This window comes from Podarcis pityusensis (assembly GCF_964106645.2).
Source record: "Podarcis pityusensis genome assembly, chromosome: 9".
Lineage (NCBI taxonomy): Eukaryota > Metazoa > Chordata > Lepidosauria > Squamata > Lacertidae > Podarcis > Podarcis pityusensis.
Genome location: NC_138034.1, coordinates 70021451 through 71174883, shown reverse-complemented (window position 1 = coordinate 71174883; position 1153433 = coordinate 70021451). Strand labels below are relative to the sequence as shown.

General features: G+C 43.3%; 2 protein-coding genes, 1 long non-coding RNA gene and 1 pseudogene across 11 annotated transcripts; 2 read left to right on the top strand and 2 right to left on the bottom strand.

The window, feature by feature from the left end:
- Positions 1-283682: 283682 nt before the first annotated feature.
- Positions 283683-812046, top strand: CTNNA2 (catenin alpha 2). Of its 6 annotated transcripts, none has more exons than XM_081020737.1 (19): positions 283683-283770; positions 338576-338682; positions 380937-381132; positions 403435-403601; positions 427630-427749; positions 430077-430343; positions 447792-447995; positions 661858-661938; positions 681246-681398; positions 723741-723833; positions 724170-724326; positions 729392-729592; positions 751681-751832; positions 761306-761419; positions 769771-769952; positions 772578-772683; positions 779596-779730; positions 792648-792791; positions 810806-812046. In XM_081020737.1, the coding sequence occupies exons 2-19, from the start codon at positions 338581-338583 to the stop codon at positions 811091-811093; spliced, it is 2862 nt and encodes a 953-aa protein (XP_080876863.1). In that variant the 5' UTR covers positions 283683-283770; positions 338576-338580; the 3' UTR covers positions 811094-812046. The 6 variants fall into 6 exon arrangements, with proteins under 6 accessions (XP_080876863.1, XP_080876864.1, XP_080876862.1 ...); XM_081020738.1 differs by lacking the exons at positions 283683-283770; positions 810806-812046 and adding exons at positions 283928-284210; positions 800760-800981; XM_081020736.1 differs by lacking the exon at positions 283683-283770 and adding an exon at positions 283937-284210.
- LOC308485458 lies at positions 357479-409197 on the bottom strand. Of its 3 annotated transcripts, XR_013990523.1 has the most exons (4): positions 409063-409197; positions 406019-406137; positions 358059-358182; positions 357479-357600 (listed from the first exon to the last, which is right to left on the bottom strand). It is a non-coding gene; the product is annotated as an uncharacterized lncRNA (long non-coding RNA). The 3 variants fall into 3 exon arrangements; XR_013990524.1 differs by lacking the exons at positions 406019-406137; positions 409063-409197 and adding an exon at positions 406278-406335; XR_013990525.1 differs by lacking the exon at positions 409063-409197 and having other exon boundaries at positions 406019-406260.
- LOC308485327 (1-acylglycerol-3-phosphate O-acyltransferase ABHD5 pseudogene) lies at positions 381870-383112 on the top strand (annotated as a pseudogene). The gene has a single exon. The product of its transcript is annotated as a 1-acylglycerol-3-phosphate O-acyltransferase ABHD5 pseudogene (transcript).
- Positions 609917-612517, bottom strand: LRRTM1 (leucine rich repeat transmembrane neuronal 1). Its single transcript, XM_081020924.1, has one exon. It carries the CDS (start codon positions 611855-611857, stop codon positions 610289-610291), a length of 1569 nt encoding a protein of 522 aa, XP_080877050.1. The 5' UTR covers positions 611858-612517; the 3' UTR covers positions 609917-610288.
- Positions 812047-1153433: the final 341387 nt, after the last annotated feature.

The following is a 1153433-nucleotide window of genomic DNA, read 5'->3' as shown; positions in this document are numbered from 1 at the left end:
AACCCCATTTAAGAGAAGTCTCCTAATTAGAGAAACAGCAAACCAGGAATTTATCTCAAACAGCAAAAAATAAAAATAAAATAAAATCCATCAGCTCAGCACTTAACCTTGCCAACTCCTCTCATTAGAACGTGGCTTATGATAGCACTTTCAAATAATCAGGTGCATTTGAAATGTCATTTGGAGAGAATGAAGAGCTTTTTCTGCAAATGCTGTAAATATATGGTTAATTACAAATTAATGAGTACTTTTTTTTTGGTGCTGATCAAAATAGCACTGAGATCACAGCCAAGGGTGTTGATGGATTAATTGGCTCTCACTGTTGTGCTTTTTTCACTGCGGACAAAATGTATCAAATTCCTGTTAAGGCAGCTGACAGCACAATCTTGTGCATGTCTATTTGCTGAGAAGTAAATCTCACTGCGTTAAATGAGAGTTGCTCATGTGTAAATGGGTATAGCAGGAGTGGCTAACCCTTTTTTGGCTCAAGGGCAATAGCCACCCTTATGCAAATTTCTCCCTCCCTCCCTCTGTGTGTGGTAATAATATACAGTGGACCCTCTGGATACAAATTAAATTCGTTCTGGGGCTCCGTCCGCAACCCGAAGAGAGGCTCTGCTTCTGCGCACGTGCGCGGTGCGATTGAGCGCTTCTGCGCATGTGTGCACAGTGAAACCTGGAAGTATACAATTCTGGGTTTGCCACATTCATAACCTGAAAGTTATGTATCCAGAGTGGTACATAACTAGAGGGTCCACTGTATCACATCTCACTCGCTGGATCATCACCTTGTCATGGTGAGTGGGCTTGCACATTCCTATGACCCTTGTGAACGAAGCCGGCGGGAATCTCGTACTCCCAGCACGGTCACCCAAGATGGAAAGGTCAAAGGGGAAGAGCTAGACAAAGAATGATCCAAGAAGTCCTCAACAGGTGGATGATAACAAGCGGTATGTTACAATGGCTGTGAAGGAAGATGAAGGCTGCAGCAGATAAGAATCTACCGGTCATTGTGATACTCATGCCATCGGAATAGAGCCTTACTCCGAAGACTGTGCATTGGTCAGTGTGCACTGATCTACACACATAAAACAAATCCACGCACAGGCAACTTCCAAAAACCCATCCCAAACCCCCAAAGTCCCATGGCGATTGGCAAATAGTGGAAACCCTCACCACGATCAACTCCCACCCAGAAACCTATGTCCCCACTGTGGAAGGACGTGTGGATCCAGAATTGGCCTCCACAGTCACTTACGAACCCGCTGTTAAAACCGTGTTTATGGAAGGCAATCTTACTCAACTACGAGTGATTGAAGAAGAAAAAGAAGAAGAAGAGGAAGAGGAGGAGGAGGAGGAGGAGAAGAAGAAGAAGAAGAAGAAGAAGAAGAAGAAGAAGAAGAAGAAGAAGATATCACATGAAGTCCCTTGATCTATCACATCTATCCATAGCTGTCAACTTTTCCCTTTTCTTGCGAGGAATCCTATTCAAAATAAGGGAATTTCCCCTTAAAAAAGGGAAACATTGACAGCTATGCATCTATCACTCTGACCACATATACCAATGGCTCCATCCACCATTAGCATCTGGAGTTCCCCATGAGGAAATTTGGACCTTGATCTAAAAAGCTTTCCCCTCCCTTCCTCCCTCAACATTCTTAAAACCAGCCTGCCCCACAATAATCCTGCATATGCAGCACAAATTAACAAGGACACAGCTGTTCCCGTGAGGTCAAAAGATCTGAATTCTGAATCAGAAAAGTAGATCATTTTAATAGTGCCTACAAAGCACTAAGGCTGTTTAAGCACTTCTCTTCGCATGAGAGGGGAGAACCTGGAACATTTGGAAGGGGAGCGTTTTAAGTGAAATGTGGGATGGCCCATTCATTTCAGCTCCAGTTCAGGTGCTCTTTCTAAGCAACTAGGGAGCAATCCATTTCCACTGTCTTTCGAAAACTTTGTTCCTGCTTTTAAAACTGGTGGTTTTCTCTACACCTCCTGATGAGCGGAGGCTTCCTGCTGTCTGAGGGACTTGGCGAATGAATTAATCCTGTTTGTGCTGGTAAGTCAATTAAACTTGTCTTGGCCGAAAAAAGCCCCTGGTGAAATAAAGCTCCGATGTAGAGTACTGGAAAGTGTAGTTTAGAAGAAAATGCTTGGCTTCAGCCATCATGTGAAAATTCATGTGTATAGGTATGTACTAGGGATTCCGGCATAACAATTGAGCTATTTTTATGGATAATAGGCAAAAGGGACACTGCCATACATCCAGATTTCCCCAGATATTTTTAACGATTTACGCCCAGATGCTGCTGCCATCCAGGAAATTCCAGACATATGGCAACCCTAGACTCCCCACGTTTTATAACTAACCCAACCCCCTACATCTCCTTCCATCCACAGCCAGCCCAACAGCTCCTCCTGTCCACCTGTCAATCACCTGACATCATAGTGACACCAGGCAATGCTTCCCTTTGAAGCCCCAATTGTTGGGACTTCAGAGTGAACTGTGGGGTTTTCAAACTGCCATTGAAAAGCATCCTTTCCAGAGGATACCTAAAAAGAGCTTTCAAAGATCAGTGGGAATTTGAAGGAGATGGCGGGGGTTGGATGCGAGCTTCTATCCACCCATCAGCTTGCCAACTGCACCTGTAATAAGGTTTAATGGAAGGGAGCGCTTCACAGAACAGATTGCCTCTCTCCGTTGCAGGCATTTTTAAGGGTGGGGCAGGCTCTTCTCCTAGTGGCTTACTAACCCACAGGGTGAAAGCCCTCCCCATCCTTCCATTAAACCTCACTGTGGGCATGTTTGATGGAGAGGGGCAGGTGCTTCACACCTCCTGTTCTCCAGTCTGTTGAACAGCTTGCCAGGACGGTTCCACATGCTGCCAATAGACGGGTACACTAAATGCAGAGTGTGATGACCTCTTATATTCCTATGCATAAAGGAAGAAACAATTCTCCCATTGCTAATGGGGTTTCTGTCAGGATCTTGTCCTACACTCAAGTTGGATCCTGGCAGAGACACATGCCCGACTGGCATGTTCCCTCTCTCCTGGCCGATCATCTGGGAGCTTCAAAAACTTTCTTCTGCCCGAACATCACAGCGACCGATGCCAACAGACACCGGCACACTTAGGGATCTGAAGAGCCTGCGCAGTTCGTGAGACAAAGCTCAGCAACTCAGCATTTTGGCTAATCTACTTTATTTACATATAAACACCCACGGAGCACTGCAACATGGCTCCCTCCCTCTCTAGCATCAGACAGCAAAGAGAAAAAAAACGAAGGACAATAGTCCCACTTCACGGAACACAGTAACACAAACATCCTGTCTCCGTCACTTCCCACTCTGTGGAGTCAAAACTTACACCGTCATGTGAAAGACAACAATCCCATGACTGCAGACATGGAGCAGGAATTCTAACAGTTTCTACCTCCACTTTTAAATGATTCCATATTCTAGCATCCTCTGGGGACCAGAAAGTGTTGGCTTTTTGTGATGCTCATTTCTGTACCCCACTGGCACCCCCTGAATTATTGTGCACATGGGTAGGCAGATGGTACATTCATGGAATGCCACTTGTGAATAACTATGAGTGTACAGTGCAAGTATTTGTGGACACGGGTACACTAACTGTACATGTGTTTGATGTAATGTGTGGAACAGTCTACAGCCGTTGCAGCTGCCAGCATTTTCTTCACATTTTGAAAGGGGGGAAAGAGCAGAGAAGTCCCACTCTTCTCTAATAAAAAAAATATAATCGATAGTACTAGGCAAAAAGACCAACAGCTCTCTTCTAGAATCCAACCACTCAATATAATGTTCCCCTTAAGAAGACTTTAAGACAGCTGCAAGTCAATAAAGAGTGTGTATATATACTCTGGTCTAGTCTAAGGCGGGCTGCAAGAAACCTTAGTCCTCAGTATCCTTTTATTCCAAAGGGCAGTGTGACATGGCATGAATAGAATGTACTGTAATGAGTTGGAACAATTTGCCAGAGGAAATTCTAGTGGTCCATGAGGAAGACTGAAGATTGGAGCTCTTTTTAGCTCAGCGAAAAGTTCTCTGTTGGTTGGAGTCAATGAGCTTTGATGGGGGAGCGAGGTTTGGACACCACACCCCACAAGCCAACTGCAGCAAAACTAAAAGCATTTTCTGTTTGTTGTTCAAGTCTATGGCACTAATTGTAGCTCTGGCAGAACTGCAAAACACACACACACAAACCAAAAACCTGGAAGCTGGTTTTGAAGGTTTGGGGATATTTTGCAGTCCTCAACTAACCAAGAGAAATCTTAGTACAGGATGAGCTTCTCTACAGTGTTGCAATTCATGTGATTATATGTGGGGTTTGGGGGTGGCTCTTTTAAGGTCACATGACCTGTGGGAGGGCTCACAGAGAATATATAAAGGGAGTCTGCATAATCACTATCAGTTGGGCATCATTCACTTGTTTGCACCCAAGGTCAAGAAACTTCCCTAAGGGGAAGCAGGAAGACTGAGGGATGCTCACAATTTTGTGGAGCAGGCAACTTCAGGCCTGGATCCAATATATGGCCCTCCAGATCTCACTGCCTGGACGTTAGGATTCTCCCCAAACCACACCCTTCACTACCCCTCTGCTAGTGTTTTTAACTGGCTGGAATGTATCTCTGAATTGAGGGGGGGGGACCTTTTGCATGCTCAGGTGGAAAGATGTCTTTAACAGGGATGTAGTAAAGCATTGTCTTCTGTTCCATACCATATTTGTTGCATGTAACACTGTATCCATTCTGCTGAATATCATCTTCTGCAAAACAAAAAACCCCCACAACCCACACCTACATTAGCCATCCCACTGTCCTCTGTTGCAAAATTACATAAGTTACATGATTTGCATAATTAATTACATATTTTATCCATTGTGGCTAATAGCCATTGGTAGCCTTAACCTCCATGAATAACAACAACAACAACAACAACAACAACAACAACAACATCAACAACAACAACAACAACAACAGTTTCAGGTCAGGTAAGATGATTAGGAATGGTTTCTGAACTTTTGGATATTCCTCCCATTTAGCTTATGGAGTTCAAATCTCCTCTTTTGCTCCCCCCGCTTCATAATTCCAGCTCCTTCTTTGCTGAGTTGTCACCAAATTTTTCCTGAAGTGAAATTTCAAGGCATATTTGGAGGTTCCTATTCAAGCCAAAAAAAATATTATTATTATTATTCTACAGAAAAGCAAAGAGAACTTTGATAGGACGAGCCAAGCGAAAAGGAGGAGTGTTCCAAAATGATATCAACTCAAAATTAATACCCATTGAAATGCCAGGGCAGGCATCTGCTATCAATGCATAACAAAGAGGGACTGCCAGCTTTGTTGACATGCAAGTGCAAATAGTGGTCTGAAGCTGACTGGCAAGAATTGCATTTCCTTGGCAAATGACTGCACTGTGTACGCATGATTAAGCTTCCAGCTTGAAATAATAAACCACGCTGAGTGGACATTTTTATTATTGCCAAAATTGGGGATTAATAGATTCCGAATGAAGTTGTAGCTAAATGCAAATGGCTTGGGGTCAGGAGATTGAAGGGTTGAAAGCTTCAGGGATTTCGCCAGCGAATTTTGCTGAAGCAAAGGTTTTTGGTTTTTTTGCAAGTCAAGAGTGTGTACAAAAGAGCACAAACACAGCCAATTTATACTACATGAATAAATTCAGTCCACATTCCTCATGCATAGATTTTTTATGCTTTATTTGCCATAATTGCATCCATACATCCAAGGCATACCATTATCTATATATCAAAATTATCAAAATAAAACTCAAACAGAGAAATGTCAGTCTTCAAATCATAAGTTTGGTACATAGTTTTACTTCCCATCCTTTTAAACATCTTTTCCCTCTAATAAATCTATTGCCTTATCAATGTATTAATAATAAACCCACTATATACATCTGTGTAAATATATCTTATTCTTACCCTTATAGCCTTAATTATTTACAGAGCTTACTCAAATGCTGTAACCGAATTCAAATTGCAAAACTTATTTTTTAAATATCTCTTTAGAGGTCCCCAATAATCCTCATGCATAGAAATGCATTTTCGAATTCTAGAAATATTTTTTTTTTTTTAATCATATTTATTAAAATTTCCAATAATAACAGAATAAAGAAGATAGAAAAGATAAAGAAAGAAAAGAAAGAAAAGAGACCAATTTTAAACCCTTATTTTCATAACCTTCTTTCTGGGACTCCCTCCTTCCCCTCCCGACTGTATTCCCCTTTCCCTACATTGGTTCCACAAGTTCTCATTCCCAATTTAACCTAATATGTTATGCCTAATAGCCAATTTAAATTACAATCTTAACATCACTCCTCACCTTTAACAAAATAGAACAAAGATTTTTTTCCCCAAAATCTACCCCGTTTCCTTCCACGAATTCCCCCTTTTCTTTTTTTTCCCAAAACTTGTTAAATCAAAATACCAAAGTTATATATATATATAAAAAAAAAAAATTTAAAAGATAGAAAATAGAAGAAGGTTCCAGAAGTTGATTACATAGCCTTTGGATTCTAGAATTCCCCCTCCCTTCCCCGGTTTAGATTCCCTATGTCCATCAGTCTGTATGTTGTCGGCCTGGAGGTCTCAAGTCCACAGCCAAACTTTCTCAATTCATCTTGCCGGTTTTCTTTAAATTTACTTGTTTTGATGATGTTTAATTTCAAAAGTCCAGTCTAATCGAGGCCTTTAATTTCCCTTGATCATTGTTACTCCTCCCATTGTTCTTGCCGTGGCGTAGTTGGTCCTTTACTCTTTTGTTTCTTACTTTCTCAGGTTTCTGTCTTGTTCAGCTGCAAAACCATTCTTATTCTGAAATCTAGTATCACTACAGAGGTTTGTTATTCAGGAGCTTACTTAAATAGAAAGATTCTATTGTGTTGTCACCTCTGTAGACAAAACAAATATTTCAGTTTTGCTACTTTCCCAGGAGCTAAGACCAGTAGTACACATCCCAGAGTAGTTTTCCATATACGCCGCTTGTAATGTCCCAAAGCCCCTCTAGAGGGATTGCAATAACTTTGTGTCCTCTCATCCAAAAGTCAAATTGTTGTTTCTTTTTCCACCCGACATTTTGTATCCATATTTATATCCAATTGTATCAAAATTAACCAGCAAAATACTTGTAGCAAAGTCCTCTTTATATTCTCAAGATTTGACAGCTACTTTGACAGCTGTCAAACTCTCCATCTCTCTCCACCAGGTTCTCTGAATCGCCCCGGTTCCCGGGGGGGGGGGTTGCCTTTTCCCTCTCACCCTCGACTCTCCTCCAGCACAATTCTTGTAATGATTCCATCGTGGAATTTGGTATTTTTAATCAGCAATAAACTTCTGAATTGATCTTGGTTTCTCAGTCCTTGTTTTAGCATGTTTACAATCAGGGAGGGGACTGACTTCCTTTTTAGATCCCCCCCGCTCGTGCCAAATCCGAAAAAAAAAATTCCTTTTTTTTTTTCCTCCTTTTGTACCCGGTTACCCAATTACTCACGGGTTTTTGTTAAATGTCCGAATTTCAAATGGAAGAAGCCAGCGCTCTCCGACGAATGGCATGCGGCTGCACTCGGCAGGGGAAGCGATAGACTCAAAGTACCACGCCACTCCCAGGCACCCGATCCATAGCCTTTAAAAAGGCTCCTTCACGAGTCGGGAGGGCGCTGACGGTACCAGCCGAGTCCCCATGTCCACGGGCCCCGTGCCCGTGGTTTTTAAGGGTCCCCGCGTCGCCGGCGCGGTAGGACCCAGCCCCTGCCGAGCCGACTCCCTCCGGAGCTCGGAGGGAGTCCGCCATTCGGCGATGGCGCCAACCCGGAAGGCGCCAACATCAAGGGCAATTGAAGTATGTGACTGGGCTCAAGCCATTACTCGCCATGCCATCACCTGTCCAGTTTTCCGTAACTCTGTTATGTTGCCCTGACTAGAATGGTAGATATATTCAGTAGTTTTGCATTTTCAGACCTTGCTAGTAACTATAGGCTCATGACAACCATTGGCACATTCTGTGTCAGATGCCTTGTTCCTTCGAGCTCAGTCTACACGGACCAGGTGGCGCTGTGGTCTAAACCACTGAGCCTCTTGGGCTTGCTGATCAAAAGGTTGGCAGTTTGAATCCACACAATGGAGTGAGCACCCGTTGCTCTGTCCCAGCTCCTGCCAACCTAGCAGTTTGAAAGCACGCCAGTGCAAATAAATAAATAGGTACCACTACGGCGAGAAGGTAAATGGCGTTTCCGTGCACTGTTCTGGTTTCTGTCACGGTGTTCTGTTGCGCCAGAAGCGGTTTAGTCATGCTGGCCACATGACCTGGAAAGCTGTCTGTGGACAAACACCAGGTCCCTTGGCCTGAAAGCAAGACGAGTGCTGCAACCTCATAGTCACCTTTGACTGGACTTAACAATCCAGGGGTCCTTTACCTTTACTTTTACCTACATGGACTGGGAGCACACTGGCTCCCCACACCTTCAGATAGGGGGCATTCCCCACCCTAGGTGGAGAAGACGGGGACTGAACCTGGGACCTTCTGCAAACAAAGTGTCTGCTCTGCCACTGAGCTACAGCCCCCAGAAATATCAAACTTATTTAAAATCAGATCATTGATCCACCTAGTTCAATACATGCTCTCCATTTGAAGGACAGGTGTACACTCCCTGGTTGTATGTGTCCAAGTGTGGTAGCTGCTTCTCACTGTAATTGGTACAAACCATGTGTGACGTTAACATAGAGTGCTGAAGGTGAAATAGTTAAACAGGTTACCCAATCAGAACCCAGGGGGGTGGAGTCAGAGGGACTATAAAACCAGCTCTGGGAGGGGCGAAGAGAGGAGTTCCTTGGGAGTTGGGTGGTTGGTTGGAGTGGGAGTGAATTGGGATAGAGTCTGTGAGTAGGTTGAGTTAGTGTAGCGAAATAAGCTGAATCAGGAAGAGTTAGGATCTAGGAAGACAAGTAAATATCTGAGAGGTGGTTTAGTGAGTAAGAGCAAGGTAGCAGAAGTTATAGGTCTGGATAGGCACCCCATAATGGTAATTGACTGATACCATTTATGAAACCACACACTTGTTAAACTGCAATAAATAAACAGAAGTTTATGTTCCAATTTAACCCTGACTGGACTCAGTATTGTACCAGGTAGGGCCTGGGTGGTGGCAGCGAGAAATAAAGTGGTGGCACAGGGATCAATAGACAGTGAAACGTCCAGGGACCCTGTGTGATCGCCACACCATGCAATGGCCACCTCACCACATCCTAAATGCAAGGAAGCAAAGGATAACATCATGTCCCATCTGCAACCAGCCATGCCTCCAGGGAGAGGTTAATCCCCTTAATTTGAGAGTCACTGACCTCTGACAAAAACAACCATGCAGTTGTGGTGATTTTAACAGTGCCTCTGTAGATCCAAATTTGGTAGGAGGAGAATCTCCAGGTGGAGGGGGAGAAATCTTCTCCCTGACTCTGTCATCATAATTGACTTGGCTGCAGATTAGATAAACTAACTTTGACAACATATTATTGTTTTCAGCTCTTGGCTGAAGACATGTTTATTTGCTCTCCCGCTGCTCTTGTGAGAATCACAATCTGCTTTCAATAGCATCCTTTGTGTGGTGCCTTTTTGCTACCCTATTTTATTTTAAATAGATTGCTAAGGAGAAAGAGAGCCCTGTGCCATGTGCTCCATTATCTCTGCACATAAATCAAAATAAACAACAATGGTGAATTAATTCAGCCACATGAGGCCTTTCAGTTCAAAGCGGGGATAGGAGGTTGGGGTGTATAGGAATGTTAGCCAGGAATCTTGAAGGCTTCTTTGCACAAGCAGCTCAGTTTGCGTTGATCTCAGAAAAGAGCCAACCTAGGCTGACTGCTAATTGTTTTGGCCCAGAGTAAGGATGGGGAATAAATACAATTCAGCTTGCACTTAAAGGCAAATCTATCGAATTCACATTTTCTGAAACAATAGGTGAAGCAAAACGTAAGTTATCCTTTCAAATTTACGCTATTCCACATTTTGCAATGCAGTTCTCCAGCCAACTAATCTGTGCATAGATTAGCATAAAGGGTGCATATAAATCAATACCATAGTCAAAATAATATACAAAATGCATTATGTACTGCAAAATTGCAAATGCAAAAGTGCATATCAGGAGAAATTAACACCCAATGCTGAGGAGAGTTCATGCTAAGTCCCTTTCTCTATTCCCTGTACACATTTGATTGCACCCCACTGTATAAGTCCAACACAATCATCAAATTTGCGGATGATACAACAGTGGTGGGGCTCATTAGTGAGAACGATGAGACTGCTTATAGGAAAGAAGTACAGGGGTTAATTCAATGGTGTAAAGAAAACAATCTTATGCTTAACACCAAAAAAACCAAAGAACTCATAATTGACTTTAGGAGAAAGAAAAGTGTATTTTTACCATTGCACATAAATGGCGAGGAGGTGGAGAGGGTTGGTAGTTTTAAATATCTGGGCATTTACATCTCTGAGGACCTCTCATGGACTGCAAATATTAATATGGTTGTGAGGAAGGTGCAGGGGAGGTTGTATTTCCTGAGAATGCTCAGGGGACTGAACCTATCTCAGCACCTACTTCTGTCCTATTATCACAGTACCATCGAGAGTGTCTTAACCTATAGTATATTATCGTGGTATGGGAGCAGCTCTGAAACGGATAAAAAAGCTTTACAGAGAATAATTAAAATTGCCCAGAATGTTATTGGGCTCCAACTACCAACCCTGGATGAGATCTTCACGTCTCGCACTTTGAAGAAGTCACACAATATCCTGAGAGATCCCACCCATCCTGCTCACAACTTCTTTGAACTGTTGCCTTCGGGCAGAAGATATAGGACAATGAAAACACGAACCACACGCCTTCTGAATAGTTTCTATCCAAGAGCTCTGATTGCACTAAATAATGATCTCAGGGCCAGTTGCAAGAAATAGCAAGCAGGGAGTAGGAAGGAATGAGACAGGTTTTTAGGTTATGTTATGCCTTTAATAGGTTATGTTACATTCTGGAGTATGATATGTTTTTATAGATTATGTCTGAATAGGATGAGAGTGTTGGAGATACGTGCAAATGTGTATGTGAACCCGGTCTTTGGGTGGGTGTTTGATTTTCGTTGTTGTGTATACTGTGTATATACGGACAATGACAATAAATTTATCTTATGAGGTCTTTTCTTTCTTTTTTTAAAGCAAACTGATGCAGACATGCAGAGAGCGGAATTTAAGATTTTGGAAGATGAGAAACTGAAATTTACAGATATGCCCACCCTAGCTCAGAGTAAGGCAATTGTGACACAGAACTGCTGAGGTTCCAAAAGCAAGCAGGGTGTGTAGTGGAGTGGCTGAAACCATGTTAGATGCTACTCATGTCCTGACAATTGCTCCTGTACAAACATGATGCTAATGAACCCTGGTTCCAACACAGGGATGCGAAACCTTGTCAATCAGGACCACTGCTTAATTTGGGGACTCCTGCTTAATTCCTAAAAGGTGCCAGGTGCTACCATAGATACAAAGGGCTTCCTGCTACAGACAGTCACCTTCCGCAAGTTGAAAGTTGACAGAAATTGGGAGGAGGGAAGAGGGAGTGTGCTTCTTTCCACATTCGCCCACCCACCCACTCACGAGTTAGTTAGTACTTTAACCTAGCACCAGAAGAAGGCTAGAGTTTCTTCAGGTTTCACACGATGGGAGTGACTAGGGATGTATGAAGGCATCGTTTTCCCTTCCACTTTGCATTCATTGCACGCAGCACTGTTTCCATTCCACTGCAGTTTGTCTTCCGCCAAAACCTATATTATTCATCTCCCATAAATTCCATTGTCGTTATGTTATTTCTCTCCACTCATTTCAGTGCAAAGCAAATGCAAATGGAAAAGTGGGGGACCATAATCAATAATACCTTGTTTGTGAATGGAGAGCATCAATAACAGTGCATAAGTAGAGATGAGCCATTTTTGCTCCCATTTCCATTTCCGTTGGAATTTTCTGACACTTACTTATTTAAAGATGTGGTAAGACAGTTCCATTGTATTTTGGGGGGCACTTCTTATTCTGCTGGGGGGGGGACTGGCCTTCTTCTCCCAAGGCCCAACCTGATGGAACCACTATGCTAAATGACATTTGAGAAGGGGCGTGTTTTGTCTAAAATTGTGAGCTGATGGGGCTTGTGGATTTCAGAAAAAGTTCCCCCTACTCTTTTCCTCCTACAATTCAACCACAGATCTACTATGGAAATTTCATAAAAGTCTCATATGCAGTTTTGTGACTTTTTTGTATGTCCGCTGACATTGCCTAAACGAAGCCCTCTGTCAACGTTACACGAACCAATTTTAGAGTCCTTGCAACTTAGCCAAAGAAACAGAATACTTTACTGCATTTTCTGCCCGTAATTCAGACCCTTTTATAGGTTTCAGCAGGATGATTGGTATACCAGTAAATTCACAAAGGCGAAGCATCTGGAAATTTTAATAAGCTGCACCCCAAGCGTCTGATACCAGAAATTCTTTTTATTTATAAAAGCTCTAGAATTAGTAAATGCTTTCTAGCTATGAGTCACATTCATTTCCCTTTCACTGGCAGGACGACTCATCAATTCTGTAGCACATATTACATTTACTAGCACGCAAGTCTCATTCGTATATATATATATATATATATATATATATATATCCAGTACATTTTTTTAAATCTTTTACCCAATTGTTTGAATCTGATAATATTATGAACTTTCAGAATGTACAAGGCAATAAGAACCCACGGCTTTGGTTAACCACTGCATTGACTGAAAGGTTGTTGGAAGACTGCAATGAAGTCATCAATTGGATGAAGCTGTCGAAAGGGATTCCAAAATCAATGGGGAAGTGGGAAAAGAGAAAGTTCATTGGCACTGAAAAGGGGGAATGGAAATCCATGAATATGTATAAGCTAAGAAATCAATTGAATGCCATGGAAGGACAAATTACATTGCCCAATATCTCAAAACGGTTCAAGGTCAGCATGGAGACCTAAATATAGTTTCATCAGTGATCGGGGGGCAATATGGGCTTCTAGAGGCAGAGATTAATTTAAGTGTACTCCCAGAACATGTTATTGTTCCATCAGGGTTGCAGTCCATCTAGAAAAGGCAGTTTACCTAATTCCCAAGCATTAGAACTGCCTATCCACAGGACCTCTGACTCGCTGGGATTCAGCTTCAGTTTATTAGCCCACACCTAGTCCATCCCTGCCTCTAGACACCAGTCCAACACTTCTGATTCAATGAATTGGAAAGGCAGAGCTGGGTATCATCAGGATCATGATGACACTGTGCTCCCAATCCTCTGATGATACCTTCCAGTGACTTCATATCGATGACAAACCGCATGGAGACAGGATGGAGCCCTGTGAAACCACATTGCATAAATGTCATATGGCCAAGGAGAAGTCCCCCTTTGCCACCTTCTGGAAATAGCCCTGCACATAGGAGAGGTATCCCCATTTCAAAGCACCTTCAACCCCCAATCCACAGAGGCAAGTCAAAGAGATGCCATCTTCAATGGTTTCAGAAGCCACTGAGAGGTCTAAGAGGGCAGGTCATCAATCAGGATGACTAAGGTCATTTCAGTGCCCAAACAGGTTGAAATGGTTCTAGATCAGGTTCAGGAAACCTTTGGCCTTCTAGAGATTGCTGAACTACAAATCCCATCATCCCTGCCATGCTTCCTGGGGATGATAGGAGTTGTAGTTCTGTAACATCTGGAGGACCAAAGTTTCCCCACACCTGGTCAAGGTAATACACTTCTTCCAAGTATGCTGCCCTGAACCCACAATCAGCTTCTCAAGCCCTTCTACCATAAGGCATTGCAGATGATGGTATTCCTTGCATCTTGTGTCAAGATGTATTGCGGTGTTATGGATAGAGGATTTCATTTGGCACACACTTTTAAGAAAAGCAACTCAGTACAAAACTCCCAGATGAATATATAGATTGGAACCCAAATATTGTTCCGTGAATCTGGAACAGACATAATAATAATAATAATAATAATAATAATAATGTATTTATTTATTTATTTATTTATTTATTTGTACCCCACCCTCCCCAGCTGGAGCCAGGCTCAGAGCAGCTAACATCATGGAGTTTCAAACTGGGAAACACGGGATATGCATTAGGAAACCAAGTTTCTTATTAATGACAGAAATCATAAGTATTTTTAAGGGGCAAATCTATGGTGAAGAATCCAAAGAAGTAGACTGACACTTAGATAGGCTTCTGAGCAGCAACATTCCCTGGTTTTCTTTCTCTCACACCTTCCCAAAGAGGAGGTCAGAACTTTCCCACATTCACTCCACTTAAGTACCGGCAGTCAGCAGAGAATTCCCAGAAGATCCTTGAAGGCACAGAGGATTTGCATGTGGATGGTTTACAAAGATGAGTTCCAAAGAGTGGAAGTTAAGCAAGACTTGAAAACTCCCAGCTTGGGCTCCTGAAATCTAGGACGAAGACGACATCCTGGGAAGGGATGTTTGCTGTTGCTGCATTTGGCAGCAATCAGCTTCCAGTCACCACTGCTACAAGACTTGAGTCTCCAGCCACCTGCGTCAGACCCAACAGTCTTCTTCCTTTGTTGTCAGGCAACACAGGGCTTAAACCAGGAATCCTGAAGGAGAAGTGTGAGTTCCTTTCTCAATGCACCATTTTGAAAATTCATAGAATCCTAAAGTGGTCATGCCTGATGACCCCCTCCCCTTTTCCCTTCCCTTGTTCTGTCGTATCCCTTTGTCCATAGCCTGCTACTCTGGTTTTAATCATTCACCTGCCCACAGGAGTGGATTTGCCTGTTTCAATCCCATGCCAGCTGCAGCAGCGTCCAATCATAAATCCATTCCACATTGTGTTCTGCATATTTTTTTGTGCGTGTAAAACCTGTCCCCCAATTGCAGTTAAACTGGATGATCCCCTAATATTGTGGGAGAGACACAGTTTAGCACTAGGGCATCCACTTTTCATGCAGTAAGTTCTTGGTTCAATCCCTGGCATCTCTAAGCAGGGCTAGGAATGACCCTTATCTGGAAACTCAGAGAACCACAGAGCTGTCTGATGGGGCTCGTTCATACTCCCATTTGCCACACTATTTCCCCCTGGAAAAACCTGCTATTTACCGCTGAAATGGATCAAATGGTTTTCCACACATTGCTGTTCATTCTGATTCAGTCATAAAGAATGTTTTCCAGGGAAAGCTGTGGGACAAATGCAAAACCGCCTAGAAAGTATGGAACAAGTGGGAAACTGCTCAGATATGTGTTTTCTAGAAAAGCCCTTAGTCTAGGCAATACTGAGCTACAGTGGTACCTCAGGTTACATACGCTTCAGGTTACAGACTCCGCTAACCCAGAAATAGTACCTCGGGTTAAGAACTTTGCTTCAGGATGAGAACAGAAATCGTGCAGCGGCAGCGCAGCGGCAGCAAGAGGCCCCATTAGCTAAAGTGGTGCTTCAGGTTAAGAACAGTTTCAGGTTAAGAACAGACCTCCAGAATGAATTAAGTTCTTAACCCAAGGTACCATGGATTCATATGAGCCAACTACTAGGGGCCGAGGTCCCTTCAGCCCCAGAAAAAAATATTGCAGGGGGCTGGGTCCCCCCAAAGTTGATGGGCATTGCTATCCAAATATTGTGTGCAAGTGCCACATCATGTGAATGGTTATAGCCATCTTCAAAAAACTCACGGGCTGTCACATGGAAGAGAGAACAAGCTTGTTTTCTCCTGCTCTAGAGGGTAGGGCTTGAACCAATGACTTCAAGTTACAAGAAGGGAGATTCCGACTCAACATCACAAAGAACTTTCTGACAGAAAGAGCTGTTCAGCAGTGGAATGGTCTCCCTCGGGTGATTGTGGACTCTCCTTCCTTGGGGGTTTATAAGCAAAGGTTGGGTGGCCATCTGTCATGGATGCTTTAGCTGAGATTCCTGGTTGGACTAGATGACCCTTAGGGTCCTTTCCAACACTACAATTCTCTGATTCTCTGATGCTTTAGCAGAGTTTCCTGCATTGCAGGAGGTTGGACTAGATCAGTGTTTTTCAACCACTGTTCCGCGGCACACTAGTGTGCCGCGAGATGTTGCCTGGTGTGCCGTGGGAAAAATTGAAAAATTTGAAAGATTTTAAAAAATATATATTCAAATTTTCGCCCACTAGCCGGGCGCCGGACTGTGTCCTGGGTATGGGGTGGGGTGGGGTTTTTGACCCCACCCTCGGCCAGCAGGGGCACCGATTGGCGCTCCTCAGGGGGACACCCTCCACTTTTCTGATGTCCGGGCTGTGATTGGTCCAGACTCCAGCCTGGACCTATCACAGTAGGTCATCATCTTCCGACTTCCTTCCGCCCGAGCACAGTGTGCGCAGCAGCGGAGAGAAGAAGACGTCGCGACTCGAGTCACCAGGAGGACCGGAGAAGTTGTCATTTTATTTCTCTTCAGTCTCCACTTAATGCCTTGACTGGGTTAGGGACCCTTATAGCTCAGCATCAGTTGGTGGAAAGGACATGACTTTACAGGAGCAGGAGGAACTAACTGAACTGAGACAAAATCGTGGTTTCAAGCTAAGATTTGCTGATCTACCTTTGGACAGTTTTTGGTTGGATACTGCCAAGGAGTTCCCCCTTCTGGCAAACAAAGCTATTTTGACATTGCTCCCATTTTCCACTACATATCTGTGTGAGATGAGCTTTTCAAGCATGATTGCTATAAAAACTAAATACAGAGAGAGACTGAGAGCTGTTGACGAAGAGCTACGTGTGTGTCTTTCTTCGATTCCAGCCAGAATATCAGCTTTGTGTTCAGCCAAACAGGCCCAGGTTGCGCACTGAATAAAGTATTTTATAATTTTTCATATTTCTGTTTACTTACTATTTCATAATACTGTAAAGTAATTATAAAATACTTTCTTTGTGTTTATTTGATTCCTATTCAAGAGAATTACTTTATATATAGTCAATATAGGCACAGAGTTAATTTTTTTAACATTTTCTAATGGTGGTGTGCCTCGTGATTTTTTTCATGAAACAAGTGTGCCTTTGCCCAAAAAAGGTTGAAAAACACTGGACTAGATGACCCTTGGAATCCCTTCCAGCTTTGCAATTCTATGAATCTATGTGGGGTGGGGCTTACCTCGGAGCATCTTCCACCCCCATTGTTCTGCCCAGACACTGAGGTCCAGCACCGAGGGCCTTCTGGCGGTTCCCTCACTGCGAGAAGCCAAGTTACAGGGAACCAGGCAGAGGGCCTTCTCAGTAGTGGCACCCGCCCTGTGTAACACTCCCACCAGATGTCAAAGAACAACTACCAGACTTTTAGAAGACATCTGAAGGCAGCACTGTTTAGGGAAGCTTTTAATGTTTAACAGACCACTGCATTTTAATACTTTGTTGGAAGCCGCCCAGAGTGGCTGGGGAAACCCAGCCAGATGGGTGGGGTATAAATAATAAATTCTATTCTATTCTATTCTATTCTATTCTATTCTATATTATCTGCCCCCTCCCCAATATTTTATTCAAGTTGGCCCCCCTGCATGGATCAGTGATCTAATAAGTCAGCTTCATTTGTTCCTAATATATGCATTATTAAGGCACTTCCTTATAAAATAGTTTGTACACATTTCTGTCTAAAATATTAAGTTTGAGTATGCATTTTAAAATTCAGAGAAGTGTGCAATCCACTTGATAAGCACTATCTTATCTGTGTATATGTATCTGGGGACTGCAGATTAGGCCAGTTTCCCTTTAAAATGTGGGCAAAATTGCCCTCCATCCCTGTCTGCCCATGAACTTGCAAAGACTTGGCCCTATCCATCTTTGTCACCTAACTCCTGGATCCTTGCAAAGGTTTGGAGATGGGAGCATCTGATGCTAGCCAGCCATCGCCTGTGATATTCTCAACTTGATTTTTGTATCTACTCTATGCAGAGGCTAAAAAAGATATCAATAAACTCAATCGACTCCTCTCTCGCTTTCTCTTTTTGGCACCACTTTTAGTAACTGACCTTTCAGCCATCCAGGATAATCAGTTCTGCAGTGCGATTGTGCAAAAGTGATTTTTCCCCCTTGCTTGAAACTTGCTCCCTGTTAAATGTCATCACGCGTCCTTGAATTATGGAGAATGCTAAACAGTATCCACTAAAAGCACATGCAGAATGGAACGTGTCTTGTTATATTTAGGTAGTTAATGGAAGGAGGGAACGATAAGGACTTACAGTCCAATTTAGAGCAATTTAAATTAATCCCCCACCCCATGAACTAATATTAACTTGGAAGTGGTTTTAATTCCCTTGAAGCAATTAAAATACTGGATGCGGGAGTCATAAAAATGCATGGTTCAAAATAATTCCTCGTTGCTTCTGGAGAGATGAAAACAAAGTTATCAACCCTCAGATTCCTCGTCTCCCCCCCCCCCCCCCGTACCAAATGTTAGCAGTTAGGTGTGTACCACAAACCACAAAGGATGCTGTGTAGTGGAGACTCTTGCACTAGGGCTATTGAGACACAGCCCTCCAAATGAGAATATCACACAAATTTTTAAAAGCTGTCCCTCCCCCCCAAAAAAAAGAAATCTCAAAGCCACAACTCTTTTCTGATGCACAGACCTTTTATACTCCCATTTGAGCTCCTGCATACATTTGAGTCCGTCTTCTGTTTCCTCATATCTCTGCAACTCTCAGCCAATCCTAATATAAAAGTGGCTGGGGAAACCCAGCCAGGTGGACTGGGTTATAGCTATTGCAAAGAGATCCCTCCCATGTGTCTCTAGACAGAAAACCCATGTAAAATATGAATATAAGGATGACTGCCAATTTTTCAGCCCCAGATGTACAGGTTCCCACTCCCTCCTGTTGCAGTGAGAGTAATCCAGGGAGATTACATTGCCTGGGGAGGACTGAGGTACTTCCCGTGCTATCAGGATCATACATCTGTTCTGAGCATGCTCAGAGCTGTTTCCTTGAAGGCCACACCCACAGAGCATATTTCGTTCAAGGAAACATGATGCAATAATGTTTGTCTAGAAAACACAGTAGGTGGGGGAGCCCTCTGGCATCTTAAGAGGAGAGTTACAGTGCAATTATATGCATGTCTACTCAGAATTCTTCCTTGGGACTTATTCGCAGGTAAATGTGCATAGATCACAGAGTAGGAAAGAAGGATCATGTGTGTTAGGGAAATTGATGAAGCCAATGCAGATTGATGACGGCATTGCAGGATGCGTCTTCAGTGTTGAGAGGATATAATTTGTGAATGAAGAAGATTGGTGTCCCTAAGCATACACAAAGTGCCTTTTCCTCAGTCCTGCAAAATTGCAATTCAGTGCCAGCCAGTGCCTACAATCACTGTACTGAACCACCCATGTTTTCTATTCATGGTTACAAATTTTCACTTCATAACTGTCACTTAAAACATACATTATCCTTTTCAACGACAAAATGGTTGTTGCAAATGTGCTCAGCAGGAGAAAATCTCATTTTATTCCTGCAGTCATGCCAGTGTGCCAGATTGAGTTAAGCAAGTTTTAAATTGTGCAACTCTGTACGTGTGCCATGTCACTGTTAATATATATATATATATCAGCAGAATTGTCATTGCTGTTATTGCTGCTGTCATAATTTTGTTGTGAGGAATGAAGCAGCATAAATCATGGAATGTGGGGCTGCTTGCCGTTTCAAGTAGAGTGAAGCACATCATTATCTGGGACTAGAGTGGGGAGGTCTGTAAGACCACGGAGTCTAGGGTCAAAAATCACCTAGCTGCCCCCTGGTCACAGATGCCAATTTACTTGTAGAATTTACATATATGAAGCAGCGCTCCAAATTTGAAGAATAGTGGAGAGGTTACTTCTGGTGGGTAAGTGATCAGTTATACAGAGAAATCACTGTTTGCAAATTGACTCGATATAGCCAGGAAGGGTGTATCGCAAAATTGGCCTGCAATTTTTACCTTGATAGGAGCTGAAATTTCTGGATAACGTCAGCCGAGGAAACAATCCAAGAGTTGGCTATTTCATGCTAACTGGGAAATTATAGGCACGGAAAATTCAATCCAGATAAATGGTGCAGATTTGAATAATTTCCCTTCTTTTGCAAAATGCATTTTGTAGTTTGTTACTCTTTTGTAGATTCCCGCCTCCCTCCGCCTTGCAGAAACTCTCTCCTCAATCCAGTGGTGTCTGGTGGCTGCTGGGACTGGTAGGGCAGATCTAAGGGAGCCCACCAGTAGGAAGTAGTAGGTGACCCACAGGACTAGATGTGATTTAGAAGATAAGCAAGTGGGAGCTGACTAAGGATAGGCTGGATTTTGTGAGGAACTGTCCAGTTTGCCATAATGGAGCAAGCTCATCCTTCTAGCCATCTCTCTGGCTTCTGAGATTATCTGGACATATTTATCATATTATATTTATTTATATCCTGCCTTTTTCCTAGGACAGGACTCAATGAGGCTTACAGATAAAATAGGAGGAAAAAGCTAAAAACACAGAGAAGATAGTAACTAAAAAGCAATTAAACATTAGAACAATATATTAAAAATTCTATTTAAAAAAACAGATAACAACAACAACAACAGAAATCACAGCAACAGTCCTTCCAGGCATTTTCCAAATGTCTATTGACCTAAAAATGTCTTCACCTGCCAGTGGAAGGACAACAAGAAGGGAGCCTGTCTAACTTCTCTAGAAAGAGAGTTCCAAAGTCTGGGAGCAACCACTGAGAAGGCCCTGATGTTTCCTTGATGTTTCCCTGTTAATTTCTGCATTATATTTGAGGTTTCACATGCTGTAAAAGCCAGTTCTGGAAATCTAGTATAATCAAGTAAAAGCTTAGTGCTAATTTCTGTGTTAACTGGTTCCAGGAAAAAAATCCTTTTGCAACACAATTTCCCTAGGAAAATTGTGAAAGTAAAGTGACAAAACATGGGACAGTATGCCAGTTTAAAGTCCTTTCCTGCCATTTTCATGGAGGAACAGAAGCATGCATGTGTGGAAAGGTTAAAGGGGCAGGGACATTGTTCAGCGACATTCATTGCTGTGCCGCACCACACACTGGTGTGAATGAAAGTTAGCAGGGCATGTTGATAAATTGGTCAGAAAGCTACAGTTCCATAATGCAACAAGGACTGCAGTGAGAAAGAAATGTTAGAAAACAGGAGAGAAGCACTAAGTTATAATCAGGAAAACTAACACAATATTCCACATGATGGAATACACCCTGAGCAGTGGTGGCAGGAACCACGTACGCAAGACATTTCCTGTGAAGGTGAAAATAGGCATCTAATTCTGCACTGCTTCCTCAAAACGGTCCTGTCCCATGTTGTTGTTGTTGTTGTTGTTGTTGTTGTTGTTAAGTCGTTTAGTCGTATCCGACTCTTCGTGACCCCATGGACCAGAGCCCGCCAGGCACTCTTGTCTTCCACTGCCTCCCACAGTTTGGTCAAACTCATGCTAGTAGCTTCGAGAACACTGTCCCACCATCTCGTCCTCTGTCGTCCCCTTCTCCTTGTGCCCTCCATCTTTCCCAACATCAGGTTCTTTTCCAGGGAGTCTTCTCTTCTCATGAGGTGGCCAAAGTATTGGAGCCTCAGCTTCATGATCTGTCCTTCCAGTGAGCACTCAGGGCTGATTTCCTTAAGGATGGAGAGGTTTGATCTTCTGGCAGTCCATGGGCCAGTCCCATGTACACACTGTCAACTCCTTTTGCCTTGCAAAAGGAAAATGAAGAGAAACACTCTGTTTGGCAGGACAGGGCATCAGGCAGCTCTGAGCCTTGCAGCCAAAGTTTTTCTCTGTCACATCTAAGCAAATATTTACGTCTAATTTTATCTATGTAGACTATTAGCCAAATGGACCACAAGTGACAGAAAGCACTTTGAAACCAAGCTGGGACAGACTCAGCTGCATCCCGAGAGATTGCTCGGGATTGTTTGTGCCGCCGGCGAAAAATAAAGCAAAACAACAAAGCCTCCAATGACAAACCTAATCTAGCAGCAAATTTTGAAATGTTCATGGTGCACAAGATTTGTATCGAAATTACTAATAAATAGAAGTACTGGCAGCACCCAGCACCGTCCCTGCAAGGCGTACAATGATGGCAGTTTGGTGTTCTTACTGTGGCCTCCAAGTTGGAATCCGTTTCCATAAACTCAAGCCCCGAGGAGCTGAGCAAACTGGGACATTTTGCAGAACTGCAGAGCATTATGTGGTGTGAATTTATATCTCTACACCCCAGACGTAAACTGGCACAGACCGACATCCCTCTCTGGTCTGGAAGCCACAGGAACTGTACCTCTGGAAGGGTGCTCTAGAAACATAAAATTATCATCTAAGATCCTTTGTAGCACATTGCAACAGTAGGTAGAGCCGTAGGTGAAATACAAAAGCCTGAGGAGCTTACAGCGGTTTACATTAAACCAGCATGTTGTTGTTGTTGTTTAGTCGTTCAGTCGTGTCTGACTCTTCGTGACCCCATGGACCAGAGCACGGCAGGCACCCCTGTCTTCCACTGCCTCCTGCAGTTTGGTCAAACTCATGCTGGTAGCTTCGAGAACACTGTCCAACCATCTCGTCCTCTCTCGTCCCCTTCTCCTCATCCCTCAGTCTTTCCCAACATCAGGGTCTTTTCCAGGGAGTCTTCTCTTCTCATGAGGTGGCCAAAGTATTGGAGCCTCAGCTTCAGGATCTGTCCTTCCAGTGAGCAGTCAGGGCTGATTTCCTTCAGAATGGATAGGTTCGATCTTCTCGCAGTCCATGGGACTCTCAAGAGTCTCCTCCAGCACCAGAATTCAAAAGCATCAATTCTTCGGCAATCAGCCTTCTTTACGGTCAGCACTCACTTCCATACATCACTATTGGGAAAACCATAGCTTTAACTATTCGGACCTTTGTTGGCAAGGTGATGTCTCTGCTTTTTAAGATGCTGTCTGGGTTTAAACTAGCACAGAACCATAGAATTGTAGACTTGGAAGGGACACCAAGGGTCATCTAGTCCAACCTCCTGCAATGCAGGATTCTCAGCCAAAGCATCCATGACAGACGGCCATTGAACCTCTGCTTAAAAACCTCCAAGGAAGAAGAGTCAACTACCTCCCTAGGGAGACTGTTCCACCGTCTCCCTTAGGAGGCGGTGGACTCTCCTTCCTTGAAGGTTTTTAAGCAGAGGTTCACAGCTCGGTTCTTAATTGTATTTTTATTGGTATTTATCTGTGATATTTTTATGATGCTGCAAACCATTTAGAGCCTTCTTTGAAGTACGCCACGGTACATAAACAGCCTCAATAAATAAGTGGTGACTCATATAATTTGGATGCTTCTTCAGACAAAACAATTAATAAATCCATAGCTGTACCGCAGTGATTTGTCTACAAGACAGTTGACAATAAGATGGGCTTCATATAGATCAATGAGAAACAGCTTCATCAAGTCTCTTGCACTAGGAAACCGACAGAGTTCAGCTGTAGTGAAGCAGGTCAGCTGTACTCAAGATGAAGCAAATACTTAAAATACCAAGGCGGGGGAGGGTTGACAGACAGAGAGAGAGAGAGAGAGAGAGAGGAAAGAAAATGAATGAATGAATGAATGAATGAATGCCAGGAGGAGGAGGACATTCTAATCTTCAAATAGGTTGAGCTTGAGAAAACAATTCCACCCTAGGAATGTCAGGTGTCCCCTTTTTCTCTGAATGATTGATTTTTTAAATTTATTTTTTAAAAAAATATTTATATCCTGTTTTCTTGGAAAATTCAAGAATCGAAGGAGAGACAAAAAAGAGTTTCCTAAAGAAGAACATTAGAAAAGTAATGGAAGCAGTCACTGAAGCACTCTCAGGTTATAGACAGGTGATTTTAGTATTCTCAGAGGCCACTATCTGGACAGAAGATAGCCATCATGGTGACCGCCAGCTGTTGTCGAACTACAACTCCCATCAGACTCAGCATGGCCAATGGTAAAAAAAATGATGGGAGTTGTAGTACAGCAACATTGGGAGGGCTCCATGTTGGGTATCCCCAGTCTATATGGTGTCCCAAGCCCTGGCTGTATCTTTTCCTGCATGGTGCAAGTCGGGCTTCAGGATACAACGGGTGCCACTTAGCAACAAGGGTGCCATCATTATGGCATTGTACACACATATGATATTATATCAAATCCAAAAGAGAGATAGCACATTAAAAGTCAGTGTGGTATATTACTTAAAGTGTTGAACTGGGGTCCAAGAGACCCAAATTCAAATCCCCACTCAGTCATGAAGCTCCCTGGGTGATTTTGGGGCAGTCATTGTCTCTCACTCTAATCTACCTCATCGGGTTGTTGTGAAGAGGAAATGTGGAGAGGGGAAGCCATGTGTTCTGCGTTGAACTCTTTGGAGAAACGGTGGGATATAAATGTAATGACAAATGTTTGTATGTTTAAAAATGTGATGATCTTTACCTAATGACTGGAACTAGGGGATGATTTATTTATTTGAAAGAACTTATAAATCACTTCATATTTAAATTAATTATAAGCAGTGTACAACCTATAAAAACAAAGAAGCATGAAAGTGTTTAAACAGCACAACCTAAAACCAATAAAACAGCAGTATAAAAACACATAAAAGCAAATCAACCAAATTTCAAAAGACTCTTCCCCATGCTGGATTGCAGATTAACCCTTTTCCTTCCTTTGGGTTCTTCACACTATTACACCAGTCCAGGCTTCCCCAACATTAGACTACAACTCCCATCAGTCGGAAGCAATACAGTACAGCCATGTTGGCTGTGGCTGATGGAAGGTGTAGTCCAAAACAGATGGAGGGCACCAGGTTGACCAAGGCTGTTTGCTATGTTGCTAATGACATTGAGCAAGGAGTTATCTCCCTTGACTTGCTAATCTGCTTCAGAGAGAGAGAGAGAGAGAGAGAGAGAGAGAGAGAGAGAGGGACAGATGGGGACTGGCACCTGAGGCGACGAGGTGGAAGGCAAGCAACTGCAGTTTTACTTTATATTTAAAAAATGCCACCCACCGATTCCAGACTTTTGAGCGAGGGTGAATTCTGAAGTTGCTTCTTCAATAATTGGCTGCAGAGGTGCAGCAGCGCTTTGTTCCAGGGGAAGTTCTGTTTTGGTGTCTGAAACACCAGGGGTCCCCACAATTTGAGGTGGCGGGATGCCAACGGCCATTGTTAAGTGTACACAAACAATTCAGTCAGGGACCATCATCTTAGGCTGTGATCTTCTACAATCTTGTTTGATAGCATGTCCCATTTATTCAGACGTATGAGTGGATATGCATGGCATTCAAATTACAAGAAAGGAAATTCTGATTTAGGACAAAGAGCCTGTTGGAGGCGGGCTGTGTTCACCCTCTGTGCGGGCTCCATATGCACCCCCACCCTAGCTGCCCAGTTCATCAGGGGGGCACAACACTTGCCCTGGCCCGGCCTGGCAACCCATGCTATGCCAGGGATATAGATAGATAGATAGATGATAGATAGATGATAGATAGATAGATATAGATAGATAGATATACACACGGGTGGCGCTGTGGGTTAAACCACTGTGCCGCTTGGGCTTGCCAATCGGAAGGTCGGTGGTTCGAATCCCCATGACGGGGTGAGCTCCCGTTGCTCGGTCCCAGCTCCTGCCAACCTAGCCGTTCAAAAGCACACAGTGCAAGTAGATAAATAGGTACCGCTCTGGCGGGAAGGTAAACAGCATTTCCGTGCACAGCTCTGGTTTCACCAGAAGCGGCTTAGTCATGCTGGCCACATGACCTGGAAAAACTGTCTGCGGAAGCGGACAAACGCCGGCTCCCTCAGTCTGTTAAGCAAGATGAGCACCACAACCCCAGAGTCGTTCGCGACTGGACTTAATTGTCAGGGGTCCCTTTACTATATATATATATAGTACTATATATATATATATATATATATATATATATATATATATATATGCCGGGGGGCGGGGAGCTATAAAGGAAACATGGTGGCAATTCTAACTCCAGTCTGCAAAGTTTACAGTTGTCATTCTCCCACTGTGTTTAATTCCAGTATATGAGAAAACCAAACAGTATGAGGGAGAACACAGTCTGTGGTTTGCATTGCAGAGGGATTATCTGTATTTAATTCTTTAAAAAGAAAGAAAGATTCAAGGCAGGGAACTAAACAATACACATTTCCTCTCCCTATTCTGTAAATCTCTGTTTTAAACCTAATTTCAAAACTGCTTCTTGAAAGGCAGAAAGCAGATATAGATAGTGCCCAAATCCTCTACTATCCTGTCAACAGAGCATGAAATTTATGAGTGTTGGGCTGGAAAGGTCCCAGTTCTTATTTAAGAAATCCTTGGAGATAAAAAAAATAAAAGATAAAGATAAAAAGAGCTGGCATAAAACAAGCACTGGTTTACAATTAGTGCAGTGAAGTAGAACTGTTATTTACTTACCTATTAGTACAGGCTGTCTGAATGCATATAAATGGGGGAAATATAAGTTAAGTGATTAATGTGCATAGGCATTGAACATAAAATCATAGAATTAGAAGGGATCCCCAAGGGTCATCTAGACTAACCCCCTGCAATGCAGGGATCACAGCTAAAAAAAGCCCTAGCAGATGGCAATGCAAACTCTGCTTGAAAGCCTCCAATGAATGAGAGTCCATCGCCTTCCGAGGGAGTCACTCCCACCACTGAACTGTCAGAAAGTTCTTCTTAGTGTTTAGCCAGAATCTGATTTCTTGTAACTTGGGGTTTGGGTCCTACCCTCCAGAGCAGGAGAAAACAAGCTTGTTCCTTCTTCCATGGGACAGGCCTTCAGATATTTGAAGATGGCTATCGTATCTCCTCTCAGTCTTCTCTTATCCAGGCTAAACATACCCAGCTCCTTCAACCGTTGCTCATAAGGCTTAGTTTCCAGAACTTTGATAATCTTGGTTGCCTTTCTCTGCACACATTCTAGGTAGTCAATATCCTTCTTGAATTGTGGTCCCTAGGACTGGACACAGTGTTTCAGGTGTGGTCAGACTAAGGCAGACTAGAGTAGTACTATTGTTTCCCATGATCTGGACACCATACTTCTGTTGATGCAGCCTAGAATGGCATTATCTACTTTTGGTGTTGCATCACACTGTTGACTCATGTTAAGAATGTGGTCTACGGAGGCCCTGAGATGCTTTTCACATGCACCACTGGCAAGCAATGTATTCCCCATCCTATATTTGTGCATATGGTTACTCCTGCTGGAGTGCAGAACCTTGCATTTGTCCCTATTGAATCCTCATCATCATATCATATGTGTTTCCGTTCTGATTTTAGTTATAGCCCAACTCTTCAGTTTTTGTAATTGTCAATTGTTGATATAAAAACCTCAACCTGCCTGCCAGCTCTTCCCTTGCACAGCCTTCTTGTGTTCTATACAACATCAGCACACATGCTGTAATCTTCACATAGCTGCTAAATGTCAACAGCCTTGGAATTTGAAGCCTCTAAGATGCTGCAAACATGCATCCATCTGGACCAGTTCACAATTGCCTGCAAGCACCCATTTCCCACTGCTCTGTAGGTAACACAAAGCAATTCATCCTACAACTCTGACAACAGCTACTGAGCAATGCCCAGACTTTGAAGAGAGGTGTGAAGCTGCTTGTGCATGTGAGTAGACCCTCCAACATTTCCCCGATAAAAATAGAGACGTCCCATTCCATAATGATAATTTTACTATTTATACCCCACACATCTTAGTGGGTTGCCCCAGACACTCTGGGCAGCTTCCAACATATATAAAAACATAATAAAACATTAAACATTAAACAAACTTCCCTATACAGAATTGCCTTCAGACGGCTCGGGGATCAGATAAATCCATACCCTCCATTTCTCCAGTGAAAATAGGGACATCATAAGGAAAAGTGGGACATTCCAGGATCAATTCAGAAACCGGGATAGCTTCTCTAAATCAGAGACGTCCCTGGAAAATAGGGACACTTGGAGGGTCAGGACATCCCATTCCATCATCATCATAAATTTTATTTATACCCCGCCCTCCTCAGCCAGAGCTGGGCTCAGGGCGGCTAACACCAGTAAAACTACAGTAAAAACATAATAGGGGGAAAAAACCCCAATTTGAAATACAGGTTAAAATGCAATTTAAAATGCAGCCTCATTTTAAAAGTAGCCGATAGATCAAGACCATAAGGGGAGGGAAACATAAGAGTCCAAACCAAAGGCCAGGCAGAACAGCTCTGTCTTGCAGGCCCTGTGAAAAGGTGTCAAGTCCCACAGGGCCCTAGTCTCTTGTGACAGAGCATTCCACCAAGTCGGGGCCAGTACTGAAAAGGCCCTGGCCTGGCCCTAGTTGAAACCAATCTAACCACCTTGCGACTTGGGACCTCCAAAGTGTTGTCATTTGTGGACCTTAAGGTTCTCCGTGGGGCATACCAGGAGAGGCAGTCCCATAGGTACATGGGTCCTAGGCCGCATAGGGCTTTAAAGGTCAAACCCAGCACCTTAAACCTGACCCTGTACTCCACTGGGAGCCAGTACAGCTGATAATGATATTAATAATTTTATCATATGTACCCCACCCTTCTGATTGGGTTACCCCAGCTACTCTAAGCAACTTCCAACATATATAAAACATAATAAAACATTAAAAATTTAAAAAAGATTCCCTGTCTTCTAAAGGTTGTAGTTACTTACCTCTTTGGTTCGGGGGTCACAAGACTCCACACCCCCTGATGAAAATAGAAATGTCCTAAGGAAAAGTGGGACATTCCGGGATCAAATCAGAAACTGGGACAGCCTCTGTCAATTCGGGATGGTCCCTGGAAAATAGGGTCTGCACACACTAAACACACACACACACACACACACACACACACACACAATGAATCGAATCTATCTGCTAATGAGGACTATGTGATTGACATTAACCGCTTGCTTATTCCACTAACTTAATTAGGACTGTCTGATAAACACACACACATTCATGCACACACAGAGAACCAGGTCTCTCTCACACACATTGGGGGGAACGACAGGCTTCGAGCTTGGATATTTAGCATGAGGGCATCTTGCACTAATGGTGCAATGCTACACTGAAGTACTTTCTGGCAAGAAGATGAGGTGAGGACAGATGTGGGGTAGCCTTTCGGCATCCCTAGGAATGACAATGTCTACCATATCTCTAGTCTCCACATTTGTTGTTAGCATTGGGAGAGTGCCTTTCAGCCCTCTGGCGGCTGCAGGGAACGATCTGATCTCCATGCTATTTAATATCTACATAGAGCCATCAGGAGTGGTCATTAGGAGTTAAGTGGTGATATTATTTAAGACAAAATGTAAACAACTTAAAGCATAAGGAGGATTGACATAAGCACGTGCAGCAAGAAATAATCAAAAGGGACTATCAAGGGGGAACTTAGTAAATAGGCTTCAATTGGATATGCAGTAAATAAGTAACTACAGAAAGGAGGGGGAAGGAAGTCACGGGAAATGCAGATTGATTTTGTAAAGATTTTGCCTTTTTTTGTTAAAGCATTTGTAAAATGAGAAAATTAAAATTAAAAAAGGAGTTCTGGATGATGTGCCATCGGTTTGCCGATGACATTCAGGTCTGTTGCTCCATGACATCTGAATCAGGAGAGACAGTGTGGTCTCTGGACTATTGTTTGGGGCAATGGATGAGGAAAAACAGGGTGAGATTTTATATCAATCCACGTTATCCATAAGATCCATTATTTGTCCATTGAGTCAAAACCCCCAAAATGTATTTTATATAACTGACTTTACCCTCTGTATACTGCATTTTGTTTGTTTTATTGCTATGGCTGGTGGCTGATGCAAATATAGATTCATTCATTATCCATGGTATTTGTTACATTACAAGTGAGATTAAAATTGAGATTAAAATTCTGCTAATGTTTCCATCTGCTTGCATTGGTCTTCTTAATAACTTATAAATTTTTCCCATTCTTTTTAAAAAGTTTTTGTTCCTGAGTTTTCCAGTCAGCTTTGCCATTTCGGCGTAGTCCATCAGCTTAGTTTGCCATTCCTCTCTGGTAAAAACCTTGTCTTCTTTTCATCTCTGGGCTAGTAGCATCCGAGCGGCTGTTGTCCCATACATAAAAAGTCTTTTCTGAACTTTTGGGATGTTGGTATAATTCCTAATAAAAAAGCTTCTGTTTTTGTGTTTTTTAAAATAAAGATCATTTTAAACATTGTGGGTGAGCAGTTCCTGTGTCTGAGAAATTGGTCAGTTGTATAACCTGGTTTGGGTTGTACTATCCCTGAAGAAGCAGGTTTGCAGTTTGGGGATGCTACTGGATTTAGCTTTGTCCCTGCAGGCTCTGGTACCCTCAGTAGTTGAAAGTGCATTTGACCATCTTACATTAGGAGGTGTATCAACCTAAGTTTCTCCCCTATCCCCCATACAATCTACAACTGAAATAAAGGCATGAAAATGACAGGTGCTCCCTGGTGGTAGCAGTGATTGCGTCTTGAGGCCCCAAGCCAGCCTCCAGTAAAATAACTACACACGGACACAGAATTAAGGTTGATGGGTAATATTAAGGCCATAACTTTATTGACTGCAAATTAAATGTGAGTGGTATTGGCATAGGAATTGGCTGGAGACTATAACTGACTACTGCCCCAGTTGACAGAGTCTATGCAGGTAAACCCATCGGGGCAGCAACATTGGGGTTTTGCCTGACAGAAGCTTACTGCAAGGTTCCTGTGATGGCCCTAGCCCATCAAGCGGACGAGATCTGGGACCCCCAGATTCCTTTAAAGGAATACCTTTTGATAATTGAGGGGCAGGTGATGGCCACACCTCCCCTCCACACACAAAATTAAGCCAATGCCTAACTGCCAAACCTGGAAAGTTGTGACTATTACTAAGGGGGTAGGCAGAAAACCAAGTGGCCAGTGCCAATTTGCCAAATGGATAAAAATTCCTACCCTGCTCCTGTCCCAAGACTCACACATAGTGCAAAGCAAGGCCGAGAAGCTACACTAAGGGCAGGAGGGCGGGTGTTCAGCAGCACCAATCAAGTGCCTAGGGAACTCTTGCACTGATGCTTATATCATTCCTTAACCACCCCCACCCCTTTCCTGATTGGCTGTGAGCCGTGATGCCTATTTAGAGAAATGAAACTTAGACCTAGAAACAAAACCTATTTAGTCAGGGGTGTGTCTAGGGACCCAGTCGCAAGAAGGACCACCTTCTGAGGACGATCCTGTTTGCATTTGCTTTGGAAGCTTCTTCCCTTAAAATTTCAGATCTCACAGAGGTGGCAGATCTTCTTACTACTACTTCTTACTACTTTGGTCCGTTGAAGTGGCTCCATGATGGAACGTCCAAAAGGAGGGCATAAATTATGACCACTGGGGTCCCTTCCAACAGTACAATTTCATGATTCTATGAAATAATAAAGGCTTGGATCCAATGCCAGGCCTGTGTGGAGCTGACCCACTGAAATTAATAGGCATGTTTAACATATTCCCATTAATTTCAATGACCTGCTATGAACAGAATTTTGTTGGATGCAGCCCAAAAGTCATGCATTCCTCAAATTCCATTTAACACATTCCTATTCACATCTGATTGCTAGGATATTTAATAGCAGCCTTTGCTGCAGACCTTGATGTGGGCATTGGTGTCCACTGTTAATGAAAACCAGTATGAGAAATGGAAGTTGCTTTTAAAAAGAAAAGAAAAAGAAAGAACAACAACTTTGTTTCTTAACATCCATCCGTGTTTCTTTCTTGTACTCTTTTTCTTCATTGCAAAAGTTTAAAATAACATATAATAAAGTTGTCTGCCCCAGAGCCTTTTGACATCAGTTCTTGAAAATTTCCAATCCTGGGGATAGAATCTCATCTGTCCAAGGTCACGATGGCTGATATCTCAGAATTTCATCAGCAACTGAACTATGCTGAATGTTTCCTTAGAAAATTCTTCTCACCAATTTCAGATTTCTTCTTGTGTCACAAGAACCTTGGTTGTTTTTTTAGATTCCATTTTGGTTTCCATTTTGAGTTCAAAGCAAAACGCTTGGGGCCATGGAACGCAAAGCTTCCCTAAAAGCAGAGGTCAGCCCCAAGAGCTTGGTGCTTCCTAGGAGAGCATGTCCGCTACACACTGGATCAAAATGAGCCAAATTCTGCACGGCACATGGTGAAAGTGGAAAGAGAAATGCTTTTCATAACACTAGAACTCATGGGCATCCAGTGAAGGTGAATGCTGGAAGATTCGTGACAGATAAAAGAAAATACTTCTTCACACAGCCCATAGTTAAAGGACGGAACTCAGAGGCCTTTTTGTTGGGGATAATTCAGATGGAAATTCCCAGGTGTCAAAAAAGGTTATTTATGTATGCCACTACTGAATTATGGTACAGGATGAGACTCTTGAGAGTCCCATGGACTGCAAGTAGATCAAACCTATCCATTCTGAAGGAAATCAGCCCTGAGTGCTCACTGGAAGGACAGATCTTGAAGCTGAGGCTCCAATACTTTGGCCACCTCATGAGAAGAGAAGACTCCCTGGAAAAGACCCTGATGTTGGGAAAGATGGAGAAGGGGACGACAGAGGACGAGATGGTGGGACAGTGTTCTCGAAGCTACCATGTAATGAGTATGGGTTGCTTGTGTGTAAGTTGCCTCCTCTCCTGGCTATGTTGCCTTGTTGAACCTTTCTGTCTGGACAGCCCTTCACTTCGTGGCTGCCTCAGTCGCTAGCAGAATCCATCAGTGAGCGTTTCTTAAACCTTTTCCAACATAAAAGTTGTTTGACGCCAAGTCTCCTCCTACTCTCCCTGCGCGGAAGCCTTCTGCGCAGGGAGGGCGTGGGTAGCGGAGGACCCGTGCTCTCCCCGCTGGTGTCCAGTGAAGAGTCCTGGAGCCCTCTCGCCGATTCCCCCATCTGCCCCCCTTTATCCCTGGTTTTGCGCTGATTTGCTTCCCCATCTGCTGAGCTGCCTCTCTCCCTGCTGGGCCCTTCTCCAGCATCATTTGATGTTTCCTATGCCGTGACCGCATGTGAGCAAGCTATAAAATGGCACATTTTTGTTAGTAGATCGACCACTACCATGACCGCTGTCTTCCCCCGGGACTTGGGCAAATCGGTCATAAAATCAATGGACACCACCTCCCAAGGTCTCCCCGGCGTGGGTAAGGGTTCCAGTAACCCTGCGGGGGCAGCCCGCTCCCCCTTTGCCCTTTGGCAGCGGTCGCACCCCCATACATATTCCCGTACATCCTCCCTCACCCTGGGCCACCAGAACTGCCTGCTGACGAGCATCATGGTTTTGTGCTGTCCAAAGTGCCCAGCTGTGGGGTTGTCGTGGAGTTGTTTGAGTACCTTCCCCCGTAGGGTCTCCCCCGGTACATACAGCGCCCCCTTATAGTACAGCACCCCTTCCTTCTCCTCAAACCCTCCTTGGGTTTCTCTTCCGTCTTGGAGTTCCCGGATTTTAGTTTGTGCGAACACGTCGTTTCTAGTAAGTCCAGCCAGTTCTCGTTTCCCCACCAAGGTTCCCCCACACACCCATCGGTCCTCGGGGATCACGTGTCGTATCTCCGGCGGCCCCTCTCCTTCCATGTACTCCGGCTTCCGGGAGAGAGCGTCTGCTCTCACGTTTTCCTCTCCTGGCACATATCGGATTTCGAAAGAAAACTTGGAGAACTCCTGTGCCCATCGAATCTGTCTCTGGTTGAGCACTCGTGCGGTCCTCCAGTATTCCAAGTTCTTGTGATCTGTACAAACCTGGATCTTGTGCTGCGCCCCTATTAGTAGATGTCGCCATCGACGAAACGCCGCATAGATCGCAAGCAGTTCGCGATCATACACAGTATAGTTTTGCTCCGACTTGTTCAGCTTTCTCGAGAAAAAGGCACACGGTTTCCATTCCTGCTTGCTCCTCCCTGGCTGCAAAAGAACCGCCCCAATGGCTCTGTCGGACGCGTCGGTCTCTAGCCTCATGGGTTTCTCCAGATCCACGTGCAGGAGCTGCTCTTCCGATGCGAACGCCTTCTTCAGTTTTTCAAAGGATTGCTGGGCCTCCTCTGTCCACACAAACTTCCTTTTGCTACTGAGACAATCTGTGATGGGTGCTGTCAAGTGGGCGAAGTTCTTGATGAACTTCCTGTAGAAGTTGCTGAACCCTAGGAACCTCTGCACGTCCTTCCGGGTTTTGGGAGTCTTCCACTCCAGCACTGCCTGCACCTTGCTTGGGTCCATCGCTAAGCCTTTGTCTGACAGCTTGTACCCCAAAAACTCGACTTCTCTGGCGTGAAACTGACATTTCTCCAGCTTGACCCACAACTGGCGCTTCTGCAGTCGTTTTAGCACTTCCCTGACGTCTCTGACATGTTGCTCCTAATTGTCCGAATAGATTAAGACGTCGTCGAAGAAGGCTATGCAGTTCTTGTACAGCAGGGACCCCAACACGTGGTGCATGAAAGCTTGAAAACAGGCGGAGCCCAACTGTAATCCAAAAGGCATAACTAGGTACTCAAAGGCCCCCAGGGGTGTGAACATTGTGGTCTTCCATTCGTCCCCCTCCCTCATCCTAATCAAGTTGTATGCTCCCCTGAGATCAAGCTTGGTAAAAATTTTCCCCTGCCTCACCCGTGTTAAAATGTCGTCAATCCTGGGCATTGGGAAGGTCACTGGTTCCGATACCAAATTGACGGCCCTATAGTCCACAATGAGCCTGGGTTGATTAGTGTCCTTTTTGTCCACAAAGAACACCGGACTGCCCCCTACCGCTTTTGATTGTCTTATGAAGCCTCTTTTCAGGTTCTTGTCAATAAATTCCCGCAACTCCTTCATCTCCCTGTCCGACATGGCATACAGTTTACCCACTGGTAGCTGCGCCCCAGGGAGCAAGTTGATTTGGCAGTCAAAGGGCCTATGGGGGGGTAGTCTATCTGCCTCCTTCTCGCTGAAGACCTCCTGCAGGTCAGCATATTGTGGTGGCACCTCCCCTTTCGGCTCCACAGCTATCCCAGACACCCTGGCCACGGTCATTCTTGGGGTTCCCCCCCCCAGACAGTGTTCCAAGCAGTAAGCGGACCCAAAGGTGACCGTTCTCTGATGCCATGCCACCACTGGATCATGTTGTGCTAGCCAGCTCATCCCTAATATTATTGGGGGCCCTGCCAGTGAGGCTACGTGAAAGGCGATGGTCTCCGTGTGCCTGGACACCCTCATTCTCATTGGTGGGGTCTGGTGCGTCACTTCCCCTCCCAGAAGCTCCCTGCCATCAATGGTGGTTACTTGCAAGGGGAAATCCAGGGGCAGCAGGTGGAGCTGGTGCTCTAGTGCAAAGTCCTTGCTGAAGAAATTGCAGGAACTGCCTGAATCCAACAGCCCTTTCACCTTGACTGGGTGCCCATTCGGGAGTTCTAGCACCACTTCTATGGCTATAGCCGCCCTGGGGGGGTCTGGTTGGGGCACTTCTATTGGTTGCTGGCCTGGCTGCTGTGCCTGCTGAGTGGCAGTCAAGCGTTGGCGTTTCCCTGCTCCTGCCCCTTTACCATCTCCTCCTCAGCCCCTGCAGCTCCTACCATCCCTTGCCAGGCCTTTCTTTGCGGGCAGACCCTGGCAAAATGTCCGGGCCGTTGGCAGAGAAAACACTTCTTGGTGGTTTTCCCATCCTTTCCCTCCCTCTTGCGACCTTCACTGGAGTTTGAAACCTCCATCGCCTGGAAGAATTTCCTCAGGTCTTTCAAGGCGGCATTCTGCGTTGCCATTAGGGGCCTGATCCATTCTCTGGCCCCATCCTGCAGATGTCCGACAATATAGGCAACCCTCTCCCCATCGTCTGCAAAATCATTCTGTTGCAGTTCCAACGCGTACTCTATTTCCGTTTGGAACGCACTGTAGTCCTGGGGTTTCCCTCCAAATTTGTGTACCAGTCCCGGTACCTTCCTTGCTATGGGGGTGGGTCTGACCTGAGCATCCTGAGCCCGCCTTTCGTCCAGCCGCGCCGTCAGAAGAGCCACATGCTGTTCCAAATCTCAGTTCCTCTCCACCAGATTTTGCACTCCAGCTGCTCCCTCCGTGGCGCCAGCTTCTCCGGTTTTGCTCATGATGCTGCCTGCCTGTCGCCATGCACAAGCGACATCAGGGACTGACGGATTGCTGTAATGAGTATGGGTTGCTCGTGCGTAAGTTGCCGCCTCTCCTGGCTATGTTGCCTTGTTGAACCTTTCTGTCTGGACAGCCCTTCACTTCGTGGCTGCCTCAGTCGCTAACAGAATCCATCAGTGGGCGTTTCTTAAACCTTTTCCAACATAAAAGTTGTTTGACGCCAAGTCTCCTCCTACTCTCCCTGCGCGGAAGCCTTCTGTGCAGGGAGGGCGTGGGTAGCGGAGGACCCGTGCTCTCCCCGCTGGTGTCTGGTGAAGAGTCCTGGAGCCCTCTCGCCGATTCCCCCATCTGCCCCCCTTTATCCCTGGTTTTGCGCTGATTTGCTTCCCCATCTGCTGAGCTGCCTCTCTCCCTGCTGGGCCCTTCTCCAGCATCATTTGAGAGCCTTCCCTCCGCCTCTAGCTCCGATGTCAGTTCCCTGACATACCAGCATGAGTTTGACCAAACTGTGGGAAGCAGTGGAAGACAGGAGTGCCTGGCGTGCTCTGGTCCAGGGGGTCACGAAGAGTTGGACATGACTAAATGACTTAACAACAACAACACTGCAGCCCATGTTTTGTTAGCCCAAAAATGGAAAATGAGCAAGGTCCCAACTAAAGAAGAATGGCAACTTAAACTGATGGAATATGCACAACTTGCAGACCTAACATATAGATTAAGTATATATAGTTTAAAGAAGATTGGAAAATGTTTATTGAATATGTACGGGGAAATTGTGTACACTTGAAAACGTCGGCAGCATTAAGATAAATTCAACAGTGTAAATAGGTTTTGATGATGTAATAATGGAATACTGAATGGTCTAGTCTATGTAAAATATGCAGAGATTTATGTTATGCAAACGAACCACGCAAAGAGAAGAAAGGAAGTCATTGATATTTTAAGGTTATTTAAATAGATACTCTAAATTGTAAAACAGAATATATATATATAGCTATATAGAACTCAGTCCCCTGAGATGCGGTGTTGGCTACCAACTTTGATGGCTTTGAAAGTGGATTAGACAAATTCATGGAGGAGAGGGCTGTTGTTGGCTACTAGCCAGAATGGCTATGCTTTGGCTCCACAGCTGGAGGAAGCAATGCTTCTGAATACCTCTTGCTGGAAACTGCTGGAGAGGAGAGGGCTCTTGTCCTCATGGTCTGCTTTCAGTTTTCCATGTACATCTGGCCGGCCACTGTGAGAACAGGATGCTAGACTAGATGGACCATTGGCAACAAAGTGCCCTGATTAAACAAACAACTGTTTCCGTTAATATTTTCTTTGTGTCAGTTCATACATAGGCCAGATACTATTCAAAAGTCCTTCCCGGGGATTTTAATAGTATGAAAGAAAATAATCAATAGTTGCATTAAAAAAATGTTCTATTTTCCCAACACTGCAGGGGCAGAGTCATTCATTATGTGGAATAGCAAAATAATAATAATCATCATCATCTGCCACCCATTACAGCAGAAGGAAGGCAATCAAATCTAGCTCTAGAAAAAATATGCATTGACAAATCTGCATGAAGAACATACAGCAAGTGGAAGAATATAGATTCAGGTAGGTAGCCATGTTGGTCTGACACAGTCAAAATATATATTAAAAATAAAAATTGTCCAGTAGCACCTTAGAGACCAACTAAGTTTGTTCTTGGTATAAGCTTTCGTGTGCATGCACACTATATAGCCACTCATACAGCAGGCAGCAACAACACTAACAACCTGGTGACTTATAGAGATCTGGACAACTACAATTCCCAGCAGCCCCAGCAGCATGGTCAATGGTTGGGGATGATGGCAGTTGGAGCTCATCTCATCACATCTTGGAGAGAGCTAGCACTAACATGATGGTGGAACATTGCTACTGTATTGCACCACTGCTGAAAGAATTGCACTGGTAGTGTCAGGAGTTCCAGTTCCCAGCTTGATAACACAGTAAGCGTAGATAATTAAAAAGGAGGATTTATTGCAAAAACAGATAGCTCCAGACGGTTTGAACAAAGCCTCCGGCACCATTACAGAAGATGACCCTTCTGAAGACTCCTTCCAGTGTTGACAGAAGTTATTGAACTTACGAACCTTACATCTCTTGTTTTGCTTCCTATCTAGCAGCCCTCCCATTTGCCTACTCTTTGGACTTAGTGGATCAGCTCCCACCTCTTCCTTTTCTGAGAGGCTGTCTCTGAGTTCATTCATGCCTGTTTGTGCTTCCAGCGAGCTTTGGCTGTGTTCTCGCCTGCTCTCAGCTACTGCCTTATCAGCCTGCATGTCAAGGTCAGGAAGAGCCAAAGTCTGCAGCTGCTGGCTCTCCCCTGCCTGACTAACATCAAAGCCTGTTTGTTCCTGGCTGCTTTCTGCAGTTTGCTGCAAACCTTCGCTTGGAGCTGGCTCATTCCTGACAGGTAGCCAATTTGCTGTGTCCAGGGTGCTGGTATTGGTGTACAAAGTCCTATGCAGGTTGGGTCCAGATGACTAAAAGATCATCACACCTCCTCCATACCCAGCTGACCACTGTGCTCTTTAGGAGAGAGCATCCTTGTGGATACCATCTTATCAGGAGATGCATTCCTCAGGATGCCAAACTGGGTATTTAGTGTGGTAGCACCTACTCTCATTGCATATTGGACAGGCACCAACACTATTGTCTTTTGAGTACCTGATAAAGATGTCTCTCTATCAGCTAGCTTCCTAAATGGATGTATTTATCCCAGCCGGTATGGATATTGGACTTGAATTGGTTTTTTATATAGTAGGTAGGAAAGCATGGTATGAATCCTATTGGAATTAAGCCTTCCCAAATTATTATAATCATTTCTTTATTAAATTTCTATACCCCCCTTAAATTCTGATGAATATTTCATTACAAAAGCTAGAGATTCCTACTTATCAGGATAAAATATCTGATCATCACTGTTTTTTTTAAATTATCATTTGATCATCCTGGACTATAAGCAAGGCTAAGAAGGGGTTGGTTTTCTAGCAACCAAATCAATAAATTGAATTAATCAACCATGGAAAAGTTTTGTTCCTTTCTAAGAATTAAAATATAGCAGTGGCTTGGGTGTGTGGAAATCAAACCCTGAATATGATACTGTGACTCTTCTTTCAAAATTGCCATTGAGCTCAGCTCTCATTGTGCACAGAGATCTAAGCGCTCATATAATAACCCAGTTAAATATCTTTAACACCAAAGTTTGCTGTCTCCCTAATGTGGAAGATGGTTGGGATAATCCATTTATTGTTGGAGCACCGTAGATAATAATAAAAAAATGAACACTGCCCTTTAATTATTATTTTGTATAGGTAAGAAACCAAAATTTGGGAGCTTGAGGCACCCAGCTGGGAAGATTTGAACAAAAAATCTATTATTTATCCTTAACTCTAACTTAAGGGAGAGAAAGGGAAACAAATATATAGGAAATGACACTTCCTCTCCCTCTCCAGCATGGACTGATACTGTAGGCTCATTTACACTTGCAGCAGTCTCTATGAATGTTGAAATTACAACAGCAGGGATCATTTAGTTTGTAACTTAAGGGTTAATTCTGTTAGTGTTAAAGTCTACCAGCCATAAGGGGGAAGGGTGGAGGTGTTCTTTAGCAACGCAGCAGAGCAGCATGATTTTTACTGAGGTAGCACATGCTCTGATTTGCTGCCTGGTTTCTGAGGGAGCTTTAGTTGAATGCCTCCCTGCTATAAACAAGGCCTAAACTAAGAAAGCCCAAATATCTCTGTTCCCTTTTTCTTCAAATTATACACAGTTTTTGTGTTCAGTATCAAAGTGTTTTCAGGATTTCCTTTCTCATCAGCGGCCATCTCTAGGCCTCGCTTTGTATGCTCTCCATCCCCCAAGCTTGTGGAACAAGGCCTCACGTAGCCTCTAAAAGACTTGGATTGCCTCGATTGTTACCTAGAACAACATGAGGAGAACTTGGTGGGCTACCTTTGCCTTCTCTGTGCATTATGGGAGTGGATTTTGGGCTCTGTTCCAGATTACAAAAGTTGGGAGAAACCTTGAAGGTTAAAAGACCCTCCTGACTCAATGCACGGTCTTTGGTGCAAGATGCAGCCATTGGTATCTGTCTACCCTCCTTGCTTAAATATATCCAGCAAAGGAGAGTCTCCTGGCTCCATTGAGGAACAGCTCTTAATGCCAGAGTTTCTCCTGCTGTTTTTCACTGAGCTCTGCTTTCCTGCAATTTCCACCCATTGGAACGTAGAGAGCTGCCTTGTCTCCGACAAAAGGACCAAGTCACCAGGAACCCAATTAAGAGTGATCTCCATATAAACATATGCATCAGCCTCATGCCAAGGACACTGAGTAATTACAAGCAAAGGCCGCTACGTGAACAACAACGCAACACTCCAAAGAGTACAGCACATGGAGACGGCAAAACAATTATCCAAACAATCCAGGACAGGATCTCCAAGGCTGAGCATCATTCCATAGTTCTTCAGACACCAATTGGAGGATATACAAGGATGGCAGCTATTAACCCTTGATTGCCTCAATTCTTCTTTCTGGGTTTTCTTCCTCTCAAGGAAAATCCTGCTGAAAACCTGTGAGATGCTCCTGAGAATCAAAGTGCAGTCATACCTCATGTTATGTTTGCTTCATGATGCGTTTTTTTCAGGTTGTATCCCGCGGCGACCCGGAAGTACCAGAAAGGGTTACTTCTGGGTTTTGCTGCTCACGCATGTGCAGTCACACAGAATGACATCATGCGCATGTGCAGAAGCAGCGAATTGCAACCCGCACATGCACAGATGCACCTCTGCGAGTTGTGTTCTATTCATGTTGCGAACGGGCCTCTGGAACGGATCCCATTCATAACCAGAGGTACCACTGTATAGCCAAGACAATTTCAACTCCAAACAGTTCAATAAAGGAGGATTGTTTTCAACACGCATAGAGGAGAGGTGAGCATATAAAAGCTGCTGGTCCATCAGTCTCAGTATAGTTGACACTGACAGACAGCAGTTGTCCAGGATAAACATCTAACTGACTTTTAGAAGACATCTGAAGGCAGACTTGTACTGGGAAGTTTTTAATGTTTGAGGTTTCTTGTGTTCTTTGTTGGAAGCAAGAAATCAGATACTGCAATCGGATGCTCTGCCATTGAGCTTCCCCAGATGCAGTGGTGATGGCATCCTGATGCTCACACTTCTCAGCTTTGTGGGTTGGAAGCAATTCCATTGCTGGATTGGGGCACCCGGGGCCGGCCTGCCCATAAGACTAGGTTAGGCAACCGCCTCAGGTGGCAGGACCCCAGAGGTAGCAGATCTCAGGGTTGATCTTTCTCTCCCCCCCCCGTAATATTGATCTTCACTCACCCCTTCTTCCCTAGTGGGGAGAAGGGCACTCCATTTTGGGGTACACCTCAGGTGTTGAAATACATTGGGCCAGCCCTGGGAGCATTGGCTTATTTTCTGTCGCGCAAAGGGAATTGTTGTTTTCTCCTTTTCCCAAATAAAGAGATGCTTTTAAAGAAAAGCAATGTTTTAAAACATTTATCAGTAGAATCAGCTGCGAGTAAATCACTGCTTATTTTGGATCAAACTTCCTGTGGCTCACAGCCATGAGAAACAAATGACCGACATTTGATATGTTGTTATCACATTGTCACTTCTTTTGCAGCTTAACCGAAAAGAAACTATTCCCCCCCCCCCCAGTGCCTTTTCAAGAAGTTCTGGTCTGTTCCATCATGCATTCCAGCTGCATTCATTTTCTTGCTGCATATCAGTACAAAGTGTGTTAAAAGTGCTGGAATCATAGCATCGTAGAATTGGGAGAGACTCTCAATGCAGGAATCACAGCTAAAGCATCCCTGAAAGATGGCCGTCCAACCTCTGCTGAAAAACCTCCAGTGAAGGAGAGTATTCTAAAACTAACAAGAAGCATTAGGCTTCTGTGCAGACACAATTCTATAACACTTATTAGAAGATTACACATTTATCACCAGAATCTTATGCTAAGGCAACTATGCAAAATGTTGCCTGCCAGAGACTATTTTCCCCTTAAAATTGTGCATACAACCCATATGACAAATAAAGGTTGGATCCACAGACTGGAAAAGGCAAGCGGGACCAGCAACAAAATGCTGCAGCATGGAATATGCCTAGTCAGTGTTTCAGCCAGCTTTCCTTCTTTCAAGATCTTCTTCTTTGGTGATCACTTATGAAAGATTGTCTTTCATAAACATGGTCTTAACAGTGAGTCTGTCAGTGACTGTGGAGGCCAATTCTGGATCCACACGCCCTTCCACAGTGGGGACATTGGTTTCCAGGCAGGAGTTGATCACGGTGTGGATTTGCCAAGCGTGTCTTCCTCTTAGCATGTTCCTCCCTTTCATCCTGAGTTCGAGTGTCTTCAAAACCCATGACACCTTTGGTAAAGGCTATTCTCCAATTGGAGCACTCGCAGGCCAGTGTTCCCAGTTGTCGGTGTTTATACTACATTTTTTTAGATTTGCCTTGAGACAGTCTTTAAACCTCTTTTGTTGACCACCAGCATTATGCTTTTCATTTTTAAGTTCAGAATAGCGTAGTTGCTTTGGAAGACGATAATCAGGCACCCACACAACATGACCAGTCCAATGAAGTTGATGTTGAAGAATCATTGCTTTGACAATGGTGATCTTTGCTTCTTCCAGCACACTGGCATTAGTCTGCTTGTCTTCCCAAGTGTTGTGTAAATTTTTTCGGAGGCATTGTTGATGGAATCTTTCGAGGAGTTGGAGATGGTGTTTATAAGTGGTCCATGTTTCACAAGCATACAGTAAGGTTGGTAATACTATAGCTTGATAAACAAGCATTTTGGTTTCCCTGTGAATGTCCTGGTCCTCAAACACCCTGCACTTCAATCGAGAGAAAGTTGCACTCGCAGAGATCAGGCGATGCTGAATTTCGGCATCAATGTAGACCCTTGTGGAAAGATAACTGCCCAGGTTGGAGAAGTGATCAAGATTTTCCAGAGTTTCACCATTGACTTGGATTTGTGGCACTGGGTTGTTTTGTGCTTGTTGGTGCAGCACTTTGGTTTTTTGGATGTTGAGCGATAGGCCAAGCTTTTCGTAAGCTTCTGCAAAGATATTTAGGATGGTTTGGAGGTTATCCTCTGAGTGTGCACACAAAATACTCTATGCCAGGACAGAACAAATCCAGTTCGTAACTCAAAAGTAGTGGCTGCTTTGACTCCCCAAGCAGTAAGTAGGTCAGCCAATCTGGACTGGGTTTGAGAGCATGGCCAGAGATTGCAATTCAGCACTTTTTCAAACCCTGCAGTACCAGGATTTATTGTTCTCCTATAGTTCAGTAAAGAGGCATTTAGGCAAGGAAGCACTTCAGCTGGAGTTATCCCCACTCTGTGTTGTCTTATCTTTATCAGTGGTTTGTTCAGCTCAGGGATGTTGAAGAAATTCAATTCGGTTCACGTTGCAAGGTGAACGCCTACCTAATAAATCACAATTTCTGAAACAATGTGCAACCCAAAACACAACCATCCTTTGAAATTTACACTTCATTGAATTTTGCAGTGCAGTTTTCCAGCTAAGTTATGTGTACAAATATGCATATACAAGGGTCCTCAGCCAGGCACATTCACTGTACTCTTTATGGCACCTGCCAAAAGCAATTTTTGTTCAGGCGAACCTATCCAGACATGTAGAAAGTTGACTTGTGTTTTAGTCTGGTTTTTAGCTTGTTGATTGTGATTATATTTTTGAATGTTTTAAAAGGTTGTTATTTTTTTCTTACTGATAACCTCATTGCATTATTGCTTCATTCTTTTTGTACATCACTTTGACAATGAACACGACCAATGATAAGGGATGATGGGAATTATAGTCCAGAAATAGCTTCCCTGATCTTGATGTTATTTATTGCTTTTTCTGCCACACCATTTGAGTTGTTCTGCTTTTGTGACTGTTTGGGGAGGCTCCTTGCACATTGTTTTAGGGACTGATTTATTTTTTCCAGAATTCAATTGTTTCTTCTTGTGGGTCACTTCTTAAAATGCCTTTTGCATTTTACAACACCTAGTGGGTCTCTGCAAGCACTACAACATGGTCTACAAATATAGTAATCATGTGAATATCAGTAAAAGTAGCCTTCTTGTGGGGAAGGCACAAAATTAATAAATAACCCACCCAATCCCACCTGATCCCTTTCAGTAAAGTCCATCACAGACACCCATTCTCAGCCCTACAAAAAAACAACAACACACTCAGCTCTAATCTGCAGGTGAGGCAGTGGAAGTGCTGGACCAGTGTCTTGCCTCGGTAATGGACAGGATGAGAGCCAACAAACTGAAGCTCAATCCAGATAAGACTGAGGCACTGTTAGTGGGTGGTTCTCTGGACCAGATGGCTGGGAGGTCGCCTGCTATTGATGGGGTTACGCTTCCCCCGAAGGAGCAGGTTCATAGCTTGGGGGTACCCCTGGTTCCTTTGCTGTCGCTCAAGGCTCAGGTGGCTTCAGTGGCCCAGAGTGCCTTCCATCAGCTTCGGCTGGTGGCCCAGCTATGCCCCCTATCTGGACAGGGATAGCCTAACTACTGTTGTCTATGCTCTGGTATCCTCAAGGTTAGATTACTGCAATGGGTTATATGTAGGGCTGCCTCTGAAGACGGTTCAAAAACTTCAGTTGGTGCAGAATTCAGCGGCCAGGTTGTTTACTGGACCAAGACAGTTTGAGCATATTACACAGATCCTGGTCCAACTGCACTGGCTACCGATTAGTTTCCGGGCTCAATTCAAAGTGCTGTTTTTGACCTATAAAGCCCTAAACGTCTCAGGACTGCAGTACCTCAAGGACCACCACTTTCCATATGAATCTACCCAGACCCTGAGATCATCCTCTGAGGCTCTTCTTCGTGTGTCTCCTCCTTGAGAGGTCCAAAGGGTGGCAACACAAGAACAGGGCCTTCTCTGCAGTGGCTCCCTGTCTGTGGAATGCTCTCCCCAGGGAAGTTAGCTTGGCACCTTCATTATACACCTTTAGGCACCAGGCAAAAACATTCCTTTTTAACCAGGCCTTTGGCTGACCTAATCAACATCCTATACCCTTTAAATTGTGGCTTTTTTGAGGGGGGTTATTATTGTTTTTATTTTGATTTATATATTGTGACCTTTTTGTGAACCGCCCTGAGACCTCCAGGTATAGGGCAGTATATAAATTCAATAAATAATAATGACGCTGATGATGATGTTGCAAACTCACAGTAGTGGTGGTGATGGTTTTTTAAGACATCAGAAGAACATCAAATGTAGATGTTCATTAGGGCAGCTTCTAAGTGGCAAGCACACACTGCTCCCTTCTGATCACATAGCTTGGTCTAACATAAGTTGGAGAATCACCCAACTTCCCTGAGTTTGCAATCAAACTGAGTCAGCTAATTAAAAGAGCTATCCAAACATATAAAGCTTCTAATCAGATGGTGAGTACTATCAGATCTTTGCAAACTGGTTATTAATGATGAGTAATAGCTTAACAAGGCTGCAAAGCTAAATGCTACAGCAGAAACAAGGTTAGGATAACAGTTCGGTCCTGTGGGTTCATCTGAGGAATAGCAAGAAAAGCAATGCAAATTGCCTATATGACATCACAATTTTCTCAGAACTGTTGGAGCAACTGTGGGAAAAGAGGCCAGCTATGGTGGGACTGCCCACAGATGCAGTGGTACCTCGGGTTACAGACACTTCAGGTTACAGACTTCGCTAACCCAGAAATAGTACCTCAGGTTAAGAACTTTGCTTCAGGGTGAGAACAGAAATTGCGCGGCGGCAGCGTGGCGGTAGCAGGAGGCCCAATTAGCTAAAGTGGTACCTCAGGTTAAGAACAGTTTCAGATTAAGAACGGACATCCAGAATGAATTAAGTTCTTAACCCGAGGTACCACTGTATTGAAATTCTGGACAATGGTTTGTGAAGAAGTGACCAAATGCTCACACGATGTTAAGAGAGGAGGTTGAGGAGTAATGCTCTGATGAGCAATGGTGGGAGCCTCCCCCACCCTGCTCCTGACCAGGATCCTGAAGCTGCCCAGGAGCAGTGGAGCAGTATAGATTTGGAACAGTGGTTTGCAGAGGGACATTGTTCTGAAGACAAAAGTTGGGACGAACTGGGGGGTGAACAGCAAAGCGAAGAAGAACTGGAAGAGAGAGAACTAACAGACTCTCTCTCTCTCTGGAAAGTATTTAGCATATCAGTCCAAGGTCACATAGAGCAGATAAGGTGGCTACAGGAAAAGCACAGTGGTTGTGAGATCAGGTTTCAAGGCACGGAAGTGACTAGGGGGGAAGTGGGTGAAAACCTTAATTGGGAACACCTTCATTCTGAGAATGGCTGCTTTGTTCTTTTGCTGTGATCATTAAAGACTCTTTAAATGGTAGGTGACTCTTTTCACTTTGTCCTGCTTATCTACGGCATAAGGGGGGGGGGAGCAGAGTCCTCAAACCTGATACACATCCCATTCCAACCACCTTCACTACAATTTTGCTTACTAAATCTATGGGATTATCAGTCGAAAAAGTTTAGCACTCAGGAACTCTTGACATGGATGCTGGAAGATGCCAGGCCCTCAATTGCCTCCAAATGGAAAACCTTACAGGAGTTGCAACTTTTTGCTCTGGTGTTTTAAAAATGTGGAGTTTAGCATTAGCTGAAAAAATAAGTCATAAATTACATGTTTCAAAGGCTTAGAGGACTCTAAAATATCCTACGGTGTCTGGTGGGATTGTGTCTTATAAACAACAAATACAGATGCACAGGACTCCCTCTCTGCAACAATGTGAAATTTGGATTTCCTAACGGTCTTAAGTACTTTAACAACCTAATATTCAGTCTCTCCTGGATGAGGATGAGGTGCTCCTTTTGGTACTTTTATTATTTTTATTGCATTGATTTTACTTCAATAAAATCTTTAAAAGGATAATAAAAAAGCAAAAGCAATATGTTCCAGAGCTCACGTTACCCTCAAAAAGTATAAAATCTGTAAACACAAATGGTTGAGTTGCATGCTCATAAAGTTAGTCACATGTAGCATTCAATGAGTGTACTATCTGTGTACAAATAGTTCCACAAATGTTCCCTGACATCTTCAGATAGGTCTGGGAATGTCTCCTATATGAAGTCCTAGAGCATGGGTAGGCAAGCTAAGGCCTGGGGGCCGGATCCAGCCCAATCGCCTTCTAAATCCAGCCTGTGGACAGTCCGGGAATCAGCATGTTTTTACATGAGTAGAATGTGTCCTTTTATTTAAAATGCATCTCTGGGTTATTTGTGGGGCCTGCCTGGTGTTTTTATATGAGTAGAATGTGTGCTTTTATTTAAAATGCATCTCTGGTTTATTTGTGGGGCATAGGAATTCATTCTCTCCCCCCCCCCAAAAAAAATACAGTCTGGCTCCCCACAAGGTCTGAGGGACAGTGGACTGGCCCCCCTGCTGAAAAAGTTTGCTGACCCCTGTCCTAGAGAGCTGCTACCCATCTGTGCAGACAATGCTGATCTGGATAGACCAATGGTCCAAATCAAGGATAAGACAGCTCCCTATTTTCCTTTGCTTTTGTAGACTCTGCCTTATATTTACTATCTACATTGGCTCCCAGTATGTTTCCAAGCACAGTTCAAAGTGTTGGTGCTGACCTTTAAAGCCCTAAACGGCCTCGGCCCAGGATACCTGAAGGAGCGTCTCCACCCCCATCATTCTGCCCGGACACTGAGGTCCAGCGCCGAGGGCCTTCTGGCGGTTCCCTCACTGTGAAAAGCCAAGTTACAGGGAACCAGGCAGAGGGCCTTCTTGGTCGTGGCGCCCGCCCTGTGGATCACCCTCCCATCAGACGTCAAAGAGAAGAACAACTACCAGACTTTTAGAAGACATCTGAAGGCAGCCCTCTTTAGGGAAGCTTTTAATGTTTAACAGACCACTGTATTTTAATACTTTGTTGGAAGCCACCCAGAGTGGCTGGGGAAATCCAGCCAGGTGGACGGGGTATAAATAATTCTATTCTATTCTATTCTATTCTATTCTATTCTATTCTATTCTATTCTATTCTATTCTATTCTATTCTATCAATACTCACCTACCTGCCCAATTTCCAGCTCCTACTTGAGTCCTTCAGCTTCCTGAAACCTAAAGCACACACTTCAGTTCATCTCCCGCTCAGTTTCCATCCCACATTCATCATGCTCTGTCTTGCCCATTTCTACGCAACAACCAATGCAGCAATCTGGATTGCCCGCACACTCCTGGCACAACAGCAGCTAGCATTCCAATGCTGTGCCTTTTCTTGTTTGTAAAATGGTGGAGTAATCATCAAGATCAGGCTACATTTAAGCTGTCATACAATGCTTCCAGATTGATTCCAAAGATCATTCTTTTGTTCTTTAACCTTAAGGTGACACATGTAAAAACAACAACACAAAAAAACCCAAACAGCTTGTGTGCTATGCTGAATGTCCCTAAATCTCCCTCTGTCGTGGAAGGAGCCAAACTGTTGCACAACATGCCACCAGGATTTCTCCCATGTGTTTCTGAAGATCCTGCTCAGAGGAGGGGATGCTAATGACATGGAAGAAGCCAAAACAAACATGCCATTGCCATGGAGAGGAACCAGCAGACGTGTGCTCCCAGAGACTTAAGCCTTTAGTGCTATTGTTATCCTGTTGTTTTTTAGTTTGAATACTGGTTGCTGGGAAATCACAAGCGGGGAGAATTCTGCTGTGTTCAGGCCCTATTCATGAGCTTCCCATAGGCATCTCGTTGGTCACCATGAGGCCAGGATGCTGGACCAGATATGAGCTCTTGGTCTGATACAGCAGGGCTCTGCTTCTGCTCTTAGTTTTACAGGAAAAAATGTAGCTGTGGAGCTTCATTCACAATGGCTATGTCCTACCTCCTCTGTCAGAGACAGTGTGCTTCTGAATCCCAGCTGCTCAGCACGTTCTTGTGAAAGTCAATACTTTCCTTACTGGTGATGAGAGCTAAAGAGTTAAATCATTGATCTCCCTGCTTGCATATGGTTGGGAGGATGTCGACAAAGGCTTGATCATGTAGAGCAGGCCTGGGGGACAAGGGCAAGTAGAGAGTCTATGACCTCCCTGTTGTTCTTGGACTACAATTCCTATCAGCCAAAGCCATCATGGTCAATGGTCAGGGATGGTGGGAGTTGTAGTCCAACAAACATGTGGAGGGCTGTAATTCTCCCACGCTGAATGCACTTTACCCTAGAAAAGCTCTAGGAGCTTTTCACATTGCCTGCCAGTATATAGTGCTGCTTTAACATGGCTACTAGGAGGCAGAATATTATTCATCACATTTGCATCGTAACCCTCCTTCAAGGAGCTCTGAGAGGCATTTTGCAGCCTTATTTCATACGTATTTGATTATAAATCCGTTGAGCTGACATCAGCGGAGCTTAGCATTTAGCTTCACATAAAGCTGGTGAGGTTGATCAATCTGATAAAGGGTCACAGCCAGTGAGCTTCATAACTGAGCGGGGATTTTATTCTTGTGCTCAACAGCTGCTATGCCCCATATATTAGATTCCGTTTCTTTTAAAAAGAAAACCCCAAAATTCTTATTTGAACATTGGCTTCGTCGTGGGTTATTGGGAAGGTTTCAAAGACATTGATCGGCAGCAGATGCAGGGCAAGCAAATGAATGTGCTGCCAACCACAGCACATAATTAGTGTGTGAAATTACCCACTGCAAGATGTAGTTGATGGCCACTTGGGGATGAAGCACATTCATAGAAGACAGGTCTATCAATGACGTCAGTTTGGTCTTGATGGCTGGGTGGTTCAGAGATCGTATGCCAGTGAATATCATTTGCTGGGGAGCTTTAGTAAAAGAAGGCCACTGTCTTCAAGCTCTGCTTATGGGTTTCCCAGAGTCATCTGACTGGTCATTGTGGAATCAGCATGCTGGACCAGATCTATACCTCTAGTCTGATCCAGCAGGTCTCTTAAGTTACTATGGGTAAAAGGTAAAGGTAAATGGACCCCTGACCATTAGGTCCAGTTGTGGATGACTCTGGGGTTGCGGCGCTCATCTCGCTTTACTGGCTGAGGGAACCGGCGTACAGTCATGTGGCCAGCATGACCAAGCCACTTCTGGCAAACCAGAGCAGCGCACAGAAATGCTGTTTACCTTCCCACAGGAGTGGTACCTATTTATCTACTTGCACTTTTACATGCTTTCGAACTGCTAGGTTGGCAGGAGCAGGGACCAAGCAATGGGAGCTCACTCCGTCGTGGGGATTCGAACTGCCAACCTTCTGATCAGCAAGAGATTTCCCTTAATGCAGTGTGGTTTCCCCTCTTGGGTCCTGTTTCAAAGACCTTCATTTTAGCAAGGTCCCAAAGCAACCCCCCACCCTGATTCCTACACTTGTGGTCGGGAGTTAAATCCTGCTGACTTGGCAGCACAGTCTGTTCCCTCCTGGGAACAAGCAAGTGCAGCCAATGCAAAGTTTAACCCCATCCTCCCATCAAACGTCATCAACTGATGGGCAGCTGGCAACAGTTGGGAGAAAGTGGGTTTGTGGGCCAATTGGACCCTATAGCAAGTCGAGATTGGCCTGTGGGCCAGAGACTCCCTACCCCTGCTATGGGAGGACAATGAAAGGGGTAGTGCCAGAATCCCCACTCAACATCTACCCCACAGTTGGGGAATTTATGATCCAACAGTTGGACTCCAACTTCCATTAGCCCCAACCAGCATAACTACTACTACTACTACTACTACTACTAATAATAATAATAATTTATTATTTATACCCCACCCATCTGGCTGGGCTTCCCCAGCCACTCTGGGCGGCTTCCAACAAAACACTAAAATACAATAACCTATTAAATATTAAAAGCTTCCCTAAACAGGGCTGCCTTCAGATGCCTTCTAAAAGTTTGGTAGTTATTTTTCTCTTTGACATCTGATGGGAGGGCGTTCCACAGGGTGGGTGCCACTACCAAGAAGGCCCTCTGCCTGGTGTCCTGTAACTTGGCTTCTCGCAGCGAGGGAACCGCCAGAAGGCCCTCAGCGCTGGACCTCAGTGTCCGGGCAGAACGATGGAGGTGGAGATGCTCCTTCAGGTATACTGGACCAAGGCCATTTAGGGCTTTAAAGGTCAGCACCAACACTTTGAATTGTGCTTGGAAATGTACTGGGAGCCAATGAAGGTCTTTCAGGACCGGTGTTATGTGGTCTCGGTGGATGCTCCCAGTCACCAGATGATGATGATGGGTGCTACAACCCTACAGCACTGGAATGCCTCAGGTTCCCCATCGCAGATTAAGCCTAAGACTGTGTGATTTTATTGCACAAGCCCAGTGTCAAAGCAAGACTACAGAGGCCTCTTGTTATTGTTGAATATCTGCTCTCCAAGGTCTTCCAAAGGATAAGTCCAAGCACCATTAGGATTCTTGGATGTGATCTGCTTGAAAACAAAAACAAAGAACCATAAATCACAGAGAGGCTCTGTTGCTTCCCAGCCAAATGCTTAAAGCCTTGAGGTCAGCCACCCTGACCTCTCTCCTTTTAGGCCCAGCTGTGAAGGAAGAGCTAAAACGTCGTTAGAGGGTTTTGTTGCACAGTGTAAAAATCATTTTAGTTTTTAAAACTTTCCTTTTGTTCCTACTTAGGTGGCTTCCTGTTGTTTGGAGACAGGCTCCCTCCAGTTTCTGGGCAGAGAACCTTTCCTGAACACAGGAGTTGCCTCTTGCTCAATCACACCACGGTTCAAGTAGCCTAGGATCCTTCCTGTTCTGAAAGCAGCTGGCCTTATACACTTTTGAATTTTCAAAAGTAGGGTTTATAGGCAGATGAAGCCTGGTCCAGATGTTGTTAGGATTTATTTAAACTGTTTTTAGCCCTGTCTTTGGCCCGAAAACAAGAGCGGCTTACGAACATCAATTTTAAGATAGTCCCTACCCTCACAATCATACCGTAAAATATATCTAAAATGACACAAAAGGAAACAGGAGGAGGTGTAAAAAGCAAACACCATCCCTAGTTCTTAGTATGTGCTTCTAACAATGGATCAAACCAATGGATTCAAATTACAAGTGTGGGGATTTCAACTAAACATTAGGAAGAACTTTCTGGTGGGAAGAAGAAGAAGAAGAAGAAGAAGAAGAAGAAGAAGAAGAAGAAGAAGAAGAAGAAGAAGAAGAAGAAGTGTTTGGATTTGATATCCCGCTTTATCACTACCCGAAGGAGTCTCAAAGCGGCTAACATTCTCCTTTCCCTTCTTCCCCCACAACAAACACTCTGTGAGGTGAGTGGGGCTGAGAGACTGCAGAGAAGTGTGACTGGCCCAAGGTCGCCCAGCAGCTGCATGTGGAGGAGTGGAGACGTGAACCCGGTTCCCCAGATTACGAGGCTACCACTCTTAACCACTACACCACACAGTGGAATGGACCACGTTGGAGCGGGGGTAAACTCTCCTTCATTGGAGGTTTTTAAACAGAGGTTGGATGGACAGCTGCCAGGGATGCTTCAGGTGCCATTCCTGCATTGCAGGGGGTTGGACTAGATGGCCCTTGTGGGGATCGCATCCATCTCTACAATTCTATGATTCAATAAACTGGCTGGAAGGGAAAGGGCTTTAGGAGAAGAGGAGCCAAATGTTCTTGGTGGAGATGACCTATAGCTCCATCCCTCCTTTCAGTGGCCAATTCCACGGGACCCAGGGGGTCCAGGCACCCACAATATTTTTTGCTGTAGGTGCCCAGCCTCTGTCCCTCCCCTGTTTTTCTTTCTTGCCCCCCTAGAAATATACTTCGCTCTTTCTGTACCCCCACAAACCATTTTTCTGCCACTGATTGCAACTTCTACCCAGCATGGCCAACAGCCAGGGATGATGTAGCCAGCAGCCTCAAGGGGGCCCCTGCAAATGTTCCCCACACCTGGTCTAGAGGATGCTAACTTTTTTACCACTCCCTGTGCCTTTATGCTGCAGCTTTACATGCCAGCATTAGGCGATTTTGTTTATCTCCTTCATGCTGTGAAACCTACCAATTTCTGCAGATGAAGCCATGGCTGAATGCACAGGAGCAGGCCAGGCTATGTTTTTCTGGTCAGTTGGCAAACGTACAACCTTCTGAAAGGAAACTTTGCCTGGAGGAGAGAGAGAGAGATTGAGAGAGAGAGAGAGAGAGAGAGAGAGAGAGAGAGAGAGAGAAATTACTTGCATTCCATGCTAACTGCAGAGACATAATGGTTTGACATACTATTATTTTTTTATAACGTCAGTAGCTTATGACTCATTCCCAAGAGAGGGAGGATTTTTTGCCCCTTCCTGGTCAGTCTTCATATTAAATCTCCATTTAAGTACCACACACTTGCCACGTACAGTGCTACTTTATCTGCATCCTAAATAGGTACACAAAGCTTTGAGAAAGACCGAGAAAAATTAAGCTTATCTGGCTTTTCATTGTCTGTTTTGAAAAGTTAGCTTCTGTTTCTTCTCCAGTCTTCGTTCCCTTCAAGGAAATTAATGTACCTCTTTGAAAATAAATTCATGGCATAATCCTTTACTCGAGAGTTGCCACAGAGTGGCGAATAGGATTCGACGGACGTCTGGCTACACCGGAAGAGAGAGATGCTGGTGGGACACACCGAATATGGTGATGAAATGGCCAAAATGAGCCAGAGTCGCAGGATGTGAGCAGATGAGGTGAGGACCAGATGCTATCCACATCAGCCATCATCTCCAGTTCCTGCTCAACTGCCAGCTGCTGAGCCCACACGGAATTCATCATGCATCCAACTATTTGCCCTTGAAGATACAGCCACAGATATCAGCCACAAGAAACCCACTTCACCCAATTTATATGCCACTCAGTGATAAGAAAACCTCTAAGTAGTTTACCAAAACAAAAACAAAAAAGGTGGTTTTGCCCATCTCTGATATTGCCAGTGGAGCAATTTCATTGAGTACTGAATTCCTTCCCATTGACTTCCCATTGTTCAAAAAGGTTTAAAAGAAGAAAATAGCGACTATCCCCATACACAGTCTCTTCCACGAGCTCATCCCATATTCCCCCAACAGAGCACAGGATATGGTGTGATTCAGCACCCAGTGGGAGAAATTAAACTTCACGCTACGTCGATTGTATCATCACTGTCCTCTACTGACTGGAGGCATGCAAGGAAGCTTATATCCAATGCAACATCATCTGGAGGAGCCACTGATTTCCCATCTCTGGTTTCTTGCGTGCCAAGGCCCTGTGACCCCACAGTTCCTTAGGGGATGGATAACCAGACAGGACAACACATATAGATTTATAGGTTCAAATAGGCCACAATTTTATTGGTTGCAGATGTGAATGGTTTGGCATAGGCATTGGGTGAAGCCAAATTATACCACTCCAGCCCATCTGCTGGGAGTGAATCTAAGGATAAACCACCACTTGGGGGTTGGGGGCTATGACCTACATCAAACAGGGAAACCCTCAAGGGGTCCCCATTGCAGGAGCGATATGGCCCTACCCCCGCTTGGGTGTTGTACAGAAATCATTCCCCATGGATCCGTTTAACAGGATGGCCTTAACCCAAGAGGGGCAGGCAGAGGCTAGAATCTCCTCTCCAGCCAAGACCAAAGTTTACCTGATGCCTAACCTAAGTTGTGGTGATTGCTATGAGGTAAGCAAAGAGCAAATGGCTGGTGCCAACAGCACCCACCGATGATGGTGAGCGGACTACTTGCCTATGACGCTGTTTTTTTTTGTTTATAGCTCACTCTCCCTCCTCTCTTCCCAAGCAAAAGTGTGATGACTTCAAGAGTAAACAAACCTGGACAGAATTCTCCCGTCATCATGGCAGAAAGAAGAATTAAGTCTCTTGATTATTCTCATCACCAGGTCTCAGCCTGGGGAATATGACTCATGCTGCAGTAAACGGATCACGAGCAACAATAACTTCTGGATTTTGGGCCTGTGTCTTGTATGCAATCGAGTTCTGTCCCTTGGTCAGAACTTTTGCAAGTTCCAGCCTCATGGATCAGCTCCTTTACACTTAGAAATGAGACGTGAGTATCTTCATCTGTGTCACTGCAGAGTTTGTAAAGCCTTTCCACCATTGTGGCCCAATTGATGCCTATTTTTTAAAAAATAAAATCCTCTCAACGTCAAGCCTGTGTTTGTGACGAAAGCCAAACAAGGAGAATCCTGGGTACTGTAGTTCCTGCCCTCATGGCGGCATCATTCCCCAGAATTCTTTGGGAGAAGTCATCTGCTTTAAAAGTACGTTGAGCATGCTTTAAATGTATAGTCCCCATGGAACACCCTGCCTTCAGAAGTCAAGGAGATAGAGAATTACACAACTTTTAGAAGTTTTAGGAGGTTTTTATGCTTGGTGTTTTATGTTTTTAGATATGCTGTAAGCCGGCTGAGGAAACCCAGCCAAATGGACGGGGTATAAATAATAACATTATAACTATTACTATTACTAACCTAGCCTGAGTGAGCTCTCCAGGAGCTGTCCTCCCAGGTCATTGTGGTTTCTAGTAGATCAGTGGTTCCCAAAATTTTTGGCCATGCCCCACCTAAGCATCTCTAAAATCCTGATGATCCCCCCCCCCCGACATAGAATTCTTGTTATTCAAAAAGTGAACTCCTATTCACGTGGAGAAAGCCTAAAAGTCCATTTACTGTTAATAACTCATTCTCAAATTGCCCCCCTTAAAAACTGAATTGTCCCCCTGTGGGGCGTGTGCTCCACATTGGGAACTACAGTACTAGAGGAACCACATGCCAATATTTAGTCAATAATGAATACATCATGCCCTCCGTGAGTACTTCTCCCTGGCTTGAATGTGTCCTTGAGCTATGATAATGCCTCTTGTTTACATGGATGGAGAGTTTCCTTAGGAAACTATGAGCCCTAAGAGGCTGGAATGTAACCTGCTGTACAGAAGTGACAGCCATTGAAAAACATTCTTCATTCCAGTTCTAGAGCAACACAATGCTCAGGATAGTGCACTTCAAACTGGGTGAATGGAAAGAAAGGGCATATCTCTTTATTACATGCCCTGCTTGGTGTCCTGGGTACCACTGGTTAGAAGGATGAAGATTACAGTGGTACCTTGGGTTAAGTACTTAATTCGTTCCGGCGGTCCCTTCTTAACCTGAAACTGTTCTTAACCTGAAGCACCACTTTAGATAAAGGGGCCTCCTGCTGCCGACACACCACTGCCACACGATTTCTGTTCTCATCCTGAAGCAAAGTTCTTAACCCGAGGTACTATTTCTGGGTTAGCAGAGTCTGTAACCTGAAGGTGTCTGTAACCTGAAGGGTATGTAACCCGAGGTATCACTGTATATGAATTTCTCCCTCTAATAAACAACATCTCCCTTATCTCTCTACAAAACATTGTTCACCATTACTCACTGCAGTAACAATATTACCAAGAAGATGCTCCCAAGAGATCAGACATTTTACTTTTTAACACAAGAGGCACCAACGAACATTAGGATTGTGTGCCAGATCTGGCCAAATCTTGGATAACAAACTGAACTGAGACAATTCTGGTCAACCTAGAATTGGCCAGATCAGGCTGAGGCAGCCCTGGATTGCATCAGGGCCACCCCAGTCTAGCAAAGGGTGGGCAGTGTGGTGGTGAGGAGAGGGAGGGGAGAAGGAGACATGCAGGCAATGGATGTGGGTCTTCTTCACCACCACCCCCCACACACATTGCATGCTTAATCAGGGTTTTGTGATTTCACATGTTCCTGCTTGGTCCCACAGAACCTTGTCTCATAAAGGCCAGCAGTTTCCAAACAGCTTTTACCTTCCAACATTTCTCTGAATGAAAATAGGGACGTCCAATTCTATAATGATAATTTTACTATTTATATCCCACACATCTCACTGGTTTGCCCCCACCACTCTGGGCAGCTTCCAACATATATAAAAATATAATAAAGCATTAAACATTTTTTTAAAAAAAAAATCCCTATACAGAAATGCCTTTAGATGGCTCGGGGGTCGAATAACTCCATACTCTCCAACATTTCTCCTATGAAAATAGGGACATCCTAAAGAAAAGTGGGACATTCCGCGATCAAATCAGAAAAAGGGTGGCTTCTTTAAATCAGGGACTTCCCTGGAACACAGGGGCACTTGGGGGTCTGAAACAGGTCTGGGACCGCAGGTGAGGCCACCAAACATGTGATAGCCAAGAGCAGAGCCACAGCAAAATCCTTCCCCTCACAGACACAGTGGAAGAGTCTTGGAGGGCACAGCAAAACTTCTATGTGGTCACATGCTGTTAGCAACAATCAGACCCTCAGTCCACCTAACAGTGTTGCCTACACTTTGGGACGCGGGTGGCGCTGTGGTCTAAACCACTGAGCCTCTTGGGCTTGCCTGTCGGAAGGTTGGCGGTTCGAATCGCCACAATGGGGCGAGCTCCCGTTGCTCTGTTCCAGCTCCTGCCAACCTAGCACACCAATGCAAATGGATAAATAGGTACCTCTGGTGCGGGAGGGGCGTGGGTGGCCCTGTGGGTTAAACCACAGAGCCTAGGACTTGCCTATCAGAAGGTCGGCGGTTCGAATCCCTGCAACGGGGTGAGCTCCCGTTGCTCGGTCCCTGCTCCTGCCAACCTAGCAGTTTGAAAGCACATCAAAGTGCAAGTAGATAAATAGGTACCGCTCCAGCAGGAAGGTAAACGGTGTTTCCGTGTGCTGCTCTGGTTCGCCAGAAGTGGCTTAGTCATGCTGGCCACATGACCTGGAAGCTGTACACCAGCTCCCTCGGCCAATGAATGGTCGGGGTTCCCTTTACCTTTACCTGGGGAGGGAAGGTAAACGGCATTTCCGTGCACTCTGGTTTCCCTCGCGGTGTCCCATTGCACCAGAAGTGATTAATTCATGCCAGCCACATGATCCAGAAAGTTGTCTGTGGACAAACCCCGGCTCCCTCGGCTGGCAAGTGAGATAAGCACCGCAACCCCATTGACTGAACTTAACCATCCAGGGGTCCTTTACCTTTACCTTTATTGCCTACACTGACTGGCAGCAGCTCTCCAGGGTTCCAGACAGGAAGCCTTTCTCAGTCCTTCCTAGAGATGCTTAGGGATCAGACCTAGGACCTTTGATGTACGGAGTATGTGCTCTAACACTTTGGCCTGATAAGCCACAGCTTGGGCTAGTAATATGACTATTACTCATAGATCCTTTGTATTAGAGTGACACCATGAGGCTTTGAAGAGTGCGTGCATCCAGCTATCTAATCCACCCACCAGGCAACGATAGCGCCGTGCAGAGAGACCTTTAAAGTTCCATGTAATGGAACTGTAATCTACCTACCGCTTAAAGCCACCCGTTCCAACACTGGCATTATTAAAAATAAATATTAATCAGCTGCCCTTTAGCACTATCACCTTCTTACCCCCACTGTTTCAAATAGTGACGTGAAAAATATACGATTTGTTCTTGGCGAGGAGCTCAGAAGCCCACTCCTCCGTCCTTTCTTAAAAAACCCCCGCATCCTTTTTTGATACCATTTCAGAGTCTAATGAGGAGAGATTAAGAGTCATCATGGATATTACACTCTGCTCAGTTGTGGAGTGCAGGCTTTACATTACAAGTGGCATAGATAAGCCCCTCTCCTGCTGAAGATTCGTCAAACAGGTAGCAAGGACGAAGTTCGCACCATCTAGGCTGGGGCTGGGGAAGCCGTTTCAGCTGGAGGGTCACTTTTCCCCATTGGCAACTTTCCGGGGGCCGCACACCAGCGACGGGCAGGTCCAGATGGCAAGGTAGGCAGAGCAACGGTTGTGACGGTTAAGACCACATCCCTGTTGTGCAAAAACCAGAGGGGTTTTTGTTTTTTTTGCACACATACAAACACTCTGTTCAAGGGCTACTAGCCATGGTGGTTGGAGGCAGGAATGCTTCTGCTGAAAGCCACAGGAAGGGACAGGACTCTTGTGCTCAGGTCCTGTTTGAGGTTTCCTACAGCCTGATGGGTCATTTTGTACTCATAGCTGTCCATGGAGGCGCAGGTCAATTCTGTATCAAGGGCAGCTGTCTACCAGCTCCATCTGGTACGCAGGATGAGACCCTACCTGCCCGCAGATTGTCTGGCCAGAATGGTGCATGCTCTGGTTATCTCCCGCTTAGACTAATGCAATGTGCTCTACGTGGGACTACCTTTGAAGGTGACTCAGAAACTACAACTAATCCAGAATGCGGCAGCTAGACTGGTGACTGGGAGCGGCTGCTGAGACCACATACCACCGGTCTTGAAAGACCCACATTGGCTCCCAGTACGTTTCCGAGCACAATTCAAAGTGTTGGTGCTGACCTTTAAAGCCCTAAACGGCCTCAAAGGTCCAGTATACCTGAATGAGCGTCTCCACCCCCATCGTTCAGCCCAGACACGGAGGTCCAGCGCCGAGGGCCTTCTGGCGGTTCCCTCACTGCGAGAAGCAAAGCTACAGGGAACCAGGCACAGGGCCTTCTTGGTAGTGGCGCCCGCCCTGTGGAACGCCCTCCCACCAGATGTCAAAGAGATAAACAACTACCTGACGTTTAGAAGACATCTGAAGGCAGCCCTGTTCAGGGAAGTTTTTAATGTGTGACATTTTAATGTATTTTTAATCTTTGTTGGAATAATAAATTATTATTATTACTACTACTACAAACATCTGGGTGGCCACTGTAAGAACAGGATGCTGAACTAGATGAGCCATTGGCCTGATCCAGCAGGCTCTTCTTATCTAGAGACACTGCTGCCTCTAACCAGAGCCGGATTTAGGTTTGATGAGGCCCCAAGCTACTGAAGGTAACGGGGCCCTTTATATGTCCAGCTGTCCTTTGTCAACAACAAATTGCTGCTGTTTTTTTGTGTTGAATATATGCTATATGGTAATTAATGGACCTAGTAGGTATCTAAAGCCATTTGCACATAACAAAATATGTATTTTATCAAAGTAATTGTTGAACTGAAATACAATTAAGAAGAAGTATATTAATAGTGAAATACAATTAAGAAGAAGTATATTAATAGTGAAATAATTATTAAGCTCTAACTGTATGTAGGTTTTACTTTATTTGTTTTTTATCTTATATTTTGGAAATGTACATCCAGTTGTTTTTTTCCTTTAATTTTTTCAGGGGTCCCTAGAAAGTGGGGCCCTAAGCTACAGCTTGTTTAGCTTATACGTAAATCCGGCAAGGCCTCCAAGTATACTGCATGAGAATTCCAGTTTCCATAATTCACTAATGATGGTGGGAAAAGATGCAGAGGCCCAAGGGAACCCAGGTCTTGTAGCTTTTGTGTCCCTGCAGTATTTGTGGGGAAGGGGTGTTTTGGAGAAGCTGATTTTGCATTATCTTCCCAATAATTTGGAATGCCTTTTGTGTTTTGGTTTTCAGTCCCTAACCTCTGCCTTGTAGATCATTGGGGCATTACTGGGTTCTTAGTCTCACCCATTTGCCTTCCAATTAAATGAGTGCTTTCTGACTTGTCATGTCAACCATGGTAGCCATCTTGTGAATGGACACACACACACACACACACACCATTTTGTGATGGCCCGGACATTTTCTGAAAATATTCAAAATGTGCTCACCAAAGAAGCTGTGTATAAGATGGTCCTTCCCTTACAGATTTCGTTTCCAGTAATGGGATAAAGGCCAACGCTCACTCATAGAACATCTGCTTTGCATGCAAAATGGCATCTCCAGGTATGGGTGGGAGAGACTCATATCTAAAACCCTGGAGAGCTGCTTCCAGTCAGTGTCAACAATTCTGAGCTAGATGGACTAATAGTCCAACTCAGCTTCCTGTTTTCCAAGCAATGCCTCATAAGAACTACAGTTGCCATGATGCAGCGTAACTGCGGAAGAAACATCGCCATGCAAAGGAGCTGTTAAGTTTTCGCTAGAACTTCAGGTACGTTGTTCTGACCCATCTCAACCTCACACGTTAATGTAAATTCTACATTAGCTGAATTTCATAAGCAATTCTACATTTCCTCCTAGGCTATGCCTCTATGTTTTCTACTGGCAGTTAATCACCTAGGAATAGGGGTTGATGAATCTGCCGATTTCAGTTTCTCACAGCTTGTCATTTTTCCGGTCGTAAGTTCAATTTGCCACATCTCTGCTTCAGTTTGTGATTTAAAAAGAAAAAGATAAAAAATCCTCAGGAAAATTAATTGGCAGTTTAAGGTGGATTTCTTCTAATATATACATTTCTGGACAAGCAGACACACCTGTTGCATGTAGACAATATTCATCAGAAACATGGGAACAGTGTGGACAATTTGTACAATTAAGATCCGTCTTGTAGAAAAAAATTCTACAGTAATCAGATCTAGAATATGACAATTCACAGCACCACTTCTTCCCCAAAAGCATTTCCTTTATGTTATTAACCCAGTGGGAACAGAAAAGAGAGGAAATGTCTGGGAGCAAGACAATATGTCTTGATGAGCCAAACGAGAAAAGAGACTTTGGGAAATTCTAGAGCAAAATTTCCACAAAAAGTTAGGCCAACAGGTGATGCATTTATTGCATAAGATGTCCCGTGATTGGCATTGGAACAAATGCCTGTGATGAGGCTGCCATAAAAGTCATTATCTTGCAGCAGTCGAGATCATTTCTGCAAGCTCAGAAATACCTTTAGATTCTAGATGAATGGGAAACTCAGTGGGACATCCTTGGTTAAAAGCTGCCAATCATGGCAATGGCTACCCGATGCTTTTAAAGCTGATGAGATGCCATAAAATCCAAGCCTTCATTAAGTCTTCTGAGCTGGGGCAGGTGTGGGGATGAGAGGAATACAGATAAGCATGCCGTGCTGAAACATGCAGAATTCTATATCGAATCAAAGGGCAAGGTGGGAATCAGAAAGTTGTTTCAAGTTAGAGTCCCAAGGTAGCATCCTTTTCATAAACTACATAAGGTCCCCCCTTTTTTTTCTTTTTAGAAAAGCAAGAGAAAGATGTACCAAGCCACTAGCTAAGAAAGTAGATACCGATCACTTCCGCTTCTGAGTCCATTGATACATCACAGGCAAAGGATAAAACTTAGACATTAAGGCATCCCAAATTTCTCAGAATAAAGTTATTTGAGCAGGGGAAACTGATGGTTAATCCCACCTCTTCTCCCCTTCCCTGAACAGTATTTTTAAAAAACTCTCTCCCAATTTCCCCAACCGCAAATAACATGGAGAACGTTGGGATATCATTTTCATTCAGTCCAGCCTTGAACTTCCCACCTGAGATCAATTCTCCTAGCTTCAAGCACCAGGTTGCAGAGGACAGAACTCTGCAACCACCACTTCTGCAATACAGACCACACAATACAGACCTCTTCAGGTGTTACAACAGCAGGGATGAGTGTGTTAACACCACCACCTCTCTGTCACCACCAAATTCATGGAAGGCAAAGGTCTGAAGAGGTGGAGGGGGATTTGGAGAGACTTTCTGCACTATTTAGAACTCTGATTTTCCAGCGTTCTGAAATTACATGAGGAGTCTCTACAACAGAGGCGGGGAAACTTTTCCCAGCTTCAGGGCCACATTCCTTTCTGTGCAAGCTTCCAAGGGCCATTAGCCCTTTGTTGTTGTTGTTGTTTAGTCATTTAGTCGTGTCTGACTCTTCATGGACCAGAGCACACCAGGCACTCCTGTCCTCCACTTCCTCCCTCGGTTTGGTCAAACTCATGTTGGTAGCTTCGAGAACACTGTCCCACCATCTCGTCCTCTGTCATCCCCTTCTCCTTGTGCCCTCCATCCTTCCCAGCATCAGGGACTTTTCCAGGGAGTATTTTCTTCTCATGAGGTGGCCCAAGTATTGGAGCCTCAGCTTCAGGATCTGTCCTTCATGTGAGCACTCGGGGCTTATTTCCTTCAGAATGGAGAAGTTTGATCTTCTTGCAGTCCATGGGACTCTCAAGAGTCTCCCCCAACACCCACTCCCACCCTTCTCTACTCTCCAGTTAAACAAGCAAGAGTCACTTTCAATCTCAGGGACGCGTCCAGCCAGGTAACAACATTTGAGGTGTGAAGTGGGGCTGGTGAGGGTTTTGTTCTGGGCAGAGGGGGTGCAGCCCAGGGAAAGGTCTGGGGGAGCAAAAGAGGCATGAATGGACAGATTTGGTCTCCGGTCCTGAGGTCTTCCAACTCTGCCCCAAAAGTACAGGTCGCCCACTCCTTCACACCTGTGACATCCACAAGTTGTAATGCAACCAGAACAGTGACAGAGCGGGGGCGGAGCTATCATGCTCCTCCCCACTGCCCCCTCCCTCATGCATTTTCCTTAACCTAATTGTCACATTGGAACCCTAGAGGGCTTTAAAAGAGGATTGGACAAATTCATGGAGAGGTCTATAGATGGTTCTTAGCCAAGGATGCCAACTTGAATAAAATATTGTGGGGTGGGGGGAGTGAACCCAGCCCTGAATAATTGGTCACAGGATGTGGCGATGGCAATGCCCATCAACTTTATGATGCCTGGCTCCCTCAAATATTTTATTGGGATATGAAGGGACCTCAGCCCATAGGAATTGGCTCCTATGCTCTTAGGCATGATGATTATGATTTGCCTCCACAGTTGGAAGTAGTAATGCTCCTGAATACCAATTGCTGGTAGATGCAGGAGGGGAAAGGGCCAGAGATGTACCCAGGCTCCCTTGCACCCTTGGCAAGTGTGGGATGTAATCCATTGGTACAGTCAAGTGCAACATTCCTTATTTCCCTAGAGTGGGCACAGGCAGGGGGATATCCAGTCCGTGTAACTTCCTGTTCCACTGGTCTGGAGCTTCCTCCCCCTGCATGTGATCTGGGAGATGGGTGTAACTCTGGTTGACTCCATAAAAAGCCAAATCATGCAGCCATTTTCTCAGTCTCTAGTTTTGTCTTTCCATTGTCTTGTTGTTCTATAGTTTGCTGCCATGCTGCTCTCCTGCAGCCATTTTGTTGTCTTAATGTCATTTTGCTGTCTGCCGGATCTCAGCCAGCTGCACATGAGTTCATTCTCCATATGAGATGAACTCACAGCTTCTTTCTATAACTACAAAGTAAAGTGTGCCTTTTAGGGATCATACCATGAACTGAAATGTGAGTAAACTTTTTGTTACTTTACTGAGAAAGACTCTTGTGGTCTTTATTCTTTTAGGAGGGATAAAAGGGGACACCAGGAATAAACTTAACTAAGAGATTCAAACGAATCTGCAAACTAGCTTCCAGCTATATTGAGGGAAATTAGCTCTGCTACATCATTTACTAGCATGAGTGAATGAAGGATAATACTTATTCAATATATTATTTCCTGCTATCCTTAACATTCCCACAGCAAGGAGATGGAAAACAAACTCAGAACGTTTGCTTTTTGTCACCTTTTGTGCTCCACCGGCGACTTCCTCTACAGCAGGGGTAGGCAACCTAAGGCCCATGGGCCGGATGCGGCCCAATCGCCTTCTCAATCTGGCCCACGGACGGTACGAGAATCAGCATGTTTTTACATGAGTAGAATGTGTCCTTTGATTTAAAATGCATCTCTGGGTTATTTGTGGGGCATAGGAATTCGTTCATTTCCCCCCAAAAAATATATAGTGCGGCCCACCACATGGTCTGAGGGATGGTGGAAGAACCCACAGCTGGAAAAGGTTGCTGACCCCTGCTCTACAGCTATAGAGGTCAGGTTGGGTCTGCTCCTCCTCCCCTCCTCTTCCTCCTCCATCAGTCTATCTGCCTGCCTGCCTTCTTCCCTCTGCTCACCTCCAGCATGCCTCAGCTGGACCTCCCAGAGCAGTGGAAGACAGTCTGCTGAACAGCTCTGGACAGTCCAGAGCTCAGGGAATCCAGATGATCACAGAGCCAAGGGTCCAGATGGAGAGCTGGAAGCAGCAAGGTAGAGCCAGGCACCTACCAACAGGTGTTGTTTCCAGCATCTGACTGCTGCTGAGAGCTCTGCTTAAGAAGGCTGAAGCTATCTGGTTCTCCTCAGTGCCTTCTCCTCCTGTGCTTGAAGGCTGATGCTCAGCAGGTGGAGCCACTCCACCTTCTCCCCCTTCAGGCTGCTGTTCTGCAGGTGAAGCTGACTCCTGGCCCATGGCACCCTGGGCCTGGGCGCTTGGCAGGCACCAACCTGGCCAAGCCCCAAGTCTGCCCCTGGAGAGGGCTCTTGTGCTAAGGTCCTGCTTGCTGGTTTCCCACAGGGATTTGGTTGGCCTGTGAAAAAACAGGATGCTGAGCTAAGTGGACCATCAGTCTGATCTGGCAGGCTCTTCTGTTCTGAAGTGGGCTTAAATTTTCCAGAGCTGGGGGGACGGACCCTGAACATACAACACAAATCTCATTTTGAATCATCCTTCCTCCGCCACCCTCCCATGCATGATTGTCTGTGTGGTTTGGAAGCCTGCAAGTTCCCCAGCATATTTGCTATTCCACCAGAAGAACGCATCTCACTTCCTCTTCAGGTTCACCCGGGACTGTTTCCATGGCCTTTTCGCGCAAAGGCTTCTTATTGAAATCCTTTTCATAAATTTCTCAGAATTAGCCTTTAAAAGCTGTTGACACTCGGAGTCATTCCCATTTAATAACGTCCTCCCCCACTGCTGCAGCCTATTCACAGAGGAAATGGGAAGAAAATGAAATTTCAATATGCGATAGAACGTACTGTAGCAAATCTTCAACAGGGGGAAAAAATGTACCTCTGATCCCCCCGAGGAAATATGGTTTTAATTGCTTATTCCTGCAGATATATTGCTTATTTATCTAAATATCAAGTTATTCAGATGGGGAGAAGGCGAAGGAAGAAGTGAGGGAATCGGCTGAATTGTACTGTGACAAAAACCATTTATATTTTTCAAGTCATGCGTTGGCTGCTTACGCAAATATGATGAATCCTCCTAAGTAATACAAACATTTCCGTTCCACTAATATGTACCACTGCTAATAAATTAATCTTGCATTGCACTGTAACCCCAAATAAAAAGAATAAAGAGACATAAGTGATGGGATAAACTGGGCCAGCAGCTTTATCTGAAGGTGCAAAATGCTCTTTTAAATGCTGTTTTAATTGTATTGTTATGCATAGCCTTTTTTAAAGCAAAATTCTGCAGCAAAATCTGCAAAGTGTGTGGGGGGAACAGCAGAGAGGAAGGCTACTTCTTTCTTGCCTTCTTATCTTCGGGCAAGGCTAGCCATGTCCTGGACAGAAACCTCAAGATCAGGGGTACCAACTTGAATAAAATATAATAATTGATCACATGATGTGGTGCATGCACACCATTTCAATGGCAATGTCCATCAACTTGGGGGGGGGGCAGCCCCCTTAAAGATTTTATTGGGGGGTGAAGGGACCCAGCCCCTAGGAATTGGCTCCTATGCTCAAGATTATTGAATGGAAGTTTGTTTTTAATTGTTGTTGTTTTCCAAAAGTTTTGATCTCTTTGCAGAATGGAAAAAGTCCTGTATTCCCCCTTCACAGCATGAATGATGGTAAGGCAGAGAAAATTCCATCAGAATTCCCTCTGCGGAAAACAAAAAGGAAAGGAAAAAACATCTGAACAACTTGAAAGGCCAAGAAAGGAAGAAGAAATAATAATAATGCATGGAGCATTGACAGAATTGGTTATTGCTGTAAACGTGCTGCAATCTTGCAGGAAATAATTAATATTTTATCTCGGTTTCTTACGCACGATTCAGCCCTTTCATTCCCTTCTGAAAGATACAAAGGATGTTTGCTGAAACAGAAATGGCTGTGTTCTCTTTTCTTCTCCCTCAACACAAGGGATTACTTACTATTAAACCATGTTTGCAGAATAACTTTCAAAATGCTTTTTGGGGAAAAGCTCTTGTTGAACTAAATAGAATCTTTATTATTGAAAAAGGAGGGAGAGAAGCTTTGTTCTTGAGGTTCCTCTGGGGCTTCCAGGTTTGCTCGGGTTTTTTTTTCCTTTGTCTTTTTTCTTCCTCATAGCTTATCATTTGGGCAACATTTGCAGGCAATCGAAGATACCACCACCATCCAGTTCTGCACTTCATCGAAGAAGAATGAACTTTGCTTGGCCGTCTCTGAGCAGAAGTTGCTGAATTACAACTTATTACTAAACTGAAAACTATGGAGAGGCCTGGTCTGAATAGAGATATTGGATTCTTGTTTCATTACATATGCTAAAACTATTTTTGGTCATCTGCATACTATCCCTTGTTTTTTCCTGTAGGACTAATTGCAGTCGTTAACAGTCGTCAACAGGTTTACCATACCCATGGAGTCAATCACCCATCTCCCACTATCCTCCTGAGAAAAACCCCACCCCACCCTCCCACTATATATAAGGGTCTGGTGACTTCTGTTTCAGTGTACAGTCGTACCTCAGGTTACAGACGCTTCAGGTTACAGACTCCGCTAACCCAGAAATGGTACCTCGGGTTAAGAACTTTGCTTCAGGAAGAGAACAGAAATCGTGCTCCGGCAGCGTGTCAGCAGCAGGAGGCCCCATTAGCTAAAGTGGTGCTTCAGGTTAAGAACAGTTTCAGGTTAAGAACGGACCTCCAGAACAAATTAAGTTCTTAACCCGATGTAACACTGTATCTGAAGAAGTGTGCACACACACGAAAGCTTATACCCAGAACAAACTTAGTTGATCTCTAAGGTGCTACTGGACAATTTTATTTTTTTTATTTATCCAGTCTTATCAAGCCTGACTGGATTGCTTAACTAAAGAGATTCAAACAAATCTGCAAACTAGCTTTGTGCTGAATTGAGGATCATCTGCTTTGCTACATCACTCACTAGTGTGAGTGAGAAAGGATAATATTTAATCAATATATCCTCTTCTACTATTATTAACATTCCCACAATGGCTTCCCCCTGAGAATCCTGGGCACTGAACTAAAGCTGCTGAGAGTTATTATCCCCGCCAACCGAGCTACAATTCCCAAAGTAGTTTAAGAACCAATTCCTCTTCACAGGGAATGCTGGGAAATGTAGCTCTGGGGTGGGGTGAATAGAGGGTATTCTTACAACTCTCAGCAGCCATGAGTAAAGCTCCCAGAATTTGTTTGGGGAAGCCAATGAGGCATCTGAGCCTGCATTATAATCAAGGCTTATATTTTGATCAGGTTCCTATAATTCTAAAAATGGGCTTAAATTCACAAATGTTTCATGCCAGGCAGGAACTAGGCTGGCTAAGATTTTGGCAGATGTTCATCCTCTTAGGCAGAGGGCCCCTTTGGTTTATTGGTTTATTGCGGTCATAAAAAGGCTGGGAAGCGAGGTCACTGACCTTACAAATAATCAAGTTGCAAAAACACAATGGTAAGCTGGTAAATAGTAAGAATATTGTGCCACAAATAGGACAAACGGCAAGAGCTAATGGAAACAGCAGCTGGCTAGGGAAAGGGGGGCTTCTCTCTGAAGAAAGTGTTTTTAAGTTTTTTCTTACTGTGAACGTCTTTGCTTATAAAAAAACTATATATGTTATGTATTAAATATATTGGCTTAAATGTAATTATGCAAAGGATTTAGAAATTTAGATTCTTATGTTAGATTCTTATTTCATAGAATCATAGAATCCTAGAGTTGGAATAGACCACAAGGGCCATTGAGCCCAGCCCCCTGCCAGGCAGGAAACCATCAGAGCACTCCTGACATATGGCTCCAAAGAAGGCGATCTTTCATAGCTGGTGAACCCAAGATCTCTGTTCAGATAAAAATAGAACCATTAGCCACCATCTGTTCTGGAGTGAATAGGGCAATAGGGCAAAAGGTGAAATGTTAGTTAAGGCGCCTTGTCTAGGGCAAAGGGTTATCTGGTAATTAAGGTGCCTTGTAGAGGTTAATGGCTACTTGTTTGCCAATTATAAATAGAAGGAAATATAGCTCTTTGTCTCCCATAAAAGGTAATAGGAAATGGGAGTATCTTATATGATTGGTTCTAGCAATCAGCCAATAGGAAATTCAACCAGGCTGATTGGACAGAGGCAGCCAAAGGAGGAGCAAGGGGGCTGGGCTGAGGGAATATAAGTGCTGGCCATAATGGCAGGAGACCAGGCCAGAGCTTGGTAACCATATACCACTGTGCCTCTCATTTATTTGTCTGACAAATAAATTATTATTTTAATTTCTCTATTGCTGCGTTGAATATTTCATTCCAGCTAAGCGTTAACCACAAGCAGGGTGCTACATTTTATGGTGCCTGTGACTCGGATAAGTGGTCTGCTGGAACGCAGCCCCTTCGCCTTACTGGGCAGGGTACAAGAGAGAGGACCACTCACTGCTTACCCAGCGCGCACTGGAAAGTTTTTTTCCAGGGGAACGCAGAAGTCTCGTCTGTCTGATACCCTGCCCACCGACGGCGACGGACCGGGGGGAACCAGAGAAATAAACAGGCAACCAACTAAGGGTAAGTGCACTAAGGGGTTTTTGGCCCTCCAATTAATTGGGAGGAAGAGAAGTCTTGATCAAACTTCTGCGTCTCAGTAAAGGGGAACTGAGTATGCTAGGTGGTTGGGTACATCAGATGGTGATCTGGTGTAGGGAAAGGGAAAGGTTGGGAGGTAGAGTATGGTGAAGTATCCAGCGCATTGTATGTGTGAGAAAGTACAATTTGTAGCTGACCTGAGTGTGGAGTGGGTAGTACTTCGGTTCCCGGTAAGGCGACTTCACCCGGGCAAGGAATCTCACGAAGCGTGTGTGTGAGTGACTGAGTGGATACTTCACAGGGCCATACAATGGGAGTTGGGGGTTCAAAGGGGGAAAATACACCTCTTGAATGTATGTTAAATAATTTTAAGAAAGCCTTCTCAGGGGCATATGGAGTCAAAATGACGCCAGAGCGCTTGAGAACGTTATGTGAATTAGAGTGGCCGAAACAAAATACTGAATGGCCATCTCAGGGAACCTTTGATATAAATTTAGTAAGCAAACTTTGGTCTAATATCGCCAAAGAAACTGGAGGGTGCCCAGAACAATTTTCATATATAGATTCTTGGCTGAGCACATTAAATAAAAATCCTCCATGGATAAGGGAATGCAAAGTCAAACGATGCAAATTATTGGCTGTAAAAGCCGAAGCTAGGAAAGGAATATTGCCAAATAAACTCAAACCCATTTTTGAGGGACCAGAGGAAGAGGTGCTTCCACCTCCACCCTATGCTCCACATCGAAGGGAGCCTAATCCAAACACTCCACCAGTTGTAACCCCAAGGCAAGAAAGTGGAATGAATAATGGGGCTGGAGTCACAGAACTTGATTCCTTGATAGATTATGATAAATATCTTCAGGAGGCATTGGAGGCCTATAATAAAGCCCAAGCAGAAGTGGTTATTCCACCTGTGAGTCCCAGTAGAACTCCATCTACAGTCTCTTTTAGTGGAACAACTGATTGCCTACCCCAAACCCCTGTACATCCAAGTCCTAGAGAATTATTACAGAAGTTACAGGGAGACCTTAATCGGTCAGCAAGCAATACAGCCAGGCGTATAAAGCTGCTAAAAGAACGCCTTGGGACAGATACAATCCCCTATGATTTGAGGCCCCTAGAGCAAAGCGAAGAGAAAGATCACGTAGTAGCCCCTCTCAGAAGAGTATTTGATGCACTTGAGGAGCCTGTGCTGGTTAACGGGCAACTCGGACCACGGCCACCTCGAACTTCAACCCTCCAGTACATTCCATTCACAACTACGGATCTGATGAATTGGAAAACACACACCCCATCTTTTGCAGAAAAACCTCAGGCTATGATGGACTTGGTGACTTCAATAATAAATACTCATAGTCCTACTTGGACAGATTGCCGCCAGCTCCTGAATACTCTGTTCACCACTGAGGAAAGGAGAGACATAATTGAAAAGGCACAGATATATTTGCGTGAGCAGGCCAGAGTGGGAAATATTTTAAATGTTGACCGTCATCTCCGGGACAACTTTCCCTTGGAAGATCCTAATTGGGATCCAAACAATGTAATTCACCTGGCCAGGCTTACCACCTACCGCCAAACGCTTGTGCAAGGTATCCGCAGGGCATGCCAGAAGCCCACTAATATGTCTAAAGTCTCAGAAGTAGAACAGAAACCAAATGAGAGTCCAGGAGACTTTTTAGAGAGGCTGCAGGAAGCCTATCGTATATGGACTCCTTTTGACCCTGAAGCCCCTGAAAACAGCAGAATGATTACTGCTACATTTGTGGCCCAGTGCGCTTCTGACATTCGTAAGAAAATTCAGAAATCAGAAGGATGGGAAGGGATGCTGATGAGCCAAATTATGGCCATTGCACGCCGAGTTTATCGGAATAGGGATGAGGCTGAGAAGCAAGAGAAGAAGAAGTGGCAGAAGGAAAAGATGGTGATGTTAGCCACAGCAGTGAAGCAAGACTACCGCCCCTTAAATGGAGGGAGAGGGCGGGGAAGGAATCCACCACTGGGAAGGAATCAATGTGCAAATTGCAAGAAGGAGGGTCATTGGAAGCGGGAGTGTCCTGAACCCCTGAGGTTGGAAGAAGTACGCCCAGGCCCAGGCCCAGGCCCAGGCTCCGGCCCAAGAAACCAGGGACGGGGAATGATCCGAGATGGAAGATATCAGAGACCTGGACAAGGACGGAGTAGGGACAATTTCATTGGACTGGCAGAGGAGGATTTTACCCAAGACTAGGAACGACCGGACTCCATAAAGTTAGGCTTCCAGGAGCCCACGGTCACGATTCAATTAGGGAGCCATTTAATAGACTTTATGATTGATACTGGGGCTGAATACTCAGTACTCCCAGAACTATTGCAGAAAAAGGCATCCAAAAGTGTAGTCATTAAAAGTGCCACTGGTCAGTCAGCTAAGAGGTCTTTCCTCCAACCTTTGGAATGCCAGATTGGGGGACATCGTTTAACCCATCAGTTTTTGTATATACCTGAGTGTCCAATACCTCTCTTAGGTAGAGATATGTTGTCCAAATTGCAGGCCCAAATCACCTTCACTCCTCGAGGTCCAGAAATGAAACTGCCATCAAAGGCAGCAGGAATAATTTCCCTCTCAGTACCTAAGGAACAATCATGGCGCCTAATGTCAGCCCTGCAAGTCCAACCCACATTGGATACAGAGTTAAACAAGCTCCTCCGAACCCTACGGGTGCCACCAGGAGTATGGGCCGAAAATAGCCCACCAGGAATGGCTAAGAATATAGCTCCAATTGTAGTAACCCTAAAACCTATGGCTACCCCTGTATCTGTAAAGCAATATCCTTTACCCCGGCGAGCAGCAGAGGGCATCCAGAAACATTTGGACCACTTATTAAAATATGGTCTGCTTAAGCCCTGCCAGTCAGAATGGAACACACCTCTATTGCCTGTTCGGAAACCTGGGACAGATGAATACAGGCCAGTACAGGACTTGAGGCTCGTAAACCAGGCTATCGAGACCTTGCACCCAAATGTACCAAACCCATATACCCTGCTGAGTTTGATCCCACCAGAAGCAACATTTTTTACTGTATTGGACTTGAAAGATGCATTCTTCTGTTGCCGGCTGGCACCACAGAGCCAACCTATATTTGCCTTCCAGTGGGAAGACCCTTTAACAGGAACAAAAGGCCAGCTAACCTGGACGAGATTGCCCCAGGGATTCAAAAATTCCCCAACTTTATTTGGCACTGCCTTGGCGAAGGATCTAACAAGTTACCCCTCAATACCTGGAGAAAAGGTGGTTCTGCAATATGTAGATGACCTTATATTAGCAGCAAAGGATTTTGATACTTGTAAAGAAGGGACAGAGGAACTGCTCCACTTGCTCTGGGAAGCTGGCTACCGAGTTTCCCAGAAAAAGGCACAGTTATGTTTAGAAAAGGTCAAATATTTGGGCTTTGACATCTCACACCAACAACGAGCATTGAGACCAGAGAGGAAAGAAGCTATTTGCCTTATCAAGGAACCTACCACAAGGAAACAACTCAGAGGATTCCTGGGAACAGCAGGGTTTTGTAGACTATGGATACCTGATTTCAGCAGTCTGGCCAAGCCCTTACATGAAAGCACTCGAGGTGCAGAAAAGGACCCATTCGTATGGGGACCTGAGCAGCAACAAGCCTTTTTAGTTATCAAACAACGACTTATGGAGGCCCCAGCCCTTGGACTGCCTAATTCGGAAAAACCCTTTCAGCTGTATGTACATGAACAGAATGGGATTGCAGCAGCAGTCCTGACCCAGAGATTAGGAAGTTGGAATCGTCCAGTAGCTTATTTGTCAAAACAATTGGACTCAGTAGCAAAAGGATGGCCTCCATGCCTAAGGGCAGTAGCGGCCACTGCAAGCCTTGTCAAAGAAGCTGATAAATTTACCTTCGGCCAGACAATGTATGTGAATGTACCTCATGCTGTTCTGACACTCATGGAATATAAGGGTAGTTATTGGCTAACGAACCCAAGGATGGCTAGATACCAAGGCCTATTGTGTGAAAATCCCAGGATTCATCTACGAGTAGTGAATATGCTCAATCCAGCAACTTTGCTGCCCCTACCAGAGGTAGATGATGAAGAATCACATGATTGTCTCCAAATAATGGATGAAGTTTATTCCAGTAGACCCGATCTGAAAGATGAACCATTGAAAAATCCAGATGTTGTATATTATACTGATGGTAGCAGTTACCTGCATGAAGGTGCCAGACGAGCAGGATATGCTGTGGTCACCAATGAGGAAGTTGTGGAAGCTGAAGCTTTGCCTGCTGGCACCTCAGCACAAAAAGCTGAACTTATAGGTTTAACTAGAGCTCTGCAATTGGCAGCCGGATGTAAGGCAAACATCTATACTGATTCTAAATATGCCTTCTTAACCCTGCATGCACATGGAGCTCTATGGAAAGAAAGAGGTCTAATAGGAGCCCACGGGAAGGCCTTGAAATATGGACCTGAAGTAGAAATCCTGTTGGAAGCAGTATGGGCTCCAGAACAGATTGCTGTAATGCACTGCAAAGGTCATGGACGAGGAAGGGATCCAATAACCAGAGGAAATCATGCTGCTGATAAAGCAGCCCGAGAGGCAGCCCAAAAGCCTGTGGGAGGATTTATAGCAGCCCTCATACCAGAGGTAGTTCCAGGAGAAGTTAAACCTCACTATACCCCAGAAGAGAGGAAGTGGGCTGAACAGGAAGGAGCGGTTGTGAAGGATGGTTGGATGATCCTGCCGGACAATAGGATTTATGTACCTCATCACCTAGCAGGCACAATTGTAAGAAATTATCATGAATCTACTCACCTTGGCGGTACTGCAACCAGAGAGAGTCTCAGTCGGAAGTTGTATATTATTAACCTATCACAATTAGCAACTTGCATTTCACAGAAATGTGTTCTTTGTGCTAAAAACAATCCCAGGCAGGGACCGGTACAACCTCCTGGAATCCAACATGTGGGATATGTCCCCATGGAAAGCCTAATTGTGGACTTCACAGAGCTGGTCCCTTCTAAGGGATTCAAGTATCTCCTTGTGTTTGTAGATACTCTTACCGGATGGGTTGAAGCTTTTCCCACCCGAACTGAAAAGGCACGAGAGGTAACTAAGAGACTCCTCACTGAATTGATCCCGAGGTTTGGATTACCTAGATGCATTGGAAGTGATAATGGGCCAGCGTTCATTGATCAAGTAGTACAAGAAGTATGTCGAGTCCTACAAGTGAAATGGAGACTGCATGCAGCATATAGGCCTCAGAGTTCAGGGAAAACTGAAAGAATGAATCGGACTCTGAAAACCCAATTGGCAAAATTAACCCAGGAAACGGGATTGGGATGGGTAGATGTGTTACCCATAACACTGTTTCGTGTTCGGTGTGCACCGACAAAAAGACTTAAGTTGTCACCTTTTGAGCTCCTGTATGGGAGGCCGCCCTCCTTTGTTCAGGATATTCTAGCTGACCTCAAACAAATAGGAGACTATGTGACACAGGGACAAGTGCAATCTCTCTCCCGTGTTTTTGTTTCTCTTAACAGGTGGGCCCTCGAGCGCACGCCGTGCAGCATTGCCGAGCCGATTCATCAGTTCCAGGCTGGCGATAGCGTATGGGTGAAAGAGTGGAAACGTGATCCACTTGCACCTAAGTGGCGTGGACCTTACACCGTCTTGCTCTCTACTCCAACAGCGGTGAAGGTAGCTGAGGTGACCCCCTGGATTCATCACTCCCGTTTGAAGAAGTCTGAAGGCAGTTGGACATGCAAAGGTGACCCCTCTAATCCTTTAAAACTGACTCTCTCCAAAAACCCCTGTATCTAGCCCTACGGGGAACGGGCTAGGTCACGGGCAACATTAGACGACCGGCCTGCTGCAGCCACAACCTGGAAGCTGGCTGACCTGCGCACGCCTGAAGCTTGAGGAGCGTCTAAACCAGCGATTGTGAACGGGAAGATTCTCTAATACAATTAATTGACTGCCCCCCCTTGTGGAACAATTATCAAGGATATTACTCATTGGGGATCCTTGGGATATATGTTTTGGTCTTGGTGGTTCCCCATTTCTGTCACTGGGGGAATTATATTGGGGCTAATATTTTTATGCTATCACAATAAGGTAATCTTTTGTGGAAGGAATGCATATACTACACATCAACATGATTTTATTATTAATCCTGATCCCTTGGGAAGGGGAAGGGTCCTTGAATCTGACCAAATTTGCTAAATATGGATTCCGCCATGACCACAATATGTGGGTAGGCTTAGCTGAGATGGTAGCCAATGTTACAAATAGGACCAATTGTCTTGTTTGCTCTCTTGGGCCAGATGATTCAGAGGGAGGTATGCCTTTATTACCGATACCATTAAATGCCATTGGTATGGTAAGCGAAATGCCACACCAAACAGAAGTACAGAATTTCCCCGGATGGAACTCAACTAAACCAATACGAGTTATACCTGTACAAGGGGAATTCTGTGTACATAAATCATCAGAGGCAGCTGATCCTACCATGGTAGGCTCTTCTCATTGTCACTATACTTGGGATTATATTAAGAATAGTCAAACCTGGGTAAACGGTACTACCTATCGAACTCGGAATACCTTGCCCTGTGCACCTCCTTTTATTGATGCATGGAAAGTGGTATGGAACATAACTGTGACAGAAAAAGGCAATCTAACATACTGCACTGTGAACTCTCTACCCCTTTTGATATTTCGCCTTCTGCACTCCACGTACCAAAAACCTCAGACCCGATGGTTGTGGTGGATATGTGGAGAATGGGCATACAAGCAACTCCCTTCCAAATGGAGTGGGACTTGTTTCCTGGGATGGGTATTACCACCAATGTGGATTATGCCCACTAATTCGGCCAAGCGTACACGAAGAAACGCTGATATTTCTCATATAGCAGGAGGAAGTACCCAAAGTTGGAGCGATACTGATGATTGGCCACCAGAGCGCATTATAGCCTATTATGATCCTGCCTCCTGGAATCCTGGTGAGCTCATACAAGGGGCACGGGATCCTATTTATAATCTAAACAGAATAATTCGATTGCAAGCAGTAGTGGAACTTGTAACCAATGCAACAGCCCAGAGTTTGAGACTTATTGCACAACAGCTGGATGAAAGTAGAGCCGCCATTTTGCAGCTGAAAATGGGAATGGATTATGTACTTGCCAGGCAGGGAGGCCTATGTGGAGTCTTGAACTTGACAGGGAATGCCTGTTGCTTTAACATTTCTGATAATGGTGAGGCAATCCGTGTGTTGGCCACAAAGATGGAGAGTATAGCACATGCCCCAGTACAAACATGGGAAGGATGGGATATGGGATGGCTCACCAACTGGTTACCTAATGTTGCGGGACTCAAAGGGATACTATTGTCTTGTTTGTTTTTCTTGACGGTAGTAATAATGGTTTTATGTATTGTGCCATGTATCATTTCATGTTTTAGAAGTACAATTAGCAAGATGATTTCGAATGAAACTCTACCTCATATCATGGCCCTATATAGAGCTTTACCTCAGGAATATGATGAAGGTCAAGCTATCAAGGACACTTGGGATGAAGGTCCTTGAGCTTGAAAGGGGGGAATGAGGCATCTGAGCCTGCATTATAATCAAGGCTTATATTTTGATCAGGTTCCTATAATTCTAAAAATGGGCTTAAATTCACAAATGTTTCATGCCAGGCAGGAACTAGGCTGGCTAAGATTTTGGCAGATGTTCATCCTCTTAGGCAGAGGGCCCCTTTGGTTTATTGGTTTATTGCGGTCATAAAAAGGCTGGGAAGCGAGGTCACTGACCTTACAAATAATCAAGTTGCAAAAACACAATGGTAAGCTGGTAAATAGTAAGAATATTGTGCCACAAATAGGACAAACGGCAAGAGCTAATGGAAACAGCAGCTGGCTAGGGAAAGGGGGGCTTCTCTCTGAAGAAAGTGTTTTTAAGTTTTTTCTTACTGTGAACGTCTTTGCTTATAAAAAAACTATATATGTTATGTATTAAATATATTGGCTTAAATGTAATTATGCAAAGGATTTAGAAATTTAGATTCTTATGTTAGATTCTTATTTCATAGAATCATAGAATCCTAGAGTTGGAATAGACCACAAGGGCCATTGAGCCCAGCCCCCTGCCAGGCAGGAAACCATCAGAGCACTCCTGACATATGGCTCCAAAGAAGGCGATCTTTCATAGCTGGTGAACCCAAGATCTCTGTTCAGATAAAAATAGAACCATTAGCCACCATCTGTTCTGGAGTGAATAGGGCAATAGGGCAAAAGGTGAAATGTTAGTTAAGGCGCCTTGTCTAGGGCAAAGGGTTATCTGGTAATTAAGGTGCCTTGTAGAGGTTAATGGCTACTTGTTTGCCAATTATAAATAGAAGGAAATATAGCTCTTTGTCTCCCATAAAAGGTAATAGGAAATGGGAGTATCTTATATGATTGGTTCTAGCAATCAGCCAATAGGAAATTCAACCAGGCTGATTGGACAGAGGCAGCCAAAGGAGGAGCAAGGGGGCTGGGCTGAGGGAATATAAGTGCTGGCCATAATGGCAGGAGACCAGGCCAGAGCTTGGTAACCATATACCACTGTGCCTCTCATTTATTTGTCTGACAAATAAATTATTATTTTAATTTCTCTATTGCTGCGTTGAATATTTCATTCCAGCTAAGCGTTAACCACAAGCAGGGTGCTACACCATGACTATTTACAAGGATATGCTTGTATCCCCCAAAAAGGTTGATGGGCATTGCCATTCAAATGGTGTGTGTGTGCCATGTCTTGTGATCCATTTTGTGGGGTGGGGCTTATCTGCCTCCCCGCCTCCTATATTATATTCAAGTTGGCAACGCTGAGTGTGAATGTGGCCTCAGTGTTGTCACTTGTAGAACTCTGCAAGCAAGAGGATGATAACAAAACTGCCTATCAGTGGCTCTAGCGCCACCTACTGTTGTCCTCCCTGCCTTCCACCCTATCATTTCCAATGGGTATTAGCCACCACTTGTGGCAGTGGTGGGGCAGGAGAGAGAGATTGCTTTCAATCTGAAATTCTACACAGGGCAGGCAGCAAAGGAACAGGAGAAAGATGGAACCAAACGTAATCTGGTGCGTGTGAGGGGCTTAAAGTCAGCAGCATATGCCTAATTGCAGTAGGGAATGAGAACAAAAAGGTTAAGTTAAAGGATCTGGGCGGAACTTGCCCTCCCCTGACTAAGAGGAAAGAAAGACACAATTAGGTGCGTCAGCAGAGTGTTCTCTGCTGACGGGTTGCTAATGTAATAGGGGTGTGACCTTCAGAGCTGCCACTGGAAAATGTCACATTGCACATAAGGTAACAAGATGGCTGTGGCCACAATTAGCTTGAGAACACGAGGAGGCTGAACTTAGTGGGTGAGCACATCAGCATGGAAATCATCACATCACCTATGCAAGGAGGATATCAGGTCTGCATGGTGATGGAGAGCCTGAACAGCGAAGCAGGAGACCTCTACTTCAAACCTTGCTGCTTCCATGAATTGACTAGGCATTCCTAGACAAGTCACTTGCTCAGTCTCAGTACCTCCGCCTGCAATATGGGTATAACAGCAACAGCAGTAATAGTGGCTACATTGACAAAACTGCATTTCCATACCGTGTGGACAGCGTATGTAGGTGTTAGATGTAGGAATGTAACAGTAGAACAGAGGTGAGGATTGTGTGTTTCTCCAGCTATTGCTGAACTCCAACTCCCATCAACCCCAGCCAGTTTAGCCAGTGGTGAGAGATGCTGGGAGTTGGAGTACAACAATGTCTAGAGGGCCAAAGAGTCCCTTTCCCTGCATTACACTGACATCTTCATGCCTGTGGTCAAAGCATAGTCAAGGCCCAATTCTTTCTTAAATTTATAACTTGCCTTTCCTCCAAAGAGCTCAAGGTGGCCAGCATAGTTTTTCCCACACATGAGGCAGGTCTGGCTGAAAGAGGTGACTGGACCAAGGTCACCCACTGAGCTTCATGACTGGCTAGGAATTTGCATCTGGGTTTTCTCAGTCCAAGAATCTAACCACTACACCACATTGCTCTTCATGTCCCCCTTCCCCCCGTCCCCCAGTTATATACAGTTCCTGGAAAAAATCAGTTAAAGTGTGATCGATAGAAACACTTGCTTGACTGACTTTTTTCTGACAGATTCAGACAAGTATGCAAATTTATATCTTGATTTAATTGTTGCTTTTTGTATTTTGGTTAAAGAATATCTTGCACTAGGTATAATAAAAAGGAGAATTCTCTGAATGCCAAGATCCAGGTTTGGGGTAAGTACTCATTGCTGAGAAGACCCCAACTGATATTTAAAATTAAAACACTTGCAGCAAAGTAAAATGTGTAAATATAGGCTGTTAGACCTTTAAAATATCTCTTTTGGAAGTTCCTTCCAAAGTTCCCCTCTTCCCATAGCAAAGAAAAAGACCACACGTTTGGTAAGTTAAACATGGTTTACTTACAAACTCTTCAAATGTCAGATTCATGTGCTTTCCATGCAGCAGCAAGAAAACATAGGCAGTGCAACCTAGGTTCCAAAATGGTAAATATTTCTAAATTATTTGTATAGAAACACAAACATGGCTTGCTTAATCCACATGGTCCACCTCCTTACTGGTAAGGTTCACCTGCTGGAATGATGGAAAGTAGGAGAACAAAGAGTGTGAGAGTAACCTAGGGGGAGTAACCTATCTTAGCCTGACAGGACAGTTTACTCTATGGTTTTAACCCCGTCACACATTAATTAGACTTAAGAATGTTGGTTATATGAGGCTGGATATCCCACGTTAATCAACACATTGGATACCAGCGCATTTCAGGCCATACGTGGGGAATATTTGCTCTATATGAAAGAGAAATACAGACCCCACTTTCTTGGATCCAGAAAGCTTAGTGAAATTTCACAGTGGGGAGGTTCAGACATTTCTTAAGGGTCTTAATTCCTAGGCCACATCTCATAACTTTCATCTGTAGGCTGGTCTCATAGCAGATGATTTTACAAAGTACTGTGCTCACTCAGTGACTAATAAGATGGAGGCATGAGTTAAATAATAAGGATCTGCCTAACTGCAGTCCTTAAGTGCCCACATTATCCTTGAAATGAAGGAAGATGGGGAGGCAACCAGAACAGCTGGCCACACCCCTGTGACCTCATTGGTCACAACCCAGCCCTGTCCAAAGGGTACCACCTGCTACTGAATAAGGGCCAGGCATCCCTTTCTTAACCTGAGAAGACCATTGACAAGGAGGCACAGAGAAACAACAGCATCACATCCAAGCATCCCCACCCCACAAAAAAACACACACTTTAATCTTGATTATCTACAAATACAGTGCATTGCTGTCAGGGCTGGATTTGGGTTTGATGAGGCCCTAAGCTACTGAAGGTAATGGGCTCCTTTATATGTCCAGCTGTCCTTTGTCAACAAGAAATTGTCACTGTTTCTTGTGTTGAATATATGCTAAATGGTAATTTATGGACCTAATAGGTACCTAAAGCCATTTACACATGCAGAATGTAACAGCCTATATATAGAAATGAGCAAACCAGTGGTATTTTAGGGAGCAGGCTAGCAGGCAGGGCCCATTACTTACATCATAGGAGCCTACACAACACAAAACACTGTTGCTGTATGTAGGTTTTATTTGATTTGTTTTTTATCTTATATTTTGGAAGTAAACATCCAGGTTTTTTTCCTTTAAAATTTTTTGGGGCCCCCAAGAGAGTGGGGCCCTAAGCTATAGCTTGTTTAGCTTATACGTAAATCCGGCACTGATTGCTGCAGTGGTGTCCTTGTAGGGAAGGAAAACAAAAAACGGTCTAGCATTTATCCAAACCATTAATAAAACTTTCCCCTGTAGCAGAATACTGCACATCACGGGTCTCTCCTTAGTTTAGGATCTGAAGACATATGTTCCCTCACTCTTCACTGGCAAAGCCAAGCCTGGGCTCCACCATCCATCCATCCCCCTCCATCAATAATATTCCGCCTTGCTGGCGACGCTTTACATTGGCTAGAGGGATTGTCTTCCTTAATTGCGCCATTTATCCTCGGTGACATCTCAGCATACTTCTCTCGCGCTCCCACGACGCCAACCCAGAGACAAGATTGATCATGCCCCATCATAGGTTCTCATTACAAGGTTGTGAAATCATATTTATGGCAGGACCGCGGCAGAGTCTTGTCTGTCCCTGTGGCCAGTTGATATGTAGCCATTTCATAGGGCTGTGGATGAGGACAGAAAACACCTGGGGCTGGAGAGCTTCTGTGATGACGAGGAATTCCCTGTTCTCTGGAAACACCCCGGCAATGCAAGATAATTCCTTCTCTCACTCGATGTCAGCCTGGCAAAGGAGCAAGCGGAAAGGTTGCTGCTTGGGGGGTTAGTTCAGAGAAAAAGTGAGCAAGAAGTGACACAATAGAAGTTTGTAAAATCGTTCATGGCATGGAGAAAGTGGATAGAGGGAAGTTTTTCTCCCTCTCTCATAATGCTAGAACTTGTGGACAACCAATGAAGCTCAATGTTGGAAGATTCAAGACAGATAAAAGAAAATACTTCTTCATGCAGCACATAAACTATGGAACTTGCTGCCACAGGATGCAGTGATGGCCACCAACTTGGATGGCTTTTAAAAGAGGATTAGATGAATTCATGGGGGATAAGGCTAGCAATGGCTACTAGCTATGTTGGCTATGTTCTTCCTCCATAGTCAGAGGCAATAATGCATCTGAAGGCCAGTTTTTTTGAAACCACAGGAAGTGAGAGTGCTGTTGTGGTCGGGTCATGCTTGTGGGATTTCCAGAGGCATCTGCTGAATCACTGTGAACACAGGAAGCTGGATGAGATTGGCCATTGGTATGATCTAGCAGACTCTTCCTAGGTTCTTGAGTTCCTATACTGAAGCTCCTTATACTGTTAGACCACTGGTCCATCAAGCTCCATGATATCTGTACTGACTGGAAGACGCTCTCCTGGATTTCAAACACAGGTCTCTTCCAGCCCTACCTGGAGAAGCTGGGGGTGCCAACCTAGGACCTTCTGCATGCAAAGGAGATGCTCTACTAAGCCACAACCCTTCCCCTCTCATGTAATCTGCCATTGCCCTCTGTTTCTGCTTTCCGAATGACTTTGGTAAATCTTTTAAACCCATCTTCTTGTCAAAGTGTATTAAAATTCAAAGTAGATGGCAGTAGCAGCAGCAGCTGGCTAATTTCTGTGCGCAGTGCAGCAACTTGCTTCCCTTGCTTGCAACAGAGAGCTGTTGCTTAAGACTTCGATCCCACATCCTTATGCATAAATCACATTTCAAGTCAATGAGATGTACCCGCCAGATAATAGACAGACTGCCATTACCTGGATTTCAGAGCCAAGAGGTAAGCTAGGCTGCAGCTATGAGTTACTATAACCTAAAAGCCTATTCTCCATTGCAAAGCAGTTTAACTGGGACTCTACCCCCCACCCATTCGCCCTCACTGAGTTCTAGATCCACCTTCCCCCAACCTAGTATTCTCCAAATGTTGCTGGACCACAGCTCCCATATCCCCTGACCATTGGCCATGTTGACTAGAGCTGATGGGAGCTGAGGTAATGGAGGGTTGGGAATTCTAGATGTTGTTTGATCCCAATTGCCATGTGGATGGCACCAGGCTGGGGAAGGTTGTAGATGGCCTATGATATGTGCACACAGAGGGAGTATAGAGACTGACTTTGGAGATCAAACACGGTTGGAAGAAAGGCTTGCAGGACCTTGGACAGATCACATATACCTGAACCATAAGTCTCCTGGCCCTCAAGACAGTTTCTGTGTTCCACCACTTTGTTGAGGCATCAGTATCCTTAAAGAGGAAGCCTTCAGATTTGGGGCTGTGCACTCCATCACTTCTCTGGTACTCTGCTTGAAGCACTCCCTTCACTTGTGAGTGTGCATTGGAGACCTGATTCTTGGAGCCTATTTGGGGAAGAATGGTTTCTGGAGACCCAGGTTCAAGGGTCCTGAGCCCCAGAAGCTTTTGGCTGCCAGATTTAGGCTTGTGATGTATAAGACTGATATCTTTGCAGAAGAAGAGAAGAAGAGTTTGGATTTGATATCCCAAAGGAGTCTCAAAGCGGCCAACATTCTCCTTTCCCTTCCTCCCCCACAACAAACACTCTGTGAGGTGAGTGGGGCTGAGAGACTTCAAAGAAGTGTGACTGGCCCAAGGTCGCCCAGCAGCTGCATGTGGAGGAGCGGAGATGCGAACCCGGTTCCCCAGATTACGAGACTACCGCTCTTAACCACTACACCACACTGGCTGCAGGTGACACTAGTGACCTGAATTGGACTGATTCTTCCTCTTCCATGCCAAGAATCCTAGTCCAGAATCATGACAACGATGAGCCAGGCGGACCACTAAACCCTGATCTCCCCTACCCAGGTTTGCTTTTTATTTCCCCACCTTGGTTCTTATTTAAAGGAGTGCAACAGAACTTTAGGCAGTGTCATCCATCTCTGCCAACTCTGCCTTTGTTCTGGTCTCCTTGTTAGCTCATCATCATGTCTTTAAAGCCCTGGTATTCCTCTTAAAGTTTGTGAGTGGCATGCTAAAGCCATCTGCTGCTTAAAAAACAACAATGGTGTTGGAATAACTCTTGGTTCCTGCTCCATTTTCCATTGTTAGCTGCCATTTTGAGTGTAATTTTGCAACCCAGTAGTACAAAACAGAAAAAAATCAATTTCGCTTAAACCCAAGACAAGTTGTGGGGCAGTTAAATCTAAATGGGAGAAGATATTTGCAACTGCCTTCTTGGACTGTTCTATGCCTCTCATTCTAACAAGTGGAAGACCCAATGTGTCTGCCCAAATCTTCCATCCTCCGTGAGTTTGCCTTCCCCTCAACCAGTTTGCCCCAACTGCATCATATTTTTTAAACTTTTGGGCCACACTGCATTTCATGGTGTGGGGAAATGTAGAATATAATGGCTAAAAGAAAAAAGAAACATTAGGAAGTACTTTTCTGAAAGTAAGAGCTGTTAGACAGTGGAGCTCAAAATGTGGTGGACTTTCCTTCATGGCAGGTTTTTAAACAGATGATGGATGTCCGTCTATCAGGGATTTCTGCATTGCATGGGGTTGCTCTAGATGACCTTTGGTGGTCCAGTTCAACTCTACAATTCTATGAAAGCTATAATAAACACCAAAACCTAAAGTTATTTGTTGTGCGTGTTTTGTTTTGTTTTGTTTTGTTTTAAGATTCTTAAGGAAAGCTTAATCCACACAAATATAATTTTCTAAGCAAGCCAAGGAAAATTTACCTATCTCTAGAAACCATGCATTTAGCAGACTGTGCAGAACCACACACAGCTTCTGTGCCTCTTTGCAAGGATACAGCCGCTAGCTTTGGGTATCATATTTTTTGGCACACCTGTGGCAAGAATCCCAGAAATGTGTTCATCTCTTTGCCGTTATAATCTGCTTAATAGTGTTCCTAGCTAAGTGCGATGCTTTAGCACAATGCCAATAAAACATGATTTACAAATTCTCTTAAGAGCTAAATTACATTCACAATGTGCACAATTAAGAGAGAAAGTCATAAAATGTGGCTAATTGCATTTGCCTAATGCAAAGCCTGATATATTTAGCATCATTTTTCTTGGCACAGGTCCCAACCAGCTCTAGGAAAGGGACTAGAGTCTTTTCACATTGTGGACAGGGCAAGGGTCCAGTTCTCATTGCTCAGTTCTTCCATGCAATCCTATATGCTAGTAAAGTACTTGCATTATATCACTACCTTGGGTTCCATGATGGGAGAACGGCAGAAAAGGAATGTAAACAAAGCTGGGTGGAACATTCTCAATATTAATTTTGTGTCACACATAAAACAATTGTGCAACGAACAGAGCACAGACAAATATTTATGGTGCACATTTATGACATTATTCAACAAATTGGCCTCCTTGTCTGTGGATTTGACCACTAGGCACAATGAGCAAAACCTCCAGAGTGGAGATTTACTTCTGGTTTAAATGCCACAGGATTTAGACCAGAAGCCCTGAGTATGAAACAGTGGTTTCCTGCTCCCAGCGCCCCCCCCCCCCCCCCCGAGCTTTGGGTCAGATGGGAGAACTGCCGGCAGTTCCAGAAGTGGAACTCAGTCAACAGCTCAGAATTTTGCTGAGCCAGAGTCAGGTGACAGCGCAGGGTGAACCCATTGTCACCACTGCAAAAGTCCTGGAACCACTGTCTGATCTTCTGCACTGGGCTTTGCTGCCTTCTGCCACCCATCTGCCTGCCTGCTCTAATACTTTGGGCCTGAACATCTGACAGCAGGAGTGCTTCTGCTTAATACAAGACACAAAATCCCATTCATTTTCATTATTAAAAATGTTGTCCACTGTGGATATTTGTTGCCCGCTCATTAAAATCACACTTTCATTTTGTAATTTGTTTGTCAGGGACGCACTCATCTTTGTTATTCAACTTCATGTGTGTATCTTCCTAATCTTTGCTTATTACAATGTTGGCCTGAATGACAGCAACATTTTTTTGTTCCTCCAGAATAATGCAGTGCCTAGGACACTGTTTGCAAATAAGATAGCAAGGAATCAGTCACTGAGTGCACCCCTGCTGCCACCAGAGAAGGCAAACCTCTCACCCCAAAATGAGCAAGGAGACATTCAAAATCCTTTGCAGAAACTGGATAATGAAAATGAACTCTGCTGGTACCCTTTCTTTCTTCTTTGCATAGGTTTTGTAATGAATGAAATCATTTTTTCATATATTACAAAACAACCACATGCCCTGACTTTTCATCACATGAGAAAGCAGAAGGCCCAGCTCATTGCAGTTGTTCTTGGAGAGCTGAAATAAACTTTTCCAAGTTGTTATTAAAAAATCACTTCCTTTCCTTAAATGCGATGGGAACTCAGCATAGAGAAGAAGAAGAAGAAGTAGTAGTAGTAGTTTTATTTATACCCCACCTTCCCAGCCAAGACCGGGCTCAGGGCGGCTAACACCAGGTATAAAAACAATTGATTAAAATACAACATAAAAACAATATTAAAATACAACATTAAAATGCAGCCTTATTTCAGTAGAAACTCAAATCAAAAACTTTTGGGGGATGAAAATGTCAAATCTTCACCAAGGCCAACTATCCAGACTGGTCCTACGTGGGCCAGAAAAAACACCAAGGAAGTCCCCAGATAGGAGTTCCATCACAGAAAGAGAAATGTAAAAGGAAAGAGGGGAAGGGGATCAAGTTGATTGCAAGCCAAGGCCAGGTGGAACAACACTGTCTTACAGGCCCTGCAGAAATAAATCAGATCTGACATTGCATTCTCTTAGTAGCATCAAAAACCCAGTACAAGCCCATATATGTATTAATCCTTGCTGTCTCTTCTTCCTTCAACCCCCAGTCAAAACAAAAAAGGAAAAAACACAACTCTGCAACATCAGATGTCAAGCTTAGGGCACCCTCTTGTGTCCATACACCATAAATGCATGACTGACTTTTATTCTGTAACTGCTTGCTGTATTTTGCCGCTGCTGATAGAATCATAGAACAGTAGAATTGGAAGGGACCCCAAGGGTTATCTAGTCCAACCCCCTGCAATGCAGGGGTCTCAGCTAAAGCATCCATGACAAATGGCCATCCAACCTTTGCTTAGAAACCTCCAAGGAAGGAGAGTCCACAACCTCAGGAGGGAGACCGTTCCACTGTCGAACACCTGTTACTGCCAGAAAGTTCTTCTTGATGCTTAGTCTGAAAAGGACCCCCTTCCTTAGCGAGCCCTCTGGGAAGAACTGGTTCTAAATGTGAGACAAGGACTGATTAATCTTGAGTCTTGTGCCACATCAATGCAAAACGATGCATGCATAAACGCTGGGGCACCTGCAGGTTGTCATTTCACACACTGTAGCTCCTGTGATATAGTTCAAACCATTGAGAAGATATTGTAGAGGATTTCCATTTTCCCTAATATATCTAACAAAAGAACACCATATTTCCCCCCTCTTTTTAATCTACGCGGGATTGGCTGTTGCAGACTAAATTATCACAGCAGGCGGAGAAAAGGCTTGAGCTGCGGCCTGTGATGAATCAGCCTGCATCTCATGTTTGGCCATACACAGAGGGCATGGAAGAGGGTGCCAACGAAGGCAGGAGATGCAGCGATGCCTCCAGGGCGCTGAGGATGAAGACCACCCAGAAGAGGTTTGCTTGGGAGAAAGTGAAAGCAAGGGTGAAGAGTAAGGTTACCAGATTTCTTTCAATTAATCCAGAGACACTTTAAATAAATAAATACTACACATTCGGGATGTTGATGCTGCTGCGATGGTGGTGGCAGAGGGGCGGCTGCTGCCTTGACCTCAACTGCCATATTTCCCCTTCCTCCAAGGCTTCTCTCTCCTTTCTCCATGAGCCTGGGCAGCCCCTGAGTTGTTGGTTCTTCAGTGGTGGTGGTGGGGAAGCGGTGCACGGTGGGTCAGGCATGGAAGGCGGAGAAGGAGGGCCGAGAGTGGCGGTGGCGAGACCATCGGAGCATCCCCAATCCCATTCCTACTTGTGTGCAAGCAGGAGGGAGCAGGGATCCCTCAGCTGGAAAGGGAGAGATCCCCGCCCCACTCCTGCTTGCATGCAAGTAGGAGTTGGGAGGCTGCTCCAATAGGCAGCATGAAGCCTCCCTTCGCAGCTTAGTTGCTGGGATCAGGGAAGGTGGAGGCAGCCCGGAACCTGCATCTTAGAGTCCCTGCACCACCATCATATGGGGACTTCCGAGCAGCTCCTGAAGCCAGCCAGAGCCAACTGCTCCGGGCTGCTGAGACTGCCGCTGCTGCGTTTCCCAGGAAATTAGATGAAATCTGGGGACATTCTGGGGATGCAATTTGTCTGGGGACTTATTCGCAAATCCGGGGACTGTCCCCAGGGAACGGGGACATCTGGTAACCCTAGTGAAGAGTGCCGTAGGCTGAGTTGTCAGGATGAGGCGGGCATGGGAACCCGGAAGAGGGCAGCTTACTGGAGAGTGAGCACAGAACCAGTGGAGGAATTATAAGAGAATGCTGAGCGGATCAAGAAAGGAGCCCAAACACTCCCCTCCCCTCTACCACTGTCATCTCAAACCCAAAGGTGGACAAGGAGGGAAGAGCAACGGTGTTTGCCTGGGAGAAGGAGAAAGCAGCTGGCTGCGGGTGTCCAGCAGCCTGGAGAGAATGACAGGCATACACAGGTGAGGAATGCCTGAGGAAACACTCACCCACTGCCACCGCACGATTTCTGTTCTCATCCTGAAGCAAAGTTCTTAACCCAAGGTACTATTCCTGGGTTAGCGGAGTCTGTAACCTGAAGTGTCTGTAACCTGAAGCGTCTGTAACCCAAGGAACCACTGGATCTGACTTTTAGAAGATATCTGAAAGCAGCCCTGTTTACGGAAGTTTTTAATGTTTGATGTTTTATCATGTTTTTAATGCTCTGGTGGGACCGATGGGCAGGGTATAAATTATTATTATTCTTATTATTACTGATTTGGATTGAAACCTGCCCTAATAGTAGTGCCCTATTTAAGGACAGAAGAGGCAAGCCCCATGTTATGGGCACAACTCTCCAGGGTAGGAATGAGGAGGGGGACGTGGAGTATTGTGAAGACCAATGGTTAATGTAGGATGTTGGAGCACTGAGGAAGATGGAGAGACCCATACTGGATGAAATTATGTAATTGTTTTATATATGGAAGTTCTCTTAATTGTTTTTAAATTTCTGATTGTTCTTAATTATCTTAGAGTGATCCAGAAATGGAATTAACCAAATAAATAAATAAATAAATAGAGGCATGCCCTCCTTTTTCCTTCCACCCATTAAATGTTGCAGTATATTATTTGTTTTGGTTCGGTAGAAACGAGAAGCTGGGAGTGGAAGGGGCTCTGAGTCCTTAAATTCACAACTTTAAACTTTATCTCATTGAACTGGACAGCTATCATTTTCTTCCCCAGAAAGAAGGAGGGTGGGGGGAGAGAGAATGGTTTATTAGTTTAAACCAGTACTGCTTTATTGTATCCTTGGGGTCTTAAACTTCTCAACCCCTTTTCCTTTCCTAAGCTTATAAAAGCACTTTTAAAACCATTGATGGATGATCTGTGATATCTAAAGAGCTTTTCCTGATCCCTTAGCTTACCCTGCTCTTCACGCACACACAAATACCCCCCTCCCTCCTCCCAGCCTGCTCTGGGCACTTTGCCTAAACCATTCTTTCTCTACTGCTTGGTCTTATTCCCAAGAGAGGAAAGGATCCATCAACCCTGTATCGATCTCCATGTTGTCAGCATAATTTCCTCGTATCAATTTCCCTTTTTCTTGGCTCCAGCCCCACCGTTGCTAGGCCCATTCAGAAAGCTCTCAAAGGCCAAGAGGTCAGCCTGCAATTCTCACATGCACAGAGAGGTGGAGGAAGAAACTAGGATTGTCATAGTCTTTTCGCAGAAAGAAAGCACACCTCTTTCCAGCACCACAAAACACAGTGAAGACCTGAACTTGGAGCTGGCTGATGATCAGTCATGATGGCGAAACCCCACTTAGGGATGAAAGGAGAAGCTGAATTATGTACACGTCTAAAGACTAATTTACCTAATCTGCATTTAAGGAAACATGACCATCCTTTAACATTCGCACCTCTCTGAATGTTGCAAGGCAGTTCTCCAACCAAGTAAGGTATACGAAAAAGAGTTTGGATTTGATATCCCGCCTTTCACTCCCCTTCAGGAGTCTCAAAGCAACTAACATTCTCCTTTCCCTTCCTCCCCCACAACAAACACTCTGTGAGGTGAGTGGGGCTGAGAGACTTCAAAGAAGTGTGACTGGCCCAAGGTCACCCAGCAGCTGCATGTGGAGGAGCAGAGACGCGAACCCGGTTCCCCAGATTACGAGACTACCGCTCTTAACCACTACACCACACTGGCTCTCAAAAAGCATGTACGTGCCCATAAATGCATATATTAGTGAAAATAACAAACAACAGTGCATTGTATTCAGGTAGATATTGCTTTGCAAAAACTGTGTACATTAGCCAAAATTGCATACAAAAATGTATGTTTCAGGTGAGATTTGCACTAAAATGCTGAGGAATTTTCCTGAGGGTTTTAATCACAAACTGTAGCAGAAATGTGGTGAACTGAATTTAAAACTGGGGAAAAAATGGGAGTGAGAAATAAAAAATGACATAGACACCCACCTCTGCCGTGGTTACCCTGTAGGAATTGCCATATGGGCTGAGAGTCATGATTGGTTCCACTGGTGTGTTAACAGTGTTGACTTCTCCAACACCTCACCCCTCCCACCCTTCTTCCTGGTAAGTGTCAATGACTCAACTGCCAGGAGGTCATTTGAGTGATGTTGCCCCACCATGTCTTCCACTTCTTGCCCCTTCCTGTACTGATGAAAGTCTCCCCTTGCTACCCAGAACCCCCCAATGGCAAAGAGTATCTCCAGAATGTGAACTTGTTTGTTTCATGGAACCCCATGCAGAAGACCATCTCCAAATATGGTAAATAACCTGCTCTCCCAGAACCTCCATGTTGTTGGGATTGTGTTCCAGTTTATGGACCTCCTTGCCAGTTCTGGGGAACCTGTGTGAATTCCTGTGTGAAACCATCTGCTCCACATCTCACAAACTAAGGTGTGGATCCGAATTTTGTCATCCACCAGATTTCTCGCTTCCCCATATGTTGCAATGCCATTCTCAGCAATTCGACAGCATTGGCATATGTAGCTAAGTGTGTGTACAGACAGTAAAGGAAAAAGAGTCACAGGTGAAGTGGCAATGAGATGCAACAACAGGTAAAAACACTCAGAAGTGCCATGAATGATGAGGTCTGCCTGGCACCTTTGCTGAGATCTTTTCTGTGCCAGGCAAAGTCCCAGCATTTCCCCCCAGACTTTTGACGAACTCAGTGCTTGTTGTTCTCAATGTCGGGTTTTTTTGCTAGTTGGGGGAATATAAGCATTGATAGTTAACAAACTGCAGTTACCCCAGGATATGAGTAATGCCATTGCTTGTTGATCTAAGGGGGGCAGCTCCTTACAGGTGGCATTTAGGCATTGAGAGATCAGGATACATAACCCCCCTTTGAGCCTCTAAGGTAGTCTATTTAAAAGTTTTTATGTGTTTATATGCCTATCACACTTTTAAACTTAAAATCCATTGTTGTATATTGTTTGAAATGTTTGTTTTGCTTTTGGGATTGTAGTTCCATTTGTGTTTCTCAAGCTGGTCTCTGACCATGATTAATTTCATGTTAATGAACTCAGTGCTTATTTTCTGGGGGGACGCAGGGGGACGCGTACCCCTAAACATTTTGTGTTGCCCCAACTGACTGACCGACGGACGGACTGACATGCCAGCTGTCTCCGCAGTAGCAGCGTGGACTGGAGCTCCATCATTTCCCCCACTGGTGCCTGGGGAGGGGAGTCTGGAGTGGCTGTAGTGGAAGCTCCTCCTCCTCTTGCCAGGTTAGAGCCAGCCAATGAATGCTCACCCCTACTCATTCAAGCCGACCCCACCACCGTTGCTGGGGGCCTTCCCATCCTCTCAGCGCTGCCGCCGCCTCGCGTCCCTCATCCAGAGGTTGGGGGGAGGGGAGGGGGAGAGGGAGAGGGTGTTGCGAATTCTTCGCGGCGCTTTAGCAGAAATGCTCAGAGTTCCAGGTTCTTCAGTGCAGTATATTTATTGTGAGCTTGCCAATCAGAAGGTCGGTGGTTCGAATCCCCGCGACAGGGTGAGCTCCCGTTGCTCAGTCCCTGCTCCTGCCAACCTAGCAGTTCGAAAGCACATCAAAGTGCAAGTAGATAAATAGGTACCGCTCCAGCGGGAAGGTAAACAGCGTTTCCATGCGCTGCTCTGGTTTGCCAGAAGCGGCTTAGTCATGCTGGCCACATGACCCGGAAGCTGTACGCCAGCTCCCTCGGCCTATAGAGCGAGATAAGCGCTGCAACCCCAGAGTCAGCCACGACTGAACCTAACGGTCAGGGGTCCCTTTACCTTTTATATATACCAATATCTACAGGCTATAATACACAAGCAGTTCATACAGTCAAACAGAGTACCTGGCTGCACCTTAAGGCAAACAGGAAGACCTTTCTATCTCTCTCTGACCACACTCTTCTACACCACCACCTTACTGCTGGACAGGTTTCCCTTTTAAACCAATGACAGCCAATCAACTGACAGCACATTACTGCTGAGCCATTCTGACCCAGCACTTCTATAGAAAGTATTGCAGGCTGATTGCACAAGCCAGTTGCATCAGCTAGCAAACTCAAGCCTGCAGACTTACTATCTCACACAGCATTCTGTGAATCCAGACAGAAGGAACAGCCAAAATGAGAGTACGCCTAAACATTTTAAATATTTTTTTTTTTTTGAAAAAAGCATTGGATGAACTCTTGCTCTGGTTGACAGTGTGCCGTCACAGCTTTCTGTGACTGTTCAGGGTGCAGGTTGCTTTATTTATGTTTTATATAAATTGCATGTGTTTTTGCATGACTGAACATAAGAGCATAAGAATAGCATGTTGGACTAGGCCAGTGGGCACCCAGATATCTGTGGGATTCCCTGGAAGATCCATTCACTACTTTCCTCTCCTGAAGTTTCCAGCAACTAGCATTCAGAAGAATAATGGTCTCTGCTTGTAGAGGCAGATCATAACCATTGTGAAGCAGATCAATAGCCTTCTCTTCCATGAACGTAACCCCCTTGTAAGTGGGGGGATGCCTGCACCCAACTCCCTCAACCAGAGAGGGATCCACAGAGCACACTGGGCCTGAGGGTGCTTCACTGAGAAGCTGCAGTTCAGTGGCTCCCCACAGGAGGCAGATGCTTACAGGAGCTCCTGGCAAAGGGTTCTGCATCCCTTCAAACTGAGGAAGGTCCTTGCCCGAAGGGGGGATTATCTGATAAGTCATATCCGTGTCTCTATGCAATTTGTTTTGCATTGCGCAAGCAACCCAATATGGCATTAACACTAAATCCGATAAGGTGGGGGAATGGTCCTGTGGGCGCTGATAGAAATCTCCAGATTCATTTCCTTGTTGTTGTTTGCTTGGCAGCTAATCAGGATTTGGCAGCTGGGTAAAAATCTCAGCGCAGTCAGACATAAATATGTAAAACAGAGGAGTAAGCTCTCTGGTTAATTTCCAAGGAGGCAGGGGACTTAGCGGGGACCACAGTTGCTGTGGCAACCAAGCATGACAATGTATCAGACAAGTTAATTTTAGGAAATCAACTGTTTCTGAAAGTTGTTAACTAAACAGATGGGTTATGTCTTAAAACAGCTCTGGAGCATTTATTCTCCCAAAATAAGGATTGATGCAGTTTGCACAAAACCTGCTCGCATTAGTGTTTTGCTGAGAGGATAGGGTACTTTGAGGGTACGTTGAGACAAGAATGGTGCAACCATTCACCTGAGCACCCTTTGGATCTGGTTTTCACCGCTATAATAGACATGAGCAGCCTTCCCCAACCTGCTGCCCTCCAGATATTTTTTTAATTATAACTCCCATCATCCTTGACCATTGACCACGCTGGCTGGGGCTCATAGGAGTTGTAGTCCAAAATATCTAGAAGGCTGGGCTAAGAAATAATGATCTGTGGGTGAGGCAGCCAATGATGACTCCATTTTATGGTCTGACCTTCAGGATACTTCTAGCCTCTGCAGGAATGGAGCACCATTTTCCATATTCCACCCCTGGAGACTGGTGAGCTGGATGGCTTTTTTAAAACAACAGCAACAATTCTAGGGTGTTTTACTGTACTTTTATCCTGCCAAAGCCCTAGCATCTGCTTGGAATGAGGATTTGGCCCCCAGACCATGGATACAATCACTTCTAAATATCCCAAACCAAAACATAGAGACGTTTTTGTATCCTTGTTACACCAAGGAGCTGAAGGCAATGAAACAATGGAGCCAACAGCTATTATTTTTATTATTATTACTAATATTACTAATTTATAAACAGCATGACAGCCTAGGGCCATCAAGGCTGTGAGGGAAAAGATAAAATGAAATTAAAAACAATTAAAACCCCTCCCACAATTAATATTTAGTAAATGACTGGGTCACGCTTCAAGGAAAGCCTTCCTAAACACAAAAAGGCTCCAGTGTTGTATATAGGAAACGTGCATGGAAACTCAATTGCATCCCAGAAGTCATAACACCCAGACTCACCAGGTCACCGTCAACTCTTAATTAGAAGCAGATAATCTCACCCTGCCAGGACAGCATGGAGCTATTTGCCTGCTTACCTGCTGGGGCTCTATGAAAAAATAATTGTAGCTGCATGGGACAATTGCAAGCCACAACTAATTGATCTTCTCAGTGGTGCCTGGTTCTGCAGGAAGTATGTTAGCACAAACCCTTAACAGCATGTTTTCTCCTCAGCGAGTATCAATTTATTTTTCTGTGGAGTTTGGTATTCAGGTACACGGCCTGCAGAAAACCAGTATGGTCCAATGAGTAGGGCTTATCCTATTGCTCCTGTCCTATTGCATGAGGAAGTCAGAATCAGGGCTGTTTCTAACCCCACAAGGTCAACCAACAAAACAAAGAAGTATTCCTCGACAACCTCATTTCTCTTCCATACTATCAGCCTCAGCTGATCCCCGGATCAGGAATTTTTCTGATACTCCCACCATCGTCAAATGCCAATACTAACTCTAGCTTGCTGAAAGAATAAGGAGTCAATTGGCTTCTCTCACCAACTATTATTAGCTTGACTGTCCCTGTGTCTCAGGCTCTTGACCACTGCTGACCTAGTCTAGGAATAACCAGAGCTTCCAAGTCAGCACTCTGATCTTCCTTGAGCAGCTGGAAGCTTCATGGACTCGGTCTATGCAAGCATGAGGAACCACGGGCCTGGGAAACAAATGTGGCCCTGCAGGCCTTTCTGTGTGGCCCTTGGCTCTCTCCAAAGGTCTTGCCCCATCTCCACAAGCCACACTCTTCACTGGTCCAGCTCCACCACTTCCCTGAGTGTCCTTCAATGGTTATAACCCCTCTGAGTTGCTTGGATGGAGGAATTAAAGGTGAGAGAGTGGGGTCCACCACCTTCTTTTGTCCAGTACTTTGTCTCTCTACACTTCCCTTAGTGATGACCTTCACTGACTATGTGCCTTCACATGTTCAAAGCCCACATTTGCAACTCATATGTCCTCCAAACGTACCGTCTATGAGTCAAACGTTTCACCATTTCTCTGTGTATGTATGTGCTTCTGTAGAGCAATGGGCATATGCAGAGTTCCCAGTCCTCTTTGTTATTGCTAGCTGTAGCCTAACCACAAGCTGTACTTACTGTTCTGACGCAGCTAGCTTCTTACTGGATAAGTAAGCAGCTTTCTTACTTTTGAAATACGACAGGTGCTAAGCCTCAGCATCACTCAAATGAAATTAATTTCATTTCTAAATTTCTCCTATATAGTTTCAATCTATGTTTGAAATCAATAAATGTGGCTTAGCAGGAGAAGTGGGGAGATCAAATTTTGTTTTTTGTTTTTTAAATATGTAAATTCTTCTTATCCTAATACAGTCGTAGCTCGGAAGTTGAATGGAATCCATGCCGGAAGTCCATTCGACTTCCAAAACATTCGGGAACCAAGGCATGGCTTCTGATTGACTGCAGGAAGCTCCTGCAGCCAATTGGAAGCTGTGGAAGCCGTGACGGACGCTCGGGTTCCAAAGAACATTCGCAAACTGGAACAATCACTTCTGGGGTTGCAGTGTTCAGGAACCAAAACATTCAACTCGCAAGGCGTTCAGTTTCCGAGGTACTTTTCAATACCCTAATATATTCTGTGTAAACGCATTCCAAATATCATTGTATTTATCCAAAGACCATGTCTATAAACTGTCTGTTCAAATGTTGCCAATGTTGTCATGTCATCAAGCCACAGATTAAGGGGAATCATATCTCTATTCTTCTAATTCATCATATCAGTCTCTTGGCCACCATTATTGTGCGCAGAATCCATTTTTGCTGCCTTGTTGTCAATTTCCATACAATGGGTATATAGTTCAAGAGCATATTCACCTCTGAAAATCTTAATTATTTCCATGAAGTCTTGTTTCTATAGTCCGGCACTTTTTCCCAAAACTCAGTAAGTGTGGGACACAGTAAAAGCATATGTTTCAAAGAAGCATTGGTCCATATTGAGTGGGGAGATCAGATTATCTCAAAATATAATCATTTGATGACAAGGTGCCTACATATTGTTTGATTCACTACCATGGCTCTCGTGATTTCCCTCACCTTATGGCAGTGATATAACTACATCCCATATCAGCATTTAACATTGCACTCTGTCATGTCTGGGTCTTCACTGACTGCGTAATATCACATGACGTAGCAGGTGTTATTGTCTGCCGCAGAGACATCAGAGCTGGAGGCAGTTTCAGCTCCTTTTCCCCAAGCACATAATAATGTATGCAAAATGACACAAGTTTATGCTCTCAATTGTACAAATGCAAAAAGAAAATAACTCTGCACACCTATAAATAGATTGTATTCTATTGCAAGAACACGAGATTCCACAATACTAAAGGAATGGCAGAGAACTAAACCGAGGACCTACCATTTCAATGTATAAAAAAAGTATTTTCCAAAGCAAGTACTGGATAATTCACCAATCGAAGGAGATGGGTTGAGAGTTTCTTGGTAATGGCCCTCTAAGTCTGCATCGTTAATTTAACAAAGGAAGCAGTTCTGAGCCAGAAAGGTAAATGGGTAGAGCCCCCCCCCCATCAATTGTCCGCTAGTTAGAAAGAAAAAAGGCAGAGTTGGGGTGTGTGAGCTAGAAGCTGAGGCAGGCTGTGGGCTGGGGCAGCTGAGAGACAGAGCCATGCCTGATTTCTGCTGGGATCCAAAGCTGTGGCTATGGGAGAAACAAGACCTTATTGGAGGGACTGGGAGAGTTAATACTGTGAGCCCCTCCATTGTAGGCTCAGGTTGTAAAGGTAAAAGGTAAAGGGACCCCTGACCATTATGTCCAGTCGTGGCCGACTCTGGGGTTGCGGCACTCATCTCACTTTATTGGCCAAGGGAGCCGGCGTACAGCTTCCGGGTCATGTGGCCAGCATGACTAAGCTGCTTCTGGTGAACCAGAGCAGTGCACGGAAACGCCATTTACCTTCCCACCGGAGCGGTACCTATTTATCTACTTGCACTTGACGTGCTTTCGAACTGCAAGGTTGGCAGGAGAAAATGTATATGATGGCACTATTGTATGTCAGTCTATAAGTCTTATCCCATTTCTCTTTTCAATGTATGGTTCTGCTTGTACCTGTTATTACAAAACAATAAAATACATGTTGTTGTTGTTGTTTAAAAAAGAAACTCTGCAACAGAACTGTTTAAACAGTACAATCCTATGATTGTCTACTAAGAAAAAAGTACTGCTGAGTTCATTGGGCTTCTTTCCACTTAATTGCTCATAAAATTTCATCCTCCTTACAGCAGTGAGGGCTAGACACTCAGCTTTGTTTATTGCCAAGATGAGAAGTCTACAACCCTCTAGACATTGCTGGCCTCCAACTCCCAAAAGCCTCAGCCAGCATGGCCAATGATCAGAGATCATGGGTGTCAAAGTCAAGTTACACCTGGAGAGACACAGGTTCTTAATTCCTTGCTTAAAGGAACAAACTTGAAATTCTCATGTTCTTAGCAAGCTATGAGCTAGCACAAGCTTCCTCAACCTCGGCCCTCCAGATGTTTTGAGACTACAATTCCCATCATCCCTGACCACTGGTCCTGCTAGCTAGGGATCATGGGAGTTGTAGGTCAAAAACATCTGGAGCGCCGAGGATGAGGAAGCCTGAGCCAGCAGATTCTTTACTGTGGACAGGCCGTTTCTCTACGAATTCCACACTCCGTTTAATCATGATGTGTTTAATGGGTATCCCAACTTCATGGGGACCTCTCCCATAGACCTAATTTGCCATATGAACCAATCTGGACCTTGTATTCATCTTCTGAGGCCCTTCTTCATGTGCCCCCTCCTCAAGAGGTCTGCACAAGAACAAGCCTTTTCTGTGGTGGCTCCCCGTTTGTGGAATGCTCTCCCTAGGGAGGTTGACTTGGCATCTTCACTCCACATCTTCAGTCAAAAACTTTCCCCTAGGAAAACCAGGCCTTTGACTTTTAACTATCTGTGGCCTTTTACCTGTGGGCAGCCTGTTTCTAATGTATTTCCATTTCCTCTTGGTTTTAATGTATGTAGGGTTTACTGTCTGTCTGCTTGGGTGGTTGTATGTTGCTTTGGGCTGCCTGCAGGCATCTCTCGTTCTCTCTCTAAAAAGAAAAAAATGCAAATTTGTGTCATGTGCCTTGAATCCTTTAAATACCCAGCAACGCCCTTCTGGACCTGCAAAATATCTTCTCTAATATTGGCTAACAAAGGAATTCATCTGATAGAAAGGAGATCATTGACTGATCTACAAAGAGGATCTGATCAGCCAACAGAACTAATCAGCACAGCCCAACACCCCAAAAGGCCTTTGTCTAACCTGAGGTAGGTTGCAAGACAGATGGTGAATGTCGATAGCTGCTGGTTGTTCCATAGTTTCTAATTCTCTCGAGCAGATAACAGGCAGCACCGAGAGGCGCTCAGAGCTAAATAATTGGTTGATGACTAATCCCTTCTTCAAAAATGAGAAAGCAATCAGTCCTGTGTTTTGCTGTCTGGACTTTCCTCTACAGGTGGTATTAAACTTGGAGCCAGCCTTCCTAACGATAATATCCACAAAATGAATTTCCCCAGACTGGCACTTAAATTAAATTTAACCAGAGGCCTGACATGATTTAACAAAATCTCAGGAGGTGGGGGGTGGGGATCTAATTTTTTGTCAGAGTAAAAACCACACGCAGAGAGAGGAAAAGCAGGGCAGCAAATGTCTAACTGTGTGGCTTTGCGGGGTGATTTGCTGAGCATTTTAGAATAATGTTTATGAGGATAACTAGATAACTGAACTCCAGTGCTCTGGAAATGTGTGTGTATGCACACACATGCACACTCACGTTTTTAAAAGACACACTCGGGAAAACCAGAGGAGCCAACATCTAACTGTGTGTCTTTCTTGGTGATGGGACTACAGCAGCAGATGCTTAGATGCAGCAGTGGAGACCCTCTGGCTGTTCCTCCCGAGCCCACCAGTCAGTTCTCTCTGTTGGAAGGCAGAGCTGTGAGTGCCACACAGTCTGTTCTGAACAACTAATCTGATGCCTCAGAGATGTGATGAAGCATTACTGATGCTAAAGATAAGATTCTGCTGCTGACCTGGTCGATTTCTGAACAGGGAATGAGGACCAGGTGCCACCTTGTCCTTGCATTCAGGCAGCAAAATGTCCTGGGCTGGCCCTGTTTGTATTTTAACAACAACAACAACAACAACAATTTATTTATTTATTCCCCAGCCACTCTGGGTGGCTTCCAATAAAATATTAAAATACAATAGTATATTAAACATTAAAAGCTTCCACAAACAGGGCTGCCTTCAGATGTCTTCTAAAAGTCTGGTAGTTGTTTTCCTCTTTGACATCTGGTGGGAGGGCGTTCCACAGGGCAGGTGCCACTACTAAGAAGGCCCTCTGCCTGGTTCCCTGTAACTTTGCTTCTCACAGCAAGGGAACCGCCAGAAGGCCCTCGGCACTGGACCTCAGTGTCCGGGCAGAACGATGCGGGTGGAGATGCTCCTTCAGGTATACTGGACTGGGGCCGTTTAGGGCTTTAAAGGTCAGCACCAATGCTTTGAATTGTGCTCAGAAACGTACTGGGAGCCAGTGTAGGTCTTTCAAGAATATGTATTAGGATAAGTAGATAGCAGAACTCTAGTGCTATGGAGATAGATACACACACACACACACACACACACACACACACACACACACTCATAATTTGAGTGTTCTCTCCCCCAAGGGGACTCATTAACCGGGCAGAATTAGGATGGCTAAGTTTCCCACTTTACGGAGGACAGGCCTCTATTTTGAAGGGCTGTCCAATGATGGTCCTCTGTTTGGGAGTGTCCTCTATTTGAGGGCTGTCCAGCCCAAGTATGGTTTAACAGGGAGGAACTATGAAAAGGGAGAGCAGGTGAGCCTTGAAGTTGCTCATCAACAGCTAACAGTGTACAGTCAACAGACCATAGCACAAGCCACTTGGTGTCCAATGCAATTGCATGCACCTTATTTCTGTTCAAATTTTAGTTGCTGTTTCTAAATTTGCATCTGATGTGCATGCATTACTGTATGCAAACTGGTGTTCTCTCTTTTGGTGATGCAAATCCTCTGCTTTGGCCATGCATCTGTTACCATAAAGCACCAATGCTGCAGCAAGCAAAGGCTCTAGCAGCTCAGCCAGCTGCTTGTGGCTGGAAAGCCAGACAGGATGTTTGTGACTGTTGCCATGGGAACAAAGGGGCAGTCCATTCTGTACTGAGCACCGGATGTTAGCTCAGTGTGTGTGTGTCATATGACCCGTACTGGATGTACTTGGGAGGAGTTTCTTCTTGCTGTTGTTGAGTGCAGACATGATTCTCTGTACTGATGTAAGAGGCAGAAATAAATGATGTAAATAGTTTTCTGTCTGCTTCTTTCCCCTCCCTGGGGACACCAAAGGGGAGAGAGGAAGAACGGTGTGTTCCTCTCATACATCTGAGAAGAATCGCCGGACCTCGCCTGCTTATCACCAGAGTGGAGACGCGGGGAGGTCGCCAGGAATATCTGCCGGTGCCTACGCTGTGGCACATTCCTCTGACCCAGGCAGAATTCCAACAGTGGCAGCAGAGGATGGTTGCGATTCATCGGACATCTGCATGAGAGGCTGGTGGATCGTCCTCCTCTGCTCCAAGGAGGAAGAGAAGCATCTGAGAACAGCCAGAGGCTCAACAGACGGCTGGTGGAAAGAAGAGGTGTTTTCCAGAGCAACAAAGTTCAAGGTATGCTGCATTTCGGGCTAAAAGTGTGAACGCAGGAAGATTAATTCCCTGGTTCACGGAGCTGCGTTTCAAAGAAAACAAAAGCTCCGGAGGAAGAGGCCTGCAGCTTGAAGGCTGAAGCCTGCATTCCACAAATTTTTGTGGTAGATAAGATGTCCTATTGAAATGCATTGTTGCTAGGCAACGGAAAGTTGGAAAGTTACTGGCAAAGGGGCTGGACTGTGAGCCTGGGAAAGCGAAACAAAACCAGAGAATGTTTTGGCTACAAGGTTTACGAGCTCTTGGAAGGGACTTTTCAATAGCAGCCTGAGTTTAGCTGCCAGGTGCAAAGAGCGTAAACAATTTGCAGTTTGCCTGCGTGAGAAAGAAAAAACAGCTGTTGGATTTTGCAGCTTGTTTGGAGGTGAGAGAGGCTTGGCTTCAAGATGGATGCCAAGAAAGGGGGAGGTTTGCCTTGCCCTCCTCCCTTAACCAATGACAATTATTCATCTTGGTCTGTAAAGATGAAGGCCCTGCTGCAGAATCAGAGGCTTTTTGATGTAATTGAAAACCCCATCCCTGCAGCACCAACCAGAGGTTGGGAGTCACAGAATGTAAGGGCCAGGACTGCTATAATTCTGTGTGTCTCAGATGATCAGTTGGTGCATGTACAGCATTTAGAAAATGCGAAAGAGGTATGGGACACGCTGCGTACAACGCATCAGAGAGATGCTGGTTCTTCAGCGTTGCTGTATTTTGAGAAATTGACCAATCTGAGACTTGCGCCTGATGGAGATGTTCAAGCGCACCTGACAGAAATGAAGTTTCTGCGTCAACAGATGGTGGAACGCAATTTCCGTCTTCAGGAGGAAGTGTTTTGCTTCATGATGATAAACAGCCTTAGCCGCACCTACAAGGTTGTTGCCAGTCAGCTTGGTTCCCTACCGGCCGCGCAGCTGACCGCGGAGAGAGTTTGTGCTGTGGTCCTGAATGAACACGACAGACTTGCTGCACTGGAAGAAAAAGACAGGGGGAGGGGTGAACGGAGTTCTAATTCCCCCACCGCTGATGCTACTGGGAAGCATGGAGTAGCACTGAGTGCTGTCCGATGCTACAATTGTGGACAGACTGGGCATCTACAGCGAAACTGTAAGAAGCCGCGCCAGTCAAGAGGAGCAAAGAGCAGCTCTACGAAGCCTCAGGCGTCAGGCAAAAGCCGCACCAAGTGCCAGGTGAAACCTGCAAAGGCTATGATGGCGAAAGGAACCACGCCAGATGTTGGGAACTCGTTCATAATCGACACGGGCTGTACAAAACATTTGTGCCCGCACAGAGGACTGTTTTCGACGTTGAAGAAGCAAAGCTTCACTGTGAAACAGGCCAACGGTCAGGAGTTGGAAGCGACTGGAATTGGGACTGTGTATCTTGAGAGTCTGAACTTGACTATAAGTAATGTTTACCTGGTTCCAGAACTGAGATTTAATCTGCTGAGCGTGTCGCAGATTGCAAAGAAAGGACTGAAACTGTCCTATGATGCTAAAAGCTGCAAGATCTACAAAGATGGAGAACTGTTTCTTACTGCCAAAGAGAAAGATGGACTGTATTTGTTGACTTTTGATCAAAGTGATTACATGAAATGTAATTCTTCTGTTTCTAACGAAATCTCTCTTGCAGGAGTGACCAGTGTGAGCACCAGGAAGGTGACTAAGACCAAGAAGGTCGACAGAGCATTTCAGCGGGTGTATGCTGATGTGATTGGTCCTCTAGAACCATCTAGAGGCGGTGCACGATTTTACCTTGTGTGTGTGGATTGTTTCACTAATTATTCTTGGGTTTATATGATGGAGAAACCACAAGAAACTTTAGAAAAGTTTCAGGAGTTTTGTGACAAGGTTAAAAATATGCATGATGCTAACATTGATTGTCTTTTCACAGATGACAAGCAAGTTTTTCTGTTACAGAAGTTTCAGAAGTTCCTGGATGGAAAAGGGATAGACCACAAAGTGGCAGTTTCGCAAGAAGCGTGGAACAGGGGGGTCTGTGTAAAAGTGAACAAAGAATTGCAAAAGGGAATGAATGCGCAATTGCTGAGTTCACATTTGCCACATGTATATTGGGCCGAATCGCTAGCGTCCTATCTTCATGTGTGGTTGAGAAAGGTCTCAACAGAGTTGGGATGTTCTCCTTTTGAGAAGCTGTTCAATAGAAAACCTTCTGTTGCCTATTTTAAGATTTTCGGGTCTCATGTGAGAACAGAAGCTCCAGGTGGTGTAAAGAATGCCAGAGGCATTTTTGTGGGTTATGAAAATGGTCTCTACAGAGTAATTTTGTCTGGATCTGGTCAGGTGATTCTCACAAAGTTCCTAGAGAGTGCTCCGAAGCAAGAGCGGATAGTACAGACATTTCCCACAGGAAACGATTCAGATGATGAGTTTGATCTTATTGAGTTCAGTAGTACTGATGATGACAGCGATAGCTCAGACAGCTCAGTTGTCACAGTCATTGAGAGGAAATCTCACACAATGGATAGACCTTCACAGGTGAAGGAAGAACCACTGATTGCTACTGGTTCTCGACAGAGTCCAAAGGTTGAACCAGTGAGCACAGAGGATCAGAACCTCTTACGTAGGTCTGAGAGAGCAACGAAGGGTGTACCACCCAAGAGGTATTCAAAGGAGTTTGCTAACCTTGCATATGTTGCTATTGTAAACGACCAAGGACAGATTGAAGCTGTGTCTGAGTCAGAGACAAAGGCACAACAGAGAGTTGTTAACCAAGGTAATGCGAAGTCACACAACCAGAGAGGTACATTGGTTAAACCAGTGGCGGGTAGTTCCAAGGGTGGAACTGAAACAACAGGGGAATGTTATAAATATAACAACTGTTTGTTTTCTTCTCTGGATGACGCTTTGCTCGCGGCACACATTGATACTTTAGGGGGAGTATGTTACCATAAAGCACCAATGCTGCAGCAAGCAAAGGCTCTAGCAGCTCAGCCAGCTGCTTGTGGCTGGAAAGCCAGACAGGATGTTTGTGACTGTTGCCATGGGAACAAAGGGGCAGTCCATTCTGTACTGAGCACCGGATGTTAGCTCAGTGTGTGTGTGTCATATGACCCGTACTGGATGTACTTGGGAGGAGTTTCTTCTTGCTGTTGTTGAGTGCAGACATGATTCTCTGTACTGATGTAAGAGGCAGAAATAAATGATGTAAATAGTTTTCTGTCTGCTTCTTTCCCCTCCCTGGGGACACCAAAGGGGAGAGAGGAAGAACGGTGTGTTCCTCTCATACATCTGAGAAGAATCGCCGGACCTCGCCTGCTTATCACCAGAGTGGAGACGCGGGGAGGTCGCCAGGAATATCTGCCGGTGCCTACGCTGTGGCACATTCCTCTGACCCAGGCAGAATTCCAACAGCATCATGGGCCACACCCTATGGAAAATGCAACGCTGAGCAATTTATATCAAATAGCAATGTGCTTTAGCCATGCATCATGGGCCACACCCTATGGAAAATGCAACGCTGAGCAATTTATATCAAATAGCAATGTTCAAAAGTGATGCATACATTAATAGCCATAGTCTGTGCATTTATACACTGCATTTCCACAAATGCATTGTTTGTGCTGCGGTTGGTGATCCAAACCAGCCTTACAACAGTCCTGAAAGGTAGATCAGTGTTATTATCACCATCTTGCAGGTGTGGGGCTGAGGCCCAGAGAAGATGGCTTTCCTGGGGCCACCTGCTGAGGAGTCTGTGTCCATTTCCAGCTTCTCCCAAACTGGTGGAATTCTAGCACAGGATATTTGTGTCCTGAAACATCCTAGCACATTCCTCTACATTTCCTCTGCTATCTTTATCTTTTAACAGGGAGTGATCTCAGCGAGGAGAGACATGAAAACGAAATTTAACAAGCACTAAGAAGTGTATTTCTGGCTTTTCCAAATGTGTGTGCGTCTGTCTTTTAACTGAACTTATAAATCTGGAGAAGATATAACGAGGAGTGTGAGCGGGGGGGAACCTTGCCTGAAGAAAGATAAGGAAGATGAAATGATAAAAGTCAGAGGCAAGCTGTTAAACTAATTTAGCAATCGAATGAATGAAAGGATGCAGAGCTTTTATCAGGGTGGGTTTGTACTGCCTGCAAGATTTGCCTGGAGCATCACTGACCTTTAAAATTACATTTTGCGCCCAAATATTGTTCTGTTTTTGCTATTTTGCAGCCTCTGTTTATCAAGCTGCTCCCTTTCTATTTACCTTGGGCCTTTCAGAAGCAATTATACAAGAGATGAGAAGCAGCCGCAGATAATATGGGCATGGAGTAATAAAAGGAAGGAGAGAGGGAGAGATTCTTGGGCATAGCTGAGCAAGAAGAAGACTCCAGACCCTACTGCACAAGGCCAGTTAGAATGGTGCCTGTTCCCATTTGGCCCCGTGTTTGGCGGCGGGGAGAGTACCTTTCCCCTCCCTCCACTTCTGGTGCTCCTGGCTGACATCTCAACCCATGGGCTCATCATCGGAGGAAGACTTAGGAAGCCCCAGCATTGTACCAAGTTTCAGGTCTGGCTCCATCTGGGGATGGAGAGCCAGGATCCTTAGATGAGTCCAAAGCAGGGCTGCGCTGCGTCATACAGGAGTCAGGCTTATGATGGCATGGTTGATTGAGTTCTGTAACCATGTAATCATGTGATGATTGATTTTATACACCTGTATTGTATTTAACTGCTTGTTATGAGCCTGAACACTAGCTGTGCCTGTGAATACTTTCTTTATCCTGAGCAAACCGTTTTGTATGATTGGGTAAGGTATAGTATGAGACTGATATTTTCTAATTTTTACGGTTTACCACACATTGTAATTGGAGTGCTATTTTGTATCATGCAGCTTTTCAGACTGATGAAGCGTGTAGCGAAACCTGTAATATATCCAGAGAACAGGTCTCCTTTTGCCCGCTTGCGTTATTCTCACCAGGGTGGTGGCTTTGATTTGCCTTCCCGTGATTGATCCATGCATATGGCTTTGTGTTCCCAACTCAAGACCCATTGAAGAACATCTCATAGAATCATAGAATCATAGATCATAGAATCATAGAGTTGGAAGAGACCACAAGGGCCATCGAGTCCAACCCCCTGCCAAGCAGGAAACACCATCAGAGCACTCCTGACATGGTTGTCAAGCCTCTGCTTAAAGACCTCCAGAGAAGGAGACTCCACCACACTCCTTGGCAGCAAATTCCACTGTCGAACAGCTCTTACTGTCAGGAAGTTCTTCCTAATGTTTAGGTGGAATCTTCTTTCTTGCAGTTTGGATCCATTGCTCCGTGTCCTCTTCTCTGGAGCAGCAGAAAACAACCTTTCTCCCTCCTCTGTGTGACATCCTTTTATATATTTGAACATGGCTATCATATCACCCCTTAACCTCCTCTTCTCCAGGCTAAACATACCCAGCTCCCTTAGCCGTTCCTCATAAGGCATCATTTCCAGGCCTTTGACCATTTTGGTTGCCCTCCTCTGGACACGTTCCAGTTTGTCAGTGTCCTTCTTGAACTGTGGTGCCCAGAACTGGACACAGTACTCCAGGTGAGGTCTGACCAGAGCAGAATACAGTGGCACTCTTACTTCCCTTGATCTAGATGCTATACTTCTATTGATGCAGCCCAGAATTGCATTGGCTTTTTTAGCTGCTGCGTCACACTGTTGGCTCATGTCAAGTTTGTGGTCAACCAAGACTCCTAGATCCTTTTCACATGTACTGCTCTCAAGCCAGGTGTCACCCATCTTGTATTTGTGCCTCTCATTTTTTTTGCCCAAGTGCAATACTTTACATTTCTCCCTGTTAAAATTCATCTTGTTTGTTTTGGCCCAGTTCTCTGTCAATCTCATCCAGTTCAATCTTTGAAAAAAGCTTTGAAAAACTTTTTCATATTCTCCAGTGTGCTACCCTTGCCGTTGTGGCGGCACAGGGTTGCCGTTCTGTGATTGGACTTACGCTACTTGTTATTCAGTCTGTATAACGTTTACTGCACATGTAACTTTTTAAGATAGAGTTGTACTTTTATCCACTCCATGTTTACAGTATCTCCAGGCTTTGTCTTGCACACGACACCTTAGTATGTTTGTTGTTCGAATGGTTATAGGTCTACCTCTATTCTAGCTATTATTCTAGTAAATTTGGTTTTATACTTATAAGCCAGTTTGTGGTGTTGTTGTTTTGTTGTATGATTGAGTTCTGACCCTGTGGGGGAGATGGTACCTCAAAAGCCTGACTGAAGCCCGCCCCATCCAGAGTAAAAGTTTCCTCTCAAGGAGACCTCTGGACCAAGGCAGCAGATAGGAGTCAGCTCAGGTCAAGGTGTGGTTCCAGGACCCCACAGAATCATAGATTTATAGATTTATAGAGCTGGGATGGACCCCAGGTGTAATCTAGTCCAATGCGGAAATTACAGCTAAAGAATCCCTCACAGATAGCCGCCCAACCTCTGCTTTGAAATCTCCAAGGAAAGAGAGCCCACAACCTTCCAAGGGAGTCCATTCCAGGGTCAAACAGCTCTTACCACAAGAAAGTTCTTTCTAATGTTCAGTTGGAATCTCCTTCCTTGCAATTTGAAGCCATTGGTTTGGGTCTTTGTGGGATGTAATCCACTGGGAGCAGTCAAGTACAACATTCCTTGTAATGCTAGAGAAGACATGTGAGGGACTGTTTGGTCCAGCCAGTTGAAACTTCCTTCTGGCTGGAGCATCCTTCCTTTTGCATGTGATAGAAGGTGGGCGTGACTTAACCTGTCCAGGTAACAAAAGGACAAGTCATGCAGCAGACCACTCTCTTTTTCCTTCTTCCTTTCACCATGTGAACTGCTGGATTGCTAGCTTGCAGTCACTGGGACTATTCTCCCACATGGGGTAGATCCACATGTACATATTTGTAACTAAGTCTGCCTTCAGGGATCACACTGTGCTCTGCCTGATGCAAGTAAACTTCTTTTATTAGCTTTGAATAAGATTGTGGCATCTTTATTCTTTTAAGAGGGATTCAAGGGAACTTACGAGGAACATGCAATTCATTCTGAGACAGACTGAATTGTATAATAGTGAGAGGCTCACACGAGCCTGCAACCAGCTATCCTCTGTGCTGTGTGAAGGGGAATGCACTATGCTATGTAAAGAAACTTGCTAACGCAAGTTAGGAAGGATATTAATACACAATATATCCTCTCCTGCCACCCTGACTATTCCCACAGTCTTCCCCTCTGGACCAGCAGAAAGCCTCCAAAATAATCCACCCCATGCCAGACTGGAAGAGCTGCTGGAACAAAGCGGTGTGCCAGCTCTGTGCTTTGACTTTAACTGGAGCTGCTGAGCATGACCTTGGACTGCCTTGGCCTTGTCTCTCACCTGTAGCTGTTTGACTATGGAACACCCTGATTGTGGTCTTGCCTCCCACCTGACCCTTTGTTTTGTATTCCAGTTACCTGGACTAGACTTAGTCATAGTAGTGATGGTGGTTGACCATGATGCTGGCTGAGAATGGGTTTGATCCTGCCTTGCCCTAAGCGTTCCTTCCAACTCTACAACTCTAGGATTCCTGGTCTCCCAGGTCCTGATCTGGCACTTTAGCCTGTATATAACAGAAGGATTTATCCAAGTCCTTCAGTGTCCCTTAGATGCCCTGTGACCCTGCCATCTCATGCTTGTTCCAACATCACCTTAGCAGGGTGTTCAGTTGTTTCTTTGGGTGTTCCTGGAAATTAGCAGGGGACATGTTTTATTTTCCCCTCTGGGAGAGGAAACAACCATGCATGTTTTCCATTCCAGAAAGAAAACACGCCAATTAATTTGGAGTGGGGGGGAATGAAGAAACACAACCAAAGCCTGATTCTGCCCCAGCCTTTCAAGTTGTATTAGACAGAGCGGTGAAGGCAATCATTAAAAGCAACACCCTGCAAGCATTTGGCTTGGTTTACATGGCGGCCGAAAGCAAAAGCAACATAAAGATGGATGAGTTTGTTAAAAAGGAGAGCAGAATTCAGGTATCGCTTGTGGAGAAAATGAATAGCCCTTTCTTATCCCTGGGAACCGGCCACAAATTCAGCTTCCCTTAATGACCCAGGTCATTAGTAGCTTACAGACCGACTGAAAAATAGTGACAGCCTGGCATTCACTGATAGAATGAAAATGGGGTGTCATTTGATGTCAGGGAGATGCAATTCAATGGTTGTGATTTCTGTTTGGGCACCAAACTCTTGAGTAGCTCCCATTCACTTCGTGGAGGCTTACATAGGAGAGGCATAATGGCCGGTACCCATTAATTGTATTGGTGTGTCTTGTGATTTTGTACCATACAGTGTTGTGTTTTCATACAAGTGGGGCTTGGTCCCTACAACTGGCAGGGAAGACCCTGTTGTAATGCCACCTCTGGGTGCTGCCTGACTAGCATTGACTATTGTTAGGGTCTTTTTGGTGGTGGTTCCCCATTTTTGGAATGCCTTCCCTGGTGAGGTGTGTCTCTCATCATTAACACGCAGGGGGAATTTGAAAACACTGTTTACTCAGGCATTGGATGGCTGAAAGATACAATTGCTGGCAACAAACCATTTCTCATTTGGCATTTTTCTTTGTTTGGGGAGGGCAGAAGGGATTGTTGCTGCTCAGTGTGGTTAAGCAAACACTTGAGCAAGAGTTTTGGGTGGAGCTTCCCGAAATGAAATTTTGCAACCCTTCAGAGAATACATATTCCATAAGACAAGTTGTGAATTCAAACAACACTTGCTGGCTTTGAATTCCTTTGTTCAGCCTGGAAACCTTTCAACGCAGAGACTCATTTGTTCTCTTTAAATTAATTGCACAAATATCTGCAGCGTCTTGTGTCAGTTAATGATTTATCCCCACAACACATGGAGAATGGTGAAATGCAGGACAAAGAATGTCAAATGTTGGATCTTAATATACAGATAGTGATTGGGCAGACAGCAACGGTGCCTGGAGACAGACAGACAGATCATACATCTATAGCATTGACCAGAGGAGGAATGACTGCTGAGAGGAATGCACAGAAAATAAACACTATGATACATCTGTAGCAGTGAAACTGGACACCTTCACCTGCCCCAGCTGCAACGAAGCATATCTCTCCCTTATCGGTCTCTACAGCTGCAGCAGGCACTGTGACTTCCTAATGGTTTGACATCACCTCCAAAGGCAGACTCCTCCATTGCCTCCTGAGACAGATGGATACCAACCAAGGCAGCTGTTTCATTCTTCATAGAACCATCTCATCCAACAACCTTCAGTTCAGGTATCTCAACTAAAGCATCCATCTCAGATAGACAGATATCCAACCTCTGCTTAAAAACAGCAAATGAAGGAGACTCCCAAGGGAATCTGTCCCACCCACAACCACCCAAGGGAGTCTGTTTTCCTTCCCTGAGCTGCAGCTGTTATTGAGTATTGTGGCGCATAACAAATGCATCATCTGCAATCCTGCAAACATTCCTCAGTCCCTTATCAATGGAAAGATGAGAAACGAAATTGGCCGATCCACCCATCTTTTACCCACAAGGCCAACTGCAGCTCAACAGCTGAGTAACTGTCATGATCCTTGACCATCTTAAGAACATAAGAAGACTCTGTTGGCTCAGGCCAAAGGCCCATGTAATTGAACATTATCTTCCTGCTTTTGCAGCTAACACCCAGCTAATGGCATGCACAGATTGCAAGCCACTAAGTCAAACACAATGAAACGAAGAGATGTGGCAGGTTCCTGGAAGGCCCATAGATGATATTATTATTATTATTATTATTATTATTATTATTGGTTTTCTTTTTTAAAAACACACACAGTTAATCTTAAACAACTCACTGGTTTAGGATTTTATGAGCCAACCTCTGCCAGGCACTACAGGGGAGAAAGCTATGCAGCAGATCCAACTTGATCTTAAAAGAAAACTAATTACATCAACCCCGTGTTCCTTCAAACAGGCTTTTTTAATCGAACAACGCTTACATCGTGTAGGGTGCTTGTGAAAATATAAACAGCTATTCACCTGCTGAAAATCCCATTAGAGCCAAAAGAAAAGAAGGTGAATTGAACTGAATGAAAGCCTGAACTTTCTCAAAATGTATTTGGAGTCTCCTGTTTAGTAAATAATTAATGGGTACAAATCCTGGCTTTGGTTCAATATTATAAAAGAGCAAGTATTTTAGAGACCAGAGCAAGTATTTCAGATACCAATATTCCCCAAACTCCATCCAAACTCGCCAATGTTGAAAAAACTGAAAATATAAAATATATTTTCATTTCATTTCGTTTTATTAAGTGGCAGCATCAGTTTCTAAACTTACCTCCTTCCTTTTCCCATGGACTATGCTTTTCTGGATTCATTGCAGTGTTGAGGGGGCTGGCCCCCCTGATTCAAAATATTGAGGGGGCTGGATCCCCTTGGAGCCCATATACCCGGCGCCGGTGGGCACGTCTGTGCAATTGAGAACTGTTGTGGCCGTTTCATGAGGACCACAATTCTCTCATCCTCAGCTGCAACACATGCCAAAATTTCCCCCCACATAGGGTTGCCCCCTGTCCCTAGAAAAAGGCGATTGTCCTTTTGTGGAGAAAAGTGTCCCCTGTCCTGTTTGGATGCCTTTGTTCATGTATTTGAGTCCAATCTATCCCTCATCTTCAAAACTGTGTGGGCAGAGGGTGAGTCCGGTTGCAGGAGGGGAGCCAAGAGTGAGAATGAGAGTTAGCATAGGATGCGAGCAGAAAGGGGGGCAGGAGGAGGAGTTTGAGAGAGACAGAGTTTTTGCACAGGCAGAGGGTGGGTCGTGGAGAGGAAGAGAGGGGGGTTGCATGGGTCTGGTTTGTCCTATCCAGAGGGGCAGGGTTTGCTTGGGCAGAGGCAGGTGTGTGGGAGGGTGTCGAAAAGTGAGAGGGGGTGTTGCACTTTTGCAGATGCCTTGTGCATCTGGTTCGAGCATCTGGTGCATGGGCAGCGAGAAGGAAGGATGGCTGGCCAAAGAGCAAGATTGGAAGAAAAATAAATCACTGAGTGCAGTGCAGCAGCCAAAACACGAGGGCAATTGCCCCCCAAACTCCTTCCTTGCAAAGGTATTGGTGAGCCAGCTCAAATTCTTGCTTTGTGATTGTATTTACACTTGTAAATCAAAGTGCTTTATTATTATTATTATTATTATTATTAAATAAAGTGCCGTAAACCATGTGTGCCATTGCAATGGATTGCTTTGAAGTCATTTCTGCAGCAGGTAAATTAAGTGGTAGCCTCCCCAATTCGCCCTACTGACCTGTCCCATATTTTGCCTGACCAAAGGTGGCAACTTTACCTGCACATCATGGTTAGGCTACTGGAAGGAGGGAGAGAATTATTTTGGCTTAGAGGTTGTATTGCAACCAAGCAGTAGATAAATCTTGTTAAATAAAAATAAATAAATAAATAAAATTGCACAGAGAAATGTAAGCAGAATTTCACTGACACTGATGAATTTCCACAACGAGGTTTTTCTTTTAAGAGAAAAGATCTTTTAAGAAAAAAGACTATATCTGATGTGGAAATTAACTTAAGATTGGAGGAGAGGGGGAGAAGAATGAGAAACTGAGATGGACAGATTCACTGATCCCTAATTAAAACAAATTTACAAGTTCTACAACAAAAGCCAATGGAAAGAAACAAATGGTTTACTCTTGAATTATCATTCACATTTATCTTGCCCCAGTATTGTTAAAGGCTCTCATAATTTATCACAGGTTTTTAGCATTCAGTTCCATCATTCCTCAATAACTATTGGCCTGTTTGGGTAATTAGCATTAGCTATTGAACATTCCAGCGACTTTGCTATTGATCTACTGTGTAAAACTACTTGATCTATAGCTGCAAATATTTGACTGATCCATGGATGCTCTGTATTTATTTATCACATTTGAACAAGAACATGCCCTATACGGCTGACAATAAAATAAGCACAAAATGGAGACTATCACATGAAATATCACAATATAAAATCCGGCATGGCCAATGGTCCATCAATATTTGTAGGGCAATATCTGGAGAGTCTGTTTTCCTTACCCCTGGGCTGAGAAACTTAGGAATGAATCAAGTGGTAGTTTTTGGTTCAAACATTGCATACCCTCCAACACCAGAGTGAGGCAAACTGGGACATGACCTCGACAGCAGCAGCACCCCGTCTTACTCAAATCCTGCCCCCCTCTTGGCTCCCTCCCTCCCTCGCACTTTCACTTGCTGCAGCTCACCACAGTCACTACAGCCACCACCACAGTCGCCACCGCCGTACTTCTGGAAACTGGTGTCCACTTCCGGAAGCTGGTACCACTTCTGAAAGTAGAGCCCTGGCTTCCGGAAGTATGTCGACCGAAAAGCTGTAGTGGAAGGAGGAAGAAGAGTGGACAATGTTTGGGAATGAAGTAAGTTGGTGTTGTCTTTTGGTTCCATTTTTTGTTGTTGCTCCACACTCTGGTGTGAGCCAACTAGACTTACTTCACCTATCCAGGCAAGCATTGGACTCTTCTGGCCAGGAAGGCGACAAAGAGGGCTTCCTGTTCTCGTTGAGCCTAAAGGGAGACATTGGACACCTGCTGTGCTTCAGATATGAAGTCTTCATGGCCCAATGCCACTCCTCGCGTGCACTTGAGAACTCCTACAAGAGCAATTGTCATGCACAAGCACACAGGCACATTAGCATTTCTGACAGCATGTGCAACTCTATTTTGATCTTTCTGGCAAACCCTCACCACGATCAACTCCCACCTGGAAACCTGTGTCCCCACTGTGGAAGGATGTGTGGATCCAGAATTGGCCTCCACAGTCACTTGCGGACTCACTGTTAAGACCATGTTCATGGAAGACAATCTTACTTGGCTACGAGTGATCGCCAAAGGAGAAGAGGAATACCATGTTTTAAAGCAATGGCATGCAGTGAAATTTTTCGTAGGGGAACAGTTAGGGCCAGAGGCACCAACTTGAGAGGGTGATGGGAAGGCAAAACACACGAGATGCGTCTCCCTCCCTATGCCTTGCAGAAGCTTCCCGGGCTTTGGGAAGGTGGTGCCAGGGGAACATTTAGGGGACTTACCTAGTAGAGATAGAAGGGGCTGGCTGGAAGCTTTGACTTTATTTTTTATTTTATTTTTTGGTCAGGGAGTCTAATTCTCAACCTGATGTCCCTCTCTGCTGCTTTGAAAACATTATCTACTAGCATTGCATTCTTTTGTTTCATTTTGCCTAAGGGACTATGCAAGCCCTCGTTTCTTTTCAGAGGTTTCCTAAGCCACCATTAAAGGGATTTTGCAAGGCCTGAGCTTGAAGCAAAGCTCTTTGCAAGACCTCAGCTTCTCCGCAAGCCCATTAGCTCGTCGTAGGGCTGCTCTGGGGCAGGGGATGTGGTAAAGGTACATGATAAATCATCCTGAACTTTTGGGACTGGGGCAAGAAAGAAATCCAAGCAAGCAATAAAATAAGCCTTAAGGCTTTTTGAACGAAAGAAAGGCTTTTTACAAGATAATTAAAATAAAATTGGCTTAGCCAGCTACACCACCATTTGATTTTAAGGGATCTCAAATGTGCCCAGTGCAACTTTAATGGGGAATGGTGAGATGTTCCCAAAGCAGAGATGAGGAGATGATGTTAAACTGCAGCTCCTACCTCCCCTAATTACTGACCATGGTCACTAGGGCTGATTAGAAATGGAGTCCAATAACATTTGGAATGAAACAGGTTCTCATACGAACATAGGCAGCTGCCTTAGTCAGATCATTGGTCTATCTAGATTGGTGGCAGTGGCTGTCTAGAGTTCTAGGCAAAGAACATTCTCAGACCAACCTGGGGATATTGGTCATTGAGCCTGGGAGCTCCTGCATGATCCATGCTGGATCAAACCAAAGATCTTTCTATCTAGCCCTGCATTCTGCCTCTAACAGTGGCCAGCTGGATACCTCTGGGAAGCCCACAAGGCAGACCTGAAGGCAGCAATTCTCTCTCACTTCTTGAAATTGGCACCTGACACTCAACAGTATATTTCTGCTGAACATGGAGGGTCTGTTTAGTGACTGTCAAAATAGCCATTGATAGGCCAGTTCTCTCTGCATTGCACTAATCACTTCAAAAAGCCAACTGAGCTATCAGGTATCAAGGACGTTCTTCAGAGTTTCCTTTTAAGAACCCCAAACTAATCATTGCAATAATGGCAACACCTCATTAAATTATGATTGACGGTGATAAAAGAATTAATTCCGCCAGAGTCTGAAGAGTAATTGAATATGCTGCTAGCTTAAATGACTTCTGTCCTTGCAGTCATTCTCACTTAGAAGCTGAAGATGCCATCTGTTGGGGCTTTGAAGTGAGAGCATCATTAATTTTTTGCCATCCAATCACAGCGTATGAAGAGCAATTGACAGCCTTGTTTATTCTTTCTTCTCCAGCTGATGATGGCATTGTCACACATTTTAAGCTAGGGAATGACAACTAGAGCCCTAGGAGTTCAGTCTGGGGGTTTCCTTCATACTTCTGGAAAAGTGCCCCCCCCCCAAAAAACCCTCCTCCATTTATTACACATCTCAGATGCTCCTTCTCATCCACACTAAAGCATTCTTGTTTATATGGCGTAAAGTAAAGGTAAAGGGACCTCTGACCAGCGGCGTAGCGTGGGTTGTCAGCACCCGGGGCAAGGCAAGTAATTTGTGCCCCCTAACCCGGGGCAAGGCAAGTAATTTGTGCCCCCTAACCCGGGGCAAGGCAAGTAATTTGCGCCCCCTAACCCCTAACCTGCCACCGCTGCCAGCTTCTTCTTGCTGCTGCCTGGGCTGGTCTGGTGTGGTTCTCTCCCGCGCTCAGCGCTGCGCTGGGTGGCCGCTGCACTGTCCCTCCCCCAGATAGTCCCTCGCTCTCTCTCCGCACCACACGCCTGGCACCCACCCCCTCCACAGTGGGCGGCGACCCAGCAGCTTGGATCGGATTCGCACAGCCAGCACTGCAGTGAGAGAGAGTGAGTGAGCCAGGTAGGAGCAGAGAGCTGCGAGTGTGAGCGCGCCCCCCCAGATGTTGCGCCCAGTGCGGCCAGCCCCCCTGCACCCCCCACGCTATGCCACTGCCCCTGACCATTAGGTCCAGTCGTGACCGACTCTGGAGTTGCGGCTCTCATCTCGCTTTATTAGCTGAGGGAGCCGGCGTACAGCTTCCGGGTCAAGTGGCCAGCATGACTAAGCCGCTTCTGGCGAACCAGAGCGGCACACGGAAATGCCATTTACCTTTCCGCTGGAGCGGTACCTATTTATCTACTTGCACTTCATGCTTTCGAACTGCTAGGTTGGCAGGAGCAGGGACCGAGGAACGGGAGCTCACCCCGTCATGGGGATTTGAACCGTCGACCTTCTGATCAGCAAGTCCTAGGCTCTGTGGTTTAACCCACAGCGCCACCCACGTCCCTGTTTATATGGAAGCATACCTATAATCGAATTGTAAAGTTGGAAGGGACCCTGAGGGTCATCTAGTCCAACCCCCTGCAATGCAGGAATCGCAACTAAAGTACCCATGATGGATAGCCATCTAAGTTCTGCTTTAAGGTCCTAACCATCTGGTTCAGCTTCCAGGACTCAGGCAAGTACCTTAATGCAGCCTTCACCAACTTGGTGCGCTCCAACTGTTTTGGACTCTAGTTCCCATCAGCCCCAGCTAGCATAGCCAATGGTCAGGGGTGATAGGGGTTGTAGTCCAACAACATCTGGCTTGTATGTATGTATGTATGTATGTATGTATGTATAAATCTGGGCGGCCCAACTTTTCATACCAAGTAAGTGGGCCACAAGAGTACTTCAGTGCAGAACCCACACACCACACACTGCCTTGTTGGAGGGGTGAAGCTAAAATCTGAAGCCCCCCTGCCAGCCCTTGCACTACCTTCCCAAAGCTAGCTAAGCGAGGGACCCTGCCTGAGCCCTCACGCCACTTCTTTTACAAAATTTCAGGAATTAGTTAGCTTTTTCAAGCTTCTCTTTCTGGCAAATCGCTGTCTGTTGCCCTGACTGCCTCTGGGTTGGACGAAAGTGCTACCTTGCAGCAATGATCACCAAAAGCCGTGAAGGATCATTGAACCAGCAGATTGCCTGTCTTCTCCTGCTCTGCTGGGAAATATAAATGTATTTCTCTGCTGTAAAGAATCTAGGAAGGGAAAGTGAGATGGAATTTCAACTTTTAAGGGTTCTGAATGTGGCCTCCCCGGAGGACAGTAACTCTTGGTTAGACATCCATGTAAGTGCTGCAAGATTCTGTTATGGTTTATTAATGTGCAGTCATTGTGACCTCCAAGGGTTAATTAATAATGCTGGAATCTTTATGCAATTACCTCTCAAAAATATTTCATGAGCAAAATCCTGTTCCTGGGGTGATAGACAGAGTCAGGGACTGATAGAGAGGCATTAACCAATAAAGAGGCAGTGCAAAAGAGGTCTGCCAATTTAGGAAGTCGGTTGCTTACATGATAAGGAATTGTAGAATTGTAGAATTGGAAGGTGCTCCAAACCCCTGCAATGCAGGAATCACAGCTAAATAGTCCCTGACAAATGGCCATCCAGCATCTGTTTAAAAGCCACCATGGAAGGAGCATCCATCACCTTCTGAGAGAGTCCATTGCACATTCAAAAATCTCTTACCATCAGAGAGTTCTCCTAATGTTCAGCCGGAATCTCCTTTCTTGTCATTGGAACCCATTAGTTCAAGTCCTATCCTCTAGAGCAGCAGAAAACAAGGTTGCTTCGGCCCAGTATACCTGAAGGAGCGTCTCCACCCCCATCGTTCAGCCTGGACACTGAGGTCCAGCTCCGAGGGCCTTCTGGCAGTTACCTCCCTGTGAGAAGTGAGGTTACAGGGAACCAGGCAGAGGGCCTTCTCAGTGGTGGCGCCTGCCCTGTGGAATGCCCTCCCATCAGATGTCAAGGCAATAAACAACTACCTGACTTTTAGAAGACATCTGAAGGCAGCCCTGTTTAGGGAAGTTTTTAATGTTTGATGTTTTATCATGTTTTTAATATTCTGTTGGGAGCCGCCCAGAGTGGCTGGGGAAACCAAGCCAGATGGGCACAGTATAAATAATAAATAATGTTTATTTTTATTTTTATTATATTCCATATGACAGCTCTTCAGATATTTGAAGACAGCTAACATATAATTTGATTTGATTATTTAATTTCTATACCACTATATATAACTGCCCACTCACAACTGGCAGATGCAGCGAGTTTATTTTGAACCTAAATAGTACAGTACAGTACTTCAAAAATGTTTTCAGCAGTGTGTCTCTCTGGATTCCCTGCTCCCCTCTGATCCCAAATGACAGAGCATATGCTTGTAAATTTCAAAGTGCTAATTAAACTAAACGTGCCTAAGTAAGGAACTTTTAATATATTTCTTCCAAAAAGAAAAAGGAAAGGCAAACATGGTCTCCCATTATCAAGAAGGAAAGCAAATACCAGTCTGCTAAAGGAGTTTTAATGGGCTGTGCCATCTGCATTTCAAATGTTGGCTGCCCACATTGAAATCTTTTGACTCCAACATTCACATTTAACCTCTCCCCACAGAAAGTGACACATTGGAGACCCTGCCTCCTCTGCTCCGGCACAACCGCTGTAATGTTTTGTGGTTATTAAAGTCTATGGGGTACAGCCACCAAAGCACTCGCTGCCAGATTACTCTAATTGAAAATTGCACGATGCAAAATTGAACCATCCTTTAAGAGCTCAGGAAAGGGAGTAATTGGAATGAAATCGAAATCCTTCCCTCTCCCTGCCCCCCACTAAATTAAGGAGTAGCAGCTTGGTTTTAAATCCCTTCTAACATAGAGAGACCCATAGACTGCAGGATCTCTGGAAACCTGATTGTTGGACTGAATTCTTCACGTGAGGGCAGGTGGCGCTGTGGTCTAAACCACTGAGCCTCTTGGGCTTGCCGATCAGAAGTTCAGCAGTTCGAATCCCCGCAACGGGGTGAGATCCCGTTGCTCGGTCCCAGCTCCTGCCAACCTAGCAGTTCGAAAGCATACCAGTGCAAGTGGATAAATAGGTACCACTGTGGTGGGAAGGTAAACAGCATTTCCATGTGCTTAGTCATGCTGGCCACATGACCCGGAAAGCTGTCTGTGGACGAACGCCAGTTCCCTCAACCTGAAAAGCAAGATGAGCGTCGCAACCCCATAGCTGCCTTTGACCCGTCTTAACCATCCAGGAGGTTCTTTCCCTTTTACCTTTTGCCATACCTTTCAAGTACCCCAGAAAAAGCAAGGCATCCCATATTTTTCTTGCTAATTAAAATCTTGAAAGATAAAATATTCTGGTTAAGTATAATAGTAGTGGCAGGTGTTGAACTTCAGTATACTTTATTCATCTCCTTTATTTATACCATATGTGCTGCATCAGGAAGATTTTGGACATAAGATGGCAGAATAGAGTCTCAAACAAAGATGTGCTCTTCCAAGTCAGATTGCCAGCATGTTCACACTACCTCAGTGACATCTACGCTGGCTTGGTCATGCTTACAGAATGGAAGATGGTGGGATCCCCAAGGATGTGTTCTAAGGGGAGCTGGGTTCAGGCACCAGGACAGTTGGCAGACCAACTCTGCTTTTCAAAGTTGTCTGCAACTATGACATGAAGGCTTGCAACATTGACCCTGCCATGTGGGAATCCCTTGCAGATTATCACAGTGCCTAGAGACAGGCAGTCTGGTCATGTATCCACAGCAGTGAGCAGAGGAGGAATGACCACTGGGAGGAACACAGAGAGAAGAAACGCCACGGTGCATCTGCAGCAGAATGGCCAGACGCCTTCATCTGCCCCAGCTGCAGCAAAACATGTCTCTCCTGTATCAGTCTCTGCTTCCCCAGCAGGCTCACTCCTCAAATGTCTGCCAAAACAGATGGATGCCTACAACATTTATTTATTCGATTTCCCTTCACTTCTTAGCTGACTAGTTCCCAGAGTGGCTTACAGTAACAAAGTAATCACATTAAAATGCAACAGAGCAGCAATTAAAATGATATTTAAAATCCATCAGTCAAAACAATCAAGGGCAGGCAGAATGACAGATCTGTTGGTTAGGGAACCAAAGTGTAGCAAACCCAACTGAGTTATAATTAATAAATCCTGAAGTGCTGATTCAGGTGGCTGTGTTTGGGGAATGAAGGGAATGTAGCCTTCAAGCTAAAGAACATTACCTACCCTGCTCTACACCCATTTTTTCTATTAAAAAGAACCTGGACCTGAGCTCAGAAGGTCATTCCACAACAGGGGTGCCCATAAGGATCTGGTAACACCTTGGATCTGGTAGATTATTGTTGTTGTTTAGTCATTTAGTTGTGTCCGACTCTTCGTGACCCCATGGACCAGAGCACGCCAGGCACTCCTGTTCTCCACTGCTTCCCACAGTTTGGTCAAACTCATTTTAGTAGCTTCGAGAACACTGTCCAACCATCTCGTCCTCTGTTGTCCCCTTCTCCTTGTGCCCTCAATCTTTCCCAACATCAGGGTCTTACCCACACTTTAAAGTTGTGATGTTGGGGCATCCATAAGAGACACTCTCCCACTGATTTCAAGAATCAACTCAGGACAATGAGACAATTTAACGGGAGAAGAAATTCACTATATTTATTTTTCCCAATTAGAACAGTATTTATTTTTCCCCAGTGGTGATTTTCTTGAGTCAAAATGAGAGTACCCCTAAACATTATTTTTTAGAAAAAAGCACTGAATTATACCAGAAAAAATGAGATATACAGATTAAATTGCTGTGTTGGCACTTTGTGATAAATAAGTGGGTTTGGGGTTGCAGTTTGGGCACTCGGTCTCTAAAAGGTTTGCCATCACTGCTCTATGATTTTGACTATAGTTCTGAAGTAAACAAAATGAAAGTGTGAAGAAGAAAGAATCCAGTGTGTATTCCTACAATAATTTCAGTTGCAGCCAGTACAGCAATTTGAGAAGTGCATTTTAGTGGTCTATCGGAATTATCTTTACTTCCATATTCTGGACCAGTTGTCATTTCTGAACACCTTCCAAAGGCAGGAGATTGCAGCTGTCCAGTCATGTGGTTACCAGGGCTTGAATCAGTGCTTAGGTCTCTGTTCACCAGGAGAGGGTGCAGCTGGCACAGAGTTGGGAAAAGTCACTCTTGACCATCAATCAATGCCACATAAATATGAAACAGCACAGCCTGGTTCAGAATGCCCCCAAACCCTTAGAATCATAGAATAGTAGAGTTGGTACCCCAAGGATCATCTGGTCTACCCCCTGTAATGCAGGAATCTCAACATCCTCAACTGAAGGCGAGACCACAACCTCCCAAGGGAGTCTGTTCTTGAACCCTATCACCCAATGGGATTGCTATCATATCCAGAACCATGGCACCACAGAACTGTAGAGTTGGAAGGGACCCCAAGGGTCATCTAGTCCAACCCCCTGCAATGCAGGAATCTCAGCTAAAGCATCCAAGACAGGTGGCCACCCAACCTCTGCTTAAAAACCTCAAATGAAGGCGAGACCACAACCTCCCGAGGGAGTCTGTTCTTGAACCCTATTACCCAATGGGATTGTTACCATAACCAGAACAGCTGGGATACCTCATCCTAGTTTAATAGGTTAAAGAGGTGTGATTTCAGCAGCCCAGCTGGTGCAAAACATATTGCTCTTTTTTTGTTTAGACCACGTCAGTGAGGACCAGAGGGGGGTCTTGTCATCTGAGCAACCCAGGACCTCCATACATTGCCAGGCTTGTGCCCCAGAGAGGTCACTTTGTTGTGGCTAACACAGCAAAAACAATGCAGCAGCTATGAGTCTCCAGTCTCCAGTTTGACTTCAACCCTAGGAGTCTCACTCCATTGTCTCTCAAGACAGACGGATGCCAACAACATCAACAACTTCAGCAGTCCCCAAAAGCTATGTAATAGAGGTTTCCTGAGCTGCCACCCTCTGAGTGCCTGAGTTCAGTGAAACAACCAGGAAGGCCTCTTCCACTGATCTTAGCATCTGGGTTGTCTGTACGGAAAATCCAACATGACCTAGGGAAAATATTGGGTAGATTGGTGTACTCCCAGCCCTCTCCCACTCACTAAGAACATAAGAAGTGTCCTGCTGGATCAGCCCAAAGGCCCATCTTGTCCAACACCCTGTTCCCACAGTGGTCAACACCATTGGAAAGCCTGAACAAGACATGAGTGCAACAACACTTTGTGTTGCGCACTCCAATAATTTGTATCCAGACACCAATGGGTGTCTAGAGCCTCATTGTATCACAGTGATTGGACCATGCTGGCTGAAGACATCTTGCTGCTTCAAATGGAGCCCAAATATGCTTCCTCTTGCAAAGATCAGAATGTTAATATGAGGGTGTGGGATACACCTGATGAGAGAAGGAAGGATGGAAAATGTAGTTTTCTGGGACATGTCCTAGTTTTTATGGAGTCAGAGAAATTCCTTTGTATGTATAAAGCAAGCATGGAGAACGTGTGGCCTTCCAAATGACATCGGACTCCAACTTGTATCCATCCTGGGCACCACAGGCAATGTTCAGGGATAGGGAAAGGTTGAGTGTGACATCATCTGGAGGGATACAGGCACTCTATCACGGCTTTTCAGAAAGGTCTTGCTGCAACATTCAGACACCAGTCATGCCTTCATGGGCTCAGGTGAATTCAGGTTGCTACAGTCTGAGGGTGCGGACCAACCCTTTGCAGATTTTTGCACTTCCTGGCTCATTCTGGTGATGAGCCAGGAGGTGAGCTTGTGGTTTCTTCTGCTGGCCACAAGAAAAGCATGGAGGATGTTCCATTCATTTCCTTAAAGCCATACATAGTGATGGAATCTTTTTGCAGTCCTGTGTCAAAACTGTTTGCACTGCATACTCTGTACCCATTAGGGGACCTGCATTCAGAATCCAGCAGCTGTCTGAGTTAAGTGCTAAATATCCACATTGGCAGGTGCTTCACAGTGGAAAATCCATTGTGGGCTTTTTTTTCTCCCTCCAAGCCAAAGCAGGTGCTACAAGTGATGGGCTAATTGCTCCATTACTTGTCTTTAGAAACTAAGGAGGATAGTTAACAGCAATTAAGTTGGGAGTAGAAGGGCTTATGGGTGGGGGGCAGAGGAAAAGGATAATTTGTCAAGTGCTGCCCAAGTCTAGGTCTTTGGACCTTGGAATCCAGGACTGACTGCATATGCCCTGAGTGCCCTTTTTTTCTAGATCACATCAGCTAGAAATACAGTTAAAATATTAAATTTATTCTCACAGATGATACATTGGAGATATATATTTGTTTGCTGGCACAAATACACCCCTAATGGCTTTATGGAGTCTCCTTATAAAAGCAGAACAGGATTACCAGCCATTGCAGTTTGTTTATCATTCCAAAATTTTTTGAACCATTTCCAGTGTTGTTCAAATGCCATGCAAGCATACATTTCCCCGACTTGCTCAAATAGCCCAAGTTAATTTATTTGGGGATGCCATATCCCATCATTTAATACACTGTTCTCTGAGTCCTGGTATCTGATTTAGTTTCCTTTCGCTTGTAAACAGCTCTAACTGCCACAATCATATCTAAGAAAGAAGCATTTTTATCCTTAGCCACCTGCCCTTTAACGTAAGTTAACAAGAATACTTTAGGGTCAAGAGAGAGGTTATTGGGGTTTTTTTTCATAAAGAATTTTATTTATCACTGCCAGAAGTCATTTCCAGAATCTCTTGGCTTCTTTGCATTGCTGACAGTAGGGATAAAAATCTTCTCCCTCTTTGTCGCATTTCCAGCAAACATCAAAATAATCCTCCTATATCTTCTATATTTTTTAGCAGAGCCATTAGCACAGCTTTCTTTTAGAGATGTAGCTGCTGTGTATTTATATATCTGGCTCCACATAAATTTTCACGAGTCCAATGATGCTGCTCTTTGAAAATCCCTATTCCTGCCTGATCCTTCTTAATGTTTAATAAAATATTATAAATCGGAGATAATGACTTTTGGGGGTTTGTTCACTAAGATCGGTTCAAACTGGGTCAGTGGTCTAAAGCAGCCCGGGCAACCTGATACCCTCCAGATCTTCCCATCATCCCTGACCATTGGCCATGCTGGCTGGGAATGATTGGAGAGCATCACATTGGAGATGGTCGGTTAAAGGTCATTACTCCCTTGTCTAATCCTCTGCTGCAAAAAAAAAAAAAAAAAGCCTTCTAATATGAAATATGCATAAAGAGGAGTGCATCTCCTTCTGAAATAATATGTATATGATTTAGCACTGAAAATCATTTCATCTTAAATCTTATTACACCCAGGCTGATATTTTTTGCCAAGCTGGTCTTGATCATTTGTGGATAGAGAGTCAAAAGAAAAGATAAGACAGATGCATGGAGGAGAAGGCCATCAATGGCTACACGGCATGATCTGTATGTTCTCCTTCCATGTTTGGAGGCAGTGAATACTTCTGAATGCCAGTTGCTAGGGACCATGAGGAGGAGATGCTGTTTTCGGCTTTCCATTATGGTATCTGATGGGCCACTGTGGAAACAGGATACTGGAGCACATGGGTCTTTAGTCAGACCCAGCAGGGCTCTTCTTGTAATCTTAGGAAAGTGCTTCCTCACAAAATAGAGGGTGGTGGGAAGGGAGACATTTCTAAGAATTTACCGTATTTTTCGCTCCATAAGACACACTTTTTTTCCTCCTAAAAGGTAAGGGGAAATGTCTGTGCATCTTATGGAGCGAATGTGTGTTGATCGCTGGCTCCCTTTCTGGTCCCACCCCCTTGCCCAGGCCTCCATTGTTGAATGTTCTGCAAACGGAGGCTGTTTGTTTCCCCAGCAACATGTGACTGGCTGATTAGATTATCTGTCTGGAAACGCCTCCCTTTCCTTTCCTAAAGAAGCTGCAGAACTGTGAGTTGAACCCCATAAAAACAGGATTTTTTCCCTTTGCAAAGTAAGCTCAACAACCTTGAGCTGATCCTCAAAAAAGGGGCATTTCCCCTTTGCAAAAGAAGCTGCACAACTGTGAGCTGATTCCCCCAAATATTGGGCTTTCCCCCTTTCCTCCTCTAAAAACTAGGTGCGTCTTATAGTCAGGTGCGTCTTATGGAGCGAAAACTATTTTGCATATGAGGTTGCTTAGGGTGGGTTTTTAATTCTAATTTTCTTTCCCCCCCCCCACTCTCTTGTTTAAAAATGCTGCTCCTGCCCTAAATGCTTTGGGTCCAGGATACCTATAAGTTCATGATGCTGATTGTCCTTTGAAATCTGTTAGAGATGCTCTGCCCTTCCCCATCACCATCCAAAGTGTGTTTGCTGGGCATGCAGGGCTTCCGCTGTTGCACCCAAGCTTTGGAACTCTTGGAAGAACCATGTTGTCCCTTCTCTTTCCATGTCTATCGAAATTAAAACTGCCTTGGTTAGATGGGCTGTCAGTTTTGATTATATGTTGTTGTTTTGGTTTTTTTTTTAAAAATCAATACTGCCATTTAGATACCACCTACCTGCGAGTGCTGAATGGACAGCACCTTTGGGGTGTCTGTTCACGGACCATCAGCTTTGAGCGCTTTGACATCTCCTATAATGCTGCCGGGAATAATTGGATCTTTGCTGTGACCTTCATGACGGAGTGGGAATTTGAACCCTGGTCTCCCAGGCCCTAGTCCAGTAGTCTGACCACCGCACTGCTCTTCCCCCTCCCCCTCTCTCTTTCCCCCTCTCACATGACAAAGGGGACCGCCTGGGGACCCTCAATAAGCTGCTCTTAGCTCTTTGGAAGCACAGCAGCCTATGAGTCCAGTCAATTAATCCATCCATCACGCTTGAAAAGTATTTAATTAGTTTGTTGAATACTCCTCCACCTGAGCTTTGGGGATGGGCTGTAAGCTCAAATAAATAAATGAAATAACCCAAATATAGAAATGAAAGATTGAAAATGAGGAATGGACAGCCTTTCTTTTGCTGATGCATGTTTTCCAGCTTGTTCTCTCTCCCTGTTCACTGTCACTCCCTCTCTGTCTCTCTGTGTTTCTCTCCATCACACACACCACAATTTCCCTCCTTCTCTTGCAGTTCCTGTAAGCTGAGTGAATACTTCCATCTGAGACCTGCCTGGTATAAATGATTCATTGAGAACTTTTGTCAACCCTATTAGCGGTGCAGGAATCGAGGTAAATGTCAAGCCATCTCTGTTAATCCCACATCCAGGCAGCTGGGAGTAGTTCTCCACCAAGCAATAATGTGTTTGATCTCCAGAAATGTCTGTGTTGATGGCGCACTCTGTTTTGATGGGTTAGCAGCAACAAGTCTTGCTATCAGAGACATGGCAGCTCATCTTCCAAGCACAGGGAGATCCCACGTGTTTGTGTGGATCAGGGCGGAGGGGTATTATTATTTTTTCACACACTAGAACAGGTTTAGTCAACATGGTGCCTCCAGATGTTTTTGCACTCTAGCTGTGAAGGCTTCCCATAGATGGATGGTGGGCCATTGTGGGAACAAGATGCTAGACCAGATGGTCCTTTGGCATCCTCAAACAGGACTTTTCTTATGCTCTTGATGTGCCCCTGCACTAGAGACTGTGTGTGTGTGTGTGTGTGTGTCAGGGGGTGGATGATGGCTGATTATAGCCCAAACCAACGTGACACTTGGCAGCAAAGTCAGTCCTCAGGGAATGTGCAGGCGACCTTGGAACGGACAGCTCACGGAAGAACCCCGACCAAACCTAAGAGGAGGCGTGTAGTGGTGATAGGGGATTCCCTACTGAGGGGAACAGAAGCAGTGATCTGTGGGCCTGACAAGATGTCTCGGGAAGTGTGCTGTCTCCCCGGGGCTAAGATCCAAGATGTAACTGAACGACTGCAAGGAATCATAAAACCCACTGACAAATACCCCTTCCTCTTGGTTCATGTGGGAACCAATGACACTGCAAGCAATAGCCTCCAGAAGATCAAAAGAGACTACGAGGCTCTGGGCAGGAAATTGAAGCAATTAAATGCACAAATTGTGATCTCATCTGTCCTCCCAGTTGAACGACGTGGCCCAGGGAGAGAGGGGAAAATAGTGGAAGTGAACAGCTGGCTTCGCAAATGGTGTAAACAGGAACGGTTTGGATTCTTAGATCACGGACTGCAGTTTCTTGAAGATGGACTTCTGGCAAGCGATGGGCTGCACCTCACAATGGTTGGGAGAAATGTTTTTGCCAAAAATCTCAGAAACCTCATCAGGAGGGCTTTAAACTGACTAATGTGGGGGAGGGAGACAGTGCTCCTGAAGGTAGGAGTCTATCAATTGATGAAGATGATCATCCAAATGTCATAGACCAAATGGAGCAAACAGCACACAGACCTAGTGGTGGGAGGAAAAAATCCTTAAATAAGAGTCACGGGGGAATGATTAATGGACTTCAATGTCTGTACACTAATGCGCAAAGCATGGGAAATAAACAAGATGAGCTTGAGCTCTTGGTACACCAAACTAAATATGACATAATAGGCATCACTGAAACCTGGTGGGATAAGTCCCACGATTGGAATGTAATAATGGGGGGATACAATCTATTTCAGAGAAACAGACCAGGCAAGAAAGGAGGAGGAGTGGCGTTATATGTCAGGGATGTGTATACCTGTGAAGAGATCCAAGATTTAGAACCTCAAAGCCAAAGTGAGAGCATTTGGGTCAAAATTAAGGGAGAGAAGAATAACAGTGACCTCATTGTGGGAGTTTACTATAGATCCCCAAGCCAAACGGAGGACATAGATGATGCCTTCCTGGAACAGATGGCCAAGCATGCAAAAGGAAGGGAGATAGTAGTAATGGGGGACTTCAATTACCCGGATATTTGTTGGATGTCAAACTCAGCCAAGAGCATAAGGTCAAACAGATTCCTCACTGGCCTTGCAGACAACTTCATTGTCCAGAAAGTGGGAGAAGCAACAAGAGGAACAGCCATTTTAGATCTGGTCCTAACCAATGTTGATGACCTGGTTAGTGGGGTAGAAGTGGAAGGATCATTAGGCGCGAGTGATCATGCTCTTCTGAAGTTTACTATACAGCGGAAAGGAGCAGCCAAGCATACTAGGACTCAATTTCTTGACTTTAAGAAAGCGGACTTCATAAAACTTAGGGAAGTGTTGGGTGAGATCCCATGGACAGTAATACTAAAAGGAAAGGGAGTTCATGATGGCTGGGAGTTTGTTAAGAGGGAGATAGTAAAAGCACAACAACTTCAGGCAATACCAATGGGACGGAAACATGGAAGGTGCCTAAAGAAGCCAGGGTGGCTATCTAAAGAACTTTTAACTGAGTTAAGATTAAAAAAGGATGTGTACAAAAAATGGAAAAGGGGGGAAACCACCAAAGAGAAATTCAAACAAATAGCCAGCACGTGTAGACACAAAGTCAGAAAAGCTAAAGCACAGAATGAACTCAGGCTTGCTAGAGAGGTTAAAAGCAACAAAAAACGCTTTTATGGGTATGTCCGTAGCAAAAGGAAGAACAAAGAAACAGTGGGGTCACTCAGAGGAGAAGATGGTGAAATGCAAACAGGGGACACAGAAAGAGCTGAACTCCTCAATGCCTTCTTTGCCTCAGTCTTCTCCGATAAAGAAAACAATGCCCGACCTGAAGAATTTGGAGCAAATGATTCAGCAAAGGAAACACAGCCCAGAATAACTGAGGAGATAGTACAAGAATACTTGGCTAGTTTAGATGTATTCAAGTCTCCAGGGCCAGATGAACTGCATCCAAGAGTATTAAAAGAACTGGCAGATGTGATCTCAGAACCACTGGCAGTCATCTTTGAGAATTCCTGGAGAACAGGCGAAGTCCCGGCAGACTGGAGGAGGGCAAATGTTGTCCCTATTTTCAAAAAGGGGAAAAGAGAGGACCCAAATAATTACCACCCAGTCAGTCTGACATCAATACCAGGGAAGATTCTGGAGCAGATCATTAAGCAAACAGTCTGTGAGCACCTAGAAAGGAATGCTGTGATCACCAATAGTCAGCATGGATTTCTGAAAAATAAGTCATGTCAGACTAACCTGATCTCGTTTTTTGACAGAATTACAAGCCTGGTAGATGAAGGGAACGCAGTGGATGTAGCCTACCTTGATTTCAGCAAGGCATTTGACAAGGTGCCTCATGATATTCTTGTAAAGAAGCTGGTAAAATGTGGTCTTGACTATGCTACCACTCAGTGGATTTGTAACTGGCTGACTGACCGAACCCAAAGGGTGCTCATCAATGGTTCCTCTTCATCCTGGAGAAGAGTGACTAGTGGGGTGCCACAGGATTCTGTCTTGGGCCCGGTCTTATTCAACATCTTTATCAACGACTTGGATGATGGACTCAAGGGCATCCTGATCAAATTTGCAGATGACACCAAATTGGGAGGGGTGGCTAACACCCCAGAGGACAGGATCACACTTCAAAACGACCTTGACAGATTAGAGAACTGGGCCAAAACAAACAAGATGAATTTTAACAGGGAGAAATGTAAAGTATTGCACTTGGGCAAAAAAAATGAGAGGTACAAATACAAGATGGGGGACACCTGGCTTGAGAGCAGTACATGTGAAAAGGATCTAGGAGTCTTGGTTGACCACAAACTTGACATGAGCCAACAGTGTGACGCGGCAGCTAAAAAAGCCAATGCAATTCTGGGCTGCATCAATAGGAGTATAGCATCTAGATCAAGGGAAGTAATAGTGCCACTGTATTCTGCTCTGGTCAGACCTCACCTGGAGTACTGTGTCCAGTTCTGGGCTCCACAGTTCAAGAAGGACACTGACAAACTGGAACGTGTTCAGAGGAGGGCAACCAAAATGGTCAAAGGCCTGGAAACGATGCCTTATGAGGAACGGCTAAGAGAGCTGGGCATGTTTAGCCTGGAGAAGAGGAGGTTAAGGGGTGATATGATAGCCATGTTCAAATATATAAAAGGATGTCACATAGAGGAGGGAGAAAGGTTGTTTTCTGCTGCTCCAGAGAAGCGGACACGGAGCAATGGATCCAAACTACAAGAAAGAAGATTCCACCTAAACATTAGGAAGAACTTCCTGACAGTAAGAGCTGTTCGACAGTGGAATTTGCTGCCAAGGAGTGTGGTGGAGTCTCCTTCTTTGGAGGTCTTTAAGCAGAGGCTTGACAACCATATGTCAGGAGTGCTCTGATGGTGTTTCCTGCTTGGCAGGGGGTTGGACTCGATGGCCCTTGTGGTCTCTTCCAACTCTATGATTCTATGATTCTATGATTCTATTCTACATGCACACCTATGAACACATTTAAGATGTGCCTTTGACCTTTCTGCATCCATGGTTCACACATCCACCAATATTTATGTATTTACTTAGACAATTTATTTACCACTTGGGCATGGCTTTCAGAAAATGGCTTGGTGGGCCAAATGGCAATGACTGGTGGGCCAAGTCTGGCTCATAGGAGCCAACTCCTAGGGGCTGAGGTCCCTTTGCCCCCCATAAAATATTTGAGGGGACCAGGGCCCCCCAAAGTTGATGGGCATTGCCAGTCAAATGGTGTGCATGTACCACATCTTGTGATTGATTATGTAGGGTGGGGCTTGCCTGGCCCCCCATATTTTATTCCAGTTGGCACCCTTGTGGGCTCATCAGCCACAAGCTTCCCACCACTACTTTGCAAACACTGATGGATGTGTTATTCAAGAAATCCCTATCTCCTAACCATTCATTCCCAATTAAGGAAGCATCAACCAGCCAATCTAGCTAACAAAGGAATCGCCAGCCAGAAGCAGTAAGAAAATGGTTGCATCTATATGCTTGCAATATCATTGGGGTGTGGGGAGATAATGGCAGTGCCCCACTGATGAACTGGAGTGGGCTTATAGCTGACTAGCAGAGCACACATTTGCTTTATATGTAGGGTGTGTTCTTCTCTTGTTCTTGTTTTTCTTCTTCTTTGTACCTTCTGCTTCTGTAAAACAAAGCAATTTTTAAAAAAAGATTCATTAAAACTTGGGGTTACTGTGTGGAATGGATTGGCAGTTCATAAGTTCAGGATTGACATAATGAAGTGCTCTCTCAAATGCCCATGTACTGAGCATGCCAGAGGCACTAAGAACTGAGGATGGAAGAGAATTGTGTCCACTTCCCATTTTATTGCAAACCTAGCACATTTGCATTTCCCGAAAAGCTCTCCTTTCTAACCCTGACTCCTCCAAATTTTGTGATGCAGTTCTCCGACTAAAGAATGCATACAGAAATTGTGTGTGCTTATGAAAAATGCACAGAAGAAAGGAGGATACTGGTGAAATATGGGCAAAAATGAAAGGCAATTCTATTAAGGTAAATAGTAGGGCTGTGCACAGTCCCCAGTACTCTCAGTTTGGGGTGGGGGACATGCTGGGGCTCCCTGTTTATCCATCTTTCCACCCTGTGCATTTTCCCCTGACAGCATTGGATCACTCCAGGTAACCCCACCCTACCCAGGGCATTCTGGGGTTGGTCCTGCCCAACTGGGGTGCAGTCCAGACCTCCCAAAATCAGTTTACTTCAGTTTGGTATTCAGCTGAATACCCTGCACAGCCCAAGCAATTGATTTGAAAGATCCATATACTCAGCAGAGTAGTGCACCTAAGTCTGCAAATAGGAGAAATGTGCAGAAAAAATGCATATGAATTTTCATGCAGGCTTTTTATTTTGTTTTTTTTTTTTTTAAAAAATGAAAACATCTGCAGAAATGGGGCAAAGTGAACTTAAAATGACAGGGAGAGATAAACCAAAATTAATGCATTTCCCATCCAAACTGGGGACTGGGAACGAGGGTCCATTTTTACATGTAGAAAGGCACTTGCCCTCTGTTGCAAGAAACCAGGAGCAATTGTGGCTTATCATAGTATATTTGTGTGCACCTGCAGCAAAAACACAGGTGATCTCATTGCTCAGTTCACCGCAGGTGAAAACTAATTTTTCATTGCAGGCAGCATCCCTTAGAGGTCAGTGTCAAGTAAGGCATGATTTCTTGTATTGCTCAAAACACAGAGGCCCCCTGCGGTCATGTTATCGGATATGACAAACGACATTAGCTGAAAAGTTGAGTGAAGAATGTAAGGTAGGCAGAGGAAGGAACTGAACAAGGTTTGCTTTTTAGATACGTGATTCCATTTCACCTCTTACGTAAATTTTACTCTTGGTTTGACCTCTGATTGCTCAGAATTCACCTTGAGAGGGGCACGCACACACGCAATCTTAGATCTTGTTGTGCTGTCTCACATCCTGCAGGTGGATGTCTTGCTGACGCAAGACAGATACTGAAAAGAGCACAGGACACTGTGACTCACAAACCTTGTCTTCTTTGAGCTTTGATGTATGCCTTATATTGTTAGGTACAATGCTGAAATCTTTTCAATACAGTGGTACCTCTAGTTGCGAACGGGATCCGTTCCGGAGGCTCGTACACAACATGAGCAGAAAGCAACTCGCGTCTGCGCATGCATGGGTCGCGATTTGCCGCTTCTGCACATGTGCGTGACGTCATTTTGCACGCCTGAGCATGCACGAGTGGTGAAACCCGGAAGTAACCCTTTCTGGTACTTCCAGGTCGCTGCAGGATGCAACCTGAAAAGACGTATCATGAAGCAAACGTAACATGAGGTTTGAGTGTATGTTAGGGGGGCCCCCCTCCATATATGATGCATAAAGAAGGAATGCCATGGTAAAGAGAGGGAGGATTTTGTGATTTTGAACACTTGTGTAGCATCTGACAGAGTGAAAAGCCAGCAATCAGGGCCGGCCCTATCATCAAGCAGCAGATGTTGGAGTCGTTGGAGGATAGAGCTGTGTGTTCCAGGTGGCTTGCCCTGGGTGCCCTAAGCTAGCCTCCTGCCTTTAGGTGCCATGGAGGATACTACTTTATCTCCAAGTTTAAAGAAATATTCAACTACCAATCTGGTTGGCTTTTCTAAGTGGGCATCATCTTGTCCTTTGCTTCAGGCAGCAAAATGTCCCGTGCTGGCCCTGCTGTCAACCTGTTGCACTTGGGTTTACAGGTGAGCTGAAACCGATTAATTCTCCTCATTTTCTTCTGCTGAATCATGCCCCACAGTTTTCCACATTCACCCTCCTTGGCCCATGCTGCGGAAGTTGTAGTCCTGTTGGAGAAAACTTAAAAAGGGGTTCCTAGACTGGAGGCGTCCCTTCCCGCAAAAAAACCCCAAAGAAAAGGATGCAAGCTCCAAGTGAAAAGATAGACCTCTACTGAAATACAAATGCACCTCAGAAATAAGGAGGAGGCTGCAAAGAACCACATCCAAAGCAATGGCTTTTATACACTTCCAGATTACACATCTTATTTTATACACTTCCAGATTACACATCTTAATAGGTGCAACCCAATGACATCATCCTGAACCAATCAACATCATTTAGTTCTTCAGATCAGCTGTCACCATAGTATCATGTGATTACATCTAACAATTTTTCAGTCTCTTTCTTTATTAAGCCTTTGACTAACTCTCCTATTTGTTAAATGTTTCCCAATATCCCTTTTCATATGTCTACAAAACAACTCAAGATCGCTCACAATTGCCATGCCTAGCTGATTCTCTTTTCATGAATACACCAGACACCATAAATTATAGCAGTTTATTCTTTTCAGCATTCTGGAACGAATATTTTCAACATGCAGCACTGTAAAAACGGTTGGGCACAGGCCTTTTCAGTTTAGCTAGGCCATGGGCTCAAAAGAAAATGGCATCGTCAAAACGATAGCTTTATGAAATTATTAATTTTGCCAACGGTCCCAAACATTTGGAGCGGGGGCACCAGGTTGGGGAAGGCTGATTTACAGATGAAACGGCTATGCAAGCAAATGAGGCTGGAAACAATGAGAGGAAAGTGTCAGAAGCAAGAGAACTGAAGTGTGTTGAACACTAACACAGAAATGCAAATGTCTGCTGAGATATCTCGCCGCCGCTGCTACCACTGCTTCTTTCAGCTGCATCAAATGTGCTCCTTTGAGAGTAAATCTTGAAAATAGAGGATATTCAGTGCAGTCCTACATGTGCCTCTGCTTTGGCAAGTGCTGTGTGTTAAATGTCAGCCTCACAAACACCCCCAGAGTAAAGCGCAGGGGAAGCAGAGATTTGTTGGAAGCCAAAAATCTGTGCCTGCTCCGATAACGCAGGCGCCCGACAAGCGAAGTTGAAACTGGTTCTGTTGAAGGCGAAAGTGAAGGGAGGGACTTTCCACCACACGGAAGCCTGTCAGCTGCTAAGTCGCAGATGTTCTTTTATGCACTGACCTCCTTCTTCTCAACATCCAGAGGAGGAGAGCGAAAAACAAACACCCCTCAAGGAATTTGGTTGCAGGGAGTTAAGCATCCGGCCAAGCTCACTAAAAAGAACAAGCCAAGGAAAGACCGGGTTCATGATGGATTAGACAAGCTCCCCGCTTCACAGTGAAACTCAAGAGAGTTTGCAAAGCTTGTGTCTGGTCCAGGCCTCTTTTGATAGTCTTGTTTTTGTCTTCAGCTGTCATGGGGCTGCCTGGCTCTCCTCTTCAGCTGAGAAGGAACACCAGGATTCTGCCGGGATTTGGCTGGCACGCGTGAGCTGGCAAAAGGTGCTTGGAGTCTCTAAGGGGCCTTGATTGGTTTGGGCTGGAAATGGAATCACTAGTCACAAGTGGTGTTCAGTGGATGGGTATCAGGCTGCTCCAGCATGAGCCTTGGAGATGCAGCCTCCACCACAGCCCCCTGGTGGAAGTGCAGCAGCAGCAGAGATCATTCTGGGGTTAATTCTGTTCTCAGTGTTAGACAACTACCTGGGAAGCGGGGAGAGGAGGTGTTTCTTAGCAGCCAGCATGATGTTTGCTGAGGCAACTCAATGCTCTGATTGGCTGTGTAGTTCTGAGGGAGTTCTCTCCCTGTATCTTTAGTCGAATGCCTCGCTGCTATGTTTGAGACCTGAAGTAAGAAAGACAAGAGCTCCCTGTTCCTTTTCTTTCATCTTATGTACTATTTTGCTCAGTTTTGGTCAAACAAGTGTCATCAAGACTGTTGTTTCTGGACTCTGCCTGCACTATTGAAGTGACTTTGCTTCCACCCTGCTTCTTCATTCAGGGACTGAAGCTTCAGTCCTCTGTTGAACTGCTGTCTCCAAGGTACTTGATCCTTTCTCCAAGGTATGTTGAACTCCTGTTGAGTTCAACACACCTTGGATAAAGGATCAAATAGAGTTTGAACTCCAAGTGTAAAAAGAGACCTGCATGATCTTGTCAGGTGTGTCCTGCTATGATCTGTGAAGGACTATCAAGTCTCAGAGAAGAAGAGGAGGAGTTTGGATTTGATATCCCACTTTATCACTACCCGAAGGAGTCTCAAAGCAGATAACAATCTCCTTTCCCTTCCTCCCCCACAACAAACACTCTGTGAGGTGAGTGGGGCTGAGAGACTTCAGAGAAGTGTGACTAGCCCAAGGTCACCCAGCAGCTGCATGTGGAGGAGCAGGGAAGCGAACCCGGTTCACCAGATTATGAGTCTACCGCTCTTAACCACTACACCACACAAAGCCTCAAATTCCCTTTCATTCATGTAGATCATGTTATGAGTCTCTTATTACTGAAACAGGAATAAGGTCCACCCCGTCCAACATCCTGTTTTCCTAGTGGCCGACCAGATGCCCCCAAGGGAAGCCCATGACCAAGACCAGAGCGCAACAGCCCTCTCCTACTTTTGATTTCCAGAAATTGGCATACAGAGCAGAACAAAGCCATCACAGTGACTTGCAGACAACAATAGCCTCCACTGTATTCTGGCAGTGGGTGGAACCATAGACTGTGTTGGGTGGGGCCAGAGCCAATAGGGGGTATGACTACCCATCTCCTTCTTCCTCCCCACCCTGTTCTGAGAGATTGCAAGCAGGGATGGAGAGACAATAGGACCTGCCACACACAATATGGTGGATAATGTGCATAGAAAAAATATTGCACAGTAGTTTCCTTTTACCAGCAGAATGGGGAAAAGGGAAATCTCAGAAATTTCCTCAGCGGGGGTGGGGGGAGGGGGAGAAAATGTCTTCTGGCAAATTTTGGCTGCTCTGTACTCCTCACTTTATTTCAGAGCCAGACTTCATTAGAGAAGCTGTTCGACTCTTTGATGCCTGCAGTCGGGCATGGAAGCTGCACAGCCATGCCTCAGGATAAACAAGGATGTAGCAAAGAGTGAGGCAGGACACATTTCATTCTTTAAGCACCCTATATTTGGGCTGCTTTCTTTACTGCTTCCTCTGGTGCAGCTTAAACGGGGCAAGGGAATTCCAGAGGCATAAGTCAGGAAGGGCACGGGCCACCGTTGGGTTCAATCAGCTTTGTAGGGAAAAAAGAGGTTTGATCCAGACTTAGTCAAGACCCTCCCAATGAGAGAGACAGCTGCACTGGTATTAATTCTGCTTTTTGCTCCAAAGCAGCCCGGGCAAGCAATTTATGGCCTCACTAATTTGCCATTGCTGCCAGGGCTTATTGATTTCATTTTTATCTCTACATGGCCTTCAGGCTGTATTCGCGGCGTCTCAAAATGGAACTCGTATATTTGAGAGAGGGAAAATAAGTACCAGCCGTAGCTTTTGCAGGTGATGTGGGGATTTTATAACTGAGGAGGGGAGAGGGGAGGTGTTGTGTATTACAAAAATGGCAAAATGGCGTAGCCGGTAATATTATGGGAGAATATTCAGATAAATTTTATGGCAGTCGTACAGAGCAATTTGTATGCAGGGAAAGATAAAACCAGCTGCTGTCCATCGCCCTACGGGCAAGCAGGGTTTAGAAGGAAGATGAGGGCCAAAAGTACTTTTACATCGCCATCTGCAAGAAGAACATCGCTATCTGGAAATTAGAACTCCATTAGTTTTAGTCAAGTGGATCTAACAGAGGGAAATCATCAGAAAATGTGTCCCAGAACTGTAATACTTTCCCCCTGCACTTTCATGAACCTTTCTGAAAATCCAAATATCAGAATTAACCAGATATAATCCTTACCTAAAGCTATTTCTCAGGTTGCCACCTCTCTCCCTGACTGAGGATCCTGTGTCTTGCAATGGCCACATAATGGTGGAGAATGCTGCTCCCACCTTGAGTGGGGGTGAATTTGCCACACCCCAGATCCATGGGAAGAAGACCCCAAATGGTTTTGACCTGGGGAGGATTATTATTGTTATCAGTGGGACACAGGTGGCACTGTGGTCTAAACCACTGAGCCTCTTGGGCTTGCTGATCAGAAGGTTAGCAGTTCGAATCCCAGTGACGGGGTGAGCTCCCGTTGCTCTGTCCCAGCTCCTGCAAACCTAGCAGTTCGAAAGCACGCCAGTGCGAGTAGATAAATAGGTACTGCTGTGGCGGGAAGGTAAACAGTGTTTCCATGCGCTCTGGTTTCCGTCACGGTGTTCCATTGCACCAGTAGTGGTTTAGTCCTGCTGGCCACATGACCTTGAAAACTGTATTTGGACAAACGCCGGCTCCCTCGGCTTGAAAGTGAGATGAGCGCCGCAACCCCATAGTCGCCTTTGACTGGACTTAAAAAGGTAAAGGATCCCTGGATGGTTATCTATTAATATTATTATTATTGGGGTCAGGTGGGCCATCTGGCCAATAGTCTGGCTCTGCCACAAACACACTGCAGCGTCCTCTCCCTCCCTCTGCAGCATGGGCTTTGCTCGTTTCCTGTGGGGAGGCTATGTAGGCATTTTGGGGGGGAAGCCCTTGATTAGCTTTGGGGCTTCTCTTTTTCGCTGCTCCGTACCACTGGATTGATGTTTTTTGTTTGTTTGTTTGTTTGTTTGTTTGTTTGTTTAATTGGCTTTTAGTCCAGGCATGAAAGATAAATTAAGATCTGGTGGGGTAAATGCCTGAGGAATTACTGAGTTAAGGGCACTCTTTGTCACCCTACACTGCCCTAGCATTGGGTCCTTTGTGGTGTCCTTTAGACTTGACAGGCTCTCCAGAGTGACAGCCAGCCCGGTGGGGCTACAGGTCAGAGTCACATAGCCAGGAGGAAGAGTTCCTTCCAGCCCTTTGCTGCAGTGACACACTGAACACAGCTACCCGCAGTGCTCTGAACGTGAGTTTTATTTTATTAGATAAAGCTACACTTCCTGTTTGGCTATATTGATGGGTCATTCCTGTTGCTTTTACAACCCTGTATTGGAATAGATAAGATATTGTCCCTTTAAGAGAGTAGTTGACGGCTGTTACAGCTCATATAAATGGAGAGATATATCTAGTGTGGAAACAGACATTGTAACATTAACTTATAAAAGTGCTGATAGACTCTTTCATCCAAACCACCAGGGGTAACTTTCTGTAGTGCAAAAATCCAATAGGGTTCCAGGTGATCTATAATGGTCGTAAATTTATATTAGTATAACATGATACTATCTGGATGCAGTTCCATATTTTTGTTTTCTGGGAGAACTGTTGAGAGACTTTAATATCGTGCACCATAATAATTGCCACTGTGCTAAAATATAGCACCTATGAGACACCAAGGAGGACAGTAGCTCAGTGGTGGAGCAAAAGTTTTGTGCTCAGAAGGTCCCTAGTTCCATATTCAGCATCTCTATGTAGATTTTGGAATGGCAGGCATTGATGAACTCCTGCCTGCAATACCAGCAGATAAGGCTATGAATGGCTGCTGATACGATGGCTATGCTCTGCCTCAATGATCAGAGGTGGTAACGTTTCTGAATACCTGTCAAGCGGCTGTCAGGAGAATGCAGGTCATCCACAGGTCAGGAAAAGGACTTGAGACATGAAATGCAATTCAATTTTATTCACAAAAGTAGAAACACAACGGAGTCCATCTGTCACGATATGGTTCACGGGTGATCAAAGTCCCTGCAGGGGACATCAGGACCAGGGGCAAGATGGCGGGGTGGGAGCAGTAACGGGGGTCCAGAAGCCAGGAGTCAGGAAGCCAAGAGTCCGAGAATCAGAGAGCCGGGAGTCAAGAAGCCAAGGGTCCAAGGGTCAGGAAGCAAGGAGTCACGAAGTCAAGGGTCCGAGAATGAAGAAGCAAGGAGTCACGAAGTCAGGGGTCTGAGGATCAAGAAGCAAGAAGTCAAGAAGCCAAAGTTCAAGGATCGGGAGTCAAGAAGCCGAGGTTCAAGGATCAGGAAGCAATAAGCCAAAGGCAGGAAGCGTGTTGCTGTGGCAAAGAGATGAAATGAAATGCTGACCTTATAACCCTTCCGAGCTCTTGCCACCAGGTGCTGTGAGTTACCAATCGGCCTCACCTGCGAGGCAGCATCTTGCCTCTTCAGAACAAACTTAGGAAGGCCCCAGTCCTGCAAAGTCCTATTGGTCACAGGGCCTGGCTCCTGCATGCACACCTGACACCATCTGGGCTAGTCTCCCCTAGTTGAAGATGTTGCTGGAACTGTCACATGGCCCCTCCTCCCCTCTCTAGCCTCTTTAGTCTTGACTCCTCCCAAGTAGCTGTAGACTGCAGCAAGGGAGAGGGCTTCCCCTCTGGGCCTGTCTAGGCTGTTGCTCAGCAATGTGCAGGACTTTTCGCATTCTGGGTGTCAGGGGAGAGCCAGTAGGAATGCTAGTCCAGATGATGAGCAATAGAACCAGCTTCCTCCTCCTCTGACAGAGGGGAGTCTTCTCACACTCTTTTTTTTTTTTTAATGATATTTATTGAAATTTTTTTAAAATTACAAAAAAAAGACAAAACAGAAAAAGAAAAAGAAAAAATAAATCCATCATTCTCAAATTCTCAACTATCATTACCTTCTTTCTTTGACCTCCTCCTCCTCCCTTTTCTTGTATCCTGATTAATAATTATCACAGCAAATCCTTTCCATAATTCATAATATTCTGTCATTACATTACCTTAATCTATTTTCATCTTATCTTATAAAAAACCTTAAAGCTTAAAACTTAAATCTTATTTTTACCAACTTCTCATCACCATAACATTCTTACCTAATTCTTTAAACATTTTTACTAGAGCCAAGTAATTTCATTTCAACATTTTTCTAACATTCATCAATTTTATAAAACAATCCTAATGATAAAAAAAAGAAATAAGAACAATCCAATCTTCATCCAGCGTCCCTTCCTCCTGGTCCCGGGTTTTGTCAGTCCTTTTTATCCCATTGATCTAGCGCATTAACCTGGTAACCTTATATCTGAGGCCCTCAAGTCTCTTCCATGTCCCTTCCGCGGCTCTTCTTCATATTTTCCTTTCACTCGTGGGAACTCCAGCTTGGTAATGTTTTTGACCCTTTTCAACAAATCAGCCCCTTTTCCATAGTCCAGACTAAACTCCATGTGGTATTTAAAACCATGTTTCAGATTCCCTCCAAAATTGAGAGCCCCCACAGCTCCAAACATCTGACGGCCCATTGCCAGACTCAGAAAGTCCAAACATCCCTGCATGGGGGGGTCAATCCAACCCCCCATTTCCAGACCAATCCAAACTTTACCTTTCCCAATCTGGTTTTTTCCAAGTTCATTTGTCAAATCCAAAGGCTCATATTCCTGCAGGGCTGCAGCTCCCTCCATCTCTGGCGCCCAAGATTCAGCAACGTCCTCTTCTCTCATCTGTTCTGTCATGGCACACTCCTGTTTTAGTTCCTGGGTGGGCTCCATATAGTTTCCCACTGCCTGTTCAAAAGTTCTGACCGCATTAGTCATCAAATCCGTCTTCTGATTTAACTGATCCAATAGGGCATTTATTTTACAGAGAGCACACAACAGAGCTTCTGAAAACATTGTCCTGCAAGGTCACAAGTCCTTTCCCATGATTGTAATCTGTGACAGCTGCAAGCTCCCTGGAATTAGTTACAGTTTCACAGTCTCCCTCTAGGGGGAAAACTTCTGTTTGTTCTTTCTTTTAAGGACAATAGCAACAAAGTTTCTTTTTTTGAGATATTTTGTCAATATTTGTTCCTTTAAAATGCGAAAGGAAACAGTGGAATCACTATGTTACTCTTCTTTTAGCTGTCTGTCAAAAACATTTGTCTCTGGTCAATGAGCTTCAAACGTCAGTCCTGACACCCCGCTCCAGGATCAGGACGGTGGAAAGTTACTTTACTTTAAACTCACTTCTGCAGGTTTAAACAGTCCAAAAAAGATCCCCCTTCTTCTCCTGCTACCGAAGGGGGGTTCAACAATTTTAAATGATGAAAGCCAATCCTTGGAAGTGATTTTCTAAGCTCTAGTTTACGTTGTCTTTGCTTTATTCTGTCTACAAAGAAACGGAAGGCTGACTTCCTGTTTAGACCTTCCCGTTTCAGTACCAAATTGAAGTAAATTTTAAGTCCAATTCCTTTCTGCTTGCCAGTCCTTATTTAAAGTCCAATTGTTCAGAGTTTAAGTACTCACGGGTGATTATTTTAGATGCCAAATTGTCCCAGGAAAAAGGCAGCGCTCTCCGGCAACGGCTATGCGGCTTCGCTCCACGGAAATAGCAGTTGACTCACAGCACCACGCCACTTCCCCCTCTTCGCTTCGGAGCCCGTTAATGGGTTCCTTTGCGGGTTGGGGGGGCGCTAAGGGTTCCCGCCGAGTCCCATGGTCACAGGCTTCATCCGCCTGTGATTTCTAAAAGGGTCCCCGCTTCGCCGTAGCAGAAAAGACCCGTTTCGCACGGAGCTGGTCCCTCCAGTTCAGAGGGAGTCCGCCATTGCCAATGGCGCCACCCCGGAAGTCCCGTCTTCTCACACTCTTGGCACCCAGCCCTGTCCTAGAATGGGTTCCTTCTTCTTTCCCCCCATGTTCACTCAAACCTCCTGCTTCTAGTACCTCCCAGCTCATCCCTTCGGAAGACTGATCCCCTATGTCCCACCACCACTGTTCTGGGTCTTCTGTTCTGGCTTCACCATCCCTCACTGTTGTCAGACAGCAAAAAAATAGGGCAACTATCTTTCAACTCACAAGTGAAGAATGAGCCAGCCCTTTGGATCCTATTGCAATTAAAACAAATTGGGAATATTATCAAGAGGGTTCATAGTCTGGGCTTCCTCTGGGCAACTCTCTCTTGTTGTCATGGATATATATTACTAATCATACAACCCCAAGCCACTGCTGCGGTGAAAAACTTTGCTTATTTAGAACAGTGAATTCTCAAGGGCCCCAGTGATTTAGATTTCACTTCCTCCTGTTCTGCCCCTTGTCTAATTTTCACTCTTTCTGCGTTTTTTTTAATGCATCTGATGTTGTTTCATTTTCCCACCACCAAGAGACTGCGGAGAGGACTGATGCCGTTATCATGTCACCAAACAAATTAGCATCCTGACAAGCTTGCTTGCAAAGCCAAAAGGTGCTAGCAAAATGGGTATTGTTGTGGAAGGCAATTATTTGGTTTTAAATGGGTAAGAGATCCTGTGGGGAACTGATAGTGACTGAGAGCATGCAGGGCAACTGAGTAATAAATCCAAAGGTTGGGTAGGGGAAAGGCTTCGTGTTCCTCGATCCATGGGTGGGTGGGTATTTTCCCTATGCAGACATTATATACGGTATATATACAAACATACAGAGAGAATTTTGTTGTTGCTGCTGCTGTAAAGTACTATAGACTTTGGTTTCCAGTGCAGGAAGATACTCAAATGTTACTGAGTGCATTCTAAACATAACAAGAGGCTCTGCCTCTCTAGTTAAAGCTCTGTAAAAATATGTTTGCAGTGAAGCAAGAGGTAAATTAGAGCCTTGGTAACATCTGACTGATGTATCATAGCTAGCTCCTCAAAATTTGGAAGAATGCCATTCCCACTCTTATATGGGGGTGAATTTGCCACGCCTGGTCACTCAAATGATTTCAGCCTGGGGAGGAGCTGCATGAATTGTCAACTGACCAATCTGGATTCCACAGTTTTTACAGGTCCATACAACACACTTCTCCATCCTGCCAAGCCAAAAGTGTCATCACAGTTCAAGGACTCATTCCAGCCAGGACAAGCACTGGGCGAGGCCAGTGAAGTCCATCTGAGGCTTGGGTGGTTCCCCATCTCTGCCTTAAATATTGTAACTGAAATAAAAGATATAGAACTGGTTCAGAATGGTAGGGGCCTGGATGTCAAAGAGCAACTTTAATGAAATGTTAAGTGCAGCCTTCTATTGACCCGTATTTCCAGCTGCAAATTCCACTAATGATGAAATAAATGACAGACTACATGATTCCTACAAAGCCTTTAGGAGGTGTTAGTCAGTTCTGTCAAAGGAATTGTTAACAATGTCCCATGGTGAACTGACATGGAATGTATTAATATCTGCAAAAAAAAAGATCTTCTCCATAATTAGAAGAATTGGGCAAAACTTACGCTCCTTCAGTTAGAAAATGGATTTCATAGGTATGGGATGTGACAGGCATGGATACATTTTTAAACACCACTAATACTTTTCAAAAATAACCCAAGAGCTTTGTGCAACCTTATTATGGCTCAAACTTTTGTAGACGACAGTCACTTCATCAGATGCATGGGATGAAATCCCAGGTTGTTACACAAACACACAAAATTGTGGAGGTTGGAGTTAAATGGCAACTGGATTCATTTTTTAAAAATCAATTGATGCTTAAATATATGCAAAATGACCCTTCACCTCAGTGTGGTGAGAACACACTTGCTACAATCACATTTACCTGAGTAAATTGTGTAAAAATAAATTGATTGATAAAATATTGACTGTATAAAAATGCAGGTAAAACTAAGACAGTGATCGGCAGTGGTTGGTGGCGGCAGAATCTTTGTAGCACTGTTGAGTGAATGAGTAACTGCAGTGGGTAAGGAAAGTGTTGCTTCTCTTCAGAAGATCCAAATGAATAAAATTAAAACTTTTAAAACTAGCAAGGGGGTCTATCACTTTCACATTTATCCCATCTTAAATTCAGTTCTCTGCATTTCTGCAGCAATTCATGATTGATTTGTTTTCACATCCTCATGAAAATTCTTTTCATTTCAATTTCTTCTAATAAACACATCTTTGTACGTAGTTTTTACTTACTTTTTTCTTCTTCACATTTTTGCAAGCTATTCCTCCTAATGTTATTTTCACAGATGTATTCATTTTTACATACACTTTCCCCAAATATGTGCATTTTTGTAAATATTATTTGGAGAACCACATCATCAAATTTGGATAAGTGCACATGTTGAAGGATCGCTGTTTCAGTTCTCATATTGTTCCAAAAAGGGGAAATTTGATCAAGTCATCTTTAAGCATGTATGGGGTCTGTATTAACTGACAAGGTTCAACCCATAAGCCCAACGTACACAAGTCTCCAGCTCATTATATTAACTTTGCTGGAGTTTCTGTAAAAATAACTGTACATCTTCATCTATAATGTTGGGTCCAAATTTGTTGTTAACATGGAAAATGTGATTTAAGAATGTTACCAAAAGCCCTGAGTAACTGAGAGAGCAGGTTCTGAGCAGAGCTAGCCGGAAATCAACTCATCGCATTGATTTCCCTTCCCAGAACCACTGCCTTAAAATGTAACTCAGCTGAGCACATAAACGTTTAATAGCTGTATATAAAAACATGAATGTATACCTATCTCGGACCACTGGAGCTGAAGTCAGGAGGGATGTGCTTTTGTATTCATTGGCACAAATCTCTCTCTTTGAGTGCTGGGGGGAGCGGTGCAAAACCCTGACCCCTTTGGTTGCTGTTGGAGATCTGACAACTCTGGAATGTGCTGGTTGCAGTGTTGTATTTGCTTTTACCGCTCCAGCCCTGAAAGAATCTGTGCCTTTTGAAAATTTTATGTCCTTCCCTTTGTTTGCACCGTTTTGAGTTTAGTGCCATCAGCACATTGCAGGTGGTGCTGTCTATTCAGCAAAGACACTCTTGGAAAGAGGAAAAGGTCAGCACTCAGGAGATTGAAATATGGGAGTTCTCACTGTCCCTCGGGAGGACCACAGTCCTCTTATCACAGGTGCACACAAACAGAGGTTTTCCGGGGGTCCCTTACGCCCTTGGCAAGCAGCTGTATTGGCTCCCCCTCCAGAAAAAATAATCACTTTACTGCCAATGCCCATTAGAAAGTATGACGTTTTACATGACCCATGTACTCAAAGCTTTTGGAGTGAGGGCAACACAAAGTGGAAGGATGGGGGGAGGGAAATGCATTCCTTTGCTTTAGCTGAGATTCCTGGATTGCTGGGAGTTGGACTAGATGACCTTGGTGTCCCTTCCAACTCTACGATTCTAGGATTCGTGCCATGATGCAAGGACAGGAAGCTTCTCCCACGTTTGATCTCATTGCAACACCAGTATTCTTCTTCTTTTTCTTTGGCCATCACTCATTGCTGAGTAAGATTGTCTTCCATAAACATGGTTTTAACAATGTGTCCGTAAGTGACTGTGGAGGCCAATTCTGGATCCACACGTCCTTCCACAGTGGGGACATTGGTTCCCGGGCGGGAGTTGATCATGGTGTGGATTTGCAAAGCATGTCTTCCTCTTAGCACATTTCTCCCTTCTGTCCTGAGTTTGAGTGTCTTCAAAGCCCATGACACCTTGGTAAAGGCTGTTCTCCAACTGGAGTGCTCACAGGCCAGTGTGACACATCCTCCACACACATGTACATCACATAGTCCATAGTCCGATATTTTTGCACATGGTGGGAGCCAGTTTTGCCAATCCCCAGGTACATCTCTGCACACAAACTTCTCTTGCTCAGAAGCTGGGCAGCCTTTTATTTGAACCTTTCTTCCCTGCTCAGTTTTTATGTTAACATGTTTCGCAGAAGCCTTCCTAAGAATCTCAAAGCCAGCCAGAGCTGTGAAAGATGTTCTTTAATGCTGCTCTTTGCTTGGAATCTAGCAGACTGGATGGAGCAGTTCACTGAAAACAAGCTCACCTCACCAAATATGGGGAAGGGATGCGGGTCAGTGGTGTAGTGGCCTGGGGTTGCAGAAGGTCAAATTCCCACTGCTGTTTCTGCAGTGGTGTCCTAAAGACAGTTAAACAGCATGTATGCTCCAATACTAAGCATTTAGGAACACTGAAAACACAAGGTGTCAAGAGAATGCTGTGCAGGTTCACCATTCTGTGTATTGAGCTAGGTGGACCAAGATTCTTACACAGTGAATGTTCTTTTGTTTTCATTTTTTAAAAACTGGCTTTGACATTTTTCAATCAGCTCTAATTACTATCTTGGCTTCGGAAAACATTGTTCAACACACCATTCTTCATGTGCATCCTGTGTCGATACAGACCTTTTGACAGTTTTCAATCAATGTCACCCTTTCTCTAACTCAATGTTCTCAATAAGAGGAGTTGACATGCCTGATTATTAATGCTTGCTGCAAACCTACCCCCAATTTCCTAATTATAGCTAAAATAACGCGGCATGGGTTTGTTCATATGCTTCAGTAGAGCTGTACTTTCTCGGTTGTAACCAGCAGAATATTTCAGGGTGAGTGTTATTTACTTTTAATACTTGCCTCAACAATTCGTTGCCCCAAACAATATGATTCTATCTTTAGCTGTATAAATCAATATCACTTACATTCCGCGAGCTGAGTGACATTTCTGAAACCTCCACCCACTCCTGAGTGTTGGTAAAGAATATGGAAGTGGGAAAGGTCTATCAATGCCCCATTTTCAGGTATCCTGTCCTGTTTGCCACTTTCATATCTCTTGTCACCCAGTCGGAAGCTGGAACAGAACCCCCAAGGTCCAACATTCCTTCTCCTCTGCTGCACGGCTATTATGAAATAGACAATGCCCCAGGTTTTTCAGGGAAAGAGGTAAATATGTCTTTTTTTCATGACTTTACTGGGAAGGAGCCTGACAATATTGGTTCCACTACCAAGAAGGCCCAGCTATTGATAGAGACAGAAGTCTAAGGACACTTTCAAATTTCATAATATTCCAAATGCTGAACCCAAGAAATTAATGAATGTCAGGCTCTAGCTGAAATTTGAAGTATTGAAGGGAAGATTCCAGACCAGTGGAAGAATGCAGTCTACTTTTCCAAACCAGGGTCTCACCTAGGATAGATTTGTTAACATGGCAAAAGGTGGTCCATATCAAAGATGGCTAGACAGCGGTTGTCAAGGTGACAGGGAGGGGTCAGACTGTGCTCACATGAAAAACGTGCCTCTTAAAAACTAGGTGGGATAGCAGATGGGTGGGGAGGAGTTGCTTAAAGCAGGAGTTGCTGGGACCAAGAATGGGGAACAAAGGGCAGAATCATCTTGGCTGCTGACTGGAGAGGCTGCAACCCAGAGATTGGGAGAGTGGCTAGATGATCTGGACTCAAACTGGCTGAAGCTATGAGAGGGGTCTTGAGGGACATTCTTGGAATATAATGTTCTGCACCATCTCCATGGAAGACTTGAGGTGCATATAGGTGTACAATAGACTATATAGCAATAGAAGAATGGGTACAAAAACTTGTGGAATATGCAGAAATGACGAAAATTACTGGAAAAATAAGAAATCAAGATAACAAACTTTCTATAAAAGAATGGAAATGGTTTATTGAATATTTAGAAATAAACTGTAAACAGATAAGAACATTGTAATAGCCTGCAGTTTTGTAAGAGTATATATTTAAAGTAGATGAAAAATTTGTAAAATCTAAGGAACAATAAAGAATAAATTTAAGGAATCGCAAAAAGAGGAGGAAGGAAGTCAAGTTTTGAAATGTCAAAATGATTGTAATTTTTTTGAAATGTATATAACTGAAAACCATTATACACACGCTATAGCCTCTGTCATACCCTAAATTCACAACAGACCCTGGGCGAGTGCCTCCCACCCCTGGAATCTTGCAACCGCTTGGCAGAGGTTGGGGTAGCATGTAACAATATTCAGCCATAATGCGATAGGGATGGGGGAAAGGAGTTGCATGAGGGGAAATCGCAAGATGCTTTTTGTCAGTGTGCTCAGTTAAAACCCTATGGGCTAGGAACTTGAAAAATCAAAAGCTACATTTCTCAAAAAGCCCATGCTTGCACACAGATTATTTGAAGTGCAGTGTACAGATGAGTGGAATGCAAAAAAAGTGATGAACAGTTGGACCCATTTGAATTGCAATAGCACATCGCATGATAAATCTTCAGATCTAGCAGAGAGACATCAAGGACTGCTGAAGAGTTCAGTGGAGTTTGAAGATGCATTGAGTTCAGGGGAGCAGAAGGAAGCTCAAATTGGTTTTCTTATGAAAGCCCAGCCGTCTCTTCCAATTCCTACCCTGTGCTTGTGAGGTATTTTCTTTCAGATCAGAGAATCTATGATGGGGGGGGGAATATAGACAAATCTTCTCCAGGTGTTCTGGCCTGTGCTTGAAAAGGTGGTGCAGGCAGCAGCACAACAAATCATTTTATTTCCACTCCAGTGACATTTGCTACATCAAGGGGTTTACCTCTGCAGAAGTGAGCGCTTTCATAAATAGAATCAAAAAGGGGAGAAGAGGCAGATAGCTCTGGCAGAAGCAAACACAGGAAGAAAAGCAGGCAGAGTTGTGATCTACTGCAGTTGAAGAAAGAATGAAGACATTCCCTCCATCAGTTACCATTAGTTGCTGTTGTTTCCCTTCTCTTTCCATCACTTGCCCTCAGTGTTCCAAAGCAACAGCAGACGAAACAAGAGGCAACCCCAGCTTCCCTTTACAAAAAATATGTTTAGATTCCCCTTCCCTTTTCTTTTCTCTGAGGATATGATCTTAATGGTCTTGCCTGGGTAACTGCTTCTCAGCTACCAATAAATGTGTGCTGGTCCGGGGGGGGGGGTTACCGTGAGGCGTGGTCAGAGTCCGGTCCTGGGTCGAGGGTCTGGAGACTGTCCACGAAGGGTGAAGCGGGGTCCAAAGCAAGAAGCTGGGCGTAGTTGGGAACTCCGGAAGAGCAGGTCAGGGTACTGGCAGGAACAGGTTTCCAGCGATGTTGCTCCCGCAACCTGGGACTGGGCTGACTGGCCTTTATCTCCTCTGAGGCCAGGGGCGGTCCCGGCCCACAGGTGACCCGCCTCTCCTGGCCTTGAGGTGCGCACTCCTCCTGAGAGAACTTAGTTCCCTCCGCCTCTCTGCCCTGAGCCTCTGCAGCTCAGGAGAGGCTGGAGGGTTACTGGACCCAGGGGGAGACTCACTTTCCCCTGACAGGTCTGGGAGAGGTGCACCTGCAGGCAATGGGTCCTCAATCACCTCTGGAGCCAGAGTGGATACATCTGGTGTCTGCTCCTGAGGATCCGGCACAGGTGCAGGCCCTTCAGATTCAAGCCCCTGCCCCGACTCAGCCGGCCCTGGAGGCGGGGACTCCTGTGCAGGCTGGGACTCCTCAGGTTCAGCTTCTGAATCAGACTCCCAGGCCATCACAAAATGTCATAGGAGTGTGCAGGTGCGTAATCACACAGTTCAAAGTTGGAGTTAACTCTTTATTAGGAAAAACATGATCTCCACAGACTTGGTTGCTTGTCGGGCCTAACGTGCAGAGCAGCTCGTTCCCGGTGGTCTTACACTATGAAAATTAGTTGCTGAGACGGAAAGTCCCTGCCTCCTCACAGCTGTCTATGTCTCCTCCTTGCCAGGGCTTTTCCTAAGCAATCAGAGACTGCACCTGTGTGAAGCTAACCTCTCCTTCCTCCTTTTCATGCCTCTTTTGGTTCTGAGAGACAAGCAGGAAGGGGAGCAGGCGTGAAAGACACCTGTAACTCTTCACCAGCCAAACTCATCTCTGCCTCTGGGCCTTCCTCCTCTCCTGCTTCAGCTTCTGCCTCTGGTTCTGATCTTCTCTCTGCCACAGATTCTCTCTGCTCACCAAGCCCTGTTTCCCCTTCCACCTCTGACACCTCCTCTTCCCAGTCGTCTCCCTCTGACCACTCATTATGGTTCCACCACCGCTCCTCGGGTTCTGAGCCTTCTTCCCATGGTTGTTCCCCAGCTGATACTTCCCACCATTGCTCTGCATCCAACCAATCAATGACAGCAGAAATTTCTGTATACTGAACTATTTTAATGCTACTTTGGCTGCTTGCTTGGGTGTTTTGCATATTGTTGTTGTTGATGTGCTTTCAGATGAATTTTTTTATAAAACATTTGGATGTATTCTTTTAAATAGTTGTTATTAAGCTACACTCACATCCAAGGGCTTAGCTGAGCACGGTTGGCAGGTGAGAAGTGAATGAATGGATGGATGAAAATCCTGCTAATGCCCACACCACCATTTGCCTTCACTGTAGGTGATCAGGTGCAGCCAAGGCTGGTTCTTCACAGAACTCTTACCTGGTAATACCTCTCACTTCTCTGAAAAGCCACCTTTAGCCTAATGCCTTTGGCCAAACTGTTCAGTGCTCCCTCCCAAATGAAAGTAAGCCTACAGTTTCAATTTGGATTTTTCCTCCTGGAAACCAATCTTTTTATCTAAATTAAAGGCCTCCCTTATTTGATAATAATGAAGCCAGTCTCGAACTTTAGTTTTTAGTTTGTCAAAACTCTGGAGCTTTAATTTATCTCCAACTTGTTCTAAAATTTCACAGTATTTTGGCCAGTTTGTCTCCATATTAGTTTTTTTCAACGCCTTAGCCTCCATTGGTGACAGCCACCTTGGTGTTTTACTTTCCAACAAATCCTTATATCTCACCCAAACATTAAACAGTGCTTTCCTGACCATATGATTCTTGAAGGCCTTATGCGCTTTAACCTTGTCATACCATAAGTATGCATGCCATCCAAAGACATTGTCAAACCCTTCTAGATCCAAAATGTCCGTGTTTTCAAGAAGCAGCCAATCTTTCAGCCAGCAAAATGCGGCTGATTCATAATAAAGTTTAAGATCTGGCAGGGCAAATCCACCTCTTTCTTTAGCATCAGTTAAAATCTTAAATTTTATTCTTGGCTTTTTGCCCTGCCATACAAATCTCGAAATATCTCTCTGCCATTTCTTGAAACAGTCCATTTTGTCCAAAATCTGTAATGTTTGAAACAAAAACAACATCCTAGGCAATACATTCATCTTTATCGCAGCAATTCGGCCCAACAATGATAGCTTCAATTTTGACCATATTTCCAGATCCTTTTTTACTTCTAACCAACATTTTTCATAATTGTCTTTGAACAAATTCACATTTTTAGCAGTCATATGAACCCCTAAATATTTCACTTTATAGTGTAAACTGAATTGTTAGATTCTAAAACTAAGAATTTGTCAAAAATGTATAATTTGTTGCTGAAATGGAATACACAGGATGAAACGGTTAAATCAGCTATGATCAAATGGGCACAAGATTTCGGATATAATATTATGTTTGCTGACTGGGAACGGTTATGGACCACAGGTATGAAATTTACGGCCTGTAATGCCTTAAGAGAAAATATAATGAAAATGATTTACAGGTGGTACTTAACCCCAGTCAAGCTAGCAAAAATCTATCATTTGCCCGATAATAAGTGTTGGAAATGTAGAGAAAATGAAGGAACATTCTTTCACCTTTGGTGGACGTGCCCAAAGATCAAGGCCTTCTGGGAAATGATATATAATGAATTAAAAAAGGTATTTAAATATACCTTTCTGAAGAAACCAGAGGCCTTCCTCCTGGGCATGGTCGGCCAATTGGTGCGAAGGGAAGATAGAACTTTTTTCATGTATGCGACAGCAGCAGCAAGAATACTCATTGGGAAGTACTGGAAGACACAAGAATTGCCTACCTGAGAAGAATGGCAGATGAAAGTAATGGACTATATGGAATTGGCTGAGATGACCGGCAGAATTCGAGACCAGGGAGAAGGGTCGATGGAAGAAGACTGGAAAAAATTCAAAATATATCTTCAAAAATATTGTAATATAAAGGAATGTTAGAAAGAGGTTGGAAAAAGAATATTAGGTCGTTTTGGCAGATATGATATAATGGATTAAGTAAAAATGAGGTATGGAAATTGATGAAATAGAGGAGGATTAATTACAGTATTGAACGTTAAAATAAGTAAATGAAAAGAAGGTTAGAAGGATTTGCTGGAAATACGATTTGAACTAGAATACAAAGCTGGGGGGGTGAGAGGAGGTCACGGAAATAAGTAAAGGGAAAAAAGGTTGGGTAAAGGTTTAATTTTTGTTTTATTTTAATGTAATGTATTATTGTATTTTTTGTTAAGTTTTTTTCACTGTTTGTTTTTTGTTATATGCTTATTTTATTTTGTATGGATGTTTTCTTCTTTTTTGTAATCTTAAACTTGGAATAAACATCATTTTAAAAAAAAAAAGAAAGAAAGAAAGCCTACAGATGTATGGCAGCATTTGATCATTAAAAGATGGGGGGCATTACAATAGCAGGTGCAGTTCAATGTAAGCACATTGAGGACAAAAGGAAATCCTAATTTCATATACAGTGATACCTTGGGTTAAGAACTTGATTCGTTCCGGAGGTCTGTTCTTAACCTGAAACTGTTCTTAACCTGAAGCACCACTTTAGCTAATGGGGCCTCTGTAACCTGAAGCATCTGTAACCTGAAGTGTCTGTAACCTGAGGTACCACTGCATACACTAATGGGGTCTGAACTGGTGGGGACTGATGGTGAAGGAGACATTAGGGTCATGGTGAGTAGCTCAATGTTAAGCCAATGTGTGTGTAGAGGCTGTGAAAAAGCAAAATCTATGCTACGGAACATTAGGAAAGAGATTGAAAATTAAACTGGCAATATCGTAAAGCCTATATTATGATGGGGTCTGAGCTCACAGTGCCTGAAAGAAATCGTTGGGTTATGGCGAAGAGCCTCATGAAAAGGTCAACACAGTGTGTGGCTGCTACTGCAGCAATAACAATAAAATCATGGAGGCTATATCTTATGGCATGCCACCCCAATCTCTGAGCAGTACAAGATTCAGGGGGTTTCAAGTGCTTACCCCAGGGTTCGTGTTTCCTTGTGGAAATAATGCATAGGGGAGGCTGTGGTGTCTTTATGATATATGGTTTTTTTACACATATATACAACCTGAGCATACGATGAAGGGGTTCACAGCAACAACATCCCAAAAGGGTCTTGTTTCTCCTATAGCCACAGCCTTGGATTCAAACAGAAATCAACCATTGCTTTGCCTTTCTGCCTTTCCAGCCTTCTGCTTCTGCTTCTAGGTCACATCACACCCTAACCACTCTACTCTAAACTCTGGATTTATCTGTTGAAGGAAGAGAGCTCCACCCACCTGTCATCTCACTTGTGCCCCTTGATCTTTTGTTCTCTTGATGGCCCATCACCCAGGAAGCTAGCCTGGCTTGATTAGCTTTTAACATTCACTGGATCCAGGAATTTAGAGGGGTCTGGCACGTCCAAACTTTTTGTGACGTGAGGTGAGGGACAAGATGGCACCCTCCTCCAAGGCACATACAGAAGCCAATTGGACTTGAAACTGGAGAAGGAACAATATCTTCAACTGCAAGTGAGGGCAGCAGGCTAGCATAGGAGGTACAAGGCAAGCCACATGGCATTCGCAGCTCTGTCCACTCCCCGCAGCTCAGCATCTGCCACCTGAGGCAGCTGCCTCACTCTGCCTCATTGTAGGGCCGGCCCTGATATGGGCCCTCAGTCTGAACCAACAGGGCTCTTCTCATGTCCTTATAGAATCATAGAATCATAGAGTTGGAAGAGACCACAAGGACCATCGAGTCCAACCCCCTGCCAAGCAGGAAACACCATCAGAGCACTCCTGACATATGGTTGTCAAGCCTCTGCTTAAAGACCTCCAAAGAAGCAGACTCCACCACACTCCACTGTCGAACAGCAGGTATGTCAATCAACAACCTGCCAACTTGCCATGTCCATCCGCAGCCCTCTCTGAGTTTGGCAGGGAATTCCCTTCCCACTCCCTGCCCTACATGCCAGGAATAGAATCTCACGGTTTCTCGCTCAATTACTGCAGTGCAAATCAATGCTTGCAAGGCAACAGCTCAAAACCAATCCATAGGTTCAGGCTGTTAGCTAATGACAAACAGAGGCACCATCTCCGTCAGCCAGTCTGGGAATGGGCTGGTTGAGGGGGGAGCATTGGAGAGAGGGTGGACAGATGCAGCCGCCGTGATGCATGCTCCTGTAAAACAAAGTGTCAGAGTCTTGCGGTGCGGCAGAATCACTCCCTGCGTCCCAGCTGCTGGCAAAATTGTGTTTCCTGACCTCCCAATTGATAGCTGGAGAACCTTCTGCAGTGACTCTGCTTATTAGCACTCCAGGCATTGGAATAAAAAGGGAGTGCTCCCTTGTAATTATCATCCTGACAATGGTATTTGCACAGGTGTGAGCTTGGGAGGGAACTCTGCAAACATCAGGGGCTAACTACAAGCTGCACATTAATGCACAAAACACTGCCCTGTTTAAGACATCCCTCTGCCAATCTAACAGTCATGACTTCCCCCAAAGAATCTTGGAAGCTGTGAATCAATACAGGTGCTGAGAGATGTTAGGAGGCCCCAATTCTCTTCCTGGAGCTACAGTTGCCAGAGTTCCCCGAGAAGAGGTTTTGATTTTTTAATCTACTCTGGGAATTGGGGAAAGGGCAATGCCTTTAAATGCATAGTGCCCTAAATATATGGTGCAGAGGTGGCCTAAAGGGGGAAAAAATCACTTTATGTTAGGGGATATTTATTGCATTTCTTTCTTTCTTTCTTTCTTTCTTTCTTTCTTTCTTTCTTTCTTTCTTCATTCATTCTGTTTATATCCCATCTTCCAACTTGTTGAAGGTGGAACACATGACTGCCCCCTTCTCATGTTATCCTCCGGACAAACCCTGGAAGGAAAGTAGGTAAGTAAGGCTGAGAGATAATTCATTTTGTTTATTATATTTCTATGCCGGTTTTCACGCACACAAGTCACAAAGCGGTTTAGAAACAGTAAATGGCAATAACAGAACAGGGCACCACGACCACAAGACAAATCACATAGAACGATTAAAAGATCCTCACTAGAACAATTACAGATCATCCGTAAAACAACCACCTTATATTAAAAAAATATGTTAGCAAAACAACTAATGAAACAAGCTAAACATTGCAGCCACAACAAAAGGCGTATTATAAGGTTCACATAGCATTACAGCACTCATAATCCACGAAACATTATTAACATTAACAAACCAAACTAAGCACTGTTGGGATTCATGCACTCACTCTCCCCACCCCCATAACTCAGAATCATAGATTTGTAGAGTTGGAAGGGACCCAGGGGTCATCTAGTCCAACCCCCTGAAATGCAGGAATCTTCCTCTCAGTTCATCAAAAGACTGGAGGGTAGGGCAAGGCAGGAAGGAAAAGCCATTGCCTGATGGTCAGCACAAAGTCACATTCCCCTCACAGATAAGGACTGGCCCAAGGTCACCCTACAAGTTTCATGGCTGTGTGGGGTCCCAGTCCAACACCCTAACCACTACAACATAAAAGGTAAAGGGACCCCTGACCGTTAGGTCCAGTCGTGGCCGACTCTGGGGTTGCGGCGCTCATCTCGCTTTACTGGCCAAGAGAGCCGGCGTAAAGCTTTCGGGTCAAGTGGCCAGCATGACTAAGTCGCTTCTGGCAAACCAGAGCAGCGCACGGAAACACTGTTTACCTTCCCGCCGAGCGGTATCTATTTATCTATTTGCACTTTGACGTGCTTTCGAACTGCTAGGTTGGCAGGAGCAGGGACTGAGCAACGGGAGCTCACCCCGTTGTGGGGATTCAAACCGCCGACCTTCTGATCAGCAAGCCCTAGGCTCTGTGGTTTAACCCACAGCGCCATCCACGTCCCTTAACCACTACAACATACAACATACTCCTAGCTATTTAGAGAGAAGGAGAATCAGAAGGTGGAGAAGGAGGAGCAGTGAACCCTCTCCCTGCCTGCCATTTCCCTACCACAAATCACTCCCTCCGAGTAGATTTCCCCTTGTCCATGAGAGTTTGTGGTACTTATTTCTATTTCACCTCATAAAGATATGTTTTGAACACCACTGTTTGGTGGAGGGCATGATTTGGAGCTGAGGGAGAGGGAAGGGTTAAGCACCCTTTCTCCCCGGGGCCCACACTTATGTGATGCCTTTACTTTTTGAAAAAAAGGACTTGGAGCTCTGTTGCACATGTTTTCGTGTCACACATTCTCTCCCCCACCCCCACCCCCGATGCGTCCCGTTACAATATCTATTGCAGCTGCTCTTGTTTCACTCTTGCTACCTTGGGCTACCCAGGTAGCCTGAGATCCTTGTAATCATTTAACAGCTCTGAGACATGGGGATTTGCTCAGTCTTCTAGATAACAGAGCCGGAACGTGCATACACAATTCAGCAGACAGGCAGCTTCAGCTATTGCTAATACTTAGAGATCCAAGAGGAGCAGGGGTGATAGGAATCAGGGCTCATTCCACCCGCTCCTCTGGCATGTCAGCTGTAACAGGCATCCTCTCCCAGCCCAGCCAAGTCATGACAAATAGCTGCTATCAAACTTAAAAAAATTGACACCCGAGTTTGATTTTCTCCTCTTCCCTCCCAGTTCACTTTCCCTTTCATGTCATGTATTTTACATTGTAACCTTTTCGGTCAGTGACTGTCTTGATTTAATTGATGACATGTGAGTCACCCTGGTAGCAGTGGCGGAGGAAGAGGAGTGCAGGGGGAGCGCACCGCCCCCAGCAGCGTGATCCCGGTGGGGTGCCATCACGCTTCCAACCTTGCCCACGCTGGGCGCCATGCCCTGCAGGCGGCATGCCATGCCCCTGTGGGCACTGCTCCATGCCCCTGGGACGCGCACCAGTCCTGCCTGCTCTCTGCCCCCGGTGCCAGAGCATGAAGCTCTGCCACTGCCTGGGAGCCTTTTTGGCTGAAGAGTTGAGTATGGTGACTGTGGGTTGCCTCCAGAAAAAAAACCCTTAACATATTCAAAGAATGCACACAGAGCTCACATGCCTCTGCAACGTGGCCTTGCCTCCCCCTACCTTCCAGTGGCCACACATCTATGCCACCCAGCTTGTGCATTTAACACACATGGGAAGGAACTGTACATGCATGTGCACAGAGCTCCAGTAGGAGGTATCATGATTGGTCCAGCATTTACCATCTTCTGGAGAAGTTTGATGCATGTACATCAGGCTGATTCCAGAAGCTGGCACGAAGCATAGCTGATGTGCAAAACCTGGCAGGAGGACATGGCTACCGTGTGTTTCTGCACTCCACAATATGTTGCAGGATTAATTGAGTGGTGGTAGCAAGAGGTGGTGATTCTGACACTCACCCACTCAAGTCTTCTGCTGTCTCAGTAGAGCAGCTGCAATAAATACAGAATAACTGATCACAGCCCAGCTGGAATGCAAAGCAAGAACGAAAAGGGCTGATGACCCGCTAGGCTAAATGTATATCTGATTTATAGATGAAAACATTGCAGTGGAAGAGTCTTAAGAGATGGTCATGGCCCTGGAACAGGTGCAGAGTCTTCCTATAACAGTATCTGCTCCCCAAGCGTTCCCATGCCAACACCAGAGTCTGCATCTCATTCTCTAAAAGCAGAGAAGATGCATCTGTCCCCAGACTCAATGACTCAGTTTCAGACTTCTCAGAGAATCAGGAAAGTCACCCCCACCCCAGAAAATTCCTCCAAAAATGTCCCTACATCTTGAAAACTGTGTTGCCTAGAGGAAGCCAATGGCTGTGGAATAAGACCCTTGCAAGTAGTAGTGACTGGTGCTCATTTGAACTAGTAGGGAAGGAGGCAGAGGTCACAAGAAGGAGGAGACTCAAGAGCCAATGACAAGCAGTTTCCTCCCTATCCTAGCACAGATGCTTAAGCTCTAACAATGGCTCCAAGACACTGCTAAGCCAACTTGCTTTTTCTGCCTGAGTTGTAAGACTGCTGGCCATGGTACTGAACCAGCCCCTTGATCCCTGTCCAAGGTCCTGACTTTGCCTTGTCTTACCTTATCTCCAAGTCTGTTGCTCTCCATCTTGCTTGAGCCATCACTTTCCCTTGATGGACATCAAAGACATCACAGTGGATCAGGACAAAAATCACAGCCGTGGCAGAAGCAGTGTGGGTCACTGCTTAACCTACCTCTCAGGGTTGTTGTGATGGTAAAATGCAGAGAAGGAGAACCCTGTATGCCATCTTGAGCTCTTTGAAGGAAAGGGGGGGAGATATAAATATAACAATAACAACTTGATTAATAAAGCACGTGCATTTGTATATAGACACCTTCCAAGGAACATTCTCCAAAAAGTTAAGGCTAGTAATTTTAGGGTTTTCTCATTTTTATCTCCACAATAGTCCTCTAAGGCAGGTTAGGCTGAAATAGACTTAATGGCCCAATACCACCCAATGAGCTGTGCAGGGATTTGAGCCTATGTCTCCCCATTCATCTAGCTATTACAACACCAACAGCTATAAAGCCAAGCGTGTACAATGGCTGAGCAGCAATGCTTCTGCATGCTAGTCACTGGAGACCACAGGGAAAGTGCTCTTGAGTTCTGCTCCTGCTTCAAAGTTCCCCACAGGCATCTGGTCAGCCACTGTGAAAACAGAATGCTGGATTAGAGGCTGTTGGTCTGATCCAGCAGGCTTTTCTCATGATCTTGCATCTATCATACCACACCTCTGAAGGAGGACAATACCTACAAACAATGCAATGCCGTGTCCACTCACCACACTGGTTGCTGTGATGACTTATGTGACTTCACCAGGAAACATGTCACTCCTATTCATTTCAGTGGTGTATGCACAGGGGAACATCTTGGTGCATTATGCCCACGGTTTCATGAATTGCCAATAGATAGTTAGAGAAATGCAGTATGCCTATCATATATGCTACCAGGTTCTTTCATCCATCCTTTAGGATAGATTGGTTTGGGGGTGTTTTGTAAGCCACAGAACGAGAGCTCTGGTGCTTCTGCATGTGCATACTCTTAGCATCCCTTTTTAAAACAATAAAAAAGAGAGAATAGAATGCTTCCTAATCATGGCTAAGTAAGAAACCCAAAATTACTATTTACCCTCTGCTGGGATAGTTACTTACACGCAAAGTGACAAGGTAGCAAACAGCCCACACACACAATTGCTGTGATTATCCGTTCTTTGTTGTTTGAGATATATTTATTTTGGGAAGAGCTGCAATGGGCTTATGCATTTTTACTTGATATGAATCCAGCTCAGAAGCTGAATTTTAAGCCTCATCTTGTGTTCAAACTCAGGGGATGTGTGTGTGTTTTCCAAAAAGCCAATCCCCTTTGAACTGCATTATGAAATACAGAATACCTGTATTCTCCCATCTCCTTTCTCACCTTGGTTTTCAAGAAGCCATATTAAATATACAATATCCTCCCTACATTCTGCAGATCCACTGCTTCTATTATGATGCCAGTAAAGGGAATGTGGGCTGCTATATAGAATAGATTATCCACATTGGCTATTGTGCCGGCTTCCCTTGGTAGCAAAATTGGGCACAGAGTCTAGTTTCATTATCTCAGTAAATGAATTTAGCATAAGTGAATTCTCTGCAGTACACACACAAAAATCTCTTGCTGCACTTCCCTGAAGCTCAGCATACAATTCTTGACAGCATAATGGGGTCCAGAGGTGGAATTACTTCCCCTCCAGGGCAAGGGATAAGTTGATAGATGTGTCAGAAAGAATCTCTCACCAACATTTGTGATTAGCTGTACATCTGTGCTGAGAAAAGACTAAGCGGCCGAACACTGAGTTGAGCCACTGGTCCATCAAAGGCCACTGTTGTGTACAGTGACTGGCAGACAACAATTCTCCAGAGTCTCAGGTAAAGAAAGCCTACCCAACCATGCTAGCAGAGATTGTTTTAACTGATGATGCCATAAACTGAACCTGTGGTTTTGGGGATGCAAAGTATGTGTGCTATCTCTAACCTACAGCCCTTCCCCTCTCACCCATGCCCAGGAGACTTGGCAAGCTGTTTGTGAGTGAAGCTGGCAGAGGGTCCAGGATAATGCCCTAGGTGAGAACTGCAGTCACAATAACACCTTCACAAGTCTGCCTCTGAGAAGTCTGCAAGCAGATTTGAGTGCAGCACCCCACTGTGCTCCTAACATTGCCTAGTCCTTTTTTGAAGGCATCTAGGTTGGCAGCCATCATTGCCTCCTGTTAGAATAGCTATGCAAGTATGTGAAGAAGTTTGCCACCCTGTTTCCCCTTGCTTCCATTCCCCTCCCTTTCCTGTATTGTTTCCTGTGTGGAATTTCAGATTGGAAGATCTTCAGGGCAGGGACCTGTACTCTTGTATACAGTTAGGCACTCTTGCTGTGATAGTCATCACCATCACTTGGGTAACTGTGCTATTTTAACCTCCTTCCCAAATTGAACCATCTCCTGTTAGCTCATCCCCGTTTCCCAGGCTAGCATCTTTTCACACTAAGACCTTGTGGGCTTTTCTATGCATATGGCAATGCAATGCCTCTGCGCAGCAACAGGCAAATAAGCATGTGCAATGGACCTGTGTTTCTGCACATTTAACAGGGGCTAGCAAGTAGATAAATAGGTACCACTCCAGCGGGAAGGTAAACGGTGTTTCTGTGCACTGCTCTGGTTTCAGTGTTCCATTGCGCCAGAAGCGGCTTAGTCATGCTGGCCACATGACCCAGAAAAACTGTCTGCGGACAAACGCCGGCTCCCCCAGCCTGTAAAGTGAGATGAGCACTGCAACACCAGAGTCATCTGTGACTGGACTTAACTGTCAGGGGTCCTTTACCTTTACCTGTGCAGCTCCCCAGAGTAACTGGCCCAGGCAGATAGAAACAAAGCCAGGCTGGGCATGGTTTGGAAGTGCCAGTGCATGGGCTCTGATCTTCCAATGCAATCCCAGCAGTTATATATGCCACTGTGGGCAGCAAAGAAGCATGCAGAAGGGGGCAGGGGGTAGGAAGAGGAAGAGGAAAGGGGAGAGGCCAGAGAGTCAGGCCACATTCACAACATTTAAAGCATTGTTAAAGCTCTTTAATACAGTTGTGGCTTCCCCCAGAGAATTCTGGGAGCTGCAGTTTAACGGTGCTGAGAGTTGTGAGCACAGCCCTATTTCCCTCATAGAGGTACAGTTTCAGAGTTGCCTGTGAAAAGAGATCAATCGTTACACCCAGTGCTTTTTTGGGGGGGGATGCAGGGGTACGCATACCCCTAAACATTTTGTGAATCTAAAGTTTGGTCTCATTGAGGGGCAGTATTTCAATATAAGTAGGAAAATGAGAGTACCCCTAAACATTTTTTTAAGGAAAAAAGCACTGGTTACACCACTCTGGCTCCCTGAATGCTCCTGCTAGGATTGCCATGTTTCAAAAAGTGAAAATCCCGACAGAAATCTTGTTTAGTTGGGGGTGGGGTGCAAAATATCAAAGTTTTTTTTGAAGTTATTGAGCTATTTTTAAGGGAAATCTACAAAAACGACATGGCTGACACGGGTTGCCATATGTCCGGATTTCCCCCGATGTTCAGCGATTTCCACCCAGGCACTGTTTTAGATGCCCAATTGCCTGCTATGTCCAGGAAATTCAGGAGGTATGGCAACCCTATCTGAGTTTTAACCTTTAAGGCTCAGGACGCCAATATCTTCTGGATCACCTCTCTCAAAATGAACCTACCTGGCCCCTCCAATCTTCTGAGGTCCTTCTCCAGGTCTGCCCTTTGAGGGAGGCCCACATGTGATGACAAAGGAGATGGTCTTTGTATTTGTGGCTCACCATCTGTAGAACTCTCTCCCCCTTGAGATCTGCCTGACACCTTCACCAACATATTTTTGGCACCAATGACTTGACTTTTCCCTAGGCTTTTGATGGACTGAAATTACCGTATTTTTTCCGTCTATAAGACACCCACATGTATAAGACAACCCCTATTTTTTGAGCCCAAAATTAAGAAATAAATATTTTAAACATTCCATGTATAAGATGACCCCCAATTTTAAACTTTAAAAATTTGGGGGGAAATATAGTCTTATACATGGAAAAATACAGTATGTTGTTTTGCTGTCCGTGGACTGCCCAAGCTTCCTGTTTCTGTTGGGGGGGGGAATGTTGTTTGTGCAAGAGAGATGGTATAATGTCTTTATGTTAGTGTTTTAAAATGTGTTGTAAGGTGCTTGTAGACTTTGGGGTAGCTAACAAGCCTAATAAATCATCATCCACACTATCACTGATTTGAATGGACCAGGATAGCTCAGTCTGTAAGAGCATGACTCTTAATCTCAAGGTTGTGGGTTCGAGCCTCATACTGGGCAAAAAGATTGCTGCATTGCAGGGGGGTCGGATTGGATGATCCTTGTGGTCACCTCCAACTCTACAATTCTATGATTCTATGTCCATCTGAACCAAACAACAAACTATATTAAAAGCGATGAAAGGTCATCAGCTCTTGAGTCAGGGGTAGAGAGAGACAGCAGGAGTTCATAGGTTGTTCAATGATACTCAAACTCTTCAGCCTCACCTGGTATGCTGTGTGTGTGTGTGTGTGTGTGTGTGTGTGTGTGTGTGTGTGTGTCTTCTGATAACTTAAATATTTGAAAGCAACTAAGCCAGTGTTCCTGATTCAGCTTTTTTCTTTTGACTTTGACTTGACATTAAGGGTCAGAGACCTGAATCATCTAAGACTGCAGTTTGCAAATTATTTAAACCAGATGAAAAATATATGCTGATGGATCTCTTGCAGCCTGTAGGGCATGACCCATTAATTCCCATATGGATGCACTTGCCAACATTTCAAATTACTGATGGTGAAATCGGACTACCCCTGTTCTTTTGACAACAGCACCTTCCCGTACACACACACACACACACAGACACACACACACACCTGTGAATTTTATTCTCCCTATAGAATCACAGAATATGCACATCCCACTATGCAGACACATGGATTGACCATTGAGCTGGGGGATACCGGAAACTCTGGTCGCTGCACAGAAGCAGCAATTGTGAGCATCCTGATAGGACAACCACTGGTGTTAACCATCTGCCTTAAACATGAGGTTTACATGCTGACAGACTACAATAACTGGCTGGTGAGCCACGTTTGCCTTAGAATCACAGCCTCATAGAATTGTAGAGTTAGAAGGGACTCCAACTCCCATCAGCCACAGCCAGCCTGGTCAGCAGTCAGGGGTGATGGGAGTTGTAGTCCAACAATATCTGGAGGGCCACCAGTTCCCTACTTTTACCATGTTGCACACGGAAAGCATAGGCACCAATTCATGGGGGCCAGCTGTTTTGGGACCCCCAATAATCATTTTTTGGGTGGTAGGCTCCTCCAATGCTCAGACCAGTCATGGGCAAAACAATAACAAACCTCTGGTTACATGAAACATATTCAATAAACATGCAACGAAAAAGTGTCTATTCCACCTGTCTGTTCTTAGAGTCCAACAATCCACATGAAAGGTTGTCACAGTTCCACAGAATCCTTTCACATAGTCTAAGACAAGGATTTCTGGAATATTAGCCTTGTTTTACCATCTTGGGCTTCATCAGTAATACAATCTCATATATGATATTGTTGGGAAAAAGCACCAAGGCAAAAGCCAGCTCCAGATGGCTGGAATGCAAAACAGGATGTTGTGTTTTGCAGATGTACTGTTGGAGAAAAGGTGGAGCCTATTCTCTGTACTGAGCACCGGATGTTAGCTCAGTGTGTCATCTGACCTGTGCTGGAAGTACAGGGGAGGAGTGTGTGACTCTTCTAATGGAGACTGAAGGGTGCAGTCACATTTCTATGTACTGTTGAGTGACAGGAATAAAACATGTAGAAAGGACTCCTGTCTGTCTCATTTCTCCTCCCTGGGAGAATGCAGGGAGGGAGAGAGAAGCAGAGAAGCAGAGGGTGTGTTCTATCTCACGACTAATGAGAAGAATCGCCGGGTTTGTTTACCTAGCCTGCCGGAGGTCGCAGACGGACGGTAAACACAGTATCTCGCTCAATTGCCTCGGGGGAGGCCAGGTACCTCTGACTGTGAGCCGAAGATACTAACAGATATCACAGGACAGTGGATCTTATAGCATAGTAGTAACTGCTATAGACACTTTCACATATATAGACCTTATGCATAAACTGATTAGAGAATGTACTGACCCACTGGGTCTTCTACTTTTTTTGTTGAACTTTATGAGCTACTTCTGTTGAAATCTACAATTTAATACAATGAATAGTATATATTATTTTTTCAAACGTACAGCCCGTTATGTCTTGTATGTTTATTGAATATTTATTACAGACCAGTCATGGGGCAAAGGAGACCAGGCATGGAACTGAGCATGGCATGGCTTCAGTGACCGGATGTTCCTCCTCCCGCCATGGAGCGTAAGGAGCAGAGAAGCAGTCCCTGGCCAGTGGCAGAGGCAGGAGGAGGTGGCCAATCATGGAGCCAGGCACGGTGCAGCTTGGGGCAGCTTCAGTGACTGGTTGCTCTTTCTCCTCCAGCCATGTAAGGGGAAGACAGGGGAAGCAGCTCCATAGCTGTCAAGTGTCCCTTATTTGAAGGGACAGTCCCTTATTCCAGCGCCATGTCCCGCTGCTGTCCCTTATTGATGGATGTCTCTTAAATGTCCCTTAAATGATGTCCCTTAAATTTCAAAGGAAGCAGCTCCTCTCCCTCCCTCCCTGCCGGCCAGGGAGGAGGGAGGCTCCAACTGTGTTGCTTCGCTGTGTTGCTCACCTAATAAGAAGTTGTTCGACAGTGGAATTTGCTGCCAAGGAGTGTGGTGGAGTCTCCTTCTTTGGAGGTCTTTAAGCAGAGGCTTGACAACCATATGTCAGGAGTGCTCTGATGGTGTTTCCTGCTTGGCAGGGGGTTGGACTCGATGGCCCTTGTGGTCTCTTCCAACTCTATGATTCTATGATTCTATGATTCTAAGTCTAAGAACGACTGGGGGGTGGAGCTTGCATGCCTTGTGTGTGGCTAGTTAATGCAAGCTGAGGAGGTTTTTGAATGCTGGACGCCATTTTGTTGCACGTGCTGCTGCAAACTTTGCAGTGCAAAGCCAGGCAGGGGAGCCATCTTAAGCTGAGACTGCATAGGCCTTGTGGTGCATGTGATTCAGATTCTATTCAGTTGAACCTCTGGTTACAAAGTTGGTTGGACAGTGTTCTCGAAGCTACCCAGCCTGAGTTTGACCAGACTGCAGGAGGACAGGAAGACTGGAGTGCCTGGAACAGGTGAGGCTGCAGGTCCCTTATTTTGGCTGCTGGTCCCTTATTTTCAAGGCTGCTGGTCCCTTATTTTCAAATCTGTAAGTTGACAGCTATGAGCAGCTCCCAACCAGTGGCAGCTGCAGCAAGAGGCCATGAACAAGAGATGAGGACCTGCCGGCCACTGAAACCGTGCTGCTGCCATGTTCAGCTATGCCCCCCGGCTCCTCCCAACATCCCAATGTCAAGCCTGCATCATCACCCTCCCGCTCCCCCCAATCTTCTATGCAAGTTGGCGCCTCTGCATGAAGGCAAATATCTGTGCATCTTTTTAATCACAAATATCATTCTCTCTCCCTGCCACCCACTTCTAGTTGAGAAGAGTAAATTATTTCTCTTCGCACCAGAATAATTTCCTTTTGCCCAGATTTTTATTCTCTGTAATATTTCTCTGCTAAAGACTCCGGCACTTCGAACTGCTTTACTTTGCTAATCTGGAACTAAAAAGGGAGCAGGGAGGGGAAAAAGGGAGAGCTGCATACAGAAGGAAATGCATTATCTAAACAAGGGTTGGTTCCCTCCTCCACCCCATAAGGGGCAGGGGAATAATAAATGCATTCAGATAATGTGTTCTGATTGCAACATCCAGATGTTTTCAGAATCTCTCTACATTGAATTTGGGGGGTGGAGAGGAAACACAGTGTGTGTTTAGACAATACTCAGGGCTTTTTTTTTAGCTGGAGCTCACTAGAGCTCAACTCCGGCACTTCTCAGGAAAGTGTCATTGCTATTCTAAGAGAACAAGGGAGAAGTTTATGGTGAGCTCCAGCACCATTTTTGTCCCTCTTCCCCCCCATTATTTCGTCGTCTTCTTCTTCTTCTTCTTCTTCTTCTTCTTCTTCTTCTTCTTCTTCTTCTTCTTCTTCCTCCTAATTATTTAAACCAATTCATGAACCAACAATTTATACACTGACCACTAATAATGAAACGTGTTGTAGATATTTTTCCACATTTATTATGCTAATTTTGTAATATAGAAAGGACATGAGAAAACTTGGTATACTTATTTGTATAGCATTATTCTTGTGTATAAAACCCTTTTTTTAAAAAAAGGGGGGAAAGAAAAGAAAAATAGCACTGACAATACCCCACCTCCCTGTCTCATAGCAGTAAATGTTGAGGTCACCCAGGGAATTTGTCCAAAATGGACACGGGTGGCACTGTGGGTTAAACCACAGAGCCTAGGACTTGCTGATCAGAAGGTCAGCAGTTCAAATCCCCACGACGGGGTGAGCTCCCGTTGCTTGGTCCCTGCTCCTGCCCATCTAGCAGTTCAAAAGCACGTCAAAGTGCAAGTAGATAAATAGGTACCACTCCAGTGGGAAGGTAAACAGTGTTTCCTTGCGCTGCTCTGGTTTGCCAGAAGTGGCTTAGTCATGCTGGCCACATGATCCAGAAGCTGTACGCCGGTTCCCTCGCCCAATAAAGCAAGATGAGCGCCACAACCCCAGAGTCATCTGTGACTGGACCTAATGGTCAGGGGTCCCTTTACCTTTACCTTTAAGTTCAAAACAGCACACCCTCCCTCCCCAGAAAATGCATAAATAATCTGGAATCTGCAGTCTGCAATTATGGGGGAGGAAGGAATCTGGTGAGCTGTTCTGGATCCAATCCACCCAGACCAATGTGCACATCTGAACATCTGGAACCTGCGCATTGTTGAATTCTCCTCTCACTTATGGATTTTCATACAATGGTGCCCAATGACCGCATCTTCCTTCTCTTGTAATATATATATATATATGGACGCGGGTGGCGCTGTGGGTAAAACCTCAGTGCCTAGGACTTGCTGATCGTATGGTCGGCGGTTCAAATCCCTGCGGCGGGGTGAGCTCCCGTCGTTCGGTCCCAGCTCCTGCCCACCTAGCAGTTCGAAAGCACTCTTAAGTACAAGTAGATAAATAGGTACCGCTTTATAGCGGGAAGGTAAACGACATTTCCATGTGCTGCGCTGGTGCTGGCTCGCCAGAGCAGCTTCGTCACGCTGGCCACATGACCCGGAAGTGTCTTCAGACGGCGCCGGCTCACGGCCTCTAGAGCGAGATGAGCACGCAACCCTAGAGTCGGACACGACTGGCCCGTACGGGCAGGAGTACCTTTACCTTTATATATATATATACACATACATATAGGTAGCTTGACCTCCAGGCTCATGTTGCCACATGTGTCAAGAAGACTGTAACAAGTCCCATAAGAATAAGACCAGCCTTGGTGCCAAAAGACCTTATGGTCCACCATCATGTATCTCATGAGTCAGAGATGCCTCTGGGAAACCTGCAAGCAGGAACTGAGTGCAACAGCGATCTCCCAGCTTGTGATTCCTTGCAACCTCTTCACAAAGAACTGAGCTATACAATCATTTCATGCATGTGTAGAGACAGATCGTACCTGCGTTCAGCGTAATGTGTAAACAGACCTAATATTCTGCACCCTATTTGTGGGCAGAGAAATTGAGCTGGAGTGGAGAACCATTTCAATGAAATTCTTCACAGGAGGAGAAATTCTCCAAGAGTTCCTAAAGGTTTTTAGACTGACCTGCTCTTTACATCAAAATCAGTAGTTTTAATGCATATTTTACATAAACTGCTTAGAGGTTTTCACAATCCAAATGATATTTAGAAACCCTGTTAAATAAAACAAAAATGAATAAAATAAGTTTTGGGCTCACCTTCAGCAATGGGTGATATTCAGCTTGGCTTCACTCAGAGTTAGCCTATGGAAATCAGTGGAGATAACTTAGCTATCTTCATTCTCCTCAATGGGTCTACTCTGAGTGAAACGTAGTTGAACAGTACCCAATGGCAGTAGCATGGTGTGTGGGGTTTTTTGGTCTCCTTTTGTCAGATTTTCTTTCTGGGACGGCTTTGCCCATGGCAGCAGCCTGGCCACCATTTTGCTTCTCCTTCACAGTGTCCTTGACCCAACCTCATTCCCAGACATTGTAGGGAGGGAGGTAATTGCGGGCGCTGCAAACAATAAAAATAAAAAAATGGTGGTGAAAATTTGGAGATAATCCTTGAAAGTGGTCTTTCTCGGGGTGGGGGGTGAGAAAAATAATGTTTCTCTTCTGAGAAAATGTTGGCTCAGCACTCAGACAAATTGATGGCAGACTGGTTAGCTGTTAGTCATAGGAGCTATTAGCTAAATGAGACTTCCATGTAGAACAGTTTGTCATTGAATGCCAAATGCTGGAGGAAAAGAGGAGAAGGGTCGTCACCCTTGTGAGCTCTCATCTGCTTCCAAGAAGCATCTGGCTGGGCACCACTGGAAGCAAAATACTGGGCTAGATGAAAGTTTGACCCAGTCTAGTAGGGTAAAATGCCTGCAAAAATGGTTTTACGTTATTTCATATTTTCTTGCAAAGGAATAAGTAATAATAATAATAAACTTTTATTTATATCCCACCCGAAGTCGGGCTCAGGGCGGCTAACATCAGATACATAACATTGGTATAAAATCAAACAATAATTAAATTAAAAACATGTCAAAATCAAATTAAAGTCTAATTAGATGACTTTCCGCAGGGTTAGGGTTGGGAACAGTAAGTGCTCCACTGAATTGAAATTTCAGCCTTCACGACATAGGAAAACGGCCAAGTACACAGCTATTTTCATGGAGGAGGGTCAAGATATTAACTGGTATGTATGAAATTTCATATATAGCTATATAATCCCTAGTGTAGTAAGATAAGACCTTTGGAGCTGGCGTTTTCAAAAAAAAGTTTTTTATGATCCACCCTATTAGGGCAGTAATTGTTCCTTGATAATTTGTCACCCCCCTCCATGATGGAACCTGGGGATGACCACCCCTGCCCCCCTTCCTACGTCCCTGGGGACGGGGCACACAGTGGGGTCTCAGCTGCCCTACAGCTGGGGGGGGAGAGAGCAGGTGGACAGCGCGGAGCCTGCGGGCACCAAGACGCGTGGCTCTTGTGTGCTGCAGGCCCCGCAGTGACGGGTGCCGCCCACCATTTTGTCACCCCCCCATCAGGGTGGCATGTGGGGCGGGCTGCAATCCCCGCACCTCCCTTCCTATGCCCCTGGCAATGAGTGGCCACCATAAGGGGAGATGCTGTTGCTAGGAAGGAGGGAGAAGGAGCCCAGTTGGAGCAACATAATAATAATAATAATAATAATAATAATAATAATAATAATAATAAATTTATACCCGGCTCATCTGGCTGGGTTTCTCCAGCCACTCTGGGCGACTTCTAGATAAATATTAAAATACAATAACCTATTAAACATTAAAAGCTTCCCTAAACAGAGCTGCCTTCAGATGTCCTCTAAAAATCTGGTAGTTGTTTTTCTCTTTGACATTTGGTGGGAGGGCATTCCACAGGGCAGGTGCCACTACTGAGAAGGCCCTCTGCCTGGTTCCCTGTAACTTGGCTTCTCACAGTGAGGGAACCGCCAGAAGGCCCTCGGCACTGGACCTCATTTTCAGGGCTTGGTGCATTCTGTTGTCTCTCGCTATTATGAATGAACTCACTCGTTAAAAAGGACTCTACCTTGTTTTCTGTGCTCTTGCTGCAACCGGAGGAGGAATAGCTTTCCTGAAGCCTTGACAAGTGTCAGACTAGGACCTGGGAGATGAGGGATCAAATCCTCACTTGGCCCTTGAAGCTCACTGGGTGATGCTGGGCCAGTCACTGCCTCTCAGCCTAACCTACCTCACAGCAATGTCATGGGAATTAAATGAGATGGGGTGAACCATGAAGGCCACCTTGAGCTCCTTGGGAAAAGGTGGGATATGAATGTGACAGACAAACAAACAGTACACAGAGTGTACACTCATTGAATATTACCTGGGAACATCCCTTTAGCCTTTCACTGTAATTGCAAGATCTCTCAAACTGTTTGGCTTCTATCTCTGCTTTGGAAGGTCCTGTATATAGTGTTGCAAGCTTTCAAAGGTACACCAGTCTTTGGAGGTAGAGGATGAGATCAGATTATCCCTCCCATTTAATTATTATGTATTACAAGTTTACTTACACTGAGCGTGGTGGAAGGTAGACTATAAATAAATACTTTCATCAAAATTATTGTTCTTTTCCTCATGTTTTGCATCAGGTAATCTTTTACCTTCTCCATTGTTTCAGTCGTCTGTCTTTTGCAGACTTTAGAAAAATGCTAACTATATAATAAATAACCCGTTATTGGGGTGAAAGGATAATTAATGAAAGAGGCAAAGTCAAAATTAGGTAGCTGATAAATCTCAACATTATTATTATTATTATTGGCTGATCTTCACCAGGGGAATCTACAAAAACACATATCCGCAAATAGACAATTTAACTATGGCATAAAAATAATCCTCCCAGTAACTGTGAATCTGCCAGCAACATTAAAGTGAAGTCATTAAAGTGAATATATAACCATACATTTATATAATAACCCTAGCAAGATTTGTGGGTATGTTTCTTTAGATTCTCCTGATGGAGTTCAGGAAGCTGAACTGAGGAATGATCTATTAAATAATCAGTGCGTCTTATGTTGCCTTGGCTCCCTGCAATCTATCTAGATTTCAGAGGTAGCCCCCTCCTTTTCTTGGGGGAAGGGAGATGGCCTTTGCTTTTTGCAGCGAGTTAATGTTAGAGGAAGGGTGGCGCTGTGGGTAAAAGCCTCAGCGCCTAGGACTTGCCAATCGAAAGGTCGGCGGTTCGAATCCCCGCGGCGGGGTGCGCTCCTGTCGCTCGGTCCCAGCTCCTGCCCACCTAGCAGTTCAAAAGCACCCCCGGGTGCAAGTAGATAAATAGGGACTGCTTACTAGCGGGAAGGTAAACGGCGTTTCCGTGTGCTGCTCTGGTGCCGGTTCGCCGGAGCAGCGTCGTCACGCTGGCCACGTGACCCAGAAGTGTCTGCGGACAGTGCTGGCTCCCGGCTTTTAGAGTGAGATGAGCGCACAACCCTAGAGTCTGTCAAGACTGGCCCGCACGGGCAGGGGTACCTTTACCTTTTTAATGTTAGAGGAAGCATTTCTCTGAATCCCACGCATTGGAGGACAAACTAAGCAGAAAATTGTCATTTGCCGAACAGCACCCTGGCAGCCTCAGAAACCACTCAGTAAGTCTGCATTCCCATGATCTAAATACTCCGACACTTGTAGCTCAGTAGCTGTATTTTTTTAACAACCATTTTAAAAACCAAACCATTGTAAACCTTTCAGTTGTTTGCATTTTGCTGAGAGGCAGGAAGGTTTCTAGAATGGCTCAGCAATTTGGAAGCAGCAGGCTTGCACACAACCAAGTGGTTGCCATTTGGGAAGACTAGCTGTCCTTACTCTACCAGAGCTTTGGATCTTCTGAAAGAACATGATCCCAAGCAGAGGTGAAGTGGTGTGGGGTTGTAGGGGTTGAACCCATACTGCTATATCTGTAGCAGGGTCCTATAGCTGCGCAATCAGCTTGAAATGAGAGTTTTTAGCCATTGAGAAGAAGTTATCTCGCTGACTGGAGCCAATTAGAGTGGAAGGATGTAAGTCAGCCACTGAGGATTGGCTCCTGGGGTCACTCTGGAGAAGGCACACAGGAGGAAGAGTGGAATGGATCAGAGGGCTGGATTGCTCTGTTAGTCAGTCATGGTTGCTGCGCAACTTGACTTAGGAGGAGAGTGGGATTGCATTCTACCCAAGGCAGTTGTTTTCCTCAAGCATCAAAATGTATTGGCTGACCGTAAAGACATATTATGCAAATATGATGATAAAATATCTGCTCAGCTCTATATTTGTATTGCCATGCTGACTTGGACAGAACTTCCTTTCTTTAAAAAGATGAATAAACCCAGTTTAAAAGAAAAAAGGTTTAAGAAGACAACGTAAATTTGTAATATACTGTACTGTGTGTTTTACTTTCAGTGAATTTACAGTAACTCTGAAAAGAGAATATGCGAGTGAAAATTAGTTGTTTTGTTTAAAATCAGTCTTTAATGTTGTTTGATGTATTGGTCTTTTGTAATTTAAAAAATGTTCAAAGTCATTTTTAGAGTTTCTATAGATAAAGGGGAAATGGATGGATCCTCTTCTGAACCAGCAATGTCTCCCTTACATTCTTAGATCTTCAAATTTGTTCATGCACTGAATGCAATAAAAGCATCACAGTTTCCCTACAGACCATCTACTGTGCGAACAACCTACTTTCTCGGAGAAAATGTTTCCCATTTAAAGTAATGATGGGATTTCAGCTGGAAGAGCAAAGTGGGGAAATGAAGTCTGCAGCTCAGAAATCAAAAAATGTGGCTGTGATTCACTTAAGTAAACATGGTTCTGTGTGAAACCCAAGCCAAACAATCAGGCTGTGCAAGCGAAGCACTTGATACCTCCTTTAATTTTGAGTGCACAAAATCAGACACTCCTGAGAAACACCCTGAGAATTGCCAACATCCTTTCATTGCATGAAGTTGGTGTTTTGTCCTCCTTGATGTCACAGCACCTGTAGGAGTCAAAATTGCTTACGTGTTGCCCTTGAAGACGTATCAGGGGTGGAAAGGCAGGCTCTTGAGCTACAAGCCAAGAGGCATCATGCTTATTTTCCGGTGGTGGAGCTCCTCTAGGAGAATCCCAAAAGAACATAGGAAGCAGCCTTTATAATGAGTCAGGTTACTTGTCCATTTAGCTCAGTATGCTCAAAACTGATTGGCAGCAGCTGTCCAAGGTTTCAGGCAGGAGACATTCCCATGCCTTGCCTGGAGATGCTGGGGACCTTCTGCATGGACCCCTGAACCATGGCCCTTGCCCTATAGAATATAGTGGTACAACCTCTTCGTAATTGTTATGGATTATTCATATTGCCACAGGGACACGGGTGGCGCTGTGGTGTAAACCACTGAGCTTAGGGCTTGCCAATCGGAAGGTCAGTGGTTCGAATCCTCATGATGGAGTGAGCTCCCGTTGTTCGGTCCCAGTTCCTGCCCACCTAGCAGTTCGAAAGCACGTCAAAGTGCAAGTAAATAAACAGGTACCGCTCTGGCGGGAAGGTAAACAGCGTTTCCATGCACTGCTCTGGTTCACCAGAAGCGGCTTAGTCATGCTGGCCACAAACCCGGAAGCTGTACGCCGGCTCCCTCGGCCTATAGAGCGAGATGAGCACCGCAACCCCAGAGTCGTCCATGACTGGACCTAACGGTCAGGGGTACCTTTACTTTTTATTCATATTGCAGGAGCTCTGTCTCCCATAAGGAGCAAGTCTATCTTGTGTTGTCATTAGTTATTTTCCCCCTCCAAAAAATAAATTCCTAAAGGTTAATGGCAAATTTTGCATGAGATATAGCTCCGGGCACACTGATAAATTGAATGAATTGATATTTTCACTGCCTACGCAATGCAATCTACAATGCAATATTTATTTTCCTTCTGTATTTAATACTAGCATGATTAAAGCTGCATCATCTATGATTATACTGCGGCTGTAATTAGCCTCTTGCTGCCCTACCCATATTTCCATACTGACATGACAAATGCCTAGATTGCCCTGATCTCACTCAGCAAAAGGGTAGTGACCTTAGTGTTTCCCAGTACCTCCCATAGCCAGCTACAGGGCACAGTCCATAGAATGTGTGTGGACAAAGGAGAAATAATAAAACTTACCTCTGTCTGGAAGGAAATGTGACCCTTGGGCTGAAATGTGTTCCCTCCTCCTGCCCACAAAGGTGGCTGCTGCTGCTTCATCTTGTTTTTCTTCTTCATCTTCTTCTTCATCATCATCTTATTGTTGTTGTTGTTGTTGTTCTTCATCATCATCATCATCTTATTGTTGTTGTTGTTGTTCTTCTTCTTCTTCTTCTTCTTCATCTTCTTCTTCTTCTTTTTCTTCTTCTTCTTCTTCTTCTTCTTCTTCTTCTTCTTCTTCTTCTTCATCTTCTTCTTCATCAACATCATCATTTTCTTCTCCATCATCTTGTTCTTCATCATCATCATCATCTTGTTCTTCTTCATCATCTTCATCATCAGCATCATCTTCTTCTCCTTCTGCTTCTGCTTCTTCTTCTTTTTCCTCATCTTGTTTTTCTTCTCTTCCTCCTCCTCCTCCTCCTCTTCCTTGTCCTCTTCTCAGCATCACCATTAACTTATTACTTACCTTCTGCACAAATAGTCTCAAAAACACAAACAGCAGGTATATTTAAAGCAAAACAGAAAGGACACAAAATAGACACTAATGGCAGAGACCTATTCATAAAGCCCATCAGGGGGGGGAAAGTTTTCAATTATTTCCAGAAAGTGCAGGTAGTAGGTGCCAGAGGTGCTAGGGAGGGGCCTCAGGACACCCCTGAAATTTTCAAGGGGGGTGGGCTCCCTCCATATCCTGCATGTGATGTGAGCATGTCGCATGACATTGGCCCCCTGAAGTGCAAGGAAAAGTCAAAGTGCCTGTTGGGTGCCTGCCATATTTTGATAGGAAGGGTGCCATACTGAAAGCTCTGCTCTAAGTTAATGCAGAGCAGGCTTCTGGGTACTTGCAAGAGAAGCTCTTCCTGCAGACTGCAGTGATCTGCTGGGTATTTGAGGGGTGAGGCAGCCTCACATGTAACCTGTTCTTGAGCTTTATAGGGCCTTATATGTTCATACCAGTGTTATGAACTTGGCTCAGTAGCAGACTGGAAACCAGTGCAAATTCCACACAAAAAGGATGTTATGTGCTGGTGGTAGTTTCTCCCCACAAGCAACTTAAACACCACATTCTGCACCAGCTGCAGCCTCCAGAACAACCCTAAGGGCAACCCACATTGAGCACATTGCATTAATCCAGCCATGAAGTTACGAATGCAATTGTGCTGGTCAATAATGCTGTTATTCGATTGCTTGATGCACTTGTTATTTATATAAAAAATACAGTTTGAATCCATTCTCCCCACCCCTCAAAAAGCATCCCATGTTCAGATGAATGGAGCTATGATTACATTTGCCTAATCTTCTTTCTCCGCTGCCTTTGAAATCCGGCACAGTGTTTGCAGGCCACATATTGACAGCAGTCTCAGAAGGTGTTTCAGAGAGGCAGGTTTGATTGCAATGAAAAACCTCTATTCTTTTCCTAATAAGCACCAGGCAGAACCTGGGCAATGTTGCATGTGTGCAACCGGTGTCAAGGCCACTGGAGTGTAGGGAACAATTGCCTTAATCTGCACAGGCAGGACTTGATGCAAAAGATGAACACTGTGATCCTATTAAGTCTGCTACACTCAAGCTCTTAACTTGACTAAGAAAGCCCAGTTTCGCTACCACCTGTCTAATAAGAATGCGAACGTTTGATCAGCAGTGGTATGTGATGGGGGTCGGAGTGGCAGTGGCACCCTAATGCAGTGGCTCTGCCACTCATCACGATGGGGTGAGATGGCTCTGGAGCACAGGCACCGAGTTTTGCCCAACACTGGGAGTGCTGACGACATGCGCATGATGAGCATCATGTATGTGATGTCACATGTGTGGCCTCCTCCCAATGCAACATTTGCATGGCAGGCCAAATTAATTTCATGAATGGGATTGGTTCACTGCTGACTTCCCGCCAGGCCAAGTAGTATTGGGAGATGCCATGTGGCCTGGGTGACATCCCACCAGGATGCTGTCAGGAGAGCAGCAGCCTCACAGGTATGTGTGGACCAGCAGAGCTGTCAACCCAGACCTCCTCTGAACTTACCACCGCCGGGAGGCTGCCACTGTTGTGTGTTCAATACAAATAATATAGCATCGTCGTTGGATATCAAGATGTCAGAAAAGCCCTGGATAAGGGCAGGGTAGCCTATGTGTAGAATAGTTTGTCCCCATAATCTGGGTGCTCAAAAAGTGCTCACTGGGTAAGATGTTTCACATCCTTTGTTCAATTCATGTTCAAGAGTGAATTTGGGATGCTAATCCGTGTTTGCGGTGTTGAATACAAAAACAGGATGCAACAGCTACTCTATTTCCTCCCGATAACATTAGAACTCATGGATATCCTGTAAAGCTAAATGTCGGGAGATTTGGGACAGACAAATGAAAGTCCTTCATCTCACTGTGCACAGTTAAGCTATGGAATTCACTCCCACAATAGGCAGTGAAGGCCAATGACTTGGATGGCTTTAACAGAGGATTGGACAAATCCATGAATGGCTACCAGCCACAATGGCTATACCAGTTGCTGGAAACCACAATTGAGGAGAGCTCAATTTTGAGCTCAGGTCCTATTTGCAGGCTTCCTGTGGGCATCTGGTCAGCCACTGTAAGAGCAGGATACTGTTGAATTATCTGTTCTAGGACCTTCCCTGGTATTGATGTCAAGCTCACCAGTCGGTAGTTACCTGGGTCTTCCTTCTCCCCTTTTTGAAGATGGGGACAACATTTGCCCACCTCCAGTCTGTAGGGACCTCACCTGTTCTCCAAGAATTCTCAAAGATAAAGAGCAAAGGCTCTGAAATTACATCCACAAGCTCCTTTAGCTCCCTTGGATGTAGTTCATCAGGCCCTGAAGATATGAATTCATTTAAAGTAGCTAGGTGTTCCCTTACTACCTCTTTTTCTATCTTGGGCTACAGCTCCCTCCTTACATCATTTATTCTGTTAGGCATCGCTTTCCTTTTGGGTGAAGACAGAGGCAAAGTAGGTGTTGAGTAATTCCACCTTCTCTCTGTCACCCAATAGCATTTCTCCATCTTCCCCATGCAGAGGACCTACCACTTGTTTATTCTTCCTCTTACTTCAGACATAGCCAAATAAATCTTTTTTTATTTTTAACCTCTCTTGCAAGTCTGAGCTCATTCTGAACTTTAGCCAGCCTGACTTCCCCCCTGCAACTGTTGGCTACTTGTGTCTTCTCCTCCTTTGTGATTTTCCCTTTCTTCCATTTCTTATGTATGCCCTTCTTAACTCACAGCTCATTTGTAAGCTCGTTATGCAGCTACATCAGTTTCCTTAGATGCCTCCCACTTTTCTTTTTTGTTGGTATTGTCTGCATTTGGGCCTTCAGTATTTCTCCTTTTAGAAACTCCCATCCTTCTTGGACTCCCTTCTCTTTGAGTATTTCTGACCACGGGATCACACCCAGTAGCTCCTTAAGCTTTTTGAAATTGGGCACCTTAAAGTCCAGAGTGCGTGTCCGACTACACTCAGTTTTCTCTTGCCTCTATATCCTAAAACCCAGGAGAACATGATCACTTCCTCCCAAGTTTCTGAGCACTTCCACTTCTATCAGTTTCTCCCTATTGGTGAGGACCAGGTCCAAGATAGATGACCCCCTTGTTGGTTCTTCCACCTTCTAGGAGATGAAATTGTCAGCGATGCAATGGAGGAATTTGTCAGACCTTACACTTTTGGCAGAGTTTGAGTCCCAACAGATATTGGGGAAGTTGAAGTCCCCCTTGATTACTTTTTCTCTCCTTTTTGAATGTTTGGTAATCTGCTCTAGTAAGGCATCATCCAAGTCTTTAGTCTGAATTGGCAGTCTATAGCAGAAACCCACAGTAAGGTCACTGTTGTTTCTCTCTACTACAGTTTTTACCCATATACTCTCAATCTGCTTTTCATGCTCCAGGTCATAGATTTCTTCATAAGTGTACACATCCTTTATCTACAATGCTACTCCTCCTGCCTTCCTGTTTCGTCTATTCATGAGCTAATTTTGATTTCTGCTGGTTGCTAACTCCTCCCTCAGCCTGGCTTCCTCTCAGCTGTAACTCCTCCCCCTCAGATCCTGTGTTCCCACAGAGCGATCAGCTACACATACCCTCAGGCCTGCAATGAAAGAAAAGTAATCAGGAAAAGTAATCAAGCCTCTAGCAGAGCACTCAGCCACTCCCTGAGGCTTGCTATCAATCTATCAAATTTTTAAGCAGCTCAGAGAAGCAGGCAAGCAAACTCCAAAAGACAAGCTCACTCGCTTCAGTCTCCTCCAGCAATCCTTGTTCCTGGTTGCAAGCTCTGGTCGTGAGCTCCCAGGATCTGAACTGAGCTAAGTTTGACAGAAGCTGTTTGCTGCTGGTTCGCTTCTCTACACAGCAGAAGTAAAAGCCAAAAACATGCTGCTCCAGAACTAAATAAAAATGAAGCAAGCTAGAGCAAATATCTCATCATGAGGGCTGAGAAATTTTGCATTAACCGACAAGCGCATAGAGGAGTGATAGCTAAGGAGACCAAAGACACGAGTCAAACATGACACTCCCTGTTCCCTACCCCACTGAGATGAAAGACTATCACATCTAAGCAAAAACTGTAGGAGGCTGCTGCAGCAGAAAAAGATTTTCTAGTGGCGTTCTTTCACTAGGAGAGAAAATGTGAAGCTTTTGGAGAGAAGCCAGGCTCTGTGATGGAACATATTTTTTTTTTATTTTTTTTTTTAAGTGACCACTTTTCCCATGGCTCAGGCATCAGCTGGGTTTGCACATCATGCTAAGTCAAACTTTGGCTCGGCATCAATGTGCAAATGCACAGGCTGCTGGAGTGGAGCTTACAGCTGCTTTGTTCCTCCACGGTCCTCAGAGCTGCCTGCCACATCACGCTGCATTAAGCCCAAGTTTGGCTTTACATGTTGTCCAAGCCAGGGCTCATGGTTAGACTCTCTCCCAATTAACCTCAAGCTGTAATCAAACTTTAGCACAGTTCAGCAGGGAAGCAAAAAGGACTTGAAAAGAGCAAAGTGGCTGTGAACTCATTTCCGGGAAGCTGCATGGCTACTTACTGCCTCTAAGATCAAAGGCATAAAAACAGGAGACAAACCTGTTGGATCAGGCCAGTCGCCAACTAATCCAGCATCTTGTCCTCACAGTGACGATCAGATGCCATTGAAAAGCACACAAGCAAAACGTAAGCACAGCAGCACTCTTGTGTATGCTTGTGTATCAGGGACTGGCTGGATGAGGCAGAGTGGTGGGAGACTCCCAACCAGAAGCCCCTCAAGGAGGACAGGGAAGACCACAACTTAGAGCCCAGGTCCTGGTGGTGAGGCAACAGGAAGGAAGAGGCTGGGAAAGAGGCAAGCTGGGAGGTGCTGGCAGCCAGGGGTTGGAGTGATCAAGAGGAGTCAGAAGAAGAAGGCCCTTCCAGGACAGGACAGGGGTCAATTTCCAACAACATCTCAAGCTGAAGGAGTCGAGTCAGGGAGAGCCCGCTGTGTTACTTTCTGTGAATAAAAACCATTTGCATTTCAAGCCTCCAGCCTTGTCCTGACTTGTGGAGACCTGTATTTCCCTGTCAGCCTCGTGACATTGTGATTCACAGCAACTGCCAACCAGAGGCATAATGCCTCTGACAGTAGAGTTATTGTTTAGTCGTTTAGTCGTGTCCGACTCTTTGTGACCCCATGGACCAGAGCACACCAGGCACTCCTGTTTTCCACTGCCTCCCACAGTTTGGTCAAACTCATGCTGGTAGCTTCAAGAACACTGTCCAACCATCTTGCCCTCTGTTGTCCCCTTCTCCTTGTGCCCTCCATCTTTTCCAGCATCAGGGACTTTTCCAGGGAGTCTTCTCTTCTCATGAGGTAGCCAAAGTATTGGAGCCTCAGCTTCAGGATCTGTCCTTCCAGTGAGCACTCAGGGCTGATTTCCTTCAGAATGGATAGGTTTGATCTTCTTGCAGTCCATGGGACTCTCAAGAGTCTCCTCCAGCACCATAATTCAAAAGCATCAATTCTTCAGCGATCAGCCTTCTTTATGATAGTAGAGAGTAGTAGCCATTGATAGCCTTGCCCTCCATGAATTTGTCCAATCCTCCTTTAAAGCCATCCAAGCTGGTGGCCATCACTGCCTCCTGTTGGAGCATGTGCCATAGTTTATCTATGCACTGCATCTTCCAATATTCAGCTTCATTGGCATCTTGCTTCTCACCTGCCAATCACTGGGGCACACCTGGGGCTAATGTGCTCATGACCTGTCACAGGATCCCAATAATCATCTGATTGGCCACTGTGAGGAACACAATACTGGACTTGATGGGTCTTTGGTTTGATCCAGCAGAGCTCATCTTGAGTTCTTCCACATTTCATTCTGTTTTCTTCTATTTTGTTCTTTTACATGATGCAACATGCAGCAGATAAACAAGATTTTTGCATTTCTCACCTATAAATAGGAATATGGTAGGAGTTGCCTGAGTTTCGGATGCATTTGGAGCTTGAGTTCCTCCCCAGCGGGGGAGATGTATGATAAATCCCATTTTGAAACAGGATGTTTGATGAGAAGCAGAAACTCCTTGCTTAAGTGCTATTATGCTGTACCTTCTCATGAACAAAACTACTGCAGCACAGGCTAGTCTTTTCATCCTTCACCCCCATCTAATTCTACATAAACCATAGAAAACACAGTTGCTCCACCACCTGTAAAGCCTCACTAAGGGTTCCATTCCTCAGTCACACTCAAGTGTGACCAAGAGATGGAAGGCTGGAACTGACTCACATATAGACTGTCTACATGTCTGCCACCCTGATGGGTGGGAGAGAGAACTTGCATAATAGGGGGTTCACATTATTCTATCCCTCCCCTGAAGAATGTTAAAAGCATGGTGAGGTGATCACACTTGCCAGCCCCTCCCTTGCTGATGAAGATGTGTGCAGTGGCCACCCTCCCACACCAATGCACACAACAGCTACTCTCCACCAGACATGCATTTGGTGCTTGTGAGAAGTGGTCCCATATCTGTACTAACACATGGATGTAAGATTCCGCTATTAGAGGTATGAGGTGAGATCCTGAGTGGCCCAGGATCTGCCCTCAATGGAAGAAGAGCCTGCTCACAACCACTGAACACATGGCTGTGGGGAAATTCTTCCACGCGGCAGCTAAAAAAGCCAATGCAATTCTGGGCTGCATCAATAGGAGTATAGCATCTAGATCAAGGGAAGTCATAGTGCCACTGTATTCTGCTCTGGTCAGACCTCACCTGGAGTACTGTGTCCAGTTCTGGGCAGCACAGTTCAAGAAGGACACTGACAAACTGGAACGTGTCCAGAGGAGGGCAACCAAAATGGTCAAAGGCCTGGAAACGATGCCTTATGAGGAACGGCTAAGGGAGCTGGGCATGTTTAGCCTGGAGAAGAGGAGGTTAAGGGGTGATATGATAGCCATGTTCAAATATATAAAAGGATGTCACATAGAGGAGGGAGAAAGGTTGTTTTCTGCTGCTCCAGAGAAGCGGACACGGAGCAATGGATCCAAACTACAAGAAAGAAGATTCCACCTAAACATTAGGAAGAACTTCCTGACAGTAAGAGCTGTTCGACAGTGGAATTTGCTGCCAAGGGGTGTGGTGGAGTCTCCTTCTTTGGAGGTCTTTAAGCAGAGGCTTGACAACCATATGTCAGGAGTGCTCTGATGGTGTTTCCTGCTTGGCAGGGGGTTGGACTCGATGGCCCTTGTGGTCTCTTCCAACTCTATGATTCTATGATTCTATGATTCACCCTGAGGGCCATATTCCCCCATGAGCATCTTTCCAGGGGCCACATCCCAGTGGTGGGCAGGACCACACAGTGAGAAACACATTGGATGGGACAATGAGAAGGGCCCCCTCAGGGTGGGCCCAGGCTGACTGAGATGAAGAGAGGCAACCCTTCTGAAGGACTACAAATTAGTGGAGGACAAGGTTCTCAGAGGCTACCTGCCATGATGGCTATGCTCTGCCTCAACGGTAAGAGGACGTAACATTTCTGAATGCCCACTGCTGGGAACTGCAGGAGGGGATAAGGCTCTTGTGCTCGGGTCTTGCTTGAGAGTTAACCACAGGCATCTGGTTGGCCACTGTGAGAACATGATGGTGGACTAGATGGGCCATTGGCCTGAATTAGCAGGTTCTTCTTATGCTTCACACCTTAATGACTATTCTAAAGTTACGGCTGTGAGGATAGGTGGTCCTAAACATACTTGGGGAAAGGAGAATTGACACTGTACAGTGCATAAGATATTTATCTCATGCAGCAACACAGAATGAGCTTGTGTGGACTCAAATTCAGAGGAAGTCCCAGGGAAGTGAATAGGGCTTGCTAGCTTGTGTTGTGGGCGCAAGACTGCACCTTTGATAACAGCTGAATGCACTCTCTCTCTCTCTCTCTCTCTCTCTCTCACACACACACACACACACACATACATACAAACACACTGCAGTTCTGCATTATCTTGCCCAGCACAACCATGCCATCAGTATTAAATTGCTTCTCTATATCAGTGCTGCATTAGTCACTCACTGTTATCACCGACTCCTTCTTGTTGAGACAGCTTGATCTCCCCACTGCTTCATTTTACCTCCTTAAGCACTTGCTCTCCTGCACCTGAAGTCCCTGTGAAGGCTGGAGGGCAGGCACAACCCCAAAAAAGAACAACCCTCATTTGTTTTCATGCTCGTATTGGCCAACAACCAAGACTGTGGGCTATTCTCAGCTTTTCTCTCTCGCACACACACCTACCAGCCCATTCCTGAAATGTTTGCCTGGGTTAATTTAAAACCAGCATACATGAGTCAATGGGAAGGTGCATGACGTGAAATTCTGACTGCACAATTAATGGAGCTTGCATGTTCCCTGATACCCTGTTATGGCCCATGCAACTAGGCCATGCAACAACATGTCCTATTGGTTGCCCAATGGATCAGGCCAATGGCCCACCTAGTCCAGCACCCTTTTCTCACAGCAGTATCTCATCTTGATCTGGTCCACTTGATACATAAAGGCAGCAGTTGATGAACAGCAGCCAAGCAGAAGGTGTTCTTCTCATAATGTGTCATAAGCTGGCAGAGGTATGAAGGGTGATATCACTCAGTCCTATGTGGGCACCTGGCTGCTGACTAGCTAGCCCTGTCTAATGTATACAGCAGCTGCCCCGTCCACTTGGCCAGGAAATTGTCACATGCTCTGTTCCTGGATCTGATCACGGTGGTGGCAGTGGTGAAGAAGAGATCGCCTCCCAGGAGACAACCAGAACCACCACTGATATTGACGAGGTGTTGCTGCTCTTGTGGACATCCAATATCTGAATAGACAGGACCATAGATCTCCATATAGAACCACAGTATGCTTGCTTCCCCCCCTTTCCATCCATTCTGGTTTCCCTGTGTGTTCTGTCTTTTTAGATTGTGAGCTTGAAGACAGAGACAGCCTTAATACTGTTTTCTTGTATGTTGCTCTAAGAGCATTTTGAGGGGAACGAGGAAGAACAAATGCCTTCAATAAAAGATTTTTTTCTACTGCAAAGTGGTATGCCCCTTCCCATTGCACCTGGGCTGGCAAATGAATCTTACTTCCACTCTGCTAACAGAATAGCACCCTCCAATGCAGCAGGAGGGACACAGGTGGCACTGTGGGTTAAACCACAGAGCCTAGGGCTTGCCGATCAGAAGGTCGGTGGTTCAAATCCCCACAACGTGGTGAGCTCCCGTTGTTCGGTCCCAGCTCCTGCCCACCTAGCAGTTCAAAAGCACGTCAAAGTACAAGTAGATAAATAGGTTACCTTCCGACAGGAAGGTAAACGGCATTTCCGTGCACTGCTCTGGTTCGCCAGAAGCAGCTTAGTCATGCTGGCCACATGACCCGGAAGCTCTCTGTGGACAAACACCGGCTTCCTCAGCCAGTAAAGCGAGATGAGCGCCGCAACCCCAGAGTCGTTCGCAACTGGACTTAACAGTCAGGGGTCCCTTTACCTTTAATGCAGCAGGAAGTGTGTGATAAGCATACATAGCTCTGATCCCCAGCAGAGGGGACACTGCTGTCCCTCCCATTATGCCACCTGAGATAATTACCTCAATCTGTATCATTGTAGTCCATGGGTCATGATGTCAGTGATGAGTGCTAGGCACCTTGTAGCCATTTGCTCACCTGCATGTTGGTAATATAGAAACCCCCAGGTCTCTACCACCACTTCAGAAGGGTGCTGGTTTTCCACCTTCAGCAAACGCCTTCCCTAGCTGCTGAGCTGATTCCGCCTGAGTCCCTCTGCTGCAGCCGTTTCGCTCTGTCCTTTTGCAAATGCTGAGGCCCTGGTAGCTTCTCCTCAAATGCCCCCACCTGCTAGTCACGGCTTCACAACTCTCACCCCGAAGGCATCAGACTTCAAGGGGTGAAACAGCTTTTTCTAATTGGCCGTCCCAACTGAACCGGCAGAACCCAATTTCCACCTACCCCACAAATGCGGAGCAAATGTTTTGCGAAGCTCACACTGTGATCCCAACGTGCTGTTCCTTTCTAAAGGCAATGGTGATTTCTTTGCATAAGAGGTTGTTTGATGCTTCAAGCAGGGTGGCTGTGCAAGGAAGAATACAGTCACACACACTGGTTGGAAGAAAGAGGTTTAATCTTAACAACAGCATTCAAGCGCATGGTATTCATGATCTATTATACATGATGCTGTCCCAGTTTCTGGGAAGTTAAAAAGACTCCTTTCTGAATTGCCAGCTCCCTCGCTGGGAAGATATGAGTCAGGATTATGTTTGTCTTGCTTATTTTATTTCCTGATCCTTGAGATCTGGCCATAGAAAGGAAGGGGCACGTAATTTATGAAATGCAGCAGTGTGCCATTATGTCCAGCAGCGCAGATGGCCTTAAAAGGAGATTAGATAAGTTCTTGGAGGAGAGATGCATCAGTAGCTATTGGTCATCATGGTTACATGGAACCTCCAGTTCAGAGGCACTCTACCTCTAAGGACTAGCTGCTAGGGAGCAGCAGTGAGAGAGGGCTGTTGCTCCATGCCCTGCTTGTGAGTTTCCATGGGGCACCTGTTTGGCCACTGTGGCAAGTAAGATTTGGTTTTTGTCTAGAACAGGGGTGTAATACCTCTAGAAGCTGTTTTGCTACAAGGCCCATCAGCTTCAGCAAGCATGGCCAGCAACATTTGGAGGGTCACTGGTTCCCCACACCTAGACAAAGATGGACCTTTGTTCAAATACAGAACTCTTCTCGTGGGACACAGTCACAGAACAGATTTTTTTAATGGTGCCAAACCAGCTATAAGGTTCCCTTAGCTGAGATCCAGCTCTGAGGGCCTTCTGGTCATTACTTCATTGGAAATAAACAACTATCTGAATTTTAGAAGATACCTGAAGGCAGACCTGTATAGGGAAGTTTTTGATATTTGATGTCTTACTGAATTTTAATTTGTTGGAAGCCACCGAGAGTGGCTGGAGCAATGAGTCAGATGGGTGGCATATAAAATCATCATCATCATCATACATCTAAAATGCATTTACTTTCTTAAACCTTCATATTTACTTCACATTTCCACCTCCCCACACTTCCTATGTGCTAGACAAATTTCACAGTCATTGGAAATGTTCTCCCACCCATTGGGCAGATGTGACGATTGTCCTGGTTTGCTAATTTCAAGTGCTAGTAAACAGCCACTATTCTGTTGCTGCCTTCATAGCTTGTAGCTATGTTAGAGCTATATCATGGATGGATAACTTGATGAACACATTGACCAAATGTGGGGGGAAAGGCAAATTCCAAGTCCAAGAATGTGCTAACTCCCTTGCTACATCTAGGGCTTCCTTCTGTGCCTAGGCTGCACAACTTGAGAGCACCAGTGAGGGCTCACACACAGGACAAGGCTGTAGCTCAGTGATGGAGCATCTCTGCAAGAGAGCCTCTGCAAGTCAGTGTAGGCAATTCTGAGCTATTATGAACAACTGACCCATTTCCTCTGTTCCTAAAGTTCCTCTCTACCATGCTTGCTTTCTAATTATTTTCTACGGAAGAGCATTCCCAAAGTCAATGGGAACTAAAATCCACTTAAGCAACAATTAAGTGGATTAAGTGGACCTATCAGACCTCATCCTATTCTCATTCTAAATGTGATAGATATAACTTTAAGTACTGCATGGACTTGCATTCCCAAATAGTGGTGTAGTAACCAGAGCATTGAGATTTGATGGGGGAGACTTGGTTCCAAAACCTTCACAGCCCTGAAAGTCTTGGGAAGATGCTATCTCTCACACTTATCTAGCTTCCACTGCCACTCTGAGATCAGACTGGCATAGCCTTTTGTCTGCTGGTGGGGTATACGTTAATTTTCAGGTGTGCACCAATGTGCCATTGGTAGCTTCAGCTGTAGGTTACAATAAATCTGCTGGTCACAGCTGCTCAAGAAACCTCTTTTGCATTGTGTGTCTGGATCCGAGGGTTGAAATGACAATGTTAATGCCTGGTTATGAAATCCACTGCCGATGTCTCCATTGTTTCACAGATGCTTTGCCTCCCTTTCTCAAAGTTACCCATTGCTTTATGCAACCATCAATTCCATGGCGCCTCAATGCGCAGCATATTTTCGTCAGGCATCAGCCACGAGGCTGCAGCAAACAGGACTGTACAAAAGATCCTCATTTGAAATGACGACATGCAGTCTTTCAGCCCCAGCTGAACTCCTTTCATTCCTAGTTAGCTTTAGAGCAGTATTTTCAGGGACTCAGAAATACATCATTGCCCACTAATAGCAGTGGTGACCTCCGATCCCAGCATCTGCTGTGTGTTTTTTTTCTTTTTCAAAGCTGCTTTATAAAAAAGGCCTGCTAAATAATCCTGCTAAGAGTTTTGGTTATTTGCTTGCTCTTTATATTCCAATTCCTTCTGACCTTTTTATGCTGCTAATTATCAGAGTGCATTTTCGTTTCGGGCTGAAGCGACGCAGCTCCACACTGCTTTAGATTTCAATTGACAGTGACAGCTTATGGGCTCATAATGTTATTAAGACATTCTCCTTGAATTCACGACCTCACCTTGAATCGCTTCATGTCAGTCCCATTTCCCACCCACCCCCTTTTTTTTGTTTTACTAGCATCCCTTTAAAAAACAGATGGCACACGTTTATATGGGGGTGATTTCACAGTGTTTCTCATGGAAGTGAGCTCTGCCCGTGACTATGATAGTGAACCTCCATGTTCAGAAGCACTGTATCTCAGAATGTCAGGTGCTGTGTGCAAAATGCAGGGAAGAGCTGTTGCTTTTGTACACTCCTTTTTAAGGTTCCTGAACCATCCAGCTTGACACTGTTGGACACTGGACGTTGGGATAGAAATACGTTTTGGTCCCATCTATCAGGGACGTGGGTGGCGCTGTGGGTTAAACCACAGAGCCTAGGACTTGCTGATCAGAAGGTCGGCGGTTCGAATACCCGCAACAAGGTGAGCTCCCGTTGCTCGGTCCCTGCTCCTGCCAACTTAGCAGTTCAAAAGCACGTCAAAGTGCAAGTAGATAAATAGGTACCGCTCCGGCGGGAAGGTAAACGGCATTTCCGTGTGCTGCTCTGGTTTGCCAGAAGCAGCTTAGTCATGCTGGCCACATGACCCGGAAGCTGTACGCCGGCTCCCTCGGCCAGTAAAGCAAGATGAGCGCCGCAACCCCAGAGTCGGCCATGACTGGACCTAATGGTCAGGGGTCCCTTTACCTTTACCTTACCAGGGCTATTGATATGTCCTTAAGGGCAGGATTTAACAGGTGAGTCCTACTAGCAGGAGACAGCACAAGGATTTTCACCTGAGCAATGGGACTTTCACCTGAGCAATGGGACTTTCCCCCCTCTCCCCCCCCCATGTGCTGTCCTTCCTACTCCCCCCCCCAAGACAGTTGTGGTGGGACTTGACGGGAGGAGAGACATTTCACTAATCAAACTCCTTTCCCCCCTACTGTCAAAAATCTTTGAATTCTCCAACTGCTCCTTGAAACTCTGTGCATTTAGCTTATTTCCATTACGATAAAAATCTCACCCCTAAATTAATTTCACAAAAACCTCTTGATTCAACTTGTTTCCTGTTTCCGGCTTCTGTTCTCTTTCAATCGTAATTCCATCAAACCTTTTGAGAAACTTCCTTAGTTTCCACACATTTGTTTTTCACTTCCTCCTCTGACAACCCCTGAGAACTTTCCTGCTGCTCTCATTCTTATTTTACCTGCTTTCAACTCATTTTGAAATAATAGTCAATCTCCCTTGTTCTGTTGAATGCTTGCATCAATTGCATCTTTCTAGCAACTAGGGGTCCCTTAACCCCTAAAAAGTATTGCTTCTGATGTATGCAAAACATTGCTATTGGACAGATCTTAGAATAAGCTTTTGCACCAAGCAGTCATTGATTAACACCGCAATAAAAGCTAGATAATTGCATGACAGGATTCACATTCCTTGATAAAGTGTCCTATAATAATTTGCAAACATTGCTGATCTTTCATAGGATTCTTTAATCCTCTTCATTCACTAATGAGTGTGCATGATATACTCATCATTGCAAATGTTTCAGGAAGAGGGAGCTGGGATGGGCTTTTATCATTAAGAGGAGCGTGCAAAAACCCCTCTGTTCACTAAAGCGCAGAAGCAGGAGCTAGGGTGGCACAGACAGAGTGGCATTGCTCACCTCACTTCTCAACACAAGCATTGGTCCTGGTTGCTGAGATGTAAAGGAGGAGGGGCAATGTGGTGCGGGCATGGTGGTAGGAACATCAGATTAGCTTCGCTGCTGTGCTCGTACCATACTGAGCTCCTTGCACCTCCCCTATCTCTCTCGGGAATCAGAAGCAATGCTCAATGCGTCGGGAAGGCAAATGAGCAGTGCCACCTTAGCTGTGCCATCCCACTGCCCATGATCGCTGACTTGAGTCTACAGATGAAGGAGAAATTCGGTTCAACTTTAAAGGTGAGCCTGCCTGAATTCACTACTTTCCAGAACAAAATGCGAACCGAAGGCGAGTCAACCTTCAAAATTCGCTCTTCTCTGAATTTTGCAGTTCAGTTCTCCAGCCAAGCAATGTGTACAAAGATGCATATATAGCAGTGTAAATGACACACAAACATGCATTATATTGGGCAAATTTGCATATATCAATGTGTATATCGGAAGAAATTTACCGTGAAAAGCGATTGGATTTTCACTAGGACTTTTTTTAAAAAAGGAATTCATAAGCTGAAATGTGGAGCGCTGAATTTAATAATGTAGAAATGATAAACAGAGACAAAGTGAAATGGTGAAATTTGCCCATTCCTACTAGAGACCCGTAAATCTGAAGCATAAAACTGCTTTGAGTTGCCTTCATCTCTGATGGAAAAGGAGTTGCCATGACCTACTTCATAGTTTTATTGCAAAACCTTACCAGGGAACAGTTGTAAGACACATTCCATCCCATCCCGCAAATCTGCAGTCAGTATATGGCTGTCAACGCAACATATGGGGAAATGATCCATGACTTGACCCTGCTAATAAACTCCCACTGCTACCTTTAAAATAAACACTCCCTCAATTTCATTGCCTTTTACAGCAGCTTGGTTAATGTTGCATAGGTAGCAGGTTGACCTAGAACTGAGACTAGCAAATGCACAACAGAGACAGCTTTAACAGGAATCAAAAGTAATTAAAGGGATTAATACATGTCCAAATGGGATTAAAGGTTGATGGAAAATTTAAGTTCTCTTCAGGCATTTAGCCTGATCACGTGACCTCCCCCCCCCCACCAATAAGCAGGGGGCTGGGGATATTTACAATATCCCCAAGTATGTAGGACATGCCCCACTCTACTCCTGACTAGAGATGGAGGAAAAGTTTAAGTCTGTCCACAGTTAAAGGCAAATCTATGTAAGCCACACATTCTGAAAGAACATGCAAACCAAAGAACTGCACACCTTCAAGATTCACGTTTCTCTGAATTTTTCAGAGCAGTTTTCCAGCCAAGTAATATGTACAAAAATGCACATACTAAGGCAAAGGATGTGTTAAAATTCGTATATTAGTGAAAATAATATAAAAATGCCTTATATATGGTAAAATATAATTTTTATTTTTATTTTTTCATCTTTATTGAATTAAAATACGAATGCATATACATACATAAAGATAAAAAAGAAAAGATTAAGACAAGAAAAGGAAAAGGAAAAAAGAAAACATACAAAACAAGAATTTGCATTAGTATGCAATCATTCATTGAATCTCTAAATAAAAGACTTCCAGTTCTTCTCATTGTACTTGTATTGTTATTTACGTTTAGCACACAGCCTTCTATTACCCTGACTTGTTTTCGTGTACTCTAATAAATTGACATTTGCACATTGTGTTTTACAAGGATCAGTTTAATTCCACAAGGAGATTGTTATTTGGACAATATGTTTTTAGATAATATTTGAATATTTTCCATTCTTTGTATACTTTCTGGTTTGAGAGCCCTCTTACTTTCCCCGTCTTCTTTGCCAGTTCAAGGTATTCAATCATAAGAGTCTGCCATTCTATTATCGTGGGTGATGTTTCATTTTCCCAATTTCTTGCCACTCATATTCTGGCTGCTGTTGTTCCGTACATAAACAATCATCTTATATCTTTTCTGATTTCCATTGACATGTCAGCGGTAAAATATAATTTTTAGGGGAAATACGTTTTTCAAAAATGTATATTAAAATGCTGGGGGGGGGCTTCCGGGTTGGCGCCATCGCCGAATGGCGGACTCCCTCCGAGCTCCGGAGGGAGCCTGCTCGGCAGGGGCTGGGTCCTACCGCACCGGCGATGCGGGGACCCTTAAAAACCACGGCCACGAGGGCCGTGGACATGGAGACTCGGCTGGCACCGTCAGCGCCCTCCCGACTCGTGAAGGAGCCTTTTTAAAGGCTACGGATCGGGTGCCGGGGAGAAGCGTGGTGCTTTGAGTCCTCTGCTATCCCTGCCGAGCGCAGCCGCATGCCATCCGGCGGAGAGCGCTGACTTCTTCCATTGAAAATTCGGACTTTTTAACAACAACCCGTGAGTAATTTGGAAACTGGGTTTAAAAGGAGGAAAAAAAAGAATTTCTTTTTGAATTGGACACGAGCGGGGGGGGGATCCAAAAAGGAAGTCAGTCCCCCCCCCTATTGTAAACCTTCCAAGACAAGGACGGGGAAACCAAGGTCCAAAAAGATTTGTATTGCTGATAAAAACTAAGAATTCCACGATGGGGAATTATAAGAACTGTGCTGGAGGACGAATTGAGGGAGAAGAAACGTAACCCCCCCCCCCCTGGGAACCGGGGTGATTGAAGAGAGAGCCTGGTGAAAAGAGTCGGAGATTTTGACAGCTGTCAAAGTAGCTGTCAAAGTCGGAAAGTAGAGAGGATTTTATTATGAGAACTTTGCTGGCTAAATTTGATACAATTTGTTACAACTTGTTAAAACTTGGATACAAAATGGCGAAAATATGGATAACAATCGGACTTTTGGACTAGAGAAAACAAAGTTACAACAATCCCCCTAGAGGAGTTTCGGGACATTACAAAGATGGTCGTAAGTGGAAAAATACCATTGGAATTTTACAGAACTGGTTATCTTCTGGGAAAGCTGCAAAACGGAAATAATATTTTGTCTACAGGGTGTTCAGCTAAAGGAGACAATAGAATTTTCTATTGAAGAAAGGAAGGGACTGAACGCAAGTTTTTGTTCCTGAATAACAAGAATCCCTGCAGACTTACTAAGCTTCTGAATTAGAACGTTTCAGCAGCGGAACAAGAGGAAACTGGACTACAATTTGGAAAGAACAATGGGGGGAGCTTTATTAAAGATCTGAAGTTAAGTGTTTTAAAAAATAATTATGAAAGGAAAAAAAAAAAAAAAAAAAAAGAGCCAGCAAGGAGTTGGGGGAAATAGGCGATTTATGGATTGTAAGAATTCCAGGCGGATAACATGGTTTGGTGGTCAGGGGGAAATTAAACCGGGGACAGAGGGGGAGAACTAAAATCCAAAGGCTTGTCAACTTCTTTTTTTTGAACTGGCTTTGTTTCATCTATTATATCTTTTATTTCTTATTTCTGATATTTCTATTATGTGGGGTGTCTTTATTACTAAAAAAAAAAAAGGGAAATTGTGGAATGAAAATGGGGTGGGCCCTGGGAAAGAAGTTTTTGGTTTTTTATTAAGGGTATTGATGAGGAATGTAGAAATTTTAAATTCGAATAATGGTTTAAACAAATTAAGTTTTTAATCAGAACCGAGAGCTTGTGGAGCCAACAACATGAAAAATGAATATGATAGGGGTGGGGGAAGGGGGGAGTCCCAGAAAGTGGATATATGAAAAAAAGGATCTGAATGTATTTTAATTTTTACTTTCTGTATTTTTGAAAATTTTAATAAACATTATTTAAAAAAAAAAAAAATAAAATGCTGGGGGGGGATCATGAATATTTAAAAAAAAAAAAATACACAAAATGATGTATGAACATGGGCATAGCCAGGAGGCAGGTGGCAGATACCCCCCCCCCCCATCAAGTAAATTAATAAAAATGCTTAACTAAAAGTAGAAGTTGTGGAAAGATTTTGACAGATTTTTCTGAGTACTCGGGGTCAAAAGAAAGTAAATTAAAATGGTTGTTAAGACATTTTGTTCCAAATCTGCTAGACAGAGGCCATCAGAGGATGGTGATGGGTGGATGCCCCCCTCCCCAACATAAATCCTAGTTACCTGCCCCACCCCCTGCAACATAATTCCTGGCTACACCCATGTGTGCAAATGCGGAGAATTGAATTTAAGATCGGGGGGGGGGATGAAAAACGGAGAGAATTTAAATTGACCTTCTTGTAATGGTTTGCAAAGGGCTTGTGTGTTCAGCCTCCTTGTAACTGGAGACACTCTTTAACCAGCGTGTTCAGTTGAACAGACTTAAAAGCCGCATCATATCTTTGTGCAAAAGTTAGGAGTGGAGAAGGCTGGCTGAGAGCACACAAGGAAGTTGAGTGCAGGGCTGGTGCATAGGTATCTGGTTACTTTCCTTTTCCTTTCTGCCAAGTGGTTAGGCTGAATGCCTGAAGAGGGCTATAGGGTTGTAAGTTGGTATAGGGTTGTAAATTGCTGCCATGGACTGGCCAAGTTAGGACAGTGAGAATGGAGGATTGGTTGATGACCTGGGCGAGGGCTCCAGCAGGACGTGTGTCAGGGACTGTGCTGAGGAGGGCTGCACTGAGGAAGAATGGTGGGAGTCACCCCCTCCCCCTGATCCTGAATCTTCCCAGGAGCAGGAGGACAGTATAGATTTGGAGCAGTGGTTTGCAGAGGGGCATAGTTCAGAAGGCAAAAGCTGGGAAAAACTGGGTGGGGAACAACTAGCAGAAGAAACACTAGAAGAGAGAGAGTAAACAGATTCACAGTATCTGGACAGCATTCACCCCCCTTCTCCAAAGACACGGAGAGCTCATAAAGTGTTAGAATAGAAAGTGCAGAGGCTAGAAGCTCGGATTACAAACGTAGGAGTGACGTAGATTAATAAGGATGGGGGGGTAAACCTTAATCGGGAGATCGCCATTTCTAGTGATGTATTCTTTTCTCTCTCACTGCGATTATTAAAGAATCTAACTAGTAAGACGTTCCTTTCATTTTATCTCTTCTTATTTACTGCCACGGGGGAGGAAGCTGATTCCCCGAAGCCTGACAACATTAGAGCCTCTGCCAGAAGTGGGGCAATCTGTTAGTGAGGATCGGGGTTGGGGGGCTCCCTCAACCTGCTGTCTTGTCTCATCCATCCCCACTGCAATAGTCATGAGCCCTTTCTCCATCTCCATCTGACATTCCCATGTTGCTCCTTGCACTGCCTACCACGACACTTTCAGATACTGGGAGTAGCTCTGTGTCTACTGAGAGAGGGGTGTTCCACCACAGTAAGCTGAGAATTAAAGCTTTGGGGGGGGGGAATCATTATTTGAGTCTTTCTTCAGAAACTGGGAGCCAGGACAGTTACCATCACAGCTTCCCCTGCGGGATCAGGCCAATGTCCCCTCTAACCCAGCCTTCTTTTTTCTCACAGTGGCCAAGATGTTGTGCCTTATTTAAGCTCGGTATACTTGCTAAAGAATATGAAAGCCCTCTCTGTCTAATTAGCTTTGTATTTAAATCCAGAGCCTAATTCCTCTCTTCAAGGCAGACGAAATGAAGTACTTCTGCACACATCACAGAGTTAAACTATTCACTGTAGTGAGTTAATTGGTGTTGGCCACCAATATGGGTGGCTTTAAAAGGAGATTAGACAGATTATTGGGGGATATCAATAGCTGCTAGTCATGATGGCTATATTACTGCAGCTTCAGAGGGAATATGCCTCTGGGTACCAGTTGTTGGGAACCACAGGAGGGGGAAATGCTGTGGGCTTTGCACAGTGAGCATTCATGTGCTGGCAACTGTGGGTCAGCACGAACATATGACACCTGTATTATGACCACAGAATGTAGGATTGACATATTTCAAGAGGTTGTTGAGCTTTTCTTTTAAAAATCTCAGAAAAATTGAGATTTTTGAGCTATTTTTAAGGGAAATTGCCCAAAATGGCACTCCCAATAGGGGTTGCCATACATCCAGATTTTCCTAGACATTTTGTTTATAATAATAGTAGTAGTAATAATAATAATAATAGTTTATTATTTATAACCCACCCTTCCCAGTTCAAAAACCGGGCTCAGGACGGCTAACAACAAATTAAAACACTTAATTGTAAAAGCAGCATAAAATACAGTATAAAAACATGAATAACAATAAATTCAAATTACAGATAGGTAGCCGTGTTGGTCTGCCCTAGTCAAAATAAAAAAAATCCTTCCAGTAGCACCTTTAAGACCAACTAAGTTAGTTCTTGGTATGAGCTTTCGTGTGCAAGCACACTCCTTCAGATACTTCAGATATTTTAATAAATTCAAAAATCAATTTAGGAGTAATAAGCATTAGATAATCCCCAGGGCTAGCTGGCTGAATTGGTCCTACTTGGGCCAGCGAGGAGGCCAGGGGAGAATTAGCTGTGGGGTCTCAGAGCGGGTGAGCTTCATAAAAGGGGAGGGGGAGGGAAGGGAAATGAAAGATCAGGCTGAATTCAAATTAAAGGCCAGGCGGAATAGCTCTGTCTTACAGGCCCGATGGAATGAGGTTAAATCCTGAAGGGCCCTAGTCTCCTGGGACAGAGCATTCCACCAGGTTTCAGTGATTTCCGCCTGGACACTGTTTCCGACGGCCGATTGCCGGCTATGTCCGGGAATTTCTGGACGTCTGGCAACCCTACAGGATGGAATATGGCAGGATCCCCAAGGACATGTTCTACAGAGAGCTGGCTTCTGGCACCAGGCCAATTGGCAGACCAACTCTGCGCCACAAAGATTTCTGCAAGCATGACATGAAGGCTGGCAACATAAGCCCTGCCCTGTGGGAATCCCTTGTAGATGACCCCAGTGCCTGGAGACAGACAGTCAGATTGTGCATCCACAGCAGTGACCAGAGAAGGAATGAGCACTGGGAGGAGCTTAGAGAGAAGAAAAGCCATGGTGAATCTGCAGCAGCACAACCAGATGCCTTCATCTATCCCAGCTGTAACAAAACCTGTCTCTTTGAAGGAATGGGTTTCTGAGCAGTCAGTTTAAAACTGACTCAACCCCCCCCCCCCTTTTCTTCTTAGCATTTCTAAAATGCTTTAACTTGAGCGGTTGAGCAAAAGCATAACAAGAACACAGCTGCATAAAAAAGGCTCTCTCTCCTTTATCAGTCTGTGACGATACGGCTGGCCTTGGCCACTCTAAAGTGGAACAGAGATAACACTCTAGGTCTTATCTTACCACCACCCTGACGCACAGACCTAAGTCCGGGAACAAAGCCAAAGTGCGTTCTCGGAGATGACGACCTCTTCCTCCAAAGATAAGAGTAGGAAGAGAAAGATCCTTTTATGGTCAGAAGTACAGGAAGGAATTCCCTATTATGGTTAAGAATACCAGAGCAAGAACATATGTGATGTCAACCTGCGTACATAGGCTGACGTGGTTGGATTTATATGGGAAGGAGGGAGAGGGTGCCTGGAGGATATATATACTGCATGAAACTTGTCATTTCTTTGGACTTGCTGTGGACTCACCACGCAAGTGCCTTCTGCTATCCGGAGAGCAGAATAAACTCTTTCTTGGAATCAACCTCGGTGTCATTTGACTTCCTTCCTCCTGTCCCGGAGCAACACAGACCCAATCAGTGAACTCCAATAAGGCTACAACTTCCTTGTCGGTCTCTACAGCCACAGCAGGCTCTGCAGGCTTCCAACAGCTTGACCTCACCCCCAAAGGCCTGCTTCTCTGTTGTCTCCAGAGACAGATAGATGCCAACAACTATGGCATCTCCGTTAGTTGATGGTTTGCTAGTGGGCACAATTCCAAATGCAGGTTTCAACCCTTAAAGCCCCCCCATGGCCAAGGCCCTGAGTACCTCACTGAATGCCTTCAGCTGATGGGTGCCATCAACATGGAACTAAGATACGTACTGCATTTGGAGAAAACCAGTTTGGTGGTGGTCCCTGAAGTGTTCTGTGCTCTTCCTTCAGAAATGTGCTTATTTTCCTCTTTGGTATCTTCCCGGAGGCATGTAAAAACATTTGTATTCTGAACGAGCTAAGTGTCTGTCACTGTTTTCACTGTTCCTCTGAACTTTAAATGTGTTTAAAAGTGTCTTTAGCTGCCTTGCTGTTGACTGATTTTTCCATCCACTGGATATGCGCTTTTTATACACATACAATCAGATAGACACAACACATTCCCTACCCACATGCCTCTGAGGAACCATTTCCGCTAACTGCCCAGGCTTAAAATCATATTTACCTCTGAAGGCTTTTGCAAATATCCCAGGAATAAGCATATTGGATGTGTATTTGCTTAAGGCTTATACTGGAAGCAGATATAAATGTGCATTTCTCTGTGGGAGATGGCGGTTTTCTGCAGGGATATGATAAGGATATCAGAACAATGTGATATCAACAGCGCACACAGATACATTGTGTGTGTGTGTGTGTGTGTGTGTGTGTGTGTAAAAATGAAGATTTCTATGGGCGCTGTTTCCACCCTCCCACTTCAAAGACTGGTTCCTTAATCTATCTTGAATAAGGAGCAAAAATCTCTGTGCATCTCTTTGTCAATCATTTTCCTCCTCTTGGGGTTTATAGATGTACTTCTTAAGAGAAGCATTGACCTGATAAGAATATGGATAATGTACCTCTGAACTCTTCAAAGCCTCTGTATTACAATGATACCAAATGTAAGCTGTTTCTTTAAAAATCTGAAAGAAAAACCTGAAGCCATGCCTTTTTTTTTTACCTATCCACCTTTCAAATTAAAAAAACCCTGACCTTGAACCTTAACTTAGCAGGCAATTTTCTCAGCAGCCAAAGCAGTGATTTAACAAGTAGTCACATTTTTCAAGATCACACATAGGAATAATACGCAGTGTTACAAAAGCTGGGCACCACCTCTGCTCTCTGCCAAGCAGTAGCAAGATTCAAGGAGGTTCCTGGCGCTCACCCTGGGTCTGTGTTCCTTTGAGATTCAAGACACAGTAGAGACTGTCCTAGCTTTAAGAAATATGATTTATTCACATATTTACACCTTCTGTCTCCATGGAGGGAGTCCAGATCTTATGGCATGGTCTTCTCAGGAAGGGCTTGTACCCGACAGCAGTTCAGCATTGGAGTCAATGGCATCTCTCCCAGCCAACCTTCAGCCATCCTGCCCAAGATGGATCCCAGTCTTCCCCTCTTTCTTTCCAGCACACCTTGCTAAAGACACTCTTTTCCTCTCACCTCAGACACCCAGTTACCCTGGCAAGGTCTCTGTTCACACCTCAGGGCAAGAAGGGAGGACAGTTGACTTGCATTGCCCATGGCCCTGTATTGTTTCCTCGTGGCCCTCGCTTGGCCAAGTCACGTTGCATGGACTAGCTCAGGAACTCCTCTGCATTTCTCCCTTCACAAATCAGCCCCCATCCCACAGCATACATTTTGATAATGGGGACAAAGCAGAGCTGTTTTGAATGCTTATAAAAGTATAAATGTGAATGCACTTTGAATGTCCTCTCAACTTGTAGAATCTGCAGTGCAGCACCCACTGCCCCATATACGCATTTGTCTGTATTGTGATCTGGATCAAGCATGGAAGTAGCGCCACAGTTATATGTGGTTCTTTATAAAGTAACATAAACAACAACAACAGTTCCCTGTTCCAAGGAGCATGCAAGTTAAATTACACCAACGCCTATCATACTCTTTCCTAAATAAGTAAGAGAATTAATTTGATTCAGTGATGGTACTTTTTATTCTGTTGTTTATGGTTTTATAATTTTATGATGTTTACATTATTTTATTGTGTACTGCCATGATTTATTTTCAACAAGTGAGGGGTTTAGAAATACTCATAAAAAATAAAGCAAAATTCAAGGTGGCTGCATGCATTCTAAGTAATTTCTGTTTTGACGAGGACTGTCACTCCATCAGGTACCAGGAAGGACAGAACAGACACCAGAGAAAAGGTTTCAGCTGCTCAATCAGACATTCCATAACAAATGTTAACTGCAGCACAAAACATGTGGAATGCAATGAGAGAAATCAGGGGGTTTTTTTAGTAGTTAAAAAAACTGGAGCTTGAGCCACACTACCTTGTCATAAGCATTATCGTTATTAGGCACATCTGTGTTTTGTTCACACAGGTTCATCCTTTACTTTACTAGGGAGAATAGTTCAAAAAAGGGGAGAGATTGATGTCATAAGTGCTAGCCAATAGACACATGCAGCAGCCGATCACATGGATTTTCTATTTGATTTGTACACTTTAAGGTAGAAACACAGGTGGTGCTTTTTAGAAAAAGATGGAAAAATAAAGCTACACACAGTAGCTTCGTTTATTTTTTGTTTATTTTATTTATTAAATTGGTATACTGCCCTCCATCTGCAGATCTCAGGGTGGCTCACAATATAAAAATACAATATAAAAGCAGAAGACACAAGATAAAAACAAGGAGAAAACACACACACACACACACACACACACACACACACCAATAACGCCCCTTTCCCCAGCTGGGCAGCCTTATCTGCCTTCGTGAAAAGGAGAGATTGGCTTTTCCCTGGTTCAACCTGAAATGAACCAACCCCCTGCAAAACCACTGAAGAGAGAATGACACAGGAAACAGACATCTGTGCTGCTGACAGTGATGACAATATCAAACTGCTCTCACTGCTCATCCCCATTCATTATTTACAGAAGTGTCTACTACATGCTATGCAAAGACAAAGGCGAAGCAACGAGGCCCTTCCTGATGGCTCGCAATCAAACAACAGCAACACAAGAGGGAAGGGCAGTCGGAAAGGTGATGGTGTTGACCCCCTTAGTATCAAGGACTAGAATATGGCTTGTCAGTCTGGAGGATGCGGTTCCTTCTTAGAATGGGAGAGGACCTGCAATAAACCCTGACTTTGAAGCCTAGAAACTCCTGGTTTAACCACTGCCATCAAGGAGGGAGGGAAGGAAGGAAGGAAGGAAGGAAGGAAGGAAGGAAGGAAGGAAGGAAGGAAGGAAGGGTCCTGCTAGTGGTATAGCGGAGGGGCAAAGGGGGACATGGCCCCAGGCACAGAATTCTGAGAGGACGCAACCCGGCACCCCCACGGCAGGCTCCTTCACCTTGGCCACATGGCTGCCACCTTCCAGAGCTGCAGGGAGGCAAGACGCATCCAGGGTGGGCATTCAGGAGTGGCGGCTGCAGTGACACAGTGGCATTGCTTGCCCTGGGCGCTGCCAATGCATGCTACACCACCTTCCATACATAACTACTAAGCCCCTTTCCACCCAGTTATGAAGTCACCATCATCACCTGTTCTACAGCTACTTTTGTACGTCTCCTTTCATCTTCACTTGCATTCCAATGCATCCGACTCCCTCCTTTTTCAAGATGGGGACAACATTTGCCCACCTCCAGTCTGTAGGGACCTCACCTGTTCTCCAAGAATTCTCAAAGATAAAGGGCAAAGGCTCTGAAATTACATCCACAAGCTCCTTTAGCACCCTTGGATGTAGTTCATCAGGCCCTGAAGATATGAATTCATTTAAAGTAGCTAGGTGTTCCCTTACTACCTCTTTTCCTATCTTGGGCTACAGCTCCCTCCTTACATCATTTATTCTGTTGGGCATCACTTTCCTTTTGGGTGAAGACAGAGGCAAAGTAGGTGTTAATTCCACCTTCTCTCTGTCACCCAATAGCATTTCTCCATCTTCCCCATGCAGAGGACCTACCACTTGTTTATTCTTCCTCTTACTTCAGACATAGCCAAAGAAATCTTTTTTATTTTTAACCTCTCTTGCAAGCCTGAGCTCATTCTGAACTTTAGCCAGCCTGACTTCCCCCCTGCAACTGTTGGCTACTTCGTTCTTTGCACACACACTCGTTTCCCCTCCTGTCTCCTTCTTCCTTTCACAGTTGGAGGCAGTTGTGCTTCTGAATAGCAGTTGCCAGAAACTGCGCCAAGGGAGGGTGCTTCCTTGCTCAGATCCTGCCTGTGGGTCCCAGCTGCAGGCATCTAGGTGGCCATTGTGGGAACAGGAAGCTGCAAGCTTCATTTGTCTGTAAAAGAATGTATGGAGCATCATATGTTCATGTAGATGCATAAGAATGTTAAGAAGAGCCTTGTGGATCAGGTACATGGTCCATCATGCTGAAATCCAGCATCCAGCATGATTGAAGTACAGAGTGTTTGAGGACCAGGACATTCACAGGGAAACCAAAAGGCTTGTTTACAAAGCTATTGTACTACCAACCTTACTGTATGCTTGTGAAACATGGACCACTTATGAAACCCATCTCCAACTGCTCGAAAGATTCCATCAACACTGTTTTTACACATCACTTGGGAAGACAGGCAGACTAATACCAGTGTACTGGAAGAAGCAAAGAACACCAGTGTTGAAGCAATGATTCTTCAACATCACCTTTGTTGGACTGGTCATGTTGTGCGGATGCCTGATTATCAACTTCCAAAGCAACTACTCTATTCCGAACTTAAAAATCGAAAGTGTAATGCTGGTGGTCAACAAAAGAGGTTTAAAGACCGTCTTAAGGCAAATATTAAAAAATGTAGTATAAACACCAACAATTGGGAAACACTTGCCTCCGAGCACTCCAGTTGGAGAACAGCCTTTACCAAAGGAGTCTTGGGCTCTGAAGACACTCAAACTCATGACGCAAGGGAGAAATGTCCTAAGAGGAAGGCACACTTGGCAAATCCATGATCATGGATTCAACTCCTGCCCAGAAACCTACATCCCCACTGTGGAGGGACGTGTAGATCCAGAACTGGCCTCCACAGTCTCTTACGGACTCATTGTTAAAACAGTGTTTATGGAAGACAATCTTACTCGGTTACGAGTGATCGCCAAAGAATTAGATAGACCAGCATCCTGTTCTCACAGTGGCCAACAAGATGCACCTGTGAAGTCCACAAGAAGGACCTGGGCTCAAGAGCACACTCTCCGCTTGTGTTGCCCAGCAACTGGTGTTAGAAGAAGCCACTTCCAATTAGGCTCATGCAGGAAGACTCTCAAAACCTGAGATGAGGAAGGAAAACATTTTCATATAAATGCAGCCATAGAACCCTGCCTCTTTTAATTTTAGAAATTAACCCCTGGCCTGTGTTGATGCAGAAAGACAACAGAAAGAGCTGAGTAGAGCTGTATATTGAGCATTGCTCAGCCACCCCAAGGAACTGCTATTTTGCTACACACAAACAACAGACTTTAGCCAACAGCTGCTCAGCTTTTCTTTCAGCTTTGGAGAAAAGAAATCCCAAAGCAGTCCCAAGAAGTAAGACTTGTAAATGATTTACTTTTAGTTCATTGTTAATAAATGATTCCTCCCGCCCCCCACTCTTTTTTTTAGGTTGCTATGAACTCCAGCAAAGTAAAACCCCACTGTGATCCTGAGATGGCTGCATGCACAGAACAGTGTTAAATTTAGCCACCGCTGTGTTTGCGTATTGGAGACATGGGTATTTACTTAAGTTAATGAGGAATGTGATCGACTCTAATATATGTATGCAAATGAAAGTAATTAGCATGAGTAAATGAGGAATAGGTTCCAGGGGAAGTTTGCTGTTTGCTTTCTGGAAGTTGTGTGTGTCAGTGATCAAAATAAGATTGGTAAATCTTCCTTTCCATGTGTATGTGTATGTGTGTTGTAATAACAAGGATGCTATTATGATTTTCTGGACTTCAAAATGTGAGGGTTCGCCACAGCAATTGGCATGTCAAATGATGGGAGTGGGGTAATGTGACTGAGTTTGGGGTGTTAAAAACTTAAACACTCTTGGCCAGTAACAGTTGAGAGGTCTGATATTCCTTTGATGTGGTAGCAGTTACTGATATCCAGCAGCAAGGAACCTAAGCAATTTTATTTATTTATTTATTTATTTATGCATACATACATACATACATACATACCCCACCCATCTGGCTGATTTTCCCCAGCTACTCTGGGTAACTCCCAACAGAATATTAAAAACACCATAAAACATCAAACATTAAAAACTTCCCTAAACAGGGCTGCCTTCAGATGTCCCCTAAGAGTCAGATAGTTGTTTATTTCCTTAACATCTGATGAGAGGGCATTCCACAGGGCGGGCGCCACTACCGAGAAGGCCCTCTGCCTGGTTCCCTGCAACCTCACTTCTCACAGTGAGGGAACCTCCAGAAGGCCCTCACAGCTGGACATCAGTGTCCGGGCTGAACAATAGGGGTGGGGATGCTCCTTCAGGTATACTGGGCCGAGGCCATTTAGGGCTTTAAAGATCAGTGCCAACACTTTGAATTGTGCCCGGAAATGTACAGTGTGAAAGGAAAACCTGTGACTACTTATCCCTCAGCCAGAAGATCAAGGTAAGGATGAGGCACATTGGAAACAAAACTGGAATTTTATCTAAATGTTCTCGGTGAGGGTTAGTGCTTAATACAGTCATACCTCGGGTTACAGATGCTTCAGGTTGCGTTTTTTCGGGTTGCGAACCGCCGAAACCCGGAAGTACCGGAATGGGTTACTTTCGGGTTTCTGTGGTCACACATGTGCAGACATGCTCAGATGCGCCTCTGCAGATTGCGAACATGCATCCCACACAGATCACGTTCGCAACCCGAGCGTCCACTGTAGTTACTTTGATAAGGCCAATCACTTTACTTAGAACTTCCACTTTAAGCCTGTTTCTGGTGAAACCCATTCGTCCAAGAAAGGCTATTTGTTCCAGCCCCTCATAGGATCTTTTTCATCCCCTGACCAGCAGCAGCAGCAGCAGCAGCAGCAGGAGAAGGAGCTACCAGCCACTGAGGCCGTTGTTTGGGCAAACCACCCTGCCTTAGCACGTATGTTCCGTTCTTTAAAACTGTTAGTTTGTTGTTGTTTTTTCAAATTGTTTTAAGCAAGCATGGAACCAAAGTCAGCCCAGGTAAACTGTGCCTCGGACAGCGGTGGCTGATTTGAAACAACAAGAACAAAAAAGCCACCTGTAAATGGCTAACGACATCGAATTCATATCAGTAACTAGTATTTTTTACATGAGAAACGCTGCTTAGCAACACACTTCCCAAAGATCATTTGAACAGCCAAGGTTGCTTATACTGGAGTGCACTATCAACACATTTGTGCCGTACTGTACATTAAGGCTGCAGTCCTTTGCAAACCTAAGCATCCTTCAAATCAGTGGGGCTCATTTCCAAGTAATCATGCATTGCATATGCTAAATCTTTGAAGACTATATCCTATTTGTTGTTGAGGGGAGCAGCATGTACAAATTCAGTACCTATCCATTATTAAATAAAAGTTAATGCTTAAGAATTGATGATAATGCACAATAGAGGAAAGTTTTGAGATGAATACATCATGAGACAAAAGATTCAGGCCCCATCCGCACTGTAAATTTAAAGCAGTATTATACCATGTCAAACAGTCACAGCTTCTAGTTCTGAGCTTCACAGCTGATGGAGACTTGAACCTCAGATTCCTTGGTCCAAATAGAAACACCACAGCAATACACTGGCTGTTGGATGGGTGAGTCCCAGACTTTGTTGTCGTTTATTTGTGTCCAACTCTTCGTGACCCCATGGACCAGAGCACACCAGGCACTCCTGTCTTCCACTGCCTCCCGCAGTTTGGTCAGACTCAAGCCGGTAGCTTCGAGAACACTGTCCAACCATCTCATTCTCTGTCGTCCCCTTCTCCTTGTGCCCTCAATCTTTCCCAACATCAAGGTCTTTTCCAGGGAGTCTTCTCTTTTCATGAGGTGGCCAAAGTACTGGAGCCTGAGCTTCAGGACCTGTCCTTCCAGTGAGCATTCAGGGCTGATTTCCTTAGGAATGGATAGGTTTGATCTTCTTGCAGTCCATGGGACTCTCAGTCCCAGACCAGATGAACCAATAACTGTATAAACTTCTTTTGCATTATTATTATTATTATTATTATTATTATTATTATTTATACCCCAGCCACTCTGGATGGCTCCCAACAGAACACTAAAAACAGAATAAAACTTCTAACAGGGCTGCCTTCAGATGTCTTCTAAAAGCCAGATAGTTATTTATTTCATTGACATCTGGTGGGAGGGTGTTCCACAGGGCAGGCGCCACTACTGGGAAGGCCCTCTGCCTGGTTCCCTGTAACCTCACTTGCCACAGTGAGGAAACTGCCAGAAGGCCCTCAGCACTGGACCTCAGTTTCTGGGTTGATCGATGGGGGTGGAGACACTCCTTCAGGTATACTGGGCAGAGGCCGTTTAGGGCTTTCAAGGTCAGCACCAACACTTTGAATTGTGCTCAAAAACAGACTGAGAGCCAATGTAGGTCTTTCAGGACCGGTGTTATACGGTCTCGGCAGCCACTCTCAGTCATTAGTCTGGCTGCTGCATTCTGAATTAGTTGTAGTTTCCGAGTCACCTTCAAAGGTAGCCCCACGTGCAGTGCATTGCAGTAGTCCAAGCGAGAGATAACCAGAGCATGCACCACTCTGGCAAGACAGTCCGCAAGCAGGGAGGGTCTCAGCTGTGTACCAGTTGGAGCTGGTAGACAGCTGCCCTGGACACAGAATGGACCTGTGCTACCATGGACAGCGGTGAGTTTTTAGTTGTATGAATATGGAGGTGAGTCATGGGCAATTTACACCCACCAGGAATGATGCCTCATTGCCTTCCATATGTTCTGCATCACATGGCAGGACAGAGTCTGAAGCAAAGATGTGCTCTCTCAAGCCTGCATCCCCAACAAGTTCACACTCTTGCCCCAGAGATGTCTGCGCTGGTTTGGCTACGTCCACAGAATGGAAGTTGGCAGGATCCCGAAAGACGTGCACTGTGGGGAGCTGGCTTCTAGCATCAGGCCCATTGGCAGACCATGCCTGCATTACAAAGATGTACCTGGATACAGACCGTCAGGTTGTACATCTGCAGCAGTAACCAGAGGAGGAATGACCGCTGGGAGGAGCACATCTGCAGCAGCACAACCAGACGCCTTCATCTGTCCCTGCTGCAGCAAAACATGTCTCTCCTGTATTGGTCTCTGCAGCCACAGCAAGTTCTGTAACCTTCCATCAGTTTGACTTCACCCTCAAAAGTACGCTCCTCCATTATCTCCTGAGACAGACGGGTGGCAACCTAGTTGTATGAATATATTGTAGTAATGTGCCCTAGGACTTCCTAGGGAAAGGAGAGTAAGAAATCTTGCAAGTAAAACTTTTTTATATGAAAAAAGAGAGAGTAAAAGAATATCTCCCAGCATAAGGCAGCTTGACGTGCTCAAAGTCCTTCAAAGTCCTTTTGAGAGTTGCAAGAGAGTCCAGTAGCCAGGAACAGCTGGAGCCTCTGTGACCTGGGATGATCTCCGCCTAAAACATCTGGGCTGTTAAAATATCTTTAGTTTTTCTGTTCGTGGACTGGCACGGGGGGGGGGGGCAGGGGAGAGGGGAGAGGAAGCAGCACTTCAAAGAGTGAGCCCCTTTGCCCAAAGCATTAAGATCTGAGAGTCCTACTGCTGAACATGGTTACAATTCCCAAGCTAGACCGAGATCAAAAACGGGAGCTTCACGAGCTCTCCCTGACAATAAAGCTAATCACATTAGCCACTTCACAAGTAATAAATCTTTCATTTCCATTTCACTTTGATTCTTCCCTTTCTGGCTTCAGCCGCAATGGGAAGTGGTTTTGCACACAATCACATTCAGGCAAAAGCAATGCGCAGAGTACACATTTGGGACCGCTTTGCGCCAGCTCTTAATAGCAACATTACCTCTACAGCCGTTTCAAACAGCCGCAAAGCCAGGGCAGTGGGATTCTGCAGAAAGTTTTGGTCCTCCGATGCTCAGGTCTCAGGCTTTAGCATCCCCTGGGGGCAAATGCAAGGCTCTCGCCTCTCCTGCCACCCCCACCTGCTGCAGAAATAGCAACTTAGCACAACCTACCAGTGAACCATTTCTCCCTGCAGTCATTTCAATATGTTTCCCGGGTCTCAGATCTCAGCCGTGTGATTCAGGCTTTGGGGCAGGGAAGCTTTTTTTTTTTTTTTAATAATATTTTTTATTGCTTTTTTCCAGGTACCAATATATAGTCAGATAAATAACAGAAGCAACAGAACAAAAAAAAAGGAAAAAGAAAATATAAAAAAAAATTCATCTTTCCAGAACATTTTTTCATAACCAACCGGACTTCCCCACATCTCCCTCACCCTGCATTCTTTACAATAAAGATATCAGCAAATTGTTACCTTATTTCATGCGTTTTTTGTAATTTCAAATAATTATACTTTAAATTTAAAATACTTATTATCAAATTTCTTTTATCCTAAAATAGGCATAAGAATTACTTTAAATTTTGGTCTTTCCATAATTATAACTTAGTTTCCCAAATCATCAAATTTTATTGCTGAAGCTAGACTTTCCCAGCCATGCAAATTCTTAACATTCATATAACTTATGATGTTTTTGTAAATAGTCCTTAAATTTTTTCCAGTCCTCCTCCATTGTTTCTTCTCCCAGATCTCGGATTCTGCCAGTCATTTCAGCCAGTTCCATATAGTCCATCAATTGCATCTGCCACTCCTCCAGCGTGGGTAGATCTTGTATCTTCCAATGTTTGGCGATAAGAATTCTTGCTGCTGTAGTTGCATACATAAAGAAAGTTCTATCCTTCTTTAACACTTTCTGGCCAACAATGCCCAGAAGAAAGGCCTCTGGTTTCTTGGGAAAGGTATACTTAAATACCTTTTTTAACTCATTGTAAATCATTTCCCAGAAGGCCTTCACTTTCGGGCAAGTCCACCAGAGGTGAAAGAATGTCCCTTCAGCCTCCTTACATTTCCAACATTTATTATCAGACAGGTGATATATCTTTGCAAGCTTGACTGGGGTCATGTACCACCTATATATCATTTTCATAATATTTTCTTTCAAGGCATTACATGCCGTGAATTTCATACCGGTGGTCCATAACCTTTCCCAGTCCTCAAACATGATGTTATGCCCGATATCCTGCGCCCATTTTATCATGGCTGATTTAACTGTCTCATCCTGGGTATTCCATTTAAGCAGCAAGTTATACATTCTTGAGAGAACCTTGGTCTTTGGTTCAAGTAATTCTGTCTCTAGCTTCGATTTTTCCACCTGGAAACCTATTTTTTTATCCATTTTAAAAACCTCTTGAATTTGAGCATAATGTAACCAGTCTTGCACCTTATTTTTTAATTTATCTAGGCTCTGCAGCCTCCAATTATCTCCAATTTTATCTATTATCTCCCAGTATTTTGGCCAACCAACCTCCATATTAAGTCTTTTTCGGGCCTTGGCCTCTATTGGTGATAACCACCTCGGGGTCTTGTTTTCTAACAAGTCCTTGTATTTAGTCCAGACATTAAATAAAGCTTTTCTGACAATATGGTTTTTAAACGTTTTGTGAACTTTTACCTTGTCATACCACAAGTATGCATGCCATCCAAAAGCATTGTTAAACCCTTCCAGATCTAGGACATCAGCGTTTTCTAGTAAAAACCAATCTTTCATCCAGCAGAAAGATGCAGCTTCATAATATAACCTTAAGTCCGGCAGGGCAAATCCCCCTCTTTCTTTTGCATCAGTTAATATTTTAAATTTTATCCTGGGCTTTTTGCCCTGCCAGACAAACTTCGAGATATCTTTCTGCCACTTTCCAAAACATTCCACTCTGTCCACGATCTGTAGGGTTTGAAACAAGAACAACATCTTTGGCAATACATTCATCTTTACGGCTGCAATTCGTCCCAGCAAGGAAAGTTTTAGCCTTGACCAGGTTTCTAAGTCCCTTTTGATTTCTGACCAACATTTTTCATAATTATCTTTAAATAAGTTCAAATTTTTAGTAGACAAATTGACCCCTAGGTATTTCACTTTTTTAACCACATTTAACTCTGTCTCCTTCTGAAACCCATCTATTTCTGAAGGTGTCAGATTTTTTCCCAAAACCTTGGTTTTTTGCTTGTTCAACTTAAATCCCGCCACCCGACCAAACACATGAATTAGTTCTAAAGCTCTTTTTGTACTAGATTCTGGCTCCTGTAATGTTAAAACCAAGTCATCTGCAAAAGCTTTCAGTTTGTATTGTTTCACTCCGACCTGTATTCCTTGCACCAACCGGTCCTCCCTAATCAAATTCAGAAACACCTCCAGGACTGAAATAAATAACAGAGGGGACAGAGGACACCCCTGTCGTGTCCCTTTTTCAATTTTGAACTCTTCTGTCACCACATTGTTCACTATCAGTTTGGCCTTTTGCTCTGAATAGATTGCTTCTATACTATTTTGAAATGCCCGTCCCACTCCCATCCCTTCCAAATTTTTCGGGGCAGGGAAGCTTTTTGGCTCAAAGACCACATTCCCTTCTGGGCAGTCACACATCTGTGGTGAATGGGACAAGAGGCAAAAGCAGGCAAAGCAACAGGTGTGAATTTTACCTTTTGCACAGCAGGATATCCTCCATGCAGGCAAGCGAGAAAAATTGTCAGGCAGCCAAGGACCCTCAAGGTGGATGCAAAGCAGGGCCAGGGAAGGGGTGTGGCCTTGTGAAAGTAACGAGGACCACGTAGAGAGGACTGGAGGGCCACAAGTGTTTTTCTAAGGGCACTGCTAAAAACGCAGGTGAATGTGGGGAACTTGAGATTAAGAAGAGAAACAAGATTGGGTCTGACTCTCTGCCCAGAGTGCAACTGGTAGCAAGCCTGAAGGAAAATATTAGCTCAGGGCTGAACGAGATGCGATGTGGGAAATTCCTGACTGACCTCGCAGCATCTTATTCTAAGCTTGCTGGAGGTGGGGCACTCTGTTGCAGGACAGTGGCCCTGGATAAGAGGGTTTACTATTTTCCCTGCGCTGTTTTCCCAACCAAAATCTTGCCCCCTGCAATGCAGGAAAATGTAAGATGATTCAATCCCAGATCTCCTGCCTAGTTAAGAAGAGCCCTTTCTGAATCAGGCCAGGGGCCCACCTAGTCCTTCACCCTGTTCCCACAGTGGCCCATCAGATGCTGTGGGAAACCCAGGACCCTCGCGCAAGATTCCCCTCCCCTCCTGTGCTTTCCAGCAGATGGTATTCAGAAGCATTGCTGCCTGCCAGCTGTGGAGGCAGAGGACAGCCATCATGGCTAGCAGTCGCTGAAAGCCTTCTTGTCCACAGATTGTTCCAAATCTCATTTAAAGCCTTTGAAAAAACATTCACAATCTTTTTATTGACAAGAATCAGTTAAATAACTTAAGGATTGCAGTGGTACCTCAGGATGCGAACGGGATCCGTTCCGGAACCCTGTTCGCATCCTGAATGGAACGTAAAACACGACGGCGCATCTGCGCGTGTGCGGGTCGTGTTTTGCCACTTCTGCACATGTGTGTGACGTCATTTTGAGCGTCTGCACATGCGCGAGCGGCAAAACCCGGAAGTAACACACTCCGTTACTTCCAGGTTGCCACGGAGCGAACCCAAAAGCTCTCAACCTGAAGCACATTCAACCCGAGGTATGACTGTATACAACTTTGTAACATGCAGAGAACAGCATCCATAGAGAAACCAAAGACTGGAACTGAGGGAAGTCGGGGGGGGTGAGGGAGGGTGGGGGGAGGGAGGGAAATGGGGAAAAAATTAAGGATGGTATGTTTTTGGATAATATGTTTTGTTTAAATCTTTAGTAAAAATTAGATATATAAAAAACAAAAAACAAATCTCGTTTAAAGCCGTCCAGTTCAAGCCCAAGCACTGAAGCAGGAGGGATGCAGCGGAAGATAGAAGACTTCCCCAGGCAGCAGCAAATGGAGAAGAAGGGGAAACTGCTGTTGGCCTGCCTCTCTATTGCCCAGCAACCCTTTTTTGTTCTGTTCCCAGGGGAACGGTCTCTTCCCGGCAACGCTGGGCACTTTGCTCCACTCCTCAAGTCTCCCAGCCCACCCCGTCCCCACTTTAGAATGTCAATCTCTGTGCGAATGGAAGAAAACTCATCTACCGTCTGTGACATCCAGGGATAGAATACACGCGTCTGCACAGAGGGACGGGCAACATTTGCATTTAATTTCCTTCCTTCTTAACATAAAGGAGAGGAGAGAGAAAAAGAAACCCTCCTCCGCCAGCATTTATATTTCCATGAATTGCCTCTGTTTCTTTGGCAGATCTCTAACAGGCTGCACACAAAAAGCTGAGGTGCTTTTCTTCATGCTGCAGTCACTGCCAGGGAAGGCCAGGAACTCGCTTGGCATGGAAAAGAGGACATCTTCCTGATCCGCTTGCAGCAATGCTGGGGGGATTTCAAAGTGAGACTCCAGAGGTCCAGTCCCAAACAGCAACATTGATAGCAACATTCTCTACCAAGGCCACTAACAGTTCAAGAGCAGCGGCAGAGAGTTTGCTATTTCCACCCAGGGCAGGACTCAGAGGGAGCCCGCTGCAGCCACATCAGCCCAGTCCTCACTGCTGCTGGCAGCCCTGTGCAGATTGGAGAGGCTGGGGCAGAAATCTTCTCTTTTGCAAGCTGGAATTGGTACCACCATCCCTGCAGATGCAATCCAGTCTGGAATTCTGCTGCAACTGAGTGATTCCTGACTCAAATATTTCCCTTTGCAGCAGGGGGCGGGGAATCCTTGCCTCTGAAACACAAGAAATCCTTCCCTCTTAGCCCCAAGTGATCACTTCAGTCTAACCATTTATCCTGAGGGCAATTCTTAACTTCAGTCTTCCACAGCAATTACTCCAACACAGCAGCTCTTAAAATGTGGCCGGGGGAGCACCTGGGGCCTCTGACGTGCTTTCAGGGGATCTGGGAGATCATGATAGAAATAATCGAAAGTGCTGAAGACCTCAGGGCGGAGAGTAAGCAGCCGCAATTCTTAGTCATTTCCACTCGGTGCTGAAGGGAAAGCTTGCTTTTCTGTGTACATTTTAAACAGACAACCAAGAACCTTGCCTAGAGCCAAATGGATGCAGAAATTCGGAAGAAAGGGAAGGGAGGGATAGGGAATGGAACCGCATAGAGAGGGCCAGGTTTCATAGTGGGAAACATATGGGCAATGGACCAGGAAGTGTGCAGGGACATGGGCTTTTTTCAGCTGGAACTCACCAGAACTGAGTTTCGGCACCTCTCGGATGGGTGCCATTGCTATTGTAAGAGAACAAGGAGGCATTCATGGTGAGTTCTGGCCCTTCTTTTCCTAGAAAAATAGCATTGGTCAGAACCCTCTGCTCAAAACCCGCTTTCTGGATATGTGGCGGTGGTCTCAATTTAAACTGGTGGGGTGGAGACAGGACCTGTCATAGGAACAACTTCTCTCACAGGCGCACATACACATGGTTGCACTTAATGCAGCCACACACACCTCTGACACTGGTGCACAATCCAGACACACACACACACACAGAGAGAGAGAGAGAGAGAGAGAGAGAGAGAGAGAGGCCCCTTTCTCTCTTCCATATTGTATGAGACTCAGCTCACAGATCCAGCCACCTCTCCACTCTCCAATTTGTGTGTGTTGTTCCTAGCTAAGTTCCTGTCTCTCCCCCCCCCACACACCCTTTGCTCTCACCTTCCTTCTCATCCTTCATGAGCAGGCTGATTAGCTATTGAGCTGTTTTCTCACTCCCGCACTAGCTGGCTTGGCATCCAACTGGGCAGCTGTTCCAACAGCGATTTGCAAAACATTAAAGCAAACACAGGAAAAGGAAGAAGAATAGCATGGACAAAGTGAGCCATCGTCTTTAAACAGAAATAGGGAGAGGACCCTCGCTGTGGTCCCTAATAACGTGGTGATATATTGTAAGCCTTGTCTAAGGCTTCATGCAGTGCATTGTCAAACTAGGGAAACTAGGGAACTTGCTCCTCCAAGAGGCACTGAAGACAGATTCATGGAGGAGAGGGCTATGAATGGCTACTAGCCAGGATGACTATGCTCTTTGGTTGAACCACTGGCACCTCTTAGACTATGTAATTGTCCTAGCTGAAGATCGCCATGATCTGCCCCTTACCAGATCTATGACAGGTGCTGACGAGAGCTGGACAGATCACCGACTAATACGTTCCATACGCAAAATGAACACTCAAACCCTTCAAGATCCTATTAAGCGGAATTGCTTCCAAGCGACTCTTAAGGACCATCTGCTTTTGGAGTTTTACCATTCCTCCTCTGCCCAGTCCCTGACATAGAGCTGCAGTATGCTGATGACAACATAGCATGACACACTCAGAGGATGACCTCCAAACCATCCTAAATATCTTCGCAGAAGCTTATGAAAAGCTTGGCCTATCACTCAACATCCAAAAAACCAAAGTGTTGCTCCCACAAACACAAAACAACCCCTCTGCAGCACCACAAATCCAACTCAGTGATGTAATGTTGGAAAGTGTTGGTCACTTCTCCTACCTGAGAAGTTATCTTTCCACAAGGACCAACACTGATGCCGAAATCCAGCATCGCCAGAGCTCTGCAAGTGCATCTTTCTCCCAATTGAAGTACAGATTGTTTCAGGACTGGGATATCCACAGGGAAAACAGAAATGCTTGTTTACAAAGCTATTGCACTATCAACCTTACTGTATGCCTGTGAAACATGGATCACTTATAAACGCCTTCTCCAACTCCTCAAAAGATTCCATCAACAGTGTCTCCAAAACTTTTACAAATCTCTTGGGAAGACAGGCAAACTAATGCCAGTGTACTGGAAGAATCAAAGATCACCAGTGTGGAAGCAAAGATTCTTCAACATCAACTTCATTGGACTGATCATGTTGTGCTGATGCCTGATGATCGTCTTCCAATGCAACTACTCTATTCCAAACTTAAAAATGGAAAGTGTAATGCTGGTGGTCAACAAAAGAGGTTTAAAGATTGTCTCAAGGCAAATCTAAAAAAATGTAGTATAAACACTGACAACTGGGAAACACTGGCCTGCGAGCGCTCCAGTTGGAGAACGGCCTTTACCAAAGCTGTCGTGGGCTTTGAAGACACTCGAACTCAGGACACAAGGGAGAAACGTGCTAAGAAGAAGGCATGGCTGGCAAATCCACACCGTGATCAACTCCTGCCCCAAAACCTATGTCCCCACTGTGGAAGGATGTGTGGTCAAAGCAATGTCTCTTCAACATCAGCTTTGTTGAACTGGTCACATTATGCGGATGCCTGATTATCATCTTCCAAAGCAACTACTCTATTCCAAACTTAGAAAAGGAAAGCATAATGCTGGTGGTCAACAAAAGAGGTTAAAAGACTCAAGGCAAATCTTTTAAAAATGTAGTATAAACACCAACAACTGGGAAACACTGGTCTGCAAGTGCTCCAGTTGGAGAACAGCCTTTACCAAAGGTGTCGTGGACTTTGAAGACACTCGACCTCAGAACGCAAGGGAGAAACGTGCTAAGAGGAAGGCACGCTTGGCAAATCCACACCGTGATCAACTCCTGCCCCAAAACCTATGTCCCCACTGTGGAAGGATGTGTGGATCCAGAATTGGCCTCAACAGTCACTTACAGACTCATTGTTAAAACAGTGTTTATGGAAGACAACCTTACTCAACTACAAGTGATTGCCAAAGAAGAAGAAGATTTAAATTGCGTGAGTTTTTGTGTGACTGGACATAAGTGACTGAACATAAAACATAAGAAGAGCCTGTTGGACTAGGCCAGTGGCCCAGTGGGCACTTACTTAGCTACAAGTGATTGCCAAAGAAGAAGAAGCAGCTCTGGCATCACAGTTAGAGGCAGCAGTGCTTCTGAATTCCTGGTGCTGGAAATCATGGGAGGAGTGACAGGAGTGAGTTGGCAGTAAATCCCACAAAGTAAGAGGAGTTAACTCTTCGTTAGGGAAAAAAAAGGATCCGCACAGGCGTGTCAAGCCTAACAGCACAACAACTCTTCTTTGGTAGGTCTTGCCCCTATGAAGCAGTGGCAGAGACTGCCTTCCCACAGCTGTCTGTCCCCTCCTACCCAGGGCTTTTCCCAATCAACCTGAGACTGTGCCTCTGTGCCTGTCTTTGCTCTTCCCTCTTCATGCCTCTTCCAGTTCTGGAAGACCAGAGGGAAGGAGAGTTTGTTGCAGCAGGAGGGGGAGACACCCATGCCTCTTCAGCAGCTGGACTCCGCTGTGCCTTTTATCCTCCCTCCCAATTCCAGTGAGGAGCTATACGTTCACGAAGTGGAGATATTTTTCTGCTTTGGTTACTGCTTTCTCGGGGCAGCCTGTGTTGCAAAAATAGGAATTGAAATTAGTAAACAATTAAGAGTCCTAATTCTCTCTTTCTTTCTTTTCTAAATCAATCAGGCTGAATTATCTGACACAAGAGAAATGAATCTTCGTGGGAGCTTTTGTTTGTTTGCTTGCTTGCTTGCTTGCTTGCTTGCTTGCTTGCTTGCTTTCTTGCTTGCATTTGGAGAAAGGAAATGCATTGAAAACCGGAAGACTTTAATCCAACAGAAAACGATGTAGAAAATAAATCTAACAACAGGATGCAATTATAAAGCCAATATTGATTGCTGCCAAGTAAGATGCCTAGTCTGAAACCAAATGGTTCCTAACCTCTCTCTCTCTCTCTCTCTCTCTCTCTCTCTCTCGTGTGTGTGTGTGTGTGTGTTTGTGTGTTTGTAGATTAGATAGATAGATAGATAGATAGATAGATAGATAGATGATAGATAGATAGATAGATAGATAGATGATAGATAGATAGATAGATAGATAGATAGATAGATAGATGATAGATAGATAGATAGATAGATAGATATACTGTAGATAGATGATAGATAGATAGATAGATAGATAGATAGATAGATAGATAAACAGACACACAGATGGACAATAGAGTTTTTTGAGAGTGTCAATAAGCATATAGAAAGAGGTGACCCACTAGACATTTTGTACAAGTTCATCATCAAAGACTCCTGAAAAATCTTAGTAGCCATGGGATGAGAGGAAAAATTCTCCTTTGAATCAGTAACTGGTTTAAGAGCAGAAAGCTAAATGTGTCAGCATCGCCCTAGAGCCAGTGCACCAACTGGACTCTTGCACCTCAACCCCGACTGGGCTAGGCGAGCTGGGTAGCACCGCCAGAGACCTCCTTCTCACAGGAAACGGTCACAGTGCTGTGGACTCACAGCTCAGAGCTGAGAGCACCGGATTCACTGTCTCAATAATACAGTCGTTGCGCAGCAGAGTTTTGCAGAGTCTTGCAGAGTATAAACCACTCGGAGAGCAGCTCTGTAGAATATCTTCCTTTTATTCTATAACTACAACTATGATACAAAACTATATACAGAGCTGAATATTCTAAGCATAAATCAATGCTACACTGAGAGTCTGCAGCTGCTCTAACAGCAATCTTATCTCTAGGATCTCCAACACTCTCACTCTCTCCGATACACTGACTGACTGACTCTCTCTCACACACACAGATATGTTGCTGGGCAGAATAAGTAGATAGGCAGGACACGCCTCCTCCTCTCTGGAGAGTCAGCAGAGACCATCAGGAGATCATCAGGAGATTCTTGGGTATGGGAGGGGTGAAATCTCCTCATCCTCCCCCATTTCATCCGACCATTTCAAGAATCTTGAACATAACTGCAATTTACACACACACTCCAAAAGTTGTTCTCTGCTTACAGCCTTGGTTAACATATCTGCAGGTATCTCTTTTCCCGGCATATAAAACACTTTTACAATACCATTGAATAAGCAGCTTCTGGAAAAATCTTCACACACATTTCTTCCTTTCAAATACAAATTGACATTTCTAATTAGGCAGATTTGAACAAACCATTTTTCAGAACTCAAATACACGCTTTCCTTCAAATATCAGGTAAGGAAATAAATAAAGCGTTTTGTGCTACTACTCTCAGCACACTTCATGCTAGGTTTGAAAACCCCACCAGAGTTGCTCGTGACCGCAGTCTTTGCAAACTCTTCAGAAAACCTTTTCGGTGGTACACCCTTGGTTGTTCTCTCGGATCTGCGCAAAACTCTCTGATTCTCTTGTTCTGGTGCTTCCTCCTCTTTGGGAGAATGGGGAGCTAAAGTATATGAAGCTGCTAAGTCTGAGTCAGCATCAGACTCACCTGAGGCTTTTGGGCTCTGATAATCTGTGCCATCATCTGGAACTACATTGGCATCAGAATTATTACCACCAACAACACTTGCCTCCCTCTTAACTTTCTTTGCCCCTTTTGCACCATCATCACAAATGGGATGATACTGAAAAACGCCAACTCTGTCCCATTGTGGATTATCATCAATACTCCTGGTCAGCCTTATGGTTTTCGTGTCTGTGATCAGAACACGATAAGACCCTTTCTCATATCCTAGGAAAACACCATGTTCTCCACGCTTGCTCAGTTTGTCACCCTGCGAGGTGTGCACCCAAACCTCCGAACCAAAAATTTTAAAATGCTTTACACATGGCTTTCTTCCGTGAAGCATTTCATATGGGGTGCAATTTACACTAGACTGGTACCTCCTGTTATACACATGACAGAAAAACGAAAGAGCTTCAGCCCAAAAAGGATTGGGTAGCCCCGAATCATGTAACAGCGTTCTGATTCCTTGCTGCAGAGTCTGGTTTACTCTCTCACATAAACCATTCTGCCAGGGTGATCTGGGCGTGGCTGTCCTATGCTCAATGCCCTGTTCAGAAAGAAAACTCTCAAACTCTTCTGAACAAAACTCTCCACCCTTATCTGTGAAAAGAAAACGTACATTCTCATTATGTACATTTCTGAGCCATTTACAAAACTGGCGAAACTTGGTAAAGGCTTCAGCCTTTTTCTGCAGCATATAGACCCAAACATATTTCGAATAGGAGTCTATCAGAACCATGAAAAACCTTGAATTGCCTCTAGAGAGCGCTAGAGGCCCCACTAAGTCTGCATGAATGACTTCATATGGTTTCTTGGCCTCTCTCCCAGACTCTGTACCTTTGGGAGCTTGCCTTGCCTTACTCTCTGCACAAGAAACACATTTCATGTGGTAGGGACATTCTTTCAACTTCATACCCTGAACCATATCAGGCATTTTTGCCACAGCCTGGAAATTCAAATGACCATAAACGCGATGGTAATAATGAATACATTGGTCATGCAACTTCTCATTCTTATCTACAGTTAAATTGCAACACTTTTTCTCAGTAGCTTCTGCAGTGCCTGTACCTGAAACAAAAGGCAATTGGTACAATCCATTTACACATTTTGCATACAGAATGAGCTTGCCATCTCTAAGAATTTCACAGCGAGATTTAGCAAACACCACCTTAAGCCCTTGACGATCAAGCTGGGAAACGCTCAACAAATTGTCCTGAATATCAGGCGCATACAGGACATTCTTAATAGTTGCATTCAGGCTCTTTAAGAACACAGTTCCCTGAGCCACACTTGTGAGAACTGTCCCATCTGCTTGATGAATTTCTTTCTCTTGCTTCTCAAGCTGAACAAAGAGATTCTTATCTTTGGCCACGTGGTTTGAACAGCCAGAGTCGACCACGAAGAAACTCCGCCCACGTTGACTGGAACAGCGAGAGATCAAGGCCTTTGAAGTAGCAGGTGCATGGGGATTTCGTCCTCCTCCCCCTCTGCCTCTGAAGTTTCCCTTCTTCTTTGAAGACTTCTTACACTGGAAACTCAAATGGCCTTGTGCTCCACACGAAAAGCACCGCTTCAATTTCAAAGCTTTAACAGCAGCAGTTTCACTTTCACTTTCCCCTGCTGAAGACTCAGGCACATTTTCAAGCATATTTTTAACAGCACAGTCCCGGCTTTCTTTAACAGCCTGTCTGCGATCCCACTCATTCAAGAGCACGCTAGACACATAATCTTCTGTTAGCCGGTCAGAAGGCATTGTGGAAATCTGGGCAGCCACTCCATCATAAGACTCATCTAGGCTATTGATCATCAGCATTGCAAACACAGCCTCTGAAATAGCCAGGTCTCGCTGAACAAGGTCCTGTCTGAGACGCTTTAATTGAGATAGATGGCTAGGCAAATCACCACCTTTCTCCAACTGCAGCCTGCACAGCTTCTTAAAGAAAATCACACTGGAACCAGCATTCTGCCTCAGATGCATATCTCTCAACTTATGCCAAACAGCTTGTGCAGTCTCTTGACCCTCTAAGTTCACCAGCAAGTGGTCTGAAACACTCAAAACAATTGTCCCTCGGGCTTTCATGTCTGCAGCATGCCACTCAGCCCAATCATCATCATCCTTATCTGGAGGGTCATCTTCTATCGTGTGAAATAGCTTCTCCCTCTGTAAAAGCGCTTTCATCTTTACTTGCCAAACTGCATAGGTTTCAGGCGTGAGGAGAGGAAAGGACAGAGCCATCTGGCCAGAATGTGCACAGGCCATGTCTGCTATTACTTAGAGCAAGACACTTCCCTCGTGCAACACAGATAAAGCCTTGACTCCTTCAGCCACTCTCTCTCCCACTCAGAGCGCAATTAACAGGCAAACAGGGATGCTATCTTCTTTCTTTGGCAGTCAGCAACATACCTCCATAAATCAAGCAGCAGCAAGAGCAACAGCGGCAGCTTGAACACTCTGCTCCAAAACAGCTCTGCTTCTGGGCACCGCAAATCAGTCCAGCATGCAGCGTCCGTTCCACCGTCCGGCAATCAGCAACAGAAACCTCTGGCGACTGGGACACCTGGGACGCCTGGGATGACTGGAACAACGCCAGGTCAGACGACTGGAACAACGACTGGGACAACGACTGGAACAACGACTGGGCCCATAACCGATGTCAGCATCGCCCTAGAGCCAGTGCACCAACTGGACTCTTGCACCTCAACCCCGACTGGGCTAGGCGAGCTGGGTAGCACCGCCAGAGACCTCCTTCTCACAGGAAACGGTCACAGTGCTGTGGACTCACAGCTCAGAGCTGAGAGCACCGGATTCACTGTCTCAATAATACAGTCGTTGCGCAGCAGAGTTTTGCAGAGTCTTGCAGAGTATAAACCACTCGGAGAGCAGCTCTGTAGAATATCTTCCTTTTATTCTATAACTACAACTATGATACAAAACTATATACAGAGCTGAATATTCTAAGCATAAATCAATGCTACACTGAGAGTCTGCAGCTGCTCTAACAGCAATCTTATCTCTAGGATCTCCAACACTCTCACTCTCTCCGATACACTGACTGACTGACTGACTCTCTCTCTCACACACAGATATGTTGCTGGGCAGAATAAGTAGATAGGCAGGACACGCCTCCTCCTCTCTGGAGAGTCAGCAGAGACCATCAGGAGATCATCAGGAGATTCTTGGGTATGGGAGGGGTGAAATCTCCTCAAAATGGACAGTTCTCACCATGAGACAGGATGTGAGGCCACCCAAGGATCTGTATTGGGTTCAGCAGTTTTTAACTTTTTCATCAGTTACGTGGAGTTAAGAGTTGAGTGATGAGGTGGCCAGGTTTGCTGACAACACCAGGTTGTTTGGGGTCATAAAATTAAAAAAGGGATTATGGGGAGCTCTGAAAAGGATCTCTCCAAACTGGGTGAATAGGCATTGCATAGGCATCTCCTTCTATCACATTTGCAGTCTGAATAACAAAATCCATGCATGCATTTAACATATCATCCAGTTGGACTCTTGCCCATTTTGCAGTAGCAGCACTATCTTCATCAACCTGATGACCACAATTCTCACCAGCTCCAGCCATCTTTGACATCTCAATTAAAGGGAATGGAATCATTTTACAATATGGTAATCACAATCAGCATACAGAGGGGGAAACACATGCACAATTTTTTTGGAGGAAAAACTGAACAGGAGCCTGCAGAAACCAGAAACAGGGAGAAAGAGAATGAGGTATGGATGTAAACAGAGGCAAAGTTGTGTTTGTGTATGTGTTTGTTTGTTTGTTTGTGTGTGTACACACAAATAAATAAATTTGCTTATAACACTATTTGATCATTAGTGTCTGTACATGCTTTAATTTAACATTAAAGAAGAAAGTCCCTTGATTATTTACACCCACATGGTTTCTTTCTGCAGGATAAACACATTTGTTTTTACAAAAATAGATAACCCACTCCAGCACCTGATATTCCCCGTCTGCTTTTTACATAATTTGTTAACACACTCTATTCCTTATCTGTTCTTCTCTGTTCCTTAATATCACTGTTAGTTTTTAAATCAGATATCGCTATCCCCAGTTTTTTCTCATTACATATTGTTCGTCTGGTTGAGGAATAATTTTCCCAGCCCCGACACGTAACACTCAGAAATGCTCAGAACAGCACCTTCGCCTGCAGAATATAACAGGGGATGCTTTTCATGGTTCATAGGGAAGAACTTATGAGTCCTGCTGGATCAGGCCAAAGGCCTGTCTAGTCTATCATCCTGTTCTCCTGGTGGCCAACCAGACTGGATGCCTCTGTGAAACCCAAAAGCTGAATCAGAGTGCAACAGCCCTCTCCTCACTCTGGTATTCAGAGGCATACGGCCTCCAACTGTGGAGGTACATAGACAGTTACCACCACCACCCACGAACCATCATTCCCAGCTTTACTCTCCATGACTTTGTCTAGTCTTCTTTTAAAGCCATCCAAGTTGGTGGCCATCACTGCCTTCTGTGGAAGCAAATTCCATAGTTTAACAGGTGCACCTTCACCAAAACTACACTTCCCAAGGTTCTTTGGAGAAAACCAGGGTATGTATAAATGAGCACAAAACCAACATAAATCTGTCATGTCAATCTGCCCCCCTCCCCCACGCATTTAACTAAAATGATCAGACATTGCAATTTTCAAGGGCCTCCCATTCCTTACTGGCATTTCCAATTAATGTGACTCATAGTTTCATTAAACTTATATACAAAAGTTATTTATGTAAAGAGCACACACATTGTGTTCAACAAGGCTCTCGGTTGTGCCAGGCATTTCATAAGTTAAGAAAACTGTGATTAAACCTTGTTAAGATTCAATAAGCGCAGCAGAGGTTAATTAAATCTTTATAGATTTATCCTCCATTCGGGGTTTCCTCTATTGCAACGATCATTGCCAACTTGGTGATGGGAGAAATTGAGAACTCAGAGCTACATCAATCTTTTCCTTAGATTGCCATGGCAGTATGAAATAGAAGGGAAATTGGAGGGGGAAATAGAAAGAAAACATTGCTTTGACACCATTTAGATGGCAAGTGGAACACTTTCTCTCTCATACAGACATTAAAGAATGAACTCCAAAATTCTACCCCTTTTCACACATTGAGCAGATGCATTTGTTGAATGGTTTCTTTAAATGTAAAGGTTCATCATTGTTCCACCCGATGTGTATGTCTTTAAGGGGCCAGAGCAAGGGCCAGAGAAAAATAACGAGACCCAGCTTTACAGCTGTGAAACACAGCAGGTGCTGCTGAGTTGTATTGATTAAGCTGTGTCAGCAATTGGGTGTAGTATACCTAGCTCTCCCATTACCCTGGGGGATGGGTTGGTGGTTGGGTCTGGTTTGTTGTTGATGTATTTAGTGTAAATGGAGTTTTTGTTTTTCTTATTAAAACCTTGTTTAAGTACTTTTTGAGTCCCTTTTTAATGCGTGGTCTCCCCAGCAAGCTCTCTGCGCTACTAAACTGCAAATAGCCAACATCTTTGGTTATGGGCCCAGCTGCTGAGTGGATGACTGCATATTTTTGGACTCTGAGAAAGGTTTGAAAACTCCTTCTCCTGTTGGCGTAGTTCTGTGGGTCTGGAAGAGTTCCAGAATGGTTGACCGGGTTCCAGAAGCCGAGAAGGCTCTGGTGTTCCCACAGCTGACAGATGAGAACTATAGTTTATGGTCTTTTCGTGTGGAGGCGCTTTTGACCTCTAGAGAAGTATGGACCTATGTAACTGATGACCCTCCTAACCCTGTAACTAATGCTTGGTCAAAAGGAGATGCGAAAGCCAGGGCAATAAGTAATTTGGCAGTCTGCGACCAGCAAGTAGTCTATATATATATTTTTTTATATATAATATTTATTAGAGTTTACAATAAGAATACATGTAACAGACAATATAGCAAATATCTTAACATAGTTTCACATTTTTTTTGGACTTCCTCACATCTCCCGCTCCCACTTTCATCGTTATAACTTTTTAGCAGCAATTTGTTATCTTATTTGCATTCTTATATCCCTTCTATATTTCATAGTCTTCTAGTTCTCAAAAAAAAGAGTTATATTTTCTTAATCTCTCTTATTTTCTTAAATCATCTAAGTTAGTGGTGCTCAATTATTTATGATCTAGCATCCTGCTTAGCATTCACTCAAATTGCAATGTTTTTGTAAATAGTTCTTAAATTTCTTCCAATCCTCCTCCATCCTCTCTTCTCCCAGGTCACGGATTCTGCCAGTCATCTCGGCTAGTTCCATATAGTCTATCAGTTGCATCTGCCATTCTTCCAGTGTGGGTAGATCTTGAGTTTTCCAGTACTTTGCGAGAAGTATCCTTGCCGCTGTTGTTGCATACATAAAAAATGTCCAATCCTTCTTTACCACCCCTTGGCCGACAATACCCAAAAGAAAGGCCTCTGGTTTCTTAGTGAAGGTATACTTAAATACCTTTTTCAGTTCATTATAAATCATTTCCCAGAACGCCTTCACTTTAGGGCAAGTCCACCAGAGGTGGAAGAATGTTCCTTCGCTCTCTTTACATTTCCAACACTTGTTATCAGACAGGTGGTAAATTTTTGCAAGTTTGACTGGGGTCATGTACCATCTATATATCATTTTCATTACATTTTCTTTCAAAGCATTACATGCAGTAAATTTCAATCCAGTACTCCACAACCTTTCCCAGTCCTCAAACATAATATTATACCCAGTGTCCTGTGCCCACCTTATCATAGCCGATTTGACCATTTCATCTTGTGTATTCCATTTTAACAGCAAGTTATACATCCTTGAAAGTACCTTAGTCTTTGGTTCTAACAATTCTGTTTCTAGTTTCGATTTCTCCACCTGGAACCCTAGTTTCTTGGTCAGCAAGTAGTCTATATAAGGAATAAGAAAGTTGCCAAAGAAATGTGGAACAGTCTTGCAGCAGTGCATGTTAGAAAAGAGTCAGCGTCTGCATTGACGTTTTTCAAGCAGCTGTACCAGACGAAGTTGCAGCCTGGTGGTGATTTGGCTGCACACTTGAGACGTCTGGAGGCAATACGCTGCGAATTAATTCGAAGGGACATGGAGATACCTGATATTCAGTATGTTTTTATCATTCTTTGTTCCCTTAACGAGGACTTTGATGGTATAGCTAGGCAGATATCTGCCATTCCACCAGCACAATTAACTGTGGAAGGGGTAACGGCAAGATTAATGGGCAAGTTGGATAGAAGGGAGGCTTGTGCCATAAGCACTCCTATTTCCAGAAAGAATGAGGAACGCCATATGCAAACTTGTGGTGATACAACTGCATTTAAAGCTGCAAAGCGTTGTTGGTTCTGCAATAAGCAAGGACATTTTGCAAAGGACTGCGGAGCCAAAAGAAAGCAAAGTACTCCCAAGTCTGTTTCTGTTTGTCAGTCACGGTCGTCAGCCCAGCAGCCAACATTGTACCATAAAGACAGAAACGAGCCGCGAGCTTTTCATGCTCGGACAACAAATCGTAAAAGAATTAAAGGAGCCAAATGGAAGTCTTTTATTGTGGACTCAGGTGCATCTCAGCACACTTGCAACGATCGAAGCTTGTTTATTTCTTTCGAAGAGGAAATTGGTAATGTACATTTAGCCAATTCACAAGTCTTGCAGTCGCTTGGCAGGGGTACTGTTAAACTTGACTCTTTAAACATTACTATAGCGAACTGCATTTACTGCCCGTCAGTGGACAATTTATTGTCAGTAAGGTGTTTTGCACGGCAAGGCATAACTGTGCGTTTCTTAAAGTCAATGTGTGAGTTTTTCAATGGGAACAAACGTCTATTGTATGCCCGGGACTCTGATGGTTTATATAGACTGTATTTTCGCACCTACTCCCAATCACCTATAAATTGCAAAGCAGCACAGTCAAGCCAGGGGTTGAGGAATGTAAGGCCACATTCCGGGTGTGTCCATGAGGCGCACAGAGTTCTAGGACATCTGAATTTTGCTGATGTAATTAAGACAAAGAATATTGTTAATGGCCTCAACTTAAAACCATGTAAATTCTTTATGCAATGTCTATCCTGTTGCAAGAATAAGATTAAGGTTGCACGCAAGGGTAGTTGCTCAGATAGGAAAGTAACTGAGCCATTTGAGCATGTACATTGTGATTTGGTTGGGCCACTCCCACCATCATTAGGAGGTTCTAAGTACTGGCTTACTCTCATAGACCAGTATAGTAGATATTGTTGGACTTATGCAATAGCTGAGAAGTCCCAAGCATTTGAGAAGTACAAAGCTTTTTGCAACTGGGTAAAAACGCACTTTAACAAACCTATTAAGAACCTGTTTTCTGACCGGGGCGGGGAATTTGTTTCTGAGGATTTTGAGAATTTCCTGGAAGCACAGGGGACTACTCATGAGTTATCTTGCCCCCGAAGCCCCTGGCAAAATGGGCTTGTTGAAGTTGTGCAGCGTGACCTGCAGGCAGGGGTTAAAACTTATCTGCACGATGCTAATCTGCCCAAAGACTTTAGGGCTGAAGTGCTTAATGCCTTTTGTTATGTTAGAAATCGCAGTTATCATTCTGGTTTAGATGTCAGCCCCTATGAGAAGCTGTTTAAAAAACGCCCTAATCTGAAATACCTACGCATTTGGGGTTCGGATGTAATAATGCATTATCCCGCTAAGCAGAAATTGGGTGAGCGTAGTATTCAGGGAAAATTAATGGGCTACCAGCAGGGGGCATACAGAATTTACATACCAGCAACTGGCAAATTTCATATTACCAGAAGCATGATACAAACTGTAAATTGGAATGGAGTTGCTGTTTTCCAAGATACTAACGGTATAGATAATACTGAGGAAGAAGAGGAAGAAGCAGCAGCAGCAGGAAATGGTGCTTCTGAATTAATGGAAAAAGATGAAAAGCCTGTTGAATCTGATAATTTGTTTGATAATTTAAAGTCACAGGCACCCGAGGGGAGGTTAGATTCTCTTGAGTTTTCTGACTGTGAGCTTAGCCTACAGGCATCTCTTCAATCTAACAATGATGATTTACAACCTGAAACTAGTAGTTCACTTAGTCCCATTAAGTCTGAGGAGTCTGACTCTCCTTCCGGACTGAGACGCTCAGATAGAAAGAGGCAGAAGCCACAACGTTTGTAGATGAACATTTTAATACTGTCTATGCCAATAAGGCGGTTTTTGAGCCAAAAAGCTACAATGATGTTCGGAATTTACCTAAGCACCAAGCTGTAAATTGGTATAAAGCTATGAACTTTGAGATAGCTTCTTTAAAAGAGCATAACACTTGGACTCTTGTACCACAAACCCCAGATATGAGACTTATTGATTCAAAATGGGTTTATAGAGTTAAAATGAATGACAAAAATGAAGTTGTAAGGTACAAGGCTAGATTAGTTGCTAGGGGTTTTCAACAAATTCCAGGCGAAGATTATGATTTGTGTTATTCAAGTGTAAAATATGAAACAGTTAAGCTTTTGTTAAAAGATGCATCACAATGTGGAAAAGCCCACTACGCAATGTTTCTCTGCTCTTAAGAGAGTGGTAATGTACCTTAAACATACCAAACATTATAGGTTGCAGTTTACATCAAGTATTGACAAAGGTTTTGAAATTTTCTGCGATGCATCTCATGCAGTGGAACAAAATAATTGCAAGGGTGTGTCTGGTATGGTGTTTTGTTATAACGGTTGTCCATTTGAATGGAAGTCCCAGACACAAACCATTATTTGTGTCTCCACAACAGAGAGTGAATTATGTGCATGCGTTCAGGCTACTCATGATGTAGAATGGTATCTGCAAGTATTCACAGACCTACAGATGCAAGTAACACTACCAGTAAAAGTTTACCTTGATTCCCAGAGCGGCCTTGCTATCCTGTGTTCAGAGACCAATACGCAGCGCACTAGAGTCTTAAGGTTACGTTTGCAGTTTGTAAAGAAACTAATTGCTGACGAAATGGTTGTATTTGAATATATTCCAGGTGACAATCAAATTGCAGACATTTTTACTAAAGCACTTCCGAAGGTTACACATGAAAGACATGTACAAAGTATGCTTTATGTTTTTGTTCCACAATGATGAAGCGCAGGGAAAATGTTGAATGGTTTCTTTAAATGTAAAGGTTCATCATTGTTCCACCCGAGCAAGGGCCAGAGCAAAATAACGAGACCCAGCTTTACAGCTGTGAAACACAGCAGGTGCTGCTGAGTTGTATTGATTAAGCTGTGTCAGCAATTGGGTGTAGTATATGAGGAGCAGCACCTAGCTCTCCCATTACCCCGGGGGATGGGTTGGTGGTTGGGTCTGGTTTGTTGTTGATGTATTTAGTGTAAATGGAGTTTTTGTTTTTCTTATTAAAACCTTGTTTAAGTACTTTTTGAGTCCCTTTTTAATGCAAGGTCTCCCCAGCAAGCTCTCTGCGCTACTAAACTGCAAATAGCCAACAGCATTTGGGGTGCTGTGTGTGGAATCAGGACCATCAGGACTGGCCCAAGATACTTTGCTGTTTGGTACCCAAGTAGGGCCTTCTGGCGGTTCCCTCCCTGCGATAAGCCAAGTTACAGGGAACCAGGCAGAGGGCCTTCTCGGTGGTGGTGTCCACCCTGTGGAACGCCCTCCCACCATATGTCAAAAAGAAAAACAACTACCAGACTTTTAGAAGACATCTGAAGGCAGCCCTGTTTAGGGAAGCTTTTAATGTTTAATAGACTATTGTATTTTAATATTCTGTTGGAAGCCACCCAGAGTGGCTGGGGAAACCCAGCCAGATGAGCTGGGTATAAATAATAAATTATTATTATTATTATTATTATTATTATTATTATTATGAAGTAAGAAGGCAAAGTTTTCTGTCCCGCCTTGTATTTGACAGTTGCAGCATTGTTTTCATTCTGCTGCAATTCATCATCCACCAAAAAACTACATTATCCATCTCACTCTCTGCCATGGTGGCATTATGTAACTTACGTAATCAATAATGATGGTGGCAGTGGTAGCAGTAGTAGTAGTTGTTGTTGTTGCTGCTGCTGCTATTTACTTGTACCCCTCCTATCTGACTGGATTGCCCCAGCCACTCTGGGCAGCTTCCAATACAATGTAACAGAATACAGAGAAACATCAGACATTAAAAACTTCCCTAAACAGGGCTGTCTTCAGGTGTCTTCTAGAAGTCATTTAGTTGTTTATTTCCTTGACATCTGATGCGATGGCGTTCCACAATGCGGGCGCCACTGCTGAGAAGGCCCTCTGCCTGGTTCCCTGTAACTTTACTTCTTGCAGTGAGGGAACTGCCAGAAAGCCCTCAGAGCTGGACCTCAGTGTCCAGGCTGAACAATGGGGGTGGAGACGCTCCTTTGGGTATTCAGGGCTGAAGCCTTCTAGGGCTTTAAAGGTCAGCACCAACACTTTGAATTATGCTCATAAATGTACTAAGTATGGAGTGGGGGGGGGAGTTATTTCAGCAGCCATGTATTTTGTGGGGGAGGGATGAAATCAAAGTGCTTTGTAATAACCCATGCTTGAAGGTTTTTTTCCACATAGCAGTCATGAATTCCTGTTTAAATATATGTAAACAAGCACAACAAAGTTTGCACTGAAGATTGTGCAATTGTAATGCACTAGTCAGTTGTATAATTTCATACATGTGTCCCCTAATTGCAAATGCAAGCCAATACTCTTAGAGCATTGAGCCACTTGTTACATTGGAAACAAAACAAATTAAATAAAATAATATAATAAATAAAATAAATAAATAAAATAATAAAGTAAAAAAAATTCCTTCCAGTAGCACCTTAGAGACCAACTAAGTTAGTTATTGGTATGAGCTTTCGTGTGCTTGCATACTTCTTCGGATACCACATGCACACGAATTTTTTTTATTTTTATACTTTATTTTATTTATTTTGTTTTGCTTCGACTACGGCAGACCAACACAGCTACCTACCTGTAACTTGTTACATTGGAGTTCAAATGTTTGCTTTGTGCTGGCTAGTACTACATTTTTTAAACCAAAAGCCAATGAAGGAAACCAGAACAAATAATTTTTCCAAAATGAACTACATTGATTGCTGCTAAAAACTCATCAGCACTGGAAACGGGCTTCAGAACAACTGCCTCCAGATTCTCTGCTTCATACTTCAGAAACCCACCGATCACTGACATGGCGTAGGGAATTTTCTTGTTCTTCTAAGCCCCTTTGTTGTGCTTGTTTCCATATTCATGGCAATTCAAATAATTTGACATTGTGCGCTTCCAGATTAAATTGCTTTATTTCCGCCGAGACATTAGAAGCATGCCGTTTCCTTCACAATCATTTGCGTAGCGCTGGGAATCATTTTCCCTACGTGAGTGCATTGTGCCTGTACATTTCCTGTACCTGAAAGTTTGAGGTAACTGCCTAAAATTAATGCCGAATTGCTCGGCGTCGCTCTCAATGGAGCGCTCGTCTCTGAAAACATCCCGTCAAAATCCGAAACGGCACATGCTAAGAAAAGAAAGGCAAGGGCGAAAAAGCAGGAGCATGATGTGAATAAGAAACCAGATTGAGATGCGTTCCTCGCAACAGGGGATGTCACCACATGGGCCAATATAAACGAAATGTTTACTAAGAGAATAGAAAGGCTTGCTGCACAATCCCCTTGAGCAGGGGTCAGCAAACTTTTTCAGCAGGGGGCCGGTCCACTGTCCCTCAGACCTTGTCGGGGGTCAGACTATTTTGGGGGGGGGGAATGAACGAATTCCTATGCCCCATAAATAACCCAGAGATGCATTTTAAATAAAAGGGCACATTCTACTCATGTAAAAACACACTGATTCCCGGAACGTCCACGGACCAGATTGAGAAGGCGATTGGGCTGGATTCGGCCCCCAGGCCTTAATTTGCCTACCCATGCTCTTGAGTCTTCTTGGTCCTAGGACTTATTGTTGTTGCCCAGGAGGGCTGCCTTCCTTAGAAGCCAACTCCAGGTAAACTCAACTTTATTTTTATATATAAAAATATAAAGGACCCCTGACAGTTAAGTCCAGTCACAGACGACGCTGAGGTTGTGGTGCTCATATCGCTTTACAGGCCAAGGGAGCCAGCGTTTGTCCGCAGACAGTTTTTCCAGGTCATGTGGCCAGTGTGACTAAGCCGCTTCTGGTGAAACCAGAACAGCGCACGGAAACGCCGTTTACCTTCCTGCCGGAGCGGTATCTATTTATCCACTTGCACTTTTTGGCGTGCTTTCGAACTGCTTGGTTGGCAGGAGCAGGGACCAAGCAACAGGAGCTCACCCCGTTGCGGGGATTCGAACCGCTGACCTTCTGATTGGCAAGCCCAAGAGGCTCAGTGGCTTAGACCACTGCGCCACCCACGTCCCTTTATTTTTATATAGTAGACAGCAAATCTCCAAGTTCACACTGGCTTGCTCCTCCCCATCACCTCTACAGGAAGTTTCTCTTTCAAGTACTTCCTCTTGACCCTGGGACTATCTATATGCACACTCAGATGGCCCCAGAGAGCCAGTGCCATGCCACAGCTGCACACATTTAATGTGGGCAACATTGCTGAGGATTTGCCCGGTTTCCAGCCTCCTGGTCATCTGCCTGATAACTGGACTTCCTGAAGTCTTTACTCCAGGTGTTTTGCCTGCCACCAGAGCAATTTGCATGTCATACCAAGCGAAAGTTGCCAAATAGCTTTTCAAATATCGGGAGCTTTTTGTTTGCAATGAGAAAGGCAGAGAGAGGTAGGAAGGAGAAGAGAAAACAGAGACACAATGTAAACACACACACACTTGGGCATTAAGATGTGTCCTGTTTTGCTAATAGGTATAAACTGTGGGAGGCAGTGGAAAACAGGCATGTCTGGTGTGCTCTGGTCCATGGGGTCACGAAGAGTCGGACACGACTAAACGACTAAACAACAGCATAAAGGTGGGTGCTTGATCTAAGAATGGTGAAGCCTGTTCTTTAGCCCATTGGCCTTCAAGTCGTAGGTCACAAGCCACGAATTGGTCATAGAATCATAGAATTGTAGAGTTGGAAGGGACCTCAAAGGTTGTCTAGTCGTCTAGTCTAACTCCCTGCAATGCAGGAATATCAGCTGAAGCATCCATGACAAATTGCCATCTAACCTCTGCTTAAAAACCTCCAAGGAAGGAGAGGGCCTTGTGGGAGAATATTCCCTTCAGGCATTCAACAGAGGCTCACACCAAATTCTCAGTTAGCCAGACTTTATTAAGCAGTGCATTACAGTACGGTCCAAAAGTGTCACGTGAGAGCATTTCATTAATACATACCCTATATAGGAAATTTAGGTCATCTTAGCTGTTTATTCTCTAGCCAGTCACCTTCTGCCATCCCGTACCTCACTGTCTCTTCAGCCAACCAAAGTCCTTGAAAATACTTCTGTGAGCCAAGTTTTTTGCTGTATGTGCAGAGCCCTCCTTGCATGTTATACAGAGTTGTTTTTCACTTTTAACAGTCAGTGTTGGGCACTTCCTAAACAGATTCTTACCAGTTTTGTGGTCACTCCGCACAGTCTTAGGTAGTGACATGGGTTTTGCAGAATTTCTACCTCAGTCACAGTCTGATCTAAATTAGCTTGCAAGAGCAATGGTACCACCAAACAAATATGTAGTAAAATGAGGAGGAGGAGGTGGATGCCCAAATTTACATTTGGGATAAAGATGGGTATTGGATCTAATGGTGGTGGAAAACCTATGCTTTCGCTAACCCCAGAATAAGACAATCCCCTCTCCTTCAGCCGAGACTCTTCCAGCACAACCAGAAAGCCTCTATCATCCATCAATCATAGACAACACAGACTCTATATCTGGCCACCAAGTCCTCCCCTACATAAACCCCCCAGATAGCAATCAGCCATATGCATGTGTCAGGGGTTCAGGGACAGAGGCACAGGGTAGGCAGGAGATGGAGAGCGATGGGGATGAATCCCAGGACAGCGAGGAAGAGGATGACAATGACTCTAGAGATTCCATGAGTCTTTCCAGCGAATCAGAGGATTCCCAGAAGGGGGCGCCGGTGGTCAAGGCCAGGGGAGCCCCAGGGGGGACTTGTCAGGAGCAGGGGGCCAGCGGGGGATCCCAAAGTGGCAGCTGGGCGTCAGGACCAGCCTCCCCACCAGAGTGCAGCGAAGGGGGTGGAGGTTCCAGTGTATCAGGGGAGGCGGCTCCGGCAGTAGAGAAAGGAGGGAGGTCGGAGCAAGCCACCCTCCCGGAAGGGAGGGGAGTAGTGAAGGGAGTAGCGTAGCTGTCAAAAGGAAAGTTAGAGGTTGGGGGCGCGCGCCAAGTTCAAATGTAGAGGCGCGCGGAAGTACAGGGAGCCCGGAGGAGGGGCCAGGTCCCAAAGCCCGCAGGAGGGGGCAAGAGCAGTCTGATTCCGCGTCGGAGGAATCCAGGAGGGGCGAAACCCCAGCGGGCAGAAAGACCCTGCGGAAAAGGAAAGAGAGAAAGAGGTGGAGCAGCGCAAGCCTCTTAAACTGGTGCAGGGCGGGGACAGATTCAGAAGGGACTTCAGCGGTCTAAGCCTACCAGACGTAGGGCTGCGCGCCTCGGATCTGAAGCAAACAATGAACTGCAATAAACACGTTTGTATATAAGAAAAGAAAGGCGTTGGTCTTTTGTGAGCTGAGACTTGAAGCAGCCCTGACAGCATGTTTAAGCTCCCCATCCCCAAAGCCAGCTAACCCACACAGCCTTGTACATGCCACTCAACCTACCACCACAGGTAATTTGACATTTCCCATCTTGATCAGGTCAGACCATTTATCAAGAGAATCCTCACATTCTTTGGGAAACGGATCACCACGTTGGGGCATTAACGGCTAGCTAACAAAATGTTCATTTTAATTTTATTGCAGTACTCCATGTCCCCGGTCTGTGCTGCACACTGGTGCTATCCAGATGTTGTTCTCAGCAAGCTGAGAGATCCTTTTGATGAAACGTCCTCTCCAGGAATGCTCAGAATTGGCAGGAGCACAGCATAATCCAAAGGGCATGCCTTTTACATTGTCACAGTCCTTGTCTTGCTTTAAAAGCCTGGCTCTCTATGGATCCTGCCAGCGAGCAATCGTTAGATTCTGGAGAGAGAGCGCCAAATTGACCCTCCTGGAGCATCCAACAAATCATTTATTCATGTCAGATCGTCTTAAACCAGCGAAACCTGGAAGGTTGCCCACACACTCAACTCAACTCATAGACATATAAAAAGATAATGGATAAAATTTGACCTACATAATCAATAAAACACTGTGAGCTTCACCATTTTGGCATGGTGTGTGGATGTACTGGGGGCGGGGATGTAGCTCAGTTTTTTTTAATTCCCTAAATTCCTGGATGGAGCAGCAGCCTGGCTCTGACTCAAGCAAGGAGGGACAGGCCAGATTCATCAGCTTTATGAGACAAGAAGCATATTGCTGTGGGTTGGGCTGGGCTGGGTCAGTCTAGATGATGCCCTGAGTCCCTTCCAATTCTCGGGGTCCTGGAGGCTTAGCATCTAATAGAGGGTTCTATTGCTGAACAAGTCAGACAAGTTTCTTTGTAAGACAATGACCTCTCCAGCATCCCTAAAGAATGAGCTATGTTGCAAGAGCTAAAACTATGAGATGTTGTTGCCCTTTAGGACAATGTGTGGGCCTTTCCTCCACCCCACTCACCTAGCTGCTGGGTATGAGAACAATAGCCAGAGTGATATATAGGAGCTGAGCTGGAAATAGGGTGGACGCTGAAGACAAAGAGCCATGCTTGCTCTGTGCTGGATCCAAAGCTGTCACTAATGGAGAAGCAAGATATTTGGGGGCCTTAATGCTATAAGCACCTCCATCTCCTGCTCAGCTTGTGTATGTGCGTAAATAAGACCATATATCCTAAAGACAGCACAGTCTGATCTGACCTTCATTCCCAGGAACTCAAACTTGGGTAGGACGTGAACCAAGGGATTCAAGTTACAAGATTCCGACTAAACATCAGGAAGAACCTTCCGACTTGACAAAGAAATGAACTCTATTGGAAGATTGTGGACTCTCCTTCACTGGAAGTTTTTAAGCAGAGGTTGGATGGTCATCTCTCATGGATGTTTTAGTTGAGTTTCCTGCATTGCAAGAGGTTGGACAACATGGCCCTTGGGGTCCTTTCCAACTCTACAATTTTATGATTCTATGAAGAGCCGGAACCCATGAAGTGTCTCCACAGTAGAAGGTTGGAGTGATGTGTAGCAATATATTGGTGCACCTGCCTGACTCTAGCTCAGAAGATCCAGTCCATCTATCAGCATCAGGGGTCAACTCAGGAGCCAGCACCATGGCCATGCCTGATCCACAGTTGAACCAGGTCATCTTGAGTCTGTACCAACTGAGCCAGAGAAATGTTGGAGGGTATGCATTTATACCCCACCTTATTCTCCAAGGAGCTCAAGGTGGTGTACATGGTTCACCCCTTTCTAATTTAATCCCCACAGCAACCCTGTGAGGTAGGCTAGACTGAGAGTGACTGATCCCAAGATCCCTGGGTGGCTGAGTGGGGATTTGAACCGTCATCTCCCAGGTCCTAGTCTGGCACTCGGACCACTACACCACACTGATGCTCAAATAGCCAAACATCTGAAATAGCTCTGAGAAATCCAGAAGGAGAACACCAATTAGGATCAGGCACTGGAAGCAAAGAGGCCTGCACCTGGCATTTGCTCTATTTCCAGACAGAAATAACTCAGGAACTGGCTGGTGTAAAACCATGCCCTCAGAGAACCGGGCACTCATCTCCCACCAGCACATTTTCATGACCCATTAATAGTCAATTTGTTGACTGCATGTTCTTTCCTAAGGCATGCAAAAAACAAACAAACAAACTCACTTTATGCTTACTGAGTAGTTACCAAAAAGCCTTAGAGGGCATCTTGTGTCTAATTTTTCTTTTATGTCATCCTCATTATTTGCCCATTCAGTTTGTTCAGTGGAATCACAGCATCATAGAACTGTAAAGTTGGAAGGGATGCTGAGAGCCGTCCAGTCCAATCCTAGCAATTATTTCTCCCATTTGCTGCTTGTGCACAAACACTTGGGATAGTTCCGACTTCAAATTGCGCATCTATTTGTCATTTTGACTCCTTTTAATTTTTTGCCCTGGCAGAGAGAAACAGCATGACAAAAGACACAGGTCTGTTTGATCGAAGGGGAAACATTAGCACCCAAAATGCTAAAATCTATTTTTGCTATAGGTCCCAAAGGGTTTCTAGGATTACACTGCCCCTCCACCTCCACTTATTCTGACCTTTAGAGGCTCCATACTTGTCAATGTATGCTTAATAGACTGTGCAGCAAAATATATTACTTCCCAGGCAACAGAATTTATAATCTTATTGTGCTGGCAAACCAAGACAGAATCCAACAGAAATGTACAAAGTTAATTAGCAAAGCCAAAACAGTTCAGAATTTTAAACCTTTAGTTTAAAAATAACTTATTGGATTAGTTCCACTACTAGTAAGCTCAGAGTTAGTGTTGTCTAAGAGGACCAGATCTGCTGAATATTTATCTGTTTATTATATTTTAATGTACTCTTCCTCTGAAGAGCACAGGAAGGCATTCATTCCCTCTTTTTTAATCTCTGTAATAACCCGGAGAGGTGATTTAGGACAAGACAGAATGTGACTGTCTCAAGATCACTGTATTAGCTACAGAGCTGAGTGGAGTTTTGAATGTCTGCAATATACATGTTAAAGAGTATCATACCACCTTAAACAGTCATGGCTTCCCCCTAAACAATCCTTGGAACTGCAGTTTGTTCAGGGTGCTGAGAATTGTAAGGAGACTAGGGTTGCCATATGTTCAGGATTTCCTGGACATTTTGGGGAATTGGCTGTTGTCAACAGTGCTCAGGTGGAATGTATGGCAAGAAGGTGTGGATTTTCCATTTTTAAAAGCCCATCAACTTTTTTTAGAGAGAGAGGTCTTGCAAAAAAAAAAAAAAAAAAAAAGCTGAACATCTTTGGGCAAAACTAAAAAACCCCAACAACTTTTGTGTCCAGATTTTCCCTTTTGGAAATATGGCTGCCCTACCGCGGACCTCACAGAAGTACAATTCTTTGAGTGGCTTAACCATCAACTCCTCTTCCCAGTGAACTCTGGGAATTGTTATTTGCGGATAACAGGGGCCCCCTGGCAATTCTCTGCACCATTAACAACCTACAGTTCCCATGATTCTTTGGGTGAAGCTTTGACTGTTTAAAGTGGTGTCATAGTACTTTAAATGTATAGGGTAGATGGGGCCGGGGTCTCTATAGGTCTAGCTACGAATTGTAAACACTAAACCATACCATTCTTGGTTCACAAACACATGGCACCTGTATTGTCGAAACATAAGCAGTATCATCTGGGAGCTGTAGTTTGTGAAGGGCGCTGAGAGTCGTTAGGAGACACACACCCGTTCCCTTCCCAGCGCTAAAATTCTCAGAGGTCCATGTGAAGAAGGACTGAATGTTCAACCACTCTGAGAATTGTAGCTCTGGGGTAGGAGGAATACACAAGTCTCCTAACAACTCTCAGCACCCTTCGCAAACTACAGCTCCCAGAATCCTGCGGGGGAAGCCTTGACTGTTTAAAGTGGCATCTAAGTGTTTTAAATGCATGGCGTGAATGTGAACATAGCCATCATTACTCCCATGAGGCAATTGCCATCGATACAGGGTCAAAGCAAGGTGCAAAACACTCTTTGTGTTCATTTTGGCGCTTTCTTTTTTAGCGTTGGGTGTCTGGTGGGGAATATGTACAGTTGGTAAATCTGCTTCACACCCACCCATCCACCTTTGCATAGTGGGTATGGCCTGTGAAGACTCTCAAGGGCCTGACAGAGGCATCTGAAGGCCACATTCAGAAAGTAGACTTGAGGCTTCCAACCCGAGCTAGAACATTCCATCACCGTGCCACAGATCAAAACTGCTCCAACTGAAAGGAGTACACCCTGGTTATATTATTTGCATTTGAGGAAATTAGGCATTCTCACGCCAAGGAGAGCAGGCAGTTCAGATTACACTGTGTGTTTTATGTGGAAACAATGGCTTTCTGCTGGAATTAATCAAAGGTTCCGTACATATGTTAGACGCTGCTGTTTTCCAAGCAGACAGAGCAGCAAAGCAGAAAAATTACCAGCATTAGCGACTAATTAATTGCATGTGCCAATGGTAATTATGAAAGGATAATGCTTGGTATCAATAGTATGTGAAATATGAGGAAGCATTCTCTATTGTGGGGATAGAAGATGAAAACAATATGCAGATTTTTTCCACAACTGAAAATGATTCCTTGAGCACTGTTGAAAACACATTGCTTCTTCTTTTTTAAGTGAACGAAAAACTAAAAAGACACAAGTCCAAGTCGTATTGTGCCCATAGTTGCATCAGGGCAGGAGATGATGAAAGAGCATTACTGGATTTTGTCATCTCCTAGATTTGATACTTTATTTAGAGTATACCATATTTTTTGCTCTATAAGACTCAATTTTTCCCTCCTAAAAAGTAAGGGGAAATGTGTGTGCGTCTTATGGAGCGAATGCAGGCTGCGCAGCTATCACAGAAGCCAGAACAGCAAGAGGGATTGCTGCTTTCACTGCACAGTGATCCCTCTTGCTGTTCTGGCTTCTGAGATTCAGAATATTTTTTTTCTTGCTTTCCTCCTCCAAAAACTAGGTGCGTCTTGTGGTCTGGTGCGTCTTATAGAGCGAAAAGTACAGTAATTTCCCACAAGGTCTCTGTATTTAGATATACTCTCCAAAATGTTGAGTCCCTAAACAGGGTTCTGTCTTCCTGTCCATGCTCCTGTGCAAGTCATTTGACCCATGCAAGATAATGGAGCCCAAAAGATGCACTGATTGGGGGACCATGCTCTCATGGTGCCCCCAAAAATGTGTGTGTCAATTGACAGGCCCTCTGCTGGTTTTACAAAGTGCTCTCATGCTCTTAATAATGTATGGGTTGTCCATACATTGCATGAATTCAATCTATAACACTCATCCGTGTCAAGCTGTGAAAACACTTAAATCTTCCTAGTTTATTCTTGGATGGAGGAGCCGCCAGTTCAACAAAAGCGTGGCAGATGTTAGTTGCAGCCGCCATAATATTCAGAACAATATTTCAAAACCTTTGGAGCCACGGGATTCAGCTTGAATTTTGCTTTGGACTAATTTCAGTGGTAGCTCTGGAAACAGCCGCTTAACGTGGGCATGTCTAGGCTTATTAATTCCACCAGCAAAGCCAAGGATGTAGCGAGAAGGCTTCTATTTAAAGCACTGGAGTAAACAGGCACATTTAGCAGCAGCCCAGGAAGCATTGTAATAAATTCGCATGGAAGCTCTTTGGGCTTCGAAGTAAACAACAGAAACATCTGCCAACTCCAGGGAGGGCAGCCGTCATCTAATCTGAAAGGACAGATTCCAGAAGAGGAGCCCAGCTAGTCTGTAGCGACAAAAAGGCAAAAGGAACTGCGGCACCAAAGAAACTTAAGAGCCGCTTCACACATGGCATAATCATTGCTCAGAATCTCATTGATCACCCATTGCTGCTCAGCTAAATGCATGGCTTGCCCCCACTGAAAAATGTATGAGACAATGTCAGGTGCCATGAAAACTCTGCCTGTGGTGTGTGCCCCATGCTGTCCATTTCACACATACAAGTTGCCACACAATAAATAGGTAGGTGAGAACTCAGCCTAACTGGAAGAGGTTAATAACAAGGCTGGCTCTACCCTTAGGCAGTGTGAGAGAAGCACCTCAGGTTGCTGAACCTGAGGGCATTGGAGTGAACACAGCTGTGTGTACTATGCATTTTGCCCTGCACCCCCTAAACTATGCTACTGCCCTCAGGTGCAAGTGAGGATGCTGTCCCATTGCCAGTGCTGAAATGTGATTCATGTGTCAGTCCGGTTGTGGTAGGAATGGGGAGAAGGCACTGTCTTTGCCTCAGGCAGCAAAATGTCTTGGGCTGGTGGTGAACAGAGGTTCTGGGTTTATAGATGAGAGCCTCCAGGATCTGGGGGATTAGGACTAGGATTCATAAGAATGTAAGAAGAGCCTGTAGGACCAGGCTAATGGCTCAACTACTCCAGCATCCTGTTCTTACAGTGGTCAACTACCCAAAAGCAGGACCAGAGCACAAGAGCACTGTCGCCTCCTGTGGCTTCTAGCAACTGGTTTATGGAAGGGTTATTGCCTCTGAAATTCCGGAACTGTGGGGGCCCAGGATGCGGGAAAATATGCCCCCAATGAAGAATGCTAACTGGCAAGATCGACCATTGGGAAGAATGGTCCACCCCACACATGCCCACTTGGCAGCAGAGTCTCCGCTGCCTCCTAGAAGAGAGAAGGCAAGGGTGGGAATTAAAACCCTGGTCTCCCAGGTCATAGTCCAATACTCTAACCATTACATCACACTGGTTGTCCAGGGAGAACTGGATACAAGCAAACATTCATATTTCAACTTCTGCTTCCCGTTAGAAGACCACCTCAAGACACCTCTGTACATGAAGTCTTTTCCACCACTGCCTGTGTTGAGTTCTATCCTTAGTTCCTTGCAAATTTATCACTCTCCAAGATCGAGAGTGTTGGAATTAAAAGGGCAAATAAATTCGCAGCGCCCAATTAAACCACCATTTAATGATTCCAGAGCTGAAGCACACTTATATTCTGAGAAGTAGCTCTTCTCGAAAACAGAGGGGAGAGTTGACAGCTGGGCCCATCATTAAACATTAGAGGTTTAACGGGCCAAAGGCCTGTGATTCCACACACAGTGCAAGTGCAGTTGAGGCAGAGAATAGGCCTGAGCTTGTTGAAAGGTGCAAGTTCCACACAAGCATTTTCAATGTGTCTATGCCAGAAATTCTGTTTTAAAGGCATGAAGCAAAAAAGAGGTCACACCCTTATTTTCATGCATAAACTGAAGGTGTTGTAGGTGACTTCTAGCTGAATCACTTCAACCTTCTTCAACCTTCAAATAGGCTTCTCAGTGGCTTCTCCCAGACTTTGGAACTCCCTCCCTAGAGAAGTTAGGCTGGCTCCCTCCTTGATGCCCTTCTGCTGGTAGGTGAAGACTGTCTTATGCCAACAGGCATTTGGGAACTGACTAGGCTTTTTTTAAAAAAAGTAAAGGGCTTTCTTGGGCTCCATGATCACTGCAGATGGTGACATGGTGACAGCAGCCACAAAATTAAAAGATGCCTGCTTCTTGGTAGAAAAGCAATGACAAACCTAGACAGCATTTTAAAAAGTAGAGACACCACTTTGCCAAGAAAGGTCCGTATAGTAAAAGCTATGGTTTCCCCAGTAGTGATGTATGGAAGTGAGAGCTGGACCATAAAGAAGGCTGATCACTGAAGAATTGATGCTTTTGAATTATGGTGCTGGAGGAGACTCTTGAGAGTCCCATGGACTGCAAGAAGATCAAACCTCTCCATTCTTAAGGAAATCAGCCCTGAGTGCTCACTGGAAGGACAGATCCTGAAGCTGAGGCTCCAATACTTTGGCCACCTCATGAGAAGAGAAGACTCCCTGGAAAAGACCCTGATGTTGGGAAAGATTGAGGGCACAAGGAGAAGGGGACGACAGAGGATGAGATGGTTGGACAGTGTTCTCGGAGCGACCAGCGTGAGTTTGACCAAACTGCGGGAGGCAGTGGAAGACAGAAGTGCCTGGCGTGCTCTGGTCCTTGGGGTCACGAAGAGTCGGACACGACTAAACGACTAAACAACAGCAACAACAACAACAAAGGGCTTTAATTGTGCAGTACTGTGTTTATTATCTGTATTTTAATTGGTTTGTTTTAGATATTGTTTTAATTATATTAATTACTTTTTCATGATGATCTTTTGTATGTTTTTAGCTTTTTGTACTTTAGCTACATTGTTTTAAGTTGTGTAGCCTAACTTGAGTTCCAGTCTGAGGAAAATGCAGGATATTATTATTATTATTATTATTATTATTATTAGCCAGCTTTCTGATCAATCATTGCTAACCTACCTCACAGGATTATTGTGAGGATAAGAAGTGGAGATGGAGAAGCATGCATGCCACTTTGAGTTTACTGGAGGAAAGACGGGATAAAAATATAATGATCAATTAATTTAATTAATTGATTAATACCTGGTACTAAATATTGTGTGCTATCAGCACAGGTTCTGTCAGGACAAGTATTTATAATTGCACAATGGAACTTCCTCCCTCCTTTCTCTGTGCTTGCCTCATGGCCACCACCAACCCGCTCCAGAAAGTTGAGGTGAACCCCAGAACAAATTTAGGGGGTGCACAGATGGAGGGAAGTTCAATTGCACAAGAAGAAATGGTTGCACAGAAAGAAAAAGTTAGTTGCTCTTTTCATTAAATTCTGTCCCCTAATTTTAGCCCTCAGCAGAACAAAGTTTTATTGTCACCAAGGGCATAGCAAATCTGCATATTTCCCCATAAATCCACCAGGTGCAGCTCACTCGCATTTGATGCAGCAATAATAGAACAAAATACCCAAAATAGTAATAATAATTTTGCAAAGGCTCCTTCATCTCCCACAGTGACAATCAAAGCCAAACCGAGAGGCATGATTTTGTCCAAAGAACCTCCAGAGTTCCTGCTGACTTTGCTCCTTGAAGATCCTCAAGTTGTTTATTTCACTTTCTTGCCTTTCATCCCTCCACTGGTGTTGTTGCTGGGCTCCGCAAGGACTTCTCTGCTTTCCAAAAGAGCAGAGATTTGTTGTCTCATTTCTCCTGTCTCGAGTACCCTGTTCCAGCTCTCATCCCAAGTGAGCCTTCCGCCACACTGAAAAACCTACAACGCTTACCAACAGTCCTGGCAGCTACGGTCTTCCTTACCTCCATGCCTTCTGCCACAATGCCATGCTGCTGAAACGCGATTTCTGAACAGCATTTGGAATGCTGCTTCCAAGTCTGAATCCCTATGTCTGATTCAAATCCTTCCCTGCACCTCATGTACATCAGGGCTCATAACTACAGCTGCCTCCACAGGTCCACTCCCCACACTGAGTAGTAGAAGAATATTCCAGTTCTGGGACCACAGTTTAAGGAGGATATATCGGTGCCAGCTGCCTCGGGCCTTGGGTGCCCAAGCACCCACAAAAGTCCCCATGAAGGGCCCAGGAACCTACAAATTATGGCGCCAGGGCACTCTTGAAGGAAGATATTCTCAAGCTGGAAGGTGTGCAGAAGAGGGTGATCAAAACGATCAAGGTTCTGGAAACCAAGCCTTAGGAGGAACTGTTGAGGGAGTTGAGTACAATTCTATGATTATTTGAGAGAAGTAACATTCAGTTGGCAGTGGATCTGACTATTATGGGCTAGTCAAGCTTGTGCAGTGGTAACCTGGGATAAGAACTTAATTTGTTCTAGAGGTCCGTTCTTAACCTGAAACTGGTCTTAACCTGAGGTACCACTTTAGCTAATGGGGCCTCCCACTGCCGCCGCAGTGTTTCCAAACACGTTCTCTCAAAGTACACTTTTCTAAACACACATTGATACGCGTTTCGACGACATCGTGGGGAAATTTGAAATCTGGTGGGTAGTTATTAATGTCCAATCCATATGTTGCCCCACTAGGTGTGAAACGTGTCTGCCCATATTGGAATTAAAAAAAAAACCCAATCCCTCAGTCAACCTGAATTCCGAGGAGAGGGGAGTATTTGGGTCAGTGGCAGCACTTCGTCCATTCGCCAGCTGAACTGCATGCCAGAGAAAAGGTGGGGGCTTACTGCCGACACATTGAGTCCTGCTCTGAATTTGTCAAGGACCTATTTCTAACAAGTTGGTAGCAAAGCCTTGCAAATCCCAGGTGTCGTCATCAGTCTTTTCCAATCCTTCCTGTAGAGCCACAGGGCTCTGCTTTCAAAGGGATAACGGTATTCATGAGGCCATCTCCACTCATTCAAGCATAGCAGGCTCATATTTTCCAATCTTGCAGTAGCTGTAGGTTTCCTCTTGCCTCCAGTTTCACAGTGTCCCACGTGATTATTGAATTTACAGTAGCTGCATGGTGAGTAGGGATCCATTTCCTTGTTTACTTTGGGCTCAGCCGGCCAAAGCCATCTCCTCCATATTCTTCTGCATGGTGGGGGGAGGAATATAGCTAAACAATCCATTACAGCAAATCAATTCTTCTTTGCTTCTTGGGTGCATTTAATTGCCTTTGTAAACTAATTACATGTTATTTGAACAAAGATGGGCTGAAAAGGAGACTTAGAGCACTGTTGCCAAACACAGCTGGGATTTCACCACATTGATCAGAGCGTTAGATGAGAATCTGAGCACCAGCTTGTCTAAATTGATACATGACAGTTTTTTGACAACCTAGCACCCTCTAGATGCTTTGAACTACAACTCCCATCAGCTGGAACCAGTACAGCCATCAGTCATAAACCGTATGGCTGCTTTAGACTGCAACCCGCATCAATCACAGTCACCACAGCTGTTTTGGATAACAACTCACATCACTCATATAACAAAAACACTGGGGACTTCCAGACTGCCTGTATTTTGTGGGAGCACTGAGAGATTTGGGCTTGCACCATTAAAGTGGTTTAAAGTCCTCTGTCACCCTATTGCAATAAATAAGCTTTAAAAAAGAAATGGACTATTTGCAGATAAGAAAGTGATGGGGAAATGCATTGACCAGTATGGAATGAACAGGTGATTAATGGGAAGATGTATTAAACACCTTACAAGCAAATCAGGATGACTGCAGGATGACTGCTCATTGTCATATAACTTCCCTGCAAACCAATCAGGACAAATGTTCAATCTCCACATAAGCTTTGTACAAGCAAATCAGAATCAATGCAACGAATATGTGTGAAGAGGAGCCTCCTCTATTGCAAAGACATAAGAACATAGGAATCTGCCTTTCAGTGAGTCAGACCATTGGTCCTTTTAGCTCAGTAATTTCTACACTGACTGGCAGCAGTCTCCTTGGACCTTCGGCATGCAAAGCAGAAGTTCTATCAAGACCAAAAATGTGATGGAAACCATGGTTGAAGACTGAGCAGTCAAAAAATGTCCATGTGTCATGAGGCATATTTTGGCTCTGGCTGAAACATCGAAAGATTGACTGATGTTGTTCATGGATCAAGACTGTTCTAATATGACAATTATTAGTCTAACTTTCTACATCACATCTTGCTTTCTCTGTATTTTTGAAGATACCCTTGTGAGGCAAGAAAAGGTGTGGTAGCTCTCTGTTAGGGACCTAACAGGGAAACAAGCAGCAGATTTTACCTGCTGTTTTTATCCCAATTAATTTCACTACAGGGCTGAGGAATCCGCTTCCAAACATATGACAGTTGTATTTTAGGAACATATACAAGGAAGCCTCTCCAGTTTTAAAAAGACAGGTCAATCCAGGGGGCTTATGAAAAGCATAGTGCTTTGAGAAAGTTGACTACAGCTTCCAGTAAAGTGGAATACTTTGAAAGGTCTATCATTATTTCCATATGCTATTGTGGTTGCATGATGTTTGATGACAATTATGTGCAATTTTTCAATTTTCTGGAAATGCATTTTTCAAGGATGCAGGGTTGCCAAGAAGAACTGGCATAAGGGGGAACATATATAAAAGTGGATTTGGGAATAATAAATGGCCACAGCTAAATGGATAGCTGAAAATTTGCCAGCTGAAGCCTTGGCTCCTTGCAGGACCTATCAATGGGGCCGTAAAGACCAAGTGCTGTATGGCAAGGAAAGCTTTTGAACACATGAAACTGCTTCATATGTGATTCAGATCATCTATCCCAATATATCGACAATAGCTCTCTCTCCAGTTTTGGGTAGCCGGGGGTTCTTATTCAACCCTTCTACTCCCAAGCCTGTTTACACAGGGAGGTGATACAGAGGCTGCTATTATATACTGCAAAGTTACTGACTCACACTTGAGTGCATGGAAGGGTTAACCTGAGCCCTGAGCAAAAGTTGCCAGTGGGTGAAGCATAGCTGGCTCCCAGCAGCCTTTGCTCTCCCCTCTTTCTGTCTCTGCCTGCTTCCTCAAGGAAGAAATAAGTCAATCAGAATGGCTCCCACATAAATGCAATCTCTCTAAAGGGGTTTTTACAGGCTGCATCTTTGCTAATCCAAATACTGCATGATTCCTTTTGTAAGGAAACCAAGATCTTTTTTTAAAAAAAGTTTTTTTGGAACCTTTTTCTTCTTTTTACTGCCAACACATGGAGATTTGCTTGCTGTAACTCCTGAAACTCTGAGTACAATTTTCAATTACTTACAAAGCTAAATATCTGTGATTTATTCTAGCCTAGGTACTTTCATGGGGAACATTTATTTAAAAGTGGATGAGGGCAGATGTAATTCTAACCAAGTTTAATGTGCTTGGACCAATCACCATTGTGCTCACTCTGCTATGAGAGAGTAAGGAATCTCTTCCAAACCTTTCATCTCCAACAAAGACAGCATACCTTTGAATACCCGGTGCTGGAAATCACAAGTGGGGAGAATGCTGTTGTCCTCAGGTCCTGTTTGGAGGTTCCCATAATGGGCATCTGGTTGGCCACTGTAAGAACAGGATGCTGGACTAGATAGGTCACTTGCGTGATCCAGCAGGCTCTTCCTGTGTTCTTAAGACACTTTGTTGAAGGCCCTCAACCCTGGAACTGACCCCACTACAGGTGGCAACCATTTTGCATAGGGGTTCTGTTCCTGGTCCCCATACGCATTGGCAGAGCGTGCATAAGCCTGCCCCACCCTGCTTCACCCCATTCCTCCCTCTTCTGGGTCCAAAAGGCCCCACATGTTGGCAGTCATGTGTCAACTGAATATGCCTAAAATCGTACCACCTGTGGTTCTACAAACACAATCACACACCATATTGTAGCTCAGTCTTCCCCAACCTGTTGCCCTCCAGAGACTCCAGCACCCATCAACAGCCCATCATCCCATGAATGGCCAATGGTCAGGGATGGAGTTGGAATCCAATAGCACTAGGGCATTGGGAAGACAGCCCTACTTTGCCGCCCCATGTAACTCTATGTGTCATTGTAATAATGGAGAGGGCACTTGGTCTTTTTCCTCCCTCTTGTCCTTTGGGGAGTCCCCATTGGATTGAAGAAGGGCAAATGAGGCCACTAATTAAGGCAAGCCTAAAAGAAAAGAGAAGCATAAAATAGGTCATAGCTGGGTTCTGAGGACACTTGCATTTGGCTCTTTTGTGGGAGTGGGAGTCAATTAATTTAAAGCAAGCCTCTTAATAGCAGCCCACCTTTTTATCTTGTTGACCAGCATTAGTGGCCTTGGACAGACAAAGGGAAGTCTTTCTTCATGCAAAACCATCATTCTGTTGTGGTGAAGGCTAAGATGGCTTTAAAAAGACTCTGAGACAAAGAAAGCAGATCTGTTCTTTCATGAGATTTTATGCTGTTCACCGCTGATATATTTTCTTTTGATTTAGTTGGATACATAGTTGTATAATAAATAAATAAACATCCATGATTATGAGTCAAGATGGCTATATGCAACCTCCTTGTTTAGAAGCAATATACCATGTTTTGGGGGGGGGGCATAGACTGGAAGAGGGCCATTGTCTTCAAGCCTTTCTTCTACTTAGGATAGCTGCCTCCAGGATAAGAGCCACCAGGTCTCAGAATACTAGTTGTGGAGAACCATGAGTTGGAGAATGCTGTTGTATTCATGCCCTGCTTTTGAGCTTTCTGCAGTGGCAGACTTTGGCACTATGGCACTCTGAGCTAGACCAAAATTTTGCACACACCATCGCCAGCCTTCACACTGTGCCGGGCTTTGGGAAGAAGGCAGAAGGGCTCCAGCAGGTCTTCCGAAAGCAGGGCAAGCCCTAATTAGGCTTTGGGGAGGAGGTGGGAGGACTCTAGGACCCTATCAGAGCTCTCACTTGTAGCTGGACAAATGCTTACTGGGTGCACTCTGTTAGGATATTGATGTTCCAGTCCACCCTAAGAGGAACAGATACCAGTATGTGGATTGTTGTACGTCACATGTCTGTTTACATTCCAGCACAGCTTCCTGGGAACTTCCATTTGTGTATAGCTTTTGCCTTATGCTTCTTGCTCTTGGACATGAAGGAGCAGACATGTTTTTCTTTGTCCTGATCTATGCCAAATAAACTGCTTGTAAATATGCTTTACATATGCCTCTGTCTGCCCTTCCGTCGCAAAGAGTTTGTTATCTCTGCTGGCGTGGGTGCTCAGCTTCTGAAAGCCTTCTGAAGCTCTGAGTCGTACTTTTGATGCTGAACCGAGGACTGGAGTTCGACCGGCTGCCGGCTGGTGGGCTGGACCAGCTGGGGGTCTGCCAATTGCCCCCGGTTCCCTTCAATGCATCGCAACACACTCCACCTGGAGCCCAGTGTAGTGGAATCGGTCACACAGCCCTAAAACCATCTCTGCTTCCTGTAGGCATCTGCTGTAGTTGTCTACTGTTAAAAACAGAGTGTTGGACTAAATGGACCTTTGGTTTGATCCAGCAAAGCTCTCCTTATGTTTGTAAGATCTGTAGTGGCTCCTCTGTAGCATGGTGGGGAAACACTAGAAAAATAACAATCCTTGGCAGCCTCCTGGAACAACTTTTGCCTAGACTCCTGCTTAGAAAGCCATGCTGGTTTCACAACTGCCTTATGCACTGGTACATCTAGCCCAGAATTAACTCCTTTGTCAGGGGATCTCAGGCAAAAGAGGTCTTTCCCATCATCTGCTACCTGACTTATTTGGCTGGAGATGCTGGGGACTGAACTGCTTGTCTGATTGTCGAACTGCTCTTGTCTGTTGGTTTGGTTGTAAGTCACTGTGGGTTGCCCTGAGCAACATAAAGTGACTGACAAATTGAATGAATAGAAATCTGGGTCTTTCTGCATGTAAGACAGCCACTGAGCTATAACCCTGGCCCAGTTAAACTAGCTTAAAGACAGTCTTGGACTTTGTTGGGTCCAAAGCAGGTGTCGACCTCCAGGTGTTGCTCCCATCATCCCTGGCCATTGGCTATGCTGATGGGAGTTGTAGTCCAGCAGCAACTGGAATCTTGTTTAGCTCAGTTGGCAGAGCAGGAGACTCTTAATCTCAGGGTCATGGGTTTGAGCCCCACATTGGGCAAAAGATTACTGCATTGCAGGGGGTTGGACTAGATGATCCTTGTGGTCCCTTCCAACTCTATGATGAATTTCAATGAGCCCAAGGTTCCCTACATCTGTACAATGAATAAGGATGCAATTTCATATACAGTTATCGGACTGGGAGTAAGTTTTGACTGATCTCAGTAAGATTTACTTCTGAAAAGAGGCATGTAGCTCTGCACTGCACAGAACTATCATTGCTTTGTAAGTGCAGGTGAATGTTCAGAAAGAAAAGAATGGCGGCACAATAATTAATTGGGCAAACGAGGCATTTGGTGCCAATTGGGTAGCTGCAGCTGAATCTTCTGAAATGTTGGTTCGAAAAGTGTAATCGCATCATGAAAATCAGCTGCTCTGCATTCTGATCATCAGGCGCTGATGATATAATTGTGTGATAATGAAAAGTGTTCTGTTGATTATTCCACAGAGACCTTCTTTACAGATAATATTCAAATTTACTTTAATTTGGCATCATTTCAAAGAAAATGCAAATACAATGAGAACAGCTGGGCTGTGAGATTCAAAGCGTATGAAGTGCATCCCTTATTTTCACCCACTGTCTCTGCAAAGTCCTCTTTGAAAAGTTACTTCACATAAATAATACTAACCCCAGTGTGTGTTTCTCTCTGTGTGTGCTAAATGCCAGCTTTTTATGCAATTTGGAATTTATGGCCAAAATATGAAGATGCAGCTTCATTCAGCCAGAATACAGAAATAGAATACTACTAAACATTCCAATTCTACAGCAGAAGCTCCAATACAATATTCTTTCATGGAGTCTCTCTTGGAAGGGAAACGTCTTCATCTGATGTCTTAACCATCAAGGATGGGAAAACCATTCCACAGGGAGTGAGTTGAACCAATGGAGGCCACCACAAAGAAGGCACTGTCCCACATCCTCATATGCTTAGCCCTCCTCACAAAGAGGGGCCATGAGGTTAGCCATTAGGCCACTGGGTTCAGCCTGGCAGAGAGCAGCACTCCATCAAGTAGCTGAATCCTAAGTCATTTAGGGTTTTGTTGCTCATCAAATATCATTGTAATCTATTAGGATGTTTCACAATTGTTAAAATTGAGGAGAATCAAGAGCACCCTTGTTGTCATTTTACATACTGGTGTGTTAGGCCTTTGGCTATTTAAGCAATCTATGGCCTTTAAAACTGTGTTTGTGGTGGTGGAGTCTATTATTTTTGTTACTACGTTACATATGCCCTCCTTGGATGAAGGGCAGTATAGAAATTGAATAGATAAATTAAAAAATATAAACAATAGCCATTTGAGTCATTTCTGTTCAGATGGGATTGCAATGCAAGCAATCGTTGTCTCCTAAAGCTAGGAATCTGTTCTGGTGCTTTGTTTTCTTTACTCCATACAATGACAAGCCCAGTGGGTTTGCTGAAAAACAGCAGTACGCGCCCACATTTTAGGAAGTACATTTGGTGATTATGTTTTAACCATCAGCACATCATTTATTGCTCTTAACGGGGCACAGGTGAAGCCATCCGGAGGTCTTTACCCACCATGTAATCACACATTAGGAGCGACCACTTAGAGGGATAGCTATTTTCTCAAAGAAAATTGCCCGCACTTTGTATGCTGTGCATTACAGATTGACCCATTCCCCAGTTCTCTGCCCTCTGTGTCTGCATGGTTTATTTTTGTCCAGTGTATTTTAAGGTTCTCTCAGACCTTTCTCAAAGTCCTCTAAGGCTTACTTTCCTCTGATGCTCAAGTTCTCTACTGTTTTGTTCAATCTGTTATGGCAAGGGTGGTGAATGAACCCTCTTCAGCCTGAGGGCCATGTTCCTCTCTGGGCAACCTTCCAAGGGCCACATTCCAATGATGGGTGGCAAAAAAGAGGGGGAAATGGGCAGTGGACCTCATGCAAATTTTAACTTTGTACAGTAAGCTACTTCTACAACTGCACAACGTGAATTCGGCAGTATGTGACAGAACTTCACCCAAAATAATGGCAGCCTTGAAGCACCCTTATTCCAGTATCATATTGGAATGGCCACAGTGGACACTCAGATACCTATGGGAAGTCCACAAACAGGGCATGATCACAGCAGCCCTCTTCCTTCCTAGAGTTTCCAGCAACTGGTATTGATAAACATGCCACTTCTGACAGTGCGTAACCCAATACTGTAGCCACAATGGCCACATGAAAAGTTATCACCCTGTCTTTTTCCTGCATTTTAATTTCCCCCTTATTGGGTCTCATATTTGCAACTCTATCAGTATTCCGGTGATCTCTCCCCCTCCCCACATCATCCTCTTGCATCATTTTGAGACCTCATCTGGGTCCTGGAGTGCTTATCCTATTCCCAATAGCGAAGGAGGCAAGTGGGCACTTACAGTATATCTCTGCTGAACTCCCAGCATAACCACCTGCGGTTATGCACACGTTCTGTTGCACCCATCTATTTGGCATTCATTACTTGGGAACCTCTCGGGGTACGGGTGGCGCTGTGGTCTAAACCACCGCCAATCAGAAGGTCAGTGGCTCGAATCCCTGTGATGGGGTGAGCTCCCGTTGTTCGGTCCCAGCTCCTGCCCACCTAGCAGTTCGAAAGCACGTCAAAGTGCAAGTAGATAAATAGGTACTGCTCCGGCAGGAAGGTAAATGGCGCTGCTCTGTTTCACCAGAAGCAGCTTAGTCATGCTGGCCACATGACTTGGAAGCTGTCTGCAGACAAACACCGGCTCCCTCGGCCTATAGAGCGAGATGAGCACCAAAACCCCAGAGTCATCCGCGACTGGACCTAACAGTCAGGGGTACCTTTACCTTTATTTGGGAATCTAGGGTGGAAGATACAGAACCCAGTGACCTTGAATTGACCTTGCCCTGTAAGTGTAGATCCCATGACAGAGAAGAAGGTCCTCTCTGCCCAATGGAGGATTCCCCCCCCCCCTTTTAAGTTCTGCAGGAACACTGAAGCAGGACCAACTCAAGAGCAGGCAGACTTTGCATCCTAATGTGGACTCCCTGAAACAGCAGCCAAATTTCATCTCTCCCAATGCCCCTTATGTTTTGCTTGCACAGGATCGTGGCACATAACGTGCGTTAGCCCCAATGCTCCCTAAATCCACCCCCCACCCCACCCCTGATGCACACACTCCAGCGCCAAGATGCCTTAGCTCATTCCACAGTCTGTTGAAGCTAATTGGAAAAGATGCTGCAACTCATCTATATTCAAAGGCACAGCAGGTGTCTGCCATTTGGCTGGCCCTCGCAATATTCTGTACCCTTCAGAAGATAGAGGCGTTTCGATTGCCTTAATTGAAAGCCAAACTGTGACATGAGTTTCTGCTTTTGAAGAAGTTGGACACAATCTGGATAACATGAGGCATGCCATGGATCTCATTGGACTGCCTTTTTTTTTTTAAGGGTGGGGGCTTGAGGAGCACACTTAACATCTGACATGCTGATTGCAGGGAGGAAACGTCGAATCAAGGTTGTCCATCCATTGCTGTTCCTTTCTTTCCCAGATCCAGTCTGGGGTCTGTGAATGGAGCTGTAATGGTAGGTTGATGTAATGACAGAGTAAAGTTAGCGAGTGCTGGTTTGACAGCTCTGACTTGCCAGCTATTACAATTTCATAGAAAGTTGGCTTTTTCGCACTGGTGTAATGTGAGTAGGTCATTCTTTGATGACAACCGGGACCCAGTTCTTCTCTGCAGAAACCAAGCAGATCCACAATTTTTGTGCTTTTATACTTCACAGGGTAGAGCAGGGGTGGGGAATGTGTGGCTCTCCAAATGTGGTTGGACTCCAATTCCTGGGCTGCCCAGAGTGGGGTGGGGGGGTGTTCATGAGGATGCAAATTTCACTGCTGCTGGTAGCACTTTGGGAATGCTGCAGAAACAAGAGGGCATATTTTCTATCTGGGTTTCTGTGCATATATTAGAGAGGACAAGTTCTAGTATCACTGAGGTCAATAGCACATGTTGCACATATTAAGATGGTAAAGGTTATGGCCTAGAGGACAGAAAAATTATTTCCACTTCATACTGCATGCATATTTCAAGTATTAAAATGAATGTCTTATTGGAAAGTTTGCAATGGGGGAAATCAAGGAAGTGGTTTATTAATTGTCACTTCTCCAGGCCACACTGTTCAGAGCCAACATCCTGTCCCTGCTGTATGGAGACGTAAAGAATTCATAGAAGCTGGACTTAAATTCCCAAAGGCAATAAGGAAGTTACTGCAAACACAGAAGACAAGGACAATCTCATTATAAGAACAATTAGTGTGAAATTACAAAAAGCTTTGTTCATCTCACTATAATTAAAGACCTTTCTGTGCTTCCAATTTAAGCACCTCCATTGAATTAGCTGCAAAAGTTCACTTTGGGCTAAGTTGCAAGGTTTCAGTCTTAGAAACCATTACAACCAGGAGGGTTTTTTTCCCTTTCCCAATTTGACTTACGAGTGTGATTTGCTAATTAAAATTGACTGCATGTTTAAACGGAAGCGAGGTGGAAAGTTATTCTATTATATAAAATAATTGCTTCGTTATTTCTCTCCTTGTTTAAACTGCCAATTTGTACAGCCAGTTCTCAACAGTGATCATTCATAAGGGGTTGTAATTACATGGACATTATGCTGATATGTATAACGAAAGCTTCATAGAAGCTACACATGTCATTTATTGGAAAAGGCATCTTTAAGCTTCTAAAAAGGCCGCAATTGGTTGTTCTGGGATCAGAATCCTTGCACTTGAGGATTGATTTGATTGGTAGATTGCTAGATTCTCAAGGACTGAATCAGAGGTTGAAGTCTCACTAACATGACTCAGCATTCACTTGTCAAGATCAGGGATAGCTGACTCATTTTCCTCCCCACCCAGGTTGTGATCAAGTAAACAACTGCAGGATTCCCTTCAGTAAATCAAGTCCATAGATATATGGGGCAGGTTAGATGTTTGGTGGTTGGCATGGCGTTGCCATGGAAGAAAGGTAATCTCTTTTTTGTATGCTGCCTGGGTAAGTTAGAGCCAACTGGCGGAGTCGATCCCAAGGCAAATATTTTAAAATTACTCTGTTTGAATATTAATGTAAGTAACAATTACAAGAATGCAGTTGGCTTCCAGGGTCTCCTTTAAACATTCAGAAACAGCAATGCAAGGTACAGTTTTATCTGCACTATTTAAAGTTCAACACTTGAATCAATCTTCCCTTAAAGTCGAATTAGACATGTGTGAACACAATCAATGTGTACATAGGAAAAAAAAGAATTATCAGTCCAGCAATTACACTTTTCCGCTCAAAGGTTCTTCCTGGTGATGGAAAAGACTCCTTTATTGCTGAAATGGTTTTCCCAGTAGTGATGTATGGAAGTGAGAGCTGGACCTTAAAGAAGGCTGATTGCCAAAGAATGGTTTCTTTTGAATTATGGTGCTGGAGGAGACTCTTGAGAGTCCCATGGACTGCAAGAAGATCAAACCTATCCATTCTGAAGGAAATCAGCCCTGAGTGCTCACTGGAAGGACAGGTCCTGAAGCTGAGGCTCCAATACTTTGGAGAAGACTCCCTGGAAAAGTCCCTGATGCTGGAAAAGTTGGAGGGCACATGGAGAAGGGGATGACAGAGGACGAGATGGTTGCACAGTGTTCTTGAAGCTACCAGCATGAGTTTGACCAAACTGTGGGAGGCAGTGGAAGACAGGAGTGCCTGGTGTGCGCTGGTCTATGGGGTCACGAAGAGTCGGACATGACTAAACAAACAACAACAAATTGCTGAAATGATTATGCCATTACAGTTTAACTTGTTCAACTAGTGCTGAGTAGGGCTGGGTGATATGCCGTCCAAAATGGTTTCATAATTTTTGGCCTGGCAATATTTCACGAATCTCTCTCTCTCTCTCTCTCTGTGTGTGTGTGTGTGTGTGTGTGTGTGTGTGTGTGTGTTGCATTAATCCTTTGGGCCAGCTATGGGTCTGTTTCCTAATATCAGTAAAAAATGGACACCATTATTTCGTTCCTTTCTTAAAATCTCTGCTGACACCTATCAGGACCTCAGATTGTACCAGGCTGCTATGATGGGGGTGGGGCTTATTGGGTTCTTTTTGTTTTTGTTTCAGTTATGTATTTTGTGGTTTTATATTCTGATTTTATCCTGCCCTGAGACCTGCGGGTAGAGGGCGGTATACAAGTGTAATAAATAAAATGACCCAGTCGAAGTCCTTTAACTGGGCGGAAGATTCAGCTACTCTTACTGAGCTGAAGTTTCACTGTGGGAGTCTTTCTCTTTCCTGGTGGCTTTTTTTTCCCTAGGCCACAAACGTTTTGCTTTAACACAGCAGGCCTTGGGGGGATGAGAACATTGCAGCTAAGCTATTTTAAAAAAAGAAAGAAAGAGAAACAAAAGTGATAACCTAATAGCATTGCTGCACATTGATCAGCAGTGGCTGGTGGAGCTGAACTGTGATATCATAATCCTGTTATCCAAGCACAGTGTGTTGAGTTTTTGCTGTTGCAAGGCAAGGACATATACTGGAAAGCTATAATTACAACAACAATTCTTGTTCCTCTGTCTATTGAGTTTATAAGCGAATGCAGTTATGGGACTGGTGTGGGTAACTGGAAGTTTGCAGAATCCCCCATTATGTTTTGCTCGATAGATCTGTAGCTGAAAGAATAAGTGCCCTCTTTTGCAAGTGGAGTGGATCCTTCAGCGGTGTGTAGTATCGGAGGCGGAGATTTGCTCGGCAATTCACGGGACAAAAATAGAGCTGTTTATATGGTTAATTCAAACGGGCCCTTTTCACTGACATGCATAGGGTCACTTTCTTACATTTATATCCCATCTTTCCTCCAAGGAGCTCAAGGACATAGAATAGAATAGAATTGTAGAGTTGGAAGGGACCACAAGAATCATCTAGTCCAACACCCCTCAATATTTCATTCACTGTGGGGTTCAAACCCATGACCCTGGGATTAAGAGTCTAACGCTCTGTTGACTGACCTATTCCTCTTAAGACATGTCATGTGCTCCAGGTGTTTCTCACCCACTTTCCATTGTATCACAACAGCTGTCTTGATGGACTTTCAGTGGCCCAAGGTCACCCAATGAGCTTCATGGCTGAGTGGGGATTTGAATCTTGGTCTCACAGATCCTCAACTGATACTTTAACCACTGTACCACATTGCTTGAAGACATTCCAGGAGAACTTCACATTTCTATAACCTCTGCTGCAGTTTTTTTTAAAATAAATAAAAAATAAATATTGAAATGAATGTTACAATGAATTTACAAATGGCTCATCTTTAATAAATCTCTCCAGTCCTCCATTATTACGCCATCATCATAAATAGCCATAACTGTCTAAAGGTTGCACCAAGAGCATTTTTGTAATAATTCATTCTGAGTCATGGGCCTATTTATGGAAACATGTAGCAACCCCAAGCTTTTTGTCAGCAAGGTTAACAGTAGCCTTCATTCTCCATTCTTCTTTTGGTCCCACAGGTAAGACCTGAACCATCCTTCCCCAACCTGGTGCCCTCCAAATACTTTGGACTATAATTCCCATTATCCCCAGCTAGCATGGTCAATGGTCAGACATGATGGGGCCAATAATTTTAAATGTCTGGAGGGAACCAGTTTACATTCCCCAGCAATTTTCAGATCTGTCTGTCAGACCATCTCCGCATCTAACTCACCGAGGGCCCATCTTCATTATATATGTAAATATATATATTTTGAATCCCCGTGCAGGGTGAGCTCCCGTTGCTCTATCCCAGCTCCTGCCAACCTAGCAGTTCGAAAGCACACCAGTGCAAGTAGATAAATAGGTACCGTTGCGGCTGGAAGGTAAGGGCGTTTCCGTGCACTCTGGTTTCCGTCACAATGTTCCTTTGCACCAGAAGCTGTTTAGTTATGCTGGCCACATGACCCAGAAAGCTGTCTGTGGACAAATGTCCTGAAAGTGAGATGAGCGCTGCAACCCCATAGTCACCTTTGACTGGACATAACTGTCCAGGGGTCCTTTACCTTTTTTTTTTACCTTATATGTAAAGCTGCATCTTACCTCTTTAAACTGATACGGCTTCCCCAAAAAAACCCTGGGAACTGTAGTTTGGTACAAATCCTCAAAGTTGTTAGGAGACTCCTATTCCACTTACAGAACTCCAGTTTCCAGTGTGGTTTAACAATCAATCCATCTGCTTTGGGAACTGAGGGGTGTTCTGCTGCCTTCAGCAGGGAAAATCATTGTATTTTTCATTTCATTTTTATTTATTACATTTATACAGTGGTACTTCAGGTTACATACGCTTCAGGTTACAGACGCTTCAGGTTACAGACTCCGCTAAGCCAGAAATAGTACCTCGGATTAAGAACTTTGCTTCAGGATGAGAACAGAAATCGTGCTCTGGCGGTGCGGCGGCAGCAAGAGGCCCCATTAGCTAAAGGGGTGCTTCATATTAAGAACAGTTTCAGGTTAAGAACAGACCTCTGGAACGAATTAAGTACTTAACCCAAGGTACCACTGTATACCACCTTTATCTTCCAAAGATCTCAAGGTGGTGTGTATGGTTTTCCTCCTTCTCATTTAATACTTACAACAACCCTGTGAGGTAGGTTAGGTTAAGAGGTGGTTACACTCTGGTGAAACCAGAGGAAAACATATTATAACAGGGAAAGTTGCATCCAAAGCTCCACCTACTTTTGCCTCTGGGTCTGCCCACCTCTGGCATCTTGTCATTGGTCCTCAAAAAGGAATGTGCTTCTTGGCTGAGAAAACACCCTCCAATTCCTTCTTCATTTCCTGCTTCTGGACTTTCCAGATGTACCTTGCTGACTAGGGTTATTTTTTTATAACAAGCCATCTTTTCTATCCATAGAAACCCTGCATAGGAAGATACTGTGTGGTGTAGTGGTTAAGAGTGGTGGACTCGTAATCTGGTGAACTGGGTTCGCTTCCCCGCTCCTCCACATGCAGCTGCTGGGTGACCTTGGGCTAGTCACACTTCTTTGAAGTCTCTCAGCCTCACTTACCTCACAGAGTGTTTGTTGTGGGGGAGGAAGGGAAAGGAGTATGTTAGCCGCTTTGAGACTCCTTAGGGTAGTGATAAAGCGGGATATCAAATCCAAACTCTTCTCTTCTTCTTCTACTGTCCTTTTGTGTTTGAGTTTCATATAGTGCTTTGCAACTAGGGAGACACCACATCTACCTGTTTCAAATTCACGGCACTGTGAAGAGCTCAACATCAAGCCTCCTCTCATATCTTTCCAAACCGACACAAATTGCTTGTGAGAGCCAAACTCAAAGCACTTACCATCAATCCTGGGTCATATCATTGTATCACTTGTACTTATCTTAGGGAAAGTGTCACCTTCAAACGCGGAAAGATTGGGAAGACCAATTACATTAAACATCAGGATCGTCCACCAAGTCTGAGAATGTAATACATTTTATAGACTACAAATGTCCTGAACACCACATAGAGCAGGTTGGGAAGATGACAACAGACCAATGTAATCATTTCAGAAATCACACGTCTACAATCACAATGAAGAAAGCTTGAGCCAATTGCAAGTCATTTTGATTTAGACGAACACAAAACGTGGAAATATTCCCAATAGAAAATAGATTCAATCCAGGGGTGTTAAAAGTAAATGAGTCTGTATCTGTATTGGATTTGAAATTGTTTGACATTGGTTTTTTACATATGAAAATATTCTAATTGTTTACATATGACAATAGTTTGTGTGTGAAGCTTTGTAACTGATTTATATTTCTGATGTTTTTGTTGTGATATCTCTTTGAGATGTTTTATGGGAAGTGATTCATAAATGGAAATAAATAAGAGAGAACTTTTGAATATCAAGAGCGAACATACCCTAATACCCCATGGACTCAACTTGGATTTAAACCCATAAACCTTTACCTATGCCGTTAAATCTTTGGAGAGCAGCTCCCACAAATCTGCCCACAACTTGGGTTTGTGGATGAAAAACTGATTACTTTTCCCTTATTGGATTATCCATGGAACAGGAAAATCATATTAAATTGGAAAACAGGTCAGGCTGGCCTTTGGATAAGACAAGATGCTATCCATGCATGCATGATTTTCCTCAGATCCACATTAAATTGCCTTGTGTACAAGCTCTCAGTCTCTTTCCCAACCCATCGCCCTTCAAATGTTTTGAACTACAACTCCCATGATTCCTGACTGCTGAGCACACTAGCTGGGGGTCAGTGGGAGTTGTGGTACAAAAACTCTGGAGGGCACAAGGTTGGGAGAGGCTGTGCTATAGCATCTTTCCTGTGTATTTGGGGTTCCTGAATCCTAAAGAAAGCTATAAAAGAAACTAGCAGTAGAATCTTCCTGGTGCTGTTCCCAAAAAATGACCTTGCAACTGTTCTCCATCAATTAATAAGGAAAAAAAATTGTATTTGAAAATTATCAAATAGAGGATTTAGGTGAAAGTTTCATGAGTGGTTTTGTTGTTGTTGCTGCTGCTGCTGCTGTGCTTACTTTGATTTTGAGACAAAATTTAAAAATTCCTTCCAGTTGCACCTTAGAGACCAACTGAGTTTGTTATTGGTATGAGCTTTCATGTGCATGCACACTTCTTCAGATCCAGGTTCTTGCATTTTAGTCAGAAAGATGTCAGTCTGTACCTGTGCAAGTTTCTTGGTGAGGTTGATGGACTTGCATTTCATGCAGGTCAATGTGGTGTAGTTCATAGTTCTAGTTACAGGTAGGTAGCCGTGTTGGTCTGCCGTAGTCGAACCCAAATTTAAAAATTCCTTTCAGTAGCACCTTAGAGACCAGCTAAGTTTGTTATTGAGGAATTTCATCAATTGAGGAATTCAGATTCTGCAAATCTCTCTGGTAGGCTGCACTATGCATCTTTCTCAGGTGCTCATGCTTACAGGAAAGTTGTGAGAAAGCATGACAGGTGAGAAGGCTGCAGAACTCCAAGAGATGGTTATGCTATTCAATAGGGCACTCATTCCCACACATACCTCAGCCACCTTATAAGTAAGTTTAAGCTTTGCTACAATGAAAATATAAAATCATTTCTCAAGCATCCTGAGACGTTGGTGGGATGGGGGGGGGGGAATCAGCTACTTTTGCAGGGGGCAAAGATTAACTATAATAAAAATATAATAATCTATTATTTATACCCTGCCCATCTGACTAGAAATTGGAGAGAGCAGAATACAGCACAGGAAGGCAGGAAGCTGCCTTATACTGCCTCAGATTATAGGTCCATCTAGCTGAATATTGTCAACACTGGCTGGCAGCAGCTCTCCATCATTTCAGACTGGGAATCTTTCCCAGCCCCAGCAGGGATCGAACTTGGGACCTTCTGCATGCAAAGCAGATGCTGTACCGCTAAGCTACAGCCCTTCCCCAATCTCCCATAGTAAACAAATAAGCAGAACATCCCACTGGCGGGGATTTTATTTGAAGCCAGTGAAGCTAAAATGCCATATTGAGAGCATTTGCTGATTGCTTAACTCAGACACCATCCACGCTCCTACCAGAATGGGAAAGAGCACTGAGCATAAACATTGGCCAAGAATAGCAGAGTGATAGAGATTACTTCCTCTTTAAAGGATTCATCTGTCTCTATTAGGCAGTTCCAACCACAGTTTAAGCCATTAGGAAGAATGCACCCGGCAAATGAGCTGAAGGTTTCAGTCCAAAACTCAAATAGGCTGCAGAAGCTGCAGGCAGAAATACGCATCTCTTCCAGGACTCAGAGAAATGAGTGTTCTCTCTTAGTCAGTTCTATGCTGAGCAGACATAACAATATCAAGGATGTTCAGCTTTATTCGCAGCCGTGAAGTATGGTCAAGAGAGGTGGTGGCACCTTCTCCTCCTGCAAGAATGCTGTCCAGTGGCTGCAGTTTAACAGCACCTGAATTTTCAGAGCAGAAGCTCCCCTGTCGTAAGTGTTGGTCCCATGAGTGGCTCCGCAATAATCCAAACTAGTTGTGATGATAAATATAGAGCTCTTCATGGAGGAGAGGGCTTTTGATAGCTACTAGCCACAATGGCTTGACTCTTCTTCCATAGTTGGTCCTCCTTGTGGATTTCCCAAGGGCATCTGATCAGCCATGGTGAAAACAGGATGATGAACTAGATGAACTAGCAGGCTCTTCAGTTGTTCCTCCCTCACACTAGTTGCCTCACCTTGCCTCATGAGTGGGCTGGTCCTGGATGGGGTGGACCTCCTGGCCACACCTCCTGTGTCACATGAGTATCACCAGCCTCCTCCTCCTCCACATATTGGGGTTTGAAATACTTTAGTGGGGAGCCAGTTCTGATCATAAAGGCTCCTAGCACAATGCTGGTCTGGAAACCAAGCCTTATGAGGAATGGTTGAAGGAGCTGAGTATGTTTAGCCTGGAAAAGACGAGGCTAAGAGGAGATATGATAGCCACCTTAGAATATCTGAAGATGGAGCAAGCTTGTTTTTTCCTGCTCCGGAGGGTAGGACTCGAACCAATGGATTTAAGTTACAATAAAGGAGATTCCGACTAAACATCAGGAAGAACTTTCTGACAGTAAGAGTTGTTAGACAGTGGAGTGGATTCCCTTTGGAGATTGTGGACTCTCCTTCTTTGGGGGTTTTTAACCAGAGGTAAGATGGCCCACTGTCATGGATGCTATAGCATAAACAAATGTGGGGTGGGGAGGATGAGCATATCCATAGACCCATAGAATCGTGGAGTTGGAAGGGACCATGAAAGTCACCTAGTCCTGAAATGCAGGAATCTTTTTCCGAATATGGGGCTCAAGCCCACAACCCTGAGATTGAGTCACATGCCATATCACAATGCTTTTGGATCTCAGCCCACACTGATATTTCTTTTTTTTCTTTGCTTTTTCAATTTTAAGTAGGTTCCTGTTGCTATGTTCTTTGGTGCTTATGCAAAAAAAAGGGGGGGGGATTGTCATTTTGCTTTAGGGCCTTTTCAGACCATTGTTTGATTGTTGCATAATTTTGTAGACACCAACTTTAAAGCAGTTAACTTTTTGTTTTTTAAACATTGTTTTCCCCCATCATCACCGCCCACCAGGTAATTGCAGAACACATATTTTTAGTTTATATGTGGTTTTTATGTGTGGTTTTTTACATTTTCTCACTATGTACTCTCTCACTTTTGTGGTGTGGGGAAACACTGCTTCCAAGATCTATAAACCGAAGATCTGCTTGGAAGCAATGCTTCTTCTCTTGGACTTTCAGCTTTGAACACCATAAACCTCAAGCCCTGCTGCCGCCACTACCAAATGGTAGTACGGGAATAAAAAATATAGCAACATAGGAAGCCACCTTATATCTTCACCAGTCTTTGTCCTCCGAATGTTTCGGACCACAGTTCCCAGCATCCCCATGATGCTGAAGCTGCTGGGAGTTGTAGTCTGAGTTATCTGTACAGTACCAGGTTGAGAAAGAGTCAACAAATTGATTACAAAGTGTAATCAAACCTTTAAAAAAAAAAAATCCCAAAGGCCAGTGATTAACTAAGAGAGATCCTACACAACCTTACATTTTAGTATGATTATATCATTGCCATTGTGATGGGACATTTCTGCATCCAATGCTAAAAGATTTTCTGGATTAACTAAAGCAGAATACATAAGTTTTCATATTGCATTTGTCACCATTATCCTTTGACACATCTAAAGATAAATTTTGGATGCATAGCATACCTTGAGGCTAATTTCAGGGCTTTAAGTACTACTACTGTCTTATTCATGAGCCAGTTCTCCCAGTCTGTGTCATTATCATTGCTGATGCTAGGGATCAAGTTTATCTCATTAAACTGATGTTCTTTCTTCTTTAGAGATAAGCCATTTTTAATGGTCATGTTATGTAATGCACAGCCAGGAAGGAAGGTCTTAGATCATGCTCTTCAAAGACAGTCCAGTTGACATTTATTGGATGTGTCTGATCTACACAACTCACTTAAAGCACATCCAATGCACATGACTTCCCCCAAAGAATCCTGGGAGCTGTAGTTTGTTATGGGCACAGTTATTTGTAGCTCTTAAAATCACCCGCAGGTAGGAGGTGAGGTAACTGTCAGTGTGATGTAACAATTAGAGCAGGGGCTCCCAAATTGTGGTCCACAAGCTTCATTTAGTTGCCCCATGGTGTGCCTGTCAAAATGCAATTAAAAATCCTACAGCACGTGACAATTGATACAATGGGCGGAAGAAAATATTCAAGTGGTCTTCCAAGACCCTCAACAATTTTCAAGCGGTCCAGGGGGTGGTCAGCTTTTTGGAATGGAAAAACGCCAAACCAGGACTGGAGAGCTGCGGTTTCAATTTTCCATCTATCCATGAAGTTCACTAGATGACCCTGGGCCAGTCACCATTTCTCAGCCTGGCCTACCTCACAGTAGGATAAAATGCAAGGATAAAATAGAGAAGGGGACTGAACCATGGGCCCTGTCCTGAACTCCCTTGTGGGAGGGCTGGATAGGAATGTCTTAGATGAATTAGATCAAAACAGATCCCGGGGAAAGATGCTTTAACTCCTACTCCCATGATGCCTTCTTCAATCAAAATTGGACCTTAGGTCTGGGGAGAAGCAGAGGTACAATGGTTTTCCGCCTTTCTTCTCCAACAGGAGCAAAAATGGCTTTAGGTGGGAGGTTTTTGATCAGGGAAATAAAATCTTCACTTGTATGCTCCCCACCCCTCACTGAGCAGCTACTTTTAAGTCTTGTTTTAAAATGTCAGTCTGATCAAAGGGCTTTCACCATTGTGTATTCACTTGGCCCTTCCTTCTGAACAAACATGCACAGATTCAGGCTGCGTATCACACTTTTAGGACACCAACTGTTCTTTCAATTATCATTCTGGTCACTCCTGGAATCTCATTATAATTTATAATGATACAGATTTCAGAGGGAGTCTGGAGATAAAAGCGTGGAGAAATTAGACTTTCCCCCTTCATTTTGTTGTTTTTCAAAGGCTATCGGCAGCGGCTGAAGTCTCTTTTTTCTTCCTTTTTTTATACGAATATATACAATGCTGGAATAAATTTCTAATATCCTGGGATGGGATGTTTAAGGGGTCGTCCGTTCTCAATCTGGCTTCCCGGTGAATTGCTACTTGCAAACAAAACGAACGAAAATACACAGAAGTGTGGATGTGTTAGCAATTAGCATGCAAAATGCTTTCGACCCTGCTTTCAGTCATCTTAACAAGAAACCTGTGAGGTTAAATTCTGCTGAGGGATTGTGTGTGGAAGACTGAATTAGAGGGGATTCTCTCAAGGTCGACAAGGCAGAGAGGGATTCCACAGAGGGAAGAAGTGAACCCAGACTGCCTAGCTGTCCTCTGAAGCCTGCATGCTCTTAGATTTTCTGCTGTAGTAGCCAACATGGTGCCATCGAGATGTTGTGGGCCACAACTCCCATCAGCCCCGGTCAGTGTTACCAACAGTCAGTGATGGTGGGAACTGTAGTCCACAACACCTGGACCACATCATACTGGCGACAGAATGGGCCCCTATGGTTTATGAATATGTCTTTCCAAGCCTTTGGGAAGCCTCACAGGGACAGGCCTAATAATGCCCAGAGTGTTCAGTGGCTCTGCGAACTTAGATGCAATAGCAATGAGTGTGATTTGTCCAGTACTTCTGTTAACATACCCTCCAACACAACGAGGAAGAGGACAGAATACTTAGCTCCAGCTAAGTATTGGCAATGGTTTTCCTGGGTAAAAAGTTAAATGAGCAATCCACTTGAAATTGCTCAGTTTTCTAACTGGTACCATTTCATTAGTAGTCAAAATTGGTGAATTTACCAGCTGCCTATCAAAAGTGGTCATTTTGGACATGGAGGAGGCAAGATGCAGTGGGTTGCTGAGAATAAAAGGTGTGGGGGTTGTAAGTGTCTTGTGTGTTGTTCAGGGATGTTCTGACACTTGTAGGGTATGGTGTTAACCAGTTACTGTTCTGCCTCAGGCAGCAAAATATCTTGGGTGGCTTTGACTGCAAGGAGAAGCTGCATACAGGGGAAAGGCATAAATCAGATACCAGGCTGGTTTTTCTTTGTACCTTTTTTAATCCCTCTCCTAAGCATGGACAACGATGAGAGATTGGGGTCGCTACTAATCCTCAGGCTCATCAGCTCAAGAAAATCCACCTACGGCCATATGAGTGGACAGGGAAACAGCTGGCCCTATCCCCAAAGACCATGGTCACTGGTTATTTTGCCTAAATTGGATTCCTCACAATGCGGGATGACGACGACGATTTTGCAGGGTTCAAATACTCTCAGAGTGAAGGCCAACACTCTGTCCATCCAATGAGGGGATAATATTTTATTTCACTACACACACACACATGCACATCTCTCCCATCTGGAGCCTGGAAGATGGAGATCTCTGGGGAAAGGTTGGGAAGGACCTGGCAGGCTAAATGGGGCCGAATGGGCTGCCACGATGATAGCAGGTTTGCAGACGTACATGGGATGGAAGGAGGGCATATGATGCACTTCAGTCAAACGGCTGTCCTGCAGCATATTTCGCCATTTAATCTCCAGATCAGCATGTTGACAAGAACGACCTTGATAACAGCACAATTCACAATCTGTCGGAGCTGGCACGTCGCTTGCTGCTGGGTACGGGCCAGGTGGCTTCAGAAGGGCTAAGGCAGCACAGAATTTGTAAAACAAGAGGTTGCAGGGGGGGGGGGAGGCCTGACTGCCCTAGAAGTCCCTTAGTCCTAAAACTGAGGGGTGGTCCCAGTTACTCAATGGAAAGGAAAAGTATGTGCAGAGAATGGCTCCTAGCCATGATGATTATGTTCTCCCTACACAGGCAGAGGGCACTAAATGCCTCTGAATACCAGTTGCTAGATGGGCCTTTGCCCTGATCCAGCAGAGCTCTTCTTATGTTCTTAACACACATGTTCCTTACAGGACTCGGTGCTGTTTCTGACTCCTGGATTAAACCAAGTAAGTAAGTAAGTAAGTAAGGTAAAGGTAAAGGTACCCCTGACCATTAGGTCCAGTCGTGGACAACTCTGGGGTTGCGCGCTCATCTCGCTTTATAGGCCGAGGGAGCTGGCGTTTGTCCGCAGACAGCTTCCAGGTCATGTGGCCAGCATGACTAAGCCACTTATGGCGAACCAGAGCAGCACACGGAAATGCTGTTTACCTTCCCGCCAGAGTGGTACCTATTTATATACTTGCACTTTGACATGCTTTCGAACTGCTAGGTTGGCAGGAGCTGGAACCTAGCAACAGGAGCTCACCCCGTCGTGAGGATTTGAACCGCCAACCTTCTGATCAGCAAGCCCTAGGCTCTGTGGTTTAGACCACAGCGCCCCTCACGTCTCTAGTTAGTAAGTAAGATTAAACCTTGTCACAGTCTAACTTTTCAAATGCAATCGTTAATTTTCTTTTCTTTTCTTATACCCCACCCATCTGGCTGGGTTTCCCCAGCCACTCTGGGCGGCTTCCAGCCGAATATTAAAAAAATACAGCATCAAACATTAAAAACGTCGCTAAACAGGGCCACCTTCAGTTGTCTTTTAAATAAAATAGTTGCTTATTGTCTTCACATCTGCTGGGAGGGCATTCCACAGGACAGGCGCCACTACCAAGAAGGCCCTCTGCCTGGTTTCTTGTAACCTCACTTCTCGCAGCGAGGGAATCGCCAGAAGGTCCTTGGTGCTGGACCTCAGTGTCCGGACTGGACGATGGGGGCGGAGACGCTCCTTCACATATAATATTGGCTTGCTCAATATAGACATTACTAGGGGTTGCCATCCCTGTTCACTCTGGTCGCCAGCCCCACAAACCACTTCCCCACATCTGACCAACCCCCTTTCCTTCACATCTCACCTCACCTCTCATAGTTCACCCAAACCCATTTTAAAGGAAGAGGAGGCACTTCACACAGTGGTGGAACAAGCTGCTCCACCCCCATTAAATAGCTCACCTGGGCTACCTGCTACCTGCGTCCTTGCTCATTTGCTTGCCTGCTGCTTGTTATGCTGGAGCTGGCGTGGCCACCTATTGGGAGCCATACAAACTGCAGAGCAACGACAGTCTTACATTTTTATGTACAGTATAAGGGAAGATATGCGTATATAAGGGATGGAGAATCTGTGGCCCTCCAAGGCTGAATTCACACTATGGGTGACATTCAACTATGTTTTACTCAAAGGAGACCTATTGAAATTAATGAACGTGACTAAGGTAAGACCATTAATTTCAAGGGGCCTACTCTGATGAAATACCACCCCATGCCTTTAAAGCACCTCACCAGAATGCTGGGAACTGTTGCTTCCACCATTCAGACCTCTGATTTCCAGCACCTAAAATTCCCAGGATTTGGGAGTGTGCTTTAAATGTTTGGTGTGTACACAGCCTAAAGGTCATGAGACTCCGATTCCGATCATCTTTGACTATTGACTGCGCTGGCTGATAGGTGTTGGAGTCGACAGGTACTCCCTTTTCCTTGTGTGTACCTTTAAAATAGAAAATGTGGGGGCAAATGAAATGTTACAGGCAAATGTGTGTAATGAAGTTCCAGGGGCTATGGTTTAAAAATAAACTAAAATGAAAGCAGCCTCAGAAGACTGACTATTGCTAAAATGCTTCCCTACTGGCTCTTTTTCCACTTAAAAGCCCACCCAAGTGGCTTCCTCCCTCTCTCCCCCCCCCCCCAGACTTGAGGTTCCAGATGGATATATAGAAAGGGAAATGCTTGCAAGTCATTTGGGGGCTGTACTGTTTAGTTTTCAGCACATTGTGGCTGAACAACTAACTGCACAGGCTTGCCATTATGCAGGCTGTGTCCTGTCACTTGCCTTCGTGACATTTCGAGTTAGCCTTGTTTGCTTTTCCTTGTACAAGTGGCTGCAAATACATTTATGAGACCCGCAAAGCATCTGAGCTGCTTGAATGGCACAATGAGACATTTCGAGTCCTCAGGAATGCCAGTCAGAATGGTTAGCTCTGGGACCTCCTCGCTCCTCTCTGGGAGCTAGTTCAAATGTAGATGGTGTTGTCATGGCACTAGGTAGCACCTCACCATTCAGGCAGGGGAACTCTCACTTGAATACACCCTACTGAAAGCCCCACACACATGAAAAAGGAATACATCAGGGAGTTTCTGTAGTACAGACTTATGTTCATATGACATGGTATTGGGCTTTGAAGACAAGATAAGTTGGAGATCTATATCTATATCTGGCTGTTCCTACATAAGCAAATGCACAAATCATAGGAATATAGGAAACTGCCTTACAGGTGTTTTGTCCAACCTATCCAGTTTTGTGTGCTCTCATGGCGGCTGTGCACCAGCTTGGATGCTGCCCATAGTTCTCCAATTTGGGCTCTGAAATCTCGGGGACCGGGGTGCTCATGACCTGGCAACCCTTGACGGCAACGAAATGTATTTCTGGCAATAGGCCAAGTGCTTTCCTCTTATCACTGAATGTCAGCTCTTACACATTAGCGGATAGAGTTTACAGGTTAAAAACATGATTCTTCGGTGGGACGGACCCCCCAGCATGTTTTATAAATCAAGGGCAGCAATCATGCACACCTTGCAATAAACTAAGTGTCATACAGTTATATGGCGGTTGTCTCCCAAAGTATCTCATAAAAGCACCTTGTATGTGACTTAACTTTCAGTCCAGTATTTACTGTTTCATGTCTTATCGCCAGTATGATCTTTGATGATATATTCAAAGGGCTGAAGTGGACGCTGTATCCAAGCAATTGAAGCAGCCTTTCTGTCGAGATGTCTGTGGAAAAAGGACTGACAGAGAACACCTGTGCCCTTTACGTGGCAGATATTGGGCCACATACTGCCCTTGAATAAGCAAGAACTAAGCAGCAAATTAATATTTTCCTCCTTTCGTTTGGCTGGCTGTTTGTTCTTTGGACTTGTAGAATGCATTGTGCAAGGCGCCTCTGAACTCCTCCGCTGTCTCCCAGGACAGACGGATGCCAACAACAACAACATGTGATGTTCTATTACAGGGATGTCCAACCAGTAGATTGTGATCTACTGGTAGATCCCCAGCTGATCCTGGTAGATCATGGGATCCTTATCATGTACAAAAAGTTATGGGGGAGGATGAATTCAAACTTCAGTGTCTAAAATCCCTGGTAGAGGACAAGGATCCTGAGACCACGTTAACGGTAAAGGTAAAGTGACCCCTGACCATTAGGTCCAGTCGTGACCGACTCTGGGGTTGCGGCGCTCATCTCGCTTCAGTGTCTAAAATCCCTGGTAGAGGACAAGGATCCTGAGACCACGTTAAAGGTAAAGTGACCCCTGACCATTAGGTCCAGTCGTGACCGACTCTGGGGTTGCGGCGCTCATCTCGCTTTATTGGCTGACGGAGCCGGCGTACAGCTTCCGGGTCATGTGGCCAGCAGGACTAAGCCGCTTCTGGTGAACCAGAGCAGTGCACGGAAATGCCGTTTACCTTCCCGCCGGAGCGGTACCTATTTATCTACTTGCACGTTGATGTGCTTTCGAACTGCTAGGTTGGCTGGAGCTGGGACCAAGCAACGGGAGCTCACTCCATTGTGGGGATTCGAACTGCCGACCTTCTGATCGGCAAGTCCTAGGATCTGTGGTTTAGACCACAGTGCCACCCGCGTCCCCAAATTCCATGCGATTGCCAGAAAACTTAGGGAACAAGCTGTGATATCATAATGATTAAGGTTTTAAATGATAATTTTAGATTATGTGTTAGTGACTAAGTTTTAATTTATATATTTTTTAACTGTTGCTATATCTGTATTGTCCCTGTTATACCTAATTGCAAATTCAAATGTATCCCTATTGTGTTTTATGACTTCCTTGATATTGTATGTGGGCTGGAACTGGTCTGCGACCAAAATAATAAAATTCATTCATTCGTTACGGGGAAAAGGCTAAAAAACCTCTGTACAATCCTCCCCCCATAAAGCTCAACAACTCTGGGCAATCCACCCACCCCACGCACGCTCCTCCTCCCTCCAATGACAATGGGTAGATCACTGCCAGTTTTTTTATACTGGGCATAGATCACAGTCTCTTGGGAGTTGGATATTCCTGTTCTATTATGTTCCAGTTATTTATTGTTTTGAGATGCATTTGAATGAAAAGCGGCATGGAAATGCAAGAAATCAAATCACTTGAGCTGCGGACAAGCCTGTAAAAATTAAACAGGAAAACCAACACTTGCATTTTAACACTGAAGAGGGGGAGTTCAAAGAAGTCAGGACAACTACATTAAATTGGTCCAGAGACGATAGAACACTCCTTTAGGAGCAAGCCTTACAAGCACTCTTTTGGGGGGTGGCTGCATGAATGAGAGGAAGACACAGGTTCTGTTTATTTGTAAATTACATACAGCAAACATGCAGCTTACAAAGTTCATGGATGAGAATGTTCTGTGCTTATTATTTTGGGCACTAGCCAACAGGTGCAAGTGTGACGCATTCCATATCGCACGCAATGCAGTGTATTAGACACAGTCGTGGTAAGAAAATTGTATTTTCCCAGTGGTGAAAAAAATATTATGATTTTTCTGCCACGAAGGTGCTACCTTGGAGAAAGGAATCTGAGTTTCCCTCTAAAGATTCAGTAATCGCTGCACAACATGATTGCCTGGAAAGACTCAGTGAGTCACCTCAGCCAAAGGTATGAATCCACCTGGAAATGATCACAGCTGTGAGACTAAAACCTATTCAATGAATATATGAATGCTTAGCCGGTTACCTAAAATGGAAAATAATAATAATAATAAAAGACTGAGCTCTCTCAGAAATAATAACAACAATTTTAAAAGGTGGTGTAAAAGAAATCAACTCGTAAACACTTTACTGCATAACTTTGCAAGCTGATATTTTGTTTTCTCCTTTGGATAGATTGCAACCAGATTTCCTCTGGGTGGAAAAAGGGTATTTCAGTTGCACATTATCAAAAAGCTGCTCCGGATGACCTGTTTGTTTATTCACCATTCATCCTGATTTGCATGTATGTGGTGGTTAGCCTATGTCTTGTCTTTACTGAGCATTCAATCTCATTTGCATATGGGGCTGTTATATGACAATGTGCATTCATCTTCATTAGCTAGCAGGATGTTTGTCTTTCCTTTAATCATTCATTCATCTTTTCAGTGTGTTTCCCCATCACTTTCCTAACTGCAAAAGGACCATTTAAAAACGGGAAGAAGAAGAAGAAGAAGAAGAAGAAGAAGAAGAAGAGGAGGAGGAGGAGGAGGAGGAGGAGGAGAAGGAGGTTGAATTCTTGTGCTAGGGTGCTTTAATCAACTTCAGATGAGCAAACCCAAAATTTCAGTATGCACTTGAATCCCTATTGCAAAATAATGACAGTCTGGATGCACTCAAAATTCGTGCCACAGGATCCTAAGCATGTTTAATTAGAAGTATCAGTAAATGCCTTGGGACTTGTGCTTATCCATGCAGCTGCTGCTATATGTGCTTACTCAGAAGCCAAACATGGTTGGTGGTTCGAGCCCACCCGGGGATGGCTGTGGGCAGGATTCCTGCAAACGAAATTAAACTATTTCATATGAAACAAAACACGCTTCACTTGTTCCATGAAATGCAAGACACAGAGGATGGTGGCAATCTCCTCCCATTGCCACATAAGCTGATTACTTCCTGTTTCATTTGGGCATATGTTAACATCCAAGAGGCATCTGCAATCATTTCTTGAAAAGAGTGGGCAACACTAGCACATTTTTATTGCTGCATTACACGGAGTATTCCTGCATTGCAGGGGGTTGGACTGGATGATCCTTAGGTTCCCTTCCAACTCTGCAATTCTATGATTCTATATTTTAACTATGCTTCATGTGAAAATATTGTGTTGTTTTATGAACATTAGACAAGGCCTGCTATATCAAAGGACCACGCAGTCCAGCATCCTGTTCTTACAGTGGCCAAACATATAGCTATGGGAGGCCCATGGGCTGGACCAGAGTTCAACAATGGTCTCCTAAGTTGTGATTCCCAATAACTGGTATTTGGAGGCCGATGGTCAGTTGTAGTGGAAGCACAACTTATCCATATTGGCTATGGAAAAGGGTTATGGAGAGAAGACCAATTGAACTCAGTGGGGATTTACTTTCAAATAAATATTATTATTTATTGAGACTTCCGGGGAGGCGCCTCCGGCAATGGCTGAATTCCTCCGATCGGGAGGAATTTGCTCCATGAAAAGCAGGGTCTGACCGCCACGGTGAAGGCGGAGACCCATAGAAATCACAGGTGGGAGAAGCCTGTGAACCTGGGATTCGGCTGGCACCATTTGCGCCCCCCCTACTCGTGGGGAAACCCTGTTTTGGGGATCCGGAGCGACGTGGGGTGAGCGGCGCGGTGCTTTGAATCGACCGCTTCTTTCACGGAGTGAAGCCGCATTGCTGTTGTCGGAGAGCGCTGACTTTTTCCTGTGGACAATTGGATTTTAAATGACTACCTCTGAGTAGAACAGAAAATTGGACTATGAAATTTCTTAATTAGGAACCGAAAGCGGGAAGGTTCTAAACAGGAAGTCCGCCTCCCGTTTTGTAAATAGATTGAAGCAAAGACGTTACAAGCTAAAGTCTTTGAAAGCTTTTGATAAAGGATTAAATTTCTACCGGACAAGAATATATAACCCCTCTTGGAAGCAGGAGAAGAGAGGGGAAGTTTTGGATTTAGTGTGCCTGCAGAAGAGAGTCAAAATTAAATTGCCACTGCTCTGAACCTGGAAAAGGGCTGCCAGATGACGTTCGGGGAATGTTTACTGACAGAACGGATTTGACAGCTAGCTAAAATAAGAAAGGCACTGTCTCCATTGTCCTTTTCTGCGTTTAAAAATGGAGGAAAAAGTAACCGAAAATTGAAACTATTGTTACTTGCTTGAGTTGTGTTTGAAAGAATTGATACAAATGGAGACTGTTTCCCTCTAGAGGGAGCATGTGAAACTGTTACAGGAGTGCATTAGGGAGCGCTCCAGTTGCAAGATAAGATTCTGAAAAATAGAGTCTGACCTTGGATCATTCAAAATGTTGATAGGAGAAGCCATTGTGACTGTATTATACAAGATAAATCACGCGCTGGAACAGCTTCATAAAAAGACAGATGACACGATCTCTAAAATTGACAACTTGGAACAGAACGTGATTAATTTGAATCAAAAAGTGAGTGCTAATACAGAAACAACTCAGGATTGGGTACAGGAACATATCTTGGTTGGACAAATGGTGGAGGAAAAGGAGAAAGCTGATGATGTGAAAATGGTGGAGAAAAAGGAGAAAGCTGATGATGAGAAACTAAAAGTAGTACAAGCGGGATCCTTAATTTCTCAGAAGCAGATTGAGGATTATAAATTGAGGTCTTTCATGACTGAATCTAGCAAAAGTCAAATTTCGAGGTTAGGATCCCGGCTTGGATTGAAGAAGGAAAGTTGGAAAGAACCCTCTATCCAGGGATTGACTGACTTTTGGGACATGGACTTGGGCTTGGAGGAGTTTGAAGTTTTGGGGGTCGCTAGAATTGGAGGAATCCTGAAATACATTCTGAAACACTTTATGGACTTTACTTTTAACTTTGGAAATTTGGCTGAACTGTCCAGAAGGAACAAAAGTTTTGCTAGGCTGGAGTTTTCCCGAGACTTGCTCCTGAACATCAAAGAACATGAAGAAGACCTGCAGAAGGGACTTGGAAGAGATTTAAGAGCCTCGGATATTAGGGCACCAGGTTGATGGATTATATGGAACTGATGGAAAGGACTGGCAGAATCCGAAGCCAGGAAGAGGAGATAGTGGAAGATTAATGGAAAATTTAAAGTGTTTATTTAGAAACTTTGTTAAAGTAATGACTGTTAGAAAAACGGTGGAATGATATTTTATGGATTTAGCAGAAATACTATAAGAAGTTGGGTGTATATAAGTAATCAACCGTTAATGGGAAATAAGATTAAAGAATATGTTATTCTTAATATGACAGAAAATAGAGAAAGATGGAAAGGATTTGCTGAAACAAGTACTAGAAGCGGGATACAAGAAGGGAGGTGTGAGGAAGTCGAGGAAACAAGGGAATGAAGGATAGAGTATGGAAAAGGAGAGATGCTTTTAAATTGTTTTTGTCTTGCTTTGTTCATGTGTTTAGTTTAATGGGTTTAGGGTGGGTTTGTATTGTTTATACATTGTATTGTTTTTCTCTTTCTTTTTTCTTTTTTGTGTTTTCTCTCTCTTTTTTTCTACTTTTTTGTAACTTTTAAAAGCAATAAATATTATTTTTTAAAAAATATTATTATTTATTGAATTCATATACTACACTATACCCGGAGTTTCTTCCAAAAGCACCTGGATCTGGTCTGCGACCACTCGCTCCAGAACCTTGCTCAGGAAAGAGAGATTAGCAACTGGCTGGTAGTTAGTTAGGTTTTCCGAATCCAGTGGAGGTTTCTTAAGGAGTGGTTTTACCACTGTCTCCTTCAAACAGGCAGGGACCACCCCCTCTCGTAAAGAGGCATTAATCAACACCCTGGCCCAGTCAGCTGTTCCCTCCCTGCTGGTTTTTATCAGCCAAGAGGGGCAAGGGTCTAGAGCGCACGTGGTTGCCCTGACTGATCCAAGCACCTTGTCCACATCCTTGAGCCTTACCAACTGAAACTCATCCAATACAACAGGACTAGACTATGCTCTGAACATCCCATGAGATTCATCTGCTATAACAGCAGAGTCAAGGTCTTGGTGGATGCAAGTGATTTTATCCTCAAAATGCTACCCACAGAATTGGGCTGTGCAGTTGTGATCTTAAACACGATCCCTTGAAATCCACGCGGTATATGTTACAGTAAGACCAGGATTTCAAAATTGTTCACAATTGCCACCAAGTGTGTTTCTAAAAGCTGGATCTGCTATACAGCAAGACTTTTGAATATATTCCAGGTTTCCAAACCGCATTCCTAATAGCAAACAAAGGGTGGATCTTTCATGTGCTGCTCACGTCTGAAAACTACAGGAAGGACCACACAGCAAAGGGGGAAGCTAGGAAAGAAAGAAAGAAAGAAAGAAAGAAAGAAAGAAAGAAATTATTCCTAGGACTCTGAAGGAAAAGCATTAATAACAGGATGGTTTTTAATATATTTAACAACAGAAGAGTTTTTATATTGCAGGGTCCATTGTAGAGAATTGATGATATACACATGTGAGGCTCTATCCTATGCATGTTTACTTGGAAGCAAGACCCACTATGTTCAATGAGTCTTACGCTCAGGTGAGCATGAAGAGGACTCTAGTCCCGGCGGTTCTAAATCCAGCTTTAATAAAAAGGGAGAATGCAGGGAGATGTTACCCCATCGTCTTTGAAATGTAAACGAGGGTAGAGGGCTCCCCTGGGGTTTTTCCAAAATAAACTACATCTGCTGCTTCCCCTTCTAGCTATTGCATACACAAGCTAGGATAAGTCCTTGGCTGCTTTGAGTGACAGGTTGTTCCGAGCCAGATGAGGAGGAACAGAATGACTGAGGGCATGGCAAGTGACCAAGAGTGCCAGACCTCAGCTTGTTGATGACTTTGCATACAATGCCTACTTTAAACGACTTGAGATTTGATAGCTTTACTGCCACACACTGGGCTGCTAATACTAATACCTGTCAGTCTGAGGCCTTTAGACATCAGGAGTGGCAAATGGAACGAGAAAGGACTTGATTAGGTATCTGGCATCAAGGGCCTAGTACTCTGAGAAGGTAAACTTGCATCTGTGCGCTACTATTTCGGAATGCAGACAGAATCACAGCATTGAACACTCCTCCATACAAATATATTCCTACCAAGTTCATAAAAATAAATGGCACAGAGAGAAGCTAGCTTTATGTACGCAAGGATTATTATTATTTGCACAGAGCAGCGTTCAGCCATGAAAGCCAGCAGCACGCAACTGAGACTTTAGTTTTCCACCTCAGAAAGGGCAGGGACTTTCAAAGATAGGATGCACTGGCAGGGCCGGCCCACACATGAGGCAGGTGGTAGGGACAACCATCTGTTGGTTCCCTGATGGCATACAATTCTTCTTTTTCAGTCTTGCTTGAATTCAAGTCACAGCTGCAAAGGTCCCTGCTAAAACCAAGGTGGCAGGGATTGTCTCCATTCAGTAGTTCTTGAGTAAAGCCAATTCCGGCAGGCTTTGCACTCAGCGCTGATCTGGCCTATAGGAACAGAGGTTCCGCATCTGTGGTGTATACTTTGCAGGAAACACTGACACTGCCCCAGTTCTGTGATGTGACTTGGCCCAAAATGAAAAGGAGCAGTGTGCTGCTTTCTCTTCTGCCTCCTCTTCAGTATCTAGTGGTATAAAGATGAAACAAGAAAGAACAAAGCGAAAGCAGAACAGGTCAGCCTGTACGCAAGAGAATGGACACAAATGTGACATTAAAAATTGCAGTGTTCAGAAATTAGTGGGAGAACATTTCACTTTCCCAGGACACACTGCTGCTGACCTCAGTCACCAGACTTCAAGAAAAATAAACTTCAAAAGGACTCTTCAATATGAAACTGCTGAAGTAGAATTTATTAGCAAATGCAGTTCTGTAGAATAGAATTCAGGCTCAGGTGAGGTTGGGGGTTTCTGTCCCACTAGACAAACTATTCTGCTTATGGTGATCGTTTAGTATAGAAAGCAGGAGCTTATTTCAACCCAAGACTGCAGTTGTGAAAGGTCATTTTGTTCTTAACTTGTATATATTTGGATCTTTATGGCCATTTCTACACAAACATGCTTGTTGCTGGCATCCATCCATCCATCCATCTCAGGAGACAATGGATTGTGTCTCTGGGTGAAATCAAACCACTGCGTTAACATCACTGAAGTGACCTCTCTGGGGCACAAGCCTGGGCAGTTTGTATGAAGGTCCTGGACTGCCCATGTGACAAGATCCCCCTCTCAGCCACACTGATGTTCAAAGGAAATACGTTGCCGGAAAAAAGGTGTACAAGCTGCCATCCAACTGCCTTAGGGACTCCTCTTCGGATTTGTGTAGGGCTTACTCCTGTGCCTTTCCTTCTTCTGAAGATACCCCACAAGGCAGCGGAGGTGTAGGATCCTAGATAAGCTACCTTCCCAGCCCCATCTACCCCTCACTTCCCTCTACAGCACATGCAGAAACCGCCTTCTTGACCGTTGGACCCGCTATTGGTCTTGTCCGCTCAATCCGCCAGAGCCTGTCTTTGAATGCAGAGGAAGTTCTATCTCAGTGAGGGTTTGAGGCCCATCGGCTACCCTCACCCAGTTTAGATGGCCAGTTGTAGCTGTTCCTGAGATGTGGTCACTTTTGCATGCTGACAGCTTCTAGGAGCCGCAGGTGAGAGCTGAGTGCAGCGTCAGGACTAAAGGTGGACAAACTACCCCAGAAGGAGCATGATGAGTCTCCACCAGAGGTACTACTCCTCCCCTAACACCCCATACAACAAACATCCTTAAGCCACAATAAATGTGTTAGTCTTTAAAGGTGCCAAAAATTTAGTGATTCTAGCCACCATGTGTAACTAGTTCACATTACATAACAGCACATAATATAACTATGGCTGTTTTCTTTTAATCACTGCATCATGCAAGCATGGAATTTGACATCAAATGCTCAATTCAGCATACTGAGCATCTCAGCTTTCGAAGACTTTTTATCTAAAAAACAAGTTTCTAGCCCACGTAACTGCAAAGTTTGAAAGCATGTAGGGCCATTTAGTTATGACACGTGCTGTTGATAATCTGAAAATATCAAAGTGCGGTTCAATGGGCAAAATTATACAGCAAATAATAATCATGAAACACTGAAGTACAGTACAGCATTATAGTTCTAATCTGTAAATGATTGATAAATGCATTCTTATTGGAGAGAAAGTCCCCCACTGAGATCAGTGAAATTTGCTTTCAAGTAAACATGCTGAAGACCGCACTGCAAGATGAATTGCTATTTGTCAGGGCATGTAAGTGCATTACTAGTCTGCACAGAATCTCTTCATCACAGACAGAAGCAGAATTGTTCATGCAAATAAGCAAATATGTGCACATTCAACTTCTCTGCATAACCAGGATGTAGAAAATTGTGGTTTTAAGAAAAAAATTCAGGATACCTTGAAAAAGATTTTCAATATTTTTATTCTATTCAGCATAACATAGCATTTGCAGTCCTACGGCAACCCATTAATGAATACATAAAAAACTCTCTTTTGCATTCCATATAGCATCTAGACTAAAGTTACCAGATTTTTTTCAATGAATCCAGGGACACTTTTCAACTTCATTGGATTTTGTATGGGGACTGATGTGTAAATCTGGGGACTGTCCCCGGGAAACGGGGACGTCTGCTAACCTTAATCTAGACCACCAGCAGCTTTGTCATGAAATGTTGAGTCCCACCTTTTGGACTAAAGCAATTACGGATGTGATCACGAAATCAAAAGGCTATTGTGAGATTTTGTGAAAATTAAATTTTTTGTATTGCAATTCTTTTGTGGCTCTAGCTAACGTCTAGGACGTCTTTCTGATGGCTGCAAAGCTTTACTGCATCCCAAAGTCAACTCAGGGAAGTCATAGGAGCGCACATCCCTCTACACACCCAAGGAATTCTCACCCACTTGGCAGTGCAAACTTGAGTGCCACAACTTGTGTTTTGCTCAACAAAGGCACAATTTGCTAATTTGTGGTCTAACAGCATTTCTGGAAATTTCCTGGAAGCCTTGTTTCAGCTTTATTGATGAGAGTTATTGATGAGACTGGGTTTCAAAATCTAGAAATACTTCCCTGTATTGAAGGGTGTTTTTCCCTCCCTAAATAACCAGACAAAATTAACATCACAGGCAGAATACTTTCTACAGAAAATGGTAATGTAATTGCCTCATCGTGTTTTGTGAGAATTGGAAAAGACTGTCCTTTGGTTTCTCCAACCTGATAAATGTTGCCTTCTCAAGCTAAGAGGAACAAGCATTTTGCTTCAGTTTCACTTGAGGCAGTTAACAGTAATCAAAGAACATCAAGGCTTGTTTCTAACTAGCTGTTACCATAACATAGATAAACACAATTTTGTACCGCATATTCCTCCCCTCGCTTCATCTTCCAGAGCGCATGACTGCCTGGGAACCAAGGGGGGGGGGGGGGGGAATACATTTTAAAAACTGCTTCTGGTATTCAGCTGTACAGATCATTAGACTGAAGCTTCTCAAATCCTGACATCATGCCTTCAGAAAGGGGGCGGGGGGGGAGTAATCAGCCATAAATAACTAGGGAGAATGACACAGTGTAAAGGTATATAAGCATGACCCATAAAAGTCACCTGCGGCTGAAATTACAGTAAATGTTTCCAGGAAAGAAAAATACTGTACCGTAATCTTCCTCTTCATAGCTTCATCTGCTGATTGTGATTCTTTTATTAACGCTGTGGGGTGAAAGGGGTGTTAGGTGAGGGGTAGTACCTCTGGTGGGGGACACACTGTGCACCTTCTGGGGTACTTTGTCCACCTGTCTCTCGAGACAGATGGATGCTAACAACACAAAGTCCTTGAGACATTATTATTATTATTATTAAAACTGAGATTTTCATTATGGTGATTTCTAATCCTATTTTACAGTAGCATGGTTGACTCATCCTCATTTCATTTTCTTGCCCACTTTTCACCATAAGGTCCCAAAGCAGGTTACAGAAATTTAAAATTACAATATTAAAATCTGTTTTGTTTTGTTTTGTAAAAAATTACAGTCAAGGAAATAGGGTGAGCCTTTGGAGTTACCCATCAGTGATGAGCAAGTAAGATGTATCTCCCATGGGCCTCTTATCTCACAGTCCACATATCTCCCTTCTTCAATAAATCATCCACAGACTTCCTGTGAATTTTATTAGTCGCCATCCCTTCTTGCTCTACAGTAGTGTTTAATTTTTATTTTATTATTTGGCCTCCAATGATGCAACTCATGATCGGGGACTGGCTTTGCATTTTTATTTATTTCAGAAGATTTATACACAACTCAATAAAAAAATAAAACCAAGCTGTTTATATATATAAAAAATACCAAAAATCAACAGACTTTAAAAACATGTATAAAGTTATAAAAATCTTTATAAAATCAGCCTGAGTAGCCTTGCTATAGATTTATAGTTTTCCTCTCTTGATGAAAGTTAATAGTTGGACTATGACATTAGAATGCTAAAAGAAAGTTCAGGGGAAAAGTCAATTTCATATATGTTACTTATGTGTTAATATAGTTGATTGTAAAATTAGCAAGAATTGGATTATTTCAAATCATTATAGTAATACAATATGTATACACTGGTGCCTTGGTTGTTGAACATAATCTGTTTCGGGAGTCTGTTTGACTCCTCGAACGGTTTGAAAATCAAGGCACGGCTTCCGATTGGCTGCAGGAGCTTCCTGCACTCAATCGGAAGACGCATCGGATGTTTGGCTTCCCATTCGCAAACAGGAACACTCACTTCCAGGCGTTTGGGAGCTGATCTGTTCGACATCAAAGGCGTTTGACTACCAAGGTACCACAGTATTTAGTGATGGTACATTTTTGCAATGATGCGAATGATTGGTTGAAATTGAGGTGTATTTATTGATGAGCAGGGTATGGTGTTAAGCATTGATGTATATTAATGACTTTTATTAAGCATTAGTAAACACTGGTGAGCATGCTACTTTTTCTGTACTGATTTACCTTTGACCATTTATTTATTTTTTAAAAAAAATGACAACAAATTGTAGAGACTTTCCCCCATAGAGTAGATTATAGACTGCAGGAGATGATGGATACAAAGAAAGGCACAGAGATGGTCAGAAATAAAGGCAAAGGACACAAGATAGGAAATGAAGCAAAAGAAGGAATGAAGGATGAAAAGGAAGGCATATATATATGTGTGTGTGTGTGTGCGTGTATATATATGTATGTATGTATGTATGTATGTATGTATATATTGTCAGGAGCCTGTTATGTTAGTTAAACATATATAACACAAACAACAACATCCAAATAGTCAGAAATTATGCCTTTGTTGTAGCTTTTGACACCCACTAATTTTTTTTTTTTGGTCTTTACACTTTTGTCATTTTATTTTCAGCATATGCTGGTTTTGCATGCATATATATATATATATATATATATAACCCATAACTTGCTTTTACAGTTTGATTTTTATTTTAAAAATGGGCATTTAAAATTTTCTATACAAACAGCTGGTGGTAGAGGAAAGCAGGATATAAATCCTGTGAAGTAAATATACATAACCACAAGTAGGGGAAAGGATCAGATGCAGACAAATTTGTGGAAACTTGCTTTTGTTCTATTGATTACACATCTAACAAAGGCAATAATTTTATGCCACTTGAAACACATGTAAATCTTTGGAGTATCCACTTTGGGTAATAATGTGAAAGACTATGCACCAGTATTGATGACATATCTCTGAAAGATAACTTATTCTCATGTATTGTTTCCACCCCCTCAAAGACATAAGCATACAGAAACAGTTCTGCTATGTTCAGAGGTTTGCCTGCCCGTAAAAATAAGTATTTTCCAAAAACCAGCAGGTATAGGAAGAAGGGGACAAAGGGGACATATGGAAGGAGAATGTGCATGGATATAGATTGGTAGGCTCCTAGCTTTTGCGCACATACACACACCTGCCTCTGCTGGAAGACAGAGTATACACCTGCTCAGGGCACCAGCAAAGGGTCAGCACCCCCTCCCCAAAATATGATTTTAAAAAGGAAAGAATTTAACACTTTCCTTTTGATATTTAAAACAATAGTATTACTTAGTATGGTTTTTATTTTGAAATAAACATTGGGAGGGTAGTGTGCCCAACATAGTCTTTTCAGTGCTTGGGGTCTTAACGCTGCCCAATCCCCCCACCCCGACCCTACCTGCCCTCCCTCATACCCCTAACCCTCCCCCATCCACCTGCTCTCTCTCACACCCCTCCCCTTCGCATCTCTAACATTTCCCCTCCCCCCTTACACCCCTAACCCTCCCCACCCACTTGCTCTCCCTCACACCTTCCCCTCTCTCTTTACACCCCACCCTACCCCTCTAACCCTTCCCCCTTACACCCCTAAACCTCCCCCTTTACACCCTAACCCTCCCCACCCACTTGCTCTCCCTCACAACCCTTCCCCCTTCACACCCCTAACCTCCCCCACCCACTTGCTCTCCCTCACACCCCTCCCCCTTACACCCCTAACCCTCCCCACCCACTTGCTCTCCCTCACACCCCTCGCCTTTACACCCCTAACCCTCCCCCACCCACTTGCTCTCCCTCACACCCCTCCCCCCTTACACCCCTAATCCTCCCCCACCCACTTGCTCTCCCTCACACCCCTCCCCCCTTACACCCCTAACCCTCCCCACCCACTTGCTCTCCCTCACACCCCTCCCCCCTTACACCCCTAACCCTCCCCCACCCACTTGCTCTCCCTCACACCCCTCCCCCTTTACACCCCTAACCCTCCCCCACCCACTTCCTCTCCCTCACACCCCTCTCCCTTTACACCCCTAACCCTCCCCCACCCACTTGCTCTCCCTCACACCCCTCTCCCTTTACACCCCTAACCCTCCCCCACCCACTTGCTCTCCCTCACACCCCTCCCCCTTTACACCCCTAACCCTCCCCCACCCACTTGCTCTCCCTCACACCCCTCTCCATTTACACCCCTAACCCTCCCCCACCCACTTGCTCTCCCTCACACCCCTCCCCCTTTACACCCCACCCTCCCTACCCACTTGCTCTCCCTCACACCCCTCTCCCTTTGCACCCCTAACCCTCCCCCACCCACTTGCTCTCCCTCACACCCCTCCCCCTTTACACCCCTAACCCTCCCCCACCCACTTGCTCTCCCTCACACCCCTCCCCCCTTACACCCCTAACCCTCCCCCACCCACTTGCTCTCCCTCACACCCCTCCCCCTTTACACCCCTAACCCTCCCCCACCCACTTCCTCTCCCTCACACCCCTCTCCCTTTACACCCCTAACCCTCCCCCACCCACTTGCTCTCCCTCACACCCCTCCCCCTTTACACCCCTAACCCTCCCCACCCACTTGCTCTCCCTCACACCCCTCCCCCTTTACACCCCTAACCCTCCCCACCCACTTGCTCTCCCTCACACCCCTCCCCCTTTACACCCCTAACCCTCCCCACCCACTTGCTCTCCCTCACACCCCTCCCCCTTACACCCCTAACCCTCCCCCACGCACTTGCTCTCCCTCACACCCCTCCCCCTTACACCCCTAACCCTCCCCCACCCACTTGCTCTCCCTCACACCCCTCCCCCTTTACACCCCTAACCCTCCCCCACCCACTTGCTCTCCCTCACACCCCTCTCCCTTTACACCCCTAACCCTCCCCCACCCACTTGCTCTCCCTCACACCCCTCCCCCTTTACACCCCACCCTCCCTACCCACTTCCTCTCCCTCACACCCCTCCCCCTTTACACCCCTAACCCTCCCCCACCCACTTCCTCTCCCTCACACCCCTCCCCCTTTACACCCCACCCTCCCTACCCACTTGCTCTCCCTCACACCCCTCCCCCTTTACACCCCTAACCCTCCCCACCCACTTGCTCTCCCTCACACCCCTCCCCCTTTACACCCCTAACCCTCCCCACCCACTTGCTCTCCCTCACACCCCTCCCCCTTTACACCCCTAACCCTCCCCACCCACTTGCTCTCCCTCACACCCCTCCCCCTTTACACCCCTAACCCTCCCCCACCCACTTGCTCTCCCTCACACCCCTCCCCCCTTACACCCCTAACCCTCCCCCACCCACTTGCTCTCCCTCACACCCCTCCCCCTTTACACCCCTAACCCTCCCCCACCCACTTCCTCTCCCTCACACCCCTCTCCCTTTACACCCCTAACCCTCCCCCACCCACTTGCTCTCCCTCACACCCCTCCCCCTTTACACCCCTAACCCTCCCCACCCACTTGCTCTCCCTCACACCCCTCCCCCTTTACACCCCTAACCCTCCCCACCCACTTGCTCTCCCTCACACCCCTCCCCCTTTACACCCCTAACCCTCCCCACCCACTTGCTCTCCCTCACACCCCTCCCCCTTACACCCCTAACCCTCCCCCACGCACTTGCTCTCCCTCACACCCCTCCCCCTTACACCCCTAACCCTCCCCCACCCACTTGCTCTCCCTCACACCCCTCCCCCTTTACACCCCTAACCCTCCCCCACCCACTTGCTCTCCCTCACACCCCTCTCCCTTTACACCCCTAACCCTCCCCCACCCACTTGCTCTCCCTCACACCCCTCCCCCTTTACACCCCACCCTCCCTACCCACTTCCTCTCCCTCACACCCCTCCCCCTTTACACCCCTAACCCTCCCCCACCCACTTCCTCTCCCTCACACCCCTCCCCCTTTACACCCCACCCTCCCTACCCACTTGCTCTCCCTCACCCCCCTCCCGCCTTACACCCCTAACCCTCCCCCACCCACTTGCTCTCCCTCACACCCCTCCCCCCTTACACCCCTAACCCTCCCCCACCCGCTTGCCCTCCCTCACACCCTTATCCCTCTCTCTCTTCCTGAGGACCCACAGACCGCCCCTCCGCCTCACGCCCCCCCCCCGCGCGCTTTGTAACGGGCGGCGCGTGGCCGCCGCGGGCGCTTAGCAACGCCGTTGCCATCCCCACAGGCGGCGGCGGCGGCACCTGCGCAGTGGCCTTTGGCCGGGCCCCGCTCGCCCGTTCTCTCAGGTAACAAGCACAACCCCCCCCCCCAACGCTCGCGAGCCGGCAGCGCGAGTGCCCCCCCCGCACACGTCCGCCCCCCCCCCGCGCGCAACGTCTCCTCAGCGGGCGCCACCTGCCGTTATTCCCCCGGCGGCGCAGGCGCGCTGGCGGAAGCTTCGGCTGCTGCGCGTCGCCGGCCCTTCCCTCACCGCCGCTCGTCAGGAGGAGGGAGGCGGAGGCGGGCCCGAGCGGGAGAGAAAGGCCGGGCGGAGGACGGGGAGGGAGGAGGACGAGGAGGAGGGAGGCGGGGACCGCCTTGGCCGCCGCCAGTCGCGCTCTCTGGCGTGCGTGAGGAGAGCCAGGAGAGCCCTCGCGAGGCAGCGCAGCCCGCTCGCTCGTGGGGCGCCACAAGCCCGGCGTGAGGAGGCGAACGAGGCGGCTCTCCCACCACGCACCGAGCGGAGGTGAGGCCGGGGCTCAGCAGCCTCCCCTGCACCCCTCCCTCCTCTGCTGCTGCTGCCTTTCATCCTCCCGTCTGTCTCGCCTCCTCCCTGGCACCTTCCTCCCATCCCTCCTTCTCCCGTCTCTCTCTCTCTCCCTCTTTTCCTTCCCGTCCCCCCCCCTCGACTCTCTCCTTACCCCCCCCGCCTCCCATCTGCCACCTTTCACCCCCTCCCCATCCTTACCTTAGCATCCCTTCCTGCATCCCTCCCTCCATCCCTCCATCCATCCTCCCTCCTTTGTGTTCACGCTCTTTCTCTCTCTTGCCAGCCAGGCTGTCACAGCGCTCACTTACCAAACCCCCCCCCCCCATCAAAATGCATGTCTATGTGCAGGATTTAAAATTCCTGCCTTTGTGAGAGGGAACCACATATATGCACATTGTGTGTGTGTGTGTGTTTATTCCCCCCCCCCCTCACCGCCGCCTCTTTCCCTCTTTCCCTCCTTTCCCTTTCTTCTTCTTCTTTCTCACATGCGTCTCTCTCTGTGTGCGCGCTTGGGAGAGAATCAGGCAGAGAATCCATCCCTCCTGCCCCCCTCCCCCTGTTCTGAATAAGTGGTCATTTTTCTGCAGTGTGTGTACTGTATATGTGTGGGTATAAAAGGAGGGGGGGGGAAGGACCAGAGGAGCTTTCTGGGGTTTGTGTGTGTGTTTCTGAAATAGAGAGAGAGAGAGAAATATCTCCTTTCCTCCTATTCCTAGGGAAGGGATGCTTGCTTCTGCCCCTTTCATGTTAGCCGGTCCTTTATTCAATACAACATTTTCTTTTCTCTGGGCATCGCTTTTATGGTTCAGTGTATGCGTTTAAACTCGTCGCTGGGCGGCCTCTAAATTACAAAGTCTCCTCCTGCTTTTAATTGTCTCTGTAAGATGCCACTGGGAAAAAAGGAAATAGAGAGAGTATAGTTGAAAAAGATAAGCCAGCCGTTTGCTGCCTTTAGGCCTCTTTAAGCTTCTGAGCAACTTCAGGCAACCTGCTTTGTATCTGAGCCTGAGAAGGTCTCTGGTCCCGCCAAGGCATTTGTTGAAAATGATGAAATAACATGAATTTATAACTTAGTATAGTTATTACAGTATAGAGTTATTTATACCCAATTGGTTTGAGTCTCTTCCTCTCCAAGCAATCTAATAAACAGAGGTTTTGGGATGGGAAGTAATTGTGTTTACTTGTGAGCATTATGTTGGTAGAGTATTATCTGAACTGTGTTAGACCTTGCGTGCTGAGTTTGTGTTGACTTCTGTGCAAAATGACAGTGTTGAGGAGTGGGCATAAAAGAGATGCTTGATTTTAAAACCTCTACAATCAGTAGGCAGCTGCTTCTCTGATGGTTCAGTGTACCTTTGACTTATCACAGTGGGAAAAGGGTGATGGCATTAAACTTGCAGTTCATATTTTAGCTGCTGGGTTATGTGTCTTCTAATATGTATCATGGGAGTGTTGCCATTTCGCCCTTCCCGTAGCAGATATATTGTCAGCAGTACTGTGACATTTTCAACTGTGTTGTTAGATAATATATTACACGTAAATTTCCATTTTGAGTTTGCCTATTGAATGAAGAAGTTTATTACGTACTTTGTCAACCTGAGCCTGTACTCTGGAACTTTGACATTTCCAAAATACTACAATCAGCATTGTGCAGGTTTGTGTGTAACCGCTGGCACATATTTCCTTAGAGATGTTATATTCTGTTAACTTGTCAAAATTATTGGCAGGGTTCTTAATTGTGTATTCTGAATAGGTCGTATTCATTACACTATTTTTTAAAACTGCTTTATAAAAATCATGTTTATTTCCTTAGTTGGAAGAGCATAAAATGGGCATTTCGTCATTGATAAAAACAAAGTTCTATAAATAATATCATAATTAAAAACTAAATAAGTATTTAATCATGGCTACTTGTCCAAGTGTTTAATTTAAAATGGTTTGTCTAATGTTGCAATTATATTTAAACTATATTTAAACAGAGCAAGTTTTATCTTTGTAAAACATGGTGAGCAACTGTTAGTGAAGGCATCTCAAGATGTACAAATTAAAACCTTAAATTAAAACTTAATTGACATGTTCAGTTTGGTAAGAACCTATTACGCATTTGAGTGGTTTTAGAATTGAGACTTTTTCATCTGTTGGTGGCCATGTGAATGAAATTTCAATGTTCTTTCAGGGCCAGAACTCTTAAGGCAGAGTTATGACTCTTATTTTGAGTGTCCTTGCAGAGGGGGAATATTGTTAAATGAGAAATATGACATCAGTAGTGTCACTGATGTGGTTGAGTCAAGTTTGTTACAAATCCCTGAAATATATATGCAATTTTGTGAGAAACTGTAGGACAAAGTGGATTGATTTCAATATACTCTGGATAGCTAAGTTGATAGAGCATGATGAGGCTCTTAATCTCAGGGTTGTGGGTTCAAGCCTCATGTTGGGCAAAAGAGTCCTGCATTGCAGGGGGTTGGACTAGATGACCCCCACGGTACCTTCCAACTCTACAAGTTTATGATTCTATGTTCTTACAAGGTTGAAATAGGAAGACTATTAGCTGTACACATGCATGTCCTTAAACTAGTAAGGTAATATTGATGTATAGTGTATTCAAACATAATGTGGAACTTGTAATGTGAAACTCACTGTGGCAGTGTACAACCAATACATTGGTTTTCATTGCATTCACTTAAAAGATATGTCTCTGTGTTGGTGTGACTGCTCTATAAAATACTTTCTATAGCACTGCTATCCAGTAGGTCAGTTTAGAAAATATGTGATTAATGGGGTACAATGAGTTGCATCTGGGGCAGGGCTAGATTTGATGGGATCCTCAGTGGTAGCAGAACCCTCCCCTTATCTTGGTAGTGTCAGGTGGGTATAGCAGCAGGGTTTTTTTTGTTTGTTTTTTAAAACTCATCTAGCTGGCCAGCACTGCTTCTGTTCCTGCCAATTAAATTCCCCCCAAAGGTTTTTGTACACCTGGTAGTGTGTCCTAGAGCGACACTGTCAGGGACCCAGCTGCATTGTGGGGAGATTAATATGACAGGTGATTGCCTCCATGGAGTGCTGAACCTGGATAACTACAGCTGGTGTTCTGGGTGATGACTAGGTAGGCAGCTGTCCTTCTTGCGGATTTGGGCTGTTGACCACTGTACAGTGGCCTGATCTGTAGCCCAAGCCTGCCCCCAATGATGTTGAAATTCCCATAAGTCCCCTGTTTTGGTTAGAATGGCTGTGTTAATAGTGTAATCATACACATCTTTACTCGTATGTTCATCTCACCAAGATGTGTTGAGGATGTGGGATTTAATTTTCTAATCTTGATGATGGTGCCTTGATAATCACATTAAATGTACATTTCAGACACTTAGAATTCTGCTGGAGTTGATTAGCCAGAATCATAAGGACAGACACAGCTTCCTTTGTGCCCAAACAGAAACAAGCTGGGGATGAATTTTGTCCTGTTTTTGTTTCTCGCTTTGTAGAAGAATTGCATGTGTGTCCTGCTCCACTGCAAACAAGCTGTTATTTTCTCCACTGATTCAGAAGGGTTTGCTAGCTGGTTGTGCATCACCCATTTGAACTTGCTGTCTGCTACCATTAGCATGCGTTTTCAACTGTTCCTAGGAAGTTTTCACCGTTTCAAATAGAAATATTTGAATCTTAATGTTAACTGTGTACATCTCCCAATGAAAGTGCCTTGTATATAATGTGAATATGAAGTTAGGTTAATCACTGCAACCCCAAATTAAATCCTTATTCCTCCCATTGGTTGTATGAAATGTTCAAGAGGTCCACATCTAGGCAAATTGTTGGAATGAGGTCCACTGGCTCTAGCTGGGGAATCCTTGAGCCAAAAAAAAAAAAAGAAAAGAAAAAGAAAAAAGAAACGAAAGAAAGAGAAATAAATAAATAAATAAATAAAAAGGAAAAATAGAGGAGAAAGAGCTAAAGAAAAATCTACTCCCTGTGAACCTTGTCTTGAAAGAGGTCTCCTATTAGCAAGAAGACAAACTTGGCCAAGAAAATGGGCTAAAAGCAAAATGCAAAAAGCTTACACTCCATCTCCTCAAAACCCCATGCCAGTATACCTTGAGCATTTAGGAAAGATTCTGTTGGGCAAGGGTGGAGGGACAGTGCACAGAGTAAAGGAAGAGAAATAAGGCTAGAAAGCTAAGTAAGGTCAGGGGTAGGTAACTCTTCTTTGTATGTTTCTCAGTATAAAGACCTCTCTCATTTAAAATCTTTCCCCAAACTCTGATTACTTCTCTCTCTTGTTATACTCCTGAATAACTTTCTCCTCATTAAAAACTACTCCATTAATTTATGACTTTCACCAAGATCCTGTGCCTTCTTTGTTTCTCTTCCCTCCCTTTCATCCTTTAATCTTTCAGCTTTCCTTATCAAAAGTAAGTTGCAAAGTCTGTCCAGGCCTGGACAAAAAAGCCTTCAAACCACCTGGTTTCTAACTGTCTCAAACTAATTGCCCCAAACAAAGGTTTTTATTTCTAAACTGGAATGAAAATGTCGGGTAAAATAAAAACAATACACTATAAAGGCAAACACTTGGGCAGTTACCAGATGACAGGGGAAGATGTCTCTCACCACAATACTGAGTGCCCAGTTCATATCTTGATCCCCCTCTTCACCCCAGAGCTTATAATAGGAGATTCCCACCCCCTTGAATAGCTGCTTCCTAGATTAATCAAACAGACACAGATAATTCCTAAACTCTGATGAGGAAACATGTAAAATCAAAAGGTACCCAAATATAAAATTGAATAAAAGTAATATTTCATTCCCAATTAAACAAAAAAATCTGTGTTGTTCCAGCATAAGCTCCAGTTGGTCACAGAGATAATTTTTCTCCCTTTTCTTGTTGTTAATTAGAACAGGGAATAACCAGAATGTCCTCGTCTAGGGGTCCCTTGGGTGCTGTGGTCAGAGAACTGTCAACCATCCAGACACCCATCTTCAAAGGATGATATAGGGCCCATTGCTGTGCTTGTCTCAAAGTTTGCATGGTAGGAAAAATGATACAGTACATGCATTCAAGAATGATTCAACGGTATCTTTTCTGCTTCTCCAGGCTTCAGCTTAGGCATAATGATCATCACTGCTTTCTGAAACTAAACTTTAGCTCATACAATATGTGGATCTGATCCTTCCATTTAGTTCCCCAGAGCCCAGAAAATAAGTTCAGAGAGGACATAACCAACAAAGGGATACCCTATTGGCTACCGAAATGGGTTCAAACACCCACTGACCCTTACCAATGGCTGATGGGTTGAGAGAGAACAACATCATAGAAGCATAACTGTCAACTTTCAGATTTGAAAATAAGGGATAAGCAGTCTCGAAAATAAGGGATCAGAAGCCTCACCTGTTCCAGGGACAGTCTGCAGGATATCTAACAATCCGGGATAGCAGTGGGAAGCAGTGGGAAACGGTGCTGGAATAAGGGAATTTCCCGCAAAAAAAGGGAAGGTTGACTGCTATGCAAAGAAGTGGTGTTTCCAGCTACCCATCCCTTGCTCTTGGAAGCCTTGCAAGTGTTTGCAGGAGAGAGACTATGAGCAACATTATGGGAGGTGTGTTTCTAGGACTAAGTTGAAACAGTGAAGCACTCTTGTTACTTTTGCTGTTGGATGCTGCATGGTGTTTAAGTAAACTTGTTACATTTATAGTATTGAAATGTTGCTTTTTGTATATTATTATACTTGCTTTTGTTTTGCTATGTTATTATGAAATTGTTTCCATAGCGTTTGTTTGAAACGTATTCCTGTTTTCTTTGTTGTAAGCATGATTTTGTGTGTGGAAAAGTGGAATACAAATAAAATGAATGAATGAATCTAGGAGCAGGTGCAAACCATGCTCTGGAGCTATAGTCCTAAATAGCTTCGGCTCTGTCTACCTGAAGGTTCTTCTCCACCCATCGTTCAGCCCGGACACTGAGCTCCTGCTCTGAGGGCCTTCTGGCAATTCCCTCCCTGCGAGAAGCCAAGTTACAGGGAACCAGGCAGAGGGCCTTCTGGGTAGTGGCGCCCACCCTTTGGAACGCCCTCCCGTCAGATGTCAAGGAAATAAACAACTACCTGACTTTTAGGCAGTCCTGTATTGGGAAGCTTTTAATTTCTGATGTATTGTGTGTTTTTTATATTCTTTTGGAAGCTGCCCAGAGTGGCTGGGGCAACCCAGTCAGATAGGTGGGGTACAAGTAATAAATTATTATTACTATTACTATTACTATTACTATTACTATCCACAACATCTGGAGTGTGCCATATCGGCTACCTCTGATCTATAGTGTGTGTGTGTGTGTGTGTGTGTGTGTGTGTGTTTGTGTAATATTAGATATAGCTATTCTCTCTCCTTCTTAAAGGTGAAAAGCTTTCGATGACTTATATACTGTGTCAAATCAGTGTGGTATTGTGAATAGAATGTGGGTGTAGACATTAGAGGGTTCAGCTCATTAAGCACTTATTTATTCTTTGGGCTACAATCTTGTATACACTTACCTGAGAGTGAGTTCCATTGAACTTAGTGGGGTTTAGACATGCATGGCACTGCACTTATTAAGGACTCATTGAAGAGGGAAGGAGGATTTGCTGAGCTCCACGCTGGCCACACCAGGCCAACTTGATTCCTAAGTTTTCTGAACAGGCTCTTCCTTCTGACCTTACCTGTCCCTAAGGGCTTCTCAACTTGTAGAGAACAATTGGGCTTGTGATAATTAGTTACTGATTGTAGCTGGAGGGAATTATTTAACCCAGTGATGTTCCATATTAAAGTACCACAAATTTGAGAATGGGTGGACTTAGTAGTTTATTTAGGCTGCATACACACTATACATTTAAAGCACATTTGAAGCACATTTTATCCCCTCATAGAATTCTGGATGCTGTAGTTTGTTAAAGGTTGCTGGGAATTTTAACTCTGTGAAGGTTAAACTACATTGCCCAGAATTCTTTGAGAGGGAAAAGTGTGCTTTGAATGTGTTTAAAAGCTATAGAGTGTACATAGCCTTAGATTCATTACCCTGCTCAGGCCTGCAGGACATTAAGGACCACCTCTCACCATATGAACCGACTCAGACTCTGCGCTTGCCATCTGAGGCCCTTCTTTATGTCCCCTCCCTGAGCAGTTTGGAGGGTGATAGCATGAGAACAGGCCTTTTGCCATGGCTACTCATCTGTGGAATGCTTTCCTCAGAGAGTCTTGTCTGGTACCATCATTACATGCCTTTAGGCACCAAGCAAAAACATTTCTATTTACTCAGGCCTTTGGCCATTAAATAATCTATGGCCTGTTAAATGTGTTTTTTTGGGGGGGAGCAGTTATTATTATTTTATTATTATGCTGTGTAGTATTAGGCTCTGTATTATGTTTTTATTATTATACTGTGTTAATTATGTTCTTAATGTTGTACACCACCCTGGAATCTTTGGATAAAAGTTGGTATATAAATCACATAAATAAGAATAATAAGTGAAATAAAGGTTCTCTGCTGTAAACAAAAGTACATTTATGCTTTGTTATGCCCACATGTTTCCCTATTTTTTGTGAACATTAAAACCTGTGTTTAATAGTGTGTGTGTATGTCATGGGGGTTGCATTCCCACGTTTTGGTGCTCTAGAAACAGTCTGGGCTCATTTGCATTGTCTACTATGTTCAGGCAATTCCAGCCTGAATTTTTCCAGACCCCAAGTAGTCATGCAAGAATACAGGCTACCTCCAGCCTAATAATTCTCCTCAGTCCACGAAATCACGAAATGACATTGAAGTGTAATGGTGGTGGAAGCATGCCCAGGTATTCTCCTGACAGCTTAAATGCACAAAGCTTGTTCTTTGGTTGGCTGACAATCAGTCAGCTAGGCAAGAAATTGTTAAAGGATTACATGTCCCAAAGAAATTTTCCTCACTGAGATCTTCTAAGTACTTAATCTGTAGTTGAGGTGGAAGAAATCAATTGGGCAGCGATTTTTTTAAATTCCAGTTTTTCTAATCTTAAACTGAGTAATTAAGGATAGTGTTTGCAGTTTTTATTATAAGCTTTACTGTTGCTAAAGCCACATTGAAAGAGGAAAAGGTTGCCAGGTTCTGTGTGGGCCAGAAAAACACTATTGTGGAAGAAGATTCATCTTACTACTTCCTTCAGTGTCCAGAGGTTGCAAGGACATTGCCCTGTACTACATCTCTAATTTCTAAAAGAGATTTGAGATACATTGGTGGCAAAATTTCCTTAGATTTTGAAGGATATGCTTTGTAACACATCTGTTTTCTGCCTTTCTTTGGGCTGGGATTGAAAACAGCTGTGGGTGAGGCCAGAGCCACTATCTCCCAGCTCTCTGTTTTACATCATTGTGACCATACTACTACTTTCTTGAGAAAGACAACCAGAGGGAGGCATGATCTTGTGAGAGATCATCACATGCTCTCTCATATCCCATTTCCCTGGCCATCCTGCTTGTTGTCTCTCTCCCTGTCACCCAGTTCTCTGCTAACTGTCCATCAGTTTTCCCTATCTATCTATATTGTCTCATTTTGTTCAGCTTTTGGCTCCACAATTTCCATATTTCGCTGCCATTTCCTTTCTTGACAGAAGAATGAGGGGCAAGGGAAGCTTTAGCAGCTGCTGATTTAAGGTGCATGAGGTGCCTTGAAGAAGTAGCTCCTGACAAAGCACACTTTGTCAGGAATGGCAAGGGATGGGAAAGCATCTTGAAAGGGAAGTGTGGTACTCCCGTGGAGGAGAGACTTTGGGCTGTGGTGTACACAGCAGACTGCATTAGTCCATGGGGCCAACCTTTTCCCCCTCCTGCTTTTGGTCTTAGTCTCCTTTTTCAGAACCTGTCAAATTGGTACATAGCTAGTTTTGGAGGCACAGAGTACCAGGTGCTAAGAATCACAAGTGGGGATAGCGCTGTTGCAGTCATGTCCTTCTTGTGGGCCTTCCATAGGCATCTGGTACAATGTTGTACTAGGGGGCCTTTGGCCTGATTTAGCAGAGCTCTTGTATGCTTAAAATTGCAAGTCTGGTAATGTACATTTGAGGTGCTCTGCTCAAATTTCGTTTGAATGTGCTTTTTTTGCCTCCTTCTGAGTTTTTTTTAGTTCTTTGACATGAGCTCATAGACCCCACAATAATTGTATAGCTTAACAAAACAGTAGACTGAAAAACTGGTTCGTCTGAAATATTATGTATATAAGGATGGCTTGAGTGTGTAACTAAATACATCAATACTCGCTGATGTGCACAACAAATTAATGTGACTCTTAAAAATGGATGAAACTAACTGTTTCCACAACTGTGTTACTCTGGTTTCTGCAGGAAAAAAGGCATGCCTTTGGGTTGGGATGATTTGCCATACATTTTCAGTCCATGGGGCAGGAATGTTTTCTGGATTATCCAGTGTGTCTGTGAATTGATACAATGTTGCACATTGCTTCCAAGTATTGTGCATGTTATTCTAACTTTGAAATTTAAGTTTTAACATTTCAGTTTCATAGGATTCCAAACTTAGTTGCCTAGCATTAAAATATTAATAAGTATGGACAAGTATAATGAAGATGCTTTGAAGCCTGGCATTATGACATGGTCCCCAAATTGCTCCAGCATTCACATTTGTGTATGGGGAGGGGTATTTCCACCAGCTTCTATTGATTGTTATGAATCATCTTACCATTTCTATGTCTATTTCTTATACCTATATAATCTGATTTATGTCTTCTGTTTTTGATAGGTTCTGTATGACTAGGAGGACTCTGACACAAATGTAGTATATCCAGAAATACTTTTATTATTTTATACTAATCAATACTCTGCTGCAGAGAAGGATACTGTATTGGAAGAACTGCTTTTCAGAGCTGTATAGTGTTTTGAAAACCTAATATATTTTGTATGCAGTGATTAAAACACCTGCTGTTATGAAGATATGATAGCATTTTAAAAACAAAACTCAAATATAAGTGATATATTCCTTTTTTTCCCCCACTGACATTTTTTATTTAACCGTGAAGCAAAAATAACCCGTTGGTTATAGGAACAAAATGTCAGCACTGTTGCCAGCATATTCCAGTGCTATATTTCTTGTACAGTACAAAGTGTGAGATATTTGAGTAAAACAGGAGTTAAATTTATCTTTTGAATATGCCATAAATCTTTTCACAATCAGTTTCTTCAACACTTGTTTTACTGAATGTTTGCCTCCTTTCTACACATAAGAGAGGCAGGTGGGTCCCCCCCCCCAGCTTAGAGGTATCCTCCAGCCCACTGCATTGCCTTTATTGCTGCTGTCTTCTTGTCCTTTCCTTACCAGGTGGTAGAAGAGAAAGGGGTTCTTCCCCTGTCCCATATTTTGCATTTCAGGGAAGAGGCTTCCAGTCGACTGTAGCCATTTCTGCCACCATTTGACCAAAGTGTCTCTGGGCCCACCAAATCTATTCTTGACAAATATAGTGCGCATGGCTGGAGCCAGGCCAGGTGGCAGTTGCACAGACCAGGCTGGTGAAGTGGGGATAGAGCACTCTCCTTCACCAGCCCTGGCAGCTACTGTACTAATTGTGGAGAAAGTGAAGCCACTTTCGTAACCACTGAAGAAACCAATTGGGACAATGAAGCAGAGTGTTCTATTCCATGCTTTGCCTACGATTTAAAGCTCCATGTCTGAGCAACTCCTTTCACCCCCTCCAGAGTGTTCTCCACGAAAACCCTCTCTTTAAATCTCAATTGGGGCATATATCAAACTGCGGAAAACCTGAATTTACATTTGCTCCAATTGAGCACTAAAGAGCGGATTTTTTGAGGGGGAAGCTTGATGGGGAGGGAGAAAACCGCTTGAAGAACAAGCGTTAAAGTGCAGACCTGTGCATGGAAAGAGCAGGGCTAAAGGTTAAGTGTGGATAAGCCTTAACTTACATGGAATACCTGGTTACCAGTGGTGGCCAGGTGAGTGCTTAAAATGTAAGAGTGTAGTAGAGAATAATCACTACAGTGGAGCCTATAGTTATGGACTTAATGCGTTCCGGAGGTCTGTCCACTGGTTGAAACGGGATGCTAGAAGAGGCGTCTTGTAAGTGTGTGCATTCGGCAGTTGCGCGCTTCTGCATATGCACATTCTGTTGCAGTTGTTTCTGTGCACATGCAGATTGCAGAAGCTGCTTCCGCGCACGTTTACTTCCAGGTTTGCTGTGGACGCAACTTGGAACATCTGCGAGACGAGGCGTACATAAGTCGAGGTTCCACTGTATTTCTTTTTCTTTCCGAATGCTGCATACATAGTGATGGAAATAATATTTTCCATATCAGAGTCCTGATATTTCGATTTTATGAAGCTTGAGAGTGGAAGCCAAATTAAAACTACTAGTGTACATAGTTAAAACTTACACTAATGTGGCAGTTTCTATCAATAGCACACTTCGGAAGTGAAGCCTGAATTGTGTTGCCAGGTAAATATACTGGAGTTATTGCTTTCATTCCTGGTTATGGTACTTTTGGATTGTGATGGTGATTGAAAAGGCTATCTTAGTTTTTTCTGCTTCTTATTCAACAGTGGAGAGTGCCTTTTGTAACATCTTGGTGGAGTTGCTAACTGTTTGCTTTCTGGGGAAAACATGTATCACAGATTGTGGAAGTAGATTTTGTTCTGTGCAGATAGTTCCTCACTTTCAACTCAGTTCTATTCTGCGTGAGAATTTATTACTGTTAATAGCAAAACCACATTGTGTTTATATCTCACCTTTCCTTTAAGGAGTTCAAGGCAGTATTTCTGATTCTTTCCCACCCTTCTTTATTCTCATAACAATTCTCTGAAGTAGATTAGGCAGAGAGATAAGTGACTGAATGAAAATCACCCAGTAAACCTCATTCCTGGCGCTGTTTTCATGAGCTTCTATTTTCCATATTAATGCTGCATTCATTAATATTTGTTTGTGAGGAAAAAAGAATACTGTTCTTTTGTAAGTGAAGAAGATAACAGCATGTAAGGGCATTAATAAATGTAAGGGAAGAACTTGCTGTTGCTGAAGAAAACATAAAAATAACAATTAAAGATAAATTAAGTTCCTAAGCCAACAGATATAAAATAGATGTAAAATTTTGTTTTCTTTTAAACACACAGGATAGCTATCAGTCAAATTGAAATCAGCATGGGATAGACTTACTGCATGTCACAACAATATGCAAATCATTATGCAGATGCATCATTATTGGCGGACATAAGTAGAAAGAATGTGAATATGTACCGTATTTTTCGCTCTATAACACGCACCAGACCATAACACGCACGTAGTTTTTAGAGGAGGAAAACAAGAAAAAAAATATTCTAAACGAAATAGTGGATATATGATTTTTGTGGTTCATGCTGTGGCCACAGACGTGTGATCTGACAGTGAGTTTGGAGTAGCCCAATGCAAAAATCCTGAGGATCCATGTGGATCCATGCTTTGTAACCACGGAGGAGGGAAGGAAGGGGAACCATGGATCCTCTGCTCATGACTGCAGCAGATCCTCCCCGCCACCCGCAGACATTCGCTCCATAACACGCACAGACATTTCCCCTTACTTTCTAGGAGGAAAAAAGTGAGTGCTATGGTGCAAAAAATACGGTACTTTAAAGCCTTTTCACACACTAAATTGTGGGAGGGGCGTAAATCCTAGAAAACATAATTTAAATCTGTAACTTAGCATCTTACTGGCTGAAGGTGTTGATCCTCTCTGTGCACACAGAGCACTCATGAGCACATATTAATGTGCACACGGGCAAATATTAACATGGGAGAGGGCAGATTCCTATTAAACTTATGCCTGCAGCATGGCTAATAAGTGCTTACGTTAATACTATATCTGGTGAAGGGAGGAGCTGCAGGGTAATATATTTGGATGAAGGATGGTATAGAAATTTAATAAATAATAATGATAATATAAAGATTGGGATGCGGGTGGCGCTGTGGGTAAAACCTCAGCGCCTCGGACTTGCCGATCGTCAGGTCGGCGGTTCGAATCCCCACGGCGGGGTGCGCTCCTGTTGCTCGGTCCCAGCGCCTGCCAACCTAGCATTTCGAAAGCACCCCCAGATGCAAGTAGATAAATAGGGACCGCTTACTAGTGGGAAGGTAAACGGCGTTTCCATGTGCTGCGCTGGCTCGCCAGATGCAGCTTGTCACACTGGCCACGTGACCTGGAAGTGTCTTCGGACAGCGCTGGCCCCCGGCCTCTTAAGCGAGATGGGCGCGCAACCCCAGAGTCGGACACGACTGGCCCGTACGGGCAGGGGTACCTTTACCTTTATCTTTGTAAAGATGCTCTTTAGTGCTTTATGAGGAAAGCCAAGCAGCTGTGGTGTGGAATCGCAGTTGCTTTGTAAGTACTGATTTTGGAGTGTGTAAAGTACTTAAGGCAGGTGTGGAGAACCTTTGGCCCTCCGCTTGTTGCTAGACTACAGCTCCCATCACCTCCGACCACTGACTGTGCTGGCTGGAGTTGATATTTTTTAAGGAAAAAAGCACTGATTAGCAGCATAGTTCATGTAGCCTCTATTGAGCAGTATTTTATGGATAGCAGATTTTAAAAGACAGCTATTTTATTTTGTTAACACACACCAACACTTTCTCTCAAGTTACACAAAGAAAGGGATATTATTATTGTGACAATGCACTTCACTCCCTCACCCAAGTTGTCCTGAAGGAGCATTGTAAAATATCAGTAGAAAGAGAAGAAAGATACCATCAAAATTGCCAGGAAACAAACAAACAAACAAACAAACAAACAAACAAACAAACAAACAGGTGAACTTTAAACATGCTTGGACCAAAATGTATTCAAATACATTATTGTCAGCAAAATGTCTTCTTCAGGGGCAACAGTCACATATTCTTCTGCTTCAAAAAGGTCCTTTTGGTGTTCTCATTCACACAGGATATTTATCAGAATGCAGTTTCTCTTACCGTACATTTTCTAACAAACATCCAGAATAAACTAGAACTCTGGAAAACTGAGTTTGTGAACATAATAGCATGTAACAATTACTCTTGAGGAAGACATATTGTTGTCATGTTGGGTAGAGGAAACAAATGATCCTTCACCTTTTTGAGACCCACTTCTTTCTTTGTTTTTCTGTTCTGGAAAAATAAGCATCTAAAAACTTCCTATAAAGGGGCTGGGGGTGGCAGAAACTGTCTCTTGATTTTTTTGTGGTATCTGTTACTGGCGAGTATTAACTTTTTTCAATTTTAACCTGAGGATTGTCATTTGTCCAGTTTTAACTTTAATTTTAATTGATTTGAATTAATTTTGGGATGCATTTTAATCAATTGATTGCTTGTTTTTACGCATATTGTATTATTTATATGATGTTAGCCACTCTGAGCCCAACTCCGGCTGGGGAGGGTGGGGTACAAATAAAAATTTATTATTATTATTAATCCATTGGGATGGAATGTATATAGATATTTTGATGATTTACCATGCAGCATATAGAGACCTATTCAGAAGTCTTACATTGTGGCATCAATGATTTTTAGTAAACCTATGCCAACTTTTGGCTGCATTGCCTTGGACAGCTATATAAATGCTTACCAGCATTTGCAGAACACCATTGCAACTGCTGGGGTTTTTTGGCAACTGCCATAGGTTTTGGGCAACTACGGGCATGTTAGACCATGTAGGTGGCTTGTGGCAGTGAGGCTGGCTAGGTGTCCTCTTGATTCCTGCCCATTATGGTTTATAAAATTTAGTAGGAAGGGATTAACAGGATGAGTAGTCACTGCCTTGTTATTCCCAGTGCATTGAAAATGGAAGTGGTGCACCCCTGTATTATGAGGTTTTTGGAAAATACTGCCCGGTATCTAATATTCCCTTTTTGGGCAAGAGTGGAGGCTGGCTGGGTGCCAGTATGGCTGGAGGAAGCAATTTTTCTAGACCCAATTCATTCTGGAATCTTAGCACTGACACAGCTTTGCTTGCCCTGACTAATGGCCTGTATTTGGTGAGAGACATGGGAGGGCATGGTTCTCCTTGACCTCTCTGTGGCTGTTGACACCATTGACCAAGGTGTCTCAGAGTGCATTATATTACAGTGGTTCTGTTCCTAGCTGCAGGGATGTCACTGAAAAGTAGTACTAGAAGATTGTTGTTTGGCCCTGCGTCTTTTGAGTTGTAAGGTCCTGAAAAAGAGTCTATTCTGTCTCTTATGCTGTTTAATATATTTATGAAACCATTGGGAGCTGTCATTGGGCATTTGGAACATAGTGCCACCAGTATGGTGATGAAATGCAGCTCTATCCATTTCATCTCAGTTGGGATGGGGAGAGATTGCACTTTCCCTGAAATCACAATCATAGTTTGACAGTATTCCTAGATTCTAATTTGTCATTGAAGTTTCAAGTAGCATCTAAGGCCGCAAGTTACGTTACCTATCTTAGGCTGATTTGCCAGGTACGGCCATTCCTGGACTGGGATAGCCTTGCCTCAGTTGTCCATGCTCTAGTAACTCCACCTTAGACTACTATAATGTGCTGTATGAGGGGCTGCCCTTGAAAACATTCTGAAGGCTGCAGCTACTGCAGAATGCAGCTGATAGATTGGTAGGAAAGGGAGAACCTTGGAATAGTGTCATTTTACAGGAAAATTTCTGAACCCTTTGCACCGAAGGATCAGCTCTAAAAATAAAATAAAAGGTTCCCCAAAAGCACATACACATAATAGGTTACCAAGTTCAGGCAATGGAGTAGATTTGGGACAGCAGTGAGGAGACTTTTCAGGCACCATGTGACTGGTTCTCCAGATGCTTGAACTAAAGGTGTTAATTGTCCTCAAGTTGGAAACCTTTGGTCAAGCTCTAGTGCTGACTGAGCTGCTTCTTACCCTCCAAGGATTTTATGGTGTTGATGTGAAAAGTGGGAACTTTTAAAAACCTTAGCAGTTTTTAATGTGTTAACTACAGCACTGTTAATTTTACCTCCCCTCACACTCTAGCAATTCTAATAAAAGTACCATTGACTATTATTGTGCATTTATCTATTATCCGTTGCTGCTTTCCTATTCATGCCTTCATAGATGTTACCTGAACAGAGTGGACATTGAAACCTTTAAGTTTACCCCACACTGGACCGTTTGTGAAACAAAGCTGAGAGCAGCTTAGTTTTGGAAGCAGCTTAGTTGCTTTAACAACAAGGGGGGGGGGGGAATAAAGTGAAGATGCCTTAGAAGTTGAATCTTGTACCAAATATCTGATTATACAAGGTGTGCAGGGCTGTTGATTCCATAGCTTTATTTAGGTTCAAAGTTCTTACATGTGTATATACTGTTACATGCCACCCCAATCTCTGAGCAGTGCAAGATTCCAGGGGTTCTGGTGTGCTTTACCCAGAGACCATGTTTCCATTTGGAAAAGCAGAGTCTGTGGTGTCTTGATGATATATGGTTTATTTACACATATATACAACCTAAGCCTGCAGTGGAGGGGTTCCCAGCATTATACTCCAAGAGGAACTTGCCTTTTTGATAGGTGCAGCTAGTGATGTGAGGTGAGAATATTCTCTGGAGAATATTGTTGAGATTGAGAATATTCTTGTGAATATTCTTTGCTAGAAAATTCTCCGGAGAATATTCTCCACAAACTGTAAATTCTAATGTAAGAACCAGTTTTACAACCCACATTTAAAAAATCTAGTAAATAATAAGTCAAGCTTTGATATTGCCAGTGTAAGTAATGAATAATAATTATTTTTTTTGATCCAGTTACATTACTGGGCTTTGTGTCATTCACCATTGGCAGTTCTGAAATGTGAGCTACAGAAAACATATCTTATTTTTTTTTAGTTTTAAAAATGCTATTCATTTAATTTGATGAACATTTGAATTCGAATGTATTTCAACTACAGTGGCACCCCAGGGATGATGGGAATTGTAGGCCAAAAACATCCGGAGGGCTGAGTTTGCCTATGCCTGGTCTAAAGGCTCGCCCACCCTTTCCTTTACAGTGGTACCTCGGGTTAAGTACTTAATTCATTCCGGAGGTCCGTACTTAACCTGAAACTGTTCTTAACCTGAAGCACCACTTTAGCTAATGGGGCCTCCTGCTTCTGCCGTGCCGCCGGAGCCCGATTTCTGTTCTCATCCTGAAGCAAAGTTCTTAACCTGAAGCACTATTTCTGGGTTAGTGGAGTCTGTAACCTGAAGCGTATGTAACCTGAGGTACCACTATATATGTAATAGCCTCCCCCCCACCTATTTTGGTGTGACCTTATTCTTAGCAGTTCTGTACCCATGGCCATATAGTGAATGTGAAGCAAAGAATGTGAATTCGCTGCATTGCCCCATTGAATAAAAGTATCTGTACAGTTTTTGGTTGCCATCTGAACATGTTTACCCATGAATAAACATGTGTATTAACTAATTATATCATTTTCAATGCATTAAAATGAATATTCTCCTATTTTAAATGAAAATTCTCTAATATTCTCATTAATCAAGAATATTCTCGAGAATATTCTCCAAAAGATTATTCTTGAGAATTTCACATCACTAGGTGCAGCTCTGGATCCTAACAGACAACAGCCACCATCTTCTCTCTCCAGCCTGCTACTTACTTCTACATTGTACCACTCCAAACTGATCTATTCAACATTCAGCCTAACGTAATTAGCTCTTAACACATGCCTATTCTAGGAGATTAACATTGTCTAGCACACAGTTTGATATACATGGCTCTGGTTTAATACACATTGGGTCTGCATACCCAGTTTTAACACTCCAAGCACTGACCAACACCTTTTAGACCCAGGAATTTAGGGTGTCTGGCACCCACAAACTCATTCATTTATAGCTTTCAAACTTGGAAGTATAGTAGTGTATATCACATAGACAAGTAAGAAAGGAGAGTTTGGATTTATTTCCAACCACAGTGATCAAGTAAAGAAACTACATAAGCGTTATCATTATTTTGTTCTTTCTCTTTCAAACTCCTTTAACATAAACACCAAATAAATATGTGTTGAAAACATGTACAGCTTCTCTTTGGGGCTGATACTTGCAGGCCAAGTTTCTGCCCGAAGCAAATTTTTACAACTCTGCTTCAGACTTGAGTTTATAGCAGAATTGCTGACATGTTATTACTGTGGCAGCCCTAATATTTCCCCATAGAGGTTGTGGGGGAGGGGGGCCTATTGTGAGTGGCCTGAGGTATAGAAATCATGATGAGACACTTTGGAGTTTCTAGAATATGATTCAAGCAGTGCAGAATATAATCTTTTTCAGGACAAGGAAATATTGCTATGCAGTGCATTTTAGGAGTGAATCATTGACACTACTGGGATCTGTGTTTGACCTGGGCAAAACGTGATTGGTGTCTAAATGATCATAGTCAATGTGATAACTAATCATTTGTACGATTTTTGACAGCTTAGTGTATGAGAAATGTAGTCTAAAAGGGTCTACAACTGTGGCTCCAAAGCTAGAGGAATCACTCTCTGCATTAGTCTTTGTGCTTTCTCTATATATGCATGAAGTTTCTAATCTTTATACTCACAGATCTTTCCTCACCAGTGACAGCTTAGCTTCTTATTGCTCTTACTACAGTCGTCTTCTTGCTGTCCTTTACTTCTCTCTTCTATTCCTATTTTATATTCTGCTGTGTGACTCCTTTGCCAGGAATAGCTTTTTCATCAAGTCAACTTTCTCCCCTTTAATTACTCTAAAATCTGACAAAATTGACCTTAGTTACTATTGTTTCTTTCTCCTCTGCTGTCTGCTGCCACATAAACGTCCTCGACTATAAATTTAAGATCTTACAACTTTGATCAGTCTCTAATAGACTGTAAGACACCCACCTCCAACCCCAGAAAGAAGCATAATATAGAATCTAGCACACTGGGGAGAACTGTTATGTTGTGGCAGGTAGTTGCGAAATGTGCCAGTACAAAAAATAATAATAAAAGAGATACACACAGGAAATAAGAACCAATCAGCTAGTATAAAATCCCAACAAAATATGACAATGGATTGCCTTTAAGAAAATAAGCCGTAAATAGACCCCCGTGTTGCAATATAGACATGCTGAACAAAATAACACAACACGATGGCCAATAACAATGACACTAAACACTATTTATAGACGAACAAAAATGATCAGAAATAATAACTAAATCTTTAAATCTTTAAATCTCTAAATCTTTTTCACCAGTTGCGGTAGAATAATTCAACAGTTCCATATCGCCGGAACAGAGTTTCCGGATAACCAATCTGTTTCGTTCAATGCTTCATCAGCCAATCTTGATCAATTCTTCATCAGCCAGACTTGTAAGAATTAATATGAGAGGGATGCGGTTCAATTTCTTAACCAGCTGAAATTACAATATACATGCGATGAAACCTGCGTCTGTATAAAATAAAATGCATAATACAATATATACAACTAAAATACATAACCAATCTTACATGTAAGTAAATATATATAAACACTGTAGAAAATGTGCTCTGGATCAGTGCTCATATGATACTGTAGTCACTGATGCTGTTAACAAATTGTAAAGAACATAATATACTTAGCCACAGATGAAACTAATATGGTATACTGTAAGGGAAATTACCGCGACTGGTGAAGAAGATTTAGAGACTTTGGTTGTAATTTCCGATCATTTGTATTAGTCTATAAATAGTGTTTAGTGCCATTGTTATTGGCCATCGTGTTGTGTTATTTTGTTCAGCTTTAAGAAAATAAGAACATAAGAAGAGCCCTGCTGGATCAGACCAAAGGCCCATGTAGTCCAGCATTCTGTTCTCACACTGACCACCCAGATTCCTCTGGGACGCCTGCAAGCAAGACCAGAGTGCAACAGCCTCCCCACATGTATGCAGAGGCATAATGCCTCTGACACTGCACTGGAAGTACCAGTTTATGAGCCTTGTAGGCTTGGTTTGAGTGGTATCCCAGACAGTACTAAAGATCTGACTAGATAAACTTTGTATGAAAGTGAAGATGAGTGTTTAATGAAGCATATGCCATCTCTAGTATGATGTATGTTGCAAATTTGAATCAAATAATTGTCTATCCGGGAGCTATTTTTACACTGATAGGACACAGTTTTGTTTGGCATTTGCTTTCTGAACAAGCCCTGAAACCCTTAAAATTGTTCTCTGTCAGATATAAAATGTGTGATTTGGTGTTGGCTTTGCATGTTCGTGTAGGGAGCATGTTTAGTCTACATAAACTCTGAATGTACCTAATGGGAAAGCTAACCTAGTCTTTTATTGCATAATTGAAAGAGTGATACAGTGTTGAGGTTGTTTGCATTTAATGGCTGCCCTCAGGTAAACCATCAAAATCCTCACTACATAGTGATTTTTATTAAATATATTTACATCTAACATTTCCCACTCTGCCCCCTCAAGTCTTGATGATACATATTGTTAGGAGCCCATTTTAAAGCAGAAAGGGACTGTTTGGTTTTTCAGATCTAGGAGTACGTACATTTCTTTATAGTCTTTTTGTGCTCTCCTTTTATACATCAATGATTTCCTACTGGGTAAAAAGGTAAAGGACCCCTGGACGGTTAAGTCCAGTCAAAGGTGACTGTGGGGTTGTGGAGCTCATCTCGCTTTTAGGCCAAGGGAGCTTGCATTTGTCCACAGCAAACTTTCCAGATCATGTGGCCAGCATGACTAAACCGCTTCTGGCACACCATGATGGAAACCAGAATGCATAGAAATGCTGTTTACCTTCCTGCCGCAGTGGTACCTATTTATCTACTTGCACTTGCTTGATTTCAAACTGCTAGGTTGGCAGGAGCTGGGAGAGAGCAGGTATATACAGTACTTCGTATATACCAGCATCCAAACATCCTTTTTCTGTACCCAATACAAACTTGTAACATGTCCACTCCACATTATATAATTTACTCATTAGTATGGTGATTGATTACCTTGATAGAATCTTCTGTCTGAGCAAAGGAACCACCAGCAGGAGTGAAGAAATTCAAACAGGGTGTCATACTGTCTCTTATATTATACTCTAGTGCAGTGTTTCCCAATCTTGGGTCTTCAACTGTTTTCAGACTCCAATTCCCATCATCCCTGACCACTAGTCTTGATAGCTAGTCCAGAAACAGCTGGAAGCACAAAGCTGGGAAACACTGCATAGTTTCTCAGTTTTAGAGATGGGCTTAGGTCAGCAACTCACTCTTAGCTTTTTTGTTTGACTCCAGCAATTCTCACAAGTTCTCAGATCCTATATAGATGCATGACAATAAGATTGCATAAATCTCCTCAACTGTAATACAGTGGTACCTTGGTTCTCAAACTTAATCCATTCTAGAAGTTCATTCCAAAACCAAAGCATTCCAAAACCAAGGTGCACTTTCCCATAGAAAGCAATGCAAAATGGATTAATCTGTGCCAGGCTTTTAAAAACAACCCCTAAAACAGCAAATTAACATGAATTTTACTATCTAACAAGAGCATTGATCCATAAAATGAAAGTAATAAACAATGTACTGCAATCACACAATCAATCAAACAAACAATCAATCAATCAAACAATCAGTAGCTGAACTGGGTTCCACACAATCACAAAAAAGAGCCACAAAAATGCAAATAAATAGCAAAAACAGACCAACGTCAGCATAACACTCAAAACGGAAGTGTGGCACTCAAATTGGAAGTGTAACACTCAAAATGGAGTACGTTCAGCTTCCGGAAAAGGTTCACAAAGCGGAACACTTACTTCTGGGTTTGTAGTGTTTCAGTTCCAAGTTGTTTGAGTACCAAGACGTTTGAGAACCAAGGTACCACTGCATATGAATAATTTTGTCCTCAGTTCCTCCCCTCACCCATTGTAATGGATGTTTAGCTCAGATTTGAGAATCTGTTAATCTGAATAGTGCCATAGCCACATTTGAGCCTCACAGTAGACAGCTATGCATGTTTGCCTGAAAAAAAGATAATGGTTGGTAGTGAGTGACAGTGAAACTCTATTGGTCAAATGCCTGGCTTGCTGATTATTAGCTGAGTTTGGTTTTTTGACAGTCTTTGAACAATGACTTAAGCTCACTACACCATAGTCATGTCTTTTTACAGTAAAAAATTAACTAAAATGATCTACTCAACTTCACTGCCATAAAACATGAAGGCTTAACTGGTGACCCTAACTGCTGCTTGGTTATTCAGTGGCATGCCATTAGAGCCATATTACACCTATTCGGTCACTTACACTTACCAACAGTTCATTTCAGAGTCCAATTCAAGGTGCTGATGTTGGTTTGTTGCCCAAATACTTAATGGAGTGCCTCTCCGGGTTATGTGCCAACCTGGCTGTTAAGATCCTTGGAGGAAGCCAGTGGACAATTCCAAATTTCTTATCCAAGAAGAAAGTTAGAGTTAAATGCAACAAATAGTAGAATTACCTGCTTGTCTACTGATGCACACTATCACAGTTTGTTTCTTTGCTGCTTAAAAATACCACAGCAGCACTGCTAACTCCTCTTTATCAGGAAGGGCAAACATTTTGGGGAGAATTGTGCAGTTCCTGTTAATATTTCTCCAGTTAAATAGTTAAAGTACAAAATATAATGAATACATTTTAAGTTTTACTTATTATTTGAATTTTTAAAATCTGCTCATTTGATTAAGCTCCTCTGGTTAAGCAAATCAGTGGTCAGTCCACTCTGTATATGTCTTTGTGTATTTTTTTCCTTTGTATTTACAGTGGTACCTCGGGTTAAGTATTTAATTCGTTCCGGAGGTCCATTCTTAACCTGAAACTGTTCTTAACCTGAAGCACCACTTTAGCTAATGGGGCCTCCTGATGCTGCTGCGCTGCCAGAGCATGATTTCTGTTCTCATCCGGAAGCAAAGTTCTTAACCCGAGGTACTATTTCTGGGTTAGCAGAGTCTGTAACCTGAAGCGTATGTAACCTGAAGCATATGTAACCCGAGGTACCACTGTAGTAGGTTTTTATACCCATTGCCTTGTAGGACATCTTCAAGAGAAGAAAAGGCTAAGGAGTAAGCCCTACACAAATCTTTAGTGGAGTCCCTAAGGCGGTTGGATGGTGTCTTGCATGCCTCCTTCCAGCAACTCCTGCAGCCAAACTGGTGCCAAACATACTGCTCTGCTTTCATTTGGATCACATTAGCCCAGGACCTCCATACAGGGCTTGTGCCCTGGAGAGGTCACTTCAAAGATTCGGGGAGTTGTAATCCAAAACACTTAGATAATGGAGAAAAATTGTTTATCTCAATTGGTTTTAGTACTTCCCTGCTGCTTGTTGAGTTTATTGTTTCCCTGTTTGCAAATGTTGGAGACAGAAGCGATGGAAACCTTCACCTTCCCTATCCAGCCATTATAATAATAAGACATATGATGATTTGAACCTCCTGTGGTGTTCACGTCTGTTACAGTACTTGAAAAATTTGATGTTCTTTACATTTTGTTATGCACCCTCTCTTACATAAAATGTTTTGTGGGTAGGTGTTTGTTGAAAGTTGCACTTCTACACAGCGTTTTTTATGTCCAGGAAGCAAGCACTTTGTATATAATACTGTTGGTTTATTTATATAGCACCATCTTTTCATGGCACTTTGTTAGTCCCTAGTGAAAGGGACTAACCTTTCATGGCACTTTGTTAGTCCCTAGTGAAAGGGACTTAAAAATAGGCACAAGGGAAGCGACAGAGGCAGTGGTAAAATATGCAATTACTTCAATTGCATATACTTGTTACAGTAAGGCATTGAGACTAGAGAGTTGTTCCAAAGTATTCAGGGAACCAGTATGTGCAGGAAGTAAGGGGATGAGGTATCACAGTGGTGTTCTGGGTGCAAAGATAAGAGGCAGCAAGGGTGGAATAATTTGAAGGAGTAGGAAGCTTTCAGACAAATGAGGATGGTAGGGCTGTATGAGCAAAGATCTCTGGTGGGAATGTATCAGGATATAAAAGCAGAGAGATAGGGGAGGCAAGGCTTAGGGGTTTTAAAGGAGGTAATGTGATCAGAGTGATGAAATAAATTATCATGGCAGCAAAATCAGACAAACGCAAACATGATGAGGGCATGGATCAAAAAAAGGTGGGGTTACGAGGAAATGCTGTATTTTTCTTCTAATGTTAAAGAAGCAGCAATATGATTTTGTGATGGGTTGAATATGAGGAAGAAATATGAGAAAGGAGTCAAAACAGAAATTGCTAGACAACAGTGTGAATAGCAAGGTTGTCAATACATAAGCGTGAAAAAGGAGAAGAGGGCTTGGGAAGAAAAGTAAGATTAGTGCTGTATCAAACTTCATCCCCTTCAGATGAATCTGTGTATGTAGTAAACTCACACAGGCATTTAAACCTCTGCACCCACCCCCCAACACCACACTGGTGATGAAATCATGCCATTCCTGGGTGACACTTTCCCAGTGGCAGCAGTGCTCCTGCTGAAACCTTGGATCAGTGGCTGTCAGGCGACTTAGGTCAGGAAAGCTTGGTTGACTGCATCAGGTTCTTTGCCTTAGGTGCTTCCTCTTGTATCCATTTTAGAGACAGATAAAGTCTATGAAAACTGTTTCAAGGTAAATTTAGTATGTAAGGTGCTACAGAAACCAAGGCTTTTCTTTTTAAATAAATAATAACAAGCTCCCACTGCTCTGCACTTGAATTTTACCAACAAATATAGCGTACTTTGCTAATTGACATTTCATGTTCAAGACCCAGATGAACATACATACATACACAAATAAATAAATAAATAAATAAATAAATAAATAAATAATGACCATTGGCTGGCTATTTGGCTGGCTAATGCTTTAAATGATTTCGTTCTGTTATACGTGGCGTTTCCACCTAGCTTAGTTCCATACCAATTCCCACTCCAGTTCTGAGCAGTTTAAAATCATAGTTATGCTCTTTACTGTTCCCAGCTGGCTCTGTTCACAGTTGATGGGGATTCAAAAGACTCTTTCTTCTTCTACTTGCCAATGCAGAAGGTCTCTCCCATCACCCTTATTGCCACCACCTTGCTTGTGCTTGTCAGAGTTAATAGAGCCTTCTATAAATAGGTAGCAAGCTTTGCAGATTGGCCATTTCTATTAATCTTAGAAATGTTAGTAGTTTATGAAAGGTGTTTTTAGAACTTTGGCTCATTTAAATAAATAGTAAGATATTTAATTCCTCAGGCACTTAAAATGTAAGAGGCCTCAACAGATTTGTTTATATTTGGGTGCTGAATTACTGTAAGGATTATTGTTGTATAGCCTGCTTTCAATTAAGTTCATTGGCTTTTGCCTCCCATATCAACAGCGAAAAAATAGCAGATACATTCATGCACACACACATACATACATAGATGTGTGTGCTTTAAATGGGAGGGGGTTTGAAGATTGAATGTAACAAGGTTTGTGATTGAAAAGTTGAATCAACTGTAAGAAAGGAGCAGAGAATATAGGCACAATAAACTTCTTGATATCTGTAATTTTGCCTATGATTCACTTCATTGACGATATTAGTTCATTGTTTTGTATCTGTTCTCTAGAACAAAGATATGACGGTGTACCACGTCTAAGGCACTCTTTTCCCTTCCCATTATTCTTAAGTGTTTCTCTCATGATTTTAACAGCTTAAAAGGATATAACAATTTCTCACCATGTCCTTGTGAAAGTCAGTTGTTGAACATCTGCTGACTGAAGGGAACTTTTGTTGCAAATTTACTAACTTGAGATTTTTAGCCCACTCTCCCTTTGTGAGTAGCAATAATTTGTACTATAAGTTTCATTGTATATTAAAATTTGGCAAGTGGCATGACTACCACTCTCTTTTTGTTCAAGGATTAATCATATCTGTTGCAGTGCTGGCAGTTGAAATGGAAAGAAAGTTTGCCAGGTGCATCCTTGCCAATTAGTATGCACATGTAGGCATTTGCGTATTGGCGGAAAGTTGTTTCTTCCTTGGTGTTAATGCTTTCCCAAAGTATGTGTTTGCTGAAAAAGTTAAGATAAAATTTCTACATGCCTTCAGATACAGCTTGGTATGGATGAGACTTCACAGTACACAAGTATGGTTGCTGAGCATAGTAGTCTGCCAACAGGTTATCCACACCATCAAAAAAAGGGTATTTGAGAATTTTAGGGGAGGGGAGGTGGGATACATTTAAGAAAACCTTATGTGGTGTTTTTCTGAACCAGTTGTAGGTATTATCATTTCTGCTTTATATTTGCATATGTAGTCAGAGATGGGAGTGACAAATGAGTGAGGGTGTGTCCTTAAAATGTAAGACATTTTAAGGACATTGTTTTCTGTCTGTACTTTTTCTTAGTGACAACTTTGTCCATGGACATGCTACTTTATTACTCTGTGGGTGCCATCGTTCCAAGTATATTGGACAGACCATTATTTCTTGATACTGTACAACCTTTCAGATATAGGGCGGACACAGCAGTACCTAAACATGACTTTGGACAAACTATACTGGAAATGCTAGAAACCAGCCAACAAAAGTAATACTTCTCTACCCAGTTCCTGTGCCAAAGCCCCACTGGGCAAGGCCTTGGAAGTGCTGGCTTGTTGACAAAGTTACCATGCTGCCAAATCAGTCTGGACTAATATAGAGTATAATGCTGGCACTGCAGTTGGCAATCTGGCACTGTTCCTAGATTTGAGAAGATATTGCCAACATTTAAAATCATCTTGGCCCCTTTATCATTGTCTCATTCAGTTTTGTTCATGCATCCTCATTGAGTTGCTTCCACCAAATCTGGCAATTTGTTGAAGCAGGCTGCAGTGCTGAAAATGTGATAAGAGAATATATCCCAGTCAATAATATTACTAAGTGGTTGCTTTGAGGTTTTAGAGTGCAATGTTTTAGGGCTACCAAACTTAATTCTATAGTAGAATAAGTCATTCACATCATTTCTGGAGTACTTGTGCTGACTTCTCTGTCAGGCAGGTTCAAGTTAACTTTTGGTAGTGCCAGAGAGACATAATAGTATTCTGCAGCAAGAATTTTCCCTGCTTCATGGATTCTGATTGTTTTGGACTTTAGCATTGTAACAGAATCTCATTATATATTTGCACATTTGCTTACCACATGTTCAGATGTATCTGGGTGGTAGTTAGCTTTCCCCCCTCTAAAGGTAAAGGGTAAGGGGACCCCAGACCATTAGGTCCAGTCGCGGACGACTCTGGGGTTACGGCGCTCATCTTGCTTTACTGGCCAAGGGAGCCGGCGTACAGCTTCCGGGTCATGTGGCCAGCATGACTAAGCCGCTTCTGGCAAACCAGAGCAGTGCACGGAAACACCGTTTACCATCCCGCCGGAGCGGTACCTATTTATCTACTTGCACTTTGACGTGCTTTCAAACTGCTAGGTTGGCAGGAGCTGGGACCGAAGAACAGGAGCTCACCCTGTCACGGGGATTCGAACCGCCAACGTTCTGGTCGGCAAGCCCTAGGCCCACCCGCCTTTCCCCTCCCCCCTCTATAACTCTGTAAATATAATTCATATGCAAATTACTAAAGTTAAATAACAATAGAAAATATAGTAATTCCCATGTTGTAGGATTTTGTTTTTAACAGCTTTTTTATAAGTATGAAAATTATATGTAATAAAATATAATTACATTTAATTTTTCATATTGTTTTCTATTCAGTCATATTGCTCAGCAATGCTGGGATTTATTACCTCCCTCCTCCCCATAGATTAGTGTATTTTGGTTTCTCTGTGAATGTTTCAGTCCTCAAGCACTCTGCTATTGTACTACCAGCTTTACTGTGAAACATGGACCACTTATAAAACCATCTCCAACTCCTTGAAAGATTCCATCAATGGTATCGCTGAAAAAACCTACACATCACTTGGGAAAACAGGTCAGTGTACTGGAAGAAGCGGGGGGGGGACAGTGTCAAAGCAATGATTCTTCAACATCAACAGTTGGACTGGTCTTGTTGTTCGGATGCCTGATTATCGTCTTCCAAAGCAACTACTCTATTCCAAACTTTAAAATGGAAAGCATAATGCTGGTGGTCAACAAAAGAGGTTTAAAGACTCTCTCAAGGCAAATATAAAAAAATGTAGTATAAACACCAACAACTGGGAACACTGGCCTATGAGTGCTCCAATTGGAGAACAGCCTTTACCAAAGGTGTCATGGACTATGAAAAAGACAAAATCATGATGAAAAGGAGAGACGCACTAAGAGGAAGGGACGTTTGGCAAACCCCCACTGTGATCAACTTCCTCCTGGAAACCTATGTCCCCACTGTGCAAGGGTGTGTGGATCCAGAATTGGCCTCCCTAGTCACTTATGGACACACCATTAAGATTGTTTTCATGGAAGACAATCTTACTCGGCTTCAAGTGATCACCAAAGTAGAAGAAGATTAGTGTATAGAGACTCAGTATGACATCAATACCAGGGAAGATTCTGGAGCAGATCATTAAGCAAACAGTCTGTGAGCACCTAGAAAGGAATGCTGTGATCACCAATAGTCAGCATGGATTTCTGAAAAATAAGTCATGTCAGACTAACCTGATCTTGTTTTTTGACAGAATTACAAGCCTGGTAGATGAAGGGAATGCAGTTGATGTAGCCTACCTTGATTTCAGCAAGGCATTTGACAAGGTGCCCCATGATATTCTTGTAAAGAAGCTGGTAAAATGCGGTCTTGACTATGCTACCACTCAGTGGATTTGTAACTGGCTGACTGACCGAACCCAAAGGGTGCTCATCAATGGTTCCTCTTCATCCTGGAGAAGAGTGACTAGTGGGGTGCCACAGGGTTCTGTCTTGGGCCCGGTCTTATTCAACATCTTTATCAACGACTTGGATGATGGACTCAAGGGCATCCTGATCAAATTCGCAGATGACACCAAACTGGGAGGGGTGGCTAACACCCCAGAGGACAGGATCACACTTCAAAACGACCTTGACAGATTAGAGAACTGGGCCAAAACAAACAAGATGAATTTTAACAGGGAGAAATGTAAAGTATTGCACTTGGGCAAAAAAAAATGAGAGGCACAAATACAAGATGGGGGACACCTGGCTTGAGAGCAGTACATGTGAAAAGGATCTAGGAGTCTTGGTTGACCACAAACTTGACATGAGCCAACAGTGTGACGCGGCAGCTAAAAAAGCCAATGCAATTCTGGGCTGCATCAATAGGAGTATAGCATCTAGATCAAGGGAAGTAATAGTGCCACTGTATTCTGCTCTGGTCAGACCTCACCTGGAGTACTGTGTCCAGTTCTGGGCACCACAGTTCAAGAAGGACACTGACAAACTGGAACGTGTCTAGAGGAGGGCAACCAAAATGGTCAAAGGCCTGGAAACGATGCCTTATGAGGAACGGCTAAGGGAGCTGGGCATGTTTAGCCTGGAGAAGAGGAGGTTAAGGGGTGATATGATAGCCATGTTCAAATATATAAAAGGATGCCACATAGAGGAGGGAGAAAGGTTGTTTTCTGCTGCTCCAGAGAAGCGGACACGGAGCAATGGATCCAAACTACAAGAAAGAAGATTCCACCTAAACATTAGGAAGAACTTCCTGACAGTAAGAGCTGTTCGACAGTGGAATTTGCTGCCAAGGAGTGTGGTGGAGTCTCCTTCTTTGGAGGTCTTTAAGCAGAGGCTTGACAACCATATGTCAGGAGTGCTCTGATGGTGTTTCCTGCTTGGCAGGGGGTTGGACTCGATGGCCCTTGTGGTCTCTTCCAACTATGATTCTATGATTCTATGTGAGGACTGTTACAGTATCTGTCTTCCTGCATTAATCCTTAGGGGGCTTTTTCTTTATTAATAACATGGATGGTTGTGAATCTGAAAAAGTCCTAGAATATTATTAGAGTTATTAACATGTATTCGTATTTGACAACCACACCAAACATTTTTCTGCCTTGCATCAGGAGAACATAGGATCAAACTTCAAATTAAAGAAAGAAGCAAATTCATTCCTTGCTAATAACTTTTGCTTGACATGTGATCTGCTTATCTTCTGTTAAATCAGCCAGTTGTAATTAGATCACATTTCAGAGCAGCAGCATGAACTGGAACAGTGCATGTCAGCCTAATTACCAAGGAGTTAAACTTGTAGAACTGTATATGTATACCAGTGTATCTGTTTGAATTTGACTTGAAGTTATTCCTTTTCCATGGTGCATTTAGAACAACAAATCATTGAAGCGTTGAACACCAAGGATTATTGTCTCATCTGCTGTTAGTTTCTTTAGTGATTTGTAATGGAGATAATAGAAAAGAGCAAATGGATAATAGAAAAGAGCAGAATCAAATCCTTGAAGATTAGTTGTTGTTCAAAAAATAAGTTTATGTTTGTTGTTATAATTTGCCATTTTGAGTTTTTTGATATAAATATAAACAGTGGGCAAAATGCTCAGGCAACCCTTGTAAGGTCCAGGTCTGCTTCCTGCCATATAATAATGGTAGTAGTGCCTTGGAGGAAAAATTCCTGGATTGGTCTCCCCACCTAGATGCCTTGATGAGTATCGAGGTGTTCCAGATAGGGATTTCCCACTCCACAGTCACAACTGCATTTGAGTATGATGGTACTACATACCCTTCAAATTCCCTCAGATGAATATAAGGACATTTTTCACTCCCCCCAACCCCCCCGACTCTCTTTGACTCCACAATTCCCCCCCAAGCATTTCCTATCATAAGAAGGGCAAGCGCTACCACTACTACCCCAATGAGACACAGCACACATGCACTTCACCATCTTGAATAAATCCCTTAATCCCAATTTTATTTCATTCCTTGGTAGTTTTACAAAAAGAAAACCCATGCCAATAATTAGGCATGGACATACAAAGCATTTTGTTTAAAAATTGAGATTCCTTGCGGTCCACTCTGCTCCCTCATTCTTTCTGCCCAGGGTAGCCCTGTCCTCTGCCAGTCCCTCCAAGCCAGCACACCACATGGGTTGCAGCAGCAACCAGAGAGAGGCCCTGGGATGCTCCCTTGCCACCACTCAAGACGGGCACCGGCTCATCCTCCTTCCCAAGCTCAGCAGCAGTAGCACCGGCAAGGAAAATAGGGATATTTCAGGATCATATCAGAAGCCAGGATGGCTTTTGTAATTCCAGGACTATGCCTGGAAAACCGGGACATTTGGAGGGTATGGTACTAGCAGCTTCTATGAGAAACCAACTCTTGCCAAGTTTCAATTGATTTGGGCTTGCAGAATACATATGAATTAAATCTGACTTCATAAAGAAAGAAAGAACTCTTCTCCCTACCCCTCTCCCATTCATATTTTATTTCCTTTAAGTTTTAGATAAAAAAAATGAAGTCAGAAATGCTTTGAAATACTTTCCTATGCAAAATGCCAGTCTTTTATGTTTATCTATGAATGAAATCTTTTGTACTAAAGAAGAGGCGAAAAGTTATGGAAAAACATCTTCAAAGCTGATGCACATAGAACCCAATAGGTAGAATAAGTTATAGTTCTCATTTGATATCATTGTTTGAATAAAACATCCTTTTGAGCATTATAATACTAAACATCCTTTAGTATTATAATTTCTCTTTTAATTGGAGTAATACCATTCTTGCAAATGTGTGAGAGGGGCCTGACTGATATTTAACATAAATGTAACAAAAATCTAAGTAATTGCTTCAGAAGGAATATAGGTGATATACAGGTGATGAGATTTTTTTATCTACTTTAGTGACTAATAACACAGTCATGTACATTCTGCTCAGAAGTTGGTCCCACTAAATTCAATGAGACTTATTTACAGGTAACCTAGTATAGGATTGTAAAATTACTGATTTTGCTGGGAATGGGGCTGAAAGTTAAAAATGTACAAAAGATACACCAATAATATTTAAACATGCAAGGATGTAACCTGCTTTGTCTGTTCTGTGCCTATGTTCTTTAGACTTTAGAGTTTTCTGTGTGTATGTATGAACATGTTTGTAGATGCTCTAGCTAGTCATTGAATAATCCTGATCACTTGGAATAATGTTTTAACCCCTATCCCCTTCTTCAGTATTATTGGTGGCCTGTTACCAATAATAGTGGAAGTGTTCCTCACATACATTTCCATTGATATATAATTTTATGGTATTACTCCCAAAAAAGTGGTGTTATGAGCCATTAAACCTCGGAAATACACTTTTCCCAAAAGGTTTCCACAATTTTGGCCACTGGTATAAATGCACATTGCTATCTTTTAATATCCTCTTTTTATTACTTTTGTGTGCAGAATCCTAATGCTTGAGTTCTGAACTAAAAGATGCTGAGAACCTATCTAATCCATTAAAGCACTTCAGAAGGTGCTTATGCTTGAGAAATTCCACTGGAATCAAGACTAATCATGTGCAAAGAGATGTTTATGCCTTGCTGCTCCATCAGATGAAACTACTGTATTTAGCAGTTTGTTTCAGGAAAGAGACTTTGATTCCTGCTTCTTCACTTTTTATATTGTATATTTAATTCACCCATATATATCCTCTGATTACCAGTACTGTAAAGGCAGAGCCTGGCGTGCTCTGGTCCATGGGGTCACGAAGAGTTGGACACGACTAAATGACTAAACAACAACAAAGGCAGGTATTCACAAGCAATGAGTGGTGGGGTTGATGTTTCTCTCACAGAGCTATAGACAACAGCAGTCATATTTTTGGCCTGCTAGTGGTAACACCCTTGATTTAGAACTCTCTCCTCAGTGAGGTATACTTAGCTGGGTCCCTGATTAGTTTCCTCAGACTAAGAAATACCTTCTTTAAAAAAGAGGTCTTCCATCACTCATTCGGGGTGGTTTATTTTAAAATCTTAATGTTGATATATAGCTCTCACATCATAGATGTGGGAGGAGAGTAAAGGAGGGGTATTTTAATTAGTATTTTATTAGTATTTTTTATTAATACTGTTTTTAGGATTTTTTAAATGTATGAATGCTTTAAATTTTGTTAGACACTGTAGGTATCCTTTGTGGACTGAGTGTCGCGTGGTAAAAGCAAATAACAGAAAAGTCAGTGGAGGTGGATCTACTAGGAGTTTGCAGATAGTGGGAGCAGTTCAGGAGATTTTGATGCTGGTTTCCTAGAAAGTTTATCAGAGATTCAGTGATGGCAATCAGCTTTCCTGAAAGGGAGCTTGGCCAGTGTCCACTGTTGTTGATTTCCTCTACATTGCACAGCCTCAGGTGTGTTTTGGCTGCATTCTAGGCTGTTTTAATTTGCCTGCTGAAAACCCTTCACAAAGCCTAGCAGGATGGCCCCGTGCCCAGGACAAACTGTTTGCCTTAGAATGCATTTTAGGGGGCTTGGCAGCACAAAGGGAATTGTTTCTTTGGAAAATGGTTAGCCTTAGGGGAGTCTTTGGAAGACAAATCATTGCCAAAAGTAGGAAGTGAGCATCTCTGAAAAGGAGATAGATTGGCTAACAATACAGCAGTGGGGGAAAACAGGTAAAGCAGTCAAAACAACTTTTTAAATCTAATGCATGGAAGTGTGAAATGTAATACAATTGGAATAAAATCCCTACCTCCCAGCTAGTCCCCCTCCCCATTTTTTTTCTTACTAAGACAAGACTTAGTTGCTATGGTAGCCTATGGCAATTTTGCAGCTATAGAGAGGAATTGCGTGTGATTAGCCTAGCTACAGAAAATCCACATAATCCACAATATGGCTTCCTATATGAAAGAAAGCAACACAAGCTGTAAATTTATAGGTTTGCAAATTGAACTTGTTGACAGAATAAACTTTACTTTTCTTAAATGCTTTATTGAAGTTAATGAAAAACAACAAACAGAAATTCATCCAGAAAGAAAACAGTAATAAATGTTACATCAAATCACAACAAATTATTACAACTATAACAATTTCCCCTCAATCCATCATGCATCTACCACTTATTTTTTCTAACGCACTATCCATTTTCCTTTATTAATTTCCATTAAAGACTTATTCTCCTATAAGTATCCACATCGCATAAGTCATTCAAGGCCTGCCATTGACATCATGTTATTACAATGTTCCTTAAGGTATTTTTTGTACATGTCCCATTCTTTAATAAATGTCTGTTCAGTATGACCTCTCAGTTTGCATGTCATTTTTGCCAACTTGGTGTATTCTAACAGTTTGCCACTCCAGTTTAGTCAGGGTTTTCCCCCTTTCCAATTTGTAGTGATTAATATTCTTGCAGCTACCATGGCATATAAGCATATTCCCCTCACTTTTTTTTATGTACGTATATCTGTGCCTAGTATCCCCAGGAGGAAGGTTTCCAGTTTTTTTTAATATAAAGGAGATCTTGAACATCCTTTTGAGCTCGTGATAAATTAAACCCCAAAATTCCTTTATTTTCTTACAGGTCCACTACGTATGTAGTACTGATCCTTCCACTTCCCCACATCTCCAACATTTACTTGAATTGTTTTTATACATTTTAGATAATTTTAATGGTGTTAGGTACCAGTGGAATCACATCTTCGTAAAATTTTCTTTCAAGGCATAACATGCGGTGAACTTCATATCTACCTTCCATTGCTTTTCACAAGCATCCATAGGGGGGATGTAACCAAAATCTTGAACCCATTTAACCATTACTGATTTTATCGTAACGGTTGTCATGCCCTTCCAGATCGAAGAGGTCTGTATTTTGTAATATACAGCATTCCCTGATCCAGGACAGGCAGGCCGCCTCGTAGTAGAGTTTCAGATCTGGCAGGGGAAATCCCCCTCTTTCTTTGAGATCAATTAATAATTTATGCTTAATCCTGGGCTTTCCCCCCTGCCAGATATATCTTGTTGCCAATCTTTGAGGCAATTGTCTGAAATAGGAAAAGTATTTATGGTAAAACATTCATTTTGATGGTGGATATCCCCCCCCCCCAACATAGTATTAATCTGCTCCAGATTTTTTAAATCTCCGTCCAGGTCTTAATGTAATTATCTTGAAATAGGTTGATATTTTTCACCGAGATCCATATTCCCAAATATTTTGCCTTTTTACAAATCATCAAGTTTGAAGCTCTTTCTGAATCGGCTCTCTCCTGTGCTGTTAGATTCTTAACCAGGAGCTTTGTTTTAGAACTGTTTAGTTTGAACCCCACCACATGCCCAAAATCCTTTATTGTTTCTAATACCTTTAATAAACTTTTGGGTTCTCTTTCGTAATGATGAGATCATCGGCGAACGCCTTTAGTTTGAATGCTTTCTCTCCTCATGTTATTCATTTTATATTTTTGTCCTCTCTTATTCTCTCTCCCCCCCCCCCCAGTACTTCCATTACCAGAATGAATATTAGCGGGGATAGCCGTCACCCTTGCCTTGTCCCTTTTCTTATTACACAGTCTTCTGTAATGTTACCATTAATAATGATCTTAGCCCGTTGGCTGCCTCTTCGAAGTTCCATTTGAGAATGTGAAGTTGGATTCACTCGAGATATAGTGCATCCACTTCACATTCTCTTTCAGAATGGTAAACTTTATTTATTGATTTTAGCCATGCCTTTCATGAATTTAAGAACACTTAGGAGCTGGGGCATTACCTAAACCCTCCTTTTTCATAACTTGGTTACTTTCTTCTCCCTCCCTTGATATGTAAAATAGTTGAGTAGTTCTTGCTCACTGGATTATACACACTAACTTTTGTGAGACCAGTTAGGCTTTGACTAGTTATTTTATTTTTTAGTGCAGAGATATATTGTGTGTTTCTGTGAGCTTTCCTTGTATCTGTAGAATGTTGTCAGAACTTTTGAGTGTCCACTCAAACAGGCTTGTGCAAGTATGGGTTTTCTGTTCGTTTGCATTAATTGTCTGGGAATAGATGAATATGAAATTGTCAGTACTTCTTGGAATGACTTAATGAAAGGTATACAACATATAGATCTTTAAAAGAATGTTTTACATTCTTGGGTTGTGTAAATCCCTCTTGGTTTTAATTTGCTTTTTCCTATTAAAACAGAAGGGAAGTAATTTAGGGTTGCTATACACCTGGAATTTCCCAGATATTGCTGGGATTCAGCCATTGTAAACAGTGTCCAGGTGGAAATCTGGATGTGTGGCAACCCATTTTGGTGAATTTCCTTTAAAAAAGCTCAACAACTCCAGATTTTCACTTCTCGAAATATGGCAACCCTAAGAAATTAAAACCATTTTCTGGTTTCTTTCTACTAAGACAAGTGTGTTTGTGTCTAGGATGGAATAGTTGCTCAGAAAGCTAAAATCAGGGATTAACTTAATCTTCGTTTTATCTACTCCTACATTTTGTGATCTAGTACTTAATCTTGTTTTAGTCATTTGGGACATTGAGCTAATGTTACAAAGGGGAATGTAGCTGTATCTTCAACCTGAGCAAAGATAAAATGCAATAGCAACATACAGGTCCTTTCAAAACAGCAGTCTGCTAACCAATGAGATTATTTAGAAAACCATGCATGACAGTGTTCTTAGAGTCATAACTTGCTGTTGGGTTTGTGTAAGCAGGATTGTGTAAGCAGCTGAAACTAACACATCTGGTAGGTCCAGCTTTTCCTGCTCAAGTTGTGCAGTACTGGTAGCTGCCTCAATCTCTTCAGTTGGGATATTCTCATGCCCTGCCTGTGCAGTGTCTGATGAAGTATCTGCAGTATCTGTCTGGGGCTCAATATCTGTCTTCTACTTTTTGAAGTAGTTGCAGATATCCATAGCTAGACAAATAAAACCAGCTGTGCTGATTTGCTCTCTCTCTCTAGCAACCTATATGGAAAACCTTCATGCCTTTCTGTCAACCTTCAAACCAATCAAAATGATAAGTTTCTGTTTTCTAAGAAAATGATTTTTGCTACCATTTCCTGAGAACCTTGCAAGCACTTTCAGTTTTTACTCTTCTCTGCTAGTTTTATTCTTGGCCACAGCCTCTCCCTGCTCCTCAGAAAGCATGATCGGGTCCAGCTGCAGCTCCAAGTGCCTCATCTGATCACAAGAAGGCATAACTCATTTGCTTATTGTTAAGGGTTTTCAAATCTTGCAACATTTGCAGAAGCATCATCATTAGAGCAGAACAAGCAGCATTCATCTGAACTGCCTACTGGCCCCCAGAAAAGTGCAGTGTCTGGCAACCAGCCTCAACAGGAGTTGTCTCGGAGATCATTCTAAACCTCTTGTTGACTGGCTGGATGTGCGTGTATCTGTGTACATTAAAACAAATGCATTAAGACTCCTGGGGTGTGGGGTAAGACTAGCTGATTATTTCTGTGATGGTCCCCTGATTGTTTCACTTGGCATTTATTTGTTTGTGGTTTATGGATTGTATATTTGTGGGAGATTTTCTGTTGTCTAGTTGTTTTGCTCTTACATTTGTGAGCAGTTCCCCTGCACAGGGCACCGAGCGGAAGGGATGCAAAATCAAGAAGCTATATAATCGAGAAGATTCATTTGGGGGTGCCAATATTTGGCCTTTGTCAGGGCGCCATATTACCAAAAATTACCAAAGTCTCCACCCCTGGCATAGGTGTAGATATTCAGAGTTCTTAATGTTTCTTTGCTTATTTTTCTTTGGTAGGGAAAAAAATCTATCTATCTATTAGTGCGTAAACCTCTCAATTTTTGTGTGTCCTATAACTTCTGTTTGCCAGTGATATGTGTATTGCTGATCTGTTCATCTGCCTGTATTAATTTGGCTGTGACTATAGGATTAGCCTCACTGTAGTGAAATCTGCTGCTGTTGTCCTGCAAATTCTGCCAACTGGACCCTCATTATACTAAACTTGTCCCGTATTTATTGCGGTCAGCACATTTTCCATAGCGCTTGAAGCCGAGAGCTTAGCAACTATTTGTTTACTTATTTCAAAGAACATTGTTACAGTCTAGACAGCTTTACTGGAATGAAGTAATGCTGCCTTGATTATGCCATGTGAATGACAAGCAGAAAACAAAATATGAGGGGAAAAATTGAAAATTAGTTTCTGTGCATTTAGTGCAATTTACTTGCAGGAAAAAATTGCTAGCTTCTTATGAATACTCCTAATTAATACTCCTAAAAATGAATAATAAATTCCAGAAGAGTAGTTTGGTAGTGTGCAGTTGAGTGGTCTGCTTCCTTGGAAACTAACATACTGTTCTGACTTTTGGCTGTGAAATCTCAGGCCATAGAGTATCAGTGGCCAACTTTTTTTTTGACAAGTGTGGCATAAGTAATTTTTTTTAAAAATATTAAGACTAATGTGTGCTGTGCTACACATGGCGCTCACACTGTATATGTGCTCTATGCTTTGGAGGGTTCTGCATTTTGTCTACTGAGTCAGGATTTAGGGAAAAGTGCAGTCCTGACTATATCATACCTGCATCTATAGGTCCTCCTGTTCCTGTTCCTGCTCCAGCAAACACCTACTGCCTGTAGCATCTGTGCCATGATGGTCCATGCCGAAGTATATTTCATCAGATACATACAGTGGGCCTGTGCATTTAATAATGTTGGCTGATTCTTCCTGCAAAAGCATGTGTCTAGGATTTAAATTAAGCCTGGGCTCGGTGCCAGGACTTTCACAATGATGTAATAGTTGGGACATTTTTTCCTGTACTTCCATACTGTTTTGAGAGGACAGTCTGGGCATGTGCTGATTTGTTCCCACATAATGAATAATCATGGTTGGTTGTCACATATATGAGTTTAGGAGCAAGGTTTTCAGGTCAGTTTTCAAAATAATGCTTGGTGCCAAAGAATGCTTCTATCTTACGGAAAATAGTAGTATTGTCCTAGGCTTTTATGTTAGTTTTAGAACATGCAAACCAGCACAGAATGGAAATCTACTATAAGCAAGTTAAAGAATGGCTTAAAGAACATAATGTGAAGATACATGAACTACAGAGTATAGCTCTGCTTTAACTGTTGCTATGGAAATGATTGTTGCAGGTTTTTGGGATACGTGCAAGGAATTGGAGGCCGAGGAAAGGAAGGGAGAAGAATTTCAAATGTATAGAATGGAGTGAGGCCTCTGTGCAAGTTGGCTGATCCTTATTCAATTGGATTTGGAGCAGGGGGAGGCAGTGGGGGGAAGCTTGGGGTAATTAATGTGTCAATTTCTATAAGTGAAACCACTGCAGCAAACAATATTTCCTCCTTGGCACTTACATGGGAACTTATTTAGTGAAGGAGTACTTTTGTAGTATGGTTGCCAGTTAAGATATCCAGAAAATAACCAGGATGGGAATCTCAGGGTAGGGAACCTCAGGTCTGAGGATGAAATGTGGCTGCCTAGGCTTCTCTTTCTAACCATAAAGATTGCCCTGAGAACTCTGGACCTTAATGCTGGGAACAAAAACAAGCAGCTTTTTTGAGGAGCGGGGGGTGGATGCGGGATGTCAATTTAATAAGCATTTAAATTCAGGTACTTTTATCTCCTCATTCTTTTCTACACATGTCTCCCTTGTAAGGCAGTTATCTTTGTAATATCACATTGGACATGGTAGTTCAATATTTACAGTAGTTTACAGATGTGAAAGTCAAGTGCAGTGATCAAGTGTCTTATCAGATGATACACAGGGAAATGACAAGATGACAAGGAACTGAACAGAAACCCATAAGTTCTTGTAATTGGGCTAGACTGCCTTGACTGACAGAAGAAGGGAATATTTGCTTTGCTTTTGTTAATTTCATTGAACTTTAACAAAATGCAAAACTAGACTGCAGTATTGAATTGAAAAGGCTCAGATATGAAAATGAAATATTGAGATCGCCCCAGGCAAGAGAACCACACAGCAGACTGTATTCCAGCACTTCACAGAACTCTTAATTCATATATGGGTATTGTCAGGGAACTGCCATCGGAAGGAAGGGAAGTGAAAGGGCTCACACAGGTTGGGAGAGACTCAGCAGCTGAAGAGGGAACCAGTAGGGGGAGAGGAGCTGGGCTGAGGGAAAGGGAGCTGGAGGGATGGCTCAGAGACACTTCCAGCGAAAACAGTGGGGAGGTTTCAGGACCTCCTGTAGGGACACCCACTCCTCGCCGGAAACTGTCACGCAGAGAGTCCAGAAGACGTGTTTCCGTTAAGGAGCTTTTATGTTGGAAGCGATTCCGAAAGCAACCACTGTCGGAATCTGCCAGCGACTGACGGAGCCATGTTTAAGGGGCTCCGTTACAGACAGAGGTTTGCAAACTTGACCAAACTCTGAGGGACTAGGATTTTACACACAAGCAGCTCATCGTCCCATCACAGCATTCCGACAGTCTTCGTGAGCAGCTTGTGCAGGAGAAGGCATCATGAGCAACCCAGCCGGAACCGGAGAAGCAGGAGCTGGAGCGGGTCCAAGCCTGGAAGAAAGGTACCGGGTGTTGGAGGTCCAGCTAGCGCTGCAGACGGCGAGGCTTGAGGAGAGGAGGGCTCAGGATGCAGACAAAAAGGGGAAAGACACCCAGCTCGTCAGAAAGGTACCAGGATTGGTGCAGAAGTTTGGGGGGGAGCCCAAAGACTATCATGGCTTTCGGACAGAGATGCAATATGCCCTCAATCTGCAGTTTGATGAATTCCCTGACGAGGAATCAAGAGTGGCTTTCGTGATTGGGCATCTTGAAAAGGGGGCGAGAGACTGGGTTAGACCCCTGATGGCAGCGAATAGTGACGTCCTAAAGGACACGATGAAGTTCTTTCGCGCCATGGATCTGATGTTTTCCAGCGATATTGAACAGGGAGTGGTCCGCAGACAGTTAATGGCTTGCAAACAGGGGAGCCGATCTGTCCGTGAGTACTGGACTGAATTCACCATGTTGATCCATAAATTGGGGTGGGATCTATCGGCGGAACCCATTCAAATGCTTTTTGAAGAAGGGCTTTCTTCGGCTGTGAAAGACGAACTTTCCCGGGCGCCCAGGGCGGAGTCTATGGACCAGCTGACCAAATCAGCGCTGACCATAGGAGCGCGCCAGGAGGCGAGAGCATTGGAGAGGCGGGAAGGGAAGGGGGAACGTTGGAAGGAGTTCCGCATTCCAGACATTCCAGAGCCAACTTTCCCGCCGGCAGAGCCGATGGAAATCGGAACAGCGCGCGCGCGCGCAGTTTCAAAGCCCAGTGAGGGGGGAAAGAAGGAGGGAAAAGGCGCCCGGAAATGCTATCTCTGCCAACAGCCAGGTCACTTTGCCAGAGTCTGCCCCCAGAGGAAGGAATGGCAAGGGATGGTAGGAGCTGTGGAGGGAAGAGAGGAAGAAATACCGAAGCAAGTAAAAGCCAACGCCTGGCTGCCACCGTCGGGGCACAGCAGTCAGGCCAAAGAGCAGTGAAAGTGCCCACGCCAGAACCTCCTAAACCCGCCCTAGTGATAGAAGTGGCGCTAGAGCTGCCAAACGGACACCCTCTAAAGATAAAGGCGCTGTTGGACTCAGGCAGCTCCTGCAATTTCATGAGCAAAGAGTTTGCAGCTGAACACCAGATACAGACGATCCCTTTAAGCAACCCCCTGCAGGTGACCACGATCGATGGCAGGGAGCTGTTGGGAGGAGAAGTCAGCTTGCAGACCGTCCCAATGATAATGAAGGTGGCAAGGCACACCGAACTGATAGCGTTTAATGTGGCCACCTTGGGAGGAGCTCCCATTATATTGGGGATGAGCTGGCTAGCGTTACATGATCCGCTGGTGGGCTGGCATCAGAGAGTGGTTTCTTTTGGTTCAGCACATTGCTTAGAACACTGCAAAGAGGGAAAGGGTTTGGCAGGGGCCCAAGCCACCCTAGCAGGGACTGAAGTAACGGAGAACGTGAAGGTACCACGACAATACGCAGATCTCCGCGACGTCTTCAGCGAAAGGGAAGCTGACCAATTACCCCCGCATAGACCCTTTGACTGTCAAATCAATTTACTCCCTGGGGCACAGCTCCCTGTAGGCAAGCTGTACGCCATGTCAGACAGAGAGATGCAGGAGCTAAGAGAGTTCATTGACAAGAACCTGAAGAGAGGGTTCATCAGAGAGTCCAGGGCGGTGGGGGGCAGCCCAGTGTTTTTTGTGGATAAAAAAAACACGAACAAGCCGAGGCTTGTGTGTGACTTCAGGGCCTTAAATGCAGTGTCAGAACCAGTGGCTTTCCCTATGCCCAGGATTGACGACATTTTGACAAGGGTCAGGAAGGGAAAGATTTTTACTAAACTGGACCTAAGGGGGGCGTACAACCTGATACGAATAAGGAAGGGGGATGAATGGAAAACCACCATGTTCACCCCTTTGGGGGCATTTGAATATTTAGTTATGCCCTTCGGCCTACAAGGAGGCTCCGCGTGCTTTCAATCGTTTATGAACCACGTCCTGGGGCCTTTGCTTTACAAGAATTGTGTGGCCTTCTTAGACGACGTGTTGGTGTATTCTGAGAATGAGGAGCAGCATGTGAGAGACGTCAGAGAAGTGTTGAGCAGGCTGCAAGCCAACCAGCTGTGGGTGAAACTGGAGAAGTGTCAGTTTCATACCAAGGAGGTGGAATTCCTGGGGTATCGCCTGTCAGACAAGGGATTGGCCATGGATCCCGGCAAGGTCCAGGCGGTGCTGGAATGGAAAACACCCAAAACAAGGAAGGATGTGCAGAGGTTCCTAGGATTTGGGAACTTCTATCGTAAGTTCATCCGAAACTTTGCCCACCTGACGGCGCCCATTACGGACTGTCTCAGCAGTAAGAAGAAGTTCGTTTGGACTGAGGAGGCGGAGCGAGCATTTGAGGAACTAAAAAGGGCCTTCGCCTCGGAACAACAACTCCTGCATGTGGATTTACAAAAACCGATGAGAGTGGAAACTGACGCATCAGACAGAGCGATTGGGGCGGTGCTTCTGCAGCCAGGGAAGGAGGAGTCAGAGTGGAGACCGTGTGCCTTTTTTTCGCGAAAGCTGAACAAATCCGAGAGGAACTACACGGTGTATGACCGAGAACTACTAGCCATTCATGAGGCGTTCCGGAGATGGAGGCACCTGCTAATTGGCGCACAACATAAGGTGCAAGTGTGCACTGACCACAAGAACCTAGAGTATTGGAGGACGGCACGAGTGCTCAACCAACGGCAAGTGAGATGGGCCCAGGAGTTCTCCAAATTTAACTTTGAGATTTGTTACGTGCCAGGCCCAGAGAACATTAGGGCGGACGCTCTCTCACGCAAACCTGAATATTTGGAGGAGGAGGGAGCACCCGAAGAGAGACATGTCATTCCAGAGGACCGCTGGGTGTGTGGGGCGGCATTGGTGGGACAAAGAGAACTGGTAGAGGAAACAGAGAATGATGAATACGCCCAGAATAAGCTCAGAGGTCTTAGGGGTGAGGGAGAGGAACCAGGGGGTTTCGAGGAAAGAAATGGAGCTTTGTATTACAAAGGGGCACTGTATATCCCTGAAGGAGACTTAAGGGGGAGGGTACTCAAGCAGTTGCACGACAGCCCCACGGCGGGGCATTTTGGACAACACAAAACCATGTGGTTGGTCACCAGGGAATTTTGGTGGCCTAAGGTGAGGGAAGATGTACGGGAGTATGTAAGAGGGTGTGAGCAATGCCAGTGAGCCAAAGGGGAGAGGCGGGCACCGGCGGGGCTATTAGAACCCTTACCAACCCCAGAACGACCTTGGGAGGCAGTGTCGATAGATTTTATGACTGATCTGCCGAAGTCCAAGGGGAAAACAGCCATCATGGTGGTGGTAGACCTACTAACAAAGATGTGCCACTTTGTAGCCTGCTCGCATGCAGTCACGGCGGAAGAGACAGCGAAGTTATTTGTAGAACACATTTTTAGGTTGCACGGGGTGCCATTGAGGGTGGTCTCAGACCGAGGAAAACAATTTACTTCCAGGTTCTGGAGGAAGCTCATGAGCTTACTGCAGGTGGAGGTCAACTTTTCGACTGCCCGGCACCCTGAAACCAACGGGCAGGCGGAAAGAGCAAACGGGGTCCTCCAGCAATACCTGAGGTGTTATGTCAATGACAGAGAGAATGACTGGGTAGAAAAGTTGGCGCTGGCGGAATTTGCCTACAACAATGCCGAGAATGTGTCCACAGGGATGAGCCCCTTCTTGGCTAATTATGGGTGTCATCCCAGGGCTTTCCCAGGGGGAGAAGGGGAGAGATGGGGTGTCCCGGCAGCCGAGCATTTTGTAGAAGAAATGGAAGCAATCCATCGTCAGCTCCAACTCAACTTAGAAAGGGCGAAGGAAGAATACAAGAGGCAGGCAGACAAGAACCGAAGGGAAGGTGAAACCATAAGGGTGGGAGATAGGGTGTGGCTGTCAACCCAAGGGTTGCCGTTCAAAGGAGGTTGTAAGAAATTAAGACCCAGGAGATTGGGTCCCTTTGAGGTCATTCAACAGGTCAACCCAGTGGCTTTCAGGCTCCGGTTACCCAACCACATGAAACTGCACCCAGTATTTCACAGGTCGTTACTGTCACCGTATGAGGGGGGACGAGAAGGGATGGCCACTCGGGGACCGGTCATAGAAGAAAGGGAATGCAGCAGCCATGTGGCAGAAATCCTCGACGCCAGATGGAAGGGGGATCAGGTGGAGTATTTGGTAGCGTGGGAAGGAGAACCGGAGTCAGAAAACACTTGGGTAATGGCAGAAGATATCAATGACGAGGTATTGATAGAAACGTTCCATCAAAGGTTCCCAAGGAAACCTCAGCCTGTGGAGAGGTTCCGGAGGGAATACTTTGGGACCACCGATGAGGAGGAGGAGTTGGAAGGATTCTCGGAATCGGAAGGGGAAGGGGAGATGGACTCTGAGGAGGAGGAGTACTTCGAGACCAGGAACCGCAACAGGTGGAGAGAAGTGTTCGGGACATCGGAAGATGAAGGAAGTTCATTCCGGGGTTTTGCCTCCTCACCGCCCGTAGAGGAGGGGGCGAGAGGGGATGAAGGGGGCCCTGGAGGGGAGGTGGATGTCAGGGAACTGCCATCGGAAGGAAGGGAAGTGAAAGGGCTCACACAGGTTGGGAGAGACTCAGCAGCTGAAGAGGGAACCAGTAGGGGGAGAGGAGCTGGGCTGAGGGAAAGGGAGCTGGAGGGATGGCTCAGAGACACTTCCAGCGAAAACAGTGGGGAGGTTTCAGGACCTCCTGTAGGGACACCCACTCCTCGCCGGAAACTGTCACGCAGAGAGTCCAGAAGACGTGTTTCCGTTAAGGAGCTTTTATGTTGGAAGCGATTCCGAAAGCAACCACTGTCGGAATCTGCCAGCGACTGACGGAGCCATGTTTAAGGGGCTCCGTTACAGACAGAGGTTTGCAAACTTGACCAAACTCTGAGGGACTAGGATTTTACACACAAGCAGCTCATCGTCCCATCACAGGTATGTTTACAAAACTCCACATACATAAGGTAACTGGGAATGCAAAAGTTCAGATTCTCAGGGACTTTTGGGCTAGCAGACCTTCATCACCTTGGATGTGTTTTGGCACAATGTTGCATAGCCTGGGCTTGTAGCAGTGATTCTTGTAGCCTGAAATTATGAGTGCAGTAAATGTACAAGGACACCAAAATCAATCTGAAGTTCAGTTCCTATTAAAAAGAGGAAGAGTTGCTATGTTGACATTTCTGGCATCTACACTGGAGTGAATAATATGTGGGAATGATAAAACATTGTAATGCAAGGCTGATTTAGTTGTAAACAGAGTGTGAGACGTTTCAGCAATAGCAGCTCACTGTTGGTGTAAATTTGCTTTTTCAACTCTTTTGTGTAACTAAGGAGGGAAGACAACTTATTTAGAATATTTTTTGTTGGTGTAACAGGGTTTAAGTCTTAAGAATATATTGCCTGGTATGGCTGTTTTCTCTCTGCATATTTCCAGTAAAACTCATCTGTTGCTCTGGTCAAGTTTCTTTGCGTTTTTTAAAATCTCTGGTTAGTTTTTTAGAAGCAAAGTTTTTGGCCTGCACTATAAGAAAGCTGCTTTTACTCTATCTCATAATGCATTTGATGGTTCTGTTAACATGCATATGTCTCCTCCAGAAGTTTCAGAATTTGCAGAACATTGTTTGAAGCTTGTAGTCACAGTGGGAGTCTATATAGTCAAGCACTAATTAAATCTGGGAAACATTTGCCTAAGCAAGCTGACTTTATACCATTAACATTTTTCCTGTCATTCACAACTCTGAATCTGCCAGTTTTGACACAAAATAGTTACTTTACAGTCTGACAGTCTAATCTTCTGAATTGGCTTCCAATAGTGCTCCTCACTAGCCTTGCAGGTGGTAGAGAGTTAAGAGAGCTGAACCAGATCAGTGACAGTTTTTAAAATGTTACGTCCAAGAGGCTTATGTAGAATAGGCAAGAAGCTACAACCAATAACATTTTCTGTTTTGGTTTACTGTGCTTGCCATTTGGCACGCCAGCTTGCTGAATATTTTACCAAAAGGGCCAGAGGTCTTGGCAAAGTGCAAGTTCATCCTTATACTCTACATTCTTTCCTAGCACTGGGACAGAGATAATTGACATGTTGTGGGATAGATGATATGGCGCTGACTCTAATTCCCTGTCATTGCCAAACCTCTGATCCTTAAAAAGTTGTGCTGGCCTAGGTCCCATTTAAGAAGGGTATGACCTTCAGCTTGTGGAGTTTGTTATCGCCTGGGTTGTAAATTGGTTTATAGATAATTATTGCACTGTGAAATTAAGTCCTCAATTTGCTCCATAAAACAAGAATTGCAGGAAAGTAGCAGTAAACTTCCTCATTCTCTCCTGCCAGTTCCTCCTACCAAGCTTAGTAGACCAACTGTGCAGTGACAGTGATTGTCTCCCCATGGCCACTTTAAAGACATTAAGTGAATGGCTCTAGGTTTTTTGGTTGGATGTTAACCATTCGCATGCAATGTCTGCTCCCCTCAGCAAGTGCTCTGGTTTCTAGCTGCAGCAATTTCAAAATGCTAGTGACACTCCGGTCTTCTCTGTCTCCCTACCCTCTCCAAAAACATGGACTGTGATTTATGGCCAAAGTTAGAGATAGGGAATTAAGTCCACACTTAATTTTGAAAGTGGGAATATGGTGTGTATTCAACTAAGTTTTACTCAGAGTAGTCCCATTGAAATTTATGAACATGACTAAGTTAGGTCCATTCATTTCAATGGGTCTGAGTGAAGCTGTTGAATACCACCCATTTTTATTTTTTTTAGAAGCTCAGTGGCAAAGGAAAAGTATTATTAGAGTGAGACAGGTTTTCCCCTCTATCCTACCTGCCTGTGAGGCAAAAAAGAACAAACTTCAGTGCATCCACTTCCAGGCCACTCACAATTCGTAACAGCACAGGTTCGTTATTACTCTTGTGATATTTGGTTACCTTCGGATTTTACTTTTGCAGGCCTCTTGACAAGATCGATATGAAAAATCGACTGAAAACACTGGTTCTCTTGTAAACAGAGTTTGAAAGAGCGAGATCCTCAAAAATTTCACTGCTAACAGTATACAGCGGAGAGGTAGTGTCCTGTGTGGGGTAGCATGCCTAGGACAACATTCACCTAAGCAGAAGAGTTAACATGTATGTGCAATATAGAAAATCGGAAGCTACAACTGATGATAGGATTTGCTAAATTGTTAGAAATTCAGGCCAAATGCTGTGCATCTGTTTTCTAACCTGTGAATGTAGATCCTCTGATAGACCTAAGTCCCATTTTGTTTTTTCATCTGTCACTGTTTTTCACTTCTCCTATATACTATTAAGCTGGTTATAATTGCCTTCTAATAATAGAAAACACTTCTAGTGACCATTCACAGGGATCAGGTTTTGATCTTGGAATCTCTTTAAAAGGATTGGGGTTTTTGTTTGTTTGTTTGTTTTTGGTTCAAGGGTGGTAGTGAGGGAGATATAAAAGACTCAACTTATCATGGAAAAGTTGTGGAAGGTAGCTTTTTAAAATGTTTTCATATTAAGCAGCCAGTCCATTAAGACATTTCTGCATCAGTTGAGTGCCCCCCATTGTGAGTGGATCATATTTTCACTTCTACATTTCTTTCAGGGGGTGAAGGACATTCATTAGTTTATCCCATTTTATTCTCACAACAACCCTCTGAAGTTAGACTGAGAGTGAGTGACTGGTCCAACGTTACCTAATAAGCTAACTGATGAGGAAAAAATTGAATACAGTGGTACCTGTATTGAGATTGAGGTTGAATCCTGACAAGACAGAAGTACTGTTTTTGGGGGACAGGGGGCGGGCTGGTGTGGAGGACTCCCTGGTCGTGAATGGGGTAACTGTGCCCCTGAAGGACCAGGTGCACAGCCTGGGAGTCATTTTGGACTCACAGCTGTCCATGGAGGCGCAGGTCAATTCTGTATCCAGGACAGCTGTCTACCAACTCCACCTGGTACGCAGGCTGAGACCCTACCTGCCCGCGGACTGTCTCGCCAGAGTGGTGCATGCTCTAGTTATCTCCTGCTTGGACTACTGCAATGCGCTCTACGTGGGGCTACCTTTGAAGGTGACCCGGAAACTACAACTAATCCAGAATGCGGCAGCTAGACTGGTGACTGGGGGCAGCCGCCGAGACCACATAACACCGGTCTTGAAAGACCTACATTGGCTCCCAGTACGTTTCCGAGCACAATTCAAAGTGATGGTGTTGACCTTTAAAGCCCTAAACGGCCTCGGCCCAGTATACCTGAAGGAGCGTCTCCACCCCCATCGTTCTGCCCGGATGCTGAGATCCAGCGCCGAGGGCCTTCTGGCGGTTCCCTCATTGCGAGAAGCAAAGCTACAGGGAACCAGGCAGAGGGGCTTCTCGGTAGTGACGCCCGCCCTGTGGAACACCCTCCCATTAGATGTCAAAGCGATAAACAACTACCTGACATTCAGAAGACATCTTAAGGCAGCCCTGTTCAGGGAAGTTTTTAATGGGTGATTTTACTGTATTTTTGGTTTCTGTGGAAGCCGCCCAGAGTGGCTGGGGAAACCCAGCCAAATGGGCAGGGTACAAATAATAAATTATTATTATTATTATTATTATTACCTCGGGTTACAAGCACCTCAGGTTACAAACATTTCGGGTTACAGACTCCGCTAACCCGGAAATAGTACATTGGGTTAAGAACTTTACTTCAGGATGGGAACAGAAATTGCATGGCGGCGGCGCGGCGGCAGCGGGAGGCCCCATTAGCTAAAGTGGTATCTCAGGTAAAGAATGGTTTCAGGTTAAGCATGGACCTCCGGAATGAATTAAGTATGTAACCAGAGGTACCACTGTATAGGTTTTCTCAGTCTGACTCCACCATTCTGAACACTGGTTTAAAAGAAACAAGGCTGTTTCTGTTTAAGATATTTGTTTGCTGCTTTCTCATCAATAGCATGGCTGCCTATGCAGCAAAGTGTTCATTAAATCATGAGTACCTGTTTACTCATAAGTTTTGTAAAATTCTAATTAATGTCAAGTTATCTTGTTCTTTGAGGAAACTAAAGGATTAATTGCAATCTAAATGGGAAGGTTAGCTGCAGTCAAAGGAGATTATTTTTTTCAATTTAGTAGTAATGACTGTCCAGAATTGTTTAGCGTGATCTAACAGAGGTGGGTAACACACCCCATGCATTCTTGATTTCATGTTTTGAACTCCAAAGTCCTCTGAGAGAATCAGATGAGGCATTGCTCCCTTTTCCTCTAGGGCTCATACTTGCCATTAGCTCTTCCCTTCGATAACAGTATTTCCCATCTTCAGGTAGGTAGCCGTGTTGGTCTACCACTGTCGAAATAAAAAATAAAATAAAATAAATGTCAAGTAGCACCTTAGAGACCAACTAAGTTTGTTCTGGGTATAAGCTTTTGTGTGGATGCACGCTTCTTCAGATACCAGATACTTCTTCAGATGCTTCAAAGCATTTTATTTATTTAAACAACATGGTTTGCTTGTTAGGTCATGTATGTCATTATATTTGTCTGTACCTGGAAATCTTGTGGGTTCAAGATCATTTGTGGGACGAGGGCAATTGCTGTAAAAGTAATGAATCTCTTCATGATTTTCTTCTCCCTGTGTTCATCACATATATTATTCTGTTAATTCACAAAACTAAAAATTTATTACTTCATCCTGGAGCTGCTCAGTTAAATATTGTATTGGGATTATAAATTATTTACAGTGACAGTGACTATATTAGCACTGGGATGGAGTCCAGCAGAGGAAGGTAAGGTGGATCTACACCATTTTGTGCATTTGAATGAAGATTAGATGCCTTTCTGAATGAGAGGCAGTGGCCAAATTCAAGTTAATGGGGCCTGATACTGTAATTACTGGAGGAAATTCAATCTTCTATTGGAATCCATTCTGCTAGCTATGCTTGAACTGCAGAGCCAATATTGCTGGTTGTGATATGCATTCCTTTTACTCTCAGGGATTATGGAGAGCGCATTTGGAGAAGTGTAATAGACCCCTTCTATATCAAATGGATTGCATGAAGAACTTCACAGGCGATTTCTTCAAAAGCATTTGAGTACTTTTCTGACACCACTAGGGAGAAAGCTTTAGGCATTTATTCAAAAGTGTTGTCCTCTGGATTGTGAAGTAGTTCAGTTGGTTGAACAGTATTATGAAAATGACTGAATGAAGAATAAGCTATTAGAAAATCAGGGATATAATACCCCCCCCCCTTTGTGGTAAGTAAATGCACAATTACAGTACTCAAGTTCCTTTTCCATCTCTTGCCAGATTTCCCAATATTAAGTCTCCCCCATTTATTTATTTATTTATTTATCTATTTTACATATCTTAATACATTGATTATACAGTCCAATATTAGTGTGTGTGTGTGTGTGTGTGTGTGTGTATTTTGTTCGTTTTCTCTACAGGCAATGGGCTTTGTTATATATTTTAGGACACCTGATGCAGCTAGCTAACATGATTGTTGCAGTCTCTCACTAGTTTTTCCTACTGAAAACATATGACGTGCATGCATACATATGTAAGCAGTTTTCAGTGTGTTTTGGGCTGCCTAGCCCAAGCAAGACTGGTAAGCATTGCTTCCTCCACCATGTTGTATGAATCCTTCTTGATAAAAGAGAAGAAATGCTGGATTTCCTTTTTTTCAGGGCAAATGTTTCCAGTCCATATGCTTAATCTGTAATTTAGAGTTCCCCCCTCTTTGTTCCGGATAGTGGAAAAAACACAACTACAAATCTTAACTATGACTGCACAGGTTTTGATTTAATAATATTTATATTTATATTTATATTTATATTTATATTTATATTTATATTTATATTTATATTTATATTTATATTTGTAGTCCAAGCTGTAGAAGTAAAATGCTAGCAAAGTCAGTGTGAGTTATGTGTGACACATATGCCATTCGTAGACGTTATTCCTGTCCAGGGCTAGTGTACTGCGGTTTTACATACTTGCCCTTTTTTATTTTATTCCTAAACTGTGATTATGTTGTTAGGTTTTATCTCTTGTGCAATCTCAAATTATCTATTTTCTACATAACCTTTATGGCAACATCTGAAAAGCACTATTGTTAAGTCCGTCTGTTTTCAGGTTGACCAAAACTGGTCCTTGGTTGCCAGTGATCCCGCCCCCCGCCCCTGTGTATGTGTGTCATGTGTGTTTATTATTTAAAGCTAAAGTGTGGCAGTCACTTGTTTCTTGGCATGTGCCTGCACCAAAGTAAGTCTGCAGGTCAGTGTTATTTCTGTTCTTCTATTAACATGACAGTGGTACCTCGGGTTACAGACGCTTCAGGTTACAGACTCCGCTAACCCAGAAATAGTACCTCAGGTTAAGAACTTTGCTTCAGGATGAGAACAGAAATCACGCGGCGGTGGTGCAGCGGCAGCCGGAAGCCCCATTAGATAAAGTGGTACCTCACGGTACCTCAGGTTAAGAACAGTTTCAGGTTAAGAACAGACCTCCAGAACGAATTAAGTTATTAACCCAAGGTACCACTGTATAGAAATCATTTGAAAGGTTATAAAACTTAAAAGTACCGGTATGTAACAAAAGTATGACAAAACCATGAAGTTTAGTGGTGCAAAACCTCCATTGGAACTATCTGCTTGAGTTGCACCAATTTTTTTTTCTGTGGCTAAAAGACAGCTTGGGCCCCCTCTGTCATCTCTTGGGGGGTTGCACTGCTTGTCAGTGAATAATGAGAGGTGCTTACAAGCAATGTGTGTTTTCTTGATGTGTTTCTTGATGCTTGCTGCCTTTCTTTTCTCTAAATTTCTACCTTCATTTCTGTTATCTACTTGTCTCTTCAACAATCCCCCCATATATTTTTGTTTCCTTCTTTCCCTATCTTTCTCTCTGCCCCCCCCCATCTCCTTCCTATTTGTAACTGAGTTCTAGTTGTATCTGTTTCCATACATCATTGTGATATCCATAATAGGATTCATTATTTGGTTGAATACAAATTGATTAACCTCTTTAGTTGTTTGTCTTTAGGTTAGACAGCACACCCCTAGGGTATGCAAAGTTGTTTTCTAATATTTATAATCCTTTATATGAGGTAGCTATGTAGCATTTTATAGAACTTAGAAAGGATTTTATGCTAGGTAAAAGACTGCAGAGAACTGGCAGAATTTTTTGGGTCCTATCTATTATTATTATTTATGGGACGTGAGTGGCGCTGTGGATTAAACCACAGAGCCTAGGGCTTGCTGATTGGAAGGTCGGCAGTTTGAATCCCTGCGACGGGGTGAGCTCCCATTGCTTGGTCCCTGCTCCTACCAACCTAGCAATTCGAAAACACGCAGTGCAAGTAGATAAATAGGTACCGCTCCGGTGGGAAGGTAAACGGCGTTTCTGTGCACTGCTCTGGTTCGCCAGAAGCAGTTTAGTCATATTGGCCACATGACCTGGAAGCTGTCTGCGGACAAACGCCAGCTCCCTTGGCCTATAGAGCGAGATGAGCGCCACAACCCCAGAGTCTTCCATGACTGGACCTAACGGTCAGGGGTCTCTCTACCTTTATTATTATTATTTATTAAATTTATATACCACCCTTCATCTGAGGATCACAAAGCGGTTTACAGGATATGTCTGTTTAGACATAAGAAACCATGATTGTTGTTACAAAAATGAACCTGCATAAGCCTTGGTCTTGCTCTCCTCCCCTCCCCTCCCCTTCTGTGTATATGAGTAGAAGGTCAAAAGCACCCAGCCTACAGCTCTGTTGGTAGAGCATGAGACTCTTAATCGCAGGCTCATGGGTTCGACCCCCACATTGGGCAAAAGATTCCTGCATTGCAAGGAGTTGGACTAGATGACCCTTGTGGTCCCTTCCAACCCTGAAATTCTATGATCTATTTTTGAACTAACTGCAGTTTCCCATTATGTCTTAATTCAGGGAACTGTGCTTGCTTTTAAAAGCGGATAGTTAGAAAACCTAAGTATCAAACCACGGCACTTGTGTAGACTTATTTTCATAATAACAAATCATGGATTATTGTTAAACATCTGAACAAGACCTTTTCTTTGAATGGGTTTATCTGAACCAGTGTGGTCTAGATGGGTCAAATTGTACTTAAGTCATGAATTTAATGGTAAAACTAAGCTACATACTTCTGGCTATGTCTATCATCCTCACTGATACAAATGGAAAAAGTGGCCTACATAAAAAGGCTTGCCAAGGGACTCTGGATATTAAATTATGAACTTTGTGGCCTAGATAGGAGACCAAGCCAGATGAAGTTGCCGTAGATCTTCTATGCTGAATCTTCTTCATACACAGATAGAAACAGGCATATGCAATAGCATGATGCTTCTGGACTGGTTAAACTTTGTATAGGGACTTGACCTTCAGCTGGATGCATACTTCACTTAGCACCAGATTTCTGCTTCTATTTGGACACCCTCTGGCCTCTAGGCTAGATTTGGATACAGGCACTCAAGACTCCAACAGAGTACAGTAATCAGAATGGCTGCAAAGATGACCCAAAGAAAGATAGTAGAATATATTGTAAACTGAAAGAGCAGTTGAAATTGCTATTTTTTTAATTCAACACATATTTACTATGCTACATATCAACTTCAAAAATGCTTCCATAAATGTAAATTTTTGATGTATTTTTTCACAAAAAAATTGTTAATTATAGCTACGGAATGGAAAATGAGTTCGTATTCACTGGAACCAGCCCTAAGTCAACAATAATTTAAGTTGCTATCATTGTCATCAGACTTTTAGGAAACTAGGAGATAGCATCTTCTCAGTGTCTTACGGGATTTTTATTTTATTTTAAAAGAAGAATCTTTGGCTAAAAAGACCCCAAAAACACATTTGTAGAAATGTTGTCTTACTGATTCAAATCAGAAATAACTCTTATGGGGAATGTAAACCATCTCTGTTGTTGTTGTTGTTGTTGTTGTTGTTGTTCCTCCTATACATAATTAGTAAATGTAACCCCTTTCTAGTTTGAGTCTTGATTTAAGTTCTTAGTGATATGCAACTATATACACAGGTTTAGAATCATAATTGACTGATTTATTGTTTTCTTGCTCTAGGGAGCATGACTTCTGCAACTTCACCTATCATATTAAAATGGGATCCCAAAAGTTTGGAAATCAGGACCCTTACTGTGGAGAGACTGTTGGAGCCACTAGTTACACAGGTAAGCACAGCATTAGCTGCTATTCTGTTTGTTTAGTCATACTTTACATAATTTTCAGTATTTATAATATGGTGGGAGCATTGTTAACTCATGAATGCAAGACAGAAAGACAAGGTAGGTTAAATATCTTTAGCTGAAATAGTTGTACAGTATTGCACATTTTTCAGGCTTCACCAACATTTTGATTCTGAGGGAGAGGGCGAGCAAAATTTCAAGTTGGATAGAATAAAGTTCTGAATTATGATGGGTGGCCTTGAGTTGTCAGGTTTTCTTTGTCACAACTAATCATATACTAAAATGTGGATAGTAATTTAGCATTAAGAAGATGAAGAAAACCTTCAGTACATGATATGAATGTTAATGATGGTTGCATGTCTAAATAGTTCAATATCATCCATAGTTGTTTTCTTGCTGCCATAGTTATCAGAAGTGTTCAATTAGCAAAAACCTTTTGTTTAAACATGTTGTGATAAGGCTTTTCCATGTTCATTCAAGTTACAAAATGGTGGGAGATTGCATCTGTCAATGGCCACACTTTTAACAGATGTCTGCTGAAAACCTTTGTATTCTGACAGGCTTATTCAGGCAATTAAAAATACATTTTTCTATAATAGTTAAATGATTTTTTATCGAATACTTTTATGTATAACTATTGCAATCTACTCTGATATTTTTTATGACTAGCAATATATATATTTTTATAAAAAAATAGAATGAATTATAAATGAGTATTATATAATAGCCTAACTTGTGGTTTAACTTTGCCAGTACTTAGGCACTAGCTTGCTGTCAGAAGCAGAGCAGTCCCAGATCTGTATGTTCACTGGAAGCTACCATTCCACATTACAAGTACCCACCTGGCAACCAGGGCCATCCCTGTGAAAGGATGCAGTTTGGATGGCCCTTGAGAGACTGCTGCCTCTTGAGGACTTTGTCCCCTTGCCTCCACATCTGTGAAAACTTAAGCTGCAAGCTCTTTGAGGTTCAAGCCTATGTTTTGTGCATTGTTCGCATGTGAAGTCCCATGTATATTGTAGTTCTATATAAATAATAATATTGCTATTAAGTTTCCTAGGTTTTTTGTGGCTTACTAACATATGGCTACCAGATTTTTTTCAATGAATCTGGGGACACTTTTTTTTTTAAGTTACATGCTTTATTATCCCTAATTACATCTATACTTCAGCTGTTTTGCTGTCTTGAGAAGTCCAGAGAAGAGAGAAACCTGGGGGGTGGAGTTGGAAGCAGAGTTTGAGAATACGACTGTGGGAGGTTCACGGAATCACAGATTTGGAAAGGACCTCTGAGGGGCATCTAGGCCAACCCCCTGCAATGGAGGTACCTCAACTCAATCAGCCTCAACTTAAAAGAACTTAAGGCTTCCCTGCTCCAATTTGACTTCTGCAGTTACCGGCCGTCAGGGACATGCTCTCGTTCACGCTCTCTCAGCTGCTCAGCTCTGCCACCGCTCCAGTTGGCCAGGGGGATCAAAGTCATCTCACCCCTCCGCACCTTGCCCAGCAGAGAAACCACGCCCCTTGTGCCCCTCCTGGACAACTGCGCACCACCCACCCACGACTCCCGAGCCTCCCCCAATCTCCTGCCCCCTTCCACCTTCGTTTTGAGAGTTTCACAGTGTTCGAAAGAAGAGCTTTGCACATTGCCCAGCAGAGAAACCGTGTACCTTGCACCCCTCCTGGGCAACGGCCGTCCACCTGCAATCTCTCAAAACGAAGGTGGAAGGGGGCAGGAGATTGGGGGAGGCTCAGGAGTCACAGGCGGGCGGTGCGCCGTTGCCCAGGAGGGGCGCATGGCACGCGGTTTCTCTGCTGGGCAAGGTGCAAAGTCCTTCTTTTGCACTCTTCGATTCTCCACCTACCTCTGCCTCTGCCTGTGCAAAAACTATCTTCCCACCCCTCCAGCTGCATATTACTCCAGGAGAGCAGGGTGTCACATTTCCTGGGGACAATTAATGAAATCCGGGGACATTCCAGGGACTGAATTTGTCTGGGGACAGATTTGCAAATCCGGGGACTGTCCCTGAGAAACAGGGACATCTGGTAACCCTATACTAACACTATTGCAGCAAAATATTAAGGAAAACACTTTTCCTTTTTGATATCATTAGAATAAATGCCTGCTGCCAATTTGTTTCACAGTTGCTTATACCAAAGTTAAGATGTCCCCACTCCCCTTCTTCACAGTCACGCTCTAAACACTTTGATTAGTAGTTGCAGAAGCACTAGTACTGCCTTTTGTGTAATTTTGAAATAAATGAGTGCTCTAGTACCTATTGCTCCTATGTGAAGAGACACTTATTTTTTATCTCTCATGCATTTGTGTTTTGTAGACCAGTTTGTCATTTGTACAAGATAGATATGGAAATATAATCATAATCCAAATTATAGAAGCACAGAGTATTTGCTGCAGAAGAGACTAAGGCATGCCCAGAATATGAAAGGGTGAGAAAGAAGGTCAAATGCAATTTTGTAGGATATTCAGATATAATTGCAAGGAAACATTTCTGCAAATAATCATGAACCAGGGAATTATTAAGAAAAATAATGATAGTAATAGGAGCAATATCAATGAACATTAAAATATATGCTGTTCACCAGATAAAGATGAGAAATTGTAACCAGTTTTCCTGAAATCTTGCACAGTACAGTGGTACCTTGGTTTAAGAACAGCTTAGTTTATGAACAACTTGGATTAAGAATGCTGCAAACCCAGAAGTAGGTGTTTTGGTTTGTGAACTTTGCCTTGGAAGCAGAACATGTTCCGCTTCCTGTTGAGTGTGTTTCATTGGTAAATTGAGTCCCCCGCTATGGGAAAGCATGCCTTGGTTTAAGAACGCTTTGGTTTAAAAACAGACTTCTGGAATGGATTAAGTTCATAAACCAAGGTACCACTGTACAAATAAAAAAAGCAAGATGCATAAAAAGGCTAGAAAATTACTTTCCAGTACGAAATAACTCTATTTATTTATTTGATTTGATTTATATACTGCCCTTCATCACAAGATGTTAGGGCAGTTCATAAAATAAAATACAAAGTAAAAGCACAAATAAGTTGTTAGAACACAAACAACAAACCAATATCCCCCACAAACATATTTTAAAGTCTGTGGACTATTAATCAACCAAAGCCTGCCTGAAGAGGAATGTTTTCTCCTGGCACCTAAAGGTATATAATGAAGGCGCCAGACAAACTTCCCTGGGGAGAGCATTCCACAAATGGGGAGCCACTGCAGAAAAGACCCACTCTCCTGTTGCCACCCTCCGGACCTCATGAGGAGGAGGCACGTGAAGAAGGTCCTCAGAGGATGAACGCACGAGTCTGGGTTAGTTTATGTGGAGAGAGGTGACCACTGAGGTCCTGAGCTATTTAAGGCTTTGTAGGTCAAAACCACACTTTGAATTGGGCCCAGAAGCTAATTGGCAGCCAGTTCAATCAGGGCAGGATGGATGTAAGATGCTCAAACCATCTTGCCCCAGTGAGCAACCTGGCTGCAGAATTCTGCACCAGCTGAAGCTTTTAAACCATCTTCAGAGGCAGCCTTATGTATAACATATTACAATAATCCAACCTAGAGGTTACCAGAGCATAAACAACAGAAGTTAGACTCCTTCTTCTTTTCTTCTTTGGTGATCACTCATAGCCAAGTAAGATTGTCTTCCATGAACAAGGTCTTAGCGGTGTGTCTTTGGGTGACTGTGGAGGCCAATTCTGGACCCACACACCCTTCCACAGTGGGGACATAGGTTTCTGGGTGGGAGTTGATCATGGTGAGGGTTTGCCAAATGTGCCTTCCTCTTAGCTTGTTTCTCCTTTTCGTTCTGAGTTTGAGTGTCTTCAGAGTCCATGACACCTTTGGTAAAGGCTGTTCTCCAACTGGAACCCTTGCAGGCCAGTATTTACCAGTTGTCGGTGTTTACACTACATTTTTTAATATATGCCTTGAGAGTCTTTAAACCTCTTTTGTTGACCACCAGTAATACACTTTCCATTTTTAAGTTCAAAATAGAGTAGTTGCTTTGGAAGATGATAATGAAGCATCCGCACAACATGACCAGTCCAACAAAGTTGATGTTGAAGAATCATTGCTTTGACACTGGTGATCTTTGCTTCTTCCAGTACACTGACATTAGTTCGCCTGTCTTCCCAAGTGATATGTAAAATTTTTCAGAGACACTGTTGATGGAATCTTTCGGGGAGTTGGAGATGGTGTTTATAAGTGGTCCACGTTTCACAAGTAAAGTTGGTAGTACAGTGGCTTTGTAAACAGCCATTTTGGTTTCCCTGTGAATGTCCTGATCCTCAAACAGTCTGTACTTCAGTTGGGAGAAAGCCTCACTTGCAGCGCTCAGGTGATGCTGGATTTCAGCATCAGTGTTGTCTCTTGTGGAAAGATGACTGCCCAGGTAGGAAAAATGATCAACATTTTCCAGTGTTACACCATTAAATTGGATTTGTGGCTCTGCAGAGGGTTTGTTTTGTGCTTGTTGTTGCAGCACTTTGGTTTTTTGGATGTTGAGCTTTTTGTAAGCTTCTGTGAAGATATTTAGGATGGTTTGAAGGATATCCTCTGAGTGCTCAGACACTATGTCATCAGCATATTAAAGCTCTATGATGGAGGTTATGGTCACCTTACTCTTTGCTTTCAGCCTACTCAAGTTAAAGAGCTTTTCATCTGTTCAATGTATGACTTCTTGGATATAGTTAGGAGACAGTTTGCTAAAATCCTTGCAAGAATTTTGCTGGCTGCAGCTAATAAAGAAATGCATCGATAGTTTTTGCACTCTGTTCTATCACCTTTTTTAAAGAGATTGATAATTTACCTCTAGGGACATGGGTGGCGCTGTGGTCTAAACCACTGAGCCTCGTGGGCTTGCCGATCAGAAGGTTGGCGGTTTGAATCCCCACACCCGAGTGAGCTCCCGTTGCTCGGTCCCAGCTCCTGCCAACCTAGCAGTTCGCAAGCACGCCAAAAGTGCAAGTAGATAAATAGGTATCGCTCCGGCAAGACGGTAAACGGTGTTTCTGTGTTTCTGTGCGCTGCTCTGGTTTTGCCAGAAGCGGCTTAGTTATGCTGGCCACATGACCCGGAAAAACTGTCTGCGGACAAATGCCGGCTCTCTTGGCCTGTTAAGCCTGATGAGCGCCGCAACCCCAGAGTCGTCTGCGACTGGACTTAACTGTCAGGGGTCCTTTACCTTTACTTTTTAAAGTTTGTTGGGATCTCCTCGCTCTCCCAGATTTCTTTGATGAGCTTGTGAAGTTGTGGTGTAGCCAGTGTGGTGTAGTGGTTAAGAGCGGTAGACTCATAATCTGGTGAACCAGGTTCGCGTCTCCGCTCCTCCACATGCAGCTGCTGGGTGACCTTGGGCTAGTCACACTTCTTTGAAGTCTCTCAGCCCCACTCACCTCACAGAGTGTTTGTTGTGGGGAAGGAAGGGAAAGGAGGATGTTAGCCGCTTTGAGACTCCTTCAGGTAGTGATAAAGCAGGATATCAAATCCAAACTCTTCTTCTTGTGTAAGTTCAATTCCACCCACTTTGAAGACTTCTGCAGGTATCCCATTAGGTCCACTGGCTTTGTTGTTTTTCATTTGGTTAATAGCTGTACACAACTCTCCCAGATTTGGAGATACTGCAAGCTGATCTCTAATTTGTTTTGCGGAATTTGTGAGAGGACCTCAGCAGCTACGAGGGAGTTGTGGTTACGAAGATGCTGGTAAAGTTAGGCTATCCTTGTCCAGATAGGGCATAGCTGGGCCACCAGCCAAAGCTGATGGAAGGCACTCTGAGCCACCAGTGCCACCTGAGCTTCAAGTGACAGCAGCGGATCCAGGAGTATCCCCAAGCTATGTACCTGCTCCTTCAAAGGGAGTGTAACCCTATACAGAGCAGGCAACCTCCCAGCCATCCGGTCTGAGGAACTGACCGCTAGCAGTGCCTCAGTCTTACCTGGATTGAGCTTCAGTTTGTTGGCTCTTATCAAGTCCATTACCGAGGCAAGACATTGGTCCAGCACATCCATTGCCTCACTTGCAGATGTAAAGGAGAAATAAAGTTGTGTGTCATCAGCATATTGCTAACAGTATACTCCAAAACTCTGGATGACCCCACCCAGCGTTTTCATGCAGATTTTAAATAGCATAGGAGAATAAAATAGAGCCCTGGAGAACTCTACATTGAAGGCTTCACAGGACTTAAAAACACTCCCCAAGCATCACCCTCTGGGAACTAAGTGCTCCCAAAAATACATTTTGTGGAATTGAATTATCCTTCTTCCATATAGTATGATGGGACCAGTACAGATTGCAGCTGTGGATTGGAATTAGAATGTCTTCTTGAAATGGAGGGGTTCTTATTTTGAACTTCAATTATTTAATTTTGTCTAATAGTTATGAATGTTTGCTCACTGACAGTGCCTTTCTGCAACTCTTGAATTAGATTTATATTCATCTTAAGAAAGCCATTAGGAAAGAATAACAAAATAGGATTGGTAAATGTTCATTAAGAAGATGGAAATGCAAAGTCTTTCTCTGCCCTTGGCAGGGTGGGGAATGAAAATTTCCAATCTAAATAAATACGGTTGGCAGCTCATTTTGCTTCCTTGCTGGCAGCAAGGTCAAGGACAGAAATAATCTTCCACCTCTCAATCATACCTCACCTGTACTGCCCAGATGTCATGATTCAGCTTGTTGCAATGGTTACTCATACAGGAAAATGGTTATGTAGAAAAATGTCCAAAATTGTCCAATGGTTAGGGTACTTTTTAGCCCACATATCAAGATGTTGATGACAGGTTTATTGGAATAAGTGGACCTTTTTTTTTGGACAGGATCACTGTCTTCCTCAAGAATCAGGTCAGCTAGTTGGCAGTACTTCTGGAAGCGCAGTTGGCATATATGGATGAGAATCCTTTTTCCTAGCTTTGGCTGGAAAACTTCCTACAATTCTCCTAGGAAATGCTGGACACTAGTCACTGTTTTCTGTGCTCTGTTCATTTCAGATTGGATCACTGTAGTGTTCTTTGCTGTGTTGCCACTGAAGAGCAGAGATTACAAGCTGTTTTAGAATTTGGTTGCCCAGTTATTTACTGGTGCAGGTCACAGAGCCTGTATTTATACTTGCTTTAAAGGAGCTTCATTAATTCCCAGTTAGTTTCTAGGTGAAATTTATGGTATCATTTACCTTTTTAAAAAAATCTAAAGTGACTGAGGCCACAATCTGACATTGTTTAAAATTTATGCAGAACTCTATAGAGTATGCAAAGCTTGTTGAATATTTATATTAGCTTGTTATATATTAGTTTGTTGAAATCTTAATGAATTTGCAAAGCAGGTCAGTATTATCACCCCTATATTGCAGATGGTGGGACAGTATGAGAGAAAGAGTGGTATTTTCTAAGGTTAACTGCTGAATTTATGATGGTGGTATAATTCAAATTGGGATCCTCCTTATCCATAAGTAAATCAAACATTATGCTCTCTAAGCACATGCTCCCAGTTTCTCAATCATCTGAGGTTGGACTGGTTAGTATGGCAGGCTCTGTGGTCCTTTCCTCATTATAGAGTGTCTTTCTTGTGATGTTTAAACTCTGGAAGCTTTTGGGAAGACCTTAAAAGTGTTTCTGTTCCACTGAGCCTTTTGTCTGCTCTCTGAGTCTTTTATTATGATCCTGGCAACTGGTTTCAAATATGGTTAGCTTTTGAAATTGTGTTTATTCATTTACTTCTTTGTTTTAAATTTGATTTGTTGTGCAGTTTTGCATTGTATTTTACTTCGTGAGCTGCTTTGTGGCCAAAATATATAAAAGGTGTGTGTGTGTGTGTGTGTGTGTGTGTGTGTGTATTCCACATCACTGTGTAGTGCTTTGATTAAATATTCTGGTTTTAGATTAAGGAAAATAACGCTTAATCTATAGATGGGACAATTTGCAAGTGATTGTAAGTACGGGTGAAATTGTACAATTATTTTGTAAAGTTAATCCTCTAAAACCGACTTCCACTAGGCTTATATTGGAAGTCAGTTAAAATTATCTCAATAGCCTTGCAATTATATCTACAAAAGTTACTGGAATTTGTCTCAAACGATAAATTAATGTTATGCTGATTACATTTCGGACACCTTTGTTTGTATTACTAAGTACATAATTTAGCCCTCATAAACTGTGTTTGGCATAGGCATTAAAGAGAACCTCAAGCATCATCTTCATTACCTTTCTTGGCATATGTTTTCATTATGCATAGAAGGCCAACTGACCAAAGAGCCAAACAGTCTGGCTTAGTCTTTTCTTGCCAGCTCCCTGGGAGAATTGACAAGATTCCCAGTTGCCCCTTCAGCAAGGCTCATATGTGCAGAGTTTTGAAAACCCCATAGGAATGAGGACTGGTGCCAAAGCACAGTGAACAGTTGTGGCATCGAAGAAGCCAAAATGCCCCCAGCTGAAAATCAGTGTAGTATAGTTTAGTGTATTGGTTTCAGTCTTGCAGATTTAAACATGCCTCTACCAAAGGCTCAGTGTTTGGGTTTCAGCTGAAACAGGATGACTTGCATATATTGCAATAAATAACTAATTTGTTGCTGATGTACATGTAAATAAGACTCGCACATTCTGTGAAAGTTGAAAATACGTGTGCAACAAAAGGAATTGTGATGCTGGGCAAATCAAATTAGAGGCAGAAAAACCAGAGCAATTTTGGAAGTTGCTAGTCAGAATGCCTTTTGACAGCTAAGCTGGCAAGGAAAGAGTATCGTACTCCTTGGACCCTAATCAGAAATGACTTCTAGATTTGGAAGCTTTGGACAGTATGAGTTGCTAGCTTAGCGCCAAAGCCGGCTCTTTGGACAGCGCCCTGGTGCTGAATCATGCCGGGCTCTAGCTGCAGGCCTTAGCAATTAAGAGGCTGAAGCAGTAGGAGGGCCATAAAACGAACACTGGAATCAGAAGTATATTTAAGTAGATCTGGTGCAGAGAAGGTATCAAGAGCACAGCAAGTTGAGCAAACACTTAAGGCTTTTCCTTCCACACCCAGTTATTTTTTAAATTAACCTATAGATTCCTATTAGAATCTTTAAATCTTATTGTTTTTAGCATAGTGTACATGAGTAGTTTTGTTTTGAATTTTTGCTGCTCTTTTGCAGATGAGCAGAAATTGGGAAGGAAGAACTCCAAGTTACTAAATGGTTTGGGAATGTAAAGAAGCAAGTAGATATGAAATTCACCCCCCCCCCCCCGCCCTACTCAAGATTTCTAAGATCATCTATCTCACTGGCTCTCTCACACTTAACCTTTGAAAGTATCAGTTACATAATAAGAAAGTGGCCGAACTAGTGGTATCTGTCAACTCATTTTAATTTCTTACAGGTTCATGAAAATGCTGTGCATAATATGTTAATAACATGCAATTAAAATATGCAAATTTAGTGTGGCTCATGATCTACTTCCTACTTAGCCTTTGGTGCTGAACAAATTGTCCATTCCTAATTTAGCACAGGAGTCTGCATCTTCACTTCTATGATTCACCAAGATTCATGGAGTAATAGGATTTGACCCTGAAAGGGAATTTAATTTGTATCATTCAGAGCCTGACACCTTAATTATGCTTCTGAGCCAAGGGGAACAAGCAGTAAATGGAATGTAGGACAGATACAATATTTGGCAGGGCAATTCTATAATCAATATATAGGTTTGGTAGGAAGTGAGTTGGCTACATATTTGCCTCTTTCAGTGTTCAGGTCATGAATAGCATCACTCTTACAATACCTTTTGTGTATATTTGCCTGCACTTCTTTAAGTGAAACAATATATACATATTTTCCTCAACTAATTCTATAATATTCCAGTTGCAGAATATTCCACTATTCATGTTACAGTTAAGCATGTTAATTTTTACATTCTGTGATGGTTCCATACTGGAACAACAGTTCCTTAGTTATTCAGATGTTTTTTTACCTTAATAGTCTGAAATTTGATACTGGGTGATAGAGCGTGATTATACTGAGAAATAACAAAATTTGAAAATGTGTAGTCCAAACTGTGGGACCCTTGGATCTCATATCCAACTATAGTGGATCTTGGTACTATTGTAGAAGTGTTCTTGGGATCCTTGATACATGATGTATCATGATGTACCTGACAGAGGCTTGACAACCATATGTCAGGAGTGCTCTGATGGTGTTCCTGCTTGGCAGGGGGTTGGACTCGATGGCCCTTGTGGTCTCTTCCAACTCTATGATTCTATGATTCTATGATTCTATGTATGGTCAAATTGTGCTTGATGCACCCTCTCCTCTCCTGATAGTGTTTGATGGAAGGCAGATAAAGGAAAATAAGGGCTATTTGTGTCTATAATATGCTTATGAGACCCTCCCTACAGGAGGTATCCTGCAGAAGGAAAAAGAAGCCTCACAAAAATGCTGACCACCAAGCACACTTATTAAACAGGGAAGGTTATGTATAAATTTGGGGGACATTTGCATTCTTTCTCTTGGAACAATACAGTCACACACACCCAGTCACCAGAAATCATACAGGCAGTCTCTGATTACAGTTTCATAGGCAGGTCCCCCTTGCACCTTGAGAACCCAGCCTATGTATTATATTCTTACTTCATTTGCTGATGGATTATATTTGGTTTACACCTTTCCTCCAAGGTTGACAGATAGGCACAGTTGCTGCACAATTCTGTGATACTTACTTGGTGTTCGATGAGACATACTCCCAGAGTCAGGTAAACTCAGGGTGAGTACCTGACAGATTGATGGATGCAAAGCACAGAAATGTGGGAGATCCTGGGATTGGTGTGTCCGTGTGTGTGTGTGTGTGAGAGAGAGAGAGAGAGAGAATCTGACCCCGGAAATCCCACCTGGAAAAGATCCAAGCACACGGAACAGGAGTCAAAGTGACCCCCCAAACTGTTGCCACCCCACCCCACCCCACCCCTCCCATGCAGTTCGGACTATCTCTCTACCTGTCCATCCTGGAGGGGGTGTGGGGAAGAGGCAGATAAGAGGTCTCCTTTCCTTATTGATATGTGTGTGTGTGTGTGTGTGTGTGTTGGATGAGGTGGGGATTTTTAAAATCTCCCCCTCACCAATCTAAAATTAGGGGCCCAAATTTCCTCTTCCCTGCCAAGCAGGTTTCTTTTGCACTGCCAAGATCCACTACTCTGTTGCTCCTCCCCATCCCACCGATTCCCCTTCTCCAGCCCCCAGCCAGGCCCTTGATCTGCATGCACAGGAGAGAATGAGGATTTCCCCTAACTCAGCAGCAGCAGCATTGCCATGTCTCTGCCAATTTGGGGACTTTGAGGCGGCTATCACCTAGCCCCCTCCACTCCCTCCTTCCTGGCAGGGGTGTAACCATTTCCCTTGGCATTTTTTCTCAGTCTGGCAAGCACTTCCCTGGCTTTGGGTGAGGAGGTGTGAGAGCTCTGACAGGGTCCTAGAGTCCTCCCTCCTCCTTTCCAAAGCTGGGAAAGCACTAACAAGGCTTTGGGAAGGAGATGAGAGGGCTCTAGGACCCCATCAGAGTCCTCACGCCTTCTTCCCAGTGCTGCCATCACTGCTACCCCAGGAGCTGCTTCCTGTTCCCTGCCTTGGGGCTTCCAAATGTGCCCCACGTGCCATGTGTTGGATCACCCTGGATTGGTCTGAGAGATTGAGACATGCCCAAAGTCAACCAGAATAAATATGCAACTTGTGTTTCTCACATCAAAGCCCAATATACTAAAACCTGGTTGTGGTTTGCCTCTGTATCTGTCTTTTGTATGTTTCTGCTATGGATGTAGCCTGTATAAGTAGTTTTGTTTGACTCCAACATTGAAGCCTTGTATTCTGACACTGTCTTCTATTTTATTTTTTGTAAGAGGAATAATACAGCTCTCCCAAGCCTTCTAAATATATTACTCCCTAGAGGCAAACTAATAAGATAGTAGTACAAGGACCTGATAATGTAAACAGAAGTAACACACATTAAATAGTTATGCATTTCACACTACATAAAGAGCTCCTAGAATATCATTTAGAATATGGATTAGTTTGAAAGCTACACCAAGCAATAAATAACCATGTATTTTAATAGCAAATACGCTAATAAGTGCATGCACCTCCCGCCAGTTTGGATCCTTAAGTCCCCTTACTTGAAAAACTTTCATAGAGAAATTGGTACAGATTGTGGAAATCAGATAGCTGTTTAGTAAGTTTCTAGAAGTGTAAACTTAAAAAAAAATAGTCTCTTAAGCGACCAGTTGCAACAATGATTTGCTCTAGTCATCTCAATGCTATTATTTCATCAAAAGATTATTTGTATCTATGTCTGCTTTATTTCTCTCAACCCCCTACTCCCCTCGCCCCAACACAATTTACAGAGTTTGAGGATAGCTTTATCAAGCCTTCTTGATTGGATGACATTCCATATGACAAATTTCCCCTAGCTCACCTCCGATGCTTTCCAGGAGCAGAACACAAAATGAGGATCATTAATAATTAATAGAAAGGTTTTAGCTGAGAAAAATAGAAAAAAAGGTATGAAAGCTCTTCCTAAAAACAATATTTATCTCTAATGTAGAATCACAGAATTGTAGAGTTGGAAGGGACCCTGAAGGTCATTACTCCAAACTCCTGCAATGCAGGAATTGCAACTAGATCATACATGATAGATGACCATCCAGTCTCTGCTTAAAAACCTCCAATGAAGGACAATCCACTACCTTCCAAGGGAGTCTGTTCCACTGTCAAACAGCTCTTACCACCTGAAAATTCTTCCTAATGTTTAATCAGAATTGCTTGAATCCATTGATTCAGGCCCTTTTTCAACAAGGCTTTTAAGCTGAGATATTTCCTTGTCTGCACCTGTATTGGAATTGTTTTTATGATAATTTTACTGTTTTAAAATTTGTTGTTTGCCACTGTGAATGGGATATAAATATAATAGATAGGTAGATAGATAGATTCTCTGTCTAGCATCTTAGGAAGAGATTACAAAACATCCTTAGCATGTTAGTTATTTGCTGAAATGTTCCGTTTTATTTCTGTTCATTTGCTTAATGACATACATTGTTTAGCATTAGAGCTAGAAAAGCTACCCAGTCATCTCTGCTATTGAAGAGATAAGCCAATTATGAGCTCTTGCTTCCCAGCTTAATTGTATAAATATTCTTGTGTGTGGCCATTTGGAAGGAAATGCTGTTATTTTTCTACTCCAACATCTGAGAGCAGTGTTTCTCCCAATATTCTAAGATAAACTGAACACCCTTTTATCTAATCAATGCTTCACACTTTAAGAACTTAAAGTGGATCTTAAGAATGTGAAGAGAGCCTGCTGGATCAGGCCAATGGTCCATCTAATAATTCTAAAATAATAATCCTGTTTTCACAGTGGCCAACCAGATGCTTGTGGAAACCTGCAAGCAGGATTGGAGCACAAAGGCACTCTCTGCTCCTGATATCAAACAGAAATTCTTACGGTCATTTTCTGTTTCCAGGGTTTCCTGGAGGCCATTATCATAGGGTCATGATGTTTGGTAGTTGCTTCTGCCAGCGCCATATATATGGGGTGGTAGGCAGAGTCTGGGATTATTCTCTGCCTCTGAATTTCTGTATGTTCATGTGTTCTCATTCAGTTATAGTTAACCAGTGTAGCTCTTAGAATTGCTCATAGGCACTTCTCTAGCATATTGATTGAGTTGATTATAACCACAAGGGATTTCATTCCTCTACAGTCAGTGTCCTGTGCAATTTGTTTGCCATTGGGATACTGGAAGGTGTTATGCTGTGGTATGTTTGTGGCATTTTTTATTCCTTACTAGACTTCTTTAAGGACTTTTGTATCTGTTTCTGCATTTAAAACTCTGCGTATACTTTGCCTTCTATTGCTATTTTAATCCGCTCATGTGGAATCATAATCAGTCAAGCATTCTGAATCATTGCTGAATATTGAGCTATTTCTAGAGGACATATATTCATCTATTGAAGTTTTCACAGCAAATTAAGCATATGTGTGCATTGCAGAACAGAGTGATTAAGCTTTAATTCATGGTTTGAAATGCTTTAATTAATGACACATTGCTACAAAAGTTTATACCGAGCGAAGTGCAAAATAGTAAAAGTTAAGGCATTTAAGACATGTATTTAATGTTTAAAAAAGTTAGACCTGAAACAAATTGTACACTTTGTAGATTTCATGACTTACACAATTTTGAATTCAAAGGAAATTTTCAGTGTTGAGCATTCCATCAGTAGTTGAATGATATATTGATCACTACTGATCAAATTTTGAACAACCATGAGCCCAGGATAGAACTCTGTGGCACCCCATTTGTCACTTTTTACCATGATGATGAGGAACCTGCCAGGAAGCTAGAGTAGCAGCTCTACACCACCCCGCAATCCACTTCTGATAAGTAGCCTTTCTTCTTTCCTGGCTGGAATGGTGAATGGTGTTTCTTAAATGGTGTTGTCAATCTGTGATGTTTATGTTTGGGTGTTAATATTTTCTCTTTGCCAAAATACATGCCAAAAATAGCAATATTGAATTATACAACATTCGTAATAAACAGATATTATATATTTGTATACATTGCCTTCTTTACACCACATATAGCAGTCTATTAGTAACTGTAACAAGTAATTTAAGAACAGTTGTATGAATAGCAGCATTTGGGTGCAATTTCTATATGAAACAGATATTCTTAGAGGCATGTGAAGTACCAGTGAAAACATGGGCAGCCTACTCCTATTCTCATGTGCATTGAGCTATCCACCATGACTTCAAGATTTCTCTCCTGGTCAGTCACTGTCACTTCAGATCCCATTAATGTATATATGAAGTTTGGCTTTTTTGCCCTAATGTGCATCAGTTTACACTTGCTTACGCTGAGTAACATTTGCCATTTCAATACCCATTCATGCAGGGATGTTTTTGGAGCACAAATCCTTTTTGCTTTTATCACCCTGAATGCTTTGGTGCTATCAGCAAGTTTAGAACCTCACTGGTTACTGCTAACTCCAGAAAAGTTATGGACTTGCTTGAAAACTTATGGACTTACTTAAAAATTATGAACAAGTTCAAAAGCACCAACCCAGAGGCGCCAGCTTGCAAGGGTAATGGGGGGGGGGGGCGCCAGTGTTGAATGTGATTTCCTGAGGTTGCATGCTTGATGTCAGGACGTTGAGAGGAGCTGGGGTGGAGCCAAATGCTGTGGTCACATGGCTTCAATGGCCGGCAACTCAACCCTCTGCCCCCTCCTGGCACTGCCACTGGCAGGAGGCTGCTTCCACCCTCCTTCCCCTCCGCAGAAAGAGGAGAAGGAGCTGCTTACTGTAGCTGTGCCACACTCCACTCCACTCTGCACTGCTCCATCCCCTCAACATTGGGTATTGAGGGGGTTCAAAATAGCTCTGACCCTCAGGAGCTGGTTCTCCTCCTATTCCCAGACTTGATGAAATCACACACACATATGTAACGCCCGGTGGAGTTCCAAGAGTTAGCAAACGCCTCATTGCTCAAAAATTGTGATTGGCATGCAGAAGGCATTGCCACCACTATCTCTTTAAAGTCACACCACAGTTCTGAAATGGTGAAGCTTTGTTTGATTTGTGTATTACCTATTTTAACCAGGAGATGCTTTAAGTAAAGGAGCTTGTTCTTAGGCTTCTATTTGCAGATGTCTATCAAGATAGAGATGTCAATGACTTTGAACCTTTTTTCCTCGCTGTTTGAAATGTTAGTAAAAAATCTTTAAACAAAAACTAAACATTGATTCCATTTTCTTAGTGGGATTTTTTTTGTCTTGCAAAAAGAGTTGCAAAATGTCAATAGCTGTGTGAATCAAATCCTGAGGAAGCAAGTTCCCCCATATAACGGAAAAATCAATTACATTATAATGCCTGCAAAACTGGCAGTTCAGAAAGTACTATTATGGTTGAGGAAAGTGGGCTGCAGACCAGGTGTTCTCTTCACCTGTTTACTTTGGTTCTCCGCACAAATGCTGCTGCTGTTAGGGCTGAGGGGGATATTGTATTAGGCAGGATTGTGGGATCCAAAATTCAAGTTGAGGCTGAATTGCACATCAGTTTGGAAATAAATTCAGTTTAAAGTTATGGGCTCCAAATAAATGCGTTCAGAATTGGAGTATAAGGTTTTGAAATCAGAAATTACAGTTGAGACCAGGTTGGGACCATTGTTGATCTGTTGTGAAACATAATATATATGAGAAAATGGGCAGCATATAAATAATTAAAAATGTTATTATTATAAGGTAAGATATTGTGGTATCATCGGCTGGCTGAGTCATAGAATTGTAGAATTGGAAGGGACTCCAAGGATCATCAAGTCCAAACCACTGCAATGCAGAAATCTCAACCAAAACGTCGATGTCACATGGCCATCCAATCTCTGCTTAAAGACCTTAAATGAAGGACAGTCAGCCACATTCTGAGGGAATCTGTTCCACTGACAAACAGTTCTTACCATCAGAAAGTTCTTTCTGATGTTTAGTTGGAATGGCCTTTGTTGTAACTTGAAGCCGTTAGTTTGGGTCCTACCCTCTGGAGCAGGAGAAAACAAGCTTACTCCATCTTCCATGGGACAGCCCTTTATATACTGGAAGATGGCTGTCATATCTCCTCTCAGTCTCCTCTTGTCTGGGCTAACTGCCTCAACCATTCCTCATAAGGCTTGGTTTCCAGACCCTGCATCATCTTGGTCACTCCCCTCTACACACTTTCCAGCTTGTCAGTATCCTTCTTAAATTGTGGTGTCCAGTGGACATTATTCCAGGTTGGGTCTGACCAAGGCAGAATAGAGTACTATTACTTCCCTTGATCTGGACACTATACTTCTGTTGATTCAGCCTAGAATAATTTGAGTTCCTTGGGCTTCAGCTACTGGGAGCTAGGGCATGCGGCAACTCCATACACAATGGACTACACATCCCTGACCACTGGTCTTGCTAGCTAGGGATAATGGGAATTGTAATTCAAAAACAGCTGGACACCTAAGTTTGAGAAACTCTGCGTTAGAGGATAGAGCTTATGAGGGTCCCTCATTGCTGCAATGGAGTAGTACTTGAGCAAGTTTCCATATTTTTACTTCAGGGAACTCAAGTTCAAGGCCAGGTTTGTAAGTGGGCAGACATCGACAAGTAAGCAAATTAAGTTGGCACTCCAAACTGATTTTGTTTTTAGCCTGTAATATTGTCTTTTTAAAATACATTTTGGCTGTATTAGTCACAAATACTGGCGATAAAATGCATCCGTTAGCATTGCTGAGGCTGCTACTAGGAATAAGACTGTGCATTTTGGGTTTCTGAGTGTTACTATATCTCATCAGTCATTTCCTATTCCATGCAGAAATCTTAAAACAGTTCTCTTTTTTTGGCCTAGAGTTCTTAGACCATTGCCAGGCTTGGCTCAACACACTTAGAGAGATAGCAACAGCCTGCTGGACTGTCCAGCTTACCAGCTTGTTTCCATCTGTCTCAATAAACCCTGTTCCTGACAGGGTTATTACTATAGTATTACTATGCCCACCAACCCGTGCCATCATGTTTTGTGCCCAGTAGACCCATTGTTGCTACTAGGAATAGTTTTTGCATATTGCATGCTGTTTCCTTCCATATAGAGAAGCAAAAGTTTTGTTCTCCCACTCTTTTTCTCCCCCCACCGTTGAATAGCTGGAATATGGGAAGAGAAAAGCTTTGTTTCCTTACTTTCAACGAAGTGCTGCCTTGTAAATGGAAAGGGCCACATAAGCAATGTCTGTTCTGCAGTGTTCCTATGTGGGAATCTGTAATGTATTTAAATAAAGGTAAAGGACCCCTGATAGTTAAGTCCAGTCTCAGACGACTCTGGGATTGCGGTGCTCATCTAACTTTACTGGCTGAGGGAGCCAATGTTTGTCCGGAGACAGTTTTTCCGGGTCATGTGGCCAACATGACTAAGCTGCTTCTGGTGAAACCAAAGGAGTGCACAGAAACGCCATTTACCTTCCCGCCAGAGCGGTACCTATTTATTTACTTGCAGTTTTTGGTGTGCTTTCGAACTGCTAGGTTGGCAGGAGCTGGTACTGAACAATGGGAGCTCACTCCGTCACTGGGATTCAAACTGCCAACCTTCTGATCGGCATGCTCAAGGCTCAGTTTACACCACAGCGCCACCCACGTCCCTCTGTAATGTATTAAGAGGTCCTTAATGAGTATTTTTTGGTTAGTCATTGCCTCTCTGCTTCATTTTCTTCTCTTTAAGCATGTTGAATCATGTGGAAAGTAGTGTTCATCTTTTATATAACACTACCTAAAGCATTAGGGAAGCGAATGGCGCTGTGGGTTAAACCACAGAGCCTAGGGCTTGCCGATCAGAAGGTCGGCGGTTCGAATCCCCGCGACCGGGTGAACTCCTGTTGCTTGGTCCCTGCTCCTGCCAACCTAGCAGTTCGAAAGCACATCAAAGTGCAAGTAGATAAATAGGTGCCACTCCGGTGGGAAGGTAAACGGTGTTTCTGTGCGCTGCTTTGGTTCGCCAGAAGCGGCTTAGTCATGCTGGCCACATGACCCGGAAGCTGTACGCCGGCTCCCTCAACCTGTAAAGCAAGATGAGCACCACAACCCCAGAGTCGTCCACGACTGGACCTAATGGTCAGGGATCCCTTTACCTTTACTCAAAGCATTATCTCAGTAACAGTAGGTAGCCCAATGTTATTACCCCAATATTGCCATGTGGGGTGAGCTTAGGGAGAGGCTGTGCCTTATTTGGGAGATGAATGAAATAAGGATTCTATATCAGAATGTGTAGTAGTTTTATTAATTAACAATGATTAACAATAATAAATGATTAAGTAAATTGGATATTACATCTTTTTCCTCTTCTGCAGCTGTACAATCACAGATAGGTCTGAAAATTCTGCCTGAAATGAAAATGAAATAACAGTGAGGCAAGAAGGAATAAAGCAAAAGACTCGAGGTTTTTTATTTTATGATTTCCTCTGGTATCTCTAGGGACTCTTTGAAATCAAGTAAACGAACTGTTCTGTGGATGGTAGATGTGAAAAAAGGAAAAGAAAAGAGGCATTACAAAAAGGAAATACATTTAAGTGCCAGCTCATTTTAAGGAAGTTTTATTGCTTAAAGAATGCATTGAAATGCCTTTTAAATTAGGATATGTGTTTATTTGAACAGATGCTGTCTTTTTTATATATTTTTTTAAAAACGAGCTTATTTGGTGGGGTAAAAGAAAAATGCTCTCACTGCATGAGTAAATGTAAAGCCGAGATTACCCAAAAGTTTTATTTAAATCTGTTGCCAGATTTATTTTTTGTTTTTGCTGATGCACTCTTAACTAAAACATTCAAGCTAAAGGCCTTACCTTATTCATTCAGTTACCTCAATGAATCTTGGACAGCCTCAATAATGCAGACCAATACATGCAGGCAGGCTTTGGCAGTTTGACAGCATCTCAGTGGATCTGAACAACCCAGCTGGTTTGCATCCTACAATACAGATTTTTTGAAAGGGTCTCAGATATAGTTGTTGTTGTTGTTTATTAAATTTCTATACTGCCTTTCGTACTAAGATCAATTTTTACAATATAAAAACAAAAAAAATACATATCATAATTAGGCACACATATACAAGTAGACATATTTAGTCAGAATCAGGTGTGTGTGTGTTACAAAACAGACACCCACACCTGCAACATACTGTTAGTCATGCAAATGTGTTATAAAATGCATTGGGCCACATTTTAGCTGCTGCTACATTGTGAAGGAACCTTTGATCTTGGGATTCCTATACAGTATGTGTGCAGCGAGAGTGCAGTCCTTCACGAGCCTTTCTCCAGATCTATGAAAGCTAGTTCTGCCATGAGTCAGAGAGGGCATTGAGTCTAGCAAACCAGAAATCCTCCAAGGGGCAGACTCCTCCATTAAATTGTTGTGGGTGGTGATACCGGATTAAGAATGAAATCAAGGAAACATCCAGAAGAAGAAATGTTATAGTAATGCATGACTTCAATTATTTTCACATAATCTGGCTATATATGGACATTTCTCTAGTAACTCATAGTATTTATCACATTTCCTTAAAGGCAGAACCCTGAAATTCACTTCAAATTTTGCTTCAGTGGAGATTTTGGTAGCAACTTTAGGTGAGATAGTGAGCCTGGCTACTACCACCTGTCAATTACTTTGCTAGCTTGCAAATACTGAAAATAAGGGGCTGTAGTTGATTAACTTTCTCAGTGTGCTTTGAGTCAATCTCAACATGTACCAGAACATTTATGTGACAAAATAAATAGCATATGATGATTACTTTTAACATCTGGCTACCATAGCCACATGGGCCAGTCATTATTTGAAATGGTAAGGCTGCTTTTGATTAGCCATTTTCCTTGTATGGTCCAGCTTAAAACAAGGCCCAGTTTAAAAACAAATAAAAAGTAGCATATCCACAGCTTATATTTTTTAATAAGACACAGGAATTGCTATGTGCTGCTAATTTCTTCAACATTTCTAGTCTTCTGAATATTGTAATAGGTTAAAAGGAAAGTGATAAGAAAACTTTATTCCTGGGGCTTAATTAGAATAAAGGATGATAAATAAAATGAATTTATACTGTTATGACAAGTAACTCAATATAGCCTTTCTCCATCTCAATAGAGTTCTACTGCTTCTGACAACAGTGACTAGATATTTCAGAATGCGCAACTTGCGCACTTTTATAATTGACCGTATGTGCCGTGCAGTGTTTTTGCCTTGTAACTTGTAGTATCTCTGCTCAATATCTTGTCATGCAGATACTGACTCTGTATTGTTCCATTTCTGTTATTCAGAACCCTTGCCAATTATTCTTACCACCTGTTCGCTAATAGATTTTCAGTGATAGATTTTCTCAGCTCAATTAACATAGTACTAAATATATTCTGCTAGTTCCTGGATAATGTAATGAAATTGACTGATCAATATATTATACTTTTATTTGCACGTCTCAGTTCCCTAGGGATGTGTTGGCTGGGGCTGTAGGGAGTGTTGGTTCAAAACATTTGAAAGGTGCCAGGTTGGTGGAGACCGCTCTGTATGATATCGCCTACATATCTATTTTGCTATTCCTATAAACTGTAGTATAGAAACGCTGCTAGTAATCAAATCAAATAACATAAATTGAACATTTTTCTTGATGCAATACAGAACCTTTTATTCTTGGGGCTCCCTGTGTCTCTTGTTTATTTCAGCTATAGGTTTTTTGTTTCTGCATCTGTTTTTTATTATTCTTATTTGTTTGATTTATATACCACCCTTTATCCAACGATCCCAGCTCTCTACTCTCTTTTCTTACAATGGTACTCTGCACTTACCTGTCTGTGTTTTATCACAAATATTCAGATAACCAGCTTTATCATTTCTCCTTGTGAATGTAACATCCCATGCCAACCTTGGTTTGGTTTGGTTTTTTTGGTGTTTGCCTCATGAAGTTCTGTTTCATTGTTTGGTTTACATGGAAAAAACTCAATAAAAATACTTTTTTTAAAAAAAAAGTATTTATATATTTATTAATTAAAAGATTTCAACACCACTTTCCATTTACAGAAAGAAATGCCAAAGTGATTTACAGTAATAAAACAGAACAAATTAAACAAAAATAATTGGATTTTGGAATACATTCATTGGGGAATGAAGGAACAGAATATTAAATAGTGGGAAAGGACATTAATTAAAAAGGAGGGATGTTGTAACATGTTTGTATTGTATGTTACATATGGGATGGTTGCGTTTTTCATGTGCCAATTCAGAAGAACCTTTTGAAAGCTATGGATAATTCATTTTCTGAAATATCAACTGGTGGACATTGTCTTCTATAATAATAAGCAGCTGTTTCTTAATGAAGCATTTTGTGTGTGCCTCTTCCCACTCCATATTCAACCCCAAACTGACATATTAATCAGCATAGACAATATGGACCTATCTTATATATTCCGCCTTCACGATACATCCACATCTTCTAAATTTGATTTGCAAAAGCTTGCATAACTATGCTTCTAGAATGAAATATTATCATTTTGTTTACTTGAAGGGCTGCGGAAATAATTACATGTGATAAACCTTTTTGATTGAAAGAAGCAACCAGTGAAGATTTGTTGATGCAGTGCAAATGTTACTTCTGGTTTTAGGAAAGTTAGCATATTAAATCCCTATGTGTGGAGAGCCTTGTTTCCCTCACCTGATGTTGATTTAAAGTCTGAATGGCTCTTTGCCGATTTAGAATGATGCACAAGAGGATTTTGTGAATTGACTTTTTAGGCTGATCTGAATGCTGCCTTGAATTTTAGTTCTGCCTTTCCACTTGAGAATTAATTAAATCTCCTTATTGTTTTAACTGTGAAAAGAAGTCTTCATTATTGGAACAAATCTCACAGTTAATAATATTTAAGCTTATCTTTTAGGTGCAATACCCAAGTGCCCAGTAAATGTAAATTTTACTTTTGCTGTTTTACTGAGCTATGTTGACCTTTTGCTGTTCTTGCTTATTGAAAAAAGAGAGTCTCTAAACACTGTATCAGAAAGTTTCACATAGCAACGGCTCAAACTGAGTTGGAAAGTCAATCTTGCATTGTTATCCATTGAGTACAAACCATTTCCCTTATTCAGAATTGTTGGTTAGAGACAACAACAACAACAACAACAACAATTTTATTTATGCCCCACCCTAACCTGGGAAGACCTAACCTGGGGAGAAAACAGTAAAGACCTGATGAAGAGAGCACAGCAGAGGTTATATTTTCTGAGAATCCTCTGGAAAAATAATCTCTCAAAGGACCCGTTGGTGGCATTTTACCATTTTACTGTTGAGAATGTATTAACTTATGGTCTCTGTGTGTGGTTTGGGAGCTGCACGGTCAGGGAAAAAAACAATGTTGTCCAGGGTTGTAAAGACTGCAGAGAGAATAATTGGGTGCACTCTTCCCACCTTGGATCAAATCTATGTTTCCAGGTGTCATAAGAAAGCTGCAGGATAGTGTGCACCCCAGAAATGATCTCTTTCAGCTTCTGCCTTCCGGAAGAAGGTACAGGGTTATAAAGACTGGGACTAGCGGCCTGAGAAACAGTTTCTATCCAAATGCGATTTTGGTTTTAAACACAGTGTAAGGTAGTCTCTATGGGAGTATATTGTATTTAATTATGGGCTATCAGCGTTTTTAGGAGGTTAACCAGTCTGGGATAGCTGGGATAGCAGGCTTGTTGGTTTTTGAATGTCTGGTGTAGATTTTTTCAATTTCGTTGTTCTGTATGGGACAATGACAATAAAGATTATCATATCGTATCGTACCCATCTGGCTGGGTCTCCCCAGCCTCTCTAGAATTTGGCCCTACTCCTTCCCCACTGAGTGATCCACCACCTTCTCTCCTGCCACCCTAATCCCTCTGCTCTCCTCCCTTAGCTTAGTGTCCAGCAGCAGGAAGGGGCTGTTTTCCCTTTTATTCACCTTTAGTTGGGTGTATGTGTTGTGTGGTGCCATCACTATCTGATTCTCAGCACTCTTGGAAGATGAGAATGGCAGGCCCAGATGGAATCTCAACACTGGGTTCTTTGCTATGCAGTGCTCCTACTTAAATATGAAAGGAAAGGAAAGAGTGGGACCCCATCAACCCTAGTCACTCTCCTAGTCAACATCAAGTGGTGGAAATAGAAGGAGGGGGTCCTTTAGCACCATTTAGTCTTCCAAATGTATCTTGGAAAGGTAGCGTTCATGGGCAGGGCTTCATCAGGCACTTTGCTGTGCAGTCTGCCTGCCTAACTAAAAGTTAAAGGGGGGGGGAGGGTGCAGAAAAACATGCACTGACTGGCAGGAGCCCTGGGATATAGCTGCCCTTGGCAGTTGCTAATGTTGTGCCTGTTTCTTCCTGTGCCGTTTCTGCTTTTGTTAATCTGCCATTGCTTTCTGTTCAGCAGCTTCAGCTTTTGTAGCTGGAGTCAGTTAAGGACCTGCCCTCTCAAGCCAGGTGGAAAAGGCATGCTAGGCAGGTCTCCAAGAACTCACAGCCAAGATTTAAATTTAAATGGCAAATTTGAGAAGGCTTAAGTATGTGGTGAACTGAGAATAGGAATTATTCTGTAAGTAGGTCAGAGCTGGCAACAGAATCCAGAAGCAGAGCAGGGTCTCCTGAATTAGCACCCCGCCCCCCAAATTGGACCTTTCTTTCTGATGAAGGTAGAAGAAATAACTTTAGAGATATTAGTGTGAGGGAGGGAAGCTTCTTTTGAAAATCTAAAGTTATGTGGTAATCTGAGGGCTGCCTTTTAAAAAATGTCTTTTTTTTTTTTTAAGGTAAGAGCCACTCTGTGTGGCTAGAAAGCCTTGCTGTCACCATGCATGCTCAAAATCGGCAAACAAATGCCCTTGGGAGCAACAGGGCTGCCCTATCCTAGAAGGAAAGAGAGTAACCAATTAGAGATCAGATTACATTTAATCAAAAATTGCTATGCAGAAGCTGATGCATTGTGAGTTAAGAGGAGGTTAAGGGGTGATATGATAGCCATGTTCAAATATATAAAAGGATGTCACATAGAGGAGGGAGAAAGGTTGTTTTCTGCTGCTCCAGAGAAGCGGACACGGAGCAATGGCTCCAAACTACAAGAAAGAAGATTCCACCTAAACATTAGGAAGAACTTCCTGACAGTAAGAGCTGTTCGACAGTGGAATTTGCTGCCAAGGGGTGTGGTGGAGTCTCCTTCTTTGGAGGTCTTTAAGCAGAGGCTTGACAACCATATGTCAGGAGTGCTCTGATGGTGTTTCCTGCTTGGCAGGGGGTTGGACTCGATGGCCCTTGTGGTCTCTTCCAACTCTATGATTCTATGATTCTATGAGTTCAGCATTACGATCCCCATATGGCAGCTGGGGCATAGAGAATAGTGGTTTTTCTATAGTAACCTAGCAGAGGACAAATTCGAGCTAGGAACTCCTTCACCAGGTAAATATACCTGTTTTCTCTTGGCTTTTCCCTGGCCATTAATACCAGTTCCTGGACTTCCTGGTTACTGTGATTTATATTTTAATTTTGTTTTATTGTGATATTTTGCTGTGGTTTTATTTGTTTGTGAACTGTCTTGGTGTTTGAAATAGAAGGCAGTATATTAATTGTTCATATAAAACAATAAATAAATAATAGCTCTACCAACTGTTGGCAACCATTTTTAGGTAGCATCCAAACATTTGTGAAAATAGTGCAGTGTTCTAAACTCCTGCAGAAGTATCTAATGCTTTTTTTTTGCTGCTTCTCCCTTTGAATTTGATTGGTAAAAATGTAACAGGACAGGGATGAAATGTTACATGTGTTTCATTTCCCCCTTCTGAAATCGTACTTTACAAAAATGAAGTAGGTTTTATAAAGGTGATCAATTTGAGAAAGTTGACCAAATGTGAAAAAATAAACTGCATTCCTTCTCAACTGTAATTACTTACAATGAAATGTTGAACAGATAACTTAAAAAGGACAGTTAAGTATTCAGCTTTACTGATAATCTGTCTTCACAGAGAGCAAATGGCAAACAGGAAAAAGAGACATTATGTTTAATTAGCTAAATTAAATACCTGTCCAATTATTTCTAGTTTGTCAGAAAACATCTTGTGATATTATATGCAAGACGCTAAAATATGACACTTTAAAAAGAACTGTAATGATCTGAGGTAAAAGGGTATCTTAATCTTTTTAAAGATATTTGAGACTAAACTTAACTTTAGTTAAGCATTGCTGTTTGTATCAGCGAAGTTTAGGTTTTGCACAATTTATCAGCTAAGAATGTGAACTTCAGATGCAAAATGATTCAGCTAATTTACACTATTGCTATCAATAGTAGTAGTAGTAGTAGTAGTAGTAATAATAATAATAATAATAATAATAATAATAATAATAATATATTTATACCCTGCCCATCTGGCTGGGTTTCCCCAGCCACTCTGGGCGGCTTCCAACAAAATATTAAAATACCGTAATACATCAAGCATCATAGGAAATCTGAATCAGTATGGAACAGTAGTCTGTTTCCAAAGGATGGGTTTTTAGCCACCAGAGTAAGAAGATCCACAGGTGCTGTCACAGCCATCCCACCTGGTGTGCCCTCCTCTGAGAAAGCAACAGAGGAGATGGAGATCCAACTGCAGAGGCAATGGGTGAACCTAGTGGGTGAGGAGGAGATCGTGCCCAAGCGGGATGGAACTCTGTGACCATCAGCTTCTGCATGGGGAAATTCAATACAGTGGTACCTCCGGTTACGAGTTCAATGCATTCCGGAGGTCCATTTTTAACCCAAAACCGTTCTTAACATGAGGCACGCTTTTGCTAATGGGGCCTCCTGCTGCCGCCACACCACTGGCACATGACTTCCACTCGCATCCCAGGGAAAAGTTTGCTACTAGGAGCATCTACTTCCAGGTTAGCGGAGCTCGTTACCCGAAGTGTTCGTAAGGAGGACGGTATGTAACCCGAGGTTCCACTGTAGTGCAACCCAGTTTCCATGGAAAACTCACTGGTGTGCCCGAACCAGGTAGGATTGAACTCTGTGGGTAAAGTCTGAGGGAGTTAAGAGGACACTTAATGTCAAGTAAGGAGAGGGAAAGGCCATAGATAGACATCCATGTGGATAAACTGGTTTCAGAAGAGAAAGTAGACTATAAATTGCTCTGGCCAGGAGCAGTGCAGCTAAGTTCATTGAGAAATTAGAGATGTGGAAAGACAGAAGAGGAGGAGAAGGGAAAAAAAGAACCAGTGAACAACAGATGATTTCCTGTCCTAGCTTGAAGGTCAGAAACTTTATCAGCTTCATTATTGGTGTTCAGTTCCTTTGTCCTAAGGAGATAATGCAATATTATTAAACAGGGTGGTTAGGGTCACTTTAATATTTAAAGTGTTGCTTTAAAATATTAGGCCATTGCATATGTAGTTAAATAACACTATGCTATCTAATTGGAGTACAATGAAGTACAGACACAGCAACAAGGCCCCAAGTTGACAGCTTTACTGTCTAATAGGCTGATGTTGGAAACAAAGAGGCCCTTTGGGGCCAAGTGATAGAAAATGAGTGTGTGGCTTTCAGCTCTGGAAAATGTTGAGAATGTTTTGCATGTGAGCATTTGTACTGTGTAATAGATAGACTTCATTAATTTCATAGCCAGTACCCTGTACTCACGTTAATTAAAAATGAAGCATCATTTGGAAAAACTATAGCATGAACTGTATGGATTGTAGTGGTGGCATTCTGATTATGAGAAGCTTCTGTAGAAGCTTCATGCTGGGCCTGCTGAAGGATTCTTTCCCCATCCAAACTTGTCTGTGCATTTGTGTGTATGAGAACATTGTGCATGTATCTATGGGCATGCAGTTCCTCCCTGCAACTCATCTGGATTTGACGCTCCTGCTTTAAAAGCATATTTTTATAGATAAAGTAAAGGTAAAGGGACCCCTGACAGTTAAGTCCAGTCACGGACGACTCTGGGGTTGCTGCGCTCATCTCGCTTTACTGACCGAGGGAACCGGCGTTTATCCGCAGACAGCTTCTGGGTCATGTGGCCAGCATGACTAAGCCACTTCTGGCAAACCAGAGCAGCGCACGGAAACACCATTTACCTTCTCGCCGGAGCGGTACCTATTTATCTACTTGCACTTTGACATGCTTTCGAACTGCTAGGTTGGCAGGAGCTGTGACCGAGCAATGGGAGCTCACCCCGTAGTGGGAATTTGAACCACCAACCTTCTGATCAGCAAGCCCAAGGCTCAGTGGTTTAGACCACAGCGCCACCCGCATTCCTTATTATTTTATTATTTTTAAATGAATGCGTTTCAAGAGGATTTGATCCTTTTCTGTAATACCTCATAGTTACAGTATTGTTATCAGGCAAATTTTGGTAAGGAAAAGCATTTGTGCCTTTTGCATGCACTTTTGTTTTTGTTGGTTAGGATATTTAATTGCATGTAAAAGTGCACATAAATTTCATAACATTGTATAGAATCCATCACTTGGCCAAGACAACTTTGCTTCCTTTCCTATCAACTTCTTCCGCAGTGCTTCCTTCAATTTTACTTTTATATTTGAGTTGAGAAGAAGTGCAAAGCTCACATATTTGATTGTTATCCAAGGGCCAGGGTGTCTGATCCTCAATAATTTTTAAGGAGCCACTTGAGTGAGCTCCCGTGTCCTGATCCTTAGGACAGCCTTCTGATTTATTGCAACCCACTGAAGAAGAGCTTCTTCCAACTTCCTTCCACCATGGAATAAGCAATATTTACTCTGACGGGGAAGGTGTCCCATCCCCTGTCCCCCCGTGGCATAGAACCCCACAAGTCACTGGTCTCTTCCCTGTGGTTATCCTCCTCCTTATTCCATCTCACCACTGGCAGAGCCTTAGTTTCACTCTCTATCCCATCTCCTCTCTCCAGGGCCCCTTCATCACCCTGCTAGTCCCTGGCATTTACTTTGAAATATATCTTTTGAGATAATGTAATTGAAATGTCATTGAAATTTGTTGATTTATGAAAGTACAGTGGTACCTCGGGTTACAGACGCTTCAGGTTACAGAAGCTTCAGGTTACAGACTCCGCTAACCCAGAAATAGTACCTCGGGTTAAGAACTTTGCTTCAGGATGAGAACAGAAATCGTGTTCTGGTGGTGCGGCGGCAGCGGGATTTCCCATTAGCTAAAGTGGTACCTCAGGTTAAGAACAGTTTCAGGTTAAGAACGGACCTCCAAAACGAATTAAGTTCTTAACCCGAGGTACCACTGTATGGATATGGGTAATGTTTATAGCTAAAATACTACTCAGTGTAGTAGTGACAAAAAAAAATGGATTCGGCCAGAACAGCTCACACAGTTTCCTATAGGCAGCATGAGATAAAGAAGGGTGCTAGAAAAATGAGGCAAAGAAGCTAATTCAGAGTTCTGGTTTGTTTGCTTTGAAGGTGACCAGGTGCTTTTCAGTGACCTTGTGCAATTGGCCACTGATGCTGTCTGGGATGAAATATCATCCCAGGCCAATGGAGTTGCCTGTCTATCCTCCTGACAGCTACCAGACGGAATCAATGAAAAATCCAGTACTTGGAAAATAAACCATTTGAAGAATGGACTCAGAAGTCCTAAATACAACTTGCATGCTTTTCCATATTTTATCCCTGCCCCTCACCAAAATATGAGGGTTCTGAAATCTGTGCTTTGAGGGATGCTACTAGTAAAATCAGTCAGGCAACAAGATAGTGCATTCAAGTGGAATGCTAGCATTACATCTAAAAGGGATAAAGTCTTTATACTAAAATGTCAAGGCTGCCTTTTATTCAGGTCATTGACTGTTTCTAGCAGCTCAATGATATATAAGAATTTTAAGAAGAGTGAGAAGAATACACAGTCATTTATGGTTTGTTGTAAATGGCACTATGTCTGTGTGTGGTGGTGGGGATATTTATATCAATGCTGAGTAGTATTGCTGCATACTAAGACTATTGCAGAAATTCTATTTTTACGTAATAGCTGATTTCCTTTTAGTTATCTTTCTCTCTCTTACTTTTAACTGTGGGCTGATTCATACAACCAGGTGTACTAGTTATAAGCTCCCTTTCCATTCCTGCAACTTATGGCAACGTAATGTGCATTGCGTCTCTGTGTGGGAGGAAGCACTTGCATAACTGCACCAGAGATTCAGAAATGAGTATGGAAGTTCCAGTTTTATGTTAAATTAGAAGCAAACTATAAAACAGTTTCTTTCATTTTTCAATGTTGGGTGTTCTTTCATTTATTTATTTTTTTGCTTCAGTGCTCTTTTCAAAAATATTTTAGTCAGTTGACTGAATCCTGTGATTCTTCAATGGCATCATGTGTCATAAAATAATAACATTTGATGTACTAAAGGGTAACAATTTTGTTTTTTTGTTTTTTTATATAATATTTATTGGAGTTTACAATAAGAATAAATGTAACAGGCAATATAACAAATATCTTAACATACTTTCACATATATTTTTTTTGGACTTCCTCACATCTCCCGCTCCCACTTTCATCGTTATAACTTTTTACCAGCAATTTGTTATCTTATTTGCATTCTTATATCCCTTCTATATATTCATAATCTTATAGTTCTCAAAAAGAGTTATATTTTCTCAATCTCACTTATTTTCTTAAATCATCTAAGTTAGTGGTGCTCAATTATTTATGATCTAGCATCCTGCTTAGCATTCACTCAAGTTGCAATGTTTTTGTAAATAGTTCTTAAATTTCTTCCAATCCTCCTCCATCTTCTCTTCTCCCAGGTCACGAATTCTGCCAGTCATCTCAGCTAGTCCCATGTAGTCTATCAGTTGCATCTGCCATTCTTCCAGTGTGGGTAGATCTTGAGCTTTCCAATGCTTTGCAAGTAGTATCCTTGCTGCTGTTGTTGCATACATAAAAAATGTCTGGTCCTTCTTTACCACCCCTTGGCCGACAATACCCAAAAGAAAGGCCTCTGGTTTCTTTGTGAAGGTATACTTAAATACCTTTTTCAGTTCATTATAAATCATTTCCCAGAACGCCTTCACTTTAGGGCAGGTCCACCAGAGGTGGAAGAATGTTCCTTCACTCTCTTTACATTTCCAACACTTATTATCAGACAGGTGGTAAATTTTTGCAAGTTTGACTGGGGTCATATACCATCTATATATCATTTTCATTACATTTTCTTTCAAAGCATTGCATGCAGTAAAGTTCAATCCAGTACTCCACAACCTTTCCCAGTCCTCAAACATAATATTATGCCCAATGTCCTGTGCCCACCTTATCATAGCCGATTTGACCATTTCATCTTGTGTATTCCATTTTAACAGCAAGTTATACATCCTTGAAAGTACCTTAGTCTTTGGTTCTAACAATTCTGTTTCTAGTTTCGATTTCTCCACCTGGAACCCTAGTTTCTTGTCATTTTTAAAAACTTCTTTAATCTGAGCGTAATGTAACCAGTCTCGCACTTTATCCTTCATTTTCTCCAAACTCTGCAATTTCCAATTGTCTCCATCTTTTTCTAATATTTCCCAATATTTAGGCCATTTAGCCTCCATATTGGGTCTTTTTCGGGCCTTAGCTTCCAAAGGTGAAAGCCACCTTGGAGTTTTATTTTCCAGCAAGTCTTTATATTTTGTCCAGACATTAAACAGTGATTTTCTGACAATATGGTTCTTAAAGGCCTTATTTGCTTTAACCTTGTCATACCATAAGTATGCATGCCATCCAAAGGCATTGTTAAACCCTTCCAAATCCAACACGTCAGTGTCTTCAAGAAGTAGCCAGTCTTTTAGCCAGCAGAACGCTGCGGCCTCGTAATACAGCTTTAAATCTGGCAGGGCAAAGCCCCCTCTTTCTTTCGTATCGGTTAAAATCTTAAACTTAATTCTGGGCTTTTTGCCCTGCCAGATAAATTTAGAAATGTCTCTCTGCCACTTCTGAAAGCACTCCGTTCTGTCCAGTACCTGAAGTGTTTGAAACAAAAACAACATCTTTGGCAATACATTCATCTTAATAGCAGCAATTCGGCCTAACAAAGAAAGTTTCAATTTTGACCAACTGTCTAAGTCTCTCTTGATTTCTGCCCAGCATTTTTCATAGTTATCCTTAAATAGACTTAGATTTTTTGCTGTTATGTTTACCCCTAGGTATTTTACTTTTTTAACCACATTAAGTTCTGTCTCTTTCTGAAACCGTTCTGACTCTGTATCTGTCAAGTTTTTCCCCAAAACTTTAGTTTTCTGTTTATTTAATTTAAATCCAGCCACCCGACCAAAGTCATTAATCAGTTGTAATACTCTTTTCGTACTAGACTCTGGCTCCTGCAGGGTCAAAACCAGGTCATCTGCAAAAGCTTTTAGTTTATATTGTTTCTGTCCGACCTGGATTCCTTCCACCAACCGGTCCCCTCTGATCATATTCAATAGCACTTCCAGAACCGAAATAAATAACAAAGGGGAAATAGGGCAACCTTGTCGTGTTCCTTTTTCAATTTTAAACTCCTCTGTAACCACATTATTAACTATCAGTTTGGCTTTCTGCTCTGAATATATCGCCTCAATCCCATTCTCAAAACCCCGTCCCACTCCCATTTCTTTTAAGTTTCCCATCATAAATTTCCAGGAGATGTTGTCAAAGGCCTTCTCCGCGTCTATAAAAATTAAAACTGCTTTTGTGTTTATATCTGTTTGCAAAAGTTCCAAAATGTCAATAATGTTCCTTGTATTGGCAAACAAATGTCTACCTGGGAGAAAGCCTGCCTGGTCCTTATGAATTACTTCATTTAAAACTTTTTTAAGTCTACTTGCCAAAATGTCTGCAAATATTTTGTAATCCACATTTAAAAGAGAGATGGGACGATAGTTCTTAAGTTGTGTCTTTTCAGCTTCCGTCTTTGGTATTAATGTGATAAACGCTTCCTTCCACGACTCCGGTGCCCTCTTCCCTTCCATAATTTCATTGCTGACCTCCATCAAAGGTTGTATCAAGTAATCTTTTAATGTCTTGTAGTACTTGGAGGTCAGCCCATCTGGCCCTGGAGATTTGCCCAGTTGCATGTTCTGAATGGCTTGTTCAATCTCTTGTCGTGTTATTTTGCAGTTCAGGATTGTCCTATTTTCTTGTGACAATTTTGATAATCCATTTTTTGCCAAAAATTGTTTAATCTCAGCCTCGTCTTGCGGCCCTTGGGTGTATAATTTTTTAAAGTATCTCTGGAAACACTTTCTAATGTCCACAGGATTCTGGATGTTTTTTCCTTCAATCTCTAAATTTGTAACCGTATTTAATCTTTGTCTTCTCTTCAACTGCCAAGCTAGCAGTTTTCCACATTTGTTCGCCGACTCAAACGTTTTTTGTTTCATTAATTTGACCTTCCACTCTATTTCCTGATTTATCAATTTAGAATATTGTGTTTGATAAAGTTTAATTTCTCTCAGAGTTGGCTGTGACTTCGGGTTTAATCTTAACTTCTTCTCTAATTCTTTTATTTTGTCCAGAATCTTGTCTTTTTTCTCATTTTGTGTCCTTTTCTTTACAGCATTCTGTTGGGTAACAATTTTGTTACCACTTGCTATTTTGTTACACAGTTCTGCTTTCCTTCCACTTGTTATTTTTAACAAAAAAACTGGATATCTGTTTTTGTTGCTTAAAACTCTGTTTCAAAACACACACACACCTCCGCCCCATACCAATGGAAGCCCAACATAAGTTATCTTTCAGGGTTTTTGAAAACAGTTTGAAGAGAGGTCTGATAAAACTGACTTTCTGAATTGGCTTCTGTGGGATAGTGTGGTCACTGCTTAGAAAATGCCTTGGCTTATCTCAGTTATTTTTGATATGATATTATTTGCTATTGATTTTGGTCAGGATACAATCCTCTTATGTACAGGGTAGAATGAGAAGGACAATTTCTCCTTCTGGATGCATTTCCTATAGAGGTTCCCTGAAGGTCAGGGGTAGCTTTTCAGGTTGCATTAGGGAATGAATATGGAAAACCCTGGGTGCCTGCACTGTGTAGGCTTTTCAGGCTTGGCCTTTTGAAAGAAGAGGGATTATGCCATGAAAGAGCAAGTTGCTGAATGTCGGTTTATTATTGCATTTTATAATGTGAATTATAACCTTTGCAAACCATCTCTGTGTTTTAACTTGTATTTATAATAATTTATAATATAATATGTACCATCTTGTACATATTCAGTGTGACCTTTTTGGAAATTCCTATTAATGAATATATTTACTACAAAACTATTTCACCATTTACTACAAAAGTCATGGTAATTTCTGGATTTCTCCATTGAACTACGCTCCCATGTGTGTGTAGTGACAGTCATACATTGTTATCGAGGATATACAATAATATGGCTGCGATACTGTACATACTTGTCATACATAGCAGGAAGTAAACCCAATTGCACACATGCATACAGTTATATTTCAGTGCCCAGAATCCCAAAGAGATACTTGAAGCCAGCCTAAGCCATCGGGTTATGACTTTTTCCTTTTGAAAAACAAATGCTTGCCATCTATGCATATTACAACTTGTTTCTGAAAATCCTATTAAGTTCGGAAAAAGTTTGACATGTGGCTTTATGTGTTGCTATCCCAGAAGTACCAGTTTTAAAACTCTCTGGGACATAGTCCCATTTTTGGTCTTGTTTTTAATCTAGTCAAGGCTAATGCCTGTAGGTCAATGATTTCATATATGGCATATTGAATTCTATAATTTTCTAACAGCAGAACATCGTAGCACATTGTTGAAGAAAATGTAATTAAAATAACTGTTTTCTTTAAAAGGTCAGATTCAAATGGCATGACCAGGCATTCAACATAGAAGCTAATATTGTAAAGTGCATGTGCAGCAGAAAGAAGGCATGTGTGAGTGTGTGTGTGTGCATGCCTGTGTTTGTGTGTAGGTTTGACACATCTGTGCAATAATAATAATAATAATAATAATAATTTATTTAAAATTTATTTAAAATTTAGTTAAATAATAATTTATTTATTTATAACCCACCCGACGGCGCGGCAGCAGCAGGAGGCCCCATTAGCTAAAGTGGTGCTTCAGGTTAAGAACAGTTTCAGGTTAAGAATGGACCTCTGGAACTAATTACGTACTTAACCCGAGGTACCACTGTATTTCAATACAGTCCTACCTTGGTTCTCAAACAGAATCCCTTCCAAAAGTCCGTTGACTTCCGAAAACATTCAGAAACCAAGGCACGACTTCCGATTGGCTGCAGGAGCTTCCTGCACTCAATCAGAAGCCACAAAAGCCGTGTTGGACGTTCGGCTTCCAAAAAAAGTTTGCAAACCGGAACACTCACTTTTGGGTTTGCATCGTTCAGAAGCCAAAACGTTAGAGTTACAGGGAGTTCAAAAACCAAGGTTTTCAATGGTTTGGCAATTTATTGCACAGCCCTAGGTGTCTAGTTGAGAAACATTTTTTCCAGTTAGTTATGGTGGTCTTATACTTGACTATATCTTTTAGTTCTAATGTGCACTAGTAAAACGGGTTCTGGAGACTGCATGTAAAGCTGAAATCAAGGAACAGCCAGAACAATCCTGTTCTGGGTGTGACCATTTCTACCTTTCCAGAGCTGGTGCACCAAGCAGACCCTGTCCTCCATGTAAAGCAGAGATCTTTTAAGCCTAGCTTCCCAGGCTCTGGGAAGGTCTCACATGGGCTCTTCAGCCCTTCATGAGATCTCACATAGCCCTGTAAGATCTTGCAAGACCTTCCCAGAACTCTGAAGGCAAGTCTGTGAGAGCTTAAAAGCTATGATGCATAAAGTGCATTTTATGCATCATAGCTTTTAAGCTCTCTGCCTTGCATGTGTTTAATTTGAGCAATTGCATGAGGCTGGCTGCCAAGCGCACAAATTGCAAGGTGACTGTATACAAATGAATAAGGATTTTGCAGGGACAGTTACTTGGACTTGTAGCAAAGTCACAGATGCAAGAAATAAATTAGTTGAGGGCTCAGCAAGTAGCTGAGAGAATCAATCTCTTCCTTGAGAAAATTCTGAGCTGTATATAGAACTTCCAGGAAAGTAGTCTCTTCAGCAGAATGTATTTGAGCTGTTGACAGTTATTTGCACTAACCTGTCTCCGCTCTCACTTTACGTGCCCTTCCTGGCCTTTATGTCTCTCCAGACTCCCCCAGGTGCACTGGAATTGTACTTCAAACTGCAGGTCTTAGCATTTGAGCTGTGTCAATCTGAGTTTGCTTACACAGGTCTTTCAGTGTTGTGAATCTACAAAGCTACCCATATTTAAAATTACAGTGGTACCTTGGGTTACATACACTTCAGGTTACATACGCTTCAGGTTACAGACTCTCCTAACCCAGAAATAGTGCTTCAGGTTAAGAACTTTGCTTCAGGATGAGAACAGAAATCATGCTCCGGCGGCGCAGTGGCAGCGGGAGGCCCCATTAGCTAAAGTGGTGCTTCAGGTTAAGAACAGTTTCAGGTTAAGTACGGACCTCTGGAACGAATTAAGTACTTAACCCGAGGTACCACTGTAGTGCAGTTATGTCTCTGGCTGCTTCTCTTGTTAACATTAATATGTCTGTTCATCCAAGACTGGAACTTGTATCATTATCCATTCATCACATAGCTTTAAACATTATCCTTTGTTCAAGGTAATGTCATGAAATATATTATTCAAGACTAAAAAACAGCTGCAGATTTCCCTTTTCCTTCTTGAGACATATTTTTCACTGCCCAACAGGGTTTAGCAGAAGCTAAGGAAGGTCAGCCCTCCTCAAAAGCAGCTGATTAATTCCAGAGTACTTTCTAATTACTGCTTATTTTGAAACAACCACTGTCTTGTAAGCATGCTTATTGTCATGCTTAGAGGTCTTGGGAGGGAGGGAAGGAGGGAAGGAAGGAAGGAAGGAAGGAAGGAAGGAAGGAAATAAATGACCATTATCCAACAAGCTGGGCATGTCTAAAGTTTTGCACAATGTAAGACACTCATACCATGTCTTAAGTGTCCCTTCAACATTCAGATCTATACGTTTCTAAAAAAAATATGTGCCATATCTGTTTAAACTCAGATTCACAGCTCAGAGTGTGATATACTGGTGCCTTCAAGTGTTCCACTGAATTTCAGCATGCTGACTTTTTTGTTTAAAACAAGCTGGCCTAGATAATGATATTTTTTAATCCCCTTACAGAGCAGCATAAAAACTGCTTAAGCCTTGTTAGCTCGATCTTTTTAGTACTTTTCACATTTGGAAAGCAGCCTGAATTAACAACATTTCTTTTTAGATTTAAATTGAAAAGGAGGGGTGGACTTTGAGATGTTTTGCATGTTGAGATGTTTTGCATGTTTTGTACCAATGAACCCACATGCTACTGCAAGAGAGGGATTTCCCTTTTGGACTGCTTGTGTATGTTTTATGACTCATTTGTGCTTGTGTATGATTTATGACATACTCTAGTAGTATGCTCACATAATAAAATAACATTAATTTTCTTTATTTTAAGTAAAGTGCAAACTGATATGTGGTAAAATATGTTTATATGTTTCAACCTAAATACATTTTGGGGTGGAAAGAACTGTATGATACAGCTTTATCTTCTCTTTTAAATCTATTTATTGAATATATATTTTTAAAAAGCAACCACAAAACACTCTCAAATGGATCTAGCAGCACAAGCAATGCATGTTTGCCTGAAAGTACCGGTAAGTCCCATTATAAGAAGTAGTGCTCACTGCTTAATAAGTGCGCCCAGTATTGCTCAAAATCATCATGTTCAAAATAAGAAATTGAGCGCTCTGCAGAAACAAAGTAAACTGCCCTTCAGAACTCTATTACAGAGTGGTATTCTGTGTAGATGACTTCTGATAAATTATTTATTTAGGCTTAAAGTCTGGAAAAAGGTTTACCCCTCTTAAGTTTGCTCCATTCTTGTTTAACATTTGGCAAATGTCAGTATGGCTGCTGTCAACACATATATATGAGAAGCTTGACAGTTAATGGGTGAAAACACTTTTTCATAGGCCAGGATCCATAGAAAGGTGATTTGTCATGCTGTATAGTATAAGGGGACACTTCATACAAAATGAAAGTCCAAGCTTCCATTGGGTACAATGAAAAGAAGTTGTCTGGTTCCTTAGATCCATACCTTATTTAAGAAAACTTATTAGAGGATCTATCTAACATTAACTGTATCTTCAGAATCTCTTGAAAAATAGTCATAACCATAATTAAATACTCTCTCCAGCTCCTTTTGCAAAACCACCACATCACATAACTACATTTCACTATCATCTGCTTAATATCAGCATCAGTTATTATTTGCTCTTGACCAAATACAAAGTGGCAGATGGCAGACCACTATCTCATACCATTTTAGAAAATCAAATTTGCCAAACCTCCTTTGTGTTTAATTTTCACCCCATTTTATACTTAATATTTATGCTTACTCTAATTCATCTTCCAAGAAGATGCAACAACTTTTTGATCATTGTATTAGTTCTGTTAGTATTAATTTATTCTAATACTTAGGGCCATGGTGGGTATGTTTTACTTGGTTGTTGTTGCAAAGATAATAGAAAATGCTTTATGTAGGCAGATGAAGGTGATGGACTACATGGAATTGGCAGAAATGACTGGCAGAATCCGAGACCAGGGAGAAGAGTCGGTGGAAGAAGATTGGAAGAAATTTAAAAACTATTTACAGAAATATTGCAAAATTAATGAATGTTAGAATGATGTCAGAATGAAGTTAAGTGGTTTAAGCAGCAATGTTATAAAGGTGTATGTAAAAATGGATTGTTAACAGGTGAGAATCCAAAGTTATAATATATTATGTTAAAGGATTAAGATAAAAACAAAGAGGGAAAGAAATTGCTGAATTAACTAACTGAATTGGAATACAAAAAAGGGAGGTGTGAGGAGGTCAGGGAAACAAGGAAATGAATGTAAGGTATGGAAAGATTGATGTATTTTTTAAAGTGTTTTTTATCTTTTTTCTGTATTTTGTATTTTTTCTTTTATTTTTACTTTTGTCTTTCTTTCTTTTTTCCTTTTTCTAATTCATGTAATTTTTTTCTTTGAAACCTTAATAAATATCATTTTTAAAAAAAGAAGAAAAAAAAGAAAGAAAATGCTTTATGTAGTGATAGAGATTCAGTAGATACCACATTCCAATATAATCAAATATTTTTGTCAAAAGAAAGAGTCTTATAAAGAAAGTTTAGTATCAGTCAAATCTGTACACTTAATGCATCCTAAAATCATCTAGGTATATAATAAAACTCTGTGAAATATCACTAAATCAGCAGGCAGAGATGGTGTACTGGGATTTTTATTCCACCTTGTAGACCAGGAGATGGAGTGTTGCAGCTTGTATTTAGCCTCTCTCAAACCATGATATGTGCAAAGAAAGAATGACTGGAGAAGGAAACTTGGGTCTATGAATTCCCAGTTCAACACCACAGGACTCAGGCATGACTGCCTTATTAGAAGAGCTTCTGAGGATTAAGCAAAATCCAGCTGGATACTGTACACAAGGTTCCAATTAGCCCTCTCAAGCTTTATTTATTCATTCATTCATTTTTTTAAAGACACATCTATACCACCTTTCAGACTAAAATTTTCCCCCGGATGGGTCACATAAAACATAACAATAAAATACAACAGACATTGAAAAATATCAACAAAACAATGTCATATTATTTAAACTAGCAGTCTAATATCAAAAGTATACCATAATAGATTCACCACGATCGGACCACAAAGTCAGATCCCTCACAGCAATTAGTTTCTGTAAGTCAAGTTAAAAGGTATTGATGATTTATTGATGATTTAGTGATTTTACTCTTTCTTAAATGGTGCATGGGACTGCTTTAATCCCATGACACTGGTATTGAACTACTTGAATATGAGTTTGTTATACACAACTGAATGTTGCCAGTATTGAATCTTGTATATCTATTCTAATGGGGAAAATATTGAGAAAGGAGTTGTTTGGTAGTCCATAACTAGAATGATTTTTTTATGCTTCTACATATTTGGCAATTTCTTTTGCATTGCTTCCATTAATTCATCAACATTGAGTCATGCTGCTCCAAGGTAGGAGGCAGCAGAAAGAGAGGACCTGAAGTTCCTTATACTGTTCTGGGTCTGATGCAGACATTAGTGACATAGTTGCACTATCCATCAGTCTCATATGGTGTATATATTTCCCTGCTCCACTTTGTGTTGGCTTTGAATCAGTACATAATCAGATGCAGGTCACATGGTGTCTTCAAATATTGAGGCATGGTTGATGTTCAACATCAGCTTTGGATTTGTGTAGAACTCATCACAGCCTTGGGTATATCTTCCAAACTAGCACATAAACAGTAAATCTAATTTACTTGCCTTTCCTTTAGTGTCTTGATTTTTATTTTGTCCAGAAGTTCACTATATGTTGAACAAACTCAAATTGCACTTATGATTTATAACATAGCATAATAGGACTACAGTTTAGTGTCTTTGGAGATAATCTTTTTACAGAATCTCAGTTGTCATTTCAGTAACTGATCCAAGCTTGCATGTGTCTGTCTGTATGTGTGTCAGCTATACAGCTGAGTTGAATAAAGCATTCCTGAAGCTGGAAATTACTCGGTTCATCTTTCTTTCCATGATCTTTTGCTCTCAGTATAGCATGGTAGGCTGCTTTCAGTTCATTGTGTGAAAGCTGCCAAAAACCACTTTTCTTTGTTTCAGATGCTACTAGTTTGTGCTAAGCAAGCTGTCTATTGTATTTAAAAAAAAACAAAAACAAAAAAACAAAAAAACAAAAAACACAAAAACAGCAAGCCATCTGTAACTTTCAATCACTGAGTATCTATTATTGGTGACATTATACCTTTAGCACTGTTTAGTGCCCATTCCCCTGCGTCCTTTAGCTCTAACTGTCTGTGGCATGTTGTCACTGTGGGAATAACATTTTAGCACTGTGCCAAATACCTACAAGATCGGCTGTAGTTTTATTTTGTATGGTAATAGAGGCAGCACATAAGCAATGAGAGTTTAGTACAGAAGCAAGGATTTGTAGAATTATTCCATAGGCTGTATTGAGGCATTGCACTTATACGGGATAATACTTTAGACTACAGGATTCCACTTCTTTCATTTAAAAATACACTTCTGTAAAATATCTATAAAGCAACTTTGCTGAACATACCTAATTTTCAGTGCACCTTCTCTCATCTGGTTGCTTGTGATAATAAATAACCATATTGGGATACAAGGCAGGGAAGTTTGTTTGGTTTTCGACCACAAATTAATTTAATTGTTCTGTGTGATCCACGTAGGTTAGGAAAAAAATACGTGTGAACTAGTAACTTCTGTGAACTCACATTCAAGAGTGCAGATATATAGTCCAGGATCCAACCAAAATCCAGGGGCCAATGTAAACCCCCTGGAAGCGGCTGGAGGGAGAAGACATGTCCTTCATTCATTGGATCTTTGCAGCAACCGTCACCAGAGAGTTTATGGCCAAACTGCATGGTGCGCAAGAAGGACAGCTTTCCCATTACCTTAATGATAGGGCTAATGCTGTGCTTGCAATGGGGAACCTGGATGTCCTTTGAGTGGACAGGCTGGTCAGGTTTGCTTGCATGGCATGCCACATTGGGTTTAAAAGGGTATGGGGCAGGTTGAGAAGTAGAGAAACTCAGTGTTTTGTGGTAGAAAAGCAATTCTAGACAGAAGGAGCTAGACAGTCAGAAGCAACTCTTATCCTTTTGTGTCTGAGGCTTTGGGGGAGCTCTATCGTACATTCTGCAAGTGTTGCTGGTGTCAGCAGCGAGTTGAATGCTATGACACAGCTTTAGCCAGTAGTCATTGGCATATTGTCTGGCAATCCACTGGGCATCGCTCTTTGCCTTTCTCAGTGTAGCAAGTGTCTTTTCACGGGGCACACACTTGTAGTTCACAAGAACCTTGTGCTTTGCAGTGATAACAGGCTTCATTTCCTTTATGCCAGATTCAAACCAGTCAGGGATCTGTTGCTCTCTTTTGCCAAAGCAGGACATGGCTGTGTTGTAGATTGTCTTTTTGATGTGGTTCCACCTTGCTCTGGTGCTTTCTCTAGGGCAGTTCAGTATAGCTTGTTCAATGGAATCAGAGAAGTGTTCACAAAGCTCAGATATGACTGATAAAAGTAGTGTGGAAGTTTTCCTCACCTCCTGACTTCAAATGCTCTGACAACATTGGTTCTCTGTTTGCTCTCAGGAAGAAGGGTAGATGAATAAAGTTGGTGACATCTCTAATCAAATTAGCATGAGTTTTAGACTATCACTCTGTATGTTGAGTGTCATTTTCAATTTTGATTTAATAATAATAATAATAATAAATCACTAACTGTGCATGAGCATTAGTGTGCATGTTGTCTTGGAATTATATGGACAAAGACTAAGCTGTCTAATATAACAGAGAAAACAGAGAAGGAAAGAAGGAAGAGGTGAGAGTAGAATCCTGTTTTTTTATGTTTCCTGCTGTCCTTGAAGTCAGTACAATGGTATCCTTGAAGGTGGATTGTAGTTGGAGCTGTTTTGGTGTATTTATTAATATTATAATAAATGTGTTTAAGGTGCCACAAGACTTTGCCGCTTTTTTAAAAAAAAAAAGAAAATGTTGAGTCATGTATCTTATGTCTGCTGAGAACAATTGTAAAACAAATTAAAGCTGTGCTCATTCAACTTTTTTTAAAAAAATCTTCTTTAAAGGTGACAACCCTTGTAAATACAAGTAACAAAGGACCATCTGGTAAAAAGAAAGGTCGATCTAAGAAGGCTCATGTGCTGGCTGCTTCAGTTGAACAAGCTACTCAAAACTTTTTGGAAAAAGGAGAACAGATTGCAAAGGAGAGCCAGGACCTAAAAGATGAACTGGTGGCTGCTGTGGAGGATGTGCGGAAGCAAGGTATGTATATCTCTCTCTCTCCATCTCTCTCCCTGTCTCCCACACCTCCCACCTCTTTGTTAACATCAGATTACAGATGTTTCCTTGATCATGACAATTTCATTAAAACTGCTTATATTGAATGCTGGGTTTATGTATTGTGGAGGTACCATTTAATTTTCACATATATGTGCAAGTACAATTTGATTCAAAATGGCTTTAAGGTGGCACTACCTCTTCATGCAAGGTTGTACATTGAAAAATGAACAATTTGAAATGCTCTTGGTAGGAGTGCCTCTTGAAATCATTATTGCAGAAATTTGTTTCATGTGATTCCTCTTCAAAAATTCAACTTTATCATGGGGAAAACCAAAACACTCATTGTACAAGGTGAATTTTCCCCTTGAGTCCATCCTCACAGTTATTTCATGTGACTAATAAGCGAAACAGTGCTTGTATGGTGTGATCAGACTTTTTAACTGTTTGGCTTAAATGCAGTTGAAGTACCACGTTTAATGGCAAAATTTGGTTGCAAACTTTAAAATAATACAACTATTTTGCTGCATTTTTTTTGGGTAGACTTTGTAATAAAAACAAATTTTTAAAAGTGTCTAACATTGTGTAGGGTACAATGATATCTGTTATATTCTATATGCTGTTGGGTGGGTCCCATGATGGCTGGTGGGGGTGCTGCTGCCATGGTCGCTCTGTGTCACAGCTCCCAGCTGCTGCCCCTGGAATGGCTCCCAGAAGCTGACACTGCCTCTGCACTGCCATGGCCAAGGATGAGAGTGAGAGCCTGGAGTCTCCCAGCAAAGGGTTAGGATGGCTATCCAGTTGGCTGCCTGCTTGGTGTCCTATATCACTGGTATGTCTTAAGGATGCTGAAGAGCAAATACTGAAATGTATCATAAGTACATACAGTAAACAATATGTCTTCCTATCCAATGAAAATAAAATATGGACACTAATGTTCTCTCACAGCCTCTTGCAGAAAACGCCACTTGTTCTTCTCCATGGGTTTGGAGGAGGTGTTGGACTTTGGGCACTGAACTGTGAAGATCATTGCGAAAACAGGACTGTGTATGCATTTGATCTCTTGGGATTTGGACGCAGTAGTAGGTCACACTTTGACACAGATGCAGAAGTAGCAGAAAATCAATTTGTAGAAGAATGGAGGAGGGAAATGGGATTGGACAGAATGATTTTACTTGGACACAACCTGAGTGGATTCCTGGCAGCTGCTTACTCACAGTAAAACATCTTATATTAGTGGAGCCACGGGGTTTCCCGGGGAGGCCCTCCTGTGCTGAACATGAGAGGCGCATTCCAATATGGATCAAAGCATTTGGAGCAGTTTTGAGTCCATTTAATCCATTGTCTGGTCTCAGAATAGTGGGGCCCTTTGGACTGAGCCTTGTACACTGCATTAGGCCTGACTTCAAGAGAAAGTACTCGTCCATGTTTGATGATGACATGGTCACTGAATATATCTACCACTGTAATGAGCAATAATCAAGTTTTGAAATGGCTTTCAAAAACGTGGCAGTTATATATGGATGGGCAAAAAGACCAGTGCTTCAGCAGATTGTCCATATGCACCAATGCATTCCTATCACTGTGATTTACGGAGCATGATCATACATAGATGACAATTCTGGGACCACCGTCCAGCCTCTGTGACCAAATTTGTATGTGAAAACAATAGCTATCCTTGGTGCAGGTTATTATGTGTATGCTAATCAACCTTCAACTAGACTTCAACCAGAAAATAAAAGAGACCTGCAGTTCTGTGGACTGACATGAGTTCTGTTCTTTGGAAAAACCAGTCACAAATGCAATTCAAAGCAATACTTTGCTGTATATGATAAAAAATTAAGGGAAACAGAAGTTTAACAAGCAAACACAAATTTGTTTGCACCACTTATTTAAAAATGTTTGCACACTTTCAACCTTGCAATGTCTTTTTCTGGAATTTTTCAGGGATGGGGAGAGAAAACTTCGTACATTTAAGCTGAATGCTGTTCTTTATATATTTAGATAAGGTGTTTGTCTCTCTCTATACTATATTAAACACAACATTTAAAACTGGATTTTAAAATTTTGCTTTGAAGAATGTAGAGCTTTTAAAATTGTGCTCTAAACACACAGCAAGTTTCAACATTCTTAATAAAATACACTATACAGTATACTATATCTAGCTGTCTGTCTCTGTGTTAGTTGTTAAATATATTACATAGAATAGTCAAAGCGGCACCTTTTAGAGAACTACTTCTCCATTGTCATAAATATATGCAAATTATGCAGACCTGTTCTTCAGGCAGAATATAAAATTATTTTTATCAGACAACTAATTGTGTGGAATTTCAGTCTAAAGTGAGATGCACAAAGGTTTTTCATGAATCTTTTTCAATTTGTCAAAAGCACCTCCAGTGGAGATAGTGAAAGTGTGTGCCCATTAAGTTTGTGTGGGTTGTATAAGGAAATGTTTGTTCTTCTTCATCTATAGCAATTTTGATTAGGTTGGTGGAATCGTTAATATTTGGGGGAGTAATTCCTTTGTTGTCAGTTTCTGGAGAGAGTTGTGAGAAAAGAGATAAATAATGGCAGCTTGGTACATAAGGTTGCTAGTGACTTTCCATGGGAAACATCTTGCATTCAGTGACTTTGATTATGGGTATCTTGTCTGGTGGCAGCATCATTAACCACTTGTCAGTTTCCACTATTGCAAATCCCATTAACTAAAGATACTGTCTCCTAGGCTTGAGTTGGGAGGGGGATGTGATGCTCTGGCAGCATGATACTCCTGCTAAAAACAGCACCTCCTTTCTTCCCTAGTATCATGTAATGCCCTTTATGGCGTGGCCATGTTTTCAGTCAACATTATGTAGTCTTTTGGTCACCACAACTTGGAAATTAAAGATGTGTAATAATTAAGAGGTTGCCTCTAGCCAACAAGCAAAAGCTAGGAAACATACATAAATTTCACAAACCTCTCTCATATCCTTTCTATTTGTCTTTTTCTATAAACAAAAAGTTTATAGGTTTGCAAAATTTATGTATGATGGGAAAAGAGAACTCTCTCTCCCCATATTACTAGAACCGAATTTCAGCCAATAGAAAGTATATGCGGTATCCAGCGAAGTAGTACCATGAGTGCAAGGATTTCTGTTTGCGCAGTGGAACTTCCTTCTCCTCTCCCCATGCACCTCACATCCTCCTCACATCTGCTCTGGGTGGTTGGTGGGGGGGACCACAAAGAGCAGATCTGGGGCATGGGTGCAATAAGGAGAGAGCGGGGAAGTTGGGTTGCACAGCTTGAAATCATTGTGTTTATGGAACTACTTTGTTGGATTCCAACCTGTGTCTTCATAAAATGCATAATTCAATGAAATTTGCTACCAAAATGTGCTTGCCAGAGTGGCACCCACAGGTGCCAATGTGCTTGCTGCTACCTCCTACGGCACCCAAATATCTCTTCCTGACTAGCCTGCTTTAAGTTGGTTCATTTGGACCAGTATAAAATCCTAAATAAGACGCCTTATTAAACTTGGCTGCATCATCATTAAGACCAGTATTGATGTATCCATAACCATTCATCATATTTTATTGTGGGAAATATTCATAACCTGTTCTAAGTATTTGCCATCAGTTCCAATTGTTATTCAGGTTTGCCAGTTCTCGTTCTGTGAAATATTGTGCACTAAATGTCACTCTATGCAAATATTCTATTGTTAGTCCTCTCAGACTCTCTCTAAATCCATTAATTATCTTTCAGCTCTCAGAAAATGGAGATTGTGAAAGGCATTACATTACCTGTTCCAGGATGATACAAAGCACTTGTGATAAATGAATAGACATTGTGTGGGATCTTAGAGGTGAGGGAGATATGTTCAGTTTACCTTTCTCAAGAACACAGAACTGTTTTCCATTTGATAAACAGACTTTAAAAGTTTGTTGTCTAATGAGGGGAGAGCAAAAGCCAAAGCTGCCTTTTCTCAATTCATCATGTACTGCTTTAAATTAAAGTAATCAGTCTGTTTGAGTGCAAATTTTTGTGCTAACTAGATTCTGAAACATTTCCACAGTGATTTACTTCCTTGTGTGATTCACTGTAGCTCAAGGTACTTCTTGCTGAATTTTTGCTGAATTTCTTCATGGGCACATGCCATAAAAGGTAAAGGTAAAGGGACCCCTGACCATTAGGTCTAGTCGTGACCGACTCTGGGGTTGCGGCACTCATCTCGCTTTATTGGCTGAGGGAGCTGGCGTACAGCTTCCGGGTCATGTGGCCAGCATGACTAAGCCACTTCAGGCGAACCAGAGCAGCGCACGGAAACGCCGTTTACCTTCCCGCTGGAGCGATACCTATTTATCTACTTGCACTTTGACATGCTTTCGAACTGCTAGGTTGGCAGGAGCAGGGACCGAACAATGGGAGCTCACCCCATTGCGGGGATTCGAACCGCTAACCTTCTGATCGGCAAGTCCTAGGCTCTGTGGTTTAACCCACGGCGCTACCCAGTAATTTCTAATCTAATGGGTGGAATATCTCCTTCCCAAGAACTGCATTCCTGTGGGGAGCAAGGGTTTTTTTCAGCCAGAGCTCAGCTCCAGCACCTCTCAGGTGGGCACCATTGTCGTTCTAAGAGAACAAGGGAGAAGTTCACAATGAGTTCCAGCACCTCTTTTTCTAGAAAAATAGCACTGATGGGGGCACTGAGTTTTGGGGGCACATCAGTCTGCAACCCCCATGCGTCCTCACCCACATAAGAACAGTCTCTAGTCTCATAGCTGTCCATGGAGCAGCAGGTTAATTCTGTGTCCAGGGCAGCTGTCTACCAGCTCCATCTGGTATTCAGGCTGAGACCCTACTTGCCCACATACTGTCTGGCCAGAGTGGTGCATGCTCTGGTTATCTCCTGCTTGGACTACTGCAATGTGCTCTACGTGGGGCTACCTTTGAAGGTGACCCGGAAACTACAACTAATCCAGAATACATCAACGAGACTGGTGACAGGGAGTGGTCTCAAAGACCATATAATACCAGTCCTGAAAGACCTACATTGTCTCCCAGGACGTTTCCGGGCACAGTTCAAAGTGTTGGTGCTGATCTTTAAAGCCTCAAACGGCCTTGGCCCAGTATACCTGAAGGAGTGTCTCTACCCCCATCGTTCAGCCCGGACACTGAGATCCAGCACCGAGGGTCTTCTGGCAGTTCCCACCTGAGAGAAGTGAGGTTACAGGAAACCAGGCAGAGGGCCTTCTTGGTAGCGCCGCCTGCCCTGGGGAATGCCCTCCCATCAGATGTCAAGGAAGTAAATAACTATCTGACTTTTAAAAGACAACTGAAGGCGGCCCTGTTTAGGGAAGTTTTTAATGTTTGATTCTATTTTTAATATTTTGTTGGGAGCCACCCAGAGTGGCTGGGGAAACCCAGCCAGATGGGCAGGGTATAAATGATAAATTATTATTATTATAGCCTGTCTGTCTCCATTCGTTTTCTTTCTCACTCACTGTCACTTTTATCCAGCCTAGGGTGGCTCTTGCCTTCAGCCCTACCCCCTCTTCCCTTCCCTTCCCCTCCAAATTGTAGGTGCAGGTGGACCCTGATGTGGGGGCAGAGAAGCTTTAATTCTTTGCCTTAGTCAGGTGAACCATTTTCTGCCCAGTGCTGCGCAAGTCCCATTGATCAGTTGATTGTTGGGACTTGCAAAGTGCTGTGAAGGAGGCTATGCAGGTGGGGCTTTCAAACACCCTTTTGGCCCTTCAATATCTTTACCTGCTTCATACCCGATGTCAGATATAGGGCAGTTGGCTGTGGCTTGACCAATATGACCTCATGGGCCAAATGTGGAGGTCTGGTGGATCTAATCAGGCACACGTGCTGGTGGTTCTAAACCTTGACCCACAAAATTTACATGCTTAAATGCTAGAAATGAGATGTATTCCAAACATTGTCAATTTTAAGTTAAGTTATTAAGTATTTATGATATACATTAGCACTTGATTATGTCTGAGTGTCTAAGTGTTAATGCTTATATAATTAACATTGACTCGGTCTGTATCAGGCAGCGCTGAGGAGCTCGTACTAATGACTCACTGATTATGGGATGGTATTTATATTGAAATGTACTGTGTCAAGAATTCCTGGCCTTTAGAGAGGGGATGGTAAAATGTATGTACAACTTTGCCTCTAGTGCACTGGCGTTTTATATTTGTTCATATGAATAGTTTAAATCAGGGGTGGGAAAATGTTGATATACTCCAATTTCCATCTGTCCCAGCCAGCATAGGATGATGGGACTTGTAGTCCAATAACATCTGAAGGACACCAGCTGACCTACCCCTGGTTTAAGCCTTAGCTGTTCATTGAATATCTCATTTATTTCACTAGTACTACTCTGGAGTTTTCTCTCTTTCTCATAAAATTTTTTTGGCACATGGGAAGAAAATATTGAAAAACAGGAAATTTGTTGTTTAGTTATAATTGGAATTCTAATTAGACAGTACAGAGTGGAATAAGGATTGGGGTGAGCAATGTAAGATTTGTATGCCCAAATCATGTGTTTTCCATATCATTTTCCTACTGGTATTAGTGGGATTTGCAGTGCACAATCCTAAACTAAGCATATTAATTCAAAAAGAAAATCATTCAGATTTCAGTGGATTTTGTTCCGTATTAATTATGTATTTGATTGCTGCCTTAAACACAACTGTGCATTTGTCCTTTGGATTAAAATAGGGCTGGTAGATTTGTTTTTGTCTTTCTCTTTATACTGCCTTTTTTTCCTTCATCTAAAACAACCCCACATTGCTCTCCTCACAATGTTAACTTTACTTTGAGGAAGCAGAAGGGACATAACTCTATTAGTTTACACAGTATTATTCCCTTTATGCCTCTGGACCATCTTAGATTGCGTTATAAGTGACATTGATTTATTGATTGTGGACTACATGTGCTGGGTTTTCCCTCCAGAATAACTGACCTATGTGCTCTATCCAACCTAGCTCTCTAGGGTCACTTGCTTTCATTCATATTCTGCAAGGAAATACCATGGGTTGTTTCCGTCTCTTTCAAGTGAGAACATGTCGAACATTATCGCTTTATGATCCCATAAGTTCTTCCTCATTTTCAGATGTGCTTTCTTTCTAAAGCTTTCAAACATAGCACAAATAGAACAGACAGGAACCCCTGCCTGCCTTTAGGAGGTGATAACATTTTTATAGCTATTGCGCTAGGAAGCTATCAAATCTCCACACTATTAAAAAAAATGTTTTGTCATTGAGAGCAAATAATGAGCTTGGGCTGGAAAGTTTGTTTTTTAGTTTAATATAACATCTATGGATTTTCTTTATCTTAGTTTTTCCACTGTGCTACAGAATTAGGTAGACAGTTTAAGGAGTCTTCCCTGCCAACCTTTGTTTGGAAGCCACATCTTCCAGTTTCTTCAAGGAGTGATGGCATATGTAAAAATAATAATGAGTATAAAGTGTTCCGTTATCACTATTTTGGTAGCGTTCTATTCTTCAAGCATTTATGCATTATGCATCTCTTGATAAGAGAAGGTTATCCATTTTGCATTAACATAAGCTGCCACAGAATTCTGATTTTTATCAGTAGCAAAATGTCAAATATTAAAATTTTACCAGAAATCAAGACTAGGTCAGTGCTTGTTACAGCTCATTGTGTTTTCTTTTAATCTAACACCCCCTGTTTTTTGCCTTGATAAACAAGAAAATGGATGTACCTTTCTTACAAGCTGACAGGTATGCTTGTTTATTTTTTAAACAAATGATTATTTCTTTGTAGCAAGACTCCAAAACGTGGACCTTGGCTTTCTTGAAGTTTCCATCTCCTTCTGTCTCAACAACCCCATTTGTTTCTTTTCCTTTGAAATATTCCAATTTTTATTTCTTGAAGTACGCCACACTTGCTGCTGCCACACTAATTATGCCATCTTCTGATTTATATAGAAGTAGGCTCTACCTAGGGAAGTGGGTGGCGCTGTGGTCTAAACCACTGAGCCTAGGGCTTGCCGATCAGAAGGTCAGCGGTTCGAATCCCTACGACGGGGTGAGCGCCCGTTGTTTGGTCCCAGCTGCTGCCCACCTAGCAGTTTGAAAGCACATCAAGTGCAAGTAGATAAATAGGTACCGCTCCGGCAGGAAGGTAAACGGCGTTTCCGTGTGCTCACTCCGTCGTAGGGATTTGAACCGCTGACCTTCTGATCGGCAAGCCCTAGGCTTTAGACCACAGCGCCACCCACTTCCCTGACTAGAGCCAGGGCTTTCTCGGCTGCGGCTCCGATCTGGTGGAACGCTCTGTCACAAGAGACTAGGGCCCTGCGGGACCTGACATCTTTCCGCAAGGCCTGCAAGACAGAGTTGTTCCACCAGGCCTTTGGTCAGGGCCCAGCCTGACTCCCTCCTCTGGCAACCTGCACAGAATTTTGCTTAAAGGTTGCCATTAATTTGATTTTAATTAATTTTTATAATGAAATGTTTTAGAATGTTGGATTATTTGATTGTTGGATTATTTGATTGTTGTTAGCCGCCCTGAGCCCGGCTTCGGCTAGGGAGGGCGGGATATAAATATTATTATTATTATTATTATTATTATTATTATTATTTCTGTGGCTCTTTCCATTGACCCACCAGGCCATATTGGGTGAATCTTAATTTGCAGTCACAGCTTAAAGTTTCAATCACCTGATGCCATATGACATCATGTCACATGACATCAGGTGATTGACAGGTAGACAACCCCACCAGCCTAACCAAGCGGCCTGCACAGAGTTGGCCACTTCGAGTCTAGGTACGTAGTTGTGAATTATGGGGTAGCGGCGGCTGCTGGCCGTGTGAAAAGTATGTAATTGAGATTTTGGCACATGACTATTGTTGCCCAATAGCCAAAGAAGTGCTGCACCGAGACAGGAACACAATCTCTGGTTCTGACCTAGGAAGTGATTACTGCTCCTCTGTAGAGGTTGCTAACAGGTGTTCTGGCAAATCTAGATAGCGAAACTGCATATTGAACTGCAGCCAGGATGAAAGAGCAATTGCTATTGTGCCTAGGATACAGGTGTGGCATATTATATTCCTCTACAAAATGGGATCTATAATCTGCCTTAAGTAGCAGTGTAAAAACAATAAGCAGTATAATAAGAATCTGCCTTGTACAGGATGTTCAAGTGTGTGTACTTCTTTTTGCTATTATGAAAAAGCTCCCATTATATGCATGTCACATTTAAGGTTAGCACATTTATGTATCCATTTCAATCTTAGTACATGAAGTCAATACACTTGATTCAACTTCATTACGCAGCAGTTCGTCTCTCTCTCTCTCTCTCTCTCTCTCTCTCCCCCCCCCCCCCCCATTTTGCAAACACCCTTACAGGATTGCATTCCATTAGTGCCTCAAGCTATTTTATTATAAGATTTGCCAATAAACAACATATTTTTTAAATTTAATTTCCTTTCCAGGCATTGGATTTTGGTGTGAGAATTGTTCTAATGCTGCTTCTTTATTTAGTAAGAAAAAAATACAGTTTGTGGAAGGACTGGTAAAGATTGTATTGGAAGTGCATGCCTGGATAATGAAGGATACTAAAATGCCACACCTCAAGCCTGTTATTATTCTTTAAAAAATATATATTAAAAAATCAGATAAGTTTCTTTGTCTCAGGCCAAGCTGCCAGCATTTTTTTATACTGTTACTGTTGACAATCTTTATGGGATATTGTACCGCACCAGTGGTTTTATCATCCACAGCTCTGCTGTCCTAAGATTCCTTTGAAGGGCATGTGGGGGAGGATGAGAACATCTGTTCAGATAACTGGTATTAGACCTTTTGGGTGGTGTTTTGTCCCTCTTTTCCCTTTTTGATTCAATAGGGTCAAAAGGTCAAAAGGTCTTCCTCTGCCAGTCTGTTCCTGAGAGGGCAGGGCTTCTCCTTCTCCTGGAGAAGCACACAAGTTTGGTCCTGTCTGCAGACGCCAGAAGGAGATAGATGGCAAAAGGCCTGCAGGAGACTTGGAGAACAGAAATTCATGCTAAATAATTCCATTTTGTCATACTTGGGAGATGGGAAGTATTTTCTTGAGTGGTTCCTCCCATTGTTCCCAGAGTGGCTGGGGAAACCCAGCCAGATATGTGGGGTATAAATACAAATTCTTATTCTTATTCTTATTCTTCAGGTGGCTGGCCCTTGTCAGGTGACGATATTCTTCTGTGCTGATGTGTTTATATTTCAGACACGGCCATGCACTGTGCCCATGATAAGGCATGCTGACTTGTACAATAACTTGTGTGTAGCAATTTCAAATAACTTACATGTAGCAATGAATTATCTAATAGTGTGCCACTTGCCTGAAGTTGCCTGTTTTTTTTGCAATCATAAATAATCCTTCAAGGCTCACACTGTCAGAGGTTATACAGCTGTCCAGAATAAGGACTTTTTCTATATGGTGACAATTCCCCAGAGAGCCATCAAATAATACAGGGGGTGACCATTTCGTGCAGAGGTTCCATTCCTGGCCCCCCTCACACATCAGCAGAGTGCGCATAAGCCCGTCCCACCCTGCCCCTCATTCTGCCCTCTTCCGGGTCCAAAAGGACCCACACATTGGCGGTCACACATCAATTGGACATGCACAAAATGGTCACCGTCTGTACCCTAGTCTAGCATTTCAGACAGCAGGGTCTAGATGGTTCAATTTTTAGCCCAGGTTTTTAATAAGCAATAATTGGGATGGTTTTAACTGCTTTGAATGTTTTATTGTATTCATTTGTAATGATACAGCTGTGTTTTAATGTTATTTTACCTGGCTCTTATTTATTCTTGGAAACAGTAATTTTGGCTTCAAAAGTTGGATACAGATCTCAATAATAATTGAAGATCCATTGCTAATGCTTTGTGATTTTCCTCCCAGTTATTGAAATGCTACTTCTAGATAGTGGTTTTCCCTCCCAGAGAGTACTTAAGGGTGCACAGTTCCAGCACCTCTTTTGTTGTTAAAAAGTGTGGGACTTACTTTAACAACTTCATGGTGAGTAACAGCACATCTTTTTTGTTGTAAACATCACACTTTTTAACTGTAACAACTTCATGGTGAGTACCGGCACCTATTTTTCTAGAGAAAAAAAGCACTGCTTCTTAGAATAGTGGGAGTTATGAAATGCAGAAAATGATTATACTTATTGCTATACTTTGCCTCTTGTTGCTTAAAGTTTGCAAGTTTTCTTTTTTTTTTATAAATAATTTTTATTAAAGTTTTGAACAACAAAGAAAGAAAAGAAAAACATACACAATACATATCTCAAAAAGAAGATAACAAAAACACACAAAAAAACAAATTCAACAATAAAAAAACAAAAAACATAACAATTAAAAACAATATCTCTTTTCCATTTCCGTTTTTTAGTTACTTATTTTCTGGACTTCCTCATACCTCCCTCTTTTGTATTCCAATCCAAATTGTTTGTCCAGCAATTTCTTTTCCACTTTTTTAATCCCAATCTTTAACTTTAATATAATATTGAAATATATAACTTCAACTTCTTTAAACCTGATCTTTAGTCTTAGTATCATATAACATTAAAATTTTCCCTCTTCATGTCAAATTTCCATTTCTTTAAACATCTTTAATCCTAATCTTTAATCTTAGTCTATCATTAACTTTAACCTGTACAGCTGGAAACCGCTTATTTTCAGTCCAACATCACTCTAACATTCTTTAATTTTGCAATGTTTCTGAAGATAGTCTTTGAATTTCTTCCAATCTTCCTCCATCGACTCTTCTCCCTGGTCACGGATTCTACCAGTCATTTCCGCCAGTTCCATATAGTCCATAAATTTCATCTGCCATTCCTCCAGCGTGGGAAGTTCTTGTGTCTTCCAATACTTTGCGATGAGTATTCTTGCTGCTGTTGTTGCATACATAAAGAAAGTTCTATCCTTTTTTAACACCATTTGGCCGATAAAGTTTGCAAGTTTTCAGTCACAAAGGACCATTCATATGAAGAGGATCAAAGGTCATTTAAATGAATTTCTGGTTTACATAAACTTATTTACAGCTTGGAGGGATGCGGGTGGTGCTGTGCTCTAAACCACTGAGCCTAGGGCTTGCCGATCGGAAGGTTGGCGGTTCTAATCCCCACGATGGAGTGAGCTCCCGTTGCTTGGTCCCAGCTCCTGCCAACCTAGCAGTTCGAAAGCACGTGAAAGTGCAAATAGATAAATAGGTACTGCTCTGGCGGGAAGGTAAACGGCATTTCCGTGAGCTGCTCTGGTTTCTCCAGAAGCGACTTAGTCATACTGGCCACATGACCCAGAAAAACTGTCTGTGGACAAACGTCGGCTCCCTTGGCCAGTAAAGCAAGAGGAGCTCTGCAACCCCAGAGTCGTTTGTGACTGTCAGGGGTCCGTTACCTTTTTTTATTTACAGCTCAGTCTGATGTGCTGAAGTTTAGAGCTACGGTCTGCTGGTATATGTATTTTAGAATTTATACTTTGTGTGAGCTGGAGAGGTGTGCCGACAGCTAGAATGTTTTAACTTGGAACTGGGACAGGATGGCTTTGAGCACTGACCCTCAGTTCTCATATAAACAGAATCTAAGTGAAATAATGTGTTTGTCCTAGGATGCAGTCTTTGAATAAATGTTGGTGTTTGTACATTTATTAAGTTTAAAACTCTTCCTGTCATCTGGACACTGTCTTCTAGCAATTGGTTGTGATCAGATGATAAACTGATTTATTATGATTTATTATGAGGATGAAGAAGTGAGAAAACAAAGCAGAAGATGGGATGATAAAGGAGACAGACCAAATATATATATATGGTCATGATTTTTTTCTTGTAACTATGTCTGCTGTTTCAGGCTGAGGCTAATCTGGTTTATTTTGTTCAATGTATGGTTTTTTAAAATAAAACAAAGGGAGCAGTACATACCAGTATCATGTAAATTGTAACATAGCTAAATATAGGCATGGTACATAGGCATAATGAAGAATGGGATTAATGTAATGGCTAAGGCTTAACCGAACAAAATTGTGCTGTTAACGGCAAGGTGACATTTGTGAGGTGCTGTACATCAGGTTGATAGTTTTGTGGCCTGAAAGACGGTCAAGTTCTGCATTCTCCTCCAGCTTCCCCTGGGAAAGACTGTAGTTACGATAATTAAAATCTATACATTTAATGGCCTGTGCATTATGTGAAGCTGTTGGTGATTGGATCTAAAAATGTTTCACAGCCTTAGGAAAATCCAATATGCTATATAATCTTTAACTGACATTGATGTTGATTTTGTGATCCTAACGCAACTCAGTCATTACTAGCTTTTTAATACATAACGGTACATCAGCCATTGTGAAAAGGAAAAGCAAAAAAAAAATGATATGGCTCTAAAGAGTTGCCTGGGACAAATAGATGGAAGCTATTTAAAGTAAGTTAATGATGCAGCTTAGCATTTAGAAAGTTAGAGTGGGAGTGTGAATCATTGTCAGAAGAATTGCTAATCACTGTTATTTAAAGCAGTGGTGCACCTTGAGCTTCATTAAATATAAAGTGTTGGTAACGTTTGGAGCTATTATACCTGACAATCGTGGGTGGATGTCTTTTCTCTCTCCCCTGTCCCCAATCCTGCAGTCTTTTCTGTTGTAAGGCAGGAATACTGTCAGCATACGGGTATCCTTCAATATAGGAAACAAATTATTGTGCTCCCTAAGGCTACCAGCATGAGTTTGACCAAACTGCGGGAGGCAGTGGAAGACAGGAGTGCCTGGCGTGCTCTGATCCATGGGGTCACGAAGAGTCAGACACGACTAAACGACTAAACAACAAAAAAGGCATCCTGGCAGCAAATATTTATGTCCTTAGCAGAAAGGCATGGGGTTGGGGGGGGGAGGGTGTGAACAAGTAAAGAGAACAGAAAAATACCACATTGGATCCCAGCTTGCATTGGGCTTCATGGGAAAGCAAAGTGATGTAGAGAATAGTGAAGACTGTCCCTTTTCTGTTCAAACTAACTTGGAGTACCTAGGATCCAGTTTGTGTTGCTTAAGATAGGGTGAGAGGTAATTGTTTCTTGTCCGGTCAGCCTGCACAACTGGGAAGACATATGGTAAAATTGCCCTGCCTTCAGAATAGAGAATAAGGAGGCTCACATCACTCTTGGAGATGCGGGAAGAGAGAGAAAAATAAGGATGAATAAACTCATCCAGTAGCTACTGCATACGGCTCATAATTAATCAAGCTCCCCTGTGTCCTTTAGGGGTTTTCTTGCAGATCCCTGCGGATTTTTCATTGATTGGTTCTATAGCATAAAATATTGGATGCTGAGTGGTCTAAAGTTGCAGACTCAAGCCAAAGCCAACCCTTATGCCACCACGTGTTCCCCTTAAAATGCAAATGAGGTAGTGGGTTTTGCTCCTTGTGTCAGTCACTTAGCATTCTGCTACTCAGAGTAGAATCATAGTATTGTAGAATTGCAAAGGATCATTTAGTCCACCCCCAGCAATGCAGGAATCTCAGCTAAAGCATTCATGACAGATGGCCATCCAACCTCTTAAAAACCTTCAAGGAAGTAGAGTCTACAACCTCCTAAGGAAGACCTTTCCACTGCCAAAGTTTCTCAGAAGAAGCTTTGCTGTTGCCAGTGATAAGGCCCACCCTGAGAAACTGTTGAAAATCTTTTCCTTTTCCTGGATAAATCAAGTGAAATAGCCTTCTTGTTTCCCCCTACAAACAGGGTGGAGAATTTAAAGAGGCCATATACAGTATGTCTAGCTCTAGAAAACACAGTTTTCTTAGCAGCTCACTAAAATACTCATTAGTTTAGATTAATTTCTAAATCACTGTATACATGTAGGCTCTTGTGTGCTGTGGATTTTCCAGTAAAAAAATAGTTTTTGTTTTTCTAACCAGACCCTTCAACCTCTTCTGCAACATTAGATGTTTTCTAATGTCTCATACTACCAATGTGCCAAGAGATAATGTGGAAAGATGGCTGAGAACTGCGGATTTCTTTTTCAAAAATATATATATTCTCCACCTGTGCTAAGCTTTGCCCTATTTTTTCTTAAGTAGGTTTATTTCTGTTTATTTCCAAAGGCAGAATTGCTGAGGTGTGGAGCTTGTACCATTTTATTAATGTTTTTCCCCTCTCTCACTAGACTTTCAAAATGCTCTAGGACTACTTGATATGCATCCTGCCTCTATAATAAAGCCACATCACCTAGTTTATTTTAAAATCTATAAGAAAATCAGTTGACTCATTTCTCCACTACTTGAATGTCATTCATTTTTTAATTTACATATGTGTTAAATTAAATTTTTTGTTGAGCTTGGCTGAGTGCTATGCTTAAAACGAAGTGTTTGGCATGTGTCACAAATTACTTTTATTATGCACATACACCTCTGTGTTACAGGCCTAGTCTTCAATATAAAAGTAGAAAGAATGCAATTTATTTATTGATTCCATTTCTAGCGCATTCATCATGGTTCACACAATCCCAGAGTGAAGAACACTAAAGTCCATACATACATACATACATACATACTTACATACATACATAATGTGTACGCTGCCTTTACATAGTTAAAACCATGCTGAAGGCAGCTTTCAACATGAAAAAAATATTTAATTACAAACATAACAAAAGTAGTTATAAACAATAAAAACATCAAAAAGTACACAACCAAATTGAAACAATTTTCACATAAACCATAATATCTAAAATATAGCTACAAAACATTAATATCAATAACAGCAACAACTCCCATCCAACATACAGAAAAACAACATTTCATTTAAATACAACATATAAAAACAAATATACTAATAGCTGAACCAGTGCCAGATTTACGTATAAGCTAAACATGCTATGGCTTAGGGTCCCACTCTCTTGGAAGCCCCCCCAAAGTTAAAGGGGGGGGGGAACCCCTGGATGTACATTTCCAAAATATAAGATAAAAAACAAATAAAATGAAACCTACATACAGCAACAGTGTTTTGTGTTGTGTAGGCTCCTATGATGTAAGTAATGGGCCCCACCTGCTATATAAAGGCCTGCCATTAGGGCCTCATCAAACCTAAATCCGGCCCTGAGCTGAACCACACCAGCCACTGTAGTAAGATGCTTGGGTAAATCGCCACATTTTTACCTGGCATCGATTCTTCATTAGAGTCGCAGCTGAGAAAGGAGGGCATTCCAGAGTTGTGGGGCCACATACTGTATCTCAGAGACCTGTGGCATCATGAGAAGCACATCCCCACTACGACCTCAAAATCCAGGCAGCTGTAAAAGGGAGCAGGTGATCTTTCAGATACCTGAGTCCCGAGCCATCGAGGGCTTTAGTCAAAACAAGCACTTTAAATCCAGCTTGGCAGCCTGGCAGCAGTCAGTGCTGAGCTTTCTGCATCAGTGTTATATGTTAGTGGTAAGCTGCCCCAGCAAGCAGTCTTGCTGCAGCATTCTGCTTTAACTGCAGGCAAGATAATTTTGCAGGCCTGCTTAGATCTAGTTGAGGCCAAGACAGAGGCACTATCATTGGATCAAAGCAAGGCCAGTCCAGGGCAGAGACTCTGGCTTCTTGCTTCTGTTATTTTGAGTTAGCTTCACATTTGTATCTCAGCCTTCCTCTAATGAGCTCGGTCTGGCAATTACTGGCCCAAGGTCACCACCTGTTCTTCATGGCTGCATTTCGATTCCAGTATGCATCATACAATTTCTTTTTAATATTATTAATGGAGTGGGTGGTCCTAATTTGCCTCATTCTTAAAATGACAATAGCTTTCCTCTACTGATGGGATTCACTATGCCAAAACTTCTGATTAAGTTATCAGGCAATTCTGTGTACAGCAAGTTAGTATCATGTTTGTTTTTATTTTCTGTACAGCTATATTGTAAAAGGTAAAGGGACTCCTGACCATTAGGTCCAGTCATGACCGACTCTGGGGTTGTGGCGCTCATCTCACTTTAGTGGCCGAGGGAGCTGGCGTACAGCTTCCGGGTCATGTGGCCAGCATGACTGAGCCACTTCTGGCGAAACCAGAGCAGCGCACGGAAACGCCGTTTACCTTCCCGCTGGAGCGGTACCTATTTATCTACTCACACTTTGATGTGCTTTTGAACTGCTAGGTTGGCAGGAGCAGGGACCAAGCAACGGGAGCTCACCCCATCGCGGGGATTCGAACCGCCGACCTTCTGATCAGGAAGCCCTAGGCTCTGTGGTTTAACCCCCACAGCGCCACCCGCGTCCCCTAAGGAAAGTCAGCTATATTGAAATTATATTAAATCTCCCCAGGATTTTGACAAGCGAGCTTATATAATTTCTAATACATACTTTTGTAGAAGGTGGTGAAGGTGAAACATATCCAAGCAATATGTTTCTTGGAATAGGCTTGAGAGAGTGTAGCCCAACCTTTGCCATCCAGGTGCCCTCTAGAGGTTTTGAGCTGCAACCCCCAATAGCCCTAGCCAGCATGGGTTCTGGTGTAGTCTCACAAATGTACCATGCAATCCCACCCAGTACAGCCCTGGTTCCAAGAATGTAGAAGATCTTGATTGTGTTTGATTAAGTATTCTCAGCAACTCCTCATTGTATAATTCAATTTTGGTGCTGATTATTTCACGTAAATTTAAGTTGTTTCTGTCGGTAGAGATCTGCACCAATCTGACAGCTTCCAAAAGTATAAAATCAATTGTACATATTTAAATTATGATACCAGCTCTTCAACAAGAATAAACTTCTGCAGTTCATAATTTGCTTTCAATCTTTACTGCTTCAAAGAATGTATTAGCGAGTGCAGTTCAGGAACTGGAGGCCCTGCCCTTTAGCTGTTTCTGCTATAGCATATTAACTACTGGAACTTTGGGCACTATGTATAACAGAGTGTATTCTGGCAAAGTTCCTGCTAAACAGGATCAACAGTAGGCACCAGAAAGAACCCCAAAAGGGCAAGAATCATTGTCCATTCGTTCCAGTGATTGTAGACTTTTAGTTACACAAACAAGGAATTGGTGTTTGTGGCAGCCAAGCACTCCAAAAAACATGATGGAAACCCTACGATCACCTCACCTTCTAGATATGATTCCCTTTATTTTCAAGTGTGGGTGCTGATGTATATGTAGCCAAAATATCACCATCAGTGCACAAGAGATGAGTTATCAGTTGGCCCGGGTGTGTTTTGTAGAAGTACCCCCAAAATGGGAGGGGATCAAAGGAGGGACCACCACCCGAAAAAAGGACTGAGCATGCACAGTGGCAAAGAAATGCTGACTGATTGATGAATGGGTGGGACAGAAAACTGGGTGGAAGATTGCATGGAACAGAATGCAGTATTCTGGAGGAGAGCATGGCTGGCTGCAACACTAAACAGGAGCACTGCTACACTTCCTCATTTTGTTACAGGCCTTACCTGTCTATATTTTTCTCACCTTTTCTCACCTTTTGTCAGAGAAATGACTGTACAGTGGTACCTCGGGTTACATACACTTCAGGTTACATACGCTTCAGGTTACAGACTCCGCTAACCCAGAAATAGTACCTCGGGTTAAGAACTTTGCTTCAGGATGAGAACAGAAATCGTGCTACGGCGGCACAGCGGTAGCGGGAAGCCCCATTAGCTACAGTGGTGCTTCAGGTTAAGAACAGTTTCAGGTTAAGAACGGACCTCCATAACGAATTAAGTACTTAACCCGAGGTACCACTGTATTGTATTGTTTCATCCTTGGCTGCTTATTGTATTCACAATAGTATTTCAACCCTCTTCCTATGGGACCGCATCTCCTGGTATGCCCCACGGAGGACCTTAAGGTCCACAAATGACAACACTTTGGAGGTCCCAAGCTGCAAGGTGGTTAGATTGGTCTCAACTAAGGCCAGGGCCTTTTCAGTACTGGCCCCGACTTGGTGGAATGCTTTGTCACAAGAGACTAGGGCCCTGCGGGACTTGACATCTTTCCGCAGGGCCTGCAAGACAGATCTGTTCCACCTGGCCTTTGGTTTGGACTCAGTCTGATCCTTATGTTTCCCTCATGGTTTTGATCTATGGCCTACTTTTAAAATGAGGCTGCATTTTAAATTGTATTTTAACCTATATTTTAAATTGGTCCCCGCCTCCCATTATGTTTTTATTGCAATTTTACTGGTGTTAGCCACCCTGAGCCCGGCTCTGGCCGGGGAGGGTGGGGTATAAATAAAATTTATTATTATTATTCCTCTTAAAAACTCTTTGTGGCTGGCTGGGGGAACAAAATATGAAGTTTGTTAGATATAATTCTGATGTTGAGGAAGGTGAAAGCCACTTCTTTCTGAGAGATTAGATGGCCACGTATCAGGGATGCTATCATGGTGGATTTCCTGAATTGGCAGAGGATGGGCACTGTGATCCACATCCTGTTTGGAAAATGATCACTGAAATTAAGACTCAAGTTGGACATCAAAGGCAGCAGTCTTTTTTATATTAATATTTGTGTTTGTTTCATTTGTTCCTCTCTAGATGCAGTGTGCATTGTCAGTGCTGCCATGACATTGCCACATACTGTGTCTCACAATGTTGTCCAGTATTGTGCCACTAACTGCGAGACCATGTGGATCAGAGCGGGTGATCCTTGGTATATGGGAGGCCACAGTAATGGCGATGACAGCTATAGCAGCCATGGACTGAGCAGCAGAAAATAATTGGCATGGGATAGTGACAAAAGTACTAGGGGAATTGTAGGTTCTTTTAAAAAAAGGCCTCTGAAGGAAATGTCAGTATGTCTGTTTCAAGAAAAGTGTCAAAAGCCTGGGGAGCTCTGCAGTTCTTCTGTGAGAAAATTCTTTAAATCTCCCTAGTTTTTAGACAAAAGAAAAATGATTTACTTATTTTTAGGACAGACCTAGCCTGGTCCATTTGCTCTTGTTTCTAGAATTCTATCAGCTTTTCTTTAGAGACAAGGACAGACTGTGTGTGTGCTTCCACAATGACAGTAATTTTCTTTATTCAGAATATTTCCCCACTGCTTAACTGCAAATTAATGTTTGTTAATATTTTATAATGTTTAATATTTAATCAAGAATTTTATTCCCTCCTACCCTGAAAGATATGTTGAGACAACACACATTTTTATCAAGCTGATTTGTACATATGGGTGCTGAAAATATAATGGATTCAGTTTATTTCTTTTGAAGCGCAGTTTCAAGAATGAAAAGTGAGAAAAGCAACATCTTGGTACCCGTATGTATTGATTCAAATTGTACTCAGGGCTACACAAAATATAGCAATAATTAAACTTAAAATTGAGTACCAAGGGAAAGAATCATTTATTGGATGTAGTTCTCAGTTTCAAATGCCTGTGTCTGTCCTAAGGGCTATTTGTACTGCTTTCTGTGTAATATTTTATTTAAATGCACTTTTAATGCCTGTATAAACTACCAAGATAAAATTGGATTGTAGAGAAAAGAATGCTGTTCTACTAAACCTCTGTGTGATGCAGAGAAATAAATTTACAATTTTACGAAAGATCACTTCCATCCCTAATGACACTCTTGGGTGTTAAGATGAGCAGAGAGGACTGTCTTGTTAGAAGTTCAGGGTAGAGATCAGGAAAGGACATTATCTGTGATAGCCCGTAAGATGTAGAAGTCCCTTGCCAAAGAGGGTGCCTGTCACTTTCATTATATAATTTGTGTCCTATACTCTGGGTTTTGACATTTGAGATTTATTTTTTTTTAAGGACCCAGACTATTCTTGTGACTGTAATTTGTTTTAAACTTTATTAGTTACTGGTTTTTTTTTTACATTTCTGTAACCTACCCTGAGACCTTGTGGTGAAGGGTGGCTATGAAATTGAAGTAGTAGTCGTAATAATAATGTCTGCTATTAGATTCTACTAATTAAGGGCTACATAGGGAAATGTTGGTTTTCCTGGGATTTGTGGTATTTGGTACTAATTTGCAAACTTACATTATACAAATAATATTCTCATTGGATCAACACTTTTGGTTCACAGTTTATGTAATACAGAGCGAAATGTAACACAGTATCTACCAGATATTAATTCAAGATTTTGGCAAGAGTTCTTCTGAGCTCGGCGAAAAAGATGAACTTCAGAGACTCATTAAAAACTGTGTCAGAGAAGAGGCATACTTTACAAACAAGCTTGGGGGACACACAATTTCGACTGGAGAAACAAATTGAGGAGAAAGAAAATCATTCCTCCTTCACTGCTCTGATTAGATTCACCATCCCCTGTGGCTGATTTTTAATTATTATTTTTTAAAAGTCTTTGAGAAACTGATCTTAACCCTCTGTTTGGGCCCTAAAATGACACTTTGTAAGGAAAGAAAACAGTTGAAAGTTTCTGTGTCATCAGAGTCGGACTAACATCATGCGAAGAAGAAGGAACCTTGTTTGTCTTCTGAAGAAAAGCTCTTCTCCTGTTCAGTCCTAAGACTCCCTGCTCCCAACCCCCAGTTGCTTTGGAAAGGATGTGTCACCTACCTTTCTAGTGCAGCATCTGAAACCAGGGGTATTGGGCAGGCTTTAGAGTGGTGTGTAAATGTTTTAAGGTCGTGATTTAAGAATTACACATGTATTGCTTATGGGGTGCAACTGATAAAACTGGTTGCATGGCTCCCAGAGGCAGCGAAGGAACCAGCCTTCAAACTGATACTAGGATAAGTGTATTTCAAAGTCTGGCAAGTGTTGCCGTACTTTTCGCTGCCCTTGTGGCATCTCGTAGATGTTTACCAGTCCAAGAGCAAATAACAGTAACCCAATCCTGTCTGTCTTTGTTTGCAAAGATTAAGCGGCTTTTATGACAGAGTGGCACAGCAGAACAAACCATTACCATCAGCAAAATATAGGATTTTGTTTGAACTGCCTCCTTGCAAATAATTCAGAGTGCAGCCGCTGTGGTTAGTTCTTGAGAGCAGGATGCTATTGTTATACTGGCACCTTCGCTATACACCTTTAGGCACCAGGCAAAAACATTCCTTTTTAACCAGGCCTTTGCCTGACTTGATCTACATCCTATACCCTTTTAAAAATGCTGGCTCTTTGGGGGATTTTTTTTTAATTGGCTTGTTGTTTTTATTTTGATTTTATGTATTTGATATTTTATGTGAACTGCCCTGAGACCTTCGGGTATAGGGTGGTATATAAATTAAATAAATAAATAAAATAATAAAACAACTTGAAATTATAATTAATAGTGCTTCTGGAAGAAATTCATTTTCCGTTATTGTCTTGTACATTTTTCAAGAAGCAAGGAGTAAGAAGTGGCTTTTGTAATCAGCTTTTAAAACATGCTTGTTTCTAATTGCCCTCCAGGTGAAACGATGAGAATTGCTTCGTCAGAGTTTGCCGATGATCCCTGTTCCTCTGTCAAGCGAGGCACCATGGTCCGGGCAGCACGGGCTCTGCTCTCAGCTGTCACTCGCCTGCTCATCCTGGCTGACATGGCAGATGTCATGAGGCTTTTGTCCCACTTGAAAATCGTAAGACTTCTTCAATACGTTATGCTCTTGTATGCACTGTGGTGGGCAAGTGGTGGAAGGGATATGGTATGCTACATACAAAGGAAGGACAACCAGGTTTATATGGGGCTTGTATTTTGTAGTTGCAAATATTTTGGGGAAGTATCATCATCAAAACCAAATATCCCACCAGTATTACTTCCTAGGCGTAACTCTGGCTTGCTTCTGTTTGGTAGTGGGGGAAATTCTGGATGGCCGCTGCTGGATCTATTCCTTGGGGTTCGGCTTGGCAGCTGTGTACTATATTTATTTGTTTGAATGCAGAAGTGCATCACAAACAGGAATTGGTAGTAAGAGTTGTGGGGGGCAGGAATTTAAGTGTGAGCCCATTGAGATGTATTCAGATGCTCCATCAGACACACCTATTCAACACTGCTGTGTATTCTCTGAAAAGCCATTGCTTTTTCACCATGCTTGGTTAAAGTTTCAAACTGAGAATGGATTTTGTTATGCACATTTAATGTCTACGTAAAACAATAACGACAGCTATTTTTTTGCTTTGTTACACTGGCCATATCATGAATTAATACAGACATCCACACATATTATTGCATGACTAATCCATGTGTACTATGTGTAATGCATCACTGGGCTATGCAGGCTCTTTTCCAGTAGTGTGTTGTCATTGCCTTGTGGACATTATCACATTTAAAAAATAGCCTCATGTGCACAATGAATCACAGACAAATTAATGTAAAGTCACAATAGCTTTATGCTACCCCTAGAATTGAAGGCAGCATCCTTGTATACCAGTTGCTGAGGACCATGAACCGGGGAGAGGACAGTCCTCACTTCCTGCTTTGTGGACTGTTCAGAGGCAGGTTGTAGGCCCTGTGGAAAAACAAGATGCCGGACTAGCCAGGGTTTTGCTCTGATCCAGCAGGGCTCATCTTCCTTTTCTTATTGGGGTGTAGGGGAAGTGGTTTAGCCGTAACAGGTGCACACTGTCTGTGCTTCTTTGAGAGCTGATTTTCAGACTGTCCTGTAACATAAGGAAGCTGTAGACTTACCACCCTCTTGTGGTAAAATTAAAGCACAGCAGTGTGCTTTTGCCTGTGAGCCACAGTATGAAATTAATTACATCCAAATGTCAGAACTCTTTTGACTGGAGATGGAAACAGCGAGTGCTTAATGAATCATCAAAGATGGGGAAAAAATATGAAAACCGCAGAGGAATTGCAGAGCGGCAAATGATTTACTGTGGGTTTGTATTTGGTTTGCCACTGTCTGCCTTCCTGCCTACAGAGGCATGTAACAAAATGCTTTGTAATTGGAGCTAACCAGTGTAATGATTGATTTTTCCCATTCCTTTCTTCATAACTGAGCATTGCTAATTGTGCTGCTGGTGGAAGATCTGTTGTGTAAACTGGACTGAGCAGAATGTTTATAATCTTTTATTTTCTTGATCAGATCCCCCCCCCTTTCTGCCCCCTTCCTTTTCCCCTTCAAATGGCAGTAGAATGTTGTTTCCGAGGCAATGATGCGTTGCAACCTTTAGCTTGGAATGAGAGCTAGGCAGACTCTTCTTGAATTCCCCAGAACTAGGGTTTGCAATGGAAAATGCCAAATCCTCTCCTGCAGGAAGGTGACAGTCCATGCTTTAATGAACACAGTGCTTTTTTACTCAAAAATCAACCACTTTACCCTATAAATATTTGCACAGCTACCAATGCGTGTGTGACCATATTTTTCATTTCCCAATGAAGACTGGTCCAACTCACACAATCTCTTGACACTGCAGACTTTCAAAGTTTGTGTTTGGCCTCAGTCCCCTTTCATACAAAAACTTGAAGAACATGGTTGTGATTACAGAACTCAGTTTTTATAGCTTATCTACAGCCCTCATATTGCTAGACTTGATTGATTAATTTGTGGGCATCATGACACATTAATATTTGGGAACACTTAGTGCGAGGGTAGGAAAGGAAAATATGTAATCATTTATTTTTTTTTTGCTTTCAAGAATCTCTGTAAATCATCATTATCCACTTAATTATATTTTGTTTACACTATTTAAAATTTGGATTACTTTAACTAACTTTTAAACATTAATTTGTTATTACAGCTGTTTCAAGTTAGTTTTGGATATTTCAGCAATAGTCATTTATTTAACACATTTATAATGCCAAGCTTTACATACTCATATATGTTGTATATGTACAATGGAGCTTCCACTCTCACTCCTGCCCCCTCCAGCTTCCACCCCCTAGAATTGGGGGACATTAGATTTGGTTGGTATGCAGGGCTAGGAGAGGAAACACAAGTTTCACTTCAGTAGTAGAACTAAGCTTATGGAACACTGAAGACAGCCCAATATTAAGATACAACTTTCTATACAGACCACCCAGCTGAGACACTAACATAATTTTGGATCCTACCTTGACTAGATTCCTTCCACATCTCTTGTGCCGCAGGCCTCTGCCTTGCTGGAGTAAGAACTGTGAGAAGATGTGAACTACCGTAAAGTAGACCAGGTTTAGACTTCACATCTCAAGATCTTCAAGCAAGTACAATCTGCTTCAACAACAAATAGCTACTTTCATTACTTCCCAATATTTATTCATATCTTCTATTATTGACAGAGTTGGATGAACCATTTTGCTATGTAATTACATGGAAGTTCACCTCATCCCTTACCTGTTAGATCACTACACTCTGCAGGCGAGGGCCTCAAGCAGAGATCAGCTTAATCAGGCGTTTCCTTCTGCAGAATATAGGAATTGGGCTCCAGTTTGGAATTTCCCCCAGTTAAATATTAGACAGGTACTGTTTTTATTCTCTTTTTTGCTGAAGACCTTCCTCTTCCAAAAAAGCCTTTTAAGCGGAGATCTTTTCCAGCCTGCATCTACAATGGAATTATTTTTAAGTGGCTTAATTTTTTTTAATTGTTTTATCTCTTTTGTTTGCACCCTAGGCTCCTTTGGGAGGAAGGGAGGGATATAAATTTAAACTCATATAGCACTACTACAGCCTCTAGAGGTTCCATACTTAGTGAAAAGCAGCAAGATTGTGAGAAACTCTCTAAAGTTATTCATAATATAGAGTGGAAGTTTCTTTCACTTTCTTCACACTTGGATGTGTATTGCCCCCACTGACCATGGGGAGGTCCCATTATACAATTAAAATAAGTGAATGCATCTGTGTATCAGAGAGAAAGATGTGTAAGTTCAGTGTGCTGTGGCTTCTAGATATTACATGTGCTGAGAAACTTTAGTCTCCTGACCCCACTAGAAGCCTTCTACCAATGTGTGTATATTACAGTGGTACCTCGGTTTTCAAACATAAACCATTCCGGAAGACCATTCGAGTTCTGAAATGTTTGAAAACTGAAAATTCAGTAGCTGACAGCTAGGCGTCAGGATCTTGCACTCAGTGGAAGCTGCGTGGCATGTTCAACTTCCGAGGCGTGTTTGAAAACTGAAGCATTTACGTACTTCCGGGTTTATGGCGTTCACAAACTGAAATGTTCAAAAACCGAGGTACCACTGTAGTTCTAAGCTACTTTAAGAGTTCTCTTCAGATCTGCTAATCCCTAATCACATAATCTAGTAATAATAATCAAATTCTTTGAGCGAAACCTGGGATGGATAAAATTGGCTGTGCACTTCAAGAACTTTCTGCATCAATATGACAGGCAGGTAGACATATCATCACCTTTAAGTTAGAGAACATCAACCGAGTACAGTAGAACTGTTCATTGTGCCAAAGGAGATGTTCATAAACTATTATACATAAAAAGAGGATAGCATGGGATAGTCATAGCCAGCTTTAAAAGAATATTACATGCAAAAAGATTTAAAAGTATGATATCAAGAGTTAAAACATATTCTGGGCAGGCTTTTTTCCTCTTGTTTAGTTTCAGAATAAGTCTTCCTTCCTGAATAATTTGTCCTTCCAAAAGAGCCAGAATCATCTTGCCACCCATCCCACAATCTCTATTCCCGCCCACCTTCCATCTCATTTCACTCTTGTGCTATTATCCAAGTTTTGGTGCTGAAGCAAGGCCACTTAGCTCCTGTTTTGCTTCCTATCAATCATGTCTCCTCCTGGCTTCCTGCAAAACCCTTAGGAAACGGTTGGCCCAGTTTGAGGAGAAACGGCTTTAAAAAGCTTGTGATGCATTTCCCTGCAGGTGTTCCACACTGTCAGCTCCCACTGGAGCAGATGGGACCTAGGTAATTCTGTTCACCTTTGGAAATCAGGCTGCTCCAGAGAAATTTCTAATTAATTATGTAGAAGTGTCGCTTGGTAGCAAGCTGGCTGAGCTAACAAAAGACTTTGACCCTAAAAATAAGTCACTTTTTTCCCTGGCACTCATGTCCGGAACAAGCCACTGTTTCAGACATTCTGATGAAATATTTACACCTACACAAATCAAGCAGTGTTACAGAAATGACACTTTGTCCCTTAAATATAGTTTGCTGACATGAACGTAAATTTGAAGTGTTTTGCTGCAAGCCGACTTTCTATTTGTACCTCTACATATATTTCCCTGAAAAGTTTCAGAAGACATGATCTGAGGCAGTTATTCTAAGACAATTGCCTAATTCAACTGACATTTTCCCAAATATGCAATAGAAACATCTAATAGCCTCACAACCTGTTGTTCTATGCTCTCTTTTTCTCTTACACCAACCCACCCACCCCTGGCTGAAGACATTGACATTAATTGAAAAAGGAGGGAAGCTGGTCTGTAATAGAATTTGTCAGCAACTTCATTTGCATAAGAATGGAAGTGATAGTGGTCCTCTTTATCCCAGGATTGTAGCAATTTTCCACGTCACAAAATTAGTATTTTTAGTGGCGGTGAAAAAGCAACTGGAACAAATTGCATGATGATGAGATTCTGGTTTTCACAGTAATTTTCTTAACTGTCATGGCAATCAGGAAGGTTTTGTACCTGCACTTCTTTTAACAGGAATTGAATGAGTTGATGCTATGATTGCTCAGTTATAAGCTGAATACTGTTTACCCGAATACTGAATATTATCTACAGGCACCTATTCAGTTATGCATGTTTTACTGTAGAGCTTGCAGTAGTAGTGGCTTTCCTGTCTCCATCCAGGTAAAGTCTCAAGTGGTGAAGCTGATAAATGGCACTTTGAGGTGCAGAAGCTGCCTGGCCTCTACTGAGAGTGCTGAATGAATAAACTTCCCCAGACTGTAATCCTGATCCCCATTTAGAACAGAAGTGTAACTTCCTCTAAAACAGGTTGACCTGCAGCTACCTATCTGGATGAACCACAGTAGCAAAGAGTACCACCTTATCTGGGTAGAATCTTTTGTTTTCCGTCTTCCAGTCCATTGGCATACCCAAATACTGGTTCAGGACAGCTACAGCCTCACCTCTATCTAATTAATCAGATTTTCACCATTTTTTTTCTTCATCTATGCACTAGTCATCTGCGTCTTGTTCTAATACTTTCAGATCAGGCCAAAGGTTCATCTAGTCAGCATCCTGTTCTTGCAATGGTCAACCAGATGCCTCTTTCCAGAACTGGTAACTGATACTGGGTGTCCATGAGTTAGGAGAGAAAAATAAAGCTTTTCTTTATCCACTCTATCAGCTTGTCAGGGAACTGACATCGGAGCTAGAGGCGGAGGGAAGGCTCTCCGCTACCCACGCCCTCCCTGCGCAGAAGGCTTCTGCGCAGGGAGAGTAGGAGGAGACTTGGCGTCAAACAACTTTTATGTTGGAAAAGGTTTAAGAAACGCCCACTGACGGATTCTGCTAGTGACTGAGGCAGCCACGAAGTGAAGGGCTGTCCAGACAGAAAGGTTTAACAAGGCAACATAGCCAGGAGAGGCGGCAACTTACGCACGAGCAACCTATACACATTACAGCAATCCGTCAGTCCCTGACGTCGCTCGTGCACGGCGACAGGCAGGCAGCATCATGAGCAAAACCGGAGAAGCTGGCGCCACGGAGGGAGCAGCTGGAGTGCAAAATCTGGTGGAGAGGAACCGAGATTTGGAACAGCATGTGGCTCTTCTGACGGCGCGGCTGGATGAAAGGCGGGCTCAGGATGCTCAGGTCAGACCCACCCCCGTAGCAAGGAAGGTACCGGGACTGGTACACAAATTTGGAGGGAAACCCCAGGACTACAGTGCGTTCCGAACGGAAATAGAGTACGCGTTGGAACTGCAACAGAATGATTTTGCAGACGATGGGGAGAGGGTTGCCTATATTGTCGAACATCTGCAGGATGGGGCCAGAGAATGGATCAGGCCCCTAATGGCAATGCAGAATGCCGCCTTGAAAGACCTGAGGAAATTCTTCCAGGCGATGAATGCGATGTATTCCAGTGATTTACAGCAAAGTGTGACTCGGCAGGAACTGATGGGCTGCAAACAGGGGAACCAGTCAGTTAGAGACTACTGGTCACGCTTTGCCATGTTAGTCCACCGGCTCGGATGGGAATTGGACTCTGAACTCATCCCTTTTTGAATAACATTAGTGTGGTGGACCCCAAGACCTTTCAAGCCTACAAAATGACAAACGGTGCAAAAAAAGGCGTGGCAACACCAGCGGAAAGGAGGTCGTCGAGGCAAGAGGATGCTAAGGAAAGTAAAGAAATTAAAGACTATAGCAGTCTGATGGCCGAAATAAGGAAAGAATTCAAAAATAATGAACAATATATTGAGAGAAAATTACTTGAGGTACAGGACACTTTGGATAAGAAATTGGAGGGAGTGGTGGGGGAATTGACAGGAAAGGTTAAAGATTTATCAGTAAGAACTAAGGTTTTGGAAGATTCAATGAAAAAGGTGCAAAAAGATACGAAAATTAGTAAGAAGGAGGTGGATAGAATTGGAGTAGAAGTTAAAGAGATAGAAAGAGTGCAGGAAGAGTTGTTGGACAATATGGCTATGACGCAAATGAGGCAAAATCAAACCAACCTAAAACTGAGGGGTGTACCAGAGACCCCAAATGAGAATATTAGATCTAAAATGATAAAAGAGCTGGCAACTTGGTTAAATAAGAGCGAGGAGGAGGTAAACTGTCATTTAGTAAATATTTTTCGAATAAGACCAAAATCAGACAGAGCCAGAAAGAAAAAGCTGCCAGGTGATGTAATTGTCATGTTCAACACTTTGGAAATAAGAAATGAAATACTGCAACAGAACCACATAAAAAGGTTATATATTGGAGGAAGCCCAATTATTATCTTTAGAGAAATTCCTTCGAGATTTCTTCGAAGGAGAGAGCCATACAAAAAATTAACAAACCAATTGAAGAAGAATGGGATATTGTATAGATGGGAGTTTCCCGAAGGCATTTCATTCTACTTTAAGGAAAAAAGGTTTAAATTAAGCACCAGTATTGAACTCCAAAAATTTGCGAGGAGATACGAGAAGGACCTGGGAAAAGTTGAAGGGGAGGTGGAAAGGGAGGAACGACAGAGAGACGAGGAGGGTGAAGGGAGTGAAGAAGAAGAAAAAGAGGAGAGCTTAACAGGAGAAGGAGAAGAACAAGAGGAGGAAAGCAAGGAACAGTAGTCTCCATTTAATCTAGTTAAATTAGCTAGAATAGTTTAATAGATGGCTTTAAAAACAATAAGCTGGAATGTGAATGGTTTGAACAATAAAAATAAGAGGAATCAGATTGCACATGTATTGTTGAAAAAGAATTGGGATTTAATTTGTCTTCAAGAAACGCATGTTATAGGAAAACACAAGAGAGTATTAAGTAATAAGAGATTGGGATTGGACTTTGTGACCTCCGACAAGGTTAAGAAAAGAGGGGTAGTAATTTATATAAAGGAAAAATATGACCCGCAATTACTGTATAAAGATGAACATGGGAGAGTAGTGGTGGTACAGACGGTGTTTCATGGAGAAAAAATAGTTGTGGTTGGAATATACGCCCCGAATGAGAAAAAATCAGCTTTCTTTTTGGAATTAGATAATATACTAATGGAATGGATGGACCAGAAAATGATATTGATGGATATTGAGATTTTAATGGGGTGGTGACGCCGAATATGGATAGATTAACAAAAAGACAAGATGGGAAAGAAGGTAAACTACCACGATCTTTCTTCAACATGGTAAATAATTTGGGATTGACGGATGTTTGGAGGTTTAAAAACCCTACTGCAAAACAATTCACTTTTTTTTCAAATCCGAATCAGAGCTGGGGGAGGATAGACAGTATTTGGGTCTCGAGGGAATTGGTACAGAATTTAATTAAGTCTGAAATTTGGCCTCGAACTTTATCTGATCATAGTGCGGTTTCCATGGAGTTAAAAGGTAGAGAGGTTAAAACAGCCAGATGGAGAATGAATGAATATTTATTCAATGATCAAAGGATAGTAAATAAGGCTATAGAAACAATTGAAGAATACTTTAGGTGGAATTTAAATGGAGAAACTTCCATAGAGATGGTGTGGGACGCAGGAAAAGCGGTCATGAGGGGTTTTTTGATTCAAAAAAATACCCAATTAAGAAAAGAAAAAGAAAAAAAGAAAGAGCAGATTTTAACACAGATTATGGAAAATGAAAGAAAATTAACTGTTAACCCTAGTGAAGAGAGTTTAAAACAGAACTTAAAAATACTACAAGCTAAATTTGCTACAATAATTAACCAAGAGATAGAGTGGAAAATTAAGAGGATGAATCAAAAGAACTTTGAGTCCGCAAATAAGATAGGGAAATATCTAGCGTGGCAGTTGAGAGAAAGGAAGAAGTTGAGTACGATCAGTAAAATAAAAGAAGGAGATATGATTATGGAAGAACCAAAAGAAATAAAAAGAATATTCCAAAGATATTATAAGGATTTGTACAAAAGAGGAGAGGAAACAGAACAAGAAATAGATCAATTTCTGCAAAAACACCATCTGGAACAAATTGTAGAAGATGAAAGAGCAGCACTAGATGAGATAATAACACAGGAAGAGATAAAAAAGGCTATTAAAAAGATGAAAGCTGAGAAGGCGCCGGGACCGGACGGCCTTCCGGCCAAATATTATAAAATATTAATTAACCAAATATCACCAGTGCTGGGAGAGGTTATGAACAATATATTGAGAGAAGGAAAGATACCTAATACCTGGAAGGAAGCCTATGTTACATTGATCCCTAAAAAAGAGGTGGACACTATGGAAGTAAAGAACTATAGGCCAATCTCATTATTAAATAATGATTATAAGCTATTTGCAGACATAATGGCGGAAAGATTAAAGAAGGTTTTGATTAATAAAATTCATGGTGATCAAACAGGATTTCTCCCAGGGAGACAATTACGGGATAATGTAAGGAATTTGATTGACATTATTGAATACCTGGACATGAAAATAGACAGAAAAGCCGCACTGGTTTTCATAGACGCCGAAAAGGCATTTGACAATGTTTCCTGGAACTTCCTAAAGAAGGTTTTGGAAAGGATGGGAATTGGCGAAAAATTTAGAAGAGGCATAGAAGCAATATACAAAGAACAGAAAGCAAAGCTGGTGATAAATAATAATACAACAGAATATTTTAACATTTATAAAGGGACCAGACAAGGTTGCCCCCTGCCCCCCTTATTATTTATTGTAATTTTGGAAGTACTTAATAAGAGACTGAGGGAGGCAACAGAAGTGAAAGGAATTAGAGTAGGAAAGAAGGAATTCAAAATTAAAGCCTTTGCCGACGATATTGTTCTGACTTTGCAAGATCCACAAGATAGTGTAAAAGAAGCATTACAAAAAATTGAGGAATTTGGAGAGGTGGCAGGTTTTAAGGTAAACAAGAATAAAACTAAAATGCTGGTTAAAAATCTAACTAAGGAAGAAACGAAAGATCTAGAACAAAAAGTGGAAATCATGGTGGTGAAAAAAGTGAAATATTTGGGAGTGTGGATCACGGCAAAAAACATAAACCTATATAAAGATAATTATGAAGTTACATGGAAAAAAATAAAGAAAGATCTGGAAATATGGGGGAGGATGAAATTTTCCTTTTTAGGGAAGATAGCAGTGGTTAAAATGAATGTTTTGCCGAGGATGTTGTTTTTATTTCAAACTCTTCCAGTTATTAAAGGTTTAAAACAATGTAAAGAATGGCAGAGAACCCTGATGAAATTCATCTGGCAGGGGAAAAGACCAAGGATTAAAATGAAAATACTAACTGATAAAAAGGAAAGAGGAGGTTTTGCTCTCCCAGATTTGAGCCTATATTATGAAGCAGCGTGCCTACTTTGGCTAAAAGATTGGATAAAATTGGAGAACAGAGACCTACTGGATTTAGAAGGTTTCAATAATCGGTATGGGTGGCACGCATATCTCTGGTACGAGAAGGTGAAAGTCCACAGGGCTTTCTTAAACCATATTTTCAGGGGACCAATATATCAGGTCTGGGAAAGAAATAAGAACCTTCTCGAAAGAAAAACACCATGGTGGATTTCACCAGTAGAGGTCTTAACAATAAAAAAAACCAACATGGAATTTTCCATTCAGTTATGCATGTTTTACTGTAGAGCTTGCAGTAGTAGTGGCTTTCCTGTCTCCATCCAGGTAAAGTCTCAAGTGGTGAAGCTGATAAATGGCACTTTGAGGTGCAGAAGCTGCCTGGCCTCTACTGAGAGTGCTGAATGAATAAACTTCCCCAGACTGTAATCCTGATCCCCATTTAGAACAGAAGTGTAACTTCCTCTAAAACAGGTTGACCTGCAGCTACCTATCTGGATGAACCACAGTAGCAAAGAGTACCACCTTATCTGGGTAGAATCTTTTGTTTTCCGTCTTCCAGTCCATTGGCATACCCAAATACTGGTTCAGGACAGCTACAGCCTCACCTCTATCTAATTAATCAGATTTTCACCATTTTTTTTCTTCATCTATGCACTAGTCATCTGCGTCTTGTTCTAATACTTTCAGATCAGGCCAAAGGTTCATCTAGTCAGCATCCTGTTCTTGCAATGGTCAACCAGATGCCTCTTTCCAGAACTGGTAACTGATACTGGGTGTCCATGAGTTAGGAGAGAAAAATAAAGCTTTTCTTTATCCACTCTATCAGCTTGTCAGGGAACTGACATCGGAGCTAGAGGCGGAGGGAAGGCTCTCCGCTACCCACGCCCTCCCTGCGCAGAAGGCTTCTGCGCAGGGAGAGTAGGAGGAGACTTGGCGTCAAACAACTTTTATGTTGGAAAAGGTTTAAGAAACGCCCACTGACGGATTCTGCTAGTGACTGAGGCAGCCACGAAGTGAAGGGCTGTCCAGACAGAAAGGTTTAACAAGGCAACATAGCCAGGAGAGGCAGCAACTTACGCACGAGCAACCTATACACATTACAGCAATCCGTCAGTCCCTGACGTCGCTCGTGCACGGCGACAGGCAGGCAGCATCATGAGCAAAACCGGAGAAGCTGGCGCCACGGAGGGAGCAGCTGGAGTGCAAAATCTGGTGGAGAGGAACCGAGATTTGGAACAGCATGTGGCTCTTCTGACGGCGCGGCTGGATGAAAGGCGGGCTCAGGATGCTCAGGTCAGACCCACCCCCGTAGCAAGGAAGGTACCGGGACTGGTACACAAATTTGGAGGGAAACCCCAGGACTACAGTGCGTTCCGAACGGAAATAGAGTACGCGTTGGAACTGCAACAGAATGATTTTGCAGACGATGGGGAGAGGGTTGCCTATATTGTCGAACATCTGCAGGATGGGGCCAGAGAATGGATCAGGCCCCTAATGGCAATGCAGAATGCCGCCTTGAAAGACCTGAGGAAATTCTTCCAGGCGATGAATGCGATGTATTCCAGTGATTTACAGCAAAGTGTGACTCGGCAGGAACTGATGGGCTGCAAACAGGGGAACCAGTCAGTTAGAGACTACTGGTCACGCTTTGCCATGTTAGTCCACCGGCTCGGATGGGAATTGGACTCTGAACCCATTCAAATGCTGTTCGAGGAGGGGTTGTCCCCAACGGTGAAGGACAAACTTTCCCGCGCACCCCGCCCGCAGTCGATGGATCAGCTGACCAAGGCTGTGCTTGCGATTGGTATAAGGCAGGAAGCGCGGGCCCAGGAGAAGCGCGAAGGGAGAGAGCAACGTTACCATGACTACCGCATTCCTGAAATACCAAGGCAGCCTTCCCCGCCGGCGGAGCCCATGGAAATAGATGGGGCGTGCGTGCGGGAGGTTTCAAACTCCAGTGAAGGTCGCAAGAGGGAGGGAAAGGATGGGAAAACCACCAAGAAGTGTTTCCTCTGCCAGCGGCCAGGACATTTTGCCAGGGTCTGCCCGCAAAGAAAGGCCTGGCAAGGGATGGTGGGAGCTGCAGGAGATGGTAAAGGGGCAGGGGCAGGGAAACGCCAACGCTTGGCTGCCACTCAGCGGGCACAGCAGCCAGGCCAGCAACCAATAGAAGTGCCCCAACCAGACCCCCCCCAGGGCGGCTTTAGCCATAGAAGTGGTGCTAGAACTCCTGAATGGGCACCCAGTCAAGGTGAAAGGGCTGTTGGATTCAGGCAGTTCCTGCAATTTCTTCAGCAAGGACTTTGCACTAGAGCACCAGCTCCATCTGCTGCCCCTGGATTTCCCCTTGCAAGTAACCACCATTGATGGCAGGGAGCTTCTGGGAGGGGAAGTGACGCACCAGACCCCACCAATGAGAATGAGGGTTTCCAGGCACACGGAGACCATCGCCTTTCACGTAGCCTCACTGGCAGGGGCTCCAATAATATTAGGGATGAGCTGGCTAGCACAACATGATCCAGTGGTGGCATGGCATCAGAGAACGGTCACCTTTGGGTCCGCTTACTGCTTGGAACACTGTCTAGGGGAGGAAACCCCAAGAATGACCGTGGCCAGGGTGGCTGGGATAGCTGTGGAGCCGAAAGGGGAGGTGCCACCACAATATGCTGACCTGCAGGAGGTCTTCAGCGAGAAGGAGGCAGATAGACTACCCCCCCATAGGCCCTTTGACTGCCAAATCAACTTGCTCCCTGGGGCGCAGCTACCGGTGGGTAAACTGTATGCCATGTCGGACAGGGAGATGAAGGAGTTGTGGGAATTTATTGACAAGAACCTGAAAAGAGGCTTCATAAGAGAATCAAAAGCGGTAGGGGGCAGTCCGGTGTTCTTTGTGGACAAAAAGGACACTAATCAACCCAGGCTCGTTGTGGACTATAGGGCCGTCAATTTGGTATCGGAACCAGTGACCTTCCCAATGCCCAGGATTGACGACATTTTAACACGGGTGAGGCAGGGGAAAATTTTTACCAAGCTTGATCTCAGGGGAGCATACAACTTGATTAGGATGAGGGAGGGGGACGAATGGAAGACCACAATGTTCACACCCCTGGGGGCCTTTGAGTACCTAGTTATGCCTTTTGGATTACAGTCGGGCTCCGCCTGTTTTCAAGCTTTCATGCACCACGTGTTGGGGTCCCTGCTGTACAAGAACTGCGTAGCCTTCTTGGGCGATGTCTTAATCTATTCGGACAATGAGGAGCAACATGTCAGAGACGTCAGGGAAGTGCTAAAATGACTGCAGAAGCACCAGTTGTGGGTCAAGCTGGAAAAATGTCAGTTTCACGCCAGAGAAGTCGAGTTTCTGGGGTACAAGTTGTCAGACAAAAGCTTAGCGATGGACCCAAGCAAGGTGCAGCAGTGCTGGAGTGGAAGGCTCCCAAAACCTGGAAGGACGTGCAGAGGTTCCTAGGGTTCAGCAACTTCTACAGGAAGTTCATCAAGAACTTCGCCCACTTGACAGCACTCATCACAGATTGTCTCAGTAGCAAAAGGAAGTTCGTCTGGACAGAGGAGGCCCAGCAATCCTTTGAAAAACTGAAGAAGGCGTTCGCATCGGAAGAGCAGCTCCTGCACGTGGATCTGGAGAAACCCATGAGGCTAGAGACCGACGCATCCGACAGAGCCATTGGGGCGGTTCTTTTGCAGCCAGGGAGGAGCAAGCAGGAATGGAAACCGTGTGCCTTTTTCTCAAGAAAGCTGAACAAGTCGGAGCAAAACTATACTGTGTATGATCGCGAACTGCTTGCGATCTATGCGGCGTTTCGTCGATGGCGACATCTACTAATAGGGGCGCAGCACAAGATCCAGGTTTGTACAGATCACAAGAACTTGGAATACTGGAGGATCACACGAGTGCTCAACCAGAGACAGATTCGATGGGGACAGGAGTTCTCCACGTTTTCCTTCGAAATCCGATACGTGCCAGGAGAGGAAAACGTGAGAGCAGACGCTCTCTCCCGGAAGCCGGAGTACATGGAAGGAGAGGGGCCGCTGGAGATACGACACGTGATCCCCGAGGACCGATGGGTGTGTGGGGGAACCTTGGTGGGGAAACGAGAACTGGCCGGACTTACTAGAAACGACGTGTTCGCACAAACTAAAATCCGGCAACTCCGAGACGGAAGAGAAACCCAAGGAGGGTTTGAGGAGAAGGAAGGGGTGCTGTACTATAAGGGGGCGCTGTATGTACCGGGGGAGACCCTACGGGGGAAGGTACTCAAACAACTCCACGACAACCCCACAGCTGGACACTTTGGACAGCACAAAACCATGATGCTCGTCACCAGGCAGTTCTGGTGGCCCAGGGTGAGGGAGGATGTACGGGAATATGTACGGGGGTGCGACCGCTGCCAAAGGGCAAAGGGGGAGCGGGCTGCCCCCGCAGGATTACTGGAACCCTTACCCACGCCGGGGAGACGTTGGGAGGTGGTATCCATTGATTTTATGACTGATTTGCCTAAGTCCTGGGGGAAGACAGCGGTCATGGTAGTGGTCGATCTACTAACAAAAATGTGCCATTTTATAGCTTGCTCACATGCAGTCACGGCAGAGGAAACAGCCAGGTTGTTTGTAGATCACATCTTCAGGTTGCATGGGGCTCCTTCGAGGGTCATCTCCGACCGCGGGAAACAATTTACTTCCCGTTTCTGGAGGAAGCTCATGAGCTTGCTGCAGGTCGAAGTGAGCTTCTCAACGGCAAGACACCCGGAAACCAACGGGCAGCAGAAAGAGCGAACAGTATACTCCAGCAATACCTACGCTGCTACGTCAGCGAGAGGCAGAACGATTGGGTAGAGAAACTAGCGCTGGCTGAATTTGCGTACAATAACGCTGAACATGTGTCCACGGGAATGAGCCCGTTCATGGCCAATTATGGGTGTCACCCCAGGGCCTTCCCGGGGAGTGGGGAGGAAGGTTGGAGCGTACCGGCGGCAGAGCAGTTTGTGGAAGAAATGGAAGCCCTGCACCAGCAACTTAAGATGAACTTGGAGCGGGCCAAGGAAATTTACAAGAGGCAGGCAGACAAGCGCCGTACGGAAGGGGAGACCATACGGGTGGGAGATCGGGTGTGGTTGTCAACCCAAGGGTTACCTTTTAAGGGGGGGTGCAAGAAGTTGCAGCCCAGGCGGCTGGGACCGTTTGAGGTAACACAGCAGGTAAACCCCGTGGCATTCAAGCTCAAATTGCCTGACAGCATGAAGATACACCCGGTGTTCCATAGGTCCCTACTCTCACCGTACAGGGAAGGACGGGGATTCCCGGGGCGAGAGGGAGAAGTCACCACACTCCCGCAGGTAGAAGAGAGGGAGCACCACAACTAGGCCACGGAAATACTTGATTCAAGGTGGCGAGGATGCCAGGTGGAGTACTTGGTGGCTTGGGAGGGAGAACCCGGGTCGGAAAACACGTGGGTTCCCGCGGAAGCAATCACTGACGGGTATCTGGTGGAGGAATTCCACCGCCTGTTCCCGGACAAACCCAAACCACTAGCGAGATTCTGGGAGGAGCAATTTGGAACCATAGAGGATGAAGAGGATTTTGTGGGTTTTTCTGCCTCTGAAGGGGAGGGAGAAGAGGCTTCGGAGGAATAAGAATCAGACTGGGGGGCCCACCCCGCGGGAAGGGATCAGAGCGGGTGGGAAGCAGGTTTTGAATCCTCAGAGGATGGTGACAGCTCCTTCCGGGGGTTCCCCGCATCGTCGGCCGAAGAAAGGGACGAAGTTGGGTCAACGGGTTGGGCCGGGGGTGGAGGGGGTCCTGGGGGGGAGGTGGATGTCAGGGAACTGACATCGGAGCTAGAGGCGGAGGGAAGGCTCTCAAGTGATGCTGGAGAAGGGCCCAGCAGGGAGAGAGGCAGCTCAGCAGATAGGGAAGCAAATCAGCGCAACACCAGGGATAAAGGGGGGCAGATGGGGGAATCGGCGAGAGGGCTCCAGGACTCTTCACCAGACACCAGCGGGGAGAGCACGGGTCCTCCGCTACCCACACCCTCCCTGCGCAGAAGGCTTCCGCGCAGGGAGAGTAGGAGGAGACTTGGCGTCAAACAACTTTTATGTTGGAAAAGGTTTAAGAAACGCCCACTGACGGATTCTGCTAGCGACTGAGGCAGCCACGAAGTGAAGGGCTGTCCAGACAGAAAGGTTTAACAAGGCAACATAGCCAGGAGAGGCGGCAACTTACGCACGAGCAACCCATACTCATTACACAGCTCCATGCATAATTTTATACACTTCTATCATGTTGTCTTTACTCACCCTTTCTCTAAAGTAAAAAGCCCCATATGCTTTAACCTTTCATCATAGGGCTTTCGCTTGCCCTTTTCTGAACCTTTCCTAACTGTAGAAAACTTTACATAAGTGTTCCAAAAGTGGTCACACCATAAATTTGTATAATGGCATTATGATATCAGCAGTTTTATTTTTAAGTTCTTTCCAGATGATCCTTAGCCTTTTTCACAGCTGCCATGCCATGCTAGCTGTACTTCAGCAAAGTTTATTCTTCTATACACTTGTTTATTTTATCTTTAAAAATACTTTCCACCAGTTTTCAAGGGACAGACATTAAGCTATCTGGCCTGTAATTTCCAATATCTCCCTTTGATCTCTCTCTCTTTCTCCCTCTCCCTCATTACAATGTTTATTTCCCCATTGTCAGGTATCGAGGGTGATCTGAGGGACAAGTTGCATATTTTTGTTAGAAGGTCAACAATTTCACATTTGAGTTATCTGACAGCTCTTGGGTGGGTGCCATCTGGACCTGCTGATTTGCCAGTTTTTCTTTTGTCCAGGAGGCCTCAAACTTCATCTCTCATCACCACTATCTACCTCATCTCCTCAGACTCCTTTCCAACAGAAGTTAGTTCAGCCACTGGGATCTGTAATATTCCTTCTGCTGTGGAGACAGATACCAAGTATTCATTCAGCATCTCTGCAGTCTCCTCACTTCAGCATACTTCAACTCCCTTGTAATCCAAAGGTCCGACAGTCTCCCTAGCCAGTCTTCTGCTATGAACGTATTTCGCTGTTGCTGGTCATTATGGGATTATTATTTTTTTGCAATGCGCTCCTCTCTTTCTTTCTTTCTTTCTTTCTTTCTGAATCTCTCACTGTATGATCATATTTGTTTGGTCAAAGTTTGGGTTCCTTTTTGTTTTCCTCATTTGAAGGAAGCCTTCTTGCCTCTAACAGCTTCTTTTACTTGGCTTGTTAACCAAACTGGTGGTATACACAAATATTTCTCAACTTTTTTCCAACCATGGCTCCCTTCCGACCTCGTTTCCTTCCTGTGTCCCCCTCCCGTCGTACTGGTAGAAAGGTAGCTATTTAAATGTTTTGTTTGTAACAGCAACCCCCCCCCCAACACTTCACAATTCTTTGATATTTATGGATTCAGTTAGAAGGAAGTTATTGGGTTGGTCACTCAGCAACGAAGTAGCTAGAGGTATTTTAATTAATTCAAGCAGTTACAAATTTTGTACAGGGTAAAGTGGAAGGGGGCGTGTGATCTAGGAATTCCAGCATCAAATACCGGTAGCTTTGCTTGGAAATTGTGAGTACATGATCTAATCAGCAGAAATACGGGCATGACTTATTTAATTATGATAGAAAAAAAGGAACATTCTTTTCTGAGACTTCCTAATAGCAATGTTGAAAGCCAAGACTGGCTAGTGTGCCTGGTCATTAGTCCTGTAGCATTACTCCTGTGGTAATAGCTGAAAGATGCAAAAAGTCATGGTTTTTGGAACAGCGAGCAAATATTAAAATTATTCAGTTGCTCAATATTAACCCCATTTGTAAACCGCTAGTCGTTTTTCAAATACTATAGTTTTCATTTTACTGTAATTTAACTTTTTTCTCTTTAACAAAACTCTCACAAATATCTAAGTAGCCCCTTATTTGTATTATATAAATGAGGACTACTGATGCACAATAAGTCTGAAAGCTTAGAAAGATCTCTGCTAGCTGGGAAATATTGATGGCCTTTGAAATCTTCTATATTGTTGACATAAAAAATTGAGAGAGCTCCAAAAGGCATCCCTGTGGGGAATATACTCTGAGAAACTCACTCTAAATGTCTGTTCTGTTCCTGTATAGAGTTTTCTTCAGGACTGATGCTTATCTATGTTGGTATTTAAAAGTTTAAACTAGAGCTGTTCTTTATTGACCTGGTCAAAGACCAATGCTAAATCAATAAACGCTACATATAGCTCTTGTCTTGTTCTTTTGACATATTCTTAAATCAAATGATCTAAAACAAAGCATTGATTGATGGTAATTTTCCATGTGCAGAATCCTTCTTGCCTTCTGCTATGATTTGTCCAATTTTCAAAATGAGGTAGTTGATTACCAATGATTATGTTCACATGACATGGTAAGCCAGATTATGACTTACCTTGACCAATTTTAGGAACAATCCCAGTTAAAAAATAAGCAGGTAGATTTTGAAATAGTTTTAACTTCCTTTTTAAAGGAATGACATAGCAATGCTAGATTCCCATCCCTTTGAGGCTGTACTTGTGTTGTTAATAAATATAACTGGGTTGGATTTTGGGTCGAAGATTTCTGCTGGAATCACAACTTCTTGCTTTTTAGGGGGGCGGCGGTGGAGATAAAAGTGTTGGTATTGATCTAGTGAAATTTTCCTGTTATTGAACCTCTGGCACTGCCTTTTGTATAGAGGAAGCTGCAGACCTCCTGTTAGTCTCAGGCTGTCATCAGTGCCACCTGCTAAAGAAAATTCTGAGTTGAGAGACTGCTCAACAGCCCAGTTCGTTGGGGTACAAGTCCCCCACAGGTCCATGCGGTCAGTAAAAGAAGGAAATTCCAGCCAAGCAATTTGGAGCAAAACAGAAGTCAGTAGACTTAGATCCTTTATTGTTGCGCAGCAGGTTCAACAGCAGCAAGTTGAACCCAGAGCATGGGGCAACATTGACTTTTAAAACTTTCCCACCATATCCCAGAATACAGTTCACACAGCATCATCAATACGTCATTGTTACATCACTAACATGTCACAAAAGGGGAGGGTAACACAAGATTACAATAGACAGATATTTCAGGGCAACACCCAAGTATAAGATTAGCATAGGCAAACATGTCTTAAGTACCTACCACCCAGAAGTACAATAGAACTTCCTTTGCGTGGCTGGAGCCTGAGGCAAGTCTGGTGATGAGATTTGGCTTCCCTTGGAGAACAATGAGCCCATCAATTGTCACTTCTGGGCATTTCCTGGGGTAGGAGGTGTGTATACATGTCTTCAAGCTTGGGGAGGTGGCAGGGGAAAGAGTCCCTTTTCCAAGGGCAAAATGGCATTGGAATGGAGAAACTTGGCAAAGAGGTTGATTTTCTGATGTAAAGGACCCTTGACAGTAAAGTCCAGTCGCAGACGACTCGGGTTGCGGCGCTCATCTCGCTTTACAGGCCGAGGGAGCCAGCGTTTGTCCGCAGGCAGTTTTTCTAGGTCATGTGGCCAGCATGACTAAGACGCTTCTGGAGAAACCAGAGCAGCTCACAGAAATGCCGTTTACCTTCCCGCTGGAGCGGTACCTAAAGGCCGGCTCAAGCAGGTGGGTGGCATCCGCCCAGGTGAGCCCCGCTCAGTGCCGCAAACCCTGCCCACCTGTGGGGAAGGGAGGGCGGATATTATCTACTTGCACTTTTTGGCGTGCTTTCAAACTGCTAGGTTGGCAGGAGCTGGGACCGAGCAACGGGAGCTCACTCCGTCATGGGGATTCAAACCGCTGACCTTCTGATTGGCAAGCCCAAGAGGCTCAGTGATTTAGACCACAGCGCCACCCGCGTCCCTTCTTTCTGATGTAGCTAACTCTAAATATAGAAATACATTTTTTATTATATATATTTCATAATTTTATAAATAAATATTTTAATAATTCTATAGAAACTGGGCTGGGGTATTGTTTGGGGTTTTTGTTGTGGGTTGTTGCATATGCAATTTTATTATGATTTATGTGAAAATTGTTCAATTTGGTTCAATTTGGTTGTGTATTTTTTGAGGTTTTATTTATTTTATTTTTATTTTATTTTATTTATTTATTGTTTATGACTACTTTTGTTATGTTGTAGGTTTTTTCATGTTGTAAGCTGCCTTGATCATGGTTTGAACTATGGAAAGGCAACATAAAAATATTAATTTCATTTTATTTATTAAATTTCTAGACGGTGCAGTAATCTAACCTAGAGGATGCCAGAGCATAGACAACAGAGGTTAGGCTATCCCTGTCCGGATAGGGGCATAGCTGGGCCACCAGCCAAAGCTGATGGAAGGCAGTCTGTGCCACTGAGCCAACCTGAGCCTCAAGTGACAGCAAAGGATCCAGGAGTACCCTCAAGCTATGCGCCCACTCTTTTAAGAGCAAGCAGTCTCCCATCCATCTGGTCTAGGGAACCACTAACAGTGCTTTAGCCTTATCTGGAATTAGTTTCAGTTTGTTGGCTCTCATCCAGTCCATCACCAAAGCAAGACACTGGTCCACCACTTCCACTGCCATTCCTGCATATGTAAAGGAGAAATAGAGCGGTGTGTCGTCAGCATATTGCTGACAATGCACTTCAAAACTCCGGATAACCCTACTCAGCAATTTCATGTAGATATTAAATAGCATAGGAGACTAAATTGAACCCTGAGATACCCTACACTAAAGGCTCCATGGGACCGAAGAATACTCCCTAAGCATCACTCTTTGGAAACAACCAAATAGGACCAGAACCACTGCAATCAGTGCCACCTACCCCTAACTTGGACAGCTTGTTATTCTGCCCTTTGACCTGAAGATACTAAATAAATCAGAAATTCTGAGAAACCCTCAGCAATCAGTCTTTCACATTGGCCTAATCTATTAGCATGCCTCTGTTGCTCATTTGAGGCACAAGATGGCAGGTAACAAGGCAGACAGTCCTTCAGATACTTGGACCCTAGGACTTCTAGTGCCTTCTAGTGCTTTATATAAGGCAGTGCCTTAAATTTGGCTGTGTAGATCCTTAAAAACAAATCTCATTTTTCAGCACAGATCCATGACCCGGCTGCCACATTCTGCACCACAGTGTGAAAATATATTTTTATAAAAGCACAAATCACACTCTCTCCTTGCACATAAATGAAAGCAAAATTCCCAAGTGAATCATCACTTCCTCCACTATTACAGATATTCATATGGTGTTTATATGCCAGTTTGAGTTGAAAGTGGCTAAACCCCGTTAAAAAGGCTGTACCTGGATGTTCTTTGTGACTGCTCAATTACATCTACTATGATGCTTGCATTTTCACAAATGGCTTAATTCCAGGTTACCAGCCAATAAGTTAGAAAATCTGATCTAATGCCGTTTGTTTTCCTTAACTCATTGTCCAGTTCTTCCCATGTCTCCCTCTTCCTACTATTATTATTTCAATTATATCCCATCCTTTGGCTCAAATGAACCCAGGGCAGGAAACACATGAATAACAATATCATTAAAAATATTCTGAAACCCAAAACATTATAAAAACAGTTAAGAAATACATTCTTTTGGCCAATGATTTCAAGATTGCCAGGAACAGCCATCAAATGTAGTAGATGGTCTCTCCAATATATCCAGCCTTCTCTATCCAAAACCTTGAGATTTTCTGCTTGATAGATAGATACTACAATTGAGTAGACTCATGGAATCATAGAATTGTAGAATTGGAAACAAGCAAAATATGGCTAAGGACTGATAGGAATTGGTTGGTTTCCCCAATCATCTAACCATTGTGCTTTTTGAAAACCCTTTGGAAGAAAGGTTTAAGCACCACAGGTCGTATTCCAATATTCTTTTCTCCTGATGCTGTTTTTGTATGGCAGACTATATTTTCTAAATCCCATCTCACCATTCTAGCTATTCAGGGAGTAATAGTAACTTAACAGAAATGATATTTCACAGAGGGAATTGAAAATTATTATCTTGACCTTATTTGCGTGTATATGTGTTCATGCTGTTACATGCCACTGTTTAGGCGTATAACCTCCCAAAGCAGTTTTCTAATTGTTTTAAACAAGGAAGCATTAATAAAAGTCATTGCAATACAACAGAAGAAAACAGGGGCAGAAAAACCTTTAAAAAGCCAGAATAACACACACACACAACCATTCTGAAAAGTCAGGGCAAGAAATAAAAATAAATAAACTTCGGCTGGCACAAAAAAGATATCAAATGAGACTTCCTGGGGAGTGAATTTCAAAGGCAGGGTATTCACATTCAGGGCCCTCACTTTTATTACTCATATCCCAAAGGTGACATGTTTGGTGTGGTCTTCCCTTTTTACCAATGGTACTTTATTCTGTGTATGGAACCTCAGGCCAGTAATGCTATTTTACAGCCATTTTGTATCCATACATATGGTCCAAATAGGCACTTTGACCCTAGAATGGATATATATGGTGTTTTTCAGCTCTTAAAGGTAAAATGTTCACCTTTTGATTTGACCAAATTATCATTTGTAATCACTCCGTAGTCATCCATGGGCAGAACCATTTTTTCAAGCAGACTGAATACATATTTTGATATGCTTTTTCATAATTACCACGATGACAAACTTTTACATGAACCATCCTGAAGTAGTAATTTAGTATGGCAATTTAGGGTTCTTTTTGATGGGTTGGGGATTGGGGATTGGCAATGTGATGAAAACTTCAGAGTTGCTCTTTTCGTATAGCAACGAAGAACAACTATGGGTGTATGTTCTTTTCTGCCAATAGTTTTGCAACAGATTGAGGAAGCACACATGTTAAAAATGGAAGGTTCAAAATCATCCTGATTGCACTGCTGCCATTCTTTATTTTCAGCTGTTCTTTTGTTACTGCAAATGGGTGGATTATACAGCATATGGCATATCATAAATAGTTTCAGCACTGCATGTTTCCCTGTAGTCTGCTTTCCCAACTGTTTGAAGTGTACATGTGAAACACACAGAGATATCTGCTTCATACATTATGACAGACACCTGCAATCTGGTCCCTGGCTGTTGATTTGAAGTCCCACTCCCATCAGCCCCAGGTAGCATGGCCAATAGTCCGGGATGAGAGGAGTTCTATTCCCAAAAGCCTAAAGGCCACCTGGTTGTGGGTGTCTGTGTTACGGGTTACAAGCAGGTGCATAAAAAGGTAAAGGTAAAGGTACCCCTGCCCGTACGGGCCAGTCTTGACAGACTCTAGGGTTGTGCGCTCATCTCACTCTAGAGGCCGGGAGCCAGCGCTGTCCGCAGACACTTCCGGGTCACGTGGCCAGCGTGACAACGCTGCTCCGGCGAACCGGCACCAGAGCAGCACACGGAAACGCCGTTTACCTTCCCGCTATAAAGCGGTACCTATTTATCTACTTGCACTTAAGGGTGCTTTCGAACTGCTAGGTGGGCAGGAGCTGGGACCGAACGACGGGAGCTCACCCCGCCGCGGGGATTCGAACCGCCGACCATGCGATCAGCAAGTCCTAGGCGCTGAGGTTTTACCCACAGCGCCACCCGCGTCCCTAAGCAGGTGCATGCTAATGCATAAATCCAAAAAACCATGCAATATTTTTCACATGAAATCCACACTGTATCTATGTTTGCAGGTATTTAACCTTTAATCAAATTTTACGTGAAAATCTATTTGCTTCTAGTGATACAGGGTATAGGCAGATACGTGCCAAATCTGTAATGTGTGAAACAGCTACTAGGCTATAAATAATATCTGAAAATCAGCTGGCAGGAATTTAACCCTCTCTCGTATTTTTCTCCCTTATAGGTAGAAGAAGCATTAGAAGCTGTGAAGAATGCCACAAATGAGCAAGACCTTGCAAACCGCTTCAAAGAATTTGGGAAAGAGATGGTGAAGCTTAACTATGTAGCTGCTAGAAGACAACAGGTGGATATAATTAAAAACAGTAAATGAAGAAAAGAAAATAGTACTATTTCAACATAGTATGCAAAGATTCTAGATCTTTTATCAGTTTCAGAGACCGGGGAAGGGGGTGAGGCTCCAAAGAGCCCCTGCATTCTGGGGTTCCTGATGTTATCCTTTCTCATTGCAGCCTCTTTAGCCCCCTGAAAAGCAACTCCAAAAATAACCATATATGCCACCTTGAGCTCATGGGAGGAAAAGTGGGATATAAATGCAACAGTAAATCTTGTAGAACAGCACAGCATGAGGAGCTGTACTCATAGGAAACTTCCTTGTATCATATGATGGGTCTACCTTGAGCCTAATTCCAGATTCAGAAATCCCATTGCGTTTCCAGTTAGGTCACTGGAGGGATGGTGGGGTCACCAATCCTAAGGCACCTTTGGGGAAGTGCCATAGCTCAGTGGTAGGGAAGCTGTGGTGCATGCAAGAACTCCCCTGTTCAATCCCCAACATCTGCAGCTAGGACTAAGGAGAGGCCCTTGCCTGAAACCCTGGAGTTCTACTGCCATTGTAGACAGTACTGAGCTAAATGGGCCACAGGTCTGATTCAGTAGAAGGCAGCATCCTTATATGCCGTCACACACAAATTGAACACCTGTAAGTGGGGAGATGCTTGTACTACTTCTGAGCCTGGGATTAGGAACTTCAGTTGCAACTTTAGTTAAAAATCCTGCTGTGATTGTGGATATGCTTCTGTGCCTTCTCTCTTCACCTTCTATTTGGAGTCATCTTTATCCTAATTTCTGGAAGAGGTCAGGATACCAGTGACCCCCTATAGATAACCAAACTACCTTGAGATGAGTCATAACTTCCTGTGCAGTAGTAATGAGGATTTTATTATGCTTTACACGCAGATGTGTGATAAACCCCTAATTGGTTCTCTTGTTATACTGGTTTTCAGCTGAAAATTTTCATCCGAAGCGGATTCACACTAGACTGAATGAATCAGGCTGCTACCAGGGGAGGGGTCGTGGAAGTCTGTGTATTTTTTTAAATGCAATGCAGCACTTTGAATGCCCTCCTTTTAAGAACCCTAATCATGATGTGCTTCCTTCCCAAATGGGCCATGCAGTGCTTCAATGGGAACAGAGGGCTTTCACTTCTGAAAATTAGGCCAGAGGATTATATACGTTTAACCCATATTTTCAAGGCTTGGGTACAGAATTTATTTTTTATTTTTTATTTTTTGTACAAAAGGCACTATGTAGGAGGCAAGACAACTAAAGATACTTCCTTTTAATGAGAACAGTAATGCCTTGTGTGAGCCAAAACATTGTTAATCTTGGGGTGGTTTAAAAAGATGACTCTTTGGCTCATTCTTCCCATTAATGAAGGCAAAAAAGAGAGTGGTTCAAAAGTAATAATATAATATGATCTGCAGTTATATTCCCATTGTTCCTAAAGAGCCTCTGGGTATAAAAATAAGTACCCTATCTAGTCAATTTTGCTGGTCACGTAGCCCAAGATTTTAGATGTGCACGCAATTAATTCTGAAGCCTTGCTTCAACCTCCACATCACTCGCCTTTTCGATTCCACCGAAAGTCTATTATATCTTTCATAGAGCACACACTTGGGACACATTTATCCAAATCATAGCCTTGGTTCATATGTTCAAAAGTCCCTAATGATGACCTGTTGGAGCTTGCAGGATAGGAATTGTGTGGAGACCTGGTATCTACCCCCCCCCCTTCTTTTGCTGCTGCCATCTGCATGATCAAGACTGTCCTTTTTTGAGTAGCTGCAATTGCGTGGACCTTGTCAGCAGTCCTGTTATGGAGGTGTTGGCTCATACAGTTGATGCAGCTACAGTTCCTGTTAGGATGTAAGACTGCCAGGAGCCCCTCATATGTCCATAGAAGATGGTTTTAGGGCTCTTGAAGAAAAGAAACGAGGTGTTATATTCTGGGTTCTGAATTAATTTGGTTTCCCCCTTGAAGATCCATAGATGTATTTTTTCCCTATGAAGGTGCCATTCCCCTTATCTATATCTCTTGACTATCAAGCAGCAGAGAGCCAGTTTGGGCAAACAGTTTGACATGGACAACTGAGGTTCATAACAGCTATTCACACATTTTGCTGAGTGGTCATGGGTAAATCACAGTCTCTCAGCCGAGCACATCTCATGGGATAGTTGCAAAAATAAAATGAGAGCATCACCAATGTCTGCTCCCTGAGCTCCTTGGAGAAAGCAGAGGGTCCAAACCAGACTTTTAACATTTCCTCCAAGCCATTGGTTAGGGGGGGAAATCCCATGCTTATATATGTATGTTTGTATATTTTGCAACAGGAACTCAAGGATCCCCACTGTCGGGATGAAATGGCTGCTGCTCGTGGTGCCCTGAAGAAGAATGCCACCATGCTGTATACGGCTTCTCAGGCTTTCCTCCGTCACCCTGATGTAGCAGCAACCAGAGCTAACCGGGATTACGTCTTTAAGCAAGTCCAAGAAGCTATTGCTGGCATCTCAAATGCTGCTCAGGCCACCTCACCAACTGATGAAAACAAGGGGCACACTGGCATTGGGGAACTCGCTGCAGCGCTGAATGAGTTTGATGTAAGTGTGTGTGTGTTTTTTTCAGCTTGCATGAAAAGAAAGAGGGGGTGCTTACTTTCACATGATCGCAATGATTTCCGGGTGTCTAGGAATGAAGGCTAAAGTTGGAATTAATACTACACAGTGAAAAACAGTATGCAGGGCTGGCCTCAAACATTCTGCGCCTTATGGCACAGAATAAGAAGGTGTCTTCTCTTCTTTCCATATACCTAACCAACTGGACCAGCAGTTGAATCGTCCTTTAGTGCCGGTGATGGCACTGCATCTTTATCACATCTAAGTGTAGCACATTAGCTGAGGAGGGGCAGAACGGACCACTTGGTATATACAGCCGTATCCTCGAATAACTTGCTGCCACTTCCTGCCTCCAGTATCTACCACCTGAGGCAGGTTCCTCACTCAGCCTAATATTAGGTCTGACCCTGATACAATGCACTAAACTATTGGGCTCATGTTATCTGAAAGATCTCCTACAAGCCTACCTGGTACTAAGATTTTCCTTGTAGGCACACACCTTTACAATTAAGTCAGTTTCTGTGCATGAGAGATACAGTTTTTCCTTTAGTGGTCCCCAGATTGTGGAACTCCCTCCCCATGGAAGTGCAGACGCTTTTAAAAACGTATTTAGTTTGTCCCGCTTTTTTGTTAATTTAGGCCCTACTGTATGATTTTAATTTGTAGAGGTGCTTTAGTGTGTATTACTTTTTATCTGCCAGGATTTATTTTCATTACAATTAAATTTGTAATTACGTAAATAAATCGTTAGCTTTTTGGTTTGGTTTTGTATTGCATTGCAATGAATTGTGTCTTTTACTTTTACTTGTGTTGCCTCCTGTGGGCTATTCTCAAAAAGGCAGCCTATAAATTAGTGTAAACCGAGATAAGTAGTATGAAACGCTTTCTGGCTTTTCCTGCCAGTGTATCATCAGCCTTGACCAACTGAGGGTTCCATTGAGGGTTCCTGCAGCAAATGTGTGAGGAATTTACTTGGCATCAATGATGGCTTTACATAAAATAATTAGAAACCAACACCAGAGCAGGTAGAGACTGTAACACACGATCCTATAGTCTTTATGTTTAGGCTAATATACACATTATACAAAATGCCTACAGCGATGAGAGGAATTTCCCAAATATATGCTACTTTAGTCTGATCATGTTCTGGAACTGGCAGAAAATCCCCTCCCTCCCCATTTCACACATGGTAATATGCACTGCACATTTTAAGCTCACTAAAATCACCTGATGCTTGGCAGCTTCAAGCTAATTCTAGTCAATGCCATCCAGAAAGGACTGCACTGAACACCAACAGGGGACATTGTGTTGCATCATAATAAACACAATAACAAATAGGATGGAGGACACTATGCGGAGCTTCCAGCAGATACTCTACATTGCTGTACTTTACTTGCATCCTTTCAACTACAGGTAATTTTTTCACACTTTTTGATGGGCTTGAGAAATGTCATTTTATCTCTCTAGTATAATTTGTAAGTTGCTTAAAAAGGGGAAGTGATTTTGCATTATTAATATGACAGTATTCCTAATTTATGTATGAGTGACTTGCTTCCTTTGAACTTTTTTGTTCTTCAGGTGCATGAGATATTTCGTGAGCTTACTATGTATGCCCTTCAAAAATAAGCTTTGTATTTCCCTTGAAACATAAGCATATAGCTTCAGCTGCTGCCTACATTTCTAAAATTGCTCTTGGTTCTTGCATGTATGTGTTAAAGCTATCAAACAGACCTGTATAATGTGAACTTTCATTACAAAGATTTCAGATGAAGGTCAAAATAAATCTTCTAGAATAAAGTGATGAGAACAACTTTCTCTTTAAATAAGACAGGACTGGAACTTCTGATGACAGGGAAAATATTAGAAAGCAGCAGGCCATCCTGGAAAGTAGGCTTTTAAAGAACTGAATAGTCAATTACACTTTACAAAATGAGGTCTGGCAAGTATTTTAATTTTGATTGTTTGCATCTCAGAAACCCCAAAACTCCTTTCTGGATATTTCTGCAGAGTAATTGTTGTTTTGTGTAGCAGCCAGAAATGTAATTTATTGGTCTGGAAGGATCATTTGTGCAGATGCCAAAACTTAGAAATCAATTATGTGAAACTTTGTATTTTCAAACTTTTTTAAAACTTATATACCTCTTTCCTTTTATCCTGCATTCAGTATTTAACATATCACTACTTAAAGTGCACCTTAAAAGTTGAGATTAGATTATGGCAGTTACTGTACTTCTTCTAGAGTAGTGCATCTTCTGCTAGCTACTTTATTCTAGGACACCAAAATGTAGAAGATGCATTTAATGATTTGAGTATATAGGTACTAGGGAACAAGTTCCATGCTACCTAAAAAAAGAAACACTTTAATGAGATACAGTGGGTTTAGCAGCTAGCCAATTTATTTTTATTTCACATAATTTGAATACTGCTTCAGTGTAAACCTCTAAGCAGTTTACAGATAATATAAAATATACCTTGCAATTGTCAAAAGAAGTTTTTTAAAAAGGGCAAAGTTAAAAATCACTTTTAAAAAATCAGAATATAAATAAAACCAGCAGTTCTCTCAAGCCATTAGAACAATCCAACTCCCCTTCCCCTAAAATTATGACTTTGATTGCACTTGAAAACAAAGTGAGTTTTGACACATGTGTGCTGTTTTGCACCTGTGCTTTTTAGTATTCCTCAGACTAGGTGGCTGGTTTTGGCAGGAGCTCAAAAGCTGATTACTTTAAATCCTTTATTTGGTCTCAGTGGAACTGTCTTAATTACTGTAATTGATTGAGTAGTTTCTGAGTTAGACAAGAAGCAGAAAGCAAGGATCACACATCTCCACTTGCTCTCCCCAGCTGGGCCAGGGGATGGTGAAATGGATACATCCCATCATCCATGAAACGCTTTGTCAATCACTTGAGGTCAGGTCAAGGAAATTCAGAAGCACACTCTGCATGCTCTGTTATTCTTTTCTTCCTTTAAGCACAGTTGTTGTTGTTGTTTAGTCATTTAGTCGTGTCCGACTCTTCGTGACCCCATGGACCAGAGCATGCCAGGCACTCCTGTCTTCCACTGACTCCCGCAGTTTGGTCAAAGTCATGCTGGTTGCTTCGAGAACACTGTCCAACCATCTCGTTCTCTGTCGTCCCCTTCTCCTTGTGCCCTCAATCTTTCCCAACATCAGGGTCTTTTCCAGGGAGTCTTCTCATGAGGTGGCAAGTATTGGAGCCTCAGCTTCAGGATCTGTCCTTCCAGTGAGCACTCAGGGCTGATTTCCTTCAAAATGGATAGGTTTGATCTTCTTGCAATCCATGGGACTCTCAAGAGTCTCCTCCAGCACCGTAATTCAAAAGCATCAATTCTTCAGCGATCAGCCTTCTTTATGGTCCAGCTCTCACTTCCATACATCACTCCTGGGAAAACCATAGCTTTAACTATATGGGCCTTTAAGCACAGTGCCAACTTGCAAACACTGCTTTGGGCAGATATTGGTTTCACGCAGGAGCTCTGATCAGGAGGCCCTGAGTGGACCTGATTTGAGTGGGCCTTGCACTCAGTGCTTAACTTGAATTTAGTGTCTACCTGCAATCTGCTTTCAGCAGGGATGAGGTCCACTCAGGGGTTCCTGAGTCGAAGCAGTCCTAGCAGGGCTTGCGTTTGGCACCACATTTTAAAGGGAGCCAAATACGAGCTCTGCTTGCCAACAAACAATTAGGAACATACTTTAAATATTCCAGTTCTCTTGCAGCTGCACCTTTATCTGCTCCATACCTGATATCATAGGTGGCTTGGGGAGAACTGTCTCATAGGCCAAATTTTGACAGCTTGTGAACCTTGTGGGCTGGAGGTATCCTGTACATGCTGTGAGGCAGGGATGGGTTAAGCTGTGATCATCCAAAGGTTGTTGCGACTACAAGTCCTATCATCCCTGACCATTGGCCATGTTGTTCAGGGCTGATGGGAGATGGAGTTCAACAGCATAAGAAGAGGCACAGGAGGCACAGGTTCTCCACCCCTGCTGAAAGGCCAACAACTCTGATTGCCTTTTAGTAACTTCCAGGAGGGTTGGGTTATCATGTTTTTCCCCACTTCCGGGGTTACCGTTTGTTTCTAAATTGTGAACTTTCCATTTCCAGACAAGCTGGTCATATGTAAGAACCTCAGAAGGTTAAGGGAAACATTAAGATTTTGGTGCCTGAGTTTGCTTTCCTTCTCTCCTCTACCCTCACCCCATATTTCATTTTCTGTCATGTATTTTTAGATTGCAAGCCTGAGGGTAGGAACTGACTTGGTTTTTATTGATTGATAAGCCGCTGTGGGAGTTTTCCTGCTCAAGAGTAGGGTGTAAATGCGTTTAATGACTGAGTGAATAAAGTTGCAGTGCAAATTACAGAAGATAATAGAATATCCTGACTCTTGAAACTAGGAGAGTGAAGTATACCTAAAGGGTATGCACATTGATCATGTAAATGTGACCTTTACATAATGTAAATGTAACCTTTTTTTTTGTTCTGTGGGAGAAGAAAAAAATCAAGTGGCATTTCAAGAATGCACATTCACAAAAACAAAACCATGAATGCTTGAAACAAAGCAAGCTGATCATTTTTGATCAATTGATGTTGCCTCTCATAACAGGCACTGCAGGAAGCTTTCTGTTCACTAGTGAACCACATAAACTTTCTCTTCCTTAACCCCATAAAACTCCTCTTTTATATATATTTGTAAACTTAATCCAGAACAGGAGACCAGCCAGATGCCTGCAGGAAATCAGCCAAGCTGTCTTTGGTCCTGGGTGACTCTGTGGTTTAAGGACTTGCCGATCAGAAGGTCGGCATTTCGAATCCCTGCGATGGGGTGAGCTCCCGTTGCTCGGTCCCTGCTCGTGCCAACCTAGCAGTTTGAAAGCACATCAAAGTGCAAGTAGATAAATAGGTACTGCTCTGGCGGGAAGGTAAACGGCATTTCCGTGCACTGCTCTGGTTCGCTAGAAGTGGCTTAGTCATGCTGGCCGCATGACCCAGAAGTTGTACGCCAGCTCCCTCGGCCAATAAAGCAAGATGAGCGCCGCAACCCCAGAGTCGGCTCCGACTGGACCTAATGGTCAGGGGTCCCTTTACCTTTACTTTTACCCTGGCATTCAGAGATCAACTATCAACTACCTCTAAAGCTGGAAGTTCCATTTACCCTAACTTATTTCGTTTGACAGGACGTAGAAAGGAGACTATTGCAATATGAAGTCTTAGCATCATGATTAAAAGAAGTCAGCTGGATGGCAACTCTGAACATGGAGGTGTCACATGGACGGTTGGATATCAAATGACTTCTGGCATAACTGATAAACAGATCTATTGTGTTTGCATTTTAAAATGCAAACTGAGGCATGAAAGTTAAAATGGTAAACACAGGGAAAAGTCTAGTAAAGAAGCAACAACAACGGAAAATCATGGGAACCTCTTTGCTAATGTGATTCTAGAATTACTCAGTAACAGAGGAAGCAACAGAATAAAAGCAACTGTTTTCAACAATGCTGTGTTGACAGTGCCAATGGCAAAGAAATGGATACAGGAACAAAGAGCGGGTGTAAGCCTGGAGGCAAAGCTGTGGTGATGCAGAAAAAGAACCCTTTTTGTTGCGTCCTTTTGCAAAGTACACTCGTACACACACGCACACACACAGAAAGGGGAGGGGAGGGGAGATGCAGACAGAAAAGGGGTAAATAGCCTTTGCCCCTCTATTCCTCCAGTGAAATTCTCAACTTCTGTTTTCTTTAAAAATAAAACAAATCAAAAATCTGATAATAGCTACTATGTTTAATTTATAGCTTGTGTGTGTGTAACACTCCTTGCCCTTTCTCTTTCACCGATTTAGCAATGGGAATTTGCTACCTGTTATATTTTTGTTGTTGTGTGATAGAGACATCTAGTGGGCATTGCATGGAACATTCCCCCAAGTTAAAAGTTAAAATTCATGAAATGCTCCGTGCAGTAAGCTTTTTGTGGTAATTGTACTTCACATTAGAAGACAAATGCTTTCATGTATAGTTCGTGATATGGCCAAGCTTTGTCTAAGGAATCAGTCCCTTTCTGGCAAATGACTCAGGCCATTCACTCAATAGGTTTAGTTAACATTCTGGCTAACTCCTTTAAAGCAAGACAGTTGTAGTGGTTCTAGGGGTTGCTCATGCGTAAGCCGGTGCAAACACCTGGCTGGGTTGCCTGAGTGAACCTTTTCTGTCCGGACAGCCACTCACCCGTGGCTGTCTCAATCGCTGGCAGAATCCGTCAGTGGGCGTTTCTTAAACTTCTTCCAGCAAAGAAGCTCTTTGACGCCTAGTCTCCTCCTACTCTCTCTGCGCGAAAGCCTTCTGCTCAAGGAGGTCGTAGGCAGCGGAGGACCTCTACTCTCCCCGCTGGTCCCCGGCAAGGAGTCATGGGACCGCCTCGCCGCTTCCCCCATCTGCCCCCCTTCTCCACTGGTGCTACGCTGATTCTCTTCCCCAGAAGATGGGCTGCCTCTCCCAATCCCGGGACGCTCTCTGGAATCCCTCTGGATTTTGCTCTCTCCCTTCGGCACTGATGGCAGTTCCCTGACAACAGTAATAACTGAATATAATCAATTCTTAGGATACAAAGGAATGGAAAGAATTCACAGCCCTATTACTGTGGTAGAACTTTGAAACAGAGATAGGGATGGGTGGTGTGTTATAATTATTATTTTCCTGGATTCATTTCCAGCCAGGTCTTTCTCTGGAGGCGGAATAACCATTTTGGTTGTTGTTGGTTTTTGCACTACAGTTCCCATTAGACCCAGCCTGTGTTGGCACCGGTCAGTGCTGTTTGGAGTTATAGTCCACAACTTCTGGAGGGCATCCAAACTGATACCCCCAATCTAGTGAGTCTTGCCCAACCCGGATGTGTAAGTTGCCCCAGTTGCTGCTGTGGCATTGCTGGGACTCTCAAATGCTGCCGCCTCTCCCACCCTCAGTTTTTGACACTTACAGCAGAAAGGGGAAGATGGCTCTAGAAACTCTATGGCAGGAGCAGAGAGGTCTTGGATACAGTTGCATTCCAGTAATCAATCTTGCCACCCACCCAGCTTTTTAAACTGCGGAACCCACTCCCCCAGGAGGCAGTGATGGTCACTAACTTGTGCGCCTTTAAAAGAGGACTGGACAAATTCATGGAGGAAAAGGCTATCAATGTATCAGGATTACAGATGTCCCTCTTACACCAAGAACACAGCAAGCTGGCGGTTTGATTGCGCTTAGATTTATTAGTATTTACACAGTAGTTTCTGTCCGAGCTCACAGCTCAATCATCTGCTGAGGACGACGTTGAGCTCACTAAAGGGTGGGTCCTCCGCCAGCAGGATATCCTCCATCAGCCACCCCTCCTCCTGTTGGACTTACGCCAAGCATGGACCCTACTCCTTCGTCATGTCCATGGGGACTTGGGAGCAGTTTGCCCACCCCCCTCTGGAACCATCTCTAAAGGCTGCAGTTCCTCTGAACCTGCCTCTGTCTGACCTACACTACCTTGGGAATTTACAACCGGCACTCCAGGACAGGAGGGGCTTGCATCACTCTCAATATGGAAAGGAAAGAAGCCTCTGTTTTTCCCCAGCCTGCCACCCCTCCTCTTCAGAGTCCTCGTTGTCGCTCTGGGAAGCGACGCTCCTGACACAATGGCTACTAGCCACAATGACTATGCACCACCTCTATTTCAGAGGCATTGTACCTCTGAATGTCAGTTTCTGGGAATTGCAGGTGGGCACAGTGCGCACACATCCTGCTTGCCAATTTCCCATGGACACCTGGTTGGTCACAGTGAGAAGATGTTGCTGAACTAGATGTTCCATTGGACTGATCCAGCCTGCTGTTCTTGTGTTTTTGGGTTGCTCAATCCCTTCCCCCCAGTTTCTGGGGTTTTTTGTGTTTTTGTTAAATGGTCATTGATCTGAGATATATGGAAAGGGTACAGAGCCATCAGTGAGCCTTGTTTTATCACTTTCTGACAGCTTCCTAATCTACACTAGCTTTTTGTGACAGCTGAATTAAAACCACAAATTGTTATTCTTGGATCTCAGTGTTGCGACTCCAGTCATTACAACGCCTTTCATTATCACAGAGAAATTGCCATCTTCAGAAATATTATGATCAGGAAAAGACTTCATCAAACAGTATATTACCTGCAGATCTGTCAGTGATACAGCATGCAGCTACCCGAGTTGCCATGGATGGTATGTTGGGGGAAAATGGAACAAAACTATAGATATTTATACCAGCTTCAAGAACTACAATTGCCTATTACCAAACAAACAGTCTGTTGTCAGACTTGTCAATGTGAGGTGATTTAAAGGTCCATTTTTATACATGTTTAAGGAACACTGCCTGTTTCAAAATTTAACACCTGCAAATTAATGCCAAAGACACTGCATTTAAGTAAAAATGATTTAATTTCATGTTTATATGTGTTTTTCTATTGCTCCTTCACTTAGGCATTTTTCTGACTGACTGCATCCGCCCATGGATGCAGCATTTCATGAAATCCTAAGTGTTGAGGCCAATTCAGCTTTTGGATCAATATTTTTCCCCTTACAGGCCTTGCTTACTACATTCTGCCTGTGCACATTCTATAAAGAATATTGTAATCTCCTCTGCCTTGTTATTGTTGTTATTTCAATTTATTAGTCCCTTTCAAAGCAACTTAGAGAGCTTTAAAAACCTAAAGTAAACCTTAGAACAAGTAGAAGAAAAATGTAAGTACATTACAATAAAAACCATACCCAAAATACCAAGAGAACAGACCCCGTAAAACAGCATGGGTTAAAACAAACAAACAACACCCCGCTGGCAGCAAAACATTTCAGTAAAGTTAGCTATGGACCAGAGTTAATCAAGGCATGGCCTGTTGAATGCTTTTGGTAATTAAAGTAAAACTGGAAAGCCAAGGGAGCTGAAATTGCAAGGCTTTACATACAGTTGCAATTGAAATTATTCAACCCCCCCCCCCCATTGCAAGTCAGGTTTATTATCTAAATTTATAGACTTTCAGCTGTTTGCAATGAACAAATCAAACAAAAACAATTGAAATAGCTCAACACAACAATGCTTCAAGTGGTCTCCCCAAATTCAGCTGAAATTGCAGCTTATACAGGCTTTTCCAGTCTTCTTATTATTCAACCCTCTGAATAAAATCCTTCACAACAGCACAAATACAACAGGTGTTGTCTCAAGCCCACCATATGCAACTAATCAAGGGCTTCTTTAGTTGCATCAGGTGTGCTTGAGCTGGAACACATGAAATACCTGAACTGGCTAGGGGTTTGCTGAATGTCAAATTTGGCTGCATGTTAGAAATACAGTGGACGCTCGGGTTGCAAACGTAATCCGTGAGGGATGCACGTTTACAACCTGCAGCGTTTGCAACCTGTGTCTGTGTGGGTTGTCATTTGGTGCTTCTGTGCATGCTCAAAGCGTGATTTAGCGCTTCTGTGCATGCGCGACCGCTAAAACCCAGAAGTAACATGTTCTGGTACTTCTGGATTTTAGCTATCCGCAACCCGAAAAAACGCAACCTGAAGCGGCTGTAACACAAGGTATGACTGTATGGATATATCAAGAGAATGATCCAAGAAGGTAAAAGAAGAGATTATCACCCTTCACAAACAAGGAGCAGGATACAAGAAAATAGTGAAGGCACAGAGTGTTCCCAGAGACACCGTTGGAAGCATAGTTCGCAAGTTCCAAGTAAAAGGAACAGCAGCTACACTACCTGGACAGGGCAGAAAAAGCAAGCTATCTGCGGCAGCAACCAGATGGGGAAAACCCTTGAGTGACTGCATAGGAGCTGCAGCAAGACTTGGTGGCAGCAGGCACTGAGATTTCAGTGAGCACAGTAAAGCACACTAAACGCAGAAGGTTTCCATGCCAGAACTCCAAGATGTATACCACTACTGACTCACAAGCACAATAAAAGTCGGCTCCAGTATGCTCAAAATCATATAAATAAGCCACAGAAGTTTTGGGATTCTGTTCCATGGAGCGATGAAACCAAATGGGAGCTTTTCGACCCCATGGATCGGAGCTATGTCTGAAGGAAGCAGAATGCAGCATACGCTGAAAAAAACACTCTGCCTACGGTGAAGCATGGTGGTGGCTTAATGATGCTCTGGGGCTGCTTTGCATTGTCTGGCACTGGAAACTTGCAGCGTGTGGAAGGCAGGAGAGATTCATTGAAGTATCGGGAAATCCTGGGAGGAAACGTCATGCCAAGGATACCTCCAATTCCACTAAGGCTTGGTTGCAGAAGAAGTCCTGGAAGGTTCTACAGTGGCTATCAAAGTCACCTGACTTGAACCCCATAGAAAATCTCCAGTGCTGTCTGGCTGTGCATCCCGTTTGCAGCAGGTCATAGCAGCAAAAGGCTGTTCTACTAAGTACTAAAGATGCCATTACTATTTGACATTCTCATGCTTCCACACAGACAGCATAACATTTGGAAGCTGCTTGTTTTGTGGATCAGTCTGAGAGTCACTACAGTGGTACCTTGGTTTTCAAACGCCTTGGTATGCAGACAACTTGGAACCCAAACACTGCAAACCTGGAAGTCAGTGTTCTGGTTTGCAAACGTTTTTCGGAAGCCGAACATGCTCCGTTTTGAGTGTTACGCTTCTGATTTGAGTGCCACGCTTCCATTTTGAGTATTACACTGAGGTCTGTCTGTTTTTGCTATTTATTTTGTGTTTTTGCTGCTCTTTTGTGTGTGTGTGACTGTGTGGATCCCAGTTCAGCTACTGATTGATTGTGTGACTGCAGTACATTATTTATTGCTTTGATTTTATGGATCAATGGTCTCGTTAGAGAGTAAAATTCATGTTAAATTGCTGTTTAAGGGGTTGTTTTTAAAAGTCTGGAACGGATTAATCTGTTTTGCATTACTTTCTATGCGAAAGCGCGCGTTGGTTTTGGAATGGACTTCCAGAATAGATTAAGTTTGAGAACCAAGGTACCACTGTATTCTTATATATTTATATTAAATACATACACCACCCTTCATTTCAAGATCAATTCATAAAAGTGCAAAATAACACAAAATAAGAAAGAACAAAAACCAACAATAACCCCTCTTCCACAAATTGTGGATGCTGCATATTTAAGCAGGTTTCAGGTGACTCCTCTCCCTCCACGTGTGTGTAATGTTTCCATACCCTCTCATCCTTTTAGATGCATGTGTGCCCATCTGGAATCTGAGATGGGGAAGCAGCTCATGGCTGTGAGTTCCCATCAAGGGCCTCAGAGACAAATTCTGATGTGTTACTTTGCATCTGTTGTTGGCTTCTGTTTGCCCTGGCGTCCAGCAAAGACAGTTTTGGAAAGACCCCCAAATTTTTATAACTGGTACCTGAATTAGGACTTTGAGCCACTTAAAAACTCAGCTGTTGTGGAATCTCATGGTTGAACCCTGAGGGGAAATGTAACACTCGTTAATCTTTGATCATGGAAATAAAATCATGTTGTTGTTGTTTTGTTTTTTAAAAATTAATTTATGGTTTCCAATTTCAATAGTTTTATAATCATTCTAACATTTCAAAACTCGACTTCCTTCCTCCTCTTTCTGCGGTTCTTTAGTTTTTTGTTTTTGTTTTTACATTTCCTTTAGATATATGCTCCTATGAAACTGCAGGTTATTACAATAATCCTGCCAATGTCCTTATCTGTTTACAGTTTGTTTGTAAATATTCAATACATCATTTCCATTGTTTTATAAAAAGTTTGTTATCTTGATTTCTTATTTCTGGTAAATTTCACCATTTCTGCATGTTCCATAACTTTTGTCTCTACAGTGGTACCTTGGGTTACATACGCTTCAGGTTACAGACTCCGCAAAGCCAGAAATAGTACCTCGAGTTAAAACTTTGCTTCAGGATGAGAACAGAAATCGTGCTCCGGCGGCGCAGCGGCAGCAGGAGGCCCCATTAGCTAAAGTGGTGCTTCAGGTTAAGAACAGTTTTAGGTTAAGAACGGACAACCTGGAACGAATTAAGTATTTAACCCGAGGTACCACTGTTTTCTTCTTTCATCGGAACTTCTTCTTTCCACTTTTGGACAAATAGCATTCTTGCCGCTGTAGTTGAATGCATGAATAAATTTCTATAGGTAGTTTTACCCCTATGATTCCCAAAAGGAAAGCTTCTGGGTTTTTTACAAATGTTATTTTAAACATCTTTTTCAATTCATTATATATAATTTCCGAGTAAGCTTTATCATTTCCGAGTAAGCTTACTACAAGACCACTACATATGATAAAAAATACATTCTTTCTCTTTGCATTTCCAACAATTGGCAATACATTTTTGCCAATTTACTCTGTGTTAGATACCATCTAGATAACTTTTTCATATAGTTTTCTCTTAAACCTTAGCATGCTGTAAATTTTATATCCATATTCCACAGTCGTTCCCATGCTTCCATATCTGTCTTATAACCAATCTATTGCCCAATGTATAATTGAAGATTTTACTTACTCATCCTTTGTCTCCCATTCCAATAATATCCTATACATTTTAGACAGCACATTTTAGACAACATTACATTCGAACAGTTCTCTCTCCAATTGTGATATTTGTTCCCCAAACCCTCGTATCCTATCTTTCTTAAATACTTCATTCAAATGATGATATTGTATCCATGTTGTTAGCTTTCCTGATAAATCCTTACATTCTTTTAATTTATACTCTCCTCCCTCTTGTTTTAATAAATTTCTATAAGTTGTCCAACTTTCAATCATTTTTCCCCCCTTTACCACTATGGCTTCCAATGGTGAGAGCCAAAGTGGTGTTTTGTCTCCAATAAATGTTTGTATTTATTCCATACTTTGTGCAGGTTTTCCCCCCCTAATTATGGGATTTGTAAATCCTTTATGTAGTTTCACTTTTTCATACCACAAATAGGCGTGCCAACCAAAAATATTATCATGACCTTCTAAATCTAAGATATGTGGATTATTCAGTGTCATCCATCCTTCAGCCAACAAAGACAAGGTGCTTCATAGCATAATCTCATATCCGGCAGGGAGAAACCTCCTCTCTCTTTTGCATCTATCAATATTTGATATTTTATTCTCAGTTTATTCCTTGCCACCAGATATATTTAGCAATATCTTTTTGCCATACGTTGAAACAATCTGTCTTGCTGATCACCGAAACTGATTGAAACAAAAATAACATTCTTGGTAATACATTCATTTTTATAGTCGACAGTCTACCTAACAGTGAAAGTTTTCTTCTGTGCCAAATTTCCAAATTTCTTTTAATGTCTTCCCAGGTTTTTGAATAATTATCTTTATACAGATTTATATTATTTGCTGTTAACCATACACCTAGACCAGTGGTGGCGAACCCATGGCACACGTGCCAGAGGCAACACTCGGAGCCCTCTCTGTGGGCACGCGTGCTGTCGCCCCAGCACTGAGTGAAATGGCGATCCCAGCCCCTTCACCATCTTGAAATGGAGCTGGAGGAGGCTGCTGGAGGAGCGCTTGCGAACGTGCACACTCCGCGCGTGTGTGTGTGTGTGTGTGTGTGTGTGTGTGGAGGGGGGCATCAGCTGGAAGAGAAGCGGCCGTAGCTGAGCAGAAGTCCAACCTTCCTGCCCTCTTGGCAGCCTGACAAGGACGGGTAGTTGAGATTTTGCACCGTGCGTAACGTGAGGGGGTGTGAGAGGGTGGCTCGGTATGTGTGCATGTGAGAGGGAGGAAGGAAGTGTGTGAGTCCATGTGTTTGAAGTGGAGGTATGGAGGAGGGTGCCGGAGTTCATAAGTCCCTTTCTTAAAATGATTGTGTGGTCACCGCTGCTGCGTGCCTGCCTGTCAGCCACTCTCTGTGCCCTCAACAACTCAGGGCAATCCTCCCCGCATTATCTTAATTAGTAGTCCCCGCAAACAGGAAGTGTGTTATGCCTGGAAAAATACGGTAAATTGCTGTGTTGGCACTTATTTTTGCTCTCATCATTCATTTTTTTTTTTTTTTTACCAAGAGTTTGGTTTTGTCCTTATTAATCTTAAGACCTGCTACACTCCCCCCCCCCTTTATCTCTTATAATACTTTCAGAATTGACTCTACAGTAGTACCTTGGTTTGCAAACAGGCTGGTTTGCATACGTTTTGGATTACGTACAAACACGTCAAACCCAGAAGTACGTGTCCCGGTTTGCGAACTTTTTTGGGATGATAACCCGGTTTTTTTAAAAATTACGAACAAAATTTTTTTTGAGGCCCCATTGGCGAAAGCGTGCCTTGGGTTACAACCTGTTTTGGTTTATGAATGGACCTCCGAAACGGATTATGGTTGTAAACCAAGGTACTACTGTATTGGTTCTTCTAGAGATATCACCATGTTGTCTGTGAATGCTTTTAGTTTATATTGTCTCACTCTTATACCTTTAATTTCTTGGTTACATCTTATTATTTGTGCCAATACTTCTAAAACTAATATGAACAACAATGGGCAATCTTGTCTTGTTCCTTAGATATTATTTACTATCAATTTGACCGACTGTTCAGTATATATTGCCCTGACTACTTTTATAAGTGTCTCCACTTTTACAAAAGTGTGTAAAATCATGTGTTGACCATCCCACTACAGACACATTTTCTATTACTTTGTCGTTGGCAGCTAGGAACCTCAGAACAATTAATCATAATCTGAATTACGTTGTCAAGCTTTGATTTATGACTTCAATGATTTTGATTAATTACAAATGTAAATGAACTGGAACACTTTACATTAGTCATTCACTAACTGATTGTCAGTAGCTATGGGAAGTTTAAGGCTGCCATTTTTATAACTTTTGAGTTACCAAAAGTAAGACCTTCATTTATTTATTTATGTTTGTATCAAAACTTATTTTTCCTGTTAAAAATGTAAGTATTGAAACAAGGCTTTTTTTTTAAGTGTTAGAAATGATTCTCACATGGTGGCATGGGTCAAACTTGAATTCAGGAATTTCATTTATAGCTCATTTTATCAGAATCAATTCAAATTGTCAAACAGGGAAATACTTTTTATTGAAGTGTGTGTGCGAGAGAGAAAGAAGGAGAAAGGGAAAGAGAGAACGAACGTGGTCAGCTCTAGTCAGAACTTCAGCTTAGCATGTCATGGAACAGAACTGCAAATAAAAAAACAATTTCCCCTCTACCCCTTTCATACTATATGATTTTGAACGACTGACTAGGGCTCATTGGGTGCAAAAAAAAATCCATGTGCATTTTTATTCTTCTAATTGACTAGGAGTTCTGGGCGTGCACTAATTTCCCTTTTACGTTGCTTTCCAAATTCTGTGTAGGCATTGCCAAGGTGGGGAGGGACTCGTCCTTTGTTATCTGGGGAAGCCATTATTCAGTCTTATTAGTCTATCTCTTCGTAGCACAATAGTTAAATATTTATATTAATGTAGGGGATTTTGCCAGCCTGTTCTGTTTCATGGCTTTCTTGGTCTTCCTACGTGGTTTTATTTCCTTCTTTTTTTGAAGTGCCTTTCGCTTAATGTTTGTGCTCTGGCTGCAGAGATGAAGGCAACTTTCTGCTTCCGCAGACAGATTTCTCTTATGCCAGTTCTCTTGCAGCCTGTTTTATTCAGCAGCTGGCAGTGTGGGTAAAGTGCTGCAAGACAGGAGCACAAAATGACACTATTTTTTGCAGCTGCCATCTTGAACCATAAAGAGACTACCATGAGTTAGAAAACAACCCAAGGGTGACCTAAAGCCCCTTATCATTGGGATGAAGGATTCTTCAAAGAGGGGAAGGGATGTGCCACCTGGGATTCTGTCTTGCTGCCTGCACTGGAAATCAAATTGCAGGTGGCTGCAGAAAGCATTAGTGTGGCGATAAAATGTCCTTAACGTAGTAATACCAGAAAATCAAGGAAATTGTATCCACCAAAATAAATATAGCTTTGAATTGGTGTAAAATGGATCACTTTGTGGCTTTACACTCCAAAAATGGAAGAACAAGTGTGATTAGGAGCTCACCGCTCAGGGTATAATCTATTTGTAAGAACCATTCAATTCAGTAATCTGCTTTTGTGAGCATTTTTTTTTTCCTGGCTCAAAATCGTTCCGGTTAATCCAATCTCTGCTTTGCTAGATGGTTTGAATGGAAATTTTCAATTCACCTCCTTCTCCTTCTCCATAATCTGAGTAATTGCTCCCTGCAGTTGCCTTACCTTTGTCTGCATGGGAGGTGCAAAGGTCATGGGTTGGTACATTAGAGGAAATAAGGGTAGAAAGATCACGTGGGGGCAGTGACTGCTTCATGTCACTTTATAGGTAAGGAAAACAGTCTAAGGATATGAACAGGGGTGGCATGAAATACTGGAGATATGAGAGGTGAATTATTTTTACAGTGGGGTTTTGAGATGCAAGAACAGAGAAGAATAGAATTATAGAGTTGGAAGGGACCCCAAGGCTTATCTTGTTCAACCCTCTGCAATGCAGGGAAGTCAACTAAAACATCCATGACAGATGGCCATCCAACTTCTGCTTAAAAACCTCCAATGAAGGTTGCAGTAATCAGGAGATTACCATAGCATGAACCTTCCTTCCTTCCTCCCTTCCTCCCTTCCTTTCTCTTGACACTGAACTGGGAGATCTGAGAGGAAAGGGTGGACATTTGCAATTTTGTGTAGACAAAAGCGATATGGTGACAGATTGAATAAAAGGCAGAACATGAAAAGTACCTACCTGATCAGTAGTGTGGGTGGGGATGTGAATGTAATGTGATCTGTTCCTGTCACCTAACTTAATAGTGGCATCATTTGCATGCAATATTAAGTCAGGAATCCTATGTCATAAACCTACCATATTTTTGGTACACAACTGCAGCCAGGCAGCATCTCTACTGCTTTGCTCCCTGCTTCAAAGAAGCGGCAACAAGTCAGGATTTAGTATTTAACCATGGCTTCCTCAAAACGATGCCAAATGTGTTCCAAACAAGCCACAATATGAAGGCAGCTTTAAACTATGTCATTATATTGTGGCTTATTTTTAAGCAATTAACCATGGTTTCCTGATTGGCATGTAACAGGAAACAGTGCTTAAGGAATGAACCCTGCTTTGTTTTGGTGTTTCAGCAAAGAGGAACAAAGCAGCCGCAAAGGGTCAGTATATATGTTTGACCTGCATATGCATATTCTGACGTACTGAATGCAGATGCAGCCAATGTTTGCTACATTTCAAAAAGGACGATTTAGGGGGAAAATACACTTCTAATCACTTGTTTTTCTTTGAAGGTTACATTTTTATGCTTTAAGCATTTGCAGTGCTTTCCTTCACCAGATATATGTTGAACTTTAATTTTGAAATTTGAAACAATTATATACATTCTTTCAGGACCAGCTGTTTTGGCATGAGTTCCTCAATTAATTGCTGATGGTTTTTAAATTTTCAGAACAAGATCATTTTAGACCCCATGACGTTCAGTGAAGCCCGATTTCGACCATCTCTTGAAGAGAGGTTGGAGAGCATTATCAGCGGTGCAGCGCTCATGGCAGACTCCTCCTGTACTCGTGATGACCGCCGGGAGAGAATTGTAGCTGAGTGCAATGCTGTACGACAAGCCCTCCAGGACTTGCTTAGTGAATACATGAATAATGTAAGTGACATTCTGCTTTTTGATTTCTTCTTCCTCTCTTATTGTTAAATGGTTCCATAGACATGGTTAAAGGTGTATATGCTGTGCTAGATCCTAAGAGTCCTGACCACTCGCAACCAAGGCAGTCAGTTTAAGTAACGGAAAGAATTCCGCATTTTGAAGTCTTGCGAGACCATCCTTCGAGGAATGATGTAAAGGCACACTAGGTTCATCTGTGGTGGTTCGACCCTAAATAATGTTTGCATTACTGCAATATTAGAGGTTACCTCCAACACACTTCTGCTGCGCTACTCTGCATGTGTGGTGGCACTTCGGTAAAACCACTTCTTATTGTTTGTAGTAGAGTTTTCCCCGGAGGCAGAGGACAAGAACAGAAGTCATACTCAAATTCACAGTCAAGAGCTTCTTTATTGCTTGACTGGTTGCACAAGCATTTCTGTTACTCTTGTATACAAACTATTTACATTCCTTCTCTATCTCTCCAGCACGGTATAATCTCAGTCCAGTAATTAACAATCTTGACACAGCAAAACTCACAGTATCAGCAGCACACATTGTCTTACTTCCAACCTTGTTGTCAGTGTCTGTGCTGATAGTGTGTGTTTGTGTGTTTGTGTGTGTGCGTGTGCTTGTGCAGAAACTGCAGCCTGCAACTTCCTCCCTTTATTTGCATCTCCAGCTGACGGCAGTCAAGCCTAGGGTGCCACTCCTACACACTAAGGAAAATTCTGGAACCCTCTTTAAAGCTTCCAGGAACTTTTATCTGTTTCTTAAATTTTCCTAACATGCAAATCATGTATAAAGCTCTAAGAACCTCAGAATAAGAGTTGGTTAAGAGCTTAAGAAGGATTTTCTTTTCTTTTTCTTTTTCTTTTAAAAAAATAGCCTATGTTTTGGCCTGTTATTAAATACCTTCTTCTGTGGCTGTAGAGAAAACAATGCATTAGGTAATTATTCAGCAAACAAATTGAATTGATTATATACAAATTGCATATGGGCCTATGCATACTTACCCAAAATGGGGTGGGGGGGAAAGCCTGCACCGATCTCTGTTAATTGTTTTACTTATCCACATTAACAGATGACTGAAATTACCATCTCAAAGCACCTGCTTATGTATGATGTATTATCTTTTAAACAGCCCCTAAGGAACACCTTTAGTCACAGCAGGCCAAAACTTGTTCAGCTGTTTCTAAAGAATAAAACCCACATTTCATAAGCATCTTAAGTTATCTCCTTTGTTTTGGATGCTCACCGTCTTTTTGCATGTTTAAAAATAAGTTTAAGAAACAAATTTACCATAGCAATACATTTGTTTTCTAACATTTTATCATCTCGTGAAAGGGGACTGGGTATATTCCCCTGACGACACACAATTCTGATAAAATATCTGCAAATGCTTTTGAACTTGCACTTTTTCTATTTCTAAAAAGCTCAAATTCTGCCACAAAATGGGTAAATTCTGCTAGATATGTACTCAGCAGGAAAATGTGCAAGTCAGGTGGAGCCTTAAACAGTTACCTTATGTTTCTTACACACACACACACACACACACACACACACACAGTTCTATTTATTAGTTAGAAGCATAATTTCCTCCATTATTAACTGTTATGACAAATGTGGGAATGTGTGTGGGAGGAAGTGAAACCATAAAGGAAGGATAGCTGTTTGCTAACAGTCTAATTGGAGCTATTAAATGAGTGTGACTTGCGTGAGTTCCCTGGAGGTGCTGAGTAATCTCTATCATTATGGCAAGTGCACTCAGTGAAATATTTGAAATCTATTAAATACAGTGATTTGAATTTCCAGGCATATGAACCACAATCTTCCTAGCAAAATATACAATACTTTATATTATTCAGGGAATGTTGCACTTTGCAATATTGGGGGTAGTCTTTCCGTTAAAAGGTACATCACAGCAAGACATTTCTGGATTTGAACCATTAATGGCTGTTTGGCAAATGGTTTGCTCTACTATTTCTGTTTCTGAAATGTACAACATAAAAAACCACCACCAGTCACTTAGCACTTGGAATGTTGCAGAATAACTTCTTTGTTTGTTGTCAAGAGTTGTATATTTCTGAATAACAGAGCATTTTATACTTTAAGTAAATCATGGATAATACTATAGAATATCTTTTCAGAAGGCTGCATAGGCATCTATCAATGTTCCAAAGCCATTTTTTCTTGACAATTTCATGTACCGGTATTGTGCCATTGCATGTCCTAAACTGGGGTGTCGGTGTGGGTGAGAACTTATGCTTTTCAGTTGTGGACCGTGCTTATCAAAATGAATTGTTTAGTCCAGCAGTAATAAAGTGCACCGCAAATTGAGCATTATCTATTCTTCACCCTACCTCCTTTGAGATGTAAAGGTTCAAGAAATATTGAGTTATTTATTGTATCCCTCTTAAGAAAATCCATAAATGTACAGCATAAAAACAAAATCCCCATTGCTTTATTTTATGTGTAGCAAAGGCAACTTTGTTTTAATGCATCAGATCACTTTTACCATTCAGTCAAATGGCGCTGACTTCAAAGAATCTCTCCTTCCCAGATAGAAATGGCTTGCTGTATTTTATCAGGTGACAGTTAAGATGTTTGAGTACAATTGACAATAAAAGGTGAATGCAGGTTTATCTCGAGGTGAGAGCTATAAAATGAGAGAGTTAAAGAACAGGTGATTATGATGATGTGAAATATACTGCTTTGGTATTGCTGAATATAAAGTCTTGTCTTATGGAATTACTGCTTTTTGGTGGAAGCTCTAAAGGTCTTTCCCTTAGATGGTTCATGGCTGATGGATGGTTGTCTTCCCTTACTAGCAGTGCCTGTTTTTTTAAAATGTGAAAACTTCTTTGTGATAGCAGAAGACATTTATTATGAAACTTTGCTTTTATTTTCTGAAGCAGCGCTTGGAGAAATTCTTAAAGTTTCTTTTTCCCCCTGTATACATCTACATGTGCATGTTCTATAGCCATGTTAAAACTGTGCCTTAAAGATGTAAAGTGTTATGGAGGGGGGCTGTGGGTTTTGCCCCACAGTTGTAATATTATCCACACCGAGTTGAACTAGCAACAATGAGCCACAGAGCAACTGGCCCTGTAGATCTGTTTTATTTGTGAAGACCAATAAACCATGTCCAATAGTTAGAAATGTTCTGTAATATGTTGTTTCATGAGGCACAGATATTTAACAAAGCTGGTGCGCTTGGCTGTCAATATAATCATGTCAATCTTTTTCATCAGTATTTTGGATTGCTTTTTAAAAACCACTTAGAGTTCTTTTGTTCAAATAAGCGGCATATAAATTTTATTAAATAAACAAATAAATGTGGTCAAGAACCTTTCGGTTCAGTTTTGCTACAAAGAATGTAGAACAGACAACCATAGTGGTTAATTTAATATTTCTGCTCACCAGTGAAAACAGAACATTCTGTGGGATGAACAAAAAATGTGACCCAATCGGCACTTGTGCTTGTGCTATATTTGTAGACTGAACAATTTATACAAACAGTGGGGCCAATCCTCCGCCACTTTGCCATCATAGACACATTGTGATTCATTGAATCACATAGGTTTTTAAAATGTGCCCAACACTGAAGGAGAATGAAAATATATATCAGGCATAGGCAAACTCAGCCCTCCAGATGTTTTGGGACTACAACTCCCATCATCCCTAGCTAACAGGACCAGTGGTCAGGGATGATGGGAGTTGTAGTTCCAAAACATCTGGAGGGCCGAGTTTGTCTATGCCTGATATATATCTTTCAGATTATATTCCAAGAATTGAAAGATAGTATTTATACCTGTATTTTTAAACCAAAGACTCATTTTTAGGATTGCTAGCAGTGTCAAATACTGCTATGCAGAAACACCAGTTATCTCCAACTCAGTGTCTAAATTAGCAACTGATATCCTGTCATTCACAGTACCTCTTGCTGGAAACTTTCTGAGATGATTCATGAGCGTTCTTCTCAGTTATACTGTCAGCTGACCAAACCTGCCAATCTGCCCAGTGAATTGTCAGAGAGAAAGAAGTTCTTAGCAGAACTCTTATAGCAGTGGAATGGGGAGTCAGACCCCTAAGCGATGTTGAAATGGGGCTAAACAGATTTGGGATTATTTAAAGTCAATTGGTTCAATCCAATCACATAGCACATCAATGGTTATTTATTTTCTTGGTTTAAATGAGAGGTTGGTTCAAGCATTAGCCTCAAGGAATCCTTGGGATAGGGTGACATCATTCTCAATGTGTTTTAAAAAGTGAACAAGATAGCTGGCAGCTGTTGTAAGCAGTTAGCATAATTACAAGCTGTACTTAGTGCAGTGAAAGGCTGTGGAGAATGATAACCAAACCAGAAAGATTGAAATTGAAAACCCAAAGAGATTCCTATACAGTGGAAAAAAGCAGCAGAAATGTCCCATACGGATTTTCTATGATAGGGCAGGAGAGAAAGTTGGATTCAGACAAGGAAGAGTCCACTTCAACAAGATGGTCTATCCATCTGATTCTGTTTGAAAGATCTTATATTTCTAAGGTAAAGAAATCATAAAGCATTGGGTGGTTTTGCTCCATGAAGTACAATAAATAGTTTTCATGGACCCCAAAATAAGACTATGTCAAGTAGGCTTGACGGTAAATGAAAGATGAAATATTTTATTGAACACTTAGAGGCAGCTGTTCTAGAAAGCAGAACGAAACTATAATGAAAAAGGTCGCAGGGAAATGAAAATCTATGAACTCACAAGATACTACCGAAACCCATATTTAACATCTCTGGCTGAGCCTCATGCTTGAAAGGAAAGGAGAATAATTTTTGTACTCCTTCAAATGGTGACTTGGAACTGTACAAGGTTAATCTGGGAGATAGTGAGCAGTAAATTACATTCATGAGACAGCAAAATATCCATAGCCGTCTCCAACTCACTCATCAGTGATTGGTGCTAGCTGAGTCATCAGGATTGCCTAATTTAGTTACGGTAGCCTAGAAAGGGCTATATATCAATTGATCACAGTTTTGTATTTCTGGCTTTTCAGGGAATACTGAGAAAATCCAGGCTATTAAATGTACATGCTAGCAATCTGAACATTATTAACTCAGCTAGTTTTGATAAGTCCAAGGAAGTTTTGTCCCTGAGTTTGGATCAGAGATGTGAATTGCAAGCATCATTTTCTTAACACAGTAGACTTTATTGCTTGGAAGAAAAGGATTTGGTGATAAAATCTCATCTTCATCTCAAATGTCAAAGCAACTGAATCCTTAGAAGAAGTGTGTCAAACTAAATTTTGTTTGAAGAGGTAGTTGAAATTCAGAAATGGATTGTTTCCAAGCCATTGATCATACTTTCTAGTTTGTCCTCCCTGTATATTGAGGGCATTCATATCCTGGCTGCAGAAAGAATTAACCTTGCCTCCTGATTGCCTGTGATCAAACTCGTTTATATTTATTTAGCAAAAAATGTCTACTGCTTAATTGTAAATAAAACTTGTAAGTGATTAACAAAGAATATAAAAGATACACAATAAACTACATCAATAAAAATCAGAGTTAGAAACAAGTTTTATAAAAAATCAAAATATTATAAACTTCAAATACATATTAAAATACATGTCAACTTTGCATGTCAGTTTAGGCTTGCCTGAACAGAAATTTGTTAGTCAGCACTAAAATAGTGCATTAAAAAAACCCCTGCTTAATGTGAATGGGTAGGATGTTCTGGAGTATAGGAGTCACCATATTAAAAAAATGATTCCTTGCAGGTGTGAAACAAATGTTATAAAAAGTAAAAGTTGTAAAAGTGCCAGTTTCACAGATTGAAGTGGTCAAGTGGGCATATATAGGGCAAAGCCATCTGTTTTGTAAACTAGTCCCAAGTCTTTAAGGGCAATATATATACTATGTATACTAATAGTAACACCTTGAGCTTGGCCCAGTAACAAATCAGGGGCCAATGCACATCAGGGTTGTTACAGGCAGATAGGGTCTCAGTCCTATCAGCAATCACAGTGCAGTATTCGGCACTAACTGCAGTTTCTGGACCAGGCACAAGGAGATCAATACATAGAGTGCATGGCACTCTATGTCTTGAAGTGATGACTGCACTACTGTCGTCAAGCTGCCCCTGTCCAGGAATGGAAACAGCTGCCATTGTTCAGCCCGGACACTGAGTTCCAGCTCCGAGGGCCTTCTGGCGGTTCCCTCCCTGCAAGAAGTGAGGTTACAGGGAACCAGGCAGAGGGCCTTCTCAGTAGTGGCACCCACACTGTGGAACGCCCTATGTCAAAGAAATAAACAACTATCTGACTTTTAGAAGACATCTGAAGGCAGCCCTGTTTAGGGAAGTTTTTAATGTTTGATGTTTTATAGTGTTTTTAATATTCTGTTGGGAGCCTCCTAGAGTGGCTGGGGAAACCCAGCTAGATGGGCAGGGTATGTATGTATGTATGTATGTATGTCTAAACAAACAAACAAACAAACAAACAAACAAATAAATATGTCATACCAGCTGGAGCTTCTAGAAGGCACTTCTAGCCACTGAAGCTACCTAGGCAGTCAGTGATAAAACTGGATCCAGAAGCAGCTCCAAACTAGATACCTGCTCCTTCAGGGGAGAAGTAAAACCACATGCAGGGCAGGTAACTGGCCAGCTTCTTGGACACAGGAACTGCAGTGCCTCCGTCTTGCCAGAATTCAAATTCAGCATATTCTCCCTTATCCATCCCAGCACTGTGCCCAGGCCCCACACAGCCTCTTGTGACTTAGATGTTATGGAGAAATAGAGCTGAGTGTCATCTTTTGGAAACTGCTTTGAGGTTTCTCAATCAAGCAGTGTATAATTTTAATGAGATAAATAAAACAAATCTGTTTACTAAAAGCACCTTACCTCAAACCTCCTAATGACTATTTGTCTGTTACTGGGGATGAGAAACTGCTATTGTTAGGGTTGCCATTGGTCCGGAATTTCCCGGACATACTGCGGATTCGGTCCTCGGTAACTGTGTCTGGGCAGAAATCCCTGAGATTTCAGGGAAAATCCAGATGTATGGCAACCCATATCGGATGTAGTGATTTTGGCAATTTCTTGGGGGAAAATAGCTCTAAAACTTCATTTTTTTGCAATTTTTTCAAAGAAAAGCTTACTTTCTGAAATATGGCAACCCTAGCTATTATGGATAGTGTACACACACACTCTCTACAAAAGTAGCTTTTCAAACACAAACTACAAAAGTAGTTCAAGACTTGTTTTGCTTCACTTTTCCTTGGTAATCAGATCTTGGCCTTACAAGCCATTGCTCTGACTGCTCAAAAACTCGTACATGCGGAAGCCTCCAAGCAATCTCTGGATTCCATTATTTAATGGGAATTGCTTGCACTCTGACTATCCTGCTCTTGGCATGTCTTCATTTTTCAGGTCCAGAATACTAGGTTGCAGTCGTCCAATAAGCACAAGTCAAAACAGAGTAGCAGTGTGGAACCCCTAGGATTGCCAATAAGGCATCTAAACAATTTGTTGCAATTTTTTGCTTCAATGGTCTCATTCCCTCTAGCATGCTGTTGAAATGCTCAACTAGATCTTCCATTCACAGAGGATAGACTGATGCTTTCTCTAAGTTAATATTCGAACAGGCAGCATATTTCTTTCAACGGAGAGACATTCTGTGTTTTGTTTGTGGTGGCGGCAGCAGCAGCAGCAACAACAGCCGTGCTTCCTAAAGGTACCCATCTTGGGCTTTAGTTCTCAGCTTTTTGAGAACTGTGTATTTCCGGGACTGGAACTTTTCAAATCTCTGAATTATACACTTAAGCTAGACCAGGGGTCGGCTCTGGAGCCGCAGGTGGCTCTTTTACACCTTTGCCGCGGCTCCGGGGCGGATACTAGCGAGGGGAGGAGGCGCATTGTGCGCCCCGACACTCCCCACTGTGGCGGGCGCTGTACTGGCTGTGACATCGCATGGGGGCGGTGCGTGCGTTAGTCACGCACCATCCCGACGTCACCTTCCCGCCCGCTACATTGTAAGGGGCATGTACGCTGGTCACTGTTTTGAAGGGGAGTGAAGAACACACACACAAAAAAGGCAATTTGTTAATTTAACGTTTATTTCTATGAGGAGGAGTAATTCTGAGGGGTCAAACAAAGAAATAATAAAAAAGTGACAAAAAAGTTATTTTTATAATGACGAGTTTTGCGGCTCCCAGTTTTTTCTTCGGAAATGGGTCCAAGTGGCTTTTTTTGTCTTAAAGGTTGCAGACCCCTGAGCTAGACCAAGGTCCCAGCCTTCCTTAGCTGACCATAACTTCAGCAGCAGATAATTTACTGACCAATCACAATCTTGTGCAAACATGTGTGGGGAAGGAGATTATTGAAGGATGAAAGTTTGATCTTAGATTTAGGCAGTAACTAGACTAGATAAAAAATAATAATAATAATAGCAGTAACAACATAAGACTCTTTGACTACTAGTTCATCCTGAGTTACAATTTGTTCATTCATAATCTTACCCTGCTTCGTTACCATTGTTTCTTCTGTATGTGCATTTCAGCCCAGTAGAAATACTGTGGGAAACGCAATCAGCTTTTGTCCTTCCAAATCCCTCTCTACAGGCCAGTCAGTGAATCAGATTTATAAGCTGAAAACCATTGGCCATCACAAGACTGCGAGTGACTGATACTTTTTTAAGTAGATGATCCTCAGCACAGGGGCGGAGGAAGGGGTGTGTGGTGGGTGCGGGCCGTCCCGGGTGTCACCACTAAGGAGGGTTACTAAATGTCAGGTGACACTGTGGGGTCTGCAGTGCACCTGAGCCACGTGTCTCTCCCGGGAGAGACGCGGTGACTTGGGTATGTGCAGGGTCCGCACTGCCCAAACAATCTGCCCGCTGCCTCCCCCCCACAGCTGTAGGGTGGCTGAATGGGAGAAGGCAAGCTGGCTCCGGAGGCCCCACGGTGCGCCATGCCCCTATGGGTGGCTCATCTCACCCTCGTCCCACCCCTGGGCACATCACCCCAGGCACCCAAACGGCTTCCTCTGCTGCTGCCTCAGCAGATTGTACCCTGTTTTGTGCATGGTTAAAGGTAAAGGTAAAGGGACCCCTGGCCATTAGGTCCAATCGTGACCGACTCTGGGGTTGCAGCGCTCATCTCGCTTTATTGGCCGAGGGAACCGGTGTACAGCTTCCGGGTCATGTGGCCAGCATGACTAAGCCGCTTCTGGTGAACCAGAGCAGCGCACGGAAACGCCCTTTACCTTCCCGCCAAAGCAGTACCTATTTATCTACTTGCACTTTGACGTGCTTTCGAACTGCTAGGTTGGCAGTGTGCATGGTTACAAATGCTTTAAACAGCAGTTTACAGGTATCTCTGCTCTAACCATATTGTGGGCATATTTTGGAATCTCATAGCAATACATACTTTTCTCATTGCACCAATGGACAATGCCAAAAAGTAACCTGGAGGACCACAACCAGTTTTAACAAAATGGTAAAACGATTACAGCCACACAGTGTAAGGATGACATTGTTTTACAGCTCTTTCACTAGTTACTATAAGGATGTTGGGAATTCGCCCATACTTAATCATACAAGGATTTCATATTTATTGGCTCAGCTATTACAAATTCACCCTGGATAACATTTTTTTCTGGAAGGGGCTTGTATCTGGCTTAGGCTATGATTTCCACAAGAAATTGTTCCCTCTCCAGGGGCAGGCAGTCTACTTTTAGTAATATAAATCAGGTATAATTGGCATGTTTTCCCCCCAGTGAATTCAAAGGAAAACCTTGCAAATGTAGTAGTGACCACTTGCTTGAACTTACTATAGTGGCTTATCCTAAGTCAGGTTTTCTTTTAAACAAAACCTAAGGGTAAATTTAACTTTATAATAATTTATTAGAAATGACGTTCTTACTGTATTTTAAAAAATGAGTTTTTATGGTCTGTCTTTGTGAGCAGTCTTGAACTTGTATAAAGCTGAAATAGAAATATTACACTCTATAGAGTTGTTTTTGTTTTTAAGTGTCAGGCATAAAGTACCAATGCAAAGGAAATGCAGTTTTTCTGAGCTGCTGAGATAATCTCTGCATCCTGATGAAAAACAGATACTTAATATTGCAAAGTGTGTCTGTGTGTGCTCATGTAGAGACCCCTGAGAGTGCTTGTGCAAACTACATTATTGTCAGAGCTTGGGAAAGTGTGCTTTGAGTGTGCATCATATTGCAATAAAACAGCTGAAGCCAATACATAAAACGGCTTTAGTATGCATCTTCTTATTGCAAATGCAGAACAGTAAGATAATTTGTGGCTTCCAGTTTCTGATACCTCCACTAGGTGCCACTGCAACCTGTACAGTATATAATATAATGCAGTTAGAATTCAGTGCCCTCTATTCTCTGCAAGTAGCAAACACTGTGTGACATCCTGAACGTCTCATATGGCTTTCTGTTTTACTCTTGAGACCTTCTCTTCCCATTTTGGGGCCAGATTAACAACATTTGGATAGTGCACTCAATATTTAAATAATACTCTAGTTTGCCCCGTTTGGTCATGTGAGATGAATACAGTTGGTTTTTTGTGCCACTCAGGATCTTATGTTTCAGCTCTTGGGTACTTTAGATTATGGCTTGTCTGTCATACTGTGAAACCGACTTACCCTCCATGTTATGCATCCTGCTGGATGGGTCCTCTTATGAATTAGTAACTAGTTAAAGAACAGGATGCATAATGGAAGCATATATGCAGAGTTTTCATAATGTGGTGAGAAACAGACAATGGGATCCTCTATTTAAGGTCTGGTACTAGTGTTATCCCTAAATTATCTGGATAGGTGACAGTGAGATACAAAGTTGGCTAAATTATTAATCAACATTAACGACATCAGAATGGACTATGACTAATTAGGGAGGAGATATTGGTTTCACTGTAGTTTGCTCCAAGAAAACGTAAATGCCATGTTACAAATTATTGGGGGTTGGGAATGATAATAAGACTTGGTATTACATCAATTGTGGTGTACAGTCCCAGTTTCCTCATCCCAGTTGCCTCAAAAAGAGAGCTGGGAAAGCTGCAGGAAACAATAGCTGACAAATTTCAAGGTCTTAGGGCATCTTCCATATGAGGAAACATCTACAGTGTTTGAGACTTTTTAGTTCAGGAAAAAAAAGACACTGGACATGATAGAGGTAAAAAAAAAAGTTGAAGAAAAAAATCCAAGTGATATCTGCAGCAAAATGTAACAGTATATCCCCCTGCCCCTACATTGTAAGGGGCATGTACGCTGGTCACTGTTTTGAAGGGGAGTGAAGAACACAGCCTTGGGTTCAAGCAGAGATCCTGCCTGGCTCTCTCTCTTTGCTTGCTGCTTTGCTTTTGGCTCACATCCCTGCCCAAAACTCAAAGCTCTCAACTCTGGCTTGCCATCTCCCACAGAGCCCCTTCCTTGGTTCTCCTTACAGCTCTCCAGGAGGCTAGCCCGGCTATTTCAAGAATTAGAAGCCTTGATTAGATTTTAACACTTGCTGGATCCAGGGATTAAAAGGGTCTCTGCATACAGTCTACTTCAACACCCTTCCCCACAAACTCATTACAATATGTAGTCCTTGTTGGGTTGTGTCCTCTCCCTTTGTGCATTTACAACACCTTTGTTTCTTAGTTTCCTCCTTGTTGGTTCCAATCATGGTGTGAGCACTAAGTTGCTTGACTTAGCTGTTATGGGGTGGGAGCCAGTCTGTAACAAAATACTGCAAGGCGTATCCTTGGCATCTTACAGAAGTATTCCTATTGATGGCTCCAGTCAGCATGGAACAGAAGTCTTATGCTGCAGTTCAGGCCTCTTTTGGGGGTGGGGACAGAATTTAAACAGCACTAGGGAGCTGCTAGTTGAAACTCAAGTATAAATATTGTGGTTGAAGGCACACAGTTCTGCAAAATGGAAAGTCCATCCCCTAATCTAAAGCTTCTACTCTGGCTACTTACTTTCAGCTATCAGCAGCTTGAGCACGCCCTTTCCTCTCATTCTCTACCTTTCATTTTCTTCTCCTCTTTCAACTCACAAACAAACATTCTGTCTCTCAAACTGCTCTTGGACATTGACTTTATTAGTAAGACTCACACAGACTTCTGGTCCCCTTGCACATTTCCACTGGTGTTGAAAGAACTTCCCTTAGAATTCTTCCTAAATGTCTTTCCTTCTCTTTTGACTCTGCTCTTGGGAGAGCTTACTCCTTGCCACTTTTCAGACTTCAATTCAGCAAAGTTCTTGAACATTAACTTAAAATTCAGTAGATGCTTGGCTTCTTTGCTGGTTTGGGGTCACTGCAAATCATCCTTGGCTTTCTGCTTTTGACTGTAGGCACTGCTTTAGAAGAGACCTGTAAAAGCAGAGGAAAATAAGATAGATGTGTCCCTGTTGATAATTTTTGGCTGTATAATTTCTGTAAGAAGATGTTAGTTATACACACACACACAATTATATTATCAACTTTGCAAAGTGAGCCTTTTTATGTTATAGTGTTAGGCTGAAGAAATTAAGGGATCAGTTTTACTGAATGACTGAGCAGATCCCCCCCCCCCCCCGGTGACTTAACCAGGGAAAGGGGGATCAGTGAATGATTGTACTCTAGAGCTGTGTGGGGTTTGAGAAAATGCCTCAGGAATTTGCTTTAACCTCTGTATTTTCTGGGTATAACAGGATCTAGGAGGGACCCTATTAAGCTGAAACCTATTTCTTGAGGAAATCTTCCTGGCTTAATCACATAACCCACAAATTTCCTGGAAAAATCAAGACATCTCATTTTCCCTTGTGAGAGCACGGCAGCCATGATCTCGCACAATTTCACATCAACATTTCACCCTGAAAAGTGCTTTTGGGGGGCCATGATCTCATGCGGCAGCTCAAAACGCATGTTCTTGGGGCGCTGTAAGAGCACGACCCTGAAGAAAGTGCATATTTTGGGCTCCATGATCTCGCGCAGGAGCACTGATGGGATGATGTCCAGCTACATTTTCCATTTCTGGGTTGTCATGTTTCCAAGGAAGTGCCTTGTACCCAAGCTTACCCTGAGATATCCTCCGACGGAAGGGAGTTGACAGTCCTGTGCTTTGCAGAAATATTTATTTCCCAATGGAAACTCAAGGCAGCTTGTTTCCTGTATGTTGTTTCTTTCCCTGGTGATGTCTGTGAATGAGCCTGAGGCATGTAAAGGCCAAACTAGAGCTTTAATAAATATCCTGACTCTCTGTCTCTCTTTCTCTCTGTGTTTTTAGAGTGGAAAGTCTGTGTGAAGGAACTTTGGGGATGAGGGGCAGTTTATACATTTCAAGTATTTGACACAGTCAGCCCTGATATTTCAGTTAGCGAACTGGCTAAGCACAGGCTAGGTGTTAATACCATCTGGTGGGGAATTGTACTCAGAGGGGTGGAGAGAATTCCTATGAAATTTGTGGATGCTGCAATTGTGAGAGGGATAAGCTAACATCCAAAGATAGGAATCAACTCAAAACAATTTTGATAGAATGGGAAACTGGGCAAGAATGAACAAAGCATGATATTAGGGTACATGAAGGAGACCCTAGTTTCTAATCACAAGAAACCATAGTGTCACTATTTTCTTCACTAATCTGCTGTTACCTGTAGCACTGTGTCTGGCTCTGACTGCCACACTTTAGGAAGGATATGGACTAAATGGAACATGTTCAGAGGAGGGCAACAAAGATGGTAAGAGAACTGCTAAACAAGCGCCACGAGGAAAAGTTGTAGGAACTGAATACATTTAGTTTAGGGAAGAGAAGACCCTGCTGCCCCAGAGGGCAGGGCAAGAACAAATGGGCTTAAGCGACAGGAGGGTAGATTTAGGTTGAGCATTGAGAGCAACATCTTAACAAGCAGTTCAACTATGGAAGCAGGTACTTAGAGGGCTTCAAGCTGAAGCTGGGTTGATTTCCTGTGTCAAGCAACGGATTGCACTAAATGGCCTACAAGGCGTCCTCCAACTCTATGGTTGCTTTGAGAGCACGGGCAGTAAAGGACTTGTCCTCTATCTCTTTGTTGCTTTTGACATGCAAAAGCTTAATACAGTGGTACCCCGCAAGACGAACGCCTCGCAAGACGGAAAACCCGCTAGACGAAAGGGTTTTCCGTTTTGGAGGCGCTTCGCAAAACGAATTTCCCTATGGGCTTGCTTCGCAAGACGAAAGCCCATAGGGAAATCTCCGGGACAGCGGGGAAGCGCAGCGCATCTTCCCCACTGTCCTCGGACCTCCTCCCCCCCGCCCGGCATCGGAACGAAGCTCCGATGCCGGGCGGGGGGGGAACGCTTCCTCCCCCCCCGGCATCAGAACGAAGCTCTGATGCCGGGCGGGGGGGGGGAAATGCCTCCTCCCCCCCCCGCCCGGCATCGGAACAAAGCTCCGATGCCGGGCGGGGGGGGAACGCCTCCTCCCGCCGCCCGGCATTGGAACGAAGCTCTGATGCCGGGCAGGGGGGGGGGAAATGCCTCCTCCCGCCGCCTGGCATCGGAACGAAGCTCCGATGCCGGGCGGGGGGGGAACGCCTCCTCCCCCCCGCCCGGCATCGGAACGAAGCTCCGATGCCGGGCGGGGGGGGAACGCCTCCTCCCCCCCGCCCGGCATCGGAACGAAGCTCTGATGCCGGGCGGCGGGGGGAACGCCTCCTCCCCCCCCGCCCGGCATCGGAACGAAGCTCCGATGCCGGGCGGGGGGGGAACGCCTCCTCCCGCCGCCCGGCATCGGAACGAAGCTCTGATGCCGGGCGGGGGGGGGAAATGCCTCCTCCCCCCCCCGCCCGGCATCGGAACAAAGCTCCGATGCCGGGCGGGGGGGGAACGCCTCCTCCCGCCGCCCGGCATTGGAACGAAGCTCTGATGCCGGGCGGGGGGGGGAAATGCCTCCTCCCGCCGCCTGGCATCGGAACGAAGCTCCGATGCCGGGCGGGGGGGGATGCCTCCTCCCCCCCCGCCCGGCATCGGAACAAAGCTCCGATGCCGGGCGGGGGGGGAACGCCTCCTCCCGCCGCCAAGCTCCGGTGCCGGGCGGGGGGGACACCTTCTCCCGCCGCCCGGCATCGGATGGCTTTCTTGAAGACTTGGGGTGGGAGGAGGGTTTTCCTTCCCACCGCCAACATTCAGAATGCTGTTCTGAATGTTGGCGGTGGGGAGGAAAAACCCTCCTCCCACGCAAGCCCCGGGAACAGAGGGAAAGCGCTGCGCGCCTTCCCCTCTGTTCCCGTACCTGTCCTGAAGGCTTGCGGTGGGGAGAAAAGCCCTTCTCCGCACCGCCAGCCTGGCAAGCGGTTTCCCTAGGAACGCATTAATTGATTTTCAATGCATTCCTATGGGAAACTGTGCATTGCAAGACGAAAAACTCGCAAGAAGAAAAAACTTGCGGAACGAATTAATTTCGTCTTGCGAGGCACCACTGTATTCCTGAATGTCATTGCTTTGCGAATCTAGGCGCAGCAGGATTGTTAAGCTGCAGAGATTCTGGACAGGTCTGCACATTATAACAGCTGCAGTGAAACACCTTTTTCCCAAAGCAGATGTTGACATTTGGATATCATACAAGCATGCCTGTGCACAAATATATGGCGAGGGAGCCCATTGTGTTTGCACAGGTTGGTGTTGCCAATGCATTGCAACGATGGTGAACTGCAGCATGAAGGGTTCCTTCCACCTCCCACCCCCCATCAGTCTTCTGTATGGAATATAAACATTCCCTTGATATACATACGTTTTTGAATGTATAAGTTTTCTATCTTTTGGGTGGTCTTGAGTGTGTGATCCCCTCCCCATCTGCAATTGATGCCTTGCATTTGTGAACCTATCACCTTTCTTACATGAATGTAGAGATGAAGGCACATATGTATGTTTGATATACATATGTCTTTGCTGTAATCAGTATTGTAATTGTGGGTTGTTCGGTTTTTTGCAGTGGTTGTAATGTGAGAGCTTTACAACCCTTATAGCAGATTGTAAAAACACTATATAAAGTGCTTTCTTGGCCAGCCAGAAGATGGCATACTTGCACACTACAATACTTTTCTGCATAATTGAAAGATCTGTATTCTGCTGTGGTACAGCTATAATAAAAATGGAATTTAATAATAATAAACAAAATGCAGAGCTTATTTTTATGAGGTACAGGATCTTTAACAAGGCACTGTATTCTGACGGTTTCTCCAGCATATAATAACGATGTAAATGGTCCTACAAAAGGTCAGCAGGAAGCCCCACTTCTGGTATTTTAACATAAAAGTATTAAAAGATTTGGGGACTTACTGGTGGTTGAGACAGGGCATCTGTTGGCAGCAAGCTGCTTCTTTCAGAAGGTGATGGGTATATATGAGCAGGAGTTGAGGTAAAATGCTCATCACTGTGTACTGCATGCAGTCCTTAACCAATATATAAATTTTACAGGGACAAAGCTTCCTGTTGCCTTTGTTTAGAGTATAAAAACAGAATCACTTTGTGAATGAACTCCAGTTCTGTATTTCTTGCTCCCAGTTAACACCTATCGTCATCACATTCTGAATCCCAGTATATTAAATCCCACAGCTGGATATCCTAAAATTAGGGGTGCAGAGAGGATTGCATTTCATTTACTTTGAATGTGCTTTTACCATGTAGGTAAAAAAAGCAGACATCACAGGAGAGACACCTAGTTAGCTGACAATATAGTCACAACATGATTGCAGTGTGAGATGTGGTTCGTTATAATAGTTCCATGTAATCAGTAAATTATAAAATAAGCCGGCAAGCCAGTCATTAAGTGCTGACTTGAATATGGCGGTGTGCTTGGGCGTTTCATTTTTTGTCCACAGAGTTTATTGACTAGCAATGTTTGTAAGCTAGTTTGTATTATTGCTGGGGAAAACGTCTCCCCCTATGAAATAGAACAGAAAAAGAAGATAAGAATAGCTGCCCTTAAGTATGTTACACCAGTAGGTCTTGAGATGAAATCAGTCCCAGATACGTTTTACCCAGATGTTACTGTATATTTTCTCACTTGAAAAAGCTAGCGCCTCGCACATTCATGCTGTAGCCTTTTCTAAACTTTCTAACCTGAGGCCGTTAATCAACTTCAGCATCATCCACAGAGACAGAGATCAAGGAACCAAGCCATGTACTATTAACGGTACATAACGTCATACGTATTATCTCATTCGCTGGCACATTGGGTAACAAAGTGTTTCTGCTTAGCGCTTTCATTACAATCAAGCAGTTTATAAAAGTTGTGAAATAAATAAAAATATGCATTTGTTCCACTTTCATGCTATATTTGGTTCCTCCCCTAAGACTACTTACGAGGGACAATGGGTATCTCTTGCTGGAGATACATAACTGCATTGTAAGATGGCCTCACAAGGGAGTCATCACAGTTGCCAATCTATGCAAATTCCAAGCACAGTTGAGCTGTAGAGAGCTAAGGACTTTATCTTTTAATAGCATTAATTTTATTACAGTGGTACCTCGGGTTGCATACGCTTCAGGTTACATACGCTTCAGTTTACAGACTCCGCTAACCCAGAAATAGTACCTCGGGTTAAGAACTTTGCTTCAGGATGAGAACAGAAATCGTGCTCCCGCAGTGCGGCAGCAGCAGGAGGCCCCATTAGCTAAAGTGGTGCTTCAGGTTAAGAACAGTTTCAGGTTAAGAACGGACCTCTGGAATGAATTAAGTACTTAACCTGAGTTACCACTGTATTGTTATTATTTTGGTACTATGATCAGGCAAATTATTCTGCAATGTGAAAACAAAGAGTCTCAGCTATATATTTCTTTGTCTTTTAAAATGGACACTGATTGGATTTTTTAAACACTATCCAAAATACCTTAGGGTACAGTGTGTAGTAATGCAGTTACTGCAAGGCTGTCAGATTCATTGTCAAATAGTATTCTGAATCCAGGGATCAGATAAATTAGGTTTTAATTGGGTTTTAAGGCTAAGCGGAATAAGTAGATAAGGTTGAATTAGACAGAGAGACATTAATGCAATGAAACCCCTGGTTACTTTTAGTCTATTGTATTAAAGACCATGCCATATATCATTGATAGGAGATGTCATGCTAGGGCTGAGAGAGATTGGCATTCATAGGTAGAAACAAACAGTGGTTCTAATGTAATCATGTTACCTTGAACACAGGAAATCCCAGGAAATGGGCAAGCCCATGTTGGTTACTCTATAGTATTTCAAAACCAAAACCAAATTAAGTTTCACAATGCCGGTAGGGGACCATTTGAGCAGAGAATTAAGGTTTTCTTTTCTTTCTTGAAAGAAGGCAAAATAAATTACTGCTTACTCTGAGAGGATAGTAACATTAGCCTATTTATCTCACTTATTAACAAGCTTATGATGTTTTTTTAACAGTGCCAAATGTAATTTTCATTGCAGACATGACCTTTTTCCTAATAACCTCATTTTGTCTTTCATTTAGCTTTTACGTAGACATGTTCAAATGACTGAAATTTAAATAAGGCTGTAAAACTCAAAGCACTGAATTAACTCCGTATTCCATTAGTCAAGTTAAAATATCTATCTGTTAAGAATTGCAACTAAGCAGTGCTTTACATGCAGAAGGGGTTGGTGCTGGCCAACATTTGTATCTGTAAATCATCACTTTAAATGGATTATTTGGCAAAATGTCTGTCTGGGCAGTAAACATTTGTTGTTTTCCACTTGGAAAAAAAGAAAGGGGAAAAATACATATATTCAGAAGAATCCAGTTAGCAAATGAGTGTTCATAGAGTGGCACATGTACAGAAAGGATGCCTCTGTGCAACCTCCACACTCACATCATGGTACTTGAGCTGGCTGTATGTTTGGTGATTCATACTTAATAATGGTTGTATGTACCCTTGTCTACCAGATGGTCTGTGTCCTCAACTTTGATAGTACCCATCAGCTGTTGTGAAAGGGCTGAATCTACGCCTTTCACCCGACTGGTGATCAGTGCACCTGACTTGACTGCACCAAGTCAAGTGATATGCAATATAATAAGGACTCAGGCTGCTGCTTTAAAATTTGCCCATGTCTTGATATCATTAGTATCTGATGTGCTGGGAAAGCTGATGGGGCCAGGAACATAGGAAGCTGTGTTATACTGAATCAGACCACTGGACCATCTAGCTTGGTATCATCTACACCAGCAGGTAGCAACTCTCTCTTTAGTTGAGATTCCTGCATTGCAGGGGGTTGGACTAAATGACTCTTGGAGTCCCTTCCAACGCTACAATTCTATGATTCTTTCAGACATGGGGCACTCCCAGCCCTAACTGGAGGTGCTAGGGATTCAGCCTAGGACTTTTGCATGCCAAGCAAATGCTCTGCCAGTGAGCTGCAGCCATCCACTGTTCATCTTGCCATTTTCATGGCTTAAACAAGCAGCGACTTCCATGTTCATTCATGCTGTGCTCAAAAGGAAGGGAACTTCCTGTTCCCTTAAGAGAGTGGTTCTCACAGGGTGTGGCAGGAGAGAATGGCAAGTGTGGTGGAAAGATTTAAGGATGATCAAAGAAACATTTGAACATTCCAGCATAGCATCAAAATAATTATTTTATACTTTCTGGATGTCCCATGATCATCTTATGAAGTAGTTGTGTTACATGTTATAAATAAAGCACTGCTATGAGTTATTTCTTTTTGTTTTCTAATGTATTTCTTATCGAGAAAAAAATCAGTGTGGCACAAGAAAATTTTTATTCTGAAAATGAGATCCAGAGAAAAAAGTTTGAGAACCACTGCTTGAGGAGTAGTGATGACGGGAACCATCAGCCTCATACCTTGATTAAGCAACCAGTGAAGTATCATACAGTGGAGTTAGCCATTAGGTCTGAACAAATAGGATCTGCAACAAAAGTTCACAATGTATAAACATATGCTCCTATTCAGTTTTCAGAACTGGTCAGTCACATGTCTGCTAGGATACAATAAGCATGACTAAACCTTCTCCCCCAAAAGAAAGTTTTCCAGCTTACTTTTCTGACATTCAGCATTCTGGGGCTCCTGAACAAGCTCAGTCCTCATTCTCCTGTTTTGAAGTGTTTCTGTTTTGATACCTTGGATCTTAAAATAATAATCATGCAACACCCCTCTCCCCCCCCCCCCCGGATTCTGATGAACCTCTATAGTTTCTCAGTGGCACTGTTTTGCCTCCATTTTTAATTTCTGTTTGCTATTACAGGAAGCAATGCATGCCTGTAATGAAGAGATTGAGAATAATTAAGGATGGGGAAAAGTATTTATTGAGGAGAGTTCAGATTGCATGCAAAACAACCTTCAAAATACTGCTTTGATACTATGGCATAAAGAGGAATTAGTGTGTATGTGTGTGGAAAGTGTCATCTAATCCAGTTTTTCATTTTGTATCTCCAAGGTACCCCAAGCAGATGGTTGCTTGATCTCTTCTTGGAAATCTCTGAATCATGGAGACTCTGTAGCCTTCTTATGTATTCTGCGAGTAATGCTAAATAGCCTTGGCATAACTTGGATCAAATTCTGATCCAAGAAAATCTCAAGTGTGCTTCCCCTTCTTAAACCTTGAGTGTATACCATGGAATTGTTTGTACTTAATAATTTAAGAGATAAGGCTGCCATATTACTAGGGCTCAAGGTGAGTGGTTAAGCTGTGTTAAAGTTATGCAAGTGAAAATGCTAATTGTCCACTATTCTTAATATTCAGTCAGTAAAATCCATGACCCACTATAGGTATGTGATAACAGTAGACTTTATCTGAGCGATCCACACACATCCATTGTAGAGGTAGCAGACAATAAAACTTGAAGGCTCATTAGCTTGGAATGACCCAGCTGTGTTTTATGCATAGGGGTCATTTCTTTACTAATGAGCCACTAAACCAGATGGCTAACCCCACAGTAGTCTAACTGCATTAGTTTGATTTAGCTCTTTAGGCAAATTACTTCGGGGAACAAAAGTACTCAGCCTTTGAAAGCCTCGTAGGTAGATGTGAGATGGCTGTTACCTTATTTATACAAACCATCCACTCATTTGGGTAGAAATACATAGCATAATGATGATAGTACCTTGTAGCTATAATGGTCCATGGGCTGCCTGTGAGTTGCTTTTTGAATAATGCCATTCTACAGCTGGTTCCTGGATGGTAAGATGGAAAGTTAATCCACACATTATGCTTATCACATGGCCTGTGTTACTGCTTCTTATGTCTCACATAGTGATTTGGTGGTGGTAATCGTAATGCGCTAATATTGGCCCACTAGGGCCCTTTCAGATTTGTATAGAATTGTACAGAATATAGGATATTGGCTCTATCAAAGCTAGGCAAGAGAAATTTGGATTTTTTTGAAATTTTATTACCTCAGTATGCAGTGTGAATGAGTGATGCATACTTCCTTTTACTCAGTTGTTCAGACACGGTGACTTTGCCACATCATTGTCATCAGGATCGGCCATTGCCATGTTCAGATTTATGTGAATATTGCACTCTGTTGGCCAGAAGGATTCATTATTATGCTTCTTATTCATACACACACACACACCTTCCAGATGAGTTGTGTACAACTGGAAGGAGAGTAATATGTGTAGATATGCTTGTTTTTCACCAGTGTCTATTTAGGGCTCTGCTCTGAATACACTTTAAAAGTTTGTGCATATTGGCCAGAGAATGTACTCTAAATATGTACATGTTCTCCAAGTCCTGTTGAATATTATTTATATTGACTGGGAAATGTGCACAGTTCCCTCTTTGTAGACAGATATGTACACATCTACCATGAAGTATGGTGAATATCCACAATGGCTGGTTGTTAATGTACATTTATCTAGCATATGTATAGTGAAAAAGTTGGTATTTTACTGCTGCCTTAAATGGAATTGCACTATGCAGCTGTATGATGTACTAAGCATTGGCATGTCTATCTGTCTGTCTGCTATCTAGCTTAACAAATATCAAACTGGAAATAGATTTCTGTTTCTGAAAACCATATGGTACTCAGTAAAAGCAGATTGTAATTTTGATCTAAAGAGGGTAAATTCAAGGCAGAGTTCTTCTCCTTTGGTTTCTGAACTGTTTTAAAACTTTCAGATTCATATTAAATATGATGGCAATGAAAATGTTCAAGGCCATTTCTGTTTATAAACAACACATATCTGATTTTACAGCTTGGCTTATCTAAGGAACAACAAATGCAGAATTTTGTTCAGCTTCACTGATTGCTTAACCAAGTGCTGCTTCTTATAGGATATTTTGTGTTCGGGTAGAGATATACACAAATAGTGCTGGTTATGAAGAGTGCACTCACATATAAATTATTTTCCTACCAATTAAAATTCATTAAGTCCCTACTCCCCTAATGATTGATTAGTTCAAGATTTAGTTGATTGATTGGCTGGTTAAACAGATGAAAGCTTGCAGCTATGGATAATACATATTTATGGGAAGGCTAATACTTTGCTAAAGAAGAATCAAAATGTTTACTTACCAAACAAAAGATGTGTTCAAGCCACTGAATTTATTTTCCTGACAAATGGATTAATATTGCAGGAAGAAGAGTGAGGACTGCATCCATATGGTTAAAAATGTGCATTTCAAGAACAATTGATTCATAAGTTGATACTCCTACCAGTTCAGAGGCAATAAAGCAATATACTTTGCCCATAATAATAGGATTGACGATGGGTGAACCCTTCAGTTGATTGTTGATCATATAAATAGTTGTGTGATTCAGCATAGGCAAGGGAAATTGCAGTCTCCTCCCTCAAAAGAATTATGAATGGGTTTTGAAATAGAGCTGTGGTGTGTGTGTGTGTGTGTGTAATGCAGGGGTAGGTAATGTAGATAATGTTGGACTCTGGAAGTCATTAGCCCTAGCCAACCTGGACCAGTGATCAAGAAGGGTGGATGTTTTGGTCCAGCAACTTCTGGAAGAGGGCAACACATTGGCTACCCCTGGTGTAAAGGATGTAATTTTGCGGTCTACTTCCTCTCACTTTTTTTTTTTTAAATTTAACACCAAGCTGAGAAAGAAGTTCTAATACCAGTATTGCACAATGGGGAAAAGCATTGATTCCCACTAACGGGCCTCATCAACTGTATATAGTATGTGCTCTAGGTGGTTGGTGTCATGGTCCGGTTCACGGGCGATCAAAGTCCTGGCTGGAGACATCGGAACCGGGGGCAAGATGGTGGGGTGGTAGCAGGAATGGGAGTCCAGAAACCAGGAGTCAGGAAGCCAAGAGTCCGAGGTTCAGAGAGCTGGGAGTCAAAAAGCCAAAGGTCCGAGGATCAAGAAGCAAGGAGTCATGAGGTCAGGGGTCCGAGAAGCAAGAAGCAAGGAGTCATGAGGTCAGGGGTCCGAGGATCAAGAAGCAAGGAGTCAAATGCAGCAAGGCAGGGAACGTGTTGCTGTGGCAAAGAGCAGAAGGGAAAAAGCTGACTTATACCCCGCCCAGCTCTTGCCATCAGGTGCTGTGAGTTACCAATCACCCTCACCTGTGTGGCCGCACCTTGCCTCTTCAGAACGAACTTAGGAAGGTCCCAGTCCTGCAGAGTCCTATTGGTCACAGGGCCTGACTCCTGCACGCACACCTGACAGTTGGGGAAGCTGCATCCATGTGCCATTGCCCTAGAATAGACAAGGCTACACTATCTGGGGACTGAAGGAGGAAATGCTGAGATGAGGGTGAGAGTGCCCATCTTTTTAGATGAATTTGGAGTTTGAAGGAGGTGTAAAGAGATCCAGATGGGATTTGAGGAAGAAACCAACACTCAGAAACAGAACACATACTTTGCATGCAAAAAGCCCTGGCTTTAGTCCCCATGCCTATCCCATTAAAATAATCCAGTTACAGGTGATTGAAAAAACTTCTGCCTGAGATGCTGAAGATCTGCTGCTAGGCAAGAGTAGATAATATTGGGCTTGTTGGGCAAATAATCTAAACTGCTCTATGGTAGCTTCCTGCATTCCTGAGAGATGAAGAGAATGGTCCAGATGAGAGTTGGATGGTGGCCTGCTATGAGTGAGAGATGTGGCTTCCATTCAAGGTAGGTCTGTGATTTGTGACTCACCTTGTTGCCTTCAAATCTGCTAACTCTGCATGCAATACACTTGGTATGTTTCAGAGTTTCCTTCCTGCTGGCTGGTATGATTGCACTTTTTGGAAATTTATATTTGTTGATTTAATAAACTGTTTCTGAAATTATTTTTGCGTTTCTTGATAAGCAGTTCTTCATTACTTGCTATACTGAAATTGTTATGTTGGTTGAAATGTTATTTCATGTTCACATTTTTATATGGAATCGTTACTGTTGTTGAGATTATGAGGTGTAGCATAGCTGTTGAAAAAACGTGCTAATATCAAATCAAAATCCTGTGAGTCTCAGAATGGAGCATATTGAGTGATGGGGATATATGAAACCCTTATAATGCTCACAAAATATTGAGGGCAGGAGCCCCAGATCTGTTTAATATAATCTCCCCATCCAAACAAATACTACTGTAATAGTTGTTTTTCTCCCTCAAAGTTCTAATGCTCTGCATCCACAATATATTTAAAATTAGGTGGGCCGAGTGCCTTAGATCTTCCATTAGAAAATGGCCACAAGAACATATATCTTACCCCAAGTATAGTGTTATAAATTCTTTTAAGAGACTATAATGTAATTAACTTCAAACGAAGAAGGGCAGAACTGCTGATGTTTGCATGTAATTTTTAATTTCCGGTTGTTTTTTTTATTATGTGAGAGAAGCTAAAGTTGGGCTTTCTAGTGACCTGTGGAAAGAACTATTAACAATTCAAAACGGTTCCCAACTGTTCTTGCTTTGACGACGTCTCTATTTTTCTTTATGGGGTCATTTTCATTTCTCTGACTCCTTTCAAGACTTCATGACATTCAACTGACAAAGCCCACCTGGAACATAATGCATGAAGGCTCCAGTGAAGGTGCTGGCAGAAGCAAAATGACACTTGGATATTAAATGCAACCTTTCCCTGTCACTTTGTTCTATATTAGAATCATGAATGGCAGCACCAAGCAACATACCTTTTTTCATCTGCCACAAAAAGAGATATTGGTCAACTAAAGTGAGAAGAATCTCTAGAAGTCTTTCTCCCATCTTTTGTTTTATGATACTTGGAGATTTATTGCATTCTGTTCCATCATTTTCTTTTAATTCTCTTTAAGAGCATAGGAAGAGTCTACTGGATCAGGCCAATGGTCGGTCTAGTTCAGCATCCTGTTCTCACATCAGCCAACCAGTTGCCTGTAGAAGACAGGCAAGTAGAACATGCTCCCCTCTTGTGGCTTCCAGCAATGGGTATTCCAGCTGTGAAGGTAGAGCCATTATGGCAAGTAGCCCTCTCCTCCATGAATTTGCCTAATCCTCTTTTAAAGCCATCAAGGTTGAGGGCCATCAATGTCTCCAATGGGAATGAGTTGCATCATAGCTTAATAAGATGTTGCATGAATAATATGTTGCATGAATAATATGAATAATATTAAGCTATGTTGCATAGCTTAATAATATGTTGCTTTTATCTGTCCTGAATCTTCCAGCATTCAGCTTCATTGGATGTCTACAAGTTCTAGTGTTACAAGAGAGGAAGGAAAACTTCATGTTTCCTTTAGTTTCAGCCCTACTTTATTCATCTACACTTTCTTCATCTTTATCGTCACAGCGTAATTGTAAAGATTTCTGAGAAAATATGCTTGCCTAATAAATGCTTACTACTAGGGATGCGGGTGGCGCTGTGGTTTAAACCACAGAGCCTAGGACTTGCCGATCAGAAGGTTGGTGGTTCGAATCCCCACAACGGGGTGAGCTCCCATTGCTCGGTCTCTGCTCCTGCCAACCTAGCAGTTTGAAAGCACGTCAAAGTGCAAATAGATAAATAGGTACCGCTCTGGCAGGAAGGTAAACGGCGTTTCCGTGCGCTGCTCTGGTTCACCAGAAGCGGCTTAGTCATGCTGGCCACGTGACCCGGAAGCTGTACGCCGGCTCCCTCGGCCAATAAAGTGAGATGAGCGCCGCAACCCCAGAGTCAGTCAGGACTGGACCTAATGGTCAGGGGTCCCTTTACCTTTAGCTTTACCTTTTACTACTACTACTACTACTACTACTAAGCTGCTTGAAGTCCAGCTTGCTTAATAGCTGATGCTAGTGAATACTGTCCCCTGGTCTTAAAAGCAGCAAGTAACTTTGATACTCTTTGTTCACTGCTTACCTAGTTCTGCAAAACAGGAAGATACCTACCACCAATGCTATTTTATTTTATTTTATTGAGGTTCAGTTTTCAACATGAAAACTGGACTTCTGAGATACAGAAATAAACCATCTTAGAAGTCTCTCACCGTTTGTGTACTCTTGCTTGCAGTCCAGATATAATACTGCTTCAATGTCGCTATCCTTTTCCACTGCATGATCCCCATCCAGTTGGGAATCACTTAGTTAACATTCTGGTGCTACAAAGGTAAGTCTTCCTATTATGCTTACTCTGAATGAGATCATGGAGAGGAAATATGTCTCACAGTCTCTCTTGTCCAGGCAGCTGGTGTTACCATGTGTCCTTGTCCTCACATGCAGGTTGCATAGGCACAGAACATTTGTTTTCAGGCCTTTAGCTCAGAGTCAGAGTGCATCATGGGGAGGGTATACTTAGTGGATTTTTTTCTTTAAAAAATGTTTTCCTACCCATATTGAAATACTTCCCTTCAGTGAGGCCAAACTTAGATTCACAAAATGTTTAGGGGTATGCGTATCCCTGCGTACCACCCAGGAAAAAAAAACCACACTGCTTATACTAGTGGTATCAAAGGGAATTAACAACCACACAGCAAAGTTTAGAATTAACTGGCAACTTTGGAGTTAACTCTAAGAGAGTGTATTGGCAGAAGGGATCTAGTGCCAATTACTGAGAGAAGAGGCAAGCAGGTGCCAGACTGGCATGTTTAAAGGTTAGACAGAGAAGTTAGGATGTGAATACACATTGTGCTTGAGTGACAGCTAGGATGTTAAAGAGAGACTCATCCCCAGGAATTGCACTGAATCAGAAGGTTGTCCTCATCACTTGGAGACCATTGATTACCTGGGCTCTTCCTTGCAAATTATTAAGACAATAAAATACCCTGTATAATCTAGGACTATCTTCCATGAGAAAAGCAGTGATGGGATACTTAGACCTGTATTGTCTGGAACTACTTTTTCAGTGAAGGGAGATATAGTGGGCTCATTCAGACTTCCTTTTCTGCCACGTTTCTAGGCAGAGGTCCGTGTTCTATTGCTCTGTGTCCAAACACTTTTTTTTTTGTCCTGGAGCTTTCAGAAAACCCAAATTGCTGTTTGTTCCAGTGCAGCAGTAAAGAGCAGGTTTTCCAGGGGAAAACAGTAGGGGAGGGTTGCTTGGACACAGAGCTTTAAAGCATGGATCTGTGCCTAGAAAGTGTGGGGCAAAATGTAAGTGTGGATGAGTCCATAGTTGTGCATCTAGGCACTACATTGGTGTACATTATCATATATTTGAATAAAGTGATCCAATGCTGATGTCAAGGCAGTTTCAATGAGAAGCAGAGGTGGCAATACAATTTCTCTTTCCTCCAATCATTTTAAAGACATATAGCACCCCCCTCCCAAAAAACCACAAACCTTCCACAACTATTTGTCTAGCATCTGACTACCAAGAAAAAACTAACAAATCAGCAAATTTCATTATATTCTGCTTTAAAAGTTAGAGTGGTTTGTTGTTGTTGTTGCTGCTGCTGATGATTTTCCCAATAGCAACAATTTTAGAAGTCACCCAAGATTTTTGAAAACAACCAAAATAGGACTCTGTTTCAGGTCTGAATCAAGGTGACTCACTATCTGAAGCAATGAAGTGGGTTCCAGTTTGAATGTTACTGATCTTTTTTTTTGCACAGACCCAATAAGGATACAACAGAGAGTCTTTAAATATTGTCGACAATCCTGCCACACTGAAATCCCACTCTTTGGAACAGAATTTTACAATGATACTCCTGGGAGCAGATGATAGGTGGAAGTCATAATGTTTTCATGAGCCAGGTTTGTAACATTTCATGTGGAGGCATAGTCATGGTGGTATCTATTCATAACATTTTTAGAAAAGTATTAATACCAATTAGGTGTATAATGAGTTCAGTCTACTGAACTTCCACTGTGTATAGGAAGCTGGCAGGAGCTGCTAATGGTTTAAGAGGACAACTTATCAAAAATAATAATGCCAGCTATAACTGTGCCTGCCCTGTGCAATTAATTCTTAGGGTGCAAGGTTGTGTTCTTTCTGTGGTTTGTTGTGAGATGTTTTTTGAGCTTATCTCCTAAAGATTTTAGTTTGTTTGCACTGGGCTTTAACTTGATAGCAGTATCTGGGGGCTGATATGACTCATTTATCAGCCAAGCATGGAGAGATTCAGAGTGATACTTCTGTCATTTACTACTGTCAAAATGATCTATTTTCTTACATCCTAGGTACTGCAAAATAGCTCAAGTTTCACATATTGTGCAGGGCAAACTTGTAGGTAGAAATGCCATGAGGAAAACAAACACGGATGGCAGATGTGGTACACCTTAAGGCACAAAAAGGTGGGAAGCTTCTTCTGTACTCAAAACATTGGATTTGTGGATAAATAGTGAGGCAGAATGACAGGAGTTGTTTTAGTTTGTTGTTCTGAAGCATAGAGTAGGGAGGTGGAGGAGGATAAGAACATAAGATGAGCCTTCTGGATCAGGCCAGTGGTTCATCTTGTCCATTGTCTTGTCTCTCAGATACCTGTGGAAAACCTGCAAGCGGAACCTGTGCACAAAAGCACTCTCCCCTCCTGTGTTTTCCAGCAACTGCTGTTTAGAAGCATTACTGCCTCTGACTGACCCTACTTTACAGAGGCAGAAAATACACCAGGTGGGTCCCATGTTTGCCAGTAATCTACCACGGACCTAGTTTACCTTGATTTCAGCAAAGCATTTGACAAGGTCTTCCATGATATTCTTGTTGACTAGATAGTAAAATAGGAACTGGACAGTACTGCTGTGGATCCACAGCTGGTTCGACAATTGTACCCAACAAATTATTGTTAAGGGCTCTGGAGCTCTGTTAAACTAAGCTCAAGGGACTGTGTCAAACTGGAGAGAAGTCTTGAGTGAAGTGGCTCAGGGCCCTGTTCCAAGCTCTGTGCTCTTCAGCATTTTTTATTAATCACTTGGATGCAGGCATAGGGAGGATGCTTATCATATTTGCCGATGACACAAAGCTGGGATGGATAGCCAATGCCATAGAAAGTATCAAGGTTCCAAACAATGTTGACAGGCTGAAACCAAAAGATGAAATTCAGTGGAAATTTATGTAAAGTCCTGCATTTAAGTACAACAACAACAAAATCAAATCAAAGGGACAAGTAGATAGGGTAGAACTGGCTTGGCAGAAGTACATGTGAAAATGATCCTAGCATCCTAACAGTTCACAAGCTGAAATATGACCCAGCAGTGTAATGCACCCACTAAACAAGATAAAGCAACCTTAGACTGAATATACAAATTATCTCAATTACAGGAAGTTATAGTTCCACTAATGCTGCACTAGTCAGGTCACATTTAGAGGAGGGTAAATGAAATGATTTAGTGTCTGAAAACCATATGCTATGAGGATTGGTGGAAAGAGCTGGGCCTGCTTAGCCAAGAGAAGAGAAAAGGAAGGGGAGACATGGTAGTTAATACAGTTAACACAGAAAATGGAGCAGACTTGTTCTCTGTTGTTCCAGAAAACAGGAGAAGAATAGACTCATAGAATTGTAGAGTTGGAAGGAATCCCAAGGGTCATCTAGTTCAACCCCCTGCAGTGTAAGAATCTCAACTAAAGCATCTATGACAGATGGCCATCCAACCTATGCTTCAAAACCTCAAGTGAAGGAGAGTCCACTTCCTTCCAAGGAAATCCGTTCCACAGTCAAACAGGTCATACCATCTTGATGTTTAGTCAACTTCAGTTTACAAGAAAGGCGATTCCATTGGTTCGAGTCCTACCCTCCGAAACAGGAGAAAACAAGCTTGAACCATCTTCCATGTATCAGCCCTTTAGATATTTGAAGATGGCTAGCATATCTCCTCTCAGTCTCCTTCAACCATTCCTCATAATACTTGGCTTACAGGCCCTTGGTTATCTTGGTTGCTCTACTCTGCACATGTTCCAGCTCGTCAACATCCTTCTTAATATGTGGTGCCCAGAACTGACTAATAGGTGGAAATTGCAGGGAAGCAGATTTCATCTTAACAGTTGGAGGAGCTGTTCGGCAGTGGAACAGATTGCCTTGCATGGGGGTGGGTTCTCCTTCACTGGAGATATTTGATCAGAAGCTGGAGTGCCATCTGTCAGGGATGCTGTAATTGCATCCTGCATTGTAGATCTTGCATTGAGCAAGCAGTTGGATTAGATGCAATGTAAGGTTACTTCACTTTCTTTTGTCCAAAACTCCATGTGTAGCATGGTTGAACTCTCATGAGATCACATATTGGAACATGCTTGGCATATTGACTTGGTTATATAGCACTTGAAATTAATGAAATACAGGGAGGGAGGGAAAATAATTGCTGTGGGCATACCTTGGTTCATGTGTATCATCTAATATCATTTTGTACAATATACCATGATCATGTTACCTCTCACCTTTCGTTGTGCTCATGACATTCTGAGTGAGGGCTGCTGAAGGTCAAGCAACTTTAAATAGCTTTGTTAGGCTAATCCAGGCATAGGCTAACTCGGCCCTCCAGCGTTTTGGGACTACAACTCCCATCATCCTTAGCTAACAGGACCAGTGGTCGGGGTGATGGGAGTTGTAGTCCCAAAACATCTGGAGGGCCGAGTTTGCCTGTGCCTGGGCTAATCAAACTATTACATTATAGAATTCAAGATCTCCAGATTTTTTCATCAGAGTAGATGTTAACCAAAGCAGTGTGGGGTTGGGGTGAAGCCATGGAGTCATCATCTGGCCACAGTCTTAAGGGAGGAGCAGCTAGCAGACATTCAGATTAGGGTATTTTAAGTTTTATGCAGGTTCGAGCCCTGCACCAAGATATTATGGGAACAAGAAGCATAGAAATGGCTGGTTTTTCATCTTCCATGTGCAAAACAAAACAACACAAAAGGCTGTTATTCACATCTGATACCCAGATGGAGGCACGGTTGAATAACAGACAGTTCCTCTTCTCTCTCTCTCTCTCTCACACACATACACGGGGGGGGGGGAGAGGGAGAAATGGACTATGGAGACCTACTCCTCTGTCTCTCTCTTTCTCACACAGATCACATATCTACTTGCCTCCTGTTTCTGTCTCTCTCTAACCCCAACCCTGCCTGCTTGCCTCCCTCCCTCTCTCACATGCACTTCCTACTCTTCAGTGGCAGATTTATGGTTTGTTGGACTTGCATGCACCAGGAATGGGGGGTTGGCTTTATTAATTCATGTAAATAAACATGAACAGCTTTTGTGTGTGTGACAGAACTAGATAGAACTGATGGCTGCTCTGCTGCCGCTCATTTGGGCTTTTCAAGTGGATGAAGAGGGAGGGGGCCATCACTCTCAGGCTTCAGAAGAAGGTGTGTACGGTGGGGAGGGCAGCTCAGAGGCCTTTGTGAAAATGCCCTTGGTGTTTTGCTTCTTGATTCCCACAGCGGTGATGAGGAAGCCTGTCGCTGTAAATGAGACTGGGGTGGGGGGTAGGGATTCTGGCTCTAGGCAGAGGGCTGACAACAGTCAGTGGCAGTGGTAGATTTATAGGTATGCAGTAAGGGTGTGCTGAGGGAACCCCCTCTGTCACTTGTGGTCCTTCTTCTTTGCATATTGCGTGTGCCTATAAATCTATTGCTGCCTCTCTGTCACACACTCGAACAATGAATCTCTTCCTTCTCTCTCTCTCTCTTTTTTTTAAATAATATTTATTAAAGTTTCAAAAGAAGAAAAATCACATTAATAAAATAAAAAAAGAAAAATTAACAATAAAAAGGAAAAATACAAAGTAAAAAAAAGAGAAAACAGTTAAAAACAATTCCATCTTTTCATCACTTCTTTTACATTTACTTGTTTCCCGGACCTCCTCATACCTCCCTCTTTCGTATTCCAATTCAATTTGTTAATCCAACAATTCCTTTCCCTCCTTTTTAAACCTAATCTTTAATCTTGATATATTATAACATTAAATTTTTACATATTAAAAACCAATTTTTCCATATTCTTTTGTACCTATACAGCTAGAAGCCACTTAACTTCAATCCAACATCACTCTAACATTCATAAATTTTGCAATATTTCTGTAAATAGTCTTTAAATTTCTTCCAATCTTCTTCCACCGATTCTTCTCCCTGGTGTCTCTCTCTCTCTCTCTCTCTCTCTCTCTCTCTCTCTCTCTCTCTCTCTGACATTAGGGATCTCTTTTGTGTGTGTCCACACAGAGAGAACACAGAGTGACACATCTACCCAGGGCCATCTTTAGCATGTGCAGTGCTGGGGTGCAAAGATTCGCCCAGCACTACCATTTTTTTTTTTCCGAGGGAGGAGCGATCATGTGAAAATGAAAGACACAATCCAGGGTGCTGCTGGATACATTGATTCTGTAGCTCATATGCAAAAGAGAACGGAAATGACCCATCAGCCACAATCATCCAGGGGTCGCAGTTAAGAGCTTAGGCGGCTTCAGCGGCGGGCACTCCCCAGAATTCGGCACCCTGGTACACCACACCCCTTGCACCCCTGGCTAAAGACGGCCCTGCCTTCTCCCATCAGGAAAGCTCCTTTACGGACAACAAACACCCAAGAACAGAGCCCATTGTGGTTTATTCCTCCTTTAAGAATTAACAATGCCCCTTCAGAGGGCAGAGGATGTGGCTGACATCAAAAATCCTAGTTGCTTCTCGTCTTCATGCTCCTCTTTGGTTGAAGCAAGCAAACAGGTGCCAGCAGCACATTGATTGATCCTTCCTCCCACCCCTCACATTCAGGAAAACCCTTTCATGGGGAAAAGCAAGCAAGTTGTTCCCCCCCCCAAAAAACCCCCACCCTGCTCTCCCCACAGTTCATGTGAAGTGAAGGCACGAGACAGGTGCTGATCATCAGGTGAGCAATGGGGAAGCACGCTAATTGCCAAGCCCACAGAGGCTCCTTTTATTGATACACACATGCAAAATCAAGCAGATACGTTTGGGCAGTGACCTTTACACATCTTCCAATCCCGAGATCGAGGGGTGGCACAAAGTAATTTTGGCACCTGTTTCCACCTGTCACTTTCCCCTTGCACAATGTTTCGCTAGAAAGAGACAAAAGGTCTCAAAGGACAAAAGGTTACAGACAGGGCACCACAGACTGCTGAGACCACAGAAAGGTTAGATATAGGCCACGATGTACCTCAGACGTTTCCGTGAGGGGGAGTATGTTAGCACCCCAGGGTCACGCGTGCAGGCAGGCTGATGCTGCCTGCGGGTGGGGAGTGTGCTCCTTCCGGACCCCACCCCCCACTCTCCGTGATATCCCTACATCATGTCTGTGTGTCCTGCTGGGGAGGAGGGCATCTGGTGAGTGCTGATGGACTAGTACCTAGAGGTCATGAGCCCTCATCCAGACCCCTGCCAGGCCACACTGCTGCTGCCAGCCATGTATTTTTACCATCCCTACTTCTTTCCTGTTTGCTGCTTTGTTAATGCTGAGCTTTGGAATTTTGATCCACTTTCACCTTTTCTTCAGCTGTGCTGAAATGCCACCCACACCTCACACTTTCCTTTCTCATGATATTTAACTTTGTCTTCTGCCATCTGCGTTTTTGAATTGGCAGTTGCAGTGTAATATTTGGAATCAAACTGAGTTGAGAGCTATAAAATATTTTGTTTTGATTTAATCCTGTGCTTCAGAGCTAAGCTGGTTTTAGAGCGTGCACCTTTTAATACCCATTAATGTTTACTAAAGCTGTAAAACATTTCCATCTGCATTTGCTAAGCAACGTGCTATATCTCTTTATCTGCAGAATGACTACTTTTAGGGGTGGTGGAGGTGCAAGGCTGGTTGCTTCTTAACCATGATTAAGTAATTGAGAGCAGCCCTCAGAGTTGTTTGTGCTATTTCCCCAACACTGTCCTTCCATGTGCAAATTTCCAGGGTTGTCACTTCTGCTGCCCTCAATCATCCATCAACATCATATCTCCACTGTCAGCTGCTGTTAGCCCTATCTGGGGTTTTCCTCAACCAAGCACCTGAAAGCTTCTGCTCAGAGCAATCTGAATAATATTAAATATTACTTATAGAAAAACTCACAAAAACCCCTCCCTCCCCACCCATCCCAGGGTGAAGCAGAACTTCAGCTGATGCAAAAAAAATGGCAGCCAGGGACGTGTCCTGGGCTCATAAGGGATGCAGGTGGCACTGTGGTCTAAACCACTGAACCTCTTTGGCTTGCTGATCAGAAGGTCGGCAGTTCGAATCCCTGCAATGGGGTGAGCTCCTGTTGCTTTGTCCCGGCTTCTGCCAACCTAGCAATTCGAAAGCATGCCAGTGCAAGTAGATAAATAGGTACCCCTGTGGCAGGAAGGTAAGTGGCGTTTCCGTGCGCTCTGGTTTATGTCATGGTGTCCTGTTGTCCCAGAAGCAGTTTAGTCATGCTGGCCACATGACCTAGAAAGCTGTCTGTGGACAAACGCTGGCCCCCTCTGCCTGAAGTGAGATGAGCGGCACACCCCATAGTTGCCTTTGACTGGGCTTAACCATCCAGGGGTCCTTTACCTTTTTTTAAAAAAAAAAAAAAAAAAAAACCACTACAAAATGCAATCTCAGCAGGCCCATGGAAGGGAAATTGTAAAATACATCACAAGGGGCACAACAAGGAAGGGTATGGGAATTCTCTACTACCATCTTTGGTCTACAACTGTAGTGGCACAAGTAGTGGCATCCTGTTTTGCATCTGACCATATCCCACAGAGGACAATGTCTCACTGCCATTGTGTGTGGCCCTTTCTTTAGTACCGCAGCTGTGAACTATGTCAAGCAACACATCCATATATAAAGAAACCTTTAGTGGAAGAAGACTGTTTTATCTACCTGTTTTACTTGGATCAACACCTCACCCTTTCCTTTGATTTTGGGACAATTTATCTCTTCTCAAAACCAAACTCAAACCATGCTACCTTGCAGCCTTGACCCTTCCCTCTAGAGTTTGAACTGAACCAAGGTGCTGAGAAATGCTTATGCTCATGGGAAGCCTAGAAGTGGTGCTGGTTAGGAGGAAAACTTGCTGCTTCCCTTCCACTCTCCTGTGTGGGAGGCAAGGAACAGTATCCTAAACCCATTTTAATGATCAGTTGGTAGAGAGACTAGCTGTATTGTAAGCGGCCAGGTGATTAATGGTCCAGAGGCTTTCTAAGGATACCTTCCACCTATTTGAAAGCACCCTGCTGATGTTGTCAGCTTCTACCAGTCGAGAAGTATAGAACATGAAATGTTCCATTTGGCATTCATATACTTGTTTTCTTCTTTTAGAGAAACTTTCCATGACAGAGTTTGAGAATCTCAGCAGTAAACAAAATTTAGTAATTAGTCTCTGAACTGAAGGAGAATTTCAGATCCATAAATCCAAACCAACCCGCCTTCCTTTTCAATGTGTTAAGTTCAATAGATAAGAACTAGGAAATGGATCATTCTGAATTATGGCTCACCTCCCCCACCTAATAATTTTCCCTTGTGAGATTACAGAAATATCAATATATCCAGGATAGTTTATTTTACATATTCATCTTTCTAAGATATTTGTCAGAGGAATGACGTGTGAAAATCTCATAAATCTTTTGTGGTGTGTCATTCTTGCAATAAGCTGCTATGGTAATAGCTACTGCTTCTACAGGTTCATAGTTGATATAATTCTTTGTTACAGTGCTGCTCATTGGCCTGATGGATGCTCAGTTGCAGGTGAGGACCTCTTTCAGAAGAAACATTTTCACTTGGGTCAAGATCACCCTAAAGGCTCTGGCACTAGGTGTCCAGCTATCTATGCCTTAAGCACAACTTTATGTCACCATCTGCTGCATTCTAGCCCTTCATCTTCTAGGCTTTCTTCAGCCTGTGAGCTACCTTCTCAGACACTGTTTCTGCCACTTTTCCTGACTTCTCTAGCCTTCTGTCTTCTCCTCTTCCTTAGGCTCTTCTCTGCCCAACTCCAGATTCAACTGAACTCCCAATAGGGCTTTGTCAGGTCTTTTATTCTCTGTTGGCCACAGCCAGTGACATGAACTGCTCACAGAAACAAAGACTAATAGAGCTTTTTAGATTGACTCTGTCTACAGCAATTGGATCAGACCTTTCTGATGCTCCTGATCATCAGTATACATACTAGGGACATTCACTTTCTGCACTGCTAAGTGTCAAAAGTGCTTCTCTCCTTTGGCATCTGTTGGCAGGCCCTCCATACACTGTAACCTTCACAGAGATATAAGGCCTTATCACATGCAGATTTGCCTCTTGTTTAAAGTGCAGGTATTTTAAGTATTGCAAGCAACCTAGTTATTTCATAGCATGATCATATATCTAAGCACTTTTCATTTTACTTTAAATAATACTAATTGGTTTCTTCACAGGCTTGTGCTGGTCAGGGACATGGAATGATGGGTGCAAAGATTGGTACCCAACTTTTAGCCAGAGCATCTGCCTGCAGGCTTGTTCCCAAAAACACACCAAACATGGGGTCTGAAAGAAATGGCATTTTTTTAGAGAGAAAAACACAAGCTTGTCTACTGAAAATGAACATTTATGGGGCAAACAAAAGGGCAAACATGCCAGGGCTGTTTTATGAAATAGGGACACTTGATGGGTGTATTCGGTCGTAGGTAGAAGATTGCAAATGTACACTTGGGTTTGTCAGTCAATAAGAGGTAGCATATTGATTCAACTGTTTTTTGCGTGAAGGAGGTATCGGGTTAGCCTATCCCACATCCAATAACTCTGCAGCTGAAGCCATTAGCACACTCTCCTCTGCATTTCAGGGTGGAAGCTGCTCCTGATAGCCAAGAATTTTGCCATTAGTTACTAGACTTTTCCAGCCTAGCACCAAGAAAAAGAAAGAAAGAAAGAAAGAAAGAAAGAAAGAAAGAAAGAAAAGAAAGAAAAGAATTAAGAGCACAAAATAGAACCAACCTGGCAACATTTCAAAACATTTCAGACATTTCAAAAAGACCAAATAGAACTCACGGAGTGATGGTTTTCTGAAACCTTTTGTGATTGGTATTTAAAACGTACATTCATTTTTTTCAAAATTGAACTCACATGGGGCAATGTTTTTACAGTTATAGTAATAATGGCTCTGCAAATATTATTCTTGCCTTTTACTATAATAAAAATATGCCTATGTATTTAACATTCACTGTTGATGTGTTATAGTTGTCTGCTTTATCTTGCCCTGAGCATCGTTGTTATTGAATAACAACACTTAAATGAATTTCAGGACCTTGTTCTTGATTGACTGATGATTGTGGCTTTGTTTACAGAGCACCACAAATCCTCTTGCCATCATGGTTAAAGGGGATTGCCCCACCACTAACCTTCCATGAATTACAAATATGCAGAGTAGGGATCAAGCTTTTTGTTCACTCTCTATTCATTGTGCTCAGCTGCCAGGTGTCACTAGCAAAAACTAACATAAATGGTGAGTTGCTATGGGGTGAGTGGGTAGGGTTGCTGTAGTAAAATAATCAGTCTAAAATCTAGCATAATAGTATTGCACAATATTTTTTCCAATATTGTGATACGTGTGTGGAGAGAGAGAGAGAGAGAGAGTGTTTTGAGGCCATACTTCCTGTTGCTGATTAAGTTCCCAGTGACCAAGGCAAATATCCCATTGCTTGCAAATACTACATGCACAGAGTACGTGAGTGAGGGGGAGGGGACTCTGCTGCCCTTTGCACTGACTTGTGAGAAAGGGTGCAAGAGATCCTGCATTTTCTTCTGCAAAAGCCCCCCACCCCATACCTCTCCATATATGTAGTGTTCTCAGGGTCACTACAAACAGGGACTGGTCAATGCTAAGCCAGCATTTGTGGACCCCTGATTAAAGCAAATGCAGATACAGACTTTGGCCATGTACTTTTGACAGCTCTTATTATATTGGGATGTTTTACTTTAAATGAATGTCACGGTTAAATCTTCCTTGTTTCTTTTGTTCTATAAATGGCTTTGTCTTCAATCTCTATGGCACTGACAAGTATTGATGTACTTTGTCAAGGAAGAAATATCTTCTGCAACTAGGACTAAAAATTCAATGATTTTCAGCAGACTTTCTGAAGATAATAAAGTAATTTGTCTTCACGTGGGGATTACAGTCAAACCTTGAAGGTGGGGAGAAAAGAGAAAGAAAATAACTCCAAATTAAAGGGAACATCTCTGAAAAGACAGCTTTTATAGAAACTTGCATTAATTCTTCCCTTGAGTCCTTTCCAGCCATAATAATTCCTCAATAAGATGGTCTTTAAATTAGGAATGTTTACATGTCTGCACGTGTATTACATTTGTGATATTGGGCTTGGTTTGTAAGGCAGTTACACCTTTTCAGGGTGTGAAGTGAAGGTGCACTCCATAGCTCTGTAGCCACACCCCCAAAACACACATGTCATAGCAGCCGTTCAATGAAACTTGCAATTACAGTATCCCCAGCCAATAGTGACAAGCCTATGGCTCCTGTCTTCTCCAGCAGCTTATAAAACTCCATGGATTTGCAGTGGTGCATTAAAATTCGCTGCACAGAAACTAAACTGTGAAGTTTTGCTGGGGTTCAGCTCCCTCCAGCGGATGCTGTGGAGCAAGGGGGTGGTGTGGGGAGAGGGGACACACCAGCACAGTGGGGCACTTTTGTGGACAGCTTCCTTTCTTGTTCCCATTTACTGCTTTCAGAAAGAACACCTTAGCTGCAGTGTATAGTATCTTAACAAAAGATCTGTTCAACAATCTTTCTTTCTTTACTTATGTCGGGCTATGTTGTAGTTCAATTTCGCTCCTTTTAATCAGGCAATGAATTATTTAATGAATAATACAGATACAATAAGGAAGAGACATTAATGCATGTTCTGGGATTAATCTACAAAGCACCATTTTTTTTCCTTTCTCTGTCTCTCTCAAACAAAAACACACAGACAAAACAATGCTGAGGATGCAACAGGTTCCAATTTTGTGATCCCAGTCTATCTACGCTTTCTAGGGGCATTTCCTGACTCACTATTTTCAAGTGGGATTTAATCACATCCTGGTGAATTCAGGTTGCATAATTAAAGCTGATTTGGAAGGCTGGCCAAACAAACCTGTTCCCCAAAACGATTAGACTTTTTACAATAAGGAAAGTCAAAGCAAAATGCACTATAAATTCTGGGATATTTGTTTGAAGCAATGTTGTCTATTCACCCCACAAACAAATCAGGATGAATACTCATTAAATAGCTGATGTTGTCTAATCTCTTGACAAACAAATCAGGCAAAATGTTCATGAAACAGGTTGTTTGGAAGCAACCTAGTAAACATGGGTGTGGCATGCAGAAACATACTTGAACTCAAAGTTACACATTGAAAATCATCAGGAGATTCGTGTAGGCTATACTACCTGAGTATATTTTAAATGACCAACAGTATATAAGATAACAATATATGTTCTATTAAATATATACAAATCTGCAATATTCACAATATGAAGGGGAGTATCAGTTAGGTGAGAGATATCTGAAGCAGAAGAGGAAAATGTAGTATTTATCTTGCTACCGTTTTTCTTTTTAATCATGCCATTTTGATAGTTATGTCATGTGGATTTAAAGAAGCAAATGGGGCAAAGGTCTGGAGTCCCATTGGATGCCAAGCAACCAGACTTAGCTGATTTTCTGTAAGAGGGGTGTGCATAATTTTGATACAGTAAGACTAGAAACATTTTAGAAATTCATGCAGGCCTTGAAAGTCATCTTCATTGTTCTGGTTGTTCAAGTCCCTGCTCTCTATGAAAGGAAAATCAAAATCCAACTCAAGTGAGTCTTCTTAACTATCAGGATTAGAAGACATCCTATATGGTTAGTACAGTGGTGGCCAAAATTTTTGCTTTCCCAACCCCACATTCCCAGCTTGTTTGCACTCCTGTTGCAGTGATATCTACACTGGCTTGGTCATGTCCACAGAATGGAAATTGGTAACATCAAGACCTTGCAGATGACTGCAGTGTCTGCAGACAGACAGACAGGTTGTGGTGGCGCTGTGGTCTAAACCACTGAGCCTCTTGGGCTTGCTGATTGGAAGGTCGGTGGTTCAAATCCATGCAACAGGGTGAGTTCTCGTTGCTCTCTCCCAGTTCCTGCCAACCTAGCAGTTCAAAATCATACCAGTGTGAGTAGATAATTAGGTACCACTGTGACGGGAAGGTAAATGGCATTTCTGTGCGCTCTTGCATGTGTCAGGGTGTCCCATTGCACCAGAAGCGGTTTAGTCATGCTGACCACATGAACCAGAAAAGCTGTCTGTGAACAAACACTGGCTCCCTCGGCCTGAAGTGAGATGAGTGCTGCACCCCATAGTCACTTTTGATTGGATTTAACTGTCCAGGGGTCCTTTACCTTTACCTTTTTACCATAGGATTGGCCAGAGGAAGAATGGCCGCTGGGAGGAGCACATAGAGAAACAATGCCATGGTGCATCTGCAGTAGCAGAACTGGACACCTTCATTTGCCCCCGCTGCAACAAAACATGTTTCTCTCGCATTGATCTCCACAGCTACAGCAGGTGTTGCAACCTTCTTACAGTTTTACTTCATCCTCAAAGGCACACTCCTCCATTGTCTCCAGAGACTGACAGATGCCAACAAAAATGATAGCCTATGAGGTATTGATCCATTAGCCCAACAAAGGGTCAAAGGAATGGTGCCTCTCCTTCAGTTAGAAAAAGCCAGAGTTCAGGGATTGCAGTTAGATGTTATGCAAGGAAGCTAGTAAGCAGTGGGCTAGAGAGTCAGAGAGCATCATTTGCAAGCAAATGGTTGGGGTCTGTTTAAGTCCAAGAATGCTGAGGCTATGGAAGAAGCTAGAGCCTCTTGGGGTGTGAAAGTTGTGTACCCCTCCATCATAGGCTCAGATTGTATATACTGTATGTGGAAATAGACCATATATCATAATGGCACCAAAGTCTTCACTGTGCTGTAACAGTATAAAATGAGTAACAGTTAACTTCCTTCTGTGGTGTTGATAGTAGGGAGAAAATGTTCCACTAAAAACAGGATGATCTGAATAAGCTAACTAAAGTCTTTTGTTAATGCTGAATCTTAAGTGAAAGATTATTGTGCTTACAGTGGCAGAAAGAGTTCTTGCAGTTCTTTTGTCTGATTACATCATTTGCTACATTAAGTTCATTAGGAATATTAAGTAGAAAATAAAGGGCAAGGGAAATGAACCATTTTTTTATTATTATAAATGAGTGATGGATATTGCTGAGACCATTTATTGAGTCAGGATGAATAGCTAATAAAACCACAACTTAGTTTCCTTGACAATCTATTAACATGTGGGGTGCTAAGTGTTTTCATTCAAGCACATGAATACATTTATGAAGAATCAGGCTGTAAGATAAATGCCAAAAGCATTTGGAACCCTAATATTTTTTTATTCTATTTTATATGCTTCAATCAGTTTTCTTGCAGTACCCAAAACTTTTGCAAAATATCCTGGTAGAACTGCCTTATTTGGTTCAAGGTGATGAATGTATAAATAATTATATCATATGTACCGGTTATTGTTTTGCACTCACTTAAAATGTAGTCTCTTCCTATCTCAGAGAAAGTTTAGCCGGTACTTGAGGTCAAATTACTACCCTCATCCTCTAGTGTCTGATGGAAGAAAGGTGGGATAGAACATAAGAAAATTAATAAATCAGTTGGTATATAAACTAGCTAAAACGTTAAAAAAAGCAAACCAGAGCTGCTACCCATGATGAATGTGTTCTGTGAATACTAGTTGCTGAGATTCATGATGTGTCTCCAACCAGAGATATACCCTTCCCTTAACATCCCATACAACCTGTGTGTGCCATTTATTAATATACAAAATGATTCACCATATTTTCTGTTTTCCTAACAATAGGATTATATTTTGCTGTCACCCATCCATGTTGTGTTATTGGATGACTAATATTGCCTCTGTAGTTTCATTCAACAGGCAGAAGACATGCTATATACATATTTTAGTCCTTTTTAAAGTATGATTGAGGGGGAGAGGGAATTGAAATAAACTCAGCTGAGAATGAGTAGGAAGGCAATCTTAACACACTAGTAGCTATATATAGATTGAAGTATGTGTCTGCACTACCAGTTACCTTCCTTTGTTTTGGTGTGATGGTGCTTTGCATTGCTCAGAGCAAAATTGTGTCTAAATATCTAAAACTATGATTTGAAGTAATCCAAAGGTCATCTAGATCAGCACTTATAATCAACATGCCAGCCCCCCCTTCATACCACCCCATTAAATTTTCAGCGCATTATGTCAAAAGCAGAACATGCAGAGCTTTGAGTAACTCACAATCTTCTTAATCTAGCCAGGAAAACATTGGTATTGGCATCAGTCAAATTGCTGATGAATGTGTATGTTGTTTTCAGTTTCTGTCTATCTACCTGTCTGTCTGTCTATCACCATGGTTAGGGGAGATGCAAAACAGCAAGGGGGAAAGCAGAACCTTTGTGACATCAGCAATCATAGCTCAACAACTTTGACATGACCCCAATATAATGGGGGTAGATCACTGCCAGTTTTTAATTCTGTAGATCGCAGTCTCTTGGAAGTTGGCCACCCCGGCTCTAGAGGAAGGGAGGTCCATAGAAATGGGACCATCATTGAGAAAGCCTGGTCCTCTGTGCCCACCATCCTAGCTCACCCCACTGGTGGGCTTATGAAGAGGAAGTGTGTAGCTGATTTCAGTGCACATACAGACTCATATGGGTGTGGGTGATCCTTTAAGCAATTTGGTTACATTCTGTGCTAGCTAGAGCTTCCTAACTGTCTTCAAATGCATCCTCATGCAAATAACATTAGTAGCCTGGAAACAACTAACTGGAAACAACTAACTGTGGAAAGATCTTTGCTGCTTCTGTTGAGTCTGAACAGAGGAAGAAGATGGCACATTCATTGCAGATGTCACAAAGCTGCTGCATCCCAACTCCAGGCAAATCAAATGTGTGCTATTCCCCCATAATATTTCTTAGGGAGTAAGTGTTCAGGGGGGAGAGGCCTTTTCTTGGGTGAAAATCTGCAGATAATGGTTTAGCATCTTTCCCTCCTCTTAGTAAAAGGAAGCAATTACTTTCAAGCATTTATCCCTCACCTGCATTTTCTTGATAATATTGCTGGGAGAATATATGTGAAGTGCTTTGAACACTTAATATGCTATATTAATGCTAAGTTGTTGCTAATTATCGCCTCCCTGAGATGGTGAAATTTAGGAAGGTTATTGCTGGCATCGGTCTATCGGTGAGGTCAAATTGGTGGAGAACCACAGCACCAGCTGTGGCTGCAGATAGTGGTAACTCATTACGGCTGCCTCCCACATTATTTTTGCTGCATTGGCAGGACTGAAGTGAGTGACCTCTCTGCGGTAAAAGCCTGGGCAGTGTGTATGGAGGTCCTGGGCTGCCCAGATGATGACCCCTCTCTCAGCCTCACTAATGTGGTCCAAAGCAACACATTTGGCACCAGCTGGGCTGCAGGAGTTGCTGCAAGGAGGCATACAAGACACCATCCAACCACCTTAGGGACTCCACTCCGGATTTGTGTAGGGTTTACTGCTTAGCAATTTCTTCTCCCGAAGATATCCTGCAAGTCAGCAGAGGTTTAAGACCAGAGTTTTCCTTCTCCTAGATGGGATACTTCCCCAAGTTCACGAGTGCCATCTGCCCCTCATTTCCCACCACACCACATGCAGTAACCACCTTCTTGATTGTTGGACCCACTGTTGCTCTTGTCTGCTCAATCCGCCGGAGCCTGTCTTTGTATGCGGGGGGAAGTCCCTAACTCACTGAAGGTAGGAGACCCTTTGCTACCCTCACCTGGTTTAGCCAGCCAGTCAAAGCCATTCCTGGGGTATGGCGACTGTTTCATGCTAACAGCTTATAGGAGCCACAGGTGAGAGTTTAAGTGCAGGATGGGGAACCAAAGGTGGACAAACAGAAGAAACATGGCACATCCTCCACCAGAGGTACTACCCCTCCCCTAACACCTTCCCTCTGGGAAGGTAGGCTCTAGGTGATTTGATAACAAAAAGGAAAGAAGCCAAAGTTGTATTGGAGCCCACTTGCTTCTTCCTCAAATGTAACTGAATATCTGTAGGGGTTCAAGCACTTAATCATCCTGAAGCATCCTGGGGCATTTGTTCCTTATTCTTAAGAGAAAAGGAGGCAAGTGCTGAAATGAAACATCAGCTGTCGCATACCAGTTGCTTGGCATAGTTTAAGAAGCTAATGCAGCCCTGACAAGGAATTTGATTTTCTGCTGTTCCTTTCATTTCAAGGTGAAGAAACAACGCTGAAAGGCAGTGTTATTTAATCTAAGCCTAAGGAATGATGCAGCAAACGGGGAAAGCAGGCGGAAGGAGACACTATGTTTAGGGGGCAGGATCGCTGGGATGACTAAATTAGAAATTGGCAGTTCACCCAGCTCAGACGAAGATATGTCAGGGTAACTTGCTTAAAGTGGCTCAGATGGCTGAGCGGAAACTGGTATAAGCACCCCTAAATGGCTGTGGCAGGGGTGGGACCAGGTAGGGGTGACTAGCTGGACTTTAAGAGTCCCCTGAAAAGAGGAATTGCTTGTCAAACCACTTTGGGAATTGTAGAGGGGCATTGGGGTCTCCCTAGAACTCTTGGCAACCTTGACAAACTACAGTTCTCAGGATTGTTTTTAAAGGGGCAGCTGTGACTTGTTAAAAGTGATATGATATTGCTTTAAATGTACAATGAAGATGGAGCCTTGGAAGCAGGTCACTTGAGTAAGATCCTTGTTCAGTTCAAGCAGAGTGCTTTATATGTTCCATGCTACTCCCACGAGTGTTTTTTCTTTGTTTACAACAATTGGATCATCAAAACAGACTTTTCCCTTCCCCTTGCTCTCGGTCCTCTCCTTTCTCCTGCTGCTTTATTGTTGATAGGGCCAAATGAAGTGCTTCACTGTGACCATTGAGTGAAAGCAAGGACTTCCATTCTGCAGCAGCTAAACATGGACAAGTTGCATTGATTTCACTGGGAATTTACTTGTGCTTATCTGTCACATTGTCGCCAAAAGCTACAATTGAGTAGGTTCAAGCATGCTAAGAGCCAGATTTTAAATTATTTCCCATTAGGAGACAAGTCAGTGGTATTTTGTGGCAGCTTAATTGGCCTATTTAGAATAAACATCATCTGTTTCCTATTTCCCCTGAATGTTATACTCCTACTCTTGGACATTAAATGCTCATTGGATGGGCAATCAGAACAATTCCATCATCAGATAGCCAAAACGAAGAGGTGCATTGCTTTCAAATGTACTCTTATACATTTTCCCTAAACATTAGTCAAAATTTTGGGGAGGGGGAATCTTGATTCATGCAATGTTCCTAAACAAACTACTCCCCTAATATCTTCATGTGGTTGTGTATTTCCCCAGATAACATTAGGTGTTTTTATTCATTGCTTAGTGATTAATTTAACTTATTTCAGCAAAGAGTTTTGAGAGGAGATAATTCAAGTTGATTTAGAAGTGTTTCTGGTTGATTAAACATGCTTAGGATTGCAACCTAACTCTCTTGTTTCTAGTGTGAGACGTTGTAAGGTTATGTCATGTGCTTTAACTATAAATTCCTCTATGGCTTGCACCCAATGACTTCTTCTAAAAGACACTTACTTTCTTAGTGATCTTTCATGTGTTGGGGGTTATGTAATGAAGCCTTTTTCCATACACTTGTAAGTATTTTTGATCTAGATTTATACACTGCCTTTGGGCAGAGCTTCCAGGATGGTTTACAGAAACAAGATAAAATCCATAAATATAAACAACTTTTTAAAAATGGAAAATGCACTTTAAAAGTAATTTTGACCACTTAGGCATTTTAGTTATTGTGGCTTGAAGGCTTTCATTTGGAAACCAAATAAAAATTAAGTCTTAACAGTGTAAATAAGATGTAATTCCTCATATTCAGTTTTGTTATACTCCCCACCTCTTCCAAATGGTGAAATAACATTATTGAAAGCTGTCAAGATAAAAAATATAATTAAACAAACAAAAATGCTAAGGCACTCTATTATCTTCTCTCCTCCTGTAGCATCACCTCATTTTTACTTGGCATATTTAATACATGTGCATGTGGAGGTGGGAGAGAGATTCCTACCCCCCCCCCCCTTTAATTATATTTTAGGAACTGTGAACTTGTTTGCAGAAATAGCCACGGTAGAAGCTGAAATCACTGGGTTTATTGGGAGTGTTGACAGCTTCTGGTGAAAATCCCCCATGCTTGTGTCTGATAAATTAGTCTACTCACAAAATCTGAACCAGTTTATTTGAAAGTCACTCTGATTCTAGTGGAACTTATTTCTCAGCAAGTGCTTACCCACATTACCCTCCTATTTTGATGAAATTGTGTGAACCAGTCCCCTGTTCTAGTTCAATCTAGCCAAGTCCCATTTGTTTGTTTGTTTTTCTTGTCTGGGGTGAGTACAGATGTTACATCATTATTTCTTTAAACATGTTTCAGAGATTGGAAAGGGGCTATAGGAATATGCTATTTCATTTTCTCACACATAAACTCCTTGCCTCCTCCTCTCAGTGGCATTAATCATAGCTCCAGTCTTCAACAATCTGGCTAATGCTAACCAGCTAGATTTGAAAACATGCTTAAGTTCATGGTTAGCATTAACCACTGTTCAGGCCATCAAGGAAGGATGTGGGAAAGGACATGGAGTGCAAGGTAAATGTTCCAAATCAGGATATAGTTTGCAATGAATTGTTTATTGTATCTAGACAATTGGAAGAACAACTTACAAATGTTTTTCATATTGGTTAAACATATTGGGTGATATCCAACTAACTCACACTCTAAATAGTCCCACTGAGATAAATGGACATAAGTAACTTAATCCCATTTATTTCAGTGGATCTAAACTGATTATGGCTGACACTGGTTAACATCTATTGCTCATAACACACTCAGATAATCATAGAAAGCTGTCTTACACTGAGTTGAACCACTGTTGCATCTAGCTCAACACTGACTGGCAAGTGGTCATCCAGGATTTCTAGCCCTATCAAGAGATTCTAGGAAATGAACGGGACCTATGCAAAGCAGAAGCTGAGCAACTATATATCTTTGGTATATGTAATGACTACTTCAAGGTCCAACTAAGTGACATGCTAAATATGTGGTTCACTGTATTTTGAATAATTGCTGACCATCAGTAGCGATAGAGCCAACCCACCACTTACCAACTCAAAAAGTAGACTGAAGAGTCTTTTCATGTACTATTTAGGACTGCAACCTCCATGATGTGTTTAGGAATTGGCAGAAGTCATAAAACATATAAGCTACATCTCAGAGCCTGCAGTCTATTTTACTTCATTTCTTTATATTTTACACTATCAAATACTTTGTTTTTGAGCTCTTTAAGTTTTTCTTTGAAATATAGATAGAAGCACTTGTTCCAAAATTGCTATCCTGCACTCTATAATCAAGACCTTGTCTGTCATGCTTGCTCACTACAAAGTTTTATTAACCCTGGAGTGAATTTAGTGTTCAGCTCTGACTGTGAGCTACCTGACATGCTGTATATAACAGAAATGAAAACCGCTTGATATATGGTTGAAGGGTAATAGACTTCTCTCACCCAGACTGATAAGTCATTACTAGCACTTGCATTCAATAAATCAGAATTTGTTCCTAGACTGCAGTCTTGGGTGGGTGTTGGAGGGAGAGTTCATCTTGTTTCTTTTAATACTTGTCAGTCTTGCATTATCATACGTGAGAGATGGGTCGTGGTGGGGAGAGATTAAGAATAACTGTGAACTTGGTAGCAAAGTGAGCAATGGAGCCAGAAGATGTTGAATCTGTATTCTGGCTAGTCGAACTCTCACATTTCCTCATGCTTGCATTCATATATGGTGCATTCTTGTTAACACAGGGTGAAATGGCATTCTTTGAAACAAGGATGGCCCTCCATATATGAAGTACAGCTAAGTGACTATTTGTCATGCTCTCTGGGACTGATGGGTGTTGGAGTCCAACGACATCTGTGGAACCACAGTATAGCTATACCCACTTTAAATTTTAAAGAAATAAAATGAATTCATATTCTAGTGACCATGGATGCTGAGGAGGAATGAGAATGTGATTAGAAGCATGCAACAGTGTCATAAACCAATGTACCTGTTATTGGTAGTAAGCTGTTGGAATTGGATTATGTGGCCCATTTGGTTCATACAGGATCTAGCTATGGCAGCAGATAGTATGCCAAGGCAATATTTCTTCTGAGTTTTTCCAGCTCACAACTGGTGGGGTGAAGCTTGAATAGTAACTCAGGTACTTAAGGACTTAAGGCAAATGTGACACACATTTAAAGCATATGACACCCACCCCCCAAATATTCTTGGGCACCCTAGTTTGTTAAGGGTGATAGAAATGGTAGATATATGGTAGATATATGAGGGGGAAACTCCACTTTCCAGGATTCCTTGGGGAAAGCCTTATTCTTTGAATGTATGTTGCATGTGCTTTAAACGTACAATGCATATCTAATTTCTGTTAATTCCTGATCCTTGTGGAAGCAACCAATGTCTGTTCTCCCTGGAAGTTACTGCTTGCTGTTACTATCTCCACCCCATTTCAGGGTGTTTTGTAATTCTTCCATGGTTAATCATCATAGAAATGCACTGCCACAGCATAAAACTATATCAGAGGGGGAGGGTTGTGTTTTTTAGGGGGAGGACTGATTGAATAAGGTGTTTATAGCCCTTTTTTGCCACAGGACCATGCACTTATATATAACCAAAATAAGCATTACAGAGCCCTCAAATCTCACCCAGCTCTGACGGTGGGGGGGGTGGTGGTGGAGTGGAGTGTAAAGTTGCCTTGTCAGGCTTCTACAGCTTTATTATTCTAAGTCAGACAGGGACAATTGCTCTGTTATCTTCAGAGAATGGAGGAGAGCAAGGTCAACGCCAAATCTATACCCAGCTGGTACTTGGCCAATTGTTTCTGCAAAGTTTTGCTTGGATTGATTCTGCTGTTCATGATAAAATAGTGTTCCACCAATAGACAAGCAAGTAGCCAGAAAGAAAAGTTTTTAAATATTCACCTAGGTTAACTGCAGCACTAGACATATGATATGACAAGTTAATGCTGATTCTACAGACAGTGTTATCTATGGGCGACCTTTAGATGACAGTTAGCTACAGTTGAATGGAATTGACAAATCAGGGTGGATCAACTTAATTTGTTTTGAATACATTTCACTAATTGTTCTTTAAATTAGATTGTAAGAGAGTTCAGCTATAAGCACTTGGAAGAGCATATCAGAGAAGAAACTGAAAACTTGCTGTTGTAAGAGAAAAGACTTAATTTCAGGGCCATTTGTACATAAAGTTTCACCCTAACTGATAGTGTTTGAAACATATGTCTGTGCAAGCAGCAGCAATGAAGGCAAGCTTAGATATTTAAGTGGTTGTGATGTAGACAACCAGAATCCAGTCTACACTTTGAGATGTACTAGGTCTATAGGTTATAGAGTGTTCAACATTGCATTAGAAATGCTTTTTAAAGTAAGTATTTTGCATTTTAAAAAACGGTTGAAAATAGACAGAAAATAAAAAAACAAAGTGCGAGACTGGCTTCATTATTATCAGATAATGGAGGCATTTAAATTGGACAGGAAAATTGGCTTCCAGGTGGAAAGATCAAAATTAGAAACAGAACTGTTAGAACCCAAAACTAAGAATTTGTCAAGAATGTATAACTTGCTGCTGAAATGGAATACTCAGGATGAAACGGTAAAATCGGCTATGATTAAATGGGCACAGGACGTTGGACATAACATCATGTTTGCTGACTGGGAACAGTTGTGGACCACAGGTATGAAATTTACGGCATGTAATGCCCTAAGAGAGAATATTATGAAAATGATATACAGGTGGTACATAACCCCAGTCAAGCTTGCAAAAATTTATCACTTGCCCGATAACAAATGTTGGAAATGTAAAGAAATTGAAGGTACATTTTTTCACCTTTGGTGGACGTGCCCAAAGATTAAGGCTTTCTGGGAAATGATATATAATGAATTAAAAAAGGTATTTAAGTATACCTTCCCTAAGAAACCAGAGACCTTTCTCCTGGGCATAGTCGGCCAAATGGTGTTAAAAAAGGATAGAACTTTCTTTATGTATGCAACAACAGCAGCAAGAATACTCATCACAAAGTATTGGAAGACACAAGAACTTCCCACGCTGGAGGAATGGCAGATGAAACTCATGGACTATATGGAACTGGCGGAAATGACTGGTAGAATCCGTGACCAGGGAGAAGAGTCGGTGGAGGAAGATTGGAAGAAATTCAAAGACTATCTTCAGAAACATTGCAAAATTAAAGAATGTTAGAGTGATGTTGGACTGAAAATAAGCGGTTTCCAGCTGTACAGGTTAAGGTTAATGATAGACTAAGACTAAAGATTAGGATTAAAGATGTTTAATGAAATGGAAATTTGACAATTAAGAGGTAAAATTTTAATGTCACATTACATTAAGACTAAAGATTAGGTTTAAAGAAGTTGAAGTTATATATTTCAATATTATATTAAAATTAAAGATTGGGATTAAAAAAGTGGAAAAGAAATTGCTGGACAAACAATTTGGATTGGAATACAAAAGAGGGAGGTATGAGGAAGTCCAGAAAATAAGTAAATTTAAAAACGGAAATGGAAAAGAGATCTTGTTTTTAAATTGTTTTTTTTTTATTATTGTTGATTATTGTTTTTTGTGTTTTTTTATTTTCTTTTTGAGATTTGTATTGTGTATTTGTGTATATTTTTTGATGTTTTTCTTTTCTTTCTTTGTGGTTTAATTTTTGATTGAAACTTTAATAAAAATTATTAGAAAATAGACAGAAAATATCACTGAATGTGGATTATGTCAAATTTCACCCAGTGCATCATTGTGTCTTACTTTGTTAGTTGATAACTAAACCAGTGCACTGACTTCCTATCGTCTTCTATGTTTATCACACACAGTTCTTTTAAAGCTCCCAATGTCCTTGCCCTGCCCTATCTTTCAGCTCTTATTTCTTAAAGCATCAGTTCTTGCTACCTTTCTTTCTTCAGTGCTACGTTCTCAGTCACCAAATAGTCCCTTGCACCCATAAAATCTGTTTTCCCATTTCTCTTCCTTCCCCAGTTTGAAAACCCTAGTACTCCCTATTGTCCAAATGTAAAGCGCAAACTTATAGGGTGCAGATCTGAGGTTTTTGGGAGCTATGTTAGTTAATGAGGCATGTGCAGAAATGGTGCTAAAAGAAAAAATGATTGAATAACATTATCTGTTAAGCGGATAGGAACCAACCTGTCATTTAATGATGTATTGACTTCCACCCTTTCCTTTTCCAAAGGTAGCAAGGAAACTATAGCAATGAATTCAGTTGTTTAACCATTAAAAATACTTTTCATGCACATACACAAATCTGTATAAAGATATCGGCCTGGAGCAAAATAGAATAGGCTGCAATATGCTGAAATGAACATTGTGATAAAATCACCAGTATGTTTCAAAGAGGCAGAGAGCATCTGAGAGTAGCAATAGCAATGCAAGTGAAATGAAAAGACTCAAATAATAATCTATGTAAGAATAAACATTAAATATGCAGGTATTCATCATCACAGAAGCTGAAGTTACTGTTGTATTTTCATTGTTCTTATTGATAGGAAATCTTCCACTTATTTTGTTCAAAGTATGCAACTGCAGTTGGTCCAGGATGTAGCGACCAGATTATTACTTAAAATTTGACTGTAAGGTCCATATAACACTGCTCAGAGAACAGGTTGTGTTTACCTTTGGGTCAAGTTTAAAGTATTGATAGTCAATCTTCTACATCTCGAAAAAGTCTGGGTCTAGGATGCTCAAAGGATAACTTCATCCAAAATGTGCCACTACTCCCCAACTGTGAATTAGTCTCGGCTTCTGGTCCTGCCTGCCTTAATGGAGGCAGCCCACACAACAGCGGGGGCTCATCAGTGAATGAAAAACAAGGATGACAGAGGGTAAATCATCCTTGCAAATTCCCCCCAGGGACAGAGGGAATGGGCTTCACTCACAATTCGTCTCAGTACCTGGCCCTCACTCCAGCATAGAATGTGTGAGGCAGGGAGGCACAGAATGGGATCTCAGGTAGCAATTTCTGTCTGAGAGCCCATGGTTGGTCAGAGTAGACAGCAGTGGGCTAGATGAACCAGTGATCTGAGAGCAGGAAACTCCTGTGTGCCACTTGGAGGCTGCCATTTCATATTTGGAGATTAGTTGGTCTTTGTTACCAGGGTTAGATGACAACCTGTATCAATATGATTCTGCAGTGGTGCATCACCATGCACTCAAACCTTGATCTATTTTTAATTTGTTCTGCCTCTTTGACTTCTCTCCCCTCCCTCCCTCCCTCCCTCCCTCCCTCCCTCCCTCCCTCCCTCTTGATTTTGATAGTTGTCATGCTTATTTTACTCAGTACTTTCTGGATGCACAGATACTCTTGCTTCAACAAGCGCACAGTTAATTTCATTGGCATCAGAAACGTGGAAGCCAATTCCCAGAGGATGTATATCACAGCTAGCCAAAGGCATTAGTAGAAATTCACCTGCAATTCTTCACAATCCCCCATAGATTTTAATCAAGGAAATTTGCAAATCTTACCGTGTGTAGAATTGCCACCTGGCTTATTCTACAATGAACCTGTCTCCACCCCTTCCAAACACTCATCCCTCCATTGTTTAGGTCTGCCTTAGTGCTAGCATTGGGCAGTTTTAACTTGGCATGCATTTAAATGACTTTATATATGCAAATACAAAGTGGATGAAATGTCTTTGCCCAGAACCTCCAATGGTTTTGATGACTATCACAATAGTCTCTTGTCTTTACCATTCATTCATTAATTCATTTGCAACATATTTATTTATTTGCACCAACTGGTCAAAGGGCAGTGTGCATATGTAAAACAATAGAAAGCATTTAAGTAAATAATTCAAGTAACTTTAAAAAACAACAACAACAATCAGTTGAAAGAAGTAGCTACTTTCAAAGCAACACATACCCTGTTCCCCTCCCTCTTAATTGCCTGCATGTTGTTGTTGTTGTTTAGTCGTGTCCGACTCTTCGTGACCCCATGGACCAGAGCACGCCTGGTACTCCTGTCTTCCACTGCCTCCCGCAGTTTGGTCAAACTCATGTTAGTAGCTTCGAGAACACTGTCCAACCATCCATTCTCTGTCGTCCCCTTCTCCTTGTGCCCTCCATCTTTCCCAACATCAGGGTCTTTTCCAGGGAGTCTTCTCTTCTTATGAGGTGGCCAAAGTATTGGAGCCTCAGCTTCAGGATCTGTCCTTCCAGTGAGTACTCAGGGCTGATTTCCTTCAGAATGGATAGGTTTGATCTTCTTGCAGTCCACGGGACTCTCATGAGTCTCCTCTAGCACCATAATTCAAAAGCATCAATTCTTCGGCGATCAGCCTTCTTTATGGTCCAGCTCTCAGCTCTCCCTTCCATACATATTGCCTGCATAGGCCTGGACAAACAGATATCTTTACCTACTGATGTGAATGCCTGCTGAAAACCTGTCTGTTCTGCCAGGCCTATGTAGGCAATTAAAGAGTACATCCTGCACAATATTCTATTGATGTCTGTTTTTATTTTTAACTTTTTTTGAGATTATTGTCTGATTCTATGTTTTTATATTATTATGAACTGCTGTGATATTCCCCCCCGATAAATATCTTCATAAATTAATTAAATAAAAGGATGGAATGTTGGTGTAAGGACATTCCACAGACCAGGGGCCACCACTGAGAAGGTCCTCTCAAGCAACACTGCTCCCTGACCACTGCATCCATGGCAAATGGTTTATTATAAATCACCATACCACCACATGCCTAGCAACCAGCTTTATAGCGATGATCAGATGAAGAGTATTTCTTGCCACATGTATTTGTATTAACGCAGCCCTATGGCTGCCATGGAGGTGTTGAAGTCCCAAGTAGGCATTCTGGGTGCTGCCTCGACATGTATGCTGAAGTCTCCCAACTCCACCTCTGAGGCAACCTCTGCCGCTCTAACAAGGGAGGCAGTGGGCGGCCCATTGGCAGCATTCTTGCTTTGTTTCTCAAGCCCAAGGCTAAGAACAAGCCATCAAGGCTGGTCCCAGAGTGGATCAGCCTCCTGGAGACAACAACTTATGACTTGCTGCTTAAAAAAACCACACTTTAGCTTCTGTACATTTGCTTCTGTACATTTGTCAAATCATTAAGAGGTTTGACAATACTTTCAGGGTACAAGTAGTTTTACACGTCTTACCTCATTTACCTTGACAACAAGCTTTCAAGTCACATTAGGATGAGGATACTAACTTTTCCTGTAAGATGACTATGTTACTGAGATAATTAATGGACCAGAAGATTATTCTGAAGGCTATTCAGCCCGACCATCTGCATCTAGGGAAGTTTTGCCATGGGGATTAGACTCACTCAAGTAACAGCCTTTAAAAAGCGGGGGCGAGGAAAGGTATCAGCTTGCCATATGATGTTACCACTTCAGCTATGTGCATTTTCCTGGCTCTTTTCAGGATCTCGCACAGAGGGATCCTGAATTCTTTCACAGGAAACAGAGATAGGATCTCTTGCCTGGATTTTCTGGGACCAGGTTCATGAAAGCCATGTTGATTATTACTGAGCTAATAGACCTTTCCCATTTGCTTAGCAAAGTAATACCCTGGTACAAACTACTAATTGTGATTTTAAAATAAATGCTTTCACTTTGCATCGCGTCACTTGTTACAGCAGTGATAAAGCTGAAATGCTGCTGCAATTTGCGTGCCAAAAGAAAAGTCCACTTTTCTTTGTCTCTGCCTCTTTAGCTGATGAGTTTCTGCAGGCGCTGCTTCTCCGGGGTGTGCACACTAGACAGCCACAGTTGAATGGCAGGACAAATCTAATCTAATCTAAGCAGAAGGCAAAAGCAATGTTGAAAGTAACTTCAAAGATGTGATTAAACATATTTATAACAATTAGTTTCAAAGGATCCACATTTTAGTAGTGTTTGAGGAACACAGCCTTTAATGAAGCAAAATAAATTACACGCCGGCTCCATTCAGCAAATGAGCACTTTTCTTTCTCTAACTACCATTTATCTTCAGCTCCATTCAGTGTAAAACATCTCAGCATTTCTTTAAATATAGGTATTCACTCCAAATTTACTTTTCATCTTCGCTTCCCACACAGCCACATAATGAAATTGATTATAACATTTCCATTAGATTATCCTACAGAAGAATAAAAAAAGAATTACTTATTCCTTAATTAGATTTTCATCAAGAAAAAGTGATGCAAGACGAGTGTTCCATATCTGAAGTGAGCTCTCGCTATTATATTTTTACTTTTTTTAAAGGAACACACATTTGCCAGTGTTACACTGTTTAAAAAGGTCTAGATAGATACATGTTCTTAATTAAATTTCAATATTAAAAAAACAAAAAACTTCGGGCTGAAGTAGCTGAGCCATATAAGTACCTGTGGTATTCAGCTTCTGTTTCTCCACTGATGGAAGTACCCACCAACAGAACAGGAGAGCCCCTGTCTTTCCCAGCCCCAGAGAAGCAGGGAAAGACCTGTATTTGCCACAAAAAACCAAGTTGCACAAACGTTCCAAGGACTTCCATTCTCCTTACATTTACCTCAAGGATAAACTCTTTCTCTCCTAAGAGGGAAAGGAAAACACTTCGAAACAGTCAGCTAATTGTATTTATTTATTTAAAATACTTATGTACTCCCATTAACTCAAAGTTCTCAGGGTTGTTAACAATAAAATTCAACAAAATAGACATATATCATAACACCAGAACATAAACTCACACCGTATATCAAACCCTTTTAGCTGTACAATAGTGATACCCCAGTGTTGGGTTCTAAAGGCATGAGTAAACAAGCACATTTTAATCTGGCATCCAAATATCATCAGAGAAGGTGTCAGGTGGATTTAAGCTGGTAGGGAATTTCAAAACTGAGGTGCCGCAGCTGAGAAGGCCCACCTTCAAGACTTCAGTGTATGGAACAGGTGACACATAATACCTATTTCACATTGGTAAGAACTCCTTGCCTATTGAGATCAAGCAGGCACCTTCACTGTACTTTTTCTGGGTCCTGCCAAAAACATTCTTGTTTAGACAAGCCTACCCAGATGCTTAAAAAGTTGAGGTAATTTTTGTGTTTTAATTTCTGTGTGTTTTAAACAAAGGTGGCAACTTTTTCTTGATTTTTGATGGATCCTGAATGAAGGTGACAATTTCTCTTAAAATACCCGAAGTTCAGATTAACCAAAAAATAACACAATTAACATCAGAAAATCAGCCTGCTTAAACCAACAGCCAAATCAGATTTGTGAAGCAAACAAATGCTAGTTTATAAAGGTAATGGGTGAGATTTGTCTTTCTAAGATGCCTCAGTAAAGTGACTTTTATTAGTGAAGCCCTGGATATTACTGGAATCAGTTGACGCTGGGTCTCTCCCCCCCCTTTTTTTTAGGGCTGCATTTATAATGTTCACAGTTCACAAGGCCAGTAGAAATCATGCAGCTATAGACATGTAGGCAATAAACAACTAAGGGAAGGCCAGAGAATTATGTCAAGGGAGATTTGATTCCACCTTTGGTGTGCCTGGGTAAGCTGAAACATTTGGAAACAAGCCGATAAGGGGAAGGTTAAAGCAATGATACTTCACTTTGCTGTTAATAAATGGATATTTTTATTAGTGAACATCTTTATGCATTAATAAACATCCCATGTGTGCTGACTTGGTTGCTGTGAAGGGAGAAGGCAAATGATAAAATGAGACCTTGATAATGTGACCAAAATAAAAATAAAAATCAATCTATGGTTATACAAATTGCACTGTCCTTTTATTCCAGGCTTGCTACATGGTTTTAATCCCTTTTAATAACCAAATCAGTTTGTTAACTAGGAATCTGAAAGTTTAAAGCAGCCTTTACAATTTGTTTAGCCTCTGAAAGAGAGAGAGGGGGAAGCGATTTTAAAGTACTAACAAAGGTCCGTATAGTTAAAGCTATGGTTTTCCCAGTAGTGATGTATGGAAGTGAGAGCTGGACCACAAAGAAGGCTTATCACCAAAGAATTGATGCTTTTGAATTATGATGCTGGAGGAGACTCTTGAGAGTCCCATGGACTGCAAGAAGATCAAACCTATCCATTTTGAAGGAAAGCCCTGAGTGCTCACTGGAAGGACAGATCCTGAAGCTGAGGCTCCAGTACTTTGGCCACCTCATGAGAAGAGAAGACTCCCTGGAAAAGACCCTGATGTTGGGAAAGATGGAGGGCACAAGGAGAAGGGGATGACAGAGGATGAGATGGTTGGACAGTGTTCTTGAAGCTACCAGCATGAGTTTGTCCAAACTGCGGGAGACAGTGGAAGACAGGAGTGCCTGGCGTGCTCTGGTCCATGGGGTCACGAAGAGTCGGACACGACTAAATGACTAAACAACAACAATTAAGAAATAAAATACTCTGACCCATTTTGGAACGCTTCGCTTTTTGGTCAGATGAATGTGCTGTCTTACTCACCCCTTACTGATCCCTTACTGAGCAGCGGAGGGGAAGGAAGGGGGCTGGTTTGCAGAGCCCCACTGGTAGGAAAAGTGCCTCCCTCACCAAAGCAGCTGCCAGCAGGTAAGCGATGGTGACCAGCAGGGGAGGCCTCTTCAAAAGGGGGAAATTGTCCCAGTAGGTGGGTGGGCAAGGGAGCATCAAACTGCTAACCCACCCCCACCACCCAGCCTTGGGGGCAGGCCACACCCTTTCCCCTGCCTGCTGGTGAGTAGTGACACTGTAAACAATATATAAATAGATTTTAAAATGAAATGAAATGAAAACACTGCAGCTGTGTTGTGGCCAATTAAAAGGAAACTGGTGCAGTTCAGGTTCATCAGTATACGTGTCAGTTTTGGTTTTATTTCAGACATTAATTGGTTTGAAGTAAACAATTTCCTCAACTTTATAGGCATGACCGAGTTGTTCTTCTCCTTGTCTCAAAAGGGGTCAAGGCTTTTGGGCAGGCATTAGAAGTGAATGTGCGCTTTACAGGTGTTGAAAATATCCTGCTGCCACAAACCACTTCCCTGCAGTAAGATAACAGAATTTCCTTTGGGTTGATGGAATGCAGAGTGCTCACAGGCCCCAGCCAAGCATCTTTCCTTTCTGGGATGATAAAGTTCAGAATCACTGGTAGGAAACTGACACTCTGCATGTCATTCCCACAAAAAATGGAAAAGGCATTCCCCTATCGGGCTCATGTTTGCTTAGACTAGATCCACATTGATAAATGAAGGCAGAAGGGTTAGATACATTAATGGAGCTTGCTTTGATCAAGCATTTTTACCTTGGAGGAGTAGCTCAAAATAATAATTTGAAAAAAAATAATCAGCCACATTCAGTGGCAAAGCTGCATGGTCTGGCACTGAAGGTGGATAGCAGGCAGGAACATGGCTGGCATGTGCCCCAGAGGGCATTACGTGCATCCTGGGGGCATAGCATGTCACCCTCGGGGGCATGGTGTGCCACCCCTTGGGGTGGGGCGTGCATTCCAGGGGCATGGCGCATCACCCACAGGGGCGTGGCGTGTGTCCTGTGGGCGTGGTGAGCCACCTGTGGGGGTGTGGCTCCCGACACGGCGGTGTGTGTGGGGCACGTGTCGGGGGGGCGACTGTGATGGTACCCCCCCTCCTTGATGGTGCCGGGGGTGATACGCTCCCCCCATTCCTCCACCAGTGGCCACATTCACTTAATTATTTGGAATATTCATCTTTAGAAACTCCTAAAGTTTAGATTTGTGTTTTTCTTTCTCGGAGTGATGCTCATCTCACTTCTGAGAAAAACTGTTTGTACTTGGAGTTCAAGGTAAATGTAGGTAAAATTTGAGTCACTAAAACTTTGCCTCCAACTCTCTTCCTTTGGTTTCCGGGGGGGGGGGGGAATCACTTCATCTCTCTACAGTTGGTGGCTCTTGTTAGTCCCCAGATAAGTTCCTGAGTATGGAACCTCTTTCTTTGCAAAAAAAAAAAAAAAAAGGATCCCAGTTCTAGTGCTTAGAGGCTCATTTCTGGTTTCAACTGACTCAGAAATGTTGTGTTCAATTTTGTTTCAGTTCCCTGGCTGTATCACTACAGTTTTGAATTTTGAGCTCCATATCAATTTGCTCAATAAAATATTATTTTTTTTATTCTCATTATTTAGAAAACTCTTAACTGTCCAAGGGGGTTAATGCCTGTCCTGATTAATTGGAAATCTGAAAAGCCGTGGCAATTAAAACTTTAATTGAATAATCAGTATAATTAAAGCTTTCTGCTCTATATTTTTCAAAACACTCTAGAATAGTACAATAGTAACTGGTTGATGCTTTAACATAATAAATTTTGGACTTAATTAAAGTTTCGTTTGTATGTCTTGTGTGATAAATCACACTGTGTGTCATTTTGAGTGTCTTTGGGGAACATAGCTAATAAATGTCATAAATGATAACTTGAAAAATTTCTGGTTGGAGTCACCTTGGTGCCCATGACTTTATGGAAAAAAATACTACACAAACCTCATCACTAATGATATCTCTCACAATTCCCTTTTGCTGAAGCATCAGTGACTGCCATATGTGGTCTGGGATGTTGCCAGGAGGGATGTTTACCAGAAAAAATAAAATGAATTTTCATAGAGGTTAAAAGGGGGTGGGGGAGGGAGGAAAGAAGGAAAGTTTCCCCCTTCAGTGTAGTGTAGGGTAGTTCTCCGTTGTTTGAACCATCTTGTAGGTGAAGTGTATTTCAGAAGAAAAGAAAACTTCAAGTACCTTTGGTATAGGTCCCCTTATCAGCACTGCCTATGACTTATGGTCACGATGAGATCCAATTTAAATGGCTTGGGCCCAGGATACCGAAGGGACTGTCTTTTCCTATACCAGCTGCCCCAGTCCTTAAGATTTGTTGGGGAGGCTTTCTCTGCATCCTGATGGCAGCACATGTGGGAGGGATTTTTCTGTGGCTGAGTTTAGACTGTGGACCCCCACCCTGCATTTCCTAAACCTGCTTTCCCTTCCTCTCCTTACCATCTGTCATCTAGCTAAGAACATTTCTACTCCAGGCCTAGGAGTTTTAATGATGACCTATTCTTAAACTAGTTTGCCTATCAAAGCTGTTTCTTTTTTGCTCTATTACACTTTTATATTGTAGTATTAAACCTAAGCACAAATCTTAACCATTTACACAATCTGTCCCATTTCCCCATGCCCCCATTTCATTCCTCTCTGATTTTCTGTGTGCTGTAAGAGCAGAGACCTATTGTCTTTTCCTTTGCGAAGCACCATGGAGGGAAAGGAGAAGATTTGACTGTTGCAAGCTTCCCTGAGTGCTGTAAATATTGTAGTATGAATGGGATATGTGCTTTGTGAAACAAATTACCAAAAAGGATCCTACTGGTAGGTAGGTTTATTTTTTCTGGGGTGGGGTAGGAGAAGTCTAGAATGAACGGTCTTTGAAACTTCCCTGGGCGAAACTCCACCTCACAAATTCAGTCATTATTTGTGGGCACAGAGGGTCAAGTGAACATTGAGAGAGACAATAATTCATTTCAGTAAAGGTGGTAGGCACAGGTGCTCAGTGAGACATATGCATATGCAATAGTTCGCCTACATTGAAATGGACAGAGAAGCCTGTTTTTGTAGGAGTTGTGCATGTTCAGAGAAGCCCATGAGAAGCTGAGGATCAGGCCATTCTTCCCTTTCCCTTCCCTCCCTCCCCACCACAGAATCTGGAATTTGTATGCTGCCACTCACTCATGGAGAATATCTTTAGCAAGTCACAGTTCATTTGCTTTGAATCCTAAGTTTCTGTAAGTTGCATCTTGCCTAGGGAAATATAATTTAAATGACTGTGTTACACTGCATAAGGCAGTATGCTGAGATGCTATAATAACATCCCTAATGATAAAAACATTGAAAAATGAATTTAGTAGTGATAATTCTGAGAAACAAAATGTCTTATTTATCACTAGGAACTGCTGCATTTAAAAATGAGTTCTACATTCACCTTTTTTTTAAGAAACCTTGGAGTCAATTTTTAAACAAGTTTCCTCATTAATTTTCAATTTGTAATGTACATTGTGAAGAGGCATTTTAAATCATCTAGGGATGGTTCATAATAGATTTATCTCTTGAGCCCTAATATTCCTTTCATTATGATAAAATGAATAGACAAAGAAGTAGGGGAAAACTATACACATAAATAAATACTTAATTATAAGATTTTTAAGCTGCTGGTTCACAGGAGTGAGTGGGAGAGAGAAAATGTATTGTAGTCAACACATAGGATGTGATGGGACGTAACCCAAGATATATATATGTGACAATGTGTTATATTTTCTGTTAAAGATATTTCAGTTTATTGAGTTGATTGTCTGTAAGGAAAGCACAATTAGTTGCAACTTGATATTCAGTTTAGGCTTATTAAAATGGAAAGCAATTGAAAGTAGGAAAATGAAGGAAATCAAAATCATTCATTAAATTGCTATACCACCCTTCATTCAAGGATCACAGGGTGGTTACAATATAAAAATGAAATAAATAAAGAAATACATAGCATAGTAAATCAGAAAACAACACACACACACACACACACACACACACACACACACAGAGTTTAAAAGGCCATAGATTGTTTAATTAGCCAAAGGCCTAGTATATGAAATCCTTTTTCCCTGGTGCCTAATGATATGTAATGAAGATGCCAGGCGAGCCTCCCTAGGGAGAGCATTCCACAAAGGGGAAGCCACCACAGAAAAGCCCCATTCTGGTGTTGCTCCCCTGCAGACTTCTTGCAGAGGAGACACATGAAGAAGGGCCTCATATGATGATCTCAGGCTCTGGGTTGGTTCAAATGGAGAGAGGTCTCCTGAGCCATTTAAGACTTTATAGGTCAAAAACCAGCACTTTGTATTGTGCCTGGAAACTAATTGGCAGCCAGTGCTGTCATGCCAGGATTGGCATTATATTCTCAAACCGTCTTGCCCCTGTGAGCAACCTGGCTGCTGAATTCTACAACAGGTATAGTTTCTGAACCATCTTCAGAGGCAGCACTACTTATAACATGTTGCAGTAATCTTACTTTACCAGAGTTTACCAGAGCATAGACAACAGAGAGTAAGGCTAGTCCTGTCCAGAAAGGGGTTCAGCTGGGCCACCAGCCAATGCTGATGGAAGGCACTCTGTGCTACCGAGGCTCCCCGAGCCTCACACCACAGGATGGATCCAGCAGGACCCCCAAGCTGCATACCTGTTCCTTCAGAGGGAGAGTAACCCCATCAAGAGCAGGCAATCTCCCAGCCATCCAGTCTAGAGAACCATCCACTCAGTCTTATCTGGATTGAGTTTCAGTTTGTTGGCTCTCATCTAGTCCATTACTGAGAAAAGATGAAGGTCCAGAACATCCACTGCCTCATGTGCAGATGTAAAGGAACTGCGTATCATTAGCATATTGATGACAACTTAGTCCAGAACTCTGGAAAACTTCACTCAGCAGTTCCATGTAGATGTTAAATAGCACAGATGATAAAATTGAGCCCTGAGGAATTTCACATTGAAGGCTCCACAGGGCTAAAGAGCACCCCCTAAGCACCACCCTCTTGATGCTGAGTTAGGCATCCACCCCTAACTCAGACAGCCACTCCAGAAGGATACCAAGCTTGATGGTATCAAAAGCTACCCAGAGGAGAAATAACAAGGACAAATTTTCAGTCTTTCTCCTGTGCCCATTAATCATGGGAAATAATTCCCCTACTTGTAATTTTATGTACACCAAACTAATTTTACACTGTATGCACCAGATGGATCAATATCTAGTTGATAAGCTCTTCATTTTGGGTTTGCACGTGTCCCCTAATGCACAGATTCACACACTTGAGAACGTCAATCCACTTATTTTATTTATTTTATTTTTACTAAAGTGGGCTGTAAAACCCATGCAGGAGCTACAGATCTGCAGTTGAAGTGTCTGACTAGCTGCATGTAATGTTAGTCTGAAGGAGGGGGAACCATATGCAAGAGTCCTGCTTTGGATAAGAGCCTGAATGAGAGGCAGAAAGGGGTGGAGTTTCCAGCTCATTCACACGCACACACACACACACACACACACACCCTGTCTGTGGTGCTTCATTGCTGAAAGTAGCAGACATCATCTAAGCTCCAGTTTTACTCATGTGGGGAAGTGATTTTGTGCAGATATTGCAATTTTTAATTTTATTTTAAAAATTAAGGGAGGGAGGTATGGAGAAGGGTGAGGGCAGTCCCACTGTTTCTCTTCTAGCTGTTGATGCATAAATAGAAAGGAAAGGAAAGAGCAAAGCAACATGTAGAGCATCTCCACCCCCATCGTTCATCCCGGACACTGAGGTCCAGTGCCGAGGGCCTTCTGGTGGTTCCCTCATTGCGAGAAGCCAAGTTACAGGGAACCAGGCAGAGGGCCTTCTCGGTAGTGGCGCCCTCCCTGTGAATGCCCTCCCATCAGATGTCAAGGAAATAGGCAGCTATCTTATTTTTAAAAGACATCTAAAGGCAGCCCTGTTTAGGGAAGTTTTTAATATTTAATGCTGTATTGTTTTTAACACTTGATTGGGAGCCGCCCAGAGTGGCTGAGGAAACTCAGCCAGATGGGCGGGGTATAAATAAATTATTATTATTATTATTATTATTATTATTATTATTATTATAACAGTCAAGTTTCTGGCTGGACTGCAATCTTTCTTTGAGGGTTGCTCCTCATTTTCTCTTCCCATTACTGCTTTCTCATCAGCCCACAGAAGGTTGAAAACCAGCAGCTTGAAAATCTGACAAGCTGGGTTTAACAAATGCATTATTAAGTTGTCTTCCCCTCTGCTTCTCCCGACATTATCTCTTAATTGCTTAATCATTCTTGTTTTATATATCAAAAAAGCTAAAATGGCACTGAAGGAAGGAAATGTCACTGTGAAGATGAAGGGACAACCAGGGGAGGTGAAGAAGCAAAATACCGTAATTTGGCTCAGCTTCCATAACCATCACCATGCTCATGGTGAAAGAGCTCAACCTCCACAGCAGCACCATGTGGAGGAACAGCAGGGAACATGTGAGGCTCCCCCCACCCCAATAATTCTGTTGAGCGAATGCCTTGTAAGAAAGTGAGTGAACAAAGTGTGACAGTTTGAGACTAAACAACCGGTATGGAAGCAGACATCATTATTCAATTGCTCTTTAATAACGTCCCTGCTTTTCACAGTGATCACCTTCTATGATAATAAACTCATCTCTCTTTTTTCTTCCAGTTGTTGATGATTTTTTTCTTTCCCAAAATTGTGTATCTGTGAGTAGGAAAATAATCAACCTCAATCATACGGATTTTTGAACTGCTAGGCTAGATTTTATTGTGAAATAACTAAGTGCCCTTGATTCATTAACATGTCCTTGGTTAAGTTATCACCAGCTCTGGAGAGCCCTGTTTTGCTTTGCTTTTGTCTTTTTCTAGCTTATTCACCCAGCTTGAGTCTTCAGTTCCTTTGAATACAAATAGTGTAAAGATTTGGAATTCTTCAGCAACAATGGCCGATAATTGATATGGGAACAATAATTTTGGCAGCAATCTGATGCCAATACATAGGTGTTTAAACCCACTGACTTTCTTAGGACTACATGTGCATCATTTGGCATTGGTTTGCAGTCTGAAATTGTTATTTGCCTAAAACAGCAGTCAGGGGTAGAGATTATCCAGTACAGCAATCCTTAATGACATATTCCATGGACCATAGGAACCAATGAATTTCCACATTCCACCGTTTATGCTAAAGATGGTTAAAATGGCCACAATACTATATTTTAATGTGGTATCAAGAAATTAAACCCTCAAGCTCTACATAAAACATAATTCCTTAACTCCTGAATGCCGTGCCCATTAATGCTGAAGGTTTTATTTAATCATAGAGCAATAGCGAAATCTGTGTGCCTGTAATTGCTCACAGCAGAGGTTTCATGGAGGTTGTAACTATTTGTAATTCTGCAGCTGCGTCTTCCTGTAGCAAAGAGACAAAGTTTCTTCATGCTTTGAAATAGTTTGTATAATCTGCTCCATTATTATCACTTCATTTATTTAATTGGCTGCTAAATATACTAATTAGGGTTGTGAGCGGTGCCTGGTGTGCAGTGCAGTAAAAGGGGGGGGGGGGAAACAGAGTTAGTATATTTGCTTCCTTAAACGTTTGCAAATAATTAGCTATATAGTGTGTTGACTCTTATATCCTTTGTTCTAGTATTGAGTTCTGTTAACCCAACTGGTGCTTAGGATTTTGCTGACACCAAGTAGAATGTGTTTAGGTTTTGCTGAAGTGTCTTCACACTGTGGGTTGGTGGGAGGTTACAGCATATAAATCATTTTAGGAATACTCCGAATTGTGTAAAATTCCTTATCAAGCAAAATAAAGCATGATTATTGGTGAAAGAAACCCAGCAGTCATAAATCTCCTAATAAGGTGACATATTCAGATATGTTAATTCATAGCTTTCATGGTACCCTAAAAACAGACATTGCATTCAGGCAAGCAAGCATGCTACATTGTTGTTACAAGACTGTGTTTACTAATAATCCCGTGAACCTGCAGGATATCTTTAAACTAAATTATGATAGGGACAGAGCCAATATTACAGATGATGAGAACACTGAGTCCTGGGGAAAATAGCTTAATTCATGCACAGGAAACTGAGGTGGTGCTTCAGAAACCTGTTAAAGGGCAGGAACCTACAAGAAGGAAGCAGCTAGAGGGAATAACCTGTGGATTCAACTGCCTCTATACTGATGCACAGACTATGGGAAACAAGCAAGATGAATTTTAGGTCTTAATAAAGGATGGCAAATACTACCTAATAAGCATTACAGTACTGAAATCTAGATGATTGTTCCTATATTGACCAGCTGGCATAGTTTAGAGGCAGGAAGTGCCTCATGGAGTTGGCCCTCCAGCAAAGCGGATGCAATGAGCCCTGCTTCCTATTTATCCCACTGAGCCAGCCTGATGAAATTCCTGCCCCCAGATGACAGTTGAGGGGAGAGAAGGCCTGATAGAGCTGGCCTGTCACAGCAAAGCCGATGATGGAGTGAGCTCTGTAGGTTATGTAAGGGTTGTGTGTGTGTGTGTGTGTGTGTGTGTGTTTTCTTTTGAGAATAGCAGTTGTGCCATAACTTTCACTAGAATTAGTCACCACAGCACACTTGCCAGCCCTTGGGTTCTCTGTTGTTGCTAGACTACAAACCCATGAACCCCAGCCATAATGGCCAATGGCCAGGGCTATGACTAGTTGCAGCCCAACAGATTCTGTGGATTCAGAGTTGAGGAAGGCTGTTATAGAGGTGGTCTGCCTCCCGACTGACCACCTTGGCAGTTTTCAAAACAAGCAGATCTGTAGAAAAAGTGCTGATTAGGTTCCTGGAAAAGGACACACACATTACTGTGTCTAAATCTTGCTATGGGAATTCAGTGAGTGTTTTCAGAAAGGGGTCCAGAGTACTTTTAAAAGGTATGTAATTATATTTCTGCATCCAATCATACATTTGTTTGGGGCTTTTAAAAATAAATAAATCAGGAATTCTCCTTGAATGCCAAAAAGCTATTTTCTCCCAAAAAAGTTTTAGTGCATAATTGGCTGCTTCTCATAAAAGTGGATGTCAAGGATCATAAACAAGAGGGCAGGACCATATTGCCTGGTGCCACAGGTAGGTTTGAATCCAATTGTGGAGCTGTCTTTCTTAATAACAGCTTGCCTTGTTATGGCCACCAGAGAATGTGCGCAAGTAGTGACTTAGTACATTTCCTGTGGAAAACCATGAAATTTGTGACAAGAATGCAACACATAATTTCAGGTGTGAGTCAAAAGAAATTGAACTGCCTGGTGCAGTGGCAGCTAAGATGATGGGCTGAGGTCTGCTATTGGTTGGGAGGTGAATTAATTCCTGCCTGTCCTTCCTTTTCACTTCTGCATATTGTAGACAGTCCATATCGCTTCAGTGAAATTTATGCTATAAGCACAGTTTTCTTTAAAATGATAAACATTTAAGAAAGCCACACAAAATCTTTGTGTACACCTTTATTGGGAGAATAATTCCTCCCAATTATTCTGGACTCTTGCAGTTATGCTTGTCTGTATTGCATAGAAAAGAATTTTACTGGAAGCTGGGTACATCTAGAAAGACAGAGCTGTGTGTGGTGTGTTCCTTTTTTCTTCCCCTTCAACCCCAGGAAGGATGAAGTGCAAGTGGATAAGAAGACGTTTTAAGAGGTAGCGTATAGTAAGAGCTGGAAACCATATTCTGTCCCATGAAAAGAAATATGCTACTCAGTTACTTTATGGAAATTAATACTAAGCTATGCATTTTTAACCCCCCTCCCATTCTGCATTGAGTGAACATCATTTAGCTGTTTCTACAAAGCTAAAGTTATAGCTTTTAAAATCATGTTTAAAACATTATGCTTAAATATACAGACCATTAAGATTAAGGCTGGATACATTTTAATTTATTTTGTGGGAGAAGGCACATGCGTAAAATATTTTTTTTCCCCTTTCCCTTTCTTTTCCTGTGCAGAAATCACCTGCATAGTTTTCTAACAGCTTTATACAAACTATTGTTTATCTCTGTTGATCATCGGTAGGCAAGTCATCTTCTTCTTCGCCACAGCCCAGAAGTAATCTGTCCTTCCTTTCTGAAGGATTGCTCCAACTTGCTGGCACACAAATACCTCAATTTGCTCCACTGCTAGTGCCCATCTAGTCACCCTGTTACCACCTGACAACCTTTTTTGGGGGGGTGGAGACGGCTGCCATGGCCTGCTGTGCCATAGTCTTAATCTGCTGCTGCTCCCTTCCAGGGCCTCCTCTTCTTATTCACCCAAAATTTCCAATAGGTATCTATATGAAAACTGCTTTGAGATCCCTCAGTAATGGCATATATTTATGCAGCAATGACGGGGGTGGCTGGCAAGGACTATTTGGTACCAATAATCAATTGGGACAAACACAGTTAACAGGAGTGGAGAGAAGAGGCATGGTGACCCTTCAGGACACAGAGACCCAGAGCTGCTGCCCTCAGACTAGATGTTCCCACTCCTGAATAAGTCAGACCTCATCCTATTGAGGCACTAAGGGCTTGTAGAGGGACTACCTATGGTGCCAAGGGAGCATGTCATCCACCCTACAACAACCCTTCCTCCTCTCCCTGATCAAACATCTGGCCCTGGGAGGGCCCTTGCCTCCTGTTCCTTTTGTGTTGGCCTCATGTCCAAACATCTTGCCTTCCTCCTTTTTTGAGTCACAGCTCTTCCATTTAGCTTTCTGTCCAATTGTGAGACTGCTTCACACAATGTATCCACCGTGAATTCCACATTAGGGCCAAAATATGGGACCCCACAAGACTTTTTGGCTTCACTTAGTTTCATGATAACCATAAGTCATGGTCTTTGGGAGGCTACAGGAGGAAGAAGGGGTGATGTGTCCCTCAATAGCCACAATCACCCACCTTTCCCGATGGGGAGCTCAATGGAAGGGTGAGGGTTATGTGATTAGGTCCATATTCTTTTACCCAGTACAGTAGATTCCATAAGATCTCTCTCCCCACCCCCCACCTGGCCGCTTCACCAAATAAAAGTTGCCAGTTAGGTTTTTATTTAGGATTTACTATGAGGTTTTCCCCATCCTTTCATGTTTATGATGGCTTCTTCCTCTCAGTTTCCACTGCCATGACATTCACCTAGAAAGCTCTTGATGTTTCACTCTTGCAAACATTTTTGAAGCTAACCAATTAAAAACTGACTTGGGAAAATAATTATGTGGGGTGGTTGGAGCTGAGAGATAAAATGGGATTTGAAACTCACATTAGCTAATGCTTATTTTGTTACTACTATCAGCTACTTTCTGAGTGTTGTGTTTGCAGCTTCAGCTCCTCTGCTTGTCATCCTAATTAAACCCAGCAGCATAAATAAAAAAAAAGATGTAAAAATGCAATGTGAACACACATCCAGAACGTTTGTAACATTTCATCGCTGTAATTTAATTGTTACTGAGGGTGCCCTGCCTATAAACAAAGGGACCTTGATTTCCTTGAATATAGGAGTCTTCAACCATTAAAACTGTTGGAATCTCATGCATGTGCAGAGAAAGAAAGAGAGACAGACAGACAGAGAGAGATATATATTTTAAACACATACAAGGTGTGTCAATGATACCTCCCATTACATTGCTGAAAATAGAAATATGCTGCTTTTTTTTAATTAAAAAAAGATGCTTATGTCTAATTGACTGACCCATGAACTAAAAATTGTCTCAGAATCCAACTACTTGTACACTATAGGAAACTGAAATTAGTTGTCGTGGTCTAACAGATGATAAATGCAAGCAAGTCTTCGAAACAAGATTTTAATATTTTTTAAAAAATCTCTGTCATTTAAAACATGGGATACACCTCTTAAAAGCACCCAGCAGCATTCATGCGTGAAACGAGGCAAGGCATAGATGAGATTGGGCTGTCCAAATCACCCTTTGCACGCTCAAAGCAGTATCTGATTGAGGGGAGGAGGGACAATTTGCTGTAGACCTACCCCATTTGAGAGTCCATTGTATTCTCTTTTGTGTGTGTTTGGAGAGCAGTTCTGTGGTAGTGATTTATCATTATTGGGAAAGAAAACAGTACAGGCACTGGATGTGAGTGAGTTTTAATGCCACTACTTGCTTATGACAGAGGTGTTGAAAAGGAACCCATCACTTTGGCTGGGTGAACATTACCATTTATTCTGGCTCCAATGTGCTCCCACCAGTGTTGTTTGAAGAGGAGCACACAAAACATTAGCCACAATCCATATCTTTCTTGAGAAATGCTGCTGTTTGATGCATTTCCTCTTAAATACAGCATTTCCTTGCTGTATTTGAAGAGTGCGTACATGCCCTTGGTCTCTTGCTTGGGTCTGTCAGACTTGCCATTTCCAGTTTCTGCATATTATTAATATTCATTTGTACTGTATTGGGTTTTGTGTATTTCTGAGAGGTGTGGGTGGTAATATCTCAGCGGCCTCTTGTGTGTTTGTGGTGGTTTTATGCGTGCTTCATCAATGAGAATTCAAAGGTATCGTATGATCACATTAGCTAGTTTCAAGTCACACCTTTTCTGCTTAACACAAAGCAAAGTGTCCTTGCACGAAGTGGGTCAAGCAAAAATATCAGTCCCTTCTTTGGCCCCAGAACTCTTCAGCTTGTGGCTTTGGCTAAATGAACAACCAATGCAATATTTTATTGACACTTTCCTAGCTAGTTAGAGATAGGGATATGTCTCTCTCTTTCTTTCGTAAAACCTTATAATGCTGTGAAAGCGAGAGTGCAGTACCCTGATTTTCAAGTGCATTTTTAAGGATTAGGCAGGGATTCAACCAAAAACCCTCAGCTCTGTTTGCAAATGCCCCTGCTCAGATGGTTCCGAGAAGAACTGAGGGGGGATAGCCTGCTTTGAGCAGCCCTTTCAACTCATGATCACAACTCTTCCTCAAAATGAGGGATTTTCCATTTCTTGGACAAGAGGCTGATAGGGAGGAAATGAAGGAGGGCAAGCAGCTCCACCCTCTCAACATTAAGATGAACGTCTGGAAAGATTCATTGATGCCCTGGGGCAAGAAATAATACAAAGGAGTTACTGATATATGGTGAGGGAAGCCCTTCCCTTTTTTGAACACTAAGATCTTCATAAAAAAAATTTAAAAATTATAAAATTGTTCAGTAGCACCTTAGAGACCAACTAAGTTCATTCTGGTTATAAGCTTTCGTGTACATGCACACTTCTTCAGAATGCACCTGAAAGCTTATACCCAGAACAATTTTAGTTGGTCTCTAAGGTGCTACTGGACAATTATATATTTTTTAAATTTATTTTGACAGACCAACAGAGCAACCTACCTAAAACTAAGATCTTTGGTTAGCCAGCCATGTTTCTTGGTGTTAATGTCCAGAGAAAGATGCCCTCCATGCCTACCCTGGACTCATATACACCAGTGTCCTGTGCTGGCAACATTTCTAGCAGCTATCGATCCTGAAACTAATGGAGTGACCAATGCCATCTGCCATATGAGACTACAGCATCCAAGGATGGTGAACTGCTGTGAAACATTTTAGAGTTAAGATGTTTCGATGTTTAAATTTTCCCTTTTAACTATGAAGACTTCATGTTGGCAGGCTTTGTATAAATACTGTAAGTAAGCAAGTATCTCCAGAGTCTAAAAGCTGCCTAAGCTTGACATTGCACATCTAGTTTGTGCAGCTCCTGGCAAGGTGATGAAATTCGACAGACACGCTTCTGGCCTTATTCAGACCTCCCCGCTGTGCTCTTTCCAGGCAAAGGTCCACACTTTAAAGCTCTGTGTCCAAGAGGTTTTTCCCCTGTACTGGAACTATGCCCACAAAACCCCGCTCTTTAGTGCTCAATCGGAACAAACGTCAGTTCAGGTTTTCCGTGAATTGCTGTTTCCTCTCATTCAACTTTACAGAGCGGGTTTTCACAGGAAAAGGAAAGAACGGAGGAAAGGTAGGTGTAGATATGCCCCGTGCTGGCTTTCTACCAGATTTTTTCCTCTGCTGGTTCTTTCCTGTCCTCTTTACCTTGACTTTAGATACTGTGGCCATGGCTATGGTGTTTAATGTTATGAGGCTATATTACTTTTCCATTTCCAAAAGTGAATTGTTTCATCAAATTAATCAGTGCCACTAATGAAGAGATGCAATACCAGTAAAACTGGGCAATTTCTAAATTGCAATTAACTTTCCCTGGTGACTGTACATCTCAGGGATAAGTAACCTGTCACCCACAACCTATATACGTAATTAAAGCACAGTTCGTTGATCCTGCTACATTAGTAGTTTTCAGTAGTTTTATTTAATTGACCACATCAGGAGTGCATGCTAATTGAGCCATCACATTTTAAAATATTTACAAGTATTCTAATAAAAAATAATTTGAAAATCCGATAGTTCCAAGGACCAGGCTCCAGCCTCTTTCTCTGCCCAGTGCAGTCGAGCATAAGGTGACTCAAAGCCCTGATCTGCCTTCACTCTTCTTCCCCCGCAGCCCTGATATTTCTCTAAGCCCTGCTCAGTTGTAACTGAATATAATGTCTGTTTGAGGGACAGAACAGTGATTGCACTGAATGGAGGCTGGAGAGTTAGGGAAACAGCACTGAGAATCAGGTACCACTGGCAGAATTTGACAGTTCCATCAATTTGGTTCAGTACAGGTAAAACAGGTTAAATGGAGAAAATCTACTCTATGGTGCAGAGAACACTTTATTTAAATTTCAACTTGTACTTTCCTTATTCCAGAGTTGCTATGGAAATGTAAAAGGAGCTCCACCTCAGGGACCTTCTCTTTATTTCTTCTTTAAGCTACAACATGCAAAAACATATCAGGGAAATCTTCTAAAGGTTCACACCTTTATGACAGCTTTGAAACAGTTGCAGCAATATTTCTTTACTCCTCGAGCACCAGCAAGCCAAACAGGATCTCTTATTGAACAATACATATGGATTTAAAATCCTTCTACAAAGTGCATTTTGAAGCAACACTATTAACAATTAATATACTACATTTTAATATACATAAATATAAAATTCCATATGAACTAGTGTCTTTCACCAACAGCGGCTTCCAAAGCAGGATTGGATTTACTGGTCAGTGGGTGTGGGGAAGTCATATGCCTTAAAAAGTTGTGGGGAAGTAGCAAACTGGAACAGATTTCACGAGGCAGAATTACAGTGCAGTCCATACCATGTATTACCTACCTCCCAGGTAAGTGAGGTTCGGATCACATCCTTAGTCCCATTTCTGTTCAGTAGAAAGAATTCAATTCTAACCCCACAAAAGCCGAATCAGCAGAACATAATTTCCCAGGTGAAGGCTGGTTTTTTATGTGACAGACTGTGTAACACAACCCAATTTGCTATTTTTATGTGACAGAACAAACTGTGAAATATGTTGCTGTTTTATGGATTTGTACAACTTCAGTAGTGGCTTAGAAGGAATGTCAAACTTAAAATAAAAGCAGCAGTAATGGTCTTGCGTTCTGTAACACTCCCACCTTTTTCTTCTTGTTTTGCAGAGTAACAGAGTGCAGCATTCTTTAAAATAACTTGTAATGTATAGCATGGAGGAGAGTATCTGTCCTAGCTTCTCATAGCAAGTTATCTACTGCTTGTTGCCACATCATGTTCTTCCCATATAGAACATCTGAGTATATTTTCTGTGCAAGCTTTTTTACTTAACACTTATCATGTCTGCACCACCCTTAAAACACCTATTAAAAATCAAGTTAAATGGGCCTAATTCTTTCAGATAGTGGCATTATTTCTTTGCTTTGGGAGGGTTGTTAATGTGATGCAGAACCAGATTGTCGCATTCTACATAGCTTGTATCATAGCAACCTTGCACAGAAGCTACATGACAGGATCATGTTAAAAGATTTACAAGGAACTTTTCTTTTTTCATTATGAACCGGGGGGGAACCATCCATCTTTTGACAGTTAGGCTTAAAGGAGAAGTGACTCTGCTTCTATTAATAATACATCTCATTATTTCCAGTAGACCTGGGGGAATTTGCCATTGGGAATGATCCTGATAGCATCTTTCCATGTCTTGAGAAGCAGCCTTCCTTTTCAGATGGGGTCCTTCAATTTTGTAATGTTGCCTTTGCCGGTGTGGTGTAGTGGTTAGAGTGAGCTGGCTGAGGTTATATTGGGCATGTTGTGTTGGAGGAACCCAGAATAGTGGTTATGGGTGACTTCAAAATCCACATTGAAGATGCTTCAGGTCCAGCTTAGGAGTTCATGGTCTCCATTGCAACCATGAGCCTGTCTCAAATAGTCATCAGTCCAACCCACAGACCAGGATATACCCTTCATTTAGCCCTTGATCTAACAACTACCTTGGCTTGAGTGGCAGTCTACCATTGCCATTTTAAAGATCTTTCACACTGTCCTCTCGCTCAGAAAGGTTACGGTTCCAGGAGCATTTTGGGGGCTGCAGTTCTGAGTCGAGCAGAACTTCCTTCTATGTAAATATTGCTAGAATTGGGCACTGTGGCTTATATTGCTTTTCTTTGCGGGTCTGCGACTAGAAGTATTTCTAACCTGCATGTAATATATCAACACAATACTATGCCTCAATCCATTTCTAATGTATGTTTAGGCGGTACTGCTATGCTGTAGCTGTGAGGTACAATGCAAGCAGTAGGGAGGTGAGAGAATTATCTGCCAGAAACACAGAGCTGAAGAGAGTTACTTTTAGCCTGCTGGAAGGTCCATGGGGGATCCTGTCTAATGTACAAAAGGCAAGAATTCAATATGAAAAGTGATGTGAGGAAAATGCAGCTGCAAATTGCTGTGGTAGCATTTGTCCTTTCCCTTTCCCTCTTTCCCCTGTTATCTTGCATATGGCAGCTGTGTAAAATATGCAAGGAGAGGTAATGTGTTATTGATTCAGTGCATACACACACACACATACACATTATTGACATGCATCCTTTGCTATAAAGCAAGCAGTGGGAGAATGCACATGGAAGAAGCACCGTATTCTATCCTCCCCTCCAAAAATGCCCTTCAAATGTGGGTTTGTTCAGTAAAGTCAAAATTAGTTAAGTGATCATGCATAAAAACAAAAATTTTGTGTTTTTGTTCAGCTCTTTCCTGTAAAGGGGTGGAGCAGCTTAGGAAAATTGTTTGCTCTATATTTATTGCAGAAGTTATGAACAGTAATGGAATCATCAAAGGCCCCTGTCTTGCGAGGGAGACAACTAGCTGAAGCATCTCAAACAGATAACGCTCAGCTTTTTGGGGGGAAAACTTCAAAGAAAGAAGCTCCATAAACATCATGGGCAGAGGTTCCCATTACCAAATTTTATGAAGAATTTGACTCACATTTGAATGCCTGTAGTTAAACACACAAACTGTCACTATTTTGTAGGTGAGAATCAGACACGTACCAGAACTTCAGGTTTGTGGAATTAAAATGAATTAAAGCGCTCTGTACAACAAATGTGCTTCTTTCTTTCTTTTTTAAAAAGATGACTCTTTGTTGTTCCAATTAGCAGAGAAACTGCCTGGAAAATAGCTTGAAAAGTGTGGAATAAACTAATGATTCATGGGAGCTGTGTAAATACCCTGCAAAAAAATCAGGATGAATGCTGGTTGTCACATAACCACCCCATAACAAAATCAGGATGAATGCTCAATAGCAACTGGATATAGTCTTTAATATATCTTAATATGGACACTGGTACCAGAGCCTGTAAGAAACCCAGATGCCAACTTTGATGCCACATACACCCAGACAGCACCATCACTGGACCCAGTAACATCAAACATACCATCTCAGGACTATTTAATTGCTCATCTTCTAACATTGTGTTTGCTATCAAATGCCAACAGTGCCCTTTAGCTCTCTATATGGGACAAACAAGCCAAACCCTACGCTAAAGGATAAATGGACATAAATCTGACATCAGGAATCACAAGACAGAGAAACCAGTAGGAGAACACTTCAGTCTCCCAGGACATTCTATACAAGATCTCAAAGTAGCTGTCATATTATAAAAGAATTTCAGAAATAGACTGGAAAGAGAAGTTGCTGAATTACAACTTATTACCAAACTTTAAACCATGGTGAGACCTGGATTCTTACCTCATTATACATGATAAAGCTATTTTTGGCCATCTCATCCCTTGCTTTTTCCTGTAAGACCAATTGCAGTCATTAACAGTCGTCAACAGGTCTACCACACCTATCAGCCAATCACCCATTCCCACCACCCTTCTGAGTAATACCCCTCCTCACCCTCTCACTATATATAAGGTTCTGGTGACTTCTGTTTCAGTGTCTCTGAAGAAGTGTGCATGCACGTGAAAGCTCATACCAAGAACAAACTTAGTTGGTCTCTATGGTGCTACTGTACAATTTTTTTTATTTATATATATATTTCTACTGTGAAAAAAACAGATCATCTGGAGGAGTTGGCTGGTGCTTTGCCACTGTGAGAACAGGCTGGGATAATTGTGGCCTGTTGCAGAGTAGGTTTTGTCTCAGCGTGTTGAAGGCGGGCATGGCTATAAACTTAAAACTGGATTTAGTAACAGTACAGGTAACTCACAACTTACACACTTGTTACTTCTACAATTTCAACTTTACATCCTAATTGTGTCCAACAGTTAGTTTTCCATCTCAAGACCAGAATGTTATGCTGGCAGTGCTATAATTTTTTTGTCAAACTCATCCAGAACTTCCACATTGATCAACGTGTTCAAGTGGCAACAATCGTCCACATCCAGGTGTTCTTGTAATTGAATGAAATGCTAATGAACAAAATTAGTCTCCCTGCATACACATTTACTTGTAATATTTCCCCAAATGTAGGGTCCCCCCCCACAATCCATGTGGTGATCACCTATAATAAGTCCTGCAGTATGAAAGGGAATACAATTGATATGCCATCAAATTGTTCCTGACAGAGAGATTTTAAAAGCTTTTAGAGTGGCTATAAAAAAGGAAGTTTTTTCTTCATAGAGTCCACTTAGCTCATCTATCTGCATTAAATATCAAACAGTTACACTGAGCAGATATGACATTTTAAATAAGAGTAAGTGCTGCTTAACTTTATAATTCCATGAACATCTTCTTGTTTCATCATTCTGAGCTATTTTTTGAAAAAGAAGTTTGGTGATTGGTTTGATTTTCTTTTTTCCTTCTTTCACTTTTTTTGTGTGTTGCCATATTGGCAAATCCGAGCCATCTATTTTCACTTAATTCTTTTGATATAATATTTATCAAGGACAAAGACTCCTTCATGCAAACTTAACCTTTAGTATTGAATGGATTTCAGTTTTAGGGACGGGTCAATCCAGTACTATTTTTCTAGAAAAATTGGTGCCAGAACTCACCATGAACACCTCCCTTGTTCTCTTAGAATGACAATGGCGCCCACTAGAGAGATGCCAGAACTAAGTTCTGGCCAAGTTCTAGCTGAAAAAAAGCCCTGGATCAACCTGTAAATAAATTGAGGAGACTTCAGATGGATCAAATCAACATCAACATCATTTCAAGAGAGGCTTGTGCTTGAATGGGCTGCTTTAAAGGGGACTTAGGTGCCACCCATCCAACTACAGGGTTCCACCAGTCCCTGGTGGTGGTGAGGAGAGAAGAAGCTTACCTTGGGGGGCATGGAGGCTAGCAAGGAGAAGCAGCCCTGGTGGCTCATCCAACCCCCATTTGTTGTGTTCCGAGCTAAAGGAGATGCTTGCAGTGTCCTGATACTAAAGCTTTTCCTTCCACCTGGGATTATGGGGGTTGAACTATAACTCCATTCATAGCTGAAAATTCCTGTGGCTGGTGAAGATAGGTGTTGTATTCCAGATCCCATGTGGAATGTGACACCTGAAATATCAAAACATAGGAAGTACCTTCTCTTGGTTTAAAACAGCAACAACTCACTAAGGAATTGCAGATGTCCAATTGGCTTTTAACCATTGAAAGAAGAGCCATCGTGCTGATAGAGTTTCCACTTTCTACTCTGTATTCATCTATCTTTGGGGAACTTTATCATTATTACTATTATTATTATTATTAACATTTGTATACTACCCTTCATCTGCAAATCTAAGAGCAGTTCACAACATTTAAAAAATGACAGCTGGAGGATGCACAAGCAAATTGAGAGTGAGTTGCCTGCCCATTCAAGATGAGCTATGCTGTCTGGTCTGATTCTGTTCCCAGAAATCTAGCAGGAATGCACTGCTTTGATGTGGATGTGCCTACACATAAGTGGGTACCTACACTTATCTTGGCAGATTCTTCTGCTCTGATGATCTTCAATGGCAGAAACCACAGCAAATTTTTCTTGTCTTCCAAAGGATGGTGTCCCCAGGTAGTTGCTAATTGTTGGTATAATTCACACTGAACACTTTTCAAAATGCACAAGTTGCTTGAAGGCACACATGCCACATTTACATGATGGAGCAATTCAGTGCAATCGTCCGGTCAAATGTCCCTGCGTAAACCAGCTAGCTGTAAGTCTGCAATGGTCCACGCATATTTATGGGGAAGCAAGGAACACTATCCCAGCACAGTTTTTGCACCAGCTAACCTTAATAATTGTTTCATGGATAACATTGTTCAGATGGTCTTTATAGTCCATCTGAGAAGTCATTCTGTGATCTCCCTCAGACAGAGGAAGGGGTGAAAGGTAGCCCATATACGTAAGACAAAAACAGCAACTTAGAGGTAGGGTCACGTATGGCTGAGCACTATCCCGAGCCCTTTGGGATGGGTCGGCTATAAATATAATCAGAATGCATTTGCTTAGCTTACTGGGTAGATTTCCCTAACACGTTCAGATGTTTCCAGTAATGCTTCCTTTTGTTTTCTTAGCAGGTGAGGTTGGACAGAGGAATTAGGGAGATACTCTCGAGCTTAAAGTTCTAATCAAGCAGAAAACCTCTTTATCCTCTATTCCTCTTTCCCCTTTTATCTTTGCAATCATTGAGAAAACACAGTCCTGAATAATAATTTATATTGATTTGTCTTATGTTTCTCTTTTCAACATTTCCCAGAAATTGAACATGATATTCCTTTGTGTACCAGAAGATGAAAAGATACTCTCTTTGCATTTATCCATTTAAAGGTTAACAGGCTAATCCATTAAACCATTGAAAATAACACCCTTGCGTGTATTAGTTTACAAAATAAAATAAAATGAGACTCAAGGTATTGTGGGAAATGGCTCTTCCACTTCCTTCAACTAGAGAATAAGTTACAGAGACAAAAAAATAATAATCTTCCAATGAATAGAGTTTCTGTGGACATGTTTTAATACACTTAAACACTGCTGGGCTGAGATTAGTGAGTCTGTTGTCATCTTTTTCCTACCATTCAGAATCTAGTTGTATGAAGAAAAGTCATGTTCAAGTGCAAAACTAGTTTCAAAAGTTGCAAGGAAGAGGTCATTTCAGTGACCCGTTGCACTTAGAAAGGGGTATGTGTGTGAAAAATGATCACTGACCACTCAAAGCATGAGGTTTGTTCTCCTGTGCAATGCCTCAGCTGGAAAGATTCCTTTAAGGGAAGAAAAGAAGTAGTGGTAAACATTTTGTTCTCTTTTGATTTGCCAGACACCCTGGTGATTCTCTCACTTTCTGCGAAACCACACATACTTTTCAGCTTCACCCAATGTAGCACTTATCAGAATGTTTCATTTTCTTCATCCAAGGTAATGCAAAGTATAAATGTGTGACTTGCATATGCTAAAATTCTTACAGGTCACCTGCCAGCCTTCCTTAATATCTTCCTGAAACCCAGGTACCTCTCTCATTTGGGTTATGCTGGGCCCTTTGATAAATATATCAAAACAAAGAGATGGACCTTTATTTCTTTCCTGCTGTGCTGAATGTCTTTTGAAGAAATCAGGATTCTCCACTACATTTAAAGAAGCCCACGTATCTATAAAATAGTGTTCTTTGCTTTGTTCCCTTTGAGGAACATCGCTGGCACAGGTCTTGGGTGAAAGGGATTCACATAACCCTTGGTTCTTTGATGTGGCTTGGAGATGTTATAAAAACCCTAGTTTTTATTATTAAATTTTAGTCTACAGACTGTAAACATCACACATGGTCAGAACAGATTCTAACAACTGGTAACACAGCTTGAGCTATCAAGGCAAAAAAAGACACTCCCCCAAAACCACAAGAGCAGAAGAATATGTGATAAAGCAAACAATGGAACTCATTGGAAGAACGACAGACAGACTTGTTTCAGCTCAGTACCCCCAACCTGAAGATGCCTGTGTTGCTCCTTAAATCATTTTCTACCTTGTATCCAATTGCAATGGCACCTACCAGCTGCAAAAATCTATCACTTATCATTTTTATTATTTATTGAATTTGTTAGTTGCTTTAACTTCCCCAGAGCAACCCAAAGTGACCAACCAAACAGATGGATACCCCCCCCATAAATACATTAAAACCAAGAGTTGAAATGTGTGTGTATATAACACATCACTTTTCTAAGGCCACACATAGTTAAATGCCAAAGGCTTAGTTACCAAGGCATGTTTTTGCCTGACGCCTTAAGATATATAATGATGGTGCAAGGCAAGCCACCACAAAAAATGCCCTTTCTTAGGTTGGTACCCTCCAGACCTCTTGTAGAGGGTGGCACACAAAGAAGGGCCTCAGGTGATGACTACAGGGTCTGGGTTTGTTCCTATGGCTCTATGTCAGGGGTAGGCAACCTAAGGCCCGGGGGCTGGATGCGGCCTAATCGCCTTCTCAATCCAGCCTGTGGACAGTCCGGTAATCAGCATGTTTTTACATGAGTAGAATGTGTCCTTTTATTTAAAATGCATCGCTGGGTTATTTGTGGGGCATAGGAATTCGTTTATATTTTCCCCCCAAAATATAGTCTGGCCCCCCCACATGGTCTGAGGGACAGTGGACAGGCCCATGGCTGAAAAATATTGCTGACCCCTGCTTTATGTGGCCAGTTTATGCAACAGAAGAAAAGAGTTTATAGTGCCCATGCTATATGTTTGACTGGTCTCTAATCAGAGGAAAGCTGGCAGGAATTTGTATGATAAGTTAAGTGTGATGTGAGTGAATATTTAAAATTTACTCTTTCCCACACCCCCACTTGAACAACCCAGAATGTACTAAATGAATGAATGCTCGAGCAACTGCGTTGCTAATGAATGATCACAGGGAGTTGCTGCATGAGGATTGACTGTTTTCTGCACCGCTCCTTGCATAATACTTTATGTGAATGAGGCTAAATGACAGCCGTGGTGCAGCACCACCAGCAGCCACTGTGGTTCTTTTATGTGAGGCTAGGAAAGCTCAACTCAGGCTGTGGTCAAGTCTATTTTTGGATGAAATTTCCAGAGCAACTAGACAGCTCTGTTGAATTTAATTAGCAATTGCAGGATTTTAGATGTCAGCGTGCTCTGCTATCTTTAAACTAAGTGCACGCTCTATCAGTCTCTCTCCTTGTTCATTATAAATGGGCCGCTCATCCTTTTAAAAAGCATACATGATCTTCCTCTTAATTTTTAAACAGTGAAAGATTGGAGGGGGCAGGGGAGAGACCCAGAGGGGACAACATTTTCTGTAAGTGACAAGCCTTTACCAAGCTTCTTGGCTCATCCTCTTTCTCCACTAAAACTGCAGTTTTCCTGATGCAGGCTGGCAGTTCCAGTGGGCTCTCTGCATCCTTTCTTAAGTATAGCCTGAGATTTGGGGATTGCAGAAGTGTGGAAGTGACTTGCATTCCTGATTCTCCGCTTCTCTTTAACATCAGAAGCAGGGCTCAACAGAGCTCACCAACAGGGAGATACCTGAACTGCAGTAAACATCAATTTCACACATCTCCCTGCTTCTGCTTCTTTCCTTTCCTCCCCCTAGTAAGGTGGCATGTGTATGTCCTTGAGAAAGGAGCCTTTCATGTATGCTGATGGTGTGTGAGGGAAGAGACTTTAAAGATCACAGTTTCCCAGGATTTGTTAGGCAAGCTTCCAGGCTACCTGTCTGAGCCATTGGCTATGTTCACATCATACATTTAAAGCAACCTTAGCCCAGGGGATGCACTGGAGGAAAAGATTCCTGCATTGGACTAGATGACCCTTGTTCCTTCCAACTCTACAATTCCATGATTCTAAATGTGTGATGTGTTGGCAGCCTAAGACTTAGTGACTGTTTTCTGGGAAATCCTTAAGCCAAGTTAGTTGAGTGAAGAAGAAGAAGAAGAAGTGGAGGAGGAGGAGTTTGGACTTGATATCCTGCCTTTCACTCCCCTTACGGAGTCTCAAAGCGGCTAACAATCTCCTTTTCTTCCCTCCCCCACAACAAACACTCTGTGAGGTGAGTGAGGCTGAGAGACTTCAGAAGTGTGACTGGCCCAAGGTCACCAAGCAGCTGCATGTGGAGGAGCGGGGAAGCGAACCCGGTTCACCAGATTATGAGTCCATTGCTCTTAAGCACTACACCATGCTGGCTCTCTGTGAACACATGCAAACCAGCCGCCTTCTTTGTATTTGGAGTTCTTAAGGAGAAAACAAGCATCTTCTGTTCCACAGACAGCAAAGGGGATGGATGTCCATACATTAGCTTGTTAGGCTGAGATGTTCCCGAACCTTCTGTTCATTCGTAATGCCATTTCTTATGGCTCCATTGAAATATTGGCTGGAAAGGAGGAACTGAATATCTCTCCATACTATCGATATTGTTTTAGAATTTTACGGGAACAAAAGTTGAACCAATGGAAGCAAGTCAGATTCTAATATTTAACTTTTTTAAAACAAACAAACAACATGGGAACAAACTGCATCCTAGTGTAGGATCTGTAGTAGGCACTAATTTGGAGTGAAAGATAAAAAATAAAATTGAAGTGGAAAATGCACCACAACCCATATTTTTATGGAAAAAATGATTTGTGTTTTATCTCTGGAAGTAATTATATGCTGGAAATTCAGAACACTGCAGGGCAGAGGAGGGTTGGGCTCCTTTCGGGGGGGGGGGGGAGATACCATGGGGAAATTTATCGCTAAATTTCTGCTCATTGCAAGGTTTTAAAAAGCTGTTAGTGTTTGCATGTGTGTGAAATGTGGAGGGGGATTGAGAGAGGGAAGATAATTGCTATGTCATTTGACTTGCTTTTAATGTTTATGGAATTCACTCAAATTACTTCAGCCAACATAACCAAATATCTGAATTACTTATCCACTTGGGAAAGTAATTCATCAACAACAACAACAAAAAACAGACAGACAAACGTGTAAATTGCCAGACCTGAGAACTGTTTTCATGAGAACTACAACTGAATTGTAAATGCTATGAGGAATTAAATTTCTGCTAGATTGAACAATGAGTTGAAAGAGAAAGGGGTTTGTTTAAGGTTAGTGTGAAAAAAGTATATGTGCTGGTGGGGAGAACTGATGTGATATTTTCGGGGGGAAGATCAATTTCCCTAAATTGTTAACTAGCACTTATCACATTTAGTTTATTGGCATTTTTTTAAGCATATCATATTAGTGTTACATGCTTTTAATAAAAATCTGTTGTTTTCCCACCCCTTCTAATAGCCAAAAGTAGTTGAACTTAACTATTTGATGGGGGGGGGGTCAATAAAGAGCACTTAGTTTGATTTGTCTTATTCAAACAAATCCAAAGCCTTAGTTAGTTGGACGTTCAGTTTTTATTGGAATACTTAGAAATACTTTAAGACGTGCCGACTCAATAGCATATTGTTACCCACCACCCCTATCTCCAAGCAGTGTGAAATGCTTATGTAGGGTTTGTGTTTCCTTTGAAAATTAGGCACAGCAGAGATTGTTGTGTCTTTAAAATATATGGTTTCATATACACATATATACAACCTGAGCCTACAGTGGAAGGATTTCCAGCATTCACATCTCAATATGAACCCCGCCCCCCACTCTCTTAGGAGCGGTAAGCTTAGACCTACAAACAGAGGAACCAACCATGCTGCCTGTCTCTTTCTTACAACCTGCTCCAGCAAGTCCATATGGCTTCTGCCCCCCTTGTTCTTCTTCCCAGAAAACCTTTGCCAAACCGTACTTCCCCTTCCGCTTACATCATCGCCCACTGTAACCCTGACAACCTCTCCCTCTGTGCCTGACAGAGTCTTCTGACTTGTGGACGGATTCTAGTGATGGGTTACTGATAGGTCATTCCTGCCTTTCTTAATGGCTTATCCTGAACCAGCTGTCAAGCTGGGCTGACTTGTTATCCTAAACTCAACCCAGCAGTGTTTGGCATAGTTTTAATCAAACCTTGATTCATCTTAACTTTTACTAATTCCAGGAATTGTGGGTGCACCCACAACTCTGGGGAACAAACACGTAACAACATTCTTCCCATTTAGATTTTAACAGCCTGATCATTAATATTAACTCACCGAATCCACTGAGCTGAATTTTGCTTATTTCCAATAAGTGGGTTTGGGTTTGCAGGGCAAGGAGTGACTCTGATCTTCTGTTGCTCCCTCTTTCACTTGTGCATAATGACTTGCTAGCATAGCTTCCGGTTTTTGTTTTTGTTTTGTTTTGGGGCAAACCATGGTTTACATGTGAATATTACAAACCAGTTTGGCAAGAGACTAGAAGTCATTTAGGAGAGAGAACACATGAGCCTGCGACTTGCTTCGCCCTGTTCACGTTGCATTAAATTATAATTTGGCAATACATGTGAATACAGCCTAAGCCTCGTAGAATGGGCCGTGGCAAATATTTCACCCAAAGAAATATAACACAAACAACTCTGGGAAAACAAGTAGTGACAATGTAAAGTCCCAAATACAATGAAAAAATCTAATGCTGCTTTAAGGCTGCTGTTTAATACTTTAGAAATTAAGGTTAGCTTCTGCTATGTCTAAAAGCAGATGATTAATGGACTAGTTTATTTGTTTTATTTTTGTTTGAAGTTAAGGTGACATAACTGTCAGCATGAGTAGACAAGCAAATGCTTGTCTCATGCAGTGATACATCATGTCAATCAATAGCATTATATTTAGCAGAGCTGCTGCTGCTACTCTTTCTTCCCTTCAGCCAACATTTTGGTTGAAAGTTGAGAGCTTTAACTTTTTTTAAAACCAGACTATATCAGAAACCATTTTACCCATTTGGTCCAGCATCCTGTCCTCACAGGGACAACCATATCCCCACCGGAAGCCTACAAGAAGGACATTAGCACAACAGTACTTGACGCACTTGTGGTTTCCAACAAGTCATACTGAGAGGCATATGTCAGTGGAGGGAGAACATAGTTGTTGTGGCTAGTCTTCATTGATAGCCATATTCTTTGTGAAGTTCTATAATTCTCCCTTAAAATTAACTGAGTTAGTGGCCCTTACTAATTCTTGTGGGAGTGATTTCTCATCTCTACCTCTTGTAAGAATAGCCCCGCTAGATTAGGCCAAAGATTTATCGGTTCCAGCATTGTGTTCTCATGGTGGCCAACCTATGGGAATCCCACGAGCAGGACCTGAGGGCAACAGCACTCCTTTTCTATTAATTTAGTCTCATGGTTTTTCATTTTCTCTTCTGTGAATCGAACAACACAATCCCTTGAGTTTGTACAGCTCATGGAAACTGTGAGGTGCTGTGATGTGAGGAGCAGGCTTGCCCTCAAGCACTGAATTTTGCCCAGTTTGCCAGCTTTTACTCAGATTCCATTATTCATCTAAATTTTATTAAGGAATATATAAAGCTAACAGAGGTAACAATGGGTGTATATAACAACCAAAAGTAACAAAATTGTTCTCATTCTTATTTCAAACTATGACATGAAAATGCTGACCTGCTAATGCTATGCCCATGGATTACAACTCCTCTGGGATATCACTGATTCTTGCTAAGGGTGCTGTGCAAAGAAGCTCTCTAATTATTATCCAGCAGATGTCTGGCACTAGTATGTGCTTTGGTATATGTAATAAAGTTCTCCTTAGAAGGACTCCAGTGATGTTTGCCTCGTACTAACTGTAGTTGGTGTCTCAGTTTTTCAACTGCTGCAGTATACCATAGATTCCTATACTAGTTATTCACATTTAAGCTTAGAAGAATTTCCCAAATTTTGTGCAATAGCCAGATGGGTTGCTGCAGCCATGATTAATGCCAGATCTTTTAAGCACTATACCAGTATTTTCCTTTTAAGCGTTATGGGACGTTTGCATATATTCTGCTCCTTAACGTCTATCATTTCTGCTAATGCACCATCTCAAAAAGATGTTACCACTGGACAGTTCCACCAAAGGTGGAGATAAGATCCTTTTTGTTTACAGCCCCTCCAGCATTTCTGTCACTGACTACTTGCTGTGTGCACAAGTTTAATTGGTGTGTAGTGCTATCTATCAACTATCTTAAAAGAATTTTATCTTGTGTGTGAAGAGATGGATTTATGCTGGCATATAACATTCCATCGCATGTCACCATGTTGACTTAAGTCTCATTTGTGTTCTTGTAGATTTTGTGATTAATAATATATACCTACAGAGGGACACACGTATTTCAAACCAGGTATTTTAAGTTCCCCCTTTGCTTCCAACATTACCAAATCAAATATTGTAACAGGTGCCTAGCATGGCTTCTCAGCTAGCATGAATGATGATGATGATTTCAAAAGCTACTCTATAGAGTTTGTAGAACCAGATATGAGATAATGTGAGAAATGAGCCCATTCCTGCCTTTCATGTTTTTAGGCAATGAAGGACATAACAACTACAACTGAAAATAAGAGTGGTAGCCATAGAGGCAAAAAGAGTCATATTCTTTCTTCTACTTGAAAATTGTTGATCTCTATGCCACTACCCTATGAACCCCACCCCCACTTCCACCACCCAAATAAATCTCAGAGATACATTTTCTTTTACTGAGCAATTTACATGGATGTCAAATTAATATGCTGTGGTAGGCAACATGTGAGTCTTTTGCAGCTTTAAGAAGAGATATTTCTCATGTAATTTCCTTGATGCTCCTCATCTCACAAATTATCATCTGGAGGGAAAGCACTATACGAGTCCCAGACCCATTACTCTGTTTGATTTGTTCAGCAAAGTACTGGTTCTATGCTTTCAGCTTGAAAATAAGGACCGAAGAACAAATTTCACACTTAAAATGAATGTATTAATGATGGTGAAAGTGAAGAGCATGAGAGGTTCTTAGACTAACATGAATCAATGGGGAGGGGGGAGTGTACTGAGATAATATAAAATGTAAATTGCTGAATATTGCAATTATCAGGGTCAAAGTAGCTATAGATTAGCATTTAAATAATATTCTGAATTAATGTTTACTTAGCATTTTGCTGACTTAAATAAGTGAGTGGGTGGCTATTAATACTGGAGGGCATGGAACTTGCTGAAGAACAAGATATGCTCAGCTTCTAATGCTTTCCCACATTATCAGAAAGGCTGGTAGCATGATGTTTCTCTCCCCTGTAAAGCTCCAGAAAATTCCTCTAATTTATAACTTAAATGTAGGGACTCTGAAAATATTTTTTTTTTTTTAAAGCAATTTATTGGGTTTTACAATAAAAGTAAACATAATAAACAATATAACATTTGTCTTAACATAGTTTCACATTTTCTTTGGACTTCCTCACATCTCCCGCTCCCACTTTCATCGTTGTAACATTTTGTCAGCAATTTATCATCTTATTTAAATTCTTATATCCCTTCTATATTTCATAATCTTATAATTCTCGAAAGGAGCTAAATTTTCACAATCTTACTTATTTTCTTAAAAGCTTCTAAATTTAGTGGTGCTCAGTTATTTTAGTCTAGCATCTTATTTAGCATTCACTCAAATTACAATGCTTTTGTAAATAGTTCTTAAATTTCTTCCAATCCTCCTCAATCCTCTCTTCTCCCAGGTCACGAATTCTGCCGGTCATTTCAGCCAGTTCCATGTAGTCTATCAGTTGCATCTGCCATTCTTCCAGTGTGGGTAGATCTTGAGTTTTCCAGTGTTTTGCGAGAAGTATCCTTGCTGCTGTTGTTGCATACATAAAAAATGTCTGGTCCTTCTTTGCCACCCCTTGGCCGACAATACCCAAAAGGAAAGCCTCTGGTTTCTTAGTGAAGGTATATTTAAATACCTTTTTCAATTCATTATAAATCATTTCCCAGAACGCCTTCACTTTAGGGCAAGTCCACCAGAGGTGGAAGAACGTTCCCTCACACTCTTTACATTTCCAACACTTATTATCAGACAGGTGGTAAATTTTGGCAAGTTTGACTGGGGTCATATACCATCTATAAATCATTTTCATTACGTTTTCTTTCAGAGCGTTACATGCAGTAAATTTCAATCCATTACTCCACAACCTCTCCCAGTCCTCAAACATGATATTATGCCCAATGTCCTGTGCCCACCTTATCATAGCCGATTTAACCGTTTCATCTTGTGTATTCCATTTCAACAGCAAGTTATACATCCTTGAAAGTACCTTAATCTTTGGTTCTAACAATTCTGTTTCTAATTTCGATTTCTCCACCTGGAACCCTAGTTTCTTATCATTTTTAAAAACTTCTTTAATCTGAGCGTAATGTAACCAATCTCGCACTTTGTCTTTCATTTTCTCCAAACTCTGCAATTTCCAATTGTCTCCATCCTTTTCTAGTATTTCCCAATATTTTGGCCATTTAGCCTCCATATTGGGTCTTTTTCGGGCCTTAGCTTCCAGAGGTGAAAGCCACCTTGGTGTTTTATTTTCCAGCAAGTCTAATTTATAACTTAAATGTAGGGACTCTGAAAATAAAAGGAATATGATGCTGAAAAATTGTTCTTAGATTGCAATAGGACTGACCAAATAACAATTTATTATATTAACCTCCCTCTATAACAAACTGCTGTGCCTGTGTTCAAAATGTGGTTCACAAATCAACTTCCTTCTGCACATGTCCATATTTTATACAAGAAATTGATTGGGGGAAAATGATTTTCTTTTTAAAATTAACTGATGCAAGATTACAGCTATGTGCTGTGTAAAAATCAAATGCCTCTCATTTATGCAATCAATACAGGCACTTGTGTCCCACCTTGATAGCTGGGAACCCTGCAGGCACCCTGTGAAGAGAGAGCAAATGCAGAGTATTTGAAGTCCACTCATATTCCTTCTGGAGCCTCCGAGTCTCTGCCTCCCGAAAAAACAAAAAGGATTAGTGAGGAAATGTAGAACATAATACATTGATATATGGAACATGGCAAGCACAGATGTGTTTAAATACTTTTAAGTGCATTTCAATATACCTTCCCCGCCCCTCAGAAAATAAGCAGGGAGTCAATGTCCCCAGTGATTTAACACAGCTGAGTTTTTAACGTTTAGAATTGTTAAAAAATTATGCCTCTTAGTTTTGCAGGTCTTTCTCAGTTGTCTGGAATTGTATTTGCTTTTCTAAACTTAGCATAATTGTAGCTGTTCTATGCCCCTCTCCTGTGTAAAACACAACTGGATATACGAACCTCATTTTTGAATGCTCTAATCCAGTGACTCCCTCTCCCGCCCCAGACCACTTGAAAATTGTTGAGGGTCTTGCCAGACCCCATAACGATCCCCCCACTTGCCTGTTGTAGCAATTGCAATGTGTTGTGATAGATGCTGAATGATTTTTAATTGCATTTTTATTGTCAAATAAAAAATATCGCAAATTGTTTTAAAGAAAACAAACAAAAATACAATTAAAGCACAATCTTATTGTGCTGTATCCTATTCATGGTGGTTGCTCTTGCTGTTCTTCATGGAAACACCTCAGATCACCTGACTGAAGTGCGTGGACCATTAGTGGCCCATAGACCACAGGATGGGAACCCCTGCTTATTTCTCATCTATCTGATTTGAAGACCTCCCACCACCACCCTAAGCAGCGTCATCACCCACAAACATTTCCTGAAGAAAAATGTTCAGCACAAATTGGCTGGGACTTGAGGGCTCAATGCATGCGTAAAATCACTTGCTTTTCCCCATTTTTTACCCCATTGCTGCCCAGAGATAGTGGCAACAATCCTCTTGGTGGCTGTAGGCTGGTAGACATACTCCCCACTCCTCCGTCTGTGCAATGTTAGCAGGATGGGGGCAGGGGTGTGTGCTTTTGGAAGGTAAGAGTGGATCCTGAGAAGATTGCTGCTGCACCCACCATAAGGGAAAGCTCAACCCAGCCTGAGATGAGAGATCACACACATACACGCTCCCAGAAAATTACTGAATGATGGCGAGCATTTCAGTTCTGCAATAGATCCTATACCGGAAATGAGATAAAAGTACTCTGAGAGAGCAGCTGAAGAGAGGGTTCAACTTACTTGCCGATGGGCTTCTTAAGCTTTAAATTTGACCTCCCCTGTCCCCTCACTGGGCCCTATTGGTAATGGTAGGATTAGCAAATGAGAGACTAAAACCGATCTATTTGAGTAACCTAGAATGATTTATTATTATTATTATTATTATTATTATTATTATTATTATTATTATTTGAAACTGTTGTGCTCCTTGGCTCCAGTACAGCTAAAATTAGCTTTTGGGAGTGATCACTGGGTTTGCACAACACAGGAAGGAAGATCCCACTGGCATACCCACAAAGGAAATGGCTTATTTTGTGCTGTCAAAAGGGTGCCATTAGAATGCTGAAATTAATAAGGCAACTTTGACTAGTTTATTATTTTTGTATTTTTGTCACCCTGTTCCAAAGGCTCAAGGCAGCTGGGAATAGTCTCATATCCACAAAAGTACTGCTAGAACAATCTCCTTGATTATCTTCTGGCCAGCAAATGTCTGCCTGAATGATGCTCAAACCTTGGTTTAGCTCAGTGTGGTAAGGCAGTAAAAAGAAAAGGACTGGGGAGGAGCAAGGTGGCTGCGAGCTTGAGCTTCTCTCCGGGAGTCAACATGTTCTTGTGGCACCAGTAAGCGTGACCAGCAGCAACATCCTTCCAGATCAAAAGGAAGTTGGCAGACGTCTCTGCTAGAGACTGGTTGCAACATTGCCCCCTCTCCACCATTCTCAAGATGGGGGAAGTTGATAACATTCCTCTGCTCTCTTTGCCCCAGCAACTTTGCCCTGACAATAACCCTTATCCAGTGCCAGATTTATGTATAAGCTATAGCTTAGGGCCCCACTCTCTTGGGCCCCCCCAAAAAAGTTAAAGGGGAAAAAAACCTAGGTGTACATTTCTAAAATAAAAGATAAAAAACAAATAAAATAATACCTTCATACAGCAACAGTGCTTTGTGTTGTGTAGGCTCCTATGATGTTAGTGATGGGTCATGCCTGCTAGCCTGCTCCCTAAAATATCACTGGTTTGCTCATTTCCAAATATAGGGTGCCTACATTCTGCATGTGCAAATGGCTTTAGATACCTATTAGGTCCACAAATTACCATATAGCAAATATTCAACACAAAAAATAGTGACAATTTGTTGTTGACAAAGGACAGTTGGACATATAAAGAGCCCCATTACCTTCAGTAGCTTAGGGCCTCATCACACCTAAATCCGGCCCTGCCCTTATCCACAGTGGGATATTTATCCAGGATATTATTCTGCAGAAAACCTGAATTGTCATTTGTTCTGACTCAGTGGGTTTTCATGGGGAAAGGACTGGGTCAAACAAACAAAGAAACAAACAAACCATGGACATGACTCTTTAAAGCACAGACCACTGCCCAGAAAGCACAAGGGGTTTATGTGTTAATCCAATCTGATAGTCTTCAAGGTTCAGCAAGTATTTTTTCTTCCTTGCCGAAACATCAGAATACCAAATGTCAAGGGGAGGGGGCATGTGCTTTTTCTGTGCATGTATCTCTTAAGTTCTACACCACAATCGTATGTAAGCCCTGATGAGTTCAATGGGACTCACTGCCAGGCAGGTGTGTTGAGGTTACCTTTAACTGATACTGGTGACAGCAAAACTGAAAACAACTAGTGAAATAGTGAAATTCGAGTTTTTCCTTTGGCAATAGAGCATCTCCCGATTGGTAAAATTTGTTTTTGTTTAAATGGGTGGGGTCAAGAGGGGAGGGTTATGGTTTGAGGAGATAAGGAAGGGGTCCAGGGGCCCACTGATACCCTGTGGCCAGAATCCTGGCAATAATCCATAGTTTGGACTACCATGTTGTGTGAAGGAGGCCACCCTGAGTGGACTTCTTCTACTGGTTTCAGAGGAATGTAGTCATGATGAACTTAAGCTGGATAGAGGGACCCCATCACTATCAGTGCAGTGTGCCTAAAGCAGCCTTTGCAGGACATCCCCTGGGTATGTCTGAACCAAACTGAACCAAGCACATTGTCCATCTCCGTTTGGAACAACAATTAATTTATATTCCATTAAGAGCTTTCCCCTGGAGGCATTTTCTTGAACATCATTCAGGCAGACATTTGCTGGCCAGAAGATAATCAAGGGGATTGTTCTAGCAGTAGGGTCTGCGGATATGAGACTATTCTAAGCTGCCTTGAGCCTCCAGAGAAGGTTGCTGAATAAATGTAAAATAATAAACTAGTCAAAATTGCCTTATTAATTTCAGCATTCTAATGACACCCCTTTGACAGCACAAATAAGTCATTTCCTTTGTGGGCATGCTAGTGGGATCTTTCTGTTAGAGCTGGAGAAGGTGCTGCAAAGATGAGTTACTGAATTAGAATTCGACTGAACTGCAAGCTCCAAGATATTCCTTTTTATCTTTGGTAAACACACATTCTCAGGCACAACCTCATGAGTGTTTTCTTCCAGCCAGAGCTTTCTAAGGGCTACCCAAATAGTAAATGTGTTGATATAAATTAAAGTGGGTGTTATTCTCCTTCCTCCTGCTTCTCCCCACCCCCTTTTTACTGGTCTTTCCTTTGTAAGTCAAGCAATGTGATGTGATAGGAGCCGTCACTCTACTTAGTCTCCCATGAGATTTGATATGCTAACTTCAGAAGAACTTTGATGCTGCAGGTGTCTTGGTCATGTGTGGGATTGAGAAAACTGATGAGTCTCCCCTCCCCATTCTCCTGAATGCCCCGGCTACATAATATAGTTGTAAAGTGTTAGAATTGGCCCTGATTGTGAGCACTTTATTGCTTATATAGCCTAAGGAAGAAAGAATAGTGTGGGCTTGGAGAGGACATTTTTATTTTCATTTAAAAAAAACACCACCAACTTTTTGGCAGGTGTTTCACTGATCCTAGTGCTCACATACTTGCAAGACTGTGTATGCTAGTCAACACTGTATACATAAATATTATATTGCGAGAAAATCTACACTAAAATGCTGATGGATTTTCAAGAAGGGTTTTTTAAAAAAATGAAAATTACTGCAGAAATGTGAGGGCTCATCCACACTTCTTCTTGTTCTATGCCTAGAAAGCACGGATCTAATCGGTTTTCTACTTGTCTTGTGCTTTCTGTGCATGAGCTCAAGTGGTTTTTCCTTTGTCCTTCCAATTTCCCTGGGAAAACCTACTGTTCACCACTGAATCAGAAAGAAATGTCAATCCACAGAAGTCAGTGGTAAACAGCAGGTTTTCGCAGGGGAAAGCGGTGGACATGCCCTTAATCTATGAAACTGAGAGAAAACAATATTTACTGATTTGTCCATCCCCACCTAAATTATATTATGTGCTGTTTGGGACTTAAGCACACCAATCTCCCCCATCCTTTTCAGCTAGCACTTGTAAAATTCCACAGTTCAAATTGGTCTCAGTTGCTAGACTACCACAAATTCAGACTTTTGTCTGATTTCAGGGGGGGCACCAATTCATGGGGAGGCTCCCAAATGTGTTCAGCTGAATGTGCTTAGGATTTCAATGCAGACATTAATGGGCCCTACCTTTTGACCAATCTCAAAGTACACACCCAAACATTTGGTTTCATAGGAGAATGGAGAGCAGGCAAAACTCCAATAAATGTTTAAAGGAAACAAAAAGTTTCAGGCATTTGTGTTGCGTGTCCATTCAGTTTGACATATAGGTCCTCCTATCTCCTCTTACAAAATGATTCCAATCAGAAGAGCTACCAGTGGCTTTTCCTTTAATTATGAAGTCTTTATTCCTATCAAATAATTGGATTTTTATGATACAGATATGCAGTTCCTGAGACTTGCAGTGGGTTGGGTTTTTTTGTGTGTTTTTTTTTAAGTTTTCCTCCGTACAAGGAAACTGCAAAACAAAAGAAAGAGTGAAGGGGAGATCATTGAGATATTCAGTTTTCATTTTCCACTTTAAGAAAAAATGAAAGACTCATGGGTGTATTCATTAACTTGTGTCTACCTCTGAGCAAAGCACTCCCACACTCTTGTGTCTGCTGCCAAAGGAACAATAAAGGCACTGGGTTGAGTAAATGACAGCAAAACCAAATCAGTTTGCCATCCCAGACAAGTGTGAGTGACACTCTGCATACTATCAATCAGCAGTTAAGCTGTCCAAGAAGGTTCAAGGGGGGAACTTGAGTTCCTTTTAAGGATTGCTTTCAGCAGTCATGCTGACACAGTCAGGGACAGTTGCCAGATCTTGGGGTGGGGAGGCTTGAATGCCAAACAAATGGACTTTGTTTAATGAGTATCTGGGAGGTGTTCTTTGTGTGTGTGTGAACTTGACTCCACTTCTCAGATTGATGGGTTCAGATTCTCTTTAGAACCTGATGAAGTGTCTTTTGCACTTTGATTTGAAGATGTTTGTCTGTAAGAGGCTGCTGGAAGCTCCTGTTTCCTCCCTCACTTAGCGGGTAGGACATGCAGTTGGGCTGTGTGATGCCGTGGCTACTTCTGTGAAATCCTGGCATTTATTAATTGCAGTGCTGACTTTTCTGAATTGCTGCCCTGTTCTCCACTTGCATCATACTTCCCAGTTCTCAGGTATATGAACACTTTCATGGAAGACTATGATGCAATACTACATTATCAATGGGGTGGTCCTTGTAATCCACCCTGGGACCTTAGGGTGAAAGGTGGGTAAATAATGATGATGATGATGATGATGCTTTGGGAGACATAGCTGACTCGCTGTCAGACGTATCTCATGGGGAGGCTCTTACATGACAGGGGACTACACCAGAGCCACCCCACAATTGTTGGCATACTTCTTGGGGTGTCTGATATCACAGAAGTAGGCTGCTGCCCTGAAATGCCACTATGTCATTACCCTGAATCCAGATCTCAAGTTCTCATCCCACAATCTGCTAGGACCTTTCCTTAGCTTGGCCTCCTATATTTCCCAAATGCCTCCTATGGCGGGGAGGAGGGTTATTGGTTTTTGTTTGTTTGTTTTGTTCTTGCTTTTGTTACGTATTTTGTGTTTTTGTCTTGTACAGTGGTACCTTGGGTTAAGAACTTAATTCATTCTGGAGGTCCGTTCTTAACCTGAAACTGTTCTTAACCTGAGGTACCACTTTAGCTAATGGGGCCTCCCGCTGCCACCGCGTGATTTCTGTTCTCATCCTGAAGCAAAGTTCTTAACCCAAGGTATTATTTCTGGGTGAGCGGAGTCTGTAACCTGAAGTGTCTGTAACCTGAAGCCTCTGTAACCTGAGGTACTACTGTATTTTATTCTGTGGGCCACCCTGAGGTCTATGTATGAAGGGCAGTATACAAATTTAATAAATAATAATATTAAAAATAATGTATCTTCTGGTCATCTGACCATCCTCTGTGCACCATCTCCACAGAACTCACAACACATCCCAGTCTACTAAAGCATTTGCTGATTTATCTGGGAAAGGGCTGTATGTCAATGGTAGTGCATGTGCTTTGAATGCAGAAGGATCCATGTTCAATCCCCAGCATCTGGGCTGGGAGAGACACTTGTCTGAAACCCTTTAGACTTGTGATCTGTTAGTGTACACAATACAGCTCTGACTCAATACAAGGCAGCTTCCTTAGCTCCTAGTCACAAAAGCATGCAGTCTTAATAAAGATTTTTTTGAAGTGTCTAGCCGGGGAAAGAAATCCAGTATAGGACTGAATGTGATGTATGTTTGCTTGATTCGTTTTGATTTATTGACTTCTTTAATGGATAATTATAATCAAGCATTCCCCACTGACAAGAGCAGCTGCTACCTTGACAAAAAAAATCAAAACAGAAACTCTGAGATGCAAACTTACAAGAACCTACCAGGCAATTTGTGTTTTATTTTGGGGGTGACACTTTAGGAGAATGACTCTGCCCTCCTAATCTGGATGGGCAAGTCACTAGAAGCAAGAAGTACCCAAAGGCCATTAGAGAGGCTCTCTTGGATGCTGCAAGACAAAGGCTTAGCAAGCCTTATTAGCATCAAGCTACCTGGCGTCTCTCTAGATGCGGCTGCTTGGAAAGAGAGAGGCTGAAAGCAAAACAACATTGATTCCCCCTTGCATCTCTCTCTACCAACAAAACAAAAACCCATTCTGAGTGGACAGGCATGAATAAGTCACTTATTGTAGCCCTCTTCTGACTTGGTGTTCTGTAAAAAGGTGAGAACTTATTACTGTATTTTTCGCTCTATAGGACGCACCCGACCACAGGACACACGTTGTTTTAGAGGGGGAGAACAAGAAAGAAAGAAAAAACCTCCCCCTCTGCTCAGCGCCCCTTCAGCGAAGTGGCAGGAGAAACGGAGCCCCTTCCATTTCTCCTCCCGCTTTGCTGAAGGGGCGCTGCGCAGCTCTCCCTCACTGCTGAAGCCAGGAGAGTCTTGCTCTCCTGGCTTCAGCAAAAGGAACCCGAAGCCTCCAGAGTGCAGCGGGACTTCAGGCGGCTATCGCTGAAGCCTTCGCAGCGCAGCGCGAGTTCCCGCTGTGCTCCGGAGGCTTCAGGTTCCTTTCACTGAAGCCAGGAGAGTCTTGCTCTCCCATCTTCAGCAAAAGGAACCCAAAGCCTCCGGAGTGCAGCGGGACCTCCCGCTGTGCTCTGAAGGCTTCAGGCGGCTATCCCTGAAGCCTTCGGAGCACAGTGCGAGTTCCTGCAAGTTCAGTGCGAGTTTTGATGCGCATCGACCCCTCTTGCTCTCCAGGCTTTAGCGAAAGCAACGCAAAGCCTCCGGAGCGCGGAGGGAGCTCTCCCTCTGCACTTCGGAGGCTTCGCGTTGCTATCACTGAAGCCAAGGAACCTGCATTTGCTCCATAGGACGCACACACATTTCCCCTTAATTTTTGGAGGGGAAAAACTGCGCCCTATAGAGCAAAAAATACGGTAGATTCTTGGCTGCTCTGGTGAGTGTCCTCATCACACTTCAGCAGGGTGACTGTCTTAAGCAGGGAATCTTCTTGCATATCTGGAGGTCCTTTGTGTGTTTTAGAGGGCTTTGTGCCTTTTTCTGTGGCTTTAAAGAAGCAGGGCCAGCCCAGGGCAGTTTGCTGCATGGGGCGAAGGACTAGACACTCCCCTCCATTCCACATACAGAACTGGCTGGATTGGAAGCTGGACTAGATTGGAAGTTACTTCAGCCTGGCAATGAGACAGTTTCTGCCACTGCACCTAAGGGTAACACAGGCTAGCTTAAGGTGTGCAGAGAAAACTGTGTGGCACACAAGAGCTTTGTCCTCCAATAGACAGTCTGGGGAGCTCAGTATGAATGGCAGGGGGCCTGATGCTTCTCCTCCTCTCTAGAATCTACTGCCTGAGATGGTCACCTCACTATTCCTAATGGTAGAGCCATCCCTGCTAGAGTGGTGGCACAAGAGTCAGCTGGTGTGAAGGTTGTCATGAAGTGGTATGTGCCTTTTATTTCAGGCTTGCCAATGCTGAGTTTGTGCCAAAGGCACCAAATTAATGAGGCAAATCACAGTCAAATATAACTAACAAACATAGGTCGACTTCATGCATGAAAGGTTAAGAGCGTTTCAATGCATTCCTAGACTCAGCTGGGTCACACCCCTCACTTGGAAGGAAGGAAGTTTAGTTTCCTTCTTTGTTCATTCTCTTTCACCATGTGAATTCACTGAGGTAGGAGATGCTGGAGCTTGTCTGCTACAAGCTCAGACTGTGTGCTTAGAGCTGTTTCTGTATTTTGTAAACCCAATATTTTCTACCTTTGTTCTTTGTGCTGCTGCATGGAATAAATATGAACCTGACCTTTGGAGTTTGTAAGTAAAGCATTTAAAATTACTAATGGAGTGGTCTGTTCTTTGCAAGAGGGATAGAATTGGAGAGCAGCATAAGCAACTCAGGATGAGATATTTAAAAGGTGTAATAGCCTATATTCCTCACGTTTCATACACTTCATGTGCTGCATGATTCTGTGTTTTAAAACTCTGCTAGAGGCTCTCTCTTGCTGGAGAGTGTGTTTAGCCCTGCACTTTGGGTCTAGGGATCCAGCCAATTCTTTTGTTAATTACCCCACATGGGTGATCTATATGTATTTCCCCCCACAATTAAATTGCCAGCCAAAGATTTTCATTGTAACAATGACACATCAGGAGTTGCAAAAGGGGAAGGTCCAGTTTTCTTTCTGACAGATGAACTGACAGCATCATGCCCTCGTTTCTCCTCCATTTCGTCCCTGCAGTCACTCATTCCTCAAATGGACGTTTATGAGCTCTGGAATGATGAGTGCCCAAATGGCAGCTGCAAATGCCAGTATTTTACATCCCAGCCTTTGCACAGAACATCTGATGTGCTGCTGAAAAACAGGATTTTGGCCTCAGATTTGATAGCGGCTTTGGGTTCTGCTGTTGTAAAGCTATGTTTAGGGAATTGTGTTTTGTAGGATGATAGTGATTTGGAAGAGGTTGTGTTGTACACACACATACACAAACACGCTTGCCTGTGAATTTTTTAATCATGAAATCTTTAAGAATTATTGAAGTAACACATAATGGAAATAAACAATCTGGAAACACAGGGTGCAGGGCAAGGAGAGGAAAGGGAAATAGCCCTGTAATTTACTTACCCACACACATAAGCATACATTTAGATTTGTACCCTATAGTAATATTTGAAAGTTGTGGGTCTCCCTATGTTGTGGAATTGCTGTTATTTATCCTGGGATCTTAAGATAAAGGGCAGGTTGAATAATGGTAATGATGCTGCTTCTGATAATCATCATCATCATCATCATCTCCATTTCCAGCACAATCAGTATGGATTTTAGTTCAATAAAACACAACTGTTTTGTGGAGCTCCTGTTTGTTTCTGCGGGGCTTGTTAAAGCAAACTTTCCCACAAGTTTTCTTTAAAAAGAACTTGTTATTGCTAAAGAGAAGAGAAGATGGCCCATGCAGAAGGCCCTAAGTTTCAATTTCCATCAAATCCAGAAAGGGCTGGGAGAGACTTCTGTCCAAGATGCTGCCAGTCAGTCTTTGCAAAGCTAAGCTAGATGGATCAATTCTCTGAATTGGTATAAGGCTTTTCCCTATGTTTCTGTTTTCCTAATTTTATCTGTGCCTCATATATCACAGCTCGTTGCCTCCCATAGTGTTAATGTGCCCCACGTTTGCCATTTGCTACAGCTGCTTAACATTGTCCCACTACAGAGCCAGCACAAAATATGATAACCATTTTAAAAAAGAATGAATTATTCCATACAGTATAAGACCAAAGGAAACAGGGTTCCGAAGCTTGAAAAGTAACTGCTGCGGGATTTATTTATGTGCATGTAATATGTGTGCTTTTTTTTATCGAAAAAATATATATGGTTGTAATCATATCCCCATGCATCTCCTTGGGAAAAGGCTGGTTTTGTTTGTCATGAAAATATTGCCATCTTTTCAAGCAGATCTTTTAAAACTCAGATATAAATCTGTGCTTATAAAGCCTCCCCCATCCCTTAGCGAAGAACATTTTATGAGAATTTCCATTTGCATTGCTTCTACATACAAGTCACAAAATCATATCCTGTACACAAATAAACTATTTTGATAGATGAGAGAACGACAGACATTTTACATAGCCTCCCTTCGCATACGCCATTAATAATTTTTATTTGTGATTCTGTGTGTATGTGCCTTTTATTTAGAATGTCCATTAAAAAAAATGTCAGTTGCTTTGAGACAGCCTAAATTATGGGGGGTTTATGGCACAAGTTGAAGGAACAGGTTCGTAGCTTTATGTTCCCTGTAAATGTCATTCAGCATTTATCAGTGCCATTTGGGCCATTAGTAGATCACATTTCAAAGTTTTGTTTTTAAAGCTCAATGGTGTTGCTTATGATAATCCATTGCCGACTTGGGAATTTAATTCTAGTCAGGCTAACATATCTGAACACTGGTTTTCTGTCCCTTTATGATATCTGAACACTGGTTTTCTGTCCCTTTCTGATATAAAGAATCACCATTGACAAGGTTAACTGATCAGATATGTGACCTGGTCTAAAGTAACTTGATCAGGACAGTCACAGTTTTCTTTAAAAATTATGAATGCATATGTTAAGGCTGGAGGCAAATAGTAGTTTATTTTTAAGTCATTTGTAGGCAGTTTGCAAGAGGGATTGCAGCTTTCATTTTATAGACACACTTTTGTTTCTGATTAGCAGGTTTTGTATCGTTTCAAAAACATGCAAAACTTGTTTGATCAGGGCAACAGTCCTCCTCTAGAGCTGGCCCTGTGATGAGGCAGAGTGAGGCAGGGTGAGGCAACCGCCTCAGGTGGCAGGTGCTGAGGGGCAGGGAGGGGACAGAGCTGTCTTGTGGTCTGCCCTGTACCCCCCCCCATCCTACTGCCCTCAATTGCCGTGGAAGATATTGTCCTTTCATCAGGATTGCAGTAAGATTCAACTACCAATCGAATTGTCTTCTGTATGTACCATTGGGGAGGGTGCCATCTTGTCTTTCGCTTCGGGCAGCAAAATGTGTTGTGCTGACCCTGTCTCCCTCCACCTGAAAAACCACCCACACCATGTGTTATTACACCCTGGCAAATGAATCCTCAACACCTTCTCTCAAGAACCATTGTCTTCATCCTAAGTGGAAACACATAGCTGGGCTCAGCTTATGGAAATAAGGATAAGAGATGTGCTTGGCACTGTAAAGACTTTGCCGTAGAGACTTTCAGAAAGTGCTGGCATGTCTTTCCTGGCTGCCCCTGCTCACCCTGCTCTCCATTTGACACTGTTTTGAGTTAAGAGATACCTGAGTTGCTACTGTGGTCTGATTCTTTGGCCTGATCTGGCTGGGAGCACAAGTCCTTATGAGGCTTCAGTTGCCTGTTTTGCATGAACATACTATCAATCTGGGCATACTTTTATTGCAATTATTGGATAGATGAGCAAGAGACCAATGGATCATGAATATAATTGCAGCCAAATAGCTGTACTGCTTTGAATCCTAGCACATTTCCCCCCAAATCCCCACACTGAGTTTCTCTCCGTGCAAGGCAAAATGCTGTGTGTGAATTAGCCCATTAATAGTAGGGGTGGGAGGTTGTATTCTAATAGCTCAAAGGTGTGCTGATAACATCTCCCTCAGTCCATTATCTGACGAGTTTTAATTCATTTCCAAAGCAGCTACCTAACTGAAACATGCCTCCTGTATACCAGGCGCCAGAAATGTTTCTAGATCTGGTTTGATCACAGACTTGAATGAAGGGCTCTTGACCAGACTCGCCTTGCAGGCTAACTCACTTTTGCTTTGCCACTCAGTGAGCTTCACAGATGAAAGAGGAATTGACCTTGGGTTTCCATCTAACAATCTCGGGGTTGTAACCATCACACCACAGCATCTCTTGTAACTTACTATGGATATTTACATTAATAAGAACAGAAATGCTGAGACTCTACTTGTCCCCACACCTGATGTCATGTGATATGAGGCAGGTGGGTGTTGGTGGAGAAAACAGCCTTTGCAAATCCTGGCGGGCCTAAATTGGCCTAAGCCTTTGAAGAAGAAGAATCTGGATTTTTCCAGGGTAGTGTGATGGATAGTGTTGAGGCTGGACAAGGTGAGCCTGTGATTTTCAGTCCCTGCCCCACCAGGAAGTTGCCTGGCTGACCTTGGGCAAGTTACAATCTCTCAACCTCAATTACCTCATAGGATTGTTTGGAGGATAAAATCAGACAACGCCTTGTCCAGTTTCCTGAGCTCCTTGAGAGACGTACGTTCACGGTCACTTGGACAGTTCATGAAGCACATCACTGGACATTGTGATCTGAGCTCCTGTATTCCAATTTTGCAGCCTTAAGAGGTACCTACTGGATGGATTGATGCAGAACCTGAACATTAAATGTGTGCCTGCATTTGGGGTCAGAGAGAGTGCTTGAGCTGCTCTTGGTAAATTAAAGAAGCAATGAGAAGAAACCAACTGAAGCAGGAAAGAGGGGCTGGCTATATCATCAAGTCAGAGGCAAAGAGAGGTCATTTGAACCAGACTGCGAGCACCTACTCATATATGATGCTAAATGTCAAGAGGTTTGTTTATTTAATACAGGTTTTCTCAAAAGAGCAGGCTGGGATTCACCAATGGGCCTTGGGCCACTTTTGGTTGGACCCCAGTACTGTCCTGTAATTTCTCACTTGCCTTCCAGCCTTCAAGCCAAGCTTTAGACTTTTGGTGGGACCAATGCCAACACCAGCAACTCTTTGCATGCTGAGTAAAGGTGGCCGGGAGGCAGCAAAAATCAAGGTGGGGCTGGGGTGAGGGTGAGGGTGGAGAAGGGACAGTCTATCCCCTCTGAGGGGAAAATGGATAGAGGAGGTATTGAGGGAAATTAGAAAGTGAAATAAAGGGTTTAAATATCTGTTAATATTAACTATAATACTATATAAAAACAAATGTCGCAGGAATGGAAAGGAAGCAAATGAGAACAGAAGGCTGTCACAGGAGAAAGAAGGAAAAATGTAAAAGGACCAGGGAGGAGGGGTGAAAGAATCTGGTAGTTTGGGGTGGCGTGAGGGTAAAATACAAGTCAAATGTGAAAGCAGATTGGGAGAAGAGATTACAGAAGATTGGTAAAATTACTTTGAGATACATGTGGACTTGAGCTCCTGGAGCATCACCATCTGCCTAAAATGGGAAGGGTGAGTCACTATACCACTAGAACAAATTCTTTGCTTGTGGAAATTTGAGCTATGGAACTCCTTGACACAAGGAAAATGTTGTAGCAAAGAATTTAGGAATTTCTAAAGGTAGATTAGATATTAGTAGAATTATGCCAAAATCCACCTGCCTCTGCCACCATTTTGTGACTGTGTGTGTATGTGTGTGCTGTAATTATCAGTCATCTCTAGTGGACCCTGGAAATAAAACATTTGAGAAACCACAATTTAATGTAGAGGTAGCCAAGATAGTACTCTCCAGATGTTAGACTTCCAATTTCTCTCAACCCCAGCCTGCATGGTGAATGGTCATAGATGCTGGGAGTTGTAGCCCAGGAAAAACCAGATAGCACTATTTTGGCTTTAAATAAGTGCAAGAGGGTGGTTGTTATTTTGACACTGCATCACATAGGGAAAAGTGGCTTTCTTCCCTCCCCCCACTTGTGCTTTCTGAAATTTTTTTAAAAAGCTTTCATTGTTGCCAACATTTCCCATTCACAATGACATTTAGCAGCATTAGGTAGGATCTGTAGATAGGGTGTCCAGTTATGCATTGCCAAAAAGGAGGAACCACATTACCAGAAAAGAGCACTTATCTGCATAACATTTGCACATGCTAAACTGTAGATGTCAAATTATTTAGATTATTATTATAATGTAAAATAGGCATGGAAACCTCTCATAATTGTTCCATTTGGACAACATCATTGCAATAAAATTTAATTTTGGTCAAAATAAATATCTTAAAAAAAATAAAAACAAAGGTGGTTATTGAATGTTATTTCCTAGAGTCCAATGTAAAACGTTTTGCTTTGGGTCTTCTAATGGTATAACCTTTTCCCTGAGTTGTTATTTGGTCTTACCTACAATTGAATGCAGGAAATTGGAAGGTGAAAAAAATCAATATTTTGGCCTGCTTAAATCTTGTGCGTATTAAAGGGTCTTTGTATGTGTGATGGGACGATGAGCTGCTTGTGTGTAAAATCCTAGTCCCTCAGAGTTTGGTCAAGTTTGCAAACCTCTGTCTGTAACGGAGCCCCTTAAACATGGCTCCGTCAGTCGCTGGCAGATTCCGACAGTGGTTGCTTTCGGAATCGCTTCCAACATAAAAGCTCCTTAACGGAAACACGTCTTCTGGACTCTCTGCGTGACAGTTTCCGGCGAGGAGTGGGTGTCCCTACAGGAGGTCCTGAAACCTCCCCACTGTTTTCGCTGGAAGTGTCTCTGAGCCATCCCTCCAGCTCCCTTTCCCTCAGCTCAGCTCCTCTCCCCCTACTGGTTCCCTCTTCAGCTGCTGAGTCTCTCCCAACCTGTGTGAGCCCTTTCACTTCCCTTCCTTCCGATGGCAGTTCCCTGACATCCACCTCCCCTCCAGGGCCCCCTTCATCCCCTCTCGCCCCCTCCTCTACGGGCGGTGAGGAGGCAAAACCCCGGAATGAACTTCCTTCATCTTCCGATGTCCCGAACACTTCTCTCCACCTGTTGCGGTTCCTGGTCTCGAAGTACTCCTCCTCCTCAGAGTCCATCTCCCCTTCCCCTTCCGATTCCGAGAATCCTTCCAACTCCTCCTCCTCATCGGTGGTCCCAAAGTATTCCCTCCGGAACCTCTCCACAGGCTGAGGTTTCCTTGGGAACCTTTGATGGAACGTTTCTATCAATACCTCGTCATTGATATCTTCTGCCATTACCCAAGTGTTTTCTGACTCCGGTTCTCCTTCCCACGCTACCAAATACTCCACCTGATCCCCCTTCCATCTGGCGTCGAGGATTTCTGCCACATGGCTGCTGCATTCCCTTTCTTCTATGACCGGTCCCCGAGTGGCCATCCCTTCTCGTCCCCCCTCATACGGTGACAGTAACGACCTGTGAAATACTGGGTGCAGTTTCATGTGGTTGGGTAACCGGAGCCTGAAAGCCACTGGGTTGACCTGTTGAATGACCTCAAAGGGACCCAATCTCCTGGGTCTTAATTTCTTACAACCTCCTTTGAACGGCAACCCTTGGGTTGACAGCCACACCCTATCTCCCACCCTTATGGTTTCACCTTCCCTTCGGTTCTTGTCTGCCTGCCTCTTGTATTCTTCCTTCGCCCTTTCTAAGTTGAGTTGGAGCTGACGATGGATTGCTTCCATTTCTTCTACAAAATGCTCGGCTGCCGGGACACCCCATCTCTCCCCTTCTCCCCCTGGGAAAGCCCTGGGATGACACCCATAATTAGCCAAGAAGGGGCTCATCCCTGTAGACACATTCTCGGCATTGTTGTAGGCAAATTCCGCCAGCGCCAACTTTTCTACCCAGTCATTCTCTCTGTCATTGACATAACACCTCAGGTATTGCTGGAGGACCCCGTTTGCTCTTTCCGCCTGCCCGTTGGTTTCAGGGTGCCGGGCAGTCGAAAAGTTGACCTCCACCTGCAGTAAGCTCATGAGCTTCCTCCAGAACCTGGAAGTAAATTGTTTTCCTCGGTCTGAGACCACCCTCAATGGCACCCCGTGCAACCTAAAAATGTGTTCTACAAATAACTTCGCTGTCTCTTCCGCCGTGACTGCATGCGAGCAGGCTACAAAGTGGCACATCTTTGTTAGTAGGTCTACCACCACCATGATGGCTGTTTTCCCCTTGGACTTCGGCAGATCAGTCATAAAATCTATCGACACTGCCTCCCAAGGTCGTTCTGGGGTTGGTAAGGGTTCTAATAGCCCCGCCGGTGCCCGCCTCTCCCCTTTGGCTCGCTGGCATTGCTCACACCCTCTTACATACTCCCGTACATCTTCCCTCACCTTAGGCCACCAAAATTCCCTGGTGACCAACCACATGGTTTTGTGTTGTCCAAAATGCCCCGCCGTGGGGCTGTCGTGCAACTGCTTGAGTACCCTCCCCCTTAAGTCTCCTTCAGGGATATACAGTGCCCCTTTGTAATACAAAGCTCCATTTCTTTCCTCGAAACCCCCTGGTTCCTCTCCCTCACCCCTAAGACCTCTGAGCTTATTCTGGGCGTATTCATCATTCTCTGTTTCCTCTACCAGTTCTCTTTGTCCCACCAATGCCCCCCCACACACCCAGCGGTCCTCTGGAATGACATGTCTCTCTTCGGGTGCTCCCTCCCCCTCCAAATATTCAGGTTTGCGTGAGAGAGCGTCCGCCCTAATGTTCTCTGGGCCTGGCACGTAACAAATCTCAAAGTTAAATTTGGAGAACTCCTGGGCCCATCTCACTTGCCGTTGGTTGAGCACTCGTGCCGTCCTCCAATACTCTAGGTTCTTGTGGTCAGTGCACACTTGCACCTTATGTTGTGCGCCAATTAGCAGGTGCCTCCATCTCCGGAACGCCTCATGAATGGCTAGTAGTTCTCGGTCATACACCGTGTAGTTCCTCTCGGATTTGTTCAGCTTTCGCGAAAAAAAGGCACACGGTCTCCACTCTGACTCCTCCTTCCCTGGCTGCAGAAGCACCGCCCCAATAGCTCTGTCTGATGCGTCAGTTTCCACTCTCATCGGTTTTTGTAAATCCACATGCAGGAGTTGTTGTTCCGAGGCGAAGGCCCTTTTTAGTTCCTCAAATGCTCGCTCCGCCTCCTCAGTCCAAACGAACTTCTTCTTACTGCTGAGACAGTCCGTAATGGGCGCCGTCAGGTGGGCAAAGTTTCGGATGAACTTACGATAGAAGTTCCCAAATCCTAGGAACCTCTGCACATCCTTCCTTGTTTTGGGTGTTTTCCATTCCAGCACCGCCTGGACCTTGCCGGGATCCATGGCCAATCCCTTGTCTGACAGGCGATACCCCAGGAATTCCACCTCCTTGGTATGAAACTGACACTTCTCCAGTTTCACCCACAGCTGGTTGGCTTGCAGCCTGCTCAACACTTCTCTGACGTCTCTCACATGCTGCTCCTCATTCTCAGAATACACCAACACGTCGTCTAAGAAGGCCACACAATTCTTGTAAAGCAAAGGCCCCAGGACGTGGTTCATAAACGATTGAAAGCACGCGGAGCCTCCTTGTAGGCCGAAGGGCATAACTAAATATTCAAATGCCCCCAAAGGGGTGAACATGGTGGTTTTCCATTCATCCCCCTTCCTTATTCGTATCAGGTTGTACGCCCCCCTTAGGTCCAGTTTAGTAAAAATCTTTCCCTTCCTGACCCTTGTCAAAATGTCGTCAATCCTGGGCATAGGGAAAGCCACTGGTTCTGACACTGCATTTAAGGCCCTGAAGTCACACACAAGCCTCGGCTTGTTCGTGTTTTTTTTTATCCACAAAAAACACTGGGCTGCCCCCCACCGCCCTGGACTCTCTGATGAACCCTCTCTTCAGGTTCTTGTCAATGAACTCTCTTAGCTCCTGCATCTCTCTGTCTGACATGGCGTACAGCTTGCCTACAGGGAGCTGTGCCCCAGGGAGTAAATTGATTTGACAGTCAAAGGGTCTATGCGGGGGTAGTTGGTCAGCTTCCCTTTCGCTGAAGACGTCGCGGAGATCTGCGTATTGTCGTGGTACCTTCACGTTCTCCGTTACTTCAGTCCCTGCTAGGGTGGCTTGGGCCCCTGCCAAACCCTTTCCCTCTTTGCAGTGTTCTAAGCAATGTGCTGAACCAAAAGAAACCACTCTCTGATGCCAGCCCACCAGCGGATCATGTAACGCTAGCCAGCTCATCCCCAATATAATGGGAGCTCCTCCCAAGGTGGCCACATTAAACGCTATCAGTTCGGTGTGCCTTGCCACCTTCATTATCATTGGGACGGTCTGCAAGCTGACTTCTCCTCCCAACAGCTCCCTGCCATCGATCGTGGTCACCTGCAGGGGGTTGCTTAAAGGGATCGTCTGTATCTGGTGTTCAGCTGCAAACTCTTTGCTCATGAAATTGCAGGAGCTGCCTGAGTCCAACAGCGCCTTTATCTTTAGAGGGTGTCCGTTTGGCAGCTCTAGCGCCACTTCTATCACTAGGGCGGGTTTAGGAGGTTCTGGCGTGGGCACTTTCACTGCTCTTTGGCCTGGCTGCTGTGCCCCGACGGTGGCAGCCAGGCGTTGGCTTTTACTTGCTTCGGTATTTCTTCCTCTCTTCCCTCCACAGCTCCTACCATCCCTTGCCATTCCTTCCTCTGGGGGCAGACTCTGGCAAAGTGACCTGGCTGTTGGCAGAGATAGCATTTCCGGGCGCCTTTTCCCTCCTTTTTTCCCCCCTCACTGGGCTTTGAAACTGCGCGCGCGCGCGCTGTTCCGATTTCCATCGGCTCTGCCGGCGGGAAAGTTGGCTCTGGAATGTCTGGAATGCGGAACTCCTTCCAACGTTCCCCCTTCCCTTCCCGCCTCTCCAATGCTCTCGCCTCCTGGCGCGCTCCTATGGTCAGCGCTGATTTGGTCAGCTGGTCCATAGACTCCGCCCTGGGCGCCCGGGAAAGTTCGTCTTTCACAGCCGAAGAAAGCCCTTCTTCAAAGAGCATTTGAATGGGTTCCGCCGATAGATCCCACCCCAATTTATGGATCAACATGGTGAACTCAGTCCAGTACTCACGGACAGATCGGCTCCCCTGTTTGCAAGCCATTAACTGTCTGCGGACCACTCCCTGTTCAATATCGCTGGAAAACATCAGATCCATGGCGCGAAAGAACTTCATCGTGTCCTTTAGGACGTCACTATTCGCTGCCATCAGGGGTCTAACCCAGTCTCTCGCCCCCTTTTCAAGATGCCCAATCACGAAAGCCACTCGTGATTCCTCGTCAGGGAATTCATCAAACTGCAGATTGAGGGCATATTGCATCTCTGTCCGAAAGCCATGATAGTCTTTGGGCTCCCCCCCAAACTTCTGCACCAATCCTGGTACCTTTCTGACGAGCTGGGTGTCTTTCCCCTTTTTGTCTGCATCCTGAGCCCTCCTCTCCTCAAGCCTCGCCGTCTGCAGCGCTAGCTGGACCTCCAACACCCGGTACCTTTCTTCCAGGCTTGGACCCGCTCCAGCTCCTGCTTCTCCGGTTCCGGCTGGGTTGCTCATGATGCCTTCTCCTGCACAAGCTGCTCACGAAGACTGTCGGAATGCTGTGATGGGACGATGAGCTGCTTGTGTGTAAAATCCTAGTCCCTCAGAGTTTGGTCAAGTTTGCAAACCTCTGTCTGTAACGGAGCCCCTTAAACATGGCTCCGTCAGTCGCTGGCAGATTCCGACAGTGGTTGCTTTCGGAATCGCTTCCAACATAAAAGCTCCTTAACGGAAACACGTCTTCTGGACTCTCTGCGTGACAGTTTCCGGCGAGGAGTGGGTGTCCCTACAGGAGGTCCTGAAACCTCCCCACTGTTTTCGCTGGAAGTGTCTCTGAGCCATCCCTCCAGCTCCCTTTCCCTCAGCTCAGCTCCTCTCCCCCTACTGGTTCCCTCTTCAGCTGCTGAGTCTCTCCCAACCTGTGTGAGCCCTTTCACTTCCCTTCCTTCCGATGGCAGTTCCCTGACAGTATGTATTTTGGGGTGGGTGGGTGTGGGGACACATGCAGGAAATTGAGTTTATTATTGTTTCCATCTTTTTTATTTTGTTAGTCAATAGTGTGGGTGCAGCGTCTTTGAAGAAAGTGAGGTTGGGGGTGGAAATACTTTTGCAAATAACCTCTGACATCTTTTGTACTAATGGAAGTAGGAAAGGCAGCATTACAAGCTCTGTCTTTCTGACCACCAGCCATTATACATTGTGGGTGTCTGCCTGTGACCAGAGCCTGAACATTAGAAATGGTGATAAATCTTTCCAGACTGCCATCAAAGAATCCCATTCTTAATATGATTAGGGCCTTGTTCTGACCTCTCATCCCACACAGGTTGTCACCCACCCTTTCAGTTTGATCATATGAACTTGGCATTGGGTCTTTGTGGGTCTATCTCATTAGCGAGACAACCTGACTCTGGATTCACTTATTGCTGCTTTCCCAGCCTTAGGGGGTTCTCGTTAAAGTGCTGCTGCCTCTGTTTAGGAATTGCAAGCAGCGCTTACAGTGGATGGTATTTGGTTCAGGATCAGAGGTCTACTGTGAAAACAATTGCAAATGAACACCCATCTTTTCTTTTATAAAAAAGAGAAGAAATAAAGTCAAAATTTTTCGTGTGTGTAGGTATAACCTTGAAATACATTATAGCACCATGCTATGTGTTGCATAGAGTTCAGAGGAACTGCGTGAACCCTGCCAATTTTTAGGAGATTGCAGACCCTTGGAAATGCATGCTTCCCCACTTCCCAGCCAGTAATGCCAAGAGTGGGAAAGCAAAGTCAATATAAGAAAAGACTTGCTTGGTCAGACCAATAGACCACCTAGTTTACCTCCCTGGCTCCAGTAGCTACCACCCAGATGTTTCTGGATAAGACCACAAACAAGGCATGAAATCAACACTTACTCCCCATTGTTTGTCCCCCAGCAATTGCTTTTCAGAGGTAGACTGCTTCTGAACATGGAGGCTCTATTTAGCTTCATTGTATGTATTAGGTGGGGTAGTGTCACGGAGTGGCTGGACACAGAGGAGTGGTGGGAGGTATCAGCTGGGGAACCCCCAAGGGAAGAAGGCTCAGAGACAGGGGATTGCTGGGGGGGGATGACAATGAGTGGTAAGAGGGAGTAGACTGGGAGGAGGAAGTGTTGGAAGTTGGAGAAGTAACATGGTTTCATGAGCAAGAGGAGGCTGTGGTAGAGAGCAGTCCAGAATCAGAGTCAGAGTCAGAGGCTGGAAAAGTGGGGGAGGGGGCAAGAGGCAGAGATGAGACAGGCTGACGAAGAAGCTAGAGAGTCTCTCCCTCCTGCTGCGACCAGCTCTTCTTTCTCTTGGTCTCCCAAAATATGGAGCGGAATGAAGAGGGTGAAGCAAAGACAGACACTGCAATGGAGTCTCAGATTGCTTGGGAAAGATGCAGTGGAGGAGACTTAAGGAATTGTGGCTAGGCGGGGACCTTCAGTCCCCAAAACTGCCTTATAGGGACAACTTTGGAATGCAATTCAGTTTGTTCCAACTGAAAAAGAATTTTTGTAGGGCTGGAAAGATGCAAAAAAAGAGGGCAGCTCAACCAAACAAGGGCAGTTCAAATACCCTCCCGGGAAGCAAAAGCTACGATGACTGGAACTTACTGCTTAGGGCCGGGGGAATACTGTGGGGGTAATGACAGAGGTTTGTAAAATGGTTGATTATGTGGAGAAATTCCTTAGTTTCTGAGGGTTTTTTCCTATGTCTGGATCAAGGGAAATAAAATCCGTTCAACAAGATGTCCCTTCAATGGGGTGGAGAACCTTTAGCCCTTCAGATGTTGTCCCAGCAGCCCCAGCAGCCATCATGGCCTACAGTCAGGGATGAGGGGAGTTGGAGTCTAGCAATTTCTGGAGGACCAGAGGTTCTCCATCCATGGCTTAAGGAGTCCATTTGAAAAGTTGCTTCTGCATGATATCCTCAACCCCCACACACTCCCTCCCCCTCACCTATTAGCTAAGGAAATGGAAAAATCTGCATAGGGTGGTCATGCTAAGTGTAAATTTAAAACACCAAACAAACAAATGCATGCAGTAAACTAAAAACTTGTTGACGCATGGTCCTCAAGGGGAGTTGAAAAGTCAGCTTGGCATAGCAGTGGGCAGAGTGTGTGGGCAGAAGAGGTTCCTTTTAGCTGGGTATGAATGAGCAAACCAGCATAGTTTCCCAGTGCAGCGTCGCTGTAATTTATTCCAGTGGTCAAGCCCTGAATGCCTCTTGCTCAGTCATCCTCCTTTGGACAGGCTGCATCAGATGGCTGAATCTCATCACAGCAGGATTGACGGCAAAGTTCAACGTTACTTAACCACCCTTTTCATTCCTCAGCCGTCTCCCCCTCAGGCTTCCCATAGAGATCCTTTTTCATACTGACAATCTGCTTTCCAGGGACAGGAGAGACAGTGAATCCTTCTCTTCAGCCTGGCTGGGATCAGTTGCCATTTGCCTCCTCTCCTTCCACAGCTCTGTCATGAGGTGGCCTTGGATTTTCTGGTCCCCCTCCTGTCCCTCTGCTCTTTAGAATTGCCTGTATACTAAATTGCCCTTTTAGAAACCTGAATTGCCTGGAGTGCATTGGCAGAAATGCAGCAGCTTGCTTGTTGAGCTGGGACATCCCACCAACGGCTTCAGCCACCTCTTCTGAAGGAGATGTGCTGGCTGCCAATAGGGTACCAGATGAAGATCAAGGTATTGCTTTTAGAGTTTAGAGCCCTAAACAGCTTGGGGCCAGGTTAGCTAAGGTTACCTAATCAAGCCATCCCATACATTGCAATCAGCCAGGAGGAAAAAATAGAACCCTCTTACCTGCAGGCAAGCAGCAATCACACCTAGAAAGGCAAACTCTCAGGCAGATGCAAGCAAAACAGACACACTCCTGCTGACTAGGAGAGAAAATTGGGCAGAGGCCAGGATGATGCTAACCAGCCACTCCCTGCTTTCTTCTCCTGTACACCTGTTCCCTTATATACCCCCTGTGCACCTCAGTGGATTTCTGGCAGGAGAACTCCCCCCCCCCCCCGCCAGTGTTACTTTTATATATTTATGTATTTATTGCATTTATATCCTGGAGGTGCACTTCATTGTCTCACAAGACAGATGGATTCCAGCACTATACCACCTTTTCATCCCCAGGAGCTCAAGGTGTCATGCATGGTCCGTCCCCCCCCCGTTTAATCCCCACAACAACCCTGTGAGGTAGGTTTGGCTAAAAGGCAGTGAGTGGCCCCAGGTCACACACAGTGAGCTTCAGGGGGATTCAAAGCCTGGTCTCCCGAGTCCTGGTCCGACACTCTAGCCCAGCCTCTCTCAATTACGGGTTCACATACGTTGTTGGATGATGACTCCGATCATCCATAGCCAGCAGGAGCAGCAGTCAGGGATGAAGGGAGTGGTATTCCAACAACATCAGGGAACCCCAGGTTGAGAAAGGCTGCTTTGATCACTGCACGGCACTGCCTCAAGCGCCAACCTACCTGACAAACATAGTAAATAAAATAAAGCATTTATTTTCACCAAGTTGCTTAACTTTTTCCACCCTGCACAACAACAACAATTTGAACATGGTGCATTTTTCTTTTCTAGCATTCTGTCAATGTAAGTATTTGAAAGGGTGTGCGTATATTTCTGTGACTGTGAACTTTGGGGAGACAAAAACACTGATAAGCAAAAGTGGGAGTTCTTGAAGTAACTGGAGGGGAACGCAATGAAAAGTTGGCCAGGAGACTTTGAAAGGAAAGGCCTTTGCCACAATTCATGTAATAAGAAATAAATAAATGTAGCTGTAGGTGCCACCTAGTGGCTTCGAATCTAAACTGCAAGTCAGAGAGTCACTGGAGAAAACTGAAGGTTTCGGAGATCATCATCAATTTCCCCTGCTGCCTGCCAGTTACTTTAACTGGGGCTGCAGAGTAATATTCAAGCCCATTTTCAATCCATCCCATTCTAGTTGTTTCATTTGCAATAGGGATATCCTTGATATCCCATATTCCCGCTGATGAGGAGGTAGCATGCAACCTCTGTTCTGCATAACGTCTTTTCTCTGCAAGCCCTCCTATTAACCTGTTTCAGGATATGTGAAACCTTGCTCAGTGGCACAATTGGTTATCTAATGTTGAAGCATTGCTTGCATTGGGGCTTGTTGGGGATAGGGGTGAAGATCAGAGTTTTCTCTTCACAATTGGGACATGTAGCTGGTAAACTTGCTGTTTGCTAAAAGGCTAGGTAAGGCTGAAGGGAGGTTGAATTAGATAACACCACCACAGCTAATTAAGCGAATGAATGCTTGCAGAAGATGGAGTAGCACCAGTAAATATTCCACTTTAGGGACAGAAACACTCATATGGCTTTTGCTCTGGGCACACGCCTTGCAGAGACAATTAAGCAGTTTAATTTGAATGTGTAGGAAAAAGTATCCCCCAGAAGATGGCAGAATTTAATGTGCTTGCACCACTTCTTTGTAATCCCAAAGTCCAGCCCCACAGTCTCCTATCATGCAAGAGAACGCTGAGGAAATCATTAAGGTATCCTATAATGCAGAGAAACAAATGAGATAAAAAGATTGCTGAGTTGGTGTAACTTCCAAGTTGAAGCCTGAGGCCACACATTTGTTCCCTAGGGGAAGGAGATGAGGGCAGGTCTTTGAGAACCATCTCCTCCTATTCTGTTGTTACACCCGTAATGATCAAAGTTGAATTTAGATTATAGCATTAAGCACTGATGCCTTTTTCCTTCCTCCTTTTTCAAGTTCCATCACCAAGAGACATGAGGGTTTAGCCCGCTGTGAATATTTATAAGACTTGCTGCAATGGTTGAGTGTTTTGTCTTGTACAACCACATCTAAAAGCCTTGTTTTGAGAATAATACCCTGAGCAGTAGAATTCAGGCAGGACACAGTCTGATGCCTGGAGTTAAAATAAAATTAAAGACCTTGTTACTCTATGAAAGACTTTCAAAAATTAATCTGCAACACCCCACACAGCACCAGGGGGCTTAAATACTTTATTGACCAAATGAGCATTTGCAGTCTCTGTTGCCGGAGTTAGGAGGACCCAGCAGCCATTTATCTTCCCCCACACAATCCTCTCGCAGCCATAAATCTCTCTGAGCATTAAGAGTAGGCTGTCATGACTGCCTTTACTTGTGTTCTCTACAAACCAAACCAGAGGTTTCAGTGTTTCGTGAAAAATCATACACAGTTGGAAATGTAATCTCTCCAGGTGCATGCATATGGATGTATTTTCTGTGCCCCATATTTAACAGCTTGTAACATAAAATTAATGGGACGCAGGTGGTGCTGTGGTCTAAACCACTGAGCCTTGGGCTTGCCGATCAAAAGGTCAGCGGTTCAAATCCCTGCGACAGGGTGAGCTCCCGTTGCTCGGTCCCAGCTCCTGCCAACCTAGCAGTTCGAAAGCACGCCCCAAAGTGCAAGTAGATAAATAGGTACCACTCCTGTGGGAAGCTAAACGTGTTTCCATGCACTGTTCTGGTTTGGGTGTTCCGTTGTGCCAGAAGCAGCTTGGTCATGCTGGCCACATGACCCAGAAAAACTGTCTGCGGACAAACGCCAGCTCCCTCAGCCTGTAAAGAGATGAGCTCCACAACCCCAGAGTCGTCTGCGACTGAACTTACAGTAACTGTCAGGGGTCCTTTACCTTTTTTAAAAAAGAGAAAATTAGGAATATTTTGCCTGGAACCAGCAGTCATGAGATGATCTCTGGAGTTTGACTATGTAATATCAATCGTTGACTTTACTTCCACGCTGTTCTGCTTCTTCTTTCTTGTTCCAGTAACATTATTTTTCTGTTTGAAGTACTGTATATTCTACAGGAATCCCACTAGATGGAGCAGGGCAGCAGATTTGTAATATACAGTGGTGTGTGATGGTCAATGCAGTTGTTTAGTTGGAAAGGAGTGTGTCTGGGAAGAGAGGGGTGAGGATCCTGTGAAGGCATACAAACCCCACTGTGGGAGATGTGTTTTAGACTTTTGCCATAGAAGGAAGGAAAGAGAAAAGCTCAGATAAGGTGTAAAAAAACACATTGAAAGAACATGTCGGAAAGGGGGTTTACTTGTTAAAATACATAGCATTATAGAATGGTAGAGTTGGAAGGGAACCCAAGCGTAATCTAGTCCAACCCCCTGCAATTCAGGAAACTCAGCGAAGCATCCATGGCAGATGGCCATCCAACCTCGGCTTGTGTGCACAATGTCTACATTTGGCCATGTTTACCAGAATGGGAATGAGCTTGAGTCCTCAAGTTCACATGTCTCTTCTAACCCAGCTGCAAGGAGATCAAAAGTTTTCATGTCCTTTTTGGATTAACCAATATTGAGTATTACATCTGAACCATAAACTGTGGTTGATCTTAACTATGATTTGTTGGAAACAAGCCAGATTTGTAACCTGGGGTTGGAAGTTGATGTTTGAAAGAAACCATGATCAAAATTAACCACACTTTGTCAGATTTGGACTACATAAGGGACCATGGTTAGTTAAAAAGAACAAAAGCAAAAGTTTCCAATACTTTTTGGTCATTTAGGGGCGAAGAGGCCATGGGAAGTATGTGAGAGGTGAAGGCTTGTACATGTTCATTTGTTTCCTAATAAATCATGGCGTATTACGATACCTGAATGTGGGCATTGTGTCAATGTGCTCGTGATTTGATGTTTATTAATGTTGTTAATATATAAAGCCTCTATTTTGTTCTTAGTGCTTATGCAGAGACAACATGGTCCCTGCCAGCAGACCTGTGGGATCTGGATCATAGTGTGCACATATCAAATTTACAAAGGACAAAATACTATAGGCAGAGTTCAAAAGGGGAAAGGAACAGGGAGAACAACAAAAAATTGGAAAATCAAGGTGCCAATTCTTAGAGCATTATACATGTTTCTCTCCAACCATGTTGAACTGAAAGTGGGGCAACTTAGATGGCCTGTGCTTTGCAGGGAAATCTCCTCATGAGGTAGCATTTCCCCATGCTGCACCCCACATTTATGCATCCCTGTAAATGCCCTCTCATGTGCTGAAAATGCTTGTGCGGTGGTGGGAAATTTAGCTACTGAACATGAATATTAGATTTTCTGGGGCTGTATTTAAAGGTTGCCATTTTGTGATGAGTGAATGAGTGGAACTGAGGGGCCTTCAGAAGAAAGTCCTCCCTGCTAACACCACAGGGATGGATTCAACAACCCTGCTCTGCTAGCAGAAGCCAGAGCAAGGACTCCCACTAGTGAAATGGGGCTTCTCCCTCTCCTCTGCTGGCATCTCCCTGAAAACTACTATGGGGTGGTTGGGAGAATCCCCCAGAACAGCCCAGGGGGGCAGAGATTTGTTTCATCGGGCAGCAGAAATGCTTGCACTGGTGGAACAATCTCCTTACTATAAAGCTGAATTCCTGCTAAAGCATGCCTTGCAGGGGGGTTGGACTATATGACTCTAGGGGTCCCTTCCAACTCTACAATTCTATGATTCTATGCAGCTAACATTTACTTATCTTCTTGCTTGCTTGTTTATTTATTTAGTGGTTTATAGGCCACCCATCACTGTGACTGTTTCCAAGGAGATTCACAATATAGTAATTTGAAGTATATAATTCAAAAATAAAACAGCATGTAAAGAGACACTCTCTCCTGACAAGTCTTACTATTTATTTATTTATTTATTTATACATACATACATACATACATACATACCCCGCCCATCTGGCTGGGTTTTCCCAGCCACTCTGGGCGGCTTCCAACACAATATTAAAAATACAATAAAACATCAAACATTAAAAACTTCCCTAAACAGGGCTGGCTTCAGATGTCTTCTAAAAGTCAGATAGTTGTTTGTTTCCTTGACATCTGATATGATGGCATTCCACAGGGCGGGTGCCACTACCGAGAAGGCCCTCTGCCTGGTTCCCTGTAACCTCACTTCTCTCAGAGAGGGAACTGCCAGAAGGCCCTTGGAGCTGGACCTCAATGTCCGGGCTGAACCATGGGGGGGAGACGCTCCTTCAGGTATACTGGGCCAAGGCCGTTTAGGGCTTTAAAGGTCAAAACCAACACTTTGAATTGTGCTTGGAAACATACTGGGACAATGGAAAAGCCTTTCTTTGCCTGACCACCAGAAGACATCAGACAAGTTGGGGCTGACAAGAATCCTTGGGAACACCTCTTCCAGTCAATAACATTGTCATTTTGGAGAGGGAATTCATTTTTTCTGTCCAAATCATGGTCACTTTTTGCACCCAAACATCTATATTCAATTAGAAGAAGTCAAATAAGACCTCAATTTTTCTACACAATTAGAACTGTCTGACTAATTATTTAGTTCAACTAAAAATAGGAATTACTTGAAGCTAAATGAATCACACCAATTGTAATTAGATTCTATAGCAAAAACCAGACTCAAGTCAAGATTATTATTGAGTTGCTAATATGTCAGAAGAGGTAATGGGGCATAGACCAAATTAGGGGTGTATGTGTGTCAGGCAACACATCTGAGGCCCAGGCTCAGAATCCCTCTAGGATCTATGATGTTATAAAATAGATTTTTGGCCCCCACCAACAAGCTTTCTCCTCTTTCTCACATGTACCAAGGTGGAAGGAAGGTGAACTAAATATTTCATGTTTTTTAGTAGCCCTGACACTTGCTGCGTGTGCTTACAGGAATATTCAGTGCCTGAAGCATGAGCCACGATAGGAAATGGATGCCTTAGTGGGAAAGGATGTGTGTGTCTTGGGGATGCAGCCCTTCAACACAGAATTGACCGTGCTTGAAATGTGATTACTTTTTAACATCTTGAAGCCGGTATTCTCCAACTGAGACTCATTCTGAATCACATGTGGGTTGTGGTGTTTGGAAGGGACGTGGGTTGTGCTGTGGTCTAAACCACTGAGCCTCTTGAGATTACAGATCGGAAGGTGGGAAGTTCGAATCCCCGCAATGGGGTGAGCTCCTGTTGCTCTGTCCAAGCTCCTGCCAACCTAGCAGTTCAAAAGCAGGGCAGTACAGTGGTACCTTGGGATGCGAACGGGATCTGTTCCAGAGTCCTGTTCGCATCCCAAATGGAACATAAGACGTGACAGTGCGTCTGCGGGTCGCGTTTTGCCGCTTCCGTGCATGCACGTGACGTCATTTGGACCGTCTGCACATGCGCGAGCGGCGAAACCAGGAAGTAACGCGCTCCATTACTTCCGGGTCGCCATGGAGCGCAACCCGAAAGCGCTCTACCTGAAGCGTATTTATCCTGAGGTATGACTGTACAAGTAGATAAATAGGTACCACTGTGACAGGAAGGTAAACAGTGTTTCTGTGTGCTCTGGCTTCTATTACAGTGTTCCATTGCACCAGAAGCGGTTTAGTTATGCTGCCCACATGACCCGGAAAGCTGTCTGTGGGCAAACACCAGCTCCCTCGGTTTGAAGGTGAGATGAGCATCACAACCCCATAGTCGCCTTTGACTGGATGTAACCATCCAGGGGTCCTTTACCTTTTTACCTTTTTGTGGTGTTTGCCATCAGTGGTCATAAAATGGGAGCTCCCAAGGTGGGCATATGTAGGTTTACGTTCAATAGCAGATGTTGTAGAAGCACACAAATTTGCCCTGTCATGAAAGCAGGTTTCCCAGTAAGAAGCATGACAGTTGCACAGTGGAGGGTGGTCATAGGCCTAGAGGGTTCTCTCTTGCATCAATGGTTTGGAGATCTGGAAGTGTAGGACAGACTGCTGACTTTGCCACACCTTCATATTCACAAGGGGCAAAATGTGGTGGTGACAGTTTGGTATGAAGATCACGAGTGACCACCTGAACCCGATTATGTGGCTGCCTTTGTTAATGTGGAACAGCTCCTTTACTGCCTGATTGTAAACAAATTCTCTTCCTAGTAAGGATGCTCTACCCTGCCAATTAGGATGCATAAATCCAATTGACTTCATCAATAAGATTTAAGACGTCTGTCTGCAGCATTGCAGCATTGTTGCTCAAAAGAACTGGCCCATCTGGGCCCTCCTTCTCATTTTGTACCTAAAATATGCAAAACAAAAACAGCTCTCAGCAACTCCCTCTCCTTGCTCTTCTGCACTGTAGGAGCAGATGAGCAGCATCTAGCAGCAGAGGAAGTCGCCTGGAACTGCCTGACAAATAGAATATACAGCAGATGTATTGCAACTGTCCGCTTTTCCATCTGGGAAACCTGGACACATGACATTCTCCTCCAGACTCTGCACTGACCTAAAACAAACAGAAAATTAAAGGAGGAACAGAAAATATTTTCCACACTGCTGAACCTTGAAAAATACATTGAATACTTAACTTCCTGTTGTGAATGCATTACCTAAGGAAATAGGTTTTGGTTTGGGAGACTGCTTGGGGGGATTGGCCCTCCCCCCACATCCATTATTTTGTTAGATGTGCTGGGCAGGTTTTGCAAAATGATGCTTTGCTCTGAGTTAACTGCATTGCTGGCAGCATTTAACTTCCTTCACTTAATTTATATTTTATAGGTATCACAGCAGACAATGGCTTGTCTCCAGCTAAGCTATACTTAAGAGTAGACCCATTGAAATTGATGGACCTAAGTCAGTTATAGACCTATGTCAGGGTCTACTCTGAGTAAGAGTAATTGTGTGTGTGTGTGTCCACATTACACACTAGCGGAGCTGAGTTGCTCTACTGCATTAGTATTATTATTGTTATGAAAGTTATAGCCTTCCTCCCAAAGAAGCCCAGGGTGGCAAACAGCAAACAATAAAAAAATTAAAACATCTAAAAGCAGGTCCAATACAGATGTGAACTGGGAAAGATCTGTACTTAAAAGGCTTGTTAGATGTGGAAGGCACTGAAAAGACCACAGATATAGTGCCCATCTAACAGTGAATGGAAGGAAATTCCAAAGAGTAGATGCCAAAACACTAAAGGCCTGACTCTTCTATGGTGCAGAATGGAGCTCCTGTTAAGGTGGTACTTGCAGGAGTCTCACACTTTCAGACCTCATTGATTAACTAGGTATAAAAGAGGTGAGTACCTTGGTCCCAAGCTGTACAGGGCTATACTCACCAAGACCAGCACCTTGAACTTGTCCTGGGAGCCAGTTGGCAGCCACTGCAATTATTTCAGCAGCAGCATAACATGGCGGTGATATCCTGCCCCAGGGAGCAGTTGAGTTGTCACATTTTGCACCAGTTCCAGTTTTTGGAGGAACTTCTTGGGCAGCCCCACGTGGAGGACTTGCTCTGAAATTACATGCATTCTCTAATGATGGGAAGGGGAAGGGCTCCCAGAATGTTTGGCTGGCTCAGATCACTTATGTTCTGCAGTACTAAGTAATTACTTGTATGGATTGAATTCACCTCAGGTGTAACTTACCACCCAACAGACGTTGGGCTGAGAGTCATCAGTTAATGATCTATTGAGTAAAGTTACTTCCATGGCTGGATCAGTCTGTAGAGCAGAGCTAGAGGACTTTTTCAGTCCAAGGGCGACATCGCCCTCTGAGTAATCTCCCAGGGGCCACATGCCAGTGGTGGGTGGGGCCAGAGGCAAAAGTGAGCAGAGCATGTAAATTTGACCCTTATACAGTAGGCTAATTTCTACACAAATTCACACACCCATTCAGACAAGCATGAGGCTTTATCAAAGTTCAAGGACACATTCCAGCCAAGCAAAAAACCCTTAGGGGGCGAAGCAGGACTAGTGAGGCATGTGGCCTAAAAAGAGTTCCCAGGGCCAGATAGAGAAGTATGGAGGGCCACATTTAAGCCCTATGCCTGTAGTTTCACACTCCTGCTATAGAAGGACTAAGGAGACCACTTCTTTTCTTGCACTGATTGTGCAACACGATTGCGCAAATTCTTCTAGAGACATTTTGGTGCCCTTCTTTCTGGCAACACCAAGGCACTTGCTTAGGGCACAGGTCAAATAGCCTGTTTTGCCTGACTCCTGCCCATTGCTCTCTGGAAGTAAAACAAGAAAACAAAGCTGCCATTGACAACTCTGGGCCTTGCATATGCATTGGGAAAAAGGGAAGAAAAGAAAAATATGCATTTGGAGTATGACATTGTCTGAAAGAAAGGGCCCTGCAAGAAATGTGGCAGGCATGACTGGGGAAGAAGAGACAACCAGAATTATTCCCCACCCACTCCTTTGAAATTCTACCCAAATGATTTACTAAAAATGATGTGTTAAACCACAGAGCCCATCTTTGATTTCAAGCCCTGATGCACCAGTTCCCCAGTGGGAAATGATCCTGGTGGTTGTGCGCTTTTCCAGTCTATCCTGCCATGGCAAGATGGTTGTAAATACCCATAGCTGATGCTTATTGCCATTTGTGACTAGATTTCTAAGGTGTGTTTTAAATGTGCATTTGTATTATATCGATTGGGATTCTGTCTGAAGGTCACTGGGGAGATAGAAATAGAGATTCAGAAGCCCGATTAACTAAAATATGTCTAGTTTTGTGAAAAGTGAAACCTTTCTATCCAGTCTCTTAACATTTGTCTTATATGAATTAGTAATGTAAGGCAGTGTTTTCCCATCCCCCTTCATTCTTTTAAAGGCATTTTCCCCCCAGTAAGAAAATTATGTATTGACTGAAGTTAATGGTATGTGGCTTGTGGACATTTCTCCTCTTGTGCCTCGTTGGACTTTAAACTCCTAACAGTTTATGAGAAGTTAAGGTCACACCATCAGTCTTTCAACAGGCATTTTCCCTTCTTTCTAGTGAGAGTTTCAGATTTGATATGAGATTACTGCACACCATCAGGCTTCAGTTATCTCTCATTTGTGAAATCCATGAGCTGAGACAAGTTGATCTGCCTTGGCTTTCTGTCTAAAGCTGTGTTTGTAGGGGCCAAGGCAGAGTCTGCTGAAACTAATCTAAGGCAGAAAATTCTGGACTGATGTTGATGCTTGTCACATAATAAGTTGTGTTATGCTGCTCTGAGAACAAGTGCAGTTAAAGTGCATGGACAGTGGGGCCAGCCCAATACATTTTAGCAAACCACAAAATGGCACCTCCGTCCCTGCCAGGCAGTGGCATAGCAAGGTCAGGTGGTACCCGGTGCAGAAAATTTATTGTCTCCCCCCCCCCCCCGCCACATTGAAATCTAGTTGGACTCCCTAGAGACTGTGATCTACTCACAGTATAAAAAAGACTGGCTGTGATCTCCCATTGTCATTGCCAGGAGTTCTACAGCTTTTTTAAGGGAAGGATTGACCAAAGTTGTTGAGCTTTTTTGGGGGTTACAGGATTTGGGTCCGGAGTTGAGGGAGCTTCTGCTTCTATCCTTCCCTCCACCCTCTGCTTGTTGTTTGCTCACCTGCCTCCTTCCCGTCCACTCCCTACATGCATCCTCCAGGAGCATGGGACTGCTAAAACGGCAAAGCAGCACAGCTCTCCACCTTCCCCGATGGCTCGTGGTATGCAGGAGTCACAGTCGGCCAGAGCACAGAATGTCACCCCCCAGTGATGACACCTGGGGAGGTCCACCCCCACCTTGCTCCGCCCCTGCTGCCAGTGAATAAGGGGTGAGTGAAGACCTGCATCAGGATCTGCTGCCCTGTGGGTCCTGCCACCTGAGGTGGTCACCTTCCCTTGCCCCATGGATGGGCCAGCCCTGATGGACAGGTGTTTGGGTGTAAGAGACCTGACTTCAAGTTTTGTTTACATACAGTCATGGGAGACTCTCCTAGCCTCAGCTTCCTGCATTTAAAATGGGAACATCAGGAAAACCCCACAAGTTGCTCCTGCCAGATAGTTACAGATAGTTAAATGAGACTGGGAAGGAGCACAGTGGCACATATTTCAAGATGAGGTATGAGTGAGCTGTGGATCATTGTGAATTTCCTAGTACAAAGGTGAACCTTGGACCAGGGAAGAGGTAGTGTGGTCCTCCAGGCCTCTCTACCTGACCCTCAATATTCTTTCTATTGACTGGCTCTGCTCTGAGCTCTCCCCAAGCCTGGGCAGTGTGTCTGGAGGTCCTGGGTTGCCCAGGTGACAAGACACCCCCCCTGACCTTTCTGATGTGGTCCAAAGGAAAGCAAAGCAATACATTTGGCAGCAGCTTGGCTGCAGGAGTTGTTGGAAGGAGGCATACAAGACACTATCCATCCAACCATCTTATGAACGGCACTCCATATTTGTTTAGTGTTTACTCCTTAGCGTTTTCGTCTCCTGAAGTTTAAGTATGCTTAAATCATTCTGCGAGGCTACTCCCAGGTAGGGGTGAATGAATGTGTCTCAGTTTTTCAGCTTCCCAAATTCCCTCCCACGTTTCCACATCAGTATTTCAGTGTAAATTTATCCCAATATACATGTGTCTATTTTTATTATTTTTATTTTTGCAAAGCAGTTTTCACTATTGTAATCGATTTCTGTATACAGTGGTACCTCGGTTTACGGACTTAATCTGTTCCGGAAGCCCGTTCTTAAACCAAAGTTGTTCTTAAACCAAGGCATGCTTTCCCTAATGAGACCTCCCACTGCCGATGCCCTTCCACCGTTCGGCTTCCATTCTTAGACCAAGGTAAAGTTCGCTAACCGGAACACTACTTCCGGTTTTGCGGAGTTCGTATACTGAATAGTTCGTAGACAGGGCTGTTCTTAAACCGAGGTACCACTGTATTATTTCCACAATATATGCATTTATAGGCATATTTTACCAAAGTATATGCATTTTTGTATGTGTTGCAAGGGTAGTGATCTTACAGTTCACCCAGCCCTCTCTTTTCTTCTTAAAAATTTGAGGCTGTTTTGAAATAATGGCGATTTGGTGGTAGAGTAAGGTTCAACTGGAACAGGATGGGCACGTAATATCTGGCCCACCCATTCATTCTCCCTGTTAGAAATAATCATTAACAGGTTTTCTACTTAATTTCTGGATTCATAACTCTTTTTGAGAAAGCAATAATGTTTCCAGATTAATTATTTGCTAAATAATTGCTTAAAATTCCTTTTAAGCAATGGACCTCTGAGCCACCTAAAACTAGCTACCTCTCCTTATGTTAAATACTTACCTTTTTCTAGTATATGTAGACATTTAATTATTATTTTTAATGCACATCCTTCATGTTGTTAGGTCCAGGGATTATGTAAGCTTCACCAGGAGTCATCATGAGTTGAAGTCTGCTTGGAAGATTTTAGATTGATTGAATCAATTACCTTTTTGGCTGATGTGCAAGAAACACATTTAATGTGAAGTGTTTATTTCCATAGATGAAAAGTCGGCTCCCTCCGCCCCAATGAATCGTGTGCCCTTTGAGTATTCCACTGAAAGGCTCTGGGGGGTTTTGAGTGTTCCGTAAAAGAATTATGGAAGAGTCCTGTTTCCCTTTGCCTGCCTGTCTTGATCCCCAAGGGAAGGGGAAACTGTTCACTGAGGGCAGAGAGAGATTGTGGGAGCAGGTGACCAAAGTGTCTTCCTCATAGATGGGAGAAGCTAACCTGGCTTCTCCTTCCCTCCTAACAATTTATATAGATGCAGCCGGTATAGTGATGATGTTTGCGTCTTTTTCTGCCAAGGAAGTTGAACTGCAACCTCCCATTATCCTGGTGCAAAACCCACCTGCTTAGGGCAGATTGCACCCATTTTAAACCAAGGATGGCAGATGACTCATTTACTCTGAAAATCACACTTTCTCTCTTTTTTAATGAATTTTGAAAAGTTTAGCCTGGGAACACAGGCTAGGGCAATACTAAGTCTTAGATTTACAAGTATAGAATTGTGATGCTTTATATTTGTATGTTTTCATAGAATTGTAGAGTTGGAATGGGTCCCAAGGGTAATCTAGTCCAACCCCCTGCAATGCAGGTATCATGGCTAAAGAATCCCTGGCAGATTGCCATCTGACCTCAGTTCAAAACCTCTGGTGAATAAACAGCTACCACCTTTTGATATAGCCTGATCATTTATTCAATAGTCCTTTAAAAGCCAAAAATATATGAACAAGACAAATCTTAGAAGCCCACAAAATGTATACTGTGAATTGTCTCTTTCTTAAATGACTCATCACAGGCACGATGTAGGGAAATGTCTCTTCAGCTTACAAAAAGTGGCCCACAGTAGGCAACATGAGCACATGAAATTGCCATGTCTTTTTAAAATCAAAGGAAGTAGTTTGTACCTCTCAAAGTAGGAGATACTCTTCTGATGAAAGGTGTAGGTAACAGATGTTGATATTCAGAAACAGGTAATAAAATAATAAAATATTAGAAGGACAAACCCATATCCTTGCAGACTTGCTCAATGCTGCTCAAGTCAGAGGAGCTTTCCTTTACATGAGATTAACATCCAAAAAGTTTTAAATGGACCCTCAGCTGTTTTTATAGGAGCACAGAATGACACAGATTTTAGTGGAGCCTCCTTTACTGCTGCTCTCCAAGGTTCTGACCTTCCATGCCTGATTTCATTTATACCTGTTTGGTGTTAATTCAATGGCAACACTGTCAATAGAGTTGCTGGATTTCTCCTCTTTAGGGTTTTGAAATTGCATTTTCATTCTCTGGAGCTGCCTTGCATTTTATAGATGTTCTAAATTTGATGACCATCAAGGGCTGTTAAACAATATTCAGTGGTTTTAAAACCCCCCACAATAGTTCCCTTTGCTGATACTAGGTGTTTTCTAAAACTGTCTCAATAAATCTGATGAGCAAAAGCCATTTACACTTTTAAGATTCATGCCTTTCAGGCAACCATGCTAATGCATGTCCCTTGACTCATGAGGAGAGAACACAAGGATGTCATAGAAGGCATCCTGCTGGATCCAGCCAAGCATTTATGTGGTCCAATATGCTGCTCACCCCTTTGATCACCAAAAAGATGCTTGCGAGAAACGTGGAGCTATCTGGATCTGATTATCCCCAGTATGCCAGCGATGGGCAACCTCCAGATGCTGTTGGACTCCTACTTCCATCAGCTCCAGCCAGGATGATGAAGGATGATGGGAGTTGTTGTGCAGCAACATCTGGTGGGACAAAGGCTCCTTGTACCTGGCAGAAAATATTCAATATTTGGCACCTTCATTTTCTAATAGCCAAGTAAGGAAAGTCAAATGCTCTGAAAAAGTGCATCCAATCCCTAATAAAATCCCAGTAATTATACATCCTGGGTTCACCTGGTGCATTCTTCGCTGGAGCTGTTATTTGCAACCTGCTTCTTTTAGAAGTTCACATCCTCATAGGAAATAACCAAGAAGTCACAGGTTCAGATGTCCCACCCTCATGATTTTAAGATGTATTAGGAAAAACTTGTTTTTCACCAGGTGGTCTGTGCCAACCATCTACTTAACACCCCCTCCCAATGTTATAATGTACTGACTCCTGTCTTAATGGCTTTGTATTTTTTCTCCTGTCCACATATTTTTTATTTTATTTTATTTTCTTGGGTGTGCACTTTTGAGGGGCAAAGGTTTGGGAATGCTTTTGTTTGTGTGTGCGCGCACAGACATATGCAGCAGTTACAGAGGCAAATGGCTACAAAATTCAGAGGTGGGTTGTTGTTTTCTTTAATATATTCTTTTCTTTAGTATATTCTTTAATATGTTAAGTAGGAGGTGTCATGCTATTTCCCAAGTTCAGTTAGCTTTGGAAGGACATTATCCATCTGTTGATGGCAGAAGGAGATCCAGAACTTCAGCATCAGGCCGCCAGACTTATTGGGGAGGGGGAGAGACACAGAGGCAGAAAGAAGTACCTTGGCTATGTTGTGTGAATAGGAATTTTGCATTTCATTACCTTGACCAAATAGTTCAAGGAACAAGATAAGAACGAGTCCTTTGGGTGATGCTGAAAAGTTTCAGTTGGGTGGAAAAGAAGAGAAAGGAAATCCTCTAGAGCCAGGGAAGCCAGTACAATGGAGTTACTAACAAGGGCAGCATGGGAGAAAACTAACAATTATGGCAAGAAAGGTCACCCAGAGGAACAATGACTTGATTATGCAGCTAATCAAAGAAATCAGAAAGACATTCCTTTTTTTTGGCAGCTTTATCTGCTATTGTTTCCTCCAAACCCCTCTGAAGAATGCAGCCTTGAGAGGATGATAATTACACGAAGGTGTGAAAAGCCTCCCTCCCTTATCTTGGAATTTGTCTGTATTTGTCAGGTTAAAGGACAGTTCATTTTTTACATGTCCACACTTCACAAGAGATGAAAGCTGTGAATTCTAAGAGGTAATGAGTTGTTTCTAGTGATGTATAAAAGAGTGGAGGACTATTAAGGATCTTAAATGTAGCAAATCACATTTGCAACAAGATTATGTGGGCTCTTTAATGAAGCCTAAGAAAATGAGGTATTCATATTCCACTGAATAGGCAACAAATAGCTGAAGACCTTGAAAATTGCTACTTGTTGAGGTGGCCCACAATGACAAAATTTAAGGCCTTTCTTTAGTTAGTACCTACAACATGTTAGACAATGAAAAGGGGCTATCAATCTTGATTATGATCTAAAGCAACAGCGGTGGATGGCACTCACTGATACTGGTAGGACGGAAATCAGGGAGCTCAACAGTAGGTGGAGCCAGAGCCAGTGACAGGCAGAGTCGACCATTTGTAGGTGTGCCCCCATCTTCCTCCCTATTGAGTTATAGAAGAGTAACACCTGAGACTAAGGAAGAGGAAACAGTCACCCAAGGGCTATGCCCTAGACTGGTTGTAATTAAGAAGATGGAGCAGTTGAGGGTAGACTGAGGTCAGTGGGACAAAGTCACATTTGCTGTAATGGGCCACACTCCACAAGTGGGCAGTCTTCAGCCCTAGCCCCATGCAGCCTGCTGGTTGCCTCATCCCATTGCTGCATTAGGAATTTGTTTCTAAAGGCACAGAAATGGAAGGAAGGAAGGAAGGAAAATAAGTATGAAAGTGGCATATTAGATTGTGTGTTGGACTTGAAGAAAATCTTCAAAATGCCATATCTGAAGTACAATATGGATATCTTTCTCTGAAAGCAGCTCTACATGTTGCATGTCTGTGCTCAGAAATAGTTGGGATATTGCCATTCAGACATATTTCTTTGGCATGGGTTTGACCAGTGTAAGAGTGCATCTACACCATTTAAAAAAAAAAAAAAGTTGGCCAACATCTTAATATATAGATAATATACTGGACTTATATCTGGAAGCTTGGAACAAGTTATTTTGGGTGGGGGGAGAGAGATGGAGACTATAATTTGTCTAGGATCATGCTGCAAGGGCAGACATAATTTGTATCATTTTTTGATAATTTATCTGCAACAGGTGGTTCAGAGAGAAAGGTGGGGGTGGGTTGGGGAGTGCCTCTTGAAGGTGCTATGTGGTGTTTTCACTGGAAATTAGTGTAATCCACCATAATGGCTTCATTACAAATCTGTTTGTGTGCTGTCAAGTGCTACAGGAGGTACACTTTAAATTATAGCTCATAACAGGTTGTGACTGCTCATAGGTAGCAGTAGATCTTTGGGCTAATGCAAACTGGTTAATCCAAACTGGCAGGATGAAACATAATTGAAATGAATCTAAATCTTTCTCTTGAGTGTACACTGTAACCACGAGGAGTATAAGTAAGTCTATGATTGTGCATGCTCATTAGAAAACTTCAAAAGCCGGCAGATTTATAGTGCAATAGTGGTCTTTTTAAATGGTTCTTTGTATATTAATTGGAAACCTTATTTGTGCATGTTATTTTATTTTGCACAAAGAACCAACAAAGTGGCCAACCAGATGCTTGCAGAAGTTTGCCATGCAGATCCTGAAGGCCACAGCACTCTGCCCAACTGTGATTCCTAGCAATTGGTACTGCCTCTGACAATGGATATTAGCTAATAAGCTGATGGTCTGGACAACAGCTGAAATGACAGTTGAGCAAGATTATGTGTGAGCAGTAGCAACCCTGTTTGGTACCACGACTTCAAGAAATATCAGACTTGTCTTTGTGTGTAGAGATGCTAGCCCACCTTGCAGACTCAGGCTGCTGTATGATCTCTGAAGGTTATGAATGCTGGTCTCATTGCAAGTCCCATAATAATTCTTCTGGCTGGCTGGCTGGAACTGGAGAGACACACAGGGATGGTGCTTAGGATGCCTCTGAATCCAGTGCTGCGATGCTGGGAAGGACAAGCCCCACTTGAGATATAAATGCTGTGAACTCTCTCTCCATAAAACTCAGGTGTAAATATGTGTGAATAAAACATATTTCATAAAGGCACTTGTCTCTGCTGTGCCTCATTCCAAAAGAACATCAGCCCTGGTTAAGTGCCAAGACCTCTGGAATCCTGCTACTGCCTGGCAAAGATTGGGGTGGCTTGTCGCATTATTTACTCTCTCTGGCATTATTAATGTCCATTACATGACTGTCGATGCCACAACAATAGCAGCAATACCTGCCTGTTGTTACAGCTGTGCCTTAAGCCTTGTGGAGTTTTTGATGCAAGGAGAGCATCATAATCCCATCATAGCAGATCATGCTCTTATTTTTCAGAGCAAGCTGTAGAGCTGACCTCTCAAGTTATGATGCAGTCTGGATAATGGGAATGGGGGTGCTTTGTAGCTGACTTCGCTGGGAATCAGCATTCGCCAATTGTCTCTTGCTTCTTTCTCTTTGTGTGAGTGGATGTGCATGCCTGGTTGCCTCATTTGGGGGGAGGCATTTAAAATAAAACGTTTGAGGAATAACTCACAAAGCCTTTGGTATGGGTTTATTGTCGTCTTTGAAGCTGAGCAAAACTACTGCAGAAGGTAGAAGCATGCAACTATTCTTTCGAGAATTTGTAAACATACCATTTTCATTAGTGTTCTGATAACTCTGCAGATGTGGAAATTAGGAGATAAAAATTAAATTAACTCAGATGATTGCTTTAAACTTTTTTCTGGCATTTTGCAGGCTAGCAGATGTATGAATACCACCTCTTCATTTGTGTTCTATTAAGATTTAGAAAACCCTCTAAGCAACCCTTTTGTTTGAACAATGAAATTTAGAGGCTAATGGATGCTTATTGTTCCATGAAGATGGGCTAATTTCTTTTTTAATCAAAGGAATAAGACATAACTAGCCACCATTACCACTCCTTCACCTCCTTCAGTTATTTCACGCTGAATCTGGACTTACAAGCACACAAGAGATGAAGCTATCCATATTCATATCATTTGTATATCTGGGGGTGGATTTTCCTCTCTTGGGTATAGTTAGTATGTGGGTCATTTTAGGAATCTCCCCGTGACACAGATTTTGATTGAAGTCAATTTGCATATCGGCTTCTTTGAAAATGCAGTATATCCCCTTTCCTGAGTTTGCAAACATGGAACAACTTATAACACACAGATGGACTGACATACAAACTGTTGGGTGCAGGATTTCCTGTGTGCTACACATTCACACACTCCATGTATTAATAATGGTAGGCATGGAAGGCTGCTCAAATGTTGCATTTCCTCCCCAAATGCAATAATAGCATTAGCTCTCATGAGTCCCATCGGGATGGTCCGATCCTGAGGAGGAGAGTGGGAGGAGCTGGATAAGGGAGTTAGAGCTAGGGTACCTAGGCCCTAGCAGAATGGGGAAGGTGAAACCAAGGACCCAAGAAATGCCTGAACCAGAGGAGGGGGCCAATGATCAAGGGAGTCAGGAGCTGGATCCGAGGGAGGCTGTGAGCTGGTTTACAGAGAGGTACCCCACACTTGTGTTCTTAGAACAGGTGGAAGTTTAAGTGTAAAGGCCACAAAGAAAACAACACACAGGCAGCATTTAAGCTCAGTAGTAAATTCTGTGCCTACCACAGAGCCTGTGTGATGTTGTGGTTAAAGAGTTGGAATAGGGTCTTGGAGACCTAGGTTCAAATCCCCCTACTCATCCATAATGCTCCCTGGGTGACCTTGAGCCAGGGACTGTCTCTCATCCTAACCTACCTTACAGGGTTGCTGTGAGGATAAAATGGGGAGGGGGCATATTGTACTACCTTGAGCTCCTTGGAGGAAGGGTGGAATATAAATGTAACAACAACCGTCGACAATAGCTGTAATCTCTTCCTCCCTTCCAACCACTGCATTGCTGCTTTTGCCTTTTCCTATTCCCTCGCCCTTTTGCACTGGGCCTCATTGCTGCTGATTTTGTCCCAAAGTCTGCTATACTGTTTGCGTGACTGAAGACAGATCTTGCTTCTTCTCAACCCCTTCACTGCACCCCCACAGCTCCTCTCCTTGGCATGGCTTCCTTCCAAACCAGGTTCGACTCAGCCATCGGATAGTTTCTGTGAAATATGTTCTCTAGCTCCTCCTTTCCTGCTTTGACTTCCAAGGTTGGTTGGAATATCCAGATCTCACTCTCTCTGTCTCTATATATCCAACTCTTTCTCTCTCTTTCTCTCTCTCTGTATATAACGTGAGAAAAGGAAGGTCTTTTTTTCTATCAAGATATCCATTAATGTTTCCATATTGGCGTAATAAAGCGAATAAAGGAACTTCATTCCACTGCAGATCAAGATAGTTTCCTAAGAATTGTAAATTATACACTGCCTGGAGATATGCAGAGGCTATCTGTTGGCCTTTTAAGGCAGTCTAAATTCAAAGGACTGAAGTAATTCACATAGGGCTGGTTAATATTCCCGTGGCAGAACATCTGATAAACAGAGCAATATCACACAGAACCCATTCTCTCTTTTTTGTAATCTTAGGTGCAGTCATTTCCCCCTCCATAAGGTAGTGAGTTAATTAGCAAATCCAAGCGTGTTCTCTGGTAGAAGCTGTTCTTCTCCTTTCTTTCCTCTTCTTTTTGCAAGGAGAGCTGCATAACTCACATGGCTATTCAGGCAAAAACCGGACAAAAAAGATTGCTGCCTGAGTCCTGTGAGCAAAGTTGGACTTAGTAGCTCTGGAGCTGGTATGGGGAACCTCTGGCCCTCCAGGTGTTGCTGCACTGCAACTCCCATTATCCCTGACATGCTGGTTGGATGGATGGGAGCCGGGGCCCAATAGCATCTGAAGGGCCACAGCTTCCTCATCGCTGAAAACACAGCACCTGAAGCTCACAGACCATCTTACCTAGCCAGCAATTTGATCTGTTTATCAAATGTCTGTCCTGCTCTTCCTTCAGAAATCCCATATGGTTGATACCTTCTTAGAAGTTGCTGCTCTAATAGCCTTGGACCGTTGCATAATAACTAGTGCATTTCACCCCACTCTGTGCATTAAAACTAGAACTGAGCTGAAATAGAAGATAAAGCCAAGAGAGATTCCTGCATTACAGGGGGTGGGACCAGATAACCCTTGGGGTCCTTTCCAAATTTGCAATTCTGTGATTCAGAGTGAAAGACAGGGAGATAGAAAGAAAGAGAGAGGAGTTGGGGGGGGGACAACTTATTCCCAATTCAAAAGTACCTCACTTTCCGTCAATTTTTCAGGGGATACACCATAGGAAAAATGCAAATCCAAGAATTGTTGCCCTTCTAAAGTGTGTGGCATGTAGGTCATGGCAAGGGAGACTCAATCTGTCTGCAGACTTGGGCTGTGTACACACTGTCACTTGCTCTGTACACAGTGTGCTCCCGCTGCTGGTTTGGGAAGCATTATACACTCAACATTATCCCCAATCCTTGTCTCTCCAGTTGTCTCTTATGTAATACCATGTTTTGATGTGTTCCCATCTAAACTAATGTGAATCTGAGTTGAGAAAAAGAACAACTTGTGTTTTATCCAGAACAGTCATACCTTGGATCTCAAATGCCTTGGCTCCCGAACAAATTGGCTCCCAAAGGATCAAAACTCGGAAGTGAGTGTTCCAGTTTTCGAACGATTTTCGGTAGCTGAACGTCCGCCACAGCTTCCACAGCTTCCAATTGGCTTCAAGATGCCCCTGCAGCCAATCAGAAGCCGCGCCTTGCTTTTTGAATGGTTCCGGGAGTCGAATGGACTCCCGGAACACATTCTGTTCGAGAACCAAGGTATGACTGTAATGTGTACACAGCTCCAATTGGCTGCTGTTTCCACACCATTTCTATATCCAAATAGGCCATTGTCTTCCTAGGAACCATTAACCTAAATCTGACAATTTTACTGTTCTGGGGGGTGGGGGGATACAAATTTTAAATGGGACAGTTAACAGGCATTAATAAGCTACTGTAAACAGGGTTTCTTATGCGCAGGAATGGGGATAACTTTTCACTTTCATACTGAAAGTGTACAGCGAACATTCAGCGTAATGAAAACTGCTGCTAAAATGGAAAGAAAAAAAGTTTTACCACTATTAATATTTTTGCATCACAGAAACATGGTGAGGCCTTTGTCAGAAAAACAAAAGAAAGCATTACATTTTACACACAATTCCAGGGTAGAGGAAATTAAAAATAGCATTGCAAAGTTGGAAAGGAGCTGAATATTTAATGTAAGGTTTTATGAGAAATACAAAGATCACATTTTGAATGTGACTCAGCAGAAAATGTCTTCTATCTATAGTTTTAATCCCTCACATGAAAAACGCTGTAAGACTACTGCCTTTAAATCAGATGTGTTGATAGCACTGCCTGTTTTGTATCAGGGATAATTAATAAGAAGCTCTTCCAGATAAATATTTTTTCCTTGGTGTTACTCCCCCCTCCACCATCCCTGGTTAAATCAAGGAGAAATAATTACTGTGATCATTAAATTGACCAGGAATGAACTGTTAGGTTGAGAATGTAGGTACATCAGGGCACTAATAAGGGCAACAAGGAATCAGGAGAAGAGATAATGGGCATCCAGAGTGGCTGGGGAAACCCAGCCAGATGGGTGTGGTATAAATTGTTGTTGTTGTTGTTGTTGTTGTGCTGGAATAGGAGCTGCTGAAACAGTGACAGACAATTAAAACCCCATAGTTCCTGGCACTGTGAGTTGACCTGATCCAGAGCATTTATGGAACCATTTTGACGAATGAGGGCTAAGCTAAATGCCAGGCAGTACTCAACAAGCCATCTGGCTTTGGGGATAAACTCTCAACAAAGAAAGAGAGTTGCATATTTAGGGAGGAGACTAAAAGTATGAAACAATTCTGACCAGTGATGTAGAGAAATAGCAAAAGAAGCTGAAAACCAAGACCAAATAAACCAAATGAAGACAACCTAAGAGATATATGACCCTTTCCCTCAAGTTTGCCTTTTAGTCAGCTCTCCATTTAATTCGCTTCTCTGGTTATTCTCCTCTTTCGAATCCCTTATTTCCTTTCTGTCAAATAAAGTATTTTTCTTTCTTCCCTCCACTGCCCATTACCCTTTTCCTGATATTACCCTATCTCTATTTTTTATAATTGTATCCAAGTATATATATATGTGTGTGTGTGTGTGTGTGTGTGTGTGTGTGTGTGTATCCAAATATTTCCATGTAATTGTATCCAGGTAATTTTAAATTGTATCCAGGTATTTTTCTTGCAATTGTGTCTTTACTGCATGTAAATGTGAATTCCTAAGGTGACCCTTGTGCAATTGTTACATATGGCAACTTTGCAATGGAAATGACCCCCTTGTATCCTTGTTTGTTTAACTTCTCAATGATTGTAACTACTTTCAGGAAAATAAGAATTGGAACCCATGTATTCTAATTGCATCACTGTATTATAACCATGAAAGTATAAATGTTATTTTTAGTCTCAACCTAATCACTTCCACTCAGCTCCCCTTCCTTCTTCTATAAAGTGCCAGACTACCAGATCCATTTCCTTTGACCCTGAGGAGAGGTATTCAGCTGTTAGATAAAATTCTCATCCCTATTATTATTCTAGAAAAACAACAACCCAATTACCATATCATTTGCCATCTATCCCTAGATTTCTAGGTATTACTTACTCATGTAGATAGGATTTGCACCCCATCTTGTATCTTGCACCTGAACCTCCCTTTTGCACCCTGCACCCCTTATCTTGTAAACTGACGAATAAGGCCACCCACAATTGTGATTGTATAAATTTCTGGACTTACCTTTGGGCGGGGTTCATCATACCTTTTGTCACCATTGCATAGGGAACTCAGCTGCAGCCAAATAAAGGATCTTTGCTTTTAAAAAGCTGCTTGATTCTTTCTCTTCTTGGTTGGACATCACCTGTCTTTCCTACCGTAGAGGACCTCTTTGGGGCCCCAAACCAAATTCTCTGTGTTTTACATCTCCAACATAATAAATATTCTTAATACTGCTTGGTTTGTTGGTTTGCTTGATACCCCACTCTTCCTCTCAAAGGAACCCCAGGTGGCAAAAAGTGATAAACCAATAAAAAATTTTAAATGTTTGTTACATCTGAGAAGAAGCCAGGAGGGTTCTCTGTAATCCACTAGCTACAGTGGTACCTCTTGTTATGAACTGAATCCGTTCCGGAGGTCTGTTCATAACTGGAAACCATTCTTATCCTGAGGTGCGCTTTCACTAATGGCGCCTCCTGCACACAATTTCCACTTGCATCCTGGGAGCAGCTACTTCCAGGTTAGCGGAGCTTGTAATGCAAAGCATGCGTAACCAGAAACGTTCGTAACCAGAGGTACCCCTGTACCCCCCCCCCCCCGTCTTGAAACTGCTCAAAATAATAGTTCTATAGCACTTCTTCATTGGCCATCTAATATGACTTACATGCCTGAAACATGTATGCTTCTGTTCAGCCTGAACGTTGACACTTGTCCTGCTTTCCATTTGATGTCATTGCTCCATTCCAGGAAATTATGTGTTTTGCTTCAGTGACAAGACGGCCTCCTATATAGACATGTATTCAGAGTAGATCTGGGAAACCTTCTCCATATGCCTTTGGACTACCTTGTCCTTGCCACCTTGCCATTTAGTCTCTTGTTTGCCCTTTGGCTGCTTCCGTCTTTCATTCTTATACTTTATCCGGATCTCACCACTCTTCCTGCTTTGTCATCACTGATCCCTGCTCTGGCTGCAGCTTGGATTCCCAATTAATTGTTTGCACCTAGTTCTGTCTCTGCTGTGCTTTGCAGTTTAGTTCATGAGCTTGCCCTCTTTTTCTTCTCTATTTGCCCATTATACCATGACTCCACAAAGCCAAGTATATATCTCTTCTCTTATATCTGAACATGAGATATTTGAACCTCTCATGCTTGTTGATGCTTCTGGCAACTAGAAACCATCCCAGGGACTTCCAGTGCAACCTTGCACTGCCCTTGTGCTGTGATAAAATTATTTTGGCTTTGTATTAGTACTGTTATGGTGGTGGTGTCTTAATTAAGTTTGCTTCTTCCATGCATTGCTGTGCACTTATCTGTAATAATTTATTATCAATGAGAAAGTGCTGAAGAAATGAGAGATCGTCTCCTGTAATAACAACAAGCTTTTTAGAGAAGTTCAAATCCCTTGACAGATGTAGGCAAGGAATTATTTTCTTCAAAGTTTAACTAAAATAGTGTCAGGCTTATTTTTACTATTTAAAGATATTGAAGGCAAAGGTTAGAGCAAAATGTTTTATGAATGATCATTCAATAATCACATTTCATAGCTTATCTGTTTCTGTAAATGATATCAACCTGTTGTTAAGCACAAACAGCACTGGATGTATATTATAACAGGTGAGGCAAAATATGACTTTCCGTTCTTCTGTTCCAACCTACTTCCTCCTCCTCCTCCTCCTGTGATCACTCGTACTGAGTAAGATTGTCTTCCATGAACATGGTTTTAACTGTGAGTCCGTAAGTGACTGTGGAGGCCGATTCTGGATCCACACGTCCTTCCACAGTGGGGACATAGGTTTCCTGGCAGAAGTTGATCATGATGAGGATTTGCCAAGTGTGCCTTCCTCTTAGCACATTTTCCCCTTTCATCCTGAGTTCAAGCAGCTTCAAAGCCCATGACACCTTTGGTAAAGGTTGTTCTCCAATTGGAGCGCTCGCAGGCCAGTGTTTCCCAATTGTTGGTGTTTATACTACTTTTTTTTAAAAAAAATGCCCAGAGAGAGTCTTTAAACCTCTTTTGTTGACCACCAGCATTACACTTTCCATTTTTAAGTTTGGAATACAGTTGTAAGAGGCCACAGGAAATAATGAAGCACTAGCCAATTGCTGCTTCACTAGGACACTGTCACAGCCTGCCTCCCTTCAATATACTAAATGGTTGTGTGAAATGGGTGCAATTAGGTTTCACAAGTTTAATCCTATAGTATAAAGGTCCATGGCTCGGTTTGCACCTTGCAATGGAGAGCTGGAAATGGTGCATTTGTCTCAAATGCCTGATACTCTAATATACTCCAGTATTATTTTAATGTGTACATTCAAGTCTCTGGCACAGGTTCTCCCAGTGCTGGCAACTAATGGGCCCTCTGACATTTGCCAAGTTGGAAAACAATGTCCATCTATCTGTTGCATTTTCACCATAGTGGGTTATGAAGCTTGTATTCATAGACTGTTAAATTGTCAACCAAAACTGATGTGATGCCCATGCATAATGCAGAGATATTTTCTTCATTGTGCTTTAGCTTAAGGGCTTGGATGTGCTTTCCATTTTTCTGATATTTATCCTAGGGCAATTTTTATGCACCCCACACCATCTTTTATGCCAGAAGCCAGGACTGCCGAGCTGCCAGGGCTGGACTTTGGTGGGGCATTTGCCAAGAGAGTGTCAGCAAGCAGTGTTGATGACCAGGGGAAAGAACAACAACCCTAAGCTTGGCTTATAACACTTTTTGTTATAATTGCTGATATGGGTGGGTGGTGGGTGGGTGCAATCGTTCTGAAGCCTAGAAGTACAGCTCAGGGAAGCCTTCAACACATATGGAGAAGTTCTACATGGATCCATAGGTTTCCACTGTAGCCCTAGCAGTTCCTGTTGTACACAATGGATGTGTATGTTCAGTTTGCTTGGTTTCATTTTCAACAGCTACATTTTCCTTTGGCAGAGTCAGCCCTATAGTGTAGAAGTGGCTTAACACAAAAGATAGTGTGCTCTGTATCGGGCAGGTGCCAGTTATTAGACCAAGACAGACTGTCTGCATGATGCCATCTTTAATCATGCTGTAAATGTCCTGACATTTGTTGTAAGGTGGCAGTGCCAAAGACACCTGTCTTGCCAGGAGGCTAAGGAAAATTAATCTGGAGGTAGACTGGAAGGAAATTCTTTTGAGCCACTGCAACTATTTGATTCATTTTTCCTTTTCTTTTTTTAAACTTGTATGAGAAACATGGGATGGAAAGTCCAAATAGCTTATGCAGTTATTGAATACATGATTAGGTTTCCTGTGCTTGTTGCAATGAAAATGCAGATTATAGATGAGCTTTCTTTAATTTTAATAGGATCCCAAAGGTATTCCTGGATGCACTCTGAAATATCAAACATATACAAATACTTAGTAACTCTTTACTGTGAATTTAGATGTCTACTGAGTTGCTAATTTGTTTTTAAGAGTCTTGGAATATTGCACATATGAAAGGTGAATAGTGTTGAGATAGCATCAAGATGTAACAATATTTTCCCCCATTTTTAAGCAAACCAATTATTCACATTTTCCAAATGTTATAGTCATAGACAGTTAAATTGTAACCAGGTGTAATTCAAACATTTTGTATATTAGTTTTTGGTCATGGTTTGAATGATTCCTTTAATATGACTACTCAGGCTAATCAAATTACACAACTAATGAGTTGTTGATTGGTCTTACTAATTTAGAAAGTCACTCATTCATGTCCACAAACATCTGCAGGCAGTCCACTTCCTCTTGATCCAGGTTGCAACTCAGCAGCATGGATCCGAAGAGAAGCAATTATATAGCTGACCCCAATGTCATCTTCCATGGTCATGGTTGATGTGAGAGAGACTTTTTTGGCCCTTGGCCCAGCACTCCACAACACTAGACTGAACTGCTGCCCCAATCTAGATGAGCCAATGTGTGTATGTTTTTAAGTTATCTTTGAAAGTGTACTAAGCTCCTCATGACCTACCATCAATGCTAATATTATCATTACTAATGATAAGAAACAAAATAATAAAAATAATGGCTATGCACCCTATTCCAATATCCAACTTAGACCACAGCAGGAGTAGCTAGTGTGGTGCGTCTCATTTTGTTATTGGACTCCCAACTTGCACCATCCCTGACAATTGGTTGGTTTGGGATGGGGTCATTGCGAGTGGGATTCCAACAGCATATTGGGCACCATGTTGGCCACCCTGGATCACAGCATAGAAGGCAAACATAGAAGTAAATGGGAGTACCCAACCAATGTGTTCTGTCAATGTAAGGATTCCCACTTCCCCTCCGAACACTCCTAAATCTCTTCTGTGAGTCTCCCCAGTCCCACCCCCTCCAAGTTGATTTGGGGAGCGTGCAGAGTGGGGAGGGAGGGAAAGTCCCATTGCACAAGGGAAATCCTTGCAGTGACATAATGTATTAGTTGGATACTGTCCAACATTTTTTAAGTACAGTGGTACCTCGGGTTACATACGCTTCAGGTTACAGACTCCACTAACCCAGAAATATTGCTTCAGGTTAAGAACTTTGCTTCAGGATAAGAACAGAAATTGTGCTCCGGCGGCGCAGCAGCAGCAGGAAGCCCCATTAGCTAAAGTGGTGCTTCAGGTTAAGAACAGTTTCAGGTTAAGTACAGATCTCCGGAACGAATTAAGTACTTAACCCGAGGTACCACTGTATAGTTCAACTTCCCGCTCAGCCATGTATGCAGTCTTGGGCTCCTTGGAGGGAGGGATATAAATGTCATGAATAATAACAGCAGCAAGAACAACAAACTCTAAATCCTTGTTGTGAAATATGACAAAATCAGTGCAAAGCCATCTTCTTTCAACAGAACTTGTTCTTGTCCTCACAACGCCAACTTTGTCTCATGTCAAGGGTGGGATCAAATTCTCAATAGTAAAATTAGAGCTCTTCAAATAATAAAATCAAATACCCTCCCCTCCTCCCTTCTGATCCCAGATGATACATTTGGTTTCCTCTTCAAACCATACACATCTTAATATATCTGGCCTAGAATCTCTTGCATGGCTGCTTCGATCCTATTTGGTTGTTTGTATTTTTAATTGTTGTTGTGTCCTTCTAATGACTGATATAAGGGATTTAGGAATGGAGGAGAGTTCACTAGCAGTTCAAGATAGTTACTGCTCAGCAGGTTTTCTTAGAATGCAGGTATTTTGGAAATGAAGAATCAACCTGGCATTGACTGGAAGCACTCATGTCCTATGTGCAGACTTCCTATAGGATTTGGTTGGCCACTGTGAAACCAACAAGCTGTACTGGATGGGCCATTGACCTGATCCGGGAGGCTGTTCTTATGTTCAGAGACTGCAGAATAGTGGGAACCAAATTGAAACTTCATAGTAAATCCACAAATACACTTTGTAATACAAAATCATCATCATCATCATCATCATCATCATCATCATCATCTATTTTTAGTTTCATCACTACAGGGCTGAGGGACCTTTGGCCCATGAGTTGTTGCTGGTTCCAGCTCCCTACTGCCCCAACTAGAAAGGCAAATGGTGAGGTTTGATGGGAGCTGGAGTCCTACAACATTTGGAGGGCCACTGGTTTCCCACCCCTGATTTAATAGAAGTAGTTTTTGGTGGACAAATGGGTCAAAGGCAGGTAGCAATGTGCCTCTTTATTCAGAAGTGCGTAGCAGCTATACACATCTAAAAGTTTAAACAAATATCTATGCATGGTTGGGGTCAGGGATAGATAACCCGACTGTTTTGTATTTGCTTTTGAATGCACAATATTGTTCGTAGGTGGAAGTGGCACAGTGCATATGACCATTCCCAGCTCTGTGGGACAGGCTGTTTTCCACCTGCAATGGGTTATCACATTGGGTTAAATATGAAAACTAATAATAATAGGTAAATGGTACCACCGTTTCCCCCAAGCACATGGCATGAACCAGATGAGCTTGTGTGCATAGATCAGTTGTTCCAGGCATGGAATGGGAGTGTCTCAGGATCTCTTGCGTGTGCTATGGTGAATTTCTGCAAGTGGGAGGAGGTGCACATTTTAGATTTTGTTTCCATTAACATCATGAAAGATCTTATGAACGTATGGCTCAAGAAGCTGCTGAGCTTTCTAATAGGTATTTATTCATGTGCAAGAAATATCTGCCTAGTGTAGGCTGTTTTGTAAGAGCTTTTTTCCCCATCTGGCAATGCCAAGATGTTAAACGTTGTAGGTTTTAGGGGGAAGAACATCTTTCATTTTCATTCTTTGCATGACTAAAGTCATTCAATTATCATTCCATTTAATTAAAGAGCCTTTTTATGATTTTCTTCTAGTGAAGGGAAAAATGACCAGCCATTAAAATTGTGATTAAATAGTGGGTTTTTTATTTTTTATTTTAAAAATGGGGTAGATTACAGGAAAGAGCCTTGGGATAAAGTTAGCAGGGTGGGGCAAGGAGTCCTTCTGATAGTGTGGGAAATGTACTATCAGCAATAAAAATGGAATTGGTGTTATTTACTAATGAATGCAGGACGCGGGTGGTGCTGTGAGTTAAACCACAGAGCCTAGGACTTGCCGATCAGAAGGCCAGCGGTTCGAATCCCTGCGACGGGGTGAGCTCCCGTTGCTCGGTCCCTGCTCCTGCCAACCTAGCAGTTCGAAAGCACGTCAAAGTACAAGTAGATAAATAGGTACCACTCCGGCAGGAAGGTAAACGGTGTTTCCGTGCGCTGCTCTGGTTCGCCAGAAGCAGCTTAGTTTTGCTGGCCACATGACCCAGAAGCTGTACACCGGCTCCCTCAGCCAATAAAGTGAGATGAGCGCCGCAACCCCAGAGTTGGTCACGACTGGACCTAATGGTCAGGGGTCCCTTTACCTTTACCTTTACTAATGAATGATTAACTTACCTGCCTCTTATTTTACTCCAGTAAATTTTTTCCACCTACTTATTTTACTCCTTTGAAATAAATCAGTTGGTCATAATGGAATGGGGAAGGGGGGGAGAGGAGAGGGCTGCATCACACAATCAGATGTGTGTGCAAGTGTGTATGTGTGTGTCTGCGGAATAACAATTCAAAAGTGGTCAAGTTATTACACTTTTCTCAAAACTTCAGTAAACTGCTTTTTGTTTTGCATCATTGAGTTCTTCCCTTTCAATTTGAATAATAAGCCACGTTTTAAAAAAACCAACTGTCAGAGCTGCTTCCAGATCCTAGCTCACAGAGGATCACGCTAGCCAGCGATCATTAAATAAAAGTCTTTATTGAGTTACAGTTTCCATTCTCAAGCTGCTGCGTGCAACTCTACGTCTCATGGTTAGATCGGCGAAGCTCCATCTGAGTCTCCGCCCCTTGTACACCAACTTAATATCCTAGCCTTGCTCCACCTTTTCCGCCTGACTGTTCTTCTCTGGGTCCCTCTGCCCCCCGGGGTCTCTTCCTTCCGGGATTCCTCTGACGCTGACCCCCCTGACTCTTCTCCCTCCTTTCGGCGGGCTTTAGGACCTGGCTCCCTTTCCGGGCTGCCTACTGCGCCACCTTCCTGTGCATTTGAACTTGGCACGCGCGCCCAACCTTCCACCTTCCGTCTGACCGTTTCTTCGCTCCCCGATGAAGGTGTGGCCACTCCTGACTCGTGCCCTCCCCCCTGTTGTGAGCTGCCAGCGCTTGATCCCTGGCGCCCTTCCTCTTCCCTGCTCTCTGGCGGTGACGCTGGTCCTGATTTCCAACTGCTCCCCTCTGAGTCCCCTCTGGCTCTATCTTCCTGGGGTGTCCCCCTAGGCTCCCCCCTTGCCCTGGCCACTGGTGCTCCTTTCTGTGAATCTTCTGATTCACTGGAAAGACTCGGAGATCTCGGGTCGTCGTCATCACTCATCTTTTCTTCTGCCTCCTCTCCCTCGCTCTCTGTTTCCTCCCTTGCCCTTGCCTCTGCTCCTGAACCCCTGACACCAACAATGACCTCTAAAATATATGTGGTTCTGAGATGACATCAGGACATCTGTAGGAGGTGATGACAAATTGGCCAATTTGGTATTTGCCTGAGTTGCGCTAACAGTGCAATTCTAAGCTTACTCAGAAATAAGTCTCTTGAGTTCAGCATGGGTCAGCAAACTAAGGGCCGCGGGCCAGATCAGGCCCAATTGCCTTCTAGATCTGGCCCGCAGATGGCCCGGGAATCCAGACAGCCGGAATAGCGGGTTCGTGCAATGGTTTTTGTGACTCAGCCAGGCTTGGGGGTCAAAAGTGAGGCAGGCAGCTGCTTGAGACAAGCCCCTCCTCCATCCATAGTGCATGCACACAGCAATATTTTCTTTCAGGGTGGGGAAGAGGGAAAAGGAGCCACAGTTTGGATTTCCACCATGGAGGTGGTGGCGACTGACCTCAGGAAGGGCAGTTGCGGCAGCAGGGGCTCAGAGGCGCCTCGGGAGCGATGCCCGCTGGTGTCTGTGGTGGTGGTGCTCCCTGCCAGAGGAAGCAGTTCTGTGCTTTGCTGGGGAGGCCGCTTGTTAGCTACATGGTGCGAGCCATAGAAATAGCCGCCGCCTCGTCTTCCCTCACTCGGGGAAAAGAATGTTTTTGCTTGAGCGGCGTCGGCCTGACTTAGCGTGGCCAACAGCTTTTCCCTTCACCCACACTTCACCCACAATGGCACACTTACCTCAGCCCCCCACTCCGCCTTACAAGAGAAATAATAACTGTCAATGCGTAAAATGCAAAGGAAGCAGCGTGGGTGTATGAGGGAACCCCCCTCCCCCGAAAAAATCATATTTGGGCAATGTTGGGGTTGGTCCCAATAAGGGTTTTTGCCAAAAATGCAGGTCATAATCATGGCAACTTATAGTCCGCCCCCCCCCACAAGGTCTGAGGGGCAGTGGACCAGCCCCCTGCTGAAAAAGTTTGCTGACCTCTGGTTTAGTGGATCTTGCTTCCAGGTATCTGGGGCTGCAGTCTAGACCACTTGATACCAAGAAACACCAAATCAGTTTCCCCCCCCCACCCTTTCCCCCCTCCATTACTTTTAATGTTATGGTCCATCCTGCTGCCTTCAATATCTGTATCCATTGACCGAGTCGTTATAGCTCATACATTTTCATTTGTGTGGAAAGGAACAGAAATTCATTTTTATTGCAAAGAAAGGGTTATTTTTTGTTTTGTTTTTGTGGGGGTTTTTTGGTTTTTTTTTTATTTTTTTGCAATGCGGAGAGGAAAGTAAGATGTGCACAGCTTGTTGCAGTACTGGCCAAAATACTTGCAGTAACTGCTATTGCTCAATCCAAGGGCTACTGGGAAACAGAGCATATTACAGTAGTGTATGTCTGGAGTGGAAGATAAGTACAATATAAATACATTTCTAGCCTGGGACAGGCACTGCAAATGGGCTTTAGGACTTTGGCGCTTCCTTCTATGCTGGAGTGGTCTGCTGGCCGCATTGTGAGGTGGTGAAAATCAGCTGTCTTGGATTTATTTGTGTGCTGTTTGTGATGCCAATTGGTTCTCTCAGGCTTGGGCTGTGACCTGGTGTACCGACACATGACATTTTCGATGTAGATCTTCACTCACCCCTTCATCCCTGGTGAGGGGAAGGCACCATTTTGTGTTTCACCTCAGGTGCCTAAATGTCTTGGTCTGGCCCTATGCTTTACATAATTGTTTCTACTTGATTTTTTTGGGGGGGTGGGGGGGTTAGTCCAGAATGTGGCGCCTTGGCTGTGGTCCTGGGGCTGACTGCTTGGCATGCATTATATCAATTTTAAAAGAATTTTTAGTGATTTTCCAAGATAAATTCAAGGTGCTGTTAACTTTTCAAGTTCCTGTAATCTCTATTAATAGAATTGTAGTTTTATTCCCCTTATCCCATCTCACTCAGGATCAGAGGGGTTATTATGTGTGAACTTTATGCCACTTATTGGTGGATTAAATAATTTCCTTTCTGATTTTCCAAAATTTACTATGAGGCAGTTCTGATAGTAATACTGCAGGTAAGAACCTTCATGTAACATGTTGATTTTCCTGCTTTCTATAGATTCCTTCTTGGCCCTACCTTAATGTTGTGTGGGCGTGGGTGTTATTTATAGCTGTCATGTTTTATTTTTTCTTCTTCCTTTTCTCTGCATTTTTCTTTTCTTCTGAGATCTGCCACTAGAGGGAGAGTAGTTACACATTTTGCAACAGCATAGTTTAGTGCCGGTCTTTCTTCATAGGGACGTTTTTCCTATATCCATAAAAAACACACACCATATAATCAAATGAACAAACCCCAACTGTCTCATTCTGCTGCCATATCCCTCTTTTCTTAATAGGGTGACCCAAATAAATGCCTTTCATGGATGCAATTGGAAGGGCTATATTATTTACAGCATGGCTATTCAATCCCTGTATGTCTTGTATTGCTTTGTATCTTCACTATTGTTGTCCATTGACTAGTGGTCATCAAAAGTCTTTGAGTGGTGGTTAGGGAGCCATAACTGTGTTGCATCCCTATCTAAGGTTGGTTGAAGCAGTGACAACACCATAATTTTATTTCTTGATATAATAACTCCTATGGTCATATTGAGATGCTTTTTCACTGTTTTACTAGTGGTCAGGACCGTGGGTGCACCTAAGTGAAACTCCATCGAGAGATGATCAGTTGGATCAGATCAAGATTGCTCTTTCTTATTATTGTTTGATCCATGCACATGTCACAGAAGTTTATGCTTCCCGTTTTAGAATTGTCCTAGTTAAAATGGGCTTTAGAAGAAGTGAGATGCAGGGCAGAGGGAACCCTTAAAGAATAAAGAACTGCAGTGGGGAAACCCGCTCATGTCATAAAAAAGGAATAAAAGTGCTTGAATCCATTCATTCTTGGACTCAATATTAAGGACACAGTCCGTAGCAGAAGTGTGCAGAATCGTGTCAACTGGCATTGTCATATGAGTTTGTTGCTAACCATACCAGCTTGATCATCTTTCATCTTGGCTCTTGAGGAAAGCTGTTGAATTCAACCCTACTCATCATTGAAATGTCATTGCAGGGAGGAGGGATATTGTCTGTTCTCAAAGAAGTAGATAAGGCCTTTACTGAAGAAAACATCTCTCTCCTCCCTTTATTGTGGAAATGGAAGACCAGTTTTGCACCTGCCATTCCTGGCCAATGTAAACAAGTGGAGACGGGAATACCCTACAGGAGCTTATAGATGAAATCTGTTTTCTGGACTTGTTTTAGGCTGGCTTCAGGGTAGTCTTCAGGAGGGAACTGACTTGTTCACTCTGACAGAAAAATTGCATAAGGGAACACATCGTGGAGGTTTATCCATTTGATCATTGTGGATCTCTCAGTAGCTCTGGATATTACTGATCATTGTCAGTGGTAGTAGAGCTACTGTCCACTAAAATAAGGTTGTTGTTGTTCTTTGCTACTTTCTGGAACTCCCTCTGTTGCATTGAACTGAGCCACCTATTGCACCAGTCTTTAAACAACCTTCCAATAGATTGTTTAAAGATTTCTGTTTGACTTTTACAATTTTGTGGGCGTTGTTTCAATTTATGTTTTTCAATGAAGGCACTTTAACTGAATATTTTAATGTGTAGTATTTTTTAAAACAAACAAACAAAGAAAAAATGTTAACAGTTTTATTCTAAGACACTTCAAGGGTTTAATGGCAGAAAACCATTAAACCATTTTTATATCTAAATATCTTCTAAATGTCTACTAAAATAGTTTATTTCGGCCCTATATCTGGGTCCCAGGACTGAAAAGACTGAAAATTGTAGATTGTCATTCTTATACCTTTACTTAATTTATAATTAGTTCAGTGATTGAATTAAAACCAGTAAATAATTCAACTTATTGGACGGGATTCACCTAATTTGCCCCGTCAGCAGAAATCCTATGCAAGGATTTCTGCTTGTGCAGTGGATCTTCCCTTTTCCCTCCCTGTGTGCCCTGCCCCCATAAAATTAGCTCTGTGGGGTTTGAGAGAATGCCCAGAACAGCACATGGAGGGAGGAAAGGGGTGATTGTTCCATCTGGCAAGCTGCAATGCTTGCACAGAGGGAACATTTGTAATAAGGTAATGTTGGATTCCACCCATTATGTGCTAAATGCACTGATAGATTCCTTAGCACTCTTATTTTGCCACCAGTTTGGACCTATCTTTATCACTTCTCAGAGATGTATCTTTGGCCTCTCTCTTCTGACTTGTTGGAGGTCAGGAAGAAGGTCCCACTTTAAAAGTCAGCTGTTCTGTCATTAAAACACAGAATTGACTTTTCGGCCTTCCACACTTAACCTTATAGGCTGCCTTCTCACAGACATTTTGCCTCTCTGTCATCACTGCTCATCATTACTGTGACTCTTTCTACTGTTCCAAAAGCTCATTTTGAGGGATTCCTTCATGGGTACCCCAAATATATAGGTCCTTTATACATTCTTCTTGTTCATCCACAGTGTCCAAAGCAGAACAATGCTGTCATGGGCACTGCAATAAAACTGAATTAAAACAAAGGGAACAGTGACCATCTGATGGGTGGTGATGAAAGGACTGCTATCCTCATTCTGCTAAGGAGCACAGGAAGAGCAACTGAGGCAGCATCAGGATTGCTGAGGGGTGGGTGCACCAAGTCCCCCTGCTTCCCAGTGGTTCTGATTCAGCTGAGATATGTGCTGCTAACATGTGCTGCTAAGAGCATTGTGTTTTGAACATCAGGATTGCTGGGGAGTGGAGGCCTTAACACCCCCCACTGCAATCCCAATGCAACCTAAATGTGTGCAAGTGTGTGCATGTATTAGTGTGTGCCCACATGCCAATGGCCATCACCAGCATTGCACACACTCAGCACGGGCATGTGGCCCGTGAGCAACCACACACAACTGCATGCAACCTCTGGAGGCAAAAAGGTTGCTGATCCAACTTATAGTCTTAGGATACTTAACTGAGATGCTAGGGATAGTATAAAGTCATCAGGAGGTTCATACTATGAAGGCTTAGGTAGTTATTTACCCCCCTATTTTTGTGTTACTAGAATAGCATGATTCCTTTTACCTTTACAAGCACATGGCATAAACATCCAAAATAAAAATAAAATAAACTATATCGATTAAGGTCTAGTTTTATGGGTTTCCCCCCTTTCTTCTGTTGTAGTGATGAAGTTTATTAGACGGCAGGATTGCTCCGTGGGAGAGTAGTTTATTTTTAAAAGAAGAAGAAAAGCTCTGCAGTTTCATCCATGTCGTTCAGAATTTCTGTATTTCATCTGATAACTTGTTGACACTTAATATATCTCCCCGCACCGCTCTCCTGGATTACTGTGTCCCTGACAACACTAGGCGTTATGATTCTATATAAAAGAAAACTACCCACCCACATTCAGAACTTAATCGTCACGGTTAATTCTCTGGGAGAGAATTTAGCCGGCCTGTTGTAACAGGGAAACTCATAAAACAAAACCTGTGGCTTTCCAGATGTTGCTGCAGTGCCTCTCCCATCAGCACCGAGAGCCTTCTGGCGGTTCCTTCATTGCGAGAAGTGAGGTTACAGGGAACCAGACAGAGAGCCTTCTCGGTAGTGGTGCCCGCCCTGTGGAACACCCTCCCACCAGATGTCAAGGAAATAAGCAGCTATCTTCTTTTTAAAAGACATCTGAAGGCAGCCCTGTTTAGGGAAGTTTTTAATATTTAATGCTGTATTGTTTTTAACACTTGATTGGAAGCTGCCCAGAGTGGCTGGGGAAACTCAGCCAGATGGGCGGGGTATAAATAATAAATTATTATTATTATTATTATCTTTGACTATTGGCATGCTGGCTGGGGTTGATGGGAGTTATTGGAGCCCGATAACATCTGGAGGTCTACCCCTAGAGCAGACCCACAGGATGGTTAGGGTCCCTGCTGTAGTGTATTTATCCAAAATGCCTTGATAGAAGATGGAGTATCATCTTATACCAGGCTTCCTTATCACTCCCCACAGCTGCAAGAATGGAGCAATGCTTCTGATCTGAATTACAGAAAGTCCAACATGATTTTGGCCTGTCCATTGTGAGGAGAAGAATGGTGTGTCTGCTATTAATGTGATCAAACTCATTATGGGAGCAGATGAAAGGCTGTGGAAAACAATGCAACTTGCTTCATGGAAATGGTGGTCAGGGTCAGGATGAGACATGACAAACATTTTAGAATTCAGATCCTGTTGGAAAAGGTTGAGACAGGAGGGCAGCATGTTGACACTTTACAGTAAGAGTGACCAATATGGTGCCCTCCAGATGTTGTGGAACTCTAACTCACTTCTGGGTCAGAGATTATGAAAGTTGTAGTTCAGTAACATCTGGAGGGGGCACCACATTGACTGGCCCAGATTTACACATATTTGCAAAGATTTAAGAGTATTTTCCCTGTCCACAGGGAAAACAAGGGAAAATATTGGCCATAGCTCAGTGACTGAGTGTCAAAGGTTCCAGCACCTCTGATCCTTGTATCTCCAGGTAGGGATGGAAAAGACCCACCTGAGATTCTGGAGAGCCCTGCAAGTCAGTATAAGAGGCTGATTTCTATATAATGTCAGCTTCCTATATTTCTATTTTCCTCTGAACTGCATTTGTTTTACATGATAGAAAGACCTTTTTATTATTATTTTAAGAGGAGTTCAGCTACTTGTGGAGTCCGAGAGAATGTATTTCCCTGGAGGTTCTCAAGAAATAATTGGACAAGAGTTTTAGAATGTTCCAGGTGCAGGATATCCTCCTTCAGGGCAAGGGGTTGGTTGGGATTTTCCATTGGGTCCTTTTAAATCATACAGTTCTGTCTATACATAAATCTCTAGATATGTCTATGTTAGAAACTTAAAAGTACACCTTATTACCATCTCCACATACACATTCATTCACCAAGGAATCATACTTCTGTGAGGAAGTGTTCACAAAACTACCATTCCCAGTATCATTTTGGTTTATATTTATTGCCTATTTATGGCCAGTTTTCCTTCAAGCAAAGGACCATGTGCCATGCAGAAACAAAGATGAAAAAAATTCTCTCTCTGCATGTGTGTGTTTACACACACATGCAGACACTCCTCATTCTTTGCTTATACAAATTAATGACAGATTGGGCTAAACATATACAAAGCATTAAAAGGGAAAGTGTTCATATAACCTGCAATGGGAGTTCATTGCGTGTGTGTGTGCCTTGCATAGTATGTGAGGTGTATTTTGAGAGGAATGTCCAAGCAAAACATCAGCAGGGATTGCAAAGGAAGCAGAAATAATTTTCAGAGGATTAGGAACATTACTCTTGTGTTTATGTGCATACACACACATCTCCAGACCATGTCTGAGTTTTACCTAAACTAAAATTGATGGTGAACATACTTGGAGGATCTTGCTCATACACCTGTGTTGATTGGACTCTAGAAGACATGCCCTTTTTATTTTTGCAATCTAATTCCTAATTGGCATTCTGGTTGAGACCTGCCAGTCAGCCAGAATTTACTCTTTTAAATGTTTACTTTAGTGATTGTGTTTGTATGCTTTGTATGTCACGGCGTGAGTTAAATCCTTTATATACTTGCTTCTGTCACAGGAAGACACTGGATAAATGTTGGTGTTTATAATAACTCCCCGAAGATTCAATATAGGAACCTTGGATGGTAAAATAGTGAAGCTAATCAACGTGATAATGCAAATGTTTAGCTAAGTGGAAGGTCCATATAGAAGCAGTATACATCTGAATACCAGGTGTTGGGGTTCAATAACTCACAGTAGCTATCACCACCATGCTCTGCAGGCAGGTTCCCCAAAGGCATTTAGCAGGTGGTCATTTGAAATGGAATACGTGATTAGGTGAGTCATCGGTCTGATCCATCAAAGCAGCCCTTATGGTATTTTTAAATAGGAATCAGATATTATTCAGGTTACTCCAGACAACCTGCTTATTGAACTTTCAATCTTAATTTGTTTGCACAAATCTTACACAGATTATGCCTGGTCTTTACTGAGCATAGAATGTTCAATCAGCCAAACGGTTGGTTATAGTGATTTATTTATTTTTTATTTTTTGCCTGGTACCTAAAGATATGCAAGGAAGACACCAGGTGAGCCTTCCTTCATTCCTAGCAGAAACAGAGCTTCATAATCTTGACCTGGAGATGTTCTACCAGAGATTTAGACTTGTAGCTGGTCTTTTGAGAAGTGGGCACACATTTGGAATAACAGCTAGTTTGCGCTTGTGGCTTCCATACATGTCAAGTGCCTGCCAAAATCTTCTGTAGTTAATTGGGTTATCACCACTTGTTAACGAGAGCACTGTTGGCAACATAACATTGTAGAATTTGAACTGGTGAAATCTCCCTTTTGGTTGTAACTGTTGATTTAAAGGCTGGAGTTAAAAAGGCTTCCGCCTTGTAGCTTAAGACTTTGCACAGAGACAACTGAGGCAGAAAAGCCAAGGGAAATGGCATCCAAAGCTGTTATAACATTTACATGAAAGTGGAGCAAACATTCAGTATTCAGTGACCTCTTTAGCACAGGGGACTGAAACCCCCTTGGCAGCGGCCACAAATGTATGTTTGCTGTTGGAAAATTGCTTTGGGAAATGGTCTGGACTGGGGAAGCACATTTTCCATCAGGATAAACTTTCGTAGTAAGCTGAGTTTAGTCTTTAAAAAATAATAATCTCCAAGTGTAAAAACATTGTTATTAAATTCTTTTTAAAATGCTGCTTTCTTAGCAAGCCAGACTGTCAGTTAAAGTCCCGAAGCACAGACACAATCAGGTTTCCTCCAGAGAGGACAATTTAGCTCTGGTTCTGCACAAACACGAGCTGTTGATGTGAATCATAGAAATGACAGTGGCTGAAATTATTTTTTTATGCACACACACACACATGGAACATTTTGTAGAGCATTTCTTGAGGCTCTGTGTTCTAATCTATGTTCCGGTGAGGTCTCAGCAGGCAGCCTTCTGTAAATAATTATCTCTTAACCTCAGGTAGCTGGTGGAGAAATGCATTTAAATTCCTGCTTGGCCATGAAACAAATTTTGTGATCTAAAGAGAATGCCCTTATTGATCAGACCAAAGATTGATGTCATAGAGAAGTGAGCAACCTTTCTTGAGGCCAAGGGGGTGCATTTTTATGCAGCTCTAGACTACTTTCCCCCATATCAGTAGTTGCCCCTTCCTTCTCTCTCTTTTCTCTTCTCTGTCTCTGTCCTCCTCTTCTCTCCATTCATATTTCATTCAGCCTTCAATTGCTACCAGATTTTTGTTCTCCTTCCATCTTCTCCTTCTTAGATGACACAGGCAGGCAGCTTGCAAAGATGTCCCCTCATTCATTTCCAGCTTTCTCAATATGGACCTGATCCTCAGCCTAGGAAAAAGTCCATAGAGGTGAGGGAAGAAGTTGGGAACCGTGAAAGTTGGGTGTAGCCTGTCATGACTCCCTCAGTGTCTTCAGGCTCAGCTCTCGGGTGGCAGATTCTGAAGGAGGATCGGAAGGCTGGAATACAGAGAAGGCTTTCCTTCTATATGTTCCCATCAAGTTCTAGTGTGGAAGCATGACTTCTGTCTCCCTCCCTTCCTGATAGTAACAGAGAGTTGCCGGAATCTTGGAAGGGCTCTGATGGGATGGCCAAGCAGGTCCTGAGCAGTAGGGAAGCAGGTCTGCCACTCTCTCCCAAAATCAGGTGCCACCTCCAGAGAAGGAAGGAGAAGTGTCCACGCAGACACAGTGCCCCTTTTTTTCAGGCCAGCCACTCATGCAGAAATAGAGATTCTCATTTGGAGAATCTGCACCTACCTTTACTTCAAAGCTTGATGGATGTGGGCCTGTTGCTGGAGAGACTTCTCTGCTCTTGTACCATCTTGAATATCTTGTTCTCGGATCCCCAACTCATGAACCTTGGCTTCACCACTAGACTAGCCTTCCTTCCCCCTCCCAATCATTTGTGGGAGTTCTGGCACTGTAATAACTGCTGCTGAGGCTGACCTGTTATTCTGCCTTAATAAACACTTTGCTCTTACTTGGACATAAGAGCAGCTACTGTCTTGTTTGGGGAAGCAAGTCAAGATACAGACCACAGGCTATGGGTTGGCAAATGTTTTCCAACTGTAACATTTAGATAATTAAAATGTTCTAACTATAACTTTTAGATAATTGTAGCTATAACTCCTCCCATCACTATATTTGGGAGGAACCACATTCCTTCTGACCAGTGTCACATGACTGTTTTATGTAGGAGAGATGATTAGACATCAATTCTACTTGAGTTTCATGGGTGATGCATCTTTTAAAAGTATTAAACCTTGGTCTCCCAGTCGCTACACAACTATTGGTTGATCAGTGTAAAAAATTGGGTAGACTGTTAGAAACACTAATTTGAAGATTGCGGAGAGGATGGGAAAACTATATAAATGGATATAGCTCAACACCAATTTTCCCCATTGCCTCTTTTTTTAAAAATGTGCCCAATCAAAGCTCTATATCTGCTAAGAAGCTTCTTTCTTAGACTCCATCCCCCCTCCACTGCCTCCCTTAGTAACCATTAGAGCAGAAGGAGCGCAGAATTGTTCCAATGAGGCTGAAGAGCTTAATTGGATAAGCCCTTTCTCTACCAGCTTAATACACACATGTATATTTCTTGTCAGGGACTTTATTGAGAAAACAATTTGAGGTCTTCTGTCATTAAACTCTGCAGTTACACAGCTTGCCTGTTTGCAGGAGGGGGATGAGAAAGAACAGAACAGCACGTCTTGAAAATGAGCACAGAAGGGCAAAATATGTAAACAAGGGGGACTGTGTGCTTACCCAGTAATGACATCAGTCAAGCATAATTTAATACTGTGCCATCTTCATTAGGAGGGGAAGGGGGAAGGTTAGATAACACACTCAGCTGGTTACCAACCTGTTGCACCTGACATTGTATTTTGCTTCAGATCTCTGTAATGTTCCCCACTTTCATTGGGGAGAAGTTTGCATGGCTGGAGGGGTGGGACTTTGCACAACCCTGTATGCAACATATATGCTGGAAGAATGCAGACTCTGAGGCAGTGCCTTATGCAAAACGTGAAATCTGTGAAAAAAAATTGATTAGTTGATTGACTAAAACACTTAGGACTCAGCTAGATAAAGTAAAAGGGATTTACTGTATATGTGTTGCATGTGCGATACAACGTTGTGCCACCAGATGGCGACGTGGAGTCCCGTTTTTCTCTACCTGTTTCCCCTGTTTAAATTTACAACGCTTTAAACTGAAATGCTTCTCTGATGGGTCTAGATCCAGCCTTAATTAGCCAAGAAGTGTGGCAGCAGTCCTGCATTTTACTGTATGCCAGCATTACTATCCCCATTCTGCAGACATAGGGGAGGTGTCGAGGCAGAGAGAGAATAGCTTGTACTGCATGAAGGCCACCAAACGTGTTTATGATGGAGATGTAATTTGAATTAAAAACTCCCTGTGTCACAACTTACTGTCTTAACTGTGGCAGTGCTGATTTTTTTTTTAGGAAAAGAAGGGAAGGTCTGGAGGAGTACAAAATGTCATCGGGGGGGACGGACACTTTTTCACACACCCTTTTGAAGATTTTAATTAATTAATTAATAGACAAAGTGTGCCACTTCTCTGTGCCTCACCTGGTTCCCTTTTGTCTTGACCCGCACTGTATAGCCAGGGCTCGCGTAATGAGATGATGTCACACCACCGTCCAGCCAGCCGTGTATGTGCTGTGCTGTGAGGGCAAGCACTGCCATTGCCGCAGAACAGGAAGGGTAAGCGTGGAACCAGGTGCGAGTTTCCCCACTTCCAATGCAGTTCCATTGCCACCTCCAGAGGGCAGTGTGGTGAGAGGGAAGCAGCACTCAGTTCCCTGGGCAAGACAGTGATGCCCTCCTTTTCCTCTACACAATGGCAAATGCTTGGGCCCCTGTTTGCAAGTTCCCTGAAGCAGCATTAAAAGGGGGAGAGATAGAGGCACCTTGTTGAAAGCTCCCAAAATAGAACTGTGAATTCAGTGGCCAATCTTGCTTCAGCCCAAGTTCCTGGAATACTCTGGCTCTCTTAAGACGTTAATTATGCTATTATAGTACTATTAATAGCACATTTGGGGGGGGGGGTGCATTTTCCTACCCACCTTAGCTAATGACCATGCACACATCGTAAGGGGTGTAATCTACCCCATCTCAAGCTCTTATATTCCTTTTTGGTTTTGTAGAGAGGGAACTTAAGGACATAGCCCTTCTCATTAGAATCAGTGGTTCTTAAGGGCACTAGGGCGGGCTGGAATTCTTTCTTTCTTTCTTTCGTCCTTCTGCATCGGATCACATTAAGCTAATTCATACCCTACCTCTCGTTTCTCTTTTTGATACTTCGCCTTTCATTATTTATCAAAAAGAAATTAAAGGGAGAGAAAAGAAAATCACATCTCCTCTTTCCTTTTCCCTCCCCTTGAAAATTAGAGTGTTATGGATGATCAATACTAGAGAACAAGAGCGGGGAGGTGGGGGAAGTGGCTTAACTGCGAGGAAAGGGAGCGTGTGTGTTCTTGAATACCAAAAATGGCATGATGTTCTTAATAAAAGAGAGAGGAAGAAATTGCATGCAGCTTGGAGATGCTCACCAGGTTTCACAACAAATGCATTCATTATAAAGCCAGACACAGTCCCATTTAAAAATAAAATAAAATCACAGTGTTCTTCTGTGTTCGTGTGGGTTTCTCTCACCCACCCACCAAATTGCATTCCCCCCCCTTTTTGCCTTGCCAGAATATTGTATAGTTTAATTTACCTCTTTTCCAGACTATTTTTCTGACCACGAGGCATTGTCTCCTCTCCTTCCCACCACCAGGTACCTATGCTGCAGCAAATGTACCTTTGGGCAGATTTTGATTTATTTTCTATTTTATTTTATTAGTAATATTATTTTTTTAAAAAAACAACCAAACCAATCACTCCAAATACTTGTCTGGAATAAGGAGATGCTCCAGCTACACACCGACTACACACGGGGGAATTATCTGAAATATTAACCTTTAGATTGCTGGCTTTCTCCAAACCACCAGCAAAAGAGAACAGACAAAATGAAGCAATGAATTAATGCAGGCTCAAGAAAAATGAGTGTGTATATATAGCTCTTTCAGGCCGGAGCCTTGGGTGTCTTCGCACTAGACTGGTATATGCATATGGTCAGGACAAGAATGTGTAATAAGAAATCTTGTGGCTTGCTGACCAATCATCTGTGAGAGGGAAGTAAAAATGAAACCCAATGGGTATGTGGCTGCCATTGCATTGGCTTAAGAAAGCTGGTCCTAAGCCATGGGTAGGCAAACTAAGGCCCAGGGGCCGGATCCAGCCCAATCGTCTTCTAAATCTGGCCCGCAGACGGTCCGGGAATCAGTGTGTTTTTACATGAGTAGAATGTGTCCCTTTATTTAAAATGCATCTCTGGGTTATTTGTGGGACATAGGAATTCATTCATTCTCTCCCCCCCCCAAAAAAAAATAGTCCGGCCCCCCACAAGGTCTGAGGGACAGTGGACCGGCCCCCTGCTGAAAAAGTTTGCTGACCCCTGTCCTAAGCAGTGGCATGCAGTGAAATTTTTCATAGGGGAACAGTTATAGCCAGAGACACCAGCTTGTGAGGGCAATTTTTTTGGGAGGAGGGGGCAATATGCACATTACGTGCCTCTGTCCCTAAGCCAACCAGAAGCTTCCTGGACTTTGGGAAGGAGACGCCAGACCTCTGACAGAATGCTGGGGCCGGGCAGAGTTTGGGGAGGTGGTGGGAGGGCTTTCGGACTACCTAATCCCCTAGTCCACTGACCACAGGTGCTTAGAGTGTGGCTGAGTCTAGGGCCTGATGATACAATGGGAGATCTGTTGTTCTGCAGGCTGGGTCTCAATATATTTTGAGTGATTCCCTCCGCCATCCATAGAAATAGCTGGTTTTCAACAACAACTAAATAATAAATAACAAACCTGGTACTCTACAGAGAGAAGGGATAGAGGTTAGAGATAGAAAAAAAATTCCTATTATGGCTGGTAACAACAACAAGAAGAAGAAGCCATGCCTGTCACAATAATTTCATTAATGTGCTGATATTTTTATGGTTTCCATTTGCTCCTTGGTTCTTTTTTTTAAGTGTCCCTAATTTAGAGCTGTCATGGTTTAGAAGTATTAGGAACACTTCTTTGTTATCTGTACCGAGCTGTCAAGAAACTCATTGCAGGGTGGGACCCTGTAGCTGGTTCAGACAAAGTGCACCATGGTTGGTTTTTCCTGGCAAGAGCAGGGGGAGAGAATGTGATCTGGAAAGTAAGTCTGCAGACACCTTGAGGAGGAAGAGAGTTTTGTGTCTCTTCCCCTCCTTGCAGGAAATGTGGGGGGTGGGCAGGCAACATAACCATTTTTTTTATGCCAGAGTTTCCCCTTGGTGACCCCCTGATAACTGCTGCTTCACGTGGTGGTCTGGTGGTGGTGATATTCCACAGCAGAAACTCCAGTGGCCACAACTGCTGGAGTTCCGCGGAAGAAGCTGAGACAGTTTGATTGATTTATTTTTGTAGTGTTACATTAGCTGTGTACCTATGACTCTCCCTGCTCCTTTTCTACTACACTTCCATACCGCCAAGAACAAACATACTCTGAAAAAGATAACAAAATACCCTTTCAAAGCATCCCCATCCTCATTACATCCTAATGCCTTCCAATCTTTCTTGCAAAAGACATGTGCAATTTTTGTATTGTGTTGCCCTTTCATCTTTACTTACACTTTCTGCAAACCCTTTCTCCTCTGCCACTTCCCTAAGACGCATCCTCTCCTCCCCCCAAAAACACCACACACCCCTGTCAAGAAGGTGTCAACCCATACTCTTCAGATTCAGCACCTCAGTGTTGTTTCCTATGTACCTCTATACTTTGGGGGGGGGGGAGAGGGGGGGAGAGAGAGATAGAGAGAGAAACACACACACACACACACACACACACACACACACACGTACTCATACTCACTCAGCTTCACTGATTTCTTCCTTCCTTTTCTCCCATTGAATACATTTCTGTCCCAGCTATGCACCCTCTAAGTCATGTTGCTCCCAGTTCTGACAATCTAGGCATTTGGTATAAGTGGGGCTTTGTTCAGCATCCCTTTCCTCTCAGGGGCAGGCAGGCAATGAAGGAGCACGTTCTATGTGTCCCTCTCCGAAGCAACCTCTGTTTCCCTCTCTGAGCTGGTGGGATTGCTTGCCCTCCTTCCCTGAGCAGGATCTCATAATCTGGGAAATATATTTATAGGTTTCTGCCTTTCAGCTGGCAATTGAGCTCCCCTCCTTCGTCCACAATGGGGAAGGCAGAGATTGCTGCACATACAATGCACAGCAGGCTTCCCACCGAGACCCCTGCAAGCACTCAAGTCAGTGGCTCACAGGTCCTCCACATTTTCTAGATGCAAAACATATACGGAAAGTGGCACCTTGGCACTGATTTTGCAAATTCTTCCCCTTTCATACTACAGAAGAGGGAGACCTGGAGGAAGATAAATCATTCCAAATGCGCATTCAAAACTCTGCACTGTCGGGGTGCCCAAAATCATGACTGTATGCGCTTGTGTAGGTGTGTATGTGTGTAGAAAAGACACACGCCAACAGGATTGATGCTTGTACCAGAAAACCTCCTGTGAGGCAGGGTTTAAATTGGGGGGGGGGGCTGCTTGTCTGCCAGTCTCATCGCCAGTTTAATTGGTGAAAGCAAACAGATGCTTTTGATACTGTGGTCAGTTAGTTCAGTGTGGGAATTAGAAAGAGCTCCGGTCAGAGCTTTCTCTCCTGTTGCTGCTGTTACACATGCACTTTAAATGCAGTGGTGTTTAATCAGATCTCTGACAGCTGCCTGGAAAGGTGGGAATGACTGCAATCTGATTTGGATTGCAGGAAATCAATGTTTGCCCTTTGGGCCTGCAATTATTAATTCATTTCTTGTGATAACTTTTCATTGTCTTGAAAGTAGCCCATGGAGTACTAGGGTGTGGATTGGTTGTTGTTTTTTTGGCGGGGGGGTGGGTGGGTTTGTTACTGGGTTACTTCTTCATTTGCCCCATGTGTTGGGATTTCCCATGTGTCCTGTTCTGCTTATTCTCCTTCTTTTACTTTACCCATTTCCCACCACTTTTGGTGAAACATCTAAAAGCAATTGACACTGCAATGGTGGTTTTTTTATGCAAAATTTTGACAACAGCACGCACTTTGCCTTTCAGAACTAGATTGCTAATACGTTATGGTATTGGCTCGTGCTGGAAAAGTAGCAGCAAAGGGAATGGACTTCCAAAGCATGACTCTGAAATCAAATAAAATCTTGCAGCACCTGGTTTAAAATTGCAACCATAGGAAGGGGCCAGACATCTTTGCTCATTTCTGCCCATTGGCGCTGCTACTAGTTCTTCTCCCCTGCCTGTCTGCCAGCTTTTCTGTCTGCCCATCCTCTGCACACCTGGAAACACAGCCAATTCCTGATCAAGTTCTTTCAGAGTCTCTAAGTGCCATCTTGCACACCCTATAACCTTAAAGCAAAGTCATGCAATTCTAAACAACCATACACATCCATGAAAATTCATGCATATGTCTTGCCACCCCCAACAATCTATCCATGTAGCAACAGGAGTCAAGGAGAGCTGCCCATTATTGGCAAGGATTGTATTGCTATCACTTATATATAGCAGTTCCACTCAAGTATTTCTCGTCATACCTCTTTGAATAAAGCATCTAAATATATATTTACACAAAAAGGCACTGCTGATAGCTTTGTACAGATTTATGGAGTTTTTGAAAGCTACATTCTCCAGATATTCACCAAGCAAAGTGCCCGAAAAGGATATCATGATTGAGAGGAATATGCATGATTTCCTCTTAACTCAGCATTGCACAAAATATGTGTTGTTCTTAACTATGCCACCTTTGCTCCAGTAGGAGGCTGCCTCTAGCCATTCTGCAAATGCCAGAACCTTTAACTGAAGTCTAACAGGGTTTGGGACATGTACATTCAGTGTGGCATTGGGCTTTGCAGGGAGGAATGTGCCCTCTCCTAACTTAAAGCAGCCCTATTTATCGCTTGGGTCTCTGTAATTCAATTTAGGTTGTGCTTTATCAGTGGTTCAGGAATTGGCCAGACAGAGTAAACAATGTCTATTTCCCTGCCAGGAGAAGGAACTGCTATGTGGGGAGGGGTTTGGGGGGTTGGGAGGGGGGAGTCTAGCTGAACTCACACCTTGTATGCATTTTATGGACCTCTAGCCCCCTCCTCCACCCCACACTTTTATTTATTTACTGCATTTTCAAGCAGGTGTTAGCTATCTCCTTCCTACAGCTATTTGCTTCAAAGCAGTGACATTTTGAGATAATTAAATGTAAGATACCACTGTGGCATTTGCTTCTGTCTCTGCCACTCATGAAAAATAGGCAAAGCATGTGTTGTTTGTGGGGGTGGGGGGAACCCACTCATCCTTTCTTCGTTTCAACGATAAACTATCTGATTATGATGAGAGAAATATGCACTTGCCTGATTTTGCATTTTACGGAGGGGGAAATTCCACAGGTCTGGTGTGTAGGCCTGCATACTGTTCTAAAAGTGCACTTGGTAGATTTGGCCATAGCCTAGGGGGTGGCAGGTTTTTAAAAAACATGAGGGAGGGGGCTAACATAATGCAGCCATTTTTTAAGAGGGGCCCTGAAAGAAAACCAGCAAGTGGCTTTGATGGCAAGTTTTGCTGATTGTACTTAATGACATCCACTCAAGCAATGAGCCAGAGATGCAAAATGTGTGATCTCTCTCTCTCTCTCTCTCTCTCTCTCTCTCTCTCTCTCACACACACACACACACATTGACTAATGAGGCCACCTAGGGATGGGCTACCTCCCCCTGCCCCCACTTTTTCTTCTTCTATGGTCTCGCTGTTGCAACCAGAGGCATTTTCTAACCATTCTGTATGCAAAGATACCTTTGGTGCGTTATTCTGAGGATTTTACTCCTGAGCCACAGGCACAGAGCTTTTGCCACTACAAATGAATCTCTCTCTCCCTCTCTCTCTCTCTCTGTCACCTTGCTCTGTGGAGCATGGATGGAATAGTTCCCCTTACTTTTGGGGGGGCTACCACATAAAACAGTGAATTTTGGGGGAGATAGTGGGAGACCTGATATAAGTCTTTGAGTCCTCAGAGGAAGAGGTCAAAATGGCAAGTTGGAGCAGGCTTTCTGTTGCTGTTTTGCCCAACCCTATCCCACCAATTGGAATATTGTGATGGGGTCCATTTTGATCCCCAATGAGAGAGACAGACAGGCAGAAAGACAGAGAAGGACAGAGAGGCTGCATTTTTTTGTGTGAGGCTCTTAAAGCAACTTACAGGGAAGGTGTGTTTTTAAGCCCTCTGCAGTGTTGACAGAGTGACATAGCAGCTATTGGAACATCCACTTTTCCATTCAGACCAGCCCCTTGGAGACTATATATAGGTTTTACAGGTAGCATAATAAGGAGGAGAAAATAATTTTCAGTGCCCTGTATTCAAATTCACAAACCACATCATGGTACAACCAGCCACAAGTACCCAATAATTTTCGCACCATGAACCCATCAAATTAATTCAAATGCGTGTTTCTTTTTGGCTTACTTTAAACAGCTACATGGGCAAGAGAGATAAAATTCATGCTCCCTCCCTCCCTCCTCTCTCTCTTTCTCTCTTTCTCTCTCTTTCTGCCCCCCCCCCATATATTTCCATATACACAATCCAGGTAACGTACACCAGTCTGTAAAAACTGTAAATGCTATTTTGCTTTTATTTTAAACATATTTTTGTTGTAGTTTTACAAAAAAAATCAATAATTGGTACTTTTTTACACTCTGATTTTTTTTTCTGAATATTGACAGATCTGTAAAGAGAGCTGTTAATGTGAAATATCTTATTTCTTTTTGAAAGTTGAATGTCTTGAAGGTTTTAAGCCACAATAAAGCTAAAATATCAAGTCTCTCTTTTTTTTGGGACAGCTCCTCTTTTTATTTTTTTAAACAATTTCAGCAAAGAAGGGCATTGGTAAGCAAACGTCAACCCTCCAACTGTCCTTTAATTTGCCCACTGCTATTTGGTTGCACACACCGTGTTAAATCCCCCACTGGAAAAGAATTAAATCACACCTCACATTCCCTTGCTGGCTGCTGGTGGCAAGTACAGGATCCATACTCATTAATGATCACCAGAGCACCTTCAATATGGTTGGGTTTGTAATCAACGTAATACTCCTGGGCTGACATAGCAGCCATTTGATGCATGGTTTGTTTTTGTTTTTGCTTCCTGCGCTGTGTCACAAAACACTGTCTCAGTTGCCTAAGGCTGGCAGGGAAACACTTCCATGAAACGTACAACACCAAAACTACTATGAGGAACGAGAAGATGAGGGCCATGGTCCCTGTGACCACCTTGTGGATCTGAACAGCATTCTCGGTGTTCTCGTTGGGCATAGTTACCGTGATGGCATTTGTCGTTCTATCCCCTTCGATATCCTGCACATCGTAGTTCATTGTGGCAGGGCTGTAGCTGAATGTTTGGTCACTGTTGTTTGCCACAGCAGACAGGAGGTTAATGTCCATCGTTGGGTCCGTTGCATCTTCGCATAAGTGAAAAGCATATACTGCATCTAAGACATCCTCACCCTGTGTGTATTCAGGGGTGGCACAGAGGAGGTTGCTGTCGTAGCGGCCTTTGAAGTTGCTCAGCCAAGAGGCCAAGGCGCAAATGTTACGTCCACAATCCCAGACATTTGCAGAAAGGCTGATGCTCACGAGGGACTTCCAGGAGTTTAGGATCCTCGGGTGGATGTAGGTGAGCCGGTTGGAATCCAGCTGCAGGGACTGGAGTTGAGGTACACTTTCAAAAACATGAGGCTCCATGTATTCAATCTCGTTGCCCGAGAGGTCCAGTTTCTCTAATTTCCATGTCCAGTCCAAGGAATTCACCACGATAGTGACTTTATTCCTGCGCAAGCAGAGGGAGTGCAAGGAGATGAGCCTGGGGAAATGGGCCAAGTTCACTTTCACCAAGTCATTGTGCTCCAGGTGCAACTCGGTGAGTTTGAACAAGCCTGCAAAAGAGTTTCGAGCCAGGCTTTTCAACTGATTGTATCCTATGTCCAGAAACTTCAGGCTGCGGCAGTCTTGGAATATTCGGACAGGCACAAACTTGATGGCGTTGGACCGCATGTGCAACGTCGTCAGCTTCCGCAAGCCGTGAAACAGGTTCGGCTCCAGAGCCTGCAGGTTGTTGTAGGATAAATCCACACTGCGCAAGTTGGGCATGGGCCGGAAGGTGGTGTTGGGCAGTTGTGTGATTTTGTTGGAACTCAGGGTGAGCTCCTTAACTCGCCGCAGCTTTTCAAAGGCATTTTCCTCCACTGAGCAAATGTGATTGTGATCCAGATATAGCCACGTGAGTTGCATTAACCCTGTGAACTGTCCGTCAGGCAGCTCAGAAAGGCTGTTGTACCGCAACGACAAGCCCATCACGCCCGACAGGTTGTGCGGCATCTCTGTGAGATTCAGGGACTCGCAGTAGAAGAGTCTCCCCTCGCACCGGCAGAGCTGCGGACACCCACTATTCACGGCTGGAAGCATTTTGAAAAAGAGACCCAGTGTGCACAGGATCAACCCTGGGGGCTTCCTCAGCAGCCAGTTTAAACAGACACCAATAAGAAGGAAATCCATTAGCGAGAATATCCCCAAATGCGCTCGAGAATGTCCATTGAATCTTTTGTCCGACAGTTCCCTTTACGAATTCTGCATCATATTTTATGTAAAACAGGGGGCGAGGGGGTGGGGGCGAGGCAAAAACAAGAGAACCATGGGGGCCAAAGATTTCACTTTCGGGGCTTTTGCCCTGTTTTTAAAAAAGAACAAAACAAAACAGCATGCAAAAATCTGTACAGCATTAAAGTTCAGAGAGGCATTCAAAAGGTACAAGGGGTCTTGTCCATTTTAGCTGCCGCGGCATAGAAAAGAACAATTCTTTTAGAAAGAAAAAAGAAAAAAAAAAGATCTCTCTCTTCACGAAAGAATGAAATTAAAAAGTGCCTTACCCACCCTTTTCCAGAGAGTGACAACCTCCATTCAGCGGCTTCCTTTGTGTTTGGACTTAATTATATGCAAGGCTCCAAAAGAGCTCTCTGTTGCTACAAATTCTGTCTCTTTCAGCGTTCTGTGAGGCTGGCAGGCTCACAATGTCTCACTTTGCTCCGTCTCAAAGGGCGAGAGGCAAGTCCAGCTAGCTTCTCTCCCCTCCTCTCCACTCTCCTCCCTGATTTTTAAGCTGACTCCCAGGACCTTCAAGTTTCAGAAGTATGGGCATAAGGCTTGATCTTCCTTCCTTCCTTCCTTGCCTTTCCCCCCCTCTCCCGCTCTCCCCCTCTGTTCTTTTTTTTTTCTTCCCTCCCTTCCTCTGCGGTTAATACTGTGACGTGGGGAGGGAGAGAGAGGAGGGGGAGGGCAAGGAGAAAAAAATGAAAGAGGGGGAAAAGAGAGAGAAACCCCTTCCAAAAAAACCCCCAAAAAACAAAACCTCTTTACTTAACGGCTTCCCAGGATTTGACATTCCCTTTCATGTCCATCCTTGCAGACGCGGGCGGCGGCAAGCACCAATTTTTTTTGTTTTTGTTTTGTTTTTTATTGACTCCTCTGATGCAGCTTTAACATTCCTTCCCAGACCGGACCGGCGGCATAAAGATGGCTTTATTCCCCATTGCTGGTTCGCCTTGCTGGTTCGGAGATGCTTAAGATCAGAGAGCGAGAGCGGCAGCCCAGGATCCCTTCCTTCCAGCAGAAGCAGTATGTAGCTACAGCACGCAGAGGCACCGAGCGCTCACTGAGCGTCGTGAGCTCTCGGCGATTGTATGCCTGCGCCGCGCTTCGCAGCAGACAGGGGCGAATGGGAAAAGGGGTGGGCATTAAAAAAAAAAAAAAAAAAAAAAAGCCAACATTTTAGTGAACCAGTAAAGGGATATATGTTCTCTGATGAAATGGAAAATACTTTAAGCTCCGCTCGCCTTTGCTCAAACACACACACACGTATGCACACGCGCGCGCGCGCGCAATCGACAGCTGCAGCGGCGAGGCATTTCTTAAGGAGGCGACCAAAACAGGGACCCCTTTCCCTCTCCCCACCAGCCGCTCCTCTTTGTTTAAAGGGTTCCAGCGCATACGAGTCAGGCTGGGGGGGAGGGGGGCTTTCAGGAGAGATGTGTCCAAATTACGACATTTGGAGGATATTTGGTTGCTCGAGATGAGGCACTGACTTTCCCCCCTTTTTCTTTTCTCGTTTTGTTCCTGCGGGCGAGAAACGTGCGTGGCGCACACCCCGTTCCTTTTTTGCCTTCTTCTTTCATTTTGACGCCTGTTTTGGAGCAACGTTTCTTTCTTTTTGCGAAAGGGGCGGGGGAGGGGTAGGAGGCTCATGCAACCATCACTGGGTTCATGTGGGAACGGAATGCTATTCGGGCTTCGTACCCTACTGCATCTAGGTGTTTAGCATATGCTCTTGCTAATGACATCTTTGTGACAAAACAAAATTGCAGCGCTATACGCTACAGCATTCGGAAACGTGATGCGTGCGTTTTGGATGCAAGCATTTGGGAATCTAACTACCATGCAGTTTACTTCGTGTGTGTGTGTGTGTGTGTGTGTGTGTGAAGGGGGTAAAGCTGGAAGGATTAGACTCCCAGCCCTCAATGACTCTGCTGTTGTTTTGTTCGATAGACTTAGAATTGCCTGCCTGCTAATTTTCGACCTTCATTGGATTTGGAAAAGGCCATTGTTGACAGGCGTTTTCTGCATCCTTTAGTGACTTGGGGAACAAGTACTGCTCTGTTGCCAGGGAAATACTCTCCAATCTTTCCCCTATCCCCCCCTCTTTTCAACATACCCCAAAGTCTGCTGGTTGCCAGTACTTTCAGAGCAGGTGGTTCACGCCTCAATATTTTGATACTTGATTTTTCGTTCCTAGCACAGCTGACGTGTTTATCGAGGTGTTGCATAAAATAGGCATGCCAGGTAATAAAAGGGATATTCGTTTGAAAGCTGCTCCGTTGAGGAGGGTTTTGAGATGGTGGGCTTCTTCTTGTCCTTTGGCTAGTGTTGACTGAAATCTTGATTTCTCCTGAATTTGCATTGGCTGTGATGCATCATTGAACAGAAAAGAAAGTAAGAAGATGAGTTAGAATTGCCATTTCGGGAAAATCCTCCCAAACATCACCTATGGAAAATAATGTCAAAAATGCAGAGATAAGAAGCATTCAGGCACAGTGTATTCAAAGCTTGAATTTATTATTTGCAAAGTTCGGTCTGGACTTTTCAACATTTCTCATTTATTTTAATATGCATACCTGGGCACTTAAGCAAATTCAAAGCCTGACTCCCAGGTGCATCTCTTTTTGGGGAGGTGAGGAAGACTCAGACTCCTCCCCCTGTTTCTTTATTCCCTGCTCAGGTGGACCTTTGCTGCCGATCCTGCCAGTGGAAGCAATGTATACAAAACCAGCATGGAAGTTGGTAGAGAGCAAGGCAGGCAGGCAGACGAAAGGATGTAAAATTGATTGCCAAAGGCTGCACAGATGCACTGGGTGGCAACTTTCTGTATCCTAGGAGTGAGTCATGGTAAACATGGAAGGTTGTTTAAGTCACAGTGGACTTAATGAAAGGCACTGGTAATGCATATCTTCAGTGGGTCAAGTGGTCAACCTGATTTCCTGCTCAAAGATTTTGACTGTCCTCTGCAAATGGAGACGTGGCAAATCTGCCTGAAAGTTTCAGAATTGGTGGTAGCAGTGTGTGGTAGTGATCAGAATACTATTTCAAAAACCTGATTGCTTTAAAGATATGGAATGCTCAGATGAGCTGAAAAAGACACAGCCTCTCTAAGGCTAAAATCTTAGGAGTATAAAAGATGCCTTATACTGAAGCACATGTGCTGCCTAAACCATTGGAGTCCATGTGGTGGTAAACAGCAGAAAGATGTTAAAACATCTGATGGGAGGGCGTTCCACAGGGTGGGCGCCACTACAGAGAAGGCCCTCTGCCTGGTTCCCTGTAACCTCACTTCTCACAGTGAGGGAACCACCAGAAGGCCCTTGGCACTGGACCTCAGTGTCCGGGCTGAACGATGGGGGTGGAGATGCTCCTTCAGGTATTCTGGGCCAGTGTTGCCCTTCAAGAATGTAACAGGGAAGGATGGGGGCAAAACTAGAATTAGTTGCCTCTGCCTGTCAGTGGCGCTGGCTCCCGCTACTGTTGGCCTCCCTACCTTCCACCCTGCTAGTCCCAACATTCAACAGGCACCATTGCTTCCAAGGGAGCCAACAGTCTCAGGTTTCCATGTTAATATTTTTATTTTATTTTTTAATACCAAGAGGAAAAACAACAACAATATCTTTAAACCATGTTTATTCATCATTAAAATACTGGAAATCTGCAATGCCTAGAGTGTTGGGTTCCCTAGAATCTTAGAGTTGGAAAGGACCCCAAGGATCATCTAGTCCAGTCCCCTGCAGTGCATCACAACTAAAGCATCCATGACAAAGAGATCTGGTTTCCAAATTCCTGTTAAACCATGAATTCATGGGATATTTTTAACAGATCATTACTCCCTGGTCTTAGTTTCCTATCTGCACAAGAATACTCATGGGTGACCTGGATTTTTGCTTCCCTTGGGATGACTTGTGAACAAGAGAAGAACCATGCAAAGGACTCTTTGTAGAAGTGGTCTCTACAAAGTATAATTCACTTGTGCTAGTTGTGGGACATAGAAGATCAGTCATTTAACAGACATGGAAGAAATGTATCTCAGGACCTGCACAGAACAGGATGTGCTGTAGAAATCCCCCCCCATCCCGATTTTGGTTTGGTGTTTTTTTTTTGGGGGGGGGAGAAGCAACCACTGGAAACTGTAACTAGGAACTGATGGAAGGGAGACGGGAGGCCATGTGTTAGATACAGTCATACCTCGGGTTACAGAAGCTTCAGGTTGCGGTTTTTTTGGGGGGGTTACAGACCACCAAAACCCGGAAGTACTGGAACGGGTTACTTCCAGGTTTCGGCAGTCGCGCATGTGCAGAAGTGGTAATTCGTGCTTTGCGCATACGCAGAAGTGCCAAATCACAACCCGTGCATGCGCAGGCTTGCAGCTGGGGTTGAGAATGTGCATCCCGCACAGATCACATTCGCAGCCTGAGCATCCACTGTACTAGACCTGCATCTTTTCTAGAAAAAGTTGCTGAGAACTAGAATAGAAAAAGGCAATGGTATTTGAGAAGGCAGTAGAGGAAGAGTTTGCATCCCTTCCTTATCCTGCCTTTGCTGGTTCCAATTAAAAGCCTCCAGTACCCACTATTTTAGAAAGCAGCAGCATGTAACTTTGGGAGAAATTTTACAGAATTCCATGGATATCTATCTAGACAGGCTGTTCTCTCCCCAGCATTCCAAGTAGTAACGAATCAGCAATGTTCTGTGTCATCTTTTCCCCATAAACCATTCCTGGGCTGCAGTCCTTTGCATACCTGGTAGCAAGTCTGACTGGATTCAGTAGAGCTTAGTTCTTAACAAAGGGGAATAGGATTGCACCACACTGCTACTTTATGGTATCACTTACAATAAATAGATTCTGCCACAAGTGGTTTGCAGCAGTTGCATCCTACTTCCTAGGTGTTGGACCCAGCTCTTGTAAGCTTGATGACAGAACTGAGACACTGGTGGTGTATAGCAAGTAAGACCGGTGAGATGACTTCATGACCTGAGCACACCTAGCCCAAGAGGACAAAGAGACTGTGGTTTAATTCTCTATTGAGAAAGCACACTTGCAGGTGCACTGAGCACACACAGTGTTTTGGCAACTAAGTAGCTGGTATCTCCTCCCCAGGCTTCTGCCCTGAGCTGGACTGCTGGAGCAATGGCATGACCATGCCTCCATCCAAACTTAAGTACCCTCGCCTGATGGGGCATTCATAAACAACATGTGGTTTCTTCTACATGGAAGTTGCTGCTCTGCCTGCCTCTTGAAGCCCCTCCTGATCCTTGGAGACAGTGGGGAAGGGGGCGGAGGGGAATCTTATCATCCTGTTCCTCTCCAGAACAGTCTCTTCCTCCATTCCTGCCATGTTCTGCACCTCCTCCTTCCATCACTGACTGCTTAGATTTCCCCCCTTCTATTAGCCCCTTCCCTTGGATTAGCTTCAGGGGGCCCTGACTCTGCCACACACTCCTCAGAGACCTGCCAGTCCCTGACATCTGACCCAGAAGCTTTTCAGAAGGATTCTGGGAGTTCCAGCTTATTACTGCAAGGAAGATGTTTGCTCCCTACAATACCTTCCTTTGCCCATCTGATTCCACACCTGATGTCCTATTGCAGTCTTGAGGATGGCACAAGTAATTGCATAATTCAGAGGAAGATGAGATCAATTAAATCCAATCCTACCTCATAGCAAGGTCCTTCAGTGACTAAACACACATTAATTCCATCAATACCACACATTAATCCCATGTGGATAAATTTATTAAATTGCTATGTTATTGTTTGCCTTCCTGTAACATTGAACGGGGTGTGCCATACAGGAATTCTTTAGGCGAGGAATACAGGTCACCCAAGTTGACTAAACTTTTATCATGCAGAAAAAAGGCCATTCCCTCCCTTAATTAGGAATTCTTATTAAACCAACCAATCAAAACATTACTTCCTCAGTCTCTCTTTGCTATATCAATACCAATATCAATATTTACCTATATCTATATGCAGTGAAACATGTTTCTGATCAAATTATTCTGGAAGTGTCCTCATTCTTTCCCTCACTTTAGGCTTTCATCGGTGCTAAAACACTACACTCCCACACTCCCCCATTCTTCCCAAAAAAATTAAATCTACCCAGTGGCAGATTTGTATAAATTAACAGATTTAAATGAGCTTTTATTAAAACTTAGCTGTTAGATGGTAAGCAGCATACATGTATTTAGAGGAAAGTGACTAAATATATGCAAAATTAGGCAGCAAAAGACCCATTTAAGTAAACTTGTGGGAAAGGAATAAGCCAAAAATATTCATAGTGGTAACACTGGTGTAACTGATATCAATTTTTTAAAAAACACTATTCTCTGAATTATCTTACACTAATATATTTCTCCCCCCATCATATTTGTGATATCCTGTTACATGTAACCAACTCCAGTTAGCAACCCTTGTTGACATGAAGTTGCAGAATCCCAACAAAGGCTGCCCTGGCAACCCATGTGCATTCCTTGCGTGAATATTAAGTAGAATGCATAGCCTGATCTTTTAAAACATGTAGATATGGATAAAATGGGCCTGTGTGCAGTTGTTTCATGTGTTGGCTTACACACATTTAGCACATGGCTTCCTTCTGCAAAATACTTCCAAGGAGGAGTTCTGTAATGTGCAAAAGGGCCTTGAGATCACCCAAGAGTGCCTTCTTAGCAATATAAATCAGTTTGCCACATTGAAACAGCAAAGCACACGGAGATATGTTTGCTGGCAGTGTGCCAAAGCTCCAGCATCTTCGAGGAATGAAGGCGTGTTTATACATGCATATATCTAGACAGCCTACCAGGGTTTAAGAAACTATAAAATATGTGCTATTTTAACACTGGTGGATGAAGTTATTTTCCTTTCCTGTATACTTAATATTTATATATTACTCATGTCTTTATCCACCCTCAGGTTTAGGGATGCAATATGATATAAAGATAAATTAATAATATGTCTCACCCTATTAGGGAAACAAAACTGTGTTTAGGCCAGGCAAACAAGCACATAGAACCTGTCACAATCCACAGATCGGTTGCCCTGTAGATGTTTCAATGGTGTTGCATTAATCCGAGCGATTGCTCCAGAGTAAATGGATGGTAGATTGTGTGGCACTTTGAGATGTTCTGTTTACTGTGGTGGGGAGTGGGGAGTGTGGGAATGTTGTGGATGGCAGGAGAGGATATACTGATTAAATATTATCCTTCTTCACTCACACTAGTGAGCTAGTAGCAGAGCACATTTCCTTGCACAATGCTGGAAGCAAGTTGATGATTTGTTAGAATCATTTGAGTTGAGCAATCCAGTCTGGCTTGTCCAGATTGGATTGTTCCTGGCAAATTTCCCCTTTAGTTCCCTCTTAAGAACAATAATGACACGACAGTCTTCTTTTAAAAGGAATGGTGAAGTTTACTTACATTCAGTTCACAGTATTGTCCTGAAGGCAACCTTTATCTTGTAGTTACAGGTACATGTGTAGAGAAAAGAAGTCTAAGCTAGGCCTCAGACATTTCACCTCGTGGCTTCCATCCTCTGTAAAGTTGAGCCATGTGCTTCTGGCTAAGAGCCAGCAGAAGGAAGATGGCAAAAGAACAGTTGCAAGTGCCAAAGGGCCAAAAGAGCAAGAGAGGGAGATGGTTGCATGACTAGCGCCTTTATAGGGTCTGCTAGGGTCACACCCATCTATTTGGTCACACACAGGGGAAGGATGTTCCAGAGCAGGTATGACAGGAAGTCCTCCCCATCTGGAGCTACATTCTCCTTTGTGTGTCTACTCTAGGAAACAGGAAATGTTGTATTTGACTGCTTCAGTGAATGATACATACCACAGGGAGTGTATCCTTTAAGTGCTGTAGTGGTTGAATTCATTTAAGGAAGGGATGTGAAAACTTTGCCTGCCCTCCCAGGCCATATTCAGCCTATCTGTCTTAGGGGTCTCTCCTACCTGACCCATCTCCCTGAGTTTCATGCTGGCTGTAGGAAGGAGAGGAAATGCAGCAAATGACAGGCTGCTGCAACTTAGACTTGGGTGGGGCCTAGGAGGTCCCTGACCTCCCACCCCCTTGAAAAAGAAACAATGGACCCTTTAGCAGGACAACAGCACAAGTACTTGGCATCTATAGTGTTGTGCCTTGGTTCAGAAGAGGTCTCTGTTGCCATCATTGCTCCTTCTCCTGGGAGAAAAGTTGTGTGGCCCCCACCTGCTCTGGTTCTCTTATTTGGAAGGTTATGAACTACACAGACACACAGCTTTGGAAAGAGCAACACCCATATGAAGAATGCCTGGCTTTGATTGGCTTAAAGTGGATGGTCATAGGCTTGTCCTTCCCCCTGCTTACAGTGGTGCCTCGCAAAATGAAATTAATTCATTCCGTGAGTTTTTTCGTCTAGCGAATTTTTCGTCTTGCGAAGCACGAAATCCCATAGGAATGCATTGAAATTCAATTAATGCGTTCCTATGGTCAAAAAAAGTCCAAACAAAGCCAAATTTGGTACAACAAGAGCTTATTAAGTGCTCTTTAAAGTCGCACATACTGTAAAGAGCATTTCAAAAATTGAAGGAACAATAAATTAAGTTTCTAAACATGACAGAAAAACATTTAAAAATCAACAAAGTGTACAGTACATTTTCTAAGACTCTGGGGGACAACTCGAAGAAGGTTCCTCTTCCACTCTTTGCTTCTTGCTGAAGAACCCCCTCCTCAACTGTTCCCCCAGCCACCCACCACACAGAAATTCAAATCCAGATTTTTTTAAAAAAAACAGCAGAGTGGCCCAGTGGTCACAGAAAATCATAAAAATGCAGAAAAACACACACACACACAAGCTTCCAGATTCTTGCAAACCCCTCCCCAACACCAAGTCCTTGAATTCCAAACACCCCAACCCAAAATCCAAAACCCCCCAAAAAAGTTTTAAAAGTTTAAAAGAAGTTTTGGAAAAGCTTCAAAAATCACCAAAGTCTTCAAAAACCTCAAAAAAGGCTACCACACCGCGTTCTATGAGTTGCTCCTCGAAGTCAAGTCGCAACTGTATTAACGCTGTTAAGAAAAAGGAAACAAACTTGCAAGACGTTTTTGTTTTTCGTCTTGCAAAGCAAGCCCATAGGGAAATTCGTCTTGCGAAGCAGCTCAAAAAACGGAAAACCCTTTCGTCTAGCGAGTTTTCCGTCTTGCGAGGCATTCGTCTTGTGGGGCACCACTGTATTTTTTGTGTTCTTTTCAGGCTTGTCCTGCTTTAGCTTCTGAGAGAGAGAAAGGATGGGGAAGGAACATCACCACTCTTGCCCTACCCAAACCCTTTTCTATGTGAGATAGTTTCATATTTATTTATCAGACTAAATGTTTTCCGTCCCTGGAGATTGATCTGAAGATGAAAACAGGTCTGGCACTGCCTCCTTAAATAAAGCCATTTAACCACCCCTTGAGCAGTGGTGCTGTCGCAACAGGGTGAGCTCCCATTGCTCAGTCCCTGCTCCTGCCCACCTAGCAGTTCAAAAGCACGTCAAAGTGCAAGTAGATAAATAGGTACCGCTCCGGCGGGAAGGTAAATGGCATTTCTGTGCGCTGCTCTGGTTCGCCAGAAGCGGCTTAGTCATGCTGGCCACATGACCCGGAAGCTGTCTGCAGACAAATGCCAGCTCCCTCGGCCTATAGAATGAGATGAGCATGCAACCCCAGAGTCATCCGCGACTGGACCTAATGGTCAGGGGTACCTTTACCTTTACCTTGAGCAGCTATGTGCCCCCATGTGAGGATTGGAGTGTTTCAATCTCACATGGCCTTAATGCTGGTCAGGCTGGGATGGTGATGGATCTAGTCCCCACCCCTGTAAAAAAAATAAAAATAAATCCATCATAACAGCATTGGACTAATCATCCTGAAAATGATTATGTTTGACGTTAGCTTTACATTTGAATAATTGTTGTTCCGAAATCTGCCACAAACGGGGTGTACCCAGTGGCAGACCTTCATGCTCTGAGCACGGGGTGCCCAGCGCGGGTGGGGGCAGTCACGATAGCACCCTACCAGGATCATGCTGTCGGGGCGGGGCGCTACCCCCCACACTCCTCTTCCTCCGCCAGTTCGGGTACCACTTGGTTATCTTCTTAAATGACCATGTTTTCCTTGCTCATCTTAATGATCAGCAGCAGTCAAAAGTTCAGAGCTTACTCTTCAGGGTACAAGAGTGGGCTTTCTGATGCTTATATTTTTCTAAGCTTATATCCATCAGCAAGCTGTAAAAATGGAATTTGAGTAGTGATTTTAATTTCCCTTTGTGGCTGGCAGTGGGCAAACTCAAACTTTGATCTTTACTCTGTCGTCTTTAATTTCCAAGTGCAGTGAACCATGGTGCTTCTTATAAAGGGAACATTTAAAGAGAAAATCAGGGAGGGAAAGATGACTTCAAGAGTAGTAAGTTAAATGAGTTATTTCTCTGATATTTACATCCGGAGTGCTGCTGACATTTGGTACACGGACCCTGCTAAATGGGTTTTTTAAAAGAATTTCAGTTGAATAAGGAGCCAATAAGTTAGATTAATGTGGCATTTGACCTGCTTCTCCACCCTCACCAAAATGTCACTAATTTTCAGCCCAAGAAAACTTCAAGGTGCTGAGGTAAGTGTTGTTAATTTTCAAGCTGTTGCTTCATTAGCACATGGAATGTGTTATCCTCTGTGAGGATTGGATCTACTTATTCAGATCACCCTATTTATTTTGACAATGTGCTAAATGCACATCCATTCACTGTAGATGCACTTGCTGTTATCACCAGCAGCTTCCCAGATAGCAGGTACAAGTGTGTAACTATAAAGTTTGTTAATGAGGTGACCTATATGCATATTTATTAGTAGTAGTAGTAGCAATTCTAGAATACTTGGATGCAATAGCTTCCTGGGTCTTTTTGCAGGACTATTCACATGTATTATCTCACAAAACTCAGACCAAATTTGTACTATTATTATTTGGATTTCTTACCTGCCCTTCACCATTAGGTTCCACATGGGTTACAACAATTTAAAGAAAGAGTATTAAAATTGGGTAAAACAGATTATAATCATATTGGAATGGATTCTACAATTTGAAATTTCAAAGCAAGCAAATGGTATTTGTAGTTTGAAATAAATGGATGAGGACAGCCTGGCCTTAGCTGTCCGTGCTTTGGACTATTGCAATGTGGGGCTTCCCTTGAAAGGTGACCCAGAATCTGCAGCTAGTACATAATGCAGCTGCTAGGATTGTAAGTGGAGCAGTCCAATGGGACCATGTGTTGCTGGTCCTGAAAGTGCTGCACAGGCTACCAGGGAGCTACTTGGTCCAAGTCAAGGTGGCTTGGGACCCAAGTACCTAAAAGTGCACCTTCCCTAAATCGGGCACCTCAGACCATACAGTAGGCAGGTGAGGACAGGTTATGTGGCCATCGGCAGGGCTGCCTGACTGGCATAACAGGGCCTTTACAGTGATCGCTCCCCACTTGTGGAATGCCCTCCCTGGCGAGGTGTATCTACATCCCTCATTATTGACTTTCAAGAGGAATGTCAAAACATTCCTGTTTACCCAGGCCTTTGATAGCTGAAAAACACTGTTCCAGAGATCTCCTGAGATCCCTGGTTTTTTGGAATTGTTTTAACTGCTTTTAGGGTTGTTGTTGTTTTAATTTAAGTTTTAGTATTTGTTTGTTTGTTTGTTTATTCATTCATTCCCCACCTTTTCCTCTGATGGGACTCACCGTAGTTTAAAAATAACATCAAGAGCCTCAAAAACAGCAACAACAATAAATAAAAAACAATTTAACATTGATAAAATTATGATAGAGCTAGTGAATACTAAAACTATTAAAAGCATACAAATAATTACAATAAAAGCAGTGTGGCACTCACCTTTTCATTAAAAGCAGTCAGTTCCCCAATGCCTGTCGAAGCAAGAAGGTTGTCACTTGCCAGCAGAAGGACAACAAGAAGGGAGCCAGCCTGTGCAGAAACCCCCTTCCACAGTAAAATCAGACAGCACAGGTTCTGTAGCTAACCCCTAGGACATTCATCTGCACTCTTATGAGATGGTCACAGTGTATGCCAAAATTACCAAAATGCCAAATGTGTCCAACACTCTATTGAGTTGGGTGGGTGGAATGCAGGGCCCTGTGAACTGACCCTGCTTTTGAGGCTTAACTCAATTTCAGGATATTGCATCATGCATTTCATAGCGTGCAAAGCAGGCAATATTAATGCCCCTTTTCTTTCCATCCAGTTCGGAGATGTAAACCGTTTCCTGTTTTGCTGCCTGCTTGGTGCCTGCTACTTAATGGCTCTGTGTAATGTTGTATTCAGAATTGAATTAAAGACCTTTGTGGTTTACTTGTTGCTAGAAAAGGTTATGCGTGTAAATAAATGAACCAGGCAGCACAGTATCTAGAAGGATGGTCACCAGATACCTCTGCATCAGCCTTCTCTAGCCTGGTGCCCTCCAGATGTTTTCGACTACAACTCCCATCCATTGTGGATCAGGGGAGTTATATTCCAGCACATGGGGGGGCATCAGGATGGGAAAGGCTATTCTAGGTATATGTCATAATGTTTTGAAATATTCAGAGGAATGGACCCTGGGACCCTCACAATCTAAAAACAAGAATTGTTCAAGCTATACAGGCATATATGCCACAGTTAGGCTAAACCGAAGTTGCTTTCTTTTCTTCTATTAAAACAGCCACCTCTTTGCAATACCCACACACCTGTTTATTTTTGTAGCTATGGCCTGTTTATTTAGCTGGCTATTTATTTATTTAGCTGTGGCCTGTTTATTTATCTTTCCCTTCAGTCATTCTGCCATATTGCAATAAAGGCAGAACTTGAAATTAGGAAGTAGAGCACACAGGGCCTAAACTGGATCCAAAACTGGGACTGCTTGCTTCAAAATCTTTCAGGGATAAATTCTTTTAAGGTCAACAATCCAGGAAAGAGATGGAACAGGCAGTGCCTCTGCAACATGAAAACTTACGTTTATCCAACAGGTTTTATTCTGCTGTTGCATATATCTCTGATGTAAGTGTCATGACAACCAGATTGAGCAACTTGAGAAGAAGAAAATCCTCAGGCTGCTTATGTCAGCAGTCACTTTGAAACACAGCCCCAAATGTGCATACAGACTTCCCTGTGAGATGGGTTCCTCTACATGTGCACCAAGCCTGCATGGAAAACTCCCTGGTTCAACATGGATGGAGGGAGCCCTTATCTAGAGGGAAGCAATGGGTGCACTTGGAAACCCTGTTTCCACAGCAGATTGCTGGCTCTGAGTGAATCACTTCAGAACGAAAAGACTTTGCATCACAAAGATGTTCCACTTCACAATTTGTAGCACAAGATTAGTCCAACATGGGAAACAGAGAGAAAGAAACAGTAATCTGCACTTGTCTTTTCATCCTGTCTCACTGCCCTTCCCAATCACTGAGGATCACTTCCTACTTTGTAAAATAATTTCCAGCCATTATCTTACCTGTTCTCACAATAACCATGTGAAAGTGACGCAGTTCAGTGTTACCTTCTTTCACAATTTTGGAATATAAGGAGTTGGAAGGAGATAGCAACTTCTCCAAGGGATTTTATTTGGACTCTGACTCTCTCTCTCTCTCTCTCTCTCTCTCTCTCTCTCTCTCTCTCTCTCTCCCTCTCACCTAGATGCCAATGCATGACAAAATATATCCAAACATGCAGTAGAATATGCTGTGCCTTCCTTTCTTTATTATGTTTCCCACCCCCATTCCATCCCAGTATTGATGTTCATTTGAGATGCACTGATCAAAAACTTAGATGCAGTGAAAGTGTCAGGTAATAATTGATTCCCCCCCTCCCTCCTAGGCATTTCTGGGCCGTGCTGGGGAGACTTGCTTTAGTCTCATCAGAATTGTATGCACCAGAAGAGTGCAGCTGTTGGTGTTTATAAAAAATCAAAAAGCAAAAGAAAACCCCAAGCTGTTAATTGCATTTCCTCACCTGTTACAAGGGGTCCTTCCATTTCATTCCCTGTGTTTTGCCCTCCCAGCAGATGTCAAATAGTTAAACAACTATATAATTTTTCATAGACATATGAAGGCAGCCCAGTTTCAGGAAGCTTTTAATGTTTTTTTGCTGCTGCTGTTGTTGTTTCTGTATTTTTGTTGGAAGCCCCCTGGAGTGGCTGGGGCAGCCCAATCAGATGGATAGAGTATAAGAAATAATAATAATAATAATAATAATAATAATAATAATAATAATTATGATGTTCCTTGAGCATCCATGCTGATTTGCCTGCAGGGAGGCTAGACAACATTAGCTGTTTAACAAACATTCATTCTCATTTGTTTGTGAGGGAGGTTAGATGATGTTGTGCCCAAGCAAATGCTGTCCCACACTTTCCAGTGACTTTTCCCCATCCGTCATAACAAACAGCCTGATCTTTTGGGAGAGTACAGAAGAGCTCCCAGCAGGCCCAGCCCACCCATAAGGTGAGGTGAGGTGACTGCCTCAGGCAGCAGGATTCACATGGTCAGCAGAAGCCAATGTAGATCTTCATTCCACCCTGTGTTCTACATCCGGATCTTTGCTCACTCCTTCATTTCTGGTGGCAAAGAGGGTGCCATTTTGTGGCTCACCTCATGTACAAAATGTTTTCAGATGGCCCTGGCTCTGCTCCCAGTCAAGCATAAATGGGCAACCTGAATTTTCCTGTATGTGACTGAAGCTCACCTGAAAACGGTGACAGTCTGGAAGCACTCAAGGACGGGGTGGAAAACATATTATGAACAGCAGTTCATGTTCGAGCAGAAATACATGTGCAGTTCTTTCCAGTGAAAAGCTTAGACAGGAAGGAAATTGACACTAAATACCCGTGTTTGTTCTATGCTTTGATATTCATTGGAATTTAGTACTATTCAATAAAACTTCCATATTCGTGTAGAAACAAATTTTACATCTGATAGGGAACTTTCCTTATTTATATTGCACCTTTCTGGACGAACCAAATGGCTCAGTTCCGGCAGTCACAATCCTGCTTTTCAAATAGTGAACCCTAGGAACGTATTGCCTTCTACTGAGTGTGACATCTGGTCCATTCTAGGTCACTACTGCCTGCTACATTGCCTGGCAGTTGCGCTCCAAGGTTTCAGACAGCGGTCTCCTCCAGCCCTGCTAGATCATGCCAGGGGTTGAACCTGAAACCCTTTGCATGAAACCCTAGACATATAGCCCTTCTGGTTCTTCTTTACAGCATTTGGCATAAGGAGGAGGAAAGGAAAACTCAAAATTTAATGGAGCTCAGTTATTTCCTGTGCCCCCAACCCCGTTCAATCAAAACAGCTTATAATAAAAGTATAAAATACACCAGACAGAGTAAAAGCAATTGGAAAAAGTCCATCCATCACAACCATAAAAACGGTGGCAGCCAAAACATCAAAAAGCAGTGCAGAAAAATCTTAGAAACTCCAACAACTGTCAGAATTAAAAGTGTAAGCAGCAAATCTCATATGTCAAATGTCAGCTGAAATATATACATACTTAAAAAGGCTTTGCTAGCCATCTGAAAGATGGGGAAAGTGAAATAGATAAGGTGTGCTTACGAGGAATTAAGGTTTACTCTTGCAAAAGATCCTGGACAAAGACGTGTAAGGGAAGGCTGATGTAACTTTCAAAGATTTCCCCGGGAAATTGTATTTCTCTCCAAAGGTTTGGTAGTCTTTGCAAATGCTCTAGGCATGCCGCCCACCCGCTTGCAGGATTTTAAGCTATTATGCCAGTTGTCATTCTTTGCACATTCCAGCAGATGGCAACTCCAGTCTTCTTGACATCAGATGACTACAGAAAGTAGAAATATTTCTCTCCCCCCACCCCCACCACTGCCTCAATCTTTCATCTATATACACAGATAAGGCATAGATAGACACATGACTCAGTTCTATTTTTACTGGAATCACCCAGTAGAATCTGATTTTAGACCAACCAGAGAGAAATGGCTTGCCACCTCAAAAGCAATAGAATTGCATATATATATATATATATATATATATATGGGACGCGGGTGGCGCTGTGGGTAAAACCTCAGCGCCTAGGACTTGCCGATTGCATGGTCGGCGGTTTGAATCCCCGCGGCAGGGTGCGCTCCCGTCGTTCGGTCCCAGTGCCTGCCAACCTAGCAGTTCGAAAGCACCCCTGGGTGCAAGTAGATAAATAGGGACCGCTTACCAGCAGGAAGGTAAACGGCGTTCCGTGTGCTGCGCTGGCTCGCCAGATGCAGCTTGTCACACTGGCCACGTGACCCGGAAGTGTCTGTGGACAGCGCTGGCTCCCGGCCTATAGAGTGAGATGAGCGCACAACCCTAGAGTCTGGCAAGACTGGCCCGTACGGGCAGGGGTACCTTTACCATATATATATATATATATATATATATATATATATATATATGAATGATTTAGAGATTGTGTTAAAAGGATTAGTGATTAGATGTTCTGAAAGTTGAAACAAGGTTGAAAACATGGCAAGGCCAAACTGTTCTTTACAACATGTGAGCCTTTTGCTTATGCTCTTGAAACCAATGGTGCATCGATGTTCAAGTCAGATTGTTCTGTGCACAAGAATTCCTTGATCAGACCTATGTAAAAATTCTGAAGAATGATTGACTTGCCTTCAGAGAGGAAGAAAATACGTCAACTAGATGTGTTTGGAATGAAAGGAATTCAATCATTTGAACTGAAACAATTACAGTGGTTTGGGTGATGTAGCTGCACATTTGAAATGATGTAAGCAAGCTCGAATTCTCTGTTCCTCTCCTCTTGAGACCACTGCTAAGCACAGCCTTTTTTGTTTTGTGCTTTATTTATTCCACCCTATTTTTCCTTCAGCTCTTGTCTTCTTAACCTTTCCACACAGAATCTGTGTCTGGTGGATACTTGCCTGCAGAACTTCTAGCAGCAAAGGTCAACATCTTCCCTTGAACAAACACCAGCCATAGGCTACAAATAGGTATCAAATATGCAAGTTCCTTGTCTGCTCATTGTAGAAACTAATGCTCTATATTAGGCAGACTGCCCCTGTCTCCATACAGACTATAGCCTATTTTTCCAAAGGTTTCCCTTTTTCTGGAAGGGCCTTAATTTGTAAACATCTCAGTGGTGAATAGGGGCTAGAGAGAAGAGGAGCACTGATTTTTGTCACCTTGTGTGAAATATACTGCTAAGTTCTCGGGGATGCAGTGTGCTCCTTGTTTATTCATTTGGTCCATTTGGCATCTGCCTAAGATGATTTCACACCACCAGCCCAATCATAGGGTGGGCTGAATAATAATGGTCACGATGGTGACTATATTAACAACACTTAACATTTATGCACATCTTTGAGTATTTTAAGTACTTCACATAAGTCCTATCAGTGATCCCTGGGATAAGGCTGAGGCTGTGAGAATAGTGCCTCTCCTAAAGCCCACCTATTGTGTCCATTTCAAAGGTAAGAGCTGAACCTACCTGGGATTTCCACCTTGACTTCTCAGTCTTTGACCTTCTACATTGGCCCTTAGGTAGGAAACTTAGATTGTCATTGAGGGATCCCAAAATCTGGACAAATTTAAAATAACCCTTGGACAAATTTGAAATAACTCCCTATATCAGCGGTGGATTGGGGAAGGCCCTCCAAAATAGTGCTACCCCAGAGCAGTTGACATTAAAACACAATGCCTATCTTGGAGGTACTCCCTAGCTAACACACCAAAGGAGGAGGCAACCCCAACCACATGGTCATGGGTAGATTACTGATGCTTGGCAGACTTAGATCTTTCATTTCAGGCAGCCATTGTGGTAAGGTTGCTTCTGAATATTTCAAATTTAGAAGTCCAGGCACGAGGAGGCGGCACATTGCAGTCAGAAAGGGCCCACGTGGTTTAGGGTGCATTGTAGCAAGTTACTACTTGGTAACTAAATGGTCACCTACAGGGTTTAGCATTTTCTTTTGTTCTGGAAATGGTCTCTGAATATGTCAGCACAGTGAGCTTGACTGAGTTATATGTAACAAATTAGTGAGCAAGGTAATTAAAACTCTTTTTGGATGTTAGCTTCATCTCTGGAAGGAATCCCCAAGAAACTGACTTTTCAGGTTATATACAGGTCCTGGGTCTATCGCTGCTAAGTGGTTTGTTTCTCATTATCGCATTTAGTGCTACAGCAACGACTGCACCAGAGTCTTCATTAAAACTTGCTTAAGGCTAGCATTTTCCCCCGGGTCAATAATGAGTTTAGAGGAATGGATGTTGAAGCGCCATCTCTTCTAGCTAGTGGAGTGAATTATGTCTCATTGGGGGCCCCAGGCCAGCATTTCAAATTTGCCACAAGGTGCTTCATCAAAAATTCTATTTCTGTCTTGAAAATACACCATGCATCTATTAGCAAATGCAGAGCACACAGGACGGTTTTATGGGGGAGCGCTTAAGATCTTGATCTCTCCTCTTTTTTCGGGTGCAGTACGCACTAATGCATGGTGTTTCCGCGCACACTTGTGCAGAATGCATTTCCGAATTAAGCCACCTGTATTGCTGAGGAGGCTGGCAGCTCTTTTATTTGAAAGGAAGAAAGTGCATTACAAACAGATTACTAGTCTGAGCATCCTCCTTTGGGTCATAAAAGAAATTATACATTAGGGAGGGATGAATCTATCTACTTCCAGAATATATATATTCTTTCTTTCAAAATATTTATTCCTAAAATACACATTAAGAAATGTACATTGAGATGCATTTTTAGAGTCAGGCACTGTGCTTGGCAAATGCAATAGCCAGTGAATGACCGTATTCAGATTCACATATCGATCTGAAAAGTGTGAATCAGGTCATGAACTGAACTGGAATTTTCGAAGACTGAATTCATCAAGCACAATGTCACAACATTCAGGAGTGGGCCAGGATTTGAATGCAGCACTTGGTGCAGAATCCCATGAGAAGTAGGCGGATCATCTCAGAAACTGCTACTCAAAACTCGTCCAAGGCAACTTGTTTGCGTTAGTATTTCATCAGACAACCTGTTCCTAAAGGTGCTATGTCATGTTGGTTAATTAGGGTTAATGATATCAATCTCGTTTCTTTCCGTGGTTTTTGTAGAAGACCATGGACTTCTACAAAATGAGCCTATAGACAGAAACTAGCTGCATCATAGTCATCCTAATCTTAGTATAATCAATCCTTGGCTGCAGTCACTAGAAGTGGGAGAGTGTCCTATTGTGTTCATCAGGGTACAGACTGGACACAAGGATCCTAGGATTTATACTTTGTCCAGTCAATCCAGAACCAACAGATTGCTTGTGAGTCTCTAGGGAGCCCTATTCTATTCCTGAGCAGGATTCTGAACAGTGGTGTGTGGTGAGTGGACTAGGGAGACTAGGCTAGTCCCCTAAATGTTCCCCTGGCACTTCCTTCGCCAAACCAGGGAAGCTTCTGCCCAGCTTTGGGAGGGAGGTGTGATGCTCACGTGCATGACATCATGTGCATGCCCCCCCCCAGTCGCTTATGCAAGCTGGTGCTTCTGACCCTAATTGTTCCTCTACAAGAAATTTCACTGCACGCCACTGATTCTGAAACATGAATACTTTTTATACCACAGATATTCCAGTTTAATTTTTGTTCCATTTTTGTTGCCCCCAGATGGCAATCATCACAGAACAACTGTTGAAGTGGAATGATGTGAGGCTGGTTCAGCATAAATCTACCACTAGTGCATGATTATTGCATCAGGTGATACATTGCAGAGTATACCCATGCACAAAGACACAGAACACCACTCTGGAGAGCCCATAGATTATATCCAATGCAAAAAAGAAAAAGAAAAGAAAAGCATATATTTCAAGTCCTGTGCCGTCTTGGCTAGGTAGGGTATATACTGGTTTGTAAGGCTAGTGAACGGTGGCTCTGTAGTGGTTAAAAATATGGCTGGCAGAGATGGCAGCTTGCGAGGGCAATTGGTGGGTCAGCATTGTGCACATGATGTCACAATGTCAGGCGGAGCCAAAAGTGGCAGCCATGTGATTTCAATAGCTGGTGGCTCCATCTCTCCCTCCTCCTGGCACTGCCACTGGTGGGTGGTTGTTTCTATTATTATTATTATTATTATTATTATTATTATTATTATTATCATTATCATTATTATTAAAGTTTTCCTTTTTATCATTTCTTTTTTGTGAAATAATTTTTATTGATTTTACAAATACAAAGTGTAACTAAACACAAACCAGTGATAACATATCTATATAAAAAGATTATTTGAATCTCGGGACTTCCTCCCATCCCTTCCTTTTGAGCATCTATAATGCTTTTGAGCATATTCATCCATACTCCAGCTTTTACATCAAACCATATTGTCCCATAATAATTTTTACACTTCAAGTGAATCAAAATCCTGTTCTTGTTTCCATCTGCTTACAGTGGTCCCCTAAGTAACTTATATTCCACCCCCATTCTTTAATAAAGTTTTTGTCCTCTTGGTTTCTGAGTATTCCAGTCAGCTTTGCCATCTCAGCATAGTCCCATCAGCTTGGTTTGCCATTCTACTCTGGTAGAGTCTTTATCTTCTTCCCAGTTCTGGGCTAGTAGCAGAATGTGGCCGTTGTTCCATACATGAAGAGTCTCTTCTGCTTCTTTGGTATGTCGGTGCCTGTAATTCCTAGTAAAAAAAGCTTCTGGTTTCTTAACAAAAGTTATTTTAAGCATTTTTTTCATTTCATTATATATCATCTCTCAGAAAGCTTTTATTATCTTGCAAGACCACCACATACGATAAAAGGTACCTTCTTTTTCTTTACATTTCCAGCAGGTACATCATTTTCATGTAGTTTTCTTTCAATGTACAACTTGCCGTAAATTTCAAATCTGATTTCTATAACCTTTCCCAATCTGCCATCTGAATATTATGTCCAAAATCATTTACCCCATATATATTAGTTTTCTAATATATAATGGCCAAATTATAAAAATAACAATTATTTCCCAAATTATACATTTATCAAAATGCCAATCAGCTTCCAATTAATACATTTTAGTTAAAGTGGCTCCCCGCATGATGGTTTGGGTGTTGTTGTGGGTAGTTGTTTCAACTCTCCTTCCCCTCCATGGCAGGACGACGAAGAGAAGGAGCCAGCCACTGGAACCACAATGTGCTCAGCCTCTGCACTTTTTCGAAATTGGGGACCCCGGCCCCCTCCCCCAAAATATTGGGGCCCCAAAAAAGGCTTGGCCCCCAGGAGCTAGCCCCCCTGATGGCTGACAAGCAGCCACTCCAGATTTCAGATCAGAAGCTGCCTTCAGGCATGCTAATATCCATCAGCACCCTGACTTGAATGTCACACCACCAAACTACCTTACAGGACAGTTGTAAAGACTGTTAAAATACTGTGTATGTGTGAAATACTCACTAAAAAGATCTGTATGCATCACTTGTATTGAGCAAAATCAATAAAAGCTTCACTAACAAATACAGTTGAGGCATTATGAATATATGGAGGAACCAGTCATTACCCCCCCCCCCCCATACACACATACACACATACAATCAATACTTATTACATTGGGTTTGCATGCATTTTCTTGTCATTTCTCCCCAGCTCTTCAGATTTGGCAGTCTAATGGAGAAAAGCAATATAATAAAGTGCTTAATATACTTCAGACTTGTCAGTTGCCAAGGCACAAACAGGAAGGTGGGGAGACGTGAGCTTGCGTCAATTGAGCAAAAGACCATAAAGTCCAGCCGCCATTTTCTCATGCAGTTTCTTCAAAACTGAAGGTCTCGGCTGACTGTAGCAAATCAAGGGGGCTTAGGTCTGAAGAAACAGGCTTGGGGTTGAGACATCCTTCTCTGAGGTTGTGCAACAAAAGCAGCAAGCTCATGGGTCACATTAGTCTCACAAAGCCAGAAATCAATGGCAACATTGGTGGTGTCTTTTCCTCTTGTGAAAGTGCCTCTCCTTATTCTTGCACACATTCATTCCTATGAGGTTTTATTACTCAGAAAACAGGAAAGCCAATTCAGCGACTTTTTGAGGTACAGGCAGTGCTTTTTCCCTAGGAAAAAAAAGGTGCCGATATTCACCATGAAGTTGTTACAGCAAGTGCCACACTTTTTAACAACTAAAAGAGGTGCTGGTACTGTGTGCCCTTGAGTACTTTCTGAAAAAAAAGCACTGGGTATAGGGATGAGTCAGTTCATTGGTCCATCTAGCTCTGTATTGTTTACACTGTCTGTCAGGAGTTCTCCTCGTTCAGAAGAGGCATGCCCGGGAGCAATCCTGGGACCTTCTGCACTCAAAGAAAATGTGTTAGGTGGGTATGGCTTGGGGAAACTGCTTCACAGGCTGAATTATGCCAGATCCCTCAAGTGTCCCGAATTATTCAGGACATCCTGAGTTGGCAGAAGATGTTCCTGCTTCTCCTCCCAACCTGAATGTCCCAATTTTGCTTCTCAGAGCTGGTCACACCAGAGGGAGGGAGCAAAAGACGGGCGTTTTTTAGTTCAGCTGTGGCGCCAGTCCAGAAACAGGACCCAAAAATGGAAGAAAAACTTACCTTGATGTCCTCTTCCAGAAGTTTGTCTGCGGTGCTGGAGGCAGGCACAGTCTGTGCCACACCAAGAGGTTTCATGTGGCAGATATTCCTGACCACTGATGTAACTAACGTCTGTTCCCAAAGAGAGTCTGTTCCCTCAGACCAGTGTTCATAGAAGCCTCTGCACCTGAATCAGTCCTTTCTAGATCCTTGGCATCTCATGGTTGTGAGGGATTCAGTCTGGCCATTCCTCTGACCTTGACCCATCCCAGCCTGCCCCAAACTCTGGCTCTTTCCTCTCCTTCAGCTACTGGGTCACTCTGCATGGAGTTATGTCTGTGGCTGCTCCTTCCTGTTCATGTGTATTTGGTCTTACGCAGCCTGTGAGATATCAGTACTTTCAGAACTTACATATGCTCTGAAATTCTTCATTCCCAAATATGGAATGGCAGAGTTATCCATATTTGCAGATACTGCCTTTGGTTTTCTGCTGTGCTATGCAAATTTAATAAATATCACTAATAAATAATAGCACAAATAAAATGATTCAGGTGGACAGAGATTTTTGGGCACAGCTTTGTTTTAGAATGGATCAAAATGTTACTGGGAATTTGGGGGACTTAGAAGTGCCACGTAGTGGAATGACAAGGTAAAACACCTCTTATAAAGCCTGCAGACTGAAAATGGCAGCTTGACGTCAACATAAACGGGGGTTAACTCTGGTTTGTGATGCACAAAATAATTGATCTTTGACATTTCCCTTCCCAAAGAGGTAAAACTACTGGGGGGGGGGGAATGTACCCACCATAAATGAGCACATTTACCGCTCTTGAGTCAGCATTTTGCCAAAACTGCTGCATCATCCCTAATGTCTAATAAAGATGAGAGGCTCTGAATGGGTTAGGCCACTCCCCATCTTATGGTGGCACTTAAGGGAAGGAGGTTGGTTATTTAATGTGCAAAATGTGGACACCGGTTATTTAATATGCAGAAAATTACAAAGTGAGCTAGGTTAGCACTGCAGACTTGGCATGTTGCCTAATGATTTGGGAGAAGAGTGAGTGAGATTAAAAATTAGAAACTCTGGGCAAAAAACCCCCACCTGATTCAGTGGCTGTTGGACAAGAGAAATGGAAAACAGTACAAAAAAATAATAATCCAACAACAACAAGCGAGGAAAGTAAAAGAATGAAATTGCAATTGTATTTAAATTAATCCTTTCTATTCTGTTGCTGCCAGGAGGGGTTTAAAACCACTGTGATTCATGAGCTGCCTTTTCATGAGGAGAGACTGGATTCTAACTAGTGATAGACAACTGTCTCTTTCCATTCCTTGACAGTTTTACATGTGTTCACCTTCAAGCCCATTCAGTCCCATAAAACAAATTAATCTGTATTCTTAAAATTCTTAAAATGAAAATTTGTTTTAAATATGTATTTATGTATGCTCCACACTGCTTTGATATTATTTTAACAATACCTTTTGCTTCATATACACATAGACAGAAAGGCAGGAAAGTATGAAAGTGGTTTATTGTAGGACATGCATAGCTTAGCAATAAAAGTTTCTAGTTCTAGTCTAACAACCTATTCCAGAGGAGAACAAAGCAATAATGCTCTCTTCTTCCTGCTCTCAGAGAATATTAAAGATGGCCTTTCATCCTGAGTATGAGAGATAAGTGTGGGAAAGAGGAAGGAGTTGTAATCACGATGCAACCTGAGAATATCAGTCTAACACCAGTGAGATAGTGTCCGCTAAAGAGGTTAAAGAAACAGGACTAGTCAGAGAATTTGGAGGTCCCTAACTGTATTTGTCTTAACCCATACAAAAGCACTCTTCCACAAGTTGAGTTGCACCCAAACATCCAACACCCAAACCGCACCAGAACCTTTGGGATTTCCGATTTGCACATTAGTCCAGGAGCCACAGATCAAGTCAGTTCATATCCAGATTAGCAAATACTGAACTCCTTAAGCACCCTAATTTTAACCAATTAGGTCTATCCAATTAGGTTCCTGTTGGTGGGGGCAGAGACCCTGCAGTGTATAGAAGCAAACAAGTAAGTGTCTCAGAAATAAATATCGCTCTTATAAAATAAGATGATAAAAGCTGGGTTTCATTTGGTTTATTGGTGGTGAAATTATGTTGAACCCACTTCCCACCGTTACATCTTCATTGTGATTCCAGAACTCAAGAGAATTTAATAGAGAAAAGATCACTCTGTGTCCCCAGGATAATGTTGCAATTATAGGGGTGGGGTAACGAACAGAAACTCTTTTATTTTCCCTTCCTATTTTACACACACACACACACACCTTTTCATCTGAAAACAAATATTGGCTGGAATAAGGACAGCATTTCTAGCAAATGTTTCACTGCTGTGATCTGCATTGTAATTTCAGATTAAAACAAAATATGTTACCAGCATATAATATTGTTTTCCGCTACAACGCATTGCCAAGCTATATTATTGACTCAAAACAATCCTGTTTTTTAAAGGCATGCCAAACAACCTTAATATTAAGCTCTCTATCTTTCGTCAAACTAGTTATTAATCATTGTTTCATATTTCATCTTTCTCAAGCTGTGCTGGATTTCTTTGTGGCTTACTTGAAACAAGGCCAGGCTTTAGACATTCCTGAATTACAGAGGAAAACTTGGATTGGGGCCCTGATATTGCATCATGATACTGTACTGAGTAACATGCAAGGGATAGCCATCTTTTACAACTATATTCTCAATTTCTGTGTAGTATGTGAACAACACATTAGGCTCTAAATAATTTCCCTTCATCTAAACCGGGAAACTACAAGATGTTCAAAGAATGCATGCCTATTGCTGTCTGTTGGTTTGCTTGTGTTGCCCGTGAGGCTATTCATTAATTGGCTGGACTGCTATGGTGTCACTGAATGTTCACATTCCAAGTGCTGAAAGGGAGAAGTCAGACACAAGATACTGACAACTCGTGCTAGACTTAAGCTCGTCTGATCATTGCATTTATTTATTTTTATGCACAACTCCCTCTTGAGTTTTGTTGCGCTTATTCTCAGGGTGAATGTGCACAGTTGACTGATTCCTACGAGGGGCTGTCTTAGGCCTGTAGCCACATAGGATGGGGAATTGTGGAAAGCAGAGTGATCTCCTTCAATTTTAAATAGATTACTATTATTATTTTAGTTTTCCTGTTACAGAAGGTGAAACAGTCTAACTCTTACAGAAAATGCTTAGAAGGTTTCCTGTCCATTATGTGTCATAACTTCCTTTCTATAATAGCTAGAGACTTAAAAAAAGAGAGAGAGAGGAAAAGCTCAGAGTCTATCCTTTCTGGCAAGCATGGTCCTTGGTGCAATCATTCCAATTGCACCATCATAAATCTGGCCCTGATGGGGTGGGGTGGGAACCTGTTCCATGATCACCAGCTCTATCAGATTCTTTCCTTCTTCCTGTAGTACCAAGCTCTCTCTATGTGTGTGGCGTGCATTTAAATCACTGATACTGCACTGTTGGTGAATGCTTTGTTCATGGGCACTGTTATGTACTGAAGTTCTCACCCTGGGCCACCAGGAGTATCATGTATATAGTTTTCACTCAGGTCCACATCAGTTATTTTAGGCGGGAAACCCTGGGTTGTTGTTGCTACAATGTTGACAGCCGGCTGCCTATTAAAGCAGGCCGGCTAAGCTGTTTGCTGTTCAGTTCTGTTCCATCTTACAAAATAAAGAGCTGCTTTGGAGAAATCGCTGTGTCGTCTGCCATGTCTACCCACTATTCAACAGGCACCCCCACCTAGTGAACCACAACATTCAATTGTTGGCAGCTCCCCCTGAACAGTATGAGTGTTTGTGGACATTATATGGCATTATAATTTGCAAGAAAGGAGGGCTTTTTCACTGGCTAGGTTCAATTCTAATCCTTCTAACCTCCTTTGGGGTAGGTTTGCGGGTTTGGCAGAAGGAGATAGGATCTGCCCATGCGATGCCCACCTGGTGGAAACTCCAGCTCACATGACCCTTAAATGTAAAACGTATGATGATCTCCGCCAACAATTTCTAGACCATCTATGTATTCCAACATGGAAACCAGAGATGGAGGTCATACGCTTCTTATTACAAGGGAGAGACCAGGAGCTCACCAAGACAGTAGTTCAGTTCCTCTATCTGATTTTTTTGTCGCTGAAGTATGCTACAGGATCCTGCCCTTGCTGGAAACCAACAGAGATGAAACAGATTGCTCGCCTCTTCTGCCCTTTGGTGGGTGACTGTGCCATTGGGGTGGCAACGAAATCGCACTGGCCTATCTATTCTGAATGTATTCTGAATGTTCTTATGTGATGCCAATAAAGGTTACTTGACATTATATGGCATCACAGACAGGAGTAAAACAGTCTCCCTCTCCCCCCACCCCCACCCAGGTTTTGCCCCCCCCCCTTTTTTCCCTTTTGGTCTCATATGGTTAAATAGTGTAATACAGGTGAAGGAAGAAGGGTCTAAACTTTTCTTTGTCAATGTTTTCCTTCCCCAGAAGTAAAATAAAATAACCACTTAAAAGTGCCTTATCGCAAAATAGATCCCATCCTTCGCGGTGGCATTGTTCTTTCTGTTTGACAAAACCCAGGACTATATAAAATGATAAATAGCTCTCTGTGGCAGTTTCTCCCTTTTGCATGTCATTGCAATTTGTTTCTGATGTCAAAAGTGTACATTTCTGAGAACAGAATGGTATTTGGCGAAGAGGACTTTGCTCTGGGAAGCATTTGTCACATTATCCTGCCCCGGGTCTCATCTTTCACTGGGGATGCCACCCTCGTCAGTCATTCTGCCGTCCATATTTTCAGAAATGGGGGGGAGTAAAGTCACAGATACCCACCTGCAATTTGCACTTCTTAACTAAATCACTGCATGAAAAGTGCTTACAATTCTCCTTGATTTACTGGGTTACCCTGAAAGTGACATTTTTATCCTTGAATATTTAAGCATGTGCCATAGCGGGAAGTCACAAGTAGCCCTGTTTTTCCTTGCGCCCCCCCCCCCGAAAAACTTTTCTATGCTAAACTTTTTAAAAGATAAGGAGAAACACCTAAAAGTTTGCTTCATACCTAGCAAACATGGAAAACGCTTGAAAACAGGCTTCATTGCTAACTAGTTCAGATGACATTAACATTCATCTTGTAATTCTGAAAATTCCTCTCTTAGCCCTTCTCATCCACTTCTACTCTCGCTTATCTTCTTGATTTGGTAAAAATGACTATTCAGCACTATAATATTTGCTGTGTATTTAAGTATATAGCATACTGGGGAAAGGCTGTAGCTGGAGTACATGTTTTGCAAGAAGGAAGTTCAAACACTAGTCATTTAAAGGAACTCAAGTAACAAGACTGTAGAAGACCTACCACCTGAAGTCTTGGGGTGGGGAACCTGTGACCCTATTGGATGTTGATGGACTACAACTCCCACTATCCCTCACTCACTATTGATCATGCTGGATGGGGCTGATGGAAATTCATTCATCTGTTTATTTGTAAGCCATCTTTGCACAAGAAGATTATGCCCAAAGAGGCTCACAAGAAATGAACAACAATACCAATTCAACAGTTGATATCCAGTAGTACCCGTCTCCTAATGGCACATAACTGTGTTTGCTCAATGAGATTTCCCCTTCTCCCCACAAACATATTCCCCAAATCTGCTTCAGAGGGTTAGGGGACTAATCTCTTATCATAAACACCAGGCTCTTCCATACTGTCGTTTAATATGAATAGTAAGCTTCCTGTACCTCTGTCAATTCTTGCTTATTCTCCCCCAAATCACTACCTTACCATACTTCCCCTGCCTCAATCTGGATTTTCTCATACCAGGGGCACTCAAAAACAAAAAGTGCATGAGAGAATCTGTCTTCAGCAAGGGAAAAGTGATTTGGCAAAGAATTTTAGGCAGCACAGTAAGCTTGCTATTCACATTAAAGGGCAGTATAGATGAGCCCTGTATACCATTTTACAAACCTGGAATTGAAGAGCAAAAGCCGGGGGACGGTGGGAGGCACAATTAGCTCAGATTTTAGTCCCCAGATTTAATATAATGGTCTGATCTTTTATCATTAAAAAGACCAAAAAAAAAAAAAAATCAAACTTTTTCTAGTTGATTTGGAGGCCTAAACCCTCAACATATTGTCATGTTAAATGTGTCTCAGAGAAAATGTAGGGAAGACAAATCCTTTGCTTGTTAGCCTTTTTGTTGCCCCCCCCCCCCCAAGGTAGAGAAGCATGACCTCAATTACCTCCAAGCTCTTTCAAGATCAAACCATAAAACCACTTTTCCCTTCATCTCTAGGATAGCAGCCGTGTGTTTATTTAGATGAATGCCTGCATTGCTTCATAGGTAGTTTGTTGTCAATTCTAAAGGCACCTTTTGATTTCTTCTTCTTCTCTGCACCCCCTCCTGCAACTGAATAGACCAAGCAGAATCTTGCTTGGAGTTAGTTCTCATTTGTCATCTCAGCGGGGATTATCTGTTACCACTTTGATTTTTAATTTGAGAAAATAGCTCTCCTTTATCTCTTTGGAATGAGCATCCCATGTAACAACTTGGAAGACCTGCAGTTTGTGTTGGTCATTTACACAGATGAACAGGGCCATTAGCCTAAAACTGTGTGTGTTTCAAGTTGTGGCTCAGACAGGCACTGTATTAGCACAATTTTCTAAAGGCTAATTTTGGATAAATATTTAAAGTGTGGGCATCTAAATGGCTTCAGAACTTTTGTTATAAGGTTTTATCCTGCAGCTATATTATTTTAATCCTTGCTTTGTAGCACTTGTACTCTGCCCCGTAACATGATGTCATCTTGGCAGTTTACAATACATAATGCACATCAAGTTATCCTCAGGAAACCTATGGGTTGTGGCCAACATGATGTGTACCAGTGGGAGTGCTCTGGAGGATAGATGTTCTCTTTGTAAATGAGGAGATGTTCCTGTGTCCATTTGTAGCCAGCCTGTAGGATCAGGGTTTGATTTCCCAAAGCCATTCCACCTTCTGTACACATTGTGGTAGCAGGTGCAAATGCCTGCTCCTTGCATTTCTCCATGATGTGTCTTGCTCCTTTTTGAGCAGCTACATGACACAAGCAACACTGGAAGGGGCGGATGAGGTTTTTTAAGGGCCCCTGGTGAAATGAAGGAGGCCTGTTTGGTCATCAGGATAAATCAGCTGCACAGTTTTGCCGCAAGGCAAAGGAAAACAGAAGCCACGCAAATCAGTCAGTTCAGGACAGGACATTGTGCTGAGATATATATCTCGGCACATCCCTGCCAACTTTTGTTACTATAATTGAAAATCAAGGTAGAAACCAATACGCCTGCTAGTCTCGCAGAAGCAGGAGAGAGATGAATAGGCAAATGACAGTCAACCTAATGCTCTATGCTTGGAATAACAGTAATAATAACAGCCAAGTGGGCCCCTGCCCCAAATGAATGCCTAGTGTGTATGTGTTACCTTAGCCATTGTGGGAGGGAAGTAGTAAATTTAGCATCAAATATAGGAACCCCTTCTCTAATTTGAGTCTTACTTAATTTTAATTTAATTATTTTGAAGATTTGAAGTGCAAGCTGTCTACGTCAGTGGAAGTCAGCCCATTGGGTTAAATGGGGCATTGTCCCACTAACCTCAGTCTTAATTCATCCAAGTCCACCTGCCTTCTTAGTCCAGCGGGTGGCCCTGGCTGTCTGCTTCCTCTTGTTGGTCTCAGCGTTGCCCCTTGTAGACCTCAACAGGGAGGTGGATGGAGACAAAACTAGAATTCATTGACTATGGCTCTTCCTGCTGGGGGGCTCCTTACCTTCTGCCCTACCATTGTCAATGAGCAGCAGCCATCCCTGGTCTACATACAGGTCAGTGGAGCATGCAGGTCTCAGGTTCACTTCAGATCATCTCCATTTAGGGCTGATAACCTGATGGTTACTGGTAGTCGGGGTAGACAGTGAGCCTCCTACACATGAATTTGCCTCATCCTCTTTTGAAGCCATCTAAATGGGAGGACATCACCATATCTTGTGGTAGCAAATTCCACAGTGTAACTATGTACTGTGTGAAACACTTAAAAAAAAATACATTTATTTACCTCTCTTCATCTGAGGATCGCAGGGCAGTTAACAAAATAAAAATACAAAAATACATACCATAGTAATAAACAATAATTCCCCCACTCATGCTTTAAAAGGTCACAGATTGTTTAATTAGCCTGAGATAAGAGGAATGTTTTCCCCAAAGCCTAAAGATGTGTAACGAAGTTGCCAGGCGAGCCTCCCTGGGGAGAGCATTCCACAAGCAGGAAGCCACTGCAGAAAAGGCCTGCTCTCATATAGCCTCTCACAGAAGATGCACACAAAGAAGGTTCTCAAGTGATGGGTCCAGCGTCCAGGTGGAACTACGGAACTTGTTTCCACAGTAGCAGAGGTGGCCACCTCATTGGATGGCTTTAAAAGAGGACTAGTCAAATTCATGGAAGAGAAGGCTCTCCGTGGCTACCAGCCATGATGACTGTGTTCTGCCTCCATGGTCAGAAACAGTATGCTGCTGAATGCCAGTTGCTGGAAACAACAGGAGGGGAGAGGACTTATGCATGGGTCAACTTTGTGGGCTTCCCACAGGCATCTGGTTGGCCACTGTGAGAAGAGGATGCTGGACTAGATGGGCCATTGGCCTGATCCAGCAGGCTCTTCTTACGCTCTTTTGATTAAGTACTTCCTTCTTTTTCTTTCCGCCCTCTCTCAATCTCTCCTCTCCCTCTCCCTCTCCCTTTTCCACTAAGCAGGGTGGTACGGGAGGAGTACATTTGTCCTACCAGAGCTCTCAAATGATTGCTTGTAGAGAGGGGTCTTGACACTAGCCCAGCAGATGCCTAGGGGTGCAGGTTCCCTACCTGTGTCCTGTGTGCTGGATAACTTTATCTTTAAATAAAACTTTCATCACTATACCCAGGACAGATGTTAAGCTAACTGCCCTATAATTTCCTGGATCCCATTTTTTGAAAAAATGTTGCTACATTGGCCACTTTCCAGAATTCAGGTATGGAGTCTGATCATCTCAACTGAAAAGTGGCATATTTTCCATTAGAAGATCAGCAATTTCACATTTGAATTCTTTAAGAACTGTTGGATGGATACCAGCTGAACCTGATGAGTTATGTTTTTAAATTGTCAATTGGGCCTTGAACTTCATATTTTGTCATCAGTATTTGCCACAGTTCAGTCACAGGTGTCTGCCCTTCATCTTCAACTATGAAGACGGACATTAAGAATTCAAAGTGCATGTTTTCCCCCGCTGTAATTGTCTTATCCAGTTTAAGCATACCTATGTGTCCTTGTTGCCCAACAGCTGGCTTCCTGTTTTTGATGTATGTTTTAGTATATATTGGGCTTTAATGGGTGTTTAATGTTCTTTTTCTGCTAGCACAAGAGACTTCTCATTGAATGGAACTTCTCCCTCCTCTTCCCTGCAGCCCTGACCCCATGCACCTTCAAAATGAGAAGAGAATGGGGCGGGGTGCACCAGGCAGGGAGAATACAAAAAGTAATAAGAAATGCAATGAGAAATATACAGTGGTGCCTTGCAAGATGAAATTAATTTGTTCTGCGAGTTTTTTCATCTTGCGAGTTTTTTCGTCTTGCGAAGCACGGTTTCCCAAAGTCTTCAAAATCACCAAAGTCTTCAAAAACCTCAAAAAAGGCTACCAAACCGCGTGCTATGAGTTGCTCCTCAAAGTCACCCTGGGTATTAACGGTTTTAAGAAAAAGGAAACAAACTTGCAAGACGTTTTCGTTTTTTTCGTTTTTCGTCTTGCGAAGCAAGCCCATAGGGAAATTCGTCTTGTGAAGCAACTCAAAAAATGAAAAACTCTTTCGTCTTGCGAGTTTTTCGTCTTCCGAGGCATTCGTCTTGCGAGGTACCACTGTATTACTAAAAACATTGTAATGTCGGTCTATAGTTCCAATATGCTCATGGAACCATAGAATTTTAGAGTTGGAAGGGACCACGAGGGTCATCTAGTCCAAACCCCTGCAATGCAGAAATGCAGGAATATTTTCCCCAATATAGGGCTCAAACTCATGATCCTGAGATTAAGAGTGCCATTGTTGTATCTACTGTTCCGTGTGCAGAACTCTACTTGTACAATGGCACTTATCTGCATAGATTTTGAGGGGCATGGCTGTGTTCCTTTCATTCTTCTCAACTGGGTAATATTTCCATTTGTAAAAAAGAAGAAACCTTCATGTTCCCAATAACTTTCTTTACCCTGCTCACTGACCACCTGGCATCCTCTTGGACTATACGGGACCTCTCCTGTTCTAAGTGAAATATTCCAGCCAAGCTTTTCTTATTATGGTTTTGAATTACCCCACCAAGCATTCTGGAGACATCTGACTCCCCCTTTCAACTTCCTTTTTTTACCATCTCATTTATGAGGAACTTCTTCAATTGAAGCCATATGGGACTGTGTTGGACTTCCTTGACAGCTATCTACTTGCGTATATTTTGAATTTGATTAGCACTGTGGTCACCGATCCCAATTGGTTCAACTACATTTAGTCCCACACCAGTTATTGGATGCCAGTTAAGATTAAGCCCAAGGCTGCCTCCCCTCTGGTCTATTCCAGGGCACAGTCGTTTAGGGTATCTAGAAATGTTACCCTCTGTGTCGTGAGAGCATTCCCTCTTCTGATTCCCTCTTGATTTTATTCCCCATCTCAAGATCTCCCTGAACCTTTTTGCACATTCCCTGTTACCCAATACTAAATTATGACAATTCTATGGAGGTGTCTGTCCCTTTTAGGATTTCTAGCTTGTTGGACTTTTTGTTTTCCTTGGCATACAGAGAAGCATCACTCCCAGGGCTCTCATCCCTGCTCCAGGGGTAACAGTATCCCGCTGGTTCTTGTCATTCTGCTAGGTTTCCTTTATTCCTACTAAGTACTGCCTTTGAGCCAAATGCCCCAACTCCCCCATCTTGGCTGGGAGGCTTCTAGCGTTGGCATTTGCTCTCCAAATGTCTCCAGCCATGTGGATCTTTCCTTATTGCCCTCTGCTGTTGCTTTATTTTCCCACTCTCCCCCCAATGTGAAGCCTTCAAGGTGCCTCAGCCTGAAGGGAGGATTATGGGAACAGAAAGATTTCCCTTTAAAATGTGGCTGGTTTATTTCATGCTCCTTGTGCCAAGCGACAGCTAAGGAAATGCCAAAAAACCTCCTCCAAAATAAATATATGAGCTTTAATTAGTGCATAGATGAAAACAGTGTTCATTATTAGTGGCACTTGCTATTCCCCCCCTCGGGTAATGCTTTTAATTAAGATTTTTGATGGAAAATGTCATGTCAGTTGGTTTCTCCAGCTGCAAGTATCCCAAATGGACCTTTTGCACTGGCTTTGCACTAATGCCCTGTAATTGTGTTTCACTTTCCCTAATTAAACTGACAAGCAAACTTGAATTGCTATCACTTAGAACATTGATCTGAAGAGGTGGCAGGAATATATGGCTGGATGTTCCTGGCCGGTGTGTCGTATGCAAGATTTGTTGCGGAGGTGCCTGGAATGGTGAGGAACCAAGGATGATTCCTTCCCAGCTGTCACCCTTTGTGTTTCTCTTCCCAGGTCCACTTAATTTAGAATATATATTATGCGTTTCCGACTCTGTCAAGCTTCATGACAGGGTCCTAGAGGGAAATTCTTAAGACTCAAAGAGCAGAGCTAATGCTCAGCAGTGCTTCATTATTTACACTAATGAGAATCTCGTCATCTTCTTAGCCAGCCAACCATTAATTCAGAGTGATAGGGGGAAGTTATGCTACATGATCAAATTAATCCTTGTACTATTTTTTTTATTTTTTATTTTTTTTATTTATTTTTGCAGTGCAGTTGGGGTTCTGCTGGGGGATGGCCAGCTGGACAAGGCTCTAGCTCCCAGGCATGCAAGTCACTGCTCTCACTAAACTTGACATGTTCATTAGAGGATGTGTGGTATATGGTTGCTACCTCTCTGTGTGCATGTGTGTGTTTCAAGAAAACACTAATAATGACACCAGCAGTGGGTACCTCTAACCCAGGGGCCTAACAAGACCCACCAAGCCTTCCCATTTGGCACACAACTCCCTGGGACACAAGCCTGGGCAGTGTGTATGGAGATCCTGGGCTTCCCAGACGACAAGACCCCGCTCTCAGAATCAGTGATGTGGTCCAAGGGAAAGCAGAGCAATACCTTTGGCACTAGCTTGGCTGTAGGAATTGCTGGAAGGAGGCATACGAGGTGCCATCTAACCGTCTTAGGGATTTCACTTCAAATTTGTGTAGGGTTTACTCCTTAGCCTTTTCTTCTCCTGAAGATGACCCTCAAGGCAGCAGAGGTTTAGGATCCGAGATTTCCTTCTCCTAGATGAGCTCCCTTCCCAGGCAGACAAGTCCCATCTGCCCCTTACTTCCCTCTACAGCACATGCAGAAACCGCCTTCTTGACCGTTGGACCCGCTATTGGTCTTGTCCGCTCAATCCATCGGAGCCTGTCTTTACATGCAGAGGAAATTCCTAACTCACTGAAGTTTTAAGACCCGTTGGCTACCGTCACCTGGTTTAGCTGGCCAGTCAAAGCCATTTCCTGGGGTGTGGCCACTCTTGCATACTGACAGCTTCTAGGAGCCACAGGTGAGAGCTGAGTGCAGGGTGAGGACCAAAGGTGGGCAAACTACCTTAGAAGGAGCATGATGTGTCCTCTGCCAGAGGTCCTACCCCTCTTCATATACCCCATACACCCCAAAGGAGGCAAAAGCCTATGGCACTCGGTATTCCCATTTGGTATTATCGCTATATACATTTTATATATCAGGTGTGGGGCAGATAAAGATGTGGTTCAGCCAAAAGAAGGTTTGCTATGTCCTCTGTAAAGCCCCTCGCAAAGCACTTTGCAAATACCAATGATCATCACTCCTTGCAAGTACTGTACAGAACTGTGCCTTTGCCTGCACAGTTTGCTTTCAAAACCTGTGGGCAAAAATGAATAACCTGACTTAGTTGTGACATCAGATGTGCAGCCTCATTCACTGACATCATTAACAGACGTGCAGCCTCATTCACTGCCAAACTTGGCCCTCAGGTGGGTGAGATAAGAATTTAGCCCACTGGTGTGATCCAGTTTCCCACCCCTGAATTGGGCCTTTAAAAACAAGCAAGGACATATCCAAGCATCCACTGTAGTGTAAGGCCAATAGTGGAGATTATCAGTTCCAGTTGGAAGTTGCCTATGCCTACATGGCATATGGGGGGTGGATATCTTCTCATAGTCAGCAAGACCTGAAAACCTAGATCATGATGAAGCTTGGTGCAGAGAATGGTGTAAATGTTAAGTATAATTGTTCAATTGCATACTGAAATGGAGAATGCCTATATTGTTGGAAGGGTTTAAGATTAGAAAATTCAGTTGAAGCATACTGAAGCTCTTGGAGCTCTAACAGGTTGCTGAATAACTGTTTATGTTCTCTGCTCTTACACGTGAGTGTTTAACCTTAGGTATTTAATTGCAAATCTCCATTATGAGAGGGAGCTGCCTCTTGGGTCTTTTGTTCCCAGGCACAGTCAGAGAAAGATGTGATAATGAACCCTCTCCAGGAGCTGCAGAGGTTTAGGCTGGATGCAGGCTAATGTAGGCTGCGGGAGAGACAGAGCTTTGATATTTGCTCTGATCATATTTATGTTATATATTTAAGAAGAAAAACCTATCCTTGGATAAGCATATGCTTTATACAACTATTTAGATGTTCCGTTGATTGTTTTTGTGCCTGTTTTGAATAAGTTCTGATTAGTAAAGCTTTTAATCATAATTGTGGTCCGGACAATTTTTTATTCTTTTTTATTCTAAACGGGTTCAGTTTGTATGCATCCAATTGTTTCAAGCTGTGCAACATTAATCTCTGAAATAATAAATTTATGTCTCCTTTATCTATAAGAAATAGATAGCATCATGTGTTACATTAATATTCCACCTTATATGGGCATCCAGCTAGATCCATAAAGCTAACAGGACGGAGCCATGAATGGGAGATCTCCCACAAACTGTTATGGTTTGGAAGGATTATTATAGATAATTAAGTAGGTGGTTCTCCTACCTTGGAGCTATCTCTCTGCCAGAGAGTTAATATTCTCCTATTAATGTACTAGGAGCCCCCCCTAACAAGTGACTAAACTTGAAAACCTGTTATCTGAATGACAGTTACCTGGAACTCCTCATTATTCAGATTCACAATCTTTCCCCATGTGAGTATAACTCTATAAATAGTACTCACTTCTAATTATTAGATTGGATAGAGATGGCAGACATCTAACGTTGCAAATTAGTATAATGGACTCTACATTGATGGAAGCTGATAAGGTTCTAGAGGAGGGCAGGCCTACGGTGCCTGTAGTGGATATCAAAATGCCAGTAGGCAAGATTTGGGACCCATTGCCATGTTTAATATGCCTTGAAGGAGTTGGGTTGGTTCCCAGGAATATTAAGGCAATGGTTATATGTACTTATTCCCCCATCCCCACCAGTATGTAAGCTGTCTTACATACTGTTGGAGTAGCCAATGTGGTACCCTCCAAATGTTGTTATATTGCAAATGTTGTTATATTGCTGACCATTGGCCATGCTGGCTGGGGTTGATGGAACAGCAACTGGGAAGGTACCACATTGGTTTGGACCAGGCACAGGGAAGGTTTTTCCCCAGCTCAAGGGCCACATTCCTTTGTGGCTAATGTTCTGGAGGCCGCATGAGAAAGTAGGCTACATTCCAGCCATGGAAAATCCAGAGTGTCTCTCAGACAGAAGCACCCAAGGTGGGCACAGGTTAATGAGGGAGAGTCTAGGGAGTCATACAGAGAAGCCTATAGAGCAACATCTATTTCTGCCCCTGTACAACCTTCCTCACTCATGCCCTGATCCTCTGTGGTTCATCCATCCAGTACTTCTCTTGCTTTTTGCAGTACCATACCTAAAGAGGGATGCTGATGGCTTTTAGGAGCGATTAGTGAAAGGAGTAGGTTGGAGGACAATAAAATAACACTTTAAGGAGGTCCATAGTTTTCCTGTTGAGGACTAGAAGTGTATGGGATTCGAGGAGTAACTGTAAGAACAGTTGGAGGAAAGTGTGTTTTGGTATTGATGTCTTTGGTAATGATGATCCTCTGTGAAACGGAGGTTGCAGTAACAATGATAATCATTGATAATGATTTATAATCAATCAAATGAAAGGACTTTTCTTATTTTGCTTGTGATTTGCTTGTTCCAATTTAGGCCAGTGGCCTTTCCTCCTCTGTTGCAGATTACTGAGTATACAGTATTAAGAACATGTGCTTCCTGTGCATTACCTTTGCACAAGCATCATTTGCGACTGGGAAGCAGAGCAAATGAAGTGAAAATGGAATCAATACAGATTGCAGTTTGCAGCTGGCAAACTGTGGGTCCTTAAATTATGAGTTTGTTGTGGGTGCTATGGTGGATGGTAATTAGAAGATTAGCTCTTTCAATGAATGAAATGTTGGCTGCCATCTAAGCAAAGACATTTGCAGGCTTCCCTCTCAAAGGCTAGTTGCATGCATATATATATATATATATATATATATATGACTTAAATGGACAGTTAACTAATTAAGAAAAGCATGTTCTTACCTGATCAAAAGGCTGTGCCTTTAAAAAGCAAAAGAAAAAAAAAAGATGACAGGAAAGGCAGGGAAACTGTTCAGGTCACTAGTTTTCAGCATCTGGTTGATGATCAGGCCTATGATGGAGGGGTTGACAACATCAACACCCCAAGGTGGCCTTGCTTCTCCCATAGCCACAGCCTTGGATTCAAACAGACATCAAGCATGGCTCTCTAACATTGCTCCCCACCTCTCCTAACACCTCTACTCTAAACTCTGGCTTTATCTGTTGAGGGAGGGGGGCTCCACCCAGTTGTGTAGCACCAAGCCCTTTGATCCTTTGTTTTCTGAATGGCCCTTCACCCAGGCCTGGCTTGATTAGCTTTTAGCACTTCCTGGATCCAGAGATTAGAGAGGTCTGGCACCCACAAACTTATAACACTTGAATAATATTAATTATGTTGCATATTTGCTTTGGTTTTAGTGATTGTAATTTATTGTATTATAGCAGTCACGAAATTAAAAGACGCCTCCTCCTTGGGAGAAAGGCGATGGCAAACCTAGACAGCATCTTAAAAAGCAGAGACATCACCTTGCCAACAAAGGTCCGTATAGTAAAAGCCATGGTTTTCCCAGTAGTGATGTATGGAAGTGAGAGCTGGACCATAAAGAAGGCTGATCGCCGAAGAATTTATGCTTTTGAATTATGGTGCTGGAGGAGACTCTTGAGAGCCCCATGGACTGCAAGAAGATCAAACCTCTCCATTCTTAAGGAACTCAGCCCTGAGTGCTCACTGGAAGGACAGATTGTGAAGCTGAGGCTCCAATACTTTGGCCACCTCATGAGAAGAGAAGACTCCCTAGAAAAGACCCTGATGCTGGGAAAGATGGAGGGCACAAGGAGAAGGGGACGACAGAGGATGAGATGGTTGGACACTGTTCTCGAAGCTACAAACATGAGTCTGACCAAACTGCGGGAGGCAGTGGAAGACAGAAGTGCCTGGCGTGCTCTGGTCCATAGGGTCACAAAGAGTCGGACACAACTAAACGACTAAACAACAAAAAATTATTGTTATTTTTTTTGAAATGAATCATATGACTGGAAAGGCAGGATATGAATTATGCACACAAACAAATAAAATATATCTGCACTGTGGCCCTTCTCCATTGCAACTCTCCAAGGACTTAAGGGGAGACCTTTCCTCCCCAAGATCCTAGTTAGTACACCAACATGATAACCTGAAGCCTTGTGTAAGCCAAGCATATAGTTCTGCCACTCCATAGCATCTCCTGTGGAAAGACTGCTGAGAAGTTGCTGGTCTATAGGGGTTCTTGTTAGTCCTCTGAATTTTTGCAAAGTCTGTGGAGTAACTGGAATAATCTGTCTGCCATTCCTAGCATCATATAGACAGCTCTTGCTTTTATAGCCCTCAGATTTTAATATATAGATGTGTTGGATGGTGGTGTTTCTCTTAGAAACATGACTTTATTTTAAGTTGTTGTTGTTTAGTCATTTAGTCGTGTCCGACTCTTCATGACCCCATGGACCAGAGCATGCCAGGCACTCCTGTCTTCCACTGCCTCCCGTAGTTTGGTCAAACTCATGCTGGTAGCTTCGAGAACACTGTCCAACCATCTCATCCTCTGTTGTCCCCTTCTCCTTGTGCCCTCCATCTTTCCCAACATCAGGGTCTTTTCCAGTGAGTCTTCTCTTCTCATGCAGTGGCCAAAGTACTGGAGCCTCAGCTTCAGGATCTGTCCTTCCAGTGAGCACTCAGGGCTGAGTTCCTTCAGAATGGATAGGTTTGATCTTCTTGCAGTCCATGGGACTCTCAAGAGTCTCCTCCAGCACCATAATTCAAAAGCATCAATTATTCAGTGATAAGCCTTCTTTATTTCAAGTTTCAGTATGCAATTCCCCAACTTTCCCCCCACCCAACCAGCCACATTGATCACAATTCTTTTATTATATGATAAAGTAACTCTGTTTTCCTACCAATGTCGCTCGCATATTCGATCTGTTACTATTATTAGTCACTTTCCTCACAAGTGACCCAAAGCAACTTACAAGAAGTATAAACCCTACAACTATATACAACCAATATAAACATCGAACCCAGCTATACAACTGAAAATATAGGTCTTACAGATCCAGCCCCACTAAAAGAGGACTCAAGTACTTCAAGACCTTGAAATGAAGCCAAGTTAAAAAGGAACATTTTTGTCTGGCATCTAAAACTAGGCAAAGATTGTGCCAGGTGAGTGTCCCCTGGGAGAGCATTCTACAAGTAGGGAGCCACCACTGAAAAGGTCTGTTCTCATGTTGCCACCCTCCAGATCTCCCCTGAAATGTTGATTGCAGGGACTGGGTTGGTTCCCGTGGGGAGAGGCAGTCCTTGAGATATTGGGTTCCTGAGTCACACAAGGCTTTACAGGTCAAGACCATCACTTTGAATCGAGACCTTTCACAGGTCGATTTTGCCAACATCAGAATCCCCAACGTCCTAATTATGGTACTTGTTCTTTAATTGTTTTGAAGTTTGCTTTTCTCACTGTCTTTTTAAAATGGCCAAATAATATAGACTTCTCAGAGGAAAACTGCAAAGCCGAACTTTAAGTTATTCTTAAGATGATGTGCAAATGGCCTAGGTAAGAGAACACCACCTTCATTAACATACCAGGTATCTTCAACCCAGGATGCAGTGCAGGTGTGCTACTGCAGAAGAGACACCAGTGGGCATTCCCAGTTTCTTCATGTTGGACCCCTTCACAGAGAAGGAGATTGGTACCCAGCCACATCTGCCACAAGCAAATAAATGTGTTTTTACCAGCCAAGTCTGTCAGGAGCAAATTTAAATGGTCCCCAGTAATAATTTGAAGCATTTGTAGAAAATATGTGGTTTTTCTTTGGCACGCTTGTCCATAGAAAGGAGCAGAAAGCTGAACTAGAAAAATTTCCTTCTGCTATCGAAAGTTTTTTTTCTTGCAGTCAGGAAGGAGTGGGAGGACAAGCTGTGTGCGATTGGGAAAACAGAAGTTTGAAGGTAGTTAGTTCTGATGCATTTGAAATAATTCTGAAAGCATTAGAAATCATTACCAAACTTGGCTTTGAGTCTTATCTTATTTCACCAGTATGGGAATACTTTCAGATGTCTCATCTATCCATCAGTACATGTGTGCCCATTTCCAAACTTGTCCCATTCTCTTGATGTCATCATTGGCTCCAAGATCATTTCTATTTATTTAAATCTCCCCCTCTCTATCTGTATTTATCTTGCTCGTGTGTGTGTGTGTATTCATCTGTGCTCTCATGTTAATTTTTAAGTGCATTGTAGGAGGATGAGTCTACTACCTCCTGATAAAATCTCCTCCTTGCACAAAAACATATGCCTGTGTTAAATTGGAGGCACCTGTTTTCTTTGGATGTAATGAAGTGGGTGTATTTTTTACTCATTTAGAATTGAAATAGTGCATCATTTCCTGAAGTAAAAGTGAAAATCACTGATAGATTTTTGGAATGAAGCTTATTCTAAGAGTTTTGGTGCAAATTTAAATAGCCCTTTGGCTACAATCTAAAGTGTCATTGAGATTTCTCTTGTTTCCTCCCTCCCTCGCACCCCAAAACATAATGATTCATGGCCTCTAAGCCACCTGTTTGAGCTGCACTGTGAATGCACTCTAGTGTATGAAATCAAAGGATATGTGTATTTATTAAATCTAACTATTATTGCCATCACAAGTTAATGGGTGGTAAAATATTAGTTTAATTGATGGGATTTTCTTCACCCCCCCTTTCCTGTTTTGTTCTGCAAACATGACTATATCTGACTATAGTATTTTAGCAGAGGATATGCTGTGAATGAGATGAGCTTATATCCTCTCCAGATTGCAAGGCTAAGAAAGAGCTTCAGTTGAGATCTTGGAGAGTAATTACTACTTCAAGTATCTAATACTGTAGTAGATTGACCAAACTCCATATGTATATATGCTTCTGTGTCACCCACCCAGTTGTTCTTTTCATACATACTTTCCAGACAGCTCAAAAAATATCAGAAAATGCAGACCTGAATATCCCATATTTTGACCTATGTCAGCACAGTGCTCTGTAGACCCAAATGACCTTGAATCAGTTGTTGTGTTGCATGGTGGTTCTTCTGCTTTTGGGTGGATGGTCAGCTCCAGAAGGTGGTGTTTGAAGGATAGAGGATACAGTGTTCAGCAGTGTGTTGTTGTCAGTATGATGATGACACACAGCTTTGAGACTCCTTTTCACCTTCTGCAAATGAGGTGGTGGTTGTGCCCAACAGGCGCCTGGTCACAATGATGGATGGGATTGATGGATGGGATAAGGGCTAGTATACCAAGGCTTAATCCAGACCAAACTGACATGCTGTTAATGTGTGGCTCTTCTGACCAGATGAGTGGAGTGCAGTCTGCTCCAGATGGGTCCCTCTGAAAGGGCAGATCCCTAGTTTGGGGGTTCTCCTGGATCCATTGCTGTCACTTGAAGCACGGATAGCGTCAATGGCATGGAGTGCCTTCTACCAACTTTACGTGGTGGCTCAGTTACAACCCTATATGGACAGGGATAACCTGGCTGCAGTAACCTGTATTCTGGTAATATTAGATTACTGCAATGTGTTTTATGTGAAGGCAGTTCAGATACTACCACTAATGCAGAATGCAGCCACCTGAGTGTTGACGGTCGAGGAGACTCAATCATATAGCAAATATCTTGGCACTGCTGCACTGGCTGTACATTTCTGGGCCCAATTCGAAATGCTGATTTAAATAGTTAAACTCCTTTACAGCTCAGGACCTCAATACCTACTGAGCACTCCTCCCAATATGAACCTGCCCAGACCTTTTTCTGGGCGCCCTCTCTGAGGGAGGCTCATGATAAGGGAGGGAGCCATTTAAAGTTAATGTTTTCCCCATTTAGGTCTGCCTGGCTCTACCATTGATATCCATTCGGTGCTAGGCTAAATCTCTTTTCTCAAGCATTTGATGGATTGTGACAAATTGGCTGATGGCCTTTAGGATGAAATATCCTTTCTATTGATTTTGTTTGTTTTGTTTTCTGCCGGGTTTCTTTATGGGCTATTGGAATGATGTCATTGAAATGTATTCTAGATTCAGATAGGTAGCCGTGCTGGTCTGATGCAGTCGAAATAAATTTAAAAATTGTCCAGTAGCACCTTAGAGACCATTTTTAAAAAATAAACTTATTTTGATTGAAATGTATTTTTTTATATGTTATGCCATCTTGGCTTTTAACCTTTCTGCAAGTTTCTTAGAAACTTCTTTGTAGTCAGCAACTGAAAAGTCAAATGAATCATCACCTTCTAGTTATGTTATATGTGTGTGGCTTGCTACTGAAAATAAGTGTGCTGGCATAGTTTTGTATCAGGGATGCTTTATAGCCACAGTTGAAGTGAGTCATCCCTTAGGAACGCTTCTCACAACCCAGTCAGCATGTGACATTCAGTGCTTTAGATCAGCCAAAGACCTGCTCCAGCCATGCATGTATGCCTCTTGATGTCACTGCATTTCATTTCATTATTTAGAATCATAGAATTATTGAGTTGGAAGGGACAATGAGGGTCATCTAGTCCAACCCCCTGCAATGCAGGAATCTTTTGCCCAATGTGGGGCTTGAACTCACAACCCTGAGATTAAGAGCATCATGCTGTATCGACTGAGCAATTTTGACCATTTATACAATGCATAATTGCAATTATCTGTGTATGGTGTACAATAAACTTGATATAATGCAAATAAAGATCAGTTAAAGATATAAAAGCATAATTCAGTTATAATGCTAGTTGGGATAATAAAAAGGCTTTCGTAGCTGCTGGAAGTTGATCAGGGAAGGGGCCTATCTGAGCTCAACTGGAAGGGAATTCCATAAAATTGAGTCCACAGTACTGAATGCATGGCCCCTGGTAGATACAAGCCATGCATCTGCTGAAGACCACTGGCTGTGACTCCACAGAAGAACTAAGTGAATGAGCAAGGATATAAGGGATCAGGTGGTCCCTGAGGTATTCCAGGCCCAAGTTGTTAAGGGCCTCCTTAATTGATTACAACAACCTAAACCTGATCCGGTAGCATATGACAAGTCAGTATAAGCTTTTGAGCACTGGAATTATGTGCTGGTGTTAGTCTGTCCCCATCAGTAGTCTAGCTGCAGAATTTTGGTTATCTCTCAATGATCAGCAGTTGTTTGTGTGAATTGACTTCATTGAATGTTATTTCCTGAGAGACAGTGTAAGAAGGTGTGAAAGTATGACATGTGGAGCTCTATTTGTGATCACTCATTCACACACACACACACACACACACACACACACATCATTACTGGATGCTGGAAGTGGATATGGATCACATGAACCAGTCTTGACTTACAGTGAGTGTGTTGGCCCAGCAAAACCAATTACAGGTCTCTTAATTTGTGGACAAGGTTGTCCCATTGCACATTCTCTATCAAAAGACACATTCACCCCAAGAGCTCTCTCTGGTAATGCTTGTTGGTGTGACTGCCTACTACCATATGGCTGCTAGAACACAGAGTGCCCATCCATCCTTAGGTCATTTTGGAGGGAGGGAGGAAGCAGATGGGGTAAGAGAAGTCAAAAGGAGGAGGAATGTGGTGGCACATGTAATTAATGGTCCTTCCTGGAGAAATAAAATCGCCATGTCTACCAAATGTTCCTGTGACTGGGTTTTACTTACTATTACATTCCTGCCTACCAGTTCTGAGATATTAAGGAGAATTTCTTTAAAAGAATAATGATGTTTTCTAGTAGGACGGAAATACTGGGAATCATTTGAGGGTCATCATCCCCGAATAGTAATGCATGCCTTAATAAAAGAGTGTGATATTGAAGTTCTGAATGAGCTGTGAATAACGGTGTCATCTTCCTTGCTGATGATCTGACCATGGGTGGGAGGGAGTGAAGAGAGAAAGAGAGAGATGGAAGAAATGTACATTAAGGCACTATAGCTATTAGATCGATAGATAATCTGTCTGGCTGTCTCTTCCTGGATAAATTACTGGGTAAATGGCACCGGGATGTTTTGGACATACAATGGATAATAATATGTTAGTAGATGAGCTGCCGGAGTGGTTTTAGCTTTCACTTGTATATCGGTTGCACAGACTCCACAAGGGAGCATTTCATTGTTGGAAAACAATGGCCCTTGTTTTCTAACTTTTTTTTTTTTTTTTTTGCAGAACTATTTGAAAAGCAGGAATATGTCTGTGTTATGAATTGATGCATTGTAAAATGCTTTACATTTGCAGCTGGTGCTTCTTGTACAGGAAAAGGAGGGCCTTGTTTCTTTAAAACCCCTTAATTTTAAGGCTCCCTTTATCTTGCTTTTGTTACTAGAAGCATGATGGCACTTTGGTACAGCAGTAAACTTGAGTGACATGTACTTTTCCTGCACAGCTTTTGTTGCCACCATTCTTTTAGCTAGTAAATGGTGCTCTTGCAAAGTTTGCATTTCTGAATGCAATTGTTGCAGATTCCAATAAAATCAGGACTGGATTCACGTCTGATTGATGCCCCGTGTGTGTGTGTGTGTGTGTGTGTGTGCATGCCACACATACACAGAGAGAATGACTAGCATTTGTTCTCTAGTTTATGGAGCCAAATAATTTATGTGAGTTTCTTAGGTCAGTGTATGCTTTTGACTGCTGCTCTGGGGAGTGTAATATATGTGTGTTTGTAATGGCCTCCAGGAATTTCATTCCAAAGTCACAGTTTTGATACATAGGAATTTCTCAGACATAGATGGGATTTGGTTGTTGGAAACAGTGTCCAGGTGGAAATTGTTAAATGTCTGGGAAAATCCGGACATATGGAAGTGTAGATTTTCGCTAATGACCTTAAAAATAGCTCAAAAGCTTTGCTCTTTTTTTTTTTTTAGATTTTGGAAAAAAAAAAAAAAAAAAAGGTCAATAACTTTGGGCAAAACTAAGAAACAACATCAACAACCTTGGCCAAAAAGGAAAAAGAAAAGAAGCTCAACAACTTCCCAAAGAAAGCTCAGGATTGTCATTTTTTGAAATATGGCAACCCTATGATAGTGAAATGTTAAAGACACTAAGTATACTTTAATAAACACATATATTTCCAGCATACAACAGATGGCATACAAAAAAAGCTGCCAGCAGCTATGATCCATCACCTGTCCTTTTTTTTTCTTTCTTATAAACTATTTAAACTATATGTATTCTAGTTCTCTGGATGTCTTTCTTTTCGGATACCTGGATCATAGGTTCAAGTAGAGGGGTTTCTTTCCCACACCAAACTGTCTCACACATTTAATTTCCCTACATATTAAGAAAGAGTACAACTGAGTGCCAGGTTATACACTGGGGGCAATTTGATCTATTAATAGTTATACAATATGGCTGCCCTTCTGTGATTCTGTGTGTCTGTGTGTGTGTTGATTGTACCCATTACCAGATGAAAGAGAACATCATGTTAGTGTTAAAAGACCTTTAATGATATGATGAACATATCATTACAATAAACATTGTACAATAAAAAAGCAAAAAACCCAAACCAGCTTATAATGTTGTTTGTTCACATTATATCAATACCCTTTGCATTATATCTTAAGGGAAGATGGCTTTCCAATCTCTCAAGCCAACCTGTCATAACACCCTCATTTTAGGGTGTGGGGAAGATCCTGCTGAGAGTTTCTGGAATGTGCAGTTGTTTTGCTCTGGTTATCTCCCACTTGGACTAGTGTGCAATATGCTCTATGTGGGGCTACAACTAATCCAAAATGCTGCTGCCAGACTGGTGACTGGGAATATCCACCAGGGCCATGTAACACCGATTCTAAAAGATCTGCATTGGTTCCCAGTACGTTTCTGAGTGCAGTTCAAAGTGTGGGTGCTGACTTTTCAAGACCTACATGGCTTCAGCCCTGTATACCTGAAGGAGAGTCTCCACCTACATTGTTCAGTCTGGACACTGAGACCCAGCTCCTAGGACCTTCTGGCAGTTCCCCCATTGAGAGAAGTGAGGTTACAGGGAACCTGGCAGAGGGTCTTTTTGGTAGTGGTGCCCACCCTGTGGAGACCCTTCCATCAGATGTCAAGGAAATAAACAACTATCTGACTTTTAGAGGACAGGCATCCCCATATAGAGAGGTTTTTAATGGTTCATGATTTACTGTGTTTGATACCGGTATTTTAATTTGTTGTGAGCAGGGCTATTTTTCATGAAAAAAGGGTGCTGGAACTCTCCATCCTCTCCTCTTCCCTGCTGTGGGGCTCGCAATGGCGCCCACCTGAAAGGTGTGTTCCTGCTGAAGAAAAGCTCTGGTTGTGAGCCATCAAGAATGGCTGGGGCAGCCCAAGCAGATGGGCAGAATAATAATGACAACGACGACGATGATGATAGATTGGATTATACTAGCAGTATATGTGAGCACATGGTAATTCTGAAAAGAGGGGAGGTGTTGTAGCTCAGTTTTCTACTGCGAATGCAGAAGTTACTCAGTTCAGTCCCTGGCATCTCCGGAAGAGGACTGGGGAAAGGCCCATGTCTGAAACCCTAAAAAGCCATTGATGCAACAATAGTCTTCATATATTCACATGCTCTTCTGTTGTCTGAAGTGTTGCACAATACCAGCTGCTATAGTGTATCCATTGTTTTATTTTCAAACACTTCTGCAAGTATATGTGTTGTTAACGAGGTCTGGGTGTTGGAGTTGTCTGCAACAGTTTGCTCAGATCTTCTGATGTCGCCTTGTGCTCATTGCACAAAGTCAGACTTTGTCTCTTGCAATTTCCAAGTGCTGCCAGCCACTCATGGCTGTTTCCTGCACTATTAGAAAATACAGGTAACTGATTTATTTTTTGTGGAGTTCATAGTAACCTCTGACTATTCTAGTTTTCAGAGAATAGAAGGCAGCACTAAGATTCAAACTGTGGTGTTCTTGGTTTTTGTTGTTTTTAAAAAAAGTGATAAGAGATTAACTAATCTTTAAAGAGACAACCTTCTTCTAAAAAGCAAGATAGTACATACCCTGAAGTCATTTAAAGCTTTCCCTCCCTTAGACCTTTAAAGCTATCCTCTTTGCTGTTTGCTTTTTTTATTTGACCGTGAGCTATAAAATACAGTTTCCACCCTCCCAACTTCCTTAAAAAAACCCCAAAAACCAAACTTGAATTGAGGATCTTTTTGTGTTGATACTTCCTCCAAGGGGGAAAAATGTTTTAAGTGGAAGTTGCCTTTATCCTGCACCTAATGTCTGCCAATGTGAGCCTTGTTACAGTCGTAAGGAACATTTTCCTTCTGTCCTCAAGCTGTTTTGCTGCTTATTATCATGTTTTAACATCCCTGCTGCCTGGCAGGATGGAGATTAGAAGCTCTTAATATTCGTTTTATAGTGAGGAGTATTGCCAGATTTTTTTTTCCTAGAGCAAAGGCTACAGTACAGGGATATAATGCATTAGCACAAAACTTCGGTGCGATCTACTGAGTCACCTTAATCTCCCCTCTTCATCCTTTTATGATTTGTTTTAAAGTAATCTGCTGCACTCAGCAGTTATCCCCTTAATATTGGAGTTGAAAAACTTAATATAGGAAATAACTCCCGATTGGCGATGAGACAGAAGCAAGCAGTATAAAGAGGGAGGGCACAATCCTACAGGCCAGGATGTTTTCCCGGGAAACAAAATGGGGGCTATGCAAGGCACAGCAAGAAGACATCCAAGCAGACTTATCAGCCAGGTAGCTGGTGGTTGGATGGAAAGTGGGAAGGTCTGAGATTGGGTGATGTGCTATCTGCTGTAGGTGATATCAGAAAAATGGGGGATTTGATTAGGTCACCCATGTAGAGTGCAAGAGAGAGAGAGAGAAGAATAGAGGTGAAATGAAGGAGCTGAAAAGTAAAAGGGTTATATGTGTACAAATGATCTGATGTGTAGAAGAACCAGCTGACAGTGGAGTCACGTGCATCTACAGAATGAAGGATCTGGCAAGAAAGTATGGCCAGAGTTTGATCAAATGCCAGTGAGGATGCATTGGAGACCTTTGGGTTTTGCAGTTGGAAGGTCACTCTTGATTTTATCAAGGGCTGTCCCAAAGGAGTGCAGGCAGCTAAGATAGGTGTTGGAATAAAGTGCCCCAACAGATCACACCTCTATAGTCCCAATTTTTTTTTTGCTGCTAAATACATGGCATTTGTTCATATATCTGATACTAATGAGAACCACTCAAAAAGCTGAACACTCCCATTCCTGGACTGTGTTTCCTACAATCTAGGACACCACATTCATTCTGATGCATTTGTGTGCTCCTGGGTAGACAGATTTCCACTTCGGTGGAGGGCAGAGATGGCTCCTAGCTGTGATGGCTATGTTCTTCCTCCACCATCAAACTAGTCTGAATACGTGTAGCTGGGAAATGCAGTTGGGGAGAGTGCTGGTTCACTTGAATGCTGCCTGCAGACTTCCAATGGGCATCTTGTTGACCACTGTGGGAGCAGGAGGCTAGACTAGATGGATCTTTAGCCTGATCCAGGTGGGCTCCCACATGTGATCAAATATTTTTGTGTATACTGGAGTGGCTGCAGCTGGAAGGGAGTGATGTTGTACATATTTTATGCAAGCTGAAGTTCCTAATGTATTTTTTTTTTCATTGTGTTTTACCTAATTAATTTTTTAATTGTACTTTATCTTTTGAACAGACTGGAAGGAAGGAGAAAGGAGACCCACTTAACATAGCAATTGACAAGATGACCAAGAAAACAAGAGATCTACGAAGACAGGTACTTCTTGTTCACTGCGCTTTTTTATTATTTAATTTAAAGAAAGCTTCATGCTGGATAGCCAGCTGCTGAGCCAATAATAGACCTAGAGAGATGTGTCCTATTTTGGCAAGCATCTTCTTGCACGTCTCAGTGTGGACTCTTTGCTTCTGAAACTGCAGGCTTCCAAAGTAGGCGCTAAGGAGTCTGGCAGAAGCATGGATTTGCAAAGGTCTCTTGCCTATTATCTGATTCCCGTCCCCCATTTATTTTTATTTTTAAAATATTACTATTGTCCCCTTCGGCTTATCAATTTTTGATGCGGATCACAAAGCCATGCAAGCAGCCAACAACAATAAAATAAAATTAGCAATGGTGATATGAACCTGAAAAAGTAAAAATGCTGTTTAGAGCAGAGACATTGCAGTCATCCTTGGGTGAAATTACATTTCTCAGGGGCTAGCAGAGTCTTTTGCCTGGGTGCCAGAGAGGGAAAGAAGAGACCTCATTCCCTTCCTTATGGTGGCTTAGCTCTGCCAGCCAGGTAAGCAAAGATTAAGGAAAGTAGGTTTGTTTGTTTTTAGAATGGAAAGGTTTGGGTAGCCCCATTGAGAGGGGCAGGGCCTTGGGCTCAGAGAGGTAAAGTTAGCTCAAATTTGCATTGATCCAAATTTCATTCTTTCTTTCCTTTTTTAGAAAAATAAACATCTCTGTTCCAAAGCAGTCTGATGTGAACTAGAGAAGGGAGGATCACCCTTTTAACAGAGTAACAGCATCAGATTAGCTGTAATGTTAACAGATCTAAACTTTAGGGAACCTAGAGCTAGGCTGGATATATTCTGGGCCATCCTCCCCTTCCCCCATTAATTTTATTTTTAAAATGTATATCCTGTAACATTGCCATTTCAAAAGACCGGGGGTAGCAGCTGAAGTTGAACACAAGTGATAGGAACCGGCAGACCAGCCCATTGCTTGAAAAACCCTCATGCATCACGGCCTCTTGCCTGCTCTCTTTAGTTCAGGAGGGAGAACCCTCAGGTCTAGGGGCCAAATTCTGCCCCCAAGACTTTCTATTGGACCCTCAAGACTTTTCCCACAACATATTCTCTCCCCAGATACCCCCCCTGCTTCTCAGGCCATATCCATCATTGGCCCTGGTTCAAACCCTCCTTGAGTGGTTTTGCCTGGCTAGAATGTGGCCTCAAATTCTAATAATGCCCTTTGCCTGCCTGGATAAAGGATAAAAAGGTGTGTGTCAATTTGTGTAGAAACTAGTTTACTATACAAAGGCCAAATTTGCATTTGTTGCTCTGACCCCTTTTCCCTCTGACCCCACCCATCACTGTCATGTGGCCCTTGGAAGATTTCCCAGAATGGAATGTGGCCCTTGTGGTGAAAAGGGGACTCATCTCTGCTTTAGCTAATGCTACCCATTTTGCTCTTGTAGAGAGTTTCATAGCTGAGCCAACAGCAGGTATTAAATTATATTCCAACGACATAAATGCAGGGGAGCTAGTAGCAGTGTTGCTGCTAGGTGCTGTTTTTCAGTATTAAGGCACCTGGCTTGATTTGGCGGAACTGCTTGCGGCCCAAATGTGTGATCTTGCTAGGAGATGTGATGGTGATTGGTTCAAGGTGCCGGATTAGCTCAAAAAGCTTCTGCATTCAAGATCCCTGGCAAAGTTTATCTGCAATTTGTCATGCAGCTATCTAATACTCTTTCCAGTTTGAGAGGAGTAAACACTGGGCTGTTCTCACTTAACATTCTTCCTTGGTTATGCTAAACATATACACCTCCATGCATCCCTTTCAAACATCACTCAACCAGAAAAGCAAGGAACAAAACCCGGCTGCGAACAAAGTGCTTAGGAGCGAGCAGTCATGTCAGAGGCAGCAGCACACAGCTCTGGCTGCCTCTCCTTCTGCTGCATGGAAAAGATGGGGAGTTTGAAGTCTGAACGGAAGTTGTGCCAACTGGCAGGACTCTTTGCTCTTCTCCTGCAGAGAAGCTTGTCAGACAGAACAAAACAAGCCTCTTTCATTGCAGGCTAGGGCAGACAGACACATTCACAGCAGCAGGGTGATTCCCTCCTGCCGGTTATTTTGGGTTCTTTAATGTTTTATATCTTCTGGGGGAGAGGGGGAGTAGAAACAAAAGGAAATCACTAAGTTGATAATTTCTTAATGCTACAAGTTGTCCTACAACAGCAGAGAGCACATGGTTCCTCAGAGACTCTACTTCTGCAGTGGCATTGCGTTGAGTGAGGAGGGCAGACTGAGGGAGACTGCAAGCCCGCCAAGGCCCAGCATCGTTTCGTATACATCTCACTGCCTGCTGGTTGCCTGACTGTCACTACCCCAGCATCCCACGTGTTCCAACTTTTGCCTCCAGCCATTACAACCTCACCCCATTTTGGATGATTTCTGAGCTGACTGGGCAACTGGTCCTCTTCTTCTCTAGCTTTTTAGGCTTTATTCCCATTCGTTGTCTTAGCTGGGCAAAGTACCTTCAGAAAGCCAGATCTGCAGCGCCAGAAAGGACAATGAGGTCAGCTGCCCTTCATCCTGAGAAGACACTGCTACCATCCTTGTGTTCCATCTCCGCTTCTGCCACATTGCAGCAGCCACAAGTTGCTACAGTCAAAGGCTGCTTAAGTAAGGGTGGATATGTTGTTTTCAGCCTGGGGGCCACGTTCCCTTCTAAGCAACCTTCCAGGGGCCACATGCTGGTGGTGGGTTGGGCCAGAGGGGAAAGGAAGCAAAGCAATAAATATGAATTTTGCTTTTGTATAGTAGACTAGCTTCTACTCACATATTCCATCCAGGCTAGCAAGAGTCATTATAAGAATCCAAGGGACCTTTGCAGGCAATAAAATGTACTCAATGAAGGGTCTGGCCTCAGGATAGGGGGTCTGGGGGTCCCAAAGGCCATATAGAGAGGCCTGGGGCCCACATACTGCCACCCCTGTATTGAAGCAAGCAGGGTCTCCTTTAAGGGTTACCTGAAGGAAGTCAAACCCCCATTTTAGGCTGGCTGTTGAAGGAACATTCAAGTACCATTAGGAGCTCTCCATGATACTAATTTCCCACTGTTTATTGGAGATCTGATCCTGCTTTTTAAAAACACATACATAGGAATAAGGGGGGATAACGGGCAGTGGAGCTCACATATCTATTAAGCACAGTTTGCTGTGACGTTCCTATCATTGTCAATAAACAGTAGTTGGATTTCCCAACTAACAGTAATTCACATTCTTTCCAGTGAGTGCTGCCTCTGTGCTCAGTCCCTGGAGTTAGCTCAGTTGGTTAGAGCGTGGTGCTGATAATGCCAAGGTTGCGGGTTCAGTCCCCATACAGGCTACCTGCATAGTCCTGCATTGTAGGGGGTTAGATGACCATCAGGGTCTCTTCCAACTCTACAATTCTATGTTGCTGAGCTTTGGGGGGGAGCAGGATCATGCAATCAACCAGGATTGACTAAGAACGCCCAGCAATCAATCAGTAGTTCGTGATAGACCTGTTGGACGTCCCTGGTTTAGGAATTTAATTCACAGCATTAAATTCAGTGTATGTTGTACTATAGAATTCACCATCCCATTTCTTTGGGAATTTAGCTATATAAGAACCACAAATTCATTATGCTGTATGCTAGCAGTGGGGAACCTCTGGACCATGTGCCCAGGGAGAGTCCAGGTTAGGGAGAGTCCAAACTGCACCCACCTGCCCACCCGTAACTTCAGGTGTAGGGCACATAAATATGTGTCTGGGATCAGCTGCAAGCAGACTCCAAAGAGTCCATGTTCATCAGCTGAGCGGCATCGAAAGTGAACTCATTGGAAGAACCACTGTCAGTGCCAGTCACCTGAGTGGGGACCCCCTTTGAAGTTAAACAGGTGATTGACACTGACAGTGGACTTTCTTCTCAGTGGCTATGAACTGAAGAGTGCTGAGATAAGTTCCCCTGATGATGATGCAACACCTGATTTGCGCTGATGGCACAGGAGCACAGTGCAGGACAACTTGCGCTGAGAGGAAGCCCCCTGTGGTTGACAGATGGAGGGCCCAATCCACTTGCCTGTGGGGTTGGGGGATGTAAGGTTCCAGCCAGATCCAGTTCCCTACCCCCTTCTACAAGCAAATGATCATCTGAGACTCTACCTACATCAAGCATTTAGAGCTAACATTTTGATACAATGGGAGGCATTGGGTGGCACCCCAGTCATTGTGCAGCTGCAGAATCATGCTTATTGGATTTATCTCTACATAACAAAGATTTGTTATTGGAGTCAACAAGGTCTCTGTCCTTGAAATCTGGTTTTATGGAAGCAGTAACAGCAAGCTATTTTTCCATCTGCCAATCTCCCCAGTGACCTTTAAGAAATTAATTATTTGTTATCCTGCTCCTCACAAAGAGATATTATTAAACAAGCAGCAAATTGCCATCAGAAAGATGGGATCTCTGTTCTGTTTAGCAGCTTCAGTGCCGAAGTCAAGGATCAGAAACACATACAGTAATGAGGACTTGGGGCTGTATTGTCAATATCTGTTTTTTTCATCTGACAGTGTAAACACATATGGCAGCAAATGCCTCTTCTTCCTGGGTAGCGTTGCCTGAAAAGAATAGGGACATTTGTTCATAATCTTTCAGAAAGTACCCTCTGATAATTCTATCACAAAGTACTGTACCCAAATGTTAACTTTTTCTAAAACCTGAGAGCATGGTGACAAATGCAGCCCTCTAGGCTTCTCTCAGTGGCCCCAGGTACTCTCCCAAGCCATATCCCCTCTCCAGCAATACCTCTTCTCCTCTTATCATCCTTTCTCGAGTGATTTTGCCTGGCAGGAATGTGTCCTTGAGCACTGATACTGCCATTGGCTGGTCTGGGTGGAGGGCATGTGCATGTGTGCAAGCAATAAGTCAAAAGTAGTTTACTGTTCAAAGACAATTTTACAATGGTTGCATTTGCTCCTGTCCACCCCTGACCTGTGGCCTTCAGAAGGGAATGTGGCCATTGACCTGAACAGGGTTTCCCCTCCCCTGATCTATCGCCTGCTTCAAACATGAGACTTAAAATGCTCTACAGGGTAAGGTTGTAGCAGCTGTTGGTTCTTTCAGGTACTAACTAAAAGACTGCTACTTAGGCTATTTTCTGCACCAATGATGGAGCCGTTACAATGCTGGAAGGGTAGGAAGGACCTGCTACCTTCTTTCTCTCTGATGCTGCATTCATGAAGGATCTGTGTGGTGATGGAGAAGGAGCAGCAGTGTAGAGAGAGGCTCTCCAGCTGACTTTGGTTCCTGCCAGATTCAACAATACTTCCATTCGGAGACACTTGTAGGACACCTATGCAATCTGGGCCCTTTGACGTACATTAATGCAAAACCTGATATCAAAGTATCTAGTGCAAAGGTGGGCTGTCTATTTAATTTTCCCTATTCCCACCTAAAAAATAATTTGAAATTGTAGAGTTGGAAGGGACCCCAAGGGTCATCTAGTCCAATCCCTTGCTCTGCAGGAATGTTTTCACCTGGGATATGCACTGTTCTTCAGATAATGATACAGCTTAATAAGAGAACATTCCACTGGCAGAAACTGCTTTTTGCCATTGCAGAATGTCTCTACTTAAGAGAATACACCTTCCATGGAAAAAGGCAGTAGTGTGACTCTTTCCACATTCTGTGTACAATATGTCTGGCACTGGTGAGACATTGTTGTTATTTTCTCCCCCTTCCCACTGTGCTGGCATCCTGGTTGAGATCATTATTCAGTCTATTTCATTTCCTTGGTGTGTTTTTGTTAAGACCCTGACCCAATTTCAGCCTCATTAGAAGCATGCTTTGGGGTTGTGTACACATACACACACACTAAAAAAATATACAAAACTGAATTTTAAATTTAGATTGTGCTGAGCTTATTCCTAGGGATGATTTGTTTTGTGGATGGGGATGTTGAGTTATTGCGATATTGAGCTGCACTCATCTTGCACATGAACACATTAGCCATTGTGGCCATCTCTTCCTAAGGCTGCATGGTGTGCCAAGAGATGAGAGATCTGTTGTCCTCCAAGAAAATATGCTGCGTATGATTGGTCATGTAGCTTCATCTCAGTGTTCTGGCACTTTTGAGAGTGAAGCTGCATGGAATCAATATCCAGCACAGCTTTGAGCCCCAAAGCACGGATGGAAATTGTACCAGTCTTTGCTCATCTCTGAAATCCCTCCATGCCAAGTCTTAAAAGTCCAAGAGGTAGGACTTGGTGAACATTTGCATGACTGCAGGAAGGGGTCCCTTTTAAAATACTTTCCCACAGTGTCCTGGAAATGATATTACAATGTTCATGTGAGGCAGAGAATGCACAGCAAAATATGGAATTAATTTAAAATATTCTAAAAACAAACACATACCCTCTCAGTTAATAGTTGCAAGGTTGCCAAGAGCAGCACCTTCCAGCCATCAAATGTCTGGGAAAGTTTCAAAGCCCTCCTGAATATTTATAATGAGGGAGATGGATGAAATTCACCAGGAAAAGATTTCCACACATGAGGAGCTGCCACCGAGAAGGCCCTGTTGCAGGTCTGTGATCTGGGCAGGGGCAGTTGTTTCAAACATGCCTCTTCCTTCTTTATTGAAGCAGCAGCAATGGGAGGAGCATATTCTACAAATCATTGCATCATAGATGTGTAGGTTAGCAGAGTCCCAATGTCTTCCCCTGAGTTTGTGGAAGTCCCACAGTTTCCCAGCACTGGTTGTGTTATATTTTGTAGCTGGGGAAATGTGACTACCCCTTCCTCTTCAGTTAGCTTATTTTAATGGACAGGCGGAATATAGGTTTGCAGTTGACATTAGTGCTATTTATTGGACATTATCTGTGACATGATGTAATGAGTGGTGATGAATTCATACAACGCTAAGTTTAGGGGCTGTCTATATTTAAGGTTTAAACTTTACCTGGTCATTGCTGGAACTTTGATTTGTATATGTTGCTTTGAGGTTGTTGTTGTTTAATTGTTGTTGCCACTGTGCTACCCTCCTGTGCAAAGCCAGCACTAGAGTGGGTGTTCAGCCCCCATTATTTTAAAATTAATATTGCAAACAACCATTTGGTTATTGCTGCACAACAAGTCTGCCTACATAGATTACATTGGGGGGTAGGGGGTAGGGGGTAGGGAGGTGGATGTTCCAGATGGAGCTTGAGACCATTATGCGCATAAAACAAACTATAAAACTATAAAACATGGCTGATTCTCGCTGTGTGGAGGGGCTCCAGATTTCAGCACCATGGAGAATGGTGGTTTGGTTGGTTCCTTGCTTTCCCTTCAAATTACTCATTCTGCTACCCCCTCGCCCAACCGAATGTCTTTCCTGAGATGTTTATCACTGTGACATGGTGTCTGTGTGTGTGTTTTATGGCACTCTAAATCACTTCAGAGCAAATGGAGAGTGTGTTAATGTTGCTGATTTATTTTGCCAGGTCTGCCGTAATTTCCTTGCTACCTAATTATAGGGTTCAGATTCATTTACTCTACACATAATGTTTACTGAAGCCATATGTTCCCATGTTATGGAAGACTATATGCCACTTCCTTGAGCATTAACCATGGATGGCTTTCACGAAGGGTTGTTAGTTAGTTTGTTTCTCCACCACAGGCCATGTCTCTTGTTCCTATGTACACCTTGAGACAGAACTCTGGGTCTTCCCATCAAAGCAAGCTCGCAAATGCCTCTGCTCACAAGTTCTGCTCATGAGCTCCCAGAGGCTGGAATCAGCTGAATAGAACAGCTGCTGGCTGCTAACTCCTCCTGCAACCCACTTCTTTACTCAGCCATATATTTGTATGGAAGTAGTGCTGCTGTTGTGGCCCATCTTACATCAGGCCATGGCCCAGAAGCAAGTACCAACACACCAGTTGAAGATCATTGGCTTAAACCACTCAGAGCACTGTGGGATCCATTGCTAGAAGCAGCCAGAATCAATTTTGTGGAGGATGAGCTTGGCCAAGATGGAATCAGTGGGGGACCCTTGTCTGAGTTGTTCTACCTCCTTGCTACTGCCAATCCTGCCCAGTCACTAACCCTCATCCTCTGGGCTTCTTCTGCCAGAAGGAGAAAGCAAGGCAAACAGAAGCCCCTGCTCCCTCTTCTTACCTTCTGCCGTCAGCAGCAACAAGGAGGAGGAGGAGGAGGAGGAGGAGCAAGGCCACGGGTCTCTGGGAGTCAGCAGTTTATCCTGACTAGGGAGCAGGCGTGTCACATGCCCGACAATGCCATGCTGATGGCAGCAGGATGAAAGATCCATTGTTTGAAGTGAAAGCTGATTCCCCACAATAAAATAAATGGGTAAATTTCGCGCTCCCTGAAACTGACACTTTCCCCTTCAAAAGCTGAAATTTCAGTTTAGCAAAGCCCAAGTCATTTGTTTGGAGATTCCAAGGGTCTCTTGCATGTGTGCCAATGTACTGCATGATTCTAGATTCAGGTAGGTAGCTGTGTTGGTCTGACACAGTTGAAATAAATAAATAAATAAATTTTAAACATTGCCCAGTAGCACCTTAGAGACCAACTAAGTTTGGCCTTGGTATAAGCTTCCGTGTGCATGCACACTTCTTCAGATACTACATGGGCATTCTACAGTAAATGGTAGTGTCCACATGGGGATCTAGGGCCAAAATCATGCCTGCTAGCCCTGTCCACTCCTAAGGTCCATCTGTACAAGAGCCTTTGTGAGTATCCCTAGCATGCGAGCTAAATCCATGGACATCCACAGAAAAGTTTGGTAAAGGTTCACCCCTCTCACCAGATGATTATTTTTTTCTTCTGGTTCTCAGGATTTTGTTTCCTTTTAATGAAACTTCCTGACATTGATAAAATGTACAAACACTATTTTTTCTCAATTTTGGGGCAGTGGGTGTGCAGAAATTAATTTGCCCCCTCTTTCAGTGTATTCTCCCCCCACCAGAAATATTCCAGTGGGTGTACCTCCTTGCCATTGTCACCACCGCTCATTCTTCTGGGTCTAATCTGCCTACAAGGGGAAAAGCGAGATGAGAAGGTTCTGTGGCTCCCTCATCTTTAGAACATTTGTTGTGGCTGCCAGGGTCTGTGTCCTGCAAAAACTGAGGGCACCAAGCCTATGCCTGTTGGGCTGCACATCCATAGGCAGGGATTTAGAATGTGTGAAGGTTGGGTGGTGTCGGGGAGTAGGGCCAACAAATATGATGAGGATGATTTCATTATTTATATGCCATCTGACTTGGTTCCCCTCGCCACCCAACAAAATATTTTAAACACGGTAGAACATCAGCCATTCAAAACTTCCTTGAACAGGGCTGCCTTCAGATGTCTTATAAAAGTCAGATAGTTGTTTATTTCCTTGACATCTGATGGGAAGGCATTCCACATGGGGGGCACCACTATTGAGAAGGCCCTCTGCCTGGATCCCTGTAACCTCACATCTCACAAGGAGTGAACCACCAAAAGACCCTCGGAGGAGGACCTCAGTCCACCTCAACACACACAATTGTCCATTCTATCAGTATAGGGAAGGTTCAAGTGCTCTGCCACTGAAGCTATTTCCTCTCCCCAAATACATCAGTCAGTTCTCATAGTGAGAAACGTTCGTTCCCATGGAATAAAAAAGTGAGACTGTGAAAGTGGAAATTTCCCGCTTGTCTCCTAGGGGCTGGCAAGTGTTTTTTGGAACCTTTTGATGTACGGTGCTCCCTTAACCTTCCCAGCGCTTACCACAGTCAATACCTTGATTAACGCTAATGCTTAGCTTGGCTAACTGCAGGCGCCAGCCGCCATTTGGAGCAATTAGTAAATATTTAATAAATTCCCTTAGTTTCAATATCTTTTTATGGGGCTGCATCAGCCATAAAGCACACCCAGAGCTGTTTGGTGCTGGATCCCTGGCCGTGTTGCATCATTTTGTGGTGACAGTTATAGCAGTACTCAGCTTGTGGACTCTGCTGAAGAGTGGTGGCCGGGGCAGGGGGTGGTTTCAAGAATGAAATCTGTGTGTGCCACTTAAACATGGAAAGTTCTGTAACCCCAGTTCTTTGTGCCAATATGCCCAGCTACTCTCCTTAAAATAATTTGTTATAGATTAGTCATTTTTGAAGAAGCGTACATGTTTGGAAACCAGCTGCCTGTGTAGCAAGAGGAACAAGCACAAAAATGAAGTTCCGACCAAGAAGCCCTGCTTGTGTAGAAACCCTAAATCATTTCAGGTAGGATTCAGGCAGCTATATTATCTCCCCACCCCTCCATTGTGAGTTAATTTGTCGGTCACAAAACCATGAAATTCCAAATTCCGAAACAATTGGAATTAGGTTATCTGAAGGAGTCTATCAGTAATGGACATTGCAACCAATGCTCCCGGCATTTAACCAGTGCTGGATTTACGTATAAGCTAAACAAGCTATAGCTTAGGGTCCCAAGTGGGGCCCGCCAAAAAATGTAAAGGGGGAAAATATGGGATGTACATTTCCAAAATATAATATAAAAAACAAATAAAATAAATCCTACATACAGCAACAGTGTTTTGTTTTGTGTTGTGTAGGCTCCTATGATGTAAGTAATGGGCCCCACCTGCTAGCCTGCTCTCTAAAATATCACTGGTTTGCTCATTTCTATATCAATTACTTTGATAAAATACATATTTTGTTGTGCAAATGGCTTTAGATACCTATTAGGTCCCTACATTACCATATAGCATATATTCAACACAAGAAAAAACAGTGACAATTTGTTGTTGACAAAAGATAGCTGGACATATAAAGGGTCCCATTACCTTCAGTAGCTTAGGGCGTCATCAAACCTAAATCTGGCCCTGCATTTAACCTTAAAGGTAAAGGTAAAGGGACCCCTGACTGTTAAGTCCAGTCGCGAACAACTCTGGGGTTGCGGCGCTCATCTGGCTTTACTGGCCAAGGGAGCTGGCGTTTGTCCGCAGAGAGCTTCCAGGTCATGTGGCCAGCATGACTAAGCCGCTTCTGGTGAAACTAGAGCAGTGCACGGAAACGCTGTTTGCCATTTACCTTCCCGCGGGAGCGGTACCTATTTATCTACTTGCGCTTTGACGTGCTTTCAAACTCCTAGGTTGGCAGGAGCGAGGGACCGAGCAACGGGAACTCACCCCATCACAGGGATTTGAACCACCTACCTTCTGATCAGCAAGCCCTAGGCTCAGTGGTTTAGACCACCGCGCCACCTGCGTCCCTTGCATTTAACCTTAGGAACATAGAAAGCCGCCCTGACACTGACTCAGACTATTGGTCCATGTAGCTTGGTATTGCCTACGCTGACTGGCAGTGACTCTCCAGGGTGTCAGGCAGGAGACTTCACCAGCCCTAGCTGGAGATGCTAGGGATTGAAACTGGGACCTTCTGCATGCAAAGAGGCTGCCCTACCACTGAGCCTTAGCCCTTCCCGATGGATAATTGTGGGAACCCACCATTTCCTTGATGGTTAACTTCTAGCAGCCCAATATGTGCTTTGGCTCAAAGTCCCACTTCTTGCATACCCTCCAACATTTCTCCGATAAAAATAGGGACGTCCCATTGCATCATGATAATTTTACTATTTATACCTCACACATCTGACTGGGTTGCCCCAGCTACTCTGTGCTGCTTCCAACATATATAAAAGCATAATAAAACTTTAAACATTTAAAAAAACACTTCCCTATACCAGATTGCCTTCAGACGCCTTGGGGATCAGATAACTCCATACCCTCCAACATTTATCCAATGAAAATGGGGGCATCCTAAGTAAAAGTGGGACATTGTGGGATTAGACAGAAACCAGGATGGCTTCTCTAAATCAGGGACATCCCTGGAAAATAGGGACACTTGGAGGGTCTTGGTCAATGTTGGGGGTGGAGCCAGTGATCTATATGTCCCTTTTGTGCTGTGTTTCAATTAAAATCCACCTTTGCATTGATTAAATTGCAGCACAAAAGAAATCCTGGTGTAATAGTGTGACCGCACCAACACCAGGGCTTTTTTATGAGTTTCAACCAATTTTAGGGAAGGTCTGTAACACAGTGGCAGAGCATTTGCATTCAGAAGGTCCCAGGTTCAAGTCCTGGCATCTCCAGGTAGGGCTAGGAATGCCCTCCCTGCAGACACAACCAGTCAGTGAAAACATTATTGAGCTAGATTGCATATGCTGGCATAGTATATGATTGCTGGAAAATGCAGGAGGGGAAAGAGCTATTGCGCCTGGGTCCTACTGGTGGGTTTCCCACAGATATCTAGTTGGCCACTTTGGGAACAGGATGTTCAATGTGATGAGTCAGTGGCATCTTGGACTGATTATAAGACAATGTATAAATCTATAAAATAATATTTTACTGTAAGTCAAGAGGAAATTATTCCTATTAATCAAATTTCTTTAGCTATCCTTGAAATGCTTGCAAATGTCCCACTGAATCTGGGATCTTCCTAATTTGCCTATCAGTATTACCCACCTCATTCTGTCAGTAAGGAGTGGACTTGACTTATGGCATGTCCGTTTTGTGCCTCTTCATGATCCACAGCTTTCTTTTTTAGTTCCTCTGCAAAAAATAAATAAATAAATATTTGTGTTATTTTATGAGCACAATTCCCAGATCTCCCCTGCACCTTCCAGCAATATAGCCTTTGACTTGAAGGTACGGTTTCTGTCTCCAGATGTGATTAAGTTGCAGCGGAAAGGCTTGCTTCTGTTTGTGCCAATCAATATTTGATTGCGCCCACACAATAGCCAACACAAGTCATAGGGTCGTCAGTGGGTTCTCGAGACACCGCACACTAAACGGGTAAACACTGAAAGCAAAGCTGTTTGTAGCAGTTGCAAAAAATGGTTTGGCAGACTTTTGTCAGTGGTGATCTCTGCAGCCCTGGGCACTTGATGGAATATGACAATCAGTGAGAGCCATAAGCCTTCTATTATGTTATTAACTCTCCATAACAGAAATTGACAATTTAATTCCCTTCGTGACAGTAAGCAGCAAACAGGTAATCTGCATGTCATAATAATAATAATAATAATAATAATAATAATAATAATAATAATTTATTTATACATACATACCTCACCCATCTGGCTGCATTTCCCCAGCCACTCTGGGTGGCTCCCAACAAAATTTTAAAAATAGAATCAAACATTAAAAACTTCCCTAAACAGGGCTGCCTTCAGATGTCTTCTAAAAGTCAGATAGTTGTTTATTTCCTTGACATCTGATGCGAGGGAGTTCCACAGGGCGGGCACCACCACCAAGAAGGCCCTGTGCCTGGTTCCCTGAAACCTCACTTCTCACAGGGAGGGAACCACCAGAAGGCCCTCGGAGGAGGACCTCAGTGTCCAGGCTGAACGATGGGGGTGGAGATGATCCTTCAGCTATACAAGACTGAGGCCGTTTAGGGCTTTCAAGGTCAGCACCAACACTTTGAATTGTGCTTAGAAATGTACTGTTTGTGTGCATCTGTGCAGGGTAAAATCATTATAGAACAATATAAAGTGGCATTCTGAAGGTCAGTTTAACTTCTGAATGCAGTTAGAAGTGGGGCTGGTAAGGGCTGCAGCTCAGTGACGGAGCACCTGATTTTCATGTTGAAGACGCCAGGTTCAGTCTCTGGCATCTCCAGGTAGGGATGAGAGTTACCACACGTGCAGCTTTCTATGTTCTTGCAACTGTAAATCCTACTATATAAAATTCCCAGTGCACCTCATCTTGTGTATTGCGGCCAATGTGCAAAATCACTTTATAACAGGTTCGGTTGCACTGGGTGTGGAGCCTTAGGGGTGCTGCAGAGGGTGCCACAACTATGATTTAGAATGGAACATGAGAGGCAATGGGTGCCAAACTTTGGTGTCACACAGGGCTCAGCTGAAATTTGAGGTCCTAAGGTCCGCCATGGAGCGAGCTAGATGGACCAGTGGTCTGATTCAGTATAAGACAGCTTCCTGTATTTCTGATGACAAAGTAGCCCAGAATGGGGCAGAGGGAGAAAGAGAAGATTTCCCCGCCAGCTCCCCACTGCCTAAACAGGACACAGAAACCTGCCCTCGTGATATGCCATTAATTGCTTTAGGTTAAAAGTATGGATATGTTATGTTGTTGTATAATGTGATACAGTGTTTGGGGAAATCCTGAGCACCTTCCTGGTCACTTGGACACCTGGAAAAAAATACTAAAGTTGGTTGCTCAAGTTTATGTAATGCAGAGTGTTTCTGCCCATCCGCCACCATGACTGCTGCAGGCAAACTCCAGCAAATGTTTTCCGCAGGGGAAGCTGAATAATGAATTGGAATACACCTGACTTGAATCAGTATTGCATGTCATTTGTACTTAATAGTAGACGTGGTAATAATATTTAGCATTTATATAAGGGATTTCAAGGGTTTTCTGTCATACATCAGCTGAGTAATCCTTTCAAAGCTCTTGCAAGGCAGGTCAATATTGATTATCCTCATATTACAAATGGGGGGAGGAGAGAGGTGGGGCTCAGGCTGTGCAAATAGCTGCTTGCTTACACCCCCCTCAAGAGTCAGCGGCTGCCGCACAATCTGATTATGTATTTCCGTGAGATTTCTTGCCTACACTGTGAGGTCCCAGGGCAGGTTACAACAATGCCATCAGGGGCTGATAGAGTCAAGGGAAGGGGTTTGTAAAATTATTAAAACAAGTAAGGACTTCCCAGGTTATACCCTTAGCCACTACGAACACAGCATGGTGTTTTGTATACTGCCCACTTCTTTATGGAACTGGTGATAGCATCTGCTGGTCATGGTTCCAGCAGGAGATATGAGTGCGAGTAGACCATTACCACCAGATAGATGCCTTTGTGCTTCCTGGAAGATGACACTGGGGACACAATAGCAGAGGTAGTAAGGAGAACAAGTGGTCTAGAGATGGGCATTGTTCCTGTGTGGAGTTATCTGTGGAACTCTGTATTTCCCCTCAAAACAACTGTGCTCCTCCAAACACATTCCCCACACTCACTTGTTGGAGCGGACCTGTGGATGCTGATGCCAAAATGAATTAGTAAGCCTCCAAGGTGTCACAAGTCTACTTGGCTCTTTCTTTCTTTCTTTCTTTCTTTCTTTCTTTCTTTCTTTCTTTCTTTCTTTCTCTCTCTCTCTCTTTCTTTCTCTCTCTCTCTCTCTCTCTCTCTCTCTCTCTTTCTCTGCCAGTGACTAGCTTTGCTGGCCTTAAGGAAGAATTGCAAGAGGAACCTGGTCTTTGTTGCAATGCATGGGTGGGTGGGTGAATAAGATTAGCTTTCGAACAGTTATTTACATTGATGAATGGCCCTAATTGGATAGAATAGACTGGTTCTGCTGAGCTAATACCTTTGAATATCTTGTCTGGGGCAATTAATATTCCCTTGTCACGCATCCGTTCAAGCTATTAGAAGAACGCCTTATGTTCACACTGCTGTCACATTTAACAAATGATTTTGTCAAGACATTCCTTATAGGCTATTGTTGATAGATTGCTAATTTTTTGGTATCCCATTACATATGTAAAAGCTGTTAACTGTACCTTTCAACATGCATACAAGGGCACTTCAAAAGCTCAATTCACAAAGACACGACACTTGTTTGCATGAGAGTGCAAATCAAATTTTCTTCTGATAGAAATTGGGTTAATCTAGTGTAGAGAAGTGAAAAGAAGATGTGCTGATATATATTTTTTTGGTAAAGAAATTATACAAAGTAGCCTCTCTCTCTCTCTCTCTCTCTCTCTCTTTAGAACAAAACCTATGGGTGATATGCAACTATGTTTTACTTAGAGTAGACCCATTAAAATTAATGGACTTCATTTAGTCATGTTCCAGAATTCCCATGGGTCTACTCTAAGTAGACAAAGGTCAAGGACCCCTGGACAGTTAAGTCCACTCAAAGGTGAATATGGGGTTGCAGTGCTCATCTCACTTTCAGGCCGAGGGAGCCGGTGTTTGTCCACAGACAGCTTTCTGGGTCATGTGGCCAGCATGACTAAACCGTTACTGGTGCAACAGGACACTGTGATGAGTGCCAGAGCACATGGAAGCACTGTTTACCTTCCCGCCACAGCGGTACCTATTTATCTACTCATGCTGGTGTACTTTCGAACTGCTAGGTTGGCAGGAGCTGGGACAGAACAACAGGAGCTCATCCCATCACTCAGATTTGAACTGCCAACTGCCAACCTTCTGATCAGCAAGCCCAAGAGGCTCAGTGGTTTAGACCACAGCATCACCTGTTCACTTTACCTCTACTCTAAGTAAAACATAGTAGACTGAAGTTGAGTGATTTCAATTGCATGTTGGAAATGTGACCCAATGGTCATCCTAACTTGCATATTATAGTGTCACCTGCATAATGAGCCACAGTTTGTTTTTTGCTACTGCATTACACTACTGACTCACATCAAGCTCATGGTCTAGTAAGACCCCTAGATTCTTTTCACATGGCAATCCAGGTGTCCCTTGTTCTCGCCTAAGTGCAGAACCTTTCATTTGTCCCTATTGAAAATCATTTTGCTAGTTTTGACCCGGTTCTTCAATCTACTTAGGTCATCACGAATCCTGATTCTATCTTCTGTGGCATTGTCTACTCCTCCCAGTTTGGTGTCATCTGAAAATCTGATGAACATCTCCTCAATATCTTCATCCAAATCATTTATAAAAATGTTGAACAACAATGGGCCCAGCTAAAAATGTTGACATCAAACTTCTTATGCAGCAAATCATCACTATCTACCAAATGCCTGAGAATATAAAGTTTTCTAGGTGTAGAAAAGATGTTAATGATGGTGCCAGGTGAATCTCACTGAGGAGAATATTCCACAAATGGGGAGCCACAAATGAAAATGTTCCCCCCTTTGTTTCCATCCTCTAAACCTGTCTCAGAGAGGACAACCAGACAATTGCCTCAGATGAAGATCTAAGGGTCCAGCTAGTTTCATACCAAGAGATCTTCCAAAAGAGGTGGTGTTTTATTCTGTTTTTGTTTTTTAATAAAAACTTTTTATCACTTTGGTGTGATAATGGTCCTTGATAGAGGATCAGATTAGTAAGTGTAGACTAGCATGTTGATTTCATTTGAAATCAAATTATTTTTAAAAATAAATGATTAGCATTGAATTTAACATCTTGGTTTTTTTAATCATCTGGTTTTATTGATGGAACCTCTGAAGAGGGGAAAGGAAGTACTTTATTTGTAGCAAAAAGACCTACATGTTTTTGAAAGCAAACTAAGAGATTAAATGTGTGTGTGTGTGTGCGCGCGCGCACACACACACACACACACACACAGCCGCCGCCAAAATATCACTTAAAAATAATAGCACCATTTTCTCCTGTGTCACTCTAGAAACTACACATTAGTCATACTTTGTCCCATTTTTTGTAAGGTAAGGAAAGATGATTGAATCCTTGGGACTGCTATAGTTCGGTGATCATGTAACACTCATTGCTTAGTGCATTTCCTTAAGGTTTGGGGATATAATTCTTACTAAACATGAAAAGCTGTGCACTCAAAGCCAACAGGCTTGGAGCCATGTAGCCTGAGGGTCTAACAAGAAATTAGTCTCATTTAATCATATATCTCTTGGGTGGACAGGAGGTCAATTAAGGCAATTGCTCTGGTTTGTAATCCACCACAGAATGTTTTAGCTAGGCAAGGTACACAGATTGCATTGGTGATTCCTATGGGGTTAACCACAATATATACCTAGTGAGATTCAGCTTGGTAGAAATCTGGCTGATGTTGTTCTCATTTAAACCTTCTAGTCCTCAACATAGAAAGCCTCTCTGCCATTGACTTATTCCTCTTCTCGTGCTTTCCACTTTGTGCAACCTAATCTGCTTCCTCCCAGTGTTTTCTTCTATTCTGACTCACATAGAATAGTTGAAGTAGAAGGTAACTCGATGGATCATCTACCTCCATTAGCTGACCTCCATCCCCTGTTATCCTTTCCTCTCCCATTTTTCGGTGTCTCACTGTGGTTCTTGGGACAGAGACACACATGCTTTCTACTAATTCTGTCTTGCTGCAAAGCAGAGCCTACACTTTCTGTAAAACAAACATCCCCACAATCTTTAGTTCAATGGCTTCCAAACCTACTTTCTTCTTGAGAGTTTTGGTGGACCACTTAAACATTTACCCCCCCCCCCCGCCCATTGTAGCTATTGTAATGTTCTGTGCTAGATGCTTTGTGGTTTTTAATTTTACTTTTATTGTTTCTTCTATTTCTTATACACTGTGTGTTATTGCACTGGAATTCAAATTGTAATGCAACAAAATGCAATGTAAGAAATAAAAGAAGCAATAAAATACAATTAAAAATCAACATAGATGTTTCATGCAATGGGTGTTCCATCACCCATCTTCAACTACCAATCCACAGACATGTTGTGCACCACCTGAGCAAACCTCAGACCACTGGTGGCCCACAGACCATGGATGGGGAACCCCTAATTTATTCAATTCACCTGTACAAACCCTGGGTCTCCTTATACAGTCATACCTTGGATCACAAACGGCCTGGAACTTGGACATTTTGGCTCCCGAATGCTGCAAACCCAGAAGTGATTGTTCCAGTTTGTAAATGTTCTTTTGGAACCTGAACATCCAATGGGGCTTCCGTGGCTTCTGATTGGCTACAGGAGCTTCCTGCAGCCAATCAGGAGCCACAATTTGGTTTTCAAATGTTTTGGAAGTCGAACCAACTTCTGGAACAGATTCCAGATTTCGTTTGACTTCCAAGATACGACTGTACATGTCAAATAGGGTCTCTTAGGAGATTCCAGCCCCCTCTCTACAGGCTGTGTGTGAGAGCTTGTGTTACATTATACCACCATAAGATTTCCTTTCTCAGACACCAAAATGTCTTGGGTTGTATTAAGGTCTGTAGCAGTCAGGATCGACCTTTCCTACAAGTTCCGTGTTAAGAATTTCCTTTATTTTATCTTGACATCTTATACATTACACTCTCTTGATAACTACCCTGAACATTTTGGAACTGAGTGCCCAAAACTGAATGAATTTAATGAATAAGGCTTCAAGGGGATTTTTTTTTTAGTTGAAAGAAATCTGTGACCTGTCACTGCCCTGGTCAGTGCTATCTACTTAATCAGCAACTTGGATTTTTTATTTTGTTTTTTACATTCAAGTTGGTTCCATTTGTTCTTAATGCAAAAAATGAAGGGAAAGGCTAAAAACCTATTCTTACAATACCTTGGTAAGGGACGGCGAATGTATTTATAATGGCAAATGGCAGATCGATGTCGTCGGCACCATGTACAGATAAATGTTCAGCCGCTTACTGCTCTCTGCTTTCTTTTATCACAGCTCCGGAAAGCAGTGATGGATCATATATCTGATTCTTTCCTCGAGACCAACGTTCCATTACTGGTTCTCATCGAAGCAGCCAAGAGTGGTAATGAGAAAGAAGTGAAGGAATATGCTCAAGTGTTCCGCGAACACGCCAACAAGTTAGTGGAGGTAAGACGACAGTACTCTAGCACCTTGCCTTGTCAGGAATGTGGCAAAACAGCAAAATGGTGTGTAAAAAAAGTAACTTGTGCAGCAAACATATATATAATACACTTACCCTGGAACAAGCCCCAATGCACTCAGTGGGACTTGCATCAAAATAGTCACATACACATTGCAGCTGCAAACTTTTAGGGTTTATCCTGAGCCACTACGTACTGTGAAGATAGTGGGGTTGCCATCAATAGTGGCAATGTTTGCACCTAACAGTTAGGTTGTGATTTGTTTTAGTCATGGTTTGTTCAACAAATCACGTGGATCCCATAGATGAGCAAACAAGCCACAGTTCTTGCTTCATTTCGCTGTAAACAGCAAGACTGCTTTGATTGGACATAATGCCAAAACAGAGTTTAAAAGCAATGGTTTGTAAGGCAACCACAAACCACAGCTTCACATCATTTGTTGCTAGAAAACAAGCCATATTTAGTCTACTGGATGTTCCAACAAGCCACACTTTGCCGAAACAAAACATGATTTAGCATTATATAGAAACTAGGACACAGTGTGTGTGTTTGATTTTTTTTTTTTTTTTACTTCAGGAGAGGAGATGTCTTAGGTTTCGCTTAGTTGAAATCTATTTACTTCCTCAGCTTAGCCCTATGGGGCCTTATATTTCACCACAAGCTTAAACTGCACCCAGTCGATTGAGGGCTAGCTCATATTTCCTGTGTCTTGTCAATAAATGCCTCCAATATCCACCAGTAGATTTCACTTAAATCTTTGCCAGCCAAGCAGTACAGCAGGGAGGCTGTCTGTACCAGGCACAGGGCCAAATAGATGTTCCAGTGCACTGTAGCTGACACAAATGGATTAGAAAGCACATTGGGTAATTATTAGATTGTCTCTCCAAAATAGTTAATGCAGTATTAAAATGAGGATGCAGGGTGGCTTTCTAGTGAATGGTCCTTATATGCCTAAACTCAACATAAGATAACCAGAAATGCAGTTGTGTTTCTTTTAGACTTAAAGGTTTACATCCTTGGAGGGTGAAGAGGTTTCAGGATCTCCACCTAAAGATTTGTGCATGCATTGTGTTTCTTATAACACACCTGCATAAAACTCCTTGTTTGGCATATTCTCACTGAAGCTGGAACTGCACAAACCTCCAGGCTCCTACAGAGGAGTTCACTGCCCTTTTGCCCCACCTAGTTAGCTAGGAGAGTACTTAACCACAAACCCATGTTCAGGTGTCATGCTGAGACAAATCTTGGAATAGCTCGGGGCTTCTTCACACTTCCGCTGCCCCCCCCCGGGGGGGGGGACAGCTCTTCAGTGCTCAATTGGAGTAAACAGCAATTGGGGTTTGCCTGGATTGCCATTTGTTCCAATCCATCACTAAAGAGTGGGTTTTCCCATGGAAAGGAGCAGGGCGAGGGGGAAAGTGCTGTGAGTTGGATCCATCCTTTCTAGGCATGGCCAGTGTAGCTTGCTTTTTTTTCCCAGGGAGTACTCAGGGGTTCACAGTCCTGGCACCGTTTTTGTTGTTGTTAAAAAGTCTGGCACTTACCGTAACAGCTTCATGGTGAATACTGGCACCTGTTTTTCTAGGAAAAAGGCACTGGACACAACACAAGTGGAAGTGTGGACAAACCCTCAGTCAAAAACGACTTGGGAGGAGCAAAAAGGCTGCCAGCTCCTTTCCAGGAGTCCCCATCTTTGCATGGTCCCAGTAAGCCGTAATGTGGCCTACCATGATTTGTCAATGAGGTTTCTGTGGCATGGGAAACCCTCTCACTGATATCTTTACTGGGGTTGTGTGGCCACTGCAGATAGCACCAATCTCACTGTCATATTTTCTGCCATGTTGGAGGAACACTGTAAACTTCAAGGGCTTGGGGGTGGGGTGGGCCAGGGTTGAATACAAACCAACATGGGGGAATGGACAGGTCCAGCTCCCACTCCCAAGGCTCTGGGTGGGTACTTTATGACTATGGAAACTATCCATGGGTCTCAGTCATGTAGGCTTTTCTTTCCTGCTTTCTGAAAGTGGCAGCCAAGTGCTCCAAATGGTCATCCGCAAGAATGAGAAGGCTGATAGAGCCTGAGCCTATAGAGGAAACAAGTAATCAAACATAGGGAGCCTTTTTTCCTATGAATGATCTTCACATAGCAGGGTGGGGGGTTTTCCTCTTTCCTTTTTGCTTTCAAGCATCTAGCAAGGCTCAATAAAAAAGAAAAGCAAAGCTAGCCAGGATTATATGGTTACTGGGCTACCGAATGGGTTGCTAGTTCCATGGGGAGTTCAAGACTGAGAATGACTGGTTTGTGGCAGGAGAGACTTGCTCACTCTCTTCGATTAACAGCAATTGAAAGTATATTTGTTTCTCAAGAGCACAACTATAGTTCCGTTTTTGTTTTTATGTTCGTTATTGTTGCATGGAGTTACTGACCATTTGTTATTGACCTCCTTTCTCGGTTGAGTTGGCAGATCCTCAGTTGTATTGCATTGCTTCTCATGCTACATTTATTTCAACTGAAATTAAAACATAAATGGGATCTCCCCAAAAATGCAGTTAAGACCCACCCTTTCTGCAGTCTCTATACTTTCTGATGCTATTAAGAGAATGGAGGCCTGTGGTCTGTCTTGACCAGAACTCCCTCAGGTAGAACTGTTGCTTCAACAGCCTGTGGAAGCCTTATGAAGGATGTCCAGCCACAACCTTCATATTTCCCTCAGCCCCCCCCCCCCAGAAGTGTCTGCTCTTTTAAAGGGCAATTGCCCCACTTTGTAACCACAGTCTCCTAAGATGTGGAGGCACGGAGGGCTCTTGCAGTTGGCAGCTTTTAAACTGATTGTTTTCCCCCAAAGGCAGGGAGGGGAAATAAAATGGCAGCCCCCCCCCCCGTCAGTGTCCTCCTCTCTGAAAGCAGCAACCGCTGTTTGCCACCTGCAAATGGGGGGGGGGGGGGTTTGAACCTAAAAGGTCCAGGGTCTCACTTACAAACCTGTACAGGAGGAAGCAGTTCCTAAGTGCTGCTATTACTCTTAAAATAATTACTTTGCCCTCCCCCCACTGCAAATTTGCCAGTCTCAGCAGAGCAAGGAATTTCTTGCCTCCCTTTTGTCCCCGCCTGTTTGGGCTTGCTTTCCTTCAGAGCCTTGTTCCCAAAGACAGTCACTTTGCATTAATAAACTGCAAAGGAGGATGTTGTGAAGCCTAACTCTGTACCAATCACTTTCCCCTCTTACAGGTTTCTAGGGATGTCCAAAATAATCAGCTGTCTGCAAAGAGCACTTGTTGGTGGCAAAGCTGTATAAGCCTATATTTTATGGTGATTAAAATTTGATATAGTGCAGGCAAATCAATAGACTCGCAGGGCAGGATAGTCATTTGCAACAGATGGAACTAAAGAACAGCGCTTCTATTTCTGCTTTATAGTCTCTTTGTCTATTAGGCTCACAGGAGCTGTTCATTAATATCCCCTTGACCATACGGATGTCATTTGGGAAAAGATTTCTTTTGGTTTTGCAAAGTCAGGAAACGGCGTCTTCCCTTCGGTCTCTCCCTTGTGGAATTGTGGCACCTTGTTCTAGACAAGACTTTGTTCTATTTTCCCTGCTATGCCCTCATTGGATTCCCCAGCTTGCATTGAACCCCTTTCTCTGCATGTACTTACTGTAAGGTCCAACTATGTCACCCATTTTGCTGGGTGCATTGTATTTCCCTTTTCTTTTTGATTGTGCTCCATAAACCAGGGGTGGGGAACCTCAAGCCCAGGGCCCAAATGTGCCCATCCAAGACCCTTTCTCTGGCCCTTGGGACTCTCTCCCCTGGCCTCACTCCTCACTGCTCCATGCCCTCCTAAACTGAATTTGTCCAGCCGGAACGTGTCTTGGAGTTTATATACTTTATCTTGTTTGCTTGGATGGAGAACCCTGTGGGTGTGTAGAAACCTCAGATGTTTTTGTGGATGAAATGTAAAGAGACACATCCACTGCTTCTCTGCCCACCACTGCCATATGGCCCCCTGAAGGCTGCATATGGGGGAATGTTGCCCTTAGGCTGAAAATGTTTCTCCACCCTTGCTGTTGTGTGAGAAGAGAAGGAATGAATGGAACTTGAGCGTCTCCTGTGGTATGAAAGAGAGTGAACCTCCTTTTGCAAACTGAGTGTCTGAACAGGGCAACCAAGCAGCCATTAGTAGCATGTGTGTTGGGCTGGAACCACCCTCCCAACACTGCTGCTTACCTGGAGTGCACAGGGCAATGGTGAGATCAGGCAGGGGTGCTGAGGTGAATGCCAGGTTGGGCGTGTCACTCCCCCTGGTGATCCTACATATCACAGACCTCATAGCACCAGCCAAGTGTCTGGAGGACACTCTCCACTACTGGAAGGGGCCAGACCTTAAAACTTACATGTCACATAAAATCAGGTTGTGAATAGTTTCCTAGTGTTAGGCTTTTCAAAGCAATCTACATTGTTTTGTCATGATCCTTACAGCTGGTACAATTGTACTTTTGAGTGGGGATTGCAGAGACTAAGTAATGGCTTGCCTTTGGCCACCTAGAAGGTGCATGGCAAAGGTAGGATTCAGGTAGGTGATTCCTGGCTCAATGGTTATGCCACTGTGCCACATGCTGCAGGTGGCACTAGGCTCCTTATGAGCATGAAAAGCACCCCAGCACACCAAACCAGCAAAACCAAACAGCTGTTTATTGTGCATCTGCTTCAAGAAGTAGTACAATTCACCCACATTTTAGTGGAACTTTATTTCTGAACTGGCATCATTGTGAGAATGGAATGCATCCATGGACTTTGTCTCCAAGTGTGGCAGGAGGTGCTTGATATGCCGGCTGCTTATCTATTTAAGCCTTTCTTATTCCCACCTCTCAATAAACACACACTGACTGCCAGACAGGTGGAATGACAGGCATGGGCACATATGTTGATCCTCCCATTCCCTAACCCCCCCCCCAAATGAGCAAGGTAATAGTTTGATGTTCTTCTAAAATGGTTTGTGCTGTTTAGCCCCCACGTGCCTGAGGAGCAAGCATGGCTTGTGCCAGCCTTAGGTCTTGGCGTAAGACCCCAGGAGCTGGGGATTCTGGCAAGGAGTCGATGCAATTGCAGATCCTGGCTGCAAAACTCCCCCTGTGGCAAGCTGGCTTTGCAGAAATGGGTTGAACGGGCTGCAGATGGAACGAGGGGACAGCCCAGACAGCTGGTGTTTTGCCGGTTTCAATGCATCCCTTAACAACCTTTACTGGCAGAGTTTGTATTCAGCAAGGGGAGTCCAGGGAGGTGACATGATCAGGACTAATTTGGGTGATAATAGCCCTTTGAATTTTTTAAGCAGTGCCTTGGAAGCCATAGATTACCCACTGCCATTGTAACATCTCCCCAGGGGTTGGAGGAGGGTGTGTGTGTGGCTTGAGCAGATGTAGTCATGGGCTCCAAAACTTGAATTCACCCTGCATGAAGCTGCCTTTTAGTAGCTGTCTAGGAAGTTTATACCAGTGGAGGCTGCAATAGACAACAAAAGCCGGCCTTATTAAAAGGATGCATATCTGAAACCTCATTCATAAGGAGGGACTGCATGTAAAGGAGGGCGGGCCTATGAGGGTGTTTCAGGAGGTGTGACCTTTCTCTCCCTCCCATGATGAGCAATATCTGCCAAAATACCCCTCCCCCAATGCACCCATTGTGCCCAAGATCAGTTAATTAATATTTGTTCAGTACTCTGCACACCAAGTGGTACCACTTGATTTATTCCTTGAAAGTATTTTTACCCCACTTTTCAGCTTACAAAAAAACAGTTGTAAAGCAATCCCTGTCCTCAAGCTTACTGTCTAAAAGACATGTGCAGCAAGGAAAAGGGATGGGTTTGGAGGAGGGGGAGAAGCAAACACAAAAACCAGATCTCAAAATTAAAGGTTTTAGGCTCATGCAGGAGGGAGGTTCTGTATAAATGTTTCACTGTGAGACAACCCCCTGCACATATAGAAAACTAGCACTTCAGTTTAGGAAGAGATCTTCCCCATGACATTGTAGTTTATATTAGTCGGATGCAGGAAGCTTCGCAAGTTTAAAAACATCCCTCTGAAAGAGGATGCAGTGAAAGACTTTCATTCTCTAGTCTTCCTTTTTGGCTCATACATTCTAACATGCCAGTCCTAACTATTTTTATTTGAGATAAATGGGAAATATTTCTCTCTCTGTTTGTGTCTGCACGTTTTGGATTGTAGTCTGAGTTGTTTATCTGGTGCATTTGAACCCTACCCACCCTCTGCAACATCCTTGGGAATCCTGTGGTCCTACAAATGTTGTTGGATTCCAATGGAAGCATTTTGGAGAGCAATCATTCCCCCATCCTTTACTCTTAAGGACAGTGTTTTGGGGAGTTCCACAGTAATTTTATCTTCTCGGTATAGGTTAGGCTGATGGACTCATTTATCTGAAGCCATCCAATGAGATTTATAATTGAGCATTTGAACCCTGGTCTCCTTTCCAACACACACACACACACACACACACACACACACACTCTCCACGGCATTGCTTCTAGCGCTGGCCTTTAGCCATGCAGTTATTTATTCAAAACCCATCAGCTCTTTCCTTGCCTTTTCCCTGTTAGTCACTGAATTTTGTGTCCCGTTATATACTCAAAATATTGTGTTAACACAAACACCTCCCCTCCTCATTTGATAAGTCTCATGCTGTGAATAGCTGAAAGGGGGTGTGATATGTCTGAAGACAAGGAAAGTTGCTTCCTGCCCATTGGCCTCTTTTGGAAGAAAGCCAGATGTCCTTGTTTGTCTAACTAAAATGTCTGGCAAGTTCCAAAGGACATGGCAGAGATGGATGTTGGGATGTGTGGGCAGGAGTGCGGGGAAAGGGGTGGGCAGAAATACATTGAATTCAGAGAGGGTAGCCCTGCTAGCCTGTTGTTAATAAGGACATCAGAGGAGCCCTACTGGATCAGGTAAAGGGTCCCTCTGGTCCAGCACCCTGTTTTCACAACAGTCAACCAGATGCCTATGAAAAGCCCAAAAGCCTATTGTCATAACTCATGTTCAGGCTTATTGTGTTGGGTCCCCTGTACACCTCATAGAGGATGCTGTGGTTAAGTGGTATGCAAATAGTTGAATTAAATAAAACAAGCATTTTAGTGCAACATTTGTGCTCCTCAGCAACTGGGATTCAGAGATATATTGCCTCCTATCGTGGAAGTAGAACAAAGACATTGTGGCTCATAGCCATTGATAACCTTATTCTCCATAAATTTGCATAGTCTTTCAAAGTGATCCAGATTGGTGGCCATCACTGCATCCTGTGGCAGTGAATAATAATAATAATAATAATAATAATAATAATAATAATAATAGCTATTGTTATTTGTTGAAGTACAACTGTGCTTTAAAAAATAAAAATAAATCATAGCTTGTTTCCTGTAGCAAAACCAAACAAGAGCCCCGTGGCACTTGATGTTAAGCATGAACTAGGCCTCCTTTGGATCAGGTGTGAGCTCCCTTCTGCACCAGAGATGCAAGTCAGTCATAAAAGAAACCATTACCTTTCTGGCCTAGGAAGTCAGGTGGCACCAGAGGGCCAGCATGGTGCCAGCAGCTGCTATAATGCTCTTAGTGATACTGCCTCCTCTCAGCCTGGTAATATATTTCAGAGAAAGTCCTCAACCTGAGCACTTGATAGCCATAAGAATTTTGTTAACCATGAAGCAACACAAGACTCTTGTTTGTTTGTTTGTTTGTGTGTGTGTGTGTGTGTGTAAGTGTAAGCAAGAGAGAAAAAGAGAGAGAGGGAGGGAGAGAGAGAGAGAGAATCTAATTGTGGTAGTTTGGTTTCTGTTCCTGGAACAGGTACCATTATCTGAAATTTGCTATGAGTGCTTAATTAGACATAACATGGACACATTTGAAGCACTGATTCACAAAGCATTTTTGCTCATTTTTATTGGAGGGAGGGTTTTTTTCTTTTTAAGCTCTATCTGTCTATTTACAGATCTCAGTGTTCTGTTTGTCTACCTCTGAATGACCAAGGTTGCAACCATGTGCTCATTTGCTTGGGAATAAGCTCCGTAAAACACAATAGGGCTTCCATCTGAATCAACATGCATAGGTTTGGGCTATAAGAAATGGAAAGCCAGCCATTGCCTTCCTGCCATTTTCAGCAAATAGTTATTTGTTTCTTAATAAAACCGCTTGCCTCTTGATTTGGAACATCCACTGCTTCTGATACTGTGTTCTGTGATCTTCTCTCAGTAAACTCACTTACTAATACCTGCCTAGGATTATCTCTAACCTTTTTTCTAAATGGCTAATCTCTTTTCGCGTACCAAAGTTTGGAATGGAGAAAAGAGGAACAAACATATTCCATTGGATTGAACAAATGGAGAGGGCTGGATTAAAGACTCCTGCCAGTGGAGACTTGGGGCTCTTTCACTTTCAGGTACATTAGCTTTGCAAACGGATGCTGCACAGGCTCCTGTGCTGTCCAAGCTCATTTTGCTGTCTGTCCCTCTCCCCCCTCATTTTGCAGGACATTAACATGGTGTCGCTGCACTGTATTTTCATGCTGGAAGTTGGAAATGTGGGGCTATTCCTTCCATCAGTCCCAGTTCTGAATAGTCTGTGTTGGATTGGACACCCTGCAGAAATGCACATGTGTCACAAAAATAACACACACAACCCCATATCCCACTGTGCAATGGGCAGTCCTCTGGCTGCAGGGCTGTCTGGTCCAAGCCCAATGGAAAAATGGGAAGGGGGAACCAAGGGAATTTTAGCCCATCAATGGTGAGCACCTGGAGAGAAGATTGAGCCTGGTCACAGTCTTTCTCATTCTTCTATTTAAATTGCAACTATTTCTAAATTTCCATCTGTAACATAAGTTAGTTAGCACATTGACTTTTTATGGCAAATCAACAACCTCTTTTGTCCCCTCTTCTTGGAGGCATTCCTAACTGGCTACCCCAAACATTCATGGGCCGCATTCACACCATACACTTAAACCACTATGGTCTCTAAAATTCTCCTCTCCTTCCTCTTGCAGTCTGTTGGACTTCAGATGTGAGGTGCAAGCACAAACTTACTTGCTTTTACTTTTTACTTGCTATAATGTTGTGGCTTTGTGATTTAAAGAGGCTCGTGAGAACAAGTTTTGAGCTTCCACACTTCAGAATGAAGGATGATCCATGTTTTATTAGACTTTTCCAAATACACAATTAGTGCTCCTCTGATAGTTACATTGTATCCTGTCCAGGATACACTTAAATGTCTTGCTTGGTCATTTTTAAAGTTATCAATGGCAGCAGCAGCTGACATGTGGGGAAAGTTAAGGTTCCTATTGCTGAGAAATGTGCTCTTGGGTTTATGCAGGCAGGCAGCAAAGACCTCTTGGCTTGAAAGATTGCCTTTTTCCAATCCACCTGGCTGCTCTCATCCATTATAGTGGTGCAAAATATATTTGCCTAGACTTTCTGATGGACAATTAAGTTAGTAAAAAGCAAAAAGGGAAAGTTAGCAAGAAACTCAGTGGTGCTGGAACTTGCAGTGTGAAGACCAACTGGACTGCGATGTTCAGTGAATATTGGGGTTATGGGAGAATCCAGAGCATAGGGAGAAACAAACAGAAGTCAACATAGCATGAAATGTCTGCTCAGGAGGTGGCTTCTACAGGTTCATTAAAGGTAGTAGAGCAGATGCCGGATAAAGCCATCTTACTGGGAATATCTTTATTAGTTCTTGTGCAGGAGCTCACGGAGCAAAGCAGAGTAGTTTTCACAGGACCATGGACAGCTCATAGTGAACAACCTGCTCTGGAAATGATGGAAGCAAATGAGGCCTTTGGAGCAGCTGCCTCCCGTCCCTCTCCTATGTTGCATACTACTTTGGCAAAGTAGAGTCTCATAGAAAGTCCAGCCCTCTAGCTTGAATGTGAGAATATCTCCTGCACTATGATCCTCTTTGCACTGGCGAGATAGGAGGCACTTTGTGGCTCAGGAAAAGGTATCCATGAAGGTCCTGGTCCTGGTGGCCCAGGTCATAGGAGCTGGTTCAGTGGGCATCCGCCTTGCCAGCCCTAGGTTCAATGGGCTACTGATCACCTGCATCAGGGTCAGAGCCAGGAATTCAGCTGGCTTTTCAGCCAGTGTTGCTACGGTCTGCGGCTTGATCACTGCTGGAGCCTGGAGTCAGGACAGGAAAGCTCTCCTGCTGAAGCCCAAATGAAATAGAATGGAGTTGTGCAACTCCTGTTCATTTCAACCAGGCTTGAGTGGGAGAACTGCCTGATGTTTTTTACAGCCCTGTAATTATATTGTGTGTGTTTGGAGGGTCCCCATTTTGATTTTCAATTAGGCTTGGTCCACCTTTGGAAACCCTGGAGAATAGACAGTTGACAAGCGTCCCATTTCTTGGCACTGTAATGTACACGTCGAGTCCTGGATCTCAGAAAGCTCCTTTGTGACCATATCAGGCATTGTAGTATGGAGGAGGAGGAGAAGGAAGTCTCAGTTTCTCTGTGTGAATAATTACTATTTTCTCATGCTCAAACACCTTAAAGAAATGGTTGAATGGATTTTCTTCAAAGCCCCAGCAAGATTTCACCCACGGGCTCAGAAGCAAGCATGAGAAATTTTCAGCCTCGGGGCAACGGCTCGAGAAAGTTTATACGAGATGGAGAATAAGGGCTTAAGTATGAGTGTGCCATTTCAACCTTAAGAGCCGTGTCATGGTGGATCGGCTGCAGCGTGCTTAAGAAAAAATATGTGTTTTTCTGATCCAGTGTTGACTTTAAAGACTTCTGAAGTTCAGAGGACTGCAGTGGTGGAAGAAATCCTGAAAGCAAGTGTGCCTTCACAGTAGTTTATTGTAGAATTATTATTATTATTTAAAAAGAAAATACAAGGAGAGATCATAGGAATCAAGTGATGCTTATCAAAAGAAGCAAGCACTCTGCATCTCAGGTAAATTGTGTAGAGTTAGAAACATAGGGGTGCTGCCTCATTCTGAATTGGACCATTGTTCCATCTAGCTCAGTATTAGCTACACTGACTGGCAGGGACTCTCCAGGGTTTGTGGAGATGTTGGGAACTGAACTCTGATGCTCTACTGCTGAGCTATGGCCTTCTCAGTGTATCATATCAGTCCTCCCCCTTTATATATGCACCTGGTAGTGCAGAGCCCAAATGCTCTCCAGTGTCATTTTTGTCTCGAAATTGTTGTGGGGGTGGTATCCCCTGGAAAATCTACTTTCCAGTGACTAGTTTCCCCCCTCTCTGTTTCAGAGAACGTGTGTGTGTGTGTGTGTGTGTGTGTGTGTGTGTGTTTCCCTGCTCTGTGGGGTTTTGTGCTACTAACCTATCAGGCTTACCTATTTGATGATGTCACAAAGAACAAGTGAAAGCCCATTAGAGTATAAACAGTGCTGCCTGTGCTGGTCACATGGGTGATCTCAGAGAAGACTGAGAGGTTATATGATAGCAATCTTCAAATATCTATAAAGGGCTATCACGAAAGACAGCACGAGCTTGTTTTCTCCTATTCCAGAGGGCAGGGCCCAAATCAATGAATTCAAATTGCAATTCATTAGATTCTGACTAAACGTTAGGAAGAACTTTCTGGCACTAAGAGCTGTTTGACAGTGGAATGGACTCCCTCAGAAGGTGGTGGACTGGAGGTTTTATAAGCAGAGGTTGGGTGGCCAGCTGTCAAGGATGCTTTAGCTGTGATTCCTACATTGCAGGGAATTGGAAGGAACTATTGGTCCTTTCAGTGCCACAATCATATTATTCTATGAATAAGGGAAGAGACGCAGGTAGCGCTGTGGGTTAAACCACAGAGCCTAGGGCTTGCTGATCAGAAGGTCGGCGGTTCGAATCCCTGTGATGGGATGAGCTCCCGTTGCTCGGTCCCAGCTCCTGCCAACCTTGCAGTTCGGAAGCACATCAAAGTGCAAGTAGATAAATAGGTACCGCTCTGGTGGGAAGGTAAACAGCGTTTCCGTGCACTGCTCTGGTTCGCCAGAAGCAGCTTAGTCATGCTGGCCACATGACCCGGAAGCTGTACGCTGGCTCCCTCAGCCAGTAAAGCAAGATGAGCGCAACAACCCCAGAGTCATCCATGACTGGACATAATGGTAAGGGGTCACTTTACCTTTACCTAAGGGAAGTGACAGTAACATGCAATAGAAAGTGTGAGAGCCTTCCTGCAAGGTCCATTCTGTCCCCCCCCCCCAAAAAAAAAACAGGACAAAAAGGGTGGGTTGCCTTCCACGTTCTCTGTCAACCCTGCTCAATTTCCCAAGTCTGTTGACCCTTACAAACCTCTCACTTATTGCCCTGTGCTCTGGGACAGGCCTAACTCTGTCCCTTTTCACATCCAGTGCCTGAATCACCAACCCAATGTCTGCTAATGGTTGCCTTACTCATTTCATTTACTTCTCTGGTGGGTCCCAGGTTTTTATGCCTTTGGCTCTGAGGCAAATATGCATCCACACTGTGCTGTCCATTGCAAGTGTCTACGCAGGCATACCCTGTTGGAACAGCCCACCCCACAATATTCCTCTTTCCACCCCGAGTTTTAGCTGCTTCTCTTTCAGCTTAGGAACACAGGAAGTTGCAGGATACTGGAGAGCACCATGTTGGCTGCCTCTAACCTGCACTGACTGGCAGCAGCTCTTCATTCTTTTAAGAAAGAAATGCTTCCCTGCCTTAACTGAAGATGCCGGGGGATTCAGCCAGATCCCTTTTGCATGCAGAGCATGTGCTCTTCCGGCGTCTCCACAATACAGAATTTAATCTCTTGTTTCCTTCCTTAAATTTTTAATATCAATTGCTGCTTTGATTTAATACCCGGCTTCCTCCTTTTAACTACGAGTACTTTTTGTTCATAAATGGGAGGAAATACCAAGCACTGCTGCATTACTGTTTATGTGGTTTCTCCTTTTATGATTCAAAGCAGGCATTGCTGTTATTTCTGTTAAAAACAAGGCAGACCTGCCATGCATGCAGACACATCTCATCAGGTTGCACTTTCATCTAAAAGAGCCAGGTGCCCATTTCTCTCTGTAGCCAAGACAATAAGCTAGGCAGCCTCCCAGTTCAGAGTGTAGGCATTTTAAGCCCTGGGAGGGTGTATTTTGAGAAGAGGAGTTGCAGGACAAAAGAGGGAGCTTAGCCATTTCTGCTCTTTCCACATTCAGAATCTTCCAAGGTGCCCCCAACCACCCTCTGCGCAGTTAGGGTTCCAGATATATGTTTGTTGTTGTTTAGTCATTTAGTCGTGTCCGACTCTTCGCGACCCCATGGACCAGAGTACGCCAGGCACTTCTGTCTTCCACTGTCTCCCGCAGTTTGGTCAGACTCATGTTTGTAGCTTCGAGAACACCGTCCAACCATCTCGTCCTCTGTCGTCCCCTTCTCCTTGTGCCCTCAATCTTTCCCAGCATCAGGGTCTTTTCCAGGGAGTCTTCTCTTCTCATGAGGTGGCCAAAGTATTGGAGCCTCAGCTTCACGATCGGTCCTTCCAGTGAGCACTCAGGGCTAATTTCCTTAAGAATGGATGCATTTGATCTTCTTGCAGTTCATGGGACTCTCAAGAGTCTCCTCCAGCACCATAATTCAAAAGCATCAATTCTTCGGCGATCAGCCTTCTTTATGGTCCAGCTCTCACTTCCATACATCACTACTGGGAAAACCATGGCTTTAACTATACGGACCTTTGTTGGCAAGGTGATGTCTCTGCTTTTTAAGATGCTGTCTAGGTTTGCCATCGCCTTTCTCCCAAGGAGCAGGCGTCTTTTAATTTTGTGACTGCTGTCACCATCTGCAGTGATCATGGAACCCAAGAAAGTAAAATCTCTCACTGCCTCCATTTCTTCCCCTTCTATTTGCCAGGAGTTGATGGGCGCAGTGGCCATGATCTTCATTTTTTTGATGTTGAGCTTCAGACCATATTTTGCGCTCTCCTCTTCCACCCTCATTAAAAGGTTCTTTAATTCCTCCTCACTTTCTGCCATCAAGGTTGTGTCATCTGCATATCTGAGGTTGTTGATATTTCTTCCGGCAATCTTAATTCCGGCTTGGGATTCATCCAGCCCAGCCTTTCGCATGATGAATTCTGCATATAAGTTAAATAAGCAGGGAGACAATATATAGTCTTGCCGTACTCCTTTCCCAATTTTGAACCAATCAGTTGTTCCATATCCAGTTCTAACTGTAGCTTCTTGTCCCACATAGAGATTTCTCAGGGGACAGATGAGGTGATCAGGCACTCCCATTTCTTTAAGAACTTGCCATAGTTTGCTGTGGTCGACACAGTCAAAGGCTTTTGCATAGTCAATGAAGCAGAAGTAGATGTCTTTCTGGAACTCTCTAGCTTTCTCTATAATCCAGCGCATGTTTGCAATTTGGTCTCTGGTTCCTCTGCCTCTTCTAAATCCAGCTTGCACTTCTGGGAGTTCTCGGTCCATATACTGCTTGAGCCTTCCTTGTAGAATTTTAAGCATAACCTTGCTAGCGTGTGAAATGAGTGAAATTGTGCGGTAGTTGGAGCATTCTTTGGCACTGCCCTTCTTTGGGATTGGGATGTAGACTGATCTTCTCCAATCCTCTGGCCACTGCTGAGTTTTCCAAACTTGCTGGCATATTGAGTGTAGCACCTTCACAGCATCATCTTTTAAAATTTTAAGTAGTTCAGCTGGAATACCATCACTTCCACTGGCCTTGTTATTTACAGTTCTTTCTAAAGCCCATTTGACTTCACTCTCCAGGATGTCTGGCTCAAGGTCAGCAACCACACTACCTGGGGTGTACGAGCCATCCATATCTTTCTGGTATAATTCCTCTGTGTATTCTTGCCACCTCTTCTTGATGTCTTCTGCTTCTGTTAGGTCCTTACCACTTTTGTCTTTTATTATGGTAATCTTTGTATGAAATGTCCCTTTCATATCTCCAATTTTCTTGAACAGATCTCTGGTTCTTCCCATTCTGTTGTTTTCCTCTATTTCTTTGCATTGCTCGTTTAAGAAGGCACTCCACCTGGGATGTTACCAAGAAGCTCAGTTCAGCTGGATCTCTGAACGTGGTCCGAAACATTGCGCTTGTTTTGGCTTCACTCTGAGGAAGAGTCTGATGCTAGCACAAGTAATTACAGGGAGCTCAAGCCAAATATAAATTAAGCTTAATCCCAGTATCATTTATTCAGAGGAAACCCCAGTGGCTCCTGCCAAAGATCTTCCCCAGAGTCACTGCTGAACAGGGCAATTTCTCCTACAATATGCAATCTATGCAGTGGAATCCCTTAAGTATAAGGCCTAATCAGTCACCAGAACCTAAGCCATGTTGAATGCAGGTATAGTCCCTTGTTTAGCACCAATCAAGTATAACATAGTAGTTGAAAAACATATTCATTCCAGTGAGCATTTCCCCCAAGTAATCTGATTGCATACATTTACATTTCCTGGGATAGTGATTACCTCTTTTAAAATAAACAAAAAAAGATATATATTTTTTTAAAAAAATGATTTTCAACAAGTTAAAAACACAACACAGAAATTTCTCCATTTCCACCCTGCTCCCTCCCAGAAGAGATGGTCAGTTTATTGAGTCCTGCCATAGTGTTGTTTGTGAACGCAGTGGGTGCCTTTGTTAGAAAATTTTGCAAAAGGGTACCATCTTTGAATAAAGTCATCCACATCACATGTGCTGTTCAAAACATGCACACTTTCTGTCATTTTGGTAGGCAGAAACAAACACTGAACACAGGATTTCATCACCAGATCATAACCCAAGATCAACAGATCAGAGTAAGAATGTATATACACCTACCATCTCAGCCCTTCCCATGAGACAGTCGGTTTCAGTCTTCAAGTACAGAGCTTAACATTAGGAACAGCAGTCACTCTAAATCCAAAAGGAATCATTTTAGTAAGGAAGAATTAATTCTGTTTGCCATGCTTCAAGCAAGAACTCCCCAGTTCTTGGGGGTCAGGGAATGTAACATTTGCAATGTGTTCTGGGTGCTTTCCTGCTTGCCCTTTTCCTTCCAAATGCAATTAATAAGAGGCAAGTCCACACGTGTCCTATATTGTAATTATGACATTTTGTGTTATGTGCTAGTTGCATTGATTTGAAAACTCTTGGTCTGGGGAGTTATTTAGAATTGATGGGAATTGTTTAAAGGGTGGGGGGGACAGAAATGAATGGGAAATCAGAAGCATTACCTTTCTTAACAATGGTGAAAAAGTATTGGTGTTTGAACTTGAACATTTCAGTATCGCAGTCTTCAAGCAAGATAGAGCACTATGGTCTATTTTACATTGTTACTCCTTTGCTGAATAAATGCGTGTGAGAGAGAGGGGGTTGACACAGGGCTTGGCATTATGTTGGAGAATTACATCATCATAAATGCATATTACCAAGTTTCCGTTTGGTATCTCAGCACTAAAAGGTATTTGTGTGTTATATCTTTACTTACCATCTTGATCGCTAGTGCAGGTGAAGCTGGCAATGGAACCTGAATTGCAGAATTGTGTCTTGAACATGCGCACCAAATTTATTTCCAATGTTTCAAGGAAGAAGAAGGAAAAGTATCCCTCCATGTTCATCATTAGTATAATAGATGCTGCACTGCATGCCGTCTGTCACGCATTTCATAAGAGCCAAGCGGTCTCCTTTAACATTTCTGTCATGCTAGACTCTGTGACTCCTTCTGCTAAGTATTACTAAGCAGTGCAGCAGTGCTATATTTTATGATAGCAGCAACATGCAGAATTGGGGGTGTGTGTGCTTTAATATGTCTGGAAATGCTCAAACTGTCACGGAGCTGATGATGATTGTGTGATAAATACACTTGTATCTAGCAGTGAGAGACTGACATAAAACTGGGGAAAGTGGCAGTGCAGCCAACGAGTGTCAGCTAAATGAGAGATAGGTAGACATTTTCGATAAAAAGGGCCCTCTGTTCAGATATTAGACAGTTTGTTGAATTTTGTTGGCAACAGCGAGACACTAATCTAAGCACGAAGGCAATATTCCCGCGAGTAAAGGATGAAGACGATGGGTGACAGTTAAAAGCAACCACGCTATCCCCGTCGCGCTGTCAAGATGCAGGACTTGTTATGAAGTAAATGAGCAGGAACTTGGCTTGAGGTTCAAAGGCTTGTAAGTTTCAGAAGAGGCCTCAGCTGCCATCCAGCCCAACCCAGTTCTCTGCATTACAGCAGGATTCCCACCTACACTTAAATTATTCATTATGAGCCTCTATCCCAAAAATCCCTGAAACTGTTTGCTGTTCAGACACACGTATATCAGTATAATGCATTTGTCAGCAGGATGGTGCAGTTTTATCAACAACCTAGGGAGATCAAGGAGGCAGGATGACTAACTTTCCTTTTGGTTAAAATCAGCTGTCCACTTTGGTTAGTAGTTTCTGGAAGAGAAAACAAGAGCCTTCAATATTGGAGGCTAAAACTTGAATGTCACTTCTATAACCCACCAGAAGAGTAGGCTGAACAGCTGTCATGTTTTGGAAGGTGTCTGGACATTCTAACAGTGAAAGGGAAGCATTAGTCTTAGCGTTAAGAGCCTGTGCTGCTACTGCAGGAAAAATGGGCAGGTGATTTCAGCTGAGAGACTGAACAGAGTAAAATGGTTATTATTCTTTCTTTTGGAGTGTTAAGTGTTTACAGTCTTAAAATACTACATCTCAGGACTTTCCAATTTATCACTTATTAGTCAATGAAACTGATGGGCCACAGGTGTAAGAACAGGAAGTGCTTGTGCAGAAAAATTATAAAATTAATTGTCACAATATGTGCTGGATGGCTTTTACGATAAATGACACAAATTGACGGAGGACAGCTTAGTCAGTGATTGCTAGCAGTTGTACTTCTGATTACAAAATTCAGGGGCAAATGGAAGACTTTGTTCCCATCATGCCTTGCTTATGAGCTTTCCAGGTCACCCAGCTGGCCCCTGTTAGCAGGTTGAGCTAGATGGAATCTTGGTGTGTTCCACTTGGAGTTAATGTTATTCTTATGAAAGAACATCCTTATACATTATATAGGGCAAGATATAGGGTTTCTCTGGGTTGCAATGGGGAGAGAGGCAAGGAGGTTAAGAGGCAGGGGGGCTTTTGGTCAGGAAGTTGGGAAAAACCAAGCAAACATGGGGAAGGGGATATCTGAATTGATCCTGTTGGCTGCAATTAATCAGCAGTAGATCTATGCAGAAACAAAATAGAACAGGTGTCCATCTAATTATGCACTTAGAGGTCAGCAAAGCATAAAGTAATAGCATTTCCCGAGACACTCCTTGAGATAACCTTAAAACCTCATTGCTGATATATGTTGAGATTTACTCAAAGCAAGAGGGCTATGCATGGGAGCTGTTTCTTTGGCTTCCTTTGTTTTGAATTTTGGGTGTTGCTGAAAGACAAAGGAAATAGCAAAACATTTTAACAAAAGGGAGTCATCAACTGTTAAGAATCTCATGGGGACTCCTGAAGAATGGGATGTGGGGTTGTTTTTTTATCTGTCTAGAAAGCAGATGAGTTCCTTTTAACATGCAGAAGTAAGATTAAAAATGTCTGTGTTGGAAAGGAAATTATTTGCCACCTTTTTCATTCAGGCAAATCCACTCTTTTCGCCCCTACTGTGTCCTGAGCCTGCATTTGTGATGTTGTGTTCCAGGCTTCTGAGGCTGAATTTAAAACGCCCCCTTACCTAGAGAGTTTGGTGTTGGTTATGATTTTCAGGTTGTTTCCTGAGCTAAGAAGAAACTTATGAGAAGATCTCTGCCCCTGTTCTTATTGTTTGCATGTGGTACAGGAGTGGTCTGTTGAAAAAGGTGCTGTTAGCTGAGCTTAGAAATTGCAGTAGGTGAAGGCAGTTCATGGTGTAGGCCAGGAGCTGCAGTACCACGGAGAGCTCCATGTGAGCCTCTTGCTCTGACAAAAGTTGAAAGCAAAACAATACTTTTTAAAGGCTCTGTCTCCAGACTCTCCCAGACTGCCTCCTTGTGGATAACTTAGCTTCTTAAAGGGACCTCCCTCTGGCCTGAAGATGAGCACTTCTCCAGTTTTCCATGCCCTTTTGCCTGGTGTGCTCCAGCACTGCTGGACTACTAAGGAATTGTACGTGGTATCTGAAGGAAAGATGCCTGTGAAGTACTTGAGTCTACAGCCCTTGGTGCTAGGGAGATTGTTCTGTGGACTCCTGTCTGTCAGCCAGGGAAATATGCTTTTCTCACAGTGCATGAATGTCAGGTCACCTGGGAAAATAACATTTCCCAGAGCTCCTGGTGCCAGGAAGACTACAGGTGTAGGAGGAGGAGGAGATGAGAAGAGACAGAAAGTCTCCTGCTTCCTGGGATGTGACCTGTGGACTGGATAGATTTAAGTCTATTTTGTATCTATGATTCTAGCATGTTATTTTTGTCTGTCAGCAGCTTCATTATTGCCAGTTATTAATATTTTTGACCTAAAGTACAAATCCCTCCATGGTAGAGATTTGAAACAGCATTGTTGCATCAACTTAGCCTCCCCCACCTCCCCTGGAGAAAAAAAATTAGACCATTTAATTATATGACATCCTCCTTGTTAGGATGGGCTTGGGATGGGGCTCATTAAAGAACAAAATTGCTTGATAACAGCAGACGTGGTGCCCGTGCTTATTACAGAGAGATGATTATCTTAGTTAATTTGAAAATGGCCTCGGTGCCAGCAGGTGAACACGAAGGGAAGGGAAGCCTGTAGCCCTCTCAAATCTCTACAAATTGTTCTCAGCTTTGATAGAATAATTATGAGTTAGGCTGTGCCAAGGTGGGGCTTCAAAACTGAGCTGTCTCTGGGATTGCGTGTAAATGAATAAGTTCCTCGTATACAGAACTGAAGAACCAGACATTATGGATTTCAGTCTCCACTGTTCAGATTTCCCCCCAACCATACCTGCTCTTCCTATCCTCTACTGTTAGAGGCAGTTGCCATGGATCAGAAGCTTGTGGGCTTCCCATGAGCATCTTGTTGGCCACTGTAAGTACAGGATGCTGGACTAAATGGATCCTTGGCCCCATCCAGCAGGGATCTTCTTCTGCTCTTATTTTGATGCTCTCCCTTTTGCTGCAAAAGCACACAGCCTGGATGAGGGTCTGGGTCTCAAATTCAGGTTCATGCCACATCTCTGTTCTGTGTCACATTGCTGCCACACCTTCCTCCTCCATTTACCTAGCCACAGAAGGAAAGTGGTAGCAGGCTATGGAAGGCTGCCTCAGGACAGGAAACGGGTCTCTCCCCAAGGGCAGTTGACTTCTGGGGCATCTTTTTTCCTGCCAGAGATCATGAGTCTTAGCTATCAGCACCACATTCCTGGCATAAAACACTTCATATGTAAATTGCTACCAATGTGAATGCCCCATGGTGCCTGCTGACTTGAATGAGATCTCACTGCTTGCTGGCCCCTCACCCAAGGAAAGACCTTCTAGGCTGTGGGAGGGACAGCTGGGATGGTGGTACAGTGGCAATAATTTGACATGTTCTGGTGCATGTCAAATCAGTCACTTGAAAGAGCCATTCAAGGCTTTTTGAGTGATCAACATACACATACTAAAAATACTGCTGATGGATTAATCAGTTGATTGAAATGCAGTGATTGGATTCAAGCAACATAAGAGCATAAGAATAGCCTGCTGATCAGGCCTATCTAGTCCAGTATCCTGTTTACACACTGGCCAACCAGGTGCCTATGGGGAACCACCAAGAAGGATTCAAGCACAAGAGCCCTCTCCCCTCTTGCATTTTCCAGCAAGTGGTATTCAGAAGCACTGCTGCTTCCAAGTGTGGCAGCAGAACATAGCTAATAGCCATTGATAGTCCTCTCTTCCATGAATTTGTCTAACCTTTTAGAGCCATCTGTACTAGGGAAGAGATAGTTATATATCACAAAACTCACAGAGACCTTGTATAAGGAAAAGCGAAGGGGAAATCCCAGTGGGTGGACCTTAAGCTCAAGCTCATCTACCCATGTGTGGATGCTCCAGAATTTGCATAGAGAGCAGAAATCCATTCACATCAAGACCTAATATGGTGTTCCATCCGCTATCCACTTTGAGCATAGAATCCCCCTTGGAATAGAAGCAAATGGAGAATGCTGTCCCCTGAAACCATCAGAGCTATAGAACGTTGGCTGAGAAATGTCCAGATAAAACCATTCCAAATTACAAGAAATTCAATCAGCTTCAAAAAGTGCAGAACTTGAGTTCTGGGCTGCCACAATTGTGGCTGGCTTCTGTACCACCACCCTCACTGTTTTTTCCCTTTTTTTCTTTTTTAAAGAATTCAGAATATGAGCATCTCTGAGCCTGCAGGTTCATTTGTAAATTATGCATGTTTGTAAGGATTTATACATCCATTTAGTTTAATTTATATTCCGCCCCATCCTCATGGCTCAAGATAGGTAATGATGCTGTTAAAAACCACATAAAATACACTAAGTTGAAAATTAAACACAGACTTGCTTGCTTCACCTCCATCACCAAATGCTGAACCAGCAGAGAAAAGTCTCACATACATGTTCACTTGGAGCAAAGCCTTAGTTTGCTCAGTTGGACTTATGTCTTGAAAAGAGGACATTGGGTTGCAGTTCATGATTACTTCTGAAAGCTGCTCAGGTACAGCTCAGGTGAATCTTCCAAAGGGGAAGTAAGTTCTGCAGATAACAAACCTGCCTACCTGTGAACACCTAACCACTGTAGTTCATTCATTGGTAACCTCAGACTGGATTTCTGGAAGGCATTCAATGTGGGGCTCACCTTGAGTCTGGTCCAGAAGCTTCCTTCTAGTGCAGAATGCTGTGGTTAGACTGGTGATGAGACCAGATTACCATGGACACATGACCGCAGTGTTAAAAGAGTTGCTCTGGCTTCCTATCTGCTACTGGGTCAGGTTCATGGTTCTTCTGTTAGTATACAAAGCCCTGGACACCTTAAGGACCCTCTTATCCTATACAGTCATACCTCGGGTTACAGACGCTTCAGGATGCGTTTTTTGGGTTATGGACGCGCCTAAACCCAGAAATACCAGAACGGGTTACTTCCGGGTTTCGGCGGTCACGCATGCACAGAATCCCCAAATCACAACCACTGCAGGTTGTGAATGTGCCTCCCGCACAGATCACGTTCGCAACCCGAGGTTCCACTGTATGTCCCAATTGTATCTCAGAAATAAAACTAAACATTGTACAAAACAGGTCATGAAAAATATGCTAAAGGCCTAGGTCAGGTGTAGAAAGCATGCCCCTGCCCCAAGGTTTGAACTATCCTTGCACCTGGTCCAGAAGTTCCAGCTGGTGCATAATGCTGCGGCCGGACTGTTGATGGGGATATTTGCCAGTGCATAACTTCACTGCTTAATATGGCTACCCATATACTACAGGGTCAGGTTCAAGGTTCTTGTATTAATTTACAGGGCCCTTCACAACATGGGACCAAGATACCACCTGATCCCATGCTTCATGGCCCGATCATTGTGCTCTTTGGTGGAGTTGGCAGTCCTCCATAAAGCACAATATTACAAACAGTGTAGAACAACTTATTAGACTAGCCCTTTCCTTGCTAAACCTCAGGCACAAGGCTGAGACTTTCTTGTCCAAGCAGGCTTTTAAAGGTAGTATTTGGTTTTATGATTATGATTATGTATTGCCCCATTTTCTGTGCTTTGTTCTTATATACACTACTGAGAAATGTGAACAGGCAAAGAGATGCCATTAAAGAATACAAATAAAAAGCCACTCTAGCCATCCCATTGCAATGGCTCTGCCCCTCCTAGCATCATGTTTATTTGAAAGGTGAGTGTTAGAGGGGACAAGATGGAAAGCAAGAGTCTGAATATCCCAAAAGGCCAAGAGACCCGTTTTTGTTTTGTCTGCAGCTGATTGCACTGACTTGGGAATAAATACCCCTCTGTGGGGCAAAACCCCGTCATCAGCCTAGTTCACCCATGCCAGCTAATTGTCCTCCGAATGGCTTCCATTGGGAGGCTGGAGAGTGGTTTTAAAAAAAAAAATTCTAGAGAAGGAAAAAAAGAAAGACAAACAAATGAGCTTCGCTTCTTGCACACAACAAAACTCCAGCACGTCGACCCCAGAAATAAAGCCAAACCTTCTCTTGTCACTGACTGCTTATTATTCAGGTATCATTCGAATGCAGTTTTCTCCGTGTTCAATATCACTTTATAAACCACGTTGCATGTGCACTGACCCTCGATAACTAAATAAATCCCGGTTGTAGCTAGACAAATAAGCAACAGTGCAAATATACGAGGAGGAGAGAGACCAGGAATTAAAATCAATCAATCGTTAAATCCATGCTCCTCAGAGGAAATGAGGAGGATGAAGGAAGAGTGGATACACAGCACATTTGTTGGGCAGAGAGCTTTAGTCTTTATCTTCTGAGTTGGTGTCCCGCCACCACAAGTTTGAGGATAAGGAGCTGTACTTTGGAGGGAAGGAAGGGAGAAAGGAGAAGCAGAATTGTCCATCTCTGACCCCTTTTCTTCGGAGATTGGCTTGGTATGTTGTTGTTGTTTAGTTGTTTAGTCGTGTCCGACTCTTTGTGACCCTATGGACCAGAGCACGCCAGGCACGCCTGTCTTCTACTGCCTCCCGCAGTTTGGTCAAACTCATGCTGGTAGCTTTGAGAACACTGTCCAACCATCTCGTCCTCTGTCGCCTCCTTCTGATTGTGCCCTCCATCTTTCCCAACATCAGGGTCTTTTCCAGGGAGTCTTCTCTTCTCATGAGGTGGCCAAAGTATTGGAGCCTCAGCTTCATGATCTGTCCTTCCAGTGAGCACTCAGGGCTGATTTCCTTCAGAATGGATAGGTTTGATCTTCTTGCAGTCCATGGGACTCTCAAGAGTCTCCTCCATCACCGTAATTCAAAAGCATCAATTCTTCGGCGATCAGCCTTCTTTATGGTCCAGCTTTCACTTCCATACATCACTACTGGGAAAACCATAGCTTTTACTATACGGACCTTGGCTTGGTATACCTTAGTACATTTCTTTTTTTCCTGTTCTAGGGGTTCAGAACCAACCCCACTATGGAGGCTGCTGCAGTTAGGTGGCAAACCACATGTCTTGCATTTATAACCTCCCAGTTTCAGGCTCTGACAACTCCAGTTGAATAATCTCAGCTGGTAGGACTGGGGGGGGGGGACCCTGCATGAGATCCTGCAAGGCTGTTTGCTCATCAGAATAGACCATTGTGGGTTAGCTGGAGTAATGAGAAGACTTCATCTTCATATGGCAGACCCGCCCTGAGATACTGGCTCAAGATCTCAGTCTTTGGCCTAGGGAAAGGGTTACTTCCATACCTAAACAACAACGACTTTACCAGCTCATAGATGAAAATTATGGTTAGAAAAGCCACTTTGATTGGTATGCCACCTTCTCTCCTGTACCATCTGGGCTATGATACCACCTGAGACAAAGGCTCTGGGACATATCACATAGTGATCTCCAATCTCAATCTCATGTTATCTGTGGCCCATTAGCAGTAGGAATTCACTATGGGTTCGATTTTCAGACACCTGCATATCTTAGACATTTGTCCATACCAACACACCAACCAACAAATTTGTCCGTACCAACAAATTTGTCCGTACCAACATATCGGTGTCTTTTCACCAAAGCCAGATTAAATGTATTCCCATCAGACGTGTTAATTGGCAGACTGAGAGGTATCCCTTATCAAAATAGGATCTGTGTATGCTCTCAGGATGTCGACTGCATGAGGCATATTTTATTGCATTGCAGACAATATGATCAAGCTAGGGAACTATTGATTAAACCACTATTGGCAAATCGGCCAGGTCAATCTGAAGCCTACTATATCAAATATCTTCTGGATGACAAGTCCAATGATATCACAGTGGCCATGGCAAAGTTTCCTTCAGTATCATATGAATCAAAGATCAACATACCCATGACTAAACAAATAACACTTCGGTCTCCCTTCCCTGGGGGGTTGTCTGTATGAATCTGTGTTTTATTCTGAATCCATGTTATGGGTCGCAATAAAGATTATTATTATTATTATATGGCAGACCTAGCAGTGGAAGTGTTGCTCCCATAACTGACAGCAGCAGCCTAAGACCAGATCTCATGTTCTGCTGTCTGTCAACAAAGCAGAACCTGCACAAAAATCAGAGTATTAATTACTAAGTAATTACTAAGTGTGATATATAACAACCACTAACTATGGAACAAATGTTTGTTTATTTGATCTTTCCCCCCCTGTTGATTACATATGTTACATAATTTTTAAAAACCAATAAAGCATTAAAAAAAAAAAAATCAGAGTGGGAAGGAATTTCTTCCCAACCCATCTCAGTCATGTTGTTTGCTTCCATGTTCGAATCTTCTTTTCATGCATTGGCTCTTCCTTCTTCTTCTAATGTGGTAAAGCTCGCTGAGAACACTATAAATCATTTTTTAAAAGATGATCCTGGAGGATGCATATATACAGCATTAACGGCCTTCACAGTTCATTTTGTTTGCTGCATACAGTCACTAAGACATTTCAACTTGCTGGCCTTTTAAAATAGTAAAACAAAATAAAAATACAGAGGGAGGTGTTGCTGTTACATATTCCCTCTTGCGCTGTTCTTAGGGCCGCCAATATTTGAATTTGAAAATAATCCCTGGGAAATGGAGCTCCAAAGCAGCCTCAGAACTGGCACAAAAACTGGATTTTGAATGTTGCACACTCTTGGGGGGTATGAAAAAGTGCTTGGTGGGATGAAGCATGCCAAGTTCAGGGATGTACTCAACAACAAAACCAAAGGCTTTGTTGAGAGAGCTCTAAAGTTTACTGGCTTTCCATACCTTGATAATGACTACCAACTAAAATATTTCCTCCGGAAGAGCTGTAGAGTAGTGTAAGTGTCTTGGAAAGGGGTTGCTAAGATCTTATTACTCTGAGTTCCTAAAGGATACTTGGGATTCATTTGTTAGGCTACAGTTATCTATCTGCTGGTAAACCTCAAGGTTGGATTATTGCAATGGGCTTTGTATGGAGCTCCCTTCGAAAATGGTTCGGAAATTTTGACCAGTGTAGAATGTAGCTGCCCAACTGTTCACAGATTCAAGTCAAACGGATCACATAACACCAATTCTGTGAAGGCAATACAGGCTTGCTGTTTGCTTTTGAACCCAATTCGAAGTGGTGGGTTTGGCTCAGAACCCAGTGGCTTCTGGGATGCCTCTTCTAACATGAGCCAAGAAAGACCCCTAGTTCTTCATCTAGGCCCTTCTCCAGGTCCCCCTCTGGGGTAGTCACTAAAAGGGAGAAATCCTTTTCAGTTGTGACTCCACCATCTGGGGATATTTTTTCCCCTAAGCATGCTGTCAAAGCTTCCTGTGGTTGTTATGTGAGTGGTTTGGAGAGCAGCATAATCAGGGCCAGCCAGCCTATGAGGCAAGGTGAAGCGACTTCCTTTGGTGGCAGGATCCTCAGCAGCAACAAATTCATCCTCCAAAGAACACATCACATGTAGATCTTCACTCTTCCCCCTTGTTGCTGTTGTAGATCTCCAGCTCACTTCTTCCCTGTTTTTTTTTTTGGGGGGGGAGCATTTTTTTATTTGTCTCAGGCACCAAAATGACTTGGGCCAGCCCTGGACACAATATTGCTTGACTTGCGGTGATAAATGTATGTGTGCATAAGAAGAGTCCTGTTGCTCCATTTATTCAATGGATTGAAGACCTGATTACGCTTGCCACCTGTGAGCCAATTGCTTATTGATGTAGACTGCATGAACAAGTATAATGAAATTCTGATATTAAGGGCTGTTCAATATTGGAACGGTCTCCTTTGGGAGGTTGTGGACTCTCCTTCATTGGAAGTTTTTAAGCAGAGGGTGGACGGCCATCTGTCATAGATGCTATAGTTGAGATTCCTGCATTGCATGGGGTTGGACTAGATGACCCTTGGGGTCCCTTCAAGCTCCACAGTTCTATGATTCTGTGAAATTTGGAATTTGTTTAAACAAATACAGTAGGTTAAAAATTCTAATTGCTAGCTTAACAGTTGTTTTATTGATATACTTTACTTTTTTTTTACTTTGTTTCCACCTTTTAAAAAAAACACTTTTATGTGTTGTATTTAAATTGAAAATGAACAAATAAACAAATAAGAGTCCTGTTGGATCAGGCCAAAGGCCCATTAGTCCAGCATCCTGCTCTCATTGTGGCCAAACATATCCCCCAATGATGAGAACAAGAAGTATAGGGAGAGAACAAGAAGTATAACAACATGATAACATAGTATTATATACAAACAGCAGAATGTGTCATTAGATGTACTAAACCAGAAATGGAAGCTGAGGAAAGTCAACAGGGAGGGGGGGAAATGGAAAATGAATGTTTTGTAATGATACTGGATATTTGTTACGAGAAAAGAAAATCAATAAAAAATATTTTTTTAAAAAACAAACAGACCCCCCCTTCTCCTGAGCCTTCCCGAGGAGGACAGTATAGATTTACAACGGTGATTTGCAGAGGGCCACAGCTCAGAGATAGAAGAGGCTCAAAACTTGGAAATAATGGGAGAAGCATAGCAGGAACAGCTGGCTGACACATTATCACTAGAGTGCATTTCCAGAACCTGGCGAGGAATGAAAGTAGGAGAACAGAGAACCCAGAGACAATTGTCCCTAAGCAGACATCATAAGGAAGGTGGGGCTGTTGATGACTGAGAAGGTAAGGGGGGAGGAGATTACTCGGAGCAATGCCATTATCCTAGAGACAGCATGCAGTGTCTCTCTCTCTATGGATATTGAATAAAATACCTTGGTAAGAGCTTCTTGTCTTTCCAATTACTAGTAGCCCGCTGTGAGGGAGGGGGATCAGATTCCTTGAAGCCTGACAGTACTAGAGGTAAAACCACATCATAATGGCTAGTAGCCATTGACAGCCATTGATAGTGTGCATACACACACCCAAGCAACATGTATGCGCACAAGTGTACACACACCCCAAAAAACTATAAAAAGTTATGTTAGTTAGAAAGCAGGTTCTTAGTTAAATTTCTTTTGCTATTTAATGCTGAGGCTTTCCGAATACATCATTAGTTGTCACCGGAATAAATGCTTAGGTTTGTTTAACCATTCACATTTTAAGGTTCAAATTACAGCCCTTTCTTGTTTTCCTCAGCAGAAGGAAAATATCACCACTTAGTCTTAATCATTCAGTGTTATATTAACACAAGAACCATTGTGTCTAAAAATAAAGATATTAACATTTTGTTTAAATATATGTTGCTCTTAGATATCACACAGCATTTAACAATCTGCTTAGAGGAAAAGTCAAGATAAATTAGAAATGCAACTTGCAGAAATATATAGGTGGGAGAGGATTGTAGGTGGCTTTTAACAGAGAGCGAACCAAGGAAGGAATATACTGTGGATATCAATTACTTTGGTTTTTGAAAGTGAAAGTTGCATATTTGTAGGTGCTGATGAAGTGTCTGTAGCAACAAGATTCTAAACATTGTTGCAGTGAGGGACATTCCTGTTCAAAGTTCCATCCAGATAGCCACAGCCTTCTCCAGGATAAATCCATTGCATTCTTCCTTTCCTGGTTTTCCATCTCTATCCCACCAACAAACTGTCAGAATTTAATGGCCACTGAACATGCTCAGTTAACATTGGGCTGGTTTTTTATTTTGCCGATGGGCGGGGAGAGTTCCTCCTTAGTTTTCCCGCCCGGATGACTATGCCTTCTTTGCAATGTATTGTCCCTCCTGGCTTGTCATACTAGAAAGTCCTCTGAGGCAATGTGCCTTCAATTTCAGTTCAGTGTTGCAAGCAGCAATCTGCTGTATGGCCTTTTCTCTCTAGGCCTCTTGTTGTTAAAAGTTCTTGTTGACCATGTGTCCTCTGTGTGCCCTCTTCTTTATTTTTTGACCGGCAACAAAGGTGGGAAACTTCTGAGTCACACGAACTGCTTCCTTTTGGATGACACACACACACACACACACACACACAGAGAGAGAGAGAGAGAGAGAGAGAGAGAGACATGACAGTGCTATCAGAGATCATAACCACCTACCTGGCTCCAGAACCTATTAGGTCAGATGCCTTCAAATATCAGAGGCTATGAAAAGCTCTTTTCAAGTAAACACACTCTGTACAGTTCATTTGTTCAGACAATTTGAGAGCAAGGTACATCCTCCTTATTCTAGCCACAAAGTTTCAGATACATTAATAAAGCACATCAAAAGGTTAAAGTCCATGCAAATATAGTTCATTAAATCATTACTAAGTCCCAATGCCTACTTTTCATAGACATAGGGCCTCTTCCCCTTTCCAGTCTGTTATTTTTCTTTTTCCTCTAGATCCAGACCCTTAGTGTTACCATTGTCCAAGGATTCGAGCGTTCTAATATACTCAAATTTTGCCAGATGTGTTTTACATCAGGCTCCAAGGTAGCACCACCAGACTGAGAAATCTCTAAGACACAATTTCCCTGAAATTTAAGCACTACTCACAAAGGGGTACTAAAATGGAGACTTTGGTTCTCTGTTAAATGACTAAGTATGGTATGGCCAGGACTCAATAATCTGGGATCTGCCATAGTCCTCCTTAAAACTGTGTTTGAACAGTCGCCTTCAGCATTGTGAAAGTCACCAAAAAGTCCCCCAAGAGATGCATTTCTTGTGGGAAATGGCTACCCGAGAGCTTACACTCCACAAAGACTCTTGTGCATTTGGGTTGCTGTTTTGGTTGCAATAAGAAAACCACCCACTTCTCCCATCACAGATAAAATGATGGCCTCCTTACCATGAAGAAAATTACACATTCCCTTTTGCAGATGAGAAAGTTTGGGTTTGCTGTGTCACTTTTCTTTGCAAGGAAGCAAATACAAGATACAGAGTAATGGAAAACAGGGAAAGGATATTTTTGAAATCCTCATTAAAATCACAGCTGTTGTGTTAGGAATGCAAGAGCAAATAGTTATGTGTAAGCTTCAGTCCAAGGTGTTCCATCCCTGCTGGAATTAAAATTGAGGATTAGACTGAAGAGTTGGACCTTCGTTCCCCAGTGGTTTGGCAGGAAAATGCAAGCCAGAGCCTGCTCTTGCACTCACAAACAGCAAACCTTCAGCTAGCCAAAACGGAATGGAAATCCTCCATCTGCTCTTGCCTGCTATAGAGGGCAGAAAGTGCCATCTTTTCAGATTTAAATAGAATGCAGCCGCAGTGTAGTTCTCATTTAATCCTTCCACAAATAGGAACTTAGTGAGCTGCCTTATACGGAGTCAGACCATTGTCCATTTAGCTCAGTATTGTCTCCACCAGGGGCAGGGAACATTTGACCCTAGCAAGCATGGTCAGTGGCCCGGGATGATGGGAGTTGCAATTCAACAACATCTGGAGGACCACAGGTGCTACATACTTGGTCTACATTGATTGGCAGCAACTCTCCAGGGTTTCAGGCAGGGGACATTTCCAGCTGTTCCTGGAATAATAGATATTGAACAATAGACCTTCTGCACTCAAGACAGATGCTAAACCACTGAGCTTTGGCGCTTCAGAGATATTCTTCTCTGAAGGAGAAATGCTAGGTTGGGTTTGCTCTTGTAGTAAAATTATCAAGAGCATTCAGACATCAACAGCTAAATTCATGTTTAACCAGATCATCTTTTTCTTTAATCTAGAGCCCCATTTGGAAACTTATGCATTTTTTAATAATAATAAAAAACCAATTAGTGTTTTCTTTCCTGTTTTGTGCTCCACAAGACTGGGTTGCTGAAAATATTTCTTTTAAGTTATGCTTATTAGAAAATCATTACAAAAATTGCGTTTAGTCGGCCTGAAATATTTTTAATTTTTTGTTTGCTTGTTTAAGCACTGCAAGAGAAGTCATCTAATCAGAGGGCTTTGAAATGGAGAGAAAGGCAGCACAATTATGCGCAAACGGTCTTATGTATTTACGAGCTAATAATGCTTCTTTGGAAAAGGTAATCTGCTTTCATGAGTTAAACTGCAAATCTCTAAGGACTGGGATAATATGTGAGGCCTAATCAGGGATATTATCCCCGTAGCAGTCCTTAATCAGATAGGCCATATGGTTTGGTTTACTGCTCAGCTGAAAATTTGTACAGTTCCATTAGCTCTCTAATAAAGATTAAACTGTAGCCAAAACCCAGAAAAATGCAGACTTTAATTTAGATATCCCATAATTTAGAGATATGTATTCAGTGCATTCAGTGATTAATGTTGCAATAGTCAAAGTCTACAACAAATTGTTCTATCCCCCCCCCCCCCGTGTTGTAGATTTGTCTGTCTCCCTTCCCCTGCCTGCACCTTTAAAAAATAAAATAGCAACATTTTTTCATGGTGGTGGTGTTGCTGAAGTATTAGAGGAATAAATAAATAAAAACCCTTATTTCAAGCTTACATGGTGAGTCTTAACTCTAAGAAGAATCTTTAAGAGGGAAGCTGAATTTGTTGGCTATGTGCTCCAAAATCTTCCTATACCACTATCAGATCTCAGCTGGATAGGTCGGATTCCCCACCCCCCACCCCGTTTCTGTATTCATTGATGCAGAACCTCTGAAGTTACAGCAATAATTCTGTTTGCATCGTGCCATTTGCAAAAATTGGTTGGTCTGAGCAACACTCACTTTGCCATTCCTTATCTACAAGAGGGAAAACAAATAATCCTTCATTGGACCCTAGAGTATACCTTTCATCCTGTGGTTTGGAAGGTCAAATAGCAAGCCCAAAGTAGCTCTTAGGCCTGGATCAGAAACGTGGAGCCATGTGTGGGCTGGTTGGCGGGGCTTACATCATGATGAAGACTGCATGGGGTGCAGACTATGTGGACCTTCACAAAGGCAGCCATTCTCATTCCTGCAATCATGTTTGTTTAGTTGTTTAGTCGTGTCCAACTCTTTGTGACCCTATGGACCAGAGCACGCCAGGCACACCTGTCTTCTACTGCCTCCCGCAGTTTGGTCAAACTCGTCTTAGTAGCTTCGAGAACACTGTCCAACCATCTCGTCCTCTGTCGTCCCCTTCTCCTTGAGCCCTCCATCTTTCCCAACATCAGGGTCTTTTCCAGTGAGTCTTTTCTTCTCATGAGGCGGCCAAAGTATTGGAGACTCAGCTTCAGGAGCTGTCCTTCCAGTGAGCACTTAGGGCTGATTTCCTTAAGTATGGATAGGTTTGATCTTCTTGCAGTCCATGGGACTCTCAAGAGTCTCCTCCAGCACCATAATTCAAAAGCATCAATTCTTCGGCGATCAGCCTTCTTTATGGCAGCACCCAAAATGGCTCTGCAGCTGGGCTCCTCATTTTAAGTGCATTTATGGACCTCATGTAAGTTGCATCTATTCAAGTCAATGGTGTATGTGTTCAATCCCCACTGTTATGGTGGTGGTGCTTCTTCATCCCACTGGCAATCATATAGGGCAGGACTCACCAATGTTCTACTTTTGAGATGTGGTGGACTCCCACCATGTCTGACCATACTTGATGGGGCTCACTGGAACTGTAGTCCAAAGCACTAATGTTGTCTTCCCCTCATGCAAAAGGGTCAATCAAGCCTTCCCAGTGACTCCGTAGCACTGGATCCAGTAATTCTGAATATCTTCCTGCAGTGTAGGGTGTAGATCCTGTATACCACGGATATAAAAACCTCAGACCAGGGGGCTGAATGCACCCCTCCAGATCTCTCTGTCTGGCCCTTGGGACTCCCCATAGGTCAGACACTCCACTAGCCCTGTTCATCGCTAAAACAAGTGATTATACCTGACCATAGTATGCCCTTGAACCAGGGTCGACCCAGGATGCTTTGCCACCTGAGGCAAAATGGAAAATGGTGCCCACTGCCACCACCCGAGGCAACTGGAGATTGCCTAGGGAAGCCCTGGCATGCTGAAGGCAGTTGCAGACCATCCAAGTGTTCCTATTTTCCAGGGACAATCCTGGATTTACAGAAGCCATTCCAGTTTTTGATTTGATCCCAGATTATCCCACTTTCCCTTAGGATATCCCTATTTTCATTGGAGAAATGTTGGCAGGTATGGAGGTCTGTGACTTCTAAGTCAAGGTGGCAAGTAGTTATACAACCTTTAATTTTATTTTATTTTTAATTGTCCAGTGGCACCTTAGAGACCTACTAAGTTTGTTCTGGGTATAAGCTTTTGTGTGCATTCTGAAGAAGTGTGCATGCACACAAAAGCTTATACCCAGAAAAAACTTAGTAGGTCTCTAAGGTGCCACTGAACAATTTTTACATTTTTTTAATTTATTTTGACTGTGTCTGGCCAACATGGCTACCTACCTAAATATACAACCTTTAGGTGACATCTGAAGGCAGCCCATATAGGGAAGTTTTTAATGTCTAATTTATTATGTTTTTATATATGTTGGAAGCCACCCAGATTGGCTGTGGCAGCCCAGTCAGATGGGCTGGGTATAAATAATAATTAAACTATTATTATTATTATTATTATTATTATTAATTAAGGTGTCTCTATTTTCATCAAAGAAATGGGCAACAAGTGCAGGAGGCAGTGAGCAGGGCATTTCTCAGGGCCCGGATTGCCTTACTCTGCCTCACAGGTGGGCCAACCCTGCCTTGAACTGTGATAGTATCTCTTGCTTGCCTGGAGGTATGTGAGTATGTAAATGTCTAGCAGTAGGACAGTCGGTAAAAATGCTGATATGTGCTTTATATTTAGGCATTCAATTACCTCCCTCTGTGTCTAGTGTGCATTCCTGTCTACTCACTGGGAAGCATGCAGACATATCTCAGGCCATGGACCCTCCAATCCAGTCCAAGAGAACCCACAGGTTGCCCCAGCCCCAGCACTCTATGTAGTATATCGCAGTGCCTGTAAATGGAAATAAACAGATTGATTAAATAATGCCAACCATGCAATGATTCAAATCATCTCCCATCCATTGAAAAGAACAACAATACAGAAGCTGTGTTATTAAAATCTTGCCTCTGTTTAGCACGGAGTTAATCTTTGCTTTGTCCTGTCACAGTGGGCGCTGCAGATAATTGGTCATGACTTCATAGGAAAGTTGAAGGCACATCAACATATCTGGGAAGATTTCGTGCCCATTCGCAAGTACTGTGTTCTTTGCGTGGGAGGTGGGTTTGCAGATTTGCCCCCTTCAACATTGGTGACGGTTAAACATCTCTTGTTCCTTGCTTATTTCTCATTGCACTGTTTGTTCAGTGCTTTCTTTCCAATATGGAAAATAAATAAACAGGTAGAACTGCTGGTGGAGTGGAAGTAAAAAACAAAACAAAACCAGCACCCCCCTTTACTCCACTCTCAGATTGAACATTGAAAAAGAACCCTCAATTTGGGGGAAGACAGGTAAAAGGAGATGGATGTGCCCATTTATCTCTGACCTTCGCAGAAGGAATTCTGTCAGATAGGCGTAATAAATTTTTCTTCTGCGAATGGAAGGAGCATAAATGTGCACCATCAGGAAGTAAAAAGTGTTTATCCGTGTGCCTTAGAAAATAAATCAATCACCTTAATTTCTCCCTGTCACTTCCAACACTATTTCCCCATCTGTCCCTGTTGGCAGGGGCAGGGTCTGTGTATAATGTTGGGGTGGCATTTGGCAGGGAAGAGAGGGGTGTTCCTTAGTCCACTCAAAACCCTTAATATGTTTGTAGGAGGAAAGATGCCAGTGGAACTTTCTGGCCTTTGGCTCAGATAAAAGCTTTGGGATCTCATAATGCACACCTCACATAAGATGCAAACATCATAAGGCTTGCAGGCTGGTGGATAGTGAACACTCACTTTTCCACTGAGGACTCTGGGGGCAAGAGAGTCCTTTGCATTGCGATGGATTCCGCCACAACAGGGCTCATACAGATTCATCAAAGTTCTTCCACCTACAGCACAATCCTATCCTATTAAGTTCAACGAGACATTTTGCCAGATAAATGTGTACTTGTGCATGTAACCTGAATTTGATGGAGTGATCTTCTTCTTTGGTGATCACTCATAGCTGAGTAACATTGTCTTCCATGAACACAGTCTTAACAGTGAGTCCGTAAGTGACTTTGGAGGCTAATTCTGGATCCACATGTCCTTCCACAGTTGGGACATAGGTTTCCAGGTGGGAGTTGATCACAGTGAGAGTTTGCCAAATGTGCCTTCCTCTTATCTTGTTTCTCATTTTCACCCTGAGTTCATGCTTCTTCTAAGTCCCCAACACCTTTGGTAAAGGCTGTTCTCCAAACGCTCGCAGGCCAGTGTTTCCCAGTTATCAGCGCTTATACTATATTTGTTTAGATTTGCTTTTAGAACACCTTTAAACCTCTTTTGCTGTCCCCTGGTATTTCAATGGAGTGATAAGCGATCCCTGACTCTCAAATGGTGCCTAATGGCATCTATTTCAGATTGTTTCAGAAATAAAACAGGGCCATGTTCCATTTTGGGGGGAAATGGTTTGACTTCTTTATGAGTCATTACGAAATGAGCTATGGTTGACTTGTCCGTCTGTTGCTTTCATATAAAATGGAACCTCCAATTATAGGTGCTACAGATCACCATGTGGAAAAGTGGAGCAGGGTATTTAATTTCCAAAATGAGACAAGCGTATCCCAAACTGGCTGGAAATCTGTATCTAAGTGGCTGTGGACTAGTTGTGTACTCAACTGCACTCATCTAGAATGAGGACATTAGACACTGTGAATGGGTTGCACTATGGGACATGCTTTCCTATAATAGTAATGTTTAAGTGTGCATGCCCACCCTGTTGCAGTCCAAGTGGAACACCAAGATTAGCAAAAGGGAGGGAGGGAGGGAGGGAAGGAAGAAGGAATAGCAAAGAGGGCAGATTCTCTCCAAACTCTTAAAAAGCACTATGCATGCATCACTTGCATAAATAACCCAGGTCTCTTGTCACATGAATCCACTGGAATGAAGGCTTGCACAGCAGACTGCACAAAGCCACTATCTGCATTTGATCAGAGGAGGAAGCAGGAAGTACCAGAAGATATAAGGGAAATAGGGGAAGGGAAGAGATGGAGAGGATGGAGCACAGGCAGCTTAGAGGAGGAAGGAGGTGGGATGAAGACAGGATAAAACAGAGTAGGAGGCGAGGGGGCAGGGAAGGGGTGAACGAGAGCGATGAGGGCAGAACCAGATGCAGCTGGTAGGAGGAACTGAGAAGTCAGAGCAAGGGAGGTGGGGTCGACAGAGACAGGGATGACAATAGACAAGGGGGAAGAGGTGAACAAGCGCATGAGTGTGGGAGGGCTGTAAAGGAGCAGAGCGAGAGAAAGCAGGAAATGTCAGGAGAAGCATGCAAGCAAAGAGGAAGAGAAAGCAGCAAAATGAGGAAAACAGCAGATAAGTGGCATGGAAGATGGACCGGTATGGGGAAGGGGAGCAAGAGAGTGAAAGGCTTGTGTGCCACACTCAGTTCTTTTACAATTCCACAAGAGGCAGACTTAAGTGAGTGTGAATGGTTCACCCACACTGGACTGGTTACAGAGCTGAGAGGGTGCCACAGGGGGCTAAATAAGGATTTAGAACGGAGTGTGGGAGGCAGGGTGTGTGTCAAATTTTGGCATCGCACAAGGGGCCGCTGAAATTTAAAAGCCCAAAGTCCGCCTCTAATCACTACCCCACCCCTTTTGTTGTGGGCCCAACATTTTAAAAGTAAAATGCACTGGTCTCCCCAAACTCAATGCAGAATTACTTGCTGCCAAATTGAGAGGTAGGAGATGATGTGTCCAGCTGTGCTCACCTGGAGAATCATCAAAGGTTAAACTTCTCCAAAATGAGGCAAGTCCCTGTTCTCACCAGACAGAGGACACCATTTACATGCTCAAAAGTCTTGCTCACTGGGCTGAGCAAGAAGGAGAATTTATTCTGGATTGTTCCCTCCCAGTTTTGCCTTGCCCTCCACTCAAGATGAAACCCAAGATAAGCCTGGTTTAGCCTGCACCCTGCCTCCCCAATTCACTTTGTGCTTTTGATGAATTTGGCTTGAAAGTTCACAGTGCAAGAAACCAACTTACCTGCATGGTGCTAAATGGCTTATTTTTCTTTTATACCTGTTTGTGGAATTAACCATCATTGGTTGTAATAGTAATAGTAATAGGAGGGAGAAAGGTTGTTTTCTGCTGCTCCAGAGAAGCGGAAACGGAGCAATGGATCCAAACTACAAGAAAGAAGATTCCACCTAAACATTAGGAAGAACTTCCTGACAGTAAGAGCTGTTCGACAGTGGAATTTGCTGCCAAGGAGTGTGGTGGAGTCTCCTTCTTTGGAGGTCTTTAAGCAGAGGCTTGACAACCATATGTCAGGAGTGCTCTGATGGTGTTTCCTGCTTGGCAGGGGGTTGGACTCGATGGCCCTTGTGGTCTCTTCCAACTCTATGATTCTATGATTCTATGATTCTATGAATAGTAATGCCCTCCATGGACTTTGTTTTCCTAGCTCAGTCAGCTGTCCAGTTGCAGAGCTAATCTCTGTGACCTTCTAAGAAAAAGGCCTTTCTTCTTCTACTTCTGTTGAATCAGCCTTACAAAAAGCACACATTTAGCAGCTTGAGCCACTTAATGAATACTAATTTAGAAACCAATTTAGCCAGGTACTTTGGCATGCATATATATTTTATGGGCCACTTGCGTTGGCAAGAACCTAGTTCTCCTTAAATGTATGGATGCTCCCCCAGTGACAAATGGACTTAGATCAGTTCCTGAAGGCTGAAGTAGATATGATGAAGATGCATACATGCTGTGTGGATGCGTGTAGAGTCTGGATCAATAGTGTGAGTGTGCGTTCAACTTCTAAAACACCATACCCCATACAACTCTATCCTCTGTCCAGGCAAACAAGGGGTATTATTACAGTTCATAGAATCATAGAATTGTAGATTTGGAAGGGAACCTGAGGTTCATCTATTCCAACCCACTGTATTGCAGGAATCTCATCTACAGCATCCATGGCTGATGTAACCTTTGCTTAAGCATGGGGTTTCCCAGAGTTTTGGAGTACACTGACAGCAATATGCTAAGGACACACAGTTCTACCTCTCCTTTACATCTGCAGGCAAGGCAGTGGATGTGCAGGACTGATGTCTTGCCTCTGTAAAGGACTGGATGAGAGACAACAAAGTGAAGCTTGGGTTACACTGCCTCTGAAGGAGCGGGTACATAGCTTGGGAGTACTTCTGGATCGAGACATGGGTGGCGCTGTGGTCTGAGCCACTGAGCCTCTTGAGCTTGCTGATCGGAAGGTCAGAGGTTCGAATCCATGCGATGGGGTGAGCTCCTGCTGCTCTGTCCCAGCTCCTGCCAACCTAGCAGTTTGAAAGCACACCAGTGCAAGTAGATAAATAGGCACCACTGTGGCGGGAAGGTAAATGGCGTTTCTGTGCACTCTGGCTTCAGTCACGGTGTTCCGTTGCACCAGAAGTGGTTTATTCATGCTGGCCACATGACTCAGAAAGCTGTCTGTGGACAAACGCCGGCTCCCTTCTCCACAAATGTGAGATGAATGCCACACCCCATAGTCATCTTTGACTGGACTTAACTTTACCTTACCTTTACCCTACCTTTACTTCTGGATCCTTTGCTTTCACTTGAGGCTCAGGTGGCCTCAGTGGCCCAGAGTGCCTTCCATCAGTTTTGGCTGATGGCCCAGCTGCACCCCTGTCTGGACAAGGATAGCCTAACTTCTGCCACCTATGCTCTGGTAATCTGTAGGTTAGATTACTGCAATGTATTATACATAGGGCTGCCTCTGAAGACGGTTTGGAAACTTCAGCTGGTGCAGAATTCAGCAAAATGGGGCAAAATGGTTTGAGCACAGCACATTGATCCTGGCCAGACTGCACTTGCTGCTGATTAGTTTCTATGCCCAACTCAAAGTGCTGGTTTTGAACTACAGAAGCTTAAATGGCTCAGGACCACCATACCTCAAGGACCACCTCTTTCCATATGAACCAGCCTAGACCCTGTGATCGTCATCTAAGGCCCTTCTTTGTGTGCCTCCTCCATGAGAGATCTGGAAAGTAGTAACGCAAGAATGTGCCTTTTCTGAGGTAACTGCCCCTAAGTGCAGAACCTGACATTTGTCCCTATTGAAATCATTTATCTTAGTTTGGAGCCAGTTCTCCAGTCTGTTAAGGTAAACTTGAATCAAATTCTGTCTTCTGAGGTGTTAGCTAGCCCTCCCAGTTTGATGTCATCTACTTTTTTCATGATGATGATGAGCATCCCCTCAATTCCTTCATCCAAGTTTCATCCATTTCTTTTATTGCAAGCTCTTTCAAAGCATTGTGACACTCAGGTTGCCACTTGATAGAATGAAGTATATTTGTGGGACTCCCATTAAGAAGCTGTAAACACCTTCCAAGCAGGGTTCTCCATCATTACACCCCATGATGAATCATGAGTGTGATAAACAGTTGTCTGTGTGCCTTTGTCTCACAGCCATCCTCCTCTCACACCTGCATTTTAATATCTTAAAACAGTCTTACCCAACCTGGTGCCCTCCAGCTGTTTTGGACTATAGCCCCCAGCAGGCTGGGGCCAACTGCAGCTGCAGTCGAAAACAACTAGAGAACACAAGGTTGGGGAAGGCTCTCTTGACTCAATCTGCAGCCTAGCTTGGTGAAAATTGATGAATTGTTGCTTCTAAAAAGCAGGACGGCACTTAAAGTCAGACCTAAGCATTACTGTATTCAGCATGTGATTTCCCCCCCATACAAAGAAAGAGTCCAAGATGACCCACTAGTGATGCATTGAAAAGGCTTCTCTTTTCTTAGCCTGCTACCAGCTTGATGGTTCTGTTGCCATTTCAAGGTACCCTATTATGGTGCCATTAAAGTGGCTTTCAGGTGATATTCAGTGGACTCGAGAACAGGTTAGAGATATAGTGCTTTTGGAGCCTTAGGACAGTGCTTTCATCTTGATGATCATAAAAGGGGAAAGGAAGCTTGAAAGATGGCTTATTTTGTAATAGGAGAAGCACATGTCTCTGTCTCGCCCGCCCATCTGAACTTTAATGTTCCTTGCTAGTGTTTAAGGTCCCTAATCTTGCACTATGTCTTTTAAGTTGAAGGATCTGAATCCCTAGCCCTGCCTTTGCATCCTAATTACTGTTTGCTGTAGCTTTGGGGGGCTTTTTAATTAAGATTAGGGGTATCATTTGATGTATGCAAAGCAGCAGCTGACGAGCAAACACAGCAAATCAGCTGGAGCCTGTCATCTTAACGGAGCATTTCTGACGTGGGCGCTGCAGGGCTGTTAGTGAAAAGGCCAATTCATTTGTCTCCCTTTGAAATAAAAACAAGATCCCTCACGTTTCAATCAAGAGCTGGGCCGGGATGTGTCTGGAAGGCTTTTCTTGGCGCCTAGAATGGCTGTTGCTTCCATAGGTCTTGACACGGCAATGCATGCAAGTTGCGTCCTTGATAACAGTGGAGTGAAATTGGGAGAGCTGGAGGGGGGGATGCTACTTGAACAGATGGATCCGGGCTTATATGGTGCTGTGCGTTGGAAACGGGAACAGATTAATGCCACGAGGGGAGACCAAAGGAATGGCAAAAGAGGAACAGAGGCATTTGAACTCATTCATGAATCATTTCCAACTGGTAACTTTGCCTCTGGGCACAATAAATAATACCCAAGCAGAATATTTATTAAACACATTTTTGGGTTTTAATAGAGAATTAGAATTTGGAGTTGATAAGCTTTTCAGATACCCAAGCCAGATCTAGCTTCATTTTTCACATCTGCCACTCAACTTGCTTTGCTTATTTGTTTGATTAACATTAAAAAGTTTTCAGGTCAGGAGTTCCTCTTCTAAACTTCTTAAAGCTTAAGTGTCGTACATATTTTATTTTACTTTATTGGGGGGGGGGTGCTATCTGGAGGGAGAGAAGTTCTTGCTTCTGTAGATGTTGACAGAGTGTTTCTTGAAAACCACAGCCTTAATAACAGTGGATAACAAAATCATGAAGGATAAGGCTGCCAGTGGCTACTAGCCATGATGGCTGTGCTCTGCCTCAACGGTCAGAGACAGTACCTTCTGAAAACCAGTTACTGGGAACCTGCTGTTGTGATTGGGTGCTGCTTGCAAGTTTTCCACAGGTCTGCCACTATGAGAACAGGATACTGGATTGAATGGACCATTGACTTGATCGACATCATTTGCCATGATTCTGTGTGACACAGTTCTCTATCCAAAATTAGCATTAGAGATTAGCAACATGGGATATTTATGGGATTTGAACCAGGGCCAGATAACATGTTTGCATTTATTGTTAATAAAAGCATAGGAGAGGCAGAGGGAGTTCAAGCATGAATAATTCTTCTGATAAATAGACAATCTCCTGAGAAAATTTTTCAGAGAGCTATTCACAAGCTACAGGTCAAGAGGCAGTCTATATAGCAGCTTCAGAGGTCTTAACGTTGGAAATAGCCAGAGTTTAGTTTGCTGAAGAGGAAGTGATTCATGGATGTCTTTTCTTGACAGTACAAAAAAACCAACTAACCATTTCCAATGCACCAGAACTTCTCATTTTTTTTTCAGCGCAAAGCTCCCTGTGCTTAGAACAGGGATGGGAAAGAAATTTGATTCAGTTCACATTTAAAGTTGAATCTACCTAATTCACCCTCTTGGGGACAATATGTTAGTTGAAAAACAGCCATCCTTCAAAATGCACACTTCTCCAAATTTTGCAGTGCAGTTCTCCAGCCAAGCAAAGTGTACGGAAATGTTCATGCTCGTGTAGAGTGGATTTTTAAAAAAATGAAAATAGCATGCAAAGATGAATTATATCAGGGGAACATGCTTTGCAAAAATGTCTCTGGGGGGATGAATTTGCATTTACGGAGGAATTTTCATGAGAACATTTTTTTAAAAGTCAAAACTGATACAGAAATGTGGAGAATTAAAGATAAGGTTGAGAAAATGAGAAACCTGAAATTGACAGATTTGGCCATTCCTACCTACCTAAGGGACCTCAAGGCATAGGGGATCTTTCTGGTTATATTTACTGCATCATGTCCATTCAGCAGTTTGTCCTTTCAGCCAGGAACAAAGATAGATTTGGTAAGGTGAACTTTCTGCCCCCTTTTAGGCCTTACTTTCACTTTGGGAGGTTTCTGACCAAGATTGATGAAGGCTCACAGGAAGCTAATACCCTTAACATGCAATTTCTTTGTTCCTAGGCATTTTTCCGTACAAATAAAAAAAAGAGAGGGGAGAATTATCCATATTGCCAGCAAACCCATTTTTTATTTTTATTTTTGCTGGCTTTTATTGCAGGTTGCCAATTTGGCCTGTTCAATTTCCAATAACGAAGAAGGTGTAAAATTAGTCCGCATGGCAGCAACCCAGATTGATAGTCTGTGTCCACAGGTAAGCCATATTTGTGCATGAAAAATATGTCTGTGCATGTATATACTTGGAAGCCTTCTGCAGTATTAAAGAGCATAAGGTGCTTGACATAGAAAAACACCCGGTACGAAGATTAGAGTCTTGTGCCTTCCATTATATTGCTGATTGCCTTGCCCAAATAGCGAAAAATGCATTTGTATACTGAGCCTCGCTTAATGAACGAAGCGATCAAAGCACACAGCTGGGCTTTTAATGTAGTCTTTAATCAAATTGTTCTTTTTTTCCCTCGAGAAGGGTCTCTCTCTCTCTCTCTCTCTCTCTTTGTCATTGCTCACAAGAACCAATTTTGACTCATAGGTGATAAACGCGGCCCTGACATTGGCTGCCAGGCCCCAGAGCAAAGTGGCCCAGGACAACATGGACGTCTTCAAAGACCAGTGGGAGAAGCAAGTGCGGGTTCTCACCGAGGCCGTTGATGACATCACTTCTGTGGATGATTTCCTCTCTGTCTCAGGTAACACCATCCAAACAACATCCATTAAATGAACAGGTGGAATTGTTCCAGGATGAGTCTTCATAAGCCAAGCCAAGCTTTATCAAAGCTTGAATCACTTCCCTTAGGGCATCTCTAAGTGATTTTTCAATACAATGAAACTATGAAAAACCTAAAAAGGAACAATTGCATATATAAGAACAATACAACACACACACACACACACACACACACACACACACAAAGAGAGAGCGATTGAAACAGCAGCATGTGTATAAAATCAATTCAAATCCAATACAGATACTAACATGGATATAAATCTCAACTTATAGGCTTGTTGAAAAAGGATTATATTCAACAGGGCAATAGAGATGGCACCTTCTTGATATATAATGGGAGGCGGTTCCAAAGGGCAGGTGCTGCCATCTAAGTATGTGAACCAGCCCATCGAGAACGAGGCCATATTTTATAATGGTGATGCAAAGCACGAGCCATTAAAATGAAAATTGGCTTTCATAAGTATATAATATAAGAAGAGCCCTGCTGGATTCAGCCAGAGGCCCATCTGGTCTCACAGTGGCCGACAAGATGCCCTAACGGGAAGTGCACAAGCAGGATCTGAGTGTGAAATCACTCTCCCATCCTGTGGTTTCTAGTGACTGGTATTCAGAAGCAAGCTGCCTCTGACAGTGGAGGTAAAGCATAGCCATTGCAGCTAGTACACATGGATCCATTGATGGATCCCACACATGTCCAACCTAGTGCTTTTTATATGAATTATTATTATTATTATTATTATTATTATTATTAATTTCATATTATTAATATTATAAGTTTCATAAGTTTTATACTCCACTTGATTGTCAAAAGCCTCAAAGCGGTTTACAAAAAGATAAAACAAGAACCAGAAAAATGCACAACAATACTTTAAAATTTGCAAAAGCTAAAATACCAAAACAGATTAAGAGCACCTCAACTTTCTAAGCATCTGGGTAGGCTTGTCTGAACAGGAATGGTTTTTAGCAGGTGGCGAAAAGAGTACAGCGAAAGTGCCTGCTTGATCTCAATAAGCAAGGAGTTCCAAACTGTAGCCACCGCCACACTAAACAATCAAGTTCTTACAGATGTGTTGTGGGTATTGTGCCAATTGCGCCGGTCGAAGTGGTCAAGTGGGCTCATGTGGAGTAAGGCAGTTTTGTAGGTGAACTGGTCCCAAGTTGTTATGGACTTCATAAACTAATAGTAACACCTTGAACCTGGCCTAGTAGCAAATCAGCAACCCGTGCAGATCTCTGAGCACAGGAGTTAGTTCCCATCATCCCTGACCACTCGTCCTGTTAGCCAGGGATGATGGGAGTTGTAGTCCCAAAACATCTGGAGGGCCGAGTTTGGGGGTGCCTGAGTTAGATGCTGACAAAGCCTCACTCCTGGCAGTAGTCATGCCACAGCATTCTGCACTAACAGCAGCTTCCAGATCCAGAATGAGGGAAGCCCAATATAGAGCGCATTGCGGTAATCCAGCCTTGAAGTAACCAGCGCACAAACTGCAACACATAATATTACACGGGATAAGTACTTGTACCTACAGGACCGCCTCTCCTGGTATGTCCTGTGGAGGACCTTAAGGTCCATAAATAGCAACACTCAAGAGGTCCCGGGCCCTAAGGAAGTCAGATTAGCCTCATCCAGAGCCAGGGCCTTTTCAACACCGGCTCCAGCCTGGTGGAACGCTCTGTCTCTTGAGACCAGGGCCCTGTGGGATCTGATTTCTTTCTGCAGGGCCTGTAAGATAAGAGTTGTTCTGCCTGGCCTTTGGCTTGGAATCAGCCTGATCCCCTTCCCCTCTTTCTTTTTCCTTCTATGATGGAACTCCTATTTGGGGACTTCCCTGGCTTTTCTGGCCCACGTAGGACCAGTCTGGATAGTTGGCCTTGGTGAAGATTTGACGTTTTCTCTCCCCCCCCCCCCCCCAGTTTTTGATCTGGGCTTCCACTGAAATGAGGCTGCATTTTAAGTTGTATTTTAATTCTGTTTTTAAGTTGTATTTTAATCAATTGGTATTATACCTGACATTAGTCACCCTGAGCCCGGTCTTGGCCGGGGAGGGAGGGGTATAAAGAAAATTTATTATTATTATTTAAAATTTATTATTATTATTACTCTTTTTGCCATCCCTAATCGTTATTCAGACCAAGAGAGAGAGAGCCTGTCAATGTTGCAATGAGCTTCAGCAGTCACATGTTCAATCTTCGCCTTAAACATTTCTAATTTCCCCCCATAACTCTTTTGGCTGTGCATTGCTATGGAAAGCACAAGAATCACATTGAAAACTAGCAGAACGGTTTGCAGAGGAAGTTGCCCGGCAATTAACGCTGTAAGACAAATGGTAAATTCTGTGCACAAATGACAATGTTGGACCAAGCAGGCATTTTGGAATTGCTTCAGCTGTTGGCACATGCCTCCCAAAATCAGCAAGGTCAGGGACAGAGACTCGCCTTCTCTGGGACCATCTGCTCTCCTTGAACCTTGTTTTTTACTCCAGTGGTTCCAAGCATATAGCTGCCATTTGGCAGTCTCAAGCACTCTTTGCTGATAGGAACTATGCCAGTTACTGCATTATCTAGCCAGTTCATCTCCTATGGAATTTTGGGTGCACTCTGCTAAAAAGAAAATGAGAAACTTCTAAGCTTCCCAGTGGTTTATAATGGAAGGGTACCATCTGCAAAGTCCCCAAATAGTCAAGCACCTCAACTTCTGTGCCCTGTTTGGTTTCTTGCCTCTCTGTCCTTGTGGTTACCTAAGTCAGAGGCTGTGGGAGGTGGAGGAGCTTCCATCAGCTGTTCAGCAAGGTTTGGTTTATAGAGGAAAGAGCTTTGTGGTTATGCAAAATGAACAATTGCCACTTCTTCCTCTGGGAGATGTGCTGCAAGAAGATCAAAGGAAAGGAAGAAATGTCTTAGCAGGTTTTGTTCCTTGAAAATACATAAAAAGTATTCCATGTACTTTTCAACTGCATGCCTGCAATCTCCAGGATGTAGCTGCATTTTGTCAACTGAGGTTTCAAGTAGCTGTGAAACAGGGCTTGCAGCTTAGCTGTGCATCTACTTCATTTTGCATTCTTCCACTAGAATTACTAGGTTATTTTTTGTTGGGTTTTTTTTTGCCTTTTTCACAATTAGGCCAGATGCAGAGAAAGGATGGTGGAGAGCTCCCCACCCCCAGTTAGTTTTTTTCATGTCTTTTTTTACAAAGTCTATGGGGGGAAAACTTGAGTGGAGTTAAAAAGTATGTGTGTGTGTGTGTGTACACATACATACATATACATACCTTTGTTTCAATGGGAAATAGCTTTGTGTCAGCATCTTTATTTATATTTTTTAATTAAATTTATATACCGCCCTTTATCTGCAGATCTCAGGTCCGTAAAGATACAAGATAAAAACACCAAATGCATAATAAGAACAAGAACAAGAGTAAAGCAATAACCCCCGCCTCTCCGCGCCCCCTCCCGCAAACACATTTAAAAGAATATAGGGTGTTAGTCTGAGGGTTTGTGGTAGTCCACCCACAACTGGAATCTAGCCGCCGACAGCTATTTGTTTGTTTGTTTGTTTGTTTTTATATACCGCCCTATACCCAGAGGTCTCAGAGTGGTTTACAGAAAAGATCACAATATATAAAATCAAAATAAGAACAATAACCCAATATCACCCCCCCCAAACAGAGCCACATTGTAAAAGGGTATAGGATGTCAATCAGGTCAACCAAAGGCCTGATTAAAAAGGAACGTTTTTGCCTGGCACCTCACGGTGTATAATGAAGGTGCCAGGCGAATTTCCCTGGGGAGAGCATTCCACAGATGGGGAGCCACTGCAGAGAAGGCCCTGTTCTTGTATTGCCAGCCTCCGGACCTCTCAAGGAGGAGACACATGAAGGAGGGCCTCAGAAGATGATCTCAGGGTCTGGGTAGGTTCCTATGCAAAGAGGTGGTCCTTGAAGTACTGCGGTCCTGAACAGTTTAAAGCTTTATAGGTCAAAACCAGGACTATCTACTGGGGTTATGGGGAACTCATACGTTGTCCTAGGTAAATAAATCTTAAAAGTGGGATAAAATGTGTCAAGTAAATAAGGCAAGCTGTTGGCCAGCCTGCTTAGTTTCAATTCTCAACCGAAATGACTCCGACATGCATGACACTACCTTGACTCTCATTGAACAGCCTGTCAATGAAAAAGGTGCAGAATGAATGAATGAACGAACAAATGAATGAAACCTACCCTCTCCCTCCTCTCTGTTGAATCTTCCTTTCCTCTGTTGTCTTGGTTACTGCTGACATTTATATTGTATGCTCTTTGAGGGCAGGGATCTGGCAACATTATTATTGTTGCTGTTGTTCATATTCTTATTTCTGTCCCACAAGTTTGTCATTCTTTGCCAACAATGGAGAGGGAAAAACACCCTGAAATTTTATGAAAGCTCAAATATCCAGTTGAGTATTCGAACTGAACAAGCTTATGCAAAATAAGTAAATTGAAATGCATAATTTCCCCTGAGAACAGGATTTGGTTTTCTTTAAGGAGGATTTGCAAGGTTTTTTTTTTCTTCTGCCGTTCATCTCTCCTGGTATGAACAGTGCTGATTATAATAATGAAGTCTAGGCCAGCGCTTAAGGAGGGAGTCATGGTGACCAGCACTGCTAGTGGGATCCTAGCAGATTTCCTTTACACTCGCTATGAACCAGTGGATTGAGGCATCTGCCTTGTGGAGAGATCCGCATTTGTCTCATATGACAGAAGTCTGTCATATGCCGTTCTTTTATTTTAATTTTGGCTATGCTAGCCCAACTCCAAGCTTCTTAGTGAAATATTGAGCTTTAGGCTACGTGGACTTTAACCTTGTTCACCCAAGGATTCACTGGGTGGCACTGGGCCCATCTCAGTCATCTCATTCCATCCCCACCTACCCTAGATGCTTCTGTAAATTAGGGTTTTGTTTGTGATCCATCTCTCAGCCTTGCTGCACAGACCGATCATACCGTTCTTTGAAAGGAGCCACGCAGCAAACCTTCTGTCTTGTGTGTCTGTGTAGAAAACCACATTCTGGAGGACGTCAACAAATGTGTGATTGCACTGCAAGAGGGAGATGTTGACACGCTGGACAGGACCGCGGGGGCAATCCGAGGCCGTGCAGCCAGGGTCATCCATATCATTAACGCTGAGATGGAAAACTACGAAGCTGGGGTTTACACGGAGAAGGTGCTAGAAGCGACAAAGCTGCTTTCCGAAACAGGTGAGTGTGGACAGCAAATGGCTCTTTTCTTTTTCTTTCCATTTAAGGACAATCAACAATCGGTTCTGTGACTTGTGGCAAACCTTGCATAGTGCTGCTTCCGACCCAGTCACCGCCACTACATGTTGAAGCATGTTTGATAGGTCTGAACCATGGGCAATCGGGCCTGGTGCCAGTGTTCAACCAAGTTGGGCACTCGCCATGACCCCAGGGCCTCGGAAAGGCCCATTACCAGCCAAAAGGCCCCAGATGGCCATTTGGGCAGTGAGTAGGTGCTGCTGCTGCTGCTTTTGAAGGGGAGCCAAGCTCAGGACCCATCGCCTTAATTTACCCAGAATGCAATGCATTAAGGGCCTTTAGATTTATGAAGTTTATAAAACCGTAGAGCTTATAGGCCAGGACAATACATTTTGGGTAAATTAAGCTGGTGAACAGTCACCGTTGATGGAAGTCCATCTTAAATCGTATTAAAAAGCTTCACCCCCTGCCTACTCACCTCAAATATGTTTCTCTGGGGACCCTGTACGGAGGACAGTGAGTGGTATTGCTGTCATTGCTGTGGCTGCAGCAGCAGGAAAAAAAAAAATGTGGGGTAGGATTGTGTATTGTGGGGCTGGGCCCCATCAGCATCAATAAGCCCCCAGAAGTCTGGACTGATCCTGTGTGCTATGTTCTCCATGGGTTTGGTATCTTGTTATGGAAACAGTTTGGGAAAAGTTAATACCACCCTTACTGATGAAGCCATACCTTTCTTCCTTGAACACAGCCTGAAAGCACCCTCTTCCTGTACAATTCATGTTTCTTTCAGAGCAGCACGTGTGAAGTCAATATTTAGTGGATTCTTAGTTGAGTTGTGAGTTGCTGCTCTCAGGAAACTAGAGTTTCATACGCCTCATACATTTTGAGCATATGTCCCCACTGGTGGTGGAAGAGGGGGTGGGGGAGGGCACCACCCCCGGCACCACGATCCCGGTGGGGTGCCATCACAGCTGCCCCCCATGCTGGGTGCCATGCCCCTGCTGGTTGCATGTCATGCCCCCAGGATGTGTGCCACGCCCCTGCGGGTGGCACGGCACATCCCCAGGACGTGTGGCACGCCCCTGTGGGGCGGTGCGCCACACCCCTGGGACACACACCAGCCGCTCTCCGCTACTGTATGTCCCCCCCCCAAAAAAACCCCATGGAACTGTAGTTTATCTCCCAGAGAGCAACAGTACCAAGTACCTTTAACAAACTGTGGCCTGATTCAACTGGATCTCCAAAGGAGGCCGTGTGTTTTATAAATATAGTAGAAAACCACTGCTGCAAGATATCCTGATTGCACCTCTTTAATTGGCTGGTGCAACTATGGGGAGCAGAGAACTATCCAACATAGTGCCTTCTCGGGGTTGTAGACTACAACTTCCAGCACCCCTGACCAGTGCCAGATGTACTTATAAGCTAAACAAGCTATAGCTTAGGGCCCAACTCTCTTGCCCCCCCCAAATAAAAAAACCTGGATGTACCTTTCCAACATATAAGATAAAAAACAAATAAAATAAAACCTACATACAGCAACAGTGTTTTGTGTTGTGTAGGCTTCTATGATGTAAGTAATGGGCCCCACCTGCTAGCCTGCTCCCTAAAATATCACTGGTTTGCTCATTTCTATATATAGGGTGCCTACATTCTGTATGGACTAGTTGTAACAATTACTTTGATAAAATATATATTTTGTTATGTGCTAATGGCGTTAGATACCTATTAGGTCCTTAAATTACCATATAGCACATACAGTATTCAACACAAAAAAAACAGTGGCAATTTGTTGTTGACAGAGGGCAGCTGGACATATAAAGAGCCCCATTATCTTAAGTAGCTTAGGGCCTCATCAAAACTAAATCTGGCCCTGCCCCTGAACATTGACCATGCTGGCTGGTATTGATGGGAGTTGTAGTCCAATAGCATCAGGAGGGCTTCATATTGTCCAGCTGTATCAATTTCTCTCTCATTCATGTCAGGGGAAGGAGGCAGTCCCATAAGCACACAGAGGTGTGAGCATGGAGTCTCCTTTTCCATTGGAGGGAGCAAGGTATCTTGCTTTTGCAGAAGATCTGCATATGCACCAGGATGTTAATAAAGCTGTGGATAAGGGCCTTTTAATTGCCTGTTAATAGCTAGTTAGCCCAGACAATGAAACCACCTAGAGGTGTGGACTGGTTTAAATTTATTTATTTTTTAAAAAATACACCACACAAACTGATGAAATGTGCAGCAGGTGTGGATCTAAAGTTCTTCAATGCAAATCCATTTGGGGATCACCAGCTAAGTATTCTCTCCATTTCCATTAGACCCTTCATTAATAAAAGGTGAGTGTTTGCTTAAAAAAAAAAAAAAAAAACATTTTGTATTCTGGCATGCTCAGTGTTCAGTAAAAAAAAAAAAAAGACATCTATAATTGCTAAAATTTCAGGTCCAGCATTATGCAAAATTTTGCCTATTTGCTTTTCATAAAACTAATTCACAATGATAAAAACACAATAAACCAAATCTGCAGCAGACACATTAAATGGTTCCATGGCATATTTAATGTGCTCTTTAATAAAGCGTGAATTATAATAAAGTACTAACAGCCCTGTAGTAAATGTGTATTTGGCCAAGCCCCCCTTTCAGGGTTTTTATGCAAAAAGAAAAAGGAAAAACTTTAAAAGATCTAATTGCTGTGCTGTGCTGACATAGAGTGCCTAATTGCAGATGCCTGGTTTTCTCCCCCAAAAGTGCACGCTGTATTACATTGTTCATTTGCAAGACGACACAAGAGGGCTCTTTCCAGTATAGTTTGAGAAGTTCTTTTCATACAATTGCATCAAGATCCCTTTGGCATGATAATTTTCCCTGCGTGCGGAAGCGGGTGTGCACAGAATGAATCCTGATGGAGCCACATACATGGTTGTTATCAGTGATGTTCTCGTTGTTTTATAGTATAGGTGGGACAAGGGAAGAGGCTGAAGGAGTGGAAGCTTCCTAGAACTTTGGCCAAATCTGCATACTCTAGATTCTGGGAATGATTTTAGCAGATCTCCTGTTTAAACTGGAATTTGGGAGCAGGGGAACGCAAAGCAGAGGAACCATAAAGAGGGGAATATCTCATTCCCAGTACAGAGGAGAGCAAGTAGCACAGTGACAGAGAATCCACATTGAATGTAGAAGGTCCCAAAGTCAATCCCTTGCATCTCCATGTAGGACAGGCCATTCTACAATGCTGGAGACCTGCTGCCAGTCAGTGTAGCCAATACTGAGCTTGATGGAGCAATGGTTTGACCCAGTGGAAGGCAGATTCCTAGGCTCCATACTAAATTAGTTGAAGTGGGTCTAAGTATATATTGATATTTATATCTATATCATCTATATCTATATCATCTAAATCCATACCTATATCTATTTCAACACCTCCTGCATTGAGAAGTTTTAAACATTTGACTTTTGATGATGTTTTTATATTTTGTTGGGAGCTGCCCAGAGTGCCTGGGGAAACCCATCCAGATGGGTGGAGTATAAATAAAATAATAATAATAATAATAATAATAATAATAATAATAATTTTCCCCTGTTTTACCCCATAGCATACTCTCCCTTCTCTCTTTGCAACATTACAGCTGTGTCTGAGCCTTTCACAATTTGTAACCTCTCTATTTGTTCCATAACTACTTTCTTCTCTGGCCTAGCTCTCATGAACTGCATATTAGGAGGCAAAAATGGTTATTGGTGCACTCTGTTAGGTGGAAGCTCCTATGCTGGATTTCATTGTTAATTGTCTTCCTGTGGAGGAGCACTCAACTGTGTGAATCCTCACTTGCAACCTGAAGTGGTGCAGTGGAAGCAAATTCACTTCCTCATCCGCTGTCCGTGAGGATGATCCCACGTCTCTCTCACTGCGCCATTGTCTCACAAGTACCCACTCCTTATTCACTCTCTGTGTTTCCTTTCCTTTATTTGTCTTTTTTTATAACTTTTTATTCAAAATTAAAACAAAACATATTATCCAGAAATATATCATCCTTATTTCCCCCCAATTTTCCTCCCTCCCCCCACAGAACCTACCCACCCCCACCCCCTGACTTCCCTCAGTTCCAGTCTTTGATTTCTCTAAAAATGCTGTTTTCTGCATGTTACATAGTTGTATAGATCCTCAAACTATTTAGCTGATTATTAGCAATAAAAAGTTTGTGAATGTTTATTCAAAACCAGCCAAGGAGTCCAGTTCGCTTTGTTGCGTCTTCAAATACTTTGTAAAGGGTTCCCATTCATATTTAAAGTCACAGTTATCCTTGTCCCGTAGCTTGTATGTCAGTTTTGCCAGTTCTGCATAGTCCATCAATTTTTCTTGCCATGATTCTTTAGCTGGGGTTTCTTCAGTCTTCCATCCTTGTGCTATTAAAACTCTCGCTGCCGTTGTTGCATACATGAAGATGTTTTTCAACTGAAAAACACTTTCCTTTATTTGTCAGCCTCCCCTCACCGGTCTCTGTACTCCATTCCTGAGCATTATGAGCAATTGACTATTCATTTGCTACAGTCTTCCATTATGGGACTCCTAAGAACATTATGGGACTCCTTAGAGCCTTCTAATTCAGGCCAATGGCCCATTGTGTCCCACATCCTGTTCTCACAGTGGCCGACCAGGTGCCTGAGGAGAACTGTGGGCAAGATTGGAGCACAAGAGTACTCTCCCCTCCTGTAGTTTCCAGCAACTGGTATTCAGAAGCATTGCTTTCTCCAACCATGGAGGCAGAGCTTAGCCATTGTGGCTAGTAGCCAGCGATAGCCTTCACAGCAGAGTGCATGGGGTTCCCAGGTAGTGCCCCATCCAGGCATTGACCGGGTCCCAGAGCTGCTTAGTTTCAGCAAGGTTGGTAAATCTGCCTTCAAACCACATCCTTGAAACCACACCAGTGAAGGACCCTGAGAGGTAAGAGGGTCATCCAGCATGGCTGATTGGAAGGCTGGCTGAAAGGGGCTGGAAGACCAGGCAGGTATATTACTCTGCCTAATGGTAGGGCCAGCTGTCTTCTCCACCCAATTTGCTCCTCGGCAGGCAAGCTATCCCTGTCAACTTCCCGGCTTTAATATGTAGTAAGACATGTCTGTAGTTAAATAACTCTGATATAACTCTAGCTTTCTATGAAGGAAATTTGCCATAAATCAAATCATTTCTGTAATTTGTGCATTCTTATCGCTAATATTCACTTTGCCATATATATATTCATGGTAAACCAATGACTCTGATGCTGGGAGAATGCAAATGGGTATGTAAATAAGTAAGTTGTTGCTGTTGCACAAGGCCAAATTCTGCCCTAGATGCTTAAACATCCTATTGTATTCGACCCGCATGTGGGTGAGACCATTTTGTACTCCATTTGCTTCCCCACTTTTTCTTTAATTGAACATTTATTCATTTTCAAATGAGGAGCTTTGGAAGATCTAGAGGGGAACTAATTTGAATGATAATAGAAAAGGGGAAACTGGGCACAGCCCTATCTCATAATTATTATTTACACTTTCGCAGATCTCTTCAAGGAAAGCATCTGGATGTTGAGCTGGAAAAATCCACACAGCCTTGCAAAGTGCTATTTTTCCCCAGCTGTTTTTCTGGGGTTAGGCTAGGGTGTATTTTCTTCTCCTTCTCATTTGTGGAGGCATCTATGCTAAGGATATATATGGAGGAAAATAAATTCCTACCGCAGGGCAGGATAGCCTGAGTTCAAAGAACTCCAGATTTAACTAAAACCCTGAAATGAGAGCTGGGCTACATGCTACCGGTACATTGATCACATCAAAAGCCGCCACAAGTAAGCAGGCTGTCATTTCACAAAAGGAGATTGACAGCCAGTAAACTGGGGCCGATGGTCCCCTTTCCCTGCCCAGTGTTTATCTCGGCTTCTCCCAGGTCTCCTTTAGCAACTAATTTTCCCTGCTCCTCCCCTCCACCCCACCCCACCTAGGGACACTTAGCAGCTAAAGGAGAGATGAGATCACTGAAGATAACAGAATGGGCAAAAAGCCAAACAGTTCTGTGATCCCTGCCATCCTGGTATTGTCAGAATTTCCAGTAGCCTGAGTCTGGCTTACTCACCACCGTCATTTTATTATTTGTACCCGCCCATCTGACTGGGTTGCCCCAGCCCCTCTGGGGGGCTTACAACATATACAAAAACAACTCCTGAACTGCCTCTCCTGATTCAAATGGAACAGAGAGGCAGACCTACCGTATTTTTCGCCCTATAGGACGCACTTTTTCCCCTCCAAAAATGAAGGGGAAATCTGTGTGCATCCTATGGGGCCAATGCAGGCTTTCGCTGAAGCTTGGAGAGCGAGAGGGGTCGGTGCACACCGACCCCTCTCGCTCTCCAGGCTTCAGGAAGCTATCAGCAAGCCTGGGGAGCCCGCGGGAGTTCCCACAGGGCTCCCTAGGCTGCGGATAGCAGCCTGCTTCCCGGAGCGCGGGGCGCGCTAAAAGCAGAGCACCCTGCGCTTTGGGAAGATATCGGGCAGCCCCACAAGTTCGGGGGACAGCGGGGAGGCAGAGCGCCGCCATCCCGCTGTTTCCCGACCTGGTTTGGATTCCCCGACCTGCGTTTTTTTGGGGGGGGAATAACGGGGAAAACAATTTACTTCATTCCCCCCCCCCCAAAAAAACCTAGGTGCGTCCTATGGGCTGCTGCGTCCTATGGGACGAAAAATACGGTAGGTGTCATCAGCATGCAGATGACACCTTGCACCAAACCCTGATGACCTCTCCTCATAATTTCATATAGCTGTTGAAGAGCATAGGGAGCAAGAATGATCCTGCAGCACACCACACATCAGTTCCCACAGTTTTGAGCAGAAGTCCCCCATTGCTACCCTCTGGAAACAACCCTGGAGGTAGAAGCAGAACCAGGACATGGCAATGCCTCCCATTCTTACCCTCAGTGCCACTCAAGGAGAATACCACGGTCAGTGATGTTGAATGCCACAGAGATGTCAAGGAGACTGAACGGAGCTGCAGTCCCTTCATCCCTCTTCTAACAAAAGTCATCAACCAGGGCATCTAAGGATCTGAAACTGGATTGAAATAGCACCAGGAGAGTTCTTATCTGAATTCACCAAGATTGATTTCCCTAATCAAGGAAAAGCCAGGGGTACTCAAGACGTTCCAAGCAAGTGGAGAAACGGGAAGCATGACTGACTTATGCTCAAGATTTCACCAGCAGGGTAGGGCCACAGGAATATGCTCCTGGCAGCAGTGGTGATGTCAGTTACCAGGAGGAGCAAAGTTGGGGCTTCACAGGAACACTATTAGTAGCAATGGATTGACTCTGCTATTGCATCTCCACCCCCTCCAGCCTCTCCACTGCCTTGTTTTTCTCCCTCCTTGTAAATGAGAATGACTTTGCAGCTGAGAGGCTATTGCTGCAGCTCCTGCTTACCAGGAGAGCCATTCCTGACCATATCAGCCAAAATTTCAAAAAAGATTAAAATTTATATATCACCATTTGTCAAAAGGCCACAGGGCAGTTAAAGTAGCATAACTACATAACATGAGATCACCTCAATGCAAACAATCAATATGGTTATTTAAAGCATAATACTTCCTTCTGAATAATAAGGGAGGGGGGAGCCAAAAAGGATGTCTCTCTTCTCGCCTCTCTGCTTGCTTGAAATGTCTGAAGCACCTCTGGGGTTCCCTTTATGGGGCAGGGGGAGTTCCATGCTATAGCTCCTCCCCTCAAGGCCTCACCCCCTCTGATGAAGAGAGAGAAAGGGTTGTGGTGTGACTGCTAGGCAGAAAAGGGGTTGAATAGAAATGGAACTGTAAGATGAAAAGGATGCAAATGTGTAACTGAATACTATTTAGGAGGCTTTTTTGTTTTTAAGATTAGGAAAACATCACTAGATTGGGGAGATGTGTAGTCGGAGGAAGAAAGCAGAGGTAAATAGAATCAAGACAGTTAAAACATGCCTCTTGAAAAGTGCATTTTCTTTTCATCTTCAAAATTTGTGGGTTCCCTCCCTCCCCATAATGTGTTTATATTCTTTCTGTGTTTAGTGGAATATTTGGGATTTCTCCCTCTCCGATCCCTGCCCTATAACATAATGGAAGCCACCGCTTGCGTTCTTGGACTGTCTACAGCCTCAGCTGATCCCATCCCTGTTCCCCAGTGTCTCTGGGATCCACATTAGTGACTGTTCACACGCTGCAGATAAAGCTTCCTTAAAGTGCTCTTGTCTCATTACAGTCCCCCTTTAAAAAAATAATGCACGGCGCTTGATTACCGCTTTATGCCAGCCATGAAACCGCAAAGATGCATAAACTCAAATATTTGTGCATTTCAGTGAGACTAAATTGCATCCTCTTAATGAGACAGAATAGAACTCTTAAGATATTCTGACATCTCTTGAATTTCCCCTCCTGTAATTATACACAATGCCAGTTTTCTTTCAACCCCAGCTTAAATGATTTGAATTGCAGGCTACATGTTAGGTGGACCTGGCTTTGTACTCTTAAATTTCCATTTATTCAGATGTATGCCACTCATATTAATAGTGAATGGTTCCGCCTGTCAATTTTTGTCATGGTCTGCTGGGCAATAAAGCAGCTAATTTGCTACTGTGTTCCCCCTTCCCCAAAAGTCAGCCACTTCTATTTAACATACAGCAACGTGTAGCATCACTGTTACAATTTCTATAGCTGTAAAACAGAGTTGATCTATCTTTGGACTTTACAAATCCTAAATGTGCTTTTCTAGCCAACATTCAGAGAGGCTCGTGAAACTAAGGCCCAATGTCTTTATGCTACTGCTGTAGCGGAAGAGGAAGGGAAAGCTGGGGGAAATTAGCCTCATAAGAGATAGCAATGAAGGTTGGGGTGAACCAGGCAAGGTCTTCAACTTCCTGTATAACTCAGCTGAGAGGGAAAGTGCAAGGAATGATTCAAACCCCTTAAACTTTCCTTTCTTGTTGGGGCTGCCTGTGGGATGGAGTCTTAAGGATTCTGATCCAGTTGAGTCAGGCTACAAATATGATCAGGCTAATGGATAGCTGGGCTCCAAGATCTCAACTGATCGGATGTGGCACAATCAAAAGGGATGGAAAGGTTGTCAAAAAATCATCTGTGCAAATCGTCAATGCCCACCGCATCAGTTTTGCAACACATTGAACATACGCTGACAAGCAAGTGGAACATTTTTTGAGATGCAGCTGCAAAAAAAAGAAAGAAAGAAAGAAAGAAAGAAAGAAAGAAAGAAAGAAAGAAAGAAAGAAAGGCTAGTGCTGTTTTAGGCTTCATCAACAGAAGTCTAGTGTCCAGGTCAAGGAAAGTAATAGTCCCATTCTATTCTGCCTTGGTCAGACCACACCTGTAATACCGTGTCCATTTCGGGCCCCACAATTTAAGAAGGATGTTGACAAGCTGGAATGTGTGCAGAGGAGGGCAACCAAGATGATCAAGGGTCTGGAAACCAAGCCTGATGAGGAACGGTTGAGGGAAATGAAGAGAAGCTGCAGCAGAGAGATCACACAGGGCTCCGCAAGCTCTTGCGAGAGATCTCTGTAACACTCGTGTTCCTGCTTCTCCTCGCTTCTCCAGTATTGGCAGTGGCAGTAGACAGGCAAATTAGTGGGATCTGCCACCTTAGGATCCCAGCAGGATCCCACTGCCGGAGGCAAGTGCCTCAGTTGGCCTAGTGCTAAGGCTGGCTCTGCTTATCTTTTTTTTTCATATGTGATTTATTAATTTGATGAATTCCAGCCTAAAAAATCACCCAGCCTAGCAACTTCCTACGTCATTTAATGCCTTATTGTGGAAGACCATTGTGTTAGTGAATGTAGTTATTCAATAGGCCCCTAGTGCAATCCAAAGACACACGTAGCTGAGAGACTTAATTCTGTGCAAGGTGGAATGACAATGGCAAAATCCCCATTCAAAATGGCGTTGATTATCTTAAGAGAGGGATAAATCAGCATGCATTCTGAAAGGTTAAATCATGCTTCTCTTAACAGCCAGAATTGTTGTAATGAAAGTGTGCTTTGCAAAGGAAGAAGAAAAAAATAACAGTACAATGCCATACAAAGTGGGAATGCGTGGGCATAATTGAATATGTTTCAAAAGATTTTCCACATAGTCTGTCACAAGTTTATTTTTGGAAAACCTCTGATGAAAGGTAAAATATATAAATACAAAAACACCTTTGATGGATTAAGTCCTGGTTAAAGAGATAGGGGACCAAATATAAATCAAGCAGGAGAGGATTTAACCTGCAAGAGCCTAGAGATTGGTAATACGGCTAGCATTGTGTGCTGCAATTAATTAACAGGCACAGAGCAAAGAAGACGAATTCATCAAAAGACAATACATCCTGGGATACAATTAACAGAAATGGCTTTTAGAGTGGCTGCAATACAAGGTCAAAGAGCAGTTACTAGTCTGCCCTGTTTTAATAGCAGTGCTTTGTATCTGCTTTGTCTCATATGCCAGCTTCAGCCATATCCAGATAATCACCAGTTGGCCAATGTATTATTATTATTATTATTAATTTTTTATTGGTTTAACATATATGCACATTACGTAACATCATATCCTCTTATTTTATCTCTTTGGCTCAACTGAGCCTAACGGCTTCCCTCCGTCCCGTCTGATGGTTTACAAAATTAAGCTTTGCATCTTTACATTTCGCTTCGTTTCCTATCCTTGTTATATCATTATCGTTACCTAAAATATTATATTACTCAACCCGAATAGGTAGCAATTTCACCTTACAAATCTTCAGATAACCCTGCTAATGATGCTAATTGCTTACAGTTGTCTTTCAAATATAATATAAATTTGTTCCAGTTCTTTTGGAATGCTTGGTCTCGCTGTTTCTGGATTCTTCCCGTCAGTTTCGCCAGTTCTGCAAAGTCCAACAGCTTCATCTGCCACTCTTCTTTTGTTGGTAACCCCTGTTGTTTCCATCTTTGGGCTACCAAAATTCTTGCCGCAGTTGTTGCGTATAAGAACAATTTTTTATCTAGTCTCGGTATCTCTCTACCCACTATCCCCAGTAAAAAAGCTGCTGGGTTTTTTTTAACAAAAGTGTTTTTAAACATTTTCTTTAGCTCATTATATATCATTTCCCAGAAAGCTTTCCTCGGCATGGGTCCTTCGTTTCTTTGTTAACGGCATATTGTATGACATTTAACTCATCATTATCTATAATCTTTGTAGCATATGGCATTGCAGAAGTTAATCAAAGCGTGTCAAAGATTTTGTATGGGAACAGTGTTCTTTTAAATATAATATGTATATATCCCATTCTTTGTTAAACTTTTGGTTTGTCTGGTTCCTAATTTTTCCTGTCAATTGTACATGGTCAAATGATTTCACCTTGCCATTCCATTTTAGTTGGTATTTTATCTCCCTTCCACCATTTGGCTATCAGCATTCTCGCGGCAGTTGGCCAATGTAAGTCCATGCAGCGCTAACCTTGAGACCAGTTGCTGCAGTGCACTTTATTTGGTCCTGCCTTTGAGCCTGGTCCAAAAGTGCCAGCTGTTTCAGGATGCAGGGGCTAGACTGCTGATGGGAGCAGACAGAAAACAGCATATGACAGCATTGTCTTCACTGGCCGCCCATGCAGCATACCTTAAGGGCAGCCTGACTCCTTGTATCCCAGATTAAGCATCATGAGTTGCCTCATGTTTCTGAGGCCCAAATCCCTTCAGTTAGAAGTTGAGCATTTTTTGTCTCTGGCCCCACCCTGTGGAACCCTCTTCCAGCAGAAATTCAGTAGACATTCTCACTTTTGACTTTTAGGCATCTCTTGAAGACCCTTTTACTGTGGCAGGCCTTTTCCACTGCTTATTTTCGATTAGCCATTCAAGTTTATCTGCATTTTTTTGGACTATATAATAGGATTTTAAGATTGCTGTCATGCTGCAGTTGGCTTATCACTATGTAAAGAAACGCTGCATGCATTTACAACTTAAATTATAATATTTATTTATTTATAGAGATTTATCTATCAGAGTATTTAGAAAGCACCAGTTCATATCATATCTCTATCTATCATCTATCTATCTATCTATCTATCTATCTATCTATCTATCTATCTATCGTATAATAAAATCATTAAAACACCATAAAATCATAAAATACAAATGACACACATCAAATCAAATTAATTCTCTAAAACAACAAAGATATTTTCAGCAGGCGACGTATCAGAATTTGTAGGTGCCTGTCTGATTTCAGTAGAAACAGTGTCCCATATTACTGGTGCCACCATGCTAAAAGCTTTGGTGCATTATTTTATTTATAAGAATATGTATAAATAATATAGTTAAAAATGAACAGTTGTTCAGCTCAAAATAAAGCACATAAAACAGAGATGGGGGAGGGGGAGATATAATGAGGGAGAGGAAAAGGGCACAGGAAAGTTAGATCTCTCAGGCTCATTCCTGCAGGATCAGGCCAGATGTACATTTTGCAGAGTCAGGATTAAGAGTGAAGAGCCAGTGACAAAGTGTGAGCAGGAAAAAGACTTGCTGTTAAGGCTTATGCTCCAGTGTAAGAGCCGTCAGGTCTGACAAGCTGTATCTAGTGCAAGATGAAAACTTGGTCTGTGGCCAAAGTGCTTGCTCTGTCAGCCAGTGAGTCAAGGAAGAAGCATGGATACTGGCACAATACATGAACCACATCAGATCTGGAGGTGGCGACTGTCTTACAAGGTGTTTCTGTTGACAAATCACTCCGTTTCTGCCCTTGTCCCTATACAGTGCTACCTTGGTTCTCAGACAACTCGGAACCCAAACACTGCAAACCCAGAAGTAAGTGTTTCGGTTTGCGAACTCTTTTCGGAAGCCGAACATGCTCCATTTTGAGTGTTACACTTCCGATTTGAGTGCCACACTTCTGTTTTGAGTGTTACGCTTCCGATTTGAGTGCCACACTTCCGTTTTGAGTATTACACTGAGGTCTGTCTGTTTTTGCGATTTATTTTGCATTTTTGTCTTTGCGACTCTCGTTTTTTGTTTTTGTGACTGTGTGGAAGAACCCAGTTCAGCTACTGATTGATTGATTGTGTGACTGCAGTACATTGTTTATTGCTTTCATTTTATGGATCAGTGGTCTTGTTAGATAGTAAAATTCATGTTAAATTGCTGTTTTAGGGATTTTTTTAAAAATCCATTTTGCATGACTTTCTATGGGAAAGTGCACCTTGGTTTTGGAATGCTTTGGTTTTGGAACGGACTTCCAGAATGGATTAAGTTTGAGAACCAAGGTACCTCTGTACAGTATAACTCAGGGATGGGGAACGTCAGACTTCTGGGTCAAATGTGGCCCTCCGGGCTTCTCCATTCAGCCTTGGCACTCTCCCCATACCATACCTCCTCCCTAGCTACACATCTCCCCAGGCCACACCCATTTCTGGCTCTGCTTTGCATCCTCTTTGAGTGCTTCTGCCAGGCTGGAATGTGTCCTTGAACTTTGATAATGCTTCTCATTGGCCATAATGGAGGAAAACATATGCACGTGTTTGCAACTGGCAACAAAAATAATATTCAGATTTGTTGCTCTGCCCCCATCTGTCTCTGGCCCTACTGACCATGGAGGGTTATCCAGAATGGAATGTGGCCTTTGTGGAACCTCAAAATTATTATTATTATTATTATTACCCCACTCATCTGGCTTGGTTTCCCTATCCCTGGTGCTACATTTTTACACCATTTTGAAAACTCATGCAAATTATTATCAAAATGGGGAGCACCTTTTATATGGCATAATTGTTTTTTGTGAAGTGCACCCTCTTCCCAGTTTCAGATCAGTTGATAATTCCATAGCTAATAAAATATAAACTGGGAACAAAAATTTGCTCTGAGATCCCTTATGAGCTTCATTGTGGATCAGGGATTTGAACCTGGACCTTGCAGTGTGAGGCTTAGCAGGAGTTTCCAGCATGGTTTGGCTTTAGGATGCTTTCAGGACTTATTTTGAAGTGAGATTTGATATTTGCAAAGATTTCTTTTTGAAATAATCCTGCGGGCACATGTCCTTGGAGGAAATATGAACTTGTAGGCTTGTATGTAAGTTTTCTGGTGATATTCCCATGAGCTGGAGAGTGGAGGAGTAAGGATTACTCGTGGAGTGGATGGGGAAGAGATTCTGAACAAGGAGAGGTGCAACAAACTTAGGCTATTTATTCTGGAAAAAGGCGAACAAGAAGAAAACCCGGGAGAGGCACACAGGGGCACAACATGTGTGAACATTTGCATATGCCTTTGTTATTGTTCAGATTCTCCCTGAAAACTCTGAAGGTCTAAACTGACTCTTCAAAACAAGGAGCAAACAAGGAATTTGTCTCCAGATGCTTCAGCACTAAGTTTGAAAAGTGCACTGAAAGTTGATGACATTCACAACACATCTCTCAATCACTGCCTTTTAAGTGTGTGTGTAATTTATATAGTACACACACACACACACACAAAATCTTTTTACAGAAGCATGCAAACACAGAGAAACAATTTGCCTTGCAGATCGGTGATACTCCATTTTGAAGGCCAAGCTAGGAATGTAAAGTTCTTGGATGCCACACAGAAGTATATCAATTGCTAGTTTGCCCATCTCCTACTAAGGTATTTCCACAGGAGTTCAAGCAGATGATTCAAAATGTACCTGGTTTAGAGTATAATTCTGTGTTTCTAGGCTAATCTGTGCCTCCGCCCAGATGATGATGGATTCCAGTGCCCATCAGCCCCAGCCAGCTGGACCAGTGCTCAAGGATGACAGGACTTGTATACAGTCCAACGAAATCTGGAGAGCACTAGGTTATCTATCCCAGTTCTAGGCATCCTTAATCTAAACCCTGCATATTGCCAAACTAGTCAAAACTGCACTCTCGATTCTTCCTTTGCATCCCCGACTTGAATTCAAGTAAGGGATATTTTCCCTTTGCAACCACGATGCAAAGGACAAAATGTTCCTTTGCAGCCATGGCTTGAATTCAATCTGAATTGCAAAGGAAGGATTTGGTGTGCATTTAAGAATGTTCTCCCAGCCCTTTCCTTTGAGGCTGGCTCACTTGATGTCAGGTGATTGACAGATGAGCAGCCCCAACCTCACTGTTGCTACACCCGTCCCCCCCTTCTCCCAGTAAGCAGCAATGACACAACCCACCAGAGATCAGATTAGCGCCACCGCCCCATCATGCCCCCTCTAGTGGCTGCTAACTATCCTCCATGAATTTCTATAATCCTCTTTCAAAGCCATCTAGGATAATGAACAGCACCATATCCTACAGCAGTAAATTCTGCAATTCACAGTTAATTGCAGTTAATTATGCCTTGTGCGCCGAAGTGTTTTATTTTCTTTATCCTGAATCAATTGACAGTGAATGTTTCTAGGTGATCCTCAGTTAATTGACGAGAGAGGCAGAAAAATGAAACATAAACATAATATCTGGTCCAACGTACCTGTTGGAGGATTACAGAAAACACTGGAATTTCTGGCAAAGCACTGTTGCCCAAATCTAACTAGGACGTATCTACCAAATCACTAACGTGAAAACTGCTGAAATAGCTAACTGTCTCTCATGGGACTGTATTTATAGTGAAATTTGTTGAATCCCAGAAGGACTTGTATATCAATTTCCAATTGGCAACCTTTGGAATATTTGTGATATATATGTGGATGTTGAATACATACTAGATTAATTGCCAGTGCCAAATCGTGTAATACTGTTATGGCACTACTGTTAAAAGCATGCTTTCTTTTAATTATGCCCATAACAATCAGGCTCAAAATGTTGGAAATTAGCCACACAAAGCCTTTTATATCAGATTTAAATGTAATAAAACTTGCATGAAATATTTAGAATCCTCTGGCATGGAATTTACCGTCCTCATAGAATGAGACTTTGCCAAACACTCCAAGCTAAATAAAATGTCGTGTTTAATTCTTCATTTCCCCCCTTATAATTCAGAAACGAAGGCAATTCCCCCCCCCCCCCATAAAAGAACTCTGTGGTCTTGATAACCAGTTGGGTCATTTTCAGTTTCAAATAATTACATTTCCATGTGGGCAGTGTTGTGTTGCCAGAGATGAATTTTTTCCTCTTTGGAAAGTGCCAGTTGGAGCAGAAAATAATTCATTCTGAATTGATACAAATAGCTCTGAAATCTGTTGTTGCTTGTGTGCTAGTTTCCCTTCAACATGATTTGTATTGTCTTGGATTTGGGTTTTTCCATTTACCTTTGGGTGTTTCTTTTGATCATATCTATATTATTGCCATTAATAATTATACGTATTTATCAATTGCCTCATGCTGTAAGCAAGCCTCTGGATGATGTACAATGACATAAAAAGCAAAAGCAAACAATTTAAAAACACAGCAAAATACAAACTGTTCAGAATAAAACTAACCAACAGCAACAAATGGTTTGCCACCTTGGCTGCCTTTGCAGAAAGTACAAGTAGAATGATTAACTCAATCATCACAGTCATATAAAATCTATGGTTGAATCCGACTAAGGCCTGCTACAGTCCATAGAAGATTGCAATGGGTCTCCTTTGCGTAGAGCTTAAGCCAAATGCAACTCTAAAAACTCCACTGTGAAGGCTCAAACTCACCCAGCTGGTGAAACAGACCAAAATTAGATGGTATTAAAATATCATTAAAGTGTTCTAAGAGGTGTTAAAAAGCCTAGCAGAAAAAGGAGGTTTTTCTTTCAGCACCCAAAAAACACTGTGGTAGGCAAGCCTCTTTTTAGGGTCCTCATTCCACTGGCTAGTAGTTAAGAGGGGGTGTGATATAAATAGCAATATGATGGAGCACTTTCCTCGGGGTTGTAGCCCATAATAGTCCTACTCAGAGTGGACCCATTGCAAGGACTGACTGTTGCTGACTGTTGTTTAGTTTCAATGAGTCTTCTCTGCACTTAGTTGGCTACAACCCCATATCTTTTATGGTCACTTTTAATTTGTGGTGTAAAAAGGTCCAAATTATGTATATTGTCTGTTTTATACATTGTGTGCTTAAATGTCAGTTAGATCAATTTATGCATATATATATATATATAGAGAGAGAGAGAGAGAGAGAGAGAGAGAGAGGGGTGCCAAACAGAATAAATTGGCCACATCACTGTGATCACCTGTGAGCTCCCGTTGTTCGGTCCCAGCTCCTGCCCACCTAGCTGTTCAAAAGCAAATCAAGTGCAAGTAGATAAATAGGTACCGCTCTGGTGGGAAGGTAAACGGCATTTCCGTGCACTGCTCTGGTTCGCCAGAAGAGGCTTAGTCATGCTGGCCACATGACCCGGAAGTGTCTGCGGACAGACGCCGGCTCCCTCGGCCTATAGAGTGAGATGAGCGCGCCAGAGTCGTCCATGACTGGACCTAATGGTCAGGGGTACCTTTACCTTTTAAGGCTTGTAGGGTAGTGGCACCAGTGACTCAAGTCTCGGTCATTTTCCTATTTGTTTATTTTTCTTTAAATGAATTGGTAGAACACTCAGTCGCAAAGTACCCTTCTATATTATCATAAAATCAAATATACAATTTGTTCTGTGTTTTATGGCTTTAATGATTTCATTGTACACGGCCGTTGCATGTTGATGAAACTGCCATTTGTAAATACTCAAATAAAGAAATGAAGGAGGGGAATATATTCAGATTAAACCCTTTTTGGAGGGGGCGGGCGGGTGTTTCAAATGCTGGTTTTCATGCCCTGCATTGTTTCAAGTTGTTGCACTGCATAGAACGTAGAAGCATTTAAAGTGCACATTTTCCCATGCATATTTCCAGGGTGCCAGCAGAGCTCTCACGCTGCATCAAGTAAATAATCCCTTTAAAATATTCAGTGCTTTAGTCTCTTATTGCTGTGCCTTGGGCTGCAATTTCCCTGGTCTTCTGCATATGGCCGAGCTAGAAGGCCATAAAGCACATGGGGCCATAAAACATGTGGAACTTGCCCCTCCCCAACCAGTTTCTGCTCTGCTCTTTGATTTCCGTGAATCTTCAGTGCTTGGATCAAAGCTGATGTTAGACCAAAAGTGCCTGTTGTGGCTGGTTGCTGTGTCTGGAGAACAGAACGTTAATGGGGCCATGAGGGAAGAGAAATGATACGTGGTCCACAGTTACTATACATCTTAAAATAAAACAAAAATGGAAGGGGTATTACCCAGAATGTGAATTTGCGAGATAGTTAGTTGCCCTGCTGTTTGGTGGTTGCGCACCAGTCTGATGCATGCATTGAAAAACAAAGTAGGGTAAGCCTAGAATGGCCCCTCCCCATGCTGAGAAGGGCAGTACCCCACTTTTGGCGGTGTAAAAAATGTGGGTGGGGGAGTTTAGGACAATAAGGTTGAAAACAGCACAACTCTCGCATTAACCTGGAACTCTGGTTTCATGTATTCCTTGATGTGCTTTCTGAAAATCTCTTGCCAAAGTTTTGTGCCAGTGTGAAGTGAATTGGATGACGTTGGGTGTTGGGGTGACCCTGTGATCCCTGGTTTTGAGGGTGTATTGCCCAGTTTGTGGAGTGCTACAAAATGTGGGGTTTTGCTACAAAACGGTTGCAAAACTTTGGCACTAGTTTCAAGGAGATCAGACAACGTTGGGTGTTAACTACGAACCCCGGTTTGAATGTTCAATTCCTCTGTTTGTGGGGTGCTACAAAATGCAGGGGTTTTGCTACAAAATGATTACAAAACTTTGGCACCAGTTTCAAGGGGATTCCAGATACTGTATTGGGGTTTGTAGTTAATAAAGCTTATAGGCCCTATGGATTTAGGCAGTCGAGCAAAAGCATGCCATTTAAACTAGGCAGCTACTATCCACCCCTTCTGCCCCATTAGCCAGTTTGGCCCCATCTCTCATCCCTCCATCTCTGTGTCACAGCACAGGCCCCGTTCCCTGATGCTGCACTCAGCAAGCATTCCCCATTCTTCCTCCACCACTTTAGTGCAGCAATTTTAAACCAACAAGAAAGAAAATTGGGAGGCATCTAAGGAAACAGGTGTGGGTGCATAAGGATTTTACAGATGAGCTGAGATTTAAGAAGGCCGTGTATAAGAGATGGAAGAAAGGGGAAATCACAAAGGGGGAGTAGACACAAGCAGTCAACATTTTAGGGGGTTGGACTATATCAACATGGTCTGTGCGTGTGGTTTGGGAGCTGCACGGTCAAGAGAAAAACAATGCTCTCCAAGGTTGTAAAGACTGTGGAGAGAGTAATTGGGTGCACTCTTCCCACCTTGGATCAAATCTATTCTTCCAGGTGCCATAAGAAAGCTGCCGAGATAGTGCAGGATAGTACGCACCCCGGAAATGATCTCTTTCCGCTTCTGCCTTCTGGAAGAAGGTACAGGGTTATAAAGACTAGGATTAGCTGCCTAAGAAACAGTTTCTATCCAAATGCGATTTTGGTTTTAAACGCAGTGTAAGGAGTCTCTATGGGAGTATATTGTATTTTAAAAATGGGGTATCAGAGTTTTTAGAGGGCTAACCAGGCTGGGATAGCAGGCTTGTTGGTTTTGAATGTCTTATGTAGATTCCCCCCCCCCCCCAATTTCGTTGTTCTGTATGGGACATTAACAATAAAGATTATCGTATCATATCGTATCGTATCGTAGATGACCCTTGGGGTTTCTTCCACCTCTACATTTCCTTGATTCTGTTAAAACTGTGCCAGCTGCAGGTAAGTATAGGAATTTGTAAAAGTGTGCCAGCCTCTCCCCGCCTCTCTTTTAGGTAGCCCCTTTCCAAAATGGCAGGTGTCGACACGCTGAGCACACAGACTAAGAAGGCAGCGCTGGGAAAGATGTGCCCACTGAGGCATTATAAAGTATGTCAGCAGAGAGAGGAAGGCTGGCAAAATTAATTTCATTTTAGATAGATTAAGTCCTGTAGCAGGCTTTACTCCAGTGAGTCATGTTCGGAGCATAACATTTAATGTAAGAGCTGCTCCTGCCAAACTGTGCACAAAGCAAGTGTCTCGAATCATGCAAAGAGCTCAGTAATGTGAAAGGAGGGGGTGCAAAGTTGCTGCCACTTTGTTCTTCCAAACATAAAGGAACAGCACCCTGCCCCCAAACAACCGTATTGTCTTTTAAAGAATGCAAAGTGTGCTTTGGGGGTATTTTTTCACTCCAAAAAACAATAACTGAATGCACATTATCGTCACTTCTAAATATGTTAGCACCATAACCTGATCATTAAGATAATGCGACTTTTGAAAAGCATTTATTAAAGAGCATATCAAGGGAGGTGGAAGAGGTTCATTATGTAGGCCTCTCAGCTGCCAGCTTGGCCTGTAAAGTCTTTATACCAGCATCATTCTCATCACGGTTTTCGGGAATTTTAAAATCCCCTTTTATTGCATCCTGCACAACTTAAGTTTCCGGGGGGAAGTGGAAGTGGGCAAAAGAAGTTGGACAAATTAAGAAATGGGAGAATGTAGAGGGAACCTGGGTGCATCTCAGAAAAAGAAGGGCCGTGGTTCAGTGGTAGAGCATCTGTTTTGCATGCAGAAAGATTCAGGTTCAATCCCCAATGGATTCAGATTCAGGTTCAATCCCCAGTGGGAGAGGACCTGCCTGGAGCCCCAGAGAGTCTCTGCGCAGTCAGTGTAGACAACACTGGCCTGCAATGTTTCCCCCACACAGAGTATACTAATGCTGGACATTAGCCCTGTGTGCAAACAAGTTCCTGTCCTTACGATCCCCATTTTCACAGGATAGTTCATTGCTATTAGCATTTCTGTGCAAGTCAGCAGAGAAGTCTTCTAAGATTTGTGTGTGTGTGTTTTCCAGCTATGAAAAAGCCAGAGCAAGGGTATATATTGCTGAAATAAATATTGAATGTGACCATTATGCATATATTCATAAACTATGTATGCACGCCCCAACCATTAATATTGGGAACTGCTCATGGATAACCATTAGCATCTTTCATGCTCTACACACTGCTGGAAATAAGAAACTGGTGGGTCTTCCGTGTACTTCTCGTGCATCAGGGTTCATCGTTGTAAGGAACAACCGTCGTCCTTGTTCATGGCGAGCTACGCTGTGGTTTGTTAGTTAAAATGACAGTGGGCAGAAGGTTTCTTGGCTCATTTTTTCACAAATTAAGACTTCTGTGTTCTGTAAGTTCAAATTGTCATTTTACAGACATGATATGGAGTAGCCAAGATGACTATTGTTCAGTTCAATAAAAACAGCCTCTGGCCTGCCTACCTGCAGTTTTCGCTTGGCATGGTTTGTGACGGTGTACAGTAAATTGCTTTTCTTTTTTTACATGGCATGGACGTTGACAAACAGAAAACTAGCAGAGGTAGCAATATTACTATTACTATTATCCACCACCACATTATGTACATTTTAATTCAACTTATTTAATTTTAGATAATAAAATTATGAACTACTGGCTGTACTGATCCAATCTAAACTAAAACAGCCATCCCCACAACAGCCCCGTGAGGTAGTTTAGGCTGAGAGGCAGTAACTGACCCAAGGTCACCCAGGGAACTTCAGGACCGAGTGGAGATTTGAACCTTGGCCTGCCAGGTCCTAGTCTGACACTCTAACCACTACACTTCACTGTCTCCCTGAGTCAAGCCCTTCTACTTACTTGGCATGTCTATGTCATTTTAAGGTTCTCAAAACACTTTGCATACATTATGTCAACACCCGTGACAATACTCTTGACAGGGATATCGGGATTAGCACCCCCATATTACAGATTGGAGTAGTGAGGCTGAGAGAACAGTCTCACTTGACATAGGAGTTGTAGCTGTTTGGGACCAATTTTTTTTTCCTGACTTGAAGCCACGCCATCATAAGTTTGCAAGTTCTTTGTCACGTAGACTCTGTGTTGATAGAACAAGAGGTTGTTTCATTCCCCTCAGAGAACCACACACCTCTCCCCTGTTGGTGTGAAACTCTTCGGCAAAGTTCCCTGTTTCCTGATTTCTGCGGCAGCCGCTAATTCCGGGCCTGCTGGAAAGTATTGAAGCCCAAGGGCAAGGAAGGGAGGGAGTGCGGAATACATGAAAGGCAGCCTGTGTTCTCACAGCTTTTCTTTTGGTTTAATCTAGTTATGCCACGTTTTGCCGAACAAGTTGAAGTCGCCATTGAAGCCCTGAGTGCGAACGTCCCACAGCCGTTTGAAGAGAACGAGTTCATAGACGCCTCCCGCTTGGTTTATGATGGAGTTCGCGACATAAGGAAAGCTGTTCTGATGATAAGGGTACGTAAAGCGCTGGGGGAAATGAAGTGGCTTGGACCTAGAGGGGACATATCATGGCAGGCGGAAGGGATATGAGAACAATTTGGCATTCGAATGGTGCTGCCATCCGCGAGGTTCGTTGGGCGCCAGAATAAACGTGGAGCAGAGACGGCAGATTAAGTTTGTGTGTGAAATCTCTCTCACTAAAGAAAGAAAGAAAAAGGTTTAATTCGTTTGATTCTTGCATTTGTGTTTCTTCTTCCATCACAGCTGTGTTTTGTTTTACAACAACCCTGTGAGGAAGATTGAGATGAGAGGGAATATCTTAAACCAGGAGCCTCATGATGAGATGCTCTCTTTTGTGGACTATTTGGCTCATCCAGACTTCCTTTTGCACTGTGCTTTCCAGACCTAGGTCTTTACTTTAAAGCTCCATGTCCAAGCATTGGGGTATTTTTTTGTCCCAGAGCTTTCCCTGGGAAAGCCCGTGTTTTATCACTGAATCGGAGCAAACAGTAATCCATGGTAAACCTAATTGCCATTTGCTCTGATTCAACGGTGAATGGCAGGTTTTCCCGGGGAAAATGACAGGACAAAAACAATAAGGCTTAGACATACAGCTTTAAAGTCCAGGCCTGTGCTGAGTTATGGGAGCTGGCAATGCAAGATTCTTCCTGGGTGAATGTAGCTGTAGTTGACAGCTTTCTGGGTTCTTTCTAACCATATTGTCTTACAAATGATACGGCCATGCAATTGTATTTTACCAGATTTGCTCAAACACATCAGGCCCATTCTAAATGTTGGTCGTGATTGCGACCCTCTTATTTACTCGTGGACAAAATTATACCAGAAAAGTAGATAAGAGGAGAGAGATTTAAGGGAGGTCTGGAAATGGTGAATCTACAATTTAGCCATGATCAGATTTATTATTTATTTGCTTGCTTGCTTGTTCATTTATATCCTGCCTTCCCCCCTGGCTGGGACTCAAGGTGGCTTACACAAATTAAAACAACACAAATAAAATGCAAAAAGCTAAAAGCATATCATATTTTCAGAGGAGAGCCAGTCTAGTCTAAATACTGATCAGCATTTGAAAGCCAAACATGTGCAACACTCCCCCCTTTTATGCACACACCCTTCTTTGGCGTAGAAATTGCACATTTCACTATCTGGTTTTCCTATAGTTCAATTGTGTATTGAAGATTAGAACCAATTGTGTCTGTTTGATGTATGTATGCAGCTCAGGGTATGAGATAGGTGTTCTTAATATCTAAATGAATAAATAAATTAACTTGCTGCTCCACTGAACCTCCACAGGGATGGTTTTCAGCGCCTATTCAAGTAAGGAAACTGTCATTTCAACGTTGACTAACCAGTTGATTTGATTTTATCAGGCATTCCTTTCCCCTCTCCTTAATAAACGATAAACAGCGTAATAAGTGAGGGAAGGGTTTTGCATGTGGCTTTCTAATGTTGGCCTTACCAGCTTGATAAAAATCCTGAATGCTCCTTCAAAGCCAAAGCAAGTTGTGTCATCTTAGAGCAGTAGTGGGGAACTGGGCCCAGTGGGTGGGATCCTTATCCCTGCAGGTCACATTTGAAGGTGGGTAGGGTTGCTGTCAATCCCCTGGTGTCACAATGTCAGGAGCCCCATTTTCACCCTTCCGGTGCTTTGAGACCCCGACTATGAGCTCAGAGCAGGGGGAGACAACCTGCTGCTCTCCAGACGTTGTCAGACTTAACAACTCCCATCATTCCTGACCACTGGCCAGGCTGCCTGGGCTTATGGGACTTACAGTCCAACAACCTCTGGATGGCCCCATGTTGACTATCCCTCACAGGTAATATGGTTGTGTGTGCCTCTTATACTTCTAAATCCCATGGTCCAATGTTTCAGAGAATGGGGCATACACAATTTGAAGTCACTAAACTGACGCTCTGATCTAATATGAAGATATAGAGACATAAAGGTAAAGGGACCCCTGACCATTGGGTCCAGTCGTGGCCGACTGGGGTTGCAGCACTCATCTCACTTTATTGGCCGAGGGAGCTGGTCCAGGTCATGTGACCAGCATGACTAGGCCGCTTCTGGCGAACCAGAGCAGTGCACGGAAACGCTGTTTACCTTCCCGCCAGAGTGGTACCTATTTATCTACTTGCACTTTGACGTGCTTTCGAACTGCTAGGTTGGCAGGAGCTGGGACCGAGCAATGGGAGCTCACCCCATTGCAGGGATTTGAACTGCTGACCTTCAGATCGGCAAGTCGTAGGCTCTGTGGTTTAACCCACAGCGCCGCCCGCATCCCTTATATAGAGACATAGATATGGATAAAGACACATGACACTTCCTCTCATGAGGAAGATGAGGTGACCGCTTCGGGCAGCAGGCTCCACAAGGGCAGCAGATGAATGAATCGCATTGCCCACTACTGCTGCAGCAGCACCAACAGCGGTGGCTCACTCTTTGTGGCTCACCTCCTTGGCAACTCCTGGCCGCATGCTACTGGTACAGTGGCCTCTTGGCTAATAGTGGCACTGCTGGTATTCTCCCACCCTTGTTTCCAATGTAGATCTTTATTCCCCCTTTGTTCCTGATGAAGATCTTCACTTGCCCCTTCTTCCCAGGTGGGGAGAGCACCATTTTGCGATTCACCTAAGGTGCCAAAATGTCTTGGGCAGCTCTTTACATACATATAGATACTTAAATAGACACAAATTCTTAGATAGGAACATAGATATATTCTGAGCTATTCATTCAGGCACTGTAAGTCTCATGTTTCCCTCTCGTTGTGCCTCTTTAGACTTTTTCTGAAAACCTGCACATTGAAATGATTTGTAATCTCATCAGGCTGTCTGTCAGAGGCATTCATTGTCCCACAGTAATTGTTCAGGGTACACATCACGGAACAAAGAAAATTATCTGAGATCTTTGTCTCATGGCACGTAGGAAATAAAGCCTCTTTTTAAAAAACTAGATGAAGGGTTCTCCCTCCCCACAACTTTAATAAATGGTGTGGAGGGGGGGAACCTTGCCTCTATTTTGCTACATTTCAGTGATCTGTGGAAGTGAATCGGAAGAGTAAAGAAATAATAATATTCTCTTATGGGGCTTGGGAATCCATTCCCTACTGAACATTGCAGGGTGGAATACTTCCAATGTCATACATTTAGTTGGTAGATTTCAGCTGTTGAATTTGAAATGGAAAGTAATAGGCTAACTGCAAGGCTTCTTCCATCACTCCATAGGCATCCTGGTACATATTCTTTTGTCACACTAACTCGTGGTGTTTCCCCTGGATGTTGTTATAATGAAACCCGCTGGAAAAAAGCTCAAGACTACACACACGCACAGAGAGAGAGAGAGAGAGAATTTTCTCCACTCCTTTGTCTCATTTTTCAATTGTCCGAAAGTCAAGCGATTGTGCTGGATGACTCTCCTGCTGTCCTCTGGCAATGCTTTTCTGTTTCTTAGATTTGATCACTGAAACTCAGGGAGCACAATCCATTTGAACAGTGACATGGACTCCGAACGATGTGTGTGTGTTTTAGCACACCCTTCATCATGCTTCCTTTCTTGAGCAGAATCCTGCAGTTTTTTTATAGCATGCAGTCCAGATGGCTGGAGACTTTTCACCTTAGTCCACTGGAGCAGGCTGCTTTCTACTGAATCTGATCTCTGCTCCTTCCAGCTCAGTATTCTATGCACAGATTGTCAGTGGCTCTCTGGGGTTCCAGGCAGGGGTATCTCACAGCCCTACCTGAAGATGCTGGAGGTTGAACTTGAGAGCTTCTGCATGGAAGGCAGAGGCACTACTACTGAGCTATGGCCCTTCTCTACTGCTTCCCACTCCACTCCAGTAAAGCCAGAATGGACGGAGAACCAAGAACATGCAGAAAGAGCTACTCTAGCATCAGCCTCACGTCGCTTTTTCGATGCTCGTCACATGATGCTGCTCATGTAAATTGGTCTCTCCTAAATGCTTCCTTCATTCCTAATGAGACTGCAACTGGTTCACTTATAGGTCCACTGGAGCACCATCAAAGAACACATTGTAGCTTCAGATGCTGCAGCCCAAGGCTGCAGATGGGATGCTGGCAGTAGTGCGAGTGACAACATGCCCACTTGATCCCTGCCCATCCCAGCTGACAAAATCTGTTAGGAGATGACTGACTTGGTGGGTCCAGGAGGTGGTTAATGCCCCAATAGGGGATGGAGTTATGCTCACCACCATGTAAGAGGCGATGGTGTGGCTCCTCTTGAAGAAGCCCTCCCTGGATCCAGAGGTTTTAGAAAACTCTTGTCCAGTCTCTCATATTCCATTCCAAGGTGATTAAGAGAATGGAGCAAGCGAGCTGCAGGTAAGCTTGGAGGAAGCAGACTATCTAAATCCATTCTAGTCTAGTTACAGGACTGGATTTTGCACCCAAACAGTCTTGGCTGCCTTGATGGATGTCCTTTATTGGGAGAGAGACAGCGGGAGTCCGACCCTGTTGGTTCTCCTGGACCTCTCAGTGTCTATCAACCATAGTCTCCTACTAGGAGCTACTTATTGAGATGGGAGTTGGGGGTACAGTATTACAGTGGTTCTCTTCCTGTCTGCAGGAACACTATCAGTAAGCAATGCTAGGATACAGGCGCTTGCCCCTTCATTTTTTTAGTTGTGGGGTCCCACAACTGTCCATTCTGTCTCCTAAACTATTCAACATTATATGGGACCATTGGGAGCTGTTGCTCAAGGATTTGGAGAACAGCACCATCACTATGCTAATGACAACCACTTCAGTATCTCCATTCCATCTCAATCAGGAGATGATATGCAAGTGGAAGGAATTATGGGTTGGATGTGGGTGAAAAAACTGAGCTGAATCCTGATAAGACAGAGATGCTGTGGGTGAGTTCTCTGCAGGTCTAGGAATTAGGTGTACAACCTGTTCTCAGAGGGGTTACACTTCCCCTGAAGGAACAGGTTCGTCGTCTGGGAGTGCTCCTGGCTTACAACTTGTCTCTGGAGTTGGCTTCTGCAGCCAGGAGTGATTATGGCATTCATCTCAAAGCAGCATCAGACCAGGCTTTCCCAGTCCAAATAGGCCTGAACCCAGGCAAGCAACAGCTTTGAAGAAAGCAACTCTTGTAGTAGCTTTCAGTAGGCAAATGGTGTTTTACTTATAGGCTGAACCAAGAACTTGTTGATGCCTGTGAAAAGGAAAGTAGGAAGTGCAAAAAGATCAGCCAGATGTATAAAAAGATTAAGTCCTTAATAGGCCAGGGAAAGGCCTAATCCTTACAGTAGCTTCCATGTCAGACTTGCCTCCTAATATAAATATCATTGCTAATGACCAGATGCTTAGTTGCTAGTTAACATTCTACATCTATCCATTGTGAAATGCTCACTCTGGCTCTCCATCTTAGTAAACTCTGCAGAAACGGTTGGTGCAAATTAAATACTCAAATCAACATGGTATTTCAGCGGAGGATCATTTTTTGATATTCAACCCCCCTCCCCATAAATGAGTCCACAGAATGCCAATGAAAATGTGCCATAAGCAGAACATAGGAGTCCGTTAAGGCGTACTGTTCCAGGATTGCACCAGATGACTGTAGCAAGAGAGCCTATCCATATTCACGTTGGCATTATCAGGGTGCAAAAAAGAAAGTTTATCCCCTCCTGCAAAAAAAATTACCCAATCACTCCAATATTTCTTGTTTCATTCCTGTTCGTGGTCCTTCTGAGTATCAGATTTGGCTACAAGACAAAAGGTAGCCCGATCAGAGTGAGGGCAACCCTTCCTTCCCTCGCTCTGAATGGGAGAACATTTTTGTTGAAGTCATCACTGAAACAGGGTGTGTTTTAGGCCTATCCAGCAGATTTGGCTGAACCCCAAAGTGATTCAGGCAGATCTAGGCTCTGGCTGACTTGGGTGGAGACAGCCCTGGATAACTGCAAGCCCTGGATAACTGGAGACAGCCCTGGATAACAGAGTAATCAGGGGCTGTCGGGATGGGGCAACAGGCGGGAAAAAGGAGACTTAGCTATGCACAGTTTTCCCAAGCAGAGGAACACACACGCACACAGTAAAAGTGAGCAGGATCAAACCTTCTGCTCACCAGCCGGGTGCAATCCTGTGGGTTCCGGGAGTCTGCTTCACCAGCATGTTTCTCATGCTGAACATGCTGGGGAAGCAGACTCCAGCAGGGCTGGATCCTTCTCTCACCAGCTGGTGGACAGAAAATTCAATCTTTCTGGCTGTGGGTGTCCCTTAGTCACTACACAATCTCCGCAGGCAGCTGGATCGAGGCGGGTCGGGGCTGCTGATTCTTCTAGACCTGTCAGCAGCCTTCGACATGGTCGATCACGAACACCTGGACCACCGCCTTGCCGATGTGGGGATCCAGGGCACAGTCCTTCAATGGCTGCGCTCGTTTCTCTCTGGTCAGGGACAGAGGGTGGTGCTTGGGGGGGAATTGTCATCGCACCACTCCTTGGTGTGTGGAGTACCTCAGGGTGCAATACTCTCCCCGATGCTTTTTAACATCTTTATGTGCCCCCTCGCCCAGCTTGTCCGGAGTTTTGGGCTGGGTTGCCATCAGTATGCTGATGACACCCAACTCTATCTGTTGATGGATGGCCATCCTGACTCGGCCCCAGACACACTGACCAGATGTCTGGAAGCTGTGGCTGGATGGTTACATGGGAGCCGGTTGAAGTTAAATCCTTCGAAGACAGAGGTCCTCTGGCTGGGACGGGATGATATGGGATTGAGGGGGCAACTCCCATCTCTTGCGGGGGTGCAATTAGTGCCAGCACCGTCCGTTAAGAGTTTGGGTGTAATCTTCGATACCTCCCTCTCTATGGAGGCACAGATTACAGCTATAACAAAGGCGGCATTTTTTCATCTCTGCCAAGCTAAGCAGTTGGCTTCTTATCTCTCTCGCCCTGACCTAGCCACTGTGATCCACACGACGGTCACCTCCAGACTGGATTATTGTAACTCGCTCTACGTGGGGCTGCCCTTGAGACTGACCCAGAAACTCCAGCGGGTGCAGAATGCCGCGGCGAGACTCCTTATGGGGTCTTCGCTGCGAGATCACATTCATCCGGTACTATACCAGCTGCACTGGCTCCCGGTGGAGTACAGGATCAGGTTTAAGGTGCTGGTTTTAACCTTTAAAGCCCTATATGGCCTAGGACCCTCGTACCTACGGGACCGCCTCTCCTGGTATGTCCCACAGAGGAACTTATGGTCTGCAAATAAAAACATCCTGAAGGTCCCAGGCCACAGAGAGGTTAGGCTGGCCTCAACTAGAGCCAGGGCTTTCTCGGCTGAGGATCCAATCTGGTGGAACTCTCTGTCACAAGAGACTAGGGCCCTGCGGGACCTGACATCTTTCCGCAGGGCCTGCAAGACAGAGCTGTTCCACCAGGCCTTTGGTCAGGGTGCAGCCTGACTCCCTCCTCTGGCAATCTGCACAGAATTTTGCTTAACGGTTGCCATCAATTTGATTTTAATTAATTTTTATAATGAAATGTTTTTAGAATGTTGGATTATTTGATTGTTGTTAGCTGCCCTGAGCCTGGCTTCAGCTGGGGAGGGCGGGATAAAAATAAAATTTATTATTATTATTATTACAACACAAGTTCATCCCATGAATTTCCAACAAGACAGAATCCTATGAATTTGTGACCTGGCAGAGGCCTGAGGGAGGGTCATTGTTAATTGTTGTTTGGTTGCAACAGGGGTGACAAACAGAGGCTTCTCCCCGGCTGTCCCTGTACTATAGGCAATTGATGTTGCTTGTGCCTGCAGAAGACAACCATGGAAAAGTGAGGGAGCATTGCAGCAGTGTCAGGGATTCACCATTTGTTTGAATCATGCAGGCCTTTGGTCTCCAGCAGTCATTGTTGGACCCCCTCAGGTACTGGGGCGCAGCCTGCCTCCATAGGGGGAGGGATCAATGAGTATGTTTCAGATAAGAGAGAATGACTCTCCTCTCCTCTTCTTGCTAGGATAAGGTTACCTTGACTGTTTTCTTCTTATGTGTGCAGAACTCCTGCTGATTTCATGTGGGAGTTAAAGGGAGAACGGCAAGAATAGCAGAGCACAGTCTTGCGTTGGGGGAAAGGGGTGTTTGTCCTCTCGTGCACTTTGAAAACAGCATAAAGCTATCTTAGCAATTGAGAGAGCTTTCTGGCTTTTATTTTTGGCCCCGATATCCTGTGGCTTGACATGCCTTGACACAGCATACACACACCCCATGCACCATGAAAGAAATGCCATTGCCTTATTCCATCTTGCCGGGGCCCTTTTTAAGGCAGAGGGTATCTGCAGCCCTGAAACCCTAAAAATGTTCTAGGATGTGTGGAGGAGGGAAAACTTGACAAGAACATCGACTTGACATCGTTCAACCTGGACACTGAGGTCCAGCTCCGAGGGCCTTCTGGCAGTTCCCTCACTGCAAGAAGTGAGATTACAGGGAACCAGGCAGAGAGTCTTCTCGGTGGTGGTGCCCACCCTGTGAAATGCCCTCCCATCAGATGTCAAGGAAATAAACAACTATCTCACTTTTAGAAGACATCTGAAAGCAACCCTGTTTAGGGAAGTTTTTAATGACTGGTGTTTTAATGTATTTTTAATCTTTTGTTGAAAGCTGCCCAGAGTGGCTGGTGAAACCCAGCCAGAAGGGCAAGGAAAGAATGAATAAATAAATAATCCAAGGAGGATTCCCATTTCCTTCACCTGTACTGACCTGGGGGTGTTGCACATCTTGTCTGCCACTTCCTGCTGCAAAGTCCCTTGCATCACCATAGAATAATAGAATTGCAGAGTTGGAAGGGACATCTAGTTCAACCTCTGCTTAAAAACCTCCAATGAAGTCCTCAATCTCCCGGGGGAGTCTGTTCCACTGTCGAACCGCTCTTGATCTGCCTAGTAAAATAAATGAACAAATTACACTTCAGAATGTGTCCAGTTTAAATTTCTCTTTTCTTTTCAAGTTCCTAGCTCAAGGTGCCTCCCTAATCTCTTGAAAGATTTTTGCAATCAGTTTGGTGTGATAATATTATTGGGTCTTCCTTTTCCAGAGACCAAAAACAATTATTTTGAAATATTATGCTGGGGGGGGGGCGTGATGGGACACAGGTCCAGTGGGTGTTAGTTTGCAAAATGTATGTTCACCCCGTTAAGAGAAAATCACAGCAAGGTGACGAGGAATGCCAGTTGTAAAAAAACAGGGTTGGAACAGCTTCATTTTCTTTCTTTCTTTCTTTCTTTCTTTCTTTCTTTCTTTCTTTCTTTCTTTCTTTCTTTCTTTCTTTGACAATTCAATTTGGGGTTCTGCCTGCCTCTGCAGACAAGTTAATTTAAAATAAGGGGAGGACAGTGTTCTTTGGGCAGGTAGTTGATGAAATAGCGTTTTCGTTGGTTGGGGTTTGTTGGTATCCTTTGTAAGCCTGCCACCTCTTCTCGTCTCTTTCTTGCTCTATTTTTAAATCCAGACTCCCGAAGAGCTAGAGGATGATTCTGACTTTGAGCAGGAAGATTACGATGTTCGCAGCCGGACAAGTGTTCAGACTGAAGACGATCAGCTTATCGCTGGCCAGAGTGCAAGGGTGAGTGTAAAATCTGTGCAACACATTAACACATCTTCAGATTCCTCAGGGAACATGTGTTCTCTCGCAAGCTGAAAAGTCTGAACGTGATTGCAGACAGCGGAGTATCAGTTTGGGTCCCCTAGCATCTGAAATTATTTATGACACAGGCGTTCAGTTGACTCAAGAAGTTTATTGGAAAAGAAAAGTTTCACAGAGCTTATGCGATGCTTGCTTCCCCCATGATGAAGGTTTACACCAGGAACGAAGGAATCTCGCTTCCATCACTGAATGAAGTGCAACTGTTCAGAGGGCCAAGATTTCCTATAGCCTTAGAGCAAGATTCTAGATCTCATGGAGCAAAAACTCACAGAGCTGTCATATGTTTGCTCTCTATCGTGACCATCCTAGATTTGGGCTTCTTGGGCTATATTTGGCACATTTCAATGTTTTATTTGTTTTCAGGGGCAAATGGGGTGTGGTAGGGGGAGAGCTTTACAGTGATAGTGTTTCACTACTTCACATCCTTTATACTGCTGGAAGGTTGCAGTTGATCACAGGTTCCCATTGCATGTTGCATATATAAGATCAGAAGAAAAACCCTGCTACCCGGGTGAGTCAAAAGCTCCATCTAGTCCTGTTCTCATAGCAGCCAATCAGATGCCTGTAGGGAAGCCCACAAACAGGAAGAAAGCACAATATCTCTCTCCCCAGTCATGATCCCCAGGGCATACTGCCTCCAACACTTGCAAACATGTCAGAGGCGGATGACTTTGGAAGGGGGGGGGATGCCAGAGGCTGGGCTGAGGAGGAGGAATGGTGGAGACCACCTCCCCATCCTGACCCTTCCAGGGAGGAGGAAGAGGAAGACAGGATAGATTTACAACAGTGGTTTGTGAGAGGTCACAGCTCAGAGGGGGAAAGTTGGGAAATTAGGGAGAGGAGGAGCAGGCAGAGTTGGAGCAGCAGCTGGCTGACACGTTGTCACTAGAAAGTATTCCAGACCCTCCATCTCCCAGAATCTGGCGGGCCTTGAAAGTAGGAGAGCAAAGAGCTCAAAGACAGAGGGCATGTAGCAGCACCCATAGAGGAGGTGATGGTGATGATGAATGAGGAAGTGGTAGAAACCGGTGTGTGTGTGGGTGTGGAGTTTCACTCAGGACAACACCATTATCCAAGAGGGTGGGTTCTATGGCTTCTCTCTGTAAAGTCTGAAATGAAAAGGGCCTGTAAGAAACTTTTACTTGTCTTTATACTTTCCTGGGCAACCAACCAGGAGTCGCTGACAGCATCCTGACACATGTGCACATGTCCTACACAGTGAAGTATGTGTGGTTTTCTTACCTAGAGGTAGAAGATCAACAGTTGAAATGAGATGCCCTGATTCTGCCCTTCACTGTGTTTCTTCGGAATGCGCTCCAGCTGTGAGCAGGCAGAAAATGAAAAATTTTTAAACCACTGAGGACACACAGTGTGTGCCACACTCCACGAAGTTGTCCATTAGTCATGGTTTCCAGTCTGTTAATTTGTCTTGGAGAACTGTTGCACGTTGCTGAGTCGTCTCTGCAAATCTAATTGCAGCGGAAGACGCTCGTTACTGAATCAGGGCAATTCTACCAGGGTAATTGTTTCATGATAAAGTGAAGATGCTGTCCCAGGTGACCTTAACTTATGCAAGGAGACTGCCGATTAAGTTGACAAGTGACCCTGGCAGACGGAGATGCTTGAAAAGTGAGGCTTGTTGAACCCTCGGGGTATTTCCACTCTTGGATTAATGGTTTACCTTTTGCTAAGTAGCCTGCAACAGCTGAGATAAGAAACTGTGTTATTCTAGGCCAGAATCCAGAGGCAGACACTATCCAGAAGTATGAAAATGCAGCTCTGTTGATGAGTTTTTCCATCGTTAGTTATGCTTACTGCTTCCAGAAGAGAAAATTAGGAGAGATATAATATCAAGACGAAGGGTTAATGCCAGGCAAGATATTTGATTGTGTCTGTTGTGCTAATCCCCTTGCTTGCCAACCAAAAAACCACTTGCTGATTATTTGAATCACTGAAGATTTCTTAAAAAGCAGAATCTGGCTCCACATTTTGATTTTTGGTTGGTCACTAAGGCTGCGCGCACACACACAGCATTTAAAGTATGCTTCTTCCACAAAGGATGCTGGGAGCTGCAACTGACCTCCCACAGAGCTACAGTTCCCAGCACCCTTAACAACTTCAGCTCCAAGGATTCTTTGGGGGAAGTCACATGCTTTAAATGTGCTTCAAATGGGTGGTGTGTATGCAACCCCAGCGCTGTGAAACCGATGTGTTCTAAAGGACTTCCCTCGATGCACCAAGCACCAAGACTTTCAGCTGAGCTGATGGGTCTAATCTCTGTGGATCAGGCCCTGGTCTGTATGGCCTTAGGCTAGCCTTTGCCAACCTAGGGCCTTCCAGATGTTTTGGACTACAGCTCCTATCAGCTGTCTTGGCTGGGGCTAATGGGAGTTGTAGTCCAAAACATCTGGAGCATTCCAGATCAGTGAAGACTGCCTTAAAGTAAAGGCAAAAGACCCCTGACAGTTAAGTCCAGTCGCGAATGAATCTGGGGTTGCAGTGCTCATCTCGCTTCACTGGCCGAGGGAGCCGATGTTTATCCGCAGACAGTTTTTCCACATCATGTGGCCAATATGACTGAGCCGCTTCTGGCAAAACCAGAGCAGCGCACGGAAATGCCATTTATCTTCCCACCGGAGCGGTACCTATTTATCTGCTTGAACTTTGACATGCTTTCGAACTGCTAGATTGGCAGGAGCAGGGACCGAACAACAGGAGCTCACCCCGTTGAGGGGATTCGAACCGCCCACCTTCCGATTGGCAAGCCCAAGGCTCAGTGGTTTACACCACAGTGCCACCGGTGTGCATTCCAGATCAGTGAAGACTGCCTCAGACACTCCTGAATATGCCAGTGCATTTTGCATTGCCGTAGCACCCAACAACTGCTAACAGAAAAGGGTTGCACATGAGGGGGCCTAGTATTGTCAAAAGCCAGTAGACACATGAATGGCTAAAAAGATGGTCCAGACGTGATTGCTTCTCCCCCGCTCTTCTCCCTCCAGAGTCTAGTACTGAAATGATGGAAGGAAAATCCTAATTCATCTTATTTATTTATTTTAAATGTCTCTATTTCACCCTGGGTCTAATCTCTGGTGGGCAGCACAATCTCAGGAATCCTCAACAGTCCTGCTATCGGTCCAATGTTACAGATGGGGAACTGAATTATGAATGCCAGAGCCAGTGTAAGGGCTCTTGCAATATTTGTGCCATTGAAAAATTTACATTGCAGAAATTCCCTTTCCGGCATATGTGCGTTGGAAGATGGATGGCAGCATTCAGCTGGTGCACAAAGTGGATATTGAACTATTTGTAGTTAATTCTTTGTCCTTGACACCTATAGGATGGAGGGGCTAAGCCTGTCTTCTGACTCTCATCACCCTAGGCATCCCAACCATTGAGAATCAAGCCTGATCCTATTTACAGAGTTCTCTCAGTTTGAGCTCTCTTTTTTGGGTTACAGTAGAGTATGACAGAAAGTATTGAAATGACTGTGACATTTCTCTGTGAGAGCATCAGAAATTGACACAAAGGCTTTTGCAGCATCCCCATATATAGAGTTTGTTCATAATCCCAGTCCCATTTGCCATTAGCAAAGTAATTGCATCAGATAACATATTCCGTGTTAATAGAATTGCTAACCATGACCTCCAAGTAACTGCCAATAATGCTGCCTTCACAATGCTATGCAGGTGCTGCTGCAAACAGACTCAACTTCTGTGCCAAAAAGCTAGATTTTGATAAAACTACATGTTAGGCAGTATTTCTTCATTTTCTCTCCCCCCCCCCCATGCTTTATTTTCCATAATTGCATCTACACAGCAAGAACGTATCATTACTGTTATCTGTAAATACCACTCATCAAAACAAAAATCCAATTACAGGATACAAGTCTTCTAACAATAAATTTTGTACATAAACTTTGACTTCCTGTCCTTTCCCCCCAAAATTCCACTGGATCAGAATGGTTACTGAAGATGGTGGAATATGCTGAATTAAACAATCTTTCGGAAAAGATCAAAGATAGGCCCAAGCAGGAGTTCATTTCAAATTGGGAATCTCTTAAGAGATATTTAAAGGAAAATTGTTGCAATTTTAACTCAGATGCAGTTTTTGAGTAGTCTCTGTAAACAACCCAAGTTAAAGGGAATATATATGTTATGTGGCGGCATGGTTGCTTGAGAGCAAACAGGCAAGACTCCCACCTGTCTTTTCCAGGCATTATTATCTGTACCAAACCATTTACAGTGCAGAGCGTCTCAAGTCCATGTCTGCTCAGTCGCTAGCAGAATCTGGGAGTGGGCGGTCCTTATACCTTCCCCAGCATAACAGTCGTGTGACCCCATTCTTCTCCTCCCCTCTCTGCGCGCAAACCGACTGCGCAGAGAGGGCGTTGGCAAAGGAGGACTTGCCTCCCCTCCGCTTTGCTGAGGCTCGGTGCTGTGGCTCTCTCTAACATCTTCTGATCCCTGCATCCCTTTCCCACTGGAGGCGGGACTTCCCTCCTCGCCAGATGAAGTGCTGCTTCGCACGATCTTCGCAGGCTCCCTGCAACACAACTGCCCTTCCACCTCTTGCCTCTGAGCTGATGGCAGTTCCCTGACAATATATATACATATATGAGTATTTTTATTATCAAATATGCTGATAAGTTGTGCAATAGGTTTATTTAAGTATTTCTTCATTTTCAATAATCTCCTTTTACTATTCAAGGGGGAAGACAAGGAAAACCCTAAACTATCAAAACTTCCTTCCCAGCCTCATGTTCATTTTCTTATTTATTTGTTTTAAAAAATAAAAATAGAAGAAATGAAATGGGAGACTCCCGAGCTGCAGGACTCTTCACCCCAAACTAATACCTTCATGTTTATGCAGAGCAGTTGTAGAGCGCATGCAAAAGTGTCCTTGGCTGTGTAAAGCTGGAGGCTACTTGTGGCTATAATACCACTCCACAGAAGCTGTTAGCCTTTTAATAGCTCAGTGTTTTATCTTTGATTAAAAATATATAAAACAGAATATGCATGCCTTGCTGCAGCTCCTACAGAAAAAAAGCACTTTTCTTTTTCCTTCTAAGGAAAAAGCGCTTTTAAAAAAAGGCACAGGGGTGTCAAGGTTAGTGTGTCAGCTAAGTTGGGAACAACGCCACATATCAGTAACAGAGAAGGGGTTCTGCAAGTCTGTCCATGTACACACATCCAGGTATTTATCATCTTGCAGTACGGAACAGCATCACACACATAAAAGAAGCTCGTTTTTTTTCCCTTTCAGATACAGAGTGCGGGCTCAATTTCTTTACGGTTTTTTCTTTTAATGGTAGAAGCTTTTGCACACTAACATTTCAGGCTGCTGAGTTACATTGATAAGGCCTAATTAAAACTCAGGCATTGAATTCTAATTTGATTAACTTGCCAATTTTCTCCATATTTTTTTTTATTTCCTGCTTCTAGATAACCTTTTTTAATCCTGGTTTCGGAAAAGGTCAATTATGAATTTTTTAAAAGCCAAGAGCACTTTAAGAATACGTAGAGGGAGACTACAGCTGATTGGAAGTGACATAAACAAGAAAAACTGTAATGACACTTAAATATATGTCACACCCCATTAAATGTGCAACGCAACTTGGTAGAACCCCTGGAGCCAAACAATATCTCAGCCTGGAAATCATTGCTGAAAGTGCCTATTTGATCTTCAAAAGCAATTATTATAATTCTACTGTTCTGTGTTGCAACTTAGTTGCTGGTTTCTTTGGGAAGTTGGAGTAAGCTAGAATCCACCAGTCCAGGACCAGCATCATCCCAGAGGCGGTATATTTATTTATTTATTCGTTTCATAAAAATTATACACCACTTGATTGTTTTTAAAAAAATAAAAAACCCTTAAAGCTGTTTACAAATGATAAAAAGTATAATCAAGAAGAAGACAAAATACATACAAATGTTAAAATACAGATTAAAATCACCTCAGGTTTCTAAGCATCTGGGTAGGCTTGTCTAAACAGTAATGTTTTTAGGTAAAGGTAAAGGGGCCCCTGACCGTTAGGTCCAGTCATGGACAACTCTGGGGTTGCGGCGCTCATCTCGCTTTGCTTGCTGAGGGAGCCGGCATACAGCTTCCGGGTCATGTGGCCAGAATGACTAAGCTGCTTTTGGCAAACAAGAGCAGCGCACCGAAACGCCATTTACCTTCCCGCCAGAGTGGTACCTATTTATCTACTTGTATTTCATGCTTTCAAACTGCTAGGTTGACAGGAGCAGGGACCGAGCAACGGGAGCTCACCCCGTCGCGGGGATTCGAACCACTGACCTGATCAGCAAGCCCTGGGCTTTGTGGTTTAACTCACAGCAACACCTGCCTCCCATAAGTTTTTAGCAGACACCAAAAAGGGTACAGTGGTACCTTGGTTTAAGAACAGCTTAGTTTATGAACTAAGATTAAGAACGCTGCAAACCCGGAAGCAGGTGTTTTGTTTTGTGAACTTTGCCTTGGATGCAGAACACGTTTCGCTTCCTGTTGAATGTGTTCCATTTGGAAATTGAGTCCCCCGCTGCTATGGGAAAGAATGCCTTGGTTTAAGAACCCTTTGGTTTAAGAACAGATTCTGGAACGGATTAAGTTCATAAACCAAGGTACAGTGAAGACGCTTGATTCCAAAAGGCGTTTCAAAGGGTAGACACTACTACACTAAATGGCCGAGTTCTTACAAATGTGGAACAGGTATAATGTGGCACCTGTCGCAGTGCTAGTTCTGCTGATCAAAGCATTTGAGTGGGAACATGCAGAGTAAGACGATCTCGTAGGTAAACTGGTCCCAAGCTGCTTGCCAGAGCCTGTTGCCTCTTCAGCATCTAACCATTCCTCCTCTCCTCTTCTGACCTGTCCTCAATGCCCCACCACCACTCCCCTGGCTCTGAGCCTTCCTCCTCCGGGGCTTCCCTTGGGGCTTCTCTAGAGGGTTGGAGAACAATTCAAAGTATTTGTGCTGACTTTTAAAGCCCTAAACGGCCTCGGTCCAGTATACCTGAAGGAGTGTCTCCACCCCCATCTTTCAGCCCGGACACTGAGGTCCAGCGCCAAGGGCCTTCTGGCGGTTCCCTCACTGCGAGAAGCCAAGTTACAGGGAACCAGGCAGAGGGCCTTCTCAGTAGTGGCACCCGCCCTGTGGAACGCCCTCCCACCAGATGTCAAAGAGAACAACAGCTACCAGACTTTTAGAAGACATCTGAAGCCAGCCCTGTTTAGGGAAGCTTTTAATGTTTAACAGACCACTGTATTTTAATACTTTGTTGGAAGCCGCCCAGAGTGGCCGGGGAAACCCAGCCAGATGGGCAGGATATAAATAATATATTATTATTATTATTATTATTATTATTATTATTATTATTATTAATCCCACCACTCTTCTTCATCCAGCCGGTCCCTGACAATGGCTGGCAAGCAGAAAATGAAATAGCTTCCTCCCGCCCTTGAATCTTCTGCTCCCTCCACAGCTGCTTTCCATAACTGAAGAAAACTCTCAGTTGGAAACGCACATGCAACTGCACACACAGTGTATATGCATTGCTCGGGCGCACATACGAAGGAGCATCTCACGGGGTGGGGTAGAGCCGTGTTGGGGAAATATCAGGGTTCAAGCCCAATGCCCTGAGCTGGCTGGAATGGAATCTAGAATCAGTAAAACTGGGCATTTGTTTAAGCATTGCAACATAACCTCAACCAGCAAGTAGTCGAGGGTTGGCACACCAAATATGAAAAAAGCAGAAAGATTTATATACTTAAAAGGAGCTAGGTTTATGCTGCTTACAGAGAAGGGAGGAGGCCGTTGGGAGGTTGGTAAGAGCAGTTGGCTCTGCCACTGAATTAGTGCCACCGTATCGTCCCCTTCGCTAAGCAGTGGTGATCCAGGATGTTAGCACAGTGACCTCACCTGACAAGCCACCTCTGCACAGGCACGTGTTAACAAACTGTCTGTTTATCTCAGTATGAAACAACATCCGGCAGTTTTGTTTACTACTCTGCTGATGTTTCTGGAGCCAATGTTTTAAGCCCAGAAGGTGAAACACACAACCTGTAGCGTGTCTGAAACCATTGATTTACTCCTGGGAATAATACGAATTGCAGAAGCAGACTATCCCAGCCAGTCCTATGGAATTTACAAAATCGAGCTCTTATGAACTGGTTCCTCCAGTTATGTGCAAGTGACTGGAAGCATTTGTTCTTACGACGACTTCAGCTGTTCTTTTTCTTTTAATTGTTCTGTTTTTGTTTCAATCCAGGCTATCATGGCCCAGCTTCCCCAGGAGGAGAAGGCTAAAATCGCAGAGCAAGTAGAGATATTCCACCAAGAAAAGAGCAAACTGGATGCCGAAGTGGCCAAGTGGGACGACAGCGGCAACGATATCATTGTGCTGGCCAAGCAGATGTGTATGATCATGATGGAGATGACAGACTTCACTAGGTATGTATCATGACTCAAACATGATGTCCTCCTTGTCTGCAGAAGGCATCAGGTTCAATCCCCGACAGCAGGGAAAGTCTCCTGGCCTGAAAGCCTGAAGAGCTGCTGTTGGTCAGTGTAGACAACAATGGATTAGATGGACCAATGACCTGACTCTGTATAGGGCAGCTTCCTATGTGGGTAATTGACGAGGAGTTTAGGGGAGCAGGATTGGTTCACCTGCACCTCATTTCTAGCCAAGCTGGTGCCGCAGGAGGCACTGCAAGAAAGGCTTAAAATGGAAAAGATGTGGTGGGACAGGCACTCAATTTTGGCACTGAACAAAAGCCCAAGTCCTCCACTGATTTCAGATGAGGGATTTCTCTCACTTGAATACAGTGGTACCTCGGTTTAAGAACAGTCCTGTTTAAGAACAATTTGGTTTACAAACTCCGCAAAACCGGAAATAGTGTCCCGGTTTGAGAACTTTACCTCGGTCTAAGAACGGAATCCGAACAGTGGAAGGGCACCGGCGACGGAAGGCCTCATTTGGGAAAGCGCTCCTTGGTTTAAGAATGGTTTTGGTTTAAGAACGGACTTCCAGACGGATTACGTTCATAAACTGAGGTACCACTGTACTTCTTTGAAACAAAAAAAATTAAAACCCCATCCACACAGAAAACATCACTGTGAAAACAGGAAGCTGAATTAGATAGGCTTTTGTTCTGATTCAGCAGGGCCTTTCTTGTCATGGAGAAACAATATATCCTTGCCTTCTCCCTTTAAAACTAGTTGTTCATTGTTCAGGAAATATTATTTGCATGGGTGAGTGTTCAGTCATGTGGGGCCTCAGCTTTTGCTTGAAGTAGTACAGGCCATACAGAGATTTGTCACCTTAGAGAGTCTACCACCCAGACCACCTTGTGATGCCTTGAATGCTTCAAATAGAAAATGGCCAGGCAAAGACGCACAGAGGAGATTGTCTTATACAGAATCAGACCATTTGGTCCATCTAGTTCAGCGTTGTCAACTTCGATGGGCAGCAGCTCTTCAAGGTTTCATGCAGGGGGACATTCCCAGCCCTAGATGGAAGATGGAACCTGGAGCCTCCTGTATTCAGGAGCGTAGGAAGGGGGTGCAGTCCGCCCTGGGTGCCACCCCTGAGGGGGTGACAAAATGGCACACTGTGGGGGGGTGACACTTATCGCAGGGCCTGGCCTCCAGCACGCCTGAGCCGTGCATCTCTCCTGGGAGTGACACGGTGGCTCAGGGCCCTGTGTTGCCCAAAATGGTATTGTGGTGCTTGCATCCGCCAGGCAGACTCCATGGGCAGCTCATGGCAGTGCCCTCAAGCAGTGCCCCCTGGGTGGATCACCACGGGGGCCCCATGCATGGATCGCCCCATCCACATGCGTGACTCCCCCCCCCCACCACTCCAGGTGCCAGAGCAGCTAGCCAGGTGTCAGCAAACTTTTTCGGCAGGGGGCCGGTCCACTGTCCCTCAGACCTTGTGGGGGGGGGCGTACTATATATTTAACAAATTCCTATGCCCCATAAATAACCCAGAGATCCATTTTAAATAAAAGCACACATTCTACTCATGTAAAAACACCAGGCAGGCTCCACAAATAACCCAGAGATGCATTTTAAATAAAAGGACACATTCTACTCATGTAAAAACACACTGATTCCCGGACCATCCACGGGCCGGATTGAGAAGGCGATTGGGCCGGATCCGGCCCCCAGGCCTTAGTTTGCCTACCCATGAGCTAGCTGCTCTCCTGCCTCTATTCAAAGCAGATAGTCCACTACTGAGCTAGGCCACCCTTCCCCCAAATGCGTGGAGCTGCATGGGGCAAGGCACAGCTTGTGCATGAAAGGAGAGCTTTTCTTGTCTTTCAGGCATGTGTCTTAAGGAGGCTGATTTTTCCTACCAATGTCCTGACACTTCAGGAACACCTGGATTTTTGCACTCATTACTGTGATGAAGAATTCAACGAGCCCCAAGGCGGTGGGGTTATTCTCCGACCTCTAGTTGCTACGAAGCAATTCCAGTTGTTGTGAAGTAGAAGGAGGAACTGCAAAAAAAAGTGACTCTAGAAACAAAGCTGCTTTTTTCCCACTGCTTAATCTTAAATATATGCATTATTGGGTCATTCACGCTTGCTGCAAATGTTGCTTCCCACCCCACGGAAACCCGCGTGCCCCATTTCTGCATTTTGAGTTTGCATTAAGCATAGCTCGGGGAATAACAGAGGGGTTCTATTTTTTCTCCTCTCTCATGAAAAAGCTTTGCATTCCACCAGGGACACTGTCTTAATGAGCACTTAAAAATGCACATGCTATTAAACATAGTTCATGAGCTTAGAGGCGAAATCAAAGAAAAGTGCTGCCAAAGCATTTTGGAGCATATGAGGGAATCCAGAAGGCTTTTCCTCTATTTTTTTCCTGCTTCTTTTCCTAATCAAGCTATGCTATAATAAGTAGTTGAAAGGTGATGTCGTACTAAATTGGGAAGACGTTCATACTACAGCTCTCTTTTTCCCCCTTTTTTGAAGGTTTTTTAAAACCTCTTATCCAGGATATTAACTCTATTTATTTCCATAATTTAATTAGATGGCACTGTAATTACCTTGTATTTTCCAGGGGTAAGGGACCATTAAAGAATACATCTGATGTCATTAATGCTGCCAAGAAGATTGCAGAAGCTGGCTCAAGAATGGACAAATTGGCCCGTGCTGTGGCTGATCAGGTAATTTCAATGGGAACAAATCCTCTTACAAATAAGTTTTTTAAAATATATGAGGGGAGCTCTCATGCTCAGGTGCTGCAGGCATCTGGTTGGCAACTGTGAGAACAGGATGCTGGACTAGATGGACCACTGGCCTGATCCTGCAGGCTCCTTAGTAGACTGTTACCATGATGCCCATGCTAGTGTGCCCCTGGTGTCGGCACGACCAAAGGATTGTATTGGGGTATCATAGAATCAAAGAATCGTAGAATTGTAGAGTTGGAAGGGATCCTGAGGATCATCTAGTCCAATGTAGGAATATGCAGCTGTCCCATACGGGGTTCGAACCTGCAGCCTTGGTGTTATCAGCACCTCGCTCTAACCAACTGAGCTATCTAGGCTCTCCGTGATTTTCTCTTCTCCGACCTTCTGCCTTACCTATTGGGCAGGCAGGACAGGAATCACTGTGAAAACTGGATTGTAATAATGATAATAATGAAACTAAGCAGCTGCTTGAGGATTTCCCAAAGTCATCTGGTTGGTCACTGTGAGAACAGAATGCTGGACTAGATGGACAACTGGCCTGATCCAGCCAAGCTCTTGTTTAACGTTCTTATGATCAGCAGAGCCAACCCCACCAAACATTTTGCCTTGCCTTCATTGTCTGCATCTGGAGTTGTGATAAATGTGTTAAGCTTCACACAGAGCTACTTCCTCCTGCTTATACCTTCCAGGTGCTGTAGTCCAACACCCGTCATCCCTGGCCATTGGTGCTGTTGGCTAAGACTCGTGAGAGTTGCAGTCCAGAAACATCTGGCAGGCTACAGGTGTTAGGATATTTCCGTTCCACCTTAAAAGGGAGCAGGCTTTGTGAGTCACAGAGTCTGCGTATTTCCTGTTTCACAGGATGTTTCTGTTGTGTCTTTTGTTTTTCTCTCTGTGTGTCAGAGACACTGAAGCAGGCAGTCATGTTTTTCTTTGTTCTGATCAACGCTGAATAAAACTTGTAAATAATGCTCTCCTGAGTGCGACTTCTGCTGTGCATTATCTGCTGATAGAGAGTGTGCATCGGCTCTAGAATGTGGCAGGCTATTTCTGGAGCTCATGTCGCTAATTGCTGATACTGTGTGCCTACGGGAGATCGATGGATGTCCGGCAGCCGGCTTGGGGGCCATGATGGACTTTATCTCCCTGGCAGTATCCCAACAACAGGTTCCCCATCCCCAAAATGCCTATTAACTGGCATTCTTCAACCCTGCTGCCCTCCAGACGTTCCTGGTCCTTGCAATCCCCATTCTCCTGGAAACTGGCCATGCGAACAGGAATATCTGGAGGGCATCACATTGGGAACGGCTGATGTATATAATGGGCTGCTTTATTCAGGGCTCCTGCCATCAGCTCTTTCCATGTCTCCTTCTCCCATTTCCGTAGCCATGGCAATGTTTTATATTTATTTTTAACCATGTTTTGAGAGACGGGTTTCTTTTAATAAAAAAAATATAGCCTGGTTGTCTGGAAGAAGCTACTTCAATTTACATCTGACCACTTAAGCACACTTTCATAAAGAGCCTTCACCTGGGGAGAACAACTGTGCCAACAAGAGCTTCAGAAGAAGAGTCCCTCATGTACTCAGAAGGAAAGTGCTCTGCGTGTTTCAAGGACAGCTTTTTATGGGGTGGTCAAAGTCCATAGAATACTATTCAACAGTGAACAACAGAGCGTTATGTAATTACAATTTGTTGTGTTGTGCAATGTACTGTGTTCTATATACACATGATGTGTATAGATCTTGGCCTTGATGAAGAGCGGCTCTTGTAATTGGTTGGGGCAAATAAATATTTTGCAGTTATTTTTTCTCATATGAGGACAACCCTTCTTTGTTTTCTCAGAGCTGATCACCGACTCTATCTCCTCTGCTCGCACAAAAAGGCATTTTGTTTGCTTACTTCCAGAATGACTTAAAACAGCCTTTCTCAACCTGTGGGTCCCCAGATGTTGTTGAACTACAACTCCCATCAGCCCTAGCTAGCAAGGCCAGAGCTCAGGGATTATGGGAGTTGTAGTCCAACAACATCTGGGGACTCACAGGTTGAGAACCACTGAGATAAAATAATGTGAGACAAGCCAGTCTCTTTGCTAGGTAATGCCAGTTTCCCCCACTCCTGCTGCAAGAGAGTGTCATCCATTTCTGAAAATGCAAAGCCATTAAGTGCTGAACTCAAACCATTCCCAAAGTTTGAACCTGGCTGCTGCTGCAGATGATGGTGGTGATGATTAACCAAGAATGGGGAAGTATTAAAAAGACAGGTTAGCCACTTAAAAACAACTCTGGGGTTTTTTTAAATACCCAATTATATATAACTTGAATTTTCCACCACCAAAACTTTGGAGCCCCTTAATGATCAAACTGTATTGTAGAAGTTCGTGTACTTTAAAAATTTGTGTGTGATGGCTGATATGCCAAAACATGGGATTTACCAGAATTTCTGACATCCAAGTAATAGATTTTGAACAGGCACATTTATTGTGTTCTAAACAACCCTTCACCAAAATGTCCCAGGGTCACAGCATATAAAAAGGCAATTATAATGGTAAAAAAATATCCCCACCCATTACCCCAAAGTCAGAATACAAGGAGGGCACCAAAATCACTTCCTTGATTTTCAAAGAACAGGGTAAAGAGATACATCTTTAGCAACTAATGGAAGCGGTCAAGAAATGGTGCCAGATGCAACTCTGTGGGGAGTGAGTTCCACATCCCTGGGGCCATCACTGAGAAGGTCCCCTCAGAAGCTGCAGCCACCATATTTTCCAGATTGATGGAACCATCAGGAGGGCCTGGCAAGATATTTGGGGCCCAAATCTGGGCTCACCCTAGTGCCAGCACTCTGCACTACTATTGTGAAGTAAGTGAGCTGGGAGAGCTTGCAACAGCAATGGAGGTCTCATCATCAATGCCAGGATGCTCCTATAGGGCATCTATCACCATCCAGAGCTTCTTGCTACAATCAGACCAGTCCTCCAAGATGATGCCTCTGCCTCCTGATCTGCAATTGCAATTGTAAGTTTTAGGATATAGGGAATCTCCAGGCAAGTCTTACAGAGACTTCTCCTTGTTGCCCCAACATAAAGTAAAAACTTGATAGCTGGGGCTTGCATGGTTCCACTCATCAGCTGATCAGCACTTTTACAGAGTGCTATGCAAAAATGGGTCGTCTGGTGTCACTGTGATGTCAGGTGATAGACAGGTGGGCAGTCCCACCCACCCAGGCGGCTTGGTCTGCAGGGGCTGAGGGAGATAAGAATTTAGCCTGCTAGATGAACCCATTTCCCTTCCCCAAGAGTTCTCTGAGAAAGCTCAGTGAAACTGACCTAATTATATAGAATCATGGAATTATAGAGTTGGAAGGGACCCAAAGGATCATCTAGTCCAACCCCCTACAATGCAGGAATAACAGGTAAAGAATCCGTGACAGATCGCCATCTAGACCTCTGAACTCTCCCATTCCTAATTGTGAGCGATTGACAAAGATTTACAAAGAAATTAGAGTAGCTATTGGGCAGGAACAGGGGCAGCAGAAAAGACTATTGGAAGCATAACTCCAATTTAAAACCATCCAGGGTTGCTTGTCCTTCTTTAGAGTCTGAGATATGTAGACGTTTTATGGAAGTTTTGAGACCTCTGTGCAATGTAAACTTTTTATGGACTGTTGCATTTTTAATTACTGTTCTAAAGAGGGAGAGAGATCGAGATATCGTAAGTTTTAATTTGCCGCAATGTGCTTCTGTTGAAACCCTTTCTCAGCTCTCCAGAGAGTTTGTTTTAAAGTTTCTTTCAGATACAAGGGCCTCCAGAGTGGAATAAATATGAGTGTGTTAAATTGTTACTAAGTGGGAAAAGGCTCTCTTTGGGATTCACACTTGAAAGTTATGTTAAGTGTGTGTGCGAAAAAGAGAGAGGGTTGCGTCCAGCTAAATCACGGCGCACCCACACAATGAGAGAATTGTTTCATGGCATTATCATATACGGAATTCATAAGAGATTAGGCTTCATTACCCCAGAGAATTTTCACAGCATTGTTTTTTATTTATTCATTTGGCAGATGGAAAAATAAAACAGTGCCGCTGCTGTTAGATTGCTCCTCTATATTCTCTTTTCCTGCCAAGTCTTTATCTTGATGGGAGATCCAGTGATGGAGAGCCAGTGTGGTGTAGTGGTTAAGAGCGGTAGTCTCGTAATCTGGGGAACCGGGTTCGCGTCTCCGCTCCTCCACATGCAGCTGCTGGGTGACCCTGGGCTAGTCACACTTCTTTGAAGTCTCTCAGCCCCACTCACCTCACAGAGTGTTTGTTGTGGGGGAGGAAGGGAAAGGAGAATGTTAGCCACTTTGAGACTCCTTAAAGGGAGTGAAAGGCGGGATATCAAATCCAAACTCTTCTTCTTCAGTATCTGCTTCCTCCTCCGCCTTGCCAAGTTCCAGATTGCAGTTCAGCTCCCCAGGACTTTCCTGATGCTTCAGTGCTGCACATCTATGGGGAAAGCTCAGTGGCAGCGCATCTGCTTTGCATGCAGCAAACCTCAGGTTCAATCCCTGGCAGCTCCAGGTGAAAGCCCCTTGGCCAAAGCCCTGAAGAGCTGTGGCCTTTCACGCCACAGTTGGCAGAACCAGTGATGGATGGCAGGAACAAATCCTCTCCTGTGCAAGGATTAGGAAACCTGAGGCCCAGGGGCCAAATGCAGCCCCAAGTCTCTCTATCCTGCCCTCGGGTCTCTCCTCAGGCCACACCCCTCTCCCAGACTACATCTGTAGCCAAATCAGACAACTCAAGGAACGGGCGCAGCTGGTGCATGAGTTTGGTGGGGATGTGGGAGAGGGCCTTCTCAGTGGCTGCTCCCAGACTCTGGAACTCCCTCCCTAGGCTAGCTCCCTCCTTGTTGTCCTTCTGCTGGCAGATGAAGACCTTCTTATTCCAACAAGCTTTGGGGAACTGGCTGCTTTTGATGAAAGGGCTGGTGTAATTATCTGTATGTTTTAATAGATCTTTTATATTTATATATAGGTTTAATTCTACAGTGGTACCTCTGGATGCGAACGGGATCCGTTCCGGAGCCCCGTCCGCATCCTGAAGCGAACATAACACATGACTGCGCATCTGCACGTGCATGGGTCGCGTTTTGCCACTTCCATGCATGCGTGTGATGTCATTTTGAGCATCTGTGCAAGCGTGAGCGGCGAAACCCAGAAGTAACACATTCTGTTACTTCTGGGTCACCACGGAGCGCAACCCGAAAACGCTCAACCTGAAGCATATTCATCCCGAGGTATGACTGTATTACTTTAAAAATGTTTTAAAATCAGCAGTGGAGCATATGCCTGCACTGCCCAGGGCGGGTGCGCTCCCAAGGGGGGCATGGCGCAGAGAGTGCCTTCCCAGGCGCGGGATAGCCGCTTGGGTGCCCGGAGCGGTATGCGTGCTTTGTAGCCAAGGATGGAGCGAGCTGCTCACGGGGGCTGAGCGAGCCGTCCGCCCGTGACTCCCTAGCCTCCCCCAAGCTGTCAAAATGAAGGAGGAAAGCGGGGAATGCCACCAGGAAAGCAGCACAGGTCCCCCCCTTACCCCAGCAGCTCAGGGTAGGCTTGGGAGTCACAGGCGCGTGGCACACCAAATGTCACCCCGCCCCCGTGAGGGCACCCAGGGCGGTCTGCCCCCACCGCCCCCTTCCTACGTCCCTGTTTTTAATGACCCCATATTTTTAGCTGTTCCTATTTTACCTGTAAGGTGCCTTGAGTCCCTGCCAAGGGAGAAGGTGGGGAATAAGTAAATATAACAAGAACTCCTTTCTCCACATGGGCGCTAATATCCTGTTGTCCCTCTTGCCTCTCTACTCTAACCACAGATCTGCCAGTCCAATTTGAATTTTGGGTGTTTAATCAGTATTTCAGTTTTTGTAATCATCTGCATTTTACTTTCCTGTAATAGATTGTTTGTTTTGTTTTGTTTTGTTTGTTCTAAGCCTGTGTAATGGTTAATTCCCACTTGGATAAGTGTCATTTGTCCTGTGGTTCACTATGGCTGTCAGCTCAGGTCCCAAACCTACCTTCTTCATGGACAGGTTCTTAGGTTGCTCTTGCAATTCAGAACATAACCCCTCCCCATACCCCCACCATTGGAAGCGAGACATAGAAAGGTATCATTTCACTAATTTATAGAAAATTTGTTGGGACCCAGATAAGTGCATGTTGTTCTTACTGTTGCAGCTGCCATATCTTCTATTGCTATGAAACAGTCGCCAGCCTGCATCTCCCTTCTGGAGCTGTCACATAAATTGTCTCAAGTTTTTGAACCGATTTTAAAACTTTCCCAGCACTGGCTTGGTTTGACCAACTTTAGTTGTGCCCGGTCCAGTTTTGATTTGTACGTTATATCACAAACAGCGCCACAGGTGGCATTCTGCCATTGGAGCAAAATGACCCATTGCCAGTTGTGATGTGACAAAATGGCTTTGCTTCTGTCCTTATGAAAGGTTTGCGGGCCCGAAAGCACCTCTTTTCAACGTAGTCCTTACTGCACCATTTTAAAAAAATGTGCATTATGCATCAGTAAAACCTTATGTTCAGTGCAAATGGAGCCATGTCGTCAGGAAAAGGCTACAGAAATTACTCTACTTTACAGCTCATCAGGTAACTGACAAACAGTTCGGGTGGTGTTTCCTTCCCTTCCCTCTGCTGCTTGTGGGTCCCTTTGCACTTTAAATCACTGTCTTGAGCTATGCGAGAGAACCATCCCTTGTTAAATATGTAGCCAAGGGGTTAAGCAAAACAAATGTCTCTAATATGGTGTTGGCAAACCTGCCCATTCTTCCCTGTATATTAGGCGTATAAACCAAAGCCAATCAAATACATGCTGTTTATCTCTTTTCTTTATCTACAGTGTCCCGATTCAGCCTGTAAGCAAGATCTCTTAGCGTACCTGCAACGCATCGCCCTGTACTGTCACCAGCTTAATATCTGTAGCAAGGTGAAGGCGGAAGTTCAGAACCTGGGAGGAGAACTGATCGTCTCGGGGGTAAGCCGGTTTCTGAATCTTGTCACTGGCATGACCTGCTTGCAAGTGAATTTCCAACCCTTCCCCTGCCACCTCCCCAGTTTGGGGGTGGGGCATGCTTTGAAGAAGCAAAATACGTCAGCTGATCATATGCAAGTTTCTTGCTATTCTTTTTATTTTTAAAAAAGTATCACCCTTTTATTTAGTTATTTGATTTATTTAGAGCATTTGTACCCTGCTCTTCAGCCAAAAAGGCTCCCGGAGCAGCTTGCATGAAATCAAAGCTAGACGCTCCCCGCCCGCAGGCTGACATTCTAATAAATGAATGAAAAGACAACACACAAGGAAAAAGGAAGGAAGAGGAAAATAAAACTCAGACGCCAATTTCTAGATAATTGATCCTATATTGACCAGCCGGCATAGTTCAGAGGCAGGAAGTACCTGATGGAGCTGGCCCTTCAGCTTAGCATATGCAATGAACCCTGCATCCCATCTCTCCCACTGAGGCAGCCTGATGAAATTTCTGCCCACAGATGACAGCCGAGGGAAGGGTGGTGTTGGTGGAGCTGGCCTGTTGCAGCAAAGCTGATGGAGCAAGTTCTGTTTCTCAGCTCTCCCAGTGCTGGAATTAGTTGTCCCCAAATGATAACCATTGTTATTCAAGGCTTTATAGCTTTGATCTGCTATCAATAATGCCCCCCTCCTTTTTGTATTTGGCAAAGGCAGGTGGCCCAAGAGAGGGAGAGTCCTGTTCTTGTTATGCACCCTTAGATAATCTGAGATGGGGGGCACAGGTGCCTTTAACCCTATGCATGCCAGTCTGAACTTCAACAAAGGCCTTGTGAGTCATTTAATGCTCCACAGTTACTCATCATTGACCTGTGCTCAGTGTACAGGAGTGAGCAACCGAGGCGCATAAGCAATGGGCATGTACACTGTTCTGGAGGCCAAAGGAGCTTGAAGACAGACAACTGCCAACCCCTGCTCTATGGTGACTAGCAAAACTGCTTGATCCCCTCCCTTCTACTTCACCTGTTAAAAATTAGCCACCTTTCCAGAAGAAACGTAATTTAGGAAGCCCTTGCCAAGCCATGAATATTATAATTAGTTGGATCTTTTTTATATTGGCTCCTTGGAAATCCATTTCCTTTTGTGAGCCATAGTAATTTCCCTCCTCTGTTCTGCTCTGTGTCAAGGGCAAATTTATTGTTAAAGTAGGAAGAGGGTGGGTCATAGGTTTGCACTCACTCAGGCCCCAGTGCATAACTGGGCTGAGCAAATAAAAGCCACCCATACAAAATATGCCTTTAAATTTAAAAACCAGCTTTAGAACATTCACAAAAGATACTTTTTTGGGACGCCTGTGTAGCTTCATACAAGAGTTTCTTGGCAAGACAAACCCTCTCCCCTCCAAGGAAAGCTACAAACTTTTAATCCTTTGGGTGACCTGAAAAGTGTAGAAACCCCTTTTCTTTAAATAAAATAAAATAAAGTTCCCATGTGACCAGAATAACGTTTAACCGATTCAGCCATATAGGCAGGGCCAGTCATGTTAGGACAAAGCACTAATATGTGCTTGATTCGTATTTTTAATTTATTTGTTAAAGTACTTATATACTGCCAATGCATACGATATCATACAATAGCATGCAGCAGCATATACAATAAAAACAAAGATGCTGAAAATGGCTGGCTGATCAAAAACCCCAACCTTTGTATAGGCCTGTCTACATAAATAGGTCTTCAAGAGATGCCTGGAAAGTCAAAAGTGAGGATGTCTGCCCCATCACTTCTGGAAGAGTGTTCCACAGCATAGGAGCCATGATACCAAATGCCCGAGGCCTCCGTGATGCAGGGAAAACAGCAGCAGCCCTCCAGATGGTCTCAGGGATTGAGCTGAGATATAAAAACCTTGGTGGTCCTTTAGATATTCTGGACCGCAGCTGTTTAGGGCTTTTGTGTATTAATGCCAGCCTTTCCCCATAACAGAAATCCTCTCCCCAGCTTAGTCAACAAAGATGAATCCATTACAGAGCTGTAAGAAGACAGGGACTCATTAGCTACTGGGATCACGAGGGGATCACATTTAGCCCCTGCAGGCCCCCTGAAATGTTTGCAATGCTATTGCATAGAGTGCCCAGAACACTCTCAGCCAGCTCCCTGCAATATAGAAGCCCTCTGCTCAAATGTGTGTATGCACTCACACGTATGAAACAAGATATATTTTGCTAGTAAGCACTACGTGTTGGGTTTGCAAAGGCAGAGTAAGGATTTTATTGTTTTGTTTCTTTATTTTTGCTGGGTGCCCCCACCCCTGCCAGAGTAATTGTGGCGAAAACTCACGCAGCAGGGGCTACTGAAAATGTCCTGCTTTTCTTCCTCTCCTCCAAATTGGCGCTGTCTCTTGATACACATGCAGCGTGTTGTAATTTTTTTTAAGTCTTGATGTTCTTAACAGCTGTGGGAACACCCCCCCCCTCCCTTCCTCCTTTCTATCTCTCTCATTGCAACAGGCTTAGATCTTCCTCCTTTCTACCCGCTGGCATAACAGGATCTGCTTCCCATCCTCATTAATTATTATCACTTCCACCCGCCTCTTACCAGGCTCCCAACTCAGCACGTGCATCAGCTTGGCTGTTGTGCTTTTTTTCGTTTCTGTCTTCTTCGCTCTCGTTATCTCCGGCGGAAGCTGGCGTTGGGCCGCAGCTCAGATAGTAGCCTTTGCGTTCGTTGTTGTTGGCATACCATCACATGCTGTGAAACCAAAGCAGCCAAACTGCTTGACTTCTCCATTCCCAGTTTGGTAGTCTTTAGCATCTGTTGCTTCTGAACTTTCATCACCACTGTCTTTATATATTTTATTTTCTCTTTCTCTCTCTTCCATTCAGCCATAATCCTTGGCAATGCTAGCACCATTATCCTTGTGAATAGTTTGCCTTTGGCATTGCCATTTAACAATTTGTGTTGGAAGCCAAACGCCAAACCCAGAGATCACTGGTATTGACTTCACTTGATCTTTCCACTGTGAAATTTGTACAGGAAGATTTGGCTGCTTTTTTGTCCCTTTTTTTTTAGGTGGGAGGTATCATTATGTATCTATCTCCATTTATGTTTGAAAAACATGAGCACGATACCTTTCTGGCAGATGCTTCAAAGTGCTGGGTACTGTATGCTAAAAGACTATCCAGAGATCTGGATTCCAGCTTCACTTCATCTGTAGTCTCCTTGCCCACTTCCTGCTTCCTGCTTCCATCTTGTTCTTCATTCTCTCTTGGATAGCCAATTGCAAATAAACTGCATTTTATTTGCATAACATGGAAACAAAAAAATGCTCTGGAATCTGCATACAGTACAGTGCTCATGACACCTCCCGAATGATGGTTGAAAAAACCCATTTTATTTTTTGACATGTGTGACCCAGTCCCTTATGGCCTTGGGTTGGAAAAAACAGTTACCCAGAAGAAGACTAATATGCATGTATTGTTGTCAGATGGTGTTCATGCTGAGATATGGGTTGCTTGGTGTTTGCTGTGCCCTTGAGGCCAGAGAACTGTAGAAATACTTAACATGGTTTGTGCAAAGTCAGTTTCCCCCCCTAGCGTTTTCTTTATCCTTTAGGATCTTCGTTAAGGATCCAGTACGAGTGAGATGGGAATATGACCTCTCCAGGAATTTTCATTAAGCAACAAATAATAGAAATGAAACGTGACTTAATATTGTTATTGGGAAATCGTTATAGTAATAAATGAGAGCTTAAATGGAGTCGTCCCCCGCAATTGGAGCCCTTTTCATACATTTGGTTGGGTACAAACAAATGCATGGAAAGGTGCTATTGGAATCATGCCTTGCCTCCAAGCTCCACATATTCAAAGGTAGAAACTGCACATTAGACTATATGTACCCATATCCTGGAATGTAAGCATTTTCAATATTACAAAGACATTCAGGCATATGCACCCAGACTTCATGTAAATGGTTCACTCGAACATTCCCTTGGAGCTTTCATTTTTATAACAAAATGAACATTTGAGAAAGAGCTGCAGATGTGCAGACCTACTTGGGTCTAGCATGATGTCACTCAATGTAGGAAATCTCATTATATTAATTTTGTGAGTTTTTCCTAATTGATTGGATAGCTAAATTTGTGTCTGTTTTCATAGCAATAATGCAATAGTTCTGGAGGGGTGGGGGGAGTAAACTTTTGTTGTTTTTCAATGATGCACACATACACAGCAGCAGACATCAACTTTAAAAGAGATTTTCTCCTCTGCTTGTTCTAGGAGAGTGCCTGTCAACCACCATTGTTTTGTAAGTTCTGATTAATTGAGCAAACTTGCAACCTTATTTTCGATGGGAGAGGAAATCAACTTTTTGGGTGGTTTGCGATGACAAGCTGTTAATGAAATACTTGTGGGAAACAGTTTGGGTCTCTAAAAGTTGACCTTGCTCCAGTGAGTAGGAGGAGGAGGAGTGGAAGCCTGATTACAAAATGCTGGGGACAAAGGAAAGGGCCAGGTCACATTGATACCTGGATTGTGAGCTTCCAGAGGCATTTGGCCAGACACTTTGAGACATGGGATACTGGACTGGATGAACTTTGTTCCAGCAAGACAATTACCATATTTTTTGCTCTATTAGACTCACTTTTTCCCTCCTAAAAAGTAAGGGGAAATTGTGCGCATCTTAGGGAGTGAATGCAGGCTGCGCAGCTATCCCAGAAGCCAGAACAGGAAGAGGGATCACTGCTTTCACTGTGCAGCGATCCCTCTTGCTGTTCTGGCTTCTGACATTCAGAATATTTTTTTTCTTGTTTTCCTCCTCCAAAAACTATGTGAGTCTTATGGTCTGGTGCTTCTTATAGAGTGAAAAATACGGTATTTTGCTTTTAGGCATAACTGTGTTCTGGTATCTGAACTCATGAAGGGTTAAAACAAGGATGCTGGCAGATGTGCTCATGCAAACCCCAACCTCAACATCCATGACCAGGGGTCAGCAAGGTTTTCCTTGCCTGGGCTGGTTCACTCTAGTGGACATCCCTGCGTGGGCTGGATTGCACCAATTTCCAGCACCTGCGTCTGTGCAGATGCGATTTCCAGTGCCGCGGAAGCAAGTCCCCGCACCGCGCTGTGCCGGTTTAGCACAGCGCGTGGAGACTCGGCAAACAGGTGGCTTCATTTGGGGGTGGCTCGTGGGCTGGTTAAATGACCCCCATGGGCTGCTTTTGGCCCATGAGCTTTCGGTTGCCAACCTCTGTCCATGACATTCCAGAAATTCAGTTTTTTTGTGAAATTTGTGCACCACTCTCAAAATAAAAAATGTTCTACTGAATGCATGTTATATAGCAAATAAGAACTCTGACTAAACAGGGTTTCTGGTTATGGTGCCGGTTTCTAAACACATTGAATCACACATCCTTTGAAAGCCCCTTTAGACCTTTGTGCAATTGCATTAGGAACTGCTATAGATTGTACACAGAGCATGATCATATCTTGCACGCATTTAAGTTGCATGATTTCTACCATCCACAATTGAAGGCTCCTGGTTGAAATCCTGCATGCTAACTGCAAGTAAGGAAGAGAGCTTAAAAACTATTTTCCCCCAGCACAGAAGAGCTTTTAAGCTGTGCTCTGCTTGGGAACAAGGCGCCCTCCCTGCGCCAGCTGCAGAAACCCTGGGATGCTTGTGGGAGGATGGTTCCAGGGGTTTGAGTACACATGCTTTTGAGTATATGCGGAACCCTTGGAACCGACCTCTGTGTAAGATGTGATCATAGTGTATATAGTGTGATTTATTAAAATGTAAATAAATGGGGGTTGACCCAGTTGTACTCACCTACAGTCAAGATTGAGCTAAAAATGATGAACTGACAAGAGTATCACAGCATTATAAATCAGATTGTCAACAAGCTCAGCCTTCTTTTATTGTTTGTTTGTTTATATATTTATTTCAGGATTTATAAATCATTTGTACGCTCAGAGACTATCTGAGTGCTGTACAAACTGGAATATAAACATAATACAGATCATTAAACAGTATTAAACAAATAAATACCTGCAAGAATTAAGGACCTACAAAAATTGCTGAATTTGGGGAATAAGATACAAAATATAGGCGTGGATGAAAAGAATTTGGTTTTATTGACCTCTTAGGGGCTGGACTGGATCAGCAAGAGTATTGCATATAAGTTATTGAAGAAAATCTGCATTGGAGAACATTATGGTTTCTCTTTTAAAAACAGTATATCAGTATTTATCCTCCTCCCTGCTATGTTTGACAGAAGCAACACTGAGACTAAGGAGGAGGAAGCTGGCAGCCAAGACTCCCTTGTAGATGGGTTGTAGGTAAGAAAGCAAGCAGCTGAGAATCAAGGCAGAGGTTAGTTGGGTCTTAGTGGACCATCTTCCACTGGCAAACCCTCTCTAGCACATGTCAACATGGCTCCTTGAAAGTGGGCTTCCACTTTGCTTATCTTCAAGGTTGGAGAAGGACAAAAGTGGTTGGACCAGATGCTCAGTATGAGCATCTTTTGAGCCTTTTGCAAGTGTTGCAGACTTGATCCTTTTTCAAGTTGAACTACAGGGTCCTTAGTTCATTGGGCCTGTGGTCTACCGAGTGAGAGCTATATTGCACTGACTTTTTAATATTAGGCAATCCACAAAGCTGAAGAGAAAAGGCAATAAAGAGGGTAGAGAAGGGGATGCATATCACACCAACATGCACTTTTCAAGTCAGTTCAGGCACATTTCATCAGTCAGACGGGGGATCATTTTTTCACGCAGTTCCATCTCCGTGTTAAGGATCATGAAGAGTAGGTACGGATGGAAGGACCTGTCAATTTCGGTTGCTCATTTTCTCATTTTTCCAATCTTAGATTCAGTTCTCCACATTTCTGCAGCATTTTTTCCTCAAATCATCCTGAATATTCATCAGCATTTTCATGTGAATTTCTCCCAGTAAGCCAATTTATGTATGCAGGTTTAACTGATGTACACAATTTGGAAGCAGTTTATCCTAGCATAATTCATATATTTTGTTGTTATTTTTACCAGTGCATTTCTTTTTATGCAACTTTTCCCTAATGTAATGCATTTTTATAAACATTGGTTGGAGAACTGCACTGCAAAATTCAGAGAAGTTCAGATTTCAAAGGATGGCTGTGTTTCTATTCCCATGTTGTTTCAGAAAGTGTGGATTTGATGGACTCCCCCTTAAATGCAAACTGAATCCAAAATCTCCCCATCCCTAATGAGGAGAAACATACTGAGCAAACTGGCAGAATGATCCATTCTGTAGCAATTCCTGTGATTGGAAACATCCCCAAAGCATTGTTGCGTTTTGCAGAAATTGCCATGGAACAAACGACATATGGGAAATGAGCACTAACTATCCACGTTGGTCGCTTAAGCCCTTGGATAAAAAGGCCTCTGCAGTTTAGGTGGTGTCTTGTGTTATCAGTTTATGGCAGATGTGAAAGTAATCTTGCTGAAATGAGCACAGAAGGACCTGGGGGATACTACTACTGCACATGAGATGGTGTTGAATGTTGTTAAAGGAGGAACTAATTATTACCACCCTGTATGCTATGCAAATATGCTGATCTGTCATTGGAAGTGATGGGAGACAGTGGTGTATTTAAGCTACCTGCTCAGAGCACACCAAAATCCAGAGGTATGGTGCGAATTCCCAGCCCAGATCTTTGCATTATGAAAAAGAGGAACAACAAAGCCTAATCTTCTGGAAAGAGAAAGGGGAAAAGAAACCCTTTTCAGTGGAAAGGAAACCATCTGTGTCCTGAATTTTGTCACTTGTCTTCCATTGGTTATGATGCTTATTCACTTTCCTCAAGTGGGACACACCTTCTTTTTCCTTTGCTTAAACGCAACTGTACAATAGTTACTCTTTTCAAGTCAACGGTTTTCGCCTATTTCTTACGTTCTTCGAAGAATTGTCATAAATTCTATATGCCTTACATGCTGTGAGTCCTTATTCACTGGCCTGTCTACTTCCATCCCTTCAAAACCTGCCCATTCTTATACAGCTTTAGCTAAAACGTTATTTCGTGTGCAGTCAGCACAGAACAAATTGATTACCTGTTACTCATTTAGATTCAATGCACCAAAATACACATGGATCTAAGATTACTACAGCCTTCCTATGAAGTGCATCTCTTCATCCGTTTCCCTTAATAGTTTTCCATTTAAAATTGCGTGCACACAGAGGGATGTATCTGTTTCCATCCTATGTCTACTTACTATCTGATAAAACTTTCCTGTCGCTTGTAAATTTGATTACTCATTGATATAACCCTGTGCGCTGTTCCCTATCTTTTGAAATTTATGATGTCTTCCAAATATTCTAGTTATTTTGTTTCACATTTGACTTGTCAGGCAGCCAAACATTCCCTTTCTCTTTCTCTCTCTTCATTAAATCCTACCCTCTAGCCTTCCTACGATGTTTAAAATCTATCTTGTGTCTCAACAAATCATGTTTCCAGTATTGAGGAACCCAAGGCAGATTGTCAACTCTAGCCTTATCAGTACTAACCGGTACTGAAGCATCTTCAGATCGTCTCCAATCAGTTTACAGTACTGTATCAAACTCTTATTCATTATAATCTAAGAAGGATCCTGTTGCCAGAGTTAGTCAAATTGTCTTTAACATCAATAGAATGCCAGCCATCAAAACAAAGAAGTGAGCAAGGCAGAGGTAGAAGCAGAGGCAAGGGCTCAATAAAGATTCTATTTTTGGTGAGGGGAAGGGTGGGCTAAATTAGTGGTGCCACTAAAATTGCTATTTCCCAGCTCAAAAATATGAATCTCACCAACTGGTGCCCTTCAGGGGTGGTGGGAGTCCAGCTCCCATCGCCAGAACCAGGCTGTCCGGTAGTTTGAGATGATGTGAACTGCAGACCAACAATATCTGGAAGTTCCCACATTGTCTGCTCCTGCGGAGGCCTATGTTTTAATGACCTCTTCAGTACGTAGCATTAGGACACTAGACCACAAAGGTCTTGGTTCTCAGGTGCCTTGATGTTCAGTGCAAAGTACAATGCTGAACATGGATGTTCCAAGAATGGAAATCACACCACTGAAGTGGGAGGAAGACCAAATTGTTTCAGTAAGAGCAAAACTAGCATTTGACCCCTTTTAATTTAAGATGGCATCACTATACCCCATAGTATACAGAGACTTTCCCCCTCCCCCTCCCTACCTTTTAGGACTAGGCAATTTAGATTAATTATGCAAATGCCGAAGTTCAACCTCTCCCCTCCATTCTCCCTGTGCCTCCATTCTCCCCTTAATATTAGATACAGTTTGTAAACACCTTTTACTGATTAATAATCAATTGCACAAATCTGAATATATGGCCTATCCTCCGTTTGGCACTGAGTCTTTGCAGCCTCAGTTCCCTTCCAAGACTCAATATGACTGTTTCAGTAATCCTGCAGAATGTGCAGGGATTAATGCCTGGTCAAGGCTCCAGTCCAGGTACTTTTGCAATGCATATATGATCTATGCCGCCCATTATATTTCTGTGTTTTGGTATTTGAAGATCTATTACTATGCAAGCTAAGTCAAATAGGTTTTTTTTAAAAAAACAACAACAACACAGCCCTAGGCAATAAGAATACTAAATTTAGTTTGGATGAAGATAACAAAATAATTAAACTACTGGGAAAATATAAATAGGGATGTATTAACAGGATGCATTAAAAAGAAAAATCAATCCAACAGTCACTCTCAGAGGTTGGCTAATTTTCTGAAAATTCTACATTCATTTATTGACCTGCCCTGGATAGGTACAGGTTGCAAGCCCCGAGATTGAATGCTCGTTTATTTAGTTAGGTTAATAATAATAATAATAATAATAATAATAATAATAATACTGCCCTTCATGAAATACATCCCAGACCAGTTCACAATGTAAGGATGTCGTCCTAAAGCCAGCCAAGGTCAAGCAAAGGGGCTGTTGGATGCAGCAGAAATGCTGCACCATTGGAGAAAAGGGAGAATTGCCAGCAGAAATGCATTTACATTGCCAGAAGCCCCCTAGTACATTTCTTGGAGGTAAAGGCTATCAGTGCCCTGCTTCCCACAATGGTTATGTTCCTCCTCCACTGTCGGAGGCGTTATGCCTTTGAATAATACTGGTTGCTGGTAACCACAAATAGGAAGTTACAGATGGGTAGCCGTGTTGGTCTGCCATAGTCGAAGTAAAAAATTCTTTCCTGTAGCACCTTAAAGACCAACTAAGTTAGTTCTTGGTATAAGCTTTCGTGTGCATGCACACTTCTTCAGATACACTTCAGATACACTTCTTCAGATACACTTCTTCAGATACACTTCAGATACACTTCAGATGTGTATCTGAAGAAGTGTGCATGCACACGAAAGCTTATACCAAGAACTAACTTAGTTGGTCTTTAAGGTGCTACAGGAAAGAATTTTTTACTACAAATAGGAAGAACGTACTTGCACTCAGACCCTGTTTGCAGGGTCATCTGATTGGCCACTGCGAGAACATGGCACTGGGGTAGATAGGCCCTTGGCCAGATCCACCATAGCTTCTCTTATGTCGCAGATGTCCAACCATCATTGTAGGGGGAAGCAAGGCATTGTGGTGATAACCAAGGAACCAGAAATCCCTAAGCCCCTCACTTCCCCAACTAGTTCCCTAAGGAGTCATCAACTGCCATTCAACTGGCATCATCAATCCCCTCCCATTGACAGCGAGGGGAGAGGGGAGAAAGAACTGTGAAGGAAAAGACCAGGAAAAGCCACTCCCACATCCTATCCTGGGGCAATGAGCTGGCAGGGCTTTGGAAGTGGCAGTAGCTGCCACGGAAGTCCTTTCACCTCTACAATGGGCTTGTCCTACAAATTAAGCATTGCAACTGAAACAAAGCATTCACCAGCGCAGCAGGCAAATCAGTGATACCATTATAGTTTTAAACACCATTCCTTCCTAACCCAGTGCCTGATCTCTTAAGTGCAGGGACAGCGAGTGTGGTGCCCTCTGCGTTTTGCTTAGCTCCCATCTGTCCCAGTCAAGCATGGCCAGTGCTCAGGGATGATGGGACCTGCAGTGCAGCAATATCTGAAAGGCACCATGTTGGCTGCCCCTGCCTTAGTGGAGATTTGATCATTGGTGCTGTGCTGGGCAAGTCAAAGAAAGTATAAAAATGTGGTAGGGATCAGGATTCAAGTGATATTGCCAAATTAAATACCATGGATAGCATAAATAAATAAATAAATAAATAAATAAATAATAAGCTGACATAATAGGAGGCTGCAGGGCTCCAGGAATTTAGCAGAATTGGCTATTTTTATTTTTTGAAATGAAACTCGGTGCTGGCCATGTTCTGCTGTCATGATAAACAGTGTTTTATTGTGATGTGTACTTGCTGAAACAAACCTTAAGCCTGCATGCACCCCCATCGCCTCCTTCTGTGCAGTCAGGAGGAGGACTTTGGAAGCTGTTATTTATTTATTTTAACCAACCACAGCTTCCTGTTTCATCCACATTAGTTGCGAAACAGAGTCTTGCGACTGTCGGCCCAAACCCCTCCCTACACTGGTAATGTCACAGTTATTTAGACACTGCGCTTGGATGCTACTCATAGCATAGATGGAGAAACTCGCTTCACGCATGTGTTCTAGTTTCTCTTGAAGACCGTCAAAAACAAAATGTTTTCAAATCTCCCTTCTGTCTGTCAGGAACTGCATATTTCTTGGGGGAGATGTGTTTTCCTTTTAGTAAGGTGTCACTGGGCCTAACTGCTAGACTGAAAAGAGTGATCACCTTTGTATCATTTTGCTGACACCTCCTGGACATTTCAAGTGTGCTTTGTAAATTCAGTGTCTACCATTCACTTACTCCCTCAGCACAGACTATCAGCATTCACACCTCAGTTTTAGAAAAACGCCGGGCAACTATGATAGGGGAGGTTGTAAATAGCACAGAGAATAAAAATCTTCTGTCACTTGCAGTTAAAGTTCTGCAATGGAGGATATGGCTCCTTTGGCCTGATCCTGCAGGTCTCTTCTTACCTTCCCAGGTATTAGAGAAGGCCACTTCATGCCCCTTATCCCTCACCTACAGAATGTATTCTGCTCTGATACACAGACATATAAGGCTCAGGAAAACCAGTCCATTCCTTATTTAAGTTCAGGGTAGAAACCATGCCAATAAAATACTTTTTAAAAAACAACAACACCTTTTTAGTACAAGGTTAGCAACCTTGAGATCATTATGCCACAAGTAGTCTAGAAACCGTTCACGTTCCTAAATAGTAGGAAAACCTGGCTCCTGCCTGCCTCTTCAATGTTATGCTGGTTTAACTTTCTCTTTGTTAAACAGACCAAACCCAAGGCATGAAGGGATTGCATAAAGTGCAGCATTCTTCAACCTTGCTCCCCCTGATGCTGTTGGACTACAACTGCCATCATTTACAGGTCGTTGGGGTCAATGGGATTTGTAGTCCAATGACATTTAGGGACCCAGGATGTTGGGGAATCCTGCTACAGTATGTGCCAGAGGGACACCATCTCCTGTGCCCTGAACAGTTGACTTCTGCTGTTCTGGGATGTTCTCTTGGCCAGCCACACAGAACCAGCCTTTAACTCAGCAGCCGGTTCATCCCCAATCGGTTTTAGGCAAGGCCCTAGATTTCGCCCTGTCTGCAAACCTATACTGTTGTTTGGCTTTACCTGTGCTGAGGGAGCAAGTGAGAGGGATAACAAATCAGGGTTCCTCGTCGCCGAAGAGTCCTTGGCTACTTTGTCGAGCCTAGCTCTTTCAGCATACATCCCCCTCTCCCTCTCACATCCCCAGCCCCAGCCCCACTTCTCCCCCTCACCCCCCTACTCTGCAATAGGGCACAATATTTCTCTTGCTCTCTCTCTCACTCTCTCTTTTCTGTATCTCTCGGAAATCAGACTGGAGTTCAAAGCACTTTCACTACCTTTTATGAGGTAGAGTGTGATGTCATAGATGGGGGCAGGGCTAGTCAACTTTCTACCCACCTACCCACCTGTGCTGAGGGAGCTACGCTTGCAAACGGAGGCGGTGACTCTTCCATGGTGAGTAACCTCGTTTCTAATCTCTATGCTTTTCCATGTGAGCTTAAGTGGTTTTGATTGTGGGAGACTCTGCCCCTTTAAGTGGGATTGGTACAGTCATGTCACTTTTTGCGCTCAACAGGAATAGGTAGGAAGCTTTAGGCTGCTCATTTCCCAGTGTTCCCAACCTAAAAACTGCAAGAGGAAATAATCCAAAACTTGGCTGGGGTGGCAGGATCAGTCAATTTCGGTTTTCTCTGTTTCTCATTTTTCCCATCTTAAATTCAGTTCTCCATTTTTCTGCAGCAATTTGAGTTATTTTTTAAAAATGCTCATGAAAATTCTTCAGCATTTTAGTGCAAATTTCTCCTGAAAAAAATGCATATTTGTATGCAGTCTCGACTACTGTACACATTTCTGCAAGCAATTTCCCTTAATTGAATGCACTTTTCCATGTTATGTTCACTAATACTGTCATTCTTATGCACACTTTCCCTTAATATACACATTGTTTGGTTATAGAGCTGTGTAAGTGCAGATTTTGAAGAACAGTTGCATTTCGGTTTGTATGACGTGTGAATTTCATAAATTCCCCTTGAAACCGGAACTGAATTGAATTCTTCTCCCATCTCTCATCTTGGCTATGGAAAAGCAAAGATTCTTTGCAAGTTTAATTCTTTGCCTTTCTGTGGGAGAGCACCAAAATTCTGTGCACTCGTTTTTGCTATTATTCACAGCCAGTGGCTGAAGTACTGCTTATATCTGTTTGGTTGCCCTATGGCTAGATCCAGAAAGCAGCTTGCCCCAGAAACTATATGAAGAGATGAGAAATTGTGAGGGACAGGAACAGATACATTGAGCATCCCTTTGCTGCCACAGCTGACCAGCTGACTGTACCTGATTGCAAGCCATTTCTAGACATATAGTTGCCAGCAAATTTTACTAAAGCAAAAATTTGGCACAGGTGTGGAGGGTGCTGCTTTAGCAGTTTTTAACACATGTTTTGCTAAGACCTGAAATGTGTCATGGGTCTGATTGGGTCTGTCATCCTTAGGCCACAGGCAAGTTTCACCTAAAGATTCTTGCTCAGCCAAAACATTGGAAGAATTTTGAGGGAAGCAAAACATTTCAATAAGAGCTGCAAACTTTCTCTATTTGTGTGTGTGTGCATCTACAGATTCCTAGTATCCATGGTGATGATAGTGGACTGGGGTGGGCAAGGGGGTGAGACAACACCGCAGTCAATGAATTGGACTGTGCCACCTCTGCCAGCTCATTTGGGTTGGCAGAAAGATGTGTAAAGCTGGCATTTGGTGGGTGTGCTGTGCACTGATTGAGAACCTTTGACATGACATTTGAAACCCAACATATCCTGAAGCACCTTGTTCGATTTGTAGTGGCACGCTCCTGTTGAAAATTATAGTTAATCACAATGTTCAAATGTGTTTTTATTAATAGGTATGATTAATTACCACAATTATGATGAAGATAACCAAAGATGTATTTACCTTTCCAGGAAATAATGTATTTCTGTTGCATTTAGACTGCACATGTAAGGACGTTGTGTGACCCCTTCACAGGGGTGCCGACCTCACACAATTCTTGATTGTGCTGAAATGTCCCTCCCATACCATTCCACAGAAGGCAGCTATGTCAGGCAACTGAGGGGTAAGACGCTCCCATACTGAGTCAAGCTGTTGACCCATCTGGCTCAGTATTGTCTACAGGCAGCAGCTCTCCAGATATCAGACAGGAGTCTCTGTGAGGCGATCATAGGTCTCCTCGCAACTCTCAGCACCCTTAAAAGAATGCAGTTCCCAAAATTCTTTGGGGGAACCATAACTGCTTACAGTGGCACTGTGCTGCTTTAAATATATGGTGCAGCTGAGACTAGAGATTGGATAAGGCACCCACCCATCCCTAAATCTCCATAAATATTCATTTATTTAGAAGCATTTACACCCCCCACACTAGGCAGGATTCTGGAGGCGGCTTAAAATATATGTGGAAAACAGTAACATAGACAGTGATACAATAGACCCTGCAGCGGGGCAAAGGGATAGAGTTCTCCAGTGTTCCAGCAAACGCCATTCTGTAGCCAAATCTCCTGGTCTAGAGCTGACTGCTGAAGCAGCTAGATGTTATTCACAGACAGGCCAGTCTTCCTGACTGAGTGGCTCCTGCTGATGACTCTCACAGCCCCGGCCTTGGTAACAGTCATAGGAGATGCTGGGGGAGCAAAGAGGTTGCAAACCTCCTCCCAGTTCTCCACATTTTGAACATAGATATGGGTCTCGTTGAAGCCCAATCTTGAAACACCATCACATCTTCCTAGCAGCGTAGCCAATGTGGCGTCTTCCTAGAGTCCCCATCATATCTGATGATTGGCCATACTGGCTGGGGCTGATGAGAGTTGGGAGTCCAACATCTGGGCGCCACTGTGTTGGCTACACTTTACAGGATCGCTGTACTTCTGATGACCGACTCCTAAATATATGATTCCACTGGAAAGACCTGGTGTGTGAGAGGGATGAAATGTGGTTTGCATATGAACAGCAGTGGGTCATTGCAAAATCAGCCTTCCAGCTTCCCATATTGAGAAAAAACAGCTGTTCCATCTCTAGAAGTTAGCTCAATATTTGGTCACTTTGGGGGATCAATGGGGCTGAAAATGAAAATCAGGGATGGGATGTCCTTAAAAGAAAAGAATAAAAATCCAGAATCAATACATTATAAAGGTAATTGTGGTTTTGATATATAACTGGTTTGGATCAGTGAGTCTAAGCCTCCATCCTGCACTATGTTAAGGCTGCCATTGTGGTTCTGGTTATCTAACCTTTTCAGCTTTTTGCTGCAGGCAAAAATCTTATTTCAAAATCTTGTTTTTGAACAGCATGTGGTTTTTCTTCTTCTTTACGGGTCCTCCAGCTGCCACTTGACTCTTCTTTTTAACCCTCAGCATTTGAATAAAGAGAAGGGAGAAGAGATTTCTCTCTCTCCTTCTCTTCCCTCCCCCCCTTCTATACTCTTGTTCTGCCTCTTGGGTACCTATTAAAGCTGTCAAGATGTCAAAGCTCATGCGTGGAAAAGCCAGGAGATGTGTCATGTGAGAATGTCTGCCTGCAGGGTCTGTAAAGTCCCCCCCCCCCGGTTATTTAATTCTTCGTTGCCAGCTCTGCTTGGGGTCCAGTCTTAGGTTATCTGGGGAGGTGCTAAACAGCAGCTGTGCCTATTCTTTGTATCAAAGCAGAAGGAGGTCAGTCCATCGTCATGGGCTTTTTACTGTCGTGGCTGATGAAAGATTAAGAAAATTAGAAGAAGCAATGAAAAGAGTCACATGGGACTGCTATCCATTGAGTACCATCCTGCAGGCACCAGTCCTAACTAGGTTATCACCCTTTTATTCTACTTTTATATTCCTATGGCAGGAATGGTCAAATCTTTCAATTCTGGTTTCGCTTAGTACCCCTTTTTCAGTTCCAAGTTCAGTTCTCCACTAAAATCAGGATTTTAGTCTAAATGTCTCCTAACACACATACTTTGGTGCATGGTCTTCCCTAACAGGTACATTTTTGCAAATCCATTTTCCCCAGTATAATATATTAATATAATGTAGTGTAATCATATATAATACACACTGTGATGTATGTTATTTTCACACTTTATCCATGTTTGTGCATTTTTGTACACACTGTTTGGCATTGCAAAATTCAGAGATGTGCAAATTTCAAAGGATGGGTGTGTTTCAGTTTGCATGTTGTTGCATGTTGTTTCTGAAAGTGCAAATGAAATAGATCAGCCTTTAAATGTGAACTGAGTCTAACTTCTCTGCCCTCTCTAATGGTCAGACACTTATACTTCTCTAATGAGCTGTCTCAGTACAAAAAGCCAAGAAAACTGTCATTGACGGCACTGCTTCCAGAGAGCTTCCGATGGCTATTAGTGACCATGGATACCAGATATTACCCATAGCCATTAATTTGATCATTAGTTTTTCTAGAAAGTGGATTGTATTCGGGGGGGGGGGGTCATTCCATTGGACCTTCTGAAAGGCAAATTTTAAAACCCAGCCAGATGGGCAGGGTATAAATAATAAAATTATTATTATTATAGATTATAGAAGTGGCAGATTCACAAGTGTTTGGTTAGCAAAAAGGAAGAACCTCTGGGTTCTCAGGGGTTCATAAGAACCTACAAAGTAGGGCTACTTACACTTTCTCCTATTTAAGATGGATTAGACCAGGTGTGGCTAACCTTAACTTTCCAGTTGCTGCTGCATGACAGCTCCCATTAGTCCCAGCCAGTATGGTCATTAGTCAACGATGACAGGAACTGGCCACTGTTTAGCCACCCAGCTGGAGATAGTTTGTAGTTGCCCCTTCTCTCCAGTTTTGCTTCTACCTGATGTATTCTCAGAAACATTTAGGATTCCAGTGCAGTCTGAAGCTTTCGAAGGGTGAGCTAGCCTGGGGTATGTGTTTAAGCAATTGTACTCTTTGTTTGTTTGTTTGTTTGTTTGTTTGTTTATGAGGTTTCTCGTCTGCCCTTCACCATAAAGTCCCAGGGAGGTTTACAACAGTACAGTATAAAATTATAAAAGCAGGTAAAACCTTTACACATACAAATCAAGTAAAACCATCCAGAATGGAACAGAACAGAAAATCAACAAAAGAGCTGCGGACTCATAAAATATGTTAACGGTCAAAGGCCAGGGTAAAACATATGGCAGGGACTATACAATGAAGGTGCCAGATACTCTATGGGTAGGGGATTCCACAACATAGGGGCTGCTACAAGGAAAGTCCTCTCCTGGGCTGCTATTCCTCACAGGCTAGTGGAACTGCCAAGAGAGTACTTTCTGCAGATTTTGACACCCAAAGTCAGTGGGGATGGAGACAGTATTTCATATAGGCTGCCTAAGTCATATAGGGCTTTCAGCACCAACAGGAGGACCTTGGAATGCAGGTGCTGAGTGCACATAGACCTGACAATAATCCACCGAATGCTTACTCTGTTGGACTATATTTATACCATTGGGGACCACTCTGAGCAAAGATTTTGGGTACCACAGCTTATGGAACCCGATGATAGAACCAGCTGGCATTGAGCCGATCAAATGATAACAACCTGGTTTTTTTGTGGGGGAGTGGGTGGGATGCACACTTAGACTTCAATATGTTTGGTAGCAAGTCAGTAGTTGAAATTCATCCCCAGTCTACTTATTTTGTTGATCTCATTTAATGTATAGTACAAGCACTATAAACACATTGAGCTGAACAGTTTGTTCCAAAGAGGTGCTTTGAACTACTTAATCCCTACTCCAAGCATCTTGGTTTTCAGAAGCAAAAGTTACATTGCAACATATTTTGATACATCAAAGTGGGAAGTGCAGCTGTTGCCTTACATTAGAATACATTGTTGTGTGTTTCTGCCACTTTTCATAACAAAAGAATGTCGATTGGAGGAAGTAATGGAAAAAGTGGAAGTACTGGGAACCTTGGGAGGAAATGATCTTGGGTTTCATGATACAAAGGCAAGGGAAGACTGAGTGTAGTCAAACATGCCCTTTGGGCTTTAAGAAGGCCAACATCAAAAAGCTGAAGGAACTGCTGGATCAGGTCCCATGGTCGAAAATACTAAAAGAGGAGTCTAAGATGGATGGGAGCTTCTTAAAGATGAAATATTGCAGGCACAGATGCAGACAATTCCAACGAGAAAGAAAAGTGGGAGGCAGCAAATGTGGTTGCATAAGAAGCTTACAGATAATTTGAGATTTAAGAAATATGAAAGAAAGGAGAAATATAAAAAAGTATATACAAGTAGCCAACAGTTGTGGGGTGAATGTGAGGGGGCTAAAGCTCAGAATGAGCCCAGACTTGCAAGAGAGGCTTTAAAAAGTGCTCATGGATGGTTCTTCATCATCCTGGAAAAAAGTGATAAGTGGGACACCATTGGTGTTGTCCTGTGCCCATTGTTGTGTCCAGTTTTAAGCATCACAATATAAGAAGGGCATTGACAAGCTGAAGTGTGTGCAGAAGCGGGCAATCCAAACAATCAAGGGTCTGGAAGCCAAGCCCTACGAGGAGTAGTTGAGGGAGTTGGGTATGTTTAGCCTGGAAAAGCAGAGATTGAGAGAAGATATGAGAGCCATCTTCAAATATCTCAATGGATATCACATGGAAGATGGAGCAAGCTTGTTTTCCCTGCTCTGGAAGGTAGGACTTGAACCAACGACTTCATGTTACAAGAAAGGAGATTCTGACAGTAAGAACTGTTCGTGACAGTGGAACAGACTCCCTTGGGAGATGGTGGACTCGCCTTCCTTGGAGGTTTTTAAGCAAAGGTTGGATGCCTACCTGCCATGTATGATTCAGTTGAGATACCTGCATTGCAGGGGTTTGGAGATCCCACCCAACTCTGCAATTCTATGATTCTGTGAGTAAATCCATACATCTCCATACAAAGTGAAAGTAACCACAGAATCCCTTATGCTTCCTCCTTTCCAGGACCCTTCATTTCAATGCTTCAGCTTGAGTAGATTGCATTATGCACAACGGCTATGATTAGGCATGGATTTAGCATTTCCTTTCCTCTTACTTCTACTTGGAAAGAAGGAGTCTCTAGATGTTCGATCTTTGGAATATCTGGCCATTGTGCAGTGTGGTCTCTTGTCAGGATGATAACATGCAATAATGAAACTTTCAGGGAACTCATCTTGTAAACATCCCCTTTAAAAGCATTTCCTTGTACCAGCTCCAAATTTCCTCTGCTGAGGCTTGAACCCATTGCTCTTGACATTTCCGTCATAGGCTTTGGCCAGTCATCAATCACTCTAAAACAACATTTTAAAAGTGCACATTACATTCTCCCTTTGTTAGTCTGTAGACGTCATCAGGCTTGCACCTGGAGCAGGAATTGTAAAAGCCTTGGGTTTCATATTCCTTCATCTCTTCTAAAATGCAACTTCTGCAGCCCCCCCCCCCCCATGGTAAAGCATACACTCTGATAAATGTGTATCTCCTTGCTTTGGGCACAGGTTTTTTGGAATATTTTTTGTGGCAGATTTTGGGGAGTGGGTGGTGCTGTGGTCTAAACCACGGAACCTCTTGGCTTGCTGATTGGAAGGTCGGCGGTTCGAATCTGCACAATGGGGTGAGCTCCTGTTGTTTTGTCCCAGCTCCTGCCAACCTAGCAGTTCGAAAGCACGCCAGTGCAAGTAGATAAATAGGTACCGCTGTGGTGGGAAGGTAAAAGGTGCTTCCATGCGCTCTGGCACTTGTCACAGTGTCCCATTGCGCCAGAAGCAATTTAGTCATGCTGGCCACATGACCGTCCAGGGGTCCTTTACCTTTTGTGGAATTTCTGTATCAGATGAGATGGAAATACAGGGGAGCAGTTTTTGCTGTTTTGACAAAGAGAAAATGTCGCTCACTTCCTCAATCCCTGAAAACGAGTCACAAGCTAGGGAAAGGAATTTTAAAGTTATGTCTCTCATGTAGTTAACACTGTCTAAAATAATATTGCCTTCCTTCTTCCACACTTGCAGCTTTCTTGCTGGCTTTCAAAAGCAGGAACTATTTTATTTTTGACAACTGGCCATCTTCTGGAATCCTTCCCACTGAATACAAAGCAAAGGGACCAGCAATTGTCAGGATCCTTTCGCCTTGCAGAGTTTGTGACAGATGCAGGGAGGAAAAGGCAGTATTTAAGTGTTTCTACCAGGCTGGGAGGCAGCCAGTCATAGCAGGAATACTTGCCATAGGAATAGTTGGGCCGCATTGCTGCATCTTTGCTCACATTGCACATTTCCTCTCAAAGTGTTAGGGTGTTTGCTCTTACTGCAGCATATTCAGGGAATAAAAGCCGACCTGGGATATAGGCCAGTTATGTATTAGTGACATTATGAGGTTGCCAGTTACACCTGGAGTCTGATTACTACAAATGGATTACTTCTAATGCACATGTATCCATTTTTTATTTTTAACCCAGAATGGTGGCACATTCCATCTCTATGCCCTTTGGCGCAACAAAACCACAGAATGCAGCACCCAGGAAGGACACAGGAAGACTCATCAACCTGTGTCACAGACAGCTGATGAAAACTGGTTGAGCTTCATGGAGAGCCATGTGACTGATAGGGGTGGGAGGTATATCAATAAATCGCCTGGAAGCGATGTGAAGTTCAGATTGCGATAGCAGTTTCAGAATGGCAATTTATCGCCAGAGGGAGCTTTAAAACAGAGCATTCATGCCCAGCCACCAGGAAGGGCAATCGCTGGGAAGGACATGCCGGAGCGTTCACTGGGAACTGGTGCAAGGGGCTATTGCTGCTCCTGCCCACTCCCTCCCTCGCTGGGAAGGACATGACAGAGCAATAGCTGAGTACGCCAGGGCAGACAGCTCAGCCAGGAGATTACTCCTCCTGCCTACTCCCTCCCTCCACAGCCCAGGACCTCGACATCATGATATTGTATATCGGTATATTGTGATGGTTGGCTTGTGATATATTGTGATATCGCCCAGTCCTCGTGACTGATGGGATTGCCACAGTACAGTATGCCTTCTCCCTGTTCAGATGCTACAAACCAGCTTGTTCTGAGTCTGGTGGTATCAAAAGCTATCTGGTGGCATATATTCTGAATCCATTTTGTACTATTAAAATGCATTCATATTTTTCACATTGTTTGTTCAAATATCCTGTTGACCTCCCTCCCTCCCATCTCATGGTTACCTTAATACTTCTTTCATATCGTAGCATTATATACTTCTTCCTTTTTACATTTATGTCCTTTCCATTGTCAAAAATTTTAACCAGTATGTATAAAGATCTGAATCTGAAATTTAGCATAGTATGAAAGTGTGTGTGTGTGTGTGTGTGTGTGTGTGTGTGAGAGAGAGAGAGAGAGAGAGAGAGAGAGCGCTTTGTGAGAATTCCAGAATATCGAAGCAAATGGGTTGTGTTGAGGGGCCACTCCAGTTTCACACTGCACTAACTGGACTCAAGGTCAGTCTACACATGCACCTGAATAAAAACATTAAGGTAGTAGAATGGACTGCACCTTTTCAGATGCAGTCCCCACTGACAAACTCCCTTCAAAAAGAATATTAGCAATTGGGGAGAAAGCTCTGGTGGTTTTCTAGCTACAGGGATTTACTTATTATTTTTTAAGACAGGAGAGCTACCTGTGTAGACCTAACTTTTGAGCAACCTCGGGAATGCTGCATAATTGCCTGGGGGTTTCTCCTGTTCAAATGAGCCACAGTTCAGGTGAAATCCTCCTGCCAGGTGGAGCAAATTCTTGCAAGGTTGCCATGATAGATCAGGTAAAAACACAAGCAGTTTGGGTTGAGAGCTTTCTTCTAGAATATTTGGGATTTTGGGGTTATGGGACCAGATCTGTCTGCTTTGTGCTGGATTCTGTAGCCTTGTTGGGAGCCACACAGAGTGGCAGGGTATAAAGAAATTATTATTATTATATATGATGATGGTGATGATGTCTATTTCACCAAGCAGGGCGAGCTCGAGGTTTCATGGGTGTGTGTGTCTTGGGCCAGCTGTCAAAATCCCTTGTGCTGGCTGTTGGGCATTCTGCATGCAAGAAGTCCCAGAAGATATGCAGAAGCCTTTCTTGTAAATCTGTTGTTGATAGGGATCCATAAACATTGACTATATAATGCAGGAAATAAGGCTAGAAGGGCAGCTAAGCATTGCCTCCAAAGTGCTTGTGTGACTCTAGAGGAAAAGGCAAAAGGAGTGTAAGCAGACAGGGGGCAGGCTCTCCTTATTCCTGTGTTTCAGAGTGACAGAGGAGGAAGGGTTGATATGCTCAGCTGCAGGCAGTTCTCTCCCTGCTCTGCTTTTGCACATCTACTGTGAGAGGAGAGGGGGCTGCCAGGCTGCAACCCTAGCAGGGTGAAGACTGCTCTGCAGCAGAAGGAAAACAAGGAAGCTAGTGCCTGTTGCTGTTGTGCAAATCACCCAGAAGAAGCCTGCACACCCGATGCACCCTCCCCCACAAGCTGCTAGTGGGGTCAACTGTAATCAGTGAGGGACCCCCGAGCGTTAGCAGACCTTGCAGCTTGGGTGAATTAGATTGGAATAGTCACTTACAGTTTCTGGAGTTTAAAGGTTTTATTCATGCAGGAACTATTTACAAGATAAACGAAGATGAGAAAGAGAAAATAACAAATATTACCTCAACAAGTTGTAAGAGAACAACCAACAAAAGGGCTCAGCTTTAAGTGAGGCAGTTAATTTAGATGCAGAGGCTACAAGCCAGTGGTGGCTAGATTATTAGATAAAACAGTGCCCTTGTTTGGTTTCAAGTAACCCAGGTGTTTACAAACTCAAGAGAAGGAAATGTGTTTGCTTTTCTCCAACATTGGGTCCTTGTTCCTGGTCACCTTGACCACCCTTTAAAGCAGGGCCTGCCAGTGTGCATCTGAAAATAAAAATATTCTCTTCTAAAACTCAAGTGGGTGCCATATGCTGCAGTGAATATCCTTGAAAGAGGCATGCAACACTTTGTTGCAGGCCCTATTTGTACACTGAATATTTCTTCGTATGATATCCACTAGCCCCTCCCAATCTGATACACTCCAGAAATCTTGCACTACAACTGGCACTGATGGGAGTTTTAGTACAAAATATCTGGAAGACACCAGCTTGGGACAGGCAGATGGACACATTCATTTTACTTTACTGGTACCTGCTCCCATCTTCCAGGATGAGGTGGAATGGGATTTTTAAAATGCAAGTTCCCAAAGGAGAGGTCACATCTGATTCAAGTTCAAGTTCTTCTCCCACCACAATGGCAGCTACCCCCAATCTATATTCCCCAAGCTCTAAGGCTGCATTCTTTCATTTCAGCCTAGTTTCAAAAGTAAGGATATTTTAATGCCATTATTTAGGGTAGTTCACACCGCCTTGTTTTAAGTGAGCAGATTTATGTATCAACCAGTCTGATTTAAAATTAATATAATTAGAATTAGCTGTTAGGAGCAATTATTATATATTGCAAACTTAGGTGGAACAATATCTATTACTTCTTCAAGGACTCTTTCTTCAGTTAGATCATTCAGGAGACTGAACTGGAATTTTAAGGCATATTTAATTATCTTTTATGATTGCATTTGTGCCTCGTTTCCCCCCTCCCCAGTTATCATAAATTAAATATCTACTTATATTAAAAAGAGAGTTTCATGCATGCAAAATGAGATGCAATTTCATTTTTTAATTTTATTGTTTAAAAATTACGTTGGCTAAAGCAATTAAATCATTCTGTTGAAGAAATGTATCTTTTTGAATGCAAATGCATGTACGATATGTGCTTGCTCAGGAACACCCTGTATATTTTGGGATTGTCTTTGATATTTGTCATTTATTTAGTTCCCTTGCACAGTGAAGCTGACAGCCAAGCCATTTTAAGACATCAATCTATGCTTTCAGAGTCACAAGTATTTCTGGTGCACAGCTGTCTACAGCTTTTGCAATGTCTGTTGGATGTTATCTGGAGAAAGATAGCATTTGTAGGCCACATTAAAATTCAGAATTTGTTAAATATACAAGTAATTTTGTTTGGGGGTCCCAGTGGTTTTCTTACTAATAATTGAAAAAATGCAAATGAGTGCAACTAATCAGTGGATTGGCCAGCAGTACTACCCAGCTATCTGCCATAATGAATTAAAAATGCATCACGTCCAGATAAGTAAATTACTTTAAATGGGATGAGGTGGAAAAACGAAGGAATGGAGAAAATAGATTCTTCCTCCCCGCCCTTTCTAAACTTAAAACATGCCTTTGAGTCATGACTACATACCAAGAGGAGTGATTTTATTATGCTTCCTTGCAAAACGCTCTAGTAATTTGATTTTACCAATATAAGTTTCTCTTCTAGTACACTGTTAATGATTCAGACTTGGTTTAAACATACACTGAGATGAGAATTAACTGGTAGAACCCTTAAGTGCCAGAAAAGCCTGTAGCACATTTTTGTGTTTTTATTTTTAAAAATCGCAGTAAGGAACAGGCTGAATATCACCCTGACGGGCTAGTTTTCATACTTGCAGGGGGTTTTTTGGGGGGTGGGGGTTAAATGTAGAGCACTTAAATGAGACACTCCCTGCCAGGTGGTGGCATAGTTCAGTCAACTATTTCAGGATCAATTCATTCAACAGCATGGGTGGATTCAGTCAGAAAGAGGGATGGATGCAAATGAATCCCCCAGTTTGAATTTCACCTCTGACAATGAATTCCGGAGGGGGCCTTAGGTAAGCCATTGTTAACTCTGCCTGAGCACTTGAACTGCAGCATGGGAAGAATAAATACCAGCCTGTCTTATATAAGGCACTTTAGGTTGTTCAAAAAGCTGCATTTCATTTGCCGTAAGCTGTGATTCTCAATCCTAGACATGGCTGCAGGTTTGATTGTTGCAGGGAACTCTTATGTGGCCTACGGACGGTGTCTATAGTCCACTTCAGGAATTGCGTATAACGGACTGCACGGCCATCCCTTTGATTCCATTTTATGACTCCTTCCGGATTTCCCTTGCTCTGGTATAGAACATCTTTAGGATAGTGGGGATGTTTGGAATTTCAAGAAAGTTCCATGGGCGCCCATCACAAAATGGCTGCCACGCAGGGCACTACAGAGCACACCATGGCTTGTACCGCCGTCCACATTTGTTTAGGACCCAAAAGGTATCTGTGGGGCAGCTGGCGAATAAACGTTTTTGTGGGCATCTAAAAGAGACAGGACCCCAAAATACTTTTTGGAATTATCAGGAGAGAGTAGGAGTGGTGTTCAGCTATCTTTCCCCACGAACACGAGGTTCAGTACTAGCTCCAGAGCCTTTCCCCGCTCTCTTACCCCTGGGCAACCTCTGTGCCATCTACAAATCTGCTTCCGAGGGCTGCAGAGGGGAACCCAAAATAGATTTAGGGTGTGTGGATGGAGGAGATATGGTGTTCATTCCATTGTGCAAGGAGAAATCTTTGTGCTGATAAACGTTCACCTTCACGCCGTGTTGAATACAACCTGAGATCTCCCACTTGAGAGACTCTCTGTTCCTTCCCAGGTCTGATGGTAGCTGTTTGCATATAACATAATCTCCTTTTCAAATGCAAGCCATTGTTTCTTTGCTATTATAGCTGTCATAACAATGTAACAAAACTCTTTATTCCTTGTTGCCGTCTGCAGCTTCCCACACCCGCACTTGCCCAGGAGTTGCGACGCTCGCTCATGTAAATGCAGGGCCTCTTCCTCTGCTGCAAGCTCCAGTCACGTTCACACTCCCAGTAGTCAGTGCAGTGCATAAAATCAAATCCCTTAAAAGGTCTGAAGAGCAATACACGTGCACAACAAAAAGGGGTGTGCTACTGGGGCTAATTCAGAAGTTTCAGGCGTGTTGGCCCCACACAAGCATTGCAATGTTGCACAAAACCTGCTGAAATTTTGCAAGTCTCATCCGAACCTTTTTTAAAAATCATATTGGAAGCGTTTCCCCAAGTCTAGATCAGTACTGTTCACACTGACTGGTAGCAGCTCTCCAACATTTCATGCAGGGGATAAGTGAAGGGCTATTAGCTCCAAGTTGTGGGGCCACCCCTTACTGGAGCTAAGCAGTTCTGGGTCTGTTTGGCAGCTGGATGTAAGGTTACTGCCTGGGAACCACATGTACTTTGCCTTTGGTTCCATGATGAAGGAAAGGCAGGATAGAATATGTAAGTCCGGGGAATAGTAATGATGGCTGCCCAACTCCATTTGGTACACCAGCTGAGACCCTAGCTTCCCATGCGCTGTCTTGCCAGTGCTGCATGCCCAGGTTATCTCCCGCTTGGACTACTGCAATGTACTCTATGTAGGGCTACCTTTGAAGGTGACTCAAAAACTACAAGTATTCCAGAATGAGGCAGCCAGACTGGTGACTGGGAGTGCCTGTCGGGACCCCTAAAGGATCTGCACTGGCTCCCATTATGTTTCCAAGCACAATTCAAATGTTGGTGCTGACCTGTAAAGCCCTAAACCGTCTCAGCCCTGTATACCTGAAGGAGCATCTCCACCCCCATCATCCAGCCCGGACCCTGAGGTCCAGCTCTGAGGGCCTTCTGGTGGTTCCCTCACTGCGAGAAGTGAGTTTATAGGGAACCAGGCACAGGGCCTTCTTGGCAGTGGCTCCTGCCTTGTGGAATGCCCTCCCATCAGATGTCAAGGAAATAAACAACTATATGACTTTTAGAAGACATCTGAAGGCTTCAGGGAAGTCTTAAAAGTTTAATGTTTCACTGTGTTTGATGTTTCAGTTTGTTGAAAGCTGCCCAGAGTGGCTGGGGCAACACAGCCAGATGGGTGGGGTATAAAAAATAATTATTATTATTCTCATCATCATCAGAGGCACCATGCACCTGAATATTAGCCATAGGGGAACAACATCAGGAAACGGCCTGCTTGTAGTCTTCATAGAAGCATCTGATTGGGCATTGTGGGAAACAGGACACGAGATCAAATATGCCATTAGCCTGACCCAGCAAGGCTGTGTGAAGCAGGATCAGAGCCTGTGCATTCCATGTGGGTCCTTATCTCACATTGCCCAAACACATCAATTACTATACTACATGGGCTGTTAGTCATGCTGGCCACATGACCCAGAAAGCTATCTGCGGACAAATGCCAGCTCCCTCAGCCTGAAGTGAGTTGAGCGCCACATCCCATAGTCAAGTTTGACTGGATGTAACCATCCAGGGGTCCTTTACCCTTTCTTACCTTCATACAGATTCCCATTTCAAGGCGAGAGGTTTTCATGGAAGATCCTTAGCATATGCATATTGCCTTTGTTCAGTCTAGGCTTTTCATGGCCCACCCTTACAGGGTTTCTTCTGCATCAGCCCTCTTTGACCCCTGTTATCCCCTCCACAAGGCAAAATTTCTTTAGCAGGAGGGCTAGGTAGAGTCAGGGATGGGGCGAGGGCTCCCAGTTTGACGCATGCCCAGCTTGAAGCCCCATTCAAGGCCTCCTATCATGTCTGTTTCTTTTTTCTTTTCCAATTAATATACCATCATTTTGGGACCACTCCTTGCTTGGCTGTCAAGTCAAGCCAGTTGCCTTCAGCAAATGTACCAGGCCTCAGAAGAATGTTTAAAGGCACAAGTCTCACTGCCCGTCTGCTCTCCCTCTGCTCTGACACCCAGCGCTTGTTGCGAACGAGCCATTCAACAGCCTGCAATGTTTGATGGCAGATCTCAGTGGTAATTTAAAATATCCTAATTTAATAGCGTATGATCGGCTATTTGCCAACAAACACGCAAGTTGCGTCGTAAATCACGCCGCGGAATGGTACAAGACCATTATACCGGGCGATATATCACGGCTCTCTGTTGAGTTGGCATGTTGTTGCCATTATAATGTTACTATCCATCTTAAAACTTGTTTTTCTTTCCGAAAGGGAAAGATGGAAAATAAGCGTCTGTTTGTGTGGGAAGGGGGGGAAATGTTCTTGAATCTGGAGATTAAAAATTAATTACCAATCTGAGGGATGCATGACGATGAATCATTTTAACCAATTAATTTAAAGTCCTCATAATTGTTGGTACTGTAGGTAGGTTAGTTTTTCTCTCTTTCTCTGCCCCCCTCAGTATATCTATATAGCTGTGAGGAACTCTGGAACTATATGGACTTTAAAAAAAAATGTTTTTATAGCTTGGCAGCAGGACTTTACAGCAGGAATATGGGAACCCAAGGTCCAGGGGCCAAATGAAACCCTCCAGACCTATGTAAATGGCCCTCAGGACTCTGCCCAGGCATTGAGCCATGCCTTGAGCCAACCCAACTTTACACACTCCCTGAAGTTTTGTGACTGCCTGGCAGTGGCGTATCGTGTGTTGCCAGTGCCTGGGGTGACATGGAGGGGATGGGGTGGGAGGGAGGGAAATAGCAGAGTACACATGCGCATTCAACAGCCCAACGGCATCTGTGTCACCCAGGAGATCGCAGCTGCAGAGATAAGAAAAGAAGAGTTGTTCCGTTGTCTGGTGAGGTCACTTCCTGGAGAGGCCGTTTTCAATAGAGCCCAGCAACAAAAGTGTGCAGCTGTATTGAGGCAGCACCAGGTGTTGACATTTTGCACCCCTAGCAAGTACTACCCCTAGCAACTCCTGTTGTACCCCCACACTACGGCACTGCTGCCTGAGGTGTGCCCTTCAACTCTGAGAATGCCTCTTGCTTCCCTGTTCGTTAAGAATGCTGAGACTTCTTTGGAGATCCCTGTTCCCCTCACACAGCTACAGGTTTTCAGAGTGGTTAAACAATTTGTCTTCCCAGGGAACTCTAGGAATTGTAGCTTTGTGGGGAAAATAGGGGCCTCCCCACTGCTCTCAGCAGCCTTAACGTAACTACAATGCCCAAGAGTCTTTGGGGGAAGAGGCCATGACCATTCAGAGTAAAACCATACTGTATTCAGTGCATGGGGCCTTTGGCAGTTCTGCTCACCCTCGTGATGTGCAGGAGGGAGCAGAAAATTATTTGGTCTGTGAACAGAACTGACGATCATGTGGCAAAGTCAAGAATCTAAAAATATGGGGAAGCAGAGCTAACTGGTATTGCCACCTCTAGTTTGGTCAGAGGTACCTCAAGACCTTCCATGTGCATATTTGCTAAGTCTGCATCCTGCATTAAGTGTGCACAGTTATGTTGTGACATGAACCTCCTGTTTCAATTGCTGTTTTAACTGCTGCAAGTGCTTTACTGCATATTTTTAATGTGGGTGGTTTTTTTGTCTTTTTTTTATAAATTGCATACTGCATATTTTAATTATGTGTGGTTATATTTTTTCATGACTGGTTTTATACCTGGAACCTGCTTAGAAGCTGTCTTGGCAATTCAGTGGTATATAAATGTAATCCTCATCATCTCAACTGGGTGGGATATTTTCTGGTTTTAATGCAAATATGTGCAGGGGGGTGTCAATAAGTCATTTTGTGAAATGCTTTGAATTGCCCCCACCCCCAAAAAGAGTGACTAATAAATCTAGTAAAATAAAATCCCCATCAACTTGGGAGGGGCGGCCCCTTCAAACATTTTTTTGGGGGGGGGGGCCAAAAGAACCACGTCACCCAGGAGTTGACTCCTATGGTGCTTACTGCTGAATCCAAACAAATGTCAATTAGGTTTTCCGTAGATTGACATTTGTTCCGATTCAGCAGTAGAATCATAAAATCATAGTGTTGGAAGGGAGCCTAAAGATCATCTAGTCCAGGAATATGCAGCTGTTCCTTATGGGGGTCGAACCAACTGAGCCATGGGTTTTCCTGGGGAAAGTAACAGGTCACAATTAAAACCTCTCGGAACGATGACTACAAATCATGGGACAAATCACAACCACATCCTTTCAGCCAGTGATTTCAGGGTTGCTGGGAATAATACCTTTCAACCACCAAACGTTTGAGTAGACAAGAATGTTTTTAAATTCCTCCTGAAAGTCCATAATGAGGGAGACAGACACATCTCACTAGTGGGCCATCTTCTGAGAAATGTTGTTACGTGCATTTGCCAGAATTGTGTCTGACTGTTCTAATATTACACATTTTAGCCATAAATGTTGTGAGTCAGGAACAGCGTCTTAATATTCCAGGTTAATAACAGTCTGGGCATTGCATCGGCGCGTGGTTTACTTTTTGCTTTAGAGCAAGCAAGATCAGGTTTTTGGTGGGCACATGCAAAACTCTTCTTTACTGATCCAATTAACCTGGGAGAACTTCCACTCTCTTGCTCTGCATTGAAAATCACTAATGTATAATGAAATCATCAGTCCATTGGCAATGGTGCATAAAAACGTTGGGAAACATCCATTATTCACGCTGTGCGAAGGCAGCTCCATGTGTATGGCAGAATGGCATATATCAGTCTGTATGTCTTTTGTACAGAGGTTGTTTATGCACAATACCCTCTTCAGCAAGACAACCAGCTCTGCTCCGTGAGCATTACGTTCCTCCAACCCAGGCTGGCAATAACCCTCCTATTGCTTCCTTTCCTTTTCCCTAGCTCGACAGTGCCACCTCCCTCATCCAAGCAGCTAAAAACCTGATGAATGCCGTGGTCCTTACTGTGAAAGCTTCCTATGTGGCTTCGACCAAATATCAGAAAGTCTACGGCACAGCCGCCGTCAACTCGCCTGTCGTGTCTTGGAAGATGAAGGCACCGGAAAAGAAACCTCTAGTCAAGAGAGAAAAGCCGGAGGAATATCAGACGAGAGTGAGGAGAGGTTCTCAGAAGAAACACATTTCTCCGGTACAGGCTCTAAGTGAATTTAAAGCGATGGATTCCTTCTAATTCACTAGGCTTCAACCTTCGAGGGGTTTTCTATTTCCTTCCTTGTTTCTTTTTGTATGCGTACCTGCCGACTTGTATTCATCTGGCATGGGGGAGAAAAGAATAATGAAGCAGTTTCAATGTGCATGCAGCCCAAGACTCTATTAAAGTCATTAAACAGTCCGCAGTTTCCCTTTCCAAAAGACACATGGCAATTCTTAAGTTAAATGGAGGTCCATCATGCTGACCTTTGTATTTCCCCCAAGAGCATAAAATAATGATAATGATAATAATCGGCTCCCCTCCCAAAAAAATTGTATTGTAAGAACCGTGGTGGGGGAATGGGAGACAGTCAACTCTGAAGGGTGGAAAGCAAATCCTTAATGCATGCAAGAAACATTAGGTTGGCAGGTATATTTATAGGTGGGAATCCTGGAAATGGTAGACCATAAAACCTGTATTGCTTTTGTTACAGTGTAATCATGTAACTAGCCAATATGCTTGGATGTGTGGCCCGGGTAATGAGACAATTTTAACTTTGAGTCATCTTCATTATGATATGTGGATTTTTAACCAAGATGATTAAAAAAAAATAACAATTCCTTTAACTTGCATTTTCTTTCCTTTTTTGTTTCTAGTAGTGTTAATGATGATTCTGTTTCAACGATGATGACTTGAACAAAGTTTTTCTCTTTTTTAATTGTTTTCTTTTTGCCAACTGGATTCTTCTTTTCTGGTGGAGTATGAAGCACAACTTGGTGGTTGACATTGCCTTTTGTATTATTATAATTATATTATTATTATTAATATTATTATTATTAGAAATAGAAGAACCGGTGATGGAATGTGTAGAGACATGGAAACTGACACATGTGAGAATTTAGAGGCAAATGTGTAGGTGTAGCTTTGGATTACAAGGTATCTGATATACCGTCGTAACCGCTAACTCTCAATAAACTTATTTAACCTTGGAATTTGAAGTACGGCTCATAATGTTCAACTTTTCTGTTGTTTAACTTTAAAATATCCTCTCATCCCAACCCTGTTCTCTGATATTGCGCTTAAATTTGGCAGCTGGGCTGTCAAATTATTTTATATTGACATGTCAGTTGGAGTCTTGGAAGACAAGAAGGAAATTGCTCCCTCTCTTTCTCCTCACGCTCTTGCCTAACCCTTGGCTCTCCCATTTGAGTGTGAAAATCTGTGCCAATACAGTGAACAAGATCTCAGTTCTGTGCAAATGTGCTTGTGCAATGCCCATGCAGAACTAGGAGTCACAGAAGTTGGCATTTGTACTTCTCAAGGCTAAGGAATCAATTTCCAAAATCACTATTTTAAGTGATGGTGGAATCTGGGGTTCCTTAAAAGAAGAGGAAAAGTTTGAATTTGATATCCCGCTTTATCACTACCCAAAGGAGTCTCAAAGCAGCTAACAACCTCCTTTCCCTTCCTCCCCCACAACAAACACTCTGTGAGGTAAGTGGGACTAAGAGACTTCACAAAAGTGTGACTAGCCCAAGATCACCCAGCAGCTGCATGTGGAGGAGCGGAGACGCGAACCCGGTTCACCAGATTACGAGTCCTACCGCTCTTAACCACTACACCACACTGGCTTACTATGTAGGTTGAAGAAACACAACACAATTCTACAGCTGAATCTAAGTGAGTCTGACTACCAAGATGGGAGATGATGTAGGAACCCTACATAAGGTGTTCTGAGCTTGTTGGTGGACATGTGGGGTATCAATGCATCATTGCAAATCAGTATGCTTTTGATGGAGGCAGTGTGCCTCTGAGGACCAATTACACTCAGGTCTTCCCTATGAGCAGCCCATAGATAACCACTTAACCACTGTGAGAATAGGATGCTGGACTAGATGGGCCTTTGATCCTATTCAGTTCTTAAATGTAGATCACTCTAAAATGTCTCCGTCTATATTGCACCTACAATGCAAATAACAAAAAAGTAAGGATCAAATGCTATTGATGCTCAGCCAGCTCTGACAGTGCCCCAAGAACATCTTTCACTACTTTTGACAAAGTCCGTCTCCTTGACAGCTGACATGCCTAATATTCCATTTCAGTGTGTGCTTTAAATTATTGCTGAGTTTCTGTAGGAAAGAAATAGACACCCATCACAAATACATGTCCCAGTGACAAAATTCATTATCAGATGTGATAACTTCAGCAGGTCCACAATAGGATTTTGGGTCTGCCTCTATTACAAACTACAGTTGGTACATAGATACCCAAACAGTGCCTTGTGCTGGCTAAGCACATTTGGATTGGGTTTTCCTTCTCTGCTGATATTTTTGGATGTTTCCTTGGATATGTTTTAATGTTGTGGCAATTGTTTTCCAAATTGCTTTCATGATTGTGATTCATTTTGTTGTTTCTTATGCTGTTCATCACTTTGAGTGCCACTGTGGCAGAGAATGGGGGACAGAAATTTAAAAATAAATGGGGAAAAAACTTCAGACGAAGACTAAAGCTGAACTACTTCCACCTTAGAGAGACACACATCCAAATAGTTAGATTTGATGCACTGGGTGGCTTCTGCGCCTACTGAAGTTGATGGCAAAAGTAGACCCCAAAACTAATGGTGGAGCCAACATTGTGCTCCATACATATTACTTGTAAGGTGACACAGTGGGTAGGATCTAGACTAAAGTGAGTTGAGTTTAGGTCCCATTGAAATGAATGAGGCAAATTAATTGTGACTTATGTCCGACTGATTTCAGTGGGAGCTACAGTCAGCTAATTTAGTCTGGACCCACTCCTAACATTTACAAGCATTTTGTCAGTCACAAAGGTAAGGGGCATATTAACATTCATGCAACCCAGTACGTACCCCCTAATACCCCCAAAATATTTCCCAAATGTGAAGAACCTTCCTCCAAAAGGCACACAATTAACATGGCTTCATTGGGGGGCAACAACCTCCATTTTCATCAAAACGTTTGAAGAACCCTGCAGCCCAGCATCTTGTTTCTGACAGAGGCTTGTGAGATGCTTCTGAGAAGCACCCAAGCAGGGGGATGAATGCAAAAGCAGTTCCCCTTTTTGTATGCCACTTTGGAGCAAAATTACTTTTGTGTGTGGAAGCTCACATCAAATTGCCAGTTAGGCAGACTTTATTCAGTAATGCACTACCAGCCAGAGTCCAAAAGGGATTCTATATATAGCACATACAGGGATTGTATATCATCTTAGTTTTTCCATCCTCTAGTCAACCACCTTCTGCATCTCACCATCTCTTCTTCTAACCACAGTCCTTGGAAACACTTATTCAACCAATTTTTCTGCTAAATGTGCAGATCCCTCCTTGTACCTAAACAAGAGTTACTTTTCATTCTAGCATTCAGCTTTGAGCTCCTCCTAAATTGGTCCTTACAAGTTTTGTGGTCAGGTCATGCTCTTATGTAGTGAGGCTGGCCTCAGCGATAATTTCTACCTCACCACTTGGGAACTGGAACACAGAGTTATAACTGCCTCTGATATGCATTTGGTATGGTTAATGGCCAGCCCTCCGCAAATTCATTTGACCTTTTAAAGCAGGGTATAGGGCAGTGATCGCCAGACTTGGCTCCCCAGCTGTTTTGGGATTACAACTCCCGTCATCCCTAGCTAACAAGACCAGTGGTCAGGGATAATGGGAACTGTAGTCCCCAAACAGCTGGAGGGCCAAGTTTGGCCATCACTGGTACAGGCGAAGTGCTGTCTCATGGGTTAAATGTGGTTTCTGGTGTCACAGCCAATAAGGTAAAGGTAAAGGTACCCCTGCCCGTTCGGGCCAGTCTTGCCAGACTCTAGGGTTGTGCGCTCATCTCACTCTATAGGCCGGGAGCCAGCGCTGTCCGCAGACACTTCTGAGTCACGTGGCCAGCGTGACAAGCTGCATCTGGCGAGCCAGCGCAGCACACGGAACGCCGTTTACCTTCCCGCTGGTAAGCGGTCCCTATTTATCTACTTGCACCCGGAGGTGCTTTCGAACTGCTAGGTTGGCAGGCTCTGGGACCGAACGACAAGAGCGCACCCCGCCGCGGGGATTCGAACCACTGACCATGCGATCAGCAAGTCCTAGGCGCTGAGGTTTTACCCACAGCGCCACCCGTGTCCCATCACAGCCAATGGTCCTTAGCAATTCCCACGACAGCTAAACTTATCACAAAACCAGTCCCCATTCACATGAATGAGACCACCACCAACTTTCAGGACAACTGTGGAGGAAAGGATTGACCTCCCCTCCACCCCAAATGCACTGCCACCACCAGAAAGTTGTCCCCATGTGACATGTAGGTTTGGGGGGGGAGGTCATATTAATGTAAGTGGGATCTTTTTGTTTCTGCTTCAGCTGTTATATGCCAGGGGGAAGTAGTGGAGGGGGCAAATGAGTGGCCCACTACCAATGCTAGTTCCACCTACTTTTCACTCACTGTGGTATGTGGCCCCCAAATGTTTCCCCCAAAGGGCATGTGGACCTCCCCCGTCACATATGTCAGTGAATTTGATTCCCCATTGCTTTAAGCTGGGGTTGGCAACTTAAGGCCCATGGGCCAGAAGCAGTCCATGGAGGCCATTTAACCAGCCCACGAGCCGCCCCCGAACCAAGCTGCCCGCTCGGTGAGTCCACACACTCTGTGCTAAACCACAGCTCTGGAAATCACTTCTGCACATGCCCAGACACCAGAAATCGCATCTGCGCATGGCCAGATGCCGAAAATTGCTTCTGCGCAGGCGCGATTTTCGGAGTCTGGGCATGCGCAGAAGCGATTTCCGGCGCCGTGGAGATGCACATACGCGATTTCTGGTGTCGTGCTGTGCCAGTCCGGCCCATGAAGGATCTCCGCGGGAGTGATCCAACCCATGCCCGGTAAGCCTTGCCGACCTCTGCTTTAAGCAGTCAGGGATGGGCAGTTATCTGGTATGTCCATCAGGAGATGGGTTCAAGGCAGGATGTTCCCAGAAAGGGCTGCTGTGCTGAAACAGCAACTGACCAGATCTCTTCTTCAAAGACTCCTTTGTCTCTCCTGGCTGTTGCATCATGGAGCGGATCAATGCCTCAAGGCCGTAACCTGAGCACTCTGGCAGCCAATCACACTGGCAAAAGATGCGGCATCATTTCTTAGCTCCCATAACTGCTAAGGCCACCCTCTATGTACTGCTGGGATTCAGGAAAAGCTGAGCCTCCTCCAGTCTTTGCAGACTTTCTCCCTGGTAAGTGGCTGAGATGATGTCGCTCTTATGTCAAAACCATGCAGCTTGGTTGGGAAATATTTAAAGGTCAGTCTACTCTCAGTCATCCCTGCTCCGTGCAATCCTCCCATACTGCTATAGATCTTGTCTCCCCTGAGAATTTATTTTTTAAAGAAAAATTGGCTAGGGGGTAAACAAAATCGGCATGCCTGAATAAATGATCGCCGCAAAAGTGGCAGTAAGTCGGCAATCCGGCAAGTTTGCAAACTGAAGGCAATGAAGAACTACACACAGTAAATTATTCAGTTCATCAAGAAAATTGTCTTTTCCGAGTGAGTTCTGCTTTAATGGGAAAATCTCTGTTCAGGAGCGGGGGGCGGGGGGTCTTTGCAATATATAACAGGCCATCCAATTAATGTAATGAAGGAATATGCACTGTAGAATTATACAAAAATAAGTCTCTGTAATCAAATACAGAGATATATAAAAAACATGCTATAATCCACTTTTTTTTAGTCCTCAGAAGATGCAAATGAGCCAGACTCGAGATCTGCTTTCAGTGCTTCATATTTCCCTACAGTTCATTAATTCTCAAAACCATATCAGGCCATTAATAAGCTGCATATCAACTCTGCTTCTTGCAATCCTACTTCCTTTGCAAGTACGTCAATGGGATGCTACTGGTTTCGGCATAGCCATGTATCTCTTAATCACGAAGTCTTTGTAAGGTTCCTAAATTGCCCCCAAATGTGATTTGCCTAAGAACTTCTGTCCTTTTCCCTTGGAGATTCAGCCACTGAAAGACAATCTTGTCATGTCATGAATGCAGACAACAGGCAAAAGGGTAAACTGCTTCCTTGGCCCCCAGCTCCAAAGATGCTGTTTGTGCTACTTCCCTTTTGGCAGGTTATTACATATTACAGAGTTTTGGATGGAAGAAGTGTGTTTCTTTTTGGCTGCCTTCCCTACACGAGATCCTGTTTCCAACAGGCTTTAAAAGTCCTGGCATGCATTCTCCATGATGTGGCTATTTCTTTCAGTTGGCTGGACATGTGGCAGAACGCATTGGACAAGTCTTATTGACAGCCTGTCAGATGTGGCCATTCCTTCTGATCTCGGTGAGCTGATCATCTCTCAAAAGATCATCCCTGATCTTTTGCCTTTATAAATTGAAAATGATCTCTTTTATTGCAACAGTCATACGTTGGCATAGGCAAGTTTATATATGTATTAATTTGCAATGTACACCACCAACATTTAGAAGAAAGCATCGTGGCATAAAATCAACAATAACATTAGGTCAATCAAACAGATGCAAAAGGGGAAAAAAAAATCACAAATCTATAGATCGGGTTAATGCATCAATATAGCGGAATCCACTCTCAAGAAAAAACTTGGTGTACCGGTAGTTTTTCAAGTCTGCAGTTCTCTGGTTTGACATTAACTCTGATAAGTGGGGAAAAACAGGCATTGGTTTTGAAACTCCTTTGATGCAGATTTTTTCAGGGCTGCCCCCCACTTTCTGCAGATTTCACTCTAATCTAAACAGTAAATATGTAGGGTGAATGAATGCATGGGGCATAGGAGTAAGAGCCCCTTTTCCCAAGTCTCCACAATTAAAAATACTATCACCATCATTTTATGTGTGTGCCTTTTCCCCATGGTCAAAACCATGCTCAAAGAGGCTTACAACATGAAAAGAGTTACGCAATTACAAACACAACAAAAAGTGAAACTCATCAGAAAGTACACAGCCAAACTGAACAATTTCCACATAAATCGTGAGATCTAAAAATAAAGATACCCAAGATTAATAACAGCAACAAACACCCAACAATCTCCCTTAAAACAGTACCCCAGCCCTAGCTAGGTATTCTATGATTCAGCTAATCATTCACTGCAATTCAGTTTGTTCGTGTTTGTCTTAGCCTGCTGTAACAATGCGACTGGTGAAAAGAATTGCAGATGTTTAAGGCTAAAGATTGTGCTTGAGTGCTTGGCTTAATTAGCGGCAATTTAAAACCAAAGGAAAGAGCAATGCTATAGTGGATCAGAGGTGAGCAATTTAGCAGTAGCGTGGGAAGTGTGCTGGGTAATTCACTGCAAAACGCACCAACGCACAGGTTCCTTACTGTGCCCTTACTGACAGGCTGGTCTGGGCCAGAAATGGAGAAATCCCCACCAAGCCAACCTGCTCCCAAGATGGTCCGTTAACCTCTTCAAATCTAGACGTTATCTTATTTGCGAGGATATCCTAAATGCTAAGCTATCCTTTAGTACTGACTTTGCCCTGAGAAGTTCATTCACTGCAATGAACCTCAATTTAAAGACAGCAATGCTTTTTCTTTTTTCTTTTTTCTTTTTTAGGAAATCATTGTTATGTTAAAGCAAGGAGTGGGGGACCCTTTTCAGCTTCAGGGCCACAGTCCTTCCTAGGCAGACTTGGCAGGGGGGGGGCACATGCCAGGGATGGATGGGGCAAGAAGCAAGAGTGAGCAGAGGAGCAAATGTCAAGTCTACTCCACAAGTGTACAAATATTTGCACTTGCAATCAAATATACCTTCCTTCCTGTCATCCAAGCAAGCAAGGAATGTTCTAACTAGGTGAAAGCACTCAAGGAGGGTGCAAAGCAGGGCAAGTGAGATGGTGACCTGGGGGAAAGGGGTGTGCCTGGGGAAACTGAGGCAACCCTGTGAGCCTTTAACACAGCCATTAGGAGGTCTGGCCAACCCAGAGACTGAAAAGTGCCTGAAAAATAACATGGCCAGATCACCGGTCGCTAAGCAAGACTGCGGTAGCCAACCTGGGGTCCTCTGAAGTACAGCTCATGCGTTCCCTCTGTTGGACTTGCTTCGCCAGCTGAGTTTGTGCAGCGACTGGGGTGATGGAATAAATACTTGCCCACAATAGCTTTGCTTCCTTTTTATTTTTAAATGATATTCAACCAGCTGCAACTCAGCACCACTCCACACCAGCCAGTACAATACAAAGCATTTGGTCAACTTAAATACAGTTTTTGAAATAATCAATTATCCTATCACATCGCTGCATTCAGTGCAGCAGGTAAACTTTCCCCTGCTAATTAGTTAAATTGTTAAGATATTACAGGTGTGTTGAATTGTCAAGAGCTCACAGATGTGCTGCCATGCAGGCTATAATTACAAACACACACCTCTGAGTATTTTTTATTTATTTTATTTTATTTATACCCCACCCTGCTCAGCCAAGACCAGGCTCAAGGTAGCTAATGTCAGGTATAAAAACAATTGATTAAAATACAACTTAAAAACAGGATTAAAGTACAACTTAAAATGCAGCCTCATTTCAGTGGAAGCCCAGATCAAAAACTGTTTGAGGGCAGAAAACGTCAAATCTTCACCACGGCCAGCTATCCAGACTGGTCCTACTGGGCCAGAAAAAAGCCAGGGAAGTCCCCAAATAGGGGTTCCATCACAGAAGGAAAAGGAAAGGGGGGGGGATCAGGCTGGTTCCAAGCCAAAGTCCAGGTGGAACAATTCTGTCTTACAGGCCCCGTGGAAAGAAATCAGATCCTGCAGGGCTCTGGTCTCATGAGACAGAGTAGCACCATTGACCACATCAACATTAAGAAAACTCAACACCCTCACCACTGGGTATGCAGGCTGGGCTCAGATGGACTCTGTCAGGGTTACTGGGGTATCTCACCCTCACAGGAGGGTCACCTGGTGCTTTCATTACATAGCTTTAGACACCAGGCGAAAACAGTTCTCTTCAACCAGGAGTTTGGCTGATTAACATTCTATGACCTTTTAAATGTGTTGGAGGCAGCATATGCCCGCACTGCCCAGGGTGGGCACGCTCCTAAGGGGTGTGGCGCAGAGGGTGCCCTCCCAGGTGAGGGATAGCTGCTCGGGTGCCCGGAGCACACACAGCCTGCAACTGGGGCCGAGCGAGCCGCACACGGGGGCAGAGTAAGCCGCCCATGGCAGACATTTGGTACACTGCCTGCCCGCAACTCTCAAGCCTCCCCCAAGCTGTCGAAACAATGGGGGAAGGGGCGAATGCCATCGGCAAAGCAGCACAGCTCCCCTCCTACCCCTTCAGCTCAGGGTAGGCTTGGGAGTCGTGGGCGGGCGGCACACCGAATGTCACCCCCCTCTGGGAGAGCACCAGGGGCGAACCACCCGCACTGCCCCCTTTCCTATGCCCCTGGTTGGGGGGACTACTGGTTTGTTTTAATTTTAGTTTTATTATGTATTTTATGTCTTCGTTTTGTATTTTTAAGTTGTGAACCAGCTTGTGATATTCGGACGGAGGGTGGCGTACCAATTTTAAGAATGATCATCTTCATCTTCTTCTTCTTCTTCATCATCATCGGAGGCTGAGGCATCTGTGCTTCTTTAATTTCCCGTTGCCACCAATTCACCCAGAATGCTTCCAAACCGTGTTGTGTAGTAAGCTTAGGTTTGAGACAGACACCAACACTACAGACAGATGAATTTGAAACTATGATGGTTGATTTATTAAACAGATATAATGTACGTCAGGGAATACTGATACTTATGTTGGGACCGTCCTCCTCACAAATATTTTATTGATTTCAATTAACAGTCAACAATCTCACCTGCCCACTGCAGAAGCACCAAATGTCTATTTAATTACATTTAACTTTTGAGTCGCTTCAGTTTTTAAACAAAAGTATCAAAAGCTGCTATGTGTCCCCAGAGGTCTATAACTATGTCCTATTAATATTACATATATAATAAAACAATGGCAGGTTAGAATCACAGAATTGTGGAGTTGGAAGGGGCCACAAGAGTCCTCTAGTCCAATTCCCTGCAATTCAGGAATCTTTTGCCCTGAGATTAAGAGTCTCATTCTCTCCTAATAACCCCAAAACACTTCCAAAAGATTTTGCCTCGGTTTGGAGAAGCACCAGAATCTATCCAAAGTGGCAACTTCAGGATTTTCCCAAATCTGATTAACACCTTTGGGATTGCCTTTGTAAGAATCCTAAGCAAAAGAGACCACCCCAGTACTGCAAAGGTTGCAGGACTCTTCCAGAATTGGCTTCAGTTCCCTTAAGCCTTTTTGACATGTTGCGTGTAATTGCTGCTGTCTTGGTGTGTCGTGTTTCGAAAAAGGAAAAGAAAAAGGAACTGATCATTAAAAGAAAATTCAAGCAACCACTCTTCTCCCCTCAACCTCCTCGATGACAGGACAAATAATTAAACTGAAGAAATAACAATCTGTATCCTAGCAGTGCTGGCCTTGGAAGCCTCCAATAAAGGAAACAATTATTAGAAGATCACACATCATAGTTATTTTACTGAGATGACAAAACTAATGGTGTAAGCAGAGACCCTTTGCTCACGGCCACATCTTTCATTATCTTCTTTTTTTAGTTTTCCTTTATCTCCTTAGATACATCCATCTCGGTCTTCCCCAAACCTCTTTCCCCCCTCTTTCTTTTTCAGATGCCTCCTAACCCTTTATTGGGTTTGAAATGACAGCCCTGCAAATGTAATCACCAAGAGGAAAGGATTTCTGGAGAAGCAGGGAGACAGGCTCCAGCTCAAGTCAGGTGGCCAGACCTCCACATTTGCCAGGTGAAGGGCTTGACTCCCCAAGTGTGTGAGAGTGCATTCAACTAGATAGATAGATGATAGATAGATAGATGTTAAGACTAGGTATGCAGCTGCAAACTTCAGGCTGGCGCAAGCTGACTGCAAATGATAGCATCTAGGAATCTGCCCTCCTTCACTCCCCTCTCCCAATTAACCTCCATCTCCAGGCTTCAGCCCTATGACATCACCAGGGACCTCCCCCAGTGACATTACCGGGGCCACCCATAGGTCTCAGATTTGGACCCTGAAACTTGGCAACCCTAAGCTCAAGAGCTGGAAGAATAGTTACCAGTAGTTACTAAGAGTTACCACACAGACTCCAAAGATGTTCTCAGACACAAAACCAGGGCTGGTGGCTCCGATGCACAGTCCTCTGCCCTTGGTAGTTCCAAGTTGTCAGCGAAAGAGCCTCTTGCCTTCACCTCCCCTTGGCGTCCAGTTTCACAGCAGATCCCCAGCGTGGTCCATATGCTCCTCCACTGTTCAAGGGATGCTCTCTTTGCTCCCCTCCATCGTTATTGCCTCTGCCAGTCCCCAGTGTCCCCTGCCATGTGACTCTCACCTTAAGCATCATGGAAAGTTGTGGCGGCCCTGAGTGCCTGCAGCCTCTCCTCTTATAAAGTCCTTAGCAGCTGAGCAGAGACTCACTGCCTAGGTCTTGGCTTCAGTGGTTCTAGGTGCTGGTCTGGCTCTTCATTGACTGTTGTGGTAAGTCATAGAATCATAGAGTTGGAAGGGAGGACAAGGGTCATCTAGTCCAACCCCCTGCAGTGCAGGAATCTGTTTTCCCAATGTGGGGCTCAATGACCCTTAGAGTGAGAGCCAGTGTGTTGTAGTGGTTAAGAGCGGTAGACTCGTAATCTGGTGAACCGGGTTTGCGTCTCCGCTCCTCCACATGCAGCTGCTGGGTGACCTTGGGCTACTCACACTTCTCTGAAGTCTCTCAGCTTCACTCACCTCACAGAGTGTTTGTTGTGGGAGAGGAAGGGAAAGGAGATTGTTATCCACTTTGAGACTCCTTAGGGTAGTGACAAAGCGGGATATCAGATCCAAACCTCCTCCTCCTCCTCCTTCATGTTCTACTGACTGATGAATCCCAGCAGATCATGTGCTTTCAATCATGCACTTTTTCTTCCTGGCCACCCCAGCTCTTCTGCCCCCTAATTCTCCTTCTGGCCCTTGGAAACCATGGAGGCTGGGAGTCATGTTCTTCCAGGGTCCTAGCCCCCTCTGTGCTGCAGGGTTGTGTGATCTCTTCTTCCCTGTGTTCCTTGTGTTCCCTGCTGTATTCCTGCTCTCCCATTGGCTCCTTGTCTACCAGGTCCCCTGATGCCTCCCTGTGCTGCTGGGGTGCTGAAGTCTCCTGACCGAAGTCCTGAGGACACCAAGCAGCCGCTGACATCCTCCTCTGGGTTATTCTCACTCTGCCAGTCTTGCCCCATCACCACCACCACTCCATGACACATGGCAGGGTCTAGTACCAAGACTATCACAATGAAAAGTCTTGCTATTTTCCCTTTTTGAAACACACACACACCTAATACCCCAAGTACCAGCTGTACTTCTGAGAACATTTTGCAAATTTGCCTCACCTGCACATAGAATATGCTTTTTAAGTTTGTCTTTGGGGATGTTAACTAAAATGGTGATGCTCTGAGCAGGCTCGTTCCATCTTGCTCCTTTGTGAACTTTTGAGGCTTTGTTAGAAGATAATTAGAAAACGGAGGGCATGGAAGCAACATTCTCGAGAAAGCAGTTGAACCAACGTGGAAATGCTGTCGAGCCTGTCTGGTCCCTCTTCGGTGGACTAAGAAGGGATCCTTCCTCTTTCTCACTCTATCTGCCTTCCTTTGTGGGGAAAAAGAAAGGAAGAAATGTCTTTGTTTAAGAGACGAGCCTCATTAAATTTAATTGCTTCCCTTGTGGATTAGATGGTGAAGGTGTGATTTCTAGATGAAAGGTGGTTGTGTCTTGAAGATGGCGCAGCAAAAAGAGCAGGTGCTAGAAAGGGGCCTTTGTTACCTCCCCCCCCCCCAAGAGCGGAGGGAGGAATCAAATGTTTGCAAAATGGCGTATGGGAGGCCACAAAATTATGCAACACAATCTACCCCTTTAAATGCACAAAGGTTGCATATGGCAGGTAACCTTTGGTCGATGGAGAGGGTGACATAGACAGAGTCTAAGAAGCCACAAAAGATCAGGGTTGCTGGTCACACATCAACAGTGGCTTCTGAATCCAGAAGCATTTGTAGCTGGGTGAGGTCAGAAGGAGCCAATGGGCAACTGGTGACAGAACCATGCTTGGAAAACGTTGCTGCCTCCTTTTCCTCCACTCTTCAGCCTTGAGGAGCACCAATGGGGCACCAATGCACAGACTTGCAGGCAGCTGTTATGAATGTCAACTGGTATAATGATGTAGCTTCTAGATACTTTTTAATGGTTTCTCTTTCTCTCTCTCTCTTTCAAATTAAGGGCTGTTCCCTGCCCATTCATATCAACTGGATACCAGGTTTCCTGCCTTCGATTGCCACTAGGATTCTCTGTAGCTAATTACATTTGATTGGCCTTTTGTTAGAAAAACCATTCATGCATCGTTTGGCATTCCTGCAGCAGCCTTTACAAATCTCAGGCCCTCGTTGGACGAGCTGGCGCAGAAACGTAACTTAAGTCCCACTTTTTCTATACAAGTGGAATGGGTGAGCATTTAAAAGTGCTCTCTCTTGGGCCTAAATGGCGTATAATTATATTGTCATATTGGCCTTGGAGCTAGAAATTAAATTAGATGATAATGTGCTGACATCATGTTTGTGCACATTTATTCTGCTACTGGGTGAGAACTTGACCCAGCTTGGGAACACGTTGCTGTGAATAACTCCATGTTAGTCCATGTGCTGTCAAATACCGGTAGTTTCTTTTCATGGAGACAAAGAAACTCATCATCATGTTTAACATTCCACTGTTGTCCAACGACATTTTGCTTTCCATTCTTAAGTTTAGAATAGAGTAGTTGCTTTGGAAGACGATAATGAGGCATCCGGATAACAGGACCAGTCCAACGAAGTTGATGTTGAAGAATCATTGCTTCAACACTGGTGATCTTTGCTTCTTCCAGTACACTGGCATTAGTTCGCCCATCTTCCTAAGTGAGGTGTAAAATTTTTCAGAGACACCATTGATGGAGTCTTTCAAGAAGTTGGAGATAGCTTTTATAAGTGGTCCATGTTTCACAAGCATACAGTAAGATTGGTAGTACAAAGCTTTGTAAACAAGTATTTTGGTTTCCCTGGGAATGTCCCTTGTAAACTGTAGTAACACGTGAATCTGGTTGGCATTACCATGGAGAGCATCCGTTTGTGCCAAATACTGAACCATGTTTAATGCAAACAAGGAAAGGGAGGAAAGATGGATGCATGCCTGTCATGGGGCTGCCAGGGAATGCCCCGGAGCTGAGGGAGGCGGAGGAACAGGAGCCTTTAGACAAGACAGGAGAGGGAGGGGAGGACAAGCCCGCAGAAGGAACTCAAGCAGTGAGAATGCTCCCGGATTCTGGAGAGCAGCAACACCACTCAACTAGTTCAGGAACAGAGGGAGAGTCAGTGCCCATTCCTTCAGCACAGGACAGGAGGGGGTTAAAATGCAGGTGAAATATACTCAGAGTTGCAAAGTGATTTCATGCTCTTTATTCAGCTCATAGTGGTGAGGAGGAATGAATGAAAGTCCCCTCTAAGCATCTGCTTTATATACATTATTTACACAATGGGCTGCACATGATTGGCTAATTCCGGAATTCTACTGTAAGCCAATCAGGTTGTGGATTCACTTCTATCTGGAGCATGATTGGGTGGTTCCTGCCAACCAATCATACTGCTGCATTGTTCTAGGACCAATCAGACTGCTGCCTTTTGGATCCTATTGTTCTAGGACCAATCAGACTGCTGCAGTTTGGATCCTATTCAACTCAGCACATAACAGCAGGAACAAAGGAGGCGTCTGGGGCTTCCCAAGCTCCTCTGCTGGAGGAGGAGCAGAAAGTCCCCACTTCCTGGATTTGTTACCGAGGTCTCGGACGCATGAAGCTATGTTCTGTATCTTGTACATAATATGTCAATAAAGACTGTAAGTATATCTCTGAGTGAGCAGAGGTATTTCTTGCAAAACACTTCCAGACCCATCACAATGCTAGACAGAAGAAGGTGTGCAGGCTCCCAGAAATGTACCAGTTTGGAAATGGTGGTTTGTGTTGTGTACTGAAGTTCTCACCCTGGGCTAGCAGGGGGATACTGTAGATAGTTATGCAAATAAGGGATCGAAAGTGACGTTCAGTGATTGGATAGTTTTAGAAAATTGTTACAGTTACATTACAGTTACTGGAGCTCTATATAAGCAGGCTGACTGAACCCTTCAGTTCAGTTCAGTTCTGTTCTGGCCTGTGAATAAACAAGAGCTGTTTGAAGAATTGCTGTGTCATCTGATATGTTCACCCATATCAGTATGCAAGAGGGTGGAGGGTTACATCTGTGCCAGAATACGAAGGCTAAGCTACAGCAGCCATTTTATGCAGTCAAGTTATAGTCCTTTCAGGCAAGAAACAATGTAAGGCAGCTGCCTATGGCTGCTAACCCTGATGACTATGCTCTGTGTTCACTGTCAGAAGCAGCGATGCTTCTGAATACCAGTTGCTGGAAGCCACAGGAGGGGAAAGGGCTCTTGTGCTCCAATCCTGCTTGCAGGCTTCCCACAGGCATCTAGTTAGCCACTGTGAGAACAGGATGCTGGACTAGATGGGCCCTGGCCTAACCCAGCAGGAATGTTCTTACGGTTCTACGGGTTACATGTAAGAACTGGTTAAAAAAATATGCCTGAGTTTCACACATGTCTTGCAAGCAAAGACTGGGAAATCGTGCCTGAAGGCCAATTTCAAATCAAAGGGGTTTGGAAGAGAGGGGCGGAATACTGCTGGCAAACCATTCATTCTTTCCAAGGGCTTGAAACCCCCAGGAACAGTGTTTACTTGATGGGGCCTACCCATGACTCCTAAATAATAGGGTCTTTTTGAGCAAAGCTTCTGGAAGCCTGAGTGTAGGTGTTGTTGTGCTGTGTCAATAATTGAGAGCTCAGAGAGTTGTGTGCAAGGGGAAAGAGCAGCAGGATGAGGGTCTGTTCTTTCAGTCATTGCTGTGGCAGGGGAGGCTGCTATTCTTCAACAGCTCCAAGCATTTTATGTTATTTCTTTTCCCCCTTTTAAAGAGGCCACCTCTATTGCTGGAAGCCTGGATGTGTTTTTGCAGCTCTTGATTGCACAGGCAAAAAGCAAGTAACTGGCTGGCTCGAGACAAGTGTCCTCTGTCCAAAGCTCCACATGGCAATAGCCTGCTTGCCTGCTTCCAGGGGTCATTTTGTTTGCAGCGCTCTAGGGTGGGCACAGTGGTCTCATCTTTGAGTTAAGTTTGCCTTAGGATGAGAGTCACCAACCTGGTGCTCGTGGTGAAATGGGTCAAGGTAACGGTCACGAAATTAAAAGACGCCTGCTTCTTGGATGAAAAGCAATGACAAACCTAGACAGCATCTTAAAAAGCAGAGACATCACCTTGCCAACAAAGGCCCGCATAGTTAAAGCTATGGTTTTCCCAGTAGTGATGTATGGAAGTGAGAGCTGGACCATAAAGAAGGCTGAACGCCGAAGAATTAATGCTTTTGAATTATGGTGCTGGAGGAGACTCTTGAGAGTCCCATGGACTGCAAGAAGATCAAACCTATCCATTCTGAAGGAAATCAGCCCTGAGTGCTCACTGGAAGGACAGATCCTGAAGCTGAGGCTCCAATACTCTGGCCACCTCATGAGAAGAGAAAACTCCCTGGAAAAGACCCTGATATTGGGAAAGATTGAGGGCACAAGGAGAAGGGGATGACAGAGGATGAGATGGTTGACAGTGTTCTCGAAGCTACCAGCATGAGTTTGACCAAACTGTGGGAGGCAGTGGAAGACAGGAGTGCCTGGCATGCTCTGGTCCATGGGATCACGAAGAGTCGGACACAACTAAACAACAACAACTGTTTTCAGCCAAACATACTTGCAATTGTTGTCCCTCTCTCTCAATTGTTGCTGTTGTTGGCATCCGTCTGTCTTAGGCAGCAGTGGAGCGTGCCTTTGGGCAGGGGGAAGTCAAATTATTGGAATGTTGCAGTGTCTGTTGTAGCTGTAGAGACCAATATGGGAGAGATATATTTTGTTGCAGCGGGGGTAGATGAAGGTGTCTGGTAGTGCTGCTGTAGATTCTGCTCTCTGCACTCTTCCCAGCGGTCATTCCTCCTCTGGTCACTGTTATGCATACACGACTTGACCGCCTATCTCCAGGCACTGCGGTTGTCTGCAAGGGATTCCCACACAGTGAGGTTGATGCTGCCAGCCTTTATGCTGCGTTTGCAGACATGTTTACAACACAGAGTCGGTCTGCCAATGGGCCTGGTGCCTTAAGCCTTAAGCCTTCTCTCTGCAGAGCAGGTCCTTGGGGATCCTTTCCATCATTTTCTGTAAAAACAGGGTATTTGCAACCTTGGCGTAGTTACCGCAAATCAATGAAGTCTAGGGTGGGCCTTTTCAGGAGTGGTCAGATCACTGCCTCTTTGAGGATGTCTGGGACCACTCCCTCCTGCAAGAGTGCTTTGACCATGCATGGTTGGGGTGATGAAATAAAATGCAGAAAGGTGGTTATAATAGGCAACCATTCCTACAATGTCCTGTGAAGAAAGGATGCAGCATTTGGGACTTTCTAGTTTAGAGGAAAGATGAGTAAAAGGTGATGTGATAGAGGCTTCTAAAATGATACAGTCATACCTCATGTTACGTTTGCTTCAGGTTGCATGTTTTCAGGTTGCGTCCTGTGGCGACCCAGAAGTAACGGAACAGGTTACTTCCGGGTTTCGCCGTTCATGCATGTGCAGGTGAGCAAAATGACGAAACGCACATATGCAGAAGCGGAAAATCACAACCCGCACATGCGCAGACACGGGTTGAGTTCTTTTCAGGTTGTGAACGGGCCTCTGGAATGGATCCCATTTGCAACCAGAGGTACCACTGTACATGGCATGGGGAAAGTGCATAGAGCAATGCTCCCTCCCCCCCCCCTCATGTATTTGAACTTGTGGACATCCAAAGAAGCTGAAGGAAGGAAGATTCAGGACAAATAAAAGGAAGTCCTTCGTACAGCACATAGTTAACATATGGAACTCACTCCCACAGGAGGCGATGACGCCCATCAATCTAGATGGCTGTAAAAGCAAATTAAACAAATTCAGAGAGGAGAGGCTACTAGCCACGATGGCTATGCTTTGCCTCCCCAGTTGGAGGCAGCGATGTTCCTGAATACCAGTTGTTACAAACCACACGGAAGGTGAGAGTGGTTGTGTTCAAGTCCTGCTTGCAGGTTTCCCACAGGCATCTGGTTGGCCGCTGTGAGAACAGGATACTGGACTAGATGGATCATTTGCCGGATCCAGCAGGCTTTTGGCAAGAGGAGGACTCCCCTGTTCAGCGCCTGAGGGCCCCAATCCTGCCACTCACCGCCTGGCCCAGGGCAGGGCCTGATGGGCTCTGTAAAGGACTGCTGCCGCTGCTGCTGGGCAGAGAGGGCTCCATTTTGTTTGTTTTTGTTTGTTTAAATTGCTGTTATTTTCTACCTATGTCATTTTAAACTGTGATATTAATGCTGTAGTCTTAATTTTAGATTTTGATTTATGTGGAAAAATTTTCCCATTTGGTTGTGTATTTTTTTTTATGTGGTTTATTTATTGTTTATGACTTTTGTAATTATGTAGATCTTGTTATGCTGTAAGCCGCCCTGAGCATTGTTTTTTAGCTGTGGAAACGCGGCATACAAATAAAAAAGGATGATGATGTGAAAAGGATCTAGGAGTCTTGGTTGACCACAAACTTGACATGAGCCAACAGTGTGACACGGCAGCTAAAAAAGCCAATGCAATTCTGGGCTGCATCAATAGGAGTATAGCATCTAGATCAAGGGAAGTAATAGTGCCACTGTATTCTGCTCTGGTCAGACCTCACCTGGAGTACTGTGTCCAGTTCTGGGCACCACAGTTCAAGAAGGACACTGACAAACTGGAACGTGTCCAGAGGCGGGCAACCAATATGGTCAAAGGCCTGGAAACGATGCCTTATGAGGAATGGCTAAGGGAGCTGGGCATGTTTAGCCTGGAGAAGAGGAGGTTAAGGGGTGATATGATAGCCATGTTCAAATATATAAAAGGATGTCACATAGAGGAGGGAGAAAGGTTGTTTTCTGCTGCTCCAGAGAAGCGGACACGGAGCAATGGATCCAAACTACAAGAAAGAAGATTCCACCTAAACATTAGGAAGAACTTCCTGACAGTAAGAGCTGTTCGACAGTGGAATTTGCTGCCAAGGAGTGTGGTGGAGTCTCCTTCTTTGGAGGTCTTCAAGCAGAGGCTTGACAACCATATGTCAGGAGTCCTCTGATGGTGTTTCCTGCTTGGCAGGGGGTTGGACTCGATGGCCCTTGTGGTCTCTTCCAACTCTATGATTCTATGATTCTATGATGAAGTTCTTACTATTCACGCAGAAAAAAGATCTAACAACATGGACGATAGGCTTGCTGTTTTTGAGAGTCTACAAATGTAACGTTTGAACCAGCAACGCCTCTCCTGCCTCCTTCTTTTTACTACCCTTAGAAAACAATTTGAACACCAGCCCACTTGTTTTTCATTTTATTGATGTTCTTGAAATAACTGTAATATGAAGGAGGTTAGCCACAGGGGTATTTTTCTTTTTTGGTGTGCGTGTGTTTAAGCTAGTGAGTTGATGTCGCTGAACTGCAGTTTAAGATGAATGATTTATAACCCCCAACAGCCTCTCCCCCCCCCTTAAATTGAGGCTAGGGTGTTGCTTACCTCATCAATAAATCAACTGGAGATAAGCTGATAAGAATCAAGAGTCCATATTACAGACATGGATGGAAACAGTCGAAAAGTATTATTGTGGTTGTAACAAACCAAGCCGTGTGAGGAATGGACAAAGGAGTTGGGTCTGTTTAGCCTGAAGGGGAGAAGAATGATAGCTGTCTCCAAACAGTAAGGCTGCATATACACCATACATTTTAAGCACATTTTAAGCACATGGACCTCCCCCCCCCCAAAAAAAAGATTTATGGAAATTGGACTTCATTCCTCAAAGAGCTACAATTCCCAGCGCACTTAAAAATACTTTACTTCCCAGGAAGTGCGTATAGGCTAAGAATATGTAGAAAGCACAATAAGGTGAATCGGAAGTCAAAAGTGTGTGTGAAGATTTGTTGTTAGTGTGTGTGTAGTTGTTATGGACGTACTGTTCTTTCTTTTCTTTTTTTGTCTGTGCTGTTTTAAGTAAACTGTTTTGCAAGATTTTTTTTTTAAAAAATAATAAAAATAAAAATACTTTAGTTCCTTGGGTTCTCTGTGAGAAGTAGTGCGCTTTAAATATGCCTTAAATGTATGTGTGTGAAAGCAATGGATCACAGCCACATCCAAGGATCACAGGATGGTTCTCTCTCTCTCTCTCTCTCTCTCTCTCTCTCTCTCTCTCGCTCTTTCTTATCTCTCTGACAGATTTTATTAACAAACAAAAATACTACCCACCCACCCAGCTCAAAAGGCCATAGATTGTTTAATTATCCAAAGGCTTGGGAGAAGAGGAATGTTTTCGCCTTGAGCTTAAAGATATGTAACGAAGGCACCAGGTGAGCCTCCCTGGGGAGAGCATTCCACAAGTGGGGAGCCACCACAGAAAAGGTCCTGTTCTTGTGTTGCTGTCCCCTCCCGACCTCTCGTGAAAGAGGCACATGAAGAAGGGCCTCAGATGATGTTTGCAGGATCCAGGTCAGTTCATATGTGGAGAGGTGGCCCTTGAGGTATTGCAGTCCTGAGCCATTTAAGGCTTTATAGGTGGAAGCCAGAACTTTGAATTGGGCCTAGAAATTACCGTATTTACTCAAGTCTAATGTGCCATCGAATCTAATGTGCACCTCAATTTCCAGAACCTTGAAACCAATTTATTTATTTTTTTGCTGGCGAACGTAAATGTGCCATTGAATCTAAAGCACACCTTGATTTTCGCAACATAATTTGGCCAAAAAACGGTGAGCATTAGATTTGAGTAAATATGGTAATTGGCATCCTTTGCAGTCAGGCCAGGATTGACTTTATATGCTCAAACCATCTTGCCCTGTGGAGAACCTGGCCACTGTATTCTGCACTAGCTAAAGTTTCCAAAACGTCCTGAGAGGCAGCCCCACTTACAATGCTCTGCGGTCATCTAACTTAGAAGTAAGTACATCCAGTGGGCATTTAAAGCACATAGCTTCCCCCAAGGAAACCTGGGTACTGTAACTGGGAATTCTGTTTGGAATTGTAACTGTGTGAGACAGAACCTACAGTTCCCAGGATAATTGTTTGCGGGGGGACGGGGACCACATGCTTTTATATGTGCTCTGGGGGTGCTTTAAATACATGGTGCGGATTGCTAGGATTTTGTTGGCCAAGAACTGGAAATCACAAGAAGTGCCAACAGTGGAGGAATGGCAGATGAAGATGGACTTTTCGGAGCTAGCCGACCTGACCAGAAGAGTCCGTGACCAGAAGGAGGAGGAGTACCAGGAGGAATGGATGAAATTCAAAGACTATTTAGCTAAATATGCTAAGATAACTTAAATAGAAATACTTGCAATCACCAGATTGGCTTAGGATTTAAATATGTGATGTTACAGAATAATATGTGTAACGTTAATATGAAAAGAAAGAAAGATGTTACTTGACTAAGTAAATTTTATGAGAAATTAGTTTTGGAAAACTGCTACAATGATATACATTGAAATTCAGCCAGGGGGATTCAAGGTAGTCACTTAACAATGTTAACAAAGGTGGAATTATTACAGTTAGGATTTATGTTTATTTGTTTGTTTATAAATTTGGAAAATCAATTAAAAAATTGGAAAAAAATTAAATACATGGTGCGGATGTGAGCATGAAGTGAAGAGGAATTAGTGTATGTTCGTCTGATCACCTGCAAACATTCAATGGATTTGGCTTGGCTCTGGAGGTGCTGCCCTCCCGCTGCAAAGTGCACTGTAAGAACTACTAAGGTGTAATTAATGAACAGTCACCGCTGGTTTCTGTAGGTGGCTGAGCCGCCTTGTCTGCCGTGTCGAATGAGGAGCAGAAATATGAAGGAGAAGGTGAGCGCCCCCAGGTCATGTGCAGAGCTCTGAACTTTTGATCAGTTCCCCGTTTGGATGATGAAAGATGACACAAGCATGCTTCGAGAGCAGATGCATTTTGCACCGGACTAGTAAGCATATGTTCCTCACACTGCACAATTGGGTTGCATTAAATTGGGAACAATCACCTTCCATGACAGTTGTCAAAACAAGAGGTGGCAAGGGGGGGGGGACCCCTCCTGTTGGATTATCCAGTGTTTCTCCAAACCGTCACCAGTCAAAATAGATTAAGGAGGAAATTAGAGAGAACTGTGATTTCAAACAGGTCTTAGGAGAAAGCACATCTGGTTTGGATGAATCATTTGCAATGGTGCCTAGCTTCTTGGGGAGCAGCTTCTGACTTGCTCAGAGTGCGCAGTCAAAATTGTTGGGCGCCCAACTAAGTTTGGCTGCATGATGGCATCACCCATGGAAAGCGAAGGCAAGAGAGAGTTACTGGGGAGAAAGGAAGCAAATAGGTGACAGTTTTCATTATAACTGCGAAACTCACAAAAACAAAACAAAAACCCAACAACCCTCAAGTGAAGTATGGAGACATTTTTCGAAAGTGCTCTCTCCTGGTTTCCCCCCCATCCACTGGTTAATGAAGGCTTCAATAAACATGGTAGACACTGAACTTGTCTGAGTTGCTTTTAGTAGGAAACTGCGTTTCCTCTCCTTTTCTAGCCCATGTCAAGTTTGCTAATTCTGTTGTTCTATTTGTATTTTGTGATTGTTATAGTGTGACTTTATGGTTCATTGTTATATTGTGATTTTAAATGATTTAAGCCATGTTGACCGGTATGAGTATATTAGAACATAAGAGGTATAGGGGTTCCCCTCCTCTCCGCCCCATAAAATCAAAACAAATTGAGAGCTGCCTTTGCATATCATTGAAAACTCGCACAACTGACATTCATCTACTTGTGATTTATTATTCCATTTAGATGAGCAGTATTGAACTGTGCACGGGGCAGGCTTTAAAATATAATCACAAGGGAGGAGAAGGTGGATATATGCCTGGGAGTGGGGGGTAGTGCTAGGCTATTATATTGGATTACTTCTGGATCAGTGAAGCAAAGAAAAATAAGACGGCTAAGCGATGAGAGGGGGGGATGTAAGCTATTTGACACTACCAGATGGAATTAATTGGACAAAATATTCATGGAAAACATAGAGAGAAAATCCTTCCACCAGTGACTGACATCCCGTAATAGTCATTAGTTTCATACACTGGCTTAGGAACCAGCCAAAAATGAAGAAGTAGATTAAATAAAATGTAAAATGGGCCCCAGTGTTGGAGAAAATTGCTCAAGACACTCCAAGAATGAGTGTGCTAAATAATGGAAGTAGTAATATATTGAAGTCTACAGGCTAAATTAGAAGCCAATAGATGATATCTCCCAATATTTATGCACAGCCTTTTATCGTAATAGATCCCTGAGTACTGGGCAAAGTGTGCAAAGATATGTTTCGTATACCTGCTGTTGAAATGGATCTGTGGCGTTGGGACGTTTTATCTCTCCGTGGCATTTTATAAGTCTTCCATTACATAGATAGCGAGAAGCCTTGGGATGCTTGTTGAATTTATTGCATGGTACGGGAAGATATTTCTCCCAGTGTCACACATGTGAAAAACAGAAGGGGGAAGAAAACCATTAGATCCACAGCCCAGTTAATGTAAAAGCTCTTAGATGTATAGCCCAAGAGTAACCGTGTTTAACTAAAAGTAAGCCACACTGACTTCAATGGGGCTGGCTTCCACTGTTGTTGCTTTTCCACAAGAGGCTCACTCATGTGATATACCTGTGGATATGGATGCTTGCCCCTTATGGCCCCACCCAGGACACACACGCATGCATTGGAATTCATGGATAGGGCCTATGAACATTGCATAGGCTTGGTTCACAGCTTGAGATGACCCTAAGATGGTCTTGGGTGGATGTGGGTGTGTTCATGCTCTTCCCTTCCACAGATGGACGATATGCCTTGTGGACGGTATTACAGCTCTACAACATCCTCACTCAGCCATGAAACTCAGTGGGTGACCATGGGCCTGTCACCATCTCTTAGCCTAGCCCAGGCTTCCTCAACCTCGGCCCTCCAAATGTTTTGAACTACAGTTCCCATCATCCCTGACCACTGGTCCTGCTAGCTAGGGATCATGGGAGTTGTAGGCCCAAAAAATCTGGAGGGCTGAGGTTGAGGAAGCCTGGCTTAGCCCTATCTCATAGGGTTGTTGTGAAGATGAAATGGAGGAAGAGAACCATGTACACCACCTTGATCTCTTTGGAGGAAAAGGTGGCATATAAATGTAATTGTAAATAAATAGTTCAACAGCATTTGGGGGAGACCACATTGGCTATCCTTGGTACAGAGTTACGTAGACCAATGGTCTGATTTGGTTTAAGGCAGATTCTTCTTATGACTAAATTCATCTGACAGAGAGAAGTATGAAAGAAAAACATCATAAGGGTGTGTGTGTGTGGGGGGGAATCAATTCTTTTAATTATGGGACCCAAAAGCAAGACTTTAATTCTTATCTGCAGCAGGTTTGTCAGCCCAAAAAAGAACAGATATTTCAGAGTGGGCTTCATTAGGGACATAATGGCAGTTATTAGCTTAACCAGAGAATTAGTAAAAGGACACAAAGGTCAGTGAAGAACACTCTTCAGCATGTTCTTGAAGCTGCCATAAAAATAAGAAATGAAGTTGTCATCAAGGGCCATCAAAGCATGTGATACCACTTCAACCAGTCATGACTTCGCCAAAGGATTCTGGGACTTGAGGTTTGTTAAGGATGCTGAGAGTTGTTAGGAGATTCTTATTCCTGTTTGACAATTCCCAGAGTTCCCTGGGAAGAGAGATTCACTATTAAACCACTCTGGGAATTGTAGCTCTGGGAAAGGCAACAGAATGGAACTTGGGACCTTCTGAATGCAAAGCACCTGCTCTACTATCAAGCAATATCCTCTCCCCATAGTTCCCCACCCCATAATGCCTGCAGCATGCACACAATGCAGCTATCTCTGCAACACCTGAAACACACTCAAAGTACCAGCTCCTTTCCCTCTCTCTCTCTGGTTCTCTGCACGAGGTTAGTATAGGGAGAACCACATACAATCATAGGCCTGGAAGCAATCTCAGATATAATCTAGACCACCTTCCCCAACATGGTACCCTGCAGCTCCCATCAGCTCCCATCAGCATAGCCAATGGTCAGAAAGGAGATGGAGTCCAAAACATATGAAGGAAACTGAGGAAAAACTAATCTCTCTCTCTCTCTCTCTCTCTCTCTCTCTCTCTCTCTCTCTCTCACACACACACACACACACACACACACTGCCAATGCGGGAAACCCTCTACATAGAATAGTAGAAATTTGGTTTCTTCCGTTGTTGCGTTTGTTCAGTAATTAATGTTCAGCTTTAGGGGAAATAATTCCTTGTACAGAAAAGGATGGGAAGAAATTACCCCACACAAGTATTAGTTTAACATTTCTTCAGACAATTGGCAAAGAATAAATTGATCGCCTTCTGCAGGGGATTTCTGCTCTCCCAGGGGAGGCGTTAGATGTCATCTCTCTAATTTGCTAGTTAAAATTTGTGCATGCAGCTTGTGAGGGAGAATTGATTGGAACTCATTTAACTGTTACATGAGCTACACATCGGTAAATATAGAGACTGTGCTGGTATTAGCTGAACCTCTGAGCCACAAAATACATTCTCCCCACTTCTCGTTTGAGGGAAGAACGGCAGCATTTATTTTGTGAATAATTAACTCCCAAATTTAGTCAGCATTCTGCATCCTGTTATAATAATTAGAATCACACCCTATTATTTAGATGATTTCTTTTTAAGGAGAAGAATAATGCTCCTTCCTAGCAGAGATTGGATTTAATTAGACAAACTTCTTCTGCCAAATATTGAAAAGAAGATGACAATTGATGCGCATAAGAACATAAGAAGGGCCCGCTGGATCAGACCAATGGTCCATTTAACCCAGCCTCTTGTTCTCACAGTGGCCAGACAGATGCTGTGGGAAACCAGGATGCAGGATCTGAGCACAAGAGCCTTTTCGCCTCCTGTGGCTTCCAGCAACTGGTATTCATCAGCATTGCTGCCTCCAACTGTGGCCACCAATAGCCCTCTCAATGAATTTTTCTAATTCTCTTTTAAGTCCAGCTTGGTTGGTGGTAATTTCTGCCTCTTGTGGAAGTGAGTTCCATAGTCTAATGATGTGCTGCCTAAAGAATTACCTTCAGGTGCTGGTTTTAAAGCTCCAGAAGGTCTGCAGGACCTCTCTTTTCTGGCCATGGCTGGTAGAACACGGTAAAGCTGTCAGGAACTGAGGGGAACCATATAGGGGCTGCAGAATAAGGTTTCTTGGGAGTAGAGGTTCGTATTAGAGTTGGTGGGGGTTGACAGAGAGCTAGTGACTGCAAGAGTCTGGATCGAATCAGCCAGGGACAAGAGCTGCAGCACTATGGACAGCTCCTGGGGGGAAAAAACCTTTTTCCTCCATTAATGTCTCTTCTTCTTCTTTGGTGATCCCTCATAGCTGAATAAGATTGTCTTCCATAAAGACGGTCTTAACAGTGAGTCCATAAGTGATTGTGGAGGCCAATTCTGGATCCACACATCTTTCCATAGTGGAGTCATAGGTTGCAGGGTGGGAGTTGATCACAGTGAGGGTTTGCCATGCGTGCCTTACTCTTAGCATGTTTCTCCCTTGTGTCCTGAGTTCAAGTGTCTTCAAAGCCCATGACACCTTTGGTAAAGGCTGTTCTCCAACTGGAGCGCTCGCAGGCCAGTGTTTTCCACTTGTCAGTGTTTATACTACATTTTGTTTAGATTTGCCTTGAGAGAGTCTTTAAACCTCTTTTGTTGACCACCAGCATTACACTTTACATTTTTAAGTTGGGAATAGAGTAGTTGCTTTGGAAGACCATAATCAGGCATCCGAACAACATGACTGGTCCAATGAAGTTGATGTTGAAGAATCATTGCTTTGACACTAGCAATATTTGCTTCTTCCAGTGCACTGGCATTTGCCTGTCTTCCCAATGTCTGGACCCCAACTGACTCACAGAGGGCGAGTGAGCCTATGGGAAGCCTGCCAGCAGGACCTGAGTGTACTAACACTCTCCCTACTTGTGATACCCAACAACCAGTATTCAAATCCATACTGCCTCCACCAGCAGAGGTGGAACATGTCTACCGTGGCTTGTAGCCACTGAGAGTCTTTACCTCCATGAATTAGGCTAATCCTTTCTGCAGAGGAGGCCCTTCTCTCAATCTCCCATTTAAGGGAGATGCCTATTTGTGGGGCTTAGGAATAGAGGTGCTATAATTCTTTCCCTGCCTTAGGGAATTGCATTCTTATTCAGTAGCAATGACAGGTATGTAAACATGCTATATTTTAGGAGAACAGTTAATACTTTCCTACTTTGATATCCTCATGCGAAAGTCTAAAACAACTGCATGAATGCAAGTGAACAGGGCTTTCAACTAATTCAATTCAGCTCAAACCCATATCCTCCCCCCCATATTTTTTATTAAATTTTCTGTTTTACATTTTAGAATATTCATTTAAACAACCTTAACATATCAATGACTTCCCTTATTCTCTTTCCATGGTTCATTTTGCATAACATAAATCCCTGCATATTTTACATAAGCTAAACCATTCAGTATTCCATTATTACATCCATCAAAACTTATCTACACTGTTGAATTTATCTTAATGCTGCCAAAGTTTTCAAATGTACACAATCCCCCCCCCCATATATTCAATAAACATTTTCCTATCTTCTTTAAATCTATGTTCTTCTTGTTCTCTTATTCTATATGTTAGGTCCACAAGCGGCACATATTCCATCAGTTTAAGTTGCCATTCTTCTTTAGTTGAGACCTCAGACATTTTCCACCTTTGAGCTAACAAAACACGGGCCGCAGTAGTGGCATACACATAAATAACCTTTTTTGACACCTGGGAACTTCCATCTGAATTATCCAGTGGCGTAGCGTGGGGGGTGCAGGGGGGGCCGGCCGCACCGGGCGCAACTTCTGTGGGTTAGGGTTAGGGGGCGCAAGTCCACGGGTTAGGGGGCGCAAATCCACGGGTTAGGGGGCGCAAATTACTTGCCTTGCCGCGGGTGCTGACAACCCACGCTACGCCACTGGAATTATCCCCAACAAAAAGGACTCTGTTTTTTTTGGGGGGGGGGAGTTCTTTTAAACATTTTCTCTCTCTTTCAAACCCATATCCTTATGCAGAATTCAAGTTAATGGTTATTGTAAGAATTTGTGGCTGACCCCATTCAGTAAATCTGTTCCTTTATCAGAAAGCATGCATTATCTGCACACCTCCATCTTGCTGCCACTTCCTCGTGGCACGCTAGGCTCCCTGTACACTTCTGCATGAGAGCAGAGATTGCTTAATGAGGTCCATCAGCAGAACACTTTGATCTCTTCCTCAGGCTTGCTGCAGCACAGGAGAGGCTAAAGCCGATTGCTTGAGCAGAACTACACAGATCAAGCACTGTATAAATAAATTCGCTATCAAACTCAATATCTCAGAGTTGCACAATGTTAGACATCCTGTGCTGCTCTCTGGGCTATATTCCAATATGGATTTGTAACCCTTTTTTTGCTGTTGTTGTTGAGTGCCTCTGCATACTTAGCAGGCAAATAGATGCATTCTTTCCCTGGAAAAGTGGTTTGCTATGCAAGGAGGGTGTGCATTACTCAGCTGAATCAATAAACACTCAATTCATTAAGTCTTGCATGAAGAATATGAATCTCGGAGAACGTTTCCAACTCCACGCAGACTTAGCTTTTTCTGTGTCATAACAGCATAGGGAGCCCATGGATCATAATTCCTATCCCAGGAGTCAGCAAACTTTTTCATCAGGGGGCCGGTCCAGTGTCCCTCAGACCTTGTGGGGGGCCAGACTACATTTTGGGGGGAAAATTAATTCCTATGCCCCACAAATAACCCAGAGATGCTTTTTAAATAAAAGCACACATTCTACTCATGTAAAAACATGTTGATTCTTGGACCGTCCACGGGCCAGATTTAGAAGGTTTCAGCCCCCAGGCCTTAGTTTGCCTACCCATGTCCTATCCAGTAATGTAGTGGCAAATTCAGAAGTGCCATGTGCCTTCAGGATAGTCACAGCCCCCTTCTAAGATGATGATGATGATGATGATGATGATGATGTTGATAATAATAATAATAATAATAATAATAATAATAATAATAGATGCATTGCAATGATCAGTGGAAATCTCCCTGTGATGCCTTTCAGCTAGAGGCACTATTTTACTATTTTCTGTGCATTTACTATTTTACCTTTGGAATCCCTTCCAACTTTACAATTCTATCATTTTTCTGGTCCTAGTACAGCACTCCTGGTCCTAGTACAGCACTCTAGCCACCACACCACACTGGTTCTCTTACTAGGTGAAAGGGTTCTTGTTAGAACAAGTCTCTCAGTTTGAAAAGTACTTTGTGCCTAATCTGTGTTCTTATACTGGGGCCCTTCTTTCCATGGAGAGAACCATTCATCTACACAAGCAGGTTCTGTCCTTTCTTAAAGCCGGCATTAGTTGTTTTTTGTTATACCACAAAGCAGCGTGTTTCTCCCTGCGCTTTTATAATTATCCCTGACTACAGGAGAATGCATAGTCTATTTAACCTTGCACTGCACATTTAGCAAACTCTGTTGGTCTTGTCAGCAGGGCCGGCTCAAGCTTGTGCACAATATTGGACAAAGTGAATCAGACATGGCTGTCTTCCCCTTCTGTATCTGCAACCAACTTTCTTCCAGTCTCTACTTTTTCAGCAGTCAGTGCTACCTTATGCCTGTGGAATGCAAAAAGTTGCCTTATACCAAGTCTGAGCAGTGGTCCAACTAGTGCTGCTTTGTTTGCACTGCTTGGCAGTAGTTCTGCAAAATTTCAGGCAGGGTCCTCTCCCAGCCCTACGTGGAGATGCTCTTCCACTGGACTATGACCCTTTCCCAAGAAGCTGAATGACGTGCAAGGGAGTTAAGTCAATCAGAGTAAACTATACTGGTTCTGAATTTCATAATAATTGCTGCCAGTGAAGGATGCTTGAAACTGGCTCTTTTGTGGGGACTGCCCTACGCACCTTATAAAGTTGATAACTTGCTCCAGTTGCATGCACATTACGGGTGGTCAAATCTGTCAATTAAAACAACAACAACAACAACAACAACAACAACAACAACAATTTATTTATACCCCGCCCATCTGGCTGGGTTTCCCCAGCCACTCTGGGTGGCTTCCAACAGAATATTAAAATACAATAGTCTATTAAACATTAAAAGCTTCCCTAAAGAAGGCTGCCTTCAGATGTCTTCTTAAAGTCTAGTAGTTGTTGTTCTATTTGACATCAGGTGGGAGGGCGTTCCACAGGGCGGGTGCCACTACCGAAAAGGCCCTCTGTCTGGTTCCCTGTAACTTGGCTTCTCACAGTGAGGGAACCACCAGAAGGCCCTCGGCACTGGACCTCAGTGTCTGGGCAGCATGATGGGGGTGGAGGAGCTTCTTCAGGTATACTAGACCAAGGCCGTTTAGGTTCCTCTCAGCTCTCTGTTTTTCCAGTTTTAAATTTAGTTATGCACATATACACATTTCCACATCAGTTTGCAAGTTGTTGTTAAATCCCCCAGAAAATCCATTTTAGTGTGACTTTCTCTTCACATACACATCTTTGTATGCAGTTTTATCTAATACACATTTTTTGCAAAGTAAAATCCCGTCGTATAACCTATTGGTGTATGTTATTTTCACCAATATAGAGACAATTTGCACTGGTATATCCATTTTTGTACATGCTACTAGTCTGGAGAACTGCACTGCAAAAATTGGAAAACTGCATCATTTGAAGGATGGCCGTGTTGCAGTTCACATTTTCCGCCTGCATTCAGAATGTGCGAATTGGGTAGGTCCACTTATAAATGTGAACTGGACTGAATTCTCCCCCGCTTCCTAATGCATACATCACACAAGACACATGCAGCTGCCACCATTCATTCATTTCCTGTGGCTCCTGTGGTCCCTGATCCCAGATGGTGTGCATGGTGTAGGTTTTCCTCTCCTGCAACTTCACTTTCTCAGCCGTGGAACCTTTACTTTCTCCATTAGGAGTCAATTCAGCCCCAAAATGTCAATTCTGCCCGTTGCATTGATGAGCCCTCTGCTCACAGCTATAATATTCAGCAGCGTCTAGAGCAGACGAAGGCTCGAAAACATGGTGGTGCATAATTTGTCCTATTAATTTGGTAAGCCGTGCCGCTTTGCTCTCGTTTTTATTTTGTAAAGTGGTATTTAGCAGTTCTACATCATTCTAATCTCTTCTTGATTATTTCCCATTATTTGGACACCTTCATAAATTACTCGCCAATTTATGATGATGGTTTTACAACTTTTTCAGAGATTAGGCAGTCAGATTGCTATCTTTCTTGGAGGAGATGGAGACGGTAATTATGCTTGTACCTTGGGTATCTTTCGTAGGCCGGTGATTAAATTGTGCGTTTAACAAGCTGCAGCAGCTGGACTTTATTTAAGCCAGCTCTGGAAGAACTAATTGCTGACTGCCAGCGCTCATCCTCTGAACTTGTGGGGAGCAGTAATGATGATTAGAGTACCTCTTGGTAAGTGCAGAGTGCCCAAATATTCTCGCATGTATTGCGGCAAAAGTTGTTTGTGGCAAAGTATAGCTCCTTTGTACATATTTTTAATAAGTATCTTATTGCTTTACACTTGCATAATAAACATAATTTAAAAGACCATCAACAGCAACAATAGCAGCTAGTCTGTCATTTATTGGAGAAAAGTGTTAACACCAGCTTAAAGTCAGAACCACTACTTAGAACTTGGGTACTATGGTGCCTTGTGTGAGTCCAAAATTTGGTGCCACCACCTCCACTCCTTGTGCTGCCTTCCCAAATGCAGGTAAGAAGGTGTCCTGCTTTGGGAAGGAAGTGTGAGGGCTCTCGCAGTATACCTGAAAGAACGTCTCCACCTCCATCGTTCAGCCCGGACACTGAGGGCCAGCTCCGAGGGCCTTCTGGTGGTTCCCTCACTGCAAGAAGTCAGGTTACAGGGAACCAGGCAGAGGGCCTTCTTGATTGTGGTGCCCACCCTGTGGAAAGCCCTCCCATCAGATGTCAAGGAAATAAACAACTATCTGACTTTTAGAAGACATCTGAAGGCAGCCCTGTTTAGGGAAGTTTTTAATATTTGGTGTTTTATCATTTATTATTATTATTATTATTATTATTATTATTATTATGGCAGAATCCTGGAGCCCTCTCAGCTCCTTCTCAAAGGTGGTAAAGTGCTAGGCTTTGAGAAAGAAGTAGGAGGACTTTAGGACCCCGTCAGAGCCTCACACCTCCTCCCCGAAGCCCAGAATCTTGCTTACTTGGTTTTGAGATGGATCCCCTATTTCTGTGGGTTTGGGGAATTTCCAAAACTCATTGATTTTCCTGCCATGGGAGAGTGAAAAGAGGTGGGGGTGGGTGGGTTGTATAATGCAGGCAACTGATTTGAGCATTGTGAATGGGTATTTAATAGCCCTATGCCAAAAAAATATCTTTACCCCTTTTCACCATTCACCATCAATTAATGGAGGGATGGGGAATCTGTAGTTCTCCAATTGTTGTTACTCCAATTCCCATCATCTCCCAGTTGTCGTGAACAAAGATAAAGGATTATGGGAGCTGTGACCTAACAACATCTGGAAGGAGATAGGTTCCCCATCCCTGAATTAATGGGGGATGGGGAGGTTTCCAAGAATTATCAAAGGGAAGAGAACATTTTGGTGAAACGTTTATGGTTGGGGTGCAAGGGTTTTTGTTGTGCTTATTTTTGAGGTGGCTGAGGGGTTTCAGGAGTGTCCTTCCTTCAAATCTCTTCACCAGTGGTCTGCACTCCACAGCATTCCCAGGTGCCCACGCTTCAGTCAAAGAACAGGGGAGAACATCACGAGGTGACCTTTAAAGCCCTAAACGGCCTCGGCCCAGTATACCTGAAGGAGCGTCTCCACCCACATTGTTCAGCCCGGACACTGAGGTCCAGCTCCGAGGGCCTTCTGGTGGTTCCCTCATTGCAAGACGTGAGGTTACAGGGGACCAGACAGAGGGCCTTCTCGGTAGTGGTGCCCGCCCTGTGGAATGCCCTCCCATCAAATGTCAAGGAAATAAGCAGCTATCCTATCTTTAAAAGACATCTGAAGGCAGCCCTGTTTAGGGAAGTTTTTAATATTTAATGCTGTATTGTTTTTAACACTTGATTGGGAGCCGCCCAGAGTGTCTGGGGAAACTCAGCCAGATGGGTGGGGTATAAATAAATTGTTGTTGTTGTTGTTGTTGTTGTTGTTGTTGTTGTTGTTGTTGTTATTATTCCCATGGGAATTTATTTTTCCAGATTAGGAAGTGCAGACAGTTGGGGAGGCTGCATAGTTCTGAAAAAACATTTACAGTGGTGCCTCGCAAGACGAAATTAATTTGTTCTGCGAGTTTTTTCGCCTAGCTAATTTTTCGTCTTGCGAAGCACAGTGTCGGAAAAGTTTTGGAAAAGCTTCAAAAATCACCAAAAACCTCAAAAAAGGCTACCACACCGCTTTCTATGAGTTGCTCCTCGAAGTCAAGTCGCAACTGTATTAACGGTGTTAAGAAAAAGGAAACAAACTTGCAAGACGTTTCCGTCTTGCGAAGCAAGCCCATAGGGAAACTCGTCTTGCGAAGCAGCTCAAAAAACCAAAAACCCTTTGTCTAGCAAGTTTTTCGTCTTGCGAGGCATTCGTCTTGCGGGGCACCACTGTACTAGGAACCCCCTCCCCCCAAAAACACACACACATACCCACCACCTTCGGCCACCTCACAACAATTAGGAAATCTCAAAACCCTACACTCACTGAAATTCTTAAGTGCCCTGAGAATGAGGGCAGGAAAGTGGAAGGAAACTTTTAAGAAATTGGAGGATAGATTTCAGCACCGTGCTAGTTCTTCATGTTGCAGTGGGTAAAATGAGTGCAGCAAAGTCAGTGTCACTGAGGTTAGCAATTACCGTATTTTTCGCTCCATAGGACGCACTTTTTCCCCTCCAAAAATGAAGGGGAAATGTGTGTGCGTCCTATGGAGCGAATGCAGGCTTTCGCTGAAGCCTGGAGAGCGAGAGGCATCGGTGCGCACCGACCCCTCTCGCTCTCCAGGCTTCAGGAAGCTATCCGCAAGCCTTGCAAGCCCGGTGGGAGTTCCCGCGGGCTCACAAGGCTTGCAGGCAGCAGCCTGCAGCCCCGGCGAGTGTCCGCAAGCCTTGCGCGCCCGGCAGGAGGTCCCGCCGAGCGCGCGAGGCTTGGGGCAGCAGCCTGTCGCCCGAAGCACGGGGAGCCCTCCGGAGGGCTCCCCGTGCTTCGGGCGAGTGTCTGCAAGCCTTGCGCGCCCGGCAGGAGGTCCCGCCCAGCGCGCAAGGCTTGGGGCGGCAGCCTGTCGCCCGAAGCACGGGGAGCCCTCCGGAGGGCTCCCCGTGCTTCGGGCGAGTGTCTGCAAGCCTTGCGCGCCCGGCAGGAGGTCCCGCCGAGCGCGCGAGGCTTCGGGCGGCAGCTTGTCGCCCGAAGCACGGGGAGCCCTCCGGAGGGCTCCCCGTGCTTCAGGCGAGTGTCTGCAAGCCTTGCGCGCCCGGCAGAAGGTCCCGCCCAGCGCGCAAGGCTTGGGGCTGCAGCTTGTCGCCCGAAGCACGGGGAGCCCTCCGGAGGGCTCCCCGTGCTTCGGGCGAGTGTCTGCAAGCCTTGCGCGCCCGGCAGGAGGTCCCGCCCAGCGCGCAAGGCTTGGGGCTGCAGCTTGTCGCCCGAAGCACGGGGAGCCCTCCGGAGGGCTCCCCGTGCTTCGGGCGAGTGTCTGCAAGCCTTGCGCGCCCGGCAGGAGGTCCCGCCGAGCGCGCAAGGCTTGGGGCTGCAGCTTGTCGCCCGAAGCACGGGGAGCCCTCCGGAGGGCTCCCCGTGCTTCGGACGAGTGTCTGCAAGCCTTGCGCGCCCGGCAGGAGGTCCCGCCCAGCGCGCAAGGCTTGGGGCTGCAGCTTGTCGCCCGAAGCACGGGGAGCCCTCCGGAGGGCTCCCCTTGCTTCGGGCGAGTGTCTGCAAGCCTTGCGCGCCCGGCAGGAGGTCCCGCCCAGCGCGCAAGGCTTGGGGCTGCAGCTTGTCGCCCGAAGCACGGGGAGCCCTCCGGAGGGCTCCCCTTGCTTCGGGCGAGTGTCTGCAAGCCTTGCGCGCCCGGCAGGAGGTCCCGCCCAGCGCGCAAGGCTTGGGGCGGCAGTCTGTCGCCCGAAGCACGGGGAGCCCTCCGGAGGGCTCCCCGTGCTTCGGGCGAGTGTCTGCAAGCCTCGCGCGCCAGGTGGGAGGTCCCGCCGAGCGCGCGAGGCTTGGGGCGGTAGCCTGCAGCCCGAAGCACGCGAGGCTTGGGGCGGCAGCCGCGGGGGGGGGAATAATTTTTTTTATTCATTTCCCCCCCCAAAAAACGAGGTGCGTCCTATGGACCGGTGCGTCCTATAGAACGAAAAATACGGTACCTATCCTTGTGAATGAGTTAGATTATCCTGTTACCCAGGAAGCAGGAACAAAAATAGATGTCAATAACAGAAGCACAGTACCCCCGTCCCCTGCATATAATGCAACTATGATTGCTCTTCATGGCTAGAAGCGACAAGCAAGCTTGTTTTCTCCAACTAAACATCAGGAAGAACTTTCTGAGAGTAAGAGCTGTTTGACAGTGGAACATTCTTCCTCGGGAGGTGGTGGACTCTCCTTCCTTGGAGGTTTTTAAGCAGAGGTTGGATGGCCATCTGTCATGATTGCTTTAGCTGAGATTCCTGCATTGCAGGGGCTTCGACCAGAGAATCCTGGGGACCCCTGCTAACTCTACAGTTCTATGATGCTATAATTCTAATTGAAATCCAATTATGGAAAGCAGTTTAAAACAACTTACAATTGCAGAAATGAGATGGAGCCTAAAAAAAGCAGACCCCCTCCAGTGTCAAAAGCCAAGTGCCAAAAGGAAATGGCTTATTTGGTTGAGATCCCAGAAGACAAGTAGTCTAAGATCCAAAGACCCCAAATAGAGGGTTATTTGAAGAAAATGTCAAGAGCAGGCAGTGGAGAGAAATGCAGGAACCCATGGGAAGGGAAGGTTGAAGAAGCAGACTTGAGGACAGAGACTTCCAAAAACTCTGGTTGTGGAAGCAAAGCAGACATAGAATTACTAGCAGCTCTGGGACCTTGAAAAGGCGCCAGCATCTTTAAACAGCTGCATAGAAGGGGAGGTTTTCACTGCTATGGCATGTACCATGATTTTACCCTTGTTATCCAGCAATTCTAAGGCAGTGAATTAACCAGCCCCTGCCATTTTGAATGAATGAATGAATCTTTATTTGTGTCAGCCATTGGCTATAGCAATAAAACAACAGTACGATATACAAAGAATAGAAATAAAAAGTCAGTTATATAAAGTACATTTTAGGGGTTTGAATCAATAGTCAAATGGTGGATCTTGCTCTGATTGCCCCAGCTAAAAACCTTGCAAACTTTGCTGTCACCTGCTCATCTTGATCTGCCAAGAGAAAGGACACTGTGGCAGTGGTTGGGCGACCCAGAATGGACAATAAAAGAGGAGTGATAATCTCATTCCTCAAGTCTTTATAAAAACTGATTCGGTATTGCCATCTCCACAGGGACATAAGCGTTTTTCCTGTGGAATCTTTTGGAATCGTCCCTCTAGTACAGCTGAGGGCAATGCATTCAATCTTGCCATTTTCTTTATTGACTATGTTTGTAGAATTACTACAAACATAGAATGACTGCAAATTGCATACTAATGTCACAGAGGAAATGAAGTCAATTGAGAGTGAGGGCAATGCTTTCCAAATATGCAAATTATTTTGGAGTAATCAAACCCACCCCCTTGATTGCCAAAGCTGTTCGACACTGTGGCAAATGTTCCCTAAAATCCATAACTTTTCGCTCAGGCTTAACTGCTTACTTTCTAAACCCGAGAAAATAAGTTGAGGAAGAACATGCAAAGCTGGCAAAATTGTTCTCTGAAGGCTCATATCAATTTGCTGAATTAAGTATTGGAAGTGAAAGACAGGAGCTATTGACATTGATATAGGAAACCAAAGCACTGGGGTGAATTTCTGAAGACCTGTGGATAGGAAGAAAGTTGAGCCCAGGGAGATGGAGGGAAGGGGAAATAACTGAAGATTAATATGCCTTGGTGTAAAGTTTAATTACAGGAGCAAAGTTGGTTTGATAGCCTGGTGGTAACAAGGGCAAGGCTGTAAAAGGAAACGCAATGAAGCAATATTACATTCTTGATATAAAAAAACCCCTTATTCAAACCTAATAGTGGTAAGAGTTCCTAAGGGAAAGTTGGGGGTGGTGATAATACAGGAAATTCTCCCAAACCCTTCAAAAACCAAGCCCCAGCAGCAACACAAACTAGCACATCTGCATATTATTTCCTGTGTTCTTATTTCAAGCAGGTACAAAAAAATTTTTCCCCCAAAACACTGTAAGTGGTGAGCTTACCACATGACAGAATTTTCAGAAGACAAAGGGTGAAACTGCACCCATGTTGAAAAAGTTCTTTGGAATTCTTCGTGAATCTGTGGAACGGCAAAATGTAGAAAGTTCCAGGTTCAATCCCTCACATCTTCTGGCAGGACAGAGTGAGCTCCCTGTCTGAAATCCTGGTCAGTTGCTGCCAGACAGTGTGGACCAGTCTTTCTCAAACTTGGGGTCGCAGATGTTCTTAAACTACAACTCCCATCATCCTTGACCACTGGCCATGCTGCCTAGGAATGATGGGAGTTGCAATCCGGCAAAATCTAGAGACCCAAGTTTGAAAATGTCTGTCATAGACAATGCTGGTGTAGATAATGCTAAGATCAAGGTCTATCAGGTTTGCGTGTTGAGCACTCTGCTTTACGGAAGTGAGTGCTGGGCAACTTACAACCGCCAGGAGCAATGTCTCAATGTTTTCCACGTGTGTTGTGTCAGGAAGATTTTGGGCATCACACGGCAGGACAGAGTCTCAAACAAAAATGTGCTTTCCCAAGTCCGCAGTCCCAGCATGGCCATACTCTTGTCTCAGCAACGTCTACATTGGCTTGGTCATGTACACAGAATGGAAGATGGCAAGATCTTCAAGGATGTGCACTACAGGGACCAACTCAGTATTACAAAGACGTCTGCAATCAGTGCAGTCTTTAGCATATGCGCCGCTGGGGTACAAAGATCCACCCAGCGCCCCCAAATTTAGTTTAGCCCCCAAATTAACTTTTATTATGCTTATGTCAGACACCACGCTTATGCTTTATCACTTGTTTATGAAAAGAGGGAGGAAAAAGAAACAAACTTTTTTATTTGCTCATTTATTTACAATACACTTATACTTAAGTATACAACACCACCACACTTAAACTTATAAGTATGGTGTAGGCACCTCCTTAGGAGAAACATCAGTCATGTCAAAGGTGCCGCTGACCCCGCTGCCGCATAGCAGTGCAGCTCAATACAATACACAACATAATATTTTGATGTAAGAGTTAATTGCGGGTACATGGCGCCATTGAGAATGACAAGCGCCATCATTGAGTCAAGTGCTGCCTTTGTGAATGACAAGCACCACCGCTGGCGTGGCACATCTTTGGTAAATGAGCACACAAAGTCGAAAGTCCTTTAGTGAAACAGTAGGTATACATTTCGGTAATACCTAGGTATATATGTATTTTGTTGTTCTAGCTTGATCAAAATTATTTACTATTTCACAACAGTTAAGAGCTTGGTGGCTTCAGCAGCATGTGCCTGGCGCCCACCAGAATTCGGAGCCCAGATGCCCCACATCCCTTGCACCCCTGGGTAAAGACGGCCCTGTCCGCAAATGTGACATGAAGGCTGGCAACATCACGCTGCCATGTGGGTGTTAGGATTGTCCTACTCTCGTGTAGGACCCTGGTAGAGACACATGTCTGACTGGCATGTTCTCTCCCTCCTGGTCATCATTCGGGAGCTTCAAAAACTTCTCCAGCCTGAACATCACAGCGACTGATACCAAGAGGCATCAGCACACTTACGATCCTGCAGAGTATTTGCAGTTTGCGTAACAGAACTCAGTAGCACAGCATTTTGGCTAATCTACTTTATTTACATATAATACACTCAGAGCATTCTGCTTTAGCGCCTTCCTCTTTCTCATCAGACAGCAAAGAGGGGGGGAAAAGGACAATAGTCCCACATCACGGAACATAGTAACACCAAAACATCCTGTCTCTGTCACGTCCCACACCGTGGAATGAAAACATATACCGTCATGTGATAGAAAACAATCTCATGACTGCAAACACGGAGCAAGAATCCTAACAGTGGGGTCATGCATCCATAGCAGTGGCCAGAAGAGGAATGACCGCTGGAAAGAGCACAAGGGGACACCATGGTGCATCTGCAGAAGCACAACCGGATGCCTACATCTGCTTCAGCTGCAACAAAACAGGTCTTTCCCGTATCAGTTTCTACAGCCACAGAAGGCTCTGTAACCTTCCATCAGTTTGACTTCACCTGCAAAGGCACACTCCTCCATTGTCATCCAAGACAGATAGATGCCAACCATGGATGTGAGAAGAGTGCTTTCTATATTTCTATAGCTGCGTTCACATGGCAGTTTATTCAGTTTTGATGTTTCTCTAACTGTTAATTCCCACATTTTATTTGAGCTTTCATATGATGTAAAAGCCTCTTTGAAAAGTATAGTGGAGTACAGCAGAACTCTAGTGGAACATTGCATAAGTGTAGCACTCATTTCCTTTATATTTGCAAACAGATTTTTTTCTGGAAGCAAATAACATGGATACGAGCATTAAACTTGCACTACATTCCGCTATGCTTGCAGAAGTGGCTTTTATGTTGTGTGAAAGCTCAGATATAATGTGAAAATTAGCAAATAGGGAGAAGTCATGGAAACAGAATAAACATCCATGTTGATGCAGGCTGTCTTGGTGCAGCAAGTTAAGCTCTTATGAACCCAATACAGGATTGTAGAATAGATATTGCCAAGTTTCTAGCGTTTGAAGCATGTTGGCAATAACAAATGCATTCTAAATTCTTCCCTTCCACTGCAGGGGATCAAGGCAGCTGCATTTTGGGAGGTCCCTGCATGCTTCAAAATGCACATAAGGCTCTGGAGTAAAGGGTTTCCCTTGGAGAGGCTAGACTGCTCCGTAGAGAAATGTTGCCTGTTAGATATGTCTCCCCCCCCCCCAGTCATTCCTGGCACAACCCCCCGTTTCCAAGGCTTTAAGGAAAGCCTTGCATCTCCAGCAGACTCTTGGCTTTTATTCTGCATCTCCCATGTATGACCTCCAGAATTGAAGACTCACGTTCTCCTGGACCATTGCTTTCTCCCAAGTCACCCTGTTTCCTCATTGGCCATTTAAAAGTTGGCAAATGGTTCAGTTTTGGTTTTTTTTAAGAAATCCATACTTTTAGTTCAGACATGGACATATTAGAAGCTGAAGTTAATAGAATTGCAGTCTATGCTTGCTGACCTCTGTAATGAAGGGTGAAATATTTTGGCTTGGGAGCGGGGACTGAGGGTGGCGAATAAAAGGAAATGGAGCCTGATCTAGTGGATAAATGAACTCTCCTTCCTCTCTAGGGATTTCTGTTCAGAATGAACTTATAAAGTTACTCAAGTTCTTGCACATTTGCACATCTGGGTGCTTCTGTGTTTAAAAGGCAATATCTAAAGCAAATTATGGTAACTCGGTTTAAGCCTTTCTGTACATTGTTTCTGATGGAAAGGATTGTTAGGAATGAAACTGGAAGAATGGAGGGGATTTATTCTGATATAATGTATACCCCCTCAACTGTCCCACTTTGAGCAGGACATCCCAGAATTACAGAAGCCACCCTGGCTTCTGATTGGATCCTGGGATGTCCTGTTTTGGCTCAGGTAGGAGCACAGCCCATTTGGGAGGCTATGTCAAACAAGTTTCTTTGTAAGACAATGACCTTAATGTCCTGATCAGCATCTCAAAAGAATGAACTAAGTTGCAATAGTTACAACTAAGGAATGGTGCCCTGCAGGCTTTCAGCCTGCTAGGTAGGAGAACAATAGCTAGACAGAGTGAGCAGAGCTGGAAGCAGGCTGGAAGCTGGAGACACAGTGATGTGTTTTCTCTGTGCTACTTTCAAAGCTGTGACTAATAGGGAAGCAAGATCTGTTGGGGTGCTAATGGCACAGGCCTCCCATCTTATGCACAGGTTGTACAGACCTCTACTTTTTTGAACACAAAATAAATTGGGCCAGAGCCCAAACCCAAGCCTGTGCCACCCATGCCCAAACCCAAACCCAAGCCTAGGCCATCCATGTCAGAGCCTGAGCCTGAGCTGCCCGCACCAAAGCTCAAACCCAAACCCCTGTGCATTCACTATCCGTGTAAAAGATGACCCCAAATTTTTGACTATTTTTTAAAAGCAAAAAACAGTGTCTTATACATGGGAAAATACGACATATGTAAAGAAAACCATGTATCTTAAAGCCACCACAGTCTCTGCTGACCTTCTTTCCATGGAAACCAAACCTGTGGGAACCACCTGGAACCCCTGAAGTCTCTCACCGCTTGGAGGCTGGGGTGACAGGTAATCATCCAATCAGCCAATTCTTTGTTGTGGGCTAATTTTATTACACGATTACCAGAATGCAGAGCAGCTTGCCCCAAGGTAGCTCATTGTGCTGGAATAATTTGTGGCTGCTAGCATTCCACTTCAATTGTCCAGGTGATTATTGTAATTTTCTTTCTAATGTGCAGTTGGAAGTCACCTCTCTTCATTTTTTATAATTTATTTTTATTTTATTTTTTGCTTTTCAGCATGCACGAAGAAAGATAAATTCAGCCTATGGAACTGCAGGAGATTGCGACCTTGCAGAAAGCAAAGATCTGAAACTAACTCCATTGCCTCTTGAGAATGGAGAGGCTGAAAGCTGTTCATGAAGCCAGCAGTGCGGCAGAGGAATAATCAGATATCCCCGTAGACTGCAAGAGAAGGCAACAATAGCACAGGGAGGAATTTGGGAAATGAGGTCAATGGCACCGTCCCCATGAAGCCAGTGGGGCATCGAAAATTTGTTTCCAAAACTACATCCCTCCGCCTCCATGCTCGCAAAATGTTTCTGAGATTCAAGAGTTCTGGAAGCAGTTTGCAATGCAATATGGCCCTCTGCCAGTCAGAGTGGAAATGCCTGTTGGACGCTGAATTGGTGTGCAGCAAATGAGTTCGCTGCTGGATAGGATCAATGGCCCTTGTAATTCAACTACCTGTTATCTGCAGTGCCTAAACTGTCATGGATGCTCCATGTAGAGAGTGTAAGGGGTTAGACTAGATAAGCCCTTGGGGAGCTTCCAACTCTACAATTCTATGATGCTAATCGAAATCCTATATGAAAAGCAGTTTTAGATAGATAGATGATGATGATAGATAGATAGATATAGGTAGATAGATAGATAGATAGATATAGGTAGATAGATAGATAGATGATAGGTAGATAGATGATAGATAGATGATAGATAGATAGATAGATAGATAGATAGATAGATAGATGATAGATAGATGATAGATAGATAGATAGATAGATAGATGATAGATAGATAGATATAGGTAGATAGATAGATAGATAGATGATAGGTAGATAGGTAGATAGATAGATGATAGGTAGGTAGGTAGATAGATAGATGATAGATAGATAGATAGATAGATAGATAGATAGATAGATAGATATAGATATGCAGCAATCACAGAAATAAGCTGGATCCTAAAAACAGACACCTCAAGTGTCAAAAGCTAGGATAAGCAGCATTCCCAAAAGGAAATGGCCTATTTGGTAGTGTCAGGTGGATGCCAGCAGCTTCCACAGCCAGTTCCAGGAAAGTACCAAGACAAGGAATGTTTCTTACCATCTGCTTTTTATTTTGTATTTACAGAGAGAGGTTGTAGAACCCAGCCTCTTGGCTAATGGCATTGTCCCAAGTGAATCTCCACATGCTCCGTCTCTCCCACTTCCTCATGCGCCATCCCTATGGATGCTGACAAGTGCCCTCTGCCTTTGAGCTCTTTGCTCTCCTACTTTCAAGGCTCACTGGGTTCTGGGAGAGCTGGGGTCTGGAATGCTTTCTAAAGACACTGTGTCCGTCAGCTGTCATCCCCTTCCCCCCTGGTGCTTCCTCTTCCTCCTCCTCCTCCTCTCTCACTATTTCCCAACTTTCCCCCTCATCTGCCTCTGAGCTGTGACCTCCCTCAAACTCCTGTTGTAATTCTGAACTGTCTCCTTCTTCACTGGAAGGGTCAGGCTGGGGAGGCGGTCTCCACCATTCCTCCTCTGTTCAGTCCCTGACAGGTAAAGATCCCAGATGCCTCCAGGAAGCTCAGAAACAGGGCAGGAAGGTAACTGTCCTCCCCGTTGACTTGACCATATTGTTTAGTAATTAGCACAGTGGAAGACAGGCGTGTCTGGCGTGCTCTGGTCCATGGGGTCACGAAGAGTCGGACACAACTAAACGACTAAACAACAACATTTATCCTAGGATCCCCAATGTGGTTGACATGGGCATTACGGTGCCCCCAGGTGTCCTCCTCGGTGCCCACCAAGACCTCCAACCCTTCCCAATTTTTAATTTTAGAGAACTTATTTTGGGGACGTTTTTCTCATTGTTTGGTTGGGGTGCATGTGTGCTTGTTTTTTGGTGGGAACCCCTGATTTTTCTGTGTTATAACGTGTGTGTGTGTGTGTGCGCAGAGGTTTTGTATGTTCTGGAAAGCATGTGTGTCCTGAGCATTGCTAGTTTTCCTTCTGTGGAACAGAGATGGCATGGTGGCCACAACACTTTCTTGGAGGTCCAAACGTGCCTCCAGGCTCGAAAAGACTGAGCGCCGCAACTTGGCTCTCGCGGCTAATAGCTATTGATATGCAGACAGTGCAAACTTACACATGAGTACTGGGAAATAAGCCCCCTGGAATTCAGTGGGGCTTCTTGCTTGGTATGGCACTACAGCCTTATGCTCCCTGTATTAATCTAATCCCTTTAAAACCCATTTAAGGCAGTAGCCATCATCGTATTTATTTAAAAAGATGTATCTGTTCTATAAAATAATCCAAGGTGACACACAATTCCCCCCCAAAAAAGGATACAAACCCCATGAGACAATAAGCATAGTAAAAATACAGAGCAGCTGTAAAACCATCCTAGACAACAGGGGATCTCAACCTAAAAGGCCTTTGAGAATAAAACAATCTTTATGCCCAGTGGCAATGGGTAAAGAGAACTGTGGTGTGATAAGCTTCCCTGGGGAGAGAGGATGTATGAGGTCTCAGGTTCAGCTGGTGATATTTTCCACTGAAAGCCCTCGGTAGTGATGGGGCAAAGTCCTTAGCTTCTGCTTGGGACCTGGAAGAATACCCTACACGGTAACAAGTTTTCTTTAAAATGACATTAAAAATGTAAAACGCACAGAGCGCAAAACCAGTTTGGCTTGTTTGAGAGATTCCTACCATGCCCTTTCAGCAACTCCCCAGAGGCATCTTGCCAAACACACGCAGGCAAACATATGAAAACTGAATAAAAGAAGTTAAGATGTAGAAATGATATATATTAAAGCACAGGAATTCTAAAACAGTATCATAAAACCATGGATGGCGAAAGTAATTTAATGAAACAATCACAAAGCCTGGGGGGGAATAATGGCCGCATCCTGCCTCCATGGTCAGAGGCAGTAGTGTTTATGAATGCTTCCAGTTGCTGGAAACCGCCCTTGTGCTTGGATTCTGTTGTGGGTTTCTCACAGACATTTGGTTGGCTGCTATGAGAGCAGGAGACTGGAGTAGATGGATCACTAGCCTGATCCCCTAAGATCTTCTGATTAAAGGCATTTGTCCTCCACCACTATGACATCAGAGTAGACACCTGCAAGACTCCCTGGTGAGAATATTTCATCATCTGGTGGTGCCACTGGTGAGGTTCTTTCCTCAGTAGCCACCTGCTGCTCTTCTGATGGTGTGAGGACACCTTGGAGAAGTTCTTTTGCTGAAGATGTTAGGATACAGCAGGGACCAGCATTGTGGTGCATGCAGGCACCATTGCACTCATCAGTACCTCCTGTGGTGCCAGCGAAAGGTCTCAACAAACATCCTCTGGAAAATATGCAGTACGTATGACCAGGCCTGTGCAGAGCTAGTCTGAGGCTTGGAGTGGAAGTCTTGTTCTTGTCATGACTGTAAGTGCAGCAGGCATCCGACAGGGGCCAAGACAAATGTACCCATTTGACCCTCTGCATGGTGGGCATGAATGTCACACAGTGTGCTGGTCAGTAGATTACACAGTTCAAAGTTGGAATTAATTCTTTATTAGCAAAAACATGATCTCCACAGACTTGGCTGAGTGTCAGGCCTAATGAGCACATCAGGTCTTACTCCATGAAACCAGTTGCCAAGACTGAAGGTCCCTGTCTCCCCACAGCTGTCCATGTCTCCTCCTCTCCAGGGCTTTCCCCAAGCAATTGGAGACTATGCCTGTGTGCAGCTGATTCTGGGTTCTGGGAGACAGTGGGGAGGCAAGCTTGTCACAGCAGGAGGGAGAGACACCCATGACTCTTCACCAGACTGACTCATCTCTGCCTCTTAACCTCCCACTAGCCAGCTTCAGCTTCTGATTCTTGACTTCTCTCTGCCATTGACTCTCCCAGCTTACTAAGCCCTGTTACCCCTTCCGCCTCTGACACCTCCTATTCCCAGTCTACTTCCTCTGACCATTCATCATTGTCCCACCAACAATCCCTGGGTTCTGAGTCTTCTTCCCTTAGTGGTTCCCCAGCCGGTTCCTCCTACCGTTCCTCTGTATCCAGCCAGTCCAGGACAATAAGACACTGTTTGTTCTTCCTGCTCAATTCTAATTTACACTTGCTCAGACTCTTCTACACTGAAGCCATTATGCCATACCCCTACAGCAGCTATTTGTGTTATGCCTTGCTCCCAGAATAGCCATTTTGTGACTGGTGCCCATGGCAATTTCTTAAAATTCAAAGTGTTCCCACTAGCCATAAAAGCTTGGCAACCCCTTGTTTAGAGGCAGGCACATGTTGGAAATATAGATCCTTCAGATACTCTGTAACTCAGATACTTGTAAAGAAGCTGGTAAAATGTGGTCTTGACTATGCTACCACTCAGTGGATTTGTAACTGGCTGACTGACCGAACCCAAAGGGTGCTCATCAATGGTTCCTCTTCATCCTGGAGAAGAGTGACTAGTGGGGTGCCACAGGGTTCTGTCTTGGGCCCGGTCTTATTCAACATCTTTATCAACGACTTGGATGATGGACTCAAGGGCATCCTGATCAAATTTGCAGATGACACCAAACTGGGAGGGGTGGCTAACACCCCAGAGGACAGGATCACACTTCAAAACGACCTTGACAGATTAGAGAACTGGGCCAAAACAAACAAGATGAATTTTAACAGGGAGAAATGTAAAGTATTGCACTTGGGCAAAAAAAATGAGAGGCACAAATACAAGATGGGGGACACCTGGCTTGAGAGCAGTACATGTGAAAAGGATCTAGGAGTCTTGGTTGACCACAAACTTGACATGAGCCAACAGTGTGACGCGGCAGCTAAAAAAGCCAATGCAATTCTGGGCTGCATCAATAGGAGTATAGCATCTAGATCAAGGGAAGTAATAGTGCCACTGTATTCTGCTCTGGTCAGACCTCACCTGGAGTACTGTGTCCAGTTCTGGGCACCACAGTTCAAGAAGGACATTGACAAACTGGAACGTGTCCAGAGGAGGGCAACCAAAATGGTCAAAGGCCTGGAAACGATGCCTTATGAGGAACGGCTAAGAGAGCTGGGCATGTTTAGCCTGGAGAAGAGGAGGTTAAGGGGTGATATGATAGCCATGTTCAAATATATAAAAGGATGTCACAGAGAGGAGGGAGAAAGGTTGTTTTCTGCTGCTCCAGAGAAGCGGACACGGAGCAATGGATCCAAACTACAAGAAAGAAGATTCCACCTAAACATTAGGAAGAACTTCCTGACAGTAAGAGCTGTTCGACAGTGGAATTTGCTGCCAAGGAGTGTGGTGGAGTCTCCTTCTTTGGAGGTCTTTAAGCAGAGGCTTGACAACCATATGTCAGGAGTGCTCTGATGGTGTTTCCTGCTTGGCAGGGGGTTGGACTCGATGGCCCTTGTGGTCTCTTCCAACTCTATGATTCTATGATTCTATGATTCTATGATTCTACTCTAGTAGTGTTGTGTGTATTGACACTGACTCATGCAGGGCAAGAGAACAAAGAATCCACTTTTTTACTTTTGTTGTCATGATGTGAAAAAACAGGGCATTATTTACATACTTGGTTTCATGGAATACTTCCCCAAGATCAAATATTGCCAAACATGAAGGTTGAACCTCTGAAGCAGGGGCTCTAAGTTAAGGCTTCTGGGATGGGGTATAAAAATTAATGAAACAGCCCCCATAGCTCCTTTCCCCCACTTCTTTTCCTGCTACTGCCTGTTTCATTGTTATAATGGCAGGGGGCAATGACAGTCATGGAGAGCTCCAGCTGCTGACTGACATAATTTTTGTTTATTCACTAGGCTCCACATTGAGGGCAGAAAGCACTACCTTCACTCTGATTAGGCTTCATTCTGTAGCATTGTCATGAAGCCTAATCAGAGTGAGGGCATGTTGTCTGCCTTTTTGTGGCTCCTAGTTGGTAAACAGGCCAACCCAACAGGAAATTTACCCTAAAACTGTGTACTGTTTGCGCTCCATGCCCTGAAGTCATCAATATGTCAAATTTGTAGCAGGGAGCAGACTCCTTTTGGACTCATCTCTAATCAAATCAACATGCACATTGAAATCTTGATGCAATCACATCAAGATTCCTCTTTGCTTGTTATTTAAGCAGTGCACATAGGTCCTGAATGCAAACGTTAATGCAAAAAAGAAGAAGAGGCAGACTTGAAAACTGCAAACTATAAATGAAGCAATTCTGAAATCAGTTTTAGAAACTCTCCAAGTTAAAGCAGAAGACAGGTAGAGCAAAATACAAAGTATAACAATCCTCTGGGAATATAACAGATTAGAATAGCTGAGTTTGCTTTGCATCCAGCTCAACCAAAATACCAGCCTAAAAAGCTCTCTGCTCTCAGTCATTTTGCAAGGCTTCTTGAAGTCTTGGTGGCTGGCCTTCTATTTGTTTCCCATCGTATATATATATATTTCTGTCAGAAAGTGTAAATTGTTTCCTGCCACTCTGCGAGAGCTCTCTCCCTTAATGATACGGAAAAAGATAAAGTGCTTATAATGCCATCGGAGGTAAAGGTGCTAGAATAAGTAGTACTTCAGGCACTAGAGTGATATACTGCTACTGGGAGTAAATTCAACAGAGATTCATATACTGTGTTGCTGCATAGTCTATCAGCCACCCTTGGTCATTATCTCCTGGGCCACAAATCTCAAAGGAAGCTTCAAGGTCAGTTTGTCGTCTGTGGATCAGATAACGGTGTAATTGATTGGCAACCTTCTTCGTTCTTCCAGCATGTATTAAAGTTTGAACTAGAGATGGGGAGAGAATTTAGATTTAGTTTGCATTTATAGGCCAACCTATGTAATTTGCACTTTCTGAAGCAATATGTAAACCGAAACACAGAGGTCCCTTGAAATTCACATTTTTCTGAGTTTTGCAATGCAGTCCCTCAGCCTAGTGATATGTAATGAGATGCATACACTAAAGCAAAGTGTTCTTAGATTTGCATTATATTAGAGGAAATCGCTTGGCAAAGATTAGTGAAAATTGCATGCAAAAATATGAATATTAGGAGAAATTCACACAGAACTGTTGATGAGTTTTCATAAGGACTTATCAAAAGTGCAAACAGGGGTGGAAATGTAGAGAGCTGAATCTGAGAATGGAAAAAAAAACAAGATGCCAAGAGACATAATTATTGTCAGAATTCCCCATCCCTAGCTGGGACATCTTCCATTTAGGATTTTGTATGGTGCAAGGTAGCTAAGTACAGAGAAGTTGGTGTCAGGTCTGATGTAAGCTCTGTTCAGACACTTTCTAACCATGCAGATGGTAGTTGGCCTCTGCTAGTTTGAATTTCTGTGGAAATTCAAATACCTAGGGGTATCTCCAGCCTGCAGACCTAATTAGGGCCCATCTGCAGCACACATGTAAAGCATTACCATACCATTTTAAACAGCCATGGCTTCCCCCAAAGATTCTTGGGGTCTGTAGTTTAAGGGTACTGAGAGTTGTGAAGAGACCCTGTTTCCCTTCACAGAGATACAGGTCTCAGAGTGGTTTGACAGGACAATTGCTGTACCAGCCTGCAGCTGATGTGGTAATCAGGGGCGAACAAAGGCTAACCGACACCTGGGGCAGGGCAAACCGCCGGCTGCGCACCCATTGCACCACTACATACAACACATGTGCGGCGTCGCTACATACGAAGCATGCGTGGCGTTGCTACGTAGGGCACACATGCGGCATCACCATGTACAGCGCTTGCAGGCACAGCGGTTTGCCACCTGTGCCGCTCGAATGCCATATGGGCAGTGGCCGGATCCTCTGCTCGCGGCTGCAGTGATGGATAGGAGTCCAGTTTCTGAAGCAGAGTTCTTTGAAGTCTCTCAGCCCCACTCACCTCACAGAGTGTTTGTTGTGGGGGAGGAAGGGAAAGCAGAATGTTAGCCGCTTTGAGACTCCTTAAAGGGAGTGAAAGGTGGGATATCAAATCCAAACTCCTCCTCTTCTTCTTCTTCTTCTTCTTCTTCTTCTTCTTCTTCTTTGGTTCGCCAGAAGTGGCTTAGTCATGCTGCCCACATGACCCAGAAGTTGTACACCGGCTTCCTCGGCCAATAAAGCGAGATGAGCGCCGCAACCCCAGAGTCATCCGCGACTGGACCTAACAGTCAGGGGTCCCTTTACCTTTACATCTCTGGCCACAAACCCTCCAGCGTGGTATAAGTTGGGTTGGATATTTGGAAACTTACTTTATTTGTTTAGTTGGTTAGTTTTGCAGACAATCATTGCCTTTCCCAAAGCAGCTCATATCACCCAAAAAGGAAAGACAGATCCTCTGCTCTTTCTCTGGACTCCACCATTAATCTGTCTCCCTAACCAGACTGCTGTACTTGAAAGGAATGGGTCCTCTTAACTGCACTTCAGGCCTGTTTTTCAGAAGCCAAGTAAACGGCATGGAAGGAGGAAAAAAATATTCAAGGAGCTGAACTTTCCATCTTGTTCTAAACCTTGATCAATGTCGCTACGGGGACATCAAATTCAGCAGCACAATGTTAATCAAGGGCAGTGACTTTTTATTTGAAGCGAATAAGGGTCATGTCAGGGAAGATGTATCTCTTGGATTGTTTATGGCCGCCTTTGCCTGACAGTGATTAAAATCACTGCTCATCTGTTAAAGGTGCCTCGAGAAGAAGAGACAGAGGAGGAGCCCTGCCTGTAATGGTTAATCTATTAGTCAACTTTCTGAGGTGTGACACTGAGAAGTGGTACTGACCACAGAGGATGTGGAGACAAGCCGAGGGATCTACTGACAAAAAGAATCAAGGACTGTTCATTAAGATAATATCAGGCAAAGGGTCATGACTCATTGATAGAGCAAATGCTTTGTAAGGTCATTTCCAGGAAAGACTCCAGAAACCTGGAGAGGCATTGTCAAACAGTGAATACTAGCCTTCCCCAACCTGGTGACCTCTTGACATCATTTGATTACAACTCTGACCAGCCCTAGCCAGGCATGGCCAATGGTGAGGGATGATGGGAATTATAGTCCAAAATATCTGGAAGGCTCTAGGTTGGGGAAAGGCTGGTGCTCACAGTAGAAAGTATGACTCAGGAAACTTCCTACCTGAGTGAAGGAAGTGGAGGAGGGCACAGAAAGTATAATTCTGACGGGAATTAGGATTCAAAGTGACCTTAACAGATTGGAGAACTGGGCCCAAACTAACAAAATGATTAAAATGAATTTCATTAGGGACATGTGTGGCTTTCCAGGATGTTAGACAGAGAGTCATTCCCAACCCTACATGTAGACACCAGGGATTGAACTTGTTGCCTTCTGCATGTGAGATAGAAGCTCTACTACTGAGCTACAGCCCTTTACCCAGTGATGATGATACTGCCTGTTTCCTTTTCAATCTTTTTCCTAGCAATCCCTATTATGAAATTTGCTTTCTACATCATTGCTGCACTGAGATGACTTCAGTCTTGAAATTGGTTGAGAAGTCCCTCCTCCGCCAAGCTTCAGAGGCAGGGAGCAAAATTGTTCAAGCAATTTTGGGGGTTGTTCTTTCAGGGGTGCTTGAGTATTCTGAAACAAAATACACATAGAAATGGGTAATTTTGTGAGGAAGTGCAATATACATTTAAAGGCAGATTTTTAATGTGGATTAGGAAGTAGCTGATTAATTCAGAAATGGGATGGAACATGTGTCAATGTAGTGGGAATGGTAAACTGATGGATGCATCCTTTCTTACGTGCTTAACACCAACTGCTCCATGTGAATTATGGTTCAAGTGGAAGCTTATGGGAAAGGCGGGATAAGATCATGTTTATAGTTTTCAAAAGTTGCCAGGTGAGTTATAAGTGCTTTCTGATCTTCAATGCAAATTCCAAGTCATCCATTGCTGGCTGTTTTTGGAGACAGGGGAAGAGTTCAAATTGGACCATTTTGTCTTATGGACGCATACAGTTTTCTTAGTATTCCAGGGGCCTCCATTTGTCCACAGAAGAAAACTTGTAATGCATGTTGTCCTGGTTGAGGAAATCTTTTCTGTTTTGTACTATGAATATCAAAGACTGCAATTCAAAAGTAGTTTACGCAGACACTCACAATTCTTTCTTTTGTATTGCCAAGGTCAGTAAGCTGCAGAGTTATTTTGATGCATACGTCCCAGTTATGGAAAATTGTATCCATGCCTCAGAAAATTGCCAATTTTCTCCTGCAAGCAAAGGCAGTTTCCTCCCCCCCCCCATGTGACGATTTGACTCCATATCTCTTTTCCAATCTCATCTCACAGTCACTTGTCTCTTCAACTCATAACTCACTCTCTAGTAATGCAGTCATATCTCGCCTCGTTGCATTCTTATTTATGTATTTTTAATGTTCCTATCATTACATTTTTGGAGTACAAACAATTTCAAGGAAGCCTCCATGTCCAGCCGCTCGCTAGTAAGATTTTGCAATATGTGTGGGATGTACGTGGTCGATCTTCTGAACTGACCGAGGAGCAAAGCTTTTTCGGAGGCGACGCAAACTCTAAGTAGGCTCGAAATGCAGCTATGAAGATAATAGGTGGAATACATTTACAATTATATAGCTTCTAATATAGATATAACCAGAGATTATTTTATGCTGAGACGAGCCCTTTGCAGTCATTTATGATTAGTGGTGCTTGGGGGACTTAGATTTTGCAAATTCTGATGTGATCCATGTCTTCTGGACTAAAGTTTGTCTCTTACCCAATTGTTTTTTGTTTTTTTTTTAAAGAAGGAAAGATTGAAAAGGTTTCTTCTCCATTAATAAGAATAGGGGTAAATTTTAAAATACACAAATAAATGAAATTAGGTCCAAGACAGGTTGCAGGATGCCTCTGGGGCTATGTGAACAAGGAAGCAAGACTAGCTGTCTCTCTCTATTCTTTTTTTTCTTTTTCGTAAATATGAAATATGGTAGTTACTTGGGTTGTGTCTCCAACTCTATTAAAAACATAGCCAGTCATTTGTGGTCAGTGTGGTGCAGGAGAGCTGTGGAGCCAACTTCTTGACACCAGCTTCACTATGGTTTACCTGAATGGCACTGGGGTGAGGCCAGTTGGGGCTGCACATGTCATGAGCCCCACAATGCTGTCAAGTTGAGTTTTGGATTGGTGGGCTCCGATGCAGGAGGAGAAAGAGAAAGAAGAACTGGGAGAGAGATGAATGGTGGGAACCAGGGTTGAAGCTTCAGCCACTTCAGAAGACAGGAGCAGAGACACTAGGTCTCCCCCATCCTTCCTGCTCAGTGGAGAGCCTCAGTGGGGCTGGAGAGGGCTTTGGGGCAGCTGAGTGGGGAGGCAAAACCAGAGGCATCAGTAACTAAACAGGAGGTTTCAGTCTTGCCACCTAGAACCAGGAGCCACCTTTACAGATGGGAACAGAGCAATCCACTCTGGGCAGACTTTTGCAATCTTGACATTCCCACAAGGCAAATGAGTCTCGCAAGTGAGTGTGCCGGGCCTTGTCATTAAAAGCTTGGTGGACAGGGTGTGTAAACTTGTTGGGGCATCTTCCATTCTTCCATTCAGTTCTGAATTTCTTGCCTTGCCATTGAACTCCTGAACTGTGACCCCTGAGCCTTTACCCTGCTACTGAGCCTGCATAGCTATTTACCTAAAGGAAGATCCCTCTGCTGGCATGCTTTATGGTGGGAGCCTGGACAGCACAGACACACCAGTGGAGCCAATGCAGCACTCCTACTGATGCACCTGTGCAATCTTGACCTCGCCATTGCCCCACTTTTCCCCTACGGTAGACCATCCAGCGGCAGCAGGTGTCAGGAGGACACTTCTGGAGCACTACCCAAATATTTACTACTACTCTTTAGCAGCAAAACTAGAGATTTATTTACTGAGTACACTCAGAGACATTTCAGATGGTTTTAAAAGAGAATTAGACAAATTCATGGCAGATAACTTTATCAGTGGCTACTTCTGATTTGCAGTTGCTGGAAACCACAGGAGGGGAGAATGCTGCTGCAGTGAGATTCTGCTTGGTGGCATCTTGGTGGCTTTTGGTTGGTCCCTGTGAGAACTGGATGTTGAGCTAGATGGCCCATTGGCCTGATCCAGCAGGGTCTTCTTGTGTTCTTATGTGCTGAATTGCCTAATCTTTGAAAGGCATGTAAGACCTCCTCTCCGGTTAAGTTCCATCTTCAGTTAGTAAATATAATTTCCCTCCAGTTCATAGATCCCCGTACTGGACAGATAAATGAAACATTCTCCGAATCACACAAGAATTTCAGGGAGCTGTGCTGTGTTCGTCCATCAGAACATATATATATATAGAGAGAGAGAGAGAGAGAGAGAGTTTTTAATGCATTTTCTTTGTTAGGGTCAACCAAAGTATCACAAAGTTGTGAGCAAGCCTTCCTGTCTCCCGAAAAACTTTGGCAGGCTGTGTGCGAAAAACAGGGGAAGGGCTTATCTTGATGTTCTGGAAATACAGAACTATATGATGAAATGAGTCATGAAGACATGACTCAGTAGCACTGAAGCAGAAGACCGTCTCACTGCAAGATATTCAGTTATAGAAACATGTTGGGCATGTTTTCATACTCATCAAACCACAACAGCAAATGAGCTGGTATTAATGACATGCACAGCAACTGAAGTCATAATTACATTTGAAGACCTTTTCAAAGGATGCCAGATATCACTAAATAATACCCATATTTGTAAATGTTCTGGTTATCTCAATGTGAATCACCACTGTGCCTGTTCATTAGGCTGTCACCATGCAGTCCCAGCAGACGCTACCTGCAGCTTCCAGGTGGAGGGTGTGTTTGCTGCCCCCACGCATGATAAGGTATGCAGCAGAAGTAACGGCGGTGAAGCAGGGCTGCTTGGCCAGTTGGGAGGGAACAGGAAGCCCACCTTTAAGTGGTCATATTGGAAGCGTTTGGGCATGCTGGAAGGCTCCTTCTTACCCACCAGGTATGTTGCAGCACGTGCAAGTGGAAGTCCGTTTGTGGGTGGTCACAGTTGGATATCAACCTAAATAAATAGAAAATCCCCATTCAGCCTATTGAAACCACCACCAGCGAAATATGTTACTCTAAAGCACTAAATAAATAAACCAAATAAATGTACTTTTAATTAAGTCAAGTGGACCTAACTCAATACAGCAATTTAAACTTGTATAGGATCTTCTCTCTGTCTCTCTTCACCCAACCTTGGACACCATAACAAGTTTAACATGCACTTAAAATACATTTAACAAATCATTGTAAACCTGTTGAAATCCTCTGCTCTTGGTGAAAGGCCAGCAGAATGCAACATAGAAATGAAACGATTGCTTAAAATGGTTTTGTGGAATACGCTCATCCCTAGTATACACTGGGTTGACAAGCTGCCACAGACATTTTGCTTGTTTCCTTGTTCTGCTATAGTGACTCTGGGGATGCCAGAGGAAATTTGGTTTCCTTCACATTTTCATGCCCGCTTGGCAAATTCAGACTTCCCAAAATAATCACAGAATCACAAGAGTTGGAAGGGACCCTGAGGATCATCAGGTCCAACTCCCTGCAATACAGGAATATGCAACCATCCCTTATGGGGATTGAACCTGCAACCTTGGCAATAGCAGCATCATGCTCTAACCAACTGAGCTGTCCAGCTGCACTAAATAGGATGCAGTTATCCTGTGAGATTTTGTGATCCAGTTCTCCAACAAAAAAACTATACAAAGCTTAATATACATGGGGAAAGTGTACACCAAGATCCTTATATTAATTAAAAGAACATACACAATTTTTCTTAACGCAATGAATTCTTGCATGCAACTTTCACTAATGTAAAGATCTTTTGGTACACTTTCCCCTAGTATACACATTTCTTGCACAGATGTTGAATGTATTTTCTTTAAAATAAAGTCCTCACCTGGTGTCCAGATGCATTAAGTTTAGCTGAAGAATGTTGGGATTACACTGCCCATCAGCATAGGCTATGGTGTATAACCTGGGGACTTCTAAATGTTGTTGTTGGGCTCCAACACACATCAACACCACCCATCTTGGCCAGTGTCTTAGAGCTCAATGACATCTGAAGGGCTGCAGATTCCCCAACTCCAGTGCAGACAATATTGAGCTAGGTGGACTCATGGTCCGATTTCATATAAAGCAGATTCCTACATTCCTCCCTACAGAGCTCTGTCTTTAGCTAGTAGGTGAGTTACAGTAACTAGTTTGGAAGAAAAGGTGATGGGAATCATTTTATGTAGGCTACGTCTGTTTTCAGAGATGCTACTGAGATCTTCCTTTCGTCTCCCCCCCCCAAAAAAAACCCCTTAAACTGAGGAGAAATTAATGAGGAAGAAGCAAGAAAGGCTTGAGTGGTTATGCCACAGAGTGTTCCTAAGATCTTTAATTTCTTGCATTACCATTGACAAGGAGAAGGGGGGAGCCCCCCATGTAAATGCCGCCAAGCTCTCAGAGTTTTCAAACCAGACATCTCTGCTTTCCTTATTTAACCAATATGTTTAATCAGCAGTGACTAAAATTTCTGTCCAAAGTGCATACAGATTAAAGAAAGTGTAGCCTAATTGAATCACTCCAATTCAAACACGGTTTATTAAATGCCTCCACTCCTTTGGCGTTATTAGACAAGCACGAAAGGAGAGAGGGATGTGGATTAAAAACTGAAACTGCCCGGCAACTCTGTGCAGAGGCTTAGGTCCGGAAAAGCTTGACAAAGCTCATTTAGCCCAGGTCTTAAAATCCATATGCTTGTTAACGAGAAACGGGCTACTTCCCAACATGAAAAATGGAGTTTACATTCCATGCCCTGTATTTGTAAACTGGTAATTTACATTGATCCACATCTAATTTGCTGGCTCCATTAAGTTCCATAAGGTAAGCATATGTTACGTTGAGCCAGAACTGGAAGGAAGGACTTTACGGGCATCTGTAAGGGGTATACAAGTCTTTTCAGGGGACTGCACTGAATGCCAGAAACAGAAGCTTCAGATCGTCATGAATGCAATTGCAATGCTTGTCAATGCTGCATGTACTAGGTGCGTCCATCGGTTGTGTGCCAGATTGCAAGGCAAATGGGGGTGATTTAGGTGAGGTTTTCGTATTCCTGAGTTGGACCTTGCCATTTACAAAGGGTCTCAAGTCAGGCCAGGTGCTCCCTAAAGTTCTGAATCATTTTGTGAACTCAGGTGGCCCAAAATGCTGCATTTTAAAAATGTATTTTGTTTTTTGTTTTGTTTTTGTAAAGAAATTGACTAGAGGAGTGCCTTGAGCTTGAGTGGAGAGGAGGGAAAATATTTTGTTTTTACTTACATGTGTGGGTTTTAATCCCAGGGAACAAAAGCACAAAAGAATAGCCTGCTGGATCATAGCAATGGCTCATTTTGTCCAGCATCATCTTCTCACACTGGCCAACCATAGATGCCCATGGCAAACCCACAAGCAGGATTTTCGCACAAGACCATTTCCGCCTTCTGTGCTCTCTAGCAACTGGTATTCAGAAGCATTTCTGCCTCCAGGCAGAGCACAGCCACCATGGCTAACAGCCATTGATAGCCTTTTCCTGAGTTTGTTTGGTGGCTATAACTGCCTCATGTGGCAGTTAGTTCCATAGTTTAACTGTGCACTGAGTGAAATTACTTCCCCCAAGTATGTAACTCACACTGATTTGGGTGGTGGTGGTGGATTAAAACACTGTGTTTGTTCTTCACATAGATTGATGCTGCTTTTGCCACCACCAGCCCTTACTCTATGCAAATCAATTGCTCACTTTTCATAGTAGACCAGCCTGATCCAGTGAGCTTGAGCACGATTGCAAACTGGAACAAAGCTCCCAGGTGAATTATGCGCATCTCTGGATTTTGCAGTGTAGCTTCAGTGCAGAAAAAGTACACAGAAATATGTATTTACCATGAAAGATGCATACAAAATTTGCATGTTATGGATGGGTGAATGCATGCGAAAGCATCCCAGTGTGTGTATTTCCAGTTTAAGAAGTGTGTGTTTTACATTAAAAGTGTCTATAAAATGTGCAGAATTTAAATGCAGACTTTTCATGCAGTCTTTCAAAACCTCTGCATGAAAGGCAACAGACAGATGATCGAGTTTCAGTGAGATTCAAATGGGATGGAAGGCTAAAGCCTTTCCTGTTACAGAGAGCCATTGACCCTCTTTGGTGAGTAGAATCTTTTCATATTGAGGCACAGAAGCAGCTCATGGGTTGGGGAGTCAACATTTGGAATATGCTGATCTCCCTTCCACCTCACCCCTTCCCCGTTCCCTCCCAGTAAGCAAGTGCAAGTCACCTGCTAGGAAGATTGTATAATGGCTTTGCCCCACCTGGCAATACATTTCTGTTGAGGAAGATGTTCCAAACCGCAGCTGTGCTGACTGGAGTCATTGTAGAGATCACCACAAGTCCTCCAGTTTTAACCCTGTAGGCTTCTGTGGTGAGCATAGATGAGAGCCAGTCTTCTGTGTTTGCTGTTACAAATATTCCAGCAGCTCTTGCCTTTGATGTGTCTGCATTTCCAGTCAGTATATCTTAATAGCATGGTAAAATCATAGGTTGCCAACATGGTACCCTCAGAGGCTTTCCCTTATGCCTGTAGGTCCTCCCTCCATTGCAGTTAGACTTGACAGTGAAATAAGTTGCTGTGTGTACTTGATTGTGGCTTGTGTGTGGTGGTGGTGGTGTGACACACACACACAAATTATGTTTTGGAAATGCTGCCATAGGCCCCAAAAGTTTGGCAACTGCTGGGTTCAGCTATCTCGTTTTCTATACATGCCTCCTTCTTCAGCAAGTCAAAGTTCCAGGCTCTATTGAAGTTCCTGTTGCCTTCCATTCTCTTCCACTTGACACACCACAACTCTGGTGTGCATTTGCTGAAGTGTGATGCTAAGCTGGTGATTCATTTGTATGGCCGGAAGAAACAGAGAGTTAATCAGCCATAAACTCACAGGTAACTTCACTTCGCTTTTGTACATCCCAGCTTTCACACCTGCATGGCTAATCCTTCCGTCTGGGTAATCACCATTTTGAATTTGGATGCCTTAATTTATTTTATAGCCCTTTAAAATAATGGGGTGGGGGGGGGAGGCTTACATACAGTAATGGAAATATGGCAGACCTCTGTATTTTGAGGAGTTAATGGTGCACAGCAGTGGCTTCTCTCATGACCAGACCCTTCTCTTTAACAAACCAACTCTCTTTCACCTGCCCATTCCTGTTGCTAGCAATGATTCTTCACTGCCCAGTCGGTGCCTGGGCCATTTATCCCCTTTGTAAAACATGACTACTTGATTTGATCTTTGGAACTATGTGAACTAGGGCACTGCTGGAGTTTAGGGTAACATGGAAATTGGGGATAAAAGAGATACATTGAGGGCATTTGAACAACAACAACAACAACAACAACAACTAGACGAAGCCTTAAGATAAAGGTAAAAGAAGCCTTTTCTGGGTCCCATTTCAGAATGCTGACCTGATCCTCACACCTTCCAACATTTATTGGAAGTGATTGCTCTGAGAACTTCAAGAGCAGGAGATTCAGTGGAATGCAAGGCACTAACAGGCCCACCAGCCATTCAAAGGAGATTATCAATGTGCTCTCCCATTCTGACAAATTTGCCAGATTGCATTGTTGAAGGGTCGTTTGTAGTTTAGAGAAGAGATTGTGTGTTGGCTTCAGTGACGAAAGGATAATAACATGAGTACTAAATAGTAGTTTCTCAAATGTCTTAGAACTTGAGTATATTTGGATCAAGCATTTCAATCATCAAATGTAGGGGGGGGGGGCAAAAAAGAAGAGGACAGAGACCTCTTAGCAATCAATAACAATTTTTTCCCAAGAAATTGAAGGACCACAGAGTAAATGCCCATCAAAGGCAGCTGAAATTATCAACCATCAGTGAGAAGATTGTAGGGTTGAATTGGGCCATGGAACTCATTGGCCTCAGCTTCCTGATTTGAGGCTGTATCTTCCATCTGTCAGACCTCCCACAGGGTCCACATAATTCCTCAGTAATTCCTGCAACCAGCGAGCAGCAACAAAAGAGATTTCACAATACTAAAATCTTGATGAGAAGATACATCGCAAATGAATGGATCAAGTCACATGCTACTCATGAAGAGGGGAAACCAAGCCTTTTTAGATATTGCTAGCTAATCTAGGCAATTGCATATATAATCTAGATTAGTATTTATCAGTACTTTTCTAAATAAATAAATAAATAAACAAATATGTGGTATCCAATGCAGTGCTAAGTTAAAGTTACCTAATGGTACACTTGTTGCACTGACAGAACTTTGGGGACACTGAAATACATTACCAAAGGTTTTTGTGTGTGCAACAGATTGCACAAGCATCAGCTGCTGTGCAAGGGATAACACAAATACAAAGATTGTTGTGCATCGGATTGCACAAAATCCAGCTGTTCGACAAAAAGCAGCAGCTACTGTGCAAGAGATGACACAGTTACAATAATGAAGATTGTTGGGCAAGCAGATTGCACAACAAGAACCAGCAGTTTTACAAGCAGCTTCGGCCAGTGCAACAGTTGCACTGGAATCCTTCATTGTACATCTTTTACACTGCTGTCTGCTGCAGCAGGACTCCTTCGCTTGTGAACAGAGGTGGACACCAGTGCTGCTCCTATATATGGCCTGAAGACACATGTTGCCGCAAAAATTATTTATTTGCAAGACTTGTTATCCGCTCTTTACTATAAGGCCCCAGGGCACATTGCAACAATGGAATATACAGTTATAAAAGATATAAAAGTTAAAGTTTGCTGAAGCTAAGTAGGTCTGGCTTTGGCTAATTCCTGGATTAAAGACTACCTGGGAGCTCTCTGCATGCCATCCTGAACTCTACAAAAAAAGAGGCAGAACTGAAATGAAATAAACACAGAAACTGATAGGTTGGGTCCTTCTAGTGGGCTTTAAGCTGCCTCCCCCAGCATCAATGACTCAGTCCTATTAAACAGTTTCAAGAGTCTGCATCCAGTCAAAGCAATTTATTGTTACCTCTTGGCTATTACAAACCAATTCCAGACATCATAAAATATGTTCATTGCGCAATGTTAAAATATACGCATTGAAAAACCCAACAATAAAACCATAAGATTTAAAATATGCTACATAATACTTTCAAGAGAGATCTGATCTTATTTGCCAAGATAGCCAGTACAAAAATTATTTTGTTATTTTTTATGACCTCATAAAAATGCCAGCTTACTAGTGGAGACATATAGGAAAAATACAAATTTGGAAGTGCCAATGCTCTAGCGGGCTCTTTGAAGGGGAAAAATCATAATAATGCAACAGACAGTTTAAGAGAGGACTTGGCAGAAATTCTACAATTTGAGAATTGTGTGGTTATTAAAATCGGATGCCTCTGTGCATCACCAAGGAAGGGAAGCTTTTATTTTGAAATAAAAGAGAGGAAGAAACAACCTGATGAGCAGCTCATACTGTATATGCCTTGATTCCACAAAGCTTTTGGTGTGGCAGATCCTGCCCTGTGGAAATCCCCGACTCTAGAAGTTCAACAAGAACTGACCTTGCCTCCTTTCAGACATCTTCTGAAAAGTGTAAGCAGGTCTTCACAATACGGTTTATTTTTCTTTTTAACCAACTAGTATTTACTGGCATTTCACTGATGTTTTAATTACATTTTATACGTATTTATAAACTGACTCTATAAACTGACTCTCTCTCTCTCTCTCTCTCTCTCTCTCTCTCTCTCTCAAACAGCCTTGAAAATTTTTATTGGATTGTGGATTATACCTAGTTAAACAAACAAATAAATAAATAAATGAAAAGCCGAGCGCCATCCAACCAAGGATAGAGAATACCTTTTTCAGCCCAAAGGCCACTTTCCATCTGTGGTCCTCATATGAGTGCTGGGTGGAGTCAGAAGCAAAAGTGGGCGGAGCAATGAAAGTGACCTCTCTCTTTGTACAGTAATATGCAGAATATGTAGAAACCAATGCTCCCATATATCTTTTCACCAGGCAAACACTGTCACTTATTAAGGACACATCTGAGGCAGGGTTCAGAGCACATCTGGTGGGCAGTGGTGTAGCATGGGTTGCCAGCTCCCGGGGCTGCAGGGAAGGAGGGCAACAGCTGTACACATGTGCATTCAACTGCCTGGGAGACTGCAGCCTGGAGAGGTCACCTCCTGGTTCACATGGACAAGCTGTTTTCAACGGGGCCCAGTGACAGAAGCGTGCAGCTGTATTGAGGCAGCATCGGGTGTTGAAATTTTGTGCCCCTAACAATTTCGCACCAAGAGCAACTGCCCCTGTGGCCCTTCCCCAGCGCTATGCCACTGCTGGTGAGGTGCATGAATCATGGAGACAAGGTACGGTGTCTGCATTCCCCACCAGCACTGCTTGGTGGTGTATTCTTTCCTTTACAACACTATGTGATCATTCAAATTTAACTATGTGTCGATGTCCCTGAGTGCAAAACAAGCCCATTAGAATGAGGGCAAGATTTCCTGCACTGGGTGTTATCAGGGGGCCTGCCTATTCAGGAACCATCTAAGAGTCAAACAAGTGCGTCCCCCACTTCACAGTGATCTCTGAAAAACAAAACCTGCCATGATGGGGGCAACCCTTTCAATTCTCATGAAGCTTTTCATGAAACTGCCCCCGTCCATTTTGGCTGAGCACTAGTGTGGCCATCATCACATCAGAAGGCATTGTGGATCACACTTGTAGCATTCTTCAGCTGCAGTACAGTGGTACCTCGGGTTAAGAACTTAATTCGTTCTGGAGGTCTGTTCTTAACCTGAAACTCTTCTTAGCCTGAGGTACCACTTCAGCTAATGGGGCCTCCCGCTGCTGCTGCGCCATGGTGGTACGATTTCTGTTCTCATCCTGAAGCAAAGTTCTTAACCTGAGGTACTATTTCTGGGTTAGCGGAGTCTGTAACCTGTGGAGTCTGTAACCCGAGGTACCACTTTAGAGGAAAAGCTAGCTTATGGCACTGTGCAATCTACTTGTTCCACTGCTGAACCTTAAGCCAATCAATACATCAGGGAGTTACACCTGAGCAGCAGACCAGAACAATGAATGGGAACTTACTAAGCATGAGCACAACTCATTAGGCGTATTCACTGCTTGATGACTGCAACATCAAGAAATGGCTTTCCTGTGCGAATGGGTCATCAACAATTTAATAGCACAGATATAACTTCAATACTACCTAAGATGCAATTATTTTCAGTGGAATCAGTTCATGCCCTCAACAGCCAGGCATCGTGAAAACAAAATCAAGTTGGCCTATGTATGTGTGAACAGGCCTCAGAGATTATATTTTTGGTGCCCCCCTCAAAAAGAGAAGAGAAGAGAAGAGAAATCCTTTAAATCCCCTTTGTTATTTGCTTCTCACTGCCAAATCAACAGCTTCTTCAATGCTATTTTTCCTGATTGTTTAAACCCAAGACTCCTTCCTGGGGGGTGATCCGAGTCACTGGGACATTACATAGAGAATGTGGTGAAATCACAATGCCATATAGCCAATTTAATCTGGCTTTGTGGCAATTATACGAAGCCAATTCCGACTGAGGGCAATGTTTCCTGGGTAGAATCACCATCACTCTTAACTGCCCCCTCCCCCTTTCGCAACAACCACTTCCCCCAATTACCAAAAGAAAATGAGCTTTTTGCAGCTTCTAAAACAATTCATGAAAAATGCTTCCATTTGGCTCATCTCTGCTATAAACATGAATTTGACAGCATAACTGTGTAATATGGGAAGGTGTGGATTCACTATAGATCAGTATAATGGTAACACCTGCAGCTTGAATTTTTCCCTGTCTTCAATGAAATTTGCTTCCACATTATAATTTGTCTTCTAGACTAACTATGCAATGGCAGCAAATTCTTAATGTGAAATAAACATCCCATTGCCATTCAGGTTTCTGCCGACCTTTCCATTAACGCTGCCAACAAATCCCACTTGGTCCCTGAAGCCTGTTAATTTGGAGTTGCTTCAGCTTGCTTAATAACTCAGCGCCATTGATCCTATAGTCTTCTGGGACAGCCAAGTCACCGACGGCATCAACAGATGACGTCTTTTGGGTAAGCTTTATATACTGTTCAGTACAAGAATTTCTCTGAAAAGAGGCTTACTAGTAATCTCATATTGTGATTATACATTTACCAGCCAAGCTTCTTCTGTCCTGTATCAGAAACTGAGATGTCCATCTTGATCTCTGTCTGCATGCTGTATTATTGATTGATTAGTTATAAATATCTCCAGTTGTTCAAACTGGTAATGTCGTATACATATATTTACATTCAACACCTAGGAAGCTTTCTAACAATCTACTGGCTGAAAAGTATGTGATTGCTTTCTGCTCTGCTCCCATTGATTTGCATACTGCTCTTGATGATAAATTGCTTCTTGCGTTTCTTTCTGTTCCATGTTTGCAAGGTTGCATTTGTCTGGGTTCCTCTCCTGTCTTCCTGATCGCTCTTTTTGAGGCTGTGTACACATAACCATTTACCCTGGCTCCAGAGTATTCCCACCGTTGGTGTGTGAAGCTGCATGTACATATGATGCTAGCCACAATCCATATCTATCCTGTAGTTTCTTGAGAAATTCAGCTTTCCTGCAAACCAGCTTCCATCCTTTATGAAAGCATAGGCTGCATTCACACCACAGTTAAGCTGAGCTTTGTACACTTCCAGGGTATACATGTGAGCAGATGGCCATTTCATGAATAAGAATTTGCAGGTTTTTTGGGGGGGGGCGGCTGCAGTGGGGGACCCCAACAAGTAATGCACAACAGGGATGCTGCTAGCCCAGAGATAGAAGGAAGATCAGGTCCCGACCAAAGAAGAATGGTAGATAAAATTAACGGACTATGCTGAAATGGCAAAATTAACGGGAAGACTTAAAAGGTAAAGGTAAAGATACTCCTGACCGTTAGGTCCAGTCACAGATGACTCTGGGGTTGCACACTCATCTCGCTCTATAGGCCGAGGGAGCCGGCGTTTGTCCACAGACAGCTTCCAAGTCATGTGGCCAGCATGACTAAGCCTCTTCTGGAGAACCAGAGCAGAGCACGGAAACGCTGTTTACCTTCCCGCCAGAGCGGTACCTATTTATCTACTTGCACCTTGACGTGCTTTCAAACTGCTAGGTTGGCAGGAGCTGGGACCAAACAATGGGAGCTCACCCTGTCACGGGGATTTGAACCGCTGACCTTCTGATCGGGAAGCCCTAGGCTCTGTGGTTTAGACCACAGTGCCACCCGCGTCCCTAATGGGAAGACTTAGAAACCAGGAAGAATAAACTTTTAATAAAGAACAGGGAAAGTGTATAACTTATTGAAAAAATTATTGCAAATCATTAAGTTCATTAGCAAGATTGATTTAAAACATGTAGTTAAAAATTAGAACTAAGGAATATTTAAGGATTTATTAAAAATTGGAATTATAAAGGAGATGCAAGAGGCTGCGGAGGAGCAAGCTGATCTGGCACCTGGGGTGGTGCGCAGGCCCTATGCTCAGGGGCGGGGCCACCTGCCCGAGGGGGGCGGGGCCAGGGCCAGCCAAGGCAGGACGCTTGGCAGGGCCTCCAAGGTGTCACCTGCCTGCTCCCCCTCAGCTGCCCTACAGCTGAGGGAGATGCAGTGGACGGACCGTTTGGGGCAGCACAGACCCTGTGGGCTCCCAAGCCACTGTGCCACTCCCAGGAGAGATGCGTGGCTTGGGTGTGCTGCAGGCCCCACGGTGAATGCTGCCCGGCATTTTGTCGCCCCCCTCAGTGATGACACCTGGGGCCCCCTTCCTCCACCCCTGGTGGAGGGATATAACATAAGGATCCACAAAAGAGGGATAGAGAAGTCAAGGGGGATATATGCATTGTTTTCTGTTTTTATTTGATGTTTGTAAAATTGAAAAATAAATTATTATTTTTTTAAAGGTAACACCCTCTCTCTAGTATGTACAGCAATGTCCAAAGGCAAGATGAAATGTAGTGGGCAAGAGGAATTGAGCTTAATGTGTTTTAAACCACCTATGTGTACATTGCAATAGTTTCTTGATAGGGGTTTATAAATTTATTCATGGCATGGAGAAAGCGGATAGGTCTTTAAAAGCATTTCATAATCAAGAGATGGGTGCTCATGCCAGTGAACACAGATTCCCACAAGTATGAGGACTACATAACCCATACTTCTCTGCCCCAATGGATGTTGCTGCACAGACCTGCTTACCCTACAGTTTTTTACATTATTATTTTTTGCATTTAGATTTCCACACATTTAAAAGCAGCCTCAATTAATCACTCCTGAAAGTAATTTCATTCTTATTATGCAATTATTTTATTTGATGCTTGCAGTTAAAAACATGTAATGCACTTCAATTATGGTTTGTAGGAAAAATGAAGTCAATGACTGCTTGACTTAAATATTCATTTATGAATTAATCTGTCACTTGACATTTAGAGACCAAGCTATTTGTACATCGCTCGTAGCATTGTTATTTTGAACCAAATGAACACATTTGTCTTTGCCTGAGATTTCTCTGTATTATAAATCTGGTCTAATTTATTGTCTCTGACTTGCTATTATCATGTTAGATTGATATGATGAGTGGATTATAATAAACTTAGGTTTTCAAATATTATGACCCTATATAAATGGGATAAATGTAGCTCAGTACTGGTTACACTGACCGCCAGCAGCTCTACAGGGTTTGATAAGGGGTGTTTCCTACTCCTACCTGAAGATGCTGGGAACTGAATCTAGAACCTTCTGCATGCAAAGTTGAAGTTTTAGAACTGAGCTAAGGTCCTTCCCTAGTATGTATGCAGAAACAAACTACACCAAACTGAGTCAATGACAGAATGTGTTGCAGGATATAGTTCAAATTTAGCACTCATTTTTGTATTATTTGCTTCTAGAAAAAAATCTGATTGCAAAGGGCAGCGGCACAAAAAACCTTTATGTTTTCTGGTTTAACTGATAGCTTCTGATAATATAGGAGGGATGTCCAGTGTTGTGTTCTGTGGACTAAATCTCCCCTCTAAATTGTACGTTTCCCTTCAAAGTTTAACTAAGTTTTGGTAAAATGTAGATCTATAACAGGATTTGCCAACCTTTTTGGGCCACACTTGGAATCTTGAGGAAGTGCTGTGACTTCCTCAAAATAGTCTCCTTTTCCCCCAACATGGGGAAAGACCACATGTTTAGTAAGTTAAAAATTGTTTACTTATGAAATCTCCAAAGATCAGTTTCATATGCTTCCCCATACATTGGTCAGAAAACTCTGACTTAGTTATGTTGGTGAAAGTTCACTGTTACAGGAACACAAGAATGGCTTGTAATAGCCATGCAGTCTGAGCTGGCAGTAACCAGCTCAGACCTCTTTACATGCTGAACTTCTCAGGTAGACTGAAAGGGAACAATAGGCTCAATTTCCTTTCTCCCAAGGTGAGGGGGAGTGACCTAGCTAAGCTTGCCAGGACATCTTCCTCTATGGCATTAACCCATTCATGCATTAATTAGACTTAAGCATGTTGGTTATACAAGGCTAGTTATCCCACACTTTGCAGCTCTCTGTTGTTCAGAATAGAAAGGGAGCTGGGTATCAAATCCTCACATCCAGTGAAATGTGGGCATGTCTGAGGCATCATGGTCAATGTAGGCAGAGTAAACAAAGATAGTGTAAACAGGAACTGAGCAGGGAGAAAAAACAGTATGTCACGAATTGTGGCTTTTTGAGGGGATATTTATTAACATCTTTAATGGGTGCCCTAGAAGGCAATGGTGGGCACACTGACTTCTGAGGGTGCCACACTGGTGACTCTATGACTATTCAATGAAATTGCTTTCACATTTAAGGGAAACAATATTATGTGAGTCATGTTCAGAGCAGGTCCATTGAAATCAATGTCCATCATTGGTTATAACCCAAAACACATGATATACACACACACACACACACACACACACACACACACAACAGGAACATTCTACCTCTCTAAATTTTGCACAGGAACATTAGAAGAGTTCTGCTGGATTGGGGTCCAACCTCCCCTGCTGAATTTAGGCCTGAAGTAAACCTTCTCTTGTAGCCAGCAAAAGGTTTTTCCCAGGTCTAATTGCTGGGGCGGGAAAAATAAAAATGCATGGTGGCTTTTCATGCATGTGTGTGTTATTGTGGTGTGTGCATGTTGTCCACAAGAGTTCCTTTGGTTTGCTGATGTGCTCACAACCTTAAAAATTGTTGATGACCCCTCAACTATATATTACAATGATATATTTACAATGTCTCAAGTGAGAATTGAAATTGATGAAGAGGCTAGTATTTAGTTAGGGTTTACTAAGCAGACCCATTTAAATTAGTGAATGGCTGTCCTCTAAAACACAATAAACTATTTTCATTCATTCTTTATAGAAAATGAATGATGATTCATTTCAATGGGTCTACTATGAGTTGAATACTACCTTGACAAATAATTTGCATAAGATCACAAAGTCTATGATCAAGGGAAATAATAATAATAATAATAATAATAATAATAATAATAATATTTATATTTATACCCCGCCCATCGGGCTGAGTTTCCCCAGCCACTCTGGGCAGCTCCCAGTCAAGTGTTAAAAACAATGCAGCATTAAATATTAAAAACTTCCCTAAACAGGGCTGCCTTCAGATGTCTTTTAAAAATAGGATAGCTACTTATTTCCTTAACATCTGATGGGAGGGCGAGTGCCACTACTGAGAAGGCCCTCTGTCTGGTTCCCTGTAACCTCACATCTAGCAATGAGGGAACCGCCAGAAGGCCCTCGGCACTGGATCTCAGTGTCCGGGCTGAATGATGGGGGTGGAGAGGCTGCTTCAGGTATACAGGACCAAGGCCATTTACGGCTTTAAAGGTCAGCACCAACACTTTGAATTATGCTCAGAAATGTACTGGGAGCCAATGCAGATCTCTCAGGACAGGTGTTATGTGGTCCCGGTGGCCACTCCCAGTCACCAGTCTAGCTGCTGCATTCTGGATTAATTGCAGTTTCCGGGTCACCTTCAAAGGTAGCCCCACATAGAGCGCTTATTCCAGAAACTTATTCCAGAGATTTTTCTTACCTGAGAATATTAACACACCAGTTTTGAAGAGCGTTAATGTGGTTTCATGAGGCTCACAGCCCTGTCTGATGTTCACACACACGTCATAAAAAATTGGGGGATCCGGTTTTCAGGATATAATTAAGATCGGTGGCAGGAAGGGAAGACAAATCGGAAAGCAATGAAGTGAGATCCAATTAATGTGTCAGGCAGATTTATGCTCTGTTGCAAAGTAGACACTGGTACGCATTGCAAAATTAACAAGGTACCCATTTATTAATCAAAGCTTGATTGCTTTGATTTAACCAAATTCATCCTCTGTACTATTATGATTATGTATCTTTTGGGGGACAATGATAGTTGAAGGATCACGACTCTGGGGAAGTGAAGAATGAGTTAGGTTCCCATTCACAGATTACCCTTTCGCTTGAGTAATTTCATCAGCTTTGGTTTGGTGAGACAGGTTGTCCATCTGCTGCCAGGGTGCATCATCATGATCTGATGAAGTAGACTGTAGTTTTGACACGTATGCCATAGTAAATTTGTTAGTCTTTAAGAAAGCAGTATCTGTTTTAGGTTATTCTTGTTTTTTTCAGGTATAAAAATAGATTTGCTGTGTTCTGTGCAGATTTCCAGATTCAGCATCTGGGTAAACAGATGCATTGAAAAACTGTAGGGGAAGGTTCCTAATTTGGTGATAGAACATCTGTTTTACATGCAGAAGGTGCCAGGTTCAAAACTCCAGCATCTCCAGTTGAAACTGTTACTCATGTCCTATTTTATTTTCATTACTATAGGGACATATGTTCGATATTTGTCACTCCAGTCATGCAATGAACCCCAAGCAGATCTGATGACCACTGCTTAAAATATCTAACAGAGAACCAGAGATTACCTTAAAAGTGGCCAAATTTTGTGCTGCGGCTATAAAACTAAGGAGACAAACTCTGAACAAATCTAATACTCAATGTCTTAACATGCATATTTTAAATGAGCGGTTAAGGACTTAACCTACATATTTTAACTGTTTTATATCTGTATTATTTACCGTGCTCTAGCTTACAGAGTTTAATTTTAACCTATGTATATTTACATGTTCTATATTGTTGTATATGTCTGGTATTTCTGGTCTGCGGCCATAATAAATCAATTCATTCATTCATTCAACATCTCCAGGTGGGGCTTGGAGAGACCCTGTTCTGAAACTCTGGAGAACAGCTGCCAGCCAGTGCTGGCAAAGGTGAGCTAGCCAGACCAGTCGTCTGACTCAGTGTAATACAGCTTCTTGCCTTCTTAGATGTAAGTGTGCACAAATATCCTGCGGATTACAGTCCTGAATTATTTAAAGTATTGGTTTCATACTGAAATATACCTTATATGCATTCAGACTGCTTGAGGATGAAGATGCATACATATTTTATGAAGCTCTAGGTTTCCCCCACTCCCAATGTATTCCTCCTTGCTGGCTGGGTCCAGATGTTGTTGTTATCCAAATGGAGCATTTCAAAACTCCCCTGTTTCACCAGAGCCGCATTTAGCTCAAGCGTTCGGATTAAAACCAGGGAAGATTAATGACCAATCGAATGGATAGGGAGTATGGAACCTGGTTGAGAACACAAATATTTGGACGCTGTTTGAATACTGGTTCTGTCAAAACTGCATAAAACTTAATGGATGCAATAATGAGACAATAACAAGAATGCCTTAAGCAGCAGCCCTGTTGAGGCATCCTTTCCCCCACATGATTAATGAGACATGGAGGAAAAGTGGGGGGATGCTTGCTCAATTGCTGGCATCTTCTATCCCTTGTCTCCAGCTCCACAAGGTCTACACTTTGGGGAAGGTCTTCAGGGGGAAGCCTGCTTAATTGTAGTATCAGAGAACTGTAGAGTAGGAAGGGACCCTGAGATTATCTAGTGCAACCCCCTGCAATGCAGGAATCATAGCTAAAGTAAGGTTACCAGATTTTTTTCAAAGAATCCAGGGACACGTTTTTTTTGAAAAGAGGAAAAAAGTTATTAAAAAATGTTTTGTTTTGTTTTTTAAAAAAGTAGTATCTTCTCTTCTGTAATCTCCTCTGTTCCACAGCCTTCCTCTGGACCCCGGCCTGCTCTCTTGGAGCGCTAGCCACTATGGAGTAGGCACAGGTCAGGCCTGGGCTCGGCCACGTGTCCTTGCTCTCCCAGTGCTCTCTTACCTCTCCTCAGCGGCAGCGGTGGCAGCAGCATGGCAAGGTCGGGGCTCCCCTCTTTCTTTTCCTTGTCCTCTCCTCCTTCTCCCTGCATTGACTCCGGGGGTTTTTCTGGCCCTGGAGCACCACTGGGCAGTCAGCTAGGTTTCCAGGCGCTCTTGCTCCCAGCTTGAATTGGGTCATGGGGGGGGGGTGTTTCAGTGGTTTCCCCAGTTGACACGCTGGGCGTCCCCAGTTCCCCCTCAGCAGTGGCAGCAGCAGTTTCAGCAGCCCAGAGCCAGCCTGGCTCTGGCTGGCTTCAGGAGCTGCTTGCTGCCGTGGCGCCCACCATTTTGCCTCGCCGGAAGTCCCCATACGATGTGTATTGTGCCGTTGAACCAATCACGCAACATCAATTCCCTACTAATACATCTATAACACTTAAAATATAAATCCAGGGACATAAAAAGAAATCCAGGGACATTCTGGGGACGGATTTTGTCCGGGGACAGATCTGTAAATCTGTTGACTATTTCTAGGAAATGGGGACGTCTGGTAACCATAAGCTAAAGGATCCATGACAAGTGGCCCTTCAACCTCTCTTTTAAATTTCCAGTGAAGGAGAGTCCACCACCTTTCTGAGCGAGTCTCTTCCACTGTCAAACACTCAACCCTGATGCTGCCCCTCCACTCTGAGATATTATCCCTCCCCACGACATCACTGAAGAAGGTTAAAAACTTGAAACTTCAGGTCAAACCCTGAGAGCTGGTATTTTGACAACCCCATGTGAGTAACTATATTTAATCCCTCTGTTGATCTTTATGGTCCTTGGTCATGCTGGAATACTTGGAGGGGCTATGCAGATCTATTAAAAAGGGTAGACCTCATTTCAAAGGTGTTTACTTGTCAAGGTGGAAATGATTGTTTGCATCCTCCTGTTTCCAGAGATGAGCTCCTGGGTAAAAGCCATGGCACAGCGATGTAATTTACAGCTGCCCTTGGCCTCTTGAGTTATGTGGTGCTCTTGCTGTGCTAACACACCCACATCATCACAAGGGTATCTCAATCTGCTAAAGCAGGATAATTCATTGATTTTCTGTGCTGATCCTAATGACACATGGGCATTTGCAACCCAGAAGTCATCCTGGCCATACTGAGCTAGCTGAGAGTGTCTTTTGCATCCACACCATGTGACTGTAGCATGTGACTAGAGCTGGATTGGGCTGATATCTTTTCATAGGATCATAGAACTGCAGAGGAAGGGACCCAAAGGGTCATCTCATCCAACCTCCTGCAATGCAGGAATCACAGATTATTATTTTTTAAAAAATATCTGACAGCTGACCATCTGGGATTCTTTAGCTGTGATTCCTACATTACAGGGGGTTGTTTTTTGTGATTCCCTGTTTTAAATTGCATTCAAAGCCAAGGAAGAGGAAGAGCCATGGATTAGTGGAAGAGCACTAAGCTTTGCATGTGGAAGCTCCTGGATTCAATTCATGGCATCCCCGTGTTGGACTGAGAATGTTCCAGAGATGGAAAGAAGATAAAGTCCCTATCAGAGAAGAATGGCAGATCAAATTGATGAATTATGCCAAAATGGCTTAAATGACCGGAAGAATCAGAAATTAGGAAAAACAAAATTTTAATAAGGAATGGGAAAATTTATAACTTATCTTAAAGACCAATGTAAACAGTTAAAATCATTAGTAGGATTGGAATATCGCTTGTAGTTTAATGGTGAATTTTGGACACAATGGAGAGGTAAAAGATTTGGATTATTATAAAAGATGCGGGAGGAAATGATTAACAATAGGACCCACAAAGGGGGGGAGGGAAGTCCAAGAGATTCCTTGGAATCTTGTTTTTATGTTGTATGTTGGATATGTGACTGTAAAATTTTAATCAGAAGAAACATATTTACACACACACACACACACACACACACACACACATGTTTTTGGGAGATTGATTGAGGATTAAATATGTAGATTTAGGTCTAAACCTTCTATTCCACATGTGAGGAAGAAATACAAAAGTAATCTGTCTGTGAAACCTTCTTAGCAGAGTAATGTTATATCTTTTGCAGGTTATTAAAGCTTGGGAATTAGGCAGTTATACCTTTGTGGTCTGCTGACCTCCTCCTCTTCATTCCTATCGCGGATAATGAACCACATGTTTTTAGTAAGATAAACGAAGAAAGGTTTACTTACATTTCAATGCAGGCAGCAAATACAGCAAAAGTAGTATGCATAAAAATACTACTAAGTTACAGTAGGTAGTCTTAGCTAACATGGCTAATATCAGGAGCTTTAGCCATGCACGTCTGGTCAGCTTGGAGGCATGCTGGAAATATGCCTCAGAGGCTCTGCAGTCCTCAGAGACAGAAGGAAATATAAAAGATTGTCTCCTTGGTTATAGAGTTCCCAGCCCGAGGAGGCAAAGGAAGTGACCACACAAAAAGGGTCTTCTCTAGGAAGTTCAAGAACTCTCTGTGCACTAGCCCAGTGCTTGTCTAGCAGAACGTGAATTTGTGATTTTGGCTGCAAACCCCAAAATGCCTCCTGTCTGAAACCCTATAGAGCACCTGTCGGTCAGTGTGGACAGTACTGGACTAAATGGTCCAATGGTCTGACGTGGTACAAGGCAGCTCCCTATGTTCCTAAGCGTAAAGATGTTAAGTAAAAGCAGATTGATGACCTAGACTACCATTTCAAGCAAAACTTTGAATAGCTTTGCAGATGACCTGGTTTTGACCCTGCAGGAGCCAGAGTCTAGTACGAAAAGAGTATTACAACTGATTAATGACTTTGGTCGGGTGGCTGGATTTAAATTAAATAAACAGAAAACTAAAGTTTTTGGGGAAAACTTAACAGATACAGAGTCAGAACGGTTTCAGAAAGAGACAGAACTTAATGTGGTTAAAAAAGTAAAATACCTAGGGGTAAACATAACATCAAAAAATCTAAGTCTATTTAAGGATAACTACGAAAAATGCTGGGCAGAAATCAAGAGAGACTTAGACAGTTGGTCAAAATTGAAACTTTCTTTGTTAGGCCGAATTGCTGCTATTAAGATGAATGTATTGCCAAAGATGTTGTTTTTGTTTCAAACACTTCAGGTTTTGGACAAGACGGAGTGCTTTCAGAAGTGGCAGAGAGATATTTCTAAGTTTGTCTGGCAGGGCAAAAAGCCCAGAATTAAGTTTAAGATATTAACTGATGCGAAAGAAAGAGGGGGCTTTGCCCTGCCAGATCTAAAGTTGTATTATGAGGCCGCAGCGTTCTGCTGGCTAAAAGACTGGCTACTTCTTGAAGACACTGACGTGTTGGATTTGGAAGGGTTTAACAATGCTTTTGGATGGCATGCATACTTATGGTATGACAAGGTTAAAGCAAATAAGGCCTTTAAGAACCATATTGTCAGAAAATCACTGTTTAATGTCTGGACAAAATATAAAGACTTGCTGGAAAATAAAACTCCAAGGTGGCTTTCACCTTTGGAAGCTAAGGCCCGAAAAAGACCCAATATGGAGGCTAAATGGCCTAAATATTGGGAAATATTAGAAAAAGATGGAGACAATTGGAAATTGCAGAGTTTGGAGAAAATGAAGGATAAAGTGCGAGACTGGTTACATTACGCTCAGATTAAAGAAGTTTTTAAAAATGACAAGAAACTAGGGTTCCAGGTGGAGAAATCGAAACTAGAAACAGAATTGTTAGAACCAAAGACTAAGGTACTTTCAAGGATGTATAACTTGCTGCTAAAATGGAATACACAAGATGAAATGGTCAAATCGGCTATGATAAGGTGGGCACAGGACATTGGGTATAATATTATGTTTGAGGACTGGGAAAGGTTGTGGAGTACTGGATTGAAATTTACTGCATGTAATGCTTTGAAAGAAAATGTAATGAAAATGATATATAGATGGTACATGACCCCAGTCAAACTTGCAAAAATTTACCACCTGTCTGATAATAAGTGTTGGAAATGTAAAGAGAGCGAAGGAACATTCTTCCACCTCTGGTGGACTTGCCCTAAAGTGAAGGCGTTCTGGGAAATGATTTATAATGAATTGAAAAAGGTATTTAAGTATACCTTCACTAAGAAACCAGAGGCCTTTCTTTTGGGTATTGTCGGCCAAGGGGTGGTAAAGAAGGATTGGACATTTTTTATGTATGCAACAACAGCGGCAAGGATACTTCTCGCAAAGTACTGGAAAACTCAAGATCTACCCACACTGGAAGAATGGCAGATGCAACTGATAGACTATATGGAACTAGCTGAGATGACTGGCAGAATCCGTGACCTGGGAGAAGAGAGGATGGAGGAGGATTGGAAGAAATTTAAGAACTATTTACAAAAACATTGCAACTTGAGTGAATGCTAAGCAGGATGCTAGATCATAAATAATTGAGCACCACTAACTTAGATGATTTAAGAAAATAAGTGAGATTGAGAAAATATAACTCTTTTTTTGAGAACTAGAAGACTATGAAATATAGAAGGGATATAAGAATGCAAATAAGATAACAAATTGCTGCTAAAAAGTTATAACGATGAAAGTGGGAGCGGGAGATGTGAGGAAGTCCCCAAAAAATGTGAAACTATGTTAAGATATTTGCTATTTTGTCTGTTACATTTATTCTTATTGTAAACTCCAATAAATATTATATTAAAAAAAAACAAAACTTTGAATAGCAAATCCTTTTTCAATTGCAATATGCCCAAGTCAAGCTTTATTTCCTCAAGTAAGCCAAAGTTATCAAAACACAGCTTTGCCATGAAATCCATAATTCTTATCCTTTATCTGTACACATAATATCCAATGTCTACAGATTTGCTGGCAAGCAGGCATAATGTATAAACTATATATACTACTTAAATATAAACAAAGGTATATAAACGATAAAGCAGTTCTTCAAACTACTGAAGAGGGAGAAAGAAATTGAGAGGTGATGAAATGGCCCTTCAGAAATTTACAGTGGAGCAAAGCCACTTTTACAGCATCGTTTTGCACTCATAAATGTTTTGACTTTGAACCTGTTTGGTAGATGCTAGAACCTTAACTATCAAAGAATTGCAAGTCCTTCAAAGCTACCAAGAGCTTTACCGTGTCCAGAGGAGGGCAACCAAAATGGTCAAAGGCCTGGAAACGATGCCTTATGAGGAACGGCTAAGGGAGCTGGGCATGTTTAGCCTGGAGAAGAGGAGGTTAAGGGGTGATATGATAGCCATGTTCAAATATATAAAAAGATGTCACATAGAGGAGGGAGAAAGGTTGTTTTCTGCTGCTCCAGAGAAGCGGACACGGAGCAATGGATCCAAACTACAAGAAAGAAGATTCCACCTAAACATTAGGAAGAACTTCCTGACAGTAAGAGCTGTTCGACAGTGGAATTTGCTGCCAAGGAGTGTGGTGGAGTCTCCTTCTTTGGAGGTCTTTAAGCAGAGGCTTGACAACCATATGTCAGGAGTGCTCTGATGGTGTTTCCTGCTTGGCAGGGGGTTGGACCCGATGGCCCTTGTGGTCTCTTCCAACTCTATGATTCTATGATTCTATGAGAACAAGTCCAGCAAACATTAATCCCTTGATCAATGGGATTCCCTGTCCAATACTATAAATGCTTACTTGGGATCCCCTTATTCATCACGTAATTTATATATTTTATTTATTGTGTTTATACCAAACCTTTCCTGAAAGATGCTCAGTACATGGTTCTTCCTCCATCATTTTATCCATACAACAGCCCTCTGAGGTAAGGTCAGGCTGAGAGGTTGCGACTTGTGCAAAGTCACCAACCGAGCTTCATGGCTATGCAGGGATCTGAGCGGGGGTCTCTATGTTCCTGGTCGAACAATCTAATCACTATACCATAAATATAGCCTTACACTGTATATTCCCACTCAACCACTTCAATCTGTAAAATGGGCACTGTTATAGGTGTCATATAATACTCATTCCGCACTTGTATGAAATCAATATTTTAGTTCCAAACTTTGGAACTCCCTGCCTATCGATATCAGATATACCCTTTCACTGTTCTCTTTTTGGCATTTTTGTTTACACAAGCCCATCCAAACAGAGGGCTGACGGGTTTATTTTAATTAATTTTTGTAAGTTTTATATCTAGGACCAACGTACCTATGGGACCATGTCTCCTGGTATGCCCCACGGAGGACCTTAAGGTCCACAAATGACAACACTTAGGAGGTCCCAAGTCGTAAGGTGGTTATATTGGTCTCAACTAGGGCCAGGGCTTTTTCAGTACTGGCCCCGACTTGGTGGAACGCTCTGTCACAAGAGACTAGGGTCCTGCAGGACTTGACATCTTTCCGCAGGGCCTGCAAGACAGAGCTGTTCCGCCTGGCCTTTGGTTTGGACTCAGTCTGACCCTTATGTTTCCCTCCCCTTATGGTTTTGATCTATGGGCTACTATTAAAATGAGGCTGCATTTTAAATTGTATTTTTAACCTGTGTTTCAAATTGGTTCCCCCCACCCCATTATGTTTTTATTGTAATTTTACTGGTGTTAGCCGCCCTGAGCCTGGGTATAAATAAATAAATTATTATTATTATTATTATTATTATTATTATTATTATTATCATCATCCTTGGTTTCTACCTGTAAATTTTATTCTTTTTGTAAACCACTTGGAAGTTTTATTACAATCAAGTGGTATATAAACATTGTAAGAGATAAATATTATGGGATATACCAAATAGTGCAGACGGTCTCAGGTTTGACCAAACTTCTGGAGAGCTCAGTCTGATTGGTCTGTTTCTCCACAAGAGCTAGAATATCACCGCATGTCTTGCGGCTGACATGAATCAGGCACCTTCAAAGCTCTGTGTGATCTCCTTTGTCGAAACCAGCAAAGAGCATGAACATGCATAATGTGATGTTGCTCAGTCATGTGATACACATCCCTAAATATTATGGGGGAGAATTCAGTACTGGGATACAGCTTAGAGCAGCTGGTCATTGTTCCATTGGGAGCAGAGATTATCTTTTGCTTTCTCCATTCATGATTTTCTGAAGGTCCACCTTTTGCCTTCCCACATTTATCTCATTGACATTTTGAACTTTTGGGGGGGGGGGAGACTTTAGAAGTTCTGCCAAAGTTCCTGCAAGATGCAAATGGTGTGATATTTCAAGCACTTTGATCGACAAGCCTGAGGACGGGTGCTGGAAGCGAATCTGTCAGTGAAAATGAAACCACAAGCAAGAAGATACTCTTCACACATAAAGGTGAGCTATATGCCCAGTGACATTTGAGCCTGAAGTGTGACTGTGGAATGATAATTAGAATGTCTGTTTTGTTTCAGATAAGGGTCATCCAAATGACATTTCAAATCAAAGTCATTCTCCTGGTGACAATGGAAAATTCCCAGCATGGAAGAGGCTTAGGATTCAAAAGAGCTTGAATTGTTCATTGCAATGCAAACAACCTAATCTTTCTTTATATCTGTCCCACCACATAATAAGTAGGTATATCAATTGCTATCCAAAATCCAAAACTCTTCCTCTGGGTTGTGAATTCATCTATTTCTTAAGGGAATGACTAGCTCAGTTGTAGAGCAGCTGTTTTGCCTGCAGAAGATCCCAGGTTCCACCCCCAGCATCTTCAGGTAGAGAACCCTTGTCTGAAATCTTGGACAGCTGCTGCCCATCAGTGAAGTGATGGACATGAGGCAGGAGTTGATAATGCAGGTGAGCTGCACACAGGTGAGCTGCATGCAAGCTGCTGGCCAGCCCTGTGGAGCCTCCTTTTATTGAGACAAATATGCAAAACAGGCGGATACATTTTAGGCTGTGACCTTTATACATCTTCCGGTCCTGAGATCGTGGGGTGGTACAAAGTTATTTTGGCACCTGTTTCCACCGCGTCATTTTCCCCTTGCACAGTGTATGACAAAGGAGACAAAAGGTCTCAGAGACAAAGGTTACAGACAGACTACTGAGACCGCAAAAGGTTAGACAGAGGCAACGATGTTCAGACAGCAGTGGCTTTATCTGTAAGGGGTGTGTGTGCTCCGCACCCCAAGGTCACGCGTGCAGGCAGGCTGAGGCTGCCTGTGGGTGGGGAGTGTGCTCCCTCCGGACCCCACTCCCCACTCCGCGATCATTCCTACACATCAGTGTAGACAGTATCGAGGTAGATGGACCAATGGTCTCACACAATATAAGACAGCTTCCTGGCTTTCTATGCAGACTCTTCAGAGCAAGAATGGAAGAGAGAAAAGCAAGTGCAGCTGAAGCTTCTTAGTATATAATAGTTTCAAGTTCTCTATCCCACCCACATCCCCAAATTCTCTGGCTTCTATGAAAAGCAGTGTTATGAATTTGTGGATGCCAGACCCCTGTAATCCTAAGAAGTGTTAAAAGCCAATCAAGCTGCTCTAGCTGCCGGATGAAGTAATTGCATGGGCGATGAGTCATTAAGAGAACAAAGGAGAAGTGATGGGCAATTAAGATAGCAAAGGAAAGGGGAGATTGTGCCAGATGACAAACCTCCTTCAGTTCTCAGATAGTGAGAAAGACAAAGCTTGAGTTTGAAGGCCAGTTTTGCTGTTATATGACCTAGAGGGAAAAAGCTGCAGGATGGAATGGGAGAGAGAGAGAGAGAGAGAGAGAGAGAGAGAGAGTGTCATGGCTGATTTCTGCTTGAATCTAAGGCTGTGGCTATGGGAGAAGCAAGACCCTCTTGGGGTTTTGATAATGTGAACCCCTCCATCATAGGCTGAGGTTGTATATATCTGTAAAGAAACCATATATCATAAGGACACCACAGTCTCTACTGTGCCTCATTTCTGAAAGGAAACATAAACCCTGGGTAAATGTCTCAAACCCCTGGAATCTCACACTGCTCAGAGACTGAAATGGCATGCAACATGTGGTTAAATACATGGGGTGTGGAAATGTGAAGAACTTGAACCTAAGGTTGGAAAAATGGGAAACAGAGAGAAACTAAAATAAATTGCCTAAGAATGGGCAAATCTGTCGATTTCAGTATTTCTCCATTTCTCATTTTTCCAGTCCTAAGCTCAATTCTCCACATTTCCACATCAGTTTGAATTAAAAAAGAGAAAAAATGCTCATGAAAATTCATCAGCATTACAGAGCATTTGTCTTCTAATATGCCCATTTTTGGTATGCAATTTTGCCTAATACGCACATTTTTGCAAAGCAATTCATCCTAATATGCATTTTTTATGTTATTTATTATATATGCACACTTTATCCTAATAGACACAGTTTGTACACAGTGCTTGATGGGAGAATTGCATTGTAAAATTTGGAGGTGTGTGGAATCCAGATGATGGCTGCCTTTAGTTCACCATTAAATGTGAACTGAACTGAATTCTTCCCCATCCCTAACCACACCCCAGATTTTTTTTACCAGATGTGGGTGAGGGTAATATACATCTGTCAGGGGTTCAGGAGCAGAGGCAAGGGCAAGGGAGGAAACAGAGAGCGAGGGGGAGGAGGCAGAAGAAAAGATGAGTGATGACGACGACCCGAGATCTCCGAGTCTTTCCAGTGAATCAGAAGATTCACAGAAAGGAGCACCAGTGGCCAGGGCAAGGGGGGAGCCTAGGGGGACACCCCAGGAAGATAGAGCCAGAGGGGACTCAGAGGGGAGCAGTTGGAAATCGGGACCAGCGTCACCGCCAGAGAGCAGGGAAGAGGAAGGGCGCCAGGGATCAAGCGCTGGCAGCTCACAACAGGGGGGAGGGCACGAGTCAGGAGTGGCCACACCTCCATCGGGGAGCGAAGAAACGGTCAGACGGAAGGTGGAAGGTTGGGCGCGCGCGCCAAGTTCAAATGCACAGGAAGGTGGCGCAGTAGGCAGCCCGGAAAGGGAGCCAGGTCCTAAAGCCCGCCGAAAGGAGGGAGAAGAGTCAGGGGGGTCAGCGTCAGAGGAATCCCGGAAGAAAGAGACCCCGGGGGGCAGAGGGACCCAGAGAAGAACAGTCAGGCGGAAAAGGTGGAGCAAGGCTAGGATATTAAGTTGGTGTACAAGGGGCGGAGACTCAGATGGAGCTTCGCCGATCTAACCATTAGACGTAGGGTTGCACGCAGCAGCTTGAGAATGGAAACTGTAACTCAATAAAGACTTTTATTTAATGATCGCTGGCTAGCGTGATCCTCTGTGAGCTAGGATCTGGAAGCAACTCTGACAGTAAGCTCCATCTCATAAATTGTGGGCATCTACAGCCTCGCGGAGAGGAGAGAAAGCGGGTGCCTACTAGCGAGCTCACGAACGGCAGACAACATGACGGCCGAACAGCAGATAGTGGAACTCCGAGAAGCAGTGTCGCGCCTGAATGCCGAGGCTCTTGCATCCAGGAAGAGAGAGGAGGACGCAGCTGCCGCCTACAGGGATCTCCAGGTCAGGTTGGAAGTGCTTACGAAGCAAGGGCAACTGACACCCAAACCGGAGGGGATTGGGTTGGGGAGACGAACAGGCGGTCTGGTCTCTCACTTCGATGGGAATTTGCAACAGTACCCCAACTTTAGAGCAGATGTAATGTGTGCACTGCAACTGCTGAACAAAGACTTTAGAGATGAGCAAGAGAAGGTGGGATTCATCATGTCCCATTTGCATGGAGATGCTAAAGCATGGCTGCGCAATTTGTGGAGAGATAAGGATCCGGCGCTCCAAAATGCGGATGCCTTTATTAAAGCGATGGATGGGTGCTTTTTGTCAAGCATTGACGTGGATCTTGCTCGGCAGCAGATACATGGACTGAAGCAAGGGAGGGCCAGCGTGAGGCAGTACCATGCCCGCTTTTTCGCTTTGGTCAGTGCTCTGGAATGGGACAGAGATTCGGCTCCTGTAAGAGACCTGTTTTGGGAGGGATTGCACGGCTCGGTTAAAGATGAAATTGCGAGGGGGGAGAGACCCCGGACCACGCAGGAGATCGTTCAGAGGGCGCTGGCGGTGGGGGTGCGGCTGGAAGGACGTCCGTGGAGCAGTGGCGAAGGGCGTGGAGGGCGCGAACCAGCCAGGGGCTCCTCCTTCCTTCCCAGAGAAGCAGCGCGTGCGCAATCCACGCCTCCGCCAGGAGGAGGAGCGGAACCTATGGAGGTTGGAGGTGCAAGGGCTCAGTCAGCAGCCAGAGCCCTAGCACCGGCAGCAGTGAAAGCGAAGCCTCCTAGAGGGAACAGGAAGTGTTACATCTGCGATGATCCACAGCATATGGCGAAAGAGTGTCCCCAGAGGCTCCACAAGCACACTGCAGCCTCAGCAATGGTAACTGCAGCAACGCAGCAAGGACAACCACAGCAGGGAAACGACGGAGTCTGGTTGGAGGAAGAGGCACTGGGGCCCAGCCAGACGTGTCAGTGAAGCAGTCCCCAGAGATTTTACAGCCCATGGACCCCCTCCCGCCCAAACCGGTAGTGAGGCTCACCGCGTCGCTCCAGCTGCCCAATGGAATCACCATGGACGTGCCAATCACCATTGACTCCGGAAGCAATGCGGACTTTATAGGGCAGGACTTTGTCGACCGGCACGCTATACAGTTGCTGCCTGCCACGCTGCCCCTGCAGGTTGTCACGGTGGATGGCAGGGAGCTGCTAGGGGGGCAAGTGGTGAAGCAGACGCCACCAATGGTGATGCGACTTGGGAATCACAGGGAAATCATCAGCTTCAATGTCACTCAACTATCGGACACGCCCATTGTATTGGGCATGAGTTGGCTGGACAAGCACAGCCCGACGCTGGCTTGGTACCAGAGGCAGCTGACCTTCGGCTCTTCCTTTTGCGCTGAACACTGCATCGTGCCCAGGCAGGAAGGAGGGGAAGAGGAGTCACAGCTGCAGCTAGGCACGCTGCAAGCGGTTCCCCACAAGTACGCGGAATTTTTGGAGGTTTTCTGCGAGAAGGAGGCAGACAGGCTACCCCCCCACAGACCATATGACTGCAAAATTGACCTGCTGCCGGGGGCGGCGCTGCCCAAAGGGAAGCTGTATTCCATGTCTGAGGACGAACTGCAGGAACTCAAAGAGTTCATAGATCATAATTTGGAGCGTGGTTTCATCCGAGAGTCCAAGGCAGCGGGGGGCAGTCCGGTATTCTTTGTTAAGAAGCGGGACACGCCCCAAAAAAGACTTGTAGTGGACTTTCGCATATTGAACAGTGTGACCAAGCCATCGGACTTCCCCATGCCCCGAATCGACGACCTCCTCGCAAAGGTACGGAAGGGCAGAGTGTTCACCAAGTTGGACCTGCGAGGGGCATACAACCTCATTCGCATGCGGGAAGGAGATGAGTGGAAGACAGCCATGTTCACGCCCCTGGGCACCTACGAATATAGAGTTATGCCTTTTGGATTGCAAAATGGCTCCCACGTTTTTCAAGCTTTCATGCATCACGTGTTGGCGGGGCTCCTCTACAAGACGTGCGTCTGTTTCTTGGATGACATCCTGATCTTTTCGGAATCGCAGCAGGAGCATGACAGGCACGTCAAGGAAGTGCTGAGCAGGCTACAGCAACATAGGCTTTACGCCAAGCTGGAGAAGTGCCAATTCGACGTGACCGAGGTGGATTTCCTGGGCTACAAGTTGTCTGATAAAGGGCTCGCCATGGACAGCGCCAAGGTCCGAGCAGTGTTGGATTGGAAAAGCCCACGCAACCGGAAGGAGGTCCAACGGTTTGTCGGCTTCGCGAACTTCTATCGCAAGTTTATCAAAGGCTTTGCGATGCAGACAGCGGCCATCACGGACACGCTCAGCTCCAAGAAAAAGAAGTTCATCTGGACAGAGCAGGCGGAGCAGTCCTTTCAGGCACTCAAGCGTCTCTTCGCGTCGGAAGAGCAGCTGCTTCATGTCAACCCCAGCAGGCCGATGAGGGTGGAGACAGACGCTTTGGACAGAGCCGTGGGAGCAGTCCTGCTGCAGAAAGACCCGCAGGGGGTTTGGAGGCCGGGAGCGTTTTATTCAAGGAAGCTCAGCAAGTCCGAACAGAACTACACCATCTGGGACAGGGAGTTGCTGGCCATTCATGCAGCGTTCAAAGCGTGGAGGCACTTCCTGATCGGCGCCAAGCACACGGTGCAGGTCTGCACGGACCACAAGAATCTAGAGCACTGGCGCACGGCACAGTTCCTGAACCAGAGGCAGATACGTTGGGCTGAGTTCTTTGCGAATTTCGACTTCCGAATAGAATATGTCCCGGGGGACACCAACATCATGGCGGATGCTCTCTCCCGTAAGCCACAGTATCTGGAGGAGGCAACGCCAGCGGCCGCCATGCACATCTTCGCACCGACAGTGTGGGCGTGCGCGGCGGCAACAGTTGACCTGGATGCGGTGCGACGAGCGTTGCAGGATGACTCCTTCGCGCAAGCAAAGATGGCAGAGGTGCACAGGGGCACGGCAGCGACCGACGAGTTCCAGCTACGAGATGGTTTGCTCATCCGTAAAGGGGCCATCTACGTGCCGGGAGACGAACTTCGCGCCAAGGTACTGCAGCAGCTGCACGACGCGCCCACTGCCGGGCACTTTGGCAAGGAGAAGACGGTGGAATTAGTAGCCAGAGACTTCTGGTGGCCCGGAATGAGAGGGGAAGTCGCGGACTACGTGGCGAGGTGTGACACCTGCCAGAGGGCCAAACCAGTGCACAGACCGCCGGCCGGACTGCTGGAACCGCTGCAAACTCCGTTCGAACCATGGGAGAGAGTGGCCCTGGACTTTGTAACGGATCTGCCCAGCTCGAGGGGCAAGACGGCTGTGCTGGTGGTGGTGGACTTGTTCTCCAAGATGGCACATTTCATTCCGTGTGCGAAGGTGGCCACGGCGGAACAAACCGCCAAACTGTTCATAGACCACGTGTTCAAGGTTCACGGTCTGCCGCGGTCTATTCTGTCCGACCGAGGGCGACAGTTCATCTCGAACTTCTGGCAGAGGCTGATGGGCTTCCTGAACGTCAAGATCAACCTGGCGTCGGCTAGACACCCGCAGACCAACGGGCAAGCGGAGCGGGTCAATGCCATCATGCAGCAGTACCTGAGATGTTATGCGAATCAACAGCCTGCGACGTGGGTGGATTACCTGCCTCTCGCCGAGTTCGCCTACAACAACACGAAGCACGTGTCCACGGGGGTCACGCCGTTCTTCGCCAACAACGGGAGGCACCCCAGAACCTTCCCGGGACTGGAAAGAATGGGGGAGGGGGAGCTGCAGACAGCAGATGCGTTCGCGTCGGAGTTGCAGGAGGTCCACGATCAGCTGCGGCGGCACCTGGAGCTGGCTAAACACGCATACAAGGTACAAGCGGACAAACACAGAAGGGTTGGCGAAGAGATCCATGTGGGAGACTGGGTCTGGTTAGCAGCCCACGCAGTGCCGGCCAGGTCGTTGGCGAAGAAGAAACTAGGGCATAAACAACTGGGGCCCTACCAAGTCGAAGAACAGGTCAACCCGGTGGCTTTCAGGCTGGCTCTTCCGGAGGGTTCAAGAATGCATCCGGTGTTCCACAGATCGGTGCTCACTCCCTACAAGGCACCTCACAGGTTTCGGGAACCAGGAACGGCACCGGGTCCGCTCCGAGAGAGAACCGGGCAAGGGGGAGTGGCACAGGAGGAGCGCATCAACGAAGTCACGGAGATTTTGGACTCCAGATGGGGGGAAGAGGGGGTAGAATACCTTCTCGCCAAGGAGGGCACCCCGGCCAGTGCCAACAGCTGGGTGCCGGGCTACGCTTTAGACGAACCTCTGCTCAAAGAAGAGTTTCATGCCCTCTTCCCACACAGGCCAATGCCAGCAGACTTTTTCGACGACTGGCTTTTCACGCCCACGCTTTCAGCCAGCACGTTCCGGGGGTTCGACTCGGACGAGGAACCGACACGAGACGCCCGTTCCCCGGAGGGGTCACCCTCGGGATCTGCTTCAGAACCCTCGTATTGGTGGGATGATCGACCAGAGGAGCAGTTCCGCAGAAGGTGGCTGGAGGGTCCAGGACGAGCAACGTCTCCAGAAGGCAACGAGGGAGAGACGGACATGGACGTTTTCGGGGACGACCCGGGTTTCGAGCACGGCGGCACAGAGATGGAAGCGGAGGTGACCGTCGTCAACGAGAGCAGGGAGGAAGAACCGGAAGACTTCGGATGGCGGCCCGCCACGGGAAGCGAACTGTATCCGACATTCGTCCCCCTGACACAGCAGCACCCAGATCCCGCACCGGAAGGAGGGGAGGGGGGAAGAGGGGGCTTCGAGGGGGGGATGGATGTCAGGGGTTCAGGAGCAGAGGCAAGGGCAAGGGAGGAAACAGAGAGCGAGGGGGAGGAGGCAGAAGAAAAGATGAGTGATGACGACGACCCGAGATCTCCGAGTCTTTCCAGTGAATCAGAAGATTCACAGAAAGGAGCACCAGTGGCCAGGGCAAGGGGGGAGCCTAGGGGGACACCCCAGGAAGATAGAGCCAGAGGGGACTCAGAGGGGAGCAGTTGGAAATCGGGACCAGCGTCACCGCCAGAGAGCAGGGAAGAGGAAGGGCGCCAGGGATCAAGCGCTGGCAGCTCACAACAGGGGGGAGGGCACGAGTCAGGAGTGGCCACACCTCCATCGGGGAGCGAAGAAACGGTCAGACGGAAGGTGGAAGGTTGGGCGCGCGCGCCAAGTTCAAATGCACAGGAAGGTGGCGCAGTAGGCAGCCCGGAAAGGGAGCCAGGTCCTAAAGCCCGCCGAAAGGAGGGAGAAGAGTCAGGGGGGTCAGCGTCAGCGTCAGAGGAATCCCGGAAGAAAGAGACCCCGGGGGGCAGAGGGACCCAGAGAAGAACAGTCAGGCGGAAAAGGTGGAGCAAGGCTAGGATATTAAGTTGGTGTACAAGGGGCGGAGACTCAGATGGAGCTTCGCCGATCTAACCATTAGACGTAGGGTTGCACGCAGCAGCTTGAGAATGGAAACTGTAACTCAATAAAGACTTTTATTTAATGATCGCTGGCTAGCGTGATCCTCTGTGAGCTAGGATCTGGAAGCAACTCTGACAACATCCTACACTGAGGTTGAGTTGCTACTTGTTGAATTATTTTCTAATAATTTCACAGCAGACAGCTAAACTTACACGTAATGCAGTAAGCAACTTTTTACTTTTAAACTCTTTCCTGCTCAAAGTTCCCCCTTCCATCAAAACTCTAGGATACTAGCAGCAATCTCTAAGTTGGAGATATATTTGGAATGCAATTTAACCTTTAAACACTCTGTTTTCTACAGTTCAAACCAGGAGAAGTTGTGTTTAATACTCTATGGGAAAAGGATTCATAATCTTCAATAAAGATGTACGTGGGTCTTTTTTTTTTTTTTTTAGCAGCTCTGCTGAACAGCCATCTGCACTGGTGGCGTTCAGCATCTGTACTTAAAAGCAGCCACCTGTTAACTTCCTGGTGATCCTCACAGCGAGTGTCTCTAGGGATTTTAAACATTTGCGCTTCTTATCATTGGCTTGGATCCAGACGAAGTTGGGTGAAGTCAACGGGATTCAAGGCAAGTCATGACTACTTTATTCTATTGTCTGTGTCCAACTCACTGGGGTTTTGCTTCCATCATTCTAAAAGTTGAGTGATGCATCAAACAATACCTTGATGCAATTCATAGCAGGGCTTCAGAAACGTTTTCTGTGGTGGGACCTCAGCTCAACGCTAGGGAATGTGATTTCATAGAACTGTAGAGTTGGAAGAGACCGCAAGGGCAATCTAGTTCAACTCCCTGCAATGCAAGTGTCAGGGATTGGATTCAAGGGGATGAGATGGAGGAGGAATGGTGGAGATGCCCCTTTTCTCCTGATGCTGTAGGAGAAGAGGAATGCAGCCTTGATTTACAGCAGAGGTTTGAGAAAAGTCACAGCTCAGAGTTAGACAAACGGAAACGGGGGGGAAAGCAGGATTAGCTGGTAAGCAGCAAAGAGGGAGATCCCCGGCTGTGTCCTGCTTTAAATAAGGCAGGCCACATCCCCAGAGCCAGCCGATTGGCTGGCCGGGAGGTGAGGTGGCCGGGAATCCCCCCCAGTTGCGCAGGAGCTGGGTTCCAGTTGCTGCACGCGTGGTGGGGCCATGAAGCCTGCAACTCCACCTCCTCCAAAGGGTGGAAGTGGCTTTAGACAAACAAAAGAGTTGGGAAGTGTTTGAAGAAGGGAACGGGGAGACAGAGGCAGAGCAGCCAGGTGACACATTGTCACTGGAAACTATTCCTGACCCCCCTTCTCTAAGAATTCGGCGTTCGTTAAGAGTGCAGGAACAAAGGTCTCAGAGACACTTGGCCACGAACGGCCACCATAAAGGGAAATGCTCCTGTTAGGAAGAAGGGAGAAGGGGCTCAGTTGGAGCAACGCCAGTGTCAGGGCTTGCTGCAACCTTTTGTCTATCACTATTATGAATGAATAAACTCATTAAAAAAGGACTCTACTTTGTTTTCTCTGCTTCTTGCTGCCATGAGGGAGGAATAGAATTCCTGAAGCCTTGACAGAAGCCTTGGCAGCAGGAATCTTTTGCCCAACGTGGGGCTCGAACCCTCAACCCTGAAATTAAGAGTCTCATATTCTACCAAGTTATTTACATGGATGATATCCCAGATTCAATTATGAGCCTCTCCAGTTAAAGCAGGAATGGGAGAATCTCAGATTTGGATGGCCCTCTGTCATACCCTCAAGACTTTCCTCAGGTCACCTCTCTCATGAGCCCTGCTCCTCTCCCTCCTCAGGTATTTTGTCCCTGAGCTGTGATGATGCCTCATAATGCTTTCCATCCTACACAGAGGATGGAAAGAGGTGTGTTTGTGCCTATTGAAACCTCTGGCTTTTGGGTGGGATGCAGGCTATTGTCACAGCCATTGCTCTTCTGGCTCCACTTCCCACTGGTATAAGGCTTCTGGAAGGTTGCTTAAGCAGGAATGTGGCCCGCTATCTAAAAGTGGTCCCCTATGCCAATGTCGAAGCGATAAAATGGCTTGGAAAGTAATACTGCCTTCCCTGACTTTGTGCCTTCCAAATATAGTTGGGACCACGATGCCCATCAGGTCTGCTGTGCACGGTCAGGGATGATGGGACTTGTAGTCACAGAACTGTAGAGTTGGAAGGGACCACAACCCAATAATTTAGCCCAACCCCCTGCAATGCGGGAATCATTTTGCCCAAATGACAACCCTGACATTAGGAGTTTCATGCTCTACCAACTGTGTTATCCCGGGTGTCCAACAACTTTTTGGAGGGCACCAGGTTGGGGGGAAGCTGGCTTGATAAATATATTAGTCTTTTAGGTGCCACAAGGCTTTTTGCTGTTTTTGGCTGAAGAGGACAGGGCATTTAAGTTTTATAATGCAGCAAAAGATATAAAGTTCAAAAGCAGACTCCCCAAATGATCTTTAAAATCTCCATTTACTGGAAAAATTAAGATCAGCCATGTACCACAAAATGGATCTTTGGGGCTTATTTATAAAAGAGGAAAAATGTACAGATCAAAATGAGTGAATCATTATTTTCAGACTCTGTCTCATTTCTTCGCACAAGTAGCATCTTGTGGGTCTTAATTCAAGCTTTTAATTAACTTCAAAGCAAAAGGTTTCCTAAGATGGTGTACATCAGCTATAAAACACAGGAGTTGAGATTTGGACAGAGTCAGCTATCCAATTACTTCTTACCTTTCACTGACGGATCAGAAACTCCACATGTCTGTTTTTATACTACCTGGCAAATTCAGGGCTGGCAAAATCCAGTTCTGCCATCCCTTCAGACATGTACAAAGAACTAATTTGACTGCAGCAATTACTACAGGCACCCAATGTTTCAAATAACATTCACTGGGGGAACTGACTTTTTGAACTGGTCACAATCCAGCCTCTCCTCTTTTACCAAACACCCATATTTGTCTTGTGCCTTTGCTCATTAGAGGCAATGTTAAAAGTTTGAAGTGAGGTCCTTTCTTTCCACAAACTGCAGCAAAACCCACCCCACCATAATTGCATCTGTGGCCATTAAGTGAAGACAAGCTTAGACATTTTTGAAGAAATGCCAATGGAGTTGAAAGCAGGGCTTTTTATCTGCTGTAACACGTCAGAATGCAGTTCTGGTGCCCCTCAGGTCAGCACTATTGCTGCTTGTTAAGTGCAGAGTGTTTGAGGACCAAGACATTCACAGGGAAACCCCAATGCTTGTTTACAAAGCTATAGTACTACCAACCTTACTGTATGCTTGTGAAACGTGGACCACTTATAAAAGCCATCTCCAAATCCTCAAAAGATTCTATCAACTGCGTATTCGAAAATTTTTACACATCACTTGGGAAGACAGGTGAACTAATGCCAGTGTACTGGAAGAAGCAAAGATCACCAGTGTCAAAGCAATGATTCTTTAACATCAACTTCATTGGACTGGTCCTGTTGTTTGGATGCCTGATTATCTTCTTCCAAAGCAACTACTCTATTCTGAACTTAAAAATGGAAAGCATAACGCTGGTGGTCAACAAAAGAGGTTTAAAGACTCTCTCAAGGCAAATCTAAAAAAAATGTTGTATAAACACTGACAATTGGGAAACACTGGCCTGTGAGGGTTCCAAATGGAGAACAGCCTTTGCCAAAGGTGTCATGGGCTCTGAAGACGCTCAAACTCAGGACAAAAGGGAGAAACATGCTAAGAGGAAGGCAAGCTTAACAAACCCTCACCATGATCAACTCCCGCCCCACAGTGGAAGGACGTGTGGATCCAGAATTGGCCTCCACAGTGACTTACAGACACACTGTTAAAACAGTGTTTATGGAAGACAATCTTACTCGGCTATGAGTGATCACCAAAGAAGAAGAAGAAAAAGAAGCTTGTTTACAAAAAATGCAGCCTCCAAGTGGTCAATGAGAGCAAAGGAGCGGCAAATGCACAGCAGCAGTGGGGCAGGAAGGGGCACTCCAGCTGCTTCACGATGCAGAGAAGCAATGGTCTCCTCTGAGGGTGCCTGCACAGCACAGTCCAGAGGTAAGAGGTCAGAAGATGGAGTTGGTTGTGATCTGCTGCTGCCATGGCCAGGCACATCACAAGGGATCTGCGCTGCATGGTGGTGCTCCTCAAGTACTGCTGCTTGGGAGGCTTTACATGGTGAGTCGTCCACAAAGCAATGAGGGTATAAAAAAGCAGGCTTTCAAATTGCAGCCTGGAAAGGAATGTGAGTGCCTTGCTCGCTGTCAGTGAGCCAAGGCACAGGCGTGGGGGCCAATTCACATCTCTCTTTAAGATGATGTGGCACAGCATTTTGCCTGTGATTCAGTGGCAACAAATTGCAGTGTAACCTGACACAAAAACTTAAGACGACTATCCCAATGTTAATAAATAAAGACCCTGCAGCTTAATGGTGCTCCCTGCCCCCATCAAGTTAGAATAAACTACTTGTTGTTTCTGTGTTTGTTTACTTGCAAGTGAGACGCATCCTGTTCAGTGAGACTTACTCCCAGGTAAGTGTGCAACAGACTGTGATCTAAACTACTTTGCACTTATCTGTTCTTTCCTTACGTCAACATCATTCTGCTGATACATTAGGAAAGAAGGAAGCTTGCTATAAAGGAAAGCATTTGTCATATAAATCCCCACTTTCACCCCAGTCTTCCAAGAGAGATACTTAATACCTCCTGGATGTGGCAAGCAATTATTGAAGTATATGAATTTTAAGCCAGAAATAGACACTTGGTATATAGAACTGACCCAATGCCATTGTTAAGCACCTCCATTTCTCCAAGTTATTTCTGAAGCTCCACAAGGACTGCAGAGTATGCAGCAGCTGTGTGAGGTCACCGCCAAAGCAAATACTATGCCACATTGTCAATATATTTAGCCAACGAGAAATGCAAGCTTAGAAAAAGAAGTAGACGGAGGGATAGAAAAAGATAGTGGATATTCTTGAGGAAGCATTTAATTTTGAGAGCCAGAACAGATGAGTGTGCAGCTAGGCAGAGAAGAGGGAGACATTTTGGATTCAGTAATGCCAGTAGAATGACAACTAGGCGATGAGACTGCTGAAAAGTATCCAGCAGGGATGGCCCTACCATGAGGCCGAATGAGGCAGCTGCCTCAGGAGGCAAATTCTGAGGGGTGGGAAGTGGCTAGAAAGGTGTGTCATGTGGTCTGCCCTGCAGTCCCTAAGCTAGCTGGCTGCCCTAGCATGGCTGGCACACCAGTGAGGCAACCTGAGCTGGCCAGCCTTTGGCAGCATGCCCCTCAGCAGGCGGGAGAGCCACTGAGGTGGGGACAGGCCCCATTTCAACCAATATCAAGGGGGCTGAAGACGCTTTGGCCCCATAGAGTTGGTGTGCCTGGTCTTTGCACAGAATATAGAATAGCAAGGCTACTGGCACTTTCTGCAGCATGAATATTGAAACCCACCAAAGAGGTGACCCCAAATGATCCTGTATGAGCACCTGATGTTTTCTTTCTGTTCAAGAAGCCACCTGCTTGTCAGCTGGGGTTTTGTTTTTTTGAAACTGTGTGGCAAAGCCTTCCCATAATATTAGCATATATCATGTGGGTTTGGATTTTGCTATTAACATATGTCGGGGAGAGATGTAATTAATTAGTTTAGAGTGAGATCAGAGTGGCTGGTTTGCACAGCTGCTACCAACATATGCTACGATCCTTTGACATGGATCATGAATCGACTGGAAATGTGATGCGTCTCTCAGGTAGGCCTCATGCGTCACGTGGGAAACGGCTCACGTCCCACAGTGCACTTGCCACGGCACGGAGCAGTTCTTAGTTTAAATAGCGGTAACTTTATAAACTTGTGTTTGAATGTGGTCAGCTTCGATGTAAGAAGCAATTCTGTTTGCTATAATGTAGCACCCTGCTTGTGGTTAACGCTTAGCTGGAATGAAATATTCAACGCAGCAATAGAGAAATTAAAATAATAATTTATTTGTCAGACAAATAAATGAGAGGCACAGTGGTATATGGTTACCAAGCTCTGGCCTGCTCTCCTGCCATTATGGCCAGCACTTATATTCCCTCAGCCCAGCCCCCTTGCTCCTCCTTTGGCTGCCTCTGTCCAATCAGCCTGGTTGAATTTCCTATTGGCTGATTGCTATAACCAATCCTAAAAGATACACCCATTTCCTATTGCCTTTTATGGGATACAAAAAGCTATATATTCTTCTATCTATAAATGACAAATAAGTAGTCATATATCTTACATTTGTCTCAACAAGGAACCTTAATTACCAGCTCACCTCTTGCCCTCCTTGCCCTATTGCCCTCCAAAACAGATGGTTAATAGTTTTAAATTTTTATCTTAAACAGATGTCAGAGATCTTGGGTTCACATTCTCATGCATCATCAATGAAAGATCTCCTTTTTGGAGGTCTTTAAACAAAGGCCTGACAACCATATGTCAGGAGTGCTCGATGGCGTCTCCTGTCTGGCAGGGGGCTGGGCTCGTTTGCCCCTCTGGTCTCCTACAGCAATATGACTCTATGAAATAAGAATTTAACATTTCTTTCTTTCTAGATCCTTTGCATAATTACATTTAAGCCAGTATATTTCATACATTATCATAGATAGCTTTTTAGAAGAATAAACCTTCTCAAAGTAAAAGGAAGGAATAGTTTACAGCCTCAAAATAAAATAGGAAAAAAGCCTCTTCTTCTGTTTACACTCCCCTTCTCCAGCCAGTTGCTTTCTTTTCCATTTGCTCTTGGCCTTTAACCTTAGAAAGATATGGCTCAAGGCACATGGTTTTATTTTACTATTTACCAACTCTTAATTATGTAGGGTCAGTGTAACCTTGCTCTCAGCCTGTAATTCCCTTTTTACGACTTTGAGAATTGTTTTCTGCTATAAATCAGGGGGCCCCCTTGTCCAGGAGGATAAACATCTTGCCAAAGTACTTAGGCAGCTGGTCTTCTGCCTGGCATAAAACATTTGAAAATCTTTAAGCTCATTTTAAAATACAGACCCTAATCAAACTATAAGCCTTGATAAAAATGCAGGCTATGATTAGATGCCTCAATAAAAGGGAAGTAAGTAAATAGGCAAGCAAGCAAGCAAATAGAAGTAAAAGATAAAGATAAGGAGACACAAATCTGCTCCTTCTCCTTCTCCTTCTCCTTCTCCTCCTTCTCCTTGATGGGTCATGGGATAAAATGGTAGAGAACCCTGATCTGTGTTTTTCTAAGGCATAAACCAGTGATGGAGATGCTCTAGCTCACAGCCCTAATTAGACCTGAGAAAATTGCTGATTAGTCTGGTGTGCTCATTTCCCTCAAGTCATGCCCACCTGCCCTACCCCGATGTCACAAACATATGAATTCAGTTGTGAGGCTGCTACCACTTTGAAATCAGCTGCAAGTGGATTGTACTAAAACTGATTGCAAATGGGCTTCAGAGGTGCAGCGGAATGCAGTGAAATTTTTCAAAGGGGAACAGTTAGCTCCAGAGGTGGCAGCTCGTGAGGGCAATTGTGGTGGGTGGGGGGTGAAACGTGTGTGACATTGTGACGTTCTGATGTTGTGCTATTGAGCACTGTGCCTCCCTTCCTAAGCCAAGCCGAAGCTTCTTGGGCTTTGGGAACAAGGTGTCAGGTCTCCGACAGGATGCTGCAACCTTCCTGCCTCCTTCCCAAAGCTGGGCAGGGTTTGGGAAGGTGGTTGGAGAGCTCTTGGACCTGTCAGAGCATCGCGCCTCCCTCCCTAAGCCAGGCAGAAGCTTCTTAGGCTTTGGGAAGGAGGTGCCAGAGGAACATGTGGGGAAACTAGCCTAGTCTCCTATGTCCACTGACCGCACACCACTGCAGAGGTGGTGTCCCATCACCGGATGGGCATGAGAGACATCGCTGCTGAAATCCATTTGCAAGTAGTTGCTTGCCAAAGGACTTCAAAGGCAAGCCCTTTTCAAGTTGTCACCTGGCGTAATGACACCAAGGCAGAGCTATCCTGCAGGAGGTGGTTCAAAGAAGGATCTGGGCTGCTGGCTATATGCAGTTCCTGACTCCTGGTGTAAACCTCTGTAGGAGGAAAAGAACAGGCATATAAATTTCCTTAGCACCTAGAATCCTAATGGTGCAGTATCCCAGGACCTTAGGAAGCACACACAGGCGTTCCCTCTGCAGGCATCCATGTCAATGCCAAGACATCAAGAGCCATTATTAGAGTTCAAGGGCATATTCTTTGCCTGGTAAAAGCACCCCAGGAGGCTGTGAAGCAGGGCTAGTACAGGCTATGTCTGGGGAGTGGCTGCAGTTTGGGGGCAGTGCCAGGGGTCAGGCAGAAAGGCTTCGGGGCCTGCATTCAGCCCCTAGGCTTAACGTATCCCATTCCTGCTACATAAATAGAGAATCGGTGGTTCAGTAGGGGAAGTTGCATTCTAGTTTCTTTTCTTTCTTTTTTACCTTCGAAAAATCTTTCCTTTTGGAAATTAAATTCTCCAGAGATAAGTAGATTATAATAGATCCAGGTTCTTTGCCCTGTACAACAGCCTGCCAGCGGGACTGCATAAAAAAAACCACCTCCCACCTTCAGAGCTTAAGAATAACATGCCGTTTCTCTCTTTTAGTTAATGAGATTAAGAAACTCATCAGCGCTTATCTTCAGCATGCAGTTTCGAAAACATTTGGTACACCATAATTTAGGTATATTCAGTAGCCCAGCCCTGATTCAGGTGTCCTTAATTTCACTCTCTGAAGGGGGTGCAGACTACGAGCACCAGTCCCGCCTACTCTCTTCCCACATTGACTCGGAAGAGGGATTGTATTCAGGACAGATAAAAGATGTCATCAAAAGAGGATTAGGCAAATTTATGGAGGAGAGGTCCACTAGCCATGATGGCTATGCTCTGACTCCACAACTGGAGACAGAAGTTTCTCAATACCAGTTGCTGGAAACTGCAGGAGGGGATTGTACTCAATAGCATTGGGATGAGGGAGGGCTCAGCAGTAGAGCACAAAACTCTTACTCTTAGGGTCATGAGTTTGAGCCCCACATTGGGCAAAAGATCCCTGCATTGCAAAGGGTTGGACTAGATTATCCTGGTGGTCCTTTCCAACTCTTTGATTCTATGAATACTGCTTATGAGTTGGCCACCATGAGAACAGGAAGCTGGACTAGAAGGACCACTGGCCTGATCTAGAAGACTCTTCCTGTGTTGTTATGTAAGAAGGTTTGGGTGAATACATTTAAAGTCCTTTCTGTATTCAGGAATTCATCAGATTGGGTCCTCCCTTAAAGATGGCATGTATTGCAGTGAGACCTGGACAACCCACACCCTGTGTTGTGGGTGGGTACGTTTGGACAGCCACAACACCCGATTGGTAGGTCCCTTGAAGCTGGGTGCAATATGGCCAATGGGACGCAGTCTAAATGGGTTGAGGGACCTATTTATGCCCATGCATGTGACCCAGAGCTTCCTCTTTCGGTGCGTGCATTCGGAACAACTGCCCACCTCTCCCTACTTTTAGGGCTTGTTGCGCTTGACCTTGCTATGCCGTCGTGTGTTGTCTGTCGTTGGGACAGGGGCACGGCAGGAATTTCCCCCACTTGGCTGATTGGCTGTTGCCATTTGGGTTTCACCTGCCATGTAGCAAATCATCACAACTTGTAAGGTTGCAGATAGGCTCTGGTTCAGGTGATAGGGATGGGAGAACGCTCTTGCCATCCCTATGTGAAGGGTATTCCGTTAAAGGAATCCAGGGACTTGATGGTTTGGTCAACCCCTGTGAGGGGGTTGTGCCCTTGCCTGAGTCCAGGGGGACATTTGGGTGGCAGAGATAGCCCGTGCCCGGCTTTCCGCTTATCCAGGTGTTCACCCTTGGCTGGCCTATGCTGGTGCCCTGGGTCAGCACTACCTGCATGGCAGGGAGCTAGTCAAACCAGAGCCTATGCAACCAGTCACTTTCTGTAATCAATGAAGTTGTGGCCTAAATTCTGCCAAAAACCAAACCAAAATTTTGAGTCAAGTGTGAATTTATCTAGGGGGGAGGTTTCTGGGTCTGAACAAGCAAATACGCTTGACTACAACCCCCCTTCAGATCTTACTGCTCAGCATGGGAAGGTTCTCAAACAGAATTTAAGAACACCTCAGCTGGGCTACTCTATTTCTAATGGGTGGTGGCGGCGGGGCAATTGTTACTTGATGTTTGACGTTCCTCCTGCTTACTCAGGAGTAATCCCCACAGTGGTTAATGGAGTCTGTTTCTAGGTAAGTATTCCTGGGAATGCTGCCTAAATTGGCAATTCAGAAGTGTCATGGTCCTGCTGAAGGAAATGGGATTACCCCTCATAGTAGGTGGCAAGGGTTTCCCCACTGTATCGACTACATCACACCGGCTCCCAGAGCAGATATCGTGCCACTGAGCTATGGCTCTTCCCCGTGGCTACTGGCAGGTTGGGGGCGCGGGCAGCAAATGTTAACATTCCCTTGCTCTTAGAGAAGCGATGCCCACCATTTTCCAAGTTGGATGGAGGTGATGCCCTCCAGAAGGAAGCCAACATTATTTCTGTATGGTTGGAAAGAAAAGAGTGATTGGGGACCAGGAGGGCATACCATTTAAAGCACGATTGTTCATTACACCCATCGGATAATTTGGTCTAAATAGCTTCATTTCTGTGGACTATTCAACTCTGAAACTGCTGATTCTCACATAACATGCCACATTAACTGCAATCAAAAGTCCCCCCCCTCCTTTTAAATAAGGGGGGGGGGGGAAGCATTCTAGAGTGATGGAAAACAAGACTGTGTCGGTGTCCTTTAAGTAAGAACTCCAAGATTTGAACCTTAGATTTGAACTGGCCTAGCTGATACATTTTTGGACCTTATGCAGGAAGTCTTAGGAGTGAATAGTAGTTCCCAACCCCCAACCCAACCCAACCCAACATACACCCCTGTTTTGGGACTCAAGATGCTGGAGCGTATGCTCTATTGTTTTGCCTGTCCTTTTCTTGCCCTTCTTTTCCAAACTAAAAAGGCTCATGTCTTGCAATCTTTCCTCCCAGGGGGGGTTGCTCCATCCCTTCATTCAAATATACCCTCCTTTTTACTCATAGGAGAGTGCAAAGCCACTGACAGTGTTTGTGACCAACAGACAGAACTTCAAGTGTCTTAGCTTGACAATTTATATACTTCTTAATTCTCTGGAAGCCACTGGAGGGCAGAGGGCATTTGCGCTTAGATCCTGACTGCAGCCTTCCCATAGGCATCTGCTTAGGCAATGTGAGGACAGGTTGCTGGACTAGAATCATAGAATTGGAAGGGACTGCGAGGATCATTCTCCTGCAATGCAGGAATTTTTTTGCCCAATGTGGGTCTTGAACTCATATCCCTGAGATTAGGAATCTCATGCTCTGCTGACTGAGCTGTCACTTCGCCTTACTTGGTGGGCCTCTGGCCTTATGCAGCAGAGCTCTATTTACTTATGCTAAATACTACCACCTGCTAAACTACATTGCAATCAAACTAGTAATCAAAGCATTGGCCCACACAGAGGGCTGTGTGTGTTTGTGTGGGGAATCAACCATAGTGCTGATACAAGCATAATATGCAACAATGGTGGCATTTTTTTTGTTCAATATATGCTGTTATGGAACTGACTTGTAATTAAATTAGATCTTTGCAGTCTTCAAGCATCATTTTTAATCTTCCAACTTCATTAAATCGACACGAAGCAGCAGAATTGAGGTTCATTTGATTTATAAGCAAATTTGTTGCTTCCTTCAAATTAGAACACCTGTGGCTATTTGCTTGTTTACCATTAACAGAACATCAAGATATATACATATATTTCCCCTTTAAAAAAGGGAAACAATTGACACAAATGCTGGTGTGAAGAAAGCAGAATCTGCGAATAAGCAGTTTGAAGAGCATGTCTGCAGTAGCACATGCCGGTGTCCATGTACGGTTGCAGGTGGGGATGTGGTTCCTGCATTGCAGGGGGTTGGACTAGATGACCCTTGAGTTCCCTTCCAGTTTTACAGTTCCATAACTATTAGAGATTTTATATATATATATATATATATATATATATTCACATTTACCCAGACATTTCATGGTTGAAAGTTCTATCCCTGGCCGCCCTGAAAATATTGGTTTGAGAGTGGGTGATTGCTTTCAGGAGTTTTTGATTATTTTAAGGGCTGTTTTTAGAAGTTTTAGTATTGACATGTTTGCTGCTCTGGGCCCATTTGGAGTAAGGTATATAAATCTAAATAACAAGAACGAGCCAACAAAAAAAGCAAATAATTTATTACATTCCCTTCCTGTTTAGGAACCTTGTAATTACCCTCAAAAATGTCACCTGAATTCACTGGAAACTAAAGTTAATTCCAAATGGCTGACTAGGCCTCAGTGATACATGGCTTAATGCAGCAATGGGCACAACTATTTAGCTGCTCAAATGCAACAGGATTTTTCTGAAGTTAGGCATTTTTGTGTGTGTTTGGAACTGAGATTTGTCATATATTTTGAAAGCTCCCATTGGAAAGTGCTCCTGAAAGCCTTGAATTATTGCTTTTAAGCAAGAGTTCTTATTTATCTTTGCTTTTGCTTCTGTTGGTTTCCATAATGGTAACATTTCTTCATTTTTTCCTGACAGTTCTAGTCCCATCCTGTAAGATTTAATATTTACCTAACCAAGATAAGAATTTATATCTCTCATTAGGAGCATGCATCCCACCAGTAATTTGGGCATAAATACTGGCACAGAAATACAGATGCAGAATAATATCATTTTCTTGTTTAAAACCAGATATATAGGATCAGCAGATCCACAAAGATGAAGCCCATTATTTAAAAATCACCTTACTGATTTACATAGCTTGGCCTTTAGTTTCTTCCTCCTCCCTCCCACCTTTCCTACCCTTCTTTATTGTCTTGACTGTATTTTTCTGTATATTTATTGACTGCCTGTACTGTGACTTTTGCTCAAGTTGCAATACCCCATCCTTTACTAATAAACAGAGCAATCCTAAAAACAAGAATCTGCCCAGTGTAACCTAGGCCAGCATAATTTAGTCCAGTCTAATTTACTCCAATTCCAAACTCCATTCAGGAGTTTCTGGGAGGTGCTAAAGATGGACAAATCAACAGGTGAGTGTGGGCCCAGGTTTTAAGGATGGGGCCCTAGGTCACATGACAGAGCTTAGCAGGGCTTGGAACAGGTGTAAATCTCTCCTTCCTCATCCTGCTCCACCCTTAGAACACCCTTTCGGGGGACTTAGAGTAGGGTAAATTAATCCAGACTAAAATATGTTATCAGGGTCTCAGGTGAGTTGGGGTGAGGGTAAGGTAAGGATACAGCTGGCGCTGTGGCTTAACCACTGAGCCTCTTGGGCTTGCTGATCAGAAGATTGGTGTTTCAAATCCCCACGATGGGGTGAGCTCCTGTTGATCTCTCTCTAATCAAGACCAGAATATCTAGAGCTGAAGCTCAGGGGCCAACTGGAAGCTGGAGGATGTGTGGAGAAGTGGCTGCAGCTGCTGTACTACCACATGCATCAGCTGCTAGGTGGGGAGACTGAGCAGCCTAAACAAAGTCCCACTGGGGCTTCCTTAACCCTCACTGATGTCCTCTTCAGGCTCTGGAGAGGATCTCCTCACAAGTTACATGGACTATCCAGCTGTCTCCTGCCATTTCCTGGTATGATTCTATTTATTTACTTCCCGGCGCTGCACGTAAACGTGGTCACACACGATTCGATTATGCATAAGCAGGCAGAAACCTGTATACATAATTGCCTGGTTCACATGACACAAGACTGCCTAGGCTCCTGGAGGAAGGTCACAGCAGCTTTGCTTCACCCTAAGCTTAGGATGCCGGTTGCGCTGTGGGTTAAACCACAGAGCCTAGGGCTTACCGATCAGAAGGTCGGCGGTTCGAATCCCCGCGATGGGGTGAGCTCCCGTTGCTCGGTCCCTGCTCCTGCCTACCTAGCAGTTCGACAGCACGTCAAAGTGCAAGTAGATAAATAGGTACCGCTCTGGCAGGAAGGTAAACGGCATTTCCGTGCGCTGCTCTGGTTCGCCAGAAGTGGCTTAGTCATGCTGGCCACATGACCTGGAAGCTGTACGCCAGCTCCCTTGGCCAATAAAACGAGATGAGCGTGCAACCCCAGAGTCGGTCACGACTGGACCTAATGGTCAGGGGTCCCTTTACCTTTAAGCTTAGGGTGGGCTTAGCACATTGTCTGAACCTGATCCCATGTTTAAGTTCTCACCTTGCTAGCAACAAACTGTAGCTGAGTCTGGTTAGCGAGGACACAACCATGAGTCTAGGTTTGGCTGAGATCATAGAATCATAGAATTGTTGAGCTGGAAGGGACCCTGAGGATCATCTAGTCTAACCCCCTGCAATGCAGGATTATGCAGCTGTCCCATATGGGGATTGAACCTGCAACCTTGGCATAATCAACACCACGCTCTAGACAACTGACCTATCCAGATGATATGGGAAGATAGGATATGTCCTTACTCCTGAACAAAAGACCTCTGTATTTCAGTACAGTGGTACCTCTAGTTATGAACTTAATTTGTTCTGGAGGTCCGTTCTTAACCTGAAACTGTTCTTAACTAGAGGCATGCTTTTGCTAATGGAGCCTCTTGCTGCTGCTGCACCACCGGCACACAATTTCCATTCTTACCCTGGGACAAAGTTCTCAACTTGAGGTAGCTCTTCCAGGTTAGCAGAGTTTGTAACCTGAAGCGTTTGTAACCTGAGGTGTTTGTAACTTGAGGTACTACTGTAGAGAACTGGGCCAAAACAAACAAGATGAATTTTAACAGGGAGAAATGTAAAGTATTGCACTTGGGCAAAAAAAATGAGAGGCACAAATACAAGATGGGTGACACTTGGCTTGAGAGCAGTACATGTGAAAAGGATCTAGGAGTCTTGGTTGACCACAAACTTGACACGAGCCAACAGTGTGACGCGGCAGCTAAAAAAGCCAATGCAATTCTGGGCTGCATCAATAGGAGTATAGCATCTAGATCAAGGGAAGTAATAGTGCCACTGTATTCTGCTCTGGTCAGACCTCACCTGGAGTACTGTGTCCAGTTCTGGGCACCCCAGTTCAAGAAGGACACTGACAAACTGGAACGTGTCCAGAGGAGGGCAACCAAAATGGTCAAAGGCCTGGAAACGATGCCTTATGAGGAACGGCTAAGAGAGCTGGGCATGTTTAGCCTGGAGAAGAGGAGGTTAAGGGGTGATATGATAGCCATGTTCAAATATATAAAAGGATGTCACATAGAGGAGGGAGAAAGGTTGTTTTCTGCTGCTCCAGAGAAGCGGACACGGAGCAATGGATCCAAACTACAAGAAAGAAGATTCCACCTAAACATTAGGAAGAACTTCCTGACAGTAAGAGCTGTTCGACAATGGAATTTGCTGCCAAGGAGTGTGGTGGAGTCCCCTTCTTTGGAGGTCTTTAAGCAGAGGCTTGACAACCATATGTCAGGAGTGCTCTGATGGTGTTTCCTGCTTGGCAGGGGGTTGGACCCGATGGCCCTTGTGGTCTCTTCCAACTCTATGATTCTATGATTCTATGATTCTATGATTCTACTGTAATGGTTCGAGGCAGTGGCTATGAAAAAGAGCAGCAATGTTATCCCTTTCAGAGTGAGCATTGCCCTCCCTCCTATTTGGCTTTGTGATGAGATCACATAACTCAATCTGCTCAAATGTCATCACACAGCCTGCGCTGTCCTCAGATAAGGTATTTTCAGGAAGAAGACATTGTTTTCATTCTTAAAAGTAGGGTTAAAGCAGCAGGCTAGAGAAAGAACTAACTGTGTCAAGGAAGTGAACAGTATTTGAAACTTTTACAGGCACAGCCTTAAAGGATTCTCCTCCCCATCTTTGAAGAAATGGATGGAGCTCATTTTGTTGTATGCATTAGTATTGAGAATGACATCCATTTTCAAGGGAACTCTCTCAGTTTCCCCCTTGCTTTACCTTTCAGAATGCCTCATGGGACCCTCAACTAATGGTGTGGAGGCTTTGTATTTCAAAAAGTGCAGTGTCTTCAAAATATTCAACACATTTCAGTTTCAGTTGCATGGGGACCTTACTTGTGACGAGGGAAATTCTGCTGAACTGCAGATGGAGTCCCCAAAGGGAAATGGAAGGATATTGTACGGCAATAATGCAAATCCTAAATGGCAAAGCAAGTGTCCACACTGTTGGGTGAATAAAGTGGTTTTCCGTGTCACATTTGATGCGTGTGATGTTCAAAATGATGCATGAAGTGCAAGCTACAACATGAACTAAGACCTGGGCATGTATTAAACCGAGACAACGTCTCTTTCTAGGCTGAAAGCATTCCAGAATAGGTTTCCAGCTCAGAAATTGCTCTATGACAACATTTTAAAGCCAATTCAGATTACAGTACCTGCTTTTTAAAGCCAATTCAGAGTATGATACCATGTGCCCTTTCTCAATTAAGTATTCACACAGGCTCAGAAAACTCCCCTCCGCTTCAAAACTCGGAAAACAACTCATTTTGTTTTGTATGCAGTCTTGACCTGAGGGCAGGGGTGCCAACTTGAATAAAGTATTGGGGATTACCTGCCTCCCCCATAACTGATCACAAGATGAAACAAGCACACACCATTTGAATGGCAATGCCTATCCATTTTGAGCAGGGGGCGATCCCCTCAAATATTTTATGGTGGGGGAGTAGAAGGTTCCTAGACCTCCTATGCCTGAGTGGGACCCTGCTGTGTCCCACTGATGATGTCATCAGAAGGGTAATGAGGCTGGATCCCTTTAAGAAAAAAGGGGGGGGGCTGCAGCAGTCCTGGAGCAAACACCTTAAGTGGTGAAGTTCATAAGGTACTCAAGAAAATAGTTCAATGTGTTTACAAAAGCATTCCAATTCTGTATGATTGCACCTAATGCATTTAGAATGTGACAACTCTTCATCAGAAACAACTTTTTAAAAATCTAGAAGGTATAATTCAAATGAAAAAAAACCATGACATCAAGATTATATTGCTCAAACACAAAATGTCATTTAAAAGCATTTTTTAAGATTTCTTTTTTGGAACAGTACTGTTCTCTCTAGCACAGGCATAGGCAACCTTCGGCCCTCCAGATTTTTGGCCTACAACTCCCATGATCCCTAGCTAACAGGACCAGTGGTCAGGGATGATGAGAATTATAGTCCAAAACATCTAGAGGGCCAAAGGTTGCCTATGCTTGTTGTAGCATCTCTTACGTTTCACACCTGTGACTTTTTGACCAATTAGATCCTTTCCCCTCACAAGCTCCTCCCACTTGTTCATCCTACAAGCCTTCTTGCCTCTCTCATGCACCTGAATGCATGCAAAATACCTCTTCATTTGCTCTGACGTAACAATCCCCTGCTCAGTCATCTTACAACTGGCTCTAACTGTGGTAATGGCAGTGGGAGGCCATCTCTGATGCCTGGCATGATGCCAGACACAACTTTACCTGGAAAGCTAGTTTGCCAAAGTCTACTAGGGATTTCAGCAGTGTTTTTCTTCTAGAAGAAAAGGTGCTGGTATTGCATACCCTTGTGTACCCCAGGGGGAAAAAGCACTGTATGTCAGTAGTCCTTGATAGAATTAAATAACTAAGTATAATAATTACATTTCTGTGGTCTATTTGCACCTGACATGCTATGTCACTGAACACCAGGCACCAAAGTGGGAGAGAGGAGATTTACTGCTTCATTTGGGACTTTTTGGTGAAAAGCCAGGTGAGATGTTGTTGTTGTTTAGTCATTTAGTCGTGTCCAACTCTTCGTGACCCCATGGACCCGAGCACGCCAGGCACTCCTGTCTTCCACTGCCTCCAGCAGTTTGGTCAAACTCATGCTGGTAGCTTCGAGAACACTGTCCAACCATCTCGTCCTCTGTCGTCCCCTTCTCCTTGTGCCCTCAATCTTTCCCAACATCAGGGTCTTTTCCACGGAGTCTTCTCTTCTCATGAGGTGGCCAAAGTCTTGGAGCCTCAGCTTCAGGATCTGTCCTTCCAGTGAGCACTCAGGGCTGATTTCCTTCAGAATGGATAGGTTTGATCTTCTTGCAGTCCATGGGACTCTCAAGAGTCTCCTCCAGCACCATAATTCAAAAGCATCAATTCTTCGGCGATCAGCCTTCTTTATGGTCCAGCTCTCACTTCCATACATCACTACTGGGAAAACCATAGCTTTAACTATACGGACCTTTGTTGGCAAGGTGATGTCTCTGCTTTTTAAGATGCTTTCTAGGTTTGTCATTGCTTTTCTCCCAAGAGGCAGGCGTCCTTTAATTTTGTGACTGCTGTCACCATCTGCAGTGACCATGGAGCCCAAGAAAGTAAAATTTCTCACTGCGAGATGTAGTGCAGATATGCAGTACAGGTGATGATGTAGTATCACCTACGAGATGTAGTACAGATGTAGTACTATGAGATGTAGTACAGGTGAGATGTAGTGCAGATATTAATATTGCACAGTTTGTAGCGACTGGAAGCATAATAACTGATTCCTTTTGGAAGCAAACGTTACCCAGACGCATAAAAATTATTATTCAAAGTTTACTTGCAGAACTTTCTTCATAACAGAATTAAAACATCAATTGACACATCCAAACAGTTTCATAAGATGTATGGCAGTCCAAAGCATAGGCTCATCATCTTACACGATATGAAATAATCCGAACAGACCTATAAGCAAAAGTCTCTCTTATTCAGCATCCATTTTGCCTAGAGCTGTTTTCCTGGAGAGCTTCATTTACATTCTTACTCCACACAGCCTGGGAACAAAAGAAACCAGCCACCACCCTTCCAAGATGGCAAATTTGCAATCCAATACCTTCAATTCAGTACCTTCACCACCTGACCAAAGGTTACATTCAGTTTAGAACAAGTTAGTTAATTATCAACCCAGCAAGAGCTCAGACCACTTAGGAAACTACTGTGGGGAAACCCCAATGTTAGCAATATATACCGAGCCATTCTCCATTTTAAACCTTTCTTAATACACAGACATTTTCATTTCAGTTTGGATTAAACCAATTATGCTTAAGGGGTGGCGTGATGGTTTATAAAATTATACATGGCATGGAGAAAGCAGATAAGTTTTCTTTTTCCCTCATAACACTAGAAGCAAAGTCAAATGTTAGAGAAGATTCAGGACAAATAAAATAAAGTGGTTCTTGATGCAGCACATTATTAAACATGGCCGTGTATAAGGAAAATTGAGTGTGTAAGTGCCTGTTTCTGTGTAGGGCCTCCATGCTGGGACTATTTTTATGGGAAGGCCCCAGATGCAATCCACTGAACCTCCAGGGAGTCTGTGAGAGAACCTTCTCTGAAATCCTGGTGGTCCTCTGCCCGTCACTGTAGACAAACCTGAATTTGGCGGACCAATGGTCTGACTCGATACAGTCATACCTTGGTTCTCGAATGCCTTGTGACTCAAATGTTTTGGCTCCCGAATGCTGCAAACCTGGAAGTAAGTGTTAGGGTTTGCGAAAGTTTTTTGGAAGCCAAACCTCCAACATGGCTTCCACAGCTTCCATTGAGTGCAGGAAGCTCCTGCATCCAATTGGATGCCGTGCCTTGGTTTTCGAACGTTTTCAGAAATCGAACGGACTTCCAGAATGGATTCTGTTTGAGAACCAAAATGCGACTGTATAACATACTCTCCAACATTCTGCTGATCAAAATCAGGGTGCTCGTTTTTTTGGTCCCAAGCTCTCTCAAGAACCAGCTGATTCTTGTAAGAGTATGAGACCCAAAAAGAGCATTTTTGTGTGTCCTGAGGTCTGGTGTCAGCCTGCTGACTCATGCCAGAGCATCAGACCAAAACATGGGGCATTCTGGGATCCAATCAAAAGCCAGAATGGCTCCTGTAATTCCAGGATGTCCCACTTAAATTGGGACGGTTGATGGGTATGATATATATAAGCCAGCTCCCCACATTACTTTGTTCCTAGCAGACAGGCAGTTATTCTGGGAAGCAGACTTCACGTGGAGTGGGCCTCGAAACATGGCCTTGCTTCCCTGTCGGCACACAATTCCCCAACACACGGGAAATGGATGAATAGGGCTGCAATTAAGCTGTGCTCGCTTGAGAAGAATCTGCAATTTCTTTTTACCTAAGCGTGGGGAAGCTAAGCTGACGAATTTGAATAATTTCCATGCCAAAATAGCCTCATCCAGGGGGCTCCAAGTCAATAAAGAGGCTAACTCTTTTATAGCAGTACATTTAGGACGAAGGTTGAGTACATTAATTTGGAGCTCTCGGAAGCTAGGGAGATGTAGGCCTCTTAAATTTTCGAGGTGCAAATGTGAGATAGCTCCCATTGCGCTAAGCCCTGAAATGGGATGGACACAGAATAACCCTGTTATGCAGAGAACTTCATATATATATATATATATATATATATATATATATATATATATGCTGGAAGCATACTGTTCTCGCTATATAAATAATGTCCTCTATACTCTGTATTTCATGAGCCTTCGTTTTGGATGTGAGCAATTTAGGAGAGGAAAACGTGAGATAACACTGGGGCTGTGTGGGAAGGGAGATAAATTTAGGTTCATAATGAGGGACAGCACAGTTACGTGCCAATGAATACCGGTTGTTAAAACACTTTTCCCGCTACTGAAAAATGACATATCTTGCAAAATGCTTAGCTACCCACATCGTTCATTGCCCTCATTTTTTTTAAAAGAAACCCTTTAGTACATTAAAGAAAAAATGAGAAAGAAACCCTGTGAAAGTAACTTTTTTAAAAAAAAAAAAAAAGCAAAAGATATAATATGCTAATGGGATACAGGAGGCTTTCGGTAGTTTCTGAAACTGTGTTTCTGTGGATTATAATTCAGGATAATGAAAGTCAGCTCTGCTGCTCTCAATTCAGGGCTCTTTCCCTACAAATAAACTTTTTCGTCAAGAACAAAATGGGTATGATAGAGGTTTACTAAGGTTTGATTGGCTTAATTATAAATAGCCCAATCTTATGCCTCGGTGTTGTAGCGTGGGTTGCCAGTGCCCTGGGCTGCACAGAGGGTGGGTGGGAGGTAAATGGACAGAGTACGCATGTACGTTAATCTGCCTAACAGTGATGGCGTCACCCAGGAGATTGCAGCCATAGAGATAAGAAAAGAAGAGTTGTTCTCTTGTCAGAAGAGGTCACTTCCTGGTTTGCATGGAGACGCCATTTTCAATGGAGCCCAGCGACTGAATTGTGCAGCTGTATTGAGGCACCAGCAAGTGTTGGAATTTTGCACCCCTAACAGTTTGCCCCGTGGCCCTTGCATGCTACGCCATGGCTACACATGTTTACCTAGTGGTAAGCCTTACTCAGTTATCATTATTCCCCCCAGTGGTGGCTGTTGCCCTTTAGAATGGGTACAGCCAGAAGTTGTGACATGCAGCACAACCCTCTATCCGGTTGCACGTAAGAAGAGAACCAGTGCGGTGTAGTGGTTAGAGCGCTGGACTAAATTGCATTTAAGCGCTGAAAAATGAGAAACGGAGAGAAATTGAAATTGACAGACTAATCCATCTCTAACAGGATTTAATGGTTGATGGTTAGTCTTAGAGTGGATTTCCTGGCTATTGATAACAAATCCATAGAACATTAATTTTTAGTCTGCTTAGACTTACCATGTGACTTTTCACATTTCCTCCTTAAATAGCCCCTCTTGTCCTTTAAGAGAGGTGATTATAATATACGATGTGCTTTTACCCTCTCAATTAAACAATGACGGATTTCTGGTATCCTAAATCCTTCCCTCAATCTCTTCAAGCTACTATGTTTTCATTTGAAAGGTTTATTCCGGTTCATTGTCAAAGTTGCTCCTTACATTATCTTTGGGTTGAAGCGTTGCCATATGGCCTGTTCACATTTTCTCTCCACCCTCAAATGTGATTTTATCTCAATTCAGATTTCAGTGGGATTTTTTTTTTTTAGGAAAATGAGCAAAGATATATCTTATTAGGAGAACTGGATGAGCTTGACCTTGCTACCATTCATAAATTTCAGGTGCAGCCAATAAGGAACTATGAAATCCTTCCACCTCCTTGTCAAGTTAAGCCCAGACTCAGATCCAGAAATGGACAAGATCAAACTACTACTAGCACCAGCATGTGTGGGAACCAAGGTGAGCCGTTCACAAAAGCTGCTTTCGAATGCCCCTTTATTCCATTTCCTCCATGTCTCCTTACCAGATAATTTCCACATTTTATGTGATATTTCACCTCACGGAAAAGCCACTTCAGGAAATCTAGAGGAACTTTAGCACTCATTTGCATGCTAATTGCTTCCAGAAAGAATCCATTTGTAACCCCATTAACCTGGAAGATCATGGGAGTTCTGCTTTGTAATTTCCCACCATTTTCCTGGACAATGCCATGCGATGATATATGGGCTGGAATTCCAGCATAAAATTCTTTCCTGCCATTTTCATGAGGGAACAGAGGCATGTGTGCTCATAATGGTTTTGGCAACATGTCCAGCCATGTCCACTGTTGTGCCACACCATGCCCACTGGTGTAAATGAAACTTATTGTGTCATGGCGGCATCTCATTCAAAAAGCCACGGTTACATAATGCAACAGGTAAAAGGTAAAGGGACCCCTGACCATTAGGTCCAGTCGCGGACGACTCTGGGGTTGCGGCGCTTATCTCGCTTTATTGGCAGAGGGAGCTGGCGTACAGTTTCCGGGTCATGTGGCCAGCATGACTAAGCTGCGAACCAGAGCAGTGCATGGAAACGCCCTTTACCTTCCCACCGGAGTGGTACCTATTTATCTACTTGCACTTTGACGTGCTTTCAAACTGCTAGGTTGGCAGGAGCAGGGACCGAGCAATGGGAGCTCACCACATCACAGGGATTCGAACCACCAACCTTTTGATAGGCAAGCCCTAGGCTCTGTGGTTTAACCCACAGTGCCACCCGCATCCCAATGCAACAGGTAACACAGTGTAAAAGGAACATTAGAAACCAGGACAGAAGTCCTGGCATTTTAAGCAGGAAAACTAATGCAGAAGTCCTCACATCTGACTGCATCTACCTGGAAGGTTCTCCATCCAGGAAGTCTGAAGAATTAGGGGAAATGATATTCCCTGGCTGGTCACGCACCTCTGCTTCAGGACCTCAATAATCACCCCTGGGCCCCAGGAACAGAGACAGAGCAGAAGGTCAGATCAGAACAAGCAGTGCACATTTCAGGAAAAAAGCATTCTCCAAAGGCTCTTCCATCCTTCCAGACCCCTGTATCAAGAAATGCCAATAACATATGGACATATGAAGTTGTATTTTACTGAGCCAGATCATACAGCCATGTAGCCCATACAGTCTCCTTTTACTTCTTGTTCATGGGCAAAGGTCCTTCTCATAACCTGCTACCTGGTCCTTTAACCAGAAGCAGCAGATACTGAACCTGGGACCTTCTAGAAACAAAGCATATGTTCTTCTACTGAGCAGTGGCATACCTTCATTTGGGGCCCCCCAAAGCTTGAACTGATATGGGGACCCCTTCACAACCAGCAATGAGGTCTAGGTAACCACTGTTACCTTTTTCGATGGGCTTCTTCCATGACAGATCACCACACCTTTGCAACATCTGTGCTACTGACTCTCAAACAATGGGATTGTTGAAAGATATACAAAAAAATAATAATAAATCATTTTGAGTTGTGCCGCTCAAATTGCATCTACTAGACCCATTTTTTTGGGGGGGGGGGCCTCTGGAATTAGGGGCCCTGATGCTTAAGCTTCATTAGTTTTATTAGTATCCCCTGTTACTGAATAATGTCTCCCCTTGACAAATCATTCCCAGTCCATTTGGCTTGTTTTCTAAAAGTCACAAAGGGGGAAAAAGGCATCCTGTATATTTTCTGATTTTTCTTTATGAATGCTTCTACCTTTCTAGCCTCTCCCCTGTCTCCTTCTTCTTCTTTCTAAGAGGTGCTGGTACTCATAACATGATGAAAGTGCTGTGGGTGCCAGCACAAAACGGCAGCAAAAAAATCGAAGATGGTGACCACCATCACACACAAAAAGCACTCTATCCATTGTTAGTTTTTGCAGACTTATTATAGCCGTTGAATGATGATTATGCACATTTGAAGCAGCTCTGCATTATATGATATGTAATTTTGGATTACCTCTTAGATTACCCCATAGTATTCCCCAACCTGGTGCCCTTCAGATGTTTTGGACTACCACTTCCATCAGCAGCCCAGAAAAGACATGAGAAGCAGGATAGAAGAATGTAAGGGACATGTTCAAATCACTGCTCAGTCCTGAAAGTTTGCGTGGGCAGATAAATTGCCTCCATTTTCGATGTGAAGTGGCACAGGAAAGAGGGGGGAAATAAATAAATGTGATGCTCCCTACCCTGTTTAAAAGCCTTCATTGTATGAAAAATCAAAAAGGGCTGGAAAAACCCCCACACCTTGGCTCACTTTGAAAAGAGAAATTAAACTGATGGTCACAAATGAAACTGGAGAAGCTTGGTGAGCTTTCAATATTTATAGATTTGGGTAAAAGCCTTTTGAATGGCAGGTGATCTTGACACACATTCCTTGCTAATGGATATTGGTGCTTCATACTCAGCTTTCCCCTCGAGGCGACCAGCTGTTGTCTGTTATTGATTTCAACCAACCTGCTATTTCAAGAGAATTAGGAAAATAATTTCACAACAACCTGCCTCGGTTGCCAGGTATTCATTACCAAATGGAACAATGCGCGAAAGCAGGGATGCGGAACCTGTGGTCTTCTAGATGTCATCAGCCTCCAACTCTCATCAAGCCCAGAGAGCATGATCAATGGTCAGGGATGGGGGGGGATTGTAATCAAGCAACACACCTCTCTTCGAGGTCCTGTGTCCAGTCACAGACACAGGATTTTGCTGTTCTGGCTGATAGGGAAGGTAGAAAAATAGAATTATAGGGATTGCTCACGAATGTCCAACCCTCCCAGTGAGAGCCAGTGTGGTGTAGTGGTTAAGAGTGGTAGACTCGTAATCTGGTGAACCGGGTTCGCGTCTCCGCTCCTCCACATGCAGCTGCTGGGTGACCTTGGGCTTGTCACACTTCTCTGAAGTCTCTCAGCCCCGCTCACCTCAGAGAGTGTTTGTTGTGGGGGAGGAAGAGAAAGGAGAATGATAGCCGCTTTGAGACTCCTTCGGGTAGTGATAAGGCGGGATATCTAATCCAAACTCCTCCTCCTCCTCCTCCTCTTCTTCTTCTTCTCCCCAATGCAGGAATAAAGATGTGCACAGCACGGATATAGCTCCTTAAGACATTGCAACTTCTAGGCAGAGAGATACACAAGATTTTGGGTTGGAGGTGATTGACATCACAGTTGACTCAAGGGAGGGGGGACTCCTAAATCACTTCAAATTGCCTCCTTCAGCCCTCACACAGAGCTGACACACACTCCTTCTAGCAGCTGTATGCATGTACTTCTGGACTGATATATTAATACAGTATAGGAGTACTCTGACAGTATAGTCTCTGGAAGAAATGAATTTTTCCACTTTGTGCTGTTTTGTGCTTTGTGACTAAATTATAGTCGTCTCACTTATGAAATATATTCATGATTAGAAGCGAGGAAATTATTGCTTTGTGAAGATTTATGGTTCTGATTTATGACTTACAAATTCTTTATTGGAATTTTATGAAGACTTTATAAGGATTGCGTTAGAGGGGATTTAGCAGAGGGTGCATGTACGAAATGGTCAATTGTGGGGATATTTGGGCATCATATGAAGTTTTGTATCTATAAAAGAATTTAATGAAATAAAAAAAGCAAGTCATAAATTTAACTCTGATCCAAGTCAAACACACAGGTACCATCTGTTTCAGCAGAAGCAGCAAATATTGGGTTAGCTGTTCTGGAAAGAACATTGTTGGAGATCCATGTAAAGTCAAGGAATTTTACATCCTATTTATTTCGCTGGAAGAAAGCTCAGCATATGCTTGAAGTCAATGGGACAAAACTCTTTTAACTCAGGTGGATCGTATCTTAAATACCACTCTCACATACACACTGAAATCAAGTTAATTAATAAATCCACTATTCTGGGTAACAGCCAATTAAATCATACTCAGAATAGACCCACTGAAATTCATTAATTTCCAATATTTTCTGTACCATAACAACATTTAGAAGAGCCTGCAGGATCAGGCCAACATCCCATCTAGCCCAGAGCCTGTTCTCACAGTGGCCTACCAGATACCTGTGGGAAGCACACAGTCAGGACTTGAGCTTCTTCTTATTTGGCGATCACTCGTAGCTGAGTAAGACTGTCTTCCACAGACACTGTTTTAACAGTGAGTCTGTAAGTGACTGTGGAGGCCATTTCTGGATCCACTGTTAGTATCTTCAGCTCACAGGCAGAGGTACCTGGCCTCCCCCGAGGCAATTGAGCGAGATACTGGATGACCTCTCCGCTGCGTCTCCCGGCAGGCTAGGTCATAAACCCGGCAGGCTAGGTCATAAACCCGGCGATTCTTCTCATTAGTCGTGAGAAGAACACACCCTCTGCTTCTCTGCTTCTCTCTCCCTCCCTGCATTCTCCCCAGGGAAGGGAAATGAGACAGACAGGAGTCCTATTTACATGTTTTATTCCTGTCACTCAACAGTACATAGAAATGTGACTGCACCCTTCAGACTCCATCAGAAGAGTCACACACTCCTCCCCTGTACTTCCAGCACAGGTCAGATGACACTCTGAGCTAACATCCGGTGCTCAGTACAGAGAATAGGCTCCACCTTTTCTCCAACAGTACATCTGCAAAACATAACATCCTGTTTTGCATTCCAGCAATCTGGAGCTGGCTTTTGCCTTGGTGCTTTTTCCCAACATCCACATGTCCTTCCACAGTGGGAAGTTGCTCATGGTGAGGGTTTGCCAAACGTGCCTTCCTCTTAGCACATATCTCCGTTTTGTCCTGAGTTTGAGCTTCTTCAAAGCCCTTGACACCTTTGGTAAAGGTTGTTCTTCATTTGGAGTGCTCGCAGGCCAGTGTTTCCCAGTTGTCGGTGTTTATACTACATTTTTTTTAGATTTTCCTTGAGAGAGTCTTTAAACCCCTTTTGCTGACCACCAGCATTACGCTTTCCATTTTTAAATTTGGAATAGAGTAGTTGCTTTGGAAGATGATAATCAGGCATCTGCACAACATGACCAGTCCAACCAAGTTGATGTTGAAGAATCATCGCTTTGACACTGGTGATCTTTGCTTCTTCCAGTACACGGGCATTAGTTCACCTGTCTTCCCAAGTGAAGTGAAATTTTTCAGGAGACACCATTGATGGAATCTTTCGAGGTGTTGGAGTTGAGTACAGCCGTGCTCTCCACTTCCCATTGCTGTGTGGGCACAGAGCAACTTCCAATAACAATCAACAAAACAAAATATATTGTCAAAGTAATACAAGATATTTAAAATTGTGCAACACAAGGTATTGTTGTTGTTGTTTAGTCGTTTAGTCGTGTCCGACTCTTCGTGACCCCATGGACCAGAGCATGCCAGGCACTCCTTTCTTCCACTGCCTCCCGCAGTTTAGTCAAACTCATAACACAAGGTATATATAAAATCAAAACATAAAAAGGCAAAGATGAGATATTAAACAATGCTAAAGGCTCAATGCCATTTATACTATACTGGATCTATGCATTCTACAATAACCAAGTGAGTTTTGATGTACATCCCAATTGGCTGGGTATGGGCCTGAGGCGTGTGTGTGTGTGTGTGTGTGTGTGTGTGTGTAACTTGTTAAATTTGTCAGTCGCTTTATCTTGCGCAGGGCAATCCAAAGCAACTTAGAACCAAACAAATAAAATAAAACACACACACACACATGCACTACCTTTGCAAATCTGAAAAATGATACATTCCACGCCACTAGCAAAACATTAGACACTAGGATTGATCAGCTGGTAGTGCAGACCTATCCACAAGGCGCTTATTCACTTAATAAACAAAAACCAAATATGGATAATGTCCTGTCTAGTTTGACCCTTTGACCACAAAAACTCAGTGGTGAAATCATGTAGCTTCCTTCAAACTGAGAACATAAGAAGAGCCTAGCTGGGTGAGGACACTGTCCCATCTAGTCCAGCAGAAGTCTAACCAGAAGTCAAATGGTTATACCCAATGCCTATGCCAAACATCTTACATCTGCAGTCAATAAAGTTGTGGCCTGATTTGACCCACAAAGTATTGTGTCTGGATGGGGTGACGGGAGGTGCAACATCTTGGCATGCTAATACCTCCCTTTCCAAGCAGCTGAGGAACTGAAGCAGGCCATTGGAGTTATATAATAGGGGGTATGGCTGGCTCTCCCACAGGCACCTAACACCCAGGTTCAAGAATTTCAGGTGAGAGACTAATAGCTGGCTTCATGTTCTGACAGTCCCAGCCTCTGACTGGCAGCTGATTTCCAGGGCTTCCATTTTGAACCCTGGTCTTCTACGTTTACATTACCTGGGCCCATTCCTGCATTGACTGACCTGGAGCAGGGTCTGATCCTGCAGGGCTTTGTATTCACATCTTTCGTTTCTGATGGCTTTATGCGTAAACCTAATTTCTCCCTCGCTTGCGTCGAGTGTCTGGCTGGCTGCTGCCTCAGCTTTGGTTATCATAAGTCTGCTTCCTGACATTCAGTTTCTGCCATTGACGCTTTGCCCGCTATTTCTATTTTTGCAGCTTTCCTCTCATGCTCAGTGTACAACCCTCTTCGGTTACACTGTCAGCCTCTGATAATGCTAATGCAAGACAACGGTGCAAACTGCTTTTACTTTGAGTGCATGTCCCTCTCCTAACGCCACAATTTAATTAGTTTGTCTGTCTCTTCCCCAACCTCCCTTTTTTTCTTCTTTTAAGGCAACCAGAAACCAGAGACAGGAAAGTCCCAAGCAAGACTGAGCTTGTCTGAACAGTGTGTGGTGCTTTCTGATATAATGATTTGCTACAACCTTCTGGGAGTAGGTTTGCCTGGTTTCAGAGGTTTAGCCTTCTCCTCAGGGAAGGCATTAAATCTCAGCATGAGAAGCCAGAAGCAACGGATGCAAGCTATTTCCAGTGGAAGTCATGCTCACCCTTCTCTCCCTATCGGAAAATTCAATCTATTCCCTTTTCTTAGCCTGTTCTTCCAGTCTTATTAGCCTTGTGGGGGAGAGGACCTCGGAGGTGGGCTCCATAATCAATCTGTTGAAGGAGGCTAATAATTCAGCACCCAAGGTCAACTAGGAGAGGTGCAGTCTTATTGGAAACATACACAAGTGTCACCAGATAGCTCTGCCATGGGCTCAGAAAGCTTCCATCGAAAGAGTAACAAGTTGTCTTACACATATTTTGCAGCCTGACCACCTCCCAAGAGTTCCCGATGTCTGAATGAGTGGACTAATCAGCTATTAGTAAGCAGTAGTGCCTTCTGGGCAATTACTCAAAGGCTCTAAGGTCACATCTGTATTATACATATAAAGCAGAATCACGCCACTGTAAATAGTCATGTCCTCCCATAAAGAATCCTGGAAACTGTAGTTCGTTAAGGGTGCTGACAGTTGCTAGGAGACTCCTAAAGATTATAGTGATCATGATTCCATGTATTTATGAGACTCCAGACAACTGTATCAGTTAATGGTTCCAACAGCTGCTACAGTTGTCTGTGGAGAACTCTCTTCCAACCCTCTCTCAATGCAGTCTACCTGCCATTTTGCTCATCTTCCATCTGGCAGTGCCTGGGGCTGAGACCTCCACTCACAGAGCTATACACTGGGTCACACTGCAAAGCATCTCATTAAGAAGACAAGAATCTCCAGCTGATGCTTGATCAATCTTTTATTGGGAAGCTCCAAGTAGAAGGTTTGCACAACTTCTTGGCAGAACCATGCACTGGTGAATTCTGTGTCACAGTAGGGCCAGGGTGAGGAAGGTATGGTCCTCCAGATATTGTTGGACTTCAACTCCCATCAGCCCCAGCCAGCAAGGTCAATGATCAGAGATGATTGGACCTGGAGTTCAACAACATTTGTAGAGCCACAATTCCTCACCCCTATAATAGGGACACGAATGTGGGAATCTGATATACCTTACATGTATATATTCTCTCTTTCTCTTGGAGATCACTCATGGCCAAGTAAGATTGTCTTCCATGAATGCAGTCCTAGCAGTGTATCTGTGGAAGACTGTGGAGGCCAATTCTGGATCTGCACATCCTTCCACAGCGGTGACATAGGTTTTCAGGCAGGAGTTGATCACGATGAGGATTTGTCAAACGTGCCTTCCCCTTAGTATATTATAGATGAGGAATGAAGACTGAGAGGTACAGGCATGCCCAAGGCCAACTAGTGGGTCCATGCCTAAGATGGCATTTGAACCTGGAAGTCCAGGTCCCTAGGCATGTACAGTACTTCATCTCCTTGATAAAACCCCCAAGAAACTCCTAGCTCATTCAGGATTCCAATCAATTATGAGCTTAACTGAGAAACTGTGATGATCAGAACCAAACATTACTTTTTATTGGCACACATACAGCTTTCCAAAATTATTATTAGGGGCAGCAGTAATTTGTTATTAATCAATCCATAAAACGTAATGGTGTGTTGTACCCATAAGTTTAATAATGGTCCTAAGTCTGCCTGTGCTGCCTCTTTTATGTCTTGGAAGCCACGTTGTCTGGAAATGCATTCCTTAGCAAGAGGCTGAGCTCTGCATGAGATATTACTACATTAAACCCTGATTTATTTGAATAAATACAAGGAGCAATTGCTGAGAATTAACTGCTGCTTGTTGCTGCTACAACAAGAATTAAATTACTGGGCTGAGCTAGTCGTTACGAAGAATACTAGTTCACTTTTTATGTGATTTTATGTATTTATTTAGAAGCATTAGTCCCAAACGCTCAAAGCTTACGCAACTACTAGATAAGTGCTGTGGCACCTTAAAAATGAATTCTGCAGTCTTACATACTTACCTGGAAATCATTTCTTTTGAATTCAGTGGGATTAACTTCCTAGCAAGGAGCTTGGCCTACAGTATACTTATGTGGTCACTTCAGCATGGGTTAATGTATATTTCACTCATGTCACACTGGATCATGGTTTTTGTAGTTTTAAGTTTATCATACAGGTGTGTTCCACTTGCTGCTTGTTATATTGGGTTCACACCCAAAACTGTATTTCAAGCTGTGTTTATAATGGTCTGTACTGAGGCTGTATTCACATGGCAGCTTGTTCCATCTCCACAACTGTTATTTTCCAGATTATAATTGAGCATTCTCATGAAATATAAGCCACTTCTGGAAAAGTAAGGGAACATAGCACATGCTTAGTGCTCATTTCTATGTTATTTGATTCCAGGAAGGGGGGGGGGGACACGAAAAAACAGTTCAAAGCCAGAAAATAATAGGAGTAAAGCAACAAAATTCAAGGTAGTATGGGGGCATACAGTTCTCTGCTGATGTTTGCATGGACAAATCATGGGGGAACAGAAGCATTCATGTGAGGGAATGGTGGGGATGGCATCCAATGATATTCATTGTTGTGTCGCATTTACACCAACTGGTATGAATGAAATTTAAGGTGGCATGTGAAGAAGCACTGAGCCCAAGCTCCCTTATGTTCTTTCCAGATGGAGTCAGGTAAGTGGACCCCTCTCTTTCATTCAATGAGGGAGCAGGGGATCGGCACCTTCTGCATTCTCAAAGTATTGTCAAGTTGTTGAAGGCACGAACTCACACGCGACGTGACTCATTTGCAATTTATGATCAACGATAAAAGTGGTGTTATTTTGCTTAATCACTTCTATCAGTGCTGTGGGAGTAATTGGGCAAGTGTTTGATCAGTGTGGGAGGCAGCACATCTTCCATATGATATTTGACAAGCGTTTGCTCCTGGTAATATACCCGTCCGTATTTTGGAAGATCAATGTAAAGCAGATGAGGGTTTGAGCATGAAATCTAGGCTTTCTTCATGTTGAGTTGAGATATATATATATATGTGTGTGTGTGTGTGTGTGTGTGTGTGTGTGTTTCATTCTGCCATCTGATATTTGCTATATATAGGTAAAGAAGGATCACTCTAAATATGGTTCATGACGCTTTTGAAACTTTTCAAGTTTCAACTGGTTCACTCCTATTTCTGCAGTAATATGCCTTAAAAAATATCCTCACATGGATCCTGCCACATGCAGTGAAACTGAGGGTGACAAATGCCACATTGTTATGTCTTATCACTCCCAGGAGCCTTTGGAGCTGATTCTTACTCTGGCAGCCATGCCTTTTTTAGTCATTCTACAGTAAGTGGCTATGAGCTCTTTGGGAAATATTAATTGTTTTAAAGGCAGCTCTTGGATCACCTTGAGGAACTGATTAGAATCAGAATTCCAAGGAAGGACTACATTCCATTCTGCACATTTGTCCTGGAAACATAGGTCAGGCAAGTCTACTTTCTTTCATTTTTCTCCTACTTTTCCTCCAAAGAGCTCCAGCTGGAAGACAGAATTCTCCCTCTCTCCATTTGATCCTCACATCAACCCTGGTAGGTAGCTCCAGCTGAGAGACAGTGACTGGCCCAAGGTCACCCATGACTGAGCAGATATTTGAACCCTGGTCCCCTAGACCAGGCATAGGCAAACTCCGGCCCTCCAGATGTTTGGGACTACAATCCCCATCATCCTTGACCACTGGTCCTGTAAGCTAGGGCTGATGGGAATTGTAGCCCCAAACATCTGGAGGGCCGGAGTTTGCCTATGCCTGCGGCCTAGACGCTAGTCCAACTCTTTAACCATTATACCACACTGGAAATTGGATTCACCAACCTCGAGCAGAGTAAATTGAACAATGCGATTTCTGTTTCCTGGGTCTTTGGATTTTCTGTCTGTGTGTACATTCGGAACACACACATTGGAAGAGCTGTCCTGCTTGGGCTACAATCACTTCTAGTTGTAAGAAATATTTGCATTCATCTGTGTAAATCTACAACCACTTTAAGTGGGTGACAATGAATTATGAGGCAGGGAGGACATTTCCCCCCCCCCCCCATGTACTACTACTGCTACTACTACTACTAATTTATATGCTGCCCATCTGATTGAGGTGCCCCAGCCACTCGGGGTGGCTTCCAAAAAAATGTAAAGGGACACAACGAAGCACCAAACATTAAAAGCTCCCCGAAACAGGGCTTTTAGAAGACTTCTGGTAGTGGCACCCGCCTTGTGTAACACCCTCCCATCAGATGTCAAACACATAAACACACAAGGCGGGTGCCACTACCAAGAAGGCCCTCTGCCTGGTTCCCTGTAACCTTACTTCCCGCAGTGAGGGAACTGCCAGAAGGCCCTCGGTGCTGAATCTCAGTGTCTGGGCTTAATGATGGGGGTGGAGATGCTCCTTCAGGTATGCAACACCAGGCATAGTTGTGTAAACTTTGTTCCCGTCAGCATCCCCCAGCTTTTCATCTTTTTATTTTAAAGACAAATGCCAAGAAAGGCGTCACCCAAAAAAGCTTTGAATTTCTTTCACACTTCGTCTTTCTGCAAACAAAGTTGGAGTCCACAGCTTCCTTTTTCAACCCTGACAATAGAACTCCCGCCTCCTTTTTGGATAAGGTGATTGTCGGCTGCGTAATCTTTCAGTTAAGAAAAAGGGAGAGAGAGCTGCGACTTCATAGAAACAACCTTCTTAAAAACGTGTGCTTGAGAGTCCTCTCATACATTTCCCATCAATAATTACAGCCATTGCTGAAAATTGTTTGGCATTGTTCGTCTGGCTCTCAAAGCGTCTAAAGCCCACATTCCACCCGACAGGCCCCTACAGAGAAAATTAAGCGCAGAAGGAGGGAGGGAATGGTAATTGCTTGAGATTCTGCTGATATCAAAATTGTCCTACTTTAAGAGCAAAGGTGCATGAATGGAGATGGGACTGTAGCATTTTAAGAGGATGTGAGAGATGGCACGACTGGATGCTTCCACTATGTCAAGACCTCTCACAGGAGGAGTGCAACATTTAGGAGGTGTAATGTGGTACATTTGCAGGAATGCCCCAAGCATGGATTTCTGCGTTCTCAAACCATTTCCCATCTATTGATCTGGTTCTAGCATTGTTAACATTTGCGGGGAGGAAGTTGTTTAACCATAACAAAAAGCCCGGGTGATATTTAACTGAATAAATGCATGAGTGGAACTTGCTCAATGGTACTCCTCCTCTGTGCCATCCCCAAATCAGCCCAGAGGCTTGGGAAAACACACAGAACATATTTCGGGACACTGAGGGGCTTTAAACAGCACAAGCAGACGTCTTTCCACTTATGTGAAGCACTATTTACACCTACATTCAATACAACAAATCAGGACAGGACAGGACAGGACAGGACAGGACAAATCAGTTAATTTTGGTTTCTCCCGGTCTCTCATTCCCCCCCACCCCACATTTCCACATCACTTTCCTTAAAAAAATGCCCTGATAAAAATTAGACAGCATTTTAGGAGGCATTTCTCTCAAGGTACATATTTTTGAATGGAATTTCCCCTAACAGAATGCAGTTTTGTACGTTATATTCAATAATAAATGCATGTTTATGTACCCTAATACAGATTTTTAGTGTGATTTTCTCCTAATATACAATTTTTGCAAGTACCGGTAATTTCCCCCTAATTTAATTGTATTAAATAATAATAATAATAAAAGATTACTAGACACAACACACAATTAAATGCACAGGTTGCCCTATAAAATTGTAACTTACACGTGCTAGATTAGTTTTTAGCTAGTTTTAAGCTGAACTGAGTGCTGAAACTTTCAGCTGTCTTTTTCCCCAACTGACAAATGCCTAACCGCTTTAATCTAGGAAAACTGAGCTTGTTTTGTTTTGGATTAGCTGCTCTCCCTGTGCAAAGGTCAGAGGGGGCAGGGTTTCTGTTGAGGCAGGTGATTAGCTGTGGGAGGAGCTTATCAGAGCTTGCAGGGCAGCAGCAAAGAAGATGCAAAAAGGGTTTTCTTGTGTGTGTGTGTTTCTTTGTGGCTGATTAGCAGTTTGATCCATCTTTTAGATTTAGGGGAGCTAGTCTCAAACGTTTGTTGGGGGAGACCTAGGTTTTTTTTGGGGGGGGAGTTATTTGTCCTGTCTTCATGCTTTTTATGATGGAGGACCGCTGTAGCCACCCCCAACGACATGTTCTCAAGATGGAGGGGGAGGGAACAGCTGCAGTCGCCTGCGGTTCCTGCGCAATGTTTGCCATCTTGCCAAAGGTTGCAGGCAGCTTTACCTGCAGCAATTGCATGTTGATTGCCCTCTTAGAAGACAAAGTCCAGCAACTGGAGGAACATGTAGCTACGCTCCAAAGAATTAGAGAGCTGGAGCTCTTCTTGGAAGCAACAGAGCACACCGTCTCCACCAAGGAGGAGACAGGGGACTCCCCTGAGAAGGAGGCTAGTTCACCAACACAGGAGCCAGATATATGGAGAAACGTGACTCAAAGAAGTAGGAGGCCCAGGGTTCACTCTGATTGTTTAGAAATACACAATCGCTTTGAGGTCCTCTCCCCTAGCATGGAAGACGAAGAGCAGACTCCATTTGAGGATCTCTCCCTCATTACAGTCAATCAGGTATATGAAGACGAGCAGCAAAGTCAGTCCTCAGGGAATGTGCAGGCGACCTTGGAACGGACAGCTCACGGAAGAACCCCGACCAAACCTAAGAGGAGGTGTGTAGTGGTGATAGGGGATTCCCTACTCAGGGGAACAGAAGCAGTGATCTGTGGGCCTGACAAGATGTCTCGGGAAGTGTGCTGTCTCCCCGGGGCTAAGATCCAAGATGTAACTGAACGACGGCAAGGAATCATAAAACCCACTGACAAATACCCCCTCCTCTTGGTTCATGTGGGAACCAATGACACTGCAAGCAATAGCCTCCAGAAGATCAAAAGAGACTACGAGGCTCTGGGCAGGAAATTGAAGCAATTAAATGCACAAATTGTCATCTCATCTGTCCTCCCAGTTGAACAACGTGGCCCAGGGAGAGAGGGAAAAATAGTGGAAGTGAACAGCTGGCTTCGCAAATGGTGTAAACAGGAACGGTTTGGAGTCTTAGATCACGGACTGCAGTTTCTTGAAGATGGACTTCTGGCAAGCGATGGGCTGCACCTCACAATGGTTGGGAGGAATGTTTTTGCCAAAAATCTCAGAAACCTCATCAGGAGGGCTTTAAACTGACTAATGTTGGGGAGGGAGACAGTGCTCCTGAAGGTAGGAGTCTATCAATTGATGAAGATGATCATCCAAATGTCATAGACCAAATGGAGCAAACAGCACGCAGACCTAGTGGTGGGAGGAAAAAATCCTTAAATAAGAGTCACGGGGGAATGATTAATGGACTTCAATGTCTGTACACTAATGCGCAAAGCATGGGAAATAAACAAGATGAGCTTGATCTCTTGGTACAGCAAACTAAATATGACATAATAGGCATCACTGAAACCTGGTGGGATAAGTCCCACGATTGGAATGTAATAATGGAGGGATACAATCTATTTCAGAGAAACAGACCAGACAAGAAAGGAGGAGGAGTGGCATTATATGTCAGGGATGTGTATACCTGTGAAGAGATCCAAGATTTAGAACCTCAAAGCCAAAGTGAGAGCATTTGGGTCAAAATTAAGGGAGAGAAGAATAACAGTGACCTCATTGTGGGAGTTTACTATAGATCCCCAAGCCAAACGGAGGACATAGATGATGCCTTCCTGGAACGGATGGCCAAGCATGCAAAAGGAAGGGAGATAGTACTAATGGGGGACTTCAATTACCCGGATATTTGTTGGATGTCAAACTCAGCCAAGAGCATAAGGTCAAAAAGATTCCTCACTGGCCTTGCAGACAACTTCATTGTCCAGAAAGTGGGAGAAGCAACAAGAGGAACAGCCATTTCAGATCTGGTCCTAACCAATGTTGATGACCTGGTTAGTGGGGTAGAAGTGGAAGGATCATTAGGCGCAAGTGATCATGCTCTTCTGAAGTTTACTATACAGCGGAAAGGAGCAGCCAAGCATACTAGGACTCAATTTCTTGACTTTAAGAAAGCCGACTTCATAAAACTTAGGGAAGTGCTGGGTGAGATCCCATGGACAGTAATACTAAAAGGAAAGGGAGTTCATGATGGCTGGGAGTTTGTTAAGAGGGAGATAGTAAAAGCACAACATCAGGCAATACCAATGAGACGGAAACATGGAAGGTGCCTAAAGAAGCCAGGGTGGCTATCTAAAGAACTTTTAACTGAGTTAAGATTAAAAAAGGATGTGTACAAAAAATGGAAAAGGGGGGAAACCACCAAAGAGGAATTCAAACAAATAGCCAGCACGTGTAGACACAAAGTCAGAAAAGCTAAAGCACAGAATGAACTCAGGCTTGCTAGAGAGGTTAAAAGCAACAAAAAAGGCTTTTATGGGTATGTTCGTAGCAAAAGGAAGAACAAAGAAACAGTGGGGTCACTCAGAGGAGAAGATGGTGAAATGCAAACAGGGGACACAGAAAGGGCTGAACTCCTCAATGCCTTCTTTGCCTCAGTCTTCTCCGATAAAGAAAACAATGCCCGACCTGAAGAATTTGGAGCAAATGATTCAACAGAGGAAACACAGCCCAGAATAACTAAGGAGATAGTACAAGAATACTTGGCTAGTTTAGATGTATTCAAGTCTCCAGGGCCAGATGAACTGCATCCAAGAGTATTAAAAGAACTGGCAGATGTGATCTCAGAACCACTGGCAGTCATCTTTGAGAATTCCTGGAGAATAGGCGAAGTCCCGGCAGACTGGAGGAGGGCAAATGTTGTCCCTATTTTCAAAAAGGGGAAAAGAGAGGACCCAAATAATTACCGCCCAGTCAGTCTGACATCAATACCACGGAAGATTCTGGAGCAGATCATTAAGCAAACAGTCTGTGAGCACCTAGAAATGAATGCTGTGATCACCAATAGTCAGCATGGATTTCTGAAAAATAAGTCATGTCAGACTAACCTGATCTCGTTTTTTGACAGAATTACAAGCTTGGTAGATGAAGGGAACGCAGTGGATGTAGCCTACCTTGATTTCAGCAAGGCATTTGACAAGGTGCCCCATGATATTCTTGTAAAGAAGCTGGTAAAATGCGGTCTTGACTATGCTACCACTCAGTGGATTTGTAACTGGCTGACTGACCGAACCCAAAGGGTGCTCATCAATGGTTCCTCTTCATCCTGGAGAAGAGGGACTAGTGGGGTGCCACAGGGTTATGTCTTGGGCCCGGTCTTATTCAACATCTTTATCAACGACTTGGATGATGGACTCAAGGGCATCCTGATCAAATTTGCAGATGACACCAAACTGGGAGGGGTGGCTAACACCCCAGAGGACAGGATCACACTTCAAAACGACCTTGACAGATTAGAGAACTGGGCCAAAACAAACAAGATGAATTTTAACAGGGAGAAATGTAAAGTATTGCACTTGGGCAAAAAAAATGAGAGGCACAAATACAAGATGGGGGACACCTGGCTTGAGAGCAGTACATGTGAAAAGGATCTAGGAGTCTTGGTTGACCACAAACTTGACATGAGCCAACAGTGTGACGCGGCAGCTAAAAAAGCCCATGCAATTCTGGGCCTCATCAATAGGAGTATAGCATCTAGATCAAGGGAAGTAATAGTGCCACTGTATTCTGCTCTGGTCAGACCTCACCTGGAGTACTGTGTCCAGTTCTGGGCACCACAGTTCAAGAAGGACACTGACAAACTGGAACGTGTCCAGAGGAGGGCAACCAAAATGGTCAAAGGCCTGGAAATGATGCCTTATGAGGAACGGCTAAGGGAGCTGGGCATGTTTAGCCTGGAGAAGAGGAGGTTAAGGGGTGATATGATAGCCATGTTCAAATATATAAAAGGATGTCACATAGAGGAGGGAGAAAGGTTGTTTTCTCCTGCTCCAGAGAAGCAGACACAGAGCAATGGATCTAAACTACAAGAAAGAAGATTCCACCTAAACATTAGGAAGAACTTCCTGACAGTAAGAGCTGTTCGACAGTGGAATTTGCTGCCAAGGAGTGTGGTGGAGTCTCCTTCTTTGGAGGTCTTTAAGCAGAGGCTTGACAACCATATGTCAGGAGTGCTCTGATGGTGTTTCCTGCTTGGCAGGGGGTTGGACTCGATGGCCCTTGTGGTCTCTTCCAAATCTATGATTCTATGATTCTATGTTTTCTAAAGGGGACACTAAGCTGCCTCTTCTACTGGCTAGATCTGCATTGTGTGAAACTCTCTCTATCGGGAGTTTTCTTTTTACCCTTTTTCCAAAATTGGTGGTCAGCCTAGTTTCCTATGACCACTCAAGCCTCAGCTGGGAGGGGACAGAAAACTAGGCTTCTTCAGGCCTAGGTTTCCTACCTGTAGGATTTAGCTCCTAATAAGCTATTGCAGGGGGCTGCATTAGAAGACCCTCAAGGTCCCTTCCAACTCTGCATTTCTATAATTCACAATTTATCAGGTATTTTTTTTATAGATAAATTTCTACTGCAGGATTTGGCTCCCAGGGCAAAGTGGCCTTACACTGTGCCCTTATTAGTCTGAGCTCTTGCTTGAATCAAATAATTAAATAAACCTGTATTACTTACCCTCTCGTTGCCTGGCTGCTTAACTCGTCTTGTTTCTATGTCAACTGGGGCTCCCTCTAGTTTATGGAGCATCCATTATGAGCATGCATTAAGATTAACTGTACAATTGTAAGAAATGGTTTCTTTTTCAGTGTACGTATCTTCCATATCTTATCTCACGTTATCTGTTTGCACACTGCTTTGATAGCATTTGACTGTGAAGCAGTTTAAAAATCTGTTAAGCGAATAAATGTGCATTTTTGCAGAGACGCGTTGTTCATTTAGCGATTAATGCGGAACCCCTAGGGACCTAGAGGTGAACAAACGCAGAAGTGGCATGGACCAGAAACGAGCTGGTTCTCCCATCACTATCCTGAGGTCCCTTTGTTTGAAAACTCTCAGCACATCCTTCCTTAATCGCCTTTCTCCTACAGTGAGCGTATCCGGATCTTTGTAAGATTTGTCTTGTAGATGCTTCATCATCTTGGCAGCTTCTCCCTGAAGTCATTGCAACCTGTCAACTTCCTTCTTGAACCGGGGCTCCCCAGAGCTGATCTCAGAACTACAGATAAGGGCTGTGTCCTTTGTCTCTCGCATCATATACAGCCGCTAACCCCAGCAATCCTGCCGTTTGCTGTCAATCAAACACTGCATCCAGATTCTAGTGCCGAGGAGGCTCTGAAATGGATGCACTTAGCAGGAAAGTGCTCACGTTATTTTAAGCCGGGTTTCCAGTTCCTCTGGATAAATCATTGCATCACTCCAGTCTCTCACAATATCTAGTGCAGTATGCTTTTTGGGGGGTTTAAAACTCTCTGACCATTGGCTATGCTGGCTGGAGCTGATGTAATCCAGGCATAGGCAAACTCGGCCCTCCAGATGTTTTGGGACTACAACTCCCATCACCCCTGACCACAGGTCCTGTTAGCTAGGGATGATGGGAGTTGTACTCCCAAAACATCTGGAGGGCTGAGTTTGCCTATGCCTGATGTAATCCAAAAACATCTGGAAGGCGCATCATTGGGGAAAGGCTGCTGTGTTATCTATGCTGCTTCATCCACCCACCCTGTTTTTAGCAGGCTTTCATTTCCAGATTTGATAATCTCATCTTCACCTGATATCAATGACTTGGTTATATTCACTTTCCCTTATCTTGCCTGGGTCATTTCTGAAGATGAAATGCAGGGATATGTAATTAGCAGCACCTGAGCATTTAACACACAGTTTCAAAGTAAACCCGCTGTTAGATCAATCATTTCTGCTTCTACATTACTATATGATTATAAAGGCAGCCAATTAATATTTCTAGGGTGGGTGTGTCACACCTGCAGTGTGAAAATTATCCTCTAAATATATAATACAGCCTTTCCAGAAGGGCTGATAAAAATTTAATCATTAACCACTCAAATAGATTTTTAAAAAGATTTTAGGAACACTCTTGTCTATCTATCTTGCTAAATATATTAATTTGCTACTAACTGATCCTTAAATGCTAGGTACTTATTTAGAAAACATGAACAATTAAAATTTATTTTGGGCACACACTGTTATTTAGGATCTGGTGAGTCTTAAGTGGCAGGAAGTTCCACAGTTCCACAGCAGTTACAGTAAGTGTACTCTGAGGTTCCCCAGCCCTTGTGCTATATACCACGGAGCTATAGTTACTCTCTTTGGCAGGGCCAGATTTAGGTTTGATGAGGCCCTAAGCTACTAAAGGTAGTGGTGCCCTTTGTATGTCCAGCTGTCCTTTGTCAACAATAAATTGTCGCTTTTTTGTGTTGAATATATTCTATATGGTAATTTATGGACCTAATAGATATTTAAAGCCATTTGCATATGTTGCCATTCAACCAGCCCATACAGAATGTAGGCACCCAATATATAGAAATGAGCAAACCTGTGATATTTTAGGGAGCAGGCTAGCAGGTGGGGCCCATTACTTACATCATAGGAGCCTACACAACACAAAACACTGTTGCTGTATGCAGTTTTATTTTTTAAAAAATCTTATATTTTGGAGATGTACACCCAGTTTTTTCCTTTAATTTTTTGGGGGCCCCCCAAGAGAGTGGGGCCCTAAGCTATAAATTGTTTAGCTTATACATAAATCTGGCAGTGTGAAGTGGCAGTGGGAAGTCTTTGGGAAGTTTTGGGTGGGTCTTTTAGTTCCTTGTTTCCTTGGAACAACATCCTTATTTCACAAAATGCTGTATAACTTCACCAAAGCCAAGCATAAGGCTTCCCATGAAAAATTTGTCCATATTGTAAGGCTGAACTGTGAGAAAGAATGAAAAAAGCAGGAAACCAACAGAGCTTATAGTTACAACACTGACTGTTTTCCCAACACACATACACCCCTGTGCAAAATCTATTGGCAACTTATTGATTAAGTCATGCTTTGTGCTGCTTTCCCATCCAGAGCACATCATTTTTCACTTTCGTTATGCTTAAAACAAACCTTGGCCAGAGATCTATTCTTTTCTTTCAAAGTAAGGTCTTCAGAAGAAAATCCAGATATCACATTGTACCGAAGAAATAGTATTTTTTTGTTAACACTTCAGTTGTTGCAACTGCCTCATTAGGACAAGATCTACTGGGAAGAGTTGTTGCGACTACTAGACCTGAGCTGCTTTGTTTGGATTTTATATCCCGCTTTATCACTACCCGAAGGAGTCTCAAAGCAGCTAACATTCTCCTTTCCCTTCCTCCCGCACAACAAACACTCTGTGAGGTGAGTGGGGCTGAGAGACTTCAAAGAAGTGTGACTAGCCCAAGGTCACCCAGCAGCTGCATGTGGAAGAGCGGGGACGCGAACCCGGTTCACCAGATTACGAGACTACCGCTCTTAACCACTACACCACACTGAATAAAGAGTTAACTTCACCAACACCTTGTGAGCTGTTGCGGACTTGTTCCCAACTCTCGCCTTGGCAGAGGGTAGGGAGCTTTAGACATTCTAGATCTTTAGATAGTTCTAGATGTTCTCCAAGACCTTCTTCAAGTCTGCACCAATGATATAACCACAGGGTGCCTTTTACAGAGTCGACCACTAGGCCATCTAGATTGCTGTTGTCTATGTCATTGAAATTCTACTCAATATTTATCCATAGTAGATTCCAATGTATAGTTAGCAGAGTAAAATCTTAAACACACTACAGGATTCCCCAAAACATAGACCAGAGGCAATTGTATTTCATCCAGCAGAGCTTTACTGCTACTGAAGGCAAATGAGCATAATGGTCATAAATCCAATGCATTCAGGATTGGCACTGTCCATAAGAAATCCAGTTGCAGCAGACTTAACTTAAACTTACAATAACTTTTAATAAGTCTAAACCTTAACACTAAGCATACTGTGTACAGAACACCACAACAGAAGGAAAAGAGATAGAAAGAGAAAGTGAAATCCAGAAGAGGTAAGAGAACCAGTTTAAGCCAGCTGCACTCAGGAATAACCCAAGCACCATGAAGTTTCTAACATTTTAGACAGGAGACATTTCCAGTCCTAGTTGGAGATGCCAGTAGGATTTGAATCTGGAATTTCCTGTGTGCAAAGCAGATGCTCAGCCAATGAGCTGCACTCCTCCTTTTTCACAGCTTAGTCCAAGGTATGGCATTGACGAGCTGAAAACCAGAAAACAGATTCCCTCTCGTGACAATTTCAGATGTCCTACCACGACCCAGATTGCTTGCCAAGGACCAGCATCCCGATGGGCTGTCTGCAGTACCAAGCATGAGGATAAGGGTGGTGGGGTCTCCGTTCCTCATCAGTGCAGTCTGCGGGGAGCCCAGCTTTTGAATGGTTGACTGCTGTTTTAAAAATGCAATGCAAGTTTATTGAGAGAAGAAAAGAAACTCTCTTCCCTTTGTCACAAGTCAATACAGGTGTCTGATGAATAGGAGAAAGCACATTCCAGGGACACATACTACCTTCTCATGGGGTGATTGAGTACCCTATTGGAATGATGGATAGATGGATCCCTCCTCATTAGCATTCATACACTTTCTCTCCTGGCACTTGCAATCAGATTGAGTAATAACTTTGACAAAGTGCCCCACCGGTCTTTGAATATCCAAATGTAGCCCTAGCGTGTTCTTCCTGGTAGGTCCACCTTGGGCATCTCTCTCTCTCTCCCTCTCTCTGTGCCATTTACAGTTAATGAACAAATGGCTCTGAGAATAACAACATTACAAGGAAATGCACATTTCATATTTTACTGCCTCATCCCTCCAGCTGGTGGAGTAATAAATAAAATAGCTTAGGAACTGGGAAGGAACATTGAACAAGCAGATATGGCTGTTTCATGGACTGTTCCTATCCAGAAGCTTTAGCTGAGGATGTCTGCTGCTTTGACCCACCATCCCTCTGGGGTGGGAGGAGAAGAAGGAGCCAGCCACTGAAGCCACACAGCACTTGACTCTGTACTTGGCTGCCTCTGCCCCCTGATTTTTTTGGACATGGGGAGGGGGAAATATTGGGGGAGCCAAAAAGGCTCATACCTCAGGAGTCGGCGCTCCTGTGGTGAAGGCAGGGTAAGAATAAATAACTAAACCAGAATCCTGTACATGTACAGATAGGTAGCAAAGGGATGGAGATTTGGTTTGTGTGATTTTGGTATTCTTTAGTAGAATTGTGATTGCAGGACTATATCCTGCAAAAACAGCAGATTATAACATTGTCATTTGCTGTAGTTTTCCTGCCACCCGGGGACTAAAGCAGTTCACAGTGAAGTAACTCTGAAGTATCCGGCACCATGGGGTATTCAAGAAAAAGTTTGGACTGGCTACAAAGTTTGCAAGTAGAGAATTTTCTAATTGTCTCTTTGGACACAGGGAGACGATTGCATTGTCCATGTGTTAAATCAATTACTGATGTGCTTAGTTCTATTTGGGCAATTGCTCTTATCGTTTAGTATAATTGTGGTTCCAATTAAAGAACGTTTGTTCACTTTAACTATTTGCATGATTTGTTCCATTTGACCCTGATAGGACATACACAAGTTGAGGTTACGTGTGTGTGTGTGTGTGTGTGTGAGAGAGAGAGAGAGAGAGAGAGAGAGAGAGAGAGAGAGAGAGGCCTGGATTTCAACTGATGACATTTCAAGAAACAAAAACTACTAAACTTACAAAGAAAGTTGTATTATACTGTTTCAGACCACCGGTCCATCTTGTCCCCATTGACTAGCAGTGTCTCTCAATAAACTTAGAAAACGGCAATACTGACAATACTGATATAGCTGTATTTATTTTTAAAAGGAGATTTCTGAAGGGCCTGAATACGTAAAAGATAGTTAATTAGGGCCATGGGCCATGAATGGATTAAATGAGGTGTTTATTAGATTAGTCTAGGGTGCACACATAAGAATCTGAAAGGCTTGATGATAGTTGGATATTTTCAGCTAGCATCAATTAATTTGTAGATGATATGAAGGAAGGAGTGGGGTGGAATCCCTGCTGGACTTGGTGGCAAAATAACTGAAGTACTTTAAAGTTTGGATTTGTCTTTTCTGCAGAACTTTGAGGGGTAGACCAAAAAAGACTTTGGTCACATTCACAGCAGTATGGTACTACTAGTGACAAAGAATTCTGGGAGCTGTAGTTTGTTAAGGGTGCTGGGAGTTGTTAGCACACACCTTTTCCCCTTCCCAGAGCTACAGTTACCAGCATTCCAACTCCCTCTCCCTCAATCTAGATCATTTAGGAGCAAGTTAAAGCATCATTGCTTCCAATTCAGATTCTTAAAGGATTCTGCTGCAAACCTTGGTTGAATCAGAGAGTTGGCTAGTAGTTAACCCTTTTCCAGTGCAGAGACCCAGGCTTGAGAAAAAGAATCACTGGTTGAAATTCTGCCAGCTGCTTAGCTGCTGAAGACCAGGGGGGAAAAAATGCACCATTTGCAATTTCAGTTCCCAGCGATGTGGTTACCATACTGTAGTGGAGACAAGTTATCACAGCTTACTGCAGGTTGCAAAATGCAGAAAAGAGCCTGTAGCTCAGTGGCAAAAGATCTTAGGTTCAATCTTTGATGTTTCTGGTTTGGCCAAGGTGCGTCCCCTATCTGAAACCCAGAGAGCTGCAACCGGTGTCTTGATTGACAATACTGAGCTAGATGAGCCGGTGGCCTGACAGCTCCCTATTTTCCTAAATAATGGCCGCCGTATGCATTCATTATTTATTCATTTAGCTCTTTTGCTACACAGACACACTGAGTGTGTTTTCATTAATGGGCAGAACTTAGAATTTGGGAAAGAAAGAAATGAGCTGAGGTTTCCTGGGAAGCCATCTAGGAAGAAGAAGAAGAAGAAGAAGAAGAAGAAGAAGAAGAAGAAGAAGAGTTTGAATTTGATATCCCACTTTATTACTACCCGAAGGAGTCTCAAAGCGGCTAACATTCTCCTTTCCCTTCCTCCCCCACAACAAACACTCTGTGAGGTGAGTGAGGCTGAGAGACTTCAGAGAAGTGTGACTAGCCCAAGGTCACCCAGCAGCTGCATGTGGAGGAGCGGAGACGCGAACCCGGTTCACAAGATTACGAGTCTACCGCTCTTAACCACTACACCACAGTGGAACATTAATTAACTAGGAGGGCTCAGTTATAAGAATGAATCTGCAGAAGCCAATGCACATTGTGATCAAAAATATAGAATGTGATGTGAAATAGGAAGTTTCAGCAGAAGAACCAATCAATGTGATCAGTAGAAAGCATTGAACTGCGAATTACGGTGATGGCTTCTCTGCAGAAAAATCTGCCTCCATATCCTTGAATCCCTAGACACTGTTCATCTGCATTTTTTCTCTTTACGTATGTATTGGGAAATCCGGGTGTGGTGGAAGCAGCTGGAAGTAGCTTGCAGGTAGGAAATGGGGGTGGGATCCATGCACCAAGCCAGCATTTTAAGCCTGCAAATAACAGGTGTCCTACCATTTCACCCAGCTAGAAAGTGCTGCTTGTTAGTATCTTCAGCTCACAGGCAGAGGTACCTGGCCTCCCCCGAGGCAATTGAGCGAGATACTTGATGTTTACCGTCCGTCTGCGACCCCGGCAGGCTAGGTAAACAAACCCGGCGATTCTTCTCATTAGTCGTGAGAAGAACACACCCTCTGCTTCTCTGCTTCTCTCTCCCTCCCTGCATTCTCCCAGGGAGGAGAAATGAGACAGACAGGAGTCCTTTCTACATGTTTTATTCCTGTCACTCAACAGTACATAGAAATGTGACTGCACCCTTCAGTCTCCATTAGAAGAGTCACACACTCCTCCCCTGTACTTCCAGCACAGGTCAGATGACACACTGAGCTAACATCCGGTGCTCAGTACAGAGAATAGGCTCCACCTTTTCTCCAACAGTACATCTGCAAACCTGTTTTGCATTCCAGCCATCTGGAGCTGGCTTTTGCCTTGGTGCTTTTTCCCAACATCCTCCCCCAAAAGCATCAATAGGCAAAACATGATCCAGAGAAGATAACAAACAGTTGTTATACATATAACAGTCCCCTGTTGTTTCAGTTCCACCCTTGGAACTCCCCACCACTGGTTTCACCAGTGTACCTCTCTGGTTGTCTGGCTTCCAAGGAATGAGTGCCTCTGCATTACCTTGGCTTGCTACTCTCTGTTGTGTCTTTGTCTCTGACTTAGACACTGCTTCAACCTGCTTTGAGTTGTTAACAATAGCAACACATGCAACAGCTAAGTTAGCAAACTCTTTTGAGTACCTCTTTGGTGGTACACCCTTTGTAACTCTCTCAGACCTGCGTATGAGGTGCTGATCCTCTCTGCTCACTGGTTCAGTCTCAGGACTCTTTGGAGAACCAGTTCCAATAGTAAACAGTGGTTCATCCTTCACCTGTGAAGGTCTATCCATTGTGTGAGATTTCCTCTCAATGACTGTGTCACCTGAGCTCTTTGAGCTAGTACTGTCACTCTCAGTACCACTGTAATCAGTAAAATCAGAAAAATCATCATCATCATCTGAATCGTTTCCTGTGGGAAATGTGTGTTCTACAACCCGCTCTTGCTCTGGAGCACTCTCTAGAAACTTTGTGAGAATCACCTGACCAGATTCAGACAAAATTACTCTGTAGAGACCCTTCTCATAACCCACAAAAATGCCTCTGGCATTCTGTACTCCACCTGGAGCTTCTGTTCTCACATGAGACCCGAAAACCTTAAAATAGGCAACAGAAGGTTTTCTATTGAACAGCTTCTCAAAAGGAGAACATCCCAACTCTGTTGAGACTTTTCTCAACCACACATGAAGATAGGACGCTAGCGATTCGGCCCAATATTCATGTGACAAATGTGAACTCAGCAATTGCGCATGCATCCCCTTTTGCAATTCTTTGTTCACTCTCACACAGACCCCCCCTGTTCCACGCTTCGGTCGAAACAGCCACTTTGTGGTCTATCCCTTTTCCATCCAGGAACTTCTGAAACTTCTGTAACAGAAAAATTTGCTTCTCATCTGTGAAAAGACAATCAATGTTAGCATCATGCATATTTTTAACCTTGTCACAAAACTCCTGAAACTTTTCTAAAGTTTCTTGCGGTTTCTCCATCATATAAACCCAAGAATAATTAGTGAAACAATCCACACACAAAAGGTAATACTTTGCACCGCCTCTAGATGGTTCTAGAGGACCAATCACATCAGCATACACCCGCTGAAATGCTCTGTCGACCTTCTTCGTCACCTTCCTGGTGCTCACACTGGTCACACCTGCAAGAGAGATTTCGTTAGAAACAGAAGAATTACATTTCATGTAATCACTTTGATCAAAAGTCAACAAATACAGTCCATCTTTCTCTTTGGCAGTAAGAAACAGTTCTCCATCTTTGTAGATCTTGCAGCTTTTAGCATCATAGGTCAGTTTCAGTCCTTTCTTTGCAATCTGCGACACGCTCAGCAGATTAAATCTCAGTTCTGGAACTAGGTAAACATCACTTATAGTCAAGTTCAGACTTTCAAGATACACAGTCCCAATTCCGGTCGCTTCCAACTCCTGACCGTTGGCCTGTTCCACAGCGAAGCTTTGCTTCTTCAACGTCGTAAACAGTTGTCTGTGCGGGCACATATGTTTCCGTTGTGCCCGTGTCAATTATGAACGAGTTCCCAACATCTGGTGTGGTTCCTTTCGCCATCATAGCCTTTGCAGGTTTCACCTGGCACTTGGAACGGCTTTTGCCTGACGCCTCAGGCTTCGTAGAGCTGCTCTTTGCTCCTCTTGACTGGCGCAGCTTCTTACAGTTTCGCTGTAGATGCCCAGTCTGTCCACAATTGTAGCATCGGACAGCACTCAATGCTACTCCATGCTTCCCAGTAGCATCATCAGTGGGGAGATTTGAACTCTGTTCTTCCCTCCCCCTGTCAGCAACACCCATTGCACCTTGTTCAGGAACACCAACAGTTCCAACAGCCACAGTTCCTGCACTCTCCCCTCTGGGGTCAAAGCTCTCCTCAGCTTTCGTTGAGCTCTTAGGAACTTGGCCAGCATCATCTTGGCTCACCCCTTCTGGGGTAGTTATCCATCCAGACCCTGATGAATAACTGTCTCTGGTCAGGGGAGATGAGTTAGGCAGGTCTCCCCCCTTCTTGGCATCCATCTTGAAGCCAAGCCTCTCTCACTTTCAAACAAGCTGTAAAATCCAACAGTTGTTTTTTCCTTTCTCAGTCAGGCAAACTGCTTGTTGTTTACGATCTTTTGCACCTGGTAGCTAAACTCTGGCTGCTATGAAAGTCCCTTCCAAGGGCACGTAAACTTTGTAGCCAAAACATTCTCTGATTTTGTTTCGCTTTCCCAGGCTCACACTCACAGTCCAGCCCCTTTGCCAGTAACTTTCCAACTTTCCGTTACCTAGCAACAATGCATTTCAATAGGACAGTTTATCAACCACAAGAATTTGTGGAATGCAGGCTTCAGCCTTCAAGCTGCAGGCCTCTTCCTCCCGGAGCTTTTGTTTTTCCAAAACGCAGCTCCGTGAACCAATCCGTGAACCAGTGAATTAATCAAACTGCGTTCACACTTTTAGCCCGAAATGTAGCATACCTTGAACTTTGTTGCTCTGGAAAACACCTCTTCTTTCCACCAGCTGTCTGTTGAGCCTCTGGCTTCTTTCAGACGCTTCTCTTCCTCCTTGGAGCAGAGGAGGACAATCCACCAGCCTCTCATGCAGATGTCCGATGAATCGCAACCATCCGAAGGCTGCCATATGTTAGTATCTTCAGCTCACAGGCAGAGGTACCTGGCCTCCCCCGAGGCAATTGAGCGAGATACTTGATGTTTACCGTCCGTCTGCGACCCCGGCAGGCTAGGTAAACAAACCCGGCGATTCTTCTCATTAGTCGTGAGAAGAACACACCCTCTGCTTCTCTGCTTCTCTCTCCCTCCCTGCATTCTCCCAGGGAGGAGAAATGAGACAGACAGGAGTCCTTTCTACATGTTTTATTCCTGTCACTCAACAGTACATAGAAATGTGACTGCACCCTTCAGTCTCCATTAGAAGAGTCACACACTCCTCCCCTGTACTTCCAGCACAGGTCAGATGACACACTGAGCTAACATCCGGTGCTCAGTACAGAGAATAGGCTCCACCTTTTCTCCAACAGTACATCTGCAAACCTGTTTTGCATTCCAGCCATCTGGAGCTGGCTTTTGCCTTGGTGCTTTTTCCCAACACTGCTCTTGCCACACTTGTCAAAAACTGTTGACTAAAAGGCCTCTAGAAACAGGAGTATGATACAGAATCATAGAACTGGAAGGTACCCAAGGGTCATCTAGACCAGCGGTTCTCAACCTGTGGGTCCCCAGATGTCATTGGACTACAACTCCCATCATCCCTGAGCTCTGGCCTTGCTAGCTAGGGATGATGGGAGTTGTAGTTCAACAACATCTGGGGACCCACAGGTTGAGAAACGCTGATCTAGGCCAACCCCCTACAATGCAGAAATCTCAACTAAAGCATCCTTTTCGGAAAAATCACCCGTGTAGCCAGTGGTTTACTTCAAATATGTTCCTCTCACTTCAAAGCCATGACCTTCAACAGGAAGGAATGATGAAAAGACCACCTGTGTCCCAAGGTGCTTCAACTTCCTACACAGTCTTATAGTCCCTTGCCGTACATCAGAAGGCTGTTTCTGGCAGTATCGTTTGTACACACATGAATCAGAAGGGAGGGGTTGGGGGGTCAGTAGGCATTATAAGACTCGACAACTTCTCTGTCACATTGCAAATCTTTGCATCTGGATGACAACACACCATCCTGTTACATCAACACACTGTGCCTCTGTCCTTCTCAGTAGGGAGTCACTTACCACCACCAAATATCTCTTCCTCCTCTGGGGAATGGCAGGAATTGTTCTGCACACTGTATCTTCCACAGTCACCTCAGTGTGTTCTGAAGTCTACAACTGCTGTTCTTGCTCCTCTGGCCCAGAATCGGTGTCTGAGGGAAAGGCATGGAATCAATTTTGCAGCTCCAGTTACATTATGACATGCAACCCCTTGCTAATTGTATGGAGGAAAACATCAGTAGGTACAGCCGTCTCTCCACCCCCCCAATACATTTGAAGCACATTACTCCCCCCCCCCCAGATTCCTGGGAATTGTAGTTTGCTCTTCACAGAGCTGCAATTCTGAGCAGCTGTAACTAATCACAGTTCCCAGGATTCCTTGGAGGAAGTAATGTGCTTTAAATTTACAGTGTGCACGCAGCTAATATCTTGGTAGCTTAAGGCTACAGCCTTAACCTTCATGCCCTTTGATCAGTAATTCCATTTTGCAATGTTACAAACTGCTTCCTTACAAATTATCTCCCATGCAGGTACATTGTTCTTTGGTCTTTCAGTTGTCTGCCATCAGTGTGCTATCCTTTAGCTCCTCAAGTCTGTTATCCAGACCTCAGCAATGGTGTTGACACATTGACTTCCCATCCAAATTCCTACTTACCTCAAGAGTTCTGCAAGGGGCACAGTGACGTGTGAGTCAAGGACAAGCTGTTTTTACCTCAAAGCATGGGTCAATATTACCCATCTCTTTCTTCCCCCCTTAAACCCCCAGCCCATTTTTAGCAAACTGCTTGCAGGGAGGTGATTAAAGTACCACTGTGAGAGGAACAGCAGGTTTATTCAATTCCACCTTTCCATGGCTTTTCACGCTGATCCTCAACAATGTGAAAACCGTCATCAACAGATTCTGTTTGGTGGAGAGAAATGATTAGCATAAAACTACATGAAAAGCTCCCAATTCATCAACGAGGTCGATTTAGATGAATTTCTATTGCGCCGTGGGGATCCTTCATTTCTAAAATTGACAAATGAGATGATAAAGAAATGGGCTATTGTTGGAGATTATATATCTCTGCCTTTACTTGGTGATAACAGGTTTCATAGGCCAACTGTGTAAGCTGAAGAGAGCTAGAAGTTGTATTTAATTTTCTAAAGGAAGCACTGCTTTCAATAACGATTTAATTTGCACTGATGCACCCCCTTTTTTATTACAGACCTTGATCATTGCAGGCCAAAATCTTAACAAGCACAGCTCCTGTTTCTCAACCTACAGCTTACCAACTGTCTTTAGAGTGGACATTACATAATATGTTTTCCCCACCCCTGCCGGGCGAAAGTTTAGCTTTCTTGGTACTTGAACCCACTGTATCTTTGGGAACCATACAGCATTATTTATCATGTACGATTTAACTATGCCAAGCATGTGTTTCTATGATTATAATTTTGGGGGCTGAGTTCAAGGTACGTATCCACTTTTGGTGCTTTCAGCCACATACAACTCACAAAATCAAGAGCTATTTCATATGCCACCCTCCTTTTTTCTCTTTTGCAATATTTAAAGTTGCAATTACCTGGGAAACCATCAGCATAGGAAAGGAGGAAACCGCCTACTACCATGTCAGATTCTTCATCCATCTAGGTGGGGAGACTGAGCAGCCTAAACAAAGCCACACTGTGCCTCTGATCTCTTTGGGGCTTCATCCGCCCTCACAGACATCGTCTTCAGGCTCTGGGGATGGTCTCCTTGCAAGTCATGAGGACTTTCCAGCTCCCTCCCACCTTTTTCAGGTTTGAATCAAATTATTTATTTACTTCCCAGCACCGTATGTGAGGTGACCACGCATAAGTGGTTGGGATGCCTGTAATTCATGCCATTTTCAATCATGGCCATGTTTCCTGCTCTTTATATCATTTGCTCCAGAGCTTTCAAAACTTAGATTCTTTCTTTGAGCACCCAAACCACCATTCTTCCCATTTCATGGAGAACTCATAAAGGTAAGAGAAAGTGTGAAAGAAATCTCAGTTTGAACAATCTGCTTCTTCCAAATCTAGAGGGCCCACTGCTTAACCTCTCTCCCATCCTGCAATATGGTGGTGACAATATCTGTCAAAGCTGAGACTGGCCATGATGCCTTATGGACACAGTGTGCCTGTGAGTACAAGCTGCTGGGGAACAACAGGAAGAGAAGGCTTTTGTCCTCAAGTATTGCTTGTGGGCTTCCCAGGGGCTTCTAATTGGCTTCTAACTGGCCACTGTGGAAAACGGGATGCTTGTACGAAGAGGTTCTAATTCAGCAGGGCTCTTGCAGAGTACCAAATACATATTTGTCCCTAAGGCAAATTTTCTTGCTCCTTGCACGTGCCGGCTGAATCAGTATGTGCCAATGTGCCGCATTTCACTTGCATATTTCTATGACAAGATAGCATGCAATTTGCTTGTCAAATGGGATGCTATCTATCAATCCTTTGATTGGATGTAAGAATCCCTTCATTTTTGGAGCATCCTTCCAGTTTGTATTACCTTCCCGTCCTCTAAAAACAAATCTGAAATTTCTTGATTTCTCATCTATAGGAGGTACTGATTGAGCACTTATGCACTTGTTTGCACGCACAGCATTTAATTCCTGTTGCCTTGTGTTCTTCTCAGCTTTAACCTTACTTGCACAGCTATTGCGACATCTGCCTGGCTTTGACGATGCCCTTTCACATATTTCTGTTGTGATTATTCCACCTCACCCCCTAAAACAAACACTTTCTTTTGCCATTTCATTTAGAAACCCTTTATTTCACTTGGAAATCTTTATTTGCACATAGGGCTGCAGTCAATGGAAGCCTCTGGGATCACATACCAAAACCAGGGACTTGTTGGGTGGCATTTTAATAGAAGTCAGATTTGTTTAGAGGGATTTATTGGCTAAAGAAAGCCTAATTCATCTTATGGTACAGTGGTAGCTTCAGAAAGCACAATATGCTGCAATGCCAGCTTTGCATAGGTTTGGTGAATTTGGGAGAATATGGACATATCTATATTTGGGGTGGCACATTAAAATTCAAAGTGAACCATTTTTCTCCCCAATCCCTAATCACAGTCCACGAGAGGCACAAGGGGCTTAATGTTAGAATAAACATGGGGACACATTTGTAAGAAATTGATCTCTTAGTGTGGTATCACCTGCACTTTGGAACTCCCTGTCTATTGATATCAGGAAAGCACCTTCACTGTACTCTTCTTGGCACATGTTAAAAACATTTTTTGTCTAGACAGGCCTACCCAGGTATCTAGAATGCTGATGTGTTTTTAACTTACTGTCAACATTAATTTTTCTGAATGCTTTAATTGTTGTTGTTTTTTGTAAACTGTTTTGAGGTTGTTGGTTTTCTTTTACAATCAAGCAGTATATAAATTTTATGAAATAAAATAGGAAAAAAAGAAGGAAAGGAGGGAAGATGTCATCTGAACCAGTGTCTGGTCCTGTGTCTATGCCTGCATTCACATGTGGGGTTTATTTTGTGGTGGTGGTGGTGGTGATAACAACAACAACAACAACAACAACAACAACTTATTTATACCCCGCCCATCTGGCTGGGTTTCCCCAGCTCCCAACAGAATATTAAAACCACAATAAAACATCAAACATTAAAAACTTCCCTAAGCAGGGCTGCCTTCAGATGTCTTCTGTAAGCCATATAGTTGTTTATTTCCTTGACATCTGATGGGAGGGCGTTTCACAGGGCGGGCACCACTACCGAGAAGGCCCTCTGCCTGGTTTCCTGTAGTTTCACTTCTCGCAGGGAGGGAACTGGTTATAAGGTTAGTGGTTCTATCTCATTTTCTAATGTTCCCTTCATGATGCACACACCCATTCCATCAAATCTCAACCATCATCATCATCATCATCATCATTTTTTATTTGTATACTGTCTTTCTAACTTACAATACTCAAGGCAGTTTACAAGCTGAAGAAACAAAAAATGTACATCTTATAACAATCTAACGCAATACAAAAATGTGATAATAAAACAAAACTTTAAAATAAGCAACCTGCATCAAAGAAAGTAACATTCAACAATTATTAGAATAGTACAAAATAATAATATCAACTTATAAAAGTTAAAGAGAAATCCACTCAACAGTTACAATAAATAATTTCTAAACTATAATCAATAAAACAACGACAAGCCACAGTACATAAAATATTACAATACAGATTGAGAAGCAGAGACTAAAGGGTGGGGCAAGGCAAGGAAAAGGCCTTGCCTGACGAAGGCTCTCCCCTCAAAGTTCTTCCTCCAGGACCATCTTCCTTATGAGGAGTCCCAGGGCCAGGGGGTGGGGCAAGGGGGTGGGAAAGAGGCCTTGCCTAATGGAGTCTCTCCCCTCTCCCCTCACAGTTCTTCCCCCAGGACCACGATACCACCAGGTTGCAGCAAATGTTATCCACACATGTCATTCCTCCATGTCATCCCTCCTGTCTTTTTACATTCTGCCATTGTTCTAGGCTTTACCTTTTTGGCGTGACTTTCTATGCTGAAATACCACCATGACTTCTCATCAGGAAGAAGAAGAAGAAGAAGAAGAAGAAGAAGAAGAAGAAGAAGAAGAAGAAGAAGAAGAAGTGCGAGCCTTGAAATGGGAAGGGAGCACAATGCACACTGTTAGGGCTTGTCATGTGAGCTGCTGTGGCCCAAAGCTCTGAAAAAGTCAGGAAAATTGCCACACAAAACTCCCATGCTTTTCCAGGCTGAGAGGGTGCCAAATGGATTTGTTTCTTCCAGAATCAAATAACATAGAAATGAGTGTTAAACATGCAGTATATTCAACTGGTTTTCCAGAAGTGGCTTTTACGTTGTGTAAAAGCTCAAATATAATGTGCAAAATAACAGCTAAGGAAACATCAGGAAAACAGAATAAGCTGCCGCATGAGTGCAGCCCATATCTCTGTCATGTGATCTGCTGGTACTGGTGAGTAGCTGCCAACCCCTGATTTAGGCAACGGCATTTCTGGTCATTGGTGATAAGCAGAGCCTGTTGGTGGTGGTAGGAAGCTCCTACGAATCTGAGAGACACGATGCAAAATGTCTCAGATCAGTGAGTCAGCAGGAATGGGTGGGCACAATGTAGGATTAAACAGAAAAAGATTGCCAGCATCTATTCATTCATCAGTCTATCTGTGCACCACTCATTCAAAAAGTCCATGTGACAGCAAAGCAAGTTAAGGCATATAATGCTAAACAAAACTGCAGACATTGAAATTACAGAAACAAACAAACTCAGTAATATACTTAATCAGAGCAGCAGCCACAGCAAAATCAGCCAAATGAGGACTTTAAGAGCCTTTCTGCAGGCTGGCTAAATATGCCTCTTTGGCTTCCTTAATAAGAGAACTACACAAAAATAGCTATAAGCGTCGCTGTCATAAATGTCATCTTGGAAGGTTGTGGTACAGAGAGCAGTGCTGCACCATAAGAACTAAAAAAAAAAAAAACAAGGTTAAGAGACATATAGGGACGTGGGTGGCACTGTGGTCTAAACCACTGAACCTAGGGCTTGCCGATCAGAAGGTCAGCGGTTCGAATCCTTGCCACAGGGTGAGCTCCTTTTGCTCGGTCCCAACTCCTGCCAACCTAGCAGTTCAAAAGCATGCCAAAAAGTGCAAGTAGATAAATAGGTACTGCTCCGGTGGGAAGGTAAACGGCGTTTCTGTGCGCTGCTCTGGTTCACCAGAAGCAGCTTAGTCATGCTGGCCACATGACCCAGAAAAACTGTCGGCGGACAAACGTCGGCTCCCTCGGCCAGTAAAGCGAGATGAGCACCGCAACCCCATAGTCATTTACAACTGGACTTAACTGTCAGGGGTCCTTTACCTTTACCTTTAAGAGACATATGGAATAAGGAGTTCCTTCAGATCCCCACGGCGGGGTGAGCTCCCGTCGTTCGGTCCCAGCTCCTGCCCACCTAGCAGTTCGAAAGCACCCCTAAGTGCAAGTAGATAAATAGGGACCGCTTTATAGCGGGAAGGTAAATGGCGTTTCCGTGTGCGGTGCTGGTGCTGGCTCGCCAGATGCAGCTTCGTCACACTGGCCACGTGACCCGGAAGTGTCTTCGGACAGCTCCCGGCCTCTTGATGAGCACGCAACCCTAGAGTCGGTCACGACTGGCCCTGACAGGCAGGGGTACCTTTACCTTTACCTTTTTCAGATGCCCTGCAGCCAAACATTGCATTTATTTATTTCTAAAAGCCAGGGTGAATAGCAGGGCTTGGCATTGACTCTTTGTGCATCCTCTATTAAAAGGCAAAACAGATTATTTGGAGAATGTTCCCATGTTTCTGAGTTAAATTACACCATTAGGATGATACAGGTGGATTGCAGGCATCTTAAGCTTCTGAATGACTTTGTGGCTTTGTTTGTCCAAGAAGCGCCTTCCCTCCTACCAATCAAGAAATGGAACCAAGGTAACTGGGAACAACACCCAGGGCTCAAGATGCAAGTGGGTGAAGTGGGGACTGTTACTTTTTGACTGGCAGGTCTAGCTTTTAGTTGACAGTAAACTATTCTTCCAGGGCACTTCAACCACTGTGATTTAGAGGAGGGAGTAAAAACTGTGTTTGTTTTCCATGTAGATCTGTGGTTTCTGCTATGTATGTCAGTAGATGGAGCACCACTATAACCCTCAAAACCAATGGGGAGCCAGAATCTCACCCCCACCAATGACCCTTGGAGTAACAGGGTCTTTTTCTGCACCATCATTTTCCCTCTACAAAACAAAACAAATATTTATCTCTCCCAGTGAGGCTGTATTCCCACACCAAAAAAACCCACGAAGGGGCAGCTGCTAACCTCTCCATAAATGATTCTTGTTGGATACAGGTCCTTGCTAGGGGTGACAATTTCTCCACCCCAGTCTTTCTTGTGGCTCCATGCTCTTCTCCCACCGCCTATAATCTTTATTGCATACATCCCAATGGTAAATTCTTCTATTTTGGGAGTAGCACTGTAGATATTTAAAATAAAAATAAAAATGGGGGGGGGCACATCTCCTCAGAAGGGGTCACCATGCCTTCAAATTGCACCCAATTCTGGTAGAAAATGAAAAAATTATTGATTTGCGTGTGTGTGTGTTTTAAATCAAATGTTAAAGGAACCCTCCACAAATTTCCTCAATGTATCTGCCTACAAATTCCATCCACTTTGGCCAAAGGGGGTGTGTGCGTAGCTGTTTTTACATTCCCTATTATAGTGAATGGGAACCTTTTAAAAATAAAGTAAAATGCACAAACACAAACACTGATAGAAGGCGAATATTTGGGCCTGTGTCTACCTCTATTCGCTGTCAAAAACTGCAAGGATATTTCTCTTCAGGGGTAGAACATCTGCTTTGCATGCAGAAAAATCTAGGTTCAGCCCCTGGTATCTCCAGGGAGAATTGCAAGACAGCCCTGTCTGAAAACCTGAAGATCAGCTGCCAGTCAGTGCTAGATGGACTTATTGTTTGACTTAGTATAAGACAGTTTTCTATGTTCCTAATTTCAGCTTGTGCTGCTGAAATTAGCCAAGATGGTCCTTCCATTCCTCCACCTGGTTAGTAAAATGGGAGGATTCATAGTTTGGCTTTCCCTTATCTCGGATCTTTAAATAGCTCTCCCCACATGATGCATGCTTGTTTTGGGGTGACCAGTGCAACCACAAGACCCTGCCTGAGGGCAACTGTGATTTTACAAAGAGGGGAAGAGGTTCATCCCACAGTAGGGTTCAAATTTGTCATCTTTTTTCAGCTGATGATGCCGGTGATTGTCCCCAACGCATAAACCCTCTTATGTGTACATCCTTTCAAAGGCCGCAGAGCTGAGGTGAAGAAACAAATGGCTGCTGGTAGTCTATTTATAGCAAAATAACAGGGCCCTGGATTTAAATTATAGTGGGAGTAAATGTGATTGATTAAGGCGTGTTGTCCTTTCAAAATGAAAGCCCAGGCAGACGGGAACTTCAACAGCAAAGTGGAACTGGTTGTCATTAGGATTAATGCTAAATGATCATTCACAACGGCCTTATCTTGCGCTATGCTTTTTATTTTTAAGTAGAATTTTAATAATGGAGGCTTTATTGTGTATTACAGTGATAAGATCCTGTCAGCATTTACTTGGGCTGGTTAATTTACAAGAGTTCATTTTCAATGCAGCTCCAGTGTTTGAAAACTTGCCGGAATGGATTGATAATCTTGTTTCTGGGATTCTTCCCCTTCTTTCGTAAATTGATCTACACTTCCTTCCATCCCCGCTCCTGATTTACTGTTTGTAATTAGGCAATTGCAGAGGGAAAGAAGGCTGGGGAAGGTTTTAGCTGAGTTGCATTTGTCAGAGTGGGGTGCATTCTTTGGGTTGGGTTTTTTGTTGCTATTGGGTGATATACTTTTATAGATCTGCTGCTCTATGAAACAAAATGATTCATATTACTTTTGCTTGAGCATGAGCACTTTTGTACACATAATTTGGCCAGAGAATGGCATTGCAAAATTAAGAGAAGTATGAGTTTTGAAAGATGTCTTCATTTCAGTTTGCACATCATTTTGGAAAGTGTGAATTAGAGAGGTTTGCTTTTAATGTGAACTCAGTTTAATGCCTTTCCCATCCGTGCTTCCAAGTAGATATTTTTGGATTGTACTATGCATTGTGTTGGGCAGCCCAATTCAATCTGGTACCCTCCAGATGTTGTTGGACTTCCTCTCCCATCACTTCACCCAGCATTGATGAGGCACATCTTGAGGGTACCTGGTTAGGGAAGGTTGGCTTGTGCTGGCCTATGCTCATATGTGGGGCAGTCATACACAAACCCAAGGACACCTGGTATCTTTGACATACAATTAGCTTCAAAATCAAGTAGGGATATGAACTCTTGACTCCCTAGTCCTTGCCCGTCCCTCTAATCCAGGTGTAAGGAACTTATGACCTTCCTGGTCTTGGTGGACTCCAGTTCCCCTTGACTATAGGACATGATAGTCACTGAGTTGACGAGAATTGGAGTCCATCAGCATCTTGAAGGTCACAGGTTCCCCATCCTGCTCTAACCACTCCCTGCTATTTTATACTCATTCAAAACTTGCTTACCTTTGCAGTGGGCTCTTTTAATGCTTCAGTTTCAGGGGAGGTTAGCTGCCAACAACAGCAGAAGTGTTAAAGCTTTCTTAGTGTTTCTGTGAATGCTCCCAATTTTCCAAGTCTCCCTCTTCCTCTCTCCATGTTGTAGGTCTTTGAATTGACTGTACGAATTAACTTTGGCCCAAAACATGTTGCTAGCAGAGGGCGAGAAGGTGGCTTGTCCCATTCCATGGACGGAAACTGACCATTTGCTGGTGGATCTAATTTCAGCACTTATTTATGGGTTTCCCCACAGGTATCTGGTTGGTTACTGCAAGAGCAGGATGCTGGACGAGATGGGTCATCAGCCTGATCCAGCAGGGCTCTTCTTGTGTTCTTACTGTCAATGGGACAGCATTCTCTATTACACCTGAGCATGGTAGGCTAGCTTAGGGGTGTAGCGTAGACTCCATGGTCCTGTGGGCCAATGCCTTGCTACTTTCCCCACACCTTACCTTCTATTGCACTCAGACCACTCAGGGCCAGTCCTGTCCTTCAGAATGATGCTGAAGGACAACATTTGTAAAAAAGTGTGTATGTGTGTTGTTACTTAACTAAAGAAATATTTTGCCAGATTGCAAGAGACTGTAGTGATGATGTGTGGTATTTTCCATGTGACAAATAAACATTTTTCATGCACCCAATATAAAAAAATATTTATTGTTTTTCATGAGATAGGGCAGATTAAGGGGTTATTCATTATGTTGACTGGGCTACAAAACATTGGCTTGTTCTCTGGCTTCTTTTCTTTGTAAATTTAAAGTGACTTTTTTAAAGGGTTCCCAGGCTGTTATCGATCTCTGTTCAGCCAACTCCTTCCCACTGAGATTCCTCAGAATTTGCAGTGGCATCGATGACAGCAGAAATTGGTATGAGCTTTCGTGTGTGCTTGCACACGAAAGCTCATACCAAGAACTAACTTAGTTGGTCTTAAAGGTGCTACTGGAAGGATTTTTTTATTTTGACTATGGCAGACCAACACGGCTACCTATCTGTAGCAGAAATTGGGCTTACGAGAAACCGATTGTGGCTGAGCACCACATTATAAGCTAGGTACAAGGTACCAACTCTTGACTTAAGCACTGTGTATGTGTGTATCTGGGACATGTTAACCTACTTTTCAGCCCAGAAGGCTCCCAGAGTGGCTAGGACAAAATGAATTTGTTTACAGATTTTGAGGGTCCTCTTCAATCCAGCTCTGTCACTGGAGGCAATGGTGCCCTTGGTGGCTTGGGTGCATTTTACCAGCATCAGTTGGTAAGACAATGGCAGCCATTTCTAGATTGTGTCCCACTGAGCTAACTCATCTCGGAATTCTAGTTCCCAGGAATGCTGGTAACATGGCCAACTGCAATCTTATACATGTTTTCAAGAAACTACAGTCTGACTTGCAACAGTGGATACATTTACCTCTGAGTCTGAAGAGCAAGGTGAATATGATGAAAACAAATATGGTACCCATATTTGATCTGTGTCCTGAGAGGTGTCCTATTCTGCACCTCCCACTGGTACTTCAAACAAATTATTTTACTGCCAGTGAGGCTCACTGTGAGTTTTGCTCAGCATTCTCCACACTGGATTTTTACTTTATTTTATGAAGAGCGGTACAAAAACGAAATAATAAATAAATAAATAAAACCACTCCACCTTCTGTGAGGAGCCAATCCTAAATTATTAGGTGCTGTAAATTGAATGGAATTAATGTGTAGTCTGACGAAGTCTGAATTTAATCTGCTCCCAACATTCTCACACCAGCCCATTCCAAAATCCAATTAACTCACGGGGCTGATTAGCGTGACTAGTCTCCGATTTTACAGATGGCAAACTTCCTTAACCGCGGCAATCTTTTTAATTTCCCCGACTTTAATCCAAATATTACCAAGAGAGTTGACAAAGTGCTCGAGCGGGATCGGCAGTTTATTCTCTGAGATTACACAGGCAGCCATTGCTAAATGTAGAAGCCAGGCAGGGGTGGGGTGGGGGTGTGTATTGCGTGAAAGCAACATCTTTAAACTTAACAAGAATGATTAGAGATAAGATGCCAAGCTGCAATACACCCGGCAGAATCACACTTTCTTTTCTTTTCTTTTCTTTCGGTATGGGAAATGCTTAACACTTCCATCTGCTAGGCTCCCCCCACCTCTCTTCACCTTGACATCTGCTTTCTCCATCTGGAATTGAATGAGGAGTTTTTCTGACCTTGCAGTCAGTGCTGAAGCATGGAGCATGTCTACTGGAGCAATCCAGTTTTGAGTGCGTTTTTACCGGCTGAACAATGTAACTAGAAGACAAATGGCTTTTCATTTTAACGACTGCACTTTGCGAGAACCAGTGAGGGCTTGCAATTGTGCATGGTAGCCTAGGCGGAGCTTGAAAACCTGCAGTGGGAAAGTAAGATGAGCAATGCCTCCCCAAATATTTTCTTTCTTTCTTTCTTTCTTTCTTTCTTTCTTTCTTTCTTTCTTTCTTTCCAGATGCTATTCAGCTGCAATTTCCATCATCCCTGGTCACTAGCCATGCCAGCTGGGACACATGTCAATAACATGTGAACTGAAACGCAGCTATCCTTTGAAATGGCTGTGTTCTACCTCCACTGTTGGAGGCAGCCTCTGAATACCAGCTACTGGAAGCCACATGGGGATTGCAGAGTGGTACAACGCTCTGGCTTTCTCCTGTTTGGACTACTGCAATGTACTCCATGTGGGACTACCTTTGAAGGTGACTACAATTAATCCAGAATGTGGCTGCTATACTGGTGACTGAGAACAACCACCAGGACCATATAACACTGGTCCTAAAAGATCTACATTGGCTCCCAGTACATTTCCAAGCCCAATTCTAAGTGTTGGTGTTGACCTTTAAAACCCTAAATGGCTTCAGCCCTGTATACCTGAAGGAGCACCTCTGCCCCCATCATTTAGGCCAGACACTGAACTTCTGCTCTGAGGGCCTTCTGGTGGTTTCCTCATCACAAGGTTGCAGGAAACAAAGTAGAGGACCTTCTCAGTAGTGGAGGGCCTTATGGAACACCCTCCCATCAGGGAAGGGGCTAGGGACCTCCTAACAACTCTCGGCACCCCTAGCAAGCCTCATCTCCCAGAATTCTTTGGGGGAAGCCATGATTGTTTCAAGTAGTACCATACAGCCTTAGATGTTTTGGTGTGAGTGTGGCCTGCATCCTGGACATATTTATGAGCTCTGCCACCCTTCTTATGCCAAATAGCAAACTGGGAGTTGGGGGAACCTTCCAAAACATTTTATGATTTTCAAGAGAAGTGAGTCCAAAATGAAACTGGGCCTTCCCAGAGATCCTTGCATTGGGTTGTCAAATCATTACAAACATTGAGACATACAGACAGAGTTCCTCCCCCCTCCCCCCCTCTCTCTAAGAAACCAAACAGTGACATTTTATTGGCCCATATGCCACTTCTTCTTCCATGAATCCTCTTCTCATTTTTATATTTTAATGAATCGGCTTATTTTCTAATGGATCATTCAGCTAGAAATCTGGAGCGAGTGCATCATGGACATATGCTCAATTCAATTGACTGATGGAGGTGACAAAGTGAAGCAAAGCATGAGAAGCTTCATCTGTCTGGTCCACTGAGCCTCTCCTGGTTATTTGGGCTCCTGCATTTGGCCATGATTAAGAAAACACATTGCTCTGGGATACACAAATCCATTTCTGGCTATTTTTAAGTCTTGGTTATGTATCTGAATGTAGAATTAATTTACATTGATAAAACTGTTTTCTGAAGCACCAAAGCAGATAGGGGAGGTAGTATTTCTTTCTTTCTTTCTTTCTTTCTTTCTTAGAGGAGCAAGGAACAATATTAATGGTGGAAAAAGGGATTATATTTTACAGGATAAATCTTTAGAAATGTTTTGAACTAGCCTGCTTCAAAGAAGGAAACAATATTCTTTGTGATTCAATTATTGTGCAATTAGAAGCAGGGTCAGCGATTACTATTTTCCCAACAGCACTAGGAAAGGACATTTGCTCAGGATCTGGGTTTTGCATATGCATAGTTATTTCTTTCTTGCTTTTGTGTTTTTGTAACTGAACAGTCATTACAGTTTGCTGCAAGGTGGTGCCCTTCATTGTAGCAGTGTCAAAAATTAGCATCAGGAGAGAGAGGTAGGGAGGGAGAGAGTGAGTCATGAGCCAGGTGTGGTTACAGGTGGGTTGGGATGCATTTTGGCACAAGAAAATTCAGAGGTTGCAGATGCATGATCTAGTGATCACAAGGGCCGAAGGCAAGTGGTGTATATCAAAATCCAGAGGCTGCCAAGAAGGGTAGCTATCATGACCCTGGGGTTGGTTTCTCTTTGAACTCAGCAAGATCTGTAAAGAAAAAGCGTTTCATATGCATTGTATATGCAATATAACACTGTGGCACCAGATGGCACTGTGGAGCCTCGTCTTTCCCTACTGGATTTCCCTGTATGAGTTTGCAGCACGTTTAACTGAATTGCTTCTTTGACGTGTCTAGATCCAGCCTTTCTTTAGGGGAGGAGATCAAGGAACATAAGTCAGACGGAACATGAATCGAAAGGAACAGGGCTTGTTATGGTGCCTAAAGTGGGGTTGTGTTTCCCCCCCAGCTAGCATAGTTCAGTCTGCAAACCATTTAAAAGGCTTGGTGATGCAGACAGCAAAGCAATGGAATATGAGAAACTTCAGAGGCAGGTCCATATATTAGACGTTGCAGTAATCTAACCTAGAGAATACCAGAGCATTGATGACAGAGGTTAAGCTGTCTCTGTCCAGATAGGGGTACAGCTGAGCCACTTGCCAAACTGATGAGAAGCTCTGTGCACTATTGAGGCCACCTGGGCCTCACGTGACAGCAATGGATGCAGAAGTACCCCTAAGCTGTGTATCCAGCTTCTTCAGGGTGTCTCAGTATTACCTGGCTGGTGCTGACGGGAGTTGGCTTTCAACAACATAAAGTGGGCCAGAAGTGAGGAAAATAAAGTCCCTAACCAAACAAAAATCAGTTCTAAGGCCATCCCGGTCCAGGGGCAGAGGAAGTGGGGTGCGGTGGAGGCGGCTTGCCCGGGTGTCACCACTAAGGAGGGTGACAAAATGTCGGGCAGCACTCACCGGGGGCCTGCAGAGTGACGCGGTGGTTTGGGTGCCTGCAGGCTCCGCTCAGCTCCAAACGGTCCGCCCGCTGCCTCCTCCCCCTCAGCTGTAGGGTGGCTGAGTGGGAGGAGGCAGGCAGACTCCTTGGAGGCCCTGCGGAGTGTCCTGCCCTGGCTCACCCCGCCCCACGGGCGGCTTGCCCCGCCCCATGGCGCAGGGCACGTGTGCTGCCCCAGGCGCTCAATCAGCTTGCTCTGCCGCTGTCCCGGTCCTCAGATTCAGAATCTAAACAGACATGACATAGGAGGGAGAAGGTTTGGGAGGGAGAAGGAAAACCTTGCAGTAATACTAGTTAGCATTACTAGGCTTGTGATAGCTCCCAAAAATATAGGATTGCACTGATTCCCCTCCCGCTTGAGGTTCAGCTCTGCACCTGATAAGGAGGTGTTATGTGAGACGCCTTCAACACAAATGGATATGCTTTTAAATGTGATTACACTCTAGAATAGCAAGAGAATGGCAGTATATTTCTGTTACAACAATGAAAGTGTGTGCTTTATACATAAAGATATTTTTTTAAAAAACAAACAAAAACGAAAACAACAGCACACACTTACCCAAAATGACAGGGCAGGCTAGGCAGGGGGAAAACTATTAAAGAAGTAATCCTATCATGTGAAGCAAACATCATTGTAGTTTATAACAGATGAAAGCCTCTGTCAACAGTGTGTGGTGTAAAAGAGAAAACCAAGCGATTGCTTGCAGTCTGATCTTTTTCTTCCCACCATGTTTATCTTGCTGTTCAAATATTTGTCCTCCCCCACTCCCACCCCAAAAGAGCTCAGAGAAGCAAATATTATTACAACACCACTGTGAAGTAGGCTACCTATTGGATATAGTGGGCTTAATGGATGAATGGAAATTTGAATCCGGGTCTCAGAATTCCAACTCTTTCTCCATGTGATCAAGAATGGGGAACCTGTAGCTCTCCAGATGTTTCACTCAGCACCAGCCAGGCTGGCCAGTGGCCAGGGATGCTAGAGGCTGCAGCCTTGCAACAAGATTTCCTATCTTTCTTCTACCCTGTAGTAGCTAACCTTCATGGGTCTTTAAGGATAGACATCCATGGAGTGTTTGGAACAAGGTACCCGCAATCAGCCATCTTCTGAGGACCCCACAGCTACATCTGCTGTGGCCTATTAATTGAAATAAAGGTGATTTTTAGATTTCAGTGTGGCATGCCTAGCCGATCTTAGGGACATTTTAAGACATGTCAGTAGCCTTCCTATTGAAAAGATGCCTATTTCAAGCATGGTGTTCAGATGGGTAATAGTCCTACAGATCCACACTCTCTTGAATGATACCAATTATTCGGATCCATTTCAATCTGGAGTCCAGGTTTCACAATAAAATAGCTTTAGGTCACATTCACACCATACATTATGAGGACCAGTTGAGGGAGTTGGGTATGTTTAGCGTGGAAAAGAGAAAACTGAGATATGATAGCCATCTTCAAACATCTCAGGGGCCTTCACATGGAAGATGGAGCAAGCTTATTTTCTCCTGCTCTGGAGGGTAGGACCCAAACCAAGGGATTCAAGTTACAAGAAAGATGATTCCAACTAAACATCAGGAAGAACTTTCTGATGGCAAGAGCTGTTTGATAGTGGAACAGTCTCTCACAAGAGGTGATGGACTCTCATTACCTGGAGATTTTAAAGCAGAGGTTGTATGGCCATCTGTCATGGATGCTTTAGTTGATATTCCTGCCTTGCAGAGGGTTGAACTACTGTAGATGATCCTTGGAGTCCTTTTCATACAGTTGTATGAATCCTATGAGTTTAAAAGACTATGATAGCATTTTAAGCAGTCATTTTAAGAGCTTTCCCCAAAGTATTTTAGGAGCTCTAGTGTGTTACGGTTGCCGAGATTTCCTAGGAGACTCCTATTGTGTTCTTAGAGCTACAGATCTCAGAGTGGTTTAACAATCAATCCCTTTTCACAGAGAACTCTGGGAATTGTAGCACCCAGAGCAGAATTCTTTAGGGGAAGCTATGGCTGTTTAAAGCCACATATAATGGATATGTATTTCTGATTTAATTGAATATTTAGAAGTGCATTAAGTTATTTTTAATTATTATTAGTGAATACCAATATACATATCAAGGATTTGAGATTAGACCACTGAAGAAGCCCGGAAAACCACCTTGGGAGTGTGCTACCTGCGGTAGCCCCAGTAAAAGGGCCCCATCGGGGGCGAACAGCAGTCTCTTGATTACTTGGACTGCCAGGGCGAAACAGGTGCAAAACGGCGGCACCCTGTCTACAACTTCATTAACATCCATCTACAACTTCACTAGCATCTCTCAGTATTGTGAACAACACCGAACTTACCTTTTGTTGGTATCTTCATGAACTTACCTAAAAAGATAAAGAAAACAAAAGACTGAATCAAGCATTTGAAAAATCCATTGAAATCAGACATTATAAGTTCATCTTAGGTTGGGTAGTTAGCAAGTCTCTGTGGCTTTGCATAAGGTTTTGCATTTTTATCATAAGATTGATAAAGAATGTATAATTATTTTGGTAATTATTGTGTATATATTAGTCGCCGATGTGTTGCATGAGTCGTACTACTACTATGGCTGTTTAAAGCAGCATCACAATGCTTTCAATGTATGGGTTGCATGTAGCCTTGGTCTCCTTGATGGGAAGCTTCCGCTGCCTTCGCCTTCAATGACACCACTTTGAGACCTGTCATTATGATGCTGCCTGCATCCAGTGGCTTATCAGCTGTTCCTTCATATTTAGACATTGGCAGGGTTTCCTCTACCCAACTTCTAAAGACTCGAGACAAGTTTGCTTTCCTTGCCATCAAGGCAAATTAAAACAACGTCAATGAATGAGGGCAGATGGCACAGATGCAAATTAATCAAATCCATCAGAGTCTTTTAAGCTGCCCCAAGTGTAGTTTTTACTCTGTGTGTAATTTTTTTCTTCATGTATTACAATACTTTGCAGGAGGAATCGGCTTTTGTTCACGCGGACAGGCTGTCTCGCAGATGGGAAGCTAGCCAGGTGCCACATTAGTGCTTTCTTTGAGAGGATTGTGAAGATCTATTTTCATGGCTGCGGCCGCAAGCGCATGAGCCCCCCTTGGCAATTTTCGCTGCACAAATGTTTACCAATATGCCATCGCGTTAGGAGGATCTGAGGCAGGATTCTCAAAGGATGCAGATCAAAACACCTTGTTGGGTAATTCTGTATGAAAGGCCTGCAGGCAAAGATGATAGATATGTTCTAAGATGTAAATTATACTAAACGCTAAGGCAGAAATAGGGCACCTCAGACCCAGGGGGGTACACATGTGGCCCTCTGGCCACTCTTTCTGGCCCTTGGGATTCTCACCAAGCCATAGTCCTTGGTCCAATCCTTAGCTGTTTTTGCCCTGCTGGAATAGGTCAGTGCACCCTGATAATGCCTCTTGCTTGTCCAGGTGCTTCCCAGCCAAAGGAATGCACATGGCAGAGAATTAATGCTTTATTGTCAAAGATAACACAGTTGCTTCTACAGCTCTGGATACTTAAGCACCCCGATCTAGTGTCTAGGTGGCTATTCCCAGGTCTGGACTCTATGGTGCAGTTGCAGCAATTGGTGACCCCTCTACCAGTTTATGTACCTTCCCCTAATGGGCTGCACACACATAGCTGGAGACTACGCCTGTGTGAAAACTGCCTCTGCTCTTCCCACTTCAGTTCTCCCCTGGTACTGGGAGACAGTGTTGTGAGAGATGGTGGGGAAGCACCCGACCTTTCACTTGCCTGGCCTGCCTCTTCCTCCCCTTCTTCTGACCCATCCTGTGCTCCACTCTCCAGCTCTGAAGTTTCTCCTGCCTCAGCCTCCTGCCTCCTGCCTCCTGCCTCCTGCGTCCTGCCTGGTACATGTCCCCACAAATCAGTGGCCCCCTTTCTTGAGTCAGACTCCACCCCCACTTCCCCTGTTGCATTCTCTTCAGGGTCCTGCCAGTCCCTGACACCTGGCTGGTTGAAGGATAGAAATGGGCGTGTGTAGAACCTAAGTGCCCCATCTTCTTCTTCTTCTTCTTTGACGATCACTTGTAGCTGAGTAAGATTGTCTTCCATAAACACAGTTTTAACAATGAGTCCGTAAGTGACTATGGAGGCCAATTCTGGATCCACACATCGTTCCACAGTGGGGACATTGGTTTCCAGGCAGGAGCTGATCACGGTGTGGATTTACCAAGCATGTAGCAGCCCTTTTTAGGATCCACTCTGCTCATCCTGAAAAGGGGGAGGGGCTAGAAAAGGTGCCCTAAACATAGTCTGCCTCCCTTTCCCTCTGACTGGATTACCGCACCCAGTAGGGTCACCACCTAGCGGTTGTAAAAGACAAATGAACTTTGGAACATGGAATATACGGACTTTGTCAGATAACACAGACAGCGACCGTCCTGAATGCAGAACTGCCATCATTGCAAGAGAGCTGCAATGTTTTAACATCAATATTGCAGCACTTCAAGAGACTCAAAGAGCAGGAGAGGGACAACTGAAGAAAGAAAAAGGAGGCTACACATTCTTCTGGAAAGGTCTATCTGAACAAGAACATCGAATACATGGGGTAGGCTTCGCTATAAAAAACGACCTTGTGTAGCTCCTTTCAGAAGTCCCTACTAACATTAATGAACGACTCTCAACCCTTCGAATAAAGCTCACCAAAAACCAACAGGCTACTATTATAAGTGCTTATGCACCAACACTGGATGCTGATGAAGACATTAAAGAAAATTTTTACTTTCAGCTGGATACTATCCTATCAGAGCCACCCCATATGCACTACACATTTAAACCAGGATCATACAACTTTAAACAGTCATGTCTTTGCCCTACAATAACAACATTGGAAACTGTAGTTTGTTATGGGTGCTAAGAGTTGTTATGAGATCCCTGTTCCCCTGGCAGTGCTAAAATTCCCTGCATGGTTGACAGTCAATTGCACTTCCCAGGGAAAGAGCAAAGGGGTATTCACAGGGTTGCATTCAACAAGCGTGCAATCTGTGTACATGTTAGTTGAGCTGTGCAAATCAACAACTCTTTCACACAAACAACTTGCACCTCTGTTCACTGTCATGTGTGAAGAGACCTCAAGATCTGCACCTTCTTTGTGGGCAGAGAAATTGAGCAGAGATGGTGGGGGGAGGACCACAGGACTGAAATCTTTCCTGGGAGGAACAATAACCTGTGAACGAGGCTCTGCTTGTTGGAGCATCCAGGGCTGAGCTCACGTTCCAGGGAGGAGGAGGACTCAAACCGAACTGAAGCCAGCATTGCATTTTCAGGCCTCGTTCCTGCTGTTTTCATTTTGTTTAACGAGAACTTAACAGGTGAACTGTGAAGAATGGAACAAAGCTAAATGAGAGAAAATTATCAATACAGCACTAACAGTATTAGCATTAATTGAATTATAAACGACATTAGCAGATAGTCTACTTAGCAGGCGCTGTCTGGAAGCTATTAGCCCATAAGAAAATCCTTGGGATGTGCTTCTCCATCTAAGGGCTTGCCAACACTGACTGCTGGGATACACCGATTGCTCCTGAAAAGGCAGATTTATCTCTTGACACACAGCCGATCCATCAAAGTTTTTCACTCATTCGAGTAGGTAACCATGGTTGGGAGATCCCATCAGTGTCTGAAGTATGAGGCCACTTTAATGTGCACTGATCAGTGAAAAATTCAGTATATCTTATTGCTTCATTGGGATTTTTTAATTTTTTGCTCCCCTCCCCCTTTTTGCTATGGTGCATCTCTACCTCTTTGACCCACCTGAAGCCCAGTGGTGAAAGCGCCATCAAAAGTATATTTTGTACAATGCTTTCCAAAAGAGCAAAGACTGAGAACTGAAAAGTACAAGCCTAGGCTAAACAAATTTATGAGTTTCATTCAGGCAATCCCTTGGAGCACAGAATGACATTGGGAATGTACAACATGGGTTCTCACAATTGTCAGGCAGCATGGGGGCCCAAGATTTGTTAGGACTAGAAAACACCAGGGCTGTGTGCTCAATAGTCTCTAAATCAGGGATGGGCATACTTGAAGTTTATCAGATCTCTTCCTCTAACTCCCAAGATCTGTTGCCTACAGACAGGGGAAAGTGTCTTCTTCTTCTTTCTTCTTCTTCTTCTTCTTCTTCTTCTTCTTCTTCTTCTTCTTCTTCTTATTTATACCCCGCCCATCTGGCTGGGTTTCCTCAGCCACTCTAGGCAGCTTCCAACAAAAGATTAAAAATACATTAAAATGTCACACATTAAAAACTTCCCTAAACAGGGCTGCTTTCAGATGTCTTCTAAACGTCAGATAGTTGTTTATTTCCTTGACATCTGATGGGAGGGTGTTTCACAGGGTGAGCGCCACTACCAAGAAGGCCCTCTGCCTGGTTCCCTGTAACAGACTGTCTCGCAAGAGTGGTGCATGCTCTGGTTATCTCTCGTTTGGATTACTGCAATGAGCTCTACATGGGGCTACCTTTGAAGGTGATCCGGAAACTACAACTAATCCACAGTGCAGCAGCTAGACTGGTGCCTGGGAGCAGCCGCCGAGACCACATAACACCTGTCTTGAAAGACCTACATTGGCTCCCAGTACGTTTCCGAGCACAATTCAAAGTGTTGGTGCTGACCTTTAAAGCCCTAAATGGCCTCAGCACAGTATAGCTGAAGGAGCGTCTCCCATCGTTCTGCCCAGACACTGAGGTCCAGCACCGAGGGCCTTCTGGCGGTTCCCTCACTGTGAGAAGCAAAGTTACCGGGAACCAGGCAGAGGGCCTTCTCAGTATTGGTGCCCACCCTGTGGAATGCCCTCCCACCAGATGTCAAAGAAATAAACAACTGTCTAACATTTAGAAGACATCTGAAGGCAGCCCTGTTTAGGGAAGTTTTTAATGACTGACGTTTTAATGTATTTTTAATCTTTTGTAGAATGCCACCCAGATGGGCTGGTATAAAGAAATTATTATTATTATTATTATTATTATTATTATTATTATTATTATTATTATTCCGAGCCTGTCTGTTATTGCAAAATGAGCCTATGAGCAAAGAGAAAGTGATAGAATGAACAAGTTATTCCAGATGACCCCAATTTTATGGTGTCAGAACGCAACCCCCCCACCTGCTCCTTCAGAGGCGACACAGCAATCTGCACACATGCCATGGCAACTAACTCTTCTCCTACTCTGCGAAGGAAGAGAAATCTTGTCCAAAGCAGTAAACCAGTCTTCGTTCAGGCAAAACGTTTTCCCCACTCACAGAGATTGACTGAAATGGGCAGAGATTGCACGATCTCTGAAACATGCTTGCCACTCACAAATTGACTCCGTTTGCCGTCTATCACCCCAAATGCTTCCGCTGCATTTACTGGATGGCTTTAAGACTTGCTGTATTTCAAAAGCTGAGTTTCTTTCGGGGGGGGGGGGGAGAAAGAAGTCCTTGTAATCCCATCATTCCACAGGGTAGCGTTACAGGACTCACCCGGGACACATTGACTCAATGCTTACTAGTGCCAGAGTCTATTTTCATTCACATCCTCGATGACTGATAAGGGAGCAGGAAACTCGGAGAGATGAGGGGTGCAATCCTGCTCTCTATTTGAAGATGTGGGGTGCAGAGGCTCAGTTACTTTACTAGCTTAAAAGATGGCCAATCTTGTCAAAATGTCAGTAGTGGTTTTTTCCTTCACAGGCTAGCTGGCTGGTTGTGGATTTGAAAGCAATTTCTAGAGGGTGAGGAAAGCCAAGCAAATACCCGCCCCAAGCTGGGTATCATTAACAGGGACACATGCCTTTTATGGCATGAGATTGTCCCTCTCAGCTTTTCCCTGTGACGTTCCTTTTCAAATGAGGCATCCAAATACGCTCGCTCTCTGTGATTTCGTGATGCAGCTGTGGAAATGATCCAATTTGACACACAGTTCCAATTCAGTAGATACCCGCTTCAGGATGATTTCGGTGGAGTCACTGATCTATAGGAAAGAAAAGAGGTGGGATAAATCTGTGAGGGTAAACACACCTCCAAGTGTGCAAGTGGTGATATTTTGTGATCAGCGTATCTGTGTCTTAGGTAGCGGTCACAATGATAATAGTGTCTGGTGCACCTTTTCGTTACAGGGATGGGTGACCTCTCCAAAACTCATATTTATTGGCTAGAAACCTTATTTTAGCTTGAGGGCCACAGCCCCTTGTAGCAAGCCTTATGGGGGCCACATGTCAGTAGCCAGGGCAAAAGGGGGTAGAGTATCAAGTATGATAATTTTCTGTGTAGCCACCTATGTTTCAGCCATGCAAAAGCCAGCAATTTCTACACATGTACACATACCTACATTGCAGGGGGTTGGACTAGAGCAGTGTTCCCCAAACTTAGGTCTCCAGCTGTTTTTGGAATGCAACTCTCATCATCCCTAGCTAGCAGGACCAGTGGTCAGGGATGATGGGAACTGTAGTCCAAAAACAGCTGGAGTCCCACATTTGGGAAACATGGGACTAGAAGACTCTTGGGGTGGGTCTCTTCTAACTCTACAACTCTATGATCCAATGATCTCTCACCATGCGGGGGGGGGGGGGGAAGAAGCATTATCACAGTTCAAGTATGTATTTTAGCCAGCTAAATGCACTTGGGGGTGTTGCTGGTGAACTCTGTGGCCCAGGAGTGTGGTTCTTCAACCTTGAGTCCCTAGATGTTTGTTGTTGTTGTTTAGTCATTTAGTCATGTCCGACTCTTCATGACCCCATGGACCAGAGCACGCCAGGCACTCCTGTCTTCCACTGCCTCCTGCAGTTTGGTCAGACTCATGTTTGTAGCTTCGAGAAGATGTTACTGGGCTATAACTCCTCCTACCACCCACATTAGCCAATGTTCAGGGATGATGCAAGTTGTGATCTAACAACACGTGGGACCCAAGGCTGAAAAAGACTAGTTTAGAGAGTGTCCTGAGGGACAGATTAAGAGGCCTGGGCATCCATGTTCCGCTCCTGGGCTTCAGGTTCCCCATTCCTTGTCTAGGTACTTTTCAGAGGGAAAGACTCAGAAAAACCTGGCAACATTTCCCGAAACAGGCCAAGGTCTCAAAAGAGTAGTGGCCCTACCAATGTCTGTTGTCCTTCCCCAACCCCGAAACCTTCTCTGTGGGGGACAAGGCTACCAATGGCTACTAGTCACAATGTTGTACCTTCACTAGCAGAGGCATTAAGCTTCTAAATACCAGCTGGTGGAAATTGCAGGTGGACAGAGTGCTGTTGCCCTCTGGTCCTGCTTGGAATGCAAGAATGCAAAAATGTCTGTACAGTGGTACCTCGGGTTAAGTACTTAATTCGTTCTGGAGGTCCGTACTTAACCTGAAACTGTTCTTAACCTGAAGCACCACTTTAGCCAATGGGGCCTCCTGCTGCTGCCACGCTGCCGGAGCGTGATTTCTGTTCTCATCCTGAAGCAAAGTTCTTAACCTGAAGCACTATTTCTGGGTTAGCAGAGTCTGTAACCTGAAGCATATGTAACCTGAAGCATATGTAACCTGAGGTACCACTGTATTAGATGTAACTTAACATAAATTCACAATCTGAGATGCATCCTTGGAAATTCCTCTTTGGATAACGGTTCAAAGAAATAGCTTAAACATCACCAAATAGGACACATCAGGTCAGATAATAATTTCACCAGAGAACAGAACTAACTGCTAGTATGATATGGATTACCCTTAGCAGGGGGAAAGTATCCAAGATTATTGTTCATCTATATTAATCCTCTGTTGCTTGCAAACACTTTGACTCTTTGATAACAGCGCAAATCTGCAAAGGCTAAATCAGTTTGTCGGGTACATATGTATTTGTTGCAAACCACTGAATGCACAGATTACTCTCACCGTCACTGGCCCATGGAAAGTGTCGTTGCTGAGCATGATTTACACTCAGGACTCCAATCATAAAGCATCTTAAAAGGAAGAGATGCAAGGCTGCCAGCAACTGCAGAAAGAGTGTGTTGTAAATCAACAGTTGGAGAAGTACCAGTTCCTAAAATTAGATTTTTCGCCTCAGAGACATTTATATATATATTTTTGGAGAGGAGAGAAAGAAATATTGTTTTCAGACTTCACATATGCATGCAGTTGGATGGGCTGAACTGCAAGATGTGAGACTGAAATTGTGTAATTTTTAAACTGAGTCTGGTTGACCTGGTAATAAAAGCGCCCGGCTTGTGCATTGCCATCAGGATTGCTTCTGCTTCTTGCTTGTAAGAACCATAGAGGAGTCCAGGCCAGAGTGGATGGATTTCAATAAAGCCTTAAACAAGGGTGCGACAATTTAAACCCACAAGAAAAAAAGAGAGGCTGATATAAACCTGAATGAAGACATGGGGTTATATCTGGATGGAAGGCCCACGATCTTATTCACAAGCCAGGATCAGTAGTGAGCACCAAATTCAACTTAACATGCTTAATTAAGGTACAGACACCCTATTCAATTAAAATTCACCTCTCATCCCTATTTGAGCAACACCACCCTGGTATCAACTCAACTTCAAATCTTGTTAAATAATTTTTATTAATTTTTCATTAATAACAATCCAATGTATGCCACATTAATGCAATACCAAATCATAATACAATTAAAAAAGCCAATTATCCAATTCCAAATTAAACATTTTTGGATGACTTCCCGTCTTCTGGTTTTCAGGGAGTGATGTTATTCTTTCGTCCTGCTCCAATCCTCTTAGTTAAGCCAAATGCAACAGTTCCGATCTTAATCCTTTATTTTAACAGCCATTGATGTTATGTAACATATCAATGTGAGATGTTTTGTTCGTATTTAACTATTCCATATCCATTAATTTGCAAGAGGAGTTTGCAGCCAGCTGCAAATCAGTGCCTGTTCATCTTAAAGGTGAGCCAGAAAGGACCCTCTCAGCCCCCCCCATCCCACCTGGTCAGTGCCTGAGGGGTTAAAGTACCCTAGGGAGCAAGAAACACACCCTTACACATTCCTTCAAGAGGGCCTGCAATGAGAGGAAGGTTGGGACAAAGTCCTTTCACCCACCATTTGTGCATGTATCTGCTGTTGCTCATGATATAGTGGACATTTTCAGTTGGGTTGACATGCTTAAATTTGAATTCATATTAATCAATTTACTCTTAAAGGGAAACAAAGTATTTGCATTTTTTAAAAATATGTAAATAAATCAAAACTCTCCAATTTAGAAATTAAAAATCAGATTTTATTTTATTTTTTAAAAAAACTTGTTTCTTTTATATTTATGTGGTTTGGTTTTTTAAAAAATCATTTTCTGTCCCCTCCATACTCTGGGGTTTGATGGAGAGTCGCCTCCCATATTCCCTTGTGAGTTGAGTAGTAATGTTTTGGCTACCTAAGGACACACATTCAGAAAATAAGTCTGCAATTATTATATGATACCCTTATACGGACTGGAAGATAGCCCAAACTAATATGAGTGTACTGGAAGAAGCAAATATCACCAGTGTTGAAGCAATGATTCTTCAACATCAACTTCGTTGGACTGGTCATGTTGTGCAGATGTCTGATTATCATCTTCCAAAGCAACTACTCTATTCCGAACTTAAAAATGGAAAGCGTAATGCTGGTGATCAACAAAAGAGGTTTAAAGACGGTCTCAAGGCAAATCTAAAAAAATGTACTATAAACACTGACAATTGGAAAATACTGGTCTACGAGCGCTCCAGTTGGAGAACAGCCTTTACCAAAGGTGTCATGGGCTTTGAAGACACTTGAACTCAGGACACAAGGGAGAAACATGCTAAGAGGAAGTCACACTTGGCAAATCCACACCAGATCAACTCCTGCCCAGAAACCAATGTCCCCACTGTGGAAGGACGTGTGAATCCAGAATTGGCCTCCACAGTCACTTACGGACTCATTGTTAAAACCATGTTTATGGAAGACAATCTTACTCGGCTATGAGTGATCGCCAAAGAAGAAGAAGAAGACGGACTGGAAGCATGTAGGCAAGGTTGTGCATGCAGAAGCTTTTCAGGAGTCACAAAACATTCATGAACGTTAAATTCTATTGCAGCTTAGTTGTCACGTCCAGGGGAAAAGCGCAATTTGTGTGTGTGTGTGTGTGTGTATTTCTCTCTCATTATACACTTTTTTTTAGTGGCACCCTACCTCTCTTAGAATGAATACTGGTTGCAAATTCCAACTCCTAATCCCCTCCTCTTCTATCCCTCCCTTCTGCAGAAACCGTCTGCACTCTTTAATCAACTAATGCTCTTTTCCCGAAAGCATCCAAAAGATAAAGTCTCTCTTAATCTTCCATCCTAGATCTAATCAAGTCAATTCAAATCAATTCATTCCTGTGACCTACTTTTAAAATGCAACCAACTTCTCCCTTCCTGCCAGCACTTCAAATAACCAAGAGGGCTTGGTTTTTGTTTTGTTTTTAGTTAGACAACTTGTTGCCTTCCTCTTCAATTCAGATCAAAAATATATCACATATGTAAATACTTAGGGCTGGAGGCTGTGGAAAAGAAAACTAGATATTTGATGGGAGGGATTCTGGGTTTTTGTTTTTGGGGGGATTTTTTGCTTTTGCTTTAGCAAATAAATACCTACCGTATATAATAGACAATGGCCAGAATGCCTTTGCTCTGCCTCCATGGTCAGAAGCAGTGATATCTGTTGCTGGGAAGGAGAGTGCACTTGTGCCCAAATCTTGTTAGCGGATGTTAAACCATAATTGAACGTTAGGATTGGACATGGAGGAAGGGGCTAATTTCCTCATGGGTGCAAATCACCCTGTGTATGAGATAAGACAACAGGTGCATGGTCAGTCAAGCTTGTTGCCATGGCAATGGCTCAGTGACATCTATATAAGTGATTAAGGCATTTTAGCTCATTAGTCAGCCAGTGAGTCTTGTGCAGTGAGCCGGAGTCTGTGTTACATCTTGAATTTCTGGGCAGAAATCGCTGAAATTTCCAGGAAAATCGAGATGTATGGCAGTCCATGTCGGCAGTGTAGATTTTTGTGAATTTCATTAAAAATAGCTCCATGTTTTTTGTTTAGATTTTGCAAATAAAATAAAATAAAATGTGTCTGGATGTTCACTTTTCGAAATATGGCAACCCTACGCTACGCTATCTCAGATTCCCAACATGCAGGCAGGGCTCAGGTTGGGCCTTGATTGGTCCAGGACAACTCAGGGACTGATCAGGATTGTCAAACTGGGTTCTGAATCAATTCTCGGGTGCTTTGCACAACTCTTGTATTGAGTTGGTGGCAGCAGTGAAGTTCACAAGGGGGTGGGGCTGGTACCCTTGCCTCCCCCTCCCAAGAGAAACCAAGAGAGTTTCAGTGAGGAATGGCATTCCTGAGGGTGGAGGAAGAATTTGGAGGAGAACCCCAAAAGAGTTTAATGAAAGTAAAGATTTCTCAGAGGGGATTTTGCAGTATCCTAGGAGAAACCGTAGCTCAGTGCTTAAACACATGAATTGCAATTCCTGGCATCTCTAGTCAGAAGCAGTGGGCGGTCCGAAAATGCACCCCCAAAATCCACCCCCAATCACTGTGGATGAGTTTTGGATTTGCCACAACCCTAGTCAGATTTCATCAGATGCCCACTGTAGTGAACTGTCATGTCTGTCTTCATCCATGCTGGATCAGATGTGATTTCAACCTGCACCTTTTGCATTCCAACCCAGTACTCTCTGCACTGCTATAGACCCTCACATATTTTATGTTTATTGACACTTCATCCCCCCAACCCCACCCTACATGGTTCTTGTTCTTCTAATATTGGTCTGAATATCTTTATGCATCAGGAAATTCATGCAGTTGTGAACTTATTTATTTTGGGGACATCTGCGTACCTGATAGCAAATGGATTCCAGAGATGGATATTGATCTCACCAAACGATTGCACGATATCCATCTCTCCTTTCTCCTCTGCTAATCTACGCCCATTTTCATTTAGATTTCCCCTTTGCTGGCACATGGATTTTATATCGGTGACAGTCTCTTTTAATCTTTCGTCTCTCCCGCCACATGGTAATGCACTGATTTTTAATGGTTAGTTGTCAAGGATGACATGTTGAATTGATGTGTAACCTTGGCAACGTAGTCGGTTTCAACTCCGTTTTGGCTTCTGTGACATGTAGGCGTACGGCTATTGGACTGTCTCATTAGAACTGTCGATTGCTTGCCATGCTGCGGACTACAGGGGTCTGAATTCTTCAGATGAAGTCAGAAAGAGCTGCAACAGCTGACACTTAGGGGCAGTCAGCTAGAGTAACACTCAAATGGGGGGAAATAGCTTCCATTGACTTAACAGCCATACATTATTAACTAGAGAACCACCATAAGTTCTTCTAGGGGGCTAAAAATCTGCAAACTGCAACATCAACTAAGAAATGTTGCTATGCTTTCCTTCCGTCCTTCCTTCCTTTTTAAAAAACCCTGTTTACTTCCCTCAGGCATTCTGAGTGAGGGCATTTTTGGCTTTTTGCAAATGTCACAGAAGTTTCAATCCTGCAATGTGCATCCAGATCTCATTCAGCAGTGCATATGTTTTGCAGGACATACACCTCCATGTGCAGAAATTATTCTGCATGGACTGATCTCCCTTTCTAGATCAGATCAGACGTCTGGAGAGTGAGACAGAGAACATAACAGATGAAGAACCCTGCTGGATTATTATTATTATTATTATTATTATTATTATTATTACTATTATTATTATTATTAAAAATGGAATTGAAAAACATGCCTGCTTTTAAAGATAATCAGATACCAATGGTATCTTTAAAAGCAGGCATATTTTTCAATTCCATTTTTAATAATAATAATAATAATAATAATAATAATAATAATAATAAAGTTTTCTTTGGTTATTTCTGAAGTAAGAGGAAGAACAAGCAAGTGGTAGGTCCTCTGCACGGGGAACACAGAGAAATGTTATTGGGTGACAGAGAGGTGGAACTACTCAACACCTACTTTGCCTCTTGTCTTCACCCAAAAGGAAAGCGATGCCCAACCCAGTGATAACAGAATAAATGATGTAAGGAGGAGCTGCAGCCCAAGATAGGAAAAGAGGTAGTAAGGGAACACCTAGCTACTTTAAATGAATTCAAATCTCCAGGGCCTGATGAGCTGCATCCAAGGGTGTTAAAGGAGCTTGAGGGTGTAATTTCAGAGCCTTTCCCCTTTATCTTTGAGAATTCTTAGAGAACAGGTGAGGTCCCTACAGACTGGAGGCAGGCAAATGTTGTCCCCATCTTCAAAAGGGGGGGAAAGGAAGACCAAGGTAACTACTGACCCATGAGCTTGACATTGATAACAAGGAAGGTCCTAGAACAGATAATTCAACAGTCAGTCTGTGAGCATTTAGAAAAGGATGCTGTGATTACGAAGACCCAGCATGGGTTTCTCAAAAGTAAGTCATGCCAGACCAATCTGATTTCTTTTTTTGGTGGCATTACAAACTTGGTGGATCGTAGAAGTGCTGTGGGCATAGTGTATCTTGATTTCAGTAATGCTTTTGACAAAGTCCCCCATGATATTTTCACAAGGAAGCTGGTAAAAGGTGGGTTGAACGAGGTAACTGTTAGGTGGATTTGTAGCTGGTTGACTGACTAAACCCAAAGAATACTCATTAATGGTTCCTTGTCATCCTGGGAAAAAGTGACAAGTGGGTTGCCGCAGGGTTCTGTCCTGGGTTTGTTTTTGTTCAACGTCTTTGTAAATGACTTGGATGAAGGACTTGAGGGGATGCTCATCAAATGTGCAGATGACACCAAACTGGGAGGGGTTGCTAATGCCGCAGAAGACAGAATCAGAATTCAAAATGACCGTAACAGATTGGAGAACTGGGCGCAAGCTAACAAAATGAATTTCAACAAGGACAAATGTAAGGTTCTGCACTGAGGCAGGAAGAACCAGATGCACAAATATAGGATGGGAGACACCTGGATTACTAGCAGTACATGTGAAAAGGATCTAGGGGTCTTGGTGGACCACAAACTTAACAAGGGTGATGCAGCAGCAGAAAAAGCTCGTGCTATTCTAGGCTGCATCAACAGAAGTATAGTGTCCAGATCAAGGGAAGTAATAGTACCATTCTATTCTGCCTTAGTCAGATCACACTTGGAATACTGTGTCCAATTCTGAGCCCCACCATTTAAGAAGGATGTTGACAAGCTGGAACATGTGCAGGGTGGGATCCATTTGAACTACAAGTGTTAGATTCACACTCTAGAGTCTAGAGATGACTCTAGAGTCAACAGGCCTCTTTCTCTCTCTGAATGCCCATGATCATTCAGAGTTTTGTAAAATGTAGTGGAGAACGAAAGCAAGCACCACAAAGGAACTTTCAGGGAGTGGGGAGTTGGACAGGAAGGGGCTTGGGCTATGTGCATCTGATCCCAGCCAGGGAACACACACATGCAGTCAAACTGAGCAGGATTAAACCCTCTGGGTTAGTGAACGATACAATTCTGCTGGGGGTTCTGCTTTGCCAATGTGTCCCCTGTATTAAACGCATTGTAGAAGCAAACCCCAGCAGAATTGCATCTTCCGCTCACCAGATTTGGGCCTGGAGCTGGGTCCCCCAGGTCATCTTGTATTGGGTGGGGTGATGCAAATAACCCTGACCCATAGCAACTTTGATAGAATGGAAGATGTTCAAATCTGGTGAGCGGAGGATGCAACAGAGATATAGGAAAATGCAGTACTGTAATGTACAGAAAACAAAGAAACCAGAAGGTTCATGGGGACCCTGAACCAACTCAGAGAGAAAGGAAAGCACCACTTTGCCTTATTATCTAGCTGACACACAGAGCCCTGCTTACCATTTGTTTATCCTGGTCTATTGTTGGTGAGCTAGAACGACAATCTTATGCAAATGCACATGTTAACAGGCCATAGGTTAAATCTTGATCCTTTAACTACACCACTGAATTATCCAGATGAATAACGACATGTTATTTGTTCAACATCAATTGCCAACAACAAAAATTGGCCTGGGTTGGCACTGGAGATGAGTGAGTATTTCCTCCATGTCTGAACAATTGTACTGAAGAACATCGGAATGGACAAATTAACTGATAAGGTGGACAAAATGAGCCGGAGGGAAAAAGTGACTCAATTTTTAAAGTACTGGAGTACATAATGTTTGCTTATCAGATTGCAGAGACACATCTTCTTGGAACCGGCTTTCTGTGAAATGTTTAAAGAATCTTTTAAAAGGGAAGGAAGTGACTTGCTCACTATAATGTCAAAAGAAGCTAAACAGCCATGAAGTGCTACCTTCAGCTCCATAGGAAAGAAAAGGTGCAGAGAGTCTTGTATTCCATACCCCCCCCCCCCAATATTTCTCTGATGAAAATAGGGACATCCCATTCCAGAATGAGAATTTTACTATTTATACCCCACACATCTTACTGGGTTGCCCCAGCCACTCTGGGCAGCTTCCAACATATATAAAAATGTAATTAAACATTAAAAAACCTCCCCTGTACAGGATTGCCTTTAGACAGCTCGGGGGTCAGATAACTCCATACCCATCAACAGTTCTCCAATGAAAATAGGGACATCTTAAGGAAAAGTGGGACATTCAAGGACCAATTCAGAAGCCGAGATGGCTTCTGTAAATCAGGGACATCCCTGGAAAATAGGGACACTTGGAGGGTTTCGTATTCCACATTCAGCAAGAGTGGGGACGGGGGAGAAATTTGATTCAGTCCATATTGAAAGGTGAACCTCACTAATTCACACTTCCCCAAACAATACATGAACACAGGCATCCTTCCAAATCCAGAAAGAAAGAAAGAAAGAAAGAAAGGAAGGCAAGAGAAGTTTTCAGCATAGCAAATTTCCCCATTTGATTGGGGTTGGAGGATAGTGATACTGCACAGCTTAAATCCTTCCCTTAAACTCCTCAGATCACCAGTTCAAGGCCTCCTGTTGTCTCAAGTCTTCATAGCAAATTAGCTGGAACAGGGACAGCCAACATGGTTCCATCAAAAAAAGTTGGAGCACAACTCTCATCATTCCTACTTATTGGCCATACTGGCTGGCTACCATGTGGGTTAGCCCTATGCCAGAGGATGATTCATTATCTTGACTAACTTCTGTGGAGAAAGTCATCAAAGTTAAGCATGCATTCCTTTAAGGCAAGAGTGGGGGACATCAGGTCAGGGAGATGAATGAAGCCTTCTAGATCTCACTACTTGCCCACAAGGCCTCTTCTCATGCCACCCCTCAACACAGGCCACACACTTCACTAGCCCTGTGTGGCCCCTGTTTTTGCCTGGCTGGACCGTGCTCTTGGTGTCTGATAATGCTCCTTGCTTAGAGGAGATGGAGGGTCAGAGAGGTGTGCGTGAATCTGCAAAAGTGAGCCTACTATCCCAAGGTGAAACTTAGGTTCATGGGTCCACTTACTTCTGTCTCCAGCCACACCCACCACTGGCATATGGCACCCAGAAAATTGCCCAAGAAGGGAATGTGGCCACTGAGGTGAAAAAAAGATCCCCACCTCGGCCTTAAGGCTTTGCTGGCAGCTGAATCTTAACCCAGTGTTGTGAAATGTGCAATATATTTTGTTTTGTAGAAGCGCTTCTAACTGGGGCAGAGTGGGCTATGCTCTGTAATATTTCTGTCACATCACAAATAATTCATCTGAAGGGGCCATCCAGGCATCCCCATGATCTCATGACTATATCAATTATGAAAGCAACAATTAAAGTGCTGAGAAGAAACAAACCGACATCATTGTGCGTTTACAGGGACTAACACTTCCAAAAGTAGCAAAAGGGACCGGTTATATGATGCCAAAGTGAAACTGAAATTTAGACAGCAAAGGCATGCAGGGACCTTTCACAAATGTCCTTAATCCTCAGAAATGCCTGGGCACATCATTTTTCAATGCAAATTTAATGCTGCTGTTTCCTTTATGAACCATTTAGCTGAAGAATTTGCCAGTCACCTTATTCATAGGTCTGTACCCAATGTTAGTCTTACTTGGAGAAGACCTACCGAAATTAAGACATTAGGAAATGTAAGAAGGCACGCAATTCCATCCCATCCTGTCTTTGTCACAATCAACACTGTTTCCATTCTGCCACTGTTCGGTTTCCACCAAATACTTTGTTATTTGTTTCACTATGCGCTAGTTGGTGCAATTATTTACATAAGATTCTAATACAGTGGTACTTCGGTTTAAGAACAGCCCTGTTTACGAACTATTCGGTTTACGAACTCCACAAAACTGGAAGTAGTGTCCCGGTTTGTGAACTTTACCTCGGTCTAAGAAAGGAATCCGAATGGTGGAAGGGCACCGGTGGCAGGAGGCCTCATTAGGAAAAGCGCACCTCAGTTTAAGAATGGTTTCGGTTTAAGAACGGACTTCCAGAATGGATTAAGTTCGTAAAACGAGGTACCACTGTATATTAACGATGTACCGTAATTATTTCTCTACCACACATTTCTATGTAAAGGAAACACCATTGAAATGGAGCTGCTCCATCAATTGTGGATCATCTGCAAACTGAAAACAACAACAGCAAATACTGACAAGAATTGATTGGCTTGATTTTTGTTCTGGGAATGAGATAGCTAAACCCAAATTAGCAATTTCCACTTTCATCAGAATTTTTTGACATTACTGTTTTCTGACTTCTGTGCATTAACTTCAGTGGGTTTTCTCTTCTTCAGGTGACTTTCTAGGATATCATCCTGTCCCGTCCCCCGTGCTTGATCTGTGAATTAATGTTATGATTGGACATTTTAAAAGAATCATCTAGGGTAGTCTCACAAGACAAATGAGCCAGCCTCAGAATTTGTGGGCCATCTTCCTGCATCTAGCCTGGTAGCTCATGGAAGGCCTGTGCAAGTCTTTCAATTAAGCTCCCCTCCCCCCGAAAAAAATGTTATATGCCAGCTACACGAATCTGGAGGTTTCTACAAATGCATAGAATCATGCAATCAAAGAATTGGAAGAGTTGGAAGGGACCCTGAGGTTCATATAGTCCAACCCACATTTTTCCATTCAGGCAAGCAGGAGGCACTATCAGAGATCAAGGATATTTTCTGAAAAAGCACAGTGTGTGTGTGGATCAGGACCAGAAAGGGGCATGACTGGGGAAGACCCCCAAGGATAAAATGGAAGGCTGCAACTGGGCTTTGGGGCTGTGGTTCCCCATCCCTTCACTAGATGATCCCTCCAGGTCTATGAAGCCTATGGAAAATTGCTTACCTCTCCATCTCCTTCAGTTCATAGTGCCTGCCCCCTTTGAGTTACTGCACTCATATTTAAATAGAGTATTTCATTTTGATTTGAAAGTGTCATTATGATTCTCTCTGTTTTCTTTTTTTGGATGCTACTTCTCAATAGTTCTCTCCTATTGCTCACAACATGGTGATGGATATATTATTGAGTTGGAAGCTGAGGGCTGAGGTCAAAATAAGGCTTTGACATTGTGGACAAAGAGATGTCCCAGTTCACCATGAATCGGCAGACATTGTTCCCTGAAATGCTCTCATATTGCCAGCAGCGCCTTCCTTTATTTGCATTGAAAGTGGTGCAGAGGAGAGAGAGAGAAAGAGCTTGATGAAAATGAAATTGGGTTAATTTGTGCAGATCAAGTTGCCTTGGATGGGAGGACGTATTTTGAAGAATTCAAGTGAAAGCCTTTTGTGCTGGTCATTTCACATTTCCTTTAAAAATGAGTGCCATTTTCTCGAAGAAAAAAAAGAGAGAGAGAGAGAGAGCGCAGAATCTCTCCCTCATTTAACGATGCTGAATCATTGTGATGGCTGGCGAGAGAGCATCTAATTGCTTCTGCATGTGAATAAAATCAAAATGAATGAGATTTTATTCACTAGAACTAGGAGGAAAAGGGGTAGAAAGAAGACTCCATCAATCCTGACTTCTTGCAGGCTTCCCAGAGCCATCTGGTTGGCCATAGTGAGAACAGGATGCTGGACTATATAAGCCTTTGGTCAGATCCAGCAGGGATCAAAGGATGCTGCCTTATTCGAAGTCAGACCATGGGTCCATCTAGCTCCATATTCCCTACACTGACTGGCAGCAGCTCTCCAGGATTTCAGACAGGGTCCCAACACTAACTGGAGATGCCAAGGGTTGAACCTGGAACTTCCTGCATGCAAAGCAGGTGTAGAACATCAGGGGCTGGTGCCTAATGGAAAGGAGCCCCAGAGACATCTACCTCCACCCCAGATATAGTGGGCAACACTAAAGATTAACTGAATTTAAGGAAAGAACATGCCCCCCCCTTTTAGGACACAGTTTTCATGAGGGGCCTGATTAGAAGTGGAATCACATGCAGAGGGGTGAGATTAATACTTCCTGCTTGACAAGATCCCAAGGAAAATTGCCCACTACCAAGAAGCTTTGATTAGTACTGGAAGCAAAGTGTCTCTTGGCACCAATGGGAATTTCTCTCTGGGAGCTAATGGCAGCTTGGGAGCAGTGAGGCAATTTCCATCAGGGCTGTGGCAGGAAAATATATAATCAGTGCACTGTGGTTCCACTCTTGCTTTCCGTCTCTGCTGGTTATACATATCAGTCTTTCATGAAGTTTCCACCATGCCTTGACTCAGTTTTATGTCATTCTCTCATACTATAATTTGCTGCTAGAGATGGAGAACAATACAGGTACGTTTGACTAAATCTTCTAAGGCCAAAGATGCAACCTCATGTCCAGTGTCCAGGGCAGTTCTTCCCTACAGAATTGTAGAGTTGGAAGGGACCATGGGGAACATCTAGCCTGATCCGCTGCATGGCAGAATCTTTTTCTCTAACAAGGGGCTCAAACCGCTGACCCAGAGATTAAGGGTCTCATCCTCTACCAACTGAGCTACCAAAAGGAAGAAGCAGTTGCACAAATATAAGATGGGGGACACCTGGATTGCTAATAGTGCACGTGAAAAGGATCTAGGGGTCTTGGTGGACCACAAGCTCAAATGAGCCAGCAGTGTGATGCAGCAGCACAAAAAGCTAATGCTCTTCTTCTTGTTGTTGTTTAGTCATTTACTCGTGTCCGACACTTCGTGACCCCATGGACCAGAGCACACCAGGCACTCCTGTCTTCCACTGCCTCTCACAGTTTGGTCAGACTCATGTTTGTAGCTTCGAGAACACTGTCCAACCATCTCGTCCTCTGTCATCCCCTTCTCCTTGTGCCCTCAATCTTTCCCAACATCAGGGTCTTTTTCCAGGGAGTCTTCTCTTCTCATGAGGTGGCCAAAGTACTGGAGCCTCAGCTTCACGATCTGTCCTTCCAGTGAGCACTCAGGGCTAATTTCCTTAATAATGGATGCGTTTGATCTTCTTGCAGTCCATGGGACTCTCAAGAGTCTCCTCCAGCACCATAATTCAAAAGCATCAATCTTCGGTGATCAGCCTTCTTTATGGTCCAGCTCTCACTTCCTTTTTTTTTTTTTTTTAAATGATATTTATTAAAGTTTCAAAAAATACAAGAAATACAAAATACAGAAAAAAGAGTAAAGTTTTTTTAAAATATAACGAAAAAGTAAAGAATAAAAAGGAAACATACAAAATAAAACAGTTAAAAAGACATTAATTTTCCAAACCTATCTTCCCTACACTTATTTCCCCGGACCTCCTCATACCTCCCATTTTTTGTATTCCAGTTCAGTTTGTTAGTTCAGCAAATCCTTACCATTAAACTTTTAGCCAATTGTAAACCTTTTTTCATATCTCTTAAAGCATTACAGCTAAAAACCTCTTAGTTTCTATCCAACATCCTTCTAAGATTCCTTAATTTTACAATATTTCTGTAAATAGTCTTTAAATTTCTTCCAGTCTTCTTTCATCGACTCTTCTCCCTGGTCTCGGATTCTGCCAGTCATTTCCGCCAATTCCGTGTAGTCAATCACCTTCATCTGCCATTCTTCCAGAGTGGGTAGATCTTGTGTCTTCCAATACTTTGCGATGAGTATTCTTGCTGCTGTTGTAGCATACATAAAAAAGGTTCTGTCCTTCTTTGGCACCAATTGGCCGACAATGCCCAGAAGAAAGGCCTCTGGTTTCTTCAGAAAGGTATATTTAAATACCTTTTTTATTTCATTATAAATCATCTCCCAGAAAGCCTTAATCCTTGGGCACGTCCACCACAGGTGAAAGAATGTACCTTCAGTTTCTTTACATTTCCAACATTTATTATCAGGCAAATGATAGATTTTTGCAAGCTTGACTGGGGTCATGTACCACCTGTATATCATTTTCATAATATTCTCTCTTAAGGCATTACATGCCGTAAACTTCATACCTGTGGTCCATAACTGTTCCCAGTCAGCAAACATAATATTATGTCCAACATCTTGTGCCCATTTAATCATAGCAGATTTCACCGTTTCATCCTGAGTATTCCATTTCAACAGCAAGTTATGCATTCTTGACAAATTTTTAATTTTGGGTTCTAACAATTCTGTTTCTAATTTTGATTTTTCCACCTGGAAGCCAATTTTCTTATCCAAATTATATGCCTCCATTATCTGATAATAATGAAGCCAATCTCTCACTTTGTTTTTTAGTTTCTCAAAACTCTGCAGTTTCAGTCTATCTCCATCTTGTTCCAAAATTTCCCAATATTTCGGCCAATTGGCCTCCATATTGAGCCTTTTCAGAGCTTTCGCTTCCATTGGTGACAACCACCTTGGGGTTTTATTTTCCAATAAATCCTTGTATCTTATCCAAACATTGAACAGTGCTTTCCTAACAATATGATTTTTAAATGCTTTATGTGCTTTGACCTTATCATACCATAAATATGCATGCCATCCAAATATGTTGTTAAAACCTTCTAAATCCAAAATGTCTGTATTTTCAAGAAGTAGCCATTCTTTCAACCAGCAAAAGGCTGCTGATTCGTAATAAAGTTTAAAGTCTGGCAGGGCAAATCCACCTCTTTCCTTTGCATCAGTTAATATCTTAAATTTTATTCTGGGCTTCTTGCCCTGCCAGACAAATCTAGAAATATCTCTCTGCCACTTCTTGAAACAGTCCATCTTGTCCACAATTTGCAATGTCTGAAACAAAAACAACATTCTAGGCAATACATTCATCTTTATCACAGCAATACGGCCCAGCAGTGAAAGCTTCAAATTTGACCAGATTTCTAAATCTCTTTTCACTTCCGTCCAACATTTTTCATTATTATCTTTAAATAAGTTCCCATTTTTGGCTGTCATATTAATCCCCAAGTATTTCACTTTCTTTACCACAGTCAATCCTGTCTCATTATGAAACCTATCTTTTTCAATCGGTGTTAAATTTTTCTCTAAAACCTTAGTTTTTAGCTTGTTCAATTTAAAACCTGCCACTTGACCAAATTCTTGAATTAATTCTAAAACTCTTTTAGTGCTAGATTCTGGCTCCTGTAACGTCAATACTAAGTCATCTGCAAATGCTCTCAATTTGTACTGTTTAGTTCCGACCTGTATACCTTTAACCAACCAGTCCTTTCTAATCATGTTTAGCAGGACCTCCAGGACCGATATAAAAAGTAGTGGGGAAATTGGGCACCCCTGTCATGTCCCTTTTTCTATCTTAAATTCTTCTGTGACCACATTATTTACAATTAATTTAGCCTTTTGTTCAGAATATATTGCACCTATACCATTTTCAAAACCTTGGCCTACCCCCATCCCATGTAAGTTCTTCTTCATAAAACTTCTTCAATCTTTCCCAGCATTAGGGTTTTTTACAGGGAATCTTCTGTTCTCATGAGGTGGCCAAAGTATTGGAGCCTCAGCTTCAGGATCTGTCCTTCCAGTGAGCACTCAGGGCTGATTTCCTTCAGAATGGATAGGTTTGATCTTCTTGCACTTCATGAGACTCTCAAGAGTCTCTTCCAGCACCATAATTCAAAAGCATCAATTCTTCAGCGATCAGCCTTCTTTATGGTCCAACTCTCACTTCCATACATCACTACTGGGAAAACCATGGCTTTAACTATACGGACCTTTGTTGGCAAGGTGATGTCTCTGCTTTTTAAGATGCTGTCTAGGTTTGCCATTGCCTTTCTCCCAAGGAGCAGGCGTCTTTTAATTTCGTGACTGCTGTCACCATCTGCAGTGATCATGGAACCCAAGAAAGTAAAATCTCTCACTGCCTCCATTTCTTCCCCCTCTATTTGCCAGGAGGTGATGGGCCCAGTGGCCATGATCTTCGTTTTTTTGATGTTGAGCTTCAGACCATATTTTGTGCTCTCCTCTTTCACCCTCATTAAAAGGTTCTTTAATTCCTCCTCACTTTCTGCCATCAAGGTTGTGTCATCTGCATATCTGAGGTTGTTGATTTTTCTTCCGGCCATCTTAATTCCGGCTTGGGATTCATCCAGCCCAGCCTTTCACATGATGAATTCTGCATATAAGTTAAATAAGCAGGGAGACAATATACAGCCTTGCCGTACTCCTTTCCCAATTTTGAACCAATCAGTTGTTCCATATCCAGTTCTAACTGTAGCTTCTTGTCCCACATAGAGATTTCTCAGGAGACAGATGAGGTGATCAGGCACTCCCATTTCTTGTATGCTATTCTTTAATGCTATTCTAGGCTGTATCAATGGAAACATAGTGTCCAGATCAAGGGAAGTAATAGTCCCACTTTATTCTGCCTTGGTCAGAGCATACCTGGAGTACTGTGTCCAGTTCTGGCCACCACAATATAAGGATATTGAAAAGCTGGAATGTGTGCAGAGGAGGGCAACCAAGATAATTAAGGGTCTAGAAATCAACTCTTATGATGAATGGTTGATGGAGTTGGATATGTTTAGCCCGGACAACAGAAGACTGAGTGGTGATACTGAATTTCTGCTCCTTTGCTTACATTCTGTGCCTGAGGAGAACTTTCCAAACTCACCTCTAAAATATGTACAGAAGATGATTTTCCATAGTTTGGGGAAACTTTTGCAAAGAACCACTCTTTTATACAGCAAACTCTTGGTGTCAAAACACCTTCTTTAAAGGAAAACGGTTCATTGTCAAAAACACCACAGCAGTGTGAAAAACAGTGTCAAAACAGCTTTATCTTCAGAATAATTCAACATCCACCATTACAGATTGTTAATTAGTTTGGAAACTTGCAAGATGCTCTAAAATTAAATGCACAGCTGCAGAGGTAACCCGTGTGCGTTCTTTCAATGGGCCAATAGTATCTACCGTGTTTAATGCAATTATAAAGTGTTCCCAGCAGCGGCTAATTAGGGATGGGTAGATCTGTCAATTTTGGTTGCTCTTAGTTGCTGCTTTTTCCATCTTGAGTTCAGTTCTTCATATCAGGTTGCAATTTATTTATTTTTTCTAAAAAAAACACCCCACCCCACCTAATATATATATGGCAAAGCCATTCTTCCTGATTTAAAACAATTTTTTACTAATACAGACATTTATATGCATGCACAATTTATGCTAGTATATTCATTTTTGTACATGTAGAACTGTAGAACAGCATTGCAAAATTCAGAAAAGGGTGACTTTTGAAGGACAGCTGTGTTTTAGTCTGCATATTGTTTGGGAAAGTGTGAATTAGGTAGGTTCACCTTCAAATGTGAACAGCATCAAATTTCTCTTGTAGCCTTAGCACTAATGAAGTAAGATGATATTCCTACTGTCCTTTGGGTTTGGATAGAAATAATGAGGACAGAATCCTTGCAGGATTCAAGGCCCATTAGCATTTTTTGTTCTTCTTTATAGGCTACATACAGTCCTTGATGTGAAAAGGACTTGGGAAACCCATATGGGCAAAGCCATATTTAGAATACCTTGTAACTTTGGGCTGTCTTCCATTCATGAATCTTAAAATGGCATAACTATAAATTTAAACAACAAAGGTGAGAATATTTGAGTATGGCTGCGATTCCTGAATAACTGAAAGTTTCAAGTCTCCCTTACTGTAGACCAGTAACTATTTTGATGTACAGTGGTACCTCGGGTTACATATGCTTCAGGTTACATACGCTTCAGGTTACAGACTCCGCTAACCCAGAAATAGTACCTCAGGTTAAGAACTTTGCTTCCGGATGAGAACAGAAATCGTGCTCCAACGGCGTGGCATCAGCAGCAGCAGGAGGCCCCTTTAGTTAAAGTGGTACTTCAGGTTAAGAACAGTTTCAGGTTAAGAACAGACATCCGGAATGAATTAGTACTTAACCCAAGGTACCACTGTACACTTGAAGGATCTTGAGTAACTGAGTTCAGTTTGAACCAATAATTTCTACTGAAGTTGATTAGTGCATAGTGTAAATTTTAACAGATAAAGTAGAGTATTATAATATATAAAGATTATAGCTCCAGTTCATGAAGACTATAATGGAACTAGAAATTAAAATGATCAAGAAGTTAGCTACTGTACTTTAAGAATATCAAAGCAACAGGGACTTTTTAACCCCGGGGGGTGGGAGGGAAATGACAAGCCAGGGAGTGTATGATTTACAAATCTCGGTCACAAAGTTAAGAATGAAGTGGGGAGTGAGGGAGGAATACAATAACTGATTGAATTTGCATAAATTTGCAATAATCCAGAAACCAAAAAATACGCTCTCATTTCTTTCAAGTGATTCCTTATGTTTGTGAGAACAAGTGGAAACTCCTCTTACAATGGTGCTTGCCATGTGGTATATTTGTAATTCATTCAAAATTATGCATCATATTTTATCTTCTCCCAAACAATTGAGTCAATGAAATGATTTTTTTTTTAAAAAATTATTTGATCAATAGATTTTGACATTGCAGCACATGTATGTATCAGGCCTGGGCACCTGTCTCTACCTGCTATGCTTAATCATTTTCCTACAAGCAGGTAAAAACTTATCATTATAGGGATTCAGAGGTTGCTTTTTTTTTTGTATAAAAAATAAACAAGGTATGGGTAGAAGCCATGATGAAGCCATGATGACTGCTGCTTTATTTTCATGCATTTTCACATCTGTTTACTTAATGTGCAAATAACAAAGCAATACATTACTTGATCACATTCAAAATGGCTGAAGCGGGTTTATGGCAACCATACGTACACCTGAATGGAAGAGAGAGACAATGGAATCCAATAACTAGTAATAATTATCTCTGGGAGTCTCAGCCCACCTGACCATTTGGGGGAGGCAGAAGGCTCTTGCACTCTCTACCCGGTGCTCCTGGGGTCCTTGCATCATTTGCCCATATAAAGCTTTGGCTTCCTCCCCCGTGGCAGTAAATAAGAAGAGATCAAACAAAAGAAACATATTATCAGTTAGATTCTTTAATAATCACAGTGAGAGACAAAAGAAGCCGTCTACCTAGAATGTTGGTGCTCCCAAGTAAGGCTCACACCCCCTCCGTCCCTATTAATCAACGTCACTCCTGCGTCTTGTAATCTGAGTTTATACCTTCTGTGTTTTCTGTTCTGAGACTTTCTGAGCTCTTCTCGACCTTGGGGAAGGTGCTGGAGGAATGTTGTCCAAAGACTGAAACTGTTAACCCTCTCTTTTCCAATGTTTCTTCTCCTAGCTGTTTCCCATCCAGTATTTCCCAGCTTCTGCCTTCTGAACTATGGCCCTCTGCAAGCCGCTGTTCCAAATCTATACTGTCCGCCTGCTCCTGGGAAGAATCAGGATCAGAATCAGGATGAGTGGGTGGCTCCCATTATTCTTCCTCAGTGCAGCCCTCCTGTGCACGGTGCCTGATATCCCATATGGAAGGGGGGGGGAACCCTTCATTTGTAATAAGGGCAAAACCTGCATCTTATCTCATCTCTATAAAAAGACATTTCCCAGCTCCAATGTATTGCAACGAATGGCATACACATAGCCTACAATCCCATTAAGGTCTCCCCCCACCCATTGTGCAACATAGAAACACAAATAGACACATACCTTTCATCACAGAATTGGCTATACTGGATGGAGGGGACATTGCTCTGCATTAACCAAGAACTGCATTAGAGACAAAGGTGCAGGGAATCATTCCTTGGTTGCATTAGATAGAAGAAGAAGAAGAGTTTGGATTTGATATCCCGCCTTTCACTCCCTTTAAGGAGTCTCAAAGCGGCTAACATTCTCCTTTCCCTTCCTCCCCCACAACAAACACTCTGTGAGGTGAGTGGGGCTGAGAGACTTCAAAGAAATGTGACTGGCCCAAGGTCACCCAGCAGCTGCATATGGAGGAGCGGAGACTCAAACCCGGTTCCCCAGATTACGAGACTACCGCTCTTAACCACTACACCACACTGATACACACAGGAAAGCAGGGGAAGATCTCAAGGGTATGCTTCTTAAATTTATTGTAAATCAAACCATTCCCATCCTGAATTTACAACAAAGATTCAGGGCCAGCTGTAGACCAATTAAACTCAAAAGTTCACAGGTGTTTAGATGACTGATTATAACATAAAAGAATGCACCTGTTTACTACTGTTCAAGACTCTCCTTCCCTACCAGTCTGCTTAAATTCAGCACATTACAAACTTTCACCAAACCAACCAGCTTGCAGGTTGAGACTGATAATTTTGAAGCACAATTTAATTGAGATTTTTTTTAAAAAAAAGGTAAAGAGCAGACCATAAAGTGATATGCATGCACACCAACAGAGGTTGCTATCCTGATTGCACGGAGAATCACGAGAAAGGTGCTTGCTCAGCTTTGTATGTTGAGGGTCCCAGGTTCAATTCTTAGTATTGCATCTTGGAATCATAGAATTGTAGACCTGGGACTCCAAGGGTCATCTAGTCCAACTCCATGAAATTTTGGAATCCCAGCTAAAGAATCACTGAAAGATGGCCACCCAACCTTAATATGAAAACTTCCAAGCAAGGACAGTCCAACACCTTCCGAGGCAATCCATTCCACTATGAAATGACTCTTGCCATCAGAAAGTTCCTTCCAATATTTAGTTGGAATCTCCTTTCTTAAACAATAGGAAGTAAGTGCACAGAAACTCACCCCCCCCCCAAAATGTGGACAGTTGCTTCTATGTGTGGCAGACACCAGGACTGTGCACCAGAGACTGACACCCAAATCACAACATGAATTGGTGCCATTTGGGGTGATTTCTACTGGCAATGGGGCAGGGTATCTCTCAGGAGTCCAGGTCCCCAGCTTGATAACACAGTAAGTGTAGGTAATGAAAAAGGAGGATTTATTTCAAAAACAAACAGATAGCTTTGGACGACTTGAACAATGCCCCCGGCATCATTACCCAAGATGACCCTTCTGAAGAGTCTTTCTGGCATCTACAGAAGATATTGAACTTACGACCTTTACGTCTCTTGCTTTGCTTCCTATCTAGCAGCCCTCCCATTCATCAACTCTTAGGACTTAGTGGATCAGCTCCAACCTCTTCCTGTTCTGAGAGGCTGTCTCTGAGTCTATTTGCTCCTGTTTGTGCTTCCTGCAAGCTTTGGCTGTGTTCTCGCCTGCTCTCAGCTACTGCCTTATCATCCTGCATGTCAAGGTCAGAAAGAGCTGAAGTCTGCAGCTGCTGGCTCTCCTCTGCCTAACTAACATCTAAGCTTCTCTGTTCCTGGCTGCTTTCTGCGGTTGGCTGCAAACCTTCACTTGGAGCTGGCTCATTCCTGACGCCATCTCTGGATCATTCGGGGGGCGGGGCGCCTTGTCTTCAGTCACCTGGGAGCAACAGGGTGACAACAAGGTGAATTCAGGGAGCACCACTAGGAGGGTTTCATCTGATGAGCATTATAGGGGGAAAGGCAATCTTCTAGAAATCCTAGTATTGTTGGATGCTTATAAATATGTATTAGGTTATGCTGCATCAACTTCACCTTCCTAGGAATTGCTGTAAATCTGATCAGATCTTTTCCTAGTTTCCCATGAAATCCCTCAAATGTCTTCTACCCAGCACGAATCTCCAACTTCCTTGTGTTAGAAACAGATATGAAATCTAGGAGCTAAATGGCACCTTAAACCTAGGTTATGGGTGCAACAACAGAAGCCTAGGCACACTTTTTTATAACAAGAATACAAAGCTGCAAATGAATGATCTGCAACTAAAACACAGTGGTACCTCGGGTTAAGAACTTAATGCGTTTTGCAGGTCCATTCTTAACCTGAAACTGTTCTTAACCTGAGGTACCACTTTAGCTAATGGGGCCTCCCGCTGCTGCCACCACGCCGCCGCCACGCAATTTCTGTTCTCATCCTGAAATAAAGTTCTTAACCCAAGGTACTATTTCTGGGTTAGCGGAGTCTGTAACCTGAAGCGTATGTAACCCAAGGTACCACTGTATTATGTTCATTTTTCACATGGTCTAGTCCTTCACCTGCCCACCCCCCTAATATTCTTAAGAGGATCTCTTCAACAGTCTTCAGAGAGTAGCTGGAAGTGGGGAGGCAGAAACAGCTCCCCCTTTCCTTCCACTCTGCAGTTTTAATCTGAAATTTTAGGTGCGGTACTGCGCCCAGAGCTCAGAAACTGCTCATGCTAATGTAATTCCCTGTCGCAAAAAGCGCCTAAGAGCAATGGGAGTTTTGAATACTGCTTGCGAATCTTACCTGGGGAGAAGTGGTCCAGAAATTCTGGGTATGTTGAGCTAAATGAGAACAGTGCAGGCAGACTTGGCTTGCCTCCACCTTTTCATTAACATGTCTACAATGCTCTGGTTATTTCCCAACTGTTTCACTCATTAAATCTTCTCTTCCCTACTCCTAACCAGATGTTTTTAATGTGCCCCCCATCTCTTCCTCAAAGCTTCCCTAAGTTACAAGTTGGTTCCATGTTTTGCTTAGTAGCCACAGGCAAGACTGGAAGGCATCCCTGAGCTGAACTTGACAACAGCTAAGTATTTGTCATTCCCTTTTGTTTTGTTTTCTGTACGTTTAGAGCATGTTGGATTCTGGCTTCCAGTACTCTAAGCCCAAAGTGGTCCATTTATCAATGCACATTCTCAGTGGTCACCGAGGGGAGAAGTTAAAAGAATTCATACCTGTTTTAAAGGCTGGTTTGGGCCTTCTAAGTGACTCGAAGGCTCTGTTTATGCCAAAGAGAATGTTCTCCATGGGTGGTTAATTTGTTTGTCAGCATCCAAGGAGCCTTATTTTGACCACTGCTATAGACAGAACGCTACAGCTAGAGGTGGTTCCTTGATCTGGATGACCCCAGACTGTTCTTGTGTACTTCTTGACTTTGTGGCTTTCACTCTATGACTGTAAATATTGTATTCACACAAAAAAATTGCGCAGGACCATAGCTCAGTAGTAAATTATTGCATGAAGAATGTCCTGGGTTCAATCCTAAGCATCTCCAAGTAGGACTGGGAGAAATCCCTTCCTGGAGCTCTGGAGAGATGCTGTCAATCAGTGTACACAATACCAAATTAAATGGGCCAATGATCTGATTTGGTATGAGGCAGTTTCCCATGAAGCTGCCAAGGCCACGATCCCATCAGTAGACAGCATCTAATTCAGCCCTCCAAAGCAAGTAAAAATAAAATAAGACTTGTACAGTCGACATTTTAAAATAGCAAAAATAGCCTCAGAGGGGAAGTGTGCTCTCATTGCTCCACATCATATGGTTCCAGATTAATGCCTGAACTTTAAAGTTGCACTTGAAAGGATAACACACATGCCTATCCTCTAGTTATAATTTTTCTCCTTTTTGTATATGCGTTTTCGCTTCAAGTTTTCAGCCTTCAAGCTTGTTCTAGCATATCGAAACACAGTGAAAAAGATACCCCTCCCACTGTTAACGTTCAGTATGATCCCAGGGAACAGCAATTTTTGCCCTTACCTGCCCACGTAAATGAAGTCACACATATCAAGTGGGTTTTTTCTCTCTCCCTCTTTTCCTTATCTAAAGGTTCTCCAACAGATTCCGGCTATAAAAAGCAAGGAGAAGCTGCCTCATTAACAGCTTTCCTCTCCCTCGCTCTCTCTTTTTTGTTAACAATAGCTTGACGGGAAAGAGTAGTTTTAACACTCAACCCGTTCTTCTTCTGCAAGTAATAACCGCAGACTCCTAATCCCTTGATTGGAGTTCTTACTAGTCTAAAATGAGAAACATTAAATTATTATTTAATTTCAAGGAGGAGCAGCCTGAGAAATAAGGGGGATAATCTTAAGAGAAGGGAGAAAAGACACGATGAAAGATACTTTAATAAGAAAAGGACTTTGAAATAGCTTTCTGGATTGTTTCCCCTGAAAAGTTGTAAAGTCTCTACAGCATTTCGGCCTTATCTTCCAACAAAAGCGCCCTCAGAATACATGGCCTTTTAAGGCCCTTTGACATCAGCAGGTCTCATTCAAGCACCAAGTGAGCCGCTCTAGGCTGCAGCTGCTATGGTCCAGCTGTTCTGATGTCACAGACAGCCTTGCAAGCCTCAGGCCAGCCAGCTAACTGTTGCTTCAGAACATAAAAACATAGACTTATTGAATCATAGAATTGTAGAGTTGGAAGGGACCCCATGGGTCATCTATTCCAACTGCCTGCAATGCAGGAAACTCAGCTAAAGCATCCATGACATGTGGCCATCTAACCTCTGCTTAAAAACCTCCAAGGAAGGAGAGTCCACAACATTCCACGAGAGACCATTCCACAGTTGAACAGCTCTTACTGTCAGAAAGTTCTTCCTGATGTTTAGTCAGAATTGTGCTGGGCCCGGGGGTTAACCCAAGCAATGCAGTCCAGGTTCGGTCCCGAATCCAAGGATTCCATGAGGAGACAATCCGACAGTGCCAAGGCAGGACACAAGGCAGGAAACCAGGTGAGGTCTGGCACAGGGTCTGAGGCACGTTCTAGCAAACAGCAGTGTTGCTCCTGCAACCTGGGGTGGGGTCCGACAGCCTTTTATCTTTGTCAGGATAATGGCCAGTCCTGATCCCCCAGTGACTCACCTCCCTGTCTCGCCTGAAGGCGAGCACTTCTCCTGCGAGTACTCAGGTCTCTTCTTCTCTCAGACCTTAGTCTCTGCAGCTAAGGAGATGTCGGTGGGTTACTAGACCCAGAGGCCACCTTAGCCTCTCCTGACCTAACTGGTAGTGGAGCAGCTGTAAGTGATTGCCCAGCAGAGGGCAACAAGGTAATCCCTGCATCTGGAGCCAGGGCAGGCTCAGGCCCCTGACTCGGCCCAGCTGGTGCTTGTTGCAGGGGAACCTGTGCAGACTGGGGCTCTTCAGAATCAGGCTCCAGACTTGGTTCAGATGCCGCTTGAGGCAAAGGATCCGATGCAGACTGAGACTTCTCTGGTTCTAAGTCCGAGCCCAAGTCCCAGGCCATCACAGGAATCTCCTTTCTTGTAACTTGAAGCCATTGGTTCTGTTTCTACCCTCTGGAGCAGGAGAACACAAGCTTGTTCCCTCTTCCATGTGACAGCATAAGAAGAGCCTGCTGGATCAGGTCAGTGTCTCATCTAGTCCATCATCCTGTTCCCACAGTGGCCAACCAGATGTTTATGTGAAACCCCCAAGTAAGATCTGAGTACAAAAGGACTCTCCCTCTCCTGTTATTTTCAGCAACTGGTATTCAGACACATACGTTAATAGTGTGCATCTGTAGGCTAATAACATTGTACCTGTTGGAGATCTTCCCAACACAAGTGTTTTCAAAGGGACAAGAAGCTTCTCAGATAAAAGTGGGCCACTCTAGCCAAAGTTATAAGTTATGTCGCACCTCTTCATTCCTCTTCCCTTGGCAATGAGTTCCACTTTGGACTGCCTCCAGAGGAAGGAAGCTTATTCAAGCTGCCAAATGAATAGACTGGCTGCTCTTCTGCCTGTTAACAGCAGCTTGGTCATCAGGAAAAAGCACAGCTTGGATTTCAACATTGTCACCAGCTAATGCCTGCACACCAAGCGACTAATAAAGTCGGGAGAGCTAGAGCCAGCAAAAAAAGGTTGGCAACCCAGAAAGTGAATTGCTTGAATGGATCTCAGATTATATACTCTGAGGGAATGCTTTTTTAAACTCCCAAATGAAACACAGGCTTTCAAGGAGAAATGGTTGGAGTTGATAAAAAAAAGAGAGAAGAGGCAACCAAACCCATACAGTGAAAATAAAATCTATGTTGTTGGCAATAGGAACAACACAAACAGAACTGAAATACATTTTCTTCCCTTGAGATCTGTTTCTCTCTCTCTTACCTTGCATTGCATTGCCTGAGTGCTGGAAAAAAATGTAAACAACTATTGGGCAACTAACATTTCCTTTGTAACGGTTTGGAAAAATAAATAGCTATAAAACTAAATTAATGTCTGAGACAAAATAAAGCTGTTAAGGGAATAAGTTACATATTTGCAACTTTGCCACTTTTGATGCAATAGTTAATGAGGAGAGACCAAACTCGTAGGAGGGTGTCTATGTGTCTCTTTCTAAGCCCCCCAGCCTCAGATATGCATTATGTGATTTAAAGTTGTGGTTAAAGAAAGAGGTAATAATTGAGAACTGTACTGACGTTAAATAAAGGATGTTCGATGGGAACCACTCGGGCAATAAACATAAAAAATGCAAGTGGAATGCTGTGAGTGTTTTAATATATACAGTCATACCTTGGGTTACAGACGCTTCAGGTTGCGTGTTTTCAGGATATGGACGTGCCAAAACCCGGAAGTACAGGAACGGGTGCAGAGCATGTGCAGAAACACCAAATTGCAACACATGCGTGCACAGACGCGGCGCTGCAGGTTGCGGACGCTGCGGGTTGCGAACGCGCCTCCTGCACTTATCACGTTCGCAACCCGAGCATCCACTGTATTGTTTTAACAAGGAAGCCGAAAACTACTTAATACCCCCACAGCATTCTCTTCCCATCAAGATACGAGCCAATCATTGTCCAAGAAAGGTCTGATGGAAAAGAAGCCTAGAACTGTAGAGCTGGAAGGAATTTCAAGGGTCATCCAGTCCAACCCCTTGCAAAGCATCAATGACAGATGGTCATCCAAAGTTTGTTTAAAAACCTCCAAGAAAGGAGAGTCCACAATCTCCTGAGATCAATATGGTGATGGAACACAATGTATTTATGAATGAACACATGCAAAATGGATGCAGACCGGAAATCATCTAATTTGTCCATCAGTACATTTTGTTTCAGTGATGACAGATCGCTCTGTACATAAGGTGAGCATCATTGTTAGGCTACAAAGGGGGGGGGGGGAGCTTCTGTAACCAGTCTGACTAAGCGGGTCCTGTAATTTCCTTTGACTAGTTGTTGTGTCTCGTAGCTGGAATCCATTAAGGACTCTCTCCTTTGTCATACAGGACAGTTCAATCTCAAAAACGTCTGCTTTCCTAATGCAACATCGAAGCCAAATTGAAAACACCAGAAAAGAACATTTGTTAAAGACATAACATTCAGTTCTTCCCTTGGTTGCATTGAACTGACTTCAGATCAATAATGGGAGGGAGGTATATTTGGGGAGGCAATCATGGTCTTCAAAAGCAGGACCAGATCCTTTGTTAGGCTAAACGCATCCCAGAATAGTGACAGCCACTGGAGGTAGGCCATAGTCTCTAGATATAGCTAGCTGAACTTGGCTTCTCTGGTTACACTGCACAGAAAAGTAACGATTTCAGAGGTGATGATCTTTTAGGCTCAATGGTAGAACATGCAAAATATCCCCATGTTCAGATATCCCCAGACACTCCAGTTCCAAGGGATGTATGTATGCTTGACACACTAGCAGCATGGCTTGTGGGAAAGCATCTGTGTGAAATCTAGGAAAGGAACTGCTAGTTAGACTATTTAGATCACTCAGTGGTCTGATCCAATATATTGTCGCTTGCACCCCAGCCTGTGTTAAGTATAATTGTTTTAATTGCACAGTGAAATGGAAAGTGCTTGTATGAATGTTGCTAAGGGTTTAACATTGGAAAGTCCCACTGGAGTACACTAAGCTAGAAAGAACTCTCTCCAAGCTTCTAGCTGAGTTGATAATTAACTGTTGATGCTCTCTGCTAGCCTTCTCGTGTGTGTTTAACCTTAGATTATGTGAGTAAGGCATCCACTTGCAAATTCACCATTTTGAAGGGGGGTCGACTTTGCCTTTTATTCCCAAGCACAGTGAGAGAAGATGTGATCTCCAGGAGCTGTGTAGCCGTAGGCTAGATGCAGGTTAATGCAGGCTATGGGAGAGATAGAAACTTAATGGGGAAGCAAGATCTGACCATTAAGTTTCCAGGGAGGTTTCCTAAAACCATACCTTTGGATTCAGCACAGAGCCTCTGTCTGTCTGACTGCCTGTCTCCCTCTGTCTCTCTCGTCCATGCATGCACAGACACTCTCACACAAGGTGCAAAGTGAAGTTATTCCCAGAGAGGCAGTCTGGAAATATAAAGTGGGCTTGCAGCATCTAGAAAGCTTACTGACACTGAGGGACATGTGAAATTGGGTCCTCTGTTAGCTGGTTATCACAAGCAAACTCTTCATGGGAAAGTGTTGAGATTCTCTATAATATAGATTTGGGTTGTTGTTGTTTTTTATTTTTTGGTGTGTTTTTTTAAGAGAGAGACATGTTCCTGAGCTCTCTAAGAAATGTGGCAGCTGGAAATCAGGCTTTAATAAAACCCCACACTGCAGTAAACAACCATCAGTGAAAGGAAGATAGGAAGGAAAGTTCATCCAGCTCTTGAGGAAGATTATTCTGTAAAGAATACCTGCAGAGAGACAGCCTCATAAATCAGGAGGGCTCAGGCAGGGGTTTGCTGCAGCGCACATAACTCAGCTAGATACTCATTAGACACTTCGGGTTTCATTAAGAAAAATACATCAACCCATGCATAAGCTCTCCCACCCCAAATACATTTCTAGCTTGCTTCCAAAATAAGAAATGTGGTTGGAAAGTCATCATTTCAAACCTGCGTTTTCTTGTTTACCAAAGCATCAAGCTATATCATAGAACATGACAAGCTTACAGATGGAGGTACCATGGAGAGTAAGGATTAAGGTGAAAAATCAGGAGTCACTTGAGACCTTCACAGGTTTGACAGATGGAAGGATCTGTCAATTTTTGTTCTCTCAGTTCCTCATTTCCCCCCTATCTTAAATTCAGTTCTTCACATTTTGCAGCCATTTGCATTAAAAAAAAAGCTTCTTGAAGATATATCAGCATTTTAGTGTGAATTTCTCCTCATAAACTTTTCTGTTTGCTATCTTGACCAGTGAACACATTTTTGCAAGCAACTTTCACAAATACAATGCAATTTGGTATGCTATTTTCATGAATACCATCATTTTTTTGCATTCTTCCCTTAACATGTGCATTTTTGTAAACATTATTTGATGGGAGAAGTGCATTGCAAAATTTGGAAATGAGCAAATTTCAAAAGATAGTGTTGTTTTGGTTCACACATTTTTTTCAGAAATTGCAAGTTTTTATCCCTCCAGGCCTTTGATAATTTGGACAGTATTTTATCCATACATCCAGTGCTTTTTTTCTAAAAAAAAAATGTTTAGAGGTACTCTCATTTTCCTACTCATATTGAAATACTGCCCCTCAATGAGGCCAAACTTAGATTCACAAAATGTTTAGGGGTATGCGTACCCCTGTGTCCCCCCAGAAAAAAAGTACTGCATACAACCATACAACATACATAATTCTGTTTGTATGTTGCCTGTCCACAGTTCAAACTATGCTCAAGGTGATTTACAACATGAAAAAAATACATAACTACAACATAGAAAGTGGTCATAAACAATAAACTGAACATTAAATAATACAAAACCAAACGGAACATTTCCCACATAAATCACAACAAAAAACCAATGGCAACACCAGCCCAGTCAGGGGTTTTTTTTTAGCCGGAACTCAGTTCTGGCGCCTCTCAGATGGGCACCATTGCCATTGTAAGAGAACAAGGGAGCAGGGGTGGAGGAAGGGGGTGCGGTGGGGGTGGTACACCCCGGGTGTCACCACTGGGGGGGTGACAAAATGCCAGGTGGCACTCACTGCGGCACCTGCAGCACGCTCAAGCCACGCATCTCTCCTGGGAGACACGCGGTGTGCATGCGCAGACTCCGCGCTGCCCAAACGGTCCGCCTGCTGCCTCCCCCCCAGCTGTAGGACAGTTGGAGGAGGCAGGCAGACTCTGGAGGCCCCACAGTGCACCCTGCCCCTATGGGAGGCTCACCCCGCCCTTGGGCGCCCCACCCCAGGCGCTTGAGCGGCTTCCTCCTCCACTGAGCATAATACTAGGAGTATCGACTCAGAAATAAACCTCACTGAGTTCAATCCATTTTCCCCCATTTCCCCCGCTGCAAGGGAGGCCTTCATGATGAGTTGCGGCACCTCTTTTCCCTAGAAAAATAGCACTGTGCCCAACAAACAAACTCCCCCAAACAATACTGTGGCCCATAGTCTGATCAGCAGCCTTGATTTCTGTAACTGGAGTCAGTCAGGGCCCTGTCCTCCCAGAATAGCAGTTTGCACACCCCACTAAGAAAGATAATAACACAATGACATTCAAAAGGGTAACAATTGATAGCACATTTGTTCAAAATCCCATTTAAAGCTGTTTAGTCCAATTCATTCAACTACAGCAGATTAACTTGATACAGTGATACCAGTTTTTTCAAATTCTGAGGGTCATTTAGACTTCCAGTACTTCCCATTTCCACCCCCTTGCCTCTTAGTGCCCCCCCTCCAGTAATCCCCTGGCAGGTGGTACTGTCCAATTGGCTCTAAAGGATTGTGGACATGTGAAGGATTGCCAAGTGCCCACACATCTCTCTCTCTCAGTACTAATATGCATTCATTAGAGTCCCAATCTCTGGCTATCTTTCCACTCATAATACCTATATAAGGAGCTTCCCTGGGGTTAAGCTAATATGCTTCCTGATTCCTTAATTGCTTTGACACTGAGAATCAAAGATCATGGAGATGGTTATAATAAAAATAATAATAAACCAATCTCCAACCTATTACGAAAGGTGTGAGCACCGAATCTTAAGTGTTTTGTTGCTTTGCTGTTCTTCTCTCTCTCTTTCTTTTCTTTCGTTGAGGTAGCAGCACCAGGAATTATCTCTCAAATCAGATGAGCTGAAACTTTGAGTCATAAACTGCATCCGTGTTATCTTTTCAGCTGCCGTTCAAATTGAATAATTTCACACTTCCCTCGTAAACACAAGTCAGGGGTGAATCTCTGCGCAGAGCTAATCTAAACCAAATGAGGTAATTACTCCGAAAGACAATTCAGTGTTGCAGGGCTGTTTTTAATCTTAAAGAGCTAATATGGAAGTTTATGAAGCTGCAGGTGGAAACAAAAGGATTTTTTTAAAAGCGACTGAAAAGAACAACAGGACTGGATCAGCCATGATGCTAAATATGCAATAATGCAAACTGTGTAGCAATGCACTTATCACAGAATGCAGGAATCACAGCTGTTGTGCTCGAATCCTGCTTGTGCGCTTCCCTTGGGTCATCTGGTTGGCCACTGAAAGAAGAGGACACTCGACCAGATCAGCTCCTGGCCTGATCCAGCAAGATCTTCTTATGTACTTCTGAGAAATGCTGCATGTCCTTGATCACAGCAGTTTATATTTGTGTGTCTCTCAGCTTTCCTTTAGTAATTCCACTGACCATATTGGTATTCGGTAGGGGAAGATAGGTTCACAGAGATGTGGACCATTGTTATAAAACAGGGGTGGAGTTTCTGTGGTCCTCCAGATGTTAGACAATTCACCATGTTGGCTGGGGCTGATGGAACTTCGAGTAAAACAAGATCAGGAGGGCTACAAGTTTCACATCCCAGTTGTAAAAGATGAATCCATGCAATTTCCCAGTTTGATGTTATAGCATTTATTGAGTGGCAGGGAGAGAGGGAATGAGATTTTCTAAATCTTGCAAAAATAAGATTTAGAAAGAGAAGAACCCAGAATGGAATGCAGATGGTAATAGTAGTTTGGGTTTTCTGCAAACCCATGTATTGTTCTTTTTTTAACAGTCTGCACAAACTATTGAGTTTGAGGTTGAGACTTTTTGAATTAAATCTGGATATTTAGCCTTTCTCTTGTCCCTAACGTACATCTAAAATCTGCAGTGAGCATGAAGTGCAAATCTCAGTGGCTTCCAGCAAGACTCAGTTTTATAGGTTTCTCACATGCAGGCCAGGCACTCAGAAACACAAGATCTGACTGGCTAAGTTATGATGAGCAAAGGAAAGCCAACTGACTCCTTGAAGAGGGAGGTCAGGATCACACTACTTTCCATCCATTGCTCTGCTCTCTGCAGGTCTGTCTCCATAGGTGACAGCTTAAACTCTCTGATTAAGAACTTGGGTTTAGCAGGTTCTCTGTTGTTCCTTGCTAAACACAGCAAGAGTATGGGCTGTTTTCAGCTACAGCTACAACAATAGCAACAGCAGGAGGACAGGCGATAGAGAGATCAGAGAAGTCAAAAAGGTGTGTGTGTGTGCAGGGATGTGAGGGGAGAGAACAGCAGAAAGACATAGAGAAATGGGTTGAACTCAGTGAGGCTTATTTCTCAGTAGCTATTCCTAGTACAGTGGTACCTCGGTTTAAGAACAGTCTGGTTTAAGAATGATTTGGTTTACAAACTCCGCAAAACCGGAAATAGTGTCCCGGTTTGAGAACTTTATCTCGGTCTAAGAACAAAATCCAAGTGGTGGAAGGGCACCGGCGGTGGGAGGCCTCATTCGGGAAAGCACGCCTCTGTTTAAGAACGGTTTTGGTTTAAGAACAGACTTCCAGAACAGATTAAGTTCATAAACCGAGGTACCACTGTATTGTGCTGCAACTGACAACGCAAGGTAAACATTCCAGGCCAAGTTCATTTCACAGAAAATGCAAGATAGATTTACTGTTGCTGTTCCAAAACTACTTATTTTAGAATAGTGCAGGTGCTAATGAGGTGCAAATTTGTCAATGTAAGTTTTTCCCCAGTCTTAAATTCAGTTCTACACATTTGCACCAGTGTTTTAGTGGGATTTTTTCCCTACTATACACATTTTTATATGCTTAAGATACAGATTTTTCACAGATAGTGCATATGTATATATAAACATATGTGCTATATTTTAGGCTTTTCTGTTCTTGTTTTTGCACCTGTTTGTAAATGCTTTTTGTAACTCACTTTGAGGGTCCCCCCCCCCCGAAAAAGTGAATTATTAACAACAACCAAAACACCACCTACCTCTTTAAACTCCAGGCTTAGCACAGATATCTTATAAGAATGTAAGAGCATAAGAAGTGGTCTGCTGGATCAGGTCAGTAGCCCACCTAGTCCAGCATCCTATTCTCACAGTGGCCAACCAGAAACCTGTGGGTAGCCCACAATGAGGACCTGAACACAACAGCACTCTCCCCTCCTGTGGCTTGTAGCAACTGGTATTCAGAAGCTTTACTGCAGAGCATAGCCACCTCTCCAAAGTGAACACAGTTTCACACAGCCGCTACCCCCAGAAGGCAAGAATTCACTTGCAAGAATAACAGAGACAGGATGAATATGTGAATTATTTGAAAAGCAATTGTAATCAATAGACTACACTAGTAGGATTGCAAGAAGGTTTGTAAGGAGGACTATGTGAAATATTGCAGAGAAGATTATGAAGAGAGTTATTAGTTAAAGACAATTAAAAACAGTAGAGAAATTAAGAAATGTAGATTAAGTGATAAAGATTGAAAAATCTTCAGATGCGGTTGATGGAAGTCCAAAATATTGTATAAGACAAGAAAATATATTATATGATTGTTGGAAATGATATGTTAAAAATTAATAAATATATATATGGGGGGGGGGGAGAATATTGACTTTTTGGTGATGCATTTTACTGCAGAATGGCATTCTTCTAGTTCCTGGTTCTTCCCTCCCTGGTACCCTTCCCCTGAAAGAATCTACATTAACATTTGCCTCCTTGCATCACCTTCTGTTTCCCTATGACACTTTTTTTGGGGGGAGGGGTCACTTTGCCATTCCTCTGTGCATTGGCTACCTCCCTCAAGTTTAATGAGCTCAGTTGGTAGAGCATGAGGCTCTTAATCTCTGGGTCATGGGTTCGAGCCCCACATTGAGCAAAAGGTTCCTGCATTGCTGGGGGTTGGAGTAGATGACCTCCACAGTCCCTTCCAGTTCTACAATTTTGTGTTTCAGCAAACAAGTGCTTGAGTTGTTGGCACGCTAGAAAAATGCCCTGGGAAAGAAAAATATATGGGAGTAGCGCAGAGGATACAACCTCCTACTTGGTTGCTTGAATTTCCAGTGCTGATATATAAGCTATGGCAAACATGGAGATATTTCTCCAGCCTTTCCAGTAAGGAGGCAATATTTCTGCTTCTACAATTCGAAGAATCTCAAGGGTCAGGAAGAGACTAACATAAATTGGGGAGGGCAGTTCTCAAGCAAATTCTCCTTGCTCAGTGTTCAAATATTAGGCTCTCCTAATGCAATGTTTTTGAACATTACTAATGATGAGGGATGGCATGAATATATATAATTTCCCTCAGGCAGAATGAACTTTCTGAAAAGATCATGGGGGAGTGGGAGGGGAGAGTCAGAAGTTTCTCAGAAATTTCCAGGGGAGGGTTGCCAATTACTTCACATCACAAGTTGGCCAAGGGTCTTCTAAGTTTCCTGCCTTCCTTTCATAATCACTTATTTTTTTTAAAGGATGCTACTGCTGAAGGATCTTCTCCATAGTCTCCCTCTGATGGCACTTCCTTAGGAGCAAGGCCATGTCACATCATATTGTGACACTTCCAAGGCTCTCCAGAAAGTGCAGTCAGTGAAGCAGCAGGAGGCTCTCTTCACTGTTTCTCACCAGACCATGCTTCCAGGTGAGCTCCAGTAGGAAAAGTGGCAGCTCCTTAAAGAAAACATTGAGATATATCTCCTCTCACCAAGCAAGCAGCAGGAAATTAATCCCTGTTTTCTCTGGAATATATGCATGGCAGTTTGGCCCTCAAATATTATTGATGGATCTGCAAAACAAAGGATGCGTCTGGATGTGCAAGTTGATTAAGAAATAATCTAATCAAGCGTGTGATGTGCAAACATGATCTACATCTGTATTATACTGCTTAAAGAGAAGCTATGCTTTTCAGTAGGGAATATGATACACAATTATGTAGGTAGCAAGATAATTAAGCCAACTGTGGGTAATAACATGCATGCAATGCACACAAAGGATGTTCATCTGCATTGCAAAAATTACCCACCTGCTCCTGCATGTCTTGATCATGCAACCCCAATAGACGAGAAAGGGCAAGTTTCACATGAAGTATGCATACTGATGAATTTAGGATTATTATTATTATTGCAAAAACAAAACATCACCATGGTTGTTGCTTTTTAATGCGGACAATAATATTCAACGTAGTTGTCTTAAGACTTAAACTATACCTTTCAAGGTCCAACATAAAAAGCAAAAGGTGTTTTTGTTGTTGTTGTTGCCCCAGCCACTCTTGGTGGCTTTCAACAAATTAAAACATCAAACACTGATATGCATTTGCATTGTTTTTCTTTAAAGTTGGTCAAAATGGCATTCCAGCTCTAATCCTGGTTGTCTGAATGTGGCTAACAGTGGGAGACTTCCCCTCTGCCTGGGACAATCTGAACGTGGTTTGCAGGAGCTGGGAACATAGATGAGGAGAGAGTAAATAAGTGAGCGATGAGAAAATAGATTCATTCATTTGTGCTTTGGATTAGAGATATGCACTTCTTTAAGATGCAGCCAGGGCTGGCATAAAGGCTTGGCATGTTTGGGCATCTGTTGAAGGCTCACAATCCAGCAGGCGACCCATTAACAAGAGACCGCTGGACCTGCTTCTCCTCTTCATCATGGTAACCTGCTTGCTTGTTCACTCACCTCTTGCTCTCCTCATCAGGCCACAGTGAAGATGAGGAAGAGAAGCCATTACTTGCTTGACCTTAGCCTCTCTCCTATGGTAGAGAGGGTGTATGTCCTGAGGATAGTCCCAAGGACTGAACAGAGAGATCTGGAGGGCCAGATTTTCCCCATTCCTGATTTATATCCAGGCCAGGTGAAGAGAGGCCAATTCACTTCCTTAGGGTGGAAACATAAGAATCATTCTGAAGATGCCCTCTATGCATTTATCCAGTGTTCGGAGGGAGAAGTGGAACAGCTGTTCCACATCTGTGTGGCTAACTATATGAAAGAGGAAGCTTGTGCTTGTAAGCCAGGAGTGCAGTGTCTCCCCTTTTCAGACACTCTGTTTTAGAGATGGAGATGAGAGGCAGAGTCCCTGTCCACTGTTTGCACATTGATAGGTACATGGGAGTTCTCTAATGAACAACCCTATGCTGGGACCCAGGAGGACAGCACCACCCACTCCACCCTCAATTCTGTAGTCTCAAAAAACTTGCCACCAGAACAGGAAGTCCCTGATTTGAGTTCCACCTGGATCCTGAAATGCAGTGGTGTGTGTGAACCCAGTCTTTTGAGTAGCACTAGAAGAAGGGATGGGACGCGGGTGGCGCTATGGTCTAAACCACAGAACCTAGGGCTTGCTGATCAGAAGGTCAGCAGTTTGAATCCCCGCGATGGGGTGAGCTCCCGTTGCTCGGTCCCTGCTCCTGCCAACCTAGCAGTTCGAAAGCACATCGAAGTGCAAGTAGATAAATAGGTACCGCTCCGGTGGGAAAGTAAACGGCATTTCCATGAGCTGCTCTGGTTCGCCAGAAGTGGCTTAGTCATGCTGGCCACATGACCCGGAAGCTGTACGCTGGCTCCCTCGGCCAGTAAAGGGAGATGAGCGCCGCAACCCCAGAGTCAGCCACGACTGGACCTAACGGTCAAGGGTCCCTTTACCTTTAGAAGAAGGGATGCATTCTTCAGAAAATATCAATATGTGAACCATGGAGGACCAATGATATCCATCATCGGTTCTTTAAACCTATGCAGAATGGCAAACAAAAATGTGAAAATGCAGCCCTGGTCTTTCCTATTGTCCTGGTGGGTTTTTAAAGCATAGCCTTCTCTTGCTCTGCATTTATAGCTGTAGTACCTGCACACACACACACACACACACACACACACACAGCCCACTCTATGAGTATCCATCTTTTTATAGCAATAGGCTCTCCAGGTTGTAAATATTGCACTAGTATATGTTTTATTTTACATACCTGGATTCCTCTTCCCTGCCTACTTTATGCTTCCTCCTTCTGCTAGTAAATCCACAGAAGCCAATCGCCTGATGCAGGCTGTAAAATACATTTGTCTTCCATACAGTTCAGGAAAGCTACCTCAGGAACACCACGTGAAAACATGCATTATATAGTATTGTGCTTTATCAACAAATAGTGCATTACTGGTTGTATTCGTTGAGAGATAGATTGCAACTTTGCAACGATGGGCCCTTGAGAAGATTTAAGGGGCCTAAGGGAGGCACCTATCCTGAAGAGCTCTGTTTCCTCTTCTCCCGAGGAGAAGGGTAGGATCAGGGTAGGATCTTCTCAAAGGAGGCCCAAGGCATTTTGGTACCTAAAGCAGACAATCGCAATAATGCCCCCTCCACCAGAGGTGCTGACTTGGGCCCCAAACTATGGGTGCCTAGCAGGGTGTTCACAATGAGATGTCATGATGCCATGGCACATTGCGCATGTGCATCGCTGCCCTCTGGCGTGGTGGCGGCGACTGGATTGGGCACTCCGCCTCCATTGCAGGGCCTCTGTTGTGAACCACCAGAACCACAAATGCACCCCAGAAGCATTTATGTGGCCACAGTGGGTCCCAACAGAGGCCCCACAGAGCAGGAGGCCCTGGCCCAGTCACTACTGCAGTGCCAGAGAGTTGGAGGTAAGGTGGCAGCAGCGGTGGGTGGAGGCCAGACACCCACAGTGAAAATTTTGTGAGTGCCCAGGCACCCAGGGCATCCTGCAGATGGCACCAGTGCCGTCCCCTAGTTGGTTGACAATGGAAGAGGGTGCCTTCTGGGGTGAAGTCAAACTGTTGGAGAGTAGGAGCACCTGCTGTGGCTATAGAGACCGAAACAGGACAGACATGTTTTGTTGCAGCTGAGGCATATGAAGGCATCTGGTTGTGCTGATGCAAATGCACCATGGTATTTCTTCTCTCCCCCCTTGGTGGTGGCAATAATAATAGAAAATAAATGGAAATAATTAGCATTTCCCTGTCCTCTAAAGTTCTCCAAAATCTGCTGATTGAGATGTGCCTGTTTAGTGCTAGGGCTGGCCTGTTCTTATATTCACCAGAAATGAACAAAGCACACCTGAAATGATCAAAGTTCTTGTTGCCCAGAAGGTTGGGGAACCAATGACCTCCAATGAAGATCCATAAAGTTGACTTTGCATGGCACAAATGGCTTGGGCTCAACACTTTTGGTGGACAAAGGAAATAGGCTCCAGAATGGAGGTTTGTACGCGTGTCTGTGTCCATGTATTCCTTGAGGTTGATTCACATTCACTTTGCATCCTTGGCATTTCCATGAGGGAAGCAAACTCTACCGAAGAGCATGAATTTTGGATGATGCCGTGTCCATCAAAGCTTTGCAGAACCGCCATAACATGAAATTTTAAATTGGCCAGGGACTTTGAAAATGTGTTTAACAAACCTTGCTGAATGTTTTGGCATGCCTGGCCTGATTCGTGAAATTGTAACAGTCCATAGAATCAGGCAGGTCTCATTATTTCTGGGCAACTCATCTAATGCAAAGCATGAACCAGAAGGTGTATCTGCACCGCTTAAGTCACAGAACAAGACTTCCCCATGCTTAGCAATGGAAACACACGGAACCAAATGATGCCCTCCACCCCAAAGCCTGCAGCCGACGTGTTGGAAGATGGCAGTGCAGAAAGCAATAATGGAACAGTATAACCCCAAGGGAAAGCTTCACATAGATGTAAAGCCATAGCCAACTTTGGCATAGTTATTCTTTGCTGTTACTTTCTGAGCAGACTTATAGCCATGTGAGACTTTTCTGTGTCCTGAATCTGAGGGTGGCTTCAGAAGATAACAGCAAATGTTTGATGACGTACAAGTTATGGGAACTTTGGATTGTATCCCTTGTTAGTCTCGTTGAAGTAAATGGGCACGACTAACTTCTTTTTGTTGTTTAGACATTTAGTCATGTCCGACTCTTCGTGACCGCATGGACCAGAGCACGCCAGGCACTCCTGTTTTCATGACTAACTTAGGTCTGTTAATTTCTATGTGTCTCCTTGAGTATAACATAGCTGGGTATGACCCATAGTCCATCCTCTAAGGCCATTTGTGGGCATTTGTGCCCAATTAACCATTTGTGGTTGTTTTCCATCTGCCTCTTCACCAATTATCCAAATGCCACATTTATTTCTGTGCTATGTTTTATGGTCAGTGTTGTAATCTTTGATGTTTTATTGAGGTTGGGGACAGGCCCATCCCAGAATGCAGGCCAAACTAATGAGTTGAGATAGCAGCATTCACTGCTTAGAGATCTTTGAAACATTAAGCAGTATATGCATGCTTTTTTAAACATAACTAAATGCATAAATCCTGCAAACCTAGCAGTTCGAAAGCACGTCAAAGTGAAAGTAGATAAATAGGTACCACTCCGGCGGGAAGGTAAACGGCGTTTCCGTGCGCTGCTCTGGTTCGCCAGAAGCGGCTTAGTTATGCTGGCCACATGACCTGGAAGCTGTACGCCGGCTCCCTCGGCCAATAAAGTGAGATGAACGCCGCAACCCCAGAGTCGGTCACGACTGGATCTAATGGTCAGGGGTCCCTTTACCTTAAGTGCATTTAAGAGATGGGTACAGGACCTGCCATTTTCTGGAGATTTCTAGGCCTGCTTTGGGAGTAACAAGTGAGATAGCAAGGCATATCCTAGGCCAAATTTGCCAAACTGGTGCCATCTGGATGTTGTTGGAAGCAACATCTGGAAGACACCAAGTTGGCAAATACTGGCCTAGGATTTTTCTGAGTAATACTATGGTTAGATCCCCTACCCAGAAGCTTTTGGGTATGCTGAAAGGTGATTCATTTCAAACCCACACATCACAACAATGTAAGCAGGCAATTGACTCAGCAAATTCTAACCAGCAGTGTATTTCAGGATTCTTCTTTATGCAAGGTGACAATTTTATTTTTTCTGCCTTCCAAGCTTATAAAGTAAAGTCCTTGACCCAAGTTAGTTAGAGCATTTCCATTTGGAACTTACATAGAATCACAGCTATTTACCTGGAAGTAGGTCAGTTGACTGTAAAGCTTGGACTGATGCACTCAAGTGGTGCCTATGCTTACATTTCTTAGCCGATCCTGATACCCATCTCTTCTTATTGCTCTCAGACTCTTTTCTTAGTCATTGGGTGAGAGAGATGGAGAGAAGACATTATTTTGGTTAGGCTTTTCTCCTGATGTTTCGGGCAATTATAATTAAAAAACAATGCCCAACTTCTTATTGTTCAAAGACTAGTAGACCTAGATCTACAGGATCTGAAAAATACTGCCAATAAATATTGACCTCAGTTGCTCTATACTATAATAACCCTGCAAATTATGGAATCACCACAGCTCTGTGTCTGTATACATTTACAAGTATAGGAGAGCATTTACTCTTGCTTGCTTCAATGTGCTGCCATCAGCATTGCTAGATGGATGAGTTAATAAGACTCTGGTAAATGAATAGATGTGGAACAGTAGAATTTGTTGAACATGTTCCTGTACATTGTACCCTGTGCAGTGAATGTAGAAGGAGGTTGATTCTACCTCTACTGACAGCTTTTCCAGGAAGATCTCCCACAAGATTGGTACTGGTTTGCTTAAGGGACGCATCCTCTTGTGTCATGAATAGGGTTGCTGGGAGGTTTTCTGACCTCGATGCAGGTTTTAAAAAATCTTGGAGGCTTATTGAGAGAAGAAAAAATGTATAACTATTTGTGTTTGCTTTTAAGTGTAGTGTCTCTTACCTTTGTATGGAATTTTATTGGTCTGTAATAAATCATTTGCCTTGCTAAGGATACCCAGCCGCCCACCAAATACTTGAAAAAGAGGTGGGTGGAAATTTGGGCTCAGATCTAAAACAGACTTTTCTGTGTTTTTTCTCTCCATAGTGACACCCTGTTAATTAACCCAATCTAATCCCTTGATTTGGTTTACCTATCATTCTTGAGTCCGTGCCCTAATTTAAAATGGAGGTTAAATTATTCCCTTTGACAATTCACCCTTTGGCCATCACCCTTTTTGATGGTCAAGGCTGCATTGTGCTACCTTTGCCTGCATTACTTTTTAATTGGCCCCTTTTTTTACTTATTCATCACCACTATTAATTTTACAATACTTTCTGGCTCTTAAATAATTTCTGGGTTTTATCCTTCTGTCCAGAGTATAAAAAAACCATTTTAGCCTGAGGCAATGAAACTTAAAAAAAAATAAAAATCCAAAACATTCAATCCATTTGTAAAGCCTTCACTGTCTAACCTAAAGTTTAAAAAGAACACCCAACCTCATTTGATTGGAAAAGAGTGGATAATGAAGGGTCCCCTGCCCCGTATTTCTTTTGCCCCCTCATGTAGGGCTAAAACTTGAAGTCAACCAATGAAATTGACTGGAAATAGGTTCAGAGCTGGCAGAAAGAAGTAATCCTTCGCACAACAAATAGCTACTTTAACAGAGAGGTGGAGAAGCTCAGGTGTGGGGATGCATGTGGCCCTCTGACCCTCTTTATACGGCCCTTTACTCTGTGCCCAGACCACACGCCCTCAGTGCAACTGATCACAATGGGGCTCACTGCCAGTGTTGATCAGCTGATTGATGCTGTCAATGAGCCCTGCTTGCAAAGGAGCATTGGGGAGTCTACTTAAACTTCTTACAGTTCCACCACAAACAGTAGCGGCGGCGAGACTATAATATAATGGTGGCTGAGGGAAAAGAGGTGGCAGTAGAACGTAACGTTGTGCAAACCTCAACAAAAGCACTGTTGGCTGTCGGAACCTGCATTTGACCGAGGTCCTCTGGAACATAGCTGTCAAGTGTCCCTTATTTAAAGGGACAGTCACTTATTCCAGCGACATGTCCCGCTGCTGTCCCTTATTGATGGATGTCCCTTAAATGTCCCTTAAATGATGTCCCTTAAATTTCAAAGGAAGCAGCTCCTCTCCCTCCCTCCCTCCCTGCCAGCCAGGGAGGAGGGAAGCTCCAACTGTGTTGCTTGGCTGTGTTGCTCACCCAATAAGAAGTCTAAGAACGACTGGGGGTGGAGCTTGCATGCCTTGTGTGTGGCTAGTTAATGCAAGCTGAGGGGGGTTTTGAATGCTGGATGCCATTTTGTTGCACGTGCTGCTGCAAACTTTGCAGTGCAAAGCCAGGCCGGGGAGCCATCTTAAGTTGAGGCTGCATAGGCCTTGTGGTGCATGTGATTCAGATTCTATTCAGTTGAACCTCTGGTTACAAAGTTGGCTGGACAGTGTTCTCGAAGCTATCAGCATGAGTTTGACCAGACTGCAGGAGGACAGGAAGACTGGAGTGCCTGGAACAGGTGAGGCTGCAGGTCCCTTATTTTGGCTGCTGGTCCCTTATTTTCAAGGCTGCTGGTCCCTTATTTTCATATCTGTAAGTTGACAGCTATGCTGTGGAATTGCCCTCTGATGATAATTAATGACCTGAGCCTTTGATGAGGCCTCCAGGCATGTTCCCATTATGCAGAGAATCAAAACAGCAGAAGTGATGAGATTTATGGCTACATCGCTATGCTTTATTTTCCGGCTACGCAGACAGAAAAGAAGTACTTCCTCTCTCTGTGAGAGCAGAGAGCAACTGAACAAAGGAACAGGAAACCAGTAATGTCACATCCGTCTCCTATCTTCTGTGAAACTTCCAACAGCCTGGAATGTCTGGAATGCAAAACAGAGTCTTGTGACTCCAAAGCACTGCATAGTGGCAAACAGAAACTAACATCCTCCCCCTTTCTGTGAACACCACTGGGCAGTGTGTCAGTACAATCTCAGTACAGACCCAGTTTCTGTACATAGGTACAGTGTTGATCCTTTGGAACAACCTTGGACAATAAATCAGCAGGAATTCCCAAGAATTCCCAAGAAAGAAGAGGAGAGTGTTGAAGACTTACGTCTAATTTGCAGGTCTGAAAGAGCCACAAAAGGTAGACCTCCAAAGAGATTTGCTGATGAATTTGCTAAAGCAGCCAAAGCTGTAACTGCTGTTAATAGCTCCAAGAAGGTATTTGAACCTTCAAACTTCGAAGAGATCCAGGCTTTGGACTCGAAGGATGCTGAGCCATGGTTAACTGTGACTGAAGTGCATCAGGCCCCTTCCATGGGCCCAATCAGCAGGTCATAGAGGGAGCGCAGGGGGGACTTGCTGAAGGACCTGAGCCGGCGGGGCAAGGAGGAAGAGGAGGAGGTGGCTTCTTTGGCTGGGGACGCTGGGCCTCCTCCGCTAATTCACTATGTTTATTGATTCATTCCAGAATTTATAAGCTGTTCTACACTAATGGACTATTGAAGTAGTATACAGATTTTTCTTTTTTAAGATGGCTATTGTATCATCTCTTCATTGTCCCTTCTACAAGCTGACCAGCTTCACACTCATTTACAAGTGCTGGAAGATCTGCACTGTCTCCCTATTTTCTACCAAGCCAAGTTCAAGGTTTTGGTGTTAACATGTGAAGCCCCTAAGTAACTTGGGACCGGGGTGCCATGCATACTCCCTGCCACCCAGTAGAGACCAATCTGATCTTTTAAGATCTTCCAGGGAGACCCTGATGGTCACTCCACAGGAGGTGAATGGTAATTTGAAGAAAGGGATGGGGGAGTAATTTGATTCAGTTCACATTTAAAGGAAAACCTACCTAATTCACAATTTCTAAAACAATGTGAGAATCGAGACCCAGCTGTCCTTCAGACTTTGCACTTCTCTGAATTCTGTAGTGCAGTTCTTTGACCAATTAGGCATATATTAGGGGAACATACATACAGTAGGGAAAATGAAATGTATTAATGAAAATAGCATACTGGATATTTTGTATGAGAGCCAGTGTGATATAGTGGTTGAGAGGTAGTGTTGTGTAGTGATTAGAGTGCAAGACTAGGACCTGGGAGACCTGGGTTCAACTCCCCATTTGGCCATGAAGCTCATCTTCAGCCAGTCACCACCTCTTAGCCTAATCTACCTCACAGCATTGATGTGGGGATGAAATGAGGAAGGGGAGGATCATGTATGTACCTTCAGATCCTTGGAGAAAAAGGTGGGATGGAAATGCAATAGATAAGCAGTAAATGCACACCCTGCCCAGTTTTATTTGTGAGATGATTTATTTGTGAGATATAGGCTGCATATGGTCCATTGCATTTTTATGAAGTCTCCCTGAACTCAGAGGCATTCTCAGCTCTGCTTCTCCTTGTCCATCTCTTCTCAGAAGGACACCTGGGAGTATGACAGATTCTCCTCTGAGGAAGCTGACTAGGCGCCACTGCAATAAAATGCCAGCTCTCCACAAACATTCCTTGCAGAGAGCAAGACGATGAGCTGCTGCAGTTAATGGGATGCAGCTAAGAGAAATGATGGCAGTAATCACATCCCAGCTGTGAGGCTGCTGTTAAGATCTCCCAAGGAACCAGGAGCCCTGTTGCTTGAAATATTTACACCGTAGTACTGAGTATACTCCAGGGATCACTGCAAGGGGCTGAGGATATACGCTGCTACCTAGCTGCCATTTCTTTTCCACCACTAATTGATATGATTTGAGGTGAAGTACCTTTGTGCCTAGGGAATCGTAGAAATGGAAGGGAGAAGAGACCAAGAACTGGTATAAGCAAGGATTTCAGCATCTTTCTATAGAAGAAGAAGAAGAAGAAGAATGTATTATTTATACCCCTCCCATCTGGCTGGGTTTCCCCAGACACTCCCATTAAAATATTAAAATCCAGTAGTCCATCAAACATTAAAAGCTTCCCTAAACAGGGCTGCCTTCAGATGTCTTCTAAAAGTCTTGTTGTTCTCTTTGACATCTGGTAGGAGGGCGTTCCATTGGGGGGGGGGTGCCACTACCGAGAAGGCCCTCTGCCTATTTCCTTGTAACTTGGCTTCCCACAGTGAGGGAACCACCAGAAGGCCCTTGGCGCTGGACCTCAGTGTCTGGGTAGAACGATGAGGGTGGAGACGCTCCTTCAGATATACTGGACTGAGGCCATTTAGGGCTTTAAAGGTCAGCACCAACACTTTGAATTGTGCTCGAAAACATACTGGGAGCCAATGTAGGTCTTTCAGGACTAGTGTTATGTGGTCTCGGTGGCCACTCCCAGTCACCAGTCTAGCTGCCACATTCTGGATTAATTGCAGTTCCCAGGTCACCTTCAAATGTAGCCCCCCATAGAGCGCATTGCAGTAGTGCAAGCAAGAGATAACCAGAGCATGCACCACTCTGGTGAGACAGTCTGCAGGCAGGTAGGGTCTCAGCCTGCATACCAGATGGAGCTGGTAGACTGCTGCCCTGGACACAGAATTGACCTGCGCCTCCATGGACAGCTGCAAGTCCAAAATGACTCCCAGGCTGCACATCTGGTCCTTCAGGGGCACAGTTACCCCATTTAGGACCAGGGAGTCCTCCACACCTGCCCGCATCCTGTCCCCCAAAACAGTACTTCTGTCTTGTCAGGATTCAACCTCAATCTGTTAGCTGCCATCCATCCTCCAACCGCCTCTAGACACAATGCCCATGATACATGCACCCTACAGAGGCCCTACCTGGTGCCTGTGGGGTCCTGCTTTTTCTGCTCCCCCCATTACTGAAATGTGGTTTGAAAGAAGTCTTCTACTGTAGCCATTCAAAGGCTTTTTCCCCAGACATAATTCTGGCAATTCTCAGGACTGGGCAATAGCAGGGGAAGGAATAAAACTCATCCTTGCTTGTTGTGGTCACCAAAAGACTGGTTAGGATGCATTTTTCATATTTCTCAGAAAGTGTTATCTATTTCCCTCCTCCAATGCCCTACAGGCCTGAAATTTTCCACCTTTGGTTTAGCTTTAGCTTATGGTTACCAGATGTCCCCCTTTCCCGGGAACAGTCCCCGGATTTACAAATCTGTCTCCAGACAAAATCCGTCCACAACATTGCTGCACTGCCACCACTGAGGAGAGGTAGGAGAGCACCGGGAGGGCAAGGACACATGGCCGAGCCCAGCCCCGACCTGAGCCTACTCCATGGTGGCTAGTGCTCCAAGAGAGCAGGATGGGGCCAAGAGGAAGGCCGTGTGACAGAGGAGACCACAGAAGAGAAGATATTACTTTTTTAAAAAATAGTAATTTTTTAAATAACGTTTTTTCCTCTTAAAAAAAAAAGTGTCCCTGGATTATTTGGAAAAAATCTGGTAACCTTATAGCTACGATGGGAAATGAATGTTGACAAACCTATCTGTGTTGCTGTTTCCAAGGTAGGGAAAAAAATCGACCTTGATCTACCTCTCTCTGATGCGCTGCATATGTACTGAAACATCCGCTTGACTCATAGCCTTCAGAGGCCTCAAGAGCATCATTGCGACGGTGGGTTTTCACCAAACAAGAAGACAGCATCCCAGAGTTTCTCCCCCCAGTGAACTCTGCTGCCAGAACTGGAGCGCTAAGAACTGTCATGGTAACCAAATGATGTGATCAGTGGGCCGTGCCAAAGAAAGCAAGTGGAAGAAAGGTGCTGGTGTCTTTGGGGCTGGTGGCAGGGGGAGAGGAGAAGATGCTATCTTGCAAAAGCCGAGACCTGCACTCTTCCTTCGTGGCTGAAAAAGCATCTCTACAGTAATTGAAAATGTCATAGAATCCCCTGATGGAGCTAGGAAATATAGAAGAGCGCAGCCCTGGGTTGTCTCTTGAAGAAACTCAGAGGAAAAGGGGACAAAAAACCCCCTCAAAATGACTCATATTGTATGAGCAATAAGCTTGCATACAGTTCAAACAAACAGAATGGCTGGATCCCTTTTGCTCTTTTTCGCATTCAGGACATCAAGGGCAACGACTCCAAATTCAATTGCTTTTCAGTCTCAGCAGCAAGCTGAGAGCAGACTTGGGTCACATTCACAAGCTACACTTAAATCACCGTGATATCACTTTGTCATGACTCCCCCCCAAAGGATTCTGGGAGGCAGTTTGCTAAGGGTGTTGAGAGTTCTTAGGAGACCCCTATTCCCCACACAGAGCTACAATTCCCAGAATTCCCTGGGAAGAGGAATTGATTTTTAAACCACCCTGAGAATCGTAGCTCTGGGAAGAAAATCTTGACATTGTTTCCATGGGTGGGAGAATCACCTGGGCATACAAACACTTAGGGGACACTTTTACTGGTGTGGGGTGAGTTTTCACAATTCCCCAGTCCTTTTTTCTAGAAGAATATATTCACCATGAAGTTGTTACAGTAAGTGTCACACTTTTTAACCAAAAAAGGAGAGAGGTGTCGGTACTGCGTGTGGGATATAAAGCTGTCAGTCAAGTCCAACATTCTGAGAGAGGACTAACTGCCTCTATGTGGCAGGCAGTTTTGTCAGTTGGTTGGCTGGTCGGTTGCTGCAGGGAGTGTTAACTGGTAACTACTCAGATGCAGCCTTCTCATAACTCACTACTATCTAGTATATAGTTTACTTGTTATGTAACCTAAGCCTGCCTTCAGGAACAACTCTGTAAACCTGAATGAATCTGATAGTAAAGTAAATGTAAAGGGACCCCTGACCATTAGGTCCAGTTGTGACCGACTCTGGGGTTGCGGCACTCATCTCGCTTTATTGGCCAAGGGAGCCGGCGTACAGCTTCCGGGTCATGTGGCCAGCATGACTAAGCCGCTTCTGGCGAACCAGAGCAGTGCACGGAAACGCTGTTTATCTTCCTGCCGGAGCGGTACCTATTTATCTACTTGCACTTTGACGTGCTTTCGAACTGCTAGGTTGGCAGGAGCAGGGACCGAGCAACAAGAGCTCACTGCGTTGCAGGGATTCAAACCGCCGACCTTCTGATCGGCAAGTCCTAGGCTCTGTGTTTTAACCCACAGCGCCACCCAGTTTATGTTAATATGATTCAGATTCATGTGTGTTTTCTTTAAGAGGGACAGAAAGGAATTATCAACCAGGAAGGTATAATTATTGATAGGACTCAAACGAGTTAGCAACCCGCTTGTCGCTGCATAAACTCAAACAGGGGATCATTTAAACCCTGCTAAATTATATAAACGTTACCACACTGCGTACCCTTGAATACCCCCTGAAAAAAGCACTGCCCCTTTTTCTGGCAGCCCCTAGACCACTTCAGCACTTTTGTGGGGGAATTCAGGGGAGGAGAACCTGGATAATGTCACACCCCCCCTCCACACTTCAAAAACTGGTTCTTTCCTCTAAAATCCTGTTTAGAGGTGCAGCATGCACACACACACTCACTCACTCACTCATGGTTTTGCCATTTGCAGAAACTAAGCTCACTATCAAGCATAAATTAGAAAATAATTAAAATGCATGGATGTGAAAGGAAGGAGAATTCCCATACAGGTGCCTCACTTATAAAAGGAGCTGATTGACATTCAGGAGGTAGTAGGGGTTGTTCTAAGGCATGCTGGCATAAGACACTCAGAGCTGTGATGAAAGAAATGTGGCCAGGATGCTCATGTTTTCCGAAGGGACAGAGATAGGGCAATGGAAAAGAGGAAGTGAGGAAGGAAAGCTTGCAGTAATAATCCAGCAACATGGATGCTCTAAGTCTGGAGATTAATAATGTTCCACTCACTCAGTTTAACCTGCACAGACCTCCTTTGATTGCCAATGAAAGAGCCATGGGGGAGAAGGACTACAACACTGATGAAATAGATTTATGGATGAGCAATACATTATTTTCTTTGATTTGCTGTTGCTAAATTTGTGGGTTTTTCAGATCCTCGGTGCTAACCGTTTAATATCTTATGCATCAAGTTTCACAAGACTCCTGATGGGCTTTACAATTACTAATCCATCATAACAGCACCCGGAGGATTTGCATTCTGCAGTTATTTCTCAGAAAGGAGTTTGCTCACTGAGAAACCCATACCTTGCCATCATGGCTCCTTATCCCTTCCTATACTCAGAAGTGCTGTATATGTTTTCAATGTTGGTGTGGTACAACACTGCTGAGATTATACCATTTCAGACTCCATGTTGAGGACTGGATGATTGAATGCTGTCTCACATAAAGAATAATAATCTCCCTGCATATGGAAAGGTAGCCTGGGAGAGGCTAGCTTTTGATGTGCATGGCGTTGTTTACATGAGAGCACACTTTCAGCCCAAAGGCACCTGAAAGGATGTACAAATATTTAGAAAGCTGATACAAATTTTAATCTGATTTTAGCTTATTGGGTTTTTAAAAAAAAAAATCTTCCAAAACTCTTAAATTATTGTTGTTAATTCCTCTTATTGATAATTTTATTGCTTTATCTTTTTTGAAACACACACAAACACATATATCTCACACCAAATGGTTTTTTACATTTTATTTCAAAAAATAAATAACTATGCACTTTGCCAGACACTCCCATGGGTGTGAAGCCCCAGAAGCCAACATTGTCTTCAACTACTCAGCCTGAGAAGGTAGCCCCTCTCCTCTCCTTTAGCTCCAAGGATTTCCCTTCTGAACCAACAACTGAGCAGGAAGCCACCAGGAGTGACCCCTCTAATTTCCAACCCTTTTATTCCTCAGAAGGGCTGGATTTTGAGGCCTCACTCTGGCTTAAGAGCTACTTAAGCTCCCAGGTGCCACCAGACTTTTGCTAGAGCAGCACTCCCAACTTGCTGTGCTATGTTGCATCATAGTCTGCCCAACCTCGTAACTGCAGCCTTGGTGAGCTGTCCATGGTCCTGATATCCCATGCCAATATCCCTGCAATCCCCCACCCCCCAACCTTCAAATCCTGAGTCAGGGAGACTCAGGCTTGTCATTTGAGCCTCAAGCCCATGAGCTATTCTGTAGCATATGATCAAGCAGCCAGGTACCAGATTCAGAGCCAAAAGTAACAAGCCATGCAAGGGGATAAATGCATATGTTTTATTATGGAGGTTACAAAACAAAATAAAAACACATTTACCACACAAAGACAGTTAAGAAGAGACTAACAGTATAAACACATCTCTGGGGATTCAGCTGCAGATCAAAACAATCAAAGCTAGCTTGTTTCACTCTAATCCCAAGCCATGAACTCTTTTGCAAGCTGCGTCCAGGCATAAATGGTTAAAGCATCATTTGATCTTTCATTTGAATGGGGGGCATTAGAGCTAGATATATATATATATATATATATATATATATATATATATATATATGTTTAATGCTTATATGAAAAGGCCTGGATACAGATGCACATATTTCCGTTCAGCCAATGAGGGGTAGGAACACATTTCCCTAGCACTAGAGGGTGTGCATGCTGGGAGACTATGCGGCTACTGGGTGGATTTCTGCACAGTCCCTGTCACCTTGACAGAATTTTGCATGAGATACTTCACACAAGGATCACAGGATCCTAGGAACATAAAAAGCTGTCTAATACACTGCTCCATCTAGTTCAGTGTTTTTACTGACCAGCAGCATCTCTTCAGGGTTTCAGATTGGCGGGTGTGTACGCACACTCACCTTCCAGCCGTGCCTGGAGATGCTGACAATTGAACCCGAGGAAGTCGATGCTCTATTCGACTCCTGAAATGGTTCAAAAACCAACGTGCTGCTTCCGATTGGCTGCAGGAGTTTCCTGCACTCAAGGGGAAGCTGCTGAAGCCACGTCAGACATTCGGCTTCTGAAAAACGTTTGCAAACCGGAGCACTCACTTCCGGGTTTGCAGCGTTCAGGACCTGATTTGTTTGGTAGCCAAACCTTTCGAGTACCAAGGTACCACTGTATATTGTTATTCCTACCATGGTAGGCACTCTTTTCAACTTCAAGTCAGTGCAATTGTTATTGCAAATGCGAAACTGCCTTATGCTGTGAGTCAGTGTGGCGAAGGGGTAAGAGTGTCAGACTAGGACCTGGGGGACCAGGTTCAATATCAACTTGGCCGTGGAGCTCACCTCTCAGCTTAACCTACTTCACAGGGTTGTTGTGGGAAAATCTCTCTCTCTCTCTCTCTCTCTCTCTCTCTCTCTAAACACAATGTATGGCACCTTGAACTCACTGAAGGGAAAGGTGGGGTATAAACTCAGTAACTAAATAAATAAGCCATGGTTCTTTGTGAGCTTAATTTGGGCTCTTCCTCTGCCTTAAATCCTTCCAACTGAAGACAACAGAGATGGGGCATTGGCCTGGGTGTTAAAGCTCATCCTCTACTATGCATATCTGGTCCCCACTCATACTGCCTAGCAACTCAATCTTGCCAGTCTATTTGGATGGCAGTTGAGGCTCAGGGATGATGGGACCATTCTTCCTGGGAATGAAGGACTGAGTCAAGGATTTTCCCCACAGGAGTTGTGTCAGGGACTAATTGCACCCGATAAAGTGAGTTTTTTTACACTGAACTTGATGACAGGGATGGAGGGTATTCGCATTGCCTCCTGGCTTAATCAGTTAAGTAGAGAGGCACTTGGAACACCTTCTCCCAGGCTCCCCAGCAGCAATCAAAGAGTACTTAGAAGAAACCTGCACTGATTAAGCCTTGAAGATGAAACCTCGACACCGTTACAAGGACTGGTCTTCCTTATGCTTGCTCATTCTGAGCTCTCTTCAACAGCTCCATGAAGACTTAGAAATAATGAATGAGTTACAAGGCAAGCCAGAGATTTACCTCTAGAACAGATGGAGGATAAGGATATAAATAACTACTAGCCATAATGGTTATGCTCCGCCTCCATGTTCAGAGGCAGCAATGCTTCTGAATACTAGTTTCTGAAAGCCACAGAAGGGGAGAGTGCTCTTGTGCTCAGCTTCTGCTTGTGGGTTTCCCACAGGCATCAAGATGGCCCCCATGAAAACAGGATGCTGGACTAGATGGGGCATTGCCCTCATGCAGCAGGCTCTTCGTATGTTCTCAAATGGGGGTCCAAACCTTCTGGATGATACTATGGTAAATTTCTTCAATAAGCACACCATTGTGATGTTTGAGATAGCTTTGCCCTGCTCAAAACTCCAGTGACCACCAAGGCACCTACAAATGCAAAGTCCTCAGGCCTGTAAATTACAGTGGTACCTCGGGTTGCATACGCTTCAGGTTACATACGCTTCAGGTTACAGAATCCGCTAACCCAGAAATAGTACCTCGGGTTAAGAACTTTGCTTCAGGATGAGAACAGAAATTGTGCTCCGGCGGTGCAGCAGCAGCAGAAGGCCCCATTAGCTAAAGTGGTGCTTCAGGTTAAGAACAGTTTCAGGTTAAGAACGGACCTCCAGAACGAATTAAGTTCTTAACCAAAGGTACCACTGTACACAGGCATTCTCTCACCTTAACACATGCATAGAAATTAAGTCATGTTGACAGAGGAAAAGCATGCCTGCATGGTGAGAGCTGAACAGCAGGATGCCTGCTCTCTATCAAACTAGTTTGATGCCTACTCTTTGAGTAACTTCTGAGTAACCAGATCATCCTAACAATATCCTCTCTCTCTCTCTCTCTCTCTCTCTCTCTCTCTCTCTCTCGACTATCTGAACATATACTATAATCCCAACTACAATACCATATCCTGGTAGACTGAGAGAGGACCATTGCTTCATGCAGCCTCCTGCTTAGGGTGGTGGGTGCATACAAAACTGTGGTTTAATGTATTGAGGCATAATCCACTTCTTCTTGTATTAAATGATCTGGGAAACTTAACTTTCTTATACAGCCTAAGTGCAATGTCCATAAAACTACCACAACTCAATGGCTAACCCTTCTGGGTTTCTTCTAAAAGAGTATAGCTGTTGTTGGCATCCCACACTGCAAATGTTCAACCAGCTAAAACAGGGGTCAGCAAACTTTTTCAGCAGGGGCTGGTCCACTGTCCCTCAGACCTTGTGGGGGGCCAGACTATATATTGGGGGGGGGGGGAATGAACGAATTTCTATGCCCCACAACTAACCCAGAGATGCATTTTAAATAAAAGCACACATTGTACTCATGTAAAAACATACTGATTTCTGGACCATCTGCGGGCAGTATTTAGAAGGCAATTGGGCCAGATCCGGCCCCTGGGCCTTAGTTTGCCTACCCATGAGCTAAAAGGACACACAGTGATCCCTGACTAGTATTTAGCAAGGCTAGACATGGGGGAAGTAGCTGCAAAGCCAGCCCATCCTCCTGTGCCCAGGATTACTCATCCAGCCAGTGTGATCTCAAGATCATAATAATCAGAATGGAAAACCTGCCAGCTGCATTGATGCATCAACGTCCTCAGCAGTGTGTTCAGTGGGTTTCTAATTAAAACATAAAGCAGGTGACACATGTTTTGCTTCCTTTATTGGAATGCCTGCATTGACAAGGCAGAAATCTATTTCCATTTTACTCATTGCAATGCCCCACCTTTAAAAATGCTGTGGATTTGGCACTGGGTGGAAAGACTGGATGGAAAGACCTAGTATACAACTGCCCCCCACATTGCATGGTCCCTCCTGCAACGCCTATGCTCTAGTCTCTTCCCAGATAGGCATGGAGGTTACTTTTAATTGATTGCAACTATTCATGGACCAGTATATTTTATCCAAAGCCGTGGCTTTCAAAATGTATATCAAGAAATACTCAGGTTCCTTGGAAGCAGGCCTGGTTAAAGGAAATGTAGTTGATTAATTGCACAATTTGTGATTGCTTAAACTATTGATTACATTTGTATGTGGTAAAACAATAGTTCTGAAACTAGGAACATACATCCTGTAGTTGTTAGATTATGTATCCATATACAGGTAAGACATAACCACAGAAGTGGCATTTCCTTCCATGAGAGAAGAGGGAAACCGCTTTATGTTCTTATGTTAATTTCCACATTATATTTGAACTTTCACATGATGTAAAAGCCACTTCTGGAAAGTTAATGGATATAAAATGCATGTTTAGCACTCACTTCCATGTTGTTGGATTCCAGAAAAGAAATGTTTACAGCTCCTGGAAAATTATGAGAGTAATGTGATGAAATTTGGGGCAGTATTCAGGCACACAGTTCATTCCTGCTCTTTTTCATGGAGGAATTGGGGGGCGGGGGTGGAACAGAAGCACACATGTGCAGAAAAGGTGGGGGAATACTCAATTGTTAAATGATGTTCATTGTTGTGTCACCACACCCAATAGTGTGACATGGTCATATATCGGTTAAAAAGCCAGAGTTCCATAACATAATTGCAGTGTGAAAGGAGCACTGGAAAACAGGGCTGAAGCTCTAACATTATAATCAGGAAAACCAGCACAATATCCCCCACATGTGACTACACCCCTAGTCTTACATCACTGATCTGACTCTAAAATTCGCAACCACAGGGAAACCTTGGATGTATTGAAGGAAGGGATGGAGAAGGGCTCTGCAGAGCAGAAGTCAGATTTCAAAATAGACTTGCCTGACTCATTCTGTGCAGATCATGAACCAGATCAGATCAAGAGTCCCCTTCAGCATCCATAGCCCTGAGGATCACTTTATGAAGTGTCTGAGGGCTGTGGTGCCGCCTCTGTCATAACATTTTACTTCCCTTTTCAAAAGCTCCAAAACGGGTCATCCAGCTGTGCACAGCCTGAAGTGGCTGATGAATGGGACTCCTTGCTGTTACGCACTCTGAGAACTGAGGATCAAGTCTCCCTGGGAGCAATAGGGACCTGAGGACCTCCCATCACTCTCAGAGGGAACTGCACAGACAAGAGCATGGGTGCCTCCATCAGGAATGGACTTTGGTCCTTTAAATCTCATTGGCACCCTGTGCAAGGCCAAAATTCAGTGCCCCCTGCCTCTTGCCAATTCACTACAGCACAGCCAGGGACGGAGGAAGCAGGGGTGCGGTGGGTGTCACTACTGAAGGGGGTGACAAAATGGCGGGTGGCACTCATCGCGGGGCCTGCAGCATGCCCAAGCCACACATCTCTCCTGGGAGTGACGCAGTGGCTTGGGCACCTGCAGGCTCCGCACTGCCCCAAACGGTCTGCCTGCCGTCTCCCCCTCAGCTGTAGGGCGGCTGGAATATGCTCTCAAATCCTCTCTTTGGGATGAAAATCTTTCCTGTCCTTGTTATTTTCAAATCCTTCCTGGTCCCTACACCATATTCTTTATTTTTCAAACAGCAGGTGCCAATACCCCTGTTGTTGTGTTGAACACTTCAGTTTAGCCGCTCTCATTTCCTCCAAATAAAATGGTCCCTTTAAACCATCACAGGCCTGGGATCTGAGTCAGGAAAGAGAAATGAAGAATCGGCCTCTTCCACCTCAGAGAGCTTCAAGCATCTGGAACTAATCAATTACACATGAATTTATGAGCTCACTATTCCTTTGTCATCCTCCTGCATAGATCATTATCTGTATTTACATTTCTGTTAAAATGCATTAAGGGGGAAAGTCGCCATCCCATTATTGGCAGTTATTTACTGAATAGGTATTTCGGAGCTGTTCAGAACTGTCAGAACTCGGATAACACCCAGTGCTCTAGCATCTGAGAAATAGGTTGCAGAAGATTATGTGGCTTAAATCAAATGCTGAGTGGCACATACATTGGCCCTGCATCCCACCCTCTTTTATGGGAAAAAGCTATAGCTCAGTTGAAGTGAAGATGCTTTGCATGCAGAAGATCCTGGGGTCAGTCACCAGCATCTCCAGGTGGGGCTGGGTTAAGACTTAGAGCTGCCACCAGTTCTGAGCTACATATCCACACTTGCTAGAGAACAGTGTCCTAAGTTCCTCTCTAGTATCATCTAGTAAAATTAAAAGGTACCACTACCAGCACACCATGGAAGAAGACTTGAGAGACAGGGTAATGGCAGAAGGGTTATGCAGTTAAATCTAACAATGCATATTCTTGTTGGTTAGCATGTGAAGGGGTTAAGACCATAGAGCTGTATTGCTAATAGGCAGGCTCAGACCATAAACACTTAATTGGTAGAGAAGGCTCTGTGTGATGTCAGGTCCCCATCTCGCCTGGGAGGGGAAAGCAAGGAAGTTTTTCCCATTCCTTCTCTCTCTCTCTCTCTCTCTCTCTCTCTCTCTCTCTCTCTCTCTCACCAGCCATTATAGCGGGTATCTATCTGCTTCCTCCAGCTGCTTTTGCTGTAAATACAAGTATTTTATCTGCATTTATTTTTACTGCTGTTGCTGCTTAGAATGAACGCTTGACTGTGAGTAAACTGCATGTTTTAAACTGTCTTTTCAGTCTTTCATAGACACACAGAAAGAGAAAGAGATGGGAGGGAGAGAGAATCCTTAGGTCCATTCAGGGCTCCTCCCACCAAGATGCTACTCAGCCCCTGAAAAGGGCAACTAAAAAAACCCCCCACACTGTTGAAGGAAGGCACTGCAAAAGAGGAGGAGGAGAAGAAGAAGAAGAAGAAGAGTTTGGATTTGATATCCCACTTTGTCATTACCCAAAGGAGTCTCAAAGCGGCTAACATTCTCTTTTCCCTTCCTCCCCCACAACAAACACTCTGTGAGGTGAGTGGGGCTGAGAGACTTCAGAGAAGTGTGACTGGCCCAAGGTCACCCAGCAGCAGAGGAGGAAAGGGCAGAATAGACTTTAACTGCAGCCTGATTGCTTCTCTCCTATTAGGCACCACTGCCTATGTTGTTGTTTAGTCGTTTAGTCGTATCCGACTCTTCGTGACTCCATGGACCAGAGCACACCAGGCACTCCTGTCTTCCACTGCCTCCCGCAGTTTGGTCAAACTCATGTTAGTAGCTTCGAGAACACTGTCTAACCATCTCGTCCTCTGTCGTCCCCTTCTCCTTGTGCCCTCCATCTTTCCCAACATCAGGGTCTTTTCCAGGGAGTCTTCTCTTCTCGTGAGGTGGCCAAAGTCTTGGAGCCTCAGCTTCAGGATCTGTCCTTCCAGTGAGCACTCAGGGCTGATTTCCTTCAGAATGGATAGGTTTGATCTTCTTGCAGTCCATGGGACTCTCCTCCAGCCTGATTGCTTCTTTCCTATTAGGCACCCCTGCCTATATGATCCCCAATACTGCCTTGTAGTGGAAGAGACCAACTCATGCCTTCTCCCATGAAAATTCACCCCTAGTTCAGAGTTTCCACTGCTCCTTTGTTACAAAACACCAGGGAAGCCCTGAAGTTTCAATATTCATTTTTTTAAAAATGATATTTATTAAAATTTCAGAAAAAAGAGTTACATAAAAACAAGAAAAGCAAAAACAAAAGACAGAAGTAAAAATACAAGAAAAATACAAAATACAGAATACAGAATAAAAAACACTTTAAAAAAATAGATCAATCTTTCTATGCCTTACATTCATATCCTTGTTTCCCTGACCTCCTCATACCTCCCTTTTTTGTATTCCAATTCAATTAGTTTATTCAGCAATTTCTTTCCCTCTTTATTTTCTCTTAATCCTTTAACTTAATATACTATAACTTTAAATTTTCACCTGTTATCAATCCATTTTTACATACACCTTTATAGCATTACTGCTTAAACCACCTAACTTCATTCTAACATCATTCTAACATTCATTAATTTTGCAATATTTCTGTAGATAATCTTTAAATTTCTTCCAATCTTCTTCCACCAACTCTTCTCCCTGGTCTCGGATTCTGCCAGTCATTTCCGCCAATTCCATGTAGTCCATCACCTTCATCTGCCATTCTTCCAGAGTGGGTAGTTCTTGTGTCTTCCAGTACTTTGCAATAAGTATTCTTGCTGCTGTTGTGGCATACATAAATAAAGTTCTATCCTTCTTTAACACCAATTGGCCCACTATGCCCAGGAGAAAGGCCTCTGGTTTCTTCAAGAAGGTATATTTAAATACCTTTTTCAATTCATTATAGATCATCTCCCAGAAAGCCTTAATCCTTGGGCATGTCCACCAAAGGTGAAAGAATGTACCTTCAGTTTCTTTACATTTCCAACATTTATTGTCGGGCAAATGATAGATTTTTGCAAGCTTGACTGGTGTCATGTACCACCTGTATATCATTTTCATAATATTCTCTCTTAAGGTATTGCATGCTGTAAACTTCATACCTGTGGTCCATAACTGTTCCCAGTCAGCCATCATTATGTTATGTCCAACATCTTGAGCCCATTTAATCATAGCAGATTTCACCGTTTCATCCTGAGTATTCCATTTCAACAGCAAGTTATACATCTTTGACAAAATCTTAGTTTTGGGTTCTAACAGTTCTGTTTCTAATTTTGATTTTTCCACCTGGAAGCCAATTTTCTTATCCAAATTATATGCCTCCATTATCTGATAATAATGAAGCCAGTCTCGCACTTTGTTTTTTAATTTCTCAAAACTCTGCAGTTTCATTCTATCTCCATCTTGTTCCAAAATTTCCCAATATTTCGGCCATTTGGCCTCCATATTGAGCTTTTTCAGAGCCTTCGCTTCCATCGGTGACAGCCATCTTGGAGTTTTATTTTCAAGCAGATCCTTATATCTTATCCAAACATTAAACAGTGCTTTCCTGACAATATGGTTTTTAAATGCTTTATCTCAATTGTTTTCTGTTACTTTAAAACCAGGAGAAGCCAGTCAGAAATATTGTATCTTACTTGTATCTCAGATGCAGAGTTAACTGTCAAAGAGTACTTTCAGCAGCAGCGCATTTCACAATACGGCATTCTTACTGTTCACTGGCAACCCGTTCCCAGGTTTTTGAGCGGTGGATTTTAGCTTCTTTTTCTCTTTTTGCGGGGAAATACAGTTCAGACCTTTACCCCCTTCTCCCCTGCAATCAAGGGGGGAAAGTCGCTTATTTGATGTTCGAATTATAATCCTTTTCCAACGTCTTTCAAGGTTTCCGCTTACAAGTTCATTGCTTTACTCCATTTACAAAGAACGGAAGGCAGACTTCCTGTTTATGCCTCTCCGCTTCGGTGCCAAATTATTTCTTAGTTCCTTTGTTTCCGAAATTAGCCTACTCACGAATCGTTGTTTTGCAGCCAAATTTTCCCAGGAAAAAGGCAGCGCTCTCCGGTAACGGCTGTGCGGCTTCGCTCCACAGAAGAAGCAGTTGACTCACAGCACCGCGCCACTTCCCCGCTCCGCTCCGGAACCCGTAATCGGGCTCCTTTGCAAGTTGGGGGGGCGCAAAAGGTGCCCGCCGAGTCCCACGGTCACAGGCTTCACCCGCCTGTGATTTTTGAAGGGTCCCCGCTTCGCCGTAGCGGTACAGACCCAATTTCCGCAGAGCCGGTTCCCTCCGAGTCAGAGGGAATCCGCCATTACCGATGGCGCCACCCCAGAAGTCCTGAAGTTTCAATATTCAAATGACAAACCATCTACACCACTCTCAGCAGCCATAAGAAACTACAGCTCCCAGGATTCTTGGAGGGAAGCCATGACTGTTCTAAGTGGAATACTACTGCTTTAAATGGATGGTGAGGATGTGGCCTATTCCTTTCTTGGCCTAACTGTGCACTAGCTCTCTCAGCAAAACCCTTCACACTGCATTGAGAACCAAATAAAGCATTCATATGTTCATCTTTGTGAAATGTTCTTCTAACTATTACCTCAGGCATTCATTTACCTGATTCTGCTAGTGAGAACACATTGACATTGTTAAGGTTAATGGCCCAGTGATTAACAATAAGCATTTGCAGAGGAATGGTTTCTTAAAGCCTCATTGTTTTACCATAGTCTTCATTCTTTCCAGTGGAGTAATATGTACAAAAATGCATATAGTAAATTAAAATGTACATAAAGATGCATATATTAGTGAAATATATTATTATGGGGAATTGCAGACCTAAATGTGTACATAAAGAGAAATTTGCATGAAAATACTGGTGAATTTTAATGAGGCCTTAAAAAAAAAATTACAAACAGATGTTGGAATGTGGAGAACTGAACTTAATTTGGGAAAAATTAGAAACTGAAATTGATAGATTTGCCCATCCTCAGTCACATCATACTTGAGCTGTCATATTTATGAAAGACAAAGATGAGGATGGATGTGAGCCTATCAAAGGTTTGTAAAAAGTTGATTTTCCTTACAAGAATGTATAATTTTTTTGGGGGGGTGTTAGCCTTTATAAAGCACCTCTTACACCCCAGTTCAGGGAACTTATTCTGGGAAGTGCCTATCCTAGATGTTGGATGTTGAATCATATACAGTGGGCTCTCGAGTTGCGAACGTGATCCGTGCAGGATGCCCATTTGCAACCCGCGTCTGCGTGTCTGTACACAAGTGGGTTTTGATTTAGCGCTTCTGTGCATGCGCAACCACTGAAACCCGGAAGTAACCAGTTCCGGTACTTCCAGGTTTCGGCGGTCCGCAACCCGAAAAAATTCAACCTGAAGTGACTATAACCCGAGGTATGACTGTATGCATAAGATAATAGCTGTGGCTACAGGCCTGTAACAGGGATCCTGTCTTTTCAATAAGACACAACATAACTTTAAAAAATAAAAAACAAATTAGGGGAGGCACCCAGATTTTAATTTGGTAGGATTAGCTCCCTCTGTAAAGGCTACCATTTCTCCAAATGTCATGCACCTATGTGGAACAGGGCAGGGCAGAGGAAGCAATGGCCATTTTGTGTACTCAGTGCAAGTCAACTGGATTTCAAAAGATCTGTTTCCTTTTCCAAATTCCAATTCGGGGGTCTGGTCCAATTCTGGTTGGGTCTGATGCGGACTGCCGAACCGGGCCCCTAAATTGAATTGGAAGGGGAGCATCTGCAGTCCTAGTTATTAGCAGGTAAACACTTCAACCATTTCCACAAAGGGAAAGCAAGTCATCAAAAGGCACTTAGTTCATGCTGCTTTGTAGCTCCTGTTCTTTGTAGTCAGAGGTTACTTTGCTTCCTTTATCTCAACTGCACCTGCTATTGCTGGTGGGCTCAGATGAGACCTTCTCCTTTGATGTTCCTTCCCCTCCTAGGCAGGCTTTATTCTCTATTTTTGGTTCATCTCCTCGGAGGCATCCCAGCCTCCTTTCAGTCTTCTGCTGCGATGTAAGGGGACCACAACAGTTCCCTCTGTGCCATTTCTTTCACTCCCTTTCTCTCACAAACATGTGCCTTGATGTGTGACGGCTGTACTTTTCTGCTCAAACAATTATAATTCTGCTGTGATGTTGCAGGGTTTTTCTGTGGCGTTGCTTCTGATCTCTGTGCTGTATTTGGTGGAGCTGGAGGCAGTGATGCCTCTGAGTGCCAGTGGCTGGAAACGACAGGAGAGGAGAGGGCTCTTGTGCCAGGTCCTGCTTGTGGGCTCCCCATTGAGGGCCTCTGGTCGGCCACTGCAGGAACAGGATACTGACCAATCTCTGGTATCTCCAGGAAGAAACCCATGCCTGAAATTCCGGAGAGCTGCTGCCAATACTGAGGTGGTCGCATTGCTGGCTGATCCTGATAAAGGTAAAGGTAAAGGACCCCTAGAGGGACACGGGTGGCGCTGTGGGTTTAACCACAGAGCCTAGGTCTTGCCGATCAGAAGGTCAACAGTTTGAATCCCCATGACAGGGTGAGCTCCCATTGCTTGGTCCCTGCTCCTGCCAACCTAGCAGTTCGAAAGCATGAAGTGCAAGTAGATAAATAGGTACTGCTCCGGCAGGAAGGTAAACGGTGTTTCCGTGCACTGCTCTGGTTTGCCGGAAGTGGCTTAGTCATTCTGGCCCCATGACCTGGAAGCTGTACACCGGCTCCCTCAGCCAATAAAACGAGATGAGCACCGCAACCCCAGAGTCGTCCGCGACTGGACCTAATGGTCAGGGGTCCCTTTACCTTTTTAAAGGACCCCTGACAGTTAAGTCCAGTCGCAAATGACTCTGGGGTTGCGGCGCTCATCTCGCTTTACTGGCCAAGGGAGCCAATGTGTGTCTGCAGACAGTTTTTCCGGGTCATGTGGCCAGCATGACTAAGCCGCTTCTGGCGAAACCACAGCAGTGCACGGAAACGCCGTTTACCTTCCCGCCGGAGTGGTACCTATTTATCCACTTGCACTTTTTGGCGTGCTTTCAAACTGCTAGGTTGGCAGGAGCTGGGACCGAGCAATGGGAGCTCACCCCGTCACGGGGATTCAAACCGCTGACCTTCTGATCGGCAAGCCCTGGGCTCAGTGGTTTAGACCACAGCGCCACCCGTGTCTCTGATCCTGAAAAGGCAGCATTCTAAGCTGCTAATGGTTTCTTCTCTAATGACTTCATGTGCGCGGAGAGCATTCCATCTCCCACCTGAATGCACCTGTAACAGCTGCCATTCCAATCCTGGATCGGTACTCCTGCAGCCCAGCCTGCTGTCATAGGCTGTCTGTCTGGCAGCCATGTTTGATATGACCCATTCAATCTTTGCAGATGTGATTTCCTTTGAGCAATTATTGGAACAGGCACTTTCGCAAGGGTACAAGGTAATGAAACCAAAGAGTCATTTCCATTTCAATGAACTGTCAAAATCCTATTTACCACTGAGACTTGAACAGCTCTGAAGCAGCTGTTATGTTCTTTTGGGTAAATAACCTGTGTTAAAAAATGTATAAACGTTTATACATGTTTTCCTCAGAGACTTGTGCTGCTGTGATGCTGGCATTTCTCTTCCCCCACCCCACCCCATGCCAAGCATACATAATACATGGTTTATTTGAAAAGCTGCCTGCATTTATCATGTGAGAAATAGGGGATATTTGCGGGGGGCATTGCTTAGGAGGAGGGGGGTGCTTGACATCCCCAAATAATGAAATCATGCTGTTTTGTGTTGTCTCTTTAAGGCAAGTATAGGGATAATAGGTTCTGGTTTCCATGTTGTCATAGAACTAGTCTTTACAACCCCCCCCCCAAGCCCGACATTAATGATTTACACCAGATACTTTGCATCTGAGGAAATGACCATGTAAGCATATTTAAATAATGATTGATTGAATGGAAAGGAAGGGAAGGGGGGAAATTCCAAATTGATATTCTGGTCTTCACTAATTTTCAGTTGTCTGCTCTGTAAGAAAACATGTTTAATGGGGTAGGAGAGCTGAAAAAAATGTCAATATATTTAACATTTGGCAATCAATGTACCCCTTTGGTTTCAGATAATACGTGGGTAAGGTAAAGGTAAAGGTACCCCTGCCCGTACGGGCCAGTCTTGACAGACTCTAGGTTTGTGCGCTCATCTCACTCTATAGGCTGGGAGCCAGCGCTGTCCGCAGACACTTCCGGGTCACGTGGCCAGCATGACAAGCTGCATCTGGCGAGCCAGCGCAGCACACGGAATGCCGTTTACCTTCCCGCTAGTAAGCGGTCCCTATTTATCTACTTGCACCCGGGGGTGCTTTTGAACTGCTAGGTTGGCAGGCGCTGGGATTGAACGACGGGAGCGCACCCCTCCGCGGGGATTCGAACCGCCGACCATTCAATCGGCAAGTCCTAGGCCCTGAGGTTTTACCCACAGCGCCATCTGCGTCTATGTGGGTAGACAAGTCTAAAAAGCTCGGGACACAAATTCCCATGGCCCTCTAGAGGTTATAGTGGCTCATTTACCAGAAGTAATGTATTTACCAATAATTCTGGGAGGGCAATTCTAGAGTCTGTTTGGTCTGAAGGATTTGTTCCAAAGGAAAGCAGAAACAATGCATTTGGCACCAGCTTGGCTGCAGGAGTTGCCAGAAGGAGGTGTACAAGGCACCATCCAAGTGTCTTAGGGACTCCACTCCAGATTCCTGTAGGGCTTTTCTTCTCCAGAAGATATCCCACAAGGCAGCAGAGGTTTAGGATCAGAGTTTCCCATCTCTTAGATGGGCTACCTTCCCAGGTTGATGTTTCCCACCTGCCCCTCACTTCCCTCTACAGCACATGCAAAAACTGCCTTATTGACTGTTGGACCCACTGTTGGTCTCGTCTGCTCAATCTGCCAGAGCCTTTCTTTGCATACATGGGAAGTGCCTAGTTCACCAAGTCCTTGAGACCTATTGGCTACCCTCACCTGGTTTAGCCAGCCAGTTGAGGCACAGGTAAGAGCTTAGTGTAGGGACAAGGTGGACAAACTACTCCAGAAGGATCATGACAGAGGTACTACCCCTCTTGTAACACTCCATACACCCCATGTATGCACAAATATTCTTTAATAATATATTTTTTAATGAAAGACAGAAGAAGGAAGTGGAAGAGGAACACCTAAGCTAGTAATGGATTATATTCATTGGGAGTGGAATGGCAGAAGGCTAGGAGACTAACAGGAGCCAGAGCCAATTGTAAGCAAGAAAGAAGAAGGGATCTGGCTGAGGACAGGCTCACTTTGGTGGGGCAGTACCTCATCTGCCCTAAGCACCCCTCCACCCAGCCCTGACTTTTCCCTCTTGAGGAGGTATCACCTATACACTGGGTCCTTTTTCTTCTTTTATTGTCAATAGCTCATTGCACTAGAGCTAAGGAGACAATCCTCTGATTATCTTCCATCTGTTTTGCTCATTCCATTAATCCTGTTTCACAGGGTTAGCAATCTGATGCTGCTTTTTTTATTTAAAATAAATCCCTTCCCAGGGATTCGGCTCATGACTACCAACATCATCACACCCAATGGGAGGTGTCTAATTGAACTGCTGGTTAATGGCCTCTTAAATATTAATTGTTTCATTATTGATAGATGTATTGCAAAGAGGGTGCGGACACCCAGCAACATAAACAGAGCAAATCCACCTATCTTGGTGTGTGCTAATGTTGCTGCTGTATGGGTTAGGCTCTCTGGCTTGTTGCGAGAAGCTGAACGTGATCTTTGGATTACAGGTAGGTAGCCGTGTTGGTCTGCCATAGTCGAAACAATATTTTAAAAATCCTTCCAGTAGCACCTTAGAGACCAACTAAGTTTGTTCTGGGTATGAGCTTTTGTGTGCATGCACACTTCTTTAGATACCCTGAAACAGAAGTCACTAGACCCTTACATATAGTGGACAAACAGGCCCCAAACCCTACGCCAAAGGATAAATGGACATAAATCTGACATCAGGAATCACAAGACAGAGAAACCAGTAGGAGAACACTTCAATCTCCCAGGACATTCTATACAAGATCTCAAAGCAGCTGTCTTATTACAAAAGAATTTCAGAAATAGACTGGAAAGAGAAGTTGCTGAATTGCAACTTATTACCAAACTTAAAACCATGGGGAGACCTGGTCTGAATAGAGACATTGGATTCTTATCTCATTATACATGATAAAGCTATTTTTAGCCATCTCACCCCTTGCTTTTTCCTGTAAGACCAATTGCAGTTGTTAACAGTCACCAACAGATTTACCACACCTATCAGCCAATCACCCATTCCCACCGCCCTTCTGAGTAATACCCCTCCCCACCCTCTCACTATATATAAGGGTCTGGTGACTTCTGTTTCAGTGTATCTAAAGAAGCATGCATACACACAAGAGCTCATACCAGTAACAAACTTAGTTGGTCTCTAAGGTGCTATTGAAAGGATTTTTTTTATTTTGTGATCTTTGGAGTAATCCACAAATGCAGTATCACCACTGTGCTTTTGGAGGGAGGTTGTGGACTCTCCTTCCTTGGAGGTTTTTAAGTAGAGGTTGGATGGCCATCTGTCATGGATGCTTTAGCTGAGTTTTCTGCATTGCAGGAGGTTGGACTAGAGAACCCTTGGGGTCCCTTCCAACTCTACAATTCTATGATTGCATGATTCTCTCCACTCCTGTTGTCAGCAAGTGATGGGGGAGAAATTTGGTTGACTTCACATTGAAGGTGAACCTACCTAATTGAAAACAATATGTGGACCAAAATGCAGGCATCCTCCAAAATCCACACTTTTCCAGCCAGATTTTGCAATGCTGTTCTCCACCCATGTTATGTGTACAAAAGCACAGATAGCTTGGGAAAGTGTAAATGTAGAGGACCTCTGGACAGTTAAGTACAGTCAAAGGTGACTATGGGGTTGAGGCGCTCATCTCACTTTTCAGGCTGAGGGAGCCAGCGTTTGTCCACAGACAGCTTTGTGGGTCATGGGGCCAGCATGACTAAACTGCTTCTGGCACAATGGAACATCATAACAGAAACCAGAGTACACAGAAACACTGTTTACCTTCCCGCCACAGCGGAACTTATTTTCTACTTGCACTAGCGTACTTTAGAATTGCTAAGTCGGTGGGAGTTGAGACAGAGCAATGGGAGCTCACCCCGTGGCAGGGATTCGAACCGCCGACCTTCCAATCAGCAAGCCCAAGAGGCTCAGTGGTTTAGACCACAGCGTTAACATACACAGATTAGTGGAGGTAACATATAAAAATGAATTGTATTGGGTGGGAATCGCTTTGCAAAATCCTTGCATATCATCCTGAGCCTCATGGAGCTGTCATGGAGTGAATGGAAGGATCCGCAAGGTGTGGGGGGTGGAGAGCAGGGAATAGCAGCTTGATGACCCAGAAGAGAGCCAGTTTCTATCCAAATGCGATTTTGGTTTTAAACGCAGTGTAAGGAGTCTCTATGGGAATATATTGTACTTAAAAATGGGGTATCAGAGTTTTTAGGGGGCTAACCAGGTTGGGATAGCTGGGGTAGCAGGCTTGTTGGTTTTTGAATGTCTTGAATGGCTGGGAGGAGGAATGCATTTGTTTTCATACAGCTGGCGAACCTCCTCAGAGGACTAAAGAAGGCGACAGATTTGTGAAGATTAATGATGGAAAGAGTGCTTTTATTTATGGAAGTGATGATACATGGAAACCATCTCGATATGGTTATTGGACGAACGGAAAAATTCACACAGGATTACAACTTGTGTATACCTGCTTAAGGAGATTATCAGAAGAGATCACAAAGAAAAAAGAAAAATATATGAAAATAACAAGATGAGATGTGGAAACAGCAAGATAGGACTGGATAGAATTGTGAACATTATTTGGACAGATTTGTGGACATTAATGCAGCAGCAAGAAGATGATTGGAATCCCCTTCGGAACTTGAAATATGGGTACCCCCAACAAAAATTTAAAATTCGGCTTTGTAATTCGGAATTTATGTGATGTGATTTGATTTGATTGGTTGGTTAATAAAAATTATTTTTTTTAAAAAAATAATGTAGATTTTTCAATTTTGTTGTTCTGTATGGAACAATGACAATAAAGATTATCGTATCGCATCGTATTACTACTTCTTCTGGGGGAAGAGTCTGAGGATCAGTTGGATTCAGAGCAGGTACATCCATCACCAAGGACACAGATGGCAGCACCAGCATGAACAAACTTCACAGGCCCTGCCCATTGCAGAACAGCTCATCTACTTGCCCAGAGCAGAAATGCCTGGTGTTTGTTACACTAAGGCATGTGCCAACCCCACTGTTCAAAAGAAAGAGGCAGAGGTCATGCAGCTTGCTGGGCCAATGTCTCAGCTCAAGTTTAGCCATCAATTCACTTCCTGTGCCTTTAACCCTTGCCTTGCCTATGCATCACTAAGATCTGTGCATCAAAGCATTTGGCAGAACCCAAAGCCCAAGCCTGAGTTCATCGTTAGGCAGCAAGGGCCAGAATGTATATTAGGTCAAATTGCATCCCAAAATGTGTTTATTAGGAGAACTTCAACATGCTGATGGGATGTTCATGAGGACTTTAAAAAAATAAATGAACGAATGAACAAAGCAGTTGCAAGCTGATGTGGAAATGAGGGGAACTGCAGATTGGGAAAAAAGAGAAATTATGAGGAATTGAAACTAGTAGATGCACCGATCACTTGTTGCAATATCAAATAATGTGTAGAACTCTGCTATATTCATTAATGCGTGGATTTGAGCATATATAGAATCTATTCAGGTGCTGGAGTGACCCCATCTCTCGGAGAGCAAAAACACAGGTGTGCAGATATTTGTTTTTTGTTTTTGTTTTTTTAAAATAATTTTTATTCAGGTTTCAATAAAAAATTGAACAGAAAAGACATAAAAAAGAAATACACAAATACACAATACAAATCCCAGAAAAAGAGAAAAAACACGAAAAAACAACAACAACAAAAAAGAAACAGAACAATTAAAAACAATATCACCTTTTCATTTCCTTTTTAAAATTTACTTATCTTCTGGACTTCCTCATACCTCCCTCTTTTGTATTCCAGTCCAAATTGTTTATCCAGCAATTTCTTTTCCACTTTTTTAATCCCGATCTTTAATCTTAGTGTAATATAGCATTAAAATTTTACCTCTTAAGTACCAAATTTCCCTTTCCTTTAACTTCTTTACTCCTAATCTTTAATCTTAATGTAATATAGCATTAAAATTTTACCTCTTAAATACCAAATTTCCATTTCCTTAAACTTCTTTAATCCTAATCTTTAATCTTAGTCTGTCTATAATTTTATCCTGTACAGCTGGAAACCACTTATTTTCAATCCAACATCACTCTAACATTCTTTAATTTTGCAATGTTTCTGTAGGTAGTCTTTGAATTTCTTCCAATCTTCCTCCATCGCCTCTTCTCCCTGGTCACGGATTCTGCCAGTCATTTCCGCCAATTCCATATAGTCCATCAGTTTCATCTGCCATTCCTCCAGCGTGGGAAGTTCTTGTGTCTTCCAATACTTTGCGATGAGTATTCTTGCTGCTGTTGTTGCATACATAAAGAAAGTTCTATCCTTTTTTAACACCATTTGGCCGACTATGCCCAGGAGAAAGGCCTCTGGTTTCTTAGGGAAGGTATATTTAAATACCTTTTTTAATTCATTATATATCATTTCCCAGAAAGCCTTAATCTTTGGGCATGTCCACCAAAGGTGAAAAAATGTACCTTCAGTTTCTTTACATTTCCAACATTTATTATCGGGCAAGTGATAGATTTTTGCAAGCTTGACTGGGGTTATGTACCACCTGTATATCATTTTCATAATATTCTCTCTTAAGGCATTACATGCCGTAAATTTCATACCTGTGGTCCACAACTGTTCCCAGTCAGCAAACATAATGTGGTGTGCAGATATTTGAAATTTAGCAACACTTTACTTTTTCCCGTGCTGAATGGGAAATTTGATCTGAAAGTTAGTTTGATTAGCATTTCCTGCTGATTTTGGCAGGTGTCAAATACGGGATCTTACAACTGCAGGCTGTCAAACTGCATGTCATCTATCAAATACTGTGTGATGTTGCATGCCAACCCTTAAATGCTTCAAAGTAGTAAATACTATTGCATGCCAACTGCCATATACTGCCAAAAATCTAAAATCGAAACTTTAGCATATAACAATATCTATCTATGGAGGCGCAGGTTGCAGCTACAACAAAGGCATCATTTTTCCATCTCCACCATATTAAGCAGTTGGTCCCTTACCTTTCTTGCCCCGATCTGGCCACAGTGATCCATGCAATGGTCACCTCCAGGCTTGATTACTGTAATTCGCTCTATGCGGGGCTGCCCTTGAAGCTGACTCAGAAACTCCAGCGGGTGCAGAATGCCGCAGCGAGGCTCCTTACGAGGTCCTAGCTGCGGGATCACATTCATCCAGTGCTTTACCGGCTGCACTGGCTCCCGGTGGAGTACAGGGCCAGGTTTAAGGTGCTGGTTTTGACCTTCAAAGCCCTATGCAGCCTAGGACCCACGTACCTACAGGACCGCCTCTCCTGGTATGCCCCGCGGAGCACCTTAAGGTCCATAAATAACAATACTTTGGAAGTCCCAAGCCCCAAGGAGGTTAGATTGGCCTCAACCAGGGCCAGGGACTTTTCAGCTCTGGCCCCGGCCTGGTGGAATGCTCTGTCACAAGAGACTAGGGCCCTGCAGGATTTGACATCTTTCCGCAGGGCCTGCAAGACGGAGCTGTTCCACCCGGCCTTTGGGCTGGACTCAGTCTATCCCCCCCACCCCATTTATTTATTTATTTATTGATTGATTTATTGATGGAACCCCTTATATGGGATTTTGTATATAAATTTTCCCTCGGCTCTTTTTGCTGGCCCATGTAGGACCACCATGGATAGTCGGCCCCGGTGAATATTTGACGTTTTCTCCCCTTATGGCTTTGATCTATTTGTTGTTGTTGTTTAGTCGTTTAGTCGTGTCCGACTCTTCGTGACCCCATGGACCAGAGCACGCCAGGCACTCCTGTCTTCCACTGCCTCCCGCAGTTTGGTCAGACTCATGGCTTTGATCTATAGGCTACCACTAAAACGAGGCTGCATTTTAAGCTGCATTTTAAACTGTATTCTAACTTATATTTTAATCAACTGTTTGTTTGGGGTTTTTGTTTGTTTTGTTTTGTTTTTACTGTATTTATATTTGGTGTTAGCAACCCTGAGCCCTGTCTTGGCCGGGGAGGGCGGGGTATAAATAAAAAATTATTATTATTATTATTATTATTATTATTATTATTATTATTTACTAAAGTTTCAATTTTAGATTTTTGGCAGTATATGGCAGGTGGCATGCAATGGTGTGCGTGTGTATACATATATATATATATCCAGAGAATATTTGACATCAAAATTCAGAGAAGAGCTGGGGGAGGGGGTCATTTTGCTTCTATATTTCTATTCTTGCACACACCCCCCCCCCCCCGTTCTAGCCTTAGATTGTAACTCTATTGGACATAAATACTATCTTTAAAAAAATGGGATTATAGTGTCTATATCTCTCCCCACGCCTTATAGGCACCATAGCAATGAAAAAAGGCCTAATAGAGGAACTGACACTATCTGGGTAAGCTGTAAAGGAGTGTATTATTTGCCTAGAAAATTGTACGTTGAGGAAATTATATGGCACATACTGGATGGAGGTGAGAAAGAACAATATTTGTACATAAGGAGGCTGTGGGGTGTAAAAACAGGAAAAAATACAGGCTGGAGGAACTATTTTGAGATATAGCAGAGAAATGTCAGGCAGGTGGAAAATGCATATTTATTTGTGTGTCGGTTGATATTGTTCAGTATTCATCACATGGAGATCCCAGCGTGGTTTACAATATGGTATATGAAATTGAATTTGCAATTCCACACACACACACACACAAACCACTTATAAAAAGCCAACTACAAAAAAACTGCAACATTTTAAGAATTGATACAAGTTATTTACGTATTTATTATTCATTATTCATAAATACATTTATATCCCACTTTACCTCCAAGTTGCTCATGGTGGTGTACATACAGTGGTTCTCCCACTTCCTTTTTAACAACCCTGCAAGTTTGGTTATGCTGAGAGTGAGCAAGTGGCCCAAGGTCACCCTGTGAGCTATATGGTTGAGTGGAGGATTTGAAACCTGATCTCCTGGCTCCTGGCCTTACATTCTAATGACTACACCACACTGGCTCTTCAGTTATGCCTGCGTTCAGACAGCATTTTATTTCATTTTCTTGATGTTTCCTTACCTGATCATTTCCATTATCTATGGGATCTTTCACGTGTCATAAAGGCCACTTTTTCTCCCCACAGTTTCACAAGACATGCGAATGCAGCTTTAGAGCACAACAGCTCGTAATAGCACAAAGTCCTTGAACAATCTAATCCAGTTCTTCTGAAACGTTACGTGAACAAATGGATCTTAGTCTCGTGCTCAAACCCAATAATGTAGGTGCTATCTGTGCATCAATTTGGGGAGGTTGAGGAGGAACTACAGTGGTAACTTGGGTTAAGAACTTAATTTGTTCTGGAGGTCCATTCTTAACCTGAAACTGTTCTTAACCTGAAGCACCACTTTAGCTAACGGGGTAAGCTGTAAAGGCAGTGTGGTGTAGTGGTTAAGAGCTGTAGACTCGTAATCTGGTGAACCGGGTTCGCGTCTCCTCTCCTCCACATGCAGCTGCTGGGTGACCTTGGGCTAGTCACACTTCTTTGAAGTCTCTCAGCCCCACTCACCTCACAGAGTGTTTGTTGTGGGGGAGGAAGGGAAAGGAGAATGTTAGCCGCTTTGAGACTCCTTAAAGGGAGTGAAAGGCGGGATATCAAATCCAAACTCTTCTTCTTCTTCTCCCGCTGCTGCCACTGCACTGCTGCCTTGCAATTTCTGTTCTTATCCTGAAGCAAAGTTCTTAGCCCAAGGTACTATTTCCTGGGTTAGCGGAGTCTGTAACCTGAAGCATCTGTAACCTGAAGTGTCTGTAACCCGAGGTACAGAGAAACCCTATCTATGTCCCCACAAAGGAGGCTACAGTTTGAGCTGCAGACCCACAATTAGGGATAGAGGAGAAATTAAGTTCTGTTCACGTTTTTATTCCTGGACCAATACACAAACCAATACATAACTATCCTTTAAATTCACACTTCTCTGAATGTTGCAGTGCTGCTTGCCAGCTGAGAAATGAAGCATTTTGTTAGGGAAGACCATTCACAGAATATTAGTAAAAGTAAAAAAAAGAAAGAAAAAAGCATTATATTAGGAAGGCAAGGGCTTGCAAAGCTGGGTGAAAGTGTGTGTGTGCATAAAGCAGTACAAAATTATGTGCGTTTTCACACTTCTTTTAAAAAGTCAGAAACTGATGCAGTATTGGGACAAGTGAAACTTGAGAGCTGAGAACTGAGAAATCAAAACTTAGAGCCAGCTAAAATGTTTCTCATTGAAATAAATAAAAGAAAAACACTCCACATCCAACTGGGAAAATATAAGGATTCCCCAGCAAACTACGTAGGGAAAGAGCAACATTTCAGCTGGCTCTAAGTTTTGATTTGTCAGTGATATTCTTGCTAGCCAGCAATACATACCCGTGGCAGAACTGCCTTTCATGCTGCTATTATTGCAGACGTGGTCCGTGTGAGTTTTTAACTCTTTACATCCCACCATGCAGCATCTGCAGAAGACTGGGCATTCTCATTAACCTGCATGTGGGAAGAGCCACATTTAAATGGGCTCTTAAGAGCTAGAAGGAAAGGAGGTAAAGGTAAAGGGACCCCTGACTATTAGGTCCAGTCATGACCGACTCTGGGGTTGCGGTGCTCATCTCGCTTTATTGGCCAAGGGAGCCGGCATACAGCTTCCGGGTCATGTGGCCAGCATGACTAAGTCGCTACTGGCAAACCAGAGCAGCGCACGGAAACGCTGTTTACCTTCCCGCCAGAGCGGGACCTATTTATCTACTTGCACTTTGATGTGCTTTCGAACTGCTAGGTTGGCAGGAGCAGGGACCGAGCAACAGGAGGTCACCCTGTTGCAGGGATTCAAACTGCCAACCTTCTGATCGGCAAGTCCTAGGCTCTGTGGTTTAACCCACAGCACCACCCGCGTCCCTAGAAGGAAAGGAAGGAAGGAAGAAAAAGATTAGCCAAAGGGCACGTATGGGCCAGTTCCAACCCCGTACCCACCCAATGATCAGTCCAATGCATGTTTTAGAAAGGAAAGGCTAATCTGGTATGAAATACACAAATGACTTTCCAGTTCTGGGTGGGACACACTGTGATAGAAAAGTTTGTTTTGCTGGGCAGGTTGGGTCCCCAAGTGTTTTCTTTTTCTTTTTCCCTGCCAGCAAACGGTTAACCGACAGCAGCTTATAATTGACCAGGGTTCCAGGAGAGGGAGTTGAAAAGGAGAGGATTTGGAGAGACAGTTGGGGTAGGTTGGGATAGAGGTTGGAAGATAGGTAAGGAGAGGAGAAAGAGTTGGTTCTGGGTAGAAACATCCACTCTGAGGAATATATCACAAGCTAGAGAAAGGTGTCTCTGAGGTTAGTTTGAAGGACAGTGTGTGGTGTCCTGTAAGAGTAACTAGGCCAGGAATTAACTGGGAGGCTGAGGCTGAGCCAGGAGAAGTAGAAGCTGTGAGGATACAGTCTACTTAGGTCTCATTCCAGTCAGGAGGGGAGAGATTCTTCTACAAAAAGAGAAGACTTCCAAACCAGTTAAGAGAGGTGTGTAGAAGATCCCTTGGGTCTGTTACTTGGAGTACCTCAGAAGTCTAAGGGGTGTGTAACTGACAGGAAGTACCACCTGTTTTAAGAACTGAGAAAGAACTGAAGTCAAATAACATTGAAGTATCCTATGTGTTACCCACTTTGTGTTGTAAACTTCCTTTGTTAAATAAAATCTCTGTTGTTTATTTGATAAAATCCTGCCTGAGACTCCAGATTATTGTTTCCCCTCAACCAGTTCCCCCACCCACAAGATAATCTGGGGTAGTTTGTAAGAATTCGTGGAACTGGTGTTCTGTGAGGTGGGTGCATTATATTTAAGTGAGGGCAGGCCCAATAGCACCAGGGGGGAAAGTGCCCTTGTGCCATTGCAAACACACCCAGCAACCTGCCCTTTTGAAGTAGGCTGTTGAGACTTTGCTTTCTAAGCAAACATATATTATATGGTGAGTGTTCTTCTGTTGCTTTGGAAAGTGTGAATGAATGCAAACTGAAATAAATCCCTCTGCTGTCTAAGGCAGTGGCAGGAAAGTAGCTTCCGTGATTCCCTTCCCTACCATAAGAAAATGATTTCTGCCATAGCAGCCTGCACAAAATGCTTTAAAGGGAGGAAATCACTGCTGTGATAAGATACCTGGGTCTAAACCTTAGTGTCACCCTTCTGAACATTGACCATTGAGGATGGGATGGTGCAGTAGAGCACAGGTGCCTCTTTGATGTGCCATTAAGGTGATCTGGTGATGATGGCTGGTCCAACAACTGGTCCAGCAATTGGCTCCATAATAGTGCTGCCCTCACGAGAAGAAAGTAGGAGATTATCCAAGCTTTCACCTCATAAGAACATAAAAAGACCCCTCATGAATCAGGTCAAGGGCCCATCTAGTCCAGCACTCTTTCTCACTTTGGCCAACTGGATGTCCAAGCAGAACCTAAGAACAACAGTATTGTTTCCACCTATGATTCCCAGCGACTAGTATTCAGAGGATTTTATTGCCTCCAACATTGGCTTGACAGTCTTATCCTAAATGAATTTCTCTTCTCTTGAAGCACCCGTGTTGATGGTCAATGCATCTTAAAAATGCCTATTGTGACTAGAGACAGGTTCAGAATAATGCTTTCTGGAGATCATTGATGTTTATGAGTTCATAAAATTTGGGAACCTCCAGTTTATGTCTTGTGCCTTCATTCCAAGCTGTGGAATGCCATAGCCCAGTGATCCATCATAAATCAGTGTTGTCCAGAACATAAATGTGAACTTTCTGATTATATCTCCATGGCTGGTGGACAATCAGAACAACTGCTGGCTGTGTAAGAATGAAAGAGGAACGTTGCAATGAAGAAAACTTCACCACCTAAAAAAGAGAATGTCGCCTAAGCTGATAGGTTAATTTTGCTCAAAAATGTTATTTTGTCTTGGCGGATGGGGAATGAAGGTGTGATGTGTCTCCTCTTCTGTTAATATTACCCTACATTAAAAATGTATACACCACATCTTCTGAAACTCTGTTTTCTTGTGCTGATCGAGAATAGTAAAAAATGAGAGCAGGGTGACTTCAGGGTCTGGAATAAATCATATTTCTAGTTCCTAGAGTTTATTTCTCTCTCTCTTTTGCCTATCAGTGAATCTGCCCTCAGTTCTGTAGTTGATTTTCTGGTCTAGAGCAGTTAACTCCATATTTTGTCAACGTCCTTTATTCTCTCTTTCCAAATGACAAAGAACACTCACAAAAAAACCTTCTTCCTCCAATTACTTGTATGCTAATCTCCTCCTCAGCCTCCCTTGCTGACCTCTTGTTTTCCAATTAGCTGCATTCTTCAACAACAGTTTTCAGGGCATAAATCTATTTCCACCCTTTCAACATTTTATGTCCCTCTATAAAATATCCCGAGAGGGCTCCTGTTCAGCAGGAACTCCACAAGTGCAGCTTAAGGTCAAGTTTTCATGTAAGATACAAGCGGGGGGAAACTTCTCCATGGGGACATGACTCACCTAGCAATACGACACGGAGACAGCATGCTGAATGGATTAGGAGATGAACAGAGACTGACTCCCCTGACATTTAGCCGAGGAATGGAAGGAAGGGGTCAGTTCTACATGGCAGATATCTGTGTCGTATATTTGGTGCCATTTTGGTTCATGCTGTTTTCTGCATGGTTTCTTTATAGTACAGTGGTACCTCGGGTTAAGAACTTAATTCATTCCAGAGGTTCGTTCTTAACCTGAAACTGTTCTTAACCTGAGGAACCACTTTAGCTAATGGGGCCTCCTGCTGCCGCCGCACGATTTCTGTTCTCATCCTGAAGCAAAGTTCTTAACCCGAGGTACTATTTCTGGGTTAGCGGAGTCTGTAACCTGAAGCGCCTGTAACCTGAAGTGCCTGTAACACGAGGTACCACTGTACCAATTATTTTTATTTTTTCTATGTACTCTACCTTGAGTAGACATACCCTTCATGGGAACTGGCATCCTTGTGGACAGTTACCCACTCCAAGGGGTATGAACTTTCCCACTAAACCCCCAAGCTCTGCTTCCCTCTCCTGCATGAGGCAGCTATAAAATGACCCTCTGTCGTGCATGCTTTGGCTGAGATTTGTGCATTACAGGGGGGTTGGACTAGATGACCTTCGGGGTCTCTACCAACTCTACAGTTCTGTGGTTGTATGAAAACATGCCTCAACCATGTAGGCTTGAGAGTCATTCTTATTTACTCTTTTTAAGAAATGCTAGTGAGGTGTAAACGAGACAAAATAGGTGCTGGAGGGCAGGGCTTTCTTAAGCATATGCGGCACCGGGGTGCAAAGATCCACCTGGCGCCTCTCCCCCTCCCCCAAGTTGCCCAGTCCCAGGCGCACAGGAGGGCGGAGCCAGCCAGCCGCCTCAGTGTCTTGCTGGCTTGGTCACCCCTGAACTTGTGGCGCAGAGCCACCCACAGCAGAAGAACCCACCGTGGCACTTCCACTGACAGATGGGCTCTTTACCAGGCTCAACTCTCGGGCCCCGGACTCTCGGCCTGGCGCCCCTGAGAGCCTGGCGCCCGGGTGCCCCACACCCCTAGCGCCTATGGGTAAGACGGCCCTGCTGAAGGTGACTGGGCAGATCCAGCTCCCAAGCTATCAACTCTACAATAAACCAACCAATTTTATTTTTAAAAACCCAAGAGTTTCAGCTGCACATTGGTGGCAGTGGTTTTATTTTCAATTAAATATATACCAGTACTGACAACCACAACTCTAAGTCCCAAACGCTAAGTCCCAGTCTTTTCTCTTAGGGGGATTGCTGCATCCTATCAATCATTTCAGTTTCCTTTTTCTGAATCTTACAATATCGTTTTTGAGGTGAGGCAGCCAGAACTGTGTACAAGTGTGTTCACACCACAGATTTGTACAGGGTGAGTCTTTTAAAAGAGGCCCTGTGGAACATGTGAACAGTGGTACCTCGGGTTAAGAACTTAATTCGTTCTGGAGGTCTGTTCTTAACCTGAAACTGTTCTTAATCTAAAGCACCACTTTAGCTAATGGGGCCTCCAGCTGCCGCTGCGCCACTGCTGCACGATTCTGTTCTCATCCTGATGCAAAGTTCTTAACCCGGGGTAATATTTCTGGGTTAGCGGAGTCTGTAACCTGAAGTGCATGTAACCTGAAGTGTATGTAACCTGAGGTACCACTGTACTCTGTATCCACGGGGCCTCTTTTAAAGAACTCACCCTGTATAACTTGTGATAGCCATCTCTAACTGGCTGCCCCTGACCAGCCTGCTGGTACTAATTGACTGGCCCCAGTTGAGAGTGGGGAACCTACTATCATGAAGTTATCAGTCACCATCAGCTGTCAGCCATCAGATGAGAGAGGAAGGGAGAGAGGGAGAGATGGGATAGAGTGAAGATTCTCAGGTGTTTCTCCTTAGGCATTCCTTACCTCACCTCCTCTCAAGGAAGCAGAAAGTGATTTGTTGCTCCAAACCCTCTTAAAATTGATTGCCACTATGCATTTAAGAAACAGATCTCCCAAAACGAAGTTCAGCATTGGGCAAGATCATGCAGATATTATATTGCTGTGGGCGACAATATAGGAAAACAACAAGAGAGGAAAAAAAGTAAGCACTAAGTTATACCAGAGCTGAAGAAATAAGATACAATTCCAAAGACATGAATAAATTCCAGTTGTGAATGATTCCATTTTAGATGCCGCGTGAGAGGAATGGTTATTAGACTTCTCCTTCATCAGAATGGTTTTGGATCCCCTCCCACAAAAAAAACAAAAACAAAAAAGGGTGGCACACCTCACTGACACTTGCATTTTCATCCAAACAATACCTGCAATTGTTTAGGCTCCATGTTTTTAATTGAACAATACTCCAATTAAGCTGTGATTGAATTGCCTCAGGTTTGCCAATGAAGGGTTGAGAGATGTAATTAACGGAGGAAGGAGCAATGGCAGAAACCCCCTTCCACCCCCCACCCCCCAAAAATGTGTGGGGAATTGCTAATTAGATCACCTGTTTTAACTAGTTTGATTCTTGGACCATTGCAAACATCAGAAAATCTTGTTTTGCCTTCCCACACCGCAAGAAACGTTTTGCTATTCAAGATTAATATTCCTTCTGTGATGCTTCAGGTGTCAGCAGAAACATAGGCATGCAAATTGATGGGGGGGGGGGGTTGGACAGATGCATTTGAACTGTTCCATGGCAGTAGGATAGAATTAGTGATGGGGGAGGAAATTCTAAGTTCTGTTCCCCCCTCCCAGTGGACCAGATATGATGCTTTTGATTATTCTCTACTCTGGATTTTGCAATGCAGTTTGGGCATGTTTGAAAGCTGCATCCAAAAAGACATTGCAGGGCATGTTTTACACATACAAAATGCACATATGAAATGCATATAATTTAAATGTGGCTTTTTGTGTTTTCTTTGTTTGTCCCAAATAGAGCTATAACTGGTCACAGTCATACTATACACTTAAAGCACTATCAAACCACTGTTAACAGTCATGGAGACTATTGGGAACTTTTATTTCTTATTTATTTATTTGTACCCTGCCTTTCCCCCAACAGGGACTCAAGGCAGCTTACAGATAAAAATAAAAATAAAAATAATAGATAAGTCATAGTTAGATGGATAGATGAGAGAGAGAGAGAGAGAGAGAGAGAGAGAGAGAGAGAGAGACAATATATTTTTAAATATCCAACAATATATATCTAAATATCCAACAAAAACACAGAGTATATGCATATCATATATAAATAGGCTTATTTAGTTAGTGCAATCTCTTATTATCTAATTTAATAAGTTACCACTTAGTATCTCTTATTGAGGGCACAAGGAGAAGGGGACAACAGAGGACGAGATGGTTGGACAGTGTTCTCAATGCTACTAACATGAATTTGACCAAACTGCGGGAGGCAGTGGAAGACAGGAGTGCCTGGTGTGCTCTGGCCCATGGGGTCCTGAAGAGTAGAACACGACTAAACGACTAAACAACAACATCTCTTATAACACTTCTCTAATTCCATTAGAAGAGAAAGAAAAAAATCTCTCTCTTCTCCTATCTCTCGTCACACTTTTCATAGTTGTATTAATTCTGTCTCCCCCCCTTCTTTCTTGCCGCATAGGCTGCAGTATTATATACTCTTACTTTGGAGTAAGCCTCATTGAACTCAATGAGACTTACTTTTCACTACACAAATATAGGATTAAACTTAACACACACACACACACACACACACACACACACACACACACACACAAATGCTTTCTCCTTCATCCTTGTAAGTTGCTTGAACGTTTCTCCGTTAAACATTTAAGTCCACAAGAATGTTTGGAACCAAACCTCAGTCCTTATTTAGTTGAAAGCAATTTAGAAGGAAGCTGGTAGGATCTCATTTCCAGTGCCTAATTAGAAAGGAGGTAAAATAAACTAACGTACTCCAGGGCTAATCGAGAGAGAGAGAGAGAGAGAGAGAGAGAGAGAGAGAGAGAGTTATGTTGATGCAGCCTCAGTAATTCAGATGCTCCTTTGATGCTTATAAAAGCCTACCTTGCAACGCTTGTTAATTTTTTTTATTTTGCAAATGCACTATAAAATTATGCCTTCCTCAATATTTTATGCCTTTTATTTATGTTTTATGATAACAAATAAATGCTTGCAAAATGTCACAGGAAACCGGGTTTTATGTATCTGGGAAAGGAGCCCCCTGCTGTACCAACACCTGTTAAGCAACGAGCCCTAAAGGACTGGCATATAAAGATTCGGTGATTAGAGAGTCAGACAGGACCACAACTTCAGGAAATCAACAAGTCTATATCTGAGCCAGGTTTTTATACGCAGCTGCTCTTCACTGCTCCACCCACCAGGGATGGTTCTCAAAATCCTTCATCAGATTTTGAGGTTTTGAATGACTCTGGTGCCATTTCAGTTATCTACCATGGTTCCAGTTGTGTGTGTAGATGTGTGTGTGTGTCTTTCTGCATTTTGTGCAAAGGCTGCTTTCAGATCCCACAAATCCTTTGTGTTCTTTCACTCTTCTGCATTAGCTATATCCAAATATGTGCTGAAAGGAATGTGTCTCTGCCTGAGACCTTGAGCAGCCAGCCTATTGTGCCTTACCTCCTAAGCATCCTGATCATTGACTACTAACTACAATGGCTCCGTTCTATCTCATATTGCTGGGAATCACAAGTGTTGCCAGGTCAGTCCAGTGATGCATTATATACATTGCTTTCAATAACATATACATGTGATGCACACTTTCCCTTAAGATACCCATTTTGCTGCACATTATTTGGTTGGAGAACTGCATTGCAAAATTCAATGTGCAAATTTGAAGTGATAGCTACGTCTTGGTTCGCGTATTGTGTCAGGTAGTGTGAACCAGGTAGATTTGTTTTAAAATGTAATTTGAGACATCCTCCCCTATCCCCAGTATACATGAATGCCTATATACTTGACTATCATTTTATTTATTACACTATTCATTTATTATAATATATTATATAAATGATACATTATTTATTTTATTTATTACATGGCTTTTCCTCCAAAGTGGTGCACATAAATACAGGGCTCATGGGGATGTTCAGCAACCAGTTTGCCCCATTTTACAGGTGAGGAACTGAGCCTAAGAGGGTAACAAGTCCAAGGCCAGGGAGCCTGCAGATGTCCTGGAACTGGAGCTACATCCATTCTTTGGGGATGGTTGAGACTGTAAAAGACTTTAAATAAATACACTTTTTTAAAGAGCAACCACTCCTTCCTCTGATATTTTTGAAGGAACATTAGTCATACCCTGCTAAACATGCCTGTGATTGACAGGCTGGCAAGGGGCAGCACTTTTAAGTGTAAATGTGATCACAAGAGCACTTCAGGACAAATACATTATGGATAGAGAGAATGCAGGTCCTTTCTCTTCACCCGCTTACTGTGTTGTATGCATTAAGTTCGTGCATATTCAATGCCTTTTTCTCCATATATGTCATCCACGCAGGTGGTAGGATGCAGGAGAAAGTACAGTGCTTTTACCTGGTGACAAAAAATAAATAAATGCACAATGCATTTTCCTGCCTGCTTCCTAGCTGTCAGTCAACAAAGTGCTTTTGATTGAAACATTAATTTCAGTTGCACTAGAAGTCTAAACAAAAGCTGCCCCCACTAAAATGCTTCAAGGCTGGGGGCAGATCCATACTTCTGTGTCTACTTCATAGATGTGTCTGTGTCTACTTCATTGATGATTTGATTGATTGATTGATTGATTGATTGATTGATTCATTTATTGCATTTCTTTCCAATTTTTTTCTCCAAGGACCTCAAGGTGGCATATATGGTTCTCATCCTCGTCGTTTAATCCCTGCAACAACCATATGAGAGACAGTGACTGGCCCAAGGTCACCTTATGAGCTTCATGGCTGAGTGGGGATTTGAACCCTGAACAACACAAGTCTGAGTTTGACACTCCACCACACTTCACCACACTGGTTCTCAACCTCAGTGTACTTAATGACATGTCATTTCCACACATAGGTACATTTTATAGCCCAAGGACCACATTTGCTTCTAGTCAACTTTCCAGGGCCTGAGTTGCAGAGGTGGGCAGGGCCAGAGGGAAAAGAGGGTGGAGCAAGATATGTTAATTTTATGTTGCACAGTAGGCTAGTATCAGCACACACTCTCACCTCCTTGTCAAGCCAGGCATACAAGAGACATCAACAGAATTCAAGGGCACATTATGGCCAAGCAAGAATCTTCAATGACAGTGGAAAGAAGGGCAGATGAGAGGTGTGGCTTGGGGAGAGGCCTTGGGGAAAGTGCCATGAGTCAGAGGTTCCCTACTCTTGCTTATGTCCACCCCAACATGCCATGGACTTGAGGTGTTTGTTTCCTTGACAGCGAAAAGATATGGAAATGATTGTGAATACCTGGATTCCAGGTGAGACCTTGCTTCTGGCCAGAAATTTATAAGCAATGAGGAAAGATTCTTGCCTGTTATTTCCCTGCTGAGAAGATCTCTCCTAGCAGAATTTAGAAGGTTTTCTGGGCTGATTCCCATTGTGCTTCTTCTGCCAGGTTTCTTCACAGTGAAAAGAAAAGGAAGGAGTGGGAAATAGATTGTGCAATTGCCCTGCTGGAACAACCAGCTTAAAAGCGTCTCCCAGTGTCATTGTCCAGGAGTGTTTCTTTAATAATGGAAGAGTTGGCATAAAAGTCTGTCAAAAGTGCCATGCCATGAAATGTACCCTTTCTGCAATCCCTGTGAATTGTGTGCACTTGATTATTGACACCAAATCAGTTTCAATCCACAGGAAGCTAGGGGTGGGATGGAGGGGGGATACCTCCCAATATGCCTAATAAATGAAGAAGATTCAAGGGTGCAATAGGATTTAGGTTAGGGTTGGTGCAAAGTAGAATGTCAAACAAAGAACGATCAAGACACTACAGCAACGTAGCTCCAATTCTACAGTGAGAAGAGCAGGATTCTGCAAGCCCTATGCAGTATGCCGTATGATACCATCTTGATACCTTCTAGACTTCATTACTGCAATGCAGTCTATGTGTACTTGGTCTGGAAACTGCATTTAGTATAGGAGTGAGAACCCCTGCTCAGCATATTACTCTCCTGCTCAGAGATCTGCACTGGCTGATGATTCGTTATCAGGCCAAATTCAATGTGCTACTATTAGTATATAACTTAAGTCTTAAACAGCTTGGGACCAGCTTACACCTTACACCCCATAGGTGCCAACTCAACTGCTTCAATCTGCAGAACTGGCACTTTTACAAGTGCCACATAAAGTTCTCTCAGCACTTCTAAGGAATTGATGCATTAGTGTTTTAGCACCTGCTCTCTGGAAGTCCCTTCTTGTTTCCCTGCTGTCTTCAATAACTCCTAAAAATGTTGTTGTTATTATTGCTTAGGCAAGTCTACCCAGCCATGCAATTTTATTATGCATAGTAGCTTACAAACTCTTGATTCTCCCTATATACATAAAATGTAAGGTTGTTGTCATACTACGGTTCACATGGCCTCTGATACATCTTGGTTCAAATCTCTGTTCAGCGATGAGGTTCACGGAACGAACTTGGACCAAACACCAACTTTCAGCCTAACCTAACTCACAGGATCATTGTGAGGATAAAATGTGTGTGTGTGCATCACTATGTACTCTGTTTTGAGCTCCTTGGAGAAAATATGAGCAAGACGTGAAATGAAGAAATACCTCTTTCATTGGGTGTATGATGGCTGGCTGAAACCCCCCCCCCAATAAAATCCATTTGCTTGTTGGTGGTAGCACCTGGACTGTGGACCATCCTCCATAGGTACCACTGATAGTCACCTAGGCATCACCTAGTCCTTCCCATATCCCAGTGACTTCTGCAACTGTGCAAGTATTCCCCTGGCTTCAAGGCATAACTGCATAATTGCAACAGAGCCTTCTCTGTCATGGCCCCCAAACTGGAAAGTCCCTTATTATGAAGGCACATTAGGTGTTACCTCTTTTCAGTATTAGGTGGTCACTAAAGTCACACCTCTTCTCATTGACACTAACAAATATTGTTGCTTGTGTCCCCAATCTGGTTTTGTTCACACACACAGGGGAAAGGTTGTAGCTCAGTGTTGGAGCATCTTCTCTGCATGAAGAAGGTCTCAGGGTCAATCCCTGGCATCTCCAACTAGGGCTGGCAAAGAACCTTATCCAAAACCTCGAAGAGCTGCTGCCAGTCAGTGTAAACAGTACTCAGCTAGAGGAACCAATAGTTCAGACTCAGTAGAAGGCAGCTTCCTTTATTCCTATTTTGGGGAATGGATGGTCTTATTTGTCAAATTATCTTTCTTAGATGTAACCCTTAGATGTGAGGGGCAGATAACAGGGATGATGATAGCGGCGATGACACTGATGATGATTTCAATGGCTCACATTTAATACAATGGCTCATATTTAATACTACATACGATAAGGGGCCAATATTCTAAAGGATGCTTTCAAAAACAGTGAAATTTGCCACCCGATCTAGCCTCTATAGTCATTTCCAAAATCCGTTTTCGCTTAGCTTGTTGTCACTGGCACATTTATTTATTTGCTGCTTTCCTTTTTCTTCTTTCATTGTTGCCCAGGTAGGTAAACCAGAATAGAGAGGAGCCTCTGCACATCTTAGGGATACCTTTAACAGAAATACACAAACACTTGACTGTTGCTAAGAGCTCTCCGGTAATCATAATAAAAGAAAAGTGTCACATTATCTTTAAAAAGGAAGCCATACGGGATGTAGCATTTCTCCTGATGGAATTCCTTGCTTCTTTCAGGGACCATTTTCAACAAAGTCTGATAAAGGGGGGGGGGTGTGTGTGATGCATTTATCTTATCTCCAAGGAGGAAAAGAAAAATAAAGAAAGAGGAAGAGAAATATTATCTCTGTCTTGGGTGTAATGACACAGCTGAAGCTTAACAGAGTGTGGGTAGCAAGTGGGGAGAGAGTGAAATAGTTGCCGCAGTGATTTTCAACAGTGTTCAATGAATCCCAGGGGGAGGGTCTTACTGCAAACTTAACTGGGGTCTCTCAATGAGTTTGATCATGACAAATGGATTTCCATGAAAGATGGCTTGTTCTCCATAGCTGGTTATCCCTGGCAATGCTTAGCTGCGCACAGTTCCAAGGCAATGCAAACTCTGGGTTTGTGGAAGATGCTCAGTCAAGGTGACTTGCATTTCATTTTAATTTCACTTTTAATTGCATACTGCCTTTCTATCTTACCACACACAAGCTGAAGAAACAACACAACAGACAACAAAGGTCACACAACTTGTAACAATCCGATCTGACAAAAAAGTCGCAATAAACACCATCACTTTAAAATAAATAACTCATATCAGATAAAGCAATATTCAATAACTCATTAGAATATAATAGTACACAATAAAATTAACTCTCAAAATATCGGCAAATAATAATTGAACGGAAATTCACTCTTAACAATAGCAATAGATAATTACTAAACTTTAATCAATAAAAATGACAAAAAGTCACAATGCATGAAATAGCAAAACCATGTAAAAGGATCAAACTGAGGAACAAAGATACACAACTTATTATTATTTTAAAAAAAAAAAAATCCCTCTCCATTCCCAGCTGCTTCTGCTCTTTTAAAAGTCATGGCCTAGGAAAGGCTGTTGTTCAGCTGGACTTCATTTAAGATGGGGAGGCAAAGCTCTCTTGCCCTTCTTTGCCCTTCGTCACTGAGGAAGCTGGCAAGATGCTGAGTCAGTGGTAGCTGTTAATGGGGTCTTTCCCTTGAGTAGCCCTTTCTGCTCATCCTCCCTGTTTCTGATGCCCGTTCCCTCATCGTGTCAGTTTGGTTGAAGCCTCACTTTTACCCAGAAAGCTCCATATTGTCTCTGAATTGAAAGATTCCATGTAGCCGTTATGGGTAGCCTAATTGTGTCATTCCTTACACTTCTAGGGAAATTAAAATTGGTCTAAACTTAATGTCTTCTACTTCTTTGGCGACCGCTCGTAGCCGAGTAAGATTGTCTTCCATAAACATGGTTTTAACAATGAGTCCATAAGTGACTGTGGAAGCCAATTCTGAATCCACACATCCTTCTACAGTGGGGACATTGGTTTCTGGGCAGGAGTTGATCACGGTGTGAATTTGCCAAGCATGCCTTCCTCCTAGCACATTTCTCCCTTGCGTCCTGAGTTCAAGTGTCGTCAAAGCCCATGACACCTTTGGTAAAGGCTGTTCTCCAATTGGAGCACTCGCAGGCCAGTGTTTCCCGGTTGTCAGTGTTTATACTACTTTTTTTTAGATTTGTCTTGAGACCGTCTTTAAACCTCTTTTGTTGATCACCAGCATTACACTTTCCATTTTTAAGTTTGGAATAGAGTAGTTGCTTTGGAAGACGATCATCAGGCATCCGCACAACAAGACCAGTCCAACAAAGTTGATGTTTTTTTACCTAAACATAATGTATCTAGTCCTTGACAGATTGTGTTGCCTGCATAGATCTTAAGCACTAACCACATTTTTCAATGATTAAAGGACAGTTGTTTGGGACATAAATTCTTTATTCTGCTGTTTATAATGCAGTGTGTTTTGATAGAATACTTGTACAGAATGTACATCCCTGAGACATTTCGGCTCATCCGTATTCAACTTCCTGTGCTCTGACAGCCCTCCATTGAGGAAGGATCATGTAAAACTGAAGTGAACCCAAAGAGTGCACAGTATAATCGCTCCACTGCAACACTCTAGAGGATTAATATGGTTCTTGTTTCAGTTCATAAAAAATCCAACCCTTCTGACATCTAGAATTCAGTGTATAATAGCTTGGCCAAAAAAGGGGGTATGTTCTCAAGTATGCATATGATTTACTTCCCATAAAACTGACTAAGGAACATGCTGACCTCTAAGAGCAGGAAGGAGCGTCAATCATTCCTGTGGAAGAATTCTAGCCTTTCATAATCCCAATGCAAAATATGTTATGTGGCAGAAAGACCAATACAAATCACCCTTCATTTCAGATCATGCATACATGATGCTTCATTCATGAGCAGGATGCTTTAATGATGGTATAAGATATGTGGTATGGAGGGCTGTTTTGTTTTTATTTTTTTACATTTTAGTCAAAGAGCAGTTAACTGAAACAAAATTACTGTATGTCGAAGTCTTTGGCCAACCCTACTGTTAGAAAAGAAAGACAAATTATAGAGGTGGAAGGAATCACCTGCTCTGACATGCTGATCTGTAGTAGAATTCCCTATAACTAAGAAACAAACCCATCAACAACTTTTTGCATTTTGTGCTAGTAGACATAAGCGCTGCTGAATTCCGCTTTAAAATTTGAATTTGAAGTTGGATTTAGAAGGCTTCAATAATGCATTTGGCTGGCATGCATATTTGTGGTACGATAAGAGAAAAGCACATAAAGCGTTTAAAAATCATATTGTTAGAAAAGCATTGTTTAATGTTTGGATAAGATATAAGGATTTGTTAGAAAAGAAAACCCCAAGATGGTTGTCACCAATGGAAGCGAAGGCACAGAAAAAACTCAATATGGAGGCCAAATGGCCGAAATATTGGGAAATTCTGGAACAAGATGGAGACAGATTAAAATTGCAGAGCTTTGAAAAATTGAAAAACAAAGTGTGAGATTGGCTCCATTATTATCAAATAATGGAGGCATACAATCTGGACAAAAAAGTTGGTTTCCAGGTGGAAAAATCAAAATTGGAAACAGAATTGTTAGATCAAAAAATCAAGAATTTGTCAAGAATGTATAACTTGCTGTTGAAATGGAACACTCAGGATGAAATGGTGAAATCAGCTATGATTAAATGGGCACAAGATGTTGGACCTAACATAATGATGGCTGACTGGGAACAGTTATGGACCACAGGTATGAAATTCACGGCATCTAATGCCCTAAGATAAAATTTAATGAAAATGATTTATACGTGGTACATGACACCAGTCAAGCTTGCAAAAATTTATCATTTGCCCGACAATAAATGTTGGAAATGTAATGAGACTGAAGGTACATTCTTTCACCTTTGGTGGACATGCCCAAGGATTAAGACATTCTGGGAGATGATTTATAACGAAATGAAAAAGGTATTTAAATATACCTTACTGAAGAAACCAGAGGCCTTTCTCCTGGGCATGGTTGGCCAATTGGTGTCAAAGAAGGATAGAACTTTTTTTTATGTATGCAACAACAGCAGCAAGAATACTCATCACGAAGTATTGGAAGACACAAGATTTACCCACCCGGGAAGAATGGCAGATGAAGTTGATGGACTATATGGAATTGGCGGAAATGACTGGCAGAATCCGAGACCAGGGAGAAGAGTCGGTGGAAGAAGACTGGAAAAAGTTTAAAGACTATTTACAGAAATACTGTAAAATTAATGAATGTTAGAAAAATGTTGGAATGAAGTTATATGACTTTAGTAGAAATGTTATAAGGAATTAAGTATAAATAGATTAATAGAGTATTAAAGGGAAAAATAAGGTTAGAATGTGTTAAGATAATTATAGGATAGAAAGCAGAGGAAGATGGAAAGGAATTGCTGAAACAATTAATAGAAGTGGAATACAAAAAGGGAGGTGTGAGGAGGTCATTGAAATAAGTGAATGAAAGATAAGATATTGAAATTGTTTGATGTGTTTTAAACTGTTTTTGTTTTGTTTTGTTAGTTTAATGTGTTAGTGTTATGTAGTGTTTTTGTATTGTATTGTATTGTATTGTTCATTTTTTTCGTAGTGTTTAAATTGTTGGAAAAGTAATGAATATTATTTTCAAAAATAAAATTTGAATTTGGGGTAAAATTCTGTGTTGAGTAAGGAAGTTGGTTGTGTCCCTGAAGTTTTTCTACTGCAGTGCTATCATCCAATAGTTCAGGGGCAAAATTCTTTCCTGAGTGCACTTTTCATTCTAGAAGTCACACAGAAGTAAATCTACAATGTAGTCCTTCTAGGAGGAATACACTGGACTGAGAGCCAGTCTGGTGTAGTGATTAGAGCAGGGGCAGGCAACCTAAGGCCCGTGGGCCGGATGCGGCCCTATTGCCTTCTCAATCCGGCCCACGGACGGTACAGGAATCAGAGTGTTTTTACATGTCTAGAGTGTGTCCTTTTATTTAAAATGCACCTCTGGGTTATTTGTGGGGTCTGCCTGGTGTTTTTACATGAGTAGAATGTGTGCTTTTATTTAAAATGCATCTCTGGGTTATTTGTGGGGCATAGGAATTCGTTCATTATTATTTTTTCCAAAATATAGTCCAGCCCACCACATGTTCTTAGAGACAGTGGACCGGCCCATGGCCGGAAAAGGTTGCTGACGCCAGGATTAAAGAATAGTTTTCAACCAGTGTGCCTTGGCACCCTGGGGTGCCTTGAATGATAGTAAGGGGTGCCACAGGCAACACTGGCCTCTGTCCCTTTCTTCCTTTCCTTCCCTCCTCTGATGCCCTCTCGTTTCTCCACCTCCCAAAGGCTCATGCAGCTGTTTATTGCAGTGGCCCTGACTACAAGCTCCCCAGATGAATGGTGCCTCTGGGGCAGAGGGTGGCCTTGGAGTAAGCAAGCAAGTGGGTGAGGGAGCCCAGCCATCCAGTCCATCAGCCCTTGCTTTGGGGAATGGACCAACAAGTGGGAGCACATGCAGGTATGGAGGTGCCACACTGGCCTTAATTGTGCTTGCTGTGGGCAATGCCTGCCTGGGAGCTGAGTGTCCAGCGCCGAAGGGGAGACTTTGCTCCATGCAGGCCTGGCAATGCCCACTGCTGCCTCCCAAGGTGAGTAAGATATGTGGGGTGATATAACTGGGTTTCTGAGGCTCAGAGCATGTTTTCCCACAGGGGAGCTGCAGAAAGAATGTAGTTGGTCAAGGGAGCCATGGACTCAAAAAGGTTGAAAACCTCTGGATTAGAGTGTCAAACTAGGACCCAGGGGACCAGGGTTCAAATCCCCACTCAGACACAAAGCTCACTGGGTGACCTTGGTATACCCTCCAACATTTTTCCGATGAAAATAGTGATATCCCACCCCATAATAATTTTACTATGTATACCCCCAACATCCTATTGGGTTGCCCCAGCCACTCTCAGCAGCGTTCAACATTTATAATAATAATAATAATAATAATAATAATAATAATAATAATAATAAAACATTAAATATTTTTTTAAAACTTCCCTGTACAGGGCTGCCTTTAGATGGCTATGGGGTTGGGTAACTCCATACCCTCCAACATTTCTCCTATGAAAATAGGGATGTCCTGAGGAAAAGCGGGACAAATCAGAAACTGGGATGACTTTTTAAAATCAGGGACAACCCTGGAAAATAGGGACACTTGGAGGGTCTGCCTTGGGCCACAGTCACTGCCTCTCAGCCTAACCTACCTCAGAGTTGTTGTGGGGATTAAATGAGGAGGGGGGCAATTTATAGCTCACCTTTTTTCCCTGGAGAAAAAAGGTGGAATATAAATACATGTATCAAAAGGACATTGTCACCTGTGCAGTAATACACCCGCACACCACACTACTGTTTACTTTCTGCTAACAAAATGTGGCAAGGACATAAAACATTCCAAGAAATCCGTATCTGAAGCTGCCGTGGCTCAGCCCCTGTACATCTGATGGGCCAGGAGTGGCATTTGCAGGTTTAAAACATATATAGAAATGTATCTAATTGAAATACATTTTGATCTTGTTCTCACAAAGATATTTCATCTTTCCTTTTTTGGTCCCTGAGTTCATCTTCTTCCTGGTGGGCTTTCTCCGTTATCAGGCATAGCCTTGAGGAGTTTAGCTAGTTAAGGGCTTAATCAGTTCATGACATGGCATTTGACCATAGCAATACATGTCGAAGCCTGGGGGATTTGGGTGTTGTTGTTTTTTTGCATTAAGCCTTCTTGCTCCAAATCACGTAGAAAGTGAAGTTGGCATCATAGAGGGAGAAATCAGAAACCTTTTAAGAGAATGATAGGCTTTCTTTTTGGGGTGGGGGATGATGATACATTTTAAATTATAGCTGTGTTGAGGAGGAAGAGAGAGAGAGGGGAGAAGAAAGACCTAGATAATGACCAGCCTGTGAGCATTTCATAGAGGATTTTGGTAGAAATGTTGCTCTGAAAAATAGTTATAGAATAGCTCTGAAAAGGAGAAAAGGGGCTTTATAGTGGGGTGTCTCACTTTTGTCCGATTGCCAAGAAACTTCACTCCTGCAGTCCACATCTTGAGCTGTAGTAGCTCTGCCACCATTCATGGATCTCTGCTCAAGTCAATTCATGCTAAGGGAGGTTTGCAGACACAGTGTAGCTCTAGATATTTCACGTCTTGAGCTGTAGTACCCTACTGGTGAGGCACTGCCTCTATGCACAGACTTTTGTCCATGCTGATCCATGCTCAGTGGTACAGTACAGTCGTACCTTGGTTGATGAACACCTTGTTTGTCAAACGTTTTGGCTCCCGAACGCCGCAAACCCGGAAGTGTGTGTTCCGGTTTGCGAGCATTCCTTAGAACTTGAATGTCCAGCGTGGCTTCTGCGGCTTCCGAACGTTTTGGAAGTCGAATGGACTATCGGAACGGATTCTGTTCAACTTTCGAGGTACAACTGTAGCTGCTTTGCATTCAGAAGTCCTAAGTTCAACCCCCTGCATCTCCAGTTAGAGCTGGGATAAACATTGACCACATCCACACCACACATTTAAAGCTCTATGACACTGCTTTAAACAGTTATGGCTTGCCCCAAAGAATTATGGGAGTTGTAGTTTGTTAGGAGTGCTGAGAGTTGTGAAAGGTAAAGGGACCCCTGATAGTTAAGTCCAGTTGTGAACGACTCTGGTGTTGTGGCACTCATCTCACTTTACAGGCCAAGGGAGCTGGCGTTTGTCTGCTTCTGCAGACAGTTTTTCCGGGTCATGTGGCCAGCATGATTAAGCTGCTTCTGGCGAAGCCAGAGCAGTGCACGGAAATGCCATTTACCTTCCCACTGGAGCGGTATCTATTTATCTACTTTAATAATAATAATAATAAAATTATTTATATCCCGCCCTCCCCAGCCAAGGCCGTGCTCAGGGCGGCTAACAACAATAAAATAATACGACATTCTAAAATAATTTCATTAAAAAATTACTTCAAATCAAATTGATGGCAACCATTGGGCTAGAGTTCTGTGAAGATTGCCAAAGGAGGTAGTCAGGCTGTGCCCTGGCCAAAGGCTTGGCGGAATCTCTTGTGGCAGAGCATTCCACCAGATCGGAGCCACAGCCGAAAAAGCCCTGGCTCTGGTTGAGGCCAGCCTAACTTTTGACGTGCTTTCAAACTGCTAGGTGGGCAGGAGCTGGAACCGAACAATAGGAGCTCGCCCTGCTGCAGGGCCTCAATCCACCGACCTTCTGATCGGCAAGTCCAAGCAGCACAGTGGTTTAAACCACAGCGCCACCCATGTCCCAGCTGAGAGTTGTTAGGTGGCCCCTATTTTTCATCCCTCAGAGCTACCATTCCCAGAGTGGTTTGACAATCAATTCTTCTTCCCAAGGAGCTCTGGGAATTTTAGCTCTGTGAGGGGAATGAGTGGTTTCCTGAAAACTCTCAGCACCCTTTACAGACTACAGCTCCCAGAATTCATTGGGGGAAGCCATGGCTGCTTAACATGGTATCATGGTGCTTTAAATGTACAGTGTGGAAGTGGCCTTCCTGTCAGAAACCCCTGAGAGCCACTACCAATCAGTGTAGACCATACTGAACTAGATGAACCATTGGTCTGACTTGTTATAAGGCAGCTTCCTATGTTCTTTCCTAAGGGAAGCTTTCAGGCACTACAAAACACCAGCTAATGAACTGGCAAGCCAAACATCTTCCTCTTGCCTTGCTAGTGTAGCGTGGAGCCCTTCAAACACTTAAAAATGCTATATAAATGCTAATAAGACCACCAGCACAAGAATATCTGAGAGAGGGAACTCCACAGTCTTAACAACCGCAGGAAATGTGTGTACCCAGTGTCTGTCTCCCCACACTTCCATTTCATTTAATGTATTTATTTAACATTTATATTCTGACTTTAAATTTTATTTCTCCTGTGAGGCTTCTTCCAAGAAAAACCTTTTGAAGAGACAGTGAAATAAATAGCTAATTGCAAACTCAATTATATCACAAATGATTTATTTAAAAAACCCACACATTTAATTATATTTTATTTATTAAGTACATTTATACCCCACCGTTCAAAAAACTTCCCCAAGCTCACTGGAAAAAATAACCAAAGAGTATTAACAACCCACACTTGCTTAAAATCTTGGACAAATAAAATGGGCTTGGCATGAGATTTAAAACTATAAAGAGTACGCACCAAGTGAAGATCTTGGTGGTGTTGGTGATATGGTTCATGGTTGTGGGGCCACCACTGAAAAGGCCCTCTCTTTAGTCATCAACTGCCTAGAGAGGTGATGGGTCCTATACATTGTTTTAGGGTACATAGGCACCTTGCTGAAGCAAACAGATTGGGTCTGGTCAGTACCTATGGGACCTGGTATGTCTTGCAGAGGACCTTAAGGTCCACAAATGGCAACATTTTGGAGGTCCCAAGTCATAAGGTGGTTAGGTTGGTCTCAACTAGGGCCAGGGCCTTTTCAGCTCTGGCCCCAACTTGCTGGAACGCTTTGTCACAAGAGACTAGGACCCTGCAGGGCTTGACATCTTTCAGCAGATGCAAGATGGAGCTGTTCCATCTGGCCTTTGGTTTGGACTCAGTCTGACCCTTTTGTTTTCCCTCCCCTTATGGTTTTGACTTTTAAAATGAGGCTGCATTTTAAATTGCATTTTAACCTGTATTTTAAATTGTTTTTTTCTTTTTCTTTTTTTTCTTATTAGGTTTTTACTGAAATTTTATCAGTGTTAGCCACCCTGAGCCCGCTCTGGCTGGGGAGGGTGGGGTAAAAATAAAATTTATTATTATTTTGTTGTTGTTGTTGTTGTTAGCTAAGTGAAAGACAACTCCATGCATGCTACCCTGAGCATAGGAGCATAGCTAGCGTCCTTATATTGAGAGAGAGAATTGGTTCACCTTACTCAGTATTGTCTACATTAACTGGCAGTGGCAGTCCAGGGGTTCATGCAAGAGTCTCTCCCAGTCATAGAAGCATAGAATTGTAGAGTTGGAAGGGATGCCAAGGGTTGCCTATTCCAACCCCCTGCAAGGCACAAATCTCAGCTAAAGCATCCAGGACAGATGGCCATCCAACCTCTGCTTAAAAACATCCAAGGAAGGAAAGTTCACAACAAAGTCCTACCCAGAGATGGCGGGATTTGCACCTAGGACCTGCATGTAAAGCAGATGGAAGAAAGGTGGATTGATTCGGCAGAAACACCAGCATGTGAGTGTTAGGATATTTACGTTCCACCTTAAGAAGGGAGCAGGTTGTTGTGTCACAGCCTGCGTATTTCCTGTTCACAGGATGTTTCTGTTTTGTCTATAGCTGTTGTTTCCTCTCTCTGTGCCTGGACATCGAAGCAGGCAGTCATGTTTTTTTCTTTGTTCTGACCAACGCTGAATAAAGTTGTAAATAATGCTCTCCTAAGTGCATCTTTCGTTGTACGAACTCTGCTGAAAGAGCGTGCACAAGCCCTGGAATGTGGCAAGCTATTTCTGAGGCTTGTGTCGCTAATTGACTGATACTGTATCTACGGGAGATCGATGGATCGTCCGGAATCGACGTGGAGGCATGATGGCCTTTGTCTCCCTGGCAGTATCCCAACACTGAGGAGAGGCTGCAAACTTATAGAGGGGAATCATAGACATAAAATCCACACAGAAACACATCATTGCTTGTTTCAGCTCGCTTGTGGGAACAGCTCAGAGGCCGTGAAAGAAGGAAGGTTAACAACAGGAAGAATTAGAGGAACCATCGGAAATGACTATGAAAAGCAGATGATCAGAACCCTCCGAACTTGAAGCATGGGAAGTCCTATTAAAAAAATTATAATTTGGCAGAATATTTGGATTATTTGATATGTATATGTATAATCTGGAATGTTTAATGTGATTTGATTGGATTGTTAAAGTGGAAAATTTAATAAAAATGAATTTTAAAAAAGAAGAAGAAAGGTGAAATTTAAATGCACATTCTAGGCTCTTGCCCAAGAATATCTTAAGTTTTGCTAGCGTTGTAAGGCTAGACCAGCCCTTCCCCATGTGGTGCATTCCAAACATTGTGGGATTCTAACTCCTAGCAGCCCCAGCCAGCACAACCAATGCTTAGTGATAAATATATAAGGAAATCTCTGCTGGATCAGGTGAAATGGCCATGTAGTCCAGCATTCTGTTCTCACAGAAGCCAACCAGATGCCAGTGGGAAGTTGGCAATAAAGACATGAGCTCAACCATAACCTCCCCATTTCTGATTCCTACCAATTGGTATTTGGAGACAGTGGAGGTGGAACACAGCCATCAGGGCTGTTGGGCTTTGTAGTCCAAAGCCTATGGCAGGCACCACATTGGTAAATGTTGCAGAGACTGAACCCTTAAATAATGTTAAGTATTAGGAGTTTCCAGCTGAATATAGGAGAAATGAGAATGTCAGTTCATGGGGCTCACGCTTGGTTAGGCAGGAGGATTTTCCATGGAAACTGCTAGATGGAAAAAGGGAAATAAAATTTCATCTGCAAGGTTTGCACATCTCTTTTTCCTACATTATAAGATGGCTCTTTATATCAACTTACTTCCCTCTCACAGTATCCCACATAGTACTTTATGGTTACCATAAAGCCATTTCTTTTTCAATCAAAACTGTAAAAAAAGTATATTAAAATATATCATCATTGGACCTCATTTCTGAATATTCAGTGCTATGCTTCTAGAAATAAAAATATATATATACTTCATTTGAATATGCTCTTATTTCTTCAACAGACTACTTACAAGAATAAAAGTACACATTTCCATGAAAATTCCAAGGGCATTCTTTGGCAGTTTTGATTAAGTCTGAGACCTGGGGAACTTTGAGAGTCTTTATTTTTATAAAGCATTTGCTGTCTGAAGACTTTTTTTTATATAAAAAAATCCTCTATCAGATTAAATAGCTTATATCATTACCTTAGGGTGTCTCTCAATATCTCATCATAACCATCACATTACGCACCTATTCTTTCTTTTCTTTAAGCATCATCATCATAACACTTACCAAAACTTTGATTCCTAGAGCAGTTCCTTTTGTGTTTTACCTAGTTCATTCCATCAGTCCATATTATAGCTAATAATAATAATAATAATAATAATACCCCCACCAATCTGGCCGGGTTGCCTCAGCCACTCTGGGCAGCTTCCAACACATATAAAAACATAATAAGGCGTCAAACATAAAAACCTCCTGACACAGGGCTGCCTTCAGATGTCTTCTAAAAGTTGTGTAGTTCTTTATCTCCCTGATATCTCAATTCTCACAATGAGGGAACTACCAGAAGGCTCTCAGAGCTGGACCTCAATGTCTGGGCTGAACAATGGGGGTGGAGATGATCCTTCAGGTATACAGGACCGAGGCTGTTTAGGGCTTTAAAGGTCAGTACCAACCCTTTGAATTGCACTGGGAGCACCAAGACTAGCTAGCATTTCAACACTGGCCACCACAAGCTCTGTAAATGATGTGCAATGGAGTTTGGAATGTGAAATAAGTCCATAGTCACTTGGTGCCTTTGTGTGGTAGCAGAACAGAGTTTACATAATGAAGACCAGAAGACCAGATAAAGAACTGCTCAACCCTCCATGGGCCATTGTTGACCACTGGACGGGACTGCACACCTGAGAATCAACCTGCGTCTTAATGGCAATGGGGGAGAACCTCAAAGAGGGTTGCTGACAATACCAATCAGCTGATTGGGGCTGACAGCAAGCTCCTTTTGAAGTTGTCCACTGGTAGACATGATTTAGATTCAGGCCACATCTCTTATAAAAAGCCCTTAGCAACTTGGGATGAGTTCATGTATGAGATTGCTTAACCCACATGTGCCCACTCAACCACTTTGATCGGAGGAATTGGCACATGCCACGTAATCCCAGTTCCACATTTGCAAGAACTCACTCACTTAGTGTGGCAGCACCTGCACTTTGGAACTCCTAGCCTATTAAGATCAAGCAGGTGCCTTCATTGTACTCTTTTCGGTGGCTGCTTAGAAAGTTAAGGCAATTTTAATCTGTTTTAATATCTTTATGTTTGTGTATTTTAAAGTATGGTTGTGATTTTATATTTTGCAAATCATCTTTATTGGTTTCTTTTAATTTACATTCATAGAATCACATTATAACATCTCAGGTCTCCTATGGCTAAACATGTATTTCTAAATAATAATAAAGAAAACAAAAAACTTGTGCTTAATCGCTTGATTCAGTTGTATTCCTTTTAAACTTGACTTCCTTTTAAACTTGACGAGAGCCAGTGTGGTGTAGTGGTTAAGAGCGGTAGTCTCGTAAGTCTGGGGAACCAGGTTCGCGTCTCCGCTCCTCCACAAGCAGCTGCTGGGTGACCTTGGGCCAGTCACACTTCTTTGAAGTCTCTCAGCCCCATTCACCTCACAGAGTGTTTGTTGTGGGGGAGGAAGGGAAAGGAGAATGTTAGCCGCTTTGAGACTCCTTATAGGGAGTGAAAGGCGGGATATCAAATCCAAACTCTTCTTCTTCTTCTTCCCTCCCCTTCTTACTTGGGTCCTCAGTTTTACTTATTTGAATGCCTCTCTTAACATGTCTATGAATGTGTTTTCCTGTTTTTCCACTATATTTTACAGAAGTTATTCTAATCTAAACTAGTCAAAATTTCATTTCCCCCATAATAGTCTTTCAAATATTGTTTGAATATGTTCCAATCTTTTTTAAATTTTTGTTTTGTTTGATCTTGTCCATCTCTGCTTACTCCATTAATTTGGTCAACCAATCTTTTTTAGTCTGTAAACATTCCCTTTTCCAGTTCTGTGCAACCACAACTCTTGCTGCGATGGTGGCGTACATGAATACTTTCTTTAAAGTTTTTGGAGTCTCATTTCCCACAGTCCTCAATAGGAATGCTTCTGGTTTTGGGGGGAATGAGATTTTAAACATCCCTCTTAATTCGTTATAAATTAGATCCCAAAACTCCCTCATCTTTCTGCATATCCACCAAATGTGATATGTTGTACCCACTGCTTCATTGCATTTTCAACATTTATCTGAGTTTTTTTTTACATATATTAAGACAAGTCTGCTTGGTGTTAAGATACCATCTATAGAAAACCTCCATATAGTTTTCCTTAATTGTATAACTGGCTGTGAACTTAAGGTCTTCCTTCCATAAATTCGCCCAGTCTGACAGCTGTATATTGTGTCTTAGGTCCACTGCCCACTTCACCATAACTGCCTTCACCTCCTCATCCTTTACTGACCACTCTAATAAGATTTTATACATTTTAGATAGGGTTTTCAAATCCTGTTAGTGATTGAACCCTTCTGAGCTCACGCCATGTTCCTTCCTGTGGCAAAACGGAAGTCAAATTTCCTCTCCTATGGTTGTGATTTAGATATGGTTGTGATTTTAATCAGTTTTATTGTTTTGTATTTTTGTTAAATGTTTTGGATTTATTTTTTATTTTTTTACAATCAAGCAAAATATAAATAAATGAGATGGATATTTTATCTCTGCAGACCAAGCTCCAAGCTGGCACACTGAGTAAGCCTAGATTGGGCCTGATGCCATCACCCTTTGGCTGTGAGGCCAGGCCAGGATTCTTCCCAGGCCAGTTCAGTCCTTCCCCTTCCTTGCTCTTTGAACACCCCAATTCAAATCTTTCTGCTGGGCCCTACTGGAAGGACATTGCTGGTGGGCAGAAGGGCAGGTTGGCAGCAATGGCGAGAAGCCACCTGAGGCAGGAGAGTTTTGCATGCGGAAGGCCCCAGATTCAACCCCTCAGCATCTCTAGGTAGGACTAGGAGAGCCCTGCCTGAATCCCTAGAGAGCCACTGCCAGTCATTATAGACGATATACTGAGCTAGACAGACCAGCAGTATGACTCTGTATAAGGAGCATTCTATGTTCCTGTGTGAAGCATTGGGAGTATTGTGCTAAGTATGCTGCAACTCTGGAGCTTAGGCACTCATTCAGTAGCGGTGCTTGTTGTAGCTGGAGTCTAAAGGCACTTGGGTAGCACTGAAAAGAAATCCCCTGGAAACTCCTTGAAATGAGACTCAGTGCATGATTATTTTCCATGAGACTCTTTCTTTCTTTCTTTCTTTCTTTCTTTCTTTCTTTCTTTCTTCACTATGTGGAGACATTTTAACTGTGAGTTCCATTTGCTTTGCATATTCCTGTATATTCGGGGAGGCCAAAAGGGCTCGGCCCCCAGGAGCTGGCGCCCTGATGTTTTCATTATATTAAATGGGAGTTGTAAACTGAGAGATGGGATTATTAAATCTAACACTTGAGGAGCAAGGTAAAGGTAAAGGACCCCTGAATGGTTAAGTCCAGTCAAAGGCAACTATGGGGTTGTAGCGCTCATCTCACTTTCAGGCCGAGGGAGCCGGTGTTTGTCCAAAAACAGCTTTTCAGGCCATGTGGCCAACATGACTAAACTGCTTCTGGTGCAATGGAACACCATGACAGAAACCAGAGCACACAGAAACACTGTTTACCTTCCTGCCACAGCAGTACCTATTTATCTACTTGCACTGGCGTGCTTTCGAACTGCTAGATTGGCAAGAGCTGGGACAGAGCAACAGTAGCTCACTCCACTGTGAATATTTGAATCACAGACCTTCCGATCAGCAAGCCCAAGAGGCTCAGTGGGAGTTGTAAACTGAGAGATGGGATTATTAAGTCTTAGACTTGAGGAGCATAGTACGATCGATGGCTACTAAACAATGCCTATATGGTTCTTCCAGGATCAGAGGCTCAAGGACTGGAGGCATCTAAACACAAGTCTCTGGAGAACAGCCGCAGAAGAGGGCTATTCCCCATGAGTTGTCTATGGGTTTCCCACATGCATCTGGTTGTCCGATGTAGACTAGGTGATCTAGCAGGAATCTCTGTGTGTTCTTTGGTATATTAAGTAGATGGGGGTATGAATGAACAGAAAAGTCTGACCAAAACAGGAAAGGTTGCAAATGGTTGGGCTTTTCTTTTGCAATAACAATCATCAAGTCCTGTCACATAGGCCTCATTGAAATTTGGATCTTAGCGTGTTTAGGTGAGATGGTTTCAAACCCGGGGAAATGTGCACAGCTTCTTATATCAGGAAATGTTAGTTTTAGAACTAACTTCTGTCAGCACTACAGGTATCTGTGGAATGAAAACCATTGCTGGGTTGCACAGAGGTTGTTTCCATTAAGGATGCCGTGAAAAAGCTAAAGAGGGGGAGAGACAGACAGAGGCGATGCAAGCTGTACAAAGCAGCAACACCTCGGCTTTTTCCACTGAGGTGGGCCGCGGTGCAGACGAGCCCTACGTGAAGCTATTACAAAACATTTTGGATTCATCTGTTTTGCACAATAATATAATAACCATGGCAGATGCAAGAGAGAAGTCGAACCAGGCTCTTTTATCAGATCGCTTGCAGCGGCACGCAACGCGCCAGGCATTCCAGCCACGCAGCTTTCGACGACTGTATTCAGCCCATTCTACTAAAAGATATATATTCATTAACCTAAGGGGGAAATGCTGATTTGGAATTATTAGGTGTCTAATGCTTATGTATAACTCAGACAATGAACGACATTTCTATGGGTTTATCTGTCTGCTGGCAAAATTACCCTGGAAGGCTGGTGTTTCATATTAAACATCTTGTGTAGTGAAAGAAGATGCAGAAAAAGAGAGAACCCTACAAGCCTGCAATATTAAATGAGGCTCGTTGAAGGAGTAACTTGAAACCATCTATTGATAAGCAAAAGATGGCTATATACATCAGTCACCACCCACCATCATCAACTGCGATGTCCTAGAACACGGGTAGGCAAACTAAGGCCAGGGGCCAGCCCAGTTGCCTTCTGGATCCGGCCCGCAGACAGTCCAGGAATCACCACGTGGATCGGCGTGGATCTGATTGTCCGGGCTGTGCCAGCATGCACATTTGGCGGCGCCTCCTCCCTCCCTCCTCCTGGCTTCTCCATGCCCTGCCTAGAGACAAGAGGAAGGCGGCTGGTCTTTGTTGGTGCTAGCAGCAGCAGCAGTGTTAGCGCTCAAGTGGCCGCTATTGTAAGCAGGCTCGACTGGGGCTTTGTTGCTGCCAGCCTGGCTCCGGAGTCCTTTCACGTGCTGCTCATAGTCTCGCCACTGCCAGCCCCTGCCACTCGCAAGACACAGGTAAGCAGCCACCGGGGCTCGTCTGGTGCTGTGGAGAAGGGAGGGGAGAGTTGGGGGAGGGTGGCTTACCTGAGTAGAATGTGTCCTTTTATTTAAAATGCATCTTTGGGTTATTTGTGGGAATTTGTTCATTCCCCCCCCCAAAAAAAAAATAGTCTGGACCTCCACAAGATCTGAGGGACAGTGGACCAGCCCCCTGCTGAAAAGGTTTGCTGACCCCTGTCCTAGAATGTGTACATTTTGTTAGTTATGCAACAAAGTAAATAATAATGATAATAATAATAATAATAAATTATTTTTATTTTTACCCCGCCCTTCCTGGTTCAGAAAACTGGGCTCAGGGCGGCTAACAACAAATTTAAAATACTTTATTGATGCAACAAGAACAACAAAAAGCATAAAATACAATAGCATCCTGTAGTGGGAGCAAAGGTTCAGATAACTCTGAATACCATGCTCTCAGTCTAACTAACGAATAGGGTCATTGCACATCCGCCAATTTTCCTGATTTAGCCAGGACATCATGGATTGACAGAAGTTGCCCTGGCTTCTTATGTCAATCCATGGTGTTCCGTTTCTGCCACCACTGCCTCTTCAAGGCCTCTGCTGAGGCCCTGAGGCCCACTACGCCCACTGAAGTGCTTCAGAAAGCCGGGCTGCACTTGTGGAAGTGCACTTCTGGTACACCACTGGCATCTGGAAGTACGTCAGTGGCCTCAGTGAGCCTCAGCAGAGGCCTTGTGGAGATTGAGGTAGCAGCCTCATCATGGAGGCGGCAGCAGCAGCCTCATTGTGGCAGTGGTGGAAAAGGAGGTGGAGAGAAAGCCCAGCCAGTGAAGTTAAGGCAGCGGGGGGGTGGGGTGGCAATGGCAATGGTGGGGTTGAGCGGGATGGTGGTTGCATGGTGGGTGCCCAAGATTTAGGTGAGAAGAAGTTGGAGGGTATGTCATTAGAGGCATAGGACAAAGGAATGCAGGAAGCTGCCTTATCCCACATCAGACCTTTGGACTATCTAGCTCAGTATTGTCTATACTGACTGGCAGTGGCTCTCTGGGCTTTCACACAAGCATCTCTCTCGGTCTTTCTTGGAATTGCTGGGGATTGAACCAGCAAAGCAGGTGCTCTAACACTGAACTATAGCCTTTCTCCATTGTGGAGATAAGAGGGGAATTTCGTATAGGGCCATGAGCTCTACACCAAGAACCTTTGAGGAAAGGCGTCTTAGTGGATTGCAAGCTGAACATGAGCCTGCAGTGTGATGCAGCTGCAAAAATGTTGCCTTTAGTGAAGCATAGTGTCCAGATCATGTGAATTATACTTCCCACTCTGTTCTTCTGTGTTCATCAGGCCACATCTGGAGTCCACTGTGTCAATGTATTTTCTGGGTGCTATTTTCTGGGTGCCATGTTTTAAGAAGGACGTTAGTAAACTGGCATGTGTGCAGGAAAGGGCAATCAGGATGGTGAAAACAAGTCCTATGAGGGATGACTGAAAGAGCTGTCTCCTTTTAGCCTTGAGAAGGGAAGATTAAGGGGAGGCATGGTAGTGGTCTTCATATATCTGAAGGGCTGCTCTATAGAAGACAGTAACTTGTTGAACCTTGTTGTAAGGAGGCACTGACCACTCCCTTCACCCATCCAGCAAGTCCCATTTCTGCAGTGGTCTAAAAATGAATGAGTGGAAATTGCAGTTTAGCAGATTTCAGCTAACATTTAGGAGAAATTTCCTAATGATAAGAACAATTGGCCAAAGGGACAGATTGCCTAAGGAAACAGTGTGCTCTCTTCCACCAGGGGATTTAAGTTTGAAGTCACAGATAGGGTACCTGTGGCCCTTCAGATGTTGATTGCAACTCCAACCACTCCAACCGTTGGCTATGCTGACATAGGCTGATGGGAGTTGGAGTCACCAACATCTGGAGAACCACAGATTTTATTCATACTTAGGACTCAAATTGAGACATGCTTGTGAAAAAGATTGACCACCACTGATCACATAGGTCCATCAACTAAGAGGACCTAACAGCTAAGAGGACCATCCAATGACTAGGATGGCTGCCATTTATAAGCTCCTAAGATTTGTGTGTGGTATTCCTTATTTCTCACACAATGTCAATCAAGGGTACTGAGTTACTCTTGAACACAGTTCTGCAATAGCATGCTGGCAAATTAATCAGGATAATGTTCCATATTTATAGCTCCATCAAGGAATGTTCTTAATCAACAGCAGGGGTTCCCGACCCTTGTGAAGCTAAGGGCTGTGCCGATTTGCATATTATGTCTTTCATCACATGCAAGTCTAGCGTTTACACTCTTTTCATAGATTGTTAAGAATTACCTTCCTGGATGTAACCAAGGTCTATCTTACTGAACTTCAGGTCTGGACTACAATTCCTGTCCCTCTTGATCATTGGTTGTCCGGGTTGGGGCTGATGAAAGTTGTAGTCTGAAGCACCTGAGGGGCACCAGGTGGAGGAAGGCTGGTTTATGACCTGCTGAATTGTTGTGGAGTTTGGTGGGACTGGATCTGTGATTTATTTTATTTTACAGAGAGGTGTAGTATGAAAACATTATTGTGAGCTGTAATTCAATGGTGTATGTATTCCTTGCCCAAACATGTATGTCCATTATGATCACTACCTCAGATCCACCATGGGGATATGAAGTGCTGGATCCAAGATTTTTACAGTGCAGCTCAGGGTTGTGAAAACTCAGGATGAGTCCAACTGGACACAGGATAGAGCCTCTTTGAAGACATACTCTGTGGGAATGCATGCAACCAGAATCTCTCTCTCTCTCTCTCTCTCTCTCTCTCTCTGTCTCCATTGTATCAGAGAGGAGCCATTTAGCGGAGAAGTCTAGAGTGGTCAGGGGTCTTTTGCACTCTGTCCCACTTGAGGAGAATTTAGACCACTCAGCAACCCACTGTGAACAATTTGCTCAGCACTTCACTGACAAAATCACTCTGATCCATTAGGACTTGGACAATACGGTTGATACAGGTCTGGTAGATGTGAATTTGGCCTCTGCTTGTCCACTTTTATTGGATACTTTTCAATTTGTATCCCAAGATGTGGACAAGATCCTTGGAGATGTGAGAGCTACATGGAGCGTCTCCACCCCTATCGTTCTGCCCGGACACTGAGGTCCAGTGGAGGTTCCCTCGCTGCAAGAAGCCAAGTTACAGGGAACCAGGCAGAGGGCCTTCTCGGTAGTGGCACCTGCCCTGTGGAATGCCCTCCCACCAGATGTCAAAGAGATAAACAACTACCAGACCTTTAGAAGACATCTCAAGGCAGCCCTGTTTAGAGAAGCTTTTAATGTTTAACAGATTATTGTATTTTAATATTTTGTTGGAAGCCGCTCAGAGTGGGTGGGGTATTATTATTATTATTATTATTATTATTATTATTATTATTAATATCCTTGCCCTTCCTGGCTCAACAAACAGACCAGTGTGGGCCTTGCTGGGTGGGTGAAGGGAGTGATCAATGCCTCCTTAAAACAAGGCAGGATTCCTGCATACTTAAAGGCGACATGCTTAAAGACCTCAATTGAAAAAGCCTCCCTGAATCCTACTGCATTGGATAATTATTGGTCAGTATCCAATATCCCATTTTGGGGCAACATACTGGAACAGGTAGTGGCACCGCAGGTCTGGGATGTTATTGAAGAGATTAACTGCCTACCTGGGCTCCACAACCAGCAACCTTTTAATTGACCGAACAAGTATGTTGGCAAGGCAGCTATAGCAATGACTCTGAAGCTCTGCTGCCTGAGATACCCCGAGCATGAAGAGCACTAAAAGGTAAAGGTAAAGGTACCCCTAACCGTTAGGTCCAGTCGTGGACGACTCTGGGGTTGTAGCGCTCATCTCGCTTTACTGGCCGAGGAAGCCGGCGTTTTTCCACAGACAGCTTCCAGGTAATCAGGCCAGCATGAATAAGCCACTTCTGGTGAACCAGAGCAGTGCATGAAAACGCCATTTACCTTCCCGCCGGAGCGGTACCTATTTATCTACTTGCACTTGATGTGCTTTTGAACTGCTAGGTTGGCAGGAGCTGGGACCGAACAACGGGAGCTCACCCCGTCGTGGGGATTCGAACTGCCGACCTTCCGATTGGTAAGCCCTAGGCTCTGTGGTTTAGACCACAGCGCCACCCGCATCCCTATGAAGAGCATTAAAAGCTATCAAAATTGGGGACCATCACTACTTCTTGTGGGAGCAACTTCAATCATTTAGGCAGTTTATGAAGAAAGGCTTTCTATTGTCTGCCTGATTTTTTCAGCATCCAATATCATTGGATGTCCCCATGTTTTAGTGTTATGAGAGAGGGATAAAAACTTTTCTCCCGTAATAATTCAACCGCCTAGAATTAGGTGCCTCTGCATGTCATTAACTCTGGCTCCACCTACTTTTTACCTCCCTGCCTTCTGCCCTATCAGTCCCAATGGGCAGCACCCACAACTGCATTGCACCTTGCAAGGTCTTGGGTCAGGACACTCATTACAATTGTACGGTTAGCACTGTGCTCTCCTAATTTGCACTTTTGCTAATTTGAGCTGAACTTTGCCAGCTCCTTGCAGCTGCCACTGCACATGAAATGCCTTTCTTTTAAAAAGAAGTATTTGGAGCACAATCTTCCTGCTGTTTCTCTCATTTGCGGAAATATTATAGCTCACAAATTATAGTTGTAGACAAAGATGAGACAAGTTTTCTAACTATTAATATTTCCCCAGCAGCCGCAAAGCAGGACAGCAGCATCCATACTCATCATAATAACTCTGTGGCCATAAATATCTCAATATATGCTACTGCGAGTTCTGTATTAGGGAGTTTCTACATCACAAAGCATGATTACTCTTATTTCAGGGAGTTTTCTGTGAAAAAGGCAATATATATTCAGTTCTTTTGGCATCCTGCCATGTTCCTGATTCACTCCTGAGGGAAATGAACTATAATGGGTTTGAGTACTTTTTTTTATTTCTGTAAAAAAAGAGAAGAAAAAAAGCAATATCCCCCTATTATGATTTATTATGAGCATTGCTAGTTTGCATATCCATAGCATTGGAACCGGTGGCAAACAATGAATACAGCAGCAACGTGAGGCTGAAATGAGGGCGGGGGAGAGAGGTAATTTATAGTTGGGATCTTATTGAGATTTTTGATTTGTTTGAGCCTTGAGGTCCCATGTCAGACAGTCCATGAGAACTTCAGTATCCAGGAAGCAAGGCCTTCCTAAGATCAGACCCCTTGGAAACTAGCAAGGCTCAACATTTCGTTTTGGAATGAATGGAAAATTGAGTTATCATAGAATTGTAGAGGAGGAAGGGACCCCAAAAACCTCCAATACAGGAAAGTCTACAACCTCCCAAGGGAGTCTGTTCCTCTGTTTGACAGTCCTTCCTGTTGTGGAAAAGAGGAAGCTAGACTAGGTAGGTTTTTGGTCTGATCCAGTAGAGATCTTATGATGTTCTTATTACAGAGATGAATGACTGGACATAGATTGGATTTCCATTTGCATGGTGCTAAGCAGCCTTCACTTAAGACTAGGGAATGGAAGGATGTGTTAATTTCAGTTCTCTGAGTTTCTCATTTTTCCAATCTTAAATTCAGTTTGTCACATTACTTCAACAGTTCGCAAAATCTTCTTTTAAACCCTCATGAAAATTCTCCAGCACTTTCTCATAATAAAGACATTTTTGTTTGCAGTTTTGAATAAAGAACACATTTTTGCTAGCAATTTCTCCCAACAAAATACTTTTTTTCTTACATTTTTCCAAAAGAATAATAATCATTTTCATGCACAGTGTTCTCTAATATATGCATTTTTGTAAAACACTGGTTGGAGATCTGCATTGCAAAATTCTGAGACGTTTGAACGTCAAATGTTGGCTGTGTTGCAGTTCTCATTCTGTTTTGAAAAGTGCAAATTTGATAGTCACCTTTACATGACAACTGAATTGGATTATTCCCTGCTCCATACCTGAGACAAATGCTATTGTCTGAAGATGAACCAAGATTCTCTGTGCTTCTCTTGTTCCATGTTCTCATTTGTGTTACGTAGCCAAGCTCATGGTGAGATGTTTAGATACTTAGCATTACCGATGCTGAAAAATGGATATTGCCACCGTTTGCTTGTTTTGATCATTTTGTCATAGCTGTGGTGCAGTTCAAGCAGTTCCCTTCCCCTTCCTGCCTTTCCTTTGCAGCTCTTTAAAGTTCTGAAGCTGCAACAGTTCAAGAAGATGACAACCTCCTATCAGCCTTCAATTCTGATTTAGTTCTTTTGTTACCAGCTGGAATCCAATTGTACTTGTGAATATCATCCTTTTGGGCTCTTGTAGGGCTGGAAAGAGTTTGAAGGAAGTTTTATCAATTTTAAACTTTCCAAGAAGCTGGCCAACAAGGATCTATCAAACGGTGTCATCTATTCAGCCATCTATCAAATGCTACACTCTCCCATTTATATTAAGGCAATAGCAAATTGTTGTGGAACCTGGGGAAATATACTGTAAACATTCCACTTTTACAAAACTCTTGCTGTATAGAATTTTATTTTCAGATGCATGGAATTCAACTGGATAAAAATACCCCACTGGGAAGATTTAAAAAAGAAAGAAAATTCCAATTGGTTTATGTCTCTGTCAATCAAAACAACATGATTGGACATTTATATTCTCTTTGACTTTTACCAACAGAAAGCTAGTGGTTCAATATTTCATCTTCTGCCCCAATCAATACACAGAATACATTCTCCTGGGAGGGGCTAAAATGGAGGTAATGCCTTGATTGGTAACTGTCCCTCCTTATGGAGTTTTAAACCACCATTGAAAACACATATAAGAAGTGTTCACCCATTACATTTAACAACATACAGTATGTGTATCTGTGTACACAACAGTTGAGTTGTACACATGTACAGTAAAACACATGCAATGTTTAGTGAGCATATAGGCTGTGTACTTGTGTGCACAATGCAAATGAACAAGTGCACAATTTTTCACATGAGCTCTTGTACATGTGTAGAGACAGCTTGTACCTGAGTTCACTGTAATGTGTGAACACTGAACTCTGGTGCAGATTTGGGGAAGGTACTGAGTACATGTGGGGGATAGATATGGAAGAAAGTTCTACTACAAAAGCATAAAAAGGTAAAGGTAAAGGGACCCCTGACCATTAGGTCCAGTAGCGGATGACTCTGGGGTTGTGGCGCTCATCTCGCTTTATTGGCCGAGGCAGCCGGCGTACAGCTTCCAGGTTATGTGGCCAGCATTACTAAGCCACTTCTGGTGAACCAGAGCAGCGCACGGAAATGCTGTTTACCTTCCCGCCGGAGTGGTACCTATTTATTTACTTGCACTTTGACGTGCTTTCGAACTGCTAGGTTGGTAGGAGCAGGGACCGAGTAACGGGACCTCATCCCGTCGCAGGGATTCAAGTATACTGTATGTTAAATTACTGCATACTTTTAACATGGAGTTTTTCCTTTGGCAGCAGCTCCCACGTGATTGGCTGACTGTGAGTCATATACGAAGCATTCCATTCTGTTGTGACTGTTATTCCAGTAATTGTTGTTTTTTTAACTGCTTTCTGGTTCTTTCTCTGCATGTGAGGGAGAATGGCTGCTGAGAGATGTTTCTTGGGATATCCCTGAGGACAGTGTTATGTCAGTGGGATCAGTTTGAAATGAAACAGACAGAGGAAAATCCCTATATGGAACAGAGAGAATACTGCTGAGGCCAAAGTAAAAAAGACATTTCATAATAAACTGTAAGGCCTGACTGAGGTAAAACTACGATGCAAGTCTCAAGTTTTGTTTCTAAGTCTATGTAAGAAGACTTCAATGAACATTTCAAGTGAGCATGTACCCTAGTTTGAATAAGCATGAGATTGTAAATGTATTCTTCTCAGTTATATGTTTATGAAACTAAAGTTCTTTTGAATATAAAGAGTCTGGACATTGTATAGTCTTTACAAAGAAGCTATCAATCACCTAGAAGAGTTATTTAGTTTCCTAGCTGTAAGTTACTCCATTATTTTGCATATCATCAAAATTACACACACACACACACACACACACACACACACACAAAACAACATGGCCCTGTTCCGCAGTAGTGATGCCCCCTTCACACTTGTAACAAATCAAGGGAGCTACAGTGCTCATGGCTTCTGGTGATTTTAGACTTACTTCCTCTCCTCTCTTTAGGCTGAACTGTCATCAACATTCTGTGAGTCCTGGGACCTCAGAATGACTTACTAGGCTAGTTTTGGAGTTGGAAGTAGAGGTGGGGAGTGGTTAAATCTTATTCTATTTGCTTTTAATTACTAACATAGATGCTTCTGAATACCTTTGGTGTCCCCTAAGTAAGGAGAAATCTGCCATTTCACTTCCAAAATGAAAGGCACTTGATCACCTAAGTTCAATATTATATATAATTCTGAGGAAGCATCGGTACGGCTTTGGCAAAGGAAAGACTTTTCTCACCAATTCTTTGAGACATTATAGACTTGGGCTTCCAGGACGTTTCTGTCAAAGTGTGCCAGAAATGGATCCAGAGATAATTTAGCAGCTATGCGACTAGGGAAGAATCCTCTTATGGATTGGAAACCAGTTAATTAAGGAAGAGGAAGCAGGGGGTAGGAATAAACTGACAGTTCTCAGAATGAAAGAAATCTAGACAAGGGTTCATCCTGGGACTCATGGAATTCAGTTTATTATAAATGAACTGGATTCTGCATTAATTTGATGCATTATAAGAAAGTGCAGTGAAATAGGCAAGTTTGCATGTGTCAGATGGCATCAAATTATGCAAGATGGTGAAATTCCAAGCAGACTGTGAAGAATTCCACAAAGATCTCTTCAAAATTGATGAATGGGGAACAAAAGCAAGAAAAACAAATGGAATTCAGTGTAAAATGAAAAGTCACTGAAAAGTATTTTGTAGCCTGTGGCTTCAAGCAGGGCTGGGGAGACAGAAGTAATGCGTGGAGCTTATCTTTTGGGTCAGAAGATGGTAGGATGAGGGAGGGGGAGAAATTTGATTCAAATTTGCTTATAACAGCAAACATACCTAATTCTCCGTTTCTGAAACAATGTAAGGACTGAGACACACCTATCCTTTGAAATTTGTAATTTGTACTTCTCCGAATTTTGCAGTTCCATTCTCAAGCCAAGTAATGTATACAAAAGTGCACACACTCAGGTAAATGTGTATCAATATGGATATATTAGTGAAAACTGCATACAAAAATGCATTGTATTGGGGAAAATGGTTTTGCAGACATGTGAATCTTAGGGGAAACTGTGTTTTAAAATGTGTACATTAGGAGAAATTTGCACAAATGTGCAGGTAAATTCCCATGATGATTTTTTATTTGAAAAATTGGAAATGGATGTGGAAATGTGGAGAACAGAATTTAAGAGTAGAAAAACAAGCTGAGAGAAAAGCAAAGTGACAGATTTGCATATACCTAAGCAAGATTTTGTCCTCTGGCTGGGAGGGCCTAATGTCCTAGTGCTCTTCATCAGAAGTGGACCAGCCATGGAATGGACCAGCCATGGGGACTCTTCAAAGTACAATTCTATTGTTCTATTATTCTGAACCTTGTCCTCATCCAAGTCCTCAGCTGCATACTACCGAGATCATGTGCCTCCATGAAGCTGGATTAAACTCCCTATGTTCGTTCAGACATTTTTACCATTTTAGCTAATTGTTGTCAGTTTAGCATGCTCTTAGGTTTTAGCATCTCTTCTTGATTGCTATGGACTTTTTTTAATGGTTTGGCCATTGTGAATTATATGTTTTTGTTTAACTTCTTTGTTGCGCTCTACCCTGGTACGTGGCATCAGATTATGGGTGGACTATAATGGTTAATTAATTAATAAAATGGATAAACATGGATTTAATCTCAAAGGATGTGTTTTCAATGCATTTTCGTACATTTCCTTTGGAGATGAGAAGCATTTCACAACATGTGGAGTAGTAGAAAATTAAATGGAAATTAACATTCCGATCTGCAGGTCAGTTGATGAGATGCTCATCAGGTCAAGTTTGCACTGGGATTCATAGAAACTGAAACCATCAAGCATTTCCAGCCAGAGCATTCTAGCATCACTTGTCCCTGACCTTCTGTTATTCTATTAAGAATGTCTGGGGAAACTGACACAGTTGTCCCCATGGGGTGGGGTTAAATGGCTTTCAGATCCTTCTCAACCTCCCTGTTCAACACTTTGCTCTTATCCTGCAAGGAAGTCATTGTGGATGGATGAAAGGATTATAAATCCATGAATCAAGTAGTACAACAATTGTGTCTTTAAAAATAATAACAGCAATAATCCTTCATGAAGTGATTTTCCAGGTGGTTATTTTGTATCCTAGAGCATTGTGTCAAGAGCTACCTTGTAGCCATTATTTCCTAGTGAAGAAATGGTATTTGAGAATGAGGGCGAACCTGGGATGACAGGCGTTATAGTGTTATACATGCTTTGGAGTTTATAGTTTGGATATCATTATTCATACAGTGGTACCTTGGTTTGCATACGTCTTGGTTTGCATATGTTCTGGATTACAAACACATCAAGCCCAGAAGTGTGTGTCCCAGTTTGCAACCTTTTTTTGGATTAGAATCCTTTTTTCTTTTCTTCTTTTTTTTTGGATTACGGACAAATTTTCTTTGGAGGCCCCATTGGGGAAAGCACGCCTTGGGTTACAACCTGTTTTGGTTTACAAGCGGACCTCCAGAACAGATTATGGTTGTAAACCAAGGTACCACTGTATAACTAAAGCATATGCCTTGAGAACACAAGTGCATCATAGCCCCCAAAAGTCACACAATACATGCCACTCTGGCTGATGTTGTTACACAGTCATGAAGCCTCCTCTCCAAAACATTCATCAGTTTTATCTTTACATAAGAGGAACTTCTGGAGTTTTGGAAAAAGGCACCTCCAACCTCCTCTTAATTTCAATATAGAAACCTTTCCCAAAGTCCCTTCACTTCTGCTAACGTCTATCTACTGTTGTTTTGCATGTCATTGCCAGTAGACACAACATTTCTTTGTTCATTACTGAGCCAGGTTTTCACACACAGCTTTCTGCCATTGGCAGAGCTGGCCAGGTTCACACACCGAAGGTTATCATAGCAAGGAGAAATACTCTTTCAATCCTTTGCTGTGGGGTCACAGGTGGTGCCAATAATAATAATAATAAGAAGAAGAGTTTGGGTTTGATATCCCGCTTTATCACTACCCGAAGGAGTCTCAAAGTGGCTAACATTCTCCTTTCCCTTCCTCCCCCACAACAAACACTCTGTGAGGTGAGTGGGGCTGAGAGACTTCAAAGAAGTGTGACTAGCCCAAGGTCACCCAGCAGCTGCATGTGGAGGAGCAGAGACGCGAACCCGGTTCCCCAGATTACGAGTCTACCACTCTTAACCACTACACCACACTGGTTCATAAAAGTGGGGAGGGACTTAATACCTCCTGCCTCAGGAAACTTTGCTTCCCAGACTATATTTTGCTTTGACTAATTATGCTTATTTGTTGATATGCAGCTCTTCTATGTTGTTCTGTTTGAAGAAATATATTTGAACAAATCTAACCTTTCTTTCTACCGAAGTATGGTCTCCCGAGTCGTCCTCTGGGTGTGGTGTCGATGGTAAGGCGCAAGAGGCAAAGAAAACACCTTCCCCCTCACTAAGGAGCACATCAACTTTTCTGAATTGTTTGTTGCTAATTGTCTACACTGTGTTTGATCTGACTTCTGTTCTTTATCAGCAGGAAGTAGCTCAGTGTAATTGTATTTATTTTGCTAATCCCCCTGTGGTTCAATCTATACAACAAAAGGCCTTCCGTGAGGGAACAAAAGAAGGTTGTCACCGGCAATGTGGAGACAAATTAATTAGTGCTCCACCATGTCATGTACGCTGAGCCACCCAATATTGGGATTTTCTCTTTTCTAAGGCTGTTTTGTTGTCGGAAAGCGGTTTGTTCACACAGTCAAATGTGGCTTGTGGCATGACTCCTGGGGAGACTTCTAAATAATAGGGGGATAAATGAAAGAGTCTTTGGAGCCCCAGGAAAAGTCAAAGGGTTCAAGACAAGGCACAGCTGAATTAAAAAGAATTTTAGTAAATACAGCTGTACAGAAGGAGGACTACCGGAATCCTTCATGGGTGCCTCAACAGGTCTAGACTTTAGTGTGGAAAAAAATAATATTAATAGTAATACATTTTATTATTTATATGCCACCCATCTAACTGGGGTGCTCCAGGCACTCTGGGGCTATCTGCTCTGTGGGAGTCATAAAGCCACGGCAGAGGCTTGTATTGCTGCATGGTGCCTGCTGATCTCGGTGACCAGCATGTCTGTGCCTTGTAATGTATAGAATGTATTGACCTTATATGGAGTTGTGTTTCCTTTGGGCAGTGATTACCTTATATGGTGATGGGTGTAGTAAAAGCCATGACCGGGCGATGTAACGTGAGACATTGGCAGACGGCCATGCAGGCTGAGAGAGAGACAAAGGATAATAAAAGTTACCGGAGAGAGAGAGAGAAGTTCGAAGGAGCTGCTCCTCCATCCTGAAAATATTGCTGTCTCACTGTGTCCTTTTTTCAATTGCTGTGCAGCACCATTTGTGGCGGCTGGCTTCCATCACTGCTCCTTTTGGCGATAAACAGAGAGATTGAATCCTAAGTAAAACTGATCTGCTCCAGTTTCTGATATGTTTGGGCCCCGGCTTCTGTTCAGTGGTAGAGTATCTGCTTTTCTGAAGGAAGATCCAGGTTCAAATCCCTGCTGTCTCCAAATCCTCATAGCTTGGAGGTGCAGCAGTTATAGCACCAGAAATTGTTATAGCACCTGGGAAATTGGTGAGTGTGAGAGCGAAACCCACTTCTTTGTTGACAAGGTGTGTTGGCCCAGCCTGTCCCCATGAGGGGCGGATTTTTTCTCCACTGCGTGAGCCTGAAGAAAAACAAATGTGATTGGTCACAGTGGAGGGTAGGGCAGTAATAAACTTTACATTCCCCTTTAATATTCAGGGGAGGATATTGTTCCCAATGGAGGGCTTTGGGAACTGACGAGTTTTAAAGCAAAGAACTTTTAAAAGTGTTGTGCTGTTTTTTAACTAGTTTTTATTATCTGCATTTTAAAAGATTTGTTTTTATATTCTTTGAATTCTATTACAGTTTAATTATTTTTCAGTGCTTATATTTTTATCTGTCTTGTCTTAATTTGTGTAAGCCACACCGAGTCCTGGTCCAGAAAACAGCATAATATAAAAATATAGTTAACAATAAGAAAATGTATATTGTTATCATTAGAGTTACATACATTTTATTTGCCAAAAAGGGCTTCTAAGTGGCTTACAAGTATACCAATCTTAAAATTATATCCACACGTTTAAAATACACAGTGAAACCATTTGATCTAAGCATTTCTTTAAAAATCCATAATTAAGATGCACAATACACATGACATTGAAATAGGTTAACAATTAAATAGCAATCAAAACAATTAAATATAGCTCATGACCTCAGAGTTCCCACAAATGGTTTGCTTTTGTTTTAAATCTTTATTTTCTATATTCATAGACTGCTTTTCGCCATAGGTAAAGGTAAAGGGACTCCTGACTGTTAGGTCCAGTCGCGGACGACTCTGGAGTTGTGGCGCTCATCTCGCTTTATTGGCCGAGGGAGCCGGCGTCCAGCTTCCGGGTCATGTGGCCAGCATGACTAAGCCGCTTCTGGTGAACCAGAGCAGTGCATGGAAACGCTGTTTACCTTCCCACTGGAGTGGTACCTATTTATCTACTTGCACTGTGTGCTTTCAAATTGCTTGGTTGGCAGGAGCAGGGACCGAGCAACGGGAGCTCACCCCATCACGGGGATTCAAACCACTTACTTTCTACATTCAATAAATAAGCGTAGCACAACTTACTTAAAATTCCTGCTGAAATCATCATCATCATCATCATCATCATCAGTAGTTACAGCAAGCTCTTTTGACAGATGGGTGGGATCTGGCATTCTTATGACAACATATGATGGATAGGAGGGTAACTCCACCCACCTGTCAAAATCAGTGTGTGGTCACGGTGGGGAATTAAGGATCCAGTCCCCTGCCTGGATCCAGTCCCCCTCCCCCACTGTAAAAATTGAATTCACACTTTTAATTGGGAACAGCACATTATTTCATTGAATTTAAATGCCCAGCGAATACCAAGAAACCCATTTTTAAAAAATGCATTTCAATTTATTCCGCAAGTGCAGCTTTCCTCGGCGTCTGTCCCCATCAAACGCTTCTTTAAAATGTGCAGAGAGATAATAGACTTTCTCTGGTAAGCTCCACTGGAGTTGTTGACAAAGATTTCTGCTGCTGCTTTCCTCCATTATACGAGATGGCAAGCAGAGAAATAGAAATTCCACTTCTGTCCTCCCCAATCCCACAAAGGAAGAAAGAAAAAGAGAGAGAGAGAGAAACTCCTGACAATAGTTAAGTTAATGAGGATGTGATTAATGGATGCGCAGATGAAATGCATTCTCTACTTCAATGGAAAAAGCCTTAATTGAGACAGATTTAAGTGCTAGACATTAGTTAGCAGCAATTGGAAACAGGAACAACAAAGCACTCAGAAGGGGAAATGCAGCTTCCATGCTGCTCAGCGAAGAATGGTTTGATTTACTCCCTGACAATCACAGGTGTGAGCTAAAGGATGCACCAATTCAAAACAGGAAGCCCCACAGCTTGCGCTCATCAGCATCCATTAGGAAACACTAAGTGCCCTTGTTCTCTTCGCTCTCTGCGCAGGCCGAGTGAGACATGGGGGCAGCCATGTTTGTTTAACCAATCCTACTTCAGCCTGGTTCACCTGCAAAGCAGAGGTGGAAAAGATTTCCTTTTTCCATCAAAAGGAGTGATGGGGATTGAACCCTCCTCCACAAAGGGATGAGCAAATCGTCCAGTATCTCAGTATTTTCTAAGCTTAAGTTCTCAATGTTTCTGCATCAGTTTGCATTTTTAAAGAAAAGAAAAGAAAAACTCTCCCCAAATTTCAAAGCACATTTTTCATAATATATATACAGTGGTACCTTGGGTTAAGAACTTAATTCGTTCTGGAGGTCCGTTCTTAACCTGAAACTGTTCTTAACCTGAGGTACCACTTTAGCTAATGGGACATTCTACTGCCGCCGTGCGATTTCTGTTCTCATCCCGAAGCAAAGTTATTAACCCGAGGTACTATTTCTGGGTTAGCAGAGTCTGTAACCTGAAGCGCCTGTAACCTGAAGCATCTGTAACCTGAGGTACCACTGTAGTTGGGAAGGTAGCCCATCTAGGAGAAGGAAAATGACAAGGTTGCAGGTTCGATTCCTGTATGTGACAGTTGCATAATCCTGCATTGCAGGGGGCTGGACTAAATGATCCTCAGGATCGCTTCTAACTCTACAATTCTATTAAATACCTGAGTGCAACAGCCCTCTCCTCCCGGCATGATCCCCAGCAACTTGCATTCAGAGGCACATTAATGCTCACCTCCTAAAACATGCTTTCTCTGAAGTACCTTTGATTTTGAAGAGGTTAGCTTTCAAATTAAGCTTCTTAAAATAAGAAGCACTTAATATAGTTTGGAATAAACTAAATCTTATAAAAATGCAGTCCCTCCCCTTTTCAATATAGATAATATGTATTTATACAAAATCCTAATCCTAAACTACGTGGTCGGTGACAACTTCATCTTGGTAAACATCATGTGGTCATATGGCATTTCAAGGTTTTGCATCTTTGCCTTGGTTTTGTGGTTTTGAGAACTTTTGCTTTGTTTATTTTGTATGAAGATAATTTATACAGCTGCCACAGAATTTTAATGTCTGCGTGGTTTTTTTCTAGTGTTTGTAAAGGGTTTTCTTCTGAAGCAATTATTATTATAAGTTTAAATTGTATGATTAAAGCTATTTATACGAATTCTATATTAATTGCAATTACTTAAGCAATTTAGTTTAGTTTAGTTTTTCATTGTTGGGGGAGAAAAACATGCTTACGATGACAGTCTTTTTTAAATTTCCAGATTATGATTCAGTTTTAATTTCCAGGTGCTGGAAGAAGGGTTCCCTCCTCCCTGACTATCTTATTCACAAAGGGATCCATAAATAGGGAAGGGGATGAGATACTTGTCTTGCTCCCCCTTGCCCACCCTACAGCACTTCAAGTATACCTCAGTATGAAGTAAGAAAAGAAAGATGGTGCACCAGAAGCTGATGAAGTGTGGCAGAGAGCACATTGTGAGTCAGTACAGAAGTCGGGTTGCCAACTTTTTTTGTACCAGCTCTGCCCCTGTGCCTTTTGTAACAGCTCACTCTGAAGACAGCGGCGTTTACCATATTTTTTGCTCTATAAGACTCACTTTTTCCCTCCTAAAAAGTAAGGGGAGATGTGTGTGCGTCTTATGGAGCGAATGCAGGCTGCGCAGCTATCCCAGAAGCCAGAACAGCAAGAGGGATTGCTGCTTTCACTGCACAGTGATCCCTCTTGCTGTTCTGGCTTCTGAGATTCAGAATATTTTTTTTCTTGTTTTCCTCCTCCAAAAACTAGGTGTGTCTTGTGGTCTGGTGTGTTTTATAGAGCGAAAAGTACGGTATCTCCATCGAAAGGCTTCACAATCGGCTAATTTCTGCATGTCAAGTTGCTACCAAAAGCAGCAGTACGGTAGAAACTAGGGAGCCAGGGCCGTCCTAAGCATATCTGGTGCTGTGGTGCAAAGCTCCCTCTAGCGCCACCCCCACCCCCGTTTCCCAGAGTTTTTTAGGGAGGACAGCACTGCCAGTGGGGCTGGAGGAGGCAGGCAGCAGCTGAAGGGCAGCTCCTCTGGTGGGGAAGAGGCAGAGGCTGGACGGGGCACTTCCCGGCTCAGCTGGCAACTTTGTGTCGTGGTGGCCATTGCAGACGGAGGCTCCGGGCGTGGCTCTGCTTCAGTGTGGCATGGCGGAGGCGGGCGAGGACGGCGAGCTGATGCTGGGAGATGCTGCGTTCAGCCTCCGCCTCTTCCCTGGCGCCCTCCAGAACGTGGCGCCCTGGTGCCTCGCGCCACTAGCCTCTATCGGTAAGACACTTCTGCAGGGAGTGCAACAGTAGGAGGAGCCATAGCCAGTTGATTCTAGATCCCTCCCTATCTTCCTCCTTGCTGCTTGATGGGGAAGCTAGCAGGAAGTTCCACAAACCAGGAGCAGCTTTAAGTAAGAAAGCAGGCAGGTGAGCACTGTCTGAGGCTGTCTGAGATTAGAGGGTCTGTGCCCCATTTGCCTTAATGTGCCAGGGATGGTGAACCGGTAGTGGTGGTAAACTTTAATACATTGCTCCTATTCTTCTTGCTCACATGCAGGCTTTATTTGCAGAGCTGATAGTACGCGGGGTGCTTTTCTGTTCTTTTATAGGCAAACAGCCTATTTTTCCACAGGAAGTATCCCCTGTGACCTTTCCTTCCACTTCCTGTTCCTCTTGGGAAGTAGAACTTGGCTTATTCCGCACAAATCGGGTGCTGAGCTGAAGGCAGCAATCTGCAGAGACCGCGGTGCAATGAACAATAATTCTCCAGCTACACTAATATAGCGCAAAATGAGGGCTATTACAACAGAGGAAAGGAAGGGCAGTAATGCCACCATGTCAGCTCTGCAGCGCTTTGCTCTTGCTTGGCACAGATATATAGATGTATATATAGGACATAGATATAAATGGCAGCATGAGCTGCAAGTCAATTGCAGCTTGAGGATTTCGGGGACTTAATGGCTAAAAAATTTAAAATAATAAGCATCATCGCGCACTCTGCAAAAAATTCAGGAGCAGTCTTGCCTGGTTGCTGCATCCCCAAGGAAATGTTTTGTCAAAACAAAAAGCCAGACGAGTATAGCTAGAGGTCTATATTCTATTAACAATAAATATATTCCTTCTCCAGAGTTTGCATATTAAATGCAGATGCACTTTCCCGCTTCGGCATGATGGGTGTTGGTGAGGAGTTCAAATATTCATTTGGCTTCAGCTCTCTTACAGTTGTGACTCGAATAGTCAATAACAAAATCAGCAATGCATTTTTTTTCTCTCTCTCCCCCTATCCCCAAGCCGCTCACCTATCTAGCAAGTGTTCCAGATGTCTCACACCAGAGTGCGAGGAAAAAAATATTGTATGTCTTTTAGTCCTGTGTTCTGATGTGAGCCAACTGATTTTGTACCGGAGCACTGGAGCAAAAAAACACACAACCCAGATGTTTTTTGGTCCAACACTCTGACACAAGCCAGCTGACTTGAGCCAGAGTGCTGGACCAAGGAACCAGACATTCTGAGACCCAATCAGAAGCCAGGAATGGCTTCACTATTTCCAGAATGTCCCGCTTAGATAGAAACAGTTGAGCGGTATGCAGCAATGCTTCTGAATACCACTTGCTGGAAACCACAGGAAGAGGGAATAGTCTTGTGCCCAGGTCCTGCTTGTGGGTTGCCCACATGCATCTGGTTAGCCCCTGTAAAGGATGCTGAGCTAGATGGGCCATTGGCCTGATGCAGCTGGATCTTTTTATGAGGTCTCTGCTACTTCACCCCTTTCCCTCATAAGCCAGAACAACACCGCTGGCAGGAGGCCAGGTAAGTACTGCCACCTCGCTGATCACTCATGCACACACACAGGCACACAATCATACAGTGGTATCTTGGTTCTCAAACTTAATCCGTTCCAGAAGTCCGTTCCAAAACCAAAGCATTCCAAAACCAAGGCACGCTTTCCCATAGAAAGTAATGCAAAATGGATTAATCCGTTCCAGACTTCTAAAAACAACCCCTAAAACAGCAATTTAACTAACGAGACCATTGATCCATAAAATGAAAGCAATAAACAATGTGCTGCAGTCACACAATCAATCAATCAGTAGCTGAACTGGGTTCCACAGTCACAAAAACAAAACAAAAAAGAGCCGCAAAAACAAAAAAACATGAAATAAATAGCAAAATCGACCTCAGTGTAACACTCAAAACGGAGCACGTTTGGCTTCCAAAAATTGTTTGCAAACCAGAACACTTACTTCCGGGTTTGCAGTGTTTGGGTTCCAAGCTGTTTGCGTTCCAAGGCATTTGAGAACCAAGGTACCTCTGTATGTTCCGCTCTTTGGAAAGGAGCCAGAATGGCTCACAGCACAAACTAAGCCAAGATTAAAGGAGAGAAATCAAACTAAGAATATTAACAGCATGTAATCGTGACAGAGAATTACCATGCATAAGAATAATTCAGCAGCACATCGTAAGAGGAAAGAATCCCCAGCATAATGCAGGTCAGGCCAGAGATTCCAGGGTTTCTCATCTGTTTCCCTCCATGTATTGAAAGGGGGGTAGCAGGGGTGCTTGAGCTGGCTCCGCCCGCCATGGGCCTGGTGGCCAACCCCAGCCGCCACTGATGCATCCACCAGCAACACTCTCTCTGCAACTGGAGCCAATAGCCAGCTAAGGTTTTGAGGTATTTCAGGACTTTGCAGACACTGGTTGATTGCCTACCCCTTTGAAAGCAGGCTGAGAAGTGTATAATTGAAAGTCTAATTTACATAGATAAATAAAAGCCATTGGGAAGGGGCCAGCAGGTCAAATGCATTTGGTGAGTGTGATTGTACAGCACCGGGGATAATAATCTGTGATTAGTAAACCAAATCTGGGCTATATGAGTATGCTAAAAGCAAATCAAGCCGGGAACATTTTTATGATGGATAAATCATCTTACGTATTAGTGGAAACACATTTGTGACTCGTATTAATTTGGGGAACATGGTGACGGGGACAGTTTTTTACCGTTGGCTCTAGCCACCTGTTTGCTATATTAGACTTGCTATTGCATCAAAGTAACTCAGGCCTGAGGATCCCGATGTCAGCATCACCCTTGAGCAAGTCCCACCAACTAGACTCACACACTTCAGCCCGGACTGGGCTAGGCGAGCTGGGTAGCACTTCCAGAGACCACCTTCTGCACAGGAACAGGTCAAAGTGCTGTGGACTCACAGCTTAGAGTTGTGAGCACCGGATTCACTCCAACAAGAAGACAGCCGTCGCACAGCAGAGTATAGCAGAGTATAGCAAAGCATAAACGACTCAGAGAGCAGCTCTGTAGAATATCTTCTTTTATTCTATCTACAACTATAATACACAACTATGTACAGAGCTAAATGAGGTCTAAACGAAATTGCTGAACTGCACTGAGTGTCTGCAGCTGCTCTTAGCAGCAACCTTATCTATACGCACGATCTCTCTCTAACACTCAGTCTCTCTCTCTCTCTCTCTTTGATGTGAGGCTGGAGCGGAATAAGTAGAGAGCAGAAACCGCCCCCTCCTCTCTGGAGAAAGAGCAGAGAACATCAGCAGATTCTTGGATATGGGAGGGGTGAAATCTCCTCATCCGAGACCTACCAAACTGAACATAATCCATCAAATGGTGTATCACAATCCCAGGGACAGCAGGAATGCTGGAAAATCACCCTGGATTTTGCAAACCCAGACAAAACCAGGAATCTATCTCCTAATGGGATATCTTGCATGGTTGGTGAGCTGTGCTCAACCTGGGACTGAGCCACATTAAGGGGAAAAAATGTTTTGAATGCGTTATAATTATGCAACACCAGATAGTGCCAGAGAGAAAAAAAAATTAAAAAAATTCTATGTATTTTTACATAGCGTTTCCCCCCCCCCTTTGGTTATAACAATTTAATTTCTGACTTATTTATAGCGTTCCCCCTCCCCCATGTGTGGATATACTCCTGGTGGGTCATCAGATTTACATACTTAATTTAACTGTATACATGTTTGCATTTGCTTTTTTGTTTGTTTGAAGAATTATATACTGCTTCACGAGCAACCATTATCAAAGCAGTGCACAATAAAATAGGATTAAAATATAAAATGCTACAGTTTATGAACTCAGGGTCGTCTCCAACATTAGCCAAACACCACATCCACACCCTGCTTTGAATGCACTAGGATACTGCATTAAAAAGTTCTGGCTTCTGCCAAAGAAATCTGGGTGCTATAGTTTGTTAAGGGTGCTGAGATTTGCTAGGAGAAACTTATACCTCGCACAGAGCTACAATTCATGGAGTGGTTTAACAATAAATCCCTCCTTCTCAGGGAACTCTGAACACTGTAGCTCTGTGAGGGGAAATAAGGGTCTCTTAACAATTCTCAGCACCCTTAAAGGCTGTGGAAGCAAGATGTTAGATTCACCACATGTTATAACCTCAGAGAAAATGTAATGTAGATGCAATACAGATGGTACCTAACCCAGGTCAAGCTGGCCAGAATGTACAAGAATAGTAGTGATGTATGCTGGAGATGCACAATGGGGTTGGCACTTTTTTACACATGTGGTGTGAGTGTAAAAGGCTAAGAGAATTATGGGACATTATTTATAATGAACTTTTAAACAAAATTCAGATTCTCTTTTGTAAAAAACCCCAGAAGCCTTCCTACTTGGTATCATGTCCGAAGAAATTAAGAAAACAGTCAGACCATTATTCATGTACACAATCACAGTGGCGAGAATCTTAATTGCCGAGAACTGGAAAAGTAATAATGTCCCCACAAAAACAGACCGTTTAGCAAAAATGATTGCTAAATCAACAGGGAGAGTAAGAGGAAACACCTTACAAAAAGTTAATAAGGAATGGACTATTTTTAAAGAATACCTTAAAAACTATGTGGAGAAGGTAGATCTCCTGACAGTGAAAGAATCTAGCAAATAAAGAGAATATAACAAACTTAGCCTGGGAAATATTTGGAAGAACAGAACATCGAAAATGAAATGTGTACAGATTAAATAAATGTAAACTAGCACAATGAGAATGGTTGGAAGTCAATTCACTCTGGGTGTGTTCACACTGGGTATGTATATAGGTAAAGTATGTTTTGTAGATATGTATGTATGTATTGTATTGTTTTATATATGTATTGCATTGCATGTTTATAGATTCTGATGTACAATAAAGGTATTTAAAGCGAAAAAACAACAACTCTCAGCACCCTTAATAAATGGTACTTCCCACAATTCTTTGGGGGAAGAAGAAGAAGAAGAAGAAGAAGAAGAAGAAGAAGAAGAAGAGGAGGAGGAGTTTGGATTTGATATCCTGCTTTATCACTACCTGAAGGAGTCTCAAAGCCACTAGCATTCTCCTCCCCCCCCCCCACAACAAACACTCTGTGAGGTGAGTGGGGCTGAGAGACTTCAAAGAAGTGTGACTAGCCCAAGGTTTCCCAGCAGCTGCATGTGGAGGAGCAGAGACGCGAACCCGGTTCACCAGATTACGAGTCTACCGCTCTTAACCACTACACCACACTGGCTCTCGCCATGACTGTTTAAATTGGTACCACAGTGCTTTAAAGGTAGGGTGTGAGTCTGGCCATACTCAGAGTAAACCCATTGGAATTAAAGGACAGGTCTTCCTTAATTTCACTGGGTCTACTATGAATAGAATTATCTTGGATTCAACCCTTAACAAAAGTAAGGCAATAAAACCATTTCCACAATTGTACAATTATTATGTCATTAAATGACCTGGGTGACTCTTGATGGAAGCCTTCTAAAACAATGTCTTTGATAGCTGTCCCTGCCTCTCTCATACTTTCCAACATAAAACTTCCCTATATAGGGCTGCCTTCAGATGTCTTCTAAAGGTTGTGTGGTTACTTATCTCCTTGGCTTAAGGGTCGCATAACTCCACACCCTCCAACATTTCACCGATGAAAATAGGGACATCCTAAGGAAAAGTGGGACATTCTGGGATCAAATCAGAAACAGGGATGGCTTATGTAAATCTGGGACTGTCCCTGAAAAATAGGGACACTGGAAGGGTCTGCTCTATCTCTAACTACCTCAGAGGGTCGTCGTGAGGAGAAAATGGGTGAGACGTGGCAACTATGTACAGTGCCTTGAGCTTTGTGGAAGAATATTAAAATGTACAAAATAAATAATAATGACTGGTAATAAAACCTGGAGTGGGGCTTTCTGCAAATCACTCTGTGGCTATTTTCTTTCAGTTGGGGAAAAATGAAAATGTCTAGCTGCTATGTTTTTATGTTGTTTTTGTAAAAACAATGATGGACAGTATCATTTCATGACCTAATGAATGGATGAATAAATAAATAAAATGGCCCTCCAGAAGTGTGTCTTCAATAGACTTTATGACAGTAGCAGCAGCAGATTTGCCAAGTAAATAAACACACACTTTAGTATGAGGGACGTTTAGCAGGAAAAAGAAGATTCAATAATAAGTCCTCCTCCAGCCCCTGCCTGCCACCAATCCTGCTCCATATCACTTTATTGCTACTCTGGAATATATTAATAAACTGGAGCATGTTCCATTGATCAGTTTCAGGATATTATGGGCTATGCAAATGAAAATAAAAATCCAGTAGTGGTAGGCAGGATGACCTTGGAGAAAGGTGAGAAATAAAAACATTATTCCCCTTCCTGCTGTTGTTCAGTCCAATGAAGCAGCTGTAAAAAATTTAACGACAGTCATTTTCAGAAATGCAAGAAAAGTCTTCTGAATAGATTGCTGTAAAAAACTGTAAAAAAAAAAAGGCCTTCAGTGCTATAGAAAGATCTGGTGAGAAAAAACATAAATAAAAAGAGCCCATGAAGGATATCCTGGAAAATGCACATATATTTTGCATTTTCATGCACATTTTTCTTAATAGCCTCAATTATGTCTTAATATACACAATTCTGAAAGCAATTTTCTCAATAGAATTCATTTCTGAACATTATTTCTCCCAATATTTTCATAACTGTGGGCACTTTCCCCTAAGATATATAATCGTTGTATGCATTATTACAGAGGCAGTGTGATGCAATGGTTAGAGTGTCAGACTAGGACCTGGGAGAACAGGGTTGAAATCCTCTCTTGGCCACTAGTCATTTTCAGCCCAACCTTTCTCACAGAATTGTTGTGGGGATTAAATGAGGAGGGGAAGAACCATACATGCCACTTTGAGCTCTTTGGAGAACTAACTAAATCAAATTAAGCTGGAGAACTGCATTGCAAAATATGGAGAAGTGCCACTTTTGAAGAATAGCTGCATTTTTCATGTATTGGTTTGAGGAATGCGAATTAGGTAGATTCACATTAAAAGCTGAACCAAATGAACTTCTTCCTCTAGTAGTGGACATTATGAAATTGCAAGTCAACTTCATAGCCCTAAATCTCCTTTCTTGTCTCTCTGGTAGCACCCACCAATTCCAAATCAAACAATAGCTTGCCACCCTGCTTCATTTGCTACCACTTGCCTAGATATGGAAACCTACACGGTTTGTTAACACATTTCTTGGAACAAGCAATCTTTGCACAAGTTTGTGGGGAAGAGGGCACAGTTCTTGATCTGTACAGCTGAATTCTTGTGCCCACCAACTGTATACAGTCATACCTTGGACGTCAAATGGAATCCGTTCCGGAAGTCCGTTTGACTTCCAAAATGTTTGAAAATCAAATCACGGCTTCTGATTGGCTGCAGGAAGCTTCTGCAGCCAATCAGAAGCCATGGAAGCCCTGTCGGACATTCGGGTTCCAAAAGAATGTTCGCAAACCTGAACAACCACTTCTGGGTTTGTGGCCTTCGGGAGCCAAAATGTCTGTGTTCCAGGGTGTTCAGAATCCAAGGTATGACTGTACTCGTTTCACATTGCATGTGAATAACTACAGTGGTACCTCGCAAGACGAATGCCTCGCAAGACAAAAAACTCGCTAGACGAAAGGGTTTTTTGTTTTTTGAGCTGCTTCGCAAGACGATTTTCCCTATGGGCTTGCTTCGCAAGACGGAAACGTCTTGCAAGTTTGTTTCCTTTTTCTTAACACCGTTAATACAGTTGCGACTTGACTTTGAGGAGCAACTCATAGAACGCGGTGTGGTAGCCTTTTTGAGGTTTTTAAAGACTTTGGTGATTTTTGAAGCTTTTCCAAAACTTTCCCGACACCGTGCTTCGCAAGACGAAAAGAATCGCAAGACGACAAAACTCGCGGAACGAATTAATTTCGTCTTGCGAGGCACCACTGTATTTGAGTGCAGAGGCACACAGATTTTACACTTGTTAAACGTAATGTGTGAATATCAGTGATGTCACCTCATGGATTTTGTATTACTAGACAAGATTGGAGAAGAAGCAAATGAGTTCCTGATTTAAGTGACAGTTGTGAGTCTCCGCTCATATGTAGCCTCACCCTTCTTGATAAATGCAACGCATATCTATGAAACTTCAGACCAAGATTCATTATTTTGCTCTCTCTCCTTTCTTTTTCCCTGAAAGAGAGAGAATTGAATTGACCTGCTTTGGTAAATTCCTAATGTAGTGTGGAAATAGGTTTACTACCCAGAGATGGTGTCATCTGGTTACCTGCCAAGGAATGTTAAGACTCTCTGGAAATCCTATTCAGTGTCAATTTGGAAATCCCAGTGAAGCTTAATGGCTGTTAAATTAAAGGGTCAAAGAAGTGAGGATCATCGGCTGAAATTTCAGCTATTTTCATTGCTATCTCTGTGTGCCATTCATCCAGCTTTTGTCCACTAATCCCAGCCAATTCTATTGAAACTATTTCTTATTAATGAAACGGACTGTTACTCGAATGCAAAGGATTTCATCATTATGATGCATAGTCACATCAGATCACAAGATGGGCTGCTGGGATTCCAGCCACATGTGTATGAGGGCACTGGGTTTCTCCTGTTTGGGGGTTGGGAGGCAACCAACAACATGGAGCCAATATGGTGGGGATAGGGGACCTCAGTTCCAGAGGCCAAATTCAACTCTCTAAGTATCTGGGACCCCCAGATCCTCAACAGGCCACAGTCCTTCCTAGCGCCCTGCCTCTTTGCTTTGCACTCGCCTCAATGTTTTAGCCTGGCTGGAATGTCCTTGAACTCTGCAAAGCTTCTGACTTTATTCAAAGGAGAGGAATATGTGTTTGAGTGTGTGTAGAAAGCAGAATACCTATCAGGGACTGGACATCGGAGGAGGAATGCTGGAGACCGCCTCCCCCTTCTCCTGGACCTTTCTGAGGAGAGGACAGTATAGATTTACAACAGAACGTTGCTAGGCAATCAGCACTAGCTGATGGGATGTCAGCTTCTCAGTCCCTGATTGAGACATTGGGATAAAATCAAATGGCAACGGAAGGCAAGAGGGGAAAGGCGTCCTTCCTGCTGTGGGAGGGGCCAAACTTCAGACTGACCAACAAATGTAAATGTGAGCAGGCAAGAAGCCAAGCTCTGGGTGTGTCTTTTTGTAAATGTTGTTGTTTAGTCGTTTAGTCGTGTCCGACTCTTTGTGACCCCATGGACCAGAGCACGCCAGGCACTCCTGTCTTCCACTGCCTCCCACAGTTTGGTCAAACACATGCTGGTAGCTTTGAGAACACTGTCCAGCCATCTCGTCCTCTTTCGTCCCCTTCTCCTTGTGCCCTCCATCTTTCCCAACATCAGGGTCTTTTCCAGGGAGTCTTCTCTTCTCACGAGGTGGCCAAAGTCTTGGAGCCTCAGCTTCAGGATCTGTCCTTCCACTGAGCACTCAGGGCTGATTTCCTTCAGAATTGATAGGTTTGATCTTCTTGCAGTCCATGGGACTCTCAAGAGTCTCATCAGCACCAGAATTCAAAAGCATTTATTCTTCGGCGATCAGCCTTCTTTATGGTCCAGCTCTCACTTCCATACATAAACATACATAAACTTGCTGGCAGTCATTACTTCTTGAGGCACTGAGGTATCGCTCCTGGTGGGAGTAATTCACTCATATCTCACTACCATAAAGCAGCATGCAAGCCTGGTAGACCTTCATCTTGGTATTGGTTCTTAGCATCACATTCTCCCATACCTTTGGGAGAGGCAAGCCATTGCCTTGGCTGCTTCGCCAATACGCTTGTCCAGCTCAGCATTGATAGAGAAGTTTGCCAGTTGTGGTGGAACCCAGGTAGACAAAGTTGCCTACCACCTCAAGCATGTGATCAGGAGAATAAAAAGCTAAGGAGTTAATGCTACCCAGATCTGGAGTGGAATCCCTATGGCAGTTGGATGGCATCTGGTATGCCTCCTTCCGGCAACTCCTGCAGCCAATCTGGTGCCAAATGTATTGCTTTCCTTTCCTTTGACCACATCAGCGAGGTTAAGAGGGGAATTGTGCTGCCATTTTCGATGAGACATTTCAGTTAATTGCCCTAGTTGCTAGGATCTGTGCACCTATGCACCAGTTCACATATGGCTGCTTGAAAATAATAAAGCTTATTTAAAGCAAGCAAGTCAGCAAACAAAAAACAGCCTGGCAGTCTATCAAATGCCTTATTAAAAGATTACAGTGTAATAAGTAATTATCACATTTACATCAATAGCATTAGTGGAATTAATTACGTCTATCAACTAGGAAGTGACTTAAATAATGCTGCTTTCCCGGTGGAGGAAAAGTAAGTGTAAGATTGTGTGAAGAAGCCTGCCAAGTGTGAGGAATCCTGTGCTCAGAGGTGCCCTATCTGCAATCGCATTTGGTCTTTTGATAGCATTCACTTCCTCTGCACCTGAAGTTCCTTTCACAAGGCTCATTTAAACCACCTCCTGAATTCCCTGCACGCTGAATTACCGGCACGTCACCTTGCATCATGCATGATCAGATATTAGCTGTAAATGTTCCTACTCCTGCTCTGTATAAATAGCTGCCCTATTGGGAGGGCGAGGAAACTTAAATCATAATGACATCACAGCACATGGCCAGTTTCTCCGGTTTTAATTGCAGAGATGTGCAACTAAAAAGTTAATTTCCTTATTGTTCTTGTTGTCTAGCTAAGGGGGAAACAGATGAAGGCACTGCTTAGCAACAAAGCAGAGTGGCAGGATGTTCATGGCAGTAACACGCGCTCTGATTGGCTGTGTAGATCTGAGCGTGTTTTCCTCTGTATATTTGGTTGTATGTCACTCTGCTGTGATCAAGGCCTGAAGTAAGAAAGACAAAAGACCATTTTAAAATTATTGCATATCAAGAAACTAGGGTTCCAGGTGGAGAAATCGAAACTAGAAACAGAACTGTTAGAACCAAAGTCTAAGGTACTTTCAAGGATGTATAACTTGCTGTTAAAATGGAATACACAAGATGAAATGGTTAAATCGGCTATGATAAGGTGGGCGCAGGACATTGGGTATAATATCATGTTTGAGGACTGGGAAAGGTTGTGGAGTACTGGGTTGAACTTTACTGCATGCAATGCTTTGAAAGAAAATGTAATGAAAATGATATATAGATGGTATATGACCCCAGTCAAACTTGCAAAAATATACCACCTGTCTGATAATAAGTGTTGGAAATGTAAAGAGAGTGAAGGAACATTCTTCCACCTCTGGTGGACCTGCCCTAAAGTGAAGGCGTTCTGGGAAATGATTTATAATGAACTGAAAAAGGTATTTAAGTATACCTTCACAAAGAAACCAGAGGCCTTTCTTTTGGGTATTGTCGGCCAAGGGGTGGTAAAGAAGGATTGGACACTTTTTATGTACGCAACAACAGCAGCAAGGATACTTCTTGCAAAGCACTGGAAAGCTCAAGATCTACCCACACTGGAAGAATGGCAGATGCAACTGATAGACTATATGGAACTGGCCGAGATGACCAGCAGAATCCGTGACCTGGGAGAGGAGAAGATGGAGGAGGACTGGAAGAAATTCAAGATTTATCTACAAAAACATTGTAATTTGAGTGAATGTTAAGCAGGATGCTAGATCATAAACAATTGAGCACCACTAAATTAGATGATTTAAGATAATAAGTGAGATTGAGAAAATATAAACTCTTTTGAGAATTACAAGATTATAAATATACAGATGGGACATAAGAATGCAAATAAGATGATAAACTGCTGGCAAAAAGTTACAACGATGAAAGTGGGAGCGGGAGATGTGAGGAAGTCCAAAGAAAATGTGAAACTATGTTAAGATATATGTTATACTGTTTATTATATCTATTTTTATTCTAAACCCTAATAAATATTTAAAAAATAAATAAATAAAATTATTGCATATGTATCCCACCTTCCTTCCAAGGAAGAATACTTGGCTCTCCCTCTCTCCATGTCATCCTCACAAAACTCTGTGGGGTAGGTTGGACCAAGAGCTTGTGACAAGTCCAAAGTCACTCAGTAAACTTCAGAGCAGAGTGAGGATTTGAGCCCTCATTTCCTGGGTCATCATCCTGACCCTAGATCCACTGCACTACATTGGTAGCAATCCCATTTCACACTTATATATGTCTTATGCCCTGACATGTGTAGTTACCTCATCATGCTTCCATATGGACTTGCCAACCACTTGAGAACAGAGATGACAGAAATTGAGTTTAGTGCAAACCTATGGAATTCACACATCTCTGAATTTTGCAATGCAAATCTTCGCCCACATACCATGTCTCTCCCGTATTGGTTTCTACACCCACATCCATCACTCCTAACAACTCTCAGCACTCTGAACAAACTACAACTCCCAGAATTCTTTTGGAGGGAAACCATGGTTGTTTAAAATTGTATCATAGTGCTTTAAAGGCACGTGTCTGGGACTGGGCGGAGGAGCAATAGTGGAGACCGCTTCCCACAAATCCTGACCCTTCCAGGGAGGAAGAAGAGGAAGACAGTATAGATTTACAACAGTGGTTTGAGGGAGGCCACAGCTTAGAGGCAGATGTGGGGGAAAGTTGGAAAATAATGGGAGAGGAGGAGCTGGCTGACACGTTGTCACTAGAAAGCATTCTATTCCCACCATCTTCCAGAACCTGGCAAGCCTTAAAAGTAGGAGAGCAAAGAGCTCAAAGGCAGAGGGCACTTAGTGGTGATGACGATGACAAATGAGGAAGCGGGAGAGATGAGGGGGTGGAGATTCACTCGGGACAACACCATTATCCAAGAGGCTGGGTTCTATAGCCTCTTTCTGTAAAGTTTGAAATAAAAAAGGACTGTAAGAAACTTTTCTTTATCTTTATACTTTCCTGGGCAACCAGCTGGGAGCCACTGACAGCATCCTGACAGTATGGTGCAAATGCAGCCCTCGATTCTTTTAATGACTTGAGCATTTCCAGTGGAGTATACATTTTCTAAAAATAAATAAACAGCTTCATTCCTTGTGTATGTGTGTGTTTTGTATGATATCTTGATAGGTTCAGCAAATGCACATTTTAAACATCCATCTTGCAAAAGCTTTGTGACATTTCCCCAGAATCTCTCCATCTCAAAGTCCCTTTCCTTCTGATGTAGCTGATTTCCCCCACCCCCTTGCATGTAAACGCATACCATTCAAACATCTCCTAAACTCTAATTTTATGACTAACGTTTCTTCTGCTGGGTGACTCGAAGAAAATGTCATTTTCATGAGACTTCAGAATCTAACCAGAGCTATAATTCGACTGTCAAGGGACTAGGCGAGTTCGTGCTACATCAGGAATAAAATATAAGGTTAAAGATGGTTTATCCTGAGGCTGTTAAAAAAACATAGAAAACGAATTAGGTACCTCTGCCAGTCCCAGGAGCCAGGGGAAACCTCATGACCAATTCATCATCTTCTTGCTTTACTGCTACTGCCGAAACAGCCATCCTCTCACTCTATATTATGGACTCGCTACCCCCCCCCCCAGTTTGGGAATGGCTCCAATTCTGCTCTAGTGTGTGTCCCCCCCATTTTCACCCTAATTTCACAACATAATGTGAATGCAAAAGTCAATCCTCTTAAATAGCTCAAGGGTTCAATAATCTTTTTGCAGGAAAAATGCCAAAATGTAGTTTTGGACTGCAACTCCCACAAAGTCCAGCCAGCTAAGGTGGAAAGAACGTCCACTCTCCCAATAGGGTGTGTTGAATTTTTAATTTTTTTAAAAAATGAGGGGTGCTAAGAAGTTTTAACATGATTTGGGAATTAAAAGATATTTTGGTTAAAATAATATAATTTAGTTTTGCTTGGTAAACAACTACCTAAAAATATTGACGTTTATGTTTTTGTGGAATCACCAATAATTTTAAACTTGCCTTATTAAAAAATATGTGAAAAATTGAGTGTAAAATCATTAATAATGATTTCCAAGTACTTACAGTTATATTATATATGCCTAAACATAAAAGACAAAGCAAGTAAAAAAAAAAAAAAAACAGGTGGCAAGAAAACAAGAGAAAAAAGATTGGTGAATATAAGCAGAAAAGTAAGCAGGCAGGATGCTTCAATATCATCAAATGAAATAATTATCTCTGCTGATGAAAATGAAGAATGAAGAGCTGATGCTCAAGATGGAAATTACTGAAGTTGTGCACTGACATTACAAAAACCAAGTACGCCTTCTACTTCTAATAAAAAACAGAGTACAACACATTAAAAATACAAAATATTGCTATGCAGAGCATCAGATATGTGTTGACCTGTGTGCCACAATTATGAATGCTGCCTTGATCACTGAAGAATACAAGAATACAATAGTTGAGCGCAATAAAGTCAAGAAGGAACAAGGACAAGTTATGAAATCCTTGGATCAGGAATTTGATCTTTGTCAGAAAAGTGAAATGACCTGCATCTTCTTTCATGGTTGTGTAGATACAGCTAAAGCTGTGCTGAAAACAGACAATTCAGATCAGCAGTTCCCCAGCATCATTAAAGAACAGCATTATTCTGTGTGCAGTGAACCAGGTGGAAGCTATCTCTACCACCTCACTACAGAGAAATGCTCAAGGAGAGAAAAACCAGCTGAAGTTATGGCTAAATAATCTTGTCGATTTCACGAAGAAGCACATTGAGAAGAGTCAGCAGGCTATTGGAGGTAATTCTACAATGTTTACACTGGCTGGGAGGGTGGTGCCAAGCTTGGTCATAAGCTGATCTGGTCAGTTTGTGCCCTCCATGCAGAGTTACCCCTTCAACACTTGATCACAGCACTCGCTGGGAAGACCTTGTCTAATAGCAAGTGGACAGGTAGCATTGGCAAGCTGCTAGACACTGTTACCAAACTTGAAATTGATCCTTCATTGACCAAACTCTCAACTGGAGAGCTTCTTACTTCACTGAGCGACAGTGTCATAAACGATTTATCTACTAATCAAGTATACAGGGATTGAATTACACCAGGCATGCCCAAAGTCCATTTCAGGGGCCTAATTTGGCCCACCGGCCCCTGTGGCCGTTTATTTCCTGGGGTAAAATAAAAAAAAAACCTCAATAACTTCAACCCTAAAAAATGCTCAACATCTTCAATCCTAAGAAAAGGTTAACAACTTTGGTTGACCCTTTGGTCGGCCCTCATGACCTTTCACTTCATCAAATCTGGCCCTCTTTGTTTTGGACCTAGAAGGTTTTAACAATGTATTTGGATGGCATGCATATCTGTGGTATGACAAGGTCAAAGCGCATAAAGCATTTAAAAACCATATTGTCAGGAAAGCATTGTTTAATGTTTGGATAAGACACAAGGATTTATTGGAAAACAAAACCCCAAGGTGGCTGTCACCGATGGAAGCGAAAGCTCTGAAAAGGCTCAATATGGAGGCCAATTGGCCAAAAATATTGGGAAATTTTGGAACAAGATGGAGATAGACTGAAACTGCAGAGTTTTGAGAAACTAAAAAATAAAGTGCGAGACTGGCTTCATTATTATCAGATAATGGAGGCATATAATTTGGACAAGAAAATTGGCTTCCAGTTGGAAAAATCAAAATGAGAAACAGAACTGTTAGAACCCAAAACTAAGATTTTGTCAAAGATGTATAACTTGCTGTTGAAATGGAATACTCAGGATGAAACGGTGAAATCTGCTATGATTAAATGGGCACAAGATTTTGGACATAACATTATGTTTGCTGACTGGGAACAGTTGTGGACCACAGGTATGAAGTTTACGGCATGTAATGCCCTAAGAGAGAATATTATAAAAATGATATACAGGTGGTACATGACACCAGTCAAGCTTGCAAAATCTACCATTCGCCCGATAATAAATGTTGGAAATGTAAAGAAAATGAAGGTACACTCTTTCACCTTTGGTGGACGTGCCCAAGGATCAAGGCTTTCTGGGAGATGATATATAATGAATTGAAAAAGGTATTTAAATATACCTTCTTGAAGAAACCAGAGGCCTTTCTCCTGGGCATAGTCGGCCAATTGGTGCCAAAGAAGGATAGAACCTTTTTTATGTATGCCACAACAGCAGCAAGAATACTCATTGCGAAGTATTGGAAGACACAAGACCTACCCACTCTGGAAGAATGGCAGATGAAGGTGATGGACTATATGGAACTGGCAGAAATGACTGGCAGAATCCGAGACCAGGGAGAAGAGTCGGTGGAAGAAGATTAGAAGAAATTCAAAGACTATCTACAGAATTATTGTAAAATTAATGAATGTTAGAATGATGTTGGATAGAAATTAAGTGGTTTCCAGCTGTAATGCTTTAAGGGATTATGAAAAATGGGTTGTTAATAGGTAAAAATTTAACGTTACTATTTTAAGACTAAAGATTAGGATAAATAAAGAGGGTAAGGATTTGCTGAACCAACAAATTGAACTGGAATACAAAAAAGGGAGGTATGAGGAGGTCCGGGAAACAAGCTAAAGGAAAACAAGTAATGGGAAATCTGTGTGTTTTTAATTATTTTTATTTTGTATTTTTGTTATTTTTTTTCATTTTTATTGTAATACTTCAAAAAAGCTTAATAAATATCTTATAAAAAAAAAATCTGGCCCTCTTTGAAAACAGTTTGGACACCCCTGATATTACACAGACTGTAAGGACAGAAAAACTTCCCACGGATCTGGTCCTTCTTGAAATTGGTCCAGTGAGCCATTCAAGGTGGTTAACAACAGCAAACAGGCTTTGTCGCATATGGGTTTCAAAACATGGCCTTAAAGTCAAAACCTTCAACAACTAAAGGCTGAGAGTCAAATACATCATTTGCATGTGCTACCCCTGCTGTTTCAGCATCAAAGTAAAACACTCCTGGATGGAAGCCTCATGCCACATCTTGTTTCAGCTGCAGGAAGTTGGGCTGCAAAAGAAGGCTGTAGGGGATGCTGTTCTGCTAACCATCCAGCGCTCAGCATGGTACGCATTCAGTAAAATGATAATTCAGACACTTTTGTGCTCAAATGGCAGATAGGAGAGGAGAGCTGGTGTGCAAAAACTCATTGACTTGACAGGTGGAGATGTTGACTTTCTGTAAGTCTGAAGACAACACCTTCCTTCATCCCCAGTGCTTTGTCCCTGTTGGAGCTGATAGGCTGGTCTGATGGGGTATACAAACCTCCTTTGACATAGAAAACTTACTACAGTGGAAGTAAAAAAGTTCATTAATGAGCCCATGCAAGTTCCACAGTGGCCCTGCTATGCTCAGTTTATAGAGAAGCGTGTGAAGCAACTTGCAGAGGCTGCAGGCAGGGTATATACACTTGAGAAATATGAGCTCAGAGCTCCAGAAGCAAGTTGGCAGCTGATGTCCAATAATGAATCAAAGCAAGACTTGATGAAACTTGTTGTTTAAAAATCTTATTAACTGAAGTCATTACTTTCTAATGTTGTTTGATGATTACAAAGTAATGTTGTATGCTTTGTAGGATATGCTTTATGCAGAGAAACTAAAATAGCATCATGTGACATTTCCAGAAGATGAAATGAAAATTCTTTGTTTTTTTCGGGGGAGCAGTTTATGTGCTTTTAAATCAAACGTAGATTCACCAAGCTAAAGGTTGTCCAATCACAAAAATAATAGCAGATTTGAATTCCTCACACCCCAAAATAAATTTGTAAATCCCTCACTGAAAAAGCTTGCTAAAATCAAGTTTCACCCCCTAAAATGAATCACCCTACTGTCTCAATCACTTTCCAGAAGGGACTGCAATGAAGCCAACAGTTGTGAGGGCAGAAGGTGCTCTTTGTTTCATTCCAAGTGGTGGGGGAGCAAATTGGAGCTTAGACACCCAAACAGCAGTATCTAAGCAAGCATTGCACCCCCAAAACGAGGGGGTGTGGATGCAGAGGAATGTTATTAGAATGATTAGTTTATTATTAGGCTGCCAGTATGCTTTTTAGCTATGGTTTTTCCAGTAGTGATATATGGAAGTGAGAGCTGGACCATAAAGAAGGCTGATCACCGAAGAATTGATGCTTTTGAATTATGGTACTGGAGGAGACTCTTGATAGTCCCATGGACTGCAAGAAGATCAAACCTATCCATTCTTAAGGAAATCAACCCTGAGTGCTCACTGGAAGGACAGATCCTGAAGCTGAGGCTCCAATACTTTGGCCACATCAAGAGAAGAGAAGACTCCCTGGAAAAGACCCTGATGTTGGGAAAGATTGAGGGCACAAGGAGAAGGTGACGACCGAGGATGAGATGGTTGGACAGTTTTCTCGAAGCTCCCAACGTGAGTTTGACCAAGCTGCGGGAGGCAGTGGTAGACAGGAGTGCCTGGTGTGCTCTGGTCCACGGGGTCACGAAGAGTCAGACATGACTAAATGACTAAACAACAACAAATGCTTTTTACTATGTTATCATTTTTTTATCATTGATGTTCTATATATTTTATTTAATGTTGTACACTCTCCTGGGATCTTTTGATAAAGGGTGGTATATAAACTGAGTTACTACTACTACTACTAGTACCTCCGCACAAGAAAAATCACAAAGGAATGTTCAAAGACTCTGATGCCAACATTATCTGATGAGAAGTTCTGGAGAATACAAAAACTCGCAGCATTTTGGACACTCCCAACAACAGTGGCTACTAACTCTGATGGCTATGCTCTATCCCCTCTGCCAGAAGCAAATTTGTCCCCAATAAAACAGCATTATTAATACTACCCAAATCACATTTTCCTCTTTCTCCTTCATATACTTCAGTTTTGTTGCCTACCAAACAAGGTGATGAAGAATTACTATCCTCTTGCCTCAATTAGAATTAACTTTAAAACCTCCCTGTTTAAACCTGTCATTATGCTACAAATTACCTCTGTAACTTAGATTAACAAGGACGTAAAATGCATTTGAATTAAGATGAGGAGTTTTAGAATGCATTTGATTTTAAATATGGGACCCGGTGTTTATAGTACGGGCGTGTTTACCAAGAATGTCAGTCTGGAATCCCTGCCAGTAATTGAATGCTTGTCTCTGATTGTAACTATTGAAATCTGGTGACTGAAGTAATTAGGAGGCCATTAATAATGGTAGTGAGTGCAACGTCAAAGTGGAAAGTGATTGGAAGTGGATTATGTGTTTCTAGAACTTATGTAATGTTATACTTGTTGGCGCTTGGCATGTATAGGTTTGTGGCAGTGCAGTTTTGTGGTTGAAGAAATTCAGTCAGACTCCATTTTGTTCAGTCCTTTACTGACAGGTCCAAAGCATTAAGGCAGTTTCACTATATACACAATATACAGGCTTCCCCTAGATCCTTAGTAGAAGGTGCAGGCTTCAAATGCAAAGCAAGTACAACTCACAGCATACATACAGCACAGAGTTCAGTATCAATCTGGCAGAGCTTTACTGTAATGAAGCAAAGAGGCAATGGACAGTCCCCACTTTTTTTCCTTCTACTACATTTTTTTAAATAAAAAAATATTTATTGAAAGTTCAAAAAGTACATAATTATATGTGCACTAAACATGGTGAGACATAAATAAAAGAGAAAAAGAGAGAGAGAGAAACAGAACCCACGTAGAAGAAAAAATAAAGGGGAAAAACCCAAAACTGTATATTTTACAAGGTTGTTATTGTACTTCACCAGATCTTAAACTATTATAGTATTTGTAAGGTTCCATGTTCTGGGTATATAATTCAAGAGGATATTTTGCTCTTAATATACCCAAGAATGACCACACCCTTGGCTGGTTGCCAGATCACAGTGACCTACTTGGTCTGTTGTCAGGTCAGGTGACCTTCAAATACTAATCACAAGACCTGCAGGTGCAAGATAAGGGAAGCATGTGCACCAAATTTTCCTTAACAGCACTTAAAGAAACCTCAACAACACTGGCACTCCAAATATTGGCTTAGAATATTCTAGTTGAAATGTAAAGTTCTACACTTAAGCAGGAATTATCACATGCACAAATATAGGACGGGGAGCACCTAGCTTGACAGCAGTACATGTGAAAAGGATCTAGGGATCTTAGCAGACCAAAAACGAGCAACTCTAGGCTATATCAACAGAAGTATAATGTCCAGATCAAAAGAAGTAATAGTACTGCTCTGTATTCTACCTTGGTCAGACCCCAGCTGGAGTCCTGTGATCAGTTCTGGAGCCACAGCATAAGAAGGAATTGAGAATTTGGAACGTGGGCAGAGGAAGGAGACCGAGATGAGGGTCTGGAAAATATATCTTATGAGGAACAGTTGAGGGAGTTGGGTATGTTCAGCCCAAGGAAGAGAAGACTGTGAGGTAATATCATATGATGGCTATTTTCAAATATCTGAAGGGCTGCCACATGGAAGATGGAGCAAGCTTGTTTTCTGCTGCTCCAGTGGACTACCTCAGAAGGTGGTGGACACTTCTTCATTGGATCCAACAGGGTTTGGATGGTCATCTGTCAGGGATTCTTTAGTTGTGATTGCTGTATTATAGGGGGTTGGACTAGACAAACCTAGGAGTCACATCCAACCCTACAGTTCTATGATTCTATAACCACACATTAATGCAGAGAATCCACGTTACAACATACCTGGATAGGAGGCCATCCAACCACTGCCTAAAAGCTGGCTGAGCCAATGCTGATGTAGGTGTGTGTGTGGGGGGGGAGCCATTCTGTGGGTGTGGCATGGCTGGATCAGAGGAGGGAGGTGATTTAGGCTTGATCCTAAGCATGGAACACTATTTCAAGGACTTGCTTTCCTTCTGCCAGGCTTAGGCAAGACATTAGGAGCTGCCCCACTGCTGAAAGGGGATGGCTCTGGTGTAAGTATGGCAGATTAATTTACACCGGCTTGCTTTACCCCAGCTTCATGTACATAGGATTGCCCTCTTCATCGCTAAATATCAAAAAGAACAAGCACGTCCTCTGTCCTTCTCCCTCCTTTTAATACAAATATATTGTCAGATTGGCATTTGTTTTTGTTTTTTAAAACTAATTCCTGAGAAGTGTTGTTACTTTCATATAAACAGAACAAAAGTGTTTTCTGGAACCTGTTGGATTTTGGGAGATTTGAAATGACTACCTTTCACCCCATCCTCAGAGTAATTCCACATCCTAGGGGAGACTGTTCAAATACCATCTTTTTTACAGTTAGCCATGTGGACAATATCCAGAAGGTTTAGTATATATGTAAAAGGAAGATTTCCCATCCAGAATGATCAAAGTAGCTGCCTGGCTCTAGTTAGCTAATGTTGTTGGTAAATGCTGTAATGGATGAAATTTTGCATGCACAAAAATACCATCCATGGAGAGAGAATTGATGCTTAAGAGTTTGATTTCACCTGCAGCATCAGTGGTAAAGGAAAATTATGCACTGAACAGTTCAATGGGCCAACAGAATGGATATCTCCAAGCAGTGCTATTTTTCCAGAAAAAAAGGTGCCAGAACTCACCACGAACACCTCCCTTGCTCCCTTAGAATGGCAATGGCACCCACCTGAGAGGTGCTGGAACTGAGTTTTAAAGAATCAAGTAACACTCCAGACAAGTTTATTCTGGATCCCAGATGCAGTTAATTACCAGAACTGTCTAATTCTTACAGAAGCTATGATAACAGAAAAAAGAAAGTCTAATAGCAAAGTGTTTTGACTTCCATCTTATTCAGCTTTTTCACAGTAAGAGTAGGTGTAAGAAGGCAGAAGTCAAAATAATTTGTTTAAGACTTTAATATATTCATGGCAGTAACAGAGATACGGAGATAAATAAAGACCAACACACTTGCCTGTATTTTCATACCCCCCAACATTTCTCCAATGAAAACAGGGACGTCCTAAGGAAAAGCAGGACAAATCAGAAACGGGGATGGCTGCTGTAAATTGGGGACCGTCCCTGGAAAACAGGGACACTTGAAGGGTCTGTCACAGGTGACTGCAGATTGGACCCAGCCAGAGTGGGGAAGCACGTGGGTAGTCATGGTCAGGGAAAGGGGAAAGGGAGTTTTTTTTATTGACACAATTCAATCAGCACTGGGGAAATCCAGCTTTTGCTGCAAACTGAAACACTGTATGTCCCATGAGCTCAATTCAGGCTGTACTTTTGTCCAAAATGCAGTGAGTGTGTTTCCTCAGTGGCCTCACCACTAATTTTCTGTCTATAAGAACCAATAATGTATTAGGGGCAGATTGTTCTGGGCAATAATATGTAAGTTAACTTGCATGAGCACGTCTGTCACATCTAGACTGGGTGCGCATTGCAGAGGCTTGTTGTGAACCGCACTATATGATTTGTCATTCTGCATGTCATAAATATATGAGCCACATTTATTTGTCTCTATGCATTTTGCTTATGATCCATTGTCATAACAGAGGGAATCAATCTGTCAAACAAAGAATGGACTTTCTCACTTCCTTAGAGTGGTGAATTGACTAAGCACAGTATAAGGGGAGGGAAACCCTAGCATTTTTTGTCATCTTACAAGATAGTTTATTAGATCCATGAAATGCTGCAGAGCAGAAGCATTTATTCAATGAATTATTGCTTGTTAAATAACCAGCTAATCATGCTACTTAACCCCTTCCTTCATCTGTATAGTTCCAACACTCACATCCATTTAGACTCTTACTTTCATGAAAGCTTCATAAATTCATTGGTATTTATTGGAATTTGGTCATAAGATACATTGCTATGACTTTCCCAGAAAGTCCACCAAGGCCACTGATTTGAGTTTAAAACTGTGCTACATTTCTTGGTGAAAGATATCCAGACTAGATTTAAGAGCTCCACATGGCGGAAAATTTAGTGTATCTATTGGTAATCTATTCCAATGACTTACTGCTACAACCTTCCTCAATGTGGTGCCCTCCAGATATTTTAAAACCTTAACTCCCATCAGCCCCAGCCAGTGTGGCCATACTAGCTGGGGCTGATGAGAGATGTAGCCTTAAAATATCTACATGACCTTGTTGGGGAAGGCTGCCCTGCAGTCATGCTTCAGAACTTCTCTCTTAATTCTGGCCTTCAGGCCCTTAACGAGGGCAGCCTGTGATAAAGTGCTGTTCCTCCATTGTCTCCCAAGACAGACAAATGCAGCATGGATTGCTCCTATTGAGGATCTCAGCTGACAAGCTATGACTTCTGCTTGGATTTTCTACCAATTGCTATTAAGTAAGACCAGTGGGGCATGCAACAAAATGTTACAAGGTTGTATCTTTTTCTTCAGTTTTCTAACCAGGCAGGCAGGCAGGCAGCCAATCTTTTCTGAATTATTCCATTTCATTCTCCCCTAATTCTTTTTACCCCTCATTTTCTCCTCACAACATTCGAAAACCAATGAGTATGTTCCGTGCTCATTGGACTATTCTTGTCATAGGAACCAACTCCTACAGGCCAAGGGGTCTTTGCCCCCCAACATTTTTTTTGAGGGGTCTGTCCCCCCCCCAAAGTTGATGGGATTGCCATTCAAATGGTGTGTGTGTATACTACTTCATGTGATCAATTATACAGGGCAGGTCTTACTTTGCCCTCCCCAATATATTTTTCCCCAAGTTGGCACCCCTGGTTCTTGTGTTTTCTGTCTTTTACTGTACCCCCCTACATGTGTTGGGGTTTCTTGCTTTTTGATAATTTGATGATTCAGAATTCTTCTGGGGTCAGTCTGACTCACCCAGCCAAAGACTAATAGGCCCAGGAGGGGTGAGTAGGGATGGTCTCAACAGCTAACTAATTCCACCCTTTTGCATATCAGGGACACTCTGAGAATGAGTCCACTGTCAGTATGTAGGACAGCTAAGAAGAACATCCAAGTCCAAAGAAAGAAAACCAGATGAGGGTTAATGATCACTGAGGATGGCTGTCACAGCCGTGTTCACCATGGGAGAACTTGGTAGTGCCTAGACAATCACTATTGGAAAAGGAAAGCTAAGTTGGATGGGTCCTTACTCTAGTCTTGACAGTACTGTTCTTCCAGCAAATCTGTGTTCTTAAATAAAAACACAGATTCTTTCATAAGAACATATGGAGAGACATTATGGATCAGGCTGAAGACCTATGTAGTCCACATCCTGTTCTCACATTGGTTGACCAGGTGCAGATGGGAACCACAAGCAGGATCTGTGCACAACAGTGCTCTCCTCATTTGTATTCAGGGGCATTCGGCCTCCAGCAGTGGAGGTGGAACACATCCACTGTAACTAGTAGCCACTCATAGGCTTATCCACCATGAATTTGTCTAATCCTCTTCTCAAGTCATCCCAGCCAGAGGCTATCACTTCCTCTAGAGGGAACAAGCTCCATTGCTTCACCATTCATTTTGTGAATGAATTCTTTTTGTCTTCATTGGATGGTCCTGAGTTCTGGATTTATGAGAGGCTTCATATACTATGGGGACCTAATATACCTCAAGGCCAGCCTCATGAAGCAAAACAACTTGTAGCAAGCAGTTACTGCTATTCCACTGACTCTCAAATTACTGAATGAACCCTCTTTTTTGCATTTATTTCATGTGCAAGATGAGCAATAAAATGCTTATTTTCAAATGCGCAGAAATTATTTTTTAATCTTCCAGGGATATTAACATTCAAAGCAAAGAGCAATTTCAAACACATAGAACCAAGAACCTCCAGAAGAAAAGTGTCTGGCCAACAGTCATCTAAAACAAGCTGCTCTAATGCACAAGACTGTATATTTGTGTGTACTTAATTGTCGATTCTGCTGCCATCCTCTTTTGCATCTGCTGGCTTACTACTACTGGCTGGCCCAATTGGAATTTAAATACAGGCAGAAATGATTTCTTTGGGGAAAAGGGGGAGAAAATACTTAACTGTATAACTTTTTAAATTTTTAATACACATTTGCATTTCTGCTCCAGTCTTGCTTCCCGATTCATGTGCCAACATCTTAAGGCCTATGCTATTTAAGTATAAAGCAGAAGGAATGTGAACTAAAGAGTTGGATAAGCATTCAAGAAGACTAATAATGAACGCTAGGGGAAAGTTTCTCAACAGATGCCATTGCTCATATCAGTGGTTTTGGTGGACAAATCTAGGGGAAAGAACTTTAGAACATAAGAAAAAGCCCTGCTGGGTGAGGCCAAAGGCCCAGATAGTCCAAGACATTGTCCTTACATTGGCCAACCAGATGTGTATAGGCAGTTCACAGTCAGGACCTGACCACAACAGCACTCTCACCACCAGTGACTCAAAGCAACTGCTATTCAGAGGCATACCATAATTTAAAGATTATTTACAGAAATATTGTAAAATTAAGGAATCTTAGAAGGATGTTGGATAGAAACTAAGTGGTTTCCAGCTGTAATGCTTTAAGAGATACGAAAAAAACCAGAGGCATACCACTTGGATACTATTGGTAGTAAATATTGCACATATTGATATTGTGCAGTTTGAAGCAGCCGGATGGATGAAAACTGATTCCCTTTTGGAAATAAAACATTGCCAAGGCCCATAAGTTATTATTCAAAACTTTACTTGCAGAACTTTCTTGAAAACAAAACAAAAACATCAATGATACATCCCAATAGTTCCATTAGACATATACCAGTCCAAGGCATAGGTTCAGTATCTTACAAAATGCATTCTGCCTAAGTTTGTTTACCTTGAGAGGTTCATTTATATCTCCACTCTCACAGAGTCTGGGAACAAAGACTCAAGGCAACTCATTTCAAAATGGTGATCAGCAAATCATAAACACATAAACACTCATTTGATCTAAGGTTAAACTCACATGTTAGCTACCAGACAACAACCACAGTTAATTACACTGGACAACAATTTTTTACTTTTTGAATGTTGTCTAGATTTCTACAACTGATTTAGGGTATTTTTGCAGTGCTGCATCAGGAAATGGCATCCGTTTCTCTCCATCAGGTCAGGTTTACTGTAAACTGAATGGTGGGCATTGATAAAGGTAAGTACACGTAAATTGCATGTTGCTTCACCATTTTTCAAACTTCAGGGCTTGAACTTCCATTTCTTGGAACTCCAGGAATGCTCAGCGGCAGGGAGGTCTCTCTTCAGAGTCCAACAGTAGTCAGCCATCATGACTGCGTCCCAGCGACCCTGATACCTGGTCTCCATCTCTTTCATGTCCTGATGGAATCTCTCCCCCTGCTCGTCACTCATTGAACCCAGGTTCTCAGGAAACCAGTCCAAATGTGAAAATAGGTAGTGCATCTTGACGCTCATGTTGCAGCCCAGGTTTCTGAAAGCAGTCAGCATGTTGTCGACAAGTTCTGCGTAGTTTCTGGCCTTATTGTTGCCAAGAAAGTTCTTCACTACCAGAACAAATGCCTTCCACGCTTCCAGTTCCACTTCGTTCATTGAGTTTCCGAACTCTGGATCTCTGATGAGCTGATGGATCTGAGGACCATCAAAGATGCCAGCTTTCAACTTCTCCATGGTCAATCCTGGAAAAGCCTGGCACAAGTAAATGAAGCAGTCACCATCCTTGTCCAGAGCCTTGGTGAACTGCTTGATTAAGCTGAGCTTGATGTGCAGCGGTGGGAAGAGTATTCTGTCTCTGTCCACCAGAGGGTCGTTGATAATGTTCCTTTTTCTGCAAGGCACCAGTTCCTCCCGCACAGGCCAGTCCTTCTTCGTGTAATGCTGAGCACGGTCCCTACTATCCCACATGCACAGAAAACATGGGTACTTGGTGAAGCCAGACTGTTGTCCCAACAAAAAGTTCACCATCTTCAGGTCAACACAAATAAACCACTTATGCTGATCATAACCAATTTTCTCCAGCACATACTTCACCGCTTCATAGTTCTCCTTCAGTGTAGTCGAGTGAGCCAGGGGTATAGAGACAAACTGGTTGCCGTTGTGTAGCAGAACACATTTCAGTGATCGCTTGCTGCTGTCAATGAACAGTCTCCAATCTTTGGGTTCGTACTGTGACACTCCGAGCTTCAGCAGAAGCTGCACAATATCTGCACAGTACACCAAGACCTTCTCTTCCGAGAAAAAACGGAGGTACTCTTGATGCCTGTTGCGGAAGAAGCTGATGCGAGCACTGTCAGAGAGGAGGTTTTTTTCCCTTCAATCTGGATGCCAACAGTTCGGCAGAGTCCTTTGACAAGCTGAGGTCGCAAACTAGATCATTCAACTCCTTTTGGGAAAATGGATGTGGAGCATCATCTTCAAGAACCACTTCTTCTTCTTCATGTCCTTCAACACTGGAGGCATCTTTGTCACTAATGTCAGGAAGTTCTCCGAAGATAGGCACTGGAATTTCATCACAATGAGCTACAGGACGACGTGCTGATTGAAGATCAGTATACTTGAGGCTGCTCCGGTTCTTTCTGTTGATCCCAGTCACATCAACAGCGCAGAAGTAGCAGTCAGTGACATGGTTTGTCGGCTCCCTCCAAACCATGGGAATTCCAAAGTTCAGACTCCTCTTGCCATTGGTCCACCCACGTAGAGTCTCGGTGCATGCCTTGCACACCATGTGTGGCGCCCAAGCTTTACACTTCGTGGGGCGGCTGCCCCATTAACTTAGTTTTGATCCCCCAACTTTATGCTTTGCCACACCAATTTAAGGAAGATTTCGAGGTTTTATGACTTCAAACTGATCCCTTTTCGACATAACCACCCAGAACTATTGGACCTGAATACTTCTTGTCATTAAAATAACCATTTCCAATCAAAACAATTATTTGACATGGCATTTTACCCCCACCAACTTCTTCTAAAATGCTCCACACAAGCGTGCATGTGAACAAAAACGTAAAAAAAACGACATGTGGTCATACATCAAAAACTTGACCTGATTGAGCAAAACCAATGTGATTTTTGGATTCAGCGCATCAGATTCATCCTAAATCAGTTGAAAAAATGCAGACAACAAATTTGTTGTTGACCAGTGTTATCAATCAGTTAAAGCTCAGAGTCCCTTAGAATACTGCAGTGGAATTTTCCAATGTTAAACCTTTTCATCAATGCACACGGGCATTTTCCATTCCAGTGCCAATTAAACAATTATACTTAATAGTACATAGTCATTGTGGCTGACTATCCTCCATGAATTTGTCTAATCCACTTTAAAGCCATCCACATTGATGGCCATCACTACATCCTGTGAAAGCAAATCCCACATTTTAACTGTGTACTGTTTGAAGAAATTCTTTCCTTTGTTTGCCCTAATTTTTCCAACATTCAGCTTCATTGGCTGGACTCATAGTATGATGAGAGAGGAAGAAAAATATCTTGCTTTTCCCACACCAGGGATAATCTTATATGGCACTGTCATGTCTGCCCTTAAGTTATTCAGGTCCTCAGTTTTATTGATTGTTGAAAGATTAACAAGCTTAACTCACCCACATTTCAACATATCTACCAGCACTCTCCTGAAATCTCCTTTTGGGTGATGACCCCACCCTCAAGTAGAGCAGAACAATCCTCAGCAAAAAGCAATTGGATAGAACAGGATGAAATTGATGTCTAAATGAATGCCACTGAGATGCAAAAGGGTGAAATTAGCTTTTGAGATCATCCCTACTCACCACCACCTGGGTTTATTAGTTTTTGAGCAGATAAGTCAGAATAGCCCCAAAAGAATTCTGAATTATGCATTAAATTATCAGAAGTGAAGAACCCCCGCCCACCCAAAGGTTTAGCAATGCTCAAATGTAAAACTTCACTCAGTTGTTTCATCGCTTGCTGCATATCCCTTCCCAGGACCCATGCACTTTAACCTGGGAGAAACAATAGTTTTTTAAGAGTGCTGGGGGTGGCATACCTGTCCTGGGTCTACTAATTTATTTCTCTTAACCCACAATCACCTCTGATTTTGCAGAATGAGGAAGCTGCCACAAAGTAACAATCACTTCTCCTTGCAGTACATATGTAGTACCTTGCATGAGGCAGAAAAGGATGTTATCACTGGCTAGTTAAAAAGAAATAATGAGCTAAATAAAAATGTTTAACGTTTGTCACATTACTCAGTCCCTTAGCCTGCAAAATGAGGCCCCAGCTGACACGATAATAAGTAAATATCAATGTAATACTTTCCAGATCACATAATTCAAACTCGAAAGATCAGTGAACATCTAAGTGAAGGCTCGTTTTTATATCAATCATTTCCTGATTAAATGAAAGCACAATTATTCAGCAAGAAAGGAGACAGATCTAAACCCTTCATTGATGGAATGGTTAGAGAATGCAGGGGGTGACCACTTTCTTCAAAGTTTTTAGCATGCAAGAATTGGAGTATGCTGCCCCCTGCAATAAACACTACCTCACATTTTTTATGTATAGGAAAGCATCATTATACACCATTATGGGATAGTATATACAATTAGCAAAATCAAGTCATATAGCAAATATTTGCTTGCACCACTTCAGAATGTGAGAGCTTTTACAGCTGGGCCAGGTTACCCATTGTCCACCAGATGACGTTATCGACTCCAGCTCCAATAATCCCCAGCCAATGGTCAGGGATGATGGGAGTTGGAGTCCATAAGTTCCCCATCCCTCTTCTGCAAGCTATAATGCTCCCCCATGAAGAAGAAAAACCTGTTAGAAAGAAAAAAGACTAGCACAGAAAGCTATATGTAGATCCAGAAATTCCTGCCTCAAGTAAGTACCAATTGATGCTGGCATGACTCTCTCAACTGATGGAGTGTGTCTCAGAGGGCAGAGATGACAAAATTCAGAGTCCGGGGTGTCAGGACTCCACTATGTGGATTTAGTGGCTCAGAAAAAGGGCCATTGTCATCACAGTGGTAATGCGTGAAGAGCACTTAGAAATTAATGAGCAGGTGAAGAATAGAATCAAACTTTTGCTTTTCGCTAAACACGGTGTTTCCTCCAGTATGAGCCAAATGTTCTGTCTAATCAGCTGGCCCTCTTCCTATTTGCTTTAATTAAGAGAATGTCAACGTGCTTCTCCGTGATTAATGCACTTGATTCCCTCTCATGAACTGACATGGTGTTGTGTTGCTAACAAGTACCTGACATTTTGAACAAACAGGAACAACTGCAGCTGAAGTGACGGAAAGTGATGGATTTTGCTGCTAGAGCAGGATGTAACAAGGGAGAAGCTTTATCTTTCTTATTTCTTCCCTCTGGGTCATGATCTAGTTCCTTAGTAATACCATGTATACATAGAACACCAATGTATTGGGACTTCCGGGTTGGCGCCATCGCCGAATGGCGGACTCCCTCCGAGCTCCGGAGGGAGCCTGCTCGGCAGGGGCTGGGTCCTACCGCACCGGCGATGCGGGGACCCTTAAAAACCACGGCCACGAGGGTCGTGGACATGGAGACTCGGCTGGCACCGCTAGCGCCCTCCCGACTCGTGAAGGAGCCTTTTTAAAGGCTACGGATCGGGTGCCGGGGAGAAGCGTGGTGCTTTGAGTCCTCTGCTATCCCTGCCGAGCGCAGCCGCATGCCATCCGGCGGAGAGCGCTGACTTCTTCCATTGAAAATTCGGACTTTTAGACAACAACCCGTGAGTAATTTGGAAACTGGGTTTAAAAGGAGGAAAAAAAGAATTTCTTTTTGAATTGGATACGAGCGGGGGGGGATCCAAAAAGGAAGTCAGTCCCCCCCCCTATTGTAAACCTTTCAAGACAAGGACGGGGAAACCAAGGTCCAAAAAGATTTGTATTGTTGATAAAAACTAAGAATTCCACGATGGGGAATCATAAGAACTGTGCTGGAGGATGAATTGAGGGAGAAGAAACGTAACCCCCCCCCCTGGGAACCGGGGTGATTGAAGAGAGAGCCTGGTGAAAAGAGTCGGAGATTTTGACAGCTGTCAAAGTAGCTGTCAAAGTCGGAAAGCAGAGAGGATTTTATTATGAGAACTTTGCTGGCTAAATTTGTTACAATTTGCTACAACTTGTTAAAACTTGGATACAAAATGGCGAAAATATGGATAACAATCGGACTTTTGGACTAGAGAAGACAAAGTTACAACAATCCCCCTAGAGGAGTTTCGGGACATTACAAAGATGGTTGTAAGTGGAAAAACACCATTGGAATTTTACAGGATTGGTTATCTTCTGGGAAAGCTGCAAAACGGAAATAATATTTTGTCTACAGGGTGTTCAGCTAAAGGAGACAATAGAATTTTCTATTGAAGAAAGGAAGGGACTGAACGCAAGTTTTTGTTCCTGAATAATAATAATCCCTGCAGACTTACTAAGCTTCTGAATTAGAACGTTTCAGCAGCGGAACAAGAGGAAACTGGACTACAATTTGGAAAGAACAATGGGGGGAGCTTTATTAAAGATCTGAAGTTAAGTGTTCTAAAAATAATTATGAAAGGGAAAAAAAAAAAAAAACCAGCAAGGAGTTGGGGGAAATAGGTGATTTATGGATTGTAAGAATTCCAGGCGGATAACATGGTTTGGTGGTCAGGGGGAAATTAAACCGGGGACAGGGGGGGAGAACTAAAATCCAAAGGCTTGTTAACTTCTTTTTTTTGAACTGGCTTTGTCTCATCTATTATACTCTTTATTTCTTATTTTTGATACTTCTATTATGTGGGGTGTCTTTATTATTAAAAAAAAAGGGAAATTGTGGAATGAAAATGGGGTGGGCCCTGGGAAAGAAATTTTCTGTATTTTATTAAGGGTATTGATGTGGAGTGTAGAAATTTTAAATTCGAATAATGGTCTAAACAAATTAAGTTTTTAATCAGAACTGAGAGCTTGTGGAGCCAACAATATGAAAAAGGAATATGGTAGGGGTGGGGGAAGGGGGGAGTCCCAGAAAGTGGATATATGAAAATAAGGTTATGAACGTATTTTAATTCTTGCTTTCTGTATTTTTTTTTTTTTTTTTGAAAATCTTAATAAATATTATTTAAAAAAAAAAAAAAAAGAACACCAATGTATTGATTGGTTATTATATTAGTTTAAATGTAAGAATATGTGTTGTCTGCACAACAACCTCAGGAGATAGCTTATGCTGAGGGAGAAAGCAACTGGTCCAAGGTCTTCCTGTAGGCTTCACAGATATGTGAAGATTTGAAACAGTGTCTCCCAGGTCTACATCCAACACCCTGTCCACTTCTATTACACCACACTGGCTTTATGGTTCTGTATCAGATATATCCCAATCTTGACATCAAGGCTGGTCCCATCATGAAACTGAGTGAGGCAGTCACTACAGGTGACAGAGCTGAGGGATGAGGAGGCAACAAAGTTGTGTGGGCCTCATGACCTGCTTTGTCAGTCTGCTGTCCTCAGATGATGTTGAGGGTGTTTTCCAGTATCAAAGTCAAATTTAGTTGTCTGCTATGTTACAGAGGCTCAGCTGGTCTCTACTAGAAGTCTGTCATTTAAGGTCACCTGTCCTGTGCAATGAAACAGTCTTCCAGTAGAAATTCAGCAGGCATCCTCAATTTTGACTTTCAGGCACCTTTCAGGAGACCTTTCTCTGAAAACAGAACTTGGGGGATATTATTATTTAGGATGTTCAATGTCTGCACATCATTGCCATCTGTTGTCCATAATTTCACACAGTGCAAAAACTTCTGGTAGCAGTTGCAGTGCTCTTGCTCAATGCAAACTGAAAGAACTGTGTTCCTGCATTATATTTTAGTGGATGACACATGGACAATTAAGACAATGCAGACAGTTAATGCATGGCTAAGTGTAGCTCTGAATGTGATTGGTATAACCCAGGGGTGGCCAACTCCCAAGAGACTGTGATCTACTTGCAAAATTAAAAACTGCCAGTGATCTACCCCCTTTTGGGGGGTTCAGGTCAACATTGTTGAGCTTTCCTCAGGAAGTAAAGCCCTGTTTCTTTGGGGTTCAGGTCAAACTTGTTGAACTTTAGGGAAAAGGGGAAACAGCCACTCACCAACAGATCACTGGGGAAACAAACAGCCTCACTGAGTAAACTCTGTCTTCCGTTCTGCATATTGTGCAACAATGGAGGGCAGGGCGAGGGGGCAGAGCCAGATTCTATTTTACCAATGCTAAGGAATGGGACCCAGTGGTCGACTGTGATCTACCAAAAACTCCTGGGGATCTACCAGTAGATGGCGATTGACCTATTGGACATCCCTAGTATAGCCTGTTATGATCCTTGACTGTTGTTATTCACTTTCTTTCAGCCAAAAACAGGAGAAGATGTCAGATAGTTCCAGAGATTTATGATGAGTTGAATTTTGTAAAAACAAATTCTGCTCCATCCCTACCTCCTTGTGGTTTTCCTGGAGACATCTGTTTGGAAAACAGGATGCAGATGAGATGGACCTGCAGGACTTTTCTGGCATATCTTGGATCCCATCCCACTGGTTCAACATTTCCCACCATGACCCAAAGTTCTCTTTCCTGGTCTGTTGCCAGCTTTTGAGATGCTTTGAGCATATATCTGAAGTTAGGTTTTGTTTTGCTCCAGTGTGCATCACATTACACTTGCCAATGTTGATTTTCATTTGCCCTTTTCATTCCCATTCACCCAGTCTGGATAGACCTTTTTGGATCTCCCCATAGTTCCTTGCTGTTCTTACCACCCTGAAGTGGAAGAAGAGTGGTCCCTATTGAAACCTCTGGAATAAAAGGGAAATCTAGATATCCATATGGCACAGGGAAAACACTGAGCTCAATAACTCTTTGAAGGCAATGATAATGGGCCTAATGGGTCCAATTAACAATGATATCCCTGTAGTTTTAGTGCTATATATTTCAGTTTGCATCACTTATATGGGCATTTTAGAGATCCGCAGGGAAACAACTGGATGCGGGTTTAATGGAAGTGATTAGATATATGGATGATTGGAATCGTCAGAGGTAAAGTTCCGTTTTGGGTGGTTTTCTCATCTCTGTACAGTAGAAGCTGAGTGAATGAGGCTCTGCCCCCAGACATCCCCCACCTGCCTGTCTTCTTACTTACAAACAGTCAACTTCTTTCCCCTTAAATCTCAGTGTTGCCCTTGTACAACTCAGCAGATAGGAGGATGGGGACCAAACTAGATCTGGCTGGCTCTGGCTCCAGCTGCTGTTGGCCTCCCTGCCTTATGACCTACCAGTCCCAAAGCCCCAGCCACCACCGTCTCTGCATATGTTGAGCACAGGGAGAAACATCTTTGCCTAGCGAGTCACACTGCTGTGGAAAGGAAAGCATTTGATCACAAGGCATTGCCTCACTTTCCTCTGTCAAAAGGGTCCACGTTTAGGGACCAATAGAAAATGAAAAGGAATCACAATATCCATCACCAGCAGAAGCGTATTAACAACTCCAAATAGTTTGGTGCCAACATAAAATCAATTTCATCTTGCTGAGAGGGATCCATAAAGGAGCAGGGAGGGAGAGATGAGCTTTTTGTGCTGCTTTAAACTGATGTTTGTTAGGATAGCAGAAAGATGAAGCCATTGGTATTATTATTATTATTATTATTATTATTATTATTATTATTATTCAATATGACCCTATTTTCTCTTACTTGAAGCCATGATTTTCTTGGCAAGTGTACCCTGAACCTAGACAGCAGCAAGTAGTTGTAAGTGTCGCTATGGCAACAGGAGAGCTTGGGGGATTTTGCATCCCCCCTCCCTGTCCCTTCTTGGGTAAAGTTTAATGAGTCTGAAATTATAAAGAAAACACAGGCAAAAGGCTGCCAAATGAAGGGACGCGACCTGGGGAAGCAGGTAGAAAGAGAAGGTGCACAAAGTAATTGGCATATTCAACGGCACACAGAGGGAGAAAGATGAGAGGCAGATAATGAAATATTATACACCTGGCTGCTCATTTTCATTCCACAGCTATTGTTATTTGCTTAATGGATGGGGGAACATGTCACCTATAAACAAGGAGATCTGACATATGCAGAGATATAAATAGCGAAAGACCATTTGCTCATTAACTATGCCTCAGCCAACTAAAGGCACTCAGAGACTGCGGTGGGAATCTTCCTTGTCCTTCTTTAGAGATATGCCTGCCTGGGGGGTGGGCGGGGTGGGTTTCCCCCCCTTTTTTCTTTCTGAAAAATCTTATGCTTTTAAGTTCCTTTGATTTTTTTTCTCCAAAGTTGTCAGCAATGACAAAAATGCAATGGAATTTCCTAAGTTTGATTGTGCAATAAGTAATAATAATAAAATAAACAGCTATTGTTGGTCCATATGCCCAAATTTCCAGTACAGTAGGAGGGACTAACTCAGCAATACTACACATGATTTGCAATTTTTTAAAAAATGGGTTCTCTCCCTGACACCTGCAGTTTCAAAAAGGGGCAGGTATATCCAAGAGAAGTACACCGCCCCAAAGAGATGAAATGTGTCAACCCCCCCCCCAAAAAAGAGGGCACAAATATGCATAAAGATATGTGTATCCTAATTTATATGTGCAGATGCAAAATTATTAATAATTACTATAATTTAAACAGAATGCAAGATATCTCAACACAGCAGGGAAGACTGTGACCATGCGTGCCTCTGCAGTCTGCTGTTCAGATGCTGCTAACTGTTAATGGACTACTTCAAGGTCATTCTTCTTAGGGTTATTTATCTTTAAAGCAGACTTGGACAAACAGAGGACCCCTTTAAAGAGGGAACCATCCTCTGATAGCCCTTCAAACAGGCATCTGTAAAATAGGACCCTTGGCCAAGCTAGTAGGAGCCACTAATGGGGTAAGCAATGTGCCTTAGTGACAGAGTACCTGCTTTGCTTGCAGAAGGTCTTGGGTTCAATCCCAAGAGCCACTGCTTTTCAGTATAGACAATACTGAAAGAGAGGACCAATGGTCTGAATCAGTATAAAACAGATTCCTACAACGCTATGGAAGACTTCTGTCTGGAACCCTGGAAATCTGTTGTTGGAACAGGCAGTACTGAACTAAAGGTAACACAGGTGTCTAAACCACTAAGCCTCTTGGGCTTGCTGATCGGAAGGTTGGGGGTTCAAATCCCTGCGACAGGGTGAGCTCCTGTTGATCTGTCCCAGCTCCTGCCAACCTAGCAGTCTGAAAGTACACCAGTGCAAGTAGATAAATAGGTACTGCTGTGGCAGGAAGGTAAACGCCATTTCTGTGCGCTCTGGTTTCTGTCATGGTGTCCTGTTGCACCAGAAGTGATTTAGCCATGCTGGCCACATGACTCGGAAGCTGTCTGCGGACAAATGCTGGCTTCCTCGGCCTATAGAGTGAGATGAGCGCGCAACCCCAGAGTTGTCCGCGACTGGACCTAACGGTCAGGGGTACATTTACCTTTAACTGCAGACTAGGGATGGTTGGAGAAATTTGATTTGGCTCACAATGAAATCCCAGTTTATCAAACGTGCACAGAAACGTAACCATTCACTGAAATTCACAAATTTTGCAATGCAGCTGTCCAACAGATCAATGTTTGCCAAAAAGAATTGCATTGTTAGGAAAAAGTATACTTAAAGTGACTATATTAGTGAACATGACATCAAATGAATTATATTAGGAGAAACCAATGGCAAATATGTGTACATTAGTCAAAGCAGCACACACACAAATGTGTACATGAGGGGAATTCCAGGCAAAAATGCTGGAGAACTTTCATGAGGACTTTTTTTCAAAACAAACTAGCAAATAGCTGCAGAAATGTGGAGAACTGAATTTAAGATTGGAGAGAGAGAGAGAGAGAGAGAGAGAGAGAGAGAGAGAGAGAGAGAGAGAACCAAACTGGACAAATCCTTCCACCCCTAGCACTGATTACGAACATGTTTTGTTGGGATGCATGTTCATTGGCCATATGCATACATGTATACATGTCTGGGATTGGGTGGACACTGTGGACTAGTGCCTGGATATTGATGAGTAAGCAGCAGGAGAAGCGGGGTTGGAGACTGACTTGGAAGAAGGGATTGCTGATGGAGCCATACACAGATGGAGTCTTAGACTGCTTGTGTGGGGAAGATACATAAGTTGAGGTAGGGGACGTGGACTATCTGTTGCTGCGAGGGTACACACCTTGAGGTAGCTTAGAGATGTTGGACTGGTGAACATGCCTTTTCCTAACTTGTAAGTGTACTTTTGACAATAAAGAGTTAATTCTTAACTCTGGACATTCCCCGCCTAACAATACCATGACAATACAGGATCTCAGAACTATGAAGGCCAGATATACTGAGGGAATGGGATCTGACACACACACACACACACACACACACACACACACACACACAGACTTGCCCTTTTATAATATTTGCAGAGCTTTGATGAAGCTGTGTAAATTGAATCCACTGAAATATCATTGTTCCTCACTTGTGATACAAATAACCTCTCTGTAGTGTTCAATCTGTGAACCTCATCCAAGGCTGTCAATATACCAATCCTCCATGACTTTCCCTCAAGAAAATTGGCCCAGAAGAACCTCTAGGATAGAAATAAGGAGTTTTGAATTGAAAAGGCTATCAAAATAATTTTCTTACTCAAGGGAAAAGATTATTGAAAATGCCTGGAAGTGATCTTAAAGAGACCACCTGAATTAATTTAGCTAAATCCTTGTCTAATCTGATGCCAAAGACGTCCAGTGCTAAAGGTGCCACCATACTTTATGCTAAAGCTGCTCTCTAGATGTTGTTGGACTCTGATGCCCATCAGCCCCAGCCAGCATGGTCAATGGTCAGAGATGGTGGCACCAGTGATTTGACAGCATATGGAATGTCACAAGGGAAAGATCACCTACTACAGTGGATGAACATTAGGTCCAACCTAAATCTTCCTTAGGATGAATTCTGTCTTGTCTGCTGTGAAGAAGAAGCTTGTGGCTTGTTTCTTTCTTAGATCAATTTTTGTTTGGACATTTGAAGATTCTTATCAAGCCACCACTCTGTTTTCATAACTAAACAACATAGCAGCAGATGCCAAGCTCCATCACGATGCCTCTGGAACTTCACAAGCAGAATATGAAGGTAATGGTCACCTCCTATTATTTCTTGCTTTTATCAGGTATGCAGAAGTGTATACTGATTCTTAGCATGGAAATTCCATTTAGCTATCAAAGCTAATAGTGGTCCTCCATGAATATGTATGATCTCTAAGCTCACACATTTTTCTGCATCCACATCTCTTCAAGGACCATTGCAAGGCAATGAGCCTGGATGTCTTGTTTGTTTAAGGAGCATCCTAATGTAACAAAGGATTTGTGATGTTTTAACGGGCAGAAAAACAGCATATTTTGCTTTCAAATTATTTGGACAATGTTGCTTTTCCTTGATAGGAATCAAGCTAGTGATCTGATACATGCAAAACATTTTCTGAGACAAGCTAACATGGTCTCCTGGTGCCATTCATTAATTAAATCAGAGGATTTGTTTACTCACTAATAATGCATTAAGACAAAGAGTTCTTCTGAGCTGCTCTTATTGAGAATGACGGGTAGTGTCTTGTTTGAGCCTATTCATAAGTGCCTGCCTTCCAATTTGCAGAGTATACCTCCATGAGTTCAAATCCTTCCTGAATAAATCAAATGGAAACATGATTTGAAGCTAAATTTAGCCAGCATACAAACACGTATTTTGGATTCCTAGCAGCATGACAATGAGTTTGGATTCATTATTTAAGTTCCTTTTTCAAGCCGGCTTTCAGGGATACCTATAGGGAGAGTAATTCCAACTTCAGAGTCATTTTTGGGACAGCACATAATTTCCCACTTTCTAAGGGGGCTGTATCATTAAAATAGGGGTGGGTGGATTAAGAAGAAGAATAAAATCATAGAATTGGAAGGGACCCCAAGGGTCATCCAGTATAACCCTCTGCAATGCAGAAATCTCAACTAAAGCAGCCATGACAGATGACCATCCAACCACTGCTTAAAAACCTCCAGTGAAGAAGAGTACACCACCCCTCATGGGAGTCCATTCCACTGCCAAACAGCTCTTACTGTCAGAAAGTTTTTTCCATATGTTTAGTCAGAATCTCCTTTCTTGGAGCTTGAAGCCATTGTTTCAAGGATTAGCATTGGCTACAATGTTCTGCAGTACAAATAGAACCTTTTGTGGGCATGAACATCTGCAGGTAAATCAGCTTCATGTAGAAAACAAGTGGGACATAACAGGGAAGATTCTGATTCTGATTTTTACATGTGGCCCTCCAGATGTTGCTGAACATCAGCTTCCACCAACCATAACTACTGACCATGATTATTTGGGCTGATGGGAGTTGGAATCCAGCAACGTCAGTCCACAGGATATCCATTCCTGATTTATAACTAAGTCTAGGGAAGTGTTCTGAGCTAAATTATACATAGGGATGGGGTAGATATTTAATTCACTTCACATTTTTATTACAAGCTCTAGCTACCCACACTTCCTGAAACAGCATGCCATGATCAAAATGTCATGATCATTTGAAATGTGGAATTCTGCAATGTAGTCCTCCAACTCAAAAATGTGTGTATTTGGGGAACGTGTTCATAACAATTCATATATTCATGAAAATAGCATGCAAAAATGGATTATATTATGGAAAATTGCCTGCAAAATATATGTGGGAATTGCACACAGAAATGTGCATATTTGGAGAAATTCACATGAAAAAGTTGAAAATATTTGTGAGGACTTTTTCTTAGAAATGCAAAGTGGAAATGTGAAAACTGAACTTAATATCAGAAAAAAGAAGAAACGGAAACAGAAAGGGACAGATCCGCCCATCCCTAACTGGTCCATGGGGTGACGAAGAGTCGGACATGACTAAACAACTAAACAACAACAACAACAGAATCTCTGGGGCATTCCTTCTGAGAAGAAATGTTTATTTTGAAGTGAAGAGCATTCAAGCTGGAATGGTTTCCATCTGCTTTGGCAGGTAGGAGTATAAAATTATAATTTCTGCATTAGCATATGTTTTATTGCTTCAGCGTTTTGTTTATGGAAAAGAAATTATGGAGGGGAAATTAATGTAGCATTCACCTTCCACTTTTTTTTTAACACCATTATTGACTGGCTTGTATAAAATGTATTTCTCCACTAAAATGCAGGTGCTGATTTTATTAATAACGTTAAGAAAATACGTCCTCTGGTGCTAAGCATTTCTAAGCTTTGGATCGATTCCATACATGTCAGGATTATGAGAAAAATGATATGCTAGTATAGTCACCACTACAATTTTGTTTTTTTTTGGGGGGGAGATCACAAGGAAATGAGCACTCCTTCTGAGGTGAAACAGCTAAGGAATTTTGAGAAAAGCTCTGCTCTCCAAACGTGGGGATATATAGATATATAGATATAGATATTTGTTGTTTAGTCATTTAGTCGTGTCCAACTCTTCGTGACCCCATGGACCAGAGCATGCCAGGCACTCCTGTCTTCCACTGCCTCCCACAGTTTGGTCAGACTCATGTTGGTAGCTTCGAGAACACTGTCCAACCATCTCGTCTTCTTTCGTCCCCTTCTCCTTGTGCCCTTTAAGCCATTGCCTGATGGACAACAGAAAGCCTCTTTCCTCGTCAAAGAACCACATTACTTGAGATTCTTTAACTCAGGGGCAGCCAACATGGTGTCTCTCAGACATTGTACGCCTACATCTCCCATCTCCCATCACCCTGACCATTGGCCATGCTGGCTGGGACTGATGGGAGTTGGAGTCTAAGGGAATGTCTAGGATCTTCTATGGTGGTAACTAATGCCAGTGTACTGCAAGAAGCAAAGATCACCAGTGTCAAAGTAATGATTCTTCAACATCAACTTTGTTGGACAGGTCATCAACATCATCATAATTTAATAATAATTTATTATTTATACCCCGCCCATCTGGCTGGGTTTCCCAAGCCACTCTGGTCATGTTGTGCAGGTGTCTGATTATCATCTTCCAAAGCAACTACTCTATTCCGAACTTAAAAATGGAAAGCGTAAAGCTGGTGGTTGACAAAAGAGGTTTAAAGACTCTCTCAAGGCAAATCTAAAAAAAAAATGTAGTATAAACACCAACAACTGGGAAGAACTGGCCTGTGAGCACTCCAGTTGGAGAACAGTCTTTACCAAAGGTGTCATGGACTTTGAAGACACTCAAACTCAGGATGAAAGGGAGAAACATGCTAAGAGGAATGCACATTTGGCAAACCATCACCGTGATCAGCTCCCACCTTGGAACCTTTGTCCCCACTGTGGAAGGATGCGTGGATCCAGAACTAGCTTCCACAGTCACTTATAGACTCACTGTTAAGACCGTGTTCATGGAAGACAATCTCACTCGGCTACAAGTGATCGCCAAAGAAGAAAGACATATCCCATCACCCTGACTATTGGCCATGCTGGCTGGGGCTGATGGGAGTTGGAGTCTAGGGGAATGTCTAGGATCTTCTATGGTGACAGATGACATATGCCCAACAGATCATTGTGTTCTGCAGGTGAGGACTTCCTGCAGATGCCACCTTACTGGGAGGTCTGGTCCACACCATGTACAGTAGCGTTTTGGCTCCCATGATTTGGCATTGACTCCTCTTGAATGTTAGACAGTGGCCACCTCTGTGGTCTTTTCAGTGCCTCTTCCAAACGAGCCTTTTAAGTTTAGATCTTTTCTGAATCTGCATCTGCATTTGACTTGACTTTAAGATGTTTAACTGCTTTGTCACTTGTTGTTTGTCACCCTGGGCTCCTACAGGAGGAAGGGCTTAGGATATAAATTTAATAAATAAACAGCGTACAACTCCCCTTGTTTCAGTTCACTGGCAACAGCAGCCTATTCCAGTTAAATATAGCTTGTGCTTTAGATCTGTGCTGGAGTCGCTAATTGGTTAATCTCAATTGCTTCTCTCTTTTTATCGCTGTCTTTATCCCCCCTCCCACAAATGCTGTCCTTTCTCTAATGCTTAATGTCACACCTGCTGTTGTCACCTCATAAAAATTCAAACACCTGGGGAAAATATGTCCGTGCAGTGTTTTATCTTTTGGCCTTAAGGTTCCCAGGTGGAGCTGTTCAACAAACATTTAAGGCGTCTGTTAAATAACTCCACAGACTGCTGAGCTTTACTGATCATGAGGATAAAGCCTGTGGGGACCTTGGACAAAGTTATATGTCCATTAAAGTTGGTTTAGGACATTAAGTTGTGGCCTGCGCAGAGAATTTACAGCCAGTGTCTGGAACAGGGTTGCAAGGCTCTAATATGCATTGCGTGTCTAGTATTTGTGTACTTATATTCAATTAGAGCAAAATGCTATTGGAGCTGCCTGTGCATTGACACAGCTCTTGGGAACGCAAAAAAAATTTTTTTGCAAGAGTAGCTGCTAAGCCCCAAGATTTGCCATGTATCTACCTATGCTTTTAAAAAGTAGGGCTTTCTGATTCTAAATTGCTCTGCACATGCTCCACTTTGATCTGTAATTCAGCTCCTGTATAAAATGAAGCTCAGGTTCACCTATTCAGTATAAAGGGGAATCTAAATATGGCTGTAACTATTGCCCCTCTTAGCCAAAGTGGATGAAATTTAGCTATAGGGGCTTTACCAGAGCACATTAAGTTTGTTAAACTGCAGAAAATTATTTGGCAGGTGGGTGGCATTTTTGTAGAAGTAACATAGATTCGCTTTCTTCCATAATCTCTTATGATGAGGGTTCACATTATCTTACATTAACATTATAAAAGGTGGCTGAGTGGTGTATCTTTCTGCTTGCACTTTTTTTGAAACCATGCAGCTCTACACTATCCTTTTTATCTGACAATTGCTTGTGCCCTTGCTCCCATAAGAGGTAGTCCATCCCATAAGAGGTAGAGGTCACCATCCTAAAGGGGTTTAAAAGAGGAGTAGGCAAATTACTGGAGGAGAGGGCTAGCAATGTCTGCTAGCCACAATAGCTATGATCTGCTTCCATGGTTGAAGGCAGCAATGCTTCTGAATATCAGTTGCCAGAAACCACAGGAAGAGAAAGTGAGCTTGTGCTTGAACCCTGCTTGCAGGTTTCCCATAGGCATCTGGCTGGCCATTGTGAGAGCAGGATGTTGGACTAGATGGGCCATTGGCCTGATTCTTATATTCTTGTGTCCTCTGACAGGTTTTACAGACCACCCTTTAGGCCTCTACACATCTTCAATAGGCCTTACAATTTGAGACTGTCTAGAAAGTTGCCTGTAGAGTTCTGAAGAGCTCTGGTGTTCTGTTGCTGTTGTTAAACCAGAGCTACATGGAATTTTTTAAAAGCTTAAATGAAGCTTTTAACTGCTGTGCTTCAATGAAAAACAATTCAGAGCTCTTCAGTGCTCTGCAGACAAAATTTGGGACGTTGCCACTTCTTGCAAAGCTCTTGGACAAAGAGAAACAGAGATGTGTTATATACGAAAACAGCTGTACTCGCACAGAAAGACACAGAAACAGAGCGTTCTCTAGCTTTGTTCTGTAGCTGATCTGATTTAGGATGTATTGAGATTGTGTTTTGACATGGGAGAGAGAGGAGATTCCTGAATCATCCTGATTAATTTCATTATTCAGCCCACACACAGAGCCAATGCACACCTCTATTAAATGTTCACTTTTAGATGTTCAGGTCGTTTTCTTCTTTTAATATGTGGAGCCAATTCCAAAGAACACGAGGTGGGCAACAATACATTAATCCAAAATATTTTATGATTTAATCATAGCCCAACTAAACAGCGAAACCTAACACATAAAGCAGAACATTACCAATTAATAATCTTAGGCTGCAATCCACAATTGGGGGCAGGAGAACAGAAGATATCACCCATAGTCCTGGAAAAGCAGTGTATGGCTTTTGATGGCAGCAGAGATGAGAGAGCAGAGGAGCAGACCTATTCTCCACTGACTTTTTCTGTTTTCTAAATCAGTCATCCATCCATCCATCCATCCCCCCTGCCCAATTTTCCTCCCATTGAGAACCATGAAAAGAAATAAACTATGCCTGCTCCAGGGCTGGCATAGTTTTCTCCCCAGTTTGAGGGTCTTCTGGGGGTGCAGAAGTCCTTGGATCCTTAAAATCCTTGTCTTGTTCTGCACCACCCCAAGCATGCCCCAAACTACCCTGGCATGTCCCATTGTAGGAAGGGGTGACGTTCACCATTAGAGCATTTGCTTTCCATGTTAAAGGCTGAAGGTTCAACCTCCAACATCTCCAGATAGGGCTGGGATAAAGTTACCAGACGTCCCTGTTTCCCGGGGGCAATCCGTGGATTTACAAATCAGTCCCCATACAAAATCCATTGAAGTTGAAAAGTGTCCCCGGATTCATTGAAAAAAAATCTGGTAACCTTAGGCTGGGAAAGACCTCTGACTGAAACCCTGGAGAGGAGCTGCCAGGCATTGTAAACAATCCAGAGCTGGATATAACAATGGTCTGATTGTGTAGAAGATGGATTCTTGTGCTCTTTTTCAGCCTACAGACCACAGAGCTCCAATGTTGGCACCGCCAGTGCTGAACAAGGGGGGCTGGACATTCTACATCAGTTGTCCCACTTCGATGTCCATGCACTCATTCTGCACCCCTACTCCTGAGGTGGGAAACTCAGTGCATCACCCACTTCCTGGCATCATAGGGTTGCAGGGTTAAATTATTATTATTATTATTATGAAGCATTATATATGAAGACAATAATAGCTAGTATGCATATTTCAAAGCTTGGTTCATTTTGAATAGCTCTTTATTTCATTCCCTAAAAATCTCCTCCTTTAAAGAAGAACTTCCAATTAAGAGATATTTGTGGCCTCCAGACTAGTATGAATTTCCTCAAAGGGAGTGAATGTTTTCCTGATTGAAAACTGTTCAGTGTTTTGATTTCAACTTTTATTCATTTTATTACTGATGTTTCATTGTGAGATGAATGTGCCTTTTTACTTTTAACAGTAACAAATTATGACATTTTCCCCACATTTTATAAACTATGAAATGATTTAATGTAACTTCAGGCTTGTTTATCTGTTAATTATAGATTCCCCTGATGAAGGGACATCTGGGACCTGAAAGACACTGGGCTTTTTGAATGTGTCTGCTTTGAATAAATCTGTTTCTGTACACAGTTACGGATTGTGCTGCTGTTTGTTTCCCTCTTTCCTAGACACATTTTTCACTTTCCATGAAACTGTGAATGGACAGATCAGTTTATAGCTGTTCCTTCTTTTTTTTGCATGCATTTTCACTTATAGGTCTGTTCTCTCCCATTTGCACATTAATATGCACATTAAAATACCCATGCAAAAAGAATAACATTTAAATGTGTTTAAATAACATTTAAAAGCATATTTTCACTCCAAGTAAGCTGCAATCCCATGCCCCATGCAAGGGCATCTCAAAGATACAGCTCACTGCCTGATGTCAGAAAGGTAGACTTTTTTTTTTTGGATTCCACTCATAACATAAAATAAGCACTGGCAGATTAAAGGCCAATCTAGTCTAGCATTCCCATAGTCGTCAACTAGGTGCCTCTGGGAAGCTCATAGATTTGTACAATGGCATAATGATATTGGCTATTTTATTTTAAACCCCCTTCTTAATAGTTCCTAGCATGTACTCTGCCTTTTGCACAGCACACTGGGTTGACATCTTCATCAAGCTACTCACTATGACCCCCAAGGTCTCATTCCTGATCAGTCCCTCTCAGTTCTGACTCCATTAGTGTACATCACACTTACAAATGCATGCCCATTCACCGAACTTTGAGAGATCCTCTTGGAGCTCCTCGCAGTCTTTTTCTTTCTTTCAACCACTTGGTATCATCAGCAAATTTGGCCATGTCACTGTTCATGCCCTGAGTCCAGATCATTTATGAACAAGTTAAAAAACAGAGATCTCAGTACAGATCCTTCAGGAAACTCTCTCTATCTCTCCATTGGGAGAATGGTCCATTTAGTCTTACTCTCTGCTCCCTGTTACTTAACCAGTCGCTGATAAACACAGAGCCAGGAATCACAGGAAATAACATCTTAACACTCTAGCAATGGAAATCCTATAAGCATCTTAGTGCCTGAATAATTATGTGCTGTGTTTGCACTGAAACTGTATAGGGCCCTAGAGGGTAAGTACATCACTTGATTTCCATTTAAGAGGCTGTGCTTGGAAGACAGCTGGCCCACTTGGAGGAATCAATCCTTTTATGTTCTGTCAAAGGAATTGGCCGATAAAATAGGAGATGTCTGATTGTTTGTGATTGGGTATCAAAAAAGACACTCTGCAGGAGAACACCAGGCCTCCCAAATTACATCTCATTTCCCAGGGTTTCTTCAGGTCTCTTGGGAAGTGGCTGTTGCTCTCTGAATCCTCACGGAAGCAAACGTAGCATCACATGTGTGGGTAGAAGTGGTGAACAGCAGCAGAGCCTGCAGTGGTTTTTTTGCAGTGGTCCCAAAGTAGGGGGTGGAATTGGAAGTAGCCAAGAAGGGAGAAAGGTCCAGTCATTTGGTGCAGGCCTGGAACTTGTGCACAGGCTAGGGTAGGATTTGATGTTTGCAATGAAATATTTCAGTCCACAAAGTGAGGGTAGTCTGAGTAGGTCTGGTGTATTGGTTATTCTATTAAAAAGTGTTGAAACACAGCCATTTTTAGCTTTCCTGTTACAGTGAAACCTCGGTTTCCGAGCGTCTCGGAAGCCAAACCATTTGGAACCTGAATGCCAAAAACCCGGAAGTAATTGCTTTCATTTTCGAACGTGCCTCGGACGTTGAATGACTTCTGAGGTGTGTTTTTCATTTTTTTCCCATTGACTTTGCAGCCCGCCCATTGATCCTCAGTTTTCAAATGTTTTGGAAGTCAAAAGGTCTTCCCAAATGGATTACATTCGAAAACCGAGGTTCCACTGTATAGCAAATGGGGGGAAATCAGAACTTGGTTATTTATGGATTGATTTCTATATTGCCAATTACATTCTGTCTCAAGATGGAGTGCATGTTTAAAAAAGTATAGTGCACAAGTTTAAATGATCAAATAATAAAACTGTAAAACCATAATACAATAAATAACATGCAAATAACCTCAATGACACCAGTAATTAATTTGTAACATTAAACATTGTATGAACGTAAAATTCACATTTGTTGCTTTATTCACTTATGAGTCATACTGGTTCCAGTGGAACACAAAACACAAAACAATACATGCCAGGGTGGGTGGGAGCTGAATCTTTATTCTGAACTGGTAAACTATGATTGATTGATTGCAGGTTCAGGTTCAATAGACACTTTCAGATAATGATTCACGTTCTGTTCAAGATCAAGGGGGGGGGGAATAGAGGTTTGCTCAGTTGTTGTTTGGTTCAGGTTCTGTCTGACTCCCCACTTATAAATACAAATTACTTTGGTGTGGCTGAAGCAGTTTCTTTGTATTTAAATCTATAAAGTGCCTCTATTTCACACCATGCTGAATATCAGAAAATATTGCCACCAATTTGTTCAATTTACAACACCTAGATAGCTCTCCTGTTTTCCTTGCCTGGCCCATAAAAAGAGTAATCTGCAAGTAATAGCACCTATGAAAACACCAGAGTTTAGTACCCGTACCCCATATACAGAGGTGCTAGAGTTTAATAACACAGAACAGACTGAAATTACGTGAAGCTTAAATGTTGTCTCTCCTGGCATTAAATGGAGTTCCTCTAATGCACAGAATGAGCTGCCAAGAGGATTAACACAGCAGCCCCAACAGAGTGAGGAACATCAGCTTCCAGGAGATACCTCAATTTAGGTCAAACTCAAGATGCTTGAGAAGACAGCAATACATCCCTAATTTGCACTCACCATGTTGTTGTATGCACCCCAATCTCTTAGGGAAGGGAGACTCTAGGGCAGACATGGCCAAACTTGGCCCTCCAGCTGTTTTGGGACTACAACTCCCATCATCCCTAGCTAACAGGACCAGTGGTCAGGAATGATGGGAATTGTAGTCCCAAAACAGCTGGAGGGCCAAGTTTGGCCATGCCTGTTCTAGGGGTTCCTTCTCTTACACAGCATTTGGTTTCCTTGGAGTGAAAATCACTGGAGACTGTGGTGTCTTTAGGATGCACATATATAGAACCTGAACGCAGCATGGATGATGGACTCAAGGATCAACACTCCAGCAGATCCAACCTCTCAGTTAGATTCCCAGGGAGAGACCCAAGTCAGAGCTATGAGTCCGAGGCAAAGCAGTACAAGCCTATGTATTGCTGGCTTTCAGCAACAGCCTAAAAAGACCCTCTCACACACATTGTTATCTCTCCTAGGGTGATGTAGCATCTGTGGGATAACCAATCTCATATAACAAATATGCTTAAGTCTAATTAATGCATGAAGGGGTTAATACCACAGAGTAAGCTGTCCTGCCAGGTTTAGTTGTGTCACTTTGGAAGGAAGTATGTAATCAAGCTTTCCTCCATTCTACCTGAGAAACTCAGTTTGTGAAGAGGTTTGAGCTGGTTGCTCTAGCTCAGCCACATGGCTTTCACTCCTATACCAATAATTTAGGAACTTTCACCACTTTGTAACTAAACTAAGTTTTTATTGCCTGTGCAACTTTTCTGACAGATGTCTAGAAAAGCATATGACTCTGACCTTTGAAGAGTTTGTAAGTAAACCTATTTTTAACTCACCAAATGTGTGGTATTTTCCTATGCTGGGGGAAGAGAGAAATTTTGGAACTCACTTGGAATGGCATATTTTAAAGGTCTAACAGCAAATATTATCATGCTTCACTTTGCTGCATATTTTGTGACTTTAACATTCTGCTGGAGTTCTCTCACCACCCAAGGCCCGGTCATCTGTTTGCAGGGCAACAGGGCAGCCTCTTTGGACATGTAAATGATTCTACTTAACTGGCCAGCTTAAGCCATTATCTTACAAAGAATCTGGTCAGACTGGTTCCATGACTTCTTCCTCTAAATTTCACAAATGCAGGATCACAGACCTGGAAGGGACCCACATATATCATCCAGAGCACCCCACAGACCTATAACAGGCAGAAAAAAAACAGAAGCCTCTTCTGTAGGGGAAGACAACTTCCAAAACATTGGAGGATGGTTTCAGTATAGCACCAGAATCTGCCGAAAATATGAATAGGGCTATTACTGCAGACTTATTGGTGGTTATTATCTATGATCAAATGCAATAACTGTTTACAAGGACAAGATATTTCAGAATTCCATATGCTGGGAACAAGGGGAAAGAGCTGGATGGCTATTTTCATTCTACTTATTTATTCAGAGGAGGAAATTACACCCCATTTGATCAAGAAATTCCTAAGCAGGGTACATCAGTGCATTTTCAAAATTGTTTTATATGCAATTTCTTTAACTGGTTCTTTAAATAAATACAATTGTTTTATATACTCTTTTATTGCATTGTGAAATTGCTTTGAGATGCTTCAGAAGAAGCAATTTGTAAATGAAATAAGTCAAAACAAAACAAGACAAAACAATTGGGTGGTATCCGACTAACTTGTTCCATTCACTAAATCCCTCCATGCTCTGCAGCAGATGTGGGGAAGATATGGAACATGCACAGGAAGAGGAGAGGGAAGCTCTGTTTTGCAAGTGTAAATCCTTGCGCTGATGGAATGACTTAATTGGATACTGCCCAGAGTGGCTAGAACAGGCTTCCTCAACCTCAGCCCTCCAGATGTTTTGAGACTACAATTCCCATCATCCCTGGCCACTGGTCCTGCTAGCTAGGGATCATGGGAGTTGTAGGCCAAAAACATCTGGAGGGCTGAGGTTGAGGAAGCCTGGGCTGGAGCAACCCAGTCTGATATTAATATTTTTTATTGAATTTATATACTGCCCTATACCCGGAGGTCTCAGGGTATGATGATGATGTCATATTCAACTAAATTTTCCCCAGCTTCTGCTTCTCAGGTTCCAAATGCAGCATGATGAACCAAACTGGAAACAGGATGTTGGGCTACATTGGCCTTGATCGACTGATCCAATAAAGAGATCTTGGTGTTCTTATGCTCTTTGCCATGTTTAGTGCATCAGAATACAGGGAAGGGTGATAAGTGTTTTGTTAAAACATATTTCAAACTTTTGACATCAAAGGATTGCATTTGGCAGATTCAAATCCCCGGGCAGAAGCGAAATTCCTTTGGCATTTCATTAGCCTGCTCAGCCATTTTCCTTTTCACTCTGTTCCTTGCTGGGTAACGTCAGATCATTAACAAACACATATTTTTGACAGGTTTCAATGATTTCACTGCCTTTGTGCTTATGAACTCTGACAAGCTAGCAGACCACACTCCACATTGTTAGGAAAATGAAGATAAGCACAGACGCAGTGCAGTAGGGGGTCCACGCCAATAAGGAAAGAGAGAAAAAGTCTCCAACGAAACCCAGAAATGAGTTTGTTGTTGCGTAGATACCAGCTCTCCTAAGATTCTCAAGACATATTCACTCCTGTTCATAAAAACATAGGAGTTGCTTAACCAGAAGCTAAAGAGCAACTGGCCATTTCAACAAGTATAAAAAAAGACTACGAAACAGTGGCATTAAAAATAAATATACACCCTAAGGAAAAGGGAAAGAATGGAACCATGACATATGACACAATAAAACTTCTACAGAATATAACGTCTGAAGCTTTGTAATGCAGAATAAAGGAGAATGGGCAATGGGGACATGATACAGCTGTAGAAGATTGTGCCTGTTGTAGAAAAAGTGATAAGATGTAACTTTTCTCCCTTGCCTAGAGCTTAGAACCTCACTTAGAACCCAGGACCTTCCAATGAAGCTGAACAGTGGGATACCTCACCTGCACTGCTGGTCCAACACAGTCCACTCTGTTCTGTTGAGAAATTTCTCATCTTGCCCAGTGTGGATAGTGGGCCTCGACTTGCTGTACATTCTCTTCCAGTAAGCAACCAGCTTGCAACTCAAAATGGTTTCTAAATAACAGCAGCATTCTGTGACCCATAAGAATGGATCCTGTTTTATGCGCATTTCTGAATTTCTATTTTATCTACTTTTATGTGTTTTTGTACAGCTGCCTTACTTGATTTGAGTTTGCTTTTTTTCTTTTTGAAATAATGTTGTTTTAATGGATATATTGCCGACTTTTTGAGACTGTGCACTGCTTACAGATTTTCTGAAATATTAAGCTGTTTAGTTCTGCTTTTAAATAAAAAAATAAACAGTAACAATATAATCAAACCTGTTTAAAGACACTAAAAGCATCAAATTGCATGCAGCTATCAAAGATCAATAACCCAGAAAGAGGGAGGCATGCAAACGTCTGGTTAGCGTTATCAGTAAAATGCCTGCCTTCTATCATTTCACAGATGAAAATAGAGACAAGCTTCTAACACACAATTTCTGTTGCAAAGGATCAATGCCTGAGCACCCCTACATCTCATTTCTGAAGGCTCTATTCAGCTATATGCTTGATTTGTTTACAATAGTTTCTCCCCCTGCCAACCTGCCACCCCTGATTTAAAAAGCCAAGGGAACATTTGTTCTTTTTGACTAATGGTGTACTTGAAAATTGTAATCAGATGCAAGAAGTTATTGCAGGTTCAGAATTTCTTTCCCTGGCCGTGCTGTTGGCAAATGTCTGCCTCTGCACTGCATGCTGTTTTAATGACACATGAATTGACATGTGTGCCCATTCCCTACCTGGAGATTAAATTTCTAGGGACTTCAGAGTGAGATCTGGAGACTGACAAATGACAACTGGCAACTGGCAACTCACACTAACACAACAATAGCAAGGCATTCCCCAACAGAAGTATAGTGTCCAGATAAAGGAAAATAACAGTACCAATCTCTTCTGCCTTGGTCAGACCTGGAATACTGTTCCTGATTCTGGGTAATTTAAGGAGGATATTGGCAAGCTGGAACGGGTATGGATGAGGACCACCAAGATGATAAGGGGTCTGAAAACAAAGTCTTACGAAGAACAATTGAGGAAGTTGGGTATGTTTAGCTGGGAGAAGAGAAAACTGAAAGGAGATATGATAGACATCTTCAAATATCTCAACAGCTGTCACATGGAAGATGGAGTAAGCTTGTTTTCTGGTGCTCCAGAGGGCAAATTGCAAGAAAGGATATTAGGAATAACTTTCTGACAGTAAGAAATGTTTGGCAGTGTAACAAACTACTTCGGAACATGGTACACATGACTTCACTGGAGGTTTTTAAGCAGAGGTTGGATGGCCATCTGCCAGGGACCCTTTGGCTGTGATTCCTGCATTGCAGGGGGTTGAACTAGATGACCCTTGGCATCCCTTGAAACTCTACAGTTCTAGGAGTCTATCATAGGGATGTTGAATGACCAGTGAACAGGGACCACAAAATATTGGGAGGAAATGCAGCTGGATCCCCAGTCACATTTCCCTCCCCTCATTGGATTTGAAACTTCAGCATAATCTTGTGATATGTTTCACACTGCAGGCCATCGCTTCCCTCGCCTTCTCTCAACATGGTTTAGCTGTCACAGAATCATCTATTTTAAAGAAACACATATTTCTATTAAGGCTACTAGCAGTAAATTGAGACTTTGGGCCAAGGTACTCTTAAGGGAACACGCTGTATTAACGCTAATCCTTTGAAACACATTGCTTCCCATAATCCATTTTCAGCAGATGCCCTATTCTCAAAGGGAAACCTCCATTGCACAAATCATTATGCCCAGGAACTCAGCGTACACTATTTTTAAAAGGGTTGCCTGTCCCTGGGGCTTGAATAAAAGAACACCAAGTCCCCTTCTCTGCTGCAATCGATGCTTGCCGATTTGCCTCGTTCTCTAATAGCCATGCTGGGATACGGACAAACAGATGGCACTTACCAGGAGGTCAATATAGAATCAGGACTACTCTACAAGCCATTCAAAATTGGCTCAATGGTTTGCTGTGCCAAAAAGTGCTCCCCCGTGAACGCTGATATCTATGAAACCAGCATCAGGGGAAGCAAACATATTAATTTTGGAAGAAAATAATTTGTGTCAATGCAAATTCTGAACCACAAACTTTTGCCAAAGAAACAAACCAAGCTCCTGTTCGGTGCATTTTAAGGTGGCTGAAAATGACCTGTTACTATTGCCTAAGCTCACTGAACTAATAGGAGCCATAGCCAGTGGAAGCTGCCTTTTAGTGTGTCAAATGACTGGTTCATGCAGCTCAGTATTTTCTACATGGACTGACGGTGGCTGTCTGTGTTTCAGGCAGGTAGCATCCACCAGCTCTTCCTGAGGGAGTAGATGGACCATTGGCAGACACTTAGCATGTTCTTTCTTGGAGATTTTGGGGATTAAACTTGGGACCTTCTGCATGAAAAAGCAGGTGCTTTCCTACTGAGCTATAGCCCTTCCCCATTGTGCTGTGCCAAAAAGTACTGAAAATCCCCCAGGGTGGAGATTGAGTGGGGTGATGCAGTGGCAAGGTTGAGGAAGCTCTAACTGATGCCACCTAATTGTAGAAGGACTCAGTGGTAGGTTCTATCCTTGACACATCTAGGTACGGTTGGGAGAGGGCCCTGCCTGAAAGCCTGGAGAGCCACTGCCAGCCAAGGTAGACAATAATGAGATAAACGGATCTAGGCTCTGACTTGGTATATGGCCCTTCCTCTTTCTCACCACATTTACCGTATTTACTAATAGAAGAAGAACAGGCTTCAATCCCAGTTTCTCATTAAAGATTTTCTTAGGCATGATCGGATCCTCCCAGTTGATTGTTTGGTGGTTTCCATCTACTCCCAAATTCCATTTTAACTTCTGAAGGGTTTAATACTTCAAATCTGTCAATGCCAAGCAGATTCTGACAATATGGCTAGGGCGTGGTCTGCTCACATAGGTGTCATAGTTTGCAAGTTGGAGAAAGTGAATAGAGAAAGGTTTTTCTCCCTCATAATGCTAGAACTCATGGGCATCAATGAAACTGAAGGTTGGAAGATTCTGGACAGATTCTGGATGGATAAAAGGAGACCTCTGAGTATAGGGAGATGAATGAATGAATCTATGATTCTAAGTCCTTCTTCATGCAATACATAGTCAAATGATGGAACTCTCTCCAACAGGAGGCAGTGATGGCCATCAACTTGGATGGATCTAAATGAGGATTGGACAAATTCATGGAGGACAAAGCTATCAGCTGTTGCTAAGTATGATGGCTATGTCCCACCCCCACAGTCAGACACAATACTTGTTGCTGACTACTAGTTGCTGGAAGCCACAGGAGGGGAAAGTGCTCATATGCTTGGGTCCTGCTTGTGGGTTTCCCACAGGAATTTGGGTGGCCACTGTGAGAACAGGATGCTGAACTAGATAAGCCATTGGTATGATCTGGCAGGTTCTTCTTCTGTTCTTAAGTTGTAAACTTATGTAAGACAGTGCGTCTCCCATGGAAATGAAAGCACAAGGCTTTTTACAATACTTGGCCTCTGACTTGTCTTCACAACTGACTCAGAGATAATAGTAGGATAGTTCTATGCACACTGTGAGCCACGTTCTTTCTGTCATGCTACTTCCAAGCCTCTGAAAAGCCTTTTATTTGTCTCCAGCTTGATAGTAAAACTCTTTTTGCTGGTGAGTTTCTGTCTCCTACAGAAAAGGAAAAAGAAAAGAAGTGAGTCCTTTAGGTTGTGCAAAAAACAAACCCCCAAATTGGCTGTGTTTTGCTATACCTGTAATTGTAGCCATCCCTGTTCTATTGTTTTTCAAATTTTCTGCATCAATATCCAAAGGTTGGCTGCAAGACATAGATTTTCTTCCCTGCCTCCATTAGTCAGCTTGTCTTCTGGCTCTACAAGTTGTTTATAGGAAGTAGGGACAAACTATGCTCCCCGCATCCCGCTTCCTCCTTCGTTGTCTGGGTACACCATTGATTATATGAGAATGTTAAGAGAAGAAACAGATCTGCTCCAGTAGCAGAGCTGAGATCACTCGAGCATTTTGGTGTGTGTGTGTGTGTGTGTGTACCCACCCACAATAAAACAGTGTGATCATTAATGATGTCCCCACCAAGCAAGACTGCATGCTAGGCCAGGAAGCAGAATGTCAGCTATAAATAGGCATACAGAACAATCCAAGAAGGAGGGGATGGAGAAGTAACCGTGGACAACTTGCTAACTACACAGGCGGCATTTATTTCCCCCCAATTAAGAGACATGTTGCAGGATTGCATTGAAGGCCCATAGCCCACTGATAGAGCATCCACTTTGCATGCAGGCAATCTCAGGTTCATCCCCCAGCATCTCCAGGTTGGGATGGGAGAGGAAATCCTCGAGAGACAACTGCACCAGTCATTGTAGACAATATTGAGTTAGATGCACCAGTGGTCTGTCTTTAAGGTGGCTTCCTATGTCCCTAATGAGAAGGTTTTAGATACATGCCTTCCCCTGATGTGTCTTGGCATGCCCAGTTCATCCATTTTTTTTCCTTCTGCTGACACTGGAGCTCTTTGCAAGATCAAACTTCCCTCTCTGAGGTCATCCCTCTCTCTGTACCCTCAGATGGGAGACCTGAAAAATATTATAAGGCTCCCAGTGGCTACAGGGCTGAGGTCTCAGGACAAAGAGACACACTCAACCTATTTATTGACTCCGTTAATTTATCTTACTTTCTCCTTGACCAAAAAGGACATCAGAAGGGTCTGCAGTATCCTGGGGCTGATGGTTATGCACCAGCAGCAGCCTACCACCACACACACACACACACACACACACACACACACATATCTTCCACCCCACTCACAGATATGTGCAGTGAGAAGAAGGTGTGTGTGGGGAATTGCAGGTCAGGCTTTGGCTTAGGGTTGCCATTGGGGGAAAGTAGGGTCCTTGTGCTTTTAACAACTGGGTGGCAGGACGAAATTCATCGTGGTAACCTTTGCTAATATGGAAATACAATTCATCACCTGCATTGAAACTGCAGCTTCCTAACTGCTCCATACGTTATGTGGCAGTCATACATACATTCTATCCAGTCGAATGCTGCTGGGTCAGCCACTAGCCCTGACTCCCTTTAGGTAGGCTGCCTGCCTTTATTTAATTTTTTCAATGTGCCACATGTACATTTGTTCTTCATTCCCACAGATTTAGTCAAACTAGTATTTAAACTTCAGGTTGATTTTGTACGTTGGCTTCCCACCCTCTGCTCGACCCAACCTGACAATTAAGCATGGTTTAGAATAGGCATTCAGTGTGTTCCGTCCTAAATGGGAGAGTTTTGGTTCATTACAGTCATTTGCTGCAGTAGTTGTAAATTAGATAATTACTCTCTATGCTTTTCAAACGGGGAAAAAGTGTGTATGTGTATGAAAAGGTGTTTTGTGTTTTGTTTTGTTTTTGCTCAGTAATGTGTGCATTTTTGAGTAATTTAACAGCATCACAAAATAATCTTTTTGAGTGCAGCACCAATGTAATGGTTGCTAAAAGCAGCAAACTGAAATAGGAAAATGGTGGCTGAGATACAGAGAAGGAGAGATAAGGTTTTCTACACCTAAGCAGCTTGAAATGCAGCAAGGATACCCCCTCCTTCTGCTTGTGAAATCCCTTTTTAAAATGTTGCTGTTGTCATTTCCCCTCAATGCCAAACTCCAATTCATAGATTCTATCATCTGTGCATGTGCTTTCATCTGCTCATGTGCAGTGGCTGCCTGGAATGTACACACCTCAACTTAACTGCAGCTTCTATTGTCTCATCTGATGGAAGCTGATTTGAGGGAATGTGCATGAAGCAAGAATATGTCTCGAAGCTACAGGATGCCTATGGTTTGTGGTTAATATCATGTGCACTCAGCCTCAAACACCAGAGAATCCAAGTAAGCAGTAAAGTGTACACAGCCTAGATTTCCCCTGAAATTACCACACAGAAAATGTTTCTTGGGTGAAACAATGATGGAACCCTTCCTTCTGTGGGTTCCATATTCATGGAGTATTGTTCCTCACAAAAACAAACCGACCCTGGACCTATTTGTCTGCAATTTGGCAGGTGTAATGCACTCTGAAGAGGTTCCTGCACCCATAATTTTAATTTCCTCAAAGGGGAAAAAAGTTGTAGCCTTTTCTAGGTTCCCTATTATGGTAAATGGGGAGTACAGAGCAATCTGAAAGCCTAAACACATGTCAAAGCAGATACAGCTCAGAATAAGTCAGAGACAGATCAGAATTTTTTTAAAAAACACTGATACAGATACATGGTGAATCTTTGGTGTCATGCACACCCTTAATAAATAGTAACATAGCATAACAAGGGTGGGAGATAAAAGAAATTAATTGCATTTAAAGAACATAAGGCAGTTCCAACCATGCTTGGTCTTCTGCAAAAACACCAAAGAGTTTAGTGGCGCATTCATTGTGACAGAAGCTTAAATGGGTCAGAGGAAGGTTGCATTTGGACAAAGCACAACATTGCGTTTTCCCAACATTTCCTTTCCTGGTATTTTCCACATTTTATGTGCTGTTTCACATGACATAAAACCCACTTCTAGAAATCTAGCAGAATCTAGTGGAAGTTTAGCAATCATTTCCATGTCAACTGCTTCCAGAAAAAATATTTTTCAACCCTGTTAACCCAGAAAATTGCTGGGTTTACCCTGTCATTTTCTCACTGCTATCTTGGCTCACACCATTTGATAGAATTTAGGTCAGTGTTCAAGCATACTGTTCTTTCCTGATGTTTTCATGGGTGAATCATGGGGCAAGAGAAGCACACATGCACATGAAGGTGGTGCTACGTCCAACGACATCCACAGTTGTGTCCCCTATGCCCACCAATGTGACTGAAATTTAGCATGACGTGGGAGTATGTTGCTCAAAAAGTTCCACAATGCAACTGGCAATGCAGTGTAAAAGAAAGATTAGAAACCTGGACAGGAGCACTTGCATTATAATCAGGTAAACTGCTGCAATAAACCCCACACTGGGATGCATGAGAAAGGAGGAAAAATAGAAGGAAAAAACCAAAAACCATCTATACACTGGCTACTGCAAAGAAGTAGCTTCATACAGACACAAGAAGTTTGTGGAGGAAAGGGGGCACTATTGTTTCAGTGGGACAGGTCCTGACTCTGTGCAGCCAGCAAGGTCAATTTGTTTCTGCAAATAGATTTTGCTCTCCTACAACAGGCCAATCATTCCATGAAGTCCCAGAGGTTCTATCCTTCACGGTCTCCCTCCATTCCGACACGATTCCAATTGGGGATGTTATTAAGCATTATCCACAGTTAACCTTCCTGCCAGCCCACTAAACCACTGCTAGGCTTGATCTCTCTTTTCCCGTCACTTGAAGCTGTTGCTTTCCTTTGAGCCAATCTGATTTCATCTCCCAGGTGAGTCACACTCTGTGTTACCCCCTTCTTCCAAACAAACTTGCCATTACAGTAAGATCATCATCCTGGCTCCTGCTCTGGGTACTCAAACCTTTGGATGTTAGGTGTGTGGTTGACTGGCGACTGTGTCTTTTTGAAGTGGCATCCCATTTATGGAGGGGGAAATTTGTTTGGTCAACTTCTCACAGCAGACCAACCTTAATTGAAGCTCAAGAGGTTGATTAGGGATCTGAACTCTGGATTTTCCCATGCATTTTGGGTGCATAAAAAGCATACACAAAAACATTATTTTGAGGAACAACAGAACGTACATTTTACTACTGGAGGCATTGAAAGCATTTTCCTTGGTTGTTGTTTTTTTACATAGAAAGTACAAAATGTGTATAATAGGACAGAATGGCAGGCAACAAGTTGGAATGGGATGTAATAGCACACAATAGGGTGAACTGAGAGCCAGCAAGACCAAAATGGGACAGAATTAGCTGCTCAGCCTATCTCTAGTGGCAACATTACTAAATTTTTTTAATGAAAAACCATGACTGAGTGGTAGAGCACATGTTTTGCATGCAAAACTAAATAAATCTGAGTTCTAACCTCAGCATTTCTTGAGTAGCTGTTTGTGCTTCATCTGCTGAATTACCTCTTTTTCCATTGGAACATAAAAAGAATAGGCTTGCCAACTGACATGCAAACTGTCAGCTGGGCCTGCTCCTGTGTCTTTCTGTGCAGAATAGTAACCCACACTGGCTTAACCACGTGCTCTACCACTGAGCTTCTGTCTGTATATTGTATATTCTGTCTGTATATTGGTGCTCCAGAAGAATAAATGCACATGGTTTGAATCGCTGGTGAAATGTATGCTTCCCTACCTCACCACACCCCAAAAAGATGGTGCCTCTATTGTCTTTGGGGCCAAAGAACTTGCTCCTGCCTTTTCAAGTTTGCTCTTGCCATTTCTGAAACCTTTCACAGCATGAAAGAGCAAGTACCAAAATAAGCACACAAACGCAGCTGCGTTTCTGGCTACAGCATTGATGATTAAAGCCACGTTGGGCGGGGGGGGGGGAGAAAAATCAATGCTGCTTTTCAGTTTACCATGTACCCAGGTAATAAATGCACAGCCACTGTAGGAAATCCAATCAATGCTGTTTTGGTTCAACATCAGTGAATTAGTTTAAGATGGGGTATGGCATACAAGGCTCTAAGGGAAAATGATGTGTGCACTTTGTACTAAGGGGGGTGGGTGGGATTTGTATGGAGAATTTGTTTGTGTGTGTAATTCATAGCATGGAAATGGGGAAAGGGTCAAGCAGTCCCACATGCCTCCCCAAACTGATTTTTCAAAGTAGAAAAGGACTGCTTGATATAGTCCGATGGGTGGAGAACCTTTTTCAGCCACATTCCTGTGTGGGAAACCATATCAGTGGTGAGTGGGTCCAGATGCAAAAGTGGGTAGATGTAACTGTTTGTAAATTTGTAGCTTGCACAGGTTACATTCCACCCATGGAAAAGTCAAAGGTTTTTATGCACACACACACACACACACACACAATCTGTCACGAGGCTGACAAGAAAATTCTGGGTTTCTGCAGGTCAGGAAAAAACTGGAGGCTTGGAATGCAATTGGCTTTTGTTCACGGAAAGTAACACAGCAGGGTCTCCCTGGCTTGACTCCTTCTGCTTGAGATGTTGCTGGAAGGGCCTTTTTCTTCTGAACCCCACCCCAATCACTCTAGCCTCCTGCTTTCAGCACCTCCCAGTTAATCCCTTTTCAATGCCTCCTCCCTGTTGTTTCACCACCAGGACCCAGGGTCTAAGTCCTCATCTTCCCTGTCTTCCCTGGGTGGCTCCTGGGCAGGAGGCTCCCACCACTTCTCTTCATCCAGTCAGTCCCCCCCACACACACATTCACCCTCCTTCCATGCAAGCAAGATGTAGTTCATCACTTCAAGGTCACATTCCAGCGAGACACGTGTATTCCAGGAGGATGTGGGCTGAGAGAGTCCCAGAGATGCCAAACAGAGATGTCAGGACAGAGATGCATTTGGCTCCTAGGCCTAAGGTTTCCCACTCCTGCTCAAGTCACATGTGATTGTGTATAATGTATAGATTGGTCCTTCTGAAACTAGAGGTTCCATTTAGCTGTTGTGGCTACTAGCTCAAGCTCAGGGATGGGGAGTCAGCATGGTCTTCCAGAGGTTGGTGGTTTCCATTCAGAGGGTCCCAAGTTCAACCCCCAGTACCTCCAGGTTGAACTGGGAAGAGATTCCTGCCCCAAACCCTAGAGAACTGCTGCCAGTCTATGTAGACAATACCAGGTGGACCAATGGTCTGACCAGCAGAAAGCAGGTTACTGTGTTCCTAAGAGTTAGGGATGCTGCTGTGGTGAACGCAATTAGAGCTGTGCTGGATCACGCCAAAGGCCCATCTAGTCCAGCAGTCTGTTCTCACAGAGGCCAACCAGATGCCTCTAGGAAGCCCCAAAGCAGTGCCTAAGAGAAGCTTATGATTCCCAGCAGCATGCATTTAGAGCCATAATGTCCCTGGCAATGTCTATTTTTCTTCTTCTTCTTCACAAAGCCATTTAAGTTTTACAACACCTTGCAATAGTAAATGGCTTCATTTAATTACAGGTTGTGTGAAAACCTTGACAATCACAAGCAACATTTGAAAGTGTTCTGTTTCTTTCTGTTCCTACCTTGACGCCCCTGCTCCCGTGGTAGAAAATGCCTTTTGTGAAAAACGACATTGTGTCATTTACATCTATTATTTCCAAGTTCTCTCTATCATATTCCATTCGAGTTCCAAATGAGACATTTGGATTTTGCTGACAGTCCTCCCTCCACATTCAGTGAACACATGTGGAGGGAGCAGAACTGTGTTCATGAGCTATATCCCCTTACACACCTGCAGACCTCATCCACATGCAACATTAGTGTGAATGGGGTCTGGGTGCATAAAGAAATATGCTGGAAGGGTTGTTCCATGCATGTGGCAATTGCAATGGACCAGGCTTCCCATTCCGAAGGTTTATAATGTCAGAATGGATGGATCCATTTATTTCCAGTCTGGGTTCATTCATGGATTTCTTTCATCTTGTTTTCTCATTAATCTGTATTTTTTTTTTTTTAAGGTCTACATTAAAACTTGCATTTAAATACGTATTTTTATCACAAAATATGGATTTAAATAGTATTTTATCTCACATGAATTTCTTAATGTACTTTATCCCAAAACACATTTTTTTTAACATATTTGTTTCATGGCTTTTCCTGTTGGCCTCCATCTTGCGTCCAAGAATGGGACTCAAGATGAGTTATAGATGGGCATTGGAAATGACCCTCCTGGCTTGACCTTGTGTACCATCTTGCAGTGGATTTCTCTGTGCTTGATCTTTTTGCTGGTGAGGTCATGAGGATCCAGAAAGTTCATTCTTCCTTTGGAAGCCAGGTTGCAATAATGGCAATGAGATAATTGATCAGTAAACAAAATGCACCAGCTTCAGGTTTCAACCCTGAATCTTCTGCTTTAGACTTCAAACGCAGGCTCCCTTAACCAAATGGGAATCATATGGAATGGAAAATAAAAAGAAGATAGAACAATTACGCTTCTAGGCTGAGTCAGACAATCTCAAACCATAGTTGTCATTATCAAAAGACAAATCCACTTAGGAAGACCATCTCTTCAGGCCAACCTTCCAGATTATAAATTTCTTCCTTTTCTATTTCCCCAGGGGCACATATTTGCAGTTTGGGAAAGTTCAGATACAAACTAAGCAGGAATATGCTTGGCTTGACTCCAGCTAAAAATCCCATTTTTTTGGAGGGGGGGATTGTTTCAATGGGTAAAACCTCTGTGCCTAGGGCTTGCCGATCGCATGGTCCCCGCGGCGGGGTGAGCTCCCGTCTTTCGGTCCCAGCTCCTGCCCACCTAGCAGTTTGAAAGCACCCTTAAGTGCAAGTAGATAAATAGGTACCGCTTTATAGCGGGAAGGTAAACGGCGTTTCCGTGTGCTGCGCTGGTGCTGGCTCGCCAGAGCAGCTTCGTCACGCTGGCCACGTGACCCGGAAGTGTCTCTGGACAGCGCTGGCCCCCGGCCTCTTAAGTGAGATGGGCGCACAACCCTAGAGTCGGACACGACTGGCCCGTACTGGCAGGGGTACCTTTACCTTTACCTTATCCCAAGATCTATATTATACATGTAGATCTATGCATGTTGAAACTATTATATGTGGTGGAATTGTAAAATAATTAGAAATTATTGGGAAATGATTTATAATGAAATGAAAAACATGTTTAAGATAAAAGAGTTAAAATGTTTAAGTTAAAAGACCAGAAGCATTTATATGAGGTATTTTAGGACAGGATTTACCAAAAGGTAAGAAAAAAATTATTTATGTATGCGACGACAGCGGCCAGAATTTTATTAGCCCAAAGATGGAACAGCGACGAAATACCAGCAAAAGAACATTGAAAAGAAAAGTTGATAGAATACGCTGAAATGGCGAAGCTAACTGAGAGACTTAAAGACAAGGACAAAAATGACTTTTAAAAAGATTGGGAACTTTTTATGATGTATATACAGAAATAATGCACTGAATCTCACTTGCAGGGGGGGCCACTAGGGGGAGCATTGGAAGATGGCTGACAATACTATCTCTCCGACCCACATGGGGTAATTAAGAGGCTGTTATGGGAGTAGGCAGCCTCCCTTGTTGCCCCAAGGAAATGGGGAACACTGCCCTTGTCTGCTGTGCCCATAAATCACCCGCTAATTCGAAA

Coding starts and splice junctions, on each gene's coding strand:
- CTNNA2 (XM_081020737.1), top strand. CDS start 338,581: ATGACTTCTGCAACTTCACCTATCATATTAAAATGGGATCCCAAAAGT. Junction 761,420..769,770: donor TCGCTGGCCAGAGTGCAAGG/GTGAGTGTAAAA, acceptor GTTTCAATCCAG/GCTATCATGGCCCAGCTTCC. Junction 779,731..792,647: donor GAGAACTGATCGTCTCGGGG/GTAAGCCGGTTT, acceptor CTCGGAAATCAG/ACTGGAGTTCAAAGCACTTT.
- LRRTM1 (XM_081020924.1), bottom strand. CDS start 611,857: ATGGATTTCCTTCTTATTGGTGTCTGTTTAAACTGGCTGCTGAGGAAG.